Source organism: Tachyglossus aculeatus, chromosome 2, assembly GCF_015852505.1.
Source record: "Tachyglossus aculeatus isolate mTacAcu1 chromosome 2, mTacAcu1.pri, whole genome shotgun sequence".
Classification (NCBI taxonomy): domain Eukaryota; kingdom Metazoa; phylum Chordata; class Mammalia; order Monotremata; family Tachyglossidae; genus Tachyglossus; species Tachyglossus aculeatus.
The window spans coordinates 87972804-89126236 of NC_052067.1; the positions used below are offsets into that span (position 1 = coordinate 87972804).

Here is a 1153433-nt window from a genome sequence, read left to right on the forward strand (position 1 = left end):
GCCATCACCTTGTTTCCAGTGTACTATCCTGTCAAAACAGGAAAGAAGAGAGCAAGAGCATTTTTTTCATCCGTTGTTGAAATCAAAAGAATGTGTGCATATCAGGAATTTATAAACTCTGATTTAATTTCTAGAAAAACAACTCTGTATTTAACAATATACTGTATCCATGAAGTGTGGATTGCTAGACATACAATAGGGTATTAAATTGCATTTTCTGTGTGGGGGAGAATATTTGAATTTCCTTGGTGATTTTCAGATCAGCAACATTCAACAATGGGGGATGAATGTTATTCTCCTTCCCCTTGAATATACGTTCTTTAAGTAAACTCTACTTTGATAACACTGGAAAAGGTTTGAAAAGCAAAAGAAGACTGTCTGCAGTGAACTGGATAATCTTTATGAAAAGAAATCTGAACAGGGCTCAACATGTATTCCTTTTAGTATCAGCAGTGGTGTGTGTGGCATTTCGTCAGTTCTGCCTAGCAGGAAGTCTTACAGGCTGGCCCCAACGGGTTAAGAAATGCTTATACTCATGTTACATGAACTAGCAGAAATAATCAGATGGAAACAGGATTTGGGAGGGTGGGAGTGGAGAGGAGGGGAGGAAAAAAGCTCCCTGTGGAGTTGTTTCCTCAGTGAGAGTTTGCATTCTTTGGCTGCCCATTTGAGATTCCTCACACAGAATTTTAAGAAATCAAACTAGATAGCTGAAAAATTCTACCAAGGCCATTTGAGCTGGAAGTGTTGACCTGGGCTGAACAATGCTCATAAGGCGCAGTTTCTAACTGGAGAGACAGGAAGTCTGTCACACAAATTAGCTCCTCCTCTCTGCTGCCACTCGGAGGAGCTGGCGGCTGCTAATTAGTTGAGTTGCCAGGCTAGGCAGAGACTTGTCTTCTCTCTGCCTTGGTGTCTACAGAAGCTATGCTGTTTTCCACACCATGAACTGGAAATCTAGTTCTCAGGGAGTTGTGTTAACTGCCTATCACCCCAGCAGCCACGATGCCTTGGCCAGGAATAACACCAAGGAGACAGAAGACGCCTCTGTGACCAGGTAAGATGGGAACCCCAAACCACAGACTTGGAAAAACAAAACAACAATACCGCACATTTGCTCCAGGCGGACAGTGACAGGGAAGCTTTCCTGGAAGAAAAAGAAAGCAGAAATCTTGCTCTTATTGCCTCCTGGCAGATTGCTGCCGGGTCTCAAAGGCATGATTAACTCATTTCTGCTCTCATTCAAAGTTTGCAGGGCTGTCAGTAATTGGAGGGAAGATGAATGAACACTAATGTGTGATCACCGAATTCCAGGCTTGGGGTTTTAGGGCAGGTGCACTTTGTAAACGGGGCAAGATTGAGGGACTTGAAACTTTACTCTTGAATGGGCAGTTGGGACAGCAGCTGTGAGCTGGATAAAGCAAAGGGCAAAGAAGCTATTATACCTCAGTAATGTGCCTGTAGACTGGTTTGGAGTTTTCTCCCTCGGAAAAAAAAAAAAAAAACACTTGCTGGAAGAGAGCTAAAGACTCTGACTGATTTCTGTTATTGTACTTCTAGAATGTGTGGTTAGTTCAAAACAGACTAATGTTTAGGCTTGAGTCGGCCCGCCTCCCTTGGCTGTTAACGTTAAATAGCTTGGTGAGCAGAACGACCAATGGGCCATAGATCATTAAGGTGCAGAGAGGACCTTTCTTGCTATCTGTGTACTTTGTTCTTTTTTCTGAGCGTGTTCCCCCCTCTATGACCTCCGTACCTAGCCGTGCATTTACTCCTCCTGCTCTAGTTGTATATTGTAAATATTGACCCCAGGTGAAGAACTTGTCTCTGTGCACTGCCCAGGTGGATGGTGACATGAGCTGCATTGCTGTATTTTGCAACCTGCTGCTGCTCTGGTGCACAGGATGATAACCCTCGCTGTTTGCCAGTGTGGGACCCTAATGCCCAAGGAATGTGCTTCTCTGATGTTTTAAACATTGTGCCCTTGGGAAAAGGGGGATATTAACCATCATACTATTGCTTAGGGAGAATCCTGTCCTCAGCTGTCACATATATTCTCTCCCCCTCTACTCCATCACACTCTTTCTCTCTCTTTCTCTCTGAAGAACCGCAACACAGGTGTTTTTCAGTGACTGCTAATCAGTCAGTGGTATTTATTGAGTGCATTCATTCATTTATTGAGCTTACTGTGTGCAGAGCACTGTACTAAGCTTGTTGTGGGCAAGGGTTGTTGTATTTACTTTCCCAAGCACTTAGTACAGTGCTTTGCACACAGTAAGTGCTGTCTGGCACATAGTAAGTGCTTAACATACCATTATTTTATTTTTATTAATAAATACAATTGAATGAACAATAAGCACTTGGGAGAGTACAATACAGCAATAAACAGACAGGCTCCCTGCTCACAATCAATCAGTCATATTTATTGAGCACTTACTGTGTGCAGAGCACTGTACTAAGCACTTGGGAAGTACAAGTTGGCAACATACAGAGACAGTCCCTACCCAACAGTGGGCTCACAGTCTAAAAGGGGGAGACAGAGAACAAAACCAAACATACTAACAAAATAAAATAAATAGAATAGATATGTACAAGTAAAATAGAGTAATAAATATGTACAAACATATACATATATACAGGTGCTGTGGGGAAGGGAAGGAGATAAGATGGGGGGATGGAGTGGGGGACGAAGGGGAGAGGAAGGAAGGGGCTCAGTCTGGGAAACTCTCCTGGAGGAGGTGAGCTCTCAGTAGGGCCTTGAAGGGAGGAAGAGAGCTAGCTTGGCGGATGGGCAGAGGGAGGGCATTCCAGGCCCGGGGGATGACGTGGGCCGGGGGTTGATGGCGGGACAGGCGAGAACGAGGTACGGTGAGGAGATTAGCAGCAGAGGAGCGGAGGGTGCGGGGTGGGCTGTAGAAGGAGAGAAGGGAGGTGAGGTAGGAGGGGGTGAGGTGATAGAGAGCCTTGAAGCCCAGGGTGAGGAGTGAAGCCCACAGTGAGCTTATGCTCTAGAACAGGGGCAACAGACATTAATATAAATAACTTGCGAATATGTACTTTGCCATCCCCAGATTCCACTGTGTGATGTTGCCTAGTGGATAAAGCATAGGATCGGGACTCAGAGGACCTGGGTTCCAATTCCAGCTCCATCACTTGTCTGCTGTAACCTTGGGCAACTCACTTAACTTTTCTGTGCCTGTTACCTCATCTCTAATATGGATATTAAGTCTGTAAGCTCCATTTGGGACATGGACTGTGTCCAGCCTGAGTAGGTGGACACAGGAGAAGCAATGTTGCTTAGTGGAAAGAGAATGGTCTTGGTAGTCAGAGGTCATGGGTTCTAATCCCAGCTCTGTCACTTGTCAGCTGTGTGACTTTGATCAAGTCACTAAACTTCTCTGTCCCTCAGTTACTTCATCTGTAAAATGGGGATTAAGACTGTGAGCCCCATGTGGGACAACCTGAATACCTTGTATCTCCCCCAGCTCTTAGAACAGTGCTTGGCACATAGTAAGCGCTTAACAAATACTATCATTATTGTTTATACTCTTCCTCAGCTTTTAGGCATATTCATTAACATATTCAGCTATTTCATATTATCTTGCTACTACCAGCTAGACCCTTGTCTGCCTTCTCCCATTACCTGGCCCATCATAACATGGAGCACGATGGGAGCAGGGACCCTCAGTGGCAGGAAGGAAGACAGACGTTGCCAAGAATGCTTTTCTTGTAGATGATGGAGGAGTCTGAGAGCACAGAGAGCAACTTTTATCCTGGCCCAATTCTTCATTTTTGTATCCAACATAAATTCTTATGAATTCTATTTTTCTGCCAGTGTGACATCAATGTATTTCAAAGGGCAGTAAGTAGTGGTGGTGGTGGTGATATATGCTCAATTAATTATATTTATTGAGCACTTACTGTGTTCAGAGTACTGAACTAAGTACTTGGAAGAGTACAGAATAAGAGTTTGTGGGCATAATCCTTGCCCACAAGGAGTTTATAGTCTATAAGATGATGTATGTGAATATGTTAAGGATGGGAAGGGTGGGATGGGTTAGTCCAGGCAGGAGATGTCTAGGGGCAAAGCTGTGCGGTTGTGTTCTTGATTCTCCCTTACCTGAGAACAAAAAAGAGATTGCTGACAAATGTGTCTGGGGAGAGCATCACATGAGGTAACTTACAGTGTGCCTGGGTTGGTACGAATTCCTCCCAGTTAAAGCTTGAGCTGTGAAGTTGAATAGGATATAAAAATGAGTTGGAAGGGAAAGTTCTTAGAATGGTTCCTGTCAAGTGGACTTCATCTGGGAGCTTGAATTGGATTTTCTTTGTGTAAAATTTTGATATCAAGGAGTGTCTGAGGAGCGCGTGTGTGTGTGTGTGTGTGTGTGCGCACGCACACGTGCATGATTCTGACATAGTTCAGTGAAGCCATACAACCTGAAGGAGAATTCGATATTTCCTAATAATGCTTGTAATACTTAAATGCTTACTATGTGCCAAACACTGTACTGAGTGCTGGCGTAGGTAAAATATAATCAAGCTACACACAGTCCTTGTCCCACGTGGAGGGTGGAGGATTTAATCCCTATTTGATAGATGAGGAAACTGAGACATAGAGAAATCATGACTAGCCCAAGGTCACTCAGGTGATAAGTGGCAGAGCCAGGATTAGAACTCAGGTCCTTCCAGGTCTGTGCTCTTTCATTAGACCATGATGCTCCTGGACAATAACTATGAAAACTCTAAAGGCTTGGTCTGTAATTCATTGGTGTCTGTTGCCAAATGGCATTCTCTGTTTTGCACATATTCCTTAACATCATTCCATTCCTTCTGCTTATCACTCTTTCCTCACCGTGTACCAGGTAAAATCTATCCTCCTACCGCTTGTTGTTGAGTCTTTGAAATATTTGACAGCTGTCTCATTTTCAACTACTTAGCTTGCCAATTCTCCATTCAGCTACTTGACCTTTCTTCACTTAGCTGGGTTTGAAGAAATTAGAGGCCCATAAGGGGACATGACATCAAGTACATGATCTGTTGTTTTGGACATGAACAGATGCCCCAGTGGAGATCCCATATCTGCAGAAGCTGTTTTGATATGGTTATTTTGTTTTGTATTGACTTCCTACATCTTCAAATTTACTTCTTAAGCTTTTTTTCTCCTTCCAAGGCAGTCAAAAGTTTTGATATTTCATCCACACTCCAAAGAGTACTGTTCTTTTTTTTTCTCTCTTGCAAAATTTTTAGACATTCTTATTTTCATCTTCTTGGTTTTCCTGACTTTTCTGGTCATCTCCAACTGTGGGGTTCTCTCAGCTTCTCTCATTTAAAATAGTTTTTTTAGAAAATCCTAATGAGTCTTTAGAAGTGTTCCAGGACATCAATTATTGCATTCCTAACATTTATTGTATCAAAAAACAAAACTTGTTCATGTTAGTGCCACTTAGTTGGAATGACTGAGACTCAGTCTCCCAATGAAGGATTCTCTGTCTTAATTAGCAAGGCCAAATTTTCAACTCCATGGGCTCCTTGGCATGAATTCATAAAGTTTTTGAGTTACCAAAAACTTTTCCTTTACAGAACTTTTATCCCTATTATTATATCTTCTGAGGGCAGGGTTTATGAGTTCTAATTCTATTGTACTCTCCCAAACACTTAGTACAGTAGTTTCCACAAAAAAAATTCTCAAAAATACCATTAATTGATAGACTTCAAACTGTTCTTCTGAGTCACCGAGGAAACTTTAGATTGTGTGATCTGAGATCTTGATACTGAGTAGCAGCAAATACCAAAGTAGCAGCAGGGAGATCCCAAATCTTTGAGTTCTAATAATAGGTGTTTATTAGGTGCTTACAATGTACCAAACACTTTACTAAGCACTGGTATAGGTACAGAAATTTAGGTTGGATACAGTCCCTGCCTCACAGTCTAAGTAGGAGGGAGAAAAAGTATTGACTCCCCACATCACAAATGAGGAAACTGAAGCATAAAGTGAAATTATTTACCTAAGGTCTCAAAGCAGGCAAGTCCGAGCCCAGATTTGAGCCCATACCTCCCTGAGTTGGTGTTCCCTTATACTTAGTAGTCAACTCTGGGCATGGCAGACGGTGAAGAGGAATCATCAGGAGCAAGGAAGAATAGCAGGCTTTCTCTCTAAATATTTCCCTAGGAATACATTTCAAGTTGGTGAAATGGAAGTCCATAATGGGCAAATACAGGAGTGTGTACAGGCAGAACTCAGACTCCCAACAAAATTGGTTCCTGGAAACTTATAGCAAGGGTTACAAGTGTTTATTGTAACTCAGGGCCATTATAGGAAAAGTGTTGTAAATAGGGGAATGGTTTCTGTTTCAAGGTCAAATAGCATACTTTTACCAAAATTACCCAAAGGTTTGTGTTCTCTGTCAATTAAAATGAGTAATGTAGCTACACTAATTCCTATTCAATCAGAGGTTCCCCAATAGGGAAGCTAAATTCATCAGCAGGGAAATGAATGTGCTGATCTTCCCCAGAGACTGCCTGGCAATCAGGTTCCTCCCCTGCCTCAATCTCTAATATATACACACACTCGCTCGCTTGCTCTCTCCCCTCCCCACTCCCCTGGCCATACCTCGGCTTCTGGGATATGGGAAGCAGTATGACATAGTGGCTAGAGCACAGGCCTGGAAGTCAGAAGGTCATGGGTTCTAATCACTGCTCTGCCACTTGTCTGCTGTGTAACCTTGGGTAAGTCACTTCACTTCTCTGGGCCTCAGTTCCCTCATCTGTAAAATGGGGATGAAGACTGTGAGCCCCATGCAGGACAGGGACTGTGCCCAGCATGATTTGCTTGTATCCACCCCAGCACATAGTACAATTCCTGGCACATAGTAAGTGCTTAATAAATACCATCATTATTTTTATTGTCCTGGGACTCCACCTTCCTGCTTTCTTCGAACTTCATCTCACCATTCTTTAAGCTTGTTGGAACAGGGAATGTGGCTACCAACTCTTACATTGTACTCTCCCAAGTGCTTAGTACACTGCTCTGCATACAGCGCTCAAATATGATTGATTGCAGGCAGTAGGTAGGGCATGACCAGCATGGTCTAGAGAATAGAGCATGGACCTGTTAGAAGGACCTGGGTTCTCTGCCACATATGCCGTGTGACCTTGGGCAAGTCACTTAACTTCTGTGTGTCTCAGTTCCCTCATCTATAAAATGGGGATTAAGAATGTGAGCTCCACGTGGGACATGGACTGTGTCCGACCTGATTAACTTGTATCTACTCCAGTGCTTATAACACTGCTTGGCACACAGTAAGTGCTGAAGTATTATTATTATTATTATTATTACCAGAAGGTCAGTGGTAGGAGAAATAAGAATGAAGCATAGTGAGTAGGTGGGCATGAGAGTGATGAAGCGTGTGAACTGCGGAAATGAATAAGGGTATGTATGTAGAGAAAGCTGCTGAGTGAACAGTACTCTGCACACAGTAAATGCTTAATAAATACCACTGATTTGCAGGCTGAGTTCCGAGTTTAGATACTTATCCATCTGAGTTGTTTGAAGCATAGTGCTGTAGTCCTTGCAGGCAGGTGCCATTTGCACTTAGAGACTTAAAATTAACATTAGAGAGGAAGGTAAATCAGCAGGAAAAATGCTTCAGAAGGATTGTTTTAACATTTAAATAGCGTTCTTGGAACCTTGTAAAATTTGGATGAAAAATGCAAAGCTGTTTTTTTTTTTACTGCCATTCCTGAAAATGAACTTCCTTCATACCAGAAAACAGTTGAGAGATATTGTTAAAAATTACAATACAAATTAGGGAAGTTGGTGTCTTTCACACAAGCTAACTTTGTGTGAAATGCTCAATTTTATAACAGTGCTGTTTTGGCTAAGCGGTTAGCTGAGTTTACTCCTCAGTAAATCAATAATATTAAGTTCACCTCTTTAAAATCTGAATGCATGAAAATGAAAACAGGGAGGGAATAGGTACATTTGCTACTGAATTTGAGTGAATGTCATGTTTCACCACTCCTCAAGAATCTCCAATAGTTCCCCATCCAGATCCACACCGAACAGAAACTCCTTACCAGTGACTTTATAGTACTCAATCACCTTGCCCCCTCTTACCTACCTCCCTGATTTTCTACTACAACCTACCCTGTACACTTAACACCCAATGCCAATTAATTCACTGTACCTTTATCTCATCTAGCTCACTGTTGCCCTTTTGTCCACACCCTGTCCCTGGTGTGTTATGTCCTCCCTCTTCATATCCAACAGACGATCACTGTACCCACCTTCAAAGTCTTATTGAAGGCACATCTCCAAGAGGTGTTCCCTGACTAGGCCTCATTTCTTCTTCTCCCACTCCCTTCTGCATCACCCTTGCACTAGGATTTGCACCCTTTATCCACCCCTCCCTCAGCAGCACAGCACTTAGATGCATATCTGTAATCTTATTTATATTAATGTCTGTCTCCCCCTTTAAGACTGTAAGCTTGTCATGGGCAGGGAACGTGCCTACCAACTCCATTATATCATTCTCTCCCAAGTACTCTGTACAGCTCTCTGTGCACAGTAAGCACTTAATACCACTGAAAGCTGATGAGTTTATGAAGGAAGATTTCTAGCTGGATGGAAAGTCCTTTGTTGGACATGTCTCATGTTGCTTTCTCAGCCCTAGAACTCTGGACTGTGTGTACTCTGGGGCTGAAACTCCTGCCCAGCCCATGTTTTCACTGACTGAGCCCAAAGGGGATTAAAAAGTTTAGAATCCAGGCTAAACTTCATGAATGCCTCTGCTCTTCTACCATGCTGTATCAAAGGAAAACTTCCTTCCATCTTCTGTCTTGGCTCATTCATGTGTTGTTGTTTTTCCCTTCATTTACATGTCCTCTATCCTGGACTATCAATGAATCAGTGTTATTTATTGAGGGATTACTGTGTGCAGAGCACTGTACTGAGTGTCTGCAAAAGTACAGTACAATAGAGGGGGTAGACGAGGTCCCAGTCTAGAAGGGAAGACAGATGTTATAAGAAATTACAGATTGGGGAAGTGGCAGAGCATAAGAATATGTACATCATTGCCATGGGGCTGAGGGTAGGGCAAATATCAAGTACTTAAGGGGTACAGATCCAAGTGCCTAGGCAATGCAGAGGGGAGATGAGGGTGGGGGAAATGACACAGTCAGGGAAAGTCTCTTGGAGAAGTTATTTTGAGAGGGCTTTGAAGGTGGGGAAAGTGGTGGTCTGTCAGATCTGCATGGGGAGGAAAGTTCCAGGCCAGAGCAAGGCTGTGGACAAGGGACTGGTGGCAGGAGAGATGAGATCGGGGTACAGCGAGTAGGTTGGTGTTGGGGGAACAGAGTATGTAGATTAGATTTAGAGAGAGAGCGCTAATTTAGTGTCTTAAAACCATTAGTAAGGAGTTTCTGTTTGTGGAGGGAGGTGGGCTAACCATCGGAGGTTTTTGAGGAGGGAGATTTTGATGCAAAGGTGGATGGGCAACCATCGGAAGTTTTTTGGAGTGGAAAGTTTGACGCAGAGGTGGATGTGCAAACATCAGAGATTTTGAAGTGGGGAGATATGACCAGTTTTTTTTGGTTTGTTTTAAGAAAAATGATTCAGGCAGAATGAATTAGGAACTGGAGAGGGGAGAGACAGAAGGCAGTGAGGTTAATGTGGAGACATGTAGTTGTTAAGGAAGGATATAAGTGCTTGGATCAGCATGCACACAGTTTGGAGAGGAAAGGGCAGATTTTAGAAATGTTGGGAAAATACTGAGCCAAAGGGATTTGGTGTCTGAATGTACAGGTTGAATAAGAGATCAATAATGAGACGTGAATAATGGTAAAGTTATGGGCTTGTGAGACAGGGAGAATGGTGGTATGGTCTTCCATGATGGGGGAGAGTCATGGGGAGGGCAAGATGAGTTCTGTTTTGGATAAGACATTCACCAGGTGGAATGACATGGCAGAGAACGGACCTTGAGGTTCATCGTGCAAGTCGTCCCACTTGCCTGGATGACCATACCTGCCTGCCATCAAAGTGTTTTCCATATGTCATTTTCAACCAAATTGCAAACTCACTGTATCAGGGATTTCCTTTATTTAAACATTAACTCCACTATCCTGTTATCATCTACTTTAACTCGCATTTTTCTTTTCTTTTCTTTTCTTTTATTTTCTTGTCTCTGTTTATACCTAGGAATGTGCCCTTTTTTAACCAACAAGTAGCTGGCCCACTTCTCACTTGTTGTGGGCTGGGAATGTGTCTGTAATATTACTATATTGTACTCTCCCAAGCACTTAGTACAGTGCTCTGCACATAGTAAATGCTCAATAAAGATGGTTGACTAATATAAAATGGCTTTTACTTTGGCATTTATTAGGCACTTACTATGTGCAAAGCACTGTTCTAAGTGCTGGGGAGGATACAAGGTGATCAGTTTATCCCACATGGGGCTCACAGTCTTAATCCCCATTTTACAGATGAGGTAACTTAGGTACAGAGAAGTTAAGTGACTTGCCCAAAGTCACACAGTTGACAAGCAGTGGAGCCGGGATTAAAACCCATGAACTCTGACTCCCAAGCCCAGGCTCTGTTCACTGAGCCATGCTGCTTCCCATAACCCTTCATGAAACCCTTCAGAGAGCCAAGCAAAGTGTTACTTATTTGGGCACCCAATAAACAATTTTCTGTAAGTGGTAATCATTGATGCAACAATTTTTTGAATGGCAGGAGGTGTCTTGTATTTTGCAATACCTAGCTCAGAACCATTCGCATGATGGCAGTTAACAAACATCATTTCATAATGGTGTGCGAGTATGTTATTGTTGGGTTAGGTCACTAGTTAACTCCGGTCAGATACTGTCTGCCTCTTCTTGAGAGTGCTGCCTTTTTCCTTACCTCTTAGCTTTACATGTATGCTTTAATCTCAATATTCCTGCTGTGATTGCACATGACATAAGAATTTTCTGTTATGCAATTATACCATTGTTTGCACTTCTGCCCCAGTGTTGACAGATGATAAAGCTAGTGTAATTTTTTTTTAAGTATTGGTTAATTTACAATTGTTTCGTTCTGATTATAGCATTTTCACTAACCCAAGGTAGGATCAAATTAATAAGGAACTGATTAGCTCTTCTTTTATTCCTATAATAAGGATCATTATTTTTATTAGTTTTGCAAATCTTGTGAATAAACCAAGTTGTGGCTTGTTTATATTGAAAGGTAAGTTGGAAGTTGCAAAGATCTAGGGCTATTTAAGTGGCACAGAAGCGCTTCTAACTTGATCTCCCTGTTCTATAATTAATACTTGTTACTAAATATGTAACTCTGTGCCTCTTAGGACCACAATAACACAGGCAAGCATACATAATTACAGTTACTGTACCCTAATAGAAGACTTTTTCTGGGAAATATTCAATTTTAGCTAGGCATGCTTCATCAACTACCAAAATTCATATGCTAATGAACCTGGCAGAGGAACAAATGATCTTATATTAGTTTCAAGGACTCTGACTGCAGACCCAAGCTCCCTACAAAGTGTTTTGTGTTTTGGTCTACTGGATTTTTTTTCCCCTCTTCACGATTGTAGGACTCAGCACTTCTGCTTCTAAGGAGAATTGGAGAAGTATCTGTTAGCCCCTACTGAGTCTAACTTCTTGACTCTCCAAGTGAAGCAGACTTCCAGTGCTCAAGGAACATGTTCCTGTGCAGCTAAAAAAGATCCTAAAAAATCATGGGTAAAACAGAGCTGATAGCAGATATCTAGTAATATGAAATGCAGTCATTCATTATGGTCCTATTTAAGACTAAAAACATGCACAAATACATCATTCAGATTCCTAAATCAATCAAATCATCAAACCTGCTTGCTGTTTCTTGCCCTTGACAGTTTTCCACCCACTGTCTACAAGGGCATCATCGTTAGCTTCTTGGAGCTTATGTGATTTCACCCTTTCCTATTATTATTATCATCATCATCATCATCATTTATAATGTTTAATGATAATTATGGTATTTAAGTGCTTACACGCTGAGAAGCAGCGTGGCTCAATGGAAAGAGCACGGGCTTTGGGGTTACAGGTCATGGGTTCAAATCCCCACTCTGCCACTTGTCAGCTGTGTGACTTTGGGCAAGTCACTTAACTTCCCTGGGCCTCAGTTTCCCTCATCTGTAAAATGGGGATTAAGACTGTGAGCCCCCTTGGGACAACCTGATCACCTTGTAACCTCCCCAGCACTTAGAACAGTGCTTTATACATAATAAATGCTTAATAAATGCTACAATGTGGGGTAGAAACAAGGTAATCAGGTCAGGTTAACATCAGACAGTCTAAATGGGAGTGAGATCAGGTATCCATGAAATGAGATGAAATCTTCTATTCATCCTCAATAAGACCTAGTCTCCAGGAAAATATACAAGAAGTGTTCATTGCATTTACGGCAGTACTAGTTATTAAAATAATGAATGTTACGATGATATTAAATACTATGGATCAGACACTGTTCTAAGTTCTGAGGTAGATATAAGCAGATCAGAAATGGAATTTATTTATATTAAATGTCCTTCTCTCCATCTAGACTGTGAGCTCACTGTGGGCAGGGAACTTTACCAACTTTGTAGTAAATTCTCCCAAGCACTTAGTGCTCTGCACACTGTAAATATTCAAATACCATAAAAAGGTCTCTGTCTAGGCAAAGATCACAGTCTGAGGGAAAGAACTCAGGTATCTAATCCTCATTTTACAGATGAGGAAACTGAAGCAAAGAGAAGTTGTGCTTTGCCTAAGCTCAAACAGCAGGCGTGCACCAGACTGAGGACTGAAACCCAGGTCTCCCGCCTCTAAGGCCAGTGTTCCTTCTACTGTACTAGCCACATTCCTGTTAAAATCACTGATGGTGGCAGGAAAAAAAACCCTCTTCACTTTCCATCCAGGCCACCCTTATTAAAAACCAAGACTGCAGATACTAATCCTCCTTCCCTTACTAGAAGTGTGGCTTACTAGCTGTCATGAAGGCCATGTGGCTTAGTGGAAAAAGCACAAGTTTGAGTCTACATTTTGCCACTGGTCTGCTCTTTGACCTTGGGTAAGCCTTGACCCTCTGTGCCTTTGGTCTTATCCTCCTGTAAAAGGAGGATAAGAGATATCTGCTTTCCCTCCCTCTTAGATTGTGAGCCCAGTGTGGTACAGAGGCTGTCCAATCTGATTATTATGTTTCTACCTCAGCACTTAGCATTTAATAGATGTCATTATTATCATCACCATAACATTGATTCTAAAGTCTTAAATGTTCACAGATGGCACTGTTGGAGGATATCTTTTTTTTTTCCCTTTGAAAATATTCTTTTCCTTTCTCATTATGATTCCTACCTGGCTTTTTGCTATCCCTGACCTGAAGGCAGAATGATGACAGAGATGAAGTTTATGCCCAAATTCACACTAAAGTCTTTTCAGTAAAAGGATGAATAACCAATACTTAATATTGAGAATATAGTTATGAAAAGACAAAGGCTTTGAGCCAGGGATCATATTTACTCTGTTGTGCGAAGGGCTTCATTTCTCAGCATTGGTAAGCACTTAATAAATGCCATTAATTGACTGATTGGAAAATTATCAGGGAATGCCTTCTGGGGGAAGTGACTTTGGGAAGCTTCGAATGAGGAGAGGGACATATACTGGGGCCTAAAAATGACAAAACTAACCCTGGATTATGTGTAATTTTGTTTCTATCAATATATATACTATATTATAAATGTTCCTGCTCTAATAGCCAGTTCTGTATTAAGTTTCACCAAGTGGAGTAAGGTTGCCAGGTCTTAGGAGAGAATTACAGAGTGTAGGTTAGTTCAATGGCAATTAAAAATAATTATTGTGATGGTAATTTGGCAATGCAACATTTTGTTCTGAGGCTTTAAATGCACTTTTTGAGACACTTTTCTCTCAATACAAGATTCAGTATAGGAGAGGCAGCAAGTAAACGTGCCTCCATTTCATATCTCCAGTTGTTCCTTGAGGTTTAGTGCATTCATTCATTCAGTCAGTCATATTTATTGAGTACTTACTGTGTGCAGAGCACCGTACTAAGCTCTTGGGAAGTACAAGTTGGCAACATACAGAGATGGTCCCTACCCAACAACGGGCTCGCAGTCTAGTGCAACGACTACTTGATGTTGGAACTGGATGAGGAATCTGAGAATCTAAACCCAACATGTCACACATTGGGAAATTGTACCAGGAAAAAGTTATTTATGTCTACTCAGCTCTTCCCAAAAACAACTCCCTGGGAATACAGTAAGCACTTTTGGAAGCTGATTTCAGGGCACTGTATTCCACTAGTGCGCTGAAGAAGTTTAAAAGATACCCTGGTGGCGCGAAATTCCAAATCAGCTTCCCAAAACACTGTGTAAGGGGACAAAGTCTTTCAGGTTTTTTTGTTCTCCACCCTCTGAGTTCTTTTGGTAGCTCCAATAATCCCACTGGCTTGCTGGGAACTCCCAACATCTACTCCACCCCAAGAAACTTGTAATTTTTACAAGTAATTATCACAGTCAGTTGCTACGTTTAGAGAAATGCATTCCCACACCATCACTGAGCTGACTCCATGGCTGAACGTTAGTCAACCAGTCACCTGCATGTGAAATAGTGGTGAAGTACTGTAGGAGAATGGGGAAGAAGAAGTGGGGGCGAAGAAGAAATGGCACACATACCCCGGGAAAGAGAGCTGGACGGTTAGAGGTGGCCATATAAGCTGGGCCACTGTACCCTTCCCTGGCAGAAGGAGATGGTGGGCCTCAGAGGTGGCAAGGGATAAGGTGGGTGGAAGGAAGTGGACTGAATAGAATCCTTGAGGGCAGAAGGAGGTGGAGGCCATGACTTTGTTTATGGAGGCGGCAGCAGCCACGTAACGGGACCATCCATATCCCTAAACTGGAGAAACCCTCCATGATGGGAAATTGGATTTAGGATTCTGAAATTCCCTAAAGTGAGGTCACATGGATTTGGAAAGTGGCATCTCCCAAATCATCCTGGCAGGGAGTGTTTATGCTTTTTCTAATGACACTTAAATGCACAGAGAGAAATTTAAAAACTTTTTTGTTGTTGTTCAGCATTTACATCCACCACCCTGAGATTTTGATCTCCTGGTGACCCGCCCAAGACTAGGCATGTCCCAAGAGGAGACTATTCCTCAGTTCATCTCCAACCTCTCCTGTCCTTCCACATTCTTTACTCCTCCCCTACCCCAGGTATCCTGGCTTGCCTACCCTGAAATTTGAGCATGTCCATAGATCCCTGTGTGCTCTCCCTTTTCCAGGGAAGTGGCTGTGGTAGATGGAAAGGAATAGGGAAATAATTATAATGCTGCTACTTGTTAAACACTTAAGTGCTAAGCCCTATTCTAAGCACTGGGGTTTTTACAAATTAATCAGGTTGGACACAGTCCCTGTTCCACATGGGGCTCACACTCTTAATCCCCATTTTACAGATGAAGTAAATTAGGCCTAGAGAAATGAAGTGACTTGCCCAAGGTCACACAGCCAACAAGTGGCGGACCTAGAATTAGGATTGGTTAGTATTGGTTGGGTAGAGGGAAGAACAATTTCCCACAGGCCCAGTGGCTCAAGTTACCCCATCCATCAATCAATTAATAGCATTTATTTAGCAGTTACTGTGTTTTACAGCTCTGTACTAAGTGCTTAGGAGAGTACACTGCAATATAATAGGCAGACGCCATGTTGATTTGGGAAAAAAGAAATCATGTAAAAACTGTCACAGGACTTTAGAAAAGGAATCTCTATTCAGATATATGGCATTATTTCCATCTCTTTTATTTATATTATCCTCTATGCACTTAATACAGTGCTCTGCACACATTAAGTGTTGAATAAATATGACTGATTGATATTGCTCTTTGGGCATGAGTGGTTTTTAGGTTTCTGCCTTCTTGACCTGCTAACTAGACTGTAAGCTCCTTGTGGGTATGGAATATGTCTGTGAACTCTGTATTTTCCAAAGTGGTTAGTACAGTGCTCTACACAAAGTAAACACTGAATAAATATCACTGAATAAATATCATTGATCATCTTCTGACTTCCCCTCCCCTGTTATCACACAACTCAAACCTAACCTCTCTCCCATTTTCTACCCCCAGTTTCCACTATGGAGCTTTCTGAGAAGCACCCTATTACACAGTTTTTGTGTCACTGGCCTCTGAGAATCTTAGTGTTCCTCAAAGCCACCTCCAATCTAATTTTGGTTATAATTATTTAATATTTATCCATTTGCCTCACTGCCTTCCCCTCTAAATTGCAAAATCTCTGAGAGCAGGGATCATGCCTCATACTTAATAATAATTATGATCTTGTTAGGCACTTACTATGTATCAAGCACTGTTCTTAGTGCTGGAGTAGAGGCAAGTTAATCAAGTTATACACAGTCCCTGTCCCACATAACGATCACATTCTTAATCCCTGTTTTTAAATGAATGAGACAACTGAGGCCCAGAGGTAAATGACTTGTCCAAGGTCATACAGCAGACATGTGGCAGAGCTGGGATTAGAACCTAGTCCTTCTGACTCCCAGGTCTGTCCTCTATTCACTAAGCCATGTTCCCTTATTGTCTAGTTCAGTGCTTCAATACTGCTGCTATTGATGTTAGTGTATAAGCACCAAAGATGAAACAAAGAATAGAATGTTGTGAGGGGCTAACAAAACCTCTAAAATTGTCTACAAGTGAACCACAGAGTGGTCTAGTGGAAAAAGTCCAAGTCTGAGAGTCAGGACCTGGATTCTAATCCTGAATTTTCCACTTACCAGCCATGTGACCTTGGTCAAGCCTCTTAACTTCTCTGTGCCTCAGTTTCCTCACCTTTAAAATGGGAATTCAGTACCTGTTCTCCTTTGCTCTTAGTGTGTGAGCCCCTTGAGGGACTGTATCCAACATGATTATCTTCTATCTATTCCAGGACTTAGTGTAGTGCTTGTCAAGTAGCAAGCACTTAATAAACACTATTTTTAAGTAGTCATAATAATACCGTCATCATTACTATTATCAGAATTTCCAACCTGATTTCCGAATCTCAAAATCAGCTCTCAGTTGTAATTTGTTGACCTACCATGGCTAGGGCCAAAAAAATGCCTGAAAATAATGTCCCCTTTTGTGCCCTTGAGTAGCGGGATCTATAATGGCTGCCTATAAAACCTAAGTCAGTTTAGGACACATTCCACCCACCCCTGAGTATAAAGGGGGCTAGATGGCTCAGAACATATTTTTCCAGTCCAACGAGAAGGGCTTCTATGGTGAAAGAATACATAATCAGCATTCCCTCCTCTTGAGTAGTAATCTGGCATGCTTTGCTCTGACAGGGAAGACTGCGCCGTTATGGCATCTCTTCAAATTGGTGATTGTTTTAAACAGCATTTGGCATTTGACAACTTGTGGTTAAATTGATGACACTTGTCCTTTGATGTTTAATTGTAGACTGTTTATTATAGTACCAAATCTATTGAGTATAATGGTCACTCAACTCTAGATGTGTCTAAAGCTCAGCTAGTTTTGGCCAAACTCCATGGAATGAAGGGCTGGGAATAGGTGTGTGTTCTCTTGCTAGTTGATCCCTTCTTTCCAAGGGTCAGTTCTGAGCCTTCTCTCAAGGACTCAGGTCACTTTATAATGGACTTACAGTGATTCCTGGGATCCAGGATTAAATTCAAAATGGCTAACCATGACTTGCTCTAGGGTACAGTTATGGTAATATAAAGTAGAGGAAAAATAAAGAGTCCTTTTGTGTGCTTATCTTCACTTTTCCACTTCCCCAACCAATTACTTTCAGTACTTCTCACATAAACAAATGCAGTGAAGTTCCGTGGGCAAGGGTGTGAAGGTATTGCAAAGTATCATTTACTGCTGGTGGTTTATTTCAGGGCATATAAAATGAACTGGGTTGTAAGCCTCCAGGCATGGGTCTGTTCTAGGAAAAAATGCCGTTGCTAATGTGTACATTGTCTTTCCCTTTTCCTTCCAGCAACTCAAAAAGAGAAGCAGAGTGGCTCAGTGGAAGGAGCACAGGCTTTGGAGTCAGAGGCCATGGGTTCAAATCCCCACTCTGCCAGTTGTCAGCTGTGTGACTTTGGGCAAGTCACTTAACTTCTCTGTGCCTCAGTTACTTCATCTGTAAAATGGGGATTAAGACTGTGAGCCCCTCGTTGGACATCCTGATCAACTTGTAACCTCCCCAGCGCTTAGAACAGTGCTTTGCACATAGTAAGCACTTAATAAATGTCATTATTTTTATAGACAGAGAAGCAGCATAGCTCAATGGAAAGAGCCTGGGCTTGGGAGTCAGAGGTCATGGATTCAAATCCTGGCTCTGCCAATTGTCAGCTTTGTGACTTTGGGTAAGTCACTTCACTTCTCTGTGCCTCAGTTACCTCATCTGTCAAATAGGGATGAAGACTATGAGCCCCAGGTGGGACAATTTGATCACCTTGTATCCTCCCCAGCACTTAGAACAGTGCTTTGCACATAGTAAGCGCTTAACAAATGCCATTATTGTTATTTGAGCACTTACTGAGTGCAAAGCCCTATATTAGACTCTTGAAAGAGGGACAGTACAGCAGAGTTGGTAGATACCATTCCTTGTCCATGAGGAGCTTACAGTCTAATGGAGAGAGACAGTAAAATAAATTAGGAATATGGACACAAGTCCTGTGGGGCCAGGTGAGGGGGGAATATCAATGTACGATTAAAGATACAGATCTACATGTATAGGCAATGCAAAAAAAAAGAGAACAGGGGAAATGAGGACTTTGTTGGGGAAGGCCTTTTGGAGAAGTGATTTTTTCATATGGCTTTGAAGTTGAGGAGAGTGATGGTCTATTGTGTATAACAGGGGAGGGAGTTCCAGGCCAGAAGGAGGATGTAGGCAAGGGATCAGAGGCAAAATAGATGAGATGGAAAGACAGCAAGCAGGTTGACATTAGTGAAATACGTGGGTTGGGTTGTAGTAGAAAATTAAGGTAAATGAGAAGGGGGTGAGCTGATTGAGTGTTTTAAAGACAATCATAGGAGTTTCTGCTTGATTTGGAGGTGGTGGGGCAACCATTGAAAGTTCTTGAGGAGTGGTGAAGAAATGGAGTGAATTTTTTTCTTTTTTAAGAAAAGATCATTTGGGCAGCAGAGTGAAATAAATTTTGGGATGAGGAGAGACAGAAGGCAGGGAAATCAGTGAGAGAATTGATACAGTTATCAAGGCAAGGTATGAAAAGTAATTGAATCAGAATAGGAGCATTTTGGGTGGAGAATAAAGGGTGCCTTTTTAGTGATTTAAATGAAGGTAGGACCAACAGGATTTGACAAAATTGAATATATGAGTTGAATGAGAAAGATGAGTTAAAACTCATGTCAAAGTTATGGGCTTGTGTGAGATATGGAGGATAGTGCTGTTGTGTCCAGTGATGGGAAAGACAAGAAGAAGATGAGGTTTGGGTAGGAAGGTGAGGAGTTCTGAACTGGACATGTTTAATTTGAGGTGTCGGCAGGACATCCAAGCAGGGATGTCCTGAAGGCAGGAGGAAATGTGCAGTTACAGACAAGGAGAGATGTCAGGGCTGGAGAGGTAGTTTAGGGGATCAACTGCATAGAAATGGTAGTTGAAGGTGTGGGAGCAAATTTAATTTTCCAAGGGATTGGGTGTAGATGAGAATAGAAGCAGTCTCAGAACTCAGCCTTTACACACCCCCAAGGGTTAGGGAGTGGGAGGCAGAGGAGCCCACAAATATTTTGTTGAAAACAAGCATGGGTGGAAATCCATTCTTTCTCCCTCAGACTGTGAGCCCCTTGTGGCACAGGGAGCATGTGTGATCTGATTCTCTTGTACTTATCCCGGTGCTTAGCACATGTTCCTAGTGGTTAGAGCCTGGGGCTGGAAGTCAGAAGGACCTGGGCTCTAATACTGCCTCCACCACTTGTCTGCTGTGTGACCCTGGCTAAATCACTTCACTTCTCTGTGTCTCAGTTCCCTCATCTGTAAAATACAGATTAAGACAATGAGCTCCATGTGGGACAGGGACTGTGTCCAACCCAATTTACTTAGTCAAGTGCCTGGAAAATAGTAAGCACTTAACAAATACCACCAATATTACAATTACTGCTATTATTATCATTTGATACCATAGTAAACACTTGATAAATGCCAATATTATAATTTGTTCTACAACAGAAAAACAGAAGATTGTAGTGTATGTGGAAACATTAAATGAAGGTGAACTTTTTGTGAGAGTTTGTCTACACTGGTAGAGTTAAGGATATGTCACCTCCTTATTCTTACTTCCCAAGCACCAGATATCATGAACTGTACCAAGTGGACATGTATAAATGCTACAACTACTATTTTTGCACATATTTGTGATGTTGGCTAAGGATGTATATGAGTGAGATTCTTCGAGAAAGCACCTTCGAAGCTATAAGAGAACCTGCTCTAATCAAATGAGATACATTCCCTGCTCCATACAGAGCTAATAATAATGATGACAGTTGTGGTATTTGAGTTTACTCTGTGCCAGGTATTGTACTAAGCACTGGGGTAGATACAGGATTAATTAAGAAAAGATTTTTTGAAGAAACTTCAATTGATATGGTCGTTTGTTATAAACATTGATGTTGAACATTCTTGAGACAGGTAACAGAGTTCTCTTCATCTTTGTAGCTTGAAATTACAGTGAAAGCCTGGCCTTCCATTTTTATATTCACTTCAGAATAGACTGTTCAATATTTAATGACAAAGCACATGAGAAAGTGTGTTTAATAAAACTTGATGTTTGGTCAGAGAACTGTTTGTGAAGCCAGGGAGAGTGGGACCATTGTACTCCTGATATTGCCCTCTTGGATAGCGCCCCCGTCCCCCCCCCCGCTCCCCCCCGCCCAAATGACTAGGTTTTGTTAGAGTCTGGGGTTCCCCTGATGATTATAAACTCTATTTTGGAGCATGGGGGTTCTATGTTGTACCTTCCTGGAGCTCCAGGTGGAGCTGGGTCGGCTGTGGTCCAAGTTGGTAGTCCTCACCTTCTCTGATTCTGCTTCAGATAGTGACATATTCTGGGAGTCTCTGGGCCGTATAAGTAGAATAGAAGATTCTCTAACTTTTGGAGAGAATTTGGGCACTTTCAAATGGCCCTTCTGTGATTTTTTCCATCTGTCCTTTCAAGGTTCCAGAGACCATCTAGTGGAGGTGTCGCGTGATATTCTGGCCATATTAAGGAAACCCAAATTATCTTATCCATCCCGTATCCATTGCCGTGTACGTATGCACAACCATTACTTCTGACACCATGTCATGCTGCATCCAGACAGACACATGTTGTCAGAAGAATGTTCTCCAATTCTGCCATTGGATTTTAGGCAAAAACACATAGTGAGAACAAATGCTCTGACAAAACACAATGTACTAATGGGCATACCTCAAAGCAAACTTTACAAGGAACCAAGAAGCCCAATTTGAAACATAATCACAATTAGCAGTGGCCTTTTTTAGTAATAATAATAATTGTGGTATTTAAGCATTTACTATGTTCTAAGCACTGGGTTGGCTACAAGGAAATCAGGTTGGACACAGTCCCTGTTCCACATGGGGCTCACAGTCTTCATCTCCATTTTACAGATGAGGTAACTGAGGCACAGAGAAGTAGTGACATGCCCAAGGCCACACAATAAATAAGTGGAAGAGCAGTGATTAGATGTCAAAACCTTCTGACTCCCAAGCCTGTGCTTTATCCGCTCCACCATGCTGCTTCCCTGCTATTAAAGAGTGTACTGAAGTAAGGATTTAAAAGCCCTGATAGGTATAGCTTTTGGGCAAGTGGACAATTGTTGTGTCAAAACTATGTTCAATGACGCTCGTAATGTTTTCTTTATAGAATGCACTTCAACTGCAGTTGGTTCGATCAGAGGTTAAGCAACGCAAAGCTTCCAAGCTAGTCAGTTTTACTGGGACGTAGGACATTGTCCATATACTTGGAAATATCTGTACTCATATTTTAGTTATTTATGAATACTTAGCATTTTCAAGGCATTCATTGAGTGAAATGAATTAATAAGGCCTGCCAAAGGACCTTTCTTTAGAGGCCTGTTAATCATTTAAACTGTAACCTATTTCACTTAATAACCGAAAGCAAAGTAGAAATGTTTGTACAACTGAGAATCATTGCTCGCTACAAATGGTTAGAGTAAGTCCTGAGCTGCACAATCAGGGTACATTGTATTTTTACTGTTTTAAATTTCAAGTATTTATTTCATCAATATGTTTGAATTGCATTAGTATAAATAGGGAAATAATGAATAGCGTGAATCTTGGCAGCTAGAAGTAGTTCAGTTGCTCCACTTTTCACATGTCCTTTTAATGTTAGATGCTGAAGTAGATGCTTAGCTGAAAGGCAAGTAAATCCACCAATTTTATATTTATCTTGAATTTTAACTCCCTTCTAGATTTATCATTACAAGCAGTATATTGAAAAATATGAAACTAGTCACTCCCAGAAATGGTTGATGTTTTAGGATAGTTAAAATTGTATACTTTTGCTTAAATTACACCCCATATTTACTGTTTCTCAGTTTATCTCTTTAACACATGGCTCTGACCTAATGTATTTTTATAGCATTGCAAGATGCCAATTGAGGAACAGATGTTTTGTTTGGCACTATCCAATTACACAGTTTATTCCATTTAGGGCACCACATAGATGTGGATCTGAAATGGTGATTAAACCCACTATTTATATAAATAAACTAATCTTCTGTAAGCTCTTACAACTAGCAGCCATGGCATAAACTATAATCCTAACCCCTGGAGAAATGCTTTTAGTTTTCATCAAAGGTTTACTAGCAGTAGGGAGTTGGAACACTGTTTTCATGCTATAGTTATCTTCAATTTGAGATTGACCTCACTCCTTTGGTAAGGGAGCACTGGGAGTTTGGATATTACTAGATCATATTCTAGTGGATTTCTCTCCCAATCTGTTCTATAGGTTGTCTCCTAAATGTTGTTAATAATTATGACATTTAAGCGCTTACCATGTGCCAGGCACTGTACTAAACACTGGAGTGGATGCAAGCAAATCAGGGTGAACACAGTCCCTGTCCCACATAGGGCTTAGAGTCTCAATCATTAGTATTTTCATATCTGAATGAGTTTATATTTTCAGAGGAGAAACCACCATCAGTGGGTATTAAGCTCTCACTCTGTACATAGGCAGTGAAGTATACTTTAACTCAAAAAAATAAGTATAAAGTTGAGTGACTTTCTCGATGAATTTGCCTTTTGCTCTTGATAGTCATGTTTTGAAAAATACTCTTCTGAGAGTTTTCTAAAAAAAAAAAAAAAAAAACCCCAAACCCAAATACCTTGCTACCAAAATGCTTCCACAATAGTAGCACATTAATCAAGTGTATGGATTAGAACCATGGATACCTTTCTGCCTATCATTCTAGTCACCTGAATCCTCAAATAATATTGCTGCTTACCTTTATAGATATTGTCCTTTGCCTGGTTCATCACAGAGACAGGTAGACAGGTAGCTGGCATCCTCAGATAAGGAGTTTATGAAGTAAAACATGCAGACAAACTGCAGAACCCAGTGTAGCTGGGAATGAATTACCCATTTGAGGTACAAAGCCCAGGTGGCTTGGTAAGGTATGTAAAACTTAATAAACATTTCAGGTGTACAGATGAAAGACAACATGACTCAAGTCTCTTGGTCTAGCAACACTTTGCATGCAGGGGCACTGATATGAAGACTGACTGGTATGAAAACTGGATGACTCTGGCAATCCGCCATCTTGCTGTAGACCAGGTCTCTGTTGTAACAGGTTTCTGGATCTAGAGCTCAAACTCATCTCCCATTCCCTGTAGTTATTTGGGGATTCTGGATAATTGATCAATCAGTTAATTGAGTACTTTCCTACGTGGTTGGGGAGAGTACAGTCGAGTTTGTAGACATGATCTCTGGCTAGAAGGAGCTTACAGTCTGCAGGGGGAGGCAAACATTGAAATAAATTACAGAAAGGGGAAATGGCAGACTATTAGGACATGTACATAAAAGCTGAGGATAGGATGAGTATCATGCTTAAAAAGGTACAAATGATAGTGCCTAATAATAATAATGGTATTAAGCGCTTACTAGGTGCCAAGCATTGTTCTAAGTACTGGGAAAGATAAAAGTAATCAGGTTGGACACAGTCCCTGTCCTACATGGGGCTCACAGTCCTGATCCCCATTTTAAAGATGAGGTAACTAAGGCACAGAGAAGTTAAATGACTTGCTCAAGGTCACACAGCAGACATGTGGGAGATCTGGGATTAGAACCCATGTCCTCTGACTCCCAGGCTCATTCTCTTTCCACTCGGTGTCACTACTGAAGTAGTAGGGGAAATGAGGGCGTAAGACCTCTTGGAAGAGATGTGATTTTTAGTTTGGCTTTGTACGTGGGGAGATCAACCTACGCTTCCCAGATGGAAAGCTTACAGACCCGTTATTCAGAAGAAGAGCTTGGAGAGAAGGAAGATAGTCTGTACCAGTAATGGCCTCTCCTATGCTTTTACTTTTCCCAAGTATTACTTCACTTCTGAAAAGCTTGCACGAACCTCCCCAGTAAATTGTCTCCTGGATTCTCCAATTTGCTTCCTTAACTTGTTTTCTCTATCAGCAACAACCCAAGCTGTGGGTTTCAAAAAGGCATAGCTATTTTAATAATAATAACTGTGGTATTTGTTAAACATTTCTATGTGCCAGGTCTTGTTCTAAGTGCTGGGGTGGGTAAAAGAAAATTGGGTTGGACACAGTCCCTGACTCCATGGCAGTTACAGTCTTAATCACCATTTTACAGATGAGGGAACCGAGGCCCAGAGAAGTCACACAGCAGCAAGTGGCAGAGCTGGGATTAGAACTAAGGTCCTTCTGACTCCTAGGCCTGTGCTCTATCCATTAGACCACACTGTCTTCTCAGATTACTTTCCCTTCACATACAGTACAGAGTACTTTGTTCCATCACCTATAGCCATGGAGAGTTCTCTTGCCTCTGAGGCCTCTCTTGTGAAATTTTTGCCCCTCAGGAGCACTCCTCCTGGGTTTCCTCTGCCTATCTCCCCCTCCCACCTCCCAACTTCCGGAGCTTGAGAGAAAGTTTCACAGTGGTCTTAAGATTTCCTTTTCATACGCTATTATCATCATGGTTTTCACTGGGGTCCAGTATTGAGTTCTGTTGTAAATTCAATAGGTGCATTTTAAAAAATGCAGGCTTTCCGATTCATTTTGACATGGGCCTTTTTTTAAGGAGAGGGAAGAGGTGGATTGAGCAGTTTTTGCAAAAAATCTGGGCAGCAGATTGAATTAAGGACTGGAGAGGGGAGAGACAGGAGACAGGGAGGTCAGCTCATCCATCTCTACATCAAGTAAGCATCCACAATTGGCTTTAAGGTAACCAACCAATCAGTGGTATTTATTAAGCACTTAATGTGTGCAGAACACTGTTTTAAGGACTTGGGAGAATTCAACAGAGTTGGTAGACATTTTCCCCACCCACAGCCTAGAGGTGAAACAGACATTAAAATACAGATATGTACCTAGGTTCTGCTAGTGGGTTGAATATCAAGGGCTTAAAGAGCACAGATCCAAGTGCAAGGGTGATGTGGGGTAAGGACTGTCTCTATCTGTTGCCAAATTGTACTTTCCAAGCACTTAGTACAGTGCTCTGCATGCAGTAAGCACTCAGTAAATACAATTGAATGAATGAGAGGGAGTAGGGGAAATGAGGGCTGTCTAGACTGTAACCTCATTATGGCCAGGGAATGGGTCAGCCGTATTGTACTCTCCCAAGCAGTTAGTACAGTGCTCCAAACATATTAAGCATTCAATAAATACAGCTGATTGGTTGATAGAAGCCCTCTTGGAGGAGATGTAATTTTAATAAGGTTTTGAAGATAGGGAGTGTTGGTCTGCTAGAGATGAAGGGGGAAGTGAGTTCTAGGTCACAGGCAGGAAGTGGGTGAGGGGTTGGTGGTCAGACAGAAGAGACTGAGGTACAGTAAGTAGGTTGGCACCAGAGGAGCAAAGTGAGTGTGCTGGGTTTTAGTAGGAAATCAGTGAGGTAAGATAGGGGGCAAGGTGATTGAGTGCTTTAAGGCCTATGGTAAGTAATTCTGTTTAATGTAGAAGTGAATGGGCACTGGAAGTTCTTGAGGATTGGGGAAACAGAGACTGAACTTTTTTTAAGTAGCAAAAAAGCAGAGGGAAATATGGACTGGAAAAGGGACAGATGGGAGGCAGAAAATTCAGTGAGGAGGCTGGTACAGTAACCAAAAAGGGATATAAGTGCTTGTATCAGCATGGCAGCAGTTGGGATGAAGGGCAAAGGGTAGATTCCAGAGATGTGAAGGTAGAATTGACAGGATTTGGTGACAGGTTGAATGTATGGATTGAAGGAGAGAGATGAATCAAGGATAATGCTAGGTTATAGGCTTCTGAGATAGGAAGGATGGTAACACTCCAAAGCATTTAGTACACTGCTGAAAACACAGGAAGCACTCAAATACTATCGATTGGCAAATTTATGAATTTGTAATACACAGGTAATGGGCTGCTCTAGTCAAATGCTCAGGTACTTCTGAGCCCTATGAGGCATAGGGACCATGTTTAATTCCAATGTTGGGATCAAAGTCTAAGTAGGAGAGAAAACAGGTAATTTAATGCCTATTTTAAAGATGAGGAAATTGAGACACATAGAAGTTAGGTGACTTAATCAAATTCACACAGCAGGGAAGTGTAGATCCAGAATCAGAATCTAGGTCCTCTGACCCCCAGACTATGTGGCTTCATACACACATGAGCATATAATAACAATAATAATAATAATAATGGTATTTGTTAAGCGCTTATTTGCCAAGCACTGTTCTAAGTGCTGGGGTAGATACACCGTAATCAGGTTCTCCCACATGGGGCTCCCAGTCTTAATTCCCATTTTACAGATGAGGTAATGGAGGTACAGATAAGTTAAGTGTCTTGCCCAAGCTCACATAGCAGACAAGTGGCAGAGCCAGGATTAGAACCCATGTCCTTTGACTCCCAAGTCTGTGCTCTTTCCACTAAGCCACACTGCTTCTTTATTATTATTGTAGTCCTCCAAATTGTTAGAATAAATGAAATATTTTCAAATGTCGTTGTTTAAATGGTAGCTTTTTAACCTTTACCAGAAAAACAAAACAAAAATACACTATTACTGCCTGCACAAGCAGTCTTAGATTGGAGTGTGAAACAGAATTGGTGCTTGAGGATACATGCGTGGTTGTATAACAAGATGTCTTTTTATTTTGTAAAGCTTTTTTGTGTTGTGTAAACCTGGCTTATCGTGAACTATGTTTTAATTATAACATGTTATAGTAAATTGTTGACCGAACTCTTGCTGGGGTAGATTTCAGTTGAAATGTGTTACAAATTGCATATGCCCTTTGACTTAACTCATTAACTCTTAACAGTCATATAGATAAGGCCCTGATCATATCAGATTTTGTTTTAACTAAATTAACTAAAAGTTTTTTTATTATGCACATTATTCATTTTCCCTACAGTATACATAGACTAAGCTGGCTCTAGTAGAAAGTCAGGTGGAAGAAAAGAAAGGTTGCAAAAGATTACAAGAGGATATTTCTCACTTTAGCATTTCAGGGGGTTTTCAGTTCAAGGGCAGAACTATCTAACAACGAATATTTCAGAAACTACAGCAGTACAATAGGGGAAGTGTAGCAGCAGGAGAGAAAAGTAATTGGGGGTGGGGTAAAGGAGAGGGGAAGGAAACGATAAGCACATGGAGAGGAAGGAGGGGTAGGGGAGAGGAAGCAAAGTTTAAATTCAGGAGGCAATATACCAACTTAGGAGAATTCTGATCAACCAATTCTTTGCCTCAGCCCTTCAACATTATCTGAGTAATGATGATAATAATAGTGGTTATTGGATGAGTACTTATAATACCTAAGCTCTAGAAAGTTAATATGATACAATCTTGGGTGTTGGGAATTAATTTGGGGAAGACTTGGAGGAGGAGGTGGGATTTGAGGATGATTTTTTATGGGGGGAGAGCTGTAGTTTGGAGGATTATTTGCAGGTAGTTTCAGGCTAGGTAGACAGCTTGGGCAACTAGACAGAGGCAGGAGAGTCAAGAATAAGATACAATTAGGAGAGGGATTTGGAAGGATGCAAGCTGGGATGTAGTTGGGTGAAAAGAGCCCTTATGTAAAATGGGGAGGGTTGGTGGAGAACCTTGAAAACAATCGTGAGGAGACTTTTGCCAAGGAATCGAGGCAGCCATTGGAGGTTTTATGGCCTAATGCATAGAGCATTGGCCGGGGAGTCAGAAGGGCCTGGATTCTAATTTGGCTCCTCCACTCATCTGCCGTGTGACCATCTCTTCACTTCTCTGTGCCTCTGTTCCCTCATCTGTAAAACTGGGATTAAGACTGTGAGCCCCATGCAGTGTTGATTTGCTTGTATTCACTCCAGTGCTTAGGAAAGTGTCTGACACATAGTAAGTGTTTAGGAAATACCACTAATTATTATTATTTTTGATTTGTGGAGTTTTTTGTGCAGATGACACTTGATGAAGATGATCTTTGGAACTTTGTGCTGTATATTTTCCATACCCAAACTATGAAAAACAGCATTGTCTAGTGGATAAAGTAGAGACCAGAGGACCTGGGTTCTAATCTCAGCTCCACTTTCTGCCTGATGTGTGCCACTGGGGAAGTCACTTAACTTCTCTGTGTCTGTTTCCTCAACTGCAAAATGGGGATTCAATACTTGTTCTCCCTCCTACTTAGACTGTGAGCCCCATATGGGACAGGGACTTCATCTATCTTGTAACTACCTCAGCATTTAGATCAGTGCTTCATACCTAAAAAATACTTAAGAAATACCTTTTTAAAAAGAGCATAGATTGGAAAAGTGAGAGATGGAAGACAGAGACCTGTGAGGAGTCTGATTCCTGCTCCCTGACCCCCCTTAACAGGTCCACCCTACTCCAGTACATAATAGTTTGTATCTGTTCTCTGTGACATCATTATCTGCCTATTTTATTATTGCCATAGCATGTTAATCATTAACTACCCTCTGTGATGTCATTGCCTATTTATATCATTGCTACTGTTTTATCGCTTCTGCAACTCAATTGTTAACCTCAAGCTGTGCTGCCATTTTCCCTGCTGACCTCACCATGAACTATCAATTCCCTTGCTCCCAACTGCCATTCCCATTCCTCACCTTCCCCTTCCCCTCTCCCACCCAGCTTTTTCCCTCCCTCTCCCCCCCCACACCACTCCCCCTCACCCCCTACCCAGGATCCCTCTGTACCAGTGCCAATCCTCAACTCCTCCCTCCCAGCCCCCTCCCTCCCCTCCTCCCCGGCCCCACCCCATCCTAGTTCTCCTTTCCCATCGCCACCCCTCTTCCCACTCTTCCCGCCCAGGCCCCTGCAAACTCATCCCAATCCAAACCCTCCCCACCCCTCGCACCCTTCCCCCTTCCTCCTGTCCCTCAACAGCTGCTGCCAATTGTGGCCTCTGGAACCCCCGCTCCGTTATAAGTAAGCTCCCTTTCATCCTGGACCTATTCCTTTCCAGGTCTCTACTCCTCCTTGCCCTAACTGAAACATGGCTGTCTCCGGATGACACGGTCTCTTCTGCTGCTCTCTCCAGTGGAAGCCTCTTCTTCTCCCACTCCCCCAGACTCACCGGAAAAGGAGGAGGTGTCGGTTTCCTTCTCGCCACCCAATGTCGCTTTCGCACTCCTCCCCCTTCCCTTTCCTTCCCTTCCTGTGAAGCCCACATTATTCGCCTCTACCACCCCCTCCAGATTCTTGTAGCCATCATCTACTGCCCCCCCCCGGACCCACCTCCAACTTCTTTAATGATTTTGACCCCTTTGTCACCTTTCTTTTCTCCTTTTCCCTGCCCACTCTGATTTCAGAGACTTCAACATCCACATGGATATCCCTGGTGACTCCTCTGCCGCCCGCCTTCTATCTCTCCTTGACGCTGCCAAACTCTTGCTCCACCCCACCTTGCCCACTCACCAACTTGGTCACACCCTCGACCTCATCATCTCCTACCGCTGCACTGTCTCCACCCTCACCAACTCTGAAATCCCTCTCTCTGATCATAATCTTCTCATCTGCCTCCTCACTCACACTCATTTCCCCTGTAAATCCATATTACTCCCTCACAGAGATCTCTGCTCTCTTAACCCCATCCATCTTTCTGAGCGCTTCACACCCCACCTCGCCTCCCTTTCCTCTTTACCTAATCTTGATGATCAGATTACTGCTCTCAACTCTACCCTTTCTACTCAACTTGACTCGCTGGCTCCCCTTTCCCTTCGCCGCTCTTGTACCACTAACACAGCCCTGGATCACTGCCACTGTCTGCCTCCTTCGCTCTTATGTTCGAGCTGCTGAACGCTGCTGGCAAAAGTCTAAACACCATGCCAACCTCGTTCACTTCAAGTTTATCCTTTCCTGCCTTAACTCAGCCCTCTCTTCTGCCAGACAAAACTATTTCTCCTCCCTTATTGACACCCATGCCCATCATCCTTGTCAGCTCTTCCGTACATTCAACTCCCTTCTCAGGCTCCCGGTTCCTCCCACTCCTCCTTCCCTCACCCCCAACTATCTGGCCTCCTACTTCATTAACAAAATTAAATCCATCAGGTCTGACCTCCCCAAAGTCACTCCCCCACCTTCTCCAACCCCCCCGGCTCTCAACGTTCTCCGCTACTCTCCCATCCTTCCCAGCAGTATCCTCAGAGGAGCTCTCCTCCCTCCTCTCAAGTGTTACTCTGTCCACCTGTGCTTCTGACCTCATTCCCTCTTGTCTTATGAAATCTCTCGCTCCGTCCCTTCTCCCCTCCTTAACTTCCATCTTCAACCACTCACTCTCCACTGGTTCCTTCCCCTCTGCCTTCAAACATGCCCATGTCTCTCCCGTCCTGAAAAAACCCTCTCTTGACCTCACCTCACCGTCTAGTTATCGCCCTATCTCTCTCCTACTATTCCTTTCCAAACTCCTTGAACGAGTCGTCTACACGCGCTGCCTCGAATTCTTCAATGCCAACTCTCTCCTCGACCCCCTTCAATCTGGCTTCTGTCCCCTACATTCCACGGAAACTGCCCTCTCAAAGGTCACCAATGACCTCCTTCTTGCCAAATCCAACAGCTCATACTCTATCCTAATCCTCCTCAACCTCTCAGCTGCCTTCGACACTGTGGACCACCCCCTTCTCCTCAACATGCTATCCAACCTTGGCTTCACAGACTCTGTCCTCTCCTGGTTCTCCTCTTACCTCTCCGGCCTTTCATTCTCAATCTCTTTTGCAGGCTCCTCCTCCCCCTCCCATCCTCTTACTGTAGGGGTTCCTCAAGGTTCAGTTCTTGGTCCCCTTCTGTTCTCGATCTACACTCACTCCCTTGGTGAACTCATTCACTCCCACGGCTTCAACTATCATCTCTACACTGATGACACCCAAATCTACATCTCTGCCCCTGCTCTCTCTCCCTCCCTCCAGGCTTGCATCTCCTCCTGCCTTCAGGACATCTCCATCTGTATGTCTGCCGGCCACCTAAAACTCAACATGTACAAGACTGAACTCTTTGTCTTCCTTCCCAAACCCTGCCCTCTCCCTGACTTTCCCATCACTGTTGATGGCACTACCATCCTTCCCTTCTCACAAGCCCGCAAACTTGGTGTCATCCTTGACTCCGCTCTCTCATTCACCCCTCACATCCAATCCGTCACCAAAACCTGCCTGTCTCACCTCCACAACATTGCCAAGATCCTCCCTTTCCTCTCCATCCAAACTGCTACCCTGCTCATTCAAGCTCTCATCTTATCCCGTCTGGATTACTGTATCAGCCTCCTCTCTGATCTCCCATCCTCCTGTCTCTCCCCACTTCAATCCATACTTCACGCCGCTGCCCAGGTTGCCTTTGTCCAGAAACGCTCTGGGAATGTTACTCCCCTCCTCAAAAGTCTCCAGTGGCTACCAATCAAACTACGCATCAGGCAAAAACTCCTCACCCTCGGCTTCAAGGCTCTCCATCACCTCGCCCCCTCCTACCTCACCTCCCTTCTCTCCTTCTACAGCCCAGCCCACACCCTCCGCTCCTCTGCCTTTAATCTCCTCACCGTGCCTCATTCTCGCCTGTCCCACTGTCGACCCCTGGCCCACATCATCCCCCTGGCCTGGAATGCCCTCCCTCTGCCCATCCGCCAAGCTAGCTCTCTTCCTCCCTTCAAGGCCCTACTGAGAGCTCACCTCCTCCAGGAGGCCTTCCCAGACTGAGCCCCCTCCTTCCTCTCTCCCTCTTCCCCCTCCCCATCCCCTCCACCTTCTCCTCCCCACAGCACCTGTATATATGTATATATGTTTGTACATATTTATTACTCTATTTTACTTGTACATATCTATTCTATTTATTTTATTTTGTTAGTATGTTTGGTTTTGTTCTCTGTCTCCCCCTTCTAGACTGTGAACCCAGTGTTGGGTAGGGACTGTCTCTATATGTTGCCAACTTGTACTTCCCAAGTGCTTAGTACAGTGCTCTGCACACAGTAAGCGCTCAGTAAATACAAGTGAATGAATGAATGATTCAGTAGTCTAGCCATGATAAGGAAATTATTTGAATTTGGAATTGCTTTCTCTAGATAACCCATTCTGAAGATCCGTTGTCTTTAGGCTTTCTTTTGTGGGATGGTTATATTGTTTTTAGTGCATGCTCTTTTCATTGGTTTAATTTCAGGCTTTTGTTGGGCACAATGTGGCTGGTACTACAAGTCCTGCCTTAATTTTTTTTTTCTTTAGCTACACACAAATTTGTAGGTGAATTTCACTGCCAGTGATGTCATCTGGGAATACAAAGGAAAATTGTTTATGATTTGAATGTCTTAATTTTGTAAATACATACTCTACGCTGTAAGCTGGTGGTAGACAGGGATTGTCTCTCTTTATTGCTGTGTTGTACTTCCCGAAACGCATAGTACAGTGCTTTGCGTATGGTAAGCGCTCAACAAATAAGATTGAATGAATATCAGCTTTTAAATGAAGAAAAAACCCTAATTGACTTAAATATTTCCCTGATGTTTTCAAATAGATTGGTATATTTGGAGAGACTTGTGAACTGTGGCCCTATGTGTTGGTAAATCAATCACTGGTATTTATTGAGCAGTTAATGTGTGTAAAGCACTGTACTAAGTCCTTGGGAGAGTACAGTGGAGTTGGCAGACATGTTCCTTGACAACAAGAAGCTTACAGATGAGCAGATAAAGTTTGACAAACACAAAATAGTTGTGAAGCAGCATGATCTAGTGAAAAGAGCACAGGCCAGGGAATCAGAGGATCTGGGTTTGAATCAATCAATAGTATTTGAGTGCTAATCTACTTGCCATGTGACCCTGGGCAAGTCATTTAATATGTCTGTACCTCATTTTCCTCGAGTAAAGTGTTAATTCCATACCTGTTCACCCTCCTATTTAGACTTTGAGCCTTTTGTGGGGCAGGGACCTTGTCTGGTTATGAATATATTATGTATAATGGATAGAGTACTGGCCTGGGAGTCAGAAGGTCATGGGTTCTAATTCTTGCTTTGCCTCTTGTCTGCTGTGTGACTTTGGGCAAGTCACTTAACTTCTCTGTGCCACAGTTACCTCATTTGTAAAATGGGGATTGAGACTGAACCCTATCTGGGACAGGGACTGTGTCCAACCCGATTTGCCTGTGTTCAACCCAGCACTTAATACAGTGCCTGGCACATAGTAAGCACTTAACAAACACAATAATTATTATTAATTATTGTTATTATAATGGATTAGAAATCAGTAAATAAACACATGCGTGATATTGTCCGGAGGTGGATTATGTGAATGAGGATATGACCAGAGGAGTAAGGGATCAATCAGGAACTACCTCTTGGAGGAAATGACTTTAGTGAAGGTCTTGAAGGAAGAAAAGGGCATTGTGTGGGAAGATAGAGTGGCCTGGCAGAAAGAACGTTTCCTTGATTAAGCTCTCTATTTTTCCTGGCTTGCTCTCCCTTCTGTGTCATCTATGCACTTGGATCTGTGTTGCTTGGGCATTTGATATTTGCCCCACCCTGAACCCCACAGAATTTATGTACGTATCTTTATATATTATAAATTGTTCATACGAATGTCCATCTTCCCCTTTAGATTCTAAGCTTATTATGGGCCAGGTGCATGTTTGCCAATTCTGTTGTTCTCTCCCAATCATCATCATCAATCGTATTTATTGAGCGCTTACTATGTGCAGAGCACTGTACTAAGCGCTTGGGAAGTACAAGTTAGCAACATATAGAGACAGTCCCTACCCAACAGTGGGCTCACAGTCCCAATCATTTAGCACAATGCTCGGCGCATAGTAAGTGCTCAGTGAATATTGATTTCACTAAAATAACAAGGGCCTGGGAGTCAGAGAATCTGGGTTCTAATCCTGGCCCTGTGACTAGCCTGCTATGTGACGTTGGGCAAGTTGCTTGCTTTCTCTGTGCCTCACTTACCTCATTTGTAAAATAAGGATTCAGTAACTGTTCTTCCTTCTACTTAGACAGTGAGCCCCAGAAGGGACAGGGACTCTGTCCAACCCAGTTATCACTTAGAACAGCGCTTAACCTGTAGTAAGTGCTTAACAAATATTGTTATTACTATTATTATAATTATTTTTATTGGGTTGGGAAAGAGGGCCATGCTTCATACTTTTACAAGTGAAAAATGTCTTCAGGTCCACAAAATAACTTATTACCCCAGTAAGCTTGCCCATCAACACTTGCCTATCTTCCTCTGGTTCTAGAGAAGACAAATCTGATTCTTGTGGATGAACCAACCCCACAGATTGTATACCCTAGTAGGTTATACCCTGCCATTCTTTCAGTTTTCAGCTGGTGCATTCATTGTTCAGTCCAGATAAGGCACTAAATGCCTTTAAATCTGGTCTTGTAAAGTGCCCACCTTTGCCCACACATCTTGGCCAGGGAATGCCATGGTTTGGAAGCGACACCTGTGTACACAGGGATACACCTGTATATCTGTTGATACAAAGTGTACACCTGTGTAGAGAAGCAGCGTGGCTCGGTGGAAAGAGCCTGGGCTTTGGAGTCAGAGGTCATGGGTTCAAATCCTGGCTCTGCCAATTGTCAGCTGTGTGACTTTGGGCAAGTCACTTCACTTCTCTGTGCCTGTTACCTCATCTGTAAAATGGTGATTAAGACTGGGAGCCCCCCGTGGGACAACCTGATCACCTTGTAACCTCCCCAGCGCTTAGAACAGTGCTTTGCACATAGTAAGTGCTTAATAAATACCATCATTATTACCTAGGGACCTGGAAAGAGAAAGCAAAGGCTCTAGAGCACGAGGAGGGCCCTGGGGCCATAGGTCTCCTGGCAACTTGATCTAGGTTCAGGCGGTGTGATGTGTTTCAGAAAATGGAGCATGAAATGTGATTATATCACTTACATGGAACATGTGATGTCTAACGTGCATCTTCAAGTTTGGTCTCTGCACAGGCTGACTGTGGCCAACTTATGTCTGAATTACTGCTGTTCAGAAGAACTCCTAGGACTTATATAAAGTTTCTTTGCAACCGCTAGAGATTTCTTCAGTGATCTCTTTTGATCGCTCTGAGGATTCTTTTCCCTATCTCTAAGCTACATATGGCTTATTCATTGACTTGACTTCCCCCCACCCATCACAGAGTATTTCTACTTTTATTGAGTGTGAAACAAAAATGGATGTCAGGTGACATTGTGATGGAAACAAAAGGCCATTATACCGCTATTGGGAACATCTGCTTCCTCAAGGCAAACTAGTGTGAGGGAAGATAAGATAATGGATCTATTTACCCATATGCTGCCAAACACCAAGAGCAGGCAATCCAGAATCCAAATGGCTCTAAGGAATGCTATGGCCCGGTATCATTGGTGAGAGATCCAGCGCTATTAAAGTTCTTCAAAACTCCCCCTTTGGAGTTGTTTTTGCCCCTAAGTGTGTGGAAGGGTTCTTATTACATGGTAATTGTTCAGCACCTTGACTCACCACTGAGAGTGAAAAATAAACTAATTGAATATTAATTTTTCTGTCCTGCTTGAGGCCTTCAATCATTCGGATATTCTGTCATTCTCTGTAAGAGCAGGCGACATGGATAGTGGAAGAGCCTTTACTTTCATATCTTTACCATTTTACTAATAAATTAGTAACTTTGTCTTTTTTCAAAAGCAAAATAATAATAAATTCCAGGAACTCTGTGCAATGAAATGGAATTCCAATATAAATTTTACAAATTTCATTATTAGGACATTCCAGCCTGATAGGTTGGGGTGGGAGGTCTTTTAAATCGAATTGAAACTTTCAACACTTTAAACCATTGTAAATAGCCACCACCTACAGTTTCTAATATAAATCTTTTTACACTTGAGGCAATCCTAACAATAAATACTGGATACCTGACAGCAAGTATGCCTTGCTTGGCTTGTTTGAATATAAATATAAGGTGCAGTTCCATTCCCTGAAGCATGAGCTGGAAGGCACAAAAATTGATGAAGGGTTAGAGAATAATCATGGTATTTTTACTAAATACATATGTGCCAAGCATTGTGCTAAATGCTGGGTTAGGGACAAGATAATCTGCTAAAATGCATTCTCTATCCTCACACTAGCTGCAGTATAAGGAGAAAAATATCTATGCTATTTGTGTCAATCAGTCAGTGGCATTTATTGAGCATTTACCGGGTGCAGAGCCCTCTTCTAAGCACTAGGGAGAGTACATTGCAACAGAGTTGGTAGACATGTTCCCTGCTGATAACAAGCTTGCAGTCTTGAGAGGGAGACAGACATTAGTATAAATGAGTAAAAGTATGGTTATGTACCTAAGTACTGTGGGGCTAAGGGTGAGGTGAATCCCAAGTCCTCAAAGGGAAGAGGTGGCTACTCCGCTTAGCCCTCCGATGGCACGAGCTCCTATCACTTCTGGGATCCCTAGTTACTGGACACTCCCTCGTGTCCCAGGCTCCCTGGCCTCCCGACCCTACTCCTCATTCTCTTTCAGGAGACACTGGTTTGCGGCCCACAGATTCTCCACTTCAGCCATCTTGTCTTTGGACCGGTGGTGGTTGAGCGGGACAGAGAGAGGTTGAGGGGAGTGGAGGGAAATGCCAGTAGGGTGCGGGTTGCTGTATTCTCCACATCTCCACCTCCTCCTGTTTCTCCAGCTCCAGGTACTTGAGCATCAACTCCTGTGAGTTTGAATGGCCAATTGCTTAGATGACAGGGAAGAGATGAAATAACATTTAACATTGAGAGACAGTGTAGCTCAGTGGAAAGAGCACGGGCTTGGGAGCCGGAGGTCATGGGTATTAATCCTGGCTCTGCCACTAGTCAGCTATGTGATTTAGGGCAAGTCACTTAACTTCTCTGTGCCTCAGTTACCTCATCTGTAAAATGGGGATTTAGACTGTGCACCTCACATGGAACAATCTGATTACCTTGTATCCCCCCCCAGAGCTTAGAACAGTGCTTCACACATAGTAAGCGCTTAACAAATACCATCATTATTATTATTTAAGTGGGGGTAATATAGATCCTTTCCCCCATCATTAATGGAGTGCAGCAGAGCTTTTTGGCAAAGCTGAATTCAATCTATTAAATTCTGCCATGCTTGAAGATCTAAAAATAATAATAATTATAATAATGATGGTATTTGTTAAGCACTTACTATGTGCAAAGCACTGTTCTAAGCACTGGGGGGGGGATGCAAGGTGATCAGGTTGTCCCACGTGGGGCTCACAGTCTTAATCCCCATTTTACAGATGAGGTAACAGAGGCCCAGAGAAGTTAAGTGACTTGCCCAAAGTCACACAGCTGACAAGTGGCGGAGTTGGGATTAGAACCCATGACCTATGACTCCCAAGCCCGTGCTCTTTGCACTGAGCCATGCTGCTTCTAGACTTTGACTCTAATAAGAGAGTCAAAGTCAAGATGGAGTTGAAATGTGTTCCCTATCTCCTGGGAATTCTGTTTGTGCTTACTCACTTGTATCTGTTTATCTACTTCACATAGTCCTGTGAAATTCTTGCCCTATTCTCTTTACACTTCTCAACTGCACAGTTCTGCAATCACACAGTTCTTCTCTACAGTTCCTCTTCTGCTTTGTGGGAGTGGGGGGGGGGGGTGTTTTTTATTCATTCCTTCACTCAATCATATTTATTGAGCACTTACAGTATGCTCAGCACTGTACTAAACTCTTGGAAAAGTACACTACAACAACAAACAGTGGCATTCCCTGCCCACGAGTTTACAATCTAGATGCGGGGAGACAGACATCAACACAAATAAAACTGCCTATATATATATATATATATATGTGTGTGTGTGTGTGTGTGTTAGGCTGCGAGGGGGGGAAGAGCTTAGGGAGCAGGTCAGGGTGATGCAGAAGCAAGTGGGAGATGAGGAAAAGAGGGTCTTAGTCTTGGAAGGTGTCTTGGAGATGTGCCTTCAATAAGGCTTTGAAGCCAGGAATAGTAATTATCAGATTAGAGGAGGGAAGTCATTTCAGGCCAGAGGCAGGATGTGGGCTAGGGGTCAGTGGCAACACGGGCGAGATGAAGGCACAGTGAGAAAGAAGGTTAGCACTAGAGGAGTGAAGTGTGCCAGGTTGGGTTGCAGAAGGAGAGAAGTGGGGTAGGAGGGTGCAAGGTAATGGAGTGCTTTAAAGCCAATGGTGTGGAGTTTTTGTTTGATGCAGAGGTGGATGGGCAACCACTGGAGTCTTTTTAGGATGGGGGTGACATAACCTGAGTGTTTTTGTAGAAAAATGATCTGGGCAACAGACTGAAGTATGGACTGGAGTAGGGAGAGACAGGAGGCTGGGAGGTCAGCAAGGAGGCTGGTGCAGTAATCGAGGAGGGATAGGATGAGTGATTGCATTATCATGGTGGCAGTTTGGAGAGGATTGGGCAGATTTTAGCAATGGTATGAAGTTGGGACTAACAGGGTTTAGTGTTGGATTGAATATGTGCGTTGAATGTAAGAGAGGAGTCAGGGATAATGCCAAGGTTATGGACTTATGAGACAAGAAGGATAGTGACGCTGTCTACACTGATGGAAAATTCACGGGTAGGCCAGGGTTTGGGTGGGAAGATAAGGAGTTCTGTTTTGGACATGTTAAGCTTGAGTTGACCAGAGGACATCCAAGTAGAGATGTTTTGAAGGCAAGAGGAAATGCAAGACAACAGAGGAGGAGACAGATCAGGGCTGGAGATGTAGATTTGAGTATCTTCCGCATAGAGGGGGTAGTTGAAGCCATAGAGGTGAATTAGTTCTCCAAGGGAGTGTGTGTAGCTGGAGAATAGAAAGAGATGCAGAACTGAACCTTGAGGAACCCCCTCAGTTAGCGGGTGGGAGGTGGAGGAGGGGCCGACAAAGAAGATAGAATGAATGGCCAGAGAGATGAGATGAGAACCTGGAGAGGACAGAGTCAGTGAAGCCGGTGTTGGATGACATTTCCAGGAGAAGGGGGTGGTCCACAGTGTCGAAGGCTGCTGAGAGATTGAGCGGGATTAGGATGTAGTAGAGTCGTTGGATTTGACAAGAAGGAGATCACTGGTGACTTCTGAGAGGATAGTTTCTGTGGAGTGAGGGGGACTGACACCAAATTGGAAGGGGTCAAGGAGAGAATTGGAGGAGAGAAATTTGAGACAGCAGGTATAGACAACTCGCTCAAGGAGTTGAGAGGAATAGTAAGAGGGAGGTGGGACAATAGCTATGGGGTCAAAGGAGGGTATTTTTATAATAGAGGAGATATAGGTATGTTTGAATGCAAGGAGAAGAAGCCATTGGAGAACAAACAATTGAAGATGGCTGTTAGGGAGGGACGAAGGGAATGGACAAGAGTTTGGATGCACAGGTAGAAAGGGTGGATTTTGAGAGAAGGCAGGTGAACTCTTCTAGAGATACTTTTGGAAGGATGGAAGAGTTGTGGGAGTGGAAGGGGGAGGGACTGAGGAGGGGCAGGGTCAGTTTTAGGGACCTCATGCCTGATAGTGGCAATTTGCTTAATAAAGTAGGTGGGCAGGTCATTGGGGGCAAGGGATGGGGGAGGTGGAGGAACAGGGTGTCTAAAGAGGGAATTAAATGTCTGGAACAACTGGTGAGGCTGATGGGCATGGGTGTCAGGGTGGAGACTTTATTTTGCAGGGCAGAGGGGAGGACAGAGTTAAAGCATGCAAGGGTAACCTTGAAGTGATAGAAGTCGGTGTGATATATAGATTTCCACCAGCGGCACTGTGGCTTGAGCAAAAGAGCATAGGAGGTGGTCTTTGCAGGTGATCGAGGGCTGTGGGTTAGTGGTATGAGATCAACAAAGGGATAGGGGGGCGAGTGAGTTGAGCTCAGTAGAGAGGTTGTGTTGAGAATGTCTATTTGGTCACCAAGGGAAGGTAGTTTGGGTATTAAATTTTAGGTCTTAAAACAATGAGCAATGGAAAATTTTCAACAATGGGGAGCAAAAATTTTGTGAGTGAAGGAATGGCTGAAAATAGATTACTGCTTCCTTGTCTAAGGGCTGGGTAATTAGAGACAGGATTGTGAGGTGTTTTTTTTGTTTTGTTTTGTTTTTTCCCAAGCTGTGCTCTTGAGTCATTTCTGCATGTGCAAGCATTTTTACGAAGGTAAAATGTTTTGTTAAAAAAAAAAAATTGGTCTGAGCATGAATCTTCAGAAGGAAAAGAAAACAGTAAAGCCCACCTGATTTTTAGTAGAGGCTGCAACATGTTGAGAAGATTAATACTTGGGAAGACTAATATTAGTGTATAATATATACTAATTAGTCCTGAGTTTGAGCTTTCTCTGATCCCAAACATTAGCATTTGTGCCTATTAGACTACACTGTAGACTTTGTCCCTTCACCAGCCTTATTACCTCAAACTTGCTGTTGTCCTCAGGAGCATTAAGATGTGATGCATGTGAAGAGATTGCTTCAATCACACTGGAAGGGAAAATAACCTGTTGGACCTCAACCTAATGCTATTCAACTTTTCCACGCTAAATTTCTACAAAATGTATTAATATCAAACATATCAAATCTCCTTACAGTTAGCAGGCTTACATGTCAAGTATTGCCAACTTTATCAATGCATACATAAACCTGATTAATTTTTTTAACTAAGTATTAGGTCTGTGGGTGCTGCTGATATTTTAAAATTATTTTTGAATTGTGATCTTCATTCTCCAAAGGATAAGGTATGTGATTAAAATTTGAAGCTCTTAAGATGCATTTTAGAATGTAATTTTTTTCCGTGAACTAATACCCAGTTTTCTTGTTGGGGGGACATGCCAAGGAAGGGAAAGATAAAGTATTTAATAATGATAATAACAAAATAATAATTGTAGTTGCTAAGCACGTATTATGTGCCAAGCAGTGTACTAAATGCTAAGGTAGATACACCATAATCAGGTTGCACATGGGGCTCACAGTGTAAGTAGGAGGGAGAACAGGTATTAAGTCCCTACTTTGCAGAGGAGGGAACTGAGGCACAGAGATGTTAAGTGACTTGGCCTAAGATCAGGCAAGTGGCAAAGCTGGAGTTAGAACCCAGTTTCTCTGATCTCCTAGGCCTGTGCTCTTTCCATTAGGCACACTGCTTTGAAGAGAAAATAACTTTAAAGGGTAAAGTAAATCTTACTTAAAACAGCAATTGGATACAGAGCATGCATTTGAAGAATGTGTTATTCATTGCTGACACACAGATCAGCAAATGACTGTTTTGCAAATTGGATAGAAGGATTTGAGGTTAATTTCTGATGATTTCCCATTTTCTCATTTGAGGCAGAAACTGTGAAAGGAAATGTATTTTTGAAATCCATTTGGAAAATGAGAACCTCCACTGCAAAATGAGGTCCATCAAGATTTTGCATTAAAATATTCTTCATCATTGTTTATTTGGGAGGTTTGGATAAGTCTGTCTTTCATTTAAAAGGCAGAAGCAAATTCATTTCCTGTGTAAATGAAGACTAGACGTTTGCGTGCAATTTTCATTCACTAAGAAAACATCTACAAAAATAAAACATTTCCTTATTCAAACATGGCATGAACACAAATTTGTATGTGCTAAATATTACTGAAATTCTCTTGACAATATCTGGCTACCAGAAAACTACCATCTCTGCATGGATAACTTGCAGATTTACTTTTCTAGTGCAGACATTTTTCCTTCACTGCAATCTTACATTTCTTCCAGCCATTAGGACATCTTTACTTGGATGTTCTGCCAACACCTCAAATTCAACATATCCCAAATAAAAAAACTCATTTTTTCCCAACCAAATCCACTGCTCCCCACAACTTTCCCAAAGCCATTGACACCACCACAATCTTCCCAGCCTCACAAGCCCTCAACCTTGACATCATATCTTTCCTGACATGCACATTCAGTCAGTCACCAAATCCTGTTCTATCTTCATGGCATCTGCAGAACTCACCTCTTCCTCTCCATCCAACCACTACTATGCTACTCATATCCTTCTTACTGTGTTAGCATCCATATGAAACTTCTTATCTTCCGCCTCCCCTCTCCAATCCGTATTTCATTATACTGCCCATGTCATTTTTCTAGAAAATCATTCTGCATACATATCCTCATTCAATCAATCTTAGAACAGTGCTTTGCACATAGTAAGTGATAATAAATGCTATTATTATTATTATTATATTAAGCACTTACTGCGTGCAGAGCACTGTAATACAAACTTAGCTTCAGTGACACTATCCTTTCCTGGTTCTCCTTGTATCTCTTTGGTTTCTCATTCTCAGTCTTTTGCAAGCTCCTTTGTCTCCCACCCCTCTAATTGTGGGTGTCACTCAATGTTCTGTGTCCACTTCTATTCTTTATCTATACCCATTCCCTTGGAAAACTCATTTGCTCCCATAACTTCACTACTATCTCTATGTGGATGATTCCCAAATCTACATCTCCAGTCCTGCTCTCTCTCCCTCTCTACAGTCTCTCATTTCTTCCTGCCTTCAAGACATCTCTACTTGGATATCCCACCATCCCCTCAAATTGAACATGTATAAAACAGAACTCCTAATCGTACCACCCAAACCCTGTCCTTCCCTTGACTTTCCCATTCATCTATTTAATTGTATTTATTGAGCACTTACTGTGTGCAGAGCACTGTAGTAAGCACTTGGGTGAGTATAACAGACACATTCCCTGCCCACAACAAGCTTATAGTCTCACTGTAGGCGGCACCACCATCCTTCCTGTCTCACAAGCTTTGGAGTTATCCTTGACTCCTCTCTCTCATTCAACCCACATATTCAATCCATCACCAAATCCTGTTAGCCCCACCTTCACAACATTGCTAAAATCCACCTTATCATCTGTGCAAACTGCTACCATGTTAGTCCAGGCACTTATTCTACCCACTTTGAATATTGTATCAGCCTTCTTGCTGACCTCTCTGCCTCCTGTCTCTCCCTGCTCCAGTCCATACTTCCCTCTGATGTCTGGATCATTTTACTACAAAAATGTTCAGGCCGTCTTTCCCCATTCCTCAGAGCCTCCAGTGGTTGCCCATCCACCTTTGCATCAAACAGAAACTCCTTACCATTGGCTTTAAAGCACTCCATCACCTTACACCCTCCTACCTCATCTCACTTCTCTCCTACCAAAGCCCACTTCACTCCTCTAATGCTAACCATCTCACTGTACCTCAATCTCATCTGTCTCATCGCCAACCTCTCACCCTCATCCTCCCTCTGGCGAGAATGCGCTTCCTCTTCATATCTGAGAGGCATTACTCTCCCCACATTTTAAGCCTTACTGAAGGCGCACCTTCTCCAAGAGGCCTTCCCTGAGAAAGTCCTCTTTTCCTCTTCTCCCATTCCCTTCTGTGTCACCCTCACTTGCTCACTTTACTCATCCCCTATCCCAGCCTCATAACACTTAAGTACATATCTGTATTTATATTATGTCTCCCCTTCTAGACTGTAAACTCACTGTTAGCAGTGTATGTGTCTGTTATAGTGTTATATCATACTCTCCCAAACTCTTAGTACAGTGCTCTGCACACAGTAATCACTCAATAAATATGATTGACTAAGTGCTTTGGAAAGAACAATATAACAGAGTTCAATATAACACTCCTCAAAAACCTCCAGTGATTACCTATTCATCGTCTCATCAAGGAGGAACTCTTCACCCATCGGCTTTAAGGCACTGTCAGCTCTCTCCCTCCTACCTGTCCCCTCTTCTCTCTCATTATTCATTCTTTCAATCATATTTGTTGAGCACTTACTGTGTGCAGAGCACTGTACTAAGCACTTGGAAAGTACAAGTTGGCAACATATAGAGATGGCCCCTACCCAACAATGGGCTCACAGTCTAACCCAGCCTGCATATTTCATTCCTCTAATAGCCTACTTATTGTGCCTCAATCAAGTCTCTCTCTCTCTCCCCGCCCCCCTTGCTCACACCTTCCCTCCACCAGGAACAACCTTCTCATTCATATCCAGCTGTCTGCCACTCTAATGCTCCTCAAAGCTCTAGTAAAATCATACCTCCTATTGGAAACCCCCTGTGTCAAATCTCTCATAGCCCTTTCTTATTCTCCCTCCTTTGTCCTCTCCAGCCTTTGTCTTTCTCCTTCTTTGTAGTTTGGCATTTTCTTCTGCCTTCAGAACATCTGTGCTTGATTTCCCACCAACACATCAATTGAATCCAAAACGGAACTCCTCCCTTTCCCCTTTATCCAAACTATCACACTGATTCAAGCGCTTATCCTATCCTGCCTTGACTTTCGCATAGGCTTTCTCACTGGCCTCCCTGCCTCCTGTCTTTCCCACTTCAGTCTTTACTTCCTTTTGCTGCCTGGATCATTTTATAAAGAAAATTTAACTCCATGTATCCCACTCCTCAAGAACCTACAGTGGTTGCCCATTAACATCTGCATCAAACAGCAACTCTTTACCATTGGTTTTAAAGTACTCATTCAGCTCTTCCCCTCCTACCTTACCTCACTGATTTTCTACTACAACACAACCCACATGCTTCTCTCCTCAAATGCCAACCTATGTATCGTACCTTGATGTTGTCTATGTCACTTCTGACCCCTTGTCCATGTCTCCCTCTGGTTTGAAACTCCCTCCCCCAGTATATACTACAGAAAAACACTCTCCCCACCTCAAAGCCTTACATCTCTTCTAAGAGGTCTTCCCTGATTAAGCTCTCATGTCCCCTACATCCTCTCCCTTCTTCATCACGTATGCACTTGGATCTGTATTCTTTAAGCACTTTATACTCAGCCCACAGTAGGCCCCACAGAACTTCTGTACCTATCGGTAATTTATTTCAAAGTCTGTCTCCCTCTCTAGACTATAAGCTCCTTGTAGGCAGGGAACATATCTAGCAACTTTATTGTATTTTATTCTCCGAAGCACTTTAAACATTGTTCTGTAAAGAGTAAGTGCTCAATAAGTACCACTGATTGCCTGGAGTTATTTTAAGAATGTTTCTGTTTTCTAGTATATCGGCTGATGAAAAATTAGAGATTCCAAATTCCTTAGGAAAAAAAAAAGAGAAATGACCTAGAGTAGATTTGTCACTACTCTTTGGATGAAGGGGAGGCCATTTTATGTAGGTGTCTTGAAAAGACCTTAGAAATGTTTTCAATAATACCATAATTCATTATGGGAATGCACTTTCATATCTAATAATAATGATAATGGTATTTGTTAAGTGCTTACTTTGTTCCAGGCACTGTACTAAGTGCTGGGGTGGATACAAGCAAATCAAATTGTCCCATGTGGGGCTCATAATCTCAGTCCCCATTTTATAGATGAAGTAACTGAGGCACATCTATGGTAATATCTTAAATGGCAAAGATCTACAACCCCTTGTAGTTCTCCACTACTTTTCTCTTGTAAAAGTTTCCATTTCAATGTCAACAAAAAGGAAATAAATGATTATATTCTATTAATGATTTTAAAAACTATAATCCAGAAAGTAAGGCATTTTTCTGTTACAATATTCATAGATTGTGAGCTCACTGAGGGACAGGGTCTGTGTTGAGTTCCCCCTGAATACAGTGCCCTGCCCACAGTTAGCACTTAATAAATGCTATTAATTGTATTTAAGAAGGAAAATTAAAAGATTATGCTTTTAATGTTTCAAGTAATTGTGAAATGTTGGCTTTATGTATACCAACATGCCAAGCCATTGTATCTGCAAGGTCTCCTGATTACACAGTGCTTTCTCCAAAGGCTTGGAGAGTCATTTGTAAAAATAACCATGCAATTTCTAAGACTTTCATGACTTTATAATTGTTCTATTCACTCAGCCTGTGCTAAACCACTATTCTAAAAATTGGGACACCTTTCACTTAGAGTAAAAACATGTTTTGGATTTCAACTATTGCAGATATAAGGTAAAGTCTGTCAGGTAAGGTATTGCAGATATAAGGTAAAGTCAGTATAAGGTAAAGTACATGAACTAAATAGGACTGGTGACCCTTGCATAGTCTTGGCTGAAGAAAATGTTAGAGACCTCGATAGAGCAAAGTTGGATTATAAGAGCCTCAAGTTGTGGAGTGCAATTGGCAGAAATCCAGACAACTCTCTGACCTTTCCACCTTAAATTCAATCTTACTTCAATTCGTTCCTCCCCATCCCCACTGCCAGACAACAATACTTCTCCTTCCTAATTCAATTCCATAATAATAATACTCATGATGGTATTTAAGTGCTTATTATGTGCCAAGCACTGTTCTAAGCACTGGGGTACATACAAGGTAATCAGGTTGTCCCATGTGGGGTCTGTCTTAATCCCCTTTTTATAGATGAGATAATTGTGGCACAGAGAAGTTAAGTGACTTGCCCACAGTCACACAGCTGGTAAGTGGCAGAGTCGGGATTAGAACCCATGATCTCTGACTCCCAAACTGAAGCTCTTACCACTAAGCCATGCTGTGTCTCATATTTATACCCATTGACCCCATCAGATGTTTCAGACATTTAGCTTCCTCCTCAAACCTCCAGTCCCCCTACCCACTCTATCCCTTTCCCTTAATGACCTGGTCACAAACTTCATGAAACAATTAAAACCGTCAAGTATTATCTCCCTATAATCTCCCCAGCTCCTCTCTAATCCACCCCCTCCTCTGCCCTTTTTGACTTTCCCTACATTCCCTGCAGGATCTCAAGAAGTAGTCTCTCTCCTCCTCCTCAAAATCTACTCCATCCACCTCTGCTTCTGATTGCACCCCTTCAAACTTTATTAGAACACTTATCCCCTCCCTTCATACCTCCTTGATTGCCATCTTCAACCATTCACTCTCCAATGGCTTCTTCCCCACCTCTTCCAAATAGGCTTACATAGTCCCGTCCTTTAAAAAAAAAAAAAAAGCCCTCCCTTGATCCCACACCTCTCTCCCGTTATCATCCCCCCTCCCTCCTACTATTCCTCTCCAAACTTCTTGAGAGAGTGGTTTATACCCTCTGTCTCCACATCCTCTCCTCCTAATTCTCTCCTTGATTCTCTCCAATTTGGTTTTCACCCCCTTCACTCCCCAAAAAAGCTCTCTCTAAGGTAATCAATGACTTTCTCACCAATGTTGACAACCACTACTGTGTCCTAATCCTCCAGAACCTCTCAATGGCCTTTGACACTGTAGACCACTCCCTTCTTTAAAATTTATCCACACTTGGCCTCACTGACATTGTCCTCTCTTGGTCCTCCTGTCTCTCTGACTATTCTTTTTCAGTCTATTTGAACACTTCTCCTTTGCCTCCAGACGTCTCACAGTGGGAGTCCTTTAGGGCTTAGTTCTGGATCCCTTTGTAGTCTCTATTTTCCTTTGGAGAACTCATTTCATCCCATGGCTTCAACTACCGTCTTTATGTGGATAATTCCCAAGTTTACAACTGCGGCCTTGACCTCTCTCCTTCTCCTCAGTCTCATATTTCCTCCCGCCGTCAGGTTATTTCTACCTGGATATTCTGCTGACCCCTCAAACTAAACATGATTAAAATAGAACTCCTTGTATTCCCACCCCAAACCTCTCTTCTGCTCTACTTTCCCATTACTCTAGGCAATACCACTAGACTTCCTATCCCACAAACCTGTAACCTTGGAGTTGTCACCACTCTCTTTCAATCTGTCACCAAATCATGTTGGTTCAACTTTCACAACATCAGTAAATTCCACCTTTTTCTCTCCATCCAATCTGCTACCAGGGTGATCCAAGCACTTGTTGTATCCCACCTTGACTACTGCTTCTGCCTAATAATAATAATTGTGGTATTAAAGCATTTACTGTGTTCCAGTCACTGTAAAAACTCTGTAAAAGGTGGATACAAGCAAATTGGGTTGGACCCAATCCCTATCCCATGTGGGGCTCACAGTCTAAACCCGCATTTTACAGATGAAGTAACTGAGGTACAACTAAGTTAATAGACTTGCCCAAGGTCACACAGCAGGCAAGTGGCAGAACTGGAATTAGAACCCAAGTCTTTCTGACTCACAGGCTCATGCCCTGCCTCCTGTTTCTCCCAATTCATATTTCACTCTACTGCATGGACCATTTTTCCTTATTAAAAAAAAAGTCTTTCTCCTCACTGCTCAAGAACCTTCAGGGGTTGCCCATCCAACTCACATCAAACAAAAAACCCTTGCCATTGGCTTTAAAGCACTCAATCTTCTTACCTTTTCCTACCTTACCTCACCGATTTCACATCCAAGCCGTCACCAAAACCTGCCGGTCTCAGCTCCGCAACATTGCCAAGATCCGCCCTTTCCTCTCCATCCAAACCGCTACCCTTCTCATTCAAGCTCTCATCCTATCCCATCTGGACTACTGAATCAGTCTGCTCTCTGATCTCCCATCCTCGTGTCTCTCCCCACTTCAATCCATACTTCATGCTGCTGCCCGGATTGTCTTTGTCCAGAAACTCTCTGGGCATGTTACTCCCTTCCTCAAAAATCTCCAGTGGCTACCAATCAATCTGCGCATCAGGCAGAAACTCCTCACCCTCGGCTTCAAGACTCTCCATCACCTCGCCCCCTCCTACCTCACCTCCCTTCTCTCCTTCTACAGCCCACCCCGCACCCTCCGCTCCCCTGCCGCTAATCTCCTCACCGTAACTCATTCTTGCCTGTCCCGCCATCGACCCCCGGCCCACGTCATCCCCCGGGCCTGGAATGCCCTCCCTCTGACCATCCGCCAAGCTAGCTCTCTTCCTCCCTTCAAGGCCCTACTGAGAGCTCACCTCCTCCAGGAGGCCTTCCCAGACTGAGCCCCCTCCTTCCTCTCCCCCTCCTCCCCCTCTCCATCCCCTCATCTTACTTCCTTCCCTTCCCCATAGCACCTGTATATATGTATATATGTTTGTACATATTTATTACTCTATTCATTTATTTTACCTGTACATATCTATTCTATTTATTTTATTTTGTTAATATGTTTGGTTTTGTTCTCTGTCTCCCCCTTCTAGACTGTGAGCCCACTGTTGGGTAGGGACTGTCTCTATATGTTGCCAACTTGTACTTCCCAAGCGCTTAGTACAGTGCTCTGCACACAGTAAGTGCTCAATAAATACGATTGATGATGATGATTTTGAATGAAATGAATGATCTCTTAAAACAGCCCAGCCCTCGCATTTCATTCCTCTAGTGCCTTCTTAGGCACTGGCTTTGATATCTTCTATCTCAACGCTGACCCCTTTCCCATATCTTCCCCCTAGTCTGGAACTCCCTCTCATTCCATATACATATTTATGCCATATCCCCACTCTCCCTACCTTCAAAGCCTCATTAAGGTTACATCTCTGAGAGGCCTTCTCTGGTTGAGCCCTCCTTTCCCCTGCTCCCTCTTGCTTTGTCATTTATATATTTGGATTTGTGACCTTTGGACATCTGATATTTATCCCACCCCCAACCACACATCACTTATGTACATATCAATAAATTATATATTATAAATTATGTATTTATATTAATGTCTCTCTCCAGCTCTAGCCAGTAAACTCTTTGTGGGCAGGGAATGTATCAGCTAATTCTGTTTTATGATACTCTCCCAAGTGCTCATTTCAGACATCTGCACATAGTAAATGCTCAATAAATACCACTGATGATGATTATGAGCCTTGTTAGAGCAAATGGTTGCTCTCAAGTGACTTCCTTTGGTCAACCCACAGGTCCAGGCTCAGAAAGAAGTCCCCCATCTTGGGGTCATTTTCTACTCTTCACTGTCTTCCATCACTTGCATTCAATCCACTGCTATATCCCACTAGTACTTCCTACAAAGCATTTGCTTGATCTCGCATTCCTCTCCATTCAAACTGTAACCACCATGGTTCAAGACCTTGTCTAAGAAGCAGGGTGGCTTAGTGGAAAGGGAATGGGAGTCATGGGTAGTGGGTTCTAATTCTGGCTTCACATGTCAGCTGTGTGACTTTGGGCAAATCACTTAACTCCTAGGTAACTCGGCTACCTCATCTGTAAAATGAGGATTTAGACTGTAAGCCCCACATGGGACAATCTGATAACCTTGTATCTACCCTAGTGCTTAGAATAGTGCTTGGCCCAGAGGTGTCATCCACGACTCCACTCTCTCGTTCACCCTTCACATCCAATCCGTCACCAAAACCTGCTGGTTTCACCTCCGCAACATTGCCAAGATCTGCCCTTTCTTCTCCATCCAAACCGCTACCCTGCTCATTCAATCGCTCATCCTATCCTGACTGGATTACAGCATCAGCCTTCTCTCTGATCTCCCATCCTCCTGTCTCTCCCCACTTCAATCCATACTTCATGCTGCTGCCCGGATCATCTTTGTGCAGAAACGCTCTGGACATGTTACTCCCCTCCTCAAAAGTCTCCAGTGGCTACCAATCAACCTACGCATCAGGCAAAAACTCCTCACCCTCAGCTTCAAGGCTCTCCATCACCTCGCCCCCCCCCCCCCCCACATCACCTCCCTTCTCTCCTTCTACAGCCCAGCCCGCACACTCCGCTCCTCACCATGCCTCATTCTCGCCTGTCCCGCTGTTGACCCCCGGCCCACGTCATCCCCCTGGCCTGGAATGCCCTCCCTCCACACATCCGCCAAGCTAGCTCTCTTCCTCCCTTCAAAGCCCTACTGAGAGCTCACCTCCTCCAGGAGGCCTTCCCAGACTGAGCCCCCTCCCCCCCTCCCCCTCCTTCCCCTTCCCATCCCCGCCTTACCTCCTTCCCCTCCCCACAGCACCTGTATATATGTGTATATGTTTGTATGTATTTATTACTCTATTTTATTTGTACATATTTATTCTATTTTACTTTGTTAATATGTTTTGTTTTGTTGTCTGTCTCCCCCTTCTAGACTGTGAGCCAGCTGTTGGGTAGGGACCATCTCTATATGTTGCCAACTTGTACTTCCCAAGCGCTTAGTACAGTGCTCTGCACACAGCAAGCACTCAATAAATACGATTGAATGAATGAATGAAAGTGTTTAACAAATGTTGTCATTATTATCATTATTTTTGTCATTTCATGGCTTGACTATGGCATCAACTTTCTCACTTTCTACCTGACTCCATCCTCTCCCCATTCCAATCCATAATTTATAATAATATAATAATTGTATTTAAAATACAATTATTCTCCCCCTTTTAGACTGTGAGCCCACTGTTGGGTAGGGACTATCTCTATATGTTGCCAACTTGTACTTCCCAAGCGCTTAGTACAGTGCTCTGCACACGGTAAGCGCTCAATAAATACGATTGATTGATTAAAATCTTACTGCGTTTCAAGCAATGTACTAAGTACTGGAGTAGTTCTAAGGTAATGAGACTGGACACAAGTCCCTGTCCCACGTGAGACTCATAGTCTAAGTTGGAGGCAGTAAAGGTACTGAACTGGGTATTGAATCCCCATTCTACAAATGATGAAACTGAGGTGCAGAGAAATTAAAGTGACTTTTCCAAGGTTACACAAAAGGCAGGTGGCGGAGCCAGAAATAGAACCCAGGTTCTCTAACTCCCAGGCCATAGTCTGTTAGACCGCATTGCTTCTCTGTATCCCCCCATCTCAATATTATGTGCTGCTGTACAGTTCATCCTGATTTGTTACTCAGCACATCTCTCCAAAGACTCCTCCTTTTCCTCCGAATTAAGCAAAGGATCTTCTTGATCACCTGCAATTTACCTCACAGCTCTCTTCACTTCCTAAATTAACTATCTCACTCTGGAATTCCCCCCTCCTCCACTAATCCAGCCAACCATAGCTCTCCCCATGTTCAGGACCCTCTCCAATCCCCACTTACTAATAGTAAGAACTCTGATAGTTTAACAGGCAAGTGGAAGAGCTAAGACAGTGTTAAGCACTTAGTTCAGTGCTCTGCATAAAGTGCTCAGTAAATACCACTGACTGATAGTAGTAGTAGTAGCAAATGCTTATTGTGTGCAGAGCACCATATTAAACACTAGGAGAGAATGCATGGTTGGGAAATACAGTCCCTCTCCCTCAGGTGGCTCACAACCTTAAGAGAACCCAGGCCCGCTGACTCCTAGAACCATTTTCTTTCCATCAAGGCATGCTGTTTTTCTTCCAAAAAGCCGTCCCTAATAACTTAAAATGACCTAAGTTGTATCAGCTCAGAGGCCACCTCTAGAATTTAGTAATTTATGCCCTTCCTCAGCACTTGTATATGTATGTATGATCAGTTGTACAGTCAATTATTTATTTTGATTGCTCCATTTGTAAATATTTTGATGTCAGCCCCGTCGTTAGAGTGTAAGCTCATTTGGGGCAGGCTTTGTACCTCTGCTGAACTTACCCAAATACTTAGTACTGGGCACCATTCCCATTGGGTTCTGATCCCAGTTGGATGAGCTAGTTGATCAGAAGAAGCTGAAAAATGCCCAGTTAACTTCCTTTCTGACTTTCTCGCTTTTCATTTTTGTTGTTGTTTTTTATTTGCTTTTTATTGCTGTAATCCATAGCAGCCCAGAACTTGCAAATAACATGCAAGTGGAAAGCTCTCCAAGGTCACAAATTAAGTTCCTACCAGCCTGGTAGGTACTCAAGTGGAAGTGGAGTCATTCAAAACATCCTTGACTCAGCTTGAAGAAAAGTGATTTCATAGAGTCTAATACTTCCTGGCATAAAGGAGGCTTTGTAATTAGTTGGAGGTGAATGCTTGGGTAATAATACAAAGTGGTGAAAGGAGAGGTTATAATTGCAGCAAAGGAGGATTAGAAACAGATTAAAAGTAAACATCAAACACAATGGCCTGGTATAATTTCTCTTTCTTTTTTTTCCTCCCAAAGGTCACCGTTAAGGTTTGAACCAAAGTTGTGCCAGGTGTTCAGTGTCTCTAAAATATTATCCCAGAGGATTACCAGAAGTCCTGATGCATCTTACATAGAAGATGGGGCTGTAATCAGTCAATCCATCAATGAGAGATAACACAGGTCAGCTAATTCCCACTGGTTAAAATGTGGTTTTAGCTCAGCATTTGGATGAAGGCTTTCTTAGAACTGTTCTTTGTTAAGCAGCAGCTGCTAGATAAGGGCACTTTAGTCTTTAGCCTGTAGTGATGACTTGTCTTAGAGGCTAATTTCCCTGAAATAAATTAAGCCATTAAAATAGTGGGTATACATTCTGCCCTGATTTGTGTGCATCACTGCAGTTGACCTCAGCTGGAGAGTGAATAACCCTTACAGGATGTCCCCTGAGTAAGGTTTTTCAAGAGGCATTATTGTTTTTGGTTATTACATGGAAGGATGTTAGGGGATTTTTCTAAGGTGATTTCAAAAAATCAATTGCATTTTACCTATTTCTTTAAAGGATGATCAAGGATGGAAATACCCCAGTGGTAATGGTAATTCCACAAAGAAAGATTTGGAATTGAGATCCAGGAAATCTTGAATGTCAACCCAGTTAAAATTTCTGCAACAACATAAACATAGTCATAAACAGTGGGACTTTCATGAATGGCCATTAAAGAGCACTGTTTACTTACTCGTGCCTCTATCAGGATAGAGGATTGAATACTGATGGATTTGGTCTGCTGAATTTTTAAGATACTAGAGGAATGCTTTAAACTGTGGTACAGGGTTAGTTGAGGGAACTCTACTTTCACATTTCTTCCTTACTTTTAGCCTGCTGAATCCTTTTCTAGCTTCCTCCCTCTGTTCCTCTTACTGAAGGTACATCTCCTTCAAGAGGCCTTCCCTCAGTAAGCCCTTATTTCCCATTCTCTCACTCCCTTCTGCATCACCCTGATTTGTTCCCTTTATTCACAGCCTGCCCGCTTCACACCTCAGGCCCACAGCACTTATGTACATATCTGTAATTTATTTATATTAATGTCTGTCTCCCCTTCTAGACTGTACGCTCATTGGGAGCAGGGAATGCATCTGCCAACTCTGTTACATTGATATACTGAACTCTCCCAATCAGTTAATACAGTGCTCTGCACACAGTAAGTGCTCAATAAATGCCATTGAATGGGATGCCTTTTCATCTGTCTTTCCCTTGATTCCCTCTTTGATCCTCCTCTCCTTCCCATCCTCCTTAACCAGTCATATAGTCCAACCCTGGGCTACTGATTGACTGTTTACGTCTTCCCTTCCTAAAGCCAAGGCACCTCTGACCTAAGCTGTTAACTAGAGCTCCTGTCCTTTTTGACCTTCACTTGGCCATCCAGCATTCTGTGCCCCTCAGGGCAGCCGGGGAGGTGTCATGTCCACAATGATTGCTTCATACTTTTTGGGTGAGAGCATGAATGAACAAATAAGAAACAGAATCCCAGCCTGGAAGAACCCCATTGAAGAAGTGCCTTCATGACTCTACTAGTAGTAGACGTGGTATTTATTAAACTCTTTGTGAAGAACGCTGTACTAATAGACACTGGGAAAAAATGCTCTGATTAAAGCACTTAAGTATTCAACACAGCCCACAGCACTCATATACATATCTTTCTACTTGGTTGCTTCCCCTACCTGTAATTCATTAAAATACCTGTCTTCCCTGCTAGACTGTAAAATCCTTTAAGGCAGGAATTATGAGTGTGCCGTTCAGTGCTTAGAACAGTGCTTTGCACATAGTAGGATCTAAATAAATGCCATTATTATTATTGTGGAAAGAACACAGACTGGGAATCGGATCCTTGTTCTAATCCCAGCTCCGCTACTCGACTACTGTATGATTATGATCATGCTTCATTTTCCTCACTTGTAAAATGGAATTAAATACCCACTCTCCTTATCCCTTAGACTGTGAACCCCATGTGGGACAGACTGTGTCTGCTTTGATAGCACTGAATTGTATTTACCCCAGTGCACGGTAACTGTGTACCAAAGACCACTGTTGTTGTTGTTACTTATTTTATTGTCCTCTCCAAGGCACTCAGTACAATGCTCTATACAGAGGAAGCACTCAATAAAGACCATTGAATTGACTGACAGAAAACACATCCAAGTAAATGCATATTGACGTTCATCAAGAAATTTTGCTATTGGAAACCTGGTTGAGGAACTGGTGAGGCTTTTCGTCACATGCCAACATGATTAAATGACATCAGGTTATCTGAGCTCTACTAGAGCAGCTTCTCTCTAGAGAAGCAGCGTGACCTAGAGGAGAGAGCAAGGGCCTGGGAGTAAGGATCTGGCTTCTAATCCTGGCTCTGCCACTTGTCTACTGTGTGACCTTGGGCAAGTTGTTAAACTTCTCTGTGCCTCAGTTTCCTAATCCACAAAATGTGGATTCAATACTTGTTCTCCCTCTTGTGAGCTCCAAAAGGGACCTGATGATCTTGTATCTACCCCGACACTTAGAACAGTGCTTGGCATGTAAACTATGACAAGCACTATGCCACAGTTAAAATAATAATGAATAAACAATACTAAAAATATTACTACTTGCTAAAACTCTGGTTTAGAGATCTCAGGCAAGCAGTTTCTCCTTTCTCTGCCCTTTTTCCTTTTCTGGGAAATGGGAGTTAATTTTAGGGTGAAGAGGAGTGGTGGATTTTTCCATGTGATCAACTTCACTGTGGTCGTGGATGGCACATTATGAAATGATCATTCTGAGAGAGCTGCTTTTCTGGGAAATGGAGTATGCTACACCTACAGAGAGATGAACCAAAATATCTGCTCTATCTCCACTAACCATTTCCTCTGTTCCTCCCATCCCTCCTCCTCTCTCAAAGGTGTTGTGGGTGGGAAGAGAGGAGAACAGAAATTTGCCTAGGGATGGCACAGAGTTACATCCACCTCTGGAAAAAGCTTAATTAAACTTGTTGATAATTGCTTCAAAAGGATGTAGCATTGCATAAATGCCCAGTATTAATAACGATACAATAGGGCCTTGTATTCATAACTGTACTTCTAAACAAGTTGAACTTCAAGGGAAGGGAGAGGATGAGGGGAAAAAAAAAACCTGTCATTTTCGGACTTCAGTCATGGCAACAAAAAGAGGCCGTGAACAGGGATCCCTATTGCAGGTAGGACCAAACATTTCTAGAGAAGAAAAACTCATTCACTGAATGCCCGAGGAGACTCTAAGTATAGTATCTGGTGGTGTGGTCAGAGTAGTGTGTTTTCACCACTGGAATCCAGTGTGTCCCACTTGGAACACTTATTTAGGCCGAGATCAATTGGAGCTATTCGGAAACAGCCTTAGCCCAAGTCATGGAATTAGTGCCAGTTCTTTCAATAAAATGAGGTAGTGCTGCCCATGGTTTCAGGTTTCTTTTTTTTTTTTTTAATAAAAATGGTATTTAAGTGCCTCCTATGTGCTGAAGAAGATGCAAAATAATCAGCTTGGCCACAGTCCATGTCCCACATGTGGCTTACAGTATCAATCTCCATTTTTCAGATGAGGTAACTGAGGCACAAAGAAGCTCGATGACTTGTCCAAGGCCACACAGCAGTTAAGTGGCAGAGCCAGGATTAGGATCCAGTTCTTCTGACTCCAAGAAGGAGATGTGGCACACCTAATTAGAGAGAGTAAAAACCCACCATAAATGTTGGTACTATGAATAAGTGGATGGAGGGAGGTTATTTCAAGATTAAAAACCCACCCTAAATGTTGGTGCTATGAATAAGTGGATGGAGGGAGGTTATTTCAAGAGTCACATAGCTGCCATTATTGTTTTGACATCCCTCTACTCCCCTCCATCAGATACCATCTGGTATTGATTAGGCATAGCTGTGGAAGTTTAATTTCTGTTTATGTATAAAATACTCTCCTTACAAGCACTTGAAATGTACAAAAGGTCTCGATTTCCCTGAAACATTTTGAATAAGAATAATGATTACGGTATTTAAGTGCAAGGTTCTGTACTAAGTGCTGGGGTGGTTACAAGGAAATCGGGTTGGTTGCAGTTCCTGTTCCACATGGTGTTCACAGTCTGAATCCCCATTTTACAGATGAGGTAACGGACACAGAGAGGTTAAGTGACTTGCCCAAGGACAGACAGCAGGCAAGTGGTGGAGGAGGGGTTAGAACCCATGACCTTCTGATTCCCAGGCCCGTGCTGTATCCACTATTCCATTGTATGGTGGAAAAATTCTACTTAAAATCAGCCTACGTAACCCTCCCCACATGCCAGCATGCTTCTCTTTGGATTTCTGCCCAGTGCCCTCCGGATGTTCATAGAGTTTGGCAACATTGTTGCATGGGTGTATGGATGTAAGCATCAGCTGGTACAGCAACAAGTGAGCTGAAAATTTTGAAGTTCCCTGATTGATAAGGGTGATATGATGTGGCTCTGACTCAGATCTAGTCAGCTCTGTGGATTTCTCCTGATATATCACATCCCCAAAAGGCCCACACTCCGATTATGGACTTTTGAATTATAGAGTTATCCAGAACATTCCTTATCCTTCTGATGTTTTTCTTCTCCTATGGGCCAAACTTTCAAAAATATCTTCAAGAGCAGGGACTAGGTCATTTATTGTACTTTTCTAAATACCTACTGCATTATTCTGCAAGCAGTGCAAGTTCAGTAAAGAGTAGGTGCTTAAATGCTCAGAACACAAAGTGTGTTCAGTGAATACTGTCATGAGTACATGCCTACTACTTGCTTTGTAAAAATAAAAAAAAATGCTATTTCTAACCCTAATTATCAGAAAACCTAATTAGGGTAAATTTAGGATTAACTTGAGGTTAGAGTTATAATTAGAGTTTGATGATATATTTGAATTGGCCGGAGAAGTAGCATTTATTCACTTTGCCTTACGTCTGAACATTCAACGTTTATTTTTAGTTGAGTAGCTTTGCAATCTGTTTCCTTGAATTTTTGTGGTTTTTGAGTCATACTCTGTCTTCTGACTTTTTCCTCTAATAGTTAAGTGTTTGCTATGTTTCAACTACTGTACTAAGCACTGGCATAGGTACAAGACAATCAGATCAAGCATGGTCCCACAGGGAGCTCAACTTCAGAAGGAGGGACAACAGGGATCTTAATCCCATTTCATACTTTGTTCATTCTTGTCTCATCCATCAATTAATCAATAGTATTCATTATTTACTGTTTGTAAAGCACTGTACTATGCACATGAGAAAGTAAAATACGATAGCGTTGTTAGATGCAATCCCTGCACAACAGGAGTTTACAAGGAGTTCAGTGGGCTCAGTAAATAAGTATGTCACTGGAGTCAGCAAACTCATCTTTAGCCTGCTGTTTGCTTAGTTTCAGAAGTGAGAAGCAGTGTTCCCGAGTGGAAAGAGCATAGGACTGGGACTCAGAGGATCTGGGTTCTAATCCTGGCTCCTCCCCTGGCCTGTTTCGTGACTTTGGGCAATTCACAACTTCTCCATACCTCAATAACCTTGTCTGTAAAATGGAGATTAAGACTGTGAGCCCTTTGTGGGACAGGGACTGTGTCCAACCTGATTATCTTGAACCTATCCCAGCACTTAGTACAGTGCCTGGCACATAGTAAGCACTTAACTAATGCCATTTTAAAAAGTGAGGGTTCAAATGGGTTTGTGGATATAAGCAGCATTAGTTTTGTTGAGAGCAAACCTGTCCAGTCACCTCTATATGCAGTGGACTTTCTATAAATCATCATTATATTGTAATTTTGTATTGAAGAGTATCTGAACCCTATTATTTTTGATCAACTGGTATGGATATCCTAGTTGAAACTTAATTTGGGTCTTTTGTCCTCAGACGGGAGACTTTGGTAGGTGGTTAGCTTCTCTAAACTTCTACATGTATCAGGCAGTGCTACAGAAAGAAATCAAAGTGTCATGTAGGAGGCCAGAGATGAGATTTTCAGGGTCATGAAACTCTGTCTACAGAGAAGGGAAACGGTTTTCTAAATGATACTGTGGGCTGAGGAGGCTAAGGAGTTACCCAAGTAGCACATGCTTTTTCATCTCACCATAACTGAATTTTTCTCCAAAAAAGAAAATGAATCGGTCCCTCTTCAGAAGTAATAGCCTGTAGGTTTCCAGATCACTGCAAGAACATGTAACCCTATCACCATTTCTATGGTTGGTTTTGCAGATCAGGAATAACAAATATTGTAGGTGATTCAATATGAATTTAGAGCCTCCAGCTCATCTGTGTGTTCTGTTGTTCCTTTGCTATAATTTTAAAGCATTGAAGTTCCTTGTTTAGATCATTAAATATACCATAATGTTTGCTCAACTCTCAGGTCTCAGATTATTGTCAAAAACTATTTTATATTTTTATATTGTGCCTGAAGATGTAGGGCCCTTTGTTATTAGGGTTAATTTTATTATGTCTCCAGGTTTGGGGGAAAAACTGAATGTGATATTTCTGGAGTCAATCTCAGTATGTGTAGGACATTATAGGACCTTCTAGTACCTCCAACTTCAGCTCTTAAGTCCTGAGCTAGTTGAAATGAGAGGGAAGCCAGTAACCACTTACTGACCCTGGGTGGATCAGAAATAATCTACCTACTGGAACACAGTAGTTTAGGAATCTTTTACCTACTCTTCTTTGTCTTCTGAAATTTTTGCTGACTTGTTCTTTTCATGGGTCTCTGAAAACAAGATAATGTTTCTGAGCTGCAGAACCTGTTGGGATGAGACAAGACAGAGCAAGGCTGTACGTTTAAATATCAGGCATAGGGAGCCAGCACCAAAACTGGATGAGACAGGGGCCCAGCTGGGTGAAAACTGTGCTTTCTGGAACAAAACTGAATTTCTTACCACCCTATCCAGAATGTTCCAGGTGTCAGAATTTTACCTAGACAGATCTACTTGTATTCAATTTTCTAATTAAATATTCAATATTTTATTAATATTAAATTGGAGTTAAAATATTATCTTTCTAAAACACAAGAATTTCAAGTAAAGTTTGGTTAAAGCAGAAATGGAAAGACATCATACATAAGATGATACATATTGCACTTCTCAATCCCTTTATCTTTAACTTAGTCCCGTCCAGGAACTGGAGATCCAATTTTTGAAATAACAAAGGCCTTATTATGTAGCCATTGCGGAATTGAATCATGGGCTCTCTGAACATTAAAATTTGGAGAACTTATTCCAACCCAAGCTGGCTTAAAACCCATTACTAATTTAGAAGGGTCACCCTGAATACTGAAAAATAGTTGGTAATTAAATTCTATTTCCCTCTAGGAAAACAGTTGTTTCCTCTCTCTTTGTATCTACTAAGGAGAAATTATCCAAAAAAACTTCATTTTCTTCAATTTACTAGTTGTGCCAATGATTCCGCAAAGCCTCTTTGTAAAAATTGAGTAATGACAGAAAACAACTCATCTCCCACCATTTCCTCAAAAAGATGCCATTTCATAATTGCCACCTGAAGATCTATTTATATGAATTGAGAGTTCCTTTTGACTTTAAATTATGCCAAAGGCAAGATTTGTATCAAGCTATCCAGCTAATTGTGTAGGTTCATTGCCAATTTATTTTAAAACATGAGCAGGAAAATAGCAAGAGAGATACCCAGGTATCTGATTTTTTTTTTAAACCCCAAACAAAAAAACTTCTTCCCAGTATTTGATGGGCACAAACCAGCTGAAAACCAAATTGCCTGGCAAAGATTCAGATGAATGACCACCCTAAATGACAGTGAGATCTTCTCCAATTCTATGCATGTTGGAAAAGACTAATGTGCTCCTGACAATTCATTCCACACTGAAGGCACAAAAAGAAAGCACCTGATTATGTTGGTGCTCTGTGGTACTATAGTACCCACAGCTCTTCAATCAGTTGATGGTAACTAGTGAGTTCTATGTGCTTAGCACTATTTTAAGTGCATGGGAGGATTCAATATAAAAGAGTTAATAGACATGATCCCTGCCTTCAAAGAACTTGCAGTCTGGTTGGGGAGACACTTTAAATTACAGATAGCAGAAAAAGCAGAAGAATATGTACAGAAGTGTGATGGGGAGGGGTAATTATCCAAGTGCTTAAGGGAAACAAATCTAAGTGTGTAGACAACACTGAAGAGAGGGCTTTAGACTGGGAAATGAGGCCTTCATTGGGGAAGGTCTCTGGGCTCTTTAGTAGGGCTTTGAAGTTGGAAGAAGAGATGCCCTGATGGATATATGTAGAGGGAGGTAGTTCCAGAACAGGAGAATGTGGGCAAGTTGTCTGTGGTGAGAAAGATGAGATTCATTCATTCAATCATATTTATTGAGCGCTTACTGTGTACACAGCACTGTACTAGGCATTTGGGAAGTACAAGTTGGCAACATATAGAGAGGGTCCCTACCCAACAATGGGCTCACAGTCTAGAAGGGAGAGACAGACAACAAAACAAAACATGTAGATAGGTGTCAAAATCGTCAGAACAAATAGAATTAAAGCTATATGCACATCATTAACAAAATGAATAGTAAATATATACAAGTAAAATAGAGTAATAAATCTGTAGAAATATATACAAGTGCTGTGGGGAAGGGAAGGAGGTAGGGCCGGGGGGATGGGGAGGAGGAGAGGAAAAAGGGGTTCAGTCTGGGAAGGCCTCCTGGAGGAGGTGAGCCTCTCAGTAGGGCTTGAAGGGAGGGAGAGAGCTAGCTTGGTGGTTGTGTGTAGGGAGGGCATTCCGGGCCAGGAGAAGGATGTGGGCCAGGGGTTGATGGTGGGACAGGAAAGAACGAGGTACAGGGAGGAGGTTAGTGGCAGAGGAGCAGAGGGTGCCAGCTGGGCTGTAGAAGGAGAGAAGGGAGGTGAGGTAGGAGGAGGCCCCGTGATGGAGAGCCTTGAAGCCGAGACAGGAGTTTTTGCTTGATTCGTAGGTTGACAGGCAGCCACTGGAGATTTTTGAGAAGGGGAGTAACATGCCTAGAGTGTTTCTGCACAAAGATAATCCAGGCAGCAGAGTGAAGTATAGACTGAAGTGAGGAGAGACGGGAGGATGGGAGATCAGAGAGGAGGCTGATGCAGTAATCCAGTCGGGATAGGATGAGAGATTGAACCAGCAAGGTAGCGAATGAGATGATCAATCATAATCAGTGATATCTATCAAACGTTCATTATATGCAGAGCACTGTACTAAGTGCTTGGGGCAGTAGAACATATTTGGCAGATACGTTCCCTGTCTGGAAAAGAAATTATAGTCTATAAGCTCCTTCCTCTACACTGTAGGCTCCTTGTGGACAAGGAACTTGTCTACCGGCTTTTGTTATATTTTACTTTCCCCAGCATTTAGTACACTGATCTGCACACAGAAAAGCACTCAGTGTATACCATTGATTGGTTGATTGTCCACAATGGCAAAGGCAGCTGAAGGGTCGAAGAGGAATAAAATGGAGTAGAGGCCATTGGATTTGGCCAGAAGGAGATCATTAGCGACCTTAGAGAAGGCAGCTAAGGATGGAGGTCTCCTCTTGGGATATCGCAGGGAAGGATGGGAGAAATGCAAGTGAGATTTTAGGGAGATTATGTCCGATACCTTCAGTTTATCAGTGAAATATTTGACAGGGTCATTAGGGGCAAGATTGGGGGAGGGGGAGTCGGGATTTGGAGGTGAAATGGATGGCACAGGCATTGGGCTAAAGTGTCAATAAAGATGGAGTAGTATTATTGCTTGCTGGAGGAGAGGTCAGAGTTATAGCAGGTGAGGATGACTTTGAGGTGGAGAAGGTCACCTTCATCTCTTGTGTTTTGACCAGTAGCATGCCACAGCTTGAGAGCAAGGGCAATGGAAGCATACAGTGGAGGTACTCCAGTGCTGTGAGTTAGTTACAAGATTGATGTAAAAACAGGGGATTTAGGGAGTTGAGTTCTGTGGAGAGAGTAGTGTTGAGGATATGGATTTGTGTTGCTAGTGGCTAGGTTATATAGAAAGACCATGAGGAATGATGACTTGGGAAAGTTGAAGGGGATTGAGAGGTAGGGCATCTCTATGAGGGAATGGGGCAGGTTTATGAGGAGTAGGTGAGTGGGAGAGAAAGGTTAAGAGATCACACAAACAATCACACTTCCACCGTTCTAAGCCCTACTGAAGGCTCACCTCTTCCAGGAGGCCTTCCCAGACTAAGCCCCCCTTTTCCTCAGCTCCTCCTCCCCTCTCCGTTACCCTGACTCCCTCCCTTTGCTCTGTCTTCCCTCCCTGCCCCACAGTACTTGTGAATATATGTACATATTTATAATTCTATTTATATTAATGCCTGTTTACTCGTTTTGATGTGTATATATCCATAATTCTATTTACTTGTTTTGATGTCTGTCTCCCCTTTTCTAGATTGTGAGCCCGTTGTGTGCAGGGATTGTCTCTCTTTGTTGCTGAATTGTACTTTCCAAGAGCTTAGTTCAGTGCTCTGCACACAGTAAGCGCTTAATAAATAAGAATGAATGAATGAAAGATTGTGGTTAAAGGAAGAATTCCATAATTATAAACTGCAATTTCAGTGAAAACATTTAATTATCCATAACATCCACAAATCCCAACATGCCCCAAATAATTACAGTTTTATTGTTGATAAACTTATGGAGAGGAATAAAGATGCCTGCTCATGAATACCTTGTGCTTTATAAAAAGTATGGCAATTTAAAAAAAAATTTAAAAAACTCATAGTCAAGGATATCAAGAGGAGAGAATTTTGAAACTGAATTGCCCATGTGGGTGGTAGGTGTAGCAACTTTTCACAAGTTCCATCTGCCTATTTCTCCATCCTCTTGTCTTATCTCCTTTAGGTTCTCCAAAACAGTAGGGAAAAGGGCAGTAGTGGCTACCCAGCGTCATTTTAGAAACACCCTTCAATACGGGAAGCATCATGGCCTAGTGGAAAAAGCATGAAGCTGGGAGTCAGAAGGACCTGGGTTCTAATCCCGCCTCCTCCACATTTTTGCTGTGACACCTCGGACAAAACACTTCACTTCTCTGTGCCTTATCTGTAAAATGGAGATTAAAACTGTGGGTCCCATGTGGGACACTGACTGTGTCCAACCTGATTAGCCTGTATCTATCCCAGCCTAACCCATAGTATGTGCTTAACAAATACAGTCAAGGGGAAAAAAATCTGAATGCCTTGTTTTATGATCAGCAGTGGAATTCATTCAGAAAGGATTAGTGCTTGAATTTTCTCTGCATTTGAGCAAATACTTTGGTAAACTGGGGATTTTTCTTTTTTATACGGCTCGTAGTCTCCCAAGTCACAACAAGCATATCTGTTGGCATTCAGTAGGGCTTATCAGAACAGGCATTCAGCTTGTTGAAGAGCCCATAACATGAAGGTCAGCCTCCAGCTTCCTCATGAAAATGAACTTTGCAGCCTAAGGAAACCAGTTCCTTCCATTCTGGTATTTATCACTCAGTTTACTTTTCCTTTTTGCTGTGACTACTCCAAAGAAATTGCTTTAAAGTAAGTATTGAAATTTTGGGGATTTCCAAGATCCTCAAGACTTAATCTGTAGCCCTCTTTATGAAGTTTATTGATCATGTCCCCTGTAGCAATCCAGGAGAAAGGAGAGACTTCCCTGTTTCATCGTTCTAAAAATAATCAGCCACTTTTTTGAAGGCACTGTGGGGTTTCACTACAACTAAATCAGACTTCCAGTAGCCCACACTTCCCAGCCATTGCTGCTTCAGGACACTGAGGGTTTTTATATCCCTTCTCTCATATCTTTTCCCCTTGTCACCAGTCCAATCATGCCTCCCAATCAGCCCCCTTAGCCCTCATGTTTTCTTGCTTCTTCCCTTCTCTATTTACATTTATTCTCTGATAATTATCGAATACTTATAAACATATCTCTACTACTTTTCCCATTTGATTTTCCAACTCCTCAAGTCCAGGGAACTCAACATTTTCTAAGTAATTCAAGCCACTTGTACAGTGCTGTCAGTATTCAGAGGGAAGACAGTATGACCTAAGGAAGCGTCATGGCCTAAATAGATAGAGCACAGACTGGGGAGTCAAAAAGGATGTGGGTTCTAGTCCCAACTCTGCCACGTGTCAGCTGTGTGATCTTGGGCAAGTCACTAAACTTCTCTGAGCCTCAGGTACCTCATTTGTAAAATGGGGATTAAGACTGTGAACCCCTTGTGGAACAGAGACTCTATCAGTGAGTCCGGAGTTTCTGTTAGTGACCTGCTTTGTGACCTTGGGCAAGTCACTGAACCTCTGTGGGCTACAGTTTCCTGATTAGAGGTGCTCTAGCTCACAAAGAACTGGGAGAATAAAATACTGTTACTGATGTGAGAGCATTAGGGAAACAAAAATGGTAGGAAAATTGAAGGTATTGTAATTAAAAGGATCAAGAACCACAGCCTAAATCCCAGGGACCATTCTCTTATGCAGGAATTTTGAGAAAGAATGAAGTCCAGTATTAAGAGAGCTCATTTGAAATACCCTGAAGACATCTGGGCAATTTGTGTTAAAACAGGGATTGGCTTCAGTGAACTAATACTCCTACCCCTTTCCTGAATTGGTAGCATTCCAGAAAGAGATCCCAAAGTGTGTTCAACTGCCCATCAAAAAATACTGATGAGTTATCCCAGGCTAATAAATTAGTCTCAGTAATGAACCAGGGCATGTGTTACACCCCAAGAACCAGGTAGAGTATTACACCTGAGATTATAGGTATGCATATGCCAAGGACAAGGTTTTTGGTTCCTAGAAAACAAATTTCTTCATCATATCTTCACAAAGGAAGTTCTCATATGTATAAAGCTTATCTAAGGAAGTGCTCATTTTAGTGTCTGTTAATGATAAACCAAGGTACAAAGGAATGTTATAATGTTGACTTTGAGTTTAGGCAACCTTTATCAATCAAGCAATTGATATTATTATCATCAATCAATCAATCATCTATATTTATTGAGTTCTTATTATCCAAAGAGTGAGATTAGTGTATGAAATGGCATGGTTCTCAAATATGAAAAGTGAATCAAAAGAGAATTCCTTTGTTTTCTCAACCCTAGACTGAAGCTTTACACTAATAGGCACAAAGGGTTTTTCCTTGAGGACTTAAAGGTGGAGTGGACCAGTGTAACTAACTGCTTTATATTGCTTCCTTTCCTAACCCCCTCTCACTCTATCATGCTGAATCTCCCCTGCACCAGAGTCCTCTGACATGCCAGAGACCCCAGTTTTCCCCAAGCTTTTTAAATTTAAGTGAATATTTTTTGTTTGCATCAGAAAAAATATTACTGTTATGGTTTCTCTTCGTCATCAGGCAACATCTCTACCAACTCTATTATATTCTGCAACTCTCTTATATTGTATTCTCCCAAGTGCTTAGTAATAATAATAATTTTGGTATTTGTTAAGCGCTTACTATGTGAAAAGCACTTTTCTAAGTGCTGGACAGTGTTCTGCCCAGGGTAAGCACTCGATATGTACTGTTGATTGATCCTGCATAGTCTGAAGGACCTGCTGAATTTCTAGAATCATTTGCAATGGAATGATTGAAATGTGAATTATTTCTAAGGTCCTTGTCATTCTTTGGAGGTATAGAGTGTACGGCAAAAGATTCAGCAAAGTTTTAGTAATTCAGATTTTGAAATGGAAAAATGCCCTTATAAGTCAATCCAAAAATTCTAAATTTTTCCCTCCCAGTTGGAGGGTAGTAAAGAAGAAAAATTTAAATAATAATGATTTGAACTGGGATGATGTACATTTCCCCTCTCAGGGTTGCACCTGGAGAGTTTCCAGTACTCTATTAGTCATGACTATGGTGGGGAGAGTTGAGTAGCGGCATATCCATTCCATTTTTAGCTTGGACAGTGGCTAGCAAGTGGAAGGTGATCTGCTACAAGTCAAAACTCCACTGTGCTGGGCAGCAGTGGCATGGCAGAGAGTCGAGAGTAGAGATGCAAGTTTTCTGTATGGAAGGAGGCAATGGTAAGCAACTTCCATATTTTTACCAAGAAGGCTGTATGGATACACTTCCAGAACAATTGCAGATGGAGGTGGGGCGTTCTTGGAGAGATGTGTCCATGGCATCTCCATGGGTCAGAGATGACTCGACCGACAGCCTAAGACAATACAAGACGTACATTTTTTTCCCCAGCTCAAGTTGGAGTGGAGGAAAACATGGTGGTATGAAGTTATTCTGGGGCAAACCAGGGCTTTGGGCAGGTGGCCACTATGTTTTTCTTATAGGATCCTCAAGGGCAAGGACTATGATGACTGTTTACCAACTTTTATCCCAGGCTATCTGGGTCTCAATTGGCCAGTCTCCTGACTGGTGCAGATGTGGCACCCAGCACCTATCTTCCCTAGGTTGCAGCTCCTATTGCCAAGTGCCATGGCATGGATGTGGTGCCTATGTTCACAGAGATCTGGGAGGAGAATACAATGGCTCTGGATTAAAAGGGAGGTTCAGGCATCCCCCTTGAGACTGCCCTAGGAGTGGGATGACACATCCTTTAATTACACTGTGTGCTCAGCACATTATGTCCAGTGAATCTGGTTCTAGAGCCTCCACAGATTCTGTCAGTAGCCATCTAATAAGGACCTTGTCTATACTCCCCCAAATACTTAGGGTAGCATGCTGGAGGCACTCAAAAGATACTATTGATTGATGAATTGATTGGCTGGACAAGCAGTAATAATAATAATGGTATTTATTAAGTGCTTACTGTGTGCCACGTACTGTACTAAGAGCTGAGGTAGATACAGGATAATAAGGTTGGACACAGTTCCTGTCCCCATGGATCTCACAGTCTTAATCCTCATTTTACAGAGGAGATAACTGAGGTGCAGAGAAGTTAAGAGATTTGCTCTAGGTTACACAGCAGACAAGTGGCAGACCTGGGATTAGAACCCAGGTCCTTCAGACTGCCAGGCCTCGGCTCTATCCACTATATCACACTGCTTCTCAAAGCAAGAGCACTTGAATTTTCTGGGGCTGGATCTAAAAGCTTGGAGGTCAGTGAGATTTTTAGGACATTAATTAGAATTGACCTTGAAATTTAGACTTGCCTCTAGGAAAAGCCAAATCTATCCGCAGGCCAGTGAATATTTATTTCATTTCCACTTTCTTTTCATTTGGTATTTTGGGATCCAAATGTTAAGATTACCAAAAGGGTGTGTTTTCAGGAAAGTGTACTATCACAAACTAGAAAGCATTTCATGTTTCCCACATTGGGTGTCCTGCCAGACTCCTCTCTCCACCAGTGAGCTGGCAATTGCAGAATATGCTGGATTCACTGAACAGTTTTTTGGATTAAACTGCAATATTTCTACTCCACATGCCTAGCAAATGTTGCAAAGTGAGTATGGACGCAACATTGAAAAAAAAAAACACTGAACATCAACCAGCTCCACATTAGGAGAAATTGACGGTTCAAAGTAGGGCCAGAATTTTGAAAAGTGCAAGTGCACTGAAGTAGAAAGAATTTTTGTTCAAACCCTCTACATGTGTTTTTTTAAAAAAAGCCACAGATTTTCTTCTCCTCCTTTAATATAGAGCCAGGGCAGTTTCACCTGGTAAGCAGGTAGGGGCTTGCCATGGTGTCTGTCGTTTCAGTTCCCTCCAGAGGATTCTATTGCAATATTTATGATTTTCAATATTTGCTGATGTTACCCAAACTAAAGCTGGGCCTTCTAAGCCTTGGTGTTTGTATTCTATATGCGTGACTACAAGCCCACTCTGTTTCTGAATCTTATCAGAAAAAAATACTGAATTCATGAATCAGTTATAAGCTAAAGGGTGTCTACTTTGTGTTTGTTTTGATAGTCCTGCCTGAAGGAGCAGGTGTGTTTATGAAATGCCTTCTTCTGTGTAACAATACTGTTACTCAAAACTCTATCCCTCTCCCCCACCTTTTTTTTTGAGCATTCATCTCATGGAAATTTACAAGAAAATTCTTGCCAGGACAAACACATTCTTTGAGAAGTGAAAAGTTTCAATGGGCTTCTGGTTCAAGCGTGCACTGTACTTCCTTCCTCTAAACAGAAAGTTTGCCTTAACATTTTAAAGCTCACCTCCCAACATCCCACTATTTCTATGTTGATTCCACAAATAAGAAATCAGAGGAATTTCTTTGTTAACGTTGCCTCCCTGAACATTCTCCCAGGCTTTATGGGTGAGAGTTCAAAGTACATTTCACCCTATTTCATTCAAGGCCATTTTTTTTAAAGGAACACTGTGCCCCAGCACTGAGAAAGTTTGTCACTGATTTTTCTTGTATTTCCAGTCGCAGATCAGGCCAATATTCCATGAACCATGAAAACACCGCAAAAGCCACAGGCAGTCCACCATTTGACCGATCCAATTCCCAAGACTCTTTGGAAGAGACATCTATGGAGGATTACTGGACAGAACTGGAAAACATCAAGAAGTCTAGGGAAAATCGACAAGAAGAACAAGAGGTGGTTGTTAAAGAGCCTGATGGTAATAATAAAACCATGTTTATTCAGGGGTTTTTTTTTTGCCATGTGTGAAAGTAGAAGAGACGAGGTCACTGCTGACCAATATTGCTTTTATGAATTGTCTATGACATATGTCAAAACTAGAAGAAATGTACATGACCTGTATCTTGCTTGTGTACTGCAATAATAATGATACTATTATTTATTAAGTGCTTACTTAGTGCCAGGCTTTGTACTAAGAGCTGGGGTGGATACAAGTAAAATTATGTTGGACACAGTCCCTGTCCCACAGGCCTCACAGTCTTCACCCCCACTTTACAGATGAGGTAATTGAGGCACAGTGAAGTGAGTTGCCCAGAGTTACACGTCAGACAAGTGGCAGAGAGAGGATCAGAACCCAAGTCCTTCTGACTCCTAGGCCCGTGCTCTATCCACTAGGCCATGCTGCTTCTCTTGCATTTGAAGGAAAGTGGCATTTTCCACTAGCTTTTACTGTTGGCTGGACTAGGATTGCCACTAACTACGCCAGATATCAGATGGCTTTTTCCTCCTCTTCCTTGTCCATGGTGCCACTTGGGGTCTATGTTTTCCATCTGATGGAGCCTCAGATTGCAGTCTGTCTCCCTCCTCCTCCCACTCCTTTGCAAGAGTTGAAGGAGAGGCAGAGAGTAACTGAGTGGTACTGAGGTGTGGTGTTGGTAGGAGCCACCATTCTGTGATCATGTTTGCCACTCAAAACCCAATTCTACACCTAATTCTCTCTCTGTATAGATTGGAGCTCCATTTTCCTTGTGGTATGTTTGCATACCTCCCATTTCTGAGGCTTTTTGTCAGTGCTGTATGATGTGCTGGTTTGATTGTGGCCATCACAAAGCCTTATTTATTCATCAGATAGCCACCAACATCTATCTGGCACTGATGTACTGAATCATTTGCTCATCTGGTTTTCTGATCTCGACTGTTTTTCTTTTTATCTCATCCTTCAATTAGTGGAGCACTGTGGGTAGGGGTAGTCTCATGATTGGAATCCAAAACAATTCTATTAAAGAATTGATAATCTATAATGAATGATTAGCCCTGGATCTACGCTAGTTCCTTGGAAATGCCACAGAATTTGAATGAGTGAATGAACAGGAATGTGTCTGTTTATGATAATAACTGTGGTATTTGATAAGTGCTTACTACGTGCCAGGCCCTGTATTTAGTGCTGGGGTAGATACAGGCAAATCAGTTTGGACACAATACCTGTCAAACATGGGGCTCACAGTCTCAATCCCCATTTTACAGATGAGATAACTGAGGCACAGAGAATTGAAATGAAGTCCAAGGTCACACAGCAGACAAGTGATAGAGCTGGGATTAGAACCATGTCCTTCTGACTCCCAGGCTTGGGCTCTATTCACTATTCCATGTTGCCCCTCAATGTTTATTGCTATATTGTACTTTCTGAAGCACTTAGTACAGTGCTCAGTAAGCACTCAATAAATATGACTGAATGAAGGAATTACTTATGGCACCATGACATTTGGCTGATCACTGCCTTAGTCTTTTACAGTGACATTGTTCAATTCCAATGGGACATTAAAATAGGGGCAGAGAAAGATAATAAACGTGCCACAGTATTTCTCAAGGAATGACCCTAATGGTAAATTAATGTGCGAATTAGAACCACAGATAGAAGACACCACAAACACCCACCTAAACAGGCCGCAGTAACCAAGATTCCACCTTGAAGGTTAACAGAGAAAACTCTAATTCATATTCAGATGCTCTTGTGACCCTCTGAACTATTTCATATGCTTGATTGTGACTCTCAGTGGAAAATCCAGGGAAGGATGTGTAGCCAAGCATAACTCTGGGATTTGTCATAAATTGACAGTTTGTGCCCAGTAAAACATTTTAGCTACTAAAAGGTTTTCCTCTGTTTGTCATTTTACATTTGGTTATAACCAGCTCTTGACCTCTGCAAAGTATTGGAACGTTTGTTTAATTTCCTTCAAAGTTTAGTTTCCTTTGAAGCTTTCTTAACATAATAATAATAATAGTATTTCTAGGCATTTGCTATGTGCCAGAAACTGTTCTTAGCACTGGTGTAGATACACAGTCCATGTCCCACAAGTGGTTCACATCTTAATCTCCATTTTACAGATGAGGGAACTGAAGCATAGTGAAGTGACATGAGTTGTCCATGTCACACAGACAAGTGGTGGAACTGGGAATAGAACCCAGGTCCTCTGAATCCTAGGACCTTGCTGTAGGCCACATTGCTTCTCAATGTGAGAGTTTTGAAAAAGAGGTTATCATGTAGATTCTACGTTATCTCTGTTCATCAAACTCTTTTAATTCATTAGAGTGGCAAAGAAAGGCTTTACATTTCCATATAGTGGCAATGACAAGAGGCCACTTTACAGCCTCGATGATAACTGTAAATATCATTAATTCACCTGGCTGTCAGTGTATGTTTGGGCATTCTTTGGACAAAGCACTGTATTAGGCAATGGGATAGAAACACTATAAGCAGATGGGCCATTGTCCCTGTCCCACATGGGGCTCTCAAACTAAAAGGGAGTTAAAACAGGTGTTTTTTCCCCATTTACTGATGAGGTAACTGAGGCAAAGGAAAAAATAATTGACTTGTATAGGGTCACATAGCAGTCAAGTGGTGGAGCCTGGATTAGAACCCAACTCCCCTAATTCCCGGCCCCCATTCTTTCCCCTGAGAATCATCAACATCATCATTGTCATCATTATAATTGAATATCTACTGAAAGTAAAGCATTGTGCTGACCATTTGGGAGATATCCAATTGAGATTAAAGACACAGTCCTTTTCCCTGTGGTTCATAATTATGTGCCAGGCACTGTATTAAACACTGGGTTAAATGTAAGCTAATCAGGTTAGACACAGTCCCTGTTCCACATGGGGCTCACAGTCTTAATACCCATATTACATATGAGGTGTCTGTGGCACAGAGAAGTGCAGTGACTTGCCCATGCTTACACAGCAGACAAGTGGAAGAATCTGGGTTAGAAACAGATCCTTCTGTCTACCCTGCCCATGCTCTAGGCACCAGACCACACTGCATTTCTGCTCTCCTCCTACTGCTTGGAGGAGGTCCAAGTTGCCTCTCCTATTTAAATCATATGTTGTTTTCCATTCCCTCTCCAATCTTCCCTCTTCATTTTTATAAATAACCTGGAGTTGAATGCCATGACATTACTATCTAAGTTTTGGTAGAGGAGCATTCATTTCTTGTTCTCTGGTGCCCTGGCCAATTACTCCAGTGGTTTTTAAATACCTTTCTGAAGCCAAACGAGCAGTTTGTAATCCCATAATTATTAATGCTTCTCATGTTAATGGTTAATGTGACAGCTAAGGTGAGCAGGGAAAGAGTATAATGGTTACCTCAGAGATGCTTGATATATTAGAGAAAGTACTAGTAGGAACTTGGTAACTGATTTGCTTTGTGATAGGATGGGGTCCCTAAATATCCACACTAATTCATTGCCTGAACAATAGAAAGAGCAATACATTTGATCCATTTATTACTCAGTGACATTACTGTAATTATGTATCATCAGGTAATACCAAAAAGTGTGATATTCTCTTTTAGACTGTGAGCCCACTGTTGGGTAGGGACTGTCTCTATATGTTGCCAGTTTGTACTTCCCAAGTGCTTAGTACAGTGCTCTGCACACAGTAAGCGCTCAGTAAATACGATTGTTGATGATATATTTGCATACACCATACCTCCTAATATCTCTGAATCTGGACATTAGGTGAAAAGGACAACTCTTAGGGCTATTCTTTACATTATTTTTCTTGTATTATAATATTTGTTAAGCAGTTACTTTGGGCCAAGTACTATACTAAGATACAATATAATCAAGTTGGACGCAGTCCCTGGTGCACATGGAGCTTACAGTATAAGAAAATGAGTTTGTTTAGACTGTATCCTGATGTACTGGATTTTTTTTTTCTCTTGCTACAGAGGGAGAGTTAGAAGAGGAATGGCTCAAAAAGGCTGGTTTGTCCAATCTATTTGGTGAGAGTGCGGGAGATTCCCAGGAGAGCAGGCTGCTTTTGTCCACACTGACTCGGACCCAGGTAGCTGTGGTGCAGAAGCGAGTAGAGACCGTTTCCCAAACGCTGAGGAAGAAAAACAAACAGCACCAGATCCCGGATGTTAGAGACATCTTCACACAGCAGACAGAGTTGAAGGAAAATGTGAGTTCCCAAGCATGTGGTTTGTGTTTGTATTTTACCTTTCTGGTCTCTTTTAGTTGTTCATCTGTTTTTCCTCCCTGAAAATCAGTCTGTAGAGCAGCCACATTGGCAGACAGGTCCTGGGTCTCTCTCCTCTAGAAACTGGCCCTGTCACTGCTTATTCTCTTGGTCCTCTTTTGTGAGATTTTGTTCTGTATAGTGTAGATCAACTGCTTCCTGATTTCAATAACAATTCAACTCATTTTGGCATCAGGAGAGAGGATAGCAGGACACATTTTCATTGAATTAACTCAAATTCTGGATTAGTGAGGGGTTGAATCAAGTTTCTGCTCAGCCTCTCTCCAATACAAGAAGAAACTCCTTTAAACAATTCTTTTGCCCTTCACCCTTCCTCTTTTTTTTCTCACCAATCACTATCCTTATATTGAATACATGACCTGTTAAGTCCATATTTTCTTCTACAGAACCCAGAACAGGAATAAGTTAATGTGACTTAAATATAATATTAATGTGAAATATGTTCGACGATGATGATGATGGCATTCGTTAAGTACTTTCTATGTGCCAAGCACTGTTGTAAGTGCTGGGGGAGATACAAGGTAATCAGATTGCCCCACATGGGGCTCACAGTCGTAATCCCCATTTTCCAGATGAGGGTACTGAGGCATAAAGAAGTGAAGTGACTTGCCCAAAGTCACACAGCTGACAAGTGGCGAAGATGGGATTAGAATCCATGACCTCTTACTCCCAGCCCCGGGCTCTTTCCACTGAGCCACACTGCTTCTTGTGCATGTATATCATCAATGTATCTAGAGAAAGTGTTATATATGACTGTATATATAGTCATATAGTTATATATAAAGACTATATATATGTTTATGTATAGATATATAGATATATATGTATATATAGATAGAGATACATATCTATATGTAGATATATAGATATAGATACATATCTATAGATAGATATGCATATCTATAGCTATACATATCTATAGATAGATATACATATCTATATATATAGATATATATCTTGAGTATATACATATCTAGAGAGAATGCATGTGTGCCATGGTATCTATTGCCATCTCATTACATAAGTGACCCTTTTTCATGATACAAACTATGCTTTAGAAAAGGCTGAGGTTGCTTCTTTTCTATTGTGCTGCCAAAGAATAATAGAACTTCCAATTTGTATCTGTTTTGTTTTTCGGGGACTCCTACACTATAGGATCAGGTTTCCAGCTGTAGTGAAGAGGTTGGGATGGGCAGTTTTCTAGATTTCCTGTTTCACTGTCTGCTTGATTTAAAAAAAAGAGCAGAGAATGAGAGAGTGTGACAAAAGAAGATGGTCACACAGAACCAATGCTAAGGGAAGGAACTTACACTGGGCTAGTCCTCGAACAGAAACGGGCATTGCATCGTCTTGAAGTTGTAGGAAATTTCTCAACAAATGCTAATCTCATTAGAACGGCAGTTAAAGAGGTCCAAATTTATTGGCACATTCATGAATCTCCTGATATTCATTATTGGAGAAACTCTGAGTTACGTAATCACATTAACTGATTCCTGTTAATGGGTCTGTAGAAGAAAATGTGGAGTAAACAGGACATGTATTCAATAGCTAGAAAATGATTTCCAAGAAAAAAATGAAGGGTGATGGTGATGGAGGAAGGAATTGTTTGAAGGAGTTTCTGCACCTTCTCTCTCCCCTCTGCTATACTTTGTTCCCCTCCAAAGCCTTCACTACTAGTTTAATCAATGGATTAAGAGTTCTCCCTCTTGATTTGGGTCTGCGTCCAACTTGATCATTTATGCGCCCTCAGCACTTAGTACAATGCTTGACACATAGTAAGTGCTCAACAAATACCACTGTTTTGAGCCCAGCTGAGTCAACTGAGGCTAGGCTAATATGATTGTTAGCCTGTGAACCCCATTTGGGACAGGAATTGTCCAACCTGATTATCTTGTGTCTGACCCAATGCATAGTATAGTTCATTGCACATAGTAAGTGTTTAACAAGTATTCTTCTTATTATGATGATTATTCTTGGGATCTCCCAGGCATAGACTTAGGGGTGGATTTGCTTTTAGCATTTCCTTTTCCTCTATTTTGTGATATTTAAGTGCTTACTATGTGTCGGGCACTGTACTAAACGCTGGGGGATTCATTCATTAATCATTCATTCAGTCATATTTATTAAGTAGTTACTGTGTGCAGAGCACTGTGCTAAGTGCTTGGGAAAGTACAATACACCAATAAACAGTAACATTCCCTGCCCACAGTGAGCTCACAGTCTAGCATGGGGGGAGCCAGCCATGAATACAAATAAGTAAAAGTGGATACAAGCAAATAGGGCTGGACAATCTCTGTCCCCCATGGGGCTCACAGTCTTAATCCTCATTTTACAGTTGAGGTAACGGAGCACAAAGAAATGAAGTGATTTGCCCAAAGCCACACAACAGACAAGTGGCAGAGCTGAGATTAGAACTCATGACCTTCTGACTCCCAGGCCCAGAATCTACTAACATCCTTTTAATGTTTTCAGTATCTAGGCATTTCTAATTTTTCTAACAGTCATGGAAGAATTTAACCAAACCCTTTTTGAATCTGTTTTTTGGTGCCTGCAAAACTTTCTGTGGGAACCTGACCCAGTCAAAATTCAGCACTTAGAACAGTGATTGACACATAGTAAGTTTTTATTAAATATAATGATAATACTAATAATAATGATAATTTGTCACATCATTGGCTTTGCTTTGTTTTGTCTGAATGTAAATTGGTATTGCAAATGAAATGTTTTTTCTGTTTTTAGTAAAAAAAAAAAAAAAAAAAGCACTCAATATGTTTCTCGTTCCAGCAGATTAATAGACTTTCAAATTTTGAAAAGTACTTCTGACATCTCCAGCTATTTTGGTGTGGACCATGAATACAGGTCTGCAACTGAGGCCCTAATATCTTCTTTAAAAATAATAATAATAATAATTATGACTTTTGTTAAGCACCACTTTTGTACTTTTGTTAAGTACATTGCCTGGCAATGTACTAAGTGCTGGGGAGGATACAAGCAAATAGGGGTGGACAGAGTCCCTGTCCCACATGGGGCTCACTGTCTCAATCCCCATTTGACAATTGAGGGAAATGAGGCATAGAGAAGTGAAGTGACTTGCCCAAGGTCACACAGCAGGCAAGTGGCAGAGCAGGGATTAGAACCCATGACCTTCTGACTCCTAGGCCCAGGTTCTAGCCACTAGGCCATGCTTTACTCCTTAGCAGTCTTCTGCATCTATCAGACATCTACCCAAGTCATCAGTCTTTAGAGGGCTTAGTACAGCACTTAGTATAGTGCTCAGCACACAGTAAACACACAGTGACTACCATTGATTGGAGAGGTGAGGCTACATTGATGTTGCCAGTGTGAAACTCCTCTTTAAACACTTTCACATAAACTCTTCTTGGCTGGAATCACAACTCTAAAATGAACACATGTTGGATCTTAACACAGTGACATTTTGGATCGAAACAGAAAACTACTCCCAACACATATATTCACATATGCCGCCAAGCGTCTCAACAGTCACTTGAACGACATGTTTATTATTTAAAAACTTAGGCTCTGGCAATCACACATGACTAAATTTGTTTAGTTCCAATTGAGTATCTCTGAATGATAGTAAATATCACGTTCCATTTTTTCAGGTTGAATGCTAGGGAATGACAGGATGGCTTCTTTTCTTTTCTTAGGTTCCAGATGGAAGTGAGTCACAGTCTGTCGGAACAAGTGAAAATAAAGAAGCTACACAGGATGGTATGTTGTACAACTTTCTTACATTTTCCTTTTATTCAGCCAAGTCTAAAATTAGTACTTATTAAGAATATTTCCCTTTGATTTTCATAACAGAATTACAGACACTTAGATATTGTTCTTTATAAGGAATTGCTTTATTATAGAAAAATTCAAGTATGTTTGCAATTAATATCTTTTGAAGGTCTGTTAAATCAACTATAAAAATAAGGAAAGGAACAGCACCATAAGGTCCTTGTATTGTTTCTCAGTTCCGTTTTCATTCCTTTTGAATCTGGTCAATATTTACTGTGAGCCCACTGTTGGGTAGGGACTGTCTCTATATGTTGCCAACTTGTACTTCCCAAGCGCTTAGTACAGTGCTCTGCACACAGTAAGCACTCAATAAATATGATTGGTTGATTGATTGATTTATGGTTTACAAAAGTCAGAGGATAAGCCAAAGCATTAAAGTGAATTCAACAAACAGTGAGCCCACTGTTGGGTAGGGACCGTCTCTATATGTTGCCAACTTGTACTTCCCAAGCGCTTAGTACAGTGCTTTGCACACAGTAAGCGCTCAATAAATACTATTGAATGAATGAATGACAAATTGAATATTTTCTTTACCTCCAGAAAATCAGGTCTTTGTTAGCAAGTATTTGCTCACATTGCATACCTTCAATCCATCATAATTATTGAGTGCTTACTATATGCAGAGCACTGTACTAAGCACTTAGGAGAGTACAATACGACAAAATTGGCAGACATGTTTCCTGCCCATAACAATCTTACAGTCCAAAAGCAAAATCTTGAAATTCAATGATAAGGTTTCCCATTTTACACTGAAAAAGCAGGGAAAAAAATGGACCCAAGGGTGTGAACAAATCTGATGCTTCCAGAAAAAGTTTTGCCTTTCTACTTCACCACACCCTCTCACCCTCCTAGCTCCTAGTAAGGAAACAATAATTTATCCTTGAAGGCTGCAAGGTTGGCAACAGTAAAGGAAGTTGTGTGTCTGCATCAGCTTGCTGAAGGGTTATAGTTAGTGAGAGGAGGTGTAAAAGCACCAACCAAACAGCAGAGAAACTTCATTTTGTTGTCTGTCTGATTTTTTTCTTACCTAAAGACCTTGGGGTTATCCTTTCAAATGGGAAGTACTAATAGGCAAACACTTGTTCAGCCCTTTTCAATGTGGTGGGTATTGAGCAAGTTAAATGGGATGTACTTCCATGCTGCTTCACTTCTGCTTTTGCCAGCATAAAGGGAAGTGGGCAGAGATCCCAAAATTAAAATCACCATCCCAAGGGTCATAGTGCTTAGTCTTACATCTGTTTCAGGACTGTGCAGTGCCTCTTGATAAGCAATAATGAACAAGCCAGAGCAGGCAAGCAGTTAATGGTTTTGGAGGAAGCAGAAGGAAAACATTGACTGAGGTTCAAAGGAATGTTACTTACTGACTGACTCCAAATACGTGGGGGATCTAATTGAAAATCCAGTTAGAAAGCGCTCTAATTTAAACAATGTCTCATTTATTAGCTTAAGTGGAGACCCTGTCATTTTTTTGAAAGATTAATTCCTCTTTTAATGGTCAAGCTATCCTCCTGCCTTACAAATCACTATTTTACCTTGCATCCAGCACATATGCATGTGAAACATAATGAAATTTGATTGGTGAAAGTATTTAACTAGCAATTATTTTTTCCCTTTTTCTTTTGCACTCCCATAATTGCTTGGATATGCTCCAGAGAAAACAATATTTACTACCAGGAAAAACATAAGCAATGCTTTACTGGTATAGACCAGTGGTGGTTAATTTGGGCTTCTTGTCTAAGTACATTTTTTCGTAATGGTGGGAGTTGGGTTCTTGGGAGTATGGGTGTGTGGGGTGGGGAACTCTGAGGGAAGGACTCTGTGTGTCAATTTTTTGCCTCATTCTAATCCCCATGTGCCTGAAACCTTTCAGTGCCTAAAACCTTTCAGTGTTCTATCAATCAATCAATGGTATTTACTGAGCTCTTATGGTGTGCAGGGCACTGTACTAAGCACTTGGGAGAATACAATACAGTAGATTTTAGACATGATCCCTGCTTTCAAGGAGATTCCAATCTAGTTTGGAAAACTGACATTAAAATAAGTAAGAGAAGCAACAGAGTACAAGGATATGCACATACAGGCTGTGGGGATGGTGTGAGTATCCAAATACTTAAGGGCTTGTTGCTTTCAACAACCCACCTGGGTACTTCCAAGTGTGAACAGAGGTGATGTCAGGGTAGAAAGGTAAACTCTGGTGAAGAGTAAACATGGTTTGGAGATCCCAGGATATTAGGATTGTACAAGACTTTAATAGCTAGGGCAGGTGTTTAAGAGCCAGTAGGAACCATCAGCCCTAAGTCATCATTAATAATCAATGAGTTCAATCAATGACATTTATTGAGCACTTATTGAGCACCGTACTAAGTACTTGGGAGAGTACAATACAGCAGAGTTGGTAGACACATTCCCTACCCACAATGATCTTACAGTTAGGTGAGGAGACAGATATTAAAATAAATTATGGTTATGTTCATTACTGCTGTTAAAAAACAGGGGTGAATATCAAGTACTTAAAGGATATAGTTCCTAGTGTGTAGGCAATGCTGAAGGGGGAGGGAGCAGGGGACATTAGGGCATAGTCAAGGAAGGCCTCTTGGAGGAGACATGATTTTCATAAGGCTTTGAAGGTGGTCAGTTGTATATGAAGGGAGAGGGAGTTCCAGGCCAGAGAGGTTGTGGGCAAAGGGTCTCCGCACAGAGAGATACAAGATTGAGGTACAATGAGTATTGGTGGCATTGAGGTACAGGAGCACATTATGCAGTGTGGGGTGTAGTAGAAAATTAACAAGATAAAGTAATAAATCGTGAAGGGGCAAGCTGATTAAGTACTTTAAAGCCAACAGTATGGAGTTTGATGCAAAAGTGGATGGGCAAGCACTGGAAATTCTTGAGGAGTGGGGAAATGTGGACAGAATAGATTTTTAGAAAAATTACCCAACCAGCAGAGTGAAGTAGAGATTGGAGTGGGGCAAGACAAAGACAGGGAGGTTCATTCATTCATTCAATTGTATTTATTGAGCGCTTACTGTGTGCAGAGCACTGTACTAAGAGCTTGGGAAGTACAAGTCGGCAACATATAGAGATGGTCCCTACCCAACAATGGGCTCACAGTCTAGAAGGGGGAGACGGACAACAAAACAAAACATGTGTTCAGGTGTCCAGTCATCAGAATAAATAGAAGTAAAGCTAGATGCACATCATTGACAAAATAAATAGAATAGTAAATATGTACAAGTAAAATAAATAGAGTAATAAATCTGTGCAAACGTATACAGGTGCTGTGGGGAGGGGAAGGAGGTAGGGTGGGGGGGATGGGGAGGGGGAGAAGAAAAAGGGGGCTCAGTCTGGGAAGGCCTCCTGGAGGAGGTGAGCTCTCAGTAGGGCTTTGAAGGGAGGAAGAGAGCTAGCTTGGTGGATGTGCGGAGGGAGGGCATTCCAGGCCAGGGGGAGGATGTGGGCCGGGGGTCGATGGTGGGACAGGAGAGAACGAGGCACAGTGAGGAGGTTAGTGGCAGAGGAGTGGAGGGTGCGGGCTGGGCTGTAGAAGGAGAGAAGGGAGGTGAGGTAGGAGGGAGTGAGGTGATGGAGAGCCTTGAAGCCCAGAGTGAGGAGTTTTCGCTTAATGCGTAGGTTGACTGGTAGCTACTGGAGATTTTTGAGGAGGGGAGTAACATGCCCATAGTGTTTCTTCACCAAGATGATCTGGCAGCAGCATGAAGTATAGACTGAAGTGGGGAGAGACAGGAGGATGGGAGATCAGAGAGGAGGCTGATGCAATAATCTAGTCAGAATAGGATGAGAGATTGAACCTGCAAGGTAGTGGTTTGGATGGAGAGGAAAGGGCGGATCTTGGTGATGTTGCAGAGGTGACACTGGCAGGTTTTGGTGACAGATTGGATGTGAGGGGTGAACGAGAGACTGGAGTCGAGGAGAACACCAAGGTTGTGGGCATGTGAGACGGGAAGGATGGTAGTGCCGTCTACAGTGACAGCAAAGTCAGGGAGAGGGCAGGGTTTGGGAGGGAAGATAAGGAATTCATTCTTGGACATATTGAGTTTTAGATTGCGGGTAGACATCCGGATGGCAATGTCCTGAAGGCAGGAGGGAGACCGAGCCTGAAGGGAGGGAGAGAGAGCAGGGGCAGAGATGTAGATTTGGGTGTCTTCAGTGTAGAGATGATAGTTGAAGGTCAGTAATGATGCTGATTTAGTAGCCAAAATGGTATATGATAAGTTGCTGGATCAGCCTAACAGTTGACGGAGACGAAAGGGAGTGTTTTAGCTATATTGTGAAGGTAGAACTGATAGAATGTAGTGACAGACTGAGTGTTAGTTGAATTGGAATGATGTTGATAAAAATGCCTAATTGGCAGATTTCCAAGTTGCTAGGAGACAGGTGGTAGTGATGTTGTCTACAGTGATGGGAAAGACAAAGAGGGGACAAGTTTTGGATGGGATTATGAGGGAGTTATCAATCAATCAATCAATCAATCGTATTTATTGAGCGCTTACTATGTGCAGAGCACTGTACTAAGCGCTTGGGAAGTACAAATTGGCATCACATAGAGACAGTCCCTACCCAACAGTGGGCTCACAGTCTAAAAGGGGGAGACAGAGAACAGAACCAAACATACCAACAAAATAAAATAAGTAGGATAGAAGTGTACAAGTAAAATAAATAAATAAAGAAATAAATAGAGTAATAAATATGTACAACCATATATACATATATACAGGTGCTGTGGGGAAGGGAAGGAGGTAAGACGGGGGGATGGAGAGGGGGATGAGGGGGAGAGGAAAGAAGGGGCTCAGTCTGGGAAGGCCTCCTGGAGGAGGTGAGCTCTCAGCAGGGCCTTGAAGGGAGGAAGAGAGCTAGCGCGGCGGATGGGCAGAGGGAGGGCATTCCAGGCCCAGGGGATGACGTGGGCCGGGGGTCGATGGCGGGACAGGCGAGAGCGAGGTACAGTGAGGAGATTAGTGGTGGAGGAGCGGAGGGTGCGGGCTGGGCAGTAGAAGGAGAGAAGGGAGGTGAGGTAGGAGGGGGCGAGGTGATGGACAGCCTTGAAGCCCAGGGTGAGGAGTTTCTGCTAGATGCGCAGATTGATCGGTAGCCATTGGAGGTTTTTGAGGAGGGAAGTAATATGTCCAGAGCGTTTCTGGACAAAGATAATCCGGGCAGCAGCATGAAGTATGGATTGAAGTGGAGAGAGACACGAGGATGGGAGATCAGAGAGAAGGCTAGTGCAGTAGTCCAGACGGGATAGGATGAGAGCTTGAATTAGTTATGTTTTAGATATGTTAAGTTTAAGGTGTCAGTGGGACAATTAGACCAGTTTCTGGGGGGAAGGGGACAGAGCCCCTATTGAAGGGGATCAAGGAGAGAATTGGAGGGAAGGAAGTAGAAGCATTGGGTGTAGATAACTTGCTCAAGGAGTGGAGTGATAGCAAGGAGATGGGGCATTAACTAGAGGGAGCTGTGCGGTCAAGGAAGGGTTCCCTTAAAGTCATACATAAATAAATATGTTTAGAAAGAGCAATGTCATTACAATCCTAAGCCTAAGGCCTCTATCCTGGTTTCAGTCACTACAATCCTAAACCTAAGGCCTCTATCCTGGTTTCAGGCAATGTGGGCTTTTTTCTGATTGTAGCCTGTTTGGTTTGCTTTTAAAAAGAAGCTTAACATGCTTTGAAGGGTTTGGGTTTTGTTGTTGTTGTTGTTGTGTGTTTAGTATCCTTGTTGGGTTTGGCTTCCATAAGCCCCATCAATCATTAAAAAAATGGCTTCACAATAACCCTTAATAAAAAGTGGCAAAATCAACTTTCTGCTTACAGTCGTTTCCTAGGAAACCGATAAACAGAACCCCAGAAAAAACAGAAGTAATGTTGTAGCTTTGGACACTGTCAACACTTTTCAAATTTTTGATAATATGAGCATAAGGATTCCAGTATTGAGAAATACTGTGGTTCTAACTCAAACTGCAAAATCCAAGGTTAGGGACAAAGATTACCGTGTTTTTCAGTAGAATCCTGAACAAAGCAGTGGTGTTCCTGAGGTGTCTAATGAACAATGAATTTATTAAGCAATTAATAATGTTTTCTTATTTAGCACTCACTCTGTCCTAAGTGCTGGGCTATATACAAGGTTATGAGTTGGAACAAATTTCATTTCTCATGAAGGGGTCACAACCTATTTTCTTCCCATTTTAAGATGAGGAAAGTGAGGCCAGAGAAGTTAGATGACGTACCCAGGATCACACAATTTTCCAGCAGTGGAGCTGGGTCTCCTGAGTCATAGTCCCATGCTCTTTCCACTGGGTTACACTAAGCAAGTGCATTGGTAGTTTACCTAGCCACATACTACATTATCTGAGCCCAAAGATTTCTGGTCATGTGAATATGCCAGCTAGATTTTTCATGGAAAAGGTTGTGACCACAGTCTTTTGGGGGTCCATGTCAGTCAGTTAATCATATTTATTGAGCGCTTACTCCATGCAGAGCACTGTACTAAGCGCTTGAGAGAGTGCCTTATAACTATCACAGACACATTCCCTGCCCACAATGAACTTAGAGTCTAGAGGAGGAGACAGACATTATAGAACTCTGCCTCAGGATAATTTTCCCAAGGGTACAGATGAATGTATCAGGAAAACTTACTCTAGTTTTGTTTTTAAATTAGCTTCAAGTGAAATAAATTTTTTCTTAAATAAGGAAACCCTAATGTTTTCAGGAGTAGCAATCATCTGTTTGAATTTCCTGGGCTTTTAGATCTGTTTATTGTTAATCGGGATCTTTAAAATTATTGCTATTCTAGATAAAAATGAAACAAATCTTTATGTGTGTTTTCTCGTAGTCACAGTTTTCTATTTATTCTTAAAAAGAATATTTAAAGCAGTATTCAGATCCTCTTTTCAGAGCTGATTCAGCATGCATGATAGTTAACTTAGCTTAAGGGTTATATTCCTTGCCCATGGAATTGTTGGATTCAACAAAACAACTTCAAATTTCAGCATACCCCTTTAAATGTGTTAGTTTTAACCCTTCATTTAAAATCTTTCAGGGATGGAGAGTGAGAGGATTAAAAATTGGTTTCTTGTCTACCACCTCGTTCATGTGCCCTCCTGTGTTTGTATCTGTCATTGCCTCCACCTCCACCAAGAAATAAGAATATAATAATAATAATGAGTGACATCTAAGTTCTTACTATATGCCAAACACTATACTGAATGTTGGGATTGATGCAACATAATCAAGTCAGACACAGTGCCTGTCATACATGGACCTCATAATCTAAAGAGGAGGGAGAAGAGGTATTGATTCCTCATTTCATAAATGAGAGAACTGAATCACAGAGAAAGAAGTTAAGTGACTTACCCATGGTCACATAGTGGGCAAGTGGCAGAGCAGGGATTAGAACCTCGGTACTCTGACATCCAGGCCCATGCTCCTTCCCCTAGATCATGATGCTTTTAACCTTATCAGATTGGAGTGATTCCCAGTAAATTCCAGAATCTACTACTCCCATCCCTACCTGCCCAGTTCATGGATTCTGGGAAATTCTTTGATTCTGTGAAATTTCAGAAAAAGGGAGGAGAGGTGAAGGTATGGAGATAATTTAGTCCAGGAATCCTCCTGACAGATGAGAAAACCACATGATTAGCCTGCAGCAAGAACATTTTTCTGCTGACAAAGCTCAATAATAATAATAATAATTGTGGTGTTTAAGTGCTTACTAAGTGCCAGGCACTGTAGTAAGTGCTGGAGTGGAGACAAGTAATTGGGTTGTACACAGTTCCTGCCCCGAATGGCTCATAGTCTTAATCCCCATTTTGCAGATGAGGTAACTGAGCATAGAGAAATTAAGGGACTTGCCCAGGGCCATAAAGTGGACAAGTGGCAGAGCTGGGATTAGAGTCCATGATCTTCTGACTCCCAGGCCCGTGCTGTATCCACTATGCCGTGCTGCTTCTCCACCAGCAAATCCGGTTATCCAGTCACTTTCATTTTACTCAGAAGTTCAGGAACCTCCCCAAAATGTTTTGGAACAAAAGTGTAATTCCAAAATGGTGATGACTCTCATCCTATCTCGTCTGGACTACTGCATCAGCCTTCTCTCTGATCTCCCATCCTCATGTCTCTCTCCACTTCAATCCATACTTCATGCTGCTGCCTGGATTATCTTTGTCCAGAAATGCTCTGGGCATATTACTCCCCTCCTCAATAATCTCCAGTGGCTACCAATCAATCTACACATTAGGCAGAAACTCCTCACCCTGTGCTTCAAGGCTGTCCATCACCTCGCCCCCTCCTACCTCACCTCCCTTCTCTCCTTCTCCAGCCCAGCCCGCACCCTCCGCTCCTCCGCCGCCAATCTCCTCACCGTACCTCGTTCTCACCTGTCCCGCCATCGACCCCTGGCCCACGTCATCCCCCGGGCCTGGAATGCCCTCCCTCTGCCCATCCGCCAAGCTAGCTCTCTTCCTCCCTTCAAGGCCCTACTGAGAGCTCACCTCCTCCAGGAGGCCTTCCCAGACGGAGCCCCTTCCTTCCTCTCCCCCTCGTCCCCCTCTCCATCCCCCCCATCTTACCTCCTTCCCTTCCCCACAGCACCTGTATATATGTATGTATGTTTGTATATATTTATTACTCTATTCATTTTACTTGTACATATCTATTCTATTAATTTTATTTTGTTAGTATGTTTGGTTTTGTTCTCTGTCTCCCCCTTTTAGACTGTGAGCCCACTGTTGGGTAGGGACTGTCTCTATATGTTGCCAATTTGTACTTCCCAAGCGCTTAGTACAGTGCTCTGCACACAGTAAGCGTTCAATAAATACGATTGATGATGATGATGATGACTTAGCCCAGCATTCACCAGATTGTTTGGGTGTTTGTAACTTTCCTCACTTGAGAAGTTATTGAAAATCACTCACTACCTGAAAAATAGTCAGTTCTCACATCATCAGCTTCAGTAATTTTGTGTGCAGAGCTCTGTGCCTTGTACTTTGGACTCTGGGCTTCTGTTTTGTCTTTTATGTTGTTTCATATTTATATTATCTTTCTCTTTTGGTGCCTCTGTCACAATCCCTCCCGTGCCTTATTTTTAGATTGAGTGTTCCTGGAGAGCCAAGGACCATGTCTAACTCTCACCTATGTTTTTTTCTTATTTTATAACACTTAATATAATGCTCTGAACATAGTAAACACCTATCAATTGTGGTATTAAGGACTTTCTATGTGTCTAGAGCTGTAGTGAGCAGTGGGGTAGATACAATATAAGCAGATCTTATATAGGATTAATAAATTATATTTCTGTTACTGTTACTTATATTGTATAAGTACAGTCTATAATAGACTGTAAACATGTTGTGGGCAGGGAATGTATCTCCTATACTGTTGTGTTTTACTCTCCCAAGTGCTCAGTGAAGTGAGTGCTCAATAAATACAATTGATTAAGTAACTGTATAAAATGCAGCCATCCCTGTCCTTGAAGAGTTCATAATTTAATGAAGAAGTTATGGAGACGTGAATTGGTAGTAATGTAGTCATTAAAATAATGGATATGAATAATGAATATGCAGATACATTTCAAGCAGATCAGTAAACACCTGAGGACATAGAGGTGCTAAGATGACCCGAGTAGAAGACCTGATTGGGAAACTGAGGAAAATTGATAGTTTCTGGTTACTAAATTAAGGGGAAAAAAAGGACTTAATAATGCTGGTGTATCTTGTTTTTACAGATCAGGCATCTGACTTTAGTATCAGGGACAAAGATAGTCCACCTGGGCCAAGTGAAGTCTCTACTTCTGAAACTGACATCAACTTGGAGATTTCATTCGCCGAGCAAGCATCCCAGCTGAAAGAGGAGTTGAAAGACAAAACACAGATTCACAGACAAGATACTCTATTACCTGTATGTCATTCTTGGCTATTCATGTGCCTTAGAAAATGTATGGAGTGTTTATTCTTTTTTTATCGATTTTTTAAGACTCTGCTTTTGATAAGACTTGAGAAAAGGTTAAAGAATTTTGATTTATTCTGCCTGGAAAACAGAGAGCTGAGTGGTGATTGATTTCAGATAGAACTACATTTCCTGGGCATAAGACAGCTGGGTCCCTTATATGCTTATATCGTTTCAAGTACTTCCCAGGGACCCTAATGCACCCTCCTTCGGACTGTCAGCTTGTTGTGGGCAGGTAATGAATCTACCAATTCTGTTACATTATACTCTTCCAAGTGCTTAGCACAGTGCCCTTCACATAGTAAGTGCTCAATAAATACGATTGATTGATCAATCCCTCTTGTTACCCCTATCCATGCAGACTTTCCTCTGGGCATTGTGAGTCCAGACTTTAAACTCATAGTAGATAGGAAACATATCTACAAACTCTGTTGTGCAATATCCTCCCAAGCACTTAGTACAGTGCTCTGCACATAGCAAACATTCAATGAATACCACTGATTGATTTTGAGTGGGAATGGTGGGAGCTGTGAGGAATAATTTGCCCTTCTCTGTGCTGAGCTTCAGTTATCATGATGGCCAATTATATTTGTTACATTGTGCTCTTCCATGCACTTAGTGCAATGTTCTGCACACAGTAAGTGCTCAGTAAATTTGATTGATTAGTACCATTTATAAAATGCACATTTGATGCAGTACACTGTACCAGGCATTTGGGACATACAGAATAAAGGAGTAACGTGTCCTATGTCAACAGGGCACTTACACTATAATGAGGGAAAAGATATATAAACACTTATAATTAGACTGAAGTAAATAATTGAAGTACACGTATATCTGTAAGTGCTAAGGAGGGTGTAATAAGTTTTTAAATGCTAGGATTGACTGAAGGGATGATATGGCTGAGGATGCTGGGAAATCAATCAAGGAAAGCTTTTTGGAGAAGGTGGGTAGGTGGGTTTTAAGAGGGCTTTGAATATAGGGAGAAATGTGTGGTCTGTTCAATATTATTGAATGTGGGAAGGGAGGGAGGGAATTTTAAGGTGAGGCGTGAATGAGGGGAGGAGGCAGAGGGATGAAAGGCAGAGGTACAACTGGAAGGAAAATTGAGGAGGAGCCAAGAAGAGTGCAGATTGGTTAAGTGGGGCCAGATGGTAGAGAGTCTTCAAGTGAATTGTGACAAGTTTATTCTGATGCAGGAGGACATAGAAAGCCAAGGAAGGTTTTGAGGAGAGGACAGTTGTGGGCAGAACAATGATTCAGGAAGATGATCTATGCAGTAGACTGTAGTAGATTGGAAGGACAGAGCCCAGAGGCAGGAAAAGTGCGGAATGTGAGGAAATGGGCTTTATATTATATTGAGAGTTTCATTGTTCATAGGAAATAATCTTTTTATATATCACAAGAAGATTCTGGGTCTGATTTTATGGTTTTGTTGGGGGTAGTTCTATGTGACCTGGTGTAGCTCAGCTAGGAGGGTGCATTAGGGTCCCTGGGAAGTACTTGAAACATTGTAGAAGACAGAGCGTTTTTAGAAGGCAACAGATTCTGGGATTCATCCAGTCTCTCATTAAGAAGTATCACTAAAGAAGCAGGTGATGAAAGTGCCTTGCTCAGGGCTTCGTAGCTTTGTGGCACAATAGGAGGTCTTTTCTCTTTTCACCTGTTCCATCTGCTACTGTTCAATGCTGCAACAGGATGGATCAACTCCAATGATTATTTGTGTGTGTGTATGTGTGTGTGGTTGTCTTTAGGGTGTGGAGGAGAAAGGATGGTGGAAAGGATTGGATGCAGTGGGGTGAGGGAAGGATGTTGCTTTAAATTCAGTTTCTAAAATTGGTTGAAATCCTGGAATTAGGTATCAGGTGCATTAACTGAAGGTGAGATTGAGAACCTTGTCTCCAAACAATTGAATAAGGAACTAAATGTTCACTTTTGTTACCTAAATCCTAGTTCATGGGGCTGAAAAGCACTTTTAATACCGCCTTTTCAGGGAAAGAGTCTTTGACTACTTTTAAACTCCCTTAAATTTTGGAACATCTCTGCAAAAGGGGAACAAGGCAGATTTTTCTCTTTTTAAAATCGTAAACATTCAGGTCAAATGATCATGCCAGTTTTCCTGCATGAGTCGTGTACCAGAGATACAAGTGAGAATTGCCGATGGATGGAAATTATTGGTTAATCCTTAGAGTCAAACCAAAGCATTCTTAAGCAAAGAATCTTTAAATTCCATCTTTTAAAACAAGCTCATTGTTCAAAAAGGGAATGCATCCTCTGTTGTATATTCTCTGTTGCCTATTCTCAGAGTGAACATATCTGTCCAGTGTGAGATTAACTAAATTAAAACTTTAGGAAAATACATAAATATTTTAAGCCACTGCCATGAATTAAACATTGGAAGAGAAATCTATTCCTTTCATGGAGAACAATGGGAAATTGAAGCAGGTCAAACTGAATGCTTCAACTCATAATAGTTATGGGCTCTTCTAACATTCACCTTGGATAGGTTCACTGAAAATGCTTCAAACGACTGCCTCTTGCACTTTCCTAGTTGAAGCATTGTGAGTCTCCGATATTAAAGAGGTATGGAGGGCTCTGCTTTCTGGAAATGTTCAGGAGTCGCCTTACAGAAAGCACAGTTTAGAGCAGCTCCCCTTCCTCCCCATTCCTCACCATTTACAGAAGTGCATCAGAAATTAGCAGGTTATACAAGAAGCTAGAAATGGCAAAGCAGCTTAGGAACGGTGAAAATTTATGATCTGCGCTTGTGAAATTCCATCCTTCATGCAAACTAAGAACAGGGTTATTTACTGTCAGGCTATTGATGGTGCTGATAAGAGTGTAGCTCCTTGGTAAGTAAGCATCTCGACAAACTATTTAAAGGGGAAAATAAAATATTACAAGGAGGTGTTTAATTGTTAAAGGAGAAAACATTTATAAGCTGTTATTCCTGGGGAATAAAGAAAATAAAAGCTCTGAGTAGGTGGCAGAGTGTTGGTTTTGTGTGCCTTATGTTGGTTTTATGTGTTTACTTGGCTATAGTGGTTGTAGAATAGAAGGCACACATAGAAAACCAGTGAACATGAAACTCAGATTGAGGGAAAAGTGGTCTTGCCTTCTGCCCTTTCGATGTTCCCAGTTTCAGTCAATCAATCAATTGTATTTACTGAGTGCTTACTGTATGCAGAGCACTGCACTAAGTGCTTGGGAGAATACATGATATCAGAGCTGGCAGCATGGCAGTATGGTCTAGGGGATAAAGCACAGGCCTGGGGGTCAGAAGGACCTGAGTTCTAATCCTGGCTCCGCCACTTGTCTGCTGCATGACCTTGGGCAAGTAATTTAACTCCTCTGGGCCTCAGTTACCTCTGCTGTAAAATGGGGATTAAGACAGTGAGCCCTATGTGGGACAGGGACTGCGTCCAACCTCATTAGCTTGTATATACCCCAGCAACTAAAACAATGCTTGACACATAGTAAGCGCTTAACTAATACCATCATTATTAGGCAAATTCCCTGCCCACAACGAGCTTACAGTCTAGAGGGGAAGACAGACATTAATACAAATAACTTATATTCATTCAATCAGATTATTGAGCATTTACTGTGTGCAGAGCACTGTACAAAGTGCTTGGGAGCGTACAATACTACAATAAACAGACACATTTCCTGACCACAAAGAGCTTACAGTCTAGAGGTGGGGGAGACAGACATTTATATAAATAAATAAATTACAGATATGTCCATAAGTGCTGTGGGGCAGGAATGAGGGAAGAATAAAGGGAGCAAGTCAGGGTAATGCAGAAGGGAGTGGGAGAGAGGAAAGGGCTTAGTCAGAGAAGGCCTCTTGGAGGAGATATGCTTTCAATAAGACTTTGAAGGAGGGGGAGAGAGTAATTGTCTGATTTGAGGAGGGAGGGCATTCCAGGCCAGAGACAGGTTGTGGGCAAGGGGTCTTCGATGAGATAGACGAGATCAAGGCACAGTGAAAAGGTTAGCATTAGAAGAGTGAAGTGTGAAGGCTGAGTTGTAATAGTAGAGTAGCAAGGTGAGTTAGGAGGGAGCATGGTGATGGAGTGCTTTGAAGCCAGTGGTAAGGGATTTTTGTTTGATGTGGAGGTGGACAGGCACCCCTGGTGTTCTTTGAGGAGTGAGGGAACATATCCTGAACATTTTTTTTTTGGAAAAATGATCAGAGCAGTGGAGTGAAGCGTGGATTGAAGTGGGGGAGAGACAGGAAACTGGGAGGTTAGCAAAGGAGGCTAATGCAATAATCCAGGCGGAATAGGATGAGTGATTGTATTAATGTAGTAGCAGTTTGGATGGTGAGGAAAGGGCAGATTTTCTTGGAGAGGTGGGTTGAGAATATAACTCGTTTCCCTATGTATTGTAAGTTATCTTCTGTTTCTGGTCCTACAGGGTAATAGATATTCTAAATTATTGCTCTCTCTTAGAATTTTCGTCTGCAAAAGCACAAAACAGGTAACACTAAAATTGGTGACCTCGCAACCCAGGACATGAAGAAGGTCTGCTACTTATCATTGATTGAGTTGACAGCTCTTTATGAAGTACTTGGGATTGAACTGAAGCAACAGAAAGCCATCAAGATCAAAACTAGAGGTGAGGCATCCTTGAGACAATTATTGCATTCCCCCAAGAAAAAGTGTACTCTTTGGCTTTTTCCGGCAGAGTAAACTTGGGAACCATATTATGAACTTTAGAAGTTAATAACTAGAGTCAGACATCTATTAGGGAGAGGGAAGCTTTGCCTATCATGAAGAGCCTGGAGACACAAAGGAAACGATTGCTTTAGTCCAGGTGAGAAGGCTATGAAATAATGAGACAGGAAGGTGTGCTACCATGTAAGTATTTGACTATTTGGAGAATTTGGCTCTAACGAGCAAGCAAAAGGAGTAGGTGTTTGTGTTACTGAATCATTTCTAGAAACAGATCAGGGAAATTTTCATTCTAGCCATCAATAGGCTGATCTTCAAAATGTGTTTTTTGCATGACCAGCTGTTGGACCGGATGATGCAAACATTGTTTGCCTTTACTATGGTTGTTTTTACATGTTGACTTTTCCCTATCATTTCCCCCATTTGGTCTGTCCTCATCACCTCTTAGAATGGATGTCTATTATGGTTTGGCAACAGCATCTAAACTAATGTCCATAAATTATTCCCTGCACTTAATAGTCATGCACATTGTGAACACTTAATGTTAATACTGATTAATAGTAGGAGCCTACAATCCAGTATATTTCATTGTTTCATTTATTAAGTGTTTACTACCTTGCTAAACACTGTGCTAAATGCTAAATTGATATAGGTTATCAGTCCACTTGATTGTAAACAGGGATTGTGTCCAACAGCTCTTTACTGTTCTGCATATAGTTTGCGCTCAGTAAATACTTTTGATTGAGATAATATACAGACCTATTCCACATAGGGCCACAGTTTGGATTTAAGGAGAGCTGGTATCATATCCCCATTTTCCAGATTAGAAAACTGAGGCTCAATCAATCAATTGTATTTATTGAGTACCTACTGTATGCAGAGCACTGTACCATTCATTCAATCGTATTTATTGAGCGCTTACTGTGTGCAGAGCACTGTACTAGGCGCTTGGGAAGTACAAGTTGTACTAAGTGCTTGGGTGAGTACAACGGAGTTGGTAGACATGTTCCCTGCCCACAGGGAGCACAGACTAGATTGTAAGCTCATGGTGGCCAGGGAATGTTGTCTGTTTATTGTTGTACTCTCCCAACCACTTAGTACAGTGCTCTGAACACAGTAAGCACTCAAGAAATACAATTGAATGAGTGAAAGTGACATGCCACAGGTGACAGCAGTCGAGAGGCCGAGCTGTGATTAGCACCAGAATGGACAGCTCTGACACAGCCACCCACTGCATATTGATCATCTCTAATTTTGTAACCATCCTTTTGGTTAGGAGATTTAAACAGCCAAAAAGAACCACCCCTACAACACAATTTGAGGTCCCTCTGGTTTATATTAATATTATTTGAGTGTGCTGGCAAAAACTCTTTGCTTTATTATGGCATTACATTTGTTTATAAAGTATGAGCCCCTGGTGGGACTTGGACTTTGTCCAACCTGACTAGCTTGTGTCTACCCCGGTGCTTAGTACAGTGCCTGGCACATAGTAAGTGTTTAACAAATACCATTAAAAAAATGTGTCCTATACTCCTCCTCTCCTGATAATGCTTCTAGGACTCAAGGAAAAGATACTTTCTGAAGGTAATACCCTGATGTTCTCCTATCTGCCCACAGAACCACAACTAAACCTTATAGTGTCTCTCTGGGTAATCCCCTAGGGTACCCAGAGTGGAGGAAGGAATTGGGGAGTTACCTTGGGAAATCACCAAAAGACCATGAGGGAAAATCCCTGGCTTTGGAACCCTTGGGAAGTCTTACCTGCTGTTCAGCCTAGAAAATTCTGATGGTTTATGTGGTTATGGGGAGGGTAATTTTACCAGAACCAGTGGTTTGAAACTATGCTGTAGGAAATATTCTGGCCTCTCTGATTCCATATCTTTGTACTTAATAGGCCATTTCTGTAACTTTTCTTTAATATCCATTCTTTCGTTTTTCATTTGACTGTGGCTTTGCATTTCTGATGGCCTGAGCTAGGTGAGACCAGATTTTTGAAAATTGGAGGCATAATAGGTGTGTTACTGTTCCATGAGGTAATTTGGGGATCCAGCTGTTCCACTCAAAGTATATAGCCTTAACAGTAGGACCAACTGGCACTTGGATTGCTGCAACACTGCAGTTCATATTTTAAATTATATATTATGAATTATTTATATTAATGTCTATCTTCCTCTCTAGACTATAAGCTTGTTGTGGGTGGGAAACTTTTCTGTTGACACTGTTGTACTGTACTCTACCAAGCACTTAGTACAGACCTCTGCACATAGTAAACTATCAATTAAAAAAAGTTAATCTCCCTGCTTCCAGACTCCCCTCTCCCTCTCTCCCAACCTGTCCTACATTCTTCCTGATTAATCCCCATCTCCCCAGCCATGCGTTTACCTCTACTCTTTGACTCCCATTATTACACACCTATTTATTATTGCTTTATCTATTTATATTTATAGAAAAGCAAATCTCACTTGTAACCAGTGTTTATTCATTAATTTATAGCTACTTTTCTTCCCGTTTATACTGACTGCCCTTCAAGACCCAGGGTACATTTTATTTTTTTTCTATATGTTCCCAAGAATCTAGTACAGTTTCTATTCCCAAGTGCTTAATAAATATTGTGGTGACTATCCTTCTGATGCAATGAAAGTATGGATGTCCTACCAGCATCTCAAGTTCAATATTTCTAAAATTGAACTCATTTTCTTCTCAAATCTTTTGTCCTCTTACCTTTCTCATCACAGTTGATCATCATCCCCATCATACTCCCTGTCTTGAAAACACCCAACCTTAGCTTTATCCTTGACTCCTCCCTCTCAAATTCAACTCCCATATTCAGTCTGTTGTTAAATCTTTACAAGTGTCCCGTCACAGAATTTCCAGGACCTGCCTCTTTCTCTTCACCCTAACAGCTACCTCACTTGTCCTGGTCCTTACTGTAATTCCAGCTTGATTATTCATTCATTCATTCATTCATTCAATCATATTTATTGATCTCTTACCGTGTGCAGAGCACTGTACTAAGTGCTTGGGAAGTACAAGTTGGCAACATATAGAAATGGTCCCTACCCAACAACGGGCTCACAGTCTAGAAGGGGGAGAAACAACAACCTGGGAGTTCTCCAGAGATGCATTTGGAATTTTACGGCATTTTGGGGGGGCATTTTTAAAGCACTTACTATGCGTGAACCACTGTTCTAAGTGCTGGGGTGGGTGCAAGTTAATTAGGTCAGACCCAATCCCCGTCCTTCCTAGGGCTCACAGTACACATAGGAGGACAGGCACCCCATTTTATAGTTGAGGAAACTGAGGCCCAGATAATTCACTAATTCATTCAATCATATTTATTGAGGCTTTACTCTGTGCATAGCACTGTACTAAACACTTGGGAGAGGACAGTATAACAATGAACAGACAGATACATTCCCTGCCCACAACAAGTTCCCGGTGTAGAGGGGGAGACAGACATTAATATAAAAGTGAATAGACTTGCTCAAGGTCACCCAGCAGGCAACTGGCCGAGCTGGGACTAGAACTCAGGAGTCCTTCTGACTCCCGGGTTCGTGCTTGCTCCACTAAGCCACACTGCATCTCCATTTGGGTATGCATCTTGCTAGTCTACCCAGACAATTGCCCTAGGTGCCCCGTTGCCTCACAAAGAATAAGGATTGGTGCCTTGTCTCCTTGAGAGCCAGTGGTACAAAGTATAAGCTACTGAGGCAGGGGTTCTGTGTCTTACTTTTACTGTATGCTCCCAAGTGCCCAGTATATCATCCTACCTGCTCACAGAGCAGGAGTCCAATATATACCAGTGAATGAAAGCCATAACAATTATAATAATAATGGTATTTAAGTACTTTGTGCCAGGCACTGTACTGAGCGCTTGGGTAGCCTGTCCCACACGGGGCTCACCATCCTCATCCCCATTTCCCAGAAGAGGGAACTGAGGCTCAGAAAAGTGACTTGCCCAAGGTCACAAGGTAGACAAGCCATGGTGCTTGGATTATAATAATAATAATGATGATGGCATTTGTTAAGCGCTTACTATGTGCAGAGCACTGTTCTAAGCGCCGGGGAGGATACAAGGTGATCAGGTTGTTGTCCCACGGGGGGCTCACAGTCTTGATCCCCATTTCACAGATGAGGGAACTGAGGCCCAGAGAAGTTCAGTGACCCTCTCAAGGTCACACAGCTGGCTAATGGTGGAGCCGGGATTAGAACCCATGAACTCTGACTCCTAAGCCCGCTCTCTCTCCACTGAGCCATTCTGCTTCTCAGGGTTAGAACTGACTCCTAGGCCCATGCTCTACCCAGTAGGCCCAGCTGGTTCTCTGCCTTATTTATACTTAAATTAATGTCTGTCTCCCCCTCTAGACTGTAAGCTCATTGTGGGTGGGGAATGTATTTGTATTATGGACTGTCCCAAGCACTTAGGACAGTGCTGTGCACATAGTAAGGGCTCAAATACTGACCTTAAAGTTAGTGTCTAAAAGTTAAAAATAAAATGAAGTATGTGCACAGGTGTGATCAGACCTGAGGACCGATGAGGTGGCTCCCCTGTGCAGTAAGCCTAATGAATCAGCCTCCAAATGACTCAGTACCTGTGATCTCTCCCCATCCAGTCCATATTCCACTCTACTGATCACCACTCCACATTTCAAAGGCCTGTAATAATTGTCCATTCCCTCCTGCGTATCAAATAGAAATACCTGACCACTGACTTTTAGAGTATTTGATAGATAATGGGCATGTGAGTCAGAATGCCCTGGGTTCTAATCCCAACTCTACCACTTGTCTGCTGTGTGACCTTGGGAAAATCATTTCATTTCTCTGTGCCTCAGTTATCTCATCTGTAAAATGGAGATTGAGAATGTGAGCCCCATGTGGGACATGGACTATGTACGACCTGACTAGCTTGTATCCACCCTAGCACTTAGTACAGTGCTTGGCACACCATAAATCCATAAATAAATATCACAATTATTATTATTATTAGCAGAAAGACCACAGGCCTGGGATTCAGAGAAGCACCGTGGCTCAGTGGAAAGATCCCGGGCTTTGGAGTCATAGGTCAGGGGTTCAAATCCCAGCTCCGTCAACTGTCAGCTGTGTGACTTTGGGCAAGTCACTTCACTTCTCTGGGCCCTAGTTACCTCATCTGTAAAATGGGGACTAAGACTGTGAGTCCCCCGTGGAACAACCTGATCAACTTGTAACCTCCCTGGTGCTTAGAACAGTGCTTTGCACATAGTAAGTGCTTAATGAATGCCATTACAAATTCAGAGGCCTTGGGTTTCAGAGGCCCCGCTTCTAATCCCTTACTCTGACAGTTACTTGCTGTGTGATCTTGGGCCAGGCACATCACTTCTCTGTGTCTCAGTTACCTCATCCATAAAATGGCAATTAAGACTGTGAGCCCCATGTGAAACCTGATTACTTTATATCTATGTTAGTGCATGATACAATAATACAGTGCCTGGCCCATAGTAAGTGCTTAACAAATACCATAAAAAAGTGAGTAAAAGTGTCCATGTTGATAGTCATGAAGTGTGTGATCGGTAACCTGGAACACATCCAGGGCCCCCTTTAGCACAAGATATAGGGACTGGATCTCAGTGAGCTTCTGCTCATATAAGAAATTAATTAGTCATCAACTTCTTTTCGTGGCCAATTTTCCTTCCTCCTCCTATTTGGAAATTATTTAAGCATTTGTCTCCTTTGCTAATTATAACCGTCTGAGGTCAGAGATTGTGTCTACTAACTCGGTTGTACACCCCCAAGTGCCAAGGACAATGTTCTAATAATAATAAAAGTAATAATAATTATGGTATTTTAAGTGCTTACTATGTGCAATGTTCTAAGCTCTGGGGTAGATACAAGATATTCGGTTTGGATACAGTCCCTGTCCTATATAGTGATCACAGTCTTAATCCCCATTTTACAGATGAGGGAACTGAGATACGGAGAAGCTAAGTGACTTGCCCAAGGTCACACAGCAGACAAGTGGTGGAGCAGGAATTAGAACCCATGACCACCTGACTCCCAAGCCCGTGCTCTATTCACTATGCCACACTGCTACTCTATGTACTGCACATAGGAGGCATTCACAAAATAATTGATTCTGATTAGGTGTGCCTCTCCCTGGCTTTGATTCACATCAAATCCCAACTCCTGACATTTGTCTCCAAGGTGGTCCATCAACTCTCTTTATGACCTCCTCCTTCCTGCCATAACTAACTTGTCTCATTGCTTTCTCCTGCTTGGTGTCATTGCACAGGCCATTCCTTCCTTCCCTTGTTCCTAAATATGTATTTTCTCCTGCTCCCAATCTCCTCTCCATGCTCTCCCACACACACTAAAAGCCCACATCCTCCTTAAAGCTTTCATTCATTCATTCAATCATATTTATTGAGCACTTACTGTGTGCAGAGCACTGTTCTAAGTGCTTGGGAAGTACAAGTCGGCAACATATAGAGACGGTCCCTACCCAACCACGGACTCACAGTCTAGAAGAGGGAGATGGACAACAAAACAAAACATGTAGACAGGTGTCAAAATCATCAGAACAAATAGAATTAAAGCTATATGCACATCATTAACAAAAGAAATAGAATAGTAAATGTGTACAAGTAAAATCAATAGAGTAATAAATCTGTAGAAATATATACAAGTGCTATGGGGAGGGGAAGGAGGTAGGGTGGGGGAGATGGGGAGGAGGAGAGGAAAAAAGGGGGCTCAGTCTGGGAAGGCCTCCTGGAGGAAGTGAGCTCTCAGTAGGGCTTTGAAGGGAGGAAGAGAGCTAGCTTGGCAGATATGTGGAGGGAGGGCATTCCAAGCCAGGGGAAGGACGTGGGCCGGTGGTCGATGGCGGGACAGGCGAGACCAAGGCGCGGTGAGGAGGTTAGCGGCAGAGGAGCGGAGAGTGAGAGCTGGGCTGTAGAAGGAGAGAAGGGGGGGTGAGGTGATGGAGAGCCTTGAAGCCGAGATCCATCCCAACCTTGATCCTACCATTCACTTTATCTCCATCTTGGTCCTTAATACACCAACCTCTGTCACTAAAGCTTTGTCTTAGTTTTTATTTGTTATCTATCACCCCAATCAACTGTATGTTCCTTGTTGGTGAGGCTAGTGGCTTTCTATTTTTTTCCCATTGACTCCCATTTAAATTTCCCTTTGACTTGAAAACATTCACTCAGCTTATTCCCTCCTACCTTACCTTGCTGATTCTAAGGTAAGTGCTGATTCTAAGATAAGTGCTGATTCTAAGTGCTCTATCCACTAAGTGTGGCTTAGTGGATTGAGCATGGGCCTGCAAATCAGAAGGACCCGGGTTCTAATCCTGTCTCCACCACATGTTTGCTGGGTGACCTTGGGCAAGTAACTTAACTTCTCTGGGCCCCAGTTACCTCATCTGTAAAATGGATATTGAGTGTGAGCCCTATGTGTGAGAGGGACTTTGTCCAACCTGATTAACTTGTATCTACCCCAGTGCTTAGAACAGTGCTTAGCCCATGGTAAGTGCTTAACAAGTACTATAATCATATTATTATTACTGATTTCTTACTATAACCCTACCCCCATGCTTAGTTCCTTTAATGCCAATCTGCTCACTGAACCTTGGTATCATCTATCTCGCGGCCAACCCCTCTGACCTGTAACTATCTTGCCCTTCAAATATTGCAAACCACCGTGCTCCCCAAAATTGCATCTCCTCCAAGAGGCCTTTTCTGACTCAGCCCTCATTTCCCCTACTCCCTCTCCCTTCTGCATTGCCTTTGCCCTTGGATTTGTATCCTTTATTCACCCCAACCTCAGTCCCACAGCACTGAAGTAGATATCCATAATTTATTTTACTGTCTGTCTGTCTCCCGCTCTAGACTGCAAGCTTCTTGTGAGCGGGGAACATGCTACCAACTCTATTCGATGTTACTTTCCTAAGCATTTACTTAGCTCTCTGCGTACAATAAGTACTCACTGATGGATTGACTGATTTATCTCCTCAGCTCCTCCAAGTCCTTAGCCCAGTGCATATAGTAGACAGCCTCTCAGTTCTGATGAAGGCAGTGATAATGATGATAATTTCTTAGAATGTGAGCCTAATTGGGGCCCGGGATCTGGTCTAATTCTCATCTTTGTTCTCCCTTCTATTTAGGCTGTAAGCCCCATGTGGGACAGGGGTTGTGTCCAATCTGATTAACTCATATCTACCTCAGCACCTAGAACAATTTTTAACATATAGTAAGTGTATAACAAATAGCATAATAATGATGTACAAAGCAGCAATTTAACAGTGATTCTTTCTTTTCAAAGCCATGATTGGTAGAAAGGAGAATTTGAAGAAAATGCAAGTTTCAATTTTCTTCAGATTTATGTGTCTCACTAAAGTTATGCAGTATGTTACTCTAAAACTCCCAAAGAATGATGCATTTATACCCATTCTATAGCTGATTTCTAAAAATTCCCTAGATTGTTCAGGGCTTCCCTCGATCCTGCCTTTATATAATTTGCTTCACTCTTAAATGTTGGCTACTGGCTTTGCTGAAATAGTGGCTCCCTCTTCTATGGGAGAAGGCACAAATGGATCTTTGCTTTTGGACAGCATATTTTTTGTTTGACTAAAGTTCATAGCCTGATTGATTCAACTATGCTGAATAAGAGGTCATTGGTGGGTAAATGTGCTATGGAAGACCATCTCTTTGAAAGCATTTCTTTACCCCACTATTTCATATGTTTAAACAGATGTAGAGAACAGTGATGTTTTTCTCTGGCTTTGTGCAGACGCCGGCCTTTTTGGCATTCCACTGTCAATATTGCTGGAACAGGATCAGAAGAAAGTCCCAGGCACAAGGATACCGCTGATCTTTCAGAAAGTGAGTAGGCTGGAGTAAGTTAGCTTGTTAGAGACACTTGATTTTTGAGAAAATAATGCCCTTCACACTCTTGGCTTTTAGAATATAGTTTGGCAGATCTTTTTTGATGTTCTTATATATTCATGCATCCAGGGTTCAAATGGGCTGCAAAGTATTATTTCAGCTTTTATTTGTGGCAAAGCTCTGTAAATGATCAGTTCAGTAACTATGATTACCTGACTTTATTCAAGCTGCATTATGGAGATCACACAATGAAAAAGTAATTTGGAACGTATTTTCAAAGATCTTTTACTTCTTTGGACTTTTTTTCCACAAAAGGTGTATTTTTTGAATCCTTCAAGTATGACCAGTTTATTCAGCCTGCCTCTTTTCAAAAGTAGAGAAGAGCTCTGATCCTAGTATAAATGCGATTAGTGGATTTTTGTCACCTGAATTTGTTATTACTTAATTAGAATCTGCAAAATGTGTCAGTGAAAATTCCATAACTTTTCTGTATGCGATTTGCTTTGAGATTTCATTTTGTGTGGCCTCCTCCCTTAGACTGAGACCCCTTTGTGGGACTGGGACTGAGTCTGATGTAATTTTATGTACCCCAGCACTTTACACAGTGCTTAATAATACAGAGTAAGTCATACCAAGTATTATTATATTTGACCAGTGCTCAATTATTCCTTGATTTGGATTTTCAAAAGGGTAGAGAAGTTGGAAAAACTTCATATTGGGACTTTATTAGGGAGATTTAGTTTGCTCACTACCTACTCTCCCTATCATCAATCAATCATATTTATTGAGTACTTACTGTGTGCAGAACACTGTACTAAGCTCTTAGGAGAGTACAGCACAATATAACAGGCACATTCCCTGCCCACAATTAGCTTACTGTCTAAAGAGATACAGATATTAATATGAATAAATTATAGATATATACATAAGTGCTGTGGGACTGGGGTAATGGTAAGTAAAGGGAACAAGTCATTGTGATGCAGAAGGGAGTGAGAAAAGAGAAATGACGGCTTAGTTAGGAAAGGCCTATTGGAGGAGATGTGCCTTCATTAAGGCTTTAAAGGTGGGGAGAGTAACTGTTGGATATGAAAAGGGAGGGCAATCCAGGCCAGAGGCAGAAATGCTCTGGGCATGTCACTCCCCTCCTCAAAAATCTCCAGTGGTTGCCTATCAACTTTTGCATGAAGCAAAAACTCCTCACTATTGGCTTCAAAGCTCTCCATCACCTTGCCCCCTCCTACCTCACCTCCCTTCTCTCCTTCTATAGCCCAGCCCGCAAACTCCACTCCTCTGCCGCTCACCTCCTCACTGTGCCTCAGTTTCTCCTGTCCCACTGTCGACCCCTGGCCCAAGTCCTATCTTTGTCATGGAATACCCTCCGTCCTCACATCTGCCAAGCTATCTCTCTTCCTCCCAGACCGAGCCCCCCTTATCTTCTGCTCCTCCTCTCCTCCCCATCACCCCTACTCCCTCCCTCCTCCCTATCCCTCCCCACAGCACTTGTGTATATCTGTACATATTTATTACTCTTTTATTAATGATGTGTACATATCTATAATTCTATTTATTTTGATGGTATTGACACCTGTCTACTTGTTCTATTTTGCTGTCTATCTCCCCTTTCTAGACTGTGAGCCCATTGTTGGGTAGGGACTGTCTCTATATGTTACCCAATTGTACCTTCCAAGTGCTTAGTACAGTGCTCTGCACACAGTAAATACAACTGAACGAATGAATGAATGGTAGCTAAGGAAGGTATCTCTGAGATAGATACAAGTTAATCAGATCATACACAGCCCCTGTCCCACATGGGGTGACAGTCCAAGCAGTTTAAAACCTCTGAGACCATGTCTCTCGATCCCAAAATAGTCCTTGTGTCTTCTGAAAGTGTTGTTGTATATGTGACTACCAAGTCTTTTGCCCCATTCCTTACTACTTTCTACACTTTCTTTGTGTAGGCATCTTTCTCATTCCTTTTTTGTAGGTGGTAAGACATTGCTTTTCTGTCTTAACCACTGGTATCTGAGCAGTGCCAATCAGAGCGGCAAGGAGACAGAAAAGGTGCCAGAACATAGTTCACAAATAAAATATGCATGTTTTTCTTTTGTTTCAGCCGTTACACACGTGGAAGCAGTCTCACTGCTGGAACTATCATCCTCAAATCAAAGGACACTACAATCATGACTAGAGTCTGATAAAAATGAATTGGAAGCTGCTTTATTTCATGTAACAATTATGGCATTTGTTAAGTCCTTGGGCCCTGTACTAAGCAGTGGGGTCGATACAAGGAGATTGGGTTGATCACAGTTCCTGTCCCACATGGGACTCATAATCTCAATCCCCATTTTACAGATGAGGAAACTGAGGCCCAGAAAAATGAAGTGACTTGCCCAAGGTCACACAACAGATTAGTGTGATAAGTGTAAACCTGCCGGTCTCACCTCCACAACATTGCCAAGATCCACCCCTTCCTCTCCATCCAAACTGCTACCTTGCTGGTTCAAACTCTTATCCTATCCCGACTGGATTACTGCATCAGCCTCCTTTCTGGTCTCCCATGCTCCTGTCTCTCCCCACTTCAGTCCTATACTTCACTCTGCTCCCTGGATTATCTTTGTACAGAAATGCTCTGGGCATGTTATTCCCCTCCTCAAAAATATCCAGTGGCTACCTGTCAACCTACGAATCAAGCAAAAACTCCTCACTCTTGGCTTCAAGGCTTTCCATCACCTTGTACCCTCCTACCTCACTTCCCTTCTCTCCTTCTCCAGCCCAGCCCGCACCCTCTGTTCCTCTGCTGCTAACCTCCTCACTGGGCCTCATTCTTGCCTGTCCCACCATCGACCCCCAGCCCACGTCCTTCCCCGGCTTGGAATGCCCTCCCTCCACACACCCGTCATCCTAGCTCTCTTCCTCCCTTCGAAGCCCTACTGAGAGCTTACCTCCTCCAGGAGGCCTTCCCAGACTGAGCCCCCTTTTGCCTTTGCTCCTCCCCATTCCCCCCACCCTACCTCCTTTCCCTCCCCACAGCACTTGTCTGTATTTGTACAGATTTATTACTCTATTTTACTTGTACATATTTACTATTCTATTTATTTGGTTAGTGATCATCAATCGTATTTATTGAGCGCTTACTGTGTGCAGAGCACTGTACTAAGCACTTGGGAAGTACAAGTTGGCAACATAGAGAGACAGTCCCTACCCAACAGTGGGCTCACAGTCTAAAAGGGGGAGACAGAGAAAAAGGGGGAGACAGAGAAAAAGGGGGAGACAGAGATGATGACAGTGATGTGTGTATGTAGCTATAATTCTATTTGTTCTGACTATTTTGACACCTTTCTACATGTTTTGTTGTCTGTCTCCCCCTTCTAGACTGTGAGCAAGTAGTTGGGTAGGTCCTGTCTCTATGTGTTGCTGACTTGTACTTCCCAAGTACTTAGTACAGTGCTTTGCACACAGTAAGCGCTCAATAAATACGATTGAATGAATGAATGAATGAAAGTGGTGGATCTAGGGTTAGAACTCATGACCTTCTGACTCCCAAGCCTGTGTTCTATCCACTATGCCATGCTGCTTCCCATGTACAAACTTGGGGATGTGCTCCTTATTTGGTCAAGTAGATTCAGTATTTTGTTATAAAGCAGTGCGGCCTAGCGAAAACAGCACAGGCCTAGTAGAGGATCTGGGTTCTAAACCTGGTTCTGCCAGTTACTTGCTATGTAAACTTTGGCAAATCACTTAACATCTCTGTGACTCAATTCTCCTCTTCTACCTCTTATTTAAACTGTGAGTCCCATATGGGACATGGACTGGGTCCAACCTACTTATCTTGCCCTGAGCTTAGAACAGTGTTTGACATATAGTAAGTGCTTAACAAATCCCATTAAAAATAACCTCTAATGTTTCCTATCTTTTCCAGCATTCTTCCCCTTTTCCACCACCACCTCCCACTGCCATCTCTGTCTATGTTTGGTCTTTCTTTTTTATGCTGAATGGAGTTCCTTAAGTAGCGGGTATTTTTGTACATTGTCGGAACTACTTAAAGATGTGTCGTTCTGTATATATATGATAATGCTTCATTTTGGGGTGTGAAGATGAAAATGTATCTTTTAGCAAAGGATGGACATGAGTGTTTTGTTCCTGGGAATACTGAGCATACCCAATGGTGCCGCAAGTCTTGGTCTTTCTGTTCCTTGTGAGTAGGAGGAACTTGGAGAGGGTTTATGTTTGCAAACAGAATGGCTTCTGAGAAAATGCACACATAATTATTTCTCCTTTGTAAAAAAAACAATATATACAGGAGAGAAATTCATAGAGCTAAAAGTTATATTTGGTTATATAGTATAGACTCTGAGCTGGAGGACATACAATGATTTTAAGAGCTTTATAACTAACTTTTAAGCCTATTGTTCGTGAATTGTTGGAAATACCTCCTTTCATGACAAGCAGCAGAGAACCTTGGTTCTAATCCTGGCTCCGTCACTTGCCTGCTGAGTGGACTTTGACAAGTCATTTAACGTCTCTGTGCTTCAGTTGCCTCACCTGCAAAATTGGGATTCAGTAGCTGTTCTCCTCCTACTTAGACTGTGAGCTCTATGGGGGACCCAATTATCTTGTATCAACTCCAGTACTTAGTACAGTGCTTGGCAAATAACATTTAAAAAATACCACAATTATTATCAGTCTTGTTACTATTCATATATTTTTGGAACTAGTAAAAGGGAACAATATTTCTTGTCCTTGCTAAAAGTGCCCTATGAATCAACTTTATTTTAAAATTATTAGGAATCTTCCTTTAAAGAGTTATCCTACCAGAAATGTACAGTTGGCACAGTTTCAATTTCAAGGCATTTGCAAGCAAACTTGATATTTATTTTCAAATCTTCACTATTGAGAATATTACTATGAGCACCTTAAACCATTTTTTTTATTCATTTGCAGCTGATTTCCCGGATTGAAGAAGGAGGGTTGGAAACTGAAGGTCTTCTACGAATACCTGGAGTTGCAGCAAGAATAAAGGTAATGATCCAGAAGGACTCAGAAATATTTTACAATTTCCTTCCAACACGGCTATTGAGATGGACATGAACACCTTGATTTCTATCAGATGCCAAAAGTTAGTTGTTGTTTTTTTGGTTCTGCTTCCAGAGAGCTTTACCTGTTCAAAATCAGAATTATATCATTGATTTACCCAGGGGATTGGGTAGAGCAAAGAAGTTGGAATTGGTAATGATTATTATGCATGTGCCTCCCTTAGAGGTGAATGAATGTTACCTTTACAACAGAGGCAAAACAGAGCATCTAATTAAACCAAATAAAACTCAACAAGGTAAAACACAGCCAAAATGAAGGCTTCTCCACCAAGAGGTTATCTACATGGCAACAGTCTTGATTAAATGGCATTTCCAAGTCATACGGGGAGGGAATCATTCATCTGACTTTTGGAATTGAGACTCAAAGTTCAAGCTCTCATATTGCTTGTCTCCCTAAGGAGTATCTTTGAAAATTACATTGAATTCCTTTCCAACTTCCTTCTACCACCCTTCATATCTGTTGGTGGACAGCACACATTTCTCTCTGCACTTGTGAAGTTTTCCAGTAAACACAGATCACCATGAAAATGAAACCCATCTGGAATAGGAAAGAGGCAGACTGTGTCCAATTTCTTTTAGGTTCACACTGAATTTCCCTGAAGCCTTGGACACGGGAACCACTGTTTCCTTTCATGGTGGAATTTTTCATTTCATTTCTTCCGTAGTGCTAGTGATTAGCACATAGTGGGTGATTGAGAAATACCATAATAATCATCAGAATAATAATAATTGTGGTATTTGGTGCTTACTATGTGTCAAGCACTGTTCTAAGCAGTCAGGTAGATAGAAGATGATCAGATCCCGCAATGGAACTCACAGTAAAAGTAGAAGGGAGAACGGGTATTGAATCTCTATTTTGCAGATGAGGGAACTGAGGCATGCAGAAGTTTAGCGACTTGCCCAAGGTCACACAGCAGAGAAGTGGCAGAGCCAGAATCAGAACCCAGGTTCTCGGATTCCGAGGCTGGGCTCTTTCCACTAGACCACACTGCTTCATGTGAAGGGAGGTATTTCTAACAATGTACAAACAGTAGACTTAAAAGTTAGTTCAAAAGCTTCTCTAAGTTCATGGCATGTCCTCCAACTCAAAGAGCCTGTACAACACAACCAAATGGAACTTTTTGCTCTATGAATTTATTTCTAATTTATATTTTTAACAAAGGGGACAAAATTATATTTACATTTTCTCAGAAGATATTCTGTTTGCAAACACAACATGCTTTTCTTTGTGATGAATAGACCGAGAGGTATGTTCCTGGCATGAATCCTAGAGCTGGAAGCCATCATCTAGTTCAGCTCCCTGACTACGTGAGGCTGAAAAACAAAAACTATGCAAGACTAAAGGGTGTCCGTTGTCATGAGAAGCAGCGTGGCTCAGTGGAAAGAGCCCGGGCTTGGGAGTCAGAGGTCGTGAGTTCTAATCCTGGCTCCGCCACTTGTATGCTGTGTGACTTTGGGCAAGTCACTTAACTTCTCTGCGCCTCAGTTCCCTCATCTGTAAAATGGGGATTAAGACTGTGAGCCTCACATGGGACAACATGATCACCTTGTATCCCCCCAAGTGCTTAGAACAGTGCTTTGCATATAGTAATGCTTAACAAATACCATTATTATTATTACTATTGTTATTATTATTATTATTATTATTATTACGTGACTTCAAGAGCAGAAACAGGGTAACTGCATTTTGTAACCCATTCCAGTGACTTCTCAACCTAATTATCATTCCTTTATTCAAACTCAATCTCTCTTTTATCTTCATTTCTTCTCCTTCACCACTACCACAATCACTACCTTTCATCATTACCCATTCATTGAGCACCTAGTGAGTGACTTTGAGGCCTCTGTCCTTATCAGACTTCAAAATCTAATGGGGAAGACTAGGAGACACAAATTCCCTAATAATACTCTAGATATAAGAGGAAGCAAATAGAAAGTTGTACAAACAAACCTGCAAACAATTAAACAAGTGAACAGCAAAGAAACAGGTCCATACATGAGTGTCTACATGGCATTACCAGAAAGTCAAGGTTAAGATCATTCCTCAGGGGATACAGGGAACAACTGATGAGTGTCCACATTTGAAAAATCTTTCTTGGAGGGCTATCCTTCTCACCCCCCAATGTCGCTTTCGCACTATCCCTCCTCCCCCTTCCCTTTCCTTCCCTTCCTTTGAAGCCCACATTATTCGCCTCTACCACCCCCTCCAGATTCTTGTAGCCGTCATCTACCACCCTCCGGGCCCCACTTCCAACTTCTTTAACGACTTTGACCCCTTCCTCACATTCCTTCTCTCCTTCTCCATGCCCACTCTGATCCTCGGAGACTTCAATATCCACATGGATATCCCTAACGACTCCTCTGCCGCCCGCCTTCTATCTCTCCTTGACGCTGCCAACCTCTTCCTCCACCCCACCTCACCCACTCACCAACTTGGTCATACCCTCGACCTCATCATCTCCTACCGCTGCACTGTGTCCACCCTCACCAACTCTGTGATCCCTCTCTCTGATCATAATCTTCTCACCTGCCTCCTCACTCACACTCCTTTCCCCTGTAAATCCGTATTACTCCCTCACAGAGATCTCCGCTCTCTGGACCCCACCCATCTTTCGGAGCGCCTCACACCCCACCTCGCCGCCCTCTCCTCTCTACCCAGTCTTGATGATCAGATCACTGCTCTCACCTCTACCCTTTCTACTCAGCTAGACTCGCTCACTCCCCTTTCCCTTCGCCGCTCTCGCACCACTAACCCACAGCCCTGGATCACTGCCACTGTCCGCCTCCTTCGCTCTTATGCTCGAGCTGCCGAACGCTGCTGGCGAAAGTCTAAACACCATGCCAACCTCGTTCACTTCAAGTTTATCCTTTCCTACCTTAACTCAGCCCTCTCTTCTGCCAGACAAAACTATTTCTCCTCCCTTATTGACACCCATGCCCATCACCCCCGCCAGCTCTTCCGTACATTCAACTCCCTTCTCAGGCCCCTGGTTCCTCCCCCTCCTCCTTCCCTCACCCCCAACGATCTGGCCTCCTACTTCATTAACAAAATTAAATCCATCAGGTCCGACCTCCCCAAAGTCTCTTCCCCCCTTTCTCCAACCCCCCAGCTCTCAACACTCTCTGCTACTCTCCCATCCTTCCCAGCGGTATCCTCAGAGGAACTCTCCTCCCTCCTCTCAAGTGCTACTCCGGCCACCTGTGCTTCTGACCCCATTCCCTCTCATCTTATGAAATCTCTCGCTCCATCCCTTCTCCCCTCCTTAACTTCCATCTTCAACCGCTCACTCTCCACTGGTTCCTTCCCCTCTGCCTTCAAACATGCCCATGTCTCTCCCATCCTAAAAAAACCCTCTCTTGACCCCACCTCACCTTCTAGTTATCGTCCCATATCCCTCCTACCATTCCTTTCCAAACTCCTTGAACGAGTTGTCTACACGCGCTGCCTAGAATTCCTCAACAACAACTCTCTCCTCGACCCCCTCCAGTCTGGCTTCCGTCCCCTTCATTCCACGGAAACTGCGCTCTCAAAGGTCACCAATGACCTCCTGCTTGCCAAATCCAACGGCTCATACTCTGTCCTAATCCTCCTCGACCTCTCAGCTGCCTTTGACACTGTGGACCACCCCCTTCTCCTCAACACATTATCTGACCTTGGCTTCACAGACTCCGTCCTCTCCTGGTTCTCCTCTTATCTCTCTGGTCGTTCTTTCTCAGTCTCTTTTGCAGGCTCCTCTTCCCCCTCCCATCCTCTTACTGTGGGGGTTCCCCAAGGTTCAGTGCTTGGTCCCCTTCTGTTCTCAATATACACTCACTCCCTTGGTGACCTCATTCGCTCCCACGGCTTCAACTATCATCTCTACGCTGATGACACCCAGATCTACATCTCTGCCCCTGCTCTCTCCCCCTCCCTCCAGGCTTGCATCTCCTCCTGCCTTCAGGACATCTCCATCTGGATGTCCGCCCGCCACCTAAAGCTCAACATGTCGAAGACTGAGCTCCTTGTCTTCCCTCCCAAACCTTGTCCTCTCCCTGACTTTCCCATCTCTGTTGACGGCACTACCATCCTTCCCGTCTCACAAGCCCGCAACCTTGGTGTCATCCTCAACTCCGCTCTCTCATTCACCCCTCACATCCAAGCCGTCACCAAAACCTGCCGGTCTCAGCTCCGCAACATTGCCAAGATCCGCCCTTTCCTCTCCATCCAAACCGCTATCCTGCTAATTCAAGCTCTCATCCTATCCCGTCTTGACTACTGCACTAGCCTTCTCTCTGATCTCCCATCCTCGTGTCTCTCTCCACTTCAATCCATACTTCATGCTGCTGCCCGGATTATCTTTGTCCAGAAACGCTCTGGACATATTACTCCCCTCCTCAAAAACCTCCAATGGCTACCGATCAATCTGCGCATCAGGCTGAAACTCCTCACCCTGGGCTTCAAGGCTGTCCATCCCCTCGCCCCCTCCTACCTCACCCCCCTTCTCTCCTTCTACAGCCCAACCCGCACCCTCCGCTCCTCCACCACTAATCTCCTCACTGTACCTCGCTCTCGCCTGTCCCGCCATCGACCCCCGGCCCACGTCATCCCCCGGGCCTGGAATGCCCTCCCTCTGCCCATCCGCCAAGCTAGCTCTCTTCCTCCCTTCAAGGCCCTGCTGAGAGCTCACCTCCTCCAGGAGGCCTTCCCAGACTGAGCCCCTTCTTTCCTGTCCCCCTCATCCCCCTCTCCATCCCCCCGTCTTACCTCCTTCCCTTCCCCACAGCACCTGTATATATGTATATATGGTTGTACATATTTATTACTCTATTTATTTATTCATTTATTTATTTTACTTGTACATTTCTATCCTACTTATTTTATTTTGTTGGTATGTTTGGTTCTGTTCTCTGTCTCCCCCTTTTAGACTGTGAGCCCACTGTTGGGTAGGGACTGTCTCTATGTGATGCCAATTTGTACTTCCCAAGCGCTTAGTACAGTGCTCTGCACATAGTAAGCGCTCAATAAATACGATTGATTGATTGATTGATTGATTGATCAAGGCAGTTATTGGCATCTTTATCTTCCACTTCTCTTGGCTTAACAGCTCCAGTCCCCTCAGACCCTTAAAGAATTTTGTTTTTGTCAGAGAGGACATACTGAAAACCCAGGGACCTGAACCACTCCTCAAATGAGGAGAAGGGTTAGCCAGCTTTAGCCTTGGTGGTCTTTTCCTAAATGCTTCTGACCACTTGAGAGTGTTGTTTCTGGGAATTCTGCCTGGAAAAGCATTTCATTGCCTCATTTTGCTGCATTTCCTCATTCCAGGATCCTCTCACAGAGGGTTTCACTGGGATTGCTGCCCTTCTATTGTTCCAAGTCCCATCTTCACTATTCTCTGAAAACTGAAATAAGCGTGCCCTTCTAAAAATGTTCATCTTTCTTTTTCTTTATGGGCCCTTTGTTGCCATTTCATAGCTCCCATGTTTCCTCCAAATAATCCTTGACCTATTAATATTTTGAGACAAGTTGTCAGAGGCCCATGAAGTTCACAAATGCAGCTCCTCATCTGGCACTTATAGACCTACCACATTGCTGAGCCCCAGTTTCAGCTCTATGTTCAACGGAACATAGATTCTCCAGAAAACAGGGAAGTACATGCTCATATTATATCTGGGTTCAGCTGTTCAGTTGCTCAGTTCAACATTTAGAATCCATCCTTGTTGACAAAGTGATTGTCTTAAATGGGAGAGAGATAAGTCAGTGTGAGTTTGAATGCCCAGCACAAAGAGAAAGTTGCAATTGTGAAACTGGAAGGAAAGTTGTCCACAGGAGAGTTTTCTGGATGCAAAGGGATTGCAGGAAGGAATCATGAGCTTGTTCTGGGCAGGCAATGTGCCCACCAACTCTGTAATAGTGTACTCTGCCAAGCACTTAGTACAGTGCTCTGCACACTGTAAGTGCTCAATACATTTGATTGATTGGTAGTGATTGAATTTGATTGTTACTGTATTTCTAAAGTGCTTACTATGTGTCAAGCACTGTTCTAAGTGCTGGAGTAGATACATGTTATTCAAGTGCGGGCTTACAGTGTAAATGGGAGGGGGAGCAGGTAAGGAATCCCCATTTTACAACTGAGGAAACTGAGACACAAAGAAGTTAAATGACCTGCCCAAGGTCACACAGTAAGCAATTGACAGAGTCATGGTTAGAATCTGAGTCCTCTGTCTCCCAGGCCTGTACTCTTTCCACTAGGCCTGGCTGCTTCATTTAGTTGAGGGATCGACATCAGCAATTCAAATTGCAAATCTGGATGTAGAACTAAATGGAATCAAGAACACTTTTGCATTCTCTAGGGAAACAACAACACTTTTCCAGCTGGCAGTGTGAGGTTCCAGGCTAAGATCTTGTGAGGGGGCATTTCTTTGGCATTATTTTGACAATGGTATTTGCATTTCTTCATGCTTCATTTGCCACAGAATTAAATTACATACTTGCCTTTAGCAAAGAGATTAAATTTTGGCAAAGAGCCCAGATATGTGGTCAGTGGTATGACTCTATGTTGGCATAGAGATTCCTAGGTAATTTTGGAAAATAATTGTCTTGAAGACTTAGTATTCTTCCCTAGTGCATTTTTTTAAATGATCAAGTTAAAGGTGGGTGGGAAAGTCCTTTAAAATCTTAAAAAAAGGTCCATCTCTTATTCTTTCACCCTGAAGATGTTTGATCTATAAAACATGCAGCTACTGGCGAAGGTTGATGTCGGTTAGGTGTGTGTCGACATCTCATTGACGTTCCCATTAACAGAGTTGATGACTTAGGATTTGTTTTTCTGCCAGTTACAAAGTGGCATGAACAGGTGGTCTTTGAATACTTTCAGATGCCTTTCTGAAGAGTGGAAACCGCTTCAGTGTGGGAAGAGGTATTTGCTGTCTGCGCTGTTTAAAGATCCATCATATTAGGAGTCTCATTCTCTTGCCTTTCAGAATCTTTGCCAAGAACTTGAAGCAAAGTTTTATGAAGGAACATTTAATTGGGAAAGCGTAAAGCAGCATGATGCCGCCAGCCTCCTGAAGTTATTCATTCGAGACCTGCCCCAGCCGTTGCTCAGTGTGGAATACCTCAGAGCTTTTCAGGCTGTGCAGTGTAAGTACTATGATGTTGATTGTGCCAAAGAGAAGGATAATACCATTAACTCTTAATTCTACGGGACAGTGAAAGGTGGAGAGTTTGTCACAGATGATTCAAAACGTTGGGTATTGCAAAAACAGGGAGGTGGTTTAGGTTCTGCCTGGGAAGTAGATCTAGGGAGGAGCTCTTGTTGAGCTTCCTGTGTCAAGCAATCTTTAGAGAGTCACATTCTCCAATGCTGTGGGTTCTGCAGCATTAAAGAAATGTGGTGGGAAGGCAGAGCTTTTAAAAAAATTCAGCTATAGGTAACCCACTAAGTGGATAATACATCTAGGAAGAATCAATTCTTGACTAAATATGCCAAAGTTGAAGAACCTTTAATAAATTATAGCTGTTGAGCTATATCTATTGAGCACTTACTAGATGCGGAGCACTGTACTAAGCTCTTGGGAGAGTACAGTACAACAGAATAAGTGGATACATTCCCTGTCCATAACATGTTTACAGTCTAGAAGAGGAAAGAAACATTGAGATAATTAATTCTTTAATTTAAAGATATATACATATCTTTATATACATAGAATTTAAAGATATATGCATAAGTATAGTGGGGTTAAGGGTAGGGTGAATATCAAAATGTCCAAAGTTCACAGATCCAAGAGTATAGATGACACAGAAGGGAGAGCTAGTCAGGAAAAAGAGGGCTTAATCAGGTAAAGCCTCTTGGAGGAGATGTGACCTTAATGGTTCTTTTGAACAATAAACGAGGAGCCTAAATATGTTGAAATAGAAATCCTAGTATTTTCGAATATGTGGATATGCTGCAAAATCATTTATTCTATTTATAGGTACCCTAGCATAAGCATACGATTTCTTCCTGTTAAGATTTATACCATAGTATTTAGGAAACACAACACATTATGTATTTTTTTTTTAAAAGTAATTTGATATTTACGTTGGCAATGAGATGAGGCATGTTAGAAGTTTAGATTCAACTTTGTCTTTCTTGCCAAGCGTGCAGAGAAACACTTACTGGATAACAATTGCTCTAAAATCAATGAACTCCACATGCAACAGCCTGCCAGCCTTTCTTAAGTAATCCATTTCTAAAAGTCAGTCAGTGAGCTCTACTTATTGAGCATTTACTGTGTGCAGAGTAATAATAATGATAATGATGGTATTTGTTAAGCGCTTACTATGTGCCAAGCACTGTTCTAAGTGCTGGGGGAGATGTACGGTAATCAGGTTGTCTCAAGTGGGGCTTACAGTCTTAATCCCCATTTTGTAGCTCAGGGAACTGAGGCACAGAGAAGTTGTGACTTATCCAAGGTCACACAGCAGACAAGTGGTGGAGCTGAGATTGGAACCCACGTCCTCTGACTCCTAAACCCGTGCTCTTGCCACTGTGCCACATGGCTTCTCAGTACTGTACTGTACTCTGTGCTTGGGAGAATATGATATAACAATATAACACACGTGTTCCCTGCCTACAGTGAGCTTATAGACTTCCTTTTCTCGATCCAATCAAATTTCTTGTTCCATCATTGGAATGGAGCACCTGAGTTTAGAATATTAGATTTTGCAATGATAGGCCATGAGCATTTCTGAGACCTGAGTTCCTTCAAAACTCTGACGTCACTTTTCTTGCAAACTCAGAGTCATAAAATAGCAATAGAGTGTGCATCTCTCTTGTGGATCATAATTAAAAACAGAGTGAGGGTACCTCTGTTATCATTTTGTCCTGGCCATTATAAACTTTTATTGGAGGTACTGGCTAGGTGGGTCTCCTGCTCCCCTTTCTCCATTCTTTTTAAATGAACTTGTTAAGCACTTACTATATGCCAGGCACTGTACTAAGCATTGGGGCAGATGCAAGGTTGGACACAGTTCATGTCTTACAGGAGGCTCACAGTTGTAGTCACCATTTTACAGATGTGGTAACTGAGTCATGGAGATAAGTGACTTGCCCAGGGTCACACAGCAGAGAAGTGGAGGAGTTGAGCTTAGAACCCAGGTCCTCTGACTTCAAGGCCTGTGCTCTTTCCACTAAGCACACTGCTTCCCAATCATCCCATATTTCAAATCACCATGAACATTTGTTATTGACCTGACTCCCCACCAAATACAGGACTTTTCCTTTTCTACTCTGAGAAAAATGTTTAATTTTTACTCTTTCCTACAAGTTTATAGGAGTTATACTAATGAACGAAAGTGAATGGAGCATTGAGTCTATGCAGAGAAATGTTAAGTGCTTGGATCGTACCCTTTATTCACCCCAGCCTCAGCCCCTCAGCATTCGTGTCCAAATCTGAAACTTATTTTAATATCTGTTTCTACCTGTAGTCTGTAAGCTTCTTGTGGGAGGGAACATGTCTACCACCTCTGATATAGTGTACTCTCCCAAGCACTTAATACAGTGCTCTGCACACTATAAGTATTCACTATATATATTGTACTTTCCAATACAGTTTGTAGACTTTACCCCTCCCCTGAAAGAGTTTACAGTCTAGTGGAGAGAGGTTAATTTTAGAAAAGCTGAACATAGTACTTCCAAGTTTCTCTCAAAGTATTTTTTTAATGTGAATTATTTTGTTGTTCCTTTGTTAGTCTTTTTGTTATGATTCATTTAACATTTTTTTGAACTGAATATATCTTTTGTGTGACAGAACCACCACTCTTCCTCACCTTCAAAGCCCTCCTAAAATCGCTTTTCCTCCAAAATGCCTTGGCTTCCCTGACTAAACCCTCATTTCCCCTAGCCTCAACCCTTGTAACTTATACACTTGGATTTATACCCCTTAAGACCTTGATATTCACTCCAGCCCTACAGCACTTTTGTATATGCCCTCTACTCTCCCACTTCCCCTATCAATAATTTATTTTAATGTCTGACTCCCCCTTTAGACTGCAAGCTTCTTGTTGGCAGGGAAAGTATCTACCAACATGTAAAGAAGCAGCCTAGTCTAGTGGAAAGAGCATAGACTTGGGAATCAGAGAACCTGGGTTTTAACTCCCTCCACTTGTTGGTTGTGTGAACTTGGGCAAGTCATTTAACTTCTCTGTGCCTCAGCTTCCTCATCTGTAAAATGGAGATTCAATACCTGTCCTTCCATATACATAGAATGTGAATCCTGATTGGGGCAGGGACCGAGTCTGACCTGAATTACTTGCATCTACCCCGGCACATAGATCTCCCTCCTACTTAGATTGTGAACCCCACATGGGAACTGATTATCTTGTATCTGCCCCAGTGTTTGGCATAGTACACTGCTTGGCATGTGCTAAAATCTTAAATAATAGCACAATTATTATTATTATTACTATTATGATTACCAACTCTTATTTTGTACTCAACCAAGTGCTTAATACAGTGCTCTGCACTCAGTAAGTATTGGATAAATACCATTGAGTGATTGTGAGGTGGTTATCTCAAGTAAAGGTATTTTTAATCTGAGTGGATCCGCTTAGCTTGGGTCAGAAATTTAATTTTATTATTTTTATCTTGCCTCTGTGCTGAATGGAGGAAACCTAGATCTTTCAGGTGGTTTTGTTATAAAATCAGTCAGAACCTAAATTTTTGCAAAAGCATTGTCATGTGTCTGCTGACAGAAGGCAGAAAAGTCATGTGACAGTTGTAGGTAATGAGCAGGAAATTCTGCAGATACAGCTGGGCCTTGACAATATCTCACAAATCTAGATTTGCCGTTCAATGGTTAGATAACAGTATTTATTAAATGCCTACTAAGGGCTAAGCCCTGGAGTAGATATAAGCTTATGATATTAGACAATTTATCTTCCTACACTGGACTCACAATCGATCTTATCCCCATTTTACAGATGAGGAAAATGAAGTCCAGAAAATGTAGGTATTTGCCCTATCTCCCTCAGCATATGCCCATGACAGAACTGAGACTTGAACCTGGATCTTCTGACTCCTAGTTCTAGATTCTTTCTACTAAGCTCCACTAGAGATGTCTCATTCTTTGACAGCCATATTACACTCAAAGTCACTGTGAGAATTTCCAAATACCTTGATGCATTTGTTTTCCCTATAGATCTCCCAACCAGGAAGCAGCAGCTCCAGGCTTTGAATCTTCTCATCATCCTCCTTCCCGAAGCCAACAGAGACACTCTGAAGGTCAGAGGGGAGGGGGGCCATTCATTTTTAAATATCATTTCAAATTGAGAGGACCGTACTTAACCTTGGAAAATGTAAATTGATCAGGACATTCCGTGAAGCCCCTAGGGAAGGTTCAGGTGGGAAAAGGGCTGAGGAAATCAATAATGATTTCAATGCAGTTATTGCACCTGGAAATCTCATATGTAATGTCTTTGGTGATGACCTGTAATCTCCATCAGCTGATACACAGCAATATCACGCAATACCACCCTGTTCCCCGGGGAACAAAGAGAGCAGTCACATTAGTTCAAAACACTTGGGTTTTTTTAATCAATGAATCAGGCTTTCTTAGCCCATGAGAGATAAACCAGCTGGTGCTTTGCATAGTGCATTTTCCATCACAAATGTACTTGGCGTATTATTTTTATCCTCACTTTGAAACTAAAATTCTGTAACTTTAGCCCAGTGTTGGCATTCCATTGATACTTTTCATTCCAATAATACTTCCATGATTGTCGGATATTATCCTATTAGATAAATCTGTTCAGAGAAAATGATTCAACTTGCCTTTGTTCTGGATAGTTCCCCCACCCCTAATTCCATGAAGAAAGAATAAGGACCAGTTTTTACTTTGAGTATCTAACTACGTAAAATATCAAGTCACTGAAGTAGGATTCGACATAATATCATGTGGTTCTTCTACTGTGTCTTCATTTATCTTGATGGGCAACTTTTCCAACTGCCCTAGTCTTTATTTCAAATAAAACAAGGTGGGTTGTCTGCAGCCTACTCCACAATTCTATGGAACCAGCATGGGCTACTGGAAAGAGCATGGGCCTGGGACCCAGAGGATCTGGGATCTGATACCTTAACTTCTCAGTCCCCTCAGTTTCATCATCTGCAAAATGTGGCTTCAACACCTGTTCTCCCTCCTACAGTGCTTGACACATGAGCTTAAAACAGATCACATTTTTTCAATATTATCATTCCATTATTACAATAATCAAACACCATCTCACAACTCAATGTGAATATCTTATGAAGTGCAATTATTCCTCCCCCCTGCAACTTAGTATACTTCAAAACATTTCACTCTGGGTGAACATTGTGGAAGATGTTGGATATAAATTTTAATACTCAGATTTTCTGGATCGAGTCCTGTGTGGATCAGTGGTATGAAAAAGTGTGCATGGGTTGGATAGCTTATTTTTATTCTAAATTTCTTTTCACTAAAATGGAAAGAAGTTTTGTTTGGTCGTTAAATGAGTAACATTTACAACTAGTCCCAGTTCTGTGGAGAAAGAAGACTTTGGTCTAAGCACTATGATATTGTGTCAGATTTTATTGTGCATAGATAAGGAATGGAGCTCATTAAATCTCTCACACTGTGGATTTTTTTTTCCAAAATGGAAGAGATCAAAAGTTCCTTGAAACTCAAAAGGGAAATGAAATGCCAGGAACTAGTGAAATAATACTGATGGCATTTGTTAAGTGCTTACTATGTGCCAAGCACTGTTCTAAGCACTGGGGAGGATACACGGTGATCAGGTTGTCCCACGTGGCGCTCACAGTCTTCATCCCCATTTTACAGGTGAGGGAACTGAGGCTCAGAGAAGTTAAGTTACTTGCCCGAGGTCACACAGCAGACGTGGTGGAGCTGGAATAAGAACCCATGACCTCTGACTCCCAAGCCCTTGCTCTTTCCACTGAGCCACACTGCAAATCTAGTGTTGTGTTTTGGCCAGATTTTGATTTGGAGTTCTATTACTAGGTTGCTTCCTAGTTTGTTAACTGGTCAGTTTTTGTTGACTGGTCAGTTTAGTGCACAGTGCTCTTATCTGTACATTTGGAATGCCAACTGCTTCTGACTTCTGAGAAAAAGAAGATAATGAATTGGAGTTCTAAGAAAGATCAGCAGAACACTTTGCCAAAAAAAACACATTTTATCCAGTTTTCCCCTGCTACCAGTTTGAAGGCTCAACCATTTAATATTGTACTCTTCCAAGTGCTTAGTACAGTGATCTGCACACAGTAAATGCTCAGTAATTATGAATGACTGACTGACTCTTAAAATCACAGAGGGGTGAAGTGCTTCCTGATTGCCCCTCTACACTTACTCATCTTTCCCTGCTTATTTCCAAATCTATGATAGCGGAGGGTATAGGGAGCATTGCATGGAGCTAGATTGTCTCAGTAACCCAGTTGTAGCTTCACCCCGTGCCAACCCATAAAGAACTTTCTCTCTCCCCTCTCCCCACTTGGGTTGGGGTTGTGCTACCAGTTCTGCACTGGGGGTTAATTTTCTATGGGAGGGAACTCTAACAATCATGAATGGTAATGATCGGAAAGTCCGATTATCTCTCCTGATCACTTTCTGATGAATTTTGTACTTGAATTCTTGGGGTTCCATTTGGAAGGTTTCAATGAGACAAAATATGTTTAAGCTTCCATGAGTAAAATCTTCATGCCATATTACAACCTGAAATCAAAACAAAGAAAAGGTATTTCAGATTCTGATAAAAGCTAAGAGTAGGGGAAATACTTTGCCACTTTAGGATAATTCACACTTAGAGGCAATTGCTGTTCATAGAATTTTTATGGATAATATTTCATGTTCTTAGGAGATTGTGCAGCACTCCATTGCATATTTAGATTGTAAAGGAGAATTCGGTGATTTATTGGCTAATCTTAGTATATAATGCTCTGCACACAGTAAATGCTCAGTAAGTACCATTGATTGATAATCTTCGATAAATAATCTCAGCTTCAGTTCCCTTTTATTTAGGAACAGGTAAATATTTTCCAAAGCATGGCCTGTTATTCATTTCTCATCATTTGGGATTCTCTCATTTTTTTTTACTCTTATAAAGTATTAAATTCACAACTCCCCCTTTAAAGCAAAGTTCTTTAACACAGGATGCTCAGTAGCTCAATTTAGACTAAGTGTGATAGATACCTGAGGAAGCTTCCGCTAAATGCAACTCATGTGGTGTCTAAAAAGAAACCCGTCTAATGTGGTTAGATCTGCCCTTTGAAGGGAAAGATAATAATAATGATGGTGCTTACTATGTGCAAAGTACTGTTCTAAATGCTGGGGAGGTTACAAGGTGATCAGGTTGTCCCACAGGGGGCTCACAGTCTTAATCCACATTTTACAAATGAAGTAACTGAGGCACAAAGGAGTTAATTGACTTGCCCAAAGTCACACAGCTGACAATTGGCAGAACCAGGGTTTGAACCCATGACCTCTGACTCTAAAGCCCGTGTTCTTTCCATTGAACCGTGCTGCTCCTTTAAAATGTTGGTCTCAATGCCACTGTGACCAGTGGACTTTCTATCCATTCTTTTGTCTAGACCAGTTTGATTTCAATTAAGCAAAAGAAGAAACTTCTAAAATCACCACCCACAGCAATGTATGTATTGAGCATCTACTGGACCTGAGCTGTCTATTAGGCACTTTGGGTAACACGCTGAAGAAATATGTTATGGTCCCTGTCCTTGAGGAACTCACCATCTAAAGGGGGAGCAAAACAGATCTAAAATGATAAATAGATATTAGGTAAAGAAAGTGATATGTATCAATCAATCATATTTACTGAATGCTTAGTGTGCAGTGAATGGTACTAAGCATAAAAAAGTTGATACATTCCCTGCCCACAGTGAGCTTACTGTCAGGAGGGGCTTGTAATATAATTATGTACTAATAATACTAATATAACATAATATAATTTAAAGTATAATAATAATTGTAGTATTTGTTAAGCACTTCCTATGTGCCAAGCACTGTATTAAGTACTGGGGTAGATGCAGGAAAATGAGGTCTCACATGGGGCTCCCAATCTGTTAGAAGGGAGAACAGGAATGAGAAAATCCTCAATTTGCAGATGAGGGAACTGAGGCACAGAGAAGGTAAGTGACTTACCCAAGGTCACACAGCAGGCAAATGGCAGAACCGGGATTAGGACCCAGGTCCTCTGACCCTCAGGCCTGTGCCATTTCCACTAGGCCATGCTGCTTCCATGTATAGGTAATAAACACAAGTAGACAACTAGCTCAGTAGCAGAGTACATATGTAAAAATGAGAAGGTAAGAGGTTCATCAAGTGATTTGTTTTACAGCTGAACTAACCTCACCAAGGGGTATCGGCACTGCAATGTTTCAGTCTCATTTTTGTGGTTCAGAGCAATATGAAAGATTTCCTCTTCTTGCAGGTTCTGTTGGAATTCCTTGAAAGGGTAATAGATCACCGGGAGAAAAATAAAATGACAGCAAGGAATGTAGCCATGGTAATGGCCCCAAACCTTTTCATGGGCTATGGTTTTGGCCTGAAGGTGAACGAACAAAGTGAGTTTGGCATGGCAGCAGGGACTGCACACACCATGCACTACCTGATTACATACCAGAAGCTTCTTTGGACGGTGAGTATAATCATTCACATTTCAGAGCATCAGTGATGTGTTCAGAAACAATTATCTCCTAGGTAATCTTTTCAGGGAAGAATGCAATGTCAGGAGAATATTATCATCAATTCACAAGGCTCTGGTAACCAGCCGAGTTGGAATTTTCAAGTGAAGAGTATCAAAAAAAATTGTATTTACGGTCAAGAATGCCAAAGTACTTTTGCAATTCTGGTGATAAAGGATTTTTTTCTGCATCCCTGCCTTGCCCAAATCCACACCCCTAAATTGATTCATCAGTTATACTGTTTATGGATAGCAGGAAACCCCATAACTCAAAATACTGTTACAAGTCTGATCTTTTCTTTTGCCCTTGTTGATTAATTCATTCAATCATACTTATTGAGCGCTTACTGTGTGCAGAGCACTGTACTAAGCGCTTGGGAAGTACAAGTTGGCAACATATAGAGATGGTCCCTACCCAACAGTGAGCTCACAGTCTAGAAGGGGGAGACAGAGAACAAAACAAAACATATTAACAAAATGAAATAAATAGAATAAACATGTACAAATAAAATAGAGTAATAAATATGTACAAACATATATACATATATACAGGTGCTGTGTGGAGGGGAAGGAGGTAAGGCGGGGGGATGGGGAGGGGGAGGAGGGGGAGAGGAAGAAGGGGGCTCAGTCTGGGAAGGCCTCCTGGAGGAGGTGAGCTCTCATTAGGGCCTTGAAGGGAGGAAGAGAGCTAGCTTGGTGGATGTGCGGAGGGAGGGCATTCCAGGCCAGGGGGATGATGTGGGCCAGGGGTTGACAGCAGGACAGGCGAGAACGAGGCATGGTGAGGAGATTAGCGGCAGAGGAGCAGAGGGTGCGGGGTGGGCTGTAGAAGGAAAGAAGGGAGGTGAGGTAGGAGGGGGCGAGGTGATGGACAGCCTTGAAGCCGAGGGTGAGGAGTTTTTGCCTGTTGATGAGCTAATGGACTTAACTAAACAGTCAAAGCATTCTGGGAAAATATCCTTTGAATGAATTAATTGTGTTGATGGGTAGTACATGATTAATTCTCAGGTATCAGAACAGTCATTTTTTTTCTAGAAAAATTGAAACGACTCTGTGAACAGTATATTCAGATGAATTATTTAATAATAATAATAATAATGATGGCATTTATTAAGTGCTTACTATATGCAAAGCACTGTTCTAAGTGCTCGGGAGATTACAAGGTGATCAGGTTGTCCCACGGGGGGCTCACAGTCTTCAGATGAGGGAACTGAGGCACAGAGAAGAGAAGTGACTTCCCCAAAGTCACACAGCCGACAACTGGCGGAGCCAGGATTTGAACCCATAATAATAATAATAATAATGGCATTTATTAAGCGCTTACTATGTGCAAAGCACTGTTCTAAGCGCTGGGGTAGAAACAAGGTGATTAGATTGCCCCACGTGGGGTTCACAGTCTTCATCCCCAATTGACAGATGAGGGAACTGAGGCACAGAGAAGTTAAGTGACTTGACCAAAGTCACACAGCTGACAATTGGTGGAGCCAGGATTTGAACCCATGACCTCTGACTCCAAAGCCCGTGCTCTTTTCCACTGAGCCACACTGCTTCTCTACCTCTGACTCCAAAGCCTGGGCTCTTTCCACTGAAGCCACGCTGCTTCTATGAGGGATTAGAAATTCGAAAGATATTCAAGTGCAGTTAGCGCAAATTATTTTTAGGGCCCTTTAATGGTTACATTTTGAGAACCATCAGATAACAAGCGTTCTCTTTTCTGTTGAGTGGCTTCAATGACAGTAACTTTATGCAGAATTTTACACTGCTGTCTTTCCTCATCATGAAGGCTTACCTTTTTGCAGTCACATTTTTAGTGGGATTTTTTTATGCCTAATTTAAGAATTAACTTTTGGCATACCATTCTTGACTGGATCCAAGTTTTTATTTCTAGAATGGGATAGATTATTAAGTCGACAAAAGTGTCACCATTTCCAGTGGTTCTTTGTAAAACCCGGAGTAGAGAGTGGGAAAATGGGAAGCAAGGGCTGGGAAGGAGTAAGAAGAAGTGAAAGGAGGAGGAAATCTTTTTAAGGTACTTCTCCTTTCAGTGGATGCCCCTGGTGCTCCTATGCCATGTTTCCTTCACTTAGCCTGTTGCATAGGAAGAGGCAGAAGACTTTGAGGTGATTGAGCCACCACCATTACCAGCCAACTTTATCATTTTATGACCAACCAAGTTTCTGGATTTTCATAACACCATCTGTTTCTCTGGTTATTGGAGAGAAATTAATTTTCTGAATTTGGAGGGTTTATACAGGATATATAAGCATCATAACCCACAATATGGATTGAGCCCTTATGGGGGCAGAGAATTGTGATAGACATTGGGGAGGTCAAGTCAAGGAAAGGACCTCCGAAGATGCGGAAGATGCAGTCACTGCTATTGGGAAACTTACGTTCTAATGGGCAGATAAATACCATTCATTGATAATCTTCCATAAGCAATCCCAGCTTCAGTTCTTTTTTTAAATTCAGGAACAGGTAAATGCGGAGACAATGTACATAAATGGACAAATATATCATAGTTATATATGGTATATATAACTGGTAGTGTATCCAAAGAGTTTTCTTGGTAAAAATACAGATGTGGTTTACCATTGCCTCCTTCCACACAGTAAACCTGAGTCTCCACACTCCATTCTCTTCTGTGCTGTTGCTGCCCAGCACAGGTGAGTTTTGACTTATAGCAGATTTCTTCTAATCGCTAGCTACTGCCCAAGCTGGGAATGGAATGGAATGAACAGACCTCTGCTTGACTCTCCCTCCCGTAGTCGAGACTGGTAGAGTACTAGAAACTCTCCAGGTGTGACCCTGAGAGGGAAGTCACTTAAGTTCTTATAACAGTGCTTGGCACATGGTAAGTGCTTAGCAAATGCCATCATCACTATATATATATATATATATATATATATATATATATATATATATATATATATATATATATATATACACATATATGCATCTCTATTCTTTGGCACCATCCCCAACTGTAATTAACTTAAATGTCTATCTTCACAGGAGTCTGTAAGCTCCTTGAGGGTAGTAATCAGTCTGTCAACTCTATTCTCTGTTGTACAACTCAATTGTACTCTCCAAGAGCTTTGTAAAGCACCATTGATTGATTGATTGGCGAGGTAGGAGTGAGAGGATAAGTGGCTCCCTTTTTGGGGGAGCATAGAACATATGCTGGAGTGGGCTGGGAGAAGTAAGTGTATATATTTTTAAGGTGGAGCTAGCTGGTGGAGAACTTTGGTTTTCCAAAAAAAGGATAGATCATACTGATCAAGAATAAAGCATCATATATGATTGATTTAGATATAGCCACCCTCTCAGAAATATATTTTAGAAGCAGGACAGAACACTTAAATGTTTTGGTAGGTGTGTACCAGAATTAATCGTCTTAGTTTAATGATTTGCTTTGGTTGTGTTTCGGGCAGATTCCAACATTTATTGTAGCCCAAGTAAGGAAGCAAAATACTGCGAACAACAAAAGAGACAAAAAAGACAAGGCTATGAAGAAACTGCTGAAGAAGATGGCTCATGACCGTGAAAAACATGAAAAGCAAGACAAGACACTCAGTGATGTAAGAAAATGTGAAATTTGCATGCGGACTCTGCACATTTCAAACGGCTGCTTTTATCAAAGAATCTGGCATCTTTGAAAGCCCAGTTATGGAGCCACACTTTCAAGACCTTAGCCTTCTCTGATCATTTCCGTATCACTAAGTATGAATATCATTAGGGAATTAATAGGAGGTAGAGTGCTCTTTATTGTCAGTGGGTTAATAGTTAATGGAAGGTAACGGACATTAATGTGTTAGTTTGTAGGATAACCAGTACATGGGAAGTTATAAAAGCAAATTCGTGGAACTACAAAAAATAATACATTTTGCTTTACATTTTCATTTGCTATACACTGCCATTGAAATAATCTGCTGCTGCCTTCTCACAGCAGAGAATTGTTGCTTTTAATGAGTGGTCATGTTTGGATCGAGAAGGAAGAGCTAGCCACATGGACACTGTTTCCTCTTGAACAAAGGAATAACTCTAACAGGATACGGCCATGTGCAGATTTGATTTTTGACTCCAAGCCCATTATAGTTTGGAAAAAGCTTTCCTTCATTTGGGGAGGATTAGATTCAAAAGAAAACAGGAAAATGAGGCATTTCTGAAGCGGAAGTGTTTACGCTTCTCCTTCTCCACTGATATCATTCCCAATCATTCAGTAGTCTTCCTCGATGACTATGAAAGTGATGTCCAATATTATGTAATTGTGTTGGGGATGAAGATGATCAAAAACATCACTCAGGGACACACAGCAAATGCTTCCATTGTTCTATTTACAGTGATACGCTCTTCTGAAGTATGTTCAGTTAAGTAGTGCCACCTTGTGGACAATTTGTAGACAGACGTTCAGATGTTTAATTTTTTTACTCTCTTGAACAGGGACTTTCCCTTAAATCCTGGGATTTCCCTCACTGCATGAACACATTGTAAACATCCCCTTTAAAAAAAGAGATGAGGGAAATATGCAGAAGGTCACTAGATTAGGAAAAGAAATCATTGAAAGGAGGGAGCTATTTAGAGCTGCCTGTGCCATCGATTTTTTTTCATTGTGAGTGCAGGGGAATTTGATGAGATGGGAGTGGGTGGGACTATAAGGAGGGAAGATGGCAATGGGACACCATCTCCAGGGGTGGAAGCTCACCTCACTTCCTCTTCTCTCCTTCTCTCCTCCTGCCCTACCTTTGTATGTCTCCCCCTTCTTGACTCTGAGCCCGTTGTTGGGTAGGGACTGACTCTATATGTTGCCAACTTGTATACTTCCCAAGCGCTTAGTACAGTGCTCTGCACACAGTAAGTTCTCAATGAATACAGTTGAATGAATGAATCTCACAAAGCCCTTGGCTAGCTCTGGGCCAGAGGCTGAGGCTCATCAGGAGAGAGGAAATGAAGACCTACTTCTGGAGCCCCGTGGGCCAAAGCTGAGGCCCCACATAGGCAGGGGAGCCCCTGGCTCACTTCCCAGTGTCCCTTAATGGGGATAATTAATAATGATACTACTAATACTAATTGCGGTATTTGACTACGTGTCAAGCTCGGTTCTGAGCACTGGAGTAGATACAAGGTAATCAGGTTGAACACAGTTCCTGTCCCATATGGGGCTCATAGTCTTAAACTCCATTTTACAGATGAAGTAACTGAGGCTCAGAGACATTAAGTGACTTGCCCAAGGTCACTCAGCAGATATGTGGCAAAGCCGGGATTAGAACCCAACTTCTCTGACACCCAGGCCCGTGCTCTTTCCACTAGGCTATGCTGCTTCTCTAAGGAGAAGGAGTGACAGACTCCTGTCCCATTTCCAGAGCCCCCCTGCACTCTAGGACTGGTTTAAGAAGGCACGTTCTGATGGCTGGGCCAAGTGGAGGAGTTGTCATTTTGTCTCCACTTTTAGTTTTCCCACCCAGCTTCCAGGAGGAGGGTTTGAGTTAGCTTCACCTGCCCATACAGCCTGAAAAATGGTGAGTCCCCTCACTGCTGAGCAACTGGCAGCCCCTGGCCTTGCCCCAGCCACAACCAAAGGGTTGTTTGGAATGAATGCATGACTTATCTTTAAAGGGAAGACCCAGTGATGTGAGTGTTGTATATTGTCTTTACAGAATCATAGAGTTTGAGTTCTGTGTGGTCTTCTTGGGTGTCTCCCTTTGCCTTTGAGCGGCACTGCACTAAACCTGCCTCATTCTGAAGCAATTTCTTCCCATCTGTAAAGTTCTCCCTTTATTCCCTCATTGTTTCCACATCCATACTAGATAGGCAGAGGCTTATATATCCAGTTTGGCTTAGTGGAAAGAGCATGGAACTTGGATGTGGGGGTGGGGGTCATCAGAAGATCCAGATTCTAGTCAGAATTTTGCTATTGACCTGCCATATGACATTGAGCAAGTCATTTTACTTTTCTGGGTCCTAGTTTTCTCACCTGCAAAATGGGAGAGAGTCATATGATTTTCATTATGATAGTTATTTATGAAAGGTACTTGCACTCCGAATCACCTTATTTACAAAAGGGACATATGCATATGAAGGATTGGACGTGTGTTCAGAAGCACTGTGAAAACCCTTTGAAACCCAGGGCAGACCAGAATGGTATCCATTTCAGTGTGGCTCTGGGCATCTGACCCTTCTAATCTGACCCTTCTCTAATTGAAAGGTGAATGTTTCATGTGCAGTCCTACATATCCTGGCTCTAACCCACCAATGTCAGAAGGATATATTGACTCCAAACTAAATTCTGATCCCACAAGCTACTGTAGGGGCAGGATTGTCAGCGAGACAGCAAATGCACCATTGATTGTACTGCGAATGGGCTGGGTGTACTTCTTTCAGTTTGGGTCTTCGCTAAAATTCTGGCTCTGGTTTCACTTAACAGCTTTTAAGATAGGAGCAGAACTGCAGGTATTGTTCTAAGCATCTGCTTTAAGTCTTGGAGCACCAGCTGAAATGTTGAGAAGGGGGTGAGGGGCCCTGAAAGGAAAATAACCAATGAATGATATCAAGCCCACAATCTTGTTTCTTCTTAAAGGTTGCTGTGTTGTTTGTTTTTGTTGTGCAAGAACGAATGCTGCATATATAACATGCAAATGTATCAGCTCTTGTTTGAATACAGAACTGAAAGGCAATGAAAAGATATGTAGACCGAGTAGAATGGGGGTCTGTGCTGGTGCACTTTAGAAAGGTCAGCATGCCATGGAGTTATCCTACTCTTCTTTTTTCCACCCTTTTATTTCAGACAATTGGAAAATATAAGGTTCTTCATGACGTGAAATTCTTTTAGCTATTAAATAGCATGTGTTACATCTGGCCCTATTCTTGGAAAAACTCTGTTGCCAGGTTTTTTAATTATCTGTTGCTTTATTGAGTAAGAAAGATTTCCAAGTAAGCAACTATCAGTGCTACAATTAAATTGCATGTATCTTGATGAAAGGACAACTTCAGAATAAGAAAAATAATTGGGCTTCTTCTAAGGATTAATTTTTTTTTCCAAAGTACGATGCTAATACAGGTACTCTGCCCCTCCATGTGTCGGGGAAAAAAAAATAGGAGCAATGTGGTTTCCAGACACAGTCCATGAGTCTAATAATGAAAGAACATGATCGTTGTTTATTCAACTGAATGATACAGAATCAACAGATTTTAAGATATAGTTTAGAACAATGTGCCAAACACACAAAAGCCACAGGCGAACATTTTTTACCCATGTTATATTGTTTACATGTTTAAGTAGTTAACATTATAATTCTTAAAGGACCATTCAATCAATTACTGTGAAGAGTATTTACTATTTAAGCAGTCATAGACTTGTCAGTCTCCTTGGAGCTTGCCCATGACATCAACTTAATTCTCTGTTGATGAAAAGAACAAATGTGGAAAGACCTTGATCCTGACAGTTTAACTCTATGTCTTGGAATGAAGAGATTCCCCAGTTTATGGCATTTGTAGTCAGTTATTATTGTAGCACAAGTTAAAAGCAGACTGCTGGCTTAAGGATCAAGCACATTATATCTTTCAGAGCTCAGCAGCTTGTTATAATTAGCAGACTGATAGCATTTGTATTGGATACAGCATGATTCTAAAATTTAATGGTGGTTAACAGATACGCTGTTTTAAAAGGCCTCTGATACTGTTCGCTAAATCTTCATAAATATCACTTGGACACGACTGTCAAAATATACAAGAGTACTTCTCCAGAAACACTCCCACATTCTCCCTCTCTCATCTGTTACCACGTCCGGTTAAACCCCTTTCTCCCCAAGGAATATTTGGTGCAGAAGATCCATCTCAGGCCAGATTCCCATCTCAGAGAGGATTCTTGGAGTCTATTTGTCTTTTCACATGCTGCCATTGTTAAATACAATAAGAATTTCCCTTCCGTTTAATACCATCTCAATGCATGTATTGTAGAATGTGGACACCTGGAAGGCAAGGGAATGGGCCTGGTGATATTTATATTGTTTTGAGCACAGTTCTTTATATTATGTCTAACAGAATGCTTTACATTTCTGGGCCTCAGAGAGTGTTTTCTTTTTTTTTCCAGTTAGGCTCCTCAAACTTTGCATTTGCAGGATATTTGGAGGGAAATAGCAACTAAATATTTTTCAGTCTCTTGACAAGCTTCAGACTTGTCAACCCACACCCTCCTGTTTCACTGTGCTCTTTCAAGTGCACAGTACAATGCTTTACACACACTATACGTTCAATAAATTCCATTGACCATTTTCTCCCCTCTTCATCCCCACCAATCTCTTTTTGATGGCTGCCATCTCTTTTTGATCTGCCTCAGAACACTGTTTCTTTCCCCACCACAGTGCATTGGTACACCTCTCCCAACTGTCCCACAACCTTTCCCCTTACTGACTGAGCCCATGATATCTGCCCCAGTCAATTGATCAGTGACATTTGAGTGCTTACTGTCTTCAGAATGCTGATCTTAACACTTGAGAGAGTGTGCACTACAATAGAATTAGTAGGCATGATCTCTATCCTAAAGAAGCTTGCAGTCTAGTAGGGAAAACACTATATCCTTTCCATTCATCCATTGATTAGCAGTGGATTGGAGCAAGTACTGCAAGCAGAACACTATAACAGATATTTGGGAGAGTACAGTAAGTGTAAAAGATCTGGTCCCTGACCTCAAGGAGTTCACAGTCTTGTGAAGGAGTCACTGAATTGTAGTCTGCATAGTCAGAGCAGGTGAAAGAATAGGTGTAACTGAGAACAGCAAATAAAAAGAAAAATGTTTTAGTAAATTGAATAAACAAACCAATTCACACATAACTGCATAGGGTGACTGAAAGGTTGACATAAAGGTGAGAATTAGTTGAGGAATGCCACTGGGAAATATTTTTCAGGAGGGTTTTGCAGGTAGGGAAGTATATGGTTTGGCTGGTTAAATTGACACTAAAAATTGTTGTGTTGAGAGCTTACTCTATGCCAAACACTGTGTTGAGTTAGATACAAAGTATTCAGGTTGGACACAGTCTCTGTCCCATTTGGGACTCACAGTCTAAGTAGGGGAGAGGACAGGTATTGTATCCCCATTTTACATATGAGGAAACTGGTTAAGTGATGTGCCCAGGGTGACACAGCAGGCTAGTGAATGAACTGGAATTAATTCAGGTCATCTGACTCCCAGTCCCTTGCTCTTTCCACTTGGCCACAGTGCTTCTCAAGGCAGGAGCATCACGCTTGTGCTCATAAGCATGGATAATAATAATTATAATAATGGCATTTGTTAAGTGCTTGCTATGTGCTGGTCACTGTACTAAGCACTGGGTTGGATACAAGCAAATTGATTTGGAGAGAGTCCCTGTCCCACATGGATTTTACAATCTTAATTCTTATTTTATAGCTGAGATAACTGAGTAAGGAAGAAGTGTAGTAACTTCCCCAGGGTCACACAGCAGATAAATGACAGAGCTAGGATTAACGTCCAGGTCCTTCTAACTCCCAAACCTGTGCTCTATACACTGGGTCAAGCTATTGGATGCAATGTGTTACTCATGTATCCTGCTGAGGGACGAGAAAGAGCTGCTCCCTGGAGAAGCACTCACCAAGTGTTGATAGTGGTCAATTCTCCAACCCTCCTGTTGGAGAATTGATTATATTTTATCAGTTTTGAATGGTGACATTTTGTTCCTGCAAGGGAGTTCTCAGTTTGGTCTGATCACTTTGGAAGAAGAAAAATTCCAATCCCTGTAAACTTGTAATGCAGTAGTTTATTGGTTTACTAGCCTTTCCTCCAGATCAATGACCATTTTAAATTGTGTTATCAGATTTAGAGGAGATAAGATGTTTTCTTCCATCTTCCAACCAAATAAATAGGAATCGTACCCATTCAGGTAGCCATGGAATTTAGCATATGCCAAGGACTGGAAGCACTTAGGTTGTGCTCAAATCATCTGGTAGGCCATTCATTTTAATGAAAATGTAAACATGTCTCACTATTCTGGTCCCGAGTTTTTGTCATTTGGACAGAATTTGAGAGTCCACAGGGCCCATCCTATGGGACAGTTGCTCTTCCAAACTACTATTTGACTGATTGATGGGACATTGATGAGTGAAAGCTGGTGCACGTTTTTGAGGTCAACAAGAGTTGTGAAATTTCTCTGTGAGTCTTTCTATGGGTTAAGGAACAGGAAGTCAGGAATTAAACCTTGCATGGCCCCAGAGATTGAAACTAACATCTCAGGCACTCTGAAATACAGCTATTACTGGGAAGCAACATGGCTTAGTGGATAAAGCATGGACCTGGATTCTAATCCCAGCTCTACCGCTTGCCTGCTGTGTGACCTTGGGCAAGACATTTAACTTCTCTGTGCCTCCATGTCCTCAATTGTAAAATGGGGATTCAATATCTATTATCCCTCCTACTTGACTGTGAGCACTATGTGGGTCAGGGACTGTGGGACATAGTACTGACTTACCCCAGGACTTAGAATGGTACTTGACACTTAGGACATGCTTAACAAATACCATTAAAAATATTAACCTTACAAAGTCAAAGAGTTCTGAAGGGAGATTTTTCCATCGTCTGGGTAGCTGGTACAATATTTGTGGTTTTGGAAGCAAAACACTCTTGGAACCCATTGAAACTAGACCTTCCACATTAGAAAGGCAATGGGTGCTGTGGTAGATTTTTGTTTAAAAAGAAAATTCAACAGATTTGTCTTCCAGCATGCCCAGTCAGTCATGTGCCATGTACAGGTGGTTATGGCCAATCCATCACTGAAGATATGGGCAAATATGTGCTGTGTGATGACATATATTTATAAATGAATTCTAGAATTGCTTTTGCCGTGCTAGGGCCATATTTTATAGTAATTTTGTCCCATACACACAGGTACTTTATTAAATAAGAAGCGTGGCTCAATAGGAAAGAGCCCGGGGTTTGGAGTCGGAGGTCATGGGTTCAAATGCTGGCTCCACCAGTTGTCAGCTGTGTGACTTTGGGCAAATCACTTAACTTCTCTGTGCCTCAGTTACCTCATCTGTAAAATGGGGATTAAGACTGTGAGCCCCACAAGGGGCAAACTGATCACCGTGTAACCTCCTCAGTGCTTAGAACAGTGCTTTGCACGTAGTGCTTAATAAATGCCATTATTATTATTATTATTATTATTAAATAAGGACAATAATTTGTATATGCATTAACATGGAGGTTTTATTCTATGATCAAAAAAAGCGCTTTAGTACTATAAGAGAAAAACAGTGTCTGTAAGCAAAGTATGTATGTTTGTGGAGAAAACCCCAACAAGAATTGTTGAGCTTTTCGAGACAGAATCAATTCAGGCATGTTTATTAAATAAACTAAACAAAATACAAAAGTGTATCTGTAACTGGGATACACAGAGTCCCTGCTTGCTAAATCAATTTCATACTTGCTATACCAAGTACCTACTCCTAGATAATATGCAGAAACCAGCTCTTAATATGGCAGTAATGGTTATTGCTGTCATTCCTAACATCTTTAAAAATAATTAAGCATTACTCTCGTACTGTTATAAAGTTCCCCTATCACCACTCAAAGGTTTAAGATTCTGATGTAATTGAACAAATGGCATTATAACTGTAGTTAAGGTTTTTATGTAGTGAAGTAAAATACATAGTCATTAAGCCCATGCACTGTAGAGCACTTCCACGTTGCGGCCGCTGCCAGCTTTGTTTCAACATGATTTTGCTTTTGCAGGCTGACGTCCCTCAGGGAGTGATACGCGTACAGGCGCCCCATCTTTCAAGAGTTTCCATGGCGATCCAGCTGACGGAGGACCTGAAAGCCAGCGATGTTCTTGCCAGGTTTCTTAGCCAGGAGAGGTACAGTCCTGCTCTCCCCACCACATGACGAACTCTGTAGAGAGCATCCTTTTGATAGTGGGGTTGGGGACAGGTGACCTGCCTGGGACAGTGGAAATTCATTCAGTTGTTCATTCAGTCGTATTTAATGAGTGCTTATCGTGTGCAGATCCCTGAACTAAGCACTTGTGGGAGAGTACAATATAACAATAAAACAGACACATTCCCTTCTCAGTGTGAGGGGAGAGCCCTCTAAGCAGCAGGAAGGGAATGGAGCTGGTTTAGATGCCAGAGTCCGGCAGATTCCTGTCACCTCCGCTTCCCAAGCACAGTCTCTAGCTCCCAAGGGGCCCAGCATCCAAGGAGGAGGTGTGGCACAGACTGGGCTGGGAGCGAGGCACTTAAAGCCGCCGCTGGTGAGTTGGATGGGGCATTTACAACTCTTGAAGGGGTTGTGTCAAAGAGGTGATGCAAGCAGGGGTGGGGAGGTGGGGGTGTGGGAGGGTGGGGATGGGGGTGGGCCCCCTCATCCTGCATGCCAGTGAGGGTGGTGAGAACCCCAAAGGTTGGCTATGTTAGAGACCATGTCCAGCTGGACCAGTGAGAGTATTGTCCACCTTCCTCCCGTCCAATCTATAGAGCAGTCATACCCCCTGAACAGAGCCGTGACATGCCAGGCTCACGGTTGAATAACACTTCCAGGCACGGCCACAGCCGCCACACTTACTGTTTTACTGTGTTGTTGTGGGTAGTTCTGGCTTTTTTTCACCTCTGCGTATGGCACTGGCTTGGGTCCCTGCCTCCCCAGAACTGACTCTGCCTCCTGGGGGCTTGTCTGATTCCCAGCCTGAGACTCCAAACTGCCTGAACAAATCATCCTGGAGTTATTCCAGAATTTTGCCCAGTGCCCAGCCGATCGTGAGTGCTTAATAAGTGCCAGGACTCACTGGGTACCTCCGTGCCATCTCTCATTTCCCCACCATCTCCGGAGGTGGCAGGGGTAGAAGCAGTGCAGGTCCCCAGAGTCTCCCAGGTGTTGTTTCTGTATTATTTGAGGATCGTAGAAAGAGGTGGCTCTCTGATATGAAGATTTGAGAGGTGGCAGGGAAGCTGGCAATGCTGCCCCATATCTGCCCACACCTTTGTCCTTGCCCAGCCCTGCCACTCACCCCCAACTCTAGGAAGGCTGGAACAATCTGGGGGCAGTTTTGGAGTGACGTAAGAAAGTCATGAGAACTCCAGGGCCTGTCGAGCCAACTGGGCCCTGCAATCTTTTGAAGAGCATGGTCTGCCTGCATTATAGCTGAATTTTAGGGCTAACCAAGTTAACTGTGCTCCTCCTCCAGCAAGAGGGAAAAGAAACTAAACCAGGAGGAGTCTGAACCCACGGAATAAACTGGACTCTTTGGTCCTTTGCACTAAGGACATTCAGCTTTCTAACTGCCACCAAAATAATTATTTTTAAAACCACATATCACCTAATAGACTGTTGTTTTACTTTGATGTGCATGATCCAAAGTGCTTATTATGTTCTTGTACTAATTCTGTGTTTTAACAAGTGGGGCAGACACATGTGTAGATCATGATATGAACCTTTCATTGTACCAGAATCAGAGGCCCATTAAGGGACTAGATTGAAACCTCTTTAGATGTTATAACAGCTCTTAACAGCTCTTTAGATGTTTTAACACAGGTATCTTCTATCCCTAGTGGAGCTGTCCAGATGCTCAAGAAAGAAGAGGTGTTCTTGTATGAAATAGGAGGAAATATCGGTAAGAATAATTGCTTGTTTACTCCCTAGTTTGTGCTTATGTTGTAAATCCCTGGAGAGAAATCAATCATTAGTAATTGTTGAGCACTTACTGTGTGCAAAGCACTGTACTAAGCACTTGGAAGGGTACACTACAACAGGCACATTCCCTGCCCAAAGCAAGTTTACAGGCTAGTGGGGATGACACAAATTGATATAAATACATTTTGGACATATATTTATATATGTTCTGTGGGACTGGGAGGCAGGATGAATAAAGGGAGCAAGTCAGAACAACACAGAAAGGAATGGAAGAAAAAGAAATGAGGACTTAGGGTAGGCCTCTTGGAAGAGATGTGCCTTCAAAAAGGCTTTGAAGCTGCAGAGAATAGTAGGTGGAAGGTGGAGTGATAACTGGAGGGAGTCATGGGGTCGAAGGAGGGTTTTTTAGGATGTGGAAAAATGGGCAGGTTTGAAAGCAGTGGGGAGGAAGCCATAGGAAAACAAGGAGTTGAAGATGGTGGTTAAGGAGGGAAGAAGGAAGGGGACAAGTGTTTTGTTGAGGTGTGAAGGGATGGTAAATGCACAGGTTGTGGGGTGGATTTTGAGAGAAGGCAGGAATTCTCTTTTAGAGGTACTGCTGGGAAGATGGGAGAGTTGAAGAAGGGGAAGGAGGAGGGAGGGCCTGGAGAAGGGCAGGGGGGATTTAGGGATTTCTCAATAAAGTAGGTGGTCAGGTCATTAGGACAAGAGATGGGGGAGGCAGGGAGATAGGAGTTTGAGCAGAGAGTTGAATGTCTGCTAAAACAGGCAAGAGCAGTGGGAGAAATATTTTTTCCCAGGCAGAGTTAATGTATGCAGTATACCTGCTATTTGAGCAGTTGTGATGGCTGGTGTGGTTGTGAGCTTTTAGAAGGGAACCTCCATGAAATTCTGTGTGTTTTTTTAAAAAAATCCTATTAAGAGCTTACTAGGTGCTAAGCATTGTACTAAGCACTGGGGTAGATACAAGCTAGTCAGGTTGGGCCCAGTCCCTGTCCAACATGGGGCTCATAGACTTATTCCCCATTTTACAGATGAGGTCACTGAGGCACAGAGAAGTTAAGTGACTTGCCCAAGGTCACACAGCAGACAAATGGCAGAGTCAGGATTAGAACCTAGTTCCTTTTGAATCTGATTTGTAATAATGCTGTCCTTTGGTTTGAAGATCACTCTTCTTTTCACGAGATGGCTAAAGGAGTGTGGAGTTCAGGTTTTTTTTTTTCCAACAGTGATGATTTTTTGTTGTTGTTCATTTGTTTGTTTTAATGGCATTTATTTTGCACCAGGAACTGTACTAAGTACAGGGATAGATACAAGCTAATGAGAAACATTCTATGTCTTAGTTGGGGCTCACAGCCTGAATCCCTATTCTAAAGATGAGGTAGCTGTGGCACAGAGATGTTAAATGACTTGCCCAGGGTTACACAGCAGACAAGTGGACACGCTGGGTTTGGAACCCAGGTCCTGCTGTCTCCGAGGCCTGAACTCTATCCATTAGGCTATGTGCTACTCCTTGCTTATATCCCATCTCCAAAAGAAAATTTGATTATCAGACTATCCAGTGAAATACATTTTCTAGGACTTCCCAAATTTAAGCTTAGATATAATCAGTAAGGTCTTAAGGAGCCTGTTTGATTTCTAGGGCTGCATTTTAATAGGCCTTACAAATTCACTTTTTACTGAAAGCAGAAGTTTCCCTTTCTAAAATCTTATCCCATCAAACATTGTCCGTCCAATGGAAAATGGCACACTTTTCTTCAAGTTCAGGAAGAGTCTTTCCCCCCAACTTTCCAACACCTAAAAAATGTTACATTTTGGAGATTACTTCCTTTACCACCTCACATGGGAAACACCTGCTCTAGATTTTATTCTTAGTTGATGTAGAAAATCAGCAGGAGAGAATCTGTCTTGGTCTTAATTTCTTTTTAAAACAGGCACCCAGAAATACAAACAATTCATTATAACCTACAAATATATTTAGTAGGGGAATCAAAACCATTTCAAGCCACATTTGCGAGGAATGGCAAAGAATGGGACATATCCGTATCAAGATTTCTGTACCACTTCTTTGTGCTTACTGTCCAGATTTAGTTCTTCATTAGTTTTGGAGAATCAAGTACTAGGTGAGGGGTCTTCCCTGAACGAGAATGTCACAAACTGTGTCTGTCCCAATAAAGTGTAAACTCCTTGAAGGCAGGGGTAAGATCTATCAAGTCTACTGAATTCTCCCTTCTTAGCCCACTCAATGCATTGCTCAGCACAGATCAAGCACTCAGTCAGTACTTTGAATGACTGATTGAATGAAAACCATTGCTGTTACTGGGTTAACTCAGGACTGATTCCGTGTCCACGAGTGGCAACAAGATACTTGAAGAACTTGTATGGAGGAATTTCCCCTTTATATCTACCTTAGGAATTAGGTTGCATAATCTGAACACCAAATTTGTCTTTGTAATAAAATCCTGCATCTACTGTTATCTTGGACCTGCACAATTTTAATGATAACAAATTCTATATGCTTATCACATTTCACTTCATACCATCCCTGTGAAGAGGATCAACACATGGGAATTTGATGTCAGGATGTAAGATGAAGGAAACAAGTCAACCCCTGAACTGTTGATTTCATCACCACCTGGGTTTTGAAAATTCAACTTTAATGACTGTAAAAACTCAACTTTTCCCCCACTTGATTAACTAGGTTTTGTACCTCTTTGATAGGTGAGCGCTGCCTTGAAGATGACACTTACATGAAGGACTTGTACCAACTCAATCCGAATGCAGAGTGGATTATAAAGTCCAAGCCTTCTTAGGTGTCCCCAAAACCTATGACTGACCTTTTGGACTGATGAGACCACGCTTAACCGATGGGGAAAAGTGATGAGGGTTGGGATTCTTTTTTCATTCAAAGTCACCCCCCTGCCTTAATTAATATATAGTCCCATGTTTTACAGTGTCTCCAAGAGGCTTGCCCTTATGGATACTTCCCCTATTCTCTTTTTCATTAAGGTTCGTGCTGCTGCCAGATTTGTTGGTTTTCTTTTTTATTTTTTTAAGAGATTTCCTTCACGGCAAGATATTGGAACAAGGAACTATTTGGTTTATGTTTCGTATCATGCCTTGGTGTCACACAACCTTCTGAGGACCCTCAGATTTTGTTTTAAAAGGAAATGGGGTCAGGGGTGTGGGGGAAGCGGGTGGCTCTTTCCCCAGCGTGCACACTTAACGATATTTTTTTTGTTAGGATTATGCTATGTTGAACAACAGGGACTTAATGATGTTAATATATTCCAGGTGAGACCAGCTGTCAGGTCCATATATTTCAACGCTGGCTGGCTGATAGTACTCCTTTAATGTAGACACCTTGTTGTAACAGTATACACAATGGCCACGCACATCTGACAAACGTGGATGATGTTGTTTCCGCTGTTAAGTAATTGCCAAGGGCTGCCAATTACTTCTGAAATCACTGAATACTAATGTTCAGAATACAAAAGCACATTGGTTCAGAGTAACTGTTTGCTAGATAGCAGGAAAATGAAGGTCAACACTGGGTGCTTCTTGATGGAATTTACAAAGTCATAGTTGGCATTACCTATCAGCATTTTAAGCAACCCAAAATAGTGCGATTCCCAAATGGCTACACAATGCATTCTATATAAAAGGAGCATTATTTTATATTCACAGACTCTCGGTTAGTCATTCTGCTTTTGGTAGGACACGCTGCATATGAACAGGTTTGTATGAATGCTCACTTCAAATAACCAGAATGAATTTATTAAATGTAGTAAGAAGTATTATTCCCATGGATTTTATTCCACAAACCATTGATATGATTGAAGATGCAAATCTGCATTGTAAATAACAAGGGTGGAATATGAGAAATGCTAAATATTTTATAAATGTAGAGTGGAGTAAATAAAAGGTAATGTAAATGAGTAACAAAATGAGTGTTATTTTTTGCTATATTCTAGATAAAATTACATTTTATTAAGGACTCTGGGTGTCGCTTTAATTAGGGACAAAATGCTTTTGCTAAAACAGTTGTAAATTTTCAGCTTTGTTACAAAAACAACTGTGCATATGATCAAATGATTAACTGTGGTGATTTAGTGCCTTTTTATTTAAACTGTTTTATGATTAAATGCATTTTTGTTAATTGTCTTTTCTTTTGCATCATTACTTGTAAGTCTTTGTGGACATGAGTTATGCAGGAAAAAACTCAACTTGTTGACTAAATATTTTCTTTAAAAAATGATTTCCACATTTTTACCTTTGTAGCTTTGGGAACTCTGCAAATTGAGACACCCACAACAGCATTCTCCACCTCTTTCAACAAGTGATAACTTAGTTACTGTGTCCTCTGTGAGCTCGCTGTGGGCAGGAAACGTCTACCAACCCTGTTACATTGCATTCGTCCAAGAGCTTAGTAGAGTGCTCGGCACACAGTAAGCACTAAATAAATACAATTGATTTTTCATTTATGATTTTAGAATTGCATAGCTAGTTATGGTACACAGTGAGAGCTTAATAAATGCCAACCATAGTACAAAGTGCTGGGGTAGATGCAAGATAATCAGATCAGACACTGTCCTTATCTTTTGCAAGGGATCACAGTTTAAGAATGAGGCAGAGCAAGGTCTCTACCTTATTCCTGTTTTACTGACAAGGGAACTAAAGTCCAGAGAAGTTAATTGACTTGCCAATGGCACAAAGCAGGTCTGTGACAGAGCTAGGATTGGAACTTTGTCTCCTGACTCACAATCCTTTGCTGTCTCCACTAGGCTACACTGCTTACAGACATTAAAGAAGTAGTTAGCAACTCTTAGGGAAAATGAAAAAAAATGTAAATGGTACATTTGGTACTGGCCATGTCTGTCCACATATCCAAGTAATTCAAACTCCCCAATTATTTTGGGTCTCTGTTATCTAGTTATTTTAGGCCAAGGATCTCTGAAGACCTAAAATATAGACATATAGATTTTTAGGTCTCAGTAACTCAGTTGATTAGAGAAGTTATAAAAACATCAGTATCTGTGCAAAAATAGTTTCCCAGAATTCCCTAAACATAAGCATCAGGTTAAGAATTACACAGATCACCTATCTGGAGGTTAAAGGTCACTTAGTGCAGCCTTTTTTCTCTGTGCAGGACTGCCCTTGATGCTTTAGGCTTCATAATTTAATCTGGATCCTTGGTGTTAACACAACTATTCTAAACCACAGGAGAAAACACAGAAATTTGGAATACAGACAATACATTTCCTTTTGCTAGCTCTAGTAATTTCAGACTTTCACTTTCAGGCAGGTATTTTGTAAATATATACAAATATAACAAGATTTGGTTTGGGAGACCTTCAAAAGTAAATTGAAAAGGCAGCTATAGGTGCTCATGTAGGTGTATTTATAAAAGTACTCTTATGTTTATGTATTCTAAATCCCCATTGTACTTTACTGGTATTATAAAGTGACTTTGTTGTTGAACAATCCTTGAAACCATTTCAGGATGGTTAAGTTTCTTTTTCTGACCATCCTACTTGTCCTTATTGATCCTCTCCTTCCCCCCATTCTTCCCTATTGGGGATTAATAGTGCTCTTCTACCTTCTTTAGTATGGTTTCTCTTATGTGCCAGTAGATGACAGTGTTGCCCAGGTATTTCTTAATGTGCATCAGAAACGTGGCAAGTGTTGAAAGCTTTTTAGTGATGGATTAAAATCTGAGTATAGATGCTAGAATTTTGTTCTCAGGCTGCCTGTATACCATAACAGTTGCTTGTTGTACAGGAAGAGAACAATGCCTATGGGAACGACATGGTCTAATTTTTTCAGAATCACCTTTTGGGTATATATACAGTTGCTGTGATTTATACAAGTAATGAGCTGTATCGGATTTGGGAGAAGCTTTAAAAATTATTTTAGTTCTATACATTTTACTTCAAATGGTCTTTCCTTTTGTTTTCCTGTTTTCCCCATCCCCTATTAGGAGTTTTTAGATGAGTTGCTTCAGATGTCAGCTTTACATCTTTCATCCTAACATAATGATAATATACTACTACTACTACTAATATTTGTTAAGCCCTTACTATGTGCCACACATTTTATTAAGTGTGTGATAGGTACAAGATAATTCATATGGAGTTTACAGTCTAAGTAGGAGGAAGAACAGGTATGGAATCCCCATTGAGATGAGAGAACTGAAGCCCAGAGAAGTAAAGTGACTTGCCCAAGATCACACAAGTGGGTAAGTGGCAGAGCAAAGATTAGAACCCAGGGCCTCTGACTTCCAGACCTGTGCTTATTATACAAGTCCACGCTTCTCTCCACATTATTCTGCTGGTTTAGTTGGGAGCAATTCTAGATGTTTGTAGGCTGCCCTGGATAGAATTGCCAATTGACACTGTTTCTGTTAGACTGATTAACTTGCTTCGTATTGACCTTCTTCTCCATCTCACTCTAAATGGTTGGATTGACGGCACCATACATACTTGCCCTAGAACATGCTCAGGATATGCTCAATTAACTCCTGCAACATTCTGAGACTTCCTCATCAATAGCATTTATTGAGTGCTTAATATGTGCAAAGCACTGTCCTGAGTGCTTGGGAGAACAAGGCGCAATTTGCCTGGACGTGCTAGAATGCCGAGTGGCTTTACCTCATGCTTCCACATCTCCATCTCCACTTTCCACTCCTGTTCTTATGGTTCCTGAGAGGGAAGGGGAAGGTGTGAAAACCTGTAATATTGCTTTAAGATCTGGGGTTTCCACAAAATAATCTAAACAGTTGCCTTGAATACCTGGCTCCTACCTCTTCTTTCTCTTCCTTTTCTCATCCTCAGAACCCTTCTGAAGTCACAACTTAATCGATCAATCATAAGTATTTACTGAGCGCTTGCTATGTGCAGAGCACTGTACTAAGCGCTTGGGAAAGTACAATACAACAGAGGTAGCAGACATGTATCCTTACAGTCTCTTCCAGGAGGTTTTCCCCTCTAATTTCCTTAGATTATATTTCCCATCTTCCACTTCATCACTTTTGTGCCATCTAAGAATTTATGTATTTTACATTCCCTTTTGCTTAAGCACCAGGTCATGTGCATAACCCAATTTCCCTTTTCCTTCTATCTGGTATACCATTTTTCTAATTGCTTGTGTGTTCTTTGCACTCTTTTTGAGTTGAGCTGTTGAAAAGTGAACTTGTGTCCTGAATTTTTCTGGAATCTCAATCTATCAAGTCTGGTGCTTACCAAATGTTTACTTGTAATAACCTTGTTGAAATTTCATCAATAAGAGTAGATAAGGCAACTATACTAACTCTGTTAATCAATAGAGAATGGTATAGATGCCAAGTCCAGATTGGATTCAGTTGAATTTTGATTAAAATATGTATTTTAGGAGTTTCTTCTTTAACTCTCACAGGCTGCTGCCTGCTGTATGTTTCAGACTGGAATGCTATGGGCATACTACAAGAAAAGCTTGTTGGAGTGTTGTGGAATTTCAATAAATAGCCAGAAGACCTTTACTGTGGAACTTTGTAGACTTATGTTTTTGGTTTTTTTTTTTTCAGTTGGAAAGAGTCCTTTGAACTAGAGAGGAAAGCAGCATGGCATTGTGGATAGTGCACTGGCTTGGAAGTCAGAAGGTCATGAAGGTCATTCCAGCTCCACCACTTGTCTTGGGCAAGTCACTTCACTTCTCTGTGCTTCAATGACCTGATCTGTAAAATGGGGATTGAGACTGTGAGCCCCATGTGGGACAGGGACTCTGTCCAAACTGATTAGCTTGCATCTACCCTGGCACTTAGTACAGTGCCTGGCACATAGTAAGTGCTTAATAAATATCACTATTATTATTATTATTGCACATTTTTGTGCACCTTTGATCTTTCCTACTCTCACGGTCCCTACTGAGTTCTGCTCTTTTTTTAAAAAAATGGTATTTCTTAAGTGCTTACTGTGGGCCAGGCACTGTTCTAAGCACTGGAGTAGATAAGTGAATCAGGTTGGACACAGTCCCTGTCCCACATGGGGCTCACCATCTTAATCTCCAATTTACAGATGAGATAACTGCGACACAGAGAAGTGAAGCAAGTTGTCCTTGATCACCCAGCAGACAGTCGTGGAGCCTGAATTAAAACCCATGTTCTCCTGAGTGACTCTCTGGTCTGTGCTTTATACACTAGGCCATGCTGCTATTCATTATAGAGAAGCAGTGTGGCTCAGTGGCAAGAGCCTGGGCTTGGGAGTCAGAGGCCATGAGTTCTAATCCCGCCTCCACCACTTATCAGCTGTGTGACTTTGGGCAAGTCACTTAACTTCTCTGGGTTCAGTTACCTCATCTGGAAAACAGGGATGAAGACTGTGAGCCCCATGTAGGACAACCTGATTACCTTGTATCACCCCCAGCGCTTAGAACAGTGCTTGGCACATGGTAAGTGTTTAACAAATACCAAAATTATTATTAATTGTTGTTATTATTATTATTATAGCACCCATAGTATAGTGCTAGAGTTTTTAGGTAATATCGACCTTCAGATCCTGCAAGTCTGGAAGTGGCAGGTCAAGGAAATTTTCCTTGGAATGAGGTTAAAAAAAAAAATACAGTGAAAGAGTAAAGGCAGACTGACGTAATTGAGGCAAAGACAAGTTGAGTGACTTGCCCAAGGTCACATAACTGACAAGTGGTGGATCTCACATTAGAACCCAGGTCCTGCGACTCCCACGCCCTTGTGTTTCCACTAGGCCACATGGCTTCTCGCCTTCCCACTCTTCCCCTGCCCTCTGTACCACATGGAGGGCCAGAAAACCCACTAGCTATTCATCTAAAGATGGAACATAATGTGCGCCCCGTAGAGGATCCAAGGTTGCATGTGCACCCTTTAGGTGGGTAAAGTCTACATTAAAATAGAAGGTTAAGGGAAGGAAAAAAAATTGTATGTTTCTGTTACTCATTAAAGATGGCATCTTCCAGGAAACCTGTCAATGTAATGGCTAATCTGAAATTCAACGCCTCCTAATAAAGAGAAAGACACAGAGTCCCACACACTATGTACTGCACATAAAATAATTACATCTTCCTGTCAGGTGGTATTACTTGGGACAAGTTCTCACAACAATACCAGGAGATTGAATTGAAACTCCGTTAGGGAACGGCAGGAAAGCAATTTAGCAGTGCAATAATAAAATGGATGGCAGCAGCCGTTGCCTATTCACAGGGAATTACCTTAAATACATTTGCCATTTTAGTTTTCCGGAATGTTTTCTTTGTAATTACAGTTGGCTCTGGGGAAGAGCTGTTCATCGATGAGCTTTTTAAAATTGCATCTACAGGCTGTAGGGCAAATTGTTATTTAGGTCAGGACTTATTTTTATTTACAGTTTGACTTTCTAAGTAGGAAAACCAAAGAAAGGGCAGTAATGGCCTGAACCCAGGGAAACTGAAATTCATCCTTTGAGCAGGCAGTGAAGATAAACGTGTGTAGAATTGCTGGCAAACTAAGAGGTAGCCTGTGAAAGCTTTTGTGGCTGTGGGCTGACTTGAAACAACTGGGAGAATTATTATTATTTCATTATTGGTGGTGGTGGAGTTAAGTGTTTACTACGTATCAACCACTTTTTTTTTTTCCTTGATGGTATTGAAGTGCTTGCTATATGCCAGCCACTGTACTAAATGCTGGGGTAGAGACAAGCTAATCAGATTGGACACAGTCCATGTTTCACATGGTCTCACAGTTTTAATTCCCATTTTGCAGATGAGATAACTGAGGCACAGAGATGTTAAATGAGTTGCCCATAGTCAAACAGCAGACATATGGCGAAGCCGGGATAAGAACCCTGGTTCTCCTAACTCCCAGGACTGTGCTGCATCCACTGAGCCATGCTGTTTCTCTACTTCTAAGTGCTGGGGTACTTATAAATTAATCCAGATGGACACAGTCCCTGACTCATATGAGGGTCATATTTTAAGAATCACGTTTGTTAGACTCCTTGACAGGGCAGTTAGGTTATGTTCACAGCAGAATTCATTCCTTATCAATATAGCCTGTTTGCTCTGGAAGGAGAGACTGAATTAGTCTAAATGCACAGTTGGAATAGTGGCCTCTCTTTGACAAGCCCGGATGGTGAGCTCTTCTGCTAACCATGGCCCTTGAACCCAGAAAAGGAAATGATTGTGCCAGTGCTCACATTGCTGCCAGAACAGGAAGCTCATATAGTAATAATGGCATTTATTAGATGCTTACTATGTGCGAAGCACTGTTCTAAGTGTATGTCTTGGCCTCTAGACAAACTAATGGAGGGAATTTAGGATTTGAGTGGGGAGGAAAAATATTTCAGTCCTGAAGTCATGCTTGACTTGGGCCCACTAGATGCAGTTGTGATATAAATGCACTTGATCCAAGCAACCCTTAACATTTTATGAACTTTGCAGTGAAAAAATAGAAAGTGATAACACCATTATCCAAAGTTATTTCTTTATGGAAAAGTAGACTTTAGTGTTTGAACATGGACCAAATGACAGTGGATTCTTGAAACCATACCTTGTTCTCTAAGCAGCACGGCTCAGTGGAAAGAGCACGGGCTTTGGAGTCAGAGGTCGGGGTTCAAATCCCGGCTCCGCCACTTGTCAGTTGTGTGACGTTGGGCAAGTCACTTCACTTCTCTGGGCCTCAGTTCCCTCATCTGTAAAATGGGGATGAAGACTGTGAGCCCCTCATGGGACAAACTGATTACCTTGTATCTACTCCAGCGCTTAGAACAGTGCTTTGCACATAGTAAGCGCTTAACAAATACCAACATTATTATTATTATTATTATTGTGAAAATCTTATGAAATCTTTCCCAAGGTGAGAAACAATCAGACCGACACTAACCCTGAAGGTCAGACGTAGGTTTTGATAGCAGAAGTCAGCTTTTCTAAAGTATCAATCTCCTTTATATTAATGTCTGTGTCACCCTCTACACTGTAAGCTCCTTGTGAGCAGGAAGCGCATCTACCAACTCTGTTTCATAGTGTTCTCCCAAGTGCTTAGTACAGTGCTCTACACACATGGTGCAGTGGAAAGAGCAAGGGCTTTGGAGTCAGAGGTTATGGGTTCAAATCCCTGCCCTGCCAATTGTCAGCTGTGTGACTCTGGGCAAGTCACTTACCTTCTCTGTGCCTCAGTTAGCTCATCTGTAAAATGGGGATTGGGACTGCGAGCCCCCCGTGGGACAACCCGGTCACCTTGTAACCTCCCCAGCGCTTAGAACAGTGCTTTGCACGTAGTAAGCACTAAATAAATGCTATCATTATTATTAAGGGCTCAATAAATATGATTGATCTCCAGAAGAGAAGCTGGGGGAAGCAGCATGGCATAGTGGATATAGCACAGGCCTGGGAGACAGAAGGTCATGAGTTCGAATCCCTGCTCTGCCACTTGTCTGCTGTGTGGCCTTGGGCAAATCACTTCACTTCTCTGTGCACCTCAATTACCTCATCTGTACCTCTTAAAGACTGTGAGCCCACTGTTGGGTAGGGACTGTCTGTATATGTTGCCAACTTGTACTTCCCAAGCGCTTAGTACAGTGCTCTGCACACAGTAAGCGCTCAATAAATACGATTGATTGTAAAATGGGGATTAAGACTGTGAGCCTCCTGTGAGACAGGAATTGTATACAACCCTATTTACTTATATCTGCCCCAGTGCTTTGTACAGTGCCTGGCATATATTAAGTGCTTAACAAAAACCATAATTATTATTATTATTATTTTATATGATATTTTTATCCCTTCTCCAACCCAAAATGACAGGACTCTATGATCCTGCTCTATTAACGTGTCAGGAAGGTGAGAAATCTAATATTATTCTTCTTTCCCTGAAAGTTGAACATTCATGATTTTTTTTTCCAAAGTATCATTGTAAGTACTGTACTTAGTCAATAAACTTTTATATGGTATAAACACTGGATGATTCTAGAGATAGTAAGCACCATTACTTTAACCTTTTCTAGCTTGAATAATCCCAGTCTGGTAGTGACTAAAGATCATTACCAGTGGAAAACTGTTCATCGAACTAATGCATTTATATTTCTTCAGGCCCCAGCTTCAAGCTGGGAAAGTATCAGGCACCAAATCTTATTTCATATAATGTTAACTCTCCTTTTTCAAACAGGATTCGCCTCCTGCCGCTTCAGGTTTGTCCTGTGCCCAAGTCCTGCTGGGTAACTCACATATCATCATGAAATGGAGTTCTGGATCTTTCACAAATCTATTCCACCAGCAGGTTCCATTTCAGTTTTTTTTTTCCACAAATCAAAGGAAAGTTACAATATCCCTCACTCTGAAAAAGTTGGGCCTAGTTGGAAACCGTAGCTGGTAGTTGGGTTAGTCCACCCACCTGCCTGCTAATAAGCTCTCTAGTTCCATTAGGCAAAGGTGGATTACCTGAGACTCAGAGGATTTGCTTATTTATGTTATGCACTAAAGGTATGGATGCCACATGGCCTATCATGACAACGAAAATGGATGTCCAGAAAGGTGACTATCACCTCCAAGCCACCTGGTACCATTGTTTGGGACCACACAGAACAGCTGGTTGAATAATAGTGATAATAATTATGGTATTTGTTATGCACTTATTATGTGCCAAACACTGTTCTAAGCGCTGGTGACCACTGGTAATGGCTGGACGGATCTTTGGCTTAACCCAGTAATGATGTTGCTCCTGATCTTAGCTTCAATCAATCAATCAACAGTACTTACTGAGCATATACTGTGTGCAGATCACCATATTAAGTACCTGGGAAAGTACAATGCAAAAGAATTGGTAGACCCGATGGCCTGCTCACAGAGTGCTTACAGTTTAAAAGGAGAGAAAAATATTTTAAAAATTTATGGACGTATACCTAAGTGCTGTGGGGCTGAGGGTGGGATGAATATCAGGTTTCTAATCCTAGCTCCTCCACTTGCTGTTGTGTGATATTGGGCAAGTCACTTCACTTCTCTGCATCAGTTACCTCATCTGTAAAATGGAGATTGTGACTGTGAGCCCTGCATGGGACAGGGACTGAGTCCAACCTAATTTGCTTGTATCCATCCAAGCACTTAGTATACTGCCTGGCACGTAGTGTTTAACAAATACCATAATTATTATTACTATTATTATTACAAAGACAAAAGTCTTCCTTTCTTGATTATGGGGGTAATCTGATTTAGAGTACCTAGATTGAGAAACAATCTGGCCTTGTGAACAGAGTGTGGCTCGTCAAGTCAGATGACCTAGGTTCTAATCCTAACTCTGCTTCTTGACTGCTAGGTTACCTTGGGCAAGTCACTTTACTTCTCTTTGCCTCAATTACCTCAATTATGAAATAGGGGTTAAGACTTGGAGCCCCAGTGAGTCTGCTTATTGTTATATTGTGCTCTCCCAAGCACTTAATACAGGGCTCTGCATATAGTAAGTGCTCAATAAATACAATGAATGAATGAACAACCTGGTTGTATCTTCCCCAGTACTTAGTAGTAATAATAATAATAATAATGGCATTTATTAAGCACTTACTATGTGCAAAGCACTGTCCTAAGCACTGGGGAGGTTACAGGGTGATCAGGTTGTCCCACGGGGGGCTCACAGTTCCAATACCCATTTTACAGATGAGGTAACTGAGGCACAGAGAAGTGAAGTGACTTGCCCAAAGTCACACAGCTGACAAGCGGCAGAGCAGGGATTTGAACCCATGACCTCTGACTCCAAAGCCTGTGCTGTTTCCACTGAGCCACGCTAGTGCCTGGCACATAGTAAGTGCTTAACAAATACCATAAAAAAATTGAACTATGTTTTCCAGGTAAGTGATGCATATCTTTAACACTTTATTGATCAACATTGACTTCAATTGTATTTATTGAGTGTTTACTGAGTGCAAAGCACTGTATTAAGTACTTGGGAGAGCGATAATTATTCTGGCATTGTAAAATCACTGTGTCTGGTGCTTCTCTTAACCTTCTCTAACAGATAGTCCACATGGCCTAAATTTAATTTCACTGTTTTAAAGGATGGATGAGCCTACCAATTAACTTTCTGGCTAAATGCAAATGGTATATTAACCAGGTAAGGACATTCTGCAAACCACCATGGTTGAGTTAAAAAGGGTTTTTACAGGAACAATCATAGTTCTATTGCCTAAGATTGGAAAATAAGTTGGTTCCCCAGTAGGTACAACTGTGAATTCCAAGGATTTTTCTATACATTTTTTTAAAACTCATAGGAGAAGGAGAGAGCAAACTCTGTGAATATTTGCTGAGAAATCTTGGTCACAGATATGATTTTTGAAAAATACCCGATGGGGGCATTTATATTTCATGGCTGCCTTAATTCCATGGATAACAGTGAACTAATTACAAATGACATTAAACAGATGCATATTAGATACAAAGCCCTTTAATTATTTAAATTACTTCCAGGAAACACTCACACAAATCTCCATCTTGTTTTCAAAGCTCTATATTTTTTAAAAGAAAATAGGGAACAATTTGGCATGTTAAAGCAGTAAAATGGAGTCTGCTAGAGGATAGTGGACCCCTCTCAAGGTCGCAACTGGAGGGTTCCCAGTACTCTACTGGTCTCGGCTACAGGAGGGAGAGTCAAGCAGAGGCTTGTCCATTCCACTCCTAGCTTGGGCAGTGGCTAGTGAGTGGAAGGCAATCTGCTACAAGTCAAAACTCACACATGCTGGGCAGCAGCTGCATGGGAGAGAGTCGAGGACAGAGACTGGAGTTTATTGTGCGGAAGGCAGCAGTGGTAAACCAGTTCCATACTTTTACCAAGGAAACTCTATGGATACACTACCAGAATGATTGCAGATGAAGAGCGGGTAATTCTGGGAGAGATGTGTCCGTGATGTCACTATGGGTTGGAAACAACTCGGTCATAAGATAAGACAACACAAGAGGCTAGTGGAGAGACTGAATTGATTAATAAAACCTACTATTGACCCACTACAAATAGTGTTGCAATTGCTTTCTTGACTAGGACTTTCAGATCGAAACTGATGCCATGACGGATGTTTTCCATTGTTGAACTTCGGAACTATGTGAATTAAATTATTTTTCATCCTGTTCTTGCTTTTTCTTCGCATCCTGACAGGATAAGATTACTGACAGAGATACTGGCACATAGGCAACTGAACAGCATCCATAGTTCTACTGGATAGGGCATGTAAGAATTGATTGCAGTAGGATAACTAAGAAGCAGTGAAACTGTGAACTTGAAGGGGGCACCTAAAATGCCAAGAGGCCAGGAAAAAAATGATATAAATATCTAGGGAAGCATAGTTTCAAGCACTGTAGCATAACTGTAGGCTACAATACTGTGACCAGCCTGGTAGGCAACAATCCCTCTCCTTGAAGTTGTACAAAGATTGGAATATCAAGAGATAGATTTGAAAAGATATACCCATTCTCTATAGGACAAACCTATTAGCACTTAAAGATCTATCCTTCATTCATTCATTCAATCATTTATTGAGTGCTTACTGTTGCAAGCAAACAGTTTGTAGGGTGTATAGGTCATATAGTGGCCTTTTTATGTTTTCAGTCAGACCTGCACCCATAGTTAGGGTCTTGTCAGCAATACTACCATAAATGTATGTATGTATGTACAAGTGTCCTTTTTTAAAATCTTCCATTTTCTTATCTAGACTACATATATATACAAAAGATATATTGCCTGGACTGTATGGAAAATGTCTTATGTTCTTCAGAGAGGTATACAGCATGTATGTGTTTTGAAAAAACAGGGCGGGCTTCTGAACACTACTGCCTATTGGTTTCTCTACTCGCTATTTAGGCTAAGTAATGATGGAACTTTTACTTTAGATTATTTTCATGATTTTAAGTCTGCTCTATCTTTCTCTTGTTCATTCAATTTAAAGACTACAAAGAAAAAACTGTAGCATTTACTTGTGCAGAATGGATATTATCATCTTAGTATTTTGCATTCAGTGAAAGCTCCTGATTCCTTAGGCACTTGATATTCACCCACTCTCATATCCACAAATGCTTATGTATATCTCTAAGTTGTTTATATTAATGTCTTTCTGCCCCTCTAGATTGGAAATTCTCAGTGGGCAGGAAATGAGTCTACCAACTCTGTTACATTCTACTCTCCCAAGCCTGAAGTACAGTCGGCCTCCTCTCTGATCTCCCATCCTTCTGTCTCTCCCCACTTCAGTCTATACTTCACGCTGCTGCCAGGATCATCCTTGTGCAGAAATGCTCTGGGCATGTCACTCCCCTCCTCAAAAATCTCCGGTGGCTACCAATCAACCTACGCATCAGGCAAAAACTCCTCACTCTCGGCTTCAAGGCTCTCCATCACCTCACACCCTCCTACCTCACCTCCCTTATTTCCTTCTACCGCCCAGCCTGAACCCTCCACTCCTCTGCTGCTAACCTCCTCACTGTGCCTCATTCTTGCCTGTCCCGCCATCGACCCTCAGCCCACGTCTCCCCCTGGCCTGGAATGCCCTCCCTCCGCACATCCGCCAAGCTAGCTCTCTTAATCCCTTCAAAGCCCTACTGAGAGCTCACTTCCTCCAGGAGGCCTTCCCAAACTGAGCCCCTTCCTTCCTCTCCCCCTCCTCCCCCTCCCCATCCTCCCCGCCTTACCTCCTTCCCCTCCACACAGCACCTGTATATACGTATATATGTTTGTACATATTTATTACTCTATTTTACTTGTGCATATTTATTCTATTTATTTTATTTTGTTAACATGTTTTATTTTGTTGTCTGTCTCCCCCTTCTAGACTGTGAGCCCGCTGTTGGGTAGGGACCGTCTCTATATGTTGCCAACTTGTACTTCCCAAGTGCTTAGTACAGTGCTCTGCTCATAGTAAGTACTCAATAAATACGATTGAATGAATGAATGCTCTGCACACAGTATGCTGTAATGTATTTACTGTATTATATATATATATACATATATATATTTTTTAATTGTACTGGTTAAGTACTTACTATGTGTCAAGCATTGTAATAACAGCTGAGATAGATAAAAAGTTGTCAGGTTAGACATAGTCCCTTTCCAACATGGGGCTCACAGTGTCAATCCCAATTTTACAGAAGAGGTAACCAAGGCACAGAGAAGTGAAGTGACTTGCCCAAGGTCACACAGCAGACCAATGGTGGAGCTAGGATTAGGACCCAGGTCCTTCTGATTCCCAGGCCTATCTTCTATCCATTCAGCCCCACTGCTTCTTAATACCATTGATGGACAGAGAACTTAATTAAAATATATTTCTTTATTGATCAGTGATTCCCATGATGAGATTCCAACATATTCAAGAAGCAGGAATCCTTCCAGGATATTTCATGATCCTTCCACCTATCTTATATTTCCAGATGGAGCACTCAATGAAGGAGAATGGAATGGGAAGCATTTTGACTGTTTAAGGTGACTTGTATAAGAAGTTTCCACATTTTTTGCTTTTCTTCTTTCTTCTAACTTGGTTATCTTTTCTTGAGGAATATGTTAGCGTCTAACCCACTTTGGTTTGTCCAGAAATGTTGTCTCCACGTTTTCCTTATCTTGTTTTTATAATAAGTAGCTTCATGGGTGTTATCTCAGAATGGTAGGGATTTATAATTGTGGTATTTATTAAAGTACTGGTATCACATGCTTACTATGTGCCAAACATTTTATTGAGTGGTGAAGGAGGTACAAGGTATTGAGGTCAGATACAGTTCTTGATCCCTACAGGATCAAGAGGAAGATCTGATAATCTTATCCTCATCAACAGATAAGGAAACTGAGACCCAGAAAGGTCTTAGGAGAAGCAGCATGGCCTAGTGGAAGGGCATGGCCTGGGAGTTAGAGGAGCAGGTTCTAATCCCTGCTCTGCCAATTGCTTGCTTTGTGTGATCTTGAGCAAGTCATTCCTCTGTGCCTCAGTACATTCTTTCAATTATATTTACTGAGCACATACTATGTGCAGAGCACCATGCTAAGCACCTGGGAGAGTAAAATATAACAGTAAACAGACATATTCCCTGCCCAACAATGAGCTTACAGTTCAGAGGACACCTTCCTACTTAGACTGTGAATCCCATGTGGGAGACAGGGACTGTGTCCAACCTAATTAACTTGTATCTACCCCAGCACTCAGAACAGTGTTTGTCATATAGTAAGCACTTAACAAAAACCATAAAAAATTAACAAACAAAAAAAATGGTTGTGACTTTTCCAGCATCACATGGAAGGCCTGTCATTTAGGCTGGGATATAACTCAGGTCTGAAACACAGTTGCATGCTATTTCTAGATTGTAAGCTTTTCCCTCTAGACTGTTAGCTCCTTGAGGGCAGGGAGCATGTCTACTAACTATGTTATATTGTAATAATAATAATGGTATATATTGAGCATTTACTATGTTCCAGGCTGGGATAGATATAAGGTAATCAGGTTAGAAACAGCTCCTGTCCCACATGTGGCTCACAATCTTAATACCGATTTTATAGATGAGGTAATTCAGGCACAGAGCAGTCAAGTGTCTTGCCAAAAGTTGCACAGTAGACAAGTGGCAGAGCCAGGATTAGAATACAAATCCTTCTGATTCCCAGGCCCACGCTGTATCTACTAAGCCATGCTGCTTCTCCAGTCTTCAGTCTGACTACCTATGATTCTGATTCTGCCTCGATTTTCAACTGAATACTTGAGGTAGAACCAAAGTGTAGTATTTTCCTGTGTGATTAATCTGAGAAATACTGTGATGAATGCAGGTTGAATTCTGCTCTTGATCAATGAATTCCTTTTCTGGCAGGATTGACTGTAGAAACCTAAAGACCTCAGCCCTAAACATTTCTCCTCGAAATCACAACAGACTTTCTTGAAGGAAAAAAAAACAATTAGAAGGGAGGGGTTTTCTGACAATAAGTGGAAGGTGATCTGGCTTTCTTCGTCATTGAGGTAGGTGGCTAAGGAAGGAGCTTTTTCTTGTTGGAGACTGATCAACATCGTTTTTTAAGGGACTTGATCAGGAGGCAACTCATCCCCAAACTAGAACAGGTACTCTATTCTGTGTGAAATGATGTTGGTTTTGATTTCAGAATTTGAACAAAACATCTCCCCTTCCCTTTCCCCTTCCCCCCCACCCCAGCCAATACCTGGGACTGAATTTTGTATGCATAAATCAATGAATTGCATCTATTGAGTGCTTATTGTGTACAGAGTGCTCTACTAAGCGCTTGTGGGGTACAGTGCAACAGAGTTGGTAGATGTGTGCCCTGCCCACAGGGAGCTTGTCAGTTTAGAGTATATTGTTTTAGACCAATTCTGTATGTGTTGTATTTTTATTTTCTGCTCCTGGCACTGGGAGGGAGAATATTAGTTACAGCTTGTTTTTTATCATGCTAAAAATCAGTCAGGAATTTCCTAGTTTACAGATTCAAATAGACCTCTTCTCTACTGTGTAGGTTATGCAAGATCCTAGAAAATGGTCTGTTATCCAGGCATAAGAGAATGTTTCAACCTAGAGACTCAATGTTTCTTAAGCAGTTTTATTGCTGATGCTTGACCATAATGTATTAGATTTAACAGGACATAACTTCATGTGAGTGATGGGGAAACACTTGAGGTTATTATTCTCCTAACATCACAGATGCTCACTTACCATAGCTAATTTCAGGGGTTAGTGGCGAGGGACAGTACAAGTACAGTGTATGGCTGAAAAAAGAGTTCTATCTTATATTATCTGCTTTCTTGATAAGAAAACCTCTCAGAAAGTAGAGCCTGGCACTGATAAGAAGTGCCCTGTTTATTTTTCTTGTTTCCTTTACCGTGTTAATTTGATCTTTCTGTGACCTTGCCAGACTGTGAAACTTCCAACAGTCCATACTGATAATGGCAGGTGAAGTGCTTTGTTCTCTGGTGGTAACTTGTTGAAGGCTGTGCTTTCAGAGACTGAAAGATTAGCTCTGGAGAATTTACTGAGGACAGTGAGAGAATTGGTTAAAGCCTTGAAAAAAGATCTTGAAGGTTAACTAAGTACAATGTAGAGAGAAAGGACGTGTGCAGTATTTAATGTTCCCCTGGTACAAGTACCCCCAGTATAGGATGTGGCCGAAGTTGGGGATGCCTCATTCTGAGTGAATTATAAACTTGAGTCTGAAAACATATCCTCAAACTATGATGCAGTCGTGTTTCCTTGAGAGGGAATGCTGAGGAGGGGATTGGTGAATTATCTATCCACTCATTTCCACCCGTGTATTCCCTCCTAGGGCTTAATACAGGTCTCCGTATGCAGCAAGTGCTTAATAAAGACTGTTACTACTACTAAAAGTCAATCGATCTGATCATATTTGATCTGTGTGCACAGTAGTACACTAGGCACTTGGGAAAGTGCAATACAAAAGAGTTGGTAGACATGATCCCTGTCCATTAAGGGCCGTCTGTAGCCTACCTGCCCTTCCACTTTATACACTTTTCCAAAATCAAAGCTAACCTGTCTTCCAACGTAGGATTGGGAATTTGTGTATGGTTTAAAATTTAGAGACATACAGAGGCATTGATGATGGGTTTGAGTAATTATGCAATTTTTGAATCGTTCATCATTTAATTTCAACTGTTACTCTATTTATTTATTTATTTATTTTACTTGTACATATCCCTTTTATACTGTGAGCCCAATGTTGGGTAGGGACTGTCTCTATGTGTTGCCAATTTGTATTTCCCAAGCGCTTAGTACAGTGCTCTGCACATAGTAAGTGCTCAATAAATACGATTGATGATGATGATGATGATGTTAAATGTTCCATTCACAGAACTTGGTTGGAGTGGATTGCTAAAACAAACCTGAAAAATGAAGTGCAGTGGCATTGCCCAATTAACCCATAACTATACTTTCAAAACTTGAATGATTTCAACCTTAGTGAAGTAGATTGTAAACTTGTCGTGGGCAGGGAATGTGTCTACCAACTCTGTTACATTGTTCTCTCCCAAGCGCTTGGTGTAGTGCTCAGAAAATACAATAGATTGATTAGAGGAAGATGAGCCAGGAATTTCTTTGAAAACTGCTTTGAGTGGGGGAAGCAGACAAGCTGAGATCCTTCCCCAGAAAATCCTTCATGGATATGGTCCAAGTGGCCAAAGTTGAGACCTGGGGAAATGATTCTGGAAAAGATTTATGAGGAATTGGCAAACACCTTTCTCCCCATATGACAAATGGGGAAGTCTTTCACCCTAGCTATACCTCTAGGACATGAGGGGAAATAGATATGAGTAATTTTCATTCCTTTCTGGGAGAGAAACTAAATCAATCAATCACTCAGTGGTATTTATTGAGCACTTACTATGTGCAGAGCATTTACGAAGCATTTGGGAGAACACAATACAACAGAGTTGGCAAATTAAAATTTCACTTTGTGATCCACTCTGAGAGTGCACCAGGGGAACATGTCACAGCTAGAATTTGTAGTCATTGCATGAGGGCATTTTACTAACATACATAGCTGAAGTATATTGCTTTTGCAGGATACATAGGGTCAAGAGGCATGATTCAGTCTTCAATCGTTCGTGATCAGCTGGCAGGGCATGATCCAGGCTGAACTCCTCTTAGCTCCAAGGCTCGGGCAAAATTAATCTCTAGTGGTTTGGTGGTGCCTTTGGTCAGCTTCAGGGATCTGATACATCCTCTGAACCGGATATTAGTTGTCAGGCCAAATTGATTGAGGCCATCTGGAAAATAAAGGTGAAAGAGTTGTGTTTTCGTTTGAGCATCCTTCTCCAGCTAGAGAGGGCTGGTGGCAGTACTTAAGGCTCATGATGCCAGTGCACCAGAGGCTCATTCACTAATAAAAATAATTGTGGAATTTCTTAAGTGCTTACTAGGTGCCAGGCACTGTACTAAGTGCTAGGGTGGATAGAACACTGCTTGGCACACAGCGCTTAACAAATACCACAATTATTAATTATTATTACAAGTAAATCAGGTTAGACACAATCCCTCTCTCACATAGGGCTCACAGGCTCAATCCTCATTTACAGATGAGGTAACAGGCACAGAGAAGTTAAGTGACTTGTCCAAGGTCACACAGCAGACAAGTGGCAGAGCCAGGATATGTTCACCCACAGGCTGGCTTGGGCAAGTGTCGTGATTTGGATTTCACCATCATGAATATGCTGAGCACTCGCAATGTGTCTGGCAAACATTTGAAAATGGAGCAAGTCTACTGAATTGGCACATCATCTTCCAAGAATGATCAGTTAAAGAATGAGGGTTGGGCGTATCACCCCATACTCAACAAATAACTTTTCTACTTTCTGCAGTTCCAGCATTGCATTTCTTTTCCTTCTCTCCACTCCCATTCTCTTAATTAGGCTCAGTTTAAGGTCAAGATTTAAAACCCAACATTAACTTCTGATATCTATCTTCCAAAACTCAAATATTTCCCCCTCTAATACTGTATTTTAACCTATGAAAATGATGAATGATGCTTTTATTCAGAATAATGGTATGTATTAATCAACATGGAGACTTGGCCCCCTCTTTGTTGGAATGCTGGGATTTGCAGACTTTATTTTGAAATATGAAATAGGTGTGCCTTAAGGTGGACAGTCTTGCTTCTGAACACCCTAGGTAGGTCTCTGGGATTTGTATACTTTGCTTAATGAGATGAAAGGGGCTTTTAAATGGGAATTGAGTGCTAAATTTTATTTGTAATACTCCAAAGACCTATAAATCAAAAGGGGAAATCATCATAAAACATGACCTAATATAAGGAAATCTGAGCCAATGTTCTCTGATTAACTAAAGTCAAATGTCTAACCATCTCCTTGCCAGTGAGATTAGGGGCTACCGTGAAAATCTCTAAAGCAAATGTGATATTGTGGGATCTTAAAAGTAACCAGGGGATCTTACTGCTGAAACCCACTCTCCTGGACAAGCTTTCATTAGTGTTCAAATAAGCATTGTATGTTCTGGCCCAGAATTCCCTTTATTTACCCATCACTCACCAGGATACCCTCCAACAAACACAGGATCATTCGTATCAGCTGAGGTGGATGCGGCATTTGGATTCTGGCTTTCTACCTGGTTCCCATCCACTGTCAACTCAAGGTGGTGTTTGAGCTTGTTGGCAGTGACCTTGTGCCACTGACCATCACACAAAGTGCCTGGGACACCAGAGTCATAGGTAGCAGAGAACCTGCCTGCACCATTGTCCACGTGGAAGAGCACCTGTGGATGGGGGGGAAAAAAAAAATGATTGGGTGAGGGGAAAGTAATATACCTACTGCAAACTCACTGGAAACTTAACAGTTTTGGAAGGAGAATATAGATATACACAATTGGGTCAAATCAAAGCAAAGTTATTGTGAATTAAAATATAAATAGGATCAGTAGGGAATAGAAATCTTGTTTGCACCTCTGGGCATTGTAGGGGAAAACAGCAAGCTTGAATCAAGCCTGGTAGTTTTAATTCCATTTTATGAAATTCATTTGGAAACCCCTTTGGACAGGAGGACTGTGTATTAACTGAAGGATTCTGAAAATTTCACCCTCTTCCTCCCTTGGGCAACTTCTGGGACGTCCCACACCAGAGTCAAAAAAGAGCTGTGTTTTTTGTTGAAACCTGGTTCATTAAATTTCCTACTGCTTTCCAGATCCCTTGGAGAGGCTCCTGATTGAGGTGGTTGGGCCAATTAATTTGAATCACCGGAGAAAGCGTACCTGAGGTCAATTCTTTATCATTCATTTTTTTTTCAAATTTCTAGCAAGCTTCCACTCTCTCCTAGAGCTTCACTTATTTGCAGAACTTGAATTGATGCATTGATTTTCTCTTATGCAAATACTTTAGCCACAGGGGCTAAGCCAGTTTACAACATAACTTAGAAATGTGGGGGCATGACAATTTTGAAGGCCGAGAGGGGAAATCTGTCCCACTCTACCCCAGCAGGTATGGAAATTTGAGAACTGAGCAGGTTTTTTAAGATCATGCAAGGATGAAAAGTGATGCATGTCTGCTATTACACATCCTAGGAGGATAGGCTGCTCACTTTTCAAACCACACTGAAGTTTTGGAAACCACTGGCCTCTGGAGGTATGATGCATATACAATTCATATTTTCACTGTAATTGTATCAGACTCTGCTTCTCAAGGAAAAAAAGTATTTTGCCTCTAATGCTTTTGTTTGGGTTTGGGTCACTTAGTGGGATAGGTTGACTTTATTGACCCAGAAATTTTACAGAACTGTCCATGGTCAATTGAAAGGGAAAAAGTGGTTTAGATAAGGGAAAAAACCTCTATTGTTTCCACATCTGTCAATTTAATCTCAATGATAATAAGTGGTATTTGTTAAGTGATTACTATGTGACAAGTACTGTATTTAGCATTGGGCGGCTAGGTACAAGATTCATTAAATCGTATTTAGTGAGCACTTACTGTGTGCAGAGCACTGTACTAAGTGCTTCGGAAGTGCAAACTGGCAACATATAGACATGGTCCTTACCCAACAACAGGCTTATAATCAGGTCAGAAACAGTCCCTATCGCACATGGGGCTCACAGTCTAAGAGGGAAGGATGACAGGCATTTATTCCGCATCTAACAGATGAGAATATTGGGACATAGAGCCAGTTCTCTGTCAACTGACCCACATGTGAGGCTACTGCCAAAATTTCCCATATATGATCAACATCTCATCACTCACTTTCTCATCCACCAACTCAATGCCCAACCCATCCATTTTCTGGCCACTGATTCCTAGGAGGACACCATTCATCCGAGTTGTTCGGAATTCCAACTCCACCAAAAGATCAGTTCCCACTTTATATGCTCCAACTGTTGGCAGAATTGAGGAAAACAATCAGAATACTAGTACATACATAATCATTCAGGCAGTAGAATTTATTGAGCACCTGTGGGATGCAGAGCCCTGTACTAAGCCCTTGGTAGAGTACAATGTGATGAGTAGCTAGAGACAATGCTTAGTAATTATACTGTACTTTACCAAGGGCATTATGATCTAGTTGATGAGATAGGCAGTAAAATAAACTAAACATATGGGGTTGATTTAAAAGGCAGTATTCACCCGAGATAGTGTTTAGGCATACTGGGGTATGTACACAGGTACTAGGGGAGAGGAGATTGAGAGTTCTATGTGCTTATGGGGTATAGGAGGGCTGAAATTGATTTTAATTGGGGAAAACCTTCAGGAAGGCTTTGAAGGTTGTAAGATCTGTGGCCTGTTGGACTGGAAGAAGGAAGAAGTTACAGAGGTGTGAGGGGGAAGAGGTGAGTATAGCCTGAACAACATAGCGGAGATGGGACAGATGATAATGAGGCACAATGAGTAGGTTGGCTTGAATGGAATGAAGATTTTTTTTTTTAATGATATATACTAACTGCTTACTCTGTGCCAGGCAATGAACTAAGCACTGGAGTAGATACAAGGTTGGACACAGCCCATGTCCCACATGGAGCTCACAGTTTTAATCCCCGTTTTACAAGATGAGGTGACTGAGCCACAGAGAAGCAGTATGGCATACTGGATAGAGCATAGACCTGGGGGTCAGAAGGTCATGGGTTTTAATCCCAGCTCTGCCACTTGTCAGATGTGTGACCTTGGGCAAGTCACTTCACTTCACTGGGCCTCAATTACCTCATCTGTAAAATAGGGATTGAGACTATGAGGACCACATGGGACAGGGACTGTGGCCAACCTGATTTGCTTGTATCCACCCCAGGACTTAGTAAAGTGTGTGGCACATAGTAAGTGATTAACAAATATTACAATTATTATTATTATTATGATTTAAAGTGAGATTTGAAAGAGAGCAAGGAAATTACCAAGTTAATGGGTTTCAGAGGCAGGGAGGATGGCAGTGTTGCCAAGTCAGGAGGAAAAGTGAAGAGGAGGTGAGGATTTGGGAATGAAGATGACTTCATTTTTAGCCATATTGCATTAACAGATCCAGCAGGACATCCATGTGGAGATATCCATGAGGTAAGTGGTTAGAGCTAGCAAAATTAAATTTGGACATCATCCTCATAGACGTAGTGTCTAAAGCCATAGCAGTAGATGAATTCCTCAAGTAGATGTCCAGCAGGACATCCATGTGGAAATGTCCTGGAGGTAAGCGGTTAGAGCTAGCAAAATTAAATTTGGGAATCATCCTTAGAGAGGTAGTATCTAAAGCCAATGCAGTACATTAACTCCTCAAGGGACTGAGGGGGTACCTCCATGGGGTGGAAGTTTGAGGAATAGCTATGGAAAGAGACTGAGATAGATCAGCTGGCAGTATGAAGAGAACCAGGAGAGCGTTGTAAGTGAAACTAAGCTTAGATGGTGTTTTCAGGATGAGAGCATGCTACATTGTCACTGGCAACTGCAAAGGCAAGGATGCTGGTAACAGAGTAGAATCTGTAACATTTGGCAAGGAGGAGGTTTGACGGACTGTTCCACTGGCTCCCACACTTAGGAGGGAGATGAGGAAGCTAGGTGGGTCAGTCTGTGTTGCCCCTTCCTGAGGGAAGTGTAAATGCATAGCCAAGCCAATCAGAAGGAAGGATTGGGAAGGAAGTACACTTGTGGGATACACCTCAGAACCACCCAGTGGAGGGGGAGAATAAAACAGTTTTTAAAAATGGTACTTAAGTGCTTTTTATGTACCTATCAGTGTACTAACCACTTGGGTAGATACAAGATAATCAGGTTGAAAACAGTCGCTGTCTCACCAGGGGCTCAGAATGTAATTCAGAAGGAGTAGGGTCTAATCCCCATTTTAAAGATGAGGTAACTGAGGCACAGAGAAGTCAAGTGACTTGCCTAAGGTCACGCAACAGGTGGCACAGCTGGGATTAGAACCCAGGTCCTCTGCCTCCCAGGACAATGTTCTTTCCACTAGGCCTCGAGGCTTCTCTAGAGCTGAAGGAAAAGCAGGCGGAAGCAGCATGATGTAGTGAATAGAGCACAGACCTGGAAGTCAGAAGGTCATGGGTCCTAATCCCAGCTCTGCCACTTGTCTGCTGTGTGACCTCAGGTAAATCACATCACTTCTCTGTGCCTCAGTTACCTCATCTGTAAAATGGGGATTGAGACTGATCTCCCATGTGGGACGGGGACTGTGTCCAACCCAATTTGCTCGTATTTATCCCAGCACTTAGTACAGTGCCTGACACAAAGTAAGCACTTAAATACCATAATTATTATAATTATTACCATAGGTTTGAACAACACTGGTGTACACAGCATTTGCTCTGCTGCTGCTGGCCTCTTGTCCCCCTCCCCCTCCTCTTTCGGTTTTAAACTGACCCCTTCTTCTTCTTTTAAGATAGGAAGGTGTAATAGCATCTCCAGGGGCTTATAAATGCACTGGGAAGAAAACAGCACTAGCCTTTTCTGGATTTTTCACCCCTTTATATGAGAAACAAAGAATCAAAGAATACCTTAAAGGATGTATCTCCTTCCTTCAGTCACAATGAACCTTGTCTAGGAAATCACCTGCTTTAAAGATCAACTGTTCAAAAATATTACTGCAGGGGAAATCAATAAATGGTATTTACTGAATACTGCCTGAAGAGCACTGTACTAAGTGCTTAGGGAGTTTACAATATCACAGATTGGATAGACTTTCTTTTTACCCTCAATATAGGACCTGTGTTCTAATCCCAGCTCTGCCACCTGTTGTGTGACCATAGGCAAGTCACTTGACTTCTCTGTGCCTCAGTTACCTCATCTTTAAAATGGGGATTAGATCCTACTCCTTCTGAATTACAGTGTGAGCCCCAGCTGAGACAGGGACTGTTTCCAACTTGATTATCAATCAATCAATCATATTGAGTGCTTACTGTGTGCAGAGCAATGTACTAAGCACTTAGGAAGTACAAGTTGGCAACATAAAGAGAAGGTCCCTACCCAACAGTGGGCTCACAGTCTAGAAGGGGGAGACAGAGAACAAAACATATAAACAAATTTAAATAAATAGAATAGATATGTACAAGTAAAATAAATAGACTAATAAATATGTACAAACATATATATATATATATATATATACAGGTGCTGTGGGGAAGTGAAGGAGGTAAGGCAGGGGGGATGGAGAGGGGGAGGAGGGGGAGAATATCTTGCATCTACCCAAGTGGTTAGTACAGTGATAGGTACATGATAAGCACAAGTACCATTTTAAAAAACTGTTTTATTCTCCCCCTATATAGCCTTTCTTTTTACCCTCATTTACTGACCTGTGACTAAAGTAGCCAACTTTTTCCATTGTTTATAAGCTGGGTATTTGTACTACATGTATTACAACAATAGAGTCAGTATTCATTATTAGGCCAAATAGAGAGGATCACCTGTTTTGGCAAAACCTGTTCCATCGAAGTAGTTGCCTTTCTGATTACTGGCTAAGCAGGTGCCGACGTGGAAGCTGGATGTTGGATTCTCCAGATCAATGGGGGCCTCCTCCATTTTCAGGTTCCGGATGCAACCAGAAATACTGTAGGTCACCTGGGTGGCCAAGACAAGCCAAAAATGTTGGAGCAGATGGTGCAATCTAAAAGGTTCTAGCACTCACCAAGAGTTGACAAAATTGTCGTGCTAAGCTCTGAGTTCATCACCTTTCTCCTCAATGAGTCTCTGAGATACCACACTGAGATAAGTGATTAATCCAAATCAGCGCTTTGGGATTCCACTTCCACTCCTGTTTTAGTAAAATGGGAATTACACAGGGTGGAACCATCAATTTTGCCCCTGCAAAACAGGTGCTGAGAAGGATCTTTGAATCAGAAGTCAGAAAAGTATCTTTTTGTTATCTTTCCAGTAGAGGCTTCAATGGAAATACGGGTATATGGACGACCTCATGAAAAAAAAAAGAATAAAAACAAGCACCTCCTTGGCACCAAGTGATGAGTTATCATCTGTATGATTCCATATTGTCCATTATGGTCATGTCTGTGGACAGAGAAATTCAAGGTCCCTTGGCACATAAATAAAGCAATGATTTCAAACTGTCCTCTTGTGGGAAGTCACAGAGTCCTGCATTGTTTCTTTAAATTTTGTGGGAGATATAATCAGCGTAAATATGTTTCTTTTAATTTGAGAATGAGGTAAACATGTGTTTAGTAGGCACTGCACCTCTAAACTCTGGACACTTGGAAACTTCATTTTTTAGCCCACTTACCTTTTTTTCCATGTTTATGGAATTATCATCAGTGGTATTTATTGAGCAGTTACTGTATGCAGAGCACTGTACAAGCACTTGGGAGACTACAAGAGCTGGTAAACAGGTTCCCTGCCTGTAACCTCTAGTAATTCACTGTTACTATTAATTTCACTGAGCAAACTGATGCTGGACTTTCCACTCCATTGCGCTCTCTCTATCCATTTTCCTTTCCACTTCTCTGGTTGTTCTCATAGAGTTCCCTCCCTGTCACTCTTACCCCTCTGTGATTTGGCCAAACCTCTCAATTCCCTTTTTTGTGCCATTTTTTTCTCCCCACAGTATGTACCCCAGATGTGGCCGGTTGTAATACTTTACTAGACTTGAATTCAGACAGAGTCCAGAGAGACTGTATTGGAATATGGACTAGGATATAAAAATATACTCAATCCTTCCATAACATGGCTTGCATTATGCAGTTTGAATAGCATGGTTTTCAAGAAACAGAATATTCTTCCACCAACATGCACCTATCTGCATTGTGATGTTGAAGCAACTTTTATACACATAGATATGGTGTCAAGGCATGCTTAACATAATGAAAGTTTTCCTTAATTCATCCTTCAAGGTTGTAAAACCTGCTTAATAGGAAAACTGTTTATACAGAAATATATAGATAAGCAAAGAGATCCATCCCCTTTATATAAACATCTATCAAGTTAGCTAGCTATCTTTTCAGATGTTGCTAAGTAATTTGGCCTCTACCACTACTACTCATTCCCAAGAGTCTATTTCCTAGGCCTTACCTAATTTTAAATGACTCTAGTGAAAGATTTTCTGCAGGGACACCAATGGAGCTCACCAACACAAACTTTTTTCTTTTATGATAGGAAGAGGTAATAGCCTCTCCTGGGGCTTATAAATGCTCCAGGAAGAAAACAGCATTAGCTTTCTGTTACATTCATCCTTCCGTATGAGGAAAAAGAATCGAAGAATACCTCAAAGGCTGCATCTCTTTCCTTCAGTTACAATAAACAAGATCACCTGCTTTAAAGACCAACTGTTCAAAAATAGAACTGCAGGGGAAATCTAGAATAGTTGATCTGGAACACGAAAACTAAAAAATACTTAAAGATTTTTTTTTAATGCCATTTGTTAAGTGCTTACTATGGGCCAGGCACTGTCCTAAGCACTTGGGTAGATAAAAGGTGATCAGGTTGGTCACAGTCTATGTTCCTTATGGAGCTCACAGTCTTAATCCCCATTTTACATATGTGGTACTTGAGGCACAGAGAAGTGAAGTGACTTGCCCAAGATCACACAGCAGACAAGTGACAAGGCCAAAATTAGAACCCAGGTCTTTCATACTCCCAGGCTGGTCACACTGCTTCTCGAAAACAACTATTGAAAACAACTAAATGGATTGCTTCATTTGATAAGTATTTCCTGATCAATACTCTAAGACATGTGGCTGCAGTTTCACCACTAAAATTTTTTGCCAAGGTCCTTAATTTAAGTTGCAAAGGTATGGTAGACTGTTGGTATGTGTGTGTTTCAGCCAAACTTAAAAGGATACAATAAAAATAGGGTATTTTTCTAAACTATCTCTGGGACCGACACACAACGATAATGATAAAATATTGATAATAATAACTGTAGCATTTAAGCATTTACTATATGACTAATATGTCTAATCCCAGCTTTGCCACTTACCTGGTGTGGGATGCTGGAGAAGCAGCAAGGCCCAGTAGAGAAAGCACGGGCTTGAGGGTCAGAAGGACCTGGGTTTTAATCCCAGGCTCTAGCAATTGCTTGCTATGTGACCTCGGACAAGTCACTTAACTTCTCCATGCCTCAGTTTCCTCAGTTGTAAAATGGAGATACCTGTTCTCCCTCTTACTTGACCTTGAGCCCCATGCCTGACAGCGACTGAGTCCAATCTAATTAACCTGTACCTATCCCAGCGCTTAACAGTGTTGGACACATAGTAATAATAATGATGGTATTTGTTAAGTGCTCATTATGTGTCAAGCACTGTTCTAAGCACAGGGGTAGATACAAGGTAATCAGATTGTTCCACATGGGGCTCACAGTCTTCATCCCCATTTGACAGATGAGGGAACTGAGGCCCAGAGAAGTTAAGTGACTTGCCCAAGGTCACATAGCCAACAAGTGGTGGAGGCAGGATTAGAACCCCTGACCTCTGACTCCCAAGCCTGGGCTCTTTCCACTAAACCATGCTGCTTCCTGCTTAACAAGAGGTTAGTAAGCACTTAACAAATACTACATATAAATACTATATAAAATACTATACTATATATATATTATAAATACTATATATAAAAAAACTTCTCTGTGCCTCCATTCCCTCATCTGCAAAATGGGGATTCAATACCTGTTCTCCCTCCTACTTAGACTGTGAGTTCCCTCTGTTATCTTATTATTTGTATCTACCCAAGCATTTAGTACAATGCTTGACACATAGTGAGTGCTTAACAAAAGTCATTATTAGTATAATGTCAAGTAGTGTTCTTAGTGCTGGGGTTGATAAAAGTAAGCAGGTCAGATACAATTTCTGTCCTATCTGGACTTAAAGTCTTAGTGGGAGGGAGAAAAAGTATTTAATTCCCATTTTACAGATGCAGAAAATGAGGCAAAGAGAAGTTAAATAGCTTCCCTAAGGTCACACAGTAGGTAAGTGACAGAGCTGGGATAGACTAAAACTCAAATCAGGCTTCTGCCCCTTCACTCCACTGAAACAGCCCTCTCTAAAGGAAGCAATGACCTTCTCGCCAAATCTGATGGCATCTTCACTATCCTAATTCTTCTAGATGTCTCAGCCACCTTCAGTACTGTAGGCCATCCCCTTCCCCTTGAAACTTTATCAAATTTTGGCTTCACTGACACTGTCCTCTATTGGTTCTCCTATCTCTCTCCTCAGTCTTTTTGCTGGGTCCTCCTCTGCCTCCCACCCTCTGAGAGTGACAGTCCTTCCCCTCAAGGCTCAGTTCTAGGTCCTCTTCTATTCTCCATCAACACCCACTCCCTTGGAGAACTCATTCACTCCCATGGCTTCAATTATTATATTTACACTGATGATTCCCAAATCTACATTTCCAGCCCTGATCTCTTTCCTTCCACACAATCTCACATCTCCTCCAGCCTTCAGGACATATCTACTGCTGACACCTCAAATTAAACATGTCTAAAACTGCCTGCACGTGGATCTGTGACCTTTTGACATTTGATATTAGCCCTAACCCCACAGCACTTATGCACATATATTTAAATTATATATTCTAAACTACTTATTTATTCATATTATTGTTTATCTCCCCCTTAGGGAAGCTATTTAACTTCTCTTTGCCTCAGTTTCTGCATCTGTAAAATGGGAATTAAATACTTTTTCCTCCCTCCTACTAAGACTTTAAGTCCAGATGGGACAGAAATTGTATCTGACCTGCTTACTTTTATCAACCCCAGCACTAAGAACACTGCTTGACATTATACTAATAATGACTTTTGTTAAGCACTCACTAAGCTGTAAGCTTGTGATGGGCAGGGAACATGTTTGCTAACTCTGATGTATTGTACTCTCCCAAGTGCTTAGTAGAGTGCTCTGCACAAAGTAAGCACTCAGTAAATGCCAATGATTGAATTTCCCCTCAAAGTAGATGAAAACAACTGTTTTGAATATCCTATATGTAAATCATTGAAAGCCAAATAGTTTAGTAAAAGTAACATCAACAACTTTAATCCTTACCGGACCAATTCTTCTTGTGGTGTAGTTAAAGGGCAAACCGCCTACATACAACATCCCCACAACATCCAGAATGTCAGCTTTCTTGGGGCTGGTGGTCCTGCTTGAAGCTCCGTCTACATAAAGAATTCCTTCCTGCTTGACTCGGCTAATTTTAATCTACAAAAAAAATAATAATAATCAGCGTCACACTTCTGAGTCATAGTCTGAACCAAATTTGGATTTCAACTGTGTACATACGAAAGGCACCTAGCCTTTAGTGTTACTAGCATGGCAACATCCAAGAGCTGTTTTCCTCTACTTTCTACTCTGACCTCATACTCAGAGACCTCATCCAGGACCCCTTTGGATTAATCCCCAAAATGCTGAGTTTGTATCCACAGACATGCAAATTGAAAATTAGGAGAGGAAACAACAATTCCAGGAAATTTGTGAATTGGAGCAATCACAAGTCGTGCATGGAACGATGCTTTTTTTTCTTTAAATCAGCATACTAAACCCTCCCCAGAGGCAGATCCAGCCTTGCTGAGTGATGTTAATGGCCTGCAAAATCACTGTGAAGTTTTAAAATGCATTGGTTCAACTGCTAAAATATCAGACTAACCAACCCGTTTTTAGAAATGTTATAGAGCGCTCTGATGAACAATTAAACTAACAGCCCTGCATCTAGTGCTGGTTGGGTGCTTCTGCGTCAGCTGAATCAAGGCTGATTAACATGAAGATGAGGGCAGAGTGGGCCAATCCAGCTGATTAGAAAATTAGGGAAAGTCACGTGGAGCTGCTACGTGTACCAAGATTACCTCAGGTTGGGAAGAGCAGCTTGGCTAGATACGGATTAGGGGAATGTTAGAAATAAGGTGACATTGCTGCAAGTTAGGCCTCTTCAGCCACGGGATCACTCAAAGGTGAATTTCACACTTAGTGGTGTCTTCTTCAAACACAAAGGTCATCTCCATAGAGCTGCAAGTTTAAAATCAGGTCAAGTCATTAAAGCTACCATATTAAATTATATTCCTATATGGGAATAGCCCTTATAATGGTTTGTGATGGAAGTAGAAGAAACGAAAAGCATTTTTCCTAGAGAATAGAGCATGCGCCTGGGAGTCAGAAGGACCTGGGTTGTAAGCCCGGCTCTGCTCCTTGAACTTGGGCAAGTCATTTCACTTCTCTTTGCTTCATTTACCTCATCCGTAAAGAGGGGATTACAACTGTAAGCCCCATGTGGGACATGGACTGTGTCCAATCTGATTATCTTGCATCTATTCCAGTACTTAGACTGATTAGTACAGTGCCTGGCACATAGTAAGTGCTTCACAAATGCCATAAAAAAATAAACAAAAAAAACCCACAAAAATACCCCAACAACAGACTTCATCTCTATTTTGAGGACCTCTTGTATAAAATCATTTTTGTTAAGCTCTTCCTCTCCTCACTTTCCTTGGGCTCTTTCAACATCACCTAACAGCAGGATTTCGTCAGATGTTGGAGTTCTTATCCCACTGTATAGAACAAGGATAAGTACATAATGGCTCCATTTTTCTCTATTTTGTGTCCGTATCAATTCAGGTACTTAGGCTGGTATGAGATGCCAACTGTGTAAATCAGAACCTATTGCTGGATTGGTAGGTTGGTGGCTCTGGACCCCCATACCATCCAAGAGAGCTGAATTTACAAATATATCAGAATTAAATTCAAATACTACTTGATGATAATAATTACTCTTTATTTAAAAGCTCATTTGATGGACTTTATGGTCTGCCAAATAAGTTTGCAGGTTCTATTTTTTTTTTCAAGGAGAGGAAACAATAGCATCATGATTTCTATTTTTTAAATTCTCCACCCTTTCTGCATTGCTGGTCAGCTTCAAGCCTTGCTAATGTTTTAGACTCAGCATCCAATTGCATTGTGCCTCATGGAGTGAAACCTCTGGAGAGCTATAGAGCCTTTACTGCAAGTCAGAGCACTTTAAAGATTAAATAAAGTTCCCTGATAAATGCCCATCTGTGTAAAAAAAAAAAATGGTGATTCCCCCCCCCCCCCCCCCCCCCCACTGTTCAGGTATCCCTTAAAAGAAGAATGGATTTGCTTTCAAAGACCTCTCGATCTATATCACTTCAAAGTCAATTAAACTACCTCTCAGTGTCATCCATATATAATCAATCATACTTATTGGATGCTTACTATGTGCAAAGCATTGTACTAAGTACTTGGGAAAGTACAATATTACAGAATTGGTAGCTATGTTCCCTGCCTACAAGATTATAAGCTCATTGTAGGCAGGGAATGTGTCTGTTTATTGTTATATTGTACTCTCCCAAGTGCTTAGTCCAGTGCTGTGTACACAGTAAGCACTCAATAAATATGATTCAATGATGAATGAATGGAGTTCACAATTTAGAGGATAAAATTAAACCACCTGTTCTTATATGAGTTTTTACAAAGGCTGGTCTTTAAGCTCACAGACAGGTGTGGGAGGGTGGGGACTGATGAATTGATCCTTTTAAGAAATTTATCCCGAATGGGTTCCCTTGGAAGGAGGATTATAAGCAATTGTAAATGCTGCCCTGTAGGGGAGATACCTTGTGCCATTGGCCGTCATTGATTTGGGTGGGAATCATAGTACTGGTGTTGCCGCTTCCCAAGTCGTAACTGAAATAGGGCATGCCGTTCTTAAGCTGCACTGTCGCAAAATCGGCATGGTTGATTCTTGCCATATAAAAGAGCAGTCCAGACTCTGCTTCTGTTCTGATTTCCAGTTCAACTGTGAGTCTGAAAAAACATAGAGTAAAAGCCATGTACAGCTGTCCCTGCCAGAAAATGACATTACAGCACGATTTGGATAGATTGCTTTGGGAGATTTGGGGAACCCAGTTTCCAGGATATGACAGTAAACTGGTTATAACACCGTGTGCCTCTTGCTGGGAATGCTGTTTGCTGCATGCTGCAGCAGTTTGACAGGATCACCTGGGGTCCCTGTTACCAGTAGTTCAATTGATCAATAAATAATATTTTGTAATGATATTCTTTAAACATTCTTTCAGTCCTTCAATTGTATTTATTGAGTGGCAACACTTGCTATATGCCAGGCGCTTTACTACGTGCTAGGGTAGATACAAAATAGCTCACCTCCCTTCTCTCCTTCTACAGCCCAGACCGCACCCTCTGCTCCTCTGCTGCTAACCTCCTCACTGTACCTCGTTCTTGCCTGTCCCACTGTCAACCCCCGGCCCACGTCCTTCCCCTGGCCTAGAATGCCCTCCCTCCACACATCTGCCAAGCTAGCTCTGTTCCTTCCTTCAAAGTCCTACTGAGAGCTCACCTCCTCTAAAAGGCCTTCCCAGACTGAGCCCCCGTTTTTCTCTCCTCCTACCCATCCCCCCACCCTACCTCTTTCCCCTCCCCACAGCACCTGTATATATGTTTGTACAGATTTATACTCTATTTATTTTGCTTGTACATATTTTCTATTTATTTTGTTAATGATGTGCATTTAGCTTTAATTCTATTTGTTCTGACAACTTGACACTTGTCTACATGTTTTGCTTTGTTGTCTGTCTCCCCCTTCTAGACTGTGAGCCTGTTGTTGGGTAGGGACCATCTCTATATGTTTCCAACTTGTTCTTCCCAAGCATTTAGTACAGTGCCCTGCACACAGTAAGCACTCAATAAATATGATTGAATGAATGAATTAATATAAAATAATCAAATCAGATATAGTCCATGTCTTACATGGAGTACACGGTCTTAATCCCCTATTTTACAGATGAGGTAACTGAGGCATAAAGACATGAAGTGACTTGCACAAGGTCACACAGCAGACAAGTGGTGAGGTAAGATTTAGAACCCAGGTCCTCTGACTCCCAGGCCATTTGTCTTTCCATTAGGCCACACTACTTCTCTATTGAGCATTCGCTGTGGTTAGAGCTTGAGAGAGAGTACAATAGAAGACAGGACTCCTGCCCTCAAGGAATTTCACAATCTAGTAACCAAGACAGACAAAAAAAAACTAAAGCTAGCAGAGAAAAGAGAATCGACAGATGGATGTATGGAAGAATAACTACATAAACGTAGACTGAACGTCTATATGCACAGAAGTGCTCTGAGTGATTGTGAGTGTAAGAGTATCGGTGGAGGTGACAACTGGGAGGGTGTGACTTGGGGAGAATAAAAATTACTGATAGAAGGCCTCTTGGAAGAGTTTATCCTTCAGAAGGGCATGACCATGAGATTGGGGTGAGAGAACTGAGACCAAGACTCAGATGGAAGGTGATCTTGAGATGAACATTAGAGTTCAAGCTGGAGGGTACTGGGAAAAGAGAATGGATAATGAGAGAGAGAGAGAAAGAGAGAATAATAATGATGGCATTTGTTAAGGGCTTACTATGTGCGAAGCACTGTTGTAAGTGCTGGGGGGGATACAACGTGATCAGGTTGCCTCACGTGGGGCTCTCAGTCTTAATCCCCATTTTACAGATGAGGTAACTGAGGCTCAGAGAAGTTAATTGACTTGCCCAAGGTCAAACAACAAGACCGGAGCCAGGATTAGAACCCATGACCTCTGACTCCCAAGGCTGTGCTCTTTCCAATGAGCCAAGCTGCTTCTCTAATGAAAATATTATCCCTTTTCTCCCCTCTTTGACTGCCATCTTCAACCATTCACTTCCCAAGGGCTCTTTCCCCACTGCTTTCAAACATCTTATTCTATCTTAAAGCAAAACTCTCCCTGGAACCCAGGGTACCCTCCACTTAGCACCCCATCTCCCTCCTACCATTCCTCCCAAACTCCTTGAGAGATTTACCTACACTCGCTGCCTCCACATCCTCTTCTCTAACTTTCCCCTTGATCCTCTGCATTCTGGCTTCCACCCCCTTCACTCCACAGAAACAGCCCTCTCTAAGTGACCTCCTTGACAAATTCCATGTCCTCTTCTCCATCCTAATCCTCCTCAAACACTTTGCTGCCTTCAAAACTGTGGACCATCCCCTTCTTCAGGAAATATTACCTAACCTTGGCTTCACTGATACTGTCCTCACCTGGTTCTCCTCCTACATCTCTGCCCACTCTTTCTCAGTCTCATTTGCTGGCTTTTCCTATAACTCCCACTCTCCAACTGCAGGATCTCTCAAAGCTCAGTTCTGGGTCTGTTTCTATTCTCCATCTACACCCCTCCCTTGAAGAACTCATTCACTTCCATGGTTCCAACTCCCATCTTTATGCAGACAATTCCCAAATCTACCTCTTAAGCCATGACCTCTTTCCATCTCTGCATCCTCACATTCCCTCCTACCTTCAGAACATTTCAACTTGGATGTCTCACCAATACCTCAAACTTAACATGTCCAAAGCTGAACTTCTCCTCTTCCCACTCAAAACCTTGTCCTCCTCATTTTCCTATCAACCAAGACAACACCACAATGCTTCCTATCTCACAAGCCCCTATCTTCCACTCTCCTTCTATTCTCCATCTACACCCACTCCCTTGGAGAGGTTATTCACTCCCCTGGCATAAACTACCAGCTCTACGTGAATGATTCTCAAATACACATCTCCAACCCTGTACCTCTCTCCTTCTTTGTGGTCTTGCATTTCCTCCTGCCTTCAGGTCATCTCTACTTGGATGCCCCACTGACACCTCAAACTTAACAAGTCCAAAACCCCATCCTCCCCATGTCTTTTCTCTCACTGTAGACAACACCACTATCCTCACTGCTTCCCAAGCCTGCAACCTTGGCATTATCCTCAACTTATCTCTCTCATTCCACTCAAATATTCATTCTGTCACTAAATCTTGTTGATTTTATGTTCACAAAATCACTAAAATCTGCCCTTTCCTCTCCATCCAAAATCCTACTATGCTGATCCAAGAATTTATCCTATCCTGCCTTGATTACTGCATCAGTTTCCTTGCTGACCTCCCTGCCTCCACTCTCTTCCCATTCCAGTTAAATGTCCCTCAGTCTTAGTTTTCTGATCTCATCTGACCCCTCTCTACTGATACCTCTGATACCTCAATCTCTCTACTGACCCCTTGTCCACATTCTCCCTAAGGCCTGGAACTCCCTCCCCCTTAATATGTGGCAGACCATCAATATCCTCACCTTCAAAGCCTTAGAAAAACACATCTACTCCAAGAAGCCTTCCCCGTCTCAGCCCTCATCTCCCCTACTCCTTCTCCCTTCTGTGTATCTATACACTTGGATCTGTACCATTTAAGCACTTGGTATTAACCACCCCCTCCCAAGCACTTATATACAAATAAATAATTTGTTTTAATGTCTGCCTACCCCTCTAAACTGTAAGCTCCTTGTGGGTAGGAGTCTACCAACTCCGTTGTAGTGTACTCTCCCAAGTGCTTAGTACAGTTTTGTGCACACGGTAAGAGCTCAACAAATATCACTGATTGATATCTCTTTCATTTAACCCACACATCAAATCTCTCACAAAAATCCTATCATTTCTACCTTCTTAACTTATTTAGAATCTGCCTTTTCCTCACCATTCAAACTGCTACCATGCTTGCTGATCCATTAACCTATTTTCCATTTTGACTACTGCATCAGCCTCCTTGCTGACCCATCTACCTCTTGTATCTACAGTCCATAATTTACACTTCTGCCTGGGTAATTTTTCTAAAAAAATTATTCAGTCCATATCTTCACACTCTTCAAAAACCTCCACTTATTGCCCATCCACCTCTGAATGAAACAGAAACATAGGCTTTAAGACATTCAATCAGACTTCTCCTTCTTATTTTACCTCAGTGATCTCTTACTACACCCAAGCCCACACACTTTGCTCTTCTAATGCCCACCTCCAATTTGTTCCTGAATCTTGTCTAACCCATCACTGACCCCTTGATCATGTCCTCCTTCAGGTCTGGTACTCCCTCTTCCTTCATATCTGATGGACCACAGCTCTCTACACTATTTTTTATAGTATTTAAGTGCTTACTATGTGCCAGGCACTGTACTGAGCACTAGGGTAGATACAAGCTAATCAGGTTGAACACAGTCCATGCCCCACATTGCACTCACAGTCTTATTTTTTTGGTTTTACTGCTCTCTGTCCCCATTTTGCAGATGAGGCAACTGAGGCCCGGAGAATAATAATAATGATGGCATTCATTAAGTGCTTACTATGTGCAACACACTGTTCTAAGCGCTGGGGAGGTTACAAGGTGATCAGATTGTCCCACAGGGGGCTCACAGTCAATCCCCATTTTACAGACGAGGTAACTGAGGCCCAGAGAAGTTAAGTGACTTGCCCAAAGTCACACAGCTGACAACTGGAGAAGACGGAATTTGAACCCATGACCACTGACTCCAAAGCCCGTGCTCTGTCCACTGAGCCCCGCTGCTTCTCTAAGTTAAGTGACTTGCCTAAGGTCACACAGCAGACATGGTGGATTCAGGATTAGAACCCAGATCCTTCTGACTCCCAAGTCCATACTCTATCTACTAGGCCATGCTGCTTCAAAACCCTCCTAAAGTCACATCTCCTCCAAGAAGTCTTCCCTGACTAAGCTCTCATTTTCCCTAACCACCCTCCTCTTTACATCAACTAGGCACTTAGCTGTGTAACCCTAACCACTTTGATTATTTACATAAGTGCCATGGAACTGGGGTAAATGATCAAATGGGGATTAAGACTGTGAGCCCCACGTGGGACAACCTAATCATCCAGTATCCTCCCCAGCACTTAGAACAGTGCTTTGCACATAGTAAGCGCTTAACAAATGCTATTATTATTATTATTATTGACTACACCCTGCCTCTGGCCTGGAATGCCCTCCCTCCTCATTTCCAACAGACAATTACTCTCCCCACCTTCAAAGCCTTATTGAAGGCACATCTCCTCCAAGAAGCCTTTCCTGACTAATCCTACCTTTCATCTTCTCCTGCCCCCTTCTGCATTGCCTTGACCTGCTCCCTTTATTCATTCCCCCTCCCAGCCCCACAGCCCTTATGCACATATCTATAATTCATTTATTTATATCAATGCCTGTCTCCCACTCTAGACTGTAAGCTCACTGTGTCCATTTATTGTTATATTGTACTCTCCCAAGTGCTCAATATTCATTTAATTGTATTTATTGAGCATTTACTGTAAGCAGAGGACTGTACTAAGTACAATACAACTTAATACAATACAGTACAATAAAATACAATACAACAATAAACAGACACATTCCCTGCCCACATCGAGCTTACAGTCTAGTGCTAGGCCGACAGTAAGCATTAAATAAATACAATTGACTGACTGAATGACTTACCCACTGCCTGAGTTCCTCAAGCTTATGCCAATAGTAAATTATACTTATTATGGTGAAAAGCACTAGTTATCAATATTTGGAACACTGAACTAATATTGAGATTGGGCAGGCTACTACTCTAAAGAAGGAGATAGACTCATTTAGACTGTGAGCTCATAGTGGGCAGGGAACATATCTACCATCTCTGTTAAATTTTACTCTCCCAAGCACTTTGTACAGTGCTTTGCACAGAGTAAGCTCTAAATAAATAGATTTGATTGATTTAATCTTTTTCTTATTGATCAGTTACATTTAACATGCTATACGTGGAACCGATAGCAGCCTGGTCCTTGGTTTTATTGCTCTCTTTCCCCACTGTGATTCCTGATTCTCTGTGGCCTATTTTGAATACATTCTACATTTTTATAATTTGTGTTTTTCTGAAAATAGCTGGAAAAAAAGTGTTTTTCTCATTTGTCTAATAAGCACAGAAAGTTAATTATCTCCTACTTGCCCTAGAGTGGACAAACAAAATAATTACTCTTGTGCTAGTTAATTTGAATCAAGTAAATAAATATACTTTGCTTCATTCCCTACTGCAGATAACACAGTGCCCGTCTCAGAAATGGACATACCGGTTTTTAACTTTGGTGTCATCAAATGCAATTGCAACATGGCTGTGTTTTGACAGACCAAACTGCTTGCCGTCCAATAGAATGGCTGGTTCTGTATCAGCAGCACAGGGTCCCTGAAGAAATACAAGTTAATAATCAGCCTGTGGGACAATGAAGAACTTTGCATCTGCCTCATCCCAACATTCATTCATTCATTCATTCATTCATATTTATTGAGCACTTAATGTACGCACAGCACTGTACTAAGCATTTGGGAGAATACAACAATGATCAGACACATTCCCTGCCACAACAAGCTCACAGTCTAGAGGGGAGAAAGACATTAATATACATAAATAACACCTCCATTATGGGTAAAATTGAAAATTCCTCAGGGGCAAGGATTATATAATTTCATGAGTGTCCCAACCTCCTAGCACATTGCTATGTACCTTGTGGTTTCCATAAATATTTTAAAAATATTTCTTTTATGGGACAGGAGTTCACTGGAACATGGTAGACAATCCTCCAGGGATGTTGTATCACTGTACAACATGAAGGTTGTAGAAGTATAAACATGCTCAACTTTTAAAAAAAGAATCTTTGTTTTCCAATACACAGTGTAATACTTTACTATTGAAGCACTTATTCACCTACCTAATATCTATTCTTCCATCATATGTTTTACTCTGTATTTGTTCTGCCTCCTCTGCTATATTTTTAGCTCCATGAGACCAGGGATTGTGTCTAACTTGATATAACTTGTCTAACTTGTATCTAATGATAGAAGCAGCAGCATGGCATAGTAGATAAGAGAATAGGCCTGGGAGTCAGAAGGTCATGGGTTCTAATCCCAGCTCTGCCACTTGTCTGATGTGTGACCTTGGGCAAGTCACCTCACTTCTCTGTGCCTCAGTTCTCTCATCTGTAAAATGGGGATTAAGACTGTGAGCCCTATGTGGGATAGGGACTGTGTCCAAACCCATTATCTTGTACCTTCCCCAGCACTTAGAAGAGTGTCTGGCATATAGTAGGTGCTTAACAAATACTGCAATTATTATTATTATTAATCACTCTATTGTACTCTCCCAATAATAATAATAATAATAATAATAATAATGGTATTTGTTAAGTGCTTACTATGTGCAAAGCACTGTTCTAAGCACTGGGGGAATACAAGGTGATCAGGTTGCCCCACGTGGGGCTCACAGTCTTCATCCCCATTTTACAGATGAGGTAACTGAGGCCCAGAGAAGTTAAATGACTTGTCCAAGGTCACACAGCTGACAAGTGGTGGAGTCAGGATTAGAACCCATGACCTCTGACTCCCAAACCCGGGCTCTTTCCACTGAGTCACACCGCTTTCCAAGCACTTAGTACAGCACTCTGCACAAAGTTCTCAATAGATACTATAGATGGGTTCCTTAGAAAGAGATACAGCCATATTTATAAAGTCAATCTCTGCTAGACTTTGAAGTAGTGCCTGAGTAACCTGTCAATCAGTCATATTTATTGGGAACACATACTCTGTGCAGAGCACTGTACTAAACTCTTGTGAGAGTACAATATGACAGAGTTGTGAGACATGTTCCCTGTCTTTGAGGAGTTACAGTGTAAAGGGGGATACACACATTTAAACAAATTAAGGATTATACATGCAGGGCTGAGGGTGGGGGTCAATAAAGGAAACAAATTCAAGTGCAAGGGTGATGCAGAAGTGAGAGGGAGTAGGTGAAATGAGGCTTTAGGTGGGGAAGGCCTCTTGGAAGAGATGGGATTTTAATAAGGCCTTGAAGGTAAGGAGTACTGGTCAGTGAAATATAACTGCAGACAGCTGAGCGATCAGTATTGTAGGTGCTCTCTTCTAGAAGCAGTAGGATTATGTTGACCTTGATCACCCAAGTCCCTACACATAGACTTGACAGTAGAAATGACCAAGATGGCCCCTTTCCAATTTCACAGGATGGGATGCAGTTGAAGCAGCTAATTCACACTCAGGAAAAGATAGAAAATGTTCTTAAAGACTTCCCCCTTGGTCCATCCATCTGGGTGAGTGTAGTGTTGCCTAATGGATAGAACATGAACTTGCCTGGGAGTCAGAACGACCTGCATTCTAATCTCAGTTCCACCACTTTTTTTTTTCTGACCTCGGACAAGTCACCTTACATATCTGTGCCTTAGTTATCTCATCCATAAACTAGGGATTAAAAACTCTGAGCCCTGTGACTGGTCACACCTTGGTCAGGCTACTGAGCTTAGCTCACCAGTAATAATAATAATAATAATTATGGCATTTGTTAAGTGCTTACTCTGTGCCAAGCACTGTACTAAGCGTTGGGGTGGAGACCAGCAAATCTGGTTGGACAGTCCCTGTCCCAGATGGGGCTCACAGTCTTTTACAGGTGAGGGAACTGAGGCCCAGAGAAGTGAAGTTACTTGCCCAAGGTTACACAGCAGACAAATGGTGGAGCAGTATTAGAGCCCATGACCTTCTGACTTCCAGGACCGGCACTATCAACTATGCCATGCTGCTTCTACTACATCATGGTGCTTCTAACGAACACCACTAACACCACTACCAGCCCCACTAACACCGGAGGGTTAGGTAGTGTGCACTAGGGGTTGGTGGTGTGCATTCGGAAGTAGTTGGCTAAATAAACACATACCATAGCTCCCGGTCCTACTGACCCCAGATGGCTGCATGAGCAATATGGTTGAACAATTAGACTGGAATGAGTAAATCCAAGTGGGTCTTGTCACCCAATCCCCAAATATGGCTGGGGAAGGAAAGAGAATTGGGAAGTACATGTCTACATGTTTTGTTGTCTGTCTCTCCCTTCTAGACCATGAACCCGTTGTTGGGTAGGGACCGTCTCTATATGTTGCTGACTTGTACTTCCCAAGCACTTAGTACAGTGCTCTGCATACAGTAAGCGCTCAATAAATACGATTGAATGAGTGAATCAATGAAAGTAGCAGGGTATATCTGGGGAGAGGTCTTCATGAACTCTTGGTAGTAGGTTGGAACTCTGTTACACTGATTTAGGCGAGTCACCTCTATCCAAAGTTGGGGACACTCACGCTGTCAAATTCTGTGTGGTGCCGAGTGATAGATTGGACCTCCGTGCTGGAACAAGGAGAAGTATTCCCACAAAGTATCTTGACCTCCAGGTGATTTGAAAGGTATCTCAGGCCAAGAGTGACTTGAAACATAGCTCATGCAAAGCTAACCCCAAGGTGATCTGAACAGTAGTCCATAACAAGCGGTGATTTGGAAAATAATAGAGTGATTTGAAAGGTAAACCATTCAAAGGTAGCCCAGGGTGATTTGAAAGGCAACCTGGGCCAGAGGCATGATTTGAGAGGTTGCCTGAGCAAAGGTAACCCTACAGTGATTTGAAAGGAAGCCCAGACCAATGGGTGATTTGACAGGGAACCCCAGGGTGATTTGAAAGGTAGTCCTGGAGAGGGACTGTATGTCCTCTCCAGTTCCACCAGCTGTAATAAGTTGGGGACCATGATTGCCAGTGTACTTGCTGCTGCTTTTGTGTGGTTTCTGTGCTTTGTCTTGTAAATTTGTCTTGTAAATTTCAAATAAACCTACTACTTTCTGTTGCCCATAAGCCTCCAAATCTGAGTCCATTTCCAATCCCCGATATGATCCGTGAACTCACGAGTTACCCTGTGGCTGGTTCCACCCAGTGACAAACCCTATGTGGGACAGCGACTGTATCCAACCTGATTACCTTGTATCTACCTAAGAGCTTAGAACAGTGAGCACTTAACAAGTACCATTAAAAAAAAGAACAAAACCTTTACACTTTGCAGCTCTGGACTGACCCCAACCTCTCGTTGAACAGTAACTCAGCAGAGGTTTTCGGAGAGCCAGTTTTAGTACTGTTTTTGCTAAGGTGTCCTTGTGTGGTGAGTTTAATTTGTGGCTCAACAGAACACAGGGTACCCCAGGGTAGTAGAAGTAGTAGAAATAGAGTAGTAGTAGAATATTACATATTCTACTTTGAGGAAATTCCTATCTCTAAGATTTTAGAATTATTTTCTTCCCATGGGCCACATCATAGCTGGTTGAGTGTCTTTAAGACAACGGTCAGGAATTTCAGCTAGAGGCGGAGCTAAATGGGCCACTGTTGGAGATTTTTGAGGAGTAGGGAGATATGCGTAGAATGATGTATTAGAAAAATGATCCTGGCAGCAGAATGAAGTATTGACTGGAGAGGGGAGAGGCTGAAGTCAGGGAGGTCAGCAAGGAGGTTGATGCAGTAATCAAGTGGGGTAGGCCATTGTTTTGGGCACAGAATGCCTCATATTATTGTATTGTAATCTCCCAAGCACTAGTATAATGCTCTGTACACAGTAAACACTCAATAAATATGATTGACTGATAGAACAAGGACTTGGGCCAGGGAGATAGCAGTTTGGATGGAGGGAGAGTGGGGCTGATTCTGGGTATGTTGTGAAGATAGAACTGACAGGATGAATATGCGGATTTAAAGAGAAATGTGAGTCAAGGATAATTCTGCAGCTGTGGGCTTGTAAAACACGGAGCATGCTGGGGGATGGGGCTAGGAGAATGTTCTTCCTCTGAAATAATGAGATGCATTTTGAAGATCTAGGAATATTTTCTCTTTTATGGGCAAGATGAAAAAGCAATACCTCAACACCATTGATATTACAAAGATAATTTGGGATTATTTGCCAAGATAGGTATAGGATTTCCATATTACTATGGGCTTCTGGATGCCAGCAAACATAAAGATGTCTTTTTTCCTGTTGGTTCCTGAGGTTCTTTATAGCACAATGGCTAAATTCTCCCACCTGCTTTGCTTACATAATAATAATAATAATAATAATGGCATTTATTAAGCACTTACTATGTGCAAAGCACTGTTCTAAGCACTGGGGTGGTTACAAGGTGATCAGGTTGTCCCAAGGGGGGCTCACAGTCTTAATCCCCATTTTACAGGTGAGGTAACTGAGGCACAGAGAAGTTAAGTGACTTGCCCAAAGTCACACAGTTGACAACTGATGGAGCCAGGATTTGAACCCCTGACCTCTGACTCCAAAGCCTGTGCTCTTTCCACTGAGCCATGCTCCTTCTCGTGCTACATGAGAGGAGAGTTTCACTAAACACCTCCAAACTCTCACTGCCCAGGAACTTTCATCTGTGTTAGCAACATTAAACCAGGGGATTATAAACATGTTGGGAGAAGGGACTGGGTCCTTTAATTTTATCACATTCTCCCAATGTACAGGAAATCACTGGAGGTACTCAATAAGTACTACTGAATGAATGATAGTACCCACCAGTCATTTAGACTCAAGGAAGAGAAGCAGCATGCCCTAATGGATAGAACACGGGCTTGGAAGTCAGAAGGGCCTGGGTTCTAAACTCAGCTCTGCCACTAGTCTGCTGTGTGACCTTGAGAAAGTCACTTAACTTCTCTATGCCTCAGTTACCTCCTCTGTAAAATGGGAATGAAGATGGTGAGCCCCATGTGGCACATGGACTGTGACCAACCTATTGATTGTGATCAATTTGTATCTACCCCAGATTTTAGAACAGTGCCTGGAACATAGTAAATTCTTAACAAACACCATTAAAAAAAAAAAGAGAGGAAGACCTATATACAATGCACAGTCCCCTCTAGACTGTGAGCTGACTGTGGGCAGGGATTGTCTCTCTTCATTACTGTAGTGCACTTTCTCAAGCAGTTAGTACAGTGCTCTGCACACAGTAAGTGCTCAATAAACATGAGCAAATGAATGAATAAAGGAAAACAGGCTTTAAAAACGATGAGGCCTTTTTTTAAAAAAAATGAATCAGGCAGCCTCTGTGTTTGGCAAATTAACACCAAAGATATACATTCCCTCTAGCAACGAGCCAAGCTGAGGGGAACATTTTTCGATACACCTCATATATTTATATTCATCTATTTATACTGGAGTTCCCCCAAGTCTTCAAATCAGCTAGGAACCTGACACTGAACTCTAATCAGGTTATGAGCTGGAGAGGTATCCTGTTTCCTCTCTTAAAGGAAGAATCTCTGCTACAAAAAATAAGCAGCAGCTTACTGTCAGATAATTTCGCAGCTCAATGTGGAAAAAACACTGATTAGCAGGAAAAGAACAAAGATTGCATAAGGAAAAATTATGCAGAGCTGAGTAAAACACATGCTGGGAAACCTTTGGATAAGGTCTCTTGAGATTCCAGCCCTGAGTCGGAATGTGTGTAATCCAAGTGTTTTCATTACAAGTAAATCTTGAGAAACAGAAGCAGACATGAGTTGGAAGCAATGATTGAGAAAGTATCGTTCCAAGATGAGTCATAGTTCTTGTCAATAATGGTGTTGAACAGGTACCGTGGAGTATTCTCTCTGAAGCGGGAAACCATCACAGCCCTGTGATTTTTCTTCATTGCTACTCTCTATAAATGTTGTTAATCCGATCCAAAGGAGAGAGAGGTCATCTCCAAAGGCCTCCTTTAAGAAAAGTGCTCAACGTGTAGCAAGCCAGCTTGAACAAGGGGCAGAATAGCTGAAGTCTTGAAAAGGTTTGTAAATTCCTGTGTTTACAACGCTGGGCAAGCTTAACCATGCTCTAGAACAGGGCCAGTCTGATTTGTCTCATTGTGTTACGATGATGCCATCTTGTGTTCACCGCTTAAAACGTTGCTGATGAAAAGAGGAAAACAGTTCCCGCTTGGGGCAGGAAACCCTTCTCTCCTCGGGGGAAAGTGCAAAGTCAGAGGCCTACTGTAAATCCGGTCCTGGAAATATTTTGGGGAGGGGAAGGAAGAGAAGCAGTATGGTCTAGTGGTTAAGAGCATGTGCCTAAGAGTCAGAGGGACCTGGGTTTTAATACTCCACCACTTGCCGGCTGTGGGACCTTGGGCAAATCGCTTTATTTCTCTGTGCCCCAGTCACCTCATCTGTTAAATGGGGATTAAGAACATGAGCCCGGTGTGGGACATAGACTGTGTCCAACCTGATTATTTTGAATTTACCCGAGCTCTTAGAAAAGTGCCCAGTACATAGTAAGTGCTGAACAAATACCATAAAAAAGGAAAGGGTCAGTGCATTACCACAGCAATGGGATACAGTGTATTTGAGCCATTCACAGTACCCTAGGTTAGGAGAAAGCGTATATGAGGGAAGGAAGGAAGGGAGGCAAAGAGGGAGAGAGAGAGAAGAGACGGGTAAGGGGAGAAGAGAAAGGGAGAAGGAAACAAAGCCGTGATGGTGGAGGGGATGGCCCCTGTAGCGTTTTAGGTAACAAGCCTGTTCTAATGGACTTTAAGGAGTGGGCATCTGGTCTGTGTTCTGATTCAGGGAGAGGAGCAGCAATAAGGGAAAGGATGGAGGAATTGGAGTGGAGAGAGCATTATCCAGGAATAGCTTTATTTGAATCAATGGTATTTATTGAGCACTAGCTATGTGCACAACACTTTACTAAGGCCTTGGGAGAGTACAATGCAACACAATTAGAAGACACACTCCCCCATCCATAATAAGCTTACAGTCTAGAGGAAAGGTAAATAAGCAAAGCCAATTTTTCTTGTAGAACCCTGCTTTGTTTTCTTCCTTTTTTGTTTTGGTTTTGCTTTTCCACTAATTGAAGGAAGAAGCTGGAAGAACTTTTATTTTTATGATCAATATGAGTACTCTACTCCTCAGTGACTTATGAAAAGGGGGCAAGCAGAATAGGGACAGCAGCTGAGGACTGTCTCCCAGAGATTTTCTGTTTCATAAGCACAGGTTGCAGGATCTCTGGACACAGGGATCAGATGAGAGGGTGTAGATGGCTTAGTGCCCCTATAATAATAATAATAATGGCATTTGTTAAGGGCTTACTATGTGCAAAGCACTATTCTAAGTGCTGGGGAGGATGCAAAGTGATCAGGTTGTCACACGTGGGGCTCACAGTCTTCATCCCCACTTTACAGATGAGGTAACTGAGGCACAGAGAAGTCAAGTGACTTGCCTAAAGTCACACAGCTGACAAGTGGCGGAGCTGGGATTTGAACCCATGACCTCTGACTCCCAAGCCCGGGCTCTTTCCATTGAGCCACACTGCTTCTCATCACATTGCTGAATAATCAATCAATAATCAATAGTATTTATTGAATGACTACTGTGTGCAGAGCACTGTACTGAGAATTGGGAAAGTACTACACAACAGAGTTGGTAGACATGTTACCTGCCCATAAGTGGTTTATAGTCTAGAGGAGGAGACAGCCAAAATAAATTATGGCTATGTATGTAAGTGCTGGGTAGCTGAGGTTTGGGTGACTATCAGATACTCAAAGACAAATCATACTCATCTCCTGTTGGGGATAAATTATGCCTCTCTCCTCACTTCTAACAATCCTTATCATGTGAGTACTTGGAATAGTGCTTGACACATAGTAAGGCCTTGATAAAATAATAATAATATTAACAACAACAATAGGGAATTTTTCAATTTAAATCTAGAAGGAACAATTGGGTATCATAAAATATATGTGAATCATGGGACTACAAGTTATGGGTGTTTGGAAAGTTTCAACATCCTTTGGATGCACTACAACTTCATGTTGGGGAAGGATGAAAATTACTGAGTGGGAGACAGGTACCAACCAGTAATAATAATAATAATAATAATGATGGCATTTATTAAGCACTTACTATGTGCAAAGCACTGTTCTAAGCACTGAGGTTGGTGTTGGGTAAGTTCTGGGCCACATTAGGTGGGTTGAATATAAAGAGAAATGACATAAAATGCTCCAACTCGACACTCAGTGATCCGAGCTGATTCAGGAGAAAATAAAAGGGATTTTAATCAATTAATGGTACTTACTGAGCACTTACTGTGTGCAGAGCATTGTACTAAGCTCTTGGGAGATATTGTATAACAAAATTGGTAGACACATTCCCTGCCCACAAGGGGGAAACAAACATTAATATAAATAAATAAATTATAGATATGTACTTAAATGTTGTGGGACTAGGGGAGGTGGTGAATAAAGGATATACATCTAAAAGCAAGGGTGGTACAGAAGGGAGAGAGTGAAACAGTAGGGGGAAAAGACGGCTTAAGCAGGGAAGGATTTTTGGAGACGATGTGATTTGAAGAGACTATGAACTCACTGTGGGCTGGGAATAATAATTATAGTATTTGTTAAGTGCTTACTATGTGCCAAGCACCATTCTACACACTGGGAAGGATACACGGTAATCAGGTTGTCCCATGTGGGACTCACAGTCTTAAACCCCATTTTACAGATGAGGTAACTGAGGCACAGAGAGGTTAAGTGACTTGCCCAAGGCCATAAAGCAGACAAGTGGCAGAGCCAGGATTGGAACCCATCTCATCTGACTCCCAAGCCTGTGCTGTTGCCACTAGGCCATGCTGCTTCTCGTGTGGGAATGCGTCTAGATTATACTGGATTCTCCCAAATGTTTAGTACATTGCTCTGCACAATGTAAGCACTCAATAAATACAACTGATTAACAAATTGACTGATACGGCTTTGAAGGTGAGGGAGACATGTTCTGTCAGATATTAGCCGGGAGGGAGTTCCAGGACAGAGGCAGGAATTTCCATTTTTCCCCCACCTGGGTGAGGAACGGAGTAAAATACCTCTTATTTACTCAGGGAGGGTAACTAATCCCAGGAAACAGCCCCTCCCTCTGATTATGTTGCCAACTTGTACTTCCCAAGCGCTTAGTACAGTGCTCTGCACACAGTAAGCACTCAATAAATACGATTGAATGAATGAATTACTGCTTCTCCATCTAGAGTTGCAGAAACACTTACGTGGACAAGAACTGGTGACGGGGTTGGTTGGGGAAATGTCGGAGTGGAAGGCATGAGCTCTGTCTCCTTCTCAGGACCCTGCTCTGGCGGGAAAAGGCTCTCTACTGACGTCACTTCACCCTCATCAGTGGGCTTTGTCTCAGTGCACCGACCGATGTCTGCGTTTTTGAAGGACACAGGTCTAGCAAAGTCCATGGGGCTAAGGAAACATAATGGAGCACAAGTCCAAACAAGGGGTCCCAACAGTGGCTTTCTTTTCTCCCTCATCCCACCCCCTCACAACAGAACAGCTCTTTGAGATAAATGCAAACCACCGCAGCTGTTGTTTCCAAGCCTTTCAGCAACACATCTGAGTTTTGGAAACGCATGGAGAGGGGGAATCGCTCAACAAAATGACTTCGTGGTTGAAGATTTTACTATCAGAAATCCATTTTTGTCAGTAAGGGGCCAAATCGAGTCATCAAGGTCATAAGATGGTTCCTGCCCAGGGAAGAGATCATGTATGTCCCTCACAACTGGGGAGACTGATTCTTTCCCTTCCTTCATCCTTGGTTTTGACTTTTAATGGGTATTTTTGTAAAAGAACAGAATCTGGCAGTCCATGTGACCTTGGTTTGCCAGGGAGGCAAAGGAGTCACTTGGAGGTTTTACTTACACCGAATTTATAACAAGATTCCAGATGCAGCCTTCGAAGGGAGGTATGTTCTGGAGAGGTGATGGCTGGAATTCAGGAGGGGCTCCCCCGACAAATAGTTTTTTAACAGGAATAGGCTGTTGCGTTGTCAGATTCTGCATGTGACTCCTCTCTTCGTCCACCTGAACAGTAAACAGGCTGATAAAATAAGAAAAGGCACTAATCAAGAAAGGAGATGTGGTTTAGCATTCATGTGCAAAGTGTCTCATCACCACTCCCACTTACTCCACTGAGGGCACTTCTAGCCTAGCCTCACAAAATTAAGCAAATGTTATTGTCTCTCAGGATCCCTCTGCTTTGCCTTTGTCATTCATTCTCCCATCAGCCCTCTGCAAAGCCTGCTGGCAGCATTGCAGGACTATAACCCCTGGTTAAGAGGGAAATCCTGGTCAACAGCCACACAGCACCAAAACTGTGAGGATTTAGGCTGGCTGCTGTGAAGTAATGTAGAATCATGCAGGGCTCAGTGGGTTTTTAGCAATGGGATGGGGGCAGGGGGTCATATTTTATTTGACTTTTTCTTTCTTGGTGTGTACTCCATCTTATTTTCTTGCTAGAGGACAAACAAGACTCCTGAATGTTTATGCTGCGGGAATCAACAACAGACGCATCCCATACATGATATAAAAGAGGCGGTTTGTCTGCTGTAGAGGAGATGGGGGTGATTCCAGTTTGTTCCTTGCAATGACTGTGTCTGTGGTACCTGTTCCAAGGCCAAGGTACCTACTGAACAGCAATGCCTTCTCCATCCACATCCACTGTCACATGTCCCCTGAGAAACTGAGTGCATATAAAAAACTCTAATGGTGGATGTGACAAAATGTCAATTTTGTTGTGTTTTGTTTGGTCTGTCATTTTGGGAGCAAGTTTCTGAGTATGAGGAAAGGTCAGGCCTCCCAGGTTGAGCTGTCCATTGCTGAGGTATATGCGAAGGCCAGTTGTTGGATCAGGGAATCCAGAAAGCCACGGGACTGTTCAATATGCAACCTCATTCCTAGGGAGGGCAAGTCTCCAGCGGGGATGGTTACCCTGAGCTGAGGAATGCAGGCTCATGGAAAGGAAGGAAAGATAAATTGATTAGCAGAAGTAAAGGTGGACCCAGAATGAAGCCAGAGCAATCTGCTAATTGTCAGCCTGATTAAAAGAGGGGGGAGATGAATGACCGCAGCAGCATGGCTAAATGGAGAGAGCACAGGCCTGGGAGTCAGAAGGATCTGGGTTCTAATCCCAGCTCCTCCACTTGTCTGCTGTGTGACCTTGGGCAAGTCGCTTCACTTCTCTGTGCCTCAGTTACCTCATCAATAAAATGGAGATTAAGAGCGTGAACTCTAAGTGGGACAGAGACTGTGTCTAACCTGATTAATTTGTATCTACCCCAGTGGGTTGAAAAGTGCCTGGCACATAATATGCACTTAACAAGTACTATTATTAATTATTATTAACAAGTACTGCAAGTCCTCCATACTGCTGAGTGTAGTTTAGCACAAACACCTCTAAACCAAGAGGTTGGCCCACTGATGGCCCTAATTCTGAGGGATCACCAGGGTCACTTTATTCACTGGAAAACAGGGGCATCTGCTCCCAGCTTCTTAAGATAATCCACATGGCCATCCCATCAGCCCTCTTTTTTCCCCAGTCATGGCTCCTGGCTACAACTAAACAGCTAAGCCCACTAGTGTCACAGAGGGGAGTGTGTATGAGTGAAGGAAGGGGGATGTGGTAATTTGGAGAGAGTGGAAAGGAGTCATTGTTTTGTCCAAAACTGTGGAAAGGAAGGAAGATTAGCATTAATAATGTTGGGTTAAATTATAAAGTGTCCAAGCAGTGGCACTCTATGCTAACCTAGACACTAGATTCTAGACTGTGAGCCCATTGTTGGGTAGGGACCATCTCTATATGTTGCCAACTTGTACTTCCCAAGCGCTTAGTACAGTGCTCTGCACGCAGTACGTGCTCAATAAATATGATTGAATGAATGAATAGTTGGTGGACTTTAGGAAGTAGATAAACTAATATAGCTCTACAGACTTCTGCGTGCTCAATGAATGAATTCGGCCCATCTGGTATGGGTGTGTATTCCTTTTGGACTAGATTAACATATGTGCTTGGCTCTGTGTTGCATATTCAGGAAGTCACTTCCATTCCCCACTGGGCATATATTTACATATATTACATACTGCGGTGGTAGAGGCAGGCAGAATCCTGCTTTAGTAATTAACACTGCCAATTTCTGCTTAGATCAAAGTATTTTCATATAAATTGGTAACTTGGTATTTGTTAGCACATATTATAGGCCAAGCAAAGCTGTATACTAACCACACCAGTGTTTATGTATATGTATGTATATATATATACATATATATATATATATATATAAGAATCAGATACAGTCTCTGTCTCATGTGGGGCTCACAGTCTAAGAGGGAGGGAGAACAGATTTTTATCCTCATTTTACAGATGAGGCAACAGAAGTATAGAAAAATTAAGTGATTTTTCTAAGTCATGGGCCCAAGCGATAGCCCATGATTAATACTCAATCAATCAATGGTATTCATTACTATGCTTAATATGTGCAGAGTACTGTCCTAAGCACTTAGGAGAGTACAACAGAGTTGGTAGACACATTCCCTGCACTCAGTAAGTTTACAATCTAGATTCCCAGGCCCATGCTCTTTCCACTGGACCACATTGGTATGCAGTTACATCATTTTGTTCTTACATCAATCCTGTAAGGTCAAGAAAAGCAGGCACTATCTGCCTTATTTGAAGATGAGGAAACTGAGGCTCAGAGAAGTGAAGAGGCTTGCTTAGGGTCACACAGATGGACAGTGGCAACCAGAGTGATTGAGAGAATGTGGGGGCCTTAGCACTGGATTAGCTGCTTGAACCCTCTGTTTCCATAGAGTGAAAGGCAGGATCTCAACTGAACTTCCTATCAGACACTTCACCAGTCCTGGGACCAGACATCATGAGACTTGTGTTTTGGGGAATGATGGAGAGACAGATTGAAAGGGTTGGGGGGAAGGGCTGGAAGGAAGGAGGAAATAGGTTTGAAAGGAGCTGAACCAAGGAGTTGCTCTCCTATTTTAGAGAACAGAAGAACCACCCTTTCTAGCCCTCTCACCATAAACAAAATTATCAGTTTTTGTATGGTATTTGTTAAGCGCTTAGCATGTGTCACACACTGTTCTAAGTGTTGGGGTAGGTACAAATTAATTAGGTTGTACATAGTCCCTGTTCTGCAAGGGACTCACAGTCTAAATAGGAGGGAGAACAGGTATCAGATACCCATTTTACAGTAGAGAAAACTGAGGCTCAGAGAAGTGAAGCGACTTGCCCAAGGCAAACAAATGGCAGAGTTGGGATTAAAACCCAGGTCCTTCTCCACTAGGCCATGTTGTGTCTCCATTTTGCTTGTAATATTTGAGGAACTTTCAGTCCTTCTGCCTGGCCATGCTCAGAGTGACTCCATTTTCTGTAGATGCATACTTTGACACTCTGTGGTGACCCTGGTTTGATCTAAGCGGGCTATTTGAGACAATACAGTAGTAACTATGTTCCCATTTCAGTCCTGAGATAAGTGACTAGACACTAATATGTCCACTACATTATCTGTAATTATCTGTGAGTGGTAAAGTTGTTTGTTTATATGGACGATTAACTGAATGAAGGGTTTTCAGTGATAGGCTCTGTATGCTGTGCTTAATCAAATAAAGGATGAATTGATGACTAGCAGCTATGAGGTTAGATTTACATAAATAGCCTTCTTACAGGGATGCCGGCTTAAAGATAACTGCTCCATGCAAGGAAATTTTCCATACGGAATTCAACAGAGGAAGGTCTTCTCAGGGAGAGTTCTGTGCTATATAAAAATATTATTAGAATTTCTTATTTCAAGGTTGTTATTGCTATATCAGTGACCATAGTCATCAACGAAATTTTATTCAGGAAGAAGAGAATAAAGTTGTTGTTATGGCTTTTAATTTTGTCAAACTGAAATTTTAGGATCTTTTGGTCTTTGAAAGTGTTACCTAAAACTGAAAATAAGGTGAAAATAAGGTGAAAATAAGGTGAAAATAAGGTGACATACTTAAAGGAGAAAATGCCAGATTTGGTATGACACAGCAACATCTGGAGGGACATTGGGTATCCCCTATTGTACAGATGAGGTATCTGAAGCACAGAGACGTAAAGTGACTTGCTCAGGGTCACGCAGCAGGCCAATGACAGGGTTAGGGTGTGAACCCAGGTTCTCTGATTCCCAGATCCTTGGTCTTTCCAGATTCCCATGGGGTTCAGTGAGCGATTGGGTTCTGAGTACGTTTGGGCCTCTTGGTGTTCCTGAGAGGTGCTCTCCACTTTATAGGAGGTAACATCTTTCCTTGCCAGAAGGAGCCACAATGTCCACAATGTACTAAAATAAATGCTGTTCTCCTGAAGAAATGTTTGCCTTACCAGTTCTCTCTCCACTATCCAGAGGCAGCTGTCTAATTTGTGAATGATCAGCCAGACCTTTTGTCCATCTGGCCAGGGGATGTTTTTTGGCTAGTCACTGTTACCGCCATAGGGTGCCATAGGATGGGACAGGGGGGAAGAGACTAGGCAAAACTCACAGACAATTTTGCTGTTGTTGTGGGGACTGAAATTGAAGCTAATGGCTATAATGAAATGTTTCATTTCTCTCTTCCATCCCTTCATTACTTTGACTGAGATGTGGATGGCTGGCCATTGGTTTTGTCTCTAATCTGTCTTTTTCTGACAGGTCTTTTAATTTAAAATAAAATCTCTCCAATCGGGAAAGGCAAACCCTGAGGTAAGGAAAAGCTTGAAGTCTAAAAATCCTGAAGGGTGAAATGAAATCTGTGTTCACCAAATTGGAACACAACACTCTCCCTTTCCTATTTCTTGACTCCAAAAGCAACGACTTTGAGCCATCATTTTCTAGACTTTTTCAATTAGCTCCTTCTCACTGGCCTAGTAGAATGGGAGTCAGGAGAGCCGGGTTTGTGTCCCAACTCTGCCACTTGGGGAAGTCAATTAATAATAACAATAATGGTATTTAATCGCTTACTATGTACAAAGCACTGTTCTGAGTGCTGAGGGGGATTCAAGGTGATCAGGTTGTCCCACGTGGGGCTCACAGTCTTAATTGCCATTTTACAGATGAGGGAAATGAGGCACAGAGAAGTGAAGTGACTTACTCAAAGTCACACAGCTGACAAGTAGCTAGGGTTAGAACCCATGACCTCTGACTCCCAAGCCCGTGGTCTTTCCACTGAGCTACGCTGCTTCTCGTGGCTGCTTCTCTCATTAACTTCTTTGTGCCTCAGTTCTCTCATCTGTAAAATGTGGATAACATTCCTGCTCACCCTCCCTCTTAATTCTGGGCCCTATATGGAACATTCCTTCCTCTCCCCCTCGTCCCCCTCTCCATCCCCCCCATCTTACCTCCTTCCCTTCCCCACAGCACCTGTATATATGTATATATGTTTGTACATATTTATTACTCTATTTATCTATGTATTTATTTATTTTACTTGTACATATCTATCCTATTTATTTTATTTTGTTAGCATGTTTGGTTTTGTTCTCTGTCTCCCCCTTTTAGACTGTGAGCCCACTGTTGGGTAGGGACTATCTCTATATGTTGCCAATTTGTACTTCCCAAGCGCTTAGTACAGTGCTCTGCACATAGTAAGCGCTCAATAAATACGATTGATTGATTGATTGATTGAAACCAGTCAGTGCTGCAGCATTTAATGTGCTTAAAGACATCACATTAATGATACTGACTTCTGGCATTCTACCTCTCAGGTATCGCTCGCACTCTCAATAAATGTTTAGTTCCATTTTGGTCCATTGAGGGCTATACGGTTTATATAAGCACTTAGCCTGCAGTCATTGTAGTTATAATAAATCCAAGGGATCTGCTTGGAAGGGACACTAGGATTCATCATTTCAAGAAGAAACGTGGCCTAATAGGAAGAGCACAGATGATAGGGAGTCAGAGGAGGGGGGTTCTAATCTTGCTTCCTCCACTTTCCTGCTGTCTGATATGGGCAAGTCTCAACTTCTCTGTGTCTCAGTTTCCTCATTTGTAAAATGGGGATTAAATACCCGTATTTTCTCCTAGTTAGACAGTGAGCCCCACATGGGACAAGAATTGTCTCATCTGATTATATGTATCCACCCCAGTTCTAAGATGAGTGCTTGGCACATAGCATTTAACAAACACCACTATTAATATTAGTATTGATATTAGTATGATCGGACACATCTCAGCCATACCCCTGTAAACTCACTATGGGCAGGGAATGTGTCAGTTTATTGTTGTATTGTATTCTCCCAAGTGCTTAGTACAGTCTTCTGCACACAGTGCTCAAAAAATACAATTGAATGATTGAATTGAATGAATATCCCGAACATCAATGAAAATTCATGTTTTGCATTTTTTAAGTCTGCATTTGACATCACTTCACTTCCCAACTCATCCTCTTGGTGGTTGCTTAAAATTGTTGAGCTTAATCTGTAGTCCACAAGTAGTGTTGCAAACATTAATCACAACAGAACAAGGGACAAATGTTTTGTATGCACAATGTTGGCTGGGATCTTGGAACCCTTACTGACCTTTCCTGTCACAAATGGACTCATAGTGAACTTCACTATCGGTGCAGAATCCTTCAATTACAGTATCCAATCCAACATTTCCTGAGTCCCAATAACTATTCTTGGGAGTCACAGAGAGGCTCTTACTCCTTTATTCTCCATCTGATGAAAGTACACATCTTCACAAACAGATTTACTGACCAGGGTGCCAACACCACTATGGACAAGGGAAAAGTATAGAGGACTGGGGATGTGGCAACTAGAGCAATATCACCTTTAGTGCCTCGTGGCTAAGTGGAACAAGCACGGGCTTTGGAGTCAGAGGTCATGGGTTCAAATCCTGGCTCTGCCAATTGTCAGCTATGTGACTTTGGGCAAGTCACTTAACTTCTCTGTGTCAGTGACCTCATCTGTAAAATGGGGATTAAAACTGTGAGCCCCCCTTGAGACAACCTGATCACCTTGTAACTTCCCCAGCACTTAGAACAGTGCTTTGCACATAGTAAGTGCTTAATAAATGCCATTATTATTATTATTACTTACCTCTCCTCCTTGGGTGCCACCCCAAATGGCATGGGGAACAGGGTGAGTGCCCCACAATAATAATGATAATAGTAGGTGTGGTATTTATTAAGCATTTACTATGTACCAAGCACCATAATGCTGGCGAAGATACATGATAATCAGGTCACACACAGGACCCATCCCACATGGGGCTCACAGTCTAAGAAGGAAGGAAAAATGGTATTTTTATAGTACTTGTTAAGAGCTTACTACATGCCAGGCACTGTACTAAGCACTGGTGTAGAGACAAGAGAATCATGTTGGACACAGTTCCTGTCTTACACAGGGCTCACAGTCTTAATTTCCATTTTTACAGGTGGGAAAACTGAGGCACAGAAAAGTTGAGTGACTTACCCAAGGTCACAAAGCAGGCAAGTGGCAGAGCCAGGATTAGAACCCAGATCCTCTGATTCCCAAGCCAGTCTACCACTAGGCCTATTCCACACTGCTTCTTATGTAACTCCTAGGTCTCATATAATTCTGCTCGATTTAATAATATGTCTCTGAGGACTTGTTGAGAGAACTGGGATGGTTGCATATATATGTAGATCCATATGGCCCTGGCCCTGAGCCCTCCAGACAAAGCCCTACTGAGAGCTCACCTCCTCCAAGAGGCCTTCCCAGAGTGAGCCCCCTTTTTCCCCTCCTCCTCTCCATCCCCCCACCCTACCTCCTTCCCCTCCCCACAGCACTTGTATATATGTTTGTACAGATTTATTACTCTTTTTATTTTACTTGTACATATTTACTATTCTATTTATTTTGTTAATGATGTGCACCTAGCTTTATTTCTATTTATTCTGATAACTTGACACCTGTCCACATGTTTTGTTTTGTTGTCTGTCTCCCCCTTCTAGACTGTGAGCCCGTTGTTGGGTAGGGACTATCTCTATATGTTGCCGACTTGTACTTCCCAAGCACTTAGTACAGTGCTCTGCACACAGTAAGCGCTCAATAAATACGATTGAATGACTGAATGAATGAATAAATATGGGAGGTAGAACTGTGGAAGGGTCGATGATGCTTGGTTTAATGAGAAAAGCATACGTTTGGGATATAGACCAGGACGCTAACTCTGAAACCAACCACCTGTATGACCTCAGACAACCTGATTAATTCTCTAGGCCTCAGTTTCTTCATCTACAAAATAGGGACGATAATATTATTTGCCTCATCCTTCCTCACGGGAATGTTGTAAGAACAAAATGAAATAAACAATAGAAAAGTGCTCTGAAAAAGTAGAAACACTAAAAATTCAAGGTATCCTTAGGAAACTTCTTCCAGTAACTCTGTACTTTCTGGGGATTACATTTCCCAGAATTTGCTGAGAGGAGATGAGGTTCTAGCCAACAATGTTGTGCTGCCCACGTAATTTTTCTAAAAGGCTGTTCAGTCCATAGCTTTCCACTCCTCAGAAACCACCAGTGGTTGCCCATCCACCTCTATACCCAACAGAAACTCCTTAACATTCATTTTAAGGCATTTTATCACCTCTCTCCTTCTTGCCCAATCTCGCTAATCTACTACAACCCAAACCACACACTCCACACTTCAAAAACCAACCTACTCTGTGCCTCGACCTATTCTCCACCCCTTCCTACCTCCCTCACCCCCCACCAGCCTCTTGCCCACATTCTCCCATGGGCCCGAAATTCCCCTTTCATATCTGAAAATCTACCATTCTCCCCACCTTCAAAACCCTCCTAAAATCACATCTCTTCCAAGAGGCCTTCCCAGACTACGCCCTTTATTTCCCCTATCCACCCTCCACTCTGTGTTGACTATGAACTTGGCTTTTTGATACTCACTTCAGCCGCATAATACTTTTGTAAATATTCTTATACTCCACTATTTCCCTTATCCCCAATATATTTTAAAGTCTGTTCCCCCGGCAGACTATAAACTCTCTGTGGGTAGGGTTTTCAACTACCCTCTCTGTTGTATTGTACTTTCCCAAGCACTTAGTGTGGTGCTCTTCATACAGTAAACTCTCCATTGATTGATTGATTGAGAGTTCAGTCACTAAGTGAATCAGAGTTTATAAAATCCAAGGGAAAACTCCATTCCTCTTCCTCCCTCTATTGGTTCTATGTCTACTGTGGGTGATTTGAAAATGACAAGAGTAACATGGCTTAGTGGAAAGAGCATGGACCTGGGTTCTAATTCTAATCCCATCTCCACCACTTGTCTGCTAGGTAAACTTGGGCAAGCCACTTAACTTTTCTCTTTCTGTTATCTGTAAAATGGGAATTAAGACTGTAAGACCTATGTGGGACAGGGACTATGTCCAACCTGGATTATCTTGTATCCACCCCAGTGTTTTCTACAGTGCCTGGTACATAGTAATTGCTTCACAAATACCATTAAAAAAAAGATCTACTACAAGTTATTCCCTGGTTTTCCCATCATTTGTCATACTTGATCTACTTATACAAAATGCTATCTGCCTTGTAGCTACCACCTTGACTATAGAACCATGTTCCTCTAGACTGTAAGGTCATTGTGGGCAGGGAATGAGTCTGTTTATTGTGGTACTATACTTTCCCAAGTGCTTAGTACAGAGCTCTTCACACAGTAAATGCTCAATAAATACGACTGAATGAATGGATATGAGAGATTTTGAAGGTACAAATAGCCTCAGCCCGTGTTTCATTGCTTTATACATTAGTGGAAAACACTTGAGAATTCCTTAATATAGGAAATTTGTTTGTACCAAATTCAACTAAAAAGGACGCTGGATGAGGGAACCAAAAGAAATGAGTTCTGCCCATCCTCATGCCAGAGAACCTTGGCCGTTTATGGCAGGATCCCAAGGGCAGCTTTGGGCAACTTCTTGGCTCTGTGATTCTGTGTCCTTTCCTGTAAGTGGGCATAAAAAAATAAACCAAACAAATTTACCAACCTCCGAATGGGAAACGGATGAGTTTCCCAAATAAAGTATATACCTTGAACTCTTTGATTCTCAATAAAGGTAAGTGTACACCTGAACTCTTTCCCATTAAGGAGCAATTTAAATTTCTGGGATCATCCTTTTTTGGCATAAATAATAGCTCTGTTGGATAACCAGCATGACGTAGTGGATAGAGCATGGGCTTGGGAGTCAGAAGGTCATGGGTTCTAATCCCAGCTCCACCACCTGTGTGCTGTGTGACCTTGGGCAAGTCACTTAACTTCTCTGGCCCTCAGTTACCACAACTGTAAAATGGGGATTGAGACTGTGAACCCCACGTGGGACAGGAGACTGTGTCTAATCCAATTTGCTTATATTCTCCCCAGTGCTTAGTATAGTGCTTGACACGTAGTGCTTAACATATACCACAATTATTATTATTACTAAGGAATTGACAGAAACTGCAGGGTCCCACATGGCCTGGAGGCTCTTTAGAACTGCCTGAGCACAAGGAGGCTGCTAGAGTTGTAACTAAGGAAGCAGTGTGGCCTAATGACTAGAGCATAAGCCTAGGAGTCAGAAGGACCTGGGTTCTAATCTCAGCTCCGCCATTTGTCTGCTAAGTAATCTTGGGCAAGTCACTTATCTTCTCTGTGCCTCACTTACCTTATCTGTAAAATGGAGGTTAAGACTGTGAACCCCATATGGACAAGAACTGTGTCCAACTCAATTTGCTTGTATCTACCCCAGTAGTATTACAATGCCTGGCACATAGTAAGCACTTAAATACTACAATTATTATTATCATTACTATTAGGGACCATTGCCTGGAATGGAAAGGATCATGGGGACTGTCTGCTGCCACCCCATTCAAGTGTGCTGCTTATTTGCTTATTTTGCCATTGTCACTTTAGATTGCTTAATGCATAATTTACTGTTGTCCTTAATATCATCCTTATTAACCTATGCATCCATCTTCTCTCACTTGTACCGTGAGCACTTTATGGGAGTGGGTCTGTGTCTGATCTAATTACCCCATCCCTACCCCAGCATCCAACAAGCACTTAATGAACACCGTAGCTAATAAACACCATCACTGTTGCCACTATTAAGAGCCATCCAAGTGCCAACTAGATGTTTTACCTTTAACTCTTCCAGGCAAAGGAGTTATATGCACTTCTGGTATTATATTTCTCATGATTATTAATAACCCCCAACCCCCAACTACCTGAGGATAAGTAGATTTGTTAAACAAACATCAAGAATAGTTAGTAAAGAGAAAGGTAAAATTTTAAACTCAGTTCAATCATAATCACAGCATAATGGTTAGACACACTCAGCAGTATGAGCAAATCAGAATTTCAAAGAGGAGTCAGTTTCTCCAACAGTGCTGCCATGGACTCTATTTGGCATTGCAAGGTTCTCACCCTCTCGATCTCTCCAGATGAACAGAATGCTCTCTGCCATCATGAAAGGGGCTTGGCTCTGGCTTGATGATGATTTTGCGCACTGTTCGGGTCCCCAAGGAGAGATGTATTTCCAGCCGGCCATTGTTGAGGAATATCGCATAATAGGCCTGCAACATGAAATGGTTATTAAAAGTCCCACCTAGTTAGTCTGGGAAAGAAATACTGAAACACAGTCCCTGCTCCTTTCCCACTTAGATCAGAGGAGACGTTGCCTGGATTTCAAGCTCAGAGCATAGTGCAAGTTACATTGAGGGGCATGCTTCACCTACAAGCTCTAGGCAGGTGATTCTCAAATCTTTATCTCCAGCGTGACCTCTCCTTTCCTACAATCTCCCATTGTCTTCTTCAGGACACCCCTATTTAGCTTTCCCACTGACACCTCAATCTGAATGTGTTCAAAACTGAACTGCTCCTATTCCCAGCCAAAACCTTTCCTTCCCCTGACTTCCCCATCACTGTTGACAGCACCACCATCCTCCCTGTCATACAAGCCCTGTGACCTAGGTTTTATCCTCAACTAGACTCATCTCTCTCATTCAACCCACATATTCAATCTGTCACCAAATCCTGTTCATTCTACTTTCACAGCATTGCTTAAATCCACCCTTTCCTCTCCATCCAAACTACAATCACGCTAATGTACACTGCAAGCACTTTAATATATCCCACCTTGATTACTGCATCAGGCTTCTTGTTGACCTCCCTGCCTCCTGTCTCTCCCCAATGCGGTCCATACTTAACTCTGCTACCCGAACCATTTTTCTCAATAAAGGTCAGTCCATGTTTCACCACTCCTCTAGAACCTCCAGTGGTTACCCATCCACCTCCGCAACAAACAGAAACTCCTTACTTGACCATTGGGGGAAGACGGTGCAGTCTCCATGCTTACCTTTCCAGAATGTCTCTGGGTACCTTTCTGATTTGCTACACTTACCTGTCCGGTCTGTCTGCGTTTCCTCCTGGGTGCAGCGGGCGCCCCACTGTTACCCAACAGAATGATCCCAGACTCATTTTTAGTGCTGAAGGATAGATTGATTTCAGTCCCCACATCAAATGAGACAGGTGGTAATTCCACGAAACCAGGTTTGGGAAAGCTAACGGTGTAAACATTCTGAGGGAAGGAGAAAAGTAGAAAAGTAATGAGGAAAGTGAAAAAATCCCCACCCAAACAAATCAAGCTTTGGTAGTCGATCCTTGTTTCATGTTCAACCAGCTACACCATGTAGGTTAAATGAACATCTTAATAAATGCTTTTTTCAAAATATCTTACTGGATGGTCTTCACCTTTGACTTTTGTCAGGCTAGTCTTGATTTAAATCAGATTAATTACCAGGACTATGAGTCTTCTGATTTTAGATCACACTACAGAAAAACAACACAAAGGAACTTCTCTAGCCTTCAGGGTTTATTAAATTTGCCGAGGAAGCTCTGTCAGTTAATCATTTCCTCTGCTTCCTCTGTTCACTGCTGCTGTTTCAGTGATGAGCCTAACAGATAAGTAAAAGATGCTCATTGCCTTTGGCAAAACGCTCTTCAAGCTGGCAGGTATTAGTCCAAATTAAAGAGGAAGGTATTAGTACATCAACGCACTTCCTGTGATGTATTTTTGCCTCTGTAAACAAAGCCAGGTTTGGGAACTATGACTCCAAACTATGGTTTGGGAAATGGTTCATATAATCACACCCCTTTCTTCTGATTTCTCGGAAAAATAATAATAAAAAAAAGAACTATCTCCTTTCTACTTTACCTCCCTGATTTCCTACCCCAACCTGGCCCACACACTTCACTCATCCAAAGTCAACCTACTCACTGGAACTTGATCACAACTATCTTGCCGCCGACTTCTCGTCCACATCTGCTGCTGGCCTGAATCACCCTCCCTTCCCTCTTCATTTCTGACAGATGATCACTATCCTCAGATTCAAAGCCTTATAAAAGCACATCTCCTCTACGAGGCCTTCCCCAAATAAGCCCTCATTTCCTCTTCTTCCAATCCCTTCTGCATCACCCTTGCACTTGGATTTGCAACCTTTATTCACCCCTTCCTCAGCCCCACAGCAATTATGTACATATCTGTAACTTATAGTAATGCCTGTCTCCCCATCTAGACTGTAAGCTTGTTGTGAACTGGGAACATATCTACCAACTCTGTTATATTGTACTCTCTCAAGGGCTTAGTATAGTGCTCTGCACACAGTAAGCACTCAATAAATATGATTGATTGATATCTATAGTGTGCACACTGTCCTTTGATCTCCTGTTGCATTTGCTGCTTGGAATGCCTGTCTGGCATATTGTCCAAATTTTGCTTTCTGGGCTCCTGATCTTCCTGAAACCTGTTTTTTACGGTATTTGTGCTTATTATGTGTCAGATACTGTTTTAAGTGCTGGGATAAGTAAACGTTAATTAGGTTGGACACAGTCCCTGACCTGCATGGGGCTTACCGTCTAAGTAGGAGGGAGAACAGGTATTGAATTTCCATTTTACAACTGAGGAAACTGAAGCTCAGAGAAGTTAAGTGAATTGTCCAAGGTATTAGAATCCAGGTTCTCTGACTCTCAGGCTTGTGTTCTTTCCACTAGACCACAGTACTTCTAGGTCCATGCTCTGTGCACAGACCACACCCCTTGAATTACACAGGGCTGATTTGCTTCCTGCTACTGATTCCCACCAGTTTGCTGGTATATCACACAATTCAAGGTGTTATTTCACAGTCACTTTAAAAACATGTGTTCCCTTTCCCCACTTGCATGTGCTCCCTCCCACTGTTTGCAGAAAATCAGTCAATTTTCAATATTGAATCATACAATCTCAGCTTCACTAACTAGTGGCAAAATGATTCTTGGTTACTGAAAAGTACTGTTACAGAATAATCATTTCTGAACTACCAGGCTATTCATCTCCACACCACTATCTCAAACCTGAAAATCTCCTCCGAAAGGTGATGAGAATTGGGTTTTGAAAGATTAAAAGCTAAATGTTTCTTCTAGGAACTGGTCCAACTTCTAAATTTTCAGTTCCCTCTGCATTTGCTTTCTCCTATCTCCTGGTTTCCCCTCTGGATTCTTAAAATCCTCATGGAGGCCCTTAAAAATCTCACTTGGGCAGTCCTGTGGGTCACATATCAGTCTTTTCAATCAAACATGCCCACCCTCTTCGAGTAGAAAAGACAACACGCCATCTCTCACAGAGGATCTGAAATGAGGCCTACATACTTCCATCCGCTACAACGGGGCACCTGCTCCTTTGGCCCCACCTCCCTCCCAGAGAAGATAGACAAACCTCAAGGGCACATCCTTTGGTCACGCCAACGTAATCGGGGCTGCTGAGTATATTGTATGGTGTCCGGGAGATTTCAATATCTTTGAGGCAACCGGAATATTTCTTCAAGTTTACCTCGGGCCTTGAAAAAACAAAATGCCATCAAACAAAGCCACCGTGCCAGTGTGCAATAACAATAATAATAATAGTATTTTTTAAGCGATTACTTTGTGCCAAGCACTGTTCTAAGCACTGAGCACTGTTGTGGCATTCATTCATTCATTCATTCCTTCAATCGTATTTATTGAGTGCTTACTGTATGCAGAGCACTATACTAAGCACTTGGGAAGTACAAGTCGGCAACATATAGAGTCTGTCCCTACCCAACAACCGGCTCACAGTCTAGAAGGGGGAGACAGGCAACAAAAAAAAACCATGTAAACAGGTGTCAAACTGTCAGAACAAATAGAATTATGGCTTACATGTACATCATTAACAAAATAAATAAAATAGTAAATATGTACAAGTAAAATAGAGTAATAAATTTGTACAAATGTATACAAGTGCTGTGGGGAGAGGAAGGAGGTAGGGCGGGGGGATGGGGAGGAGGAGAGGAAAAAAGGGGGCTTAGTCTGGGAAGGCCTCCTGGAGGAGGTGAGCTCTCAGCAGGGCTTTGAAGGGAGGAAGAAAGCTAGCTTGGTGGGCTGGGGGGGTGGGGTGTCACATAACTATTTCCTAGACTACAGAGAGGATTATCAGAAGCAGTGACAGAGGCAAGCTTGCCCTCTAGACTGTCAGCTCATTGTAGGCAGGGAATGTGTCTATGTCTATGTGTTTTTATATCACAATCTCCCAAGAGCTGAGTACAGTGCTCTGCACACAGTAAGTGCTCAATAAATATGATTGAATGAAGGTGGCTACTTGCAGGCATACCAAGACACGCTTTGGCCCCCAGTACGACATAGGATGCGTTGGTCATCCTGCCATTCAACCACAGGCAGCCTCTTTCTCTGACTTTTGCTCAGTACTGCTATCTGCAGTTTGTAAATGCAGTGAGCTATGATATAATTGGGTACTTGTTTCACAGGCAGCACAAAGAGTTGCCTGGTGGGTGATTATAAGAAGAACAAAAGTCCTTGACTGGAAGACAAATGCTAAGACAAATGCTTTTTTGAGTTATAGGCCCACACTAGCCAGTTTGGAGTGATAATTTGTAATGATGGAAGCCCAGGGTGGAAATATTTTCCTTGAATTTAATAGATCTTTCATTCAAGTATCTTTCTTTTTGAAAGCTAAATGGGACCCACTTTAATTTCTTTCCCTGATAATGAGAACAGGATAAAATTAGGTTTCTTGTTACATCTTGCCAAACCCCCAGAAGCCAGAGGAATTCAGGTAGCTTAGAGCTTAGTCGTGAATCCATACTTTTGATTGCATGATAGAAACCATTTCTAAGAGGGTTTCTTGGTCTTGTCGTACCTCTGACTAGCAAGACATTTCCTTAAACGAAGCACCCCTATTTTGTTTTTGCAGAGGGATACTAAGGTTCAAAAGGCTTAAGCAATTTTTTCCAAGAGTGGGAGACAAGAAAATACCATGGCTGCTTCATATTTCTTGAGCCAGCAAAACTCACCCCACCAGCCTCCAGTGTCCAGAGCTGGTAAACTAGTTAGGAGCAAGGAGGCCAACTTTGAATTGTGAGACAGAGGGCAAATTGGGGGCAGATCACTAGGAGCAGGGGGAAAGGAGAGGAAAATAGGGTGGGAACGGAATAAAAAAAGGCTTTGCACAAAGTAAGCACTCAATAAATATGATTGAATGAATGAAGCTGGAATTCCAGGGTTCCTGAGGTGCATGCCCCCTAAAGAACTGTCCAAGTGTCAGATGGTCTCCAGCCCTGGATTTGGCAGCAGGGCCATGACTGCTGCAACTATGGATCTTGGCCTGGCAAGACAGCATTCCAGCTACCTCTTGGGGTGCTTGTTGCCACACTGTGGTGGCTCTGGAGCTCTGACCCCCATGGGACCACTATACTGCTTAGCCAACAGGTCAGTGGCCCCTTTTAATGGGGATTTGGGGTGGGGAGGAACAACCTATGCCATGCCCCTACCCAAGCTCAGTAAGTCAATCATTCAATCGTATTTATTGAGTGTTACAGTGTGTACAGCACTGTACTAAGCACTTGGGAGAGAACAATGTAACACGGTAACCGACACATTCCCCATCCACAACGAGCTTCCAATGAGTTTAGAGGGGAAGATAGACATTCATTCATTCATTCAATCGTATTTATTGAGTGCTTACTGTACTAAGTGCTTGATATAAATAAATTTCAGATTTAGATGTAAGTGGGGTGGGGCTGGGAGGGGGGATGAATAAAGGGATCAAGTCAGGGCAATACAGAAGGGAGTGGGAGAAGATGAAAAGAGGGCTTAGTCAGGGAGGGCCTTTTGGAAATGTGCCTTCAATAAGGCTTTGCAGGAGGGAGAGTAATTGTCTGAAGGATAGGAGGAAGGAGAATTTTCCAGACCAAAGGCAGGATGTGGATGAGAGGTCAGTGGCGAGATAGATGAGATAGAGGTACAGTGAGAAGGTTAGCATTAGAGGAGACAAGTATGCTGGGTTGTAGTAGGAGAGTAGTGAGGTGATGTAGGAGGGAGCAAGGTGACTGAGTGCTTTAAAGCCAGTGGTGAAGAATTTCTGTGTGACTCGGGGCCTTCAGGGCCTTGCAGGACCCAGAAAGGCAGCAGGGATGTCTTCTCCTGTCAGTGGGGAGCAAGAGTTAGAGCCACCATTTTCTCTCTTTCTGGCTCTAGGGAGAAGGGTGGGATATCTACGACTGCTTACTCTGTCCAAAAAGCTTTGGGAGGTGCTGAGCCATTTGCTTCACCCCCTCAATGTCAACCCCCTGGAGGTGTCTGTGATTGCCCTCTGTTTGGAATTGGTCTCTGCGATGGGAGTTTTATTTTTTGTTCTCCACGCACACAAAATGGTAACTAAGGGGACAATTTTCTTTTAATCCCATCCTTAATGCCAATTTAAACAATAGCCTTCAAAGCACGTGGGTTTTTACAGTCAAATAAGATTAAAATAATATGAGATAAGTAAACATGCAAAATAATCAATTTTGTAATCTTGTATAACATCCAGAAAGGTTTCCTCGGGCTTTTGGACCATTCATGCACACACCACCAAGAACCAATCCCAGAACAATTCAAGTCCATTCTAGAAGGTATCTCTCAGCATCCACTTTAACTGAAAGCCAGCGGCCTCTATTGTTTAAACCATCCCAGCACGCAAAGCCTCATCTGAGAAAGGTCCACTTACATGAGGTGGAAAACACCACTAGACTGACAGAAATTCTCTATTTTTCACCTATTCCTCTCTCATTCAGATGTCCACATCTTTCTCAGTTATTTCCCAGCAGTCTAGAGTTATCTCCCCCAAGACAGATTGTGTCTACCAACTTTACTGTACTATACTCTCCCAAGTGCTTAGTACAGTGCTTGGCACACAGTAAGCCCTCAATAAATACCACTGATCAATTGATTTGTTTTCTGGAGAGTCATTTTCTAGCAATTTTTCACACCCGGGATGTTCAAATGCTGGATTTGAGCTTTATTCGTACTGACTACCCTTCTGCCACCCACTTCCCCTCTTCCAGACACCTCATTGAGTCTGACCCCCTGCAGTACCCAAGTTAGCCAATTCTCAATGACCCTCCTCCCCGCCTTATCCTAGTCTGTATGGAAGAACTCAACCACCAATATGGAGAGCTGAGCTTTGGGACCTGCCCTCACTCTTCCCAGCCCATACCAAGATACTGAAATGAGCTAGCTGAGAAAGAGAGATAGTCTTCCTATCTCAGGCTCCTGAGCGACTTCCAAAAAGACACAGCAGAAAGTCAGTAGCTGTGCATGGAGGCTGAGGCAGGGGGACACTCGCGTGCTCGCCGAAAGCAACGAAGCAGAGTCAAGCTGTTGGGGCAGAAGGCTCGGGATGGTGCAGAAAGAGTGTGCCAAACTGAGGGGGTGGCCAGAAAAGCTGTTTGTCTGCTTCTGCCTGCTGCATTGCCTATAAAGCCACAGCACTCAACTCGAGGAAATGCCCTTGCTTCTGCCCTTCTGCTTTGCCTACAAAGCCACAGCACTCCACTTGTGCACTAGAGCGAGGCATGCATAAAATATAAGTTTTACCTGGCTTTCATACTAGGTTCAGGGGAGAAAAAGAAAGAAACAGTTTACTTGTAATTGCAGTCAATGTGGAAAAAACAAAGCCAAAACGATTGTCTACCCCATTCCCATTCTGGACGCTCAGGCTCACAACCAATAAGAGACACACATGCATGGCCTACAGAAAACAACATGGGACTAGGGTTCAGGAGACCTAGATTATAGTCACTTCTCTGCCACTTACCTGTTGTCAGTCAGTTAGTCATATTTATTGAGAGCTTACTGTGTGCAGAGTACCATACTAAGCTGGGAGGCTGTGTGACTTTGGGCAAGTTTCTTAACCTTCTGTGTTTTTGTTTTTTATTCTGTAAAGTGGGGGTTAATTATCTGTTCTCTCTCTCCCTTAGACTGTGAGCCTGTGAGGAACAGGGACTGCTGAGCCTGATTATCTTGTATGTGCCTCAGTGTTTGGTACAGTGCTTGGCGCTTTTAAGCGCTTAACAAAAATATCACGATTCTTATGCCGGGCAAAAAACAAGATGTCAAACAAACATTCTCCTACAGGAAAACTGTGTACTCCTCTTCAGAGTTAAATGAGTTGGGATAAAATGTAATTTAGATAACTTCCACCTGCTGCTGTCTTTGAAGAGTCTATTTTTACCTCCCGACTGTTGGGAGCATTTCTTCTTATCAGTCCAAAGAAAATGACACTAGGGGGAAATCGAGATCTCTCAGTTCAAAAATGTTCACCGGTATCTTAGAAACAGACTCTTTTCAAGGAGGCAGAGCCTATCAAAAATCCATGGAAGTAATTTGTATTCCACCGCAGGTCTTATATCACATTATGGGGAGCTCTGCTGTAGGCAAAACAGCTTGTGACCATGAATGGTTGACTTTCTGAAAAATCATAAATGTATGCTGAAACGTCACCCCTGAATAATGTGATTTAGGGGATTGAGAACTAGGAGTTTCCCCATAAAGTATGCCATCACCCAGTGCACATAGATTCTTTTTTTTTTTAGCTCCACATTAAGGGTTATTAGATGGAGAGTTAACAAACATAAGTTAGTATAGGTCCATCATCCTTTTAGCCTATCAAGGATGTCTATACAGATGACACTTGCTTCCCAGTATTACATTTGAGCTATCAAGATCTCCCTGCCATGACTGGATGCAAATAAAACAGAGACTGGGAATTGTTCATTTCTGTTGTATTTCACTTCCTCAAGGAAATATTCAGTTGTAGTATTTATGGAGTGTGATTTATAGCTTTAAGCAATTAAGAATCCTTAACAGTTAAGAATGAACGATTAAGAGTGTCAGATCACTGAATTTTCTTATGGCATTTATTAAGCGCTTACTATGTACCAGGCACTGTATTAAGAGCTGGGGTACGTAAAAGATAATCAAGTTGGACACAGTCCCTGCCCCACATGGGGCTCAGAGTCTTAATCCTCATTTTACGGATGAGGTAGCTGAGGCACAGAGAAGTTAGGTGACTTGCCTAAGGTCAAACAGCTGACACATGGTGGAGCTAGGATTAGAACAGCGTGGCTAAGTGAAAAGAGCCCGGGCTTGGGAGTCAGAGGTCATGGGTTCAAATCCAGGCTCCGCCGCTTGTCAGCTGTGTGACTTTGGGCAAGTTACTTATCTTCTCTAAGCCTCAGTTACCTCATCTGTAAAATGGGGATTAAGACTGTGAGACCCAATGGGACAACTTGATCACCTTGTATCCCCCCCTGCACTTAGAACAGTGCTTTGCACATAGTAAGCACCTAACAAATGCCATCATTAATTAACCCAGGCCCTCTCTCTCCCAGGCCTGTGCTCTTTTCACTAGGCCAAACTGCTTCTAGGAAATGTGTTCTGACTAATTATTAAAATATACTTAAACTACAATCATTTTTAGATTAGATCATTTAATTTTATTTCCACACTAGCAGACAAAGTTCGTAGGTAGTATGATGCCTTGTTTCAAAAGGTTTCCGTTTCAAAGAGACTTCAAGTTATTCATAAAAAGTTACAGGAGGCAGCTCTTCAGAGGTATAAGAGCTGGCAGGGAACTGAAAGATTGGGCTGCAGCTAATTAGACCAGGAGAGACAAGGTCAAGGCAGTGAAAATTAACCTCAAAGAAGATTTGAGCAAGGCAAACCCTGTAGTTATGATTGCACTGAGGCGTCTTATTCATTCATTCATTCAATCGTATTAATTGAGCGCTTACTGTGTGCAGAGCACTGTACTAAGCGCTTGGGAAGTACAAGTTGGCAACATATAGAGATGGTCCCTACCCAACAATGGGCTCTACCAACAGGCATCTTGTGCCAGCTGATCTGGGGGATGTGGGAGTCAAAATAGCCCACTGGAATATCACCTCAACACTTCCTCACTTCATGCCTTCTCCCCCATGAAACTTCTTGACTGATGAATTCCTCCAGCATCTGATATATCCCCAAGAGTAGAAGGGTTGAGGGAAACGGTGGCCACGTGACATAACATCCAAAATAAAGCTATTATAATGGTATTTGTTAAGCGATTACTACGTGCCAGGCATTGTAATAAGTGCAGAGGTAGATACAAGCAAATCGGGCTGGACACAGTCCCTGTCCCATGTGGGACTCTCAGTCTCAATCCCCATTTTAAAAATGAAGTAAATGAGGCACAGAAAAGTAAAGTGACTTGCCCAACGTCACACAGCAGACAAGCGACGGAGCTGTTATTAGAACACGTGACCTTCTGACTCCCAGGATTGTGCTCTATCTGCTGGCTTAGTGGAAAGGGCACAGGCTTGGGAGTCAGAGGACATGAGTTCTACTCCTGCCTCCGCTTCTCATCTGCTGTGTGACCTTGGGCAAGCCACTAACTTCTCTGCTCCTCAGTTACCTCATCTTGAAAATGGGGATTAAGACTGTGAGCCCCACTTGAGACAACCTCATGTCTACCCCAGTGCTTGGAACAGTGCTTGGTACATAGTAAGCGCCTAACAAATACCATAACTACTATTATTATTATTATGCCATCCTGCTTCTCAGTGATTATTATTAATCAATAGTATTTATTAAGCACCTAATAAAATCAAATTTAAAAAAGCAAATCATCCAAAGCTCCTGGCAAAAAAATAAACAAAAACTGCAAAAAGACAAATTAAGATTCTCCACTAAGTCCAGACCTTCCATTAGGTTTCAGTAATGAATGACTTTGTAGCTCAGCTGATTTTGATTTCTGGAGTTTTTATTTCAGTGCCTGTCTCCCCTGTTAGACTGTGAGCTCCTTGAGGGCAGGGATTATATCTATTCATTCTACTGCACTCTCCCAAGAATTTAGTAGAGTTCTCTGCACACATTATGTGCTTGATAAATACTACTGATTGAATATTTACTCAAAAATGTTAATTTCTAGATGATTTAGCAAGCTATCTTGGTTAGGAGAATCCATGGAGACTTACAAAGCTATGCACTCAGATGGATACTTCTAAGAAAAACAGGCTTCCTGAGACTACAATACAGAAACTCCCTTACAAAATACTTCATCCCTTTTTTATGGGATAAAATGAAAACTGAAATAGCTAAACAGAACCAGTGAGTTACAACTGGTTTGTTATTTTCTCAGAAACTGGAGGGTATATTTTGGAGAAATAAAGAAATCTATTGGCATGACAAGTAAGGCAAATTTCATAAGATCCCTTCTGGTGTCCCCCAGAGTCAGTAAAATATGCTGGACCCAGAGAAGATGATTAGTGTTGTTTCTGGTGGATGTGAAACGTGAATGGCAGTCACTCTGAGGTCCAGATCATTATTCTACACTTTTTTAATGGTATTTGTTAAGCACATATTATGTGCCTAGCACTGTACTAAGTCTTGGGGAAGATAGAAGATAATCAGGTTGGACACAGTTCTGTCCCACACGAGGCTCACAGTTTAAATCCCCAGTTTACAGATGTGGTCGCCGAGACTCAGAGAAGTAAAGTGACTTATCCAAGGTCACACAGCAGACAAGGCGCAGGGCCAAGATTAGAAGCCAGGTCCTTTGACTCTCAGGTCCTTGCTCTTTCCACTAGGCCATGCTGCTTCTCTACACTTTGGTGAAGTGGATTCACTACTCTTTCATTAAGTGAATGATAGAAATAAGATGGCAGATTAATAGGCTAAATAACAGGAGATCAAATTCATCCACAGGTTTCCAAGACTATCCTGCTAACCTCTGTTGTTGTCCTCAAGTTCTGGGTTGTAAACGCCTTCATTGGGAAGTAAATTCCTTGAGGTTAGAACAGGAACTGTATCTTTAACCTGACTGTACTCTAACAAGTGTTTAGTCCAATAGGTGCTCAATTAATACTTTTCAATAGTAGTAATTGAAATAATTTACAAATTTTTCAGGGAATCCAATGTTATAGGATATTCTTAAAGTCATAATAAATTATTATCAAAACAAGGATGAGATGTCAGAATTTCTACAGCATCACATACCATTTCCCCCCGGAAATCTATCAAAACATCTTCAATTTTAAGCTTAAACAATTTAATTCTCATATACAGCTTTGAACCTTATTACCTCAGGTTTCGCAGTGTAGGCAATCCACCAAAATATATCTTCTCATCTGCTTTCAAGTCAAGGCCAAAGTTATTCCCTGAAGAGGAAGTAGCAACATTCTCTTCCTGGTTCGTTTCTATGTCTAAAATTGATACATTGGCTACAATAGAATGGAAAAAGTAGATTTAAATAGTACATTGGCAGTTTGAGGAATAGCTCTTGATTCCATAATTGTTTCAGGAACAACATTTTCACCTTATTACCCAATATGTGATTTCCCAATCCTTTTTATCATTAAACCCATTGTAATTTGAATCAATAATAACTTTCTCTTTGTCTTGGCAGCAGCAATTTTCACTGGGAAAATAAACCAAGAACTTCCAATAAGAGCATAGTGGAGAGTTGAGGGTGTCTCAGTGCAACTTGGAGGGATGCTAAAATGGAGTCTAGGTCATTGTCCACCCAGTTTCTCTCAAAGCCTTTAGATCCTCCCAGTCCAACTATATCCCGGGAGTTATACTGAACTTCAAAAGATTCATGATCTCTTAAGGAGACCCTGTATCATGTGTCTAGATAGATGCATATCACGATATCTAGCTATCTACATGTATCTAGATCACATATCGTTTATCTAGGCTGTAAGCGACCTGTGGGCAGGGAATGTGTCTACCAATCTACAGGCTGATTAATAAAGTGCTTTGCATGCAGTAAGCATTCAACAAATAGGATTGATTGACTAACTGATTGCTTGAGCATTCTCTATCCATTGCTCTTAACTTTTGCAACTCCGCTGATCCACTGTTCATGCCTATCCCACCCCCAACAAAAGAACATTCCTTCTCCTCAGATTGGCCAAGTCCCAACCCTCCCCTTCTAAAATCCCTCCCCTTCTAAAATGCCACTTCTTCCAGGAAGCATTTGCTGCTTCATCGTCATCTGTCTAGTCATGCCTCCCTTCCTCTAATTCAGTGCTGTTTTACAGTTGTTTATTCCTTGGATACTGATTGATTTATCCTTCTGTGTTTATTATGTATCTCTACTCACACTCTTTAAAGCATCAATAAATATGATTATTATCATTTCATCAATTAATATTTAATGGATTCCCCATTCGACTGTGAGCCCTTCAAGGGGAGTGGTCCCATTTTTATCCCCAAGTGCCCAGTACAGAGTTGCATGGTAGGCTTTCAATAAATGTTATTGTTGTTGATGATGAATGCAAGATGCTTTTAATTGCCTGTAGGAATCTGAAGAGCCATTGAGGCCAACCCCCACTTTTCAAATTCACAAAATGCTGTGGGAACTAACCTGCCTGAGGACTGCTCATACTCCAATCTGCTGGGGAAGTCCAATAAGTGAAAGTGTGAGAGAGACAATAAATGGTAGGCTGACCAGCCAAAGAGGGAGAGCCCTAATTCCAAAACATGAGTCTATTTTGGTTTACAACCATCCAGGATAGGCTACAAAAATCCAGAGCTACCTTAGCTAAGCCAGGACATATAATCATTTTATGTTTGTTCAGCTGAAAACTTCCAGCTCTTCCCTAGCTATAAAGTTAAAATGTGGCACAAATGTCACGGGCCTAGAAGAAAGCAGATAGAAATAGTAAACCAAGCAGTAGTAGCACTAAATTGAATACATCTGCATCTCCATTTTTTCCAATTTGTTTAGCTTTTGAGGGAATCTGCATTAGTGAATGGACTTAGAATCTGGTGAAATTCAAGTTTTGCTTCAGTTGGCTATGGGAAGTAGCTTGGCCTTATGGAAGCCAGGGGACCTGGGTTCTAATCCTAATTCTATCCTAATTCTACCACTTGACTACTATGTGACCTTAGTCAAATCATCTAATTTCTCTGTGTCTCAGTTTCCTCACCTTGTAGCTTTTCCAGCACTTCAGTACCCAGCTAAGCAAGTAATGAATACTCCACTCAATCAATCAATCATTGGTATTTACAGAGTACTTCTCTAAGTTCTCGGGAGAGCACACTACAACAGAATGAGCAGACACATTCCCTTGTCCATAATGAGCTTACAGTCTAGAGGGACTTAATGCAGTATGGTTTAGTGGAAAGAGCACGGACTTAGGAGTCAGAGATCGAGGGTTCTAATCCTGGCTCCACCACTTATCAGCTGTGTGACTTCGGGCAAGTCACTTAGCTTCTCTGTGCCTCAGCTACCTCATCTGTAAAATAGGGATGAAGACTGTGAGCCCCACGTGGGACAACCTGATTACCTTGTATCTACCCCAGTGCTTACAACAGTGTTTGGCACATAGTAAGCACTTAACAAATATCATTATCATTAACAAATACCACAATTATCATTGTTATTATTGTGTCTACCCTACCAACTGATACAGGGAACAACAGAGGTAAGAGTTGATGAGAAATAAGGTCCCTAGAAATTTTGTGTCTCAAGTGGAATTTTTGCCAGACTAATGCTTCTGGAAAAAGCAGTTTACAAGGCTGATCTATCCTTTCTGGCCTAAACAATCTCCATACAGACCCACTTAGTGACAAAAACATGATGTTGACAAAGGGAAAGCAGAACAGAGGAAATCAGTGGAGAAGAGGAGGTGAAAAACACAGATAGCTTTCACAGGGAGTTTAGGTATCTAGAGAGCTTTCAATGCATTGGAACAGACTGTGACAAATGAAGATGAGGCTCTTAGGAAGGAATGGCTTTGAAAGCCCATGGGGAACAACTGAAAGCTCAGGTGGGGAAACCGAATATACACAGATAGAAACTTGGTTTTTGATGGAGGACCCATTTGGGGAGGAGATGAGAGTCCCAGAGATATTTAAGAGACGGGTTTATCTTTGGATGGGATGAGAGATTGACTGTCTGAAGACAAATCAGTGTCAAAGCTCTAGAGAGATGGACAGTACAGGAGACAAATGAGACTATTCAGACGTATGGAGAGATAGAGGGTGAACACTGCACAGCCAGCCAAAATGAAGAAGGTTGTGTCTAGAAGTGTGCTTAGCAGGGGTGTTCAGAAGCAGGGAAAAAAAAAACCCCAAAAATGGCTGTTTTGGAAACTGAGGAGGAAGCATGAAAAAAAAAAAAACCAATCACAACTGTTTGAAAGAGCTCAGAGAAAAGGGTTCGGGGGAAGGAGGGGAGGGGCACAGACAACACCTCCACATTGAATCTGGCAGATTGTAAACCCTTTGAGGGCAAGGAACATCTCTCTCCCATTTATTGTATGCACCCATATGTGTGGTGCAGCATTCTGCACAGAGTAGGCACCCCAACATAACCACTTGACTATCACATTTCCAGCCCTGATCTTTCTCCTTTACAGTCTTGTATATATTCTGGCCCCAAGAACATCTCTAACTTGGATATCCCACCAACACCTCAAACATAACATGTCCAAAGCAGAATTCCTCATCTTCCCACCCAAATCCTGCCCTCTCCATGACTTTACCATCATTCATTCATTTATTCAATCATATTTATTGAGCACTTATTGTGCACTGTACTAAGTGCTAGGAAAGTACAATTCAACAACAAAGAGAGACAATCCCTGCCCACAATGGGCTCACAGTCTAGAAGGGGGGAGACATCACTGTAGACAGCAGCACCACCCTCCCTGACTCACAAGCCCATAACCTTGGCATTATCCTCAAGTCATCTCTCTCATTCAACCTGTCAGTTTAACCTTCACAAAATTGCTAACGTCTTCCCTTTCCTATCCATCCAAACTGCTACTATGTTGATCCAAGCACTTATCATATCACACCTTGATTACTGCATCAGTCCCCTTGCTGACCTCCTGCCTTCTGTCTCTCCACACTTCTCTCTGCTACCCAGAACATATTTCTACATAACTGTTCAGTCCATGTTTCCCCACTCCTCAAGAACCTCCAGTAGTTGCTCATCTGTCTCCACATCAAGCAGCAGTTCCTTACCATTGATTTTAAAACACTCAATCTCTTTGACTGCCCCTCTCATTTCTTTCTAAACCCAGCTGTTACACTTTACTCAAATTCCAACCTGCTCATATCTGACAGGTGATCATTCTCCCTACCTTCTAAGCTTTATTAAAAGCATACCTCCACCAAGAAGCCTTCCTTCCCAGACTAAGACCTTATTTCCTCGTCTTCCTCTCCCTTCTGTGTTCCTCTTGCAATTGTACTCCCTATTCACTCCTCACTCGACCCTGCAGCACAGATGTGCATATCCGTAATTTATTGATTTATATTAATGTCTGTCTCCACTTCTAGCCTGTAAGCTCCTTGTGGGCTGGGAATGTGTCTATCAATTCTGTTATACTGTACTCTCCCAAGCAGTTAGCACAGTGTTCTGCAAACAGTAAGTGCTCAATAAATATGACTGATTGATTTGAACACATGAACCTGAAGAAAGCCAGACTCAGTTTGGGAAAGCATTTTGTGAAAGCCAGGGAACAGACTTGTCTTCCTTGAATCTGCCTCTTCTGCCTTGGTTTCATGAGCTTTGCAGCCTGAAAGCATAGCATGAAAAAAATAATTTTCAAGCCTACTAGAGAATGTCATTTCCCAAGTTGTAAGCCAGGCTTCTATCAGAAAATTAATCTGCCAGTTTCAAAAGAAAATGACGGAAGAGTTATTTGACACTTCAATCAACCCCATTGAACCCAAATGACCTGTAATCTAAGCAAAAGATGTTACTCTATCAATTTTGCAAGGAACTTCCAGATACTGGCAATTGTGGACGTGATTTGCCTCCTGATTAGAGGGTTAGTTGTCCTGGATAGGATCACTGAGACCCTTAAAGGATTTTCACAGTTCAGACTAACCTTGTTTTTGAATTCTGGACAGGGTGAAGGATTTCCATTTTCCATCATTGTAGTTCTGGTGACTCATAGCAGAAGCGATGCCGGATCCCAGATCATAGCTGACTTTTATATGCCCATCAGTGAGCTCTACACTCATGAAGTCTTTCTGTTAATAACGTTAGAAACACCATGGATTCAGACACATGAAATGGAGGGCTTTTCTTGCTCTGCCTATGGATTAGGGATTCATGAAAAAGTAAGCATTTCATTTCTGCAATTCAACATGTCACACTGGAAAAGGAACCCAATAAGGCTTTTGTTTGAGAGACAGTGTGTGTGTTGTGTGTGTATGTTATGGGGGCAGAAAGGGCAATATGTAAGAGAGTGGGAAGCAATTATAACTCATCATTCCAAGTGTAACCATACAAAAACAGTAAGTCAATAATATTTATCAAATACTTCTTGTATGCAGAGGGCTGTACTCTGTACTTGCTAGATTACCAAAGAAACAGAAGGCGTGGTTCCTGAACACAAGGAGTTTATATTCTAATGTGGGAGAGAGAGAGAGGAACACTACTGCAAACTCTGTAGAGTAATTAATATCTCCCTCTTGGGTTGTAAGCTTCTCAAAGGCAGGGAGCAGGCCTTTTCCTTTTATTATAGCTTTAATGTACCTAGAGCACAGCTCTAGAAAGGGGGAGGGGGGAGAGAGGGAGAGAGGGAGAGAGGGAGAGAGGGAGGGAGAGAGAGAGAGGGAGAGAGAGAGAGAGAGGGAGAGAGAGAGGGAGAGAGAGAGGGAGGGAGAGGGAGAGGGAGAGAGAGAGAGAGAGTGTGTGTGTGTGTGTGTGTGTGTGTGTGTGTTGGGGGGGGGGGGAGAGGTTACCTGAGTAAATAACTACTACTGAATAAATGAAATGAAATTGACCAACTAGTTATGAATGGAGAGACTAGGAGTCCACAGCACAGTGGAAACAACTCCACCAGTTAATCAACCCTGCTCACATTTACAGATCCACACTAGTTACTTGGCCCTCATGGAAAATTCATGATAATAACAATGATGGTATTTGTTAAGTGGAACAGCATGGCATAACGGATAGAGCATGGGCCTAGGAGTGAGAAAGTCATGGGTTCTAATTCTGGCCCTGCTACTTGCCTGCTGCATGACCTTAGGCAACTCACTTCATTTCTCTGGGCCTCAGGTAGAGAAGTGGCATAGCTTAGTAGCTAAAGCAAGGGCTTGGGAGTCAGAGGTCTTGGGTTCTAATCCTGGCTTTGCCACTTATCAGCTGTGTGATTTTGGACAAATCCTTAACTTCTCTGTGCCTCAGTTCCTCATCTGTAAAATGGGGATTAAGACTGAGCTGCATGTGGGACAATCTAACCTGATTACCTTGTATCTACCCCAGCACTTAGAACAGTGCTTGGCACATAATAAGTGCTTAACAAATACTATTATTTATTATTATTATTATTATTATTATTATTATCATTATTATTATTATTATTATTATTATTATTACCTCATCATTATTATTACCTCATAATAAAGTTATGTTGCCAACTTGTACTTCCCAAGCACTTAGTACAGTGCTCTGCACACAGTAAGCACTCAATAAATACGACTGATTGATCGATTGATCTGTAAAATGGGGATTGAAACTTCCACATGGGACAGGGACTGTGTCCAATCCAATTTGATTGTATCCACCCCAAAACTTAGTACAATATCTGGCATATAGCAAGCGCTTAACAAAGATCATAATTAATTAAGTGCCAGGCACTTTACTAAGCTCGGGGATGGATACAAGCAAAAACAGTTGGACACAGTCTCTGTCTCATGTAGGGCTCACAGTCTCAATCCCTATTTTACAGACGAAGTAACTGAAGCACAGAGAAGTGAAGTGACTTGCCCAAGGTCATACAGCAGACAAGTGGCAGAGCTGGGATTAGAATCCATGAACTCCTCTGTTCCCCAGCGGCATCAACAACTTTGGCTGCTACACAGAATTCTTCGGAAAATCCCAATGAAAAGAACAAAACTAATCTGTGCATCTGCAAGCCTGCTCGTGTGGACTGATCTTTACCAAGTCTCGGGTGGCGAGATACATCAGTAGAGCATTGGACGAAAAGGTCCTAAACTTGAACATGACAGTTGAGATGTTGGGGTACCAGCGTATTGGGCGGCTCACTACAGCGTAGCCTTCGCCATCAAACTGGATTGTGCCCTCGCTGTCTGCCACCTGCGGACTAGAGAAAAAAAGAAATTCCACATCATCTTGTCAGGATTTCCTGAATATTGATTAAGTCCAATATAGTAGGCAGCATTGCAAACTCTCAACAGATGCAACAAAGTAGATGGCAAGGTCATCTGGGTGGGAGAGGGTGAACACTAGTAAACTGGAGGTTTCAGGAAGCACTTAAAGCTCTGGAATTATTGATGATGGCATCGGGCATAGGGGTCCATAAAGGAAGAGAAATAGCACTGCCAAGCAGAGAAGAGGTTAGAGTGGTAGCAGGGAAGAATGAATACGAGATGATGGAAGTTGGCTTGGTGCCAAGATTTCCTAGAAGGCTCTGCAGGAATGCAGGAATGGGGGAAGTGTGCTTTGGATGTGATTTAGGGCTGGGGGTTCGTGGTGTGAAATCAGGCAAAGAGACAAGGGCACAGGGAGCAGCATTTTAATCCATCAATCAATAGTATTTATTGAGCAGTTAACGTGTGCAGAGCACTGTATTAATCACCTGGGAGAGTACAATATAACAGATTTGGGAGATATGTTCCCTGCCCTAAAGGAGCTTATAGTCAAGATGGGGAGATAAACAAAATGAATTGTGGATATTTATATAGGTACTGTGTGGCTGAGGGTGGAGTGAAGAAAGGGTACAAATATAAGTGCAAGGGTGATGCAGAAGAGAGAGGGAGTATATGAGGGCTTAATAGGGGAAGGCCTCTGGAAGGGGAGGGATTTTAAAAAGGCTTCGAAGGTAAGGAGAGTGATTTTCTGTCAGCAATGAATGGGGAGGGAGTTCCAGGCCAGAGGCAAGACGTGCTCTGCACACAGTAAGCACTCAATAAATACGATTGAATAAATGAATGGGCAAAGGATTGTTGGCGAGATAGACAAGAGGTAGAGTGAGTAGGTTGGAGTTAGAGGAGCAAAGTGAGCATGTTGGGTCGAAGAAGGAAATTAGTGAGGTAAGATAGGAGGGGGAAAGGGGATTGAGTGCTTTAAAGCCAATGAAAAGGAGTTTGCAGAAGAGGGCAGAGTTGAGGAGAGGATCTGTGCTTCAAGAGAGGAGAGGCTGAGTAGGGAGTCTAAATGGAGCATGGTTGCTTGGGAGAAGTGGAGGGGGTCAAGAGAGTGTTAGCCTCTGAGGGGGAAAACACTGTTTTTCAGGGAGGGGAAAGAACAAGAAGTTGAGGCTCCCTTGGGAAAGAACAGCAGGGGATAAAGTGTCATCTGGTGTGAGCTATGCCTCAGTGATGGTGAGGAAGGGCAGCACCCAGGTCCAAAACAAGTCAAGGACAAAGGTGAGTTTGCACATGATGGAGCAAGGGTTCCACAGGTGGTGTGGTGGGTGGCAGTTGGGAGAAGGAAAGGTGTAAGGGGTGGGAATGGGTTGAATTGGGACCTCATTTAGGTCAGACAAGAGGGGAAAGAGGCTGGGGTCAGGAAGCAGAGAATGAAGAGACCAGAGTACGGAAAATGAAAAGTACCCAATCGAGTGTTAGTATTTCCAAAGTGCCATATTCCCTGTGGACTTTCACATGTAGAAACTAATGTTGGAAGAAGTGGACATTAATGATGTTGAAGAGAAAGTGGGAACATTTACCAGTTCAAATTTTACCGAGTAGCATCATATAAGACCAACTGAGACCTCCAACACATCTTTTCTCAAATCAGGGATGGAAAATGTCCTGAGAAAAAAAGGGAGGGGAAGTGTCTGCTTTATATTTTCCAGGGCCTGTGCCATTTTATCACAAGCCTGTGCCCCTCAAGAGGTCGCTCGGTAAAATAAAAATTTGTCTCTGCTCATCTAACGCACTAAAAAAGCGAGTGACTTTTAAAGCTTGTCTGACACTCCAGTCTGACAGCCGGAAAACTGAACCAGCCTATTTGCCAACAAAATTGGCATCCTCTGCCCTTCCAGCATGCATCACAGTGCTGCTCTGGAGGTCTTTAGCTGTCTGGGGAAAAGGAGCCCAGACCAATTGGACTCAATCTAATTCAATCCTTGGCCTGTGGACCACGGATCTAACCTTTGTAGGCAGGAGCTCAACGGGGACATCCATGAAACTAGACCTGGATACAGGGATCGACTCACCCACCAGGAGAACGGGAAGACACTTAGTGGGTTGGGACACAGGAGGCCGGAAAACACCTGGTGGTTTGGGACCTAAGCCACTGTGGGATACGTCTGGCTCTGATCAGCAACCTCCTTGCTCAAACGTTGGAACGTGCCAGGAGTCATCAGAGTCTGTGAGGAGAATGGTGGATGGAACTGCCCCCTCTCCTCCCTTGTAACATCACAGTTCGATGATTGCATCAGTCAGCTCCCGCCTGCTGCTGCAAGCTTCATCTTCTTGATGTATCCTTCAGATGACAACTCCCCATTTTCAAAAATCACCACTGGCTCCCCATTTCTTTCCATAGCAAGTCCGAACTCGTCATAATTATCCGTCTTCATCCACTACTCCCCAGTTCACTCACTTTATTTCTTCCAAACAAACCTTCGAATTGTTCTAATTTCGGTCAACATTCCCACCTCCTTTCCTTCACACACACTGTTTTCCCAACCTGAGCCTCCCTCTTCCAACAAATCCAAAAAAACACATTCTTCCCATGTTCAAAACTCTCCCAAGATCCCACCTCTTCCAAGTTCTCCATGATCAAGCATCAAGGTCCCAAAGGTATTTTAACCCAAAAATTAGGGACTGTCTCTAAATGTACTTCTCACGCACTTAGTAAAATGTTCTGCACACAGGAAGCACTCAATAAATATGACTGAATGAATGAATGACTTATTTTTACCTAACCTCATCATTTGAGTATATGTGCTTAATAAAAATAACAACAATGACATTAATAATAATTGTGGTTTTTGTTAAGCACGTACTATGGACTAAGCACTTTCTAAACACTGGAGTAGATATAAGATCATCATCATCATCATAATGGTACTTGTTAAGCACTTACTATGTGTCAAGCGCTTAGTACAGTGCTCTGCACACAGTAAGCGCTCAATAAATACGATTGAAAGAATGAATGTCAAGCACTGTTCTAAGTACTGGGGTAGATACTAGTCAATCAGACTGGACACATTCCCTGTTCCACATTGGGCTCACATTCTTAATCTCCATTTTACAGATGAGGTAACTGAGGCTCAGAGAAGTTTAGTGACTTGCCCAAGGTCACACAGCAGAGTCGGAATTAGAACCCAGGTCCTTCTGACTCCAGGCCCATGCTCTATCCACTAAGCCATGCTGCTTCCCTAATCATGTCAGACACAGTCTCTACTGCATGGAACTCACATTCTACATTTGAGGGAGACTATGTCTAGAACCCCATTCTACAAGTGAGAAAACACACAAAGAAGTAAAGAGACTTTAGTCTTTAATTTATTACACAGCAGGCAAATGGTGGATCCGGGATTAGAACCCAGGTCCCCTGATTCCCAGGCCTGTGCTCTTTCCACTAGGCCATGCTGCAATTTTAGTCATTTATTCAGATTAATCTAATTTATAAATATTTTTATGTTTGTCTCCTGGTAGAGAGTAAGGTCCGAAGCTCAATTTTCAGGCTTCAGTTGTAGTTTCCCAAGCACTTTGCACTGTGCATTATACCCACTGGGTGCTCAATAAATACCTTCATTATCATTTACATGCCTCCACACTGTTCTCAGGCACCAATACCAGGTATTCTCAGTAATGACTTCTGAGTCAGTCTAACCTTGCATGTATGAGAGACTCCCTCATTTCCTATAGCTCCCCAAAGTGATTTCTGCCAGTTCTGCAGGGAACAAGATTTAGTTTAGCAAACTTCAGAGAAAGAGAGAATTATAGCTATCTTGCATGTCCCGCTTCCTTGCTAGACAATCTAAAGCTGCATTACAAATGCATCGCTCATTAGCATGTCCTAACAGGACACAGACTTATGGTTCAAGGATGTTTTACAGCTAATGTTCACCAGAAGGATGATTTTCAGGGCCTTCATAATCACTGTCTAATACAATTTCAGGAAAAGGAATTATCATGTTCTATGATTAATGAGCTGCATCTTTGTTAAACTTTCTCTTATTTCCTTCTTAGCTCTAGATTTCAGGTTAAGCTATGCTAAATGGTCCATTATTAGCTCACTGTGGGTAGGGAATGTATGTGTTATATTATCCTCTCCCAAGCACTTAGTACAGTGCTCTGCACATAGTAAAAGCTCAATAAATATGATTAACTGATTGATTATTAGCCATCCCTATTTAGGGCTACATGACTTACCACAGATGGGAGGGGGCAATTAAAAATGCCTTCAAACTTTTCCACTTCAGACCAGTCTCACCAAAGGAGAAAGGCCAAGAGCATTAACCTTTCAGAAGAGGAGAAGCATAGTATAGTGGATACAGAACATGCCTGGGAGTCAAAAAGTCATGGGTTCTAATACTAGCTCTGCCACGTACCTGCTGGTGACCTTGGGCAAGTCACTTCTCTTCTCTGGGCCTCAGTTACCTCATCTGGAAAATGGGGATTGAGACTTTGAGCTCCATGTGGGACAGGGACTGAGTCCAACCAGGTTTGCTCGTATCCACCCCAGTGCTTAGAGCAGTGCCTGGCACATAGAAAGCACTTAACAAATACCATAATTATTATTATTAGAAGAGTCAAATGAAATTCTCCAGTCTTGGGCGTCACAAGCAAGAATGTGACTCAGAGCAGGAGATTTGAGAACATAGAGACATCAAAAGTCAGAACTGAAAATTACCAACAGTCCTAAAAATATCCAATACAATAAAGCAACCAAGGAGGAGCCTTTGTGTGTTCAGTGAGGAGTCCAGCGGTCATTCAGAGGTCTTTCCAGTCATAACTGTCCAAATGAATAAAATCTTCAAACACAATGGAAATTTGTATTATACTGTGAAGTATACTGTGATGTGCTAGAATTGTACTGTGATGATATTTGACAGGAAACTTAATGATAGGCCAGGAGTTTGGAAGACCTTGGAGCTTAGAATTCAGCATGAAAACATTTTTGACAAAGAGGAGAGGACCAAGAGAGAGACAATCAAACCGACCTGACTGTACATCCTTTGCAGTCTCCTTCTGTATCACGGAAATTCCACAGCCCGATGGGTTTGCTGTCAAAGAACGTTTCTCCCATACAGCCAGTGAAGGTAGTGACTCTGACCGCATCAGCTTTCTGCATCCAGAAAAAAATATCGCACGTGTCAGAATTTAGCTTGATGGAGTCCCCTCTCTCCATGAGTCCCCGTAAATAGTAAGTTCCTCGTGGGCAGAAATTGCACCTACCAACAGCATTGCATTGTACTGTGTGCTCTGCATGTAAAAAGTGCCCAATAAATTTCACTGATTGATTTGGGGCAGTCTCATTGCCACCATTGGATAGAAACAACTCTCAGTGACTTGAGGGCAGATCATCCAGTCCTTCACACTGGCCCCCTTGTAGCAGTATTGTGGTCCTCTTGTAGAGAAGCAACATAGCCTAGTGGCGAAAGCATGGGCCTGGGAGTGGGACAACTTGGGTTCTAATCCCACCTCCACCACTTGTCTGCTGTGTGACCTTGGACAAGTCACTTAACTTCTCTGTGTCTCAGTTCCCTAATCTGTAAAATGGGGGTTAATACTGTGAGCCCTATGGGGAACAGGGACTCTGTCCAACCCGATTTGCTTGTATCCATCCCAGCACATAGTACAGTCCTCACACATAGTAAGCACTTAACAAAAACCGCAACTATTATTATTAGTAGTAGTGATGCTATTTATTAAGTGCTTACTGTGTGCAGAACACTGCACTAAGATGGGAGAGAACACACAGGTGGGAATTGGACATGGTCCCTGTCCCTTGGGGGCTGTCTCTGCTTTCCTCATGTAGAGATCAATAATAGTAACAGTGGCATTTGTTAAGTGCTCACTATATGATAGCACTGTTTTAAGCACTGAGGAAGATACAAGATAATCAGGTCAGACACAGTCCCCGTCCCACATGGGGGGTCACAATCTAAGTAGAAGGGGGAGCAAATATTGAATCCCCATTTAATGGATGAGGTAACAGACACAGAAAAGTTAAGTGACTTGCCCTAGGTCACACAACACCCATGAGGCAAAGTCAGGATTAGTACCCAGGCTATCTGACTCCCAGGCCTGTGGTTTTTCCACTAAGCCACACTGTTCCTCTAGGTTTCTCATTTATCTAATCTCTTTAATGGTGGAAGGACGGAGAGGCGCAGAAGGACACAAGCATCTAACTTAGATGTTAGTCCCCGAGATTGGCTTCAGTCATACTACATTTTTTCTGCGAGGACATTTCTGGAATCTTCAGAACATTGGACAGAATCCCTGTAGCTGTGTTTGGTTACTTGGAGGTAGGGCAGGGGTTTTGTGAAGAAAGTGGAATGTACTGTGAAGTCTTTGGTTTCAACATTCAAACAGGAATATATGTTAGGTGGCAGCACAGATGGGAATTATATAATCCCAAGAGTGGGATTTAGGACTCGCAGGACCCATGCTTACTTCCTGTTCTCCCAAACAGTCAAAATTCCACTATATGTGGAGGTCTATGCAAAACGATGCTAGGTAAAATGTCTCCAGCAGAAGCAGAGTTTGCCTTATAAACTAGGGCTCATAGCCAAAAGCTTGAATCCCCCTTAATGTCTTAAGCCTTTTTAAACTTTCTGATTTTAAATTTTAAATTAAATTTTCTGATTTCAGGCCTTCCCTAAACCCTCATTGTCTCTTCTCCCATTCCCTTCTGCATCACCCCTTGGACTTGAGTTTTCTCCCTTTATCCACCCCTCCCTCAGCCCCACAGCACTTATATGCATAACCATAATTTATTCATTTATATTAATGCCTGTCTCCCTTCTAGACTGTAAGCTCATTATGGGCAGGGAACATGTCTAGCAATTCTGTTATACTGAACTCTCTCAAATGCTTAATACAGTGTTCTGTACACAGTAAGCACTTAATGAATACTTTTTTTGTTTGTTTTGCTTTGTTTCACCACCCTTCTAGTGAGGGGATTTTCAAGTGAAGAAAGAAAAAAACAAAATAATGGAGGATGGAACCTCTATATCATCCTCTGTTATTGTGAGTGTGACTTATGAGTGTGATGATGATAACAATAAAACTTGTGCATTTGCAGCCTTTGTGTGTCGAACGCTGTATTAAGAGCAGTGTTAAATGCAAGTCCATTTAGGACGTGAACCTCCTTTAATACCCGTTCTTTTGTGTAGTGAGTCTTCTTGATTCCCTGACTCTCTAGGAAAAACCCTCTTCATTTCTCCTCCTGCATCATTGGAGGAAAAGGAAATATTAAATTAAAAAAAAATTAGAATCACCCTACCCTAGATAAAAACGAGTATGAAAGGTGCTAATTTTCCTTGACGGCTCCAGTGTTAGAGACCAGTGTGAAGGTCATTTTTGAACAGAACTTCCCTCTCCTCACAGTTAGAAGCAGAGGTGAAAGAAGAAAAGAACTGCAGTTAATGCCCAGTTTGGTTTGTTAGGTGCTAACCAGAACTTAAGGACATATCTTTACTTTATATCTTATAAATTATTTATATATATTAATGTCTGCCTCCCATTCTAGACTGTAAGCTTGTAATTGGCAGGGAATATGTCTGCTAATTCTGTTGTATTGTAATATAATAATAATAATAATAATAATAATGGTATTTGTTGAGCGCATTCTATGTGCTGTTCTAAGCGCTGAGGTAGATACAAGGTACTCAGGTTGACCTCTATGGGGTCTTAATCCGCATTTTACAGATGCAGCAACTGAGGCACCGAGAAGATAAGTGGCTTGCCCAAGATCACACAGCAAACAAGTGGCAGAGCCAGAATTAGAGCCCATGTCCTCTGACTCCCAAGCCCGCGCTCTTTCCCTTAAGTCACGCTGCTTCCCAAGTGCTTAGTTCAGCGCACTGCACATAGTAAGCATTCAATAAATTATACCAACTGATTGATTGATTCCCACTTGCCGGAATATTTTTTTTCCTTTCCGCTCCGAACTCCAAGCAAGGAATGGTAAATCTGGTGAGTGCCTCACTTGCCATGATGTCAGGAGGTATTAAAGTATGGTCTCCATACACATTCTTGTATGACCTCATGGGCTGCCCAGCCTCAGGAATTAGTATGGTAACAGTTTTCTGTTTTCTTCCTACTAAGGTGTCTTCATCAGTGCTTTGCACATAGTAAGCACTTAATAAATGCCATTACTATTATTATTATTATCAATGGACTGGGTGGTTCTTGGTCCGACCCATTATTTACGTAGTACATAGCATCATTGCCTAGTGGAAAGAGCATGGGCCTGAGAGTCAGATGGCATGGGTTCTAATCCTGACCCTCCCACTTGCCTGCTGTGTGACCTTGGGTAAGTCACTTCAATTCTCTGTGCCTGAGTTCCCTCCTCAGTAAAATGGGGACTCAATATCTGTTCTCCTTCCTATAATAATAATAATAATAGTATTTATTAAGCACTTACTATGTGCAAAGCACTGTTCTAAGCACTGGGGAGGTTACAAGGTAATCAGGTTGTCCCATGGGGGGCTCACAGTCTTCATCCCCATTTTACAGATGAGGTAACTGAGGCACAGAGAAGTCAAGTGACTTGCCCAAAGTCACATAGCTAACAATTGGCAGAGCTGGGATTTGAATCCATAACCTCTGACTACAAAGCCTGTGCTCTTTCCACTGAGCCAAGCTGCTTCTGTGATGCCCCCATAAGGGACCAGTTACCTTTTCTCTACCCTAATGCTTAGTACAGCGCTTGGCACATAGTAAATGCTTAATAATAATGAAAAAGATAATTATGGTACTTGTTAAGTGCTTACTATGTGTCAAGCACTGTTCTAAGCACCAGGGTAAATACACATAATCAGGTTGGACACAGACCCTGTCCCACATGGGACTCGCACTCTTATCCCCATGTTACAGATGAACTGAGACACAGAGAAGTGAAGTGACTTGCCCAAGATCACACAGCAGACATGTTGCAGAGCCAGGATTAGAACCCAGGTCCTTCTGTCTCCCTGGCCCATGCTCTATTCACCAAGCCACACTGATTCTTATCAGATGCCACAAATATTATTATTTTTTTTTGTTTTAAGAGGGGGGAACGCAAAGCAAACTGAGCCAAATAAATCCATTCTTGTCCTTGACTGCCAGTGTTCACTGAGACAACCAGATGGGGCTTTGTTATTTTACAGCCACTAATATGTTTGGAAATCCCATGGCTTCCCAGACTTCACTGCTAAACAGCCCTGGAATATTCAGAATGACCCGCTACTATACATTCGACTGTTAAGTCATGCCACCAACACCTACTCTCATGAAATTAGCACAGAGTGGCTTAAATCTGGGCACTTTGCAGTTTGAAATTTTCCTTGACCTTCCATGAAATGATTATGAATATTTAGACCATTAACCTATAAAGAGAAGCAGAAGAGAAACTTGAAAAATTTCAGGGGCAGATCCAAGCTCGAGAGTTTAAGATTTCAATAGTAATTCCCTAAGGTACTCATAAATCTTTTAATTAGTAGTGAGTGTGACCTCCATGCCACTTCATACCCTTCTAATTGAGTGAAATCGTGAATGGATTTTTAAATAACAAGAATTAAAAAAAAACACTTGGCAGGCAGAAAAGTACTGTGAAATTCGAATGTGAAAAAATCTATGTCACATGTAAGGGTAAAACAACAACTGTCTTACCACAGAGTGAGACCTAGAGGCTTAAAACCATATGCTCATATTGGAAAGGTTGAAGGGTCCTGATTAAATCTCTAAATACAGTCATTTTTTATTCTAATGCAAGCTGCTAAATAAGAAGCTGCCAAGTTGAGGTTGAGCTTTACTATTGTCTGCCTGTTACAGAGAAATAAATCACTATAACAATATATTCAATTTGCTTTGATTCTTACAAAGCATATTCTCCATTACTCATCACATTTTGTCCATATTTATTCATTCACTCATTCATTTATCCTGTGAGGTAAGAGGAGGCATTTATTATTATCCCCATTTTTCTGATGAGGAAAAAGATGTTCAGAGAAGTTAAGTGACACACCTAGGGTTATACAGCAGGCCAGCAGCAGAGCTCTGGCTAGAGTCTGTAAATATTTCTCTCCTTCATTCATTCATTCAATCCTATTTTCTGAGTGCTTACTGTCTGCAGAGTATTATACTAAGCACTTGGGAGAGTACAATAGAACAATATAACAGACACAATCCCTGCCCACAGTGAGCTTAGAGTCTAGCGGGGGAGACAGATATTAATATAAATAAATCAATTATAGTTATGTACATAAGTGCTGTGGGGGTGAGAGGGTAGAATGAATAAAGGGAGCAAGTCAGGACAATGCAGAAGGGAGTGGGAGAAGAGGAAAGGAAGGCTTAGTCAGAGAAGGCCCCCTGGAGGAGATGTGCCTTCAATAAGGCATTGAAGGGGAGAGAGTAATTGTTGGATTTGAGGAGGGAGTGCATTCGAGGCCAGAAGCAAGAAGTGGACGAGGGGTCAGCGGTGAGACAGATGGGATTGAGGCTCAAGGAGAAGGTTAGCATTAGAGGAGTGAAGTGTGTGGGCTGCATTTTAGTAGGAGAGTAGTGAGGTGAGGTAGGAGGGGGCAAAGTGACAGTGCTTTAAAGCCAATGGTAAGGAGTTTTTGTTTGATATGGGGGTAGATAGGCAACCACTGGAGTTTCTTCCAACCCTTTCTATCTCCTGTTTTGAAGCCCATGTCCCCTATCTCTACCATCCATTCTGATTTCTGGTCTCCAACATCTACCCCTTCCCCTCGGATTCGGCCTCCCACTTTCTGAACATTTTGACTCTTGCTTACATTCTTTGTTTCCTTCTCCTACACTGATCCTGGGGGGCTTCAATATCCATGTGAATGTCCCTGCAGACCTTCTAGCCACCCACTTCCTCTCATGCTCAATTTCACTGACTACCTGCTCCACCCCACCTCCCCCATTCACCAGCTAGAACACACCTTAATTTCATTATGTCTAGTAACTACACTGCACTGCATTTTCTCTTTAAACCTCACCAAAGCTGAAATCCCGCTTTCCAGTTACAACCTCCTCATTTACCTCCTCTCCCATACATTCCCTTCTACAGAAGTGTTCTGTCCTCCCACAGAAACCTCCCATCTCTTGACCCATTCAAATTTTCCCAAGCTATCACGTCCCCTTTAGTTTCCCTTCCCCACCTACCCCCTCGATGCACAAATCCACTTCCTCAACTCGGCCCTCCCCACTGAACTAATTTCCTTGCTCCTTTGTCCCTCAGTCAATCTCATACCACCAATCCACAGGCCTGGATCCCCTCCACAGAATGCATTCTCTGCTCTTGTGCTCGAGGCATGGAGCGTTGTTGGCAGAAATTCAGACTTAAAGCTGACCTATTCCATCTCAACCTCAATCTTACCTGCTATAACTCTACCCTCTTCACTTCCCAGCAACAATCGTTCTACATTATTGTATCTTTTGCCCTATTACCCACATCAACTGTTTCTGACAATTCATTCCTTAAAACTTGCCTCCCTGCTTCCTCTGTTTCTTGCCCCGATGACCTTGCCAGCTATTTCATCAACAAAATTGTAATAGTCAGGAGTGAACTCCCTAAAATCTCCCCTGTTTGTTCCCAGCACCATCCCCAACAAAAACCCTTTATCCGCTCTCTCATCTTCTTCTTCCATCTCTTCAGAGGAGATAGATCAACACCTTTAGGAATGTAACCCCTCCATCTTTCCCTCTGATGTCATTCCTTCACAATTTACCCAAACCCTCACTCTCCAATGGCTCTTTCCCCACTGCTTTAAACATACCCATCTATCCTAAAAACAAAACAAAACAAAACTCATGGAAAACCCACTACACCCTCCAGTTATTTAACCATCTGTCTGAGACTGTTCTTTTCCAAACTTGCAAATGAGTTGGTTGAACCTGCTACCTCCTCTACCTACCCTCCAATTCTGTCCTCAACCTGCTTCAATCTGGCTTCTGCCCCTTTCATTCCACTGAAACTGCCCTCTCCAAGGCAAACAATGGGCTCTTTCTTCCCTCTATCCCACCCTCATCCTCTTTGACCTCTCAGCTCCCTGTGACATTTTGGATACTCCCTTCTCCTTGAAGGATTGACTAACCTTGGCCTTGCTGACACTGTTCTCACATGGTTTTCCTCCTATTACTCTGGCTACTCCTTCTCAGTCAGTTTCCAGACTCCCTCTCTGCTTCCCACCCTCTTACTGTGGCAGACCCTCAAGACTCTCTTCTGGGTATCCTTCTATTCTCTATCTACACCCACCCCCTTGGAAAATACATTCATTTCCATGGCTTCAACAGCCATCTCTACTCAGATGATTCCTAAATCTACCTCTCCAGTCCTGACATCTCTCCTTCTCTGCAGTCTCACATTTTCTCCTGCATTCAAGACATCTCTATTTGGATGTCCTTCCAACACGTCAAACTTAACATGTACAAAGCAGAAATCCTCATCTTCCCATCCTGTCCTCCTGTCTTTTCCATCACTATAGATAACACCACCATTGTCCCTATCTCACAAGCCTTGGCATTATCCTCAACTTATCTCCCTCATTCATTCATTCATTCATATTTATTGAGCACTAACTGTGTCATTCAACTTACATATTCAATGTTTTACCAAATCTTGCTGTTTCTTCCTTCACAACATCATAAAAATCTGCTCTTATCTCTCCATCCAAACTGCTACCATGCTACTCCAATAATTTCACACCCCTCTTTGACTACTGCATCAACCTCCTCGCTGACATCCCTGCCTTCTATCTCTCCCCACTCCAGGCCTTACTTCACTCTGGATCATTTTTTTCTAAAAGTATGTCCAGTCCTTGTCTCCCCACTCATTTATTTCTAAAAGTATGTGCAGTCCTTGTCTCTCCAATCTTCAAAAACCTCCAATGTTTGCCCATCCACCTCTGCATCAAACAGAAACTTCTTGCCATCTTTTTGACATTCAATCAGTTCTTCCCCTCCTACTTTACGTCAATGATTTCCTACTACAACCCAGCCAGCACACATTGCTCCTTGAATGCCAATGTACTTACAGTACCTTGATCTCATCTAAATCGCCACCAACCCACATGTGACAGGTCACTACTCTTCCCACCTTCAGAGCCCTACTAAAATCACATCTCCTCTTAACTTCCTTCCTGGCAAATCCTTCATTTCCCCTACTCCTCTCTTCTGTGTTGCCTGTGCACTTGGAACTGTACCCTTTAGGCACTTGTAAATCACCTGACCCTCAGACCCACAGCATTTATGTACATATCCATAATTTATTTTAATGTGTCTCCCTCTGTAAACTATAAGGTCACAGTGGGCAGGGATCCAGACTGTTAGATCATTGTAGGCAGGGAATGTGTCTGTTATTATTGTTGTGTTGTATTCTCCCAAGTGCTTAGCATAGTGCCCTGCCCACAGTAAGCACTAAATATATTTGACTGATTGGATCATTTCCACCAACTGTATTACACTCTCCCAAGGGTTTATTACAGTGTTCTGCACTCAATAAATGCCATTGATTATTTTTGACAGAACCCAAGTCCTCTGACTCCCAAGGCCCATGCCCTTTCCACTAAATTAAGCTGGATCTCTGTTAGACTCTGTGTAAATAAAAATAAAATCAGTGCAGGACAGCACACATTACCTTCAGTTTCCCAGTCAGGCCTCCCACAAACAGCATCGCATTGGAGTCCACATCTAGGATCGTATAACCTGGGGGGGAGGCTGAGCTGTAGGTGCCCGGCACAATGCTGGCTTTAGGTCCATCCAGGGCACGAACTGAAATGGTCCCATTTCTCCCAGTCCTTTCAGGGCAGCATGCGTTGGGAAGAGGGATGGGAAAGACAATGACAGGGTATGGGTTAGGTTCAGGTTTATGCATCAACTTTCAGAGGCCCCTGCTCTCCCTTTGCACAAATCATGGCTAATTTTAGAAATGTACAGAACAATACTGTGGTGACAAAATGGCCTAGAAATTAAGAGAATAAAATAAACAGTCTGCCAGGCACCTAGTTCATGCTAATAGCCATAATTGTAGAAGGGGGAAGCTTGCCCACATATCAGCTAGTTTCCATTTACTGTTGATTTAACTTGCAATTTAGGATTTTGTCAGCATCATACTACTTTCTTTTAAGGCATAGCCCATTATAGCTATTTCTAATATTTCCTTTCACACATTCTTTTATCTCCTCCACTAAATGTACCATGGATGAACAACCCTCTGTTTAATAAGCAGCAGAGATAGACTCCAGTACCATGTCCTGGATTCAATTTTGCTCAGATGGCCTTCCTGTAAAGGAAATTCCCAGGCTACATTGGGAAACCATTCCCATGCATAATGTCTTCACTTACAGGTTGATGAGTCTGATTTTAAGCAGTTTCATGTTGGTTTTTTTCCTCCCCATTTTGGAATTCAATTATTACACATTTGGGGATTTCATTCTGATTTCATTTAACTCTCCTACTCAAGATGCTGATTTTGCTAAATTAAAATGAAAATCAATTTGCACTTCTGGGTGAAATAGTCATGATAAAACTTGTGTCATTTTCTCTCCTCTGTCTTAGTGAATATCTTTCCTTTTGAAGACCACAAAAGTATGCCAGCATCGGGACTTTTCAAATTTGGGCACTTTTTCCCCAGCATGCATTCCGGCTGATACTATGTAAAGTACAAAATTTTAATAAGGAAGCAGGGGTAGCCAAGTAGAAAGAGCATGGGCCTGGGAGCCATCGATCTGGGATTCCAATTCCAGGCCCACTACTTGCCCTTTCTGTGATCTCAGGCTAGTCACTTTAATTCTCTGTGCCTCTGTTTCTTTGCCTGTTAAATGTTCCCTTTCCCATTTAGACTTGGAGCCCTATATGGTACAGGGACTGTGTTCAGTCTTATGAACCTTCAGAGCCCAGCACTTAATAGAGGGCTTTCAATGATAATAATAATAATAATGATGGTATTTGTTAAGCGCTTACTATGCACGAAGCACCGTTGTAAGTGCTGGGGGGGGTGATCAGGTTGTCCCACGTGGGGCTCACAGTCTTAATCCCCATTTTATAGATGAGGGAACTGAGGCCCAGAGAAGTGAAGTGACTTGCCCAAAGTCAACACAATAAGTGCTTAATAATTACCACAATTATTGTCATTATTATTTTCATTATCCACCCAAGGACAGCATGGCATTCTACAAGAAGGCTGAGTTTGCCACCTCTCAAGCTACGTTAGACCAGCTACGCTGAGCAGGACAGAGAAAGGCTTCCATACTTGAACAGGAATCTGCTGGCCCTGGCTGTGGCAATCATCATCATCATCAATCATTTTATTGAGTGCTTACTGTGTGCAGAGCACTGTACTAAGCGCTTGGGAAGTACAAGTTTGCAACATATAGAGACAGTCCCTACCCAACGGTGGGCTCATAGTCTAAAAGGGGGAGACAGAGAACAAAACCAAACATACGATGGAACCAGTTTGCTCATGCCATGGCAAGGGTTGACATATTCAGTGTTTGTGTGGTACTAAGATTTGTGTGGTATTAAGAGGGATGGGGCTGCTGTGGCCTGGAGTTCTAAAGCCTGCCCATTCCTGGGGGATCTCTCAGCCTGCCTGGGGCAGATCTGGAGGGGCTGAGGTAGGTGACAACCCCTTCTCAGGGAGCTTTGGAGCCAGGATCTCTGAATCAGCATTGTCCAGTGGAAAGAGCACAGGCCTATGAGTCAGATGATCTGGGTTCTAATTCTGGCTCTTCCACTTGACTGCTGTGTGACCTTAGGCAAGTCCCTTAACATCTCTAGTCCTCAGTTACCTTATCTGTAAAATGGGGATTATGACTGTGAACCCTATATGAGACAGGGAATGAGTCCAACACAGTTATCTGGTAAATAACCCTGTGCTTAGTACAGTGCCTGGAACATAGTAAGCACTTAAAAATACAATAAGAAAAAAAGGCATAAGAGGAATTGCTCACACCTAGACCCAAACAACAAGGGAAAGAAAAGGGACGGTGTTTGTGGCAGTGACATTTTCCTTCTCCCCCTCATCGTAGCAGTGGGGACAAAATGCTGAGCCTCCATTTTACCTCCAGTTTTAATCCCTTTCCAAGGTATTAGGCAGCCTTCTGCCATGCCTCAAAAGCTGTGGAGGGAAAGCTGAAAGCTTTTTATACCCTCATCTTTAGTCCTAAGTCCCCTTTCACCTTTATGGAATTAACATCTATTCTTATGGAGTCAGAGTTTTTGCCGGGGTTACTATTTCTATTCTTATATCTAACTATTGTATAAAACAACTTTGGTGCTAGTTAAGCATTTCTTGGATGCTAAATGCAGGAACAGATACAAGATTAACAGATTGGACAGGGTCCCCGTTCCACAAAAGTTACAAAATTTTGGAACAGGAGATCAGGTATCTTGTCCTATTTAATAGATGAAGAAACAGAGAGATTAAGTGACTTGTCCAAGATCACACAGCAAGCTAGTAGTAGAACTAGGACTAAATCCTGGGTGTCCTGATTCCCAGTTCCACGTTCATTCCAATGGGCCATACTGCTTGATTTAATCAATTTAAGTGTGGTCATTTATCCCAGTTGATTATAATTTTCTTTGGGGCAAGAATCAAGCTACATAGTTGTTTATAGGTCTCCTATTGACATGGTATGGGATTTAGCCCAACATAGGGGCTAGGTAAATGCAGTTGATGATTGATGATAATTCAGGAATAGTAGAGAGATCTCCAGAATGGGATTTTCAAGCCTACCTGTCTGGTTGTCAGTAATGATCACATTAATAACACAATTAGCAAATCTCTATTTCAGTGTGCCTTGTAAAGACACGTAATTCACTTATAGTTTCTTAGCATAACACTGGAGACAGTCTTCTGATTCCAGGAAGTTCAATAGCTCATGTATTGTTAGAGTTACTTACCTTGAAGCTTCGATGCGGTACCAATAAGAGTCATCAATAGTCAAATCTGGATACTCCACACGCCCAACTCCAGATCCTACATCCCAGAGGAAACTGACTTTGCCCTTGCGCATTTCTATAGCCAGAAAGTCAGTCTAATAAGAAGAAACATAGACATAAAACTTTCATAAGAAGCTCTGGAATGAGGTTTCTTGAAGGTCTTCATGAGGATTTTGCTTAATAGTTGGACGCCTGATCAAAGTTTTGCTTTTTTAAACATTGTTTAAATAACATTTATGTAGATGTAGATTTAACATAAAGATGTAAATTGTAACATCTTTTCTTTTGCTTTTACAATCCAAATTCATTCATTAATTCAATCGTATTTATTGAGCGCTTACTCTGTGCAAAGCACTGTACTAAGCACTTGGGAAGTACAAGTCAGCAATGTATAGAGATGGTCCTTACCCAACAATGGGCTCACAGTCTAGAAGGGGGAGACAGACAAAACAAAACATGTAGACAGGTGTCAAAACCATCAGAATAAATAGAATTATAGCTATATGCATATCATTAACAAACTAAACAGAATAAATATGTGCAAGTAAAATAAAGTAAAGTGAAACACATACAAGTGCTTTAGGGAGGGGAAGGAGGTAGAGCAGGTCGGGGTGATGGAGACGAGGAGAGGAAAAAGGGGGCTCAGTCCAGGAAGACCTCCTGGAGGAGGTGAGCTCTCAGTAGGGTTTTAAAGGGAGGAAGGGAGCTAGTTTGGCGGATGTGTGGAAGGAGGGCATTGCAGGCCAAATATTACCATTATTTCTGATGCGGCAGACACTTCTACTCTATAAAACAGCACATTTAAAAAAGAAATACCAAGAGAGGGCAGAAACTCACCTACTCAAAGTTAGCTGTCTTGGTATAGAAACCTATCTATCCCTTTACACCTTTCAAGTTTAGAGACACTTCTCCATAGACAAAATTTAATCAGTCTATGAATTGTTTTCTCCTTACCATTTGCATTACTGGGATACAATATGAAAAGAAAAAAGAAATGTACAGCTGGAGCCTGATGGGAATGTTTAGTTGGCTCCATGAAAATAAAGTTATGTGAAAGAACATTAAACAAAGTATAGTTGCCCAAGGGAAATAATGTAAAGTGCAATAACGTATTCCAAAGGTCTAAAAAATGGACCAAAAATGAAACAAATATATTCAAATAATGCCTAGAAAAGGAATAGTAATAATAATAATAATAATGACAGCATTTGTTAAGTGCTTACTATGTGCAAAGCACTGCTCTAAGCACTGAATAGTGATCAAATAACAATATAAGCATGCATAAATAATGGAAATATCTAAATAATTAATCTTTTCAGCACATTCTCTTGTTTATTGCTGTGAAAGCATCTCCTACCCATATCAACTCCATGGGCACATCTCTCCCAGAACATCCCGCCTCCACCTGCAATCATTCTGGTAGTGTGTATAGAGTTTTCTTGGTAAAAATACGGAAGTAGTTTACCATTGCCTCCTTCCATGCAGTAAACTTGAGTCTTTGCCCTCGACTCTCTCCCATGACACTGCTGTCCAGCACAGGTTGAGTTTTGATTTATAGCAGATTGCCTTCCACTCACTAGCCAATGGCCAAGCGAGGAATGGAATGGGGTTGCTTCTGCTTGACTCTCGCTCCCATAGCTGAGACTAATAGAGTATTGGAAACTCTCCAGGTGTAATCCTGAGAGGGGTCTGGGCATATGAAGTGCTTAATTTTCAAAGTGGACCCTCTTACTTCCTATTCAGCAAAGTAATGGTTTGGGCTAAGAGAGTAGAGATGATATTACATATGCACATGGCCTCTAATCTGTTCAGGTGAGTCAAGCTCCTTCAAAGGGAGAGGCAGGGAAGTGTTAAAGTCAAGGAGAATTCTGCAGCTAAGCTTGAAGTAAGAGAGCACTGTTCAGTTACACTGTCCTTAAAATAGTATTATCAGGAAGGATCACTACGAGAAGAGCGTTATAACAAAGTTGTAACAAAATTTCTGAATCTAGTTATGAAGTGCTTTTTTCTAGACAATCTCTTGGCTAATAGAAGTTGAAATAAATAAATAAGAATGAGACAAAGAAGATGGAAGTAGTACTATACCTTCCAGTTAGCTTCAGAAAAACATTTCTTTATCTATATGGTGATTCTCAATCACAACATTTGTAGGGTGTGAGGCAGTGAATGAGGTATGTGCAGTATATGTTTTCTTTAGTATTTGGGAGGTAGGGATGGAATTAATGCCCAAGGGCATTCTAATACAAATGATATTTGAAAATTTTATTGTGCAAGTGTGTTAAATGCTGGGATTTTAACAAATTAAAGTAAAAGCACACACACATTGGAATTGTTAACTTTCTTCCTGACAAGTATGATATCTTCAACTATTTTGAATTTACAAGAGTGTAATAAGGGCACATTTTAATTTCAAAGAAGGGTGTAACTGTATCATTTTTATAACTGGCTTCTGAATGCTACATATTACCATTTCTCTGCCCTGATGTTAAGTTACTCTTTGCACCCATTAAATGTATGGCATCAGAATGCAATTGAAACAATTTAACCAAGGAAAAATCAAAAATTGGACTCACAAACTTGACACTTCCAAGGTAGAAGAGGAGGTTGTCAGCAACACCTGTCTTCACATTGACAATGATGCTATTGTAGCTTCCTTTCTTGATTTCAGGTTTGTATGTACGAATGCAGTCGCCCCCAGAGGACACCGAGACTTTGATCTTGAAGAAGAAAAAGAGGGAAAGAACTGAGGCTACCTTTCTCACTGAGGCTACCATTCACACATACCCTTTGAATAGGCACCTGTTATATCAAGGAATCACCACAGAGTGTCACTTCTGCATTCATCAACAACCATCACAATTAGCTACCCACACCTACCTGCCCTTCCATTCATTAATTAGGTTGAGTTCTGCTTTCTGTTGAAATGTGGGCAGAGCTTCCATAATAATAATAATAATGATAATAATGTTGATATTTGTTAAGCGCTTACTATGTGCCAAGCAGGGTTCTAAGTTCTGGGATAGATACCAGGTTATTAGGTTGTCCCACTTGGGGCTCACAGTGTTCATCTCCATTTTACGGATGAGGTAACTGAGGCACAGAGAAGTGAAGTGACTTGCCCAAAGTCACACAGTGGACAAGTGGTGGAGCCGGAATTAGAACCCATGACCTCTGACTCCCAAGCCTGGGCTCTTTCCAGTAAGCTACGCTGCTTCTCAGTGGTGATAATGTTTAGTTTTTACAGCCTCATTGAAGATACTTTGTGAAGCACACAATTAACAAATGCAACTCCAAGCAATAGGAAGTTAATTAATGATTCCTACTTCATTGGCTTTTTAATGTCACCCTTTCCAATGACTTTCATTAGTTTAGGGATTAAGCAAATTTTCCTAGGATGCTACCTAAGCTAGCAATTTCAAAAGATGTTTTTGTAGTTAGCATATGCAAAACTCCTCATTAAGACTTCTGAAATGACAGCTCATCTTTCAAAATTCAGTCATTATTGAATGCTTATAGCAAAATAGTCAACCTTTCTTGCTTTTGGCTTTCAATGGAGGAATTCTGTTTTCCTCCATAATTGCACAACTGAAAATGAGCTGAATATATTTGTCCTAGATGCTTGAACAGCAATAAAATGAACATTTCAATGTAGAACATTGAAACTTTCAGATAAAAATGGCCCCTTTTTTAGAATATCACCAGGCAGCTGTGGCCTAGTGGAAAGAGCAAGGGCTTGGTAGTCAGGAAATATGAGCTCTAGTTCCAGTTCGGCAGCTTTCCTGTTTTATGATCTTGGGCAAGTCACTTTACTTTTTTGTGCCTCAGTTTCCTCATCTGTAAAATGAGGATTAAATACAAGTTCTTTCTCCCCCTTAGATTGTGAGTCCCATGTATGCCTGACCTGATTACCCCCAGGGATTAGCATACTTGGGGCATATGCTAAGTGCTTAATAAATACCATCAATTATTCATCAGCATTGTTTACTAGATTTCCAGCTGTTAAATTTTCTGATTCATGGATTCTTTTTCTTTTGACTAATAATTTTCAGTTGACCATGGGGGGCTAGGAAACGGACCTAAGTGCTAATTGAATTCAACAATAGGCATTCATTCCCTATAGACTGTAAGCTTGTTGTGAGAAGGAAATGTTTCTACCAACTCTGTTGTAGTGTACTCTCCCAAGTGCTTAGCACAGTGCTCAGCACCCAGTAAGCGCTCAATAAATACCATTGATTGATTGATTTTCTTTTACATACATTTATCATTCCTGTCATAAAGAGGGAATTTTCTCAGCCAAATGCATAAGAAGAGATAAAAATGTAATAAGACTCTGTTTCCCTTTCACCTAAGTAGGTTGTGGTTGCTTGAGCTCTCACAAGAACTATTTCTTCTCCCAAAGTCGATGTTAAGAGAGGAGAGGTATATTGGCCAAGTAGGACACTTTTACTGCAATTGCCTTTGTTTGGTCTAAGGGATAGAGACAACTTGAGTGTCTGGGGTTCTCTCCATGAACACAAAGTCCAATAACTCCAAATTCCATGAAAAAGAAAGATTTAAAGACCCCTTTAGGAATTTTTGTAGTTAATGCCAGTGTGACTCCTGGGTAAGACTTCTAAAACAAAAATCATTAGGTATCCCCAGAGCATTTCTTGCAAGAGTGTTTACCAGTTAATCATCGTGAACTCAATTAGGGATTATTGAAGATGCCATAAGTACCTCTATTGAATTTCTACTGTAATTTTCCATTGGGTAACTAGATCATTAATTTTAAAGAATTATCAGGCACTCAGGAGCAACAGCAATGGACAAAAATAACTCTACTTTTAAATTAGATGTCTGTCTAACATTGTTTTTTCAATAGTCTGTGTATTTTGGGAGTACCCAGGAAATCAGAACTAATTTATCCAATTGAGATTTGACAAATTACTTTGTAAGAAATGAGGCATAAGATGGAAAGAGATGCATTGACACATTGAGATCCCACTCCATAATTGCATTTTTCCCTCAAAAAACATTAAGATAGGAACAGCTTTGGGCATGATTTGAATGTATTCAACTTTCTGGTTCAAACCAACATTCCTATCAATCAATCAGTGGTATTTATTGGATTCTTACTGTGTGTGAAGGCATTTGGAAGAGAACAATACAGTAGAGTGGGTAGACACATTCCCTGCCCACAGGGAGCTCACTATATATTTAGAGGGGGAGAAGCAGCGTGGACTAGTGGATAGAACATGGGCCAGAGAATCAGAAGAACATGGGTTCTAATCCCAGCTCTGCCACTTGCCTGCTGTGTGACTTTGGGCAAGTCACTTAACTTCTCTGTGCCTCAGTTACCTCATCTGAAAAATGGGAATTGGACTGGGAGCCCTATGTAGGACAGGGATTGAGTCCAACCCAATTACCTCATATCTAGCTCAGAAGTTAGCACAGTGCCTGGAACATAGTAAGCACTTATCAAATACCACAATTATTATTATTATTAAGGGCATAGGCAATGTAGAAAGGAGAACGAATAGGAGAAATGCCAACCTGGTTGGGGAAGGGCTCTTGGAAGAGGTTTTATCTTAGTAGAGCTTTGATGGTGGAGAGAAAAGATACAGTTCTTGCTGCTTATAGTCTGACTTTTCCCACCCACAAAAATTCATAACATTTCAAGAGGCCAGTATGTAGGGATGATCATGCTAATATAAGTGAACTGAAATTTTTAAGATCCAGGTGTCTTCTCAAAAACTAGAACGTTATACCCTATTGAGCGATGATAAACTTATTTATGCCTGAAGATCTATATATAGGCCAATTATAAATGCTAATGAAAAATTAATGAGGGCTTTCCTTTTTGAGGAATTCCTTCATATTTTCTGATAATAGAGTCATTAATCGGACCTTGCTTAGAAGATTTTAGGAATCATTACCATTTCCATAATTTGCCTGGAGAATTGCATTATAGTCATCCAACCAATCTTTGCTTATTGGTGAAGAGCTTCACTGATGAAAAAAACAACAACCAATAACCCCCAATAACTCACTGACATTGAGGAGAAAAAAGTGCTTACAGAATTGGCTTGCTTCCGGGCTTGGTTTATAAGTTCTTTTATCTCTGAGATGTTTTTCTTTAGATTATCTTGAAGTTCCTTTATTGGTTTGAGTTTATCTAGCAGTCGATCAGCTTCTTGTTCTAGGTTTTTGACAGTGGCATCTGCCTCTGCAACTTCATGAAACCAAAACCAAAATCAAGAGGAATTAGGATGGCAGTTCAGAATATTACACTGGTGAGGGATGAAGCTTTGCCCCCATGGCTATGCACCTTGGCCATTACTAAGCATGGTTAAAGTGTTAGTGATGAATTACCCAGATTTATGGAAGCCAGAGCAGCACACTGATAGACAAAATCACTGTTTTGTTAATTAGGACTGAAAGTAACATGGAAAGCAGATGGCACAATGAGCCAAATCCAGTGTTAGACTTTGTTCCTAATCACTGTTTTAATAATAAACTCAAAGTGATGGGAAGATTCTTGAAAATTTCTCCATCACCATCCTTCAGACCAAGTTCCTAGTAAATCAGCCTACATCTGAAATCTGGCCAATTAGCCCTCTTTTAATCTTCCAAGGAAGATGTTTCCACAGTTTTCCTTGGCTGCATAAATTTTTTTAAGTCCAGTTCCTTTAATCACACTCTTCATGGAGGCAGAGGTCAGAGCTCAACATTCTCAAGAAGAGTCTGTGGACTGGAAGACTGTTGTGATATAATTGTGGCATTTGATGTCTAGACTTGCTTAGTATGAGCTGCCAAACAAGAAAAAAAGGATAAGATTCTGTACTTGCACTTTCTTTATCTAAATGGCTTGACTCAAACGTTCATTTTGCTATAAAATGGCCCGGGGGACAGGGGTAGGTGAGGAGAAAAAGGCTCATGAGCAGGTTCAGTGCCTGAATCAGCCAAATATCATACCTAAATCCCTGCGTGTGGTCACACCTGTGCCAGCACCAGCTGAGTTACAATTGATTACAATCCCAGATTTGGAGGTTTAGTTGCAACTTTCCTTGCTATTTCCTGTCTCACAAGACTGTAATCTTGGCATTTTCCTTGACTCCTCTCTCTCAGGCAACCCACAAATTCAATCCATCACCAAGTCCTCTCAGTTCCATCTTTACACATCACTAAAATCCACCCTTTCCTCTCTATCCAAACTGCTACCAAGTTAATACAATCACTCATCCTATCCTGCCTAGATTACTGCATTAGCCTCCTTGATGACCTCCCAACCTTCTGCTTCTCCCCACACCAGTCCTTACTTCACTACACTGCCTGAATTATCTTTCTACGGAAACATTCAGGATATAATAATAATAATAATAATAATAATAATAATAATAATAATAATGGCATTTGTTAAGCACTTACTGTGTACCAAGCACTGTTCTAAGTGCTAGGGGGGATACAAGGTAATCAGGTTGTTCCACATAGGGCTCACAGTCTTAATCCCCATTTTACAGCTGAGAGAACTGAAGCCCAGAGAAGTTAAGTGACTTGCCCAGAGTCACACAACTGACAAATGGTGGAGCCAGGATTAGAACTCATGACCTCTGACTCCCAAGCCCGTGCTCTTTCCATTGAGCCACGCTGCTTGTCTAATGCCACCCTCCTCCTCAAAAATCTCCAGTGGTCGCCTATCTACTTCTGTATCTAGCAAAAACTCCTCCTCACCATTGGATTTAAAGCACTCCATCACCTTGCCCCCTCCTACCTCACCTCGCTTTTCTACTACAACACAACCTGCACACTTCACTCTTATGGTGCTAACCTTCTCACTGTGCCTCGATCTCGCCTGTCTTGCCGCAGACCCCTGGCCTACATCCTATCTCTGGCCTGGAGAGCCCTGCTTCCTCAAATCCGCTAATTACTCTCCCCTCCTTCAAAGTCTTACTCTAGGCACGTCTCCTCCAAGAGGGCTTCCAGACTAAGCCTCACTTTTCCTCATCTCCTGCTCCCTTCTGCATCACTCTGAATTGTTCCCTTTGCTCTTCCCCACTCTCCCAGCCCTATAGCACTTATGTGTATATCTGTAATTTTATTTATTTATAAATGTGTCTTTATTTGTATTGATTTCTGTCTCTCCCCCTCTAGACTGTGAGCTCGTTGTGGGCAGTGATTGTCACTTTTTATTGTTGTATTGGACTTTCCCAAGCATTAGTACAGTGCTCTGAATACGGTACTTGCATAATAAATGTGACTGAATGAATGATTGAATGAATTAGTATGTCCCTGGTTTTTATTTTGGACCAGACAATTCATTGTGTTAAAATCAATTTTTTAATGTTTTTAATTTTATCATAATTTTAATACATCCCAATTTTAGGACTAGGATTTACCAGTGTCAGTTTCCTAGTGGGTAAGTCTACTCCCCGGAAGCTAATAAGGCATTCTGGAAAGTGTTAGCAGTCCCATAAGATTTATTGCCATCAGGAAACTCAATGGACCTGCTCATCACATCACTGATGAAAGTGTTAAATGGCACCAGGCCCAGGAACAAACTCTGTGTTACACTCTGAACATATGTACTCCATGGTAACAGAGGTTAGTGAAATGAGCCTGATTTGAAAAAGAGCATTCAGTTGTTTTATTTTTTAAAAAAGTCTTAAGCAAAACTATTCTTGTTTAGAAATTCCATGTTGTTAGAATGTTTAAAATGACCCCAGGTCAGTTGATAATAGTTACTAACACATTTGGCAGGAAAGAAATAAAGTCCACATTTAAATAAAGAAATAAAGTCCACATTTAATATTCCTTCCTGAATCATCATTTTCCAAGTCTAAATAGAGACCCCATTTTATGCTTTACTAATATTTCTGGTAACTGCAAATTTCACCTGGCTTTGTAAACTTTCAGTGGTTTATTGTTTTCTTAATTTTCTTCTCTTCCCTTGACTTTCCAGTATTTCCCAAACCTCCTTAAAATAATTTAGTGGTAGATGGCTGTGACCAAGCAAAAAGATGACAGTATTTTAAAAAGATAAGATTCAAAGGCTATAGGTGAGAGAAGCACCCAGGAGCTTTATTTGGGTATGGATTGTTAATTTATTGGGGTCCTCTGATTTCTTATCTTCTAAATTAAACTTCACACCTCTCACGCAAATAGTAATCTCTCAGAACCCAAGGTGGCCCATTAATAAAGGGATTACAGATGAGATCTTGTGGGTGGGGGAGAGGGGGGAAGGAAATCCCATAACAACTCATCATTCTGTTCCAGTACAGCCCTTCTAAACCCCAGTTCAGATAAGAGCTGTTTGTTCTCTGAATAAGAAATTTCTTTGTTTCTGAGGAGTAACACATTTTCAGCCATAGGGAAATGGAAGTTATCTTAAATCTTAAAATGCAAGTTATCTTAAAAGACAAAATTATGACAAGCACTCATCAAAATAAACCAACACATAGTTGTTATCTTTGTGTAGAAAGATTCAAGAAAGAACATGTGCAGAGAATTATGGCCATGGTATTGAGATTAATTCAATATTTAATTCACAAAACAGCACCAAAATAAGGCAATAAGCAAGGCAGAAGCATTTTAGAGAGGCAATAAAGCATAATGGAAATAAAAACATACATACTGATTTCTGTAGGTATAGCATGGAGGCAAAAAATGGAAAAAAAAGGGCAATCTGATCAGAATTATTTTCTAAAGTCTATAGAACAAGTGACAACCCCTCCAACTATAGCTTAAAGAAATTCCATAATTGACCATTGATTACTTAACTGGCAAGTTAAATATTATATCAGTAAATCTCACAGCTATCCAAGAACCTAGCACTTGGTTTGGTAACAATTTATGTTCAGACAGCCACTTTAAAACCTAGTGTTTTTTTTCCACTCCCCATAAAATATTGACACTCATTGTGTTCTTAATCAATCAATCAATCTTATTTATCGAGCGCTTACTGTGTGCAGAGCACTGTACTAAGCGCTTGGGAATTACAAGTTGGCAACATATAGAGACAGTCCCTACTCAACAGTGGGCTCACAGTCTAGAAGGGGGAGACAGAGAACAAAACCAAACATATTATTTTAATGATAATTGAATTGCTACTGATAGTTAACTGGTGCAAAAGTCCCTCAGAATTCTGACAATTAAATTCATGTGTTCAAAATCAAGTATTATCTGAAACCATAGCTGTACCCAGCCAACTAGAGGTCTATGGGTCTACTTGAAAACAGAATAAACAGATGTGAATCCAGTTTTCTTAATGGTATTTTTTAAGTACTATGCACCAGGCACTGTACTAAGCTCTGGGGAAGTTGATAATCAAGTTGGCCACAGTCCACCTGGGGCTCACAGTCTTAATCCTCATTTTACAGATGAGAAAACTGAAGAACAGAGAAATTAAGTGGCTTGCCCAAGGTCACACAGCAGACAAGTGGAAGAGCTGGAATTAGAACACTGGTCCTTCTCACTTCCAGGCTCGTGCTCTATCCACGAGGCCAACTGCTTCTCTAGTTAAATCGAAACCTTTCTTTCTGTAGGTCTTTAGTTTCAAATTAACAAACTTTTAATATGCTGATCCAGTGGTCCAGCACTTTGATATTAAAACTCCTGCTTCTCATTCAGGAGTCGATTCAGCAGCTCAAGTATCCTGTTGACCTAATTCTCAGAGAATTCATTGTAGCCTGCAATTACATGCTCTCCCACATGCCAGCATTGAAAAGCCTTTATAAAAAGAAACCAGTAGAGTCTTAATCATCTTTGTACTGGCTACCATCACCTTAGTAAGGACGAATGGTATTGGTGGATGTACTTACAAGTTCTCATACAGGCACTGTCAGTCAACTGTATTTACTGAGTGCTTACTATGTGCTGAGTGCTGTACTAAGTGCTTGGGAGAGTATAATTTAGCAATATATCAGACACATTCCCTGCCCACATTGAGTTTAAAATCTAGAGAAGGAGGATAGCTGAGATTGGGTACTGGAGAAGCAAATGACACACACGGAATAAAGGGGAATTTCTTACTGTTCTTCATTGGATCTTTCACCACAGCGTTTGTTTGGGCCACATCATCTGCCAATTTGTTGTAATTGTTCCTCAGGCCGGTGAGGTTCTTGTTGATGTCTTTGACCTGAGCGAGGACATCTCTTGCAGTGCTGTTGGCCTGCCGGGCCTTGTCCTTGACGGCTAAAAGTTTGGTGGCAGTATCTGTCAGCCGCAGAGGAGAAAAGCGTCAAAGGCAGTCTGGGAGGGTGAAGGGAGATGGGAGGAGGACAGTGGCTTAATTTCTACTTGATACAGACCAATTAGGGTTAGTTGACCCCAAGAGCATATCTTCACCAACCAAAAGACTGAAATTTATGTTCTTTCACATGTAAAAAAAATGAAGTAAATTTTTTGGTAAATTTGATTCTCTGAAAGTTCTATTATAAATATCTGATTAGTTTAAAATAGCATGGTGATTATTCCCAATGCCCATGTTACAAGTGAAGACTGATTTGCTGCTGAATATATTAAAAGAAAATTAATTTACATGATTTACAAAGCTACACCAAAACTAGGGTTTCCACTGGGGGGAATCCAGGCACTAGGACCACCGCAACCATCTCAGAGCCAATGAAGGAACTGAAGTACAGAGAAATGAAGTGACTTGCCCAAGGTCACACAGCAGGCAAGTGGTGGAGTCGGGATTAGAACCCAAGACCTTCTGACTCCCAGGCCTGGGCTCTTTCCACTAAGCCATGCTGCTTCGGTGTGCGTCTCCTCCAGGTATGCTGGCCGGGCGGGTCAGGAGCGGGCGGGCTCGGTGACAACGGCAGTTCTCGGCGACAGCGGCAGTTCTCGGTGGTGTGGGGCCCTCGCCATGGCAGCGGCCTCCCTATTCTGCGATGTCCCACAGACTCAGCCTGTTCTGCTCCTTAAATTCACCACCGATTTCTGGGAGGACACGGACCCCCGCAAGATCAATCTGGGGTTGGGAGCCCAGCCTAGCCTGCACACTCTGCTCTTCTGCTGCTCACCTCCTCACTGGGCCTCGCTCTTGCCTGTCCCATCATAGACCCCCGGCCCACGTCCTACCTCTGGCCTGGAATGCCCTCCCTACACACATCTGCCAAACTAGCTCTCTTCCCCCCTTCAAAACCCCTTCAAAACCCTACTGAGAGCTCACCTTCTCCAAGAGGCCTTCCCAGATTGAGCCCCTTTTCCTTTGCTCCTCCTCCCCTCCCCATCGCCCCTGCTCTGCCTTCTCCGCCCTACAGCATTTGTGTATATTTTTGTATATTTATTATTCTATTCATTTTATTAATGATATCTACATATCTATAATTCTATTTATTTATTTTGATGTTATTGATGTTATTGTTTTGTTTTGTTGTCTGTCTCCCCCTTCTAGACTGTGAGCCCATTCTTGGATAGGGATTGTCTCTATCTGTTGCCGAATTTTACTTTCCAAGCACTTAGTACAGTGCTGTGAACACAGTAAGTGCTCAATAAATATGATTGAATAAATGAATGAATGAATGAATCTGAACTGGAGCAAAATGAAAAGTGGGATGTACTGGACTGCATCGTTCCACTTGTAATGGCATGAGTTTGAATCCCTGAGGAATTTACTAGAGAGAACATACGAAATGATCCTGGGCATGGTTTATGTTCATGATCACCTATTGTTTCATTTACTATTTCATTCACATTATTTGCTCTTTCATTCATTCATTCATTCAATCGTATTTATTGAGCGCTTACTGTGTGCAGAGCACTGTACTAAGAGCTTGGGAAGTACAAGTTGGCAACATATAGAGACGGTCCCTACCCAACAGCAGGCTCACAGTCTAGAAGAGCAAGCAATATGAAATAGGTAGGGAGAACAACTGGGAAATTTTCCATCACAATATTAGGATAGCACACAGTGTTTTAGTGAAGAACACTATGTTACAGGTTAAATAAACCCAAATATCTATTAATAATAATGATGGCATTTGTTAAGTGCTTACTATGTGCAAAGCACTGTTCTAAGCACTGGGAAGGATACAAGGTGATCAGGTTGTCCCACGTGGGGCTCACAGTCTTAATCCTCATTTTCCAAATGAGGTAACTGAGGCACAGAGAAGTGAAGTGACTTGCCCAAAGTCACACAGTTGACAATTGGCAGAGCTGGGATTTGAACCCATGACCTCTGACTCCCAAGTTTGTGCTCTTTCCACTGAGCCATGCTGCTTCTCTATTAATTACATATCTATAAATAGAGCTAGGGAGAAACTTCGTATTTTCAGCATATATGTCCTGTCTTATTCTGGCTAATGTTTCATTCAAATTTCACAGTTTATCTTTAGGGTGGCTCTTTGTCTAGAGCTATAGTCTGCCTTGTTCTATAAAGGAGAGAGATGTGTGCTGATATGGATATGCACCTCTTTCCCTTTGTGACTGATCGTTATTATTATTATTATTTTACTTCAGGCTCATTGGCATGAGGATGTTCTCAATGAACTAAAAGCAGGAGAGATACAATTGCCCTGATTCAATCTGTATACCTAGGCACCTGAAGCAAACAGACTCATAGGAAGTGTTCTGGGGAGGTGTGGGACTTGAATATCTTGGTATTGCATGAGAGACTTCCAAGTTAGGAAGAGTCTGTGGCTGTAATTTATTCTAAGGCATGTTGATCTTTAAATGTTTTCCCTGTTTATCTTGCCTCTAAGTTAGTCCACTGATATGATGCTTTGGGTTCCTTCCAAGCTGATACCAGGCTCTTTTGTCCCCCTTAGTCTTAGAGTGGAATCCCTTCACTAGCCAGAGAGCAGGTCTAACTTTCAAATTTGTTCTTGTATTTTTTACCAGTTCTTAGAAGAGTGCAGTGCTCACAGCATTTAATAAATAGTATAGCATGAATGAATGATGCTGTATTCTGTGTCCCTTATCGATCAATTAATCAGTGCTATGCATTAAGTGCTTACTGCAGGTACAACACTGTACTAAATGCTTAGAAGAATTGACAGAATTAATAGACATATCTCTGCACACAAGGAGTTTAAGTCTAAAGAGGGAGCTAGACATTAAAATAAATTACAGATATGTATATAAGGGCTGTGAGGTTGAGGGTGAGAAAAATATCTAGTGCTTAAAGACTGCAAATCCAAGCTCACAGGAAATACAGAAGATAGAGGGAGTAGGAGAAATGAGGGCATAGTTAGGGAAGTCCTCTTAGAGGAGATATTATTTTAATAAGACTTCAAAGGTTGGGAGAATGGTAGTCTGCTGTATAGGAAGGGGGAGGGTATTCCAGGTCAGAGGAGAATAAGGATAAGGGGTTGGAGGTGAGATAGAGGGAATCAAGTTTCAGTGAGTAGATTGGCGTTAGAGGAGCAGAGTTTGTGGACTGGATTGTAGTAGGAAATCAGTGACAATAGATAGGAAGCTGCAAGGTGAATGAGTGCTTTCAAGCTAATACTAAAGACTTCCCCTGATCCCTGCTGGATTGTAAGCTAATTGTGGGAAGGCTTCATGTCTATTAACTCTACTGTACTCTCCCAAGTACTTAGCATAATGCTCTGCACAGTATAAAAGTAGTAGCGACAGTCATAGTAGTAGTCAAAATGGCATTTAATGTGCACCACCTGATGTATTTGGGAAGTGACATAGTCCCTCTCCACAAGAAGCTTACATGCTCAGTAAATATGACTGATTGATTGATTAATTGATTGTTGCTACAGAGCAGATGCTGCTGCTCTGGCTCCTTTTCCTACTGCAGCTGCACATTCTTGGATTCAGAAAATTTCTTTCACCTATCCAGTTAAAGTTTGTTCCAAACTATAAGTCACAAGGTATTTCACAGACTTCTTGTTCTTCTAGGGGAATGTAACACCATGCTCCCATCTCAGTGTTTCCAACTTTTGGTGTAATTTGTGTATAGTTCAGATTCCAGACTTTTGTTAGAGTTTGCTAATCTGGACTGGAGTTGCACCCCCATGTGGAAAAGTTATAATTAACTGGGATTCAAATTCATGGGGGACTCTCTCTGGGTTGTGAAGTTTGTCAATTTATGGTATTGACAATGGTCAAACATCAATAGGGTAGCACATAATTATATTCTACCATCCATAAGGTCACAAAGAGCACAACATATGTAATAGGGAGAGTAACAGAAAAAATTGAACTCAAAGTACTAGCTCATTTCCCACTCAGGAGAGAAACCAGATTCACACATTCCTATACAAATATGGACTCAGAACCATACCAAAATAACACAAGGAAATGGAGACACTATTGATTTCAATCAATGAATCAATGATATTTATTGAGTGCTTACTTTGTGCAGAGCACTGTGCTAAGGTCTTACAATACAACAGAGTTGGTAAACATGTCCCCTGCCCACAGTGAACTTACTGTCTAGAGGTGGAGATAGTATAGATAGATTAAAATTAAGAAAAAAAGTATGTATATAAATATAAATGCTCTGGCACTGAGGGGGAGGTGAATACAAGTGCTTTAATGATACAGATCTAAGTGCATAGCAGAAACAGAAGGGAGAGGGAGTAGGAGGAAAAGAGGGCTTAATCCAGGAAGGCTTCTTGGAGGATATGTGATTTTAATAAGACTTGAAGGTGGGGAGAGTGGTGACTTATCATATACAGAGAAGAAAAGAGTTCCAGATCAGAGGGAAGACACTGGAAAGTGGTCAGTGATGGAACAGGTGAGATTATAGAAGCAGCATAGAATAGAGAAGCAGTGTTGCTCGTGGAAAGAGCATGGGCTTGGGAGTCAGAGGTCATGGGTTCTAATCCCAGCTCTGCCACTTGTCAGCTATGTGTCTTTGGGCAAGTCACTTAACTTCTCAGTGCCTCAGTTACCTCATCTGTAAAATTTGAGCCCCATGTTGGACAACCTGATTACCTTGTACCCCCACCAGTGCTTAGAACAGTGCTTGGCACATATTAAGTGCTTAACAAATGCCATCATTATTATTATTATTATCCTGGCACAGAGAGCAAGCTGGCACTTGAGAAGCAAAGCATGTGGACTGGGCTATAGTAGGAAATCAGTGAGGTAACATAGCAGGGGGTGAGTTGATTTAGTGATTTAAAGTCAGTGGTAAGGAGTCTCTGATGCAGAAGTGAATGGGCAACCACTGGAGGTTCTTGAGGAGTGGGGAGACATGCACTGAATGTTTTGTAGAAAAATGATCTGGGCAGCCGAATGAAGTATGGACTGGGGAGAGACAGGAAGTAAGGAGATCAGTGAGGAGGCTGATGCAGTAGTCAAGGTGGGGTATAGTAAGTGCTTGAATCAGCATAGAAACAGTCTGGATGGAGAGGAAAGGGTGGACTTTAATGATGTTATGAAAGAAACACCAACAGGATTTTGTGACAGATTGAATATGTGGGTTGAATGAGAGAGATGCATTGAGGATAATGCCATGGTTTTGGGCTTGTGATCTTGAGACGATAGTGGCATGGTCTACAGTAAGAGAAAGGCAAGGGGAGGACAAGGTTTGGGTGTAAAGATGAGGAGTTCTGTTTTGGACATGTTTAGTTTTAGGTGTTGGTGGAACATCCAGGTAGAGATGTCCTGAAGGCTGGAGGAAATGCATGTTAGCAAAGGAGAGAGGGCAACACTGGAGAGGTAAATTTGGGAATCGCCTGTTTAGAGATGGTAGCTATGGCCATGGGAGCAAATTAGTTTGCTAAGGGAGTGGGTGTTTAGATAAACAGTAGAAGGGGACCTAGAACTGAGTCTTGAGGGACCTCACCTCAGAAAGTGGGAGGCAGAGAGGGATCCTGTGAAAGAGACTGAGAAGGAGCTATCAGAGAACTAGGAGGAGAACCAGGAGAGGACAGTGTCAGTGAAAGCAATATTGGATAATGTTTCAAGGAGAAGAGTGTGGTCCATAGTGTTGAAGGCAGCTGAGAGATCTAAGAGGATTAGGATGGCCATTGGATTTGGAAAGGAGAAGGTTAACTAAGAAAGGGCAGCTTCTTTGGGGTGAAGGGGGTGGAAATCAGATTGGAGGAGATCGAAGAGAGAATTGGAGGAGAGGAAATGTAGGCAGTTGGTGTAGACAACCACAGAGGTATATCCTATCCCTAGAAGCCTATTTGGCTTATGAAATACCATATGTATGGCAACCTAGTGGATAGAGCACAGGCTGGGAGTCAGAAGGCCTGGGTTCTAATTCTGGCTCTACCACTTGCCTACTGTGTGACCTTGGGCAAGTCACTTAACTTCCCTGTGACTCAGTTACTTCATCTGTAAAATGAAAATTAAGACTGTGAGCCCTTTATGGGACATACAGTAAGTGCTCAATAAATATCATTGATAATTTGAAAACATCAACCAAAACTATCAACAAGACACAGCCCATTTACAGCTCACACCAAAATCATGAAACCTCTATATATCTTATCAGCAATTAAAACTACACGATAGTAGCTACAGATATATATATATACACCTAGGTCCATGTAAGCATATCTATTCCTACACATCCAAATAATTTCCACCCAAGTGTATATGAGTTCATAATACAAACAGAAAACAGCAATGTCTTCTACATTTGTGTAGATGATAGTGTCAATATAAAACACAGGATAAATGCTCTCGAAAAGGAATAGACTTTGAGGGTCTTCTAAGTTGCAACTAACGTGGAGAGAAGTGGCCATACTGTCCTGAGCGAGGAATTCGGAAAACCTTTTGAACCATAAGACTATTTTAGATTTTGGCTCTTCCTGAGACAATCCTGTTAAAATGATTGGGCTGCCAATTTGGTGTGCCTAAGAACCTAAAATCTTAAACAGTGTCATTACTTGGTCAGAGCCATTGTCCATTTAGAAAGGAATTTTATTTTTAACTTTTGTACAAGAGGTTACTCAAAGGAACAGTGTGATTGCTGGCTTCCGTGACATCTATCTTCCAAGTTGGGGATGGACCATCCATTACTTTTCCCACTACATCCTTAATTTTCCTACTAGTAGGCCATCATGGACTTTTCATCCATGAATTTAGCCACACCTCTTTTGAATCTACTGATGTCTTTGGCTACTCAACATATAAGAACGAGTTCCCTATGTTTATCACCTGATGGATTAAATAGTGGATTCAGAAACAAGACTTTCCCTTGAAGGTGCTATAAAAACCCAACTTAGAAACTATTTTTTGGTAGGTAGCTGCAAACTTTGTGTTCTTCACACTTTCAAAAAGCATCTCTTAGGAGACTAAATATAACAATATCTGGACTATTGAAATACATGCCTACAGATTCCAAGAATTAGGAGCAGGATTTTATTAAATAATATTTGTTAAGTGCTTACTATATACCAGGTACTGTACTAAGCACTGAGGTGGAGATAGAATCATCAGGTTGGGCTCAGACCATGTCCTATATGGGTCTCGAGTCTTAATCATCATTTTACAGGAAAAGTAAATGAGGCATAGAGAAGTGAAATGACTTGCCCAAGGTCACACAATAGACAAGTGGTGGAGCCACCATTAGAACCCAGGTCGTCCCAGGACCATGCACTAAGTCACATTGCTTGTAGGATGTCAGGGGAACCTGGGAACTGGTTAGTTTCTTTCTAATCCCTAAATCCATATTTTTTGTTAAGACACGTAACAGTAATTCTGGTACTTGTTAAGTGGTTACTATGGGCCAGGAAGGCAACCTCCTAAGGAAGTGGGAAGACTGAGGAGAACATACCTAAACTAGAGCCATCCTCAGAGACACCAGTTGGAAGCTCACTGTGGGCAGGGAATGTCACTGTTAACTGTTGTATTGTACTTTCCCAAGCGCTTAGTATAGTGCTTTGTACACAGTAAGGGCTCAATAAATACGACTGAATGAACGAATAATGAATGAATCATCGGCTTACCATTTGGAATGGCTGACAGCTTGTCCAGTGTGTCATTCAATGCTCGGTGAAGACCAGTGTTCTTTTCACCAGCATTTTGCTGCCTGACTTTCAGGCTCCCCAGTTCATCCTCATTTTCTGTAACCCAAAAATTAACAAAGTGAAAACTCACATTTCAACTTTCAAAGCATACACTGCCAGAAATGGACATCATATGGTATTTGCAATTTAAGGCATTATTCCTATCATTATTGTCACTATCATCATCATTGTCATCATCATCATCCCTATTGACATCATTGGTCACTCTATTATTATTCGAGTGTGCAGGAAACAGTACTTGGTCCTTGAGAAGTAAAAGACACAGTTCTTGCCATCTCTGATTCATTCATTCATTCAATCGTATTTATTGAGCGCTCACTGTGTGCACAGCACTGTATTAAGAGATTGGGAAGTACAAGTTGGCAACATATGGAGATGGTCCCTACCCAACAATGGGCTCACAGTCTAGAAGGGGGGAGACAGACAACAAAACAAAACATATGGACAGGTGTCAAGTCATCAGAATAAATAGACGTAAAGCTAGATGTACATCATTAACAAAATAAATAGAATAGTGAATATGTACAAGTAAAATAGAGTAATAAGTCTGTACAAACATATATACAGGTGCAGTGGGGAGGGGAAGGAGGAGAGGAAAAACGGGGAACGGGACTCACTCAAGGCTCAGTTCTGGGTCCCCTTCTACTCTCCATCTACACCGACACCGTTGGAGAACTCATTCACTTCCATGGCTTCAAAAATCACTATGTGGATGATTTCCAAATCTACATCTCCAGACTTAATTTCTCTCCTTCTCTGCAGTCTAAGACTTCCTCCTGCCTTCAGAATATCTCTACTTGTGTGTTTCACTGACACCTCAAGCTTAATATGTCCAACACAGAACTCTACATCTTCCCACCCAAACCCTGCCATCCCACTGACTTTCCGATTACTATAGACAGTACCACCATCCTCCTTGTCTCAGAATCTTGCTATTATCCTCGACTCATTTCTCATTCAACCCACATATTCAATCTGTCACCAAATCCGTTTGGTCCAACCTTCACAACATTGGTCAAATCCACCTTTTCCTCTCCATCCAAATTGCTACCCTGTTGATCCAAGCACTTATCCTACTATCAGCTTAGTCCACACATTCTTGTCATCTGGCATCAGCTTATTCACTGTGCCGTGGTCTTGTCTATCTTGCCACTGCCCCTTTTCCCATTTCCTCCTTCTAGCCTAGAGCTCCCTCCCCATCCATTTATGCCAGATCACCACTCTCCCCACCTTCAAAGAAAGATTGAAGTCACAACTCCTCAAAGAGGCCTTCTCCAATTAAGTTCTCTTTACCCCAGCTTGGCATGCCTTCTCTGACTACTGCAGTAGCTTCCTTCCTGTCTCTTGTCTCTGCCCACTTCAGTCTATACTTCATTCTGGTGCCTGGATTATTCTTCTACAAAACCATTCAGTCCATATCTCCTCACTCCTCATGAATCTCCATTGGTTGCCCATCCACTTCCATATCCAACAGAAATTCCTTAACATCGGCTTTAAAGAACTCAATCAATGATGCTTATTAAGTGCTATGTGCAGAGCACTGTACTAAGCGATTGGGGGAATAGAATACAACAAAGTGAGAAGACATGTTCCCTGCTCACTAAAAGCTTACACTCTAGTTGGAGAGACAATGTAGATAAATAATTTATAATATAAATATATGCACATAAGTGGTCTGGGGTTGAGAGTGGGGTGAATATCAAATGCCCAAAGGTCACAAATTCAAGTGAATAGATGATTCAGAAGGGCGAGCAAGCAGTGAAATGAGAACTTAATAGGGGAAGTCCTCTTGTGGGAGATGTGAGCTTAAAAATGCTTTGAAGGTGAGAGTGGTGAGCTGGTGTATATGGGTTGGGAGGGAGTTCTAATCTAAGAGGAAGATGTGGGAAAGGGGTTGGGGGCAAGATTAGATGAGATTAGGACATGGTGAGTAAACAGATGTTAGAGGAGTGTAGTGTGTGGGAAGGAAGGGCTGTAGTAGGAGATCAGTAGAGTAGGTTGATGAAGAGCTTTAAAGCTGATGAAAATCGCCTTTTCCCTTCTACCTTACCTCTGTGATTTCCTACTGCAACCTAGCCTGCCCATTTTCCTCCTTTAATGCCAACCTACTCAAAGTATCTCTATCACACACTTTTCTTGCTGCCGACCCCTCACTTAAATCCTGTGTCTGCCCTAGAAATTTCTCCCATTTCTTATATGACAGACATTCACTCTTCCCCACCTTCAGTCTTATTGAAATCATGTCTCCTCCAAGAGGCCTTCTCCAACTAAAGCCCCATTACCTCTTTTCCCTTCTACATTACTTTTGCACTTGGATTTGTACTCCATATTCACCCCACTCTCAGCCTCACAAGACTTATGTTGCATATCTGTAATTTATTTATTTATATTAATGTTGGTCTCCCTCTCAAGACTGTAAGCTCCCTATGGTCAGGGAAGTTGTCTATGAACTCTGCTATACTGCAGTTGTCCAAGTGCTTAGTAAGTGCTCCGTAAACACACTTGACCAGTCAATTGATTGAAGTATCTTAAAATCATCATCTCCATCACTATGATCACTGTCATTATCATCCTCGTCATCAGGGTTGTTATTACTGTTTTCAATTAGTCAATCAACCAAGGGTATTTATTGAGTACTTACTGTGTGCAGGGCACTGAACTAAGTGCTTAGGAAAATAAAATACAGTAGAATTGGTAGACACAGCCCATGTCCATGAAGAACTTACAGTCTAGTGGGGGAGAGAGGTATTAAAATAAATTGCACATAAGGAAAATGGCAGATTGTAAGGATGGGTAACATAAGTGCTGTGGGACAAATATCAAACATTTGAGGGGGTGACACAGAGGGGAGGGTCTTCTCTTGTCTTATGCTGTCGAGTCATCTCCGAACCACAGCAACGCCGTGGACACATCTCTCTCAGCACGCCCCAACTCCATCTGCAATCATTCTGGTAGTGTATCCAGAGAGTTTTCTTGGTAAAAATATGGAAGTGGTTTACCATTGCCTCCTTCCATACAGTAAACTTGAGTATCCATCCTTGATTCTCTCCCATGCTACTGCTGCGCAGCATAGGAGGGTTTTGACTTGTAACAGATTGCCTTCCACTTGCTAGCCACTGCCCAAGCTAGGAATGAAATGGGCATGCCTCTGCTTGACTCTCCCTTCCAAAGTCGAGACTGGTAGAGTACTGGAAACTCTCCAGGTGTGACCCTGAGAGGGGTTGGGGGGGATGTGTAAGAGGAAATGAAAGTTGTCAGTGAAGGTATCTTGGAGGACATGTGATTTTCATCATCACTACTGTAACAATCACTATTTTTGGAAGAGTACTTTCCAGATTCCCACAGTACTAGCATTCATTAATGGGGACCATTTATTAAACTCCTTATTCAACAGGCTCCCCAAACAGGCTGTAGTATCATCTTTTAAAGACTCTAGGGTTTGCTTTTTTTAGGGATATCATTGTTTTCATAAATTGCCTTGAAAAATATTTTTACAATGAAGGTTTTTTGTGTTTCTTTGACATAACTTTCCAAAATTACAATGCTTTTGAAAAGAAGCTATTATTTAAAATGGGAAATGCCAGTTTTCTATGCATCTTTCATTGTTTATTCTTACTTCTCTTGGCTAACTCCATCCTCTCAGCTTCTGCCTAGATCCTGTTGTGAAATTGATTTTAAACAGCAAGAAGCTGACTGCAGAGGCAGGTGTGCAGAACGATTCTGGGAAGAAGAAGGAAAGATGCTATAGATTACTGATGGCAGGATGTAGGAATTTGGAAACTCAATTCAGATGAGCACCTAGGAAACCAGCTGTCATGTGGAACTGCCAAATGCCTGTATTGAGCCTTTGTTCTAAAATCATCCACAATGCATCACATAATTTTTCATCAGTACATTGAAGGGGGAAAACCACATTAAGCTAAACCTGTTAAATGATTCTTACACAGTCAGATAAAGGCAGCCATCTACTCCGGAGTCATAATATGGTGCATTTTCTAGTAATTGAAAATCATTTTTAGTGAGAAAAACACATCACCTTTTTATGTACTCTGTAATGACTCAGTAACTACTCTTTTCAGTATAGGCACTAATTTACAATGGCAAACGTTACCCTAACTCTTGGCCTGTGAATGAAAATTATATATTTAGACAAAAGTCCCTGTTTTTTTAAATACTATTAAGATCAGTTTTTGTTTAAAGGTGAATCCATAACACTTCACCAAGAAGAAAAATGACATGCAGGAAAATTCCTCATTCTGTGTCTAATTTTAAATGATTTTTTCAAGGCACTGTGGTAGGCATGCAAGTTAAACACCTGCATGTCTGTGTTTGGGTCTGTTTCTGAGAACCTTGGAAAAATACTTTCTCTTCTTGCTTTTGCAGTAATGGGGTAACAGACTGGAAACAGTTCCCTAGTAATAGTTGGCTCTTTAGTACAGGAATGGAGATGATGGATTGACACTTTAAACTTCATTACTGCTCCCTAGGGAGCACACTGGTTTCTAAGAACATGGCTACCTAAAGAGTTGTGGAAATTCACTGACATCAGGCAAGCCCTTATGTAGGAAAGAATTAGAGTGTTGTAGCTACACAAGAGTTTTCTGGGAGGGAAAAGTCTTTGCTCAGTCAGGGGCCAATAACACAGGTGATTGTGCTAGTAATATTGAATCTGTTTTAGAGAAGGACTACTGGTTGTGATAATATTTAATGAACACCGACTGAGTGTTACTGAACTGTGTATTTGCCCCCACTGAATCTCATCCTATTGCCTTATTTGTAAAATCAGTGGTATTTACTGAGTGCTTACTTTATGCAGAACACTTACTTTAGGATTGGGGCAAAAAGAAACTTACAGTCTAGAGGAAATGTTAATTGTCTTGAGGAATGTCTACTTTAAATTAAATTCCTACCTTTTGAGGTGATAGAGATTTTGGTCGGTGATGGTCCAACTATAATAATAATAATAATCAATAACAATTATTGAGCAATAATTGTGTGCAGAGTACTTTACTAAGCACTTGGGAGAGTAAATTATAACAGAATTGGTAGACATGTTAACAATAATAACAGTGGCATTTATTAAGCACTATGTGCAAAGCACTGTTCTAAGCACTGGCCACAGTTCCCTGCCCACAGTGAGCTGACAGTCCATAGGGGATGTTATTATTATTACTATTATGGTATTTGTTAAGTGTTTATTATGTACACTGTATTTACAGCTACTTTGATGCAAGATAATCCAATCAGAGTTCCTGTTCCAAATAGGGTTCATGAACCAAGGAGGAAAGAGAACAAGTGTTTCATCACTATTTTACAGATGGGGAAAATGAGGCAGGTAAATTCCCAAGGTCACACAACAGGCAAGTGACAGAGCTGGGATCTGTTGGGTGGGGACCGTCTCTATATGTTGCCATCTTGCACTTCCCAAGCGCTTAGTAGAGTGCTCTGCACACAGTAAGCGCTCAATAAATATGATTGAATGAATGAATGAATGAATTCCCTTGACTCCCAAGCCCTAACATTTTTCCACTAGGTTACACTGCTACTCAAATAATCTCAGGGAGTCTGTTCTCTAGTCCATCAACCATGACACTGAGAAAAATGTTAAAATGACCCTGAGGTTACTGCTATGGAACAATGCTGGTACTTCCTCTAGGTTAAAAAAAAAATAAAACAAATATTTAGGTGAAACCTTCCAAATAGTTTGACACCGAACTGTACTTTGGACTCTAGATCATATTTTCCTTTTCTATGGATGATGAGAGAATAAATAGAAACCTTTTCTGGAGCCCAGACAGTACATGTGCTGCTTTTTTTTTCAATATGCCTGACTAGTATTTGTCACAGATGGACATATAATCCACCCCTTTTCATTATTAAGGCAGTTGATATTAGTGACTAATATCACTAAAGTAAAATTAAGTAAGTAAAATTTTTCTAGTTGCAGTTTCCTGAGTAAAAGGGCAAAATAAGCCACAGTGGAAAAGATAAAATATATTCCAGGAACTTAAATAATAAATAGGGGTTAAGTAACAAGTTTGTGGTTTAGAGCTGAGGTAGCAGGACCAGAGGACAGCTGAACCCACTGATTCTAATTTATCTATAAATCAACAGAACACAGGTGGCTAAGAGAAAGTACAGTATAAGACCATCCTTAAGACCTTGATCTTTAGGGCCTTACAATCTATGGGGGTGAGAGGACACTGCACAAATAAACAAAGTCAAAAGAACAGAAATATACAAATCCAGAAGACATGAAAAACACAACTGAACGAGAAAGTTCAAGGATGGGTGTGGTCAAGGAAGTCCCAGAAAAACAGAAGAGGAAAAAAGATGGTTGTTTGATGGTCCCAAGTTTATATCTCATGTCCCCCTTATATAAACACAAAGTATGGTCCTCAGATATATGCATTTATTTCACTAATGTGTTTGTGCCTTCAATTTCATTTATCAAAATAAATTCTGATCTTATGGAGAGGGAATTTTGTAATCAAAAATACTATGACATTTTTGCACCTCTCTGATATGCAGCGATCAGATAGAAAAAAACTAATTCAAAAGGTTATTCAGTTCACTGTGGGCAGGGAAAATGTCTATCAATTCTGTTTTATTGTACTCTCCCAAGCACTTAGTACAGTGCTCTTCCCACAATAAGCACTTAATAAATACAGTGCTCTGCATACAGTAAGCGGTCAATAAATACGATTAATTGATTTATCACTTGCTAATTTTCAAATAGATCCAGTCTTATCTCTAGCTATGGTAGTTGGGTCAATTTCTTCAGAAGAGCCCATGGACTCTTTTTTTTTTAACATATTTGGACATCTGCACCAATTGAAGGAACAAAACTGTACTTACACATTGTGTCTCAGAAACTCAGTTGGATTTGGTTTTTAAAATAAAGTAAAAATTTTTCTGACAAAATGTTTGAGTGAGAACCCTTCAGTACAGGAGGTATATCTAACTTCTAGTCTTTGTTGCTTTTTGGAGCTGTGAAGCTTTGAGATTAACCGCTGTTTTCCTTCTCATCTCCAGTTAACACCTGTAAACATGACTGCCTAAGAGTGTTGCCTTGTAAGGAAGGACACCATTACACGGTTGACCATTATACAGTTCCTTCAATATGCTGCTACGTTTGGAGAGAGAACGCAGAGCAGATTGTACTACTGTGATTTATTGTACTCTTCTAAGTTGTAGGTTAAGTGGTCTGCACACAGTAAACAGTCATTATCAATCAATCAATCATATTTATTGAGTGCTTAACTCTATGCAAAGCACTGTACTCAGTACCTGGGAAGGTACAATTCATCAGAGTTGATAGACATGTTCTCTGAGCTTGCAGTCTAAAGGGGGAGAAAGATATTCAAATAAATAAATACATAAGGTACATAAGGGCTGTAGGGCTGAGGATGTTGTGAATACCAAGTGCCCAAAGAAAATGGATCCAAGTGCACAAACCATGCTCAGTTAGAAACAGTGACTGATTGACTGATGGGTGGATCACTGGGCTGACTCAGTAATGATGTATTTTATGGATTGTGCTCTGTATGGGTTATAGAAATATCTTGGAATGCAAACAAAGCCAGAATTATTCTTTACCCCTCCCTCTCACGACAGCTATTCTCTAAGGCATCATTATCTTTTATTTTTTATGGTATTTGTTAAGCACTTGCTATGTGCGATGCACTGTACTAAGAGCTGGGGCAGATACAAGCTCATCAGGTGGGTCAGAGTCCCTGTCTCACATGGGGGTCACAGCCTTAAAACCCCATTTTACAGATGAGGTAAATGAGGCACAGAGAAGTTAAGTGTCTCACCCAAGTGTCTCACACAGGAAACAACTGGCAGAGTTGGGATTAGAACCCAGGTCCTTCTGACGCCCGGACCAATGCTCTATTCACCATGCCATACTACAGATGGCCCTGTGGGCTGACTCACACCATCTTAGCAACAATATGTGGGAAAAGACTCAAATAAATTGTAGGGCTTGATATTTTTGAATTAGGTCCTCAGACTATAGAACGCTTATTTTCTTTTTCCAATCAAGGTTAGTCCTTAATTGTTTTGATGCATCCAATGCATAATATTTACTTTCCCTAAAGTTTCCAGCAATGTTGTCTTAGATGATGGTTTGGTAATTATACCGACGTGTTTGGCTGGTTTTCAGGAACTCTACTCAGTGAGGCTGTATTTTTTCGCCCTTCTGCTTTCGAGATTGCTCTGTCTAGAAATTAAGCTCATTTATTTTCAAAGCCTCATGATTTCAGTCCTTACTTTTCAAATGGGTAACCATAGCATCAGACACAGTTTTATGGATTTTAATAAGTTCTGTTCTCTCTGGAGTCCTCAGATTTGGATATTCAAACTCCATCTAATTAAAGTTTTTTCTTTTAATTCCTTAAATGCATTTTAAATTGTTTTCTTAATACAAATATGGCATAAATAAATGTCTTCTGGGAATTTTCATTCACAAGGGGAGAGTTTCTAGAACTGCTATTCATTTTGTAGAGACCTGGTTAAGAGAAACAGATTGCCAAATTACCATTAAGGCAATTTTTGCATTGACTATTTTAATTGAAGTGCATTTATATAATCCAGAATTTCTCCATTTGTAGACTTCACATAGCAAAGTTCCTCCCCTTTCCAAGTTCAGGAGAACTTCTTTTTCCAGCTCTTAGAACAGTGTTTTGCACATTGTAAGTGCTTAATAAATGCCATCATTATTAAAAGAAAGGAAATTTGGTCACACACACACACACACACATATACACACTATATATGATTTCCAAATCTACTTCTCCAGGGCTGACTTCTCTCCTTCTCTGCAGTTCCACACACACTCCTCCTGCCTTCAGTACATCACTACTTGGATGTATTACAGACACCTCAAGATTAACATGTCCAAAACAGAACTCCTCCCCTTCCCACCCAAACCCCATCCTCTCTGTGTCTTTCCTATCTCTGTAGACAACACCACTATCTTCCCTGTCTCACAAGGCCCTGACCGTGGCATTATTCTCATCTTTCTCATTCAACCCGTATATTCTAATTGTCACCAATCATGACAGTTCTACCTTCACAGCATTGATGAAATTCACCCCATCCTCTCCATTCTAACTGCTAATTTATGCATCCAAGCACTCATCATATGCCACTTGACTACTGCATCAGCCTCCTTGATGACCTCCCTGCCTTCTGTCTCTCTCCACTTCAGTCCATAATTCACAGTGCTGCCCGGATCATTTTTCTATAAAAATCATTCAGTGCACGCCTCCCCACTCTTTTAAAGGCTCCAATGGCTGCCCACCCACTGCCGCATCAATAAGAAACTCCTTTCCATCAGCTTTATAGCACTCAGTCAAGCTCTTCCTCCCTATCTTACCTCAATGATCTCCTACTACCACCCAATCCACATGCTTTGTTCCTCTAATGCCAACCTACTCATTGTACCTAGATTTAATTCTTTCATTCATTCATTCAATTGTATTTATTGAGTGCTTACTGTGTGAAGAGCACTGTACTAAGTGCTTGGGAAGTATAAGTCGGCAACATATAGAGACAGTTCCTACATAACAACGGGCTCACGGTCTAGAAGGGACTAGACTCATCTACTTCACCATCAAGCTTTTGCCCACATCTTTCCTGTAGCCTGGAACTCCCTTCTCCTTCATATGACAAACCACCACTACCCCATTTTCAGAGCTTTATTAAGGTCACATCTCCTCTAGGAGGACTTCCCTAACTAAGCTTTTATTTTTCCCTACAACTTTTCCCTTCTGTTGTCACCTATGCTTTTGGAACTTCACCCATTAAGCACTTGGTATTCACCCAACCCTCAGATCCACAGTATTTACACACATATCTGCAATTTATTTTATTTATTGTCAGTCTCCTCCTTTAGACTATAAGCTCTTTTAGACAGGGACCATGTTTACCAACTGTGTTGCACTCTACGCCCAAGTGCTTATTACAGTGCCCTGCACACAGAAAACAACCAGTAAATAACATTAATTGATTGAATGATGTAGCCTTCTGCCATCATTAGCACAAAGGATCATATTTGTTTCTACTTTGTTTTCTATATTTCATAAAAATTGAGGAGATACTATAAGGGTTTCAGATAAAAATAGCAACACAACAAATGTTTGAAAATTATGACTGACAAGGAAATATAAAAGGAAATGTTTGGGATTGAAAAAAAGAAGGTTAAGAGGTGGCTTCATTATCAATTATGGAGTCCTCCTCAGAAACATCAAATAGTTGTCCATTTCACTCTCCATCAAGCAGAACCCCATGACCATTGGCTTTAATACACTTAATCAACATTTTCCTCCGCAGTCAACAGAACAAGAGGAAATGTTCATAGGCAAAGAGGTCTCCCTCCCATAATCTAATATTTAATAGGGCCTATCCGTACAGGTTTTGAATAGGTCTTCATGAGTTCCTTGAGGTCCCTGTGATTGAACGAAAGTAAAGAGGAAAGACGGAGGGTTTTGAGAAGCACCATGGCTCAGTGGAAAGAGCCCGGGCTTGGGAGTCAGAGGTCATGGGTTCTAATCCCCACTCTGCCATTTGTCTCCTGTGCGACCTTGAGCAAGTCACTTCACTTCTCTGTGCCTCAGTTCCCTCATCTGTAAAATGGGGATTAAGACTGTGAGCCCCACGTGGGACAACCTGATCACCTTGTATCCCCCCAGTGCTTAGAACGGTGCTTTGCACATAGTATACACTTAACAAATGTCATTATTATTATTATTATTATTAATCACCCAAAGAGGAAGAAGAGGCTATTGAAGGGTAAGTTCTTTGAGGTCAGTGACTCACTCATGTGTTTCACTCCTATTATGTTCTTTGCTAAGAGATTAGCAGAAGGCTCTACACAACATAGGTGCCCAATGACTACTACTTAGTGATTGGAAGTCCTCATAATTCCCATAAGATCTTCCCAAATATGTCTCTATGATCCATCTAGATCAAATAAATAATCAGCCCATCAATTAAAAAAGCTCATTGTTCTCTCAGAGGTGATAGCTTACAAGACCTCTCTCTACTTTTGTCCTATGGAAGTTTATGATGTCTTGATATCTTAATTTTCATTTTCTCACCCTCCAGGTAAGACTGTGGACTTCATCAATGAAGAAGAGCATACAAGTTGTGCCTCTGGGAAAGAGTTTTACATGACTCTTCCTTAGGCAATTTGAGCTGAACTTCATATACATCAAAGAAAGAATTTCATCATCCCAGACATTCCATCAGTGCAATGCTATTAGGTCCCATCTCTAGGGGCAGAGATATTTTTTAACAAATGTGCATTCAAAAATTAAAAAAAAATAAAAAAAAGACAAATTGCTCCCAGCGCTACCGAGCTCTTCGAAGGCTTGGGCAGTGTATAAATGGGAGGCAGTAGCACTTGCTCATTCCCAGCCGAAGCTTATGAGATAACCCATGACCAGGAAAAGCATTCGGTAGAGAATATACTTACCCTGTCAATTTTATTCCTTCTCACTCCCAGAACTATGGAGAGAGAAATGACTAAATCTCCATTTTAATAGCTGCTGTCAAGAGTTTTGCTCCGTAAGGCCTATTTCAGCAGTTTTTGGTGGTAATATATGGCATTTTCCTGATTAACAGCCATTTTATAACTAGTGTAATTGGCCACAAATCAGGGAGATGCCATAATGTAGCAAGAAAACATCCTCATCTCCGTCACAGGCCTGGCTTGGCTTCCTGCAGGATATATTGCTGGAGCAGTTTACAGGGTTTCATTACTTTAACTAATGTACTACCTGAAGTGCAAAGAGAAAAATTCTAATGGGTCTTCACTCTTTATGGAGTGGCTATCATCAAACTCTAATTCCTAGCTCTTCAGAGAGGGCCTGGGAATAAGTTTTGGTGAAAAATCTGAGTTTTCAATCTCTGTTCCCTGGGCATCTTTGAAATGCCAAAACATGCCCTAAAATAAAGGTCATGTGTGCATAATAGTCATATCGCATATCTTGGATAGAGTCAATTTAAAAACAACAACAGACGAATCATATACTTCTCATATTCATTAATTCATTTAATTGTATTTATTGGGCACTTACTGTGTGCAGAGTACTGTACTAAGTGCTTGGAAAGTACAATTCGGCAACAAATAGAGACACAGACTATGCCACCATTCATATGGGGCTGGTTGACTACAGCATAGGAAGTAATGGGTTTTCAACATTCAAAAAAATGAAATTCCAAAATGTTTTGGGTATGGAAAAATTGACTTCAGTCTATAAGTCAATCAGTGGTATTTATTATGTGCTTACTGGTTGCAGAACACTGCACTAAGTTCTTGGAAAAATGCAATAGAGTTCATTCATTCAATTTTATTTATTGAGTGCTTACTGTGTGAAAAGCACTGTACTAAATTCTTGGAGTTGGTAGACATGATCCCTGACCTTGAGAGGCTTACAGACTACAGTTTTGATTCAATGTTTATCTCATAATTTTGGTAGCATGCAATTTATAGTTAACTCCAGACTATAATAAGGATATATATATAATTATAAGGATATATAAGGATATATATAATTATATTATATATATAATAAGTGAAAGGGGTTTATTTTGTACTGCAGGGTGCTCTCGTATTAAGAGAGGATACTATTTAGGTTATTGATTACTTACTAATAGTTAATCAAACAAGTAAGCCAATATGTTGCTTATCTTGTCTTATGTCATCGAGTCGCTTCTGCTGACCCACAGCGACACCATGAACATATCTCTTCCAGAATGCCCCACCTCCATCTACAATTGTTCTGATAGTGTATCCATAGAGTTTTCTTGGTACATAAGTGGTTTACCATTGCCTCATTCCAAACAGTAAACTTGAGTCTCCACCCCCGATTCTCTCCCATGCTGCTGCTGCCCAGCATGGGTGAGTTTTGACTTGTAGCAGATTGTCTTCCACTCACAAGCCATTGGACAAGCTAGGAATGGAATGGGTATGCCTCTGCTTGACTCTCCCTCCCATCGTCGAGACCGTTAGAGTTCTGGAAAATCTCCAGGTGCAACCTTGAGAGGGGGAATGTGTTGCCTAGAGCTAAACAAACATCAATTTTACAAAAACTTCATATTGCTACCATTCCTCAGTTGCCATAATGCCATCTACCTAAGGTAGCCAGAAAAAAATAGGGGAGTCTTCTACTATTAGTTTTAATCACAATTCAGTCTTGAATGACTGAAAATCACTAGTCTGAGGACCCCCATAGAGGAGCGCTTAGAACAGTGCTTGGCACATAGTAAGCACTTAATAAATGCTATCACCATCATTATTATTATTATTATTATTCATTCCTCCCAGAAGATTGCATCTGTGGGCATGACTACTGGCATTCTTGGGTCTGCCTTACAGGTAGCAACAACCTGGAAGCACTAATGCTTTTCCATTTCTCCAATATATCCCAAGACCATGTTTTCATTTTTTAAAAGGCATTTGTAAGTGCTTGCTACCATAATAGTAATATCAGTACATTAATAGTACACTAGATAATAAGCTTCTTAAGGGCAGAGATCATGTCTACCAATCCTATTATATTGCACTCTAAGTGCTTAGAACAGTGTTCTGCACACAGTAAGTACTCAATACATGTCATTTATTGATTGGCAATGATGGTATTTATTAAAGCTTACTCTGTCAAGCACTGGACTAAGCAGAGACAGATACAAGGAGAAACAGCATGGCTTAGTGGAAAGAGCACAGGCTTGGGAGTCAGAGGTCATGGGTTCTAATCCTGGCTCCACCACTTGTCAGCTGTGTGATTTTGGGCAAGTGACAAATTCTTTGTGCTTCAGTTACCTCATCTGTAAAATGGGGATTAAGACTGTGAGCCCAACCTGGTTACCCTGATTTCCCTGTATCTCCCCCAGTGCTAAGAACAGTGCTTGGCACATAGTAAGTGCTTAACAAATACCATTATTATTATACAAGGTAATTTGATCAGGCACAGTCCCTGTTCCGTATGGGGCTCATAGTCAAAGAGGGAACGAGAACATGGTTTGATCCCTATTTTTACATGTAAGGAAACTGAGATCCAGTTAAGGTTAAGTAACTTGCTCAAGTTTACAAAGTTGGCCAGTGGCAAACTGGCACTCAAACATGAGTCCCCTGATTCATCTTTTGCTGTTTCCAATAGACCATGCTAAAAGACTTAGTTTTCTGGAATTGTAGTTAGCTTCTGGTCAACTTTGCTTTTTATCCCCTAATGGCACTGCATTACACGTGTGCCTTATAGCTTCCATACTATTGTTACAGTACCAAATTTCCAACTTATCTTAATCACTTTTAATTCTATTCATGTCTCCCAAAGTGTCAGCCTCTGCACCCAGCTTATCACTTGCAAATTACATGGGCAACTTCTCAATTTTTCAACTGTATCATCCATAGAATAAACATTGCCTAGAATCAAACACTTGGACAGATCTTTTGGGGTGCCATGTCATACATCCCACTTAATACATGGAGCCTTTTAATCAACATGAAACATAGCTGGCACCTCCCTGAATATCTGATTTCTGAACCCTTTAACTGCAGTTATTGCAGAGGCCTGTATTTTTTGACTAGGATGTCAGGGGAGACATATTTTCAATATGAAAGATTTTTAGATAACTGTGGGACTTTGCTGAACTTACAATACATGCTTACAAACATTAACATTTGATTATGTTTTAATAAACATTCTGGTATGCCAAAGGTCTCAGTGACTAAGTTGATCGTGTTGTGTGAGTAATGTTATTGCCTGTTTGGGTTTTTTATACTGAAATATTTTGAATTGATCTGTATTGGAATAGCCTAAATTAATTTCTTTCTCAAATGCTGAATAAGGTGGACCTGCAAACAATCTTGATAGTGAAATGAGTCCTACATATTAAAGATTACTAGGAATTTCCATCTCAGTAGAAACACAGTGGAGTTTAATAACCTTACAAGGGCCAACTTCAAAATTTTAATTTGGTGAAACATTTAGATTTTTCATGTTACTATACTTTGAGTCTAGAAAAATGATCGAAAACTTCCTGTTAGACAACTAACCAAAGGAACAGATATGCCTTGCTTGAGAATTGGCTGTGCTTAATGACACTACATTTGAAAGGGCAATAATAATAATGATGGCATTTATTAAGCGCTTACTATGTGCCAAGCACTCTTCTAAGAGCTGGGGGGAATACAAGGTAATCAGGTTGTCCCACATTGGGCTCACAGTCTTAATCCCCTTTTTACAGATGAGGGAACTGAGGCACAGAATAATAATAATAATAATTTTGGTATTTGTTGTCTGCCTCCCCCTTCTAGACTGTAAGCCCACTGTTGGGTAGGGACCGTCTCTATATGTTGCCAACTTGTACTTCCCAAGTGCATAGTACAGTGCTCTGCACACAGTAAGCACTCAATAAATACGATTGAATGAATGAATGAATGAATGCTTACTATGTGCCAAGCACTGTTCTAAGCGCTGGGTAGATACAAGGTAAACAAGTTGTCCCAATTGGGGCTCACAGTCTTTAATCACCATTTTCCAGATGAGGTAACTGAGGCACAGAGATGTTAAGTGACTTGCCCAAAGTTACAGAGCTGATAAGTGGTGGAGCTGGGATTAGAACCCACAACCTCTGACTCTCAAGTCCATGCCCTTTCCACTGAGCCACGCTGCTTCTATGAAGCTATGAATACTTCTATGAATACTTCATACTTCTATGAATACTATACTATACTATAATAATAATTATAGTATTTGTTATGTGCTTACTATGTGCCAAGCACTGTTCTAAGCACTGGAGTAAATACAAGGTAATCAGGTTAGACACACAGATCCTGTCCCACATGAAGCTGACAGTCTTAGTCCCCACTTTACAGATGAGGGAACTGAGGCACAGAGAAGTGAAGTGACTTGTCCAAGATCACACAGCAGACAAGTGGCAAAGCCAGAATTAGAACTCACATCCTCTGACTCTCAAGCACTTGCTCTTGCCACTAGGCCATACTGGCTATTAGTCTGTAAAGGATTTGGGATACCATGTAATGCCACATGAGGTTTAAGCTTAAAGCTACCTGGGTTTTGGGTGAAAAATGCTCTAGAAGGGAACAGATGTGAACTAAAACAATCCCCAAAGGGCAGAATGGAAACAGTTTAATCATCTGATTAGGATGACCTACTTGGGTCCTGGACTAGGTGATAATGGAACTGAAATAATCAGTTCAGGGACCTGCCTCTTAACCACTGCTATTATGTTTGTAGCTGGGAGGATACTTATAGGAACAAGTGGTGTTGGCACCTTCTTCCTTCTCCAGGACACTCCCATACCAGATCTGCAAGGCTCCCTTATACAAAGTCATTTGATCAGCATTATGCTTACTGTGATACAATTTCGCCTGGGGAAATGGCATCGGATGCCCAAACAGGGCTTACATGATGAATTGAAATGGATGACTAAAAAGGGTGGAGATGGAAGGAACTCTTTAGGGATGGGAAACAGTTGAATGGGGCACACCAGCCTAGCACTCTGCACTGAAGAAAAGGAATGACTCTTTTCAAGCAGAAGTCACATGAGAGTGGTGAGGCTGAGTCAAAAGCACAAAAAAAAAAAAAAAAAGGAAAAAATGCACCAGACTCTGAAAACAGTAAACACATCGGCACAACTAGGGAAGATCTTTGTGTGTGCACAGTATTGTTAAGATTGTCATTCCAACTTTGACTCAAATGACTTGCACACTTAGGTAAATTCCAGTTTATGACAGCAATTTTAAATGTGAAGTATGAATTTATGTATATATTACACAGTACACACAACATATAGCATAAATATGTCTGTGTATGTATATATATATATATAGATATATATAGATATATATATAGATATATAAACACACATATATATTAACATTTACACAGCTGATCTTGAAATGATAATTGAAGAGTATTTGGCACTTACCCTTAACAGTGTTTGCTAAGTTCTTGGCCTCATTAAGAATTTTGAAGCTTTTCTGAAGAGCACCTTTCGCATTATCTTTCAATGATCCTTGAGGACCAGATGCCTACAGGCAAAAAAAAAAAAAAGAGGGTCAGGGATTCAAAAAAAATCCTTTCAATTAAAAAATGCCAAACCTCTTTTAAATCCTAGAAAGATACAATACGTAAATGTAGTCATCAAGAAGAAGATGCTGAGCCTAGTAAAATGTCATGCATAGTTTTCTACTGTTGTTGTATTTGTACTCTCCCAAGCACTTAGTACAGTGCTCTGCAATAAGTACAATAAGTGTGTAATGAATATAATTGAATGAATGAATGCCATGTGACCTTGGGCAAGTCACTTTACTTCTCTGGGCCTCAGGTATCTCATCTGTAAAATGGGGATTGAGACCATGGGCCCCATGTGGGACAGGGACTGTGTCCAACCCAATTTGTTTGTATCCACCCCAGCGCTTAGTAAAGGGCCTGGCACATTACTATTTTTTCCTCAACTGTAAAATGGAGATTCAATACCCATGCTGCCTCTTATTTAGCTTGCAAACCGCATGTGGGACAGAGACTGTCTCCAACTGGATTAACTTGTATCTACCCCAGCTTTTAGAACAGTGCTTGAAACCTAGTGTGCACCTAACAAATACCATAAAAAAGGTGACCGCAACATAGTACCAATGCTATATTAGAATTGACTGTAAATTCATCCTCTAGACTGTAAGCTCATTATGGGCAGGGAACTTATCGACCAAGTCTGTTACATTATACTCTCCCAAGCACTTAGTACAGTGCTCTGCACCCAGTAAGCACTCAATAAATATGATCAACTGATTGATAGTGGCACTACCCAGGAGGCAATTTCCTGGGTAGCTGCTGTGGTCTTTGCCACTCAAGGTAGCTGGCTATTTTCCAGGATTCCTGCAGTGTCTATTGACCTCACTCATCTCCTGGCAAATTGTTTGGACAGAAACCTCCATCATTAATGGCAAAACCAAAGCAGGCCCTTCATTCCTTGCAATCAGAACTAGAACTCAGGTCTTTGGACTTCCAGATCAGTACTCTTTCCACTTGACCACAGCAGGCTGGAAAACCAGCGACAATAAGTATAATAACATGAATGGATTAATATGGACTGGAATGATGTTCATCCTCCTTTCTGTTGGGGAAGAACCTTGTAATAAAAGTCAAATCCAATATGAAGTAACTAATTCAGATAAAGATTTCCTTTTGCTATAAAGGACTCAAAAGCACTAAACATTTATTGTTCATGTTATGAGCATGATTATGAGTCATTTTAGACATAGCATACACCTTAGGTCTTCAACATTATGTGATTTCTAAGTAACATTTCTATCTCTCATAGCTATTACCTCAAAATGAATACCTTAAAAGAGATAAAGACTTGTGGCCAAATCCAACTTTAAGGTTATAAAGTTAAATGAATGACTTCCACCAAACTCTAAAGTCTATTCATTTGTTATCTTATGAAACATAAGGCCCGGATTAGTCACAGAACTTTCCATAAATTATAGATCATGTAATTTCAATGAATATTTCCAAACCCCAAAAGAAGGGAAAGTGGAAATGACAAGGAAAAATATTTACGTTGGATTGGTGTTTATATCCTCCCACAAAAATTTGGTAGGGTTTCCCAGAGGCAAGCCTAGTCTCGGTGAATGATATCTGAGGAAACATAACAGCCAGGTTAAACTGGCTATTGAAAAAGACTTAATTTTGTTGCCACCTTTCATCAAATCAACGTGGTATGAACAGGTGATTAAGAATTAATTGATGGTATTTATTGAGTGCTTACTGTATGAAGAGCATTGTACTAAGCACTCGGGAGAGTACAATATAACGATATAACAGATATATTCCCTGCCCACAATGAGCTTACAGTCTAAAGGATAGCATACTGAAATCACTTGGTTGCCATTTTCTGGATTCACTCATTCAATTGTATTTATTGAGCGATTTCTGTGTGCACCCACTGAACTAAGCACTTGGAAAGTACAATTAGGCAACAGATAACTGGATGTGACCCAAGAGTTTTTTTATGGTATTTTAAAATAATAATAATAACTATAATGATGATGGCATTTGTTAAGCACTTACTATGTGCCAAGCACTGTTCTAAGCACTGAGGTAGATACAAGGTAATCAGGTTGGCCCACATGGGGCTCACAGTTTTAATCCCCATTTTACAGATGAGGGAACTGAGGAAAAGAGAAGTGAAGTGACTTGCCCAAGGTCACACAGAAGACAAGTGGTGCTGCTCATTCAAGCTCTCATCCTATCCCGTCTGGACTACTGCATCAGCCTTCTTTCTGATCTCCCATCCTCGTGTCTCTCTCCACTTCAATCCATACTTCATGCTGCTGCCCGGATTATCTTTGTCCAGAAACGCTCTGGGCATATTACTCCCCTCCTCAAAAATCTCCAGTGGCTACCAATCAATCTGCGCATCAGGCAGAAACTCCTCACCCTGGGCTTCAAGGCTGTCCATCACCTCGCCCTCTCCTACCTCACCTCCCTTCTCTCCTTCTACAGCCCAGCCGGCACCCTCCGCTCCTCCCGCTAATCTCCTCACCGTACCTCGTTCTCGCCTGTCCCGCCATCGGCCCCCGGCCCACGTCATCCCCCGGGCCTGGAATGCCCTCCCTCTGCCCATCTGCCAAGCTAGCTCTCTTCCTCCCTTCAAGGCCCTGCTGAGAGCTCACCTCCTCCAAGAGGCCTTCCCAGACTGAGCCCCTTCCTTCCTCTCCCCCTCGTCCCCCTCTCCATCCCCCCATCTTACCTCCTTCCCTTCCCCACAGCACCTGTATATATGTATATATGTTTGTATGTATTTATTACTCTATTTATTTATTTATTCATTTTACTTGTACATATCTATTCTATTCATTTTATTTTGTTAGTATGTTTGGTTTTGTTCTCTGTCTCCCCCTTTTAGACTGTGAGCCCACTGTTGGGTAGGGACTGTCTCTATATGTTGCCAATTTGTACTTCCCAAGTGCTTAGTACAACGCTCTGCACATACTAAGCGCTCAATAAATACGATTGATTGATTGATTGAAGTGGTGGAGCTGTGATTAGAACCTTGTCCTCTAACTCCCAAGCTCATGCTCTTTCCACTAAGCCATGCTGCTTACTATGTGCCTAGCACTGTTCTAAGCACCAGGGTAGCTACAAAGCAATCAGGTTAGACAGAGTCCATGTCCCACATGGGACTCAAAGTCTTCAACCCCATTTTACAGATGAGGTAACTGAGGCACAGAGAAGTTAAGCGACTTGCCCAGGGTCACACAGCAGACAAGCAGTGGAGCCAGGCAGTACTAGAACACAGGTCCTTCTACTCCCAGGCCCATGCTATTTCCACTAGGCCATGCTGAGTCTCTATGGAAAGGCTGGAAATCCCAAGACATTACAGCAGTTCTTTTAAATCCAGCTCTCTAGAGATGAGCGAGAGATTCTAAAAGCTCAAACACCACTTCGCCATTTATATCAAAGTACACTCTTTAATGAAAAGTCATCAATGTTGGCATTCCATGTTTAGAGGGCAAGACCGTCAGTGGCACTAATAACTAACAGGCTATGGTTGAGTAGAGCTATTTCAGCCTCCAGAAGGTTTGAGGGTCCCTTTTCCTTATGATTTAGGAAGTCAATGAGGCGCAGCGACAATTTCAGGACTAGTGATGAAGCACTTAGCTGTGTTTTTTTTCAAGCTAAGTATACCTCATAAATATTCATGAGCATCTTCATCAATTCCTGGCCTGGCTATACAGGACGTGTGTCACCCAAATTATATTCCTGGTGTTTTAAATTAGAATGCTTTATTCAGTTCCCAGTAGCTACGTTTTAACTTGAGTAGACTCATTTTTATACCAAATACTCATGTTCTAATAATTTATGTATAAAATAGCAAAGAAAATAATGAAAAAAAATCATGTTAGTTGGCACTGTACTCAGTATGAAGCCCTATCATTTATATTACTAATGATCATATCTATTGAGTGCTTAGGTGCCAGGCACACTGCTAAGCAGTGGCATAAAAGCAAAATTGTGCTCACATACCTTTCAAAATGGGGAAGTCAAATTCTTTCTAATAATTACTGAACACTCTGCTACATGCCTAATCTTTGGGCACTTTATGTTATAGAAATGAGCTGTGGAGGCAGACAATCAGTTTTCTTAGAGTAAATTGGTTTATTCACCCTTTTCCCCTTGAATTATGGGAAGCGACCTGTAGAAGAGGGAATTTGAACTAAATTTTGAAAAATGGGAGTGAGCAGTTTGGTGGAAATGAAGAGGGTCATGGCTCCTTGGTCAAAGATAACAGCATAAAAGGAGATATAGAGGAGGAAGTGGGAGAAAAGAATGTGAGAGAAAAAGAAGCCCAAAATGCAAACACTGGTGAGAAGGGGTTTAACATATGAAAACAGTTAGCTGTTTAATTTTTCTTATATAATATATACTTGTCCATTAGAAAATGGTTTCCTAAATTAATTAGGTCCACAAAATAACATGTCAAAATATTTTCACATAATTCAGGACAAATGTATTTTTGGCCTTGGTGGTTTGGTACTAGGGACCTAGCTTTGCACCAACAAATGGACGATTCCATATGACAGGTCTGGCACATTCACAGTAGCATAAAGAAGATTACTGGGAATGTTCAGCTATGGAGGGATGATCTATTTCCAACCATATCAGTGAAAAAACAAACTTCCTGGAGTCAGGGAGGGAAATATGTCAAGTTGTTTCTCAAGGATTTCCCTAAATGATGATTGTGCCACTCCCTCTCCACTCCTCTCAGGCATAACAAGAAACAGAATCTATTTCCTATTTAAATGATCTTGAAGAACAGTGTACTAAGACATATAATAATTACAGTATTTGCTAAATGCTTACTATGTGCCACATGTTACACTAAGTGCTGAGACAAACTCAAGATAATCAGGTCCCTCATGGCTCATAGTCTAAGTACAAGCGAGAACATGTATTGAAATCCCCATTTTGCAGATGAGGGAACTGAGGTACAGAGAAGTTAAGTGACTTGCCCAAGGTCACATAGCATAAAAGCATCAGGGCCTGGATTATAACCCAGGGCCTCTGACTGCCAGGACTATATTCTTTACATTAGGCCACAGTGCACATGAAGGAATAATGTATAAAGTTAGCACATCTGTTTTTCCTCAGAGGTTGAAATTTCAATGCAGGGAAGTAAATTAGACACTAGGAAATACATTGTTATGCAAAAGGTCCGTGAAACAAAGGAGAACCCTGCCTCTCGCAGTTAGTCCAAGTTAAATTCTGATCAGAGGTAGGGGACAGGATTAGCTAACTTTTGGAGATTCCTTTAATTCCTGAATTAAAGCTAGCTGTCCAAGTTATGAGAGACATACTTCCTGACTCCCAAAGATAAGCACTTCCAAGAGACAATTACAAAGTGAAGCAATAGGGTAGTTTAATGGGGAGTACCTCCAAATGTGCTCATAGTTTTTGGGAACACGTGGTTTGGGAATTTGGGGTCCTGTATGTATGACATCTCAAATGACTTAAATTATTATTGGAAGACATAACACATTGTTCATTAGCTTCATAGCTGTTGAATCAATTATGATTGAACATTTTTCTTTCTGCCACCAGAAACAGAAATGGTATTTTACTTGCAATGACTGTAGTCACTTAGAGAAGTCAGCAGGGTTATCTGGCTGGCCATTAAAACATTTATTAGGAGACTGAAGTGGATAGGTCTTATTTGCCAGGGAAAACCAAGAACAGAGTTGAGAAAGGGGTTAGGTAATTAAGTCTTTGCTGGCATTCCTCTTAAACCTTTGATGGCAGTATATAGAAAGCAAATATTTGCATAACTCCTAACAGAGAAATATAGTCTACTCAGAAAGACATCATTAAATAAATGTGCTCCTTATAGAACAGGGCTCATCCAATTTCAAAAAGCAAATATTAAATATGACTGTCAGGCAAGTCTACTGTCTGAATGTATGTATGGGCAAACATACATTCAAAACATAGTCATGTTTTAACAGAGCTTTTTAATTAGACGTAATAATATTTTGAATTTCATGGTAACTTGATAAAAAGTGGGAGTGGTACAGTGAATCTCTCCAATCTCTCAGAAGTGGAAAAATGATGCCAATTTAAAACACTCAAGATTAAAAAAGGAAAAAGATCAGACTTTCGTGATGCATTATAAAATTAGTGGTCCTGCTTTTTTTCAGTACTGATGGGGTTACAAGAAATATTTGAAAATCATAATACTGCCTGAGCTGAAGCTCTCTAAGAGGATTCTCTTTCCAACCCTGCACTCCTTGCTCCAGCTATTCTCTCTTCTTTTGACCCACTCTCCATCCTGCTTCTGAAGCTGAATTACTCTCACCTTTTCTTGTCCTGCTCAGATCATCATCAACAACACTAGCAACTTTTACTGACTACCTGTTAGGTGGACAGGATACACAATTAGGTGTTTGGGTCCCCATGGTGGGGTGCCACTCAATTGTGAGAAGTGTTCCTCATTAGAACGAAAGCTCCTCGTGGGCAGGTCACACGTGAAAATCCCTACATTTCCAGATCTCCATCTTTCCTCTTCCAAATCTCAATTACCTTTCAATGGTTTCACTGTCCAATTTGGCTTGAAAACATTTAATAGGAGGAAAAGGCTTGCTGTCTGCTCCCCAGAAGCATATCATCTATTTGCATAGGTTGAGGCAGACATAAATGGCCAGATATACAATATGTGTCATAATGTAGATATTAATGATAAAATTAAAAACAATTAAATACAGAAAGAAATGATGGAGTCTCCTATTGGGAACAATGTATGAGGTACGGTCCTGAAAACTCAAATCCAACAATCTGCTCAGAGGAATTGACTATAATTCTAGTCTTCTGCATAGCACCACTCACTCTCTTGCTTTTGCTAGTCATTATCCTAGTAAGTACAAGATTCATCATTTCTTCTTTTCAAAATCACTCTCTGTATTCCATTTACTCAACCTCTCCTCTAGACTGTAATCCTGTTGTGGGCAGGGGGCAAGTCGGCCAACTCTGTTGTACTGTACTCTCCCTAGTGCTTAGTACAGTGCTGTGCACATAAGCACTCAATAAATATGACTGATGATGATGATGATGTTTTTAAGTACAGTATTCCCCAAAGTCCCTCATCTTTAAGGAACTTTTGTCCTTCAACATGGTTTTTACCCAGCAACCCTATCTGATTCTTTTGCTCCAACTCTACACCTTTACAACCCAATGTCTTAGAGAAGGAAATTGATTCCAAGTTATTCACAAGTGGAATCATAATGACAGTCCTAAGCCTTTGCTGTTTAAAACAACTAAACCTCCCACAATTAAAAGGATAGTCTTTACAATAATGAGGTTGTTAATTAAAGTGCTTACTATGCATCAAGGAAAGTGCTTAATGTTGGGGTAGGTATAAGGTAATTAGAATAGAAACAGTCTCTGTCCCATAGAGGTATCACAGTCCAAGAGGGAGTGAGAGCATATATTTTACCCTATTTTACAGATGATAATAATAATAATAATAATAATAATAATAATAATAATAATAGTATTTGTTAAGCACTTACTATGTGCAAAGCACTGTTCTAAGCGCTGAGGAGGTTACAAGGTGATCAGGTTGTCCCACGGGGGACTCACAGTTTTAATCCCCATTTTACAGATGAGATAACTGAGGCACAGAGAAGTTAAGCGACTTGCCCAAAGTCACACAGCTGACAGTTGACAGAGCCAGGATTTGAACCCATGACCTCTGACTCCAAAGCCCGTGCTTTTTCCACTGAGCCATGCTGCTTCAGATGATGAAACTGAGGCCCCAATTCCCAGACCCAAGCTCTTCTCATTAAACCATACTGCCTCCTACTGGCAGTAATCAGTTCAAGGGTTCATAAATTAAATAAATTTCATTAGCAGACCATCTCAGTTTTAGATTAAAGCAAAGGACACACTTCCAGTGATTCTCGTTGGAAGTTGTGCAAGTTAAAGTTATCAATAGGCTCAATAGAGCTTTTAATAAATTAATGGAGAAATCTACGTGAGGGTTATAGATGGAATAATAATTGTGGTACTTGTTAAGGGTTCACTGTGTGCCAGGCACCATACTAAGCGCTGGGGGGCGGGGGAAGATACAATCAAATTGAGTTGAACACAGTCTCTGTCCCATGTGGGTTCACAGTCTCAATCCTCATTTTACAGATGAGAAAACTGAGGTACAGGGAAGTGAAGTGACTTGCCCAAGGTCACAGAGCAGACAAGTGGCAGGGCCATGATTAGAACCCGAGAGCTTGTGATACTAAGGTCCTTTCTCTATCCACTATGCCATGCTGCTTAGGAAAGTAAGAGGGCTCATCCTTAGCCATCAGCATCTCAAGGATTAAGTAGACACTTTCAATCAAGTGTCATTGGGTTTCTTTCTTGAGGACAGAAATCTAGGTTGGATGGACAAGGCCTCTTCTGATAAAGACCTTGCTCATAGAAAACAATGTGTTTATACATTGCCTTCGTTCTTTCCCCTTTGACCCCACTAGAGAGCCTTAGTCTAGGCCTAGGTCATCTTCCTTCTATTCTGATTATATAATGCTATGATCTTTTCTTGGCTAGTCTTCCTCTTGTCTGTGCTTCAGTTGATCCTGAATGATGCTGATCCTGAATGCTGAGTTATCTTCTTTCCTGGCTTTTACTCATAACAGTGCATAAACATTCCAATCCCCTTCCTACCTTGGGATCTGACCAGCTGGCTGGGTGCAAAGTCTGGAACCGGCAAGGTCCAGCATTCCAGGGAATGATAATCCTAGGACTGGAGTGTCCCAGGATGTCCCAAGTGCCTCCTGCCTTCTGCATATGGAAGTGCTGCTTCTGTTTGAGCCTAACACAGACAGGTAGCAACTGTGAAATTTACCCAACCTCTGTCTCATTGCCCAGTTTCTGCAAATGCAATTTTAATTCCCAGTCAAGCACACTAGTTTCATTATTTTAAAAATACTGAAATGGGTAAATTTTATTTGTAAATAAATAGGCCTTCATTTTTTTTTTTCCAGGCAGGTTCTCTGTTTTAAAGATGCAAGCTGAAATGGATGAGCGATACATTTTTTTCTACCATCCTCACTTTAAATATGTGATTCTAAGTGATGAGGTTACAGCCAACTCTTTTATCATGATTCAACGTTTTTAGACAGCTACACTGATCACCTCCATCCCCAAGAGGAGTAATGGGTTATGAAAAACTCTGAAGAATGGTGACCCTTCACCTCTGATGAATTTATTTTGCTTTCCACAGGAAGAAGGAATCCATCACATAAAGCATGTGCAGAACTCTGCTGCCATTCTTTTAAATAGCTCTTATATTCCTCTATTAAGCTTCCTTAAGAACCTTTCACTTACTCTTTTTTAAAGGCTTCTTCAATTGGAAATTGATAAACCACAGGTCCCTTGCTATCATTCTGTTTAAAACACACACATTATAAGATAGGGAGAGCTGCCTATCTACCACAAGATTGTAATATGAATTGCACCTTGTCTTTTCTTCCTCAGCCTTAAATGGGTAGTCACTTATTTCAGCAATCCCCTACCCTTTGAAATCATAATGCCTATAATATATATGTAAGCTGCAGAAAGTTGGGAATATTCTACCTTCAGCAGATCTAGTGAATGGAACAAAAACAAGCTTCTTCTGCCACCCATTCCCTTAACCACCTCCTCATCAGGGATGGATAAATATTTAGTTGATAAATATTTGTTCAACCAATGATAAACAATATTGATAATTATAATAATTTAAAAATAATATCCCTAACAAATAAGCAACATCCTAAGCATTGGAGTAGATACAAGATAATTAGGTTGGACACAGTTCTTGTTCCATATGAGGCCTAATACAGAGTGAGACCATGTATTTAATCCCCATTTTACGGATGAGGAAATTGAACGTTGGACCTAGAGAGAAAAGGGCACATACGTGTTTCTTATTCTCTTTAGCATCTAGTGTCTTGTGGGCCTTACCCTTTCTTTTGAATTCCCACTGAAATGTGCTAAACCCTTCTCAGAGCTAGTGGTGGTAGAGTTTAAGGAAAAAGAAAAGAACATACAAGGTTCCTCCCTATACTGAACAGTTTCTCAGCATCTTTCTTCTGCTCATACCAAAATAGGGGGCCTCAGATACACAGGTGGGTGTGCTTTTTTCCCCTCCACAATTTAGGTTCTCCTAAGTACCGAGTGGAGAAATCAGAGCAAAATAATAATAATTTTGGTATTTGCTAAGCACTTATAATATATTGTGCACTGTACTAAGTACTGGAATAGATACCATAATGTAGTGGATAGAGGATGGTCTTGGGAGTCAGGAGGTCATAGGTTCTAATCCTGGCTCCACCACTTGTCTCCTGTGTGACCTTGGGTAAGCCAGTTTACTTCTCTGTGACTCAGTTACCTCATCTGTAAAATGGGGATTCAGACTGTGAGCCCCACATTTGACAAGGACAGTGTCCAACCAGCACTTAGTACAGTGCCCCTCATATAGTAAGCCCTTAAAAAATTCCATAATTTTTAATTACCATTATTATTAGGATGTACGCAGTCCCTGCCCCACATAGCTGCTCACATTTTATTATTTATCTATTTATTTTATTAATGTCTGTCTCCCCCTCTAGACTGAGTGCTTGCTGTGGGCAAATAAGATTAATAATATTAATAATAATAATATTAAGCAATCCAAGTATTTTCACAAGGTTCTTTTCTCCTTTCCCTCTCCCTGCCCATATCAAGAGTCATAGAGTGTCTTCCCCTTTAACTTTCCTGCCTGAGAACTAAACCCCTCTCATGATTTAGCCAAGAGGGATGGAAGACCAGTAGCTGCAACTTCTTGGAGAAGAAGCATACAACAATGGGTTTCAACTCCAGAGATCTCCCCACGACCCCTGCCCCGCCACCACCTCTTTCAGCTCCATTCTTTCTTTCCTGCTCTCTTTCACATCTATTCTCTACTCCATCCTAATCCTCCTCAACCTCTCAGCTGCCTTCAACACTGTTGACTATCCCCTTCTCCTGGAAACATTAACCAACCTTGGCTTTACTGACATTGTCCTCTTTTGGTTCTCCTCCTATTTCTCTGGCAGCTCATTCTCGGTCCCTTTCACAGCCTCCTCCTCTGTCTCCCACCCACTAACTGTGGGTGTCCCTTAAAGTTCAGTCCCAGGTCCCCTTCTGTTTTCCAAATTCGCTCACATGGCTTCAACTACAATCTCTATGGAGATAATTCCCAAATCTACATCTTCAGTCCTGAACTCTCTCCCTCTCTGCAGTCTCACATTTCCTCCTGCCTTCAAGACACCTCTACTTGGATATCCTGCCATCATCTCTAACTCAACATGTCAAAAACAGAAGTCCTTATCTTTGCTCCAAAATCCATCCTCTCCCTGACTTTCCCATCGCTGTAGATGGCACCACCATCCTTCCTGTCTCACAAGCCTGTTAACTTGGCATTATCCTTGCCTCCCCTCTCATTCAAGCCACAAGTTCAATCTATCACTAAATCCTGTTAGCTCGGCCTGCACAACATCACTAAAATCCATCCTTTCCTCTCTACCCAAACTATTACCACGTTAGTCCAAATACTTATCCTATCCCTCCTTGATTACTGTACCAGCCTCTGTGCTGACCTCCCTGCACCCTGTCTCTCCCCACTCCAGTCCATACTTCACTCTGCTGCTCGAATCATCTTTTTCTACAAAAACATTCAGTCCATGTTTCCCCACTCCTCAAGAACCTCTATTCGTTTCTCATCCAACTCTGCATCAAACAGAAACACCTTACCGTCAGCTTTAATGCACTCAATCACTTTGCCCCCTTCTACCTCACCTCACTACCCTCTTACTAAAACACCGCCTGCACACTATGCTCCTCTAATGCCAACTTTCTCACTGTAACTTGATCTCGTCTAACTTGCCGCTGACCTGTCACCCACGTACTTCCCAAGTGCTTAGTACAGTGCTCTGCTCACAGTAAGCGCTCTATAAATACGATTTATTGATTGATTGACTGATTGATTGATCCTGCCTCTGGTGTGGAACATCTTCTTTATTCTTATCAGACAGATAAGATTACTCTCTTACTCTCACCTGCTTCAAAGTCTTATTGAAGGCACATCCCCTCCAAAAGGCCTTCCCTGATGAAGCCCTCCTTTCCTCTTCTTCCACTTTCTTCTGTGCCACCTTGACTTGTTCCCTTCAATCATCCCCCCTCCAATGCTCATAGCAGTTATGTACATATCTGTAATTTTATTTATATTAGTAGCTGTCTCCCCTTCTAGACTGTAAGCTTGTTGTGGGCAAAGAATATGTCTGTTATGCTGTAATCTTCCCAGGGTTTAGCAGAATGCTCTGAACACAATAAATATGATTGACTGAGTGACTAATTACTGGTATGTCAATCTAAGGGGAGCATCAAAAGAATAAGAATGGAAGTAAGAAGAGCACTGAATACCCTGAAATCCTTGTTTCTATTGTTACCTCTCCCCATACAATATTGCCCATCTATTTCCTTCCCCCCCATATCTGAAGTCTCTTTCAAATACTCTAAACTCTTTATCATAGTTCAGTAATTGGCTGCTTTACTACCCACCAAATATATGTCCTTTCCTGTCATAATGAAATTGCCTGCTTTGTTTCCTGACTACTGTATATATCTTTCTTCTGATTCAGTGATTTCTAATAGATACATTCCTCTTTGTCTGGGCCAGGCTAAAAGGATTAAAGGTCTTTCTGCATTGTTAAATCCTGAATTCTCATGGATAAATGATCCCTTTATGCCTCATTCATCCATATGCATCTCTTGCTCTAGTAACAATCCCAAGTCCAAGTATTGAAAAGCCAACCCTATCTTGATAATGACTCAATTTGATGTTTGTCAAGGACTAATTTTCAGTCAACAGAATTAGGTTAAGATGACATTAAAATATATAGGTTCCTCATTTAGCACCCATATGAATCTGTGACTCTTCTTATAGGTCCCATTATCTCCTAGGAAATAGACTGCCTGATTTCATTTTACCTAGAAACTAGAGGTAAGTCAACTACTTTCAATGGTATTTTTATGTTAACTCATTTCCTTTATTATCATTATTCAGGAAATTTAATAATTTTTTCATTAGCAAAATGGGGGCAATATTACTGACAGATCTTCCTGCAATCCCAGGAAGAAAAATTAGGCAATGAAAAGCTTTATTCTATCAAGTTCTATATACCTGGTAAATAATAGCTGTTCTGAGAGGAACACAAGGCAAATCTGCCTTGCTCTATGGACCTATTTTGTGTATTTCTCTATCCAAAATGCTTTCTCAGCATTTCTTATATTTCCCTTGTCCATAGAGAGGTCAAATACTAACGAACACTGTTATCTTGTAGACACTCATACATTTTTTTAACCATTTGGAATATGTATATTTTTGGGATAGGGAAAGCAAAATAATAATAATAATAATAATTTTGGTATTTGTTAAGTGCTTACTATGTGCCAAGCACTGTTCTAAGCACTGGGGGAGATACAAGGTAATCAGGTTGTCCCACATGGGGCTCACAGTCTTAATCCCCATTTTTCAGATGAGATACCTGAGGCACAGAGAAGTTAAGTGACTTGTCCAAAGCCACACAGCTGATATGTGGCAGAGCCAGGATTAGAACCCATGACCTCTGACTCCCAAGCCCGTGCTCTTTCCACTTAGCCATGCTGCTTTGGAGAAGGAGATTGAAAACAAATTAAAAGGAATGGTTTCATAAGTATATAAAGCCTTGGTGAGGCCTTATTTGGAATATTTTGGGTAACTCAGGGAAGCAACATGGTCTATTGGAAAGAGTATGGGCCGCGGAGTCAGGGGATCTCAGTTCTACTTGTGGCTTTGTCACTCGCCTGCTGTATGACCTTGGATAAGTCACTTAACTTCTCTGTGCCTCAAATCCTCACCTGTAAAATGTTCTCTTGTTCTCCTTCAAACTGCGAACCCCATGTGGGACAGGGATGCTGACTTGATTGTACTATAGCTTTTGACACTTAGAAAGTGCTTAAAAATACCACAATTATTATGACTATTATTACCATTAGTAGTTCAGGCTGCTGCATAATAGGAAGGACATGTAGAACTAAAAAAATTATAGAGAAATTAAATTAATAATAATAATAATAATAATAATAATGGCATTTGTTAAGCACTTACTATGTGCAGAGCACTGTTCTAACCATTGGGGGGGATACAAGCTGATCAGGTTGTCCCACGTGGGGCTCACAGTCTTAATCCCCATTTTACAGATGAGGTAACTGAGGCTCAGAGAAGTTAAGTGACTTGCCCAAGGTCACACTGCAGACATGTGGCAGAGTCAGGATTTGAACCCATGACCTCTGACTCCAAAGCCCAGGCTCTTTCCACTGAGCCACGCTGCTTCTCTGTAAAAGCTCAGTTTAGTGCTCTGTACACAGTTAGCGCTCAATAAATTATGATTATTACCAGGGGGATGAAGCAATTTCCAAATGGAGACAGTTCAATTTTTCAGCCTACGAGAACTAGGCTCAGACGGGGCATTCATTCATTCATTCAATCATATTTATTGATCAATCAATCAATCAATCGTATTTATTGAGCGCTTACTTTGTGCAGAGCACTGTACTAAGCACTTGGGAAGTACAAGTTGGCAACATATAGAGACAGTCCCTACCCAACAGTGGGGTCCCAGTCTAAAAGGGGGAGACAGAGAACAAAACCAAACATACTAACAAAATAAAATAAATAGAATAGATATGTACAATCAATCAATCAATCAATCGTATTTATTGAGCGCTTACTATGTGCAGAGCACTGTACTAAGCGCTTGGGAAGTACAAATTGGCAACACATAGAGACAGTCCCTACCCAACAGTGGGCTCACAGTCTAAAAGGGGGAGACAGAGAACAGAACCAAACATACCAACAAAATAAAATAAATAGGATAGAAATGTACAAGTAAAATAAATAAATAAATAAATAAATAGAGTAATAAATATGTACAACCATATATACATATATACAGGTGCTGTGGGGAAGGGAAGGAGGTAAGATGGGGGGATGGAGAGGGGGACGAGGGGGAGAGGAAGGAAGGGGCTCAGTCTGGGAAGGCCTTCTGGAGGAGGTGAGCTCTCAGCAGGGCCTTGAAGGGAGGAAGAGAGCTAGCTTGGCGGAGGGGCAGAGGGAGGGCATTCCAGGCCCGGGGGATGACATGGGCCGGGGGTCGACGGCGGGACAGGCGAGAACGAGGTACAGTGAGGAGATTAGCGGTGGAGGAGCGGAGGTTGCGGGCTGGGCAGTAGAAGGAGAGAAGGGAGGTGAGGTAGGAGGGGGCGAGGTGATGGACAGCCTTGAAGCCCAGGGTGAGGAGTTTCTGCCTGATGCGCAGATTGATTGGTAGCCACTGGAGATTTTTGAGGAGGGGAGTAATATGCCCAGAGCGTTTCTGGACAAAGATAATCCGGGCAGCAGTATGAAGTATGGATTGAAGTGGAGAGAGACACGAGGATGGGAGATCAGAGAGAAGGCTGGTGCAGTAGTCCAGACAGGATAGGATGAGATGTACAAGTAAAATAAATAAATAAATAGAGTAATAAATATGTACAAACATATATACATATATACAGGTGCTGTGGAGAAGGGAAGGAGGTAAGATGGGGGGATGAAGAGGGGGACGAGGGGGAGAGGAAGGAAGGGGCTCAGTCTGGGAAGGCCTTCTGGAGGAGGTGAGCTCTCAGTAGGGCCTTGAAGGGAGGAAAAGAGCTATTGAGTGCTTACTGTGTGCAGAGCACTGTCCTAAGTGCTTGGGAAGTACAAATCGGCAACATATAGAGACGGTCCCTACCCAACAACGGGCTCACAGTCTAGAAGGGGGAGACAGACAACAAAACAAGTACACAGGTGTCAATATCATCATAATAAATAGAAATATAGCTATATGCACATCGTTGATAAATTCAGTAATAAATATGTACAAATAGAATAGAGTAATAAATATGTACAAACATATACAGGTGCTGTTGGGAGGGGAAGAGGGTAGGGCGGGGGGGGTGATGGGGAGAGGAGGAGGAGAGGAAAAAGGGGGGTCTCTGTCTGGGAAGGCCTTTGAAGGGAGGAAGAAAACTAGTTTGGTGGATATGTGGGGGGAGGGCATTCCAGGCCAGAGGTAGGACATAGGCCGGGTGTCAAGGGCAGGACAGGTGAGAATGAGGCACAGTGAGGAGGTTAGCAGCAGAGGAGCAGAGTGTGCGGGCTGGGCTGAAGAAGGAGTGAAGGGGCAAATTGAAGCTTATCAAATCATGAAGCGGGGACAGGCTGAAGATATGTTATTCAACAAATCTCACATCACCAAGATGACAGAACACCCATTAAAGCTGAAAATGGTGGGTTCAAAAGACAGAGGAATTAATCAATCACTTGTAATTCCAGAGCTCTTAATGTGTGCAGAAAACTGTACTAAGTACTTGGGTGAATACATATAACAGAGTTGGTAGACATGTTCCCTGCTTTCAAAGGAGTTTACAGTCTAGAGGGGGAGACAAGCATTAATTTAAATAAATGAATTGTAGATATGTACATAAGTGCTGTGGGGCTGAGGGTGGGGTGAATGATGTAGGGTTGGGGTTGGAGCTGCAGGTGGAGTGGGTGGATTTATCACATGATTGTCACATAGTGGATTAAAAAAAATCATGGAATATTGTAATCCAGAATTTGTGCAGCATAACATCAATATGTTCAAGAGGGTTTTTAAAAATAATTTTGGGGATAGGTGGTCCATAAAGTTTTATATTGGGAAAATTAATGTGGAAGAGGAAAAAATTAAGGATGTTAAATAATCAAAGGGAATAGCCATTACGTAAGTTGTTGCCACTCAGAAACTGCCTGGGTGAGATGGACCACTGTCTGACCAATGCTTATGAGCTTATGTAGGGTTAAGAAGACACTGATTAGTGTGTAGATGCAATGTCAGCCTTCTCCTGATATCTTGGATTTACTCTGGATAGTGACAAACTCCTAAGATTCCATTATTTCCACAATCAGTTCTTGAGCCATCTGTGATCCAGTGAAAGAGTGTGATGAGATCTAGCTTGCCCTCTGCTGTTCTTGGAGGAGAGCCTCGTAATAATAATAATAATGATGGTATTTTTTAAGTGCTTACTATGTGCAAAGCACTGTTCTAAGCGCTGGAGAGGTTACAAGGTGATCAGGTTGTCCCACGGGGGGCTCACAGTCTTAATCCCCATTTTAGAGATGAGGTATCTGAGGCCCAGAGAAGTTAAGTGACTTGCCCAAAGTCACACAGCTGACAATTGACGGAGCTGGGATTTGAACCCGTGACCTCTGAATCCAAAGGCCATGCTCTTTCCACTGAGGCATGCTGCTTCTCTAGGGATTCATTCATTCATTCATTCCATCATATTTATTGAGCACTTACTGCGTGCAGAGCACTATACTAAGCACTTGGGAGAGTACGATACAGCAATGAACACATTCCCTGCCCACAATGAGCTTACAGTCCACAGGGTTCTTTAGGGGTTTTAAAGGCTGTTCCTACATTAGTTCATTCATTCATTCATTCAATCGTATTTATTTAGCACTTACTGTGTGCAGAGTACTGTACTAAGCACTTGGGAAGTACAAGTTGGCTTGTACAAGTTGCCGCTTGTCTCCTGTGTGACTCTGGACAACACACTTCAGTTCTCTGGGTCTCAGTTCCTTCATAATAATGATGGCATTTGTTAAGTGCTTACTATGTGCCAAGCACTGTTCTAAGCACTGGGGTAAATACACGGTAATTAAGTTGTTCCACATGGGGCTCACAGTCTTCATCCCCATTTTACAGATGGGGAAATGAGGTACAGAGAAGTGAAGTGACTTGCCCAAAGTCACACAGGTGACAAGTGGCGGAGCTGAGATTAGAACCCACGACCTCTGACTCTCAAACCTGGGCTCTTTCATTCATTCATTCAATCGTATTTATTGAGTGTTTACTGTGTGCAGAGCACTGTACTAAGCACTTGGGAAGTACAAGTTGACAACATATAGAGATGGTCCCTACCCAACTGTGGGCTCACTTTCCACTAAGCCACAAAACAGTTATACACTATCTTCCTAAGAGTGTTAGCCTGCAGTCCTGGCGAACAGTTTCATGGCCTGTCTTCTACCTTAGGTTATTTATACTGCAGTGAGTTGGACCACTCAAACAAAACCCTGCTTTTGCCTTACCAGTTGTGAAGCTTCATTCGCTTTAGCTTTGGCTTCCTTGGCAGTATTCTCGGCTTCATCGATATAGTCCTTGATATTACTGTAGGCTTTGAAGGCAGCAGTGGCATTGAAGGAAATATTTTTAGCTTCTTCTAGGATCCTATTAGAATATTTTAAAATACAGTATCAAAAAGGTTGCTTTCTGTGGTTACTGATAAGCGTCTAAACCTACAGCTTCCAGATTTTTAGTGATAACAAGATACATTTTTCAGTGCAAGTGGGGAGGAATATATTTAATCTTGAAACCAAACCCAAAAATCTATACCTTTAATGTGTTCCCCTGTACTGATGGTGTTTTCTACTCATTTCCCAAAAAATACCATATTCACTCTTTAAATTGGCTCAGTTTTAATACTGCACCTTTGTTAACACAACTTTAATGGTACTGCATAAATGCTCTAGAGATTTATCTTTTTTTTTCTTGCATCACTCTCATAGGTGTGAAATTACGACAAAAAGTATTCTGAGAATGGCTATTACAAACACCCACAGTTTATAAATATTGCAATAATCTGCAAATTGCTTTCTTTATTTTAATATCAGCACATATGCATTTTCAGGAGCCACCAATTTCATCCTCAAAATTGGTACCATTCCTGTTTAAAATGCTATTATTCTTGAAACTGCTAACCAGCACACTGCAGCATTTTCCCAAATAGAGCAGAAGTAAAATTCATCTTTCGTTAAATGTAGCCATGAGCCATGTACACCCCCTACCAACCTCCGTGATTTGCATCCACTTATACCACAGACTTTTGATGCTTCTCTGTGTAGCTTTACCCCAATGATCCTAATTTGACACCCCAGATAGAACTGACAGCTTTCATATTTTGAATAGCCTTGATTATGACTTTGAAAGTATAGTAATATTCTCTTCCAGAACCAATCCCCGGATATTTAGGAGTCACTGACAGTGACTGACGTACCCATCCAGGACTGCAGATGAAGCATTCAGTTGGGCTGCATGGCTTTCAGCTTGTACCACTTTCTCTGGAAGCTTTCTATCGTTTATCTCTTGGGACAGATCACCTATTTTATCTTTAAGCTCTTCAGACATTGTGGGCAACTTCAGCTGAATGTCTTCCACGTACTGCCAACCAGAGAAGTAGAGAGCTTAAATGTTCCTGAATGCAAGCAATAACCCTCATACGCTAATTTCTCCACGAGATATAATTATCTACGCTCAATTCTTTAATTAAACTTCAAATGAACTAATGGAGACAAAAAGGCAACACAGTGTTAGAACTGTTTTTGGATGAAAGAAATTAGAAAATTCATGAAGCCAATTTTCCACTAAGAAGAACTTAACTACCTTAAATACAATGCAATCCCTTATTTGTGAATAATAGATCTGATAATCTTTTTACACCATTTGCATATCTATCCAAATATATATTCACATTTACAATGATTGGGTGAGTAAAAAGGAAAATATCATGACTGCTTCCAAATTTTCTTCTCACCCCTATTCAGTTATGTGCTTACTCAGATATGAATGGCATGCCGTGGAAGGCAAGGGCCTCTTTTACAATGTGGAAAAGATGAGAAATATATTTTTGGGAAAGGTTAATCTGCACATTTGAAAGGGTAGTGGTGTTATGGCTTATTAGCTACCAATCTATATATGTCCATAAGATGAATGTAAAACATTACAATTGTTGGAGGAAAAAAACTTAGTTTCATTTATATGACAGTTTCCTTGAGCTAGCCTTGGATGAATTAGGTCAGTGAAGTTATAACTACATAAGCTCATCTTCTCTTCACTTTTACAAGAGTCTTCTCCACCTTTAAAAGAGCCTGTTGGCTTTCTGGCATACTCACATCTATTATAGAGCTGATTTCATCTACAAGACGGTTGGCTTCACCCAGTATGTCATTCCCCTCTTTTAAGGTATTTTCAGCTTCTTGTTTGCCACTCTCTACAGCTTGCTTCTTACTCTGCAGCAGAAAGAAAATGTCAACGTGTCAGATGGGCTGAGTGGTGACACCAACTTCAAATGCCCCAGGACTCGGGTGCCAAAAATAAAAAAAAAAGTTTGAAATCTTTGAGGACATCAGAAAATTGCAGAACCTTGGAATGCTACTTCACTTCTCTGTGTCGTGGTTACCTCATCTGTAAAATGGGGATTAAGACTGTGAGTTCCAGGTAGAACCTGACTGCTTTCTACTTATCCCAGAGCTTAGAACAGTGACTGGCGCATAGCAAGTGTTTACCAAATACGATAAAAAAGGACTTAGTACAGTGCTCTGTGCACAGTAAGAACTCAATAAATTTCACTGATTAATGTGATGACTAAAGCCTAAAATTAAGCCACTATGCATGCTTTACAACAGTGAGGCCTTTACTGACTAAACCTCCTTTTCCTTTTCTTCTACTCCCTTCTGAGTTGCCCTGAATCGCTCCCTTTATTCATCCCCACTCCCAGCCCCACAGCACTTATGTATATATCCATAATTTATTATTTAATTTATGAAATATATATAATATATAATTTATTTGTACTACTCTCTATCTCCCCCTTTAGACTATAGGCTCATTGTGTCCAGGGATTGTGTCTGCTCTGTATACATTAAGCACTCAATGAATATGACTAATTGATTGATTATGATTATTATTTATGCAATTAGCACCATGCTAAGTGCTGGGGGAGATTGAAAATAAGAAAGTCCCTGTCACTCAAATGGCTCACAACCCTTGCTGGAGGAGAGGCGATAAACCCACAGCAAGCACTTGGTCAATGTCAACAAAGAGAGAGAGCAAACCCCTAGGAAAGGGAAAGGTAAGTAAAGGGAGGAGGATTTTTACAGGGCTACCTTATCCTGGCCCCTATTAACAGTAAGGCCTAGGCCTCAGTGTACCAGGCCAACATTATTGAAAAATTCAATCACAGAGAGGCATGGGCCCTGGAAATCAATAATTTTAACTATCCTTCTCCCACCCGACTCCCTCCCAAAATATAAAAACAGATTGGTTTGGAACCAAGGACACTGAAGCTGGAAGATTGAGTTTCCTTAATCATAAAAAAGCAAACAAAAAAACCCTGCCCCATTGTTCTCCTGAATTCAAGTATCTGAGGACTGACTGAGAGTGTGAGGCCTTGAATTCCACTGTCAGGTTAACCTATCACCAGCCATGCTGTCTGTAAGGTAAACAGTGAGAAAAATGGGTTAGAGTGGAAAAAAACCCACCTGGATTTAGATGAGGACCAGTGGAGATTTTGATTCTTGTAGGGGGAAAGAGATATCCTCACTACTTGAAAAGAAAGGCATCTTTTTATACCAATCTAAAAAATTGCTGATGAAAATTGGTGCTGGGACTGAGGCCAGATTTCTGGGACTTAAGAAAAAAGCTCATGAAGAGACCAAGCTTGACCTATTTGTCTGAAATTTAGCTCTGACAGCTGCCATTATTATTTGTTTTGCACTTTTTGAGACTTTCCATTTAAAATTAAATCAAAACCTGATCTAGCACTTCCATGAGATCAATAATAATAGATGCAACAAAAACTATTTTTTTTCATTGCTACAGTTCTGAATTCACCTCATGGGGAAGGGCAAACTTGTTCTTGCTTATTGGACAAGAAATGATTTCCTAAGAGTTAAAGAATGACAAGGTTTTGACTTTTCACTACTGATAACATTTTTACCCTTGGCTCCTGGTGATATGAAAGGAGGTTATGGGGATGCCACTCATATTGCCTATAGGAAAACTACTATTGTTCACACTGCATTTTCATAAGCCCAAGAAATGTTAATTCTTCAAATTCTCTGGTATTTCTAGATTGACCCTAAAGCTAAAGTTAATGGCATGAAAATAAAATTGAAGCATTCTTTCTCCAACTGCAACATGCTTTTCAGACTCAGGCATGAAGGGTTTCTGATTTCCAATAGGCAGTAAGCTCCTTGTGTACAGGAATCAGGTCTATCAACTCTACTATATTAACCTGTACTATGCGAAACAGCATGGCTTAGTGGATAGAGTATCGGTCTGGGAGTTGGAAGGTCATGGGTTCCAATCCTAACTCTGCCACTTGTCTGCTGTTTGACCTTGGTCAAGTCACTTAACTTCTCTGTGCCTCAGGTACCTCATCTGTAAAATGGGGATTGAGACTGTGAGCCCCATGTGGGATAAGGGACTGTGTCTAACACAGTTTGCTTGTATCCACCCCAGCACTTAGTACAGTACCTGGCACATAGTAAGCACTAAATATTATTATTATTATCCCACACAATAAGACCTCAATAAATAGCATTGATTGATGGGTTGATTTTGTAGTGAATTGGAGTTTCACATGCTCCCTTTGGAGATGCCTGTTCTCCCACTACCCATTGCCAAATTGATCCCTTGGAACTCACCTCCAAAACAGTCATATTTTTCTGGTTTTCTGCAGTTAAACCTTCAGCCTCTCTGATTTTATCAGTGGCTTCTCTTAGAAGGTCTCTGGCATCATTTACTTTGCTTTGGTAATCTTCCAGTTTCTCCCGCACCTCATTCTCAAGTTCTTCGCTCTTTACCCGGGGTTCTCCAAAGAGTTTCTTCACTTTCTTCAGGAGGGCTTCAGCAGCTCTGCAGTTCCCCAACCCAAGAAAAGGCACTAAACCCATATTCTGACATAAACATTTGAATTGGGTTAAGCCTGAGGTGTGAAACCGTCAAAAAAAATGCAGGCAAAAATATTAAGCAGATTCACTTATGCACAGAAGCAACACTAAGAATCAGTCCCTAAAAATCACAATCAGTTTGGTAAGAATTTGAGAAAAAAAATACAAAAACCATAGCCCTTAGCAGAAACATTAGAATTGTTTCAATGGAAAGGTTTTTTTTTTTTTTCCAGCCATTCCTGGAATCTGACTGATCAAGGGAGTTTGATGAATCACTTCACTTGTCAAAAACCATCACCTCATTCACCGTAATGAGACACTTGGAACACTTGCTCTATTCTCTTGAATGAAGAGGGCTGAATGTTGATATGCCTGATTTGAGGCTGTCTCAGAACAGAACTTCAGTAAGCTACTGCCATGGTTACTTTGATATTATGACTCCTATTTTTCATTCTCCTTTGCCTGGGTCATCAAAAATGCCTGGTTATAATCTTTTTTTCTTTTCATTTATATTTTTCTCCTATATCTGGCCTGTAATTCTGCCCCAGGCAAGTCACTGCCTTTGAGGAGAAAAAGACCTAGTATTCTCAATGGATTATTGCCTCAAGGGTGATTTTTAAGTATTGATTAGATAGCCTTAGCATCTTTTCTCTGGAGACCTCAAAATGTTTCAATGGTTTAAAGGCATTAAGACCATTTTAACTACTCTGGTTAGTGTTCTTAATCAGTTCCATAAAAACAGAGTGGTATGTGAAAGAGGGCTAGAGAGAGGCTAAAGTAGAGATCCCTATAGAAAATGATGTAAAGGGCAAATATGTATTCTAAATTTTTTAAGCATATATATATATATAATCTATATAGAGATATATATATATATATATAGTAAAAAGAGTGATAAAGCATGATAAATATGGTTACCTAATCAAATAGTAATAGGAATATATATCAATAAATATTTTGAACTTGAGGCTTTCTGAGTACAATGCTTAATTTTCAAACTGTAAGCTTTCACATAATAATAATGACATTTATTAAATGCTTACTATGTGCAAAGCACTGTTCTAAGTGCTGTGGAGGTTACAAGGTCATCAGGTTGTCCCACGTGGGGCTCACAGTCTTAATCCCCATTTTACAGATGAGGTCACTGAGGCCCAGAAAAGTTAAGTGACTTACCCAAAATCACACAGCTGACAATTGACAGAGCGAGGATTTGAACCCATGACCTCTGACTCCAAAGCCTTTGCTTGTTCCACCGAGCCATGCTGCTTGTCTAACCAGACCAAAGGAACCTAAATCTAGCATACTAGATATGTTAGAGAAGCAGCATGGTGTAGTGTATATAGTATGGGCCTGGGAATTAGAAGGCCATGAGTTCTAATCCTGCCTCTGCCACTTCTCTGCTGTGTGATTTAGGGCAAGTCAAAAAACTTATTTGTGACTCAGTTATCTCATCTGCAAAATGGAGATTAAGATTGTGAGCCCCATGTGGGACAGGGACTATGTTCAACCTGATTATCTGGTTTCCATCTCAGCACTTTGTACAGTACTGGGCACAGAGTAAACACTTTCCAAGTATAATTTCTATCATTATCATCATTATTATTAATATTATAGATACTTGAGGGCAGGCAAACTGAACCCTTTTTTTTTTTTTACTGCATCCTCCCAAGTGCTTGGTACAGTGCACTGTATATGGTAGGTTCTTTTAACCAGTAACAAATGAATGAACATTTGTGATTTGTCCACTCACACCAACTCATCCTGGGCTATTTCTTGTTGGGCATCCAGATTTTTCCTTCTTAGTTTTGCCATCATCTGATCGATCTCTTGTTGCAGATCCTGAACACTCTTCTCTAAAGTCTTGTCCTGGACTCCAAGAGTTTCATTCAGTTTCACAGCTTTCCAATTTACAGCTGCAGGAGGCAAAAATATATATTTTTAAATAAATAAAAATGACATCTGCAAGTAAAAGCACTCAGCATTGTTCACCACCCCAATACTCAGAAAAATGCAATTTTTGCCATAGGTATTCTTACAGTTAATTCAGTCTAAAGTAATACACGAGAAACTCTAGAGTGTTCTGTAGAAAAAATTAATTGTTTTCAGGTCCAGTAATTAAAACATAATGCTCTTATATTCACGAGAAAAACTCTGAAGGAAAAAAGGAATATGACCCTTAAAATGTCAGAAGATAGTATGAGACATAAAGCACATGGACTTCGGCATAACAGTCAATCTTTAGAGAAATACAGATTCATATTTTGACTGGAGTATTTTGAGAAATTGAAACTAGGTTCCCGAAGATTATACAAATCATACTGTTAAGAGTCCTGATAATTAAGGTCTCATTGCATGTCTCACAAACTGGTTCTCTGTGTATAACCTCTTATGAGGCTCTGAGTTCCATATATATTTAGGAATTCACTATTTCAAATGATGCTATCTTCCAAGGTTTAGAATTGCAAGAGAAAGTTTTAGCATTGAAAGTTTAAGGCAAGAGAAATGTAGAAGAATTTTCCATTTCTCAGTGTTTGTAACAAAGGTTGGCCTGGTCAGAAGATTTCCATTCATTCATTCATTCATTCATTCAATTGTATTTATTGAGCACTTAATGTGCATAGACCATGTACTAAGCACCTGGGAGAGTACAACAATAAACAGTCACATTCTCTGCACACAACAAGCTAGATGGGGGAGAGAAAGATATCAGTACAAATAAATAAAATTACAAATATATACATAAGTGCTGTGGGATGGAGAGATGGATGAAGTGCTATGGGAAAGAGCAAAGAGAGCAGGACAGTGCAGTGCAGAAGGGAATGGAAAATGAGGAAATGCGGGGCTTAGTCTGGGAAGGCCCCTTGGAAGAGATGTGTTTTCAGTAAGGCTTTAAAGGTGGGGAGAGTAACTGTCCATCATATTTTAGGAGGGAGGGCTTTCCAGGCAAGAGGCAGGATGTGGGTGAGGGGTTCGTGGTGAGACAGGTACGATAAAGGCACAGTGAGAAGGTTAGCACTAGAGGAGAGAAGTGTGCGGGCTGGATTGTAGAAGGAGAGACATGAGTTGAGGTCGGAGGGGGTAAGGTGTGGAGTGTTTTAAACCCAATGATGAAGAGTTTTTGTTTGATGCAGAGGTGGATGGATAACAACTGGAGTTTTTTGAGAAGCAGAGTGACATATTTTTGTAGAAAAATATTCTGGACAGCAGAGTGAAGTACGGACTGGAGTGAGAAGAGACAATAGGCTGGGAGGTCACCAAGAAGGCTGATGCAGTAATCCAGGTGAGATAAAATGAATGATTGTCACTAATTCTGTTATATTTTACTCTCTTAAGTGCTTAGTACAAAGCTCTGCACACAGTAAGTGCTCAGTAAATCAGTTGATTGATTGGTGGAACTTTTGCCACTCAAAGGTCAGAATTAGAATACAAATTAGTGTGGTAGAAAGATGGGTCATTTCTCGTTGTTTCTCATTAAAAATGAATGGGTGGACAGGAACGTCTTGGGTCTCCTGTCCTGAGGGATATCTATACCTTAATGTATATCTGGCTCTCTACTTATCTAGGAACATTCATTGTGAATTTAGGCAAGAAGAGCCACATTTTGGTTTATTTAACAGATATTGTCCAAAGTACTCATTAAATGTCACAACCCAGAATGACTCTTCCTGCCTAATTTCTAAATGTTCTTTCCTTAATTAGTACTCATTTGCAAAGATGACCTCTCTTCATGTTGGTAATTAAGAACCAGTCTTTGTTCTGCAGTTTCTCTTTTCTCTAACAGCTACTCCTTCTGGGTTCACACACACAAATGGTTTCTAGCCTTCCACTTTGATTCTCAATCACATTGATAGTTGCCAAATGCTATTGCCTTGAGGGATCAAGGCTGGGGCAAGCTACTTCTTATGGTTAGTTGTTGCCTCTGAATTCCAAGCAGCAGATGTTCCTTTACAGCAAATAGCAGAATGTGTTAAAAGTCATTTTGAGAAATAAAAATGTAACTTCAATGCATCAAGAAGAATGATAAAATTATAGGGGCTATTTCCAAATGAAAATCTTTTTACTCACCTTGTACAAAACTGCAAAGCATAAAGTGCCCATTAGTTATTGAATCATAGCAGCTTGTTCTTTGAATATTAGAGCATTCCTAAAGCAATGTGGCAACTTTACTGGTATTCTGTGCTTTTAATTATCAATTCACTAACTCAAGTTACTAATATAATGCTACAGGTTGCAACTAGCCTAATACCTACCTTAAATTTCTTAACAAAAATATTTCCACGAACTCAACACTGAAATCCTGCAGTCATCTAATGAAATTCCCCTCTCTTCTCCCTTTCTCTTCCCATCTTTCCACTTCCCTTCTCTTTTTCAGTACATCCTTTGCTCCTCCCACTTCTCTCATCTTTTTTTGCCTTGTCCAGATAAATAATGAGTAAATGATGTATTTTTTCAATACCTTCTGCATCCTGAACGATTTCATTGATCAGTTTTTCTAGGGTCTTTGCTCTCATATTGGTTCTCTCAGCATCCTGTCCAGTTTGTTCACCATCTGATGTCACCTTGGTAGCCTAGAGAGCCAGGTTTAGGAAAAGAAAATGATGACCGAGATGAAACTGGATCACGACAATCTACTACCGGTTGTATTTACTTCAAATGAGACTTTGGACCAACTGAAATCATTGCATTATTGATTAGATGTACTGAAAATGACACCTGCTGCTCAAGTTCACAATTACACTTTATTACTTTTGTCACTAACCAAAAATCAGATGGATGAACCTGTATTCTCTGGGAACCTCTTTCAGGGATGAAGAACACACAAGAAAAGGAAGATTGAGATTATGCTTTGGAATTTTGAAGTCCCCTTGCCAAAATATTTTAATGGAGTCTTCTGAGGGTACTTGCTATCAATTTGACATGATTTGATATAGTGTTAGAAAATAGTGGTGCCCAGGAGTAGCTATCTCACTTGACGCATCACTGAACTGAAGGCAGTCTATCTACATAAGCATTCTGTTACAGGTAATTTTAAATCAATTCATTGATAAAAGAGACAAAAGAGGAAAGCAAGGGGGGAGTTGCAGTTTCAGTCACAAAAGAAGGAAATGACTGGTGTGTAACATATTAGAGAAATCAGTACAGCAGTGACTAAGAGTATATAAATGATTGATAAGTTCTACAAAACAACATCAGTCCCACAGGAGCTGAACATCAATCACCAAGCTCTGCAGAAAACTCTCCAAACATGACTGGGATATAGTCTCACCTTTGCACTTAAATTCACAACATCTTTTAACGTCTGCAATACAATTGCAATACAGTTCAGATTTTATATCTGTGAGACCAAAGGAATCTGTGTAAAATATTGCTCACATAAGTAGAAGGAGTGCTCTCCTCTCAACATAATGTATGTTTACATTAAACAATTAGGTAATAAACTCCTCAAGGGTAGGAACTAACTCTTCAATATTCATGTTACGCTCCCAAGTGCCTAATGCAGTACTGTGCTCACAATATGTACTTAAATATGGATGATGATGTGATATTCCCCTAGGTGAACACAATTCTCGTTCATAAAGAGACTTTTTGATCATATAATCCTGAAAACAGAGCTCCTGGAGAGCTCTGATTCTGGTACAATAAATGAATCTTTGCTTTCCTACACTATGTCTCCAGCATCTTAGGTTTTCTGGAGAAAATATCATTCTTATTGCACAGAAGAGGATTTTAAAAGGGGAAAAAGCACGTGGAGGGCAATAGTCTTTAAGAGTTGTATGTATTGTACTAAACTGTTTCCAGGGGATTTAAGAGGCTTAGTTTATTAACATTTATAAAGGTTTTTGAGGTATTTGGATAACAGATGCCAAATAACTCTAAATATTTTCATGTTATTTCTCCAACTGTGTACAGTCACATCACAGGGTGAAGTAAGGAAGAAGGATAAAAAGGCTTTTGAGGTTTATATCCCTCTTTTGAGTTAGCAGCTTCATCAGCATTTGTGGAGAAATTAAGGATGAAAAATGAAAAAAAAATAAAAGTTTTTAAGAGTTGAATAATTTAGATCAGGTGAAATATATCATGATAATCACACTGAAGAAAGAAATCTTGCCTAAAGCTCCTTAGTTGCACAGAATCCCTTCTGGAGGCTTTCTTCTAAAAGCTCTTCCGTTAGTTTACTTTCTTCTTTGTTTTCCTATTCAAGGCCCTGGAAGGGTAGAAACCTCTGGAGTAGCTGGCAGTTCATATTCATTCATTCATTCAATTGTATTTATTGAGTGCTTACTGTGTGTAGAGCACTGTACTAAGCACTTGGGAAGTACAAGCTGGCAACATATGCTCACACATGTCTTTGTCCTGCCCTATCTTGTGAAAAAGCAAGCGTTACTGAGCATTTTGAGTTTCCTTAACGGAAACAATGCCCAGATGGGTTCTAAGCTGGGTCCCAGTATTCCAGAACCCTCAACTACTAAAGGGTGATTGCATGGCTGTTTTCAAATGGCACGGTTATCTCAGCTATGGCCTCAGTTACCTCAATGTAAAATGGCGGTTAAGAGCGTGAGCCCTATGTAGAACAGGACTGTGTCTAACCTGATTACCTTGTACATGCCCCAGTGCTTGGAACAGCACTTGCCACATAGTAAGCATTTAACAAATACCACCATTATCATTATTATCACATTTCTTGCTGACCCTGGATTCACTGTTGCCATTTTTTAAATCTTCCTGAAATCCCCAGTCCCTTGGGCTTTGATCTTTTTTAACTCCCAAGAAGGTTTAAGTCTATCTGTTATTGGGAAATGTGACTGAAGTAGCAAGAATTCCACCCCTTTTGTCCAAAGAATACTTGTTACTTTTTGGAGAGACAGGACGGAGGAGTATGAGGTAATGGTAGGCGTTGTTTTTTTTTAAAGTATATTTGTTAAACAATCATTATGTATCCAACATTTTATTTTTTTTTATAATGACATTTACTAAGCACTTACCATGTGCAAAGCACTGTTCTAAGCGCTAGGGGGATACAAGGTGATCAGGTTGCCCCACAGGGGGGCTCACAGTCAATCCCCATTTTACAGATGAGTTAACTGAGGCACAGAGAAGTTAAGTGACTTGCCCAAGGTCACACAGCCGGCAATTGGCGGAGCCAGGATTAGAACCCATGACCACTGACTCCAAAGCCCGTGCTCTTTCCATTGAGCCACACTGCTTCAATGTGATAATAATGGCATTTGTTAAGTGCTTACTATGTGCAAAGCACTGTTCTAAGCACTGGGGAGGGCACAAGGTGATCAGGTTGTGCCACGTGGGGCTCACAGTCTTAATCCCTGTTTTACAGATGAGGGAATTGAGGCTCAGAGAAGTTAAGTGACGTGCCCAAGGTCACACAGCAGACGTGGCGGAGCCGGGATTCGAACCCATGACCTCTGACTCCAAAGCCCGTGCTCTTTCCACTGAGCCATGCTGCTTCACCTTGTGGACACTGTGGGCATAGTCCATTTCCCACATGATGCTCATAGTCTTAATCCCCATTTTACAGCTGAGGAAACTGAGGCACAGAGAAGTGAAATGATTTTCCCAAAGTCACAGAGCAGACAGGTGTCAGAGCTGGGATTATATTCCAGGTCCTTTGATACCCAGGCCTTTGCTCTTTTCACTAGGCTACACTGCTTCTTGTAGCCTAGTGGACATAAGAGGAAGATTTAGTGAATTTAGAGAAGCAACATAGGCCCGGAAGTCCAAGGGACCTGGGTTCTAATTCCAGCTCCTCCACTTCTTGGCTGTGTGACCTTGGGCAAGTCACTTCACTTCTCTGTGTCTCAGTTCTCTCATTTGTCAAATGGGGATTATGACTGTGAGCTCCATGAGGGACATGGACTGTGTCCAACCTGATTAAACTGCAGCTATTGCAGGACTTAGTTCAGTGCCTGGTACATACTAAGCACTTAACAAATACCATAAAAAATAGTGGGCACATTGGTGTGCCAGGGTGGCTGTCAATCCCATGATGTCCTACATCTTTCCCCTTTGTTGGCCTGAATCAACTGGCCAATGGTGTGCGCAAAAATATGCCAAACTATTTCCCATTGGTATTACAGATTTTTCTTACGGGAAAGAATAAAACAGAATACCAACCATAGTATCTTCTGCATTCATCAATTTATGTAGAGTATATTTGTCAAAGTATGGCTTCTCCCTACTGTCTGTTTACATTCCATAATGACAAGGATCAAATCCTTTACTTCTTGGGAGGCAATGAGCACTTGTGGAAAAGCAAGGGCCTGGAAACCAGATGACAAGGGTTCTAGTTCCGGTTTGGTCTCAAGTCTGCCATAAGAGTTTGGGCAAGTCTTTTAACTTCTCTGGCCAGTATCCTCCCCTGTAAAATTGGGATAGCATTTTGCTATCCCTCCCTGACCTCAGGGGAACATTGGGAGGTCAAAATTAGATTTTGGATATGAATTTGCCTTGGAAAACTAGAAACAGTATAACTATTCTAAAATGGACAAAGGCCAAGGGAAGGGAGGCTGGGTGACCAGGAAGCAAAAGACAGGAAATTGGGGAGGGGTTAAAAAATGATCATGAGGCTTTCCAATGTTTAATTCTCCCATTGTGTGTATCCCTTCTCTATTCCCCAACAGTTACTTGGGAGGATTTGGCCATCTAATAGATTTCCCAATTACTTTAGTCCTTCAGGGAACACTTTGAGATGTCTTCTGAGATAGTGAGAGACAGATGTCAGTTTTCCTGTTGTGTTTTACTGTCCTTTTGGGCCTTAAATATATCTCTGCAACTCATAGTGACACACAGTAGTAGTAATAGTAGTGGTTTTGCTTGAGCTCCTACTTGGTGCAGTGTAGTGCACTACACACTTGGGCAAGTACAGAATAAAGTGACACATTATCCACCTCCAAGGAGCTTATACTCCAATGGGAGAGACAAATATCAAAATGTAACCAGGAGTAGTCAAAATAAATAACTGAATTCACAATTAAAGACATGAGAGTTGGCGATGGACATGAATAATGCCTATTTTGAGGAGTTTTTGCTTGTTACAGCTATACATAGGAAAGCTATGGAGGGTTCTGAGTAGAGGAGAAATGTGGGCCGAGCAGTATAGATTAGAGTGGGAAAGACGCAGGGAAACCACTGAGGAAGCTGAAGCAATAGTTTTGCCACTCCAAGACCAAGACAGTACTACGGTGACAGGTGTTCGGATGGAGAGGAATGGGCAGATTCAGCAGAGGTTGTATAATGAGGTGGGACAGGCAAGTGATAGTCTTGCAGGTGGAAGTAAGGTCTCCACTTCGTGCCTCCTCCCTCAGTGGCTGGGGAGTCTGCAATCCATAAGGTAGAAGGACATTCTTCTAGACTGTAACCTCACTTTGGGCAGGTAATGTGTGTACAAACTCTTGAATTCTCCCAAGCACTTAGTACAGTGCTCTGCATAAAGTAAGCACTTAGTAAGTACCATTCATTGATTATGTCCCTATATATTGGATCCTATGCCATTGTAGATACAAATGCCTTTAGCTCTATATAATGGTATTTGTTAAGCATTTACTATGTGTCGAACACTTTTCTAAGCACTGGGGTAGATATAAGCTAATCAGATTTGATACAGTCCCTGTCCCACATGGGACTCACAGCTTAATCCCGATAATAGAGATGAGGTAACTGAGCCACACAGATGTGAAGTGACTTGTCCAACAGACAAGACACAGACAAAGCAAACAGAAGACAGAGCCAGGATTAGAACCCAGGTCCTTCTGACTCCTAGATCCTTGCTCTCTCCACTAGGTCACGTTGCTTCCCTTAGGCCATGCTGCTTCCTGCTACACTGTTACACTGAGTACAAGCAGCATGGCTCAGTGGAAAGAGCATGGGCTTTGGAGTCAGAGGTCATGGATTCAAATCCCAGCTCTGTCAACTGTCAGCTGTGTGACTTTGGGCAAGTCACTTCACTTCTCCGTGCCTCAGTTACCTCATCTGTAAAATGGGGATTAAGACTGTGAGCCCCCCGAGGGACAACCTGATCACTTTGTAGCCTCCCCAGTGCTTAGAACAGTGCTGTGCACATAGTAAGTGCTTAATAAATTACAAAATTAACTAATTCATTAACCATTTGGTGACATTCTATTCCAAATATCATGGATTCACGAATCTGGGTGTTAGGAGATCAGCTATTACAGGGTAGAAATCCCGTTATTATCATTATTACCTCCAAACTCCCTGCTTCTACTGGTGGATACTGAATTCAGGGCAGGTGAGATCATCAGTCTGACCCGGAAATTAAGTTTCTGATGATCTTTAGTCAAGGAGGGTGGAGCAGATATTCATTCAGCCAAGGGAAGTTAGTTTTAAAATGCTGAGAGTTAGGGGATGGTTTTTGCCTCTAGTGTTACTGCAAAGTTTTGCAAGTAGCTGAATATAGGGTAAATCCATGCAGTAAAAATGATATCAGATCACACAGAAGGTGCCCCATTAAAGTGATGGGGTCACCCATTGAGTAAGACAGATGAGTCTTGGTCCTGAGATGTCAGGATTGAGAATGTGCTTGGAGGAACTGATTGAAGCAATAGTGGATTGTGCTGCATCATTCTCACTCTCTAGTCCCTGGGGCATGGAGGGAGGGAATATGAGGGCATGGGTAGTAGCTGAATATATAAAATTAAATGTTCAAGCAAATCTACATATATACCAGCAAGAGAAACAAATTGCACAGTCCCTGATAAAGTTGTTTTTTTGTTTTTATGTGAAGCCCCCATTCTCAGCTGAAGTTGGTACAGCATAGTGCCAATGTGATTCCTTAGGGTCTCAATCTAAGCGACGGGTGCCTTGGTAGCTATAGCAACCCACATTACCACGTTAGCCAGCTATTTTTAAAGATTTCTGCTGGATCTTTCCACTCCCCCTGAAAGCCCTAGATGATTTTATTTATAATATTTGTAAAGCACTTACTATATGTCAAGCACTGCTCTAAGCATTGGAGTAGTTACAGGTTAATTAGGTTGGACATAGTCCCTGTCCCTAAGTAGGAGGGAGAACAGGCTTTGAATTTCTATTGTACGTTTCAGGAAACTGAGGCACAGAGAAGTTGAATGACTTGCCGAAATCACACAGCAGGTCAGTGGCAGACCTGGGATTAGAACCCAGGTCCTTTGACTCCCAGGCCTGTGCTCTTTCCACTAGGCCACACAATTCTTCAGTCCTAAGGCTTTGCTACTGATGACATTTCCCTAAGAAGTACTCTGCTACTTGTGGAGTCAGAAATAGAACTCAGGGCTCCAATTTCCCATTCAATACAGAAGTAACTCAAATGAAGCATATACTACAATCAGTTGAGAAGAAAACACTTTTGATAGATTCAGGTTAGGCCTATGGAATACACTGGCACAAAAGTCAGGAAAACAAAATCCTTTGGAAGTATTTTAAAAGATCACAGTATTAGTTATTTGTGGTATTTGTTAAGTGCTTACTATGTGGCAAGCACTGTATTAAGCACTGGGGTAGACATAAGGTAACTGAGTTGGACACAGTCTCTGTCACACATGAGGTTCACAGTCTTAATCCCCATTATACAGATGAGGTAACCAACGCTCAGAGAAGTTACTGGATAAGTGGAGGAGTCAGGATTAGAACCCAGGTCCTTCTGACACACAGGTGTGTGCTCTAACCACTAGGCCATGCAGAGCAGTGAGTACTGTTCAGTCACCTCTGAGGCTGTGAGTCCTGGGCCCAGTTCTATGCCAACCCCTATATTCAGTCTGTCATCAAATCCTACATTCAGTCTGTCATCAAATCCAGTTGGTTCTTCCTCAACAACATTTTCAGAATCTTTTCCTTCCTTTCCATCAACTGATCATTCATTCATTCATTCAACTGTATTTATTGAGCGCTTACTGTGTGCAGAGCACTGCACTAAGTGCTTGGAAAGTACAATTCAGCCATAAATAAGAGACAATCTCTGCCCTAAACGGGCTCACAGTCTAGAAAGGGGGTAACAGGCATCTACCAGTGGCATTTATTGAGGAAGTACTGTATACACACCACTGTACTAACACTTGGAGAATGCAATACAACAGAGTTGATAGACACTATCCCTGCTCACAAGGAGTTTACAGTCTAGACGGGGTGACAGATACCAAGATAAATTACAGATCTGCACATTAAGTGCTATAACGCTGAAGGTGGGGTGAATATCAAGTGCTTAAAGAGTAAAGTTTCAATTGCCACATTTCGAACAGCCTGGGCCGCTGCAATCAACAAAGGAGCAACTCTTTTTGAGCAGGTGCTTCTTAATGATGGAGAGAGGAGGTGGCAGAAGCTACAACTTCAAGAATTTCAACAATTAAAAATTATATAAATAGATGCCAGTAATGTTGACATTACCACCTTCGATCAGAGAAAGTGTGCTTGGATTGTCCTGTGCTCAAATACTGTGTGGAAAGGAAACCTTTTTCTATGAAGGAAAAAAGGTGTTGGGCTCTTCTATTTCATATGAATTGTACTTTCCAAGCACTTAGTACACTGCTTTACACATAGTAAGCACTCAATAAATACGATTGAATGAATGAATCTACAATTATCCATTTAATAATAATACGTATTTTGATATTTATTAAGTACTTACTATGTTCCAGGCTCTATACTAAACGCTGGGGTAGATACAAGATAATCAGGTTGGACACAGTCCCTGTTCCACATAGGACTCACAGTCTTAATCTCCATTTTACACACGAGGGAACTGAGGCACAGAGAAATGAAGTGACCCAATGTGACACAGCAGACAAGTGGCAGTGCTGGGATTCAAACACAGATCTTCCGACTCCCTAGCCCACACTTGCTAAGTACTGATGAGATGAGCTATTTATCTGAATTAGTAAGGTTGTTCTCCCAACCACCATTAGATGGGTATTCCATCTCTTGTTTGTCCTCCATCTCACTCCCTAGTCACAAGCTCCTTACATTCTAGACTAATGTTTCTTCATTTCTTCTAACATTTTCTACACACTCCCTTTCATTCTGTACCTTTGATTTTTTACTTCTTCACCCTCTTAACTCTGTGCTACTATCTGCCTGGTGTCCCTATATAAATGATGCCTTACATACTCTCCTTCATATTCCCTCTTATCACTGATTATTTTTTCCACATTCAAGTTGACTCAAGTCCTCTTTTATAATCCCGAGAAAATTTTTAGAAAATGGCAAGCATTACCCTTAGGCCCACATTAATTTAAATCTGGACAATGTTTCTGTTCCTTTGCTGCTTTATCTCTTGAAGCTGCATACACTTGCCGAAAACCAGCCCACAATTTTCTTGGTTAGATAGTGCTGATGTCTTCCGCTTTTTGATTCCACCAATCTCTAATGGCCATTCAAAATTGACTTGCTTATGGTGCTTCCCACTTCACAGTGGCAAATTCATCACTAGGGCTAATGAATTGACAAAACAAGACAGTATCATCTTCACATGCAATTCATTTTGTGGATCTATACCTGGTCCTGGATTTTCTTTCAAGGAAACCTATTAGGGTCAATCAGACATGGGGAAGAGGCAGAGCAGGGGAGCTAAGAGATAGATTGCTCCTGGAAGAAAATAAGCCCACGTTTTCCTTGGGTTTACTTTCTGAAAATAATTGTGTTCAGTCTGTCCAGTTTCCCACACTAGCCTGGAGCCTCCAATGACAATGTCTTTAAATCCGTAAGCAGAAGACAAGAGAATTTGGGCTGTGAAAGCCTATTAAGTAGAAACTCCCTTCATATAGTCATTACCTTTTCATAAACCTTTACAAATGGAAATTCTTCACATATTTAAAGAATATATAGCTAATCAAAATTTCCTAAAGCACCACCCAGGAATAACTGCAATCATTTCCTCCAGTATTTCTTAGCCTAGTACATATTCTGGATCAAGTTTTCCAGAATGCCCATACTCAAATCCTTTGTCACCACCATCATTCCCACCACAAGAATTTATGCAGATCAGAAATATCAGAGAGCTAGAGATGAGTTTGGAAACATTTGCAGGTGAGAATTTTGTAATAGGGTACTAGAAGCAAAGTAAGGGATGTTGAGGCGAAAAATATAGACATGATAGATGATACCTCCCAAAACATCAGGATCAGTGTTAAGAACAGCAGCTGTCATATAGTTCCTCAAGTATACCACAGTTAGAGGCAAAATTCTGGGCTGAATGGACCATAGGCCTGACTCAGAAATGGCTTTTTTCAGCATTAGATCTTCATTTTATCTCTGTGTCCCTTCTCTCACCCACAACTGTTAATTCCAAATTGAAAACCTTTGTTGCTTTATTCCCACTAATATCTAATTTTAGCTTCTCCTCAACCTCATCGTTAGCAAATATTGAGTACACATGTTCTATAAATGACATTTTGGAGGATAAGCAGTTTAAGCTAGTTATAATCACTACCTTTTAAATTACTGTCTAATGGGAAGATTAATTTGCCATATTTGTTAGACACTTAATATGTGCCAAGCACTGAATTAATCAGTCAAACAATGGGATTTATTGAGAGCTTACTCTGTGCAGAATACTGTACTAAATGCTTGGGAGAGTACAATATAGAAGAGTTGGTTAGCATGCTCCCTGTCCACAACAAACTTATGTTCTAGAGGGGAAAACACTGGAGCACATACAAGATAAGCAGGTCTGGCACAGCCCCTGGTCCCACATGGAGCTCACAGTCTAAGAGGAAAAGTGAAAGTGAGATGGATAAACCCAGATCTGATGCAAAAAGGATGAACAGAACAGATAGACTAACAAAAAAAGAATATATAGCAAGAGATGAATTTCAAACAAGTGTTCATGAGTGTGAGGAGAAGTTACTTGAAATGGGATGGGAGGTAAACCAATCAGAGATCTTCAACCTTTAACTGAAAAAAAAAATCAATCCTGACAAATTTCCTCCATCTTTAAACTATTTTTCTAAACTTCTTCCAGGTAGCCTGCTAAATCCATCACAGATCACCTGTCACTTAAATGTGGTTTGTGACGAATCATTAGATCATGTTCTAGCCTTAGATGGTCCTCAGACGTACTTCACAATTGATTCTTCACAATTGGATCCAGACATTGTGTTAAGGTGAAACTTAAGGAATTCGGAACCAATTTCTTAAGCTTCTTGAAGGGAGGAACTGTGTTTTTACTCTTCTGTATAATCCTAAGTACAGTAACTTTCTCACTAGTAACTGCTGTGATTGATCAGGATTTCATTAATGAATTGCATGCTCTTAGAAGTGTCCCATGATTCTGTATTTTTGCATTTTACTCATGTGGCATATTGGGAAAGTGTTATAATGAAACTATAGTTTGTAAAATACCTTGCACTAGCAAGTGCCAATAAATGTAATTTGTTAGGAAGAACAGCAGGGTTTTTAGAATTATATGACGTTTCACAAGGGAATTAAATTTCATTGCGGAAACTGTCCAGAGCTGCACCCCTTCGCTTTATCATCCCATTCTTTTATTTCACGACAGGATTTGAGTTCCCCTCACAAGGCTTTTTTTTACCACAAGATGGCACACTTAATGCTATTTATCAATGCTGATACACACATAACCATGGCCTCGTCTCAGAATTGATATGCAAACTTTCCCCATAAAAAATAAGAACTATCCATCCAAATGGCAAATATGCAGTCTTAATTTTAAATGATTTAAATTTTCTCTAGGAAATGGATTTCATCTTTTTGGAGGCTTCACTGACTGCCTTGCAGTTCCAAAGATATGGGTTTTAAATCTTACTTAAAAAAAATCCCGGGAATAAACACTCCTACTGCATGCCCACATGGCAGGCAAAGAAACAAGGTCAGACAGTATAAAACCTTGAAAGGATCTGTGAAAAACCTAAAAGTATTTCCTCATTGTGTCTGAAAGCTCCCCCAATTTAGACCTCACAAAGCTTTTTGGTGTGGCTTTGGAACTGCTTGTGTTATCTCTGAGTCAGTGCTGCCTATGGGTTTTAGACATGCAAAATTGGATGGCTTGACTCTTTCCTTTGCTCTGGAGAACTCAGGTTCTGCAGACCTGGAAGGAAGTGGAACTGCCTTTGGCTTCTTCTTGGATCCTCCCACAGAACTAGTGATGACAGCAAACTACTTGGCAGATATTACCTTCTCTCTAGGCCATCCTGGAACAAACTGACCTGGAAGTTGGGCCTCAAATTTCAGCTAAAGAGGATTTTTCAGTAAAAAAAAAATTCATTTTAAAAGATTCTGATGTATGGTCTTGTGAACTTGTAGGGTCAGATGGGGAGGATAGTGGCAGAAGAGACAGAATAACTCATTCAGTTCCTGAGGCAGACACTTTGAAAAAGCCTACAAGCAACCTGAGCTCTTTTCCCATTTTTTTTTCTCAAAGACTTTCAAGTTTCCAACATAAAGGTTTTAATTCCTCGGTAATTAGCCTTTCCCCAAACTACCTGGCACTTTGGAGCTCTGAAATGTCAGGAAGAATACATCTAAAAAGAAGTCAACAATCTGCAGATGATGGAAATGTGAGGACAGACGACATACATGGGGTTTTTGATGCTTTGAAATGTGCAAATCATCAACAGCAAGAGTACCATACACAGCAAAAAATCATCAAAAAATGAGCTTCTTACTCTTACCCATTTCACATTATCTTTCTGAGGGGGTGGATTTAGTCAGTCATTCATATTTACTGACCACTTACTGTGTGCAGAGCACTATATTAAGTGCTTGGCAGAGTACAAATGACAATAAACAGATATATTCCCTGTCCAGAAGGAGCTTATAGCATAGAATGAGAGACAGACATTAATATAAATAAATTAGAGTTATGTACATAAGTGCTGTGGAGCTGGGAGGAGGGATGAATAAAGGCAGCAAGTCAGAGAGACACAGAAGGGAGTGGGGGAAGAGGAAAGGAGGGCTTAGTTAGAGAAAGCTTATTGAAGGAGATGTGCCTTCACTAAGATTTTGAAGGAGGAAAGAGTGTCTGTGGGATATGAGGAGGGAGGACATTTTGGGATAGAGGCAGGACGTGGGTGAGAGGTTGGTTGCAAGATAAATGAAATTGAGATTCAATGAGAAGATTCACATTAAAGGAGTGAAGTGTGCAGCATGTGTTGTCATAAGTAGCGAGGTAAGGTGGGAAGGGGCAAAGTGACTGAGTTCTTTAAAGCCAACAGTAAGGAGTTTCTGTTTGGTGTGGAGGTGGATGGGCAACCACTGGTGGTTCTTAAGAAATGGGGAAACATGGCCTGAACATTTTTTGTAAAAAGATGATCCGGGCAACAGAATGAAGTATGGACTGGAGTGGGGAGAGACAAGAGGAAGAGAGATCAGCAAGAAGCCTGATACAGTAATCAAGGCAGAATAGCATAACTGATTGGATTAAAGTGGTATCAGTTTGGATGGTCTAACTAGGTCTGTAACCCCATAGACTTACTCTGGTCAGAAGCTCATCCATTTCAGTCACAAGTGTATTTAAGTTGCTCTCTGCAAGCTGAAGAAGTCTCTCTGGTGCCCGCTGAGGTGACAGCAAATGCTGAAAAATATTCCATTTCAAATGCATTTCAACAGCTGATTAGACAGCAACTGGGAGATGAAATTTCTACAAGGGCACAACTGTCCCTGTGATTTCTGAAAACACGACTTAACCACGCCAACAACCTCACACTCCATATTCAAGTGCCCGGTCATTATCTAACTTGGGAACAGGTTATTACACAAAATGACACCCAGTGGAAGCGTGGAGGATAGTTTAACAAGGTGTCTGGCATGAATACTTTTTTTTAAACACAGCTTCATTTGATTTCTCCCAAAGCCATACTCCATTTCCTTCAAAGTGCAAAAATGACTACTGCGCGATTTACTTTCTATAATTCAAAATAAATGACACTCATTACTGCAACATCGGCAATAATGGTAATTCCTGCCCCTTAACTGCCTCCAAGGTATGTGGTGAGGAAAATTAGATAATGCACTTGAAGTGCTTTGAGGTCCTCAGAATAAAAGTGCTACATAAATACCAGCTATGTATTATTCACAAAATGTCCCATTACATCTTGAATAGGTTTCTCCTTTTATCCTGCCCCTGGCACTCATTAGGATGGCCTATAGTTGCAAACATACCTTCAGCTCCTGAGTCACATTTTCAAAATTGTGCAGCATTTTATATGGGGCTGGGAGTGGCCCAGTCAGGTTGACGCTTGAAGCCATCTGTTCCAGGCGAGCCAAGTCTCCGAGAAGAAGTCCTGTGCATTCATCACCACAAACTGTGAAAGGGAAGCGACACAGAATATTTATTGCTGTTCAATATCTGAAGCAGCTGTTGCAAATTGGAGCTCTGCTATATTTTACAGTTCACATATAATTTTGTGAAAGATAACGCTACTCATCTCAAATAATTAACCCCGACAAATGTACAGTGGAAGACACAGCACCAGGGCTTGAAAACGGGGTCTGATGATACACACCCAAGTGGGGGAACTTCAGGGACCTGAGAGAGAAAAGTCTGGGGAGGCGGTGATAGATGGGACATTACACACCATTGTACAAAAACACACACTCGAGCCATGTAGAGGGAATTTTTGAATGGTCGGTGCATCACAGATACCTAAGATAACCTAAAGTGCACCACGACCTACAGCTTGGAAGTCCTGCAGTGAATCCCACTTCAGGGTATTGCAACAATTTAGGTGTCACATGCTTTGTATGGTGCCATATTTGAAAACTGCATAGCTATTTGGCCAAAGTAGAATCCAAGAGAAACAGCTGATGGTTTGCCATTTTTAATATTTTGATCTCATTCTCATTCATCGATTGGTTTCATTTATTTGTTGGTACAAGCATTCCTAATTATCTCTGGGCACCTAACCAAGTGTCATTAAAAAGTACATCTTTATGACAAAGACATTACAATTAGTCCTAAGCAGCCTTGCAGATAAACAATTACTTGGATCTAGGAACAATTTGTCCTAAGAAAGTGGTACAAAACTTTGACTTTGGATATCTTTTATAATATAGGAGGGCTAGCTCATTAAATAACTCTTTATGGGAGGATGGGAGGGTGGGATTTTTATTTTCTTACATGTAAGGTAACGTCATTTTCCTGACTTTTTTCTAAAATTATATCCATTTTTTGGTAAAAAATACAGCTCTTTCTTTTACATTGAAAATGTGTTTCAGAAATGTAATTGAATTTAAAATTAAATACAATTTAAACATTGGACCCAAAATCACAAGGTTGCAGGCAATTTAAGTGCCACTAGGAAAATGAGGGGTACATTTGTTTATCACCTTAGAAGGCATTCCTGGATTTATCCCACCTTCCCAGCCTGCATGTCATTCCATCAGCCACCTCAATGCTCATAGATAGCTGGTTGATACTGATTCATTTACCTACTTGTGTAGGTTATTCATATCTATTCTCTCACTCTTAACTAGGGTATACCTGCCAATTTATGACTACTGCCTCCCTCCTTTAATTTCAAGTTTCTTAAGAATTCCGTTTTCTGCATATTCTGTAAGTTTCCCAAATGCCCAACACCCCCATTTCTCCTATAATATTGGGGGTTGTGATCTTGCTAAGACACATGATTAGGAAAGCTGTTGTTATCTTTATTTTTGTTATTGTCACATTTGTTGAGCACTTAGGATGGGTCAAGCACTGTTCTAAACACTGGGGTGGATACACATGAATCAGGTTGGTCACAGTCCCTTTGTCCCACATGGGGTTCACAGCTGTAGTTCCTGTTATGTCCAAGACAGTGTACACACACAAAATACTGCTTCTTCCAACATTCCAGCACACTGAATTGAAACAGGCTCACACTGCTGAATGCTTCCTAGTTACCCAATAGGGTTCTCACTAAAATGGAGAGCACAGGCAGGCCACTGTATAATAATAATAATGATAATAATAATAATAATGGCATTTATTAAGCAGTTACTATGTGCAAAGCACTGTTCTAAGCACTGGGGAGGTTACAAGGTGATCAGGTTGTCCCACGGGGGGCTCACAGTCTTAACCCCCATTTTACAGATGAGGTAACTGAGGCACAGAGAAGTTAAGTGACTTGCCCAAAGTTGCACAGCTGACAATTGGTGGAGCCGGGATTTGAACCACTGACCTCTGACTCCAAATCCCATGCTCTTTCCACTGAGCTACACTGCTTCTCCATGTATGTACAGTGCTCTGCCGTAGTGGACATTCACTTATACCCACAATTAGCACAGTAACTTGCACACAGAAAGCACTCAGCTCATAATGTTCATGTACTGAACAATCAGTGCTATGGATGATATTCTGCATTCAAGAGGCCCAGAATTTGTAGAGCTATAAGGCATGAAAGGAAGAGGAATACTAGAAAAGAAAAACAAGTTCTTTCCTTTTTTTGGTGGGGGAGGCAGGGGGGTTGATGGTATTTGTTAAGGGCTTACTATGTGCATAGCATTTTACTAAGCCCTGGAGTAATAATAATAATGGCATTTATTAAGCACTTACTATGTGCAAAGCACTGTTCTAAGCACTGAGCTGGTTACAAGGTGATGATCAGGTTGTGCCATGGGGGGCTCACAGTCTTAATCCCCACTTTACAGATGAGGTAACTGAGGCCCAGAGAAGTTAAGTGACTTGCCCAAAATCACACAGCTGACAATTGGCAGAGTCAGCATTTGAACCCATGACCTCTGACTCCAAAGCCTGTACTCTTTCTACTGAGCCACGCTGCCTACATGATAATCAGGTCTCACAAGGGACTCACCATCTAAGTAGGAGGGAGAACAGATATTGAATGTCTAAGTAGGAGGGAGAACAGATATTGAATCCCTGTTTTGCAGATGAGGGAAACGAGGCATAGATAAGTTAAGTGACTCGCCCAAGGTCACACAGCACACAAGGGGTGGAACAGGTTCTCTGGCTCCCAAACCCATGATCTATCTACTAGGCCATGTCTCGGGTCAGAAAAATGGTGTACTCAATCTGGAATGCAGTCAGCATGTCACCAAGGCTACTTGGAAGAGCAATGTCATGGCTGTCCTTTCATTAATTCATTCAATCGTATTTATTGAGTGCTTACTGTGAGCAGAGCACTGTACTAAGCGCTTGGGAAGTACAAGTCAGCAACAAATCGAGATGGTCCCTACCCAACAACGGGCTCACAGTCTGGAAGGGGGAGACAGACAACTGAACAAAACATGTAGACAGGTGTCAAAATCAACAGAACAAATAGAATTAAAGCTATATGCACATTATTAACAAAATACATAGAATAGTAAATATGTACAAGTAAAATAAATAGATTGATAAATCTGTACAAATATATACATGTGCTGTGGGGAAGGGAAGGAGGTAGGGCAAGGGGGATGGGGAGGAGGATAGGAAAGAGGGGGCTCAGTCAGGGAAGTCCTCCTTGACTTCCCTATTTGCCTTTTTGAAACCACAAGCAATTTTACCACAAATGCTATGTTTGAATAGACTTTACAGCACTCAATCAACATCCCCCCGCTTATCATACGCCTTTGATTTCCTACCACAATCTGGCCTACATGCTTTGCTTCTCCAGCACCAACCTACTCACTGTATCTTGATATTGTCTATCTCCCCAGTGATCCCTTGCCCATATCCCCTGTCCAGGAAGTCTCTCCCTCTTAATCCATGATAGACTAGCACTTGCCCCACCTTCAAAGTCTTATTAAAATCACATCTCCTCCAAAAGCCTTTCCCCAACTAATCCCTCATTCCCCTACTCCCTTTCCCTTCTGCATCAACTATGCACTTTGATCTTTACCCTTGAAGCACTTGATTTTCACCCCACTCTCAGTCCCAAAGCACTTATGTACATTCCCATAATCTATTTAAATGTCTGTCTCCCTCTCTAAACTACAAGCTCCTAGAGGGCAGGGAACGTGTCTGCCAACTCTGTTGTATTCTCCCAAATAATAATAATAATAACAATGATGGCATTTGTTAAGCGCTTACTACGTGCAAAACACCGTTCTAAGCGCTGGGGAGGATACAAGGTGATCAGATTGTCCCAAATGGGGCTCACAATCTTCATCCCCATTTTACAGATGAGGTAATTGAGGCACAGAGAAGTTAAGTGACTTGCCCAAAGTCACACAGCTGACAATTGGGGAGCCAGGATTTGAACCCATGACCTCTGACTCCCAAGCCCGTGCTCTTTCCATTAAAGCCACAGTGCTTTGAATACAGTGTGCACTCAATCAATACTAGTGATTGACTGATGGATTGAAACATAGGTTTCCAGGAAGTCCTAGGACAGACAAGAAGTTTGTTCTTTACCTTGTGCTTATCTTGGAATAGGGGAATTCCTTATCATGTGCTTCTCCCCAGTCAGCTCAAGAACTGAAATACTCATCTGTCCCTTAAAGTCTCTAGAACTACCTCAGACAAGGCAGATAAGCCAGTGAATGAGGAGCCTGGAGCTGGACCTGATTTATTGAAATTCACTACAGAAGAAATTGGCAATGCAGAGTGGCAGATGTCATGGTGAATATTGATGCTTTTCCCCATTTATTTCTTCCCCACTTCAATTTATTTTGGTCCTCATGATATCATCTGTAGCTACTGCCTCCAGAAATGACTTTAATTGCTAGCTGAAGGACTCATCCACATCGAAGACCCATTGCAATTGTTAGTTTAAATATTTGAAGGCCCATTGCTATCTCATAGTGTACTGTGGTTGAGGCATTTATTTTGAGTGGGAAGAAAGCACCAGGCCATTTTCATAAGTGAAATGTAAGTTTTACAGCCTTCTGAAAGTAATATACCAACATCTGTCCCAGACTCCAACATCTCATACCCTGAGCCCCCTCTTCCCAGACTAAGCCCCCTCCTCCCCCAGACTGAGCTCCCTCCTACCTCTCCCCCTCCACCCCCTCCCCATCCCGTCTTACCTCCTTCCCCTCCCCGCAGCACCTGTATATATGTATATATGTTTGTACATATTTATTACTCTATTTATTTTACTTGTACATATTTATTCTATTTATTTTATTTTGTTACTATGTTTTGTTTTGTTGTCTGTCTCCCCCTTCTAGACTGCGAGCCCGCTGTTGGGTAGGGACCATCTCTATATGTTGCCGACTTGTACTTCCCAAGCGCTTAGTACAGTGCTCTGCACACAGTAAGCGCTCAATAAATACAATTGAATGAATGAATGAATCTGTCCTAACGGGGTCAAAAAAGACCTATGAATCTGCCAGTAACTTGAAAGGTTTTAAATCAGCTCCCCCCTGGGAATTCAGGATGTGCATATTTTTTAAATGAAGGGAATTCTTCTAAGTTCTTGAAAAATTTTAATACTCATAAGATAACAAATATGTGGGGAAAGGTGCCCTTTTCTTAATGCCTTACTATTTTACTATGACACCAACCTCGTACTTATACAACAAGCTATTTTCATTTGCCCTAAAAATGTGAAATAGCTGCTGATAAACACTAGAAATGGAATGCAAATTAAAACCAAATTTAATTTGCCATGGTAGGAAAGATTTGAGCAGTTTACAGCGACATGATATAGCCCCACTGGGTATACAACTGCTATTTGATGACTGCACAGTGAACACTCAGTGAGAATTAGCACTTCGCCTTGATGATCACTCCAAGAAAAGAATTACATCAAGACAGACTCTCAGCAAAACAGAGAGGACTAGGTACTATGGGACCCTGCCTGAAATCTACGAGAGCATAAGTAAATTTTTTCAGATGATGATTGCATTTTAGGTGACTAAATGCTTCTGAGACTTGGCCTGTAAATGTGCCAGAATGAATTTATATCTAATATTAACAAATGCAGTGCTAAATTCAGATCATTAATGCTGCATATACATATAAGGGGCAAGTCATGCAGTCAATACTATGCATCTTTCAGCTGGCAATTAATACAAAATATGATGTTTCCACAGCAATCTCTCATGCATAATAACTACCAGCTTACCTTGAAGTGAGAGCCCACTCCGAATGCATTCAAACCAAAGAAACATAATTTAAGAAAACTTTATCCAACCCATAAGGCGAGTGAAGGTGAATACAGTTTTCAAGCATTTCCAAAATAGCTACTGCAAAATTTGTATATCGAAATACATGATTTCCTGCATGAGATCATCTTTCTTTCAATAGCTTTCAGAGGACCTCCTATGTGGTTTTCAGAGACTCAAGGGTGACCAGAAGTTTTAAATATGATTTTCTAAATTAATTTCATTTCAGCGCTCGGAATTTCAGTAGTCTTCAGTAGGAAGACTTTCTTCCTACTTCAATAACTTACTCTTCCATGTATTAGTTAGGAAGGCTAGCTGCAGGTGCTATAGTTTCCAAAGATGAGATGCCAAATTAATGCTAATATGGCACCACAGTCATTAAGAAAAGCCTCTCTCCCTAGAACCACTTTGTTTCTTGATTTGTTTGAACATAGAAAACAATATTGAAACAGTGCAAATGAGCATTTGCAGGGCCAGCAGGGGGGTGATTGAATCACTATTCCAGAAGTGAGTGAGTTTGCTTCACTCCTAAGACTATCTATGGAGACTGGAAAGCGGGGTTAATTTGGGGCTAATGAGAGACGTACAGGTTACTGAAATTTCAGTTTAGGTTATCTAGAATAAAGAAATAATTTAATGTGAGCTAACATATTTGGATAAATGTGTTAATAGGGGTCAGGAATTCATTTACTATCTACTAGTTGATACAAAGAGGGAATCAGGGCAGGCCCTGTGTATGCACAGGGGAGTTTTTATGTGAAAATGACTTTCAGTCACTTATTGGTCTATGGGCCACACTTGCAGACACTGATAAAAAAAAAAAAAACCTCACCAAGAGTGGCATTATTTTTAACCCTACTCCACCTAAAGGGAGACTGATGTTTAGATTTTTCCTCAATGTCAATTGAATAGGGTGTGAAGAGCATAAGTTTCTTATTGTCCCTGGTTCTTGCCCTGTGAAAGAGAGATCAACTCTGTTAAGAAAAAAGCCAAAAAGAAAACAACTAACCATCAGTAGAATTATCTTTAACCCAATTCTACCTAAAGGGAGACCAAGATTTGGTTTCATCCCACTATAAGATAAACAGAATGCTAACAAAGAGCAATTTCTTATTGGTCTGTGGCTTTGTAAATCTGCAGAGAATGACTTTCATTCATTCATTCATTCATTCAATTGTATTTATTGAGCGCTTACTGCTAAGTGCTTGGGAAGTACAAATCGGCAACACATGGAGATGGTCCCTACCCAACAATGGGCTCACAGTCTAGAAGGGAGAGCCAGACAACAAAACAAAACATGTAGACAGGTGTCAAAATCGTCAGAATAAATAGAATAATAATAATAATAATGGTATTTGTTAAGCACTTACTATGTGCAAAGCACTGTTCTAAGTGCTGGGGAGGTTACAAGGCAATCAGGTTGTCCCACGGGGGGCTCACGGTTTTAATCCCCATTTTACAGATGAGGTAACTGAGGCACAGAGAAGTTAAGTGACTTGCCCAAAGTCACACAGTTGGTGGAGCTGGGATTTGAACCCATGACCTCTGACTCCAAAGCCTGTGCTCTTTCCACTGAACCATGCTGCTTCTCATTATAGCTATATGCACAACATTAACAAAATAAATCACAAACTTAAGTATGGATTAGCTCCTTCTATGCCTTCAGAGACCAGCAGTTCTGTCAGAGTAGGGCCCCGGTCTTGTCTGCTGCTACACACTGGCACAATCCTATTGGGTGCACCCACCTGGAGCCCTAGTAATGTAGATACTATGGGCTATAGTTTGAACACCCTTTGGTTTTCACTGTACACCATGGGTCCTAGATCATAGAAAGGAGAGCAGCCTCAGGCAATCCTGACTTTCTAGAAGGATAGAGTTTAGCTTGGAGCCCCAGTGAACTGGTGCCATTGAGCCCATTGTTGGGTAGGGACCATCTCTATAAGTTGCCGATTTGTACTTCCCAAGCGCTTAGTACAGTGCTCTGCACATAGTATGTGCTCAATAAATATGATTGAATGAATGAATGAGAAATATCCCCACTTAACAAGTGAAAATCTGAACAAAATAAGGACAGAAGGAATTGAATCCACAGAGGACACTCCAAAGTCAGATGCACTTCTCTACCGTCAGCCAATGTGTGCTTCCTTTAACTCTGCAAATAGCTAAAAATTACTCTTTTATACTACACTGGTTTGACACTAGGCTAAATACATATACCAATTTTTATTTATCAACATATATTTTAAGCACTCTTTTTGGAGGTAACATCTTGCCAGCAGCTGCTAATTTCTGTTTTTTGCCTTATTTTTATATTTTAACATATGGTTTAGACTGTCTTCTAGAGAAAATGTGATTTGAACAAATGAACACATGGATTTTTTTAAAAAATTACATTATTCACCGATTTATTGTACAGTTTGTGGTCTACTATGATGCCTGCCTTTTTTTTTTTTTGGCTGCACTTAGCCAAGAAAGGGTGCCAATATGTAATACCACTACCCAGACTAATTAAAGATAGCCAGGTGTCAGTTTGTTTGCTTCTTCTAGTATCTTTGAAGACCTACAGGTGCAGATTTTGGTTCCTTTGGCAAAGAATCATTTTATATTGGGCTTTAAGTCTTATGGGAAAGAGAGTATTGCCAAATGGTAGTAAACCATTGCATCAAGAATGTAGATTTCTATAGCAATGCAAACATTCCCTAATCTGAGCCACTTGGTGAAAGGCTAATGTGATTACCCTGACATGGGTTTGCACATCTTTGCAAAGGGCCATGTGAATGATCCTCCTTTAAATGAGTCCAGGAAGATTCTTCTGGATTCAAATCAAGTCAAAAAGGGACTTTAGAAATTGGGCCTGGGTAAGGCAGCTACTTGGTGAATATTCCTGGAATTTGATTCATAGGAGGAGAAATTCTGCAACAGGAGAATAGACAGGTAAGAAGAGACATATCTTGTAATAATAATAATGGTACTTGTTAAGTGCTTGCTATGTGCCAAGCACTGTTCTGAGTCCCTGTCCCACATGGGGCCCACACTCTAAATCCCCATTTTACAGATGAGGTAACAGGCACAGAGAAGTGATGTGACTTGCCCAAGGTCACACAGCAGACACATGGCAGAATCAGAATTAGAACCCAGGTCCTTGTGATTCCCAAGCCTGTGCTCTGTCCATTAAGCTATGCTGCTTCTCTGCTTCTACAACTTCTGGCATTTAACTGAATGAGCAGCCTAAAAGAAAGCCAAGTTGGCACTTTCATTCCTCCTTCCTATTAGAATTTAGGAACATATGGAGTCCAATAAAACCAACAGCAGCCAATCCAAAGAGTCAAAAGAAAATATTATCTTTGTTGAAAGATCATAAAGGATGCTGTTTGAGCTATTGGAATGGCCAAATTCCCGATATCAACAAAACAAAGTATCAGTGTAGACAGTAAGGATAGTATGTGTCATTGAACGAGCCAGGAGAAAAGTAAAATTTTCAATATCACCACCCTCAAGAGCCAGAAAGAAATTTCCCTAAAGAATGTCCTTCCTAGAAAGTAGTCTCTATTGAAGTGTATGACCATATCTTAAGGATTTGACAATCTGCTTTGAAATAGTCACTACTGGTTACTGGTTACTGTCAGCTGGAATGTTATATTTAAAAGTACTTTCATTTGCTCCAGAGTAGCAATTCAGTTATTCTACACTGAAAGACTCCATTTTGGTATGTTTATTTTTTTTGTAGCCTATTGTAACTATGTTCTCTAAAAGTAAATTTTATGAAAATTATGATATAAACAATGCCTACAAGGTAAATAGAGCAAAATTACATCGTACAGTGAAATATAAAACTTAGTGGCTGATGGGCAAAACAATAATTCATAGTAAAATCGATTTCTATAATCACATCTTTCATTAGCAGTTCCCTAATTTGCAGCCCGGCCCAGGTTGCAAATCATTAAAATCCTGCAGTAAGGACCCAACTATAAATCTTGTATTTATGTGATGAGAGGAACCTGAAAACTCATCGTTCGAAGGCTACGGCTATACTGTTCTTTCATTTGCATAATCTATCTTTAAATATGGCATTGGCCTTTAAGATCATTTCCATAAAATTAATTAGGAAAAGAGATTTGGTGAAAGATCTCGGCTTAGAATCAGTGTTCACTTCAAGAGCACTTAATATCACATACATGTATTCTGTTTAAATGAAAAATGCCGGCTTACTGTACCACTGAGTTTTGCTACTGTCATTTGTGCACCCTTAGTTTTTGAAAGAAGACTGAAATGTACATTTAAGTGGGCATATTGGCATAAATTCACTGTGCAGCATTACATTTTATTTCCTCTGTCCAATCTCGCTTGGCATTTGAGGTGTCTAACATAAAAATGAGACCATAAAAAGAAAACCCTTTAGTTAAAAATGGCATTAACATCATTTTGAGCTGTTCAATTACACTTAAACACGCAAATCATTAAAAACGTTGGGGAGAATGGGTGGGGCCATTGCAGGTTCTATCTTTTTTAAATTAAGCAGTGGACTAAATTATCTGGGGACTGATATCATAATTTAATTAGTTTCTCAGCAGGTTTTTAATGGCAGAGAACTCATTTCAGCAGGGATTGATAGCATCCAAATTCAATATATAACGGATTTTGCATTCGTTTTCAATATAGTACTGCATCCTACAACAAAGAAGATTTAGAAATCAGAACAATGAGGAAAACAGTACAATATTAAATGGTACTGAAGTCTGAACATGGAAAAAATATCCAAAGGAAGGATAGAGGGAGACGACAGGAGTGAAATGGAAGAGATCAAGACTTTCAAGTGACTCAGCCTACACATCCCTGTTCCACACATTTATTTAAAGGTATTCTTTCAGAATTTCCTCTCCTACCAGCTCTGGATTTTTAAGGCAAGGACTTGGGGGAAAAGTCAATCAGAAAAATTGCTATCATATTGTGGACAACTGAGGGCATAAAGGAACTGGCCCACCGCTGGTAAATTTAGATTGGCAGTAAAAAAAATATTCAGGATTCCCAGATCGCTAATCCTCCAGTAAAGTAGTACCAACCTTTAGAAAAGTTATGGATCTGGCAAAAAAAAAACCACGCAAATAGGAGCCTTTTGCTAGATTTTCAATTAATTAACACAAGGTGAATTTTCTCGGCTTTAGTAGCAGCAGTAGAAAAAGTATTTATTAGGTCCTTACGATGTACAGAACAAGTGCTGGGAAAGAGTATACAAGTGGGAACAAAACAAAAACCCTGTCTCTTAAGGGGCTCACAATCTGAGTGTGTCTAGAATGATAGAAATTGGAGTAGAAGGTAAATGGTAGAGGTTTTCTAGATACTAACAGGAAGAATGACCTATTTTAGCTTGTTGTGAGCAAGGAAATATCGGCCAAATCTGTTGTAGTATACTCTCCCCCAAGCACTTAGTACAGTGCTCTGAATATATTGATAACTATTAATAATTTTGGTATTTGTTAAGTGCTTACTCTGTGCCAACAACTATTCTAAGTGCTGGGGTAGATTCAGGTAATCAGGTTGGACACAGCCCAACCTGCACATGGTAAGCCCTCAACAAATACCATTGATGATGATGATGATGATGATGATGATGATGGAACTTACTAATCAACCAACCCCCTCAGGGTATCTTTTCCAAGAAATGAGATATGCAGCAAGCAAAGCAGGCCCTGAAGCTATTGGCAGAGCCAGTATACATACGTACACATGCAGTCCGTGCCTTCACGCGCATGCCAGGGCTTGCAGCCTGCACACTTCAGGCCCGTGGATCCAGGTCGGCACGTGCACTGCCCCGTGACCCGGTCACAGGGGACAGGCAGCGCTCCATAGCGATTACACTCACATTCTTGACAGGAGCCTCCAGGGCTGCTGGGGTTACCGGTGTAGCCAGGGGCACATCTGGAGCCAGAGGGAGAGAAAGGATTAATGTTGCCTTCTGCCCTTATGTGGTTCCTGCTTGACTTAGTCTTGAAAGACAAACCCAAAGACAAGGGCCTAAATGACTGAAAAAAAAAAGCCATGAACTTCATTAGGTCCTCCTCAAGTTACTCTTCGGGGCGGGGGGGGGGGGGGGGGACTTGACTGCAAAGGACAGGCACAAATGCTATTTTTCCATTTCAAAATGAAATTGAAATCAATTTTCCTAGGATGGAAAAGAAAGCCGATGATTGAATGGTGCTCTCTACTCGGGTTTTGTGGATTATCCTGCAGATATGAGGAGGATTAAAATAAAACATATTTGTATTTTACCTCACAAGCTTCCCCGTTTATGCCCGCAAAATGGAATCCCCTCCTATGGGGGGAAATCTGCACTTTTCCGAACCCTGCAGCTGCTTAAGGAAGTTTCCATCTGGTTAGTGAATGAGTTTCAGGGTCAGCCCCATTATTTACAGGTTGCTGGGTTTGAACATTTCAATAGTGTGACGTTTTAGTTGGACTAGAGAAGTTACTTTTTTGTTATTATTATTACAGTATATGTTATTCTGGTATTGGTTAAACACTCACCATGAGTCAAACACTGTTCTAAGCATTGGGGTAGATACAAGTTAATCAGGTCGGACACAGTCCCTGTCCCACATGAGACCTACAGTCTTAGTGAGTGCTACACATTGATTAAAAAAAGTACTACATATTGAAATCATGGAGAATAATATGAAGACCATGTATTTCTAAATACAGTACTAATTTAGCTTTTGACTGGAGATTGGTGAATGTGCCAATGTATTTGACTGGAGGAGATAGGGCCTACAAAGTTACTAGTTTTCCAAGACTAAGTCAATTGTTTGTTAGGAATTATTCGAACAAAGTTTTGCCAAGCAATATTTGGCAATACTGATGCTGCTTTACAAAATGACAGGAATATCTTAGACATCAATAGGGGAAATCTCTGGATTGTCCAGAATCTCAAAAAAGTATCTGATTGAATATAAGACAGGTTTCCTTAAAATTTAGCTCTGGAGGCTTTTCGGAGATGTGGTCAGAGGGAATGGAAAGAATTACATAAGTCTACTAGTAAATTCAACTCTAACATATTAATGAAGATTAGCACAAGTCAATTTTTCAATGCAATAAATTGTCTGACATATTAGTTAGCACAAAATCCTGAATGCCAAATTGCCATAATGTCTTAGAGAAAAAGACAGTTTATCTTTGAACTCAAATATAATGCACAACCCTCTCATTCACTCATATTCATGATATTCATGTGGATGCCATTTGGAGTTAATTGCTTTCATAATTCTTGTTTAGTAAAGTAAACAAGCACTTAAGACACATAAAGTCTCCACCATTCTGGGTCTGAATGGCATGATGACGGCCCCCTTCAACAACAAAGATCTTCATATGACTATTGTTTACCGAGCTTGATTTTCCCCACAAAGTTCTGAAATGAGAAGAGCTGTGAGCTTTTCCACCATCCAGTAATAATAACTGCAGTATTTGTTAAGAGCTTACTACGTTCCAGGCACTGTACGAAACGCTGGCATTGCACTAAACCCCAGGGGTTCTGCGAGGCAGCTAAGGTTATGTTCAGGGGTTGAGAAAAATCTCATTCACAAAATGAAAATTGGGCTTGTGGCAGTGGGGGACCCATGTAGGGAATCCTGGGAGGGATCAAGAGATATAGCGAACTGTCACCTGTGGAATGACACCCCTTTAAATGTGGTTCATGGGCAGTTAGGGAAGGTCTGATTGAAATGCAACCACACAATGTTTGGCCTTTTCAATGAAATACTTGGGAAGATAATGAAAAGCAAGATATTTGTATAAAAAAAGATGAATACTTAAGGTTGTAATAATAATGATACTTTTTAAGTGCTTGCTCTGTGCCAAGAACTGTTTGTTCATTCATTCAATCGTATTTATTAAGTATTTACTATGTGCAGAGCAGCAGACTAAGTGATAGGGAGGCGATACTATAAGAATAAGCATTCCTGCCCACAATGATCTTACAGTTTAGAGCTAACTGTTCATTCATTCAATCATATTATTGAGCACTTACTGTGAGCAGAGCACTGTACTAAGTGCTTGGGAAGTACAAGTCGGCAACATAAAGTGCTAGGGTAGAGATAAGGTAATCTGATTGGACACAGTTCCTTTCCCACACGGGGCTCACAGTGTTAATCTCCATTTTACAGATGAGGGAACTGAGGCATAGAGAAATGAAGTGATTTGCCCAAGGCCATACAGTACAGATGTGGCAGAGCTGGGATTAGAACCCAGGTCCTTCTGACTCCTAGGCCCTTGCTCTATTCACTAAGCATCCCTAGTGATGACTGAATTTTGAACCCAATGAACCAACTGTAAAGGGCTTTCTGTGTCCATTATCCTCAGTCTGTTTCCAGCACTGTCACTCTGCCCCTATTCTTTGGGAGTTATTTTTCTCAGGTGTATTTTTACCTTTCACAATACTGGCCCTCATATCCACGTGGACAGGCCGTGCAGCGGTAGTCATCCAATCCTTCCAGGACACAAGAGGGGCTGAAACTGAAACACAAGACAGATGTTACGTCAATTCCACCAAATAATAATAATAATAATAATGGTATTTGTTAGGCACTTACTATATGCGAAGCACTGTTCTAAGTGCTGGCGGGGGGGGGGGGGGTACAAGGTGATCAGGTTGTCCCATGTGGGGCTCACAGTCTTAATACCCATTTTACAGATGAGGTAACTGAGGCATAGAGAAGTTAAGTGACTTGTCCAAGGTCACATAGCTGATAAGTGGCAGAGTCGGGATTCAAACCCTTGACTTTTGACTCCCACACCCTTGCCCTTTCCAGTGAGCCATGCTGATCAGATCACCCTCACACTGCATGGAAATTTCCTTCATTCTTTTATTCAATCATATTTATTGAGTGCTTACTGTGGGCAAAGCACTACACTAAGCACTTGGGAGAGTACACTATAAACAGACACATTTCCTGACCACAGTGAAACCGAGGTAAATCTGCATTGGGGGAATTTGAGATGGATGATGAGGCATTGTGTGTGCCAAGGCACTTTCAGTGAACTTAATGGATCCTGGGCTAGGTTTGGCAGACTCTTTTCTATTGTCTCTTTGCTAGAGGCAAACCAGAGTACAACTCTTCAAAACCATCGCCATGTAACAAATGAATAGTCTAGGTAGTTTAGGATCATAAAGTCAGTGATAAGTTAAGGTATCCTTGTTTTAAGAATGATGGAATCTATTAAGCACTATGTGCTAAGGACTGGAGATATGAGATGATCATATTGGATTCCTGTCCCACATTGGACTCACATTTTAACAGGGAAGGAGAACAGGTATTTGCATCTTTGTTTCACACCTGAGGCAAACCAGGCACAGAGAGGTTAAGTGACTGACCTATCTAAGGTTAAATAGTAAGTTATTGGCAGAGTGGGAACTAGAACCTGGATTTCCTTATTCCTAGATCTGTGCTCTTTCCTCTAGGTCAACCTACCTCATGAAAGACTGAAGCTATTACTGGTGCTGTCACACTATGTAACAAAATGACTAATCAGTGGGAGTTTAAGAACATCAGTCTAGTAAGGATGAGTAAAGCTTTTGAGTACCTTCCTGGAGAAGTCAGGGTGATTGAGAGCACAATGGTAGTTTCCCCATCTCTTGCCTCTGGACTTTCAACTATGTTTACTCCCCACTAATAGCTAATAATGTTATATGTGTTATTATGAAGTGTGAAGAATGAAATTCCTTCTGTACAAATAGCCAATCAATCAATACCCAGAGAAGCAGCGTGGCTCAGTGGAAAGAGCATGGGCTGTGGAGTCAGAGGTCATGGGTTCAAATCCTGGCTCTGCCAACTGTCAGCTATGTGACTTCGGGCAAGTCACTTAACTTCTCTGTGCCTCAGTTACCTCATCTGTAAATTGGGGATTAAGACTGTGAGCCCCCCATGGGACAACCTGATCACCTTGTAACCTCCCCAGAGCTTAGAATAGTGCTTTGCACATAGTAAGCGCTTATCAAATACCATTATTATTATTATTATTATCATCAATGTTCTTATTGTGTTCAAGAACTGTACTAAGAGCTGCAGAGAGTACCATACTGACAGAGATGATCCCTGTCCTTAAAGAGCTTAAGATCCAGTTGGTGAGAAAGACATTAAAACAAATTACAGATAAGGGGAAGAAGCATAGTGTACGGTTATTTATACAAATGCTTATGGGGCTGGGGGTGAGCATTGACATGCTTTAAGGCTACAGAATCAAGTGCTTAGGCAACACAGAGGGAAGGGTTAATAGCTGGGGAAGTGAGAGGTTAGCCAGGAAAGGCTTCTTGGAGTAAGCATGATTTTAGTAGGGTATGGAAGATGGGCAGAATGGTGGTCTGTCAGATAAGAGTGGGAAAGGAGTTTCAGGCAGACGGGAGCATGTGAGAAAGGAGTCTACATTGACAGAGATGAGATTGAAGCAGCATGGATTAAAGAAGCACCGTGCCATAGTGAGAAGCAGCATGGTTTAGTGGATAGAGCACAAGCCTGGGAGTCATGAGGTCACATGTTCTAATCTTTGCTCTGCCACTTGTCTGCTGCGTGACCTTTGACAAGTCATTGAGACTTGTCCCGGGTCATTAGCTCGGGACGAGGTGGCCGAGTGGTTAAGGCGATGGACTGCTAATCCATTGTGCTCTGCACGCGTGGGTTCGAATCCCACCCTCGTCGTGGGTATTGTTTTTTTTAAGTGCTTAGTACAGTGCTCTGCACACAGTAAGCACTCAATAAATATGACTGATTGATTGAGAAGCAGTGTGGCTCAGTGGAAAGAGCACGGGCTTTGGAGTCAGAGGTCATGGGTTCAAATTCCGGCTGCGCCACTTAGCTGTGTGACTTTGGGCAAGTCACTTCACTTCTCTGGGCCTCAGTTACCTCATCTGTAAAATGGGGATTAAGACTGTGAGCCCCCCGTGGGACAACCTCATCACCTTGTAACCTCCCCAGTGCTTAGAACAGTGCTTTGCACATAGTAAGCACTTAATAAATGCCATTATTATTATTATTATTCCATTTCTCTGGGCCTCAGTTTCCTCATCTTAAAAACAGGGACTGAGACTGTGAGCCGCATGTGGGACATGGAATGTGTCCAACCTAATTTGCTTGTGTCCACCACAGTGCTTAGTACAGTGCCTTGCACATAGTAGGTGCTTAAAAAATACCACAGTCATTATTATGTGGGGCAGGAACTGTGTCCAACCTGATTAACTTGTATCTCCCCCAGTTCTTAAAACAGTGCTTGGCACATAGTAAGCACTTAACAAGTACCATTATTATTATTAAGACACTATAAGCAGGTTGACATTAGAGAGGTAAAGTGTGTGAGCTAATTGTAGTAAGAGAGGACAGAGATTAGGGAGGATGGGGAGAGAGAGCTAATTGACCATCAAAAAAAAAACTTCTCTCTGCAGATTTTTTTCAATTTGCAGTACTTCCTGATACGTCACAGCACTACAGCACCCAAACCAAATTAGGCTAGCAAGTTCAAGCAGTAGGAATCACTTTATACAATGGCTCACTTGTCTTTTTAGCTCAGAATCACAAATTAATATTAATAATTTTAGTAATAACTGTGGTATTTGTTAAGCACTTACTATGTTCCAGGCACTTTACTAAGCATTGGGGTGGATTCAAGCAAATTGGGTGGGACACAGTCCCTGTCCCATATGGGGCTAATGGTCTCAATCCCGATTTTCCAGATGAGGAAATAATAATATTAATAATGATGATGGTATTTGTTAAGCACTTACTGTGTGCCAAGCACTGTAAGTTAAGTGACTTGGCCAAGGTCACGCAGCAAACAAGTGGTGGAGCTGGGTCAGAACCCAGGTATTTCTGGTTCCCAGATCCATGCTCTATCCACTAGATCATACTGCTTCTCTAAATTTCTCTCAAATAAAGGAAAGAAACCATGCTGGGAAATAACTGCTTGTTAAAATTGGATCCTGGTCTCCCAGAGAAACAGTACCCAGAGTTGGGTGCCAGTCACCAGTCCTCATCTACCATTTGCATAACAAAGGCTGAACCAAATGCTGAAAAAGCACCCAGGTGGTTTGGGTCTGGCACTGAGCTCCCAGTTGGTCCTGTGGAGTCAGCATCCTATTTCCAACTCACTTATAATGCATTAAATCAATAACGCCTGAATGCGTAATAGAATTACACTTTTGCAAAAATGTAAACAAATTGATCTACTACTCACAAACTCATTACCCAACACATTTTTTACTCCATAAAAATAGATCTGCAAACACATAAGCGGCTGGCTCTGCTCCGTTTCTCAGCTCGTCAGTTTGAGACTGAACGCTGAGGACACAGTACTGTAAAAAACTGACTTCAAAGCCTAAATAGGATGACTTGGACTGGTCTAAAGAAACTTTGGGATGTAAAAATCATTTGATTATGCACCCATTTGACTAGAAACCCTTAGATAATGATGGTGTCTTCCTTGAAACACGTGATATGTGCAGTTATTATTGAATTATCCTGTAGTGGCTGATTCAGATTTGGGCTTTCCATGTTCCCTAAAAAGGGTTATGGAAGTGGAAGCGCAAATAAAACCGTCAACCTGACATTTTTCAAATCTAGATTCCACCAGTTCTCTCAATCAATAAAAGAAGGAATACTTCCTGTAATAAAGAGAGGATTGGCTGCTTTCTAATTAAAGAAGTTTGAAAAATAAGGTTGCTATTTTGGGAGCTGCCATTTAGTGCCTGGGAGAGATATAAGGACTAAGCATTCCCTTCATTGGGGAGAGGCAATACCAGCAACATTTCACTCAGTTATAATCTTCCTGGATACCCTAAAAATGGTACTAATATAATCCCTGAAACAGAGGAAGCAGGAAGGAGTTGCTCTCTAATAGCTTGGGGGTGGGGGGGAGGGGGGGCAGGCAAGTAACATGTATTGTCTGAACAGAGTAAATTGTCTACAGTTGCCTAAACCAGAAATGACTTTAAACGTATTAGATGATGAGGGGGGACCATGGTTCACCCTTGTTTGAAGAGTGGGTAAATTCGTGTATATGGAGTTGAACATTTTGGTGGTTTGCAGGGGCTTTAAATACTTGTCTTAGGAACACCACAAAGAGTAATAATAATAATATTAATAATAAATATTTGTTAAGTGCTTTTTTGTGTCAAGCGCTGTACTAAGTACTAGGGTAGATACAAGATAATCAGGTCCCATATGGCTCGCACATCTAAGTAGGAGGGAGAACAGGCATTGAATCCCCATACTGCAGATGAAGGAACTGAGTCACAGGGAAGTAAAGTAACTGGCCCAAGGTAACACAGCAAGTAGGTGGCAGAGCCAGGTTAGAACTCAGGTTCCCTGGACTCCCAGGCCCCGTGCTGTATGAGAGGATACAGTATGCTGAAGGTAAATGGATGCAACATGGATTTCTCTAGCTTAGTCCTGAAGCTGAGTCCTTGTGAATCTTCTCTTTGGAGAGAAGAAGGGAGACTATAAGGGCTCTATGGAATGGAAGCTTTCTCTCCTATATTTGGCAACTGCCATACTATCAATACATAGTGCTCTAAATAAATTAATATGGAGCTCCTTTACAAGAAGCAAGGGAACAGCAAGGTGGCACAAAAGAAAGCTAGTACCTAGGTCCAAGCTCTAATCACATTATGGTTAGACTACTGTATTAGGCTTCACACAGGACTCCCAGGTTCTCCCCTCCCAAATTTATGTGCCATGCTCTCACTTCAATTACTGTTGTAAGCTCCTCTTCTAGACTGCATCTTTCCAGAGGAGAGAGAACAAGCCTACATATTCTATTGTTCTCTCCACCGACTCTCCCAGTTTAACTTTTCATTTCTCTTCACCTGCTGTGCCCCAGTTTGCTTTCATTGTTCTTCCCTAAGGCACCATATCCCTTCTGTCTGGACTGTCAACTCTGCCACACTTTTCTCCACCACTGGAACTCCCTTCCTCCTCAACACCACTAGATTATTATTATCATTATGGCATTTGTTAAGCACTTACTTACTATGTGTCAAGCACTGTTCTAAGCACTGGGGCCCACTGTTGGGTAGGGACTGTCTCTATATGTTACCAACTTGTACTTCCCAAGTGCTTAGTACAGTGCTCTGCACACAGTAAGCACTCAATAAATATGATTGATTGATTGACTGATTGATCAGGTGAGACACAATCTCTCCCACATGGGGCTAATAGTCTAAGCAAGAGAACACACAGTAGGCAAGTGGCAGAGGTAGGATTAGAAACTCAGGTTTTCTGACTCCTTAGCTCATACTCCTTCCATTAGGTTATTCTTCTCCTAGACCACAGTTCTCTCTATCTTCAAAGGCTTCCAATCACACAACTTTCAATAAGACTAATTTTCAGCATTTTAAATTGTACAATTCAAAAGTAACCTCCAGAATTTTGTTTTTATTTATATCCATGACTAGCATGTGGGTGTGTATGAAATGTACTATATATGTAATATATGTTAATAAGCATATATAATTATAAGCATATAATTCAACTGAGCATCCTTTATTTTTGAATTTTATTTAAATATTATATACCCTACTTTACGTGTGTATATATAATATATATATATATATCTAATTGTACATTCAATTATTTATTCTGATTGCACTTGTCTGTATTTTTATGTCTCTTTCCCCCATTTGAGCTTAATAAACTCCCTGTGGTCAAATAGTATATTTCTTGCCTCTGCTGTACTTTCCCAAATGCTTAGCACAGTGCTTTGCATCTAGTAGGTGCTTAATAAATTCTACTAGTACTACTACTACTGCTACTACCACCTCCACTACTATTACTTTCAGACACTTGTGGTGATACTGAATTAAACCCTAATTCTGTCCATATTTATTATACAGTACAAGGTACAGCATTTATAATCCTTATTGACAGGGGACAAATTCACATGGCAGAAACTTGTATGTCAATGTAAAAGTAAAATAATAATGTAGTGGAAACTAGTGAACGAAACTGCAAGGTTATACTTCACAGTAATTCAGGAGAATGTGGCCAGCCCACTACACTGATATCTTAGGATAAGATGGATGAAATTACTCATTGAGAAAGGCAGCCTTACTTGTTGCTTGAACTGATTAGAGGGCAAGCACAACGCTGACAGTCATCTGGTAATCCCCTGACTATCCCATAGTACCCAACAGTACACCTTTCACAAGAGTCTCCAGCAGTATTGTGCTGACAGTTCTGGAAAAGAGAAAGAGACATTCAAAGTTTGGGTTAAAATTGCAAAGGTTAGGATACCATTTTTTCTCCAGGCTTCACATTAACTCATCCCCTACAGAATTCTTTTTTTTTTTGAGATGAGTTGTTCTTAGACATTTCTCAATACAGTTCCCTCATCTAAGAAATTGCAAAAGGCAGGTCATAATATCTGAATCTGAAGTATCTGACAGAATAGGTACAGACGGAAATCACTGAGGTCAAACATCATATGAATCCTCCGAAAATCTTGTTTTCACTATCCAAGGCAAAACACTGGCCTGAAAGGAGCATTGGTCAGTCCCAGTAATGTCATTCCTGATGTTCCTTTACAGTGGTCAAGAAAGATGATCTTCATACAGACAAATTCTTATGAAATTCTTCTGTAGTTTTGACTTAAATTTCTGCCTAAATCTCCCCCTAAAATTAGTAACCGCATATTGACGTTTTACTCTCCAGATGGATAAAATTTGACATTCATAGGAGACACTAACCTGGCAACAATCTTGCCTCCTAGGAAAGTTATAAAGAAGGAGAGAATTTCCTGCCAGTGAGAAGTCTTGATTATATGTTCTATGATACTTTACACTCTTTGAGGATGGGATCATGTCCAGAAACCCTAAGGTACTCCCCCAAGTGTTTAATACAGTGCCCTGTACACACTAAATTCCATCAATTGATTAGCTGAATTAACATGAGGTGGTGGACCTCCTTTCCCTGTATTCTCAAAGCAAACTGCTGGTTTTTAGATGGTGATTGTGGTCACTTTAACCTAACAACAATCACAGAAAGAAAGTTTATTTATTCTAGATTGTAAGCTCAAAGTGGACAGGAAATGTGTCTGCCAACTTGCTATACTGTACACTCCTAAGCACCTAGTACAGTGCTCTGCACATAGTAAGCATTCAATAAATGCCACTGATAATGATGGCTCGTCAAGTTCCTGGATCACCAGAATGTAGGAAGGAAAACAAACCCCAGGAAACTGTATTTTCTTTTTTAATTTTCATCTCTCATCATAGACATTTTTCTAGTGCAATAAGAAGATAAATTAAAAAAAAAACTGTGACATACATCAAAGACCCATGAAGTACAGGCGAAAGCAGCCCTGCACACCTGCTTTCCCCTTCTCCTCCTCTCTGGCACCCTCCCTACCATCTGAATTACTCTGGAAATTGCAGTACTGTAGACCTAGCCAGAATGTGCTGGGAGAAAGATTCAAATAGGAATTCAAGGAACACCTTGAATAACTTCACCGCAGCACATCATCATCACTTTGATTGCGTTCATTATGGATTGTGAAAGAAATGAAGTGTAAAATAAAAGAAATCCAGATGATGCTGGTCAATAGGGTTGTTCATTAAAATGCTAGCTTTAAAAAAGGAATCCAAGTAGGAACTGGATAACAAACCAAATACATGAATAAAGCAATAAGAGCCACCCAAATGCAATCACAGTATCATTCTAACAGGAACTCTGATAAATGGTGTTACCTAATTAAGAAAAATATTGTCTCACAGCTAAGTAATAATCTGAGGGGATAAAAAGTCATGAATTTTCATGAAGAAAAACTGTCTCTAAATGGTAAAGCTTTTTAAAACAAGCTAAAAATAGAGAGAAGTGAAAAATATATTCAACTGAAGTATGCTAGAAGGTTATATTAATATGATGATTATAATGATAATCAGGTGGATTCATTCACACATTTTTTTAAGGACTTGTATAAAAGTTTAAGTGAGGCAATGTAATTCCCATCAAAGAAGCAGAAACCTAGCTTTGTTTAAAATAAATAAAAATATCTGGTTGGTGGGTTCTGCTTAAGGAGGTAAATTAAGAGAGCAAGGCATGGACCAACGTTATTTGGAACAGAAGTGAGGAAAAGATTCTGAAGTTGTTGACTGCTAGGAATAGCCTATTGGTCAAGGAAACATGGGATAAATGGGGGAGTCAGAGTGGCAAAGCATGTTAATTTTTAAGCCAAGAAAGGACTCTACCCTCCTTCAGCAACAAGGAGGAAAGGCAGGGGCAGAGATGGAGGCATTTGAATAGACTGAGGAAAAGGAAGTAAGATCCATAGAAATTGTAAAAGAAAATGTTACATTATTCAGGATTCCTAGGAGGGCAAAGAAATTCTGTTGTTGAGAAATGGGTAAGGGAGAGTAGGGAGTTTTAATCCAGACTTGGAGAAAAACACTCAGTTCATGGATAGGGATGGCCGCTGCTGTGGAGTAGAGAAAGTCGGCAGGAACTGCTACAGGGGAAGTTTTGGGCATGGAAGCCAGGGGCAGCGGGGTTCTTTGTTAAGGGAAGTGGAAGTCTTGAAGGACTGTGCTGTAAGAAGGCAATGAAACCTAGGAAAGGATAGATGGGATTGGCTCTGCCATGCTTCCTCCTGAATCTCCCCAGTATTGGGTGTTTATTTGTCAGAAATTCCAGCACAGCTCTTGATAGGCAGGAGTTTTTGATGACCAGCATCGATTTGGCATTACTATATTAGATTCTGTCTCTCCCTACTGATGGGGACCCCATTAACCATGGAAAAGTTGCAGATATTGTTTGAACGTATGCGGTCCTGTTGCCATGCTTGGTATGGGCCTTAGACCCTGCAGCCCACTGGCTGGGTCTGGGAACCAAACCAAATAAGGAGGTATACTTCGCCCAGCTCTGCACCAAATCTGCACCAATCCATCCCCTGCTGTTTTCAAATCTACCAATCACTGTGATCAGCAACAGCAGTATATAAGCTCGTTGCATCAGGCATTCGAGGCCTTTTCCCTTAAGGAAACGAGCCCGCCGGGTGCGTTACCCCCTATTTGGTCTTCGGCATTACCAATAAAACTTAATTAAAACTTTCAGTAGTCACATGCTGTCTAATTCTTTAGTCACCCGGTGACCTTGGTGGCGATCCAGAACAACCGCCGCCATCATTTTGGTGGCCCATACGGGGACCAGTAGATGTGACTGCCGCCATCCTGGCTGACCACAGCACAGCCTGAAGCCATCGGAGTGGTGAGTCCTCTTTTGAATTGTTCTTGTCTGTTCTCGCAGAGGCACCCTCTAGTTCCCAGGTACACTGGGGGGAAGGAGGGCCGACCGGGTCGGTCCGGGAAAAGGACCTCTCGTCGGAAGGCGGTCCGGGGAAGGGACCTCTCATCAGGGGATGCCCTGAGGTAGAGGGACCGCAGCTTGGGCTAGTGGGACGCCACACGCCGCTCGGGCATAGCCCAAGAGAGAGACACAGAACCAGAATTGTTCTTGTCTGCTCTCACGGAGAGACCCTCTAGTTCCCGGGTACACTAGGGGGGAAGGAAGGCCGACCAGGTCGGTCTGGGAAAAGGATCTCTCATCAGGTGATGGTCTGGGCATTTCAGTGTCAGTGGGATGCCACGCGGCGCATGGGCATTGCCCAAGAGTGACACAGAACCTGAATTGTTCTTGTCTGCTCTCACAAAGGCACCCTCTAGTTTCCAGGTACACTAGGGGGGAAGGAAGGCCGACTGGGTCGGTCATAGCCCAAGAGAAACACAGAACCTCAAAAAAGGAACATTTTCCATCCATTATGGGACAAATTTTTTCCATCACCTCAAAAGAGGAACGTTTTCCACCCATTATGGGACAAGATTCTTCAATCCCAGGCGACTCCCCATTGGGTTCCCTGCTGACCACAAAGAATAAGGACAAATTTGGTTTGGCCGATTTAAAATGCCAGCAACTGATTTTTTTGTGCACCACAAAATGGTCCCAGTATAAATTAGAGGATCAGGAGGTCTGGTCCGAATATGGGTCCCTAAGTTATAATACCATTCTCCAGCTGGACTTATATTGCAGGCGGTTACAGAAATGGTCAGAAATCCCGTATGTCCAAGCATTTATGGCTCTGTCCCAGAGCCCCGAGGGAAAGAACTGCCGCATATGTATTTCCGATGTTATGTCCTCCTCCATACCAGTCCACCTCCTCGTGGGCCCTAAATTCTTCCAGCACCCGGGGAGGCACACACTATGTCCCTCCAGAGAGAGAGGAAAGGATACTCCCCTTGAGGGAGGTCACAGGGAAGAGGGGACAGATAGTGCGGGTACAGGCACCCTTTTCTTTGAGCAAATTGGAAATGGCAAAACAGAAATTGGGACAATATTCTCTGGGTCCCGTGCTCTTTCGGGACGAATTCTGGAGTCTGACCCTGCAGTACGATCTGTCATGGGAAGATCTTAACCTGTTGTTTTATAGCCGCCCCTCACTCCAAACCAGAATGGAGTTATCAGGGGGAGAGTACTGATAGACAGCTCCGGGATCATATGATTACATGCCTACTGGCAGGCATGGAGAAAGGAATTAGGAAGCAAGTTAACTATGATCGGGTCCGAGCTGTGACCCAGGACTCTACCAAGAACCCCACCATGTTTAGACTAAGACTGGTGGAAGCGATTCGAATGTACACCTAGCTTGATCCTGACTCGGTAGAGGGAAGTGTCATTCTGAATATGCATTTTATTAATCAATCAGCTGAAGATATCCACCAAAAATTGCAGAAGGAGCAGTTGGGGCCACAAACCCCCACGAATCTGTTGATAGAGGCTGCCTTTAGAGTTTTTAACAACCGTGACCAGGCAGCCTGGGATGAGAAGGACCGCAGGGCCAAAGTGAAGGGCATTACATTACTTGTGGCGGCCCTGATGAAGGGTCGATCTCACCCTGGAGGGTCGCCCGATGTGGCCATGGCACTTGCCCGCAGCCCAGTGTCCGGGAAGCCCTGTTTTGCATACCATCAGTCTGGCCATTGGGCTTGGGAGTGCCCCCAGGCACGGAGGCCTGGTCACAGCCGCCAGCCGGAGACACGGGCACTGGAAGCGGGACTGCACACTGCTGGAGGTGAGCGCCAACCCTGAGGCTGGCCAGTTCTCGGCTGTTGGCACGTCTAAGAGCCGGGACTGATGGGGCCCAGGGAACAGCCAGGGCCCCACAGGAACCATCTCCATGGCTGAACCCAGGGTGAGCACGGAAGTGTCCAGTAAGATTATAAATTTTCTTATCGATATGGGGGCCACCTACTCTGTCCTTACCAGTTTTTGCGGTCCTACCCATTCATCTAGCATAAGGGTGGTGGGGATCGATGGCATCTCAAAATCTTGTCACCAAACTGACCCCCTACCATGTTTATACCAGCAGGAATTGTTTGAACAGAGATTCCTTATTATTCCCTCTACCCCCACACCCTTACTGGGGAGGGATATCATGATCAAGCTGAGATCGTTCTTTTTATTGGTCCATCCAGTTGGCATCCTCATTGCCACAGCCAATAGGGAGGACTTACCTGAGTACTTTGTGGAAAAAATCGACCCCCTCGTTTGGGATAAAGGTCTCCCCGGCCGAGCCATTAATGCAATCCCAGTCGAGGTGTGTCTAAAGGATCCCTCCAATTTTCCATCATCATCATCATCATCATCATCATCAATCGTATTTATTGAGCGCTTACTATGTGCAGAGCACTGTACTAAGCGCTTGGGAAGTACAAATTGGCAACACATAGAGACAGTCCCTACCCAACCAGTATGCGCTCCCAACAGAGGCATGGGCAGGGATCCAACCAATTATCGAGCGATTTCTCAAACAAGGATTACTTGTGCCATGCCATTCTCCCTGCAACACCCCTGTCCTCCCGGTAAAGAAACCAGACGGGACCTATCGCTTTGTCCAGGACCTGCAGAGGGTGAATGCGGCTACCATACCTATTCACCTGATAGTCGCGAACCCATACACTCTCTTTGCGCAGGTACTGGGGGAGACTAACTGGTTCTCAGTAATAGATTTGAAGAACGCCTTCTTTTGTATCCCCTTGAGTAAAGGGTCCCAGTATATTTTTGCTTTTGAGTTGACCGGACCAGGAGAAAAGTTGGGACATCAGTACACCTGGACGGTCCTTCTGCAAGGATTCTGGGATAGCCCTCACCTTTTTGGGGAATGCTTGGGCCGAGATCTCCGTGACTTTGAATTACATGAGAGCACCCTCATTCAATACGTGGATTATCTCCTCATTTGCAGCCCGACTGAGGAGGGCGCGAAGGAGGACATTGTCCGGACACTTAACCACCTGGCTTGTTCTGGGTACCGAGTCTCCCCTTCAAAATTACAGGCCTGCAAACAAGAGGTTCGATATCTGGGTCATGTATTAAGCCCTTTAGGGAAGACCCTAAGCCCAGAGAGAAAAGACGCAATCCTGCAAATCCCAGCCCCCCAGACCAAACGCCAGTTGCGTGCCTTTTAGGAATGACTGGTTTCTGCTGCATCTGGATTCCAAACTACAGGATCCTGGCCAAGCCTCGTATGATGCCCTTGCTGGGCCAGAGGATGAGCCGCTGGGGTGGGGTGGCGAACAGATGGCCGCGTTTCGAACTCTCAAACGGAAACTTTCCTTAGCCCCAGCCTTAGCCTTGCCTGACCTAGCCGAACCCTTTGCCTTATATGTAGATGAGCGGTGACACCACTGTGCCACAGTTCCAGGTCAATCTTTGGGACCAGACTTTCGGGCGGTAGCATATTTTTCCAAGCAGTTGGATAGAGTTGCCTCTAGTTGGCCAGCATGTCTCCATGCGGTAGCGGCCACCGCCGTAGCGGTACAGGAGAGCAGAAAGCTGACTTTGGGCCAACCCCTTACCATCTATACTCCACATTGAGTCCTAGCAGTGCTAGGAAATAAGGGCGAGCATTGGCTCACAGGAGGCTGCTTGCTGCAATACCAGGCCTTCCTTCTTGACACCCCTGAGGTTATCTTAAAGACCTGTAACTCTCTGAACCCAGCAACCCTTCTCCCTCTTCCAGGAGATGTGGAAGGGGACTGGCCAGCCCCAGTTCATGATTGCCTAAACGAAATTGACGAGAGTTACTCTAGCAGACCAGACCTTAGGGACTTACCCCTTGAAAACGTGGATGTTAACTGGTTAACGGATGGGTCCAGTTACATGGACCAGAGAGTCCGATATGCAGGGTACATGGTAGTGAGCCTCCACGAGGTTATCGAGGCACGGCCCCTCCCTCCAGGACCTCTGCGCAGAAAGCAGAACCAGTAGCCCTATCTCGAGCTATGGAATTGGGAAAGGGGATGCGTCTTAACATATTTACTGACTCCAAATATGGCTTCCATGTCTTTCATGCTCATGGGACTCTTTGGAAAGAGCGAGGTCTCCTTACTGTCCGAGGCACCCCTATCAAACATGCAGAGGAAATCCTCCCGCCACTCTCAGCAGTTTGGGAACCCCAGGAGGTGGCTGTAATTCACTGTCAGGGACACCAAAAGGGGAATACAGAAATAATCAAGGGAAATCGTTTTGCGGACTCAGCTGCTTGACAGGCAGTCCGCACCAGAACCAAGGCAGCCAGCATGTTGGCTCTTGTACCAACCCTCTCGGAACTTGTGGGTGTCCCGATCTATCCCGAGTCAGAGTTGGGCAAAGCGGATGAGGAAGGCTGCATCCTCCGGACAGATGGGTGGCTAGAAACCCCAGAGGGAAAGCTCTGCATTCCCCAAGCCTCCACTTGGAAGTTATTGAATGGAATGCATCTGGATACCCACCTGGGTCGGGACACCTTACATACCCTCTTAGAACCCATTTTTGTGGGACGAGGTATGCAGGAAACCATTAAGAGAGTTTGCCACACTTGCCCAATCTGTGCCAGAGCTAATCCTGAGGGGGCAGTTTGGAAGCCTCCCTTACTGACGCCAGTACAGCGGCACGGCCAGTTAAATCGGGAGAACTGGCAAATTGATTTTACCCACAAGCCTTCTTACTCTGGATACCGGTATCTGCTAGTCCTGATTGATACCTTCATGGGATGGATCGAGGTCTTCTTATGCCGCACTGAGCGCACAGTAGAGGTGGGCAAGTGGCTCCTTAGGGAAATAATCCCTTGCTTTGGACTCCCCCGCTCACTCCAAAGTGATAACGGACCTGCCTTCACCTCTCAGGTGACCCAGTCCATTGCCTGCGCCCTAGGGATTACCTACTCCCTGCATGCCGCCTGGCACCCACAGTCCTCAGGGAAGGTAAAGAAGGTTAATCACATTTTAAAACGTATTTTGACTAAGCTCTGCCTCGAAACCCGACAATCCTGGGTTCAGTGTTTGCCTACGGGTCTCCTCCTACTCCGTATGGCGCCCCGCAAAGGCCTGGGCCTCAGCCCCTTTGAGCTGCTGTAGGGCCACTCCTTTCTCACTACTGATCTCGTGGTGGACCCAGAAGCACAGACTTTAGGGCACTTTGCTTCCCAGCTAGAAGCAGTACATATGGCCCTACGCAGGTATGCAAATTCTCATTTGCCAGTCCCCGATGTAGACGGGGCGCCAGTGGGCACCACCATAATACCAGGCTCACATGTTCTTTTGAAAACTTAGCAGACCAGGGGGAAGGCAGATTTAGAGCCAAAATGGATAGGTCCTTTCCGGGTGATACTTGCTACCCTCAATGCTGTGAAACTGGAAGGCTAGTCCTTGTGGACTCATAACTCACCCATTAAACCCTATACACCTTCTGTCCCAGATTTTTTTGATTCTTCCTAGGAGGACACTCTCTCACAATATACCTGTTACCGAATCGGCAACCTCTGCCTCCAGCTCCGCAGGGAAGAGCACCAACCCATGGTAGAGATGTCAACTGAGGAACCTGAGGGGGATGCTGCCCCCGTCTTACAGGCTCTACGAGAAATCACCCCAAGCACAAAACCACCGCCATCTCGCCGTCGGGCTCACGGCCAGTTTGCAGTACACCAATATAACCCTGAACACAGACTGACTCCCCCCCTTCCCCCACCCCGGGAAAAAGGCCCTTGTTATCACCAAGTTACATTAATGACAATCTCATTCGCACCTACTCAGCCTCCTGTCCCACCATCGACTCCCAGCCCACGTCCTCCCCGGGGCCTGGAATGCCCTCCCTCTGCCCATCTGCCAAGCTAGCTCTCTTCCTCCCTTCAAGGCCCTACTGAGAGCTCATCTCCTGCAGGAGGCCTTCCCAGACTGAGCCCCTTTCTTCCTCTCCACCTTGTCCCCTTCTCCATTCCCCCGCATCTTACCTCCTTCCCTTCCCCACAGCACCTGTATATATGTATATATGTTTGTACATATTTATTACTCTATTTATTTATTTACTTTACTTGTACCTATCTATTCTATTTATTTTATTTTGTTAGTATGTTTGGTTTTGTTCTCTGTCTCCCCCTTCTAGGCTGTGAGCCCACTGTTGGGTAGGGACTGTCTCTATATGTTGCCAGCTTGTACTTCCCAAGCGCTTAGTACAGTGCTCTGCACACAGTAAGCACTCAATAAATATGATTGATTGATTGATCTAGTTATTAGTTCATTGCCCACTGTCAGCATGAAGCCGCTCCAGAAGACAGACCATCGACCTTCAGCAACCCCTAAGGAATAAGGGTACTATGTCTTTGAGGGGGGAATGATGGGGACCCCATGCAGCATGGAAAAGTTGCAGATATTGTTCGAATGTATGCGGTCCTGTTGCCATATTTGGTACGGGCCTTAGACCCTGCAGCCCACTGGCTGGGTCTGGGAACCAAACCAAATAGGGAGATAGACTCAGCCCAGCTCTGCACCAAATTTGCATCAATCCAGCCCTCGCTGTTTTCAAATCTACCAATCACTGTGATCAGCAACAGCAGTATATAAGCTCATTGCATCGGGCATTCAAGGCCTTTTCCCTTAAGGAAATGAGCCCACTGGGAGTGTTACCCCCTATTCGGTCTTCGGCCTTACTAATAAAACTTTATTAAAACTTTCAGTAGTCATATGCTGTCTGATTAATTCTTTAGTCACCCGGCGACCTTGGTGGCGATCCAGAACAACCGCCACCATCACTACCTCCCTGGGATGTTGTGAGGACAAAATGAGATGAGTAATTTTGAAAAACTAAGAAAGTCCTTTACACATTCCAAGTACAATTATTGTTAATGTTCTCTCTCCCTGTGTTATATTCAATCATATTTCTTGAGTGTTTAGTATGTGCAGAGGACTGTACTAAGCACTTGGGAGAGTACAATTAATAATAAACAGCTTGCCTTAACTTTTCTGTGCATCAACTGTCTCATCTGTGAAATGGAGAAAAAAAATCCCTTTTCTCCCTTGCTCTTAGACTATGAGCTCCATGTGAGAAAGGAACGGTCCAAGCTGATTATTTTGTATCTACTCCAGCATTTAGCACAGTGCTCGGCACATAATTGCTTTATAAATACAACTGTTATTATGAACAGTATGTAACAAGTGTGGCAGGCTATGAAGCCTTTCTGGGTGACTTTTCTGCATAGTGATTTCAGATAATCAGACCCAAAACTCCAGACCATGCAACCCCTGAGATTCTCCACCACAGGGCTCCCCAAATGGGGGAATGGAGGAGAGCAGGGTGCCAGACCCACCCCTATTCCCCCACCTAACACTGAAGAACCCAAGCTCCATCCCTCCTGCAGGAGTGGAGGACAAGCAGGAGCTGCCAGCACAGGAATTAGGAAGTAGCAAAGACTGGTGTCATTGATGCCCCACTGAAGCCATGTGGTGCAGAGGATGCTAGACATCAAACCCCTCCAACTAGAACAGTTAGAACAGTTAGAACTAGAACTGCTTAGAACAGTGCTTTGCACATAGTAAGCGCTTAACAAATTCCATTATTATTATTATTATTATTATTAACTAGAAATGTGCTGTGATGCTTGAATTTTCTTTTTCAAAATAATGACAACAATAATAATAAAAATAATGATAATATTTAAAAACTATATCCAAAACACTGTATTAAGTGCTGGGGTAGATGCAGTCAGACACAGTTCCTCTCCCACACGGGGCTCATGACCTCAGGAGGGAGGAAGAGTGGACATTTAATTCCCAATTTATAGATGTGGAAACTGAAGCACAGATAAATTGTAATCCAAGCTCATAGTATACAGTACTAAGCCTTGCACACAGTAAGCGCTCAATAAATATGATTGAATGAATGAATGAATAACTAGTCCAAAGTCACACACAAGGCAAGTGGCAAAGTTAGAATTAGAACCCAGTCCTCTGATTTCCAGGCCTAATGTCAGTTTGGATGAAAAAGAAAGGGACAATTTGAGCCTATTTTGAAGGTAAAATGAAAGGGATTTGGTGGCAGATTGAATATATGGGTTGTATGAGAGAGGTGATAATGATAATAATAATAATCTTTGTTACTATGTACAAAGAACTGTACTAAGCACTGGGTAGATATAAATAATTAGGGCCTACATGGACTTTTAAAGGCGTCGTGTGTCCATCGCAGCCCAACTCCTCCGGGATCCAACCCAGCCCGCACCCTCCGCTCCTCTGCCGCTAATCTCCTCACCCCGTGCCTCGTTCTCGCCTGTCCTGCCGTCGACCCCCGGCCCGCGTCATCCCCCTGGCCTGGAATGCCCTCCCTCTGCACATCCACCAAGCTAGCTCTCTTCCTCCCTTCAAGGCCCTACTGAGAGCTCACCTCCTCCAGGAGGCCTTCCCAGATTGAGCCCCCTCCTTCCTCTCCCCCTCCTCCTCCTCTCCATCCCACTGCCTTACCTCCTTCCCCTCCCCACAGCACCTGTATATATGTATATATGTTTGTACGTATTTATTACTCTATTTTTTTTGTACATATTTATTCTATTGATTTTATTTTGTAAATATATTTTGTTTTGTTCTCTGTCTCCCCCTTTTAGACTGTGAGCCCACTGTTGGGTAGGGACCGTCTCTATATGTTGCCAACTTGTACTTCCCAAGCGCTTAGTACAGTGCTCTGCACACAGTAAGTGCTCAATAAATACGATTGAATGAATGAATGACAGGTTTTGAATCACCATTTTGCAGATGAGGGAATTGAGGCACAGAGAAGTTAAGTGATTTGCCCAAGGTCACACAGCGGGAGTCAAAAGTACAACCCAGGTCCTCTGACTCCCAGGCCCATGCTCTTTCCACTAGTCCTCACTGCTTCTCACTGTGTGGCCTAGGATAATGAGTTGAGGATAATTCAAAGGTTAAGGGCTTGAGAGACAGGGTACACAGTAGTGCTGTCTACAGTGATGGGGAAGTCAGGGGAAAGGCAGGGTTTGGGTGGGAAGATCAGGAGTTCTGTGTTAAATTCGAGGTGTTGGCAGGGCATCTAAGTAGAGATGTCCTGAGGCAGGAGGAAATACAAGACTGCAGAGAAGGAGAAAGATCAGGGGGAGAGATGTAGTTTTGGAAATCATCTGCATAGAGATGGCAGTTGATGCCGATAAATCAAAAAGAGATTAAATATGCCCTCTGCTGTTTAGTGAAGCTTTTCTATGGCTGAATTTACATGAAGAGAAACAATACTGGTGCCCAAATACCCAACTCGCTGAGACGAATACCTGACAGATAGACGTTTCAGGGTCACAGAAACTGCTGTGCCCGTTGCACTGGCATGGAACACAGGTGCCAAGGGTTAATCCAGTTCTCTGACCACTGGGTTCTGAAGATAATCTATAAAATCCTGGCACACACGCCTGCAAAGAGAGAAAGTAGGTCATTAAAGACGTTATGCATCTTATCTGCAAACTTACCGGAACAATTCTGGGTCTTCAAGGCTGGGAAAGAATACATTTCCTTCCTTCCCAACTTCATTTTAAAAAATAGTATTTGTTAAATCCTTTATGTACCAACCACCGTACTCAGCATTGGAGCAGACGCAGGATAATCAGGTTAGAAATAGTCCCTGTCTCACAGGGGCCCACAGTCTTAATCTGCATTTTACAAATGAAGTAACTGAGGCAGAGAGAATTTAAGTGTCTAGGTTCATACGAAAGGTACATGGAGGAGCTGGGATTAGAACCCAAGTCCTCTGACACACAGGCCCATGATCTTTCCACTAAGCAATGCTGCCAAGATCCTGTACAAATACAAAAACTAATCATTTGTCAGGATACTGAAGGACCTCCAGAAGGCAAACACCCAGTGGGTCATATTTAAGCTCCAGAAACACTTTTCATTTTAGACAGTGGGCTTCATGAGATGGGATTCAAGCATCCTTCCTCTCTGTTCCTAAAGGAAGAGCGTAGCCTAGTGGATTAAAGCACAGGCCTGGGAGTCAGAAAACCTGTTTTCTTATGCCAGCTCTACCACTTGTCTGCTGTGCAATCTTGAGCAAATCACTTAACTTCCTCTGTTTCGCAATTTCCTAAACTGCACAATAGCCATCGAATACCTGTTCTCCCTCCTTCTTTGTTTGTGTGCCCCAGGTGGGACAGGAACTGTATCTGGCCTGATAAACTTCTGTTTACCTCAGCATTTGGAACAATGCTTTAAGGGCTTAACAAAAAAGGGCAAAAAAAAGTTGCCCTTTGGAATGCTTATTAGCTGAGATAAGCCTCCAACCTGCATGCCAGGGGAAAAAGAAAGCAAATACTGAATGACACAAATGCTCAACATATGGTCATATTATTAATGCTAGCATAATTTAAAGACTATAAAAGCATGGGATTCCAAATAACAAAATGCCTTGGTGTCTTGGAACCATTAGCCCCCAGGTAAAATTAAATCTTTCCCGATCTAAGTTTTTACTCAGCAGTTTAGATCACAGAGCAAACAAAGTAGTGAGCAAAGTTGATCTAAGCAAAATCAACTCTACCTTTATTTTGGACTTGTTCTGTAAGCACATCGATAGGGCTAAGATGGCTTTTGGCAAGCACCCAATTTTGGCAGAGTGATAAGCCTTTAAAACTAGGCAGTGGCAGCCCTATCCCTACATATCATTAGTGGGGAACTTAGGTCTCTATTGCCCTAGCTGATTGCAACTTTTCTTGCTGGGTTCCTAGAGAGAGGAAAGTCATGGTTAAGTAAAGCAGAACATACCAAATGAAGGGCTCCACCACATGCAGATTTCTCTAAAAGGTGATATCAATTATGCTAGGTTGATTAATCTCTGTAAGGCACAATACTCAACAAACACTAGGTTCTAATCCAAACTCTGCCTTTTGTCTGCTAAGTGACCTTGGGCAAGTTCATTCATTCATTCAATCATATTTATTGAGTGCTTACTTTGTGCAAAGCACTATACTAAGCGCTTGGGAGAGTACTATACAACCACAAACAGATACCTTCTCTGCCCACAGTCTAAAGGGGGAGGAGACAGTCGTTAATTTGCATAAATGAATGATGAATAAATAAATAAATAAAATATTTTACAGCAAGCAAACAGGTCTGCCAGCTTGGCAGTTTCATTTCCTGCTGACTCCTATCCAGCCATCAAGGAGTGTGACAGAACAGCTATGGCTGCGTAACCTGTCCAAAAAGGTAAGGAGGGGAGCACCAAACAGTGTCAGTTCTGGGCGGGCGATGGTTCCCCTGGTCCCTATGGGGATAGCATCCTTGCCAACAGCCTGCAGTCTTATTTATTGAGCACTTACTGTGTGCAGAGCACTGTACTATGCCCTTGGGAGAGTACAATATAACAACAAACACATTCTCTACCCACAAGGAGCTTACAGTCTTTAGGTATTAAAGATTCCTCCACTCCAAAGCTAGTTACCCACCATGTCTATGGGCATAGTTCATCCTGTCATTTTTAAGCTTAGAAGAATTGGGGAAAGGAACACAGAAATCACAAGGCTCAGCTTCAAAGAATAATGTGTATAAAAGAATGTGAATGTGTGCAGCAGATTAAGGTGGAAATACAACTTGAAAGTCTATGAGGGCAAGCAAAGTTAAAAGCTAGCCTAGTGTTTTGTTGTTGTTGTTGTTTTTTAAACAAAAAACTGTTCCTATATCATCTTTCACCTCTCCCCTTTGCTATTCCCATGGGAGTTCATGCATTTAAAAATAGGGGGACATTGAATATAATTTTCTTGACTAAATGAATCAATGCTGACTGCATCCCTGCTTACATTACTATCATTTACAGAACATGTCTGGCTTCAGTCAACTGCCTGCTTGACCTCTTTGGGGATGGAAGAAATCAAAATGAATTTAGAAATACATAACACTCTTGCCTTGATTCAGTCATCCACTTTGTGGATTATTCTGGCCTAGTGTTTTCTTTCCATTTTCCCTCTTTCTAGCCCTTTTTCTTCTTCCTTCTTTGGTCGTTTTTCTGATTAACAGTACTTTCAGTGGTGAATAAGAGCAGAAGGGAAAATCAGGGAAAATCAAATGTCAGGTTTTGATGCTTTTTACCATTTCCTGGGCCATGTTGTGCTAAAAAGGAGGCTGGCACTGAAAGGAGAAGAATGTCTAGAATATGAGCTGGGGATATCAATCTTTCATACTTGCTTGCCTTCTGTTGCCATGGGTAATTATTTAAGATACAAAGGCTGAACCATCAACTAGACATATTTCCATTACGTGCATGGTGAAGACTGAGAATGCATTTGAGAGAGGGAAATATCACAAAAAAAGGAAAGTATCTCTCATAAAGCAGGTCTCTAAAATATGAGAGGCCAGTAATAGAAGTTCCAGTAAGAAAACTTGTTACTTCTAGTTTCTCTTGGCATAATGTGATCATTTAATATGATAGCTTAAAAAATTCCATTTATCAATGGTAAAACCGATCCTGTACATGGAATCCATAAAACCTGGATTTAAACATTTCCTGGATTAGTTTTCTGAGTAATTGCTATCATAGCTACTACTGATATAATGAAACTTCAACTTCAGCTTTTGTTCATCTATGTGCTATCTTAGTTCTCTTGGAAGATCCTGAAGGTACAATCTTATTATCTCTGATTGACCTATCTAAAGTGGTATGATAGTCTAACCAGTCAGTAACTCTTAAAAAACTCCAAGGAAATCTCTGGTTTAGATATCATTCACCCTTAGGTAAGTGGTTTCATTTAAGCAGGCCAGTTAAAAATAAGCTTGAGTTTTTTGTGTATTTTTTTTTTTAATAAAAACAATCACAGTTCTCTCCTACTTGGAGACATCTTACAAAGTCTAAGCTTTAAGATAATCTTTGACTCATGTTTGATTCTCCCTAGCATGTTTCCATATTATCATAATTATAATAATGATGATGGTATTTGTTAAGCACTTATTATGTGCAAAGCACTGTTCTAAGTGCTGGGGAGGCTACAAGGTGATCAGGTTGCCCCACGGGGAGCTCACAGTTTTAATGCCCATTTTACAGATGAGGGAACTGAGGCCCAGAGAAGTTAAGTGACTTGCCCAGAGTCACACAGCTGACAGCCGGCGGAGCCGGGATTTGAACCCATGACCTCTGACTCCAAAGCTCGGGCTCTTTCCACTGAACCACACTAATTCTCGCCCCCTTGAAGGCTAGACCAGGGATCATGAATGTGTAGCTCATGAGCTAACTATGGCTCTTTGTGGAAACAGATGATAATGAGGTGCTTGGCACAAACTAAACTTGGGAACAAATGTAACTATGTGAAAGCAGGGTCCCCAAGATCTGTGGCTCCCATTCCATTTGGCTGCTTAGAGCTGGTGGTAGTGGAAGCAGCATAGTATAGTGTAAAGTATGCACAGACCCATGCGGGTCTGTGATTCAGAGGAGTTGGAGGACCTGGGTTTTAATCCCACCTCCACCACTGGTCTGATGCATGACCTTGGGCAAGACACTTAACTTCTCTGTGCTTCAGTTACCTCATCTGTAAAATGGGGATTAAGACAGAGAGCCCCATTAGGGACAGGGACCGTGACCAACCTGATTAGTTTGTACCTACCCCAGCACTTAGTTCAATGCCTGGCACACTAAAAAAAGGAAGTGGTGGTGGCATCAACAGTTGAGAGGGATCACAGGTGGAGGTGGCAGATGGTAGACTGGGTAGAAGCAATGACACTTTGCTGGGGTTTTGAGATCAATGTTGTTCCCCAGGTGGCTTTGTCACTTACCTGTTCTGTGACCTTGGGCAAGTCATTTAACTTCCCCGTGATTCAGTTTCCTCATCTTTAAAATAGTGATTAAATGCTGTTCTCTTTCCCTTTAGATTGTGAGCCCCACATGGGAGAGGGATCATGTCTGATTAGAATGTATTTTTTTTCCCCAAGTGCTTAACACATAGTAAGCACTTAACCAATACCGCAATTATTCTTATCGTTCTTCTCTGGATGCTCGGATGCAGGCTGTAGCTACAAAGGTTACTGTAGCCATACTGCTCCCAGGAAAGCATTGTTACTGTTTGAAGGGCAGAGTTGGGTAGCTCTCTTCCTCTCCCTTCCTTCTCTTTCCCTTCCATTCCCTTTCCTATCCACTGACAGGAACCTCTGTTGCTCTGAAACAGCCACACAATGCAGATTCACCATGCACACCATGACATAACGTCATCATGAGTCATGTGCGGGACCATAAATTGCGTGATCGGCTCTTTGTGCATCGACATGTTCAAAGGCTTCATTTCACTTGGTTCTTCTGCAATAAAAAGTTACCGACCCCTAGGTTAGAGATATACATACAAGTAGGGTTAAATTCAGCAAAATTGACTTGGGATGCTTATTCACTTTGTTCATTTGATGAATGGATGCCCCATCAGTTTGAAGCACTACCATACCTCACAAGACAAGCCGGAATACCCTGGGGGACATTCACATTTTTCAATCAAACGAGCTTGTGGAGTCAATGCTGATATATTTCCTTTCTCAGCTACTTCCAGTGATATTTCCGAAATCCTGTGAACAATGAATAAAGAGAGCTCATCAGATCAGCTCGCAGGCAAGTCAAAAGTAACCTTACAGGCTGTGGGGTCCTGCATTACTGAGCAGTCTCATTTTTTTTCTGTCTCACTCTGTGCTTGACCTAGTAAAGAGGATTTCAAGCTGCCTGACATCCATCTAAAACTCAGCATCATTTTTCATCATCCATCGCCATTATCATCATCATCATAGTATTGATTGAGTGCCTACTGGGTGCAAAGGTCTGCCTGGGCACCGAGGGAACATACCAAGCAGAAAATCCAACCCCTCACTATGAGGAAATTATCATTTTATGAGAAGAATTGGCAGGCTAATCAACAGATATACCCTGGATAATAGTGTGAGAATAGATATAAATATTAAATGCAGGTCAAAAGCAAATAATCAACAAATAATCCCAGAAATAGGAAAGTGTTTGAGAGTACTGAGTTGACTGGGGAAGATGTAACGGTCAGAAAATTGGAGGAATTTCCATTTTTAAGCTGCATTTTTATCAGTTATTGAGCATTTACTTTGTGCAAAGCACTGTACTAAGCCATTGACCACTCAATTGTATTTATTGAGCTCGTTGCGTGCGAGGAATGTGTCTGTTATATTGTTGTGTTGTACTCTCCCAAACAGTACAGTACTTTGAACACAGCAAGTGTTCAATAAATAAGATTGATTGATTGATACTGTACTAAAGCACTGTACACTATAATAGAGCTTGTAGACACTCCCTGTCCAGTAGAAGCTTACAGCCTAGAAGACTAAATGCTGGAATGAGTTCAATACAGTTGAGTAGAAATGGTCTCTGCCCTCAAAGCATCTATTTTGCTCTCCTCTCCTATCCAGAGAAAAGATATCTCTGGATGTTTCCATCAAATACTTAGTCAATAAACAATAAACAATGACATTACAGGAGAGAAGCTGAATACCCATCCTCCCCTTTGAACTCAGACAGTGGCAACAGGTTGCTAGGAGATGCAATTAAGATGGGTGTTCTTTAGACATCCAAGTTAGGGACTATCTAATAATCCTAAATCTTCTCTCTTCCTCTCTAACTTTTGCTGTCATAACCCATTAAGGACCTCTATTCCCTAAATGTATTCAAACCCTTTTTGAGCCTACTGCTATTTTTGGCTGCACTCTTTCCTGGTGTAATACATTTTGGAATTTGCCACACAGCAAGTAAAGAAATACTTATTTTTATTTGATTCTAGCATCAAAAGGGACCTGGAATCCTAACCCTTAATGCAATGGTAAAGTTGAGAGCTTTCATTAAGACCATATATTAAATTCTACTTCTGTCTTTTCTTTCTGGTTTCAGAAGCTTTGGCAATCTGTAAACTCTGCTATATGGCCATCCCTAATCTGGGGATCAAGATTGAGAAGCAGTGGCCTAGCAGGGAGTCAAAAGGACCTGGCTTCTAATCCTGACTCCACCACGTGTCTGCTGTGTGATTTTGGGCAAGTCACTTCTCTGTGCCTCAGTTACCTCATCTGGAAAATGAGGATTAAGACTGTGAGCCCTATGTGGGACAGGGACTGTGCCCAAATAGATTAGATTGTACCTACCCTGGTGCTTAGAACAGTGCCTTGTACATACTAAGCACTTAACAAATACTATAAAAAAAAGATGGAAAATTCAGAGCCTAATCTCATTCAAATTTAGAGACTAAGCAGAACAAGCCTTGACTCAACAGGAAGAACCCTGTGAATTCTGGCTCCAGGAGCTGGACCTGGTTATGATTGAGTTGGACTAGCTCCCACAAGGTTCTTTCCATCCTAATGCTTCCACGATGAGCACGAGGAGAACTTTATTTATGTTTCTGTGCCCACGGTCAAAGGTAAAAGCCCCACAAAACCTAGGGTTGAGAAAAATGATTGTACAGCCTTTATGTTTCAAGGAGAAGAGTGGCCTAGTGGAAAGAACACTTGGAGGCCTTGGAGTCAGAGGACTTGGGTTCTAATCCTGTATCCACCAGTTGTCTGCTCTATGACCTCAGGCAAGTTATTTAACTTCTCTGGGCCTCAGTTACTTCATTTGTATAATGGGGATTAAGACTGGGAGCTCCATGTGTGACAGGGACTGTAACCAACCTCATTAACTTGTATCTATACCCACAGTTAGAATAGTGCCTGGCACATAGTAAGTACTTGGCATGTACTATTTAAAAAAAAATCTACAAAGAACTTTTTCTTGCAAGCATCTGATTCACATAAAGTAAATGGTGCTCCATCTTCCATGATCTCTCTTTCTTATTCATGCATTCAACAAACAATAGCTTATATTTAGCTTGCTCTTTTATTTTTCAGGTGCTTTCATGTTACAATATCCTCATGAGGAATAGAAAATATGGTATTACTATCCTAATTTAGCAATAAGGAAACTGAGGTATAAAGATGTGAAGAGACTTGTCAGAGGTCACACAGCAGGCTTGTAGCTGACTGGAACCTATAACCCAGGTCCTCAGATTCCCAGACCCACACTCTTTCCATGACAGTACACTCTTCAGTGAAACAATGAGGAGATATTCCAGATTATTCTAGTTCTATTTGGGAAGTTTTCATTTTGTTTTTTCCAGAGAAACAAAACTAAGCCCCAATTCACCTTTTTAATGAATCCTGAAATGTATTTTTTGGGGACGGAGTGGAGGTGGGGATTGAGGGGTGGGGGTAGTACATGTAAATTAATTGAAAACAGAGGAAACCACTAAATTATAACATAGTTCAAGGTCTCAAAAAAACAGAACAAGACATAGAAACAAACAAGGTGCATAATCATTTCTTTGACTTCCTATTAATTAGTTTAAAGAATGGCATAAACATGAAGAAATTTATTTTAAATATGAAGAGAAATTTCTAAACTTAATTCTCATTCCCATCTTTCTCAACTCCCCATCTCATAAATGATCACAAATTGGCAGTCCCCAACTTTCTTTTATTTTCAGTTCACCCCCATCTTAATTCTGCCCAAGACAGGCAAAAGGATTTTGTTATTGCTACCTCAGTTGACAATAATGTGGCTAGGGATGAACTTTATCTGTGGCTCTGAATGCATAACAATCATTCAAGGGACTGAATTAGAAAGGGAAAAGGCATAAACAAAAACACCAACATTGTAAATTAAACTAGAAAAGAGACATTTATCCTTCCCTTCTCTAGTGGGTTACCACAATCTTGTAAGAAAGTCCCAGTATATTTCATGAAAAATGCAGAGCTAAATCTATTCTTGTCAGCCCCAGGACTAATGAAATGGACTGCATACTACAAAACCTTTTACTTCATGGTGGCAGAATTTACATACTATCAATTTTTTTTTGTTCAGTGGGAATACATTGGAGCAGTCTATCCTTCAGCTGCTGCCACCTAATCTGAATTTGCTATTCTAAAATTATTAACACTAAAATTGAGACTTTACCTTCAATCCACCTAAGTTTATTATTCTATCTTAGGTGGTCAAAAAGCAAATAGAATTTAATGGAAGACACAGTTATATTTTGAGTGGAGAACATAAGATCAAGGAAAACAAAGAGAACAGAGGGAGAGAAATAACGTTTGGCTTCTAATTTTCTGACATAAGTCCCTAAATCACTCAGAGAAACCATGTGGATTTTATGCAGATACAGAATTAGCATTTCTGTTAAATTATATGTCTAGCATAGAGTTTACATTTGAATTTAGTTATTTTTACATTGTTTGCCACTGTGTCGTTTTGTAATTTTTTTCTGGTGCTACATCAGTAATTTACTGTTTGAAATGAAAAAAAGGATAAAAATTTTTCATTTAGGGCATTGGAGATCTGTGGTTGCCATTTCAATATTCATTTTCGTTTAGGGCTTTAGAGAGTCACGGTCTGCATTTCAATATATATTCTGAAAAGATTGATGATTGTGATATAAACTGGAGTTAATGGGAGACTTACACTGTAAATTGCAATCTCAATACAAACTATGGGGCTCCATGAATTGGGGATTCATCTGGCTTCCAAAAAAGCCTCACATGGAAAGTGCATTCAGTTATCCTTATCCAAAAGAAGCTTTGTAATGAAAAATGAAGCAGTGACAATCACAACTGTATTCAAGTTATGAAAGGGAAGTCAAGGGAAGAGTCTTGAACAGTTGTTCATCATGGCCACTGAGGAATGAGGAAGGAAATGACTTAAATTAAAATAGGAGAGTTGAGGTGATAAGCAGTGTGACCTAACAGAAAAAGCACAGGCCTAGGTGTCAGAGGACCTGGGTTCTAATCCTATCTCTGCCACTTGTCAGATGTGTGACTGTGGACAGATCACTTAACTATTCTGCGCCTCAGTTGCCTCAGCTGTAAAGTCGGGATTAAGACTGTGAGCCCCATTTGGGACATGGACTGTATCCAACCTGATTACTTTGTATCTATTCCAGTGATTAATACAGTTCCTGGCACATAATAAACACTTAAATACTATTAAAAAAAGTAATAACTTTTATGGCTATTATTGTTAAGTGTGCTTTCCATATGCTGAGAACTTCACAAACATTGAGTTAAAAGCAAGACAAACTATCTGGATGTTATAGGGGTTTACAGATGAACAACTTTACCAATGGACTCCCAGAGAAGAAGAGGTTGATTATGTTTAAGAGACATGCCTGTCCTGGAGACAAGGGCCTGGATCAGATGATGTAATCTCGTTGTGGGCAGGGAATATGTCTACCAACTCTGTTATCCTGTACACATGCTTATAACAGTACTCTGCACATAGTAAGTGCTCACTAAATACAGTTGATTGATTGATCACTTGAAAGTCCATCCAGCTATAAAACTGTTTTTTGCGCATGTGCCTTTGAAATTTATTGGCATCGCTAAGGTTAACTGCAATACCACCCCATTTTTTTTAGAATAGGGGCAAAATATGATTTTGATGTACTTATGTTCACTAAATCTTTCATGGATCAGTACTGCTGAAGAATAGAATTTAAAACATTTTCAAATCATCGAACTTGCTTTCAGAATACATTGAAGTGTTGGGCTCTTGGAATAGAAAACCCCTCTTTTCTTAAAGTTTGCTGTGGGCAGGGAACAGGTCTACCAACTTTCTTATACTATACTATCCCAAGTGCTTAGGTACAAAGCTCTGCACACAGTAAGCACTAAATAAATATGATTGGTGAATTGATTAACATCTGTTTAGAGATTGAGTTGTCAGTTTCACTTTTTCCTTGATAAAGCCCCTTCATATATTACCACCTCTCATCTTCCATAGATTGCCTATGTTATCAAATACAGGATTTCTTGAGAAAACTGGATTAGTTTGTGTCTAAATAGGATTTAGCAGGGTGAGTCTTTAAAACTAGGTTACCTGCTTTGTCGCATGATATTTCCATAAGTAGCCTTGATAAGAATGTAATGAATGTCATAGAGTACATTCAAGAAGTCCTCCCGCGTCACCGTCCTACTGATTCGAGGGTCATCACCAAAGTATTTCCACTCATTCTGAAGATAAGAAACCCAGTTAATTGCATCATACGAAAATCCTGCTGAAATTTTTCTTCAATTCAGATGGATCCTTTACCTCTGTCATTTCTATCTCATGTCTTGTGAGTTGGCCAATCAACGGAGCTGCTACATGATGGACAATAATTCTAGCATTAGTCGCAGTGCCACCTCGAATGATGACTTGGGGGTTATAGGTGGAGAAGCCCGTTTCCTCCCGAGCTTCAAAATAAATTGCATACTTCAGCTTGCCACCGTAAGCGTTCAACTGGCAAAACAGAAGAATGGTGGGTGAGAAAAGATCATTTTTGCAATTAAATGCATGCACAGAGATTGTATTTGACTTGATTATCCTGTATCCACCCAACACTTGGTACAGTGTTTGGTGTGTAGTAAACACTTAACAAATACCACATTTATTGTATTGTACCAAACTCCGCACTTAATAAGGAAGCTCTTAAATACCACAGTTATGAAAAGGTGAAACATTAGACAGTTTTCAGCTGTTGTACTGCACAGTGAGAGCTTAATACATATGACTGATTCTCAGCCCTCCATCTGGAATACCATACTGGCAGTTGGAGTAGTAGTTAGTAACATTTGTTGAACACCAACCTGATGCAGTACTAGGTACTGGGGAAGTGCAAAAAACTGAACTATGTTCTCTACACTTAAGGACCTTACACTCTAACCAAGGAGAAAAACAGACAAGTTGACACCTGGAGCAGTCAAAATAAATAATTCAAGATACAAGTCTGTAAACTCCTTTTTGGCAGGGATTGGGTTGGCTAATTCTGCTGTATTGTACTCTCAGAAATGCTTAGTACAGTGCTCTGAACATAGTAAGTACACAATAAATACAATTGATTGATTACTGATAATTAAGTTCCTGTGTGCTAGAAGTGGTTGAAGGGACCATATAGCTCAGGGTGCTGGGAACTGAAAACCGGAGACCAGCCTGAACAAATCTACATTTTCTTGTACCTCATTTCTTGTGAATTTCAATTAATGTGGATTAATGTGGCATGATCTCAGAATGCTAATCCCACTTTTGGAATTTATCAAATCTTCTTTTAAAGGAGGGGCAAATATTTATTAAGCAACAAAGAGGAATCCCCAAACATGTTTGCTTCATGTTCTATTTGACAATGGAATGTCCAGTAATAGAAACACAAATCTTTGCTTGAATTTGCTGCAGAATAATCCAAGATTCCTTCCTCTTACCTTCTTTCCTTCAAATTGCTCTGGAAGTTTCCAATAAAAGGGTTCCATTCGGAACTCCTGCAATACAAGCTCCATATTTGCCACAATCTCTGGGTGCTGGAACATAATCCCTTTTGTGGTTGTGTGCTGGAGTCCTTCATCCACCAGTGGCAGGATGGTCTGTTCAGATTTCAGAGTGATCTTCGCAACATACAGGGGAATCAAATAAAAGGGAATATGAAGCACATTTGTATTGTTGTTAACAATAATAATGTTAATGATTTGGCCATTATAACTATAATAATTGGCAGATATGTTTAGTGCTTCTCTGTCCCATTTGGGGAATCACAGCCTATATTGGGGAGGGAGTACAGTATTTAGTATTTAGTACAGTATTAGTATTTAGTATTTAGTATATATTACCGCCGGCCCACATCACCCTCCGGGCCTGGAATGCCCTTCCTCTGCCCATCCGCCAAGCTAGCTCTCTTCCTCCCTTCAAGGCCTTACTGAGAGCTCACCTCCTCCAGGAGGCCTTCCCAGACTGAGTCCCTTCCTTCCTCTCCCCCTCGTCCCCCTCTCCAACCCCCTCATCTTACCTCCTTCCCTTCCCCACAGCACCTGTATATATGCATATATGTTTGTACATATTTATTACTCTATTTATTTATTTATTTTACTTGTACATATCTATTTTATTTATTTTATTTTGTTAGTATGTTTGATATTGTTCTCTGTCTCCCCCTTTTAGACTGTGAGCCCACTATAGGGTAGGGACTGTCTCTATATGTTGCCAACTTGTACTTCCCAAGTGCTTAGTACAGTGCTTTGCACACAGTATGTGCTCAATAAATACAATTGATTGATTGATTTAGTTTCCTTTTTTACAGATGAAAAAACAGAGGCACAGAGAAGTCAAGTCACTTACTCAAGGTCACATAGCAGGCAAGTCGTGCAACCAAAATTAGAACTCAGGTCTCCAGATTCCTAATCTGTACTCTTTCCACTAAGCCATGTTGCTTCCCCTAATCAAAGTTTAGGTGTTTTAAATGTTTCTATCTTTCTAGTTGTTTTGCTAAAATAAATACACCTAAACCTTTCAGTGTCCAATTTTATTTCCTGGTACAAATTTAGTATTTGGGAACAAGAATTAAATCTTAAATCACCTGAAAGAATTTGGCTTGCTCCACTGAGAAAAGTGAAATAAAATAAAATTATATCTATATGTGTATTGTATACACACGCATTTATATGCTATATATATACACAAGTACATATACATATTTACATATACATATTTACATATTCTACTTATTTTATTCTGTTAATATGGTTTGTTTTGTTGTCTGTCTCCTCCTAGACTGTGAGCCCGCTGTTGGGTAGGGACAATCTCTATATGTTGCTAATTTGTACTTCCCAAGTGCTTAGTACAATGCTCTGCACACAGTAAGAGCTCAATAAGTATGATTGAATGGATGAATGAATACAAGTGCCAGACAGGAGCTTTTCACAGTGGAGACCTTACATGTTCACCAGGAAGAGGGAGGGAGAGAATTATATATATATATATATATATATATATATATACAATATTTCATTTTTTTCAATGGAGCTAGCCAAATTCCTGCAGAATATTCAACATTTAATTCTTTGTCCAAAGTACTGAATTTGGTACCAGGAATTAAAATTGGACACTGAAAAGTTAACTTGTATTTATTTTAGCAAAGAAATTAGAAAGACAGAAACATTTAAGCCACCTAAACTTAGGTTAGGGGAAGCAACATGGCTTAGTGGAAAGGGTACGAGTTCTACATATATTCAATGGGAATGTCCTTGACATTTTTCAAGAAAAGCAGCTTGTCTGGTAAAAAGAGCCCAGGATTCATGTAGGTTTTGCCATGCGTCTGTTGGATGCTTCAATTGTATCTTTTGAAAAATGGGGATAATACTACACGTTTCATCCTATATCACATGAGTACTATGAGGAAAATAAAGAAATAATGGTGAAAGGGCTTTGGTTGAAACTGCTCTACCAATTCAAGGTATTAATAATCACTGCTTCATTGTCCCTGAGATGGAGAGTGCTTTAACTCAGTTAAAAAGATAACATTAGAGAGAAGAATGGCAAAAAAAAGTCAAAAAGCTAAATTAGAACAAGAAGCACATAATTCAGAAATGCCAGGCTTCCCTTGAAGATCCCCAGGAAATGGTGCCGCAAATTCTGTCAGTCTGCCCTGTGATGGTATTTATGGATCACCTACTGAGGGCAAAATTCCGTATTAGGCTTTTGGGAGAACATAATAGAATCAAGACATAAGTTCTCTGCTGCTGAGGGGCATTCAACCTAATGTGGGAAACAAGCAGCCAAAATTGATTTAATAGTAGTGGGTAGGAAGAGATTCCACCCTGCTACCACCTGCTAGACCACTGTGGAACTGAAGCTTCACTGTCTGACAGCAGTGGAGTAGGCGATAGAGGAGTCTCTCTAGGTCCATAGTCCCTTTAATACAGGAGTTCTGGGGTTGCCACCTCCTCAGAACCTAGTGGATGTAGCACAGACCTGGAAGTTAGAAGGACCTGGTTCTAATCCCGCTCTGCCACTAGTCTGCCAGGTGACCTTGGGCAAATCACTGTGTGCCTTGGTTATCTCATTCATAAAATGGGGATCAACATTGTGGGCCCCATGGGGGACATGGACTGTGTCCAACCTAAGTAGCTTGTACCGAACCCAGAGCTTAGCAGCAGTGCCTGGCACATAGTATGCACTTAAATACCATTCGAAAAACAAAACGTAACAGAAAAACCTCCAGCTCTGACCAAGCTCCTGGAGGCTGAAGCAATTTATATTCAAATTCAGTGTGTAGCTGGGGAGAGTCAGGACTCCTCCCTCTGAAAACAGTGGTTAGCTACTTTGTTTTAAATTGTTATCTTGCACTGCTGATATTGTAATTTTATTGCTGTTTTAGATTCATTGTTATTATCCCTGTTTTATACTGTGAGTCCTTTAGCCCATTTGGGATAGGGACCAATTCTAATTTGTTTACCATGTAATTACCCCAGTGCTTTGCAAGGTGCTTTGCCCATAGTAATAAATATCATCAGTCTCACTAGAACAAGCACATGTAACAAGTAGTAGTATAAATATATCAGAACGGAATAGCTGAATAAATAATTGAATGAATAAATAAACGTACGGAAGTGCCTAGGATAGGAACAAAATATATAAGCTGTAAATTCAGGTTTTAATCAGTAGATTTCATACCAAAACATGTTCTTTGGGGCACTCACCTTTAGGAGCTTAATTGCCCCTAAACCCACTCTTCTCCCTTTGCTCTTAGGGCCTTTATTTTTCATTGTCATCTATTCTGGCCATTCCAGAAATAAATGTGCCTTTCATTTTAAAGCACAGAACACAAAAGCACTGACCCCCACTTATGTAATGGCATACGCTCTCCTCTCCATTTCTAAAAGTCCCCGGGAGAAAAGGTCACTTAAATGTTTTGCCATTTTCCAGCTACTCCTCCGTGCCTGACTAAAAGACGCCAGCAGGAAATAGCATTATAGCATTACACGGCTCAACAGTTCCCTACTCACCCACGTTCGGATCAGTCCCTTTGCTTCGATGCACTGAGTTGTCGTGCCGAAGCAATAGCAGTCGCTACAGCCAAGGGGGTTGTTGGCGTTAAGTCCAAATTTTCCAGGCCGGCACTTGTCACAGTGGAGACCTTCCACATTCACCTGGAAGAGGGAGAGAGGGAGAGAGTCCCAGGTCAGGTCAGTGATGGGGTCACTGAAGCAAAGAGAATGGAGTGTGGAAACCTACTACTCTCAAGAGGAGAGAATGTCAAGAAAAAGCAAAGTAAGGAGAAGCCTCTTGGCCTAGTGGATAGAGCATGAGCCTGGGATTCAGAAGCAGCTGGGTTCTAATCCTGGCTCCACCACTCGACTGCTGTGTGATCTTGTGCTAGTCACTCTGTGCCTCAGTTTCCTCATCTGTAAAATGGGGATTAAGACTGAGTCCCACACTGGACAGGGACAGTGTACAAACCAGTTATCTTGTATCTACCTCAGTGCTTAATACAGTGATTGGCACAAAGTAAGTGCTTAACAAATACCCAAGTCATTATTATTACTAGTGGTGTGTGCCCTCTGCAACCTCTCTCCAAACTTAACCCAGCCCCAGACTGACACGGTCAAAGAGAATGATATTTCCCAAGTGGAAAGTTGTCAAGGCACCCTGTGATGAGTGTTAAAAATAGGCAATACAAGCTTCCCTGCTAATCCCTTGGTGGGCATTTAAGTGGATACTTGTGAAAGTGAGAGAATGGCAAAAATGAAAAACTCAGAGAGGGACAGAATAAGAACACATTGTAAGATGAGGATGAAATTCACGTTTAGGTGGGGATTAGTGCTGTACTTGGGAGCAATTCAAACAATACTTAAAGGAGGAGCCTTTCTTTGAGATTGAAGCCCACCCTTATCTCAGTGTTCAAGACTATTCAAAGACACTCACCTGATTCCCCTAACTTAATTCCTATTGTCCTCTATACTTGGACATTATTGGTGAGAAGACTTCAGTGGTTAGAAGACTCCAGACATGATATTTTCTGTGGAATTTGCTTTGGCAGAAATATCTCAAGGGAGCTGGGGAAGTGGGGAACCCCCTCTTTAATTGATTGTTTTCCCACATCATTTAACGATATTAACAGTGGGCTGAAATGGGCAGATAGTCACTGTTAGAATGTCAGTGTTTCTGTGTGATGTCATTTCACTGTCTTCTTTCACAGCAATAATTCATTCTATAATGTTCAGTGATTGCAGCGGCAGTTTTAGATGAAAATGTTCTCCTTTTGTATTTCTCTTTAACCTAGATAGATATGACTTTTCAAGCAGGACTCTCCCAAGCACTTAGTACAATGCTTTGCACACAGTAAGCGCTCAATCAATACCATTGAATGAATAAATGACAATGCCATTTAAATAAATGGCCCTTTATTTAGAAAGACAACAGTAATTCCTTAGCAGTAATTTCACAGCAGGCAGAGGTGCTAAACAAGAGAGAGAGACTTCAAAATGGAGCCACAATTTTAAGAGTTATGTAGCATGTGTCAATCAACAAAGAAAATACATTGTTCTCTACTAACTAGAAATATTTTCCATTGTCTGGTGGAAAGTGGCATTCCATTTGCGTGACCTGGTGTCAATATGAAGAGGAGCGATAGATCCAACCAAGTTCTACCTCTGGCCACACCTCATTCTATGAATAGTTGGAGCAAGAACAAAGCCAGACATTGGGAAAGTGGAAATAGAGTCAGGGCTCTATTCAGTACTGAATTCTGACAACAAATAAAGTTGCTGTACCTTACAGCTGCATTGTCCTGTGCGATCGGCACAGGAACATTTCTGAATCTCTGCGTGGCAGGTCCGCGGCTCAGTCCCTGCGAGGGAGCAGTCACAGAGATCACACTGCGGGTAATTCCAGTGCCCCAGTCTACATTCGGAGCATTTCGGCCCTGAAAACTCTGGGCGGCAGGGGCATTGACCAGTATTTACATTACACTGGAAGGCAAGTGATCCAACAGCACTGCAGTTACAAGCCTATGGAGAAGAGAATCAAGAGCAAAATTTCAGTCCAAGGTCCTGGAAAAAAATCCTTGACATTTTCCCCCAACTCCATCTTCCCTTGGCCCCCTAAGATTTTCTCTAAGCCTCCCTTCCTGAGAATTCTTTCCAAAAGACATGTCGATGTTGTGGGCAGGGAATGTGTCTGCTATATTGTTGTATTGTACTCTCTCAAGCACTTTGTACAGTACTCTACACACAGTAAATGCTCAATAAATATGTTTGACTGAGAAATGAAAAACAAGAAACTACTCAGAGTGCACGGAGGGAAAGGGGGAAACGTTTTATTTGATAACAATGCTTTTTTTCTGTTTTTGACATATTTGAAGTTTCAAAACCAAGAATTTTCATTTCAAGGACAAATAATTATATAGAGGACATTTCCCCATTTCACATTCAAAATAGTCAGTTCTCCCACCCCTGTATTCACTGCATGTTTGGGTTAGCACTCTGTTGGTGAATTAAGGAAGATTTTTTCCAACAGTGAGCATCTCTCCTGATTGACTATGATGCAGTGTAAGAAGACATGCTTGTGCTCATGCACACAAGACTGACAATCTCTACCACATGAAATGAAGGAAAGCACTGCTCCTTGTGATTTGAGTTTCATTTTCTTCCTTCCTTTCTCCTTGGAGGAGATAAGCAGCATGGCTCCCTGGAAAGAGCATGGGCTTTGGAGTCAGAGTTCATGGGTTCAAATCCTGGCTCCGCCAATTGTCAGCTGTGTGACTTTGGGCAAGTCACTTCACTTCTCTGTGCCTCAGTTACCTCATCTGTAAATCATCATCATCAATCGTATTTATTGAGCGCTTACTATGTGCAGAGCACTGTACTAAGCGCTTGGGAAGTACAAGTTGGCAACATATAGAGACAGTCCCTACCCAATAGTGGGCTCACAGTCTAAAAGGGGGAGACAGAGCACAAAACCAAACATACTAACAAAATAAAATAAATAGAATAGATATGTACAAGTAAAATAAATAAATAAATAAAATTTATTTTATTCATTCATATTTTATTCATATTTTATTTTATTCATTTTATTTTATTCATTCACATTTTATTCATTCACTGCAAAATGGGGGTTAAGACTGTGAGCCCCACGTGGGACAACCTGATCACCTTGTAACCTCCCCAGCGCTTAGAACAGTGCTTTGCACATAGTAAGCACTTGATAAGTGCCATAATTAATTAATTAATTAATAAGGATTTTTTTAGTGCATGCTGTTTATTTTAAACCAAGTCTTCAAGATAGTTTGCCTGTGGGCCTCTGTGGATAGAGAGATTCATATTGGAAAAGTTTTCCCTAAGGTCCCAGAAAAGGGGAAAAAATTGTTTATTAAGAGGTGGTTTAGATAGGGTAAGGCTGCACAGTTTGTTGCACAAAGTGGATTTCTAACTTTTTGATGGTAAATTTTTACTATAATAATATATTCATTCATTCATTCAATCATATTGATTGAGTGCTTACTGTGTGCAGAGCACTGTACTAAACACTCCCCTTCTCATCTCTTTACTGTAGGGGTTCCTCAAGGGTCAGTTCTTGGTCCCCTTCTGTTCTCTATCTACACTCACTCACTTGAACTCATTCTCTCCCATGGCTTCAACTATCATCTCTACGCTGATGACACCCAAATCTATATCTCTGCCCCTACTCTCTCTACCTCCCTTCAGGCTCGGGTCTCCTCCTGCCTTCAGGACATCTACATCTGAATGTCTGCCCACCATCTAAAACTCAATATGTCCAAGACTGAACTCCTTATCTTCCCTCCCAAACCCTACCCTCTCCCTGACTTTCCCATCACTGTAGATGGCACTACTATCCTTTCCATCTCACAAAACCACAACCTTGGTGTCATCCTTGACTCTACTCTCTCGTTCACCCCTCACATCCAATCCATCACCAAAACCTGTCAGTCTCACCTCCACAACATTGCCAAGATCCGCCCTTTCCTCTCCATCCAAACTGCTACCTTGCTGGTTCAATCTCTCATCCTATCCAACTGGATTACTGCATCAGTCTCCTCTCTGATCTCCCATCCCCCTGTGTCTCCCCACTTCAGTTTATACTTCACGCTGCTGCCTGGATCATCTTTGTGCAGAAACACTCTGTGCATGTTACTCCCCTCCTCAAAAATCTCCAGTGACTGCCAGTCAACCTATGCATCAGGCAGAAACTCCTCACCCTCGGCTTCAAGGCTCTCTATCACTTCACCCCCTCCTACCTCACCTCCCTTCTCTCCTTCTATGCCCAGCCCGCACCCTCCACTCCTCTGCCACTAACCTCCTCACTGTGCCTCGCTCTTGCCTGTCCCGCCGTCGACCCCTGGCCCACATCCTCCCCTTGGCCTGGAATGCCCTCCCGCCGCATATCTGCCGAACAAGCTCTCTTCCTCCATTCAAAACCCTACTGAGCACTCACCTCCTCCAGGAGGCCTTCCCAGACTGAGCTCCCCTTTTCCTCTCCTCCTCTCCATCCCCCTGCCCTATTTCCTTCCCCTCCCCACAGCACCTATATGTTTGTACAGATTTATTACTCTATTTTACTTGTACATATTTACTATTCTATTTATTTTGTTAATGATGTGCATCTAGCTTTATTTCTATTTATGCTGATGACTTGACACCTGTCCACATGTTTAGTTTTGTTGTCTGTCTCAGTCAATTAATCAATCATGTTTATTGAGTGCTTACTGTGTGCAGAGCACTGTACTAAGCGCTTGGGAAGTACAAGTTGGCAATATATAGAGACGGTCCCTACTCAACAGTGGGCTCACAGTCTAGAAGGGGGAGACAGAGAACAAAACCAAACATATTAACAAAATAAAATAAATAGAATACATATATACAAGTAAAATAAATAAATAGAGTAATAAATATGTACAAACATATATACATATATACAGGTGCTGTGGGGAAGGGAAGGAGGTAAGACAGGGGGGATGGAGAGGGGGATGAGGGGGAGAGGAAGGAGGGGGCTCAGTCTCCCCCTTCTAGACTGTGAGTCCGTTGTTGGGTAGGGACTGTCTCTATATGTTCCCAACGTGTACTTCCCAAGTGCTTAGTACAGTGCTCTGCACACAGTAAGTGCTCAATAAATATGATTGAATGGATGAATGAATGAATGAAGTACAAATCGGCAACATATAGAGACAGTCCCTACACAACTGCATGGCTCAGTGGGAAGAGCTTGGGCTTTGGAGTCAGAGGTCATGGGTTCATGGATTCAAATCCCAGCTCTGCCAATTGTCAGCTGTGCGACTTTGGGCAAGTCACTTAACTTCTCTGTGCCTTAGTTACCTCATCTGTAAAAATGGGGATTAAGGCTGCCAGCCCCCCGTGGGACAACCCGATCACCTTGTAATCTCTCCAGTGCTTAGAACAGTGCTTTGCACATAGTAAGCACTTAATAAATGCCATTATTATTATTATTACAACAACGGGCTCACATTCTAGAAGGGGGAGACAGACAACAAAATAAAACAAGTAAACAGGTGTTAATACTATCAGAATAAATAGAATTATAGCTATATATACAACATTAATAAAACAGAGTAATAAATATGAACAAATATATACAAGTGCTGTGGGAAAGGAACGGGGTAGGGCGGGGGGGGTGATGGGGAGGGGAAGAGGAGGAGGAGGAGAGGAAAAAGGGGGCTCAGTCTGGGAAGGCCTCCTGGAAGAGGTGAGCTGTCAGTAGGGCTTTGAAGGGAGGAAGAGAGCTAGTTTGGCGGATGTGTGGAGGGAGGGCATTCCAGGCCAGAGGTAGGACGTGAGCAAGGGGTCAACAGCAGGACAGGTGAGAACGAGGCACGGTGAGGAGGTTAGCGGCAGAGGAGCGGAGTGTGAGGGCTGGGCTGTAGAAGGAGAGAAGGGAGCTGAGGTAGGAGGGGGTGAGGTCATGGAGAGCCTTAAAGCCGAGAGTGAGGAGTTTTTGCTTGATCCTAGATATGCTCCCTCAGCTTCTCACCTCCCAACAGTGTCAGAATCTCCCTGCCTCCTGGGAAGAACCCCAACCCAAGCTGAACAGATCAGGAGAGAAGAGGGATGCAGCAGGGTGCTGGGGGTAAACACATGCTGGGCTCAGGGTGTCATGTCAGTGTCAGGTGTCATGACATAATGAAGCCACCATGAAGCCCCTTATTCCACAGCAAACTCCATGAGACTCTGCACTGAAACAGAGTAATGGTGAATGACTTCCCAATTTACTTCAAAAAACAAGGCATCTACTAAACTCCTAGAAATCGCTATCTGCAAATAAATTTAAATTGACTTTTTCCTTTACATCTGTGTCTATACATCTAGATATTTTAGATATGCTTCCAATTTACAATTTTAAATTACAAAAGTTATATATATATAATCCAGATTTCAAACATAGATGTCACCATTATTGTCTTTATAGTTGCTGAATAAACTGACTATGTAATATACTGTAGACTTGACTTTTAGCTTCAAAGTGTAGCATATCCTTCCCTAGTACTTATTTAATTACAGGGCATAGAAGTTGTCTTTCCAGTACTGAATCAATTGGAATGTTGTGACTCTGTCAAAAAGAATTGCTTCTACATATATGTGCAATGGCCTTGAGGATAAAGCATGGGCCTGGGAGTGAGAGAACATGGCTTTTAATCCTTGCTCCACCACTTGCCTGCTGTGTGACCTTGGACAATCACTTAACTTCTCTGTATCTCAGTTTTTTCAATTGCAAAATGGAGATTTTGATTCACTCAATGAAGGAAACCAAATGGAAGAGAGAAAAATAATCACAGCAATATTGGAAACTGTCATTTTAGTGCCAAGAATGTGGAAATAAAATCTTGCAGTAGGGACAATTCTACATAAAAATAATTTAAAATACTTGCCCCTGAATTTATGTTCCAGTAGAGATGCAATAGTTTCTAACTGGAATATGGATTCTTAAGACATGCCTGCTGAGAACATTCTGAAAAATGAATCTGGGGCCTCTGCGAATCAGAGAATTTATAGAGAACATTATCCCAGAGGATAATGGAGACCATTCACCATATGCTTAGATTATTTCCTGGCCAATATCAAAGCTTTGCTTCCAATCCAATGCTGCTTATTTAGCAAGAAAGCCACTTGTGTAATGTTCCCTTGCCTGGCTGTGAGTAATGGGAAACAATGGGTTTCACTCCGGTACAGATCAAGTTGTTTGGTCATTCACCCTATAGCATGGAGAGAATAGCTATAATATATGAAAATAGAAGATAAATATATATATATATTCATTCATTTAATCATATTTATTGAGTACTTACTGTGTGCAGAGCACTGTACTAAGACCTTGGGAAGTACAAGTTGGCAACATATAGAGACGGTCCATACCCAACACAATATCACACACACACACACACACACACACAAAAATACATATTTGTGTCTGTGCGTGTGTGTGTTTATCACATCTTACTCATTCAGATAGTGCTGTGGCAGTTCTCATGCTAATGCACTCCCATTATAGAGTAACAACAGGGATCTTTGTTCAAAGTAGTTTCTTCATGCCATTATGGAGGTTGACAAAGCCAACTAGTCACTCAATCAATGATATTTATTGAGCCCTTACTATGTGCAGAGAGAGCACTGTACTAATTCTTGGGAAAGTACACTACAATAGAGTTTGTAGACATGATCCCTGCCCACAAGGATTTTCCTATAAAGAACCTTACCAAAACTTTGTCAATCAGTCTCCAGAACTAAAGCAGGAGAAATTTAAATGACACCGAACTGCAACAAAGTGAGCTATCCACCTGAGGGTAATGAAAAGGAGGGAGGGGAGGAAAAATGAGGGGCTGGAGAGTGAGAGAGGAGAGAAGAAGATGCAGGAAGAAATGTGAAAAAGGAGAGGAAGAAAGGGGGAGAAAGGGAATGGAAGAGTGGAAGAGAATAAATGTCAAAAAGGATTTGCAATTGTCTGCCAGATTTTTGGAATGGAGCAGAAAGGACCCGTTTGATAGAAACCATACTATCCAGTGAATGCTTTCAGATTTGAGGGCTAAGGTCATCAGTACCACCATAACCATCCCAAACATCTTCAGTGGATACTTACTGATTGGTGATTGGGTGGTGGATCAATAAAGTAGGTATCCTAGTGAATTCCAAGAAGGTAATTCAATTACCCAGACTATGAGGTACAAAATTAGTATATTTACTCTCGTGGATGTTGTGTCTTCACATTCATTCATTCATTCAATGGTATTTATTGAGCACTTACTGTGTGCAGAGCACTGTACTAAGCGCTTGGGAAGTACAAGTTGGCGACATATAGAGACTGTCCCTACCCAACAACGGGCTCACAGTCTAGAAGGGGGAGACAGACAACAAAACAAAACATGTAGACAGGTGTCGAACCCATCAGAATAAATAGAATTATAGCTATATGCACATCATTAACAAAATAAATAGAATAGTAAATATGTACAAGGAAAATAAAAGCGTTTTCATATATCCGATCATGTTAACCCTCACAGTGCCTCTGTGAAGACTGAGAGCAAGGGAGTTAATAATGTTTTGGAGGGAAGTGAGTTGATAATCTGTGCAGAAGAGCAAGTTCTGACAGATAGGAGAATCCCTGATCCCGAATCTAAGGGATAATTTTTATGGACTTAAAACTAAATGGGGTTGGGGGAGGGGGCATTAATAGGGAAGATTGGTGGTTTTCTGCAGCCAGTGAGACAAACCACAGGTTAATATATGCTGTGAATCTCTCAAAGCCTGGAAAATAATATCAAGATTGCTTCAATAGTCTAACTTTTTTTTCCCTGGAAAAGCAAGAATAGTGGTTTAAATAGGGATGTGGTGATGCAAGCATGGATTCCCCACCCACATTTATAATCCCAACTGAACTGAAGACAGCTTGGGGCAGCTTTTTCAACCCAATGCGGAACTTTTAAGCTCTGAATGACCTTACTCCATTTCCCCCCAAGGAACCTCACGCTGTTTACTGCACAGACAAAAGTTAGGGACCTACTCACCTTGCACCCATGGACAATGCTGTGGCCCCAAGAATTAGGGGTGCACATATCACACTTCTCTCCCCGGGTGTTCGGAGGGCAGATGCAGCGGCCGGTGTTGGGGTCACAGTTGTTGCCTAGATGGGAACACTGGCAGGCTAAACAGGAGAGGTAAACAGAAGAATCACCATGAGAACCATCAGAAGAATTAAAATAAAAGCAGCATTTATTCTGCTCAAAATCCATTTTTCATACAGTAATTACTGATCAGATTAAAAAATCAAGCAACATTATTTCTGTCTCGTTAATGTAAAATGTATCATCCCTGGCACAGGGTGTACAGTAGTTTGGTACCTAAGTTCTGAACACTGCCTAGCTTGACATTTTTTTTCCTAGTTCTAAAGTCAGATTCCAAGTTAAAACAATAGGTATAATATTCATCTTGAACGCCAGCCTGGTACCTAAAGAGAAAAACAGTACACATCAGAAACTATCTTTCTACTTTGTAAACCAACAAAAGGAGACAAATTAAGAATATTATTCGTTTGTGAAAAGTGGGGCTGTTTGGAGCCGGCTGGAATTATCACCTGTTTTCTTCTTTGTTTTATAACCTTTTTTTTCCTTTTCTTCTTGATTTTAGGTGGTTTGAAAGAAACAGAACATCCATCTCTAGCCATATTCTTCCAAGAGAATGTAGAGATTTGGTTATGGCCTTAAAAGTACCAAGAAATAGAGTCACCTAAATAAAAGCCAATACCTGACCCAGTTGTGCTTAAAATCCTAGAATGTAGAGTCTTGTTTTACATTTAAAGGAGGGCAGGCAGAAGAAAGAGAACAGCAACTTAAGAGATGTAGAATAACAGCTTGGTGGGATATCTATGCTACTTATGCAATCACATACATACATATGAGAAAGATCAACAGAGGGAGAAAAACAGAGAAAGCAAGAGATTGAGGGGGGAGAAAGAGGAGAGAGAGGGAATGAAAAAGAGAGAGGGAGAGAGAGACACACACAGATGTTTCTTTCATTTTGAAAGAGGAGGCTGGTGGTAAGAGACTTACATATGCATTCAGTGTGGCTGAAAAAAGCAATGCCTTATTGGAAATACCCTTTGTTAGACCACAAGAGGTATAATAATAACAATTATGGTACTTGTTGTGTGCTTAAAATGTGCCAAGCAGTGTTCTAAGTGCTGAGGTAGATACAAGTTAATCAGGCTGAACACAGTCCCTGTCCCGCAGAGGTCTCACACTCTTATCCCCATTTTACAGATGAGGTACCTGAGACACAGACAAATGAAGTGACTTGCCCAAGGTCACAGAGCAGACATGAAGCACAGCCAGGGATGATAACCCAGGTCCTTCTGGCTCCTAGGTCTGTCCACTAAGCCATGCTGCTTCTTATAAGAAAATCAGGTTGGACACAGTCCCTATCCCACATGGGGCTTACAGTCTTAATACCATTTCACAGATGAGGTAACAGAGGCCCAGAGAAGTGAAGTGACTTGCCCAAGATCACACAGCAGACAAGTGGTGAAGCCAGAATTAGAACCCATGACCTTCTGACTCCCGGGCCTGTGGTCTATCCACTATGCATGTTACAGGGTATGGTTTATAACACATTACTGGGTGATGCCAGTGTGGGAAGCAATGCCTAAAGCAGATAGAGGCTACATCCTTAGAATTTAAGAAAATCTGGAGAGTTCAAAATATTAACTTGGTAGGACACTACTGCAAAGAAACCCAATGAAAAGTGAAAAGTTTCAGAGAAAAGATGTAAAAAAGTCAGGGAGGTGGTGGTAACAAGGTTAGGAGTGAATGAGTCTCCATTTTACGGGGTCTCCATTTTATGGGGACAAGAGGAGCAATATTAATCTGGGGCTTCAGATCCAAGTGCTCACAAAAGTATTGCAATCACAGCTCTCTATCCTACAGGTCCAATTCACAATAAATACACTCCTAGTTTAAAGCTCCTTGACAGATTTAGACTCCTTGCTAAATTTGTATTTGGCAGAGTGTCTATGCCTTCCATATCCTGGGCTTCAACTAGGATAATATAAATACACACCTGTGTATTCTCTGACAGTGTGCCCCGTTAAAAGTTGGATCAATTAGCACTCCTTTTCCTATATCATTTGGCAAAATGTTTCTAACTGTAGTGACCCACCTCTTTGATGAGAGCCTGATTTAATGTTTCCCGCTTGGATTTGCAGAGTGCCCATTTTACGGAGATTTAAGAAAAATGTCTTGATTTTAAGCTGGTGACAGAGGGGATTTTAGTAACCACAACTTAGTGATTTGCCAACAGGGCTTAAGGTATCAAGGTGGCAATTTCTCAACATCTCTCTCTGCCAAGCACTTGGTACAGTGACTGCACAAAACAGTTGCTCAATAAATACCACTCTTATCAGGCATCCTATTTTATCTGCGCTACTATTAATAATAATAATTAATAATAATAATGATAATTATGGTATTTGTTAAGTGCTTACTATGTGTCAAGCACTGTTCTAAGAGCTGGGGTAGATCAGGTTGTCCCACGTAGGGCTCACAGTCTTAATCCCCATTTTACAGATGAAGTACCTGAGGTACAGAGAAGTTAAGTGACTTGCCCAAGGTCACACAGCAGACAAGTGGCAAAGCTAGGAATAAACCCACATCATCTGACTCCCAAGCCTGTGCTCTTGCCACTAGATCAAGCCACTTCTCTCATTTGTTAAGTACTTACTATGTGTCAAGCACTGTTCTAAGCGTTGGGGTAGATACAAGATAAGCAGGTTGGACACAGTTTATGTCCCACATGGGGCTCACATCTTAATCCCCATTTTTGCAGATAAAGTGACTAAGGCACAGAGAAGTGAAGTGACTTGTCCAAGGTCACACAGTAGACAAGTGGTAGAGCTGGGATTATAACCCAGGTCCTTTTGACACCCAGGCCCATGCTCTATCCACTAGACCACACTGCTTCCCTTCCCATAGTGAGCTTCCAGTCTAGACAGGGAGGCAGACTTGGCTATAAATGAATAATTTAAAGTATGTCATTTATAGATATGCACATTTAGACAGTCTAGTGGACAAGTGATTTGACAGCTAAAGCATTGGTTCTACCCAGTGTCAGGCCTCGAATGTGGAAAACCATCAGGAGCATGCAAGAAAATACAAATAAAATGATATGGAGAAAATAGGAAAAGGAAATGGTTTACATACGGGTGCATCCTCCCTCTTCGAATCGGTAGTATCCATGAGCACAGCGGTCGCATTTCTTCCCCGCGACACCGGGTTGGCACCAACACTGCCCGCTCTCTTCGCAGTCAAAGCTCTTGGAGCCAAAGGAGTTGCAGTGGCAAGGAACACAGCCTCTCGAAGACTGCAGGCCAAAGGTTTTAGGCTGGCACCGAAAAGAGAATTCATCACGGTCAAGTCAAGGAATGCGATGGCACGGCATAAAAAGAACACAGTAAAAGTCCAGTTATTTCCTTCCCTCCTTGGATACTAATTGCAGCAAATTATACTAAGCATAATTAAAGACAATAGGCATTTCTTACCTTATCCAAATGCCAGGTCACACAGAGAAATGGAAAAAAAAGGAAAGATTGAAAAGAAATCAAAGTTACATCTGAAGCAAGCGCAAAACAGGAGGAGGAGGAGTGGGGAGAGAGGCCAATACGTTATTGCTCTGGCAACCCAAAATGATTAGTCTTCTTTCATGCATTTCCCAGGTCCACAGCAGTGATGAGACTTGATCAATCAATGTTGTTTATTGAGCACTTATTGTGTGCAGAGCACCGTAATAAATGCTTGGGAAAGTACAGTACAACAGAGTTGACAGACACAGTCTTTGCCTACAAGGAGCTTACAGACTTTTGGGGAAGACAAACATTAAAATAAATTACAGATAATAATAATAGTATTGTGGTATTTGTTACACTTTCACTATGTGCCAAGCATTGCTCTAAGCACTGGGAAAGAAACAAGGTAATCAGGTCAGACACAGTCCCTGTCCCACATGGGACTCACAGTCTTAATCCTCATTTTAAAAATGAGGTAACTGAGACACAGAGAACCACAGTGACTTGCCCAAGGTCACACAGCAAATATATATTGGATTCAGGACTAGAACCCTTGTCTTCTGACTTTCAGGCGATGCTCTTTCCAACAGGCCATTCTGCTATATACATAGGTGTTGTGAGATTGACAGTGGGTAAGAATCAAAGCACTTATCTAAGCACTGGGAAGGTTACAAGGTGATCAGGTTATCCCATGTGGGGCACACAGTTTTAATCTCTATTTTACGGATGAGGTAATTGAGGCACAGAGAAGTTAAGTGACTTGCCCAAAGTCACACAGCTGACAATTGGCAGAACTGGGATTTGAACCCATGAACTCTGACTCCAAATCCCATGCTCTTTCCACTGAGCCATGCTGCTTCTCTCATGCAGCACTTTGAAGGTGGGAAAAGTGATGTTCTGTTGTATGTAAAGGGGGAAGAATCTCCAGGCCAGAGGGAGGACTTGGGCAAGGAGTAGTTTTGTTGTCTGTCTCCCCGTTCTAGACTGTGAGCCCGTTGTTGGGTAGGGACTGTCTCTACATCTTGCTGACTTGTATTTCCCAAGCGCTTAGTACAGTGCTCTGCACACAGTAAGCGCTCAATAAATACGATTGAATGAATGAATGAATGAAGCAAAAAGTCACCTGTGCCGTGCATGGAATGTCTGATTTAAACTGAACTCCTTGTTGGACCTGGATTGCAATCTCCTTTCTTTTAGAATGGGCTATTTCTCATGCTGCTTTAAAATTTGCTGCATTGTACTGCTGTCTTGGAGGAGAAATAATATTTGTTCCTGTCTTTCACAGTCTAAAATCTTCAACTCTCCAGCTCCTTTTATCGTGCTCCCCAACACAGTCGGCGATGAATAAAGAATGCTGACTTTATATAAATCAAATAAATTCTTTAGGGCATAGGTATAAGTCAATCAATGAATCAATCATATTTACTGAGTCCTTACTGTGTTCAAAGCACTGTACTAAATGCTTGGGAGGGTACAGTGTAAGTCATTCAAGATCAAATAGTTTCTTGGCCCCCATTGCAGTGGTCACGAGAGCTCGTTCTTCTCCTTCCTGCTGGGCTCCCTGGTGAGGTCAGCACTTTAAGAGGTCCAGCAAGAAGGAGACCAGCAGGATCTGGAGGAACTAGGAGGAGAAACAGATCTTCCTGCTGCTTTTGCCAGCAGTACCTCCCTTAAGCTCAAGTCACTGCTGGGAGCACCACAAGAATCTTTGCCAGGGAAACGTTTTCTAAAATTGATTAGTCAAACCAAAAGGCCATTTGATTTGGCATAACATCCTAAACAGGACTGAATGTTTTGGGATGCTAGCCTCTCCCTTCATGTTTTCTCAATGCCACAGCACAGATGCGGTATCAAGGGGGAAGCTCACAGCAAATGGCACCTCCTTGTCACAAACATATCCTAATCTCTCACTCATCTTTATTCTCCCAACTGCCAGGTGACTGGCAAATGGAGTCTGGGGCCCAGGGAGGATATACATGCTGTAAGCCAAAGCAACCTGTGCTTCCCTCATGAGTAACCATGAATTCAGGTTACTGTGACAGTGACCCTCCCTGGGAGGCACCTAAGCTAATCATCACACTTACTCCATCACTGGCACAGCTCCAAGACTTTTGCTGTGGGCAGGGAATGTGTCATTCATTGTGATATTGTATTCTCCCAAGAGCTTAGTACAGATCGTTGCACACAGTAAGCACTCAGTAAATGCAATTTAATGAATGAATGACACTTTAGCAAAGGAAACTGGGAGTTTGCCACAAGACTTACTTTGATGAGATTTTTGCTTGAATACATTTTAAGTAAGTGTGATGGGCCAATTCTGCGGGTGTTCAAGATCTTGTGGCTGTTATTAAACAGAACTGCCCCATAATTCAACTGTTATACCCTTCGCAAAAAATATTTGCATAGTTAAATTAGCACAATTCTTTTCAACAATGCTTTCTATGCCCAGAATCCTCTTGTAGGGAAGATCCTCTTGTTAAAAACATCTTGGCAACATGAGACTTTTCCCAACATTGATGAGACCTCACCAAACTTCTCTAATCTAGCTGTTTGGAGCCACCACTAATTCAGAGAACACAATGTCTTTAGTCAGTACCCATTATAATAACAATCAGTTCCATCTCAAAAATGATTTCCATCTAGGTGACCAAGAACATTACTCAGTATTTGTTTGTGGATTCAACAGACTTAATTTCTAAGATTTAATTTCATCTTTAAACTTTTTTAATGTGCCTTATGTCTAGCTCTGATTTTATGCTATGAACACATGGCATATGGCAATTTTTACAAGTGAATGGAGTGGATAAAAAAACTAGAGAGAGAAAAGGACTTGACATTTTGAAACTAAGTTTGGCTAGTGGACTACGGTCAGGCAAGAGAGATAAGGTACTACACATTTTAAATCAGCTATACCAAATAGTGGCAGAATGAAAAAAAATCCTACAAGGCAGTCCCTAATACACAATTTTCTTTGCCATAAGATCCATGCATTGAAATGCCATACTGTTTTTTTTTTTGCTAAATCAATGTAAACACAACTGCAGGCCACAAGAATTAATTAATTGGTTCTCCCATTTTAATCAGGGGCTTCAAAGAATCTGTTAAGAAAATACAAACCCAGACTCCAAACATGAATGGTAAATTTCTCAAGATGGCAATCAGATCGATGCAGTGAAGCACACCCAGGCACAGCATGCAGCTCAGCACTCAATACGTAATCTGATAGGATCTAATAAATTCTGGTTATAAGGGTGAAAACATGAAAAATTGTCTCACAGGTTGAAATGCTGCATTGCACTACTGGTGCAAGGAAATCAGGAAAGAAATAGGAAAGAGGGCTATAATTCTTCCTGCAATTTTGGTGAAAAATAATTTTAACCTGCCTTCCTGCCATCTCAGTGAACCTCACTTATTTTCTAAAATTAATGAAGCATTCCAAAAGAATCCACATTGCCAAGTGAATATCTTTTTTCCCCATTTATTTTCCTAGACACCATATATGAAATTAGAAAGACTTGCAATATTTACTCTCTTTATCTCTTCCCTTCATACTCTTCCTTCACCTCATGATAATAATAATAATAATAATAATTATGGTATTTGCTAAGTACGTGCTATGTGTCAAGAAATCAGTCAATGGAATTTACTGAGTGCTGTGTGCTGAACACTGTACTAAGCACTCGGGAGAGTACAGCATAACAAAGCTGGTAGACATATACCCTGCTTACAACAGGTTTACAGTCTAGAGGCAGCACTTTACAAAATGCTGGGGTAGATACAAGATAAGTCAGAAACAGTCTCTGTCCCCCACGGGGCTCATAATCTTAGTAGGAGAGAGAATACATACAAAATCCCATTTTACAGATGGGGAAACTAGGCACATAGAATTTAAGTGATTTGCCCAAGGTCACACAGCAGATATGTGGCACAGCTGGGATTAGAACCTAGATCCTCTGATTTCTGGGCCATGCTCTTTCCACTTGGTCATATTGCTTCCCATGTGTACTTTAGTACCTGGTACAGTGCTTTGCACATGATAAATTTTCAATAAATACTATTGATTGGTTGACCTTGTTCCTGTCTGATTTTTCAAAGATGTTGTCAGAAAAGGGAGAGGGGATGAATCTGGAGTGATATTTTCAGAAATGTGGTAATGCATGAATGCTCATGGCAGAACTTCAATTAATAGGTTCTAGACATGTTCACTTTCAGAGTACCTCCCATTAGAGTTTAAGAAAGAAAAAGGAAAGTGAGACTGGAAATGAGCATTGATGGAATTATCTTGGAACTTTGATTATGAATTTTTGAATTCCAGTTACATGCCTGGGTGCCAGAGGCAGAAACCTATTATATCAATTATCTTCAAGATAGAGTTGGGTCAAAGTAAGAGCTTCTTTAACATTTAATTGAACCTATCATCTATCAATAAATTCTTGATGTTTGACCAGTGTTAGTGGAGCCTGCTAAACATTTGGTGAACTATAGTTACAGTTAATGATGCTTAAAGGACTGAAAAATATATGAAAGTTATGCCCAATTACTGCTTTTGCCACTTGTTAATTGTGCCACATGGTGAATTTGATTCTGAAGGTTACGCAGTGTTTGATTTTGGTTTTCCTAAAAAATCTTACGTGAAACATTCCCACCCTATGGGATCCAGGCTACAGTCCTGGAGGCCTTTGATGGAGTGCAATGATTAGGACTAATGATGGAGAAAGTCTGGGAAAATTTGGTACCCCTAAGAATTCTCAAATCACCACAGAAGCCAAATATATGGAAATTTAGATTTAATTCTGAGAGAGTAAAAGGGATAAAAAGCTAAATCCATTTTCTTAACCTTTAAACATTACATATGCTTTTTGGGCCTGAATCCATGTGCTTGGGCCTACACACTGTAATTCAGATGAAAAGAAGCATAACAGGACACGAGAAGTGGCAGAAAGTTCTAAGCTCTGCCTTTTCTAGTTCTCCGAGCCCGCTGCCCAGAGAACCTCTCTAAGATCCACAGGACCTTCACATAAGCCTTCTAGGATGTTATTAAGTAATATTGGGTGCCTGAAACTGTTCATTGAGTCATATTTATTGAGCAGTTACTGTGCACAGAGCACTGTACTAAGCGCTTGGGAGAGAACTATATTACAATGAATTCTCTGCCCACAACAAGCTTACAGTCTAAACAGGGGGTTTAGGGGGCAGACATCAATACAAATAAATAAATTAGAGATATGTACATAAAGGCTGTGTGTCTGGGAGGGGGGAAGAACAAAGTCATGTGTGTCTGAGTATCTAGTATCCACAAGTGCCGATTCTGGTTACCTTTCTGCTCACACAAGAGCAAGAGGTACTGTCAGCATACTCAGTCATGCTTATTGATTTAGGACATCTTTGCCCAAAGAGTCTCTCCCAACTAAGTTGCCTGGTCTGTCCATGTAGGGAAGCTTGAATACTTAGTTTACATATCACCCAGTGTGCACTCACTAGATCTCTATCCAGCTACTACAAAATAGCACAATAATTCAGCAGCTGTAGAACACACAACCAAATACACGCTCATTACAAATCCATGCCATGCCTCTGGGATTACCGGAGCGACGGGCCTGTGGGCACCCCGAGGACACCCGTTCGCAGGGGCAAAACCCCACCGCCGAGGTGGAACTTGTACTCGCTGAGCTACTGGTTGCTGCTCTTTCTGTCTCTGCACCTGCCCGCTGAGGTTGCACCGTTTGCCTATGAATCCTGATTTACAGGCACATCTTCCCATGGTGTCGCAGCGTGGGGACGTCGAGCCGATAGGGCTGCAGCCACACAGCACGCAAAACTGCTTCTCTGAGTCCCACCACAAGCTGGGCTTGTGGTGCCACAGGCAAAAGGCAATAGGAAAATGAATTTAAAGATGCTGCACGAGACGTGGAAACAAATGGCAGACTCAAACATTTTTAGATTAATATTTGTTGGTGTCTGAAAATGTGCAATTTGTGTTCAGCTCTTCTTACAAAGAAATAGAGCTACATGAAAAGGACAAAGCTGGAAGTCAGAAACTGATAAGATCCTAGGAATGGATAGGAAATTAGACTATGTCCTTCAAAACTCTGGGTAGATTTAAATCCTTATGAGACTACATGTGGATGTCCAATATTTTCATTGATCATTTTGTGACAGCCAAGCCTTTCCTCAAAAGAGGAAAATTAAATGAATTTAAAATTTGTTGGGAATACAAAATACACTGTCTTTTGACATGACTGGCTGGAGGAAACAGTTTCGAGACTTCTGGGTGATTTGGTCAAAACTTGTTTTTGGTCATTTATTTCATTTTTCTATGCAGCATGTTAGAAATTGCTTCATCAGGAGTATTGGCTCAATGAGTTTGTGTGGATTGTGTGTGATAGGGGTCTGGATGTGAGGGGGGTTGGGATTGGTAGAGAGGTGGGCCGGGATGTGGCAGAAGGGGCTTGAGAGGCAGACAGATTATGGGAAAGAAGTGACATTTCTAATCAGCTTTGAAATCCAAAGGATTGAAAAACCTAGCCATAGAGGAGCATACAAATAATATTCAGTGATGATAAAAATAATAATAATAATAATTCTGGTGGTTGTTCCGTGCTTACCCTGTTCCAAGCACGGTACTACGTGCTGGAGTAGGTTGGATACAAATCCTGTGCCTTAGGGGCTTACAATCTAAGTAGGAGGCATTAAGTGTTCATTTTACAATTGAGGACACTGAGGCAAGGAGAAGTTAAATGATTTACCCGAGGTCATATTAGGAGGCATAGCCAGGATTAGAACCCAGTTCCTCTGACCTGGCCTGTCTCTTTCCATTGAGCTCTGCTGCTTCTCTAAGATGAGCAGGCACACACCACCCTTAGTGCTCAAAATGGACCACATTAGCACTTCCCAGTCTGTTTCTGTACTTATGGCATATTCCAACAGAAAGAATCATTCTCCATGAAGTCCAACTTACAGTCAGTAGTGGGACTCAGTTTTCGATTCTTTTGCGAACCCAAACTCTGGGAGAAAGCCTTCCTGCTCTGATTTTCATGACAGATTTCCTGCTCCCCAGCACCATCAGAACCAATTTTTGAGCCGGTTTTGCACCAGAAGGCAGAACAGTATTCATTCATTCAATTGTAGTTATTGACTGCTTACTGTGTGCAAAGCATTTTATTAACCAATTAGCACTTAGGTTATGGGCACCGAAACTGCTGCAAGGAGAGAGAATTCCCCTGACAGTTTATTTTTCACATGGTATTTGTTAAGTGCTTACTACATGCCAGGTACTGTACTAAATGCTGGGGTAAGTACAAGCTCAACTGTGCCTAGATCCAACATGGGGCTTGCAGTCTTAACCCCCAGTCTACAGATGAGGTAACTGAGGCACAGAGAAATTAAGTGGCTTGCCCAAGGTCACTTCGCAGATAAGTGGTGGAGCTGGGATTAGAAGCCAGGTCCTTCTGACTCACAGGACTGTGCTGTAACCACTAGGCCATGCTATTCATCTTGGGGCGATGAGACTAGACTGCGGTAACCTCCACACTGTTGAGTTTTAAATTTTGAGTTCTGACCATTTCATTGTCCCAGGGTTCACAATCTTAGCCCTATTTGAAGATCTTACCTTTCTTTGATCTTATCCCCATTTAACAGATGAGGAAATGGAGGCACAGAGAGGTTGAATGATTTGCACAGGGTCATAGAGCAGGCCAGTGGCAGAGCTGAGACTAGAACTTGGGCCTACTGAATGTTATCCCTTTGCTGTTTTCTCTAGGCCAAGCTGCTCACTACTGTTGTTACTCATAATGAAAGACCCAGAATACACCAAGCCTTTGTTCAACACAAAACAATGGAAAATTTTTCTTTGTACTCCCCTTACCACCAACCCCCACACACAAAAGATGATGCCTTATTTGTTTTAGACATTCACAAGACTCTACTTTCAGGGATCTAAAATTGAGTGCATATCCATTCTGTTAAAATGATGGGGTTCTATTCTTGCAGAATTCCATGAGGAAAAACTCACACTGTGGTAGTGACTCAATGTGAACACCATATACACAACCCAGACAGATGCATGTTGTTGGAAGAACATTCTCGGATTCTGTGATTTATCCAAAATGGATAATGAAAACATGTGTGGTGACAGAATAACGATAATAATAATAATTGTGATATTTAAGCACTTATTACGTGCCAAATATTGTAATAAGCATCAAGGTAGACAGAAAATAATCAGATTGGACAGAGTCCTTGACTGACATGGAGCTCACAGTCTAGAGGGGAGGAAGAACAGGTATTAAATCATCATTTTACAGATGAGGGGATTGAGGTACAGCGTGATGTTAAGTGCTTTGACCAAGGACTCACACTAGGCAACTAGGACAAGTCGGGATTAGAACACAAGTCTCCTGACTCCCAGCCCCGTAATCTTTTTATTGGGCCACACTGCTTCTCTGGGTGGGTTTTTTTGTTGTAGTGTTTTGTTTGTTTGTTTTCGGTGATTCCCAGAGATTTGAACTTAGGCAACTATTTATTACTGAAGAAAGAGCAGATGGATGTAAGTGCCATATTTTGCTCCCACAGACCTAAAACATGGGAATATTCATGTTGCTCTGACAGATGTAGACGCATGGTCATCACTTCTTTCCTCACATACCCAGAGAACAAAAACTTGCTCCTGAGACCTGGATGGTGATGAATTATTTAGGTAGGACTAGAGAATCAAGGAAGAACATGCCTCTTACCTGGCACTCATCACACCGACGTCCTTGAACATTGGCTCTGCATTTGCACTGCCCTGTCTTAGTGTTGCAAACCTCCGATAATGAGCCATTGATGTTGCACTGACAGGCTGCAAAGTGAAACGGACACCGATGGCCCACGTGAGTTCACTGGCAAACTCCCCAAGAGCCCACCCTCTTCACCAGGTAACTGCCAGCCCAGGTTCTTTACCCTCAGGCTCACCCTAGGACAGTTCCTTCTCTGATTTCCTGTTTCAAAAGCTGCAATCACTTTGGGAGATTCTGCTGACTTCCTAAGCCGTGAAAGCATAAATTCAAGTCACTCTCCACGGCACAAAAATAAACTGATGTGCACTTTTCTATGGTGTTGGTTAAGTGCTTACAACGTCCTAAGTGCTGGGGTAGATACAAGATAATTAGGTTGAATACAGTCCCTGTCCCACATGGGGCTCACAATCTTAATTCCCATTTTACAGATGAGGTAACAGAGGCCCCGTGAAGTGAAGTGACTTGTCCAGGGTCACACAGCAGACTAGTGGCAGAGCTGGGATTAGAACCCAGGTCCTTCTGACTCCCAAGTCTGTGCTCTATCCACTATGCAAAACTGCTTCTCCTAAGTGTATGGAAGTGTATGCTCAGACTCTGCAGCTATAAATGAACCTGTAACTCCTCCTGGTGACAGTATCACATTAAGATGAACACGCAAGATGGAACAGGTCTACCAAGTCCATTGTTTGTTCTCTTCCTAGGGCTTAGTATACATAGTAAGCACTCGATTGACTGACTGAATGCTTACTGTATGCAGAGCACTATTCTAAGTCCTTGGCAGAGTACAATATAACAGATTTGGCAGACATGGAATGCTTCCTCTTGGGCCTACAAGATGGGGATCCCTGACATAGCTGTATGCAGTAGTGGCCTAGAAGGGAGAAACCATCACCTGGAACCCTTAACTGACTTTCTGTCCTAGAGGTTCACTGGTCCTGAGGGTCTGGGGCAGGGGAACAGAGCTAAATGTTAGACTTTTCTAAAACATGAATTTCCAGTCTGCACATCAATGCTCCTATTTTTCTTTATTCTGATTAACAGAATTTCTAAGAGTTTCTACTATTTTCCCATAATTTCAGCAAGAGGGATAAAGGAAAATGAACTGTGGACTTTGGTGGCCAATCTTCTAAAACCATAATAAAGCCAATAAAAAATATGACAGGCTACGAGAAAGACCCAAATTAACTCTGCATTTGTTTACATTAAAAAATGGGGAAATAGATTTTAAAAGTTATAAAATTCAGATTTCTAATACTATTTGGCTGGGATTCTTTAACAAAACAATACAAAAGAACACAAAAATCTAGCAAAAACAGCCTCTGTTACAGAATTGCAAATATATTTCTTTGAGAACTGGGCACAGGAGTCCTTTTATCTCCCAAAAGGGAATATTTCTTTCCAATGTTTTTCATTTAGCTGTATTTTTCTACACACCAGATCCAGCTCATATTCAAAGCTTATGCAAAACTCTAAGGGCTTGTTTCTGACTACATACATTAGACTGTAAGCTTCTTGAGAGCAGGGATCATGTCTGTTGTCCTCTCCCAAGCATTTAGTATAGTGCTCTTCACGCATTAAGTGCTCAAACCACTGTTCGGCTGATTGACTTCATCCCTGTAAATATTAACCTAAACTGAAGTTTGAGTTCGTAAAACATATTTTCCAATTGGAATCTATGAACTATAATTATTTTCCTGTAATTGCACGGGACAATTTACTGGCTATACAATGTCAGGTTTTGACGCTCAGTATTGAGTGAAAAAAGGGTTAATGTTGAGTCTGCTACTTTTCTGCTGTGTGACCTTGGGAAAGTCACTTAACTTCTCTGGGCCTCAGTTACCTCATTCGTAAAATGGGGATTAAGACTGTGAGCCCCATGTAGGAAAGGGACTGGGTCGAACCCAATTTGCTCGTCTCCACACCAGTGCTTAGTACAGTGCCTGGCACTAGGTAAGTGATTAACAAATATCACAATTATTATTATTGTGGCCCCGATGGGGAAGGTTTCCTGTTCCCAGGGTAATCTGCTTCACAATATAAGGGCACTAAAGTGGGTTGTTGGTAGAAGATGGGCAACAGCTCCATACAATAGAGAGAGCGACTTATTGGAGCCAGCTGAAAATCAATTATTATTATTATTATTAATAATAATAATAATAATGGCATTTATTAAGTGCTTACTATGTGCAAAGCACTGTTCTAAGCACTGGGGAGGTTACAAGGAGATCAGGTTGTCCCACGGTGGGGGCGCTTACAGTCTTCATCCCCATTTTCCAGATGAGGGAACTGAGGCCCAGAGAAGTGAAGTGACTTTCCCAAAGTCAACACAGTTGGCAATTGGCAGAGTCAGGATTCGAACCCATGACCACTGATTCCAAAGCCCGGGCTCTTTCCACTGAGCCATGCTGCTTAAGAACCCTACCTGAGATGAAGGTGGGACGGTCTACCTATAAGTTGACCGGTGGCCTCACTGTAGTTACTGCAATGCCCAATGGCAAAGATGATGTATTTTCCACACCAAGAGACTCAGTTGAATAGTCATGCCAAGTGTGCCTTACATGAAATTACACACTTAATCCAGCACAACGGGCTGAGTAGGCAGAAAGGGAAGCGACCAACGTCGCTCTGTTCTCTGGATAGTGCTTGTGCAACTGTGGAGGTTAAAGTGAGCCCAGGAGCGGGACAGAGGGTGCAGGAAGCAGCACAGTGGAAACAGCAAGTCAGGACTCCTGCACTCTAATCCTGGCTCTGCTACTTAGCTACACTCCATAGACTGTAAACTTCTTGTGAGCAGAGATTGCATCTACCAACTCTGTTATATTGTAGTTTCCCGACGCTTAGTAGAGTATTCTGGACATCAGAAGTGCTCTATAAATACTATTGATTTTTTCCCCTTGGACAAGTCACAGCTTCTCTGTGCCTCAGTTTTTCATCTGTACATGGGGACTCAATACCTGCTCTCCTTCCTCCTTAGACTATGAGCCCCATGTGGTCCAGAACTGTGTATGACCTGATTATCTAGTATCTGGCCTGCTAATAAAGTGACTGGCCCACAGTAAGTAACAAAGATTAGAATAATTATTAAAAATAATTATAATTATCTTTAATAATAATAATTATTATTATACAGGGTATTTTTTCTCTCCAGGACTATTCTGTGAAGCATATTACCTATGTATTTATTTTATTTCTACAAATTTATTCTATTTATTTTATTTTGCTAATATGTTTTGTTTTGTTGTCTGTCTCCCCCCTCTAGACTGTGAGCCCACTGTTGGGTAGGGACTGTCTCTATATGTTGCCAACTTGTACTTCCTAAGCACTTAGTACAGTGCTCTGCACACAGTAAGCGCTCAATAAATACGATTGATTGATTGATTATCTTGTATCTGGCCTAGTGCTAATAAAGTGACTGGCCCACAGTAAGTAAATAACAAAGATTGGAATAATTATTAAAAATAATTATAATTATCTTTAATAATAATAATTATTATACAGGGTTTTTTTTTTCTACAGGACTGTTCTGTGAAGCATATTACTCTATGTATTTATTTTATTTGTACAAATTTATTCCATTTATTTTATTTTGCTAATATGTTTTGTTTTATTGTCTGTCTCCCCCTTCTAGACTGTGAGCCTGCTGTTGGGTAGGGACCGTCTCTATATGTTGCCAACTTGTACTTCCCAAGCGCTTAGTACAGTGCTCTGCACACAGTAAGCGCTCAGTAAATACGATTGAATGAATGAATGAATGAATGAATGAATGAATACAAGGATTTGCTTGGCTTCCCAGACAATACACTCAGCTCTATTCACATCATGGGTGTCACTTGCTGTCAGATAATGGATCTGCTCCAGGCCAGTACCCAAATACCACTGGCCACTGGCATTGCTAGTGGATGGGGGACCAGGGAAGGAGTTATTTCTGTTCCTAATAGTCACATATATTTTTTAAAGGCATCTCTTAAATCTCCTTCCCATTAGGCAAGGAGGACAGTGGAGGTACCCACCTCAGGATGCCCAGAAGGTGGTGATGCTGCACTGCATTCAACTACAAGAGCAGTTTCTACACTTCCACAGGACTTGCTTCCAAACTGGAAAGCCTATCTAGGTTCTTTAACATGTTGACTTTGAAAACAGCTTTTGTGCTGCTACTACCACATTTTTCGAGCTCTCCTGGTGGCACATGGATGGTCTTGGGAAAGCACAACTCTGCCGATGAAAAAAAGCCTGCATTCGGTAGTTTTTTCTGGAATCACATCCTCAACTTGGAAAATGCATATGGCCTGTGTTAAATGTACCATTATAAAATGCCTTGAAGTCTGAATATTAAAAACACTTTCTATTTGCAACAGTAGAATAAGCAGGGGCGAGGTGCAACATACAAACTTGTGTTCACAGAATGCACACACGAGCGATATGCTCATGTGAACTAAAGAATGCAGGCAAAAGCCTGAGGTTTACAAGGGTTATTGAAAATTCTGATAAAAGAAAATAAAATAAACTCAAGGATAAAATAGTCTATTATTACTAAACCAATATTCCTCAAAATTCAGGTGACACCCACAATCTTAAAATTAATCACCTCATGAATAAAGCATACTTTAATGGATTTTCTTCAAAGTTTTGAATAGGTTTTTTAACAGTACATCCCTGTGGTGTATGTACCTACACATTAATTTAATTTATTGAGTACTTTCTGTGCCGAACACTGTACTAAGCACATTGAAGAGAACAATGCAACAGAGTTGGAAGACACAGTCCCTACCCATAAAGAGCTGACAGTGTAGGGGGGGAAACAGACATTAATATAAATAAGATACAAATAAGTACTGTAGAGTGTATTTTCACATACACAGCCTGCTTTGAGGCATAATAGATATAGCCAAACACAGGTGTCACTTACACACACACAGAGATACACACTTTCCCCCCGCAATCCTTAAGTTTACTCAGATACCTGTCAGTTACTCTGAGACATAATACATCAATCCTGTCAGGTGCAACAATAGTTCAGGACTTACGCTGACAGTTCTTTGCATGAACGGCATCTCCAAAATATCCATCAGCACACTGCTCACAGTACCGGCCTGTTGTACCTGGCTTGCATATCAGACAAGCTCCAGACAAGCTGTCACAGCTGCCAGGGATGGAGAAGTCAAGGTTGTCACTGCATTGGCATGGCTGACATGATCCTCCAGGTACTGATGGTTGTCCAAAATAGCCTTCTGCACATCTAAGGCCAAAGAACCAATGTCAGAATTACTACAGACTTATGCATCCCTGCTAGTGGAAATGTTTACAGCTTTACCATGCTACTAAAGACCAAAGGTGATATGATACTCTTTCAGAGCATCTTTTATTTTTTTTTTAAAAGCAAGGTCTCTGTACATTTTTTATTTTGTGTTTCCAGTAAAGATACCTGCTGAAATCCTGCCAGCTCCACTAGTAATTAAATTTCAGTGGGGAAGAAGAATCTTGTCACTGGCATCGAAGAAGAGACAAAAGAATAATGAGAAGTCTGTCTCCTGGCATTCTGGAGGGAATCAGGGCCATGCTGGAAAGCCTTTGTATTACAACACATCACGGGTAGCTTCCCAAACAGACTGCTTTTCTGGACTGATATATGCATTGGAATTTTTTTTTCTTGCTGAAAGAGCTTGTTATCAAAAAACAGACTTATAAAGCTATTCAGCAGCAGGATTTCAACATTTACTTATTATGAAAAGTTTGTTTGACCTAAGTGATTTACATTTTAATTACATGGGTAGAGAGTGCAGGCAGTAGCTATGAATGTGACTGAATGATTGAAATGAATGAGTGTTAAGCATGTGTGGTGTGGAATAGGTGTCTGAACTTATATGTCCTCTCCCAGGCATTTTTTTTAATAAGAGGTTTCTGTGCAGTATTCTCTTCAGTTCTGACCCACACTTCCCTATGATGGTAGCAGTAAAAGACAGAAGTAGGGGAATGTCCGCTGAGACAATGCCATCAATAGTGAAAGTTTGTGACTAAAGATCTACCTTGAGCATTTCTCGAGTGACACATGGTAGGAGCCCAAATCCTGAAAATAGCTGAGCAATGTGGGTAGCAGGGGCTGCAGTGGTTAATGAGCTCTGGTAAAGTATTGACATTATGCTGCAGTTACCTTAGCCACAAATGGATTTGAACAAAAACACTTGCAAGCATTTTGCAATATGCTGATCCCTGGCCTGCATATTTGCTCATTAAACTCCTTGGCCCAGAGGTACCACATCTAGCAAGATGAGACAGTACAAGTGACAATCAATCAATCAATTGTATTTATAAGCATATACTGTAGGCAGAGCACTGTACTAAGTGCTTGGGAGAGTAGTAATCACTCATTTGTATTTATGTAGAGGTTACTCTGTTCAGAGCACTGTAATAAGCTCTGGGGAGAGTACAATATAACCACATAACAGACACATTCCCTGACTATAATGAATTTACAGTTTAGAGGGGGAGGTGCACATTAATATAAACAAATTACAGATATGCATGCAAGAGATGTGGACTTGGGAGTGGGAATGAATAAAGGGAGTGAGTCAGGGTAATGCAGAAGGGAGTGGGAGAAGAGGCTTAGTCAGGGAAGATCTCTTGGAGGAGATTTGCCTTCTATAAGTCTTTGAAGGTGGGGAGAGTAATTGTATAGCAGAGTTGCTAGATATGATCTCTGCCCACAGTGAGCTTACAGTCTAGAAACACTGTGCAGACCAGTAGCACTAGATTCAATTCTCCTTGAGGAGACTCTGACATCAGTCCTGCCAGGACCGAGGGTCATCCTTCATTTTTGTTGGAAGAACCCATGTGTGATATTTGTGTAGGATACCCTGGGGATCTCTTTGTGAGGGTTCAGAAAGAGACCACTACTGGCTAGTCTATAATGCAGTTGCCTATAAAAATAACAATAACAAAACATCAGTAATAATATGATAATAATTTTAGTGATAATAATAAGTATAATGATAATGCTCTGTTCTTTGTCTAGCATGAAATAAAAAAAAATCTTTAAAATTCTTACTAGGAATACTATACCCTATGGAAAAAGTCTTATTTAAAGTGATAGATCTAAGTTTTATTTGTGTAACACTTTACACTGTTGCCAATCTACATTTGACCTGTCTCCCTTCTCTCCCATTTGTTCATACTTCAACCTCAATGTACTTGAAAGGGAAGGGGTGAAATATGGCATTTTGGTTTTGACCTACACTCATTTCTAGCCACCCCAGCAGAACACAAAATACCAAGTTGTAAGGACCATGAATTCCAGGAAAAAAAAAAGGTCAAGGAACCCAATTTCTCCTCAGCAACAGACTGTTTCCATGTCACTTCAGACACAAATAGAAAAGCCACTGCACCATTAGGTTAGAAATCCTCTCCCTGTCCTGAAACATTGTTGGGCAGACATGCGTTAACAGCACAGCTGACCAGATTTATTCAAGAACCTTCAAGGTAGTTCAGTTCTCCTCAGAAGAACCGGGGAAAGTCATTAATTGGGTCCAGATTCAACCATTATTCCAATTCCTTTAAAAATCCAGTAAATGCCATGGACATATTTAAATAGAGAGATTTCTACCTCTTTCTTTGTTTTGTATTAGATGAATATCATTTTTAATATTAATATGCCTTATGTGGGGCAGAATAAATGATAAAAATTGAGAAAGAAATTGTGTCTGAATCTGATCAAACATTCCTTGGCAAAGAAGGGCTACCAATGTAAATATAATTGCTTGTTCCCCCGCCTTTCTGAAATGGAAAAGAGATAAGCTCATGTATTCTTTATGTATGGAGTTTTCCCTGTAATTCTCTTTCAATTGAAGTTCAATCAGAAAACTAAGAAGGCTCTTTGGAATTAGGTCCCAAACTTTGCCTGCCTTGTATATTTTGCAAACTTTACTGCTGCATCCATATAGACTCTCATCTGCATTATATTTACTACAAATAAATGGATTTTTCTCCACTGGCATGTAGTATATCAGCAATCATTTTAAAGCCAACTAAAACCTGTTATTTTCAGATGGCTTCCCTCAAAATGACTTACCACTCCTTCTGAGAGATGAGATTATTTAACAAAGTCTGGGAATTCTTAGCATAGGTACCAATTAGAACAATATAAACTTTTCCCCCAGTGGGGTACAATTCATCCATGGGGAAAAAGACCACAATTAAGCAGGCTGAAGTGTAAGTAAGAATCAGCATTCATGGATTTTCAAGGGTTATGCTCTATAATATTTGAGGAGAAATTGAGACATGAGGGTTAATTCTTAACTCACTGAAACTCTCTTCATTCACTGGAATTTGGGAGGGAGAGCTCTTATCCTTTAGCCATTAATATTCTTGGAGACATATATAGCAGTTCCCCTTGGAGGGAACATACTTTCAGGATTAGTTGGGTTCAATCATTTCTAATCACAAAGCTTTTCCAGTAATAAAAATAGTGCTTTAGATTCTCATCAGTTTGGGTTCAACTAATTAAAATTAGTCAGAATCATAACTAACAGACTTTCTGGACTTCTTAAAGAAGCACCCTCTCAGGGCTCAGAGGGGATTGACAACCATAAATTCCCTCCTAACTAGGAAAGGCAAAGGCTTTTCTAGCCTGAGACCAGCTGAGTTCCTCTATTTCTGGAAGTTCAACGAGACCCTTCCAAATCTACACCTCTTCTGGGATTCAATTTGTAGACACCAAAGGGGAAGGAGGGGAAGGAAATTAAATGAAAGAAGAAACTTGAGATAACAAATAAATTAAATTACTAATCAATCACTGGTATTTATTATGCACTTACTGTGCACAGAGCACCCTACTAAGTACTTGGAAGAATACAATACAATAGAGTTGGCAGACACTATCCCTGCTCCTGTTATTTCTACCTTCACAACATCAGAAAAATCTGCCCTTTCCAATTAAGCTGCTATCACGTTAATCCAATCATTTACCCTACCCACCTTGATTACTATATCAATCTCCTTGCTAATTGACTCACTGATGGCCCACAAGGAGCTTACAGTCTGAAAAAATGTATTTGTGTGTATGCATGTGGCATTTGTAAACATGTGAGAAGAGAGAAAGGGAAAGAAATAGAAGTAGGAGTAGATGGGAAAGAGAAAGAGAAAAGGAGATGACGACAATCAATCTGAAGTAGAAAAGTAAAGTGAAGGCTAAAAGTGAAGATAAAAGAATAAGAGAAATGTGCAAATGAAATTTCTGCAAATAGTATCTCTTCTCCCATCCTATAGCTCTATTACCTCCCTTTCTCTATCCTTTGTCTCTCTGTCTCTTTCCTTTGCCCCTATGTAGTTTGCGCTCATGCCAGAGGAAAATACAAAATCAAATCATTTGCTATTGCTATATATTTTTTCAGCCCTGGGTGACTGGATTTTCTGCATAGTGGTGAATGTCCCTAATGGTATCTAAAACACTGCAGGTTATAACAGCCTCATTAACTAAATTGATACATTCAATTACAGTCTCTTGTCAATGTGAGAAATAATTGTTCTTAACCGTTACTTGGTATTGTTGTGTTGTCAATAATTTTATAATTATCTTTATTGTTCACATTACTATACTAGTCTAACTCTTTCTGATAGTTTACCCTCAAATTTCCCTATGTATTGAAAATTAGAAAAACCCACGAGTGAGTGAATGGTCCTGTGGTATTGGAGGCACAGGTGTTAAGCAGAGATAATAATAATAAATAACAATAATAATAATAATGGCATTTATTAAGCGCTTACTATGTGCAAAGCACTGTTCTAAGCACTGGGGTAGATACAAGGTAATCAAGTTGTCCCACGTGGGGCTCACAGACTTAATCCCCATTTTACAGATGAGGTAACTGAGGCACAGAGAAGTTAAGTGGCTTGCCCAAAGTCACACAGCTGACAACAGGAGCTGGGATTCAAACCCATGACCTCTTACTCCAAAGCCCGGGCTCTTTCCACTGAGCCACGCTTGTGATCTTTTAAATGAGCAAACTTAATAGCCCCATGACAGATCAGCTGTCAGTTTCCAGTTGCTACTGGCGGGAACATTGGATGTAAACAGAGAAGCAGTGGCTTACTGGAAAGAGCACGGGCTTGGGAGTCAGAGGACATGGATTCTAATCCCGGCTCTGCCACTTGTCTGCTGTGTGACCTTGGGCAAGTCACTTAACTTTTCTGTGCCTCAGTTACCTCATCTGTAAAATGGGGATTAAAAGTGTAAGCCCCATATGAGACAACCTGATTACCTTGTATCTACCCTAGTGCTTAGAACAGTGCTTGGCACATAGTAAGTGCTTAACAAATACCATCATCATTATCATTATTATTATTATGTAAACCTCCTCTTCAGTTGTATTTTCACTTCTAATAATAAAGTACACATGTTCTTGACTCTTTGGGAGTTAATCAACTAGAATTATTGACCTTTATATTCCTCCCTGTATTTTTTTTTTAATTAAACGCCCTGTGTATTTTAATCTTGTCCTTGTCACTAATTTCAGATGATGCCACTCTCTGTAGGAGCACTTGGGCCATCAGGAATTATCAGTGACCCTGCTTTGCAATGGCACGGCCGTGCTGCTCACAGGGTGATTTATTCACTCAGTCATTAACTTTACAGACCTTAGGTGAAATAGGGGTGAAGGCTTCCAAGTTAGAAAGGAGGCTTAGCTTTAGCCATGGTGGTTACAGGTAGGTTCTGACATCGAACTAATGTTATCAGAACCACTCAGAAGTTTTGAAAGAGAGTGGTGGGGCAATGGGAGTGGAGGGGGTGGGAAGAAAAGTGTAAGGGGGAAGCACATGAGTAAAATTTTCAAAAGGATAAGATAGTTTTCAGGTTAAAGTCTTATTTCAGAAGACTTCTTCATTGGATATTTCTTCCTAAGTGTGCAATGATGGTGACACTTGTTTGTACAATTAAGATGAATGATACAATAAATCCACTGCAAAATAAACCATATGGTTTTAAATGCTCTTTTTAGTACCAAATATGATAAGGTCCCTAATTTATCAGAAAAATCTTGATTTAGGAATGATTTAGACCAGCATATAAATTGGAATGGTTAATATTTTTTTGACTTTCAAAGAATGTTTGCTTATCCATTTTCCTACATATTCAAGTCAAATTTTAAAGACAGAAAAGCAATTAGGAAAAGCAAAGGTCCTAGGGTTGCCACAAAGTACATCTCAAAACATATTCCTTTGTCTCAGGAAATTATTAGTAGACATTGTAGCTTCATGTATAACTTTTAAGTATAAAATATTAATCAAACATTCTCTAGGGGAATGGAGATTTATGAAGCAATTTACAGTATACAAATAAATTTAAAAAAATGTAAGTGCATTTGTTTGACAAGTGTGATGAGGAACTTTTTTCCATCAGTGCTACACTTTTGTAGGAAGCCAAGAGAACAAAGATGCCTGGTGGCTTTATGGCTCCCAAGGAAAAAAATTAGTTTGAAAAATAGTCAGTGCAGTGCTTGCTTACCTCTCACAGCGTGATCCCATGTACCCAAAAGGACATTCATCGCATACCAGTCCGAGCCTTCGGTCTAGGTGGCATGTTGGGCTAAAACTACATTGGCGATAGTGGGAAAGGATAGGGACAAGGGAGAAAGACAGATGAACAATCATTAGCAGCATAATTCCTATTCCTTGTTCCAACAGCAGCGCATGATCCACATAGGCCGTAGGGGGTTAGGGGGAAGACCTGGCTCTCACACAGAGAGATTAGGCATTAGCCAATAGAGGAAGACAAGCTGCTGCTATTTCTGCCGACACGGATGTGGCAGCAGCCCAACATCATGTTGTTATGGGACTTTCGGGTGTGTTCATCAATAAACAACAGGAATATTCAGCTGCTCTCTGGGAATCCTTCTGGCCTAAGCAAAGCACATCAGCAAAATGACTCTCCCAGCCCAATCCCTCTGACTTAAGAAGAATACATTACAATGCATTGGACATTTCAGATCATGGAGACAACTGCAGCAAACACACCAGACTGAGCCTCCGTTCCCTCATCTGTAAAATGGGGATTGAGACTGTGAGCCCCACATGGGACAACTTGATCACCTTGTATCCCCCCCAGCGCTTAGAACAGTGCTCTGCACATAGTAAGCGCTTAACAAATGCCATTATTATTATTATTATTATTATTATTATAATGTAATGAAGAACAGAATGACACTCTTTGGCGGCACTGCAGAAGATTAGTCAGAGCAAGAAGCAAAACTGAAAACCACCTAACGGGCTGCCCATGGCAAACACAATCGATCAATCGATCGATGATCGATGATTGATCGATCGATCAATCGATCGATGGCATTTACTGAGTGGTTACTGTGTACAGAACGCTGTACTAAATAATAATGATAGTATTTATTAAGCACTTGTTGGTATGTGTGAAGCACTGTTCTAAGCACTGGGGGGATACAAGGTGATCAGGTTGTCCCACGTGGGGCTCACAATCTTCATCCCCATTTTACAGATGAGGTAACTGAGGCACAGAGAAGTTAAGTGACTTGCCCAAAGTCACACAGCTGACAAGTGGCAGAGCCGGGATTAGAACCCATGACCTCTGATTCCCAAGCCTGGGCACTTGCTACTGAGCCATGCTGCTTCTCTAAAGCTGGGGAGCCCATTGTTGGGTAAGGACCATCTCTATATGTTGCCAACTTGTACTTCTCAAGAGCTTAGGACAGTGCTCTGCACACAGTAAGTGCTCAATAAATATGATTGCATGAATGAATGAATGAATGACAAAAGAGTTGGTAGGCATGATCCCTGCCCACAAGGAGCTTAGAGCACAGGACTACTTTTCAGTGTCATGTGTTGTGTTTCAGACTACCGGTCCCATAAAGGCTTTTGCAGTCACCCTCATTCCCATCGGTCAGCTTGATAATATTAACTGTGGCATTAAGAGCTTACTATATGCCGAACACTTGCTAAGTGCTGGGATAGAAGCAAGACAAGAGGGGAATGCATTGAGGCTGGAGCAAAGTGGGGGACCCATGGGATGGTCAGGAGCTCCCCTGGAGAAATGCTTTAGGTTTGTGAGGGTTGAACAGAACATGAGGGAGTGGCAAATTTTTTCCAGCTCAGAGCAGCCAAATGTCTGAAGCTAACCCTGCTGCCTCCCACCTAGATTTCTAACATAGCTCTTGGGCATCAAGGGAATAGCCTAATCAGTACTCACCCCTGGACTTATTGGTTTGCTTGCCACCCCTACAAGTGTGTCCTACTCCTGCTGGGCTTCTTTGTTTGTTTGGCACTTTGGTTTTCTATCATTCCTATCCAGGGTGATTGACATACCGTAATGAGGTAATCAGCTGGCATGCTGAAAAGCAATAAATGGTTTCGAATCCTCAGAGATCTGCTGCTCAGCCATTTTAAAGTGGGATGCCCTCAATTAATCTTTCTTCCATTCCTCCCCGTCCCCTTAAATGCATTTCTTCCTTTTTTTTCCTGGTAGGATAATTCAGGGAGACTGGAAAGATCAAAGGAATAGAACCAGGACTGCGAGTGCATCATCTCTGAATCTGAATTTCTGCCTGACCTTGATTCTCAGGGTTACTTTGCCTAAATTACTGTAATTAGGGAGGTAGCTTGGCCTAGTGACCTAGCATGGGACTGGGAACTAGGTGACCCAGGTTCTAATCTCAGCTCTACCACTGTTTTACTGTGCAACCTTGGGCAAATCACTTAACCTCTCTCTGCCTCAGTCAATCAATCATATTTACTGAGGTCTTACTATGCTCAGAGCACTGCGCTAAACCCTTGAGAGAGTACAAGAAAGCAGCATAGCACAGTGGATAGAGCACAGGCCTGGGAATCAGAAGGTCATGGATTCTGATCCTGGCTCTGCCACTTGTCTGCTGTGTGACCTTGGACAAATAACTTCACTTCTCTGTGCCTCAGTTACCTCATCTGTAAAATGGGGATTAAAACTATTAGTCCCATGTGGGACAGGGACTGGGTCCGATCAGATTTGCTTGTATCCACCCCAGGGCTTAGTACAGTGATATTTACTGAGGTCTTACTATGTTCAGAGCACTGTGCTAAGCCCTTGAGAGAGTACAAGAAAAGCAGCATAGTGTAGTGGATAGAGCACCTGCCTGGAAGTCAGAAGGTCATGGATTCTAATCCTGGCTCTGCCACTTGTCTGCTGAGTGACCTTGGGCAAATAACTTCATGTCTCTGTGCCTCAGTTACCTCATATGTAAAATGGGGATTGAAACTATTAGCCCCATGTGGGACAGAGACTGGGTCTGACCAGATTTGCTTGTATCCACCGCAGCGCTGAGTACAGTGCCTGGCACACAGTAAGCACATAAAAATACCATATTTATTATTATTATCACAATATATCAGGGTCTGTAGACACATGCCTTGCCCACAGTGAGTTTACAGTCCTCATCTGAAAAATGAAGCTAAATTAACTTCTCTACCTACCCCTTAGACTGTGAGCCCCAGGTAGTACAGGGAGGGATGCATTCAATTTGATTATCTATATCTACCCAGCACTTAGCACGGTGCTTGGCATATAGTAATTGCTTAATGCATACTACTATTATTACTACATCTTGATACCTTTGATTTCTAACAATTACTCAGCCCTAATTTCTTGATCTTTCTTACCCAACAGGTGTCAGGATTAAACTGTTTCGATACATTTTTGTGAATATACAAAATTCTTTCATAATTAAAATTGTGGTAGCCCAGTCACCTCAAGAGACTTTCAGGATTTAGGAACACCAAGGAAGTCTAAACTGAATAAACCTTGGAGGCTGGTGTGAGGAAAGTCGCAGTAGAGCAGCCATTGTGTGAAGATGGTCCAACAGAAAGGCCTCAAAGCCAGAAGATTTGGGTTCTGATCCCAGTTCAGCCTTTGGTCTGCTATCTACCATGGGCAAGTCACTTATTCTGTTTGGGCCTCTGTTTCCTGGCCTAAAAAAATGAGGATAATAGCTACTTCACTCTATCTCAAAGGGAGGTTGTGAAGACATGAGATAAGTGATGTGAAAGTATTTTGGCAAAATGCATAAGTGCTGTACAAATATAATGTATCATTTTTTACTGGAGCAGCTGGGATGTTGGTCCTGGATTCCAGGAGTTCAGTGAGTTCTTATGTCCCCTACAACAAATTAATGATAGCCCTAAAGCTTAGCATGCTCGCGGAGGTTGCCGGTCTCAAATGCACTAGCTTTCCACTGAACGCTACTTAAACATGACATGGAGGAAGAAGAGGCCACAAGCCGAAATTCTATCTCAGTCCTGTCTAGGACTCAAGAACTGAGAATACCTTTTGCCCAACTAGGGGAGAATTTCTCCCCTTATCAGACCCTCCATGGTCTTTGTCTGTGAGCTTTACCAACATAGAAAAGCTGAATGGTCAGGTGGATAAAGCATAGACTGGGAGTCAGAAGGACCTGGGTTCTAATCCCAGCTCTGCCGCTTGTCTGCTGTGTGACCTTGTAGCAAGTCACTTCACTTCACTGGGCCTCAGTTACCTCACCTGTGAAATGAGGATTAAGACTGTGAGCCCCAAGAGGGACAGCAACTGTGTCCAACCTGATTATCTTGAGTCTAATCCAGCGCTTAGTAAAGTGCCTGGCACATGGTAATTGCTTAGCCAATACCATTAAAAAATGGGCCCGAACATGGCCATAAATAGAGGAAGAGATTGGCCTCTGCCCAAGCAGTAGCATCACCACTTGAAGACTCTTGTATTCAGATGGAGCTAAGGATGAGACTTTTCCAGAGAGGAGAGCAAGGGGAGAGGAATGATTCTGCATCCTGTCCTCCATGCCCCTCAGCCCTCCAAGAAATCCATATTGTTCGGAGCTGGTCTTCTTGAATTAAATCTCAACTCCCCAGGCATTGGGTTGGAACTAACCAGGTTCAGTATGTATTTCATTATATTTCAGTAACTTTAGATGTTCTCCTTCCTTTCTTTAACTAAGGACTCATCCACACAGAACACATTTCTGAAAATTAATTATGATATTTTCAAATGAATGCTTTGTAATATACTGGGTTAAATATAAGATAACCTGATCAGGAATTATCCCTGTCCACATGGGACTATCAGAGATGTAGAGAGGAGTGGGTATTTTGCAGATGAGAAAACTGAGGCTCAGAGCAGTTTAAAAAATAGCCCAAGGACACAGAGCAGGGCAGGGCAGAGCTTTGATTAGAAGGCACATCTCCTGATTCTCAGTCTGTACACTTTCCACAAAGCCCTCCTTCTTCCCCTAGGAATTTCTAGGGGAGGTTTTAAGGCACTCAATAAGCTCTCCCCACCCATCTTACCTTGCTGATATCCTACTACAGCCCAATCTGCACACTTCTCTCCTTTATTGCTCTATTCCACTGATCTCATCTATCCCACCTCCAACCCCTTACCTTCTTCAAATCTTATTAAAATCACATGTCCTCCAAAAGGACTTCTTGACTAACCCCTCATTTCCCCTACCTATCCTCACTTCTACATTGCCTACCCACTTGGCTGTGTACACCTTAAGCACTTTAATACTCACCCAAACCCACAGCACATATATACATATCTTTATATTGAACTATTTCCCCTATCTGTAATTTATTTTATTGTCAGTCTCCTCCTGTGAACTGTAAGATCCTCGGGGGCAGGGATTTTATCTACCAACTCTGTATTTTACTTCCCCAAGTGCTTAGTACAGTACCCTGCAAATTGAAAGTGTTCAGTAATACCATCGATTGATTCCATTTCCTATCTTAACCTCAACAGGCAAAAAGCTAATATAATGCTCTGCCAACTGTAATCATGTTCATTAAGCCACAAAGTATTCATTGAACTGAAGAACCCATTCTGGAAACCCTGTTATCAAGACATACAAAACACTGACAGAGTGCATTTTTAACATTTCTAATCCCTTCTGCATCCTGCCACCCAGATACAGCTCAGGCATGGGTCATTTTCCTATGGGATGTCCATAGAGAAGTAAGTGTAGCCTAATGGATAGAGCACAGGTCTGGGAGTAAGAGGACCTGAGTTCTAATCCCAGCTCTGCCACTCATGTGCTGTGCGACCTTAGGCAAGTTACTCAATTTCTCTGTGCCTCGGTTACCTCATCTGTAAAATTGGGATTAAAGCTGTGAGCCCTACGTGGGACACAGGTTGAGTGCAGCCTGATTAGCTTTTATCTACTCCAGTGCTTAGTAGAGTGTCTAGCACATAGTAAGCACTTAACAAATACAATATGAAAGAAAAATCCCCACTACGGTCCAGCTGCAAAAAATAAACCAGTTTAAAATTTCTGGTAACATGAAGCTTCTGTTAATGACTGCCAATATTTCACCCAGCACCATTTAACCCGGTGTGATTCTCAAAGTCTTTACAATTGACACCATTTAAGAAATCGATCCTTCAACTACTGACATTATTAGGATGCATCAGGCTCTCTAGTTCACAGCAATGCTGTCTCTATAGCATTCAAATATCTGAGTGAGAGATGTCACAAAAATATTCATAAACAGTTGCTCTATTTTGGGGAAAATTGTTTGGCCGAATGTAGCAATTTCACTTTGGAATTTGGCAAGAATAGCAAGGGAACATTTCCTTCTGGGGCTGGAAGAGAAGCTTGTGAGATCACTGGAGACTACACTGAGATTCCAGTGAACTGTCATTTAACACTACTTGGCATTATATCAGCATAGTGGAAAAGGTACCACTTCCTGGATTACCAACTAAACTTTCAAATACCACAGGAGACTAAGAAGAGCCAGGGCAACCGGAGGCTCTCCTCAAACTCAGGCGTGCAAGAGCAGTAAAAACTTTAAGCAAAAGCCAAGAGCATAAAACCTAATTATGAGGATACTGCCTAGTGTCTTCTTTGGAGTTTTCAAATATCCAACTATTGGGAAACACAACTCAGTTATCTTGATAGATCAAGGTCTAATTTCATGGGGCTGTCAGCTAAAAGGGTCTGATGAAACAGTATTCTAGACTCTGCCTCAGACCTTATTTTTACAGTTTTATAAATACGACAAGATCCTCACCAAAATCTTCCTTTAGTCCCATGGAGAAGCATGCTATATGCAATTTACAGATAACAATAATAATAATAATAATGGTATTTGTTAAGTGCTTACTATGTGCCAAGCACTGTTCTAAGTGCTGGGGGAGATACAAGATTCTCAGGTTGTCCCAGGTGGGGCTCACAGTCTTAATCCCCATTTTACAGATGAGGTAACTGAGGCACAGAGAAGTTAAGTGACTTCCCCAAAGTCACACAGACTACAAGTGAGGAGATGAAAGAGCTTAGGTAAGAGATATTGCCCAAAGTCTGACAGCATGCCAGTGGCATAACCGGGCCACATAGCATAAAGGACTTTCCAATCTTAGCTTCCTGAGCAACACTGGCCTTCCTTTTAATGATGCATTTCTTCAAGAGGCAAAATAAATACCCAAACTTCATTTACATGTAGTTACCCTATGCTTCCTATAAGCTTTTAGAAGTGGATTTCCTGGTTTACATCCTCACTGCTTAGTAGCTCACAGGAATGTTGCATGGTTAATGATACTAGATGAATCATAAAAGCTCTATTCTAATGAAACATCATCAACATTTCTAAGATATATAAATTCTTCCTGGGTTATTATTAGTATTCTGAAAACAGAACACTGAGTTTCAGTTAGATTAACTGAGAAAGGCAGTGGTGGTTCAAATACAGTTTGCGCATTGAAGCCTAAGATCTGCACATCCAACATTATCTTAAGTAATAAAGGAGAAGAAATGCTAAGTACGGGGTATATTATTGGAAAATTATTAGAGTAAATAATTTCAGGAAAAGTCAGATAAAACCCCAAATGATCTGATATTCATTGTATTGAACAGAATATGGCATTTTCAAACTTCCATCTACCCATCCTCCAATAAAAGAACATGGACTCTAACCAAATTGTGGAAGGGTGTAGGAATGGGCAAAAGGAGGTGGGTTGAATGCGGTCTCCCTGGCGATCCTGGGATCTATTCTTAGAAGCATGATGCTAAAATTAGTCTCAGGCAACCCCTCACAATTCTCCAGCTGAATCTCTGCACAGTGCTACAATTGCCGGCTATGGTAAATCTTCCGAGTTGTTCGGCATGGCCTAGTCGCTAGAGCACAGGCCTGAGAGTCAGATAGACCTGAGCTCTAATCCCAACTCTGCCCTGCACCTATTGTGTAACCTTGGGTAAATCATTTAACTTCTCTGTGCTTCAGTTACCTCATCTATACAATGGGGATTAAGACTGTGAGCTCCCCACAGCACCTGTATATATGTTTGTACAGATTTATTACTCTATTTATCTTACTTGTACATATTTACTATTCTATTGATTTTGTTAATGATGTGCATTTAGCTTTAATTCTATTTGTTCTGACGAGTTGACATCTGTCCACATGTTTTGTTTTGTTGTCAGTCTCCCCCTTATAGACTGTGAGTCCATTGTTGGGTGGGGACCATCTCTATATGTTGCCAACTTGTACTTCCAAAGCACTTAGTACAGTACTCTGTACACAGTAAGCGCTCAGTAAATACGATTGAATGAATGAATGTGGGAAAGAGACTGTGTCCAACACAATTTCTTTGTATCCACCCCAGTGGATACACCCCAGTAGCACAGTGTCTGTCACATACTAAGTGCTTAACAAATACCACAGTTATTATCATCATTATTGTTCAGACATAGCCTAATCCCACTGGCATTGGATGCAGGCAGCCAAACTTTAAATGACTGAAGTATGCATCCACCCACTGAAAATATTTCGAAGGAAGTGTCTAAAGGATGTACAGAATACTGTGCTCCTTCATCCAACAGCTTGTTTGAAAAAGGGGACATAAACATAAAATCATTTACAGGTGTAGTCATATAGCTGTAATTCTATTTATTCTGATGGTTTTGACACCTGTCTACATGTTTTGTTGTCTCTCTCCCCCTTCTAAACTGTGAGCCCATTGTTGGGTAGGGACTGTCCCTATATGTTACTGACTTGTACTTCCCAAGTGCTTAGTACAGTGGTCTGCACACAGTAAGCACCCAATAAATACAATCGAATGAATGAATAATAAATTGATTGTACAATTGAATGGACACATACACAAGAATGTTGAAGGTGGGTATGAATAAGTTGATATGCAGTAGAGTTGGTGGTTGTCTTTATATATTTGGGATGCTTGTATGTTGTGGGCAGGGAATGGGTCTGCTATATTGTTATATTGTACTCTTCCAACTCCTATATGCTGTACTCTACTCTCAATGAATACAATTGATAAAGTGGGGAAGGCTTTTTGAAGGAAAGCAATTTTAGGAGGGCTTTGTTTACAGAGAAGCAGCATGGCTCAATGGAAAGAGTGCAGGCTTGGGAGTCTGAGGTCATGGTTTCAAACCCCGGCTCCGCCACTTGTCAGGTGTGTGACTTTGGGCAAGCCACTTAACTTCTCTGTGCCTCAGTTACCTCATCTGGAAAATGGGGATGAAGGCTGTGAGCCCCAGGTGGGACAACCTGATCACCTTGTAACCTCCCCAGTGCTCAGAACAGTGCTTTGCACATAGTAAGCGCTTAATAAATGCCATTATTATTATTATTACAGGGAGAGCTCTGATCTGTCAGATTTGTGAAGGGAAAGAGTGCCAAACTGAAGAGCAGTGTGAATGAGGGGATGGAAGAGGGAGAGTTAGGAGTGAGAGACAAATAGAAAGTTGACTTGGGAGAAGTGAAGAGTACCTTGGGGAATTGCAAATTCATTTAATTGTATTTATTGAGTGCTTACTGTGTGCAGAGCATTGTACCAAGCGCTCGAAGAGGACAGATATGTGAAATGGGTTGAGTTGATAGAGAGTCATGGAGCCAATTGTGAGGAATTTTTATGTGATATGAAGAGACATAGGAAGATAGTGGAGGTTTATTGATGAGAGCAGCAATGTTTTAAGATGATCCTCATGGCACAGGTTGGAGGGGGAAGAGACTGAAGCAGAAGGCTGATGAATATAATATAGTCTCAATATGATTAGAGCTAGAACACCACTGGTACTTGAATCTTTAGCCAATGAATGAGGAGGGGAGTGCTAACAGCACCCTTTTTCGCACTTCAACACAACAGAACTGAAAAAAATGGAGTCACTCCCAAAGAGTGGTTGTGAATCCTCATGCTACATGCCTTGTATCTGGCCCAGCCATTCACCTAATCGACAGCTCTGCTTAGTCTAGGGAATCCCAAACTCCTCTCCTTCCCACCCTCGTTCTCTCCCTTCTCTTCTTCCACCCACCTCTCCTTCCACCAACTCCCAGTCACCCACCTTTCTGGATGCCGCAGTTTAATCAGACAGGCAGGAAGGGGAGAGGCAACATTTATGCTTGGGAGTCAAGACTAATGGTATTTGGTTTCAAAACCGTTGATCTTATCTGCACAACACATTCCCACTATCAATCAATCAATCAGTGGTATTCAGTGAGCACTTAGGATGTGCAGAGCACTGTCCTAAGCACTGCATTCCAGAAGGCCCTCTGCATCACAGTCTAGTAGAGAAGCAGTACAGTACAATGGAAGGAAATATCATGGGCCTTGGTGTCAAGGGATCTGAGATCCAGTCCTAGTTTTGCCACTTGCCTTCAGTGTGACCTTGGAGGAGTCACTTAAATACTTGTTCTCCCTCTTGAACTGTGAAGCCCATGTAGGTCAGAGATTTACTATAACCTGATTATATTTTAATAATCATTTTAACAAGTTTGGTATTTGTTAAGCGCTTACTATGTGCAAAGCACTGTTCTAAGCGCTGGGGAGGATAAAAAAGTGATCAGGTTGTCCCATGTGGGGCTCACAATCTTAATCCCCATTTTACAGATGAGGTAACTGAGGCACAGAGAAGTTGAGTGACTTACCCAAAGCTGGGATTTGAACTCATGACCTCTGACTCCCAAGCCTATGCTCTTTCCACTGATCCATGCTGCTTCTCTATGCTTCTCTTTTAATGACCTCTATGCTTAGTACAGTGCATGGTATATAGTAAGCGCTTAACAAATACCAACATTATTATTATTATTATGATTATTATTATAAGCCCTTAAATTATACCACAATTATAATTTTTGTACAATGGAAGTTTTTTTATCAGAAATTCTCTTCGAATAGCACACTCTTTTACTGTACACCTGCCCTTTATAAAGTCCCAGAGAAAATCAATTTTATGAATTCATTCATTCATTCATTCAATCAATCATTCATTCATTCAATCGCCTTTATTGAGCGCTTACTGTGTGCAGAGCACTGTACTAAGCGCTTGGGAAGTACAAGTCGGCAACATATAGAGACGGTCCCTACCTAACAACGGGCTCACAGTCTGGAAATGCGACTGTAGTAAAATACAAACATATACTCTATAAGCTATGCATAATTGAATTATTATAGACTGCTATTTGTCAATAAATCATATACTATAAATGATTTATATATTCAAATGTAATTGATTTATGTAACAATGTTAGTACAGAAATTTGGAGCCAAAATGCCTGTAATCTGTAAGATTTATGAACCTGTTCTAGACATAAATCATCAAGGAAAAAAACATTCAATAAGCAGTGCATATATGTGAAATGGTAACAGCAAGCTTTGGGGATTTTCTTCTGAAAAACCTGCGAATATAATATAGCCTATCATACTCTATTCAGAATTACACAGGGAAACTCTTCTGTGTATGCCTAAGAGCATTCAATGGAAATCCATTCAAATTCTGCTTACAACAGTAATGATGAAAAATGAGTATTTTTGAAGCCTAATTGTATTCTCTAATCCATTACATTTTCTCATTGTATTCTGTTTGGTTAAAAACAACTGTCCTAGGTTGTTAGGGAAGAATACTTTCTCCTTTAATTCTGGAAAATTTACACAATTGCCACTTTTTAAACATTTTTAATTGGAAAACTTTTTACAACTGTAATTACACCATTTCTCGTTTCTATTGGGTGGTGACCATCTGCAAACTGAACTTCTTTCATTTAGGCCCTTCTCAAATGAATTATGGCCCTAATGGTGGGATTTAAGCAGCAAAACATTGGCACTGTAATTCCAATCCCACTCAGCCATTTCTGAGTTTCATCTTTCTACTAGAAATTCAGGGATAGTACCCAGGCTTTTAATTGGAATCCAAGGGTAAGGAGACATGCTACCTCCAGAGAAGAGTTAAACTAATCCCTTAATTTGTTTTAGGGCCCAAGTTCTATGATTTTCGTTTTCTTCAATTTAAAATGTCAAAGTTTTCTAAAATTGAAGTGAACCTAGGCAGTGAATTAGGCATTACCACGGTAGTTATCAGGTTCCTTTACCATTATATGTATAACTATAAGCAACGCCATCATTGAGTCAGACCAATCATCTAGAATTCTGTCCCAAGCTGGCTGCTTCCCTTCACATCAGTCCTAATGGATATGGGGGGTTGCATTTAACATCTCTATCTTTTCCCTTTACATCCCTAATTGTTCCTCTAAAAACACAACAATAATATTGTATTCATTAAGCACTACTATGTGCCAGACACTCTACTAAGTGCTAGGATATCTACAAATTAATCCAATTAGATTCAAAAAATATATATATCAATGAAGTAATCCAAATCCCTTTTGGACCTATAGATATTTCTGCCCACCCCTGAACTGACTTCCTGTGGTAACAAATTCTAAATGTTTATCCCCTTGGGGGTGAAGTGTTATCTTTTCCTTTGAATGTATCAACTTTGAACTTAAATGGGTTCTTGTTCACCCTGTATTGTGGTATTCAACTCACTGTGGGTAGAGAATGTGTCTCTTTAATGTTACCTTATACTCCCAAGCATTTAGTACAGTTATCTGCACACAGTAAGTGCTCACTAAGTATGATTAAATGAATGAATGGAATTAAATTCTAAATGCCCTGTCTGCACATTACTTAATTTTTTAAACTTTTATGATATCACCTCCTAGACTTTGTCTTTCCCAACCATAGCCTCCTCATCTTCTCTGTCTAATTTTACAGAGAAACCTTGCCATGGCCACTGATCTTAATACCTTGGTATATGAATAGCACTTCTGTTGTTGCTTAGGGCTTTTTAATCAATCTTCTCATTTCCTGTAATGCAGGGAGTGGCAGGTACTATTTTCCCCATTTTACAGGTAAAGAAATTGAGGCCAAATGACAGTAAGTCACTTGGCCTAACTAGAACCCTAGTCTCCTGACTCTCTACTCTTTCCACCTATCATCTTGGATGACCTGTTGCCCCTTCTCCAGCTCTACTATGCTCTCCTTAAGATGTGAAGACATAAACTGTATGCACTATCCAGGACTGCATTTATATAATGGCAAACTATGTATTTCATTTTATTTTATATGACCTTCCTGTTGATTCCCAGCAATTTTTGTTTCAACAACAGAAATTTCATATTTCTTTTTCCATAATACAGCACAATCTCCTTATTTTGTCTCCTTTCTTTACTTGAGACCTGGCTGCAGGTAAAAATCTATGACACAATGCACAAATTTAATAACTACATTTGATCTTACACTTAATCAGATATCTTAACAAGAGGCTGATAATGCACCAGCATGTCCCCTGCTTGACCAGAGTCCTATTTTTGTGACTTCTTGCTCATTAATATTATTATTTTCCAGAAGCACATTTAATACTGCTCGGTCTACCCTCTGTGCTTTTCAGTTGGAGAAGTGGATGAAGCATAAATGTGGCCATAAGCACCACCAGTGGTTTCTCAGATGCAGGGAAGGCCTTGGTGACTTGAAAAGATACATAGATCTACATAGATCACTTGGTGGATGTCAACTTTGCCCTAGGAGTTGCAACTCAGGGATCCTATAGCCATGGTTTTAAGCTTTTGCTGATTGGCTGTAAGCCTAAGGAGAAACTATGAGAAGGGATTGCAGGGTTCTACCTCCAAAGTGTATATTGATTTTTTTTTTCTGACACATTCCAGAAACAGCCTTCAATTACATGAGAGGATATTTATGTTCTTAGAGTACTTTCCAATAGACTTGAATTAGTTGAGTTTTTCTTTAGGGCACATCACAACAATGAAAATAACCACAGAGTGGAAAGGTGGGTCCTTGTGGGTGCTCACCAGACAGATTAGCAGGAACGGTGAATTCTGACCTACTGCATCCTGTTTGACTTGGAAAAATCAGTTACCCCCAGGGGCCCATTTCATCTTCCTAATTAATAGTAACAGAGCTCAAGTCTCTCTATGTGTTAGTAAATTACAATCCCCACTACTTTAAGTCTATTGAAAAACACTTTAAGGACATAAATATCATCAGCATGTCATTGAAAGCTATTTCTGAGAAATATTTCAGGTCATTAAGGTATCTTTCAAGATGTTACGGCTTTCCAGAATAGATTTTGGGGGATCATTTTGGAACCATTTCTGTTTTGTTCCTGTCACGGATAAGGCACTACCGGAAAATGTTTAACTAGTCATCTAAAAAATATCTGAGGCCAAAGAAATCATAATCAGAACCGTAAACTAACTCAAGTAGAAAGATACTATCTCTTCTAAAAGAACGACAAGCACACTTGTACATGATGGACAATATGGGGCCATATTGGACAGAAACTCTAAAGAATTTGTTTTAATTACCAGATGGAGAAATGACCAGGTGGTTAAACCTATGACTTACTTGTTCGATGGTATATTTAATGGGCAGGCACACAGATGACAGTCATCGGTGGTCCCTTCAGTTGGATCACCATAGAAACCAGGAAGACATCTATTACAGAAGGGGCCACCTGTGTGGTCCTTGCAGTCCTGAGAAGGAAACATATGGTCGTAGTTGTCATTTTGGTCTCAAAAATCATCAAAACTAGAGCTTAAAATAGATCAAGATCTCTTGGATGTTCCCCTGCAAGTGATAAATTAATTCCTCCTTTTTTCACGGCCAGTTTCCCAGCAGAGAAATAGTGCCGACGGCTAATTTTCATTTCATTCCTTAAAATATACTGCTAGTTTTCTTAAGAGTGAAAAAAATGCTTCATTTTTATATCACATCCCCATTATACAATGGTTACCCTTCTATCTCATTTGGCTTTGTTTATTGTTCTCGAGGATGTAATCTGATTATGTTACCAGCAAGGAAGGTTAATGTCACCAGAGCCTTAAAAACAGACTATTTGTTGTGATTACAATTAAGGAGTTCAGTCTGACTTTCAGACAGATCCAGCCCCTTTCTTTGTAAAATTAATCGGAGCCTTTGCTTCATCTGATTTAGTGGGAGATGTGACAGTACACTCTGCTCCTCTGAGATCATCATCTTAGGCATTTAATTGCTACCTACATGAACTCTAATGATAGATATGATTCACTAACAAGGCAAAAGTAACACATGTGAGCCAGCAAAGCCTGACTCATAATTAAAGATTTGAAAACTGAGGAAAACTTCACAAACAGATGGAAAACATTATACAGGGAAAAAAATAGGCTAGATTTTTGATAATTTAAATTAAGTATTCAAAATCATTCGGCAGTCTCATTTTGGAAGCCGTTGCTCTCATTTTGGACTCGTATTAAGCCAGGAAATGAATGGGAAATGTGGATTTGTGAACACCATGTCTTCATCATAATTCATTGTTCATTAATCAATTCAATCTCCATTGCCTCAGCCTAACAGTCAGTGCTGCTAGCCATCCATCAAAAGGCACTATATTTGTATGGGACAAGCACAAGCCTATTCTTTCTTGGCAGTAAATGTATGTTTAACTTCCCACACGGTAGCCTTCTGCTTGGGTTCTATTGCTTCCTTCTGGCTCTGTAGGACTTTTGTAGTGTTTCAAAAGGAAGCACACACTTTCTAGACCCATTTTTTTTAATGTAGAAGCATAATTTTGTAGTACATTCTACCAGCCTTATAATGTGCTTGTTTGTCAAAATCAACTGATCCTTGCCATCCCCTAAACACTGCTCTGTGAGATAGATACCACAGTTAGGCAAATGGAGAAAAAGTGTTTTAAAGTTTTATGTTTTGATGTTGTTTTGATGTCTGTCTCCTCCTCTCTAGACTGTAATCTTGTTTTAGGCAAGGATTGTCTCTCTTTATTACTTTATTGTAATTTCTAAGCACTTAGTGTAGTGCTCTGCACAAAGTAAGCACTCAATAAATGCGATTGAATTAATTAATTAATATTTTGCTGGAAACCCGGGCTCAGAAGGCTTAAATGACTTACCCAAAGTCACACAGCAGACAAGTGGCAGAGTGGGGATTAGAATCCAGGTCCTCAATCCTCAGACCTATGCTCTTTCCACCAGGCCATGCTGCTTTTCCCTTTTCCTCCTCATGTCAGATTTAGGGTAGGATTACACCATTTTTAGTTTTGCTGCTTCATAGCAATCGTCCTCTGGTAATTCAGTGAAAACCTAAGGTGGGCTAAATCTACCTGCCAATTCCCAAGATTTTCAATAAACGAATACCAAATCCATTGACTGTCACCAATACTTCTTTCAGTGAATACTACGAAATAAATCTTCCTCTTACCTAAGTTTAAGGTATTTAAAAAGAATGCATTTGGATCTTGGCTGAAATTCTGCAGAGGAAATACATCCTATTTATGTAGCATCTAGTCCCTTCTAAGTGTTAATGAGGAAATTGCATAAACTTGTCTCTCAGGCTTTCTAGAAGTCATGGTATACACTACTGAAATTATACAAAAACAAATCTAATATGTTCCATATTCTTTTTACAGTTATAAGATATCAATCCCTAAAATGACTGGGGATTATGTGACACTCTGATAGCATAATTGGCCTGGGGTAGGGAGGTGAAGGATGGGGAGGGTTATGCTGTCACAGGGATTTCAGAGTTTGCATTGGATTGCCCATTAAATCAAAGAACGGTGTATAGCACAATAAAAATAAACCTTCTCATTTGGTTCTTCTAGGGGATCAGAAGTCTCTCCCAGCTACTTCAAGATGGGAGCTAAAGATGATCTTTTTAAAAAGGCCTACAGTCAACAGATAACACGAGCTCTGATCCAAGTGGAAAAAAAAATCACAAAAGATTTCAGTTCTCTTCCAACACATTTCAAAGGTCAAGAGTAAAAGAGCAATGTCATATCAGTAAAATTAGATGTCTAAATTGTTGTGATACTACAGTGGGGAAAAAAGCATGATGAATAATAATGAGGGAGCCAAAAGGCCATATAAGTCTCTAAAGAAGGATTGCCTTTGAAGTGAAACACTTCTCTTCTGGAGGGTTTGAACATCCTCCATTATGTGGATTGTGTCAAAAACCCCGTGATCCAGAGTGAAGAGCAGCATTTCGAATAAACTTTACTCTGGGACACACAGCCAAAATCACCAGGACATCTGTACTCCACCGCCCATTCTAGGTCGCTTTTCATTCAGGGCCATACTTTATAACTGAGGCATGTTGAACTTCATCCTGTATCTTCCTTTTGCATTTACCCAAAGCATCCTTTCAGGAGCTCTGGGTAACATATTGCTGGGTCTCAATAAATCACAGCCCCAATGTGGTATGCATTAGGAAGCAACAGGAGAAAGATCTGTCAGAAATCATCACGCCTCATCCTCAGTCACCCAACCAATGAAGAGAATGCTCACTCTCACTAAAATGGAATGAAATCACAACAGAGAGGAAAGAGCTGATATAACTTTAGGCAGTGGATTTCTAAAGGCTAAGCAAAGGCTGGGAGTCACTGCCTAGAATGTAGCCTCTCTTAAAGAAATGTCCTGTGTAGGACAGGGATTGTGTGGGATTATCTTGTATCTACCTCACTAGCATAGCCCGTGGCACATAGGAAATTCTTAACAAATAATTTAATTATTTTGGGGATTTTTCTGGGCACTTTGTCTATGCACTTGCATCTGTGACCTTTGGGCATTTGATATTCACCCTACCCTCAACCCCACAGCACTCAAGTACATATCTTTAAAATACAATGTACAATGCATCAGAGTTGGTAGATATAATAATAATAATAATAATAATAATAATAATAATAATAATAATAGCATTTAATAAGTGCTTACTATGTGCAAAGCACTGTTCTAAGTGCTGGGGAGGTTACAAGGTGATCAGGTTGTCCCACGTGGGGATTACAGTCTTAATCCCCATTGTACAGATGAGGTAACTGAGGCACAGAGAAGTGAAGTGATTTGCCCAAAGTCACAGAGCTGACAATTGGCGGAGGCGGGATTTGAACCCATGACCTCTGACTCCAAAGCCCAGGCTCTTTCCATTGAGCCATGCTGCTTCCCCAAACTTACGGTCTGTGTGAGCAGGGAACATATCTGCCAACTACATTGAACTAATGTCCCCCAGGAATTTAGTACAGTGCTCCACAAATACTATTTGCAGAATAAATACCACTGACTTACATTTTGTCATGCAAGCTATTACACCAGCCTCTCTTTCCCATTCTTGAATAATTCCTTCTCAGTTAATCCTATCAAGTATATGGCTGGGAGCTCCACAGTGGCCCAATCATATTTACAGATTCTTTTCCCTTTTGAGGAGTAGGGAAAGACAAACCCATGTTCAATCAGGAGATAAATATTTCGCACTAAAGGTAACTATCACGATATTGTCTTTTTCCTAAGATTCACATATGAACTGAAGAATCGGTTCATGACTCTCTTCATGAAAATGCTATTAAAAAAAAAAATCTACTAATACCCAAATTAAATCTACCTTGTTTTGCCCTGCAATGCAATTAAGCAATATCTCATATAAGGAGAAGGAGGAAGTCCAACAACAATTCTGGATGTCAAATTGCATTACAACAACCCTGAATTTTCATTTTAGGCTTTCTCTAGCAGCTATTTCCTCAGAAAAATAAGTAATGAGAAGAGAAAGAGAAAGAGACAGAAAGAAAGGAAGAGAAGCAGAAGGAGGAAGGCAGGAGAGGAAGAAAGAAAGAAAAATATCCTATAAGGCAAGCTGGAACGACAGAATTTGCCTAAAATTCTGTAGGGAAATAGGAGTATGATATCCAGCTAAATTGGCATTGACTCAAATTGTTTCTCTGCAAGACTAATGAAATGAGAAATGTTGTTTCAAGCTTCATGCCATGTCAGACGATATAAAACTAAAATGCCCTTGAGTTAATCAGAACAGTCTATTCAGCATAATTCACCAATTCAAAGGCTTTGATGGGAAAAGTTCCTTTCTTAGTGGAAATGTTTTGGATAAAAAAAGCTGGGTTGTAATTGCAAAATCATGTTGCTTTGCATGATTTTCAGGATTCGTCTTTTTAATAATAGAGGCAAACCACATTCTTATTAAGTCTGTTTGTCTATTAAAAAATAACAACAACAACAGCAACAAAATAAAACCACCAACTCCCAGCTGCCCAAATGTCCGTTGTGGCTCTGTTTTCCCAAGGTTATTATGGATAGGGAATGTGATGCAGAGTGTAAACAGAAAATATGTTACACACTCTGCTATTCATACTAGTTGACGGGAAGGAGGGAAACCTTTGGTTTACCCATTTGTCCATGTTGATCATATCATGTGAGGTCTTGTTGATCCCATTTCAATAGTTCGAGCTAAGGTGACTTCCCAATGTTCCTTCCTGCAGGTTTTCCTGATCAACTCCATCCTGATCCAAAGGCAGTTCAAGATAAATATTTCCCCATGCCAAATTACATCTCCTTCTTTTGAGTACCACAATTTCCGAAGATGGTTAGTGAAACGGCACTGGGTTATCGAGCTGATCTTAATCTCATCAATCACTCTTCCCCGAGGACACTATACTTACCAGGCATTCTCCGGTCACATCATCGCAGGACTCCGCATGGCCAAAGCATTGGCATGGCTCACAAATCCCACCTAGGAGCGTCCCATTCACTCTCCGGTGCCTTGGCCAGCAGGACTGGAAGGGAGAGAACACAGTTGTCAGACTGGGAGCCATGCGATGGGGTTGCACACGACTAAACGTCATCCAGCAAATTTAGAGGGAAAGATAGTCACATGGCTGAGGTGATAGACACTTCGCAGAGAGCTAGTCTTCCTGACAACACAGCTTTGCACTGACCTTAGTTTTATTGGCAGGTGTGAGATTAGAGGAAGTATTAGCTTGATCTTTCTTCTGAAATGGTAAAATAAAGCAGAGAAGTGAAGAATGAAAATATGACAGTGGCAAGACAGGAGCTACAGACTGAAAAATAGCCAGAAGACAAAACACTGAAAGAAAAGGAAAAATAAGGAATATTCTGAGAATCTCAGCTGTTAGAAATTCACTCTCTCTCTCTCTCTCTCTCACACACACACACACACACACACACACACACATTCTATTTCTCGTTTACTCACAGCTCCCACCTCATCCCTTCCATCGCATTTCTGACTTTGAACACATCTTATGCCTAGGACATCCTTAGACCCTACCCTTCCTTCCCTCTCTTTACAAGCCTTCTGAAATTATATCATTTGACCTAGGACCAAATTATCTGAACCTACGAGTCCCTCATCTTATTTGGCCATGTCCACTGCCCAGAGGCATTTACAGATATGCTAGATTCAGTGAAAACATTTCAATTTAATAGATTCATTTATTCCATGAATTCTCTGCACCTGATATATCCCAGGGGGTGACCAAACCTCATGAACTGAAGAGCAGCAAACAAAAAGCATAAAATAGCTGGTCAAAAAATAATTTCTTTAACCAGAGCAATAAGCATGCATGCCTGTGGTAAGGGAGGGTGTCAGCTAGCGGGGTTGGTGAGAAAGAGACATAAAGCAAGATCCAGATGTGGCCCTTCTCACCCAGGTCAACATGCACACTACAGCCTGTGGTCACTGCATAACACAATCAACAATAAGGCACACATGTGGAAACTGCAAAACTAGTTAAGAGGAGTTGTGCATGGCTCACAAAACTTGATTTGGCCACCCCAGATACATACTATATTCAGCTGTGTGTGCTTCCTTAGATTTGCTTCTATGCATTCCGATTGTTCATTTTGGATTGCAAGTTGATCAAGCTCATCAAGAAGTGTACACATGGGCACCTGATACCTTTTGATGAGGATAGGTTTTTCATTGCTTTCTCTCATCCTTAGCAATGGTGATGCTATTTTACTAAGAGATCTGGAAACTAAACACCTTCTGAATTTACAAGTTTCTAGACCCCCTTTTGCGTACCCATCTTTTCACTTTAACGTACATAGCACGCTGAGGGATAAATCATGAAAGATTTTAAAACGCCTAAGTCAGTCACCAGCACATTTCCATCACTGATAAAGTTAGAAATTGAGGCAAGCCCATCAACAGACTTGAACTTTGAACAAGTCATCCCTTCTATTAAAAAAGACAAAGGGAGCTCTGGTTTAAATTGCCAATGCTGTAAGACCGGCAAATGCTCTCCAACCGAGAGTCTCTCTGATTAATAAAATGTTGTCTCTGGAGAATGTCCCCCTAGAGGAAGTTGGAAAAAGAGGGAAAAATAAGGACTCCAGTCAATTAAAGACTATCTCTATTCATGGAATGATGAAGTCAATCGGTAAGTCAATCAATAGTATTTATCAAGTGCTTACTGTGAGCAAAGCACTGTACTAGGTGACTGGAAAAGTATAATAGAATAGGCAAGTGGGATCCCTCTCCACAGGCAGTCTATTTACTAGATGACAAATTTACAGTCTAGATTATCTTAATTGGTGTGGAGTGTTTAAAAATGATCACTGTGGCATTCTTTAAGCTCTTACTCTATGCCAAAATTCTTCTAAGCACTGAGGTAGATACTAGATAAGTGGTGGAACACAGTCCCTGTCCCACATGGGGCTCACTCTCTAATGGAGAGGGAGAAGAGGTATTTTATCCCCATTTTACAGATGAGGAAGAGAAGGCACAGAGAAACTAAGTAATATGCCCAAGTTCAAACAACAGGTAAGTGGTAGAACTGGGATTTAGAACCCAGGTCACCTGAGCACCTGGTCTGTGTTTTTCCTACTGGGCCATGCTACTTCCAGGTAGGGAAATTCTCTTGCACCCCGCATGGCTTAGTGGATAGAGCACAGGCCTGAGTCTCAGAAGTTTCAGGGTTCTAATCCTAGCTCCGCTGCTTGTCTGCTGTGTGACCTTTGGCAGGCCATTTCACTTCTCTGGGACTCGGTCCCTCATCTGTAAATTGAGGGTTAAGAGTGTGAGCTCCACCTGGGACAGGGACTGAATTCTTAGAACAGTACTTGGCATATAGTAAGCATTTAACAAATGCCATAATTATGAGTGTTCTGCACAGAGTAAGTGCTCAATAAATACAATTGAATTAATTTTATCCTCTCTTGCCTGAAGATCTAGAAAAAAGAACTCAGTCCACTCTAGCTTGCTATGACTGATTGGTTTGATGGCTTGATTCTTGGATGGACAGTGATCCAACAAAAGCATTTATTTACTGCTTGGGTGCAGAACACCATACTTGGGGAAGCCCTTTAGAATTAACGCATTTGATGCCTACCTTCAGGAATCTTACATTAATAAGATACTTTAGACTGTAAGCTTGCTGTGGGAAGGGGATGTGTCTGTCAACTGTGGGTTATTGTAGTCTCCAGAGTGCTTAGTACAGTGCTGTGCATATAGTAAGCACTCAACAAATACCATTGATGGATTTATATTTACTTTCATAATTGCCTCTATTGCACAATTGCTTCACTTCAATTTGAGGTGGAAATAAATTGTAAGCCATGGTCCCTGAACACGCCAGGGAGGAGAAGGAGCAAAGGGTGAGGACAGGAAAGAGAAGACGGTTCACTGAGACTGCCATGTCCAGGTGAGAAGGAGCAGAAGGAAGAGAAAGGATAACACATCAGGGACAATTGGGGAGACTAAGTCCTTGAGTGCCTATTGTATAAAGCCCTCTGGGGCACGGAACATCATCAATGTTAATCAATTGTATTTATTGAGCACTTACAGTGTGCAGAGCACTGTACTAAGCACTTGGGAGAGTACATGCTCCCTTCCAACAAGCTTATAGTATAGAGGGAGCATGTCAACCAACTCTGTTGTATTGCATTCTCCCAAGCATTTAGTACAGTTACCTGCACAAAGTAAATACCATTGATTGATTGATGGAGAGTAAGACAGACATGAGAAGCAGTTTCAAATAAATTAGTCAATCAATTGCATTTACTGAACACTTACTCTGCAGAGCACTTTACAAATTCCTTGGGAGAGTACAGTATAACAGTTGGTAGACACAGTCCCTGCCCAAATGCCTTTTTACCTTCCTTATCCTTCTCCCCTTTCCCTCCTCCATTATTTCCTTCTTCCTTTTTTCCTCCCCCTCCCCTTATTGCTTGGCTGGATTCTGATATGACCCCACAAAAGTCTCACCTTTATTTTAATATTACAAAAATTATTATGTTATTTTAATATTACAAAGTAGATCAATAATGCAAGTAATGTGACAAATCAGGAGAGACTATGTTTGGGCTTTGGTTAATACTTGACAGTGTTATATATGGTTTTTGAAGATTTTATGGGAATACACATTTCCAGCTGTAATTGTTTCCATTTTAAAAATTATACTGCTTTTCTACTATAGAGTGTTATATTGTTAAAATAAATTATCATTTTTAATTTGGAATTGCATATTATAAATTATTAAACACACAGATCTAGGCCATATTATGGAAATATCTACACTATGAGAATTGCCATTTAGAAAAATAAGAAAAATAGAAATATATAGAAAAATAAGCCTGCGAGGAAAGATAGGGAATAAATAAAAAGAGAACTAATGTGTCACCAGGATCTGAATTACAGTATCTTTGACTTTTTTTTAATGGAATTTGTTAAGTGCTTACTATGTGCCAGGCACTGTATTAGGAGCTGAAGTAGGTACAGTATAATCAACTTGGACACAGTCTATGTCCCACACTGACTTACAGACTTAATACCCATTTTATAAATGAGGTAATTGAGGCACAGAGAAGTTAAGTGACTTGCCCAAGGTCATACAGCAGACATGTGGCAGAGCAGGGATTAGAACCCAGGTCCTCTGATGCCCAAACCTGGACTCTTTCCATTATGCGACACTGCGCAATTCTGGTTTAAGATGAATTGTCTGGCTTCTTAGTTGAAAATGTCCTCAAGGGTGGTATAGCAAGGGAATATTTCAACCCATTCTTGAATCCTAAAATAAGTAGGACAGTGTAGCTATATGGTGTTCCTTTAGTTTCTTCAAATTAAGATTGACCTAGTTAAGACTTTCATTTGTTCTTCTCACTGTCAATTTGGTAAAGGGTCGGGAGGGAGCTTGTCTGGAATCTCTGTGATTTTCTTTCTAGATAAATGATTCCAGCTCTGATTATACCAAACGCTGTTGGTGAAAACAAGACTTTAATCCTTCTGCAGCATAAAGAAGCATGTTTTAAAGAGACAAAGGGCTGACAAGAAAATGCCACATCAATCAATGGTATTTAAGGAGAGCTTACTGTGTGCACAGCCCTGTACTAAGCACTTTGGAGAGTACAATATAATAGAGTTGGTAAACATGTTCCCTTCCCGCAAGGAATTTTCAGTCTAGAGTGGAAGGCAGCCATTAAAATACATTACAGATACGTACAAAAGTCCTGTGGGGTGAATAAAGTGTAAAAATCCAAGTGTAAGGTCAATACAGAAGGGGAAAGGGAGTAGTGGAAATGAGAGCTCAGTTGGGGGAGGCCTCTTGGTGGAGATGTGATTTTAATAAGGCTTTTATGGTGAGGAGAGAGATCATCTGTCAGATATAAAGGGGGAGGGAGCTCAGGGCTAGAGGCAGGATGTGAGCGAGGGGTCGTCATCAGTGAGTTGGTTGGGATTAAAGGAGCAAAGTGATGGTGCTAAATTGGAAGAAATCAACCAGATAGAAGAGGGCAAGGTGATTGGGTGCTTTAAAGCTGATGGTAAGGTATTTCTGTTTGATGTGGAGTTGGACGGGCAACCGCTGCAGGTTCTTGAGAAGCAGAGGAAAATGGGCAGAACAATCTGGGCAGCAGAGTGAAGCATGAACTGGAGTAGGGAGAGACAGGAGGCAGGAAGATCACCAAGGGGGCTGATGCAATATTCAAAGCAAAATAGGATAAGGTCTTGGATCAATGTGGTAGTAGTTTGGATGGAGAGGAAATGACAGATTTTAGCGATGTAGTGAAGGTTGAACCAACAGGACTTGTTCACAGATTGAATATGTAGTTGAACGAGCTTTACAGTCTATAGCATTTGATATTCATGCCATGCTCAGCCCCACAGTACTTATATATATAAGCTCATTTTGAGCAGGGAATGTGTCTGCCAACTCTGTTACATTGCACTCATCCAAGTGCTCAGGACAGTGTTCCACATACAGTAAGCACTCCATAAATACCATTGATTGATTGATTGGGAATCAGAGTTGCCTAGTGGAAAGACCCTGGGCCTGGAAGTCAGAGGACCTGGGTTCTAATCCCAGCTCTGCCAACTGCTGTGTGACCTTGGGCAAATCACTTAACTTCTCTGTGACTCAGTTTCCTCAATTGTAAAAGGGGGATTAACTACCTGTTCTCCCTCCTACTTAGACTGAAAGCCCCATGAGGGACAGCAACTGGGTTCCACTTTTAACTTGTACCTACCCTAGTGCTTAGAACAGTGTTTTACACATAGTAAGCACTTAACATACCATAAATAAAAGAAGAAAGAAGAAAAACATTGATATCCAAAATGAATTTTAATGTCTAATTTCCCCTCTAGATGTAAGTTCCTTCTGGTCAGGGAATGTATATACCAATTCTGTGGTACAGTATTCTCCCAAGTGCTTAGTACAGTGCTCTACACACAGTGAGCACTCAGACTGTAAACTCGTTGTGTTCAAGGAATGTGTCTATTTATTGTTGTACTCTTCCAAGCATTTGGTACAGTGCTCTGCATACAGTGAGTGCTCAATAAGTACAACAGTGAATGAATAAGTACCATTGATAGATATACTCTGTCACTTGACTGCTGAGTGACCTTGGACAAGTCACTTAACTTCTCTGGGCCTCAGTTACCTCATCTGTAAAATAAGGATTAAAAGTGTGAGCCCCATGTGGGACAACGCAATTACCCTGTATCTACCCCAGCACTTAGAACACTGCTTGGCACATAGTAAGCGCTTAACAAATACCATAATTATTATTATTCTTCTACCTGTAATATGTTTAGTGTCCATCTCTCCGGCTAGATGTAAGCTCCTTCAGGACGGAGGTCAAGTCTCCTATTCGTTGAATAGTATTTATTGAACACTTCCTGTGTGTCCTAAACTCCCAATATAGTGCTCAACACACAATAGGTGTTCAACGCATACAATTAATTAACTGAGTTAGCTTTGAAGACAAAACCTCACAACCACCATCAAAAACCTACTTCACAAGAAGCACCACTGTATCCAGGAGGACACTGGCATAGTTCCACAGCACTGGCAATGTCTCCATCTGTGGGATAAGGAACTGCTGATTCAAGGTGAACAGACTTTAACCTGTGAAAAAGGGGAGGAAAAAATATGTTAAAAAGGGGTGACCATCAGTGACTTTAAAAACCAGCATCAGTGAAAAAGGCATCATAGCTTTTTTTGGTTCTCTTTTCTTACAGTCATATGAAAGTAGGGAAGCAACATGGCCTAGTGGATAGAGGATAGAGGACCAGCCTGGGAGTCAGAAGGACCTGAGTTCTAATCCTCACTCCTCCACTTGATAGCTGTGTGACCTTGGACAAGTCATTTCTCTTCTCTGTCCCTCAGTTACCTCATCTATATAAATAGGGATTAAGACTGTGAGTCCCATGTGGGACAGGGACTGTGTCTGTCCCAATTTGCTTGTGTCCACCCCAGCACTTAGTACAGTGCCTGGCACATAGTAAGCACTTAAATACCACAATTGCTATCATTATTATTATCATTACTACTAAGATGAGGAAATTTCCTTTCTTGGGAAGACAGCATGGCCAACACAAAACAATATAGGACTGGGAATCAGGAGAGCTGAGTTCTAGGCCTCTCTCTGCCACTGGCCTGCTGAGCAACTTATGACATGTCACTCATACCCTACCCAGGTGAGAGTATTATGCCAGATGCTTGGGGGACATAGATGATAAGTATAAAATCCTTGGCTTTCATGTCAAATTGGGAAGACAAGTAGATACAAGTTGGTGAATATATTAATAGAATGTGAAAATAGATATGAAAAATAAACACAGATGCATAAATAAATTAATACAAAATGACACATCAACAGGGGCATAAGATTGCTGAGGTGGCCTGAGGGGTAAGGATCATGATGATGTGGCGGATTTATCAAGGAATATTTCCTGGAGGAAGAAACATTGTAGATGGACTTTGAAGAAGGGGAAGGAAGGATGATGTATGAGCAACGGTTTGGAGGCAGACTTGACAGTGGAAGATCTTTAGAAAATCACAGGAAGTACATATTCTACCTCAGAAAATTCCCCAGAGGATTTCATTTCCTCTCCATACAAACTGCCTCTATGCTAATCCAAGCACTTTTCATATCCTGCCTTGACTACTGCATCAGCCTCCTCACTGACCTCCTTTTCTCTTAATTTTTCCCACTCCAGTTCTTACTTCACTCTGCTCCCTGGATCATTTTTCTAATTTCTCCATTTCTCCAAAACTTCCAATCACTTTTGTATCAAACAGAAACTTCTTACTATTGACTTTAAAGCACTCAATTAGCTCTCCCCCTCCTTCCTTATCTCTCTCATTTCTTATTACATTCCAGCCTACACACTTCATTCCTCCAGTGCCGACCGATTTACCGTACCTTGATCTCATCTAAATCTCGTGGTCAACCACTTTTCCATGTCCTCCTTCTGACAAGAATGCCTACCTGCTCCATAAATGACACACCATTAACTCCCCACCTTCAAAGTCTCATTAAAATATCATTTCCCAAAAGAGGCCTTCATCAACTAAGCCCTAACTTCCCATAATCTCTCTCTCTTCTACATCACCCTTAATCACTTGATATCCACCCCACCCTTAGCCCCATAGCACTTAGTACATTTATATAACGTGTTATAAAGTCTTCTTCCCCTTTAGTGTGTAAACTACTGCAGGGCAGGGGACATGTCTCCCAATTCTGTGGTACTGTGCTCTCCAACCTCTAAATACAGTTTTCTGCAAACAGTAAGTGTGCAATAAACACCACTGACTGGTATACTGTATTACGTTCTCCTATCTGCAATTTAAGGTATTGTTCATCTTTCCTACTAGACTGTGAGCACCATCAGGGCAGAGGACAAGTCTACTAATTCTATTGCTCTCCCTGTCCATTGAGAACTCCTCAAGGGGAAATGGTCTTGAATTCAAGTGGGAGAAATTGTAGTTGTATATGCAGAAAGACTTCTGGACTGCTTAGAGAGGGAAATAAAATGTTAGAAACACAAACCAGAGCAGTTATGATTCTCCATTCCCATCTATCTTGGATGGTTTACTACTGATTCACCTGGAAACATGAAGGCTGATCTAAATCAACTTTTGAGATCCCTTTAAGCTCTAGAGTTTTACAAGAATCTGTGATTTTTTTTTGGCCCAGAAACGATGAGCAAATGGTAATTAGAGAAACAAAATTAGAAGCCTAGAAACCAAAGCAACACACAAAAAAATCAAATAGCTTTAGAAAGAAGACCCATCAACCCAAATATTACTAATGAACTGCCAAATTTCATTAGTTTATTGAATAGCAGCTGTTCCTTCCCTCAACTCATGTAACCATTTCAGAGTCATTTCTCCACCCAAACATCTCACTTAATAATATTCTGCATTTACATTCACAAAGTATTACCAACGTTCATTAGTTTCTGTTGTTTGCTAAATGGGCTTTTAATGTGTTTAGCAGTTTTAAGTGTTAATCAGTCTCTCAGAAGAATGCTGCCATAGATTTTTTTTTTGCCCTCTCATTGTGGTCATTTCCAATCCTCAATACCATTCTGGATTTATTTAAATAAATAACACTTGTACGAGAGAGACAGATTTGGGAGAGTAAAGAATTCTGAGAAATTTGTCCACTGAAACAAGTACGTCTGCTGACTATTACTGCCTCTTGAGTATTACTTCTAAACACAAGCAAGATTAATCAGAAGCAGGTCCGAGCAGATGGGATACGATCAGCATATTCTCTGCCACAGAATCGGGGCAAAACAGATGGGATACAATCAGTGTATTCTCTACCACAGAAATGGGGCGGAGCAGATGGGATGTGATTAGCGTATTCTCTGGCATGGACAAAGGAGAGAGTTGATCGGGAAATGACGAGTGTATTCTGCCACAGGTCTGGTTCTGATGGTAAGGCTGCTGTCCAAAGAATCAAAAACTGAAGAATTGGTTTCTTAAAAAATAAACAGCAGTGTAACAATACATGATGATCTAGTTTCTCACCTTTTTCATATGGCAAATCATTTTGATTTCTATTTGAGAATAACAATTTTTTAAAACTATCTTTTTCCAGTGTTTCCTTCCTTGCTACTGTACACTTTTTGGGTGTCTAATTTGAAACATGTCCCTGTGCATTTTTCTAGTATGAGTCAGAAAGCATGTTTATGTAAAATTTGTAAAGAAATTTTCAACTGTTCTAAAGACTAAGTTGGGAATTTTGAAAAAGACGAGATTGAAAGGGACACATATGTTCGGTCATGTATATGAAGATTTGATAGGATACTGCAATTTATTTCTACCCAGGTATATATCCTCTTAGACCAAGCTCCCTTGAAAACCCAAATGAGCCTTCAGAATTGTTGCAAACTCTTATTTGAATGTCATCTTTGATATTATTCCTTTCAGCAAGTGCGGAAGGAAGAACTATTTCTCATATAATACAATGCAGATTCTGCAGAATGGAGACAAGATTGGTTCTCTTTTTAGCCTCTCATCTCAGAATCAGGGTTTAAGAAAATTGCCCACCTACTCTGCCAACAACTTGAACGGCTTGCCTCTTGGGGCCTTCATAGTTCCTGTAGGTCTGTGTTAGTCATGGGTATTTTTGGTCTGTGTAGCCCTTCATTCAGTGTTTGCACAAAACACTGGGCTAGTCACAAGGGAAGGGAGCAAGGACGATAATTCAGACAGTCTCTAGCCCATCAGAGAGCTCATGGTCAAATAACTAAGAAGTAGTGTGGCCTAGTGGAAAAAGCATGGGCCTGGGAGTTGGAGGACCTGGGCTCTAATCCTAGTTCTGCCAACTGTCTGTTGTGTGACCTTGCACAAGTCACTTAACTTCTCTGTGCCTCAGTTACCTAAGCTGTAAAATGGGGATTAAGACTGTGAGTCCTGTGTGGGACATGGAGTGTGTCCAACCTGATGATCTTCTATCTATCTCAGAGTGTAGTATAGTGTCTGACACAGTGGAAATGCTTAACAAAATACCATTAAAAATACAGAAATGGGAGGAATGGAGAAGGACAAATGAGGAAGGATTGAAGGACCCATATCAACAGGGCTGCTGCTGCTCTGCCCTATCTCACAAGCCCTTAGCTTGGCTTTGTCCTCCACTCATCTCTCTTATTCCACCCACATATTCAATCTGCCACCAAATCCTGTATGTTTTACCTTCACAGCATTGCAAGGGCACAAAATCCACCCTTTCCCCTCCATCCAAATTGCTACCATGCTAAACCAAGCACTTATCCTCTCCTGGCTTGACTACTGCATCTGCCTCCTTGCTGACTTGCAGGACTCCCAGACTCCTCTTTCTTCAGTCCACACTTCACTTGGTGGCATGGATCACTTATCAGCAAAAACATTGAGTCCACGTCTCTCCACTCCTCAAGAACCTCCAATGGCTGCTCCTCCACCTCCATATCAAACAGAAATGCCATAGCATTGACTTTAAAGCACTTAACTTTCCCCATCCAACCTCACCTCACTAATCTACTACAGCCCAACCTGCGCACCCTGCTTCTCTAGCGCCCAGTTTATTCATTGTGCTCTGATCTCATCTATCTCCTTGCCAACCCTTTTCCCATGTCCTCTCCTTAGCCTGGAACTCCCTCCCCGTCCAAATACACCAGATCATCACTTTCTCCACCTTCAAATGATTATTAAGGTCACATCTTTTCTAAGAGGGCTTCCCTGATTAAGCCTTCTTTTCTCTGGCTCACTCTTCATTCTGCATCATCTACGTGCTTGGTTCTGTGACCTTTGGACATTTGATCTTTGTCCCACCCCTAACCCCACAGCATTTATGTGTATATCTTTAAATTATAGATTATATACTACTTATTATTTACTCATATTAATGTCTGTCTCCCCCTCTAGACTGGAAGGTCATTATGGACAGGGAACATGTCTGCTAATTCCGTCGTACTCCCCAAAGCACTTAGTACAGTACTCTGTATGTAGTAAGCCCTCCATAAATACCATTGGTTGATTTTAAAATGAGGAGAAGCAAGGGCACATGTAGACTGTAAGCTTCTTCTGGGTAGAAAATGTGTCTACTAACCCATATTGTACTCTCCAAAGTACTCAACTCAGTGCTCAATAACTAAGATCGATTGATTGATAATGCAAGGAGGAGTGGGTGCATAATCCTGGTATAACTATGTGAAATAGATTTAGTAGATCTATGAATGCTTGTGAGAAAGAGTATGTATGGGTAATGTTTCCAATTATCTTTGAAGTTGGATGCCCAGTTGTGACACCAGATAGCAATTGACAGTAGGGGTATGCACTCTTTGGGCTCCATGCTAGTATACCCCATGACTGACCCAGTAATTTGCTAATGTCATCCTAGACTCCTTTTGGCCTACCATCCATCCTTTTGGCACCATTAAAAATCACAGGAAGCCTGCACCCCTAAAGGCTGGTTATTGGATCACACTACCATGCCTTCTGGTCATAAACAGCTATTCAGGAATTACTTTGTTAAGGGTTTCAGTAGCAACAGTCACTTGACGCCAAAAATTTTATAGTAGTCCCAGGAATCAACTGCCTATTCCCTTCTGGGTTTGGTTTCTAACATAATTACCTCTCTTTAGCTAATGCCAGTCATCCTTACAATGGGAAAAGCATTCCCAAACCCTACCCTGGTAGTTGATTGTGCTGATTTCCAGGCTTTTTGTCCAACACCATCCTCTTCCCAATCAGATGCCTCATGGGGGCCATTCTCTCATCACTGCTCTGGGCTTCCCTCAACTCTTTGCCTCAAATCCTCCCCTGCAACTGTTTGTGGTCCAGCTGATACAATCAGCTGAGTGGTTGTATGCCAAACAGCTACCCACTTGGAAGACTGCCTGAGGAGTAAGCAGATTCCCTGTTCTAGAAATCCCTGGGTTATGGCTGAGTTTGAATTGTCACTGAATGAAAGTATTCAAGGGGGCAGGGAGGGAAGAGGGGGAAAGGGGGAAGAGAGAGAGAGAGAGAGAGAGAGAGAGAGAGAGAGAGACTAAGAGGATGGGCAAGTGGTTATATGTGATTTGCTGGGGATTTTTTTTTCCATTCTGAAGGATCAAATCTAAGAGTCTCACCCTCTAGACTGTGAACCCAATATAGTCAAGGAACATGTCTGCTAATTCTATACAGTGTACTCCCCCAAGTGCTTAATGTAGGGCTCAGCACATACTAAATGCTCAATAAATATCATTGATTACAGGCAAGATCATCATTTGGGAACAATGTTGTAAATAAGCATTAGCTGCAACACACATTATTCTGTACTGAACTGAAAAAAAAATTCAGATTTTAGCTTCCTCCAAGTGAGGAAATACGATTTCTTAGAACAAAGTATATTTCAAAAACAGCAGTGTCTTTAGTCTTTGTTTCTTCAATTTCCAGGACATGCCTCATCTCACTCAACATTTGAAGGAATCACTCGGGTGGAGGTCACAGTACCCTGTTTGGAGGATGGGCTTGAAACACTAACCATATGAAATCACTCTTTTAGTCTATTCAATTCAGAAAACCACTCCAATTCCACTCAAAATGACAAGTAAGTTTTCTTCTTTGAAACCAGCAGCTAACCTCAAATGGCAAAGCTGCAGGAGTCCAGAGAGAGCCAGGCACTGGGGAACAACTATCTCAAATCCAGGGTCAAAAGGCAGTGCATTTACGGAAGACAGGGAATTTATAGAAAAAAGGCAGGAGCCATGGTAAAAGCACAGACCTCTGCTCCTCCACTCCTATGAGGAAAGTCACCCTTTTCTAGTCAATAAGAGAATGAAGCAAGAGCCTGGGAGTCATAGGATGTAGTTTATAATCCCTGTTCTCCCACGTGTGCACTGTGTGACCTTGGGCAAATCACTTCTCTTCTCTGTGCCTCAGTTACCGCATGTGTAAAGTGGGGATTAAGACTGGGAGCCCCATGTGGGACAGAGATTGTGTCCAACCTGATTAGCTTGTATCTACCTCAGAGCTTATAACAATGCTTGACATATAGTACTTATTGAATACCATTATTATTATTAATAATAACCACCCTCTGGGCATGGAGCAGCAATGACATGATCCCATGGTTACGGTCACTCTTTCATTCATTTATTCATTCAATCATATTTATTGAGCACTTACTGTGTGCAGAGCACTGTACTAAGTGCTTGGGAAGTACAAGTTGGCAACATATACAGACGGTCCCTACCCAACAGTGGGCTCACAGTCTAGAAGGGGGAGACAGACAACAAAACAAAACATATTAACAAAATAAAATAAATAGAATAGTAAATATGTACAAGTAAAATGAATAGAATAATAAATCTGTACAAACATATATATAGGTGCTGTGGGGAGGGGAAGGAGGTAGGGCGGGGGGGATAAGGGGGGGAGAGGAAGGAGGGAGCTCAGTCTGGGAAGGCCTCCTGAAGGAGGTGAGCTCTCAGTAGGGCTTTGAAGGGAGGAAGAAAGCTAGCTTGGCGGATGTGTGGAGGGAGGGCATTCCAGGCCAGGGGGAGGACGTGGGCCGGGGGTCGACAGCGGGACAGGTGAGAATGAGGCACAGTGAGGAGGTTAGCGGCTAGAGGTTACATACCCTTCCTACCTATTTGCTCGTTGTATTCATGCCCCAGCAGGACCTTGACTGGTAAGGACAAGAGAGTGCACAAACCACTACCACTACAATTAATTCCATAACAGTTCTTGGTTCTGAAGTTTCAGGACTGCAGCTAATGTATCTTTCTTGATAAGAGATATGAACACTAATTGTGAGACACTGTGCTGAAAACCTGGATTGTTATAGGATAATTAGATCAGATGCAATTTTTGTCTCAAGTGGAACTCAAAATTTAAGTATGGAGAGCAGGCACCTTTTCCCTATTTTACAGATGAGGAAACTGAAGAACAAAGGGATTACATGACTTTCCAGGGTCACAGATCAACAATGGCAGAGCTGTTAATAGAACCCAGGTTTCAAATCCTCCAGTCCCAGAATCCTTACAATAGGCCAAACAACACACTTCTTATCTTCTATTTGAGAAAAATGGGCTAACAACCCCTGAGGTCAGTCAGTCATATTTATTGAGCACTTACTGTGTGCAGAGCACCATACTAAGCACTTGGGAGAGTACAATGTAACCATAAACAGACAGATTCCCTGCCCAAAATGAGCTTACAGTCTAGAGGGGGAGATAGACATTAATGTAAAGAAATAAATTTCAGAGATGTATGTAAGTGCTGTGGGGTTGGGATGGGGGAATGAAAACAGGGAGCAAGTCAGGGTGATGCAGAAGGGAGTGGGAGAAGAGGAAAGGAGGGCTTAGTCAGGGAAGGCTTCTTGGAGACCTTCCAAGTGACTCTCATGGAGTCAGTGACAGATTTCTGGTTTACACTGTTCTTGAAATGAGTAGGGACAGAAAGTATATCAGGTGGGAAATATTGCCAGCATTTGTGTTTTGCTCAGCTTCCAGGTAAACCAGGTACCCAGACCAGCTGGTCCTTGGAATGTTATGAGCTGGTCCTTTCACTACATCATTAGATAAGTGTTCAGGTGAAAGCAGCAGCCACCTGCTTTTTCCCTCTGCTTCCCTTCCCCTTCCCCCTTTTTGCCTTCCTTCTCCTCCTCCTCCTCCCAAGGAGGGGCCTCCTCTCACAGAGACCAATCCAGTCTCAGACCACAGGCATGCTAACCCTCTTTGACACCACAGATCTTTGGATTCTGGCACCAGTTTCAAACCCAGTCAGGAGCCCATTGTGCCAGACAAATTGGAGTCAACTTGACTGATGTTTTACAAACACGAACCTGGCTGATGGGGAATAAATAAAACATAATTGTATTCCTGAATCACGGATCCATGCTGATTTTCTGATCTCCTGAAGTGGAGGGGGGAGGAAAAGGGGTTTCAATATCTGACATTCATTTGCCCAGATTGAAACTCTGTGCTCTAAGGTAATGCAAGCTGAACAAAGCTGCCACATACCTGGGTTTACTGCTGCGATGGCTCCTATAGCGATCCTCTATGAACATGTCATTCACTTAATGGGGAGACTTCAAACGAAACCAGTGATTTTAAGAAGTGGAGACAGTGGAATTATCTGACATAAATCAGGAAGGAAAGGCTTTGGACGAGCTAGTCTTAGATGGAACACTGACAAAAAAACCCAACCCCTAGTCACATTTTGTCGATTTGGTTGTCAGTCATTTTGAAAGCTAGAGTGTTCCTCTCTGCACTGTTTAAAAAGCATGACATTCTCTATTGGCTAAATGTGGGGAAAAGCCATAATTAATTTGTGGGTTCTGCTTTTTGTCTTCATGTCATTTCTAGAATTTCACATAGAATTGCCTATGTGAAAGGATATTATTCTTTGGCAGTAGTCTTGTTTATGGCTCTACAAGTTCCTCCTTGGAGAGATGATGACTCCATTTAGTTGGAATATTACAAAGTAAAGGTAAAGCAGGTGGTGGAGGAAAAGGAGAGAAAGAGGAAGAAAAATCTGTTGAAGAGGAATAAGTACTGTAACATTAGTAAAGGAATCAATCAATCAATCAATCATATTTATTGAGCACTTACTGTGTGCAGAGCACTGTACTAAGTGCTTGGGAAGTACAAGTTGGCAACATATAGAGACAGTCCCTACCCAACAGTGGGCTCACAGTCTAGAAGGGGGAGACAGAGAACAAAACCAAACATATTAACAAAATAAAATAAATAGAATAGATATGTACAAATAAAATAAATAAATAAGTAGAGTAATAAATATGTACAAACATATATACATATATACAGGTGCTGTGGGGAAGGGAAGGAGGTAAGGCAGGGGATGAAGGGGGGAGGAGGGGGAGAAGAAGGAGGGGGCTTAGTCTGGGAAGGCCTCCTGGAGGAGGTGAGCTCTCAGTAGGGCCTTGAAGGGAGGAAGAGAGCCAGCCTGGAGGACGTGTGGAGGGAGGGCATTCCAGGCCAGGGGGATGACGTGGGCCGGGGGTCGATGGCGGGACAGGTGAGAACAAGGCACGGTGAGGAGATTAGCGGCAGAGGAGTGGAGGGTGCGGGCTGGGCTGTAGAAGGAGAGAAGGGAGGTGAGGTAGGAGGGGACGAGGTGATGGACAGCCTTGAAGCCCAGGGTGAGGAGTTTCTGCCTGATGCGTAGGTTGATTGGTAGCCACTGGAGATTTTTGAGGAATCAGATAAAATACTAGTACAACTACTACTACTAATAATGATGGTAGCATTTGTTAAGCATTTAGCATGTACCAAGCACTGTTCTAAATACTGAGGGGATACAAGGTAATCAGGTTGTCCCACATGGGGCTCACACTTTTAATCTTCATTTTACAGATGAGGTAACTGAGGTACATAGAAGTTAAGTGACTTGCCCAAGGTCACACAGCAGACAAGTGGCAGAGCTGGCATTAGAACCCATGACCTCTGACTCTCAAGCCCGGGCTCTTTCCACTAAGTCACAATGACTACTACTACTACTACTACTACTACTAACAACAATTATATTATTTGTTAAGCACTTATGTACCAAGAAATGTTACAACTGCTGGGGTAGATATGAAATAATCATATTGGATAGAGTCCCTGTCCTACACAGGGCTCATAATGTAAGGGGGAAGGAGAAGAGATATCTTAACCCCATTTTTACAGATGAGGGACCTGAGGCACAGAGAAGTTTAGGACTTTCCCAAGGTCACACAGCAGGCAAGGAGAAAAATTGGCATTAGAACCCAGGTCTTCTGACTCTCAGTCCAGTGTGTTCTTTCCACTAGTCTATGCTGCTTGCTCCAGAACAAAGATTTATTGGCTAGTGAGAGATTCTAGCAGAAGGTTAGCATTAATTTAAAATATTTCTTCAATATTAGCATGGCATGGTAGAAATAGGATGATTCTGGGAGTTGAGGCTTGGGTTCTAGTTCCAGCTTTACCACCGCCTGCTCTGTGAATTTAGACAAATTACTGAACCTCTCTGCGTCACAGCTTCCTCCTTTGTAAAATGAGGATCAATCAATCAATTTATTTAGTGCTTCTATGTGCAGAGCACTGTACTAAGCATTTGGGAGAGTATAATAAAATAGTATAATAATAATAATAATAACAATGGCATTTGGTAAGCACTTACTGTGTGCCAGGCATTGTTCTAAGCACCAGGGTGGATACAAGCAAATAAGTTTGGACAAGGTCCCTGACCCACGTGGGGCTCACAGTCTCAATCTCCATTTTGCAGATGAGATCACTGAGGCATAGAGAGGTGAAGTGACTTACTCAAGGTCACACAGCAGACAAGTGGCAGAGCTGACATTAGAACCCATGTCATCCAGACTCCTGCAGAATTAGCAGACATTCCATGCCCATAATGAGATTACTGTTTACAGGGGGAGACAGACATTAATAAGAAGGGGATAATAATGCCAGTCTCCCTATATCACAGGGTGTTGTGGAGCAAAAAGACAATAGTGCTAATGTAAAAGTGCTCTAGAAAAATAAAATGTGTTATACATATTCAAGGTATAGAGTTTAAGCTCCTTGTGGGCTGGGAACATGTCTACCAACTCAATTATACTGTATTCTCTCAAGTGCTCAGTATAATGCTCTGCACACAATAACTGCTCAAAATATATTGATATATTATCAATCAATAATCAATTGATTGGTTATTATTGAAGGTTCAGGAAAATAGGTAATTACAATGTGGTGGAAATTTTAAATTATGTTCAAAAATAGTATCACTAAAAAAATGGAAGTTGAGGTGTAAGAAATCAATCAATCAATCAATCAATTGTATTTATTGAGCACTTACTGTGTGCAGGGCACTGTACTAGGCGCTTGGGAAGTACAAGTCGGCAACCCACAACACAGAAAATAATGACCACACATAAATTCTGGGAAAACAAAATTCACAGGGATTTTAATGTGAAGCAGAATCACTCTCTGTAGGGCTAGACATGGAATTTCAGAATGGGATTTATTAGCTATAAAACCTGAGGAGAGAATTCTATCTTTCTAACCACAGAAAGAGAGAGGAAGTCACCCCTGAAGAATAGCAGTTTTGCCTACTAGAAGAGCACTTTGGTCTGGGAGTGAAAGGGTCTGGGATCTAATTTCTGCTCTGCCACTTGCCTGATGTGTGACCTTGGACAAGTAGCTTAACTTCTCTGTGCTTCAGGATCCTCATCAGTAAAACGGGTATGTCTCCCTTTAACTTAGACCCTGAGACCTATGTGGAATGGGCACTGAATCTTACTTGGTTATCTTCTGTCTATGCCAGGGCTCGGTTAAATGAAAGTACTTAACAAGTACCACATACTATTATTATTGTTATTATTACTGTTATTCGTTTTATGAAAGAGCACACAACAGCTGCCTTAGTCACGGAAATGCACCTATACAGTCATTCACCTTTCATGATGTGTAATTCACAATTTTGAGTGGGTGGAAACCGCAGATTGAAACCAGCAGCCTCTAAAATTCATATTTTAGTTTACTTTTTATCATCAGTAGCCTTCCAGATGTTTTCTCTGCCATAAAATTTAAATAACAGTGGTTTCCCACTTATTAATGACTGTAAGCTTTCTGAGGGCAGGGATGAGGTTTAACTATATTATACTCTCCAGAATGCCTAGTATAGTGCTTTGCACAAAGTAAATGCTCAAGATATACAACTGATTGATTGGTTGTGGCAACTGAACACTTGGTCATTTCAAGGTGTGATTTTTATATAAATTAAGAAGCCTCTAACTGATTGATGTGAAAAACTGAGAAAGTGTAAAATTATTTAGCTTAGTGCAAAGCACTGTTCTAAGCACTAGGGAGGTTACAAGGTGATCAGGTTGTCCCACATGGGGCTCACAGTCATAATCCCCATTTTACAGATGAGGTAACTGAGGCACAGATAAGTTAAGAGACTTGCCCAAAATCACACAGCTGACAATTGGTGGAGCTGGAATTTGAACCCATGACCTCTGACTCCAAAGCCATGCTCTTTCCCCTGAGCCACACTGCTTCTCACATAATAGAAGCAGAGGCTTCTGCTTGGGCTGCGGGAAGGGTGGAAACAGTGTTACAAGTGAGTCTGATCATGACAGAACCTGTTTCTGTGAAATCCCCAGATTGGCCATTGTGGTTTAAAAAATATTCCGGGGTGGCAGTCTGCCGCAAACCCCATCCCCCTCTGATTCCCAGTGGCTAGAGCCGGAAGCCAGAAGATGGGTGGGTTGGAAGTGACCCTCTCCCCAACCTCACAAAGCCCACTCACCTCTGCTGTCAATAGAAATGAGGCTTCAAGGGGGATCTGGGAAGATGGGGGTTGGCAATGGAAGGGGTATAGGAAGATCTGTTGGGAGGGAGCACTGTTGGTGGAGGTAATGGGAGACTAAGATGCTAGCAGCTTGGCTCACTGGAAAGAGCCCGGGCCTTGGAGTCAGAGGTCATGGGTTCAAATTCCGCCTCTGCCAATTGTCAGCTGTGTGACTTTGGGCAAGTCACTTCACTTCTCTGGCCCTCAGTGACCTCATCTGTAAAATGGGGATTAAGACTATGAGCCCCCCACGGAACTTGATCACCTTGTAACCTCCCCAGCACATAGAACAGTGCTTTGCACATAGTAAACACTTAATACATGCCATCATTGTTATTATTATTATTCATTCATTCAATCATATTTATTGAGCACTTACTGTGTGCAGAGCATTATACTAAATGCTTAGGAGAGTACAATACAACAATAAACAGACACAATCCCTGTATACAATGAGTTTATAGTCTAGAGCTTTCCTGGCATAAAGGTGGTAGCCCACTATTTCCACTTTTTCTTCCTCCTCCCACACTACCCACTGTCCACCGCCACATCACCAAAACCTGCCGGTCTCAGCTCTGCAACATTGCCAAGATTCGCCCTTTCCTCTCCATCCATATCGCTACCCTGCTCGTTCAAGCTCTCATCCTATCCCGTCTGGACTACTGTATCAGCCTTCTCTCTGATCTCCCATCCTCGTGTCTCTCCCCACTTCAATCCATACTTCATGCTGCTGCCCGGATTGTCTTTGTCCAGAAACGCTCTGGGCATGTTACTCCCCTCCTCAGAAATCTCCAGTGGCTACCAATCAATCTGCGCATCAGGCAGAAACTCCTCACCCTGGGCTTCAAGGCTCTCCATCACCTTGCCCCCTCCTACCTCACCTCCCTTCTCTCCTTCTACAGCCCACCCCACACCCTCCGCTCCTCTGCTGCTAATCTCCTCACCGTACCTCGTTCTCGCCTGTCCCGCCATCGACTCCCGGCCCACGTCCTCCCCCGGGCCTGGAATGCCCTCCCTCTGCCCCTCCGCCAAGCTAGCTCTCTTCCTCCCTTCAAGGCCCTACAGAGAGCTCACCTACTCCAGGAGGCCTTCCCAGACTGAGCCCCTTCCTTCCTCTCCCCCTCATCCCCCTCTCCATCCCCCCATTTTACCTCCTTCCCTTCCCCACAGCACCTGTATATATGTTTGTACATATTTATTACTCTATTTATTTATTTATTTATTTTACTTGTACATATCTATTCTATTTATTTTATTTTGTTAGTATGTTTGGTTTTGTTCTCTGTCTCCCCCCTTTAGACTGTGAGCCCACTATTGGGTAGGGACTGTATGTGTTGCCAACTTGTACTTCCCAAGCGCTTAGTACAGTACTCTGCACACAGTAAGCGCTCAATAAATACGATTGATGATGATGATGATGATCTGGGGGTGTTTGTGGCCAAAGTCAGTGGATAAGATGAGGATCGGCCCATCCCTACATCCTCAGTGTTCCCTGAACTGCAGGGCCGTGCTCCCACGAGGCTGTGGGAAGACCTGCTTCACTGGGGGCATGGAGGAAAGACAATGGACTCTTTGTGGGGGCCTCTAGGCCCTTAACATATATGACATCAAGGGGAATTTCAGTTACAATTGTTTCACCTCTGGGCAAAAGTTGGAGCAGAAACAAAAGGGAGAGGAGAAGGGAAGGAGAACAGAGCAGCAGGATAGAGGAGGAAGGAACCAGGGAAGCAGGGAGACTGAGATCTTAGAGCCTGGAATCATGGCAGCTAAGAGAGAATGAACAGCAAAGCCGACCCCTCCAGAGAGTTGAACTGCAGAAAGGGCAGAGGTGGGGCAGCAGAGGTGAAACTGAACACATTTCTAATCACAACGCCAGTGACCCAGTCACACAGCATGATATGATGATATCACCGGCTGGGCATCCAGACAGGTTCTCCCCACATAGTGGAGACATTTTTAAAGGGTAGTTCATATTACGGAAATGAAATTCTTTATGAACCATAAGAAAAACCAGGGATCATCATCAATCCTAACCCCTGTAAACTGGATCTTAGTTAAAATAACAAAAACAAACAAACAAAAATCTCCTCCATTTTCAGGCCAAACTAAGCCCGTGCTAAAAGTTTGTCACAATTCAAAATGCTTAACGGGAAACATGTTTGTGATGCCCATCAGTTTAAGATTCCGCACGAAAGCAGGGGAAGCGGCATCAAAGCAAGCTTCTTGCTTTTACCTGAAGATGGCATCCATCCCAAAGCTGTATGTGGCCTGAATGAGGAGCCGCTTTATATTCACGAGGACCATCATGAATTCTTTTCTGCTGATTGGGGAAGCACTGTTGTGCATAGTGAATGATTCGGGTTGAAGCAGCACCACATTAGTGTGCTCTTCAGATGGCTGTAAGTGCATCCCCTCCTGGGTCGAGCTGATTCGCAGGCCACTTCCCTAGAGAAATACACGAGGGAGGAGAGAAGCTCAAGTAAAATGGATAAACAAGTAATGACTCTGCATCGGAAGGAAAGTTTAGAACTGGGACCGCCCGATTCAAACCACCACCTAGAAAATTGATATGGTTGGCCTGACCACTCACTTGATAGGAAGAGCGGCTTCAGAAATAAGCAAATAGAAAAGGAGGTAGAAAAATTTACAGATGATATTTTTTAAATAACCTTTCCTCCATGACAGCCCAGGGAAATTCAAGAAAACCCCAAGAATTTAATATTCTCAGCTTGCTAATGGCTCTGCAGTGTGTCTTACTTCAATCAACCAATCTATTTCACTTAGATTTTTTTCCTGCTGGATCTGTCCTGTCATATTATACTGTCAGTAATAAATCAAATGAGCATGTTTCTTTCAAAGAGCCTTAGTTATCACAGGAATCCAGGGAAAAATTCCCACTTCATTCCATTTATTAAATATGGCCATTTGATAGCAAAGCAGTACTCACTGCTTAACTACCTGATGATTTTGCAAAGTGGGGAAGCTAGCCAATGAAGCCAAGGCCTCTAGTGTGCCCAGACCTGACTGGATCCTCCCAATGACTGAAGTTTTCATAAGTATGTGAAGCTCAAAAAAATTGGGGGGAGCTGGCTGCATGGATAACCCGACAACTCAGCTGCCTTTCTTTCACTTTCCTCTTACTCTTCCTGTTCCTTTGCCTTCTGATGAATAGAAAATATATAAACTCCCAATGGTTCTGCAATGTTGGGGCTGTCTGTACAACTTAAGGAGGTGGGAGAAAGGATGGCCAGTTTTTGAGGCAAGCCAATGCTACCACAGAAATTTTCCTGAGTAATAATAATAATAATAATTGTTGTATTAAGTGCTTATTATGTGCCAAGCTCTGTTCTTAGGTCTGGGGTAGATACAAGCTAATCAGGTTGGACACAGCCTCTGTCCCACATGGGGCTCACAGTCTTAATCCCAATTTTACAGATGAGGTAACTGAGGCCCAGAGAATAGAAGTGACTTGCCCAAGGTCACACAGCAGACATGTGGCAGAACCAGGATTAGAACCAACATCCTTTGAACTCCCAGGCCTGTGCTCTTCACCAATTTCTCCATCTTTGAATTCTCTGCTTCACTATGTCCTCCAGCATGTGGCTCTTGGTTGAGATGGTCCCACAGCCCTTACCCCCAAAATAGATTTGTGTAGAATGGACACAGGGAACCTTAGTTGGATATGTTCTAATATGGCCTGAGCTCCCAGAAACCCCCACTCCTTTCCTATAATAAAGCACAATATAGCACTCTAGGTAGCGGGGCAAAACAGGAAACAGAGGGGGTAGAGTTGGAAGAATGAAAAGGTGGGCGTTGAGAAGAAAAAATATAATGACCCAAATAGGCATTTGTCCAGGAACACTATGATGAACTTTCTTATTCTTGCTAGATAGTGTCCTGGAAATTCGAATGACTCCAATAGGTAATATCAGTTGCAGGTTTCATATTGAAGATCGCATCTATTGAGACGGTTGGCAGGCGGAAGCAGTCAAAAATTGATCTTTGAGTTTAGTTTCTCTGAAAATGCTTCCCTGCTGAATAAAACGGACAACTTCCCATGATGACTGATTTTTTTTAGGACTTTGTAAGCCCATATCAAGACCACGTGGTGAGTATAAATTAAAGCCATAAAAAGAGATTATTCTGGAGAGAGACAAAACACTGAAGCCCAAATATACTCTACCTCTAGGATAACACTGAGCGGAAGTATGTTTTCCACAGCTTTGATCTGTTCTGTCAAGTCGTAAGAGATAGTAAACATCAGTTGTCCTCCTGCTGCGGTCAGCTAAAATAGAATAGAAATGATGGTTACATGACAGGAAGTGGATTAATAATAATAGTGTGGCTTAGTGGAAAGAGCCCGGACTTGGGAATCAGAGGACGTGAGTTCAAATCCTGGCTCTGCCACGTGCCTTCTGTGTGACCATAGCCAAGCTACTTAACTTCTCTGTGCCTCAGTTCCCTCACCTGTAAAATGGGGATGAAGATTTTGAGCCCCACGTGGGACAACGTCATTACCCTTGTATGTACACCAGCATTTAGAACAGTGCTTGGCACATAGTTGGTGCTTAAGAAATACCATTGTTATTATTAGGCCCTTACTATGTGCCAAGCACTGTACTAAGTGCTGGGGTGGATACAAGTAAATCATGTTGGACACAGTCTCAGTCCCAAATAGGGCTCACAGTCTCAATCCCCATTTTACAGATGAGGTAACTGAGGCACAGAGAAGTGAAGTGACTCACCCAAGGTCACACAGCAGACAAGTGGTAGAGCCATGATTAGAACACTCATGACCTTCTGATTCCCAGACCCATGCTCTACCCACTACGCCATGCTGCTTCATGGCCTTTTTAACTCTCTTTCCCCAGACTCCCTACATTCTTTACTCAGGAACAGAAACTCCCCAAAGAGAAGAGACAAAAAGATGCATGGCAAGAAGCCTTCACCTCTTAGCCTGCCCTGATCTATCACAGGCAAGCCTTTCTCCCACAAAGACACTGCTTCACCAGACAGGCCATTTACGACGTCTCTGAGCCAATAAATAGTGTAGGTCAAGATAGGAGGATAGAACAGGAGCCCAGGGAATTTTTCATCATGATCAATTTCAACTGAAATGGGAAAATATTCTCATTTCCCCTGTGCAGTCAAATAAGTTTGGTTCAAATGAGCACTATTACCCCTGTTTCAGCTTCAGGGCATGTTCAGGAACTATACAATGAACCTTATTTTGTATATTGTCTGTGACATTGTCAATAACCCTGTAGGATGAGAAGATCACCCAACAGAAATTATTTTTGGAGCTGGCATCAAAACAACAGTCCTGAATAGTAGAGTTCAATGCAAATACGACAGTCTGGTTTTGTTTACGTTACCAAAGGCCTCTAAATAGAGCAGATTTTTTTATTTTCTGAAAAGCGGCTGATTTGTATTCTAGTGTTTCTTCTACGCTGACACTTATTCAGAGAAGCAGGCTTTCTGTGGCCTCACAGTGTGTTTTTCTGATCGGAGAGAAGCCCAGGAAGGACTCTGAAGGGAGTGAGAAGAGCTTTTATTGTCCTCAATGCTAGTTCTTAGGAAATGGCATACAGCTCCCTTGGCTTATTAAACAGGATTTTTACATTTTAAAAACTGCAGAAATATGAAGCTTTCTAAGGACCCATTTATTTAGCTCTCCATAACACTTGAATTAAGAAAATCTCTGTGTCTTTTTCAATGAAGAAACCGTCCTTCAGTAATCTTCCATCATATTTGAGAGGGTGAAAAATAGGCTGGACTCTAGCATGTTCCATTACTATGATTACTGTGGGAATGAACTTTTTTTCAAAGTTAAGAGCAATATAGGATTTTTTCTAAAGAGCTTTTTAAAAAACTGCTTTTTTAAAAAGTTCATTTTATTAAGATAAGCACCCCAAATTTCAGCTACCATACTTGTTCAAATCAGCTCAACAGCCTCCTTCAGCATGAGGATGCAAGAAATGTGGCAGAGTAATGACCTTTCTGTACTGCAGGCAGAAAAAGGAAGTTCAGGACTCATACAACAGAAGATAAAATGGGGTTTGGGCATGGCTTTGGGGAAAACTTCTCTTCTAATCTTTAGAAAATCCATTTTGAATTTTAGATCTAGGTTCAAGACAGCTTTGATTTTTGTCTGATCCTCTTGATCAGATTAAAATACTCCAAAATAGTAAATCAATCCCTTTTTTTAGAGTTAACCTTTCAGTTGACAAATTGCACTGTAACTTCTGATGTACTGATATATACACGAGATTGTAACCTCCTCCATTGGACTGTAAACTGATTGGGGGAAGGGATCATGTCTAATACCTCTACTACACTCTCTACAGGCTAAGTACAACATATCAAATTCAATAGGTGTTCAATAAATACCATTGCTTCTAGTATTTAATTCCACCATATTTGGAATTAGTTAGCAGGACAATAAGGAAAGTCTAAATAGGATTCCCCAAATATTTTGGCCAAAAGCTCAATAGACTATTGGCCACCACCATATGGTTAGAGTGTGATGCAAAGCCATTTTTCTACAAAACAGTTACAGAAAGGTTGATGTTCATGTCCAAACCTGCCTGTATGATGAAATTAAGAGTAAGATTTCCCAAACATATCAGTGCCATGATAACATCTTTATCTTGGGCCTCTGATGGCTGTTCAGCAGTTGTTGGTGTAGGGAGGCTCTTTACAAAACACCCTATACTACTCTTACTTAGCCAAAGGATTTGTTCTGCATCTCTTTGTTGCCAACATTTGATACTTATTCTGTACCTATTCTATGCATATCACCTCCCTTATAAAGTCCCAGAGAAAAAGAACAAAAACACATCAGTAAATTCCTATTTTAAAAACGTCTTATTTCTTTAGCATTATACAAACATTTCTCGCTCAGAAAATATCAACCGGCTGCCCAGAATAGAAAATGTATTGCCAAATTTATGGCAAATTACTCAGAGGCTACATTTACCTACATTTCCTTTTGGGGTCCCTGCTATCTCTTTTAGTTGTAATGTTACAGCCATCAAATGGGAATGCTATGGAATTGGTGTCTCATTCTGAAAAGGAACTCAAATTTATCCTGAGAATGCATTTCTAACCAGCTGCCTCACAGGCTATGTTACTCTTCGAAATCTTGCTCTGATGTTTTGGAAAGTGAGGCCTGCGAAAAAGTTATTTTTTTAAATCGTATTTGTTATGCACTTACTATGGGCCAGGCACGCACTAAGCACTAGAGTAGATACAAGGTCCATGTCCCTTATGGGGCTCACAGTCTTAATCCCCATTTTACAGATGAGGCAACTGAGGCACATAGAAGTGAAGTGACAAGAAGTGACATTTATCCACCTACCTGGATGTTAATTTACATATATTTCTGTGTTCTAGTCACAATCCACGCAAGCACCTATTCAGTCATACTTAATGAATCCTCAATACATACTTAATAAATGCTACTGATTCATTTACCTATTAGTTTTTCAAACCCTGCCTGCCTCTCAAGTCCTGTCTCACTTGCTTCCATTCAAGCCCAGGTTCCTTTTCAGCCCTACAGTCTCCATTAAATGATGGTGCCTTTTTACCAACTGTTGAATGAATCACAGGCTTTAGCTGAGTTTGTTCTATATTGTTACCTGGAAATAGTACACCTATATTATATGATCCTCCCTTGATTTGACCATTATCCTAATATATCTTTCTCCAATAAACAAGTAGTTTACAGAGTTTTAAAAGTTAGACTAGTTAATCTGGTGGGGGGGGGCCTGTGTGTGTGTGTGTGTGTGTGTGTGTGTGTGTGTGTGTGCGCGCGCGCGCACGCGCACATGCACAACTTGAAGTCAACCTGAGCTGGTTTTCTTATACTTTATCGTCTAAGCTACTCACTATACCGAGTCTACAGTGTGGAGGAGTTAATAACATTCTGACAACCTTAATTTTTTGCTCTCACCTCAGAGTGTTAACATTAATGCTAAATTTGAAAACTTTAATTTCCACCGTTTCAAAGAAAAGACTATTGATTCTGTCAGCTGTAGCACTGGGGGGTGCTTCACAATAATGAAATACGGAAATTGAACTTTCTGACTTTAGTGGAATTAAACTTTCAGCAGGAGGGAGAAGTGAGCACAGATTTCTGGATCCAAGAGGCAGCCCAATTCATTCATTCATTCATTCAATCATATTTATTGAGCGCTTACTGTGTGCAGAGCACTGTACTCAGCGCTTGGTACAAGTTGGCAACATACAGAGACAGTCCCTACCCAACAGCGGGCTCAAGGTCTAGCCCAATCCCAGTTCACTTTGAGGGAATCCTTATTTTCCCTACAGTTGGTCCAGGGCAAAGAATACAGCTCTGGGAATCAAGAGACCTGGGCTAAAATCTCATATCTGCAGTTCCAGTAAAGTCTCTTGGGGCCAGGTCATTCCTGATGAACATTTCCAATCACAGTATCACCTAGGGTATCTCAGCTAGTGGACCTGGATAACATGGGCAGCAAAGACTACAGGAGATACCAGGGAAACCACCTGCTTGTTTCTTTTATGGTATCTGTTAAGAGTTTATTATGTGCCAGGCACTGTTCTAAGTGCTGGGGTAGATACAAAGTAGTCAGACATAATCCCCATCCCACATGGGGCTGACAGTCTTAATCCCCACTTTACAGATGAGGTAACTGAGGCACAGAGAAGTGAAGTGACTTGTCCAAAGTCACACAGCAGACAAGTGGTCTAGCTGGGATTAGAATCTAAGTCCTTCTGAATCCCAGGCCTGTGCTCTATCCACTAGGTTCCAGTACACACTGGTGCTATGCTGCAGTCACATCAGCCATAAATGGGTTCTGTATGTAAAACAACAACAAACAAAACAAAATAAAACTTTATGTTCCCATTACTATGCATTGCACACCTGCTCACCTCCTGGCTCATTATATCCCATGCCTTTTCTGAAACACAACTGGTAGGGATGAGGGAGTTCAAGTGGCACTGCAAAAACCACTGTCATTATAATTAATTCCTTAATGCATATTTTCAGTCCCGAAGTCTGAGGACCGAGACGCTCCTGATGAAAGCTGCTACTGGGAATGCTAAGGGGAAGTGAATTTGCCAACTGTAGTCCATTTCTACTGGGCTCATGCAAGATCAAAACTTTCCCCCTCTTCAAGTCTCACCTTCCTTCAAAGGAGTGTCCCAAAGAGACACTCTGGGATTGAGGAGATGCTTCAGGTTGGTGTATTTGGAGGCACACCTATTCCGAGGAAAGGACTGAACCTCCATCTATTTCTGGAGCTGGCTGAGATTTCACTTTCCTGAATATCAAATTTATCCAATTAGGATAACCCCCACACAAGTAACTGCTTTCTGGGAGCACCTGTTTTAATTCTACCTTCGGGGAGAGAAACAGCTTGTTTGCAAGTAACTTTACATTTACTCTACAATACAACTGACATGACCCATAATTCTGTGGTGTGCAGGCTGCACATTGCATTAGGGATTTAATGAGGCAGGCAAAATTCCTTCATATGTGGAAAGGCTAAAGGTAGAATGTAACAATGAGACACTCAGAAGGGGCTGCCCCATGGGTATTCTTATGCTCTCTTCCCCAGTTTGCCTCCCTGAGAAATGCCAACAAAGAAAAATGGGGAGGGAATAGCAGGCAAGACAAGAAAACAACTCAAAATGAAGTCCTTCCCACAACTGACTCTTCTCATGATGATACTGACACCTTCAAATGATCAGCATTGTTATATAACTGACACATAAAAGGTAACATTTGCTTTTACCTGCTGGAAAAAAATGTTTTAGTGGGTAGCATCTTAATCAAATAAAAAGGTGCTGTGAAATCACCAAAATAGGTAAATTGAGCCTGCCATTCTTTTGAAAGCTCAAAGATGAAAATCGCTGACTCCTATAACTAAACACACCTAATTTTAGGCCAGGAAGAAGGTCATCAACCTCATGTGTTCTGCATATAATAATAATAATAATGATGGCATTTGTTAAGCACTTACTATGTGCAAAGCACTGTTCTAAGTGCAATCTGTATATTCATAATGGTCTTCCTAAATATTGCACTAATATCCTTCCTGAGGGTTTTACCTAGATTAATGTCTTCAGATTAGATAACAGAAAGTTTGTCGAGTGCTGTCAAGATATAATTCATTCTTCACTATTTCTGAATCCATCATCTAATAATAAAAACCCATGCAAAACAAGTGAAGGTCAAATTCAGGATAAAAGTAAATGGTTGAACCTAATCTCTAAAATTGGGTGACAGAGCAAAGCAGAGGTCCTGGGTCTGGGAAATGGGAAGCAGTAAAAAAGAATTGAGGGTGTGTTTGGAGCAAATGGCAGCAGATGAATTCATGGATGAGAGATTCTGAATGTATAACTGCAGGGAAAGTTAGGAATGGAGAAGAAAACAGACACATGAGAAGCTTAGCAATGATAATGGATGCCACAAAGGGCTACCATCGCATGCTTCCTCCTAGAAACCTGTTGTCACTGTTGGCTCCCACATACTGGGCTGGATGGGACACTGATCTGAATGAACAATGGCATTATTCTTGTACTTGTGTTCCTGAGGGGAATAGAAATAGTGAAAAAAATAACAGCAATGAAGGAAATTAGAAGGGTTTTGGTTTTCACTGAAGTGACATAATGGGATGGCCCAGAACAACCTGGGAGTGTGAGACATGGGAGAGCCAGAGGCTCTCTCTCACCAAGGGGAAAGAACTATGAAAGATCAGATTCATCCTTGAGTATCTCATATGTGATTACACAGAGTAAAATAAATTGAATGAGATAGCCTAATACTGAATCTTAGCATTTCCTTTCTTCCTTCATGTTCCTCATAGTGTCAGGCGAGAGGGGAGAAAGAAAGTATGTGCAGGAAAGAGTTTTGCTGACAAGTCTAAGACGAGTAATATGACCTGGTCACCGAGTTGGATGTTATTTTTAATATGGTGTTTTAAAAGAGAAAATGCAGAGAAAACTCCCTTTGTGAAAACAATCTCCTCAAAGGCTATAACTGAACAGCAATGACTTAGTCCTCAAAAAGACACGTTGATCACAGCTGACACAGTGATCACAAATTTAATGTGAGCCAGGATTGTAGGTCACATGTTTAAAGAATAAGCACAATTCTGGGGCACAAAACAATAATTTGTTTATATATATGTAGATGTGTATACATCTGCATATTCAGGCATGCCCACACACATACATAGCTCTACTTGTGACTCAAAGATGCTGCTTCTGATCATGAGATTCTAGCAATATATGTTGGTTTGGCTGATAAGGCCAATGAATGATCAACAGTGCTTTACTCATTGGATCATGTGGCAATTGTCTCTTGCCGTCCCATTGTCTAGTGCCATTTTATTTTCCCTAATTTGTGGTATAATTTTTTCAAAGTCTCTGTTCTAAGCATCAGAGCAGGACACAATGACTCCCTTTCTTAAATAAAATCCTGTCATCGATTTGGGAGATTGTTTTATGAAAAACAGAAATAATTTGACAGAGAGCCAAGAATGTGAACAAAGGATGGGTTAATAGGATTCAAGTGGAGAGGCAGAGCTGATTTTCTGCAGCTGAAGAGGTGCAGGAGAATAGAATAGTAGACATTGTGTGTTCTCCAGAATGGGGAAGCCCCTGAACACAATGGGGGCTACATGAGGAAACCCATTTGGAAAGATTGAGTTTCAGCAGTTGACATTCAGTTCTGATCAAGTTCAAAACTGAACTCCAAATCTTATCTCCCAACTCATCTCCTCTTCCTAACTTACCCATCACTGTTGACAACACCACCATCTTCTCCATCTCTCAGGGCTGCAACCCTGACATTATCCTTGACTCCTATCACCTCTTTAAACCAACATATTCAATCAGTAACCAAATCCTGCCAAATCATTCAGTAACCAGTTCCTCTCTGTACTAACTGCCACCACACTAGTCCAAACATTTGTCCTATTCCCACTCAAAGGTTGCATCAACCTCCTCAGAAATCTCCCTTCCTCCAGCCTCTCTCTTCTCCAGTTCATACCATACCCTACTGCTTGAATCATTCATTTACATCATTATGTGAACATTTTCTTTCTTCACAAAAAACTCCAATAGTTGTAAATTCAGTTCTTCATCACAGAAACTCCTGAATATTGGCTTTAAGACACTCTATCAGCTCCTCTCATCTGCCTTTAACACTGTAGAACACCTCCTTCTCCTGGAAACCTTATCCAACCTTGGCTTCCCTGACACTGTCCTCTCCTGGTTCTCCTCATAGCTCACTGGCCTCTCATTCTCTATCTCTTTCAGTCATACTCTCTAATCCTTTCAGTCATATTTATTGAACACTTGGTACAGAGCATTGCACAAAGCACTTGGGAGATCCTTCGGTACAACAGAGTTGATAGACACATTCCCTGCCCACAACAAGCTCACGGCTTAGAAGGGGAGACAGACATCAATATAAATAAATAAATTATGGATATGTATATAACTGCTGTAGGGCTGAGGAAGGGTCTAATAAAGGGAGCAAATCAAGGTGACCCGGAAGGGAGTAGGAAAAGAGTAATGAGGGCTTAGTCAGGGAACGCCTGTTGGAGATATGTCTAAAACAAGGCTTTGAATGTGGGGAGAATCATGTGATGGATATGAAGAGAGAGGGCACTCTAGGCCAGAGGAAGAATTTGAACAAGAGGTCGGCGGGAAGATAGAGGAGACTGAGGTACAGTGAGTGGGTTGGCATTAGAGGAGCAAAGTGCACAGGCTGGGGTGCAGTAGGAGAGCAACGAGGTGAGTTTGGTGGGGGCAAGGTGGTTGAGTGCTTTAAAGCTGGTGGTATGGAGTTTCTGTTTGGTTTGAAGATGAATGGGCAACCACTGGAGGTTCTGGAGAAGTGGGGTAAAACAGACTGAACATTTCTGTAGAAAATGATCCAGGCAGCAGAGTAAAGTGCGGACTGGAATAGGGAGAGACAGGAAGCAGGTAGGTCAGCTTGGGGACTGATACAGTAATCAAGGCAGGATGGGATATGTGCTTGGATTAACATGGTAGCAGTTGGAATGGAGAGGAAAGGGTAGATTTTAATGATATTGTGAAGATTGAACAAATAGGATTTAGTGATGGATTAAATATGTTGGTTGAAAGAGAGAGATGAGTTAAGGATAACACTAAGGTAATGGGCTTGTGAGACAGGAAGGATGGTGGTGCTGTCTACAATGATGGGAAAATCATGGAGAGGATAGGGTTTGGGTGGGAAGATAAGTTCTGTTTTGTAAATGTTAAGCTTTAGGTGATGGGAGGACATCCAGATAGAAATGTATTGAAGGCAGGAGGAAGTATGAGGCTGCAGAGAGGGCGAGGGACCAGGGCTGGAGATGTACATTTGAGAATCATCTGCGTAGAGGTGGTAGTTGAAGACATGGGAGTGAATAAGTTCTCAAAGGTACTGGGTGTTAGTGGAGAATAGAAGTGAACCCAGAACTGAGCCCCAAGGGACTCCCACAATTAGAGGATGGGGATTAGAGGAGAAGCCCACAAAAGAGACATAGAATGAGAAGCCAGAGAGATAGAAGAACCAGGAGAGGACAGTGTCAGTGAAGCCAAGGTTGGATAAGGTTTCCAAGAGAAGGCGGTTTTCTACAGTGTTAAAAGCAGATGAGGTGCCGAGGAGGATGAGGATGGAATAGAGGCCATTGGATTTGGCAAGAAAGAGATCATTTGTGTCTTTTGGGAAGGCAGTTTCTGTAGAGTGAAAAGGGTGGAAGCCATAATGGAATGGGTCAAGGATGGAATTGAAAAAGTGGAACTTGAGACAGGGGGTATAGACAACTGGCTAAGGGAGTTTAGAGAAGAATGGTAGGAGGGAGATGGGACAATAACTGGAAGGAGACATGGGGCCAAAGGAGGGTTTTTTTTTAGGATAGGGGAGACTTGGACATGTCTTTCCCACTACATGCCAAATTACATGCTTCATTCCTCTTACGTCAACCTTCTCAATGGGATTAAATCTCAACTCTCTTACCAGTGACCTCTTTCTCACTCCCTCAGGCTTCACATCAGGTAGATCACTCCCCTTCTCATCTTCAAAGCCTTTCTGAAATCATATTTCTATGAGGCCTTCTCTGATTAATCTTTCTTTTCCTATCTTATTTCCTTTCCTACTACATTGCAGCCCTTCTGTGACACCTAAGTAGATACATATTTTAAATTATGTTGCTTTCCCTTACCTGTGATTTACTTAAGTGTCTGTCTCATCTATTTACTTAAGTGTCTGTCTTAAGAGACTTGTAAACTCTTGAGGACAGGGATTGTGTCTGCTAATTCTATTGTTCTCCCCTAAGTGCTCAGCACAGTGCTCTGCCCAGATTAAGTGCTCAATAAATGCTCCTGATTGATTTTTCTGGAAAATGTTTCCACCTAGCCAATATCAAAGGACAGACTGCCCCACCAAAGTGAGGTGTATTTTTCACCTCAACAATTATTAGAGAAGTGCACAGATCCAGATTATGTTTTCTAGTCCACTTCCCTTTATAGATTTTTAACTATATTCCAGAAAACAACATTTTTTGGATCGTCTGTGGTTCCAGACAATACTACTGTGGGAGAAGACATTACTCTTATGATTTTGTGATTCTATGATTCATCAACAAACTGCTGAAGTCAAATTTTTTTAAAAAAAACTTCCTTTGGGGATCTAAATAAAAGGGTTTGGCTTTGTCTCAGGACTGTCGCCTTACGGTACCTGTAAAGTGCGAATCATCACACATACCATCCCCTTGTCTGATGTTCTGTATGTACTCCCACTCATTCTACTGGATATTTAAATGACCAAATAAAAATCTAACAGAAAAATCTACCAATTCCTCATTTTCACTGCTACAGTTCTCAGGTGTCAGTTCTTATAACAAATCTCTGTGTTGTTTTGAAGGGCTCAGTGGACAAAGTACCAAGGAAGATGACATTGCTTGCAGGAAACACAAACCCAAAGACTTCCTACGGGCAGCCTAGAGGAAGCCTCCGTTGTCTCGGACTTCGTAATTCATGGCAAGGATTTACCAGGCAGTGAGCTGAAGCTGCCATCTCAACAGATGGGTGGTCATGGGGCAGCAAAGAGCCCATGTGAGCTTCTGCTGTGTTTACTATCAGTGGATTTAGACAGACAGCCTAGCTGCTACATGTCTTATTTATTTGCTTTGTTCTAAGGGAATGTTTCATCTGTAATCTAGCTCTGCTCTGGATTAATTTGAAAAAATAATAATAAAATAAATAAAAGCTTATGACTACTGCAAATACACTCAGTTTAAATCAGGCTTCAAATTGTGTTGTGGAGATATAAAAGAATTCAGAGTCCCCAGAACCTAGTTCCTTTCCTTATCTACAATAGTGATATAGAAACACAATGAAGAGGATGCATTTTATGACAATCCTAGTCCAATTTATTTAAGAAGCAAACAGACTTAAACTATCTTTAAACAAATGACAATAGAATTGAAGTAAAATATATAATCCTTTTGGAGAATTTGTATTAACATTGTAGATATGAGGCACAAATATTTATCATTTTCTATTTGAGTGATAATTAAAGTTAAGTTTTTCTCACTCTTTCAAGTTTTTGTCTTCCATCAGTATTCTTCCAATAAAGGGAGGTATGTAGATATTGTATAAGGCAAGATTTTGTTTTCCCTATCATTTAGGAGAGAAAAATGAGAATTCACTGATTGGAGCCAACACATTTGGTTCATGACAACCTAGTGTTTCTACTTTGAAATATGCACAATGTCAGATCTCTCCCCAAGGAGCTGGATACTTTGTGCTTAATTCTGGTACTCACTTCATTGACTTAACTCCTTTCTCCATAAAATAAAGGAGTGAGAACATGGGGTGCTCTCACCCCATTTCATTTTGTTTTAATGGTTTCTATGTCATCATTCCCTGCCATCTTTTTCATGGTATTTCTCAGGTGTTTACTATGTGCCAGTCCCTATTATAAGCACTAGGATATATGCAAGGTAATCAAGTTGGACACAGTCCATGTCCCACATGGGCCTCATACTCTTAATCCCCATTTTATAGGTAAGGGTACTGAGGCATGGGGAAGTGAAGAGACTTGCCCAATGTCACACAGCAGACAAGTGGCAGAGTTGGGATTAGAACCCAGGTCCTTCTGACTCTCAGACCTGTACTCTATCCACTAGGCTGTGGTGCTTCTCACACTGCCCCTCTATTGTGTTGCTGCTACAGAGAGAATAAAGATACAGATTCACTACTGCATCACCTGCATCATGTTCTCCTTCTTGGAAAATTGCTTTATTGCATTATTTCTTGGTCCTCTGACTTCTCATCACAGCAGATAGGGATGTCTGAGGACAAACTGCTACAACTTTCCACCATTCTACGTGTTAGGATGGCGGGAGCTTCTGTCTGCCCTCCTCTGTTGTGAGGGTGAGATGTCTTTGTCATAGGAGAATCAAGCTTAGCCATCAGGAACCCTTGCTTCAAAGAGCCCAGACCCTAAGGAGTGGAGTTCAAGCCACCTAGTATGGGATATCCCTTCTGCCTTGCCTCAACCCATCCCTTTCCGCTATAGTTGCAATAGCAGTACTTATGAAAAAATTACTATGTGCAGAACAATGGGAAAGAGCACACAGATGGGAATTGTCTCCCCTTTAGACTGTAAGCTCATGTCTGCTAATTCTGTTGTACTCTACTCTCCCAAACACTAAATACAGTGCTCTGCACATAGTAAGCACTCAAACACAATTGACTGATTGATTGATTGAATTAGATATGGTCTCTGAGTCTCAATGGGCTCACACTCTTCACTTGCCTTCAGCAGAGTAAAAGTGTTTCATCAACCCGGGGCTGGCTTTCAACATTTGGCTGCCTTGGAAGCAAGAAACAAATTTTCACCCCTCCCTTCGTGGTATCATGTCATTCCATGACACTGTGTGTACATGCACTGTTCCATATGTTGTCATATGGACCCCTAAGCCTATAGCATTTAACCAGGGGGATAATGACCCATCCCTGGTGCCCCGGGTCCTTTTCCAACAGAGGTTCCTTCTGACAGGCCAATACTTTGCAATTTTTAACTACTGCCATCTTATCTACTCTTGAAGCTGCTGACAGCTGTATTTCCCACCAAAATCTCATCTCTCCACATGATGCTCCCTGAGGCAACTGCCTTTCCTGCTTACTCACTGAAGTTGATACTGTCTCAATCCTGCTTTCTCTAAGCCCTGCAATCAATCAATGATATGTATTGAGTGTTCACTCTATGCAGAGCATTGTACTAGGAGCTTAGGAAAGTACAAGACAATGGCACTGATGGACATGATCTCTGTCCACAAGGAATTTATAGTCTAGGTAAAGATTAGGCAATTACTTTCTGGCTTCTAGGATTAGACTGCTTCAATTGTAGGGATGAATAAACATCAAGAGTGAGCAGCTATTTAACTAAAATAGAAATATGTCCAATGCTTATGAATCAGCTCTATGCTTGGTAAGAAAAGAATGCCCTCCTCATTTAATCAATCTATTATAGTTACTCAGTGTTTAGTGTGCACAGAGCATGGTCATGGGTTCTAATTCAGGCTCCACCACTGATCAGCTGTGTGACTTTGGGGAAGTCACTTGACTTCTCTGTGCCTCAGTTACCTCATCTGTATAATGGGGATTAAGACTGTGAGCCCCACGCGGGACAACCTGATAACCTTGTATCTACCTCAGTGCTTAGAACTGTGCTTGACACAGAGTAAGCCCTTAACAAATGCCATCATTATTACAGTACTAAGCACTTAGGAAAGTACAACATAACAGAGTTGGTAGACACATTCCCTGCCCACAAGGAGTTTACAAGTTTAGAGGGGTAGACAGGTATTAAGATAAATTATGGTTAGGTACTTAAGTGCAGGCTAAGGGTGGGGTGATGCAAATCCAAGTGAAAGGGAGAGGGAGTAGGGAAAATGAGGGCTCAGTTGGGGAAGGCCTCTAACTAAATAGAAACTGAACAGAAAACCTTTGAGCCATACAAGCCATGTGCTCATATGTGTGTGCGTATATGTATGTTTGCACATATGTCTGGTGCTGCATTGCTCCTCCAGTCATTAGAATGATTAGTGGCCTCCGGAGCTCAGGCAACTCGGGACCACAGCTATTGTGGCTCCAACTGGGTCTGCTTTCTGCTGAACCTACCGTCTTGTATTTCCTCACAGCGAAGGGCAGGGGAAGCAGAGGACAGGATGGGAAGGTTCAGGGGTGACCTTCCACTCGGACTTCTCTCCCTCCCTTCCCTTTCTAATTTCCCAAAGCTGATCCCAGGATCTCCTTTGCCCCACTGGCCAGGGCTGCAGCCTTGCATATCCCTGTCTGTAAGAATTTACCTTCATTTTTCTAGAGATATTTCACTGGAACTGTGAAAGACTTTAAGATTTCAACTTGACTGTATCTGTGTATTACATATCTACCCTGGCACTTAGCATATAGTAAGGTTTGATAAATACTGTAATTCTTCTCGAATGCTTGAATGGATTTGGCAGTAATAAAACAGAATAGGGCAGTTAATGCTAATCTAAATGTAAGGATGGAACATACCTCTGCCAAAATTAGCAGTAGAAATAACTTCTATTTGTTCATTAAAGTTTATCAAATTATCACTGTCATTAACTGACTATCCCATCATAACACTCTGCTCAGCAATTTTAGCCTCTTGAGAGGGAGGTTTTTATTTTAGTACATAACCTTTACCCTCATTTATGAGGAATGGCTTATTTTACCCAGTAGCTGTCTTTCCTTGCCCTACTGGCCCCGTCATTAAAACAAATAGCCAAGGCAGCAACAGAAAATTTGATCTTGTTCAAGTTGCATGCAGGCCCTACCACAGCATTGTCTTCAAATAAAAACAAAAACACAATAATAGAGTTTAAAGGAAGAAATACAGTAAGTTTCAAGATAAATATGGACATTTCTCTTAAAACAGATGAAGAAGTTTGTGATTACCTTCCAAGTTCAAAGCATCTCATAAACTATAGGTATTTTTTCAGAACAATGTAACTTTGAGTGATTTTTTAGGGGGGGCAGTGCTATTTTCTAAGAAAACAGAGCTTCTGTCACATAAAGGCAAACCCTCAGGATAGTCTGAAGTTCCTGCTAAGAGTTCAAAGTGGAGCATGAAAGCAGTGAATATCCATCAAAATATAAAGTAGGGCCACTCTTACTCTCTTGGGTGGTACAAATATTTAGGCAGCTTTGAATGCTTATTTTTTCATGAACTCTCTCTTACCAGAGTCTTAGTTCACTCCTTGAACAACCCAAAAATGTGAATGTTCATTGTGAGGGTATTATTTTGCACAGTACTATATGACATATCACTGCTTTCATCTTCAGGCTAATTTCTCAATATGTTCTTATGTAAAGGTCTTCCTGCCTTTCAAACCTAAGTTTGCTTCTATCCCACACAGACCAGCTGTTATCTTGTTTATAAGATGGTAAATGATTCAGATTATAAATACCAAATCATGAGCTTGAGGTTATTAAAAATAACCTTAAAGCACTGCTCTCCCATCAATGTTAAGCCTTCTCCTATCTTTTCTTTGGTTCTCATGGCACTACAGAATGTTGGAAAGCATAGGACTCATATTGTCAGTTTAATAGACAGAAGTCTGTGAACCTCAATTAATGACTAACATTTAAAGTACTGCCAAGAAAATTGGCAATGGTTGACTAGGCTGAATTTTCTGCAACAACATATCCATTGTTCAATCAATCAATGGTATTTATTGAGCACTTACTATGTTCAGAGCACTGTTCTAAGTGCTTGGGAGAGTACAGTACAAGAGAATTAGCATACATGTCCCCTGCCCATAATGAGCTCACAGTCTAGAGGGAGAGAGATTATTATGAATAAACAATTTATAATAAATAATCTAAAGATACATATATAAGTGCTGTGGGGTTTGGGTTGGGGTGAATATCAAATGTCCAAAGGTCACAGATCCAAGTGCATACCATTGTTTGTAAATGGTATAATGACCACCAAATTTCTAGCCCCATAATGTCAAAGCTTTCTTGATGAGTTTGCACTCTTCCCAATAAGCAACAAGACAAAGCTAAAGGTTTAGACAGCAAAAGCTCCTCTGCTGGAGGTATCACCTCAGAGTGACACTTCAGTATCAAGCAATCATATTTATTGAGCATTTACTGTATAATAATGATGGCATTTGTTAAGTGCTTACTATGTGCAAAGCACTGTTCTAAGCGCTGAAGCACTGTTCGAAGCACTGTATGCTGAGCACTGTCCTAAGTACTTGGAAGAGTACAGTATAACATAGTTGACATGTTCCCTGCCCACGTAGAGCTTAGAGTCTAGAGTATCAGCTAAACCATCTTCCCTAAATAGGTCTGAGAAGTCAAAAGACAGAGAATCAAGCAGTGTGGCCTAGTGGAAAGAGCACAAGCCTGGGAGTCAGGAAACCTGGGTTATAGCCCTGGCTCTGCCACATACCTGCAGGGTGACCTTGGGCAAGTCAATTTAATTCTCTGGGCCTCAGTTACCTCATCTGTAAAATAGGGATTAAGACTGAGCCCCATTTGGGACATGGACTATGTCCAACCTGAGTAACTTGTATCTAGCCCATTGCTTTGTGCAGTACCTGGCACATAGTAAATGCTTAACAAATACCATTTAAAAAATAAAAACAACAAGAACAAAACTTTTCTGTGTTTCAGTTAACTTGTCGTTAGAATGGAGATGAAGAATGTGAGCCCCATGTGAAAAACGGACTGTACCTAACCTGGTTATTTGTATCTAACCCAGCATTCAGTACAGTGCCTGGCACATAGTAAGTGATGCCATGTAAACACCACGGATGCAAGACAGTTAATCTTCCAAGCTGATGTTTATGAAAAACACATAGCAAAGGTATTGAGCACTGTCAGTCTCAAAAGCAAGAATGGTGATTAGGTGTGTGTGATATTATTAAAGCATATTGATGATGGAGCCAGAGCCATGTAAAGCACCTCGGTCAATAATAATTTTAATTTGATTTACAAGCATCAGTTGGGCAAATGGACATTCTCAACCAGATCATGTTTACATCTTACATCTTGATCAGTTGGGTCTTTAAATAATATAAGTGTTGTGGAGAATAGTATTAATTTTGTTACTTGATATTAAGCCTCCATTCTAAGGGATAAGATGCACATTATTAAAAAGGGTATGATTGCTTTGATTTATCCTCATTGATATGGTTAAACAGTGAAAATGTATTTTCTGATTTTGGATTTGTTGGTTCAGTGCAATTACTAAACACAATTTGGTACAGAAAAAAATGCATTTATGCGTTAATATCAATTCGAGACAGAAGCATCAAATAACTTTGTTAGGAAAAAAATACTTCTGCATTGACTTATGCTACCTTTCCTTCAGTGTCAATTGAGTCATACTGTTTACTTTCTGAATGATTTTAATTATTTAAATGGATGATTCAATAAAGCTGCCATAGTTTCTCTTTACATTGTCAGAGTTGGCAGAGTTATAAAGCCATTGGTTTTCTGATTGATAAAAAAATAAGCAGTTCACTTTATCTGGCACTTTATCAATCAGGAAGGTCAATGAACAACTATCATCTTTTATCACTCCCTTCACCCCCCAATCCTGGCCCACTATGAGTTATCTCAGGCATCTGATCCTTTATGGGGAATTCCTCTGTTCAGCAAAAAGAGTTTATAATTTCTGAGTCCTCCCTGTGGTCAGCAATGTCATGCTGGTAAAGTCACACTTGATGCCGTTCCCTGCATAAGTCTCAGAGTGCTAGCAGGTCTGCTTATGTGATTACCATTCTTCACTCTAAAAACCAGCTCCAGTTGCTGATGAGATGATTAGATTTCAAAGGACAGCTTCCTGAAGCAGCTTGGAAGACTGGAAAGAGCACAAACCTGCGAATCAGGGGACCTGGGTTCTAATTCCAGCTCTGCTCCTTGCCTGCTGGGTGACCTTGAGCAAAACACTTAACTTCTCAGGGTCTTAGTTTCCTCATGTACCAAATGTGGATTAAGTGCATTTTCCCCTCTCCTTCTTAGATTGTGAGCCCCATGTGGGACGGAAATAGTGCCCAACCTAATTTTTTGTAAATACCTCAGCCATTAGAAGAGTGCTTTACAGTAAGTTCTCAATAAATATATTTGTACCTATTTATTACTCTGTTTATTTTATTAATGATGTTTACATAGCTACAATTCTATTTATTCTGATGGCATTGACACCTGTCTACTTGTCTTGTTTTATTGTCTGTCTCCCCCTTCTAGAGTGTGAGTCCATTGTTGGATAGGGACCATCTCTATATGTTGCCAATTTGTACTTCCCAAGCACTTAGTACAGTGCTCTGCACATAGTAAGTGCTCAATAAACACGATTGAATAAATGAATGACTGAATGATTAATTGATCCAATCTACCCTCAACACTTTGCACTGTGTTTGGCATATAGTAAGCACTTAAATTCCACAATTATTAATATCTCGCTACCCCTCCATTTGACCCAAGCAAAAGTCTCTCTCTGGGCTGTTGGGTAGGGACTGTGCTGTTGGGTAGGGACTGTCTCTATATGTTGCCAACTTGTACTTCCCAAGCGCTTAGGATAGTGCTCTGCACACAGTAAGCATTCAATAAATATGATTGAATGAATGGGCATGCCCTGTGCCAGTCCTGGCCCCTAGCTAACCATAATCTCTGACCCATAGAATCTCTGTTCCCCAGAGAGTTGTTATTATTATATATTTTTTGCCTTTAGTACTTCTTAAATGTCAAATGTTTAAATGGTCCCGTGTTTTCGAGGGGAGATGTGGACTAAGGAGATGAATAAGGAGATATGATCCTGAGCTTTGATTCTGTGGACCTGGTTTTAGGTGAAATTAGAGTTCACGGATGGATTTAGAACATCCAGAAAAGGGAGGCTCACACTGGAAATGCTGACAGGCTTTTAATAACAGGAACAACAGCCTAGCAGGCACTGCTAAAACAAGAATGTTCCCCTAACTCCATCCATTCTATGTCATCTCTCTGAGCCTCAAGCAGGAGGGAGGATGAAATCTCTTGAGAGAATAAATCATGTCACAAATAACAGCTAAGCTCCGCAATGAATGTGGTAAAATTTCAAGTGACTTTTTCCCAGATTCTCTCACAGACACAAATTAGGACCATACTGTACACATTCTGCATAAAGATAATATCCTTCCAGGCAATAAAGCATCTTTTAAAAATAGACATTCATATTTCCTCAGGATATTGATCTAGCTTAGTTGATTTCATAAGTGACAGAAAACTGTGTATTACACAGTGAAGAACACCTAGGAGACTATTCCCAGCACTTAGAACAGTGCTTTGCACATAGTAAGTGCTTAACAAATGTCATCATCATTATTATTGTTATTGTTACTCCAGGTATCCTCTAGCTAGGGTTCACCGGCCATTTGTTTTTTAAATAACTAGTCAGCCTTATGTCTTCCTGGATAGGAAAGATTACTGTTAAAGGATGGAATTATTAGGTGGTGAGAGTCTAGTAAGTTATTTCTATGGGCCTTGTGTTCCACATTGGATTGCTACTTCAACTGACCTCTCCACAAAACCCAACTCTAAGTTCAAAGTACACATGTAGAACCAAGAGGAACATAGAAGTGAATTTGTGATTCAAAGGACATTGGCCTTTTGTCCTGCTCCTTCCTGTAGATTTTAGAGAACGAAAGACAGTCCCTGGGCCCCTTTATGGACAGAAACAGGGCACAGACTTTCTGCAGAAATCGACATTTCCTCTGGCATTTTTCAGTGGATAGCTAAACATATGGTGCAATCAGTAAACACTAGGGGATTTCTGGCATCATTGTGAAACTGAGAAAGATGGCAAATGAATAAAACTTTTCTCTGTAAAAAAAAAAAAGAAGCAATGCTCAGCTGCTTTCAGCAGAGAAGTAGGGAATAGCCACAATTTTCCCACCTCGAGGGGGTGCCAAAAATTCAAATTTTCAATATATCAAGCACATAAGGGAGAGTAGAGAACATATCTTAACTGTCCCTGCAGCCTGGTGTGGGGAGGCCCTGATGTGACAAGTCCTGATTTTTAGCTCTGGGCTCCAGAATCTTCCCAGAGCTGTCCCAAAGTTCAGCTTTGGGTAGGGAAAGGTGCAGGGAACAAAAAGCTTTCCTAAGGACAGTGGAGGCCAGTTGCCTGATTTTACATATGAATAATAATCATAATCATAATAATGTATTTGCTAAGCACTGACTTTGTACCAGGCACTGTCCTAAGCACTGGGGTCGATACCAGCAAATTGGGTTGGATACATTCCCTGTCCCATGTGGGGCTCACAGTCTCAATCCCCAGTTCACAGATGAGGTAACTGAGGCACAGAGAAGTTATGTGACTTGCCCAAGATCATACAGGAGACAAGTGGTGGAGCCGGAATTAGAACCCCTGACCTTCTGACTCCTGGGTCTGTGCTCTATTCACTACGCTATTCTGCTTCTCCAGGGAGAATTACAGTCCAATTCTCCCTGGTATGGCCCCAGTCTAGTCCCAATATATAACTGAAGGTTTCTAGGTATTTTTCCAAAATCTGGGTCATAAAGTTCCCCTCCTCTGTGGCTCCTGTCACCAAGTTCCATGGCTCAGGTACTGAGCTAGACTTCACATCGAGCTGGAAGGGGAACTCACAGGCTCTGGAGTAGGTTGAGGGTTCAGGGGTCCTCCCGAGGAGACTTTCTAACATTGAATGACATCCACGTACTTTCAGATTATGGCACCAATAATCACGTTATGCTTTGAGCCCGTTGCGGCCACATACATTTCCTTTCTAGTATGCAAGAGAGCTGTCAGCTGCCAGTATGCCTGGTCTATTCAGGTTTAGGCTAATAATGAGTTTGGTGGATCTCAGAGATCACTACGGCTTTCCCTACTTCCAAAGCCCTCCTAAAATTGTAACTCCTACAGCAAGCTGTAGCCAATTGATGAGCCATATCAACCCTTCAGCCAAAGCTAGGACTGTTGAAATGATATACACCCTCCTTAGCATATATATATATATATATATATATATATATGTATACAAATATAAATATCACATAAATACAAATATATATCTACTCAATCATTTAGTTACTCAAGTTGTAAATATTTTTGTCTGCCTATTTATTCATTCAATCATATTTATTGAGCTCTTACTGTGTGCCGAGCACTGTTAGAGTGTAAGCTTTTTGTAGGCAAAGAACATGTCCCTTCTGTATTCTGTACTTCACAGCTCTCCTGCACTACACCTCACCAACCTGATGTTCAGTAAAGGCTGCTACTATACGACTACCAGTTTTGATCCCTGCTTGGAGTTTCTCTAGGCTCATCTGATTTGGTCTGGATCCCATGGAAGCAATTCCAAGTGGGATTGAAACTCCTAGTGGGGTCCTGGAATAGTCCAGTGTCCTCAGCCCCGCCTCCCCTCCCTACCCACTCAAAGCCTGGCCTGGGGTTGTGAAGAGCTGTCAGCCCTCCCATAGAGTTGTTGCCAAACAGAGTGATCCTCTTAGACTGGCCCTGGTCCAAACCCACACTACTTGTCAATTCAAAGCATGGCTGCCAGTTCCAAACACACTTACAGATCACTGGTCACATTAGACTGTAAACTCTTCTAGGGGAGGGACTTTGCTTTCTACTTTATTATACTCTCCAAAGTGCCTAATAGAGTGTTCTGAACAGGGTAGGAATTCAATAAAACCACTTGACAACTGATTGGCAATATCCCTAAAGGTTCAGTGCCCTACACTAGGTGGCAAACAACGTGGGACTTTTCTCACAACTTTCTTCAATACTATTGTTGTGGCAATCAAAAGGTATCTTTTCAATAATTAAGAAAGTGACATTTTCCCTACCTGTAGACATTCCTTATAAACCATTCCTTTCAAGAGTGAAGTCAAAGTTAGATATTAAGTTGCCTACCTTTGAGTTAGCAACAGATTTAAAACTGTCATTTTTATGACTTTTTTCCCATTGGGTAGTGTAGAAAATACATAATTACAGTATTTAATGTAGGCCAGCTAATAATTACTTACCATTTCTAAGCGTGGTGTATAATTTGCAAGTTACTTTCACTGCACAGGATAGTTGAGATGAAATTTACATATTTTTGCATGGATAGTGACTGTCTATAAAATATGCCTTATTCAGTTTAAGAAAATCTTTTACTGCTGGTACTAGTGAATTATACACTTGACAAATATTGTTCAGTAGGAGTTGATCATTTAAGGTTTTAGTTTATATCTGTTCAGAAATCTGTACTAGTGTTTTTGCATTCTCTGCTAGTGTATATAGATTTTTTTATATCAGTTCCTTGCCATACCATCTGTTAGAATAAAGAAGTTGCCTCCAATATCATTATACATTAAGCTAAGACTGTCACATCAGAGAGTCCCTGCCACCTGTTCAATGCTATCTTCCCTTATGGGGGCCCACCAGAGAGTTCTAAAAGCTGTAGTCATTTTTCATTTTGTAAGATTTTACTCCTTAGTCCAGTATTCTAATTTGATGGATTCACATTTACAAAATATCTTTATTTTAGCATAGTAAAGTACAGTCATATAAAAGCCAGAAACATTTCCCTTTGTAAGTGAGGAAACTGAAGTGGAAAGGATGTTCCTTTCAAACAGGGGATGGTGTTCAGTTAATGGGAGAGGCACAGGGACTATGGAAGTAGCACAGACCTGAGCTTAGTTCTGAATTCTAATCCTGACTAGGTTCCTCACTCGTGTCATAACATGCATCACATGAAGCATTTGCTTATGGGGAAAACAAAATGCCACTGAAAATATTGCTTAAGTCTTTAAGACACTCCATCAGCTCTCTTCCACCTAGTCACCCAATTTCTTCTCATAATACACCCCTGACTCACCCTTTGTTACTCTCAAGGTGATCTAGTAATTGTGTCTCATTCTTGTCTCTCCCCACTCCAGCTACTTGCTCACACCTTCCCCCCCAACCTGAATCTCCTGCTCTGCAAATAACAGCTCTAGCCACCATCAGTCTTTTCAAACCACATCTACGCTGGTAAGCCTTCTGTCACTAATTTCCCTTTTTCCCAGGTTTATTCCCCTCTTCTACCAATCATTCAATCAATTGCATTTACTGTGCACTTCTGTATGCAGAGTACTGTATTAAGTGCTTGGGAGAGTACAATATAATAGAGTTGGTAGATGTGTTTCCTGACCATAAGAAGCTGGCAGTGTAGAGCAGCTCACAATATGGAAGCAGCATGACAAGTCACTTAACTTGCCAGAGAGAAGCAGCATGGTTCAGTGGAAAGAGCCCGGGCTTTGGAGTCAGAGGTCATGGGTTCGAATTCCGACTCTGCCATGTCTGCTGTGTGGCCTTGGGCAAGTCACTTAACTTCTCTGTTCCTCAGTTACCTCATCTGTACAATGGGGACTAAAACTCTGAGCCCCATGTAGGACATGGACTGTGTCCAAACTGATTAGCTTGTATCTACTCCAGCGCTTAGTGCAGTGTCTGGCACATATAAAGAGTCTAACAAATGCGACTATTATTAGAGCACTATTGACCAACTTTGCACTCACAGCCACCCATTGCCCTTCTGTACATATCAACTTACATATCCTTTTATTTAGGTACTAACTTGTTTACCAATCCATTTCTCCTTTTTCCTCTTATCTGTAAATTATTTCAGTGTCTGCCCCCCCCCCCCCCCCCCCAGATTGGAAATTCCTTGAGGGCAGGGATGGAGTCTACCTACTATACTGTATTCTCCCAAGTACAATGCTTTCCAGGGTTAGACAAAAAAAAAAAAAAAGGAGGGAGGAAGGGGCACAGCACACTGACCCAGTCTCTGAGCATATTCCCAGTTCTCCTGGCATCACCATATCCAATCACTTGAAAGAACATTTTAGACTTTTCCACCTGTAGCAAAAGTGCTATAAGAAACTGCAGAATGTAAAAAGAGGAAGTGGGGAGGCATGCAGTCAGGTCCAAGAAAATTGTGTCTGCGAATCCCCTTGAAAAACCCAAGCAGGACTCTGAACGATCCTGTCTCCTCCCCCTCTCTTATACCCTCTTTCCTAGTGGTGCTCAAGCCAAACTTGAGTAAACTTGAGAAAGGGAATGATCACTTCATAAAGCTACCCTAAAATGGTCAATCTTTGGGGAATTAGCCAAACATGAGGATTTCTGACTATAAAGTCAAATTGGCTTTATGGGATCACACTGATTAAGTGTACTGCTTTCCAGTCCATCATTCAGGTAACTGATGAAAATCCTGGGCCTGCATTTTGTTCAATCTCACAGACTCTACTTACCTAGCTGATGTTCAGTCTCTTGCGATGACCCTGTAGCTAGTTGTGCAACCCACAGAAAAGGTAAACCCTCAATAAATACCATTGATGTATTCACTAAAACTAAAGAGCCATGGAGTATAAAGTAAATCAAATCACTTTCCCTTCCCCAAAATCTTTCAAAGAGGAGAGATGGGCGCAATCCCTGAAGTAAAACTGGTTTTAGTAAAGTGAAGAAAATACACATCAAACGTCTGCTTGGATAGTAAATTCTCAAGTTAAGGATTAGAAGTGGACAGAGGAGATAATTTGGTTGAATTTTGTCTGGTGCGATTATCTTTTATCTACCTCAGCACTTAAAATAGTGTTTGGTATAGTAAAGACTTTAATATCCAATTAATCATTTAATGTCCCTCTAAAACGTTTGAAGTAATTGATATCTTTACCAGAAAAACCTACCCACATTAGTAGTTTTGCAACTAATTTTTATATTCCCTATTTAAAATGACTCCTGGTTAGGGCCTGGTGATTTTACTCAGTTATTGATATAAGGCCATCTCTACACTACCCAGGCAATTGGAAAATGGCACAGTGAAAAGAACAGCATGGCCTAGTGGATAGAGCATGGGCCTGGGAGTAAGAAGGATCTGGGTTCTAATCCCAGCTCCACCACTTGTCTGCTGTGTGACCTTGAGCAATTAACTTAATATCTCTGTGCCTCAGTTACCTCATCTGTAAAAGGGGGATTAAGACTGAGCCCTGCATGGGACACAGACTGGATCCGACCTGATTAGCTTGTATCTACCCCAGTGCTTAGAACAGTGCCTGGCACTTCTAGACTGGGAGCCCGTTGTTGGGTAGGGACCGTCTCCATATGTGGCTGATTTGTACTTCCCAAGCAGTTAGTACATGCTCTGCACACAGTAAGTGCTCAATAAATACGACTGAATGAATGAATGAGTGAACATAGTAAGTGCTTAGCAGATACCATTAAAAAAAAAAAATGTTCTCATTGCTCTCAAGAGGTTGAAGAAAATGCTCTGGCAAGTTTCAGTTTAGCTAGAGAGAAACAACAAAACCCAACCTGCCAGTGAATTTTGCTCCTCTCTACCTCTGGTTCACTTACATTTTCCATTAAAAAAAATAGTTGTGAAAATGTTCTGGGTGTGGAAAAATCTTTAGTATGAAAGCAAAATCATGTCAATCAGATAATTTATGCAATGCCCTGAAAGGGAGAAGGGAAATGGGAAAAGCCCGAGAAGCAGCGTGACTCAATGGAAAGAGCACGGACTTTGGAGTCAAAGGTCATGGGTTCAAATCCCAGCTCCGCCACTTGTCAGCTGTGTGACTTTGGGCAAGTCTTAACTTCTCTGTGCCTCAGTTACCTCATCTATAAAATGGGGACTAAGACTGTGAGCCCCCTTGGGACAACCTGATCACCTTGTAACCTCCCCAGCACTTAGAACAGTGCTTTGCACATAATAAGCTCTTAATAAATGCCATTATTATTATTACTATATACAGCCCTCAATACTCATTAAAGATGCAAAAAAATAACAAAAATTCATTTGAGAGCTTCCAAGATCCTAGAAGACTAATAAAACTAAAGCAAACATTTAAATTATAAATGGCAGCTGACCAAACATTCCAATAGTTATTTGATTGTCTTTTAAGGAGGACAATTACTAAATCTATTATTTATATTCAACAAATTAGGTTTCATCAATAGGCTTCATTAATACTGGCAGCCGAAGCTTTGAAGTTGTGCTTGAAAACATGACACAACTCACTAGCTTAATTTCATCAATCTGGTCACAAAATCGTCTGGCCAAGGTTTCTTGGTGACATAAATACATCCAACTTCACTGAGGGTTTTTTTTTTTTGTTTTGTTTTTTAGCTTTTCATAACGGCATTCATTCAAAACAAGAAAAAAGTTTTGTACTCAGGGTACATGGCTGAATAAATTATTGGTCTGACAGTCTGTCATTCCTCCTCCTCCTTATCATCATCAGTGGTATTTAGGGCTTACTATGTACAGAACACTGTACTAAGAGCTTGAAAGAGTATGCTACAACTGAGTTGGCAGAAACGTTTGCCGACAAAGAGCTTAAGATCTTATGATTAGCTACACCAAGCTTCCTCAATGCTTCTGATGAGGTGAGATCCAATAAGATTAGAAATGAAAGCACTCAATTCTATATAATGCAGGTTTTCATTATGCCTTTTGGAGAGACTACTGGAATTAGGGAACTTTCTTTTGACAACACACACCTTGGCCTCAAAAAGCCAACCCTAATTATCCAACTCACATCCAATTGCACCCCATATTGCATCAATATCACCCTTATTACTATGTATTAAGTACTACTTCTGCACATATTATTTTCAATTGCATAGTCAATTATTAATTCATCCTGACATAGTTGTGCTACTATTAATTACATTCTTGTTCTTCCTCCTTTTTCCACTATTTGAAAATGACTTATGGCCGCATAGCTCCCTAATTAGATTGTAAGCCCCTTGAGGACTGAGACCAGATTTTTTGCTTCTGATGTACTTTTCCTAGTATTAGTACGTAGCAGTAGTAGTAGGAACAACCACAGCATTTACTGAGCACCCAGTTGGTGCAGTGCACCAACTAGGCACTTGGGAAATATGGAATTAATAATGATAATAAAAATGATGGTATTTGTTAAGTGCTTTCTATGTGCCAAGCTCTGTTCTAAGTGCTGGGGTAGATACAAGGTAATCAGGTTGTCCCATGTGGGGCTCACAGTCTTAATCCCCATTTTACAGATGAGGTAACTGAAGCACAGAGAAGTTAACTGACTTGCCCAAAGTCACACAGCTGATAAGTGACGGAGCTGGGATTAGAACCCACAACCTCTGACTCCCAAGCCCATGCTCTTACCACTAAAACACGCTGCTTCTCTAAGTCATCACTCAGTAGGCTTGAAACACAAACCTTTATCATTAACAGTGGAACATGCATACCGATTGCGCCACAGAGAAGTAACATATTTCCTGTTCATACAGAACTAACACTCTAAGGAGTTGGGGGGAGACAAACATAAAAATATTTACAAGCTGAGAAGACAAAAAAAAATAAAGCTCACAGAAGTCCATGAGTGGAGGAGGCCATCATTGACTTCATATATGGTCTGCACAACTTAGAGTGCTCAATAAATACCACTGATTGCTTAAGACAGATCAGTGCAGTAGCAGAAGAAATGACTTTGTGCTTTTACACAATGTGGATCAAAGTTCTTTTTTTTTGTCATGTGAGATTTTACAGGAACACAACTGAGTTCTAGAAGAGCCAGCTTTGCTGAAATCCTTTTATTTCCTTTCTTGAAAGACCAAAATAAAACCTTTTCAATCTTTGCTAAAACCTAAGCAACTGAATTTTGGATTAACATCAGAAAAACACATTTCTTCTTTTTTATGGAAATTGTTAAGCACTTACTGTGTGTCAAATGCTGTTATAAGCTCTGGGATAGGTAGGTTAATTAGGTTGGGCACAGTACCTGCCCCACATAGGGCTCTCAGTCTAAGTGGGAGGGAGATCAGGTATTTAATTTCCATTTTACTGTTGAGGAAACTCAGGTGCAGAGAAGTTAAGTGACTTGCTCAAGGTCAAACACCATTAAATTGGCAAAACAAGTATTAGAATCCAGGACCTCTGAATCCTAGGCCTGTGCATTTACTTCTAAGCTATACAGCTTCTTCAAAGTGGTGATTTACAATAACCCTAAGGAAAAGGGCTTTCTGAAGATCATTCTAGGATACTTAGACTTTCCTTACATTATAAAATTGTTGGTACCTAAGTGCAATGCCCATCGTCACTTCAAATCCAGACCTACCCAAAGAGCACAACAACCCTGTCTATCCTTTGGTATGTGCAGATTGGGTTGGTGATATCAAGCATGTTCCTAGTGGATTGGCGAATGGTATTCCCAGGACAAGGCCACACATGAAGTAAGGACACACATAGGTGTCTACTTCAGGAGAGATAAATACTGAAGTACCTAAAACTGAACAACCCTCTCTGATTTCTAATTTGTCATTCTCAGTAAAATGGGGCAACAGCAAGGTTAGCTTGTATTGATCCTAATGAGTGGCAAGACTACTGTCTACCAGGTGTCTACCAGACCCCTGTTCTGTCTGTCTGATTTTCGTCACCAATTTTGTGGCCCACTATTTCCAACTTCATGTACACTCTAGGGCTTCCCACTATGTGAGTGCATAAGCAGCAGCATGCTGGGCAATCACAGGTTGGAGATGGAGACATACACCTGACAATCCCTCTGTAATTCCACATGTGGCATCAGGGAAAAGAAACAGTTTGGACACACTTTTAGACAGAGACCTGAACTGTTTGACTATTAAGTAGCCAAACAAATGTTTTTGTAACCTAGAAAATATCTAACTTCCCCACCATAAATTCCAAAATTTATAACGCTGAAAAAACCTTCAGAAAAGCCTTAAAGCAAAACCCAGCAAATCCCTACAGTACAAACAAAATAGGTGATAACAAAAAGTGATTGCTAAATCAAATCCCTATGTTGCATTTTCTCCCAATCCTCCAAAGCATGGGATTCTCTAGGCAGAATAAATATAAACACTGATGGGACTAAACTAATAAAGAAAATGGCTCAGTTGAAAGGGATATTTTTCATAAGGAAATTCTGCCCCCCCGCTCCCTTCGCAAGTGGAAGACATAGATTGAAAGCGCAAAAAGGACTATCTAGAATGAGGCAAGTCATTTCGGAAGTGGCAGTAGAGGAAGGGCTCTCTATTTGTAAAGGAAATATTACTGAATATATATTTCTGGCAAGAACAAGCAATGTGCGAGGAGGATCCATTTACTTGGAAATAGTGGTAAATATATTCGAGTAAAACAATCATCTGCGTCTATTCATGCATGCTATCTGCTCCCGATGCTGTCACTCCTGTCGGGCTGACATTGCGGAGGTAATGGCTCTGTGATTCAGGGAAACTGCTGAAGTGTGTATTCAGGCTTCAGTTTGAGAGATGGGTTCATTTATCATCATAATAAGCTATTACCATTGATAGGTCACAATTCATTGAAGAGACAGTCAGTCTAATTGGCTTAAATTCTGCTAGCTTTGGATATGCCTCAAGGAGATAAGCCTTACCTTGCAGGTAATATTCCATCATCCAATCAACTGCTTATTTAATAATTCAAAATAATTCTGAATTGGGGTTCTCTCTCACATTCCATTTACCCACTGTCTCATTAACTCTTTGGAATCTCAAGCCTCAGGAATGGAGAGGGGGCAGATTCTCAGGGAAATTAGTAGAGCCTGTACTTCGATGAGGTATTGGAAATCTGTCATGGATGAGCGAAGGAATGAATGTCAGAGCTTTGTATTCCTCCACTCCAATTTCTGAATACTATATGGTCTGGAAGCTGTGTAGTAGGTGGAGCCTTCCATTTGAAACCTTAGGATGAATCAAGCAAGACAGACCACTTTAGCTCTATAGTGTTAAGGAGGGAATTAAAAGAGTTCTATTGCCATTTCTTACTCTTCACTAAATGATTACTGTCATTCTAGATGCCAATTAGGAAAAAAAATGATGTTTGAGATAAAGAATTTCCAATTTGTTACAGCTTGAAGAAACAGTTGAAAATTTTTGAGAGCCCATCAAATGCCATTGAAACTGTTATACCACTCAATCTATTATTGTGCATGTATTAGCTGAACAGCACAAATTCAAAGAGCATTATTATTATGTATCTTTAAACATTACTTAAAAAATCTTTGGAGGCATGAGAAACAAACATTTTCATATCTGTATTATTCACACTTGCCTGATATGCACACATACTGTGGGAAGATACACAATTTTAAACTCAATATAAGAATTCACAATCATTACGTTCTTCATCTAAGGATTAATCATATTTACTTTAATCAAATTCATTGAGATGAAAAAATATATGCATTTGATGGTCCTTTGTTTAAATATATGATTGATTTGATATGCTGTGTCTTTCCAAAACTTAATTATCTTCAGTATTTGTGAACCCTGCAGTTGTGCATGTCTAGGTTCTTGGGAACATGAAATAGAAGTAGAAGATGGGCCCTGGCCTTAAGAGCCTATAATTGGGGATATAGGTGACAAAAACAATAAAACATTCAATCAACTGATTAAACATAAGTAAACAAAAATGAGTAAATGGAGAAAATAAATAAATGTAGCTGAGTGCTGCTAAGGGGAGTTCTTGGGATGACATTATCAAGGAAGTGGGAATTAGAGAACACCTCATAATAATAATGATGATGATTATAATATAATAATAATATTTGTTTAACACATACTACTTACCAAGAACTGTGCAAAGCACTGGGATAGATACAACACAATAAGATCAGACAGAGTCATTCTCCAACTTGGAATTCACAATCTAAGGGGGAGGGACAGAACAAGTAACTAATCCCCATGTTTCATATAAGGAAACTGAGGCACAGAAAAGTTAAGTGACTTTTCTAAGGCAACACAGCTGACAAGTAGCAGAGTCTGCATTAGAACCCAATTCTACCCCTCTAAATTGTAAACTTGCTGTGGACAGGGAACGGGTCTACCAGCTCTTTTATATTGTACCTCCCCAAATGTCCAGTACAGTGTTCTGGACACAGTTAAGTGCTCAATAAATCCAACTTGATCGATTGAATGATCCTGACTACCAGTCCTTTGGCCTGTCCAGCAGGCCCCACTGCTTCTTGGGAAAAGGTGTTTTTGCAGGAGAACTTTGAAGGTGGGAATCAATCAATCAATCAATCGTATTTATTGAGCGCTTACTATGTGCAGAGCACTGTACTAAGCGCTTGGGAAGTACAAATTGGCATCACATAGAGACAGTCCCTACCCGATAGTGGGCTCACAGTCTAAAAGGGGGAGACAGAGAACAGAACCAAACATACCAACAAAATAAAATAAGTAGGATAGAAATGTACAAGTAAAATAAATAAATAAATAAATAAACAGAGTAATAAATATGTACAACCATATATACATATATACAGGTGCTGTGGGGAGGGGAAGGCGGTAAGGCGGGGGGATGGAGAGGGGGACGAGGGGGAGAGGAAAGAAGGGGCTCAATCTGGGAAGGCCTCCTGGAGGAGGTGAGCTCTCAGCAGGGAAGTGACCGGGAAGTGACCGGGAAGTGACCGATTCATTGGATGTGAGAGAAAGGAAGTTCTTTTTAGGATGAAAAGGGTGTTAAATGGTTCTAAGACCAGAGAGCCACAAGTGAGGCATAGTTCAGAGAAGTGATGAGAACAAGTTGGAATGTAGCAGAATAAGAGAGAAGGCTATAGCTGTTGGTGAACCTTGAAACTACGGGATGGGTGTTACTGGTTTTTTTTTTTTTCAGAGAGAGGTGGCCAGGGGAAGCTTTGAGGAGGGTAGTGTTGCAAGCCCCCCCTTTTTCCTCTCCTCCTCCTCCCCTCCCATCTCCCCCCTCCCTCCCTCTGCCCTACCCACTTCCCCTCCCCACAGCACTTGTGTATATTTGTACATACTTATTACTCTATATTATTAATGATATGCATATAGCTATAATTCTATTTATTCTGATCGTATTGACACCTGTCTACTTGCTTAGTTTTGTTGTCTGTCTCTCCCTTCTAGACTTTGTGCCCATTGTTGGGTAGGGACCATCTCTGTATGTTGCCAATTTGTACTTCTCAAGAGCTAAGTACAGTGCTCTGCACACAGTAAGTGCTCAGTAAATATGATTGAATGAATTTTAAATAGTGTTTAAGAACACGATACCAACAACTGTATATCAGATTAACTGAATTAGAGAGTAGCTGAAGGCAAAGCAGCCAGCACACACATAGCACTTGATACACTGGATTTTAATCCCAATTATTTATTACTAAGGAGAAGGAGGAACACCCAGGAATAACAGTGTTCAAAGAGTAATAACTCAGAGTATTGAACTCTATTATACATCTCCAATTTGCTATATTTTGCATGATTTATAGAGGGGTGAAAATCTATTATTTTCATGCTGAATTATCCATCTTTCTCTTTCCTCTGAAACAAATAGACCTTCATTACTGATTTTGATTTTTTAAAATCTCCTGAGAAAAGTTGCACACCATAGAGTCATGTTTCGAATTGCGTATCTATTGTTATGGCAATCTGTTTGATTGTGACCTTCAAATGATGCCTATTTCTTCAATGGAATCTCCTTTGCCAAAAATGGAAGAACTCTCAATTCTTGCGCCCTGGTCACAACCTCATTTAAATTCACTCCATTAGTTCCCAGACAGGATCATTCTTGTGGTTTTTGTTCATTGTCTTATTTCAAAAACTATTGATGCAACAGCAGCTCTTTTGGGTGTTATAGAACTTGAACCCACTGTGCCTTGGCATTTCTCATTTCCCTAGTGTGCTGCTAACTTCACTATGTTTTAATCATAATTCATCAAGCTGAGTTGATGTTCCTTGGCCCAAGGAAGTGCAAAAGTACACAGCAACGTAGTCTCATATTTTCTATCAAACTTTTGCTTACAAATCATCTGCACACTTTTAAATAGACTGTAGGGATAAGGAATGTGGTTTATTGAACATCTACTTTAAAATTTAGAATAACTGATTATGACATTCCTGGAATCTTTACATAATGTATTATTTCTTTTGATCTTCAAAAAATAACTATGCAATGAGGTTTATTTTAATTATTGCTGAAACTTTAAAAGTACATATATATATTTATATAGCTATATGTACATGTATTTATTATTATTCTCCATGTTAATCAACATATTGAACAACTCCGGGCAGAGAACTGAGCTGAGCACTTAAGGAAGTAGAAATAGACATGGTTCCTACCCTCAAGGAGTTTTGTGGGGGTCCCTCAAGGTTCAGTTCTGGGTCCCCTTCTATTCTCCATCTACACCCTCTCCCTTGGAGAACTCATTCTGTCCCATGGCTTCAACTACCACCTCTATGCAGATGATACCCAAATTTACATATCCAGCCTTAATGTCTCTCCCTGTCTCCAGTCTCCCATTTTCTCCTGCCTTCAAGACAAATTTACTTGGATGTCCTCCCATCACCTCGAACTTAACATGTTGAAAACAGAGCTCCTTATCTTCCCACCCAAACCCTGTCCTCCCCCTGACTGTATTCTGCAGATGGCACCACCATTCTTTCTGTCTCACAAGACCACAACCTTGTTATTATCCTTGACACCTGTCATTCAACCTACATATTCAATCCATCACTAAATGCTGTAGTTCACACCTTCATAACATTGCTAAAATCCTTACTTTCCTTCCAAACTGCTACCACGGTAACACAATCACTTATCCTATTCCACATGGATTGCTGCAACAGCCTCTGTGCTGACCTCCCTGCCTCCTGTGTCTCCTCACTCCAGTCCATACTCCACTCTGCTGCCCAGATCATTTTCCTACAAAAATGTTCAGGACATGTCACCTTGCTCCTCAAAAAACTCCACCTCCAAATCAAACAAAAACTCCTCATCACTGGCTTTAAATCACTCCACCACCTTGCCCCACCTACTTCAACTCACTTCTCTCCATCTACAGCTCAGGCCTCATAACCCAGCCCTCAGAGTATGCTCCTGTAGTTGCTAACCTTCTCACTGTGCCTTGATCTCCTCTGTCTCACCACTGACACCTCACCCACGCCCTGTCTCTGGCCTGAAACTCCCTCCCTCCTCAAATCTGACAATTACTTTCCTCCTCTTCAAAGCCTTACTGAAAGCACATCTCCAAGAGGTCTTCCCGGAGTAAGCCGCACTTTTCCTCATCTCCCACTCCCTTCTGATACCCTGACTTACTCCCTTTGATCTTCCCCCCTCCCAGCCCCATGGCACTTATGTACATATCTGTAATTTATTTGTATTGATGTCTGTCTCCCCTGCCCCCTCCCCCCCCTCAAAACTGTATGCTCATTGTGGGCAGGGAATGTGACTGTTTATTGTTGTATTGTACTTTCCCAAGTGCTTAGTACATAGTAGGCACTCAATAAATACAATTTAATGAATATAATCTACTGGGGAAGACTGACAAAATAATTACAGATAAAAAGATAATAGTAGTGTATGAGAGCCTATATGTACAAAAGGGCTATGCATGGGTGTGAATACAGAAGATTGGAAGTGACACAAAAGTGCTGAAGTAGTGGCTAGCAGAATAATCATGTGGTGCAAAGAAATGTTGGTTTGAGAAGATCTCCTGACCTTTTGATGGTGGGGAAATGTGTCCTTTGGTGGAGCTGAATGGAGCAGGGAACTTCCAGGCAGGGAGAATGATGTAAGCAAGGGCTCAGGCAAGAGAATCAAGAACAAGGTGCAATGAGAAGGTGAGATTAAGAGGAATACAGAGTGCAGGCTGGAATGTAGAGGAGGAGGAGTAGATAAAGAATTTGCTGATCAGGTGTCTTAAATGTCATTGACAGGGCCTAAAGGAAAGAGCATGGGCCTAGGAGTCAAAGGATCTGGGTTCTAATCCTGCCTCTGCCACTTGCCTGCTGTATTTCCTGGGCAAGTCACTTAACTTCTCTGTGCCTCAGTTTCCTCATCTGTAAAATGGGGATTAAACCCAGCTCCCTCCTAGTTAGACTATGAGCCCCATGTGGGACAGGGACTCCATCTGACCTGATTATCTTGTATCTATCCCAGGTCTTAGCTTAAGTATCACTACAAAATAAAAAGTGAGTTCATGATTTGAAGGAATAGTAGATGATGATTCCAAATCCTCTTTATGAGTCACAGCTGGCAGTGTTCACAAGTGAAAGTTCAAGTTTGAATGATTTTTCTCTAGACTGTATGTCACATTTGCTCTTCATGAACCATCGTCTCTCTTTCTAACCTACTTTTCAAAATGTCTTTAATTTAATCCCCATCTACAAACACCAGTACCCTAATAACAGAAAAAATTGTGCAAAGAAAAATGACTCCCTTTTATAATGCTTTTAATTTAATTGTAGTATTTCCAAAGCATGGGTTTAGTAAATAAGACAGGAGTAGAGGAGTATGAATTGTGTTTTTTTAAGTCCATTCAAGTTCATCTTGCTATTTTATTTGTCACTGGCTTACCACCCTACCCTGCAGGCCTGGAGAAATGTCCCACTTCAAACTGTGGAACAGACATTTTAAGAAGGAAATTGCACAAAACTTCAGATCAGATAACTTTCCTCAAAGGATATGGAGAGAGTGGTTGGAAAATAAACACTAGGCTGGCCTGAGGGAAAAGGGAGGAGGTAGAATATTATTTCAACACAAACCATTTCTCCTCTACTTAAAAGATCACTTTTTTCTGGGAAGTGTGAATCTTCACTTATCAATCCAATCCCTACATGCTTTATTTAACCAATAAATAACTTGTGTAGACATATAAATTTTCTAAGTAAAACAAAGTTTGTTTTATAGTCCTTTTCTGCTTCTGGGTCTACAAGAAATTCAATCAATCAGTCACATTTATTGAGCACTTGCTGTGTTCAGAGCACCGTACAATGTAACCGAGTTGGTAGACACTTTCCCAACTCCTTCTTAAAGGAATGTTCTCTAACAGTGAGGAGTCTCAGATGGGACTCAATAAGCCCAACAAAGGAACTGAGGAACCAGGGAACTCATTTAGTCCTTGGTGAATGTGTATTATCCCAGCCTGACACTGCCTCGCACAATTCTAAGGCACCTCACACAGATTTCACATGTGGACAAAGAGATGTCCTTGAGCTAGTCATCAGGTTCAGCCTCAGCCTATCCAGAAGCAGACTGAGCAACCGGTCAATCTTTCCCTGCAATTCTGGACCAAAGTGGGGAACCCAGTAGAAGAGTTGAACAGGCACATGACCAAAAAAAAGTAACTCAAACTCCTGAATCTCAATCGCAGTTTTAGACTAGCTTCAGCAAGTCACAATATAATAATATGAATAATTATTATAATTATAATTGTGATATTTTAAAAGCACATACTATATGCCAGGCACATAAGCACTGGACTGGATACAAGCAGATAGGGTTGGACACAGTCCCTGTCCCATGTGGGACTCACTGTCTCAATCCCCATTTACAGATGAGGTAGCTGAGGCACAGAGAAGTGAAGTGACTTGTCCAAGGTCACACAACAAAGTAGTGGAGGCAGGATTAGAACCCACAAACATCTGACTCTCAGGCCTGCACATGAATTCCTAATTAAAAAAAGAACTGGGGCAATATTGAACAATTACAATAAAGCAACATGGCCCCGTGGAAAGAACATGGGCCTGGATATCAGAGGGTCTGAGTTCGAATCCCAGGTCCTCCACTTGTCTGCTATGTGATCTTGGACAAGTCACTTTACTTCTCTATGCCTCAGTTACCTCATCGGTAAATGGGGATTCAGTACCTGTTCTTCTTACTTAGACTATGAACCCCATGTAGGGCAGTAGCTACATCCAAACTGATTATCCTCTATTAACCCCAATCAATTAATGGCATTTATTAAGTGATTACTATGAACAGAGTACGTACTAAGCAGTTGAAGAGGACAGTGAAATAGAATTAGTAGGTGTGTTCCCTGCCCATAACAAACTTACAGTCTAGTGCTTAGTACAGTGCTTGGCACATAGTAGGCACTTAAGTACCTCAATTAATGACTGGTGGTAACAAAGTCAGCTTCAAGGCCTCACCTTAACTATTTGCTCCCTTAAAGCATAATGGCCTAGTGGATAGAGCGCAGGCCTGGAAGTCTAAAGGAGCTGGGTTCTATCCTCAGGTCCACCACTTGTCTGCTGTGTGACCTTGGGCAAGTCATTTAGCTTCTCTGTGCCTCAGTTACCTCATCTGTAAAATGGGGAATGAGACTGTGAGCCTCATGGGATGTGTGGCTTAGTGGAAAGAGTGGAAGTCAGAGGATGTGGATTCTAATCCCAGCTCTGCCACTTGTCTCCTGTGTGAACTTGGGCAAGTCACTTTACTGCTCTAGGCCTCAGTTACCTCATCTGGAAAATGGGGATTAAGACTCTGAGACAACCTGATTGCCTTGTATCTACTCCAGTGCTTAGAATAGTGCTTGGCACATAGTAAGCGCTTAGCAAATACAATAATAATAATAATGGGATGTGGACTTTGTCCAACTTGAGTAACTTGTACCACTGCTTAGTACGGTGCCTGGTACACAGTAAGCATTTAGCAAATACCATTTAAAAACAAAAAACAAAAAAACCCCAAAACAACAACAAAAAACTTGTTGTCTTTGTTTCTCTCAGGCCAGCCTTCTAGCTGTACCTCTTTCAGGCTATCCTTCCTCTGTCCTCTCATGCAAAATTCCCTCCCTCACCACAGACATAACATAGCTCCCTCACATTCAAAGCCCTCCTAAAACCCCACTTCCTCCAACAAGCTTTTCCTGATTAATTTCCTAGCATCCTGAGCCATCATCCCTGCAGGCAACTAACACCTCTGAACCTATTTACCCCCTCCTTAGCACTTATGAATCTATATGTACTCAGTTATTCATTCTGTCCACTGTAGTGTAAATATTTTTTAATGGAATTTATTAAGCACTTACTATGTGCAAAGCACTGTTCTAAGCACTGGGGAGGTTACAAGATGATCAGGTTGTCCCATGGGGAGCTCACAGTCTTAATCCCCATTTTACAGATGAGGTCACTGAGGCACAGAGAAGTTAAGTGACTTTACCAAAGTCACACAGCTGACAATTGGTGGGGTCAGGATTTGAACCCATGACCTCTGACTCCAAAGCCAAAGTGTGCTCTTCCCACTGAGCCATGCTGCTTCCTACATTTTTACATTTGACTTACCCATTGAGTGTCAGTTTACTGTGGTCAGGAAATGTGTCACTTTATTCTGTACCTCCCAAAAGCTTAGAACGGCACCGAGTGTTCAAGAAATGCTACTTCATGGGTACTAATCCTGGCTCTGCTACTTGTCTGCTGCGTGACCTTGGGCAAGTAACATAACTTCTCCGGGCCTCAGTTATCCCTTCTGTAAAATGGGGATTGAGTTGTGAGCCCCACGTGGGTTAGGGACTGTGCTCAATCTGATTTACTTGTATCTACCCCAGTGCTTGGTACAGTGCCTGGCACATAGGAAGCACTTAACAAATACCATAATTATTATTAATATTATTATTATTATTACTACTACTACTTCTACCATCTGGCCTAAGAGTCCCTGCTCCTGGTCATTGTTTCCTCCCCTGCAGCATACTCTGTCCCCACAGCTGTTCATTCATTCATTTGTTCATTCATTCATCATATTAATTGAGTGCTTATTGTGTGCAGAGCACTGTACTGTTTGGGAGAGTACAATACAACAATAAACAGACACATTCCCTGTCCACAGTGAGCTTACCAGGGGTGACGCCAGCCTTAGACATTTGACACTTTGAGGTGGGAAAAAAATTACCCCTTTCCCTTGTAGTATTTTGTTTACTAGGCACCTATATATGCCAGTAACCTTGGCATCATCCTTGACTCCTCTCTCTCATTCAACCCACATATTCAAATCCTGTCTGTTTCACCTTCATGACATTGCTAAAATCCTCCCTTTACTCTCCATCTAAACTGCTACTACATTAATACAATCATTCACCTATCCCACCTGGATTACTTAATCAGCCTCCTTGCTGACCTCCCTGACTCCTGCCTCTCCCCTGTCCAGTCCTTATTTCACTCTGCTGCCCGGATCATTTTTCTACAAAAACGTTCAGGATGTTTCCCCACTCCTCAAAAGACTCCAGTGGTTGCCCATCCACCTCTGCAAACAAAGCAGTCAAAGTACTCAATCACCTTGCCCCCTGCTACCTCACCACTCTCCTACAACAACTGAACCCACATGCTTCACTCCTCTAATGCTAACCTTCTCACTGTGCCTCGATGTCATCTATCTCACTGCCAACCAAACACCCACCTCCTGCCTCTGGCCTGGGATGACCTCCCTCCTTAAATCCAACAGACATTTACTTTCCCCTCTTCGAAGCCTTACTGAAGGCACATCTCCAAGAGGCATCCCTGACTAACCCCCCCGCTTTCCTCTTCTTCCATTCCCTTCTGCATGGCCCTGACTTGCTCCCTTTGTTTTTCCCCATTCCTATCCCCACAGCACTTATGTACATATCTGTAATTTATTTATTTGTATTGATGTCTGTCTCTCCTGCAGGTACCTGCTCACTGTGGTTAGGGAAAGTATCTGTTTATTATTGTATTGCACTCTTCCTAGTGCTTAGTACAGTGCTCTGCACACAATAAGTGCTCAATAAATACAATTGAATGAATGAATGAATAATTCCAGCTCCACCACTTGTCTGTTGTGTGAACTTGGGTAAGTCACTTCACTTCTCTGTGCCTCAGTTCCCTCAACTGTAAAATGGGGATTACTACTATCAACCCCATGTGGGGGAGCACAGTATGCTCATATCTACCCCAGCACTTGCTACAGTGCCTGGCAAATACTAAGTGCTTAACAAATACCACAATTATTATAATTATTAATAATAATAATGATTTTAGATTAATCTCAAAATCACCTTTCTTCAAAAGTACCAAGTAAAAAAATAAGTCCAGAGCTATCACTTGCAGAATATTTTTTTTTTTCAAATTTTCAATCTCCCTTGGCCTTAGGTACAGTGCAGGAAAGGGTCAATAAATGCCACTGACTTATAAGCAGATCTCATGGATGAGTTAATAGAACATATATAGAATAAACAATACGAAAATATTCTTTTCCTGTAATCACATCCTACATGAAAAAGTTCTCACTTGCAGAATACAGCTCCCAAAGAAGATTTAATCCAGTAAAAAACTCTAATGTAAACCTCAGGCTAAAATTTGATATATACACTTTACAGGAAAAAAAATGGCTATCATGTACTTTGTGACCAAACTAGTTATTTGTATGTTCCGTTCTTCAAACTATCTAGAAGCTTACTTCTTCAGAAAGAACTAATAGGCCTAAACATTCTAACATTTAGAAGTAAATTATGATGCGCAGGTCAGAGTTTTAAAAGATACAGTGGATTTCTTTTTTAATGTTGCCAAACTTATACTTAGCTAAACCATGCTTTAGAAGTAAGCTGTAATGTTCCTAACCCTAAAGAGCTGATCTCTTTCAATATCATTTACTAGAAGGCAAATCTCAGTACTCACAGATTGAACCTTATCCCATTTGACGGAGTGTTTGGACATGGTGGCTAAACAGAGACTCAGAAGGCATATGGAGAGCTATGTTAAAAGAGCACTTGCACAGTACCCTCACTTTAGCATACGCCCACCAGAACCCTTATAATCAAGGGTCTTGGAGGAGGTTTGCAAACTGAAGGATATTAATACCACCAGGTTTTGGCAAAAGAAAAAAAAAGCAAAACAAGAACAAAAACATAGGAATTTGCAGGCCCGCAGATTGAAAGATATGGAATAACCATAGCATTCAGTGGTCTTTTTCTGTGTGTAAAACTCCTGCTTCTAGCCTGGAACACCCTCCCTCCTTAAATCCGACAGATAATTATTCTCCCCGGCTTCAAAGCCTCATTGAGGGTGCATCTCCTCCAAGAGGCCTTCCCAGACTAAGCTACTCCTTTCCTCTTTGCCCACTCCCTTCTGCATCACCCTGACTTTCTCCCTTTGTTCTTCCCCCTTTCCAGTCCCACAGCACTATGTACACAATTGCAATTTATTTGTATTGATGTCTGTCTCTACCTGGTCTAGACTGTAAGCTCATTGTGGGCAGGGAATGTGACTCTTTATTGTTGTACTGTACTCTCCCAAGCTCTTAGTGCTCTGCACAGAACAAGTGCTCAATAAATATGATTGATTGAATGAATGAACCCTACCCCAGCTGTTATTATTAATGGTATTTGTTAAGCACTTACTATGTGTCAATCACCATTCTAAACACTGGTGTAGATATAAATTAATCAGGTCAGACACAATCCCTGTCTCACATGGGATTCACAGTCTAAGCAGGAGGAAGAACAGGTTAAATAACAATAATAATAATAATAATAATACTAGTAATGAAGGTATTTTTTAAGAACTTACTATATGCCAAGCACTTTTCTAAGCACTGGGATAGATACAAGGTTATCAGGTTGTCCCAAGTGGTGCTCAGATCCTTAATCCCCATTTTACAGTTCAGGTAACTGAGGCACAGAGAAGTTAAATGAGTTGCCCAAAGTCACACAGCTGACAAGTGGCAGAGCCAGAATTAGAACTCATAATCTCTGACTCCCAAGCCCGTGTTCTTTCCACTAAGCCAGGCTGCTTCTCAATGTCCATTTTACAGTTGAGGAAACTGAGGCACAGAAAAGTTAAGTGGCTGTCCAAGGTTGAACAGAAGCAACTAACAGAGCTGGGATTATAACTTTTATTCTCAGGCCCATGCTCTTTCCACTAAACTATGCTATTTCTCAGACATCACTGTTTTTAAGAGAGGCTCTTTTCATCTACTCTCAACTATTTAGAGAGGCTGTTTATTGAGTTTACAAACAACAACCTGTAATATTCCATTTCCTAAGCAAGATACTAAATCATCCAAGCTAAGCATGTCATCCTGACTATAATTTACGGGATGTGACATGACAGTAAGATGTACTGTGGTAATTCGTGAGTACTTGGTTTATTATTGTAGTATCAAAAATTCATATGGTTCAGTTATTAAGGCAAATTATTTCATTCAGACACAGATGTCTGACAGCAGACCATAAAGAGACTCCACATTCAGATTACATTACAAAATGTCTTCCACAGGAAAAACAAGGTACTCACCCTATTACCATTCTTGTGAACACCAAATGGAAATAGTGCAAAAAGACCTCCTGGGTGACAATGGAAGAAGTACTCAAAAGCTATTGCTGCCATGCCCAATGATAACTTCCCTGTTGAAGTCAACTGGCTTCACAAAACAATATATTCAGGGGCTCCTTCCTTCCCCTGTTGTTCCTGCCACACTTGTTTGTCACCCAACCCTGCACCTGCCTTCTACACAGTAAATATGCCATGCTCTTGACTTTGGGAAGACCCCATCCATTTCAAGCTCTCCTCCCAAGCCATGTTGGCACTCTGTCCTTTCCTGCTCCAAACCCACCTCTTTTTTACTTTGGAACCACACCGGCCCCATCCCATTCCTTTTCCGAGTTGTTTCTGGTTCTTACCCTCCTCTGGTTCCCACTGGGTTTAGTATGGGTAATTAGAGAGACTAACAACGGGCAGTAAGGGAAGTATGGAGAAAAATGGTGCCCCTAGAGCTGCAGGTAGGGGAGGTTTTATTAATAAGCAGGTGAAAAGGGCCAGGAATGGCAACTCATGAATACAGACTAGTATCCAGTGTGGGCCAGTATCCAGAATTTTTACCTATCTTGCTCCTGACCAGTGTAATCATCATCATCAATCGTATTTATTGAGCACTTACTGTGTGCAGAGCACTGTACTAAGCACTTGGGAAGTACAAGTTGGCAACATATAGAGACAGTCCCTACCCAATAGTGGGCTCACAGTCTAAAAAGTGGGCTCACAGTCTAAAAAGTGGGCTCACAGTGTAATGACATACCTAAGGTGTCAAAATGAAATGGAACCTTGGTTTCTTAGTTGTTTTAAGATCAGAGCCATCTACAAATGGCACATACAGGCTAGCCAAAGGAAGTTAGTTCACTTTGAGCAGGATGTCCAGATACCCTGAAACAAAAGGCGTTTAATTTTTTTTCTCATTTTTCTTTTGTTCTATTGGTTGCCAGCTATCAGAAAGAAACATTCTATATACCTATAGAAGATAAAATGATAGAAAGTGTAGCCAGGAATATTTCTATTGAGCTTTCAAATAATTTCCTCCTTCAGCAGAAACATAATCTCATGGAAATCCATCAAATTCTGACCTGAGGTTGGAGTTTCAAAGCCTTCAAATGGCAATTTCAATCACTGGCTATTCAACCTAAGAAGTTCATTTGTTCTCCCTGAGAATACAGCAAGTGTACATGGGTACAGCTAAAAATAATTAGTTGAAACCATTTATTGATGTCAAATGCCTTGAAAATAATGTTTTAGTTAGTCTTTATGACTGCTGAATATTCATGAGACATATTTCTGCTTTACTGTTATTAGGCATATATTGAGCACATTTTATTCCTTTGTCTATCTTCACTTTATAACATTTAATAAGATTTCCAAAAAAAGCTTTTGCTTTGTGACATAATTCATTCAGCAACATCAACCCTCTCTCCTCACAACCATTAGTATATACGTGCTCTTTCAATTGTTCGTGGAGGAATTCTCAGAAACTGTCAGAGCTGGGAGAGAAGGAAAGGATAGTTCTACAGCTGATCCTGCCTTTCCTCGAAAATTTTCTGTCTTCTTCTTTCCATCCTCATTCGACACTCCAATGTGTGTATGTGGGCAGAACAGGCAATTCTGCCTTCATTTTCCCCCGTGCCCCTCTGCCCACCTGCTGTGTGACTTTGGGTAAGTCACTTAACTCCTTTTTGCCTCAGTTCTTTCATCAACAAAATAGGGATTCAGTACTTATTTCCCCTTCTACTTAGACTGTGAGCCCCATGTGGGACCTATAATCTTCTATCTACACCAACATTTAGTACAGTGCTCAGCATATATTAAGCATTTAAATGCCACAGTGATTATCCCTCTGGACTTTATGCACCCTCTAGATTGTAAACGCTTGGTGGGCAGAAAACATGTCTACCAACTCTGTTACAGTGTACTCTCCCAAGTGCTTAGTACAGTGTTCTATACATAGTAAGCACTCAAGCAGCATGGCCTAGTGGATAGAGCACAGGCCTTTGTGCTTTATCCAGAAGTTCTTTGGTTTTAATCCCAGCTCCGTCACTTGTCTGACAAGTGACTTGTGACAAGTGACTTGTGACAAGTGACTGACAAGTGACAAGTGACTTGTCTGACTTGGGCAAGTCATCTACTTTGTGACTCAGTTACCTGGGGATTAAAACTGTGAGCTCCATGTGGGACAGGGATTGTGTCCAATGTCATGCTCTTGTATCTATCCCAGCACATAGAACAGTGTCTGGCACATAGTACATGCTTAATAAATACCACTGTAAAAAATAGGATTGATTGGCTGATTGAAAACCCGATAGGGTGCCAGTGCCCAGGTTGCCTTGGGGCTTCCCCAGAAGCAGTGAAGAGAACTGGAGAAGCAGCATGGTTCAGTGGAAAGAGCATGATCTTGGGAGTCAGAGGTCATGGGTTCTAATCCCGGCTCCATCACTTATCAGCTGTGTGACTTTGGGCAAGTCATTTAACTTCTCTGTGCCTCATTTACCTCATCTGTAAAATGGGGATTAAGACTGTGAGCCCCACAATGGGAAAACCTGATCACCTTGTAACCTCCCCAGCGCTTAGAACAGTGCTTTGCACATAGTAAGCGCTTAACAAATGCCATTATTATTATTATTGTTATGATTATTAACTGGGGATCATGAAACAGCAGGAAGAACTGGAGGTTCAATCATGGCAGGATGGACTTCAGCTTGCCCTTGACAAATTGGGTAACTGGGAGAAGGGCTTTTGCAGCTGGGCAAGTTCAAGAGTCGTGGGTTACTTGTATTGATCACAGACTGTGGATGAGCCTAGAAGTGTCTGAACTTGTAGAAGAGGAAGAAGCAGGAATTGGGGAACTCTAGACTGCAAGCTTGTTAGGGGAAGGGAATGTGTCTGTTTATTGTTATATTGAACTCTCCCAAGTGTTTAGTACTGTGCTCTGCATACAGTAAGCTCAAAATAAATATGATTGATGATTGACTGATCGACTGGAACCAAGTGTGCTGCTTCACGTTTTTCCTTCAGACATTTGGGGTGTCAAGGAAATGGCAAAAGTGGGTGGAGAGGGAATAGCTTGAAACATGAGATATGGAGCAAGGTTCCTTTCAGGAATGGGAAATAGCCTACAAGAGGCTTTTCCATTTCTCCCCCTGTAGACTTTGAGTTCATTGCAGGCAGGGAATACGTCTTCCAACTCAATTATATTGTATTGCCTAAGGGCTAAATATAGCGCTCTGCACGCAGTAAGCACTTAATGCATTTATTCATTCAATCATATTTACTGTGTGCAGAGCACTGGACTAAACGCCTGGGAAGCACAAGTTGGCAACATATAGAGATGGTCCCTACCCAACAATGGGCTCACAGTCTAGAAATGCCACTGATTGATTGATCATCATGAATAGCAACATTGTCTGAGTGCCTTTCTTGTCTAGAGTGCTGAACTAGGCTCTTGGGGACAAATGTAAAGGGTACTTTATGGTAATAATAATAATAATTATGGTATTTGTTAAGTGCTTACTATGTTTCAGGTATTTTACTAAATGCTGGGGTGGATACAAGCAAATCAGGTTGGACACAGTCCCTGTTCCCTGTGGGGCTCACAGTCTCAATCCCCATTTTACAAATGAGGTAACTGAGGCACAAAGAAGTGAAATAACTTGCCCAAGGTCAGCAGACAAGTGATGGAGGCGGGATTAGAACCCATGACCTTCTGGCTCCCAGGCCCATGCTCTATCCACTCTGTCATGCTGCTCTCTTCCAAGGGCTTAGTACAATGGTCTGCACCCACTAAACATTGAATAAATACCAACGATTGATTGACTGATGGATACAGTGCATTTCACAATCCTCAGTTTCCACCCTACACCAGCCAATTCTAGTTGTTTTTGTTTTTCTAAGCATTTAGAGGAGCAGCGTGGCTCAGTGGAAAGAGCCCGGGCTTTGGAGTCAGAGGTCATGGGTTCAAATCCTGCTCCCCCACGTGTCTGCTGTGTGACCTTGGGCAAGTCACTTAACTTCTCTGAGCCTCAGTTACTTTATCTGTAAAATGGGGGTTAAGACTGTCAGCCCCACATGGGACAACTTGATCACCTTGTAACCCCCCAGCGCTTAGAACAGTGCTCTGCACATAGTAAGCGCTTAACAAATGCCATTATTATTATTATTATTATTTAGTACGGAACTCTACATGCAAGAGGTGCTCTACAAATTCTGCCAATGACGACAATGACAATCTTGTCTTCACCTTCGGAAATAATGAAATGGGTGAAACTAGACACAGCAATTCACTGGCTTTTCTCTCTAACAAAGTTTCTGGAGTGATTTTGTTCTGAAGATTAAAGTTTTACACCATCAGGCTGGGAACATCCTTTTAACCCAGCGAGGTAAGTTCCCTTGTGTTCCCTGTGTATTTTCCCACACAGGATCATTGGACAAAACAGAAAACTTCTCTCAAGTCCTCTTTTCAGAATGTTAACACACTTTAGAAATAGTCTTGGGTTTAGGGTGTGTTCAGTGAGCTCATCTGGATATGTTTTTATCTATAGAGGTGATTAGGCTTAATAAAGATTAAATGCATTCAGTGCCATCTTGAATTACCTTCATTGTACCACTCCTGAGGGGCAGGGTGCTGCTGCTTCCATAACCCTCTTCCTGAGCGTGAAATTATTTTTACGAGACATTTCGTAACTTCTGATCTCTAATTAAGAGCTGTTAAAGGTGGACACACCAGCAGTCTTTTCAAACGTATTTTAGGATTCTGAATGAAGCTGCCCAATTAGAATTTGAATAAAACTACTCTCAAAGACCAACTCGAAATAGGCCTGCTATTTCCTACTCAAGCTCTTTCTTATACCACTCAAGCTGTTCATTTGCAGGCCTGGGAAGTTAACTATTTAGTTTATTCAACTTACCATTTTTCGCCTGAATCTCTTGGAGCATCCCCTTGAAGAACTATAACAAACTTACTGATTTTGCCAGTCATATTTACAGCCAACTGAATCTTCCAAACCAAATGTAGAAGAGACATCATTTTTCTTGCTAATAAATTCCACTGCAGTAGAGAGAATCGAGCCCCACAATAACTTACTTTGTTACCCAGATAAGGGCCTGGGGCTGTCCAGTAATATGTCTGAGGTAGTTTCGTCCTGGCATCCTCACTGTTGAAGCTGAGTTCCTGTGGTCTGTCAAAGTCATCCTGCAGAGGTCCAACTCTAACAAGGCCAGGTAAGTCAGTCAAATACCAGCCGTTCATGTCGTGAATCTTTAAAACAGAAACCGGAGGTTCGTTAGGGAGCTTTCCACTGGTACTTCGCTCATCCTCTCTGTCTTTACTGTAAAACCTCTAAGAACCTTGAAGTTGACCATGGAAAATTCAGGAAACAGAAACCTTTCCAGTTTAATGAAAAGGACTTGCTATCTCATTGCTGCCTAAAAGAGAAGCTGAAGGAGAGGTCCAAATTCAGAAACAAAAATTTACAAAAATGTACCATTTTTAGACAGCTGTGATTTACAGCAACTAAGAAACCAAGGTTCAATTTCATTTTGAGACCTTAGGTATGTCATTACACTGGTCAGGATCCAAATCGGTAAAAATTCTGGGTACTGGCCTAGTGGAAAGACCAAGGTCCTGGGAGTCAGAGGAAATGGGTCCTAATCTCGGCTCCACCATGTCTGCTGTATGACCTTAGACAAGTCACTTAACTCTTTTGTACCTCAATTACCTCATCCATAAAATAAGGATTAAGACTGTGAGCCCCATGTGGGACAGGGACTGTGTCCATCCTGATTACCTTGTATTTACCCCAGTGCTTAGAACAGTGCTTGGCACATGGTGTTTAGCAAATACCATTTCTTTTTAAAGAGAGCCTCAGACACTTTGTTTTTTCCAGAACTCCTAAATTCCACATCCTCAGATCAGTTCCTTTTTAACTCTGCTTTCTTAGCTTAATATTGAAGTGCTGCAGACCTAAATATGCTTCACAGTGCACAGCTAAATAATGAACGAGTCTTGTCAATTAACAAGGTAACTTTTAACAAACTCAGTGAAAACCCATGGGTACTAAAATCATCAGAACTTCCCTTGTGTTCTATAATCAAGTGCTTGGAAAAACATCAAACTACTATGGAGCCAGAAATAGTATTGAACAGGATATGGCTTGCAAACATGCCTATTGCAAATGAAGTATATGAATTTGTGTGCAAAGGTGTGAACTTTTTATTCATTTTACAAGTTCAGATGTTTTGGGGAATTTTTAGCACATATCTAGAAAAGAAACCAGTGTAAACATATCAGGGTGAAAAAAAATGTATATACAGAATACTTTTCCCCCATGGAGCACAAGGCACTTTCCAGACAACATTTTGTTAATCCTTTTAGCAGCCTTGTTTCATAGGGAATTAGTTGATATTTGTTCAGTGATTTAATCTTTTGAAAGATCTGTATAAGACTTGGCGTTGGTAAAAGTTTGAATGTCACACTGCAGATGGGATGATTATGTCTTCTGTAGCAAGCTGTGACCTCCCAGGGACATGGCAAAGTCATGGCTTAGTATGAACTAAGTGAAATAATGGGTGGTCGAGTGCTTTATTTCCCACATGTTTTCTCAGCGAAGAGGTAAATGTGGTCAACAACCCTCCAACAGGTTGGGATGACCAATGCCCTGAACTACCATGAAATTGGAGATGCTAGCCTGAAACTTAGCTCCTCTAGCCACAGTTCCCTATTATATTTTTGTATTGTTTTTTGGTGTTTGCCTTTGTCCTTGCCATTTAAACTGTTTTCATTTCAATTGTTTTATCTCTTCTTGTTTATCTGTTATCAGCCATTTCCTTTTCACCACTTTTCTCCACCTTAGGGGGCCAGGGAAAGCCATACTTCTTCCCCCAGGGCTTCTTAGTACAGTGCTTGGCACAAAGCAGGTTCTTAATGAATACTATTAATAGTAAGCTCTCCTCAAAGCTGAATAGGATGGGTCATTAGAAGTTCTATAGTACCCCCTCATTAGCTCAGACCACGTTGATTTCAAATGTGAGCAAGAAGGAAATGAGAGAGGGGAAAGATAGACAAAGGCACATTGATTTCTTCATCACTCCAGAGCGTGTAGAGAAATGAAGGAAGCATCTGGGGAAGATTCAAAAGAAGGGTAAGATGCAGTCTCTGTCTTCTGGTTCTTATAAGAGGGAGAGTGAAGGAGAATATGAGAGCAAGCAAATAAGAGAGAAAAAGGAGAACAATAAAGAGGAAGTGGACTCTAGCACTCTAGGTGTAGATGGAGATCTCCATCCACACTTTATCTAGGGTTAGGGCTTTCACTCTGTGGTTCCATTTTCAAATTTCAAATTAGAGCTCCTAATGGCTAACATATAAATATATATATATATATATATATATATATATATATATATATATGTGTGTGTGTGTTAATGGCATCTTTAAGCACTACTATGTGCCAGGTACTGAACTAAGTGCTAGGATAAATACAGGACAATCAGTTTGGACAGAATTCATGTTCCACATGGGGCTCACAGTCCTAATTCCCATTTTACAAATAACTGAGGCACAGAATCAACGAATCAATCATATTCATGGAGTATTTACTGTGTGCAGAGCACTGTACAAAATGCTTCAGGGAACATACTATAACGGAGTCGGTAGACATGTTCCTTGACCCCAAAGATTTGCTCAAGGTCACACAGAAGACATAATTAACTCTCTGTTCCAACTGCTAAAGCAGTACCAATCAAGGTTTAATTCAGAAGGGACCTCCCAGTATCTGAAATCCTAATTCCCTTTTTTAGTGGGCAAGAAAGAGGTAGAGGGTAGGGAATACTCAGAAGGAAGAGGCAAAGACACACCACCGCAGTGGTTGCAATATTTTTTGGAATGCACATTTCCAAGTTGTTTCAAGAGATACTTGTCTTTCTGGGACAGTGTACTGGGCTATCTGCCACTTCAACACAGCTTTTAAACAATTCTGATCATAGAGGCATAAAGAATGCTAGCTTCCTCTGAAAGAAAATCCTCCCTTGTTTAATGTAATTGAGTAAGTTCAGTAAACAAGACTTTCAAAGAAATCAATGTCTGCCTCAAGAAAAATGAACACACCATAGAAGCCCATGAGTGTAATAGATTCAAGAAATGCAGCTTACTTTCTTATATGTCCAGTAGGAGTCTGTGCAGGTAGTTGACACCCCTGAACAAAAACACTCCTCACAGCCTTTGGGATTGTCCTGTTGCAGATTGAAGAAGCCTGCTTTGCAGCGACTACAGTCTTCTCCCTCAACGTTCTCCTGAAAAACAAACATACACACATTCAGGTTTTGGGGCTGGAATGGGTTTGTCTTCAAAGTAGTAGTCTTTCACCGAGTGAAAGACAGGAGGAGAGAAAATGAGAAAAAGTAAAAATAATGATAGTGATATTTTCTAAGTACGTACTATGTGCCAATCACTATACTGAGCTCTGAGGGTGATACAATACAAGCTTATTGGACACAGCCCCTGACCCAACTGAAGCTCATGGTGTAAGGAAGAAAGAGAAAACATTTCTTATTCCCATTTTTACACATGAGGAAAGTGAGGTATATACAAGTTATTCATTCATTCATTCACTCAATAGTATTTATTGAGTGCTTACTGTGTGCAGAGCACTGTACTAAGCACTTGGGAAGTACAAGTTGGCAACATACAGAGACGGTCCCTACCCAACAACAGGCTAACAATCTAGAAGGGGGAGACAGTTATTTGACCTGCCTAAGGATACACAGCTGGTAGAATAGGATTAGAACCCAGCTCTCCTAACTCCAAGGCCCATGCTTTTTCTATTAGGACACACTAGCATTTAAATGCCCTATTATAAATTGGATTTTGGCCTGTATATTGAATGATATTCATAATCACGTTTCTTTTATGGATGAAAATCCTGACTGAAAGGCCATGCCCAATTCTACAACTACATGATGCCTGTGACAGTGGAAAGTGACCGGAAAAAAGCGAGGGAAACTAATCATCTTTAGTATGGGTACACCACATATGGAAGGAGTGTAGTCATTTAACAATACTCAGATTTTCTAAAGCTGTTTTAGCTTTAAATGGATGGATTCTTTTCCATCAAAAAGGGCTCTCTTTAATCCTAGGCCCCAGTGCATGCAGCTGAGTTGATAAAGTATACTATGGACCAGCAGAAGATGACTGATGATATTAAAAAAAATTGAGATGGGGCAACTGTGGAACTGTAGAGCAATCTGATCAATCATTACAGTAAAGCCTGCCATGAGCTTCTTAAATAGAAGGGATTAATTTGAGGAGGGAAGGAGGTAAATGTGATTTGATTTCAAACAAAATGAAGTAAGAGGAAATAAAGTGGGAGGAACACGAAAATATCCTAAGACCCCAAAAGGAGAGAGAACAGTTATTCCTATGGATTTTCTGCCCTCCAATGAGTTTCCCCACTATGCTCTAACTTCCTCCCTTTGGATTTCAGCATCCAGATTAGTCCACCAGTGTCTTCTTACAAAATAAAACCTCCAACAGAGAAGGATAGATGAAAAAGGAAACTTTCCTAGGCCTGTTTTGATCTTTTAAGCTTCAAGCATCCAGGGATTCATACACATTTAAAGTATTAGCACCAACACCATTATTATAGCTTCTCTGAGCAGGCTTCAGCAGGGGTTAGCCAAAATAGAAGAATTTTCACAGATTTCAGAACTACAGTAATGAAACCCCAAAGCACTGAAGGAAAGAATTGCCATAATATAAGCCAGTCAGAAGCAAAAGGATAGAGTGGTATGGAAATTTAATCTTTCCCAATGCCTAGGCACACAAAGTTGTATGGTATACTGGTCTTTGTTTATATAATTTTAATCAGATTAATTTTGATGATTTCAGTCATTATTAAATTTCTGTATTTCTCTCCTCTCCTTCCACCCTTCTCTTCTTTCCTATCTGATTTCTTTTCTCCCTCCTTCTCCTCCATTCTATCCTTAGGGTATGAAGCATGGTCTAGGGGATAAATCCCAGGCCTGGGATTCAGAAGAACCTGCTATCGAATCCCAGCTCTGCCACTTGTCTGCTGTGAAACCTTGGGCAAGTTACTACATTTCTCTGTGCCTTGCCTTTTGGATGAACTGTGCTGTAAACTCCCTCTACACTGTAAGCTCATTGTGGGCAGGGAACGTGTCTGTTATACTGTTGTACTCTTCCAAGCACTTAGTACAGTGCTCTGCACACACTAAGTACTCAATAAATATGATTGATTGACTGACTAGCATTAGCCGAAATGGCTTGGCCATAAACATGTGGCATTGAACACAGATAGTATTATAACATAATACTAAAAAAGCAATCCTTCTGTTATAGGAGAACTGAATGTATTCATCTAGCATTTATTTATCTGGCTCTGGGGAAAGATTTTTCCCCATTAAGTTGATCCCTTTAGCACAGAGATCAGTAACGTCTTTGTGAAGCAGTACCAAACAAAATTAAATTTTTGATCAGTTCGTGCACAAAAATCCAATCACAGAAACAAAACAAACATTTGTAGTTGACTTCATTACTGATGTGTAATTGTGAATAATCTTAAAAATTTAAAGGGGAGAGAGAGAGAGAGAAACAGAAGAAAAAAAGGAAGAGGGGATAGAGAGGGAAAGAGAGGGTAAGGGAGGGATAGAAGGAGGAAAAGGAGGGGACAGGATGGGAGGGAAGCAGGGAGAGAACAGGGTGGGCACATGGTGGGATAGAAAGGAATGAGAAAACAGAAACATATTCCAGATTGTTTTTATCTGGGAAGTGGGGAAGGTGGGTACCAGAATTGTCATGTACCAAGATTACACATTGAGCAGATTTGTTAAAAGGATTATTATTCAGTTATCACTAATGAAATGGTCCCTAAACTATATGGAGGTGGAGGGAAAGGGGATGTGGGAGGACACAGGCTTAGTGGAAGAAAAGAATCCTACAAATTAAAAAAAACCCATAACTATAAATTAATGGTGGACAATAATAATAAAAATAATAATTATGGTATTTGTTAAGCACTTACTATGTGCCAAGCACTGTTCTAAGCACTAGGGCTAGATCCAAGGTAATCCGGTTGTCCCATGTAGGGCTCACAGTCTTAATTCCCATTTTACAGCTGAGGGAACTGAGGCCCAGAGAAGTGAAGTGACTTGCCCAAGATCACAGAGCAGACAAGTGGTGGAGCTGGGATTAGAATTCACGTCCTCTGACTCCCAGGCCCAAGGTTTGCCACTAAGCTATGCTGCTTCTCTGAGAACAAAGGTGAGGCAGATCTCACCAGGCAAAGCAGAAGGGACTGCACAATTTCTGCTGCCACCACTAGTCTCTTACTCAGGGTGCACTGCCTCAGTGGCCCTAAAGGAACGAGGCAGCAATGGCAGGGGTGACATTAAACTAATTTCACTCCATTCTCCTCCTACACCTCTTGTGCCCACAACTGCTGCTGCTTAACTGGACTTCTCTGGACTTGACACACTTGGGAACCAAATTTCCTTTTTCCTAGTGCTCTTGAGGACCACATTCAGTCAATAAATGGCTTTTATTAAACCATTACTGTGTGCAAAGCCCTGCACTAAGTACTTGAGGAAAAACAATATAATAAAGTAGGTAGATGTGATTCTCTGCCCACAAGGAGCTTACATTCCAGAGGGGCAGACAAGCATTATGGCTTAGTGGAAAGAGCACAGGCTTGAAGTCAGAGGTCTAATCCCGGCTCTGCCACTTGCCAGCTGTGTGACTCTGGGCAAGTTACTTAACTTCTCTGTGCCTCAGTTACCTCATCTGGGGATTAAGACTGTGAGCCGCACATGGGACAATCCCAGTGCTTAGAACAGTGCTTGGCACATAGTATGTCCTTAACAAATGCCATCATTATTATTCTTCCCTTCTAGACTGTGAGCCATTGTTTGGTAGGGATTGTCTCTATTCGTTGCCAAATTGTACTTTCCAAGTGCTTAGTACAGTGCTCTGCACACAGTAAGTGCTCAGTAAATATGATTGAATGAATGAATTAATTAAAAGACGACATATAGGGGAAAAGGTAGAGTAATGGCTAGGGTCGTAAATGGTGTGGGGCTGACAGTGGGATGAATAGGACTGTGATAGAGGGTGTGCTTAGAATAAGAGGGGTTTGGTTGGCTTAAAGATTTATCAGGGTGTCCTATCAGTGCTACGAATCCTGAGGTGAAGGGGATTAACTACAACCCAACATGGTGCCGACTAAGCAGAGTGGCTCAGTGGAAAGAGCATGGGCTTTGGAGTCAGAAGTCATGGGTTCAAATCCCGGCTCCGCCAAATGTCAGCTGTGTGACTTTGGGCAAGTCACTTAATTTCTCAGTGCCTCAGTGACCTCATCTGTAAAATGGGGATAAGGCTGTGAGCCCGCCGTGGGACAACCTGATCACCTTGTAACCTCCCCAGAGCTTAGAATAGTGTTTTGCAAATCGTAAGCACTTAATAAATGCTATCATTAACCTCTGACTCCCAAGCCTGTGCCTTTCCACTAAGCCATGCTGCTTCTATAAGCAGGTGATCTATAAGGGAATCCACACTCTTTGGCATCAGGTGGGACAACCTGATCACCTTGTAACCTCCCCAGTGCTTAGAACAGTGCTTTGCACATAGTAAGCACTTAACAAACACCATCCTCATCATCATCATTACATGAAATAATCTGACACCTATCTGAGGCTCACTCCCCTCCTCATCCAAGGCACCAGAGATGGGAAGAAGAGATGGAGAAAAAGGCAAAGCGGCTTTGTCCTGGCCTTCCGAATTGGGAGAGCTGCCACCACCACTGCAATGTGAAATTGTTTCATTCCATGAGCTGGTACGGAGCCAGTTTGGCTTTCCCTTCATCTCCTTTCTGTTTGGGGTGGCTCCATAACATAGACAGGACAGGGGGATTGTAAGCAGCGCACACGCTTCCCGGTTCACTTCCTGTCCCCGCAATCACCATAGGTGCTTGGGCAGACTCCATCCCCAATTCAGCTGCTGTGGGACTCTGCTTCAGAGGGAAGTCCCACCTTCCTCTTCCCTGGTGCCTCTCTCTGCTTAGAATTCCAGGTGTCTTTGTAATTTAAAAGATGCAGACACCAAACCAGGAGGCACTATAAACCACCACTGTATGGAATCATCCTGAAGGATTTCACCAGATGAAGTTTCATTGTACAAAATGTCCCAACCTGTCATGGGACTGGGTGAAAATCAGCGTTTGTGGCACCTGGCATGGGGGCTGCTTTTGTTCAAATGGCTCCCTTCTCTGCCTGCCTTGGCTGGCCCAATTCAGTGCCACCCCTGATGGCATGCAGCATAAGGGGCTTCAAGGGAGGGGATGCTGCTTGCTGTCAGGAAAGGAGATGGATAGTCCCCCCAGGCACCAGGTTGAGGAGGGCAAGAACGATGCCAGATCACCCTGGTATTGGATGAGGACAACACTGCTTCCCAGGCCAGTTAGGGCTACATCCTGCCTTCAATGGGCAAGGAGTGGAGCCCCCATTTTGTCTCTACCACAACTGTTTCCATCCCAAAAGAACATAGAAGCCAACTGCTTTCCACCCAAAAAGTGGTGGGAGAGATGCTAATGGTGCCACCCTCTTAAATGGGTGTCTATGCTCAAGAGACATATTTGATTCCAAGAATAGCTGCATGTAGCTAGTGAGCCATATGTGGCTGACTCCTGCTCTAGCAGAAGCCATTAGAAGGTCTCGGTGCTATGAAGGGCCTACCCTTATTCCCTACTTCCAATCCATTTACAGCTGAAGCACTTTCTACAGGAGAATAGACAGTCTCAAGGGAAGACAGGATGAGGTTCTGTCCTCCTCTCTCTCCAGATTTGTTTTCCAATGGCTCCAGAATCACAGACCCCTAAAGACCTGCAAGCATCTTACCTTTCTAAATCAGCTCATCCTTGCTTCCCTCGCTTACTTTTAGCCCTGAGATCAGGTCTCTTGCTCAGATTCCTTGACATTCAATTCATTCATTCAATCATATTTACTGAGTGCTTACTGCATGCAGACCACTGTACTAAGCACTTGGGAGAGTATAATATAATAGTAAAGAGACACATTCCCTGCCCATAGTGAGCTTACAGTCTAGAGGGTAATTCTAGAGGTAATTCCATGGAGTTCCTGAACGAGAACAACACCTGAGAACCAGGTAGGGTAGGTGGACTAGTACCTTCACAGAGAGAAAAAGTGAAACAACATCCTGACTCCCTGCATATGTATGGTTACTCTCCATGCCTTCTCCTTAGCTCTACTTTATCATTCCTGCCACTCACTCATTTCTCACTGCTAGCTCCCAAAGCCATGTCCATTTTAAGCCATTCATTCCTTAAATCATATTTAATGAGCACTTCACTCCATGCATTCTTTCCTACTTTTGTTTTTGTCGATTTAAGTTGCAATGCCCCTCTAGATTGTAAGCACCTTCAGGGCATGGATCATGTTTACTATCTTTATTGTTCTATTCAAAGAACTTATTGCAGAGCTCTGCACAAGGTATGTTCTCAATAATACTATTGATTGATTCCTTCTCCCTATTTGAAGTTTTGTTTTGTTTGCTTTTCTGATGTTTGTTAAGTAGTTTGTGCCAGGAACTGTTCTAAGTACTGGGGTAAATACAAACTAATCAGGGTGGACACAGTCCATGTCCCTCACTGGGCTCACAGTGTTAATCTCCATTTTACAGAAGAGGTAACTGAGGCCCAGAGAAGTGAAGTAACTTGTCCAAGGTCACACAGCAGACAAGTGGCAGGGCCAAAATTAGAACCCACTTCCTTCTGGCTCCCAGGCTCATGCTCTGAAAGCGCTCCACAAGAAGGGTCTAATGCAGTTCCTGCAGTGTTTGCCCTAGGCATTTTCTCTTGATTTACAGGGTTAATCACATCAACTGCCCTTTGTTCACAGCACTTTGGTAGTTCTTCCCCATTCACGATCAGAAAGGTGAATTCACATGGACTCCAGTGAAAAATGGTGCTCTGGGGCCCCAGATGAGTCATGCCAAGTTGGTACCCAGAGCAGGCCAACCTACATATTCCCAGGGGATGCAGACTTGAAGAGGTGGTTAGGACCACCTTGTACTTGTACTTCCCAAGCACTTAGTACAGTGCTCTGCACACAGTTACCGCTCAATAAATATGATTGAATGAATGAATGAATGAATGAATGACCAGAGAAGCCAGGGAGAAAGTAAGGATTGTGGCTTTGGGTGTTTGGTTTCTAAAATTAATTCGTTAGAATTAATTCCTGTTCCTGTGAACAACGGCCCTGAGGCAATATTGGAGAAGAAGTTGGTCCCAGGAGAAGAACCCACAAAATAATATTAAAATGAGAAAAAAAAATGCAGAGAGGAAGTCACAGTCTCCTCCTTCTTCACATCCTTGCCTCCTACCACAAGATGGTAAACTTACTGGGGGCAGGGAATGTGACTCCCAACTCCACTCTCAAGCTCTTAGATCAGTGCTCTGCACATAGTATTCAATAAATATCTTTGATTGATTGATCATTTGGTAAGAGTTTAATATTTTCTCACATTTCACCACAACGAAACTCTTCTAAGAAATGTAACAGTTCTGCCCTGCTGTTTTTCCTAAACTAATGATTTAGCTGGGAAAGTATTTAAATTTAAGATATTTTATTCCTATATGTTACAACTATACCCATGCCTATGTCTCTCTAGACTGTAAGCTCACTGTGGGCAGGGAATGTGCCTGTTATTGTGTTGTACTCTCACAAGTGCTTTGTACAGTGCCCTGCACACAGTAAGCAATCAATAAGATCAATCTTTGCAATATACTTGCTTTAAGCCACAGTTTGCTTCCTTGCTTCCTGTTAAAATATAATGACACCTCACTATAAGAGGGCAAATTGAGTCATTAAAATTTCATTGAACACCAAAATGGTATCTGTACTACACAAATGAAATCACATCCACTTGGGTTTTTCACCCTAGGAAACAAGGTAAATCTTGTTTTCTTTCTTTCTTCCTTTCTTCATTTATTAAATAATCACTGATATCTTGAAATTATTTCTCCATTAGGTAAAGGAAAGGACAGAGAGACCCGTTACAGAATGGTCATGAAATTTGATCTGACTTCTTTTGTTCCCAATTTGTTTATTAGGCTCTGCAGTGTGGTTGGTTTTACCCCAAGCTCCCCTATTTTTCAGGACAATTCCTTTCTGGAGGAAAGGAGCACAGCCACAATCACTCCTCAGAGTTCCTCCTCATGACTGTGCCCTCCTCTAAATTAGAAACCTCTTCTGGGGTCCATGTTTAACCGAGACTTGTTAGCCAACAGGTGATTGTATTGATAAAGTTACCAGCATGCCTCCTGCAATTTTTCCAAGCTTTTCACTACTATAATTGGCTGAGTATTCTTTCAGTCATGCTTTCCCCTTGGGGTATTTAGAGTTTGTTATGGGCTTCCCTGAGTTTCTTGGTCTCACTTTCAGAGTTATAGAGATGCTGACCCCACCTCTTCCCTAGTATGGCAACTCGCACTCCAGGCCCTCCTCGTGAGTGCTGGGTAAGGTGACACGCTGCTTCACTCTGCACCTTCCTAGTTCCCTGGGTGAAACAGGCCTGCTCGCCAATTCTGGGAGGAATCCACAATCTCTGTAACATGCCGCATGTATATGTATGGGAATTCCAATCTTTTCATTTAACTTCAGGGAAAACACATTCTTCTTTGGAAAATAGAATAGTGAGCTCGATTCTCTCACTGCCTTCCTCTGGAATTCAGAGATCTCCATCCTCTCCCCTCTTCCCTGAACCCTGTTCTCCAGAGGGACCAGATGTGCTCATGAGCCACAGCTAGTTGAGAAGCAGAGTGGACTAGCAGATAAAGCATGGGACTAGGAGTCAGAAGACCCTGGGTTCAAATCCCTGCTCTGTCACTAGTCTGCTTTGTGAGCTAGGGCCAAGTTACTTAACTTCTGTGTATCTCAACTGCCTCATCTGTAAAATGAGAATTAAGACTGTGAGCCTCTTGAGAGAGAGGGAATGTGTCCAACACAATTTACTTGTATCCACCCCAGTGCTTAGTACAGTGCCTGACACATAGTACTGAACAATACCAGTTATTATTATTATTATTACTTCAGTGGCACAATCTGGGCCACAAGAGGCCCAGCTGGTCTCACCTTTGGAAGCTCGGGTCATCCAATGATCGGAGTGTCTTTGGACTTTCACTCTGACCACCAGGGTCATCTGAGAGGCCAGGTAATAATAATAATGATGATGGTATTTGTTAGGCACTTACTATGTGCCAAGCACTGTTCTAAGCGCTTGGGTAGATATAAGGTAATTAGGTTGTCCCACGTGAGGCTCACAGTCTTAATCCCCATTTTATAGATGAGGTAACTGAGGCACAGAGAAGTTAAGCAACTTGCCCTAGGTCACACAGCGGAACCAGGATTAGAACCCACAACACAGAGGAGCAGCATGGCTCAGTGGAAAGTGCACGGGCTTTGGTGTCAGAGGTCACGGGTTCAAATCCCAGATCCACCAGTTGTCAGCTGTGTGACCTTGGGCAAGTCACTTAACTTCTCTGTGCCTCAGTGACCTCATCTGTAAAATGGGGATAAGGCTGTGAGCCCGCCGTGGGACAACCTGATCACCTTGTAACCTCCCCAGAGCTTAGAATAGTGTTTTGCACATAGTAAGCACTTAATAAATGCTATCATTAACCTCTGACTCCCAACCTGTGCCTTTCCACTAAGCCATGCTGCTTCTATAAGCAGGTGATCTATAACGGGATCCACACTCTTTGGCATCAGCTCTTCCTCTCAGAACCTGGGGGAGGAAGGCTTTTGGCAAGGTTTCTCACCATCCATGAAAGTTCTGAAGTTTCCTATAGTCTGGCCTGATTCTAGGGCTCTATCCCAGGCCTCTACAGGGGAATAGCTGGGTTGGGCTGGATTCCCTAAGAGTTATGGCTAATAGAAGCAGGACACATGAGGTTGCCGAAAGCCCTGCCAGGATTTGATGTTACTTCAGGCACACAGGGACCTACAGGCCCTAGGCGCATAGTACCATACTCCTCAGTGCCAATTCAAGCAAGTGGGTGCTGAGTACAGGAATGACATGCATATTTCTAGATATATATGATGATGGTATTTGTTAAGCACTTACCAGGTGCCAGGAACTGTACTAAGAGCTAGGTTAGATGCAAGCAAATCAAGTTGGACACAGTCCCTGTCCCACTGGGGCTCAGAGTCTCAATCTCTATTTTACAGATGAGGTAACTGAGGCGCAGAGAAGTGAAGTGACTTGCCCAAGGTCACACAGCAGACAAGTGGCAGAGTCGGAATTAGAACCCACGACCTTCTGATTCCCAGGTCCGTGCTCTATCCACTGCGCCATGCTGCTTCTTTATATAAATTGCATGTGTGTGTATATATGTGTGTATGTGTGTGTGTGTGTATATATAAAATATGTATATTCATTCATTTAATCGTATTTGAGCACTTACTGTGTGCAGGACACTTTACTAAGCGCTTGGGAAGTACAAGTCAGCAACATATAGAGACAGTCCCTACCCAACAACGGACTCACAGTCTAGAATATATATATATATATATATATTCTATATATAGATATACACATATATATGTATATATACCTACATATACATACCCAGAAGAAGGCAAAGATAAACCACTTCTGTATTTTTTTTTACCAAGAAAATTCTATGGCTACACATACCAGAACAACTACAAGTATGGCAGAAGATTGGACATTAGGGGGAAAATATGTCCACAGAGTCACTATGTATCAGAAATGACTAGACAGAATTTGCTACATAACCATCCATATATACTTTCATTCATTCATTCAATCGTATTCATTAGGTGCTTACTGTTTTCAAAGCACTGTACTAAGCCCCTGGGAGAGTACAATATAACAATAAACAGACCCATTCCCTACCCACAATGAGCTTACGGCCTAGAGGGGAAAACAGACATAAATATAAATTAATATGTTATAGATATGTACATAAGTGCCATGTGACTGGGAGAGGGGATGAATAAAGGGAGCACGAATGTAAAGGTATGTGTTGTCCATCTCCTGCAGAAAACCATAGAAGGCAGCTTCTATGTATATCATCATCATCAATCGTATTTATTGAGCGCTTACTGTGTGCAGAGCAGTGTACTAAGCGCTTGGGAAGTACAAGTTGGCAACATATAGAGACAGTCCCTACCCAACAGTGGGCTCACAGTCTAAAAGTATATATATGTATATAAGTTTGCTGTTCCCCTATATTACTCCAGGGAAATATAGGGTATATTTTATTTACAGGCTCCTCTAAGTCATTTACATGTGCGTGCAAGCATGCATGTACATAAACACACACACATAAAATGAGTTGTGAAGGCAATGTTCAGTAATAGAGGTAGTAGCTTTGTATTTTTTACCGAGTGCCCTTGTGTGTGTGGCAGTGGCACAGACTGAAAATTCAAAGTCTCTAAAAATATGTAAATGGCCACTGCACAACAAGTACATCTCCAAAGATAACTTTCTAAAATGATGTTTGTTTTTCCCCCTCTCCTTCATGATTTCTTAATTAGTGCTTATTATGTACTTTAAATCGTCTATGCGTTGCCTCAAGGGCCTTGGTAGGGGGTGTCTATGAATAGGATTATAATTACTCTCACTAGGAACTCAAGAGAAGCAGTTCATGAATGAGTTTTCCCACAGAATGTTGCTAATGGTCACACATCTTGGAGCTTTTCTGGCAAATACTAACTTCAAGACCAAGTTTAGAGACACACTGTACATCGTGTTCCCTTGATCTTTTTTGCATTCTCCATTTTTGAAAAGGATTAATCAATCAGTGGTATTTACTGAGATTTACTGTGTGCAGCTTACTGTACTAAGTGCTTTGGAGAGTACAATTGAAAAGAGTTTGCACATACAATCCCTATCCACAATGAGCTTACAGGTATAGGGATGAGCTTTCTCTTCCATTTTTCTGATGATTTTTTATTCCTATGCTCAGAAGTGTCTCTCCCAGTGCCTAGTGGATAGAGCATGGGTCTGGCAGTGAGAGGACCTGGGTTCTAATCCTGACTCTTCCTTGCTCTGTGACCCTGGACAAGTCTCTTAACTTCTCTGTGCCTCAGTTGCATCATCTGTAAAATGGGAATTCCATACCTTTTCTCCCTCCTACTTAGACTGCGAGCCCCATGTGGGATCTGATTATCATGTATCTGCCCCGGCTCTTAGTACAGTGCTTGACACACAGGAAGTCCTTAAGAAATACCACAATTATTATCATTATTAGTATTGTTGCCAGTATTATCATTCTTATTATTTTACCTTCCTCCAGGCCACTCCACAATAGTCCAGTCCCACTCTGTCCCCTCTTTAGCCAGAGACATCAGAAGAGGAGATCTGTCCCCACCAAAGACTCATGTCAACCTGGTACATGAGTTAAAGGCGATAATACCAGTCTCTTGTTCATTTTATTTACCTTACCCCCTATGTTCACGTGTGGAGAACAAAGGTTTCCAAGGTAGAGGGTTCCTGTGAATAGAGGTTGCTCTCTGACACAGCCTAAGCTCATAGCTTCTGGGGGAGGGATGGGGGTGAAGGCCTGGCTCTGGTACTAGTGCTATTTGGATTAACAACTCTGCAATACTAGCCAACCTTACATGGGACTGTGGAACCTAGATCCACTCCAAGTGACACAAGCAGCTTCATAAGACAGCTTCAGATAAGACCACAGGGGCTAATAATAATAACAATAATAATAATAAAGCAGTATTGGTTAAGTACTTACTATGTGACAGACAATGTGCTAAGCACTGGGGTACATACAAGTTAATTGGGTTGGACACAGTCTCTGTCCCACATAGGGCTCACAGTCTTAATCAGCGCTTAGAACAGTGCTTTGCACATAGTAAGTGCTTAATAAATGCTATCATTATTATTATTATTAATCCCCATTTTCCAGATGAGGTAAATGAGGCACAGAGAAGTGAAAGGACTTGCCCAAGGTTAGAAGTGGTAGATCTGGGATTAGGAACCAGGTCTTTCTGATTCCCAGCCCTGGGATCCATCCACTAGACTATGCTGCTACCTCTTCTCATCTCGGTCACCGAGTCTGAAAACTGAAGCATGAGGGGAAATTCCAACCTCCACTCTTTACTCCAATTTCATTATTATTGCCAGGATCTCTGATAGAAATGCCTAAAGGAAATGCTTTAATGGTTTCATGATTAAGGGAAAACATAATGGCCTCAAGCCCATTTATTGCTCTCAGGATACGCACACTGTGCTTTACTTGGCCTTCTTTTTCACTTTTTTTTTTTTTTTTTAAGTGAATAGGCTTTGGTAGGTGCAATCCAGGAAGTGGTTCTCAGGATGGTGAGGGTTTCTGAAGTGGCTTATCTTCTCTGTATTTATAAGTGTTTCTGTGAACAGTGGGGGAGCCTCAGGAGTGTCAATCTCTGGTTCACCATTTTGCTGGGGTGAGCCCAGTCACCACTTAAAACACACTGCCGGAGGATCCCATTCAGAAGAGATAATGGATATTTATCAGAGCAACAGCCACAAAAGCTAGAGGAGGAAGAAGAGCTGCCTCCCTTTTGTGGGATAAGAAGGCGATATCCATACCTTGCAGATACAGGGCCCAATGCAGGGGTCTTCATTTGTGCTCCCCATCACAGTGCAGTTACAGCGAATGCAGTCAGGGTAGCCAATGTACCCCAAGGCACACCGATCACAACTCCGTCCTCCAAATCCACTTTTGCAATGGCAGAATCCAGGGAGTAGTCCTTCAGAGAGACCAACCAGAAAATAACAAATCTCAGAAAAGCTCATACCCATATTAGCTGAATCCCTGGTGCTACAGAGAAGACCTGCCTAGAATGTTCCAGCTGGAAGTATCATTAATGGACCTAACAACAATGCCCTCAGTGACGGGGGGCGGTGGGGGAGAGAAGGGAAAGCCCCACCCTGATAGGTCATTTACACTGGTAATTCTCCACCTGACTGAGGGCCAGGACTTCAGGGAAATAATAATAATGGTGGTGTTTATTAAGCATTCTTACTATAATAATAATAATAATAATAATAATGGTATTTCTTAAGTGCTTACTCTGTGCCAGGCACTGTACTGAGCACTGGGGTAGATGCAAGCAAATTGAGCTGGACACAGTTCTTGTCCCATGTGGGGCTCACGCTCACAATCCCAATTTTACAAATGAGGTAACTGAGGCCCAGAGAAGTGAAGTGACTTGCCCAAGGTCACACAGTAAACAAGTAGTGGAGTAGGGATTAGAACCCATGAACTTCTGACTCCCAGGACGATGCTCTACCCACTATGCCATGTTACTTCTCATATGCCAAGCACTGGATATATGCATTGCAGAAAAGAAGGTAATCCAGCCAGGTACAGTCCATATTCTACTTGGATTTGCCCAGGTGAGGGAATTCTAGACTTTTCCCCCTTCTAGAATGTAAGCTTATTGTGGGAAGGGAATGTCACTGTTTATTGTTGTGCTGTAGTTTCAAGGTACCTGGTCTAGGACAGCAGGCCTGGCATGTGCTCCCGCCTGCCCAAAGAGTGAATTCTAAGGTGGCTGCCACTAGCAAACACTGTATGGGTCAAAATATCATTTCATTTTGTTGTTGGAATACATGATATAAAGATGATTCAAAGCTGGATGTGGGGTACACATGATGTAGGCACAGAGGAATCAAGAATAAACTGCTTTTCACAGAGACTCCCAGTTCTAAGATTCTCTTTGGGTGGAACAGATTAGCTGCTGCAGCACAGTGCTCCCTCCACAAAACCTGAAGAAGACTATGGCAGCTGTTGCTGAGGTGCCTCCTGTTTTGACGTTGGATTCGGAGCCACAAAGAGCCTGAAATTCTGCTCCTCTAGCCACAGTACGTTTCATTTATTTGCACTGTCTTTATGTTCCCTAAGTGTTTTCTTTCATCTCTCCACATGTCTGTCACCTGCTCCCCCATTTTCATTTTTAGATGATGAACCTTCTGAAGACTCATTGACAACTACATAATTCATTCATTCATTCAATCATATTTATTGAGCACTTACTGTGTGCAGAGCATTTTACTAAGCGCTTGGAAAGTACAAGTTGGCAACATATAGAGATGGTCCCTACCCAACAGTGGGCTCAGAGTCTAGAATAATAATAATAATAATAATAATGTTGGTATTTGTTAAGCGCTTACTATGTGCAAAGCACTGTTCTAAGCGCTGGGGGAGATACAAGGTGATCAGGTTGTCCCACGTGGGGCTCACAGTCTTCATCCCCATTTTACAGATGAGGGAACTGAGGCCCAGAGAAGTGAAGTGACTTGTCCAAAGTCACACAGCTGACAAGTGGCGGAGCTGGGATTTGAACCCATGACATCTTGACTCCAAAGCCCGGGCTCTTTCCACTGAGCCACGCTGCTTCTCTAATAATAATGGCATTAATTAAGCGCTTACTATGCGCAAAGCGCTGTTCTAAGCTCTGGGGAGGTTACAAGGTGATCAGGTTGTCCCACGGGGGGCTCACAGTCTTAATCCCCACTTTACGGATGAGGTAACTGAGGCACAGAGAAGTTAAGTGACTTGCCCAAAGTCACACAGCTGACAGTTGGCGGAGCTGGGATTTGAACCCATGACCACTGACTCCAAAGACTGGGCTCTTTCCACTGAGCCACGCTGCTTCTCTGCAGAATAAATTCTATTAATAATAATAATAATAATGATGGTATTTGTTAAGCACTTACTATGTGCAAATCACTGTTCTAAGTGCTGGGGAGGTTACAAGGTGATCAGGTTGTCCCACGGGGGGCTCACAGTTTTAACCCCCATTTTACAGATGAGGTAACTGAGGCACAGAGAAGTTAAGTGACTTGCCCAAAGTCACACAGCTAGTTGGAAGAGCTGGGATTTGAACCAATGACCCATGACTTCTGAAGTATTAGTACTTCTTCTTCTTATGTATTTTAGGATTGAACCAACGCTTCTGCCTAGACCATTTAGACAGGCAAGAGAGGTACTTCCTGAGAGAATACTTTGAGTTTACAGTAGAAAATTAAAGGTAATGCAATGTTTGCTTATTCCCTTCCTCCAGGATGATCCATTGTTCTGTACTCTGTACTGTTATAAAACTAACCTTGATCATTGTGTGGTAGGATAATCAGTGTCTTGATGTAATCACCTGGCCAATTACAGACCTCTGGGTGCTTTATTTTACAGCTCTGTTGTACACCTTGTTTTCCACTGATCTATTAAAAAGGGATGAGGGCAATCTCTCCCAAACACAGGCTTGCCAATACTACACAATGAGTCCAATTAAATGGCATCCTATAAAAATGACCTTGAAATGTAGTAGTTTTTGAAAGGAATGTAAAGAAGGAATCCAAGGAGATAAAAGAAGCCTTAGTTGCAGTTCAAGGTTTCCATGTTAAAAGAAAGCTGCTTATTTCCTAATATTCAAAGAATGTTGCCTATGCTGAGACTCAGGATCAAAGTTCTGTAGTTTAGTGGCAGCGGGAAATGTTTGTCTATCAATAGGACTATTCCCTCTCTTCAAATTGATGAGGTGGAAAATATTTTAGCATTGTTATTAATCGTAATTATTCTTTGGAAAATAGCAAATCTTGGGTTACAGTGGGTCTACACTAGTAAATAAGTAGCAGAATTACAATTAAACATATCCCCCACTACTTTCGTATTTCTAGAGCAAAAGGAAAACACTGTAATCTGAAAAGTCTAGGTGGCAGGGGGCAAGTGTGTTTCGGGGTCATGAATTACATACAATTTACTAGTGCAGGTCAAGCCACAGAAATAGGTTGAAAATGTAGTAAATGGTGAGACTGGTCTGACCAAATATACCAGTTTGACAAGGGCAGGTTTGTCTAGATGGTGAAGGTTGTCACAGGATCTCAATTTCTTCAAATATCCTGGAGTCAAAGGGGACCCTTGTTGTGAGGACCCGAAGCAGCGTAGCTTAGTGGAAAGAGCACAGGGTTTGGAGTCAGAGGTCATGGGTTCAAATCCCAGCTCCACCAATTGTCAGCTGTGTGACTTTGGGCAACTCACTTAACTTCTCTGTGCCTCAGTTACTTCACCTGTAAAATGGGGATTAAGACTGTGAGCCCTCCTTGAGACAACCTGATCACCTTGTAACTTCCCCAGTGCTTAGAACAGTGCTTTGCACATAGTAAGCGCTTAATAAATGCCATCATTATTATTATTATTACGAAATAAGGGTGGGGAGAAGAGGGGTCAAATGATTCTCTCTTCATTTCCTTAAAATGGAAGACTGTACAGCGCCTTCCTCTCTGTCTACCCTCATGTTCTTCAGTGGCCAGTTCTCTACAGGCTTAAAGCCTCATGCTATATAAGTTTCACTGTAGAACTGTTTTGTATACTTATGTAATACTGGGAATGGGTCAGACTCATGATCCACCTAGCCAAATATTATGTCTCTGACAGGGATACAAGGCCACTTGGAGAAACACTGCATTGATTGCCCTCTCATGGCTAGCTTTTCCCTCTTACATCCCTAACTTTCCCTCTAACCCATTATGGACAGCTACTCCTAAGTTACCCAGACCCCTCTAAAACCTGCAGGCAACTAACATTAATTCAATTGTATTTACTGAGCGCTTACTGTGTGCAGAGCACTGTACTAAGCACTTGGAAAGCACAATTTGGCAACAAATAGAGACAATCCCTGCCCAACAACGGGCTCACAGACTAGAAGGGGGAGACGGACAACAAAACAAAACAAATAGACAGGCATCAGCATGAACAAAGGTTTCATTGGTTTTCACCCCCTTAATAATAATGATAATAACAACGCTTGCTAAATGTTTACTATGAGTTAAGCACTGTTCTAAGTGCTGGGATAGATACAGGGTAATCAGGTTGGACACAGTCCCTGTCCCAAATGGAGCTCGCACTCTGAATCCCCATTTTACAGATGAGGTAACTGAGGCCCAGAGAAGTGAAGTGACTTCCCCAAGATCACACAGCAGACATTAGAACCCAAGTCCTTCTGACTCCCAGACACATGTTCTATCCCCTAGACCCTGTTGCTTCTCATAGCGCTTGTACTTCCCAAGCGCTTAGTACAGTGTTCTGCACACAGTAAGTGCTCACTAAATGATTGAATGAATGAATGAATGAATAAATAGCCAATAGCACCTGTATTCCCAGGCAATCTCCCAGTCAAGTACTGATGTTTGTGGGCCTCACCCACATGATTTATTGTTTATCTCTACTCTCATATACTCTAAACTGTTGTATAGTTCTCAGTTAATGTCCACTAGTCTTTCCCTTTAAGCTTCTTGCAGATTTGGACATCATATTGTTCATCTTCTTCATCTTTTAGTGCAAAAAGCCTGGGCTTGGGAGTCAGAGGTCATGGGTTCTAATCCTGCCTCCGCTGCTTGTCAGCTATGTGACCTCGGGCAAGTCACTTAACTTCTTTGTGCCTCAGTTACCTCATCTGTAACATGGGGATTAAGACTGCGAGCCCCACGTGGGACAAACTGATTACCTTAGAACAGTGCTTGGCACATAGTCAGCACTTAAATACCAAAATTATTATTATTATTATCATCTTCTCTGTATCCCTCAAGCCCTAGGATAGTGTATGCACACAATCGTCATTCAATCATTCCTCTTGACTGTGAGGACGATAATGATCAAGGATTTTGACAGTGAATAGGAACACTGAAGAAGTAGTGTTGCCTAGTGGACACAGTATGGGTTTTAATCCCAGCTTCACTACTTGCCTACTAGGTGACCTTGGGCAAGTCGCTTAACTTCTCTGGGTCTCAGTTTCCTCTTCTGGAAAATCAATCAATCAATCAATGGTATTTATTGAGTGCTTACTGTATGCAGAGCACTATACTAAAAGTTTGGAAGAGTACAATATAACAGAGTTGGTAGACACATTCCTTGCCCACAGTGAGCTCACAGTCTAGAGGGGATTCTAAAATGCGAATTAATACTTGTTTTCCTTCTCCCCTAAACTGTGGGTTCCAAGTGGGATAGGGACTGTGTCTGATCCGTTTATCTTGCATTTACCCCAGTGCTTAGTACAGTACTTGGCGCATAGTAAGTGCTTGACAAGTACCACAATTATCATTATTGTGATACTAATACTAATAATAATAATAATAATTGTGGGATGTAATAATGATGATAAAAATCTCCAGAAATCTAAAAGAAATAAATAAACTAGGAGTTGGACAGTTAGACTATAATTCAAATGAATTTATTATTCTCAGTTCCCACGTGAATGTTGAGAGCAACAAATGATGCTTTTGGCCTTTCCCTTTAATATTACCATAATCTCACTATTTCAACTCTCACCTCGTCTGGCATTTTTCTCATCCTTGACACAGATGTCACTCAAAGATCCAATAGGATCACAGTAACAAGGATGGCATGGTTGTTGATCATTGGGTGTGACCTAGAAACACAAATATATAATCAATAGGCTTATTGTCAATCTTCATAAAAAAAATACAAACCAACTCTTCTAATTTGAAAATAACATAAACTGAAGAATATTTCTGTTGGGTAGAGGGAATAATTACTTAACAAATAAAGCAATTCTTGGAACACGCTATTGTTTCTCCATAGTCAGGGCAACGTCTAAGACAAAACCTTCAACCATCTCTCCTGTAACATTTTGTCTGCTGAAATACTGCAGAGTCATAAAAAAAGTTTTGACAACCTCAATAATTTATTTCCAAGTGCAATATGAAACTTAATGCCAAATAAATTGAATAATAATTATCAATAGCTCATTTTTTTAAGGTTCATTATAAAATAATTACTTTTTCCCCAAGAATTTTGGAGACACTTAAGAAAATGAGCTATCGATAATCATTACTTGATTTATCTTTCAATATATACCTTAGTGCACTTGGAGATGTATTACTAAAATGTATTACTAAAAGTATCATTTGACTAGAATTTGAGCAGCATAATTTTCAGATGCAGCCTCATCTTTAACAATGTCATTAGATAAATCTGCAAAAGGCAAGCTTTTCCAACTGTAAATCATTCAGTCGGCTAACATTTTCTTTACTCTTCACCCATAGCTTTTTGTGTCCATAGTGGACAATAAGCTTTAAAATGAAAAAACCCTCTGATTTTCCACAAATGTTTTGATGAAGCGTCCAGGGTAGCTCTAGATAGTCCTGCTCAAACATTTGTTGACCAAAATGTAGACAGGGCCACAGGATCTTCATTTGTTGGGAATGAATGTAAGTGTGCAAAAGTCAGTTTTTTATTATGGCATTTGTTAAGTCCTTACCGTGTGCCAGGCACTGAATTAAACACAGGGGTAGACTTTTAGACTGTGAGCCCACTGTTGGGTAGGGACTGTCTCTATATGTTGCCAACTTGTACTTCCCAAGCGCTTAGTACAGTGCTCTGCACACAGTAAGTGCTCAATAAATACGATTGATGATGATGATAAGCTTATCAGGTTGAACAGAGTATTTGTCCTATATGGTTCTCACAGTCTTATTCCCCATTTTAGAGATAAATGAAGCACAGAGCAGTTAAATGACTTCCCAAGGTCACACAGCAGACAAGTGACAGAGTCAGGATTGGAACCCAGGCATTCTGACATCCATGCCAGTACTCTATCCACTAGGCCATGCTGCTTCTCAATCATGAATCAAAAATTACCAATTACCAACTATTTGGTGTGTTTATGTTATTTGGGGTCTATGCCTTATAGTCAGGACTGTAAAATGATTATGAACAGTACATCTGCTTCCTAAAGGCCATCATAAGATTTCCTTCCCTAACACACTTATTTTTCAGAACAACACACCTCCTAATAAACTTTCAATCGGTCAATCAATCAATGGTATTTATTGAGCACTTACTATGTGCAGGGCATTGTTCTAAGCACTTGATGGAGTATAATACAAGACAATTAGCAGACAGGTTCCCTGCCAATAATGAGTTTATAGTGTAAAACAAAACACCACAGATCTTGGCTTCAGTACCGTTAATTCTGCCCTGGAAATAAGCTGCACACTCATTTTTTCCCAGTAGTTTAACAGAAATAAGGAGCCTACAAACAAATATTTTAGCATCCATATACTCTTCCAAATAAATGACTTTGTCAAAGTAAAGCTTCTCTCCTTGTTATAGCAAGTCCAGTCAAATGTCTCTGTTTAGCATGCCAGAAGTCTTGCTAGTGGGAAAGCTGTGTTTACAAAACTGGATTCTCTTTTAATTCAAACTGAAACACTAGCTGGAGGCTCTGGCCTCAAAAACATCTTTCAGATCAACCGGACTTTGTTTTCATAGCCCCGTGAACATCTACTTTGTAGTATTTCCAACTGGGAAAGATGACCGGTCAGCTGTAGAAATCAGAAGTTAACCCTCCTAGAAGATGTCATTAAAAATCCATATTCTCAATATTGGGAAAAAAAAAGCAAAAACCTGATTGGATCCCAGAAGAGAGTGAACAGAGTATACTTTACCCCTTTTGGCCGAAAGAAGCCGTCAATGCATGATTCGCAGTTGATGCCTGTGGTGTTTTCGGTACAGTTAATGCACACACCACCCCCGATGTACTTTCCATTGATGTTCAGACTCAGATTTCTGCTGGCGACATTTTCATCATAATAGCACTCTTCAGCCTTTCCATGACAATTGCATGCTGCGCAAGGGAAAGATCTGTTAGCAAACCTCACATCTGGGTACCTGACATGGTAGAAGCAAAGTTAGGGATGTAGACAATGAAGAAAGGGATGGCCCACTCCCATCTTAAGGATAGCTGTCAAGGAAGGCAACTGTTTTACCAACATCCTTTTACCCTCTCTGTGGGCAGAAACACAGGCTAGTTGAACCACGGTTCAACACAATATCAGCATTGCTTATACACTTAAGACTGACATCAGAGTGCAACAGTTGATGTTGCATAATTAGCAATCCTTTAAGACCCTATCTACTCTGTGGTGGGTTTTAGGTCATATTTGAACCTTGTCTCCCCAAGGATGGGGCCACAGAGTTATTCAGCAATATGCAAGTATTGGGATGGGCCAGAGAAGAAGAAGGGAAAGGATGGGAAGGAAAGGGAAAGGAAGGGAAGGGAAGCCTTAGAGTTCAGTAAATCGGGGTAATTCCTTCAAAGTCTGCAGTTCAGAGCTCCCTATCAGTACTGGCACAAGCAGCAGAGCAACTCTGAGTGGTCTCAAATCAGCATCCAGGAACCAGTGGTTCTTGAACTCATTCCCAGAAGTAAGGAGCATCTGCCTGAGGATCAGAATAACTAAACCAGGAAGTAAATCCATTCCTGGAACCTCCTCCTACCCACCAAGCTCAGAAGTGACCCTGAAGCTCATGCCTTGTGTGACTATCCCTGGGAGAAAAAGCACTTGGTTGGACGAGGATCAGGTTCACATCCTAGATGCTAAAGATGAAGTTCAAATAGGTCACAATTTCATCAAAGGGAGTCTGTCGGCAGACATGTAAAAACAGCATTCCTAGTAAGCCGTCTTTCTTCATTCTGACATTTCTGTTGCTTACAATTGCATTTGTTGAAAAAAGGGAACAACTTGTCAGTGAACGACTTTCTCTGCTATTAAAATTAACAAGGTCCACTCACAAATAGAATCAGCATTATTTGTACGTTATATTTTTCTCAGTTTTTTTTATAGAAAGTGAAATATTTCAAACGTTCCTTATTCTTGAATTGTGACAAGTGTCAGCATAAATTATTGTCAAATGGGCCATGCCATGGAAATTTTCAAAATGTCAATAAAATAGAAAAATGAAAACGAAATAATTCAGAACCCAAAATTTCAGTTGCAATAGGAGTCTCACCACCTCATCCAAATCCTGACAATAAGCCATTTGTCTTTGAGTTATATAGTTCTCAAAAAAGAGTCTGGTGACACCAGAAAATGAAAATTTATGTTACCATTATGTTTCAGACTAACAATCTATGAAAGTTCAGTAATTACTGCATGCCCCTCATTTATAGTTCAAGGAATTCATGTTAAAATCCATAACTGGAAAAATGATGAGGGAAATTAATTTAAAAAACAATTTGCAAGAACTAGAAAGATAGCTAAAGGTTAAGATGAAGCCATCACAAGCTTGTCAAAAAGCAATCAGACCAAACAATCTAATATTCTACTGCCTCGAAAGATTGGTAAAAGGAATCAATGTGGCATACCTCTCCCCAAGTAAGATTTTTTACCTGGCTCAATGTAAAATAGGTATCATTATTATGATTATTATTTTGGCTTTTTTTTTTTAAGATCATCATGTGCTAAATGCTGGGTCATTAAATCAGATAGAGTCTCTATGCCACACAGGGCTCACAATCTATCATCCCCATTCATTACATATGAGGAAACTGAGCTCCAGAGAGGTGAAGTATTCATTCATTCAATCGTATTTATTTAGTGCTTACTGTGTGCAGAGCACTGTACTAATCAATTGGAAAGTACAATTCAGCAACAAAGAGAGGTAAACCCTGCCCACAACAGGTTTACAGCCTAGAAGGGAGTAGACTTCCTGGGGACCCCAGGAACTGCCTCTCTATAATTACTGAAAACTGATGAAGCATGGTTAAAGTGAATTACCCGTTTTGAAACTATCTGTAAACAGCAGATACATTAGGCTGGCTGTCAGTAATGCATGGCAGTATCAAGAAGTTTCAGGAATCAGGATTCAAAATGCTTTAGAGGAATAGGATGAATGGCCTAACCTTCTTCAGAGATTGTGGAGACTTCGCAGGGAACAGGGAGAAACAGCTAGGCCTAGTGAAACGAACCCAGGCATGGGAATCAGAGGACCTGGGTTTTCAACCTGGCCCTACCATTTGTCTGCTGTGTGATTTTGGGCAAGTCTTCTCTGTGCCTTAGTTACTTCAACTGTAAACTGGGTATTAAGACTGGGATCCCCAGGTGGGACATGGACTGTGTCTAACCTGATTAGCTTATATTTACCCTGGCACTTAATACAGTGCCTGACACATAATAAGTGCTTAGCAAATACCATTAAAAAAAACAAAAAGGTGGGAGCGTTAGGTGATGAGTAGGATGTAACTGGAAGCAATAGCCAAAGCTCACCACTTAAATAGCACCCTGAACAGATACAGCACTCTCTTATTTTCCCAAGTGCTTTCCTATCAGTTATCTCATTTTAGTCTCACAACATCCCCATGACATAGAGTGAGGAAGGTATTTGCTTCTTCATTTTTTAGATCAGGAAATCAGGACAGAGAGAAGTTAAGCAACTTGCCCAGATTGTGCAGCGGTCCAGTGGCAGAGCTGAAATTGGAACTCAGGTCTCCTGATTTCCTAGAAACATGCTCTTTCCACTGAACAACACAGTCTCCATTTACTTCTGGGAACTATTTAACCTTCCCTTACTGCATCTCTGCCACTCATGTGCAAATGGGAATAGATTAAAGCAAATAGTGGAAGAGCCTACAAGACAAAAGGAAACCAGAAAGGGTTGGAGGAGGAGGGATGGTGGAATTGGAGCAGCAGGGATGTGGGGTGGCTGGATGGCATGAGCAGAAACCATCAGGAAATGAGGGCACCATCCTTCATCTACTTCCCAGGTGAAGTCAGCCTGACACTCAATCAAAGCAGTTCAAATTCCATTTAGGTGGCAAATGCAAAGTAACACATTTCAGAAGGAACTATGAATACTAAAACTTGTGAACTCAAAACAGAGCAGAAGAAAAGATCGGGGGAGTCATACTAGCCTCAAACTGAAATTGAATCTATAATTCAGGTCTAGGCTACAACAAGGTAAAACTGCATTCTGGAACTCATCAGCTGGGATAGCATCTACTTGAGCATGCCCCCATCTCTGCTCATCAGACGTCAGACCTCAGCTAGAGGCCCATGGCTACTGTGTTTACAGAAACATGTGAGAAATTTTAGAGGTGTAGCAGAGGCAGAGAGGTACCTATCCAGGCACTGCTACAAGCTGCTGAGAATTAATTCTCTTTTTAAAACTCTCCAGTGGTGGCCATTCCCCATCTCTCTTGGCAACTTATTTTAATGTTTAACAAAACTTCTTCCTAGACTTAGAGATCCCATCTGTGCTCTCTAAATCTGCTCTCTCTTTCTTCTGATCTCTGTGGGTCAGGAACACCTGGTCACTGTCCTCTGGGTGAGATCTTCTGCTCTATTTTAGAAGTTGTTAAGTCTCTCCTCGGGAGTTCTTCTAGTAATAATAATAATTGTGTTGTTGTCTTATGCTGCCGAGTCATGTCTGACCCATAGCAACGCAATGGACACATCTCTCCCAGAATGTCCCACTTCCATCTGCAATCGTTCTGGTAGTGTATCTGGGCATGTTACTCCCCTCCTCAAAAATCTCCAGTGGCTACCAATCAACCTATGCATCAGGCCAAAACTCCTCACCCTTGGCTTCAAGGCTGTCCATCACCTCGCCCCCTCCTACCTCACCTCCCTTCTCTCCTTCTACAGCCCAGCCCACACACTCCACTTCTCTGCCGCTAATTTCCTCACTGTGCCTCATTCTCACCTGTCCCACAGTCGTCCCCCCGGCCCTCGTCATCCCCCTGGCCTGGAATGCCCTTCCTCCGCACATCCGCCAAGCTAGCTCTCTTCCTCCCTTCAAAGCCCTACTGAGAGCTCACCTCCTCCAGGAGGCCTTCCCACACTGAGCCCCTTCCTTCCTCTCCCCCTCCTCCCCCTCCCCATCCCCCCTTACCTCCTTCCCCTACCCACAGCACCTGTATATATGTATATATGTTTGTATGTATTTATTACTCTATTTATGTATTTATTTTATTTGTACATATTTATACTATTCTATTAATTTTATTTTGTTAATATGCTTTGTTTTGTTCTCTGTCTCCCCCTTCTAGACTGTGAGCCCACTGTTGGTTAGGGACCATCTCTATATGTTGCCAACTTGTACTTCCCAAGTGCTTAGTACAGTGCTCTGCACACAGTAAGCACTCAATAAATATGATTGAATGAATGAATGAATGTATCCCTAGAGTTTTCTTGGCAAAAATATGGAAATGGTTAGCCATTGTCTCCTTCCGCGCAGTAAACCTGTCTCTGCCCTTGACTCTCTTCTATGCCACTGCTGCCCAGCACAGGTAAGTTTTGACTTGTAGCAGATTGCCTTCCACTCACTAGCCACTGCCCAAGCTAGGAATGGAATGGCTATGCCTCTGCTTGATTCTCCCTCCTATAGTCAAGACTGGAAGGGTACTGGAAACTCTCCAGGTGTGACCCTGAGAGGAATAATAATTGTGGTATTTCCTAAATGCCAAACTCTGAACTTAGCACTAGGATAGATACAAGATAATCAGGTCCCACAGTGTAAGTAAGAAGGAGAACAGGTTTTGAATCCCCATTTTGCAGATGAAGGAACTGAGACCCAGAGAAGTTAAGTGACTTGCCCAGGGTCACATGGCAGGCAAGTGACAGAGATAGGATTAGAACACAGGTCCTCTGATTCCCAGCTATTTGCTCTATCCACTAGGTAACCCTGCTTCTCAGGTGGAATCATCTTCCTTCATTAACCAAGTCCTCCTATGTTTTGTTACCACGAATCACTTGATCATTGCATTGTGTCACAGGAAGACAAAAATAATGTTTTTCTAATCAATTTTATGGGCAGCACCACACTGTGGAATGCTAGATATGATTGGGCCAAATGTTGGTTCTTGGTAGTATCTACTTAAACTTCTGGTCAAAAAAATGGAACAAACTCTGAGAGTACTACAATTTCATCCATTCTCCAGTTGGGCTCCATGGAAGCCTCAAATCCTCCTGAGGTCAAAACAGAGTAACCAACCTCCCCTCCTTCCTCCTTAAATCTCCCTGGCAGTATGCTTGTGCCAGTTATTTTTGGACAGATTGTGGTATTTGGTACTTACCATGTGCCAGGCACTGTACTAAGCACTGGGGTAGGTACAGGGTAAGTGAGTTGGACACAGTTCCTGTCCCAAATAGAGCTCAGTCTTAATCCTCATTTTTCAGATGAGGCAATAAGCACAGAGGAAGTTAATTGACTTGCAAGATCACACAGCCGACGTGACAGAGCTGGGATTAGAACCCAGGTCCGTGATGATGATGGTATTTATTAAGCGCTTACTATGTGCCATGCACTGTTCTAAGCACTGGGGTAGATACAAGGTAATCAGGTTGTCCCATGTGGGGCTCACAGTCTTAATCCCCATTTTACAGATGAGGGAACTGAGGCCCAGAGAAATGAAGTGACTTGCCCAAAGTCACACAGCTGACAAATGGTAGAGATAGGATTAGAACTTGTGACCTCTGGCTCCCAAGCCCGTGCTCTTTCCAGTAAGCCACACTGCCTACCAAGCCATGCTGCATTTCTTGGATTGGGAGCTGCAGGGATGGGGGCCACTAAACTACCTTGTGTATTTATCACTCTGAGAGGGCATTATCTCTGATCTCCCCACATCATTTCCCTCCCAACTGCTTGTGCCCCCACTAAGCACTCAGGTACTCACCCACTGCCTCTTCCCACGTACTTACCAATCAGTGGCAGTTATTGAGCCCCTACTGTGTGCATATCACTGTACAAAGCAATTGGTGGCAGTTATTGAGCCCCTACTGTGTGCATATCACTGTACAAAGCAATTGGTGGCAGTTATTGAGCCCCTACTGTGTGCGTATCACTGTACTAAGCACTTGGGAGAGAACAGTACAACAGAGGTAGTGGACACTTTTCATGCCCATAAGGAGTTTACAGTCTAGAAGGCTTACTTATGTCCATATCTTTATACTTGATTGCTTCCCCTAAACGTAATTTATTTTGGTGTGTGATGACCACTTCCTCTGGCCCCCATGCTAGGAAAGGGAGGAGGAAGAAAGGAGAGTCACTCCTTGGTATCCCTTCCTGAAGTGTAAGCCAAACCAGAGAGGAGGATTGGGGAAGAAACAAAGGAGCTAGGTTAGGGTAAGGAGAGAGAATCTTGGAGTGTTCTGGAAACTCTGTTATCTTGGACTCTCCCAAGCACTTAGTAGAGGGGTTAGCATATAGTAAGCACTTAGAAAAGTAGTGTGTCTCAGTGGAAAGAGCACAGGCTTTGGAGTCAGAGGTCAGGGATTCAAATCCCGGCTCCGTCACTTGTCAGCTGTGTGACTTTGGGCAAGTCACTTAACATCTCTGTGCTTCAGTTACCGCATCTTTAAAATGGGGATTAAGACTGTGAGCCCCCCGTGGGACAACCTGCTTACCTTGTATCCTCCCTGGCACTTAGAACAGCGCATTGCACACAGTAAGCGCTTAATAAATGCCATAAAAAAGTGTCATTGATTCTGGACAGACCCTGGACTCTGGACAGACTCAGGGTCCAGGGAGGCATCAGAAAATATCCCTGGAGGTGCAGAGTCTAGTGGCCAAGACTCCAGAGGAGCAAGTCTCCTGCCCCCAAGGGGGAAAAGAATGTGGACCCCGGGTCATTTACGGGGAAGTTCAGAGGGTCCTGGGGGAAGAAATAATAGATTCAGAAAAATATGGCTTCAACTGTATTTGTTGTGGTTGTGATCTTCCTAAGAACATATTAAATATTGCAGAGATTCTTGGTGTCTGTCTGCGGTAGGGGCTGGGAAAGAAGCCCCAGGTGTCACTGAGATGGGTGACCCAAGGAGCCATGGACACAAATTATTTGTCCGTGGACTTCCTGCAGCCAGCCCTGGGAGGGGGGTAGTTGGCTACTTCCCCAACACCCTCTATGCTTTTGGAAAATATCTGGCCTTCAGGCACAGAGTGGTGGCAGCAAGAGTGGGGCAAGACTTGGGGGCAATGAGTAGAACATCTCAAAACCTGCAGTAGAAGAACAAAAAAACTAGAAGGTTTTAGGAGCCAACAGAGGCGGACAGATCTGGGCACCCCTACAGTGACTCTGAGGGCTCTTTTGACAGGGATTTAGGGCTGAAAATGCCTGAGAACATCACTTGGTGCCTGTGTCCTCAAAATACTTTAAGCTCCACGAGAGCAATGATCATGTCTACTACTTCTATTGAACTTTCCTAAGTACTTAGTACAATGCTCATTAATGGGATTGATTGGAGGATGAGAAAATGTGAAAAAGACCCAAAAGCTGAGGGGTACCATATGAAGTCCCTGATAGCAGTCAGTGGAAGATTCCTGCCACCGCCTCCCCATGATGGAAATTCGTGGTGGCATGTAATGACCACAGTGGTATTTATTGAGCACTTACTATGTGCTGAGCACTGTACTACGCACTTGAGAGAGTAGAATTGGCAGACACTTTACCTACCCAGAGCAAGCATACAGACTAGAAGGGGGAGACATACATAAATAATTTATAGTATTTAATATTATAATTTAATATATATGTGAGTGTTTGGGGGTTTAGGGTTAGGCAAGTATCAAATGCCCAAACAAAACAGATCCAAGTGCACAAATGAAGTGTGGCTCAGTGGAAAGAGCACGGGCTTTGGAGTCAGAGGTCATGGGTTTGAATACCTACTCCTCCACATGTCTGCTGTGTGACCTTGGGCAAGTCACTTAACTTCTCTGAGCCTCAGTTACCTCATCTGTAAAATGGGGATTAAAGACTGTGAGCCCCATGTGGGACAACTTGATTACCTTGTATCCCCCCCAGAGCTTAGAACAGTGGTCTGCACATAGTAAACGCTTAACAAATGCCATCATTATTATTATTATTATGAAGCAAAAGGGAGAAGGAGCTGGGGGGGAAAAACATTCAATCAGGGAAACCGCAAGTGCATTGTGGGCAGGGAACATGTCCATCCTCGTGTCTCTCTCCACTTCAATCCATACTTCATGCTGCTGCCCGGATTATCTTTGTCCAGAAACGCTCTGGGCATATTACTCCCCTCCTCAAAAATCTCCAGTGGCTACCAATCAATCTGCGCATCAGGCAGAAACTCCTCACCCTGGGCTTCAAGGCTGTCCATCACCTCGCCCCCTCCTACCTCACCTCCCTTCTCTCCTTCTACTGCCCAGCCCGCACCCTCCGCTCCTCCACCACTAATCTCCTCACTGCACCTCGTTCTCGCCTGTCCCGCTGTCGACCCCTGGCCCACGTCATCCCCCGGGCCTGGAATGCCCTCCCTCTGCCCCTCCGCCAAGCTAGCTCTCTTCCTCCCTTCAAGGCCCTGCTGAGAGCTCACCTCCTCCAGGAGGCCTTCCCAGACTGAGCCCCTTCCCTCCTCTCCCCCTCGTCCCCCTCTCCATCCCCCCATCTTACCTCCTTCCCTTCCCCACAGCACCTGTATATATGTATATATGGTTGTACATATTTATTACTCTATTTATTTATTTATTTATTTTACTTGTACATTTCTATCCTATTTATTTTATTTTGTTGGTATGTTTGCTTCTGTTCTCTGTCTCCCCCTTTTAGACTGTGAGCCCACTGTTGGGTAGGGACTGTCTCTATGTGTTGCCAATTTGTACTTCCCAAGCACTTAGTACAGTGCTCTGCACATAGTAAGCGCTCAATAAATACGATTGATTGATTGATTGATTATCAACTCTGTTATATTGTATTCTCCCAAGCACTTAGTACAATGTTCTGCATACAGTGAGAGCTCAATAAATAGGATTGATTTAATGAAGGCCTCTTGGAGGATATTTGAATTTAATAATGCCTTGAAAGCGGGGAGAGTGGTGGACTGGTATATATAGAGGGAGAGGAGCTTCAGGATAAGGGAAGGTTATGAAAAAGTGGTTGACTGCGAGATAGATAAAATTGGGGCTTAGTGAGTAAATCGATCCTAGAGGAGTAAAGTGTGCAGTTTGGGCTGTAGTAGTAGGAGATCAGTGAGATAAGGTAAAAGGGAGCAAGCTGACTGAGTGCTTTAAAGCCAATGGCAAGGAGTTTCTGCTGGATGTGGCGGTGTGTGTGCAACCATTGGAAGCTCTTGCAGAGGTAGAGAGACGTGAAGTGAACTTTTTTTAGAAAATGATCCATGCAGCAGAGTGAAGTATGGACTGGAGTAAGAAGAGACAGGAGGCAGAGAGGTGAGCAAGAAGACAGATGCACCAGTCAAGGTGGGATAGGATAAGTGCTTGGATAGCGTGGTAGCTGTTGGGGTGGACAGGAAAGGGCAGATTTAAGCACTGTTGTGAAAAACCTCTTCGCAAACTCACAAAGGCCCAGCTGCTCCTCCATGGTGGGGAAACGTAGGGAGGGGATGGGCTCTATATAAAAAGACACACCTTACAACTACGTTCTGCCTTTCTTCCTAGGATTTCAGAACACTCCACAAACTCTCATCTGTTAAATTCTCCTAATATTCTGGGAAGGTCAATAGGACAGAGTGATTACTTCCCACAGCAAAACAGCTGTGAAGATAAAAGTTCACATGGGCTGCCTACTGCCTAACTTGAACACACTTTCCACCAGATTACTCATGCAAAAATATGGGAGAGCTGATGCTATGGGAATCTCCTGGGTTTCTCCAAGTCAAATCTTAACCAAAAGGTTGCAACAAGGGGCATAAATCTGAAGAGACAATCTGCTACTGTGGCTTCCAAAGTCACAAAGCTTGCCTTGTGGATGACTATCAGAGTCTTGAATGGATTTCTTGAGGGTCCCAAACTCGCTCACCAGGGAATGAATTATTTGGTATCACCCGAATATGAATAATTAAAATAGTCCTTTTAGGAAAATATGAATATTTCAATGTGTTGCATTCAGATAGTACAGACGTATGAACATACACACTCTCAGGCATGGAAATGCCGTGTTTATTTGTAGATTTACATAAATTTTAAATGGGGAAAGTTTCTGGGCATGTATTCAAACAACACAAATATTTATACAAAAGGATACCCTATATATTTCAAGCAAATTAGGAAATGGAGCCAGAAGCCATAGTCTTTCATTATTATGCCTGATTAAGGGTTAGTGTTAAATAACATTATCCCCACTGTATGTCTAGAGTATTGGTTCAACTCTGAAGAAATTATGTTTAAAAATGTCATTTGCAAGTCAAGTGCAGGAAAAATTAAAGAAATTTGCTTTTTGTGAGCCAGACTTATCCATGCGACTAATCTTACCTCCCTGATCTTCTCCACTTCAGTAATTGTATATATTTCTGTATCTATTTTGTTTCATACCAATAATGATCACTTCTAATTATTTTATTTATATTCTTCTGGCTTCTCTCATTAGATTATAAGCACTTTAAGGATAAGGACTATGCCATTTATTTCTATTTCATGCAGCCCAAGTGCCTAGTACAGAATTTGGCACACAAAAGGTTTCAATAAAGGCTGTTGAGAATGATGCTGCAAAGATAAGAAAAGTGCCAAGAGGAAACATTTTCTTTCCACTCTATATAACTATCAGAAAAACCACATAAAACCCAGGCCAGAAAAGTCTTCATTGCCACCGGTTTTACCACCTATTCATATGAGCTACAATCATTTCCCCTTGGCAAATACATCTGGGTCTCTCAGTCCCAGCTGATTCTTAACAATATTTCATAGTTCGTAAGGTCTGGGTTCATAGAACTGGGCCATTTCTCATTTAGTCTCTGTTGCACAGGAAACTACTTCAGGAAGATAGTGGAAGATAGAAGTGGTCAATCAATCAATCATCAATTAACGGTATTTATTGAACACTTACTACATGCAGAGCACTGTACTAAGTGTTTAGGAGATTACAATAGATACATTCCCTGCCCATAACGAGCTTACAGTCTAGAGGGAAGAAGTGGTCATCGCCTAATACCATGAACAAAGTTACTCCTGGATCAGAGGAATGGTCCAACCAGCCAATCAACAGGATCCTGGGAGGCACCATGTCAATACTGCCCTCCATGGCACCTACTTGATGAATCCAAACAGACCACTTACCTTCCCTAACTTTCTTCACCACACTTATAACATTACCATAGTAACCTGGAAAGCAGCATGTACTAGGTAACACAGGCCAGAGAACAAAAGACCTGGTTTCTAATCCTGAGTCCACCACTCACTGCTGTGTGACTTTGAGCAAGTCACTTAACTTCTCTATGCCTTAGTTCCCTCATCTGCAAAATAGGGATTCAATACCTCTTCTCCCACCTACTTAGACTGTGATCCCCATGTGGGACCTGATAGGCTTGTACTTCCCAAGCGCTTAGTACAGAGCTCTGCACACAGTAAGCGCTCAATAAATATGATTGAACGAATCTTGCATCTACCCCACGTTTAGTACAGTGCTTAGCTCACAGTAAGTGCTTAAATACCACAATTATTACAACGGATCTTTAGCCCATGAATTAATCCAAACCCTTCTTGGACCTCTGATGCTTGGCCTATCTCATTTCCTGTGTAGATGAATTCCATATGTTTGCCACCTGCTGATTAGTCAGTCAGAAATTGGACAAGGAATGAAGTAGTTTGAGAGAAGAACTGCTCGACTGGACAAAAGGAACAGATGGGAGAGTTAAGAAATGAAGGAAATGATCTAAGCAAAATCCCACTAGAGGACTTTGTAGCCAGACTGAGAACAGGATTGTCGACCTAATAAAAAGAGACAAAAGGTAACCAGGGACCAACAGAGGTCTGAGGATTTTACCATCATCATACTGAGTCAAAGCCAGGAGGCCTTCCCCAACTAATTTCTACTGTCCCCAGACTATATCCCCACAAAGGCAACTTCAGCACTTGTGTATTCACAACTGACTGTAGCACTAATGAATATTCATTAACTCAATCGTATTTATTGAGTGTTTACTGTGTGCAGAACACTGGACTAAGTGCTTGAGAAAGTGTGAATAGTGCTATTGATTGATTGATTGAAGATAATTGCTGTACCGCTGGGCTCACTGCACTCTGGTTCTGGGAAGAAAGCAAAATTAGAAATGAAGAAACTGGAGGGAAGGAAGCAACTCAGAGGAGAAATGATCAAGGCCCAAACAGGAAATTGGCTTTGAGGGTGAAGAAAAACAGAATGTACTTGAATACGTGGTTGAGAGTAGAAGTAAAATTTGAAAAGAACATTGGACTACGCCCCTCAAGGGGAGGGGACTGTATATTTTACTTCTATTGTATGTTTCCCAAATATCCAGCTCAGAGCTCTACACACAGTGGGTGTTCAATAAATGTAATATTTCCATTAGGCCATGATGCTTTCCTAATATTTCTGATAATGAAGACAATTAGGACAAAGAAATATTCAGGAATTCAAGATACAGATATGATCCTCTATATGAGAGATGGATGTCTGAGAAGTAAGACGAGTGGGATTGCTGAGAAAGCCAAAGAATTCAGTGTCAGCCACAGGTTAAATAGAAAAAGATCTATTCTAACTCGTAGATTGTGAACCCCCTTGACACAATGCTTAATTCCAACTCTGTATTCTCCCAGAACTCAGAAGAGTGCTTTGCAAACAGTAAGTGTTTAATAGGTATTATTACTACTACTACTGTCTTTCTTATGGTATTTTTTTTTCTTATGGTATTTGTTAAGTGCTTATTATGTGGCAGGCATTGTACTAAGGATTGTGGTAGATACAATCTAATCAGGTTGGACACAGTCCATGTCCCACATGAGGCTCAGAGTCATAATAATAATAACTGTGGTATTATTAAGTGCTTACTATGTGCCAAGCTCTGTTCTAAACTCTGTGGAAGATACGGGATGATCAATCCCTGTCCCAATCCCCATTTTACAGATGAGGTAAGTGGGGCACAGAGAAGTGAAGTGACTTCTTCAAGGTCAGAGAGCAAGTAAGTGCCAAGTAAGAACATATTTACTATTCTATTTATTTTATTTTGTTAATATGTTTTGTTTTGTTGTCTGTCTCCCCATTCTAGACGGTGAGCCCGCTGTTGGGTAGGGACCATCTCTATATGTTGCCAACTTGGACTTCCCAAGCGCTTAGTACAGTGCTCTGCACACAGTAAGCACTCAATAAATACAGTTGAATGAATGAATGAAAAGTGGCAGCCACAGGATTAGAACTCAGGTCCTTCTGACTCCCATACCTGTGCTCTATCACTAGGCCATGTACTATCTCATCTCGATTAATATAGGGCTTAGACTGTGAGCCCACTGTTGGGTAGGGACTGTCTCTATATGTTGCCAATGTGTACTTCCCAAGCGCTTAGTATAGTGCCGTGCACACAGTAAGCGCTCAATAAATACGATTGATTGATTGATTCAAAGGAGGAAATTTCAGATTGCACAGAGCCTCTAGAACATACCTTCACATTCAGTCTTGAGGAGAAAGGTCCCAGCTTCCCAAGGCTTTTGGTGAAAGCCTGGACAGCACTGATCGCAGCTATCTCCACAGGTGTTGTGTTCACACTCACAGCGAGATTTCTAATCACAAAAAAGAAAGTCAAGTGGAGCATTTGCTTTAAGGGGCTTATTGGAGCTCTTGGGGGTATAGGAGAGAAATAACCTTTGACTATGTATATTATTAACTCAATACTACTTGTTACAATTATATTGTTTTATTTACCACAACTGGAAAATTCTCACCTGTTCAATTCTTCATATTCTTGCTTATGTGCACACTATTCAATAACCTCTCACCTGGTTTAAAGACCTGCAACAGGGTTCCTCCACAGTAACTAGCTAGCTCCCCCAGAAAGCTGGGAGAAACTGCTTTTGAAAAAAATGCAATAAGAACCCATTAACCCAAATTAAGTCATCAGTTTATTCAAACCTCTCTGTTTGCACAACTTTATGTAGTCTAGTTTTTCACCTGCTGAATGAATCAAACAAGGGCATTTAGTGAGCACTTACTGTGGGCAGAGCACTGTACTAAGCACTTGGGAGAGTACAATACAACAGAGTTGGTAGATATGTTCTCCGTTCACAAGTAAGCTTACAGTCTAGAGGGGGAGAACTTCATCTTAAAAGTCTCATCTTTCGAACTTCATTAACTGCTCTTTTGCCCTGACATTGTGGAATTGTGGGGACAACCCTTCTTTCTGTAATACACAGCCCTAATCTCTTGTTGGTTACCAGAAGTTTACTTACCATAAGTGGCAATGAAATGGCTACCTTGGATTTAGACAGTAGATAGAAAAGGGAGTCAACCCACTTGTCAGTTTGAATTATGTTATTTATTTAAAATTAATAACAGGGTTCATGTTAAGTTAAAAGCCCCCCTGTAAATGACAAATATTTCAATATTTCTCAGTTTGACTACACAAAACCTTTCTGACCTTTGGATCCCCAGTTCTGGTCACAAAAATATTTATAGGTAGGAAAGAGACAGTCACTAAAGCTTTTTTTCCCCATTTCATTGCATAGGAAAAATCTTGATTAATATTGCAAAAGAAATGGAGAGCCTGACTGATTCTGGACTTTCCCTTCAGCTAAATCACACTGCATGCTATCACAGCTAAAGAGTTTTTGAAACGAATAGGCCAGTTTGAAGCATTAAAAAAAGGCTTGTGCAAATACCGTTGAGGCGGATTTCAAAGTCTATCGTTTCGGCTCACCCACCTCATCCCCCCACAGCTTGGCTTCATTCTTTCAATCATATTTATTGAGCGCTTACTGTGAGCAGAACACTGTACTAAGCACTTGGGAAATACAAGTCGGCAACATATAGGGACGGTCCCTACCCAACAATGGGCTCACCGTCTAGAAGGGGGAGACGGACCACAAAACAAAACATGTAGACAGGTGTCAAAATCATCAGAATAAATAGAATTATAGCTATACGCACATCATTAACAAAATAAATAGAATAGTAAATATGTACAAATAGTTACACGTAGCTACCCTATCCAAGTAAGGACCTGACATTAGTTGGCAGGATGCCCTAACTGCCAGCGTGAATCAGAGACCATGTTGCAGTCTCCTGACTGCATTTTGCCCCAGGGTAGTATAAATATACATACATTTGTTGCTGGATCAAGAGGGCAAGCTCTTGCATGACCATAGCAGATACACATCCCGCCAACAGAAATATCCTTGACTGAGTAGTAATACTGCAAAGGGAAACAGAGACACTTCAGTTTAGAGGAGGTAATCCCATCAAGTTTGTTTCTGGAAATAACGTTAGAAAATACTCGGTTAGCAAGTATACTATTTGAAGGACTCACATTGAGAAAAGTGTAGCCATGGGTTTTAGAATGATTGTGAACGGTGCACCTTACCACAAGTCATTCATTCATTAATTCAGTCATATTTATTGAGCGCTTACTGTGTGCAGAGCACTGTACTAAGCGCTTGGGAAGTACAAGTTGGCAACATATAGAGACAGTCCCTACCCAACAACGGGCTCACAGTCTAGAAGGGGAAGACAGACAACAAAACAAAACATGTGGACAGGTGTCAAGTCGAAAGAACAAATAGAATTAAAACTAAATGAACATCATTAACAAAATAAATAGAATAGTAAATATGTACAAGTGAAATAAATAGAGTAATAAATCTGTACAAACATATATACAGGTGCTGTGGGGAGGGGAAGGAGGTAGGGCGGGAGGGATGGGGAGGAGGAGAGGACAAAGGGGGCTCAGTTTGGGAAGGCCTCTTGGAGAAGGTGAGCTCTCAGTAGCTTGAAGGGAGGAAGAGAGCTAGCTTGGTGGATGTGTGGAAGGAGGGCATTCCAGGCCAGGGGGAGGTCATGGGCCAGGGGTCGATGGTGGGACAGGCGAGAACGAGGTACAGTGAGGAGGTTAGCTGCAGATGAGTGGAGGGTGAGGGCTGGGCTGAAGATAACACATTGTTACTCATAATAAAATGTAAAACATTCAACACCTTGAAGAAATTCTGATATTACTACAGCAGCTCCATTAAGCATCAGGCACGGATTTTTTTTTTCTTTGATGTAACATATCAGGGAAATGCATTAAATGCATCATTAACTGAGATGGTTCTGTCTTAGAGACTAAGAATTCCAGTCAGGGTAAATTGAATTAAAAGAGTAAAGTGAAGAGTGGGACAGGGATAGGTTGGGGATTTTTTTTCCCCTCCAAAATTCCAACAGCAACTCTGCTGGCAGGAACCCAGCATCTTTGACCCAAGTAGTCAATAACTTAATTTTCACATTAGGTTTTCACCAAGTTTACAATTCCCACTCTAGTTCTGTTAAACTCTGCACTGTTGGGTAGCTAAGCTAGAAAGAAGAGCTTTTCCTACAATAACTGTGGTATTTATTAAGTGCTTACTATGTGCTATGCACTAAGCTAAACACAAGCGGTCATACAAGATGATCCTATTAGACACAGTACCTGTCTAGGGTCACAGTCTAAGTAGAATGGAGAACAGGTACTCAATCCCCAATTTACAGATGAGGTAACTGAAGCCTCAGGTCACACAACAGGCAAGGGGCAGAGCCAAGAATAGAACCCAGGCCATCTGACTCTCATTCATTCAATTGTTTTTCTTAAGCATTTACTGTGTTCGGAGCACTGTACTAAGTGCTTGGGAAAGTACAATACAACAATAAAGAGTGATAATCCTGATCACAACGAACTCACAATCTAGAGGAGTGGGGAGAGAGGCATCAATATAAATAAACATTAAATAAAAATAATTAAAATTACGGATATATACATAAGTGCTGCGGGGCTGGGAGCAGGGGGAGCAAACAGAACAAGTCATGGCGAAGCAGAAGAGAGGGGTTCTTTTCACTAGCCCAACATGCAGCTACTCAGTGCTGCTAGAAGCAAAATGTATAATGAAAGAGGGTTAAAAGAAATACCCTTTAGATTGCATTTGCATCTCCACAGATGGGACTCATGGAGCCTCGGAGAGTAATTGACAGAAGCACACTGGAGTTCCTGTGTCTCTGGGATTGCTTTAAAGACCCAAGCAACATTGCAGTCCTCTATGAGAGACATCCATTATGCCCAAGATGATGGTAAAAAGGAGATGCAATTGATTTTCATTGATTTTTCTTCCCATGACAGATATACTGTCAGAGAAGTTTTTGTTTTATAGTCATTTTCTTCGGCATTCCCCTCTATCATGCTTCTCCCCAGGTTGGAATGAAAAAGTCGTTCCTAGACTGTCTACCGTCAGAAGCATCATTTGGAAGTAATGATCCCTGTCTGCAAGTAGGGTAAGTTTGAAACAGATCCATCACCCCCTGCCCAGTCCACATTTCCCCTCCTTGTTTCAGGCCTACTTGTTTTCCCCTCGTGCACTGAGAAGCTCACAGAGATGGCAATTAGCCCAAAACTGGTGCCCCCGCCTACGCTGTGGAAATCGGCTATGCACTTAACAGCTTGGGTTCCACGTCCCCGTCCATAACTCCTTTAACTGGGTGGATGTGATCAATAGTGCATTGTATCCTCCTTTCTTTCCCGCTGAAACTTCACATTTTAAAACTGTAATTGAGCTACTTGGCTATAAAATGTCTGCTCCACCGATATTGTCTAAGGAAGGTTAAATGAACCAGGGAACAATGTGGGGGTTGTGGGAGGGATGAAACACAATAATAACTGACAGCGGCTTCCTGCTGATCCTCCGTTTCTTAATCTCACAAATGTTTGCCATTGGAAAGGTGCATTTTTTATTTTTGTTGCTCCTCATGCTGAAGGAATTGTCAGAAAGATGATGTTAAAAATTTTCCTCTGGCATTTTACTTTTAGGGAAGGCAATTATCCACCACTGCTGCTTGACAGACCATAGCAGAGTCTTGCATCTGATGAAGGCAATTTGAATGAAGATAAAAGGGCAATAATTGTGGTATTTATTAAGTACTTAATATGTGCTTAATGTGTAAAGCACTGTGCTCAGCACTGGGATAACTAAAATGCAAATAGATCAGTCACAGTCCCTGCCCTCACAATCCAAGGAAGGAGAACATGTTGCCAACTTGTACTTCCCAAGCGCTTAGTACAGTACTCTGCACACAGTAAGCACTCAATAAATATGATTGAATGAATGAATGAATGAGAACAGGCATTTAATCCCCACTTTGCAGATGAAAGAGCTGAAGTACAGAGAAATTAATGAGGCAGTTAATAGCGTTCAGACCCCCATTCAATCAACACCCAAGGATGAACTTACTCTTCTGGTCACTATGGGATCAATTTCTCTGGGATCTTTGTGGGCAAACATCATCAGGTCGGCATTCAGTGTCCGGATCCTCTGAAATCTCAGGCGAATGTAACGAGCAGAAGTGAAGTCCAGGAGTTCAGGGGAAGGATCATCGGCACTGGGTCTTCCATTGATCAAAGATGTGTGAATCTAAACAAAAGTTTGAAAATATTTAATTCAAGAATCACCCTCTTCATTTGAGGAAAGGGCCACTAATATCATGCTTCAGAGTTCCAGCTAAAGAGACTTCTTAAATGTCAGTTTGTATATACACCACTTATCCTATTGTGCTTCAAGCCGCTCCTGCACCTGGTTACTAGGTATTCATGAGTGAATATAATAACTTGAAACAATAATAATAATAATGGTATTTCTTAAGGGCTTACTATGTGCCAAGCACTGTTCTAAGCTCTGGGACAGATACAAGGTAATCAGGTTGTCCCACGTGGGGCTCACAGTCTTCATCCCCATTTTACAGATGAGGTAACTGAGGCACAGAGAAGTTAAGTGACTTGCCCAAGGTCACACAGCTGACAAGTGGCAGAGCTGAGATTAGAACCCATGCCCTCTGACTCCCAAGCCTGTGCTCTTTCCTCTAAACCACGCTGCCGGGTCAGGAAAATGTTCCAACTAATTCACTAATTTTTCTCTTCTAATGGCATCGGGAATGCTTGGTAAAACAATGCTGGACATCAATGAGAAGTGGTGTTACCTAGTGGATACCGCACAGGCCTGGGAATCAGAGGGACCTCGGTTCTAATCCCAGCTCTGCCACTTGTCTGCTCTGTGACCTTGAGCAAGTCACTTCCCTTCTCTACGCCTCAGTTACCTCATGTGTAAAATGGGGACTAAAAGTGTGAGCCCTTTGTGGGACATGGACTGTGTCCAACCTTATTAAATTGTCTCTACCCCAGCACTTAGTCCAGTGCCTGGCACATAATAAGCACTTAATGAATATCATAAAAAAATGTTTAGGGTTTAGGTGGGGGCATCTTCACCACTCTATCTTTTTTATCATCAGCAATATATACTAAATGGTTACTTTGAGTAGATCTTTGCACTAGGCTGTGGAGAACATAGAAAAAACATAAAAAACCCATTCCTGCCCCCAAGAAGTTGCACTCAAGAGGCAAGTGGAAAAAGAGACAAAACATACAATAAATAATTGACCATAGGTATAAATTAGATAAAATGGAAAAACTAAATAAACAGCCAAATATGCATGTGAGTGCTAATGTGGCTGTTGGGATCACACAAACAAGAACATAGGGATTGATCAGGAAATGTGTTTTGGAGATTATTATTTTGGGAAGTTTTTCAAGGAGAGGACTTTGTGAGCAGGGATCACGTCACTCAATTTATGTTACTTACTGAGTGCCTACTGTGTGCTGAGCACTGTACTAAGCACCTGGGAGAGAGTTGGTAGAAATGTTCTCTGCTCATACGGAACTTACCATCTAGGGGGAAGTGCTTTTAAGCACTTAGTGTAGTGCTTTCTATGCAATACATACTCAACAAATACCACTGATTGATTGATAGAGTGTGATTTAGTGACATTTAAGGGGAAGGAAGTTCCATATGGGGAAAAGGAGTGTTAATGGGAGAGAGATGGGAAAATCACAAGAGAGGAAGAGTTAGTGGTAGAAGAAATCGGATAAGACTTATACAGAACTTCCATTCACCTTGAGATGAGAAGGTAGCTTTTCATGTCCATTAAATGCCGGGGGAAAAAGTTCTTAAGCAAATGTGTTGCACTGGGGTTAAGCATTTTGCATCATATCTTTAAAGAGGGTCTCTGTGTGGTTTACATAATTTCTTAAGATGAGCCACTTAACTCTCTTGCTAAAGGACAAAACAACTGTTTTCAGAAATGAATCAGTGGCAGAGAAGGAAGAAGTTAAAAGAAGGCCCAAACCTCAACTCTTGCTATCGTTCTAGGGACACCATGACCAAGCCTCAGTAGCATGTACAGAAAATGGCTGCTTAGTTTGGTGTTATACAATGCAAATGCGAGTGAGCAAGCGTACATGAGTTAGGATGACAAAATTGGTCAAAGGCACATTTGAGCTTGATACAAAGCAGTAAAACAACATTTACCTCAACAGCCAGGAAACAACAGCTAAAGACAGGCCCTGCTGGTACAGAGCTGTCAGGCAATGGGTGGCCCGTTTTGAGCCAAAATGCTGTTCTGACTGAGAGACTGGGACAGGGCATCAAGCACTGACAGATCCTGAAAGCAACAGATGAAGCCACTTTCCAAAGGACAGACTGAAACTGCAGACGGCTTGAAAGAGATTGCTGGTCACAGTGGAATTTGAAATTGCACCGTTCAAACACTCTAATAGTAAATTTCATGCGTTTTTTTGTCATTGTGGTTTTTTTAATAGGAAAAGACAGGATTATTTAACAAGAAAGGTAACATTTTCAGCAGTTCCTTCACAATTATTTTCCTTTAAGTGAGCCTATAGAGACCCTGACCAATCGAATGCCCATGGAGGACTTCACTTTAAAAATTCAGCAGTCTCTCAGATAAGTACTGCTGAGAATAACCATGTAATGGCTATGTAAGAGAATGAAAAATCTCCCTGCATTAAAACTACATGAGGTATTTCATGTAAGGACAATGGATCTGGTGGTGATATTTCCCCAATCTAAAGGAGAACATCATACTTCACAGTGCTGGACCTCAAAAACCAGAAAAGGCTTTGAGATTTGGAATAGAATGACCACAGAACACAAGTCACGATCAACCTTACTCATCTGGAAGAGAATATGATTTTGAGAGTTGAAGTTTTCCTAGTCTCCTCTGCCACACCCTGCACCTTATTTAATCTATTCAACACCCATCAATTTCTGAATAAATGACTAATTTTTCATCCATCGAAGACCAATGCTGCAGCTGACAATATGCCAATTCCAGGAAGAATAGACCGAGAGCTAATATTGTGAGCCCCATGTGGGACATGGACTGTGTCCAACTTGATTGGCTTCTATCTACCCCAGAACTCAGTACAGTGCCTGATACAGAGTCAGTGCTTGATAAATAACATAAAAAAGGTTAACTGCCATTTATAGTCTAAAGAGGAAGTGCTCAATAAATACGATTGAATGAATAAGAAAGGCCTCGTGCTCTTTAAGAAGACATTTTAAAGCTCATGTGTTCAGGGCTGAATTCAGGCTGTCACACCTGGAGACATCTATTTAGAATTCATTAATTCAATCATATTATTGAGTGCTGTACTTAGTGCTTGAAAGAGGAGAGAGAGAGAGAGAGAGAGAGAGAGAGAGAGAGAGAGAGAGAGAGAGAGATAGAAGAGAGAGAGAAGCGGCATGGCGTAGTGAGAAGCTGCTGCCTGGTGCACGGGCCTGAAAGTCAGAAGGTTCTAATCCTGGCTCTGCCACTTGTCTGCTAAGTGACCTTGGGCAAGTCATTTCACTTCTCTGGGCCTCACTTACAGGATTGAGACTGTGAGCCCCACGTGGGACAGGGACTGTGCCTAACCCAATTTGCATGTAGCCACCTCAGTGCTTAGTACAGTGCCTGGCACATAGTAAGTACTTAAATACCATAATAATAATAATAATAATCCTCTCTCTTTTTCCTGCTCCCACTTAGAAGTCAATTTTTCTGCCTCCCCCACTGTAAGCTCCTCAAGATCAAGGAATGTCTGCCCTGCTTCTGCTGGAGTCTCTCAAGTGTGTAGCACACTGCTTTGTACATGATGGGCACTCAATAAATCAATGGTATTTATTGGGCTCTTCCAATGTGCAGAGCACTGTACCAAGCTCTTGGTCTTGACTTGTCTTAAGCTGTGGAGTTGTCACCCACCCATAGTGACACTATGGGCACATCTCTCCCAGAATGCCCAGCCTCCACCTGCAATCATTCTGGTAGTATATACATAGAGTTTTCTTGGTAAAAATACAGAAGTGGTTTACCATTGCCTCCTTCTGCGCAGTAAACTTGAGTCTCCACCCTTGACTCCCTTCCATGCTGCTGCTACTGCCCAGCACAAGGGAGTTTTAACTTGTAGCAGATTGCCTTCCAATTTCTAGCCACTGCCCAAGCTAGGAATGGAAAGGGTATGCCTCTGCTTTACTCTCCCTCCCATAGTCGAGACTGATAGAGTACTGGAAACTCTCCAGGCTCTTGGTAGAGCACAGTATAACAAAGGTGGTATACCCAATCCCTTCCCAAAAGGAGCATATAGTCTACAAGGAGAGACAGGCAAAATAAATGCCAATGATTTATTGATACTGCTTATATAGAGACCTTTAAAATCTGTTGCTTCCCCCTACCTCTAAATTATTTTAATGTCTGTCTCCGCAGCTTGATTGAAGTTTCTTGAAGGCAGGGATGATGCCTACTAACTCTGTTGTGCTCTCCCAAGTGCTTAGAATGGTGCTCTGCACAGGGAAAGTCCTCAATGAATGCTATTGATTGATAAAACGTTGACTGCTGCTCTTTGTTCAACTTGCTGCAAGCACAGTTGTGTCCCAGCTTAAATCCTACAGTTGCTGCAGTCCAAGGTGAGTTGAACCTTATGGAATGGTGTCAGGGGTAGTGGTGAAGATGAGGCCTTGGCGGTCAAGAGTACATTGCTCCCCCTTTACAGATAATGATAATAATGGTAATAATAATAATGATATTTGTTAAGTGCTTACTTTTTGCCAAGCACTGTACCAAGGTAATCAGATTCCATTTGGGGCTAGCAGTCTAAGTAGGAGGGAGAACAAGTTTGACTCCCCATTTTGCAGTTGAGAGAACTGAGGTACAGAGACATTAAGTGACTTGAGCCAAGATCACACAGCAGGCATGTGTGGGATTAGAAGCCAGGGATATCAAGGGGTTAGGGTTGGGATTGAGCAAGCATGCAGTTGGTTGGTAGCCATCCAATACCTCTTTCTTTTTAGGAGACATATGGGCCTGCTTGAATTTCTACACCTACAGCTAGCCATAGCTCTGTCAACAGAATGACACTAAATATACATATAGACACACACACACACACACACACATATGTATATTTTAAATAGTGTGAAGAAAATCAAGTAATTAACAAGATTCTTAAATCCTTCATAGTACTGACTGCAGTCTTAAACCTTACCTCTTGTTTATCAGCCTGGTCTAGTGGAAAGAGTACAGAACTGGAAGTCAGGATTCCTGGGTTCTAGTCCCTGCTCTGCCACTTGCTCACCGTGGGACCACGGGTAAACAAATTATCTTTGCTTCATTTTTCTCTTATCCAGTAGATTGCAGGTCCTCGAGGGCATGGATCATGTTCACCAACTCTATTGTATTGAACTCTCCCACACATTTAGTACAGTGTTCCATACCCAGGGCTCAGTAAATACCACTGACTGTAAGATAGGAGTAAAGTACCTGTTCTCCCTCCTCTCTATATGGTCTCACTGTGTCTGGTCTAATTATCTTGTGTCTATTCCAGTGCTTAGCATATAGGAAGCTCTACTAAATATCAAGATTATTATTATTAGTGTCCAGGTGCTCTTTGCTCACCTTCCTAAACAACATGGGGAATGTACAGCACAGAGGAATAATGGTATTTCTTAAGCACTTACTATGTGCCAGGTATGGTATTAAGCACTGGAGTACATACAGGTCACACAGGTTAATTGGCTCCCAGTCTTATTCCCCATTTTCCAGATGAGGTACCTTAGGCACAGAGAAGTGACTTGACCAAGGTCACGCAGAAGACACATAGTGGAGCTAGGATTAGAACCCAGATCCTAAGACTCCCAGGCTCATGGTCTATCCACTAGGCAATACTGCTTCTCATCACAGTGATGGAGGCTTCAAAGGGGCATGGGACAAGTGAGACTGAGGTCTTGGGGCAGAAAACAGAGAAGATGGGGAAAGTAAAGAAAAATGAACCAAAAGATGTATGTGAAAAACAGGTGGGGTTGATAGAGGGGAGTCAAATTGTAAAATAATTCTAACTTCATCATTAGGAAGTAAAAACCCCATTCTGACATGCACCTATGGTGCACGAAGGCAAAAGGAAGCCTCTCCTGTGATTAGGTTAGGAGTTTAATATAGGAAGTGTTTAACTTGGGGCAGACTGGTCTGATTTAATGCTCTGGTGAAGTATACTTAGGCTGAACATGGAATTTCCGCATTCTGGATTTCAACATTCAGGTTCTTTCATTTCCTTTGTAAATGGTGCACATGTTCTCATTTAAACAAATAAACCATATGATAGCTACTTAAAGGACTCAGCAAAAGAACATTTCTCCTCCTCACAGCTTAGGCATTTGAAATGAGCTGCTTTGCCAAGCGATCTTCTGAGGATAGTTACTCCCAAGCTGTTCCTGGGATATAAAACCACCCAGCTGTTTGGCCATGCTGTTTGTAGCGGGTTTTGTATGTTCACTTTTCTTTAAAATAAATCACCGCATTGGATAGAACACTTTCCCTAGAATGAACTGAGTAATTCTGTGTAATTCCAATTCACTGAATAAGCACTTAGTCAGTACTCGTTTATTGAATGCTTATTCACAATAAGCATTCAATAAATATGATTTGATTGACTGATAATCTAGCATGTTTTCTGAGGGTTGGGACCTCCTATCTGGAGGTCAAACATCTTCCCAGAAGATATGTTTCTACTCTCAACTCTACTTTCACTGTGCTGGGAGGCAACTGGGAAGGCAGGTGTAGCTTTTTATTTTTTTTGTTACTGTCATCATTGTTGTTGTTATAAATTGATGAGGACTCTGCTATTACAGTTTTCAATATTACATTCCTCCCCACTGTTATTGCAGGGGGCTGAAGGGAAAGATTGACCTCTGAAGTCATGGAAATATGTATCCCAGCTAGTTATAGTTGTCCTTCATATTTGAAGACATCATCATCAATCGTATTTATTGAGCGCTTACTATGTGCAGAGCACTGTACTAAGCGCTTGGGAAGTACAAATTGGCAACATATAGAGACAGTCCCTACCCAGCAGTGGGCTCACAGTCTAAACATCACTGACGGTGAAACTTTACCTCTGAATGTGAGCCTGAAAGGGACAATGTGCATACACAAAGGATGTTACATTGTGCATTTAAAAAGCTTATCCTTTGTTTTGTTGTCATGTTTGATCATCATCATCAATCGTATTTATTGAGTGCTTACTATGTGCAGAGCACTGTACTAAGCGCTTGGAAAGTACAAATTGGCAACATATAGAGACAGTCCCTACCCAACAGTGGGCTCACAGTCTAAAAGGGGGAGACAGAAACCAAACATACTAACAAAATAAAATAAATAGAATAGATATGTACAAATAAATTAAATAAATAGAGTAAAAAAATATGTACAAACATATATACATATATACAGGTGCTGTGGGGAAGGGAGGGAGGTAAGATGGGGGGATGGAGAGGGGGACGAGGGGGAGAGGAAGGAAGGGGATCAGTCTGGGAAGGCCTCCTGGAGGAGGTGAGCTCTCAGCAGGGCCTTGAAGGGAGGAAGAGAGCTAGCTTGGCGGATGGACAGAGGGAGGGCATTCCAGGCCCGGGGGATGACGTGGGCCGGGGGTCGATGGCGGGACAGGCGAGAGCGAGGTACGGTGAGGAGATCAGCGGTGGAGGAGTGGAGGGTGCGGACTGGGCTGTAGAAGGAGAGAAGGAAGGTGAGGTAGGAGGGGGCGAGGTGATGGACAGCCTTGAAGCCCAGGGTGAGGAGTTTCTGCCTGATGCGCAGATTGATTGGTAGCCACTGGAGATTTTTGAGGAGGGGAGTGATATGCCCAGAGCGTTTCTGGACAAAGATAATCCGGGCAGCAGCATGAAGTATGGATTGAAGTGGAGAGAGACACGAGGATGGGAGATCAGAGAGAAGGCTGATGCAGTAGTCCAGACGGGATAGGATGAGAGCTTGAATGAGCAGGGCAGCGGTTGGGATGGAGAGGAAAGGGTGGATCTTGGCAATGTTGTGGAGCTGAGACCGGCAGGTTTTGGTCACGGCTTGGATGTGAGGGGTGAATGAGAGAGCGGAGTCGAGGATGACACCAAGGTTGCGGGCTTGTGAGAACATGTTTGATCATCTTGCCTGGTCATTTGATATCAAGTATGGGCTGTAAGTGACACTGATGGAACTGCTCGTGTAGCCAGGTTTGACATCTGTGTGAGATCCAGATCTTCCAGCCTTAAGTTGGACAGTCTTACAGTCTGGAGTTTGGTCTGGAGAATGACACCATGCTGCTGCCACACTCTATTTGACAGTTTCCCAAAGGATGTGCTGCCATTCTCAATTTGTTTTTGGTCAGTGTGCTACCTAGGTAATGGAATTACATGTCTATGTTTAGCTCTCCATTGCCAATATATATTTCTGGTTTTGCACATGGCTGATAGAGTTTGATAAACCACCTCTGTTTTTTTATAGTGTGGCTCCATGGATAGAGCACGGGCTTGGGAGTCCGAGGTCATGGGTTCAAATCCCATCTCCGCCAATTGTCAGCTGTGTAACCTTGCGCAAGTCACTTAACTTCTCTGTGCCTCTGTTACCTCATCTGCAAAATGGGGATTAAGGCTGTGAGCCCCACATGGGACATCCTGATCACCTTGTATCCTCCCCATCGCTTAGAACAGTGCTTTGCACATAGTAAGTGTTTAACAAATGCCATCATTATTATTATAGCTGTTTTCTCCCAGGAGAGTATTAAACACCCTCTGCAGATCATTCACTCAGTCATTCAATTCATTAGATCCTATTTACTGAGTGCTTCTTGTGTGCAGAGCATTGTACTATGCTCTTGGGAGAATACAATATAATAAATAGATACATTCAGAACGGGCTTACAGTCTACAGGTGGAGACAGACATTATCATAAACATATAAATTACAGCTATGTAGATAAGCGCTGTGGGGCTGGCAGTGGGGGTGAATAAAGGGAGCAAGTCAGAGTGATGCAGAAGAGAGTGGGAGAAGAGGTAAGGAGGGCTTAGTCAGGGAAGAAAGGTCTCTAGGATGAGATATGCCTTCAGTAAGGCTTTGAGATGTGGCAGGGAGAGTAATTGTCTGTGAGATTTGAGGAGGGAGGGTGCTCCAGGCCAGAGCCAGGTTGTGTGCCAGGGGTCTATGTCAAGATAGAAGAGATTGAATTACAGTGTGAAGGTTAGCAACGGAGGAGCAAAGTGTGCGGACTAGGCTGTAGTAGGAGAGTAGTGAGGTGAGGTAGGAGGGGGCAAGGTGATTGAACACTTTGAAGCCAGTGGTGAGGAGTTTTTGTTTCATGTGGAGATGGATGGGAAATGACTGGAGTTTCTTGAGGAGTGGGGAAACATGTCCTGAACATTTTTGTAGGAAACTTTTCCGGGCAGAGAAGTAAAGTATGGACTGGAGTGGGGAGAGACAGGAGGTAAGGAGGTCAGCAAGGAGGCTGATAGGGTGGGATAGTATAAGTAATTAGGTTAATATGGTAGCAGTTAATGGAGAGGGAAGAGCAGGTTTTGGTGAGGTGGAACTGACAGGATTTAGTGATGGATTGGATATGTTGGTTAAATGAAAGAGAGGAGTCAAGGATAAAGCCAAGATTATGATCTTATGAGACCGGAAGAATGGTGGTGCCATCTACAATGATGAGAAAATTGGGGGAGGACAAGGTTTGGTTGGAAGATAAGGAGCTCTGTTTTTGACATGTTAAAGTTTGAGGTGACTGGGGAACTTAACAGTACTTAGAACAGTGCATTGCACATAGTAAGCACTTAATAAATACCATTATTATTATTATTATTATTCAAGTACAGATGTCTTGAAGGCAGGAGGAGATGTGAGACTGGAGACAGGGAGAGAGATCAGGGCTGGAGATACAGATTTGGCAGTTCACAAAGACATACTTTAGTAGGAAGCATGGCATAGTAAATATGGTGTGGATACTGAGGGAGATTACTATTCACTTGCTCCGCACAGTTAGCGTTCAATAAATACGATTGAATGAATTTGTAAGTTCAGTTGCATGGTTAAATCTTTGAGTACAGTGACTGTGTCTTTTGCTTCTTTTTTTTTTAACATTGCATCAATCAAAACCTCACGATTAGTTTATGTTAGATAACAGCTCTCTTCAACCCACTAGACCCCAACTCCTTTTCGTCCCAAACTAATCTTCAATTATGCTGCCTTCCTGCCCTCGCTCATGCTGTTCCCTAGCTTGGAATGCCTCCCTCTCTGCTCCCCGTATCCTACTGACCTCAGCTCTTCCCATATTCAAAATCCCACCTCCTCCAAAAGCCTTTCCCATTTTAATCCCCAGTGCCTTATGCTATATCAACCAATCAATTTATTGAACACTTACTCTGTGCAAAACACTGTACTAAGCACTTGGGAGAGTGCAATAGAGTTGATAGACAAGTTCCCTGCCCACGAGTTTACAGCCTAGCCCATAAGCTATATCTTCAGCACTTATGTACTTAGTAATACCTCAGCACTTTTTAAATCAATTATACGTTATTTCATTAAACCACTCATTTTGTACATTTTTTACTCATAGGAAGGAGATGAGTTCATTTTTTTGATACAAAGAAAAAAATGTATCAAATTGCAACGTATAGCATACTGTCCTGATAAATAATGTAGGGCAACTTAATGGAGAGCCCTGAAGCTAATTGTGAGAAGATTATGATTGATGAAAAGTACAAAAAAAGCAAAAGACAGTCACTGAACTCAAAGATTTAACTATGTAATTGAGCTCACAAAGGAAGAGTAATCAATCAATCGTATTTATTGAGCGCTTACTATGTGCAGAGCACTGTACTAAGCGCTTGGGAAGTACAAATTGGCAACACATAGAGACAGTCCCTACCCAACAGTGGGCTCACAGTCTAAAAGTATAATGATGGCATTTGTTAAGCGCTTACTATGTGCAGAGCACCGTTCTAAGCGCTGGGGGGATACAAGGTGATCAGGTTGCCCCATGTGGGGCTCACAATCTTTTAATCCTCATTTTACAGATGAGGTAACTGAGGCTCAGAGAAGTGACTTGCCCAAGGTCACACAGCGGACAATTGGCGGAGCCGGGATTTGAACCCGTGACCTTGGGCTCCGAAGCTCGTGCTCTTTCCACTGAGCCACGCTGCTTCACGTCTAATCTCCCCCAATATGCACTCCATGTTTACTACCCTAGCATCTGTTTACGAACTGCAGAGGTTCAAATGCACACTTTCTAGTCTCTCATTATTGTGCATTATTAGTCTCTCATCCTCCTCAGCAGGCCCTAAATACCCTAACTACTACTACTTCTCTCCCAAGTTCGATAAATAATGGGTTGATATTTATCCCCTCTGACTGTTCTGTGGTACACTGAGTTCCCAAAAGACTTTCCCAGTTTCTTGCCCAGAGATAGCCTGAGGATTACTATCTTCAATCAGATTGGGTCTCTGGGTCTGACTGCCAGAGCTCTGAGGCTTCAGTGCAAGCTGCTTCTGCAAATTGGCCAGAGGGATCAACCCGCGTTCAGAGACAGAAAAGACACAGAAAAACAGCCGGCTTCCCGGCTGGGCCTTTAAAGAAATCCTGGCTTCTGTGTGGATCCCTGTTGGAGATCCCCCAAATCCAGGACTACATGCAGTCATAACCAGAGAGGGACCATGGGGTGGGGCTGAAATCCTTGAGCACTCCAATCTCTCACCATGTGCTGGGCTCACAGAATGGAAGAAAATGGAACTCTCATCTCTAACCACCACTCACAGCTCCTAGGGACTGTGGACCCAACCTCCTCTTCCAAGCCCATAAACCAGGATGAGGGGAGCATGGTAGAGTAGAGAGGGAAGTACTGTACTTGCCTGACCCTTGTATTCAATCAATCCTATTTATTGAGCACTTACTCTGTGCAGTCTCATGGAAGGCCTATTCCTTGGAGAATGAGTTTTATAACCTTGGAAATACATGCTTAGATCTTCTCTCTGCTAAAAACTATAAGCACATTTTGTAAGATTCAAGGGCTATGAAGTAGCATTCATTCATTCAATCATATTTATTGAGTTCTTACTGTGTTCAGAGCACTGTATTAAGCACTCAGGAAAGTACAATGCAATAATAAGCAGTCACATTCCCTGCCCACAATGAGCATACAGTCTAGAGGGAGCCAGCAGCCAGCATGGGGAGACCAGCATTGTGTTCCAGATAATCTGGGTTGTAGCAGTGGAAAATCCTAAATTTCACATTGTTTCTCTATCAAAGTAGTTGAAGTTCATTCATTCATTCATTCAATGGTATTTACTGCACCCCTTCAAAGCCTTACTGAAGGCACATCTCCAAGAGACCTTCTCAGACTAACCCCCACTTTTTTTTTAATCTCCCACTCCCTTCCACATCACCCTGACTCACTCCCTTTGTGCTTCCTTCCTCTTCCCACCTGACATCTGTAATTTTATTTATTTTATATTGATATGTGTTTACTTGTACTGATGTCTCTCTAACCCACCTCTAGACTGTGAGCCCATTGTGGGCAGGGATTGTCTTTCTTTATTACTACATTGTACTTTCCCAAGTGCTAAGTAAAGTGCTCTGCACACAGTAAACGCTCAATAAATATGATCGATTGGCTACCGTTGCAGGGTCCTGGAGAGGGCACTTGGAAGAATGCAGTGAAAGAAAAAGGACCCAACCTCTTTACCCTCTAGGAGCTCACAATCTATGCAAGAGCTAGGCAGATGCCAAGTGTAAGAACAGTGGGAGTAGGAGAAAAAGAATAGATATTACTGGAAACAGCATAAATTCATTCAATCATATTTATTGAGCGCTTACTGTGTGCAGAACACTATACTAAGCATACAAAAGCCTTAGTGACTAATAAATGGAATAGACTGTAAGCTTGATGTGGGCAAGGAATGTGTCTATCAGCTCAGTTATGTTGCACTCTCCCAATCTCTTAGTATAGTGCTCTGCACACAGTATGGGCTCAATAAATATCATTGACTGCTATACAAAAAAGCTAAGGGTAGTTGAAGATGTGACATCACTTGGAGAGATGATAATTAGTCGGAGAATACTTCCTAGAGTAGGTGGTTATTTTAGAAGGGCTTTGAAGATGGGCAGGGATTCTTCCTCCCTTCAAAGCCATACTGAAGGCACACCTCCTCCAAGAGGCCTTCCCAGACAGAGCCCCACATTTCCTCAGTTTCTCCTTTCCACATCACCCTCACTCCCTTTACTCTTCCCCTGTCTCCCCATCCCATAGCACTTATGTATTCAAGTACATATCTATGGTTCTATTTATTTATATTGATGCCTGTTTACTTGTATTGATGTCTGTATCCCCCCATCTAGACTGTGAGGCCGTTGTGGGAAGGGATTGTCTCTCTTTATTGCTTATTGTACTTTCCAAGAGCTAAGTACAAGTGCTCTGTACCCAGTAAGCACTCAATAAATATGATTGATTGAATGAATGAATGAATGAATGAATGAGGGAGATGGTCTGGGAGGGGAGTTCTAGGAAAGGGCAGGGCAAGGGGTCTGAGATGGTGTGTCGAAGGAGGCCTAATAAGGAGGTCAGCAAGCTGCAGTTTAGTGAGGAGAACAGATATGCCAGGGGAAGAGCTGGAGGATAGCTTTGAAACCAGAAGATTCTTTTGTAAATGCACAGCCTTGGCAGGCTTCTTAGGGATTTTTAGAGAAGTAGCATGGCCTAGTAGAAAGAGTATGGGCCTGGACATCAGAGGACCTGGGTTCTAATCCCAACTCTGGCACTTGCCTGCTCTATGACCTTGGGCAAGACAATGAACTTCACTATGCCTCAGTTACTCGTGTAAAATGTAATTTCATTACAGTTTTCTCTCCTACTTCAGCTGTGAGCCCCATATTTCAGACAGGGACTGTATTTGAACTGATTAATTTGTATCAACCCCAGTGCTTGGACCAGTGCTTGACCCTTAGTAAGCACTTTGCAAATACCTTAATGATTATTAATGATGGAGAAGTGGAATGACGCATTCACAAGTCATGTTTTAGGAAGACAATCTGGACTGCAGAATCACCTGGGAGCTCTCATTACCCTTACTGCATTCCCTCACCCCAGAAGTCCTGCAGTTTTCAGAGTTGCTCCTTTTCCGGTGACTTCAAGAATTAGAGAAGCAGCAAGGCCTAATGGAAAGAGCATGGGCCTCAGAATCAGAAGGACCTGAGCTCTAATCCCAGCTCCACTACTTGTCTGCTATGTAACGTTAGGCAAGTCATTTAACTTCTCTGTGTCTCAGTTACCCAATCTCTAAAATGGGACATGAACTGTGTCTAACCTAATTAGCTTCAATCTACTCCAGTGCTTAGTATTCTGTCTTACATATAGTAAATGCTTAGCAAAGAAGGTCACATCTCCTCCAAGAAGCCTTCCCCAATTAAGCCCTCTTTTCCCTGGCTTGCTCTCCCTTCTGCATAGTCTATACACTTCAACCTGTGACCTTTAGACATTTGATATTTGCCACACCGCCAGCCCCACAGCATTTATGTACACATCATTAAATTATATATCATAAATTACTATTCATATTAATATCTGCCACTCCCTCTAGACTGTAAGCTCGTTATGGGCAGGGAATGTATCCGTTAATTCTGTTAAATTCTACTCTGAACATAGTAAGTGCTCAATAAATACGATGGATTGATTGACTGCACAGAGTAAGTGCTTAATAAATACGATTGATTACAAAAAAAAAAATACAGACCTCTGTAGCTAGAACCACCAGAATCTGAGGGGCCCTCAGGAATTTGAATGGGCACAAAAAACAATGGGGTAAGCAGTCTGTCTAGTTCTGCTTTTGTCTGGGAGCCACGTGGAAGGAGCCGTTAATGGGAGGAACAGAATCAGAAAACCTGAAAAGGCAGAGAAAATAAAAGTGGGATTTGATATTTGGATGAGGCTTTGAAAACCTGTTTGACAATTTTTGCCACATCCATGGAGATATATATTCTGCTCAAAGAATAAAACAGCCCAGATAAGAAACTGTAAAAATGTATAAAAAATACGCATACACATGTCAAATGGAAATGTTCTTAAAATAAACAGATTCTGGCTTTTTCCTTGTAAGTAACTTTTTCTTTCAGAAGGAGGAAGACAAACTTTCAACATAGAGCTTATTACGATGTCTGTCCAGGAACACCTGAACTGAGGCCATCGATTACTCAACACCTGAGTCCTCAGAAGCAGCATGATGTAGTGAATAGAGCATGGGCCTGGGAGTAGGAGGACCTGGGTTCTAATCTTAGCTCTGACATTTGTCCATTGTGTGACCTTGGGCAGTCACTTAACTTCTCTGTGTCTTAGTTCCCTCATCTGTAAAATTGGGATTAAGATTGTGAGCCCTATGTGAGCCAGGGACTGTATCCAACCCAATTAACTTGTATCTACCTCAGCACTTAGAACAGTGCCTGGTGTGTGGTAAGTGCTTAGAACAAAAATCTTAGCAGGTTATTCTATAACGGATGGTTTTAAATTTCAGGACATAACCAGGTCCTTAGCAGCATTTTCTACAAGGATGCAGTCATCCAGAATTTGAGAATGGGGAAATTAGTTCTCCTATAAACAGCTGACCCTTTGCACTGTGTATTTATTTGATTTATTTACTTGATCGTTTTAACCCATCTCAGTGTCAAGTGGTCTGGGACAGCGAGAAAGTTTTCCTGTCCCATGTGTTTGTGTCTACTGTGGGACAAATAGAAAGTACACTTGCTGAAAGGTTGAAGGATGCTATAATAAAACAGTTTAAATCAGTTAAAATCCTCCAAACCTCCTGCCATCACCTAAGGCTACTTTTCCTAGCCTTCTATCGGAATCAAAATTTTATAAAGTCGTTCAGCAAAATCTTCACTCTCTTCCCCGCTCTCTCCCTCCAGAGCAAAGGAAAATACAAATTCAACATGACATATCTACTTTTGGGAGTCCTGAATTTCTTATTATAGCGTGATTTATTAATAACCACTGCTTTGACAGAAAGAAATCTGTTAAAATGTCTCATGAATGCAACATATTTGACAGAAATGATTTTTCATCCCAAAATGATATATGCTGGATTGGTAATCCTATCCAAAAGGAGGAAGTGAAAAAAGCAATATTACTTTGGGGGCAATTGGAAGTGGGACAGGTGCAAAATAGACTCAGTCGTGCTAGAGAGTAGAGAGTTAGGACAAAGTAGTGGAGTTTTCAGTGACACAATAGTATTTGCTAAACAGTTCATTACGCTGACATTTCCCTGTACTCTTTAGGGGAATAAGTTAGTTGAGGATGGGTTTGACAGGAACAGCCCTTGACATTTTATCAGAGGATTAAAGCATTGCATTCAAGCTGCTCAGGACTCATTAACCACCCATGGAATAGGAAATGGCTGCTTGGCTCAGTAAACTCCTAATTTAGTAAGATAGTCAGCCGTTCATTAAGGATGTTGAAAACTCTTATCGAAGGAATTCCAACTTTATTTGGTAGGAATCTTATGACGCATGACCTGAGAAGGCCTCTGCAGGTTTTTTTTTTTTCTGATTTTGGCGATAGCGCCTTAGACGTTGCTTTTTCTCATTTAATGCCAGCCAAGAATGAGAAATACCTGTACTCTTTTATCTGTCAGCTAGACTGTGAGCTCCTGGAGAGTGGGGGTCATGCCTGTTTAGTTTATTGTTCTCTTCCAAGTGCTGAGTACAGTGGTCTCTGTACATACTGAGTGCAAACTGATTGATTTCCACAAGCGCTTGGCCTATCACAGCTCAACATGGCTTATCACAATGAAAACAGGCTTCCAAATTAATTCTGGGCATTGGGAAGAATAAAATCATTTTAAACTTGAACAGAAAAGATACAGGTGACAAATAGATAAAAATAATATGCAAAGTGTAACTTTCATGGTGTTGATGACCATTTAGGAGGGGGCTTCATTCCGAATAAGAGGCCCACACAGATGTAGTACATAGTTATGCTACCGGGTGTCTGGGTGGTTTTGATTCTCATCTCATTATTATTATAATTATTATAGTATTTGTTAGGTGCTTACTATGTGTCAAGCACTGCTCTAACCACTGGGGTAGAAACAGGGTAATTAGGTTGTCCCATGTGGGGCTCACACTTTTATTCCCCATTATACAGATACGCTAACTGAGGCCCAGAGAAGTTAAGTGACTTGCCCGAGGTCACACAGCAGACAAGTGGTGGAGCCATGATTAGAACCCATGTCCTCTGACTCCCAAGCCGGTGCTCTTTCCACTAAGCCGTGCTGCTTCTCTACCTGTGGAATGGGATGCTGATAAAGTGATCATGTCATTTCATGGCTGAGAAATGACATGATTCAGGATGGGATCATCATTGTTTTTACTAATGGAGCTTAAAAGGTGGAGATTGGGGGAGGTGGGTAATCAATCAATGAGTGGAGTTCATTGAGCACTTACTGTGTGCAGAGCACTGAATTTAGCACTTGGGAGAGTACAATACAACAGATTTGAAAGAGAAATGTCCTACCCACCATGGCTTACAGTCTAGAGGGAAACGTGAAAAATACAAAATAATGATAATTGTGGTATTTGTTAAGTGTTCACTATGTTACTATGTTCCAAGCATTGGGCAGATAAGAGACAATCAGATGGTCAGATGATCCCTGTCCCACATGAGCTCACAGTTTAAGAAATTTGATGTTAAGAGGTAGTTTGGGGATCACATAGAGTTAAGTCTCTGCAGAAGAGAGTTGCTTTTGGGGTGTGTTTACTTAGGTTGATAACCTGCTGCGCTGTGGCATATCACTAGGCTAAACGGTGAAGTAGAGTCAATTCAAACAGATCAGACATAGTTTCTATTCCACAAGGGGCTCCCAGACTAAGGTGGAGAGAACAGGTGTTACACCTCCATTTTACTGATGAGGAAACTGAGGCACAGAGAAGTTACGGGATTTAAATTCACAAGATAGGCAAGTAGCAGAATAGGGACTAAACTCAGGTTTTCTGACTCCCAGGACTGTGGCCTTTCCATTAGGGCACCCCATTACCAGAATGAATGACAAAATTTTTCAAGTGCTTACTGCCCACCCACCCCTGCATCCAAGAGAAAATCCTGACCATCTGCTTTAAAACACTCAATCACCTTACCATGCTGCTCTCCTACTACGTCCCAACCCACACTCTTCTCTCTTCTAATGCCAACCTACCGGCTGTACCTGTCTTGTTTATCTTTCCACCGAGTGCTTGCCCATGCAGTTTCATTCATTCAATCATATTAACTGAGCACTTACTGTGTGCAAAGCACTGTGCTAAGTGTTTGGAAGAGTACAGGCATATTCCCTGCCCACAGTAAACTCACAGTCTAGAGACTGAATATGATTGAATGAATCAACGTCTTGCCTTTGTCTTGGAATGCTTTCCCTCTTCTTAGCCAACATAATATTACTCTCTCCACCTTCAAAGCCTTGAAGGCACATCTCCAAGAGGCCTTCCCTAACTAAGCCCTCATTTCCTCTTTCCACTCCCTTCTGCATTCCTATTGCATTGGATTTGTTCTTTTCATTCACACCTTCCTCGGCTCCACAGCAAGAATGTACATATCTATAATTTAAGTCTATTAACATCTGTCTCTCCCTATAAACTGTAAGATTGCTGTGGGCCAGGAACCCATCTACCAACTCAATTATACTGTTGCACTGAATTATCTCTCAAGTGCTTAGTATAGTGCTCTGCACACAGTAAGCACTGAAAAAATATGATTGATTATCTGTCAAGCATTGGGATAGTTACAATAGTCATGTTGTATTCAATGTATTTACATTTCTTCCCTCTATACTGATCTCTGTCCACAAAGAGTATTAAAAAGTTAATAAAAATTTTAAAAAGTGAAAGCTAAATTAACAGAAATTGTTAACACTGCAGAAGCAGTATGGTCTAGTGGAAAGGGCCCCACCTAGTAATTAGAGGACCTGAGTTCTAATCTTGACTTTGTTGTATGCCTGCTGTGTCACCTTGGACAAGTCACTTCACTTCTCTGTGCCTCAGTTAACTCATCTGTAAGATGGGGATTCAATAACTATTCTCTTTCCTACTTAAACTGTGAACCCCATGTGGGACAGAGACTGTGTCCAAGGGAGTGATCTTATATCTTTCCCAACGCTTAGACAGTTCTTGGCACATAGTAAGCATTTTAGACATATCACGATTATTATTATTATAGTTAACATTTGCCTTCTGTGATAGTCATCCTCATAACTGGGATGGACTATCTACCATCTACAAGCAGAGTGGCTTAGTGGAAAGAGTCCAGGCTTGGGAGTCAGAGGTCGTGGGTTTTAATGTGTATATACATATTAATATGTATATATGTATATATGTTTGTACATATTCATTACTCTATTTATTTATTTATTTTACTTGTACATAGCTATTCTATTTATTTTATTTTGTTAATATGTTTGGTTTTGTTCTCTGTCTCCCCCTTCTAGACTGTGAGCCCACTGTTGGGTAGCGACTGCCTCTATATGTTGTCAACTTGTACTTCCCAAGCGCTTAGTACAGTGCTCTGCACACAGTAAGCGCTCAATAAATACAATTGATTGATTAATCCCAGCTTTGCCACTCATCAGCTGTGTGACTTTGGGCAAGTCACTTCACTTCTCTGTGCCTCAGTTACCTCATCTGTAAAATGGGGACTAAGACTGTGAGCCCCACGTGGGACACCCTGGTGACCTTGTATCTACCCCAGCACTTAGACTAGTGCTACACCATAGTAAGTGTTTAACAAATGCCATCATCATTATTATTATTACCTTCCATCTGTGGGGGTTGACACCAGCATAGAGAGCGGCAGAGGCCTGTCTAGGGAGACTCTAGGAGACTAGGACTAATCCCTAAATTGGCACAGAATAACCCAGATTCAGCAAGAACTGTGTATGGCCATGATTGGGTCAGGCCTGAGATCCATCCTGCCCAGGATTCAGTTTCCCACAGTGACAAGAGTAAGCATGGAGGAATCATATGACGGCTTTCTCTGCATGGCTGTCATCATAGCTTTGGGATGGCTCTTCTAATTTTACTAATATTTCCCTCTGTGTCCTAACTTCCACTTCAGTAACCACTGCCTTTATTCATCCCCGCTTCCAGTCCCACTGCACTTTTGTACATATCCGTAATTTATTTATTTAAATTGAAGTCTGTCTCCCCCTCTGGACACTGTGGGCAGGGAATATGTCTGTTTATTGTTATATTGCACTCTCCGAAGTGCTTAGTACAGTGCTCTGCACATAGTAGAATTCATAGAGACTATGTCTGATCTGTTTGAATTGACTACTTCACCGCTTAGCCTAGTGATATGCCACAGTGCAGCAGGTTATCAACCTAAGTAAACACACCCCAAAAGCAACTCTCCCTCATAGCCAGAGGTCATGGGTTCAAATTCCGGCTCCGCCAAATGCCAGCTGTGTGACTTTGGGCAAGTCACTTCACTTCCCTGTGCCTCAGTTACCTCATCTGTAAAATGGGGATTAAGACTGTGAGCCCCCCATGGAACAACCCGTTCACCTTGTAACCGCCCCAGCGCTTAGAACAGTGCTTTGCACATATCGCTTAATAAATGCCATTATCTTCTAGACTGTGAGCCCACTGTTGGGTAGGGACCGTCTCTATATGTTGCCAACTTGTACTTCCCAAGCACTTAGTACAATGCTCTGCACACAGTAAGCCCTCAATAAATACGATTGATTGAATGAATGAATGAATTTAGTAGTATTTCACTACTTATGTGTAGGCCACGGCACTAGCTGCTTGGAAAAGACATGAGACTGTAAGCTAGTTAAGGGCAGGTGAATGTGTCTGCTAATTCTGTCATGCTCTCCACATAGTCAGCCCTTATTAAGTACCACTGATTGATCCCTGTCTTTAGGGAGCTACAAATGAAACCATCTAAATCCCAACGGATAGTCTTGTTCCTTTCCTTCCCCAATCAAACAGCATGACCTAGCAGAAGGAGCACGGGCCTGGGAATCAGAGGACCTGGGTTCTTTTTTTTTTTTTAATGGCATTTATTAAGCGCTTACTATGTGCAAAGCACTGTTCTAAGTGCTGGGGAGGTTACAAGGCGATCAGGTTGTCCCATGTGGGGCTCACAGTCTTAGTTCCCATTTTACAGATGAGGTAACTGAGGCCCAGAGAAGTTAAGTGACTTGTCCAAAGTCACACAGCTGACAAGTGGCAGAGCTGGGATTTGAACCCATGACCTCTGACTCCAAAGCCCATGTTCTTTTCCACTGAGCCACGCTGCTTCTCTGATCCTGATTCTGATCCTGGGTCTCCCACTTGTCTGCTGTGTAACTATGGACAAGACATTTAACTCCTCCACCTCAGTTTCCTCACCTTTAAAACAGGGATTCAATTCTTATTCTGAGGACTTGACACCAGCCAACATGTTTTGTTTTGTTGTCTGTCTCCCCCTTCTAGACTGTGAGCCTGTTGTTGGGTAGGGACTATCTCTATATGTTGCCAACTTGTACTTCCCAAGCGCCTAGTACAGTGCTCTGCACACAGTAAGCCCTCAATAAATACGATTGAATGAATGAATGAATCTAAATGCCACCTTCAAGTTCTGGAAACGATCCTAGTGACCCTCTACAAGGAGGTGATAGCCTAGAAAATGTCTTCAGTGCCTGGAAAGTAAGTACAGAGGTAATGCTTTTCACATAGGACAAAACAATACATTTAGAAGGTATTCCATAACCAACTGAAAAAAGAGTTCATTAGCATTTTCCTGTTTTGTTTTCAGTCCCCTATTTGGAAGGGTTGTTGAAAATTCAATTAAAATCCAGCAACGAGAGGTCTTCTTTGTGTGCCAGAGCTTGTATCATTGAGGTTGGAACAAAACCTAGACACATACTTTGGTGAGGAGGGGGAGAAAGACACAGATGGAACCATTCTTAAAGGAAGTACGCAGACACTCCAAAAAGGAATTGAAGCTGATATTTATAAAGTAAAAGTCGAAATGGAAAACTCCAGAGTAGGGTTTGAGACTTGTGAATCCTCTCACATTCTGGTACAACCACATTGGGAAGACTTTAAGGCACATTTCTAAAGGCATCAGCATTTCCCCATACAAAATCAGGGTGGGGGTTGAGAGAGTGCAAAACCAAAAGGACAAGAGCTTGGATGGATTTCCTAGGATCATATGATGAACTCAGACTCTGGGAGAATTCAGTGCAGTTAACATTAAACCAGAGCATACCTCTTCTCTTGCTATATACTATATGGAATACTTGCTCTTAACTGCTCCTCTCATCTGTTCTACCTTCAATTCCATTGACCAAGAAGCCACATACCCTAGTGGAAAGAATATGGGCCTGAGAGTCGGAGGACCTGGGTTCTAATCCCAGCTCTCCACTTGTCTGCTGTTTGATCTTTTTCAAGTCACTTAACTTCCCTGTGCCTCAGTTACCTCATCTGTAAGACGGGGGAAAATATTGTGAGCTCCAGGTGGGACGTGGACTGGACCAAACAGCATGGTTTATCAGACAAAGAATAGGCCTGGGAATCAGACGAACCAGGGTTCTAATCCTGGATCAGCCAAATGTCTGCTGTGTGACCTTGAGCAGGTCACTTAAATTCTCTTTGCCTCAGTTACCTCATCTGAAAAATGAGGATTAAGTCTGTGAGACCCATGTGGGAGGTAGACTGTGTCCAACCTGAGGAGCTTTTATCTACTCCAGTGCTTAGTACAGTTCCTGGCTCATAGTAAGCATTTAACAAATACCATTTTTTTAAAATGGTATTTACTGAACACCTATTGAGAGCAAAGTACTATACCTAGAGAAGTCCTCTTTGGACTCAAGGAGGTTGCAATCTAACGAGGCAGACAAACAGTTAAATTATTTATAAACAGTGGGAGCAGGAGAAAGAACAAGGCAATAACATAGCATAAATATGTCAGTGCTTTGCACCTAGTAAGCACTTAACAAATGCCATTATTATTATTATGTCAGGATGAATTTATACAAACATACACATTTGCATAAATATGGGCAAGGAACAGGTCTGCCATCTGTTATATTGCACTCTCCCAAGCATTTTGAACAGTGCTTTGCACACAGGACGTGCTTAGCAAATATCTTTGATGATGATAAGTGATAATGACAGGAAAAACAAACACATTGGTTTCAGAGGTGGTTGTGTTGATGTGTGACTGGAGTTTTGAAGTCAATCAGGGCAGACTTCTTTGAGGAGGTAGAATTTAGGGGCCTTTAAAGATGGGGTGTATCGTGGCCCAGAACCCAAGCAAGAGGAATAGTGCGAGCAAAGGATTAGGAGGTCCGAGTGCTGTAGTAGGTCATTTAGAAAACAAGCTCAAAGGAGCTAATAATACAAGCTGTGTAGCTGTTGGTGAAGTGAGATGATACCCAAGATTCAGCCAATTATGAGTTTTTGCTTGGTGGAGAGACGCTAACTCCATCTGGCTCACCCTCCCCTACCAACTTGGACCAATCAATCGTATATATTGAAGCATTACTGTGCGTAGAGCACTGTACTAAGCATTTGGGAGAGCACAACATAACAGATTTGGTAGACATGTCTTCTGCCCACAAGGAGCTTACAGTCTAAAGGACTAAGCATAACCTCCTTCAAAATTTCCTAAAAACACGTCCTTGATACCAAGTATCTGTTCTTTAATTTGAAAGTAATAGAGCCATGTTAGGCTATTTACTTTACACAGGTTTTGTAAGGTAGATAATGACCAGATGGAGATTTGGGAGGAAGTACACAAAACCTAGAATTTTTCTCCCAGGGGACACCTCCCCTCCCTTGACCCAAAGCCACTGCTTTCCCTTGCCTTATACCTGTGCACTCAGGCACTGTTTCTGAGCAATGGCACTCTGCAGCAGGTTAAAACACTACATATAAGCAATAGGGCTGTGTCACTACCATTAATTCATTCATTCAATCGAATTTATTGAGCACTTCCTGTGTGCAGGGCACTGTATTAAGCACTTGGGAAGTACAAGTTGTCAACATACAGAGACGGTCCCTACCCAACGACAGGCTCACAGTCTAGAAGGGGGAGACAGACAACAAAAGCAAAACATGTGGACAGGTGTCAAATCATTAGAACAAATAAAGCTAATAAAGCTACCAGACAAGAGACAGATAATCTGTAATCCAGAAAAGTGGCTACCTTATTCCAACTGCAGGATTTCCTGAAAGCTCTCTATGGAGATAACACTGTATCTAGTGCAGTCTTTATTGAGTGTCTATTGTGTGAAGAGCACTGAACTTAGTGCTTGAGAAAATATAATAAATCAGAGTTGGTAGACCGTTCCCCTCCAACAAAGGGCTTACAGTCTGGATGGGGAGGCAGGCATTAATATGTCTGTTTATAGATTGATGTCCTCTAGATTGTGAGCTCATCGTGGGCAGGGATTGTCACTCTTTATTGTTGTATTATACGTTCCCAAATGCTTAGTATTCTGCTCTGCACGTAGTAAGTGCTTAATAAATTTGATTAAATTAATATAAATCAGTAAATTACGGCTGTGTATATAAGTGCTTTGGGGCTGAGGGAGGGTTAAAAAATACATGTAAATCCAAGTACAAGGTTGACACAGAAGGGAGTGGGAGAACAGGAAATGAAGTTCTAGTAGGGAAAGGCCTCTTGGAGGAGATGTGCCTTTAAGATGGCTTGGAAGGTGGGGAGACTGATCATCTGTTGGATATGAAGTGGGAAGGAGTCCCAGGCCAGAGGCAGGATGTGAATGAGATATTGGCTCCCTAGTGGAGCTTCTCCACTCCCACAACTTCAATTATCACCTCTATGATGGCTCTTTCTCCCTTGTTGGCCCTTACCTCTTTCTTTTCTTTGATCTCATAGTTAATCCTGCCTCCAGGACATTCCCATTACAATTGACTACTGAATCATCATCTGCTTTCCTAAACCCTTAACCTTGGCATTATCCTTGATTTCTCTCTCCTTTTCAACCTTTTCATTGAGTCTGTTGCCAAATCCTGTCATTTCTTCTCCACAGCAATCCTAGGATCTGCTCTTTCTTCTCCAGCCAAGCAACCACTCCTCTGGTCCAAGCACTTATATAATATCCTTTCTTGATTGCTACATCACCCTCTTCACCGATTTCCTTGCTTCCAGTCATCTCTCCCTTCCTCAGTACATGATTCCTTTTGCTGAACAGCCATTTTTCTAAAACACTATTTGGCGCAAATTCCCCAATTTCTCAAAAGCCTCCAATGTTTGCCTTCCCCTCTCTACATCAAGCAGAAATATCAGATCATTGGCTTGAAAGCACTCAATCAAGGGTATTTATTGAGTGCTTTCCACGTGCAGAGGAAGGTACAAAGCACTTGGAAGAGCATAACAGAATTGGCATAACAAAGTGGGCAGGTTCCCTGCCTACAATTAGTTTACCAGTGTCATTTCTCTGCTTTTCTTTCACTTTACCCCAGCTTGCCCTGTTAGTTCCTCTCAATTTAACCTACTCACTGTGCTTTATTTCCCACTCTCTGCCACCAATCTCTTAGAGCTAAAGCCCTTCCCCTGCCTGGAACTCCCTCCCTCCTTCCTTCCCTCCCCATTCTGACTATAGTTTTCCCCATATTAAAAACTCTTCTAAATATCACATCTCTTCAAGGAGGATTTCCCTGATTAATCTCTAATCCAATAAATGAATGCACCACCTAAACACCTAAGTACTCACAATCCCCTTAGTGCTTATGTTTGTATTTCATATATTATATTCTTTCCACCTCTCTGTAACGTATGTCTGCCTCCTTTGCTAAATAGTAAATTCCATGAGGTCAGTATCATGTCTACTAACTCTACTGTACTCTGTCAAGCACTTCAGTACACCACACTGAACACTGTAAGTATTCAATAAAGATAATGTATTGATTTCTTCTGTATCATTTAAATTTGCCCTTCATGAGGGTATATTTCATAGGAGCAACTAGGAAAGTTGGGGAATCTGGCAAGCTGCAGCATTTTCCCACCAGCCTTTCTGCCTTTCTAGCTTTGGGAAAAATAGCCAAACACACTATCCTGGGACCATAGATTATCCTGATCCTGTCCAGATTACGGTCCAAAATGAGGTCCCCAGAGGACTCCAATATAATGGTTTCCACTATATCCATCTTAATCCTCTGAATGTTTTTATTATAGCAAATTCCTTGGATGCTAACACTACCCTTTGTTCAAAGTCTCACTGGAGTGTTCTTCAGGGAGATGGGTAGTCATTTTTTGTTGATTTCATTGGCAGGATGTTTTGTTCTATGTCTGGTTTACTCATCTGTGTAGTCAGTCCAGACCAAATGACGAATCACTTCAAAGTTACTGAGTGCAGAAAACAGTCTCGCCCACACCCAGACTAGCTGAATTTTTCCAAACTTTTTGCTCAGGACACAGTGTTCTTGTTCCTCTGCTGGAATCAGACTCACACAAATACAATGTAGAAAAACTGCTGAGATCCGTATCTCAAAGAGCAGGTGGAATGGGATAAGTGCTTGCACAAGTGCAGAAAGACAGCTGTGTGTTTTTATTGGAGTGCCCACTCACTCTGTGCAAGCTCTGCAATACCAAGACCTGTAGTCACTTTGGTCTAAGTGTCACTTTTATCATAATTTATCACTGTTAAAATATTTGCATAAAGAGGAAAAGCAAAACATTCCTCCTGTTTTCTTAAATGGCAAACACCAGAAAATAGAGGTAACTACACAAAATACTTAATCATGAAGAGGCCAGAGCAGGAGTGTTCTTTGTCAAGCCTTGGTTTTAATGCCAAGCATACCAATTGTTTGTTTTCAATTATTTATACACTGCTCTCCCAGAAGATTTTATGATAGATGATTTAGTCACTGTTCTCTTTCCTATTAATGGCAACACTACAACTGTTATCCCTTGGCAGAAATAAAAGGAGAAAGTGGTTGCATTTACTAAGACGCTACAGATGTTACCTTTTCATCCTTTCCATTTTGGCCACAGAGGGAAATGACAACAATGTCATCTTTCTCAATCTTATCTTCCCTCCCCTTTCAGCTCCCAATTTCCAAAAGGGAATCAACTGTTCATTCATTCAATCATATTTATTGAGTGCTTACTGTGTGCAGAGCACTGTTCTAAGCACTTGGGAAGTACAATTTGGCAACATATAGAGACGGTCCCTACCCAACAACAGGCTCACAGTCTAGAAGGGGGAGACAGACAACAAAATATGTAGACAGGTGTCAAAGTCGTCAGAACAAATAGAATTAAAGCTAAATGCAACTGTTAAGTTTTAGCTAACCTATTTCATTCCTAAGACAAAGATGTATTAAAATACTTTGGCTGAAATGTTCTGGAACCTGCTCTAGGAATTCTGGACCTGAGAGTTTGCAACACCTGGATAGCGTAAGCAGCCTGGAGTAGTGGATAGCGCCTGTGCCAGGGAGGTCATGGGTTCTAATTCCATCTCCACGCCTTGGGTAAGTCACTTCACTGGGCCTCAATTACCTAGTCTGTAAAATAGGGATTAAGACTGAGCCCCATGCGGGACAGGGACTGTGTCCAACCCAATTTGCTTGTATCCACTCTAGCACTTGGTACAGTGCCTGGCACATGGTAATCACTTAAGTACCACAATTATTATTAGTCTCCAACAAGAAGATAGTTTCTCAAGCATGAAACTTCATTCCATCCTCTGAGTCTCTCACCACCTCACTGGGCTGTACGGAGGAAGCAGTAGATATAGCATCTACTTCCCTGAGGGACTTTTTCTTTCACTCCAGACTCTGTCCCTTGAATTTATAATGTAGGGGACTGTGAAATGGGGAGTGTGTGGATGGTGATCTTAGCAGAACACAATGATCATCATTATCACGCCATGCCCAATACTCACTGCCTCATTGCTGCCCCTGCCACACTGGTTAGCAAGATGGCTGGAGGAAAAATGTGGGTCAGTCTCCAACTGGTGTCAGTAATTTTCATCGATATAAGCTATAGACACAAAAGTGTGTGTGTTTGTGTGCATGTGTTGTGCAAAGTGGAGGCAATTGCAGGAGGGTGCCTGGCTGGAACCTTCCCTGGCTCCTCCATTCCTCTTTTTTAGACCTCTACTGTCACCTGCAAAACTGCTTAGTCCATGGCAGGAGGACTGCTCTGGGCATAAGACATTTGGAATCTGTCCCCAGTTCTGTCTTTCGATTTTATGTCATTTATTTTTAATGGCATCTGTTAAGTACTTACTATGTGTGAGAAACTGTAGTTTCATCATTGGTGAAAATTACTGAACAAAGAACTGAGGTGAGTTGTGCAAGCCCAGAAGGAATCCTGAAAAGTTGTTGGTTAATGTAGACAGCGAAGACGGCAGTGGCTATGAAGGCCACCCCTTTCCAGGTCATGGCCCAACATCGGTACTATGTGGCAGTTGCTTTGGCCAAAAATGTGTCCAGCATGTGTAGTCTTCTCCTCACAGTGTGCTGCATCCCTGTTGGCCTACTCACTCCCAGGATGAGCATTACTGGCACGGATTAAAAGCATAAGTAATGCTAAACAAACCACACCCTTCAATAAATTTCTGAAGTATTAGGACCAAGGCTATCCCGTTGTTACCAATATGATACTCCCATCACTGGCTTTGAAAAGTCTTCTCTAAGCCTATTTAGGCAGTTATTGAGTTAGCTTTGGGATCAGCATTTATTAATCTGAATGTCATACTTGTGGCAACATGTTATTCAAAGTTGGACCCAGTACGCACCCTTAATGAATCCCAGACAGGCAGCTATTGTTCCAGACTGAGGGAAATTAGTAAGAAGTAGCCTGGGGTAATGGATAAAGCATGAGCCCGGGAGTCAGACGGTCATGGACTCTAATCCCCTCTCTGTCATTTGTCAGCTGTGTGACCTTGGGTAAGCCACTTGACTTCTCTGTGCCTCAGTTACCTCATCTGTAAAATGAGATGGAGACTATGAGCCCCATGTGGGACAGGGACTGTATCCAACCGGATTTGCTTGTATCCTCCCCAGCACTTAGTACAGTGCATTGCACATAGCAAGCACTTAACAAATACCATTATTACTACTATTATTATTATTAATATGGAGAATTGCAAACAGGCCTCTTCCTCATTATACCAGAAGTACTTCCATGAAACTGTTTGTGAGCAGCCCAAGGAGGGGCCCATAACAATATTATTATGACTAATACCACCACCACCAATAATATCAACTGTTCAGTGCTTAATATGTGCCAAACCCTTGGAGAGTAGAAAAAAGAGATGCCTAGACTTTTAAATTGGGAGCTCCATGTGGGAATCAGGCAGAAACTCCTCACCCTGGGCTTCAAGGCTCTCCATCACCTTGCCCCCTCCTACCTCACCTCCCTTCTCTCCTTCTACTGCCCAGCCCGCACCCTCCGCTCCTCTGCCGCTAATCTCCTCACTGTACCTCGTTCTCGCCTGTCCCGCCATCGATCCCCGGCCCACGTCATCCCCCGGGCCTGGAATGCCCTCCCTCTGCCCCTCCGCCAAGCTAGCTCTCTTCCTCCCTTCAAGGCCCTGCTGAGAGCTCACCTCCTCCAGGAGGCCTTCCCAGACTGAGCCCCTTCCTTCCTCTCCCCCTCGCCCCCCTCTCCATCCCCCCATCTTACCTCCTTCCCTTCCCCACAGCACCTGCATATATGTATATATGGTTGTACATATTTATTACTCTATTTATTTATTTATTTTACTTGTACATTTCTATCCTATTTATTTTATTTTGTTGGTATGTTTGGTTCTGTTCTCTGTCTCCCCCTTTTAGACTGTGAGCCCACTGTTGGGTAGGGACTGTCTCTATGTGTTGCCAATTTGTACTTCCCAAGCGCTTAGTACAGTGCTCTGCACATAGTAAGCACTCAATAAATACGATTGATTGATTGACTGATTGAATGGACTGTGTATTGTTATGCTGTGCTCTCCCAAGTGCTTAATACAGTGCCCTACAAACAGTAAGCACTTAATAAATACAATTGAATGGATATGTATGGTTGTATGGTGCTGTGCAAAATGGAAACAACTGGAGAATGGCATCTGGTTGGAACTTCTCCTGCATCCTCCATTCATGCCCTTTCTTTCCTTTTACAGCCCAGCTCTCACACTTTGCTCCTCTGCCACTAACCTCCTCTCTGTGCCTCGTTCTTGCCTGTCCCACCATCAACCCCTAGCCTATGTCCTTCCCCTGGCCTGGAATGCCCTCCCTCCTCACATCCGCCAAGCTAGCTCTCTTCCTCCCTTCAAAGCCCTAAGGAGAGCTCACCTCCTCCAGGAGGCCTTCCCTGACTGAGCCCCCCTTTTTTCCTCCCCTCCCCATTGCCCCCTCCCTCCCTCTGCCCTACCTTTCTCCCCTCCCCACAGCACTTGTATATATTTGTACATATTTATTTCTCGATTTCATTAGTACATATTTACTATATTTATTTTATTAATGATGTGTACATAGCTATAATTCTATTTATTCTGATGGGATTGACAGCTATCTACTTATTTAGTTTTTTTGTCTGTCTCCCCCCCTCTAGACTATGAGCCCATTGTTGGGTAGGGACCATCTCTATATTTTGCCATTTTGTACTTCCCAAGCACTTAGTACAGTGCTCTGTGCACAGTAAGCGCTCAATAAATATGATTGAATGAATGAATAAAATGCCACATTTTCCTTTCTTTGACTTCAGTTGTCACTGGAAACCTTGCTATTAGTCCCTGGAAAGACCACTGCTCTGGGAATGAGGAGACTGGGAATCTAGTCCATTTCTTCCATCTTCAACCATTCACTCTCCACTGGTTCCTTCCCCTCTGCCTTCAAACATGCCCATGTCTCTCCCATCCTAAAAAAATCCCTCTCTTGACCCCACCTCACTTTCTAGTTATCGCCCCATCTCCCTCCTACCATTCCTTTCCAAACTCCTTGAACGAGTCATCTACACGTGCACCTCGAATTCCTCAATGCCAACTCTCTCCTCGACCCCCTCCAGTCTGGCTTCCATCCCCCTACAGTCCACGGAAACCGCCCTCTCAAAGGTCACCAATGACCTCCTACTTGCCAAATCCAATGGCTCCTACTCTATTCTAATCCTCCTCGACCTCTCAGCTGCCTTCGACACTGTGGACCACCCCCTTCTCCTCAACACGCTGTCCAACCTTGGCTTCACAGACTCCGTCCTCTCCTGGTTCTCCTCTTATCTTTCCGGCCATTCATTCTCAGTCTCTTTTGCAGGCTCCTCCTCCCCCTCCCATCCCAATACTGTGGGAGGACCTCAAGGTTCAGTTCTTGGTCCCCTTCTGTTCTCGATCTACACTCACTCCCTTGGTGACCTCATTCGCTCCCACGGCTTCAACTATCATCTCTATGCCGATGACACCCAGATCTACATCTCTGCCCCTGCTCTCTCCCCCTCTCTCCAGGCTCGCATCTCCTCCTGCCTTCAGGACATCTCCATTTGGATGTCTGCCCACCACCTAAAGCTCAACATGTCGAAGACTGAACTCCTTGTCTTCCCTCCCAAACCTTGCCCTCTCCCTGACTTTCCCATCTCTGTTGATGGCACTACCATCCTTCCCGTCTCACAGGACCACAACCTTGGTGTCATCCTCGACTCTGCTCTCTCGTTCACCCCTCACATCCAAGCTGCCACCAAAACCTGCCAGTCTCAGCTCCACAACATTGCCAAGATCTGCCCTTTCCTCTCCATCCATACCGCTACCCTGCTCGTTCAAGCTCTCATCCTATCCCCTCTGGACCACTGTATCAGCCTCCTCTCTGGTCTCCCATCCTCTTGTCTCTCCCCACTTCAATCCATACTTCACGCCACTGCCCGCAACTGCCCGCAACTGCACTTCACGCAACTGCCATGTGATGCCAAGTTGTACTTCCCAAGCGCTTAGTACAGTGCTCTGCACATAGTAAGCGCTCAATAAATACGATTGATTGATTGATTGCCCGGATTGTCTTCGTACAGAAATGCTAGGGGCATGTTACTCCCCTCCTCAAGTCTCCAGTGGCTACCAATCAACCTACACATCAGGCAGAAACTCCTCACCCTGGGCTTCAAGGCTGTCCATCACCTTGCCCCCTCTACCTCTCCTCCCTTCTCTCCTTCTACAGCCCAGCCCGCACCCTCCGCTCCACTGCTGCTAATCTTCTCACTGTGCCTCATTCTCACCTGTCCCACCGTCGACCCCCGGCCCACGTCCTCCCCCTGGCCTGGAATGGGCTCCCTCCCAACATCCGCCAAGCTAGCTCTCTTCCTCCCTTCAAGGCCCTACTGAGAGCTCACATCTTCCAGGAGGCCTTCCCAGACTGAGCCCCCTCCTTCCTCTCCCCCTCCTCCCTCCTTCATCCCCCCTGCCTTACCTCCTTCCCTTCCCCACAGCACCTGTATATATGTATATATGTTTGTACATATTTATTACTCTATTTATTTATTTATTTTACTTGTACATATCTATTCTACTTATTTTATTTTGTTAATATGTTTGGTTTCGTTCTCTGTCTCCCCATTCTAGACTATGAGCCCACTGTTGGGTAGGGACCATTTCTATATGTTGCCAACCTGTACTTCCCAAGCGCTTAGTACAGTGCTCGGCACACAGTAAGCGCTCAATAAATATGATTGATTGATTCTGCCTTCAGTTTCTATGTCATTTTTATTTTTTAATGGTACTTTTACATGTTTACTGTGTTCCAGGCACTTTGGCTCAGTGGAAAGAGCACAGGCTTGGGAGTCAGAGGTCATGGGTTCTAATCCTGGCCCTGTCACTTGTCAGCTGTGTGACTTTGGGCAAGTCACAGCTTCTCTGTGCCTCAGTTACCTCATCTGTAAAATGGGGATTAAGACTGTGAGCCCCATGTGGGATAACCTGATTACCTTGTATCCTCCAGTATTTAGAACAGTGCTTGGCACCTAGTAAGCACTTAACAAATGCCATTATTATTATTATTATTATTATTATTATTATTATTTCATCAATGGAGAAAGTTATTAACTGAAGAACTGAGGTGCTCTGCAAGTTGGGCAAGGCCAGCAGGAAACCTGAAAAGTTATTGGATAATGTATGGCATTTATCACAGCCAGTCAATCATATTTACTGAGCAGTCACTGTGTGCTGATCACCGTACTAAGTGCTTGGGTGAGTACAGTATACGAAAGGTGGTAGACACATTCCCTGACCTGATTATCTTGTATCTACCCCAGAATTTAGAAGACTGCTTGACACATAGTAAGTGCTTAACAAATACTATTATAATTATGATCATTATCATCATTATGTAAGTAGGGCAGCTCTGGTTCACCAAAACTGCCTTTCTCTCCACCAGACACACACATCTCATGTTCTGCCCACCAGGGGTTGGGATGGAAGCCAAATCAGATGGCAAGTACTTGGACCTGAGAATCAGAAGCTCTGGGTTCTAGTTCATGTTTCATTCCTGATTAATCCTTTCTTTGCCTTGAGCTCTCTACCTAACAGATTGGGATAATAAAATTTGTCCCTTCCTTCTTGAGAGAGCTATTGCAAGCACATAAAGTATGAAAATACTTCCATTCTTAAGAAGAAAAAGTATAAATGTAGTTAGTCAAGATAATATAAAATTATTAATAAGCAACTGAAAAATCATTATGACAAACAGTAATAATAATAATAGTGATACACAAAAGCTATACTTTAGTTCCAGTGGTGGAATGAATTTAGAGTTAGCTAGTCCAGCAAGTTTTCCGGCTAATTAGCAAAAGAAAATAGTATTTTCTCCCAAAAGCCTCATCTAAAGCCTGTTTATTCTTCTGACTTGGTCCTTCTGGGTAACTGACCTTCTTCTGTACCTAATCCCATTGCTTTCACTCAGTACTAATCTCACTCTACAAACTTCTAATGCCTGTCCCTAGGCTTCCTATTTTCTTATAAATTGGAAGCGCTAGAGCTAAATATTGTTCTCTGTTTGCAGCTAGAGAAGCAGTATGGTCTAGTGGCAAGAGCATGGGCTTGGGTGTCAGAGGACGTGGGTTCTAATTCCGGCTCTGCCACTTGTCTGCTGTGTGACCTTGGCCAAGTCACTTCACTTCTCTGGGCCTCAGTTACCTCATCTGTAAAATGGAGATTAAGATTGTTAGCCCCACGTGGGACAACCTGATTACTTTTTATCCACTCCATCACTTAGAACAGTGCTTGGCACTTAGTAAGCGCTTAACAAAAACCATTATTATTATCATTATCACTATTACTATTATCTACACATTTCTCTCCCTTCTTCCAACCTCTTATTCAGCTCCCATGAGTTTCTGCATTAAATTTAGCTTATGTTTCTCACTTTAAAAGCCAATCCTCTATTTGGGTGTACCTGGACCTCCTCTTCCTATCTGTTACCTTTGAGGCAATTAACCAAAGACCACTAGCCGGGCCAATACTGGACCAGATCTACAGGCCATTGCTCCCCAGGATTCTATTTCCATCAGAACACATTTGATGAACGTTCCCCCAGAGCACCCATCTTCATGATTATGAATGTCACCTAACATTCCTTATCTCCAACTTTTTCCTCTAGTATCAGTCAGTGTTATTTATTGAGCACTTACTGTATGCCTAGCACTGTACTAAGTGCTTGGAAAGAGTACAATAAAACACAGCTGGTGGACATGTTCCCTGCACACAAAGCCCATTTTGGAGTTCATTTCCATGAATTTCTCATTATCCATTTTAAACCCATAATATGCTGGACACTTTCTGAGGTTGGTCATCCAGTTGTAACATCAGGGTCCCTTTTTACAGCTTCTTTCAGCCAAAATAGGACCCTCTTTTTTTTTTAATGGCATTTGTTAAGTGCTTACTGTGTGCCAGGCACTGTACTGAGCAATGGGGTAGATATAAAGCTAATCAGGTTGGACACAGTCCCTGTCCTACATGGGGTTCACTCCCTTGATCCCCATTTTACAGATGAGGTAACTGAGGCACAGAGAAGATAAGTGACTTGCCCAAGATCACACAGCAGAGAAGTAGCAGAGCTAGGATTAGAACAGGTCCTCTGCCTCCTCAGCCCGTATTCTTCCCACTGGGCTGGGCACCCAAGTATGCTCCAGTACTTGGCAGCCCTATCAGAGAAGCAGCATGGCTCAGTGGAAAGAGCACGGGCTTTGGAGTCAGAGGTCATGGGGTCGAATCCCACCTCAGCAAATTGTCAGCTGTGTGACTTTGGGCAAGTCACTTAACTTCTCTGGGCCTCAGTGACCTCATCTGTAAAATGTGGCTTAAGACTATGAGGCCCCCAGGAGAACCTGATCACCTTGTAACCTCCCCTGCACTTAGAACAGTACTTTGCACATAGTAAGCGCTTAATAAATGCCATTATTACTATTATTATCATTATTATTATTATCATCATGTGACTGACTCGGGTTTAAATCCCCATAGAAGGGGTGGCAATCTTTTGGGGATTCAGCCAAGTGGCCTTATGCTCTACAGGCCAGCTGCTCAGTTTAGAAAGAAATGCCAAATTCCCTATTTTTGCCTTGTCTTATGCTGTTGAGTTGTCTCCGACCCATAGTGTCTCCATGGACACATCTCTCTCAGAACACCCCACCTCCATCTGCAATCATTCTGGTAGCGTATCCATAGAGTTTTCTTGGTTTACCATCACCTTCTTCTGCTCTATCAACTTGATTCTCCACCCTCATCTTTCTTCTGTACTGCTGCTGCCCAGCACAGATGAGTTTTGACTTGTAGCAGATTGTCTGCCACTTACTAGCCATCGCCCAAGCTAGGAATGGAATGGGTAGGCCTCTGCTTGACCCTCCCTCCCATAGCTGAGCCTGGTAGAGTACTGGAAACTCTCCAGGTGCGATGCTGAGAGAGTAAATTCCCCACACCCTCACCTGTAATAGCAAATTTTAACCAACAAGGATGATGAGCCTACACAAAGACTGCTCAAGGACTCTCTGTGGTTATCAACCCATTACCAACAAGAACTTTGTTATGGTGCTTGTTAAGCACATACTATGTGCCAGGCACTGTTCTAAGCACTGGAGTAAATACAAGCTAATACAGGTTGGACACAGAACATGTCCCACATGGAGCTCATAATCTTAATTCCCATTGTAAAGATAAGGTAACTGAAGGTCAGAGAAGTGAAGTGACCTGCCCAAGGTCACACAGTAGATGAGTGGCATCACAAGGATTAGAACGAAGGTCCTTTTAACTCCCAGGCCACACTTTATCCTCTAGGGCACACTGCTTCTGGTTTTAACTGCTACAGTAATTGGAAAAGGGAATCTCCAACCAGATCTGGGAGTAAATACCCACTCTCTGCTTAAACCATTTAAAGAGATGAGTGGAGAGATTTCTAGTTTGTTTCAGGGGGGAACTCAGCATAGAGAAGCAGTGTGGCCTACTGAAAACAAACCTGAAGTCCTTTGTATCGATTCATTATCTGTAAAAATAGGGATTAAATATCTGTCCTCCCTTCCCACAGACTTTGAGCCAGATGTCAGGCAGGTATTATGTCTGATGTCCTTATAACAGCTCCAGCATTGGCACATATATGTGCTTAACAAATACCACAATTATTATGGTCAGTTCAACCTTCACAACATTGCTAAAATCCACCTTCCCCTCTCTGTCCAAATTGCTACCACATTAATCCAACCATTTATCCAATTCCACCTTGATTACCTGCATCAGCCTGCTTGCTAACCTCCCTGCCTCCTGTCTCTCCCCACTTCAATCTCCCCACTACACTATGCTGCCTGGGTGTTTTTTCTACCAAACCATGTTTTCCCATTCCTCAATAACCTCCAGTGGTTATCCATCTACCACTGCATTAAGCAAAAACTCCTTATCATAGTCTTTAAAACATATAACAATAATGGCATTTATTAAGTGCTTAATATGTGCAAAGCACTGTTCTAAGCACTGGGGAGGTTACAGGGTGATCAGGTTGTCCCACGGGGGGCTCACCGTCTTAATCCCCATTTTACAGATGAGGTAACTGAGGCACAGAGAAGTTAATTAACTTGCCCAAAGTCACACAGCTGACTACTGGTGGAGCCGGGATTTGAACCCATGACCTCTGACTACAAAGCCTGTGCTCTTTCCACTGAGCCACGCTATTTAATCATCTTTTTCCCTTCTATCTTACCTCCTACTTTACCCAGCCCAGACATTTCACTCCTCTGCTATCAACCTACTCACTTTACCTTGAACTAATCGATCTCACCACCAATCGATCACCTATGTCCTGCCTCTGGCCTGGAACCCCCTCCCTCTTCATATCCGACAGACATTCATGCTCTCCACCATCAAAGTCATATTAAAAACTCACCTCCAAGAGGTCTTCCCCAGCTAAACCCTCATTTCCTCTTCTACTCTCTTCTGCTTCACCCTTGCTCTAGATCTGCGCCCTTTATTCACCTCTCCCTCCATCTCTCAGCTCTTCTGTATGTATCTATAATTTCATTTATTTAAACTGATGTTTATATCCTCTTCTAGGCTGTAAGATTGTTCATTCATTCAATCGTATTTACTGAGCACTTACTGTGTGCAAAGCACTGTACTAAGCCCTTGGGAAATACAAATCAGCAACATAGAGAGATGGCCCTTACCCAACAACGGACTCACATTTGTGGGCAGGGAAAATGTTTCCTAACTCTGCTATACTGTACTCTCCCAAGCACTTAAAACAGTGCTCTGCACATAATAAATGCTCAATAAGTATGAATGATTGATTATTATGACCAAACCATTATCACAATTGCTTTGGTTTAAAGGTTTCAACAGCAACTGTAATTGGATAAGAAAATCCAAAAACATATCTGGAAATGAATACCTAAACTTTTAAGCTAAACCCAGGGGTTCCTAACCACCCTGAAAGTCATCTGGGGACCAAAGAGAAGCTGCCAAGATCATCATCATCAATCGTATTTATTGAACACAGTAAGCGCTCAATAAATACGATTGATGATGATGATGATCTTAGCAGCTTCTCTTTGGTCCCCAGATCCTTCCCTGATAGTTCGCTCAGCTAAAACTCAGCCCTCCTGATTAACACCATGGTCTTGTCTCTCCTCGAAACTTTGTTTCTTTATTTTTACCCCACTTTTCTAGTTCCTCACTCCTCGTCCAATTCTTCCCTGGTAAATTGGTTGTGCTCTTGCTGATGGCATTAGGTGAATGATGGACGCTCTATCTTTTCCTCTGTGAGGTGTCCTAAGTGAGTAGTTTCCAGAAACATCCGAAAAATTCCACCTATCTCTGTGAAAGTCTAGTTAGCCTGGATAGTCACAGAATCCACAATTACTTTCAGTTGTCCCTCTTCCTATTGGAATGAATCTCTCATACCACCTATTGACAACTGACTTTATTAATTTCTGACTTTCTCACATTCACCTTCGTGCCCAGCAGTAGAATAAAATGTTCACTCAAGGTCATTTCTCACATATAAACTGATCACCCCCTTTTTCCTCTCAGTCTCCCAGACTGAGCCTCCCTTCTTCCTCTTCTCCTCCCCATCCCCCCACCCTACCTCCTTCCCCTCCCCACAGCACCTGTATATATTTGTACAGATTTATTACTCTATTACTTATTTGTACATATTTACTATTCTATTTATTTTGTTAATGATGTGCATTTAGCTTTAATTCTATTTGTTCTGATGACTTGACACCTGTCCACGTGTTTTGCTTTCTTGTCTGTCTCCCTGTTCTAGACTGTGAGCCCGTTGTTGGGTAGGGACCATCCCTATATTTTGCCAAAATGTACTTCCCAAGTGCTTAGTACACTGCTCTGCACACAGTAAGTACTCTATAAATATGATTAAATGAATGAATGAACCAACAGTGAAAGAAAGACTTGGAAATTGTCTCTCCACAATTATTATGCAGTAACCAGGAAAAGTCAAATTACTGGGCAACTGAAAAAAGGTAGTGGCATATAATGGAAGTGTAAATTCTGGAGTTATCAATCTTATCATCCAATGACTGTTCACCATTAATTCATTCAATTGTATTTGTTGAGCGCTTACTGTGTGCAGAACACTGTACTAAACGCTTGGGAAATACAAGTCAGCAACATAGAGAGACAGTCCCTACTCAACAACGGGCTCACAGTCTAGAAGGGGGAGACAGACAACAAAACAAAACATTTAGACAGGTGTCAAAATCATCAGAACAAATAGAATTATAGCTATACGCACATCATTCACAAAATAAATAGAATAGTAAATATGTACAAGTAGTTACACCTAGTTACACCATCCAAACAAGGACCTGACACCAAAAAGCACAAATATTCTTTATGCTAAACCAAATAGTTGCATTGACTGAGTGCTTACTTTATACATCACTGTAGAGAGCACCATAATCCATCCTTTCTCACAAGCCTGTAACCTTGCATTATCCTTGATTCTTCCCTTTCATTTAACCACATAATCAATCCATCACTAAATCCTGTCACTCCCACCTTTCATTCATTCAATCGCATTTATTGAGTGCTTATACTATGTGCAGAGCACTGTACAAAGCGCTTGGGAAGTACAAGTTGGTAACATATAGAGGCGGTCCCAACCCAACAGTGGGCTCACACCTTCACAACATCACTAAAATCTGCCCTTCTCTTCCATCCAGCTACAACGTTAATACAATCACTCATCCTATCCCATCTAAATTACCACATCATTCCCCTTGCTGACCTCCCAGCCTCCTGTGTCTCCCCACTCCAATCCATATTTAACTCTGCTGCCCAGATCATTTTTCTATAAGAAATGTTTGGGACATGTCAACCCACTCCTCAAAAAACTTCAGTGTTTGCCCATCCACCTCCACATCAAAGAAAAACTCTCACCACTGACTTTAAAGCACTCCAACACCACACTCTCTCCTATCTCACCTTACTTCTCTTCTCCTACAACCCAGCCCGTGCACTTGGCTCATCTAGTGCTAACCTTCTCACTGTGCCTCGCTCTCACCTGTTTCACCACGGAACCCTTGTCCACATCTTGCCTCTGTCCTGGAACACCCTCCCTCCTCAAATCAGACAGACAATTACTCTCCCCCACTGCAGAGCCTTATTGAAGGCACATCTCCTTCAAGATGCCTTCCCAGACTAGGTCCTGTCTTTCCTCTTCTCCCACTACCCTGTGCATCACCCTAACTTGCTCCCTTTGTTCTTCCCCCTTCCTGGCCCCACGGTACTTACATACATATCTGTGATTTATTTATTTACATTGTTGTCTGTCTCCACCCTCTAGACTGTTGAGCTCAGTGTGGGCAGAGAATGCATCTATTAATTGTTATATTGAACTTTCCCAAGTGCTTAGTATAGTGCTCTGCACACAGTAAGTGTTCAATAAATACGATTGAATGAATGAATGAATGCTATATTAAGCACCTGGGAAAGTACACTACAATGAGTTGGGAGATACGTTCCCTGGCCAGACATATTCCCAATTCAACACCTGGAGGGGGAACAGTCTTGGAGATGTGATTTTTTAATAAGGCTTTGAAGGTGAGGAGAGTGGTGGTCTGTCATATGAAGGGGTAGGGAGTATCAGGCCAGAGAGAGAATGTGGGTAAGAGGGAGGGGGTGAAATCGGTGAAGAGAGGGTAGGTTGTGATTAGAAGAGAGAAGCATGTGGGCTGGGTTGTAGTAGGAAATCAGTGAAAGGTAAGATAGGAGGAGGTGAGCTGACAGTTCTCAAAAATCAATGGTAAGGAGCTTCTCTTTGACTCAGAAGTGGATGCGTAAGCTTTCAAGGTTTTTGAGGAGTGCGGAGATGTGAGCTGAACTTTTGTTTCAGAAAAATGATCTAGGCAGCAGAGTGAAGTATGGACTAGAGTGGAGAGAGAAAGGAGACAAGGGAAGTAAGTGAGGAGGCTGATGCAATAGATAAGAAGAAGCAGCGTGGCTCAGTGGAAAGAGCACAGGCTTGGGAGTCAGAGGTCATGGGTTCAAATCCTGACTCCGCCACTTGTCAGCTGTGTGACTTTGGGCAAGTCACTTAACTTCTCTGTGCCTCAGTTACCTCATCTGTAAAATGAGGATTAAGACTATGAGCCCCCTGTGGAACAACCTGATCACCCTGTAACCTTCATTCATTCATTCATTCAATTGTATTTATTGAGCGCTTACTGTGTGCACAGCACTGTACTAAGCGCTTGGGAAGTACAAGTTGGTAACATATAGAGACGGTCCCCGCACAATAGCGGGCTCACAGTCTAGAAGGGGGAGGCAGACAACAAAACAACACATATTAACAAAATAAAATAGAATAGTAAATAGGTACAAGTAAAATAAAAAGAGTAATAAATCTGTAAAAACATATATACAAGTGCTGTAGGGAGGGGTAGGAGGTAGGGCGGGGGGGGATGGGGAGGGTGGGGGGGGGAAGAGGAAGGATGGGGCTCAGTCTGGGAAAGCCTCCTGGAGGAGGTGAGCTCTCAGTAGGGCTTTGAAGGGAGGAAGAGAGCTAGCTTGGCGGATGTGCGGAGGGAGGGCATTCCGGACCAGGGGGATGACGTGGGCCAGGGGTCAACGGCGGGACAGGTGAGAACGAGGCACCGTGAGGAGATTAGCGGCAGAGGAGCGGAGGGTGCGGGCTGGGCTGGAGAAGGAAAGAAGGGAGGTGAGGAAGGAGGGGGCGAGGTGATGGACAGCCTTGAAACCGAAAGTGAGGAGTCCACCAAGGTAGTGAGTGTAGATAGAGAACAGAAGGGGATCAAGAACCGACACTTGAGGAACCCCTACAGTAAGGGGATGTGAGGGGGAAGCGGAGCCCACAAAAGAGACTGAGAATGAGCGACCAGAGAGATAAGAGGAGAACCAGGAGAGGAGAGGACAGAGTCTGTGAAGCCAAGGTTGGATAGTGTGTTGAGGAGGAGGGGGTGGTCCACAGTGTCGAAGGTAGCTGAGAGGTCGAGGAGGATTAGGATAGACTAGGAGCCGTTGAATTTGGCAAGCAGGAGGTCATTGGTGACCTTTGAGAGGGCAGTTTCCGTGGAATGTAGGGGATGGAAGCCAGATTGGAGGGGGTTGAGGAGAGAGTTGGCGTTCAGGAAGTCGAGGCAGCGAGTGAAGATGATGTGTTCAAGGAGTTTGGAAAGGAAGGGTAGGAGGGAGATGGGGCGATAACTAGAAGGTGAGGTGGGGTCAAGAGAGGGTTTTTTTAGGATGGGGGAGACATGGGCATGTTTGAAGGCTGAGGGGAAGGAACCAGTGGCGAGTGAGCAGTTGAAGATGGAAGTTAAGGAGGGGAGAAGGGATGGAGTGAGAGATTTCATAACATGAGAGGGAATGGGGTCAGAAGCACAGGTGGCCGGAGTAGCACTTGAGAGGAGGGAGGAGGTCTCATCTGAGGATACTGCTGGGAAGGATGGGAGAGTAGCGGAGAGGGTTGAGAGCCGGGGGGTTGGAGAAGGGGGAGGAGTGACTTTGGGGAGCTCAGACCTGATGCAGTTAATTTTACTAATGAAGTAGGAGGCCAGATCATTGGGGGAGAGGGATGGAGGAGGGGGAGGAACCGGGGGCCTGAGAAGGGAGTTAAATGTACAGAAGAGCTGATGGGGATGATGGGCATGGGTGTCAATAAGGGAGGAGAAATAGTTCTGTCTGGCAGAGAGAGGAGAGGGCAGTTAAGGATAAACCTAGTGCTTTGCACATAGTAAGCACTTAATAAATGCCATCATTATTATTATTAAGGTGGGTTATGAAATGTGCTTGAATCAGCATAGGAGTAGTTTGAATGTAAAGGAAAGGGTGGATTTTAGTGATGATGTGAAGGTAGAACTGACAAGATTTTGCTAACATTAACTGTGTGCATTGAATGAGAGAGATGAATGGAGGATAACGCCAAGGTTTTGGGCTTGTGAGACAAGATGGTAGTGGTGTTGTCTGCAGTGATAAGAAAGATGGGAAAGGACAAAGTTTGGGTTGGAAGATCACTTCTGTTTGGGATATGTTAAGTTGGATGTCCCACTGACACCTCAAAGTAGGGATATACTGTAGTCAGGAGGTAACGTGAAGCTGCTGAGGAGAGAGGTCAGGGCTGCAGTGGTAGATTTGGGAATCATCTGCATAAAGATGGTATTTTTTTGTACTTGTTAGGTGCATACTAAATAGCAGACACTGTACTAAGTACTCGTAAAGTACCAGTATAATCAGATTGGACACAGTCCCTGTCCCACATGTGGTTCACAGATGAGGCAACTGAAGTACAGAGAAGTTAGTTGACTTGCTAAATGTTATACAGCAAAGACTTGGCAGAGACCCCAAGTCCTCTTATTCCCAGACCCATGCTCTTTCCACTACGCTAAGCTGCTCTCTTAGTTGAAGGTGTGGGAGAGAATGAACCCTTCAAGAGAGAGGGTGTAGATGGAGAACAGAAGGGGACTCAGAACTGAGCCTTGAGAGACTCCCATTGTTAGAGGTTGGGAAGCAGAAGGGGCACCTGTGAATAACAATAATAATTGCACTTGTTAAGCTTTTACTATGTGTCAGACTCTACCATGCGATACAAGCAAATCCAGTTGGACACAGTCCCTGTCATTCATTCAGTCATTCAATCCTATTTATTGAGCACTTACTGTGTGCAGAGCACTGTACTAAGCATTTGGGAAGTACAAGTTGGCAACATATAGAGACGGTCCCTACCCAACAGCGGGCTCACAGTCTAGAAGGGGGAGACAGACAACAAAACAAAACATATTAACAAAATAAAATAAATAGAATAAATATGTACAAGTGAGAGTAATAAATATGTACAAACATATATACAGGTGCAGTGGGGAGGGGAAGGAGGTAAGGAAGGGGGGATGGGGAGGAGGAGGAGGGGGAGAGGAAGGAGGGGGCTCAGTCTGGGAAGGCCTCCTGGAGGAGGTGAGCTCTCAGTAGGGCTTTGAAGGGAGGAAGAGAGCTAGCTTGGCGGATGTGCAGAGGGAGGGCATTCCAGGCCCGGGGGAGGACGTGGGCCGGGTGTCAACAGAGGGACAGGCGAGAACGAGGCACAGTGAGGAGGTTAGCGGCAGAGGAGCGGAGGGTGTGGGCTGGGCTGTAGAAGGAAAGAAGGGAGGTTGGGTACGAGGGGGCGAGGTGATGGAGGGCCTTGAAGCCGAGAGTGAGGAGTTTTTGCCTGATGTGTAGGTTGATTGATAGCCACTGGAGATTTTTTGAGGAGGGGAGTAACATGCCCAGAGCGTTTCTGCACAAAGACGACTGGGGAAGCAGCATGAAGTATACATTGAAGTGGGGAGAGACAGGAGGATGGGAGATCAGAGAGGAGGCTGATGCAGTAATCCAGTCGGGATAGGATGAAAGATTGAACAAGCAGGGTAACGGTTTGGATGGAGAGGACAAGGCGGATCTTAGTGATGTTGCGGAGGTGAGACCAGCAGGTTTTGGTGACAGATTGAATGTGAGGGGTGAACAAGAGATCGGAGTCGAGGATGACACCAAGGTTGTGGGCTTGAGACGGGAAGGATGGTAGTGCTGTCAACAGTGATGGGAAAGTCAGGGAGAGGGCAGGGTTTGGGAGGGAAGTTAAGGAGTTCAGTCTTGGACATATTGAGTTTTAGATGGTGGGCAGACATCCAGATGGAGATGTCCTGAAGGCAGGAGGAGCTACAAGCCTGGAGGGAGGGAGAGAGTCCCCTTCTAGCACTTACTGTGTGCACAGCACTATACTAAGCGCTTGGGAAGTACAAGTCGGCAACAAATAGAGACGGTCCCTACCCAACAACGGGCTCACAGTCTAGAAGGGAGTGACAGACAACAAAACAAACCATGTAGACAGGCGTCAAAGTCATCATAACAAATAGAATTAAAGCTATATGCACATCATTAACAAAATAAATAGAACAGTAAATATGCACAAGTAAAATAGAGTATTAAATCTGTACAAATATATATATATATATATATATATATACAAGTGCTGTGGGGAGGGGAAGGAGGTAGGGCAGGGGGGATGGGGAGGAGGAGAAGGAAAAGGGGGCTCAGTCTGGGAAGGCCTCTTGGAGGCGGTGAGCTCTCAGTAGGGCTCTGAAGGGAGAAAGAGAGCTAGCTTGGTGGATGTGTGGAGAGCGGGCATTCTAGGCCAGGGAAGGACGTGGGCCGGGGGTAGACAGTGGGACAGGCGAGAACGAGGCCCTGTGAGGAGGTTAGCGGCAGAGGAGCGGAGGGTGCTGGCTGGGCTGTAGAAGGAGAGAAGGGAGGTGAGGTAGGAGGGGGCGAGGTGATGGACAGCCTTGAAGCCAAGAGTGAGGAGTTTTTGCTTGATTTGTAGGTTGACAGGCAGCCACACCTAAGACAGTGCTCTGCATATGGTAGGTGCTCAATTAATGTTATAAATACACTGAGCAATGAATTCCACTGGCTTTTAGACAATGAGATGGATCCATACTCAAGTTTTATATATGAAACCTCTTTGAATTCAGGAGTGAATAGTGATAAATGGGAACAAAATGAAAGCTATTTGGATAAAAATGGAAGTGATTTATCAGAGAAAGATAACAAGCACCGATTAGACTCATTCACTGGAATAAAAATTACAAGTATTTTCTCTTTCTATGACTATAACTCAATGAACCTGATACACTTTGAAAGGCCCTTACCCTAGCATGACATTTAAAAATTATTTTACATCAGTGAATCCATAACCTGCTATAATAATCTTTCAGCTTCCTCTTCATATTGCCACCGTATTACTTCTTTTTGAAGTCTTCTCTCTTTTCGTCAATCTGTGCAGCCACTCAAGGGTATCACGTGGTGAAACACGTTGAATCCATGTAAAAGCTGCTTTTCTAGTTGCAGCGAATGGCCTTAATTGGGGATCTTTTGGAAATTAGCTATCTTGTAAAGGGGGAAAAGAGACCTCTTTTTTGAGAATTTTCTTGCACCACTTCAGCCATATTACATGGAATTCAAATTTTCTCTTTGTCCAAATAAAGCCTGGTGCTTTGGTTTAGTTCAATTAGACTTTAATAACAGAGAAACATGAAATCACATTTTAGGACCCTGTACAGTCATTTCTGCTGTAACACACACTTTCATGAAGAAATTGGGGTAGTATGTGATGGAAGAAGAGAGGAATATGGTGCTTTAACACAGCCATTCACCGGCCATAACGCAATGTAGTTAAATCAGAATCACTGCCTTGGTTAATCAAGAACATATAGGAACATAATTGAAAGTGTTTAAAAATCACCGTCACCGTATGTATAATGGAAACAGTGAACTTTAAGCAATTACAGATTAGTTCCCTGAAAAATGCTAAAGAACTGATGCAGTGTCATAATATAGAAACACACACCCTTTGAAAGGGCTCAGTGCACATGCTGCTTCCTTCTCCTCTGCCCCTACTCCCTCCTTAACCCTCTACAATCCATTATCCTCTCCTTTCACTTCAATGAGACCACTCTCTGCAAAATCACCAATGATTTTGACTCCTCCTACTTTCATCATCAATCATCATCATCATCATCAATATATGAGAAGCAGCGTGGCTCAGTGGAAAGAGCCCGGGCTTTGGAGTCAGTGGTCATGGGTTCAAATTCTGGCTCTGCCAACTGTCAGCTGTGTGACTTTGGGCAAATCACTTAACTTCTCTTCACCTCAGTTCCCTCATCTGTAAAATGGGGATTGACTGTGAGCCCCCCCGTGGGACAACCTGATCACCTTGTATCCCCCCAGCGCTTAGAACAATTCTTTGCACATAGTAAGAGCTTAATGAATGCAATCATTATTATTATTATTTATTGAGCACTCACTATGTGCACAACCTTGTACTAAGTGCTTTGGAGACTAGAATACAACAGAGATGGCAAACACGTTTCTGTTCATAGTTAATATGTTAATATCTGCCTCCTCCCTAGACTGTGGGCAGGAAACATGTCTACCAACTCTGTTATATTGCAATCTACCAAACTCTTAGTTCAATAGTCTTCACACAGTAAGCACTCAATAAATATGATTGATTGACTGATTTGAACATCAGTCCGACTGCACTTCCCGGAAGATATAAAATCTTAAAGTCCTCTTTTCCTACCTTAATAATGAGGGACATTTTCATTAGGAGTTAAGAACTTTCAATGGTTAGCTTTTCTTGAGAGCATAACAAATTATATTTTTATCAGGTACAGAAATGATGGCTGAAAATCCTCTAGCCAAACTAGCAAAAATCTCATCGATGGCTCAGCTTTGGGGTTCGTGTTGTTTCTCTTGTTGTTTTTTTGTTTAGTTTTCTGGGCTTGTCATGAACTGATGCAAATCAGTGGAATTATATTTCAAGCTCACTCTCTCTTTAAACAAATTCAGAGGATTATTATCTACATCTCCCCCTAGTGTGATGGAAGATTTATAGTAGCTTTTTGCATCCAGTAACTCCAGGTTCTGGGTAAATTTGGTTCACAAACCAGAAGCAAGGAAGAGACAGGAACTGTGGAAAACAAAATTAGTATAGCATTTACAGCCTAAGAATAAAAATTTTCTAAAAAACAGGGGAAAGAAGTAATTTTATACTATTTTCTCAAGAGTGGTTCTTTGGAGCCCTTTGAATGAAATGACTTTGTAGATCTAATTACCTGAGTGGGCACTGAATTACAAATTTGGTTTTTAGCCACATACTAAATAATTTACACTATAAAGGCTCTATGCTACAGCATCCAGTAGTTCTAGTAGCATTCAGAAAAACGAGATCATAAACAAGGGTCTGAATTAAGCTTTGCAGTTCCCACAGTGCACAGATGAATCCAACCTGATTGTGCTTGATCTCAGACAGCAAGACTTCCAAAGTGTAGACAAGATGTGAAAGAGCCTGGTGCTTCAGCAATCCAAATGCCTAACATTAAAACCACAAATGTTGGCAGGAACTAGGACAGCCCAACCAGACTGTAGGGAAGCAGGAGAAATAGGGACTGTGGGAAAAGGGGATGAAAGTAGGGGAGAGAAACTGAGAATATGCAGATGAAGGGGTAACAAATTTATATCAGTGAAGCAAGGTAAAGGAGCTCTCTATGATGGGAAATTGTTAACGTGCAGAGGAGTGAGGCTATTGATTAAATGGAAGAATAGAGGAAGCTCATGCATTTTAAGGGGTGGCTATCAGTTAATTACATTTATTGAGCATTTACTGTGTGATGACCACTAAGTGCTTGGGAAAGTAATAATAATAATAATTAATAATTATGGTAATTTTGAAGAGCTTACTACTAATAACAATAATAATAATGGTATTTGTTAAGCACTTAACTATGTGCCAGGCACTGTACTAGGTGCTGGAGTGGATACAAGCAGACTGTGTTGGACAGTCCCTGTGCCACATGGGGTGCACAGTCTCATTCCTACTTTACAGATGAGGTAACTGAAGCCCAGAGAAGTGAAGTGACGTGCTCAAGGTCACACAGCAGACAAGTAGCAGAGTGGGGATTAGAACCCATGAACTTCTGGCTCCCAGGTACAGGCTCTATCCATGAAGCCATGCTGCTTCTCAATATATGGTACAATATAACAGAGTTGGGAGACATATTCCCTGCCTACAGGAGCTTACAGTCTAGCAAGGTGGACAGACATTAATATAAATCAATAAATTACAGCTATGTTCATAAATCATTAATCGTATTTATTGAGCGCTTACTGTGTGCAGAGCACTGTACTAAGCGCTTAATAAATGATGTGGTTATGAGACTTAGCACATTAGAAATTACTCCACTTGCAAACGGTGACCTCAACTGGACTCAGATCATGGTTAAACATATGAACCATAAAAGAGACCTTCAGAAGAAGAATGGAGAGTCTGGATGATGACAAATAGACACCTTGAAGAGACAAATTGGGGATCAACATGTATTTATAGTAGAAGGAAAGATACTCAACTTTGGTATATTTCATGCCTGTAACACTTGCCCCTCAGGACAGCTGTCTGAGGAATAAGCCTTTGATACTGGATGTTGTGTGCTGAGCAGTTACCTTGGGACATTGTGGGAATGGATAGCACAGTTGCTGCACAGTCAGCAAAATTCCTTAAAACTGTAGTGTCCAATTCAAATTCAAAAGAAATTACAAGGTGTATTTGGATATAAAAAGCTCAAAACACCCTCACTTAGATGGATAGCATGATGAACCTAACTCCACTTGCTTCATAAACCTGTTGTATGGAATGTCTGCCCTAGAAATATGAAGTAAATAATGCTTAAGGAAAATCTGTTTTACTTTTCACACTTTTTTTAAATGGTACCTGTTAAGCATTTAGTATGTGCCAAGTACTGTACTAAGTGCTGGGGTAGATACAAGATAATTAAGTTGGACATAGTCCATGTCCCACATGGGGCTCACAGTCTAAATAGTAGGGAGTAGAAAGGATTAGGATTTAATTCCCATGATGGCACTGAGATATAGAGAAGTTAAGTGACTTGCCCAAGGTCACACAGCAGACAACTGGCAGGGGCACGTTAGAACCCAGGCCCTCTCACTCCCAGGCCCATTTGTTTGATGGCACAAGAATACAACTAAATTTTATTCAATTAGTTTCTCTGGAAGGTTGATGTTGTATAGGTGCCCACAGTACAAACACACACTCACACACAATAACTATGGGAAATCTTATGGCAGAGAATAACTATCATGAGATATTGCTTCAGTTTGGGGAAGTTTTTAAATGATGTGTTCAGTGACATTTAGAGGCAATCCTGGAAACGTTACTGGTATTTATGCAGTGGAAATCACAGGGATTACCCATCACAATTTTGTGTGGTGGCCTCAGTTGAGATGACTCAAACCCAGGTTAGGAGACAACAGGACTTTAAGCCAGGATTCCTAAAATGCCATTGTTCTTTTGGGAGCAATTCGGTTATTTACCTGGATAAATGTATTTCTAGATCTGGGCAGTGACTAAGGAAATCCTTAACTACTTGGGGACCGTTTCTTGTAATTTTTTTTAAAAAAGTAAATTCAACTATTAAAAGTAGTTTAAATAGTTGTAGTACTAAAAGTAGTAGTTCTGAGCAACAATCCAATAGCAGTTACAATCCTGAAGTTGAATTTTTGCAGTGCCTTCTGGCAAGTTAGATGTTCCAGAATAAAGGCTTTGAACTACTAGCAGTGTTGTGAACTGTCAACCTAGAAAAGCACTGTGGCCTAGAGGAAACAGCATGGGCTTCCCAGACTGAGCCCCTTTTTCCTCTCCCCCTCCCCTTCCCCCCAACCTCCTTACCCTCCCCACAGCACCTGTACATGTTTGTACAGATTTATTAATCTATTTTACTTGTACATACTTACTATTCTATTTATTTTGTTAATGATGTGCATCTAGCTTTACTTCTGTTTATTCTGATGACTTGACACCTATCCACGCTTTGTTTTGTTATCTGTCTCCCCCTTCTAGACTGTGAGCCCGTTGTTGGGTAGGGACTGTTTCTATAAGCACTCAATAAATACAATTGAATGAATGAATTAATGAATATTCTTAAAATACTCTGAAGTTGTTTGTTAACTGGTTCTCTGAGAGGGCAGCATTTACCAACGGGAAAATTTACAAGAGAATCTGATTCTGATTTGTACAGAAACATTCTTACCAATAGAGGTTTCCTTAAGCCGGAGTGTAATTGAATGGACTGAATTTAGGTGGCTCAAACCCCTCCTCCACACTCCCTCAAACTCATCTGTATCAGAGGATAACAAACAGGTAATAGGAGCTTAAAGGGCATATTATTCAGAAGCAGGAGTTAGGCAGGGAGACCAGACAGAAATACTACTTGACCCTTCCCTGCATCAGGCACTCCTGTACATAGTACTGGAGCTCCATTTTAAGAGAGAATACAGAAAACAAAGCTCTGGAAGTATTAAGACAGTAGAATTGGAGTCAGAATGGTGCCTTCAGAATTCTGAAGGATCTCTACTATTCAGTGACTGGAAGAGCAGAGAGCAGTTGCAGTTCAAGGTTGAAAGATATAAAATAATTAGTCAAAGCAAAAAAAAAATCAATCAAGGATAAATGCACACTAAATAGAATAAGAATTTGCTACTCAGATCAGGAAGCAGAATCGAGAGCTATTGTGAAATAACAAAAATCACTACAAATTTCAGTCCTGCACACACAGCTGCATTGAAAGAAATAAACAAGACACTTTGTTATTTGAACAGAAGGTTAGGTGACTGACCAAAAAATTCTGGAACAGTGGGAAACATTTTGTTAGATCCTAATCTAATCGGGATGTGTTTGGGTCACTCTACCTACAGGAAGAGACTTTTTCATAGTTGGCCAAAATAAAGGGAAATTAGGGCAACTAGTATGGGAATTAGGAAGAATATAAACCGGCTCAAGCTCTTCCAATGTTGATTTCTCTTACACTCTAATCTCCTCATTGAATTACAGGGTCAGCAAGATTCTTGAAGGGAAAATTTAATCCACCCCTGTACCTTCACACTGAGCCACACTGAAACTTTTCCCATTGAAGGGAAATCACTCTCATTTGTAAAGACCTCCCAACAAGGAATCTGGTTGAAAGTGAATATTCCGCTTTTGAGGCCCACGTTCATCTTGTGTATCTTACAAGACCCATGATTCATCAACCAATCAACAATATTTACTGAGTGCTTACTGCATGCAGAGCTCTGTATTAAGTTCTTGGGAGAGGACAGTGGTATGTGAAGACAAGATCCCTGTCCTCATCGAGTTTAACATCTAGCTGTGGGAGGGGTTAGACACTACAATAAATCACAGTAGGAGGAAACAATAGAGTATAAATATGTGTACATATGTGCAAGAGCCCCAATCCTCAGGTGATGTGGAAATGCTGAGGTGGTAGCTGGAGGACAAATAGGGTGTGAAGATGAGAGATCAATCCGTTAGTGGGGATGCAGAAAGACCCTAAACTCTTGGGGTCCTTCAGATTCCACCTCCTCCTGCCTTTTCCTCTCATCATCCAAAACACCTGGTGATGATTAGCCATACCATTGCTTTTGTCCTTTCCATTGTAACAACTGATCAATCAATCAGTGGTATTTACTGAGAGCTTACTGTGTGCACAGCAGTGTACCAAGTGCTTAGTAGAAAGCAACTGACTGTTCAGTCCATGTTTTCCCATTCGTCAAGAACCTCCAGTGGTTCCTCATCCACCTCCATATCAAACAGAAACTTCTTACCACAGACTTTGAAGGACTCAATCACCTTTCCGCGTACTACTTCAATCAATCAACCAATTATATTTATTGAGCACTTCCTGTGTGCAGAGTACTATACTAAGTACCTGGGAGAGTACAATATAATAGAGTTGGTAGACACATTCCCTGCCCACAGTGAGCATACAGTCTAGAGGGGGAGGCAGCGAGTAAAATACTTCAAAAAATCACAGATATGTAAATAAGTGCTGTGAGGCTTACCTCCTTGATTTCCCACTACAACCCTGCCTACAGACTTTGCTTATTTAATGCCAAACTACTCACTGTACCTTGATCATGTCTATACCGCCACCAGCCTTTCACCCACATCCTGCCTCTGGCCTGGAATGCCCTTCTTCTTCATATTTGGCAGACAATCACTCTCCTCACTCTCCCAAAGCCTTATTAAGAGCACATCTCCTCCAAGAGGTCTTCCCCAAATAAGCCCTCATTTTATGTTCCATTTCCCTCTGCATCACTCTTGCACTTGGATTTGCACCCTTTCTTCACACATCCTTCAGCCCCATAGGAGATAATAATAATAATAATAATAATGGCATTTATTAAGTGCTTACTATGTGCAAGGCACTGCTCTAAGTGCTGGGGAGGTTACAAGGTGATCAGATTGTCCCACGGGGGGCTCACAGTCTTATTCCCCATTTTACAGACGAGGTAACTGAGGCCCAGAGAAGTTAAGTGACTTGCCCAAAGTCACACAGCTGACAATTGGTGGAGCCAAGATTTGAACCCATGACCTCTGACTCCAGAGCCCATGCTCTTTCCACTGAGTCACATTTATATGTATCTATAGTTCATTTATTTATATTAATATCTGTATCACACTCTAGACTGTAATGTTGTTGTGGGCAGGCAATGTGTCTACCAAGTCTGTTATATTGTGCTGTAAGCGCTTAGTACAGTGCTCTGTGCAAAGTAAGCACTTAAAATATTTGACTGATTGATTGATACAGTACAGAGTTGGAAGACACATTCCCTGCCCACAGTGAGCTTACGGTCTCTAGAGGGAGAGACATGAATATAAAGGATAATTTAAAATATAAAACTTAAAGCTATGTACAATTAGTGCTGTGGGGTTGAGGTGGGGGTAATATCAAATGTCCAAAAATCACAGATCCAAGTGCCTGGGGACTAGAAACTGGTACCTGGGCCTATTTAAAACAAAAAATGGATTTGTTTGAAAGACCTGCCTGTAAATTGCCTCCTTGCTCTAGCTGCATTAATACTTTATTAGTGGGTTTTTCACTTAGAGCTGTTGAGTGCCATGTGAAGCTTTTGTTGGTTTGATAAGTTGAAATATGGGAAGCAATAAACTCACAGTAAAATTAGTCAGGGAACTTGGCTCTCTGGGAGCTTGAAAAAGTCCTTTTCAATTAATTAGTCCCCAGGATTTCCCCAGTGCTCTTTTTCACACACTTGGTCATGGGGTCCTAGGCAGTTGATTAGGAGGGCAAGAGTTTGAAACAGAAGGTATAAATAAAGGCCAAAGACAGAGTGAGACATAAAAGTAATCCCTGAAGAAAAAGAACCAGTTCAATGTCCATAAAGCACTAAATAAAAATAAAGAATAATGTAAAAATAAAGGGCTAGGATCCAAAAAATGCATCAGGAGTGGGCAGTTTCTAAAAAGAGAAGGTCCTGGATTGGTAGCCTCACATGACTCAACATTCAATTGCTGCTGCCCATCTGCCATCTCCGTCTCTACAACTTCCACAAGAGATGCTTATGCCAACCTGTCAGTGACTACAGCTAGCAATAATGATAGAAAAAGCAGGTAGGTACAGGTGGAACCATAATCAGTAGTAGTATTTTTTAGTTTTAAAAAATATGCAGGGACATAAACCCATGAGCAATCTAGTAGGGGGGTTATTAAGAATAACCCAAATATTAAGGAACACACCCAAAATTACTGGCCTGGTTAATCCAGCAGCACTATACTAACCCAACATAAAAATGGAAGACGTATCTGTTCCTTTGTCACTCACCAAGATGCCTGCCCTGTGATTAATTGATGTATCTGTGATAAATAATTGACGGTGGCCTCAGACCAAAGGAATTGGGCCTGTACTTGTGGTAGGGTATCAGTAATAAAGAAATTAAACCTAATTTGGGAGTCTGAAAGGATTGATTGACAACATGATTGGTCTAAGATCTCAATCACACCAGAGTATCTTCCCATAACTCTAAAGGGAAACCTCCAGAAGAAGCCTCAAGATTAAGGTTCCTCTTTTTATTCCATGCATCATAGAGGAACATCTTGGGCAAACTCAGTTATACTTTCCCAAGTGCTTAGTACAGTGCTCTGTGCACAGAAGGTGCTCAATAAATTCCACTGACTGATTAAACAAGTTAAACAAGGCATGCAACTATGACCAGACTTTAAGCTGCTTGTGGGCAGGGAATGTGTCTGTTGTCATTACATAGAAGCAGCATGGCTTAGTGGATACAGCATGGGCCTGGCATCAGAAGGCCAGAGTTCTAATCATGTCTCCACCACTTGTTTACTGTGTGACCTGGGGCAAGTCACTTAACGTCTCTGGGCCTCAGTTACTCATCTGAAAATGGGGATTGAGACTGTGAGCCCCAAGTGGAACAGGGACTGTGTCCAACCCAATTTACTTGTATCTACCCCAGCACTTAGTACAGTGCCTGCCACATACCACTTAAATACCATTATTATTATTATTATTATGCTCTCCCAAGCAACCAATAAATATGATTGAAGCAGAGAAAGCAGTGTGGCTTGGTGGAAAGAGCATGGGCTTGGGACTCAGAAATCTTGGGTTCTAATCCTGCCTCCGCAAACCTGTCAGCTGTGTGACTTAGGGCAAGTCACTTAGCTTTTCTGTGTCTCAGTTACCTCATCTGTAAAATGGGGATTAAGACTGTGAACACCACGTGGGACAACCTGAGAACCTTGTATCTACCCCAGTGCTTAGAACAGTGATTGGCACATAGTAAGCACTTAACAAATACCATCATTATTATTATTATTATTGACTGACAAAGAAGTGCATTTGCCAGTTTGTTTGCAATCTCCTTTCAATTTCAGTAGTGATCTGAGGTCTGATAGTGTATCCCAGACAAGGATTTGGCTTCCTTTATAGCTTGATTTTGGACCATTTTGGAGAGCTCGCACACAATTCACATTATTATCTATTGCAAGAATCTGGGCTGTGCTTATGGTCATACTGGAAGGGAGTTGGCCATTAGATTTTTCTCCCAATAATCCCAGTAAAACATTGAATGCTATTATTCTGTCAATACAGTTGAGATAAAGTACATGAAGAATCAAACTTTATAGTGGGTAGACATGTATAGTAAGCGCTCAATAAATATGATTGATTGATTGTAAATGGTTTGAGGCCGGATTTGTGTAACAACTCAATGGTATTTTCCTCTGCAAAGTGCTTAGCAAAATGCTCTGCACACGATAAATGCTCAATACATACCCTTGATTGGTTGACTGGAACTCAAGCAGCTGAATTAGGCGAAGCAGTCCGGTTTAGTGAATAGAGCATGGATCGGAGTCAGAAGGACCTGGATTCCAGGCCTGTCTACCATTTGTCTACTATGAGAACTTGGGCAAGTAACTTAATTTGTACGTACCTCTGTTACCTCGTCTGTAAAACAGGAATTGGTACTGTGAGCCTCATATGGGCAATGGACTGTGTCCAACCTTTCATTTATTCATTCAATCGTATTTATTGAGTGCTTACTGTGTGCAGAGCACTGTACTAAGCACTTAGGAAGTACAAGTTGGCAACATTATAGAGACGGTCCCTACCCAACAGTGCGCTCACAGTCTAGAACGGGGAGACAGAGAACGAAACAAAACATATTGACAAAATAAAATAAATAGAATAAACATGTACAAATAAAATAGAGTAATAAATATGTACAAACATATATACATATATACAGGTGCTGTGGGGAGGGGAAGGAGGTAAGGTGGAGGGGATGGGGAGGGGGAGGAGGGGGAGAGGAAGGAGGGGACTCAGTGTGGGAAGGCCTCCTGGAGGAGGTGAGCTCTCAGTAGGGCCTTGAAGGGAGGAAGAGCGCCAGATTGGCGGATGTGCGGAGGGAGGGCATTCCGGGCCAGGGGAAAGACATGGGCCGGGGGTTGACGGCGGGACAGGCAAGAACGAGGTACGTTGAGGAGATTAGTGGCAGAGGAGTGGAGGGTGCGGGCTGGGCTGTAGAAGGAGAGAAGGGAGTTGAGGTAGGAGGGGGCGAGGTGATGGACAGCCTTGAAGCCAAGGGTGAGGAGTTTTTGCCTGATGTGTAGGTTGATTGGTAGCCACTGGAGATTTTTGAGGAGGGGAGTAACATGCCCAGAGCGTTTCTGGACAAAGACAATCCGGGCAGCGACGTGAAGTATGGAGTACTTGAGTAGTTTGTATCTACCCCAGTGTTTAGAACAGTGCCTGGAAAATGGTACATAGTTAACAAAAACCATTTACAAAGAGAGAAAAAACAACAACATTCCAAAGGCCTTAAACCTTTAAAATATTAATCTCCATGGCTTTTCTATATCCTCTGGAATCATTTTACTGTTGGACAATCCTTTCCTTTGAAGCTACATATCTTCACTGCTCTCTGACAGTGCATTAGTTTGGCAATGATCAATGTATGGTCAGACCTACTGTGACTGATTTTAACACAAAGTCATCTTGATAGATAAGAAATGAATACAACACACTAAACTGCAACTGTTGGGAGAGTTCCAAAGCACATGAACCCAATTCTCAAATAATAGGTACGTTCTTTGGGAGGATCACTAACTCCTTCAGACCTCTAAATACACTAAGTGCATTGTACTAAGGAGTAGTTCCCTTGAAAGTTTAAAAACTCACTTCTCCTCCCCAAATGCCTAATTTGGGCTCAGTTATAGTGGGCTCAAAGATATCCTGATTTTTTTTCTTCCTCTCAAACAGAATTGGGAGATGAGAAGATATAAAAAAAAATTACCACTGAAGCTCACATTGTAAAAGGCAGGTATACTTGTTTACCTAGAGTACTGGTCTAAAAGCACAAACTGAAACTAGATTCCTTATTGAAACAGCTCCCAAGGAGGCAGGCACAGGTGACATATCTACCAAATCTGTAATATTGAACTCTCCCAAGTGCTTAGTGCATTGCTCTGCACACAGTTAGCACTCAATAAATATGACTGATTGATTGACTGACAATAGAAAACACTAACTCCATGCCTGGAACTACTACCCCTCTCTAACAACTAACAACTAGAGAAGCAGCGTGGCTCAGTGGAAAGAGCATGGGCTTGGGAGTCAGAGGTCATGGGTTCTAATTCTAGGTCTGCCACTTAGCTGTGTGACTTTGGACAAGTCACTTAACTTCTCTTCTGCCTCTATTGCCTCATCTGTAAAATGTAGATTAATAATAATAATAATAATAGTGGCATTTATTAAGTGCTTACTATGTGCAAAGCACTGTTCTATGCACTGGGGAGGTTACAAGATGATCAGGTTGTCCCACAGGGGGCTCACAGTCTTCATTCCCATTTTACAGATGAGGTAACTGAGGCCCAGAGAAGTGAAGTGATTTGCCCAAAGTCACACAGCTGACAAGTGGTGGAGCCAGAATTTGAACCCATGACCTCTGACTCCAAAGCCCGTGCCTTTTCCACTGCTTCTCTGTGAGCCTGATGTGGGACAACCTGATTACCTTGTAACCCCCCAGCACAATGCCATTATCATTATTATTATTAAGCACTTATTATGTGTCAGAGACTCAACTAAGTGCGGGGGGGGGGGGATACAAGACAATTGGGTTGGACAGAGTGCCTATAGCACATGAGGCTCACAGTCTTAATCCCCATTTTACAGATGTGGTAACTGAGTCCCAGAGAAGTTACGTGACTTGCCAAAGGTCACACAGCAGACAAGTAGCAGAACCAGGATTAGAACCCAGCTCCTTCTCACTCCCACTTCCGTGCTCTATCCATTAGGTTACACTGCTTCTCTAAACTCAATACTCCAGAGGCCCCATTCCCTGCAAAGGGCAGAGGATGAACAGGGACTGACACACAAGACTCACATCCCCCTTAAGACTAGGAGCTCCAGGGTCTACTGGAGAAGCAGCATGGACTAGTGGAGTCAGAGGACCTGGGTTCTAATCCCAGTTCGGCCCCTTGTCTGCTGTGTGACCCTGGGCAAGTCGCTCAACTCTGCATTTCAGTTCTATTACCTGCAAAATGGGGACTCAATACCTGTTTTCCCTCATACTAAGACTGTGAGCTTCGTATGAGATCTGATCATCTTGAATGATCTTAGTGCTCAGTACAGTGCTTGACACATAGTAAGTGCTTAGCAAACACTATCATGAGCTCCGGGGTCTACTGCTGCCCCAAATCCAGAGCAACAATCCCCAGAAATGTATGGCACCACACACATATGCCCTATCCCCTGAAGGCATCTATACAAACTTTACAACAATGGGGAGGCTGCAGCTGTTCCAACCTAAGGACTGTAAGCTCATCTCCAGACTGTAAGCTCATTGTAGGCAGGGAATGTGTCTGTTTATTGTTATATTGTTAAGCGCTTAATACAGTGCTCTGCACACAGTAAGCACTCAATAAATACGACTGATGATGATATTGTCCTCTCCCAAGTTCTTAGTACAGACTCCTCTCCCCCTCTAGACTGTGAGCTCATTGTGGGCAGGGGATGTGTCAGTTTGTTGTTCTAGTATACTATTCCAAATGCTTAGTACAGTGCTCCGCACACATAAGTGCTCAATAAATACGATTGAATGAATGAATGCTTTACACACAGTAAGTGCTCAATAAATATGATTGAATGAATGAGTGTTTCTATCCTGGTTGCTGACCTTGTTACTTATTGTTTGAGAAGCAGCGTAGTTCAGTGGAAAAAGCACGGGCTTTGGAGTCAGAGGTCATGGGTTCAAATCCCGGCTCTGCCAACTGTCAGCTGTGTGACTTTGGGCAAGTCACTTAACTTCTCTGGGCCTCAGTTACCTCATCTGTAAAATGGGGATGAAGACTGTGAGCCCCCTGTGGGACAACCTGATTGCCTTATAACCTCCCCAGTGCTTAGAACAGTGCTTTGCACATAGTAAGTGCTCAATAAATGCCATCATTAGTATTATTGTTTGTAATCCACTGCTACCATTCTTTGCATTTCCCTATTTCCTCTTACATGGTTGCCTATGAGGGGAAAAAGGAAGATGTCTAATTATACTGTAAACACCCAAGGGCTTAGCACAATGGTTCAGCCTAATGTAAGTAGTAAATAACTGTACTACTATCAGTAATCCCAAAATTACTTCATACCCACCCCATACATATAGTGGCACTATGTATAATGCTTCTATATTTTTGAATATTAGCTTATATAAACAAATCATTGTCAAATAGGCTTTTTCAACAAATGAATTGAGGTGGCTAGACTCAGTAATGGCAGTGTCCGTGGCCTTCATTATGATGGTTTAATAATCTGAAATAAAGGGGTAAGGTGAAATTAACTAGACTTCAAAAATTGGAGGTTGGTGGCACAGAGCCAGGTTAATTTTTTGCAAAGAGATCTCTGTGGGGAAAATCCCTTTTTAATTTGTACAAAAAACTTGACTAGTGTCAAACTAATAATGGAATAATTATCACATGAAGAAAATTCTATATATTTAGAACCATAAACAAACACACTAGTTCTTCAGCCAATCAGAAAGCACATCCTAGGATGTAATCACATAGAAAAAAATATGTGCAACTTCTAAAGAACTGGGTCAGATCAATGGTCCATCCCATCCAGTATTCTGTATCCAATAAAGGCAATAGAGTACTTAAATTAGATGATGTGCTGGTTGCCTCCCAGGACATCCATCCACATAGTTAGAGATGGACCATCTGTCCTGATCTGTAACAAAAAAAGTATTAGGAGCAAATGTCCCCTTTGTTAGCTGGCAAACAAGACTTATTTCAGTGGGGCTATTAAGTATCTAGATTCTGGGGTAAATGTTACCAAATGATATTAGGCTTTCTCCAGGCAGAGTCGGCCACTGAGAATTAGTCCCTCAAATGATTTCAAACTAACTAACATTTCAGTGAAAGAAATTCTTGTGCTTTTTTCATGATTTCTGGAGTGGAAAACAGTATTGCTTAATTACTATTGGATGGCAGCCATCTTGTTGGAACTCAAGCTGAGTTGTTCTGGTTTAGAGAAGAGTTGCAATGCCATGATAAATGTGTTTATACTCTCATTTTGAAGTCTCTGCTTCATAGAAGCAGTGTGGCCAAGTAAAAAGATCATGGGCCAGGGAATTCAGAGGACTTGGTTCTAACAATGGCTCTACAACTTGTCTCCTGTGAACCTGAGCAAGTCACTTCTCTTCTCTATGCTTTAGTTTCCTCTCCTGTAAAATGGGGATTCGATACCCTCTCTCCCTCCCACTTAGAAAGTGAACCCTATGTGGGACAGAGATTATATCCGACTTGATTAAATTGTACCTGCCCCAGTGCTTAGAATAGTGCTTGGCAGATAGTAAACATTTAAAGAATGACACAATGATAATGGTAAGTTGCACAAGAACCTTGAATCAGGAAATTAAAAATCCTCATTTTTGAGTTAGGCTGCATTTGCCATGCAACTTAGCCAAGCTAATGTACTTTAGAATAAGTGGGTTAGATAGGTTTCACTGACAAGTTTTTACCTATAAATCAATTGATTGGAATTAACTGAACATTCACTGTGTGCCAAGCATTGTACTAGGATCTTGGGGAAGTATAATAAAGTAGAGAAGATTCCCACCTTTAAGGATTTTGCAATCGATAAATGGTATTTGTGCACTTACTCTATGCAGAGCACAGAGAAACAGAAGCAGCGTGGCTCAGTGGAAAGAGCCCGGGCTTGGGAGTCAGAGGTCATGGGTTCGAATCCTAGCTCTGCCACATGTCTGCTTTGTGACCTTGGGCAAATCACTTAACTTCTCTGAGCCTAAGTTCCCTCATCTGTAAAATGGGGATTAAGACTGTGAGCCCCACGTGGGACAACCTGATCACCTTGTATCCCCCCCACCCCCCCGGCGCTTAGAACAGTGTTTTGCACATAGTAAGCACTTAACAAATGCCATTATTACATTATTATTACATTACACTGTACTACGTTAATAGGAGAGTACAATATAGCAGAGGTAATAGACATGTTCCCTGCCCACAGTGTAGAGGAGGAGACAAACATTAAAAAAAAAATAGAGATTTGTTTGTAAATGCTGAGGGTGGAATGAATACCAGTTTTTTAAGGGTGTAGATCCAAATGCATAGGTGACACAGAAGGATGGTGAATAGGGGAATGAGGGCTTAGTTAGGGAGGGCTTCTTGGAAGAGATGTGATTTTAAGAATAACATGTGTATATATGTACATATCCATAGTTCTATTTAATGCCTGTTTCACTTGTTCTTATGTGTACATATATCCTTAATTCTATTTATTTAAATTGATGCTATTGATGCCTGTTCACTTGTTTTGATGTCTGTCTCCCCCCTTCTAGACTGTGAGCCAGTTATGGGCAGAGACTGTCTCTGTTGCTGAATTGTATTTACAAGGGCTTAGTACAGTGCTCTGCACACAGTAAGCACTTAATAAATACGATTGAATCAATTGAATGATTGAATGAAAGAAAGGTTTTGAATGTTGGGATAGTAATGGATTTGGGTCTAATGGGTGAAGGAGCTCCAGGCCAGAATAATAATAATAATGATGGTATTTGTTAAGTGTTCACTATGTGCCAAGCACTGTTCTAAGCACTGGTGGAGATACAAGGTTAACAGGTTGTCCCAGGTGGGGCTCACAGTTTAATTCCCATTTTACAGATGAAGGAACTGAGGCACAGAGAAGTTAAATGATTTGCCCAAAGTCACACAGCTGAGAAGTGTGTGTATATTATCTATAATTCTATTTATCTATTTTGATGGTATGGAAACCTGTCTACTTGTTTTGTTTCATTGTCTGTCTCCCCCTTCTAGACTGTGAGCCCGTAGTTAGGTAGGGATTGTCTCTATTGCCGAATTGTACTTTTCAAGTGCTTAGTACAGTGCTCTTCACACAATAATTGGTCAGTAAATACGATTGAATGAATGAATGAAAGCGGCAGGACCAGGATTAGAAACCACAACCTCTGACTGCCAAGCCCATGCTATTTCCACTAAGTCACGCTGCTTCTCTGGGCAAGAGAGTGAAATCGATGTACAATGAGTAAGCTGGCATTAGAGAAGTGAAATATGTGGGCTGGATTGTATGAAAAGGAATCAGCAAAGTGGTATAAAAAGAGGTGAGCTGACTGAGTGCTTTACAGCCAATGGTAAGCAGCTTCTATCTGATGAAGAAGTGGATGGGCAAACACTGGAAGTTTTTGAGGAGTAGAGACATGGATTAAATGATGTTTAAGAAAAATTATCCATGCAGCAGAGGGAAGCATGGACTTGGGTGGTGAGAGAAAGGAGGCAGAAAGATCAGCAAGGAGGTTGATGCAGCAATAAGTAAAATACAATAAGTGCTTGGATCAGGACAGTAGCAGCTCAAGTGGGAAGGAAAGGGAGGATTTTTAAAATGTTACGAGGGTAGAACCATCAGGATTTGTGACACTGAATATGTGGTTTTAATGAGAGAGATGAGGATAACACCAAGGTTACGGTCTTGTGAGACAGGGAGGATAGTGGAGTTGTCTACAGTGATGTGAAAGATTGTTATTAGATTATCTCATCACACAATAGATAATCTCTGAAGGAACATAAAAGATACATTTTTCCTCTGGTGAGGTACGAGAATAGGCGTTGGGGAGAGATGAAAATGGTGGGGGGAAGGTTGGAAAGAATGTTTTGTGATTTCAAGGAGATAATCCTCTTCTGCAGTGCATAGCTATACAATGCTACATGGGATCTCTGGACCATTGGAAATGTGTGTTATTAGCAGTATTTCCATTCCAAGTTTGGAAGTGTTAGTTCCACTAATGGGAGGTATGGGAGAGGCACCTACTGCCCACCCTTACAGTATTTCTTCTTTGGAATTAGGTCTAACCTTCAATTCTGGTGGAGTCAGCCTTAGCAGAGTGTTGGGGAGGGTGAGGTGAATGGAACTTCTCTCTTCCACCAATCAAAAGAAGGAGGAGACTATGAAGGGGAGGAGATGAGTAAGGACCTATTGTGAGTAAGGTTGACGATCTATTGTTCCACCCACAGAGTGGCAAAAGGAGATCCCTAATTCATATCCCAGTTCCACCACTTGTCAGTTGTGTGACTTTGGGCAAGTCACTTAACTTCTCTGTACCTCAGTTACCTCATCTGCAAAATGGGAATTAAGACTGTGAGCCCTACGCGGGGCAACCTGATAACCTTGTATCTACCGCAGTGCTTGGCACATTGTAAGCACTTAAATACCATCATCATTAGTATTATATGGGACACAGTAATTCATTAGAGACACCATCAGAAGAATGTCTTCCATTAAACTAGCTTTCTCAGAAGCACTTACAATTCCTTAGAGGCCCAGAAGGAAGTAATAAGATTCCATTCCACATGTCCACAAGAATTTTCTTTACCACTGAAGGCTGCAATCATTAAAATAACTAGCAGCACACTTCAAGGCTGACATACAAATGTAGAGCTCTCTGTAGCTAACTGTACAGCTTTACTTCCCAATCTGATTTTAATTGTAGGAAAACTGTATAAAAACTAGACTATGTAGTCTGCTTCAAATTAGTTTGTGAACTTTAGATTTCAAATGGTTACATGTTATTCTGGACCACACAGGACCTGAGTAGGAGTTTTACAACATTCCATGGAGACAAATTTAACACTACAAAATTAGCAAAGACTGTTCACAGTGACTTAAACTTTAACAACCCAGAGTGAAGCAAATTAGTTTCAAAAGTCAAAAGCGCAATGGATTATACGTCAGCATCTTCTCCAGAAACTTTTCAAAGAAAATACTTTATTTTGATATTCAAAAGCCTTAATCTTTTGCTTTCTAAGAACTGTAAAGGACTTGTTAATAACTCCAAGATTTTCTTCTTAAATATGAATTCCAGACATTTCTTCATTCTTTACCCACTCTCTCTCACTTCTACCACAAGGTCAGAGAAAGATGAATGAACACAGAAACCTGTTAAAATGGAGAGCAACTATTCTCTACTATAAATGCGTGTTTTCTGTGCATTGTTACTGAATACTCATGCTCATGCAAAGAGAAAATTGAATATTTTAAATGTATGTGTGGAAGGATATAACAATGCTGAAACACTGCCTTTGGAAAGCCACAATTGTGTTGTACTTAGAATGAATCAAACTAAAAGGGAACATTCAGACAACAATCTATCCAGTTCTACCTCAAAGAGCAAAAAAACATTTCCCAAATCTTCATCTGTAGAGAATCCATTATTTCTTTGTTTACTCATTTTACAATTGGCTCTGCCCCCTAGAAATGTCTCCAAGGGAAAAGTGAAGTCAACTGAATGATTGCCTTTTAGCACACCCCTCTCCATCTTCTGATTTTCTTATTTTAAAAACATACAAACACATATATGCGCTCCAAACTGGCACCCTGTCAGAATGCTAATTTAAATGAAACAGTCTGCAACACAGTGTTAGGCTGAAGTTTCTATGGTCTTAACTATTTGCACTTCTGAAGATCATCTCCCAGGCCGGTGTTGGAAAGAAGAGGAAAAATAAAATCTGATTAAATATACAAATATATCGGATTATGTTGAAGAAAGAATCAAAATAAGATCAAACCATTCTTTACAGTTGACAAAATCACATCTCCAAGAATTTATGCCAGTCACTCTGTTTTTAAGGAGAATACCGTCTCTGTATAGCTCAAGGGAGATAGGAATGTCATTCGTATTTGTAGTCCAGAAGAATCAGAAGGGATTCTGACAAGTCAGGAGAGGAAATGATATGTAACTAACATAAAGACCTCAGAGAAAGTGGCATGAAAAAGAAAGTCACCATGGTAACCTAATGATAATCCAAGGAAATTAAGTGTAATATTCCAGCCAGGGGGAAATAACATCTCATGGAACAAAGGAAATACATCATCACTGAATCCTTTGACTACACTAAAAAACAGGATCTCTTTGCTATTCCTTGTTTATAAGCAAGCCTACAATATATCAAGTATGTAGGATAGTGTTACCTTTTATGAATACTTTTTAGAGAGAGACCAAACTTCATCTGAAAAAGTAATTTGAGCCATTAGGTGGGTCCATTGTAGATCAAAAACAAAGTATTGAGGGCTTTCTCTGAGTAGATCAATGTACTAAGTACTCAGAAGAGTACAAAAGAGCTAGAAAACATGACCTCTGACCTCAAGGAATTTATAGTCTAGCCGAGAAGGTTGCCCTGACATCACTATGTTTTAAAAGTTTCTTTTACAGGATTATCAAGAAGTCATGTGGTAGCAATGAACAAATGTGTACTACTTTTTTTCCAGGAAAGTTTGTGTGAACATATCTCTGAGTGTGTATCTCAGTGTAAGTACCTATCTATACACATTCATGTAGACAGATGAACAACTGGACAGACAGCTACAGTCCCGCTTTTGGTGCCACAGAAAGAGCATTGCTCTGAGAATCAGGAAAACTGGATTCTAAATCCCAAATTTTCAAGTAGGAGAACGATTGATGGGTTGTTCCACCCATGAAAGACGTTTTTATCCAAAGAACTACAATACTTACTTGCTTATCTTAAAATTATAAAAGTTATGAACTCATTTTAATATCTGTCTCCCCCTCTAGACTGTAAGCTCTTATGGGTAGGGAATATGTGTGCCAACTCAGTTGTACTGTGCCCTCCCAGGGGCTTGGTACACTACTGTCCACAGAGTAAGCACTCAATGAATACCACTGATAGATTGTACGTGCTTCATGAGATGAACATGTCCAACAGGAATCATGAAAAAATAGCTAGTGACCATGGGCAGTGAAGACCACACTGGCTAAGGAAACAACCTGCTGAGTTATTACACCATATTACTGTAAGCTCTAGACTGTAAGCTTATTATGGGCAGGAAGTGTGTCTGCTAATTCTGTTGTACTGTACTCTCCCAAATGCTTAGAATAGCACTCTGCACATAGTAAGCATTCAATAAATACCACTGATTAATTTATATAGCATCAGGAATAAACCACAGTAACTTTGACTATTAATGGGTCCTGCAGGTAAAAAAAAAAAACCTTTGCACATACTGATGTACTCCACTATATGATGAACCCAGTCCAATTCCTCAATCATTATACTCCATGGTCAAGAGGGAACAAATCTGCCAAAAATGAGAGCATGCAATTGGCCCTAAGTGAACCACTAGCACTATAAAGCAATTTCTTTACATAGATTCTCCATCCTACGGTCCTAGGACGAAGGCTAAATATTTTCACTGTGGGACTAACATTACCATCATCATGTTTGTTGGTAGGAACCGTCTCTATATGTTGCCAACTTGTACTTTCCAAGCACTTAGTACAGTGTTCTGCACACAGTAAGTGTTCAATAAATACGACAATGAATGAATGAATGTTTGTGTGAATAAACATGCCCACAAGCGTGCGCGCGCACACACACACACACACACACACACACACACACACACACACACACACACACATACACTCTTTGTTTTCTGGGATGTACATTCATCCTTGAGGTATACCCCTGCTCAGCTTTGTTAGGAACTTTCCTTAAATAACAGAAATCTTCTTGAGTCATAGGGTCTTTGATGCTCTTCAGAATTTTTTTTTCTGCTTTTTCGCTTTTTTTCCCACATCATAAATGACTGCATGTTTTTTGACCCTTAGAGGATGTACAGTCTTTTGAAAATGTATTATTAACACTGCTAACATTAAACAAGAGACTAGCTAAGTTAGGAAGGGTTAAAACAAGGTTATTACATGAAAGCATTTAAAAGACATTTTGTCTTCTAAAATTCAGCCAGTGACATTTCTAGAGAACTTCAGGTGTCCCACCTTTGTCTCTCTAACCCCTTACATTTAAGTCTTTGTATGCCTCCAGATAGCCTACAATCTTTAGAGATCACAAATGTGTAAATGCTCAGCATGTAGTTCAGAAATGGACAACATCTCCACTCCAGAGTCTGCCAAACCACAGTATTTCTGACGTCCACAAAAGCTTTGGAATGTGAGCTAATGAAAGCCTGGAGGGAGAAAAAAAAATGTACAGGCATAGCAGTAAGCCTCCCATAATTAGGAGCTAGAATGTGGAGTAAAAAACAAAACCCTCTAAAAATAGTGAGAACAGAGTCAGAGTGAGAGACAGACTATATAGGGAATAGATAATAACATTCAAACTCCCCATCCTCTTCAGTGCAGTTGTACTAAAAGCTACAAGGAATTCTCAAAAACTACCTTTGTAATAAAAATAAATTACTCAGCAACCACAATTTGTCAGAAACTATTAGAAAATAGCTTTGCTTAACACTACTACAAAATGTACTGGGGCTTAAGTATACCTGCTGCCAATGAACATCACATTTTCTTCAATCTAACAAGTAGATTTTTCCTGAAACACCAGTCTATTTCTTACCTAATAAGTATATTCCTTATGACAATACTGATTTTGGGTAGAATTCACAGAAATAAGGAAAAGTATAACCACACAAATTAAAGCCACTAATTTTAACTTTTATCCTGAGAAGAGTCTGGGTGGGTGAATAGAGAGGGGATACAAAAACATCACAAAATGAATACACAAGCAAAAGGGGGATGTGGAAATTACTAAAATGGTTTCAAGTAAAACTAGTCCTGTCACATTAAGGTAATGTCTTTTGTGACAAATTAATCAGCCTGATAGGTCAAGGTAGAAGGACAGCTGCTACCATTCTGACTTTAAAAAGGCTTTGGAGTCTATTCTTAGAGACTAACAATGGTAGCATTACAATTTAAGGGAGAATTTCTTGATTGTGAGGGCAACTAAATATTGGAAAAATCTGTCAAGGGAAGTCATGGAATTTTCAAGCCTTGACTTTCTTTTTAATTGATAATAGCCATTCACCTTGGCTCGTTTAAGCATCCAACTTCCTGGAGGCAGGACGTTGGACCAGAAAATTTCTTGAGGTTTTTTTTTACAGCATGATGGTTTTTTAAGTGGGGATTTCTTGTCTCTCAGACTGATAAACGTTGGAATTAACTGAGGGAACTCATGGTTTTTATAGAAATAGTAGTAGTAGCAACAGCATCTATTGACTGCCCACAGTGTACAAATGTACTCCACTATGGTACATGGGGAGTTCAATACAAGGAAGCTACATATTTTGTTACAAGCTACAGTTCACATTCTAAAGGAGAGTACAAATCAACACAACTGCAAATAAAGTAATCAAAACTAATAATTCAATGTTCCATTGAAGAGATGTATACACATAAGTCCTGACGATGAAAATAAGTACATATGTTCTAGTGATAGCTGACAGATTTGTACAATTTAAAGTGCTGGAAATTAAGCAGGAAAGGCTTACTAAAGGAGTTAGGATTTCAGAGGATTTTAAATGTAAGGAGAACTGGGAGCCACAGGATTTGGGGAAAGAGGAAGTTCCAAACATAGAAGCCAGTGTGAGCACAGTAATGGAGGTGGGCAAACTGAGAAGGAACAAAGAGAGTGAACTGGAGTTACCACCTCCATATCAAACTCCTTACCATCAGCTTCAAGGCCCTCAATCAGCTCAGCCCCTCCTATTTTACTTTGCTGATTCCCTACTATCAATCAATCAATCAATTGTATTTATTGAGCACTTACTGTGTGCAGAGCACTGCACTAAGTGCTTGGGAAGTACAAGTTGGCAACATAAAGAGACAGTCCCTACCCAACAGTGGGCTCACAGTCTACTACAACTCAGTCTCAGTGTTTCACTTCTGTAATGTCAACCTATTCACTGTATTTTGATGATGATGACGATGGTATTTGTTAAGCACTTACTACATGCTAAGCACTGTTCTAAGTACTGGTCTCAACTACCTCACCAAGGTCCTCTATTCTACATCCTCTCTTTGGTCTAGAACTCCTTCTCAGATCACCACTCTCCACCTTCAAAGTTCTACCAAAATCACATCTCCTCCAAGAGGCCTTCTTTGAAAAAGCCCTCATTTCCCTTACTCCCTCTCCCTTCCATGTTACCTATGTACCTGGAACTGAACCCTTTAAGTTTTAAATATTCACCCCACCCTTAGCCCTATAGCACTATTGTATATATCAATAATTTTCACATCTGTATCCTCCTCTAGATTGTAAGCTTCTTGTGGGCAGAGAACATGTCTACCAACTCTATTGTATTATATTCTCCCATGTGTTTAGTGCAGTAATCTGCACACACTAAGCTCTCAAAAAACAGGATTGATTGACTGATTGATTAAAAGATAAAGAGAACTAACATGTATGGTGGGGCTGAGTTAGTGGATAGTCTTGAAGTTAATTGTGAGGAGTTTGTGCTTGATGCAGAGGAACTTTGGAAGTCAGTAGAGATTTTAGAAGAGTGAAGCCTGGCCTAGTGCTGCACTCATAATATTAATTGCATTGATAATAATTTGCATAGTTACTATTAATATTTTCTGCTGTATGACCTCAGACAAGTGAATTAATATCTCTGTGCCTCAGTTTCCTCATCTGTAAAATGGAGATTCAACAATTATTCTTCTTTCTACTTAGACTATGAGCCCTATCTGGGACAAGGGACTGTGTCTGAAGTGAATATCTTGAATCTACCCCAGTGGTTAGTACAGTGCTTAGCACATAGTAAGTGCTTAACAAATACCACAAATATTATCATTATCATCATCATTATTATTATTGGAAAGAGCATGGGCATAGGAGTCAGAGGACCTGAGTTTTAATCCCCACTGGTTATGTGCCTGCTGTGTAACCTTGGGCAAGTCACTTTACTTCTCTGTGCCTCAGTTCCCTCAACTGCAAAATGGAGATTCAATATCTTTTCTCCCTCCTGGACTGTGACCCCCATGGGGGACCTAAATACCTTTTTATCTACCCCAGGGCTTAGTACAATGCTTGACACATAGTAAGCACTTAAACACCACAATTATTATTAATTATTAAGGGTGGAAAGATTAGTGTTGAGCAACATTTCTAGACAATGGTGTGCATCGAAGGATTTAGTAGGGATTGGAGTGGGGAAAGGCTGGAAGTTGGGAGACCAGTGAGGAAGGGGAAACAATAGTCTAGCCATAGGTATGACCAAATGGGGTAATGGGGTGTGAAGAGGAAGGAACCCATGCAGGAGATGTTGTAGAGTTGGAAGAATGGTCAGGATTTTCAGTAGACTCAATGAGAGAGTGGAAGTACAGCAAGGATTGAATACTGACATTGATATTGATGTCTTCTGGGACCAGGATGTTGAGGGTGGTGTTATCACCTGAGACAGAAAATCTAGGAGTGGAAAGTGGTTTAAAGAGAAAGATGAGTAGTACCATTTTAGGCATTTTGAGTAGTATTGCCCGGGGGACAACCAAGTAATAATAATAATGATGGCATTTGTTAAGCACTTACTATGTGCAAAGCACTGTTCTAAGCACTGGGGAGGATACAAGGTGATCAGGTTGTCCCACGGGGGGCTCACACTCTTAATCCCCATTTTAAAGATGAGGTAACTGAGGCATAGAGAAGTTAAGTGACTTGCCCAAAGTCACACAGCAGACACGCGGCGGAGTCAGGATTTGAACCCATGACCTCTGACTCCCACGTCCGTGCTCTTTCCTCTAAGCCACACTGCTTCTCATAGAGATGGCATGATTAAAAAGGAGATGCGGGATTGCTGGTTAGAAGAAAAGCATTACCTAGTAGAAAGAGCACAGGCCTGGGTGTTAGAGGATCTGGGTTCTAATGCCAACTCTGCCAATTGCTTACTGTCTGACTCTGTGACCCAGCTCAGGTCAATCAATCAATTAATGCAATCAGTCGTATTTAGTGTTTACCGCATGGACAGGACTGTACTAAGCACTTGGGAGAGTACAACACAGCAATATAACAAGACACATTCCCTGCCCCCAATGAGTTTACAATCTAGAAGGGCCACTCAATACCCTTAGCCCTCCCCTCTCCATCCCTGACTCTCCCTACAGTGACTTAGCCCGGACTACTAGTCCATAAACATAAAAGAGACTAAATACCTGTTGTCCCTCCAAATTAGACTGTGAGCTCCATGTGAGATAAGGACCGTGTACAATCTAAATAACTTGTATCTTCTCCAGTCTTTAGAACAGTGCTTGACACATAGTAAGCACTTGAATACATCATCATAATTAACAACTCAAGGCTCAAGAGGCAGATGTGATAGTCATCTGCACAGAAGTGATAGATGAAGGCATGAGAGTGTATGTGCTCTGCAAGAGAATGAGCAAAGAGATTTGGGGACACCAAACAGAGCCTTGAAAAATGCCCAGAGCAAGAGGGTGAGAGGCAGAAAAGAAGCCAGCTAGCCAAAAGCAAGGAGCCATTAAGAGAGAGAGGAAGATAATCAGGTCAGTACTATGTCAATAAACCCAAGCCCTGATAGTATTTCAAAGAGAAGTGAGTAGTGTCAGAGGGAGGCTTATTGGATAGAGCACGGGCCTGGAATTCAGAAGGACCTGGGTTCAAATCCTGACTCTGCCACATGTCTGTTGTGTGACCTTGGGCAAGTCACTTCACTTCTCTGGACCTCAGCTACCTCATTTGTAAAATGGGGATTAAATGTATGAGCCCCACGTGGTAAGCACTTAAGTACCATCATTATTAATGGAGCATTGCCCTTTTGATTTGGCTAAGGAAGTTACTGTATCTTAAGAAAGTCTGTGCAGAGTGAGGGATCAAAAGCCTGTTTGAAGTAGGTCAAGAAGAGGTTTCATGAAGAGGAAATGAAGGAAGTGGGTATAGATGACCATTCCAGGAGTTAAGATGGAAATCAGAGCAGGGAGATGGGGTGATAGTTGGAAGGGACCATAGAAATGAGAGAGGACTTGGTACAGGAGAAGCAATGACACCTAATGGATAGAGCACAGGCCTGGAAGTCTGAAGGACCTGGGTTCTAATCCCAGGTCATCCACTTGTCTTCTGTATGACCTTCGGCAAGTCAGTTAACTTCTCTGTGCTTCAGGTACCTCATCTGTAAAATGGGAATCTGAGCCCTATGTGGGAAAGGGACTGTGCTCAACCAGATTATCTTGTATTAATATGGAACCTGTATGCTGAACAGGAGGCTACATAAAAACAGAATATGGAGAAACAGATTTGTTTCCCATTAGTAAGGGTGTAAGACAAGGATGTATCTTATCGCTTATCTGTTCATCATTTATACTGAATACATAATGAGAGAAGCCAGATTGGATGAAGACAAATGGGGAGTAAAGACTGGAGAAAGGGCTATAAACAAGCTTTGTTATGCAGAATGGCTCAATGGAAAGAGCACGGGCTCTGGAATCAGAGGTCATGGGTTCAAACGCTGGCTCCTCCAATTGTCAGCTGTGTGACTTTAGGCAAGTCACTTAACTTCTTTGTGCCTCAGTTACCTCATCTGTAAAATGGGGATGAAGACTATGAGCCCACCGTGGGACAACCTAATCACCTTGTAAACCTCCCCAGTGCTTAGAACAGTGTTTTGCACATATTAAGCACTTAATAATAATGGCATTTGTTAACATATCCTACTAGCAGAAAGTGGAAAAGATTTGAAGGACTTATTATTAAAAGTTAAAGAACAGGGCAAAAACATGGACCTACATTTGAATGTCAAGAAAACAAAGATCATGACAACTGAAGTTTTAACACATTTGTAGTGGATAGAGAGAAGATTGAAATAGTGACAATTTTTTTCTCCTGGGATCGATAATCAATAATAAAGCAACTAGTCAAGAAATATCCTAAAGACTAATGTTAGGAAGACTTGCTGTGAAGAACCTGGAAAAAGTCATGAAATTTGCTGATGTAACTGCCACAAATATACAAATTGTCAATTCTATGGTGCTTCCAGTGACAATGTATGGATCCAAAAGCTAGACAGTGAAAAAACAGGATAGAAAGAACATCAGTTCTTTTGAAATGTGGTATTGGATAAGGCTTTTGCGAATACCATGGACTGCCAGAAAGACAAGCAAATGGATTTTGGAGCAAATTAAGCCAAAGTGGTCTTTGGAAGGCCAAATGACTCGACTTAGATATGCATATTTTGGACACACTCAGGAGGACTAATTCTCTGGAGATGATACTAATACTAGGAAAAGTCCAGGGGAAATGTGGAAGAGGCAGACCAGCAGCTAGATGGATAAAGACCATACTGTTCAACGATAACGGAAGAACTGTTAGAAAGGTTGCAGATTATGGCAGGTGACAGAACGTTCTGGAGAAAGTGTATCCATGGAGTTGCTAGGAATCAGAACCAACTCGACATTACTTAATAATAATAACCTTCGTGCTTACTTAGTACAGAGCTTGGCACATAACAAGTGCTTTACAAATACCATTAAAAATGAAAAGAAGGGACTTGAACATGCTTAAAGGCAGAAGGGAAACTATCAACAGAGAGTGAGAGGTTGAGAATAGCAATGAAGGGAGTGGAGAAGAGTGGGAGAAAGGGACTCTAGTGGGTGATGAGATGGGGTCAGTGGCACATGTAGAAGGGGATTGATTTGGAGAGTAGGCCAGAAACAAGAAGTCACAGTTTCACTATGTGGAATTATTTGGGCATGATCTTTCCCAAGACTTGCCCAACCGAATCTTAGTACTATGATATTTTATCTCCTTTCTTATCTCTGAGCCCAGGGCTCATGCTTTTCCCCATGTCTGAAATCCCTTCCATTAGACCACATTTATCCTTATTCTTAAAGCCTTCCTGTAATCCTACATGAAGCACTCTCTGATTTGTTTCCATCACCCCAGATCATATCATCCCAGTAGACATCCTTAGCACCTACATGTATTTCAATTTATGTACACTTATTCACTTATAATCTCTCCTTATGCCTGCTATTACCAGCTGTAATTTTGTTCTGCATACTTCTCTATTTGTAACTAATTTATTTTCTACTATATCCCTGATTAGATTGTAAATTCCTTGAGGATAGAGATCACGCTATTTTTTTTTTTTAGTTTTATTTCACAACCACTCAGTACAGTGCTTTGCATGCAGCTGACACAATTAAATGACAGATTGATGGATCTGGGATAGATTCCAGATCTCTTAGCATCTGTTCCAGGTTGATGGTTCTAGTTCTGGCTCATTTTCACCTTTGTAATCCATAAATTCAATGGTCTTGTAACAATCAGGGGACTTGGTACATTCCCAAATGAGAAGCATTGTGGCCTAATGGGAAAGAGCCCAGGCCTGGGAGCCAGAGAACCTAGACTCTAATCCTGGCTCTGCCATATGTCTGCTGTGTGATCTTGAGCAAGTCACATAACTTCTCTGTGCCTCAGTTACCTCATCTGTAAAATGGGGACTCAATGCTTGATCTTCCTCTTACTTAGACTGTGAGCCCCATGGGCAACAGGAATTGTGTCCAGTCTGATTAACCTGGATCTACCCCAGTTTTTAGAGCAGTGCTTGTCACGTAGTTAAGTGCCTAACACCACTATAATTATTTTTATTTTCATTATTATCATCATCAGCAAATGGCTTTCTGCAGGGATATTTTCACTGGACTTTTGTTTAGTATATGTCCTCCTACAGGTGAATTAAGTACATAGAAGCAATTATTCATTGTTATAAACTCAAGTTGTAGAATTAAACAAATAAGTTTGAAAGTCAGAGTTTTTGGCAAATTTTATCAAATGATTTTGCATGATTTCTCTGTCAACTAAATGAAGTTGTTTCTTTAATAATATGATGTAAATTGGACTTACAAGGTGTCAATGCTTTTTTTTATGATTTCAAGATAATATAAAGGTCTAATTACTAATATTCATTACAACGACTTCCAAAGGAATCATGGAAGGTAATTCCTTCCCAGTGAAGGATAATATTTTTAAAGATGTTTCAATAACAATCATGTAGTTGCAGTTTCTTAGATGGCCTTCAGCATGCTTTTTCATTAGCTTACCAATATGTAGATATTTTTATGAATCTATCAAGAACAATTGCATTTATTAGGCACTTACTGTGTGCAGAGCACTGTGTAAAACAGTAATTGTTCAGTTTTTCCCACCTGCTAAATGGTCAGAAAGTATTTGAATGCAGTTTTGTGCTTGCTGATTGGCTAAGATTCACTGTAGTGCACTTTGCCAAGAGAGCAACAGCAGGTGGGAACTATAGTCTTTAAAAGCCCTGTTTAATACAATCTCATCCATACCAGAATCAAGACGGCCAAAGGTAAACTGTGCCCTCAGGGATTCATCTTCAGAAATGATAGACAATTACATATATGGCAGTTGATACATTGGAACTTCACGGCCCTCATCAAAGCAGGGTACCAGGGAAGTAATAATGACCTTCACCACCCTAGTAACAGTGAAAACTTGAGTTATAATGATCAGACTAACCTGCAGCTGTGTTTGAAGATGCTTCCAGAACAGCAGTAAGAATTGGAAACAAAAAATAAATGGTCTTGTGTAGTAACCTGCTTGCTATCCACACAAATGAATGTAAGATAAACCTCAACTTTTCACTACCTAAGGACTGAGCTCTATCTGCCTTCAAGAATCTATTTCCTTCAGGTAAATTAGGGTTTATTTAGCCATCTTGTTAGTGGCAACTATATTCCTTAACTTACCTCTCCATTTTCCAGGGGATGGATCTTGGAATAAAAGGAGGTGCAGATAACCTCATCATCTTTGGCATAGGATGGTGGTCCAGTACGGGGATGAATATTGTAGCGGGTCAGGCACTCTGTGTCAGTGACAGCATGGTACTGCCACGGCTTGAATTCGATCCCATCAAGTGAGCGTTCCAGAATCCAATTTCCAGGCCGTGGAGAGTTGGCCGCCTTCACGATGACATATGCAATCTGGAACACCTGAAGAATGGCCGCAAGAAATGAAGTTATTGATTCATAGATATTATATAGTTATAGACAGTTTCTTCCTTTTAGTGTCCAAATAAAATGCTAACTAAAACAACTTTGTAATTCGCCTATTCTCTTCTGAAATTCTGTGGTAGATATATATATATATATATATATATATATATATATATATATATATATATATATATATATATAGCTTTCCAACTTCAAATCTAACACCATTCATCCATAGCAAAAGTTTCACCTGGCAGCAATGGAAACCTGGAGGATTAGAAACATGTTAACCTATTAATCTTGTTTCAACAGTGTGTGATAATTTGCTCACATTGACAAATTTCCTCAATAAATCAGATCCCAAAATATGTTTGGGCCTGAATTACCTAAATACATTTTTTCAGCCACATTTGAATGAGTGGATAGATTTACCTTAAAAAACAAAGGACAGTTATAGTGAAGACAAAAGTGTTTGATGGCCTCAGTGATCTTGAAATTTAAGGCAAAGAATATTATTAAGCTCAATTTTTCTAGCTCAACTAGTAGTGTGGACCAAGGCACTGATTCAATTTTTTAAAAGTTTTTAAAAAGTATATTCATTTTGAACTATCTACACACAGTCTCTCTCACTCAAAATGAAATGGAGTCATAATATTTTTTCACCAGAGGAGCAGTAGGCTGACTTCCATTATCACTGTGCATGGACAAATCAAAGGTACCGGCTAGGAAGAGGTAGAGAGAGTTGTGAAGATCTGATTTTTCAGTGCTTAAAGTTAATTATCAGGGATTTTCCCTATACTTGTGGTTCCACGGAAATATCCATGGGAATCAGAAGGTCATGGGTTCTCATCCAGGCTCCACCACTTGTCTGCTGTGTGGCCTGGGACAAGTCACTTCACTTATCCGTACCTGAGTTCCCTTGTCTATAAAATGGAGATTGAGATTGTGAGCCCCATGTGGGACAGGGACTGTCCAACCAGATTTGTTTGTATCCACCCCAGTGTTTAGTACCGTGCCTGGCACATAGGAAAATACCATTATTAATGATAATCCAAACAATAAGGAAAGCCACACAATGATATCATTAAAATAATAGAATTATATATTATTATGTTATAGTACTTATTAATATTGCTATTATTTCCCTCACCTTTTTACTCCTGGCCTGGAATATGTAGTACAGTGCTAAGTGCTTAGTACAGTGCTCGCCACACAGTAAGCACTCAATACATACAATTAAATGAATGTTGTCATTCAAGGACATTGGAATGCAAGATTGTCAGTTTTTTCCTAACAGTGATGATGATGATGATGCTTCCTGGTACAATGAATAGTTCAGAGAAATCTGTGTCCATTTAATGCCTATAGAATAATCATTATGATCAGCACATAGGCTCTCTCATCTAAGAACATAAGAGCATACACAGTGCCTTAGTGGGTCAGGACAATGATCTACCTTATCTCTGCTGGTGGATTCAGGGCATTTGAAGGATCTCTATGATGACTGCCCTCCTGAACATCCATCCTAATGGCTAAGGATGTGTCATCTAGTTCCCCCAACTTCCCTTTAGTAGCCAATGATAGATTTCTCATCCATAATCAATTAACCACTAGTATTTACTGAGCACCTACTATGAGGCAGAACACAATATTAAGATTCATTCACTCATTCAATTGTATTTATTAAGCACTTAACTGTGTGCAAAGCACAGTCTCTCAGAGTACAACAGAGATGCAGAAGAGAAGTGGCATGGGGGCTCAAGCTAAATACTCTTTAAATTTTTTTCATCTTAAATCCCATCCATCAATAACATATCAAGGTCTCTGCCATGATCGCCCATAGATTAGAAGGTAGAATATTAGAACATTTCAATTCTCACTGTGGTCTGTTTTCTTTGTCACTCCAATCTATTTTCACAGCTTCTATTCCCCCAAAGAACTATTCCTTGGATTTATGTTCCAGGCAGTATTGTTACATTTATAACCTTAAACAATGGTTTTTCCTTTGAGGCGGCACATAGATTAGACATTAAACAACAGGTCATGGCAGTCCAGTTCAATTTATTGCTCTTTCATTTAACATTGCATGGCCTCAGTTTCCCAATCTACCATCCATCTCATTCCCACCTTAGGGAACGTGGTAATGAGCATTAGCTGCAAAGTCCTGTGAGCTCTTATTAAAAGGTTCTTAGGGGGTTTTTTGGTTGTTTTTTTTTAAAGGAAAAAATGTCAATTGTCTTCTTTCCTAAAACAGCACAGACCCATTACAATGGCAGGAAACTGGGCAGAGAAGTAGAAATTAGGGGAAACAATGGAGAAATAAATTGAGGCAGAGGTTAGAAATACTTGTAAATTAAATCTTCGGAGAGCACATGAAGGAAGTCAATGTCTCTTTTAGCTATAGTGCCACTTAATAGCCCAATACCTTCTCTGTTGGATCTGGAATAATAAATGAAGGCCCACAGGAAAAAATTTGACTGCTAAAAACCCTGCTGACTTTCCATAATTCAATAGAAAAACCTACATTCAAGAACATAAAAGATAGCCACTGCCAAAAAGAATTTCAGAAGTATTCATTTCAAGGCAATTGGCTTTTCTTTAATTATTTTCGATGTGATCCTTACACAGGCTGTTTCAGGTGAATTGGCTTATTTGGGGTGTAGTACTTTGTGTGCCTTTTTTCACAGAGCAGAATAGCATGGATGACTGCACCAATTTCCAGGTGTATTGTTTTAATACTCATTTCAACCATCATCAACCACATAATTATGAGGGATTATTTGATTATCTTGACACCAATCTTTTGACAGATACTTTCATCTTGGCATTAGAAAGTGTGTCAATAAAGAACGGTAGCTCAAACTAAATCCCAATCCAACTTAAGGTAGATGAAGGTACAGTTTTCAGAAAGCTTTGCCACCAAGAAGGGAAGGTTTATGTCCTCTGAGAAATCCTGGAGAAAGCCCCCTAAAGATCTTTTCTGTGGTGTATTAATACTGGTCTTCATGTATTTATCATCATCACTGATCTTCATTGAGCAGAAGGGACCAAGAAAATTACACAACAACAACTAATACTTTCAGCTGGTTTTCATTCCTTAATTTGAAAATTCCCAGTACAATTTGTGAAAGAATATTCATTCAATCATTCAATCGTATTTATTGAGCACTTACTGTGTGTAAAGCACTGTACTAAGTGCTTGGGAGAGGACAATATAAGAACAGACACTGCCTGCCTCCAAACGAGCTCACACTCTAGAATACAAGATGTTACATCATTTCATTGTTAGTTTATATTGCCATTCATCTGCTGAACTATAAGATGCTGACTTTCCCACTGGATATCTTACAAGATGGCCCCCTCTCTATTATAGGATTATGGATCCCCGTTCAATTTAGCTATTAAATTTTCTAGGATGACTATATGTCATGACTGAACAAAGACAGTCCTGAATCTTACAGCTACAAGCTTTTTTTTTTTAAGTACACAAACACCTCAGAACTAGGACTCTTCTGGCTAACCACAAGAAACAGCTTGCCTAGTGGATACAGCCTGGGCATGGGAGTCAAAGGACCTGGGTGCTGATCCTAGCCCTGTCATAGCCTGCTGTGTGACCATGGGCAAGTCACTTCACTTTTCTGTGACTCAGTTTCCTCATCTTTAAAATGGAGATTAAATAGCTTTTCTCCTTTCTTCTTGAACTATGAGCCCCATGTGGGACAGGGAGTGTGACCTGAAGCAGCATGGCTTAGTGGATAGAGCACAGACCTGTAAGTCAGAAAGACCTGAGTTCTAATCCCAGCACCTCTACTTGTCTGCTGTGTCCATCTGACCCGACCTGTACTCTATCCACTAGGCCATGATGCTTCCTTATCTGGAGACTATGTGAGGATAGTTTGCTGCAAACGTGAATTACCATTCAGGAGAGAGGGTTGGAATGAGTGATTCTTATATACACAGGAGTCATCAATATATGGGTGACAACTGAAGCTGTGGGATAGAATATAAGTCTAAAATACTAGGAGACCTAGAATAGAGTCTTGAAGATCTACCACCAATATATGATGAGGAGAAGAAGCCATTAAATAAATTGATAAATAGTGGCCAGAAAATTTGGAGAAGAACCAAGAGATGACCATGCTGGTGGAATCAAGATTAGTTGGCATTTTCAGGAGTAGGGCACATTATAAGAGGCAGATGAGAGATGAAGAAGAATTAGAGCTAAGTAGAGATGATTAGATGCTTCAGTCAATCTCACTGGAATGAAGGTAGAGAAAACCAGATTGTCATGTCTCAAGAAAAGACTTGGAAAAGGCCAAAGGAATGACCTGATCAAAGAGGCAGGGATTAATCTGGGAATATCCAAATCCGTATTCTTTATTCAAAGGAACAGAATTAGCTAAGAAAATATCATATAAAATGCTAGAAGACTTTCATAGTATATTTTAAAAATTATTTCGATATCCAAAGATTCGTTATGTTACTCATATACTGTCTGGGGCAAGTAAAGCACAGACTAGCAGTTTCATGCTCCCAAGTGGTACCCTTAACATCCATTCTCTCTTTCACATGTCATGCTCATGTGCAACAATCAGTAATTTCAGAAGACTGACCTGTCTCCTGTGACTGTCACTGGCCCAGTGTGGCTTTCTCCATCAGTTCCTGGCACAAACAATGAGGCTGGGATTCCCCACAGTAAATAGGCAGTTCTCATACAGGAACCCATGGAAAGCTCAGTACTGGCATCAATCAGAGGCAATCGGAAATCTGACAACACTAACTTCACCATCAGAAACCTAGTGACCCCGGAGAAAGACCCTCGGATTGCCTTTGTTTATGAGCTTCTATGATTTCAAGGTAAGAATTCTTGCTCTCTGAAATTTATGACATTACAGATCTAAATTTATCATCCTAGTTCACAGCAGCAGGGGAATAACAGACATTCATGCCGGTGAGAAGAAAGTTACAATATTAGAGTGTTAGAAGAAGAAAATTTCTGCTCACAATTTTGGACTATGATACAGTAACAAGGAGTCATCACCAGCTAGCTGATAGCTAAATCCATACTTCATATTTCTGAAGACTTAGTTAAACCTGAAATAGCTCTTAATCCAGTACCATATCATATCACTCTACATTTCTCTTTATTTTAGCAACTCTTTATTTCTGAAATCAATCAAAATTCTGTTTCCAATGTATTTTCCTTTTGAGACTGCTTCATAACTTTGCATTGGCACCAGAATAATTAAACAGAGCAAGTTCTGATTTCCCTCATCTTTAGAAAGACTTTGGTCCTTAGGAATAGCATGAAGAAAAAGCTCAACAATTTTCTCTTTAAGAAAGTTTACTTTTTAGAGTATACACATTTTACCATTTTTTCTTGAAAGATATAGAACTCACTACTTTGCTACTATTCTTTATGCTTTGCTTTCCAAAATTTAATTTATGGCCCTGAACTGACTCCCAAATCTAAGGTACCAATGCTGGCCTCTCACCTCCTCTGCAATCTTTCATTTCCTTTTGGTTCCATATGGATGTTGCACTGGTACCTCAAGCTTAACCTGTCCATAAATGAACTCTTCATCTTCTATCCCAAATTCCCTCCTCCAACTCAGGGGACACCACCACTATCCTCCCTCTTTTTCAAGCACCACACTATAGGCATTATCCTTTATTCCTCCCAAACTTTCAACCCTCATATTCAGTCTGCTAAAACCTGTTGATTTTTCCTCCATGATCTCTTCCTCTTCAGCCAAGTAGTCAGTAGTCACCACACTGATCTAGACTCTTTGCCATATTCCTGCTTAACTACCACATCAGCTTCAATCTCTCACCTACCTAGTCAATTCCTCCCTCAGCATTATGAATCATAGGTCTAAACCTTGTAATCATAATAATTATGATATTTATTAAACGCTGACTATGTGCCAGGCTAAATGCTGGGGTGGATACAAACAAATCAGGTTGGATACAGTCCCTGTCCCACATGGGGCTCACAGTCTTAATTCCCATTTTACAGATGAAGTAACTGTGGCACAGAGAAATTAGGTAACTTGCCCAAGGCCACACAGCGGACAAGTGGCAGAGCCAGAATTAGAACCCATGACCTTCTGACTCCCAGTCCCATGCTCTATCCACTACACCATGCTGCTTCTGTACGTTTCCCCTCTTCTCAAAATGTTCAGTGGTTACACACTCCTATCCTCATTGAGCAGGAAATCCTGACTACTAGTTTTTCAAGCACTCAGTTTGCGCTCTCTCTTCCATATATCTTTTCTCTTCTTCACTGCACTCCAACCTATCCTCTTTGTTCCACTGAAACTAATTTATTTATTCATTGTGCCTTATTCTCATCTTTACAATCTATGACCTCATGCCCCTCCCCCATACTGAAATTCCATACCCTTTCAAATCCACAAAACCATTCCTTTTACCTTCAAAGCTCTTCTAAAATCACATCTCCTCGAAAAAGATCAATTTTTCTTTCTTCCCACAAAGTTCTCTCTCTCAAACTACCATTTCAGCACCTCTGCTTCAACTATAAACTTGTGTACACACAAACACTCTTAGCACTTCTGAACGTATCACCTTACATTATTATACTATTTTAGCACAAACTCATGTACTTATCTTCTTCTTCCTAAACTTTAATTATTTCAGTGCCTGTCTCCCCTGCTAGATAAAATCCTTGAGGGCATTGACCATAACTACTAACTCTATTGTACTCTCCCCCAGGGGCTTAATATAGTGCTCTGCACACAGTAGGCACTCAATAAATACTATGGATTGATTTGTGAAGTTTCTAATATTGATTATGAGCACAGATCTTCCACAGTCTAGAATTACTCTTTGGAATGGATTCAATTCCTTCTTTTTGTGTCATGATCTTCCTGAAGCCTCTGCCTGAGGCAAGCTAGCCTGCTCCTGGCTGAAGCTAAATGCCGGACTAACCTGTCTGCTCCTGCTCAAAATTGTTAATGAGATGGAAAATTTAGGGATTATGACATGTGATGTGACCTTAACCATTAGGATAGCAGATGTAAAGGTAATCACCAGATTCTCTTCAAATGACAGAAACAGAATGGCAGGCCGGACTAGCCATTTTTGAATTTACCACAGTCTTATTATTCACAGTCTTATTCTCTTTCATTACTTCCTATTAGTTCCTTTATACCTACTGGAGACGTTTGACCAAGTTGTAACAGACTTTGCTAATCTTGATCAATCCTACTAGTGATATGGAAATAAAAAAAACTTATAGTGGATAGAGCACGGGAGTCAGAAGGTCATGGGTTCTAATCCTGGCTCCACCACTCATCTGCAGTCTGACCTCGAACAAATAACTTTGCATATCTGTGCCTCAGTTCCCTCATCTGTAAAATGGGGATTGAGACTGTGAGTCCCACGTGGGACAGGGACCGTGTCCAATCCATTTTGCTTGCATCCACCTCAGCGCTTGGTACAGTGCCTTGCACACTGTAAGCGCTTCACAAGTACCATAATTATTGTAATTATTACCACATGGTGGAAAGATCATTTCATTCATGAGAACTTAAGACTCAAAGTCACACACACCTTGAGGCTATGCTACTGTGTGACTCTGTGTTCTTCCCTTCCTGCTTATATTTCTAGCTCACCATCCAGCCATTGGTTAACCTCTCAATGTGTGGTTCTATTGTAAACCACAGCTTTCAATTTCCATTAAGGATATGCAAATAAGGAAGCATGTTGCATTTAATAGAGGCTATTCAAAATAAATTCTAGGAACAACTGAGGTTTTTTTTTATTTGAAACCCTTGAACATGTAAGATGACCTGATGAATCTTCTATGAAGATTTTTTAGTAATGAAAATATTTATTAGCCACCTACTAAATGTGGAGCACTGTACTGAATGCTGAGAACAATAATAATGATGGCATTTGTTAAGTGCTTACTGTGTGCAAAGTACTGTTCTAAGCGCTGGGGGGGATACAAGATGATCAGGTTGTCCCACGTGGGGCTCACAGTCTTAATCCCCATTTTACACATGAGGAAACTGAGGTTTAGAGAAGTTAAGTGACTTGCCCAAGGTCACACAGCAGACCTGTGGTGGAGCCAGTCAATCATATTTATTGAGCGCTTACTGTGTGCAGAGCACTGTACTAAGAACTTGGGAAGTACAAGTTGGCAACATATAGAGACGGTCCCTACCCAACAGTGGGCTCACAGTCTAGAAGCCAGGATTAGAACCCATGACCTCTGACTCCCAAGCCCGGGCTCTTTCCACTGAGCCATGACGGTACACAGGTGGAAATCAGACTTGGTCCCTGGCCCTCAAGAAGTTCACAATCAAAGAAGTCAAGAGAAGAAAATTACTTTTTTAGGAATCAACTAGTTAATCTTTCCATGCTTCTTCTAACCAAAAGTTTATCTGGCTCCATTCATTCATTCAATCATATTTATTGAGCGCTTACTGTGTGCAGAGCACTGTACTAAGCGCTTGGGAAGTACAAGTTGGCAACATATAGAGATGGTCCCTACCCTCTGTCTCATAAATAGATAATAATAATAATGGTATTTGTTAAGCGCTTACTATGTGCCAAGAACTGTTCTAAGTGCTGGGGGAGATACAAGTAATCAGGTTGTCCCAGGTGGGGTTCACAGTCTTAATCCCTAGTTTACAGATTAGGCAACTGAGACAGAGAGAAGTGAAGTGACTTGACCAAAGTCACACAGCTGACAAGTGGCGGGACTGGAATTAGAACCCACAACCTCTGACTCTCAAGCCCATGCTCTTTCCACAGAGCCACGCTGCTACTCTGCATTATGCATTGCCATGATAAGGAATGAAACGAGCACTTCAATTCGAAGTGCTTAGTACGGTGCTCTGCATTCATTTATTCATTCAGTCATATTTATTGAACGTTTACTGGGTGCAGAGTACTGTACTAAGCACTTGGAAAGTACAATTCAGCAACAGAGACCATCCCTGCCTACAACGGACCTACAGTCTAGAAGGGGGGAGACAGACATCAATACAAGTAAACAGGCATCAATATAAACAGAATTTGAGATATATGTACCTCATTAATATAAATAATAACTTGTAGGTCAGCCTTAAACCCTGTCAGGTTCTCGGCTTCTGAGCGCAAGTCCGGGGCAAACACTTTTCAGAACAATAGCCATGCAACTGAAAGCCAACAAAACACTTTTTTTTTTTTTAGTCCCCCAAGCAGGACCCGTATTCCACACCCCCCGTCCAATTTTTCCCCTGGGATTTTCTTTGGAAAAGCAGCCATCAACCGTGAAAAACCACGACGAGACAATTGAGCCAGTCCCCCGGACTGTACTGAACGCTCCGCTCCACGTGGCCTCTTTTTGTTTTCCCAAGGTAGGGGTCAAAGGGTGGATCTTTCATGGATCCAAGAGACGGAAATTCATGGACCGTGGCTTCAGCAGTGGTTTGCAGAAAGGATTTAAAAATATTTTTTTTTGGTTCAGCCAACCTGGCAGAAAACCCGAGGCCGACCCTAACCTTGGGTTCGTCCAAACCATCACCTCCCTCTCCTCTCCTCTCCTCCCAAGGTCTCTACACCCAATTATTTGTAAACAGTCCTCAGCCAACCCCAGCCCATTCACACCATGATTTGTCTCCTCCTCCCCCTCCTCTGGAGCCGCAGCACGCTGGGCCCCCTAAATGGCCAGGAAAGAGGGTGCATAGGCCTGGAGGGCTGCACAGAGGTGAAGGGCTGCACGGGGAGGGAGGGCTGCACGGAGATGAATGCATAAAACGGAGGGCTGCACGGAGAAGGACGGCTGCACAAAGACTAGTACAGTGAGTTCCACCCAACTCTATTATAGTGAACAGGCAAGCAAGCAGGGAACAAGTCATTCAGAAACCCAAAATAAACCTCAATTACAAACACTGAGGTACAGCAGTGGATTACTGACAAACTTTGGACCATCCTGGCACGAGACAATTAGAAGCGTGGATAGTCTCCTTGAGCAGAGGTTTTGAGAACCAAGTGTTGAAATGACTGTGATATGTATCAGAACAGCAGAGAACAATGTCGGAAGGCCCACAGTGTTGAAGGGACGGCTTGGCTAGGTGCAGCTGTCTCTTTAAATCCATGCCCCTAAGTATGAGAAAGATTGCACTGGTAGAAGGATATTTTCCCAAAAAAAGGACAGCTCTACTAAGACATCCTATGTATTGTGGCTTCTATATGCCTCTAATATGTTTCTCTGCTAAAAGAAAATTCACATTTGCTGATTCCTGTTATATTAAAAAGACTCTCCTTTGGACAAATGAAGGCTAGAACAAAGGGGGAATATTATGGGCAGCAGAGTTCCTGCTTCCTTGCATTAGTGATCTCAGCCTCTGGATTCTAGTGCTTCTTAGAGCTGAAAGACTGCTCATTTCTTTTTTCCAAATGATGGATACTTGAAGTAATTATTCAACAATGGTGGTTTCCATCTGAAGAGGGTCAGAGAGTATTATGAGCATTTGAAGAAGATGTTCCTAGGTTTTTACCAGAGAACATTTCGAAATGAAAATTTCCAAAAAAGGCTGTTTTCAAAAGAATAAAAAAGCAGTAAGCAGTGCAAGTCCTATTAGGAGTTGAGAACTTAAAGGCTTAATTCTGATGGGGAGAAAATGGAGAGTGTCAAACAGCATTTCTTTACAAATCTTTCTGAAGCTCACCAACTAGAACAACTGACCAGTTCCCATTTACATGTAGAGTGAGACACTGGACAAAGATGTTGCCTGTGAGAAAAAGTGAAGGGCTGGATTTAAGATCAATAAAATGAATTAAACTCAGGAGTTAAATATCTGACTGTGACTACTATTTCCCTCATGAGAGTGTGTCAAATATTCAAGAGAAAGTATTCTAGGCCAGGATTGGGGTCATTTGGATCAGTCAAGGCTTGTTAAATGAATGGATATCCAATCACCAGTTCGGTGTTCTGGTCCAGCCTGTTTGAGAAAACAATCCAACCCTGTCGTCAGTGGGAGGAAGTGATTTATTTTTTATTCAAGACCTTAACTCCATATGTGAGGATCACTTGATGGTGCTGTCTGGGGCAAAGTTGCATTCGCAGATTATTTTTCAAAAGAACTGGTATCAATTCAGGGAAGCTGCAATATCTGGGAATGTGATATTCAGTTGAAAAGAGTATTTTTGGAAATACAGGCCACAGTCCTGACTCTACTCCCTCCCAAGCCCATCCTACTGACTGCTCAACTGCACGTCAGGTTTTCCACTCACCTGTCACCCACTCCACTGCCATTTTGGGTAATTTTTAGGCAATCTCCAAAGCAAGGCATAAGGAAAAGTCACATAGCACTCCTGCACTCCCAGGGAAACTTTATCAGTTGAACATAACCTGAAGACATTTCTCAGTCCTCTTTTCCCACTTTCAAAGCATTACTAAAATCATATCTCCTCCAAGAGGACTTCCCCGCCTAAGCCCTCATTTCCCCTACTCATTCACCCTTGCACTTGGTGTCATGGATAAAGCATGGGCCTAGGAGTCAGGAGGTCATGGGTTCTAATCCCAGCTCTGACACCTGTCTGCTGTATGACCTTAGGCAAGCCACTTCACTTCTCTGTGCCTCAGTTACCTCATCTGTAAAATGGGGAATAAGACTGTGAAACCCATGTGAGACAGGGACTGTGTCCAACCTGATTTGCTTGTATCCACCCCAGTGCTTAGTACAGTGCCTGGTACTTAGTAAGCACTAAATATCATAATTATTATTACTATTATTATCTGTATCCAGTAAGCACTGTCCTTGGATCTGAACCCTGTATTCATTCCACCTTCAGCCCAAAAGCACTAATGCACATATCCATAATGTATTTTAACATCCTCCTCCCCCTCTAGACTGTAAGCTCCTTAAGGGCAGGGAACAGGTCTACAAGGTCTATTATACTGCACTCCCCAAGTGCTAATTAGTATAGTGCTCTGCACCCAGTAAACACTCAGTAGATACTATTGATTGATCTGTCAGTGCAGTGTACTAATAGAGTCTGAATTCTTTCAACCTGGCATCATGCCATCAACCCCTTGCACCATTTGGTGGAATACTCATAGAACATAAACACAACTAGAAGGTCATAAGCAACGGAATTACTGAGTACTATACATTCAGCACTGCAGTCCGCCTCCCACAGTTGCACAACTACAGTACACTGGGTTGTAACAATGCTAAAATACAACCACCAATATTGTTGGAATGACATACCTCTATACCTCTGGCATATCCCTACTTGGACTATGATTCAGAGGAGGTGTTAAGGAGTTAACCTACTATAAGGTCTTTCTCCAAAAATAGAAGTCTGTTGCTCAATGCAAATTGAGCAAATTCTTCACTAAATTTGAAAATCCAGCAGCACAGATGGCAGAAAGACCTTCTGATTCTGCAGCCCCTTGCAAAGACTCATGATCATATAACAACACTTCATTTCATGTGATGCTCCTTCTGCAACAAATATGGATCCCTTACTATTGGGCCTCTGCCCCACTTTTCTCTGTACAACAGTAGCTCTCGACATTCATTGCTCCTCCCACAATAATCTGTCTGTACCTTCTCAACTCACTTATCTCGGATCCCTTGTTCATTCTGCTTCAGGGCCTAGAACTCTCTTCTCCCCATAAAATCCATCAGATCTCAGGAATCCCCACCTTCAAATCCCTCCCTAAAAACCACCTTTCTCCAGGAAGTTTCCCAGATAACACCCAGCACCGGTGGCATATCAACTTAAGCACCCCTAGCACTTAGTTACTTATATCCAGCCGTAAGCATAAGTGAATATTCAAATATTCATTTTATTATTTATTCTAATTTATTGTATTTCCCCCCCACCTGATTGTTACATACTCTATATAATCCTTGTTCTTATTACCACTCCCACTCTCTCCTGGGAGTGAGGGGTCCTGGGTTCTAATCACACTACCCCATTTTTCCTGCTGTGTGACCTTGGGCAAGTCACTTAACTTCACTGTGCCTCAGCTTCCTCAGTTGTAAAATGAAGATTAAATACCTGCACTCTCTCACCCTTAGATTGTGAACTGTATGGAACTGTCTGACCTGACAATCTTGAATCTAGCAGCATGTTTGGCATATAGAAGGCACTTAACAGTGTGTTCTACTAACTAGGTGTTTAATAAATAGTTACTTCTACTGCTATTACTATAACGATAATTAACAAAATAGCGATGTTTATCAGAATGCCGCATTGCAGGTAAAGGGCCTTTACATTTCTTTTCCAGAGCTTCCTCAATGGATCCTAACTTTTAGCATTGTATATCTAAGTAGCGTGGCTTGGTGGGAATAACATGAAGCTGGGAGTCAGAGGACCTGGGTTCTAATCCTGGCTCTGCCATTTACCTGCCACTTGACCTTAACTAAGTCACAACTTTCCTGTGCATCAGTTTCCTCATCTGTAAAATGGGGATTAAAAACCTGTTCTCCTTCTTACTTGGACTGTGAGTCCCACGTGGGACAGGAACTGTGTCTGTCTTGATTATCTTGCAACTTGTTGTTTTATGCTGTTGAGTCATCTCCGACCCATAGCGACACTGTGGGCACATCTTTCCCAGAACCCCCCACCTCCACCTGCAATCATCCTGGTAGTGTATCCATAGAGTTTTCTTGGTAAAAATACAGAAGTGGTTTACCATTACCTTCTTCTGCAAAGTAAACTTGAGTCTCTGCCCTCGAAGCGCTTCCATGCTGCTGTTGCCCGGCACAGGTGAGTTTTAACTTGTAGCAGATTGCCTTCCTCTAGCTACCACTGCCCAAGCTAGGAACGGAATGGCTCAGTTTACGCGAAGGGATTTGGGGTTGATCTAGAAAGAGCTGTTTGGTTGTTCAGGTGACAAAATGATGGAAAGGGATACTAAAGTTTCCCTTAGTCGAGACAGGTAGAGTACTGGAAACTCTCCAGATGTGACCTTTAGAGTGGAATCTTGCATCTTACCCTGTCATTGTTAGTAGTGGAAGTAGTAGAGCATAGAACTGGGATTCTACTCTCAGCTCCACCACTTGCCTGCTGTGTGATCCTGAGCAAGTCACCTCACTTCTCTGTGCCTCAGTTACCTCTTCTATAAAATGGGGATTGAGACTGTGAGCCTTATGAGGGAAAGGGACTGTGTCCAACCTGATTAGCTTGTAGTAACCCAGCACTTAGTATAGTGCCTGACACATAGTACAGGCTTAACAAGTACCACAGTTATCGTTATTAATAATAAAAATTATAAGTACTATATTTGTTTAGTGCATACTATGTGTCAGCATTGTTCTAAGTTCTGGGGTAGAGAGAAGTTATTCAGGTCAAACATAGTCCTTATCCCAAATGGGGCTTACTGTCTAAGTAGAAGGAAGACCCTAGACCCTAAATGCAGGACTTGGCACAGAGTAAACATATTAATAATGCAATTGTTATTGTCACTATCATTATTATCTTCATCATCTATGGGAAAACATACCTTGGATGCAACCATTCATTAAACAATAATATTTTCAAGGAACAGTGTTCAGTTCTTTCATTACTGAACTCTGTTCTTAAGACCTAGCTGTCTTAATCCTCTCCCTAGTATCTGTCCCTGCATTGTAGCTTGCTTAAATGGAGCACTTCTCCCTATTTTCCAGAGGCCTGTGCAAAACCTGCTGGTCTCACCTCCACAACATTGCCAAGATCCGCCCTTTCCTTTCCATCCAAACTGCTAACCTACTTGTTCAATCTCTCATCCTGTCCCGACTGGATTACTGCATCAGCCTCCTCTCCGATCTCCCATCCTCCTGTCTCTCCCCACTTCAATCCATACTTCACGCCGCTGCCTGGATCATCTTTGTGCAGAAACGCTCTGGGCATGTTACTCCCCTCCTCAAAAATCTCCAGTGGCTACCAATCAACCTACGCATCAGGCAAAAACTCCTCACCCTCGGCTTCAAGGCTCTCCATCACCTCGCCCCCTCCTACCTCACCTCCCTTCTCTCCTTCTATAACCCAGCCCACACTCTCTGCTCCTCCGCCGCTAATCTCCTCACTGTGCCTTCTTGTCGCCTGTCCCGCCATCTACCCCCGGCCCACGTCCTCTTCCTGTCCTGGAATGCCCTCCCTCCGCACATCCGCCAAACTAGCTCTCTTCGTCCCTTCAAAGCCCTACTGAGAGCTCATCTCCTCCAGGAGGACTTCCCAGACTGAGCCCCCTCCTTCCTCTCCCCCTCCTCCCCCTTGCCATCCCCCCCACCTTACCTCCTTCCCCTCCCCACAGCACCTGTATATATGTATATGTTTGTACATATTTATTACTCTATTTATTCATTTTATTTGTACATATTTATTCTATTTATTTTATTTTGTTAATATGTTTTGTTTTGCTGTCTGTCTGCCCCTTCTAGACTGTGAGCCCGCTGTTGGGTAGTGACCGTTTCTATATGCTGCCAACTTGTACTTCTCAAGCGCTTAATATGGTGCTCTGCACACATAAGCGCTCAATAAATACGATTGAATGAATACAATTGAATGAATGAATGAACATTACTTACAACTTCCTTGGAGGAACAGCATATGATGGTTGCCCACTTTGACATCCCTCCCAGTACCCCTCACGTTTCCTCTAGGCACTCAGTATGGGCCACTCATTACTGAATATATTCAACTCCCTCTTGAAGCTTCTGATACTATCAGCCTGCATGACTTCCTGTGGGAATTTATCCCCTTTGTTTACCTCTCAGTGTGTGATACATTTCCTTCTGTTTGAGTCCTCCACCTTCAAGCTTCAATAGGTGCCCCTTTGTCCTGGTGTTGTTGGATTTAGTGAATAATAATGCTTGTGCTGTCCACATCCTTCATAATTCTGTCAACTTCAATCATGTCCGCTCTCAGCATTCATCTTTCCAGACTGACGGGCCCTAACCTTTTCAGTCTATCTTCATAGAGATGCGTCAATCCTTCTGATTATCTTGGTTGCCCTTCTCTGGACCTTCTCTAGCTCTGAAATGTCCTGTCTAAGGTGTGATCACCATCATGGCATGCAGTATTCTGTGTGAGGGTGGACCATGGTTTTATATCAGATCATCATCAGGCTTAGTGAATCAATCTCTCATTCAAGCATAAGAATGCTTTCCCTAAGAGTAAATGACTGGCTTCGTGCTTCTCTTAAACATCCTTCAACTCACCCTACTTCCAGCACAATTATTTTTAAACCCTGGGATTTTGAATCTCTGCATGTACTGTAGCTCTTTTACTCAGAAAGCCTTGGATTTGGGGGTTGCTTTTTTTTCCAAGTAGACAATTCAACTAAAGGTTTGTCTCATATAAGACTGCAAGCTAGTTGCGGACAGGGACCATATCTACCAACTATGTTATTTTGAACTCCCCCAAGCTTAGTACAGTGCTTGGCACACAGGAAGCAATTTTCCATAATGTGAAAGAAGTTTGTGACACCAGTGAAAGAAATTCATTTTGGATGCTTTGCTGCACTGTTCCCATATATTGGGGGGAGAAAAGATGCTAATATAAGATAGGAAGAAAATGTTATTTTTGATCTCACTTGACACCCATCTGTTAATTTGGTTTGCAAAAGGGCTCCAATACGTGACTACTTCTTAACTGTAATGGCTCTGTAGTGAAAGTGTTTACAGTTTTAGGGTTGCTTTCATTCATGGCATTTATAGTTTTACAAAATTTCTTGCAAGACTATGTGCAGATTATTTTTCCCTAAAACCTTAGTTTGATGGGGGTTTTGAGGTTCAACCTGAGGTAAATTGGAGCTAGTTACAAGAAGGCTCTTTGTAAATCCTAGCCCTCAGGATAAGGTGGAACTCCTGAACACAGAATCATACCATCTTAGGGAATGGATATAAATGTTTCCATGGAAGGGTTGTGTATCCATTCCCCACCTTCAGGCAGAATGCCATTAACATCTAGGTTGCATTAACAAGAAAACAATAGAAAAGACAGGGAAATAATTCAACGTTTCTATTCTGCACAGATTAGCCCTTTATTTTTGACTGTATTCAATTTTCATCACCCTACCTGTATGTGGGACAAAGCAGCAGACAAGAAGAAATGGGCTCAGTTTACCCGAAGGGATCTGGGGTTAATCTAGGAAAAGCTGTGCTACTCCAGCCACCTGTGCTTCTGACCCCATTCCCTCTCATTTTATGAAATCTCTCTCTCCGTCCCTTCTCTGCTCCTGAACTTCCATCTTCAACTGCTCACTCTCCACTGGTTCCTTCCCCTCTGCCTTCAAACATGCCCACTTATCTCCCATCCTAAAAAAACCCCTCTCTTGACCCCACCTCAGCTTCTAGTTATCGCCCTATCTCCCTCCTACCATTCCTTTCCAAACTCCTTGAACGAGTCGTCTACACACGCTGCCTCGAATTCCTCAATGACAACTCTCTCCTAGACCCCCTCCAATCTGGCTTCCGTCCCCTACATTCCATGGAAACTGCCCTCTCAAAGGTCACCAATGACCTCCTGCTTGCCAAATCCAATGGCTCCTGCTCTATCCTAATCCTCCTCAACCTCTCAGCTGCCTTTGACACTGTGGACCACCCTCTTCTCCTCAACACACTAACCAACCTTGGCCTCACAGACTCTGTCCTCTCCTGGTTCTCCTCTTATCTCTCTGGCCGTTCATTCTCAGTCTCTTTTGTGGGCTCCTCCTCCCCCTCCCATCCCTGTACTGTAGGGGTTCCTCAAGGGTCAGTTCTTGGTCCCCTTCTATTCTCAATCTACACTCACTCCCTTGGTGAACTCATTTGCTCCCACGGCTTCAGCTATCATCTCTAGCGCTGATGACACCCAAATCTACATCTCTGCCCCTGCTCTCTCTCCCTCCCTCCAGACTAGTATCTTCTCCTGCCTTCAGGACATCTCTATCTGGATGTCTGCTCACCATCTAAAACTCAACATGTCCAAGACTGAACTCCTTATCTTCCCTCCCAAACCCTGCCCTCTCCCTGACTTTCCCATCACTGTTGACAGCACTACCATCCGTCCCATCTCACAAGCCCACAATCTTGGTGTCATCCTCAACTCCGCTCTCTCATTCACCCCTCACATCCAATCTGTCACCAAATCCTGCCGGTCTCACCTCCGCAACATTGCCAAGACCCGCCCTTTCCTCTCCATCCAAACCGCTACTCTACTCGTTCAAGCTCTCATCCTATCCCTACTGGATTACTGCATCAGCCTCCTCCCTGATCTCCCACCCTCCTGTCTCTCCCCACTTCAATCCATACTTCACGCCGCTGCCCGGATCATCTTTGTGCAGAAACGCTCTGGGCATGTTACTCCCCTCCTCAAAAATCTCCAGTGGCTACCAATCAACCTACGCATCAGGCAGAAACTCCTCACCCTTGGCTTCAAGGCTGTCCATCACCTCGTCCCCTCCTACCTCACCTCCCTTCTGTCCTTCTACAGCCCAGCCCACACCCTCTGCTCCTCTGTCACTAATCTCCTCACTGTGCCTTGTTGTCGCCTGTCCCTCCATCGACCCCCGGCCCATGTCCTCCCCCTGTCCTGGAATGCCCTCCCTCTGCACATCCGCCAAGCTAGCTCTCTTCCTTCCTTCAAAGCCCTACTGAGAGCTCACCTCCTCCAGGAGGCCTTCCCAGACTGAGCCCCCTCCTTCCTCTCCCCCTCCTCCCCCTCACCCCCCCACCTTACCTCCTCCTTCCCCTCCCCACAGCACCTGTATATATGTATATATGTCTGTACATATTTATTACTCTATTTATTCATTTTATTTGTACATATTTATTCTATTTATTTTATTTTGTTAATATGTTTTGTTGTCTGTCTCCCCCTTCTAGGCTGTGAGCCCGCTGTTGGGTAGGGACTGTCTCTATATGTAGCCAACTTGTACTTCCCAAGTGCTTAGTACAGTGCTCTGCACACAGTAAGTGCTCAATAAATAGGATTGAATGAATGAATGAATCCCTCTCCAAGTTATCAATGTGTGGAGCACATATTAGGACATGGGGCTCCATTTTTTTTTCCTGTGGTGTTTGTTAAGAGCTTACTGCATACCAGGCACTGTACCTTACTACAGTGAGGTAATGACAAGACAATGAGATTGAACGGAGTTGTTGTCCCATATAAGGCTCACAGTCTTAATCCCCATTTTACAGATGAGGGTAACTGAGGCACAGAGGAACTAAGGGATTTGGCCAGTGTCACATAGCAGTCACATGGAAGAGTTGGGATTATTATTCAGGCTCCTTGGCTCCCAGGCCCATCCTCTTTCCACTATGTTCCATTGCTCCATTAAGATTCATCACCTAGTAGAGTGTACTAGACACAGATTATACTTATAAAACCTGATGGAGTGACCAGCATTCTGTAGAATTTAAGGATAAAATAGGAAGAATACTCATGGATTTTCCAAGTTCTTTTTCTCCTGAAACACTTTATTTTTTTACTTCAATATATTCCTGACCCATGACTCAATTGTTTTTTTTTTTTCTGCAGCTAGTTCTTCTCTATCTCGTATTAATAGAGTCTATTTCCTTCTCTTGCCAAATGCCACCCCACCTTTATCCCTACTGAACATCACTTCTATCAATGCCCTTTCCCCAGATAGTTAATACAATAAACAGTTGCCATGAATCACTATAAGCAAGTCCTACATGGAATACACATGAAATGTTACCCTATAAAAATGCAATTCTTCATGCCAGATGGACCACATCTTCTGGAAGAGCAAGTTGGTAGGGAGAAGACAGTATTCAAGGAGGGAAATAAGATGCGGATGAGAGGAAAGGATGAATTATAGTAATGCCAACTGTTTTGAATATATGAGTGGAGAATACATTACAAGTTTCAAAGATCAATGTTTGCTGGCTTTACAAGTGACCAAAATCCAGGGAAAATTAAAAGCTAGAGTTAGAATTAGAGTTAGAATGGCTTTTTGTTGTTGAGGGTTTTTCAAGGAAAAAAAGGCATACTCTAGGGTAAATACAGAATTAGAGTAACCTGTATTTCCATAACATGGATGAAAAATCACATGGATGCTGAAACTTTGAGAAGCATAAATAATAACAGGAGAAACAGCTGGCAAATACAGAAACATGAAGAGCTTGGATAGGGTGAAAAACAAGTGTTTTCACTAAATTGTATCCCACCAGGGGTACCCATTAGCCATTGAAAGTGGTATAGTCAGAACAAACCAAAGGAAACATTTGTTCATACAGGAAATGGTAAGGATATGGAATTTACTACAGCAGGAAATCGTGCAGGCAGAAAATGTCAGTAGGTTCAGATAAGGTTGAATTCGTTAAAGGCCAATGCAGCACTTATCTTATTCTACCTCAACTACTGCATCAGCCTCCTCATTGACATCCCACTATTCCAGTCTTCACTTCACTTTGCTTCCCAGATCATTTTTCTACAAAACCCATGCTTCCATATTTCCCCACTCTTTAAGCCTCCAATGGTTGCCCATCCACCTCTATATCCAACAGAAATTCCTTAGCATTGGCTTTAAACCCCTTAATCAGTCACCTTCGCAATTGGATCTGTACTCTTTAAGCATTTTACATTTACCCCACTCCCTTCCTCCCATCACTGACATACAAAGCCATAATTTATTTCAATGTCTGTCTATCCCTCTAGTCAGTAAGCTCCTTATGGACAGGGAACATGTCTACCAATTTTGTTGTATTGTACCTTCCTAAGCACTTAGTACACTGCTCTGCACACAGCACATGATTAATAAATGCAGTTGATGGATTGATTCAAGGGTAAATTAACAAAGTAGAGGAAGAGGATGAGAATGTTAGATGGGCCATCTCCAGTTATCATTAATATTATTATTGCTAATAATAATATTAGAGAGGTCAAATATTGCAATTACTGTAAGAATTTTTGGGGTCACTGTGTGAGGTAGAATACTGAACTGGACCATCCAGTGGTTTACTCATTTAATGGCTTTACAAATGTTATCTTGGAGGAGGCATGATTTTAGTAGGCTTTGAGGTTGGGGAGAGTAGTGGTCGATGAGCAGGTGATTAAACTTGTGGAACTTGTTACCCCAAACAGTTCTGGAGGCACAGAATGCATGTGCTTGCCCCTGCAGCTCAAAGATAATGCCACTAATGGGTGAGTGGCTGAAAAAGCCAGTGTGGGACCTACAGTCCCAACCACACTATGCATTTTATGGTCATTTTAAGGATACCGGTTTCAAGCCCTTTGCTAAGTGCTGGGATAGAAAAATGATCATCAGTTCAGTCTGCATGGTGCCAGTCATCCAGTTTAGTACTACATTTCTGAATTTCTAATAGGTCTATCCCTTGCCCAGAATAGATATGGCATCTTTATGCCTTGCTTTCCTGCTTCAGTCCCTGATGCTGAGTCAAGCGCTTAGTACTGCGCTCTGCACCCAGTAAGCACTCAATAAATAGCTGAATGAATGAATGGTGGCTTGGAAATGGTGCCTGAAAGGAGACTGCAACAACTCTGGAACCAGAAGGTGGTAGGACCAGGGGTTCTCTTGAAGAAGCACTCTTGTGGGATAAAATTCCACAAGACAGTACATATGATGTCATTATGTTATGCCAAGTGTCAGGAGAAATACATGTGTCTTCAAGAGAGTCTCTATACTGTAAGCTCGTTGAGGGCAGGGAATGTGTCCGTTTTAAGTGCTCTGCATTCAGTAAATTCAATTCAATAGTATTTATTGAGCACTTACTGTGTGCAGAGCACTGTACTAGGTGCTTGGGAGGTACAAGTTGGCAACATATAGAGACAGTCCCTACCCAACAGTGGGCTCACAGTCTAGAAGACTGTAAATGGACAGTAAATGCTCCATAAATATAATTGATCTATTGACTGATTGAATGTCCGGTTCACCACAGGACCTAACAATGATTTGGGTGCTTACAAAAGTTTTGAACTACAAAACTAAATTAAACCCCCTTCAAGTAAGGGGAGAATTGAGACAATGTTCTAACACAGTGGTTGAGATCTATAATAATTCTATTTTCCAGAGACATCCCCAGTAGCCTTAAAGACAACAACCTTTTGGGAAATACAGACCATTTTTTCCCATGGTCTTCTCCAAAAATGTCCCAACTAGGAATTAAATACCTACTGACTCTGCGGAGTACAGCCCTTGGTGATTTCTGGGAGTCACAATACTTTGTTACATGTATAACCCCTATGAACTATGTAACCCACCTCATAAAAGTTTATCAATTAATTGAACCCTTGTTTTGTCAATCTGAAGTTTAGGAAGAAAATCAAGGTAAATAAAAATAATAAGCTATCCACAGGGGAACCATATTGTAGACTCAAGTTTTTTATACTTGTTCTCATTATGTCACAGTTTTCATGAAAGACCATTGCCTTAGGGGTTCTGACAAATTCAGTACAGACCAGGAATTATAGGTATAGTGTCTAGTGATAAATGTCCACTGACACAGCATTCCTGTCATAATCCAGTGCCTTAACTTTCCCACATACTATATTTATATTATAAAATGCACTTTCTCTTTTTTTAGGCGATGACAGCTCATGCTTGAATCATCAAGAATTTCTAGAGATGACACATTACAAACCAGTGATGGAGTGCCTACTAAAGGCAGTCTTTGTCATGTTTCAAGATTCCAAAATTCTGCAAGTATGGTATTCAACTTCTATTTTTGCTAACACCAAAATGCTCCTCCATTAAAAATAAAATCTCTATTTGAATTTACCTATGTATCATTACATTGGGCACAGCTCAGTTGAGGGACACATCATCACACAGGGCCTTAAAATCTACAATGCAGCCCACACACTTTGCTCCTGTAATGTTAACCTCGTCACTGCAACTTGATCTTGTCTAACAGTCAACTTCTTTCCCACATCCTGCTTCTGGCCTGGAATGCCTTGCTTCTTCATACCCATCAGACAATTACTCTCCCTGCCGTCAAAGCTTCATTGAAGGAACATCTCCTCCAAGAGGCCTTCCCTGTCTAATCCCTCCTTTCCTCTTCCCCCACTTCCTTCTGCATCACTGACTTTCTCTCTTTATGTATCCCTCCTCCCAGCCCCACAGCACTTCTGTACATATCTGTAATTTAATTTATGCATATGTCTGCCACCTCCCCTAGATTGTAAGCTTATTATGGGCAGGGAATGTGTCTTTTCATTGTTGTATTGTACTCTCCCTAATGCTTAGTACAGTGCTCTGCCTACAGAAGTGCTCAATTAATATGATTGACTCACCACATGAGAAGTGCTTTACAGACACAAAGAGAAGGGGACAGTAAATATTATTTAAGATTGGAAATACTGGGGTGTGTCTATATGGTTTCTTTCAGGAAAGTTACAAGAATCTTTGTACTTGTCAGTGTGTACAGTATGTGGGGGTAGAAATAATAGCTTTGGAAGATAAATCTTTCTGAAAGATCAAAATGAGATGTTTAAAACAAATTTAATGATGAATTAAAGAGCTTAATGATGTTGCATCAGAAGTGAACTTTGTAGATTACCCAGCAAAAAGCTTTAGTTAAAATATCACACCAATTCTGTAATTTATGTGTATTACTGGTCCGTTGTTAAATATGATCATATATTCACCCATTCATTCAATCATATTTCTTGAGTGATTACTGTGTGCAGAGGACTGTACTAAGCACTTGGAAAGTACAATTCAACAATAAAGAGAGGGACAATCCCTCCCCACACTGGGCAAATATATACATACACTGAAAATAGGCAGAATTACAGTCAATTTTAAATCATGGTATTTTAACTTGTTTTGAAGTAACGGCAGTCGGGATATTTGAATTCGTTATCAAGGGCAGAACAACTTCTCCAGAAATTCTAAGCAGCCTCTGGAGAATCAATCACTGATATTTACTGAATACTTACTGTGTGATGACCACTGTACTAAGTGCTAGGGAAAGTACAGAGTTGTTAGATACATTCCCTCCTATAGGAGCTTACAGTCTCAAGGAGGAGAAAGACTTTGAAAAACATTAGAGATATGTGCATAAGTGCTTGGTGGGGAGAGGGTAGGGTGAATATCAAGTAATTAAAGGATACAGATCCAAATGTATAGGTGACACAGAAGGGAGAGGGCGTGAGAGAAATGAGAGCTTATTCAGGGAAGGTCTTTTGCAGATGTGTGATTTCAGTAAGGCTTTCAAGGTGGGGAGAGTAATTGTCTGTCCTTTATGAAGGGGGAGAGAGTTTCTAGACTGTGAGCCCACTGTTGGGTAGGGACTGTCTCTATATGTTGCCAACTTGTACTTCCCAAGCGCTTAGTACAGTGCTCTGCCCACAGTAAGCGCTCAATAAATATGATTGATTGATTTCAGGTCAGAGAGAGGATGTAGGCGAGGGATCAGTGGTTTAGAGAGACAAGATCAAAGTACAGTGAGCAGGATGGCGTTATGAATATGTAGTTTAGGTTGTGGTAGGAAACTAAAGATGTAAGGGAAGAGAAATGAATGGCTGTCAAAATGGTATCTATCTGGGTTCTCAACAACTAGGTAAACTTTATGGACAATACCAGTTCTAAGATTTGGTAAAATAGAAAATTTTAAAAACATTAAAATAAAAACAAAGTTAAAACAATGAACCTTCAAACCTGGAGATGTAATAAAATATAGTCAGTTGTGTTGGTTTATCTTTTGCCTCTGGTTTTCTCATATAAATGTCTTAGAGTCCTTCAAACAGTGGGGAAAATCTATTTTTCCATTACCACTCTGTGTCACCTCATTCCATTTTATGATTGTTGCCATTTTACTAAAAGCACAAATTGCTATAAGTATTTTTCAGGTATGGGGTTTGTTCCATGCCTCCTTCCCTTGGACAATACACTCAGTTTTCCTATAAGAATGGGAAAGCTTTCTAGCAGAACTCCCAATATAAGGAAAAATCATTTTATGACAGTGCAGCCATCAACAGTAACAATCCACTTTTACAATAAATAGAATTAGGAAATGATGGAGCAGGAAAGTGATCTGGGATCAAGTAAAACTGCTGTGAAAAATCTTGATTATCAGTCTAAATTTGCAAGCAGAGGGGAAGCAGCTAAATTATTTAAATTATACCTACACTCTGTCTTGAAAATTACCCAGCTCTACTTCAGATCTGAAATTTAATGAAATGGAGTCAAAGGGAACCCATAGTATAAGTTGAGACCTAAAACGTGAATCACACTATTCATTAGATCTTAGTTTTAAACATGTTCCCCTATGACATACCTCCTTTCCTAGATTGGAAATTATAATTGTGTTCACTGGTTCAGTAAATTTGAAACTAATCTGCTATGAACTTCCACAAAAACTTGGCTGGAAAATCACATTAAAACAATTGTTCAAACGAACAGGTGAGCTATTTGGCAAAAGTCTGCCATTTTTCTTTCTTAACCTTTAGACACTACCACTTAATGAAAATCCTATTAACCAGCAACCTACTCTACAGTTTTTGCTTATATGTCCCTCCTGCTGTTCAGCAGGCTTTCCTAGTATATTTTATCAGTGTCATTTGTAGCTGTCTAGGAGCTGAGTGACCAATATCTTTTTGTTCTTCTGGAGAATTTCTAGTTAGTCAATAATTATTTTCAAATATTGTTACATCAACTGCTATTTTTTCTGATGATAGAAACATGCAAACGAACATTCATATTTCCACCTAAATTTCAGGAAAAAAAATAAAATAATGTGTTTGCATTATTAATCTGCTCTCCAGTGAATGTGATTTACTAAAACTATTACTACTTATAATTATAGTAACAGTACTTGTTAAGTGCTTATTCTGTGCTAAGCACTGTACTAAGTACTGGAGTAGATAAAAGATAATCAGGTTGGACACTGTCTCTATTCCACTTGGGGCTCACTTCCTTTGATTTCCCTCTTTTTTCTGCAAAAAAATAAAAGGTCTGTTTGAAACAGAAAGCAATTAGGAGTGTGAAAAGGAACATTAACAGACCATTAAGGTCCAAGATGAGGGTTCAGAACACCTTGCAACAGGATTCTTCGGAGTGATGGAAAATGGAGTTGGTTACCAAAAACTATCTGGATGGCAGGAGGGAAAAGGTAGGGAGTCAGAGAAGGAAATAATCCTGATAACTGTAATCATCATCATCAGAACTGCTGACTAAATAAATACCTTATTGTTTGCACAAGTCATTGAGAATGAATTCAAGAAATATAAAATATGATCTCAGCGCTCAAAGACCTTACGATCTATGGAAAAACAGCCATAAGTTGATTATTAGAGTATCAGAAGAATTGAGTTCAAATCCTAATTCTGCTACTGGCCTGCTGTGTGACCTTGTTCAAGTCATCATCTCTGGTCCTTCAGTTTCCTTATCTATAAAATGGAGATAATAGTACTTGTCTCTCCCTATTTCATGGGGATGTAAAAAAGGCAAATAAGGTAGGTAATATAAAAATGCTTTGGAAAAAACAGAAGGATTACATGAATTCAGGGCATTCAAGTCAAAGTGAGGATAGAAACATTTCAAGTGAATAAATAAATAATAAATAAATACATGAGAGGACTGCAGGGGCTCAAAGGATGGGCAGGATGGGAAGGTATGGGATATTCATTAGTGCATGCCTCCTTGAAAGGGGTGACTTTTTATAAGGGTAATGGTTCCATTCTGGTCAAACAGCTAATGGCAGGATAATTCTCAGGAACCCTGCTTTAGGAAGATTAGGTGTGCAGTTTTGGGGGTTGCTCAGGATTGGGAGGCAGAAGAGGAGTCAGTGAACAAAAGGGAGGAGAGATGAGGAGAACCAGATTAGAACTGTTAACAAAATCATGCCAAATGGTGTCTCAAGGAGGAGTTAGTGTTCCTCTGAGGCCAAGGCCTCTAAGAGGACAAGCAGGTTAAGGAGAGGGCTGAGGATATGGACTGTGGTTATCCTCTTTGCCGGCCTCCTTGCCTTCTGTCTCTCCCCAATCCAGTCCATGCTTCACTCTGCTGCCCAGATCATTTTTCTATAAAAATGTTCAGGCCATGTTTCCCCTCTCCTCAAGAAACACCAATGGCTGCCCATCCACCTCTGCATCAAACAAAAATTCCTCACCATTGGCTTTAAAGCACTCAACCATCTTGCCCCCATCTCACCTCCCTACTCTCCTACTACAACCCGGTCCGCACACTTCACTCTTCTAATACTAAATTTCTACAGTATGTATAGCTCACTGCTGACCTCTCACCTACATCCCACCTCTAGCTTGGAATGCCCTCCCTTCTCAAATCTGACAATTTCTCTCCCCTCCTTCAAAGCCTTATTGAAGGTACATCTCCTCAAAGAGGGCTTACTTATTCTATTGTACTTTCTGAAGTACTTAGCACAGTGTTCTGCTCATAGTAGGCATCCAGTAAATAAGCATCCAATAAATAATACAGATTGATTGTATATCTTAAGAAATCCCTTAAATTCTCAAGAAGGAGAAAGATAAAACACTACATGAAACAAACAAAAAACAGTCACCATGGTGAGCTGAAACTCAATGTTGTACATGTGGAAGTAATTGAACAGCTGTGAGAAGTTGCCAACCCTGATGTTTCATATCCTATTTTAAGTGGTCCTGTTTGTGTTTCCTATAACAGATTTGAGATGCGTTTAACATTAACAGTTCTAATTCCATAAACTCCTCCTCATTCAGGATGGCATTCAAAAAATTATTTTCCAAGAAATAGCTCTCAAATCCATCATGGATTCCATTTCTCTTTGATGAAAAACATCTAAGAAGTTTTACTACCTGCAGCCATCTTGAGTTTCATTTCAAATTATATTGTTTCATGCTTCCTTTCCTTATCAGATTTTTATCATCTCTCTATTTTCACATTCCTGATTGAGTTTACCTTGTTTTTGCTGCTTATCTGAATAAGTCATTTCTCTCTCAGAAATTGTGTTAACAAGAAAAACAGGACTAGCCCTATCTTCCTGTTGTCTCGAGAAAGCTACAAACCATTCTTTTAAATTTGCAAATGGAATCTGATAGTCAACTCAGTTCCAAAATTGGCTTGGTAAGGTGTGACAGTATATGAAATAAGGCCTCCAGCAACCCAGTTTAACTAAATTTTCAGGACTTTTTTTCTTATTTGGCAATCTTTGCAGGAATGAAATCCAACAGATGCTTAATCAATATACATAAAAGAATGGAAAATTCTCTTGCCACAATTTAATCCTGATATCAAGAAATACAAAAATGTAAAACAAAAGGGCTTTTGATAAAAAACAGATCTGACAAGAAATGCAAAAATTCTCCCTGAAAGCGTAGTATGAAGGCTTTATGTCGCAATTGCTGTTTCTCCTCAACAAAATTTCTCCTTAAGCTACTGTCTGAGTTCTGGATTATGAGTGGGTGTTCCGTGTCAGGCACTACGCTTCTACCACAAGTATGATGCTCTGCCAATATAAGGTCTATAAAAATCCTTAATAAAATCATTCTCAAATATAATTGAAGGGATTCATTTCTCATTCAGAATTAATCATTCTTTTGATCAATTCAGGTATACTTCTATATTTGTCAACTGCAATGTATTTTAGGTGTGTAGAAGGAAAAGGGGGGACATTTCTCAAGGACGGCTATTTTGCTACTTTCTATTCACTTGTGTGAGAGCAGAGCGTGTTCAAAACATCCATAAATCTAGGGAACTATAGGAGAACCAAACGTGCTCCTACATTACCTAGAAGGCAAAGGGGCCGACATAACATTTTTGCACCACAATAAGGGGTGGTCTTGGGTGGAGTCAAGGACCCTGAGTTCTCTTAGAGGAAGAAGGGAAAGATCCCTCCCTCTTTCTCTTTTGGTGTTGGTGAAGTGAGGAGATTGTCATCTTCCTCTGCAAAGCTGGACTCCACAAGGGTAAGATGTCAACATCCCCAAATTAAGCTTCTCAATCAATCAGTGGCATTTTTTGAGCGCTTATTATGGCAGAGAACTTTACCAAGTGCTAGGAAGAGTACAATACAACAGAGTTGGGAGACAGGTTTCCTGCCCACAAGGAGCTTACAGTCTAGAAGGGGAGACTGGTGGAAAGGTAGATCAGGATTATCTATTTTGGAGTTTTTCTGGCATGAATCCCTGTTTTAGTTATAAATCTGTTTGAATATACTTCATTGCATTCATTTCAATTATAGCTCATTTTTAAATTTTATTTGTTGACAGACACATATAATAAGACTTTTATAATCCTTCAGAGTACTCAGGCTGAGTTTCCTTTCAGATCCTGGCCGGATTCCAGATCTTTGTTCCTTTTCTGAATGCCAGGTTTAATGAAGGACTATCAAGTCTGCTCTTTCAAGGGATTTAAGCAAGGCAGCTCACACCCCAGGGTAGCCCACAACACCTTCAAGTACTGCCCCATCTGCTGCCTCTCATTCCTGCCCGAATTTCTTGAACAGATTGTGTAAGCCAATTTTCTCCACTTCCTTCCCTCCAACTCCCTTCCTGATCCTCTAACATCCAGATAGAGAAGCAGTCTGGCCTAATGGATAGAGCACAGGCCTAGAAGTCAGAAGGACCTAGGTTCTAATCCTAGTCCTGCCATTTGTCTGCTGTGTGACCCTGGGCAAGTCACTTTACCTTCTCTTTGCCTCATCTGTAAAATGAGGATTAAGACTGTCAGCCCCATATGGGTCATGGTCCAAGCTGATTTGCTTGTAACCACCCCAGTGCTTAGTACGGTGCTTAGTGCAAAAGCCAAAAGTTATTATTATTATTCTGCCCCTTCACTCCACTGAGACTACTTTCTACAAAATTATTAATGATCTTCTCACCAAATTCAATGTACTCTACTCGGTTCTAATCCTCCTCAACCTCCCAGTTGACTTCAATACTGTGGGCAACTCCTTTCTCCCAGAGACATTATCTAACCTTGATTTTTCTGGTACTACCAACTCCAGCTTCTCCTTTTATCTCTCCAGTAAATCCTTTTCTATTTTTCTCTGGCTCTTCCTTGCCTCCAATCTCTAACTGTAGGGTGACCCTTGGGCTCTGTTCTGAATCTCCTCATTTCAATCTATACTTACTCCGAGAGGTCATCCACTTTAACAGCTTCAACCTTTATGTTAGTGAAGCTCTTAGTACAGTGTTGTGCACATTGTAAGCAAACAATAATTACAACTGATTGATTGATGATTCCCAAATCTACCTTGTTATCTCTGTCCTCCCTGCTTTACAAGCTCATATTCCTTCCTGCCTCCAGGATATCTCCGCATAAATGTTCTGCTTGCACCTGAAACACTATATTCCCAAAGCTGAACTCTTCATCTTCCCTCCTAAACCTTCTCCACCTATCACAGTAGACATTCCACCCTTTCCATCTCTCAAGGCCATAACTTTAGCATTATCATTGACATTTCCCTCTCTTTCAACCCCAATATTTAATCTGTCAATAAATCCTGAAATTCCTTCCTCCCCAGAATTTCCAGAATCTGTCCTTCTCCATCCAAACATCTGCTATGCCGGTCCAAGCACTTGTCACATCTCAGGTTTGGCTATCTCACATGGGAGAAGCAGCATGGCTCAGTGGAAAGAGCACAGGCTTTGGAGTCAGAGGTCGTGGTTCAAATCCCAGCTCTTTCAATTGTCAGCTGTGTGAGTTTGGGCAAGTCACGTCACTTCTCTGGGCCTCAGTTACCTCAACTGTAAAATGGGGATTAAGACTGTGAGCCCCCCATGGGACAACCTGATCACCTTGTAACCTCCCCAGCGTTTAGAACAGTGCTTTGCAAATAGTAAGTGCTTAATAAATGTCATCATTATTATTATTACTATCACATCAGCCTCCTTACTGATTCCCTGACTCCAATCCTCCCCTTTCCAAACTATATTTGATAATGGTGTGCAGATTTTTTAATACATTGGTCTGTACACATTCCCCTTTTCAAAATCTCCAGCTGTATCCAATTATTGCCTATTGCTGTGCACATTCAGAAGAAACTCATGACCATTGATTTGAAGGCACACAATCAGTTCTCTGTCCCCTATTTATCTACTCTCTACACCCACTCCAAACCAGTTCATACTCATCATTCTTTTCATCCTCATTCTCATCTCACCCTCCACTGCCCTCTTTCTCACACCCTGCCCCCAGCCTGGAGCTGCCTCCACCTTCATATACGAGGGACCTCAACTATCCTCATATCAATCATTCAATAGTATTTATTGGGCGCTTACTGTGTGTGGAGGACTGTACTAAGCGCTTGGGAAGTACGTCAGCAACATATTAAAACCCTTCAGAAATTACACACCTTCCCTGATAAATCTCCCCAGCTGCAACAACAAAATGGATGATCTCCTCATATCTACTTATTCTGTTCTACTCTCCCAAGCACTTAGTGCAGTGTTCTTCACATGGTAGGCATGCCATACTATTGAATGATTGATCCAGTAGCATCTTGAGGGGACTAATCTTGACAGGAAGGCCGTCTGTTAAAACCACATAACAACATCCATCCCGTGAGTTTACAAAAATTGTCAATGATGTGATCGATCGGCTGCCAGGTTATCTGGCAGACGTTTTCCCTTGCCTGACAACTGCATCTTCAGTCAGGCAGAGTTGAAAAAAATACATTTTTGAGCATTTGAGCATTTGAAGTATTTTAGTGTGACATAAGTCCCCATTATACAAAGATTCATTAATCACATAAAAGATGTCTAAGTAAAACTCATTAAATTCCTGATTAGTCAGAGGTTAATTTACTACCTGAAAGAACTGAGTTCTTCTATAGAAACTCACAGTGATACTCTGTACATGTAATCTCGAGATGCAATAGTGTCTACAGAGAAAGTTCATTTTTCAATGGTATTGGTTAAGCTCTATGTGCCAGGCACTGAACTAAGCACTGGGGTAGATACAAGCTAATTAAATTGGACACAGTCCTTGTCCTACATTGGACTCACAGTCTTAATCCCCATTTTACAGATGAGGTAACAGACGCAGAGAAGAAGTGACTTGCCCAAGGTCATACAGCAGACAAGTGGCAGATCCGGGATTAGAACCTATGTCCTCTGACTCTAAAGACAGTGGCTCTTGCCACTAAACCATGCTGCTGGAGGCTTGGGTCAGTAGCGACTCACCAAAATGGGATGGGCAACCCAGAGTAATTTTCTTATGCCTGTTCTATAGTTGTGTATTTGTTAAGCAGTTACTATGTGCTGAGCACTATACTAAGCACTAAGGTAGCAACAAGATCACCAGGTCAAATGCAGTCCCTGTCTCACATGGGGTTCACAATCTAAGTAAGAGGGCAAACAGGTATTTTATTGTGATAAAGTCATATTTCAGTTATTAATATGGAATCTGGGGCACAGATATTTAAATGCCTCAACTCTGTTTCAGTGGCAGAAATGGAAAAAAAGGAAACTTACTCCTTTACTAATATAGGGCTAAGGAATTCTATTCTAAATGGAATCTTATCACTTTATCATCTTGTATGTTTCAACAGAAAAGCAAGCCCCAAAATTCACCATAATCATTTAATGAAGAGAAACCATTAATCTTGGTTTATGCTTACAATAGCAGTATATGAAAACATTTCATAGATGAGCAGAGTGGAACATCAATAAAAATGCTGGCACGCTGAAAGTTAAGCTTGCCAATATGAGAGAAAAGATGCATTGCAAAATTTCTCATCAGAGCACTGCCTCGCAGGCAAGTGTGACCTTTGCTATCATTATGACTACTTTCAGTGATTGCTGTTGGAAGACATCTCATTTTTTATCTAACAGCCAATGAATATCCCAATGGAGCACAAATAAAGACAGTTATATCAGGTATATAGATTTTATTAGACAATAGACTTGTTCTCATTCTTCAATAGGGAAGGCACTCACTGGGATTTTTTCTGAATATTTGGTGAAATGAACCAGACTTTCCATCTCTCATACATTCTTAAGGATAACCAGAACTAAGACCTATCTCCTATAAGTGGAAATAGTTGATCTTCAGCCTCTGAGAAACAGAGGTGAAGAGTGAGCAAGGGAGAAAGAGTAGGAAAGAACAAAAGAGAATAGAAGAATGGGCAGGAAGGAAGGAAGGGGCTTAGAGTTTAGTAGTGAGTTTAGTATTTATTGAGCTCTTACTAAGGATTGTCTCTGTTTCTGAATTGTACTTTCCAAGTGCTTAGTACAGTGCTCTGCATACAGGAAGCGCTCAATAAATATGATTGAATGAATGAATGAAGTACAAAGACCTGTATTAGCTACTTGAAAAAGTACAAGTGATGCAAGACAAATGTTCCTTGCCCACAGGGAGCTTAATGGAGCTCAGAGAAAATGCTTTACCAGTAGTGGGACCTGTAGAAATTACAAGATTCAGATAGGTAGTAGTGCCAGGATGAAATATCTGACTAATTGAATACTCACCTGAATTTGCTTAAGTATGTATGTGCTGATTATAGGTACTAACTCTGGGAAGCAGCTTGGCCTAGTGGAAAGAGCACAAGCCTGGGAGTCAGAAGACTTGGGTTCTAATTCTGGTTTGGCCGCTTTAAAAAAAAAAGGTATTTGTTACACTGTGTCTGCTGTGTGACCTTAAGCAAAAGTCACAACTTCTCTGTGCCTCAGTTACCTCATCTGTAAAATAGGAGCTAAGGCTGTGAGCCCCTTGTGGGACATGGACTGTGTCCAGCCTGATTATCTTCTATTTTAGTACATGCCTGGCACATCATAAGCACTTAACAAATATCATAAAAAATTCCTTCCAAGTGTTAGGTTGGCAGCTGGGTTGATTTGGGATGTGGAGGATTAACTGGGGAAAGACTTTGTGGAGGAAAAGTAGTTCTGCTTTGACAATGGGGAGGGAAGTAGTTCCTGGCTGGGCAAAAAATAAGAACAAGGGGATGGAAGTGAGAGAGCCCAAGATATGCGGGAGAAGGTGAGATTAGGAGGACTGAAGAATGTGAGCTGCAGGGTAGCAGGGGGAAAAAAAGCTGAAATGAAAGATGGAAAAAGCTGGTGGAGCATCTTGAAGTCAATGATTTTGACAGCCACTGGGGATTTTGAAGGAGTAGAGGGACATGAAATAATGATGATGATAATGATGATAATAATAATAATATTTTTGAAGCACTTACTACATGCTGAGGTAGACACAATGCAATCAGAGTCAGAGGACCTGGTTTCTAACCCAGGCCATGCCAATTGCTTGTTGTGTGACCTTGGGCAAGTCACAACTTCTCTGCACCTCAGTTTTTTCAAGTGTAAAATGGGGATTAAATAACTATTCTCCCTTCTACTTGGACTGTGAGCCCCTTATGGGACAGGGACCGCATCTGACCCAATTAAAACGTGCACCTCTCCAGAATGTAGAACAGTGTTTGATACATACAGCCAATGTTTAACCAATACCCAAAAAAAAAAAAAAATTTAAAAGATCAGACACAATCCTTGTACTACATGGGGCTTATAGTCCCATAGAGGAGAGAGAATAGATATTCCATCCCAATTTTTTTTTCAGATTAGGAAATTAACAAAGGAGCCAAGTAACTTATCCATGCTTGTGAGACAAGCACACTTATAGGATGAAAGTGGAAGAGAAACTAGTGAATAAAATTATGAAGTGATCAGAGACGTATAATGAGAACCAGATGAGTAGCTTGTTGGAAAGAAACAAGATCTGATAATATTTTGAGGAAAGGGAATGGATAGAGTCAGACAGAAGGTCAAGGAGGATTAGAATAAAGTGATAATAATAATATTGGCATTTGATAAGTGCTTACTGTGTGCCAAGCACTGTTCTAAGCACTGGAGTAGATACAAGGTAATCAGGCTGTCCCACGTGAGGCTCACAGTCTTCATCCCCATTTTACCGATGAGGTAACAGAGACACAGAGAAGTTAAGTGACTTGCCCAAGGTCACACAGCCAACAAGAAGCAGAGCTGGAATTAGAACCCATGACCTCTGATTCCAAGCCCGTGCTCTTGCCACTATGTCATCCTGCTTGATTCTTGGTTTCTTTGGAGAGTGCTGTCTCATTGGGATAAAGGGGATGAAAACCCGATTGTAATGAGTCAAGAAGAGATTTAGTGGAGAGGAATTGTGTGTATCACTTGCTCCTGAAGAGACTCGAGGGCTAAAGAGAGTGATGAAAACAATGTGAGGGAGGAACTAAATGATAAAAGTAAGGTGAAAAGGAGGAGGAGTGAGATAGAGAAAAATAGGAATGGTATGAAGGAGGATAATAAGGAAAGAAAAGAGGAAAGTAGCATATGAAGGAGGATAAGGAAAGAAAGGAGGAAAGTAGCCAGGAAAGATAACAGAGGGTGAAAAAATGGCCCTTGCAGAATTCTTATAAGGATGCAATTGATGTCAGCCCTCCTCATTCCTACCCTGTCTCCTCGTTCACCTCTCCCTGAACAATATTTCACTGAGCAACATTAGGCACATTTGAGAAAGGGATTTTCCCTTATTTTAAACCCACTCTCAGTAAATGGGAGGGAGGCATATATTCATAACACCTTCAGCTAAAATTGCCACAAAAAAACCCAAAAATGTGCCAAGGGGACATGTTTACCTTTTATTTATTTACCAATATGTGATGAATGACTGAAGCAATTATAAAAGCTAAATATACTTTTTATATTCTGTATGGCCATTTACTGACTGAAGCTGAGGAATAGGAACTTTACTTGCAAAAATCTCACTATTAATCCGAATTCTCTGCTCTTTATTCATGATGGTAAAGACCATTTGCAGAAAGGTGACAAGACTAATCCTTTTCTGTTTTTCAATGAAATCATCCTGGCATTAAACAAACCCTGGCCTCTACAAACATAAAACACTTAAAAAGTAATTTACATTTTAAATATTTGTAGATGCTGTCTGCTCCTTGTGGGGAGGGAACATGTTTACCAAGGCTATTATATTTGTATTCTCCAAGTGCTCTGCACCCATTAAGTACATTAAGCACTTAATAAACGCTATTATTATTATTATTAGTCTGCACACAGTAAGTGCTCAATAAGTACAGCTGACTGATTGAAGAGAAATATAATATATAATGAGAAATATAATGAGAAATGGTGTCATCCTCGACTCCGCTCTCTCATTCACCCCTCACATCCAAGCCGTCACCAAAACCTGCCAGTCTCAGCTCCGCAACATTGCCAAGATCCGCCCTTTCCTCTCCATCCAAACCGCTACCCTGCTAATTCAAGCTCTCATCCTATCCCGTCTGGACTACTGCACTAGCCTTTTCTCTGATCTCCCATCCTCGTATCTCTCTCCACTTCAATCCATACTTCATGCTGCTGCCCGGATTATCTTTGTCCAGAAACGCTCTGGACATATTACTCCCCTCCTCAAAAACCTCCAATGGCGACCGATCAATCTGCGCATCAAGCAGAAACTCCTCACCCTGGGCTTCAAGGCTCTCCATCACCTCGCCCCCTCCTACCTCACCTCCCTTCTCTCCTTCTACTGCCCAGCCCGCACCCTCCGCTCCTCCACCACTAATCTCCTCACTGTACCTCGCTCTCGCCTGTCCCGCCATCGACCCCCGGCCCACGTCATCCCCCGGGCCTGGAATGCCCTCCCTCTGCCCATCCGCCAAGCTAGCTCTCTTCCTCCCTTCAAGGCCCTGCTGAGAGCTCACCTCCCCCAGGAGGCCTTCCCAGACTGAGCCCCTTCTTTCCTCTCCCCCCTCGTCCCCCTCTCCATCCCCCCGTCTTACCTCCTTCCCTTCCCCACAGCACCTGTATATATGTATATATGGTTGTACATATTTATTACTCTATTTATTTATTTATTTATTTATTTTACTTGTACATTTCTATCCTACTTATTTTATTTTGTTGGTATGTTTGGTTCAGTTCTCTGTCTCCCCCTTTTAGACTGTGAGCCCACTGTTGGGTAGGGACTGTCTCTATGTGATGCCAATTTGTACTTCCCAAGCGCTTAGTACAGTGCTCTGCACATAGTAAGCGCTCAATAAATACGATTGATTGATTGATTGATATAGAGCACCCAATTTGGGCTATTTCTTCAGTATGTTGAACACACTTAGTGATCATACCTTCCTGCCTTTCACACTGATGTATCCTAAATCACCCATACCTATAATTAGCCCTAAATGTTTCAGACTGGTTCAGGGGTTGTGGTGTGGAAAATGGTTTGCACTAATTGCAATGGACTCTACTGAGCACCTGGCAAAGTATAACAAAAGCACAAAACATATTTTCTGCCCACAGTGAGGGCACACTCCAATGAGGGAAATGGCAACTGGGCAAAGCAGACTCTGAATACACTGACCCTATGCTGAGCTCCCTAAATAAGCCAATAATAATTAGAAATCTAATTCAAAGTTCATGTTGGCTTTCCGGATTTTAGTAAATTATAGATTCATAGAATTTCCAAGGTGGAAGAGACAGGAGTCGTCATTCAGATCAACATTCTGCCTTCAGGAACAGGCAAGGAAAATGGTGAACTTCAGGATACTCAGACAACTGCTCAGTGTTGAACCAAATGGGACAGACACAATCCGAGAAGACAGAAAATAACTTTGGTATTTCAGCACTTACTATGTGTCAAGCAGTGTACTAAGCACTGGAGCAGATACAAGATTATCAGGTCACACATGGGGCTCACATTGTAAGTGGGAGGAAGAACAGGCATTTAATCCTCACTTTACAGATAGGGGCACTGAAGCCCAGAAAAGTTAAGTGGCTAAGGTCACAGTAGGCCAGCGGCAGCGGCTGGGAAGGCCTCCTGGAGGAGGTAAGCTCTCAGTAGGGCTTTGAAGGGAGGAAGAGAGCTAGTTTGGCAGATGTGTGGAGGGTGGGCATTCCAGGCCAGAGGCAGGACATGGGCCGGGGTCGATGGCGGGACAGAAGAGGCTGAGGCACAGTGAGGAGGTTAGTGGCAAAGGAGCAGAGTGTGCGGGCTGGGCTGTAGGAGGAGAGAAGGGAGGTGATGTAGGAGGGGTTGAGGTGATGGAGAGCTCTGAAGCCAATAGTGAGTTTCTGTTTCATATGAAGGTTGATAGGCAACCACTGGAGATTTTTGAAAACCTCCCAAAAGCCTCTAAATAATAATAATAATGGCATTTACTAAGTGCTTACTATGTGCAAAGCACTGTTCTAAGCGCTGGGGAGGTTACAAGGTGATCAGGTTGTCCCACGAGGGGCTCACAGTCTTCATCCTCATTTTACAGATGAGGTAACTGAGGCACAGAGAAGTCAGGTGAGTTGCCCTAAGTCACACAGCTGACAATTCGTAGAGCTGGGATTTGAACCCGTGACCTCTGACTCCAAAGCCCATGCTCTTTCCACTGAGCCATGCTGCTGCACCAATCTGCAGCAGAGCAGGCATTTTGAATCCTATTTTGAAGCTGTAAATGGTGACAACACATTTATACTAATGTGCAGAGTACTTTTTGGATCACAATTTCCATCTTTGCATTCTAATGAGTCAAACCACAACAGATTCCTAATAGGATATACCCCTACGGAGTCATTCATCTTGGGCTTCAAAATATTTGCTTTAGATGCTAATAGTCTTTGCTGTATGAGTAACACTTTTTCGATCCTCTGTAATGTTTTCATTTTGCAACAGTTCTTTCCTATCAGCAATCTCATTTTGTCCTCAAAACCTCCCCATAAGGGAGCAGAAATATATTATCCCCAGTTTACAGATGAGGTAAGAGAGATCCAGAGAACTTAAGTGACATGTAAAGTCACAGTGCACACCAGTAACAAAGTTGAGACCAGATCCTGGGAATTTCAACTCCCAAACACAAACTGGTTCCATCAGGCTCACCGCCTGGGTGAAAACAGCTCAGGGTGATAAATGGAGTTATGTTCTCCAAAGGACTAATGAAAATAAGTTAGTGAAAGATAAACAGAAAGAAAGATATGCATTTCAGAACAGAAGCTGCATCAAAAAAAGAAAAAAGCAACAGATGAATGGACTGTACCTGCCGCAGATCCAAGGTGATGGTCACATAATGATATTCAATCCCATTCTTAATGCTGGGACTCTGCCACCAAGTGTTTTTGCCATCAATTGCATTCGTTATCGGATGCCTCTCTATTACACGTTTGGTAGCGTGGGAGAAAGAAGAAAAATAATCAGTAAGTGGATGGTTGCTTTAATTTCATTAGAACTGTGTCTGTCTTTTAGTCTTTGTTTTTTAAATAGATTTCAAAAATCATCCCAGTTGAGAATTGCACAATAAAACCCATCAGTTTGTACAGAAATGAAAAGCTGTAAACACAAAGTGAAAGCGTTGCTTGAGATGCTTCAAAATTCACTAAAAGAGAAAAGTTTTAAAAATTATATCATTGTGTGGAAGGCAGAAAGCTAATACAATTAGTTCTATGGTAACCCCTGTCTTCGTGATGTGTTTTGTATATAACACAAATGTAGGATTATGGACTCACTACATGCTTTTGTCTGGAATGAGAATGATGAAGTGCTACAAGAAACAGTCTTGAGAAGCAGCACACCTAGTGGATAGAACATGGACCTGGGTTCTAATCCCAGCTCCACCATTTGTCAGCTGCATAACATCAGGCAAGTCACTTAACTTCTCCACGCCTCAGGTACCTCATCTATAAAATGGAGATTAAGACTGTGAGCCTCATGAGGGACATGGACTGTGTCCAACCTAACTTTCATCTACCCCAATGCTTAGTACAGTGCCTGACACAAAGAACTTACCACATACCATTAAAAAAAGAAACCATTTAACCTATGCATGCCAAGTACTGCATAGTTATTTTTCCTTTAACATGAGAACACACTTTTCTTTAAGAGAACTGTCTGTTCTTATTCAGAACTCCATCTTTAAAGTGAAAAAGCCCAAGCCCATTCATGCCCCACCACTGCTTCAGATGCTGATCACCCTCCTTTGACCCCACAGCCCCCTCCAGTTATCACCCCATCTCCCTCCTATCCTTCCTTTCCAGACTCCTAGAGCAAGTCATCTACACTCACTGCCTCGATTCTCCAACTCTCTCCTGGTCCCCTTCCAATCTGGCTTCCATTCCCTCCACTCCACTGAAACCGCCCTCTCAAAGGTCACCAGTGACCTCCTTCTTGTCAAATCCGACAGCTCCTACTCTATCCTAATCCTTCTTGATCTCTCAGTTGCTTCTGACACGGTCGATCATCCCCTTCTCCTCAATACGTTACCTGACCTTGGCTTCACTGTCTCGGTCTTCTCCTGACTCTCCGATTATCTCTCTGGCCATTCATTCTCAGTTTTCCTTTAAGGGCTTCTCCTCCCCCTCCTATCCCTTACTGGAGGGGTTCCTCAAGAGTCAGTTGTTGGTCCCCTTCTGTTCTCCATCTATACTCACCCCCTTGGTGAACTCACTCACTCCTAAGGCTTCAACTATCATGTCTATGTGGATGGTACTCCAATCTATATCTCCTCCCCTGTTCTCTCTCCCTCCCTCCAGGCACGCATCTCCTTCTGCCTTCAGGACATCTCCACCTGGATATCCTCCCACCACCTAAAACTCAACATGTCCAAGACTGAGCTCCTTATCTTCCCTCCCAAACCCTGTCCTCGCCCTGTATTTCCTGCCACTGAGGACGGCACTATCATCCTTCTCACAAGCCCGCAAACTTGGTGTCATCCTTTACTCCACTCTTTCATTCACCTCACGTATCCAATCCATCACCAAAACCTGCCAGTCTCACATTCACAACATCACCAAGATCTGCCCTTTCCTCTCCATCCAAACCACTACCCCGTTAGTACAATCACTTATCCTATCCCAACTGGATTACTGCATTAGCATCCTTTCTGATCTTCCAACCTCCTGTCCCTCCCCACTTCAGTCTATACTTCACTTGCTTCCTAGATTATCTTTCTACAGAAACATTCTGGACATGTCATCCCACTCCTCAAAAATCTCCAGTAATTGTGTATCAACCTCCGTATCAAGCCAAAACTCCTCACCATTGGCTTCAAAGCTCACCACCACCTTGCCCCCTCCCATGTCACCTCTCTTCTCTCCTTCTACATCCCAGTCCACACGCTCCACTCCCCTGATGCTAAACTTCTCACTTTGTCTGTTTTCACCTGCCCCACTCACTTGTCCCACCATCGGCCCCTGGCCTACTCTCTATCCCTAGCCAGGAATGCCCTCCCTCCTCAAATCTGCCAATCACACTTCCCCCATTCAAAGCCCTATAGAACCTCCTCCAGGAGGCCTTCCCAGACTAAAATCCCCTTTTCCTCAGCTCCCCCTCTTCCCCACATCACCCTGACTCACTCCCTTTGCTCTACCCTCCCTCCCGCCCCACAGCAATTGTGTATATATGTACATATCTATAATTCCATTTATTTATATTAATGCCTGTTTACATGTTTTGATGAGTACATATCTATAATTCTATTTATTTATATTGATGCCTGTTTACTTATTTTGATGTCTGTCTTCCCCCTTTCTGGACTGTGAGCCCACTGTGGACAGGGATTGTCTCTATTGGTGAATTGTACTTTCCAAGCTCTTAGTACAGTGCTCTGCACTTAATAAGTGCTCAATAAATGTGATTGAATGAATGAACGAATCAATATTTTCAGAGGAAATACACACCACTAAGCGTGGAAATATCTTATTAGAGATTGTTTCTTTGAGGATACTTGTTAGGCACATACTACACATCAAGCACGGTTTTAAGCAGCTTGGGGGTAGGTACAAGTTAATTAGGTCAGACTCAGTTCCTGTCCCACGTGAGGGCTCACAGTCTTAAGTAGGAGGGAGAACAGGTATTGAATCCCCATTTGCAGTTGAGGAGGCTGAGGCACAGAGAAGTTAAGTGACTTGCCCAAGGTCACACAGCAAACAACTGGCAGAGCAATTGACAGAGCTGGTATTAAAACCCAGATCCTCTGACTCCCAGGCCATTAATCTTTCCACTAGGCTACAGTGCTTCTCTAGCGAGCCATCTAACTTCCCAGTGTAATTGTCATTGAAAAGCCAAAGAGTCTGGGGGAGAAAATGAATATATAAACAGAACCCCAAACTGACAACAATGTTCTTATTTATTTGGCTTTTTTATGAATTGTTATCCAAACTCAGCTCTGAGAGGAAATTGATTAGGACAGCTTCCCATTCTGACAGAGCCAGTAGCTGAAATTTTAAACCAACTGCAGTAACAGCACATAAATACCTTGGGAAGACCTATTCTGGTTACCTGGGAAAAGAGTCTGATGGCTAATTCTACACAAACCAAGGGAAAGAAAGAGAAAAATCTCCATAGATTTTTCAGAATAGAATGTATCTTTCTTCACCGTGCAGACTCAGTCTAGTGAGAGAATATGCCATTTTTCTGTAAGAGCGCAAGTGCCTATTTCAAATCTCTGAACATATTACAGAAGGGCCCTTGGTTAGTACAGTCTAAGTATTCCCCAAAGGACACATTTTATTAAAAACCAGGTTTTCATTATTATTGGATTTGCAATTTACACAATTTGGGAATTTCTTCATCATAAAATTGAGTTTTAAGGTATTGAGGTTCCTTTACCATTGGATTTCCTGGCACCAAGAATGTTTAAAGGACAAAAGGTTATATCTTTGAACTATTTATGTTTCTTTGGTTTCTATGGAACTAAAGCATTACCTAGAAATGTATCCACTTTTTCATTTTGGATGTTATTTGAATCACCCAAGAAGCTTGGTAAGACTTTTTTGTACCTTGTTTCATCACAGTAATAGTCCATCAAGACAAGATAGCTTGTCTTGTTAATGAAAACCAGAACTGATGAATCTATTTGATGGCACAGTTAGTTTGTGTTGCATAACAGAGCTGGGAAAGGTGTCAAGCCCTTAAAACAGCAAATGCCAGAAGCATACCTGAATATCAAATAAATATCTTTGGTGGCCCATGAGGAAGTTAAAATTGACATATTTAGGAATTGGTGGTATAAAAAAATATAATTGGCATTGGTCCTGGAACAAAATAAATTTCAGAGTCTACATCATTCCCTGAACATCCTCACATATAACAGTCCTGGCTCTTCTTTACAGCTACTGGTTTTTAATTTGCTAGCCAAAAATAAATACATAAATAATTTGAAAAGCCAACTCAAAGCTCTGAGTTAATTGTGATAGAAATTAATTGGAAATTTTGATATCAACCACCTCAGCTCCAATTGATATGAGGATTAGTCACCAAGAGGAGGAATGGGAGATGAATCAACAATTATCCATAATCCCATTATGAAAGTTTAATCATAATTAATTTGGAAATACTGATTAATTGCTGGCATGCTTCTCTCATTTAAGAGGGGAGGAAAAGTTTAACATCCTCAGTAGGAATAGAACAAAATAGTCCAATCAATGGCTAACCTCACTTGATGGCTGACAGGGGGTTCAGGTGATGAAGTGAAACTTTCATACCGACAGTTTTTAATTTGGATGAACACATGATTAACAGGCACAGAATATGGGACTGATTCTTTGTATGGTAATTAAGGGGAGGCCTTCCAGAGTCTTACCCTCCTAAGGGACTCCTGAATGTCTGGATATATCACATAAAACTTTGATTAAAGAGCACTTTTCTTTTTTTTCCAAAATGTGTGTTTAAGTTCATACTGCCAAAGGGACATTTTGAAACACAAAATAGTTGCTTGTAGAAAAGATTCCATTTCCCGAATCCCGGTTATAGCTTGTTAAAACAACAGAGAATATTTTCCACTCCCAAAAGTGTATTTATATTGTCCTACCTAATGGGAAGCACCATGGCCTGGTGGCAAGAGCACGGGCTTGGGAGTCAGGGGTCGTGGTTTTTAATCCCGGCTCCACCACTTGTCTGCTGCGTGACCTTGGGCAAGTAACTTAAATTTTCTGTACCTGTTACCTCATCTGTAAAATGGGGATGAAGAGTGTGAGCCTCCTGTGGGACAGGGACTGTGTCCAATCTGATTAACCTTGTATCTACTCCTCCAGGGCTTAGAACAGTGCTTGGCACGTAGTAAGCATATAACAAATGACATAATTATTATTATTATTACTCTCCCACACACTTAGCACAGTGCCCCATACCCAGTAAGCACTCAGTAAATACGACTGAATGATAGATTGGCTCCTGAGATAGACTGGAGCCAAATTTGATGTCTTACATATCAACTAAGGCAGGTTCTCCCTCTTTCATGCACTGTGTGCATCCCTGTATTTTAATTTAGCAGATAAGGAAAGGGTGCACTCATACATAGGAAGGAGTCCTCATGTACTCCAGAAAGGACAAAGAGGTACTAAACATTGCCTTAATTTACCTCCCCACCCCCCACCAACACACAAACACAAACACACACACACACACACACACACACACAGCCTATCTGCTCATACATCTGCTATGGGATTCTACCACCTTGGGCTCAGTCCTCTCTCAACTAACCCATCTTCCACCCATGATACTCTAGCACTGCTCCACAGTGCTCCCACTGCCCAGGCCCTGGCCTCCTTCTTCTCTTTCCCACTCTCCCCAAGAATGAGGAAACAACATGCAGAGGCAATGAGCAACAAGTCTGCAGATCCATTTTGAAGTGATAGAAGATACCTGTGGACCACCCCCTTCTTCTCAACACGCTATCTGACCTTGGCTTCATTCACAGACTCCGTCCTCTCCTGGTTCTCCTCTTACCTCTCCGCTCGTTCTTTCTCAGTCTCTTTTGCAGGCTCCTCCTCCCCCTCCCATCCTCTTACTGTGGGGGTTCCCCAAGGTTCAGTGCTTGGTCCCCTTCTGTTCTCGATCTACACACACTCCCTTGGTGACCTCATTCGCTCCCACGGCTTCAACTATCATCTCTACGCTGATGACACCCAGATCTACATCTCTGCCCCTGCTCTCTCCCCCTCTCTCCAGGCTCGCATCTCCTCCTGCCTTCAGGACATCTCCATTTGGATGTCTGCCCGCCACCTAAAGCTCAATATGTCGAAGACTGAACTCCTTGTCTTCCCTCCCAAACCTTGCCCTCTCCCTGACTTTCCCATCTCTGTTGACGACACTACCATCCTTCCCGTCTCACGAGCCCGCAACCTTGGTGTCATCCTCGACTCCGCTCTCTCATTTACCCCTCACATCCAAGCCGTGACCAAAACCTGCCGGTCTCAGCTCCACAACATTGCCAAGATCCGCCCTTTCCTCTCCATCCCAACCGCTACCCTGCTCATTCAAGCTCTCATCCTATCCCGTCTGGACTACTGCATCAGCCTTCTCTGTGATCTCCCATCCTCGTGTCTCTCTCCACTTCAATCCATACTTCATGCTGCTGCCCAGATTATCTTTGTCCAGAAACGCTCTGGGCATATTACTCCCCTCCTCAAAAATCTCCAGTGGCTACCAATCAATCTGCGCATCAGGCAGAAACTCCTCACCCTGGGCTTCAAGGCTCTCCATCACCTCGCCCCCTCCTACCTCACCTCCCTTCTCTCCTTCTCCAGCCCAGCCCGCACCCTCCGCTCCTCTGCCGCTGATCTCACCGTACCTCACTCTCGCCTGTCCCGCCATCGACCCCCGGCCCACGTCATCCCCCGGGCCTGGAATGCCCTCCCTCTGCCCATCCGCCAAGCTACCTCTCTTCCTCCCTTCAAGGTCCTGCTGAGAGCTCACCTCCTCCAGGAGGCCTTCCCAGACTGAGCCCCTTCCTTCCTCTCCCCCTCGTCCCCCTCTCCATCCCCCACATTTACCTCCTTCCCTTCCCCACAGCACCTGTATATATGTATATATGTTTGTACATATTTATTACTCTATTTATTTATTTATTTTATTTGTACATATCTATTCTATTTATTTTATTTTTTTTTTGTTAGTATGTTTGGTTTTGTTCTCTGTCTCCCCCTTTTAGACTGTGAGCCCACTGTTGGGTAGGGATTGTCTCTATATGTTACCAATTTGTACTTCCCAAGTGCTTAGTACAGTGTTCTGCACATAGTAAGCGCTCAATAAATACGATTGATGATGATGATACCTACGGTACGGAATGCTGCTGTTCTGATTGCAGATACGACACTGTGGATTTCTCACAGGCTGCCCAGGGACATGCTCGACCAGCTTGCAGTACATTTCAGAGTTCCGTTCTCCACATGTAGCGTTGGTGGTGATGATGGCATTAGTGGCAAGATTCAGCACGGCGGGAAATAAACCTATGAATAACACATGAAGAGTACCATTAGGGCTGAAACAAAGGGGTTTACATTCTTGTAATTAGCATTTCCAACCAATATATTTTTCCAAAAATCAAGTAATCAACAGTACATGCTCCTAAGACTTTGACCAATAGAAAAGAGTTCTCCTGGGTGGTTACCCAAGTACTTTTTCATATTTTTAATTGACATGAACTCCCATGTTTGTCTATTTATCCTTCTATTATTCTGCTTAGAGCAGCTGTAACATTGTTTCTTTCTACTCTACCAACTATTTGCAAATTATTTATGCTGTCCAGTCTCCATCACTAAATTGTAAGCTCCCTGTGGAAGGAATTTTACCTACTCTTCCAATGAAAGAGTCCCAAGAAATGCTTTCAAATTTCATCCAGTATCTTCTGTGATTTTCAATTTGGATGCTATTCAAATATATCTATAGCTATATGTTTCTGGTGATTTTACGTTATTCTCCTTGACTATTGCATGAATTCATATGAGCAATTCTTCACTATCACAGCTTTTTGGGGTATTTTAATTCCCCTCTGCCCTAAAATGATCCAAAATGGTCCTAAAATGATCCAAAATGGTCCTGAGAAAACACATCCAGAATGAGAATCAACAATATCCACTTTCTGTGTGCAGAGCACTGGGCTAAGTGTTTGCAGAACATATAAAATATGCAAAAGATGTGATCTCTATTTCTGAAGATCTTAAAATCTAGTAATTAATTATTCAGGGAGTCAATGCAGGAAAACAATGTATGAGGACACATTTTATAGATAGCCATACAACTCCTTTCCCACAGAATGTGTTAAATCAAATTCAGCTGGTATAAACAGTGCCTACAAAATATGTATGCAGAGCATTGATACTGGGATTTCAATCCAGAAAAATTAAACAGTGATTGTTTCATGTAGGGAAATCTGTTATGAAACAGCCTCAACAACTATCCCCTGAAAAAGGGTGCAGAGAGGATGAAAATGGAAATCACTCTGGGAAAAATGAACTATATTCATGGTAAGTATTAAAGATACATGCACAGTGCTTGAATACAGGTCCAAGTAACTTTACCACAGTAAATACCCTTAACCCAATTCCTGCCCTGTTGGAGTTTCTCATTTGGGAAGCAGTGTGGCCTAGTATATAGAGCACAGGCCTGAGAGTCAGAGATCCTGGGTTCTAATCCCAGCTCTGCCACTTGTTGGCTGCGTGACCTTGGACAAGTCACTTCATTTCTCTGCACCTCAGTTATCTCATCTGTGAAATGGGGATTAAGACTGTGTGTCCTATGTGGGACAAGGACTGTGACCAACATTCATTCATTCAATCGTATTTATTGAGTGCTTACTGTGTGCAGTGGGCTCACAGTCTAGAAACATAATTATCTAGTATCTATCCCAGTCCTTAGTACAGTGCCTGGCACACTGTAAATTAACAAATACCACAATTGTTATCATTATTGTTATTCTAATCTAAATCTACCTGTTTCCTAGAATATCTAGCACATCCTTGAACTTCCTCCATTGGTTGGTCATTATCTCTCCTTTTCAGCCTATCCTTGCAATTTGAATTAATTTACACTGGTAATATACTGGTTCTTCTCTGACACCAAGATAGTGACTCTTACTTGTTTAAAAAACCATGAAATGTATACTGCTAGAATGAGGATCCCAATTAGTAACTACCTTGCTCAATTTCTACAGTTCATCAATATCTGGGATTTTATTGAATGTACGGAATGCTGTTGTGCAGTATTACAAATTTATTTTGTTTTAAAATTCCTGAGTGAGAATGGGCTATATTTTTATTCAAAACTGCCAGTGGCATTTATTGTTATCTAAAATACAGCTACTTGGTTAAGATTGTTTTTTTTTTCCAATAAGGCAAATTGTGAACAACTATAGAGTTACTACATTGATTTACAGACTCATTCTTTTATGCCTCTGAGTTCATATAACGTTAATAGCATAAAAGACAGTGATAACTTTGCTCTAACCACTTACTCTGCATTGTTTAGTATCAAAATTAATCACATTGCAACCTGGTGTCAGAAAAGCTAAAGACAATGAGAAGGAAAGTACATGGAAACAGAAAAGAGGTTTTCTTTAACATTAAAGAAGGTGATATTGTTGTATGTCTACAGGTTTTGTGTATGTGTGTGCATGTGTGTGTAAGAAAAATATCCTTAATGATAATATGTATGGATTATAAGGTCATTTTCACTCTTCTGAATTATCAACATATATGGAAATTAAAGAGTCATTTGTTATTCCATTACAGAGGTACTATCAGACATTCTCAAAAGCAATTTATGTTGAGTTTAAATAAGAAGCAGTCCTATCACTGTCATTGACTTACTGGTTCCCAAGCTTAGAGCAAGAGGAGAGCACAGAAGATTGAGTAACATAATGTGGATGCATTTCTTCAGCCCCTACTCTACTATTGCAAGTGGCCACCAAACCAGAGTGGCAGATCACCAATTAAACAGTCCTCTAAAAAATGTGATCCAACAGAAATCCTGGTGGCTATATGCTGATGAGTCTCTCAGTTATATGGAAAATACTGGCACTTAAATGCAACCTGTATAAGGACATATAACACAGGTTGTGAAATCCAGTTTCACTAATCTATGGGAGCTATTTGAAGAAGTCACTCAGCAAGAGGTTCATAGGTGGTCTCCGTGGGTTCAGTTTTAAATGACCTTTGACATAGGTCAACATCAGAAACTCTTCTAAAACAAAAAGACTATATAATTGGAAAGTGTGTTCTATTTGGATAGGAAACTGGGAACGGTGGTGATAGACTGTCAATGAAATTTGAATCGGATCATTTATGCATCTTTGACCAGCCCAATTCACAGACTTTTATGGAATAAATTTGTTTCATCTCTGCAAGAGGTAATTTGGATTACTTCAGACTACTGTTTATTTTAGGAGATTGGATGAGAATCTGGAACACCATTCAATCCATCCCTCTGCCTCCAAGCAAGTTGCCCTTCAACTGATCCCTTAAAGAAAGACCTATATTTGCAATTCATTGAAAAATTTAATAGTTTTCACCAACAGAAAATCATTTCTTGCAGCAAATTGACATCCCTTGTTCTACACTCTAAGCCAGGAGTGGGTAACATATGAAGTGCAGGTCATATTTCACACACTGCATGATTTAATCTGGCTCAGGAGCTGGATATGGTTCACAGCATTGCACGACCCCAAGAACACTAAATGTGTGCCTTACTGATTATATTCACTATGGGCTCAGAGTCAGGAAGCAGCCACACTGGCTGGAAGTGACTGCATTTCAGGAGCTTAAACTATTTCCCCTGACTCTGATTTTCACTACCGATTGACTTACAGCCACTTGACAAATATTCTAAGTGGTCCACAGTTAAAAACAGTTGTTCACCTTAGACTTATTTATTTTTCAAAGGTGATGAAGAACAGATATCATTTACTGAACACTGAGTGCATTGCACTGTACAAAGCACAACACAAAAAATGTGATACATTTCTGGCCCACAAAGAGCTCACACTCTAATGGGGGAGACCGACACCATAAAAAATTATGCATTAATCATTAAGCACTTACTACATGCCAAGCACTCTACCTAAAAATATTTCCAGAGTAATCAAAATAAATAACAATGTACAATCAATAGCACTGTAGTATGTGCTTGTACTGAATCAGTAATAATAATAATAATTGATGTCTGTCAATTATTATTATTATTATTAACAATAATAATAATAATAATAATAATGAAAGCTGTTATGTGTTTACTATGTACCAAGCACTGTTCTAAGCACTGGGGTAGATACAAGTTAATTAGGTTGTCCCACGTGGGGCTCAAAGTCTTAATCCCATTTTACAGATGAGGTAACTGAGGCAGAGAGAAATTAAATGACTTGCCCAAATTCACACAGCTGACAAGTGGAGGAGCCAGAATTAGAACCCATGACCTCTGACTCTCAAGCCCATGCTCTTTCCACTAAGCCACACTGTGAAGTCTGTCTCCCCCATTCTAGACTGCTAGCCCACTGTGGGCAGGGATTGTCTCTCCGTTGCTGAATTGTACTTTTCAAATGCTTAGTACAGTGCTTGGCACACAGTAAGTGCTCAATAAATGTGATTGATGAGTGAATGAATAATTATGGTATTAAGTGCTTACTATGTGCCAAGTACTGTTCTAAGTGCTGGGGTAGATACAAGGTAATCAGGTTGTCATCCAAAGGTCTCAGTCTTAATCCCCATTTTATAGATGAGGTAACTGTAACCCTAACCCTCTTCAACTTTTGAGCTGCCTTCAATAGTGTGAACCACCCCCTTCTCCTGGAATTATCTAATCTTGGCTTCACTGACAATGTCCTCTCCTGGTCCTCGTCCTCCTCCTCCTCCTCAAAACCTTCCATGAACATGTTGTGCCTTTCCAAAATTATTCAGAAGAATGAACTAATAATGAACCCCATAGTGGTTTGTTCTAACTAAAACCTATTAGGCAGACTGGGTCCCAAAACATATTGGGCTCACTTCTTCTAATCAAAATATGATTCACCATATTTGTTAGAAGTCTTCACAATTTTCAACTCAAAATGTAATAATTTTAATATTTCACTAATTCAAAAAAAGAATAGAGCATTTAAGCATGTGTCATGAAGAGCACTCACAAAATATATTGTCAATTTCATTAATGTTTTAGCCCCATTAACAAACTTCCCACCTCACTTAAAACTTTGCGAAGCACTGCTGTCCTTACCCAATCCTGTCCTCTAGATTTTCATTTTTGTCTCATTAGTCCTCATACGAAAGCTACTTTGACACTTGAAATCGATTTTTCTTTCCCCAATTTCCTCATATAATGGTTCTATAGCTGACTAACAGTGTTAGTCAGACCAGTCCATAGATATCACTATTGATTCAGCAGATGGCAGAAAGCCCTTTCAGAAGGGCACACAACAAAGGCAACATGTACCTTCTGCTGTGTTTGGATTCTGCACATTGATTATAACCACCCAAACTGTTTGCAATGAAGTCTTGCAGAAATGTACCTTTTTTTATTTTGAAATTTTCTCACAACGATCAGCACCCTTTTTGTAACATGCAGCTCAGGCACCAAAATTTCCCTTGCTAGTTTACTCTAAGACCCCCTCACCTCTTCAGAGACAAAGAGAAAACTGTCTGAGAATCTCTCACATTTCATACTGGTTTTCCTAGTCCATAGGGTACTTTGAAATGCTCAGGGAAGTAAGCAGGATTGTTTGCCACCAAATCGGCATCATGAAGACAAAAGAGAACATGTCATTTTAAAATGTTCTAAGACATCACTGGAAGATAAAGAAATACTTGTCTGTTGTAAAACTAAACTGTGCCACTGTGTGGGAACACAGTGGGTATATTAAAAAAAACTGGGACAAAACAAAATGTTGCTGAAAAAGAATAGTTTCCAGCTGTGAACCACAGGAAGTAACTTAATACACTCGATCCACGATGCAGATGAAGAGTTTTATAGAACTGGAAAATAAGTCCAATTTGAAGTAATAACTGTCCAGACACAATAAGGTTTGCAGTCCGGAAAAAAATGATGCTAAACTCATTTGTTCAGAAGCAAACAAAGCTGAGAGGGTATTTAGTATTGTCCAGTTCATGTCTCCTGGCCTTAAAGTTTTGTTATGTGCTGTTACTAAGTTCTGCCCTTCATGGGTCCCAAAGATGACAGTGTTTTAAATGACTTGTTTGGCCTCCTTTTTGTATAACCAAACAGCTTACTTTCCTCTCTGAAGGGGCTTACAAAATATGTTTATCCTCCTCGAAAGAACTGCATTTAAATTTAAAGAATTTGGACTAGTACCAAAAGGAGGGAAAAAAATCAGATACCTGCTGCTGCCTCTGGTGCTTATCAGAAAAAGGCTGCTTTAAGAAGCAAATGAGGGATAGGTCTCATATTTCTTAGTTGAAAGAGTTTCTGATTCATTCCCACTTTTGTTTTTAGCTCAAACTTGTTTTGCACTTAGCTTTTCGCATTCAAACTGAAATCTTCAAGCAGGCAAATGAAAGTGTACCTAAAAGTGCAACGAACTGAGTTCATCCCAGGGGATTCAGGGACAAATCGCATACCCTCCAGAGAAACAAAGGAGAGTGGATTATTCTCTTCCATTCATTCATTCAATCGTATTTATTGTGCACTTACTGTGGGCAGAGCACTGTACTAAGAGCTACAGTTTTGCCACTGGTGCAATCTCCACTGTTCCAAGCTAAATCTAGAATAGCTTCCAAAATTACAGTGCCTTCCACTGGAAATGCACCTCCCATTCCCACCTCTGAGATGTCTCATAAACTCTGTAAGTACAGGGGAGAGGTGGCTTTTCCAGAAAAACAGCATGGCCTAGGGGATATAGCACAGGCCTGGGAATCATTAGGACCTCGGTTCTAATCCCGGCTCTGCCACTTGTCTGCTGTGGGACCTGGAGCAAGTCCCTTAACTTCTCTGGGCCTCAGTTACCTCATCTGTAAAATGGGAATCAAGATTGTGAGCCCCATGTGGGATATGGACTGTGTCCAACCGGATTAGGGTGAATTCACTCCAGCCCATAGTACAATGCCTGGCACATAGTAACTGCTTAACACATATCATTTTTTAAAAAAATCCACAAGCATACATAACCCTCCTGAACCCAAAGTAACCAGGACTTTGGTGGTCGCACCTACCTCCTCATCAGACAGGAACTGCTTACCATCAACTTTAAAGCACTTAATCAGATATTCCCCTCCTACTTTCCCCCCTCTATGCTGTATCCCCCTCTAGACTGTAAGCTCATAGTGGTCAGAGAATGTGTCTGTTTATTGTTGTATTGTACTCTCCCAAGTGCTCAGTACAATGCTCTGCACACAGTAAGCACTCAGTAAATATGAGAAGCAGCGTGGCTAAGTGGAAAGAACACGGACTTTGGAGTCAGCGGTCATGGGTTCAAATCCCAGCTCCACCACTGGTCAGCTGTGTGACTTTGGGCAAGTCACTTAGCTTCTCTGAGACTCAGTTATCTCATCTGTAAAATGGGGATGAAGACTGTGAGCCCCCTGTGGGGCAACCTGATCACCTTGTAACCACCCCAGTGCTTAGAACATTGCTTTGCACATAGTAAGCTCTTAATAAATGTCATTATTATCATTATTATTATTATTGTTATTATGAGTGACTGAGAAGCAGCATGGCTCAGTGGAAGGAGCATGGGTTTGGGAGTCAGAGGTCATGAGTTCTAATCCCAGCTCCCCCACGTCTGCTGTGTGACCTTGGGCAAGTCACTTAACTTCTCTGAGACTCAGTTACCTCATCTGTAAAATGGGGGTTAAGCCTGTGAGCCCCACGTGGGACAACATGATCACCTTGTATCCTCCCCAGCACTTAGAACAGTGCTTCGAACACAGTAAGAGCTTAACAAATGCCATCATCATTATTATTATTACCTTTACTCACTGATATCCTACTATAACCCAGCCCACACACTTCACTCCTCTAAAGCCAACCTATTCATTGCATCTTGGTCTTGTCTATCTCACTACCAACCCCTGGACCATTTATAACAGTGTTGGTAGACACATTCCCTATCCGCAGTGATCTCGCAGTCTAGAGGAGGGGACAGACATCAATATAAATTACAGATATGTAAACAAGCACTGTGGATAGGATAGGGGAGAAAAGAGCATGCTTGAAAGCAGTGGGGAAAAAGCCTTTGGAAAGCAAAGAGTGGAATATGGAAGTCAGGGAGGGAAAATGGGAAGGGGCAAGTCTTTGAGAAGGTGCGAAGGGATAGTTTGGATGCGCAAGTGGAGGGGCTGGATTTTGAGAGAAGGCAGGAGAGCTCCTCTTGAGATACTACTGGGAAAGATGGGAAAGTTGAAGAAGGTGCAGGAGGAGGTAGGTACTGGAGAGGAGCAGGGGAGATTTTAAGGAAATCACACCTGATAGTTTCGATTTTCTCAATGAAGAAGGTAGCCAGGACATTGGGGAAAGAGAAGGGAGGGCAGGAGATGGGGGATTGAGGAGGTAATTAAGCATCTGGAACAACTGATGAGGGAAATGGGCATGGGTGTCATTAAGGATGGAGAAATAATTTTTTCCAGGCAGAGGAGAGGGCAGAATTAAAGCACACAAGAATGAACTTGAGGTGGACAAGGTAGGCCAGATTTCCTATGCAGTTGGATCTCTACCTTTAAAACACTTGATATTCACTTCATCCTCAGACCCCAAACACTACTGTACATAGCTTTAATTTATTTTAATGTCTGCCCTCCCCTCTAGGCTGTAGGCTCACTGTGGGCAGGAAACGTGTCTATGCACTCTCTTGCATTGTACCCCCCACCTCCAAGTACTTAGGAGAGTGCTCTGCATGCTCTAAGTGCTCAATAAATATCACAGATTTACCACTATGGTATATAGCGTGTGAAGGCATTTCATATTTTTCTAGAGGCCCTGGAATGGATCCTAATTTCTAACATGTTAACCTATGGGAAATGTACCCCACAATACAGTGTTTCTTAATACATGATGATGATGATGATGATGGCATTTATTAAGCACTTACTACGTGCAAAGCACTGTTCTATGTGCTGGGGAGGTTACAAGGTGATCAGGTTGTCCCACGGGGGGCTCACAATCTTAATCCCCATTTTCCAGATGAGGTAACAGGCACAGAGAAGTGAAGTGACTTGCCCAAAATCACACAGCTGACAACTGGCGGAGCCGGGATTTGAACCCCTGACCTCTGACTCCAAAGCTCTGGCTCTTTCCACTAAGCCACACTGCTTATCAAGGAACAACCTAGCTGTATCAAGGTTATGGCTGTATTTTTAATTTCCAAATGCAAGGAACACTGATCAAGACCATTTTTTTTTATTTCATCCAGAAGGTGCTCATAGGTTATGTTACAAGGATGTGCATCAGTGCAAAGTAAGTGAGGTCAAGAGCCAAAAATGGGCCTTGATAATTGATACATTAAAGGGAAATACAGTACTTTTTGATAACTGTGTGATTTCAAAAGCTTTTTCTTTCATAGCGTAAGTGCCATTAGAATAGTTACCTGCTCCATCCTTAGCTAAAATCAGGGTTCATTTTCTAAAGATGCTCACATGCACACATCCCATACCCTTCCAGACCTTCCTTTCTCACAACCAATCCTATATATTTTCTCTAGAAATGCCTCACCTCAATCCTCTAATATTATCATTTTGCTGAGTGATACCCACTCTTTTATATGGGAAAAGACTTAAAATGTCCACATTTCTTTTGACCTGTATTAAAGTTGCCATTAAAAAGAATTATTTACTCGGCGACATGGATGGAATATCGGAAGGGAGCTGATTGTAGTGCCGCCTCCCAACTGTTTCATACAATGTGAAAGGATGTTTTGTGATTTCACCGAGCTCTTGCAGGTTTTGGAGCAACCCCAACTGACAGAAGATGACTCTTCTCTCTGGAAATAACTGTTTCACAGCAAAATTGCTGGGCTTACTTCAAAGTAAGACTTGACAGTATTTGTAGCAAAACACTTTGTTCTATAACAGCTGTTATCACAGACACAAATACATAGGTATAATGACAAAATCCTCAGTTTTCTCATGTAAATAAGTGAAAATGGTACAGTAATTTTGCCTAGTGCTTCTAATAATATTATTCTGCATTTATGTAACACTTTTCCTTATAAAATCAGTTGCTTTGTTAGTGTTCAACTAAACTTTCACACATGTATTTTCTGTCCTGTCATATCTTCCAACCTACTGAGAAGTCTGATAACTACCAAGCTGGAAAATTGAGGCTTAAAAAATTAATTTAATCTGCATCTCCTGCAAAATAATCACTAATTGGATAATTGCAAAATGTTTTTCATTTTATATTTTGTTGACAAAATAGGTAAATAATAATAATAATAATTATGGTATTTGTTAAGCACTTACTTTGTACCAAGCACTGTGCTAAGCACTTGGGTAGAGCCAAGATCATCAGGTCAATATAAGTAATCAATGTTTGTGACTATATTTACAGGGGCATGAATCTAGGTTGTGTTTGAATATCCTTAAGCATCTGATTTGAGACATATTTTAAGGCAATTTATCTCATAAAGACTATTTCCTTTTCTTTTCCTGAAATTTAATATTGATTGAAAAATCTATGAGAATCTAATTATTGAACCTGACCCTGCTTTTCCTGAGCATACATTTCCAAAGACTAGAAATTAGCAATTGATGCAACCCATACTGAAACATCATTTTCTTATCACTCCCACGTCATTCATTGAAAAATCACCCCCGAATCCCCAAATGCTTAAGCTGTAATGATAATAATAATAATTGTGATATTCTTAAATGCTATGTTCTAGAGACTGTATTTAGTGTTGGTATAGATATAAGGCAATTGGGTTGGACACAGTTACTGTCCCATATAGGGCTCTTGGTCTTATTCCCCATTTTACAGATGAGGTAACAGAGGCACAGAGAACAACAACAACAGTGATGGCATTTATTAAGCACTTATTATGTGCAAAGCACTATTCTAAGCACTGTGGAGGTTACAAGGTGATCAGGTTGTCCCATGGGGGGCTCACAGTCTTAATCCCCATTTTATAGATGAGGTAACTGAGGCACAAAGAAGTTAAGCGACTTGCCCAAAGTCACACAGCTGACAATTGGTGGAGCTGGGATTTGAACCCATGACCTCTGACTCCAAAGCCCATGCTCTTTCCACTGAGCTACGCGAAGTCACAAAGCAGACATGTGGAGGAGCCGGGATTAGAACCCATGAACTCCTCTGTTCTCCAGCTTCATGCTTTATCCACTAGACTGATCTGTACATTTTTAAAGATAGCATCTGATGGAAAGATCTACTTATAGGAAAGAGTAGGGCAAGAAAAAGTGATACGAGCTATAAAACTCATGACTTATTTTTATTTATATCTTTGTTATTTCTAAAAAAGAAAATAGTTGATTGTTTTGAGGCTGCTAGACCCTCTGGAAAATATATAAAATTCCTGCAGGATGAAAGGCAAAACTCTATAATGAAATCAAAGAAATTTCTCATTCAAGTTGACAAAAATTACCTTACAATTTAAAAATATTCCAACAACATTAAAGAAATGTAGATTCATATCTACCGCCTCTACGTTGATATACTGAAAACTACATCTCCTCCCCTGATCTCTCTCCCTTTCTCCAGGCTCACATTTCCTCCTGCCTTCAAGATATCTCTACTTGGATGTACTCCGATCACTTCAAACTTAATATGTCCAAAACAGAGCTCCTTACCTTCCCACCCAAACCCTATCCTCCTCTTGACTTTCCCATCACTGTAGACGACACCACCATCCTTCTTGTGTCACAAGCTCATAACCTTGGTGTTATCCTTGAATCTTCTCCCTCATCCAACGTACATATTCAGTCCATCACTAAATCCTGTCAGTACCAGCTTCACAACATAGGTAAAACCTGCCATTTCCTCTCCATCCAAACCGCTATCACATTTCTACAATCACTCATCCTATCTCACCTAGATTACTACATCAGCCTCCTTGCTGACCTCTCAGCCTCCTGTCTCTCTCCATTCCAGACCATACTTCACTCTGCTGATAGGAGCATTTTTCTACAAAAACGTTCAGGACATAATAATAATAATGTTGGTATTTGTTAAGTGCTTACTATGTGCCAAGCACTGTTCTAAGAGCTGGGGGGGATACAAGGTAATCAATGTTGTCCCACGTGGAGCTCACAGTCTTAATCCCCATTTTCCAGATGAGGGAACTGAGGCACAGAGAAGTTAAGTGATTCTCCCAAAGTCTCATAGATGACAAGTGGTGGAGGCAGGATTAGAACCCATGACCTCTGACTCCCAAGCCCGAGTTCTTGCCACTGAGCCACACTGCTTCGCTGTTACTCCGCTCCTCAAAAAAAACCTCCAGTGGTTGCCTATCCACCTCTGCATCAAACAAAAACTTTTCATCAATGCCCCCTCCTATCTCACCTCACTTCTCTCATTTTACAACCCAGCCCACACACTCCACTTCTCTAGTGTTAACCTTCTCACTGTGCCTCAATCTCACCTGTCTCGCCACCAACCCCGAGCCCACGGCCTGCCTCTGGCCTTACTGAAGGCATATTCCTCCAAGAGGCCTTCTCAGACTAAACCCCACTTTTCCTCATCTCCCACACCCTTCTGAATCACCCTGACTTGCTCCCTTTGTTCTTCACCACTCCCAGCCCCATAGCACTTTTGTACATACCTGTAACTTATTTGTATTGAGTCTGTCTCCTCCCTCTAGACTTTAAGATCCTTGTGGTCAGACAATGTGCCTGTTTATTGTTGTATTGTACTCTTCCAAGAGCTTAGTGCAGTGTTATGCACATAGTAAGCACTCAGTAAATACGACTGAATGAATGAAAATAGGCAGACTCGGATTTTTTCTGATACTCAATCATTTTTCAAAAGTGAAGGTCCTAAGGGAATGTTACTGCAAAATCCTTCCAGTATTTTCTTTTGCATATTTTTTTCCCCAGTTTTGAGCAGATGGATGTCAACCCACCAATGACTGTCTAACGTTGGTGAGAATATGCGCACAAAAGTATACAACTTAATACGCAATGGGCTCCTTCAGATAAACACTGAAAGACATCTGGCTCCAAAAATTTGCAAAAATCAATTTGGTGTTATTCTAAATCTGTGCTGCTTTTCATAAATATCATATTGTATCAGCATCTGTTGATATGTCTGAGGCAAAGAGTAATGTCATAAAATCATGCCAAAGTCTAGTTTCCATTTTTTATGGTGTTTGTTAAGCACTTACTATGTTATGTGTCAAGCACTGTTCTAAGCACTTGGGTAGATACAAGTTAATCAGGTTGGACACAATCCCTGTCCTACATAGGGCTCACAGTCTAAGGAGGGAGAACGTACTGAATTCCCATTTTACTGTTGAGGAAACTGAGGCACAGAGATGTTGTCAGTCAATCATATTTATTGAGGACTGAGTGCAGAGCACTGTACAAAAACCTTGAGAGGGTACAGAATAACAATGTAACAGACACATTACCTGCCCACAGTTTGACTTGCCCAAGGTCACACTGCAGTTGGATAGGAATTGTCTCTACCTGTTGCTGAATTGTACTTTCCAAGCACTTAGTACGGTGCTCTGCACACAGTAACTGCTCAATAAATACAAATGAATGAGTGAATGAATGAATGAAATGGTAGAGGCAGGATTGGAATCCAGGTCTTCTGACTCGCAGACCCATGCTCTTTCCACTAGGCTTTGCTGCTTCCCATTTGTACCTCAATGATGCACTGTGGCCTGAAACTTAACCCAGCCCAATATTGACTTATATTTTATGAAAGGGATGGAATCTACCTGCAACTAACTGTTGGACAGTGATAGTTCTTCATCATCATCATCAATCGTATTTATTGAGCGCTTACTGTGTGCAGAGCACTGTACTAAGCACTTGGGAAGTACAAATTGGCAACATATAGAGACAGTCCCTACCCAACAGTGGGCTCACAGTCTAAAAGGGGGAGACAGAGAACAAAACCAAACATACTAACAAAATAGTTGTCCTATTAGAGTCAGGAACACCGGCAACAAATGCTAACAGTGAAGAATTCCTCAAGATTGGGGGTCCAGTGGTCTATGCAACCAGTATTAGTTCTTCAAAAACAACTCAGATCCAAGAACTAGTTTCAGCAAAGCAAGCAAAAGTTATTGACCTCTTGAATGCTCTTTCAAAATTTCCCATTTGTCAGTGTTATTAGATCATAATTGAAGTAGCGTGGGCTAGTGGAAAGAGCACAGGCCTGAGAGACAGAGGACCTGAGTCCTAATCCTGGCTCTGCCACTTGTCTGCTGTATGATCTTGGACAACATACTTATCTGTTCCTCAGTTACCCCATCTGTTAAATGGGGATTAAGATGGTGAGTTCCATGGAGGATATGGTCTGCATCCAACCTGATTATCTTGTATCTAGCCCAGAACTTAGTACAGTGCCTGGCACACAATAAGCATTTATATAACATAGAAAGACAAAATGTGTAATGTCCCTGAGGGCAGAGACTGTGTTGTTTATAGCAGTCCTCTGCACTGAGCAGGTGCTCAATAAATGTTGTTAATGATCATAATAAATATGCTGACCACCAAATCAAGGAATTTTCCTCATCGATGAAGAAGCCATGTGACCCAGTGGACTACCACAGCATTCATTCATTCATTCAGTTGTATTTACTGAGCGCTTAGTATGTGCAGGGCACTGTACTAAGCACAGCACCAATGAAGCTGCCAATGATTCCATCTTCATTGCCAAGTTGGGGGCAGGGGGTGTATCTGTGAAGGCAGCAACTACATTTCACCGATCTTCTATATGTACTTATCACTATCGAGGATGAAGACATACATAATAATAATAATGATAGCATTTATTAAGTGCTTACTACATGCAAAGCACTGTTCTAAGCACTGGGGAGGTTAACAAAGTGATCGGTTTGTCCCACGGGGGGCTCACAGTCTTCATCCTCATTTTACAGATGAGGTAGCTGAGGCCCAGAGAAGTTAAGTGGCTTGCCCAAAGTCACACAGCTGACAAGTGGTGGAGCCGGTATTTGAACCCATGACCTCTGGCTCCCAAGCCCGGGCTCTTTCCACCGAGCCACACTGCTTCTCTTCTGTATACATGTCATACAGAGACTACCAAGATGAGAAGAAAATCTCACTCCCACTTTGGAGAAATCACTACCACAACAAAGTCATAAAGAACAGTAAAGCAAAAAAAAAAAAGTTGCTTGGATCTGATGACACGCCCACATAAATCTACAGTCTATGAAGGAACTTAAAAATGTAACATCTACATAGTCCTTTTTTTCCCTAGAAAGTGTAGAATACTGAAGAAATGCCACATGCCTTTAAAGATGTTGCCAAAACCACTATTTCAAGAAAAAGATGGAAAAAAAACAATGCAAAAATATAAAATAATCTCATTATTAAATTGCAAAGTTTTGGAGGTATCACATATTGTATATCTGTCTATCCCCAACCCATGAGACTGGAATAGTGCTTTGCAAATGGTGGTGTTCAATCAATATTGTTAAAGGTGATGAATCTTGCAGGCAGTGGAGGGCAGAGAAGTCTAGCCAGAAAGAATCCTTCTGGAACAGACATTCACATAATACTGAAATCACAATATGTCTCCAGAACAGAACACAGCAGAACAGACATAATTTTGCAATCCTATAAATCCCAGAGAATGGGAAGGGGACACTATCAGCGCTTAGAACGGTGCCAACGCTTAGAACAGTGCTTTGCACATAGTAAGTGCTTAATAAATGCCATCATTATTATCATTTCCCCACTGCTATCTTAAGACCTACAGAAGCATTCAACCCAATTTAGTCAGTCAGGCAATTGTATTTATTGAGCGCTTACTGTATGTCACATACTTTAAACACTTGGGAGAGTACAATTTAACAATATGGCAGACACGTTCCTTGTCCACAATGAGCTTACAGTCTAGAGGACTGTACAAACTTGGAATCTGGCAAATACTGAATAATTTTGACTGGCCGGAGAAGTTCACTAAAATCTCAATTCCATGGTGATGTATTGAGTAAGAACTGGTGGAATAAGGCAAGAAAGCATAGTTCTCTACACACAGTAAGTACTCAAATTCCATTGATGAAGGAAGTACACTGAGTCATTCTTGTTCAACTTATTCTATACTTCCTTTTAGGGGTTTGCAGTAAGGGACCTGAAAGCTGGTGTCACATCATGCTTCTGATCCACCAGAACCTCTTCTAACTCAGTAGGCAATATCAACATCATCAATAACCCTGAAGGCAGCCATCTAGGTGTTGGGTTTCTTCATTGAGAAGTAGATAATTTATTACCTATATCATCTAAAAATATAATTTATTTACTTACAGAATTCAACTATTTACAAATAAGCCACTCATTACTCTGTACTTGGCTCATTTTGATGGTTTCTGCTCTCAAGTTATACCAGAGTCATTTCAACTGTGGAATTTGTATGCACCTGGAATATATGCATGATAATGAGGATGGACACAATCCATGTCCCACAAGGGGCTCTCAGTCTAAGGAGGGGGGAGAGCAAGTATTGACTCTATTTTGCAGGTGAGGTAACAAGCATTGAGAAGCTAAGTGACTTTCCTATGATGACACAGCATGCGCTTAAGTGGCAGGGCCAGGATTAGAACCCAGGTCCAGTGATTCCCAGACCCATGTCTTTCCACTAGGTCATTCAGCTTCACAGGGCAACTACAATGGCACCGAGTCTCCCTCATGTCTGACAAACCTCAATCTACACGGCCATCTTATTTAACTTCTTGAAGGACTTTCAGTATTATCTACGTGTGACACGACTTTCAATGGCGGACAAGATTCCTAAAAATGAAAACCTTTTTGTGGTCAGATCTCCAGTATAGATGCAATACTCATTTTACCTCAGCTTCACTAGAAAGGACATGTTAGAAGAATGATACCAGCAGGATACCCAAGAAACTGCTGAATGGTGACATGTAAATGACACTTGAGCTAAAGAAATGACAGAGCTCAATCTTAAACAATGTGGTAAACAGCATAGTAATGGAAGACAACAGCAGTAAAAAGGACAGTCTGGCTTGTGATAACCAGGAGAGGGACTACTCTCTAGAGGAGAGTCTTCAGAATCAATCAATTGTATTCTTTGAGTGCACACTGTGTGCAGGGCACTATATTAATGCTTGGGAGAGTACAATATAACAGAGTTGATAAACACATTCCCTGCCCACAGTGAGATTACAGGATACCGAGTGGCAGATTGAGAGACATCATTAGAGCCAATAAAGAGAAAGTATATTGACAATGCCATGTTCTACCTTTATGTGCAAACAGTATAGAATGATTAGTCAGCAGGCCATTTGTTTCTCACATTAGATCTTCTCATCAGTATCGTTACCCCTGACTCCAAAGAACAGCTCTATCCATTGGAATTTGCTGAATGGAACCTTCATGGCCTGAATTAATTCACCCACATCTCCCTACACTTTCATAAGTGGACAGGTTTCCAGCTCATTTACCAATTAAATAGATTCTGATAACCCTGCAACCTTCTCTTAAAATTTCCATGGAATCAAGGCCACATATGAATCACACCTGGAGATTAAAAGGTAACCAAAACAAGGGATGAGGCCAAATCCTTGGAAGTCCATGCTTTTCAGGCAGTTTTTATAGGGTTGGCATTAGCTAGAGTGCTCAGTCAATAAATCGCATTTACTAAGTGCTTACTGTGCAGAGGGCAGCACTAAGCCTTTTAGAGAGTAAAATAAAATAATAATAATAATAGTAATTATAGTATTTGTTAAGCACTTATTGTGTGCCAAGCACTGTTCTAAGCACTGAGGTAGATACAAAGTAATCAGGTTTCCCCACGTGGGGTTTACAGTCTTAATCCCCATTTTATAGATAAGGTAACTGAGGCACAGAAAAGTGAAGTGACTTGCCCAAAGTCACAAAGCTGAAAAGTGGCAGAGCCGGGATTAGAACCCATGACCTCTGACTCCCAAGCCCATGCTCTTTCCACTAAGCCACGATAAAAGTAAAAGGCCCAGTCACTGTCCTCAAGGAAGGATGCCAAAAAACACGAAGAATCTATCAAAAGTAGCACTGGGAGAAAGAACAATGCCACAAGTGTTGATAATAGGATTATGGCAGGATAAATGGAAAAATAAAGACACTGTTAAATGAGTAAAAGTATAAGTATCATCAGTTCTAAGACAGGTTGTGGAATTGATTCAGTCTGGAAGGGGAAAGAGTAATGTGGGATGCTTCCTGGAGGTGGTGTCTAGAGTGTTGTCTTGTGGCAGCAATTAGGAGGGCCCTATTGTAGAGTCAGTACTGGTCAGGGAGGAGGCTTGGGAGTGCAGAGGTGGCAGCAAGTGCTAGAGAGGGGAAACACAGCACCATCCTGCCAGGGAAGATCCCACTGCATCTGCTAGCTGTGCTGAGGGGTGACGCTGACACAGTTGCTGAATCCACTGTAATTATTTGTCACCAGACCCACTTGCAATACTCATGGCATAAGATATGACACCTAGGCCAAAACATCTGGAGACCAGCTGCCCCTGAAGAGAACAGTCAAATGGAAAATCCATCTCTGAGGTGGACTGGGAGCCCTGATGATGAGGCATCCAAAATATAGACACAAAGGTAGGGAAACAGACCATTGACATCAGTGCCAACCACAAAGTGAGGCCCCAGCTGCTCCCTTCCCACCAGATTGAAAATCTGCAGTTTGAGAAAGAAACTCTCCAACTCTCTCCCCCCATCAGCCTCTACTTCTCAAGCTGGGGTGGGGGTGAGAAAATTCCATAATGATAATAATCACTACGGTATTTGTTAAGAGCTTATTATGTGCCAAGCAATGTACTAAAGATAAATAGGGTGGACACAGTACATATTCCACATGGGATTCACAGACTAAGGGGGAGAGAGGAGAATTTAATCTCTATTTTACAGATGAGGAAACAGGTACAGAGAAGCTGAGTGGCTTGCCCAAAATCACACATCAGACAAGTGGAGGAGCAGGATTAGAACCCAGGTCCTCTGACTCTCAGGCCTGTGTTGTTTCCACTAGGCCACATTGCTCCCAGGCTCTCTGCCTCCAGCAAGTTGAGGCCTGCTCACCTTTTAGACTGTTGGGAAAGCTTTGGCTGAGGACACAGCTGAGTATAGTATCTATCTGAGGCTAGACCATTTCTAGCAGGCCTTTTCATGTGACCAGCAATGCAGATGACATCATGCATAGGACTCTGTGATGATGTCATTACAGCACCAACTAGCCAGAATGGCAGCAGAGACAAAAGGGAACTATGGGCAGCCTTGGAGTCCCACTGTTGAGAAGGGAATGAAAGTTATCAGGGGGAGCACAGTCGGAAAGCAGTGTGGTCTAGTGGAAAAAACAGTTCTGAGAGTCAGAGGACTGAAGTTCAAATCCAAGCTCCATCACTTGCCAGCTGGGAAACTTGAACAAGCCACTTGACTTCTTGGGGCTTCAGTTTCCTCATCTATAAAGTACTTTTTCTTCCTCCCACTTTGACTATGACCCCATGTGGGAAAGGGACTATGTGAAAAGGGAAAGGGAAGCAGTGTGGCTCAGTGGAAAGAGCAAGGGCTTGCGAGTCAGAGGTCATGCGTTCAAATCCTGGCTCTTCCACTTGTCAGCTGTGTGACTTTGGGCAAGTCACTTAACTTCTCTGTGCCTCAGTTACCTCATCTGTAAAATTTGGAGTGAGACTGTGAGCCCCACGTGGGACAACCTGATCACCTTGTAACCTCCCCAGAGCTTAGAACAGTGCTTTGCACATAGTAAGTGCTTAATAAATGCCATCATCATTATTATTACCTTATTCTCTAGTACCTACCCCAGTGCACAGTAAAGTGCTCAGCACGGCATAAACCCTTACCAAACCCACACTCATCATCATCATCAGGAGGACCCCCACCCTTATCAATGATGTGTCCTGGGGCACCTCTCCACCCCTCTTCTCTCTCCGTTCTTTGTGCCATGCCTCCAAAGCAAAGTTTGCTGATGTGCGGGGATAGAGGATGAAGAGAGGTGGCACTGGAGCCCTCCCATTTCCATCAAATTAGCACCCAACAGCAGAGCAGGGCAGCACCCCACTGTGTAAATGCACATACACACACATACACACAAAAAAAACCTCAAAACACCCCTTATACCCTAGCTCCTCAGACCTTCCATTCTGTGTCTGGCTGGGGGGACCTGGGATAGAGGGGACTGTGGAAGGCACTACTCCTCTCAGCCTGGCTCAGCAAGGGTTGGGTAGCCTTTTGCAAGCAGGGAAAACACCCAATGGAGAAGCACACACACTCTCTCTCTCTCTCCCCCCCGAGGTTTCTGGCTGTCCATTTTACCTGTGCCCCAAACTGCTTGGACACAAGATACACTTTCTGCTCAATGACTTTACCCAGCAATGAAATTAACTACATCCCTCCCTCATGTGAATACCTATGAGGAAGTGGCGGTGACTAACACCTATTCATGCTAATACTACTCCCAACCCTAAGAGGAGGCAGAAATTGTAGCAGCAACCCACAACTCATGCTCACCCGGACTGAACTCTGGAACAAGCGGAATCCTCTTGCATACTGCCCAGCTCTGCCAACTTTAAGGGCAACATCTCCTTTAAGAACTATACATACTAGCATGTGTTTACTCACAGTAAACGTTTTGGGAAGAGCTACTTAGGATACCACCTTAATAGCATTCCAAGCAGTGGCCAAATTGCAAGGTCAAAGGCAGTGCTATTTGGGAAGCTGGCCCAGTCTCCCCTAAACCTGGGTCCACTCGGTTACAGCCTTGTTAGTCCCTGTGTTACTTTGATCCTGGTTGCAACTCCTGGATTTTGAGTAGTTAGAAGCCTGAAATTCTGGTCTAATACCAATGCCGTATTGCTCTTGGGCTATTTATCACTGTCACTGTAACTTTTATGTGTTTTTTTTGTTTCTTATTTTCCTATATGTTTTCTTCACCAAACCCTTTGCCTCATTTAATTCTCAGAGTCTAAGCTTCCTGTAGGTTAAGTACTGTGTCTAATTTTCTCCCATGCATTTGTTCTCAGTGTTTAGTCACAGTGCTGTGCACATAGTAAATTCTATTTCTACTACTTACAACTACTACAACATAACTATAGCAGGTTTATAGGGATGTTTGAGGGCCACATATCTGTAACTGAGCCTCTACTGCTCATCTCAGATTAGAAAACATTATATGGAGGAACAGGAAAAGACCAAGCCCTCTGCTCCACTAAGAAGAAACCACTGTAAATTTTCTTGAGGCTAAGTAATGTAATCAGAATGCTATTAAAGGTAATTTCCTTAAATGAGAAAAAGGACCCCAATGTTATATATTGCTGAGAATCTGCCACTCATTATAAAACTCCCAGAAGCTTTTCCAAGACTAGGACAGTTTCTGTTTCCCACTTAAAAAACAAAACAAAGCAAAAAACCCTTCCCGATTTGCACATTGCAGAAAGGGAAGGAGCTTTTTCTAAATTTAATTGTAACTCATATGATCAGGCTCTTTCCCTGAAGTGTCTTACTCTTGAGACTCAGTGATGAAAATCACATTTTTCTTCCACGCTGGGATGAAACAGTCAGTAGGAGACTGTCAGGAAATTCTTAGGACTCCATAATTTTTTGAACTCCTCTTTTTTCCCACAAAAGCTTCTAATCATTTTGAACTTTTATTCCTAATATGTGATCCCTCTATTTTTCTGGAATGTAATAACCCCAATGAACAATCTAAAATAGCAAAACAGATTTCTTTGACAGCTATTTTTTATTTTTTTTTCCTTTATGTGGAGATAATTTCATTCAATGCTCCATATTTTAAAGAGCCCCAAAACCCCACGACTTCGAAAACACAAACTTTTCTTTGGTGTGCATAAATGTAGTACCTCCATTTTATGGATGTAGATTTTATTTTCCTTTTCTAGCTCATTTACAAATATCTATACATAGAGATAGGTATAGATACACACACACACACACACACACACACACACACACACACCCATACATGTACAGGTTTGGGAGTCAGAAGTCATGAGTTCTAATCCTGGCTCCGCCACTTGTCAGCTGTGTGACTTTGGGGAAGTCACTTAACTTCTCTGAGCCTCAGTTACCTCATCTGTAAAATAGGGATTAAGACTGTGAGCCCCACATGGGACAACCTGATCACCTTGTATCCCCCCAGCGTTTAGAACAGTGCTTCACACATAGTAAGTGCTTAACAAATGCCATCATTATTATTATTATTATGTGTGAGATATATATATATATGTATATACACACACACACACACACACACACACACACACACACACACACACACACACACACACACACACCCCTAGCTAAAAAATCTCTCATTAAAATCCATGCTATTGGGGGCATAAATATTTGAAAGAGATCCTGTTCTATTTTTATGAGAAATCTGAAAAGAGTTAAGGAAACCAAATCTGTTTTTCATGGACTACCAAGTCTTAGTATCCTAAAAATCAATCTAATCAATGATATTTATTGAGCACTTATTATGTGCAGATCACTTATTCTAAGTGCTAGGGAGAGTACAATACAAAATTATGAGACATGTTCTCTGCCCATAATGAAGCAAAAGTTGGGTTGAAGCTGCTTTGAGATAGACTTTGTGCTTCCTTTCAAAAAGTGTCCCCGACTATGAATGTTTTTGGAAACCTTGAAAAATATGACCCTCTAGATTGAAAGCTCCTTGAGGGCAGGTAATCTATCTCTTATTTTATTCTCTATTTTCACTCTCCCAAGCACTTAGTATAATGCAATATACACAAGTGCTTAATACATACCATTGTCTTACATGACCTAAAACAAACTCTTTCCAAAGACTTTCATTTATCAGGTACTACATACGGGTCTAGGTATATTCATATCAATGGTAGATTTCAGTGTGTATAGTCTAAATTTTCAATTGCTCTTTCAATGATACTCAGGTCAAAAGAAAGAGTGCTTGTTTATCTTTAGCAATATTTTTCTTATGGATGTTGCTACCAAACTTGAAAACTCAATTTAATATGCAGCAGACAGTGCATTATTCCATCTGATATATTTTTCCTCTTTCATGTCTTGTGGATGCATGGTCTGTATTTTCTTCTTCACAATTGTGCATTCCGATAGTTGAATCCTCAAAATGATGGTGATATTATTTCCTCTCCCTGTTGCGTCTTACAACTGCTTTGGCCTTCAAAGCCTGCTAAGGTTGCATGTGAAAGTACAATTTTATGAAAGTGGTAACTGACAAACCATCTCTTCATTGACCCAAAATACTATATAATGACAATGACTATTCAAGTTAGACTACAGGCATAGTATCCTTGTCCTTTTATTGTTTGGTTTCACAAATAAGGAGAGGTATTATATTCCCTACATTAAAGCAAATGAGGAATAATTTCATCCCCAACAGCTTAAGTAGTTGCCTGAAAAGCAGGAATTGCTTGCTTTCTGAGTATGTTGCCAACTCAGGAAGCTATGGTTGGAGGATTACTTATGACTATCTTCATTTTTCTTTGATATTTCAATAATCATGGTATTTATTAAGTACTTACTGTGTGCCAGGCACTGTACTGGGCACTGGGATTGATTCAAGATAACCAGATCTGACTCACAGTCCCTGTCCTACATGGGACTCACAGTGTAAGTAGGATGGAGAACTGGAGCGAAGTCCCGTATTATAGATGGGGAAACTGGTAAGTTAAATGACTTACCTGAGGTCACACAGCAGGCAAATGACAGGGCCAAAATTAGAACCCAGATCCTCTGACTCCCAGAGCTGTACTGTTATCACTAAGCTTCGAACCCTGTAGAAGCTGTCCTGAGGAGAAGATTTGCATAAACCAAGCTAAAATTCCCTCTCCCCCTTTTCTCCTATCCCAAGCATTCACCAATGACCTGTTCAAAACTTCAAGGAATCAATGATAGTTATTGAGCACTTTATGTGCAGAGCACTGTACTAAACACTTGGAAGAGTACAATGTAACAGGGTTGGTAGACATGTTCCCTGTCCACAAAGAGTTTACAGCCTAGAAGGAAGCAAAACCTCTAGGGTGGGGAATGGAGAACGCTCGAATTTCCGCAGCCTTCCAAGGGGATGAAATCATTCAATGGCATTTACTGAGCACTTACTATGTGTAGAGTGTTGTACTAAACACTTGAAAGAGTACAGTATAATTTGGCAGAAAATCCTGCCAATAAAAGTTTAGTCAATATTGTCTTGTCTTAAGCTGTTGAGTCATCTCTGACCCATAGCGATGCCATGGACACATCTCTCACAGAACGTGCCACCTCCATCTACAATCTTTATGGTAGTGTACCCATAGAGTTTTCTTGGCAAAAATATGGAAGTGGTTTACCACTGCCTCCTTCCATGCAGCAAATTTGCATCTCTACCCTCGATTCTCTCCCATGCCGCTGCTGCCCAGCATGGGTGAGTTTTGACTTGTAGCAGATTGCCTTCCACACGCTAGCCAATTCCCAAGCTAGGAATAGAATGGGTATGCCTCTGCTTGATTCTCCCTCCGGTAATTGAGACTGGTACAGTACTGAAAACTCTGCAGGTATGACTCAGAGGGGAGACATCAATATACATATAATAATTTATAACATATAATTTAAAGATATGTACATCAGTGCTGTAGGAAAACACTTAATAGTACTTAATACCATAACAACGATAATAATAATATAAGCTATTCAGGTTGGACACAGTCCATGTCCCACTTTGGGATCACAGTCTCAATCCCCACGTTACAGATCAGGTTACTGGAGCACAGAGAAGTTGAGACTTGCCCAAGGTCATACAGGATTGAAGTGGCAGATCTGGGATTAGAAACTAGGTCCTTCTCACACCCAGGCCTGTGCTCTATCTATTAGGCCATGTTGCTTCCATATTCTTATACTCTATTATTTCCCCTATCCCTAGTCCACTCTAATGTCAGTCTCTCCCTGTAGACTGTACACTCCCTGTATCTACCAACACTGTCATGCTGTACTTTCCCAAGGCCTTACTACAGTAGTCTGTACAAAGTAAGGCAATCAATAAATACCACTGCTTGATTCATCCCAAGTGCTTATTACAGAGTGCTCTACACACAGCAAACACTGAATAATTTCCATTAATTGATAATAATAATTATGGTATTTGTTCAGTGCTTACTGTGTGTGAGGCACTGTACTAAGCGTGGGGGTGGATACAAAAAAATCGGTTTGGACACAGTCCCTGTCCCACATGGGGTTCACAGTCTCAATCCCCACTTTGCAGATGGGGTAACTGAGGCCCAGAGAAGTTATTTGCTCAAGGTCACACAGCAGACAAGTGGCAGGGCCGGGATTAGAACCCAGGACCTTCTGACTCCCAGGCCTGTGCTCTATCCACTATGACATGCTACTTCTCACTACTATCCTTCAGTCTAGTCGTCTCAATAAGATACAGTTGGCATTGAGTTGAACAAACAAAAAAAATTTGAAAAGCCAGCAGCCTCCACTAATACTACAAATGGCAAAAATTAAAGCTTAGAAAGCTAAATACTTATCAGGAACCAGTCTGTGATTTAAAGCATTCCCACTTAATTTGAACATGGGCACTCACAAGCAACAGATTAGCCCCAAATCTGTCTGATTTGGACAGTGTGATGGGAACAGCTATTTTCCATTTAAATGGACACTTTTATGCCTTGTGTTAAGCACAAATCATGTTTTCTTGGCACTGACCGACTCATGTTGTTTCTCCCCCTTTAAAATCATTATGAATGAACTATGAAGAGCTCTAGTTTTGGACTCAGCATTTCCAGCTCTTCATTTGTTCCTATCAATTCTTCTTCCATTCTTTCCTGGCTTGTCTATATCTTCCACTGTGCCTCCTGAATGCTTTTGCCAAGTTGGTACATAATTCCCCTGTTCACCCTGCTCTCCTCTCAGGTGCTTTACAAGGCTCTTGCCATCTCCATGACAAATGCCACAACAAATCATGATTCAAAAACTTGTACTATGGAAATATCCAACATGGAGTATAACACAGAGAGCTGCAAAAGGAATCAAGATAGATAAATTCTAGTGAATGGTAGAGGAAACTTGTTCCGGCTCAGAAACAGAACAGTTGTCAGCCACCAGTCCTGAGAAAGCAATCAGCACAAAATTCAAGTCATCTAGCAGTGCTGGTCCACTTTCGTCCAACTCAAATTCTTTACTCCTGTTTTCTGGAGATTACTTTGGGCACATAATTCACCCACAAAGCAATCTCCCAGTTCTGCTTGCTGGTGCGTACAAACATCTTTGGCAATCTCCCCTCTATGTAAATAACTTGCAACTAGAGGAGAGACTCTAAGGTTGGAATTTTTCTCTTTTGTAATTTGGCAGCATATGGACAGCAATTCCAGGATGTTCTCATCCAACTCTATATCCCCCTTCCTCAATATTCTTTCTCTCAGTTCTCCACTGCCCTTTCTCCATCTTGTTTTTTTAGTGGCATTTATTAAGTGCTTACTATGTGCAAAGCACTGTTCTAAGTGCTGGAGAGGTTACAAGGTGATCAGGTTTCCCATGGGGGGCTCACAGTCTTAATCCCCATTTTACAGATGAGGTAACTGAGGCCCAGGGAAGTTAAGCAACTTGCCCAACATCACACAGCTGACAATTGGTGGAGCTGGGATTTGAACCCATGACCTCTGACTCCAAAGCCCGTGCTCTTTCCACTGCATCACAGTGCATCTTTGTTCCTCTCTTTCTTCTTGACCATTATTGCAGATTATTCTGCTGGTCATTTCATGGTCAAAGGTTTCCATGAGAAACATTGTCCTAGAAATCAAAATTATTTCTATCCTCTGGGACCTCCAAATCTTGTTTCTGATGCCTCCAGTGGGATATGTCTTGTAGCCACACCAATCAGCTCAACCCTTTGAGTTTCTACATCTGTGTCTAGGGAACCACAAGCAGTTGAAAGAGCAAAGCCAATGGTACCCAACACCAAATCCTGAGCTTGTTGTGGGCAGGCAATGTGTCTGTTTATTGTTATACTGTACTCTCCCTACATCTCTCTCTCTAAATATTTGACAGCCCAGCATTCTCCTCATCTTAAAATCCCTACTAAAGTCACACACCCTCCAGGAAGCCTTCCCTGTCTCAGCCCTCATCCTCCTACCCTATTTTCCCTCCCTACTACCTCACTGCCCTTCTCAGGGTGGCAGCTAAAGAGTTTCCAGTATTCTTCCAGTCTCGACTACAGGAGGGAAAAGATGGGTTTCTGAGCATCAGCAGAAGGCTGACTTTAGGGACACTTACTCAGAGGACTGTCTCCCCACTGTCACGTTCCACTTCCATGAGAAACGTTACCCTAACAGGAGACATATTTGTGGAGATGAAGAGAAGTCAAAATGATGGGTTTAATTAACCCCCTCAAATGCTGAACCTTTACATTGACAATACTCCTTACTAAGGCTTATCTTAACTAAAAACAAATAGAGATGAATAATGGCTAATTTTTTTCTGTTTTACTTTTTTTTAAATGAGTGAACGTTATAATACCTGAGCAAATCATAAGTCATAAGACTCCTCAGGGATTGGGGTGTTTAAGAACATTTTATATATATCTTGCAGTTCATTCTAACACACTTACTCATCATAACTGTGGTATTTATTAAGTGCTTACTATGTGCCAAGCACTGTGCCAAACCCTAGAGTACATACAGGTCAATCAGATTGGACAAAGTCCCTGTCCCACAGGCTATAGAAGAGAGTGAATAGTTACACAATCTTCATTTTAAAGATGGGAAAACTGAGGCTCAGAGAAGTTAAGCAACTTGCCCAAGGGCACAAAGCACCCAAGGGGTAGAGCTAGGATTAGGTCCCTGGTGACCAACTCCTAGGCCAGTGCTCTTTCCACTAGGTCATTCTGTTTCTTAATTAACAGGTATATGCAACATGTAGCAAACAACAACATTCACCTGGTCATGAAACATAACCCCACTTCCTGTCCCTCCTTTTCCTTGGTCTGATTGGCCAAGACCCTCTGTGTCACCATCATCATCTAGCACTGCACACCATCCAGAAAAGCAGTGTGGCTCAGTGGAAAGAGCACGGACTTTGGAGTCATGGGTTCAAATCCCGCCTTCACCAACTGTTAGCTGTGTGACTTTGGGCAAGTCTCTTAACTTCTCTGTGCCTCCGTTCTCTCATCTGTAAAATGGGGATTAAAACTGTGAGACCCGCCGTGTGACAACCTGATCACCTTGTAACCTCCCCAGCACTTAGAACAGTGCTTTGCACATAGTAAGTGCTTAACAAATCCCATTATTATTATTATTATCCAGCCCTGTTCTCTCATTTGGTACTGACTTAGGTGTCTTCAAGGCATTCATTCATTCATTCAATCGTTTTTATTGAGCGCTTACTGTGTGCAGAGCACTGTATTAAGCGCTTGGGAAGTACAAGTTGAGTAATCAGAGAACAGGCTGCATGGTGACAGGACAAGGGGGCTCTCTAAGTCCACACAGGCAGTTGGGCTGCATTTGGAGTCGATTAATTGTCTTTTACCAGGAGGCAATTTCCCACTCAAACCACTCTGCTGCCTGACCCCCACCACCACCCATCATTTTTCAGTCCTTCTTTGCTGCATTACCACCAAACCAGCAGTAAGTCATCCTGACGCAAAAATTGGCCAGCATCCAATCTATGGGCCACATCCCCTCCAGATAAACTGAAGGAGAACTTCCCACTGCTTTCAAAAACTGAAGCAGTCCTCTTTCTTCTCAGCTAGATGCACTCTTATAGACAGTACGTCAGAGCACCTATTGTCTCTAATCCAAACTTCATCACTTGTCCAAAGCCAGACGGGCACAAGGCCCCAGAGGGGATTTAAAAAGGCCACCAAGCCCAGTAATACCTTTTAGGTGACAGGTGGATTGTGTGAACTTTTCACCACCTGGTACACATTGGCATCATGCAGACATGCGTACTTGGCTTTTAAACCGGTCAAAATGGCCTCATTTTCAAATCAATCTGGAGTACCCAGCTGTGAGATCTTCAGTGGATGAGTCATGCAATTTTTGCCCCTTCCTTGAACTAGCAAAACAGTTCTCTTTTGAAATATGGGGACCCTTATTCTGTTCACCACAAAGGATGAAGTTGCACTTGGTTTTATAGCTAGAATTATCCTAAAAAGCAATTTGCACCTACTTTCTGGCTGGCTTCTTGTGGATCATTGCCTTGGAGCTGCAAAATGGAAAAGAAAATTTCCTTGTAGGATATTAGCTGATTTACTGACAACAGGCCACAGCCCTTCCAGATAAGCTCAAGGAGAAGTTCCTGCTGGTTTTAAAAGAGGAAACAGTGCTATTTCTTCTCAGTAGGGTGTACACTAACAGGCTGCACATCACAAGACCTATTGTCTTTAATCCAAACTTCAGCTCTAACCCAAGGCCAGAAGAACAGGAAGCACAAAATAGGGAATTTGCAAATGCAAGCACTTAGGAAAATAAGAAGCTCAATGTGCATGGCTGGCCAAAGTAAATATTACATCTCCCACAGTTAATAAATCCTCAAATGGCAGGAAAGAGTAGAGATGTGGAAAATTGGTTAAACCCGTGGAGGCTGGTTGTGGGTGGGATAATGCAAGTCCTGAATTCATTGAACCTGTTAATGTCCTGGGATCTGCCAGATGGTGGGTTCAGCCTTGGGAGGGGCTAGCAGAGAGGCTCAGGTCTGAGCCCTAGGTGCCCCCAGAGGAAATGGTACTGGAGTAGCAACGCCCCCATTTCCAAAGTTATGGGGGCTGTTACAATGTGTCCCAGAAAACTGGAAGTCCCAGGACTACACTGTGTCTGGAAACTTTTCTGGGAATCTTCAAAATGGTCCCTCTTCTCAGAAACTCTATAAGAACTCAGAGTTCCACCACCTGGAGATCTCATCCTCAGAGCAGGAAAGGGACAGACCCAAGGCTGCTTGGTGAGTGGCACTGGGAGCTGGGGGCTATGACAGAAGAAAAAGGATAAGGAAGCAGGGTCAAAGTTGTTCCTTTTTAGCTATTTGCCCTCTAAAATATAACTCAGAAAATTGGGTTAAATATTTCCAATATTTTCAACAATTCAGAAAAAAGGAGTCTTCAACAAAGAGCAAAAAAGGGAATGTTTTACTTAAAATGTGCATTTGTGCTTCCAAACCATCTATCAACATTCAGACATGACAGTCCAAAATCTGAATGAGAAAATAAAACCAGAGCAATGTCTCCTTTACTCTCTTGTTCATATCCCAGCTCACTGTGAGCTCGTGGCAACCAAGGCTCTTGCCTGATACAGGTTGAAGGCTACTGTGCCAGGCAAGTTCCTACCTCTTTTCCTCAATGGCTTGATTTTGATATTTGCAGAGCAAACAGTACAGGGCTTTACAGTCAGGAGGTGATCAATAAATACTGAAGAAGACAATGGTACCAGAATTCCACTAGGGTTCTGGAGTGTCTGGGGCAAATGTAGACCAGTGAAGACTCAACAAAATTAATGAAAGACTAATGAAGAATCTCTCACCCTATAGCCTTTTCCATTACTTTACAAAGACCTCAACTTGGTTGCTGCAAAAGTCAACACAATATTATTTCCCTTACCCACTACTTCAGAGGGTAACCTTAGTTCTGTGGCTTGCACAGAGTGAGGTGTAAGCGGAAATTCCCTAGGCTCTAATTTGTAGCACATCTGCCCAGTACAACCAAGTTCAACTTTAGATTCTAAACATAAAATAAGACAGAATTAAGTCTGCATGGCAGGGGAAACTGCATCACTACCCCCACCAGAATGATAGCCACAAGCCCCACCACCCTGTAAAAAAAATGACAGCCATATACACCCCCACCAAAGATCCCTCTCTGAAAGATGGTAGCCATGTAGTCCTCTTTCCAAAAGATGGTGGATGTAGTCCCCTACCCTATAGATGGAAGCCACACATTCCCCCTCAAAGATGGCCAGCCACATGGCTGCCTTTCTTGGAAAAGTGACAAGATGAAAGTGACCTGCTAGAAATACATTATAGAGTCTAGGAGATAGTTTCCAGGGAACTTTGTTGATGGGTGGCATTCATTCCTTCATTCAATCATATTTACTGAGTGCTTACTGTGTGCAAAGCACTGCAGTATCATAGAGATGGCAGGGGTGATGGCGACAGGATGGTGGCAGAGAAACACTCTTCCCCAATACCCTGTCATTACATTATGTTGCATGCATATTCAGTGTGACCTGTGGCATCATGCAGAATGTGAAGAGTGGTCCTTTGGCCCCACCACAGGGTAGCGACTTAACGGAAAACTGCCGCTCATCCCTGACCTTAAACACCTTTAGAGCAATGAGAAAACTGTGCTTTAATTACGCCTGGTTCCTACAATTCATAATTATGCTATGCTATGGGAAATGGATGTCTGCACAATTATTGGAAGGAAGACCTAAATACTGACATATTTTCTAGCCTCTGAGTCATCATCTGGGTTTACCCAAGAGCCTAGAGTTCTCCCTTGTGGGTGTTTTAATCACTGTGTGGCTCTGTTGTTTCATATTCATTTCTCCTCCCCACCCCATCGCCCCCCTCCCCCGCCCTACACCCTTCCCCTCCCCTCAGCACTTGTATATATTTGTACAAATTTATTACTCTATTTTATTTGTACACATTTATTACCCTATTTTTTATTAACGATGTGTATATAGCTATAATTCTATTTATTCTGATGGTATTGATACCTGTCCACTTGTTTTGTTTTGTTGTCTGCCTTCCCCTTCTAGACTGTGAGCCCGTTGCTGGGTAGGGACCGTATCTATATGTTCCTGATTTGTACTTCCCAAGCGCTTAGTACAGTGTTCTGCACACAGTAAGCACTCAATAAATGCAATTGAATGAATGAATGAATATTCACCTAGACTGTTTGATTAGAAATTCTCAAAGCCCTTTAAAACAACCCCATAGTACCTATAGAAGACATAGGGGAAGTTAATCCTCCAATCATTCATTCACTCAATCGTGTTTATAGAGCACTTACTATTTGCAGAGCACTGTACTAAGTGCTTGAAAGTACAATTTGGCATTTGAAAGACCACTTTGGCTTAATTTGCTCCAAAATCCATTCATTTGTTTTTTGGGCAGTCCATGGTAGTCGCAAAAGCCTTCTCCAACACCACATTTCAAAAGAATCGATGTTCTTTCTATCCTGTTTTTTTCATTGTTCAGCTTTCAGATCCATACATTGTCATTGGAAACGCCATAGAGTTGACAATTTGTATTTTTGTGGCAATTGTTACATCAGCACATTTCATGTCTTTTTCCAGGCTCGTCATAGACAGTCTTCCTAACATTAATCTTTGGTGTATTTCTTGGCTACTAGTTCCTACTGCCCAGCACAGGTGAGTCAACTTTGATACTTCTGCTTAGACCATTTCATTTTGGGTAACCCTAGCGAGAGTATCAGTGGCATAACTCAAACTCATTTGTGTACACAAATTCTCCTGCCACAGTTAGGTGTTGATTCACAGGACAGTGAATTTAGTTAGCATGAGGGAATTCCTATTTTCCTCCTCTGTTCTTAAATCACTATACTATATGGAATCTATCCCTGGATTTGAGCAGCAAAAGACACATACTGATGAGCACTTATTCTTTTTCTATCAATACACCCACATGCTCCCAGATCTCCTACTAACCCTGAAAATATTCAGCCAGCCAGCCCTAGGAGAAACAGGTGCTCACCAAGGGGATGGGCACAAGCTCAATCCCTAATCAGATCTTTACTTTGCTCAGCCTTGAAGCAGAGCAGTGATGAGAGTTTTAAATGCTTCCAAAGAGTCCATGATGAGCTGTACTTCCCATCTCCTCCCCCATCCATAAAGTACAGGAGAACTAGGAGATTTTAGTCTAACCTGGTCCCTGGAAATCAGCAAAGACATACAGGATGAATGCAGTTGGTAACATTTTGCTACCTACAGCAATTAGAGAAGGTGAAGACCTTATACTAAGGTCTATACCTTAGGTCTTAAGGTTACCTTAAGGTCTATACTTATATAAGAGAAGCAGCGTGGCTCAGTGGAAAGAGCATGGGCTTTGGAGTCAGAGGTCCTGGGTTCAAATTCTCACTCTGCCAATTGTCAGCTGTGTGACTTTGGACAAGTCACTTCACATCTCTGGGCCTCAGTTACCTTATCTAAAATGGGTATTAAAACTGTGAGCCCCCCGTGGGACAACCTGATCACCTTGTAACCTCCCCAGTGCTTATAACAGTGCTTTGCACATAGTAAGCGTCTAATAAATGCCATTATTATTGTTATTATACTATAAATAACCAGGATGGTTGAAATGTTTGCCAACAGAGTGACGAACGTTTTTAATTTCTGCTATTCTTCAGGAGGCCCTTTGGTTCCTCAGGAGCTGAAAGCTCTGTTAGTGGGGGTGGGGAGAGGAGACAGGAATGTGAGGTTAAAAACATAAGGATAGTAGTGTGAAAAAATCAAAGTTCATCAGGAATGAAAGGAAATCTCCTACATACTTGGAGCAGGGGACTCTAAAACTGAGAATAAATAGTCCTCATTTTCACCAGATCAAAATTAAAATGCACACTGACACCTGGTAATGCTAAGTTAAAAGGAAAACAAAATCTTGGATTTCAGGATATTTTACTTAAAAGGAGAAAACCCAAACCTTTGTTTTCATTTTAAGAAACAAAAGTAAGCATCATCTGATAAGCCCTGAAATTTATAATAAATATAAATATATTAGCATCTGTCTTCTCTAGACTCTAAGATTGTTGTGGGCAGGGAACATGCCTACCAACTCTGTTATACTGTGCTACCTAAGCACTTAGTAAAGTGCTCTGCACACAGTAAGTACTTAATAAATACAGTTGATTGATTAACTGACTATAGTCTGTCACAGAGAGTGCATTCACCGAGTCAGGAGTAACTCTCCTAAGTACCCGCTGTCTCACAATAAAATAGTCTATACCTGCTCTGGCATACCCACTCTTACAACTCTCTAACTTCCCTTTCCACTTTTGAATTGTCACCATGAGACAGACATGCTGAGCAGTAAGCAAGAGTAAAGCCTTGGCTCTGGAGAGGTAACCTTGCTGCCACATTTCCAGTGTTCAAAGCAGGAGCCATAAACATGGGATTTAATTACCTTTCCAAACTTCTTCAATTCCCCTAGTTCTTATAGCATGGCATTTTCTGAATCAATGGGAATAAAATTCTGAGTGAAGACAACTCAGAAAAAGAAGTCTTAATCATCACAGAAGTATCCTTCAATTCACCCCAGACACTCATACATAATCAATGATCATAAATAATAGGAATATTTTGTATCCCTTTGTTTGTTAGTCACTCTGATGCTTGTAATTTCTAGAAGAAAAAAGTCCCTGATTTCAGTGCAAGTTTAATCATCCCAGCAAATACTCACCAAAGATAAGTGAGTCCCAAGATAGATGCATGTTGTTTCTAGTTTAACACTTAAAATTAACATCTTTGACTATAAAAAGTCTTTTAAATCTTTTAAAAAACCCCTCAGAAGCTAGTTTCAATCTGATTTACAGTGGCTGCTACACTGTTCATGACTAAGAAACTTGCAATAATCCCTAACAGCTGCCAGCCAACAGGTGCTGCCAAACAACACACACACAGAGCCATAAACTGGAATCAATTTTGTCTCCTTTACTGTTATAATCAGGCAAGCAGAACAATTAGACCATTTTTAATATTACCTTTAATATCCTCTACAAATGGAGAAGGGAAACAGGACCCCATAGTGTAATTAAGAAAGCACATACTACCATCGTTATAATTGTTCTTCGGAGCCATGCATTTATGAGGTATGTATGGAAGTAAGGGTGAAGGTTATTTTCCAAAAGCTTTTGGATAGTAAAAGGTATATGCTGGGAAAAAAAAAAAATCTACTGCAACTCTGAAATACCATTTCAAGGGTCACAATTCTAAAAAAAAAAATATAATGCTCATCTGCAATCTGGGAATCAGAATCAAAGCAATTGAAACCATCCCTCTGTCAGCTAGCACTGATTTTATGATTAATCTTTCTTCTAATGGCTTCCCTTCTATTGAATATAGGTATTTTAGGAGCTGTAAAAAGGTCAAATATTTGATTAACAATTTAGCCATCCTTTGAAAATGATCTCTTCACTATTCTGAAGTCTTACTCGTGATTTCTTAATCTTTTTTTTTTTTTTAACTTAGCCTGTACTTCCCTCCTTGAGCTTTGATTTAGGGCTTCTAGTTTCTTTATCAGCTTGATGGAAAAAGTACCAAGGAGCTGGAGGGATTTCAAGGACTGTCATAACCAATTACTGAATTTTGTTTATTCAGATTTGCTCTATTAACATAAGGCAGCATTATCCACCTGTGTCCTTACTACTCAGTAAAGAGGCTGGAGTTTCTTTGGCTAACTGGCACCTGTGGTGACTTTTTAGTCATCTGTGTGTATGGATATTGTTATCAATCTCACTCCAATAGAGAGGACTCACCTCAAAGGTGAGATAGGTATTTTAAGTATTGGTCTGGCCTTAGATTCTGATACCCTGAATAATAATAATAATGATATTTGTTAAGCGCTTACTATGTGCCAAACACTGTTCTAAGGGCTGGGGCAGATACAAGGTAATCAGATTGTCCCATATGGGGCTCACAGTCTTCATCCCCATTTTACAGATGAGGTAAGTGAGTCCCAGAGAAGTTAAGTGACTTGTCCAAGGTCACATAGCAGACAAGTGGCTGAGCCGGAATTAGAACCCATGACCCCTGACTCCCTCCACTGAACCACACTACTTCTTGAAACACAGAGCCATAGTCAACTATGCTGAAGTAAGCACAGTTGCCCATTGCCATGTACACTAATAAATTTTGTCTTCAAGTCATAAGCAAACATACTGGTTCAGGTCAATAGTCTATCCAACCTGCATCCTGTCCCTCACCGTGGCAACAGGATGTGTAGAGGAACTGCATGGATGGTTCCCACCTTGACATGACTAGGCATTTTTCACTAGCATTTTTCACTAGCATCCCTATCTCCTGCCTCAAAGAACCCACCCAGAAATCTATTAAGAAACTTCTCAAATCTTCCAACATCCTGAAGTGACATAATGGGTTATATAAAACCTTGTCTATTGATATTTTGGACGATATAAATTCTAGTGGTAGGCAGTTCCTTATGTTAACCTTCTGCTGTGTAAAGTAGTGTCCTATTTGTTTGCCCCTTTTCATTTCAACTGATATTGTCATATTTAATAAGTGATAATTCTATGCCCGCCTTATTTGTACCTTTTATGATTCTGCAGACTTCAATTACGTCTAGTTTCCGCCATTGTCCTTCCAGATAGAACCACTTGACATTCTGAGGTCTTTCCTCAAAGAGAAGCACCTCCAACCCAGGAGGAATCAATTAATTGTATTTGAGGGCCAGCTATGTGCAGAGCCCTGTACCAATTAATTGTATTTTAGTGCTTACTGTATGCAGAGCTCTGTACTAAGCATTTGAGGGAGTATAACAGAATTGGTAGGCATATTCCATGTCCACAAAGAGCTTACAAACTATCAGAGAAGGGAGGCCCATTTTGTTTATTATGTATCACATAAAGTACATAAATATATATATTATATATAATATAATTATATTTATAATTATAATATTATATATTTATATAATATAAATAATACTATAATAGGAATATAGCATTTTATGTGTGTCAAATACTGTTCTAAGCTCTGGGGAAGATACAAGATAATCAGGTCAGAAACAATCCATGTCCCAAACAGGGCTCCCAACCAAAGTAGGAAGGAGAACAGGTATTGAATCTCCATTTTACAGATAAGGTAACTGAGGCACAGAAAAGTTAAGTGTTCAAGGTCACACGGCAGGCAGGTGGAGGATCTGGGATTAGAACTCAGGTCTTCTGAATCCCATTCCCATGCTTTTTCCGCTAGACAATGCTATTTATTTTACAATATAGCTCTTCCCAATAATATCTGAAATGGCTATGTTTTCATGCAAACCAGACACCTTGGGAAATTCGGGAGTATACCCTTTATTTAAATAGTCACATGCAATGTGACCAATGGATTTTTTTCTAAAACCTACTAAAATTGACTTTCTGGAATATTAGAATCACTAGAAACAGCCATTCCCATCTGGTGGATTTGAATTACAGCTGTAGGAACAATGAAGGAACCAGGCCAAAGGATAGAAAAATTACACCCACGCTACTCAGAGTGCTCTGTACATCCGGAGGACGGTATGTATTTGCTGGTTCACAACGCTTGCCAAGAGGTCAACTCAATCCTGTGAATCATTTGGAAAAATGTCTGGAGGAGGCTCCATCCAGAAATAATAATAAGAATTTTTTTAAAAAAACCTTCTGTCTTTGGAGTTGACCCACCTACATTATTTTGAATGGTTTGCCTTCTGGACTTGGCGTTCGCATTCAATAAACAATGTTATTTCTTTCCTTCATCTCAATGGGGATTAAAGGAGAGTGGAAAGTTTGGGAACATATGATAAGTTTGATGAAGCCCTTCCAGTTAGCCCTAGTTTACATCTGCAAACAACAAGATAGCCTTCTTGCTCTCAGTCTTCAGTACCAGTTCTCTCTGGGATTATTTTTTAACCTTCTTTCACTTTGATTGGCTTTAGAAGACCCCTACACCCCAAAGGGTCATTTTTCAGATCAAGAGACACACAGCAATATCCATGCCTGGTTAAGCACACCCTTTACTGGTTGATGCCTTGGCACAAAGATGAATATTAGACCTTGAGGCAGCAGAGATATTTCCCATCAGGTAGTTAATGACAATAATAGAAGAGATCAAAACTAGTATGAGAATATGCAGCTACGTTCAGCTCTAATTGCTGTCCTGAGCTGACTGCATTCTTCCCACTATTTGTTTTTCCTTTTCAAACAAACCAATGACTGGGGTGCGAAAAGAAGTTTCTGGAGAATATATTTCATTAGGTTTAAAACTGCCTATAATAAGAGCTGTCAGTTCATGCCAGTGTGTCTGCTGTGAAGCCAATTAAGCCACAACCCATAGAGGAATGCACTATAATGCTGTACACTTCTCCATCTCATAGAGACAACTACAGTACAAGGCAATCTAATCAAGGTGCACAATGTCCTTGACAACCATCTTGTGTTCACATATTTGGGACCAACTATTCAGGTGGTCTCAATCTCTCACCTTATTCCTACTGGATTACTACATCAGCCTCCTTTCTGATCTCCCATCCTCCTATCTCTCCCCGCTTCGGTCTATAATTCACTCTGCTGCCAGGATTATCTTTCTAAAGAAATGTTCTGGGCATGTCACTCCTCTCTTCAAAAATCTCCAGTTGTTACCTATCAACCTTCACATGAAGCAAAAACTCCTCATTATTGGCTTCAAAGCTCTGCATCACCTTGCCCCTTCCTACCTCACCTCCCTTCTCTCCTGATACAGCCCAGCCCGCACACTCCGCTCCTCTGCCGCTAACCTACTCACTATACCTCGTTCTCGCCTGTCCTGTCATCAACCCCTGGCCCATGTCCTACCTCTGGCCTGGAATGCCCTCCCACCACACGTCCACCAAACCAGCTCTCTTCCTCCCTTCAAAGCCCTACTGAGAGCTCACCTCCTCCAGGCCTTCCCAGACTGAGCCCTCACTTGTTCTCTCCTCCTCCTCCCCATCGCCCCACTCCCTCCCCCTCCCCACAGCACTTGTGTATATTTGTACATATTTATTACTCTATTTTATTAATGATGTGTATATGGCTATAATTCTATTCATTTTAATGGTAGTGACACCTGTCTACTTGTTCTGTTTTGCTGTGCGTCTCCCACTTCTAGACAGTGAGCCCATTGTTGGGTAGGGACTGTCTCTATATATTGCCGAATTGTACTTTCCAAGTGCTTAGTACAGTGCTCTGCACACAGTAAGCGCTCAATAAATACAATTGAATGAATGAATGAATGAGGTGTGGTTGTTGTAAGACAGTCCTAAAAATGACCACCTTTGAGAGCCTAGGGAAGCGGTTTTTTGGTGAACCCTCTTTTTCATTCATCTGTCATTTTTGCTTTTCAGGAAAGCTCAGCTCCTCCGAGAATACCACAGAGAAATAGATAAATGTTAGGCCAATGGTTCAATCCTATGGCCACTATTTGGATAAGCTCTCTGTGGGCAGGGATTGTGGCTACCAAGTCTATTGTAAAATAATAATAGCATTTTTAAGTGCTTAGTATGTGCCAAGAAGCATTGCACTAATTCATTCATTCATTCAATCGTATTTGAGCACTTACTGCGTGCACTGTACTAAGCGCTTGGGAAGTACAAGTTGGTAACATATAGAGACAGTCCCTACCCAACAGCAGGCTCACAACCTACGTATCAGGCAGAAACTTCTCACCCTGGGCTTCAAGGTTCTCCACCACCTCGCCCCTTGCCTGATGCCTAGGTTGACTGGAAGCCACTGGAGATTTTTGAGGAGGGGAGTAATATGCCCAGAGCATTTCTGCACAAAGATGATCCGGGCAGCAGCGTGAAGTATAGATTGAAATGGGAAGAGACAGGAAAAGGGGAGATCAGAGAGGAGGTTGATGTAGTAATCCAGTTAGGATAGGATGAGAGATTGAACCAGCATGGTAGCGGTTTGGATGGAGAGGAAAGGGTGGATCTTGGCGATGTTGCAGAGGTGAGACCGGCAGTTTTTGGTGACAGATCGAATGTGAGGGGTGAACAAGAAACCAGAGTCGAGGATGACACCAAGGTTGCGGGCTTGTGAGACGGGAAGGATGGTAGTGCCTTCAACAGTGATGGGAAAGCCAGGGAGAGGGCAGGGTTTGGGACGGAAGATAAGGAGTTCAGTCTTGGACATATTGAGTTTTAGATGGCGGGCAGACATCCAGATGGAGATGTCTTGAAGGCAGGAGGAGACACAAGCCTGAAGGGAGGAAGAGAGAGCTAGGTACAAGATTATCAGGTCAGACACAGCTTCAGTCCTATATCACAGTCATAAGCACAGTCATACTCTCTCAGTGCTCTAGTGCTCAAAAATAGCATGGATTGATTAATTGGGTACAGGTATCTTGGCTTCATCCTAAGTTTCAAACCTAGTCATATAACCAGGATGGAAGAAAATTTTCCTTCCTGGCAGAGGTCACTACTGTTTCCCTTGCTTTGTGTCACAGGTGCATTCCTGGGCACAAGAAATACTGTGTGCTGATAATAAACCTGGTAGTTAGAAAAAGAGAATTTGTAAAATAACATGCAAATATTTCTTACAGTTTTTTTTTAGCCTTGAGGATCCAAGAGGTAAGTTAGCCTTACCTACCAACTCACTGTACTTCACCCAGTGCATATCGTATGTGCTCAATAAATATCACTGATTGACAGGGTACACAGTCACCCAGGAGTAATACCATGAAGATAAACAACAACAAAAGTATTCCTTCAGAATCACTAAGGGACTCAATACAATGCCCTACACACATTAGGTGCTTGATAATGTTTGATCAAATTAGTCTTCTTCAGAACTTCCTAAGTGGGCACACCACCTAAATCCTTCCATAATTTCCCAGAGGAGCAGAATCCCCAATTAAGAAACGCTATTCCCCTGAGGGAAAAGCATGGTGGATAATTTAAATGCCTCTGAGACCCTGTTCTTGGAGAGATGTTTTGTTGTTAATTTCCAGGTTCTGATCGGCTGAGTGCTGGGCTGTCAAACAGTGGAATGCCATCTATTCTGAGACGAAAGGGAGAACAGGTCCTCTCTGCAAGGGGTAGCAAGTGATGGTCCCTGGACAAGGGAAGGGGCAGCACTACTGGATCTCACACCACTGGCCTGCAGCAATTTCTCACCCTCCTCTATTCCAGTCAATCAATCATTGGCACTAATTGAGCATTTACTTTGTGCAGAGTTCTCTATTAAATGCTTGGGAAAGTTCAATACAGTTGGTAGACATGATCCCTGACTTTAAGCTGCAGTGAACAACCTTTTCCACAATGTCAGCTGCCTCAGGGCTTTAACCACCATCACTCAAAGCACTTTGGTTTTCAGAAGGAAATTTTCTCATTTGTAACATTGGTGTGTCACATTAATCTTAAGAGAGTTCCCATAAAATCCCTGCTAGTTCCTAACAGAAGATGGTCACTCCTGCAATGCTAAGCTATGAGTTTCAGAAATAGCACCCAGCATAGTTATAAAGCCCCACAGGATTCATACTTAATTCAAATACCCACATTTCTGATATTTAATATCTTACCAGATTTAGAGGACTTGCTGGTGTTTCTAAACTAGTGTCTTTAATTTACAGCCATTAAATGTGTAAAATCTGGTGGCAGTCTGCTATAGTTTGGAGTACTGCTTGTTTAAAAACCTTGACCTATGAAAATATTTTAGGGGCAAAAATAAACTATTCCTTCATTTTAGACAAAGCATGTCTCATGCCATATAATCTTAATGAAATCACCCAACAAGAGTGAGTGTTTCATAATAATGTACACTATCTAAAATGGGAAGAAAAATCTATACTGCTTCTTCTGCACTGATGCAATATCTTCACACAGAAGGCAGTTCAAGAGCACCCATAGTACTGTGATGATGTTAGGAAATGCTCCTTCCTTACAAATTATATGTATGAATTCCAACATTTGAGGATGTAATTTAGAACTTAAGATTTCCCATTGGCTTGGTTCTTTTGAAGAAATGCAATCAACTGTCATCTCATTTCACTGTTCAGTAGTTAATTTCTCACTGAAGAAAAAGACAGAACTGGACCCAGGAATCTGGGGCTCTTGTGTCCCCTTGCAGATATGCTACTATTGCCACAGACTAATAATAATGGTATTTGTTAAGCACTTAACTATGTGCCAGAAACTGTACTAAGTACTGAGTTGATACAAGCAAATCAGGTTGGACACAGTCCCTGTCCCATGTGGGGCTCACAGTCTTAATCCTCATTTTATAGATGATGTAACTGAGAATTGACTTGCCCAAGGTCACACAGCAGACAAATGGCCAAGCTGGGATTAGAACCCATGACCTTCTGACTCCCAAGGCCCTGCTCTATCCACTATGCCATGCTGCTCTCCAAGGTTGCCAACAACTTTTTTGCTAAATCTATACTCAGTCCTCATTCTCTTCAACCTCTTGGCTCCCTTTGACACTGGGATCCACTCCCTGCTATTGAGAACACTATCTAACCTTGTTTTATTGTTTGTTTTTTGTTGTTTTGTTTTTTTAACATTCCTGGTTATTATATCTCTGATCATTCTCAATTATTTTATTGGCCTTTCCGTTGTCTTCCACTCCAAAATTGTGGGTGTCCTTCAAATCTTTGTTCTGGGATGCTTACTCTTCTCAGTTCATACTCGTTCCCTCAGCCTCAAATGAGCATGACTCCTAAAGCTTTTATTTTCATTGTCCTCTCTCCTCTGCCACCTTGCATTTTCTCCTGACTTCAGGGCACCTCTAAAGGGATATCCCATGATCACAGTATTTAAAAAATTGAACTCATTTTCCACTCTCAATTCTCCTCCATCTCTCTTTCCCTCAGAGTCAACACCACCAGCATCCTCTCCATCTCTCAAGCTCCTAACCTTGGCATTATCTCTAACTCCTCTCCCAGTCAGTCAATATTTATTGAGTGCTTACTTTGTGCCAAACACTGTACTAAGAGCTTGACAGTTAAAAAAGTTGAGGCATTCCCTGCCCTCTATGAGCAAACTCCGTATTTAGTGTCATCGAATTCTGTTGGGTTTTCTTTCACAACCTTACCAGAACCCCTAACTTCCTTCTGTCCAAACATCCACAATGTTGCTCCAGGCTGCAGCTTCCTTGCTGATCTCCCTGGCTCTCCCCTCCCTAGTCCCTATTTCATTCTGCTTCCTGAATCATTTTCTGAAATGCCATATTGCACACATTCCTCCGCACTTCAAAAACCTCCCATGATTGCCCATTTCTCTCCTCTTCGTGCAGTTTAAAAAAGACTCAATGAGCCCCCCTCATCTTCTTATCCACTCTCTTATCCCAATATACCCTAGCTCACAATCTTGTTACTCCCAAGCTAATCTGTTCATTACACCTTGCTCTCAACTCTCCTGCCACTGGTCTTTTATTCACATTTATTGCCGGGAACTCGCTCCTATCAACCACTTCATATCCAACAGACAGCTGACTTCACCATCTTCAAAGCCTTTTTGAAATATCTCCTCCAGAAGGCCTTCTCCAAGTACTCACTCATCTCCTCACTGCCACTTCAGTTCCCTCCTCTCCACCTAGGCACATGCCACTTATGTACATATGTAATATGCTTTGGTGACAGACTGAATATGAGAATTGGAAGAGATAGAGGCATCAGTGAATTTGACACACACAGAGGATGATGGGACTGCCAACTATGATTGGAAAGTGAGGTGGAGGAGAGAATTGAGGAAGAAGGGGAAGATGAGTTCAGTTTTAGAAATACTCACTTTGTGTGTCAGGTGGCTATACACTAGAGATTTCCAAGGTCAGATAGGAGTCAGCTAACCAAGGCATGCTAGGACCCTGGTTTTATAGTTTCCAGAGCTACAGAATATCCATTAAGCCAATTCAGTCTGGTTTCATGAATGTAAAATGAATTCCATCACAAATTTAATAAAAAGATATCCTTAAAGTTGGGGCCCTTCAAGCAGTCTCTGTCCCCTGAAAAGTCCAGCAGCTCAAGAAACCATACCATTTATTTTCCATATTCCCATCTTTGGGAGATTGTTCCGTCTTCTACAATTTATTCTAGGAAACTCTGATATAAGGCTTTGTGGGATGTAGCAAACGACAGAATCCTCTTTTGAAATATATGTCAAGAAAATATAAAGAAGTTACTGTCTTCACGAGATGGATTGTGATACGTTTTGAGAGCACCAATTGAGTCAGTAAAACGATACCACAGTGTTTCATTTTTCAGGGATGTAGAGCAGGTTCAGAATCAGCAATAAAAGGCAACAGCCCTGTGTTGGTAGATACAGATTTCTACTTGCAAACCACCAATCATTTTAATGAAGAAGGAAAGAGATCACCCCAGAATGAATTAAGTTTGCTTATAGGATGACTTTCAAAGGGAGAGACAAAAAATACCCTATTAACCAAGGAAAAAAAATCCCTTTCTGTTTCCAGGTGCTTCTGCTAGATCCCAGCTGTCTGAATCCAAGTTGACTTCTTGGGCCCATAGCTAAATTTACATTTGCTCTGAATTAATAGGGGTTGTAATCCTCCATTGTTTAGGACAGTTAAATAGATGTAATTTTTTCCCCTTACAGTGGCAATAAAAGGAAATGAATCTACTGTCAGGACTGAAAAGTGTTCTTTCAATATGGTCCAATGAGATATGCTAATACTTAAACTTTGACAATCTTAACCCCTAAAATAATTTCAAGGCCTAAAGACTCACTATTCTTATTTAAAATACACAGTCACACCCATCCACCAACACCTACACATTGCAATTCATATGTGCCAGCTGAACTAACAAAAGCTCTTAAAAAGCTTATTTTCCCTTGTGAAGGTACAAAACTCCTTTAAATCATTTCATACTGAGACTTTTCAAGAGTTATTGAGCCTACTAATTAGTCATAATGGGAAAGAGAAAAATTGGTCTAAGATTCAGTAATATTTAAATTCTCCACTCTGAAAGCCCCTCATAATACTGCTTTCTTTCTCTATTTGGCAGTTTCAAAATCCAGGACTCTAAAATCTGCAGGTTAAGAACAATATCCAAAGGATCCAAAGTACTGTACAGCAAGCTGGTTGTCTATAATGGTTAGCTCAGCTATTATTTAATAGCAGGAATTAAGCCGAAATGATTTAAGTTCAATTTGAAGAATTAGCCCAAATTATGTTGATTTTTTCATTTTTTTGTGGTATTTGGGCTAATTCTTAGAATTGAATTTAAATAATTTCAGCTTCATTTCTGACACATTCCAGTAGCAATTATTCTTATGCCTCTTTTGAGTGTCAAAGTGTGAAAACAGATGCAACAGGGTTCCTGGCCTACCATGCACAGTCTGAGATGCAGCTCAAAAGAAGTCTTCATACATGAATGGATCACTGGGTATATGCAATTTCTGATAGGTAGGACTAGAGAGGTGCTTTGCTTTCTTACCTTTTATTAAAATTTGCAGAAGATTTATAGGAAGGATCAAGGATACAAACAAACTAAAAACTTAAGCACATATTATTCCTACTTTAAAAAAAACTTGGATTTGCAAGTATTCATAAGAATAGTTGCCTTTCTAAAGACTCCATACAAGAATTTTCCAAAGTTGCAATTTTTTTTCTCTTCTCCATTCAGTTGTCAGGAAAAGGTTAATACTTTAATTCTGTGTGCTAATAATTTGAATTAAATTTAATAGTCTCCTCTACATGAAGGATTCTAATGTGAATAAAGTTTGGAGATGTTTCAAGCTCCTGCACTAATTATTTTATGGCCCCTCACCCATCTTTCAACAAAGCTACTTTTTCATTGTGACTGGACAATAAAGAGAGAAGAACATTCTTTCTGAACTGGCATTTTAATCATCCAAAGGGGAAAGTGTTCATAATCTGTCAGCCCAGATTGTCTTGATTTCATAGGCAGAACTTGCCAAAGTGGGCTGACATGATGCCTTTTAACTGGCTTCCTGTGAGATAGAAGACAGTCTGCACTTCCATATTTCTTCATACTGGTCCTACTCAGTGTCAGCCATATTTTATTGCAAGAATATAACAAACTACACAAGTCACCTCTCCATAGGCAATTCACAATGAGAAGCAGCATGACTTAGTGGAAAGAATATGGACCTGGCACTCAGACTGGAAGTCAGAAGATCTGGGTTCTAGCCTAGCTCTGCAACTTGCCTTCTGTGTGATCTTGGGCAAGACAAAACTTCTCTGTGCTTCAGTTTCCTCATCTGTAAAATGGGGATTCAATACCTGTTCTCCCTCCTACTTAAACTGTGAGATCCTTATGGGGCAGGGGATGTGTCCAATATGATTTTCTTGTATATATCCCAGAATTTAGCGCAGTTCTTGGCACAAAGTAAGCACTTAATAAATATTAATAATTATTACTGTCATCTGTGGCTGTGAGAAAGGTCTAGGGAAAGACCGGGGGCTTTGTTATTTGGGAAAGGAGAGAGGTGGCTTTTCCAGAAGGTATCACTGCCCCATTAGTCAATGGCAAGTAAGAAAGGAAATTGCCTCCAGGCCCATCATCAGTGGGGCACAATTTAAAATGTCAAACTGCCCATCCCTCAGAAGCAGTACCTAAATAGGATTGCGAGAAGTAACTGTAAGGGCTCTGAGATGAAAGGATGCAAATCAAGAATCAGGGGCTCCCCCTAAAGAAATTATTCAAACTTCCAGATGATGTCACGCAGAACCCTGAATGCACACACCATGTAATATAAATACACCTCTGACACCTTTTTTTACATCCTACCTCTAGCCTGGAATTCCCTCTACTCCTACATATACCAGACCACCACTCTCTCCACTTAAATGTCTTATTAAGTTCACATCTCTTCCAAGTGATCTTCCCTGAATCCCCCTCCCTCTCTTGGGCATCGACTGTACACTTGGATCTGTAACCTTGAGGCATTTAGTATTCATTCACCCTCAGGCCCACAGCACTTATATACATATGTATAAATCATGTATTTATATCAGTGTCTGTCTCCCCTCTGGCCTGTACGCTCTTTGCAGTCAGGGAACATATCTACCACCTCTGTTGTATTGTACTTTCCCAAATGCTTTGTACTGTGCTCTGCACACAGTAAGAGCACAATAAATATCACTGATTAACTGATTTAAAGACAACATGATATGGGAAGAGACTGTGAATGTTTCCCTGGGTCAGGGCAGCCAAAAGGGTCAAGATGGCTCTGTTTCTCTGCCACCTCATTTTTGGCCAGCTTCCCCTGGCCACAGGAAGCTGCTGTTCTGAACGACATTTTGAGTCATGTAAGATGACATTTTGTGAACTGCTGGTGAGGACATGATATCCCAAACCTGAATAATAATCAGAAATCCAATGGAGTGTAGAACTTAACTGTGTCAAAACACCCACTAGCCCAAAAACGTAAGAGCTGCTCCACTCCATCTACCGATTTCCACATTCTTGGTCTAGTCTCTGCCTACCAGTTGATTTCCATGCACTATCATTTCTGCTGGAATGAGTGCTTCAATATGCTGTTATGTTAGAGCACAATTCTAACAGTATTTGTTAAGTGCTTACTATGTGACAGGCACAACACTAAATGCTAGGGAATGCACAAGTTAATAAGGTTGGAAGCAGTCCATGTCTCAGATTCATTCATTCAATCGTATTTATTGAGTGCTTACTGTATGCAGACCACTGTACTCAGATGGGGTTCACTGTAAATTCTCACTTTACAGATGAGATAATGTAGGCTGAGAGAAATAAAATGACTTATGCAAGGTCATAGATCAGACAAGTGGTGGAGCCAATATTAGATTTCAGGCCCTTCTGACTTCCAGGCCAAGCTCTATCCACTAGGCCACTCTGTTTCTCTAGTTAGGAAAAAAGAAACCTTCTCTGGTTAGGAAAAAGGAAAAAATCTGTTTGGTCTCAGCTGTGTTCTTGTAGAATGATGTGTGCACATGCACTCAACATTGGGATGGAAAAGTACTACAGCAAAAGCGCTTCATAATACAAAGTTTCACAAGAAAGCCATCCTAGTGTTACAGGATATCTGAGGAAGCAAAACAATGAGTTACTTGCAGCAAATACACAGAGAATGTCTCTGCCTAAAGCAAGCAATTTTGGGGACGGTATTGATTCCCAGGTTAAAAAACAGGGTGGGGGATGGGGGAGAAAAGGGTGTGGGGAAATAACTTTTGTGCTGAGAAGCACTCTCCTAAACACTAAGGCAGATACAAGGTTATCTGGTTGGACAGAGTCTTTGTCCTGCATGGGTCTCACAAACTAGGTAGGCAGGATTAGGATTCAATTTCAATGTCATAGATGAGGAAACTGCTGCACAAAGAAGTTAGGCAACTTGCCCAAGATCACACAGCAGGCAAGTGGCACAGCCGGGATCAGAACCCAGGTCCTCTGACTCCCAATCCCATGCTCTTTCCACTCATTGTTAATGGAAGTATTGTAGGAATTTGGTAGTATGAAAACTGAATATGTAGGGTAAAGCTGGAGTGCAATATAAATTGCTCAGTTTATCTGGGAGAGTCCCAATTCTACCCCATTGACATATTTTCCTAAAATTTCTTGAACAATCTATGAAACTTAATGACTGCCCCAACAACAGTGTTATATGACTTGTCTATCTGTAAAACCGCCCTCTCAAAGGTCACCAATGCCCTCCTTCTTGCCAAATCCAACAGCTCCTACTCCATCCTAATCATCCTCTACCTCTCAGCTGCCTTTGACACCACCTCCCCTTCTCCTCAACACATTATTCAACCTTGGCTTCACTGACTGTTCTCTCCTGGTTCTCATCTTATCTCTCTGACCATTCATTCTCAGTCTCCTCCTGCCCCTCCCCCTCCCATCCCCTAACTGTAGGATTCCTTCAAGGTTCAGTTCTTGGTCACCTTCTAGACTGTGAGCCCACTGTTGGGTAGGGACCGTCTCTATATGTTGCCAACTTGTACTTCCCAAGCACTTAGTACAGTGCTCTGCACACAGTAAGTGCTCAATAAATATGACTGAATGAATGAATGAATTCTACATTTACACTCACTCCCTTGGAGTACTCATTCACTCCCATGACTTCAACTACCACTTCTACACAGATGATACCCAAATCTATATCTCCTCCCCTGTTCTCTCTCCCTCCCTCCAGGCTCACATCTCCTCCTGCCTTCAATATATCTTTACTTGGATGCCCTCGCGCCTCCTCAAACTCAACATGTCCAAAACTGAGCTCCTTATCAATCAATCAATCAATCGTATTTATTGAGCGCTTACTATGTGCAGAGCACTGTACTAAGCGCTTGGGAAGTATCCTTATCTTCCCTCCCAAACCCTTTCCTCACCCTGACTTTCCCATCACTGTGATTGGCACTACCATCCTTCCCGCCTCAAGCCCGCAACCTTGGTGTCATCCTTGACTCCACTCTCTCATTCACCCAACATATCCAATCCGTCACCAAATCCTGCTGGTCCTACCTTCACAACATTGCAAAGATCCACCCTTTCCTCTCCATCCAAACTGCTACCATGTTAGTACAATCACATCCTATACCAACTGGATTACTGCATCAGCCTCCTTTCTTAACTTCCAACCTCCTGTGTCTCCCCACTTCAGTCAATACTTCACTATGCTGCCTGGATTATCTTTCTGCAGAAACGTTCAGGGCACGTCACCCCTCTCCTATCAAACTCTGTATCAAACAAAATCTCCTCACTATTGGCTTCAAAGCTCTCCATCACCTTGCCCCTTTTTACCTCACCTCCCTTCCCTTCTCTCCTTCTACATCCCAGCCCACACACTCTGCTCCTCCACTAACCTTCTCACTGTTCCTAGATCTCGCCTGTCTCACCATCAACCCCTGGCCCATGTCCTACCTCTGGCCTGGAATGCCCTCCCTCCTCAAATCCACCAAGCAAATCACTCTTCCCCATTTCAAAGCCCTACTGAAGGTACACCTCCTCCAAGAAGCCTTCCCAGACTAAGCCTCTTTTTCCTCAGCTCTTCCTCCCTTCCACATCACCGCGACTCTCTCCCTTTGCTCTTCCCTACCCCTCCTTGCCCCACAGCACTTATGCATATATTCTATTTATTTATATTGATGCCTGTTTACTTGTTTGGATGTCTGTTTCTCCCCACCACCCCCCAGACTGTAAACCCAGTGTGGGTAGGGATTGTCTCTCTTGCTGAATTGTACTTTCCAAGCACTTAGTACAGTGCTCTGCGCATAGTAAGTGCTCAATAAATATGATTTAATGAATGAATGGATCATGCTTCTTATGAGGATAAGCATAATAAAGTTGTTAACGTAGCAAATTTCATAGGCCAAAGGGGGTGGAAGATGTAGCAAGAGACATCGGAGAAATAAAGTCCTCCCTAACCCCAAGGATAGAGTTCCAGGTAGGGAGTAATCACACGGTTCTTCCAGGCATCCTGTTACCCCTGTCAGACAGACTCCCGGGCTGAACTGGCTATTGACTTGATACAGTAATGGGGTTGCATGATCTTATGTTCTTATTTCTCAGAGGTACGAGGAGCAAGAAAATCTGTTTGAATATAAGTTTCCAAAGGTTTGAGGATAACAACCACCACCACCACCACAAAAAAACAAACATACAAAAACAAACTCTTTAAGTAGCGGAGTGGTAAAACCCTGGAACAAGGTACCTAAGGGGAATGTATAGTTTCTGCTCCAAGAAGATCATGTTAAGAAAAACACTAGAAACTCATGCCTGATAATACTAATAATAATTATTATGGTATTTGTTAAGTGCTTACTATGTGCTAAGCACTGTTCTAAGCACTGGGGTGGATACAAAGTAAGCAGGTTGGACACAGTCCCACATACGGCTCACAATCTTAATTCCCATTTTACAGATTAGGCAACTGAGGCACAGAGAAATGAAATGACTTGCCCAAAGTCACACAGCAGTTAATTGGCAGAGCTGGGATTAGAATCCAGGCCCTTCAGGCTACCAGACCTGTGCTCTATCCACTAAGCCACACTGGCTTGGTCTAAATATTCTCGTGAGGTGTCTTTCAGCTTTAGGATTCCAAACTGAGTTAAAGAACCCTAGTCTCTGCACAAATAAATCTGCAGAGGCTTGTACCATTGTTTTGCACATCAATATTCACATTTCACTACACCCCCCCATATCATCACCAAGGCCATCTACTTTGATGCGAGTCCCAGCAAACTGCACCCAAAATTAGATTCTGGGTGAAATGGTAATGGTATAAAGCAACATCCGTTGCTGGGTCTCCCCTGCCCGACAGAAATTCTTCCCCAGCTCACACATCAAAGGACCGGAACTTGGCTTTGAGCAATGAGCGGTATAAATTACCCAGCAGTTTGAAGTGTTCAGTCTGGTAACAGCACCGTAAACCTTGACTAATCTGTACTTTAAACCTGCACCCTTCAAAAGAGCCTGAAAAGACATCAATTTCTCCCAAATCTGTACAAACACCAATCTGACCTATTTTCATTCATAGCAATCCATTTTGCATTCTGGATCACACCTGCATTAGCGACATAAATCTGAAGGGGATGAAATGTTATGAGCAAGAGGGGGAAAAAAACTACTTACAAGACACTATTTTGCAATTTACATCAGGGTAATAAATTGTGATACTCCATCTTTGTATGTATAATAAAACCAGGAATTTCAGACTTGTCAATTAACTAATTTGCATATCTATGGAGAAGAGTTGGAAAGGAATTTGCTGGCAAATTGTGAAATACTTAGGTGCCTTTATTTCATTTAACTTATCAGTCTCAACAACCAAACAATTCTCAAGGTATGAGGGCAATTTATGCTTTGTAATACAAACACTAACAGCACCTCATCCCCCTACAGATAAAAGAGGGCTTTACTTAAACATGGTTGTCACTCTGCAAGTAGAGGACTCCTGAGAAAACACAGTGTTGTAATTTGGAAATGAGGACCCACAATTTGAAGTTGAACTATTTCCCTTCTCTATCCCAACATATTGTTTCATTTAAGTACTCATTTTGGAAAAACCTGCTTTATATCCTGCACTTGGTGCAGCTATGGGGTGCTTTCTGTCCTGTTAGTTCAGCAAGGTTCTTTTGCATTTTGGAGTGGGTTAACTTTGAATAAATACTTAACTGAAAACCAGGCCAAAAGAACAGATATGGCTATTCAGATTAGTGATATGACATGCTCTGGGAAAAGCCAACAGTAAAATAAAAGGTACGAGATAGGAGGAGTTCCCTTGCTAAAAATGAAAGAACATGCTTATTGTTTAATTACGTTTCATGTCCTGTCACTTTACAGTGGCATCCACAAACAGCTCTGAGAGTGCAGGCTTTTTTCCCCATGTCTGTAGTCCTCAAAAAAGTCTACAAACCCTACCTCGTCTTTATTATTTTACATTTAATGGGGTAAAAATTGATCATCTAACATGGTCCTAGTGGATAGAGCATGAGCCTAGGAGTCAGAAGGACCTTGGTTCAAAACTCGGCGCCACCACTTGTCTGCTGTATGACGTTGGACAAGTCAGTTCACTTTTCTGTGTCTCAGTTACCTCATCTGTAAAATGGGTATTAAGACTATTACTGTGTCCAACCTGATTACCTTGTATACGTCCCACTGCTTAGAATGGTGCTTGACACGGAGTAAGCGCCTAACATACCATCTTCATCATGGTATGAGTTTAGCTTGGCTAGCAAAGTACAGCACCTCTACCTGAATTCACATAGTTCTAGAATGTCTAGTTGTCTTTGTCCAGAAATGCTCTGGGCATGTTACTCCCCTCCTCAAAAATCTCCAGTGGCTACCAATCAATCTGCGCATCAGGCAGAAACTCCTCACCCTGGGCTTCAAGGCTGTCCATCACCTCGCCCCATCCTACCTCACCTCCCTTCTCTCCTTCTACAGCCCAGCCCACCCCCTCCGCTCCTCCGCCGCTAATCTCCTCACCGTACCTCGTTCTCGCCTGTCCCGCCATTGACCCCTGGCCCACGTCATCCCCTGGGCCTGGAATGCCCTCCCTCTGCCCATCCGCCAAGCTAGTTCTCTTCCTCCCTTCAAGGCCCTACTGAGAGCTCACCTCCTCCAGGAGGCCTTCCCAGACTGAGCCCCTTCCTTCCTCTCCCCCTTGTCCCCCTCTCCATCCCCCCATCTTACCTCCTTCCCTTCCCCACAGCACCTGTATATATGTATATATGTTTGTACATATTTATTACTGTATTTATTTTACTTGTACATATCTATTCTATTTATTTTATTTTGTTAGTCTGTTTGGTTTTGTTCTCTGTCTCCCCCTTTTAGACTGGGAGCCCACTGTTGGGTAGGGACTGTCTCTATATGTTGCCAACTTGTACTTCCCAAGCACTTAGTACAGTGCTCTGCACACAGTAAGCGCTCAATACGATTGATTGATTGATAGAATGTAGATTTTCTAAATTGACCATTAGAATTCCAAGATACTCTATATGAAAACTTCAAAGCAAAAATCACTGTTGTTCAATTTTAGATTGAGTCAATAGCTATAAACTATGTTGGTATAAGGAAGGATCACTCATGGACTATTGGATAGTGAACATGATGATGAATAGGAGACCTTGGTTCAATATTCACTTCTTTCTCTTATATGTAGGGAAATTTGGAATGCCATTTAGCCCATCCCAACTTGTCTCAGAACAAGAAAGGGGGCTATATTACCTCATAATCCCAATTTCTCTCAGATATAGTATAAGTTTGGCTGTAGGGCATTTCTATAAAGCATTCAGTACTCTTGGGATGGAAACTACTGTGCAAATGAAAAACAGTAGCCAGGCCAAATGCTGGGTAATTCCAAGATAAGAAAAATAGGAAAAAGCTAACCCAGTCTCTGTAGAAAAGAGAGGGATCTCAAAGTCAGAGTGGACCACAAGATAAAGTAGCAAGAGGGTGCCTTTTTTTTAATGCTACTTGTTAAGCACTTACTATGTGCCAGGCACTGTGCTAAGCACTGGAGTGGGTATAGCATACTTGAATCAGAAACCTGGGGCTCACATGGAGCTCACAGTCTAAGTAAGAGAGAGAATAGGTGTTGTCACAAACCAAAAAGCAAACAGCTTCCTGGGATATGTAGGAATTATAGGGTAAACCCCCAAACTCAAATCAGTAATGAGCTGAATCTGGGATCCAGTTTAAGAGATCCGTTTCTTTTCCAGGAAGGGATTCAAGAATGGGATGTGACATTGTGCATGGAATATTGTTTGGAGTCTACTCTGGCTAAAACAAGAAGCAGTGTAATTAGATTTTGCAGCAGTTTGTCTGCTCCTGGAGTTTGGTCTAGTGAAAAGAGCATGGACCTGGAAGTCAGATGATGTGGGTTCTAATCCTGCTTCTCCACTTGTCTGCTGTGTAACCTCAGGAAAGTCATTTAACGTCTCTGTGCCTCAGTGACTTCATCTGTAAAATTGGGATTAGGCCTGTGAATGCCATGTGGGACAGGAACTATTTCCAACCTGATTATCTTATGTCTACCGGGTTTAGAATTCTGGTATTCCGAGTTCTAGTCACATGTTCTTTCCACTAGGCAACACTACCTTTCTAAGTGTATCAATCAGTAATGTGGACTGACCTTCTGTGCGCAGAACACACAGTAAGCACTTGGGAGCATATACTTAAAGTAGGAGTCCAAGTCACTACCTTCCAGGGCCTTACCATCTGGGTATGTGTGCGGCGGGGAGAAGGTCAGAGATTGAATGTAAAGCAGGTAATTTTGTTTTTACTTTGTAGTTGTTGTTTCAAACCAAGCAGTGGAATGAGGATAAAGAATAGAGTTACAACCATTAGGAAAGAGAGATGAATCAGACATTTTCAGCTCCTTAAGTTATCATCTTCTAAAACCCCACCACTTCCACCAAACTTTCTCTGATTAATGTCCCCCTACCCTGTGCTGTATCAACCCTTCAACCAATTCTAGCATGTATAGACTATTTACACCCTCTTTATCATTCATGCATGCATATCTGCTCAATATATTTTGATCACCCCCGTTGTATAAATTTTATCCTCCCGTTAAACTGTAAATTCCTTATGTAAGCTCCTTGTGGGCAGAGAACATGTTTACCAACTATATTGCCTGCACACTCCCAAGCAGTTAGTTACAGTGCTCTGCAAATGAATAAGCACTCAATACCCTTGATTGATTTTAGGAAAGGAACATAACTTGTTATTCTGTACTTCCCAAGTGCCTAATGCAGTATACCACATCAAGTGAATTCTCAGTAAATGTTGCTATTACTAAAATATGTGCTGGTTTAGAAATGGGAATCAGGCATTTATTTCATCCTCCCAGCACTATTTTTAAAAACGCATAACAAAATTGTGCATTTTCGGCCTTGACATTGATCAGCTCCCTGAGTGGAGAAGTAAAAATTTCTGAACAATGGATTAGTAAAAACAACATCAACAAATTCCCTCTCAGAATAACCTGGCAGGGCCAATAGAATCATTTCATTGGCTGCTTCTTTGTTCAGTGCTTAGCCATTGTTCGTGCAGAAGCAAAAATAATGGTGTTCTCGGAGAACCAGACTGTTTGTTCATCAGCACTCAAGCAAAACTCATCTCTTCACACCTTTACTGGGTGGGGTGTCTGAGCTAAACCAACAGCTGCAGCAGTCATACAACTGCCTAAGGAAGTAGCATGTCTGGGAGTAAGAGGACCTGCATCCACCACCTGACTGCTGTATGGCCTCAATCGTTCAATCATATTTATTGAGCACCTACTGTGTGCAGAGCACTGTACTAAGCACTTGGGAGAATACAATACAATAGAGTTGGTAGATGCATTTCTTGCCCACAACAAGTTTATAATCTGACTTCTCTGTCTCATTTACCTCATCTGTAAATTGGGGTTTAAGACTGCAGAATAATAATAATTACGGTACTTGTTAAGCACTTAATATGTTCCAAGCACTGGGGCAGATACAAATTATTCCAGTTGGACACAGTCCCTGTCCCACATGGGGCTCACAGCCTAAGTAGGAGGGGGTAAACACAGTGAGTCCCTATTGGCAACAAATAAACCCTCCTGAGCCTCAACTTTGATGACCGCCTGCTGTTGAATTCCAATCAATCAATCGTATTTATTGAGCATTTACTGTGTGCAGAGCACTGTACTAAGCGCTTGGGAAGTACAAGTTGGCAACATATAGAGACAGTCCCTACCCAACAGTGGGCTCACAGTCTAGAAGACTGTGTATGTGTATGTGTTGGGGGTGGAGGGAAGCAAGGAGTTGTGGTGGGAGTTGGGGGGGGAGGAGGAGCCATCAGATACTGATGTCTGTCAGTGATTACAAGAGATTGGAAGAACCTGCAGAGTCTCATTTTCTCTTTAATTCTGTTTTTCCAAGGTCGGGTGGAGGAGGTGTCCCTAACTCCAGCCCCCAGTGCAGACTTTTACCTGGAAGGCAGTAATTCAGCAATCAGAAAAGCAGAGTGACTGGGGAAGAAGTGCCAAGAGGAGGCCACACATACTGGGGTAAAAAGAAAATGCCACCAATCACTGTGGGTTGCAAATGCAAGCCAACAATAAAGAGCCATCTTTACATGCCCTTGAAGTAGGAAGATACATCAACCTCCGTCTGTGAATTAGACACAGGTCTAATTCCGACCTGTGTGTTCTCTTCCAAAACTTGGTATGGTGCTCTGCACACATTAAGTGTTTAATAAATATTGTTACTGGTACAACTAATGTTGACCGGGAACCCAAATCTCAACTCTCCCCAAGCCAGTTTAGAGTCTCCATTTCACTAGAATATTTTACTTTAGCATTAGAAACCTAGAATCAAGCAGAAGGGGTAGATGCATCAGGTGACCTGATGGACTCTTCCACCACCTGTGACTCAGAATCAACAAAAAAAAAGGAGCATGGCCTTGTGGAAGGAGCACGGGCCTAGGACTCACAGGACCTGGGTTCTAATTCTGACTCTACCAATTACTTGCTGTGTGATCTTCGGCAAGTCACTTAACTTCTCTGTGCGTCCATTTCCTCAAATGTAAGTGCTCAATAAATACGATTGAATGAATGAATGCAAAATGGTGTCTGAATACCTGTTCTCCCTCCTACTTAGACTATGAGCCCCAAGGACTGTGTCTGACCTAATTAACCTGACCCTACCCCAGTGTTTAGAATAGTGTTTTACACGTAGTAAGCACTTAACAATTACCATTTTAAAAAAAAGAACACCTCTCTCATTCCCATCCCCCCCCATTCCTAAATTGCATAATTGATTTCAGTCCCATTCTACACTCTCTCCTACTTAACTTGTGAGCCCCATGTGGGACAGTGCTTGGCATCAAGTAAGGACTTAAATACTGCAATTAGTATTATAATAATAATGGTATTTGTTAAGTGCTTACTATGTTCCAGGTGCTGTATGAAAAACTGGGGTGGATATAAGCAAATCAAGTTGGGCACAGTCCCTGCCCCACATGGAGCACCATTTTACAGATGAGGTAACAGATGCAGAGAAGTTAAGTGACTTACCCAACGTCACACAGCAGACAAGTGGCAGAGCCGGGATTAGAACCCATGACCTTCCGACTCCTAGGCCAATGCTCTCTCCACTACATCATGCTGCTTTCTATTATCAATTACCATTATCACAGTGGAGAAAGACAAGCAGAAGATGGAGCTGCTGCCCACTTACAAATAATTGTTGGAACATTGGGAAAGTTGTGATTATTCCACTAGGGATGGTTCTTCTTGGGAGAGAGGGGAGCCTAGAAACTGCTCTGTAACCTGCAATGAACCTGCAACCCTTATTCCTTTTCTATTTCTCCTTTTGCTCATTCATTAGTTCTGATTTATCATGCTATTCTTCCCATTTGTGTATTGCCAGTTCCACCTTTAGATGGTGACCCTTGGCAGAACCCTTATCTGAATTGTCATCTTTCTCCCTTTCTTCAGTAATAATAATAATGATGGCATTTGTTAAGCACTTACTATGTGCAAAGCACCGTTCTAAGTGCTGGAGCACTGTTCTAAGCGCTGGTTAGTACATGGTAAGCACTCAAAAAATGCAATGCACAATAACAGTAGAGGAAATCTTGAGGTATCACAGAAAAATCTCATTAATGGTTTTTTTTTTTCATGGTTAGGGAATTAGATCCCTAAAGAGCCAAGAAAGAATTAAAACAACAACAAACTAAGCATGATATTGCAGCTGGTAGTAATGTTTTTTATATCAAAATCTGGTTATCTCCATTCTGGCATATGAAACATGTTTATTTATAAAATGTGAAATTCATTTTGCGGATGTACTAGGGAGCTTAACAAACATATGCTTCCTGAACTTCACCCTATCTGACCCATTCTTCCATGAGAGAAGTCTCTCAAAGAAAATTGGGAGACTTCCGTTTCACACAGCCGACAAAACTTAGAACAAAATCTCACACGCATTCCATGGGTCTAAATTCGCAGACTCAGTTCTTATTCCTCCCTTTCCGTGCTTTCAAGAAATATGGGACTAGGCCGGGAATTTTACAGTATTACAATTTGAAACGTTGTACAGAATAAGCATTATCCTCAGAATACTCAAGAAACTATTGCAGAAGCACTGGCAAACTATATTTTCCCCCCTCTCCATTTGTGAAGCCATGCCAATTATAATTCTGTTTACCTAGTGTTTGGTTCTCCTTAAATACTGATGGTGTCCTGCTTAATTTTCTGGGGAAGAGAAGTCCATCTTAATATTCCAGTTTGTAAATTCTAAAGGGTAGACACTCTTTTATTATCATTTACAGAAAACATAGCTCACCCATCAGATGTTCATTTCTAAATTGTGGTGGTATTTGTTAAGACCTTATTAGGTGCCATACACTATGCTAGACACTGGAGTTGGGGGGGATTGGCTGATGGTGAACAGTTCAAAAGTATTACTAAGTGCCTACTGGAGGCAGGACATTGGATATTGTACTAAGTGCTTGGGCAAGCACAAAAGAACTAGTAGACATGATTCCTGCCTCCAAGGATTTTATAATCTAGTGCTCATTTGAGCTAGTAAGTGCTCAATTTTCTATTATAAAAATTGAAGTAAAATCCATGCTACTTCTATTTGTGAATAGAAAGATGAGATAAATAGCAGAAATATAATAGGTCGCTAGGGTTTGAAGGCATTCCTATTCTTAGTGAGATTTTAAGCACGTTTTCAAGGGTGGATAAAGATATACATGTGTGCCTGAAAATCCTTTGTATTCAAATAATCTTTCCTGTGAGGTTGCATTTGGTTCCTTAATCAAATTACAATAAATTTGAAATAGGAAAGAGTAGAGTAGAATAGTTTCCACTAGGCCACAGGAAACAGCATAGGAGTCAGAGGCCTGGAGTTGAAAGTCCTGCGTTTTCACAGCCACGCTGTTTCTAGACTGTGAGACTGCTGTTGGGTAGGGACCGTCTCTATATGTTGCCAACTTGTACTTCCCAAGCGCTTAGTACAGTGCTCTGCACACAGTAAGTGCTCAATAAATACGATTGAATGAATGAATGAATAGATCAATCAATCAATCAATTGAATAGATTTTGAATAGATGCAAAATAATGAGGTCAGACATGGTCCCTGTCCCATATGGCCTCTCAGTATAAAGGGGAGGAGAACAGATGCCCATTTTACAGATTAGGAAGCTGAGTTCCAGAAAAGTTGTTTGCCCAAGGACACACAGTAGGCAAATCACAAAGCTGGGGCTCGAACCCAAGTCTTCTGACTACACGCACTATACTTTTTCCACTGAGCCACACTGCTTTTCTAAAGGTTGCTAAAGCCATTTTTGCAAAAGAATAATATATAGCACAGAAAATTAAAACAAAGATTCCACGGAATATGAAGCATTGCTATCCAGGGATGGAATTTTTGCAAATTCATGTTAAGGTGATAATGAATTCAAGAGAAGCCATACTATCCATACTGGTGTGTGTGGAGGGAAACTGAACAGAATTCAATGGTGCTCTCATCAATCAGTCATCATCCAATGGTATTTATTGAGCACTTACTGTGTGCAAAGCACTGTACTTATCTGTTCCTATAGCTTCAAAGAATTTTCTATTATAAAAATTGAAGTAAAATCCATGCTACTTCTATTTGTGAATAGATAGTTGAGATAAATAGCAGAAATATAATAGGTAGCTAGAGTTTGAAGGCATTCCTATTCTTAGATTTTAAGCATGTTTTCAAGGGTGGATAAAGAGATACATGTGTGCCTGAAAATCCTTTGTATTCAAATAATCTTTCCTGTGAGGTTGCATTTGTTTCCTTAAATTCCTGGAGTCATTTTCAATTCTACTTTCAGCTGTCATAATCTTCTTGAAATATTCCCACTATGTGCTCTGGAGCAGAGGGAGAGGTGAATAAAGGGAGAAAATCAGGACAACGCAGATGAGAGTGGGAAATGTGCTTTCATCATGAAACCCTTGACTTCCCCTTCATTTTTTTTTAATGGTATTTGTTAAGTGCTTCCTATGTGCTAGACACTTTCATTCATTCAGTCCTATTTATTGAGTTCTTACTGTGTGCAAAGCATTGTACTAAGTGCTTGGGAGAGTACAATAGAACAATATAACAATAAACAGACACGTTCCCTGCCCACAGGGAGCTTACAGTCTAGAGCCACTTACTAAGCACTGGGGTAGAAAGAAGCTAATCAGGTTGGACACAGCCCCTGTCCCACATGGGACTCAATCTTAATCCCCATTTTACAGATGAGGGAACTGAGGCCCAGAGAAGTGAAAGTCACACAGCAGATAAGTGGTGGGGCTGGAATTAGAACCCAGATCCTGATGCCCAGGCCCGGGCTTTATTCATGAGGCTGCCCTGCTCCCCAGGGGGCTGAGGATGGGGCCCCAGTTGGGGAGATTGAGGATGTCTTGGGAACTGTCCAGTGCTTGAACCATAGGGACAGCTCAGTGATAATAATAATGATGGTATTTGTTAAGCGGTTACTATGTGCCAAGCACCATTCAAAGTGCCTGGGTATATACAAGGTAATCAGGTTGGGCACAGTCCCTGTCACACATGGGGCTCACAGTATTAATCCCCCTTTTGCAGATGGGTAACTGAGGCACAGAGAAGTTAAGTGACTTGCCCAAGGTCACAGCAGACAAATGGCAGAGCAGGGGGTAGAACCCATGACCTTCTAGCTCCCAGGCCTGTGCTCTAGCCACTACGCCATGCTGCTTCTCAGTAAGTGTCATTATTCTAGCCATAAAGATTATGCCCCTCTGTCTTATTGGAGTGTAAATTTCTTGAGGGCAGGGAACATGCCACTTCAATCAGTGGTATTTATCGAGCTCTTTTTTGTGGCATTAAGTGCTTATTATGTGCCAGACACTGCGCTAAGTGCCGGGGTACCCGCCTTGACTACTGCATCGGCCTCCTTGCTGACCTCCCAGCCTCCTGTCTTTCCCTACTTCTATCAAGCGGTCATATTTACTGAGTGCTTCCTGAGTGCTGAGCACTGTGCTAAGTGCTTGTGAGAGTACAGTAAAACAGAGTTGGTAGTCACATTCCCTGCCCTCATTTCCTCTTCTCCCAGACCCTTTTGGGATGCTCTTGCACTTGGATTTGCACTCTTTATTTATCCCTCCCTCAGTCCCATAACACTTATGTCTGTCTCCCCCTTCCAGACTGCGAACCCGCTGTTGGGTAGGGACCATCTGTATATGCTGCCAGCTTGTACTTCCCAAGCGCTTAGTACAGTGCTCTGCACACAGTAAGCACTCAATAAATCCAATTGAATGAATGAATCTAGAAATCCAGCCCCTAATACAGAAAGGGACAAACCTCTCAATGTTTCTAGAACAAATAAATCTCCAGGCTAATCATCAGTCTCTAATAGCATGCTGATTCTAAACAGTGATTCATAAACATTTGCTTGTCTTTTTGTATATGTATTTCATGAAGGTATAAGAGCTCCTCTATGGCTGACTGAAGGATTCTGAATGATATTTAACTAATAGAAGTGGAAACGTTTTCCAGAAGGCTATTGGAGGTGGGGGTCCCTTAATTCTCCTACAGCTAGCAAAGCCACAGATATTCCCAGTCCAGCTACACTTGCAGTTGCCATAGCTCAGATCTGCTCTGCTGTCAAATGTTTCTTGAAGTTCTCCAATTCTTATTAAAAGATCTTAATATTGCCCTCAGGAAGAATTTTAATACGATAAGGGATTGCAGTAGGTAAAAATGTAGTTCCCTAGAGATTTCTTTAAGAACATTGATATACATAAACCAACAGTCCGTGGTTATTTAGGTTCAATCCTTCCTTGAGGTCAAGAGACTGGATGAATAATCCCTTTGAGTCTTTTCCAAATCTTTGATTCCATAATAATCTACAGACTACTGCTATAAACACCTGGAATTCTGTACCCAGCACTGCCCAATTCAATTTTTTTTTAATGCACTAGTTTGTGTTGCAAGAATGAGTACAACGACAAGGTCATGAAGGGAGAAGTTCATTCCACTGTGTTTTTTTCTGAGCGCACCTGAACTTCAATCAATCAGTGGTACTTTTTGAGCACTTGCTATAGGTAGAACACTGTACTAAGCACTTGGGAAAGTACAACCGAGTTGGTAGACATAATCCCTTCCCATAAGGACATGAGTAGCAATTCATTACTCACTGTATTGTGCAAATAGAACTTAATGTTTCTCAAACATAGGGCACACCTTCCTCAGAAGCCCCAGGAACTTCCCATCCAGGTCAGAATAAAGCCTGGTACAATAGTTTGCTTTTGAAAGAAAAAAAGTAATATGTTCTTTGAACAAGTTCACCTCCCATGCTATCCTAGTTTTTCAAGAGATCCTTTTAGTGCTTCCGAGACCCTCCCCTCACCTCTGGTGATCTTCACTTTCTGGCATTTCATTTTGTCTTCAATACTCAGTCTCCTAGAGGAAAAAACAATCCTGCAGCTTTAGCCTCACAACTATTTCAGAAGAAAAAAAAATAAATGAATGAAAAGAAATCAAGGAAGGCAACTTCTTAAATCCTTGACCCAACTCTCAGTATGAAAGGTGGAACAAACTCTCATGAAGAGAAAAAACAATCCTTATGAGAGCTCAGGGGGAGGCATGGGTTAATACGGCAGCCACTTCCAGTTTAATCTGAACCTCATCCATTCTTACAAGGATGCTCACCTTAGATCTCTCTTCTGAAACCAAAATTTACTTGGCAACACTCAGCAACAACTTGAGTGGGTGATGAGAAGGGAAACCTTCTGTAGCAACTTCTTCTCACTAAATAAATACATTTAAAGGGAAACAACTTCAATGAGGCTGACTCCTAAGATGTATTTGAAGCAGTGACCCTAAGGATTGCTTCCACCCACTTCCCTTCTTGACTCACTGGGTAGTTTTCCTGTAGAGTTCAAGAGATAAATACCTAGAAGCTTCTTGGGGTTGTTTGCCAGGAATAAAAAAGAGTGCCTTTTCAAACAAAAACCCCAAATCAGTCTTAAAAGTCTTTATATATCCTGTTCTAGAAACATATATTCAATTTACCTACTTTGAAAGCTGTGCAATTTGAGGAAAAAGAAATAGTCAACAAGTATTTTTGAAGAAAATGAATTTTAAGACATTGAAAATAATAATAATAATGGTATTTGTTAAGCACTTACTATGAGTCAAGCACTTTTCTAAGTGCTGGGGCAGATGTAAATTAATTAGGTTGGTCACAGTCCCTATCTCCCATGGGGCTCACAGTCTTAATCCCCATTTTACAGATGCAGTAACTAAGGCACAGAGAAGTTATGTGACTTGCCCAAGATCACACATAAGACAACTTGTAGAGCTAGGGTTAGAACCCAGGTCCTCTTGTCTCCCAGTCTGGTGCTCTATCTACTAGGCCACTCTGCTTCTCAAAATGATCAAGTAATGAAAAAATTCTGTTCCCCTCCCCAGAAATTGGGGCAGTGTTGGCACCAACTTAAACTTGAGCCTACCTGATATCTTACATGATGCCTTTTCTAGGAGTTGCAGTTTGTCTTAGAGACTATGGAGGGAGTGAGTGAATGTCTCTCTCTCTCTCTCTCCATCATTATCTTTCTGGGTCACTTTAACCCAGCTACCATGTGATGCAATTTAATTGGCTTGTGTTAAATGGATCAAATCTGCACTAAACTAAGACCTAGTTGGTGAACACAGCTCAAAAGTTGGTGAGAGCCATTACAGTTCACTAGTCGTCCAGAAAATAGAATTCTCAAAACCTTTAATGGGTAGAGGTTAAGTATGACTATACTGAGACTCAAACCATATGTACTCTTTCACAATCCCAGACTGGCAACAGGAAGTTCAGGCTTTGTAAGGCTAGGGAGACCTCATGAAAATCTGGGAATGAAGTCTGGCAGCAATCCCAACCACCACATTCCTGTGTTGGCTGAATCAATCAAAGTTGAGACAGTGGTGACAGTAGCTGAGATGGAGGTCCTTTTTGACTCCGTCTACTCTTCGCCTCCATCCAGGGCTCCATGTGACCAAATGCGACAGCCCTGAATAGAGGGAAAGTGTCCCGCCAACCAGAAATGCTTAAAGCAGAAAAGAACATGGCTGGTGCCCATGTCACTGCAGCATGTTAACCCACTCCTGTATTCATTCATTCTCTCAGTCATATTTATTGAGCACTTACTGAGTGCAAGGTACAGTACCAAGCTCTTGGGAGAACACAGTATAACAATAAACAGATACATTCCCTACCCACAGCAAGCTTACAGTCTAGAGTTGTGAGTCTATTTGTGTCTTGGCAGTGCTCACCTTGCCTGGCAAGGGGATTGAAAATGTGCCCTACTGTGTATTCACGGACAAGTGGACAAGTAATTCTCTCAAAGAAACTCATATTCAAGGATCCAGTATCACCATCAGCAGCATCGTCTGAACTAAAAGGAGAACTTTATTTTAGGATAAGATCCCAATACTACTTTTACCTACTGGAATTTTAAAATGTGTTATAAAATAGTTCAGAAAGCAAAACAGTTTTGCTGTACATGATTTTTTTTAAAAATCAAAATACATTTAGAATGGTACCACTGGTCTGGAAGATACTATTTCACCTACCCAGCCATTCTGAAAAGTCTCCTTCCTAACTGAATCCACAGGGTGCTGGTTAAATTAAATGCAACTGGAAACATTATTACAGACTTCTAACACTGGGATAGCATAGAATAGGAAAGAGAACCATCAAAAGCAACAGAGCATTTGAAGGGTCTCTAGACTAATTTCCAACTATTTGCTGTGTATACACAATACAGCATTTTCTTCCATCTTAATTTTTAATACCTACCTTAATAGGTATTAAATGGTACAAGTCAGTTCTTTCAAATAGCAATTTACTCTCTTCAGAAATTTGCAGATAGCACAAAACACTTCTAACCAAGATATTATTGAAGGTTCACAGATGTTTGTTTCAAATGATAAACATACTGAAGCTTTCAGTTACACATATCCAGCAATACTCCAGTTGTAAATGACATGGTCCCTTTTCCCCCCACCCCTGACCCCTTTATAAAAGCTGTTGCTTTCAAAAAAACCTACAGATTTCCTAAAAGCTCAAGCTTTCCATTAAATTGACAACTTCAATTTTGAAATAAAACCCAGAAATATCTCCTACTACTGCTCTCTGCCCACCTAGACTCTATATTCTATTATTGGTCTTTATTGACTTGAGAACATAAACAGGTCCAAATGTAATTAAGGCCTGTGGTGGAGTCAATGGGGAATTAATCGAAGCGCCTGTAAATTGGACTTGAATATGGTCTCAGGGATGCCAACTCCACATGAAGGCTCTATTTAGCACTGCACAAATAATACAGTAATTGCTATTGGCTTTTCTGTCCCAAATAACTTGGTTTTAGGTTCAGAAGGCAACTGTCCTATTAGACAAGTCAAAAATAATAATAATTATTATTATGTTCCCTTACTATGTGTCAGGCTGTATCCCTAGCACTAGGTAGATACTAGATAACCAGGCAATATTCACCCCGCAAACAGCACTTTTGTATATATCTATATTTTATTTTAATGGCTGTCTACACTTCTAGACTGTAAGCTCCTTAATGGCAGAGAACATGTCTACCAACTCTTCTATTGCACTCTCCCAAGCCCAAAGTACAGTGCTCAGCACACAATAAGAACTCAAGAAATGACTGAACAAATAGTGCAGGTCTGTTTGATCTTTATGCACCTTTTTTAAAAAAAATTTCAATTTGATTTCTTTGCCTATATAAAAACTATTCACAAAGTAACATACATCAGTATAGCGACATTACTCATCTATGAGAACACAGTTCTGGGTAATTTTGTCAAAATAGGATAGCCAACCCTCAATCTGAGGGCTAAAAGTCTTTAGAATTTGAAATGCTTGCTTTGGTACCCCACCTCCAGCCCTACAACACTTACTATAGATCTTTATTCTCTGCTGCTTCTCCTATTGGTAATTTATATTAATATCTGTCTCACCCACTAGACTGTAAGCAATTTGAGGGCAGGGATCTTGTCTACCAACTCTATCGTACTGTGCTAAATCCAGGGCTCTGTATGACAGGAAGTGAGCAATGAGTAGACTGGATTGATTCCTTAGTTTATATATACAATCCTGGATGATATTCATTCATTCAATCCTATTTATTGAGTGCTCATTGTATGCAGAGCACTGTGCTAAGCGCTTGGAAAGTTCAATTTGGCAACAGATATGGACAGTCCCTACACAACAATGGGCCCACAGTCTAGAAGGGGGAGACAAGCAACAAAACAAGTAGACAGGTGAAACATGTATTTAAGGTAGATGCACCTGGAGGGGTCTGAAAGTGGCCAAAGAAGAAATCAAACTTAAAGTGGTAACTTCAATTCTGTCCTACAAGAAACTATACTCTTTACTTCAACGTTCTTCAGTAAAAAGCTCATCTTCATGTTTACCCAGCCCCTCAACATGGAAGCTGCCTGCAGTATTAACTCTTCTATGGCCCAGAATTCTGTTCTTGCCAAGAAACTGCACTGAAACCACAGAATCATTTCATTCCAGACATCAGGTTGAACCCAATATAAAAACTACAAATGGAAAGGTCATTCTTTAATCCATATCTGATTTATTTCCCTTTTAAGCATTAAATTTCTTCAAAATAAGTTTCTATGTCTTTAATAGGTTTCTGTGAAAAGCTCAGTTTTCCTTATTGAAGACTATTTCTAATCTATGGAGTATTTTAGAATAGCTTGTTTTCCCAAAGCATTCTGGGAAATATGAATCCAATTTGCACATCAGACTTCTAGAGAAACTGCTATTTTATAACAAAAAAAGAACTGGGAGGATGCTTTCTGCGGAATTTTTTCCCTCTAGCCTTAGAATATAAAATATAGCCTAATAAAAAGATCACCATGGAGTATTCAACAGTTAATGCCTAGAGGGGAAAAGTTGATGTAGGGGATTTAGAGGTTTCTTTCCTTCTACAGTATAAAGTGTGTGGATACTAGAGTGAATTTTAAGATGGGCCAGCAGAATTTTAATATAAATGCGGTGGGGAAATAAATTAAAACCTTTTATTGAGTAAACCAAGAAAAAACATAGGCCTTGTTTCCCCCTCCCCTCCCTAACCTGATCCTTTCCTTCCACTTATCAAATAGCTTAACATCTGAAGAGCTAGGGCCATTCCCTTTTAGTGCTTTTTCATTGCTTGTTGTACCTCTGTTGAAACAAAATCTTCTCTCTAATTGTTACGTTACACTACAGTGATATCTGCTGTAGGATTAATTCTAGAAAGTGTTTTGTGTAAGTGATTTATGGTACTTCTGTATATACAACTCAGCACAGAGACTTGTGCTACAAAACTGCTGAGTTTCCTTTTATGACCCTCTCATACAAATTGTTCATGAGGGGCCTCCTCTTATAGGTTCTTGAAACAAGACTGCATCTTGTACATTTATATTATGTCTTTATGATGATCGATGTTTCCATGCCATTGGAAACAGCTCCCTGTGTTTAGAAAATCCACCCATAAAAAAGATGCTTTGAAGGATACATGCTCAGTAAACAATAATCCCAAAGTGACAGGGGCATCATAATTCCCCCCCCAACCCCAACAAAAATAAAAATGTATAGAGGCCATAAGAATATCCCTTTAGACTTCCTTCTTTTCCATTAAATTACAGCAAAAGTGACGTTGTTACACTTTGATTTACTTATTTCTGGTGATCCTCTGTAGCTAGAGACATAAAATTTATCTTAATCTTCTGAAGATCAGTGAAGGACCACACAAGATTTAGCCTAGAAACAGCTGCACAAATGCCTTTGTTCATCTTTGAATTGTACTCATTCTTTACTGTCTGTTTCAGCATACTGATACTTGGAAAAAAGGGGTTTACAGTAGGACACTCTTCCCTTCCAAAATGAATGAAATGTGAACTCCATCCAGTGACAGACAAGCACTCAAGAGAACAATATCCTATAGCATTCCCCCAGTGTAACATGCATGCATTCACCAGGTAGCTGCCTTCCTGCAAAACACAAGCCTATCAGAGAGGGACAGTTATTGTCCCACCTCCTATCCCATCCCTTTACATCTTATCAAAACACGTGTCCCCTCCCTTCTTCTCTCCCTGACCACAGCTTTCAAGATTCACTTTCCAATGGATTCTTCCCCACTGCTTTCAAACATATTCACATATCCTCTGTCCTAAGAATAACCTCCCTTGAATAACCTCCCTTTGTCTCACAACTCCCTCCAGTTATTACCCCATTTCCCTCCTACCATTCCTCACCAAACTCCTTGAGCAAGTTGTCTACATCTGCTGCCTCCACTTCCTCTCTTCAATTCTCCCCTTGACCCCCTCTGATTTTGGGTCTGTCTCTTTCACTCCTTGGAAACTGCTCTCTTTAAGATCACAAATGATCTCCTGCTTGCCAAATCCAGTAGCCTCTTTCTCATCCTAATCTTCCTCAATTTCTCAGCTGCCTTTGACACAGTGGACCATTCACTTCTCCTGGAAACATTGTCCCACCTTGATTTCACAGACACTCTCCTCTTCTGGTTGTCCTCCTACCTCTCCTTCTCAGTCTCTTTCACAGGATCTTCCTCTGCCTTCCACCTTCTAACTGTAGGAGTCCCTCAAGGGTCAGTACTGGATCCCCTTTTACTCTACATCTGCACCCATTCCCTTGAAGAATTCATTTGGTTCCAGGTCTTCAACTCTCATCTCTACATGTAAGATTCCCAAATCTCCCTCTCCAGCCCTGACCCTTCTTCTCTGCAGTCTCCCATTTCCTCCTGTCTTTAGGACATCTTAACCTAGATGTCCTGCCAACATCTCAAACTAAGCACATCCAAAACATAACTCCTCTTCCCAGCAAATACTACCTTTCCAGTCTTACCCATCACCATAGACAGAACCATCATCCCTCCGAACTCACAAGCCCATAACCATCACATTATCCTTGACTCATTTCTCTCATTCGACTCACATTCAATCTGTCACCAAATCCTGTCCATGTTACCTTAACTAAATCATTAATTTTGCCCTTTCTTCTCCATCCAAACCACTACTTTGTGGATCCAGACACATATCCTGCCTTAATCACTGCATCAGCCTCTTCACTAACTTCCTTGCCTCCAGTCTCTCTCAAGTCCATAATTCACTTTGCTGCCCAGATTATTTTTCTAAAAATTAAGTTCAGTCCATGTCACCTCACTCCCCGAGAGCCTCCAGTCATTGCCCATCTATCTCCACATAAAACAAAATCTCCTTACATTTGATTTTAAATCACTCCATCAGCTCACCTCATCCTACCATACCTCATCACTTTCCTATTACAACTCAGGCTGGACACTTAGCTCTTTTAACACCAACCTACACACTGTACCTTGATTTTGTCTATCTTGTCTACCTCACTGCCTATGCCTTGCCTACATCCTTGCCCAATTGTACTTTCCAAGCACTTAGTACAGTGCTCTGCACACAGTAAGGACTCAATTTATACAACTGAATGAATGAATCCTCCCTCTGGCCTAGAACCCCCTCTCTGTTTCATATCTGACAGACCACCACTCTTACCACCTTCAATCACATCTCCTCCAAGAGTAGGGGAAGACCTTGCCCAATTACGCCCTCTTGTCCCCTATCCCCTCCCTCATCTACTTCACCTAAGCAATGGAATCCTTACCCTTAAAACACTTGAAATTCACTCCACAGGACTTACGTACATATCCATAATTTCTTTATTCTAATATCTCACTCCTCCTTTAGACTGTAAGCTTTTTGTGGGCTGGGGATACATCTAGTACAGCCTAGTGGATAGACCATGGACCTTGGAGTCTTAAGAACATGGGTTCTAATCTCTGCTTTACCACTTGTCGGGTGTGTGACCTTGGGCAAGTCAGTTCATTTCTCTGTTCCTCAGTTCCCTCATCTGTTAAATTGGGCTTAAGACTGTGAGCCCCATGTGGGACAGGGACTGTGTCCAACTTGATTTGCTTGTATCCATTCCAGCACTTAGTACTATACCTGGCACGTAGTAAGCACATAAACACCACAATTATCATTATTATTACCACCAACAACTCTTTTATATTGTACTCTCCCAAGTGCTTAGTACAGTACTCTGTGCACTGTAAGCACTCAATAAACACCACCAATTGATTGATCCTGGAAACAGGGCATCACCAGGATGGAAAACCCAAATATGTTGCCTTCTTCTTGAACAGGTGCACCACCTAATGCTGGAGTTTCTTAGATTTCACCATTTCATAATTATTCTTGTCAAAATGTTACCTAATATACTCTATGCATTAATTGGGAAAAATATGGAATTTCCTATGTTTTTGTCTATCCACGCATATGTGGCCTCTAAGTATGAGTTTTGCTTGATAGGAACACCTCATTATTATTATTTTGATTATATTTGTTAAGTGCTTACTACGTGCCAGGCACTGTACTAAACACTTGGGTAGCTACAAGTTAATTGGGTTGGACACAGTCCATGCCCCTTGTGGGACCCACAGTATCAATCCCCAGTTTATAGATGAGGTAATTGAGGCCCAGAGAAGTTACATGACTTGCCCAAAGTCATACAGCAGACAAGTGGTGGAGCCATGATCAGCATCCAGGTCATTCAGATTCCTAGGCCTGTGCTCCCTTCTCCATGCTGCTTCCCTTATGCAAGGGTGAATGCCAGTTCAAGAAGGAAACAGTCTTTCTTACTGGTACTTTCTTATAGCTTCATTTGAAGTGATAATATCAAACCCATACTAAGAGAATTGCATAGCAGTAAACTAAACACAATCATTTTATGCTTGCAATCAGAACAAATTACCAAGATGAATGGATATAATTGTTCTGCTTTCTTTCCTGTATCCAATAGATCAGGTAGCAAGAAAAATCCAAGCTATTTCATTTGCCTCATTCATATAAAGCATTCCTGACCACCTTCCAGACTTCCATTATCTGACTTCCTCTTACCTATGTGCTTTCCTCTCTAGCTGCAACCCTCAGGTGACCCTAACTGACCCATCCCTCAACTCTCCTTCCTCTAACAGTTGCCTTATATATCTTTGCCACCTTTCTAGAATGGTCTTTCCACACAACTTCATTCTGCTCCTCTCTTTAGACTGGTCAGCAATGGACCATTATTATCAATAATGATGATGATGATGATGATGATAGGGAGCAGAAATGGAGACAAATGACACTGGAAAAATTCAGCAGGATTTCAGAGAAATGTCACTTTGCTAGAAACTACTGACCTGCCCCAACATTAGGTGATCAGTAATGACAATATTTTTATTATTGCTATATTTGTTAAGTGCTTAGTATGTATCAAGCTCTGTTCCATGCTCTGGAATAGATACAAGTTAATGGTCAGACACAGTCCTAGCCCTAGATCACACTCTCTAGACTGTGAGCTCGTTGTGGGCAGGGATTGTCTCTATTTGTTACTGAATTGTACTTTCTAAGGGGTTAGTACAGTGCTCTGCATGCAGTAAGCACTCAATACAACTGAATGAATGAATGAATGATAGTCTAAGTAGGAGGGAGAACTAACACTGAATCCCTACTTTATAGAGGAGGAAACAAACACTGAGAAGTTATTTACCCAAGATCAAACAGCAGGGAGCCGGCAGAGCCAGGATTAGTACCCAGTTCCTCAGACTCCCAAGCCCCTTCTCTTTCCACTAGGCCATGCTGCTCCTCCACTCGGGCTTCCTCCAGATAATATTTGATGGGTTGATGTTTTTCAGGAAACAATTGGTCATCATCCATTCTAACTACCCCTGCCTCCAAAAGGCAAAATATCATACAGAGTTGAGGAAAACATGCATACTGATCTGTGCTCTTTGAGAGAGGTATTCAAAAGAGAATGCCCAAATAACAAACAAAACATGTTCTTACTACCTTACTTCAGGGACCCCACATTTGAAGGCTATAAACCATCTGCACTTTGGTTTAAATTAAGCCAGCAAAATGCTGAAAGTACATTCCCCCCAGTGGATTACATTCTTCCTGAACTCTAACTCAGGTTATTCATAATGATGTATTTCCCAGGGCTTCGTGCAGATAGCATTTCAATAAATGTTTCGTCAGCTAAAATGCAATCACTTGCCTGTTTCTAGCCTCTCCTTTCACCAGTGTTAGTAATTTCCAGGCATTGTGGCAATTGAAGAGCACACACATGACGGTAAGAATGATTGCCAGAGTTTACTAATGGGGGGCATTACCCTGCTGCTTTTCTTAATGATTTAAACAGAGCAAAGTCTTCTCTAATGAAACCAATTTTTTATGGTATTTGTTAAGTGCTATTTTTTAAATGGCATTTGTTAAGCGATTACTTTGTGCCAGGCACTGTACTAAAGAACTGGGGTAGATTCAAGCTAATCAGGTTGCATACAGTCCATTTCACATAAGGGATTCACAGTCTTAATCCTCATTTTACTGATGAGGTAACTAAGGTACAAAAAAGTTTGTGACTTCCCCCAAGTCACACAGCAGACAAGTGGCAGAGCCAGGATTAGAACCTAGGTCCTCCCAGGCACATGCTTTATCCACTAGGCCACACTGCTTTTCTACTTATCCAGTGACTCTCATACATTAACCTAGAAACAAACATCCTGCACATCTCTAAGGCATGCTGAAGCAGCGTGGCTCAGCGGAAAGAGCAGGGTCTCGGGAGTCAGATGTCATGGGTTCTAATCCCAGCTCTGCCACTTGTCAGCTGTGTGACTTTGGGCAAGTTACTTAACTTCAGATTAGGGGCTCAGTTACCTCATCTGTAAAATGGGGATTAAGACTGAGCCCCACGTGGGACAACTTGATCACCCCCCCAGCACTTAGAACAGTGCTTCGTACATAGTAAGCGCTTAACAAATGCCATCATTATTATTATTATTATCTCAATCCACCTACCATTCAGTGGCAGACTGCTCCTGGTTACAATGTATGAAAAGGGACATGAATGCCATTTACATGTCCTAAAGACTGTGGACATCCTATGAATTAGGATGATCACTAAATCACTAAATTTGGTGATCACTAAATCCACCATACCAGGAAGAAAGGGCCACTGGCTTGAAGCTTCAAAGGGGCAGGTTCAAAACCAACACTCCTTTACACAGAGGGGAGTAAATATGAAGTTTATTTCCATGTGAAGATGCTCAGGCAGAAGAATCTGCAAGTTCAAGAGGAGTTTAGATATACTTATGGCCACAAGCTACATAATGGGCCACTAGAGGGAAAGCTAGGAATGCTAAACAGTCCATTCCTAACAATGGGAAGGATGTCCCAAAGGGGCAGTTATCTCATGACTTCTTGCCACTGTCAGGGATGGAATCCTGTTCTGGAGATTCACCAACCTGACCCAAGATGATAATGCTGACAGCCTTACATTCTTAAGACATATATATATATATATATATATATATATATATATATATATATATATATATATATATATATATATATATGGAGATAGACATTAATATAAATACTAATGTTAATATTAACGTTTGTCTCCCCCTCTAGACTGTAAACTCATTGTGGGTAGGGAGCATGGCTACCTACTGTGTGATATTGAACTCTCCCAAGTGCTTAGTACAGTGCTCAGCATAGAGTAAGCGCTCAATATATACAATTGATTGAAGATGGTGAATAAAATATTCATTCATGAAGTAGGTCTATTAGGTGCTCTAAAGTTACACCAAAACACCAAGGGCTCGGCCTTAAATTAGTTTTGGTCCTTAGGGTTCTTTGTGAAAGCCTTCAAGATACCCATATCCGAAGGAAGTCAGCCAGTTAGATAGAAAGGCCCAGTCAATCTATCAAAAGTATTTATTGAGTGCTCACAGTGCGCAGAGCACTGTACTAAAACCCTTGAGAGAGTACAGTGTGGTAGAACTGGAATTTATAATCCCTGCCCCTTAGGGAGTTTACAATCTAGAGAGATCAAAAGCCTTATCTTCATGACTCAAATCAACCAGATATTTTAAAGACCCATATTTTGGGACCATGATAATTAAGTATTGACTGGGGAAGACGTTAAGTTCACCAAGATAATAATCAGGATTTAGCACCAAACCAAAAAAAAAAAAAAGAAAGCTAAATAAACGTCTCAAATTAAAGAATATTTCTTCATAAATCTGGGAGTGGAAGTGAATATCCTTCACTGTAAATTTAGGCTTTGCAAATTTTATGGTCCTCTAATAATTGTTAGATTTCTCAATGTAGAGCATTTATGGGTGTTTCTTTCAGAAATGAATGGTGGACAAGTGAGGTTGTTAGCAGGAGGGTGGACAATGGATTAAACACCCATATCTGAAAGTTGCTTCTCTCCACTTTTGGCTGCCCGCAATTGGACAGGTACCACCATCATGAACTGAAAGTCACTGAAAAAGGACCCTGCCACAGCAAATGGTTGCTTCATATCCATATTGTACCAAGTATCGCCAAAATAACTTTCATCATCTATCAAAAGTAGGCAACAAATAACGTTTATGAAGCAGCTGACTCTCCTGCCCACCCTGAAATAATTTTGAAAAGATCAGAGGAACATTAGAGCTCACCTGGTCTACTCTCCTCTAGGCTGAAGAAATAAACCTTCTTTAAATATGGCAGTGTCCCTGGGAGTCAGAGGACCTGAGTTCTAATCTCAGATCCACTACTTGTCTGCTGTGTGACCTTGGGAAAGTCACTTCACTTCTCTGGGCCTCAGTTACCTAATATCTACAATGAGGATTAAGACTGTGAGCCCCATGTAGGAAAGGGACTGTGTCCTACCTTATTCACTTGTATCCACCCCAGCGCTTAGTACCATGTCTGACACACAGTAAGCATTTAAATATCATTATCTTCAGAGATGAATACTCCATAATCTCTCTTAGTAGATCATCCCAGATTTTATCATCCCAATAGTCAAAAAATTCAGATGAAATTTTGGCTTCCATTTCAGTTCATTACTTCTTGTTTGACCCATGGACAACAACTGGTCAGATTCATCTCTGTAAAAAATAATATGTGTTCTTAGATACAGATAGCAATTCCTCTCTTTCTGTTTTCAATCCCATTAACCATTTGTGCTACTCTTTGCTAGGGACACTTTAATTTCCCCAGCTTAAGGATGGCCAGGCACTTTGGAACCAGCAACAGATGTTTCCCAGCAGTAGTGGGTGGGAGAGGGAGAGGAAGAGGGAGAGACACACACAGGAGGTGGGGGTTAAGGAAAAGAAGGTGCAGCCATTTCTGACTGTGGTGGGTGCTGGTTGGCTTTGAGCTCGCCATGGATGCACCCAGGAACTCAGACTTTTTCTGGACCCAGTGGGCAACTGACGAGCCACAGCAGGCTCCAAACCAGACAGAAGCAGCACAACCTAGTGGAAATAGCACAGGTCTGAAAGTCAGAGGAACTGGGTCCTAATCCCAAATCTGCCACTTATCTGCTGTGTGATTTTGGGCAAGCCACTTATCTTCTCTGTACTTCAGTTTCCTCAGCTGTAAAATAGGGATTTAAATCCTATTCCATCCTAGTTAGACTGGGAGCCCCAAGTGGAACTGGAACTTTGTCCACTCTGATCATCTTCTATCTAGTACAGTGCTTGTCACATAGAAAGCACTTAACAAGAACCATAATTATTATTACAAGAGTACAGCTGCATCTGTAAGGCCACCATTGACCTGTGGGCCATTTTTTTTTTTTTTTTTTTTTTTTTTTTTTTTTTTTTTTTTTTTTACACATTCCTTCTCTACATCTGTTTCAAGTGAGTTGGACAAATATGGACTGGGTACTTGGAGCTTCTGAACAGTACTGAGAAAAGGACAATTATTTCCCAACTTGCATGACATGCTGTTGATAGAGCCCAGGACTGTGTTACCTTTCTGAAAATAATAATAATAATAATAGTAATAGCACCACATCCTTGACTCATTCAGCTTAAAGTCAGTTAGGACTTTCAGGCTTGTGCCTAGCCATTCTTTCTCCACGGCATATTTGAGGTGCTCTTCTGTCATTCATAGGTGTACTACCCTTGCCCCTGGCCTTACTGAATTTTAGTCTTGAGGGGCCATTTTTCCAGGTTGTGTAATTTGCTTTGAATTCCATTCAATTTCTTTTGTGTGTTGGCCATCCTGCCCAATTCAGTATCACATATAAATTTGATGAGCACCCGAAATTCCTTTGTCCAAGTCATCGTTAAAATTAACAAAAAGAATCTGTTGCAGACTTTTCCCCCTCTAGTCTGTAAGTTCCTTGTAGGCAGGGATCATAACTACCTATTCTATTGCATTGTATTCTTCCAAGTACTTAGTATGGTGCTCTGCACACAATAAACCTTCAGTAAATATCATGGATCATCCCCCATTACTTACCTTTATTAGGATATCTGGGTTGCAAAGAAGCCCATTTGCAGATGTAAACACTGAGTCAGATATTAATATTTTTCCCAGGATAAGTCAATGTAACACTATAAAAACAAACTACTAAACTAAATCTTTGGTTTACTGTTGCTAGAATAAATCCTCCATCTAAACTGTGAGTCCCTCTTAAGACACGGACTATCTTGTATCTTGTATCTACACCAATCCTTGGGTTACCACTGTACTAAGGCACAGTTCTTAACACATAGTAAGCACTTAAATACAACAATTATTAGTATTATTTCTCTCATTCATTCAGTTGCATTTACTGAGCACCTACTGTGTGTAGAGCACTCTACAGCACTCAATTCACTACCATGTTGTCCTTCTCAGTTCTATCAGATAAATAGATTGATAAAAAATGATAGATTTTTAACAAGTCTTATGTTGAATGAATCTGATGGGTGTTTAGGAAACATTGGTTTCTGATGTTACTATCCCCAAGGCAAAAGTAATCCTATGAAGGCTAGCCCCTTCTAAAGCTTTTATATGAGTCAGGAAGACCAAAACATTAAAAACAATAGGTTCGGTGTCTTGTGCCCTATTTTCTTTCATCATTCATAAATATTAAAACTATACCACATATATAACTTCCAAAATCTTCAGATCCATTTGTTTTCCATTCACACTTTTGACCTGCAGAATCACTGCTTGTAAAATAACTTGAAATTATATTTCATATCAAATAATAGAGAAGTAGACTGTGAGAGCCTTGAGGACCAGCAGCTGTATCTAATTCCTATCTGTATATTCTTTGCCAGTACTTAGTACAGTGTTTTGCACCCAGCAAGCACTTGATAAATACCATTACTACTATTAATGGTATTTGTTTAGCACTTGCTACGTGTCAAGCACTGTTCTAAATGCTAGGGTAGTTGTAGTATTTGGTGATAGGACACAGCCCCGGCCCCACATGGGGCTCACAGTCCTAGTATGAGGGAGAACAGGCATTGAAAACGCACTTTACAGTTGAGGAAACTAAGGCACAGAGAAGTCAAGTGACTTGTCCAAGGTCACACAGCAGGCAAACAGTGGATCTGGGAGCAGACCCCAATTCCTTTAAGTCACAGATTCATGTTTTTTTCCCTAATAATAATAATAATAATAGTTGTAGTTGTTAAGCACTATGTTCCAAGCACTGTTCTAAGCACTGGAGTGGATACAAAGGATATCAGGTTGTCTCATGTGGGGCTCACAGCCTTAATCCCCATTTTACAGATGAGGTAACTGAGGCACGGAGAAGTGAAGTGACTTGCCCAAAGTCACACAGCTGACAAGTGGCAGAGCCAGGATTAGAACCCACAACCTCTGACTCCCAAGCCTGGGCTCTTACCACTAAGCCACGCTGTTTCATGGCTTACTTCCCTAGGCCATGCTGCTTCCCATTGTACTGTTTTGGTCATTACATTGGCACCCAGTAATATTTATTACTACTAAGTAATGGGTTATTCTTTTTGATAAGACTGAAATACATTTGAAGGTTAAGAACTCAGAGTGAAAGGGAAAGTCATTAAAATATTTTAAATTGCACTTGCAATATGACAGCATGAACTCTTTAGCTGTTAGTAAGGGTTTATATTGTTATTTAATCCTATTTATCTATGTATAAGTATAATGTTACAGCAAATGAGGATTCTTCCTCATCTATCCCAAGTGAGATAAACAAATCAAATCTTACTTGGCACACCCTTTCCTAATTCACCCCTGCATTAGTAACTTCTTGTAAACACATTGCACAGAATTGGGAAATATCTTAGAGGAGGGCCACATTATTCTGTAAATACATATTTTGAATATATTCTCCCTCAAATTTTTTTTAGTCAGCTTTGGCAGCATTAAAGGAATTGTGAAATGGGCCCAAATTTTCAGCTATCTGCCAACACTGGGCTGGCCTTATCATTCTGGGTGAAAACCAGGATGCCACTGTCAAACTTGAACACATTTCCCCTCCATACTGGCCAGCTGAGTTGGATGAAGAGAAAATCTGGAGAGAGAAACAGAGCAATAGCATTCTGAGTCTCAAAGCGTAGCTGCTGAGCCTCAAGAAGCCCGACATCCTATTCCTCTATCCACAACGCCTTATCCCTCCTTGCTGTGTATATCACAGTCCTTGTTTTTCATATTATTTTTGTATTTCTGTTTTATCATTGTGTGTCTGCCACTCACCCTTATTCCTAAAGTGTACACGACTGGTTTGCAACTTGCTTTTTACAAATCCATAACAAATGAAAGACTTCCAAGAACTTTGTTGCTCAGATTCCTCCTGTTAAATCTTGGTTTATAATCCACCCTTCCTACCTGCTTCTCTGATTTCCCCCCGACAAAACAGGATTTGATTGGTGGGCACATCTGTTAACCACCCCTGCCCCCGGAATGCTAGTGACCCAAGTGCCTCTGGATTTGAACTTGGGCAGATGTGTATAGTCTCCTGGCTCCCAAGCCCTCTCTGTAGAAAAAAACAAAAATTCTGGGAAAAGTGATATCCCAGTTTGCAGGAGGTGGGGGGTCATGAGGGACAGCCTGATTGCTGGATGTGATAAACTAGATGTGAGTTTGCGGTGGAGGGGGTGAGAGCATTTTTTTCTCCCCTTTCAAGCCTAATGGAGTTTCACTACCCTTTAAAGTCTGATTATAAACCACAAAAGACCTGGAGGAAAAGCAGAAAACATTCTTCAGGATTGGAGCTGGCAATTTTCCTTCTGCTTCCTCAAGAATCCCTGTGAAAAGCCCACAGTTTTTTCCCCTTGCTGGGAGCAGGGTGGGGGTGATGGGGTGGAGGCTGGGGGAGGTGAAGGAGGTCAACAGTCAGAGATCCAGCTCCAAGCTTCAGAAAAATTGGGGGTAAATAGATTGACCCCAATCCCACCAAAACTGGAAGTAAATGATCTCTTGGGAAGCAAACCCTGTAACAGAGGGAGTCCCACCCTACCTCCTCTCCACCTTCTTTGCTAGATGCCAAAATAGAAAGCTTACTAGACTTGAAAAGGGGATAAACACTTTGTAAAGTGCCCACAAAACAATGAGTCTTGGAAAATTCACCAAACAGGAGGTTCAGCTTCATGATACCTTCTTAGACGGTGAGCCCCTGAAAGGCTAGGGGCAATAACTAATTTTACACCTGGATATTTTCTCCCCAGAGTATAGTACAGTGCACTGCATGGAGCAGCTGCTTAAAAGATACCATTGGTACTACTACTGAGCATGTTGAATACTGCAGGATCTAAACCAAGTAAATTTCTGCTTAACTGTATGGCAGAATATTAAAATTAGTGGGGGTAGCAGGGAGGATGGTAAACTGCCATTCTGTTAGCTGGGGCTGTCCCAAAAATAGGACTTCAGCGTATTGTCCTGTAATTGCTTGGTACCAAGCTCGCTGTGGGCAGGGAATGAGTCTGTTTATTGTTTTATTCTACTCCCCCAAGCACGTAGTACAGTGCTTTGCACACAGTAAGCACTCAATAAATACAACTGAATGAATGAATTTACAAGAAATTGGGATAATCCCAGAAGAACCAAGGTGTATGGTCAGTGTAGCTCCAAACAATCCAGGTTCTCCCAATCATCTCACAAACACTCTGACCTGTATAGAAGCAAGAGCTGGATTGCAATCTTTTTTTCATGGTATTTGTTTAATGTTTACTATGTTCCAGACACTGTTATAAGTACTGGGCTGGATACACACAAATCAAGTGGGACAACATCCATGTCCCAGGTGGGGTTCTCAATCTTAATCCCCATTTCACAAATTAGGTAACAAGCACAGAGAAGTAAAGTGACTTGCCTAAGGTCACACAGTACACAGGTGGTGGAGCTGGGATTAGAGCCCAGGTCTGTGCTCTATCCACTAGGCCAGAACCACAAAAATTCTCAGAACGTTATTCAAAAATAAAAAGTTGTAGGGTCAAATAGTATTTCTAGCTGTGCCTCACCATTTACTCTTCCATCCCCAACCCAATAAATCTAGAATATTTGAGCACTTATTGTGTGTTCTGAGCACTGTACTATGTCTTGAGAGGGTAAACTTGGTAGACACGGTTCTGGCCCTCTAGGAATTTATACAATTTAGACACTTCCTCTTCCATTCATTTGATCGTATTTATTGAGTGCTTACTGTATGCAGAGTACCGAACTAAGCGCTTGGGAGGTACAAATCAGCAACATATAACAGACAGTCCCCACCCAACAACAGGATCACAGTCTAGAAGGGGGAGAAAGAGAACAAAACAAGTAGACACGTGTCAATACCAATTAGAAGTACATCTGTTCATTCATTCCATATATTTATTCCTTATCACTTTTTGATGTTAATAGTTAGATCTGTGCTTTGCTCCTGCTCCCACCATGTGTGTACAGTTTGCCGTGTGTGTATAGTTTGTGCCAGGCAGTCTCCCTCAATAGATTGAAAACCCCCTGAGGGTAAGGATCACATCTGACCAAATATACTCAATCTGGCTCACTGGGAATTTTACCCCTGCTTTATAGCAGAATTGGGTATACTTCATTCAATCATATTTATTGAGTGCTTACTGTGTGCAGAGCACTGTACTAAGTGCTTAGGACAGGGCCCTGTACCCTAAAAGATTTCTACTTCTGTGAATGAAATTCCATGTACTAATATATTTTAAACCATAAACCCTTACATAAAACTCAAGAAAAGAAAGCTCCTTATAGCCAACACCAAATTTGATCTTATTTACTTCTGAGTTCTGATGAAGGAAAGCATGGGGCTTAAACTTAAATGAACTGGCCAACCAGCCTTTCACACAATTCTTGAAAAGTCTTGAACATTAGCCATGATCATTACTCAGGAAAAGAAAATTGCACCACAAAAACCTTTAAGTCTTTTGGACTATATTATTTCCCCATCTAAAAAATGGGAACTCTCATTGTTATGGAAAATGCTGAAAGCCAAGTTTCTGAGTTTTTAAAAAAATGTAATGCCTATCTTTAAAATTCTTATTCAGAACCCCTCTTCAGCTTCCATATGAGTTCTTATGGTTTATCTGCCTAATTGATTATAATCACCTAGTCTAAAGACTCTTTTCATTCTGTAATGTCCATTTAGAGTGCCAAAAATTGAGCATGTTCTTGGAGAGGATGGCAGCTTAATAAAAAACTGGGTAGGCCAAGTCACCTCATTATTTTCCCTGTGGTGTCTGGGTGGTTCTCTTTGAAAAACAGATATTTTTGCCAAGATCTCTGCTTCCCTCTTCACCCCAGTATTCTGTAAATTTTTCATAGAAATTTATTATCTCTTGCTATTTACTTCAGTGCACAAGAGCTTTGCAATAGTAGTGATTTACACCATTTGACAGATCAGTAGATTTAGCAAAAAATCAAACAGGCCAAGGGAATGTAAAAAAAAAAAAAACTCCAGGAAAGAATAAATTTACTAGTGTGCATGCAGGAAATTACAAACAAAATCAACATTGATGACTATTAAGAGACTTTCACTGATGTATGCATTTCTTTGAACGATAACAGCAGAAAACTTTGTTTCTGAGATGGGAAGAAATTCCAGAGTTTGCAATAGCTTCCTGAGATAATGATAGAATAAAAAAATTCCAATCTGAATATTCATTTTTTCCCTCAATTAATATTATGTTACTGTGAGTACAGGCATTTTATTTTATCCTCAGGAATGTGCCTGTTTTATCACATCCAAAATGATAGACATCTTCTGCTGTAGCAATGATTAAAACATCGTTCTGAGTTGCATATTTTCTGTCTTGCAAAAGTTGTGTCTGGGTATGCAAAGGACAATATGCCAACACTGCAAATGTAATTCTATTTTTATACAGCATCTGGGCTCTTGGATAGTTAGGGAAAACTTCCAAACTGTAAGCTACCCCTTTAATCATAGAACGTAGTCTGAAAAAACTAAGTGAAAAACTGAAAAGAGAAAATGAAAAGTGGGGTTCAGCACAACAGATAAATAATCTGTAGGAGGCAATTTTGTACTTGAGATTCTTCTACCAAGGAAAGTCAGCTGAAATCTAACATTTAAAGGATAGCCCAAAGCAATAAATCTAGAGTAACGGCAGATGCATTTTGTACACTTGCTTGCTGGAGAATGCTTGAAAATGAGTTTTTATATATTCTATTAGAACATAACAGCATAACTAAGACAATTACTGGGTCAGGCCAATACTCCACATGGTCCGGCATTGTGTTTCAGAGAAGTTTCCGGGGGGAATAGGGAGAACAGGAGCGAAGGAGAAAAAGGAAGGGAGACAAAGTGTTAAGAAGAGAGCATGTGAGTCTCATGTGTCATTATCTGGGTCACTATCTCAGAGAATATTAACTGACTCACAAGAATGACTCTAGGTAGTGATTGGCTGAGAAGATTGGGCTGCGGGGGATGGGGGGGTATTGAGTGATAGGTAGTAAATGGGCTTCTTTCTCTCTCCAATTTGTAAGGTACTGCAGCTCCAAACCCAACTCACAAAAATCCTACTCTCAACCATTGCTCTAGATGAAAGGGAGGTGATAGCAGGGAGCCCAACACTAAGAGCAACAGCAGCAGCAGATCAGACAGCAACCTAACCATGACAGCAACACCTGATCCCCCAGAATTTCACTCTCTTACAGTTCCTTAAGCTCCACAGGAAGTCTGAGGAACCCCTGGATGTATTAGTGCTGCTGGCTGTGGTGGCAAACTATTTCCCAAACTGTCTCTTACAACTGCCGCTTGGCTCCACAACCTTTTCCTTGAAAAGGTTTCCGTTTTTATCTCAGCGAGTTCATTCAGGGTTAAAAATAAGGAGCAAAATGTTAGCTTTATTTCAAGCTATAAAGTAAAATTTTAAAATACACTTTAGTGAAGATTAATGTTCTCATAAATCCTGCTCCATTGAGAAATGGATTGACAGAATCTGGAGGCTATGGCCAGCAAGCTTCAAGCCAAGCTAAACATTTACAAATAATGTCCTCTCCTGGTTCTCCTATCTCTCTGAACAACCATTTTCAGTCTCTTTTGTGGGCTCCTTCTCTGTCTCCCACCCTCTAACTCTGGGAGTTCCTCAAGGTTCAGTTCTGGGTCCCCTTCTATTCTCCCTCTACAACCACTCCTGCAGAGAACTCATTTGCTTCCATGGCTTCAACCGCCATCTCTAGGAGGATGATTATCCAATGTACATCTCCAGTACTGCCCTCTCTCCTTATCTGCAGTCTCACATTGTCTCCTGCCTTCAGTACATCTCTACTTGGATGTCCCACTGACATCTCAAACTTATCATGTCATCTTCCCATCCAAACCCTGTCCTCCCACTGACTTTCTTCTCACAGTAGACAGCATCATCATCCTCCCTGTCTCACAAGCCTGTAGAGTTGTTACTATCCTTGACTCGTCACTCTCATTCAACCCACATATACAATCTGTCACCAAATCCTGCTGGCTCTACCTTCACAAACACCACTAAAAGTTGTCCTTTCCTCTCCTTACCAATGCTATTACATTGATCCAGACACTTATATCTCACCTCAATACTCCATCAGCTTCCTCAATGACCTCTTTGTCTCCTGTCTCTCCCCACTCCAGTCTATACTTTACTCTACTGCTCAGAACATTTTTCTCAAGAAACGTTCAGTCCAGTTGTTACCCATCAACCCTCACATCAAAGAGAAACTTGTTACTGTTAATGTTGCGGCAAGCACACAGTCATCTTGCTCCCTTACCTCGCTGTTTTCCACTACAACCCTGGCAACTGGCTTCATTCTTCTAACGTCAACCTATTCACAGTACCTCCATTTTCCTCTCATTGCCAAACCCCTGCCCACATACTCCCTCTATCCTGGAACTCTCTCCTTTTGCATACAATAAACCATTGCTGTCCCCACCTTCAAAGCCTTTATTAAAATTACATCCCTTCCAAGAGGGCTTCTCCAATTATGTCCTCATTTCCCCCAAACCCCTCCTCCCTTTTGCATCACTTCTTCACTTGGATTTATACTCTTTAGGCACTTGATAATCCTCCCATCTTCAGCCCCAGAGTACTTAAATACATATCTATAATTCATTTTAATATCTCTCTCCCCCTCTAGAATCTAAACTCCTTGCTACCAACTGTTTTACTGTCCTCTCCCAAGTGCTTAATATAGTGCTCTGCACAGAACACATGCTCAACAAATACCATTTATTGATGGATTGATCTGTCATCCATGAGCCCTGGACTTTTCACTGAAGATGCTGGATCCTTTTAAAACGTTTCATCAGTCACTCCATTTTCACTGGCAGAAGAATAACCAATAATGAAGATTTGAAAGTGTTCCTTTAATTAGCACTAATTCAAAGCTCATCATAGCATATCTTCACTGTGAGAAGAAAGGATGACGATATCTAAGCAAATTCTGTATGGTAACCTGAAATGGGACACGTATGATTGTGGAGGATAGAAGAATGTTTTAAAGACATAATGAAGCATAGTCTAGTGAACAATAACAATAATAATGGTATTTGTTAAGCACTTACTATGTGTAAAGCACTGTTCTAAGCACTGGGGAGGATACAAGGTGATCAGGTTGTCCCCCGTGGGGCTCAGAGTTTTCATCCCCATTTTACAGATGAGGTCACTGAGGCACAGAGAAGTGAAGTGACTTGCCCAAAGTCACACAGCTGATGAGTGGCGGAGTGGGGATTTGAACCCATGACCTCTGACTCCCAAGCCCAGGCTCTTTCTAGTGAGCCACGCTGCTTCTCGATACACTGTAGGTAGGTAACTGCATCAGATAGATCAGTTGGTAAGAGGGAGGTATTAAAAGGGTCTTCAGAATATTTTAAAGCTCCTGAAAGGCAGTGAACATGTGCGTCACTTCTGTTGTACTTTCTCCAAGTGCTTAGTATGGTGCTCTGAACCCAGTAAGGAATTTTAAAATTCTAATACTGAGGTTGTTTGAGAAAGAGGAGGTTTCAGGAAGATCAGAAGACAAAGAGACTATTCAAGAAAACCAACAGATTTTGCACGTGTAAACTCCTTGTGAGCAGAGAATGTATCTTATGCTTCTGTTTTACATCCCAAGCTTGTATCAAATCAATCATTGGTATTTATGGAGTGCTTACTGTGTGCAAACCACTGTCTCATGCACCAGAGTTGGTATACACATTCCCTGATGACAAGGAACTTTGAGACTGAAAGGGGAGAACAGTGCTTTGTATTTGTCATGTCCTTGATAAATATCACCACTATTACAGGACAATACCTATGTGAACAGGATTAAAGGAATTATTGTTCAAGTATTAATTTTCAAATGCCTGCACACATCAATAAGTTGTCTCCAGCTACACACTATGACCTTTGGAATCAAGGGACAACTATAAGTGCATTATTAATACTACTATATAAATGATATACAAACATTTAATGTTTTAACTTAAAACTCCTCAAGCCTTTCAAATTAGGGCCAACATCTGAAATGCAAAATTCCCTCCTTTCCCAAGACATCACATTTGTTTTGTAAAAAAAGTCATAAGCTTAATTGGGCATAACCTGTATTCATATGTATTCCTTTACTGTTCTCAAAGAATCTGACAGTGGAGTTGTCAAACTTCTGTAGATCCAAACGAGGTTTGCCTGAGCTGGTTTATTCAACTTAGTAGGGCACCCAACTAGACAAGTCTGCCCATGATTAAGTTACTATCCTGAATCACAAGCACTTGATTCTTTCTCTCAGTTAGAATTAATCAACTGTAATAGAGCCAACAGAATGCAAAACTATTTACAAAAACTGTCAGGCTGAATTTTCCTCAGTGTTGAGAGAAAAACAAATTACGCCAGCCAATGCATTTCCACAATCCTTAACCAGCTTTCATTCGATTCTTCACAGTCTGGACTTAGCTTTCTTGGGACTGCCAGCAAGAAGGGCAGAAAGTACATTTTAGAAACATAATGGAGTCCAACCTGAGACAGGCTTGTGGTGTGACACTCAGGACTGGAGTGACACAGCAAGCACCTTAAGAAAAGCAGGGTACCAAAGGGCAAAAATGAAGAATGGCACCAGGCCCCACAGTCAGCAAATGCAACAGCATAGTAAGGGTGGCCTTACCCTGGGTTTAGTGCAGAAGGGAAAGATGGCCCCACAGTTGATCATTTCTGCCCCACTTAGATGCAGAGTCACTATTACCCTTTCAAACCCAAGATTAGATACATATCACCCATGCTCACCAATGAATAGCAAAAATCAGAGAACTTCCTGTTGAACTTGAGCCAATCCAAATCAGGGACAAACTGTAAAGCTTTTCGATGACCTAAGCTTTTTTATCATTCATGGGAGGGTCTCTGAAACTATGTAACTGTTCCAATCAATTGATCAATCATATTTATTGTGTTGATTATGTGTAGAACACTGTACTAAGTGCTTGGGAGAATGCAATATTACCAAGTTGGCTCACAATGATCATCATCTGGATACTATGAAAGCTTTTGCTCGCCCTTGATAAGTCTGCCCAAGAAACGGATTTTTTGGAGAGCTTTTCAAGACAAGGTCCATTTACAGCAGGAATCTGCCTAGGGAAAGCCTCGTGTTATTGCTAACACCTAGCAATAGCCTGGATTGGCTCATTTGGAATAACACTTTTGGATCACATACTCTAGTCTTACTTGTCTATCCCACAATCTCATTGCATGTCACCTCTCCTCAGCTCTCATCACTCACTCTGCACCCTCCTGGGGAAAATCAGAAAGACTTGTAGTGGGATAAGAGGAAGCAGAAAGTTACCAGAACCCACAAGCATAAGCTGCCAATTAGGTGAGACCCCAGGCTCATTAGAAGATGCCCATAATAACTTAATTGTATGACAATTTTACTCTGTCAGGCATGAGGTTTTGATCTTCAGCCTTCTTTGTTGAGTTATGACAAAAAAACACATATAGAAAAGGTATTTATCAGGCTAACAAGTCAGATATCATTGGTGCCATTAAGGTACAGGCAGAATCCAATAAGTGTTATTAATCTACTCGTTTCACATGTTTCATTTGATCTTCCAGGGGGAATTCTGAGGACAGCACAAGGAAGTTGTTCTTTGTGGAAAAAAAAAAAAAATCAGTCTTGACCTGAGGCTGCAGAAACAGCTTTCAATGCCTGTTGCCTAATCTCCACTGATCCTGCCAATAGTGCTGTGAAGCTTGGGGACTGGGGCTTTCAGCTACCTTAATATCACATTTGGTCTCCCAACAAGATTTCTAACAACTATATCTAGCTACAGAAAAGACAGGCATTTTGATATATAGACAAAAACAAAAAGGGGAATGACTGATGCCAATCACTTTGAGGAAGCATGTCTTCAGAAAGAGACCTGCTTCCTAAACTCTAAACGAGAATTGAATGCTTGTTCTACCTCCAATTTAGACTATGAGTCCCAAGTGGGATCTAATCATTTTTGTATCTACCCCAGCACTTACTCAGTTCACTATTCATAGTAAGTGCTTAACAAATACCATGATTATCATCATCATTAAGTGGACAAATAAACCATGGATAAAGGAATAATAAACTCTTCATTAGATTGTAAACACTCTGTGGGCACAGATTATGTCATGTACCACTTTCCTGCTCCACCATGCAGTTAATACAATGCTTAAATACTACTGATTGAGTGATTATCATTATCAAGTGCTGTCAAGTCATTTCCATTCATAGTGACTCAATGGATATATTTTCTCCAGAATGTCCTGTCTTCTGTTATAATTCATAAGCAGCATAGCTTAGTGGAAAGAGCCCAGGCTTGGGGGGTCGAAGGACATGGGTTCTAATTCCGGCTCCACCATTTGTCTGCTGTCTGACCTTGGGCAAGATGCTTAACTTCTCTATGCCTCAGTTACCTCTTCTATAAAATGGGGATTAAAACTGTGAGCGCCGCCCCCCCCCCCCCCGCGGGACAACCTGATTATTTTGTATCTACCCCAGCACTTAGAACAGTGCTCGGCACATAGCAAGTGCTTAACAAATACCATAATTATAGAGAAGCAGCAAGGTTTAGTGGAAGGAGTACGGACTTGGGCATCAGGAGATATGGGTTCTAATCCCGGCTCCACCACTTGTCTGCTGTGTGACCTTGGACAAGACACTTAAATTCTCTGTGCCTCAGTTACCTCATCTATAAAACGGGGATTAAGACTGTGCTCTCCACGGACAACCGGATTACCTTGTATCTACCCCAGTCCTTAAAACAGTTCTTGGCACATAGTAAATGCTTAACAAATACCATAATTATAATTAATAGCAATAAAGATTCTTCTGTTATTGTTATGATCTCTATCCATTTAGCTGCTAGTTTGCCTCTTCCACATTTTCCCTGGACTTTTCCTTGTATCAGTATCTCTGATCGATTGATTAAAAAGAGGCAAATCAATGAATAAGCAAAAATCAATTAATATTACTTACTGAACATTGTACTAAATCCTTGGGGCAGTACAGTAGAACTTAAAGACACATTCCCCACCATTAAGTGATGCATAATCTACTACAGAAGACATTCATGCAAACACGAATTATTTACATGGAAGAAGTAATATTTAAGCATTGCCTGGGGCACATAGAGTAAGAAGAGATGGATAGGGGAATAAGCAAATGAACAGGGAGTGTACCAAGACTGATATTTATGTAAGTGCTTAGAGTGGCCTTATGTATACCAGTGTTAAGATAGAATAAACAAGTAAATGAGGGCTGAGGTGCCTGTTGGCATGATTTGACCAGAAAGGTCAGGAGATTGATCAATGAGCTGTTTTGCTCAAGTAAAAGTTGCACCTAAAACAGCAATAGGGATTGCATGCTAAATTGTTCACTGCAATCCCAAGGATAAACACAAAGATAGAGAGGGGAAAGAGCCATTAGTCCTAAGTAGATCTTGTCAGCCAAACCCAGAAGCCCAGAAACTAACCCCAGTAACAACATAATCAAATACGAGGGCAGGAACCAGGCAAAGAGTTCATATGGCAACAAAGTTAGAAGACAAAAACTTGGAAATTCACAGTAACTTCATTGGAGTTAAAAAAAAAAACGAACACCTATTTTAACAAGAAATTGTCTCTGTCTGTGGAGGAAAGGAGGAGCTGAAATGACCATTGATTAGAACATTTAGATACTACCCTTCCCCTCTCCCCCCACCCCCTTCCCCTAACATGCTTAATTAATAATTATGGTATTTGTTAAGAGTTTACTAAGGGCCAGGCACTGTACTAAGCACTGGGATGGATAGAAGGAAAATCAGGTTGGACACAGTCCCTGTCCCATGTCTCGATCCCAATTTTACAGATGAGGTAACAGACACAGAGAAGGGAAGTGACTTGTCCAAGGTCACACAGCAGACAAGTGGTGGAACCGGGCTTAGAATCCATGACCTTCAGAAGTCCAGGCCCATGCTCTATCCACTACTCCATGCTTAAAATTAAAACACACATAAACTACCCAAGTTTTGAAATACTACTTGGTATTGTGCCCTTCTGTTATAGCTTTGAAACACTGACATTCATTCATTCAATCATATTTATTGAATGCTTACTGTATGCAGAGCACTGTACTAAGCGCTTGGGAAATACAAATTGGCAACATGTAGAGACAGTCCCTACCTAACAATGGTTTCTTATGCAAATAGGGTTGGCATCAATTAAGGCAAATGGCAGATAATAATAATTATGGTATTTAAGCACTTACTACATGCCAAACACTGTTCCAAGTGCTGGGGTAGATACAAGGCAATCAGTTTGAACACAGTCCCTGTCCCACACTGGGCTTTCAGTCTCAATCCCCATTTTACAGTTAAGGTAACTGAGGCCCAGAGAAGTGAAGTCACTTGCCCAAGGTGACACAGCAGACTAGTGGTGGAGCTGGAATTAGAACCCATGACCTCTGACTCCCAAGCCCATGTTTTTGTCAGTAGGCCATGCTGGCAGATTGGAAGATATCAAAGCCTCATCCTGTTTTTTGAGAAGCAGCATGGCTTAGTGGATAGCGCAAAGGCCTAGGAGTCAGAAGGTCATCGGTTCTAATCCCAGCTCTGCCACTTGTTTGCTCTATGGCCTTCGGCAAGTCACTTCACTTCTCTGGGCCTCAGTTACCTCATCTGTAAAATGGCTATTGAGACTGAGCCCCACACGGGGCAGACTGTGTCCAACCTGATTTACTTGGATCCATCCCAGCGCTTAGTATTGTGCCTGGCATATAGTTAAATGCTTAACATGACATGAATATTATCATTCCCAGCCTTGATGATACTTGATGTTTTATTTAGGTTTGCAACTGGTGGTGTTGGTTGTGATTCAGCACATAGGTTCTGGAGAAAGTCTGTCATGGTCATTGAGATGATATTCACTTTTTTCTGACCTGAGTCTTGGTAGTTTGTCATTCTTTCCCTTAGCCCACTACCAGCTTTCCAGGACTTAGGGAAAAGTAGAGAGCCATGAGGACAAATTCTATCCATCAAGCCATCCTACTCGGGTCTAGGTTCATGGAGATGGATATAGAGTTTCTAAATACATCCCTTGGCCAGGCACAATCCCCATCAAAAGCAGGTTCATGTGAACTTTGCCTTAGGTAGAATATCCTACACAACAGTGGTCTTCAAGAAGTACTCTGACCATACAGAGAACACAGGCTTGCTAACATTTTTTAAAAAGCATTGACACACCCATTTTCTTTCAGGCACTAAAGAGTTGTGTGTATAATCAATCTGCTACCTTTTTACTCTTCAGCAAGAATATAATTGTTCCTGTGATGCATAATTTCCTCTGTAAAAACAATTACCTTTCTTCATCAAAGCTGATGAAGCCAAAGAATCCATTGGGTTTTTCCACTAGTTATATAAGCCTGTTAGCATTCACTTTCCTATGTTTCATTTCCTTCTATCTTGCTGGCTCCTCTCCTCCCTTCTCTTGAGATTTTGAATACATTTTTTTTTGGAAATCCCCATCAAGGAACACCACTAGTTCTCTGACCTGTTAGTTAAGAATAAATAAGTAAAAATTAAAGAAAATGTCTGTCCTAGCACACTCCTTTACTTTCTGGTTTTTCCCAGCGAATGCCCCTACCCAAAGGAGTCTGAAGATCAATGGCTTGCTAAAAAAGTAGGTGGCATCACCCATCACTACCTCTTTCAGACTCTAAGACTCTCCTTCTGGTCAGGTGGACTTCCATCATAATTTCACCTTCATTTTCCATCAGTCAATGGTTCTTGAACACTTACTATTGTCAGAGCACTGTATTACATGCCTTGGGAAAGTTCAATAAGGCTGGTAGATTCTATCCCTGGTGGCAAGGATTTTACAGATGATCTCTACTTAGATACCTCCTCCCACTGCTGGTCATTTGAGTGTCATGAACAGTAAATGAGTTACTTTCTCCCTTTTGTACTTTTTACTGATATTTCTTAAGAACTTACTATATGTCAAGCACTGTTCTAAACATAGTCCTGGTTCCACAGTGGGCTCACAATCTAAATTTGGAGGGAGGAGGATATAATTAATCCCCATTTTACAGATGAGGTAACTAAGGAACAGGGAAGTTAAATGACTCGTCCAAGGTCATATAGAAGATAGTGGAAGGGTCAGGATTAGAACCCAGGTCCTTCTGCCTCTTAGGGCAGTGCTCTTTCCACCAGGCCGCGCTGCTCCTGGTACCAGTTTTTCTGTCCTGAATAACTAATAGCCTCTCAGCCCAGTATTTCAGTCGTGTGTTTATCTTCCACGTGTAAATTAATCAATTACACAATAGAGTAGCATCCTGAGATGAGGTTTCCAGATCATTTTTTTCCTCTATACCTTGTACCGGTGTACTGACATTTTGGTTAGTCTTCAGTTATCCTCTCAATTCTCTTCTCCTTCACCTTGTCATCTGGTCTAGACTTTTACCTTGTCAGTCAGACTAGCATTTCCCGCAACACACTTTTGAAATGGATGCCTAGATATGTCTTCCCCTATTGGTCTACTGAAATATCATTCTAGAAAAAGTTTGACCAATAACAGCCTGACTGTGGAGAGAATATTTTAACATTCATTCATTCAATCATATTTACTGAGCACTTACTGTGTGCAGAGCACTGTACTAGCGCTTGGGAAGTATAAGTTGGCAACATATAGAGACGGTCCCTACTGAACAACGGGCTCACAGTCTATAAGAGGGAGACAGACAACAAAACAAAACATGTGGACAGGCGTCAAGCCATCAGAATAAATAGAAGTAAAGCTAGATGCACATCATTAACAAAATAAATGGAATAGTAAATATGTACAAGTAAAATAAATAGAGTAATAAATCTGTACAAACATATATACAGGTGCTGTGGGGAGGGGAAGGAGGTAGGGCAGGGGGGGATGGGGAGGGGGACAGAAAAGAGGGAGCTCAGTCTGGGAAGGCTTCCTGGAGGAGGTGAGCTCTCAGTAGGGATTTGAAGGGAGGACAGTCACCCTAATGTTGAGGAATGGACCATCTAACATACCTTACTTTCCATCTACATCCCTAACTTGTCCACTAGTAACTCATTAAGGGGTGCTTATATGTGTTCTAGTGGATGGAGCAGGGGCCTGGGTTCTAATCCTGGCTCTGCCACTCGTCTGCTGAGTGACCTAATGCAAGTCACTTCACTGATCTGGGCCTCAGTTCCCTCATCTGTAAAATGAGGATTAAGACTGTGAGCCCTATGTGGGACGGGGACTAGGCCCAACCTGATTATCTTGTATCTACCCCAGTGCCCTAGTGCTCAGAACAGTGTCTGGCACATAATAAGCACTTAACAAATATCACTATCATTAAGCAGCATGGCACAGTGGAAAAAGCATGGGTTTGGGAGTCAGAGATCATGGGTTCTAATCCCGCCTCCACCATTTGTCTGCTTTGTGACCTTGGGCAAGTCACAACTTCCCTGGGCCTCAGTTGCCTCACCTGTAAAATGGGGATTAGGACTGTGAGCCCCATGTGGGACAACCTGATTATCTTGTATATACCCCAGCACTTAGAACAGTGCTTGGCATATAGTAAGCACTTAACAAATACCATTATTATTACTGTTATTATTACTCATGACTTTATCCAAACCTCTCTTAAATCTGTTCATATTCTAATCTTACATAAATCCAGTGGCAACAAATGCTATATGATTAGCACCGACTGTGTGAAGAAGTGTTTTTTGGCTCATTTTGAACCTACCACCTTTACATTTCAATGGATGTCACTTTATCCTGGTGTTGTGCCATCTGGTAAATGACAATTCTGTGTTCCCCCTGTTCTCAAGTCATGATTTTCTACATTCCAAACACATCCCTGCTCAGCCTCTGTCTTTTCTGGGTGCTGAATTTCAATATTTTCAGTCTCTCTGGCTATGGAAGCTTCAACCCCCAAGAGGATTTTAGTTGTCCTTCATTGTATTAGGTGTTTGTCTAGCAGCATTTGGGACACAGAGATGCAGTGTGACCTAGCGGATAGAGCATGGGACTGGAAGTTAGAAGGGCCTGGGTTCTAGTTTCTGGTGCCACACAAAAATCTTTAATTAATTATGGTACTTGTTTACTAATAATGTTGGTATTTGTTAAGCACTTACTATGTGCCAAGCACTGTTCTAAGCACTGGGGTAGAAACAAGGTAATCAGGTTGTCCCACTTGGGGCTCACAGTCAATCCCCATTTTACAGATGAGGTAACAGGCACAGAAAAGTTAAGTGACTTGCCCAGAGTCACACAGCGGACAAGTGGCAGAGCCAGGATTAGAACCCATGACCTCTGACTTCCAAGCCCATGCTCTTTCCACTGAGCCACGCTGCTTCTCACTGGTCTAAGTGTTGAGGAAGATACAAGTCCCTGACCCAGGGGGTCCACAGTCTAAGTAGCAGGATGGAGGATTCAATCCCCATTTTATAGATGAGGTAACTGAGGTATGGAGAAGTTAAGTGGCTTGCCCAAGGTCACACAGAAGACCTGTGGTAGAGGTAGGTTTAGAACCCAAAGTCCTTTAACTCCCATGCCCATGATCTTTCCACTAGACCACACTGTTCTCTCAGCACTTTTCAATACCCACTTAAACTATCCTATCTGAATATATGTGAATATTTATATATATGCATATATATGTGTATGTGTGTGTTGACACACACACACACACACACACACACACACACATATACATATATTGGTCAACTACAAAGGCTCTGAGTCTACTTTAATTTCCCCTTTGCTAAACATTTTTATTTCTGTTTCTCCTTTTAGGCTGACTAGAGAGAAAGAAGTCCCCTGCCTTTAAATCAAGCTCTAATACCTCTTAAACTGACATTAGAACAGACATGTCTTAATTGCCCTAAAGACATCCAGCTAAAGTCCTTTCTAGGAAAAAACAAATGAAAAACCTACTTAAGATTTTCAGAGGGAGTTTTCATACAAACTAAATATACAGAGAAGGGGCGGGGGGAAAGAGTAATCAAGAGGATAGGTAAATAAACTCAATTACCACAGACAGAAACAAACTCTGTGACCCAAATAAAACATATATATGTAGCTGTGCATGTAGGAGACCAAAAATGGTCAGGGCTCAAGAATTATGCTTTGACTATTTGGTCTGCTTGTAATAATTTATTTTGGAATTGTTTTCTGAGTTTAATGAGATTTTTTTTTCTGCTGATATTACTAGAGTGCAGCATTTCTAACATACCTAAACTTCAAGCCTGGTCCCAGAGGATACTTTTTTTTTTTCAAGCTGAGATAAACATAGGCCAAATCTGTTCTCCTCCTCATCTTCTAACTCAGAACATCTTGCTGATTGACATCTATCTGGAGTATGTTCTGACCTGTGGTTGCACAGTATACATGATCAACACCAGTAAAAAGCATCCAGTGGGGAGTTATAATTAACAAACAAACATCAACCACATGGGAATAGTGTTTCTCTAGATGTGGGGAAGCTTTACAAATGAAGCCTATTAGCTTTTCTCTATTTCCTGGTTCCTTTATAGTTTGGTGGGTTCCAGCACACACTTTTCTTCTAACCATTCAAAAGAAATTAAAGACAAAATGCGTCTAGTATTGAAAAGCAGTCATGAAATCTTTCAAGTTCCCAAATGAGAAACACACAAACCAATTGGGGTCACATGAAGAGATCCATTTCAAGAGTATAATAAACGCTAGGAAACTTGCAATGGATAAACACAACCCAACTAACGTTAACAGTCCAATCTTCGAGTGGAGCAGGATCCCAAGAAGACTGCTACATTTGGTTCCCTCTAGACTGTGAGCTCGTTGTAGGCAGAGAATGTTTTTCTCTGTTGTTTTATTGTACTTTCCCCAAACACTTAGTACAGTAATTTACACACAGTAAGCACTCAATAAATATGACTGAATGACCTCCGTCCATCTCCCATTAGGTTACATGTAGTTGTCCTTCATACTCAAAGATGTCAGTGATGGTGAAATTCAACTATGATACATGGATGACTGGAAAGGCCGGTGTGGAGCCAACAACCATAGCCACAGTATGCAACCTAGAGAGCTATCATGTTTTAGGTTTGCAGTCCTTGTTTTCATTTTAACCTCTTGCCTCTATATTCTTACCAAGATTCTGCCCAGAAAAAGCCACTTGCTTCTTAATTTCAGCCTATTACACAATAGGCATGGCAATTGGTTCTTAGTTGGGACCCTGTATCATCTCCCGTTTTGTTTTACTGTAACTTTAAATTGCTTCATCTATCATCTTTGCTTTCAGCTTCCGAATTTCAGCCATCTCTACAACACTTGTTTGGGAATAATAATAATAATAATAATAATGATCATAACGGCATTTGTTATGCACTTACTATGTGCCAGGCACAGTTCTAAACTCTGGGGAAGATACAAGATAATCAGGTTGGACAAAGTCCCTTTCCCACATGGGGCTCACAGTCATAATCCTATTTTTTAGAAGAGGGAACTGAGGCACAGAAAAGTGAAGTGACTTACCCAAAGTCACACAGAAGAAAAGTGGCAGAGAGGGGATGAGAACCCAGGTCCTTCTGACTCCCAGGCCTGTGCTTTATCTACTACTACTACTAATAATAATAATAATGATGGCATTTATTAAGCACTTACTATGTGCAAAGCACTGTTCTAAGCGCTGGGGAGGTTACAAGGTGATCAGGTTGTTCCACATGGGGCTCACAGTCTTCATCCCCATTTTACCGATGAGGGAACTGAGGCCCAGAGAAGTGAAGTGACTTGCCCAAAGTCACACAGCTGACAAGTGGCAGAGCCGGGATTTGAACCCATGACCTCTGACTCCAAAGCCCGGGCCCTTTCCACTGAGCCACACTGCTCCTCCATACTAAGCAATGATGTTTCTCTTTTCTTGGTTTTGAGTGCCACATCTTCAAGAGTAGAAAGCATGTTGAAGGGAACATGAGAAGCAGCATGGCTCAGTGGAAAGAGCCCAGGCTTTGGAGTCAGAGGTCATGGGTTCAAATCCTGGTTCCACCAATTGTCAGCTGTGTGACTTTGGGCAAGTCACTTAACTTCTCTGGGCCTCAGCTACCTCATCTGTAAAATGGGGATTAAGACTGTGAGCCCTCTGTGGGGCAACCTGATCACTTTGTAACCTCTCCAGTGCTTAGAACAATGCTTTGCATGTAGTAAGCACTTAATAAATGCCATCATTATTATTATTAAGGGAACATTGACATTATCTTACCACCTCTGCAAAATTCCCTCCTCATCTTTGATAAACTCACAGCCATCATTATTCATTCATTCAAACATATTTATTGAGTGCTTACTGTGTGTAGAGCACTGTACTAAGTGCTTGGGAAGTACAAGTTGGCAACATATAGAGACGGTCCCTACCCAACAGCGGGCTCACAGTCTAGAAGGGGGAGACAGATAACAAAACATATTAACAATATAAAATAAATAGAATAAATATGTACAAGTAAATTTATTCTATTTAATAATAGAATAATTATTCAGGGCATTCCAGGCCAGGGGGATGACGTGGGCTGGGGGTCGACGGCGGGACAGGCAACAACAAGGCACAGTGAGGAGATTGGCAGCAGAGGAGTGGAGGGTGTAGGCTGGGCTGTAGAAGGAGAGAAGGGAGATGAGGTAGGAGGGGGCGAGGTGATGGAGAGACTTAAAGCCGAGGGTGAGGAGTTTTTGCCTGATGCGTAGGTTGATTGGCAGCCACTGGAAATTCCTCAGGAGGGGAGTAACATACCCAGAGCATTTCTGCATAAGGATGATCCGGGCAGTGGTGTGAAGTATCGATTGAAGTGGGGAGAGACAGGAGGACGGGAGATCAGAGAGGAGGCTGATGCAGTAATCCAGTCGGGATAGGATGAGAGATTCAACCAGCAGGGTAGCGGTTTGGATGGAGAGGAAAGGGTGGATCTTGGCGATGTTGCAGAGGTGAGACCGGCAGGTTTTGGTGATGGATTGGATGTGAGAGGTGAACGAGAGAGAGGAGTCGAGGATGACACCAAGGTTGCGGGCTTGTGAGATGGGAAGGATGGTAGTGCCATCAACAGTGATGGGAAAGTCAGGGAGAGGGCAGGGTTTGGGAGGGAAGATAAGAAGTTCAGTTTTGGACATGTTGAGTTTTAGGTGGCGGGCAGACATCCAGATGGAGATGTCTTGAAGGCAGGAAGAGATACGAGCCTGGAGGGAGGGAGAGAGAACAGGGAAAGAGACATAGGTTTGGGTGTCATCAGCGTACAGATGATAGTTGAAGCCGTGGGAGTGAATGAGTTCACCAAGGGAGTGAGTGTAGATAGAGAACAGAAGGGGACTGAGAACTGACCCTTGAGGAACTACAGTAAGGGGATGGGAGGGGGAGGATGAGCCCGCAAAAGAGACTGAGAATGAATGGCTGGAGAGATAAGAGGAGAACCAGGAGAGGACAGAGTCTGTGAAGCCAAGGTTGGATAGCGTGTTGAGGAGAAGGGGGTGGTCCACAGTGTCAAAGGCAGCTGAGAGGTCGAGGAGGATTAGGATAGAGTAGGACCCATTGGATTTGGCAAGCAGGAGGTCATTGGTGAACTTTGAGAGGGCAGTTCCCATGGAATGTATGGGACGGAAGCCAGACTGGAGGGGGTCGAGGAGAGAGTTGGCGTTGAGGAATTCGAGGCAGCACGTGTGGACGACCCGTTCAAAGAGTTTGGAAAGGAATGGTAGGAGGGAGATAGGGTGATAACTAGAAGGTGAGGTGGGGTCAAGAGAGGGGTTTTTTAGGATGGGAGAGACGTGGGCATGTTTGAAGGCAGAGGGGAAGAAACCAGTGGAGAGCGGTTGAAGATGGAAGTTAAGGAGGGGAGAAGGGACATAGCGAGAGATTACATAAGAGGAGAGGGAATGGGGTCAGAAGCACAGGTTGGCTGGAGTAGCACTTGAGAGGAGGGAGGAGAGCTCATCTGAGGATACTGCTGGGAAGAATGGGAGAGTAGCGGAGAGGGTTGAGAGGTGGGGGGTTTGAGAAAGGTGGGGAATGACTTTGGGGAGCTCAGACCTGATGGATTTAATTTTATTAATAAAGTAGGAGGCCAGATCGTTGAGGGAAGGAGGAGGGGGAGGAGCAGGGGGTCTGAGAAGGGACTCTACTCTTCAGAGGTGCTGTAATAGCATGAACAGGAACATACAATGTCTCTATGCAGTGTGTTGAAGTTCTCGCACCTCTCAGTATCACACCTGGAGAGTTTCCGGTACTCTACCAATCACAGCTATAGGAGGGAGAATCAAGCAGAAGCATACCTAATCCTTTCCTAGTTTGAGCAATGGCTAGCAAGGGGAAAGCAATTTGCCACAAGTCAAAACTCACCTGTCCTGAGCAGCAGCAGTATGGAAGAGAGTCAAGGCGGAGACTCAGGTATACTGCTCAGAAAAAGGCAATGGTAAACCACTTCTGTATTTTTATCAAGAAAAGTCTATAGATACACTACCAGAACGATTGCAGATGGAGGTGGGTCTTTCTGGGAGAGATGTGTCCATGGAGTTGCTACAGGTCAGAAAAAACTCAACAGCATAAGACAAGAAGTTCTTGATTTTGTAGCGATCCACATAGCCCTGGTCCTCTTCTGCACTGGCTTCTCATCCCCTGTTGTATTATTATCATCATCAAGTGCAGTCAAGTTGTTTCTGATTCATAGCTACTCTATGGATATATTTTCTCCAGAATGCCCTATCTTCTGCCATAATCTGTAACCTTGTTAAAGATTATTCCGTTATCACTGTTATGGTTTCTATCCATCTAGCTGCTGGCCTGCCTCTTCCATGTTTTCCTTGGACTTTTCCTAACATTAGCGTCTTCATCAGAGAATTGGTCCTCATGATGACGTGTCCAAAACGTGCTAAATTAGGTTGAATCATTTGGCCTTCCAAAGACCACATTGGTTTAATTTGCTACAAAACCCATTTGTTTGTTTTTCAGGCAGTCAGTGGTACTCACATGAACCTTCTGCAACACCACATTTCAAAAGAACTGATCTTCTTTCTATCCTGTTTTTTTTTTTCTACTGTCCAGCTTTGGATCCATACACTGTCACTGGAAAAACCATAGAACTGACAATTTGTATTTTTGTGGCAATTGCTGCATCAGCACATTTCATGATTTTTTCCAGGATATTTTCATAATATTCCTAACATTAATCCCTTGTTGTACATATTTCTTAATTTGATTTGCATGTTGGGGCACAGGTTTCTGAAGGCAGACCCCTTCCATTTCAGCACTGAGAACTTGACTGATCAGAATGGCCTCAACTCCGGTAGAATGACCATGATTTAAGCTTCATTAAGCAGGTCATTCTTCAAGAGGGACTAACAATAATAATGATGGCATTTATTAAGCGCTTACTATGTGCAAAGCACTGTTCTAAGCGCTGGGGAGGTTACAACATGATCAGGTTGTCCCACATGGGGCTCACAGTCTTAATCCCCATTTTACAGATGAGGTAACTGAGGCACAGAGAAGTTAAATGACTCGCCCAGAGTCAGCTGACAATTGGCAGAGGCGGAATTTGAACCCATGACCTCTGTCTCCAAAGCCTGGGCTCTTTCCACTGACCCACACTGCTTCTCTTAACAGTCAACCTGGAGGTTGGGAATCTGCCACCATATTGACATGGCACTCAGCTCCGATAATTGAGTAGATATCAACTCTAGATGCACTAAGGATCTATGCATGCTAGAGGGAGAGGGAAAAAAAAAAATCAAAAGCAAAGCTTAGTCCCTGATTGGCTGCTAGCCTCAATTTTCTTTTGAATAGCACCACACTCCAACTGTCTGGGATTCTTCAGGGACAACCACAACTATTTCCCTCCTCATCATTAAAGCTACAGCAGTTGAAGCATCCTTGTTCTAGTGAAACCCCTTGAACTCTGACTGCCCCACTTAAAGTATTTCCTCTCAATGCTACAATATGTTCCCTCACTTGTCTCATTATTTTCTTGAATGTTCTGTTCAAGGAAATAAAAAAAAAACAAAAAACAGAAAAGCATAATTTATATACTTGATGATTCACATCCCTCCCCCTACTAGAAAGTAAATGGAGAAGTGCAGCATTACTAAAGCACTGATTTTCCCTGAATACATTTAAAGAACTCTCTGATTCAAAGATATTGCTCAATTATGTACAGATGCAGAGACACCTGTACAGTCGTATTTCAGTATGCTGAGATATACCGTACCTGCTTAATTTCAATTAATATTAATGGGAACAGCAGTTGTAAATTCTCATTTAAGGGAACAGATACATTTTTTACTCTTTCACGTTTTAGTTGATTTACAGATTAGGCAAGTCACAAATGAATCAAGAGAATGGTGAAATAAGAGCAAAGAAAGAAAAGAAGCTCAGTATAAACCTCCATTTGTCTTCGAAAAGACACAGTGTGTTCCTCGCTCATGCTAACATATCCACATAAACATTTTCTTTTCTCCAATAAGCTTTCAATCCCCATTAGGCAGAGAGTTGAAAAAAATTGGTAAGTAACATAAGCTGGCTTTCACCACTTTGTTAATTCCATTTTTCCAAGTCCAAACAGTTCCAAGAGCACTTCTATATCATCCATCTACATCCACTCCCTTGGAGAGCTCATTTGCTTCCATGGCTACAATTATGATCCCTATGTGGATGATTCCCAAATTCCCAAGCTTGACCTCTCTTCTCTGCAGTCTCACATTTATCCCTGCCTCCAGAACATCTCTACTTGGACATCCCACTGCCACCTCAAACTTATAATGTCCAAAATGGAATTCCTCATCTTCCCTCTCAAACCCTGTCCTTCCTATCAGTATACACAACACACTATCCTCCCTGTTCCACAAACCCTTAACCCTGGCATTGTCCTCTACTCCTCTTATCCAATCCACATATTTTTCAAAAAAAAAACAAACAAAAAAACCCAAAAAAAAACAGTTCAGTCCACGTCTCCCCACTCTTCAAATTCCAGTGGTTGACCATCAACCTCTGCATCAAACTTTTAACCAATGGCTTTAATGCACTCATTCAATCAATTAATCATTTATTCAGTCTTTTGTGTGTGGATCTCTGTATTAAGTACTTGAATGTGTATGATATAACAGATTTGGTAGACATGTTCCCTGCCAAAAAGAAGCTTTCAGTCTAGAGCTCAATCAACCCCCTCCCTCCTATCTTACCTTGTTGATTTCCTACTACAACTGAGAATAGACACTTAACTCCTCTAAAACCCACCCACTCATTGTACCTGTATCTTATCTATTGTGCCGCATACCCTTTTCCCTTGTCCTTCCTCTATCCTTAAACTCCCTCCTTCACATATGCTAGATCACCATTGTCCCCACCTTCAAAGCTTATTAAAAATCATATTTTCTCCAAGAGGCCTTCCTCAACTAAGCCCTTATTTCTCCTACATCCTCTCCCTTCTGAGATGCCTATGAACTTGGATATGCATCCTTTAAGGATTTGATATTCACTCCACCCTCAATCCCACAGCTCTTATGTATATATTCATATTTATATTAATGTATGACTTCCCCTCTAGACTTTAAATTCTTGTGGGCAGAGAACTCTGTTGGATTATATTCTCCCAAGCATTCAGCACAGTGCTTGGCACAAAGTAAGCACTTAATAATAGTATTAACTTGTGATATGAACCAAATCATGTGTTAATATTGATGCTGAAAAGTTCTGATACAAACATGGCAAAATGAAAACCTGATTATTAATGTGAATTGTCTTTCAAGAGAAGCTAGTTCTAAGATGGTTAGGACCATATTTCACTGGCACTAAGTTTGATGCTGTTCTAGACATCTCCCCAAAGAAACAAAAAATAGTCCTGTCAGAGCAGTGCAATTAAGTGGTGTCCAAGTAAATAAGAGACCAAGACATTTTTTTCATTTAATTTGTACAATTACTACCTACCAAATACTCTGCATTTTACTCAACTCCTCTACAAAGCAGATTCACCTAGTCCTAATTGAAAATGATTATGCAGTTTAAAAGCTGCAGGGAATTTAATCCTAGGGAGCTTGACAGATGTGCCCTGCAACAGAGTTCTTGGGAATGGGATTCATTCTGTAGAGGAGAGAAATTTCCAAGGGAGTTGGAAAATCCTTCTCTTTGGTCTCCAGGACCTAAGCCTCTTCCTCTCTCCAGTCACTCATTCATTCATTCAATCGTATTTATTGAGTGCTTACTGTGTGCAGAGCACTGTACTAAGCGCTTGGGAAGTACCATGCTTCACACTGCTCCCCAGATCATTTCACTTTAATGTCTTTCTGCATACATTTCCCACTCTTCAAATACCCACCGTGATTATCTATGCCTGTATCCATCAACCATAACTTTTTGACTATTGGCTTTAAATCACTCCATCGACTCTCTGCCTCCTCCATTTTTTTCCCCACGATACTCCCATCTTGCACTCTCCAACCCTCTTAAGCTAAAGGGCCTGCTGTGCCTCATTTTTATCTCTCCCACCTCTGGCCACTTCTTCACAGTCTTTCTCCCTCCCACTTCAAGTCTTCCAGGCTATGGTGTTTTATCTCCAAAGATCTTTAGAAATCAAAACCCCTCTAGGAGGCTTTCCTCAATTATTTTTCTTCTCCCTGGGTCATATCTTGCCAGTCGCCATCTTAGCATTTCTGTGTCAACTCCAACCTGTGCTTACACTCAGCAGCAGATTTTTGGTACATGTCAATTTACAGTCCCTATTTAAGCAGTAACTCATCTTCACATACATTTTTCCATTCTCTTATATAAATTCCTTTATGTCTCCCCTGCTAGACTGCAACCTCTTGAGAGCCTGAACTGTATGGTTTAACTACTGTACTTTCCCAAGCACTCAGTACAATGCTCTGTTCACTTCAGAATTTCCAAGAATAAAATGTAAAAAAAAAAATGATTTAAGAGTAATGCTACCATCATTTGTGAATTTAATATGGTGCTAGCTGTGGGTTTCCAGTTTGAATCACACTCCTTGGCCTGCCCAGCACAGTTCTGTGACAAAGCTCCCTGTTTAATCTCCCTCAAAGGAGAACTGTGAAGAAAATAAGCATGACTCTGAAGCACCAGGAAGCACCCAGTGTTAAAAACACCATAATCAAGCCAGGACAATGCATATTCATGATAGTCAAAGCAAAACAGTAAAATAATGTTTGAGTACATGGACAATCCAGACTAGCCACCAACAAGATCCAAATTCACCAAATAATTAATAGGTGCACTTACCAACTTTATTATACTGTACTATCCCAAGTGCTTAGTGTAGTGATCTGCACACAGTAAGCACTCAACAAATCTGACTGACTGATTGATTCTCATTTTACTTCACCTAGGGGAAGGAGAATAATGGCAAAAGTCTACATAGCCCAAATCCCAAGAGAAAGTGTTTGGTTGATACTTCTGTAAACACTATCTGGGGGAACAAGACCATCCTCGTTACTGTAAGCTCATCCTCTAGACTGTAAATTCATGGTGGAAAGAGAATGTCTGTGATATTTTCATGTTATACTCTCCCAAGCGCTTAGTATGGTGCTCTGCACATAAGTACTCAATAAATATGATTAATTAATGTGGGGTTTGAAATGAGTGCATCTTCTCTCCTCACCTCAAAGGTAACTATACTACCTTTTTTTTTTTTTTTTTACCAAAACCAATTTATAAACAAACCACATAGCCAAATTCCCGTTCCAAACCTTTTTTTCGCAGTGTTCCAACAGATTTAAACATCTCAAATTTTACAATACCATTTCAAAAATTGTCATTGCATGCAGTTACTAAAAAGAGAAAGGGGAAGGATTGTCTTAAAGCAAAACCTTCTTAAAATTCAAATATAATTACTTTCCAAGCTTTTTGAAAATTATGTTTTTGTAAGATGTTCCTACAAATTCGTGCACAGAGGGGAAAAAAAGAAGTTTCTGACTTTTTACGCATCCCTGCTGAGATGTGCCGGAAGCAACAGAAAGACAAAACCCTGATTTTCAGAAATGGACATGTGTGTCCGTCCATTAACATCAGCACAATGGTTCTTAGTCCTCTTATGTTCATGCAGAAGGAGGCATGAGCTTTACTAAACTTCCTTTGCCAGTGTGAGGCTGAGTCCTGAAAACAGAAATCAAGTAAATTATGTTTTTCTTGAGATCAACCAGTTCTCTCTTCTCATTTATAAGTTGGACTGCACCCCTTACTTCATTTCACTTAAATCTCTGGGTCAAACACTATCAAAATCAGCATCAAATATTTATGTGCATTGGACAGAATGCTTTGAGTTTGAAGATGACCACAGACAACTATAGTGCCTACATTAATAATTCTAATAACACTAATATGGTACCTGGTACTTCTTAGGTGCTTACTATGTGCCCAGCACTGTTCTAAGCGCTGGGGTGGATACCAGCAAATAGGATTGGACACAGTCCCTGTCCCAAATGGAGTTCACAGTCTCAACCCCCGCTTTACAAATGAGGTAAAGGTACAGAGAAAAGTGATGTGACTTGCCCAAGGTTACACAGCAGACAAGTGGCAGAGCAGGGATTAGAACCCAAGACCTTCTGATTCCCAGGCCTGTGTTCTATCCACTGTGCCATGACTTCCTCCTTTAAACAGCACAATATGTCAAAAATTAAGTCTTCCTAAAATGCAGAGAAATGATCTTTAGCCAAGAAACCGTCCAAAAACTAGGATGTAGTATTAGCTAGTTGACTTGGGTCAAAAGCCACTTGAATTTCATGATCTCTCTTCCCACTTAGTTGTGGGTGTTTTAGGTAAATTCCGAAATGCATTTTGGACTTTCCAGAGAAGGGTGTTATATAGGCACAGTATTGATTATTCCTCAAGAATTGTGAGTTTGAATTCTGGGTCTGCCACTGACTTGGCTTTGGGAAAGTTCCTGTCAGTTTCCTTTTTCTAAAACGAAGCTACTTCCGATTCTCCGATTCCGATGTATATACAGCTATAATTCTATTTATCTATTCTGATGGTATTAACACCTGTCTACTTGTTTTGTTGTCTGTCTCCCCCTTCTAGACTGTGAGCCTGTTGTTGGGTAGGGACCATCTCTATATATTGCCAAATTGTACTTTCCAAGTGCTTAGTACAGCGTTCTGCACACAGTGTTTAATAAATACGATTGAATGAATTAATGATTCTGCCATAATAAGTGTTCTCATTTCCAAATTTAGATAGGAGATGAAAGAATTAGGGGACCCTCTTCCCACCACATGAGACTGTTTTGGGTATAACCAGTCCACAAGAGATTTGGTAAAGGAAGGCCTTGTTCTTTGCATGCATATGGCATCAGTCAAGTGTGATCCGGCTGAACTTCCCAACTGCCGTCTTATCATAGGTATCCTACAATACTCTGCACTTTTTTTATCTTGAAAATAATGCATTAGACTAGCAGTAGGAGTGAGTGGCAACTATGTAAAGAATTATTCTACTGGTTAATGTACTATAGGGAATCATATAAAAAATATATAACATTTGTGGTGGTATCTGGGCCATCTACCCTTAACTCCCTAATCCTATTGAATTAATGACTATGATTACTATAATCACCATTTTCCTCATTTTGAGTGTGAGCATGAAAAAAGAACGGACATACAGAGCTAATAGGACAGAAAGTCACACTTGGATCTTCTTAGCGGAAACACACAGGTGGCATCAAAGATCAGGGATGAGTGAGGCTAAAAGTCTACACGCACTCATACACACAAATGCACACTGCGGGGGAGGATGTGACTACGAAGTAATTTTCTTATGACACAAGTTTATTCAAGAACACAAACCTTCCATTATAGAATTCCCAGTCTCACTGACTAGGCTGTCTTGGTCGGCAGTGCATTAGACAGCAATAGAAAATAATAATAATAATAATAATAATAATAATAATGGCATTTATTAAGTGCTTACTATTCGCAAAGCACTGTTCTAAGCACTGGGGAGGTTACAAGGTGATCAGGTTGTCCCACGTGGGGCTCACAGTCTTAATCCCCATTTTACAGATGAGGAAACTGAGGCACAGAGAAGTTGTGACTTGCCCAAAGTTACATAGCTGACAAGTGGCGGGGCCAGGATTTGAACCCATGACCTCTGAATCCAAAGCCCATGCTCTTTCCACTGAGCAATGGAATATGTTCAGCTGTGTCACTCAGTAAAGTGAATTTAACTGTTGTTGAGTAGATAGGGTTATTGCCAGCAGGGGGAAAGACAGAGGATAAGAAGATCTCTCAGACATTCATGTGTAATAGTTTGTGGTTTACCGACTTTGCAGTCCTTTAAAACCACACTGTCCTCCAAACACAGTTTAAGTGAAAGATTTCACCGATGTTCAGGAGAGAGATATATTTCTTTCAGAAACTCAAGTTCTTAGATTAGAGAAATGTTTGACTGCTCCATACAACCCATGAGGTTGAATGATAAAGGCAGCAATCACTCTGAAGCATCCTGCTGCCTTGGCAAAGGTCTTACAAAATATACACCATGGGGTTAAATGGGGGATTCAATTTGAATCAGTGACAGTCTGAAGTGAAGAAGCTATTTAAATTCAGTTTTGCACGGCATTTTTGATGTGTGCATGTCCACATATGGATGCGCTAAGTTTGAGGTTAGTTTCAAGGTACCCATGCCAGCCCGTACCAAAGAAGCAGCATGACTTAATGGAAAGAGCAAGGGCCTCAAAGTCCAGGAAAAGGACCTGAGTTTGAGTCCTGACTCCTCTACTTGCCTGCTGTGTGACCTTGAGCAAGCCACTTCACTGTGCCTCAGTTCCCTCTTCTGCAAAATGGGGACTCAATACCTGTTCTCCCTCCTATTTACACTGTGAGTCTCATGTGGGACCTGCTTATCTTGTATCTATCCCAGCACTTAGTTCAGTGCTTGGCTCATAGTAAACACTGAAAACCACTCTTTATATTATTATTCCTCTATCTTCTTGTTTTCTACTACTTCTTTAAACTGGCTAAGAGCTGATTCAGAAAATGATCTTACCTCAGATGATTCTGCATTCCTTCCAACAATTTGCTATCCAGTCTAGGTCAAAAGCTTTCTTTTTCAGGTAAAAGCCTGCCTGACCTTAGAAACAGCAGAGAAGTCACAGGAGGAACCAGGAATAACTGTTCCATTGGAGTTAATATAAACTACAGATTAGTGGGTACTCACATAAATGAGGTTTTACTGGAGATTTGATTGTTAGAGGTTCTGTCAATACTTCAAATGAGTGTTGGCTCTTATGCTCATAGGAACAGCTTGACCTAGTGGTTAGAGCATGGGCCTAGAAGCCAGAGGACCTGGGTTCTAATCCCAACTCCAGCATTCGTCTGCTGTGTGACCTTGGGCAACCCGTTTAATTTATCTGGGCATTAATTACCTCATCTGTAAAATGGGGATTAAGATTGTGAGGCCCATGTGGTATACAGACTGTGTCCAACCTGATTAGCTTGAATCTATCCCAAAGCTTTAGTACAGTGCCTGGCACTTAGAAAGTGGTTAACAAATGCCATTTAAAAAGTATGCAAATTAGGGGCAGAATAATTAGAGATGCACACACATGTAGTTATTTCCTGTCATTTTCCAATTCTGTTCAAATAGCAAAATACAAGTGAATTACAAATAAAGGAAGGTGGTAGCTAAATAGTTTCCTGTAAATTATTATTGGAAGAATTACTTCAGTTTTCACTACAAATTAAATCCAGGAAGGAGTTATAATTTGGTCTCAAAGGCCCTTTAAAAAAGCCTGAAAATAAACCAAGTTCTTCACTTGCACCTACATCATGCTATATTATAATACAATTCTTTTAAGACAATGCATTTCACACTGTTTTTAAGTAATTTTTCCACACGGCAGAGTTATACACAATGCTGCTAGGTTTACCTGCAGAGGAGAGTATTTTCACTACTCTCACCCAATATGCCAGCACTTATTATTCAGATGTAGAAGACAAGAAAACAATTCCAACGTTTCTGACATGGCAACTAACAGAGTAAACTGTTCAGTTTTCCGTATTCACATTTGCCTTGATTTGTGCGGTGAACCCTAATGTGCTGCAGCCAATGAGTGAGAGAATTACAAGTGGTTGGGATAGAAATTTCTCCCTCATCTAGACTCTCCCCCTGCCAAAGTGTCTGTCAAGCAGCTCCAGCTTCCCCGGAGAAAAGGAATGCTTGTTTTCAGCTCTAGAAGAATAATAACTGTTCAGAAAGAGTGCCAGATCGGTGGTGCCGGCAAACGACAAAGCCTCAAAAAGCCTGGCTCATCTATCTGTCAGCACACAGACCTAATCCCCCAGGCCCGCTGCTCAAAGGATGTCAAATCCCTGGAACTGTCGTGGGATAAGTAGGGCTACTGCCAGGCTTTGAATTAAGTCCCAAGAAGCACAAGTTGGTTTGGAAGGGGAGACAAGGAAGGGAAAGGAGATAAGATATGGAAAATGGGAAGAGTCCAGAGCTCTAAAGATACCTTTGGCCTTGCTGGGTAATGTTATTTAGAGCAGTGGTAATAGCATTTATTGAGCACCCACTTGGTGCAGAGCACTGTTCACATTAATGAGGTTTTACTACAGATATGATTGTTAAGGGGTTCTGTCGAAACTATAGCTTGGGAAGTACAGAAAAACCAAGTGGCAGTCCCTGCCCACAAGGAACTTGCACTCTAATGGGGAGTTCCAGGACCATGGTACTTGACTGTGTAAGGCGAATGTGGGGGCCTCTGGTCGCTAATATCAAAAGTTTGTAATAACAATAATGGTATTTAAGTGCTTACTATATACCAGGCACTGTTCTAAGCCCTGGGGTGAATACAAGCAAATCGGGTCAGACACAGTCCATGCCCCACATGAGGCTTATAGTCTCAATCCCCATTTTCCAGATAAGGTAACTGAGGCCCAGTGAAGTGACTTACCCAAGATCACACAGCAGACAAGTGGTAGAGTCAGGATTAGAAACAATGACCTTCTGATTCCCAGGCCCATGTTCTATCCACTACACCATGCTGCTTCTAGCTGGGCACCACTGTGGCTTGCAGACATGCCCCTGCAGAGCAAAGGGTAAGTGCCTGTTCCTGCCCAACACTGAGAATTGGATAAGGCCACAACAGCTTGTATCAATAACAGTCCCACCTAGAGCAGCAGAAGCCCAAGGATTATTCCCTCCCAGCAGTGGTCTACTGCTATTCTTGATATCATTATTCTTGTCAAGGGTCTTTTGGTTGAATTTACGCCATAATTCTTTCCCTGTATGTCTGTCCTTCCCCAGCCCTCCTATCAAATGTGAACCTCTTGGAAGCCTGGAAAATGAAATACCTAGGGGTTACTGTTCTGCTTCCACAATACCTTCAGCAGGCACCACAAGTCTAACCAACCAAAAATTCAGATTAGTTAAATAATTTTTTACAAAGGGGGGGAAAAAAAAGGAAGACTCGAGTCCTAGGGCTCCAAAACGTCCCTCTTTGAATATGTCCACCTTTTTCACACAAATCGAAGGGAAGGGTTTAAAAGCTGATTTAGCTAAAGAGAAATGTATGCTATGCTACTAAGTGAGAAGGAACAATGACTATCTCCCCCTAAAGACTGAAAATTCCTTGTAGGCAGGGAACATGTCTACCAACTCCACTGTACTATACTCTCCCAAGAATTTAGTAGGCACCCATTAAGTTTTCAATAAATATGACTGACTGAAGAAACTTCCATTCTATATATCCAAAAAAAAAAAAAAAATCAATCAATGGTATTTGAGCACTTAGCATGCTAAAGGGGGAGAGCTTCTCCTCTTTTTATTTTTACCTCAGTTTGATTTCCTGTTCCTTGTGTCCTGTGGTGGGGATCTCTACTTAACCTCTTCTTCTAATGTTTTTCATTTTTTATTCATTCATTCATTTTTCATTCAATCATATTTATTGAGCGCTTACTGTGTGCACACTAAGTACTAAGTGCTTGGGAAGTACAAGTTGGCAACATATAGAGACGGTCCCTACCCAACAGAGGGCTCACAGTCTAGAAGGGGGAGACAGAGAACAAAACAAAACATATTAACAAAATAAAATAAATAGAATAAATATGTACAAGTAAAATAAATAAATTTAGTTAACTGCAGCTTTGTTTTTGCCTTTTCTTTAGTTATTTCATTTAGTTTCTCATCATAATAAATGCTGTTGAAGTATTATACTAATTACATGGTAGAGAACAAGTTAAAAAAAAAAGTCTGTCCTCAGAACTATCATGTAATGAGGGTTTGAGGTAGAGGATGGCAGCAAAACTCAGTTCCCTTATCTGTAAAATGGGGATTAAGACTGTGAGACCCTTGTGGGGCGGGGACTATGCCCAACTTGATTAGTTTGTATCTACCCCAGTGCTAATATAGTGCTTATCACATAGTAAGTACTTAAAAAAATAAAAAATAAACTTCTGCAACTAGGTACCACCTATTAGATTCTCCAGCCTGTTGCCACCTAGACAGTCTAGGGAGAAATTTTAGCGGGGGAAAAAAAGTGGGTGTCTTTCTGAAACTTAATTACCTTGATTTCCACCCTTCTTGTATGCTCTGTAGGGATTCTATCCTTCTCAGGGTGAAAACTTAACTGACAGTTGTTGTTGAAGTTAAAAAAATCTCTCAGAAATGATTTCTAGGATTAGACAACTAATATAGGGCCAGTCGCTTATATAAACATTAAAGTGCAAATTACATGAATTGGAAAGGATTACACACTGACCTTTATCTTGAGAGTATATGACTATTATTCAGGTCCCCATTTGGATTATCATTTTTTTTTTTACATTGCTATGTCTGGAAATATTCAAACTCAAATGCAGCTAAAGGGCTGTAAAAAAGTGTCTTTCCCTCCCTCTTTATGATGGGGGATATTTCAAATTCATGGTTTTCATCAAAACGCAACCTGGAGGTGCTACATCCCTTCCTGAGCTAATCCAGTGGAATTTTGCTGGTGAACCTGGTACATGCAAAGGGCATAACAAGTAGAAGAAAAAAAAGATTTTCCACATTGACTGAAGTATTAAAACAATACAGTAGGACAATGCTTCACCACTTGTCTTCTCCCAATGCCCCCCCCTTTTTTTTTTAATCTTTTTGCTTCTTTACACCCAATGCCAATCTAGTCACGGTGTCTCCAAACACAATGGAACAGGAGAGATGTGTGTCTGAATACCACCTAGTCTCCGAAGATATCTAAACCTATAGCTGTGGCACTGAAGTAAAAATTAGCACCAGTCTCTGAAACAGATGAATTTTCATTCTTCCTGCACACAAATGCCAACTACAAGCTCATTGAATTTAGATTAACTATGTGCTGATAGTGAATTCCATTATATAAAAATGTTTATGTCAACATATTTTGACTATATTTTAATGTTAATAAGCACCAGTTAATCAGCTCTCAGAACTTTAATGGCTTTATTAGTTCACTTGTAAATTGTGTTGTATGTAATGCACGTCAGCTTTTTCACAATAAAGCTACAGTTCATAGCCTCTATGCTACAATAGGCTGTGCTGTCCTTTATAAACACATTGTGTTGGGAATGTAGCTTGTCAATGACATTTTCATTCTAATTAAGGGTACCTCCTTGGACTGTTAACTTTAGAAACAAAGATAAGAGACTACTAGATTTATCTCAGGCTATCTTTGCACACCACTACAAGATCAGGTCTCATATACAAGCAGCTTGATGTAGTGGATACAGCATGGACCTTGGAATCAGAAGATCATAGGTTCTAAAACCGGTTCCACCTCTTGTCTGCTGCGTGACCTTAGGCAAGTCACTTCACTTCTCTGTGCCTCAGTTACCTCATCTGTAAATGGGGATTGAGACTGGGAACCCCATGTGGGATGGGGACTGTGTGCAATCTGATTAGCTTGTAAACACCCTAGTGCTTAGTATAGTCCCTTATACATAGTAAGCACGTAATATCATAATTTATTATTATTATTATTACAAGGCTGGGACTGGAAATAGTGACCAGGTATCACAGAAATGAAGTGTCACCCACATCCGAAAGGCAGTACAATAATTTGCTCACACCAACTGAGTTTTGGTTAGCATGATACTAGGCAGTTTTCTTCTGAAAATAAAAAAGGAGGAAGGAGTAAAATAGACTAAGAATGGAAGGGTCATCAGGAAAGCAGCTCAGGTCTAGGAAGTTGGTGACTTGAGTTCTAGTTCCAAGTCTGCTGTGTGACCTTAGGCAACTCACTTATCCTCTCTGGGGAGCAGTTACTTCAGCAGAAAAATGCCTCTACCTCACAGGGAGGCTGATAGGACTGAGATGGTTAATGCGAAGTGCTACTCAAAATGATGTAATGACTAGAGACTTAGTGACCTTGCACAGTTATTGCTCAATTTATGAAATTATCTTGTATTTAGTAATAAGGCTTCACTTTGATGTCACAACATCTTGGGCATTATTTTTTTGGCAAGCTCCTTCCTTGTGGGAGCATGAACAGAACACAAGCATGGGAAAACGAGCCTGCTGTTGGGTAGGGACCGTCTCTATATGTTTCCAACTTGTACTTCCCAAGCGCTTGGTACAGTGCTCTGCACACAGTAAGTGCTCAATAAATATGATTGAATGAATGAATGAAAAAGAGATTGTATGTATTAACTAAGAAAAGTCTATGCATTGTAATTGGAATACTGAGCCTTGGAAGAAAACTTTAGGGGATAATGTCTAAATATGATGGGTAGTGAAGAAGTTTAGATGCCCTAATATATAGTTGTACTTCACATTAGAAGACAGCAGCTGACTGAAATTCATGTATGAGAGAGACAGAGGGAGAGAGAAGTGCGTGTGTGTGTACACACCTGAAAAAGCCAGTGTGGGGCCCATTGTCCTGTCCACAATGTGCACCCAAAAAGACTGTCCTTTACAGTGTTGTCTGTCACGTGATGGTTGCCAGATCCTGGAGCCATTTTCATTGAGATGCCCCAGAGCAGGGCAGACATTCCTCAATGCCACAGGCCTTTGTAGGCCCACTCATGGTAGTCAGAAAGGCTCCATTTTAACCAAACCATCCCACAAGCCACCGCTGCTTTTGGTCCAAGGAAGAGCTCTGTCCACCCAAGTGAGACAACAGTTCTGACCACACTTGGATCTCTTAGGAAAGTTAGAGGTTAACAAGCCATAGACTAGGCAGGCACTACAAAGAGCACGCCTGTTGGAATAAAGGTTGATTTTGGATGTTTTGTTGTTTTATCTGGCATTCCTGCAGCCATTCTACAGTAAACAAGACCCTAGATGACAATACACAGCATTGAGAGGCTTTCAGACTTCGAGAATTTTTGCAATACCTTCCTAAGAAGCAATATTAAGTCTACTAATCAACCAATTCCCAATTCAAATATAGGATGTTTTTATTATACTGGTTAATTTCCTAATCCTCATATCTACTTACAATTTGTGCATCAGCAGGAATAATAAAGTACATGTGTCAGAAGAGTCCACATTTTAGCTGTCTTTGGGCAGGGGAGTCTACTTCAACCAAATTAAGCATGCTCGTTAAAATCCAACTCTCTCAGCCAGAGTCAGTTTCTTCACATTTACTGCATTCGCCTTCTACCCGAGTGATTATACAGGGTGGCTCAGAGAGAACCCAGACTCCAACTTTCCCCTTCCCTGGCAAAGGCAAAACCATATGCAACTACTCATAAGAACCAGATCCAAACTAATGACCCCAATTAACTAGGACCAAGGCTAGCTCGGACAATCCAAAGTTCACATATCCCAACAAAGCCTGTCTTGGCTATCAGCAAGCACCCTGCCCAAATTTGCTTGGTTTTTGAAGTTAGCCTTCATTTGGATAAACAGGATGCTCATATTTGTATAGACCTCCAGTAAATAGGGGACTTTTGTCCTCAATGGCCATTTACCAAACTCAGGGGTCCAAGAAGTGGGTTGTTCCACAACATAAAATGCAATGACTACTAGAAAGGAGCAGGTGATCATCAATCATCATCAATCCTATTTATTGAGCGCTTACTGTGTGCAGAGCACTGTACTAAGCACTTGGGAAGTACAAATTGGCAACATATAGAGAGACAGTCCCTACCCAACAGTGGGCTCACAGTCTAAAAGGGGGAGACAGAGAACAAAACCAAACATACTAACAAAATAAAATAAATAGAATAGATATGTACAAGTAAAATAAATAAATAAATAGAGTAATAAATGATGATGGGCTAGTAGTGGTGAGAAACAACATGATCTACCAATCAGTGGCATTAATTAAGCACTTACCATGTCCCAGACACTGTACAGAGCACTTGGGAAATTATCAAGCAACCAATCAGTGGTATTCATTGAGTGCTTACTGTGGGCAAAGCACTTGCACTTGGAAAAGTACAATACAAATAGTTGATAGACATGATCCCTACACACAAGATGGAGGCAGACATTAAAATAAATTACCAAAAGGAAAAATGGAGGGGTGTAAGCCTTATGTAAGTAAATGCTGTGGACCTGAGGGTGGGGTGAATATCAAGTGTTTAGAGGGTATAGATGCAAGTGTGAATGCTCCTTAAGCCATACCCTTGCTGGGTAGAATAACTGAGACGAATGGGAGTCAACAGGACACCCAAGCAGCTCTATGGTGAGATGAGCTTGAAATCCATCACTGGCAGGGTGGAAGAAGAAATATAAGGCAGTGAAACAAAACTTCAAAAGACTGTAGCATAGCCAGCTTGGAGAAAGCAGCAAAGGGCGGATGTGCCTAGTGCTACAGCAGTTGTAAAAAGAGTGCCTGTCTTAAAATGAAAGCTTCAGGAAGATGATAATTATACAATAACAATGACATTTATTAAGTGCTTCCTATGTGTAAAGCACTGTTCTAAGCACTGGGGAGGTTAGAAGGTGATCAGGTTGTCCCACAGGGGGCTCATAGTCTTAATCCCCATTTTACAGATGAGGGAACTGAGGCCCAGAGAAGTTAAATGACTTGCCCAAAGTCACACAGCTGACAAGTGGCAGAGCTGGGACTTGAACCCATGACCTCTGACTCCAAAGCCCTTGCTCTTTATCAGGCATGGAAGGTAGAAAATATAACAGTGCAGGGAGGAGCAACTTTAACACACAAACTGCACAGAAAAGATTATGGGTCTAGATCACCAATAACTATGGTATTTCCAGTGACAATGTATGGATTCAAAAGCTGGACAGGGAAAAAACAGGATAGAAAGAGCATCAATTATTTTGCAGTGTGGTGTTGGAGAAGGCTTTTGCAGATACCATCAACTGCCCGAAAAATAAATAAACGGATTTTGGATCAAATTAAGACAGTCTGGTCTTTAAAAGGTCAAATGAATTGACTTAGATTAGCATATTTTGGACACATCATCAGGAGGACTAATTCTCTGGAGAAGACACAGTCTAGGAAAAGTCCAGGGAAAATGTGGAAGAGGCAGACCAGCAGCTAGGGAGGTAGAAATCACGAGAACGATGACGGAAGAACCATAAGCAAGGTTATGGATCATGGCAGAAGACAGGATGTTCTGGAGAAAATAAATCTATAGAGTCACTATTAATTGGAAATGACTCGATGACATTTGATAATTACCATTAACAATCCCTTTTGTACCTATTCATCAGTCCCATATTAAGTGGCCCTGTCTTAAAACCCAAAGGATGTGGATGTTCTGGGCACTGTTTTCATAATAGATTCAATAAAGCCACAGGGGTGAAAAGAAACAGGAACTGCAACTCAGTTGCAGTAAAACAAAAGTTAACAGAAGAGCCGTTTCGGTATGAAAACTATTTTAGCAAGGAGGCAGACTGCAGTGGATCACTGACCCAATCCTTTGGCTTTTGGGAGGAGGTCCCCCCCGCCATGGGCTCAAGCTGGGATGGAGCTGCCCCTCCTGACTCCACCCTCAACCCTGATCCATACAGTGCTCTGCACACAGCACTAAATAAATACAATTAACTGTCCCAGTTACCTCTTCTATCCAGCTGTTAGAGCCCTGCCAATACCATTTACTCTCCATTCACCCTTTGCTCAGGGCCCTGCACTATATGCCCACTAGTAACAGATGAGACTTCCTCAGTTGTCACGTTAATGCCTGAGTGAACTGCTAGAGTGAGTTGGAAGACAGCCAAAAGCCCACACCTCCAATTTCCAGGCTAAGTGGAAGGTACACCACCTCTTTCGCCTCCACCAGAATGCCTACTCACTGCAACCCCCCTTCCCACCCTCAGTGCCCACTTGCATGTAACCAAGCACCATACTAATCGCTGGGGTAGAAAGAGATAATTGGATTGGATGCAGTTCCGGTCCCAGGTGGGCCTCAAGATTTAAGAGTTAGGGAGGGCAACTATTTTGCCCTCATTTTACAGAGGAAGAAATTGAGGCAAATGAATCTAAGTGACTTGCCCAAGAAGACGTACCAGGACAGTGTCAGGGGTAGAACTAGAATGCAGTCCAATGATCTTTCCATGATACCATGCTGCCTCTCTACTGCTCTAGGCAATCCTAGCCCAGCCAGGGCTCAGCCTCCCCTCCTGGAGATGAGCTAGAACTAAGCCAAAATCAATCAATCAACCGTATTTATTGAGCACTTACTATGTGCAGAGCACTGTACTAAGCACTTGGGAAGTACAAGTTGGCAACATATAGAGATGGTCCCTACCCAACAGTGGGCTCACAGTCTAGAAGGGGGAGACAGAGAACAAAACCAAACATTAACAAAATAAATAGAATAGATATGTACAAGTAAAATAAATAAATGTATATAAATATATATAATATATATTTATATAAATAACCAGCCTCAAGGGCAGGGAGCTCATCTGAAAACAGGAAACCACACCTTCAACTTGCTACCTTCTCTTCAATGTCCCACTTCCAGAACACTAATCAATATATTCCCCCATCAGCCAACCCTAATTTTCATGTAATTAGTGCTTCATCGGCTGATATTCAGACTTGTTTTGTATTTTTTAAAAAAGTCTGTATGTCCCCCCTCTCTACACATGAAAATGTTTTGGGAATTATTCATGGACTGTGACTCCCCTAAAGAATAAACCCTTTCATAATTGAGATGACGATATTTGGGAAGAACCAAAATGATCTAGCCTCTCTAGCACAAAGAAAAGCATTCTGCATAAGAGTGGAAGTCTTTAGATTTTGTAGGAGGGATTTTATAACCGACAGAAGAGTGACAGTAGATCAGCATATTGTGGGAATTTTAAAAGAGAAGGCTTGTAGTGATGGAATCTGCCACCAAAATATTAAGAACCAAATAGAATCATCTCATCATGCTACCAATAGCTGGACTTGTTTTAGCCAAAAGCCATTTTCAAATAGTTGCAGATAAAAAATGTCCTCTATGAAATCAAAACTGTGGCACTAGAACAGAACTTTTCTTACAAGCTATAGCACTACTAAAATATTCAGTGACAGTTTCTATGAATCAGAATTGAAGGCACATGAGCAGCATTTTAATGCAGTGAAATTCAGGATCTGTAATTCTACTAAATGTTACCTAAACTGGAGCCCACTTATTGTGAAATTCAGATTAATGAAACTCCATTTATAAAGGAGAATGAAAGTTTCAAATTATTTCAATGGAATGCAGTTCACAAACTAATTTCGGTTAGAGGGAATATTGCTTAGAATGCAATTTTCTACAAAAATAGGATTTCATTCTCAGTTTTCCCCTGCATTTTAGAAAGGGGCATTTAGCATGTATACTCCAGAGTTTAATATCCATATTTTCTTGAAAAGATTCATAAAAGAGCCACTTAAAAATCCAATACATTGAAAATTAATGTGGCTTTATTTAGAGACAGAAACTACAAACCTGTTAATGTAAAACAATTCAGAATATAGCTTCCCAACTGCTTTGGGTTGCTCTCACAGATAGAATGGAGGGCGTGAATAAAGATCTTGAATAAAGAGAGGAGAAACTGGTACAGTGAACGTTTTGGGGTTTTATTTCCACAAAGTACTAAAAACAGCTACTTCTCAAGGCAGAGTCATTGTTAGAAGTAGTAGCATTTGAGGGCCTTCTTGGTGTGGTGCACTTGACTAGGTGCTTGGGAAGAAGAGAACAACAAATCAGTCGACCAGTGGCATTTACTGAGTACAGTGCTAAGTGCTTGGAAAAGTACAGTACATCAGAGTTGGTAGACATGCTTCCTGAACACAACGGCAGTACAGTCTAGAGGGGGAAACAGACATTAATGTAAAGAAAATATGGGGTATGTACATAAGTGCTGTGGGGTGAATGTCAAGTGCTTTTAGGACACAATCCAAATGCATAGACACAGAAGGGAAAGGAAGTAGTGGAAATGAAGGCTTAGTTTGGGGAAGGCCTCTTGAAGGAGATGAGATATTAGTCAGGCTTTAACAGGTGAGGAAAGTGGTGGTCTGATGCACTGAAGGGGGAGGGAGGCTCCCGGCCAGAGGGAGGACTTGAGAAAGAAGTTGGAGGTGAGATAGATGAGACAAAGGCATGTAAGCAAGTTGGTACCTTTATTCATTCAATCGTATTTATTGAGTACTTACTGTGTGCAGAGCACTGTACTAAGTGCTTGGAAAGTACTTGAGGAACAAAGTGTATGTCTGGGCTGTAGTAGGAGACCAGTGAGATAAGGTAGGAGGTGGAAAGCTGATGGAGTTCTTTAAAGCTGTTGGTTAAGAGCTTCTGTTTGATTAGGAAGTGAATGGGCAATCCCTGGAGGCTCTTGAGGATTGGGGAAATGTGGACTGAATTTTTTTTTTAGAAAAATGATTGGGCAGCAGAGTGAAGTATGGACTGGACTGGAGAGAGACAGGAGGCAGGGAGGTCAGTTATGAGGCAGGTGAAGTAGTCAAGGTTGGATAGGATAAATGCTTGGGTCAGCGTAATAGCAGCTTGGATCAGGAGGAAAGGGCAGATTTTAGTAATGTTGTAAAGGTAGAACCAAAAGGATTTGGTGGTATATTGAAAGTAAGGGTTGTATGAGAGAGATGAGTCTAGGAAATTGGCAAGGTTATGAGTTGGAATGATAGGGAAGATAGTGATAGCATCTATAGTGATGGGGGAGGACAGGCTTGGTTGAGAAGATTAGGAGTTCTGTTTTCGATATGTTTAATTTGAGGTGTCAGCAGAAATCCAGGCAGAGATGTTCTAAAGGCAGGAGGAAATGTGAAACTATAGAGAAGGAGAGAGTTCATGTCTGGAGAGTTAAATTTGGGAATCTTCTGAATAAAAATGGTAGTTGAAACCAAGGACGTGAATGAGTTTGCCAAGGGAGCGGGTGTAGATGGGCAATAAAAGGGTATCCAGAACTGAGCCTTCAGGGACACCCCACTGTCAGAGTGTGGAAGGGAGAGGAACACGCAAAAGAGGCTGAGAAGGTCAAGGAGATGGGAGGAAAACATAAAGATCCCACAAGGAGTTAACATTCTAGTGGAAGAGTAGATTAACAGGGAAGAAGTAGGTTGAAGCCAACAGTAAATCCAGAGTACTGCCAACTAAATACCCAGGAATCTGCACTCTGTCTTTGGTAGATGGCCATTATTGAATGCTATTTCCACATCAGCTTTTTCCTTCAGTAAAAAAGGCTCTCTACATATAAAGACCTTTCATGAAAGAGAGAGCAACTCTGGGTTAGAAGACCATCTCTATTCCTTATTTACTCTTTGAAAGTCCCTCATGGACCTGCCCTTCTCCCTCTCTCGCTGTCTTGGGTGTACACAAGTCAGAAGAATGCCTGCTTCCAGTAAACCACACACGGACAGTGCAAGGAATGATGAGGAGGCACCACAGGTTCCTGTGAAGAAACATGCTTATATGCATTAAAAACCCTGTCATCCAGCATGCCCAGAGAATGAGTGATGTTGGTTAATCCAAATTCCTCATTACTGAAGCCTTAAAAAAAGGGGGGCAACTAAAATAACTTTATTAAGATATGTTAGCACCCAGGAAAGGTAACCAAGCCTATAGACACTCAATCTAGAGAGTGCTACACTTAACACTAAAAATATATCTTGCAACTGAGTACACTCAATTTTCCTAAAGTGCTGGGATCACGTTCTTAATAAATGCTATGTTTAGGAAAACTCGCTTTATAACTGCATACTTTGACCCATACCACACAACCCTTCCTTCTGATATTATATTGTGCTGGACTCATACAGATTCACACTGCCATAAGAAAAATCAATCAATGGTATTTATTGAGTGCTTACTTTGTGCAGAGCACTGTACTAAGTGTTTGGGAGAGTGCAATACAACAGAATTAGCAGACCTATTTCCTACCCATAATGAGTTTACAGTTAAAGATAGAAATATCTTACTTCCCTTACTTTCCATCAGAATTGCACAGTGAACACTCATATTATGGAAGAACACAGCTTATTATACTTATCATAAACTGAGAAGCAGCATGGCTTAATGGAAAGATTCAGGCCTGGAAGTCAGCTGACATTGATTTTAATCTCAGTTCCACCTCTTGCCTGTTGTATGAACCTAGGCAAATCACTTAACTACTCTGTACCTCTATTCCTTCACCTATAAAATAGGGATTAAATACCTGTTCTCTCCCCATTACACTTCAAGCTCCAGGTGGGACAGGAACCATGTCAGATCTGCTTATAATTTATTTACCTCATTGTATAGTGCAGTACTTGGTACACAGTAAGTGCTTAAGTACCACAATTACTGCAATTAGTGGTACTGACCTGAATATACAATTATTTAATCTTTCATTGTGATTCAGGAAGCACTTATAACTCTGACATAGTTGAAGTTGGTGACCCCAAGAAAAACATAATAACTGTAGATGTATGCAGTTGAAAAAAATGAGTTGAAACTAAACTATGACAAATCCTGGAGGCTTTAGTGAATTTATATTTCTGCTATTAGCTCGAATTGTCTTACACTCTGGAAACAATAGATAAGAGATAAATAGTTTTGAATCTCTAGGATAATTTTTAAATCACAAAAATGGAATCATACTTAAGTTTGCAGCATTAGTGTACATAAGGACCACTAGTCTTTGTTCTACTTAAAACAACACTAGATCCACTTACTAGGATAGAATTTATTAAGCAATAGCAAAATAAACTCTTTTGTCAATATTACAAACTTATTCAAGGGACAGATTGTATTCACCAATTTCACTTCCAAAAGTCTTCTTCCTGTAGCTTCATGGTGGCCCAATTTTGTTGACCTCGTGAATCTACCCTTATAATGTCATGACAAAGTTTAATACATGAAAATTATCCATCAGAACGCACTTACTACTCAATTGCACTTTCCTGAAAAACATTTTGTCTTTTCCAGGTAGAACAGAGAAGGGGGCAGCCTCTGAACATTTCCATGAAATATGCATAAACAATACTGATTCCTTACTGCAATTTAGATGCAATACCAGTGATCTTTATTGAACACTTACTGTACTCAGGGCACTGTACCAAGCTCTTGGAAAAGTACAGCATGATAGAATTGGTAGACACCATCCCTGACAGCAAGGAACTTACAGTTTAGGGGAGGAGATGGACATTAAATAAGTTCCAGCAGAGGAAGTGGTTGAGTGGAAGGAAATGCACATAAGTGCTGGAGGGCTGAGTGTGGGAGGAGTATCAAGTGCTTAAGGGGTAGAGATCTGAAAGTATAGGCAGTGCAGAAGAGAATGAGGGTAGGGGAAATGAAGGCTTCGTTGGGGAACATAGAGTGTTGTTCAGCAGCTTTGTCCAATTTAGAAAAATTGGGCCAAATTGGTTAAATAGTTTTGAACCTTAAGGACATAATACATGGTTGAGCAAGTATGGATTTTCCCATCAAAACATTTCTATTTTCTCTCTTGTTAAGATAGGGATACAAATCTGTTATCTGCTTTGATGCCAATATCGCTGATGCTTCTCTCCTCTGCTTTTTGCTAGTATTCTGGATTCCACAATCATAGTAAAACATTGATATTTCAAGAATAAACAGATCATTAAACAGCATGGTCAAACTGGATGAACAGCATTTGGTTCTACTCAATTAACCCAAGGATTTTTGGTCTATGCTTTAAGAAAAAGTTTGGGGCCCAAATAAATTCGAGATTGATGGTTTGTACTGCACAGAATACAAGAAAGGAAGGGTGATGTAGGCGGAAGAGAAAGAGACAGGGACAGGAAATCTACTACAGAGGGAAGCAGTGCTGTCTAGTAGAAAGAGTACAGGCTTAGGAGTCAGAGAATCTGGGTTCTAATCCCAGCTCTGACATTTATCTGTTGTGACTTTAGGTAAATCATTTAACCAATCTGTGCCTCAGTTTCCTCATTTGGAAACTGGTTAATAATAATAATAATAATAACAATGGTATTTGTTAAGTGTTATGTGCCAGACACTGTTCTAAGCACTGGGTCGGATATAAGCAAATGAGCATGGACACAGTCCCTTGTCTATATTGGGCTCACAATCTCAATCCCCATTTTACAGATGAGGTAACTGAAGCTCAGAGAAGTGAAGTGACTTGCCCAAGATCACACAGCAGACAAGCGGCAGAACTGGGATTAGAACCCATGACCCTCTGACTCCCAGGCTCGTGCTTTATTCATTAGGCCATGCTTGTGAGCCTTCTGTGGGACAGGGACTGTGTCCAACTTGATTATCTTCTATCTACCCTAGCACTTAATATAGTCCTGGGCATATTGTAAGTGCTTAACAAATACCATAATAATAATAACAATATTTATTTCTAGACTGTGAGCCTATTGTTGGGAAGGGACCGTTTCTATATGTTGCCAATTTGTACTTCCCAAGTGATTAGTACAGTGCTCTGCACATTCATTTATTCAATTGTATTTATTGAGCGCTTACTGTGTGCAAAGCACTGTACTAAGCGCTTGGGAAGTACAAGTTGGCAACATATAGAGATGGTTCCTACCCAACAACGCGCTTGCAGTCTAGAAGTACTCAATAAATGCACACAGTAAGTACTCAATAAATACAATTGAATGAATTAGTAATAACGTACCACATTGTGCCCATCTCAGGATCACACCTGGAGAGTTTCCAATACTCTACCAGTCTAGAGTTCGGGAGTTAGAGCACCAGAATGATTGCAGGTGGAGCGGTCTGGGGGAGAGGTGTTCAAGAAGATGTTATGGGTCAGCAAGGACACAACAGAATTTGATAAAATAAGACCATGTTGTGGCACCGAGGTGGGGAAGAAGTGGGAAGGTAAAAAAAAAAACAAAAAAAAAAAACAAAAACCTTTCTAGGGATTCTCTTCTCCTGTTGGTCACTAATAAGCCTTTCAGAAAACTGACAAGGTGAATGACATAAGAATAAGACCCTAATGCAGGTAATTAAGTGCTAAATACAGTGCTTTTCACATGGAAAGCATTCAATTAATGTAACTGAATGAATAAACTCAGTAGGCCATCAAAGAAATCTGTGGAAGCTCCACAGTTTTTTACCCTGAAATTAGCCTTGTCTCATGCTCAGCCTACAGATAAGTTCACATATGTTTTTGTATGCATACACAGGTTCTTCTATTACAGGGAAGCAGCATAGCCTAGTGGAAAGAGCCTGGGCTCTAATCCTGTCTCTGCCAATTGCTTAATGTATGACCTTGGTCAAGTCACTTGACTTCTCAGTGCCTCAGTTTCCTCAACTGTAAAATGGGGATTCAATATCTTGTTGTCCCTCCTACTTAAGACTGTGAGCCTCACCCGAGACAGGGTTGTGTACACCTTAATTGACTTGTACCTACCCCAGCATTTAGAACAGTATTTGACACATAGTAAACACTTATATATTGTTTTAAAGATGAAGATGAGGACTGGTCCCATTAGTAGCTAGATATTTGTTTTATGAAGTGACACATGGCATATCAAGAGGCATGAGGTGTCAGGAAGAAGGGGCATAATAGACGGTCAGCTTGTGTAGGTAGAGAGGTTGGGTGACAGGATAATGGAAGGACCAAATTCCTACAAACGCTATCCTGACTACACCATGCTGTTGTGAGAGCAAGAAGTCATGTGGGCATTTTAGAAATAAAAGTGCTATTAAAAAAAAACCTAAAGGTGTTATCACAAAGTAACCTTTGACACCTTGGGAGCAACCTGGCAGGGTATTTAGAAAGGAGGTGCCATGTCCTGAAATCTCCTTCTACTATCCCCTCACCACTCCCTTTAATATGCCCACAAACACAGCCCCACCGGCAACTCAACCATCAGCAGGGTTGGTTCTTCCCTGGCTCAAACCTTTCCTTGGCCCTAGAATTTCATGAGAAGTCTATTGCTCCCCCCTCCACCCCCAACTCACCCACTACTGAAGACCCCATGCTTAACTATACTTCCTACCACTGCTATTGGTGGTATTCTGTTGGTCTCTTGACATATGTTAATGGGACCTTCACACCATGTACAGGGAGCATCCTCTACTATTTTCTAGGGAAGTAGCCTGTGGGTGGAACACAGTCCTGGAAGTCAGAAGGGTCTGAGTTCTAATCCTAACTCCACCACCTGTCTGCTCTGTGACCTTGGGCAAGTGACTTCATTCATTCATTCAATCATATTTATGGAGCATTTACTGTGTGCAGAGCACTGTACTAAGCACTTGGGAAGTACAAGTCGGCAACATATACAGTCCCTACCCAGCAACAGGTTCACAGTCTAGAAGGGGGATACAGACAACAAAACATTAGAAAGGTGTCAAAATCGTCAGAACAAGTAGAATTACAGCTGTATACACATCATTAACAAAATAAATAGAAAAGTAAATATGTACAAGTAAAATAGAGTAATAAACCTGTACAAACATATACAAGTGCTGTGGGGAGGGGAAGGAGGTAGGGTGGGGGGGGATGGGGAGGAGGAGAGGAAAAAGGGGGCTCAGAGGAATATCCATTCCATTCTTAGCCAGTGGCTAAGAAGTGGAAGGCAATCTGCTACAAGTCGAAACTCACCTGTGCTGAACAGCAATAGCATGGGAGAGAATCGAGAGCAGAGACTCAAGTTTACTGTGAGGAAGGAGGCAATGGTAAACCACTTCCATATTTTTACCAAGAAAACTCTAAGGATACACTACCAGAATGATTGCAGATAGAGGTGGGACATTCTGGAAGAGATGTGTTCATGGTGTCGCTATGGGTCGGAGATGACTCAAAAGCATAAGACAAGACTCCAGCGCTTAGAACAATGCTTGATACATAGTAACAGCTTAAAAAATATCATTATTATTATCATTTCCAATGTAACAGCACCACTGACAGTGGTGCAGATTTGAAAAACCTGGACAAATATTGAACAGGATAAAAATAATGTATTAATGCAGTTTCTATTAAGCCCAATTGCAATATTGCATTTTTTTAAAAAAGACCCAAAGCTTTTCCATTCCCATAACATCCTATGTAAATTAAGAAAAGGTACCAACTGTGGCTAAGTTCTTCTTCTGCTGTCGAATTCAAATGCCACCTCCACTCAGTTACCAACATAAGTTTTAGACAATAACAGAATGGGATAAAATTCTAAGCCCTGACACAGACTCAATGAATAACCTTGCAAATCTCTTTCACCTCTGTGGACCCCAATTAACCCCAACTGAGTACTTCCCAATTTGTACTTCCCAAGTGCTTAGTACAGTGCTCTGCACACAGTAAGTGCTCAATAACTACAACTGAATGAATGAGTAAAGAGATAGCACTTGGCCACTCAGAAACACAGCAAAAAGCTATACTACTTAAGCAAAGAGTATTGAATTAATACCAAGTAGCAGTATGAGTTAAGACAGAAGATTTAATAATGGTAAGAGTAGGCAGAAGTGCCTCAGGACTGTAAGAATCAAAAAAGAAATAGAGTTCTTTTGAACAGGTGATACAAGCCATCACCTCAATACAGACTAGGATGAAAATGCCAGGTTGAACATGGAGATGAGATTACAACAAAATCCAGGTTGTCATCTGACTACCTCCACTTAGCCTCCATTTAGCACTCTTCAGAATGCTTTTGCAGTACTTATTCAGTGTATCGCACTATAATTTTGAGTAGAATTACAAATGAAGTGAGAAACTAGGCTGTAGCCTCAAAGCTTTCAGTTCAGTGAGGAGAGATAAATATGCAGCACATTACACACATTCACTAACATATGTACCAAAAAACTGGGAAAGCTGTAGAGAGATAATGAGACAAGTTTACCTGGAATTAGTCAAGGAAGTTTGACTGATAGGGAGGAGGCTCGGAAACATTTTGAAGGAAGGGAAGGAGGGATATGGCTTAGAGAGGAAGGGGATCTGTGGTTGTGGGAACAATGATTTAGAGTCAAAGTGTTAAGTTGTATGAAAAAACTAAAGTGTAGAGGAATAAAGATCAGTGAGTCTTGGGGGCGAGGGAACAAGCTAGTGGAAAATCCAAAGTCAAATCCAGACCTCAGATCAGAGATTGAAGGCCACCAGAATGGGAGATAGGAGGGCATAGAGAGAAAGACCTTTAGATTCATCAGTATAAGAGCAGTGAGAAATAAGTAATGAACAATGAATGTAATTGCTTACCTTAGTTAATAATAATTACGGTATTTGTTAAGCACTTACTATGTGCAAAGCACTATTCTAAGCGCTGGAGTAGATATAATCAGGTGGTCCCATGTGGGGCTCACAGTCTTAATCCCCATTTTTACAGATGAGGTAACTAAGGCACAGAGAAGAAGTGGCTTGCCCAAGGTCACATAGCACAAAAGTGGCAAAGCTGGGATTAGAACCCATATCCTCGTGATGATCTCCCATCCTCGTGTCTCTCTCCACTTCAATCCATACTTCATGCTGCTGCCCGGATTATCTTTGTCCAGAAACGCTCTGGACATATTACTCCCCTCCTCAAAAACCTCCAATGGCCACCGATCAATCTGCGCATCAGGCAGAAACTCCTCACCCTGGGCTTCAAGGCTCTCCATCACCTCGCCCCCTCCTACCTCACCTCCCTTCTCTCCTTCTACTGCCCAGCCCGCACCCTCCGCTTCTCCACCACTAATCTCCTCACTGTACCTCGCTCTCGCCTGTCCCGCCATCGACCCCCGGCCCACGTCATCCCCCGGGCCTGGAATGCCCTCCCTCTGCCCATCTGCCAAGCTAGCTCTCTTCCTCCCTTCAAGGCCCTGCTGAGAGCTCACCTCCTCCAGGAGGCCTTCCCAGACTGAGCCCCTTCTTTCCTCTCCCCCTCGTCCCCCTCTCCATCCCCCCATCTTACCTCCTTCCCTTCCCCACAGCACCTGTATATATGTATATATGGTTGTACATATTTATTACTCTATTTATTTATTTATTTATTTATTTTACTTGTACATTTCTATCCTACTTATTTTATTTTGTTGGTATGTTTGGTTCTGTTCTCTGTCTCCCCCTTTTAGACTGTGAGCCCACTGTTGGGCAGGGACTGTCTCTATGTGATGCCAATTTGTACTTCCCAAGCGCTTAGTACAGTGCTCTGCACATAGTAAGCGCTCAATAAATACGATTGATTGATTGATTGATCCTCTGACTCCCAAGCCCATGCTCTTTCCACTAAGCCATGTTTCTTCTCTCTTAGTTCACCACCACATAAAGCAAAACCTCATGGCACCTGAAGGTACTCCAATTTCACATTCCCACGTCTTAGAATTTGAACAAAATTCAATCCTAAATGTCCCTCTTTACTTCGGGGTATTAGAAGGAAGCCCTCTGAACACAGACAACCTCTTACCATCCCTTTCCAGGGGGCTTAATTTTTTCTTAATAATATTTGTTAAGCACTTGCTATGTACCAAGAAATCTACTAAGCACTGGGGTAGACACAAACTGATCAGACTGGACAAATTCCCACAAAGAACTCACATTCTCAATCCTCATTTTACAACTTAGGCACAGAGACGTTGTGACTTTCCCGAGTTCAAATAGCAGAGAAGAAGTGGCCCCAAGTTTAGAACCAGATCCTCTGACTCCATGCTCTTTCCACTAGGTCATGCTGCTTCTCAAATTAAAACAGCCCTCAGGCTGTCTGAAGAGTCACCCTAAAAAAGAATGCATTCCAGGTGGATCAGCTGCTTAATTCTTTCCTTTTCACTTCCTCTATCTTTGGACTTCTCCACTCAGAAAGGGCCAGTTTTTTAACATCTTGGGTCCTCTTTATGGAGCTCCTGTTTTTATCCTTCTTCAACATTTGATGATAACAATAATAGTATAATAATGATAATAGTGTTTTTTATTAAGCACTTAGAGAAGCAGCATGGCTCGGTGGAAAGAGCACAGGCTTTGGAGTAGGAGGTCATGGGTTCAAATCCTGGCTCCTCCAATTGTCAGTTGAGTGACTTTGGGCAAGTCAGTTCACTTCTCTGTACCTCAGTTACCTCATCTGTTAAATGGGGGTTGAGACTGTGAGCCCCCCGTGGGACAACCTGATCACCTTGTATCCTCCCCAGTGCTTAGAACAGTGCTTTGCACATAATAAGCACTTACTAAATGCCATTATTATTATTATATGGCAAACATTGTACTAAGACCTGGAGTAGATAGAAGATAATCAGGTTGGACAGAGTCCTTGTCCTGCATGGGGCTCTCAGTCTACAGCTGATTATATTTCAGTTCTTATCACTAACTCCCTTTGCTAACCTAAATCATCTTTGGTGGTTGGTACAAGTCACAATAAACAAATTGCATAACTTCTGATCACACATCTTCAGTACCGCAACTACACCAAAATTAGTTTTGAAGAAAGAGGAGAGATTGAATAATTCTGTGACCTGTGGCATAGATACAAGTCATAGGGTTGTCAAACAAGCACTTCTCTTATCTATTGGCAGGCAATATTATGAAATAACCCTTAAGTGAGGTAAGCGTTATTTATGTCTTTCCATCCACTGAAGTGGGTGGCTAATAAGTGCATGACTGTCTCTTCTCTTACAACTACTTGTTTTTCAACCACATTCATGTCACACACCAGGATCAAGAAAGGAAATAAGAAAATATCACACATTTTGACCCATGCACGAGTATATAGTTTCAAAGATGGAGCTAAATGAACTTCAGACTGTAAGCTCCTTGTGGGCAGGGATCAAGTCTACCAATTCTATGGCTTTGTACTTTCCTAAGTGCTTCGGGTAGAATAGAGCTCTGAACACCATAAGCACTCAATAAATACCATTAATTAATTGATCCTCTTATTAAATGTGTTGCTGAATTTACTCATGCTCATAAAGTTGCCCCCCCCACCACCAGTGGTGGGATGAGATGAAAACTGAACACTAACAGAATCATAGCCTCTGGCCTGGAATACCTTCCCTCCTCATAGCCAACAGACAATTACTCTCCTTCCCTTTCATTCAATCATATTAATTGAGCACTTACTGTGTGCAGAGCACTGTACTAAGCACTTGATAGAGTACAACAATAAAAGCCTTATTGAGGCACATTTCCTCCAAGAGACCTTCCCTGATTAAGCACTCTTTGGTCACCTTGACTGCTCCCCTTATTCATCCCCCCCTCAGCACGACAACACATGTACATATCGGTAATGTTTTTATGTATACTGTCTCCCCCTCTAGACTGTAAACTCACCTGGGCAGGGAGTTGTGTCTGTTACATTGCTGTACTGTACTCTCCCAAGTGCTTTGCACCTTGCCCACTCCTTTCTCACCTCCCTTCATGCCTCCTACATCCCAGCCTGCACACTCCACTCCTCTGGTGCAAACCTTCTCACTGTGCCTCGTTCTTACCTGTCCTACCACTGACCCTTGGCCCACGTCCTACCTCTGGCCTGGAATGCCCTCCCTCCTCAAATCCACCAAACTAGCACACTTCCTCACTTCAAAGCCCTACTGAAAGCTTACCTCCTCCAGAGGCCTTCCCGGACTAAGCCCCCCTTTTCCTCTACCTCCCACCCCACGTCGCTCCCACTCGCTCCCTCTTCTCTACATTTCTCCCCGCCCCACAGCACTTGTATGCATATGTACAGATTTATAATCCTATTTATTTTATAAATGATGTGTATATAGCTATAATTCTATTTATTTATATTGATGTTAATGCCTGTTTACTTGTTTTGATGTCTGTCTCCCCCCTTCTAGACTGCAAGCCTGTTGTGGGCAGGGATTGTCTCTGTTGCTGAATTCTACTTTTCATTCATTCATATTTATTGAGCACTTACTGTGTGCAGAGCACTGTAGTAAGTGCTTGGGAAGTACAAGTTGGCAACATATAGAGACAGTTCCTACCCAACAGCGGGTTCACAGTGCTCGGCTCAATAAATACTATTGACCAACTCACAAAGACAGTCCCAGGCAAAAAAGTTCCCTTTCTTCCCAGAGGATGTGCTGGAGTGTGTGCTACCTACCAAAATGCAACTGCCTTCTCCCAGTCTCCACCTCCGACCCTATTCCCCGAGGGATAAACATCAGGTCACCCCGAAGGCAGAGTTAGAGAAGAAGGAAAGGGAAAGATAGAGTCTAAAATAAAGGGAAGGTGAGCTAATACAAGATTTAAAGGTCGATTTTTCTGTAAGTGGAAGGAGGAAATTGGTGAGTCAATAGGAGAAGAATGGGGGTTGGTGAGTGAAAATAGCATGTGGGGAGAAATCATCAGTTTTCATTGGCCTTCTGCCTTTTTCACTGGCTAGCAGCTGGCTGATGGCTGATTCTAATTCCAGCTCCATTACTGATTGGCTGACTTGGAATGGGGCAGATTGTTGCAGGGGGGTGGGGGGAGCAGGGAAGCAATTCTGTTCATTCCCCCTAAAGGAGCGATTGCTGCTATTTTAGGGAGGGAGGAGCCAGGGGAAAGAGAGACATCAAACCAGGCAACCATCCCTAGCAAAGCTGTGACCCATACAATGATTAGCCCCACACAGTCAAAGGGTCACCTGTAGAGGGAAGCCTTTTCTTCTTTTTCTACTGGATGAGGATTGCAGGAAAATAACTTGTTTCTAATAATAATTATAATAATTGTGTTATCTAAGCACTTATGTGCCAGGTACTGTACTAAGTACCGAATTTTATTCCCTCAAACTGAGAAGTTTGTGAGCCCAGGTGTAATGAAGTCGTAACATCTTCCTGGTTGGATCATTCATTCATTTATTCAATAGTATCCATTGAGAACTTACTGTGTGCAAGGCACTGTACTAAGCACTTGGAAAGAACAATTCGGCAACAGATAGAGACAATCCCTACCCAACAATGGGCTCACAGTGGTAAGCTCACTGTGGGTAGGGAACATGCATTCTAATTCTGGCTCCACTGCTTGTCTTCTGTGTGACCTTGGACAAGTCACTTCACTTCTCTGTGCCTCAGTTACCTCATCTGTAAAATGGAGATTAAGACTGTGAGCCCCCTGCAGGACAGGGACTGTATCCAACCCAATTACCTTGTATCTATCCCAGAGTTTATAACAGTGCCAGAACTGTAAGCGCTTAACAAATATCATAAAAAAACTAATATTCAATATCCTAATATTCAAAAGCCCTCCTTTTAATTCTATCTGTTCCAGAAATTTTTCCCACTCTCCCCACCCAATTTCTACTATCACATCAGAACAAGTCACTGTTTCATTCATTTTTCCATATTTTTATTTACACTCCCTTGACTATTTACAAGTAACTTGTGCCTGCCTGTTTCCTGCATTAGGCAGGGCCAAGTCTTTTTTTTTGTTTTAATTCTTGCAAGACCCTAGTACAGTGTTTTACTCATGGACATTCAGTAAATACTAATTCATTCATTCAATCGTATTTATTGAGCACTTACTGTGTGCAGAGCACTGTACTAAGTGCTTGGGAAGTACAAGTTAGATGATTGACTGACAGAGTAAATGGTTATGCTTCCTAAGCACTAGGGTAGGTACAGTGCAATCAGACTAGACATGGTCCCTGCCCCACTTTCATTTGTTCAGTCATATTTATTCACCACTTACTGTGTGCAGAGCACTGTACTAAGCACTTGGGAGAGTACACTATAACAGACATAATAGTATCTTTACCCCACAAAGGACAGGCAAGTTTTAGGCTGTAGCCAAGAAAAAGAGTGAGAAGCAGAGTAGCCTAGTAGAAAGGCCTCTTGAAGGAAAAGTGACTTTAATATGGCTTTGCAGATGGGAATAGTGGAGGTCTGGCACATATGAAGAGAAGAAATGTGGTTTAGTGGAAAGATAATAGGCCTGGGAGTCCAAAGACCTGTATTCTAATTCTAGCTCCACCACTTGCCTGCTCTGTGACCTCAGACAAGTCACTTCACTTCTCTGGGCTTCAGTTAACTCATCTGTAAAATGGGGATAAAGTCTATAAGCCCCATTTGGGACAGGGACTGTGTCCAACCTGACTTTCTTGTACCTACCCTAGTGATTAATAGAGTGCCTGGCACACTGTAAGCTCTTAACAAATACCATTAAAAAAAAAAAAGAACCAGGCTTGCCCAAACCAAACTGCAGCCATGAGCCTGGGCTGTATCTGAACCAATCTCCATAGGCAGAACCAGGTAGCCTTACACAAAAAGCTCTGTGGCAAAGAGCTGCTGTTTTGTCAATTTTTTCATGGACTTTAGTCTTTGCTTGGGTGTCTCCTGTCCATCCTGCTGTGTCTGGGAGCTATTCTGTGACCCAATGACAGTGTTCAGCCCATGGAATGCTATCTGTCTTATTCAATTCCCTGTCCTCCCGTTTCCTTTTGAAAGACTGGATTTTTATGTCAGTGAGGAAAAACGCACTTGAGTTTTCACAGCTGCTGATCCCTAGGCTGGAGAAGCTATAACCCCAGGAGGAGGTGGGCGGAGGTCGGGGGGAGAGGGAAGAGCTAAATGGGAGTAGTGGGGAGCTTGAGGGATAGGAATTAGTCAACACAATTGGAGTTCTGAAAACAATTTATGACACTGTGTCCCTCATTTCTGTTCCCCTCTCCTACATATATTCACAAACTCAAATACCTCAAATATACACCACATAAGCTCACCCAAATAAACACCGGTGTGTACGTGGAAAACTTAGTCCCTGCCCTCATTTCTTTGATTAAAGCACTTTTTTTTATCCACTCCTATCTCACCCTGACCTCATCCAAACCACAGGGAGGCAACAAATTAGACTTGAAAGTTTTGAGTGGGACAAAGTCAATCAGTCATATTTACTGGGTGTTTACTATTGGCAGCATTATAGATAGGAACCCACATCCTCTGACTCTCAAACCCGTGCTCTTTCACCGCGTTGTCTCCTCAGAACCTCAACTGGCTGTCCTCCAGGTCTCAGAGAAGCCTCCACCCCGACCTTCCTTCCACCACCCCTGTGGGACAAGGCAGCCTGGCACCGTATCCACAAAACCTTGGGAAGGCTCACAGCTGCTGCTGGAGTTGGTGACTGTGGCCACAGTTGTGTCTTGTCGCTGACTCATGAGGACCCTGAAATTCTGCTTCTGTAGCCACAGGACCTTACAGATCTTTATTTTTTATCTTTATGTCATCTTACTGTTTTGTTTCATTTTCCTTTATGTGTCTGTCACCAGTCCCCTCTCCTTCATTTTTAGATTGTGAGCCTCCTGAGGGACAGGGACTAATTCTCTAATGTTTAATTCCCACCTGTGAATTCTTTCCAACCATTTAGCACAGTGCATTGCACATAATAAGTACTTAATAAATACTATCGCTATGCATCAACAAGAAAAGTGGCAAGCACAAATGCTTCTCTAGAAACAGTGGGATAATGAAGTGATGGGCAATAATGATAATAATGATGGTATTTGTTAAGTGCTTACTATGTGGCAGGCACTGCACTAAGCGCTGGGGTGGATACAAGCAGATCGGGTTTGACACTGTTCCTGTCCCACATCAGGCTCACAGTCTCAATTCCCATTTTACAGATGAGGTCACTGAGACACAGAGAAGTGAAATGACTTTCCCAAGGTCACACAGGAGACAAGTGGCAGAGCCGGGATTAGAACCCATGACCTTCTGACTCCCAGGCTAGTGCTCTATACACTATACCACACAACCACCCTAACCTGATCTGAAAGCAGGGATGAGTGCGCTGATCTATCCCACAGAAGTGAAGAGAAATTACTATAATTGACTTTGATAGTGCACAGACATTGGAGTCAGAGGACCTGGGTACTAATCTTGGCTGTAAATTGTCTATATGACCTTGGGCCAGTCACTTAACTACTCTATATCTCATTTTCTTTCTTTCCTTACTTAGACTGTACTGCATGCAGGACAGGGACTATATCTAACCCTGCCTTTACTCCAGCTCTTAGTACAATGCTTGGCACACATTAAGTGCTTAATATGCCAATCTTATTAAAACATTAAAGCCTGGATTAATTATCATTCTTGTTTAAAAAAAGAAAGAGGAGAGAGACCTTATGCTTCATGGAAATTTTTTTTAGAAAATTCAGTCCTTTCATTATTCTAACCTGAAGGTGAATATCACACCCAGGAAAAATCATCCTTGTCATAATTGTCATCATCAAAACTTTGTTGTTGGACACCTTACAAGGCACTGGGGGGGGGGGGGGGAATCACAAAAGATGGGTAACGTTTGTCACTGCCTTAAAAGAGCTTATAGTCTCTTTCAGGAAATGAGCAGACAGAAGTACATGAACATTCAGTTAAATATACTCTTATCATGAGGTTCTCTATTTCGGGCAGATGATACGCTCTTTAGGTTTGTGATGTTGAGAGAAAGTTAAATGCCATAGACCTATGCTAAAGAAAACCCCTCCTCAGTTCCATTGTCTAACATCCCCAAGAACTAGGAAGTTCTCCTTGTTGTCTAATCTGAATCCTTCTTGCTTTGGAATCCAAGTCAATTTCCTTTTTATCACCCATGTAGTGGAGTTTTAGAATTTCACACTGTAATGAGTTTGAAAAACCATGGCAAGGAGAGCTGATGGCCTCTACTACCAAAGACAAGAATGAAGATTATTGTGTCTCTCAGGAAAGTCTCCAGGATAAAAAGGTCAGCAAAGCACTCACTATTGTTCCACAGTCACTAAAACTCCTGTTAGGCAGCAAGGGAGTGAAAGTCATAAGGGCTCCCAATCAATGCTGTTCTGCCTTGAATAAAGAAAAAGTACAACTTTTTAGTCTGCAAAACGGCCTATATTCCAGTCACTCATTTTTCCTCTGGCATTATACCGCATCCAAGGCCCTAAAAGTCAATGATGTAAAATGCTCTTATTCTCAGCCAGATTTGTTGTTTTCCATTGATGAGGCATTCTACAAAGCTTCTTAATGAATATTCAGTCAACAAACCAATAAGTAACATATGTAGCAAAAAAACATGTAATTAACTCCAGATTTTTGTCCACAAGAAATCCCCAAGAAAGTTCAGATGTAAAATTACAAACTGTTCTCAAGTTTTCTGGTACAAGATGTTTTTAAACTGGAGTCAAGAAGGTGATGTGGAAATTCCACGTGATTTTAAAAAATATATTTGCCAAAACTGTGTACTAACTTTTCCAGGAGACAAAAAAAAAAAACCCAACTCTATGTGACAACAAAAAAAAGCCTCAGATATCTTTAACTATTCAGTATTATTTTTGCAATCAGAAATTACCAGGGAACTTGAATGTAGTCTCCAAAGCATAAAACATGATGAAACATCTTGAGTCTATTGCGTGAAGTTGCTAATGCCACATCATGCATATGCAGGCAATTAATAATAAATGCAAATGCATAAGGGGGTGTTTTTAGTGTCCACAAGAGACAATATTTACCCGAACTCAACTAGGGTGTATTCTTGGCAGCTACTGGAGAATTTGAAAAGAGTAACTGGAGGGGCAAAAATAATGAGTAAATGGGGAAAAAAAACATCCATGAAGAAAGATACTAGGATTTCCATTAAAGTGACAAATCCAGAGGTTTTCCATAACTTTAAGCTTGCCTTTATAAGAGGAGATGTACCAGCTCTTTAAAAAAAAAAATGATATCTGTCAAGCCCTCACTATGTGCCAGGCCCTATACTAAGCACTGGGGTAGCTACAAGATAGGTTGGACTCTGTCCATGGGATTCATGATTTTAATCCCCATTTTACAGATGAGGTAATTGAGGCATAGAGAAGTTTAGTGACTTGCCCAAGGTAACAGTAGTCAAGTAGCAATTCAGGATTAGAACCATGGTCCTTCCTCTGACTCCTAGGCCTAAACTCTTTCCATTAGGCCACACCGCTTCTCATTTCCTGAAAAACTCTTAACCTGACCTTGTCATCATCATCATCAATCGTATTTATTGAGCACTTACTATGTGCAGAGCACTGTACTAAGCGCTTGGGAAGTACAAATTGGCAACATATAGAGACAGTCCCTACCCAACAGTGGGCTTACAGTCTAAAATTGTCATTGCATAATCTGTTGAACAGTTTCTTTGTACTTTTTTTTTCCCCAAAGTCTATACACATCAATTATCTCAATTTAGCCCCACACATCCCTGAGAAGTAGGGAGAACCAGGTGTATTATACCTATTTTACAGATGAGGAAACTAAGACCCAGAGAGTTTAAGTAACTCAACTCTGTTCACACAACTGGCCAGTGGATGAACTGGCACTAGAACTTTCAAAGTTGTATAACACGGTCTAATGGAAAAAGTACAACCACTGTGGGCAGGAACTGTCTCTATTGCTGAATTGTAGTTTCCAAGCGCTTAGGACAGTGTTCTGCATACAGTAAATGCTCAATAAATGACTGAATGAATGAACTGTGACTCAGGAGACTTGATGTTCTTATCTTGGCCCTATCACTTGGCTGCTGTGGGACCCCGGGAAAGTCACTTAGCTTCTCTGTGCCTCGGTTTACTTATCTGTAAAATAGGCAAAAGGTACCTGTTCTCCCTTCTCCTTAGTCCGTGAACCCTATGTGAAATAGGATCAATGTTTGATTTGATTACAGTTTATCTACCCCAGCCAGCTTAGGCAACACTTTGAACAGTGCTTGGCACATAGTAAGTGCTTAACAAATACCATCATTATTATTATTGTAGTGCTTGCATTAGCTGTTTACTACCAGTTATTAATGCTATTTAGATTTTTTTTTCCACTCAACCATGCTCTTTCCTAATCAGCTGGCTGCCTAAAATAAGTAAATTTATTGTAGGCTACAGACTTCCTTTTACCATCAAGCTACTTTGCCATGTACCATCTCACAGACCCTCCAGAGTCCACTCCATGTGAGCATGGAGGAAATCAAGGGTGGGTGGGGAGACTGGATTTCCCTAGTTTAAGAACTTCTGAGGTTCCCAATGCCATTCAATTCACTTCACTGGCAAGAAACTACAGGGTCTCTTTTAGCAGTGTATTTATTGGAAGAAGGTCAGTAAGTACTAAAACAACAGAGAACCAGTTCCCAAAATACACCCAACCAATGAAATCCTGTCAATAACCTCTTTCCCTTGGTTGGAAACGAAGGGACAGATGAAAACTCAGAGAAGATACGAAGTAATTCTAGGGTATGTCCTATATTAAACAATCTATTTTCAAGTCTGACACATGAGCACTTACCAATGAAATCAACTTCCATTTTGATGTTCCTGAGGGTGAATTCTTTTTTCCCCTTGAAGAACCCTATCTGAGGCAGTCCTGCTGGAAGATTTCGCTCATTACATAAAGGGGCATAGCGCCACGCTATTAGCCTTCATACTTTTTGATTTGCTTAGAATTTGTAAATTGTATTTAAAATGGCCCCAGAGGACTTAAGTCTCCCTATACTTACAAGCATCCTACCATGGCTAGAAGCCCCATACCAAAATAGTTTTCTGCCGAAAAACCCAACTAATTTCCTGAAAATATGGTCCCTTCCTAAAGCAGTAAGCATTCTGGTTGTCCCACTAGGAGAATTAGTTTAATTCCTCCGGCCCCTTGCCTCTTTTACCCCCAGGTTCCACACCCTTTCTTACCCACCTTTCCCCCTTCATCATACCACAAAAATTCTATCTATGGCCATAGCCCAATCCACATCGCAGTTCAAAACACAAAGTCAACCATCACTGTTCACACAAGGTAAGATTTAGCATAAAAAACTTACTGATTCAAGTATTTGGGAAATCACGGTAATTTGCAGTTTTGAGCATGGTTCCAGCCTTTCACGTTCAAGCACAGATTAGGTAAGAGGGGTAATAGATTGACTTTGTGGCCTTGCAGTCCTCCAGATTATTAAGGGAGATAAAGGTCACTGTTCTAGGTATTTCAGTCCATCCATTCATTACATAAACAAGTTTGGGGGACCTCATTTTTGGGAGAGAAAAGGCCGACTGACTTTATAACGACTCTGATCCAATTAGTTCCCACCTGCCTGCCTTTCACGTGGTTGGGGATTCCCCTTCCCACCTTGTTCTAGCAGTCAAGTGCAGTCCTAATCACTTCCCCGGAGTTTGGAGAGCGATTTCTCACTTGACACTAATTTTCCCGAAGACGCTGCAGGTGAAGGTGGTTTGGCCTTTAATTAACTCCCTCTCCCTCCCCGCCTTGCCCTGCTGGGGGCAAATATGCTTTGCGTTAAAATGCAGTTCATTCACTCCATCGGATTTATCATCATCATCATCAACCGTATTTATTGAGTGCTTACTATGTGCAGAGCACTGTACTAAGCGCTTGGGAAGTACAAATTGGCAACATATAGAGACAGTCCCTACCCAACAGTGGGCTCACAGTCTAAAAGGGGGAGACAGAGAACAAAACCAAACATACTAACAAAATAAAATAAATAGAATAGATATGTACAAATAAAATAAATAGAGTAAAAAAAATATGTATATTTATCGGGCGCTTTCTGTGCGCAGAGCACTGTACTAAGCGCTTGAAAAAGTACAGTACAACAATAAAGAGTGGCAATCCCGTCCCGCAAAGAGGAATTAATGGCTATAATAAAAAGTGACGAAAAATTAGTACAGTGCTTTGTACAGAGTAAGCGCTCAATAAATACGAATGAATGAGTGACCGAGCTGGTCGGAGTGGGGGTTTGCGAAGGGTCCTGCGGGTGGGCAAGGCCACGATGACCTTAAGTGGAGCCAGCTGGTGGCCCTCCCCTTCCCCAGGGCCCCCCGTTTCCCAGCTCTCCCTTTCTGCCTCGACTTCCCCCGGCTCTTCCTCAGTGCCCTCGGCCCGGGCGATTAGTACAGTACGAGAAGCAATGGGACTTAGTAGAAAGATCACTGGCTTGGGAGTCAGAGGTCACGGGTTCGAATCCCGACTCCACCACTTGTCAGCAGTGTGACTAACTCACTTAACTTCTCTGTGCCTCAATTACCTCATCTGTAAAATGGGGGTGAACACTCTAATTCCCTCGTGGGACAGCCTGATAACCTTGTATCTACCCCCAGCGCTTAGAACAGTGCTTGGCACATAGTAAACGTTTAACAAATGCCATCATCATTATTATTGCAGTGCTCTGCACACAGTGAGCGCTCAATGAAAACGATTGAAGAATAATAATAATGTTGGTATTTGCTAAGCGCTTACAATGTGCCCAGCACTATTCTGAGCGCTGGGATAGAGGCAAGGTAATCAGGTTGTCGCACGTGGAGCGCACGGTCTTCATGCCCATTTTACAGATGAGGTCACTGAGGCCCAGAAAAGTGAAGAGACTTGCCCAAGGTCACACAGCTGACAAGGGGCGGAGGCGCGATTAGAACCCAGGACCTCTGACTGAATGAATGTAAAAGGGGTGGTGGGCGACCAGGAGAAAGTTTGGCAAGTTGGGACCTCCTTTCGGCCGGGGTCTCCTGACGGATGCCCCCCACCCCTGCCCGGTACCTTTCTGGGGCTGCAACCCCTGGGCGTTCCCCGGGCTGGCCAGTCCCGCCAGCAGCAGGGGCAGCAGGAGTCCCCGGCCCCCGGCCATGGCCAGTCCTGCGCTCCGCCGGGGCTCGGGAAGAAGCTGCTGGGGCCTGGATCCGGAGGGCTTTGGGCAGGCGAAGAAGCAGAGACCCCGGGCCTGGAGGGGGGGAACAGGGGGAAAGAGGAGGAGAGATGACACTGTCCGCCCCGCCCCGCCCCGCCCCTCCGCGCCTCGTGCTTTTTGCCCTGGGAGTTGGGAATCCTGCGGATCGGGGGTTGGTGGGATCCCCCTGTCCGAGAGGTGGACGGGCTTCATGCCTGGGGTCCTGCTCAGGGGCTAGGGAGAGGGGGTTCTGTCTGGGATGAGGGGGCGGGGGTCTGCCTGGGGCTAGGGAGAAGGGTTCTGTCTGGGATGGGGGGTCTGCCTGGGGACTGGGGTCCTGCTCAGGGGCTAGGGAGAGGGGGGTTCGGTCTGGGATGATTGGGAGGGGTCTGCCTGGGGGCTGGGGTCCTGCTCAGGGGCTAGGGAGAGTGGGGTTCTGTCTGGGATGGGGGGGTCTGCCTGGGGGCTGGGGTCCTGATCAGGGGCTAGGGAGAGGGGGTTCTGTCTGGGATGAGGCTGGGGGGGGGGGGGTGTCTGCCTGGGGCTAGGGAGAGGATTCGGTCTGGGATGAGAGGGGTCTGCCTGGGGGCTGGGGTCCTGCTCAGGTGCTAGGGAGAGGGGGGTTCTGTCTGGGATGGGGGGGGGTCTGCCTGGGGGCTGGGGTCCTGCTCAGGGGCTAGGGAGAGGGGGTTCTGTCTGGGATGAGGCTGGGGGGGGTGTCTGCCTGGGGCTAGGGAGAGGATTCGGCCTGGGATGGGAGGGGTCTGCCTGGGGGCTGGGGTCCTGCTCAGGGGCTAGGGAGAAGGGGGTTCTATCTAGGATGATTGGGAGGGGTCTGCCTGGGGGCTGGGGTCCTGATCAGGGGCTAGGGAGAGGGGGTCTTTCTGGGATGGGGGGGGTCTGCCTGGGTGCTGGGGTCCCTGCTCAGGGTCTAGGGAGAAGGTTCTGTCTGGGATGATTGGGAGGGATCTGCCTGGGGGCTGGGGTCCTGATCAGGAGCTAGGGAGAGGGGGTTCTGTCTGGGATGGGGGGGTCTGCCTGGGGGCTGGGGTCCCTGTCAGGGGCTAGGAAGGGGGGAGGTTCTGTTTGGGATGATTGGGAGGGGTCTGCCTGGGGGCTGGGGTCCTGCTCAGGGGCTAGGGAGAGGGGGGTTCTGTCTGGGATGGTGGGGTCTGCCTGTGGGCTGGGGTCCTGCTAAGGGGCTAGGGAGAAGGGGATTCTACCTGGGATGATTGGGAGGGGTCTGCCTGGGGGCTGGGGTCCTGATCAGGGGCTAGGGAGAGGGGGTTCTTTCTGGGATGGGGGGGGTCTGCCTGGGGGCTGGGGTCCCGTTCAGGGGCTAGGGAGAGGGGGGTTCTGTCTGGGATGACTCGGGGGGGGGTGGGGGGGTGTCTAGTCCTGCTCAGTCTCTAGTCCTGCTCAGGGGCTAGAGAGAGGGCCAGAGAGAGGTGGTTCTCCTACCTGGGGGCTGGGGTCCTGCTCTGAGGCGAGGGAGAGGGGGTTCTGCCTGGGGGCTGGGGTCCTGCTCAGTGGCTAGAGAGAGGGGGCTCTGCCTGGGGAAACTAGGGTTCTGCCTGGGATGAGGGGGTTCAGACTGGGTGGCTGGTGTCCTTCTCAGGGCCTAGGGAGAGAAGGTTCTGTCTGGGTGGCTGGAGTCCTGCCTGGGATGAGGGAGTTCTGTCTGGGGGCTGGGGACTTGCTCAGGAACTAGGGAGAGGGAGTTCTGCCTGGGGAGCTGGGGTCCTGCCTGGGATGAAGGTTTTCTGCCTGGGGGCTGGGGTCCTGTTCAGGGGCTAGAGAGAGGGGATTTGCCCTTGGGGGAGGTGGGCTGGAGTCCTGCTCAGGAGCTAGGGAGAGGGGGTTCTCCTGCCTGGGGGGCTGGGGTCCTGCTCAGGGGCTGGATTCATAAATATTGAGACTAATCATAAATATAGAGACTGTAAACTCCTTGAGAGCGGGGACTGGCTTCTACTTCTGTTTACCCCATGTACCTGTTAAAGATGTCCTCACTCAATACCAATGATATTCATCTTATTTCCATATTTCTGCCGTTACCAGTTGTTTCCCTCCTACTCCCTCTGTATGCACACAATGTATATCTGTATGTCTCATTAGATTATAAATTCCTTGTAGGCAGGAACAGTGTCTTTGACTTGTACTAGCATTGTACCCCTCCCAGCAGGTGCCCAGTATATTTCTCTGCATACGGGAACCCTCGATACAGTTCTCTGCACAAAGAAGATGCTAGGTACAGTTCTCAGCACAAAACAGGTGCTCAGTACCCTTCTCTGCACAGAGTAGGCACTCAATATTATTGTACAAATAAATGAATCATCTCACCCTGTTCCCATTTATTCAGCATGGCTTAGTGGAAACAGCACGGGCTTGGGAGTCAGAGGTTGTGGGTTCTAATCCCAACTCCGTCACTCGTCAGCTATGTGACATTGGGCAAGTCACTTAACTTCTCTGTGCCTCAGTTACCTCATCTGTAAAATGGGAATTAAGACTGTGAGCCCTACATGGGACAACCTGATTACCTTGTATCTACCGCAGCACTGAGAACAGTGCTTGGTACATAGTGAGTGCTTTACAAATACCATAATTATTATTATTATTATTATTATTATTATTATTATTATTATTATTCAATCATACTTATTGAGCACTTACTGTGTGCAAAGCACTATCCCAGAACTTTTTAGTCTATCTGTCCTCTTAGTATCCATTCCCCACTTGGTCTAGAATAATAAAAATGGTCTGCACACTCCGTGTTGAGCTCTGCCATTCTAAGTGTACATACTGGAGAAAGAGAGCATAGGTGCCCTGCCATGTTAGCCTGAATCCCTGACCCTCAATTGGCAGCCATGTTTATCTTGTCTTCCCCTATTGTGACTGTGATCCCTATTGGCACAGACACAGTCTTCCCTATACTCTGATTCCTGCCTCTCCATCATCCTGGGCTCCAGCAGAGCCCCAGCACTCGGTATAGAGCAGAGTCCATACTGCCATATAGACAAATGACAATTTCCTAAACACTATCTACCTAGGGAATGTCTCTTTCCAGTTGTTGACTTTTTGCATCAATGTTCAACTGCCTTCCACATTTTTTGCCTATGGCTCCCAAATGTCTTAAGCCAGTTTTAGTACAAGGGTAGGTTTATGGGAAGAGGTCAATCAAAATTGGAAGTAGAAAATTATTAGAAAGTAAAATCCTTGAATTAGTTATTTAGAATTGGCAATGTGTCAAGTGCTGGGATAGATGCAGGATAATCAGGGAGACACTTGTCCTATACAAGTGACCTTAATCTAAGAGATAAGAAGGGCAGGTATCATATCCCCATTTGACCCAGAGCTTAGTACAGTGCCTGGTGCATAGTAAGTGCTTAACAAATACCATAATTTCTATTATTATTATTGCACATGACAAAACTGAGCAGCGATGGGCACGTCTCAAGGTCACATAGTAGATCATTGGCATAGCTGGAAATAGAACCTGAGTCTCCAGACGCCCCAAGTCCACTAGGCTGGACTGGTCTCCCTTGAGGGAAGGGACTTTGTCTCATGCTTTTATCATTCTCTCCCCAGTGCTTAGTTCAATGCTCTGCACCCAGTGGGTCCTCAATGTATGCTAGTGATTGAAGTCATTTTATCTATCTCATGGGGTCAGCAATCTTCCATGGATCATAGATAGGAGAATAATGACCTATGACCAGTTGTCTCCCATACTTCCTCCATCCACCACCAACCTCATACTAACCTTTATCCAAATAATTGGGAGTGAACTAAATATCAAAGAGGAACCTAACCAGGAAAGAAAAGGGCACATCTTTTACAAGAATGTCTCATCCTGAAATTTTTTTCAAAATGTGAATATAAAATAAAAGACAAGTCTCTGAACTCTGCATTTAATACTGACAGAATCTATTTCATGGTGTCTGCTTTGAGTGATTCACAAAGGATATATATTCAGTTAGCTTACAGCTGACTATGTTCAAGCCATTTCCTTCACCTGTTCTCCCTGCCCCTTAGACTGTGAGCCACATATGGGTCAGGGACTGTGTCAGATCTGTTCATATTTTATCTACTGCAGGGCTTGTCATATAGTAAGAGCTTAACAAATATCACAGTTATTATTATTATTATAATCATTATCATTATCACTAAATTTGGTTATTTTGGTCAATAATAATAATAATAATGATGGCATTTATTAAGCACTTGCTATGTGCAAAGCATTGTTTTAAGCACTGGGGAGGTTATAAGGTGATCAGGTTGTCCCACAGGGGGCTCACAGTCTTAATTCCCATTTTACAGATTAGGGAATTGAGACACAGAGAAGTTAATCAATCAATCAATCAATCGTATTTATTGAGTGCTTACTGTGTGCAGAGCACTGTACTAAGCGCTTGGGAAGTACAAGTTGGCAACACATAGAGACAGTCCCTACCCAACAGTGGGCTCACAGTCTAGAAGGGGGAGACAGAGAACAAAACCAAACATATTAACAAAATAAAATAAATAGAATAGATATGTACAAGTAAAATAAATAGAGTAATAAATAAGTACAAACATATATACATATATACAGGTGCTGTGGGGAAGAGAAGGAGGTAAGATGAGGGGGATGGAGAGGGGGACGAGGGGGAGAGGAAAGAGGGAGCTCAGTCTGGGTAGGCCTCCTGGAGGAGGTGAGCTCTCAGTAGGGCCTTGAAGGGAGGAAGAGAGCTAGCCTGGTGGATGTGCGGTGGGAGGGCATTCCAGGCCCGGGGATGATGTGGGCCGGGGGTCGACGGCAGGACAGGCAAGAATGAGGCACGGTGAGGAGATTAGTGGCAGAGGAGTGGAGGGTGTGGGCTGGGCTGTAGAAGGAGAGAAGGGAGGTGAGGTAGGAGGGGGTGAGGTGATGAAGAGCCTTGAAGCTGAGAGTGAGGAGTTTTTGCTTGATGCATAGGTTGACTGGCAGTGACTGGAGATTTTTGAGGAGGGGAGTAACATGCCCAGAGCGTTTCTGGACAAAGACAATCCGGCAGCGGCGTGAAGCATGGATTGAAGTGGGGAGAGACAGGAGGATGGGAGATCAGAGAGGAGGCTGATGCAGTAGTCCAGACGGGATAGGATGAAAGCTTGAACGAGCAGGGTAGCAGTTTGGATGGAGAGGAAAGGGTGGATCTTGGCAATGTTGCGGAGCTGAGACCGGCGGGTTTTGTTGATGGCTTGGATGTGAGGGGTGAACGAGAGAGCGGAGTCGAGGATGACACCAAGGTTGTGGGCTTGTGAGACGGGAAGGATGGTAGTGCTGTCAACAGTGATGGGAAAGTCAGGGAGAGGGCAGGGTTTGGGAGGGAAGATAAGGAGTTCAATCTTGGACATGTTGAGTTTTAGGTGGTGGGCAGACATCCAGTCACACAGCTGACAATTGGCAGAACAGGGATTTGAACCCATGACCTCTAACTCTAATGCCTGGGCTCTTTCCACTGAGTCACGCTGCTTCTCTATGTAGCTCTGAGTTGATGATCACATTATATCACATTTTCACATTATATGTTGAAAGGGAAAAGGGATGTTGCTCCTGACTTCTGACCAGGACTAGCCTCAGACATTTGAATATCAATAGGCAGGGAAAATTTTGCTGCCCCTTCCAGCTTGAAAGAAAATCATTATTTTATGCTGCCTCCACAGAGAATATAAATAGTTGTCCTTCATCTCGGATGAACACAACACTGAACTTTCATTCATTCATTCAATTGTATTTATTGAGCACTTACTGTGTGCAGAGCACTGTACTAAGCACTTGGGAAGTACAAGTCAGCAACATATAGAGACGATCCCTACCCAACAACGGACTCACAGTCTAGAAGGGGGAGACAGACAACAAAACAAAACATATGGACAGGTGTCAAAATAATCAGAACAAATAGATATATTTGTCAAAATAATCAGAACAAATATAGTTAAAACTATATCATCATCATCATCATCAATCGTATTTATTGAGTGCTTACTGTGTGCAGAGCACTGTACTAAGCGTTTGGGAAGTACAAGTTGGCAACATATAGAGACAGTCCCTACCCAACAGTGGGCTCACAGTCTAAAAGGGAGAGACAGAGAACAAAACCAAACACACTAACAAAATAAAATAAATAGAATAGATATGTACAAGTAAAATAGAGTAATAAATATGTACAAACATATATACATATATACAGGTGCTGTGGGGTAGGGAAGGAGGTAAGATGGGGGGATGGAGAGGGGGACGAGGGGGAGAGGAAGGAAGGGGCTCAGTCTGGGAAGGCCTCCTGGAGGAGGTGAGCTCTCAGTAGGGCCTTGAAGCGAGGAAGAGAGCTAGCTTGGCGGATGGGCAGAGGGAGGGCATTCCAGGCCAGGGGGATGACGTGGCCGGGGGTCGATGGCGGGACAGGCGAGAACGAGGTACAGTGAGGAGATTAGCAGCAGAGGAACGGAGGGTGCAGAGTGGGCTGGAGAAGGAGAGAAGGGAGTTGAGGTAGGAGTGGGGGAGGTGATGGACAGCCTTGAAGCCCAGGGTGAGGAGTTTCTGCCTGATGCGCAGATTGATTGGTAGCCACTGGAGATTTTGCACATCATTAACAAAATAAATAGAATAATAAATATGTACAAGTAAAACAAATACAGTAATAAATCTGTACAAATATATATGCAAGTGCTGTGAGGAGGAGAAGGCGGTAGGGTTGGGGAGGTGGGGAGGAGGAGAGGAAAAAGGGGGCTCAGTCTGGGAAGGCCTCCTGGAGGAGGTGAGCTCTCAGTAGGGCTTTGAACGGGAGAAAGAGAGCTAGCTGGGTGGACGTGTGGAGGGAGGGCATTCCAGGCAAGGGGAAGGATGTGGGGGACAGATGGACCTCACCTGTGAATGCATGTGTGGCTTAAAAGGCAATGAGGGATGGACAACCCTGATCCTACTGGGCACATTAAAAGACTGTCTCTTGCAATCAATCAATGGTATTTATTGAGCACTCAGTATGTGCCAAACACTGTAGTGTTGTCATATTCGTGGGCAGTGGCTGACACTTTTTCTGTTTTACCTCCTTGATGTCCAGTGTATATTCAGTTAGCTCACAGCTATGTTCAGGCCATTTCCTTCACCTGTTCTCCCTATCCCTTAGACTGTGAGCAACATATGGGTCAGGGACTGTGTCAGATCTGTTCGTATTTTATCTACTGCAGGGCTTGTCATGTAGTAAGAGCTTAACAAATATCACAGTTATTATTATTATTATAATCATTATCGTTATCACTAAATTTGGTTATTTTGGTCAATAATAATAATAATAATGGCATTTATTCAGCATTATTTATTAAGTCATACAGGATAGTGTAATAATGCCTCATGGAAGTCCACCTGAACATAAAATGCTTCCCCAGTGCCATTGCATTGCACTCCCTTCCTAGGTCTTTGTTCACACAGGGACCCTATCAGATGAGGGGAGAGAGATTGGGTGCTACCAAACTGCCTCACTTGCTTACCATCTGAAGCCTGGACTGGTTCTTGCATAAAGAGTGTGTCTTGGGGTTCTCAGTTGCCTTAGTAAGCCACCAGAGAAACCACTTCTCACTTTTTCAAAAGCTTTGTTGAACTTTGATTCAAAAGTTTAATAAAAAGTCCCCCTCATCTTTGGTTTTTACCCCATAATCTTGGTTGAATTATTTACTCTTTTGTGAGTCTAGTCAACAGGTTTTCGGGTCAAATTCCACCTCATATTGTTTTATTTCCCAACAATACAATGTATTACTTCTAATGTAACCTTGTGCTTGGCTGGCAGATCCCTGGATTATAAAAAGGATTGATTTTTACAATCTCTTATCTGACTTTTCTCATTCATACTTATTGACTGCTGCACCATCCATCATGTTTATTGAGTGCAAAGCACCATGCTAAACATATGAGAGAGTACAAAAAAGGTGGGATACACAATCACTACCCTCGAGGGATTTACAATCAAATGGGGTGGAAAAAATAGGCAAAAACAGTCATTCAATCGTATTCATTGAGCACTTACTGTGTGCAGAGCACTGGAGCCAAAAAGCTGGGGGGGGGGGGGGATTCAATAGAATGCTGTATAAATTAATTAGGACAAAATCATCAAATGCACAAACTAAAATCTAATGTACAATTTTTTTTTCCCCCTAAACTGATCAGATGAATGCTTAGGTGTGAGCCCGTTGCTGGGATCAGACCATCTCTATATGTTGCCAACTTGTACTTCCCAAGCGCTTAGTACAGTATTCTGCACACAGTAAGCACTGAATAAATACAATTGAACGAATGAATGAATAGGTGGTAGGATTATTTTGTTGCAAATCAGGGCATCAGATCTTCATTACAAAATTTGCACACCTCCTTCCCTCTCAGGGACCCTGAGAGCAGGAAAAGAGCTGAAGTTCAATTCCCCAACATTCCAGGCTGTTCTGAACTACAGTGATCTGGAACCAAACCTGAGCAAGCACTGAGCAGGCTTCAGCCCACTGTCATGGATCAAGCCTTTACATTTTAGAGCAGCATGGCCTTGTGAGAAAGACGACTAGCCTGGGAGATAGAGGACCTGAGTTCTAATTCCGACTCTGCAGCATGCCTGCTGTTATGACCTTGGGCAAATCACTTCTGTGTGCCTCAGTTTCCTCTACTGCAAAATGGGGATTCAACACCTGTTCTCCATTCTACTTAAAGTGCGAATCCAGTGTGTGACAAGAATTGTATCTGACCTATCTTGTATTCATTCATTCATTAATTCAATCATATTTATTGAGCACTTACTGTGTGCAGAGCACTGTACTAAGAGCTTGGGGAGTACAAGTTGGCAACACATAGAGACGGTCCCTACCCAACAGTGGGCTCACTCATTCATTCAATCGTATTTATTGAGCACTTACTGTATGCAGAGCACTGTACTAAGCACTTAGGAAGTACAAGTTGGCAACATATAGAGACAGTCCCTACCCAACATCGGGCTCACAGTCTAGAAGGAGGAGACAGACAACAAAACAAAACATGTGGTCAGTTATCAAGTTCTCAGAATAATTAGAGGTACAGCTAGATGCACATCATTGACAAAATAAATAGAATAGTAAATACGTACAAGTAAAAAAATAGAGTAATAAATCTGTACAAACATATATACAGGTGCTGTGGGGAGGGGAAGGAGGTAGGGTGGGGGGAAGGGGAGAGGAAAAAGGGGGCTCAGTCTGGGAAGGCCTCTTGGAGGAGGTGAGCTCTCAGTAGGGCTTTGAAGGGAGGAAGAGAGCTAACTTGGTGGATTTGTGGAGGGAGGGCATTCCAGGCCAGGGGGAGGACGTGAGCTGGAGGTCGACAGCGAGACAGGCGAGAATGAGGCACAGTGAGGTGGTTAACAGCAGAGGAGTGGAGGATGTGGGCTGGGCTGAAGGAGAGAAGGGAGGTGAGGTAGGAGAGGGCGAGGTGATGGAGAGCCTTGAAGCCGAGAATGAGGAGTTTTTGCCTGATGCATAGGTTGATTGGTAGCCACTGGAGATTTTTGAGGAGGGAAGTAACATGCCCAGAGCATTTCTGCACAAAGATGATCCAGGCAGCAGTGTGAAGTATAGACTGAAGTGGGGAGAGACAGGAGGATGGGAGATCAGAGACGAGGCTGATGCAGTAATCCAGTCGGGATAGGATGAGAGATTTGAACAAGCAGCGTAGCGGTTTGGATGGAGAGGAAAGGGAGGATCTTGGCGATGTTGCGGAGGTGAGACCGGCAGGTTTTGGTGACGGATTGGATGTGAGGGGTGAACGAGAAAGCAGAGTCGAGGATGACACCAAGCTTGCAGGCTTGTGATATGGGAAGGATGGTAGTGCTGTCTACAGTGACGGGAAAGTCAGGGAGAGGGCAGGGTTTTGGAGGGAAGATAAGGAGTTGTATCTTCCCCAATGCTTAGAATAGTGCTTGACACGTGGTAAGCACTTAACAAATGCCACAGTTAAGTCATCATTGTTATCGACAAGTAAAATGCAAAACGTTAGCCGGTGTAAATCGTCTGCGGGGTTCGAGAACCCAAGGTGGTGATGCAGATAGGAAAAATGATTCGGAGACATGAGTTCAGATAGAGCAGTAGAGGTAGGAAAGTGACTACTCTCCTGTTCACCTTCCGAGAGAAGTATGAGTAACAAGCTGCCCCGATCCCAGCCGCATTCCCTCCTTTTATTTGGTTCCCCATCCTAGCTACACAAAGGATTCCTCTGCACAGAAATCTCCGCAGGTATCCCTGTTATCAGGAGATGCTATCAGGAGACAACGGCCCACACAGGATGGGGTCCTCCCAGATAGGGCAGAGCTGCTTTGACTAGTGTAAGCCCTCCTCGATTACAGAATCTTCCTTGTAGGCCAGTGCCTACTCCTCACAAAGCCTGTTGTTGAGCCTTGCATACAATGGAGTCGTTTATGCTAAGCCTATAGGGAAAATGGAGTCAATGTGCTCCTGCTGGAGTATGTGGACAACAATTATTATTATTAAAATGAGCTGGAAATGCAGCATGGCCTAGTGGAATAGTAATAATAATGATGGCATTTGTTAAGCGCTTACTATGTGCAAAGCACTGTTCTAAGTGCTGGGATGAACACAGACCTGAGAGTCAGAAGGATCTGGGTTCTAATCCCAGCTTTGTTACTTGTCTGCTGTGCGATCTTGGGCAAGGGTGGGTCAGTGGAAATAGCACGGGCTTGGGAGTCAGAGGTCATGGGTTCTAATCCCGGCTCTGCCGCTTGTCAACTGTGTGACTTTGGGCAAGTCACTTAACTTCTCTGGGCCTCAGTTACCTCATCTGTCAAGTGGGGATTAATGACTGTGAGCCCCATGTGGTGTAACCTGATTACCTTGTATCCCCCCCAGCACTTAGAACAGTGCTTGGCACATAGTAAGCGCTTAACAAATGCCATTAGTAGTAGTAGTAGTAGTAGTAGTAGTAGTAGTAGTAGTAGTAGTACTTCTCTGTGCCTCAGTTACCTCATCTGTAAAATGGGGATTAAGACTGTGAGCCCCATATGGGAGAGGGACTGCGTCCAATCTGATCAATTTGTATCCCAAGATGCAACCAGGATAGAACCAGGACCTGGGTTCTAATCCTGGCACAATCACTTGTCTGTTGTGTGACCTAGGGCAAGTCACTTCACTTCTCTGTGCCTCAGTTACCTCATCTGTAAAATGAAGATTAAGACTATGAGCCCCATGTGGGACAGGGACTGTGTCCAACCTGATCAACTTGTACCCAAACTCTGAGTACACTGCCTAGCACATAGTAAGTTCTCAATAACTACCATTTTAAAAAGGAGCAGCAAGGCAGACAATGCAAAGCAGTCTAAATTCTAGAACTTCTGTCTATTTTTTAAAAAGTTGCCCAGGACAGTCTATAAACATTCTGAACTTACCTGGCTAAATGGGGATGTATAGTTAGCTTATTCAGTATCAAACAGTCAATGGTATTTAGTGTGAAAGCACAGTGGCCTATGCCTTGCATTCGTCCCTAGTCATCCAGCTGTTCATTCATTCTTTCAATCGTATTTATTGAAGGCTTACTGTGTGCAGAGCACTGAGCTAAGTGATTGGAAAGTACTATTCAGCAATTAATAGAGACAATCCCTGCCCACAACACGCTCACAGTCTACAAGGGGGGAGACAGACATCTAAACAAGTAAACAGGCATCAATAGCATCAATAAAAATAAATAGAATTAGAGATATATGTACACATCAAAACAAGTAAAACAGGCAACCACTGGAGATTTTTGAGGGAGGTGACATGCCCAGAACATTTCTGTAGAATGATAATCCAGGCAGAAGAGTGAAGTATCGACTGAAGTGGGGACAAACAGGAGGTTGGGAGGTCAGAAAGGATGCTGATGCAGTAATCCAGGCGGGATAGGATGATACAATAGGATTGTACTAATGAGGTAGCAGTTTGGATGGAGAGGAAAGGGCAGACCTTGGCGATGCTGTGAAAGTGAGACTGGCAGGTTTTGGTGAAGGATTGGATGTTTGGGGTGATTGAGAAAGTGGGGTCAAGGATGACACCAAGATCATCACAAAGGCTTGTGAGACCAGAAGAATGGTAGTGCCATCTACAGTGACGGGAAAGTCATGGAGAGGACAGGGTTTGGGAGGGAAGATAAGGAGCTCAGTCTTGGACATGTTGAGTTTTAGTTGGCGAGAGGACATCCAGGCAGAGATATCCTGAAGGCAGGAGGAGATGCGAGCCTGGAGGGAGGGAGAGAGAAGAGGGGAGAAGATATAGGTTTGGGTGTCATCCACATAGAAATGATAGTTGAAGCCGTGGGAGCAAATTAATTCACCAAGGGAGTGATTATAGATGTAGAATAGAAGGGGATCAAGAACTGGCCCTTGAGGAACTCCTAAAGTTAGGGGATGGTACAGGAAGGAGAAGCCCGTGAAGGACATTGTTCCCTCTGAGCTGTTTCATTTCTAGGCCTGTTTGATTATCTCCTAACCACTTTAAATGAACAAGAATAACTCTGGTGACTAGAGTCCCTAGGAGTGGTAGAATACCAAGGGATGGAACATAATGGGCCTTTAGACCTGGACTTCATTTTGCCTGGCCAGACAAAACGGCCAGACAACAGCACGAAAGCAGACATAGCACGTATCCTCCTCTCTCCTTTGTTCTGTCTTATTTAGGCATCTGTCTATCTGTTCATCAGGAAGCTTGGTTTGTCAAGGTCTTGAGACAAGAAGAACCCAGGTCAGGATTCCTATCCTCCTTATCAATAGTGTTTTCTCACCAGATCCTCACAACGGGGAGAATCAGGCAAGGCCTAATGATTGCATCCAGTAGAATTTACTGCTGTTTGTATTAAGGTATATACAATGATCTGTGCTCTTCCATTATGTGTGAAGCTAAGATGCTGAACCAACTGTAAATAAAGAAACTCTGTATTGCTTGAAGTTGAGCTGGCCTTGACTAGCCGAGGAAACTCTGCCCGTCAACCACCACTCCCTATCAGTGCTAGAAGTGCTAATAGTAGTAAACTTGTCTCTGACATACACTTAAGAACACAATGCAGAGTCCACGAAGTTTCCTACCCATTAGTCTGTCAGTCAATCATATTTATTGAGCACTTACTGTGTGCAGGATACTGTACTAAGCACTTGGAAGAGTACAGTACAACAATAAAAATACATTCCCTACCCACAATGAGCTTACAGTTTAGAAGGGGAGCTTACAGTCTAGAGTGCTTACTATGTGTAGACCACTGTTCTTAGCACTCGGGAGAGTACCATAGACCAGAATCAGCAGGCATGTTCCCTGCTGATTAGTTTACAGTCTAGAGGGGATGGATCAGATTTTGTGATTCAGAATGAATATAAAAGAAGTAGGGCAGGGACTGTTTCCTGCCTGATTAAAGGCACTTTCTCTCCCTCCGATCATCTCCTACTACAGCTCAATCACACACTTTGTTACTCTAGAACCTACCTATTCTCTGTTACCCAAGCTTATCTATCATGCCAATAACTCCTTACCCACATCCTCCCTCTGGCCTGAACTCCCTCCCTCCTTATATCACACAATCCACCACTCTCCCCACCCTTCAAAATCCTTCTAAAATCACATCTCCTCCCAGATTAAGCCCTCATTTCCCCTATCCTGCCTTACCTATGCACTTGACTGTGAACCCCTTAAGCACTTGATACTCACCCCAGGCTCAGAGGACTTATCTATAAAAGAAGAGTATCTGTCTTTATACTTTGCAATTTTCCTATCTACAATTGATTTTAATGTCTTTTTCCCCCTTTATAATGTTAGGTTCTCATGGGTAGGGATTGTGTCTGCTAACTTTATTGTATTGAACTTTCCCAAGTATAGTGTTCTGCACACAGTAAATGCTCAAGAAATTCCATTGATTGATATGTACTCCAGTGTTTGGCACATAGTAGGCACTTAAATGTCATTATTATTATCAGATGTCTATAAATCAATCAATAAGAACACCTGGAGCTAGAAGGGTACTTTTTTCTAGCAGAGTATGTGGCTGCCTGGAACATTGTAATGTCTTGTAAAAGTTGCTTGCCTTCCTGGCCTGGAATGCCCTCCCTCCCCACATCTGCCAAGCTAGCTCTCTTCCTCCATTTAAGACCCTACTGAGAGCTCACCTCCTCCAGGAGGCCTTCCCAGACTGAGCCCCCTCCTTCCTCTCCCCCTCCTGCCCCTCTCCATCCCCCTGCCTTACCTTCCTTCCCTTCCCCACACCTGTATATATGTATATATGTTTGTATGTATTTATTATTCTATTTATTTATTAAACCCCTGCAAATTAATCACTGACCCAGAGCCTTTGGAGATGTTTCTGTTCCTCCACAAAACACCTGCAAGGAGAGCCCCTGCTCTCTCCCCATCCCTCCAGGCTCGCATCTCCTCCTGCCTTCAGGACATCTCCATCTGGATGTCTGCCCGCCACCTAAAACTCAACATGTCCAAGACTGAACTCCTTGTCTTCCCTCCCAAACGCTGCCCATTCCCTGACTTTCCCATCACTGTTGACGGCACTACCATCCTTCCCGTCTCACAGGCCCGCAAGCTTGGGGTCATCCTCGACTCCACTCTCTCATTCACCCCTCACATCCAAGCCGTCACCAAAACCTGCCAGTCTCAGCTCCGCAACATTGCCAAGATCCACCCTTTCCTCTCCATCCAAACCACTACCCTCTTCGTTCAAGCTCTCATCCTATCCCGTCTGGACTACTGTATCAGCCTCCTCTCCGATCTCCCATCCTCGTGTCTCTCCCCACTTCAATCCATACTTCACGCCGCTGCCCGGATTGTCTTTGTCCAGAAACGCTCTGGGCATGTTACTCCCCTCCTCAAAAATCTCCAGTGGCTACCAATCAATCTGCGCATCAGGCAGAAACTCCTCACACTCGGCTTCAAGGCTGTCCATCACCTCGCCCCCTCCTACCTCACCTCCCTTCTCTCCTTCTCCAGCCAAGCCCGCACCCTCCGCTCCTCCGCCGCTAATCTCCTCACTGTGCCTCGTTCTCGCCTATCCCGCCATCGACCCCCGCCCACGTCATCCCCCTGGCCTGGAATGCCCTCCCTGTGCCCATCCACCAAGCTAGCTCTCTTCCTCCCTTCAAGGCCCTACTGAAGGTTCACCTCCACCAGGAGGCCTTCCCAGACTGAGCCCTGGAGCGGAGGGTGGAGCCCGTCTTGCCTCCTTCCTTTCCCCACAGCACCTGTATATAGGTATATATGATTATACATATTTATTACTCTATTTATTTATTTATTTTACTTGTACATATCTATTCTATTTATTTTATTCTGTTAATATGTTTGGTTTTGTTCTCTGTCTCCCCCTTCTAGACTGTGAGCCCACTGTTGGGTAGGGACCGTCTCTATATGTTGCCAACTTGTACTTCCCAAGCGCTTAGTACAGTGCTCTGCACACAGTAAGCACTCAATAAATATGATTGATTGATTTTATTTGTACATATTTATTCTATTTATTTTATTTTGTTAATATGTTTTGTTTTGTTCTCTGTCTCCCCCTTCTAGACTGTGAGCCCACTGTTGGGTAGGGACTGTCTCTATAGTCTGCCAATTTATACTTCCCAAGAGCTTAGTACAGTGCTCTGCACAAAGTAAGTGCTCAATAAATACAATTGAATGAATGAATGAATGAGAAGAAGCACCTGCCTAGTACCCGTGTCTAGGAGTCAGAAGGACCTGGGTGCTAACCCCAGCTCTGTCACTTGTCTGCTGTGTGACTTTGGGGAAGTCACTTCATTTCTCTGGGCCTCAGTTACCGTATCTGTAAAATGGGGATTAACAGTGTGGGACAGGGACTTTGTCCAACCTAATGAACTTGTATCTATCCCAACGCTTAGAACTATGCTTGGCACATAGTAAACACTTAACAAGTACCAGAATTACTACTATTATTCTAGGAAACCTGTTCATAGTTTCCTAATGAAGGAAATGTCTGTATTCTTTACTCCTTAGAGATTACCAGATTCTCGTAGAGTAAACCCTTAAAGATGGATCTCTCCCATCTCCCATAGTTGTTGTGTGCCTTTCAAGAGTTCTTTTGATATGAGGTTATCTCCCATGCAGACCTCATTTTCTGTACCCAACAAGAAGCCAACCATTGCTTCATCAATCACTTAGTCAAGTCTTTACTGTGTGGGTCTACTCTGTGCAGAGCACCATACTGAATACTTGGGAAAGTACCCTAGATTTAGAAGACATGATTCCTGTCCTCAAAGAATTCACAGCCTAGTGGGGGAGACAGTCCAAAGTACGCTACAGATGGGCACAGAATGGAGAGTATAACAAATTCAGCATTCTTTAATGTCTGTCCCTCCCTTTAGATTCATTCATTCATACTTATTGAGCACTTACTGTGTGCAGAGCACTGTACTAAGAGCTTGGAAAGTACAATTCAGCAACAGATAGAGACAATCCCTGCCCAACAACGGGCTCACAATATAGAAGGGGGAGACAGACAACAAAACAAAGTATACTCCTCGTGAGCAGGAATCACATCTACCAACTCTATTATAGTGAACTCTTCCACGTGTTTAGTAGGATGCTCCGCACACAGTCAACACATACCTTTGATTGATTAACTGATTTCCTTCCACTTTGAGGAAAATCTTCTGGGGACTGGAATCACATGGTTGCCTCTGGAACTGATTATTCAAGATATGATTCTCAGGCCAAAGGATTCATCACTTGGAGCCTAGGGATTTTTATCACAAGCTCAAAATTAGTTCCATGGCACAGGGTCATAGCTCAAGGGTGGCCATAGTCATGCTGTGGAGGCTCATTAAGTGCTTGATGACAGATTGCTTTGGCTCAGGCAGCTAGACAGGAACAAGAAACCAAGGATATGCAGAGATGCAAGCACACTGATGATACTGAGAAGAGGAAGTTGTCAAAAGGATGTCAGGAAGAAAAAGTAGGAGATGTAACTGAGAGCAAAAATATTGGTAAGGTACAGAAATGGGAACTGGGGAAATCAGCATCAATACTTATTGAGTGCCTATCGTGTACAGAGCATTGCATTTAGAGCATAGGACAGGGCAAATATTTTATAGGGAACATCATTATCATCAACAGAGATGAAACAGTTTGGTCTAGTGGAAAAAGAACAGGCTAGGAGTCAGAGAACTTGGGTACTAATCCCTGCTCTGCCAATGTGACCTTGAGCGAGTCACTTAATTTCTCTTTGCCTCAGTTATCTCATCTGTAAATGGGGATGAAATCCCACATCCTCCTACTTCAACTGGGAGGTTGAACTGTTTCCAACCTGATAAACTCCTATCTACTCTGGCACTTAGTGACCGGAACATAGTAAGCACTTAACAGATACTATCATCATCGTCATTATTAATTGCCCTTAGTATTTACTGAGCATATACAAAGCACTTTACTAAACTTTGGGGAAAGTATGGAAGGAGTAAGAGAAAAAGCCCCTGCTCTTCTGGGAATTAAAATTTAATGGGGGAAGAGAGGCAGAATCCAAATTATATACAAAGAGCAGAATAGAGGAAGAAACATAGTGCCAGTAATAGTGAGAGTGTGGAAAGTATTAAGTATTTAGAGTACATGGAATTTTGTGTATATAAGTTCTAAAGAAGGCTATACATACTTAAGTGCTCTGGTGGGGCTGAGGGGATGAATAATAATGAATTCCATATGCTTGCCACCTACGGGGTAAGTGCTACCTTTGGATCATACTGAACCTCAACCTTAGTGGGTGTTCCTTCTTGCAGGTGGTGTTAGCAGAATAACAGCTAGGCTCCATATCAGAAAGAACATTCCACGGGCTGGGTTTAACACTGCGGGTCTTGGAGTAGACATAGCTTCCAGAGAGTTGACATCCCGAACCCCAAACAGAATGCAAAAATCCCCAGTTAGTCCTGGAAAACAGCAAAGGGAAGAGAGGTTCAATGAACTCCTGCCTCCAGAATCTAAGCAAAGGATAAGACAAGTTTTTCGCTGTCCCAAATTCAGATGTGGATGAGACAAGTCCCTTTCCTGCCCTTAGTGTCAGGCAGGAGTGGATTCCTTTTCTGGCTACTGTCTTAAGCAAGCTTGGAAAACCCTAGGTGAGTTCTAAGTGGTCCCTTAAATGACCCCCCTCCATGCTAGTCAATTTTGTGGGACTCCCAAAATGTGCAACATTAAATCAAGACACTACTAAGTCACTAGGGCAGTGGCGGGAAAGAGCAAGAAAAGACAAAGAGAGAAACTGAAAAAGAGAGAGAGAGAAGGGGGGATTCCACAGAATTTCTGAGACTCCTTTCCGCAACCCTGACTACTCACACGGGGCCCTGGGGTGGAGAAAATACCTGATTCCTGAGAATATCTGGGCCCCCCTATTGTTGCACACTTAATCCCTCAGAAGAATTCTTCTCTATATCCCTGGATCATACAGCTGAGCCTCAAGGAGGTCTAGTTCAGTGAAAGGATGAAAGGCTGAGTGAACTCTGGCCCAAGGCCTTCTGGATAAGGAAACCATATCCACTTGGCCCCTTTAAAACTAATTGCCCAACCACTAGCCTTAAAGGCTCGCTAACTAAGATGGAGACTGCTGAGCTTTCCCCAACTTAGGAATTTAGAGACACCCATTAGTTGGCAAGGAGCTTAGCTGGGAGGATGGAGTGGGGGCCCCCACATGACTCCTCCCCCACCCCACCTATTCCCACTTCTCCTTCATCAGCTTCCCCATCCTTTACAGAATGGAAAAAACTAAATGAGTACTGTTCATGTGCATCCAACTCCCCTCACCTGCCCACTCCCATTCATCACCATCCTCCCTCCTTGCCCCCACCTCCTCCCACCCAAACTTGAACCCCTCCATCTGCCAAATACATGCTGGGATTTCCCCCCTTAACACGCTCAGCAGCAGGGCAAAGAGAGAGATCAGCGGTGGGGAGGAGAAGTGATTGAGGTGGGGCCAAGCTTGCTCCCTCAGGCTACACTTGGAGGTGTATTTTAGGAGGGTTGGAGCCTATAAGTGTACAGAGGACTGTACTGGGTGTTCAGTACAGTACTTGGGTGTGTGCTCTGTGAAATGCACTGAACTGGGTGTCTAGTTTGCACAGAGCACTGTATTGGGTACTTGAGAGTGTAGAGTAAAAATAAAAGACACAGTCCCTCCCATCAGAACTTTACAGTTAAGAAGGAAATCAAGCAGATGGATCGATCATCTATATAATGGGAACAAAGGGGGAAACATAGATACAGTGAATAACTATTAAAGTAAGCCAAAATAGAATAAAGATGTGAAATAAGTAAACCAATATGCACATAGATGAAATCAATTGATTCCACACTGGTTTCAGTCGAAACAAGAATGAAAAAAATGATCTACACCTCATTTAACCCAAGGCAAATCTAACAGAGGTTAGGGCATGATGATCCTCTGCTAAATGATTTTAAATTCTACTTATAATGGCCCAGTCTAGACCACTAGGAGTGAAAGCTAAATGTAGACTTGAGCTAGTAAAAAACAAGTTTGCTACACTATGAACAATGCATGAGGCCTTTCAATTGGAATGGGAAAAGGGGACTCTAGAAACATGTATTTAAGGGTGGCAGTAGCAATCATTGAGGTTGTAGCACAGTTGCATTTGCCACATCCAGTCCCCTTTAATAATAATGATGAGGAGGAGGATAATAATAATAGTAATAATAGCATTTGTTAAGTGCTTACCATAAGCTAAGTGCTGTTTTAAGTGCTGGAGTAGATACAAGTTCATTGGGCTGGATGGATTCCCTGTCCTACATGGGATGCCCAGTCAAAGAAGGAAGAACAGACTAAGAACCAAGAACAGGGGAAAGCTGGTTAGGAAGTGAACATGACCATCCTTAAGGGATGGAAATGATTCTTCTTTAGCTAGAAAAGTGGACAAAAACAAAGCACCCCTTATTTCCGGTACACAAGATCAAATCTTATATCGTCCTCCAGGATGCAATATATTGAAGAGGAGAATCAATCAATCAATCCATATTCATTGAGCGCTAACTGCGTGCAGAGCAGAGAAAGCATGTTATCTAGGAAGTTACTTATGAACAGCCTCAAAGTGTTCCTGTGACTTCAGAGAAAAACAAATAAAAAGAGGATGAACACTACGTGGACATTTCTGGAAGAGCTAGGAATAGGAACTGTGCACTGCCCAATGGAAAGTGACCTAAGCTCTTATACTAAATAAGAACCTGCTGAGGAGTTACTAATCCTTATTACTTTTGAATACTCTAAAAGACTAAAATGCCCTGACCCTGAAACCATCAACTTCTATGTTGAAGTTTATGGGTTAAAAGTACTAGTGCTGAGCAGATTTGTGAGAAGCTTTAATCGGTGTCCAAAAAAAAAGATGCCGTCCACTTGAAACAGATAATCAAATACCAAATAGCTTGAAAGGGACCAACAACTGAAGCCAAAAGTTGAAAAGTATGTGATATTTCCTGTATGTCTCTCTCTCATTTTTTCATTATGGCAAGTTCCATGAAATGGACATCTTCCTAATGAGAGTATTTGTTTTTCCCTTTCATTAGTTTGTTTCATTACAAAGTCTTCAGTTTATCTGATTAGATGCCGAAAAGTCAAACATACGCCTACATGATTTAATACAAAAGTAGAGAAGCTTTGGAGCATTAGAGTCAATTAAAACACTTTGCCTCAAATTAGTGTCATAGAAGCAGTGATGTATCAGAGGTTCATAGTGCTTAACTGTGCATAAACTCAGAAAAGGAAGATACAAAACTATTTAATATTTTGTCTGAAACTTTTTCTTTTCTATGGTGAAATCATCTCTATCATTCATTTTGATTTTAATTTTAGAACACACATAAATGATTTAAAGAAAGTAGAGCAGAAGCACAATTAGGCATAAAATTAGGCATATATGTATCAAGGAATCAGGGACATATGTCTATATTAATTGAAATGGAGGATAATGGAAATCCAAAAATACCTTCAAAATAGGAACAATGATAGAATGAAAGTCTTCTTTTTTTCCAGGTGATTTTCTTAGTTTATCCATAAATCATTCTAACACTGATCAACTAATTTAATATTGTAAGAATATGGAAGAATCAGCACATAAGTTCCAATCTAGGGAGAAATAATTTACCAGGATCAATTTTCCTCATTAATTTTGGTTGCTATGCCAAGATTAGTAAGGAAACAAAGGAATGAGTTCACCCACAATGCCACCCCCATGTTGCTGGTAGCCTGATTCTGATTCCCTCTGGTGGGGTGTCCTAGACACCAAATGAGAATTCTTGATCCACAGGAGAAGGTTTTGAAGAAGCTCACACACACACACACACACACACACACACACACACACACACACACACACACACACACCTGCCTCCCCCTTTCAGCCTTAGAGCAGTAATTGTGTAGAAATGAGCAGCGAGAGGAATACTAGATCACAAGAACATAAGATCATGGCTAATGCCAATTCTGAGGCAGATTGATGGTCCACCCAGCCCAGTCCTCTGTCTCCAAAAGTGGAAAATGAGCACTTGGGAGACCTGAGTGATGGTGGCAGTTGATCACGCTCCCCACCTTCAAAACCCTAAATCCCATCTCCTCCAAGAGTCCTGCCCTGACTAAGCCCTCATTTTCCCTATCTATCTCCTTTCTGAGTTGTCTATGCACTTGGCTGTGTACCCTTTAAGCGCTTTGATACTCACCCCAGCCCCACAACACTTATGTGCATATCCCTATATCCTCCCATTTCCTCTATACATAATTTATTTAATGTCCATCTCCACCAACAAGCTCCTTGTAGATAGGGATCGTATATACCAATTCCATTGTATTGTACTCTCCCAAGCACTTAGTACCGTGCTTTTCAAGCACTCAATAAATAGAATTGATTGATTGAATGGTTATACAACCAACAGATGGAGAAGGCTTGATTAGAATTGTCTCCTGAATCCCAGCTCAGTGGTCGTTCCACTAGGCCTCACTATTCCTTGTGGGGCTTTTCAGGGCTGTAGCTCCATCCTACACCAAAGAAAATCGAGGGACCTAGAAAAGCCCCTTGCAAGAGTGTGTCTGAAGGTAGCACGAGAAGGTCAGAAAGAGAAAAATCTTGATCAGCCTAATTTATTTTTAATTTTAGGGATTGCTGGCAGTATTTCAAAGGATTCATTAAATTCCTTCCAGAAATAATGTGCCGCCTTGTTGGCTACTTGAAATTTGAGAGCTTGTAAGACAATACAAGCCAGTAGATAGAAAAATAAAGCAGGGATTCATTTAGCCCAAGTCAGTCCCTAAAATCTTCCTCGTCTAGACAGAATCGATATGGCACTCTATTTGGGGAACACCAGCGCCAGCAAAGAAACATCAGAGGATGGAAAGGCACAGCTATGTCTTGGGAAGAGGAAGACAATGGAGTCATTAAGAGCAAAGAAAGGGACAGTTTATATATGCTATGTTTTACAGGAGTGACTGCTATTACTTCTGTGGTGTGTATGGACATCATAGTGCGCTTTTTTTTTATCCTTGGAGTGTATAGGTTCTGAGGAAGGGTTTTTGGCTCATTCCTGGAGTGGGGAGCAGATAGAGGAGGAAGAGATCAGAAAGGTATTGCAGAAAATTTGGGTACACCCCACCTATTTGGACATTTATGAAGGAAGAGGTGGTAGAAAGTGTCCAGATCCATCCCTCTCCCCACCACAGGACACTTAGGATTGCTTCGGAGAGAAGCAGCAGGAGGGGAAGCTGCGTGGTGTAGGAATCAGAACACGGGCCTGGGACTCAGAGGACCTGGATTCTAATCCCAGGTCTTCCACTTGTCTGCTATCTGGCCTTGGGCAAGTCACATGACTTCTCTGGGCCTCAGTTACCTCATCTGTAAAATAGTAAGAATAATAATAATAATGTTGGTATTTGTTAAGCACTTACTATGTGCCAAGCACTGTTCCAAGCACTGGGTAGATACAAGGTAAACAGGTTGTCCCATGTGGGGCTCACAGCCATAATCCCCATTTTACAGATGAGGTAACTGAGGCCCAGAGAAGTGAAGTGACTTGCCCAAAGTCACATGGCTGACAAGTGGCGGAGCCGGAATTAGAACCCACAACCTCTGACTCCTAAGCCCGTGCTCTTTCCACTGAGCCACGTTGGTTCCTATAAGGCAGTTTATTCATTCTCACACACGCTGGATGATTCCATGATGTTTACGAAATTCATGCAAAATGGGGATTAAGACAATGAGCCCCGTGTGGGACAGGGACTGCGCCCAACCCGATTTACTTATATCCACCCCAGTGCCTGGCATATAGTAGGTGCTTAACAAATACCATTATTATTGTTATTTGCTATTACATAATGACAAGTCAGCAATCACCCATCAACAACTAAGGGCTAGATAACACTAGCCCATTCACTCTGGATTGTTACTTTAGTAACTCGCTAATCGCAGCTCAGAATTTGTGGATTCCCCCATCTGGGAGCTGCTGAGTCGCTAACTACTAGGGGAAGCTGAGTTGGCCAAGGGCTTTATAGATAAATTACTGCAGCTCCAGACTTTCTTTCCCTTGCACTCTTGTCCTGCCATTTGCTCTCGGTCCCCTTCCTCTGATCCCCTCCCACTCCATCCCCCTTCACCTCTCCTTCCCACAGGCCAGTCCTCCTCAGTGCACTCCCATCCAACCTCTCCCCACCCTCCACCACTCTCCCCATCCCTGTTGTCCTGTCTCAGCGCTGCTCTTCATTCCCTTCCCACCACACGGGCACCAGCCAGCTCACTCCCTTTCAACCCCTTCCTACCCCTTACGCAGTTCCCCCTCCCTGCATACCCCCCCAAGTCTCAGCCAAGTGCAGCCTGTGGAACCCCAACTCAATCATAGAAAAGCTTCCCTTCATCACTGACCTGTTTCTTAGCTAGTCACTGCTCCTCCTCATAGCATGGCATAGTGGATAGAGCACAGGCCTGGGAGTCAAAAGTTTATAGGTTCTACTTCCACTTGTCTGCTGTGTGACCTTGGGCAAGTCACTTCACTTCTCTGGGCCTCAGTTACCTCAACTATACAATGAGGATTGAGACTCTGAGCCCCATGAAATACAGGAACTGTATCTAACCTGCTTGTATCCAACCCAGTGCTTAGAATGGTTCCTGGCACAGAGCACTTAACAAATACCACAATAATAATAATGATAATAATGAATCACTGAATAATCACTGAACTCTGGAAACCCAGATGACACAGTCTTCCCTGCCACTTTCTCTAGAAGAGACCTCATCTTCTCCCACTCCTCTAGATTCACTCAGGAGTTGGGAGGAGTTGACTTTCTTCTCGCTCCCCATTGCCACATTCTCACCATCCCATTTCCCCCATCCCTCTTTTCCTTCCTTCAAAGCCCATACCATCTGCCTTTACCACCCATTCCAATTCCTACTACTAATAATAACTGTGATATTTGTTAAGTGCTTACTATGTACCAGGCATTGTGCTAAGCGCAGAGGTAGATACAAGCAAATCATGTTGGATACAGACCCTATCCCACCTGGGGTTCAAAGTTTCAATCCCTATTTTATGGATAAGGTAACTGAGGCACAGAGAAGTGAAGTGATTTGCCCAGAGTCACACAGCAGACAAGTGAAGGAGTCTGGATTAGAACCCAAGTCCTCTGACTCCCATGTCTCTGCTCTTTCCACTAAGCCACACTGCTTTATGCCTTAGTTTAAAAAACACCATAGGATATAGATGAACTTCATCTCTCCTTTATAGGACAGAAAAAATAAAAGTTTTCCAAAGACAAAAGGCACTCAAGATTGTAAACATATTTTTATAATGTAAGATATGATAGTAAACAGATATTGTATACAATGCATTGTGACCACAATCAATTATAGATGAGTAACATGGCTATGCAAACATATTTACATTACTTCAAAGAGTTTCCATGCTGGAGTAACTGACTTAGAAGAAAAACAGACATACAACTCTTCCTCCTGACTCAGTCTGGAGAAAACGTTAAACCCTGTTCTATCCTGCTCCACTCCTTATCCTCTTCTTTCCTGCTCCCAGCTCTCTTTAACACTTTTCTCTCCTCTCTTTGCACCATCATCACAGCTTTTAAAATTGAACCCCATTTCCTTATTGCTCCCATTTTTCCCCAAGAATCAGTACGGCCTAGTGTAAAAGAAAACAGGCCTGGAAATCCGAAGATCTGGGTTCTAATCCCAGCTCTGTCACTTGCCTGCTGTATGACCTTGGGAAAGTTATTAACTTCTCTAGGCCTTTGTTTCTTCATCTGTAAAAAAGGGATTTAATACCTGTTTTCCTTCCTTCCTTTGTGGGTCCACTCTGCTTAAGCTGCATCAGACCCAACACTTAGCGCTTAACAATAGCCATTATTACTACTATTACTTGCACTCTCAGAGCTAGTGCCATAAAGGAGGCTATTGTTATTAATCAAGCAAACATTTATTGAGTGCTAACTGTGTGCAGAGCTTTGTACTAAGCACTTGGGAGAGTACAATATAACAGACTTAGAGGTACATTCCCTCCCCTTAATGAACTGTGCTGTAAAAGAAACAGGTGTAAAATTTATATATGATGTAAAGGTCATTCAGGGATCACCTTTATGAGAATTTACTTAATTTTAAAACACTTCACAAGCCAACAGCCCATAATGTGATGCCTTCAGGGAGAGAGAGAGAGAGAGAGAGAGAGAGAGTGTGTGTGTGTGTGTGTGTGTGTGTGTGTGTGTGTGTGTGATTTCTCAACCTTTTGAGACATTCATTCAGTCACATTTATTGAGCACTTACTGTATACAGAGCACTGTACTAAGCTGTTGGGAGAATGCAGCACCACAATAAAACAGACAAGTTCCCTGTCCACAATGACCTTACAGTCTAGAAGGACTGTAAATGAGAAGCAGCATAGCCTAGTATAAAGAGCATGGGACTGAGAATCAGAGGCTCTGGGTTTTAATCCCAGCTCTGCCACTTGCCTGATGTGTGACCTCAGGAAAGTTACTTAACTTAGGGAAGCAGTGTGGTGTAATGGATAGAGCGCAGGCCTGAGAGTCAGAAGGTCTGAGTTCGAATCCCGGGTCCGCCTCTTGTCTGCTGTGTGACCTTGGGCAAGTCACTTCACTTCTCTGGGCCTCAGTTACCTCATCTGTAAAATGGGGATTGAGACTATGAGCCTCACGTGGGACAGGGGACTATGCCTGGCACATCGTAAGTGCTTAACAAGTACCATAATAATTATTATTATTCTCTGTGCATCAGTTAACTCATCTGTAAAATGGGGATTAAGACTGTGAGCCCCACATGGGACATGGACTGTGTCCAACATGATTGGCTTTTATCTACCCCAACACTTAGTTCAGTGCCTGGCACATAGTAAATTCTTCCAAATACCATTTTAAAAAATGCACGGTTCAAGGTGAATAATCTTTCACCACCATGCCCCCACCTAAAAAAAGCTGAAGTTCTGATTGCATATAGAGATGCTGTCCTGAAAGGTAGAAACTTTTTCTAGAGGGGAATGTGAATTTACAAGAGATGAACCAAACATGAGTGCCACATTTTCTCCTTCTGTTCCTCTCTGTATTCTTTCAAGTGTTTAGTATGTGACTTGGCACACAGTAAGTGCTCAAGAAATACCACTGATTGATTCTCCCATCCTCACATGCCATCATCACAGTTAACCTCATAATCCATGGCTATAGGCCGCATTGTCTCCTTGCCAGCCATCACACAATGGAACCAGGGGAGAGGATATGAGTGGCTTAGCTCAAACCATCAACCCTAATGCAAAAACATTCAAGTCCATATCCTGCTGGCAGAAGGACATATGTTCTCTCTCATAACCTTTCATGCCTGAAATCTATCTCATCTATCTTGCTGCTGACGTCTCGCCTACATCCTGCCTCTAGCCTGGAATGCCCTCCCTTTTCTTATCCAACAGACAATTACTCTCCCCCCTTCAAAGCCTTACTGAGGCACATCTCTTCCAAGAGGCCTTCCAAGACTAAGCCCTCCTTTCCTTTTTCCCACTCCCTTCTGCATCACCCCAACTTCCTGTCTTTATTCACCACCAACCCCTTAGCTCTACAGCACTTACGTACATATCCGTAATTTATTTATTTATATTAATGTCTGTCTCCCCTTCTAGCCGGTAAGCTTGTTGTGGGCAGGGAATGTGTTATATTGTTAATATAACAATAATAATTGTGATATTTGTTCAGCGCTTACTATGTGCCAGACACTATACTTAGATACAAGCAAATTGGGTTGTACACAATCCCTGTGGTGCTTTTGAGCTGCACTCTCCCCATCGCTTAGTACAGTGCCCTGCACACAGTAAGCACTCAATAAATATGATTGATTAATTGATTGATTGAACAACGCTCACTGCAAATAACCAGGGGGCAGAAAAAGCACACCACTGTATTATCATAGGCACAAGGTATTCATTTATTCATGCATTCATTCAACTGCATTTATTGAGCACTTACTGGAGTATGGTTGTGCAAGAGATTTTAATGTGACACTCACACCCATAGGTTCTTCCTGATGTGGGCAGGGATTATCTCTATTGCTGAACTGCACTTTCCAAGTGCTTAGTACAGTGCTACGCATACAGTAAGCATTTCATAAATACAATTGAATGAATGAATGAATCTCACCTTCAGCAATATCATCTTCAAAAAAGAAGGATGATCAATTGCAAAGTCCAAGCTGCCTCCTCAATAGAAATTCTTCCAAACCAAAGTGTAAAAGTGAAGCCTGGATGCTTCAGCATTCCCCTTAGATGGCAAGATTCTTCAGGTCAGGAACTTCACCTCTTATTTCTGGTATACTCATGTACAGTACAGTTCTTGGCTTAGATTAGATGGCTGTTAAGTAAAGGACATCTAATTAGATTAAGCAGCATGAATTAGAGAATTAGTGAATTAGAGAAGCAGCGTGGCTCAGTGGGAGAAGCAGCGTGGCTCACTGGAAAGAACATGGGCTTTGGAGTTTGAGGTCATGGGTTCGAATCCCAGCTCCGCCACATGTCTGCTGTGTGACCTTGGGCAAGTCACTTAACTTCTCCGGCCCTCAGTTCCCTCATCTGTAAAATGGGGATTAAGACTGTGAGCCCCACGTGGAACAACTTGATCACCTTGTATCCCCCCAGCACTTAGAACAGTGCTTTGCACATAGTAAGCGTTTAACAAATGCCATCATTATTATTAAGACATCAGCCCATCTTCTTCCATCTACAAACAGCACCTTGTAGCAACATGGTCTAATGGAAAGTGAGGGGGGCCTGGGAGTCAGAGGACCTGGGTTCTAATCACAGCTCTGCCACTTACCTGCTGTGTGACTTTGGACAACTCACTTAAATTATCTTTGCCTCAGTTTCTTCATCCATAAAATGGGGATTCAATGCCTGTTCTCTCTCCTACTTAGGCTGTAAGCCATGTGTGGGATAGGGACTGTGTCTGATCTTGTGGACAGGGAACAAGTCTACCAACTCTGTTGTACTGTACTCTCTCTAGTGCTTAGTACAGTGCTCTGCACACAGTAAGTGCTCAATAAATATGATTTGTTGATTAACCGGATTATCTTGTATCTGATATAGTGCCTGGAACTAGTAAGCATTTAACAAATACCACAGTTATTATTATTACTCCTGAAATCCAAAGGAAGTGCATCGGATTACTGCATCAGCCTCCTCTTTGATCTCCCACCCTCCTGTCTCTCCCTGCTTCAGTCTATACTTCACTCTGCTGCCCAGATTATCTTTGTACAGAAACGCTCTGGGCATGTCATTCCCCTCCTCAAAAATCTCCAGTGATTGCCTGTCAACCTACGAATCAAGCAAAAACTCCTCACTCTCGGCTTCAAGGCTCTCCATCACCTTGCCCCCTCCTACCTCACCTCCCTTCTCTCTCCTTCTACAGCCCAGCCTGCACCCTCCACTTCTCTGACACTAACCTCCTCACTGTACCTCATTCTCGCCTGTCCCGCCATCGACCCCGGGCCCACATCCTTCCCCTGACCTGGAATGCCCTCCCTCCACACATCTGCCAAACTAGCTCTTTTCCTCCCTTCAAAGCCCTATTGAGAGCTCACCTCCTCCAGGAGGCCTTCCCAGACTGAGCCCCCTTTTTTCTCTCCTCCTCCCAACCCCGCCTCTGCCCTACCTCCTTCCCTTCCCCACAGCACTTGTATATATTTGTACGGATTTATTACTCTATTTACTTTACTTATACATATTTACTACTCTATTTTGTTAATGATGTGCATATAGCTATAATTTTATTAATTCTGACGATTTTGACATGTGTCTACATGTTTTGTTTTGTTGTCTGTCTCCTCCTTCTATACTGTGAACCCGTTGTTGGGTAGGGACCATCTCTATATGTTGCCAATTTATACTTCCCAAGTGCTTAGTACAGTGCTCTGCACACAGTAAACACTCAATAAATGTGACTGAGTGAATGAAGTGGATTTATATTTGAATACATTTAACTGTAAGCACCTTGAGGTAAAGATATATCCTTTATTTTTGTACCTTCCTCCAAGAATCCAATACAGTGTTATGCACACATTATGGGCCAATACAGTACTATGCATGCAGTAAAAAGACAATGAATTAAGTTGAGTGCAAAGGTTACTAATTGTATATGTTTATCATTTCTGAAAACCTTCCTAGCTGTCAGGAAAGCTCTGGGAGGCTGTAGGAGGAGGAAGAGGAAAGGTAATTAGTCAGTGGTATCTGAAGTACACATTTAGCTCCTAATCTGCCCTTTACTAGCCTCAGAGTCTCCAGATAATTTTCCCTCTGAAGAAGTTGATGCCTCTGTATATGACTTCCTTTAGCTGTTTCCGACAACTCCAGAGATAACTTAATTACCTTGCTGGAAGGTTAGAATGAGATGTAACTAGGTGGAGAATTGACAAATTCTCCAACTAACATTTCTCTCACAGACACAGAATAAAAGATCCTGTCAGAACCAACGCTGATGATCATCATTGTTTCAGTAAAGTAGGCTTGGATTTATCAGGCATTGAGCATTTCTCTCCACTCAATCCTTGGGGCTCGAAGTCTAATATAATTGTCCCTCATATTAGAAGAAGATAACATTAATGGTAATGGTTGAAAACTCCAATATGGGATCCACAGTCCTGACCACATTGGGCACACAAAGCCATGTTGTGTTGTTGTTCTTAATAGGGCCATCTCTCATCATTAGTCCTGAACCCATGCAGAGATAATTTTCTAAGTCAGGACATCATGTCACTAATTGTTCATCCTATTCAGGAAAAAGTAAATTTCAAATAATCAAATCCAAGTGCTGAATGAGAACAGTACCATCTGAAACAAGGAGAATTGTTTTTAAATTACTATTGTTATTTTATAATTTCTCCAGTATCTATTTTTCTTAAACAAATTCTCTGAAAATATATTTCAGAGCACTTAATTGGTTATATTTTTACATAATTTCCAAATATGCATTGATGTTAACACAGTCAGCCAAAAGAAATTAAAACCTACAATAGATGATATGATGTTTTTCATTAAAAACTGCATTTTAAAATAGTTTCCACCATCCTCATTTCATTGGTCCTTCTGTTGTATGAGAACTGCCAAATGTGTCTGGAATTGATTAATAAGGGAAATAATTGCCTACTAGTAATTTTAATCTGTTGTATCACTTCATCTGTTTTGGGATGAACATGGTGCTGCGTGGCTGAATAATCACGCCCAACATCTGAATTCCCCAGCCAACAGCTGATGAGGTACAAACAAAAATTTAACGAGTTCTGAAGATTATATTGACTTGGATGTCTGAAAATTGATATTCCTGCAAAGCAGGCAGGCAGGGGAAGAAGCAGATGGGTAATATCTAACGAATAAAATTTCCAGATATCACCCATCTGTTTCTCTAACTCTTCCTGATGTCCTAGAGGGTGTTTGGGTGTTACATAAATTGTGATTCCAGCTTGCAGTGGTCAGACAGGAAAATAATGGGAATCTTCTCATTGTAAGCAGACCTAAGGGTTCCTGCAGGCAAGTGGTTTGAAAGAATCAGGTCGTTCAATCCTCAGAAAGCCCTCCTTTTTATAAAGTACTACATTTGTAGTGCACTGGAAAACATTTTTAAATGGTATTGTTAAGCATTTACCATGTGCCAGGCACTGTATTAAGAGCTGGGGTAGATACCAGCTAATCAAGTTGGACACAGTCCATGACCCGCATGGAGATCTCAGACTTCATCTCCATTTTACAAATGAGGTAACTGAAGTACAGAGAAGTAAAGTGACTTGTCCAAGGTCACACAGCAGACAAGTGGCAGATATGGGATTAGAAATCATCATGGCCTGGGAAGCAGCATGGCCTAATGGATAGAGCAAGGGTCGGGGACTCAGGGGTACATGGGTTCTAATCCCAGCTCTGCCACTTGTCTGCTCAGTTCAATTCCCTGGGCCTCAGTTCCCTCATCTGTAAAATGGGGATTAGGACTGTGAGCCCCATGTGGGATAGGGACTGTGTCCAACCTGATTAGCTAGTATCTAACACTTAGAACAGTGCTTGACACATATTAAGTGCTTCTAGACTGTGAGCCCGTTGTTGGGTAGGGACCATCTCTATAGGTTGCCAACTTGTACTTCCCAAGCGCTTAGTACAGTGCTCTGCACACAGTAAGCGCTCAATAAATACGATTGATTGAATGAATGAATGAAGTGCTTAATAAATAGCATCAGCATTATTATTATTACTAGGTCCTTCTGACTCCTAGGCTCATTCTCTTCCATTCTGTAAGTACTTACCTTCCCATCAAGGAATCGAACCCTGATCTCCCGAGTGACAGGAGGGGATACTGAGAAGAATGTTCTTTTCATTTTAAACTTAAGTCCAATTCTGTAACTTTTTGTTCAGTCTCCCTAGTCTTTTTGGCCAAAAAACATTCCTGAAGTGCAGAAGGCGATCATATTTATAAATGGGTATGTTTATAATGAGCTTGGAAATTCAGTCCATTAGACTGAAAATTTCTTGAGGTCCAGTATTTTGTTTTATGCTTTTTTCATTTGTTCCCCCAATATATAAAGTTCTCCTCCTCCCCATCCACCCCCACCCTACCTCCTTCCCCTCCCCATAGCACTTGTATATATTTGTACAGATTTATTACTCTATTTATTTTACTTGTACATATTTACTATTCTATTTATTTTGTTAATGATGTACATATAGCTATAATTCTATTTGTTCTGATGATTTTGACACGTGCCTACATGTTTTGTTTTGTTGTCTGTCTCCCCCTTCTAGACTGTGAGCCCGTTGTTGGGTAGGAACCGTCTCTATATGTTGCCGATTTGTACTTCCCAAGCCCTTAGTACAGTGCTCTGCACACAGTAAGCGCTCAATAAATACGATTGAATGAATGAATATATGTCTGCCCTTGACAGCCTCCCAGCACCCTCTGTCAATACTGATAACTGAATCTGATTTTTGATAAGATAGTGGTAGACAGTGAAGCAGCATGGCATAGTGGATAGAGCATGGATCTGAGAGTCAGAAAGACCTAGGTTCTAATCCCAGCTCTGCCACTTGTCTGCTGTGTGACCTTGGGCAAGTCACTTAACTTCTCTGGGCCTCAGTTACCTCAATCCCTGTAAAATGGGGATTGAGAATTTGAGACTCATGTGGGACTGGGGTTGTGTCCAACCTGTCTAAGCACTACCCCAGTGCTTAGAATAGTGTTTGGCACAGAGTAAGCACCCAACAAGTACCATAATCTAATCTTATAGTGAGATTTCAGACTATGTGATAGAAATTCTAGTTCAATAGATTGTAAGCTCCTTCATTCAATTGTATTTATAGAATGCTTAGTAGGTACAGAGCACTGTACTAAGTTCTTGGGTGGGTACAAAATAACAACAGACACATTCCCTTGTGGGCAGGGAACATGTCTAACAATCCTTTTGTCCTGTGTTCTCCCAAGCATTTAGTGCAGTGCTCTGCACCCAGTGAGTGGTCCATTAATGCCATTGATTGATTAATAAGGGGCGGAACTTCTGTATGTGGAAAGCAGAAGACAGAGCAGTTTCTAATAATGTCCTTTGTAGCCTACTAATTCAAACCTTCTTTGAAGCAATACAAGCCATTTGAATCTTTTCCCAGTACATTTGAAGACTCCTACTCCTCCCACTTCTCTTCCACATCATCTTCTTTCCCAGAATTACCCATATCCTGTTAGTAAGAAGTAGTGGTTAAGAATAAGTCTAATAAACCTGCTTCATTTGCACCTGAATCCTGACTCCTCACCTCCTAAGCACTTGGGTACTCACCCCATATCTTGTTTTACGCTGTCGAATCATCTCCAACCAATAACCAATCCTTGGAGGCAGCTCTTCCAGAATGTTCCACCTCCACTGGCAGTTGTTCTGGTAGTATATTCCTAGAGTTTTCTTGGTAAAAATACAGAAGTGGCTTACCATTGCCTTCTTTCAAGCAGTAAACCTGAGCCTCCACCCTCGACTCTCTCCCATGCTGCTGTAGCAGAATTGCCTTCCACTCACTAGCCACTGCCCAAGCTAGGAATGGAATGGATATGCTCTTCCTCTCCCTCCCAATCCCTAACTGTGGGGCTCCCTCAAGGGTTCAGTTCTCAGTCCTCTTCTATTCTCCATCTACACTCATTCCCTTGGAAAACTCATTTATTCCCACGGCTTCAACTGCCATCTCCATGTGGATGATGTCCAAATCTACATCTTCTCTCCTAATCTCTCTCCCTCTCTCCAGGCTTGTATCTCCTCCTGCCTTTTAGACATCTCTACTTAAAGATCACCTCAAACTTAACATGTCTAAAACAGAGCTCCTTATCTTCCCACCCAAACCCTGTCTTCTACCGGACTTTCCCGTCACTGTAGGTGGCATCTGATGTAGTATGGCTCATCACACATCGTCATTGTGAATGGTATTTATTGATGATGATGGTAGTTGTTAAGTGCTTACTATGTATTAAGCACTGTTTTAAGCACCGGGATAAATACAAGGTAATCAGGTTGGACACAGTCCCTGTCCCAAGTGGGCTCAAAATCTTAATCCCCATTTTACAGATGAGGCAACTGAGGCCCAGAGAATTGAAATGACTTGCCCAAGGTCACACAGCAGACAAAGGGTGGAATCAGGATTAGAACCCAGGTCCTTCTGACACTCAGACCTGTGTTCTATGCACTACACCATTTTGCTTCTCCAGTGAGCACTCACAGTGTGCAGAGCACTGTACCAACCTCTTGGGAGAGTATAATACAACAGAACTGGTACACATATTCCCTGCCCAGACATATTCCCTGCCCACAGTATTACAGTCTTAGTATAGTGTGAAGCAGCATATCCTAATGAAAGAGCACTAGCCTGGGAGTCAGAGGACCTGAGTTCTAATCCTGGCTCTGCTACTTACTGCTGTGTGACCTTTGCAACTCATTTTGCTGTGCCTCTGTTCTCTCATCCGCAAAATGGGGATTCAATATTAGACCTCTCCCCTACTTAGACTGTGAGTCCCATGGAGGATCTGATTATCTTGTATCTACTGCAGCACTTAGTACATTGCTTGGCATATAATAAGTGCTTAACAAGTGCCACAATTATTATTTTTATTACAATAGTCAACACAAAGTGTTTAATAAATACTATTGAATGAATGATTACATTAATTTAAAAGGAAAGGGTAGTTCTGGGTTTAACTCTGTAAGGAAATTATTACAAAGGAATCCCAACTTAGACATCCAATCCTTTCATCTATAGTAGCTGCATTATATACTGAGTACTAGTAGCAGGTGACTGGTTACTTCAACCAACTAACCTCAGTGAATTTCCTCTCTCATCTGCTTCTCTCTCTCTCCCACTCTGATGCACACACTCACTCCCAAACCAAATCCAAATGCCCTTTTCCTCATCTCTCATGGGGTCCTGCTGCAGACTCTAAGCTCATTGTGGGCAGGGAAAATATATAATAACTCTGTTGTATTGTATTCTCCCAAGCATTTAGTACAGCATTCTGCATACAGTAAGCACTCAAGAAATAGCATTAATCGATTGCTAATTATTTTTGGCGAGGATACACATGAGAAGGATGCTTTGATGAACTACTTTGGTGACCTGAACTACTTTGGTGACCATTTCAGCAGGGGTCATAGGATATCTTGAATATGGTTCTCTGCGCTACCCTCCAAATGGCACTAAACAGCATTCCAGTGACAACTATTTTGACAAGCCAGAAGAGATCAGCCTGAGAGACTTTTTTTACATCAGTGCTCTTCATCCAGAAGCTAATGCAAAATAGGTTTCCTTTTATGGTTGTTTCTAAAATAAATGAAAGTGAAACTTCTCCCAAATCTGTAGATCAAATCTGTGTCCTGGGACAGTCTGTCAGAACTGGAAGTCAGAGGAATAGGCTCTCTGAATGAAGGTCTATTCTGACAATTTGGGTAAGGTGGTACCTTATAGGAAGAAGAGAAGCTGTATTGTTTAGTGGAAAGATCAGAGGGCTGGGAGTGAGGAGACACAGGTTCCAGTCCTGGCTCTGCCACTCGCCTGCTGTGTGATCTCGAGTGATTCACTCAATTTCTCCTTGCCTCAGTTTCTGCACCCTTAAAATGGGGGTAATGGCTTTCCCTCCCTGCAATTCACTCAATTTCTCCTTACCTCAGTTTCTGCACCCTTAAAATGGGTGTAATGGCTTTCTCTCCCTCTTGGACTGTGAGCTCCATGTAGGGACCATGTCTGATCTGATTACATTGTTGTTTCTTCCCCACTGTTTAGCATAGTGCTTGGCACATAGTAAGCACTTAATAAATTCTATCATTATTACTGCCACAAGGATTATTCAGCTGGTCAGAAAGAGAATTTCCTCAATTCACTGAGAAGCAGATAGGCAAGATGAAATAAAAAGTTAAAACTGTCAATAACGGGAATTTATGCAGAGGAAGTCCCTCCTCCAGCCTTTAAGGGATACAAGACCATTGTATCCTGCTCACTTAGGGGATCCCAGTGTTTGGGGGAAGCAGGGATGGGAAGGTCTTTCTCCCAGCCCTCATGAATGTGCCACCTTAAAAGAAAAACAGTACAAAATACAGCTTGTCCATGACTGACAGATTTTGTTTTCCCTTCGGTCTCCACCAGTTCTGCCCCACCCCCTAGAAGGAACCCCCCAGGTAAAAAACAGAGTGGATAGTTCATCACCAGGAGTTAGCTTGAAGAATAACATTTGATAGAGAACATATCCTTTGAAGGGGGAAGTTAGAGATTTTCCCCACTCTTGCCCTCCAGCTTGATGCACCAGGATTTCTGTTCCACACAAAGCCTTTCTGAACTGCCCCATTCTCAATCAATCAATCAATCAATCAATCAATCAATGCTATTTATTGAACACTCACTGTTTGCAGAGCACTGTAATAAGCACTTGAGAAAGTATGGTACAATAGAGTTGGTAGAGCCCATTCCAATCTTCATACTTTGGCAATTTCACAACACTCTCTTTACTGTAGTGAAATAACACTTAGTAAATGTTATTATCAATGAAAAAATATTGCATAATAATATGGGAATTGGTACAATAATGTCAATCTTAGTTGTTTCTTCAAACCATCTACCTCCTACCCCATTCATTTCCAATGAATTAATGATTTTTATAATATGCATTTTCAGTTACATAGCTTTCTTTATGGCACAGCCATGACATTTTAGTGAAACTGGGGGTATCATACATAAGTGCCAAGGGTGGATGTAAATACATAAATACAAAGCTTCACTGCTAAAGACTAGGAAAGATACTGCTGCAAGAGGAGATTGAAAGGAAAGAGTGACAGAGAGAGAGTCACAATTGAGTATCAACACTACAGAGCACTGTAATAACAATTATAATGATGGCATTTGTTAAGTGCTTTCTATATGTCAAGCAGTGTTCTATGTGCTGAGGTAGATACAAGCTAATCTGGTTGGACACAGTCCCTGTCACGCATGGGACTTGCAGTCTTAATCCCTATTTGCAGATGAGGTAACTGAGGCACAGTGAAGTTATGTGACTTGCCCAAGGACACACAGCAATCAAGTGGCAGAGCCGGGACAAGAACCCAGGTCCTTCTGAATCCCAGGCCCACAAAAGCATAAAACAGAATCCCAGACCTTGCATTTCCAATCCACTAGGAAGACAAACAAATGTAAATGGACAAACATCAAATAATCAATATTCTATGAGGATAGATACGAAAAAATAGATATAGGTGAGATTAAAGCTGCCTAGTTCCCATCTAGTCAGCTTCCCATCAGCTCCTGCTCCAGTCCAGGTAGGCTGAGGATGTACACACAACATAAGTTCTTAACCTTTACAATGTCAGGTTGTGATTGTGCCTGTGGTTGTCACCATTGTGAGCCAAAGAAGCCTCTGACTTCCTTTATCTGTCCTGTCTTTTACGTTGTTTTTGTACTTTTGGATTTCAGCTCTCTTTATGTGTCTGTTGTCAACCCTCTCTCCCTACTTTATTCTTAGATTGCGAGCTGCTTGGGGACTGGGGAACATACCTAATTCTCACCCAGATATTTATGTTCAGGTCTTAGGATGGTCCTTCGCACACAGTAGGGTCTTAATAAATGCTATTATTTCTAAGTTGGTAACTAAGGCAGTAACAAATAAATAAACAGAGAAGTACCTAGGCACCTACTGAGTAGCTGAGGAGATGGCATGCCTGGGAAGAGAGATGAATAATCAGGGAATGTTTCCTGGAGAAGGTGACTTTTTACAAGGACTAATATCCATCTCTTGCTTGTGGAACTAGCCCCTTATTAGAGCTTCTGGAACCTATTTTAGAATCCAATTCATCCCCCTCCTCCCTTAGCCCAATGCCTCATCTAGATGTTCCTGATGCTCAGATGTGTTTCCAAAAATTTCAATAAACATATAATGGCTTAATAATCTTGTTATTTCATAGATAATGTCCACAGACTGATGTCTACAAGCAATAAATGACTTCTGAGGTTGATTGAAAGCAGATGAAAAGTTAGCCAGAGGACAAACTCAAGTAAACTGCCACAATTTCTAAGCCTGTGAATATTGTTCCTTTCAAACAAGATCAGAAAGATACAATAGAGCCTTTACAAGACACTTTGACTTTTAGAGTTATGTGTCTTATGCTTCTTCTTTCCTTATTGTTTTGAATTTTTTTCCTGCAATCCTACTAGAAAAATCAGCTTCAGAATAAAGTGATTCTGTTTAGCATCACATTTACTGGATTTCACCACGAAGTACATTAAAAAGACTTTTTGAGTCACAAAATTACTTCAACCCAAAACTCGTTTCAATGTAAAGCAAGAGTCTATAGTGGGGGGTGGGGAGGGGAGGAAAAACTTGAGAAATGTTTTGCTGTAGTTCCCGCCCACACAATTTCTAGCTTTCCTGCTACAGATGTGGATAACAATAGAGCTTTTCATGTGGGTGCTGTTTGGCAATTGTATAAGGGTGGGACATTCTCTATCCAGTCCCAAAAGTATTCCTCTGATTTTTTTATTGTCTTATTCTTTGGAATTGTCCGCTCAGACTCCCACTTCCAAACAAAGAACATATTCCCATTGCTGAGGCCTTGATCACTCAGGCGCCTTTACACCTCTATCTTAAAGAAAGACATAATTTGCAGGATCTTCCCAGAGAAAAGAGACCAACTACTTAAAATGTGATCAGATAGGGTGTCAAATCAGGGAGTATATTGAATAAGAAATTTCAGGTCACAAAATAGGCAAGCTTAGAGACTTGCTTAATTGACAGCATATTGAGAGAAGAGAGTCCTAAAACTATAGGAGAGAGCTACAAGACACACAGGAATAGCTACCTGAGTGGGCACTACAAACAAAGCCACCAACATCAATCACCCTTCAATATCATACCTTTATGTCCTAGGTTCCTGAGACACATCCATCTCACTCCCACTGCCTTCAGTGTTGCCCCTGACTTGCTCCCTTTATTCATCCCCCCTCCAAGCTCCACAGCACTTATGCACATATCTGTAATTTATTTATTTATATTAACATCTGTCTCCCTGTCTAGACTGTAAACCCATTGTGGGCAGGGAATGTGTCTGTTTATTGTTCCACCGTAATCTCCCAAGAGCTTTGCATACAGTAAGCTCTCAATAAGTACAATTGAATGAATGAATTAGTGAATGCATGAATCCTGTCCTCTCTGAGTTTTTGACATGCCAGAGATCTTCTTTTGTTTCTGTTGCTTGTTTTCCTTTAACCAGACTGATTTCTATTTTTTTCATCAGACCACTGAGGTGACTAAAGGAATAATTTTGTCATCTAGTTCTTCTAGACTGTGAGCCCGCTGTTGGGTAGGGACCATCTGTACATGTTGCCAACTTGTACTTCCCAAGCGCTTAGTACAGTGCTCTGCACACAGTAAGCACTCAATAAATACGATTGAATGAATGAATGAATCTAGTTCAGGAACCCACAAGCAGTATGGCTTTGTGGTTAGAACACGGCCTTGGAAGTCAGAAGGACTGGGTTCTAATCCCAGCTCCACCTCTTGTCTGCTGCATGACCTTGGACAATCACTTCACTTCTCTGGGACTCAATTACCTCATCTGTAAAGTGGGGATTAAGATTATGAGCTCCGCATGGGATAGAGACTCTGTCCAACCTGATTATCTGGTATCTACCTCTGTGCTAAGAGCAGTGCCTGGCACATAGTTAATACTTAATAAATATTATTTAAAAAAAATCCCACAAGATTTTGTTCAAGATGCCAAACTAGGCTGGTGGGGAAAGAAATGAGTGAAGGAGGGTTATATTTTGGCAGTCACTTGGCAGCTAGTTGAACCCTTGTGGCCAAGGTAGAGGCAGTCTACTGGAGGAATGGAGGGGATGGGTTGGATTCAATAGCAGTGGACAAAGGCAAACTGAAGGCATTTTGGAGGAGTAGGAATGGTGGCAACTGCTGACATGCTTCAGGGGATGGCATCATAGGTCACTCTGACACACAGTCTGGGGCTTGCTGACCCCTGACCTAGCTATTAAGTGACATGCAGCCAATCCTCACCAAAAAACTCTTTTTGATGAGTCAGACCAGTAAACATTTTCCAGATTTCCATTTTGGCTGGGTGTATTTATGCTGGTCCTAATAACAAGGGATGAGTTCATGTTAAAGTAAGAAACCTTAACTGAACATTTCATGACTTAATGATGATTCAGTTTGTAACCTTCATCTCAAACAGCAATAAAATCATACATCAGAACCATCTGGCAATTTTTTAAGGGTGGGAAATTTGTGTGAAAACGACTACAATATCTGGGGAGGTGGGAGGAAATCCCCACATAAGGAAAGGAGTATTTTTGAGGTCTTGGTGACCAAGGTTTAATGTATGCACAAAGTGGGTTTGGAGTCTTCCAGTTAGTTCAAACAGTGTCGGCAGCCATTTCTGATCAATCATACCTCCAAGTGTTTTGTTTGTTTAGATGATCTGTTTAGCATCTCTGAGCAATTTAAGTTGGGCCTTCTCACATTAACTAGATAGTCACTATATCTCTTTTGGCTTTGAGATGTGGATACATTCAGAGATAAAACCCTACACACCACTAATTGAAGAGAGGCCAATGTTACCTCTGCCCATGGAAGCTCTGAGAGCAAAGACACAGGGTATGATAAAAACCACTCAGACAGTATGCTGTCATTTACACTTTTCAATAGTGCATGGAACGAATTTCTTGGCTTACTCCATGAACAATTCTGGCCTGTTCTAGGACTCTGCCTCAATAGTTCATGTTCTGTAGAGTTTCATGGTAGAAACTTAAGAAGCTGATTCTGATGAAGGCAGCTTTAATGCTTGGTGACCTAACATATAGCAGATAGTGTAGGATGGTGCTGCCAGAGACTCCATAATTTTGCTTACTGTCATTGTTTAAATGATTTGCTTGAGGTGCTTTTTTATTCCATCAAGTAAGGAATCTTTTTATAGGCCATGAGCTGTCTTGGAGAGTACTTCAGGATGTAAAGAAACAGCTGTGGAAAATAAGTAACAGTAGATGGCAGATGTGATGCTTAGTTCCTTGATTTGATTTTGCTAAGCCCTGGAACTAAAGAGCTGAGATCAGGGGACTTATTGGCACTTCCTTGGAGGATGTGATCCTGTTCTCACACAACCTTCTCATGTACAGAGGGTGGAGCACAGAATCGTGGGCTGGGAGGTCATCAATTTAGAAGTGCCCCCATCGAATCTATCCCAGACGGATGAGATTTGTCTTGGACTTAAAGACTTCCAGAAAAGGGAATTCCACATTCTTCTTCAGCAGTCCCATTCTTTTAACAACAGTCACTGTTAGGAAATGCCTCTTCATAGCTAATGCTAAGTACTCATGTTGCGGTAAATCCATTTTGCTCTGTGGAGATGAAGAACAGCTGGTCACCAGCTTCTGAAGAACAGTCCTTCTTATGATGTCGTACTAAAAAGAAGATTCTTACTATTCACTTTGAAATACATATGTTCGTGTTTATGTTCTTTGTATCTGAAAATGACAGTACTATGCTTGGCTGAAAAGACCGATGTGGGATCAACTCACCCTCCTGCACCATTTGCAAGCAAGGATAGATTGTTGTTGAGCCAGTGGGTTTGTTCTTCTTTGGGCCTGTCTCTGCTCCTTCACAAAGTTTCTGCTCTGGAGGAATCAATCAATCAATCAATCAATCGTATTTATTGAGCGCTTACTATGTGCAGAGCACTGTACTAAGCGCTTGGGAAGTACAAATTGGCATCACATAGAGACAGTCCCTACCCAACAGTGGGCTCACAGTCTAAAAGGGGGAGACAGAGAACTGAACCAAACATACCAACAAAATAAAATAAGTAGGATAGAAATGTACAAGTAAAATAAATAAAAAAAAATAAATAAATAGAGTAATAAATATGTACAACCATATATACATATATACAGGTGCTGTGGGGAAGGGAAGGAGGTAAGACGGGGGGATGGAGAGGGGGACGAGGGGGAGAGGAAAGAAGGGGCTCAGTCTGGGAAGGCCTCCTGGAGGAGGTGAGCTCTCAGCAGGGCCTTGAAGGGAGGAAGAGAGCTAGCTTGGCGGATGGGCAGAGGGAGGGCATTCCAGGCCCGGGGGATGACGTGGGCCGGGGGTCGATGGCGGGACAGGCGAGAGCGAGGTACAGTGAGGAGATTAGTGGTGGAGGAGCGGAGGGTGCGGGCTGGGCAGTAGAAGGAGAGAAGGGAGGTGAGGTAGGAGGGGGCGAGGTGATGGACAGCCTTGAAGCCCAGGGTGAGGAGTTTCTGCTTGATGCGCAGATTGATCGGTAGCCATTGGAGGTTTTTGAGGAGGGGAGTAATATGTCCAGAGCGTTTCTGGACAAAGATAATCCGGGCAGCAGCATGAAGTATGGATTGAAGTGGAGAGAGACACGAGGATGGGAGATCAGAGAGAAGGCTAGTGCAGTAGTCCAGACGGGATAGGATGAGAAAGCAGTGTGGCCTACTGGAAAAAGCATGGGCTTGGGAGTCAGACTACATGGGTTCTAATCCCAGCTCCCCCACTTACCTGCTATGTGACTTTGGGCAAATCACTTAACTTCTCTGTGCCTCAGTTTCCTAATCTGTAAAATGGGGACTCAACACCTGTTCTTCCTCCCATTTAGACTCAGAAGCAGCATGGCTCAGTGGAAAGACCCCGGGCTTTGGAGTCAGAGGTCATGGGTTCAAAGCCCTTCTCTGCCAATGGTCAGCTGTGTGACTTTGGGCAAGTCACTTAACTTCTCTGGGCCTCAGTTACCTCATCTGTAAAAATGGGGATGAAGACTGTGAGCCCCCCGTGGGACAACCTGATCACCTTGTAACCTCCCCAGTGCTTAGAACAGTGATTTGCACATAGTAAGCACTTAATAAAAGCCATAAATGTCATTATTATTATTATTAGACTGTGAGCCCTATGCAAAACAAGGATTGTGTGCCTTCTGTATATACTCTACCTAGTAAGCACCTAACAAGTATCACCATTATTAATCCAAGAGCAATCACTCTTCCAATTTCTGCCCTCTAGGATTGTTTGTCCCCTGAACTTGTCTCCTAGCAGTCTACTGCTATGTCACTTTATTTGAGACTAAACTTCTCTGTACCTTCAAAACATTTTTTTCTGCCCTTTGGGGTTGTTTTTTTTTTTTTAAAAAAGTGGAATTTGTTAAATGCTTACTATGTTCCAGGCACTGTACTGAGCACTGGGGTAGACACAAGATAATCAGGTTGGACACAGTCCATATCCCATATGGGGCTCACAGTTCTGAATCCCCACTTTACAGATGAGTTGAGGCACAGAAAAGTTAAGTGACTTGTCCAAGGTCACACCGAAGACAAGCAGACATAGAAGAGAAGCAGCATGGCTTAGTGGAAAAAGCACAGGCTTAGAAGTCATAGGATGTGGGTTCTAATTCTGGCTCCGCCACTTGTCTGCTGTGTGACCTCGGGCAGACCACTTCACTTCTCTGTGCCTCAGTTACCTCATCTGTAAAATGGGGATTAAGACTGTGAGCCCCACGTGGGACAACCTGATTACCTTGTAACTACCCCAGCGATTAGAACAGTGCTTGTCACATAGTAAGAGCTTAACAAATACCATTATTATTATTAATTATTATTAAGTGTCTGAGTCGGGATTAAGAACACAGGTCCTTTTACTTGCAGGCCTTTGCTTTATCCACTAGGCTGGGCTGTATCCCCTTTAAATTTACACACAGCAGCTTTTTGGGTACCCTACTGTTAACCAGCCTCTGCACATGTTTTATGGAGGGGAGCTTTGTGGCTGTGAGCATTGCTTCAGTGTTCATTCATTCATTCATTCAATCGTATTTATTGAGCGCTTACTGTCTGCAGAGCACTGTAGTAAGCGCTTGGGAAGTACAAGTCGGCAACATATAGAGACGGTCCCTACCCAACAGTGGGCTCACAGTCTAGAAGGGGGAGACAGACGGCAAAACAGAACATGTAGACAGGCATCAATACCATCAGAATAAAAAGAATTATAGCTATATACACATCATTAATAAAATAGAGTAATAAATATGTACAAATATATGCAAGTGCTGTGGGGAAGGGGAAGTGAGGGAGTGGGGGCAATGGGGAGTTTCATCAGGCAGAAACTCCTCACCCTTGGCTTCAAGGCTCTCCATCACCTCGCCCCCTCCTACCTCATCTCCCTTCTCTCCTTCTACAGCCCAGCCCGCACCCTCCGCTTCCCCGCTGCTAATCTCCTCACCGTGCCTTGTTCTCGCCTGTCCCGCCGTCGACCCCCGGCCCACGTCATCCCCCAGGCCTGGAATGCCCTCCCTCTTCCCATCCGCCAAGCTAGCTCTCTTCCTCCCTTCAAGGCCCTACTGAGAGCTCACCTCCTCCAGGAGACCTTCCCAGACTGAGCCTCCTCCTTCCTCCCCCCCTCCTCCCCATCTACATCCCCCCGCCTTACCTCCTTCCCTTCCCCACAGCATCTGTATATATGTATATATGTTTGTATATATTTATTACTCTATTTATTTATTCATTTTTCTTCTACATATTTATTCTACTTATTTTATTTTGTTAATATGTTTTGTTTTGTTCCCTGTCTCTCCCTTCTAGACTGTGAGCCCACTGTTGGGTAGGGACCGTCTCTACATGTTGCCAACTTGTACTTCCCAAGCGCTTAGTACAGTGCTCTGCACGCAGTAAGCGCTCAATAAATACAATTGAATGAATGAATGGAAGGAGGAGGAGGAGAGGAAAAAGGGGGGACTCAGTCTGGGAAGTCCTCCTGGAGGAGGTGGGCTCTCCATAGGGCTTTGAAGGGAGGAAGAGAGCTAGTTTGGCTGATGAGTGGAGGGAGGACATTCTAGGCCAGAGGTAGGATATTCTTAGGGGCTGACGGCAGGACAGGTGAGAATGAGGTACAGTGAGGAGGTTAGCCACAGAGGAGTGGAGTGCGCCCGTTGGGCTGTAGAAGGAGAGAAGAGAGGTGAGGTAGGAGGGGGCGAGGTGATGGACAGCCTTGAAGCTGAGATTGAGGAGTTTTTGCTCGATTCGAAGGTTGACAGGCAACCACAGGTGATATTTGAGGAGGGGAGTGGCATGCTCTGAGTGTTTCTGTACAAAGATAATCCGGGCAGCAGAGTGAAGTATAGACTGAAGCGGGGTGAGACAGGAGGATGGGAGATCAGAAAGGAGATCAATGTTGTGGGTTGACTGAGTCTTAGGAACTCATTGTCAGTAATCTTGTCATGTCATTTGATGTTGGATAAGGTTGTTAAGTGGTACTGAAAAAAAAACCACTCCGGAACCCATAAATGTCTTCTGTTGAAGGTCCACATCTCTCAATCATAAAGAGTGTGGACATCACCACAGTCATATTGACCTTCAACTAGGAATCAATCATTAATCAATCAATCAATCAATCAGTCGTATTTATTGAGCGCTTACTGTGTGCAGAGCACTGTACTAAGCGCTTGGGAAGAACAAGCTGGCAACATATAGAGACAGTCCCTACCCAACAATGGGCTCACAGTCTAGAAGGGGGAGACAGAGAACAAAAGCAAACATACTAACAAAATAAAATAGAATAGATAGGTACAAGTAAAATTAATAAATAAATAGAGTAATAAATATGTACAAACATATATACATATATACAGGTGATGTGGGGAGGGGAAGGAGGTAAGGCAGAGGGGATGGGGAGGGGGCCGAGAGGGAGAGGAAGGAAGGGGCTCAGTCTGGGAAGGCCTCCTGGAGGAGATGAGCTCTCAGTAGGGCCTTGAAGGGAGGAAGAGAGCTAGCTTGGCGGATGGTGTTTGTGTCATTAGTGTTTGTTGGGCTATTACTGTGTGCAGAACACTTCACTAAGCACTTGGTAAATACATACAAAGGAGCTGGTAGATGGAGCTTGAAATCTCATTATCGCACATATCTTACAGTCTCCTGGAAGGCATATGTGGCCTTCTTTATTCTGTTTTTTTTGCCATTTAGTACCGACTCAATACTTTATCAGGCACTTATGATTTTTTTTCATCTTTTATTAAATGATGTAGCTTTTGACTGGTAGTAAACACAAAAAAAGTTATTAATGCTCACAATCATTTACTTTTTAAGTAATATGAATATTCACAGATATACATTTTGATCTATTATTCATTACCTTCCAGGCATTTTCATCAGATAACAGATAATGAGGCCATTATCCAAATCACATTAGCCCCCAGTAATCTTGCCATCATTTTGAAAAGTGGGCTGCACAATATTTCATCTAGTACTAAAAACTACAAGACAGCTATTTAATTTTTAACCATTCACACTCAAATCACTGACAACACAAATCTCTCAGTCAAGTATTTAAGAGCACCTGTTGTGTGTAAGACACTGTATTAAACACTTGGGAGAGATGAATAGCTTTAGAAGACAAGGTCCCATAGCCTCAAGAACGTTACAATCCATCTTTCTGGTTGTCTCTGCTTCCCTAAACCTAGACCAGATTCTAATTCTATCCCTGAATCCAGCCTTTGACAGATGCCAAGATTGAGGTTATCAACAAATTTATTTTCACTATTGGAAGTGTCGAAGTTTTGACATAAAGTCTCTATTGTTAGGCATTTCATCTATTTCCAGTTTATCCATTTAAATGCTTGAGGCATCCTACAGGGATAAAATAAGCTAGTGCACTTTAAATTGGAGCTAATAGTTAGCTACTCGAAAAATTGAAAGAAACAAGTTCCAATAAAAATGACTCACCTTATCTGAGAAATTTCCAGTCTCTGATTGCTTCACAGATAGTTGATAGAAACCAAGGTTTTTATATTTTCTATCTTAGTGAAAAAATTTCTTCTTCAATTTGGAAAATGTCCACAGTGTTCCCCCTCATCAAGAGAGAAAAACAGATTTAATCCATACAGACTATTTTAATTCCATCCACCTTGGCAATTGATGTGGAAAAAGCTGCACAATCACAGATTTTGGGCAATGATAGAGTCCTCTGACTCCAGTCCAGAGAAGCATCATTTTACCAATACTAGTTCTACTTAAAAGTCATTAGCGATAATGCTAATTGAATAAGGGCCATTCCATAGATTAGTTCTCCAAAATGAATCTCCTTAAAACTCAGGGATGTTGATGCACAGAAATAGACTTAATTCTGTAATGGTGTATGCGAGTTACCTGAGGAGTAACTCATCAAAGATTTCCATCTCTCTCTCAATATATACACATATAAGTATATATTTTAATGGTGTTTGTTAAGTGATTACTATGTGTTAATCACTGTTCTAAGCTTTGAAATAATGCAAGTTTATCAGGTTGGAAACAGTCCCTGTCCTACAGAAGGCTCACAATCTAAGTATGAACCACTGTACTCTACTAAGTACTTTGGAAACAGTCAGAAGAAACATAAAACTGAATATTTCCCCATGAAGACCATTTGATCTAATGAGGAAGACAAACAGACTTAAATTAATGATATGAAATAACAATAATAATTGTGGTATTTTTTAAGTGCTTACTATGTGCAAGCACTATACTAAGCACCAGGGGAGATGGAAGATACAGTATTAAAACAAAGCATGAAAATAGAGAAAAATAAATAAATAGCAACTAAAATTAGGGTAGTATCATGTCTTAATGGAAAGACCATGGGCCTAGGAGTCCGAGGACCTGGGTTCTAATTCCCATTCCACCATTTGCTTGCTGGGTGACCTTGGGCAAATCATTTAAGTTCTCTGTGCCTCGGGTTCCTCAATTGTAAAACAGGGATTCAATACTTACACTGTGAATCCCAGGTGGAACAGGGACTGTGTCCACCTGAAGAACTTGTATCTACACTAGCAGTTAAAACAGCACGTGACATATAGTAAACACTTAACAAATAGTATTTTAAAAAAGTAAATGGACATGATCTGGATGACATATGGGGAGAAGGGATGGAGAATTTCTGTGATTGATTTGTATTCATCCCACCTTATACTCCCAACTCCTGCATCAGCTCTTTCATACTACCTGTGCAACTGAGTGCTCACAACACCCTAATGGTATTTATCTACATGTCTATATACTCAAATACTTCCTCAATCAATCAATCATATTTATTGATCACTTACTGTGTGCCAAGCACTGTACTAAGCACTTGGGAGAATACAGTATAACAGAGTTGGTTGTCCCATTCTATAGTCTAGAGTTCTCCTATCTGTAATTTACTAAGGTGTCTGTGACCACTGCTAGATTTTAGGATTACTGAGGGCAGAGATCAGGTCTTCCAATTCCATTGTACTTCCCCAAGGGTTTAGTACAGTGTTCTGTACTGAATAGGCTCCCAATCATTACTATTGGTTGACTTATTGAGGGGAGGAATATGGTTTCCCACCAAAGAGAGAGTATTCATTCACTCATTCAATCATATTTATTGAGCACTTACTGTGTATGGAGCACTGTACGAAGACTTTGGGAGAGTACAACAATAAGCAGATACACTCCCTGCCCACAACGAGTTGGTACTAGCTGAATAAGATTGTATAAAGTTTCCTCCATGATATCCCTGCTCTTTTCCTTAAATAATACATTTTTGTTTGACTTTGACTTGGGTTCCTTCCACTATAATAGAGTTCTTGTTCTATGCCCTATTTGTTGCACCAAGGTGTTACCTGCAGGATAATTGCTCAAAACCAGCTGGAAGAAACCCAAAGGCAGACAATGAAATGGGTCCAGATGCTCACAGCTTATCTTCGCTCTTTCAATCAATCAATCATATTTATTGAGTGCTTACTGTGTGCAGAGCACTGTACTAAGCGCTTGGGAAGTACAAGTTGGCAACATAGAGAGACAGTCCCTACCCAACAGTGGGCTCACAGTCTAAAAGGGGGAGACAGAGAACAAAACCAAACATACTAACAAAATAAAATAAATAGAATAGATATGTACAAATAAAATAAATAAGTAAATAAATAGAGTAATAAATATGTACAAACATATATACATATATACAGGTGCTGTGGGGAAGGGAAGGAGGTATGATGGGGGGGATAGAGAGGGGGACAAGGGGGAGAGGAAGGAAGGGGCTCAGTCTGGGAAGGCCTCCTGGAGGACTCTTTGTGCTCCGTTACTCTTATACTTCTTGGAGAAAGTTGCCCCATGTTATTCATTCATTCAATCATATTTATTGAGCACTTACTGTGTGCAGAGCACTGTACTAAGCACTTGAATGTTATGATTGGAGAGAAGGAATGTTAGATGATTCTGCTTAGGAGAAACTCATCTTTAGGCTTTTCTGGACAGTGGTAACAGCTGTTCCTTAGGTCCTAAAAGCAAAATCTACAGCTTTGCAGCTAGAAAAAAAATCCATGATGTTATACATTGGATATAAAACTGCTATAATTGATTCATATTTAATTGATTAATTTGCATATGCTACTCCTTTGCTCAGTCAATCAATGGCATTTATTGAGTGCTTTCTGTGTGCACTTGGGAGACCATAATCCAGCAGGGTTCATTCATTCAATCATATTTGTTGAGCGCTTACTGTGTGCAGAGCACTGTACTAAGTGCTTGGGAAGTACAAGTTGGCAACATATAGAGATGATCCCTACGAAACAACAGACTCTAGAAGGGGGAGACAGACAACAAAACAAATCATGTGGACAGGTGTCAAGCCATCAGAATAAATAGAAGTAAAGCTAGATGCACATCATTAACAAAATAAATAGACTAGTAAATATGTACAAGTAAAATAAATAGAGTAATAAATCTGTGCAAACATATACACAGGTGCTGTGGGGAGGGAAAGGAGGTAGGGCAGAGGGGATGGGGAGGGGGAGAGGAAGGAGGGAGCTAAGTCTGGGAAGGCCTCCTGGGGGAGGTGAGCTCTCAGTAGGGCTTTGAAGAGAGGAAGAGAGCTACCTTAGCGGATGTGTGGAGGGAGGGCATTCCAGGCCATGGGGAGGACGTGGTCGATGGTGGGACAGGCGAGAAAGAGGTACAGTGAGGAGGTTAGTGGCAAAGGAGCGGAGGGTGCAGGCTGGGCTGTAGAAGGAAAGGGAGGTGAGGTAGGAGGGGGCAAGATGATGGAGAGCCTTGAAGCTGAGAGTGAAGAGTTTTTGCCTGATGCATAGGTTGACTGGTAGCCTCTGGAGATTTTTGAGGAAGGGAGCAACATGCCCAGAGCGTTTCCGCACAAAGATGATCCGGGCAGCAGCGTGAAGTGTAGACTGAAGTGGGGAGAGACAGGAGGATGGGAGATCAGAGAGGAGGCTGATGCAGTAATCCAGTCGGTATAGGATGACAGATGGGGTAACAGGTAATAACAAGTAACAGAGAGGTTGGGTAACAAGCTTACAGTGAAGAGGAGGAGATAGATATTAGAATAAATAAATCACAGATATGTATATAAGTGTGGGGCTGAGGGTGGGGTGAAGCATATATTTGAGGGGGAATTGAGCAGCAATATTCTAGTCACTGTCCCCATTCCTTAGCCTGTCCCTGCTGCTCTACCACCTTGACCATTGAAAAGCTGGTGCCCAATGCCTAAATCCCTTTCCTAGACAGGGTAATGATAATAATAATAATAACAGTACTAATAATAATGGAATTTGTTGAGAACTTTCCCAAGCATTGTACTAAACATTGGGGTAGATATAAGATTATCAGGTTGGACACGGTTCCTGTCCCACATGGGACACACAATCTAACTAGGAGAAGAACAGCTATTTAATTCCCATTTTACAGCAGAGAAAACCGAGGCCCAGATGATGATGATGATGATGATGATGATGACACTTATTAAGCACTTACTATGTGCCAAGCAGTGTTCTAAGTGCTGGCACTGTTCTAAGATAAGCTAATGATAATAATAATAATGATGATGGTATTTGTTAAGCACTTACTATGTGCCAAACACTCTTCTAAGTGCTGGGGTAGATACAAGATAATGAGGTTGTCCCATGTGGGGCTCACAGTCTTAATCCCCATTTTACAGATGAGGTAAATGAGGCACAGAGAAGTGAAGTGGCTTGCCCAAGGTCACACAGCAGAGAAGTGATGGAGCCAGTATTAGAACCCATGTCCTCTGATTCCAAGCCCAGGCACTTTCCACTAAGTCATGCTGCTTCTCTTTAAGTGACTTTTAAGTTGGTTTTTTTAATGGTATTTGTTAAGCACTTACTATGTGCCAAGCACTGTTCTAAGCACTGGGGTAGATACAAGGTAATCAGGTTGTCCCAATTGGAGCTCACAATCTTAATCCCCATTTTACAGATGAGGGAACTGAGAGAGGTGAAATGGCTTGCCCAAGGTCACACAGCATACAAGTAGCAAAACCAGACCCCCGTGGGACAACCTGATCAGCTTGTAACCTCCCCAGCACTTAGAACAGTGCTTTGCACATGGTAAGAGCTTAATAAATGCCATTATTTTATTATTATTATCATTATTATTATTATAACCAGGATGAAAACCCTATGTTTGACTCCCAGGCCTGTGGTCTTTCCATTATGCCATGCTGCTTCTCTAATGCAGTGAATGCCAGAATTTAAAGTTTTATCTAATTTTCTAGAACAGTCTGACATACTCTTTTCTGTTCTATTTTATTTTGTTCTATTCTACTCTCTCTAGCCTAGTCTATTTTGTCAATCAATAGTATTTATTGAGTTCTTATTCTGGGAAGAGCACTATAAGAAGCACTTGTGTAGTCTTATGCTGTTGAGTCATGCCTGACCCATAGTGACACATTGGACACATCTCTCCCAGAATGCAATCATTCTTGTAGTGTATCCACAGAGTTTTCTTGGTAAAAATGCAGAAGTAGTTTACCATTGCCTCCTTCCACGCAGTAAATGAATCTCTGCCCTCGAGTCTCTCCCATGCCGCTGCTGCCAACAAAGGTGAGTTTTGACTGCCTTCCACTCACTAGCCACTGCCCAAGCTAGGAATGGAATGGGTATGCCTCTGCTTTACTCTCCCTCTCATAGTCGAGACTGGTAGAGTACTGGAAACTCTCCAGGTGCGACCCTGAGAGGGGAATAAGCACTTGGAAGAATACAGTAGAGTTAGTAGACATGATCCCTGATCTAAAGAGGCTCAGCTAGTTCCTACTTGCCAATAGGCAATATTAGATTCTGATTTCTCATTGCTATTTTGTGAACTGACAAACTTATTGATGCACATTCTTAGCACTTTTGAGTATATACATTCATTCAATTGTACATTCAATTATTTACCTTAACTAATCTATTTGTAAGTATTTTTATGCCTGTCTCTGTAAGCTCCTTGTGGACAAGAAACCTTGTATTTTCTTGTTTAAACTTGTACTTTGAAAGTGCTTTGTGAGGCCGTTATTGAGTAGGGACCATCTGTATATGTTGCCAACTTATACTTCCCAAGTGCTTAGTACAGTGCTCTGCACATAGTAAGCACTCAATAAATACAATTGAATGAATGAATGAATGCATTGTGGGCACTCATTAACTACTAATACTACTCATTTCCTGCTTTTGATACTGAAAGAAAGAGACTAATAGTGAAGAAGAAATGTGAGGGAAAGTGAGCAAGGAAAGAGAATGAAATTCTTAGCCAGGCCTAGACCTTATACTTCTAACAAAAAGTATTCCAAGACAGTGCTTCTTCATGACACATTTGCATTGTCCAGGACTATTCAATATGTTTGACTTGGTTTCTTCCTCCTCTAAATGATTTCATGCTAAAATAGCACACTTGTCAAAGTGCCGAGGTACCATGTATTTATGCAGCCCTTATCACCATGACTACATGGACAGATATTTGATAACCAACACGTCTCCACTGAGTCAGAGGCAGTCGAGTCTATACTTAGTTGTGAGCTTATATAGGTCTTTTACAGTGTAAGATTCTAGGCAAGTTATTTATGATCATTACTTCACCAATGTAGGATTTTGGTTTCCAGAATCAAATGTACAGGAAGAGCCCTTTCCATCTGGGCTGTAAATAGTGGACTGCCCAGAATGACGCATTATTATTGTTATTATGGTATTTGCTAGGTGCTTACTATGTTTGAAGCACTGTTCTAAGCACAGGGGTAGATATAAGCAAATCAAGTTGGACACAGTCCCTGTCCTGCATAGAGCTCACAGTCTTAATCCCCATTTTGTGGGTGAGGTAACTGAGGCACAGAGAAGTGAAGTGACTTGCACTGACTTCCCAGTGGGGAAGGGATTTCCATGACGTGGGATTTCTTTCCATAGTTTCTTCATTTCTTCATATTTTATTATTATCATCATTATTAGTGACAATAATAATGATGACACTAATAATAATAATAATAATGGCATTTGTTAAGTGCTTGCTATGTGCCAAGAGCTGTACTAAGCACAGGGGTCTGACACAGACCTTGTCCCATGTGGGTCTTGTGGTCTAAGTAGGCGGGAGAACAGGTATTGAATCCCCATTTTACAGATGAGCAAAACTGAGGCACAGAGAAGTGAAATGACTAGCCCAAGGTCACACAGCAGGCAAGTGGCAGAGCCAGGATTGGAAACCATATCTTCTGACTCCTAAATCCATATTCTGCTTCCCCTGTCATGAATTTTCTTCAGCCAATTTATCTCCCAAGCTATGAACTTGGAGATCCATCTCACTTTCACCCTCTCTCTCTCATGTGGAAGTTGGTACTAGGAACATCTTCCCTAACTGGAGTGTCCCCCTGAGGAGAGGGAGGAAGAAAGATGGGTGAAAAACCAGGAGAGATTTACCCAACATTAGGTCAATCAATCAGTCAGTCACATTTATTGAGCACTTACCATGTGCAGGGCACTGTACTAAGTGCTTGGGAGAGGACAACACAATATAACAGACATATCCCCTCCCCACAGTAAATAACTGACTGGACAATCAATCAATCATGATATTTATTGAGTGCTTACTGTATGCAGAGCACTGTACTAAACACTTGGGAGAGTACAGTATAACATAATTAGTACACACATACCCTGCCCACAAGGAGCTTACAGTCTAGAAGGGAAAAAGACATTAAAATAAATTAAAGATATGTATGTAACTGCTATGGGGCTGAGGGTGGGTTGCATGCAACATCCACCTCTTGGAAAATCGTTCCAACAAAGCCCTTTGTTTTCCATTGGCAATGCTTTCCTCCAGCCTTTCACTATATATTGTCCCATTTTTGATGTCTCACACCCATTCATCCTTGGAATCTGAATTATTACAAATAAATTCCCCGGAGCTATCCCTAAATGACTTCATTAGCTGTGCTTTCACCCCTTAGTCCCTGAAAAAAAAAAAGGAAATCACTTTCAGGCTTCGCCTACAAATCTAATTCTCATCACAAATCTTCCTTTATAAGACTCCTTCATCCCCTCCACACAGAAAAGACGTAGCTTTTCTTCCTAGCTTGCAGGAGGTGGGAGGTGAAGGAGGGTGAGAAGGCATATGACTTGAAAATTTCTGATTGTCAATTTCTTCTTTCCAACTTTTCCCAAGGGGGGATTTTTCCTTCTGTTAATTTAGTTCATTTCCTTCACCACCTTCTTCTGTTCTGTATTTTTTTTATCAGCAGCTGAATCAACAAATCTTGCAGACGGAGAGGCACCATCTACTAACCACTTTCCCCCAATCCCTGGGGAGAGTCATCTCCCTTCATCCAGAAAATAAGTTTCTTGACTCTATCAACTCAACTGTACTGTACTCTCCCACATTCTTAGTACAGTGCTCTGCACACAGTAAGTTCTCAATAAATACCTTTGATTGATTGAGTGATGCATTGATCCTCCCTGATTTCATGATTGGAATTTTCTTTTCAAGAACAACATGTAGGCCTAAATTCTTCATATCAGTGACAATGCCACCATGTTTTGCCTTGCCTTACCTTAATCATTACTCAACGTTCTTCCATCAGCTCTTTCCCAAATGCTCCAAATAATCTCCCACTAGATAGGAGATCCTTCATAATTTGGCTTCCCACATCTGTGACATGTTTTTCCTAGCTTCTTTTACCACCATTTGGTTCTCCCTCCCCATACGTAGCCCTAGGTATATTCTCAAATTCTCTAAACTTTGTTTTAATTAAAAGTGTTGCTGGAGTGATGATCTTTCTGGGAGTGGTGGCCACTGATGCACTCTCCCTTTGACAGTGAAGGATCTGGATCATAGAAAATAGCTTGCCTTCAATAAATCAGTCAATGGTATTTATTTAGCTCTTACCATATGCAGAGCACTGAACTAAGCACTTGGGAGAGTGCCATACAGTCGAGTTGCCTTGGTTGACTTAGTCACCCTGAGCTGTTTTTGACTTGCCACTGTAGCTTCAGATGGCTTGATGACATTGCCATGTCGCTGGAAACCAGAGGCGAGTACTGCAGGTCCAGGCATGGCAACCCAGCAGCCATCCTTAGGACACATGCATTTTAGTTTAATCCTGTCCTTAGTGTTTATTTCTATATGTATATTTTTATTTGGATTTTCACTTGTCTATTCAAAGACGTATTGTAACCTTGTTTGTGAATCAATCCAAAGTGTTTATTGAGTGCTTACTGGTGCAGAGATCTGTACTTGTTGCTTGGGGATGTACATAATTTCAATCTGACTGTATCCATTATTGGACTATTAACTCACTGGGGCAAGGCGCATGGCCATGTCATTTAGAACTTTCTAGGGTGTCTGTTATGTGCTTACTATGTGCCAGACACTGTACTGAGTGCTGGGGTTATATAAGATATAAGGTTGGACACAGTCCATGACCCACATGGAGCTCACAGTCTTAATCCCCATTTTACAGATGAAGTAACTGAGGCACAGAGCAACTAAGTCATTTACCCAAGTTCACACAGCAGACAAGTGGCAGAGCCAGGATTGGAACCCAGGTCCTGTTTATTTCCTAGGCCAGTGCTCTATCCACTAGACACACAGCTTTCCTAAAGAGGGAAGGCAGAATGGAAGTGAAACATGCAAAGTGTCAAACAGAACAACTGTTGGGCCAGTCAGTATTGACTCACAAAGGGGTGGGGTAGAGGGGGAGGAGGTACCCTAGCTGCCTAACCTCAAACAAATGTTCTTCAATCAACTGATAAAAATGATGACAAATACATTTGCTGGTTTGAAAATGAGGCATCTTCGGTTGGAATCAATCAATCAATTGTATATATTGAGTGCTTACTGTGGGCAGAGCATTTTACTAAACCCTGGGAAGAGTGCAATACAACAGAGTTGGTAGACACATTCCCTATGTTGACAACAGGGGACACAGGAGAAGCAGCATGGCACAGTGGCTACAGCATGGGCCTGGGAATCAGAAGGTATTGGGTTCTAATCCTGAGACAGCCATTTGTCTTGTTTGTGGCTTTGGGCAAGTCACTTCATTTCTCTGTGCCTCAGTTCCCTAATCTGTAAAATTGGGATTAAGATTTAGAGCCCCATGTGGGACAGGGACTGTGTCCAGCCCAATTTGCTTCTATCCATCCCAGTGCTTAGTACAGTGCCTGGCACATAGTAAGTACTTAACAAATACCTCAATTATTATTATTACTGTCCACAACAAGCTTACCGTCTGGATTGTTTTTACTTTTCAAGTAAACATTGATTTGGCCCCAGTGCAGACCTGCCAGTTTTTGCAATTTCCCTGCTTTGAATGTTTTCTCAAACAAATTGTCTTTACACCTTCCTTCAGCTCATCCTGCTAGCAGGCACTGCATTGGCTAGGAATGGTGTAAACAATTCAGCAGCCCCATGGAAGCTGACATTCCCGCACCAAATCTGGATGTTTATTTTAATGTTTGTCTAGTCTGTAAGCTCCTTGGGATCAAGGATCATGTCTACCAACTGCATTGTACTCCCCAAGGTCTAAGTACAGTGCTCTGCACCTACTAAGTGATCAATAAATACAATTAATTGATTGATTGACTAGAAGGGACAAGAAGAGTTCAGCTCCTAAACTTCCTCATTTTCTGGGTCATTCCCAAGAAGAATTAGTTCTAGAGACTTTGGACAAGAAAGAGGGACTATAAGGAGCTGAACAGCCAAATGCCCAGGAGTTGCCAACCATCAACACTCCGGGGCAACTGGGGCAACAGTCCCGGGGCAGAAAGGGCACAGGCAGGCAGATACCTTCAGGGTCTGTAGCCGCCAATAAATAGATCTTTCAGGGAGCGGTAGGGTCCAGCAATGGCAGCCTCAGGAAGCTTCCCTCATCGTCAATTCCCAAAACCAGATCTGAATTTATCTGGCGATTCAGGAGGTACTGAGTAATCTATTAATAATAATTACGGTATTTGTTAAGCACTTACTATGTGTCAAGCACTGTTCTAAACTCTGGGGTATATGCAAGCTAATGACATTGGACACAGTTCCTGTTCCACATGGGACTCACAGTCTTAATCCTCATTTTATAGATGAGGTAACTGAGGCATGGAGAAGTTAAGTTACTTGTTTAAGGTCACACAGCAGACAGGTGGTGGAGCCGGGATTAAAAACCCCATCCTTTTGACTCCTAGACCCATAGGAGTCCACTAGGCCATTTCTTTTCATCCCTCCTCTTCTATTTCCCAGATGAAGGGGGATAGGTTGCAGATACCATACTGGCAAAGCCTGTGATCCAGCTGAGTGCTAGGTCTCAGTTGGAATCAGGCATCCTTCTTACCATTTTATCCTGAGCAAAGTACATGAATGACTCCAGTCAATGTGCTCAGGAAGCCAAGTGCTGTCAGTCCAAATCTCCCAACCCATTTAAACACAGTTCAGTCAAACACAAAAGGAGCTTTAGAACTGAAGCCTGATCCATACTGCTCTCTGCTCCATCAGCTTCCACTTACAGAGATGGCTGGTATTATCAACTGACTTTTTATTTCTTTGCCTAAAGGCAAGCACTCGTCAGGGTCCTGATGAAGAAGCATAAATCAGAAGCTCTCAACTTACCCCTCTCTGCGGATCTTTGATGTCACAGAGTGGGGAGGAGAAAAGTGGAGGAGGTTGTTAAGAGGAAAGAAGATGATTGGGGCATCGGAAGGAAGCAAAGGAAAAGGGGTGGTGGATCACAGGGAGAAGTGGAGGTTAGATCTAGTCCACAGTTCTGGGACAAAGGTTCTAGAAGGTAATATCTGTCTATTTTGGAATGTATCTTCTAAACTTAATCCAAGACCACGCACAGTGGCAAATATTCACACCTATCATTCAAGACCCAGATCATATACAGGATGAAACTTCAGAGGCCTTCTGTCAAGAGGCCTGATACAGATGGATCCGGACCGAAGGGGTTGTTTGGGGTCTTTCACTTTGGCAAGAAGCCCACTGCAGTCAGGCCTGGCCTGTAAAACTGTGAATAACTTCTTTATGCATAATGTTCAAAGCTGACAGTGTATCTATTGTCTCGTCCCTACAGAATGCCCAGCATGCGATCCAGCTGCTCTTGCTCTTTATAATATTATCCGACCCCTCTCACACAAGCAGGCATGGCGAGAGAGTGATTTCCATCTGCACCACACACAGATGTTGAGGGGAAAAAAGGAATTTTATTTTCCACAAACATGCTTGTTCCGGAACTGACACTCTTCTCCCTTTCCCACTGGGTTGGGTCTATATTTCGGTGAAGGTTCTTGTCTCAGAAGGGACACGCTTACCACTAAGATCATTCCAGCATGAGCACTTGGTGATGCCTCTAGGCTTGCTAGAAATGGACCACCAAACCAAAACATATAGAAAATCCACACCTACGCTTTGACCGTAAGGTTGTTGTGGGTGGCAACAAAGTCTACCAACTCCATTGTTTGGAACTCTCCCAAGCACTTAGTATAGTGCTCTGCACATAATAAATGCTCAATAAATACAATTGATTTCGTTTTCTCCCATTACAAGTCCTTTAACAGTGTAGACATACACAAAATGTTCCCATTTGCCTATATGCAGCACTACAGTCAGGGGCTGCTCTTGCCTTCACATGGAATCTGTGAACTCAGTAAGGCAGGGTTGAGGAATCACAGCCAAACATACCTGCATCTGCTCCAGAATATAACTGTGGCATTTGCTAAATACTTAATATGTGCACTGTTCTAAGCTCTGGGATGAATACAAGCAAATTGGGTTGGTCACAGTCCCTGCCCAACATGGGACTCCCAATCTTAATCCTCCTTTTACAGATGAGGTAACTGAGGCATAGAGAAGTTAAGTGACTTGACCAAGGTCATGCAGCAGACATGTGGTGGAGCCAGGATAAGAACCCAGATTCTTTTGATTCCCAGGCCAGTGCTCTCTATTAGACTAAGCTGCTTCTCACTTCAATTGTGTTTGGTTGCATCCCCAGGTTTGCTGGTTAGTTACCACATTGATGCTGCTACCATTGGCATCCACTGTTAAGAAAATGTTGGGAAAGGTGAGCTGGCAGGGGGTATGGTTTACCAGTCTCCTCCCCAATACCCTTGGGATGAAGAATGGGCTACCAAAACAGGACACTTTTTTAAGTGGTATTTATTAAGCACTTACTATGTGTCAGGCACTGTTCTAAGCACTGGGGTAGATACAATCAATCAGGTCAGACAGAACCCACGTCCCACATTGGGCTCACAGTTTTGATTCCCATTTTATAGATGAGGTAACTGGGGCCCAGAAAAGTTAAATGATTTGCCCAAGTTCAGTCAGTCAATCATATTTATTGAGCGCTCACTGTGTGCAGAGCACTATACTAAACACTTGGGAGAGTACAATGTAGCAATATGACAGATAATAATGATGATAATAATAATGATAGCATTTATTAAGCACTTACTATGTGCAAAGCACCGTTCTAGGTGCTGGAGAGGTTACAAGGAAATCAGGTTGTCCCATAGAGGGCTCACAGTCTTAATCCCCATTTTACAGAAGAGGTAACTGAGGCACAGAGAAGTTAAGTGACTTGCCCAAAGTCACACAGCTGACAAGTGGTGGAGCCGGGATTTGAACCCATGACTTCTGACTCCAAAGCTCGTGCTATTTTCACTGAGCCATGCTGCTTCTCTGCAGATATATTCCCTGTCCACGCACAACAGACATGTGGCAGAGCTGGGATTAGAACTCAAGTCCTCTGACTCACAGGCCCGTCATCTTTCCACTAACACCATGCTGCCTCCCCTTTCTTACTGAACCGCCCCAGAGGGGATGTATGTGGGTGGGTGGGTGGTCTAGAGTGGGCAGGGGATGAGACCAGAGTAGCCCATGACTCTCATGATCATATCTGAGAACCAGGACTCACGACAAACAGGAAGACATTCTTTGCATTGATGGCATAATAAAGGTGGGTGGTATTCATGTGTGGAGCAACTTGCATTCATAAAATTTAAAGAGATTTTCTGCACTCCTCTGAATTTTTTTTTAAAAGAGAGCTTATTTCTTTCTAAAACCTCCCAGTTGACACCTCCAGTGTTTGAAGTCCCATTTTATTTATGTTAGGGGGATAATACCCAACACACAATTCTATTTAAAAATCCTAATATTGAAGAAGAGTTGGTGGGAATTTGATCTTGCTCCACATGATTTTAATGAACAGCATTTCAGTTTTAGTAGCACCTAATTAGAATATGTGCATAAATCTCAGGCTATTATTGTCTCAGTGTAATTAAAAAGCCTTCTTTGAGGAAAATTATAACTTTCTTTAACCGAGCTGGTGAGATGACAAATTTTTGACTCAACAGAGTATCCTGTACAAACCATACTTTTAAAGTGTTTCTGAAAACAAGAAAAAAATGTATTCAAAGAAATCTGATCTTTTGCCCTTTACTGTAGATGGAAGTATTCACCCTTCTAATTCTCAAGGACGTTCAGAGTGAATGAGCCAAGACTCCAAGTGCATCCAACACTAACTTCTTTACAGATGACAGCAATGAACTACAGCAAATCGCTCAGTTCAATTGTTGAGCTGCACATTTATGGAGACTTTTTAGTGCACCCTGGTGGTAAAGTAATAAATCACAAGGACAACCTGAAGAAAAAGTTTCCAGAAGCAAGGCAAACTTGTTCCAGCGACCAGATCTTACAAGACCATTCTCAACTGACTGCATTTCTAAGTTTACAGCTCACCCTCTGCTCTTTAGCCCCCCTACAGTCGACAGGTGACTACTTATACTGAACTCCTAGTCTTCCCTCCCAAACCCTGCCCTCTACCTGACTTTCCCATCTCTGTTGACGGCCCTACCATCCCTCCCGTCTCACAAGCCCGCAACCTTGGTGTCATCCTCGACTCCACTCTCTCATTCACCCCTCACATCCAAGCTGTCACCAAAACCTGCAGGTCTCAGCTCCGCAACATTGCCAAGTTCCGCCCTTTCCTCTTCAACCAAACAGCTACCCTGCTCGTTCAAGCCCTCATCCTATCCCGTCTGGACTACTGCATCAGCCTCCTCTCTGATCTCCCATCCTCGTGTCTCTCCCCACTTCAATCCATACTTCACGCTGCTGCCCGGATTGTCTTTGTCCAGAAACGCTCTGGTCATGTTACTCCCCTCCTCAAAAATCTCCAGTGGCTACCAATCAATCTGTGCATCAGGCAGAAACTCCTCACCCTGGGCTTCAAGGCTGTCCATCACCTCGCCCCCTCCTACCTCACCTCCCTTCTCTCCTTCTACAGCCCACCCCGCACCTTCCGCTCCTCTGCCGCTAATCTCCTCACGGTGCCTCGTTCTCGCCTATCCCGCCATCGACCCCCGGCCCACGTCATCCCCCGGGCCTGGAATGCCCTCCCTCTGCCCATCCGCCAAGCTAGCTCTCTTCCTCCCTTCAAGACCCTGCTGAGAGCTCACCTCCTCCAGGAGGCCTTCCCAGACTGAGCCCTTTCCTTCCTCTCCCCCTCGTCCCCCTCTCCATCCCCCCATCTTACCTCCTTCCCTTCCCTACAGCACCTGTATATATGTCTATATGTTTGTACATATTTATTACTCTATTTATTTATTTTACTTGTACATATCTATTCTATTTATTTTATTTTGTTACTATGTTTGGTTTTGTTCTCTGTCTCCCCCTTTTAGACTGTGAGCCCACTGTTGGGTAGGGACTGTCTCTATATGTTGCCAACTTGTACTTTCCAAGCGCTTAGTACAGTGCTCTGCACACAGTAAGCGCTCAATAAATACGATTGATTGATTGATTGATTATAAATAGAGAGAAAATTTCAGTGTTTCTGAGATTGATATTTGGTTTATCTGAGCAATTTACTCACTTAAAAATTGAAAGTGGTATTTGTTAAGACTATACTAGGCACTAGGGTATAAACAAAATAATCAGATTAAACAGAGTCCATGTTCCACATGGGGATCACGGGGGACTGTGTCTAACCTGATTAACTATGTGTTATGTGCTTGACACATAGGAAGCACTTAACAAGTACCAAAAATTATTATAATTATTATTGTTTTATTATTGTTATTTTAAGGTAACTGAGGTACTGAGGTAACTGAGGCTCAGAAAAGTTGAACGACTTACCCAAGGTCACACAACAGACAAGTAGCAGAACTGGGTCTGGAACCCAGGTCCATTGACGCCCAGGCCTGAGGTCTTTCCACTAGACCACATTGCTTCTTGGCTCACCTAACAGTCTCTAAACATCAACTGTTTATGTGTTAGCTTGAAAATGCAAGAATGTCTTTCTGCTCCTAAATGGAAACAGAAAAGGATAAAACAAAAATTAAGCATTCAATTGATTTGAATTATTTAATCCAAAACATCCAGGACATCTTTGATAAGCTTGGTTTAAGATCAGTTGCTATTCTTCAAAGCAAGCTCTTCTGATATAGTAAGTCTGCAGGAACAAAGAAGTAAATTGAAAACTAAACATTACAAAACTCATTTTAAAATTGAGTAGAGTAGATTCTGCAATATCGGGATATTGATGGATCTACTGAATGTGCAAATCATGTGTTGTAACATCTAAAAATTAAAATTCCTTTAGGGCAGGGTTGCTGTGCTTCCCCTTGTGGAGACAGGTGTTGTCTGGAAGCGTAAAGGTATTAATAGTGAGAATAAGATCAGTCAAATTAATCATCATCATCCTCCTCATCATCAATGGTATTAATTTAGTGCTTACTTTGTGCAGAACACTGTACTAAGAATTTGAGACAGTATAATAATGATAGCATTTATTAAGCACTTACTAGGTGCCAAGCACTGTTCTAAGTGCTAAGGAGGTTACAAGGTGATCAAGTTGTCCCAGGTGGGGCTCACAGTCTTCATCCCCATTTTACAGATGAGGTAACTGAGGCCCAGAGAAGTGAAGTGACTTGCCCAAAGTCACACAGCTGACAAGTGGCAGAGCCGGAATTTGAACCCATGACCTCTGACTCCAAAGCCCGGGCTCTTTCCACCGAGCCATGCTGCTTCTCCATATAATAGAGTTGGTAGACACATTTCAAGCCCACAATGAGCTCTCAGTCTAGAACAGAACAGATGGAAACTTTGTAGACCTAATGGGTTTTAAAACATTTTCTTCAAATTTGCATACACATTCACACTAGCTCCTTTGGAGACTGCAACTGTTAACAATTTGATAAATAAATTAAGCACTGAGAAGCAGCATGGCCTAATGGGTAGAGCACGGGAGTCAGAAGGACCCGAGTTCTAATCCCTGATCTGCCACTTGTCTGCTATGTGACCTTGGGCAAGTCATTTAACTTCTCTGTGCCTCAATTACAACCTTAAAATGTGGTTTGTGACTGTGTGCTCCATGTGGGATGTGGAATGTGTCCAATTTAGTTAGCTTGTACCTCCCCCAGTACTTAGTATGGTGCTTGGACATAGTAGGTGCTTAACAAATACTATGATTTTAAAAAATCATCTATAGGTCCTCTCATCTCTGATTTGAATAGATAAATCCATCAGTGACGAGGGCCAGGTATTTTCTGTCTGGAATATTTGATGGGTATATCATATTCTGGGAAGTGTGAGAATAAGAATAGAGAATAAGTGAGAATAAGAACAGAGAAACAGTGTGGCTTAATGGAAAGAGCATGGGCTGGGGAGTCAAAGGTCATGGGTTCTAATCCTGGCTCCGCCACTTGTCAGCTATGTGACTTTGGGCAAGTTACTTAACTTCTCTGTGCCTCAGTTACCTCATCTGTAAAACAGGGATTAAGACTGTTAGCTCCACGTGGGAGTACCTGATTACTTTGTATCTACTCCAGCACTTAGGACACTGCTTGGCAAATAGTAAGTGCTTAACAAATACCATCATCATTATTACTATTATCATTATTAATAAGGAGCTTCTGCACTTGGGCTCTGCCCCACACTGTTGTCTTGTTTCCTGTACCTTCTCCACCTCCTCTGATGATCTCTCTAACACTCTGCCTTCAGAGGAAGCACAAAAAAGAGTGAGTCTCAGAGACAGCAACCTGACAGTTAAATCTTGTGTCACCTTCAATAGCACATCCACACACCTACATACTCATATTGCATAATATCAATCAATCATGCTTATTGAATGCTTACTGTATGCAGTGCACTGTACTAAGCCCTTGGGAGAGCACAATATAGCCAAGTTCGTAGACACATTCCCTGCCTACAACAAGCTTACAGTCTAGAGGGAGAGATAGACATTAAAATAAATTATGGATATGTACATAAGTGCCATGGGGCTGAAGGCAGGCTGAATAAAGGGTACAAATCCAAGTAAAAGGGTGATGCAGAAGACACAATGAGGGCTTAGTCAAGGACGGTCTCTTGGATTTTAATAAGGCTTTGAAGATGGGAAAAGTGATGGTCTCTTAGATATGAAGGGGAAGAGAGTTCCAGGCCAGAGGCAGGACGTAGGTGAAGAGTAGGCAGTGAGATGGGTAAGATCTAGGTTCAGTCAGTAAATTGGTGTTAGGGGAGCCAAGTTTGTGTGCTGGCTTGTAGTAGGAAATCAACGAGGTAAGATAGAAGGGGATGAGGCGATTGAGTGCTTTTAAACTGATGGTAAGGAGTTCCTGTTTGATGTGGAGGCAGATAGGCTTAGCTTAGGAGGTTCTTAAGAAGTTGAGAAACATAATTTCTTTATAATCATGTAATTTATTTATCTCAGGAGTAATGTGGACAGTATTTTAAACACAAAACAATGAAAACTATTTCAGTGTTTAGCTCCAGAGAATAACTGCCCATGTGACAAATTAAAGGAAGGGCTATGCTTAGTAGCACTCCACCAGATACCCTTCCAAGTTCCAGTGGTATGGAACCTACCAGGAAGGAAAAATCAGTTGGAACATATACTATAGTACAAGTAACGAGGTCTTCATCATGGCCTAGTAGAAAGGGTGCAGGACTAGGAGGCTAGTTTCAGTTCTGAATCTGCCACTTGTCAGCTGGGTGACCTAGGACAAGTCCCTTAACTACTTTGTGCCTCAGTTTCCTCTTCTTTAAAATGGAGATAAAATATCTGTTGTCCCTTCCCCGAGAATGAGCCCCATATGTGTCCAATCTAATTATCTTGTATCTCCCCCAGTGCTCAGCAGAGTGCCTTAGTAAGTGCTTAGTAAATATCATCATTATTATGGCAGAAGAAACTTACACAAACATTACAAATATACAGAATTTGTACAGTCTTGGGCAGCAAGACAGTCTACCTTACACCAATCCCCAGCAGGATTTTCCCCTCTGAAATGTTCAGACTTTCCTACCTGTGTTGCAATATGTTCAATATAGCATTTTGGAATCTGGAGCATGGATATTCCAAACTGACAGGGGGCTGTAACTCCATTTTTCCCTTCTTCCTTCTTCACTGTTTCAGTCCTTGGGAGGAAATAACAAGGTGTATAATCTAGGTGTGGCATCACACTGTCCCACTTTTCAACAAAAATCTGGTCAGCTAATGCCTTATAGTCTATCAAATCCTTTCCATTTGACTGGTTTTCAATGGGCCTAGGAATTCTGCCCTCTGCCTGAATGAAAAAGCTTCCTTTGTCTCATCTGGGATCATGGGGAGTTGGAGGAGAGAAGCCATAGAAACTGGCCAAGGCCGCCCTTGGATACTGAAAAGAAATAGGACAGTCCAACTTAACCCAGTGAGATGCAGAATGGTCAATCTTTATGCAGAAAAGAATCATCCACCCAGGATTAGAGTGGGGCCAAAGGACTTTGGCCTCACAAAGAAAGTTCTGGAGACAGGCCAGTACCTCCAGTGCCAGAAATGGCTGGCAGAGCAGGTGGTAGAGCTCCGTTGCCTGATGTGGGTTTCTGGAAAACAATAGTCCTTTACCCCAGGGAGAAGTCACAGGGCAAAATAATAGAGAACCAGGATGGGACTTAGATATATATCCTAGTTTACTTTAGGTTCAATTTACTAACTGGCTAGCGGATCCCTCACCCATGTCACAAAACCTAATTGTGATTTTTTTCCCAAAACTCAAGCCAAAAGTCCATCTACTCCAAAGGTATTGCCAAATAAAATATGGCCACCAGTTGAGACTCGCCAAAAGCTAAAACTCCAGCAACTCCTTAGTTCTTTGTGTTTGAAGGGCAAGTATAGCCTAATCAGCCCTTCCCATTCCTAGATAAAAATGTGGTTCATTCAATTGATGGTATTTACTGAGCACCTGTGGTGCGCGGGGCACTGTACAAGACAACAGGGTTGGAAGACACAATTCCTGTCTACAAGGAGTTTACAGTCTGTAGCCCTGGCTTTCCAGCAATGGGGAAAAAAACACTATCTGAGCTCAGATTTGGAACTTAGGTGCCCTGGACCCTTATTTTAGGCTTCCAACCAGACCTGACAGTCTCCAAATAAGGCTATAAAGACTTAGCTCTTGGAACCTGGGCTGCCACTTTCCAACCCCAACCAGCAGGCACTTCCTCCCCATGAAAATCTCTACTCCCTTTTGGCCTCCACACCCTAACAATGAATGATGGATTCCTCTGGTTGTATCAACTGAGAAACAAACCAGTCGCTACAATATTCACTAAGCAGATCATTCAATCCTTAAAATTGCTCAGTTATTTACAACTGAACCTGTGTCTGGTTTTATTCTGCTGATCCAATTTCTGCTTCAATTTCTTTAATTTCTATGTTATTTTCTCTGTCCTCATAGAACATTCCACTCTAAAGGAACGCTGACCCAACCCCTCACTAAATTCCATCCATACTGATCTTTCGGGTCTCAGTGGGAAATCTTAGTGGGAAATCTCATAAAGCTTCTGTTCCCCTCCATTTCTCAACCATCCCACCAGCCAGAAAGCTCTGCCTAACATTGGAAGTCCTTGGTAGTAAAGGTTGATACGTAGAATCCTTCCACACATCATCACGTTGGCTTACCACAAGTAATTATCCTACTTACATCTTCCAACCATAGTATCATCCCCCTCCTCCATCCCTCACTCCCAACGATCTGGCTTCCTACTTCATTGGTAAAATTAACTCCATCAAGTCTGAGCTCCCCAAAGTCCCCCCTCCCCCTTCTCCATCCCACCTGCTCTCAACCCTCTCCGCTACTCTCCCATCCTTCCCAGCAGTATCTTCAGATGAGATCTCTTCCCTCATCTCATGTGCTACTCCATCCACTTGTGCTTCTGACCCCATTCCCTCTCATTTTATGAAATCTCTCGTTCTGTCCCTTCTCCCCTCCCTAACTTCCATCTTCAACCGCTCACTCTCCACTGGTTCCTTCCCCTCTGCCTTCAAACATGCCCACGTCTCCCCATCCTAAAAAACCCTCTCTTGACCCCACCTCCCTTTCTAGTTATCACCCTATCTCCCTCCTACCCTTCCTTTCCAAACTCCTTGAACGAGTCGTCTACACCCGCTGCCTCGAATGTCTCAATGCCAACTTTCTCCTTGACCTCCTCTAGTCTGGCTTTCATCCCATACACTCCACTGAAAGTGCCCTCTCAAAGGTCACCAATGACCTCCTTCTTGCCAAATCCAACGGTTCCTACTCTATCCTAATCCTCCTAGACCTCTCAGCTGCCTTCGACACTGTGGATCACCCCCTTCTCCTCAACACCCTATCCAACCTTGGTTTCACAGACTCCGTCCTCTCCTGGTTCTCCTCTTATCTCTCCAGCCGTTCATTCTCAGTTTCCTTTGTGGACTCCTCCTTCCCTTCTCATCGACTCACTGTAGGGGTTCCTCAAAGGTCAGTTCTTGGTCCCTTCTGTTCTCTATCTACACTCACTCCCTTGGTGAACTCATTCACTCCCATGGCTTCAACTATCATCTCTATGCTGATGACACCAAAATCTGCATCTCTACCCCTGCTCTCTCTCCCTCCCTCCAGGCTCATCTCTCCTCCTGCCTTCAAGACATCTCCATCTGGATGTCTGCCCGCCATCTAAAACTCAGTACATCCAAGACTGAACTCCTTATCTTCCCTCCCAAACCCTACCCTCTCCCTGACTTTCCCATCACTGTAGATGGCATTACCATCCTTCCTGTCTCACAAGCCTGCAATCTTGGTGTCATCCTTGACTCCACTCTCTTGTTCACCCCACATATCCAATCTGTCACCAAAACCTGCCAGTCTCACCTCCACAACATTGCCAAGATCCACCCTTTCCTCTCCATCCAAACCACTACCTTGCTGGTTCAATCTCTCATTCTATCCTGACTGGACTACTGCATAAGCCTCCTCTCTGATCTCCCATCCTCCTGTTTCTCCCCACTTCAGTCTATACTTCACTCTGCCGCCTGGATTATCTTTGTGCAGAAAAGCTCTGGGCATGTTACTCCCCTCTGCAAAAATCTCCAGTGGCTGCCTGTCAACCTACGAATCAAGCAAAAACTCCTCACTCTCAGCTTCAAGTCTCTCCAACACCTCACCCCCTCCTACCTCACCTCCCTTCTCTCCTTCTACAGCCCAGCCCGCTCCCTCCGCTCCTCTGCCACTAATCTCCTCACCGTGCCTCGTTCTCGCCTGTCCCGCCATCGACCCCCGGCCCATGTCCTTTCCCTGGCCTGGAATGCCCTCCCTCCACACATCCGCCAAGCTAGCTCTCTTCCTCCCTTCAGAGACCTACTGAGAGCTCACCTCCTCCAGGTGGCCTTCCCAGATTGAGCCCCCTTTTTCCTCTCCTCTTCCCCATCCCCCCACCCTACCTCCTTCCCCTCCCCACAGCTCTTGTATGTATTTGTACAAATTTATTACTCTATTTATTTTACTTGTATATATTTACTAGTCTATTTATTTTGTTAATGATGTGCACATAGAGAAGCAGCGTGGCTCAGTGGAAAGAGCACGGGCTTTGGACTCAGAGGTCATGGGTTCAAATCCCGGCTCTGCCAATTCTCAGCTGTGTGACTTTGGGCAAGTCACTTAACTTCTCTGGGCCTCAGTAACCTCATCTGTAAAATGGGGATTAAGACTGTGAGCCCCCTGTGGGACAACCTGATGGCCTTGTAACCTCCACAGAGTTTAGAACAGTGCTTTGCACATAGTAAACACTTAATAAATGCCATCATTATTATTATATTATTATTATATAGCTTTAATTCTATTTGTTCTGATGATTGTGACAACTGTCTACATGTTTTGCTTTGTTGTCTGTCTCCCCCTTCTAGACTGTGAGTCCATTGTTGGGTAGGGACCGTCTCTATATGTTGCCAACCTGTACTTCCCAAGCACTTAGTACAGTGCTCTGTGCACAGTATATGCTCAATAAATACAACTGAATGAATGAATGAATGAACAGAAATTTTACTTTAGCATTTAGGAACCTTCCTCACATTAATCAAATCAATCAATCAATCATATTTACTGAGGTCTTACTGCATGCAGAGCACTGTTCTTAAAGCTCGGGAGACTACAATGTAATAATATAACAGAGTCCATTCAATTGTATCTATTGAGTGCCTTACTGTATGCAAAGCACTGTACTAAGTGCTTGGAAGAGTACAATGTAACAATATAACAGAGTCCATTCACAGTGGAAAGAGCACAGGCTTGGGAGCCAGAGGTAATGGATTCTAATCCCGGCTCTGCCACTTGTCAGCTGTGTGACTTTGGGCAAGTCACTCCACTTCTCTGGGCCTCATTTCCCTCATCTGTAAAATGGGGATTAAGACTATGAGCCCCACGTGGGACAACCTGATCACCTTGTATCCTCCCAGCACTTAGACCAGTGCTTTGCACATCAAAAGTGCTTAACAAATGCCATTATTATTATTATTATTATTATTCTTAATTGCATTTATTGAGTGCTTACTGTGCTTAAAGCTTAAAAGCACAAAGAGTTTACAATCTAGATGGGGAGACAAACATTAATACCAATAAAATAAATATATTACAGAGTAGGTAGAAATTTTCCCTTCCCAAAATGAGCTTGCATAGCAAGAAATTTGGAAGTATGAATAATAATAATAATAATGATGATGATTATGATAATAGTATGTGTCAAGAACTTACTATGATCTGAGCACATGGTGCTCACAGTCTGATTCGGAAGGATAGGTATTGAATCCCAGTTGTAAGCTTGTCATGGGCAGGGAACATGTCTACCAAGTCTTTTATATGTTCTCTCCCAAGACCTTAGTACAGTGCTTTGCACAGACTAAGCACTCAATAAATACAATTGAATGAATGCCCAGAGATGTTAAGTGACTACTTGCCTAAGGTCACACAGCAGGCGACAGAGCCATGGTTAGAACACTGTTTCTCTAACTCCCAGGCCCATGTATTTTCCAGTAGGCCACTTTGCTTCTCAAAAGAAAGGAGGGTCTATATTCTCTTACAATAATTGTCATAATCTTTCCTAACCAATTTCATGTTGTGAAACTAACTCATCCCTTTCGGTTTTAGAATCACTGAGTCATATTCTTAGCTCTTTCTTTTCCTCATTGGGTGGTAGAGTACAGTGGCTGGAATTAGATACAAATAATTACCAAAAATTACCACCTTTGGATCTTGTTCTTTCTGCATTTGCTTTAGAGCAGACACAACTCTTCCTCAGGGTAACCAAAGAAATAATGCCTAAAATTTCACATAGATGGTAAAACTGGGTAGTCTGTTGAGGGAAGTTATATTCACAGAATAATATAGAATTCTGAAAAAAATTCAACCTGTAGAAGTTTTATACTGATTAAAAAAATTTAACAAAGTGACAGAACAGGAGAAAGAGAAAAAGATAAATTATTGAAGAGATCTAGAAGATCACAAGGGTTCCCAACTTCAGGTTCAGTGCCATAGCTTATAGTAAAGTTTATACTCTGAATTGAATATTCAAAAAAAGCAATGAATTCACAAAAATCAATTAATTGTAAGGTTTGTGACCCCTGAGCAGTTTCCCTCACTTAGCATCTTCTCTCCACTGAGCATCCTTTTGGCAGACACAATCTAACTTGCTCTAAAGTTACTCACCTTATATTTCAAGGTCCTCTGGTGCTATCCTCCTGTCTCTCCCTGCTTCTGCCTACACTTCTCTCTGCTGCCTGGATTATTTTTCTACAGAAATTCTCTGGGCATGTCACTCCCCTCCTCAAAAATCTCCAGTGGCTACCAGTCAACCTACGCATCAAGCAAAAACTCCTCACTATCGGCTTCAAAGCTCTCCATCACCTCGCCCCCTCCTACCTCACCTCCCTTCTCTCCTTCTACAGCCCAGCCTGCACACTCTGCTCCTCTGCCGCTAACCTCCTTACTATGCCTCATTCTCGCCTGTCCCACTGTTGGTCCCTGGCCCATATCCTCTCCCTGGCCTGGAATTCCCTCCCTCCACACATCTGCTAAGCTAGTTCTCTTCCTCCCTTCAAAGCCCTACTGAGAGCTCACCTTCTCCTGGAGGCCTTCCCAGACTGAGCCCCCCTTTTCCTCTGCTCCTCCTCCCCTCTCCATCACCCCGCTCCCTCCCTCTGCCCTGCCAACCACACTTGTGTATATTTGTACATATTTATTACTCTATTTTATTAATGAGGTGCATCTAGCTTTACTTCTATTTATTCTGATGACTTGACACCTGTCCACATGTTTTGTTTTGTTGTCTGTCTCCCCCTTCTAGACTGTGAGCCCATTGTTGGGTAGGGATTGTCAATATCTGTTGCTGAATTGTACTTCCCAAACGCTTAGTACAGTGATCTGAACACAATAAGTGCTCAATAAATATGATTGAATGAATGAATGAATAAAACATATGCACTTTCCAAGCACTTAGTACATTACTCTGCACACAGTAAGCGCCAAATAAATACAATTGAATGAATGAATGAATGAATATGCAATAAAACAAGAGAGAAAACAGGATTATTCTTTTCTCAGTTTTTCCCATCTTCTTTCACACTATCATTATTAAATGTCTACAGTCAGTCTCTAACTGGTCAGAAGATCTAGAGATATTTCCATTCTGTTCCCTCATACTCTGTCCTATTAACCAAGAGCTGAGATTTTTCCTATTCTGAATGGAATTTTCAATTGCTTACAATTCCCTTAAATACTGAATTTTCAAACCATGTTCTCATGTGTCTTTCAGATTTCTATTTACTAGATCCTGTTGTATCTAAGTCTAACAGGTCTCTCACCATGATATTCCTACTCCCATCAAGCAATAATATTAATAGCTGAGCAGCTATAATATAATATAATATAATAATATTATAGCTGAGCAGCTACTGTGTGCAGAGCACTGTGCTTGTATTTGAACACATACAATAGAGTAAATACAAATGATCCTTGCTCTCTAGGATTAGAAAACTTTCCTTCTAGGAGTCATTTCTATTATGGTCAATGCTTCAAGCACTTAGTACAGTGGAATGCATAGTAAAAGCTCAGAAATAATAGTAATAATAATGGTAATCAGTAATGATAATAGTAATACACTTAGCCAAAAAGCTGTGTCAAATGATGGTGGAGGAAGATGTAGGGGTAATAGGAGAATGGCAGTGATACATGTCAGACCCAGCCCTGAGGGGTGGTTAGAGAGGAATGGCAGGAGGTCTAGCTCTCTCTCTTCACTTTGATTCTTCTGCCCACCTACCTAAGTCTCCCCAGGACTGGCTCTATGAACAAGAATGAACATATACATTAATTTATTCAGTTGTACTTATTGAGCACTTACTGTGTGCAAAGCATTATACTAAGCGCTTGGGAAAGTACAAAACAGCAATAAACAGACACATTCCCTGGCCACATGAGCTTACAGTCTAGAGGGAGTGCTAAGTAGTAGTAGTAATAGTATTAAGTACTGACTGTATGCAGAGCACTGTACTCAGCACTGGGAGAGAATACACAGGTGGGAATTAGACACAGTCCCCCTTCCTTGGGGTGTTCACAATTTAAGAGGGAGTAAATAAGTTCATAAATTCCAGAAACTCCAGAGTACTGGACTCTAACTCTTGTTCGGCAGTTAACTCGTGATGTGATTCATCTAACCACTGGGAGGCCTTAATTTAACTTGCCTGGCTCCCAGTATCTCTCCTGTAGCACTGGAAAATATCAGTTAGTTTTGGGGAGTAATTGTTGGATTGACAAGTTAAAAATGGTCCAAACCTAAGCATTTCATGAGAGCTAAATCAAGTTACATCCATAAAATCATCATATCTTTCACTAGAAATGTTGCTGACAATTTGTTTTTGCTTCAAGAGAAAAATATTCATTAATAATCCAGTAAATCTTTCCTAAATCAAATGGTGTATTTATCTTCTTTTACACTTGCCTCCTACTTTCTTATTCGGTTCCTGTAATATTCACATTCCCTTCCACAAATGTTATTATCAACTGTGGCTTACATATTTGAATTTCTCCCAATTGCTATATTACATCTTATTACATTTGTCTTTGAGCTTGCAGTTTTTATTGATGTTCCAATTTTATTTATTCAGTTCAGCTCAATATTCTTGATAAGTTGCTGGAGCTTCAAACAAAATCTTCTATCACCGCAAAGTACAATGAAAAGCCTCGTTTCCTAGCACTGTGCCACTTAAACTTATATCATCAGTAGTTGCAAATTACTAATACTACTTTGTGTTCACAAAGCTCTTCTTTCTAAAAGCCCTTCTTGATTCACCCAGCCAACAACCTACAACATATTAAAGACACCTCGTGACTGTTTCTTCTATCTCTGTCTTACTATCTTTTCTTAAAATGTAAGAAAGAGACAAACAAAAAAAAGCATACTCCCATTAAATAAATGTTGTCAGAACCTAAGAGTTGTTTTTCCAAGAAGTGAAATACTTCAAACAACCCGTAACACTTGACTGTTTCTTTTTAAGATACAACTCACTCTCAAACCATATGACCATAGCCCATCACTGTTTTCTGTTCACAATCAACCATCCCATTCAGCAAAAGGAAAGGACAGGAATATTCAAAGAAATATTCACAAGCAGGAGGAGAATCATGCAGGGAGTTAAAATAGAGATTGATGTTCTCTCTCCAGAGGTAAGTTCAGCCACGCAGTATTCAATAAATACTATTGATGATGATGGATAATAGCACTCTGTATTTGTATGGTGATTTTATATCAGTTATTGCAATTTACCTTAAAAGTATAGTGAATATTATTATCCCTTCTGAACAGATAAAGAAATCAGGGAACCTCCTATCCACCTCCATGTCAAACAGAAACACTTTCCCATTTTCCTTTTAAATCACTAAATCAGCTCTCAGCTTTTTACCTTACCTTGCTGATTGCCTATTACAGCCCAGCCCACACACTTTGGTTTCTCTAAGCGCCAGCTTGCTCACAGTGCCTCAACTTCATCCCTACATCCTATTTTCTATCTCCCCTATCTGTAATTAATTTTAACAACCTTCTCCCTCTGTAAACTGTAAGCTCTTTGTAGGCAAGGATCACATCTACCAACTCTACTGCATTGTACTTTCATAAGTGCTTAATACAGTGAACTGCACATGATTAGCACTCAATAAATGCCACTGACTGATTGAGTGGTTCCTCCCTTGTTGGGACTATCAAAGACCCACTTGGAGCAAGTGAACAGTTCAGTCGACACAACCTAAAAAGCTTCCATTCCTGAAAAGCAGAGTTGCCTAATGGAAAGAGCATGGGCCTGTGAGTCAGGAGGACCTGGGTTCTAATCTTGCTCTGCCACTCATCCACTGTGTGACCTTGGGAAAATCACTTCATTTCTCTGGGCCTTAGTTCCCTCAGCCGTAAAATGGGGCTTAAGACTGTGAGCCCCATTTGGGACAGGGACTATGTCCAAGTCCATTTGGCTTGTATCCACCCCAACGCTTAGTACTGTGCCTGGCAAATAGTAAGCACTTAACAAATACCACAATTATTATTATTATTATTATTATTATTATTATTATTATTATTATTATTATTATTATTATTATTCCTCCCCATACCTCTTGCGTTCTCGCCAGGATTTCTCAGTAGGAATTTTGGAACCATTCCGACCCTGACATCTAGGTTTCCTGACATGTCCTGTCCAGTCAAACTGCTCCGTGAAGAGCAGTGCCCTGATACTGTCCTCTAGACTATAAGCTCATTTTGGGCAGGGAACGTGACTGCCAACTCTGTTGTACTGCACTCTCCCAAGTGCTTAGTACAGTGTCCTGCACACAGTAAGCACTAAATATATACAGTCGATTGATCGTTTGATGCTGGTGAGCTGACCACATTCAAGAACTTCTCTGATGGTGATCCTGCTTCCAAGAGCAAAAACCAAGCCACACTATCTACAGTCACTGAATACTCCCAAGAAGCATACCTTCGTTCCTTCAAATGTGGGCTTGTTAACAAAAAAAAAAATCAGTTTTGTAAACACCAGGGAATTGGTGAGCCATCAGCCCTACTTCATGCTGACAAATCTCTTCTTTCTAAAATCCTCTGGGCCTTATAGAGTGTCTCTCCACAGCTCAAGTGCATCTCCAAGCACTTTTAAAAATAAACTTCATTAAACCTCACAAAGTGCCTCTGGGGTAGGTAGATAAGTGGCGTGTACGATTATCCTAAAGTTGCTGCTGAAAAAGTGTGAGCAAAGTGAGGTAACTGATGCTTCAGCTCTCCAAGTGAGTCTGAACACTGGATGAAGGGAATTCAAGTCTGGCTTCCAGATGGTATTGCTTCTTAGACCACAACACCTATATCTCTCTCTCTCTCTCTCTCTCCGCAGCTCCTCAGGGAGCTACAGAACAGTAGAACAGTGAACATAGACACAATAGGTCTTTAGAATAAAGGCAAATACCTAGGGGCTAATTGTAGCCTGAATTAAGGGAAAGTGTTTGAAGATAGTAATTTAGGATTGTGATACCCTGTGCTTTTAGGTTAAATGAGAAGCAGCCTGGCTTAGCAAAACTGTGCCTGGGTTTGGGAGTCAGAGATCGTGGGTTCTAATCCAGGTTCCGCCATTTATCAGCTATGCGACTTTGGGCAAGTCACGTAACTTCTCTGGGACTCAGTTACCTCATCTGTAAAATGGCGATTAAGACTGTTAGCCCCACGTGGGGCAACCTGATTACCTTGTCTACCCCAGCGCTTAGAACAGTGCTTGGCACATAGTAAGAGCTTAACAAATACCATAACTATTATGGTGACTTTTTGCTAGAAATTAGCCAGTAAGACTAACCTTCAACAAATGAGAAATACCTTCCTAAAACAGCAAGTAGAAAAATATTGGAGAACCAAGCATGGAGGATACTTATGGTTGTCATTATCCACCAGATTAAAATGAAATGACTTGTATCAGGATGTATTTGCAGGTGGCATTTCCAAATATGCTCTTATCAGTGTGGGACTTTTTTTTCTCCAATGTCATCTTCTGGAATAATTAGCTCTGTTCTGACCATTTTAAGCCAATAGCTATAAATTTAAAAATACTAACCAAGAAAATGTTGACCTAACTCTTTTGCGGACTTTTTGATACTAATTTTCACATTTCATTAAGCAGAAATGTCCTATTAAAAGTGTTACCTGCTCTTTAAATTGCATTTTCCATAAATATTTATTTTTGCTTTCTATGATAAAAACCCCTTTTGATCTACATGTACTTTTAATTTATAAGAAGAAAGTTGTGAGCCTACTCCTTGCTGGAATGTACTCCATCCACCCATCTACCAAACTAGCTCTCTTCCTCCCTTCAAAGTCCTACTGAGAGCTTACCTCCTCCAGGAGGCCTTCCCAGACTGAGCCCCTCCCGTTTTCCTCTCCTCCTCCTCCCCTCCCCACCACCTCCCTCCCTCTGCCCTAACCCCTTCCCCTCCACTGAGCACTTGTGTTTATTTGTACATATTTATTACTCTATTAATGATGCATATATAGTTATAATTCTATTTATTCTGTTGGTATTGATACCTGTCTATCTGTTTTGGGATTCTTTTGTCTGTCTCCCCCTTCTAGGCTGTGAACCCGCTGTTGGGTAGGGACCATCTCTATTTGTGGCCCATTTGTACTTCCCAAGCACTTAGTACAGTGCTCTGCACACAGTAAGCACTCACTCACATACGATTGAATGAATGAATGAACAATTAGAAAAGAAAGTAGAAGTCAGTTTTCATTTATTGAATGAATTTATGGAGAATCCACAAGAGCAGATCCCTAGACTGCTATGGAAATTAGAAATATGATGATTTGGTACCTGCCTTCAAGGCTCTTACCATCTAATGACTGTTCCAAAATGCAACATTTAAACTGCAAATCAAACAACTGGGGAGGACTCCCTCCCTTTCTGCCCTTCTTTCTCCCTTGCAATAGCTGAGAGTGGCAGGAATTGGAACTGCCTGTTAACATAATCGAGGCACTCTAAGGTAAGCATTTTACAAGGGCAAGGATTTAATTTTGGGCTCCTAAAGACTCTTGGCTGGAAATGTGATTTGTGTGACCCTAGTGAGTTTTCATTTGTGAATTCCCATAAACTTTCCTTGGAGGCATCGCCTTCCTCCTCCCCAATCTTCACCAAGTCACGTGTATGTTTGTCTCATGCATTTTCTCCAAAATTTTGGCTCAGATTTTGAAATTGTTAGTTTGAGGTTGGTGAAAATTATCCTTAACATGATTCCTTGGGGTCTGAGTTTGCTCATGAATAACTATTGATGTGGAAGAAAGTTGCTGGTTATGAGGGAGAATGGGGATAAAGTTTAGATAAACAAAGATTCCAATACCAAAATGGCTTTCTTTAATAATTTTGTTCATTTATATGAATGTACTTTTTTTCAATTACTCAAGCAAGTCACATTTTGGATAACTCTTTGGTTCAGAAAGCCGAATGTTCAGATCATTGACCTTTCACGGTGTTTATTTTAGAAGTACCACAATAACTCATTACATTTCACTTTGCTGAGTGTGTCCCAAGAGCAGGAGGAGATTCAGAAAGTGATATATAATCCGGATACAAAATTGACTTTGTGAGGTTGACTTTGTGAAATATTCTGAAGATTGGTAGATTTATAAAATGTGCATTAGTGAATTGCCTTTCATTCCCTTTGTTAGTCAAACAGAAAGATTAATTTTCACACACTGGTTGATAAGCAAAATGAATTCATTACCTCAAGAAGTTATGCAAGAAGAAAATATTCATTGAGTCAAGGACGGTTTGGATAAATCATAGATGATAGGCCTGTAATTAATGATTATGGGGAAACTTTAGAGATGTTAGAGGGATTAAGTAGGGGTCTATCTAAACCATTGGTCTATTTAAACTATGTGAACTCTGGGTCATTAAAGGCATATTAGAGGGGAAATTAGAGATTTTCATCTCTAAGATTGTCATCTCTGATTTTCCCTCCAATATGCCTTTAATGACATAGAGTTGACCTAATGATGGTATATCATTACATATGAGAATGGACTAGTTGAAGGCAGGGAATATGTCTGTTTATTGTTTTATGGTACTCTCCCAAGCACTTAGTACAGTGGTCTGCACACAGTAAGTGCTCAAAAAATGCAACTGAATGAATGAATATCAGTGAGGACGACCATCACACTATTTGTCTAACCATCTTATTGCTGGAAATAGACAACTGGACTGAATGAACCATTGTTGCATCTCCAAATACAATGGCTTATAGTCTTGTGTTCTTAGGTGTAGTAGCTTCCAAACCTCTGACCCTGACCTGATTTTACGCTGTCAGATTCTACAAGAAAATGCTTTAAAAGAAACATTTAAAATAAGTGATTTATGGTTACATATAAAGATGCATTTCTCAGCTACCAGATTATTAGTTAGACATTATATATATACTTAGACTCTGAGCCTCTTGTGGGACAGGGACTGTGTACAACCTGATTAGCTTGTATCCAACCCGGGGTTTAAAATAGTGCTTGCCACATAGTAAGCACTTGACAAATACCATAATGAATTAATTGTATATACTCTAGTGCACTTACTTAGCAGACTCTAGGATCCTCTCCACATCCCTGATACTATTTGTCCACTTCAAATACCCTCCAGTTCACAGAAACACAGTTGTTAAATCCTATGAACAGAGCCTGTACCCCCCGCCCCCCCCGCCCCACACACACACAAATCACCATTTTGAGTTCTGTCTTATTGATTTCTTTAAAGGCAAAACCACAGTCCAATTTCATTCAGGCCTACATTGCATTTTTTCTGGTAATAAATCAAGTGTAAAATGAACTACAATAAAAATGCTGCATTTGATGTAATGAAGCTCTGCTCTCTCAAGACAGCTCAGATACTTCTTATCAGTCCTGTTTTTCATCGAATCAAAAATCCTCTTAAGATGCCAGTGGTGTGTCTAACAAGAAGATACCTTTCATACAAAGGACATAGCAAGTGTCAGCCCAGTGCTTTCCGCATAGAAATGTAAATGTCTTTTTCAACAGCATTTACTTAATAAGGATATTAAAAGAGGACTAACTCAGGTTTTCATTAAATCTGAGTGATTTCACTAAACTGAGAAAAAGATGTAAACTCAACAGATCAGTTTTAACAGCTTCCTAATGCCTATTGCATTGGACTCTGAGGTACAAATAAATAATGAAAAGAATTCTTCAGTTAGTGGGATTTTAAAAATGTTGCAGTTTGTAAAGTAAAACAAAAATGTGACAGCAGCTTATTAAATGTCAAGTATAGGGGACTAGATGTTTAATTTAGATTTAATGAGACAGGCATTTTCTTACATATTAAACTGCTGGTGGATCACACAAATTATGTTCTCACTATCTAATTGGCATTTAATGTGCATTATAGCTGATTAAATTTAAAGAGACATGAGAATTTGCAGGTCAGGAAAAGCATTTATCTTTCACCTCAAGAGCTGAAGATCAAATACTGATGTGGGCCTCAGGGGTATGAGTTTGATGGTCAGAGCCTAACTCAACAAAAACATATCAGAAACCTCAGTGATGTATCCAAGGATGCATTTTAGGTGGGGGGAATAAAGAGTAGTCTTCACACTCAGTAGTCAGACATGTTTCCTTCCAACCTTCCATTTTAAAAATAGGTTTTATCTGGGTAGGGAGATCTAAGGGCAACCTAAATTCTGGAATATGCCAGTATTGAACTGAGGGAAGGGCAGAATGAAAGGCACATCATTTGTGCCCATCTACCTGCATGACTAGAATAAGTATTTAGTGACACCTTCAAAACCCAGCCCTCCTCTAGGTGGAGAAGGGGACTTGTGGACAGAGACATAGAGTGCAAATGCTGCCAGTTACCTAAAGGTAAAGAGGAATTAGTGCCGGTTGCCCACATTTTACAATACTTGATACAATTTAAACTACTTACTATACCTTGATCTTGTCTATTTCACTACCGACCCCTTACCCACAACCTCTCTTTGTCCTGGATTTCCCTCCCCCTTTATATTCAACAGACCACCACTCCCTCCACCTTTAAAGCCTTATTAAAATCACATCTTCTGCAATAGGCATCCCCAGACTGAGCCCTCCCTTTCCCTACTCTCTCTCCCTTCTGTATCACCTATGCACCTGGATCTGTGTTCGTTGAGCACTTGCTATTCACTCCACCCTCAGTCCCACATCTGTTCTAATTCATTTTAATGTCTGTCTTCCTCCCCATTTCCCAATGTCAAATCCCTGTCCTCCTTGTGGGCAGAGAACCTGTCTACCAACTCTCTTGTACTATACTCTCCCAAGCACTTATAATTATAGAGCTCTGCTCACAGTAATTGCTCAATAAATATAATTATTTGATTGACTAATTGATTGATTGCTTCTCAGTCTGTGACCCATGAAAGTAAAAAGTCTCAGCTCAAGGCTGTTTTTTGATTTCCGGTAACAATATTTTTTTTAACATTTGTAAAGTTCTACTGACCCCTGTAGACACTAATTAGTAGCACACACTTCCGTCCCATGCAGCAAAACACTCTTCACATCTGTTTTATTAATAATAATGGCATTTATTAAGTGCTTACTATGTGCAAAGTACTGTTTTAAGCGCTGCAGTATCATCATTATCAACTCAAAAATGCAGAACCCGTCAAATGTTTTGCTTCAGATTATTAAGGAATATGTTAAGCCCATCAATGGAAAAATCTCATTGTTAGTTGGGGGTGAGAGCATACAGGATTGAACTACCTCAGGGAATGTGGTTTCTGTAAATAGAGTGCAAGCAGAAAGAGAGAGACTCTCAGTACAGTTGTTGCTGACACCTCCATTCTGGGTGTTGAACTTGGCTTTCTTGGTCAAGGGAATTTCCCATCAGCCTTAGAAATGTGTCCACCTCATTTCCCAGGTACCTTTTCTTGTAATAAGTTGGCAGTTTCTTCATGAGTGGAGGATCCATGGAGAAGTAGTGTTGCCCAGTGAAAATAACACAGGCCTGGAAGTCAGAGGAACTGGGTTCTAATCCTGCCTTGGCTTCTTGTCTGCTATGTGACCTTGAGCGAGTCACTTAACTTCTTTGTACTTCAGTTCCCTCATTGCAAAATGGGGATTCAATACCTGTTCTCCCTCTTACTCAGACTGAGAGCCCCATGTGGGACATGATTATCTTGTGTCTACCCTAGTGCTTTTAGTACTTAGTGCTTAGGGGAAGCAGCATGGCATAGTGGATAGAGCACAGGCCTGGAGTTAGAAGTTAGAAGGACCTCCCCCTTCTAGACTGTGAGCCCACTGTTGGGTAGGGACTGTCTATATGTTGCCAGCTTGTACTTCCCAAGTGCTTAGTACAGTGCTGTGCACACAGTAAGCTCTCAATAAATACGATTGATTGATTGATTGATTGATTGATTGACCTGGGTTCTAATATCGGCTCCACCACTTGTCTGCTATATAACCTTGGGCAATTCACTTAACATCTCTGTGCCTCAGTTACCTCCTCTGTAAAATGGGGATTGAGACTGTGAGTCTTATGAGGGACAGGGACTGTGTCCACCCCAATTTGCTTGTATCCACCCCAGCACTTAGTACAGTGCTTGGCACATAGCAAGCATTTAATAAATATCAAAATGATTACTATTATTAAAGTTCTTGGCACAAGCTGCTAACCTATTTATCGATGATGCAATAACTTGATAAACCCAAAATTATTCTTTTCAGCCTTGCTATGGAAACAGAACCAAACAGAATAGCCTTGCATTCCATTGTTTCAAGATTCAAGTGGCTGGTTTAAGTCCTGCTTATCAACAAGCCCAAGTTCTCTGATAGGTTACAATGAAGTGATCAAATATCACTGGACTTTTCAATGGTTTCCCTGAAGCAGATTTTTTAACCTTTTTACCATGATTTCAATAAGCAATAGTGCTGGTTTTCCCAAATGGAGAGATGTAGAGCCTCTCTCATTCATTCATTTCATTCAATCATATTTACTGAGCGCTTACTGTGTGCAGAGCACTGTACTAAGTGCTTGGGAAGTACAAGTTGGCAACATATAGAGACGGTCCCTACCCAACAACAGGCTCACAGTCTAGAAGGGGGAGACCCTATTACAGAAAATGTCAATTTTACCATTGGAGATGAGTTGCACAGATCTCCTAGTTAAGAGTCAACTCTCATTCATTCATTCAGTCATATTCATTGAACATTTATTGTGTGCAGAAAACTGTACTAAGCACTTGGGAGAGTACAATACAACAATAAACAGAAACATTCCCTTACCACAATGAACTTGCAGTCTAGATGGGGGAGACAAACATTATTATAAACAAATACATTACAGATTTGTACATAAGTGCAGTGGGGCTGGGAGGGGGAAGAACAAAGGGAGCAAGTCGGGGTGATGCAGAAGGGAGTGGGAAAACAGAAAAAGGGGGCTTAGTCAGGGAAGGCCTCTTGGAGGAGATGTGCCTTCAATAAGGCTTTGAAGTGGGGTAGAGTCTGTTGGATTTGAGGAGGGAGGGCGTTCCAGATCAAAGGCAGGATGTCGGTGAGGGGTCCGTGGTGAGATAGATGAGATAGAGTGACAGTAAGAAGGTTAGCATTAGAGGAGCTAAGTGTGCCAGCTGAGCTGTAGGAGGAGAGAAGCAAGGTGAGATAAGAGGAAGCAAGGTGGTGGAGTATTTTAAAGCCAATGGTGAGGAGTTTTTGTTTGATGCATCGATGGATGGGCAACCACTGGAGTTTTCTGAGGAGTGGGGTGACAGGTCCTAAACGTTTTTGTAGAAAAATGATCCAGTCAGCAGAGTGAAAATGGGGACTGGAGGGGGAGAGACAGGAGGCTAGGGTGTCAGCAAGGAGGCTGATGCAGGTGGGATAGGATGAGTGATTGTATTAATTTAGTAGCATTTTGGATGGAGAGGAAAGAGCAGATTTTAGCAATGTTGTGAAGGAGGGACCTACAGGATTTAGTGAGTCCATGACCTTCAGGGTCCCTTCCTACTGCATTGACTGAGACCTCCAGGCTCAAGTTGATGAGGAAAGCATTTGGAACACTCAGCGCACCACCTATGAAGCAGGCTGGAATGTGACCAATGTAATTCAAATAATTCTATATTTCAAAATAATCATTCATTCAATCACATTTTTGAGTGCTTACTGTGTGCAAAGCACTCTAATAAGCTCTTGGCAGAGTACAGAATAACATAACAATAATGATAATGGTATTTGTTAAGCACTTACTATGCTTAACTAAGCACTGTTCTAAGCTCTTCATTAAGTACAAGCTACATTCCACATTCACTGTCAACTCATTTTCTGCGTCCTCCCATATTATTCAAACCATAGCATCACTTCCTAGTTCTCTGATAGACTAATTTGGTTTCAGATTAGGAGACAGTCAATTCATTTTTGACATCCTTTTCAATTCTTTGGCAGAAAAATAAGACACTTAAAAAGAAATCAAGGTTTAAAGACCAAAGGTAAGAAAAGATTAAAAAAACAGAACCCACCAGAGACATTTTCATAATTGACAGAGAAAGATTCAGAAAGCAATGCCGTATATACTTGAACTATTCTGACAACAATGCTGAACACTTGGGTGACATCCTATTGTTTTTCATATTTGTGTCCAGCAAGGACTCTTAGTAAAGCCCTAAGATAAATTTGAGCCGATTTCATTCATTCATTCAATCATATTTATTGAGCGCTTACTGTGTGCAGAGCACTGTATTAAGCACTTGGGAAGTACAAGTTGGCAACATATAGAGACAGTCCCTACCCAACAGCAGGCTCACAGTCTAGAAGGGGGAGACAGACAACAAAACAAAACATATTAACAAAATAAAATAAATAAAATTGTAAATATATACAAGTAAAATAAATAGAGTAATAAATATGTACAAACATATATACAGGTGCTGTGGGGAGGGGAATGAGGTAGGGCAGGGGGGATAGGGAAGGGGAGGAGGAGAAGAGGAAGGAGGGGGCTCAGTCTGGGAAGGCCTCCTGGAGGAGGTGAGCTCTCAGTAGAGCTTTGAAGGGATGAAGAGAGCTAGCTTGGCGGATGTGCGGAGGGAGGGCATTCCAGGCCTGGGGGAGGACATGGGCCAGGGGTCAACGGTGGGACAGGTGAGAATGAGGCACAGTGAGGAGGTTAGTGGCAGAGGAGCGGAGGGTGTGGGCTGGGCTGTAGAAGGAAAGAAGGGAGGTGAGGTAGGAAGAGGTGAGGTGGTGGAGAACCTTGAAGCCGAGAGTGAGGAGTTTTTGCCTGATGCGTAGGTTAATTGGTAGCCACTGGAGATTTTTGAGGAGGGGAGTAACATGCCCAGAGTGTTTCTGCACAAAGATGATCCAGGCAGCAGCGTGAAGTATAGATTGAAGTGGGGAGAGACAGGAGGATGAGAGATCAGAGAGGAAGCTGATGCAGTAATCCAGTCGGGTTAGGATGAGAGATTGAACCGGGAGGGTAGCGGTTTGGATGGAGAGGAAAGGGCGGATCTTGGCGATGTTGCAGAGGTGAGACTGGCAGGTTTTGGTGACGGATTGGATGTGATGGGTGAATGAGAGAGCAGAGTCGAGGATGACACCAAGGTTGCTGGCTTGTGAGAAGGGAAGGATGGTAGTGCCATCAACAGTGATGGAAAAGTCAGGGAGAGGGCAGGGTTTGGGAGTAAAGATAAGGAGTTCAGTCTTAGACATATTGAGTTTTAGATGGCAGGCAGACATCCAGATGGAGATGTTACTTCAGTGTTACTCATCCAACCTAACACTATCTCAGACCAAAAATTTAGTAAGAACGTAGGAAATGTAAGTTTTTTCTGGTTAGAAAACATAGTTAAAGATATGATTACACAAGTGAATATACTTTTGGTTATTGTTTCTCTGGTATTCCAAGAGAGTTAAGAGTTACATTTCACACACCTAACATAATTGACAACAGGTTTAATGGTATGATCTTTCCTCATTTGTGTTTTCTGTCATTTGCTATTATTAACAGAAATAGAGAAATTCTGAATTAGCCATTCTCTGACTCATTCTCCCCACCTCCCAAGCATGCCATCATCCTTCAGTAACTTCTGCCTTCATGCACTAATCTAGTCACTTTATTTTTGGTTGGTGCATTTAACCATGAATGTCTATTATTATGTCTATTATAACTATGAATGTCCTACCTCTGGCCTGGAATGCCCTCCCTCCTCACATCCGCCAAACTAGCTCTCTTCCCCCCTTCAAAGCCCTGCTGAGAGCTTACGGTAGGGACTGTCTCTATATGTTGCCAACTTGTACTTCCCAAGCGCTTAGTACAGTGCTGTGCACAAAGTAAGCGCTCAATAAATACGATTGATTGATTGATTGATTGATTGACTGATTGGAGGGCCAGGAGACCTTCCTAGACTGAACCCCCCTTTTCCTCTTCTCCTTCTCCCCTCCCCATCATCCCTACTCCCTCCCTCTGCTCTACCTCCTTCCCTGCCCCACAGCACTTGTGTATATTTGTACATACTTATTATTCTACTTATTTTATTAATGATGTGCAAATATCTATAATTCTATTTATCTATTTTGATGCTATTGGTGTCTGCCTACTTGATTTGTTTTGTTGTCTGTCCCCCCCCCCCCCCCCTTCTAGACTATGAGCCTTTTGTTGGGTAGGGATTTTCTCTATCTGTTGTTGAATTGTACTTTCCAAGTGCTTACTGCACACAGTAAGCACTCAATAAATACGACTGAATGAGTAAATGAATATTATTCATATCTATTCTCACTTGTTAATTGCTTCAGCATTGTGGCTCTGCTTATCTAGCCAATTAGATAGGGTCAATGATAACAAACTTAATGAATTCATCAGCGTGCCTTAGTGGAAAGAGCATGGGCTGGGGAGTCAGAGGATGTGGGTTCTAATCCCAGTTCCGCCACTTGTCTGCTGTGTTACCTTAGGCAAGGAACTTCACTTCTCTGTGTCTCAGTTACTTCATCTGTAAAATGGGAATTAACACTGTGATCTCCATGTGGGACAACCTGATTATCTTGTATCTATCCCAGCACGTAGAACAGTGCTTGGCACATGTTAAGCACTTAATAAATACTAGAATTATTATTATTTCTATTTATTGAGCCCCTCATCATCATGATCAATCGTATTTATTGAGCGCTTACTGTGTGCAGAGCACTGTACTAAGCGCTTGGGAAGTACAAGTTGGCAACATATAGAGACAGTCCCTACCCAACAGTGGGCTCACAGTCTAAAAGGGAGAGACAGAGAACAAAACCAAACATACCAACAAAATAAAATAAATAGGATAGATATGTACAAGTAAAATAAATAAATAAATAAATAGAGTAATAAATATGTACAAACATATATACATATATACAGGTGCTGTGGGGAAGGGAAGGAGGCAAGATGGGGCAGAGAGTAAAAGAGAATTTGTATACATATATCTTGCCCTTAAGGAGTTTACAGTCCATAGGCAAAGATGGACACTAAATTAAATTGCAGGTTGATGGGAACAATATAATATGCAGAGTAGAAGCAGGGAGGCCTAGTAGATAGAGCATATGCTTAGGAATCAGAGGACCCAGGTCTGATCCCAGCCCTGCCAATTGTTTGCTGTGTGACCTAAGCCAAGTCACTAGCTTCACTGTACTTCAGGTACTTCATCTGTAAAATAGGAATAAAATATCTTTTCTCCCTCCTTCCTAGAATGTGAGCCACATGTGTGATGGGAACTAAGAAGCAGTGTGGCCTAATGGAAAGTTCACAGTGCTGGGAGTTAGAGGCCCTGAGCTCCAATCCTGGCTCTTTCACCATTCTGCCTTGTGACCTTGAACAAGTCACTTCAATTCTCTGTGCCTCTGCTACCTCATCTGCAAAATGAGGATTAAGACTGTGAGCCCCACATGGGATATGGACTGCGTCCAACCTGATTAGCTAGACTCTTTCCCATATACCCCAGCACTTAGTACAGTGCCTGGTACATAATAAGGCTTAACAAATAACATAAACGAACAAAAAAAGGACTATGTCTGGGTATGTTTATATTGTATTTGTCATAGGGTTAAGTGCAGTGATTAATCAATCTATCTATCAGTGGCATTTGTTAAGTGCTTACTGCTTTTACAGCACTATACTAAATTCTTGGGAGAGTATGATGCAGCATAATACAACAGAGTTGGTAGACTGTTCCCTGCTAACAAGTTAACAGTCTAGTGGAGAAGGCAGACATCAGAGAAGCAGCATGGTTCAGTGGAAAGAGCCCGGGCTTTGGAGTCAGTGGTCATGGGTTCAAATCCCGACCCTGCCACTTGTCAGCTGTGTGACTTTGGGCAAGTCACTTAACTTCTCTGTGCCTCAGTTACCTCATCTGTAAAATGGGGATTAAGACTGTGAGCCCCCTGTTGGACAACCTGATCACCTTGTAAGCTCCCCGGCACTTAGAACAGTGCTTTGCACATAGTAAGCACTTAATAAATGCTATCATCATCATCAGTATAAATAAATAAATAAATAATTTACAAGATATTCATTCATTCAATCTTTTTCATTGAGTGTTTACTGTGTGCAGAACACTGTACTAAGTACTTGGGAAAGTACAGTACAATAATAGACACATTCCCTGCCCATAACGAGTGTTCAGTCTTGGGCTGCGGGGGGAGACAGACATCAATACAAATAAATAAATGACATATATGTACATAAGAGCAGTGGGGCTGGGAGGGAGAAGAACAAAGGGAGCAAGTCAGGGTGACACAGAAGGGAATGGGAGAAGAGGAAAAGGAGGGTTTAGCCTGGGAAGGCCTCTTGTAGGAGATGTGCCTTCAATAAGGCTCTGAAGTTGAGGAGAGTAATTGTCTGGCGGTTTTGAGGAAGAAGGGAAATCCAGGCCAGTAGGAGGACGTGGGCTAGGGGTCTGCGGTGAGACAGGCAAGATCGAAGCACGGTGAGAAGGTTAGCACTAGAGCATCAAAGTATGCGGGCTGGGTTGTAGAAGACAAGAATTGAGGTGAGGGATGAGGGGGCAAGATGGTGGAGTACTTTAAAGTCAAGGGTGAGGAGTTTTTGTTTGATGCAGAGGTGGATGGGTAATCACTGGAGTTTTTTGAGGAGTGGGGTGACATGTCTTGAACTTCTTTGCAGAAAAATGATTTGGGCAGCAGAGTGAAGTATGTACTGGAGTGGGGAGAGACAGGAAGCTGGGAGGTCAGAAAAGAGTCTGATGCAGTAATCCAGGCGGGATAGGATGGGTGATTGTATTAACATGGTAGCAGTTTGGATGGAGAGGAAAGGGTGGATTTTAGCGATGTTGTGAAGGTGGGACTGGCAGGATTTAGTGATGGATTGAATATGTGTGTTGAATGAAAGAGGAGTGGCAGCAATGAGAGCTGTGGGGATGCGGATGGGGATGCGGGTGGGGATGCGGGTGGGAGAGAGGGCAGTGGGGAAAAGATGGCTTAATTGGAAAAGGCCCCTTGGAGGAGATAATAAAAATGATAATGATTGTATTTGTTAAGCATCTACTATGTGCCAGGCACTGTACTAAGCACTGGAGTGGATACAAGCAAATCGAGTTGGACACAGTCCCTGTCCCACATGGGGCTCACAGTCTGCATTCCCATTTTACAGATGAAGGAAATGTGGCACAGGGAAGTGAAGTGACTTGCCCAAGATCACACAGCAGACAAGTGGCAGAGCCGGGACTAGAATCCAGGTCCTTCTGATTCATAGGCCTGTGCTCAGCATGGCCTAGTGGAGAAGCATCATTGCCTAGTGGATAGAGCATGGGCCTGGGATTCAGAAAGACCTGGACTCAGCCACCTCTCTGCTGTGTGACCTTGGGCAAGTCACGTCACTTCTCTGAGCTTCAGTTACCTCATCTGTAAAATGAGAATTGAGACTGTGAGCCCCACGTGAGACAGGGACTGTGTCCAACTCGATTCGCTTGTATCCACCCCAGCAGTTAGTACAGTGCCTGGCACATAATAAAAGTTTAACAAATATTATCATTATTATTATCCACTATGCCATGCTGCTCAGGAAGTCCTCCACACTTCTATTCTGTGAATAAGGAGGACATGCTTATTTTGTATGTCCTTCCCAAATATCTAAGTACTGGGGTCTGTTCATTGTAGGTAATTAGTTCATTCTGCTGAGAATGATGAGGATAACTAATGGCAACCTTCCCATTGTACCTCAATCTCATCTCTCTCACTGACGACCTCTCACCCACATCCTGCCTCTGGGCTGAACGCCCTCTCTCTTCATAACCCACAGACAATTATTCTCCCCACCTTCAAAACCTTATTGAAGGCACACCTCCTCCAAGAGGTCTTCCCTGACTAAAGCCTCCTTTCCTCTTCTCCCATTCCCTTCTGCATCACCTTGACTTGCTCCCTTTATTCATCCCCCCTCCCAGCCCCACAGCACTTATGTACATATCTGTAACATTTATTTATATTAATGTCTGTCTCACCTTCTAGACTGTAACCTCATTGTGAGCAGGGAATGTGGCCTCTTATAATGTTATATTGTACTCTCCCAAGCATTTAAGTACAGTGCTCTGCACACTGTAAGCACTCAATAAATGCAAGTGCCTGACTGACTGAGATATGCTACTCTGGATCAAGGAATGAGAGTCTGATTTTGTGGAAAAGCCATGTGTCTGGGAGTTGAAAGATCTCAGTTCTGATCCCAGCTCTGCCACTTGGCTGTATGAGTTAGGACAAGTTACGTCACCTGCCTGGGCCTCAGTTTTCTCAACTATTAGATAGGGATAATGATAACCACTCTCTCTTACCTCTCAAGAATATTGAGAGCAAAATGAGATAAAGGATTCACTATGCTTTGGAAAAATGTCAAGTGCTGTATGTATTGAAAGAATGATTCAAGATATTAATCCTTAACCAGCCTTTTCCCTGGGCATTTCATTTGGAAAAGGAAACAGTTAGATTCTTGGTTAGTCTTGCCTTCCTGATGCCCTACAAGAAAGAAAAAGGACAAACATTTCTATCTTACCTGGATAAATTAGCCAAGTCTCATTCATTCATTCATTCATTCAATCGCATTTATTGAGTGCTTACTGTGTGCAGAGCACTGTACTAAGCACTTGGGAAGTACAAGTTGGTGACATATAGAGATGGTTCCTACCCAACAACGGGCACACAGTCTAGAAGGGGGAGACAGACAACAAAACAAAACATGCGGACAGGTGTCATCAGAACAAATAGAATTAAAGCTAAATGCACATCATTAACAAAATAAATAGAATAGTAAATATGTACAAGTAAAATAAATAGAGTAATAAATCTGTAAAACCATATATATAGATGCTGTGGGGAGGAGAAGGAGGTAGGGCAGGGGGGATGGGGAGGAGGAGAGGAAAAAGGGGGCTCAGTCTGGGAAGGCCTCTTGGAGGAGGTGAGCACTCAGTAGGGCTTTAAAGGGAAGAAGAGCACTAGCTTGGTGGATGTGTGGAGGGAGGGCATTCCAGGCCCAGGGGAAGACATGGGCCGGAGGTTGATGGCAGGATGGGCGAGAACGAGGTACAGTGAGGAGCTTAGTGGCAGAGGAGTGGAGGGTGTGGGCTGGGCTGCAGAAGGAGAGAAGGGAGGTGAGATAGGAGGCGGCAAGGTGATGGACAGCCTTGAAGCCGAGAGTGAGGAGTTTTTGCTTGATGCATAGGTTGACAGGCAGCTACTGGAGATTTTTGAGGAGGGGAGTAATATGTCCAGATTGTTTCTGCACAAAGATGATCCGGGTAGCAGTGTGAAGTATAGACCGAAGTGGGGAGAGATAAAAGGATGGGAGAGCAGAGAGGAGGCTGATGCAGTAATCCAGTCAGGATAAGATGAGAGAGAGGTTGGTCCACAGTTTTGAAGGCAGTTGACAGGTTAAGGAGGATTAGCATGTAAAAGCGGCTGTTGGATTTGGCGAGAAGGATATGTGACCTTGGACAAGTCACTTAACTTCTCTGTGCCTCAGTTACCTCATCTGTAAAATGGGGATTAAGACTGTGAGCCCCACATGGGACAATCTGATCACCTTGTATCCTCCCCAGCACTTAGAACAGTGCTTTGCACATAGTAAGCACTTAACAAATGCCATTATCATTCAATCAATCAATCAATCATATTTATTGAGCGCTTACTGTGTGCAAAGCACTGTACTAAGAGCTTGGGAAGTACAAGTTAGCAACACATAGAGACAGTCCTTACCCAGCGGTGGGCTCACAGTCTAAAAGGGGGAGACAGAGAACAAAACCAAACATACTAACAAAATAAAATAAATAGAAAAGTCTCAACCTTTTCTTTTAATCATATCATGGATATTATGTCATAGGTTTAATCCAAATGGACAACTTGGCTCAATAACAGAAATCATGAAGCAAAAGAAAAAGAAAGTGGGGAGAGGGCAAAGCTTTGGGTTTTTAATTTGTTTTAATGATCTTCGTTAAGTGCTTACTATGTGCCAATTACTGTACTAAGCGCTGGGGTAGATATAAGCTAATCAGGTTGGACACAGTCCCTGTCCTATATGAGGCTCACAGTTTTTATCCCCAATTTACAGATGAGGTAACTGAAGCACAGAGAAGTTAGTGACTTCTCTAAGGTTATCCAGAAGATAAGTGGCAAAACTGGGATTAGAACCCAGCTCCTTCTGATTCCCAGGCCCATGCTTTATCCACTAGGCCACACTGCTTCTCTAAGCCTTCCTGCTTCTCTTGATACCAAATCATTCCTTCAGATTGTAGCACATTGCTTCCAGAGTGGTAAGGGAATTAAACATTTATCAATGGTTTACCCATAGAATCAAGCAATAGACAGAAAACTAAATCTTAAAAACTCCTCCACTTGCTAATTCAATAGGGATGCCTTGTCTTGAATACACTCCACCTTTATCCTACAGGGTGTAAACCTTTGAATGGTGAAATGTTCTGTTATGTGTAAATATTTTGTTTAGCCTTAAATTATTGTACAAGAGATCAAAAAGACTCCAAAAGGGCACTAGACACATCTGTGTTGTGTTTGGGGACTGGGGACAATGGGGTGGGTGGTATTAGGGATTGTAAAATTGAAAACGAAAATGGTATTTTATTTCCTAACCCAGTGGTAAAGTCCTAATGAATACATTATCACACAGTACATGTACATGTTTGTGTTGATCTGGAAAGTGCACAGACCTCTCAATTCCTTTCTTCTCATTATGGGAAAGTAATTTTTTCAAGTGCCTTTATGACTCATTTCAAGAACAGAATGAAAGACTTCAAAAGAAAAGAATACATCTAATACTGAATTGGCACAAGTTATCAAAGGCAGAAACATTTGAGACAGTCTTCTAGCATTAACTGGAAAATAGTTATGAAAGTGTATTCGATAATATCAAAATATGGTTTACTAATAGAAATGAGGTGTTAGAGGACAAACATAGCTGTTTGACCCTTTCCTATTTTACCCTTTAATGGGATATTTGGAGAAATACTGAAAGTGGTTGTCCTATGTTCTCCCCCTCTGGACTGTAAGCTCATTGTGAGTGAATGTGTCCATTTATTGTTGTATTGTAGTCTCCCAAGAGCTTAGTGCTGTGTGTTCTGCACACAGTAAGTGCTCAGTAAATATGATTGAATAAATGAATGAATGAATGCCCTGTAGCCAGAACTAGGAGAATGTATCATTTGGGAATGAATTGTACTATGTAATATTAATGGGAGGTGATGTTTCCCAACCACAGTGGAAAGAGACTGAAAGACTATTTAGCTATCAATCACTTAATCATATTTACTGAGTGCTTACTGTGTGCAGAGCAATGTACTAAGTGCTTGGGAGAGTACAATAAAACTGAGTTGGTAGACAAGCCCCCTGCCTAGAGAAGCAGCGAGGCTCAGTGGAAAGAGCACGGGTTTTGGAATCAGAGGTCATGGGTTCAAATCCTGGCCCTGCCAATTGTCAGCTGTGTGACTTTGGGCAAGTCACTTAACTTCTCTGTGCCTCAGTTACCTCATCTGTAAAATGGGGATTAAGACTGTGAGCCCCCTGTTGGACAACCTGATCACCTTGTAAGCTCCCCGGCACTTAGAACAGTGCTTTGCACATAGTAAGCACTTAATAAATACCATCATTATTATTAATCTTTATTTTTCTGTTTCAAATGGTCAAAATTTTCACCACCACCTTCCCTCTGTCCCACCCCATAGAAGAATGAGAATCTTCAATGAGATCACTGTTTATGTAAATCATTGTTTCAGATAATTAAAGTTTCCTAGGAAACAGGTTGCATAGTCTCCCACTGTATATGTAAATGAAAACCTGTTTGGAGTTTAAACTGATTTTGAGCAAGGGACCTAGGCTAAAACAATAAGTAAATTCAAATGCAAGGAGAATTTCATCAACTGGGAAGATAATCCAAGTGCCTTAAATTGTTCACCTTCTGCATCTCAGGGCCAAGCTTCGATCAACTCCAGCAAGCTTAGAAATTGCATAAAGTTTACTGTTTCTGCACTTGAACAGTGGCGACTCCTTTAATAACCTCTGGACGATGGTTCTCCAGTTGGATGATTACAACCATGATTATTGGAAATTAGAGTGCAGGGTTGAGCAGTTTCTGACTTTTTTTTTAGACAAATCCAGTTGCTGGAATCCATGTGAGCTGCCTGTTAGAAGATGGAAGAAACAGCAGGGGAACCCAAACAAAAAGAAAACTAGAAAAGCATTAGCCCTGCACCTGCTAGTACTTCCATTGTTGAAAATTTGTTAGTATCTCAGGACAAATTTTCAACAAATTACCTCGGTTGAAAAATCTGGACTTTGAAAAGTGTAACTAGAAGGTCTTTTTAACTCCTTCTTAGCCTTTCAACACCTTGGGCGATTTGATTTAATTAAAAGAAAAGATCATTGGGCATTTGGGGGGTTAAAATTGTGAATGGAATTAGTAGAAACAGCTACTACCTTGAGAGGTTTTTTTCAAAGTTTTACAAAAAAAAAAAATGGATTTATTTTAACAGGATCCAGCCCTCTTTTTGTATTTGAAGATGATGTTATTGACAGATTTTATCAGTGTGTGTGTGTGTGTGCGCATGTGTGTGACTGATAAAGACCAAGTTTGACTGATAGTCACTTCCATACTGTGAGCAAGTAAAGATTGCCCCTTACTACATTTCATACTCGGGGTGCCTGGAGTCATTTTGTAACAATTTTGCTAAATATTATACTCATTCATTCATTCAATTGTATTTATTAAGTGCTTACTGTGTGCAGAGCACTGTACTAAATGCTTGGGAAAGTACAATAACAATAATAATAATAATCGTGGTATTTATTAAGTTCTTACTATGTGCCAAGACTTTTCTCAACACTGGGGTAGATACAAGATAATTAGATTGTCCCATATGGGGCTCTCAGTCTTAATCCCCATTTTACAGATGAGGTGACTGAGGCCCAGAGAAGTGAAGTGACTTGCCCAAAATCTCACAGCTGACAAGTGGCAGAGCCAGGATTAGAATCCATGTCCTCTGAATCCCAAGCCCGGGCTCTTTCCAATACAATAATAAAGAGTGACAATCCCTTCCCACAATGAGATCACAGTCTAGAAGGAGGAGACAGACATCAATATAAATAAACAGACATTAATGAAAATAAATAAAATGACAGATATATACATAAGTGCTGTGGGGATGGGGTCGGGGGGAAGAGCAAAGAGAGCAAGTCAGGGCAAAGCAGAAAGGAGTCGGAGATGAGAGAAAGTGGGGCTTAGTCTGGGAAGGCCTCTTGGAGGAGACGTACCTTCAGTAAGTTTTAGAAGGGGGGAGAGTTATGCTTATTGGCTAATAGATCAACCAATCAATTAATTATTTAATTATGGTATTTATCAAATGCTTCCTGTGTGCCAAGCCCTGTGCAAAGCATTAGGGTAGATACAAGACAATCAGATCGGACACAGTCTCTGTCCCACATGGGGCTCACAGTATAAGTAGTAAGAGCATAGAATTCAATCCCCATTTTACAGAGGAAACTGAGACACTGGAAAGTTAAGTTGGTATTTGTTTAAGCACTTACTATGTGCCAAGCACTGTTCAAAGCGCTGGGGTAGATACAAGGTAATCAGGTTGTCCCACATAGGGCTCACAGTTTTCATCCTCATTTTACAGCTGAAATAACTGAAGCACAGAGAAGTTAAGTGACTTGCTCAAGGTCACACAGCTGACAAGTGGCAGAGCCAGGATTAGAACCCACACATGCAAATGGCAGAGCCCACATTATGCCTCAAGTCCTCAGACTCCTAGGCCTGTGCTCTTTCCATTAAAACATGCTGCTTCCTACCTCCAATAAGTCCTTGCTGACCTATACATACATCTTAAACTTTGCTATGAACTGCTTGTAAACTCTCCGTGAGCACAGAACATGCCTTTGCTTCTGTTCAATCAATGGCATTTCTTGAGTGGTTACCACATGCAGAGCACTGTACTAAATGTTTAGGAGTGTGCAATAGAGTTAGTTGACATGATCTCTGTCCTCAGTGAGCTTCTGTTGTACCTTCCTGAGTGCATACACAGTGTTATACCCTCAGTAGGTCCTCGAACAAATACAATAACTATTCCTTTTTGGATATGGCACTTCTGATGGTGAATCCTAGCCTTGTGAATGGATGAGGCTAACAGTCTATTTATGACCACTAAGCTCTTCCACATTGTGTGCACCAAAAGATTGTCAGTTAGTCATATTCGGTGCTTAGAACAGTGCTTGGTACATAGTAAGCACTTAACAAATACCATCATCCTCACCGTACCTCGTTCTCGCCTGTCCCACTGTCAACCCCCAGCCCACGTCCTCCCTCTGGCCTGGAATGCCCTCCCTCCCCACATCCGCCAAGTTAGCTCTCTTCCTCCCTTCAAAGCCCTACTGAGAGCTCACCTCCTCCAGGAGGCCTTCCCAGACTGAGCCCCCTTTTTCCTCTCCTCCTCCCCATCCTCCCTGCCCTACCTCCTTCCCCTCCCCACAGCACCTGCATATATGTTTGTACAGATATATTACTCTATTTATTTTACTTGTACAGATTTACTATTCTATTTATTTTGTTAATGATGTGCATCTAGCTTTATTTCTATTTATTCTGATGACTTGACACCTGTCCACATGTTTTGTTTTGTTGTCTGTCTCCCCCTTTTAGACTGTGAGTCTGTTGTTGGGTAGGGACCATCTCTACATGTTGCCAACTTGTACTTCCCAAGTGATTGATACAGTGCTCTGCACACAGTAAATTGCACACATATGATTGAATGAATGAATTAATTTACTGAGCATTTACTGTGTGCAGAGTAGTGTACTAAGCACTTGGGAGAGTACAATAAAATAAACAGACACATTCATTCATTCATTCATTCAATCGTATTTATTGAGCACTTACTGTGTGCAGAGCACTGTATTAAGTGCTTGGAAAGTACAATTCAGCAATAAAGAGAGACAATCCCTGCCCACACTGGGCTTACAATCTACCGGGGAAGACAGATTGCTGGGCTGGTGTTGTTTTCTTCTTGGAGTAGCAGTTACCAATCTCATCTGCTTCTTTGGTCCCCAGTATACCAAAGGACCTTCCCCTCCCCTCAAATTCAAGGTGAATGACTCCACTCCTGATTGGCCCAAATCAGGCTGATCTGAGAGCTGCTGTGGCTTCCCAGCAGTGCAGTCTCACAGTTTTTGAAACTGGGCTTCACTAGGTATTTGAAAAGTTGATTTGACCAACCTGTTTGCTAATGCCCAATTCAGTTCACCACAGAGCATCTGCTTGGTACCCTGCTGCTATCCATTCTTCTTCCACAATCCACCACTGAAGATGGGTGGGGCTGGACACTGTCTCTGCACCAGTATCCCAGGCCTTCATTATGGGTCATCCTGTCCTGCCATTTGCTGTTGAATGTCCCCTATTGGTGATGCTGATAAAACTCCTCAAAAAACTGGAAGTGAAGGCTTTGGTAGGTCTAGTTGCCTGCAGACTTCTTCCTTAGAGAATAATAATAATGGTATTTGGTAAGTGCTTTCTATGTGCCAGGCACTGTACTAAGAGCTGTGGTGGATGCAAGCAGATAAGGTTGTGCACAGTCCTTGTCCCACATGGGACACACCGTCTCAGTCTGCATTTTACAGATGAGGTAACTGAGGCCCAGAGAAGTGAAGATACTTACCCAAGATCAAACAAATTAGTGGCAGAGCCAGGATTAAGGCCCATGACTTTCTGACTTGAAACAGTGTTGCTTAGTGGAAAGAGCACAGGCTTGGGAGTCAGGGGACTGGGGTTCTAATCCCGGCTCTGCCACCTGTCAGCTGTGTGACTTTGGGCAAGTCACTTAATTTCTCCGGGCCTCAGTTAACTCAACTGTAAAATGGGGATGAAGACTGTGAGCCCCCCATGGGACAACCTGATCACCTTGTAGCCTCCCCAGCGCTTAGAACAGTGCTTTGCACATAGTAAGTGCTTAATAAATGCCATTATTATTATTATTATTAAGAGCTTAACTGTGTGCAAAGCACTGTACAGTCCATTACTTCATTCATTCAATTATTCAGTTGTATTTAGTGAGCACTTACTGTGTGCAGAGTACTGTACTAAGCATTTAAGAAAATACAATACAACAATAAACAGATACATTCCCTGCCCATAATGAACTTACAGTCTAGATGGGGGAAACAGACATCAATATAAATAAATAAATTTCAGATACATACATAAATGTGGCGGGGCTGCAAGTGGTGGAAAAACAAAGGGAGCAAGTCAAGGCAACACAGAAGGGAGTGGGAGAAGAGGAAAGGAGGGGCTTAGTCTGTGAAGGCCTCTTGGAGGAGATATGCCTTCCATAAGGCTTTGAAAGCTGGGAGAGTAATTGTCTGGTGGATTTGAGGAGGAAGAGCATTCCAGGCCAGAAGCAGGAGGCAGGACGTGGGCTAGGGGGTCAGTGGTGAGCTAGACGAGATCAAGGCACAGTGAGAAAGTTAGCATTAGAGGAGCAAAGTGTGTGAGCTGGGTTGTAGAAGGAGAGTAGTAAGGAGGAAGCAAGGTGGTGGAGTACTTTAAAGCCAATGGTGAGGAGTTTTTGTTTGATGCAGAGGTGAATGGGCAACCACTGGAATTTTTTGAGGAGCAGGGTGACAAATCCTGAACGTTTCTGTAGAAAAATGATCCAGGCAGCAGAGTGAAAGTGGGTACTTTCACAGACTGGAGTGGACAAGAGGCTGTGAGGTCAGCAAGGAGGCTGATGCAGTAATCCAGGAGGAATAGGATGGATGATTGTATTAACATAGTAGCAGTTTGGATGGAGATGAAAGGGCAGATATTAGCAATGTTGGGAAGGTGGGAATGACAGAATTTAGTGATGGATTGAATATGTGGGTCTAACAACAGACAGGAGTCAAGGATAATACCAAGATTATGGGCTTGTGAGGCAGGAAGGATACTGGTGCCATCTACAGTGATGGCAAAGTCAGAGGGAAGACAGAGGGGTTTGGGTAGGAAGGTAAGGAGCTCTGTTTTGGACATGTTAAGCTTGAGGTGATGGGAGGACATCCAAGTAGAGATGTCTTGAAGGCAAGAGGAAACATGAGACTGCAGAGAGGGAGAAAGATCAGGGCTGCAGATGTAGATTTGGGTATCATCAGCATAAAAGTGGTAGTTGAAGCCATGGGAGCACATAAGTTCTCCAAGGAAGAGGGTGTAGATGGAGAATAGAAGGGGACCTAGAACTAAACCTTGAGGGACACCCACAGTTGGGGGTGGGGGGGCAGAGGAGGAGTCCGGGAAGAAGACTGAGAATGAATGGCCAAAATGATAAAAAGAGAACCAGGAAAGGACAGAGTCAATGAAGCCAAGGTTGGATAATGTATCCAGGAGAATGGGGTGCTTCACGGTGACAAAAGCAGCTGAGAGGTCAAGGAGTATTTGGATGGAATAGAGGCCCTTGGATTTGGCAAGAAGGTGACCTTTGAGAAGGCAGTTTCTGTGAAGTGAAGGGAGGGAAGCCAGATTGAAGGGGGTCAAGGAGAGAATTGGAGGAGAGGGATTTGAGACAGTAGGTGTAGGCAACTTGTTCATGGAGTTTGGAGAGGAATAATAATAATAATGATGGCATTTATTAAGTGCTTACTATGTGCAAAGCACTGTTCTAAGTGCTGGGGAGGTTACAAGGTGATCATGTTGTCCCACGGGGGTGCTCATAGTCTTAATCCCCATTTTACAGATGAGGGAACTGAGGCACAGAGAAGTTAAGTGACTTGCCCAAAGTCACACAGCTGACAAGTGGCGGAGCCAGGATTTGAACCCATGACCTCTGACTCCAAAGCTTGTGCTCTTTCCACTGAGCCACGCTGTTTCTCGTATAGTACTAGGGAATAGCACTAGGAAGTACTATTAATATGTATGAATAGTATGAATAGTACTAGGGAGATGGTGTGATAACTGGAGGGCATCAGTGTAGGTATTAAAATCCTCTTCTTCATACTCACTCTGTTTCCTGGAGTCGGCGTAAGAAATTCCCTAAAGGCTATACATGTTTGTTTTCTAAGGAAATAAGGAAAAATGAACGCCTTTTGGATTCTAAACTTATGTGGGCAGGGAACCTGTCTACCAACACTGTTGTATTGCTTTCTCCCCAATGCTTAATACAGTGCTCTTCACACAGTAAGCACTCAACAAATATGATTGATTGATAATATTGAGATTTTATTTATCCCAAAATTCTTCTAAAAAGTGATGTCATCGATACATCTCTCTAGCAACAGACTTAATGATGGGTAAAAAGATAAGAAAATACCTGCCTGATAAAACAAGTATTTAAAACCCAATGAAGAAATGCAGTAAAATTCAGAGGAAAAAGATCATTTGCTCTAATTTTCCTCTTCATCTACCCTTCTTCCAACTACCACTGACCTATAGAAGTTCAGATTTAGAGTGTAAATAATTCCTGAAGTGTCCTCTCTCTCATCAAAGGAGATACTTCCTTTGATTAAGAATTGGAATAATAATAATAATAACGGTATTTGTTAAGCGCTTACTATGTGCCATGCACTGTTCTAAGCACTGGGGTAGATACAAGGTAATCAGGTTGTCCCACGTGGGGCTCACAGTCTTAATCCCCATTTTACAGATGAGGTAACTGAGGCAGAGAGAAGTTAAGTGACTTGTCCAAAATCACACAGCTGATAAGTGGCATAGGCAGGATTAGAACCCATGACCTCTGACTCCCAAGCCCAGGCTCTTTCCAGTAAGCTATGGAATTGTGTTTTCCAAGCACTTAGTACTGTACTCTGCACACAGTAAGCGCTCAATAAATACGATTGAATGAATACTTTTTAAAGTGTATTTTTAGGGTAAAGCGCATAGAAGTTTGGTAAAAATTAATATTGTATATGTGAAATTCAGATGAGTTAATATTGCAAAGAAAAATCAAAATTTCATTCTTGCCAGTTTTTTAATCCCATTCACCTTTTTACCACTAACTTAATTTAGTACATCAGATGCTTTATTTTAACCATAATGCTGCAAATAAAACCATTTTTACCCATTCGTAAGTCCATTCTGCCTAAAAACTCAGCAAAATGGCATGAATTTATGTAAATCTGTCAGGAACAGTGCTCTGCACACAGTAAGCTCTCAATAAATACGACTGAATGAATGAACTGAGATTTCAAGGCATAAGATGTAAAAAGGCAAAAATATTACTCCTCTTGGAGCCCCAGAAGCTTTCAGTAAGGCAGGGCGACCCCTAGTGTTGGCCTGGAAATAAACCCAACAGACGCCTGTCCAAACCATTTCCCTTTCCTGAAAATAAAAATCTCTTAACTGTTTGAAATGCAAATCATGGTGAATTCATCTAACATATTGATTTTAATTACGCTCTACAGACACCTATAGGTATTGCCCTTCCCTGAAACATTACTGAACTGCATCAAAGCAAGGCTTTCAAGTGTTACCAAGATAACTTCTGCATAAGCTATCCTTCCCTCACAGTAAGTACAGAGATACAGAGATCAGAGAAAGGACAGAATTTTCAGAAGAGACACTTTCCTGCTTGGATGAATATATGGAACCAATGAGGAAAATGAGAAGTCAAATACAAAGTCTCCACACCGAACTGAGATGATTAGACCCCCATCTAATCATCATTATGTTTCCAACTTGTACTTCCCAAGCACTTAGTACAGTGCTCTGCACACAGTAAGCGCTCAATAAATACGATTGATTGATTGATTGATTGATTGATCTCAGCCCAATCAATCAATCATATATTAAGTGCTTACTGTGTGCAGATCACTGTACTAAGCGCTTGGGAGAGTACAGTGTAACAGAGTTGGAAGACACACTTATTCATTCATTCATTCAATTGTATTTATTGAGTGCTTACTGTGTGCAGAGCACTATACTCAGCTCTTGAGAGAGTACAATATAATAATAGACATATTACCTGCCCACAAAGGGCTGTTCCCTCTCCACAAGGAGCTTACAGTCAGAGCTGAATGATGGGTTGATATTGAGGCTAAATTGATGAAGTCATTTTTTCCCACCCATTTTTTATGCTAATAATGGGTAGGAAAAAATTGCTTTCCTTGAGATGTAGATTACCATCACCAGTGAAGGGGAAAATAATCAGTCCAAGCATTGTCTGTGAGACTGGAATAAACAACAGTGAAGGTCAAAAATGAACTAGCCAGACTGGAACTCATTGTTGCTCAAGAGAAATCAAAAACGAAGCACTAATAGCAGGTGCTGTGGAAAAGGAAAACCTGTCCATGAGACATGTCATGAAATACACGTTGTTCCTCCCCAGACACGGATTTGAGTTTACATGCTTAGTATCCCACAGACTCTTTGCCATGGCATTCCATTTTCAGAGACCACAGTTTGATGAGGCTGCATCTGATCTTACTACCTGAAGTCATCCTCTGCTCATTCACATTTTCATTCACCAACTGCATCTTCATGATTCCATCCTTTGTGTCTTTAGCATTCTTCTCCTGACTTCGTTACCCTCAATCACAACACCTAACTGAAATGTGAATGAGCAATTGGCGAGAAAGGGAGGTCCTTGGAAGAGAAAGTGAAGTATGAAGTATCTGCATTGTGATGACCAAATCCAAATGGTGAGAGCCATTCAGGAAAGTGAGGTTATTCCTCAGAGCAACTAAAGAATGCGAATCCCTCACTCTACCTGTCCATTAAGTCTTTGCTCTTATCAACCACAGTTTTGCCAAACATGAACTCTTTCAAGCACCTAGTAAAAATGGTATCATCACAGAGCCCTATAAATCCCTTCACTAAAGTTTTTATTAGTCAGCATGAGCAATCCTTGGACAATCTAGTTGGTTCCTGCAAACGAGGTCTAAAGTAAAAAAAAAATGTAAATCAAAACCAGTGTTTTCATAGGAACAATTCTGAAAAGGATTCTGAGGGGAAGCAGTGTGGCTCAGTGGAAAGAGCACGGGCTTGGGAGTCAGAGGTCATGGGTTCGAATCTCAGTTCCACCACTTGTCAGCTGTGTGACTTTGGGCAAGTTATTTAACTTCTCTGGGCCTCAGTTACTTCATCTGTAAAATGGATTTAAGATTGTGAGCCCCATGTGATACAACCTGATTACCTTGTATCTCCCCCCAGTGCTTAGAACAGTGCTTTGCACATAGTAAGCACTTGACAAATGCTATTATTATTATTATTATACTCTGCCAGGTACTTAGTAGAGTGAGAAGCACACAGTAAGTGCTCAATAAATGTGATTGATTTATCGATTGGCTGATTGTGTGCAGAGCCCTGGACTAAATACTTACAAGGTGAGAAGGTCAAACCTGTTTAAAGCCAGAGCTTAGAACAGAGGTTGGCACATAGTAAGCAGTTAACAAGTACCATTATTATTATCATTATTATTAATATTATTATTATCATCTGTAATAGGGGCTGAAACTACCTGTGCAAATGGACAGTTCAAATTTTGAAAGATGTAATGACGTTTTTCCTGTCACCAGTGATGGCTAACACCTCATCCATCAATCACCTATCCTGTTCCGTCCTGTGTTATTTATTTGTCATCTCCCTTTGTTCAGGAACTCTTTAAAAAAATTACACTTGAAAAATCCCCATAGCTTTGAGAAGGTGTCACAGCTGGTACTGAGAGACAGACAAGGGCCCAGCTCTGATAACAAGCCCTCTTTCTTCCAGTGGCATGATTTTGGAAAGTCACATTTTTTCTGGCTCAATCATCCTCATCTTTGTCCTCTTCATTCTGTAGAAACTTTGCTTTTTCCCCATCACTGTTTCCCTTCCAGCCTGGAATCCAGTAAGAAATCCTTCCCTCTTATATCCAAACTGACACCTAAGCCATATAGAACATCTGTTATTTCTCTTCTATTTCTCTCAGTTATTTAGATACCAAATGTTGAATTAATAAATCAAGGAGGAAAACTAGATTTATTGATAAATAAATAGGTCCATCACACTATAATGTTCTGGGTCTTTTTATTCTTTTAAGTATTCATTAAGTTATTGTGTTACTTTTAGACATTTTATGGGACCTTTGGTCTTCATCAAGAGACAAATGACTCCATCTTCATCTCACCTGTTACCCCTTAATTTTTATATAATAAAACAATCAAAAAGTATTTTCGTTCAAACTGAGTAGTGTCTCAGTATCAACTTCTGTAAACTGGGGACTCTTGCTCGGTCAAAGTGGTTCTTGCAATTTTCAATCTAGGAAGTAAGAAAGAAACCCTGCATGGAATGCCATGTGCTATTTCTAAAAAAAAAAAAATACTTCCTAGATAATGCTGTGCCTGATTCTCCCACTGCACAGTAAATTAGATAATTGGGTAGTCACATTAGCACCTTCAGATCACATAAGAACATAGGATGATGAATAGTAGTTCCATGATTGGACCAGGCTAATGGTCCATTCACTGAAGCGTTTGAGCTCTGACCATAGCAACAGGACTCTTGAAAAGTCTACATAACTCTTGCACCACATCACATCCCTAACTTTTCCTTGCACATCTACCTTTCCCTCAAGTAACACATTATTGAAACTCTTTTGTAATTCGGCAAGGGAGCACAATCTATATGCTCATCACTTGCTCCATGAAGGAAGAACTAGGCTCACATAAATGATAACTAACTAAAAAGTAGTGCCCTAGTGCCTGAAGGAGTCATGCCAAAGTGTCTGCTTGGTTGTCAGATTTATCTCTTAGGTATTTGATCATTTTTGTTGTGATTCAACCAATCAATTGTATTTATTGAGTGCTTATTGTGTGGGAGAGCACTGTACTAAGTGCTTGGGAGAGTATAACACAATATAGCAGACACATTCCCTGACCACAACACATAGTAGGATTCAGATTGTGAATTCAGAATGGAAGCAAGGAGGAAATTAGATTGGGAGACCTGAAGATGATGGAGGAAGTGAGTTAGGGAGAAGAAAGATTGAAATATGGTTTGCCGGTCAAATAGTTAAACTGACTGAAGGCAACCAAGATGATTCAGAGATGGAGCTAGTGACACATTACTCTAAAACCGAGAGAAGCCATATGGTCTAAAGGATAGAGCATAAACTGGGAGTCAGGAAACCTGAGTTCTAGTACTGGCTCCACCAGTTGCCAACTATATGACCATGGACAGTCACTTAAACTTCTCTGTGCCTCAGTTTCCTCATCTGTAAAATGACAATTAAATACCTGTTCTCCCTTCCATAGAGTGTAATCCCTGTACGGGGCAAGGGCTGTTTCTGATATGATTATCCTGTATCAATTCCAGCCCTTAGCACTATGCAAGAACTTACCAGAATTATTATTAAAAAAAGTATTTCTCTCTGAGTGATGTAATTCTGATTAATTTTGTATTAAGGCAAAATATCTGGCCACTGTTTGCAGATCCAGGAAAATATAATTTAGGAAAAGTAACTTCCCAATTTATAGAGAACATCACCTCCATGTCATGTATTAGAAAGATGAATAGTTTGTTATCATGATAAATATATCTAGTGATAGGAACAATTCTGAAAAAAAATGTGAGCATGAGGTTTCTGCCTTTCTGAAAACTTCAAGTTAATCAGAACGGTAGTGGAAAATCTGAAAATACAGAATGAATCAATCAGTTGTATTTACTGAACACTTACTTTGTGCAGAGCACCATACTGAACACTCGGGAGGGTACAATATAATAATGTAACAGAATAACAGAGTTGGTAGACACATTCCTTGACTACAAGGAGCCCACAATCTAGAGGGAGAATTAGTAAGTACCATCTAATGTCTAATATAAGCCCTTGCTTTTCATCCAAAATATAACATGGAATAACTCACATGCAGCAATCACTGAAAACATGGTTTCCTTGCCTACCAATCTACCACCCATATATACATATTCATTTATATCTGGGTGTATACCATCTTTGCATTGAAGATGGAGTTTGTGTGTGAGTGTGTGTATGTGTGTATTTGTGTATGCATGTGCCTGACAAGATCAATTCTCTTCTGAACCTCTCTTTAACACTGTACATCCATCAGTTCTATTTATTCAGTGCTTACTGGGTGTAGAACACTGTTCCAAGTGCTTGGAAGAGTATATCCGCAATATCATCTTTTACTGGAACTTCTTATGTGCTATCTGCATTATGTGCTTTTGCACCCAAATGACTGCTATTCACTAGCAAGTGAATCTCAGATGACAACTGCACTGCATCATTTAGATTATGCTTAATTTTAAAAACATATCTTCAGGCCTTCATAAAGGCCTCCCCCTTGCACTCACTGGAGGATGGTTGTTTGTGTGTCCTGCTTTCATCCATTCTCCTCACCTCCCACCAGTGAAGGTGTGATGCAACAAATATTGCTTTGATGCTAATAGACTGACTGGATTCCAAGATCTCATTGTTTAATCTGGTCTGGCTATCCAGTATTCAATTTGGAATGTAAAAAGCACCGATGAAAAGGCTCGTTTGTAGTAGAGGATGGAATTACTGAGCCTCAGTAGGGTTAATAATACTAATAGTAATGGTATTAAGTGCTTATTATGTGCCAAGAACTGTTCTAAGCACTGGGGTAGATACAAGGTAATCAGGTTGTCGCACGTGGGGCTCACAGTCTTATTTGACAGATGAGGTAACTGAGGCCCAGAAAAGTGAAGTGACTTACCCAAAGTCACACAGCTGATAAGTAGTGGAGCCAGGATTAGAATCCATGACCTCTGACTCCCAAGCCCAGGCTCTTTCCACTAAGACACACTGCTTCTCCTAATTAACAGATTATATAATCATTTTAGACAAGGTTCTGGCCCTCAATAAACCCTCTAAACTGGCTTGGGTCTAGACATTTTCTATAACTTGGAAAAAAATCTTTCAAATATCACTTTACAAAGACTTCTAGTACTCACTGCTTCTGGCACGTTGAAGTCATACTTTTTTGTGTGTTATTTTTGTGTTGCTGCCAGTAACTAACAGAACTTAACTTCTGAAATGCTCAAAATGAAAACAATGGAAAAAAATTAGAAGGGTGGGATAATTGAATGGAACACTTTCAAATCTCTCAGAAGGTTCGTTCTAAATTGTCCAACATTTTGGATGAAGGTTTGGAAGTGAAGAGATTTTATCTGAAACCCTTTCCCCTGGTTCTAATTACTTAGCCTGGTTCCTAATTAGCCTTTCTTTTTCATTCATTCCAAGTGCCTGAAGTAAATCTCACAAAGACTAACTTGAAAGCAAATTGGTGGTAAGGAAAATTTGTCTTTTCCTTTTATTCAAAGAGAAGATGGATCTCCTTTACTAGACCTATCTTCTCTTCTGAATAAGAGAACATATTTTCCTACCAACCAATTTGCATTTCAGTTCAGCTTTGTGGGATTCCACATGCATCAGCAGAAAGGAGTGAACTTTGGCTCCTCTAGCAGGATCCATACAATTCTCTGAACTACGTGCAATTTTTCAATTTGGCCATGGTCATTTTGTGAAGTTTACACAAACGTATTTGCTCACCTCCAGCTTCCATGTCTAATTTTAGCACTGTCAACTTCAGGAAACAAAAATGTGGGGCTGTCCTATGGGATTACTTTTTGATTCCAAAAAATTAAATTTAAGGATAATGCCGCAGTCTCAGAGGAAAAAAAATGGAACTTTTTTTTTTACTCTTAACAGAGTCAAACGTTTTAGAGTTAGTACAGTGCTCTGCATGCATTGGGAGCCAGAGGACCTGGATTCTCATCCCAGCTCTACTAATTGCCTTGGGCGAGTCATTTAATTTCCCAGTGACTTAGTACCTCAGTGCCTCATCAGTAAAACTGGGATTGACTGCCTGTTTTCCCTCCTACTTTGGACTGTGAGGCTCAGGTGAGACAGGGACTATGTCTCTATACATAAATACTGTGTCCCGCCTGATTGGCTTGGGTACCCATAAATAAATGCATAAATGAATACCATTGCTTGCTTGATTGATTGATTTCTCGACCAACTTTCCGAGGAACATAAAAGCTCTTCAAAGCAGCTTCAGGTGTATGTCAAGGGAGGAGTTCCTGAAAGTTGAGACTAGTCTGCTCAATGACTCAGTTATTTTATTTCAGTGATAATAATTAACTACAAGAGGATAGTTTGTGCCTCACAAATTCAGCTTCAAAGACTCCATGGTAACTCTCCTGAATCCAGTACCAACCTGGGAGTGAGGAGTGATAAAATACCTGGGCCAAAATACTTATCCAATTAGGGCTATTTCCAATTACTGCAATCAAGTTCAGTTTTCAAAAAGCCCCTAAGGGCCAGGGTTGAACCTGGATTAGATCTCTGGGTTTGGATTCAGTGAGGAAGCAGTAGATGTTGAATGTGGGTTTGTCGACCAGTGGGCATTTGATGTTTCAGTTTTGTCCACTTGTTTCTGGCTACTTCAATTCAGGTTGAGTCTTGCAGGATTTCTGGATCTGCAGAATCCCTCTGAGGAAGGCACCGTGTCTCCTGAACTGGGGACCCCAGGGAAGCAGCATGGCCTAGTGGAAAGTGAGTCTGGGGCCTGGGTTCTAATCCTAGCTCAGCCACTTATCTGCTGGGTGATCTTGGGCAAGTCACTTCACTTCTATGTGCCTCAGTTCCCTCATTTGCAAAGTAGGGATTGTTCTCCTTCCTCGTTACTCCGTAAGTCCCATGTGGATGCTGTTATCCTGTATCTGACCCAGTGCTTAGTAAAGTGCTTGGCATATAGTCAGTGCTTAAAAAGTACCACAATTATTCTATCTGGGAGGAAGCAGAGATTTGGGATCCCTCCTGGGTTTCAATTTGGTTCTGGAGCATCCTGCAGAATTCTGCTTTTGCCTCGAACAACTCTGGAGTCCTGGGATGGATTGAGAAGGGGGATGGACTGGATAGGGGACTTATTAAGAATAATAAGAGCAGTGTGGCTCAGTGGAAAGAGCACAGGCTTGGGAGCCAGAGGTCATGGGTTCTAATCCCAGCTCCGCCTCTTGTCAGCTGTGTGACTTTGGGTAAGTCACTTAACTTCTCTGGGCCTCAGTTACCTCATCTGTAAAATGGGAATTAAAACTGTGAGCCCCACTTGAGACAACCTGATTACCTTGAATCTCCCCGCAGCACTTAGAACAGTGCTTTGCACATAGTAAGCATTTAACAAATGCCATTATTATTATTATTATTATTATTATTATTATTATTAAAGGCTGAAAAAGAGCCAGTTGGTGAGGGAAGGGGGGATGTCAACATCACAGAAATACGGGGAAGGGAGCATGAGAAGCCTCTGGCCAAGCCCTGAATCTTGGGAGAGGGGTGGGGGGTTGGGGGGCAAGAGGAATGCTGTAGCTGCTGGGTAAGCTCCCTACTAGGCCGTAAGTCCCTTGAGGGCAGCAGGGATCATGCCTACTAACTCCATTGTACTCTCTCAAATGTTAAGTACAGTGCTGTGCACCAAGTAGGTGCTCAAAAAATACTACTGATTGATTGATTGCATCAAGCTGAGGTTAAGAAGTGAAGCTGACATCTTAGATCCACGAAGCAGCATGGCTCAGTGGAAAGAGCACGGGCTTTGGAGTCAGAGGTCATGGGTTCAAATCCCGACCCTGCCAATTATTAACTGTGTGACTTTGGACAAGTCACTTCACTTCTCTGTGTCTCAGTTCCCTCATCTGTAAAATGGGGATTAAGACTGTGAGCCCCCCGTGGGACAACCTGATCACCTTGTAACCTGCCCAGCACTTAGAACAGTGCTTTGTATATAGTAAGTGCTTAATAAATGCCATTATTATTATTATTAAAAAAATATTGTATTTGTTAAGTGCTTACTATATACTAGGCAGTATTCTAAGCGCTGGGGCAATCAGGTTGGACACAGTCCTTGTCTCTCATGGGACTCACAGTCTTAATCTATATTTTACAGATGAGGGAACTCAGGCACAGAGAAGTTAAGTGACTTGTCCAAGGTCACACACAGACAAGTGGCTGGGCCGGGACTAGAACCTAGGTCCTTCTGACTCCCACGCCCATGCTCTATGATGATGATGAGGATGGCATTTGTTAAGCACTTATTATGTGCCAAACACTTTTCTAAACACTAGGATAGATAGAAGGTAATCAGGTTGTTCCAAATGGGACTCACAGTCTTTAATCCCCATTTTACGGAAGAGGTAACTGAGGCACAGAGAAGTTAAGTGACTTGCCTGAAGTCACACAGCTGATAAGTGGTGGAGCCAGGATTAAAAGCCACAACCTCTGACTTCCAAGCCCGTGCTCTAAGCACAGAAAAGGTAATAATCTTGCCCAAGGTCATACAGCAGACAAGTGATGGAGTCGGAATTAGAACCCACGTCCTCTGACTCTCATCATCATCATCATCAATCGTATTTATTGAGTGCTTACTATGTGCAGAGCACTGTACTAAGCGCTTGGGAAGTACAAATTGGCAACATGTAGAGACAGTCCCTACCCAACAGTGGGCTCACAGTCTAAAAGGGGGAGACAGAGAACAAAACCAAACATACTAACAAAATAAAATAAATAGAATAGATATGTACAAGTAAAATAAATAAATAAATAAATAGAGTAATAAATATGTACAAACATATATACATATATACAGGTGCTGTGGGGAAGGGAAGGAGGTAAGATGGGGGGATGGAGAGGGGGGCGAGGGGGAGAGGAAGGAAGGGGCTCAGTCTGGGAAGGCCTCTCAAACCCATACTCGTTCCACTAAGCCACGCTGCTTTTCCATCTATTAGGCCACTCTGTTCTAGGCCCATATGGGCTCCAAAGGGTAGGGTGGGATATCTAAGGCTGTCCTCTCTGCCAAGAAAACTGTGAATCCCCCTTCCCTCCCTCCTGCCCAAATGGACTTGGCATCCTTTACTACATCTACCATCTCTTCTAGGTTTTAAGACCTACTCTACCCTGTGTGTAGTTGGGAGAGCAAGTTGTCATGTCTGGAAAGGAGCTCCTTCTTGGACTTAAGATGGAGAAGGAAAGGGAAAGAAAAAGCATCTGTTCCCTGAGTAATAATAATAATGATAACAATAACTGTGCTTGTTAAGTGATTACTATGTGCCAAGCACTGTTCTAAGTAGATACAAGATAATCAAGTTGAACGCAGTCCTTGTCCCACATGGGGCTCACACCCTTATCCCCATTTTACAGATGCGATAACTGAGGCCCAGAGAATTGAAGTGACTTGTCCAAGGTCACGCAGCAGACATGTGGGGGAGCCAGGATTAGAACTCAGGTCCTTCTCACACCCAGGCCCGTGTTCTTATTCACTAAGCTATACTGCTGCTCTAAGACTATGGTCACTAGGACATCATACCACAGCTTACCACTTCTACACTCTGGATGGGACCCAAAATGCCATTTGGAGTCGGCTCAGGGATGGGCCAGTGTCCAGGGCTGCCCCCAAGTCCCCTGACATCAGGCAGATAATTGCTTTCCCCAACTTGGAAACCTTATTGAAGGCACAACTCCTCCAAGAAGCCTTACCTGACAAAGCCTCTCCTCTTCCCCGACTCCCTTCTGCGCCGCACTTACTTGCTCATTCATTCATCCTCCCTCCCATTCCCACAGCACATATGTATATAGCTGTATATATCTGTAATTTATTTATCTATTCATTTATATTAATGTCTGTCCCCTCTAGACTGTGAGCTCATTGTGGGCAGGAATGTGTCTGTTTGTTGTTATACTGTATTCTACCAAGCGCTTAGTAAAGTGCTTTATACACAGTAAGCGCTAAATAAATATGATTGAATGAGTGAATGAATCATGGCCACTACTAGTTCCCATCCTTTCAACATCTGCTTGAAGCTACTTAAAGGCCGCAGTGAGAAAGACTAGAGCTGATGGTAGTACAGACATCTACAACTCAGATGGTAATTCACTGTAAGCTCATTGTGAGCAGGGAATGTGTCTGTTATATGATTGTATTGAGCTCTCCCAAGCACTCAATACAGTGCCCTGCACACAGTAAGTGCTTAATAAATATGGTTGACTGATTGACTGACTGAAACAGGCATACTCCTGCTTCAAACAGAATAAGAAAGGAGGCAGAGGGAAGTTTCCTTTGACTCTGAGAGTCCTGAGGTTACTTACAGTGCCCTTGCAAACATCAGATGGGAGAGCAGGCTTAATACAAGCAAGCCCATTCCACAAACAGGACAGTGATCTCTCTGCCAGCCTTAAGTACTTATGTTGATCACATCAACATTAAAAATTCATAGGAATGTTTCTGGATTATTTACTTGATTCTTTAAGGCCTTACGCTTAATTGTGTGTCTCTGCATGCATCTGTGTTGGGGATTTCCCCCTGATGGTGTCTTAAATTTATTACTGTGTTGATATATAACCTGGCCAATTACTATTTATCCAAGCGGCAAAACGCATTAAATCCCTCCATGCAATTAAAAAGAGAGATTGGATTACTAACGGACACTGGTTTGCAAGAATTAGAGTTTGCCTTGCCTCTGGGTTTTTGAATTTTTGTTTTCTCCCTAGGGAATTTTCATTCTTGGGCTGCTGAACTCTCATTCTCCTCAGTGGATTCAACAAGTTGTTTCTTGCCCTCCTTGTCATAACACTGGGCAGCTCCAATCAATCAATCAATCAGTCAGTCAAGCAGCCAGTGCTGTTCATGCAGATTCCTCATCCTCATCCTCATTGTGTGTCTAAATGAAAAAAAACTGAAGAGAGGAATTGGGGAGAGAGGGATTTCTAAGAGTAAAGGACATGTGCAAAATTCAGGGTACAGCCTGATGCGGAGAGCAGATTCTGAAACTTGGGGGGTCCTGCAGTCACTGCGAGCCACTTACCAACCGTACCCCTCAACCTGGCTGCTGGAGCCAGCTAGCCTTGATCAGCGAGCCTAGGGATATCTGACTTTGATAACCCCACAACACCACCAGTAGCAGCAGTAACTTCAGCAGAAGAGGTGTTGGTCTGGCCCATTTTGATTTGTCCAAGCTGAAAAATGTGTTCCCTTCATGCCATTAAAAGGAGGGATTGGGCTGCTAAAGGACACTGGTTGGCTAGAACTGGAGCTTGCTTGCCCTCAAGGTCTTTGAATTTTTGCAGGCCAGACTCATCTGGAGACGAGATCTGCAGTAACACCAAACTGAGCAGTGAGTCGATTGGTGGCATTTACTGAGCACTGTCTGTGTGGAAATCACCAGCTGGGGACTCCTTGGACTTCACTGTTCCCCTCACCCTAGCTGTTGGAGCTGAGCAGCACTGAGCCCTGATGAGTCAGCTGGGGACATAAGAAACCCTAATAATGAATAATAATAATTATGGTATTTGTTAAGCGCTTATTATGTGCTGGGCACTGTACTAAGCGCTGGGGTGATACAAGCAAATCAGGTTGGACACAGTACCTGTGTCATGTGGGGCTCACAGTCTCAATCCCCGTTTTACAGATGAGGCAACTGAGGCATAGAGAAATGAAGTGACTTGCCCAAAGTCACACAGCAGACAAGTGACAGAGTAGGGATTAGAACCCATGACCTTTTGACTCGCAGGTCCGTGCTCTATCCACTACACCATGCTGCTTCTAATGGGACACCTCTGCCGGCAGGGACACTGAACTCATTCCCGGACTCCTGGAGTCGAGCAGTGGCTATTCCTTCACCAGAACTCACCCTGCTCCCCTTCTGTCAGCAGCCCTGTCTGAATACACAGCAGGGAAACCCCAATGGAGAGTGGTGGTCTGATATGGTGAGAGCCGCCAGTCTTTCATATATCACAGTTGTCTACCCGTCAGCATTTGCCTATTTACTCTTGAAGATCCCCCTGATTGGGTGTAGCCCTTCTCATCCACCTAGGAGGACCTGCAATTGTCCCATTATTAATCACAGAAAACATCAGAATAAGCTGCAACTGGTCCAAACATTCTCTCTGAAAATCCGTAACACTCTGACTTCACCATGTACCCTAGAAACTACTCCCAGTCCTTCTTTCCCCTCCCCTCCCGATAACCCAGAGAAATGCATAAGTGTTGGAGGTTGCTAGAGGGTTTGTTCAACTTGGGGTGTGGGGAAGACTTCTTGTAGGTGATGGAATTTTAGGAGGAAATTGAATGAGGGGAGCACCTTGGTCTATCCAGTTTGCTGAATCTACCTTGTTGCTGAGCTCACTTCTCCCCTTCAGAGCCCTACTGAAAGCTTACCCCCGTCAGGAGGCCTTCCCAGACTGAGCCCCCCTTTTCCTCTGCTCCTCCACTTCCCATTGCCCCTACTCCCTCCGTCTGCTCTACCCCCCTCCCCGCCCCACAGCACTTGTGTATATATGTACATATTTATTATTCTATTTTATTAATGATGTGTATATACCTATAATTCTATTTGTATTGATGTTATCGATGCCTGTCTACTTCTTTTGTTTTGTTGTCTGTATCCCCCCTTCTAGACTGTGAGTCCATTGTTGGGTAAGCATTGTCTCTATCTGTTGCCGCATTGTACTTTCCAAGTGCTTAGTACAGTGCTCTGCACACAGTAAGTGCTCAAGAAATACAATTGAGTGAATGAATGAAACTACTTACTGTACCTCTATCTTGCCTGTCTTGCCACCAACCCCTTGCCCTCACCATCCTTCTGGATTGGAATTCCCTCCTCCATCATATTCTACAGACCACCACCTTCCCCATATTCAAAGCCCTTCTAAAATCACATCTCCTCCAAGAAGTCTTCTCCAACTAACTACTCCTTTACCCACCCAATTCAGTCTTCCTTCTGTGCTGCCTAGGCACTTGGGTGTGTACTCTTCAAGAAGCACTTTGATACTTACCCCACCTGTGACCCCAAAACACTTATGTACTTATTATTTTTTTTTCAATTTATCATTATTGTAATTGTTAAACATTTACTATGTGTCAAGCACTGTTCTAAGCACTGAGATAGATAGAAGTGAATCAGGTTAGTCACCGTCCCTGTTCCACATGGAACTCACAGTTAATATGCTTATACTCTGCCATTTCCCTTATCTTTAATTTATTTTAATTAATGTCTTTCCCCTCTAGAAGCTATTAGAAAGATCCCAGGCCTGAGAGTAAGAGGCCCTGGGTTCTAATCCTGGCTCCAACTCTTGCCTGTTGGTTGACCTTGGGCAAGTCACTTAACTTCTCTGTACCTCAGTTCCTTCATCTCCAGAATGAGGATTCAATACCTGATATCCCTTCTACATAGACTATGAGCCCCAAGTGGAACCCGATTATTTTGTATCTACCTGAGTGCTTAGTACTCATTTGTCCATAGTAAACACTCAACAAATACCACTTTATTGTTTTGCACTCTCCCAAGAACTTAGTACTGTACTCTGTATCCAGTAAACATTCACTGGATACCACTGATTGAATGACAGAGACTTTTGCATCATGTACCCTTTTTTTTTCTTCTTATGGTACTTGTTAAGTGCTTACTATGTACTAAAATTTTTGTTTTGTTGTCTGTCTCCCCCTTTCTAATCAATCAATCAATCGTATTTATTGAGCGCTTACTATGTGCAGAGCACTGTACTAAGCGCTTGGGAAGTACAAATTGGCATCACATAGATTTCTAGATTGTGATCCCATTGTTGGGTAGGGATTGTCTCTATTTGTTACTGAATTGTACTTTCCAAGAGCTTAGTATAGTGCTCTGCATACAGTAAGTGCTCAACAAATATGATTGATTGAATGAATGAATACTAAGTGCTGGGGTAGATACAAACCAATCAGGTTGGACATGGTCCATGCCCCACATGGGGCGCACAGTTTTAATCCCCATTTTACAGATGAGGTAACTGAGGCACAGATAAGTTTAGTGACTTACCCAAGGTCACACAGCAGACAAGTGGCAAAGCCAGGGTTAGAACCCAGGTTCTCCTGAGTCCCAAGCCTGTGCCCTATCCTTTAGGCCACACTACTTCATTCAATCATATTTATTGAGCGCTTACTGTGTGCAGAACACTGTATTAAGTGCTTCTTGTAGTAAGTGGGAATGTGGTGTTCCAGAGATACTCATCTGAGCTTCTTATCAGGCAAGACCAGTCCAGGATTGCATTTTGTCATTCACTCCCATGCTTCAACTACCATCTCTATGCAGATGATATCCAAATCTACATCCCCTCCCCTGATCTCTCTCCCTCCCTCCAGGCTCCCATCTCCTCCTGCCTTCAAGACATCTTTACTTGGATGTCCTCCTGTCACCTCAAACTTAACATGTCCAAAAGAGAGCTCCTTATCTTCCCTCCCAAACCCTGTCCTCTCCGGACTTTCCCATCACTGTAGACAGCACCCCCATTCTTCCCGTCTCACAAGACCATAACCTTGGCATTATCCTTATCTCCTCGCTCTCTCTCATTCAACCCACATATTCAACCTGTCACCAAATCCTGTCGGTCTCACCTTTACAACATCACTAAAATCCACCCTCTCCTCTCCATCCAAACTGCTACCACTTTAATACAATCACCCATCCTATCCTGCCTAGATTACTGCATCAGCCTCCTTGCTGACCTTCCAACCTCCTGTCTGTCCCCACTCCAGTCCATATTTCACGCCACTGCCTGGGTCATCTTTCTACAGAAACATTCAGGACATGTTACCACCCTCCCCCTCAGATATCTCCAGTGGCTGCCTATCCACATCCATATCAGACAAAAATTCCTCACCATTGGCTTTAAAGCACTCCATCACTTCTGTTGCTATCTTTCTCACTGTGGCTCAATCTTGCCCATCTCTCCGCCGACCCCTGGCTCATGCCCTACCTCTGGCCTGGAACACCCTCCCTCTTCAAATCCACCTGATGATTACTCTCCACCCCTTCAAAGCCTTACTGATGGCTGATCTCCTCCAAGAGGCCTTCCCAGACTAAATCCCACTTTTCCTCATCGCCCACTCCCTTCTGCATCACCTTAACTTGCCCCCTTTGTGCTTCCCTCCTCTTCCCACCCCACAGCACTTGTGTATATATCTGTAATTTCATTTATTTATATTGACGTCTGCTTATTTTTATTGACATCTGTCTTACCCCCTCTAGATTGTGAGCTCACTGTTGGCAGGGACTGTCACTCTTTATTGCTGCATTGTACTTTCCCAAGTGTTTAGTACAGTGCTCTACATACAGTAAGTGCTTAATTTGAATGAATGAATGAATGAATTTTGTCATCCTGCTGCTGTGTTCATCAGTCCCTTAAGAACACATCTAGATTCAGCTGTTTGTACTCCCTGGGCTTTTGACATCAATCAATCAATCAATGGCATTTATTGAGTGTATAATACGTGCAGAACACTGTGCTAAGTGCTTGAGAGTACAATCCAATAATAATACTAATACTAATAATACTAATAATAATACTAATACTAAGCTCTCATGCTATCCCATCTGGACTACTGTATCAGCCTCCTCTCCTATCTCCCATCCTCCTGTCTCTCCCCACTTCAATCCATACTTCACGCCACTTCCCAGATTGTCTTTGTCCAGAAACACTCTGGGCATGTTACTCCCCTCCTCAAAAATCTCCAGTGGCTACCAATCAACCTACGCATCAGGCAGAAACTCCTCACCCTCGGTTTCAAGGCTGTCCATCACCTCGCCCCCTCCTACCTCACCTCCCTTCTCTCCTTCTACAGCCCAGCCCGCACCTTCCGCTCCTCTGCTGCTAATCTCCTCACCGTGCCTCATTCTAACCTGTCCCGCCGTCGACCTCCGGCCCACATCATTCCCCTGGCCCGGAATGCCCTCCCTCCCCACATCCACCAAGCTAGCTCTCTTCCTCCCTTCAAGGCCCTACTGAGAGCTCACGTCCTCCAGGAGACCTTCCCAGACTGAGCCCCCTCCTTCCTCTCCCCCTCCTCTGCCTCTCCATCCCCCTCCTTACCTCCTTCCCTTCCCCACAGCACCTTTATATATGTATATATGTTTGTATGTATTTATTACTCTATTTATTTATTTTACTTGTACATATCTATTCTATTTATTTTATTTTGTTAATATGTTTTGTTTTGTTCTCTGTCTCCCCCTTCTAGACTGTGAGCCCACTGTTGGGTAGGGACCGTCTCTACATGTTGCCAACTTGTACTTCCCAAGCGCTTAGTACAGTGCTCTGCACACAGTAAGCACTCAATAAATATGATTGATTGATTGATTGAATAATACTAATGCTGGCATTTGTTAAGCACTTACTATGTGCCAAGCACTATTCTAAGCACTGGGGGGGGATACAAGGTAATCAGGTTGTCCCACATGGTGCTCACAGTCTTCATCCCCATTTTATAGATGAGGTAGCTGAGGCACAGAGAAGTTAAGTGACTTGCCCAAAGTCACCTAGCTGACAAGTGGTGGAGCCAGGATTAGAACCTATGACCTCTGACTCCCAAGCCCATGCTCTTTCCACAGAACCATGCTGCTTCTCTATAATGATAAATAGTGCTTCTTAAGCACTTACTATGTAACATGTGGGTGATACACGATAATGAAGGAGGACCTGTCCACAGTCTAACAGAATTATCAGAAGGACCTCCAGGTCCTTTTTTGGTTTTCTAACATGGCAGCCTGATTCTTTCCCTTTGTGCCACTTCTTGTGGCAGTGTTCAGGCTGGTGACCTGGTCCAGCTCCCAATTTTCACAGTGCTGAATTCCTGCCTGGTACAAAAGAAGTGGGGATCCTGGGGCACATTCCAAGTCTGCTACAAGTCGGACCCTTTCCTCAACTCCACTGGGGTGATTGTTTTCCCAGATATTTCTTCCCACGCCTGAGGAGAATGTGGAAGATTGTGGAAAATTCAGAGCATGTTGATCCCCACAAACTTTGAGGCTTGAATGCACAAGATGACCTTTGCTCTGACTGCATTCCTTTCCCGAGAGTGAGCTACAAACGAGGTGATTATGGACAACCTGCCCTCCATCCTCCTGATAGTGGGGAGCCTGTGCCTCTTTGTGAAGGCCTTCTGATCTTAGCCATTACCCTTCTATGCTGCTACAGAAATTTTCATTGCATTTCTAGCTAATGTCAGCTCTCCTGTGTCTAGAGGTCTTCTTTGGGTTCTGCCTCTGAAAGAGACTCTCCTGTTGCTAACCCTGCTGGGGTCACTGGTTATGCCACACTTAGCTCCTCTAATGGTTCTAGCAGGCAGCATAACAGGAGTGGGGATGACGTTTCCTTTTCTGTTGCTGTTCCTCCTAAAGCTAAAATGGCAAAAGTTGCCATTCCTAGAGAAATGGGAAGATCTGTCTGTTTTCCTAGTGGGTATCTTTTGCAGTTTTGGAGGCCTGATAAAAGGGCTATTCGAGGCCTTTCAAGGGAGGGAAAATTGTTGCTCAAAGCCTAAATTCATAAAACCATGTGAAGCTTATAAGTGCAAGCTAAAAAAAATGATGGACAAGAACCACAGATAGTTACTCATTTTCCTCCATGTTTTATGATCAGTCAGGATGGTCTCTTTTTTCATCCAGTGACCAAATAATTTAGTCCCAAGAAGGGCTACAAATCAATGTTTCTTATTATTTAATAAGCTATTAGACCTGACCACAATAGAGTCCTTGAGGAGAGGCCTCCTGTGGAGAAATGTCAATAAAATGGTGACATTCCCCAGGAGGCCATTCTGTAGGGCTGTAGAAGTTGTGTAAGAGTGATGGTTATTTCTAAGTTGCTTTTGAAACTTCAACCGTTTATGTATTTGTGTGCTCTGAGGCACTGGGGCTAGTTGTGGTCCATGCTTCACTGGACTTGTCATGAAATGATTAACTTCAAATCCTTCTCCACTTTTCATTGAGTTCTGCGGGGCATGGAACCAGACCAGAAACAAACTCTTATTTAGTAAACCTGTTTTTGAAGGTCTGAGGCTTTATAATTAATTACTGCAGAATCCCATTAAGGGTGTTCTGGGATGCATATGCCTCAGGAATGGAACAATCTGATGGACTTAGACACAAAAGGATTTTGTTAGATCACGGAATAGTTAACACTGTATAGAGTTTCTTTCTCCTGCGGTATAAGCTCTTTTCATCTTTTTGCATTTGTCTCAGATAAAATATAGTTCAATAAACCAACACCAAGAACATCCTTAGTTCATGCGACAGTCTTTAGTCTTAAAAGATATTACCTTAATAAAGAAATAAGCATCTCAATGTACTTCATGTTACTAAAAATTTATTATGATAGGAAGCAATCTAGTCAGAATACTCTAATGAATACATATCAGCCTATTAGATGAAATCTATGTTCGTTTAACCAATTAAGGTAATTATTTGCAAGGCAAAGGTTTAAATTTTCATAATGAGTAATTGCAGCTAACCTCTGCTGAGTGATATGAAGGAAAATTTACATGTTAATACAAGACTGGGTGGCTTCTTTTTTTTCTCCTGTATTAAGTTCAAACTTTATCTAATGGGAATACTTCACGCAAACCAACCTCTGAATCCTAAACTAGGAAAGAATGGCAAGGGATTTAAAACCTAATGGTACAACCAAGTGAAATGGTCTTTTATCTATTAAAATACATTTAACCTAGATAAATGACAATTCATGAGGTAGGTTGTCAGTTGCCAATAATTAAACTTTCCCCCAGAGTTGTGAAGATTGGAGTCTGTAGTCTATAGACGGTGAGCTCACTGTGGGCAGGGAAAGTGCCTAACAACTCTGTTATAATGTACTCACCCAAGCACTTAGTTCAGTGCTCTACATACAGTAAGCACTCAAAAAATGCAATTGATTGATTGATTGACCAGAGCCACAAATACTTCTATCTATAGGTTCCTGATTAGATTTCTGAAATGTCCTAGCTTCTGAGCCCCTATTTAAATAGTGAGTTTTTTTTATGGAACCTACCCCTTTTTTATTTTTGTGCAGAGCAACAGAAAGGAGTTCCGTGAAAGAATGTGGCTGAAAGGTTATTATTATGCCAATGACATAGACAAAAGATACTCACACAGATGATGCCAATGAAAGGGTATCATTACTTTTTTTACATGGTGAACATTCTGTTTAAATAAACACACAAGTGTGGTGTTTATTATATTTTTTTCCACATAACGTCTCCAGGGTAATCAGAAAGAAATGTAGTTAGTTGGTGAGGCAGAATAAAAATCCATTGACATAGTTTATTCAACAAATGGCTTCAAACCAATTATGCTCTCATAGTATTTATTTTTCCATGTTTTTTCAGCATCTTCTTTTTCCTTTGCTCTTTTATTCCTCACACATTTCTTATCATATTCCAGGTACTTTCACTGGAAACGAAATCCCTGTTAATAAAAATGCCGCCTAGATGACTATGTAAACAAATGCCCATCCATCCACGTTCTCCGAACTGGATCATATTCAATGAAGCCAAATCACAATATTCCTATCTGCATCAATTGCCTCTCTTCCGCTTTCCTACTCATAGCCAACTCCTCCTCTGATGGAATGACAGCTGAGTTTCAGCCTGAGAATTGAACCAATAAATCAAAAGTATTTATTGAGTGCCTAGTGTGTGTAGAGCACTGTACTAAGTGCTTGGAAGAGTACAACTGAGTACAACTGAGTGGGTAGGCACACTCCCTGTCACCTCCGCAACATTGCCAAGATCCGCCCTTTCCTCTCCATCCAAACTGCTACCCTGCTCGTTCAAGCTCTCATCTTATCCCATCTGGACTACTGTATCAGCCTTCTCTCTGATCTCCCATCCTCATGTCTCTCCCCACTTCAATCCATACTTCATGCCGCTGCCCGGATTGTCTTTGTCCAGAAACACTCTTGGCATGTTACTCCCCTCCTCAAAAATCTCCAGTGGCTACCAATCAATCTGCTCATCAGGCAGAAACTCCTCACCCTGGGCTTCAAGGCTCTCCATCACCTCACCCCCTCCTACCTCATCTCCCTTCGGTCCTTCTACAGCCCAGCCCACACCCTCTGCTCCTCTGCCACTAATCTCCTCACCGTGCTTCGTTCTCACCTGTCCCGCCGTCGACCTCCGGCCCACGTCATCCCCCTGGCCTGGAATGCCCTCCCTCCCCACATCCGCCAAGCTAGCTCTCTTCCTCCCTTCAAGGCCCTACTGCGAGCTCACCTCCTCCAGGAGGCCTTCCCAGACTGAGCCCCTCCTTCCTCTCCCCCCCTACTCCCTCTCCATCCCCCCTACCTTACCTCCTTCCCCTCCCCACAGCACCTGCATATATGTATATATGTTTGTATGTATTTATTACTCTATTTCACTTGTACATATTTATTCTATTTATTTTATTTAGTTAATATGTTTTGTTTTGTTCTCTGTCTCCCCCTTCTAGACTGTGAGCCCACTGTTGGGTAGGGACCGTCTCTATATGTTGCCAACTTGTACTTCCCAAGCACTTAGTACAGTGTTCTGCACACAGTAAGCGCTCAATAAATATGATTGAATGAATGAATGAACAAAGAACAAGGCAGTCAAGGCAAGAACCTGTTCAGAAGAATTGATTATTGCACCATCCACATACTCTTGTCCCTGACAGTTGTGTTCCTGGTGGGCGTGCAACAGGTGAGGAGAGGTGGAACACATTTGAAGTGAGGATTTCAACTTCACGCATGTAAGCCTACTACAAAAAGAATTGGGATGAGAACCAAGTCCTCCTGATTCCAGGAGTAGTCCTTTATCCACTTGTTCACCAACAGGATTAAGTCATTCTTTAAATGAGAGGGAAAATGTCTGCCAACATGGGCCAGCAACTGCTTGACCAGTCTCTCCAGCACTGGGGAAAATGAGGCATTGTTGTCCTCATCAGTGCATTTTGTGGAGAGGATAATTAATGTTATGGGCCCAAATAAGGAATTTAAGATGATTGGAAGAGGCCACAAGCATGGTGCTGACTATTTACCATGAGCCATAAAATGTTTACCTTTAATAATCAAACTTATAAAATGTTTTTCATCTTCCAAGTGCTTGACAAGCAATAATTAATCCTTGCAACACTACTAAGAAGTAGGTAATTAAGTATGATTAGTGCTCCCATTTTATTGTTGGGAAACCAAAACTCAGATGTGTAGTGACTTTCTTCAGCTGAAGACCGAATTTGGGGTAGTTGGTAGGTTTCAAACCAGGATGCCCTAAATGTTAAGCCATAGTTCAGGCTTCAAAAATGTTTCACCTCTTGATTTCATAAACATTTACAGAACTGATTTCTTCATACACACCCACCGAGAAAACAAATAACGATAAGGAACCAAAAATAAGGTCTAATAGTGCAACCTTCAATCACTAAACTATTTCCACTTAATATAAACTTAAATCTTCACTATTCCAGTGCATGAAGGATGAAACTTCAATTCATAGGGAAATGAAGTCCAAAATACTTTCTGGAGGGTGCTTGAAGATATACTGATCTATCAGTTCCTTGGGAAATCAAATGACAGAAAATTTTCTATTCTTGGTGGTATTTTATATTCAGAAATAAACTGTTGGGTAGGTTTTGCATATTTTTGTCAGTGTTTCAAGTATTTGTTGTTCCTTGTGAGTTATGGTGCATGGGCTCAGAATTATTAAAGTATGTTTGCTTTGTCCACTTTATTGTCTCCTCTCTATTTTTAACAAGAATGTGAGGTCAGTGGGAATTCCACCCACAGAACACACACTGCCCATTCTCAATTTTGCTCCTGCCCCAGACTACATCTCACTTTTCCTCATCGCCCACTCCCTTCTGCATCACCCTAACTTGCCCCTTTTGTGCTTCCCTCCTCTTCCCACCCCACAGCACTTGTGTATATATCTGTAATTTTATTTATTTATATTGTCTGCTTATTTTTATTGACATCTGTCTTGCCCCCTCTAGATTGTGAGCTCACTGTTGGCAGGAACAGTCACTCTTTATTGCTGCATTGTACTTTCCCAAGTGTTTAGTACAGTGCTCTACATACAGTAAGTGCTTAATTTCAATGAATGAATGAATGAATGAATGAATGAATTTTGTCATCCTACTGCTGTGTTCATCAGTCCCTTAAGAACACATCTAGATTCAGCTGTTTGTACTCCCTGGGCCTTTCCACATCAATCAATCAATCAATGGCATTTATTGAGTGTATAATCTGTGCAGAACACTGTGCTAAGTGCTTGAGAGAGTACAATCCAATAATAATACTAATACTAATAATAACACTAATACTAAGCTCTCATCCTATCCCATCTGGACTACTGTATCAGCCTCCTCTCCTGTCTCCCATCCTCCTGTCTCTCCCCACTTCAATCCATACTTCACGCCACTGCCCAGATTGTCTTTGTCCAGAAACGCTCTGGGCATGTTACTCCCCTCCTCAAAAATCTCCAGTGGCTACCAATCAACCTACGCATCAGGCAGAAACTCCTCATCCTCGGCTTCAAGGCTGTCCATCACCTCGCCCCCTCCTACCTCACCTCCCTTCTCTCCTTCTCCAGCCCAGCCCGCACCTTCCGCTCCTCTGCTGCTAATCTCCTCACCGTGCCTCATTCTTGCCTGTCCCGCCGTAGACCTCTGGCCCACATCATCCCCCTGGCCTGGAATGCCCTCCCTCCCCACATCCGCCAAGCTAGCTCTCTTCCTCCCTTCAAGGCCCTACTGAGAGCTCACCTCCTCCAGGAGGCCTTCCCAGACTGAGCCCCCCCGTCCTCTCCCCCTCCTCTCCCTCTCCACCCCCCCTCCTTACCTCCTTCCCTTCCCCACATCACCTTTATATATGTATATATGTTTGTATGTATTTATTACTCTATTTATTTTACTTGTACATATCTATTCTATTTATTTTATTTTGTTAATATGTTTTTCTTTGTTCTCTGTCTCCCCCTTCTAGACTGTGAGCCCACTGTTGGGTAGGGACCGTCTCTATATGTTGCCAACTTGTACTTCCCAAGCGCTTAGTACAGTGCTCTGTACACAATAAGCACTCAATAAATATGATTGATTGATTGATTGATTGAATAATACTAATACTAATACTGGCATTTGTTAAGCACTTACTATGTGCCAAGCACTGTTCTAAGCACTGGGCGGGGGGGGGATACAAGGTAATCAGGTTGTCCCACATGATGCTCACAGTCTTCATCCCCATTTTATAGATGAGGTATCTGAGGCACAGAGAAGTTAAGTGACTTGCCCAAAGTCACATAGCTGACAAGTGGTGGATACTAAATACAGTGGGAATTCCACCCACAGAACACACACTGCCCATTCTCAATTTTGCTCCTGCCCCAGTGGTGTTTCTCAACCATCCTTCCTTCATCAGCTGAAATTCAACTTGATTTACACCAAAATGAATTCTCACCAAGACTAATTGGAGTCACACAGTGAGGATCAGAGAGCAGTCCTGGTGTGGAAGGGGAAGGAAAAGGGTCAGGAATTTCAACTCTAAAGAATTCTGCTGAATGGAAAAACTTTAAAGTAAAACTATATCCTTTGATGGGAGGGGAAAGTGATGGTGTTATTTTTGTGGGCAAGCATGCATATTGTTAGACTTTTTCACTAGTAAATATTTACCATTTGTAAGAAATCTTTGCCTGTTATCTTTACCATTATATTGTAAGGTACTTGAGGACTGGGAATGTATGTTTGCAGCTGGTACATTGTTCCAAGTGCTTAATATGGTGATCAGCTCTCAGTATCGCTTTATTGATTGATTAGATGTTGCTGCTGATATGTTCAAGTGTGAGGTTTTCCTCACTGTGACTGAATTATGTTTTCTTTTTTTTTGAACCCAGAGAACATGATAGAGCTGGAGAAGGAAGAGAGAAGGACAACTGAGATAATAAATGGGATTAAGTAACTTCCATATGAGAATAGATTGAAAATATTAGGACTCTTTGATTTAAAAAAATGAAGTCTGAGAGGAAACATGGTTAAAGCTTATACAATCGTAAAGATATGAACAAGGTAAACCCAAAGATATTATTCAATAAAACTCATACCACCAAGGTGAGGGGGAACCCTCTGAATCTTCAAGTTCACACAGAAACGGATACTATCCTAACTATACTAACTATACTAACGGATACTAAATACTACAAGATGCCTGGCATATTCTGTAAAGTGGTAGCTCCAGAAAAGTGTGGATTAATTTGTGGACAAGAGAGAAGCATCATGGTCTAGAGTTAAAGAGCATAGGCCTTGGAGTCAAAGGACCTGGGATCTAATACTGGCTCTGCCACTTAATTTATCTGGGCCTCAGTTACCTCATCTATGAAATGGGGATTAAATCCTCTTCCCTTTGATTTAGACTGTGATCCCCAAGTGGGACAGGAACTGAATCTAATCTGATTATCTTATCTCTTACCACAGTGCTTAACACAGGGCTTGGCACATAGTAAGTGCTTAACAAGTATGATTAAAATAAAAGAAGTGGAAGGTTCCTCAAAGAGAGATTTGTGATGATAAGTGAAGTTGGAGCTGTTATGAGGTGCATTTCTAGTAATACAGATGGATATCAAGGAGGGACTCCTCACACTATTCCTCCAAGCTTCTGTCAGTGACACTGACTGTAAAACCCCCTGTACAATCAACACTAGATTGTCACTTGTCAGTTGTGTAACTTTGGGCAAGTCACTTAACTTCTCTGAGCCTCAGTTACCTCACCTGCAAAATGGGGATTAAGACTTTGAGCCCTATGCAGGACAACCTGATTACCTTGCACCTACCCCATTGCTTAAACAATGTGTGGCACATAGTAGGCACTTAACAAATACCATCATTATTATTACTGTACATTCCATGAAGGCAGGAAACATGCATTCAATCAATCAATGGAATTTATTGAGCACTTACTGTGTGCGAGCACCACATTAAATGCTTGGGAGAGTATACTACAACAGAGTTGGTAGACACATTCCCTGCATTGCATCGTTCTATTTTCCCAAGCACTTAGCACTTTTAGCATTCAGAAAATGCTTACTTTGTGCCCTTGATTGACTAGAAGAATGAAACCCTTCTCTGACTCAGTTAGAAATTGCTTAGGGCTGCATTTCTTATTCATTCATTCATTCATTCAATCATATTTATTGAGCGCTTACTGTGTGCAAAGCACTGTATTAAGACTTTGGGAAGTACAAGTTGGCAACATATAGAGACGGTCCCTATCCAACAGCGGGCTCACAGTCTAGAAGGGGGAGACAGACAACAAAACAAACCATATTAACAAAATAACATAAATAGAATAGTAAATATGTACAAGTAAAATAAGTAGAGTAATAAATATGTGCAAACGTATATACAGGTGCTGTGGGGAGGGGAAGGAGGTAGGGCCGGGGGAATGGGGAGGGGGAGAGGAAAGAAGGGGCTCAGTCTGGGAAGGCCTCCTGGAGGAGGTGAGCTCTCAGGAGGGCTTTGAAGGGAGGAAGAGAGCTAGCTTGGCGGATGTGCAGAGGGAGGGTATTCCAGGCCAGGGGGGGGATGTGGGCCGGGGGTCGACGGTGGGACAGGTGAGGATGAGGCACAGTGAGGAGGTTAGCAGCAGAGGAGCAGAGGGTGTGGGCTGGGCTGTAGAAGAAAAGAAGGGAGGTGAAGTAGGAGGGGACGAGGTGATGGACAGCCTTGAAGCCCAGGGTGAGGAGTTTTTGCCTGATGTGTAGGTTGATTTGTAGCCACCAGAGATTTTTGAGGAGGGAAGTAACATGCCCAGAGCATTTCTGCACAAAGATGATCCAAGCAGCAGCATGAAGTATAGACTGAAGTGGGGAGAGACAGGAGGATGGGAGATCAGAGAGGAGGCTGATGCAGTAATCCAGTTGGGATAGGATGAGAGATTGAACCAGCAGGGTAGCAGTTTGGATGGAGAGTAAAGGGCAGATCTTGGTGATGTTGCGGAGGTGAGACTGGCAGGTTTTGGTGACGGATTGGATGTGAGGGGTGAATGAGAGAGCAGAGTCGAGGATGACACCAAGTTTGCGGGCTTGTGAGATGGGAAGGATGGTAGTGCCGTCAACAGTGATGGGAAAGTCAGGGAGAGGGCAGGGTTTGGGAGGGAAGATAAGGAGTTCAGTCTTGGATATATTGAGTTTTAGATGGTGGGCAGACATCCAGATGGAGATGTCTTGAAGGCAGGAGGAGACATGAGCCTGAAGGGAGGGAAAGAGAGCAGGGGCAGAGATGTAGATTTCTTATGAAATGATAGGTATTCAAAATATTGGTTTGGTAGAAAATATAATTCATTTAATCAGTCAATCACATTTATTGAGCACTTACTATGTACAGAGCACTGTACTAAGCACTTGGGAGAGTATAATATAACAGAGTTGGTAGACACATTCCCTGCCCACAAAGAGCTCGCAAAATTGACACAAGTCCTGCTACTTCTATAATTTTATGTGTGGAACTTTGCCTATATAACCAGATATCTCCATCTCTTGTGAGCCCGCTGTTGGGTAGGGATCGTCTGTATATGTTGCCAACTTGTACTTCCCAAGTGCTTAGTACAGTGCTCTGCACACAGTAAGCACTCAATAAATACGATTGAATGAATCTCCTGCTCTTGTGAAATTATTCAGTTCCCTCAGTGGATTGAAGCTTTCCAAAACAATGAAGAGTGGTTAAGGAAAACGATATGGAGACAGTCTAGAAACACCTAGATTTGACAGTTTTCCCAGATCTCATGGTGAACTTTGTCAGTGTTGAAAGGCTCCTTTTTACCACTCTCACTCCCTAGAAACCAACACGCAAAGTGGCACAGGGAAAGTTTTAGGTCAATACAAGAAGATAGGCTAAGAGATAGAAAGTGAAGTTTTCTTGTTCATTTTTTTAGAGTTTTTTTAAGTGCTCACTACGTGCCAGGCACTGTGCTAAGTGCTGGGGTAGTTACAAGCTAATGAGGGTAGACACCGTCCATATCCCACATGGGGCAAACAATCTTTGTCCCCACTGTTCAGATGAAGTACCTGAGATACAGAGAAGTTAAATGACTTGCCCAAAGTTGCACAGTAGACAAGTGGCAGAGCCTGGGTTAGAACCCAGGTCCTCTGACCCCCAGGCCCAAACTCTATCCACTGGGCCATCCTGGACTATCAAAGAAAAACAAGTAATTAAATCAAGATTCATCAGAACTAGAATTAGAAAAATCACTCCACATGACATTTTCTAGAGAAGAAGTAGGATTGCTAAACAAGGAACATTTCATCATACAATTAACTTACTTAGCCCCACAAAACACCATCCACTTGTGTAACACAAACGTCTTGAATTAGAAGATTGCATTTGTTTCTGGAACATAATAAAAAAGAAAACTGAGACCAGGCCTAAAATTATTTCTATTTCTGGACACCTAGCCCACAAATTCAAAGCCAGCCCTTAATCTCCTGCTGTTTATTAACTGCCCTTCAGTCCTCATTCAATACACCCCCATATCCCAGACAACATGAATCAGTTTTTCCAAGTTATGTTTCCTGAAATACACGCAATGTTTTATTAAAGTCCAGATGCTATATTTTCAGTTGCTGAGTGTCCTTTATTCAAGTTTGGTAATTCTAGCAAAAACAGCTCTCATACTGGGTGTGACTTGTTCTTTCATTTGGTTATCACTTGGGAGTCCAATATCTGCTAAATCAGTGGTTAACCAAATATGGCAATTTAATCCAGCTCAGCTGTGAGGAAGCTGCAAGCCTCACAGTAGTTCCTGTATGACCAGGTGGAGCACACTGAGCAGCTCACACAGATTCTGAGATTCTAAGAATGGAAATGGCAGAAGCGGTTGCCCTTCTGTAATCCAAACAGCCCTCCTCCTGGTCTTTCCTGTGGTCCTGCATATACTTGGCAAAAGGGGTAAGTGGCCATAGGTAACATTAACTCCCCAACCCTGTTCCAGTTTCTCCCAGGAGCATATTTTAGCAATTTATAGAAGACTAGTAGAACACCTTTTCTGCACCTGGAGTCCTTACCCTAATCCTAGAGAAGCAGCATGGCATAGTGGATTGAGCACAGGCATAGGAGTCAGGAGGTCATGGGTTCTAAACCCAGCTCCATCGCTTGTCTGCTGTGTGACCTTGGGCAAGTCATTTCACTTCTCTGTGCCTCAGTTCCCTCATCTCTAAAATGGGGATTGAGTCTGCGAGCCCCACATGGGACAGGAACTGTACAATTCCATTTGCTTGTACCACCCCAGTGCTTAGTATAGTGCCTGGCAAATAATAAGCACTTAACAAATACCATTATCACTTAACAAATACCATTATTGTTAATATTATTATTATTAACCCTTCCTTTCCTTTCCATCCATTACAACCCAATCTCTAATGGGATAGAATGATGATGATGGTATTTGTTAGGTGCTTACTATATGCCAAGCACTGTTATAAGCGCAGGGATATATACAAGGTTATCAGGTTGTCCCACTTGGGGCTCACAGTCTTGATCCCCATTTTACAGATGAGGTAACTGAGGCAGAGAGAAGTTGCCCAAAGTCACACAGCTGACAAGTGGCAGAGTCAGGATAAGAACCCATGACCTCTGACTCCCAAGCCCATGCTCTTTCCACTAATCCACACAGCTTCTCTAGGAGAACTCTTTTCTCCTATTCATTGTCATTGCCCCTCTTCTCTCCCCAGCTCTCTCCCTCCCTGCATCCTTTGTTTCCTTCCCTCTTCCTCCTCTCACCCCTCAGGTCCTAAATCTCCAGGAGATCCCCACTGGACCAGGAGCAAAGGGTGGAAGGGAGAGGGGGGGAATACGGGACTAATCAAAACTGGTGAGATGTAACTCCTTTTTTAATTTATGGGATTTGTTAAACACTTATTATGTGACAGACACTGTATTAAGAGCTGAGGTAGGTACAAGATAATCAGGTTGGATACAGTCCATATCCCACATAGGAATCACAATTTTAATACCCATTTTACAGATAAGGTAACTGAGGTACAAAGAAGTTAAGTGACTTCCCGAGTCACACCAAAGACAAGTGACAGAGTCAGGATTAGAACCCAGGTCCCTTGACTCCCAGGACCATACTCTGGCGACTAGGCATCACTGTTTCCTGATGCTAAAGAATTATGAAAAAGTCATTAAAGTAGCTTTTTTTGATCTTGTTTGATGACCTTTATTCAGTTATGGAATAGATTTGGGTCAGGGAAGAAAAAAATGTGAAGGTTAAAACACTGAAGTCTACGTAATTTTTTTTTAATATATCCCAAATCAACAAAATGAGGAAACACTCATTGCAGATTGAAGACAGTATGATGAAGACTCTCCAAAAAGAAACAGTTCTTCACAAAATCATTGGTAAGGTTATGAAATTTACTATCACAAAACATTATGGAGACTGAAAATATCAGTAGGTTCAAGAGGGGTTAGATTCATTCTTGGAAAAATTCCATAATGGATTAGAAAAGAATGATGGAGACATTAGAAAATGCATTCCTAAACAAGCAAATAGATAATGAAAAGGAAATTTCTCCAAGCATCTCTTGATGCCATAATCAGCTGGATGGACCACAGGTCAAATCCACTAAGGGCATTTTTATGGTCTGTGTATGTAGTGTGTGAAGGAAAAGAAGAAATTCACTGAACAAAATAGAAACTCCTTACCATAGGCTTTAAAACACTCAATCACTGTGTCTCCTCCTACCTCAACTCCCTGATTTCCTACTACAACCCAGGTTTCACACTCTGCTCCTCTAATGCCACCCTAGTCACTGTACCTCAGTCTTGTCAATCTCACTGCCAACCCCTCACCCACATCCTTAGAGAAGCAGCGTGGCTCAGTGGAAAGAGCACAGGCTTGGGAGTCAGAGATCATGGGTTCTAATCCTGCTCCGCTGCTTGTCAGCTGTGTGACTTCGGGCAAGTCACTTCACTTCTCTGTGCCTCATTTACCTCATCTGTAAAATGGGGATGAAGACTGTGAGCCCCACGTGGGACAACCTGATCACCGTGTATCCACCCCAGTGCTTAGAACAGTGCTTCATGCATAGTAAGCGCTTAACAAATGCAATCATTATTATTATTATTATCCTGCCTCTGGCCTGGAACTCTTTCCCTCTTCATGTCCGGCAGATGTTCACTCTTCCCGCCTTCAAGGCCTTATTAAAAGCACATCTCCTCCAAAAGGCCTTCCCTGACTAAGCCCTCATTTCCTCCTCTCCCACACCCTCTTGCGTCTAGGATTTGCACCCTTTAATAATGATGGCATTTGTTAAGCACTTATTCTGTGCAAAGCACAGTTCTAAGCTCTGGGGAGGAAACAAGGTGATCAGATTGTCCCATGTGGGGCTCACAGTCTTCATCCCCATTTAACAGATGAGGTAACTGAGGCACAGAAAAGTTAAGTGACTTGCCCAAAGTCACACAGCTGACAACTGGCAGAGCCAGGATTTGAACCCATGACCTCTGATTCCCAAGCGCGTGCTCTTTCCATTGAGCCACGCTGCTTCTCTATTCACCCCTCCCTCAGCCCTATAGCACTAATGTACAAATCCATAATTCAGTTTATGTATTTATATTACTTGTCCACCTCCCCCCTAGAATGTACGATCATTGTTGGCAGTGAATGTTTCTATCAAATGTTGTATTTTACCCTCCCAAGTGCTTAGTTCAGTGCTCTGCACACAGTAAACACTCAATAAATATGATTGATTGATCTACCCAAACTCCTATCACCCCAATCCTAGCTCTGATCCTGTCATAGCTAAACTACCACATTAGCATCCTCACTGATCTCTGAGCCCCAAGTTTCTCCCCCCTCTGATCTAGCTACATGCTGCTGCTTGGATAATAATAATAATAGTAATTATGGTATTTTTTAAGCACTTACTATGTGCAAAGCGCTGTTCTAAGTGCTGGGGAGGTTACAAGGTTATCAGGTTGTCCCACAGGGGGCTCACAGTTTAAATCCCCATTTTACTGATGAGGTAACTGAGACCCAGAGAAGTTAAGTGACTTGCCCAAAGGCACACAGCTGACAGTTGGCAGAGCTGGGATTTGAACCCATGACCTCTGACTCCAAAGCCCATGCTCTTTCCACTGAACCACGCTACTTGGATCATCTTCCTGAAGCATCACTCACCCCCCATCTCTCCTCTCCTCAAAACTATCACTAGTGTCTTGTGTCTCCCCCATCAAACAAAAATCCCTAACAGTTGACTTCAGGGGACCCTACTAACTTGTCCCCACCTTATTCATTCATTCAATCGCATTTATTGAGCGCTTATTGTGTGCAGAGCACTGAACTAAGCACTTGGGAAGTACAAGTCAGCAACATATAGAGACAGTCCATACCCAACAACAGGCTCACAGTCTGAAAGGGGGAGACAGACAACAAAACAAAACATGTAGACAGGTGTCAAAATTGTTGGAATAAATAGAATTACAGCTATATGCATATCATAAACGAAATGAATAGAATAGTAAATAGTGGTAGTAGTAGAATAGCTTTTCCAGAATTTGCTGTTCTCTATCTCCCAGTGTGCCTGTCCAGTCGGCACCCACAAATTCAATGAAGTGTATGTTTGGAGTAGAATGCTTTTAACTTTTGAAAAATGGAAGCTCTCGAGAACCTACCCCTCACAATCCTACGACCGGCACCATGACTTCAACCTTATGTATCTGTTCTCTTTACCTGCTATTTTCCAACTCAATCTCTTCCTTATTGCCAAGCTAAACTATTACGCTGACTGTGATCCCTCAATAGCTGTTACTATTACTATTCATTCATTCAATCGCATTTATTGAGCGCTTACTGTGTGCACAGCACTGTACTAAGCACTTGGGAAGTACAAGTTGGCAACATATAGAGACAGTCCCTACCCAACAGTGGGCTCACAGTCTAGAATGTGGAGACAGAGAACAAAACAGAACATATTAACAAAATAAAATAAATAGAATAATAAATATGTACAAGTAAAATAGAGTAATAAATATGTACAAACATATATACAGGTTCTGTGAGGAGGGGAAGGAGGTAAGGCAGGGGAAGGGGAGGGGGAGGAGGGGGCAAGGAAGGAGGGATTCATCTGGGAAGGCCTCCTGGAGGAGGTGAGCTCTCAGTAGGGCTTTGAAGGGAGGAAGAGAGCTAGCTTGGCGGATGGGCAGAGGGAGGGCATTCCAGGCCAGGGGGAGGATGTGGGCCGGAGGTCGACAGCGGGATAGGCGAGAATGAGGCACGGTGAGGAGATTAGCGGCAGAGGAGCGGAGGGTGTGGGCTGGGCTGTAGAAGGAAAGAAGGGAGGTGAGGTAGGAGGGGGCGAGGTGATGGAGAGCCTTGAAGTCCAGGGTAAGGAGTTTCTGCCTGATGCGCAGATTGATTGGTAGCCATTGGAGATTTTTGAGGAGGGAAGTAACATGCCCAGAGCATTGCTGCACAAAGATGATCCAGACAGCAGTGTGAAGTATAGACTGAAGTGGGGAGAGACAGGAGGTTGGGAGATCAGAGAGGAGGCTGATGCAGTAATCCAGTCAGGATAGGATGAGAGATTTGAACAAGCAGGGTAGCGGTTTGGATGGAGAGGAAAGGGCGGATCTTGGCTATGTTGTGGAGGTGAGACTGGCAGGTTTTGGTGACGGATTGGATGTGAGGGGTGAACGAGAGAGCAGAGTCGAGGAGGTCACCAAGTTTGCGGGCTTGTGAGATGAGAAGGATGGTAGTGCTGTCAACAGTGATGGGAAAGTCAGGGAGAGGGTAGGGTTTGGGAGGGAAGATAAGGAGTTCAGTCCTTATCTTCCATACTGAGTTTTAGATGGTGGGCAGACATCCAGATGGAGATGTCTTGAAGGCCGGAGGAGACACGAGCCTGAAGGGAGGGAGAAAGAGCAGGGGCAGAGATGTAGATTTGGGTGTCATCAGCGTAGAGATGATAGTTGAAGTTGTGGGAGCGAATGACTTCACCAAGGGAGTGAGTGTAGGTAGAGAACAAAAGGGGACCAAGAACTGACTCTTGAGGAACCCCTACAGTAAAGGGATGGGAGGGGGAGGAGGAGCCCACAAAAGAGACTGAGAATGAATGGCCAGAGAGATGAGTAGAACCAGGAGATGACAGTCTGTGAAGCCAAGGTTGGATAGCGTGTTGAGGAGAAGGGGGTGGTCCACAGTGTCAAAAGCAGCTGAGAGGTCGAGGAGGATTAGGATAGAGTAGGAGCCATTGGATTTGGCAAGCAGGAGGTCATTGGTGACCTTTGAGAGGGAAGTTTCGGTGAAATGTAGGGGATGGAAGCCAGATTGGAGGGGGTCGAGGAGAGAGTTGGCATTGAGGAATTCAAGGCAGCACATGTAGATGAGTCATTCAAGGAGTTTGGAAAGGAATGGTAGGAGGGAGATAGGGCAATAACTAGAAGAGGAGGTGGGGTCAAGAGAAGGTTTTTTGGGGGAACGGGGGAGACGTGGGCATGATTGAAGGCAGTGGGGAAGGAGCCAGTGGAGAGTGAGCAGTTGAAGATGGAAGTTAAGGTGGGGCGGAGGGACGGAGTGAGAGATTTCATAGGATGAGAGGGAATGGGGTATTACTACTACTACTGGGGAAGCAGCGTGGCGCCGTGGAAAGAGCCCGGGCTTTGGAGTCAGAGGTCATGGGTTCAAATCCCGGCTCCGCCAGTTGTCAGCTGTGTGACTTTGGGCAAGTTACTTAACTTCTCTGGGCCTCAGTTCCCTCACCTGTAAAATGGGGATTAAGACTGTGAGCCCCACGTGGGACAACCTGATCACCTTGTAACCTTTCCAGCGCTTAGAACAGTGCTTTGCACATAGTAAGCGCTTAATAAATGCCATTATTATACTACTACTACTACTACTACTACTACTACTACTACTACTACTACTACGCCTTAATTCTCTACTAGTAAGCTTCTCTAATTAATTTTCCAAGTTCCTACTAGTTATAGCACACCTTTCGACACCTCAAAATCCTCCAGTGTTTCCACATTCACCTCCGCATCAAACAAAAACTCCTTTACCATCAGTTTTAAACCACTCGATCAACTCACCCCCTCCTATATTACCTTGTTGATATCCTATTATGACCCAGCCCACTACTTCAGTCCTCTAACACCAACCAACTCACACTACCTTGAGCCCATCTATCTCACCACTGACCCATTGCCCACATCCCCTCTCTGGCCTGGAACTCCCTCCTCCTTCATGAATGACAATCACTTACCCCATCTTCAAAGCCTTATTGAAATCACATCTCCTCCAAGAGGCCTTCCCTGATTAAGCCCTTATTTCACCTACTCTCTCTCCCTTCTTCATCACCAATTCACTTAGATCTGGACCATTTAAGCCTTTGAATTCACCCCACCTTCAGATCTACACCACTTATGTACTTAGAGATAATTTATTTTATTGTCTGTCTTCCCTCTTGACTGTAAATGGGGAATATTTCTACCAATTCTGTCATATTGCACTATCCCAAGCACTTAGCACAGGGCACTGTACATAATACACATTCATTAGGTAGCACTGATTGATTGATATAGCCCTCTCCTTCCCCCCACTTCATCATGTCCATACATTCCTAGAGACTCCCTTCCCATGCCCTATATCAACTCCATTCTTTATGCAATTTAAGACCAGATAAGCAATGTCTCTGGCTACCTATGATGCCATCCTTGGCAATTTATGTCCCAGTCAATAAAGCCACAAAAGAGTATTTCTATTGAAAACACTTGAACCTGTCATGCTATTTCCAGGATCAGCAGTAGCAAATCTGATTAAAAATTGAAAAAAAAGATAAATTCTTCTATAAAAATTCAGAAGTGAAATTTCAGAGATAGGGTGTAATTGATCACCTGAATATTGAGATTTCCCAGTGTTAGTTGAGCATTTGAAAATGCTCATTTGAAAATATTTCATCTTATATGCTTGTACCCCCTATACTTACTCTTGTGTTCTTCTTTGTGAAGTTCTTTTTTTCTCCTAGAATTTCACCAGACAAGGCTGGTTATTTCCTGTTTCCTCTGCTGCACCTACAAACTATCTCTGCCTTTTTCTCTGCTTTCCTTCATCTAAAAGCATCCTTATTACCTCTCAAGTTTGACCCAGGCAGTCTCTGCATAACCTTTTCCCTTTTGGCAATAGATCAAGCCTCGATTACTTTTTCTGTTCTTCCCTGCATCACACATGTTCTCTCCAACTCTTTCTTTTTCATTTGTCCTGCTACTGGTAGTTACTAATCAATTTTATTTATTGAGTGCTTACTGTATGCAGAGTACTCTACTAAGCACTTGTGAGGGTACAATTCAATATAGTTGGTAGACACAATGCCTGCCCTCAGAAAGCTTTCATTTTAGTGGGCTGTACTTCCTTCTTGTCTCTCCTCCACTCTACCCCTTCACTCATACTGTTGCCCCAGATTGGAACCTGGGTTCTAATCCCATCTCCACCAAATGTTTGCTGTGTGACCTCGAACGAGTCACTTCTTCACTTCTCTGAGCCTCAGTTCATTCATTCATTCATACATTTAATCGTATTTATTGAGCACTTACTGTGTGCAGAGCACTGCACTAAGCGCTTGGGAAGTACAAGTTGGCAACATATAGAGATGGTCCCTACCCAACAGTGGGCTCACAGTCTAGAAGGGGGAGACAGAGAACAAAACAAAACATATTAACAAAATAAAATAAATAGAATAAATATGTACAAATTAAATAAATAGTGTAATAAATACGTGCAAACATATATACATATATACAGGTGCTGTGGGGAGGGGAAGGAGGTAAGTGGGGAGGATGGAGAGGGGGAAGAGGGGGAGGAGGGGGAGAGGAAGGAGGGGGCTCAGTCTGGGAAGGCCTCCCAGGGGAATAAGACTGTGAGCCCCACAAGGGACAGGGACTGTGTCCAACCTGATTACCTTGCATCCACCCCAGAGTTTAGAATAGTGCTTGGCATAGATTAAGCACTTAACAAGAACCCTTATTATTAGTATTAGTATTATTCTCTCCTCAAGTCAGACAGATCAAAAATAATCCCCACATTCAAAGCCCTCCTAAAATCCCACTTCATCGAACAAGTCTTTTCTGATTTAGTTTTCTAGCAGCCTAAACCATATAATCCCATCAGTGAATGTATTTCACCCATACTCAGCATTCATGAATATATGTTTATCCAGTTATTTATTTTGACCACTCTAATTGTCACCCCAATTAGCATTTAAGTTCCTTACAGAGAATGAGTCTCTTGCTTACTCTGTACTTTCCAAGTGCCTACTTCAGGACACTGCACCAAGAGGTTACTCAGTAATTTTACCACTACTACCACCACCACTGCTGTTTTAAATAACTCATTGTCCATGTGTCTTCCTTTCCTCCCCTAAAGAACTCCCTTTTATCATTCTTTTTCGTCTCCCTGTCCTGAGGCAACCATTTTCTCTTCTGTTCTAACACCTGCCCCTGTGCCTCTTTCCCTCCAGAAAGCCTTTGATGGAGATTCATTTTGTACATGCAGTGCCTCTTCATCCCTCCAGTTCTGCTTTTGTTAAAAATCTGTATCTGGGCAACTGGAGCAAATATGATCTCCCTTTCCACACAGATTACCCAGCAGGGTTCCTACCATATCCTTGCACTTCACATCTAAACCACTTACATGTGTTTCAATCCTTAAGCTCTCCATCCCCGCACCTATGACCTTTTCACAGCTGCCCTACCTATTTACCCTAACCTTCCCTGCCACAGCAAGAGGATTCCTGCTAAGGGTTATCTGGTGGTTATGCCAAACTAATCACCCTCACTACTGCTAAAAAAGTAATACTAGAGGGTCACAAGCTGCCTCCTCATTGTGGATGGTGGCAAAATCTGTATTCAGAAGGTGGATGTCCTTCTTGATTTGATCCCCACCAACAAGAAGATGTTAACGGAGGCTAAAAATCCAGAAGGATAAACTGGAATAATGGAACTAAGATGATTGGATTTTGGATTCCTAGGAAAGGAAGTTGGGGAAAACACCAAAACAGAAAACTATTATTATGAAAACTGAATTCAGCAGCCTGAAGGGAATTGTAGGAATGATCTAGTTAAGAGAAAGAGAGAAAGTAAACTTGAGATAATTAGGAACTTTTTAAATCATCCTACGGTTTGTAAAAGTCCCTTCCTTCTGAGACCACCTAAATTAATCAATCAATCAATCATATTTATTGAATGCTTATTCTGTGCAGATCACTGTACTAAGCACTTGAAAAGCTTCAGTATAACAGATTTGATAGAGATATTCCCTGCCCATAATGTGGTAAATGCCAACTTCCTCCACAAATCTCTTCAACCTCACCCAAATCAAGCCAGAAACACTCACATTTTGCCCCGCAAAAGGCATTTTACAACATAAAACCAAGATCATAAACCTAAAGTCTACCACTTATACTTGGTTGGAGTCTTGTTGGTACTAAGTTTTGCTACTGTATCCTTCCTTGTCTTAACCTTTTTCCTAAACATTCACATCAAGCTTAACCTTTGCAAAATGGAAGGATGGCACTGGTCTAACCACTCTAAAGGACAAGAAGTACTTCTTTTTGACGCAGCAGCCATGCAATCAATATGAGACCATAAATGTGCTTCCTGCCATGAGAGAGCCATACGTAAGCAAAGGCTGTGAATTAAACACACACACTGGTGACAAGACCAGTCAGTGGAACTACAATCCCCTCTGATTGCTTACTACAGAGCCCAAGTTCCTTCACATGTATGGAAATACTACAAGTTTCATATTCTTCAACTGTTCTTGTTCCATTCTTGCCCTTAAGGCAGTGTCTTGGATATTGTTATTATTATTATTACATTTGTTAAACACTATGTGTCAAGCACTGTTCTATGAGCTGGGATAGGCATAAGTTAATGAGTTTGGACACAAGTCCCTGATCCACATGGGGCCCACAGTCCAAGTAAGAGGAAGAACAAGATTTTAATCCCAATTTTACAGTTGAGGAAACTAAGGCCCAGAGCAGTTCAGTGACTTGCCCAAGGTCACATAGCAAGCAATAGGCAGAACTGGGATTATACCCAGGCCTCCTGATTCCCAGGCCTGTAATCTTTCCATTAAGCCATGCTACCTCTCATGGGGCTACAGTTCTAATTCTCATGGGGATACTGTCATAGTTCCCTACCTCTCTATTGACCAAGGGACAGCAGAGGGGAGAAAAGAGAAAATAAAATTCCTCATAAAGTCCCTTGACACTTGACCAGGATAGCTGGTATTTGCAATTCTCAATGTTCCAACAGGAAATCAACATGCTAGTGAGAAACAACCCAAAAAGGATCCAATTTAGAAAAGGGAAACAGCAGCAATTCAAAAACACACTTTGTCAGCCACATATGGAAGAGAACTGAGCTATGGGGAGAAATTCTACAGCTTAGAGAAGAAAAAGAATATCTTCAAAGGTTTTTCTCCTACACAGAGATGAGAAAGAGAAATACGGGGGGGGGTGGGGGGGAGAGAGAGAGAGAGAGAGAGGGCGGGGGGAGAGAATATGGCAATTAATTTCTGGCCTTGAGTTTTACAGTCACATAAGGAAAATATGGGAATAAATTTCTAAATGGATTATTTTGCTTTATGAAGCACTTCACTGTGGTAGAAGATATTTAAAATCCCTTTTCTGTTACCATTTGTTTCTAAAATTTTTATCTCTATGTTAAAATAAGAAATAGTAAGGCATTTCAACAGTCAGCAGCCCCAAATTTACAGAAATATTTTGAAAAGTAAGGTACAGTAGCAAATGTAGAATGTTGAAATTATTTTTCAATAATGTAGGTGCTTTGCTCACCTTCTCATGGAAGAAAAATATATTGAAAACATAGAAGGGGTCAGCCACCATTTTTCTGAGTCCAAATAATGCACTTATTTACATTATTAAGTTATTATTAAATCATTACATTAAATTATCATTAAATAATAATTAAATAAATAATGATTATTGAATGATTAAATAATTTAATAATTATTAAATAATAATAACAGTGGGAAGGAGGAGGAAAAACAAGTCAGAGAGCACTGAATGGCTTCAGCACTGAATATTAGTCATAACAAATCAAGGGAGGAAAAAATATTTGCCAGCTCTCCCAAAGTAGAAAAATGCCAAAGTCAAACTCACGCCTATTTTTTATTTTCAAAAGGAGCACTTTTCCTATTGAATTTATTGAATGGTATGTGAAGCTGGCCTTCAGTGAGTGTAGGCTCTTGTGATTGAGAATGGGGGGTGTGTGTGTATGTATGTCCGTGTTTGAAGGAAGGAATTTGTTCTTTGCCACCCCCCAACCTAAAAAAAAAGTGAAAGTCAACTTCGAGGAGTTCCACTCTGAAAACAAGCACAAAGCAACCAGGAAATTCCCAGTTAATACTTAGGGGAATTTAGAGGAAGCCAGTAGAGAGTCCCAAGAGGGTCCAGGGAACCATAAGAAGCAAGAGCAACAAAAGAGGTAGACTGTAGTCCTCTAGACGGTAAACTAGTTATCGGTAGGGAACGCTTCTGCTAATTCCGTTGTACTGAACTCTCCCAAATGTTTAGTACAATGCTCTGCACATAGTAAGTGCTCAGTAAATATGACTGATTGATGGATTGATGAGGTAGGGGTCATCAGGAAACTTAGCAGCGTGGCTCAGTGGAAAGAGCCCAGGCTTTGGAGTCAGAGGTCATGGGTTCAAATCCCAGCTCCGCCATTTGTCTGTGTGACTTTGGGCAAGTCACTTAACTTCTCTATGCCTCAGTTACCTCTTCTGTAAAATGGGGATTAAGACCGTGAGGCCCCCGTGGGACAACCTGCTCACCTTGTAACCTTCCCAGTGCTTAGAACAGTGCTTTGCATATAGTAGGTGCTTAATAAATGCCATTGTCATCATCATCATCATCATTAGAACTTCATCTCTGGAAAAGTCTCCAAAAAAAAAGGAAAAGCCTATCCCATCAGGACCCAGTGACTGGGGAATAATAATAATTATGGTATTTGTTAAGTGCGTATTATGTTCCAAGTATTGTATTGCTGGGGTAGATACAAGGTAATCAGGTTGCACACTGTCCCGGTCCCACATGTGGCTCACAGTCTTAATCCCTGTTTTACAGGTAAGTTAATTTAGGCACAGAAAAGTGAAGTGGCTTACCCGAGGTCAAACAGCAGACTAGCAGCGGAACAGATATTACAACCCATAACCTTCTTACCCCCAGGCCCATGGTCTATCCACTATGCCATGGGCTAGGTACTTTGAGTGAAGATACAGGTTATGAATGCTACGGTATCTGTACTCATCAAGACCCACCCTCTAGGAGAAAGGTCTAGAACCATCTGCATTGGGTGAACATCAATCAATCGATCATATTTATTGAGGACCTACTGACCGCAGAGCACTGTATTAAGCATTCACACTATACTAGTGCTTAATCTACCAAATGCTCATCCTGGGAGCTTGCGCTCAACAGAATATAGACTATGACAAAGGGTAGCCTGAGTATAAAAGGGCATGTTGCCACTTTGTAGTGAGCTGCCAGTTTGAGGAGTATTTAGTTAATGGGCCTGTGCTTTCCATTTGGAGCTCTCAATTTTATAGGTGAAGCTTGCATCTTAGCAAAACATGGAGCCTACCAGAGGGTAAATCAACCTTACTGAAGCCCATCTAAAACAACTGTCTGCTAAATTTGAATATTGGGGATCCACATTGGTCAGGGGGACCTTCACTGAGCAAACCATTCTTTCTCCACTCTCACCTCTGCTCATATACAGAGTAGGCCAGATTCTGCCACCATGGAATCATATTCCTGTAAAGAAGTGTCTCTTTGTTTTGAACCCTACACCTTCAAACTTTAACTGATAGCTGGTATTGTGGGATTGAGTAAATAATAATCCACATTCAGTCTGGCAGCACCCTTCATGATTTCACAGAATAAAAACCATGTCCCCTCCTAGGTTTCTTTCCGGACTGAAAAGTCTTTCTAGCTACGTATGGAAGTTACCCCTTCCCGAACCTTTGCTATATTCTCCCAAAGATGCAATGACCAGAGATGTGCATGGTAATCTGAATGGGGTTCCTTATGGCTTTATCTAGTACCCAAACTATATCTTCTATTTTGCTTTTGATAACTTGGGTTTTTCCAAGCAATCTATTGTCTTTGTTAGCTGTTCTTTGAAGAACCCATCAACAGAAACTCTGAGATCCCATGATTAGGGAGTTATTGTTTCTATCATTTTTTCCTAATTACATTATTTTTCATTTGCTTAGTACAATGTTCTGCACACAATAAGCACTCAAATAAATACGATTGAATGAATGAATTTGCTCCCATTAAAGGTCGTCTGCCATTTTTCAGCCTATTCAGCCTTTATCCATCCACATGGTGTTTCACTGCCAAGAAAAGCTTAGAATCATCGGCAAACTTGAAGATTTCTCTGATGACTCTATCTTCCTATTAAAGTGCCCAACAAAATCTGTCTTAATATAAATACCAAACTATTCCAAACACCTGAAAAGATGTTTACCCCTTACTTCATTTCCTGTTTTTTAACCAGTTTCCTATCCATGACATAGTATTACTTCCAATATTCAACTCAACCTAATCTTAGATTCTTTTTCTAACCGAAGTTTGCATTTAGTCAAAATTCTCTTCTCTAAACTTTATTATTCTTGGGTCAACTTTGGTTTTCCATTTGTTGCTCCCCTCACCAGTAAGAATACTAAATTAATCACGGTATGATCACCATTCAGAAAGAGCTTAACTTCTCTGTGACTCAGTTTTCTCAACTGTAAAATGGGAATAAAATATCTGTTCTCCCTCCTATTTATATTGTGAGCCCTGTGTTGAAAAGGGGTTATTTCTGATCTGATTAACTTCTATCTGATCTCCCATGCTTAGAACAGTGCTTGACACAGAGTAAGTGCTTAACGAATACCATGGAAAGAAGAAAAGAATGGAGAAGTCAGTTACATTTAATCATTAAACTGAATTTATGGAAATGGGAAACTGAAAAATTAATCATTGGACTTAACATTAATTTTGAGGTGTTTCCCAATCACCCTCTTTCAAGAAAAGCTGGTCCTCCACCTTTCAATAATGTGAAAAGGCAGAGCAAGGAGAAGAGGATGGGTAAACTTTCCCAGGGTCAACTTCTAGAATAAGGGGTATATGGTCAGAATATCTAGAAACAAATAGGAAAAAAATGGATATAGTCTATTTTGTTTGGAGGAGTACTGACTGGTACATTTATCAAGAGTCAATCATATTCTGCTGATTAGATCATTCCATCATTAGATTCCACTAGGCTGAATGAAAAATTCAATCAAATCATCCAACATTTACAATAAACAGAGACCAAGAAGATTCTAGGGCTAATAAAGAGGAAACTCAGAAACATTCATCAATAAGATGATTGAAACACTCTTCACTGGGTATATATAGTTAAGGAAACCTTGGGTCAAGAAGGTCAAGGGCATGTGTTAATTCAATATAAGTCTGACACAATGATATAGAGGGAGAAAGGTTAATGATTGCATCATCCACACTCTTGGAGAATTCATTCATTCACATAGCTTTGACTACCATCTCTAAGTAGGTGACTCCCAAATCTACCTCTCCAGTCCCAACCTTTCTCCTTCTCTGCAGTCTCACATTTCCTTCTTTTTATATAAATAGTATTTGTTAAGAACTTATAACGTGCCAGGCACTGTGCTAAGTGCTGGGATAGGTATAAGATAATCAGGTTGGACACAGTCAGTGTCCCACAAAGGGCTCACAGTCTTAATGCCCATTTTACAGATGAGGCAATTGAGGCACAGAGAACTTAAGTGACTTGCCTAAGGTCAAACAGCAGACAAGTGGCAGAATCAGGATTAGAACCCAGGCCCTCTGGCTCCTAGGACTGTACTCTTTCCACTAGGCCACACTGACTTCAGGGCATTTCTACTTGGATGTTCCACCCAACACCTCAAACTTAACACATCCAAAAAAGAATTCCTCATTTTTCCACCTAAATCATCCCCTCCCGCTGACTTTCCCAACACTGTAAAAAATACCACCCTCCTCCCTGTCTCACAAGCCCTTAACCATGCATCATCCTCAACTCATCTCTCTCATTCAACTTGAATATTCGATATGTCACCAAATTCTGTCACTTCCACTTTCACATCATAGCATCTGCTCCTTTCTCTCCATCCCACAGTACTGCCATGCAGATCTTCATGGAATTAAGAAGCAGCGTGGCTGAGTGGAAAGAGCCCAGGCTTTGGAGTCAGAGGTCATGGGTTCAAATCCTGCTCTGCCACTTTTCAGCTGTGTGACTCTGGGCAAGTTACTTAACTTCTCTGGGCCTCAGTGATCTCATCTGTAAAATGGGGATGAAGACCGTGAGCCCACCGTGGGACAACCTGATCACCTTGTAACCTCCCCAGTGCTTAGAACAGTGCGTTGCACATAGTAAGCACTTAATAAATGCCATCATTATTATTATTATTATTATCTTCAAACTTATCATATCCTACTCAGCTACTGCATCAGTAACTTCACTGGCCTCCCTGCCTCTAGTTTCTCCCATCTCCAGTCCACATTTCACTCTGCTATTTGGATTATTTTCTCTAAAAAAATTATTCTTTGCATGTCTCTTCACACTTCAAAAACCTCCTAAGGTGCCTATCCATCTCCATATCAAACAGAAATTCCTTATCATTGGATTTATGGCATCCAATCAGATCTTCCCATTCTACTTAGCCTCACTCATCTTCCACTACAGTACAGCCTACACACTTCACACTAACCTACTCACTGTTCTTTGATCTTATTTCTCTCACTGTTGATCTCTTGTTCACCTCCTCCCTCCAGGTTGAAACTCCTTCCCCCTTCGTATCCAACAGCCCACCACTCTCCTCACCTCCAAAGCCTTACTAAAATCATATCTCCTCCAAGAAGTCTTCCCTGATTGACCTCTTATGTCCCCACCCTACTTGCCCTCCCTTCTGTGTTGTCTATGCATTTGGGTCTGTACCTCTTAAGCACTTTATTACTCATCCAGTCCCAGAGCACTTATGTACCTATCCTTACACTCCACGTCATCCCGTAGTTTTATTTTTTTAATGTCTATCGCCCCACTAGACTGTAAACTCCTTGAGGGCAGAGATTATAGTCTACCAGCTGTATAATAATGTACCCTTACAAGTGCTTAGTATAATATTCTATGTACAGTAAGCACTCAGTAAATCAATCGATCGTGTTTATTGAGCACTTACTGTGTGCAGAGCACTGTACTAAGCGCTTAGGAAGTACAAGTTGGCAACATATACAGTCCCTACCCAACAGTGGGCTCACAGTCTCAAAGGGGGAGACAGAGAACAAAACCAAACATACTAACAAAATAAAATAAATAGAATAGATATGTACAAGTAAAATAAATAAATAAATAAATAAATAGAGTAATAAATATGTACAAACATATATACATGTATACAGGTGCTGTGGGGAAGGGAAGGAGGTAAGATGGGGGGATGGAGAGGGGGACGAGGGGGAGAGGAAGGAAGGGGCTCAGTCTGGAAATGCCATTGTTGATTGAAGAGTAACAAAAACTCCCTTCATTCTATAGCATACTGGAATCATATGTATATAAAAAAGAGCAATGTGGCTTAGTGGAAAGAGCCTGGGCTTGGGAGTCAGAGGTCGTGGTTTCTAGTCCCGGCTCCGCCACTGTCAGCTGTGTGACTTTGGGTGAGTCACTTCACTTCTCCATGCCTCAGTTACCTCATCTGTAAAATGGGGATTAAGACTGTGAACCCCACGTGGGACAACCTGATTGCCTTGTATCTACTCCAGCACTTAGAACAGTGCTTGGCACATAGTAAGCACTTAACAAATACCAGTATTATTATTATTATTATTATTATTATTACTCACTCCCCAAAAGACCAGAATGATCACTCTCTGGTTCCCCCAGGGTAAATACATGTCTGGGGAAAGATTCCAGATACACCAAATCCTCATCCCCATTCAGTCGCTTTAGGCAATGAGATCTCCTCAGAAAGTCAGGGATTTCCATTGACCTGTGATGAAAGGGCTGACTACACTTCAAACCTGAATCTAATGTTGGGCCAACTGCTATACAATCCTTATTCCAGAGTGTGTTTTACTAAACCTCTCTCAAGAGTTCCAAATACTTTACCAGCATGAGCTAATTAGAGTTAATTAAACCTCATAGCTCTCTGAGGTACCTAGAAAGGTCTGCCTGAAAATAATCCTATCTACGGAAATGAAATGTAAGATTTGATCACTTTTTAACAAGTATAACCTGTAATAATTGTAATCAATTATAAAGGAATAGAGGTCCTTCTATACCAGTCCTGTGAATCTTGAATCCAATTAAGTTTGGCTGCTTCAGCAAATTGAATCAATTTATTAATCTCACTTCAAGAATACAAATTAATAACAATATAAAGCAGTGTGGCCTCATGGAAACAGCATGGGCCTGGGAGTTAGGGGACCTAGATTCTAATCCCAGCTCACCTCCTGCCTGCTGTGTGACCTCAGGCAAGTTTCTTCACTTCTCTGTGCCTCAGTTTCCTTAACCGTAAAATGGGGATTCAATACCTGTTCTCCCTCCCACTTTGATTGTGAGCCCCATGTGGAGCCGGGACTGTGCCTAGCATGATTAACTTCTTTCTGCACTTAGTATATAGTCAGTGCTTAACAAATTCCATAAGAAAAAGATATCTAAGTGATAAAGGAAATTCATATCAGCAACTCATGATCACAAAATATTTAGGGAGCAGCCTCATGGAGTACTGTGCTGGGATATGTTTCTCACCAATTACACATAGGAGAATGTCCTTTCAATTTTCTCTACCTATCTTTCACTCTAATTAAATATTCTCCACAAAGACTTGCCCCCTTTTCTTAACCTTGTCTTGAGGATATGTTCCAGGGGCATTTCAGTGAAAGAAGCAAATGACTCGTGACTCCTGTCTTTATCCAGTAGGTTCATCCACCTTAAACCTTGGCCTCCTGTAATATTATCTCCAATTCAGTCCCTTGCTTCATAGATGACATTTTCCTCAGAAAACTGCAAATCAATAAACAGCATTAAATGCTGTTGTTGCCTAATAGTCCTGAGCTCCCTTCTTTCTTAAGCTCCGCCTTTTCAGGTTATCTTTAATTGGTTATTTCTCTTTCTAAAATTGCTAGAGGCAAAAAAAGAGATAGGAAAAGGATAAATGTAAACAATTAAATTAAAAGAGGCATATTGTGCAATAGGCTAGGCTGTGGGTTTATAAACTGATATGTGAAATATTAATCGTCCTTTGGGCAATTACGTTAGATACGGAAGAAAAGCTAGGATTAGAATTACATTAAGTAAGAAAGGAAATTGCTTTAGTGGGACCTAATCTTAATAGCCCTACACAGACTCATTGAAGTGAATGAGAATTATAAATGCTAAGACATGTAAGGACCTAAACCTTATGCATGAAGAATTACTAAAGGTAAAAATAGCATTAGCAATTGTAAGACTGCTTCTGCCATTCCAACCCCACTGAAAGCTGGACAGGAAAAGCATTCTCCCCCGCCCCCCTCAGTCATTTTACCTTCCAATCACTCTGCTCATCATGTCAAACCCAGAAGACAACATTTTCCTTTGATATAGAGAGATTTCCCTCCATGGTAGTGGTAGTAGAAGTAGTAGTAGCATTAGTAGAGGCAGCACAAGTAGTAGTAATTGCAGTAGTAGCAGTACCATCGTCTCTAGACTATAAGCTCATTGTGGGCAGGGAATGTGTCTGTTCATTTTTATATTGTACTCTCCCAAGTACTTAGTACCGTGCTTTGCACACAGTAAGCACTCAGTAAATACGATTGAATGAATGAATAGTAGTAGTAGTAGTAATACTTGTTTATTTAGCATTCCCCAGTACAAAGCACGACGTGACGTAGTGGATAAAAGCACAGGTCTGTGAGTCAGAAAGGTCATGGTTGTAAACCCAGCTCCACCACTTGTTTGCTGTGTGACCTTGGGCAAGTCACTTTATTTCTCTGTGCCTCAGTTGCCACATCTGTAAAATGGGGATAATAATAATAATGTTGGTATTTGTTAAGCACTTACTATGTGCCAAGCACTAGGGGGGGATACAAGGTAATCAGGTTGTCCCATGTGGGGCTCACAGTCTTAATCCCCATTTGACAGATGAGGTAACTGAGGCCCACAGAAGTTAAGTGACTTTGCCCAAGGTCACACAGTGGACAAGTGGAGGAGCCCGGATTAGAACCCATGACCTCTGACTCCTAAACCCTTGCTCTTCCCACTAAGCCACGAGTCCCATCTAGGACAGGGACTGTGTCCGACCCGATTTGCTTGTGTCTGCCCCCACGCTTAGTACAGTGCCTGATACATAGTGAGCATTTAACAAATACCATTATTACTGTAATAATAATAATTATTATTAAGTACCAGAATATACAAAACAGAAAAGTGACACATTCCTTAGCCTCAAGAAGCTTACTTACACTCTAATGGGGAAAGACAGACATAAAAATGTTTACAAATAGAGAAATAGAAGTAAACTGAGTGTTCTATTGAACAGCATATATACAAAGTGCTCAGGGTGGATATAAATAAGTGCATTCTACTAGATTTGTATGAATTAGAGTGCTGAGAACAAATCAGGGGAGGCTTGTCAAAGAAAATGGTATTTTAGAAGGACACTGAATGTGGGGAGTGCTCTGACTTGGGATTGTGGAGAAAGGGAGTTTCAGGCTGGAATAGCAGTGTGAAGGAAAGGATGATGGTAAATTGACAAAGGCAGGTGAAAGCAAAGTGTGGTGAGAAAGGTAGCTGGAGAATATTGAAGAGAGAGAGACGTGGAGTGATGGGTGAAGGAGCGGATATAAAAAGTAGGGCAAGTTGGTTGAGAGTCTTGAAGCTGAATTTGAGGAGTTTTCATTTAATGTAAAAGTGAAGCATTTAGTATGTTGCTCTGCACCCAGTAAGCATGTGGTAAATACCCCTGACTGACTAGGCAAGAAGACAGTTGGGGGTTTTGAGGAGGGGAGAATTATTTACCAAGTGATACTCCAAGAAAATCAATCAATCAATCAATCAAGCAATCATATTTATTGAGCACTTACTGTGTGCAGAGCACTGTACTAAGTGCTTGGAAAGTGCAAATTGGCAACATATAGAGACAGTCCCTACCCAACAGTGGGCTCACAGTCTAAAAGGGGGAGACAAAACCAAACATATTAACAAGATACGGTAGAGATTGGGTAGGGAGAGACAGGAGGAAAGGAGACCCAAAAGGAAGCAGTTATAATCATCATAATAATAATTTTGCTTTTTGTTAAGCACTTACTATGTGTCAAGCACTGTTCTAAGCACTGAGGTAGATACAAGATAATCAGATCCCACATGGGGCTCATAGTCTAAGTAGGAGGGAAAATAGGTACTGAATCCTCATTTTACAATTGAGGGAACTGAGGCCAGAGGTGCTAAGAGATTTGCTCAAGGTCATCCAACAGACAAGTGGCATAGCTGGCATTAGAACCCAGGTCCTCTGACTCTCAGGCCTGTACTCTTTCCACTAGGCCACACTGCCTCTCTGCTAGTCTAGGCAAGATATGACTAGAGCTCAGACAAGGATGATAGCTGTTCGAGTGGAGGGAAAGGGGAGGCTCCGGTGTTTCGTATCCCCAGTGCAATGCTCTATATGCACTTTTCCTACCATGGCTCACAGTTTTGAGTGAGCATCATTTTCTGTGGCATAGCTGGCATCCCTGGAAGTCCTTGCTCTCAGTTGCCCTCCCCTGCAACCCAGGATGTTCTGGGAAGAGAAAGGGGAATAACTGGATAATCACATATATGGAGAGGGTGTGTGACATTGGTAGGAAGTTATTTTGGTATGAACAAGTCTGGTGTGAGGAAAGTGAGGATACTCAGTATAACTGAAGCCACAGTCAAGCAGTCAATTAATAGTATTTATTGAGCACCTGCTGTGTGCAGAGGATGGGGGAAGGTACTTGGGAGAGTAAAATAATAATAATGGTGTTTGTTAAGCACTTACTATGCCAAGCACTGTTCTAAGAGCTGGACAATAATAATAATGGTGTTTAAATGTTTACTTTGTGCCAAGAATTGTGCTAAGGGTTGGGATAGATACAGTATAATCAGACGAGGCATAATTCCTGCCAAATGGGGCTAAAGTCTAAGATGGAGAGAGAACAGATATTTCATACTTGTTTAATAGATGACAAAACTAAGGCATAGAGAAATGAAGTGAGGCATAGCAGGCAAATGGTGGAACCAGGATTAGAACCCAGGTCTCCTAAGCATTAGAAGACATGATCTTTGCCTTCAAGGAACTGAGGAAGAAGAGATGGAAAGAGGAATAATAGAGTATATAAGAAATATACATGTTATCTTTGGACACTATCTCTATGTTATCTCTAGTTCATTGTGGGCAGGTAACGTGTCTACCAACTCTGCTGTACTGTACTCTCCCAAGCACTTAGTACAGTGGTCTGCATGCAGTAAGCACTCAATACATACCATTGATTGATATATACTTGTTACTCTGGGGTTTGGGTCCTTAACTCCGTTTGTACTACAGACATGTGATCCTCTCGGACATAGCTTTGCCAAGCTCAAGAACTTTCAGGAAACTTACCACAGTCATTGGCAAGAGAAAGTTACATATAGATGATTTCTAGGAAATAAGACTTTAATGGGTAGTTTATTGAAGTAGTTTCTCAACCTAAGAAGTACCAAAAAGGGTTTTCTTTTTAAACGTACTGACATATTGTCTATAACCAGTACTCCACGGACTGGAGTTAAGCCATGGAGAATTTTTTTTATCCAATTTTCTTTGGTGTTCTTCCATTTAAGCTTTTATTCAGCCTCCTTGGGAGACTCAATCAATTTCTGAACAAAAGGTGGTATAAGCTGTAAAGACGATTACAATATGTTCCTTCTTAGCTGCTGTGATGGTAGTTACCAGGTAGAAGGAGGCCCACAGATGAAAATAAAATGAAAAACTAATTAAGGGGGAATCCTAAGAGTCCTGGTTGAAGAAAGAGGAAAAATATTTATTTTTTAAATGCACTTTCTTACTCCTGCCACCAACAGTCAATGAATCCCTGAAAATCTCCCAGGAGCTTTGGGCCCGATGTTTAAAAGGCAGATTTCTCTCACCTTTAAATCACTCTGCTTCCTAGATGTCAAAAAGGCAGGATAGTGAATGCAAAAATCCCTAATCATTCTCTTAGAACAGCTGGATAAATACCAACTTGGGGCGGGGGGAAAGGCTTATTTTCCTTGAGCAATCTGTGAAAATACAAGTATCAACAGTACGAGAAATTCAACGTGTGTTTGCAAAGCAGGTTGTTATTCCTATCTTTTTTTCTTTTTTTTTGCAAATCCTATTTTGATTTTTAGAAACTCAGTCTGAAGCTATGTAACTGGGTAATAGCAGCAGCAAATAAATTCTGACCATAGACTATGTACCTCTGTTTGAATCAAAAACACCTGGCTGCCTGCAAACCTTATTGAATGTAATATGTTTATTTATATTAATATTTGTCTCCCCCTCTAGAATGTAAGCTTATTGTGAGTAGGGAACTTACCTACCAACTCTGCTATACTGTACTCTCCCAAGTGCTTAGTATCATGCTCTGCACATAGTAAGTGCTCAATAAATATGATTGAATGATTGAACTAAAGAGATAGTACCACAGTCTTTGTAGTACCACAGTCTGAACAGAGACCTGGAGGGAACAAGTCTCATTAATGTCACTGTTCTTACCACTGTATTTTTTAAGCGCTTACTATGTGTCAAGTGTTCTAAGCACTGGGGTACATACGAGTTAATTAGGTTGGACACAGCCTCTGTCCCACATGAGGCTCACAGTGTAAGAAGAGGGAGAACTGACATTGAATCTTCATTTTATACATGTGGAAACTGAGGGACAGATATGTTAAGTGACTTGTCCAAGGTCACAATAGACACCTGGATTAGAATCCAGGTCTTCTGACTCCTAGGCCAGTGCTCTTTCCACTAGGCCATGTAAATGAACTGCTTGTCCAATCCTGGTCAAAGGCTCACGTAGTAATAATAATGGCATTTGTTTAGCATTTGCTATGTGCCAGACACTGCACTAAGCACATCTTATATGCATGCCTAGACAAAACATCATAAGCCTACACAAATGATGATGCATACGTAATTATGTGCATTTGGCATACTATTCCAAAATAAACCCCACGGACCAAGGAGGGAAAATCTGTAGCATAATTTTATTTCTATTTTGATGCCTAATGCAAGATCAAATTGTGATCTTCAGAAAGTGCAACTTTGGTCATTTTATTAGTAAGAAATGATGTACTTAAAGCCAATGGCTATCTATAGCAGGTGACAAAATAATAATCTAACTTTATTTTAATTTTTTGTTTATTTATTTAAAATACCTTTTTAAAACCTGAAGATTCATTGGTATTATTATAATTACAATTACATTAGTTAAGTTCTTATTATGTGTTAAGCACTGTTTTAAGTGCTGGGGTAAACACAAGTTAATCAAATTGGACATTGTCCCTGTACCACATAGGGCTCAAAATCCAAGTAGGAGGGAAAACACATATTTAATCCCCATTTTAAAGTTGAGGAAACTGAGGCACAGAATACTCTTGCCACTAGACCATACTGCTTCTCATTTCTATTTTCATTACAAACTAATTAGAAAACCAACCCTTTTGTTTCCTGTGGCCAATGAACCTGTTAATATCCATCTGGGGAACGATCCAGTGAAACACTCCACTGAGAGCCATCAGGAAGAATTACCAGAGCCCGCTTTTCCTCTGCTCCTCCTCTCCTCCCCATTGCCCCACCTCTCTCCCTCTGTCCTACCCCCTTCCCCTCCCCAAAGCACTTGTGTATATTTGTACATATTTATTACTCTATTTATTTTCTTAATGATGTGAAGCAGTGTTGCCTAGTGGATAGAGCACAGGCCTGGGTGTCAGGACATCATGGGTCCTAGTCCCGGCCCCACCACTTATGTGCTGTGTGACCTTGGGCAAGTCACTTTACTTCTCTGTGCCTCATTTACCTCATCTGTAAAATGGGGATTGAGTCTTTGAGCCCCATGTGGGACAGAGACTGTGTCCAAGCTGATTAGCTTGCATTTACCCCAGTGCTTAGCACAGTGCCTGGCACATAGTAAGCGCTTAACAAATACCATAATTATTATTATCTACAATTCTATTTATCTATTTTGATGGTATTGACACCCGTCTACTTGTTCCGTTTTGCTGTCTGTCTCCCCCTTCTAGACTGTGAGCCCGTTTTTGGGTAGGAATTGTCTCTCTCTGATGCCGAACTGTACTTTCCAAGTGCTTAGTACAGTGCTCTGCACACAGCAAGCACTCAATAAATACGATTGAATGAACGAATGAATCAATGAATGAATGAATGAATGAACAAAGCTCCCCTTAAGTTATAACAGCCTTCAAACCATTCTTGAAGCTGGATGTTCTTCGCAGATTTTATTTTTAATTGCAGGTAAAGTTGAGGACATGCGAAAAATGGCATGTTGACCTCAGAGGAGATTGAAATCCTATTTGCATTCATAGATTGTGAGCTCCTCAAGGGACTGGATCTGTGTCTAATTCCCACTCTTTCCCAGTGCTTAGTAAAGGGTTCTGCATACAGTAAGCACATAATAAATATTATTATTACTTAGAGTTGCTCTCTCCCTCCATTCCCAATCCAACACTGTCTGCTTCTCCTAAGCATATAGTCTCATTTAACAGAGACCACTCTTAAGGATGTGAAAATAATTGAATCTCTTTGTCCATCACACCTTTGCTAAGGGAATCCAAAGGCAGTACCTTTACTAATAGCATTTGTGAGGTGGTTGCCCACATAACAAATTGATGAGAAGCATCATGGACTAGTGGAAAGAGCCCGGGTTTGGGAGTCAGAGGTCATGGATTCTAATCCCGGCTCCGCCACTTGTCTGCTGGGTGACCTTGGGTAAGTCACTTAATTTCTCTGTGCCTCAGTTACCTCATCTGGAAAATGGGGATTAAAACTGTGAGCCCCAAGTGGGACAACCTGATTATCTTGTATCTACCCCAGTGCTTAGAACAGTGCTTGGTGCACAATAAGCGCTTAACAAATACTATTATTATTATTATTATTATTATTATTATTATTATTATTATTATTATTATTATTATTATTGATGCAGTTATCTAGACTCCAAGTCAACTTTCAGAACACAAAGTTCTGATTTCCATAGATCTTTAGTTTTAAATAATAGTCATGGAGGTTGTATGGAGCAATTTTAAAGTAATTTTATGCCCCTTAAACATTAATATTAAAGTTTAGGGAAAATTTGGGGTGGAACTTGGGAAATTCAATCACAAAACTAACTTGCAGCTGCAGACTGACAAGAGTTTTTTGTAGGTCTGTTTTACTATTTATCAAGGTTACTCTAAATTCTCTTCCTGCCTTCCAGTGAAGCTTCCAACCTGTAAATAACCCTGTTCAATTTAGTGGTTGATATCAGGAGCGGTGTTGTAGATTACAAATATAGGCTACATATATTTCATATAAAATGGACAGTTTTACTAATAAGTATTCCAAATGAAACTTTTCCAAAGATAGGATAAAAACTTTCCTTTTAATAATTTTGTGTTTTAAATCATATTTTATCTCAGTGGTGCATTTTTTTCACATAGGATTAAATAGTAGTAGCCAGGAAGATAATCCTAGATTTAAATTTTGATTCCAAGTCCCCATATTCCACAGAAATCCATGGACTACTGTCACAAAACTGTAAGCCCCATGTGAGACAAGGACTCTATCTGATCTGAATTACTTGTATCAACTCCACCACTCAATACAGTACAGTGTTTAGTGCATAGTAAGTGCTTAACAAATAGAATTATTATTACTATTATTATTATTATTATCAGTATTAATAGTTCTATTATAACAATGGTAACAATATGCAAAAAAACACACTCCATTGAGTTATTTGGGGATTTTTCACCATTTTTCTCTTAATTTCTTAATTTCGCTCCTAATTTCTAAAATTTAAAGAACACCCATCAGCTCTCCTCTGAAAGTCCAACACTTTCTTTTTAACTTTTCTAGTTTCTTGGCTCAATACTGTTCATGCTACCTTTATGATTTCAGGTCATGTGGGGAAAAGACATTACGTTGATATTGGGTCACTGGGTTAAAATTATGAAATATTTTATTGAAGAAATTTTCAACCAGAAGTATGCTTACTCTCAGGACACCTGAAAGCCTCTCTAAGGAGTATGACCATTATGGAACAACAGAGAAAGATGATGAGAATCCTGAAAACCTAAAGAAGAAACAATCAGAGAAAGTGAAAAAGAGAAGCAGCATGGCTTAGAGAAGCAGAGTGGCTTGGTGGAAAGAGCACAGGTTTGAGAGTCAGAGGACATGGGTTCCAATCCCAGCTCCACCACTTGTCTGTTGTGTGACTTTGGCCAAGCCACTTCATTTCTCTGGGCCTCAGTTCCCTCATCTGTAAAATGGGGATTAAGACTATGAGCCCCGCCCATGGGACAACCGGACTAGTTTGTATCTATCCTTGCACTTAGAACAGTACTTGGCACTTGGCCCAGTGCTTGGCACAAATAACACAGTTATTAAAAAGGGATGCCAGGCTAAGGAATTCGCAATTCATCAGTCTTCAAGGCTTCTAAAATTATAATTTTCTTGTTAACTAGTACTGGTTGCTGATGCACTCAATCAGTTCTCCCCCTCCTACCATACCTCACTGATTTCCTACTAAAACTCAGCCTGTACACTTCACTCCTCCAATGCCAACCTACTCACTGTATCTCAAGCTCATCTATCTTGCCACTGACCTTTGCCCATGACCTTTGTCTGGCTTGGAACTCCCTCCCCCTTCATACCCTGTTACAATAGTACTCTCCCAAGTGCTTAGTATAGTGCTCAATAAATGCTCAATAAATTTAATTAATAATTATGCTACAGACCACCACTATCCTCACCTTCAAAGCCATTTATAACCACATCTCTCACAAGAGGCCATTCCCAACTAAGTCATCACTCATTTCCCCTACTCGCTCTCCCCTCTGCATCACCTAATCTCTTGGATCTGTATCCTTTAAGCAGCTGATATTCACCCCACCCTCAGCCCCACAGCACTGGTGGATATATCATTTGACCCTGCCATTTCCCCTATCTGTAAATGGGTGCCAGAGTTCTCACAATGTAAGTGGGGCCTGGCCATGAGAAGTGGTCAGAATTCTGGAACACAGCAGCATCCCAGCTATGTGGCCTTGTGTGGTCCTGTGGGGTGTGCTATCAGTTAGGGGTGAGCCAAGCAGACGATGGCTCCAGAGCAAAAGCAAGAAGAGTTGCTTAGTGTCCAGTGAGAACAAGATATGAGGAGGTGAAGATGGAGGTCTTCCTCCTCTTTCACTTTTTAGTTCCTCTTTCTCCTTCTTTTCCCTTCCTCTATAATAATGATGGTATTTGTGAAGCGCTTACTATGTGCCAAGCACTCTTCTAAGTGCCGGGTTACATCCCAGGTAGTCAGGTTGTCCCACGTGGGGCTCACAGTCTTAATCCCCATTTTACAGTTGAGGTAACTGAAGCACAGTGAAGTGACTTGCCCAAGGTCACACAGCAGACAAGCGTGGAGTCAGGATTAGAACCCAAGACCTCTGATTCCCAAGCCCGTGGTCTTGCCACTCAGCCTCACTGCTTCCTCTATTATCCCTTCCTCCTCTTCTGGCATTCCTTCTTCCATTCCCCTATACTTTTTCCCCTCTGTCCCCTGAAAACCCTCGTCAATTTCTTGGCCCTTCAAAGTTCCACCTGTAAGTTTTTCCCCATGATCAAAATGCATACAAGAATTGTAACAGATTACTAAAATGTAAAACAAGGAAATCAATCATTCTTAAATGGGAGAGTCCTCAGACAGTTCACTGCTCCCAGACTAAGTCCCCCTTTTCCTCAGCTCCCCCTCCCCTCCGCATCGCCCCAACTCATTCCCTTTGCTCTATCCCCTCTCCCGCCCCACAGCACTTGTGTATACATATCTATGATTCTATTTATATATAAATGTCTGTTTACTTATTTTGATGTGTATATATCTATAATTCTATTTATTTTTAGTGATGCTATTGTTGCCTGTTTATTTGTTTTGATGTCTGTCTGCCCCCTTCTAGACTGCAAGCCCGTTGTGGGCAGGGACTGTCTATCTTTACTGCTGAATTTTATTTTCCAAGCACTTAGTGCAGTGCTCAGCACACAGTAAGCACTTAATAAATACGATTGAATGAATGAATGAATGAATGCTCCAGAAAAACAGTTCCAACCACTAAACCACCAAAGCATGTATCCTGTCCCTACAAGAGCTCTAAAGTTTGTGCAAGTAAAGGAGCGGAGCTCCCAACACTTGGAGTTCTGTGTTTCTAGGGGAAGAAGTTATTGGACCCTTTATCACCCCACCTGTATCACCTTTATCACCTTTTTCATGGTGGTCAGCCACGGTACTTATGTGTTCATATGCATAATTTATTCATATTAACAATATCTTCTTTCTTCTGTAGATTGTAAGCTCCTGTGGACAAGGAATGTGCCTGCCAATGGTTTTATATTATACTCTCCCAAGCACTTAGGACAGTATTCTGCACATAGTAAGTACTCAATAAATACAAATGATTGGTTGACTGATTGATTGAAAAGAGGACTGGTTGTAAGAGAGGTCACTTTATTCCAGCTCCGAATCCTGGGTGCAGATGTGTCCACATTTTTATCCCTTGTACAGTTGATCCCAGATTAGCTTATGAATATAACAAGAACTCTGAAAAAACACTTATCTCTCTAGAGATCAGATTGAGACATTAGATATTTAATTACTGTTCTTAGTTCATGGAGGCGGGATGGACTAGGGAACCCAAAAGGCCTCACTTTCTGTAATTGGGCCTTATATTAATCTGTCATTTTGCTTAAAGAAATGTATTCTGGTGGGTTTAGTCTTTGGCATTTATTCAATTTCAAGGTGATGTCAATATTCATTTTGGGTTCTGATTTTCAAGCTTTAACAAAAGTTAACAGTGTTAGAATTTACAACCCAGAATGCCAAAAATTCATGATGTGAAACTTTTGAATCTCCTTCTATTGATTTCTTCCTTTTTAATGTGGAAAATACATTTTTATTCTTGCTGGTTACAAAACACCCTTTAATGAAAAGACTCACTTTGAAGTCTCATCTATTGAACAGTCTCCCTTTAACTATCATCTCTCTTTAGCATTTTCTCTTTTTTCTCCACATCTTTAAGTTCTGTTACTTTTCTTAGTGATTCATATACTGTTTACACTTCTGTCAGGCTATATTTTTCAGTTCTGTTCTTCATCCATCTAACCTTTCCTTCTATCTTGTTTATTCTCCATCCTAAATTGTCCATTTCTTCCCATCATGATTTTTCTGCACTTTCTGAGTTATCCTTAGGATGAACAGTTAAAATGGGACTATGTGTCACCCACTGCCTTAATGGAAAAAAAAAGAAAATGACATTTAAGATTAATATTCATACTGTAACGTTCTGTCACCAAGGTGAAACTGTTGTAATTCAGCTCTTCTCTGAGCTGATGTTTTCAGTTAATGTATGTGTTGTACTTGGAACACAAAACTGAAAATCAATAAAAACTTAATGGAAAGAAAAATCCTTAGGGAGGACCAGGTTCTACAGAGGGCCTGCTTATAGACTAGCATGAGAGACAACATTTCAAGGAAATGGTTGAAAAGAGAGAATTGGAAAGTTGAAAGGGAAAAGATCAGTTGATTAAATGACACTTAACTATAGGGGCCCTGGCTAAAACTGGGTCCTGGATTCACAATATTTTCATGTTCGAAAAAGCAAAAAAAAAAAAGTTTTCTTTGAGCAAGTTAAGGGAAATACTAAGATTAAGGTAACTCACCTAGGTACAATAAAAGAGCCCTACAACTTCCCTTTCTCAGAATCATGATGAAAACCTCTTAAGAGGCTGAAATTACAGATTAATGACTAGTATAGCGGAAAAAGTAATTTCCCAGTTTTGTTGAAAAAAACTTTGTTAATTTCATATCTAAAAAGATGAGGAACATTAATTTACTTTTTTAGATTTATTCAGCGCATTTTCACAGTCTTTTTTTTTTATCGAGGCCTATACAAAGTCAAAGAGGATTTTTGGGACCATCATCCACTATGAAAAATATTAACAAGTTACATCCCTTCTGTGTTTTCCCTCAATTATAATATTAGTTCTCATTTTTTTCCTCTGAAGAAAAAAAGGCATCTGTGAATAAGAATCAGATCTAATTTCAGTGCCTATTCCTTTCCTCACACAGAGGGAAAAAAATTACAATTGGAGAAAATTGAGAAATCTGTCCCAAAGTAATGAATTGTCACTAGCAGATGCAAGTTTTAATAATAATAACATAATGATATTTGAGAATATGTAATATGCCTACTAATTTAGAAGCCTTTCTCTAAGGATGCTAGACCACTTATTAATGCATTAGCTCTCAGTGGTCCTGGGACAAAGGTAATCAGTATGATTTACTCCATCGGAAGAGTAGACTCTAAAACTTACCTCACAGGCTGGGAACAGAATCTAGGATTTCCAACTTTTCTTTCACAGCTCTGTCTATTGGTTGCTCCTAGCACAGGACAGTCTGGACTTGATTTTAAATGATACTTCAAGGGAAAGTGACCCTGATTCTGGAAAGCTCTTGCTCACATAGACATATTCTTTTCTGGCCTCCCCACTAAAAAACTCAGGAAAGTATTCCTTACCTTTCACTGAAACACCATTCATCAATTCAACATTTCATCAGCATTCAACAATTGATCAATCTATTGTCTTCCCTGTTTAACTGTAAGATCCTTCTTCTCTCTGTTCTGCAAGTACCTAGTACTGTGTTCTACACACAGAGGTGCTCAGTCAATAAATCTGATACTGATATTTGCTTAATGTAAGTTGACTCATTTCACTGGGAAAATACAAATTTAGTGGGTTCCCTTTGCTTTTTTTCCATGTAGTTGTAATTCTCAAATCGGGATGGGCTTCTGACTAAAACATGCTCGACACAAATGTAGTAGGGAGAGAAGAGCCTAACTCTGAGAATCAGTTTGCCTAGTGGCTGGAGCGGAGGCGTGGGAGTCAGAAGGTCCTGGGTTCTAATCCTGACTCTGCCACTTGTCTGCGGTGCAACTTGGGGCAAATCACTTCACTTCTCTGTGCCTGTTAACTCATCTGTAAAATTCACCACCATCCTTCCTGTCTCCTGTCACAAGTCTGTAACCTTAGCATTATCCTTGACTCCTCTCTCTCGTTCCAACCACATATTCAAGCCATCACTAAATTCTGTCAGTTCTACCTACCTTCACAACATCACCAAAATTTGCCCCTTCCTTTCCACCCAAACTGCTACCACATTAATGCAAGCACTTAGCCTATCCTGCCTTGATTATTGTATCAGTCTCCTTGCTGACCTACCTGCCTCCTGTCTCTCCCCACTCCAGTCCATACTCCATTCTGCTTCCCAAATCGTTTTCCTTCAAAACTGTTCAGACCATGTTTCCCCACTCCTCAAGAAACTCCAGTGGTTGCACATCCACTTCTGCAACAAACAAAAACTCCTCACCATTGGCTTTTAAAGCATTTAATCACCTTGTCCCCTCCTACTTCACCTTGCTACTTTCCTACTACAATCCAGCCCACACACTTAAGTCCCCTAATGTAACCTTCTCACTGTACCTCGATCTCATCTATCTCTCCTCTAACCTCTCGCCCACATCCTACCTCTGGCCTGGAATGCCTTCCCCCCTCTTATTAGGCAGAGAATTGCTCTCCCCGACTTCAAAGCCTTATTGAAGGCATATCTCCTCCAAGAAGCCTTCCCAGACTAAGTCTTCCTTTCCTGTTCTCCCACTCCCTTAAGTGCTTCTTTTACTTGCTCCTTCATTTATCTTCCTTCCCATCCCCACAACACAAATGTATCGTGGCTCAGTGGAAATAGCACGGGCTTTAGAGCCAGAGGTAATGGGTTCAAATCCTGGCTCCCCCACTTGTCAGCTGTGTGACTTTGGGCAAGTCACTTAACTTCTCTGTGCCTCAGTTACCTCATCTATAAAATGGGGATTAAGACTTTGAGCCCCATGTGGGACAACCTGATTACCTTGTATCCTCCCCAGTGCTTAGGACAGTGCTTTGCACATAGTAAGCGCTTAATAAATGCCATTAGAAAAATGTATATATCTGTACATATCTGCAATTTATTTATTTATTTATTTATTTATTTATTTACCTATGTATTCATTTATCTTAATGTCTGTCTCCCCCTCTAGACTGTGAGCTCACTGTGGGAAGAAATACACCTGTTGGGTTGTTATACCAAACTCTCCCAAGCACTTACTACAGTGCTTTGCACACAGTAAGCGCTCAATAAATATGATTAATTGAATGAATGAATGAATGAATGATGCTGATGGTCAACCACTGGAATTTTTTGAGGAGCTGGGTGACATGTTCTGAACGTTTCTGTAGAAAAATGATCCTATTTAAATTAGTATCTCTGTGGTCAGGGATGTGGTAAGTTCTAGCCCAAAGAGGCTGTGAGAGAGATGATGAGGGTGGGTCAGGCCGTAACTGAAACAGTGAGACCCTTTCTAACCTTCCCAGCGACACATTGCCACCTTTTTCACTAGTCTTCCCTCTACTGCAAATGCTGCTGCACTAACAACATTTTATGACCTTCTCCTGAATTTATTGATCCAAACCCCTCTTCAACCTACTGATATTGTAAAACCTGATTTGCCAATGAGATAGGAAATTCAAGGTATTGCAGTGTCTCTTCTAAGAAAAAAAATAGATCACTTTGAGTAGTTTAATGGTAATCTCTCGATGTCACCCTGCTCTTCTGCCACAATAACATATTCCTGAATGTTGGGCCCTTAAGTACATCTCTGTAATTTATTTTAATGCCTACTTCCCCGTCTAGACTGTAATCTCATAATCTCCGTGAAGGCAGGGAATGTTTCTACCACCTCTGTTGTATTGTACTGTCCCAAGCACTTAATACAGTGCTCTGTACACAGTAAGAGCTCAATAAATATAATTGATTGATTGATTAACACAATCACTAGTGTCTCCTCAGCAACGACCAAGAATCCTCTTCCAGGCCTCACTGCTTTCACAGGCCCCTGGGACTCATCTTTTTTTTTTCTTTTTCCTTTTTATGGTATTTGTTAAGTACTTACTATGTGCCAGGCACTGTACTAAGCACTGGGATAGATACAAGCTAATCAGGTTGGACATAGTCCTTGTCCCACAAGGGGCTCACAGTCTTAATCCTCATTTTACAGATTAGGCAAAAGGCACAGAGAAGTGAACTGACTTGTCCAAAATCATGCAGCAGACAAGTGGAGGAACTCTAGATGCCAGGAATCTAGGCAGCAGCAAATACCTGCACAGTAAATATTTTGAGATGCTCAGTAATTACAGTTTATAGGGTATTCTAATGAGAAGTATATTAGAGGAAATCCTGTGATTGGGTTTTTGCTGTTTTATTTGTATCTTTAATACTATCAATCAATCAATCATATTTATTGAGCGCTTACTATGTGCAGAGCACTGTACTAAGCGCTTGGGAAGTACAAATTGGTATCATACTACCTTGCCTTGACACTGAATCCACAGTTCAGTGGGAAGAAGTGCTTTGCGCATTGAATCCTCTGTGGGCGGTTTAGCACACGTTATTATATCAACCGCTAACATGCTGGTAATATATGAGTTGTGTAGGAGGGGTTTCATCATGGCGCAAAGTGAGTAATCCCACCCAGCAGCCTTCTGAGCCTCCCATAGGAGAAAATGGCTCTGATGGAAATAGAACCAGGGGAGTCCGTGCAAACTCTGACAATAATTACGGTATTTGTTAAGCACTGACTATGTTCCAGGCACTATACTAACAGTGAGGTAACTGAGGCACAGAGAAGTGAAGTAATAATAATAATAATAATAATGGCATTTATTAAGTGCTTACTATGTGCAAAGCACTGTTCTAAGCGCTGGGAAGGATACAAGGTGATCAGGTTGTCCCACAGGGAGCTCACAGTCAATCCTCATTTTACAGATGAGGGAACTGAGGCACAGAAAAGTGAAGTGACCTGCCCTGTGCTAGAGACTGGAGCACCCGCTAAGGATTGGGGGAGCCCTCACCCAGATATGGGCCTGTGACAGCTCCAAACCCCTTGCACCAACTCAGAGTAACTTGGGGGAGAAGGGTGGGTGGGACGGGGCAGGCAGGACTCCCAAACACACTCCTCTCCTTTCAGCGAAGGTTTATTTCCTGTTTTACTTTGCATCCGGAATGAAAGGCCTCCTCCCGACTTGGACAGCTGGGATCTTGTGCCCGGCCACTTTTCAAGCATGGGCAGCACGTGGAGCAAAGCAGACGGCTCCCTCTTTGTTAGGGACCGAGGGGAGGGGCGGCGAGGGCATCCCTCCCACGTTTCTCCAGCTCATACAGGCGGCCGGCCTGTCTGCCACCCCCCACGCCTCAGTGGCCCTGGCCAACAACGCAGACAGGCCTGGAGCCCTGTGGGAAGTGAAGTGACCTGCCCAAGGTCATACAGCAGATAAGCGGCGGAGTCAGAATTAGAACCCTTGACCTTCCGACTCCCAAGCCCGTTCTCTGTCCTCTACACCATGCTGCTTCTCTGATAATAATAATAATAATAATGATGGCAATTATTAAATGCTTACTATGTGCAAAGCACTGTTCTAAGCACTGGGGAGGTTACAAGGTGATCAGGTTGTCCCACGTGGGGCTCACAGTCTTCATCCCCATTTTACAAATGAGGTAACTGAGGCACAGAGAAGTGACTTGCCCAAAGTCACACAGCTGACAATTGGCAGGGTCGGGATTTGAACTTATGACCTCTGACTCCAGAGCCCGTGCTCTTTCCACTGAGCCACGCTGCTTCTCTGATGAGAAGAGGACCCCGGCACCACTCGAAAACTTCCTAGAGAGCAGGAAAAAGGCCTTACTGTATGAACTTATCCCTCGGGCTGTTCCTTGAAAGTGGAGGAAGCAGCAATAACGGCAGTGTGTGTTGGGGTGCGGGGGGGATTACACATGTTTGTACTTGCTTAGGTATCTGTTTGGTAAATCCTCAACCAATACAAGTCTCAGCAAAACAAATTTTATTACACATTCTTCTCTCCTTACCTCCTTACCTCCTTATCTCCTTACCTGAGCTTCTATACCTCAGTCAATCTTATGTCATTGGGTTATTTGCTAACAATAACAATAATAATAGTGATACTTGTTAAGTACTTTCTATGTGCCAAGCACTGTTCTAAGCACTGGGGTAGATACAAGTTAATCAGGTTGGATACAGTCCCTGTCCTACATGGGGTTCATAGTCTAAATTGGAGGAAGTAGGATTTAATCTCCATTTTACAGAAGGGGTAATTAAGGCACAGAGAAGTTGAATGATTTGCCCGAGTTCACACAGCAGACATGTGGCAGAGAAAGGATTAGAACCCAGATCCTCTGATTCCCAAGCCCATGCTCTTGCCGGTCTCTCCCCACTCCAGTCCATACCTCACTCTGCTGCCAGGATCATTTTTCTACAAAAACGTTCAGGACATGTTTCCCCCCTCCTCAGGAAACTCTAGTGGTTGCCCATCCACCTCCACATCAAACAGAAACTCCTCACCACTGCCTTTAAAGCAGTCCATCACTTTGCCCCCTCCTACCTCACCTCAATACTCTCCTACTACAGCCCAGCCCGCATACTTCACTCCTCTGGTGCTAACCTTCTCACTGGATCTCGATATCATCTTCTCACCACCAACTCCGGGCCCATTTCCAGGCTCTGTCCTGGAAAACCCTCCCTCCTCAAATCTGCAGACAATTACTCTCCCCACCTTCAGAGCATTTTGAAGACACACCTTCTCCGAGAGGCCTTCCCTGACTAAACCCTCCTTTCCTCTTTTCCGACTCCCTTCTGCATTGCCCTGATTCGCTCCTTTTTTTCATCCCTCCTCCCAGCCCCACAGCTCTTATGTATATCTCTGGAATTAATTTATTTATATTAACGTCTGTCTCCCCCTCTGGACTGTAAGCTCACTGTGGGCAAGGAATGTGTTTGTTTATTGTTATATTGAACTTTCCCGAGTGATTGGTACAATGCTCTGTACCCAGTAAGGGCTCAATAAATGTGATTGAATGAATTAATTAACTTCCACTAGGTCACACCGCTTCTTGCTAATTAGAATATGTAGTGGTCCTCCAGACTGTAAGCTCGTTATGGGAAGGGAAAGTTCTATTGTACTCTCCCAAGAGCTTAGTACAGAGCTCTACACACCGTAAGCGCTCAATATGTTGCTGACTTGTACTTCCCAAGCATTTGGCACAGTGCTCTGCACACAGTAAGTGCTCAATAAATATGATTGAATGAATGAAGGAATGACTAATAATAAATAAAATGCTGACTGACTGACTAGAGGTCAGCATTATATTTCTACTTAATATTAAAATTCTGCAAAAGAACACATTTTTTATATTAAGTATCATATAGTCTCAGAGAAGCAGTGTGGCCTAGCGGGAAAAACATGGACCTGAGAATCAAAGGACCTGAGTTGTAATCCAGGCTCCACCACATGTCTGCTGTGTGACCTTACACAAGGCATTTAACTTCTCTGTGCCTCAGGTAGCTCATCTGCAAAATGGGGATACAATACCTATTTTCCCTCCTACTTAGACTGTGAGCCCCATGTGAGAACTGATTATCCTGTAATTATCCCAGCACATAGTACAGTTCTTGGCATATAGTAAATTCTTAACAAATACCATTGTTGTTATTATTATTATTATTATCATCATCATCATATGTTTGGACATCAATTTTGCCAGATGTGAGTGGGTGAGTCCCCACTGTCTGTTGTACGTGTGTCTTTGTGTTGCCAGCCTTTTGATCCCTCTCTCTTTCTTTTTGTGTCTGTTTTTGAACCTTTCATTCTCTCTGCTTCTCTTCTATCTCCATCCCTGCCTCCCTTCTCTGTCTCTGACTGTTTCCATTTCCTTTTTCTACTTTTCTGGACCCACTTTGAAGATAGTCACCCCTTTCCCCTCCTTGAGCTCCTCATCCATCCCCAAGGCAGGCCTGGAGAGCAGGTGCAATAAGGTAGAGGGCACTTATTGCAGCCTTACTATACTACCACAGCCTCCCTAACTCTCCTGGCAGAAAGACTGGACAATTCATTCATTCATTCATTCATTCATTCATATTTATTGAGCACTTACAGAGTGTGGAACACTATACTAAGCACTTGGAAAGTACAATTCAGTAATAAAGAGAGACAATCCCTGCCCACATTGGACTTTCATTTCTCCCTCTGAACAGATGATATCATTTACCTAGATTCTACAACATTTGACATAAAAGTTCTCCAAAGGTGAATGGGAAGTGAAAACACCAAAATAATGTGGCCATAATCCTCTAGAAATAAGAGTAAAATAATGGGGGTGTGGTTTAACTAAGGGGAAAAATTTACCAGTTTGTTTAATGCTATCGTGCTAGCTAATAGGCAGTGCCAAATGGAAAGAAGGCAGAAATTTTAAAGTTATTTAATCAACTGGAATAGATATTTTGCAGTGATAAATGTGAGTTTCCCAGGGAACTATTTCAACTGCCCATGTTTCTGCAATTGGAAAATAATTGTTAACCAATTAGATGAATACTCAGAGCTTAAATCAAATTACTTTTCTCTAGGGCCCTTAGCCATAGAGCGGAACAATGCTTAAGAGGCATAATCCTTTTCCAAATATTCATGTAAGCTAAACAGAATACATTCATAACTGATGGGACGTTTGACTAAACATGGTTTAGCCCAATCAGCATCAGGTCAAAATAAAAAATAGATGTTGAAATTTTTCCAGACAAACTAAGCTGCTGGAAACTCAGCTATTTATCATCACATGATGTTAAATGAACATTAATTGAGAAAATGCTAGTTTCCTGCTCCAAATAGCATTTTGTGCCAGTTTAGCAATCAAGACTTCCATCTTGACCTGAATCTTAAAACTGATGCTGATATTTATTTGGTATCTTAAGTCTGTAGTTGGTATGTGGAACAATTAAGTGAAGCCCCATTTTAATGTTTTTTAGCAATAAAGAATCAAAATGAAAATCCTATTGTTTTGCAATTTTGTATTTGGCTTTAAGAAGATTAAGTCTCTTAATGGGAAACCCTGGATCATATCAAAAAGTGTTAGAGCAGATTTATGTTCCTATTAGAAAGATTTAGTTAGAACCATATTGCACATAATCTATAATTCAAAGAGCCAATCGTTTCAAATATCATTCTCCTTCAGTTCTACAACAAAGGAGTGATTTTAATTTATTAATGCTGTAATATCTTGAATGCAGCACTTCCTATTTTCAAAACTTTTTATGCGGCAAATACTGTGCACGCAATCAGCCAGAACAAAAAGCAGCCAAAGCTATATATCAATCTCCATCATACAAGTTCAACAGCAGCAGCTGAAAGCAATCATGAAATTCTGTTTCTTTGGCAGCAGCCCATCAAATGGCATAATGATACATGAGGAGCTAGAAACTCCAACAGAGCCAACCAGCTTTTTGGTAGATGGGTACATAGAATCAAGTGACGGAAAGCATCCCTGAGGGACTCCAAGGAGTCTACCTTTTTGTGCTGCAGCACTAAGGCTCACCATTGAACATGTTAGGTATCTAGACAAATTTCAAATGACACTCTCAACTTAACATTAAATACCTCGAGCCCAATTAATACTTATCTGTAGCATTTTAATCTTGGGAAAAAAGTAGAAGAGGACAACTAAAGAATAAAAGAGTTCATTGTCTGTATCAACAGCATTTACCAAACTCCTCCTTGTGCACTTGGAGAACATATGAAAGGATGTGATCCCCGCCCTGGAATGGTTTATAGATAAATAGCAGTTGGACCCCAACAAGCTTTATGAAATGATGTTGTAGTGGCCCTGACATATTAGCAGAGCTGAAAGGTGGACAAAATGCAGAGTCTGAAGTGTCTGAAATCCTCCTGGTAAATACCAGAAAGAAAGCACCATCAGAGCCTGCAAGGGTCCTAAACCCTAAAGCTGCAGTCATTCATACATTCATTATATTTATTGAGCGCTTACTGTGTGCAGAGCACTGTACTAAGCTCTTGGGAAGTACAAGTCAGCAACATATAGTGACGGTCCCATCCTAACAACAGGCTCACAGTCTAGAAGAGTTCATTCAGTCGTATTTATTGAGCACTTACTGTGTGCAGAGCACTGTATTAAGAGTTTGGGAAAGCACAACACAACAATGAACAGTGACATTCGCTGCTCACAATGAGCTTACCGTCTAGACGGGGTGTGAGGGGTGTGGGGGAGATATCAATACAAATAAATAAAATGACAGAAATGTACATAAGTGCTGTGGGGCTGGGAGGAGGGATGAAAAAGGGGAGCGAATCAGGGCTATGCAGAAGGAGTAGGAGAAGAGGAAAGGAGGGTTTAATCAGGGAAGGCCTCTTGGGGAAGGTATGCCTTCAAAATGCTCTGAAGGTGGGGAGAGTAATTGTCTGTCAGATTTGACGGGGGAAGGCATTCCAGGCGAGAGGTAGGACATGGTCTAGGGGTTGGTAACTAGACAGGAGAGATCCAGGAAGTCATGAAATTGGTGTGGAATTGACATGCAACACACAGGAAAGAGATTACCATATAATCTTTCCAGGCATGTCTACCCATTCTATTGTATTGTACTCTCTCAAGTACTTAGTTTGGTGTTCTGCCCATGGTAAACACTCAGTGAGTACTGCTGATTTAAATGCACAGGAAGTAACACATAAGAGAGTCAAACACTCAAAGAGAGAAGCAGATTGTCGACTTGTTTGAAGGTGAACCTACTCTTATTCATGTACGCTGGTAAGGCTGTAAAGACTGTGCTCCATCTGACAGTTCTTTCTGCATGGATCATACTTCTAGTAAGCTCCTTGAGGGCAGGGATAATGGTCTACCAACTCTTTTGAAATGTACTCTCTCAAGCACTTAGTACAGTGCCCTGCACTCAGGAAGCACTGAATAAAATGGAGAAGCTGTGAGGCGTAGTGGATAGAGCATGGGCCTGAGAGACAGACGATAATGGGTTCTAATCCTGGCTACCCCACTTGTCTGCTGTGTGACTTTGGGCAAGTCACTTCACTTCTCTGGGTCTCGGTTACCTCATCTGTAAACCGGGGATTGGACTGTGAGCCCCAAGTGGGACAGGGACTGTGTCCAACCCGATTTGGTTGTATTCACCCCAGCGCATAGAACAGTGCTTGGAACAAAGCAAGTGCTTAACAAATACCTTGTTATTATTATTATTAAATGCTACTGATTGACTAGTAATCACTTGAGGAACACCTTCATCATCATCACACATATCTGCTCATATATACACCTAAGAACTGTAGTACTGGGAGAGCAGAATTAACTCTCCCTTGATTTGTAGAGCCTGTTTTAAGGAACTGGTGAAGGAGTCACCCAGGACTGTCAATTTGAATAGGCCACAGTATCTCGGTCCTGTCCATCCCTGAAAGTGAAGGGTCGTGGCTTCTGAAAATGGAGGACCTGTCCATAGGGGTCTCCCTGCCCCAATGGTGTGAATGCTTGGTGGATCCAACCTTGTGGGCAAGAGGGGAGGACTTTAAAGACATGACTATCTGCTGCTGCAGTGGTAGTGATTCTGATCCTAATACTGTCCCAAACTATCAACTGCTGTAACAGTTCTTTTCCTTACATGGTCTCTTTACCGCTACCCTGCTCATTCAAGCTCTCATCCTATCCCGTCTGGACTACTGCACCAGCCTTCTCTCTGATCTCCCATCCTCGTGTCTCTCTCCACTTCAATCCATACTTCATGCTGCTGCCCGGATTATCTTTGTCCAGAAACGCTCTGGACATATTACTCCCCTCCTCAAAAACCTCCAATGGCTACCGATCAATCTGCGCATCAGGCAGAAACTCCTCACCCTGGGCTTCAAGGCTCTCCATCACCTCGCCCCCTCCTACCTCACCTCCCTTCTCTCCTTCTACTGCCCAGCCCGCACCCTCCGCTCCTCCACCACTAATCTCCTCACTGTACCTCGCTCTCGCCTGTCCCGCCATCGACCCCCGGCCCACGTCATCCCCCGGGCCTGGAATGCCCTCCCTCTGCCCATCCGCCAAGCTAGCTCTCTTCCTCCCTTCAAGGCCCTGCTGAGAGCTCACCTCCTCCAGGAGGCCTTCCCAGACTGAACCCCTTCTTTCCTCTCCCCCTCGTCCCCCTCTCCATCCCCCCGTCTTACCTCCTTCCCTTCCCCACAGCACCTGTATATATGTATATATGGTTGTACATATTTATTACTCTATTTATTTATTTATTTATTTATTTTACTTGTACATTTCTATCCTACTTATTTTATTTTGTTGGTATGTTTGGTTCTGTTCTCTGTCTCCCCCTTTTAGACTGTGAGCCCACTGTTGGGTAGGGACTGTCTCTATGTGATGCCAATTTGTACTTCCCAAGCGCTTAGTACAGTGCTCTGCACATAGTAAGCGCTCAATAAATACGATTGATTGATTGATTGATTATCAGATAAATTAGAGTCAATTTCCAGTTCTTCAGTAATGTCTCTCCCTCTCCCCCCATCACACACACACACACACACACACACACACACACACACACACACACACACACACACACATCCTCCCCCACCCCTCCATGGCTTTCAGACTTGATCTAGGGAATGTACATATTGTATATATTTACTATTCTATTTATTTTATTTTGTTACTATGTTTTGTTTTGTTGTCTGTCTCCCCCTTCTAGACTGTGAGCCCGCTGTTGGGTAGGGACCGTCTCTGTATGTTGCCAACTAGTACTTCCCAAGCGCTTAGTACGGTGCTCTGCACAAAGTAAGCGCTCAATAAATACGATTGAATGAATGAATGAATGAATGAATGAAGTGGTTTAGCCATGGAAGTAAACATCTTCTCCCTCCCTCTCTCAATCAATCAATCATATATATTGAATGCTTACTGTGTGCAGAGCACTGTACTAATATAACAATTGGTAGACACATTCCCTATCCACAAGGAGCTTACAGTCTATGGGGGAGAAAGCATTAAAATACATTCTGGATATGTATATAAGTACTGTGGAGCTGAGGGCAGGGCAAATAAAGCATACAAATCCAAGTGCAAGGGTGACAGAAAAGGGAGAGGGAGTAGGGAGATTGAAGGCTTAGTCAGGAAAGGCTTCTTGGAGGAGATGTGATTTTAAGAAGGCTTTGGAGGTGTGGAGAGTGGCTCTACTTCTATACCCTAGGATACCAGCTTGCCAGGAGCCACCAAATTTCTGGCACGAACTCTGTTGAGCTGATCCTACCTTAAACTAATGGGAAACCCAGAGTATTCTTGCTGACATCCAAACCATCCAAATGGCTGAATGTCACATTCCTGGAAAATGAATATACCTACCCAGGAGCTTCGTGACCACATCCCAGCAGCCTAGTGGAGCAAGGAATCCCATCTGCCACTACCAATGTCTTCAAAACACTGTCTACCAGGTATTGAATTTTATGTTCTTCAAAATCACATGTATCTCAGTTCCACCTGACAGAATAATTGCTATATTCCAGATGGTGTTTATAAAAGGAGGTCAATCATTGCTATAAGGCAGAAGGACTAGGGAAAATAATTCTTATAGTTGTCCCAGACACAAATGACCCATGGGAGATATAGACCCAGGAATTGTAATTAAATACTGAGAAAGGAGATTAGAGAAGCTAAATTCAGGTTCCTACTATTTAAGCCACAGGAGAAAACTTCCCTTTGCTTGGGTTAGAATCCTGGCCACCAAGGTCCTGAACTCACAGGACAACTGGAAGCACTTCAGGTAAATCACACAATATTCCTGGAAGGCCACCCAGATCACCAATTTCAAGTCTTTCCAGTTGTTTTGAAGTATAATCATTAAATCACCTTTCTTTGGGCCTAGTAAATGTACTCCTAAAGGTGCATACAAGTAAGTCACGGGGCAGAGGCAGGAAAAGGAACAACAAAAGAGAAAGGAGAAAGAGAAAAACACGTCCTTCCCTCTTGGATTTTAAAAGTTCCACCTGGATCTGCCTGGGAAGCAGCATGGCCTACTGGATAAAGCATGGGCTAGAAGTTCAGAGGAACTGGGTTCTAATCTTGTCTCTACCAGTTTCCTGCTGTGTGGCCTTTGGCAAGTCACTTAACTTCTCTGTGCCTCAGTTTCCTCAGATGCAAAATGGGGATTCAGTAGCTGTTTTCCCTCCTACCTGGACTGTGAGCCCCATGTGGGACAGGGATTATTTTCATCCTGATTAACTTGTATCTACCCCAGTGCTTAGAACACTGGTTGACACATACTAAGCACTTAACAAGTACCATTAAAAAAAATCAATAATCCACTGAACTCTCCTTTTTGCAGATAGTTCAAATTCCTAGAGGGTTCTGAGAAATATAGTTCTTCAAGATTCTGAGAAGTGTACCTATGGGTGTGTGTGGCTGAAAAGGCAAATCAATCAGTTGGATTAATTGAACACTTACTGTGTGCATAGCACTGTACTAAACACTAATGGAAAAAGATCCAGACTGTATCATGAACTTAACAAGTATGTATGTAATAATTGTCATCCTTGACATCTATCCGCATGATTAAGAACATCTCTAACTCTACATCATAACATATCTTCTAGCACCCATTATACTTACACCTGTGGCATTTGTTAAGCACTTACTTTGTACAGGCACTGTACTAAGCGCTGGATACAAACAAATCAGGTTGGGGCTCACAGTCTCAATCCCCATTTTACAGATGAGGTAACTAAGGCCCAGAGAAGTGAAGGGACTTGCCCAAGGTCATGCAGAGGACAAGTGGTAGGGCAGGGATTAGAACACATGACCTTCTGACTCTCAGGCCTGTGCTCTATCTACTATGCTGTGATCTGCTCATTCATGAATGAATCCAAAATGTGTTCTACTTAATAATATTTTCAGCTGGTATAAGTTCCTGTGGAAAGAAGCGTCACTCTAAAATCATAAAAGATATTTAAAGAATTTGGATGAAAATGCTTCAGCTCAAAAAAGCTAAAATGTTTATCTCCAAACTGTAGACTTACAATTAAAAAAACCCTACAATTTCCAATACTTTAATAGTTCCAATTTCCAATACTACAATAGTTCCAACTACATTTTTACCGTTTAACGTTTTTTTATTTCACTTCCCTTGTAGAGAGGAAAATAATTTTAATGACCTGTTTTAACTGCGGTGCTTTGGATAACTGCTCACTTACACTAAAACTGTCCTGAAACTCCAATCTACCACCTCTACAATTTTTTTCCACTGCCCTGGGCCTTCCTCCCTGTTATTTTACCATAGTTTAAATCACATGGACACATATGAGATCTCAGCTGAAAAGCCTTTTGGATCCAGTGCTTTGCAAATTCATTCATTCATTCAATCATATTTATTGAGTACTTACTGTGTGCAGGGCACTGAACTAAGTGCTTGGGGAGTACAATACAGCAATAAACAAACATGCAAATGCAAATGCCTTTGCAAATGCATGAGAATGAGAGCTGAGGGGAGATGAAGTGGAGTAAAGAGAGAAAAATAAATCTTTTGTGGTCTTGACTTTTAAAATCAACAGAATCAATTAGCGCTCTATTTACCTAGCACATACCATCCACTGGGCACCTTTTTTATGGTATTTTTTAATTACTTACTATGTGCCAGAAACTGTTCTACGCACTGAGGCAGATTCATTCATTCATTCATTTAATCGTATTTATTGAGTGCTTACTCTGTGCAAAGCATTGTACTAAGCACTTGGGAGGGTACAATATGACAATAAACAGGCATGTTCCTTACCTACAATGAGCTCACAGTCTAGAGGGAGAGACAGACATTAATGTGAATAATTAAATAATAAATACATTACAGATACATTGCATTACAGATGCATAAATAAGTTCTCTGGGGCTACGAGGGAGGATGAATAAAGGGAGCAAGTCAGGTGACGCAGAAGGGAGTAGGAGAAGAGGAAAATAATCAAGTTGGACACAGTCCCTGATCCACACGGGGCTCACAGTCTTTATTCCCATTTTACAGATGAGGTAACTGAGACACAAAGAAGTTAAGTGACTTTCCCAACGTCACACGGCAGCCAAATGGCAGAGCCAGGATTAGAACCCAGGTCCTTTGGGCTCCCAGGCCCAAGCTCTATTCATTAGACCTCTCTGCCTCTCTTTTCCAATTAATTGTCTGCCCACAAGCATATGTGAGCATTGTGTCTACCTCCATTTAACATTGGCACAAGATCTGGTTCCCCGGTCTTTTCAGACAACAAATACCCTGTTCGGTTGTGCTTTTTCCTATTTTCCTTCCACTTATTATACTTATGCTAGCGGATGATATCGCCAAGCCATTGTGCTATCTAACAAACCTGAAGTGCCCTGAGCAAGTGAACATAAAACTTCTGCATTCCCCTTTTTTTTCCTTTTAAAAAGAGCTTGTCAGTCTAGGAGTATCACTTTCTTGGCTGGGCAAGGAGCAATCTGGTCTTAGCTGCCAAGTTGTTATCAGAATTCTCCAGTCTTTGTGATAAAGGCTTTAGATTTCAACAAACAGAATGAGGTTCCCTGAGACTGTCAGGAGAGCAGGTTTCCCTCAATTATCTCCATCTGGCCCATATCCCCACACAACAAGGAGCTAAAGGCTGGACAGCTTGATTATAATGTTGCCTTTGTTTACAGTAAAAGGTTTCCTATTTGTCTATCAAATGTAAATTTACCACTGCTGGAACCAAACAAATGGTTTTATAAGAAGTGTTTTTGAAAGAAGTCTAGTTTCCTCCCCATAATTAACCTGGGGATGTGATTCCTTTGCCTAAACTCTCTTGCAAATCCATTATAGCTCTTTGAGGACCTTTGGATCACACCTGTTTGATTTGTGTAACCTGGGACCAGGTCTAAATCTTTGTTCCAGCCCTCAGCTGCTGTTAGTCTACCATACATATTAAATAATAACTCATTGTTTTTTTCAGTAATTCTTAAGTTTAAAGAATAGTGCAATTTACATTTTCATTCCCAGCAACATCATTCCCTCCTAGCTCTGTGTTCTAGTTTTCACCCAAGGCACCAAGGTTGTTCAATAAATGCTTAAAATAATAACAAAGGACAATGACTATGTGGTTCCCTAATGCCAGTTGTCTAATTCCAAATATCATCTGTAGTGCAGTAAACACTAGATCTTAAGCAACTGGGGATTCAATATACTGTGGCATCAATTCAGAAACCGCTACTGTATACCTGTCCCATAACCAGAATATTTTGAACCCCACAGAAAATGACTATAATGCACTCAGCTAATGCGCCAGCTGGCATAGTATGCAAAGATCAGATTAACTGTCAAGTATTAGCATTTGTTCCTTTACTGTAACTCTGACACAAAGGGATGTGGGTTTATGTTTCAGCTTGGTCAGACACTCAATACATTTTGGCAATCATCCATGAATGCATAACTCACTCTCGAGTAAGTACACTGGTCAGGGGCATATCTCCTTTGAGGTGGTGTGATTGTGTCATACAATGGTAAATGAGAGTTACTCCTGATTTTCGTTTGAATATCTCTCTGGGGTGAGCTGACCTCATTTGGATTTCAGTCACCAGGGAAATCCCTTCCCACATATGCATTGACTATTCACTTTTCAACTTCAGTCTGAGGAGCAATCGTGTCTGAATAAAGATTTTTCTCAACCTTTGGTATTCTGTCTAATTGGTAAAAATATATTACCAGTAGAATATATTTAGGCAAAATGAAACCCTCCCTCCTCTTATCCCCACTTCCTTCCATTCCTCCCATCATCCACCCAAATTAAAACCTTCTAAGCAAAAAGGTTATTAAATGTATCTGTCCTTTGGATGACATTTTGTCAGGGGTGATATTTTATCAGTTCGACCACTGGGGGTTATTCATTCATTCATTCATTCAATCGTATTTATTGAGCACTTACTGTGTGCAGGGCACTGTACTAAGCGCTTGGAAAGTACAATTTGGCTACAGATAGAGACAATCCCTTCCCAACAACAGGCTCACAGTCTAGAAGGGGGAGACAGACAACAAAACAAGCAGACAGGCGTCAATACCATCAGAATAAATAGACGAACTGTGACCAACCTTGTTACCTTGTATCTATATCTACTTTTTATCTATACTAGCTCATAGAATAGTGCCTGGGAGAGAAGATAGCTGGTCCCTGACTCTGGCAGCCCTGGGGAATCCAGAGGGCAGATGGGGAGCGGTCTGGCTGGCAAACCACACCGGCAACCCGATGCAGGAGGAAGTGGTGAGGAATGGATCGGCTAATCAGTAAAGTGGCTACTGGAAACTTCAACGGGAGGGACTAGGCATGGCTACAAAATAATAATAATAATAATGGCATTTTATTAAGCGCTTACTATGTGCAAAGTACTGTTTTAAGCACTGGGGAGATTACAAGGTGATCAGGTTGTCCCACGGGGGGCTCACAGTCTTAATCCCCATTTAACAGATGAGGGAACTGAGGCACAGAGAAGTGAAGTGACTTGTCCAAAGTCACACAGCTGGCAATTGGCGGAGTGGGGATTTGAACCCCTGACCTCTGACTCCAAAGCCCGGGCTCTTTCCACTGAGCCATGCTGCTTCTCTAATCAATAAAGTGGCTGCTGGAACCTTCAATGGAAGGGACTAGGCATGGCTACACAGACAGCTCCTCCACTACACTTTAAAGCGATCCATCGCCTTGCCCCCTCTGACCTCACCTGGTTTCCCTCCTTCTACAACCCAGCCCAAATACTTTGCTCCTCTAGTGCCTCTAACCTTCTCACTGTGCCCCGATATCACCCGTCTTGCCCATGTCCCTCCTCTGACCCAAAACACCCTTCCTCCTCAAATCCCACAGACAATTTCTCTTCCTCGTCAATGCCTTATTGAAGGCCACATCTCCTCCGCGAAGCCTTCCCAGACTAAGCCCCTCTTTTCCTCATCTCCCTCTCCCTTCTGAGTCACCCTGACTTGCTCCCTTCTTTCATCCCCCCTCCCAGCCCCACAGCACTTATGTTCATATCTGTCATTTTATTTATTTGTATCTATGTCCATCTCCCCGCCTCTAGACTGTGAGCTCATTGTGGGCAGGGAAAGTTACTTTTTCACATAGCAGATTTGCACTACCAGTTGTTTATTCACAAACTCCAACAGATTTGCTCTGCAGCAGATGCCTTGAGAATTTTGTTTCCCTGAAGTTCCACACTTAACCGATTATAAAATGCACTTTTTTAGGAGAAGAAATTGTTTGAAACTTTCCCTGTACAAAGCGTGCAGGGGGGCAGAAATTGTGAACTGCTGTTCCCCCATTTCTCTTCCCTAAAAACAAGACTTGCAGGACAGAACTGCTTGAATTGACAAATTTCGGCAATCAAACCCAATGTACCTGATGTGATTTCTTACCGTCCTGTTACTTTCCTTCAATCCATTCATCAGAGAAAGGGGTAACCACTTCTTCTGCCAAATGTCCATATCCTCTTTATCAGAAACCAAGAGCAGTTGCAAATTTTCTCCCAGAGGTTTGAAAGGGGGCACCAGGGTATAACCTCGAGGGCTTATAAAACCAATGTGTGACTGACAGTCCCTTCCACTGCATGTGTATGTGTCCTTGTCCACACAAGTTACTGACACTAATTTCATTTCTTCCTCTAGATCCCTCTAGACTGTAAATTAATTGTGGGCAGGGAATCTGAAAACAAACTCGGTTATTTTGTACTCTCCCAAGAGTACAAAAGTACATTTCCCTGAACACTGCCTTGTCTTATGCCGTCAAGTCGTATCAGACCCACAGCGAAACCATGGACACATCACTCCCAGAACGACCCACATCCATCTGCAATCGTTCTGGTAGTGTATCCATAGAGTTTTCCTGGTAAAAATACAGAAGTGGTTTACCATTGCTTCTTTCCATGTAGTAAACCTGAGTCTCTCTCCTCCACTCTCTCCCTTGCCACTGCTGCCCAGCACAGGTGAGTTTTGACTTGTAACAGATTGCCTTCCACTTGCTAGCCACTGCCCAAGCTAGGAATGGAATGGGTAGGCCTCTGCTTGACTCTCCCTCCCCACAGCACCTGTATATATGTTTGTACATATTTATTACTCTATTTATTTATTTTACTTGTACATATCTATTCTATTTATTTGATTTTGTTAATATGTTTCGTTTTGTTCTCTGTCTCCCCCTTCTAGACTGTGAGCCCACTATTGGGTAGGGACTGTCTCTATATTTTGCCAACTTGTACTTCCCAAGTGCTTAGTACAGTGCTCTGCACACAGTAAGTGCTCAATAAATACGATTGATTGATTGATTGATTGATAGTTGAGACTGGTAGAGTACTGAAAACTCTCCAGGTGTGACTCTGAGAGGGGTCAAACACTGTAAGTGTCTGATAAATGCAATTGATTAACTGATTTAATTACAATCTTCCCGAAGCCTCTGCTCTGAGACATTCCTTTCCTTTCTGATTGCTGCATGGAGAGATTGATCTGACTACTGAATCAGTCTCTCAACAGCCCACTGCTATGCTACATTCCTTAAGGATTTGCCTCTCAAGTATTTAAACTGTTTCTGCTGTCCACTCTGTTATAGTCATTCAGTAACTATCCCATTACTGCTGTCCTTACAGCAGCTGCTTGGGTATCCTGCTGTTGCCCATTCACTTCATGTATCAATGAATGAATGGCTAAAATGCACTTGTAATTTGACAAACATGACAGTAAAAGAGAGGAGTTATTTTTATGAATGCACATCTGTTAGGGTTTCAAAAGCATTTCTGAAAACTGATCTACATTAACCAGAATTTAAAACAAGACCTATTAATTCTATGTTTAGATATTTCTGGTTTATTATAGAGAAGCAGTGTGGCTTAGTGGCAGAAGCACAGGCTTGGGAGTCAGAGGTCATGGGCTGTAATCCCAGCTGCACCGCTTATCAACTCTGTGACTTTAGGCAAGTTAATTCTCTGTGCCTCAGTTACCTCATCTGTTAAATGGGGATTTAGACTGTAAGCCCCATATGGGACAACCTGATGACCTTGTATCAACCCCAGCACTTAGAACAGTGCTTGCCACACAGTAAGTGCTTCACAAATACCATAATTGTTATTATTATTATTTCCCAAACTAAATATGATTTTTTTAACTAAGGCTTAAAGGGTATGGCTTACTAAACAGCTTCTTCAGGAGTTCCATGTCATTTATATCATTCTTCATTCATTTCTACCTTTAGAAATACTTCAGATTTATATATGATTAATGCTCTATTTCCCCTATCTGTAATTTAGTTTAATGTCTATCAATCAGTCATATTTATTGAGTGTTTACATTGTGCAGAGCACTGTACTACGCTCTTGGGAAAGTACAATATAACAGATTCTGTACACGTTCCTTGCCCATAGCTGACTGTAAGCTCCTTGTGGACAGGGAATGGGTCTACCAACTCTATTAAATTGTACTCTCCCAAGCACTTTGTACAGTGTTCTGCAAACAGTAAATTCTCAGTAAATACCACTGATTGCTTGGCTAAACTTTAAAAAATCCTTTGAGGTTGTTCACTAGATGTGGGATTGTTTCTTTGCCTCTCATTAAATGTGATTTTTTTTCCCTTAATGATGTATTCTTAAACTATTATTTTTCTGTGATCTCTAATTTCAGACTCTGAACATTGTGCTTCTGCTTGGATGGTCTGTGAATAAAGGACTGCTACAACATATTTAACTTCTTTCATATTGTTTGGGGTTTTTTGTTTGTTTTTCTTACATATACAAGTAGATTTTAGCAAAGCAGACTCAAATTAAGCCCACAATTCAGTGTTGTGTTTTGCCAATTTGACTCGATTCTATTTCAATATCAATAATTTAAATGGTTAACATTTATGGAATTACATTCCATGTCAATAAAAACTTTTGCTTTGCCCCCAGTTCTTAGACTACATTAGTCAAGCTATCCTTGGTTTCATCATTCCTTCAGCATGTTCCTACTCTACGTCAAGAAGTGTGCTAAACACTGGGGTGATTGCTGAGCCAGATAAAAAGTCCTAGTATGTCTCTGACCTTCAAGAAGTTCCCAGTTGAACATGGGGAGTGGCATATGAAGATAAATAAATTCATCATCTGTTCAAAGTGTTCAAATAGCTCTCAGAATTGAGAGAATAACAACAAAAAATAGAATAAACTGATACTGTGCTTTCCTGTGATTGCTCGGATTGTAGTCGAAATGTCCCACCAGCAAGGATCAAAAAAGAGCCTTAATAATTATTGGCTAAGAAAAGCTATAAATATTTTCATCGAGACATTATCTCTCTGAGAAAGCTAACCTCAATCCTCGGCCAACTCAAGGTACAACGGCATTGTTGAGACCCTAATACCATCTAGACAACTCTCATGAGAGTCCAGTGTAGGACTGGAATAATTATAAATGTAATGGAGGCTAGAAAAGGAGCTTCTAAGTGCCTAGAACAGAATAGTCTCTTCACAGTAGCTGCTAAATACATACTATGAATGTAGATAGTGTAGCACTTACCTAACCTGTTAGTTTGAAAAATAATTAAGCAAGTCTCTTGCTTTCATTCCTGGTTGAATCAAAGGGATCTCATCTGTGATTCTTGACTGACTGCAATCAATTAATCAATCAATCCATAGTATTTATTAAGCCCGTACCGTGTGCAGAGCACTTAGCGCTGGGAGGAGTACAATTCAACAGAGTTGGCACAGATGTTCCCTGAGTACCAGGAGCTTGCAGTCTAGAGGGGAAGACAGAGATTCAAATAAATTACTGATGTATACCTAAGTGCTGAGGGTGGGGTGAATAGCAAGTGCTTAAAGGGTACAGATCCAAGTGCATCGGCGATGCAAAAGGGAGAAGGATTAGGGAAAAAGAGGGTTTAATAGAGGAAGGCTTCTTGGAGGAGAAGTGATTTTAATAAGGGTTTAAAGGTGGGGAGAGGGGTGATCTATTATATATGAAGAGGGACGAAGTTCAATTTTTACCATATTATTTCTGATTGGCTGATATTGTCTATTTTATAGTTGTGCCATTGGGCTCCACTCTGTGTACCCAGTTGGGTGCAAATCAAAGAGCCCCTGTTTAGTGTAGTTAAGTTGTTCATATTGCAATACTTAGAAGCAGTGTGTCCTAGTTGATAGACTGGGACAGGCCTGGGAGCCAGAAGGGCCTGGGTTTTAATACCGAATCCACCACTTCTCAGCTGTCCAACCTCAGGCAAGTCAATTAACTTCTCTGGGCCTCAGTTACCTCATCCGTAAAATGGGGATTAATACTGTTTGCCCCATGTGGGACAAGGACTGTGTCCAACCTGATTAGTTTGTATCTACCCCAGCACTCAGTACAGTTCGTGGCACACAGTAAGCACATAGTTAGTACTTAACAAATACCCTTAAAAAATACCGGTGCACCTATGAAAAATTAACCTTTCCACGGAAGCTTTTGCAAGTGCTAGTGTCCTGATTTATTGTCCACTTTCAATAATGTATTTGCAATCATAAAGTTGGGAGTAAACATTGAGAAATAATTGACCAGGCCCATGAATCTTTCAAGGATCCTAGAAATTAAGGGATTAAAAGATTTAAAGGGTCACTGCTAAAATCCTTTCCAAAGCAGATCATTAGTCTCATTCTTAACTCATTTTCCAATGCTCTTTGCCGCTCATTTTTAACCCAATCTGATTTGCCACCCCTTCTGAGTGGAAGATTTCTCCCCACACCTCATTGCCACTGTTCATAATGTGGTTTTGGCTCACCTTCATCTCATTCTTCCGTACTTTGCCACAGTGATAAAATCGTTGCTAGTTTTAAGATTGTCCAAGTCAGTACATCCAAATGGAGTTGTTCAGCCAATTGAGATGAAAAGGCTAATTCAGCAAAAGTAAGAGGAGCAAGAAAGACTTATCTGAAGTAGCCAATTAATTATGCTGGTTGTCTGGACCTGGCCCTAATAAATCTATTTGTTAAGGATTCATTGCCCCTTGACCATGTGTTTCAGAGGTCCTCATGGGGAAATGAGGCCTTAGGGCACGACAAGAAAAAAAAAACAGCCCTCTGCCTGCATTGGAGTGTTGAGTTCTTTCTCTCACCAGTGAGTCCCCTGCCTACCGCAAAATGGTTGTCAGAGTAGAGGTAGAGCTGCAGAGGAAGTTGACAGGTGAGGAGCAGGGAAAAGAGTGGAACGGATTCTCCAGCTAGCTCAGGGGGGAAGGCCAAGCTCTATTGGGACAGGGATATGAGTGGGAATTTCCTGTCATTCCTTCTACTTTCATTCATTCAATTGCATTTATTGAGTGCCTACTATGTGCAAAGCGTTGTACTAAGTGCTTGGGAGAGTACAATATTACAATGAACAGACAATTCCCTGTCCACAATGAGCTCGTAGTCTAGAGGAGGAGACAGACATAAACATAAATAGATAGATAGATAGATAAATAAATAAATAAATATTACTTGCCTGACCCACCCTGATGTTGGACAACCGATCACATCTGCCTGGTCACCTTGTAATTCTGACTGTCACTGCCCAGGTAATTTAACATGGGGATATAGCTGCATAGAAATGAACTAAAACAGCTAGTCTCTGGAAACCACTGGTAATTATAAGATAGCTGGGTTGAGTTTGAACAAAGAGAAGCAGCGTGGCTCAATGGAAAGAGCATGGGCTTGGGAGTCAAAGATCATGAGTTCAAATCCCAGCTCTGCCAATTGTCAGCTGTGTGATTTTGGGCAAGTCACTTAACTTCTCTGTGCCTCAGTTGCCTCATCCGTAAAATGGGGATTAAGACTGTGAGCCCCATGAAGGACAACCTGATCACCTTGTATCCCACCCAACACTTAGAACAGTGCTTTGCACATAGTAAATGCTTAACAAATGCCATTATTATTATTATTATTATATTACATGCATTTGCACCTCCAATTTCCTTATCTGTCCATGACTGTTACTCTCTCTCTTTCATATGAATCTTAGACTATTTTCTTCCCTTTTATTTCAAGGAATACCACTCCTACTCAAATTCAAGAAATAATTACTTGGGTGGATTAGCTAATGTTGAAATAAATACATTACAAGCACTCACTAATTAATACCCTAAAGTGTAATGAAGGTGAATGATTCCTATAAATACTGTAATTAAGCATTTATAACAGTGCTTAGCACATAGTAAGAGCTCAATAAATACCACTGATTTATTGATTGAGTGATATGGGTTAGTTATAGAGAAGCAGCGTGGCTCAGTGGAAAGAGCATGGGCTTGGGAGTCAGAGATCGTGGGTTCTAATCACAGTTCCATCACTTATCGGCTGTGTGACCTTGGGCAAGTCACTTAACTTCTCTGTGCTTCAGTTACCTCATCTGTAAAATGGGGATTAAAACTGTGAGCCCCATGTGGGACAACCTGATTACCCTGTATCTGTCCCAGCGCTTAGAGCAGTGCTTGCCACATAGTAAGCGCTTAACAAATAACATCATTATTATTATTATCTCTAAAATTCTTTCTATTTCCTCTCAGAATCTTAATCTCCCATAGTAGTCTACCTGTGTTCTTTTAGCCTTTTACGATTAGTCAATTAGTCATTCTCTCAGTCTATACAATCCTCCAGTAATTTGGGTTCTCTTTGCTGATGGTATCCTAGTGTTGAGTTCATAAATGATTCCCGGATCTTAAATGGGGTCTAACTGACTCTAGGCTCTGAAAAGCTATAAACTTTCTGATCAAGGACAAGATCTTTATGTCTAAGGAGTGTCCCCCTTAGCCTTGAGAGTTGTTGTTTATTGGTCAGTGACTGCATTTCTTTTAAAGCCATTGTTCCGTAAATTTTTCTTTGGACTGCTGTGTTCTAGAAATATGTGCTTTGAAAGCATTGACTACAGTTCTTCCTCAGGATGCCCTACCTATGCAAGCCAACAGTATCTCTATGGTTTTCTCACTTTACATTAGGATTGCATTCTACAACTAGGCAATGCATATAGAATCAGTGGAAAGCAATGCCAGTATTGCACTGGAAAAAGGGGATTAGGCACCAGACTGACATAACAGATGTCTGGTGTTATATTGGACAGTTCAGTTTCCAGATGACCTGTTCCCACTGTTCTAATACAGTGGGTTAAGATCTAATATAGGGATTAAGGGTGTGAGCCCCATGTGGGACAAGGACTGTCCAATCTTGTACTTGTAACTTGTACTTACCCCAGCGCTTAGAACAGTACTTGGCATATAGCAAGTGCTTAACAAGTACAATAATTATTAATATGATACCAAATGTTTTGTAGGAATGCAGGAATTCCCACAGAGGAAGCCTCTAGGATCACTGGAAGCTTCCATTTTTCCATAAAATGGCACCCAACCTGTCATCACAGTATACTGCATGCCCAGAAAAATGCATATGACTTCATGTACATTTGTATATCATGTACATAAATGCGTGTCTTCTTTTCTGCTATTGGTGAGGACCACCAGTGGCCCAGACTCAATTAGGTTTGGCCAAGACAATTGATTCCCCTGAGGCATACACAGAGCCAGCGCTAAACAGAGCCGGGGTTCAGGAGATTTACAGGCTCCCATCTGCTCACAATCTGCTTAAGCCATGACTCCCTGGTGGAGAGCAGTGGGAGGAAATGTAGGAAAGGGAGAAGGTTAATGTATCTTGACTTGGCTTATCTTTGTGTGGGCTTTAGCTCAAGCTCCTGGAGGCTGAAGAGAACAACTCTCTCTCTTTCTCTCTCTTTCTCTCTCTCTCTCTTCAGCTGCTCTGAAAGCAGAATTGACAGAAGCCCAGCTCTCCCCATAACTCAAGCAAACAGTGTAACAAAGCCAATACATGGATGTTTTGTTCTGCCAAGGTTCCAGTGAACCAACTATAGCCAAAGCTGTGTTTTCCCATGACCACCTTGAGCTACAACAGAAGAAACCAATGTGAAGATCAAGCTCTGTTTTCTTGGATTTCCCTCTTGAGAGATCATCTCTAAACCACCCCCGACCAGAGTGAATATTTTGAATCTAAAACAAACAAAAGGATGATGTCTCTGCCAAAAGAACCTGCAAGGGAGACCTCTGGTATTTCTTAAATCTCAAATTTCTGATTCACGATTCCACTGCTTATGACCTTTTAGTATGCTTCCTCCTCCTCATATTTTCTAAATCAGCATATCACCCAGTACTGCTTTACCTTTCTATTTTATAGGCTTTATAAAAAATTTAATGTCTTATTATGCATGCCTAATGCTGATGTTATAGCAAATGGAAACCTATTATATTTCTACTAGCTTAACATTGGCTGGAAATAGGCTCATCAATTTTAACCTTCCTTGAATCTCAAACTCCCGCTAACAACTTTAACTTCTCCAAAACTCCTCCCAAGGAACACACTCAATGCAAAAAGTTTTCCTTGGCTTCTACAGAAAAATCTTTCTTAACACTTCTTTGGCCCTTAAAGGTTTTTTGCTTCAGGTTTAACTGAATACCTGAATGCACTAACCACTATCTAGCCCCTCAAATCATCAACCATCTTTGGTTTTCGAAGGTTTATCACCGCCTCCAGGAGGCCTTCCCAGACTGAGCCCCCTCCTTCCTGTCCCCCTCCCCATCCCCCCCGCCCTACCTCCTTCCCCTCCCCACAACACCTGTATATATGTTTGTACTGATTTATTACTCTATTTATTTTACTTGTACATATTTACTATTCTATTTATTTCATTTTGTTAATATGTTTTGTTTTGTTGTCTGTCTCCCCCTTCTAGACTGTGAGCCCACTGTTGGGTAGGGACCGTCTCTGTATGTTGCCAACTTGTACTTCCCAAGTGCTTAGTACAGTGCTCTGCACACAGTAAGCGCTCAATAAATACGATTGAATGAATGAATGAATTTTCATTTCTGAATTCTCAACATCCTCTTCCTTCATCTGACCTGGTGGAAAGACTACAGGCCTGGGAGTAAGAGGACCTGTGTTCTAATCCCAACTCCATCACTTGCCTGCTGTGTGACCTTGGGCAAATCACTTAACTTCTCTGTGCCTCAGTTTCCTCTTCTTTAAAATGGGGATTCAGTGCTTGTTCTCTCATCCACTACCTGTAATTATTTTTAAATATCTGCCACCCCTGCCAAATTGTAAGTCCTTTGAGGTAAGGCAGATCAGGTCTACCTACTCTGCTGTACTCTTCCAAATGCTTAGCACACTGTTCTGCACATAGTAGGTGCTCAATAAATATCATGACTGATAGAAACATATACACATATGGTAATATTATTAAATAACATGACTTTTTTTGCTGATCACCCTCACAACAGCCCAAATATAAATTCAGTACTTTCTTAGACACCCACTTTGTACCCCTCGATCCCTTTTCATAAACAATTAATTTGGAAAATCATGAAGAAAATCCAGTCCAATCTTCAGGTATCAACAGCTAAGGAGAATTTGCTCTAATGCTTTTGACCTGCTGATTAGTATGGATTTAGCTCAGTAAGACATTCAGTCAGTCAATCATATTTATTGAGTGCTTACAGAGTGCAGAGCACTGTACTAAGAGCTTGGGAAAATTCAATATAACAATATAGCAGACTCATTCCCTGCCCACAGTGAGCTCACAGTCATTCTTGATGGGGAGACAGTCATTAATATAAATAAATAAAATTACAGATATGTACGTAAGGGCTGTGGGGGTTGGGAGGGGGGGTGAATCATCATCAATCGTATTTATTGAGCGCTTACTGTGTGCAGAGCACTGTACTAAGCGCGTGAATAATGGAAGCAAGTCAAGGTGATGTAAAAGTGGGAGAAGAGGCAAGGAAGGCTTAGTCAGGGAAGGCTTCTTGGAAGATATGTGCCTTCAATAAGGCATTGAAGGATGGGGCAGTATTAAGATGATTTTTACCTACTCTTCCATATGGTAAATCATCCTGGAGAAAAATGGATAAAGTTTCTAGCAAATCAAAAATTTTCTTCTCAATTTATGACAAAGTTCATAAGTTTCCAGACCTTCACTCTATTACTATTTAGATTCTGGATTGATAAATCCTCTAGACTCTAGTTCTAGACAGGAAACATGTCTACCAACTCAGTTATATTATACTCTCCCTACATGTTTTTGTTTTGTTGTTGTCTGTCTCCCCCTTCTAGACTGTGAGCCCATTGTTGGGTAGGGACCATCTCTATATGTTGCCAACTTGTACTTCCCAAGTGCTTAGTACAGTGCTCTGCACACAGTAAGTGCTCAATAAATGCGATTGAATGAATGAATGAATGAAATGCTTAATACAGTACTCCGTACATAGCAAGCACTCAATAAATACCATTGGTCAATTGATTGAAATCCCTTTTTTGGGAACACTGTAATTCAGAAATATGAATGATATTAACGGAACAATGCCTGCAAGATGACATGGAAAGAAAAGAAACACAGAGGGAAAAGTGGCCTATTTCATCATTGTGGCTATTCTTTGCTTTAATGAAAAGTCTCAAAGCATTTTCACACATAAGAAATGACTGAAGTAATAATAATGATGTGCTATGCATTTATATAGCAACTTCTTTGGAGAATGTCACCTTTTCAAAGCAAGTAGAACAGTGCAAGGTAAGAAAAGACCTCCATTCTTATAAGCAATTGGAGTTGAGGACCTTATGGCATTAAGAATAACAAGTAACGACAAGTTTAGTACTCTTATTAAGGTACCAACTGATTTCATTCTCAAAAGAGACATCTCCCTGATGTAACTGAAGGATCAGGCTTATTTGAAACTGTTGAACACAAACGAAATATCAGCAGTTTTATAAAGTTCACCTTCAACGTGAAAGTTCAACGTTACAATAAAAGAAGAACTAAGACAGCAGTTTATGCATTTTATTAGTAGCAAGGAGATATATAACAAGTTACTGTATGGGGTAGGACAGATGGTGTATGGACCCTCACTTCTGCAGTGTTTGGAAAAAACTTTCCTCATTGATCTTCCCAGTTTCTGAGAAGAAAGGAAGAGCCCAAAATAGTCTGTCATTCTGGGAGTCAGTGAGAACCCTTAACCAGAATGAAGGTTTCCCCATTCTACTTTAGGGAGGTAGTTAAGGCAGGGATCAAGCAACCATGAGAACAAGGAATGATTTTCCTTCCAGCTCTAGTGAGGGAGAGAGCCAGATATTTGCAGTTTAATTTGCTTTAAGAGATTTTAGCTGCAATTTTTTTTTCAGAAATGGAACAATGACCAAAAATATAAAAGTGACCACACTCTCTTTGATAGCCATGATCGGATAGACAGCAGACTTCTGGAAGGCAGCAGCAGCAGCAGGTGACATGTGGATGACTGCGAACGGCAATTACTTAAGCAGTGACATGGGAAGATAAGCAGCAGATGCTACAAGCGGCAAATGCTAAACTTTACCCGGACTCAATGTAGAATGGAATATCAGTCATTCCAACGTCTTTGGAGCCAGACCCATGGGCCTGGTGAGAATTTCACCAACCATAGTGTCACTTTCCAAGATGAAGAACACCTCACTTGTGCTCCTAGTCTCTCCCTCCTTTAAATCCTCCTTCTCTCTCTCTCTCTCTCTCTCTCTCTCTCTCTCTCTCTCTCTCTCTCTCTCTCTCTCTCTCTCTCTCTCTCTCTCTCTCTCTCTCTCTCCCTCCCTCCCTCTGAAGAGAGCAACAGAAGCAGCATGGCCTAGTGTGAAAGAGTTTGCATTCTAATCCTAGCTTCGACAATTGCCTGTTTTGTGACCTTAGGAAAGTCCCTTAACTTCTCCATGCCTCAGTTTCCTCATCTGTAAAATGGGAACAAAATACTTGTTCTCTCTCCTACTTAGACTGTGAGTCTTGTGTGTAACAGGGACCATATCCAATCCTATTAGCTTGTGTCTACCCCATGGCTTAGAAAAGTGGTTCACACATAGTAAAGCACTTAAATTTCATAATTATTATGGTATTATCTTTTAGGTTGTATCTACAACCTAAGGAAAATTGTGTATGGGAGGAAAGGAGAGAAGTGACCAGAACTAAAGACATTACAAACCCTTTTTAAGAAATGTCTTATTGATCAAAACAACCTCTGAAGAAAGGTCTAGAGTGTGCCAACAGACAAGACATTGTCTTGAGGGTCACCCAAAATAATAGCTATAAACTTAGGTGAACAGAAGCCATGCAAATACAAAAAAAAATGTATTCACTAGCCTGCTGAATTTTTGTCAGCTCTCACACAGGATTGATAAATTAAATCAGCATTCTTTATTACTTGATCTATAGACTGTACTATTCACCCTGAACAAGAGAGTCTTTAGAGGCCAATTTACAGTGCCGCAAAGGAGAAAACAAGTTAACATCTAGTAACAGGGAAGCTGGAAGAAATACCAGGAAGCAATGCTCTCAGGCAAGCTGCATCATAAATTCCCCCAAGATACACTGTCTAGCAGAGGAAAAATCAACCATTTAACCCTATCAATTTAGAAACAAAAGCAAACAAGATCCAGTAGACCCTATGTATTGGAATCAGATTGAAGTTGATCTATCTGTAGCTCGTAATCCCAAATTTTTCTAGCCAAAGATAAGAATTATTGCTTTGTTATATTTGTACTGGTGAACTATTGGCAAATAGGTTTAAAATCAATTTAGGAACATTTAGTTGCCCCAAATTTGAAGACCATAAACTCTTCTGACCTAAAATTAAAGTCATCACTGACTCCATCTAAGGTCCTCCATCTTCCCTAATGGGGAAAATGACATTTTTATTGGTTTGGTATTTGGACAGTAAGCCCTTCCCTGAGGTAGAAAGGTAAGTCTCACTAGAGCCAGGATACCTCCCAATGACTAGCAAGATTAAAAGAAGGAGAAACTGGAAGAGACAGGAGTTGCACACTAAACATATCACAAACCTCATCAGACCTCAGTCTACAGACTGGTGACAGAATGGAGAGCAAAATCTAGAGATGCTAAGGAAAGACTACCAGAAAAGGCAACTGAGAAAGACAGACCATTTCAACAAACAATGATGGAGAGAACAAATGCAGTCAAAGGGGAATCTGAGAGGAACCATCATGGAAAAATGAGGACAATGACAATGAAAGATGGAGGAGAAAAGTCAGTGGAATTAGGAGAGGAACACAGAGAGAAAGCACAAACCACATGTAGGAAAGGAGGGAGAGAGGAAAAGAACAATGATGACCTACAGAATCACAGAGCTGCAAGAGACTCTCCCTCCTCCCCCTCTCCATCCCCCCATCTTACCTCCTTCCCTTCCCCACAGCACCTGTATATATGTATATATGTTTGTATGTATTTATTACTCTATTTATTTATTTTACTTGTACACATCTATTCTATTTATTTTATTTTGCTAATATGTTTTGTTTTGTTCTCTGTCTCCCCCTTCTAGACTGTGAGCCCACTGTTGGTTAGGGACCATCTCTATATGTTGCCAACTTGTACTTCCCAAGCACTTAGTACAGCGCTCTGCACACAGTAAGTGCTCAATAAATATGATTGATTGATTGATTGATTGATTGATTGACTTAGGCGGGTGAATAACTAAATCATGATGTACCATCTTGGGACACTGGAGGTTATTGGTTCTAAAAGGGAGAATAACACTCCCAGTTTATTACAAGGCCCTTATTAGGGCTGAAGAACCATGAAAGCATAATTCTGCCCTTTCAGCACCCATAGTTCCCTGCAGAGGAGGCTGAGCCACCCAAAATGGGACTGTAAATAAAGTGCGTGGGCTCAGAAGGTCTCATTTCAGGTCCCCAGCCGCCTCGTTCATTCATTCATTCATTCATTCAATCGTATTTATTGAGCGCTTACTGTGTGCAGAGCACTGTACAAAGTTCTTGGGAAGAACAAGTTGGCAACATATAGAGACGGAGCAGGCTCACAGTCTGAAGGGGGAGACAGACAACAAAACAAAACATATAAACAAAATAAAATATAGTAAATATGTACAAGTAAAATAAATAAATAAATAGAGCAATAAATACGTACAAACATATATACATATATACAGGTGCTGTGGGGAGGGGAAGGAGGTAAGGTGAGGGGGATGGGGAGGAGGGGGAGAATCCCCCTCTTAATCCCCCATAATCAATGCTTTTGAGACAAGGAGTCCTAATCTAATTAAACATGAGTAGCAAGAGCAGTTCATAGTAATTTTTCATGGTGGCCAATGGGAGAAGGACCTATCATGATTGTCAAATAGATTTTAATAATAATAATTGTTACCATTTCCAATTCCTTGCTTATTTTGAGAGGAAAATGTCCAAATGTTCAAAATGTAGGTGCTTATTTCAGGAACATCTAAATTACCTCACCTACCTTGCTCACTAGCTTAAGTTGACTCGAGTTTTAGCATTGATGAGAATGTTTTTATGTGATAATAATGATAACAATAACGAAAAAATAATGGTGGTGATATTTGTTATTGTGTGCCAAGCACTGCTCAAAGTACTGGGGTAGATATTTGATAATTAGGTTGGATATAATCCATGCCCCTCATTAGGCTCAGTCTGAAACGATTTTTAATCTCCATTTTGCAGAGGAGAAAACTGGGGGACAAAGAAGTTAAGTGACTTCCCCTAGGTCACACAGCAGAAGGTGGAAGAGCCAGGAATAAAACCCAGGTCCTCTGACTCCAAGGCCCAAGATCTTTCCACTCGGCCATGCTGCTTCCAAAAGCATACTCCAGAAACACCATGGAAATGGAGGTGGGAAGAGAACCCACAGCTTTTTTCAGATTGTGAGGGCAGTAGATAGACCCTAAGACTAGTAGACTAGTAGACAGACCCTACAGTGGGAAGCAGCATGGTGTGTGGGAAGCAACATGGGGTAGTGAATATACAGCATGGGCCTAAGAGTCAGAAGGTCATGGGTTCTAATCCTGGCTCCACCACTTGTCTGCTGTATGAACATGGGCAAGTCACTTCACTTCTCTGGGCCTCAGTTATCTCATCTGTAAAATAGGGATTGAGACTCTGAGCCCCAAATGTGACAGGGACTGTGCCCAACTCAATTTGCTTGTATCCACCCCAGTGCTTAGTACAGTGCCTGGCACGTAGTAAGCACTCAACAAATACCACTATTATTAAGACCACTAGCAATGCCTTTCTTAATCAGTCCAGGATTCTAACAGTGGCACCAGAGAAGCAACTGGCCTAGTGGAGAGAGCATGTACCTGGGAGTAAGAAGATGGGGGTTCTAATCCCGGGTCCATCACATGCTTGCTGTGTGACCATGGGCAAGTCACTTAACTTCTCTGTGCCTCAGTGTTCCTAACTGTAAAATGGGGATTCAATCCTACTTAGAATGTGAGTCCCATGTGGAAAAGGGACTGTGCTGTGTCCCTTTATTATATCTGCAATATAATAAAAGTGGCTAGACATGATCCCTGCTCTCCGGAAACTTACATTTTAGGGTGGGGGAGGTATAGGGGTGAAGACAGACATTAAAATAAGTTACAGGTAGGGTAAATGGAAGAGTATGGGATATGAACATAAGTGCTGCAGTGCTGGGGGTGCATATCATCAATCATATTTATTGAGCGCTTACTGTGGGCAGAGCACTGTATCAACGAGCTTAAGGGATACAGACCCATATGCATAGGCTAAAGTCATGGAAGACCTCTTGGAGGAAATATTGTTTTAAGAGGACTTTTAAGAGGAAAGTGGTGGTCTATCTGAGTGGAGTTGGTAATAAAGTTCTTAAGGGGTACAGAACCAGGGGCATAGATGAGGTTGGAGGGAGGGTGAATAGGGTGGGGAAATGAGAGGTTGATCAGGGAAGGCTTCTTGGAAATATGTTATTTTTGTAGGGTTTTGATGGTAGAGAAGGTGGTGGTCTGTCAGATAATAATAGTAATAATAATAATAGTAATGATGGTATTTGTTAAGCCCTTACTATGTGCAAAGCACTGTTCTAAGTGCTGGATATGAAAGGGGAAGGAGTTCCAAGCACAAGGGACAACTTGAGCAAGGGTTAGCAGAGAGACAGGAGAGATCAGTGTACAGCAAGTAAATTGGCATTAGAGGAAAAAATTTGCAGGTTGGGTTGTAGCAGGAGATCAGTGAGTTTAGGTAGGAAGGGGAGAGTTAATTTAATGCCTTAAAACCAGTAATACGGCATTTCTGTTTGAGGTGGAGAAGTATAGTCAACCATTGCGGATGGTTAAGGAATGGAGAGATGTGCGCTAAATTATTTTTTAGAAAAATGATGTGAGCCATAGAGTGCAGTATGGACTGGAGAGGGTAGAGACTGGAGCCAGGGAGGTCAGCAGCAAGGGCGATGCACTAGTCAAGGTGATTGGACCAGCGTGAGAGCAGTTTGGATGCAGAGATGGGGTTGGATTCCAGAAATGCTGTGAAGCTAGAACCCAAAAGATTTGAGGACAGACTGAAGAAACAGGTTGAATCTTCTTAAAACTACTGCCATTTTCATCTGCATAACTTCCTGTGTGAACTGTTCCATAAGCTTGCCCCTGACTGGTTGAAGAAATGCTGCCTTTAGTTTATTTAGAATTTACCACCTTCAACTTCCATGGGGTGCCCCTCATTCTGGAACTGTAGGAGTTGATGAAAAATAATCATTTTACCCTTTCAACACCTTTCATGATTCTGAACAATTCAATCATGCCCTCTTGTAGTCTTCGTTCTGTCCCTCTGAAAAATTTCCTTGGTCTACTCTGTTACAAAGTGTAGGAGTAGAGGGGTGCAAAGTTATGCCCTTTTTCTAAGTGAGATTGTGAGCCCTGAGAGAAGCATTTATTCTCATATGCAATTCTTTCATTAGAAAATCCAGAAGATAGATGCTTCAGCCTATACCCAGTTTCCTCTTAAGTAGCCAAACTGGCAGCCCTTCCTAATGAGTCTCATCCATTTGACTGAAAGTTATTGTACACATACAAACACACACACACATCCCTGGTGCTGACGAAGTATCCACAGTTTCACTAAACCACTAAAGCAACACCTGCTCCACCATGCCCCGCCCCACCATCCCAGATAAAAAAAGTCAGCCTACTGTAAAATTGTCTCTTCAAAAGAAGCCACCATCATCATCAAAGATGTTCCTTGACAGCAGGTCTAAAAAGTGTGAAGCATTGTACTTGGCAGAATACAACAGAAGCAAGACAAGTGATTCTGCCCCCCAGAAAGTTACAATCACCAAGATCCGCACTTTCCTCTCCATCCAAACCGCTACCTTGCTGGTTCAATCTCTCATCCTATCCTGACTGGATTACTGTATCAGCCTCCTCTCTGATCTCCCATCCTCCTGTCTCTCCCCACTTCAGTCTATACTTCATACTGCTGCCCAGATCACCTTTGTGCAGAAACACTATGGACATGTTACTCCCCTCCTCAAAAATCTCCAGTCGCTGCCAGTCAACCTATGCATCAAGCAAAAACTCCTCACTCTCGGCTACAAGGCTCTCCATCACCTCGCCCCCTCCTACCTCACCTCCTTTCTCTTCTTCTACAGCCCAGCCCCCACCTCTGCTCCTCTGCCACTAACCTCCTCACTGTACCTCATTCTCTCCTGTCCTGTCATCGGCCCCCGGCCAACGTCCTCCCCCTGGATATCAGGCAAAAACTCCTCATCCTCAGCTTCAAGGCTGTCCATCACCTCGCAACCTCCTACCTCACCTCCCTTCTCTCCTTCTACAGCCCAGTCCACACCCTCCGCTCCTCTGCCACTAATCTCCTCACAGTGCCTCATCCTAACCTGTCTTGCCGTTGACCCCTGGCCCACGTCCTCCCCCTGGCCTGGAATGCCCTCCCTCCATACATCCGCCAAGCTAGCTCTCTTCCTCCCTTCAAAGCCCTACTGAGAGCTCACCTCCTCCAGGAGGCCTTCCCAGACTGAGCCCCCTCCTTCCTCTCCCCCTACTCCCCCTCCCAATCCCCCCACCTTGCCTCCTTCCCCTCTCCACAGCACCTGTATATGTGTATATATGTTTGTACATATTTATTACTCTATTTATTTATTTATTTATTTTACTTGTGCATATTTATTCTATTTATTTTATTTGGTTTATATGTTTTGTTTTGTTGTCTGTCTCCCCCTTCTAGACTGTGAGCCCACTGTTGGGTAGGGACTGTCTCTATTTGTTGCAAACTTGTACTTCCCAAGTGCTTAGTACAGGGCTCTGCACACAGTAAGCGCTCAATAAATATGATTGAATGAATGAATGAATGGAATGCCCTCCCTCTGCACATCTACCAAGCTAGCCCTCTTCCTCCCTTCAAAGCCTTACTGGGAGCCCACCTCCTCCAAGAGGCCTTCCCAGACTGAGCCCCCTTTTTCCTCTTCTCCTTCCCATCCCTCCATCCCACCTGCTTCCCCTCCCCACAGCACCTGTATATATGTTGGTACAGATTTATTACTCTATTTATTTTACTTGAACATATTAACTATTCTATTTATTTTGTTAATGTGGTGCATCTAGCTTTATTTCTATTTGTTCTGATGACTTGACACCTGTCCACATGTTTTGTTTTATTGTCTGTCTTCCCCCTTCTAGACTGTGAGCCCGTTGTTGGGTAGGGACCATCTCTTTATATTTGTCAATTTATACTTCCCAAGTGCTTAGTACAGTGCTCTGCGCACAGTAAGCGCTCAATAAATAAGATTGAATGAATGAATGAATGAATCTACTGGGATTGACAAACAGGGAGTATTACAAATGTACCAGGATGATACAGTCCTTCAATCCCCCCAGTCCTTTAACCCCATGGTGACTTTTGGCAAAACTCCAAGAGGTTCCTGAGAAAGCTCCAGTCCAACCAGATTCCCTGAGATGTCCACAAGCCTCATTCCCCCAAGACCAGTGCAATTCTGAGGCAGGAAAATTCCAGGAAGGAGAGTGAGGGAAAAGAGAAGACTTCCATGAAATCCAGGAGTTCCAGTTGGAGATAACTGGAAATCGCTAGTATGATTTGCTCTGGATTTGACCTCTCTTCCTCATTCCCCTTCCCTCTCCTTCCTTTTTGTGTGGCTTTGGGCCAGAAGAAGTTCCTGATGCTTTGGAGCCTTTTGAGGGCTGCCTAGGACTAGCTCAAGCTTAACTGTAACTGATGGGGGAATCCTCAAACAAAATACAGGGAAGGATGGATACTGAGGGTTTAGAGGGTACAGATCCAAGTGCATAGGTGACACTGAAGGGAGGTGGATAGGGGAAAGGAGGGTTTAGTCAGGGAAAACTGGAGGAGATGCAATATTAGATGAGTTTGCAAGGTGGGGAGAGTGATGGCTGTTGGATATGAAGGGAGAGGGAGTTCCAGGCCTGAGAGAGAACATGGGCAAGATGTTGGTGGCAAGATAGATAAGATCAAAGTATGGCGAGTACAGTAGAGTCGGTTGTAATAGGAGATCAGTGAGGTAGAGTGTTGAGGTGAGCTGATTGAGTACCTTTAATGTCGATGGTGAGGAGCTTCTGTTCGATGAGGAGGTAGATGGGTCAACACACAGATCTGCTGTCAATGAATATTACCTGCTGATGGGATTGATTTAGGATCCTCCCAGACTAAGCCCTCCTTTTCCTCTGCTCCCTCTCCCTTCCCCTCCCCATCGTCCCGACTCGCTCCCTTTGCTCTAACCCCCTCCCTGCCCCACAGCACTTGTGTAAATATGTACGCATTTATAATTATAATTCTATTCATTTTATTAATGATGTGTATATATCTATAATTCTATTTATTTTTAATGATGCTACTGATGCCTGTTTACTTACATTGATGTTTGTCTCTAGACTGTGAGCCTGTTGTGGGCAGGGATTATCTCTGTTGCTGAAATGTACTTCCTAAGCACTTAGTACAGTGCTCTGAACACAGTAAGCACTCAATAAATGATTGAATGAATGAATGAGTGATCCTGGTGAATAATTGACAGTAAGCAGAAGCAAGGAAAGCTGTTTGGCTATGTTCACCCCCTTTTCTCAGGCATTTATAAGCTCTCAACTCTACAAGCAATTAGAATAACAATTATTATAGTATTTGTTAAGTGCGTATATGTGTCAAGCACTGTTCTAAGTGCTGGGGTAGATACAAACTAATCAGTTTGGACAGAGTCCCTGTCCCACTTGGAACTCACAGTCTTAGTAGAAGGGAGAACAAGTTTTTAATCCCTATTTTACAGATGAGAAAACCGAGGCACAGAGAAGTAACGTGACTTGCCCAAAGTCACACCGAAAGCAAGCAACAGAGCTGGGATTAGAACCCAGGTCCTCTGAGTTTTTCCATTAGGCCACACTGCTCTTCTTTCCTCTTAAGTCCCTCTGGGACTATTTTTCAGTAGGGACATGCAAGATGTGGAGTTAAGAACCAGAGAAAGCACACAGCAGTTTTTTTTTGTTTTTTTGTATGGTTGTTTGTTTTTATGGTATTTGTTAAGCACTTACTGTGTGTCAGGCACTGTTCTAAGCGCTGGGGTAGAAACAAGCTAATCAGTTTGGGCACAGTCCCTGTCCCACAAGGGGCTCCCAGTCTTAATCCCCATTTTACAGATGAGGTAACTGGGGCCCAGAGAAGTTAAGTGATTTACCCAGGGTCACACAGTAGATAAGTGGCGCATCTGGGATTAGAACCCAGGTTTTTCTTACTTCCAGGCTCATGCTTTATCCACTAGGCCATGCCTGAGTGGGCAGGGTTGGTCCCCAAAAGGCAATGCGCTCTTGGCAACTCTCCCATTGTCCCTGCTGGCCAACTGAGGCAGGGCCGTTGCAGGACAAAGTTGAAACTTGTGGTAATGGTTAGGAGCACTTGCATTAAAATACTTCACACTTCCTGCTTGAATACCTCCAAACTAGCATACTGACTGCGAACCTCAGGGGTCAGACCCAAAGCTCTGCCAGAGTTTTAAATAGGTTCGAGGAGGTGAGGATCATATGAGAGCAATGCAGCACTGATGCTTTTCAGCATTATAATTCAGATGGCAAAAGGATGTGGCTCAGCAGTTATTGGGACAATTTTGCAGTAAGTCACAGTTGTAGACACGTGTTTCCATGGTGACCCTTCCGATTCATTCAGTGGGGAGACGGAAGGATTCCTGGGAAGATTAATAATGTGGCAAGAATGCTGAAAATCAAAGTGAATTGTGCTGCCTTTGCTTGGGGCAACTCAACACGGGTATTTTGAAGGGCCAGGATGAAGGAATTTAGCTAATGTGAGCAGAAAATGAGATTATCTGAGGGATAGGATAGAGAGGCGAAAACACCTCCTTCTTTTCCAAGGTGGTCTTGAAAACTTTCTGACCTGCAACAGAACCTGCATTTAAGTTGTCTGAAAATTTTGCGGGTAACAGCCAGAAAGTGAGATTATTAACAAGGTGCCAAAGAAATAAGGCCAAAATGATGAGAATTCAATCATTCATTCATTCATTCAAGTGTATTTATTGAGTGCCTACTGTGTGCAGAGCACTGTACTAAGCGCTTGGGAAGTACAAGTTGGCAACATATACAGTTGGTCCCTACCCAACAACAGGCTCACAGTCTAGAAGGGGGAGACAGACAACAAAACAAAACATGTAGATAGGTGTCAAAACAAGCGAATGGGTCACCTGAGCTTTTACCCCTCTCCACAATTACTGCTCTGTCATTTTGCCTAGTTTACAATGATTAATCTCTTCCGGGTTCTTTTTGACTTTCTCCATGCTGATCCTCATCAACAAAATCACTTCCCACTCACCTGGGGCTTAGGCTTCTCCTTTCTGCTTTAGAGAGAGGGTCTTTTTTGGCTTTTATAGAAAAGTCTTCCTGAAGGATTGCCCTCTTCCTCATTAATAAATGGTAATAATGCTTCCAATACTGTGCTGCATATTAAATAAGCATTTAACATAAGCAAAGTTTCCTGTCTCTGGCCATGTCAACACAAGCAATGGATAGAAGAGATATTAGGACAGAGAAGTGTACCAATTGCATTGGCCATTTTGCAAAAAATATTCCTGGAAGAGACCTAATAACGTGCTGCATCTCTCAGCTATTTCCCTCCCTCTGCTCTAACCCACTCCCTGCCCCACAGCACTTGTGTGAGCCCACTGTTGGGTAGGGACCGTCTCTATATGTTGCCAACTTGTACTTCCCAAGTGCTTAGTACAGTGCTCTACACACAGTAAGCGCTCAATAAATACGACTGAATGAAAGAATGAATGAATATATATGTACATATTTGTAATTCTATTTAAGTAATGGTGTGTTTATATCTATAATTTTATGTATTTATAGTGATGCTTTGATGCCTCTATACTTGTTTTTATGTCTGTCTCCCCTCTTATAGACTGTGAGCCTGTTGAGGGCTGGGATTGTCTCTATTTGTTGCTGTATTATGCTTTCCAAAAGCTTAGTACAGTGCTCTGCACACAAAAAGCGCTAGGTAAATACTATTGACTGAATGAATGAATGCATGAGTTGAGTGGGGAAAGACAGGAGACTGGGAGGTCAGGAAGCTGGTTGACAGAGTAATCAAGGTGAGATAGGGTAACTAACTGGATTAGCATGATCGTAATTTAGATGGCAAGGAAAGGGTGGATTTAAATTGTTCAGTTCTCTACTTTAGTGAATATACCAACAAGAGCACTTTCCCCAACTTCCTAATCAAACCTTCCTGTTGCCATGACCTTTTTGGCCTCTTCCATACTCTAGTTCTATTCTAAATATAATTTTGTAACTTCATTTTTTGAGATTCCAAAGTTGGTGGGGGAGGTAAGGGACATGGTAAGGCCAAAGTGAAGGATCTCAAAGAAGGCCTGAGGCTGGCGGCAGAGGTGGAAGGGAAAATCTCTGGAGAGGAAAGGTAGTTCACAGAAGTTTCAAATTTCTTCCCTCCCACTACACTGCCCCTGCTCCTCTCACCTATCCCTCCATGCCTGGCCCCAGTTTCAGATCCCAACTTTGCAGTCATGGGAGAGATTGGGGTGGGGAAAATGCAGAGAAAAAAGTCAGAAAAGGCCAAATATAAGGAAAGGAAGTCAGGGATGGGGCATACACAAGTTGAATGGGGCTAGTTTTTCACAGCTCAACAGTAAAGGTATCAAGTACCCAAGTTAGAAGGCTCCTAGAGAATCAGAATTTGCTCTTTCTCCTGTGGCATTTGATAAGCACCAATTTCAGTTTTGCCCTGCCTATACCCTTTGTGACTTTCCTGATGTTCCCATCACCATTTTTGTACACGTAGCCTCCTCCATTAATTAGCAGTAGGCCTTATAAGGGTCAGACTATCTCCAATCAGCAGGGAAGCCCAATTCCTAGTATCCCATGGCCATGGGGATGGTGATGTCCTGCAAGACATCACTAGAGAGAGAGACTGGGGGACATCAGAGGGTTTCCCACCCTCTCAAGCAAAGTGCAAAAAATGCAGCTTACCTCACAAGCCAAAGAACAACTTCCTAAATAGCCACTGGGGTACACCAACTCTGAGTCTGAGATTCAAACTTTCCCTCTTCCATAATTTTTACAATTAAAATATTTTTGAGGATGTTTTTTCTGATCTACTTTTCTCAGTCTCTAGAGAGGAACAGATTCAGAACTCAATGACTGTTACATTATTTGAGGGGTGGGAGCCATACCCCGAGCCTGGAATGCCCTCCCTCTGCCCATCCGCCAAGCTAGCTCTCTTCCTCCCTTCAAGGCCCTACTGAGAGCTCACCTCCTCCAGGAGGCCTTCCCAGACTGAGCCCCTTCCTTCCTCTCCCCCTCATACCCCTCTCCATCCCCCCATCTTACCTCCTTCCCTTCCCCACAGCACCTATATATATGTATATATGTTTGTACATATTTGTTACTCTATTTATTTATTTATTTATTCATTTTACTTGTACATATCTATTCTATTTATTTTATTTTGTTAGTATGTTTGGTTTTGTTCTCTGTCTCCCCCTTTTAGACTGTGAGCCCACTGTTGGGTAGGGACTGTCTCTATATGTTGCAAACTTGTAATTCCCAAGCACTTAGTACAGTGCTCTGCACACAGTAAGTGCTCAAGAAATATGATTGATGATGATGATGATGATGAGAAAAGGAGAATAGAAGAGAGGAAAATTGCGGCAGCTTTAAATCCTTGATTCTAATCTATGCAAGGGTAAATTTGACAGAAGTGACAAATCAGACTAAATAATAATTATAATAGTATTCATCAATCAGTGGCGCTTATTGAGCACTTACTGTTCAAAGAGCAATGTACTATGAACTTAAGGAAAGTATAATACACTAGAATGGGTAGACACACCTTCTCACTGTGCCTCAATCTCACCTGTCTCACCGTCGACCCCTGGCCCACTTCCTTGCTCTGGCCTCGAATACCCTACCTCTTCAAATCCACCAATCACTCTCCCCCCTTTCAAAGCCCTACTGAAGGTACACCTCTTCCAAGAGGCCTTCCCAGAATAAGCCCTGCTTTTTTTCAGTTCCTCCTCCCTTCCACGTCACCACGACTTGCTCCCTTTGCTCTCCCCCGACCCTACATATATATGTATATATATGTATGTATATATATATGTGTATATATACATATATATGTGTATATATATGTATGTATATATGTATATATACATACAGCTATAATTCTATTTACTTATATTGTTGCCCATTTACTTGTATTGACCTCTGTTTCCCCCTCTAGACTATGAGCCTACTGTGGGTATGGATTGTCTCTCTTTATTGCTGTATTGTACTTTCCAAGTGCTTAGTACAGTGCTCTGCACACAATAAGCGCTCAATAAATATGACTGAATGAATGAATGAATGGACAATCCCTGCCTACAAGATGTTCGCAGATTACAGGTGAAGATAGACATTAAAAACACTTACATAGCACTTGCTAAGCACTGTGGTAGAGTAGGTGGAAACTTACACTTGAGGGGGAAAATGGGTTAGCAGTCTCCTAAATGACCCAGGTTGGGAAAGCAGCACTGTGTAGTGGATAAAGCACAGGCCTGTGAGTCAGAAGGTCAAGGGTTCTAGTTCCAGCTCCACCACATGTCTGCTGTGTGACCTTGGGCGAGTCACTTCACTTCTCTGGGCCTCAGTTACCTCATCTGTAAAATGGGGATTGAGACTGTGAGCCCTACATGGAGCAGGGACTGTGTCTAACCCAATTTGCTTGTATCCACCCCAGCGCTTGGCACAGTGCCTGGCACATGGTATGTGCTTAACAAATACTATAATTATTATTATTATTTCATGAGGAAACAGAGGTCTGGGATAGTGGAGATTTGACACTGATTCAGGACCAGCTCAAAGACACAGGATGCTCTACTGATATCTCACTGAACATAGGAGGCCAGTTTGTAAGAGAGAGCTTGGAGAGACAGTTTACTCTATAAATACATCCAAGTGCAGAAGAGGCCCCATAAGAAAATAGAAGAAGGATAAAAAAGGAGATTTGAAATTAGTGGGGAAAAGCTTCAAACTAAGGAAAATAATGAAGTTGATCTGCTGAAATTTTTCATCTGTTCAAAGAGAGCTAAGTTGTTTTCATAATGAAAATTTTTGGCCAATTAGTTAAAGTGCGGACTAATTGCTATGGTTATTTTGGAAAAGAATGAGACTAATGAGTTACTGAATATGAACTGCAATTTTTGAGTACGCAGAAGGCTTTGAGTCCTTTTTTAAAAGCAGGAACACTCATTGCAAATACTGCTTGGCTGTATTTTAGTTTACACAGCTGCATCTTTTTGTAGGAATTAGTTTACTATAGCACCCACTCATTTTTGGCGGAAAAGAAAATTCTAACAAAAAAGCCTCATTAACTGATAAAATTATACTTTTCCTACTGACTAAAGCCCAAAGAGAACTTCTCTCTATGTATTTACAAAGGGTGAGATTCTGACCCCACCTTGTAATAATGCAGCTAAGTGGGATGACCTGACGGGATTTAGATATATAGAGTTTGATTGAAAATCCTGAAAACTTTCAACAAAACTACAATCAATCAGTCATATTTCCTGACTGCTTACTGTATGCAGAGCACTGCAAAACTACACTGTAGATTTCCTACAGAGTGAATGTTCCTACTGCACACATTCATTCAATTGTATTTATTGAGCACTTACTGTGTGCAGAGCACTGTACTAAGCATTTGGTAAGTACAAGTCGGCAACATATAGACACAGTCCCTACTCAACAATGGGCTCACAGTCTAGGAGGGGGAGACAGACAACAAAACAAATTTGTAGACAGGTGTCAAAATTGTCAGAACAAATAGAATGAAAGCTATATGTATATCATTAACAAAATTAATAGAATAGTAAATATGTACAAGTAGAATACACATCTTTGGTTTGTTATTAGCTTTTGGATTAGTTTCATTTTCATCGAAGAAGGTTTCATTCAGTTTGAAAGGCAAGTCTCAAGGATTGTTCAAGTTGATTAATTAATGGTGTTAGAATGCTTACTGTGTGCAGAGCACTGTACTAAGCACTTGGGAGAGTTCAAACTGATAGAGTTGATGATGATCATGTTCCCTGCCCACGAGAAGCCTACAGATTAGAGGGAGAGCCAAAACATTAAAATACATTGTGGATATGTACATGCTTGCTATGGGACTGGGGATTGTATGACTATGATGCACTTAAAAGCTATTGTTCCAAATGTGCAGGCAATGCAAAAGGGCGAGGAAGTAAGGGAAATAAGGGCTTAGTCATGAAAGGCATTTGGAGGAGATGTGATTTTATTTAGGATTTGTAGGTGGTGAGAATGCTGGTCTGTCATAAATGAAGGAGGTTGGAGTTTTAAGCCAAAGGGAGGGTGTGGAAAAGGGGGCAGAGGCCAAGATAGACAATATCAAGGTACAGTGAGTAGGATGATGTCGGAGGACAGAAGCTTGCCTGCTGGGTTGTAGTAGGAAATCGGTGAAGTAAGATAGGACGAGGTAAGCTTTAAAATGGAGACAGGTTGGCAATAGAGGAGTGAAGTATGTGGACTGGGTTGTAGTAGGAGAGCAACAAGGCGAGGTAGGAGGGGGCAAGGTGATTAGTGCTTTAAAGTTTCAGTTTGATATGGAAATGGATAGGGAACCACTGGAGGTTTTGAAGGAGTGAGCAGATGGGAAACCAACCTTTTTTTTAGAAAAAGATCCAGGGAGCAGAATGAAGAATAAAGTGGAGAAGGAGGAGGCAGGGGTCAGTGAGGAGGCCAGTGCAGTAGTCAAGGTAGAACATAATACGTGCTTGGATCAAATAGTAGCAGTTTGGATGGAAGGGGAAGGGTGGATTTTAGGGATGTTGTGAAGATAAAACTGACAGGATTTGGTGACAGATTGAATATATGGGTTGAATGAAAGAAATGAGTCAAAGATAATGTCAAGACTAGACACTTATGAGACAGGGAGGATTGTGATGTCTAAAATGATAGGAAACATGGGGAGAGGACAAGGTTTGGGTGGGAAGATGAGGAATTATGTTTTGGGCATGTTAAATTTTACCTGTTGTCGGGGCATCCAAATAGAGTTGCCTTGAAGGCAGGAGGAAATGTGAAACTGCAGAAGAGGACAGAGGACAGGGCTTAAGAGGTTGATTAGGGAATCCTCCGCATGAGTTGGTAGGTGAAGTCATGAGAGTGAATGAGTTCTCCAAGGGAGATTAAGAATGAAAGGGGATCCCAAACTGAGCCTTGAGGGACTCCCAGAGTTAGAGGGTTGGGAGATAAACACAGGTTGAGAATACAAATATAAGCCTTATTATTTGGGGAGGAACCATCACTAATATTTTACTTAGGTTTTTTTCTTCCAAAACTGTCATTGTTTTAAGCAACAAAAAACCCTCAATTTCCTGGAATTGCGTTTGTCGTCTATCTCAAGAGAATTATTTACCTGAAGCTTCCTCTCTGTTCATTTCCGTCTCCCTCCTTTTCCTCTCTCTACATTACATATCATATATATTACATTTGAATGTATACTCACACCCCCTCATGTTCTTTCTCTCACTCCCTCTGAGAGTGTGATGTACCCAGAAATACAATATAACAATTTCTTTCCTGAAGGTTTATCAACCACAACTTTTTTTTGACAAGTAGAACTTAATATCTAAGACCTGGGACCACTTTTCAAAGTTTTTTAATGGCATTTGTTAAGCACTTACTATGTGCCAGGCACTGTTCTGAGTGCTGAGGTAGATACAAAGTAATCAGGTTGGACCCAGCCCATGTCCCATATGGGGCTCACAGTCTTAACTCCAATTTTTTACAGATGAGATAACTGAGGCCCAAAGAAGTTAAGTGACTTGCCCAAGGTCACACAGCAGACAAGTGGCGAGCTGGGACTAGAACCAAAATCCTTCTGACTCCTCTCCTTTCCTCTCCATCCATACCGCTACCCTGCTCGTTCAAGCTCTCATCCTATCCCGTCTGGACTACTGCATCAGCCTTCTCTCTGATCTCCCATCCTCGTGTCTCTCTCCACTTCAATCCATACTTCATGCTGCTGCCTGGATTATCTTTGTCCAGAAACGCTCTGGGCATATTATTCCCCTCCTCAATAATCTCCAGTGGCTACCAATCAATCTGCGCATCAGGCAGAAACTCCTCTCCCTGGGCTTCAAGGCTCTCCATCACCTCGCCCCCCTCCTACCTCACCTCCCTTCTCTCCTTCTACAGCCCAGCCCACACCCTCCGCTCCTCCGCCGCTAATCTCCTCACCGTACCTCGTTCTCGCCTGTCCCGCCATCGACCCCCGGCCCACGTCATCCCCCGGGCCTGGAATACCCTCCCTCTGCCCATCCGCCAAGCCGGCTCTTTTCCTCCCTTCAAGGCCCTACTGAGAGCTCACCTCCTCCAGGAGGCCTTCCCAGACTGAGCCCCTTCCTTCCTCTCCCCCCTCGTCCCCCCTCCCCATCCCCCCCATCTTACCTCCTTCCCTTCCCCACAGCACCTGTATATATGTATATATGTTTGTACATATTTATTACTCTATTTATTTATTTATTTATTTTACTTGTACATATCTATTCTATTTATTTTATTTTGTTAGTATGTTTGGTTTTTTGGGTTTTTTTGTTTTTTTTTTTCTCTGTCGCCTCCTTTTAGACTGTGAGCTCAATGTTGGGTAGGGACTGTCTCTGTATGTTGCCAATTTGTACTTCCCAAGCTCTTAGTACAGTGCTCTGCACATAGTAAGTGCTCAATAAATATGATTGATTGATTCTGACTCCCAGGCTCAGCCTCTGTCCACTGAGCCATGCTGCACCATCTTGCTTGGCTTTGGCTTTGAAGAGGAGTAAAGAGGCAGGAGCAGAAGGGAAAGTATGGAGGAGGGAGGGACAGAAGGAGGAAGTGGGGGAGTAAGAAATTATTCTTCATGGTTAGGGTTGCAATGCTGAGGAAGAGAAAGGAAGAGAAAACAGGGACAAAGACACATAGAGACCTATAGAAAGGTAGAGAGTCTCAGCCAAAAAGCAGAAAGATAGCAATGTGAGTTGAAATGCTCTGACCAGCAGGGAATGTTTAGGAATGTAGAGGTAGGGAAAAGGTTGAGAAATCAGTATTGTCCTGGGTACTGTCCACACATTTTTGATTCTCTAGACTTCCCTGGTGACCTATCTCTACCAGGATCAACAGGGCTGTCTGTTGTGGAGCCAAGAAATGAAATGGTTGTTCCAGAATTGAGAGGATTAAAGGGAACATTGTGGATCAATATTGCTAAAAGTGCTAAATATTTTCTGATTTTCCCAGTTTTCCGGTATCGGGGGACAACACCCAGCCAAACAGGATGCCTGCTGAAGTTGTTCAAGACTATAAATCATTCCTCTGTACCAAGAGTAACCACCGGCTGAAATTAGACAGGGTGATCCACCTGGCCCTAATGGGCCTGAACTATCCTCACCTGCCCACCAAAGCCTCAGGGCACTGCTCACCCCTGGGACTGTATATAAGTCCCTAGTACGACAGACTTGGGCTGATTCTCTGCCATAACCATTGCTCAGCCTTGTAATGCTTACAGGAAAGACTAAACCCCTCTGTGGGCTAAGGGACTGTCTGCTGGCCATACAAAACATTAGCTGATGATCCACTGTACTCTGGTAGACCATGGAGATAATGATAATAATAGCAATTATTATGGTACTTCTTAAGCACTTACTATGTGGCAAGCACTGTTCTTAGTACTGGGGTAAATACAAATTAATCAGGTTGGACGCAGTCCATGTCCTCAGTGAGGCTCATAGTCTTCATCCTTATTTTCCAGATGAGGTATCTGAGGCCCAGAGAAAGGAAGTGACTTGCCCAAGGTCACACAGCAGGCATATTGAAGAGTTGGGATTAGAACCCAGGTCCTTCTGATTCCCAGGCCAGTGCTCTAGCAGCCTGGCTTTGTGGATAGAGCCTGGACCCGGGAGTCAGAAAGAACAGGGTTGTGATCCCAACTCCGCCATTTGTCTGCTTTGAGACCTTGGTCTTATCACTTAACTTCTCTGTGCCTCAGTTATCTGTAAAGTGAGGGATTTAATACCGTGAGCTCCAGGTGGGACATGGACTGTGTCCTACCTGATTACCTTGTACCCACCTCAGCACTCAGAACAGTGCCTGGCCCAAAACAAATACCAAAAATAAAAGTAAAAGCCCCAAGAGCAACTCTACCATTGCCACTCATGAGCTATCATGAGTCTGCCCATCCCTGCTAGCTGTACCAGGGATGCACTCACAACTTGAGGCCCAGAGACCCACCATTGCTGAAGGTCTGAAAATGGAGATACATCCTATAGCCTGTCCAGAGATCTGAGGTGGCTGCCTTTATTTTTGCTCTATGTGTGTTTCTATTGTTCTGCATTTCTGTAGTAAGCTCGGAGGAGCTGCTGTCACTGTCCTTCATTTCCATAGTTTTTGTACTAAGTGTAACTGTTCTTCTGAACGACTTGACACTTGTCCACATGTTTTGTTTTGTTGTCTGTCTCCCCCTTCTAGACTGTGAGCCCATTGTTGGGTAGGGACCGCCTCTATATGTTGCCAACTTGTACTTCCCAAGTGCTTAGTACAGTGCTCTGCACACAGTAAGTACTCAATAAATATGATTGAATGAATGATTGAATGAAATAAAGAGCTTGTTCCCGGCTTGAAACCCAGAGTTTTGGCTCATGGTCTTTTTGCACACACATTAGCCAGTTGTATCTCAAAACCCACTTAGGTGCCCACTCTAGGTAAAACCAACACCTGTCTGGACCAGGTGGCCTGACCGCTGATGTGACAGAGATATTCCCTGCCCCGGAGACCTCCCACACACTTAAATACCCTTCAAGGGCCCTCTCCACCCATGTGAGACTAGGGATGGGATGAGGGAGGTGTCCTTGGGTTTGGGTCCCCATTTTCTCTTCTTAACCTTGACCAAATGCCATATAGTGGGGATTAAGACTGTGAGACCCATGTGGGACATAGTCTATGTACAACCTGATTAGCCTGTACCTACCTGAGTACAGGGCCTGGCACTAGTAAGTGCTAACAAATACCATAAAAAAAATCTCTAAATGTCTAGGGCCTGGTTCCTCCCCTTACTCCCTTCCCTCTCCACTACTGGCATTCTGAACCTGAGAAAGAGTGTCGTTCCCAATCTCCTCCAGTCTCTTGGCTCCTGCCTTTCCTCACTTGGGTCATACATTAGGATCTCTATGACTGCCAGAGTTAGGCTTGCCCCTCATGCCCCACAGATGTGAGCAAGATGGAGAAAAAAGAAATTGATCATAATGGTAGAAGCACAGGAAGAACAAATGCAAGGAGAGAAGGAACAGAGGAATAAATAAATCAAAAAAACAAAAATGAAAATAGAGGTTGTCAGAGAGAACAAAAGGGGAAATACAGAAGAAAATGGAGAAAGGCAAGGGACATCAGGAAACACTCGATGGAAGAAGCCTCAGGGAAAAGGAGGATTGTTCATAAGTAAAAATAAACATGGATAGAGGAAAAGACCAGGAAAGCAAAGATGAGGAGAGGGGAACTCAGAGCGGTAAGAAAGACAAAAGGACAACAAGATTTGGAAGATACCATGAAGTCAATCTGATTTTGTGGAGTGAGCTCTACCTGTTTGGACAATTACCCCAAGACTGGACATTTTCAAGTACCTTTACAATGCAACTATTCCTTTTCTCAACTGTATTGAAGCTTGGTTTTGGAATTAATAAGGAAGAGGGGATGGGGCTGGGGGAGGAGGTAATGTGGGACTCCCTCAGGGGCAAGCAGTTGGGGGTTCAGAGGGGATATGTTTGCAGCCAAAAAAGAGGGGAAAAGCTGCCAAAACTGCTGGTCTGCTTCTCTCTGGAGAAGCGTTCAGAGGGGACACTGTGTGGCGGGAAGTTCCTTCCCCCAACTTCTGGATCCGCTCCCCTTATCCTTCCCATCCCTGCAGAGCTGGGGACAGAGCCACGGCTCCAGGTCAAGCTGCAGAGGATACGAGAGAGCTCCGCGGGAGGCCTTCCCAGACTAAGCCTTCCTTTTACTCAGCTCCCCCTCCCCCCAACCATCGCCCCGACTTGCCCCCTTTGCTCTACCCCCCACCCCATAGCACTTGTGTATATATGTACATACCTGTAATTCTATGAATTTATATTAATGCCTGTTTACTTGTTCTGATGTGTGTATATGTATCTATAATTCTATGTATTTATATTAATGTTATTGATGACTATTGACTTGTTTTGATGTCTGTCTCACCGCTTCTAGACTGTAAGCCGGTTGTGGGCAGGGGTTGTCTCTCTTTGTTGCTGAATTTTACTTTCCAAGCGCTTAGTACAGTGCTCTGCACACACTCAATAAATACAATTGAATGAATGAATGAATGAGGAGAGGGCAAGGAGCTGCCACTTAACGTAAGACATTCCTAGGCTTGCTCAAAACTGCTGAGCTCTAGACAGTGACTTGGATAGTCACCCTGCCCTTCCAGATGTACACGAAAAAGTTTCCCTCAACTAATCCCACCACCTCCTACAATTTCCATTATCACTTTTCCCAGACTTTTTGCTTTTACTAGGGAAAGAGTGCAGGAGTGGCCACAAATCATAACTTGCCTAGGGGAAACCAACCGATGGAGGGGGTAGGAAGGGCAGTTGGTAAACCAATTTTTAAATTGAAATAATCCAAATACCAAAGGTAACCCAGAAATCTTTCAGATGTAGAGAGAGTCATAGATTAGCAAACCATAACCTGTGATGTGAATGTGTTTGGGAGGGACTGATTAGGGATAGAATGGATGGGAGGATTTTCTGAATTTTAGATATATTCATTCATCTTCAGCACGTCTGGGTTTAGGTATCTTCCTGGTTTGAAGCTTTGCTCCAGGGAAACCCACCCAATGATCTGATGGAATTATAGTTCCTGAATCTTTCTGCTCACCTAGAAGAAATGTTATGTGTATGCCTGCACCCCTAGCTTAGGTGTCTATATACACACATAAATGTATAATTCCTGAACCTCAGCCTTGCTAGCTTACTCTATTCTTGTTGATATTGAAGGCCATGGAGAGAATAAGGAAGTCTCAGCAGGCAATCACAGATTATAGGCACTAGGGGTTGTGATCAATCAATTTTTTTAATTGTCTTCTTTTGAGTTATTCATAAAAATAATAATAATGATAACTATGGTATTTTTAAGTGGTTACTATTCATTCATTCAATCATATTTATTGAGCGCTTACTGTGTGCAGAGCACTGTACTAAGTGCTTGGGATGTACAAGTTGGCAACATATAGAGATGGTCCCTACCCAACAGTGGGCTCACAGTCTAGAAGAGTCTAACTATATGCCAGGTACTGTACTAAGTTCTGGAGTAGATACAAGATAATCAGGTTTGGTTGTGGTTCCTGTCCCACATAAACTTACTCTCAATTTTACAATGAGGAAACTGAGGTACAGAGAAATTAAGTGACTTCCCCAAGGTCACAGAGCAGACAAGTTATGGAGCTGGGATTAGAACACAGTTTCTCTGATTCCCAGACCCATGCTCTTTCCATTATGCTGTACTGCTTCCCAAATAAATCAATGTGATGAGGATGGGATACAAACCCATGCATGCAGAGCACATGGATTAGCAGTCCATTGCCTTAACCACTCGGTCACCTCATCACACAAGATCATGAGTCATTTACTGATTTATACCATGTAGTTAATTGCTCAGAATTTTGGCATATATATGTTTGAGTGTGTGCAAGAGAGAGAACACATGTTAAACAGCTGCTGAATGACGTGTACTAAAATGGATCACAATCAGGATTAAAGCTTGGAGGCTACAGCAAAGCCCAACTTTCAACAATAAGGCAAGGCAGACAGATCTTGGAAAACTAACATGGAAGACCGACCAATCAGCAGCTACAAACAAGGAGAAGTTTTGAAAAGTAAATGAGAGTGGAAACAAAACCCTCAGACAGCACTAGGAACTGCAAACAACCAAGATGGCAACAAGTAGGAGACATTGTTGTGGGGGTGGGGGGGTCTATGTTACGTCGGAATTACCATCCCTGAGTCAGCCTTTTCAAACATGTGGAAATATGAAGGGAAACTATAATATATATATATATATATATATATATATATATATATATATATATATATATGTAAAATCTTCTTGTGGGCAGGAGACACGTCTACCAACTCTGTTGTACTGAACTCTCACAAGCACTTAGTACAGTGCTCTGCACACAGTAGGCACTCAATAAGCACAGTTGAAGGATTAATTGATTGGTGTACATATAGCTTGATATATATATAAAACTACTCTTTCTATGGTGGACTGAAATGGGACAACTATAACCAGGGAAGAAAGAGACACAGTGAAGAACAGCTTCAAAAGGTGTGGCATTGCAATGGAGAGCTGGGAGACAGGGGGCAGTCAGTCAGTCAGTGATATATATTGAAAGCTTCACAGTGTGCACAGCACTGTACTAGTGCCTGGGAGAGTACAACACAAAATATAGCAGACATATTCCTGCCCACAAGGAGCTTACAGTCTAGAGGGGGTAACAGACATTAATATAAATGAATATATTACAGAGGACAAAGATATTCTTCCCAGACTGAGCCCCTTCCTTCCTCTCCCCCTCGTCCCCCTCTCCATCCCCCCATCTTACCTCCTTCCCTTCCCCACAACACCTGTATATATGTATATATGTTTGTACATATTTATTACTCTATTGATTGATTGATTTTACTTGTACATATCTATTCTATTTATTTTATTTTGTTAGTATGTTTGGTTTTGTTCTCTGTCTCCCCCTTTTAGACTGTGAGCCCACTGTTGGGTAGGGACTGTCTCTATATGTTGTCAATTTGTACTTCCCAAGCGCTTAGTACAGTGCTCTGCACATAGTAAGTGCTCAATAAATACGATTGATGATGATGATGATATTCCTGTCTGTCAGTCACCAGTCAAAAACGGAGGTGCTCCCTTAGAACAGAGACTTCGGAAAGACTGGGACACCAAGAGGAAAAAGCAAAAATGGCAAGGCACTGTGGTTAAGAAATGCAGCAATGCAGCAAGGGCAAAATTATTACATAAACTCCATGTAAGAAATGCTGTCAGTCAAGTAATGTTCTTACCATCCACGCCACTCCCTATGCACTGATAATAACACTCAAAAACACTTGTCCTTTTCATATTTTCATCTCTCAACACAGAAAACAGGTAAAGAAAAGAAAAAGAGGCAGCAAAAAATGCCCTTCTCCCGCAACATTTCAGGTGCTTGCTGCCAAATGGTTCTGGTCCAAGGAAGACAGAAACACATAGATTATGTCTTCCTACAAGTGCTCTCATTCAGTTGCTTGTTTCCCTGTAATTGCCAAACATGAAAGCCACCAGACCCACGTGAACTGTACATCTGCAATCTGTTCTTCATTTGGCTAATGATTTACCATTCCAAATGCTGTTTAAGTCCAACTACGGTGGAAAATTACTTTCCTTGTGGTTTCTCAGCCTCTGCCCTGCAGTTTAAAGGTGTCGATTGGGATTCTGGCTTATTCCAGAGTCATGACAAAAATGTTTGGCTGACATCTTTTGCTGATTTAAGAGCTTTGGACTTTAGCTTGCTGGCTCTAAAAGAAAAAAAAGTTGCCTGACTCTACAAATAACTTTTAGCCAAAGAAAACTATAAATACATAAATCCAGTACACTCCTAAACCTGTGTAAGGGTGATGCTTTAAAAACCAGCCTGTTTTATGGGATTTAATGTCACATTTAATTCAAAAGGATGCTCTCAAATAAGCTGTGCTCTTTATGAATATAAAGATTAAGGAGAGCTAGGTACACAAAGGGCATCTTCAGGAAGAGTACAGAAAATGAAGCAAAGTCACAATTTGTAGCTATATAAAACCAAGATAGGTCTGCACCTGAAAGACTGGGGTAGTTTTGATTGTCGTGTCTTAGGAAGGACATCAAGGACATTATGTGGTTCTTTTTCCACATGGTTCTTTTTCCACATCTCCAGAATTTTCCTCTTCCTCTCCATCCAAACTGCCACCATTTTGTTCCAAACAATTGTCATATCCGGACTTGTCTACTGTATCAACCTCCTCAAAAACCTCCCTGCCTCCTGCAGTTGCTGACAGGATCATTTTTCTAATACACTATTCTGTGCACATCTCCCCACTCCTCAAAAACCTTCACTGGTTGCCCATTCCTCTACACAACAAACAGAAACATTGGCTTTAATCCTCTCAAACAACTACTTTGAGCTACTTTTTTTTTAATAGTATGTGTGAAGCACTTTCTATCTGCCAGGCACTGTACTAAGAACAAAAGTAGACACAAGATATGTATCCTCTCTCATCCACTACACATGAGCTAATTCTCTTCATTCCTCTCAAACCAACCTACCCATTCTACACCACAATTCTCCAAATACCATCATCATCATCGTTGTTGTCTTCTTGTTCGCAACCTCCCTTTTTTTGCCTCATAAGTCAACAGCAAATCTCCTAATGTCTCTGTATTAAATCAGTCACTATGTGCAGAGCATTGTATTAAGCACTTGAGAGAAGACAATACAACAGAGTTAGCAGTGACATTCCCTGCCCACAATGAGCTTACAGTCTAGAGGGGAGACAGACATCAAAATTAATTCACAAACACATCTTAAAAGACTGAAGAGTCCCAGTGAGAAGCTGCTAAATGAATTGCATTTCTGGTCCATATAGCCAATGGCCCATCCATACAGTGACCAGTAACTGGCATATTCATCTACTGGTTCTAGTATCATAGGGTTTTTGCCTCAATAATATGATTGCTTTCCCAACCTTAGTCACTTCATCCTCTATAGTTATGTGACTAAGAGGTACTTCATCAGTTACTACTGACCACCCATGCCTACCTAGAAGAGCTTCTGTCACTTTTAAGTTGGAAAGAATACTGTTGGAATGATTCAGTGAAGAAAACAGGTGTTAATGTTTTGCTTGAGTCCATTGGAACTGCTTTCAGAGACACCTTTGGGAGAAACTGCTTCTGGCCAAGAGAGTTCTCCCATACTCCTTGGTAGAGTTCAATAAGCAGAATGACATAGGAAAACTTTTTGAAAGAGATTAATTAAAGAAGAAACAAAATGAAAGGCAAGCAGTTAAGTAATCTGTATAGCTTTTCCAAGATTTCTGACTACCTTCTGTAGTTTTTTTTCAGTAATTCTCAATGCACTTTCATTTAAAAAGATAGATTTGATTCACATATAATTTGGAAAATATTCATGTATTAATATGAGTAAACCTAAATGAAACATAGCTTCAGCACAGAGGAAACTGGAGAGAAAGACTATTTTTCCTTTTACCATATGTTCTGCTTTTAATCAATCCATCAATGGCATTTATTCCGCACTTAACTGTGTTAAGGGCACTGCATTAATTCATCCATTCAGTCGTAATAATTGAGCACTTACTGTGTGCAGAGCAATGTACTAAGTGCTTAGGAGAGTACAATCTAACAACATACACATTCCCTGCCTACAGTGAGCTTAGAGTCTAGAAGTACTATGCACTGAGCTTACTGTGCTAAGTACTTGGGAGAGTACAATATAACAGAGTTGGTAAAGAGTATAATATGACAGAGTAGAGATATTCCCTGCTCACTGGAACTTGGAATGTGGTAGGATATCTATCCTAGAAACAGCTTGTTACCAAGCACCCCAATATTTAAATTGCCTGTCACTCTTTGCTTTTGGACATTTTAGACCTGCTACAGCTATCCATTCTATCCTGAAAGTAGTAATGTACATTTTTAATTGGTGATCAATTTAAAAGTCCATGTATCTGAATGACTGCAGTAGTTGCTATAGATAGGCTATAATTAAACAGCAACTTGAAATCTGTTTTCTATTCTGGCCAAAACTAATTTTTTATAATTTCTTCACTGCCTGGTTATTTGATAAATTTAGGAGTATACGAAACAAATACAAGATAACACAGTGAAATGCTATTAAATACAGTTGGTAATGAGAAATACCATGGCATCTAAAAATTCTGCTAGATTGTGAGAATTTGTAGATTCTCCATATTATTATTTTTTAAATGACATTTATTAAGCGCTTACTATGTGCAAAGCACTCATCCCCAAACCTAAATTGCAAACACTCCTCCTTTCTTGATTTCTATCAATCAATCAATCAATCAATCATATTTATTGAGCACTCATGTGCAGAGCACTGTACTAAGCACTTGGGAGAATACAATACAGCAACATAACAGAGTTGATGGACGCAATCTAGTAGAACAAGGGAAGGATATTAGGGGAAAAATGGCAATAAAGTTCCCCTGCATTTTGAGACAAACTTTCCACAAATCCCAAATGCTGTGAGACCTAAAATAAGCTCATACTGTCAAACATGGATAAGAAAATCCAATAATTTGAAAAAAGAATAACAATAATTGTGGTATTTGTTAAACACTATGTGCCAAGCACTGCTCTAAGCGCTGAGACAGATTCAAGGTACTCAGGTTGAGCACGGTCCCTGTTCCACATGGAGCCCACAGTATTAATACCTATTTTATAGATGAGGTACCTGAGGCAAAGAGAAGTTAAGTGACTTGCCCAAGGTCACCCAGCAGACATGTGGCGGAGCCGGGATTAGAACTCACATGTTCTGATTCCCAGGCCTGTGCTCTTCCCACTAGGTCACATCACTCCTCAGGCTCTCTATTTTTTTTTACTTGTATTATATGTTTTCAAGAGTCCAGTCCCATGTTCAGGACAATAATAATAATAATAATGGTATGAGCATGACCAGTACACTTACATTTATTGCATCCTCTGTCAAAATTAAAACTCCTTGAAGCTCCTCTGAAGGGCTGGCATCATGTCTACCAACTCTATCGTATTCTTTCTCCCAAACTTTGTGCTCAGCTCATAGTAAGTATTTGACAAATATAAGTATTATTATTGTTATTGTTCCTACTTCCAAATTTCTTGCTACGTAAGCTCACTGTGGGCAGGGAACATGTCAACCAGCTTTGTTATATTGTACTCTCACAAGCACTTACTACTGTGCTCTGCATGCAGTAAGCACTCAATAAATAGCATTGACTCATTGTCAGGACATTCATTCATTCATTCAATTGTATTTATTGAGCGCTTACTGTGTGCAGAGCACTGTACTAAGCGCTTGGAAAGTATAATTTGGCAACAGATAGAGACAGTCCCTACCCAACAACAGGCTTACAGTCTAGAAGGGGGAGACAGACAACAAAACAAAACAAGTAGACAGGCATTAATGGCATCAAAATAAATAGAATTATAGATATATACACATCATTAATAAAATAAATAGAATAATAAATATGTACAAATACACATAAGTGCAGTGGGGCAGGGAAGGGGATAGAGCAAGGGGAGGGAGTAGGGGTGATGGGGAGGGGAAGAGGAGCAGAGGAAAAGGGAGCTCAGTCTGGGAAGGCCTCCTGGAGGAGGTGAGCTCTCAGTAGGGCTTTGAAGGGAAGAAGAGAGCTAGTTTGGCAGATGTGTGGAGGAAGGGCATTCCAGGGCAGGGGAAGGACATGGGCCAGGGGTCAATGGCGGGACAGGCGAGAACGAGGCACAGTGAGAGGTTAGCAGCAGAGGGTGCGGGCTGGGCTGTAGAAGGACATAGATTGCATTACTTCTCCTACACGTTCCCAAGCTGAAAATAGAATGCTCTGTTCCTACGAGGCACTCAGTCATTGCTGTTATTACTGGCGTTCCTTTATTGCTTTCCCTTCTCATTTTCCTTTATCCTTGTTCCAGCTCCTGTCCCTCCTCATGGCCTGACATTCTAGTCAATTACTGTGTAAGCTTGAGGAAGTCACTTAAGTTTTCGGTGACTCAGTTATCTCATCTGTAAAATGGAGATCAAATCCTCCACCCTCCAACTTAGTCTGTGACCCCAATGTGGGACAGGAAGGGTGCCCAACCTGATTATCTTATATCTACCCCAGCATGTAGTATAGTGTCTGGTACATAGTAAGTGCTTACCTAGCACCATGAAATAACTCCAAAACTTTCCATAAAAAGATATACATGGTTATAAATGTGGCAGTGAGTGTTGTCTCACACTCAGTTGCTCTACCACCATCCAACAGTTAATAGTGTAATTGGTCTTGGTTTTGACTAATTTCAAAGTGAATCCAGTAATGCAACATGAGAATAACATTTTTCAAGTGCCTACTGTGAAGAGAAGCAGTATGTCATAGTGGATAGAGCAAAGGCCTGAGAGTCAGAAGTTCATGGGTTCTAATCTTGGCCCTGCAACTTGTCTGTTGTGTGACCCCGGGTGAGTCACTGTCCCCCTCCTCTCCCTCCCCATTCCCCCTGCCTTACCTCCTTCCCCTCCCCACAGCACCTGTATATATGTATATATGTTTGTACATATTTATTACTCTATTTATTTATTTATTTTATTTGTACATATTTATTCTATTTATTTTATTTTGTTAATATGTTTGGTTTTGTTCTCTGTCTCCCCCTTCTAGACTGTGAGCCCGCTGTTGGGTAGGGACCATCTCTATATGTTGCCAACTTGTACTTCCCAAGCACTTAGTACAGTGCTCTGCACACAGTAAGCACTCAATAAATACGATTGAATAAATGAATGAACTTCTCTGAGCCTCAGCTACCTCAACTGTAAAATGGGGTTTGAGACTGTAAGCCCCATGTGGGACAGGAACTGTGTCCAACCCTATTTGCTTGTATCCACTCTAGTGCTTAGTGCAGTGTCTGGCACACAGTAAGGGCTTAACAAATACCACAACTATTATTACTAGTAGAAGTAGTAATAATATTCTGAACGTGGTCCTGGACTCTTGAAAACATGTAATAGAAGTAAAAAACAGAGAGAGAGAGAGCTTACCCTCAAGGAGCTAACAATCTAATGGATGGGGAACATTTAACAACTCTAGGTGTCATCCTTGCTCAGGGCCATGCTAATCTGCTCTGTAGTGTTCTAATTTATTACATATCTCTGCCAAAGTGAGCATATGTGTTTTGAGAAATGTTTAGAACAATAATGAAACAAAGGAAAAAAACTAGGTCTGTTCTATTTTCCAAGTAGATTCTTCCATTAAGTCAGCAAACATTTTTCACCCTTCAGTTTCACACTTCATTCCTGGCAGGTTTCCATTTTTTTACAGAAACTCCCATGCTTACAATTCTGAATTCCCATTCATAGATGGCATCACCACTTGCAACTATGTTGATAAGTGCAGCCTTGACTTTCCTTTGGAATTACTGTTTCAATTTGTAAATTATTGTTTTTATTGTACCTGCTAACTCCGTCGTATTGCATTCACTCAAGTGCTTAGTACCGTGTTCTGCGTGTAATAAGTGCTCAATAAATATCATTGATGATGATGATGTACACATCATAGCTATGATACAGTACTTCTTGATTTTAAACTAAATATGGTGGACTTGTTCAAATTCAAACTGGATAAACTGTCATTTGACTACCCGGAAAGCTCTAGTAACAGGTCTTTCTGATATTCCCCCAAGGCAAAAGGAAGAGTTTACAATAATCCATCAAGTCAGCAAACATTTTTCACCCTTCAGTTTCACACTTCATTCCTGGCAGGTTTCCATTTTTTTACAGAAACTCCCTTGCTTACAATTCTGAATTCCCATTCATAGATGGCATCACCACTTTCAACTCTGTTGATAAGTGCAGCCTTGACCTTCCTTCGGAATTACTGTTTCAATTTGTAAATTATTGTTTTTATTGTACCTGCTAACTCTGTTGTATTGCATTCACTCAAGTGCTTAGTACCGTGTTCTGCATGTAATAAGTGCTCAATAAATATCATTGATGATGATGATGTACACATCATAGCTATAATACAGTAATTCTTGATTTTAAACTAAATATGGAGGACTTGTTCAAATTCAAACTGGATAAACTGTCATTTGACTACCCGGAAAGCTCTAGTAACAGGTCTTTCTGATATTCCCCCAAGGCAAAAGGAAGAGTTTACAATAATCCATCAAGTCAGCAAACATTTTTCACCCTTCAGTTTCACACTTCATTCCTGGCAGGTTTCCATTTTTTTACAGAAACTCCCTTGCTTACAATTCTGAATTCCCATTCATAGATGGCATCACCACTTTCAACTATGTTGATAAGTGCAGCCTTGACCTTCCTTCGGAATTACTGTTTCAATTTGTAAATTATTGTTTTTATTGTACCTGCTAACTCTGTTGTATTGCATTCACTCAAGTGCTTAGTACCGTGTTCTGCATGTAATAAGTGCTCAATAAATATCATTGATGATGATGATGTACACATCATAGCTATAATACAGTACTTCTTGATTGTAAACTAAATATGGTGGACTTGTTCAAATTCAAACTGGATAAACTGTCATTTGACTACCCGGAAAGCTCTAGTAACAGGTCTTTCTGATATTCCCCCAAGGCAAAAGGAAGAGTTTACAATAATCCATCAAGTCAGCAAACATTTTTCACCCTTCAGTTTCACACTTCATTCCTGGCAGGTTTCCATTTTTTTACAGAAACTCCCTTGCTTACAATTCTGAATTCCCATTCATAGATGGCATCACCACTTTCAACTATGTTGATAAGTGCAGCCTTGACCTTCCTTCGGAATTACTGTTTCAATTTGTAAATTATTGTTTTTATTGTACCTGCTAACTCTGTTGTATTGCATTCACTCAAGTGCTTAGTACCGTGTTCTGCATGTAATAAGTGCTCAATAAATATCATTGATGATGATGATGTACACATCATAGCTATAATACAGTACTTCTTGATTGTAAACTAAATATGGTGGACTTGTTCAAATTCAAAATGGATAAACTGTCATTTGACTACCCGGAAAGCTCTAGTAACAGGTCTTTCTGATATTCCCCCAAGGCAAAAGGAAGAGTTTACAATAATCAGCGTATAAATTAGTCTTCCCAGCTGGTACCATAGAGGTTGACGAAATCAAGAGAGACCAATCAGGACTGCCCAGGTGACTGCTAATCTGATTTGCAAACAGTCCTCTTTCTATTGGCCGTTTGTTGGTAGCCAGATGGTATTTCTGGGGGCAGCATTCATTCTTTCAGTCATATTTAAGGAGCACTTACTATGTGCAGAGCACTATACTTTGTGTTTGGGAGAATACAATACAACAATAACAGACACATTTCCTGCCCACAGCGAGTTTACAATCTATCCACCAGATCCCTAAACTAAACTTGTCCAGGATTCAACTAATAAGTGAACTATTTCTTTCCACTAATGTTCACTCTTTCTTTCCGCTAATCATCTTGCAGAGAGGCTTTATTCTTATTATGCAGCTCTCTTTAGTCCTCTTCATGACTTCACACCTCTCTCTCCTGGAAGTGGTTCCAACAACTACCTTGACTCAGTCAACTGGAGGGGCTCACTAAGGCTATTCCCTCCCCTATAATGCCAGAGAATAAAGTGTTTAATCTACTGCCTTTGGAAAATGCTATGGTTAAATTCAATCAACACTTAAAGTGGGATTTACTTAGTGCAACACCCCAAACATCAGTGGGATACAGAATTTAGTGCAGAAAGTTCTTACTGCTAGAAACAGGGGCCCAACTTTAACTTAAACATGGGAGTGAACTATGGGAATTGATTCCAGGGGGGCTGGAAAGAAGGAAACAGACACATCTAGGAACTGAGGGAAAAAAGAAAAAAGCATAGACACCCAGTGGGGAAGAGATCAAATGGGGACAGGAGGGCAATCCATTTATGATGGTGTGGGTCAATGTACCCATGGCTTAGTGGTAAAGCAGAGGCCCTGGGAGTCAGAAGGTCATGAGTTCTAATCCACTTGTCTGCTGTGTGACTTTGGGCATGTCACCTCTGCCTCAGTTACCTACCTCTGTGCCTCATCTGTAAAATGGGGATTGAGACTGTGAGCCCCATGTGGGACAGGGACTGTGTCCAAACTGATTTGACTGTATCCACCTCAGAGCTTAGTACAGTGCCTGGCACACAGCAAGTGCTTAACTAATTCCACAATTATTATTATTATTATTCAGTAGCATTTGTTGTGTGCCTACTGTGTTCCAAGCAGTGTACTAGGTAGTTGGGGGAGTACAACAGAAATAAAAGACACAGTATTTGACTTTCAGGAGCTTACACCGCAGATTCCACCTTGCCCATATCCTACTATACCCACCCACCCTGTGCAACAGATTGCCCGAAAGAGAAAAACCATCCCTTTGGCCACCTGTAGAATTGGCATCCCAACCAGAAAACCTTTCAGACTTTTTCAGTGAGTATGGGCGAGACCAGTAGTGTCTTGATGAACTCATCAGTCTCATAACCAAACCGCAAGCTTAGCTGAAGAGAAACAATAAACTGGAATGGAATAACCTGTTGTTGAAGGGGAATGGAGGAGCAGAACCTTAAAATTGTGCCCCTCCTCCCAAATCGACCAAAATGGGAACTTAGGGCTAAAATAAGAGTTCGGATTCAGGACAGGATGGAGACAGAGTGAGTGTCCACAGCCCCAAAAGTAGAAGAAAACTGAAGCAATTGCAAATATTCCTGGCAGAAAAAAAAATCCTGAATATCCTCATTTGTTTTTTCCCCCGTTGATGATCTAGATAGTTGCCTGAACTACAGAGACCTGGCTCAACCGCACTTTAAAACGACTCTCCGCCCCCGCCCCCCAACCACAAACTTTAAATAAACAATAAAACAACTAGAAACTTGCTGAGAAGATCACTGCCAAAATTACATGCCTGCTGCTTTGAGACTTAAGAAACAGAAACTCAGAACTGAGTTACAAGAAAAGAAAAGCACAAATAAAAATCTAGCCTGGCGCAATCCCACTGAGCTGGTTTTTCTGGTCGAACTACAATTACACCAACGGGCTAGGAAAGAGTTCTGAGAGCCACATACAAGAGGAACCCTCAGGGGCATAACCTTGCTGAACTGTGATAATACTCACACATTTTCCTCTTTCCGAAGGGAGACTTCTTCCCTGACACCTGTGATGACAGCTGCAGAGAGGTGCTGGTTTTCCTCAGATATTATTGAAAAAGATCCGTCACACCTTTGATGCAGCACAGTGTGTGGCCAACTCCCTTTAGGAAACATTGCTTTTCTATTAGTATCTAGGAATGATCTTCACTTCAGAATGCATGTGGCGCAGAGCCCAAAATATACTGTGGCACATGAGGCTATGAGATAATTAGAAGCTATTTTCTCAACTGGCTTCTTAACTTTCCTTAATGAACCATAACTCTAAATCTAACCCTTTATACATAATCACATAATACTGAGTAACTGTAAATGGAAAACACCTTATGATCAGATAATAATAACAATGGTGTTTCTTAAGCACTTACTATGTGTCAAACATTGTTCTAAGTGCTAGAGTAGATACAAGGTAATCAGGTTGTCCCACATGGGGTTCACAGTCTTAATCCCCATTATACAGATGAGGTAACTGAGGCACAGAGAAGTTAAGTGACTTGCCCAAAGTCACACAGCTGAAAAGTGGCGGAGTCAGGATTAGAACCATGACCTCTGACTCCAAAGCCCATGCTCTTTTCCACTGAGCCACGCTGCTTCTCAGCAGCCTAGTAATAGTAGTAATAAGTAGTAATGGGATTTCTTGAGCTCCCACTCAGTGCAATGCACTGTACTGAGCTTTGATGTTATATGATGTGCAAAGAAGTCACAACCTTGATTGTAGATAGACATATGCCTCTTCCAAAGGCATCTCACAGATGCGATAGATCCATATCTGAGACACCTTAATAGCCAGATGACTAAATTTTAAAACACAATTACACTAGAATCTTGGCCTACATTAGCCGGAGCATATTTCTCATGTTTGGACAGTCCTGGTTACTTTGAGTACAAATGTGTGGTATTTTTTATTCACCTCTCTTGTTCCAAGCAACCAGAAGGCAGATTCTTGAGATATTTAAGAAAATAGAGGGCATTTCAGAAGGCTCATCTTCCACAGAAACAGCAAAACCACAGAAGGCAAGTTGAGCTCTACCTGGATTAACCATGCATTCATTCAATCATGCATTCATAAGCACTTAGTACAGTGCTCTGCACATAGTAAGTGCTCAATAAATACGATTGGTGATGATTCAATTGTAATTACTGAGTGCCTACTGTGTGCAGAGCACTGTACTAAGTGCTTGGGAAGTACAAGTCGGCAACATATAGAGATGGTCCCTACCTACCCAACAACAGGCTCACAGTCTAGAAGGGGGAGACACGCAAAAAAACATGTAGACAGGTGTCAAAATCATCAGAACAAACAGAATTATAGCTATACACACATCATTAACAAAATAAATAGAATAGTAGATGCCGCTCCCATTAGCAGAGAAGTTAGATTATTTGGGTACAATCCCCAACAACCTCGATTCCCCAGGCTATGGATCCCCAGTGCAGTGTAGAATAGAGGTGGCCACAGGTTGGAGATCATTTGTCCCTAAGTGGGGGGCAATTTCTGTCCAATCAGCCTGGTGCTACAAGGGTGGCTTCTTTGGCCACTGACCAATGACCATAAAGTGATAAAAGGGAGACAAATTCAGAGATAGCTAATTGCCCTTCCCCGGGTCCCTCTAGCTGAGGGTGACCAACAATGTGGCTTTGGAGGCTGAGGAAGTACATGAAGACATCCATCCAACAGGGAAGTCCATCTGGAGCTGAGTTTGGGCTTTATATTGCTTCTATGGTGGCTTCTACTTTGGCTGAAAATGCTTCATTGAGGCAAATTAATTTGGGTTGGGCACCAGAGGCAATGAAGGGCCATCATTTTCCATCTACCAGCAAACCACCAACCCCAAAACTCAGTTCTGCACCAATTGCTGCCTGGATCTGCTGGGAACAACAAGAAAAAGATGTCCAATCTTTTCTCTCCCCATGCAATTTTCTGTTTCATGTTAGCAGTGGAGACATGACTTATTCTTGCCCTTTGCAGAAAGAAACTCATTACTCCAAACTAAAACTTGAATTCTTGCTTATGAAGTTGTTAAAGGCTTTGAAGATAATTAGGAAAAGAGGAAAACCTAGAACTTAATGCAGAGGTAGGTGGCCCAGAACAGAATTTTAAGGGAACAAATCAAGGTTCAATTAATGGAAGAGAAAGTCTATCTAGATGATAAGAATTTAACTGGCCTGGAGAGGAGGAAGAAGAGAAAGGGGGAAAGGAGGAAGAAAAAGAGAGCGAGGAAGGGGAAGCTTAGAGGAAAGAAGAAGAGAAGGAAGCTAAAAAATAAAATTTGGAAATCAGAATAAATTATCAATTGATCAATCAATCAATCAATCATATTTATTGAGCGCTTACTGTGTGCAGAGCACTGTACTAAGCACTTGGGAAGTACAAGTTGGCAACATATAGAGACAGTCCCTACCCAACAGTGGGCTCACAGTCTAGAAGGATGGTAGACACATGCCCTGCCCACAAGGAGTTTACAGACTAAAGGAGTTTAAGGGATTGAAAGGTTTTATACATTCCCCACCTTCATAATGACAGTCTACCATTCTCCCCACTCTCAAAATCTTCCTAAAGTCACCTCTCCTCCAAAAGGCCTTCCAAGTCTAATCCCTTTATTTTCCCCATCCAACTTCTCCTCTGTGTTGACTATGCACTTCAGTACTCACTCTAGCCCCATAACTTATGTACATATCTTTTTTATTCTACTATTTCCTCTAAATGTAATTAATGTTAACGTCTGTCTCCTCCTGTACATGTTTGCTCCTTGCGGTCAGGGTTTACATCTACCAACTCCCCATTGCATTGTACTTCCCTAAGTGCTTAGTACAGTGCTCTGCCCACAGTAAGTGCACAAAAAACACCACTGACTGATCATTTGATTCCCAAACAAGAAATAATTTTGAAAATGCTATAGAAGGGTTAAATAAATGGAAATATTGAAAATTCAGTTTGGGAGATGAGTAGGTAATGACAAAGAAAAACGGAGACCGGAATAGACACAGGGTGGACAGATTTAAAAAAACACAAAGAAACAATAAATTCAGGGTCTCCAGTGGAACGGTGTAAGCTAGTGAGACATTCAAAGTTTATAGAGGAACAAATGAGGCAAAGATGAAAACTTTAAGGGCTCTAACAGATTTTTAAAAGCTCTTCGTAGTCTTCTGTGAGTTGTTCCAAATTGACCAACCTGTTTTACTGTCAGAGAGAAAAAGAGAAGTTAAGGAGAACAGGAGGAAATTTAAAGAGAAATTTGGAAATCACTAAAACATTAAATGCAAAGAAGGAGAAAGGGTAGAGGGAAAATAGGAATTATTACCTCAGAGGAACTAGAAAGATCAAGGACAAATGAGTCAAAGAAGTGGTTAGATAACTTTAGCAGGAGATATTTAAACAGCCATGAACATAAGCATGGGCCTAAATGACCAGGAACTTAATAGAAGTCATTTGTCTTCCTTAATAATAATAAGCATCATAATATTAATAATATTATAATAATAATAATAGATGCCTCATGGCTCAGTGGAAAGAGCCCTGTCTTGGGAATCAGCGGTCATGGGTTCTAATCCTGTCTCCACCACATGTCTGCTGTGCGACCTTGGGCAAGACACTTAACTTCTCTGAGCCTCAGCTACTTCATCTGTAAAATGGGGATTAAGACTGTGAGCCCCACGTGAGACGACCTGATTACCATGTATCTACCCCAATGCTTAGAACAGTGCTTTGCACATAGTAAATGCTTAACAAATGTCAACATTATTATTATTATTATTAATGATGGTGATATTTGCTAAGTGCTTACTGTGTGCCAAGCATTGCTATAAATGCTGGGGCAGACACAAGTTAATCAGGTAGGTCACAGTCCCTGTGCCACATGGGGCTCACGGTCTTAATTAATCATAAATAGATGAGGTTACTGAGGCACAGAGAAATTAAGTGACTTGCCCAAGGTCACCCAGCAGACAAGTGGCAGAGCCGGGATTAGAACCCAGGTCCTTCTGACCTCCAGACCCTTGCTCTATCCACTAAATGCTGATTCCTTAATCTTCCTTAATTTTTTTTTTTTTTTGCATCTATAAGGGATACACAACCTTCCCCCAGTCCTAGAGAGGTAGAAAACCCAACCTTTCTGCATTCTTTATTCCACCTGCACTTATGCCCAATTGAAAAAGAATATCATTCTCAATCATACAGAAACACATAGTGATTGCCACTCCTGGGTCAGACCAATGGTTCATCCAGCCCAAGATTCTGTCTCCAGCAGTGGCAACAGAATGCTAAGTAATAATGGTAATAATAATATTTAATAATGATAATAATAATAATGGTAACTGTGGTACTTGTTAAGAGCTATGTGCCAAGCACTGTACTAAGCATTAGGGTAGATACAAAATAATCAGGTTAGACACAGTCCCTCCTTTATTTTTCTTTCTGAGTTGTTCATAGAGGGGCGTTGTGACATTGAATTAATCTGTAAAATATTTTTACATAAACACACAACATTGTTGTCATAAAGTCCTCCTAGCCCTGATTGATTCTTCCACACCCTCTGTGTCATTCCTTTCTCTTCTCTGCCTCCAATTTCATGCTTCCTTTTCTGCACTCTGGATTTCATCCCACATTCTCAACCAGTTTTCAAAAATCATTAGGCTGACAAAACCTATGCAACAAGCCAACTTGAACTGGTCCATACCTTTTCTTTTCTTTCTTAATCATTCCTTCCTCTTTGCATTGTAACAATACCACTGAGATGAGAACCTGGTTGAGGAAGAAGATGACCAGAGATCTTCCATAAACTGAGAACCATGAAAATCAAATAAAGTCAATGGAAAAGAGGCAGGATAAATATAATTTTCCCTTCTTCAGAACCACAGCTTCTGAGGTTCCAAAGAGCTGAATGGAAGAACTGGTGAAAGGCTACTGTTTGACTCTTAGCCTTCTAGCTCATTTGGCTACTCTAACCAGTCCATTATATTCCTGCTAATTATGCTTAACTCCGAACAGGCTCAGGGATCATCAAATCTATACATATGTATAGTGTTTTAAATCTGATGCTGTTTTGATTTAAAAAGTATATTACTTCATTATTATTTGAAGTTCTTTTTTGGTTGTTACAAACAATGCTTTTGCATTAGCAATTTTCTTCAGACCAATTGTGAAAGGGTTTTACATGTTCTATGCCCAGTCCTATCTAAATTATCTTTACCTACAATAGTATTTATTGAGCCCCTACTATGTTTGCAGCATTGAATTAGGCACTTGGGGATTCATAAAACAGGCATTTCCTACCCTCCAGGAGCTTATAATCTAACATTTTTCTTTATTCTCCAGAATAACATTTGCCTCTGATTCTTTCTTTTTAACTTTCATTTTATGTATTTCCTCTCTGCAAATCTTCCTGGACATCAAGTTTCATCTCTTCATTTTGCAGTCTTACCTGTCAACTAAGGTTCCCCTCATCTCTCAATCCTCCTCATTCTCCTGTCTGACTCTTCTCCCTTTCCTTGCTGTATATGACTCTTTTATATCATTTCCTTTCTCCATTTTTGTACTCTCTGTTTAATATCTTATCTGACATTCTGTTAACAATAGTAGGTCTGCTAATTTAGGCCTGTTTGTCTTCCCCATTAGATTCAAGGTTTTCAAGGACAGGGATTACATCATATACTTATTCTGCATGTCCCTCAATGACGTAATTCAATTTCCTATCCTCAGGAGATGGCTGATCAGTGCTGCTGATACTAATATACGGAGCTCCAGAAATCCCCAAATCTCTTCAATCTTTTGAACTCACAGAGAATAAAGATCAGCACAAGAGAAGAGAGGCTTCATGATTTCATTTCACCTTTTAAAATTTCTTGACAGTGAGTACTGTTTAGCACGAAAAGAGCCAGGAGAAGATGTGGAATTTCCTCCACTAGAGCTGTTGAAGAACAGGATATAGTCTGGGATGGCTTAGGTCAAGCTAACCTAGAAGTCAGGAAATAGTTAAACAAGTGTTTGACCTTAGGTGACTTTTCATTTGAAAATTGTGGTAACCTGTTTCAGGAGACCCAAGGGAGAAGTATTTCACTAGCTAGGAAGCTGACAAAGTAAGGTAGGAATTCAGTGAAATGCAGGCTATGGGCATAGGGTTTTAATTTTGAGAGGATGGTACATTGCTTGCATTCTGGCTTTCAGGATATACTGGAGCTTGTGTTCCTCAAATGTGGGACATTTAACTCCCTCTTCTGGAAAGCTTTTTTTTTAAAAAAAAGGGCATGAAATATGGGGCAATCCCTTTGACCTAGGGCAGCTAACATCTTTAGACAAGGCCTCAAGTTCTCCTCACTCTTACTATAGAAAGATTTGTAAGCTCACCTCTAGGACTGTAAGCTTGCTGTGGGCAGGGAACGTATCTGCTAATTCTGTTGTATTGTACTCTCCAAACTGCTTAGTACACTGATCAGCACACAGTAAGCATTCAGTAAATACCATTGATTGATTGATTGATTTTACTTAAAACAAACAGAACATGATAGCCTTCTGCTGTGCATTATAGTTTTAAAACTAATCTTCATTCACTGAATTTTAAGACATTTACATGAAAATTCTTTTAGATCTGCCACCTTATTTCCCTATCTCTTTCTCTTCTAATGAATGTATCACTGTATATTTGAGCCAGACTTTCTTTGGCAATGTAGAGCAGAGAAATGAAACCTCAATCCAAATTATGCCCGAACTGAGTTGTCTCAATGGACTAGATTCTTCACGAGAGAGACAGGGAGAAGGAGAGAGATGATGATGGTGCCAAGAAATTGGCTTATATGACCATTTGCATTCATTAGGACTTGAGAACATAAAAACAGCCATTACTGGATCACATCAGTGGTCCATACAGCCCAATATTCTGTCTCTGACAGTGGACACAGAATCTTAGAGAAACTGTGGGATGGTAGCTCACCTTAATGATAGTGATTTCCATATTTGAGGTACATATTTTAAAGACCTTGCTTTGGTGATAGTGGTAAAGCTATAAGAGCAAAGGAAAACAGTTTTTTAATAGCTTTATTGTTTCATCCAGAAGCCAAATGTCGAAATAGCTTTTTCTCTAGTGCTGTAAAATGTCTTTAAAAAAATGAGTATTACATTACTCTCAGGACCTATTAATCAAAATGATGCTCCAACACAGTGCATTTTGAAGACTCCTCTCCAATGCATTGAAACAGGCCACTGCTTCAGAAAATGGGACACGAGATTTGCTTAAGTATAAGCGAGTTGGCAGATGTGAGAGCTGAATATTCAATAACTATTGAGCAGAGAGAGAAAATCTCTTTTTTTTGTTTCTGTTAATTATACTAATTAAAATTAGAACTTCCGCCATTAAAATTACCTGCAGCTGTGTGGTGCTGGCTGCTACTGTTGGTATACACTGAAAATACTCCAACAAGAGGGCACCAAGAATTACTCATGAACTGAACACCCACACACACTTGTCACTTTGGAAAGACTGCAGACAGCATAACTAATAAAGTTATTGTGCTCTTTTGAGAGAATAATAGCATGTTTGAAGAGAACACATTAACCCTGTTGTAAAGTATTGATTGCGCTCCATAGTAAAGGAAATGAAAAAACAAAAGACAAAGTGCTTTAATTCTTACCCGTTACTCTTACAAGTTTTATTCTGTTTCAATTTACACCTAGATTCAAGAACACCGAAAATGTATCAGCTCAAAGACAGCTTTATTTTTTCTAGAATCTTTTTTAGCCGTTGGGTGCTTAAACAACGGATGTGTATTTGGATGCAAAGAAATTATGGGCATTGAGAAGGCGTCCCCACCTATAACAGGCACGAACCCAATCTGCCATGTTTATTCTTGTAAAAGACAAAAAATATGAGTCAATAGATATGTCAAAAGATTCTAGATAGCTACCTCTAAATGTCCCCATTTAATGTACTTTAAAAAGTAACAAGTTATAATTATTGCTGCCGTCTCTAAGGAGATGCATTAATTCACTATAGTGCCACAGTAGGAAGCTAAAACAATGATCTAGAATTTTTCAAATTGTGCAGAAAATATCATGCTAAAAACTGATATTATTAATAATTATACTTTCCTATATACTTATAGATGAGGGCAACATTCTCTTGGACAATGTGAACATTCTCTTTGAAGTGCATCCCACTATTCTCTTGGATAAAGTGGGATATTCAGAGAATAACCTATGTATTGATGCCAAAGTAATCTCCTAATGAAAGGCATGTTCACAGTTTTAAAACAGATAGACTCGTTACACCACAATGTAAAAGCAATGATAAGATGATGCTTAACACAGGGCTGAATGACAGATGATGGACATTTCATACATCATCTATTCGACATAACCAACATAAAAAAACTCTGTTGAAGTTCCCTTTTATTGCTAATGAATATCATTTGAAATCATTCTTAGGTGGAGATCTAGTACTTATAAAACCACTCACCTTTTGTGAAATGCTGCTTTTAAGAGCATGATTCCTGTAATTGCAACCCCATTCCTTTCTATAAGAGTATCTGTAAAGACATTTGGCATCTCATCAGCAAAAACAGCAGATGGAGAAAGACCTTCCTACGTGCTCTGCCAAGGGAATTGCAAGTTTAGGTGGGATTTTAATAGGCATCAAGGATTTACTGACACACCATAGATTGCATGCCTTCATTCTATTATTTGTGTCTTTCCATTTTAATGGAAATGAAAACAATTATAGACCCAGAGAGGCTTTGCTTTTCCCTCAAAGTGGTGTACAACACTCTATGAAGAAGTATGAACTGCTAAAATAAATGTAAAATTGAGGTATTTACTCATCATATGCCACAAGTTAAACTTAATTTCTACTTTCATTTTTTTGGGGGCTCCAACTCAAGTGCAATAAAAACGCTATTCCTTAGGCATCCATTTTCCCAGCAATGTGAGCTAGGTACAATGAACCATGTCACTGGAAACAAATACACCCCATATATATTTTTTAGAAAATATAATAATAACTTTCTATATTGTTGTATAGGGGTCTGAGAGAAAGGCCTTACAGTTTTCAGAGGAGTCATCATCCTCCCAAATCCAGTTTTATGTCAGAAAGTTAAACAGTAGAAACTCTTTGCCATCTTTGTGAGCTCCCTGCCCTATGACACTCAATAAGATGGTTTGAATTGAGCGTTTACTGTGTGTAGTGCTGCCACCTTCTCCCTGCCCTCACTCCCATACACTTGGGATATCCTCCCCACTCATCTTGCCAAGTTTATTCCTCATCACTGTTCAAACAGCCCCTGAAATCCCACCTCCACTTCTTCTTCTTCTTCTTCTCTCTTCTTCTCCCACTCTTCTCTTCTTCTTCTCCCTCCCTCTTCTTCCCTCGCTCTTCTTCCTCTTCTTCTCCCACTCCCCCAGACTCACTGGAAAAGGAGAATGTGTCGGTTTCCTTCTCGCCCCCCAATGTTGCTTTCGCACTATCCCTCCTCCCCCTTCCCTTTCCTTCCCTTCCTTTGAAGCCCACATTATTCACCTCTACTACCCCCTCCAGATTCTTCTAGCTGTCATCTACCACCCTCCCGGCCCCACCTCCAACTTCTTTAATGATTTTGACCCCTTCCTCACCTTCCTTCTCTCCTTTTCCATGCTCACTCTGATCCTTGGAGACTTCAACATCCACATGGATATCTCTGGTGACTCCTCTGCCGCCCGCCATCTCTCCTTGACACTGCCAACCTCCTGATCCACCCCACCTCGCCCACTCACCAACTTGGTCATGCCCTCGACCTCATCATCTCCTACCACTGCACTATCTCCACCCTCACCAAATCTGAAATCCCTCTCTCTGATCATAACCTTCTCACCTGCCTCCTCACTCACACTCCTCTCCCATGTAAATCTATATTACTACCTCACAGAGACCTCCGCTCTCTCGACCCCATCTATCTTTCTGAGCGCCTCACACCGCACCTCACCTCTTTTAGACTGTGAGCCCACTGTTGGGTAGGGACTGTCTCTATATGTTGCCAACTTGTACTTCCCAAGCGCTTAGTACAGTGCTCTGCACACAGTAAGCGCTCAATAAACATGATTGATTGATTTCCTCTCTACCCAGTCTTGATGATCAGATTACTGCTCTCAACTCTACTCAGCTCGACTAGCTCACTCCCCTTTCCCTTCACTGCTCTCATACCACTAACCCACAGCCCTGGATCACTGCCACTGTCCGCCTCCTTCACTCTTATGCTCGAGCTGCTGAACACTGCTGGCCAAAGTCTAAACACCAAGCCAACCTCGTTCACTTCAAGTTTATCCTTTCCTGCCTTAACTCTGCCCTCTCCTCTGCCAGACAAAACTATTTCTCCTCCCTTATTGACACCCATGCCCATCATCCCTGTCAGCTCTCCCGTACATTTAACTCCCTTCTCAGGCCCCCTGTTCCTCCCCCTCCTCCTTCCCTCACCCCCAATGATCTGCCTTCCTACTTCATTAGTAAAATTAACTCCTTCAGGTCTGAGCTCCCCGAAGTCACTCCTCCCCCTTCTCCAACCCCCCGGCTCTCAACCCTCTCCACTACTCTCCCATCCTTCCCAGCAGTATCCTTAGAAGAGATCTCCTCCCTCCTCTCAAGTGCTACTCCGGCCACCTGTGCTTCTGACCCCATTCTCTCTCATCTCATGAAATCTCTCGCTCCGTTCCCTCCTTCCCTCAACTTCCATCTTCAACTGCTCACTCTCCATGGGTTCCTTCCCCTTGCCTTCAAACATGCCCACATCTCCCCCATCCTAAAAAAACCCTCTCTTGACCCCACCTCCCCTTCTAGTTATTGCCCTATCTCCCTCCTACCATTCCTTTCCAAACTCCTTGAACGAGTCATCTACACGCGCTGCCTCGAATTCCTCAAAACCAACTCTCTCCTCAACCCCCTCCAATCTGGCTTCCGTCCCCTACATTCCACAGAAACTGCCCTCTCAAAGGTCACCAATGACCTCCTGCTTGCCAAATCCATCAGCTCCTACTCTATCCTAATCCTCCTCAACCTCTCAGCTGCCTTCAACACTGTGGACCACCCCCTTCTCCTTAACACACTATCCAACCTTGGCTTCACAGACTCTGTTCTCTCCTGGTTCCCCTTTTATTTCTCCAGCCATTCATACTCAGTCTCTTTTGCGGGCTCCTTCTCCCCCTCCCTTCCCCTTACTGTAGGGGTTCCTCAACGGTCAGTTCTTAGTCCCCTTCTGTTCTCTATCTACACTCACTCCCTTGGTGAACTCATTCGCTCCCACAGCTTCAACTATCACCTCTACGTTGATGACACCCAAATCTACATCTCTACCCCTGCTCTCTCTCCCTCCCTTCAGGCTCGTGTCTCCTCCTGCCTTCAAGAAATCTCCATCTGGATGTCTGCCCACCATCTAAAACTCAATATGTCCAAGACTGAACCCTTATCTTCCCTCCAAAATCTTGCCCTCTCCCTGACTTTCCCATCACTGTTGACAGCACTACCATCCTTCCCGTCTCACAAGCCTGCAACCGTGGTGTCATCCTCGACTCCGCTCTCTCGTTCACCCCTCACATCCAATCCATCACCAATACCTGCCGGTCTCTCCTCCATAACATCGCCAAGATCCGCCCTTTCCTCTCCATCCAAACCGCTACCCTGCTCGTTCAAGCTCTCATCCTAACCCGTCTGGATTACTGCATCAGCCTCCTCTCTGATCTCCCACCCTCCTGTCCCTCCCCACTTCAGTCTATAGTTCACGCTGCTGCCTGGATCATCTTTGTGCAGAAACGCTCTTGGAATGTTACTCCCCTCCTCAAAAATCTCCAGTGGCTACCAGTCAACCTATGCTTCAGGCAAAAACTCCTCACTCTCGGCTTCAAGGCTCTCCATCACCTCACCCCCTCCTATCTCACCTCCATTCTTTCCTTCTACAACCCAGCCCGCACCCTCCACTCCTCTGTCTCTAACCTCCTCATTGTGCCTCGTTCTCGCCTGTCCCTCCGTCAACCCCCGGCCCACGTTCTCCCCCTGGCCTGGAATACCCTCCCTCTGCACATCTGCCAAGATAGCTCTCTTCCTCCCTTCAAAGCCCTACTGAGAACTCACCTCCTCCAGGAGGCCTTCTCAGACTAAGCCCCCTCCTTCCTCTCCCCCTCCCCATCTCCCCCGCCCTACCTCCTTCCCCTCCCTACAGCACCTTCATATATGTTTGTACAGATTTATTACTCTATTTATTTTACTTGTACATATGTACTATTCTATTTATTTTATTTTGTTAATACGTTTTGTTTTGTTGTCTGTCTCCCCCTTCTAGACTGTAAGCCCACTGTTGAGTAGAGACCATCTCTATATATTGCCAACTTGTACTTCCCAAGCACTTAGTACAGTGCTCTGCACACAGGAAGTGCCCAATAAATATGATTGATTGAATGAATGAATGAATGAATGAGGTAGTTAGTTTTCTCTGATGCTCACAGCCCAAACATCCAGATCCCAGTCATCCACCATCACCACTAACACTAAACACCACTAACACTAAATACTATGGGTCTCTGAGCCATAGCGATGTCATGGATGCATCTCTCCCAAATACCCCACCTCTGTGTGCAATTGTTTTGGTAAGGCATCCATAGTGGTTTCTTGGTAAAAATACAGAAATGGATTACTACTGCCTCCTTCCACAATGATTTGCACTCTAGAGGGGGAATCAGACATTAACAGAAATAAATTACAGATATGTAATTTGAGTCTCCACCCTCGATTCTCTCCCTTGCTGCTACTGCCCAGCATAGGTGAGTTTTGACTTGTAGCAAATTGCCTTCCACTTGTTAGCCATTGCCCAAGCAAGGAATGTAATGGGTATGCCTCTGCCTGACTCTCCCTTCTGTAGTTGAGACTGGTCGAGTACTGGAAACTCTCCAGGTGTTACCCTGAAAGGGGAACCCTTCTTCATGTACTCCTACTAAGAGTAAAATATTTTACTTATCTGTTAATTTGATGAAGATTCTAAGTTCCTTGTGGGCAGGGAACGTGATTACTAACTCTGTTATATTGCACTCTACCAAGTGCTTAGTATAGTGCTCTACACACAGTGAGCACTCAATAAATATGATTGATTGATACTGGTTCATCTGCCTAGATGTCCTTAAATTTTATATAAAAAGTGCAATATCACTAGTAGCAGCAGTATTTATGGGTCTGCTAAGTATGCAAGCTTCGGATTAGACACTCTTCTGTGAAGAACAAGGAACTAAAAGTTTGGAAATAGACAATTAAAATAAGTAACATAATCCCTTCCCTCAAGGAACCTATAATGCAGAACCCAGGATGCCGCAGAAACTGAAAAATCCTCCTTCTCTCTGTCACTCAATATACATACTGGAATGCCTGTTTTCCCATTAGTCGTTCCATGCATTGAGTTCCTATGGGAGCTGATGCAATCAAACTTTGACTACCTTCCCCTGCACCCAGGGGCAGGTTTTAGGCTTTCAGATAATCATTTAGAAACTACTTGTTTTTCACGGTCAGTCTTATGGTGTATGTTCAGGAGTTGGCACTGGGAAGAATAGCTCATTGTCATCTATTTCACCACCCACTCCTTGTCCACAACCTGCCTCTGACCTGGAACACCCTCCCCCATCATAGAGGATAGACAATCACTCTCTTCACCCTCAAAGCCTTACTGAAAAAGCACACCTCCTTCAAGAAGCCTTCCCCAACTAAATTCTCATTTCCTCTTCTCCTACTTCCTTCTGCGTCTCCTTTGCACTGGATTTGCACCCTTTGAATACCTCACCCTCAGCTCCACAACGTTTATGTCCATATTTGTAATTTATTTATATAACTGTCTGTTTCCCCTTCTAGAATGCAAGTCATTGTGGGCAGGGAACATGTGTACCGACTCTGTTAAATTGCATTCTCCCTCCTGTTTGGTATGGTGTTCTGCACATGGTAAGTGCTCAATAAACATGATTGATTGATTTGCTCTCAATAAGAAAATGGAAAACAGTGTTTACCAACTTGCTTTTGAAATACAAAAATAAAAAAAGTTTCCTATTATTTTCATTTCCAACTTTCACAAGGGTTCCGTATGTGCACTTTAGGCAATACCTAAAATTTACTGAATTTTCCTACACAATGCTGGGGCAAGGTAACTAGTTTATAAATGAAAAAAAAACTAATGGATACAAAAGTTTTTAACAGGGCTAAACTTGTCAGTATTTGTTTCAGATTGCACAACCAAACAGGGCAGTTTTGTTTCACCCTGTTTACATGGTGTTTAATTCAGAGTCACTGCAGGTGAGCATTTAATAAGGGATTTTGATGTTTCCCATGTGGATGACAAGAATTCCTCTGTTCCTCGACAAGAGTTAGAGGTTTTATGAACTGCTGGTGAACTCTGCCATGACAATTAAGGGTTTTTTAATGGATATGGGCCCACTGGCTCTTATATAGAGCAATCTTTCATCAAAACCAATCGCTATATTGCCTGTTTCACATCTGAGCTTTATACCACCCCAAATTTGCAAACACCAAAGAGGATTCTCAAACAAATCATTTTGTAATCAAAAGAATGAAAAAGTAAATCTGTAAGGAATTATGGTTTGGTGACAATCTGCTTCATGCATTTCAGTCATATTGTAAGAAATACTACCTATGTTAATTCTGGTTTTATTGCCAAAGAAAGTTATCTGATACACCTGGTTGGACCAGTGAATGTATGGTGTTTGAATCCTCTTTGTCTTTTTGCAGGAGGTTGTTTGTGCTTTACAGTAGAATATTTGGGCATATTCCACCTCCAAAATAAAAAACTAGGCATTAGAAAGGGTTACATGTACTTCATTAATAAACACATGTAATGGGGACAATAAGAAGCTGTGTGGTGAGGGTTGAAACCCATCCCCTTATTCCACATAGACCAAGAATTTACAGATACCAATTTCACTTTCTTAGGGACCCATCTGTCAATACTAGGGAAGCAGTGTGGCTTAGTGGCCAGAGCACAGGCTTGGGAGTCAGAGGTTGTGTGCTCTAATCCCAGCTCAGCCACTTATCAGCTGTGTGACTTTGGGCAAGTCACCTAACTTCTCTGTGCCTCAGTTACCTAATCTGTAAAATGGGGATTAAGACTGTGAGCCCCATGTGGGAAAAACCGATTACCTTGTATGTACGCCAGCACTTAGAACAGTGCTTGGCACAGTATAACTGCTTAACAAAATAACATCATTATTATAATCGGGTTTGAAAGTTAAGTGAAAGAGAAGGTGTTTGTGTTTGAACAGGAAGAGTCTGCACAAATGCTTAAAGGTTGAGAATGTTTTAAATGATCAGTTGAATACAACATTGATGTGAAAAAAATGGAGAAACCAATGCAATGAAAAGAGTATGCATGTAAAAAAGGCAATATGGAATTTTCTCACACCTCAATTATTATCTTGTGGGACTTTACTCACACATACCATCTGTTTCATCAACAATCCAAGAAAACTGGAGGGGAAACATAACTTCTATCAGGTTTTTTTTTTTAATCTATATCAAGCTTGTTCATTTTCTCTGAGCAAGAAATTGGCTTGGAAAACTCACGATAGCTAAATGAGTCAGACAGTTGGAAATGCTATTTGAAGGATCTCATCTTTTAAGCCCAACAAGGAGCAGATACGTCATGAATATGTGCTGGCTGTTTGGCTCCTAAGATCAGTCTTGTTCCAAGTTGGTTAGTAAATACTTAACATTATGCTAGATTTTAAGTTCTTTGCAGGAGGGATTTAGATCATCTATTGTTCTCTCCCAAGCACTTAGTACAGTGTTCTGTCTACAGTAGCCACTCAAGAAATGCTACTGATTGAACTACATCACCACAATTTGAATTATTTATGACCAAGTCTAGCAACAGTATAGTCCAAATGACACTCTGATTTAAAGAGCTGGTAATCCTACAATGAATCTAATATTCATTTCTGAGATACATTTCGGCGGATTTTATTGGGAAATCCCTTGAAATCACTACATATATATTTTTTTCACTGACGATTAAAACACAAATTCATTCCCTACTGTTTTCAGTATGGTACAACTTACGTTAGGATCACCTCTCAAGATAACGGAAGTACTGCTTTTTGAAAGGGTTGGGATCTGTGCTATTAAGCACATGATAAAGTCTTTTTATTATTTTTGTTTTACAAAACCTACCAAAAGGCAAATAAATAATCATTCAGCTATTAAGAACCTCATCTGATTTTGGAAACCCTCGATAGACAGAATATAAATAAATTTTCCTTAACGTTAGAGAGAGGAAAGAGAAATACTTGCATCCGTGTGTGAGATATGATGGTAAATGTGAGTTAAATGGAGTGGTACAGTAAACAATTATATGATTCACAGAGCAGAGTGATAGAGCGCTGAATGTCATTTATCAAATGCTTGCTTCAAGACAATCCTTAGAACATTGAACATAGCAGGATTAGGAGAACGCAAAAGCCACTTTGCAGTCAGGCACACCGCCAGAACCGCTACCTGTTTTATTTTAAAAGTGCTGAAAACTCTATATTCTGCTAAACTGAAGTAATTCAGTGAGTTTATCTGGAATTTCCTGCAGAATATCTTTGTTTCTCTGGTGGGTGGGAATCCAATTGCAGATTTTCAAATGGGTGGTCTAATTCACTCATATGTTCTACTATGAAGTCACCTATAGTCCCACGTCTTCTCCAACAGGGGTAACCTAAGTCTCTGTTAGTCAGTGGTTATTGAAACACACTTTAACTTTTAATCTCTTTGACCAATTTTGCAGTGGATAGTTAATGGAATCAACAACACAACACTCAAAATAATGATGTGAAGGGAAGTTTAGCCCTCTGATTCTCTGGTTGTGGACAGAAAATGGGCATTTTTCATTCATTCATTCAATCGTATTTATTGAGTGCTTACTGTATGCAGAGCACTGTACTAAGCGCTTGGGAAGTACAAGTTGGCAACATATAGAGGCAGTCCCTACCAAACAATGGGCTTACAGTCTAGAAGGGGGAGAAAGACAACAAAAGAAAACATGTGGACAGGTGTCAAGTCATCAGAACAAATAGAATTAAAGGTAAATGCACATCATTAACAAAATAAATAGAACAGTACATATGTACAAGTAAAATAAATAGAGTAATAAATCTGTACAAACATATATACAGGTGCTGTGGGGAGGGGAAGGAGGAAGGGCCGGGGGGATGGGGAGGAGGAGAGGAAAAGGGGGCTCAGTCTGGGAAGGCCTCTTGGAGGAGGTGAGTTCTCAGTAGGGCTTTGAAGGGAGGAAGAGAGCTAGCTTGGCGGATGTCTGGAGGGAGGGCATTCCAGGCCAGGGGGAGGACGTGGGCTGGGGGTCAATGGCAGGACAGGCGAGAATGAGATACAGTGAGGAGGTTAGCGGCAGAGGAGCGGAGGATGCAGGCTGGGCTGTAGAAGGAGAGAAGGGAGGTGAGGTAGGAAGGGGCGAGGGGATGGAGTGCCTGGAAGCCAAGAGTGAGGAGTTTTTGCTTGATGTGTAGGTTGACAGGCATTCTGATTTTATAGCTCAAGGCCCAGAGAGGTCAAAAGACTTGGACTAGGTCACCCAGCTGGTCAGCCACAGAGCTGGGTCCAGAACCTAGGTCTCCGCCCTCTAAGATCCCTGGTCTTTTCACCAGACCATGCTGCCTCTCTGTAGCTTCTTGAGGGCAGAGCCTAAGTTTTCTTCCTAATATGAGTCCCCACAGACAGCCTCCCACTCTGAATGCCTACACAGGCAGCTCGGTAAGTGTTTTTGATGATGATGATGATGATGATGAAGGGTGGGGCACAGGAAGGACCAGGCAGGGGACTCCAACTCACCTGGCAATGTGATCAAGCATCAGCTAAGCCCTGCCAGATACCCCTGGGCCATCATCTACCAAACCACACCAGAGGGGTTCCTGCTAAGGTCGGGAGACCAGGCTGAAGAGACTAATGCTTTGGTTCTGGAACCACCTGCCCCATGGGATCGGGGGCAAGGAAGAAGGGAAGAAACAAGAAGAAGGCAAAGTCTCACTCACCCACGTGACATCATTATTCACCACCACCAGGGAAAACTCATGGCACTTGTCAATCTTATGTTTTGTCCTCACAAACATTTCAGTCATCTTCTGGAAAACATTCAGCGTGTTGGTCTTGGAGTTGCATGGGCCAAAGGGCGCACCCTGCCCTAGCCACTCTCAGACTCCCATTCGCCAGCGACCACCATCTCTTTCCCAGGAGGGCAGAGAGGCAGATGGCCTAGGGGAAAGTGTGACTGAGGCTTCAGGAGCGGGCGCCCAGTCCGGCCCAGAGAGCTGTTCTTTTCCAGTGGGCAGCTGTCCTTGGGGGCTTCTGGGATGTGCACAAGGCCTTTCAGGGATGGGTGGCAGCATGCAGCCCCCCTCAGAGCCCCTGGCTGACCTACCCAGCTCCCCCAACGCGGCAGGGGCTCCTGGTGATGGGATGTAACCCTCTAGACTGTAAGCTTGTTGTGGGCAGGGAATGTGACTGTTTATTATTGTACTCTACTCTCCCAAGTGCTTAGTACAGTGCTCTGCGTACAGTAAGTGCTCAATAAATACTACTGACATCTCCTTTATCTATTATGCCCACTAATACAGAGCTATTGAAAGCAAACTGCTACTTGGCATTCTGTTCAATGGCAGATGGTCCCCCATGTACAGCCTAACAAGGAACTTACAAATGGAAGAGGGAGTGGGGAGATTGTCCTGGCCGTGATGGATTGCTAATAATCTCTCGTATTGATTGATCTAATACGATGGCTTACAGAGGATGGAGGGCAGACTGACAGCTCTTCCTCTCCCCTACTTCGCTCCATCTGCCCTGGTCACAACTGGAAGAGACTGAGTGAATGTTTAGGGGAGGATGCGGGAGTTAGGGGGAGGAATTGGTGACCACTGAAAGCTCATTTTGATGGGCCAAGCAGTGAACCAGAAGCCAAAGCCCATCTGCTCACCCACTGAAAGACTCCAGTTTGGGCAAAGACATCTCCTCTGACAGGTCCAGACAGATGATCACTATTTTTCTTCTGTTGACTCACCCAAGTGCTTAGTATAGTGTTTTGCATGCAATAACGTAGCTTATATGCATACCATTATATTCTCTCATTTCCCCAATCTGCAATATATTTTAATGTTTGTTTCCCCTTGAAGACTATAAGCTCCTTGTAGGCAAAGATTGAGTCTTCCATTTCTATTCAATCAATCAATTGCATTTATTGAGTGCTTACTGTTGTATTTTCTTGACTCAGTACAGTACTCTGCACACAGTGAATGCTCAATAAATATCAATGACTGATTCACTGACTGAACATAAATAAATACCACTGACTGATGAATTACGGAGGCTGGATGCTGTACGCAAAAAGGGTAGTAGGAGGAGAAAGAGCTAAAAGTACCTTGGGAAAAGGGAACATTTAAGAAATATCAAATTTCAACTGGTCCAGAAAGAAGCATTTAAAGTACTTGAAAAAAATTGCAATCTGGAGTACAGATTTTGAATAGCATAATTTCTCTTCCTCTATACTTGGACATTTTCTTATAGGATAGGAGAGAAGAAAAGAAGGGTCAATGAAGGTTCCAAGCATTAATTTATCTGTTACCTCTGTAATCACAGAAACTTAAGGAAATAAGGACATAACCAATGCCTTGGTCCATTCATTGTGGCATTGATTATGTCCTTTTTTCTTTAAGGACATAACCATAACGAACAATCCATGATTCCATTCACCTAGGGACAGATTAAATCATGGGTTTACGGGGCTAAAAAGCCCCATGGCCCCAGGATAACGAGGCCCATAAATAGGCCCCCAATGGGCCCCCAACTGTGGGCGCTATCACTGCCATTGCAGATTTTAAGGACAATCAGCTGAACCACACTTTCCCCAAAATCTTTCCACTCCTCCCACCCATGACCAAATTCCCTCCCACTTCCTGCAGCTCTGGCCTGTTTTCAAGGACAACATACAGGAGGCTCACAGGAATGGCAGCCCCCAGATTTCCGGGTCCAGACACCCACTACTTACCCAGATCAGCTTCTGTAAATTGGGAAGTGGAAAGAAGACCCGAATATGTAGGAGAGAAGAAAGGGGAGCGCGATCATCACTTTACTTTCCCTATCCTTTCCTTGTCCTGCCTCCAAAAACCCTTGGCTGAAAGGAAGCCAACCCAGAAGGAGCAGCTCCTGTATGGAGGCTCAATATACTAATAGCACCATTAACTATTGCTAATAGCAAATGTAAATGAGAACAATACTTGAGAAAATCTAGGTGAGTGATCAGTCCTCTTTGGGCTGGGAAAGTGGTGCAGGGAAAAAAAGCACTGGGGATCAGGGAGGCTGCTCCTGAGGTGATAACCAGCTATATGGGAGTGTTGGCTCCAGTACCATTAGAGACACAGGGTGATGTGATGATGTCACTCATCACATGAGAATCCCCACAAAATTAATTAGCCTGAGGCCCCAAGGGGAGTTAACTGCATCAGTCCAGTACTTTGTCCCCGGCAATGGCATCAAAGAGACTGAGGGAAATATTGTGGTGCTTGCCCTTTTTCACATCTAACCACTTGGTTAGGAATTAATTTCTAATAACAATAATGGCATTTTTAAGCACTTACTATGCACAAAGCACTGTTCTAAGTGCTGGAAGATTACTAACTTGTCCCATTTAGTAATTTCTTATGGACCTTCTGATTATGAATGTATCTAAACCACTTAGAATCTTACTGATATTTCTGCCCATGCAACTTCCTGGAATTTGTCACAGGATTACCACCTATTTATTGTTCCTTTTTTAGTGGTATTTGTTAAGCACTTAATATTTGCCAGGCATTGTGTTGAGCATGAGTAGATACAAACTAATCAGGTTGGACACAGTCCATGTGCCCCAAAAGGCTCAGAGCCTTAATCCCATTTTACATATGAGAACTGAGGCACAGATAAGTTAAGTAACTTGCCCCAAGATCTCTCAGCAGACAAGTGGCGGAGCTGGAATTAGAATCCAGGTCCTTCTGACTCCCCAGCCCATGCTCTATCCATTAGGCCACACTGCTTTATTTCTTTTGATTCTGTTATCTTCAAAGTTCAATGGGCATCTTTGCATTCTGCTATGGTGGGATTTGGTGATCAGAGATTCTTTGACAAGTGGCTCTGCCACTTGTCAGCTATGTGACTTTGGGCAAGTCACTTAGCTTCTCTTTGCCTCAGTTACCTCATTTGTAAAATGAGGATTAAGACAGTGAGCCCCATGCAGGAAAACTTGATTACCTTGTCTCTATCCCTCTCAGCCCGCAACCTTGGTGTCATCCTCGACTCCGCTCTCTCATTCACCCCTCACATCCAAGCCATCACCAAAACCTGCCGGTCTCAGCTCCGCAACATTGCCAAGATCCACCCTTTCCTCTCCATCCAAACTGCTACCCTGCTCATTCAAGCTCTCATCCTATCCCGTCTGGACTACTGCACCAGCCTTCTCTCTGATCTCCCATCCTCGTGTCTCTCTCCACTTCAATCCATACTTCATGCTGCTGCCCGGATTATCTTTGTCCAGAAATGCTCTGGGCATATTACTCCCCTCCTCAAAAATCTCCAGTGGCTACCAATCAATCTGCGCATCAGGCAGAAACTCCTCACCCTGGGCTTCAAGGCTCTCCATCACCTCGCCCCCTCCTACCTCACCTCCCTTCTCTCCTTCTACTGCCCAGCCCCGCAACCTCCGCTCCTCCACCGCTAATCTCCTCACTGTACCTCGTTCTCGCCTGTCCCGCCGTCGACCCCCGGCCCACGTCATCCCCCGGGCCTGGAATGCCCTCCCTCTGCCCCTCCGCCGAGCTAGCTCTCTTCCTCCCTTCAAGGCCCTGCTGAGAGCTCACCTCCTCCAGGAGGCCTTCCCAGACTGAGCCCCTTCCCTCCTCTCCCCCTCGTCCCCCTCTCCATCTCCCCATCTTACCTCCTTCCCTTCCCCACAGCACCTGTATATATGTATATATGGTTGTACATATTTATTACTCTATTTATTTATTTATTTATTTTACTTGTACATTTCTATCCTATTTATTTTATTTTGTTGGTATGTTTGGTTCTGTTCTCTGTCTCCCCCTTTTAGACTGTGAGCCCACTGTTGGGTAGGGACTGTCTCTATGTGTTGCCAATTTGTACTTCCCAAGCGCTTAGTACAGTGCTCTGCACATAGTAAGTGCTCAATAAATACGATTGATTGATTGATTGATTGATTGATTGATTGATTATCCCAGTGCTTAGAACAGTACTTGGCACATAGTAAGTGCTAAACAAATACCATTATTATTGTCATTACTCCTTCAGAAGCTGCTCCACCCCTCTGAACACCTTGGTTGTCTCTCTTGTACCTTTCCAGCTCTTTTACATCTTTCCTAAGATGTGGAAAACTCTCACAGGATTACAAATGCAGCCATAGCAGGATGCTATGCGTTAGTAAAAAAAAAAAAAACAACAACAAAAAAACAGTATTTTGTTTTGTTTTAGCATTCTTTGTTTACTGGCATTCAGTTCACCTTAAATAATTTCTAGTGAGGTAAAGGCTGAGAAACTAATATTTCATTCTGCTGCATCTTCACCTTCTTGAATGGTATTGGTGAAGCAAACTCTTCTGCTAGTTGAATAATAAAAGAGCCTAAAACCATAAGGAATGTCATCCTGGGCCACACCCAAAGTGTATCTAGAACAGTCTTGTCTTGTCTTATGCTGTTGAGTTGTGTCTGACCCATGGAGACACCATGAACACAACTCTCCCAGAATGTCCTGCTCTCCTGCAATCATTCTGGTAATGTATCCATAGCCTTTTCTTGGTAAAAATACAGAAGTGGTTTACCATTGCCTCCTTCCGCGCAGTAAACTTGAGCCTCTGCCCTTGACTCTCTCCCATGCTGCTGCTGCCCAGTACAGGTGAGTTTTGACTTGTAGCAGATTGTCTTCCACTTGCTAGCCACTGCCCAAGCTAGGAATGGAATGGGTATGCCTCTGCTTGAGTCTGCCTCCTGTAGCCGAGACTGATGGAGTACTGGAAACTCTCCAGTTGTGACCCTGAGAGGAGATCTTGTCCAGTATCAACCAATAAATAGCATTTGTTGAATACCTACTGTAGACTGAGCACTGTACTAAGTCTTTGGACAGGTATAATAGAAGTAAAAGATATGACCCCTCTCAAAGAGCCTACAATCTATTGTGGAAGACCCACTGACACAAATTATTGACATTTAATGGGAGGAAGAGGAAGGGTAAAGCTATAACCAGGATAGAGTAAGGAGAGATGGATAGGGGAATAAGTAAATGAGTAGGTAAGAGTACACAGATAAATATATGCATAAGCACTAATGATGGCCGAAATGTGTATAAACGTTAAAGTGGATATAGGGATGACACGACCTGAGGTGTGGAACTTCAAAGGGATTGAAGGAGTTTGGAGGGGATTCTAAATGAAAGGCAATATCCTTGCTTGGACAATGGCACAGAATACTTGGAGGAACGGTGTGATGGTTGATCTACTGGATGTCCATCTGATTATGGGACCACCTGATTCTTACCCAAGAATTTAACCAAACCTCTCTTGAATTTTACCAAGTACAAACTTCCTGCAATAACCAATGAATCTTCCTTATGCCTCCCACACTTGGCTGAAATCCCACCCTCTTGTTGGCACTATAACCTAGTAAGGGATAAATAATGTGTTTCCATTGGGGGCAATACCCCAGTCTCCTACCGGATCCACATTCTCATAGCTACAGGAGTACGATTTGTGAAACAAAAGTGCCTCTCTTTCTGCACTGCCACATCACAACCACTGCACTCATTAGACTCTGGTTTTGGCTTACAAGACTAGATCATTTACTTCCCAGACAACTGTCAACCAGAGCCGACGTTTTGCTTTGGATTCTCCCCTAGAGGATTGACAAAAACCGATAAGAAGTCTTGTGAACATCGTGATAAATGGAAAAAAGACAAGATCTTGACTAACCAGTCAATACAGCATTCTGTTTGCTCTAGCATGGAAGATATTACTATTATTAATACAGCTGCATTCTTTCTCCAGAAAGTGGGCCTGTATAGAAGACATTAATGCAATTCCACAAATCATCTAATGAAAATCACTCACAGAGCAACTGACAAACTCCTTCCACTTCAAAATTGAAAAATGTTTTTCCTTAAACAGAGGTCCATCGATACAGGAAACAAGAGATATTATTAATTACCAAAAACAGTCTTTCTACAAAGGAAATAGTATAGTTTAACAGAGGCTTGAAAGTCAGGAAATATAAGTTCTAACTCAGCTACCTAAATTATCTGTGTTATTGGTTTTTTTTTCTGCAATTCAGTTTCCCAATCTGTAAAACTGAAATTGTAATGGATGCTTTCTGCCATATCCCTACCATTCACAGAATCATTGTCAAGATGAATGAAAGAAGAGATGACGGGTCCTGAAGAGAGGTACTCAATCAATCAATCAATGCTATTTATTGCACACTTATTGTATGCAGAGCACAATACTAAGTGCTTGGGAGAGTACAACATGAAACAGTGTGGGCTAGTGGATAGAGCATGGGCCTGCGAGTCAGAAGGTCCTGGGTTCTAATCCAGTCTCTGCCACTTGTCTGCTGTGTGACCTTGGGCAAGTCACTTCATTCCTCTGTCCGTCAGTTACCTCATCTGTAAAATGGGGATGAAGAATGTGAGCCACTGTGGAACAGGGACTGTGTTCAACACAATTACCTTGTATCTACCCCAGGGCTTACTGTGCCTAGCACATAGTAAGCACTTAACAAAAGCCATAATAATAATAAAATAATACATCACAACAATATAACAGATACATTCCCTGCCTACAGTGAGTTCTGTTAATATCAAGTGCAATTTGTACTACCTGATGGTACCTATTTTTGACAAGTTGTAAAGACCTAATCCCAATGCACACGTTCTTCGATTACTATATAGAGAACCAGTTGGACACCTATTATAATATTAGTAAAAGTCATTGTTTTCAAAGAATGAGTGATGCCCTTCAAGATCTTTATGATGCCGTTGCTGTTATAAGAGGTGAGGGTTTTCTTTGCAATATACGTATTTTATCCTTTCTATGTGATCTATACAGCATGAAATAGTGTGTTTTAATGTAGATGTCCTGCAGTAGTCCACAAACCTTCTGGTGGGGTTTTCCTTTTGAACTGATTCAATGTACTCCAATCCTTTTGAAAAGTCTATTTAACTTATGCTTTTGTAGTGCTCACCTTGACCGAAGCAATTTTAACCTGACCACAGACACTTTTTGTCATGTCGCCTCTAGATCTTGAATCCTTAGACTGTGAACCGAAGGACAAAGAGGAACTTATGTTTTCCCAGCAGTGCTTTTTTCTAATTCAGTTGTGAAGCCCTGAGTTAAAGGAATATGTGTTGGACAGGCCAGATGAAAAAAATGCCCTTAAAAATAGCCTAATGGACAGTTTTCTTTTCCTCTGATGTTTTGGATATTCTGATTTGCTGAATTTGAGTTACAAATCCCACTATAACAAGAAAGCATTGACATCCATGGACCGGGAGAGCAGTATGTCTATCTCTTCAGTGTAGTTCCCAAATATATTTATTTGCGTTCCTTCAGAAGATCCAGAATTAAATATCTGGCTGCCAGAAGCAGGAGGAAAAAAAATCCTCCAATCTTCCCAGAATATTCAATGCCATCACATTATGTTCCATGCACATGCAACATGATGTCACCACACAATGCTGCATAAGATTGCTGGCTAACAGTGACATCAAGTAATGCTCACTCAACACCTTGGGACCTAGAGAGTTTCTTCAGAGAGTCCTGGAGCCATCCCCATCACTCCAAAAATCTTGGGTTTCCCTTCCATGTCCCCATTCCTAAACGGGCTACTTCCATCTTGGGGTGGGCACTTTCAAATTTTTAACACTGCTGGGGCAGGACACAGGAAATATAAGAGAAGCTGCATGGTCTAGTGGATAGAGCATGGGCCTGGAGTCAGAAGGACCTGGGTTCTAATTCCGGCTCGTCCACTTGTTCGCTGAGTGACCTTGGGCAAGTCACTTTGCTTCTCTGCGCCTCATTTACCTCATCTGTAAAATGGGGATTAAGACTGTAAACCTCATGTGGGATGGGAACTGTGTCCAACCTGATTAACTTGTGTCTACTCCAGCGCTTATTACAGTGACTGGCATAGAGCAACTAAATAGATAATACAATTAAATTGTACTGGTACTGTATTATACTCTCCCAAGTGCTTAGTACAGGGTATTAAAGATCTCCAGAGGTAATGCAACCTGAACTCTTCTTGGCCTCCTCATTGCCTATGAAGTGAAATGAAAGAAAATTTCAGTCCTGCCAAAATCAGAAGAGCAAAAATAGACTTTCCAGCCTGACCACTGTGGGAAGCTAGCCACAAACCTTATGGTAAACACAAACAGAATAATTTCAGCAATTGTCTAAAAATAACCAGAATCTCCAGGTGAAGCCCAGGAGATAATGCATCAGTGAGGTGGAAGAATTCTTATTTGGAAAGCTCTGCTTGCATTTAAACTGACAGCTTCTGAAAGTCGTTCAGTTCAGACTCCAGCACACACATGCTGGTAGACCCTAATAAATGCTTTAATGATGAGGTTAATTACATTTTGAAATTAGGGATATCTTTATACAAAGTTTCTCCAAAATCACTCTGAAAGGAGTTACATTAATAAGCTTCAAATAATAATAATAATAATAATGGCATTTATTAAGTGCATACTACGTGCAAAGCACTGTTCTAAGTGCTGGGGAGGTTACAAGATGATCAGGTTGTCCCAAAGGGGGTTCACAGTCTTAATCCCCATTTTACAGATGAGGTAAGTGAGGCACAGAGAAGTTAAGTAACTAGCCCAAAGTCAAACAGTCAAATCTGTTGGTTTTGGGTTAAAGTTGCTCAAGTTTCTAGCAAGAAAGAAATCTACCTGGATTAGAAGATCCCCTGAAATATGCTCTAGTCATTTGTGCAGCAAAGATGCTTTCAGATCCTCCAGATTGAAGTTTGCATTAGAGGCAATAGTTGAAAAAGGCAACTTCTTTGTGTCAGTAGAAAGGAAAAATCAGGAAGATTTATTCTGCTCTCTCTGCATTGAAATGCCAGAGGATCTTCTGAGCCATTTTAGGCAGTTTGCTGCATAAAGCTGTACTCAGTGCTTTAGATCTCTCCAGAAAATAAAAAGTGTTTTCTCTCTATCTTTCTCTGTGTCCTTCCTACTCTAAGCTGATGTGATCAATGGTGATATCCCACCAATCATGTGGTTCCAGACAAAAAATATGGCATTCTATTGCACAATATGAGTACGCAAAACCAGTTCCTCACTATGGTGCTGTTTTCAAGGCTGTTTTTTCCAGAAGCCTTTGATTAAGAGTGACTGCTGGATGCCCACCTTCTCTGCTTGCAGCAGCCCTCTTTCAGCTGTTTGCTACCATTACCACCATCTTTAAGACTGGTCTTCATTACAGAATTCTGCCCTTCCAAATTGCATGTGTCACATTGCAACTCAGCTCTCCATAGAGCAGTTGCTTGGGCATCTTGTCCACACCTATTTGAGGCGCATGTCCTGCCCAGCAAAGCTAGACAAATCCTCCAGAAATTTATCCAAACCTTTCTTAAATTTATTTCCACCTCCACAGTTTTCTGTGGTGGGGAATTCCATGTGAGGAAGGGTTTCCTTTGCACCTTCCACCTCTAGACTTGTAGGTAAGCAGTGTGGCTTAGTGGAAAGAGCACAGGCTTGGGAGTCAGAGGATGTGAATTCTAATTCCGGCTCTGGCACTTGTCTGATGTGTGACCTTGGGCAAGCCACTTAACTTCTCTGTGTCTCAGTTACCTCACCTGTAAAATGGGGATTAAGACTGTGAGTCCCATGTGGGACAATCTGATTACTTTGTATCTACCTCAGTTCCTAGAACAGTGATTAGCACATAGTAAAGACTTTACAAATACCACAGTTATTGTTATTATTATTATTAGACTGTGAGCTCATTGTAGACAAGGAATGTATCTGTTTATTGTTATATTGTACTTGCTCAAGCGCTTAGTATGGTGCTTTGCATACAGTAAGTGCTCAATAAATACTATTGAATGAATGAATGAATCTTCAAGTTTCTGTGGGTTCCTCCTCATCCTGCTGTGTTGAGATTTGGGGGACAACAGTTGTGCATTCATGCTGTCCACGCTATCTTTACCTGTCCCATACCCACAAAGAAACTCTACTTATCTGACCCAGCTAGCAACTTTGCTGTAGGTACTTGGGCCAGTACCGTCTCAGGATCACACCTAGAAAATTTCCAGTACTGTACCAGTCTCGACTATGAGACGGAGAGTCAAGCAGAGGCGTACCCATTCCATTCCTGGTTTGGCCAGTGGCTAGCAAGTGGAAGGCAATCTGCTAAAAAGTCAAAACTCACCTGTGCTGGGCAAAAGCGGCATGGGAGAGAGTTGACGGCGGAGACTCAAGTTTCTGGTGCAGAAGGAGGCAATAGTAAACCACTTCCACATTTTCTACCAAGATAACTCTACAGATACACTACCAGCATGATTGCAGATGGAGAGTGGGGCGTTCTGGAAGAGCTGTGTCCATGGAATCACTATGGATCAGAAATGACTTGACAGCATAAAACAAGACAAGACATGGGCCAGGTAAACTACTATTCCTGGCCCCTGTAACTCACTGAGAAGCAAAGCTGTCTATGTACCTCCCGTAGGCTCTATCTCCCAATCCACATGTTGTCTACTCTCAGGAATTAATGGTGTAAGCCAGAGGTGAGGTAGTGGGGAATGGACAGGAAGGGAGATGGGGCTGACAACCTTAGGAGAGGTGAAGGAACAGTTCCAATCATGGCTTATTCTGAGTATCCTAGTGGCAGTGGCTACTGCTGAGTATCACAGTGGAAATTACCTGCACTGTACCTGAACTCAACCATTATACATATCCTGACACTAATTATTCAACATGCAAGCCTGGTATAGATGCCTGCAGGCTGGATAATAGATGTGTGAGTCTCTAGACCACATCTTTCATGATTTTTAAACTTCCACCATGTGCCCTCACACCTTTCATTTTACCAGAATGAAGAATTCTAGTCTTTTCAGGTGAGGCTCACATGGAAGCTTCTCTGACCCCAGATGATCCTGGTGGCACTTTTCTGGCTCTATTTTGCCATTACTAACAGAGCCTAGAAATGTATGGATGTAGAAATTATGACAACCCTGGGACACCCGTCAATACGGAAAATACACTGTACAAACCTCAATAGAATAAACATCTCTTTTTCTAAGCCTGAAGGAGAACCCAGTTTTCATTGAACAGTTTTGATGGCTGACAGCTCTCCACTTAGATCCCAAACCAGTCTTGATGAAGGTGGCGGAGGACCAGAGAGGGGATGCTAGGTATTTTTTTCCCCTATCATAGAGGAAGGGGAGGAAGTTTGTGTGTCAGAAGGAGGAAGTGTTGCTTGGACGGGAGATCAATTATCATAACTGATCTCATACCAACCTTGGTATACCTAGGCATACCAACTTTGGCTTCAAATTCACCCACCCTAAGTTCTATATTGGTTAAAGTTCTTCAGGGCCTGGCACTGAGGATTCAAGATTTCAATTTGTATTGAAGGAGTTAGGGCCAACCTTTCAATTTATTCTCCTATTAAATAATTCATTTGGCCCTCAGGTTCCTTAGTCAACCGATCAGCAGATGTATTACTGCTGGACATAATAGCTCAGTAGAGGGTCTTGTCACTTATCAACCTGGGGGTTATTACTCTTCTTTGAAATCATACCTTGGAATCTGAATTCCAGAATTTCATTTTAATAAAGGGTAAAGGTTGCAATTCTTCAGAAACATTTCTAATATCTATGCTGGCTACAATGCCCTCACCAAATCCATCTGGTTCCTATGAATTACAGCACTGCCTAGTGTAATTAAACTGTTCTTATGCAACCCATCCTTTGTAGCTGTACTAAGGGATGCAATAAGGGACCTGGAATGGAAGGTTAGAATGTTTTGGTTTAGTGGGAAACTCCTTTGTCTCATTGGTCTAAGAGTGTTAGACCAATTGTGTTAGACCAAGAGTGTTAGAAACTAATTGTTTCTCCAGAAATTGTTTTGTGATCAGACTGTATTTTGTAAACTTACACTTCCACTTCAGCCATAACATGTGTTTTCAATATGTGTTTTGGCTAGAACACAACTGGGGAATGAGGGAATGTTGTTCCAAAACTGTGAGTCTGTTTGGGCTTGAGTGCCACGTTACTGAAGAAACTACTTGAATGTAGCCATGTTGCCTTAGGATGGATAAGAACAGTGAGGGTTCTCCTTAACGCAAGAGTTTGTAAGAACACAATCCTCAAAGTTATAAGAGAACTGGGTGTATTTTAAAGATCTTCTGGCAATTTTAAACAGTTTAGGCTAAACAGAAAAGTGCTATGGATTACCAAAAGCCTGAAGATGGAAGTAAAACTGGGACTCCCAATATACCACCAAAAATCTTCATCTGTGACAAGATTTATTACTCTATTTTATTTGTACATATTTACTATTCTATTTTTTTTTTGTTAATGATGTGCATCTAGCTACAATTCTATTTGTTCTGACGATTTTGACACCCGTCTACATGTTTTGTTTTGTTGCCTGTCTCCCCTTTCTAGACTGTGAGCCCACTGTTGGGTAGGGACTGTCTCTATATGTTGCCAACTTGTACTTCCCAAGCACTTAGTACAGTGCTCTGCACACAGTAAGCGCTCAATAAATACGATTGATTGATTGATGTGGTGGAGCATGTAACTCCACCCACAAACGTTTCCCACTCAGGAGGAATACACTTATGTGTTATTTGCATTCATTCAGTCCTATTTATTGAGCACTCACTGTGTGCAGAGCACTGTACTAAGCGTTTGGAAAGTACAAGTTGACAACATATAGAGACGGTCCCTACCCATGTGGCGAAGCACCTAGCTCCCTCCCAGGAACACTTTCCACTCAGAAGGAATTCACTTGTGCATTACACGCACGTGACAAACAGCCTAGCTTCCAGCCCCTTGATCACTCAGCAGGACACTCACCTGTCCCCCGGCTCCTCACTTGGTGTAGACAGAGCGGGCATCCCATTTTCTGGGCAGAGGTGACATGGAGCCGGCTGCTGCAAGTCTAGATCCGCTGCCCAGAAAGTCAGAGTTAGCAGGTATTTATTACCTGTCCTTCTGGGCTGCTTGGGCTTCGGGTTTCCATTTGTCCAATCTCTGTCCCCCTGCCCTGCTCCTCCATACCTTATTTGGTTGGCACAGGGGTGAGGGACACCTTCTTCTGCATTTCTGGCCTGATTTGTCTAACGGTTTCAGTTCTGGGGGCGGTGTCCTGCCTGTGCTTCTGAGTTCTGCTGTGCTAGCTCAGGCAGTCACGAAATAACGTTTTGACTTTGAGATGGAGGGTGCCCTGATTCACTTCAGCATGGATGGTTTTCCAGCATCACAAATTCAACATGCAAAAATCCGAATTCTTCTATTTTCCCCCAAACCTACTCTCCTTCCCAATTTTCCTATCTTAGCTGACCATACTTTCACCCTCCCTGTTCCAGAAGTCCGTATTCTTGGTGTTATCCATGACTCTACTAACATTCATCTCTCACTTCCAGTCCGTTGCCAAATCCCGCCAATTTTACCTACATGATATTTCCCAGATCCACCCCTTCTTTCCCATCCAAACTGCTACCACCATGGTGCAAAGTCTGGTCTTGCTTTGGCTAGACGAGGCTTAGTGGATAGAGCACAGACATGGGAGTCAGAAGGATATGGGTTCTAATCCTGGCTCCACTACTTGTCTGCTGGATGACCTTGGGCAAGTCACTTTACTTCTCTATGCTTCAGTTACCTCATCTGCAAAATGGGGATTGAGACTGTGAGCCTCAACTGGGACAGGGAGTGTGTCCAACTCGATTTGCTTGTTTCCACCTCAGTGCTTACTATAATGCCTGGCATATAGTAAGCACTTAACAAATACCATAATTATCAGACTATTTCCTCAAGCTCCTTGTTTCTCTCCCAGCATCCAGCCTGTCCCCCCATCCAATCCATACTAGATGCTGCTACGCAGATTATCTTGCTGAAGCCTCACTTAGCCCATCTAGAGAGATCCTTGAAACCCTCCACTGCCTTCCTGTTTCTTTCTGCACTAAACAAAAACTCTTCACAATGACCTTTGAGGCTCTCCACTTACCTTACCAATCTACTGTCTTTTCCAGCCACTCTCCAACTCACTGTCTTCCTTCCTCCCAAGCCAACCTTTTAGCTATACACTTTACTCTTGACTCTCCAACCTCTGTCCCCTCACTCACACTCTTTCCCCAGCTTGGAACTCCTTTCCTTCCCTTCCCATATCAGACGGACCATAGGCCTCTGCAAATTGAAATTCCTCAAGTCCCACTTCTTCCAATAAGTCTTCCCAGATTAATTTCCCAGAACATTGAGCCATATCATCCCTTCAGCCAACTTTTGTACTTATGAACTTATTTACTGACTCCCTAGCACTCATGTATATGACTGTTTTATTCATTTTTTATCTTTCTGGTTGTATATATTTTTAGGTTTGTCTCCCCTGTTGGAACATGAGCTCCTTAATTACTGTGGTACCTGTTAAGCGCTTACTCTACAACAAGCACTGTACTAAGTGCTGGAGTAGGTACAAGGTAATCAGGTACCACAGAGGCTCATAGTTTAAGTAGGAAGGAGAACAGGTATTGGAGCCCCATTTTGTAGGTGAGCGAACTGAGGCAGTGAGACATACAGTAAATGAATCAGCACCAAAGAAAACTCATAAATCCAGGTTCTAATGCCAGTAGTAGGAGACTACTGAAAAAGAAGATAACCATATCTTCCTCTTATCTTTCAAACTGTCCTCTAAAAGGTCCCCAATAATCTCCTTCTTACTAAATCCAATGGCCTCTACTCCATCCTAATATTTCATTCTCGGTCTCCTTCGCGGGCTCCTCCTCCCCCTCCTATCCCCCAACTGTAGAGATTCCTCAAGGGTCAGTTCTTGGTCCCCTTCTATTCTCCATTTACACTCACTCCTTAGGTGAAATCATTTGCTCCCATGGCTTCAACTATCATCTCTATGCGGATGATACCCAAATCTATATCTCCTCCCCTGTTCTCTCCCCTCCCTCCATTCAGACTCCTTGTGGGCAGGGAATGTTTCTGTTTATTGTTGAATTGTACTCTCCCAAACACTTAGTACAGTGCTCTGCTCACAGAAAGTGCTCAATAAACATGACTTGACTCAGTGACTGACTGACACCCTCCTTCTTGCCTGGAACTTCCTCTTTCTTCTTATCTGGCAGAACATTATTCTCTCCATCTTCAAAGTCTTTCTGAAATCATAACTCCTCCAGGGGTTCTTTCCAGATAAATCTCTTATCTCTTCACCTTATATATGCTCCCAACTGTCATTTCAGCACTTCTATGTCACCTAAGCACTGGGAAAGTCAACTCCTCTCCACTCCCATTGCATTTATGTACATATCTTTATATTCCATTACTTCCTCCTATCTGCAACTTATTTTACTGTCTCCCCAGCTAGATTATCAGCTCTTTAAAGGCAGGGGCCATATCTAATAAGTCCATTGTCCTCTCAAGTGCTTAGTACAGTGCTCTGAACAGTATGCACTCTATAAATCAATGACATTTATTGAGGGCTACTGAGTGCAGAGCACTGTAGTACATGTTTGGAAGAGTAATGGTAATGCTAATAATAATAATAATGGTACTTGTTAATTACTGTTCATAGCACTGGGGTAGATACAAGTTAATCAGGTTGGACACAGTCCCTGTCCCACATGGGGCTCACAGTCTAAGTAGAAGGGAGTAGAATTGGCTCAGTGGAAAGAGCGTGGGCTTGGGAGTCAGAGGTCATGGGTTCAAATCCTGGCTCTGCCACTTGTCTGCTGTGTGACCTTGGGCAAGTAACTTCACTTCTCTGGGCCTCAGTTCCCTCATCTGTAAAATGGGGATGAAGACTGTGAGCCCCACGTGGGACAACCTGATGACCTTGTATCTCCCCCAGCGCTTAGAACAGTGCTTGGCACATAGTAAGCATTTAACAAATACCATTATTATTATTATTATTACTATTTAATCCCCATTTTACAGATGAGGTAACTGAGGCACAGAGAAGTTAAGTGACTTTTCCAAGTCACACAGCAGACATAGGGCAGAGCTGGGATTAGAACCCAGTTCCTCTGACTCCCAAAGCCATGCTATTTCCACCAGGCCATGCTGTTTCTCACAATCCAGTACAAGTTGTTATACACTATCCTTACCCACAAGGTGCTTAAAGTCTAGAAATAAATACCGTTGATGGAATGACTCTTCCACAGGGCTTCCAGACACCCTCACAGCTCCACTCTGGTATGCTATTTTCAGTAACTGGACACAAATGGTCTCACCTAGTTCTTAGTCTGCACATATCTTGTGACTCAACTAAAACCGTCCAGTTGGTCTAAATCATAAGTTAGTTGAATCATTCTCAGGGGAGAACTGTAGGATGTATGGCTATTTGAACGGTCTTAAGTTGCTTTTGGATTCTGCCATACTTTTTTTATCAGCACTATCATCAGCGGCAGCAGTATCTGTTGAATGCCTACTGTGTATAGAACTTTGTACTGGGCACTTGCAGCATAATAAGAAGTTTAAGATGTGATCCCTTTGCTCAAGAAACTTACATTCCAATGGGGAAGGCAAGCAGACATAAATTGATTATTCAATCGTATCGCAATCGTATTTATTGAGTGCTTGTACTGAGAACACTGTACTAAGCGCTTGGGAGAGTACAATATAACAATAAAGAGATACATTCCCTGCCCACAACGATCTTACAGTCTAGGAGGAGAGACAGACATTAATATATATAAATTACAGATATGCATATAAGTACTGTGGGGTGGGAGGGGTGATGAATTAAGGGAGCAAGTTAGGGCAACGCAGAAGGGAGTGGGAGAAGAGGAAAGGTGGGCTTAGTCAGGGAAGGCCTGATGACTATTCAATAGTTAAAATAGTGTCAAAATAGGTATAATTTACAACTATAAGTGGATAAATACACCAACAGAAATGTGCATGAGTGCTAAAATGGTAAGGGAATGGCATGACCAGAAATGTGTGTGGGGGAAGGGGATGGGAGGGGGAAGGATTAATTTATTGCCTGGGATTTAGCTATTCCACTTCTATTACAGGATCAAGAGTTAAGCTCGGAGCCCCGTGCCTGAGTTGAGAAGAGAATCTAGTCCTTAAGTACTGAGAGGATTACCCTTAGGGAGAAAGAAGTGATGAAAAACCCGATTACCTATTTTGTAGAAAGAAAATCTCTGCAGGAGAAAGGAATACAAAAGGCATTAAAAAACAATCCAATTGCCTGGCTTTATGCTTAAGGCAATATGTAAAGTGGAAACCCACCTTAAAAGAGAACAAAGCTAAAAAAACTGGAGACATGCTGCATCATGAATGCTGTGTCCCTCCCTCTACCCTGACACTCTTTCTTTCTTTTGCCTTTCTAAATGCACTTTTCCTCGCATTCCCAATATCACTCCCACTGTGCCTTTCAAATAAAAGCCTCTCACGCTAGAATGAGGAAGGAGCCTAGTGGATAGGGCACTGATGAAAAGTCAAAAGACCCAGGTTCAAATCCCAGTTCTGCCACTTGTCTGCTACGAGACCTTGGCCAAGTCACTTCACCTCTCTGGGTCTCAGTTATCTCATCTGTGAAGTGGGGATTAAAACTCTGAGGCCCATGCAGGACATAGTCTGTGTCCAACTTGATTAGCTTGAAGCTACCCCAGCATTTAGTACAGTGCCTGGCACATAGTAAGTGCTTAACAAATACCATGAAAAAAAAGAAGAATGAATCCATTCTCTATCAGCTAGTATTCTCTGATCATTCATAGTGCTCATTCATTCACTCAATCGTATTTATTGAGTGCGTGCTATGTGCAGAGCACTGTACTAAGTACTTGGGAGGGTACAACAATTAAGAGACATTTCCTACCCACAAGGAGCTTATGTCCTGTCCAAGGAAATAAAAATAATAATAATAACTGTTGTTATTATTATTATAATTGAGGTATTTATTAAGTACTTACAATATGCCAAGCACTGTACTAAATGCTGGGTTGATACAATATAAACAGATCAGACACAGTCCCTAATCCCACATGATAATCAAATGTATAGGTAAAATGTTCCTAACTCTCAAAGACCTTATAATAATAATAATAATAATAATAATAATAATGGCATTTGTTAGGCGCTTACTATGTGCAAAACACTGTTCTAAGCGCTGGGGGTATACAAGGTGATCAGGTTGTCCCACGTGGGGCTTACAGTCTTAATCCCCATTTTACAGATGAGGGAACTGAGGCACAGAGAAGTGAAGTGACTTGCCCAAAGTCACACAGCTGACAAGTGGCAGAGCTGGGATTAGAACCCATGACCTCTGATTCCCAAACCTGGGCTCATTCCAGAGAGCCACGCTGCTTCAATGGGGGGGAATACCTTATAATCTTGAGACATGCAAGATGCAAGACATCACTGCCCCTCTCCCAGTCACTGCTCCTCCCCATCGCCTGGGAGCAATCTTTGAGCCAGAGACTTGCAGAAGTTACACGGTTGGAGATTTCTCCTTTAAAATCTACTCACTGTTACTCAATCTTTTCTATCTCTCCACCATCCCCTCACCCACATTCTGCCTCTGGTCTCCAACTCCCTCTTCCCCTTCATTTTGACAGGTGATCCTTCTCTGCACCTTCAAGGCCTTATTGAAATCAAAACTTCTCCATGAGGCCTTCCCCAACTAAGCCCTCATTTCCACTACTCCTTTTCCCTTCTGCATCACCCTTACACTTGGATTTGCACTCTTTATTTACCCCACCCTCAGCCCCACAGTGCTTGTGTACAGACCCATAATTTATTTTAATGTTTGTCTCCCCTTTAGATTGTAAACTCATTGCGGGCAGGGATTATATCTATTGTTAAATTGTAATCTTTCAAGCACTTAGTACAGTGCTCTGCATACAGTAAATGTTCAATAAATACAATTGATTGATTGATTTATAGCAACTGTGTGGTAGGATTGAATGCACTTAGTTCCATCCCTTAACTCACCCCAACCCCTACCCCTTCAGCACTTGGGTACACAGCCTTATAATAATAATAATAATGGTATTTTTAAGTGCTTACGATGTGAAAAGCACTGTTCTAAGTGCTGGGGGATACAAGGTAATCAGGTTGTCCCGCCTGGGGCTCACAGTCTTAATCCCCATTTTACAGATGAAGTAACTGGTGCACAGAGAAACGAAGTGACTTGCCCAAAGTCACACAGTTGACAAGTGGCAGAGCTGGGATTAGAACCCATGATCTCTGACTTCCAAGCCTGGGCTCTTTCTACTGAGCCACACTGCTTCTCTACTATACTTGGCTCCCCTACCTATCATTTATTTTAATGTTTGTCTCCCCTGACAAAATGTAACTTCCTGGCCAAGGATCATGTCTACAAACTGTATTGTACTCTCCCAAGTGCTTAGTACAATGCTCTGCACAGACTAAACTATCAGTAAGTCAGTCAGTCAGTCAAGAATATTTACTGAGCACTTGCTGTTTGCAGAGCAGTGCACTAAACACTTAGGAGACTACAATATAACAGAATTGGTAGACACATTCCCTGCCCACAGGAGACGTACATTATGGTCTAGAAGGGAAGAGAGACATTAAAACAAATTATGGATATGTGCATAAGTGCTGTGGGGTTGAGAGTGGGATGTGAATATCAAATGTTTAAAGGGTTCAGATTCAAGTACACAGGAGACATAGAAGGTTGTGGGAGTAATAATAATAATAATAATAATAATAATAATAATAATAATGGTATTTGTTAAGTGCTTTCTGTGTGCCAAGCTCTGTTCTAAGCACTGGGGTAGATACAAGGTAAACAGGTTGTCCCAGGTGGGGCTCACGGTCTAAATCCCCATTTTACAGATGAGGTAACTGAGGCACTGGAAGGTCAAGTGGTTTGCCCAAGGTCACAAAGCAGACAAGTGGCAGAGTCGGGATTAGAACCCGTGTCCTCTGACTCCCAAGTCTGTGCTCTTTCCACTAAGGCACGCTGCTTAGTGGAGTAGGGGAAATGGTGGGCTTCTTCTGGCTATAGAAGGCCTGTTGGAGGAGTTGGAATGTTAATATGGATTGGAAGGTGGGAAGAGTAATGGATTCTGTTGTATGTGAAGGGGAAGGGAGTTCCAGGCCAGAGGGAGGATTAAGGGAAGGAGTTAGTAATGAAATAGGCAAGATCAAAGTATAATGAGTAGGATGGTGTTAGAGGAGCAAAGTGTACGGGCTGAGTTGTAGTAGGAAATCACTGAGGTGAAATAGGAAGAAAAATTGACTTAGCACTTTAAAGTTGATGGTAAGGAGTTTCTGTTGATGAAGAGGCAAGTGGACAATCACTGGAAATTCATGAAGATTAGGGAAACATAGAACAAGTGTTTTTTAGAAAAATGATCGGGACAGCAATGTGAACTATGGATTGGATTAGGGTGAGACAGGAGGCTGGGAGGTCAGTGAGGAGGCCGATGCAGTAGTCAAATGGAATGGAATGAATGACATGGAATGACTGACTGATAATGGGCTAGATGTTCAAGTGTTTTATTTTCCTCTCCCTCAGTCTCTGTCCTCTAGTTTGCTGCACCATGGCTAAATAACTTGGTGAAACAATCAATAACCTTATGAAACAGGGGAGGAAAATGTTTATGAAAGCAACTGTGAGCAAGATGGATCCAGGGCATTGAGTTCACCCCTTATTCGCAGAGAAAACAGGGAATAATTACAAGTACATGCAATAAGTTCTTTGGCTGTAGGAAAAGGCTGGCCTATTACATAGCTCAAGGCTTCTTGTGTACGATAATGTAATTTATCTCCAAAATTATTAAAAGTCATTTATATTCCTTACATGGGTTCAGACTGTATAATAGGCTTACTTTCAGCATGTGATACAAAGACAGTTGCCAAGATTTCTAGGGAATAAAGCTGAAATAAAGAAAATATTATTTCAAACCTTTGTAATGATTTGTATATCTTTGTTCATTTAAACAGCTCAGCTGTCCAATCTCTTTTGCAACTGCTCTGTCTCCAAGTTACATGGCAATCTTCTAGGAGCAGTGGATTATCAGGGCCCGAGTATAATAGTTGCCAAAAATCTAAAAGGTTAATGAGTATTCTACTCACCAAGAAAAGGTCTCTGATTCTGTGATTAAATTTTTTTTTTGTTCAGGTCGTAATTTTTTCCTGAACACTTTTCTAAGTTCAGTGAATTTATATAATTTTAAAAAACAACTCCAGAAATCATAACAAATGACTAGGGAGAAATGCTTTAAATTATTTATTACAACTCTTCAAGCATTTTCACGGAAAACAGGGGGAAAAAAATCAAGGGAAATCAAAGCGGACAAAATGGGCCAGGTCTTGCCAACCAAAGAGAGAGAGAGAAAATGAGAGATTTATTTATCAGTGATATTTACTGAGTGCTTACTATGGGGAGAGCACTGTACTAAGCACTTATCTACATAAATCTAGGCAAAAAACAGAGCAGACTGACTACTTTCAATGGTGTAAGTTCAGAATACTTAAACTAGGAGTTTTATCTGGAGAATTCGTTGCAATTCTTTTGGAAGATGACCTTCGAGGTGTGGACAATAGGGATTTCACATGAAAAGAATTACTTAGTTTTGTCAGAATCATCTTGCCTAATGATGAAGCAGCCCTAAAAGGAGGTAAGGGTTTTACAGAGAAACTTGGGGTGGACTGCAAGCATCTTCAAAGCCGAAGAAGCTTCTGCTATTTTGGGCATCAAACTTACTTTCTGATGTCAAGAGACTAGAATAAGCAAAGAAGAAAGATGGTAGGATCCACAAGGCTCCATATGTAAATACAATCCTCTATTTCCCTCCAGGAGTAAGTAGAAAGGAGGGGAAGAGGCCTCTCATTAGAGCATTTCTAATTCCACAGTATTAAGTCTCCTCAGGCTGAAATTAAACATATGAGCTCTTAACCAGAAAAATCTGTTTAGTAAACATTTAGTAAACATTATGCACTGAGAGAGAATGGGCCTGAAAGTCAGAAAATCTTAGGTTTTAATCCCGGCTCCTCAACTTGTCTGCTGTGTGGCCTTGGGCAAGTCATTTCATTTCTCTATGCCTCAGTTACCTCGTCTGTAAAATGGGGATTGACATTGTGAGTCCCCGACTGTGTCCAACCCAATTTGCTTGTATCCACCCCAGCGCTTAGTACTCTGCCTGGCACATAGTAAACGCTTAACGAATAACCACAATTATTATTATTTCCCATTATCTCTTATCATGGCTTTTGCTTAAACAATGGTCAGAACCCACACTTTAGGATAAACTACCCATTTGACATACATCATGATACAAGATTTCAAATGTGTAATACAAAGTGGACAAACTTGGGTGTATACCTATGTTGAATATATTTCTTTGCCAATAAATTGTCTCCCTAGTCAAGCTTTTTATTTTGATCTTATTTTGTGTTGGGTTTTTTTTGCATTTTATTGTTTCAGCATTTCTGATGTCTGTCTCCAGTCCCTTCTCCCATTTATACTTTTAGATTGTGAACCCCCAGGAGGGCAAGGACCATGTCTAATGCTAACTAACCTGTGTACTCTGGTTCAGCACTTAGTACATTGCTCTACATAGAGTAAGTGCTTAATGAATATTATTACCACTAATGGTTCTCTAGTTTACTAGGATACTATAAATTGTAAAACTACCAAACAACAACTGTGGGCCCATACTTGACTCTTTCTGTGCTTATTCATTCAATTGTATTTATTGAGTGTTTACTGTGTGCAAAGCACTATACTAAGCACTTGGGAGAGTACAATGTAACAATAAACAGAAACATTCCCTGCCCACAGTGAGCTTACAGTCCAAAGGGGGAGACAGACATTAATATGAATGAATAAATAAATAAATAAATTACAGATAAGTACCTAAGAATGAATAAAGGGAGCAAATCAGGGTGACGCAGAAGGGAGTGGGAGAAGAGGAGAGGAGAGGAGGGCAAGTCAACCTTCTAACTGTCCTTTGCTCTTGACTTTTCTGCTTCCAGGCCATTGCTCATGCCATTCCCCCAGCATCTTCCCTAATCAGCTTTCCCAAACCACACCTCTCCCTTTTTCAAACTATTTCAAAAATGCCACCTCCTTCACGAGGTCTTCCCTGCTTAATCCCCCACCCCTCCTGACCATGACATCCTCTCAGCTACCTCAGCACTTTTATGCATTCAACTGTTTGGCACTGATTTATCGATCAATTCATGCACATTATTTATATCTCTGTTCCGGGTTTTTCTATTGTTGATGATTCCTGACTGAGGAACTACCTAAGGCATCTTGAATAGTGGACAGGCTTAGCAGAAATCCTGAAAATAATGGGGTACTAGTGGTCACTACTCTGGTACTATGGCACAGCATTGCTCCTATGCTGTAACCACTTCAGCCGTAGATAGGCTTTGTCCATAAAAGTATTGTGGGCACCTCACTATAAACTGCATCCCAAGCAGGGAACACAACCAAAAGAAGAAAGAGAGCACAAGTGGTATTGCAAAAACTACTAACACTATAATTATTTCGCACACACATCCTTAATCCCAAAGTCTTCAAGACTGGATCAAGATCTGTGATTCTTGACAGGGAACTCCATCACCATCATGATTATTCAACTCCAAATCTTGGGTTCCCTAAGAAAGAACTAGATACCTGGGGACAGAATTGTTTCATTCTTCTTTTTTAAAATGATATTTTTTAAGCACTTACTATGTGTCAAGTACTGTTTTAGTAAGCACTGGGGTAGATACATATCAAACATGTGGGACACAGTCCCTGTCTGAAATGGGGTTCACAGTCTAAATACATGGAAAAGGGATATTGAATCCCCATTTTACAGATGAGGAAGCTGAGGCACAGGGAAGTTAAATGATTTGTCCAAAGTCACATTCATTCATTCATTCAATCATATTTATTGAGCACTTACAGTGTGCAGAGCACTATACTAAGCGATTGGAAAGTACAAGTTGGCAACATATAGAGACAGTCCCTACCCAACAACTGGCTTGCAGTCAAGAAGGGGGAGACAGACAACAAAACAAAACATGTGGACAGGTGTCAAGTCATCAGAATAAACAGAAGTAAAGCTAGATGCACATCATTAACAAAATAAATAGAATAGTAAATATGTACAAGTAAAATAGAGTAGTAAATCTGTACAAACATATATGCAGGTGCTGTGGGGAGGGGAAGGAGGTAGGGCCAGGGGAATGGGGAGGGGGAGAGGAAAGAAGGGGCTCAGTCTGGGAAGGCCTCCTGGAGGAGGTGAGCTCTCAGTAGGGCTATGAAGGGAGGAAGAGAGCTAGCTTGGCAGATGTGTGGAGGGAGGGCATTCCAGGCCAGGGGGATGATGTGGGCCGGGGGTCAACGTTGGGACAGGAGAGAATGAGGCACGGTGAGGAGGTTAGCGGCAGAGGAGCAGAGGGTGCGGGCTGGGCTGAAGAAGGAAAGAGGGGAGGTGAGGTAGGAGGGGGCGAGGTGATGGACAGCTTTGAAGCCGAGTGAGGAGTTTTTGCCTGATACGTAGGTTGACTGGTAGCCACTGGAGATTTTTGAAGAGGGGAGTAACATGCCCAGAGCATTTCTGCACAAAGATGATCCGGGCAATCAATCAATCAATCGTATTTATTGAGCGCTTACTGTGTGCAGAGCACTGTACTAAGCGCTTGGGAAGTACAAGTTGGCAACATATAGAGACAGTCGCTACCCAACAGTGGGCTTACAGTCTAAAAGGTGGAGGCAGAGAACAAAACCAAACATACTAACAAAATAAAATAAATAGAATAGATATGTACAAGTAAAATAAATAAATAAATAGATTAATAAATATGTACAAACATATATACATATATACAGGTGCTGTGGGGAAGGGAAGGAGGTAAGATGGGGGGATGGAGAGGGGCACGAGGGGGAGAGGAAGGAAGGGGCTCAGTCTGGGAAGGCCTCCTGGAGGAGGTGAGCTCTCAGTAGGGCCTTGTAGGGCAGCAGCCTGAAGTATAGACTGAAGTGGGGAGAGACAAGAGGTTGGGAGATCAGAGAGGAGGCTGATGCAGTAGTCCAGTCAGGATAGGCAGGCAAGTGGAAGAACTGGGATTAGAATCCACGTCCTTTGATTCCCAGGCCCATGCTCTATCCACTAGGACACATTACTTCTTTTGTATAATCTCAAGTGTCTAATACAGTGCACTGCATCCAGGAGGCACTCAATACATTCAATTGTTGAGGATAGGCAGGCTTATATTCATTCAATTGTATTTATTGAGCACTTACTGTGTGCAGAGTACTGTACTAAGCACTTGGAAAGTACAATTTGGCAACAGAGACAATCCCTACCCAACAATGGGCTCACAGTCTGGAAGGAGATTGTCCCACGTGGGGCTCACAGTCTCAATCCCCATTTTACAGATGAGATAACTGAGGCACGGAGAAGTTAAATGACTTGCCTAAAGTCACGCAGCTGACAAGTGGTGGAGTCGGAATTCATTAATTCATTCATTTAATCGTATTTATTGAGCGCTTACTGTGTGCAGAGCACTGTACTAAGCACTTGGGAAGTACAAGTCGGCAACATATAGAGACAGTCCCTACCCAACAACGGGCTCACAGTCTAGAAGGGGGGAGACAGACAACAAAACAAAACATGTAGACAGGTGTCAAAACTGTAGAATTCGAACTCAAGACCTCTGACTCCCAAGCCCGTGCTCTTTCCACTAAGCCACGCTGCTTCTCATTCTGTCCACTACTATCTCTGCACCTTCCTGCCTCTATTATGCTGTGATCTCCCAAGCACTTAGTACAGTGCTCTGCACATAGTAAGGGCTCAATAAATACGACTGACTGACAAAATTCAAAACATATACCCCCCTCCCTCGCAACACACACATACACACAACATATATCCCTCTTTCCTTTAACCTGCTCTGCATATAGTAAGCGCTCAATAAATACCATCGATTGGTTGATTTGACCCACTCTCTTTGCCGTCCAGCTCCTGAGGATGGGCAGGGAGACAACATTAGGAAAAGATACTGAGATTCTTCCCTGAAACATGAAGCTTCACACTGTGTGAAGGACACATCCCACCCGCTCAGTTTTGTCTCCTTTTATCTCTGGAGTCAACCATATCTAACCAAGCGGCAGTAAATTAGCTCTACATTCATTCAGGGATTAGTAATAATGTTGGCATATGTTAAGCGCTTACTATGTGCAAAGCACTGTTCCAAGCGCTGGGGGGGATACAAAGTGATCAGGTTGTCCCATGTGGGGTTCACAGTCTTAATCCCCATTTTACAGATGAGGTAACTGAGGCTCAGAGAAGTTAAGTGACTTGCCCAAGGTCACACAGCAGACATGTGGTGGAGCCAGGATTCGAACCCATGACCTCTGACTCCAAAAGAATCCTGCAGCAGGAGGGGTGTGGTGACTTCTCCAAGAACTATGTTTAGTTACTTTGTTTTGCATTGTTAACTTGGATTGCTACCTTTGTACTTCACTGTTTGTTTTCTATTTAGAGTAAACACCCTTTGTGGTCAGGAACAGGATCTAATCTGTTTATTTTATAACTAACCCAATGGCTTAATCCTTAGAGAGTGCAAATAAATACCATTACTAGAGGAGAGTAGAAACCTAGGCTCCCTTACTTTCCTGATTGCCCTTACTGGGGCCACCTGGGATTGTCTGCTAGGTGCTAATGCAGAGCTCACAAATGCTAATAACCAATTCCCTAGTCTCTATCTGAGGGAATCAATGCTGCTGCCTCCAGGGGATTCACTCATTGGAATTGGAGTCATTTCCTCATCCTCGGGGAGTCCTGGCCAACTGAAAACGTAATACGGGACCTTCGGCTCCCATTCCCTCCAAAGCAGCATGCATTACCTGTTAAACGAGTGTTTCTTAAGCGGATATACCTGAAGGCCAATTGCTTTACTAAATCAATGATTGACCACACACTATATATATATATATATATATATATATATATATATATATGTGTGTGTGTGTGTGTGTGTATATATAGTTACTGGTAAACGAACGGGTACCAAGTACTGTTTTATGCCTCGGTGAAAGTACAATAGAAGCAAAATACACATCCTTGTCCCCCAGCAGTTTACAACCCAACTGGCTAGTGGATAGAGCACAGGCTTGGGAGTCAAAAGGTCATGGGTTCTAATCCAGGATCCACCACTTGTCTGCTATGTGAATTTGGGCGAGTCACTTAACCTCCTCTGTGCCTCAGTTCCCTAATCTGTAAAATGGGGATGGAGATAATGAGCTCCACGTGGGACAGGGAGAGACTGTGTCCAACCCGATTTGTTTGTATGCTCCCCAGCGCTTAGTACGGTGTTTAGAACATAGTAAGCACTTAACAAATGTCATAATTATTGAGAAGCAGCGTGGCTTAGTGTCAAGAGCACGGGCTTGGGAGGCAGAGGTCGTGGGTTCTAATTCCAGCTCTGCCACACAGCTGCTGTGTGACTTTGGCCAAATCACTTTACTTCTCTCTGCCTCAGTTCCCTCATCTGTAAAATAGGGATTAAGTCTGTGAGCCCACGTGGGACAACCTGATTACCTTGTATTTACCCCAGCACTTTGCACATAGTAAGTGCTTAACAAATACCATCATCATTATTATTATTATTTCGTAGGTATAGAAATTCACATAGTTAATAAAAGCACATCTATACCAAGAGACCTTCCTCCAGTAAACCTTCATTTTCTCTTTTCCCACTCCCTTGTGCTTTGACTTTGTACTTGGATTCGCACCTTTTATTCAACCCTCCTCATCCCTGCAGCACTTATGTATATATCCAGTCAGGAAGTCAATCGTATTTACTGAGCACTCACTGTTTGCAGAGTTCTGTACTAAGCTCCTGGGGGAGTATCATATAACAATAAACAGACACATTCCCTGCCCACAACGAATTTATCATACTCCCCCTCTAGTCTGTAAGCTCACTGTGGGCAGAGAACGTCTGCTAATTCTAAAATATTGTATTCTTCCAAGCACTTAGTACAGTGCTCTGCCATTAATTAGTAAGTGCTCAATACCATTAATTGATTAAAATGAGATTTCATTCCTGTTCTTCTTTCTACTTGGACTGTGAGCTTCCTGTGGGCCAGGGACTCTAACCCACTTAACTTGTGTCTACTCCAGTGCTTATTACAGTGTTTGGCAGAATAAGCATTTAACAAATATCACTATTAATAATATAAAACTAATAATACTAAAATGGGCCCCACTCTGGTGTCAGACTATTGATAGAACCTGGTTAAAGAGTATCTGCAGTATTTTCGGTTGGTAAAACATCAGGTGCTTAGAGAACACACAGATGAATATCATGCCTTGTATCCCCTCCAGTGCTTAGAACAGTTCTTGGCACATAGTAAGCACTTAAATGCCATCATTATTATTATACGCAAACTCCCATTTCTAATAAATCACTGGTACTTGAGCTGAAAGGACCAGCCCCTCACAAGGCATTTCAGCCCCAAGACACCAACTTTCCACGTATTTTTCCTTAAACTACACAATTCAGGGCAGAGGTTGCTCCTGTCAGCAATAACAGATTTCTCAGGCACCATGCTATCATGCTGTAAGAATTTTTCAAACTTGAAAATCCTCATTCACACTCTCTTCTCTCTTTCCCCGTCCACCAGTAACAACATCAGCATTGAATGATAGCTTTCTATGTGCACAACGCTCAACTAAGCACTGGGGGAACAACCAGAAATCAGATGTAATGCCTGCCTTCGAGAAACTTATAGTTGAGTTAATCGTGTCTTCTTATATTAAGGGTGCTGGTCACCTTAGCGGACCCATGCCTTTACGAAAGGAAACATTTTGGAAAGACAAAACGCCACATTAAGAAAGCTGCTTTAGGTTGCACTGTGTTGGTTGTTTTTCTTACTTACCAAAAGTCACCTTAGTGAGATCCTCATTATGCTGAGCACCTGGAATACGAAGCAAGGTGTTGAGCCTGCTGCATCAGATTCTTCCATCTGAATCTCCCGGTTTGCCAGCCTGCTTCTGGTATTTGAACTTGCCGAATCCATCTGCTGTTTGGCATGCCGCTTCATACTAAATTAAAATGCCCACTTATGGTGCAGGCAAATGGCTATGGCATATGCCGAAACACCCCGAGCTCTTGGAGGAAAAACAAATCACAAAGAGAATGCGGTTGTAGTAGTCATCTTCTCTCAGAAAAGGTGGGTGTGGGGTTTTTCGTTGTTGTTGTTATTTGTATGTTTGATTCTTTTTTTTTCCTTCTTCAAGGGAAAGGTTTTGGGCAAAGTCTTTGACTCTGAGATTACTCCACTCCTGGGCAACCCCAGCCCGTTTCTAGACTGTGAACACTTTATGGGCAGGGATTGTCTTTCTTTGTTGCTGAATTGTACTTTCCAAGCACTTAGTACAGTGCTCTGCACACAGTAAGTACTTTAGTGGAAAGAGTCCCGTCTTGGGAGTCAGAGGTCATGGGTTCTAATCCCGACTCCACCACTTGTTAGCTGTGTGACCTTGGGTAAGTCATTTAACTTCTCTAAGGCCTCAGTTACCTCATCTGTCAAATAGGGATTTAGACTGTGAGCCCCACGTGGGACAACCTGAGTACCTTGTATCTCCCCCAGCACTTAGCACAGTGCTTGGCATATAGTAAGTGCTTAACAAATACCAACATTATTATTATTATTCATAAATACAATTAATGAAGGAAGGAAGGACACCTTCAATACCTTCTTTTCTTCACCTTGCCATCCTCCTTCCTTGCCTGGGCAAGGACTCCCCTGGAGTGGGGGCACAGGGAAAGATTGAGGGGGGGTGGTCAGGAGAGTCACAGTCTCATAGTCAGGAGAAATAATCTCATCATATATTTGCAAACAATATAGCGTGCTAGAAAATGTGATCCGGCAGGTGCCCCCAATCTGGAAAATTACTGGGCTCATGTTGGGGCACAGTCATTATTAATTATTTACCCTGACAGAAATAAGGAACAGACATCAGGGATGAGGGGGAAGATGTCCTGCTTTCCCTTTCTCACTGTGGGGAGGAAATGTGTCCATCTATTGTAGTATTGCACTCTCCCAAGCGCTTACTACAGTGCTCCGCACACGGTAAGTGCTCAGTAAACCTGATGGAGTGGGTAAAGTGCCCACATCTCTAACTCAGGAAACGGATCCGTCCTGCACACTTTAATCGGAGTTAATAATAATAACTCTGATGGCATTGGTTAAGTGCTTACTATGCGCCAAGCAGGTTCTAAGTGCTGGGGGAGATACAAGGGTCATCAGATTGGACACAATCCCTGTCCCACGTGGGGCTCACAGTTGTAATCCCCATTTTCCAGATGCGGCAACTGAGGCCCGGAGAAATGACTTACCCAAGGTCACCCAGCAGACAAATGGTGGAGGCAGGATTAGACCCCACCTCCTCTGACTCCCAAGCTCTTGCCACTGAAGTCATTTCATCCTTCAGAAGCATACAAACTAATAATTATTATTATTATGGTTTTTTAAGTGCTTACTATGTGCCAAGCACTATTCTAAGCACTGGGGTAGATACAAGTTAATCCGATTGGACACAGTCCTTGTCCCATGTTGGGCTCACAGTCTTCATCCCCATTTTACAGATAAGGTAACTGAGGCACAGAAAAGTTAATAATAATGTAATCATAATTACGGCATTTGTTAAGTGCTTACTAAGTGCCAAGCACTGTCCTAAGAGTTGGGGGTAGATACAAGGTGATAAGGTTGTCTCACATGGGGCTCACAATCTTAAACCCCATTTTACAGATGAGGTAACTGAGGCCCAGAGAAGTGAAGTGACTTACCCAAAGTCACGCAGTTGCCAAGTGGCGGAGTCGGGATTAGAACCCATGGCCTCTGACTCCCAAGCCCGGGCTCTTGTGGCTCAGTGGAAAGAGCCCGGGTTTGGGAGTCAGAGGTCATGGGTTCTAATTCCACGCCCACCACTTATCAGCTGCATGACTTTGGGAAAGCCCTTTCACTTCTCTGGGCCTCAGCTCCCTCATCTGTAAAATGGGGATGAAGACTATGAGCCCCACGTGGGACAACCTCATTACCTTGGATCTAACTCCAGAGTTTAGGAGAGTGCTTGGCACATAGTAAATGCTTAACTAGTACCATAATTAGTGTGGTTTAGTGGAAAGAGCCTAGGCTTGGGAGTTAGAGGTGAGTTCTAATCCTGCCCCCATCACTTGTCAGCTGTGTGACTTTGGGTAAGTCACTTTACTTCTCTGTGCCTCTTTTCCCTCACCTGTAAAATGGGAATGAAGACTGCGAGCCCTGCATGGGACAACCTGATGATCTTGTATCTACCCCAGTGCTTAGAACAGTGCTTGTCACAAAGTAAGCACTTAACTAGTACCGTAATTAGCATGGCTTAGTGACAAGAGCAGGGCTTGGGAGTCAGAAGGACCTGGGTTCTAATCCTGCCCCTTGCCACTTGTCAGCTGTGTGACTTTGCTGAAGTCACTGTGCCTCAGTTCCCTCATCTGTAAATAATAACGATGATAATGATGGTATTTGTTAAGCGCTTACTCTGTGCAAAGCACTGTTCTAAGCACTGGGGTAGATATATGGTAATCAGGTTGTCCCACGTGGGGCTCACAGACTTAATCCCCATTTTACAGATGAGGTAACAGTCACAGTGAAGTGACTTGTCTAAAGACACACAGCAGACAAGTGGCATAGGCAGGATTAGAACCCACAACCTCTGGGTCCCAAGCCCATCCTCTTGCCACTAACCTATGCTGCTTCTTTAAATGGGGATGAAGCCGGTAAACCCCGCGTGGGCCAACCTGATGACCTTGTATCTCCCCCAGCGTTTAGACCAGTGCTTGGCACACAGTCGGCACTGAACATATACCATCCCTATGGTTATAATGATGATTATCATCATAGAGAAGCAGCGTGGCTCAGTGGAAAGACCCCGGGCTTGGGAGTCAGAGATCACGGGTTCTAATCCCGGCTCCTCCACTTGTCAGCTGTGTGATTTTGGGCAAGTCACTCCACTTCTCTGGGCCTCAGTTCCCTCATCTGTAAAATGGGGATGAAGACTGTGAGCCCCACGTGGGACAACCTGATCACCTTGTATCCCCCCCAGCGCTCTGAACAATGCTTGGCACATAGTAAGTGCATAACAAATGCCGTCATTATTATTATTATGAGCCCGTTTCTAGACTGTGAGCCTGCTTTTGGGTAGGGACCATCTCTATATGTTGCCGACATAATAATAATAATAATGGTATTTGTTAAGCACTTACTGTGTGCAAAGAACTGTTCTAAATCAATCAATTGTATTTATTGAGTGCTTACTGTGTGCAGAGCACTGTACTAAGCGCTTATAAATACGTACTATGAGCAAAGCACTGTTCTAAGCGCTGGGGAGGTTACAAAGTGATCAGGTTGTCCCACGGGGGGCTCACAGTCTTAATCTCCATTTTACAGATGAGGGAACTGAGGCCCAGAGAAGTGAAGTGACTTTCCCAAGGTCACACAGCAGGCATGTGGTGGAGGCAGAATTCGAACCCATGGCCTCGGACTCCCAAGCCTGTGTTCTTTCCACTGAGTCACACTGGGATACAAGGTGATCAGGTTATTCCACGTGGGATTCACAGTCTTAATCCCCATTTTACAGATGAGGAAACTGAGACCCAGAGAAGTTAAGTGGCTTGCCCAAGGTCACACAGTAGACAAGTGGCGGAGGCAGAATTCGAACCCATGGCCTCGGACTCCCAAACCTGTGTTCTTTCCACTGAGCCACCAAGCGTTTATTCCCGTGCTGTGCACAGTCAGAATGCGATTGAATGAATGAATCTACCCCAGCGCATAGCACACAGTCAGCGCTCAATAAATACAATAGAATGAATGAATGAATAAATAATAATAATAATAATAATAATAATAATAATGGCATTTGTGAAGTGCTTACTAAGTGCAAAGCACTGTTCTAAGTGCTGGGGAGGTTACAAGGTAATCAGGTTGTCCCACATGGGGCTTACAGTCTTAATCCCCATTTTCCAGATGAGGGAACTGAGGCCCAGAGAAGTAAAGTGACTTGCCCAAAGTCACACAGCTGACAAGTGGCAGAGCTGGAATTAGAACCCATGACCTCTGACTCCCAAGCCTGGGCTCTTTCCACTGAGCCATACTGCTTCCCTACCCCAGCGCTTAGCACACAGTCAGCGCTCAATCAATAAGATTAAATGAATGAATCTACCCCAGCGCTTAGCACACAGTCAGCGCTCAATCACTAAGATTGAATGAATGAATCTACCCCAGCGTTTAGCACACAGTCAGCGCTCAATCAATATGATGGGCAAGTCACTTAACTTCTCTGTGCCTCAGTTACCTCATCTTTAAAATGGGAATTAAGACTGTGAGCTCCACATGGGACAACCTGATCACCTTGTAACCTCCCCAGCGCTTAGAACAATGCTTGGCACATAGTAAGCGCTTAATAAATGTCATCATTATTATTTCTAGACTGTGAACCTGCTGTTGGGTAGGGACCACTCTGTTGCCGACTTGTACTTCCCAAGCGCTTAGTACAGTGCTCCGCACACTGTAAGCGCTCAATAAATACAATTGAATGAATGAATGAATCTACCTCAGAGTTTAGCACACAGTCAGTGCTGAACAGACACCATCCCTATCGTTATGAAGCAGCGTGGCTCAGTGGAAAGAGCGCGGGCTTGGGAGTCAGAGGTCGTGGGTTCTAATTTTAATAATGATGGAATTTGTTAAGTGCTTACTATGTGCAAAGCACTGTTCTAAGCGCTGGGGGGATACAAGGTGATCAGGTTGTCCCATGTGGGGCTCACAGTTTTAATCCCCATTTTACAGATCAGGTCCCACAGCTGACAAGTGTTGGAGGCAGGATTAGAACCCACGACCTCTGATTCCCAACCCTGGGCACTTAATAATAATAATGATGATGGCATTCGTTAAGTGCTTACTACGTGCAAAGCACTGATCTAAGCGCTGGGAAGGTTACAAGGTGATCAGACTGTCCCACGTGGGGCTCACAGTCTTAATCCCCATTTTACAGATGAGGGAACTGAGAGGCCCAGAGAAGTTAAGTGGCTTGCCCCAGGTCACACAGTAGACAAGTGGCGGAGGCGGAATTCGAACCCACGACCTCGGACTCCGAAGCCCGTGCTCTTTCCACTGAGCCACCAAGCGCTTAGTCCCATGCTCTGCACATAGTCAGCGCTCAATCAATAATAATAATAATAATAATAATAATAATGGCATTTATTAAGCGCTTACTATGTGCAAAGCACTGTTCTAAGCACTGGGGTAGATACAAGGTAATCAAGTTGTCCCACGTGGGGCTCACAGACTTAATCCCCATTTTCCAGATGAGGGAACTGAGGCCCAGAGAAGTGAAGTGACTTGCCCAAAGTCACACAGCTGACAAGTGGCAGAGCTCAATCAATGCGATTGAATGAATGAATGAACGAATCTACCCCAGCGCTTAGTACACAGTCAGCGCTGAACAGACGCCATCCCTATCGTTACGCAGCAGCGTGGCTCAGTGGAAAGAGCGCGGGCTTGGGAGTCAAAGGTCGTGGGTTCTAATCCCATCTCCACCACTTCATCATCATCATCAATCGTATTGAGCGCTTACTATGTGCAGAGCACTGTACTAAGCGCTTGGGAAGTACAAATTGGCAACCACTTGTCCGCTGTGTGACCTTGGGCAAGCCACTTCACTTCTCTGGGCCTCAGTTCCCTCATCTGTAAAATGGGGATTAAGACCGTGAGCCTCACGTGGGCCAACCTGAGCTCCTTGTAATCTCCGCAGTGTTTAGGACAGTGCTTTGCACATAGTAAGCGCTTAATAAGCAGCGTGGCTTAGTGTCAAGAGCACGGGCTTGGGAGTCAGAGGTCGTGGGTTCTAATCCCATCTCCACCACTTCATCATCATCATCATCAATCGTATTTACTGAGCGCTTACTATGTGCAGAGCACTGTACTACGCGCTTGGGAAGTACAAATTGGCAACCACTTGTCTGCTGCGTGACCTTGGGCAAGCCACTTCACTTCTCTGGGCCTCAGTTCCCTCATCTGTAAAATGGGGATTAAGACTGTGAGCCTCACATGGGCCAACCTGATCTCCCTGTAATCTCCCCAGCGTTTAGGACAGTGCTTTGCACATAGTAAGCGCTTAATAAGCAGCGTGCCTTAGTGTCAAGAGCACGGGCTTGGGAGGCAGAGGTCGTGGGTTCTAATTGCAGCTCTGCCACACAGCTGCTGTGTGACTTTGGCCAAATCACTTTACTTCTCCCTGCCTCAGTTCCCTCATCTGTAAAATAGGGATTAAGTCTGTGAGCTCACGTGGGACAACCTGATCTCCTTGTAATCTCCCCCAGCGTTTAGGACAGTGCTTTGCACATAGTAAGCGCTTAATAAATGCCATCATCGTTATTATTATTAGGGACCGTCTCTATAAATACGATGGAATGAATGAATGAAGCAGCGTGGCTCAGTGGAAAGAGCCCGGGCTTTGGAGTCAGAGGTGATGGGTTCAAACCCTGGCTCTGCCAGTTGTCAGCTGTGCGACTTTGGGCAAGTCACTTCACTTCTCTGGGCCTCAGTTACCCTATCTGTAAAATGGGGATGAAGACTGTGGGCCTCACGTGGGACAACCGATCCACTTGTATCTCCCCCAGCGCTTAGAACAGTGCTCTGCACATAGTAAGCGTTTAATAAATGCCGTCATTAATAAATGCCATCATGTTTTGCACGTAGTAAGCGCTTAATAAATGCCATCATTATTATTATTATGATTAAATGCCATCATTATTAGGGACCGTCTCCTATATGTCGCCAACGTGTACTTCCCGAGCGCTCAGTGCAGTGCCCTGCGCCCGGTAAGCGCTCTATGAATACGATGGAATGAATGAATGAATGAATGAATGAATGAACGCCGCCGTTCTTATTATCAATCAATCAATCAATCGTATTTATTGAGCGCTTACTATGTGCAGAGCACTGTACTAAGCGCTTGGGAAGTACAAATTGGCATCACATAGAGACAGTCCCTACCCAACAGTGGGCTCACAGTCTAAAAGGGGGAGACAGAGAACAGAACCAAACATACCAACAAAATAAAATAAGTAGGATAGAAATCAATCAATCAATCAATCGTATTTATTGAGCGCTTACTATGTGCAGAGCACTGTACTAAGCGCTTGGGAAGTCCAAATTGGCATCACATAGAGACAGTCCCTACCCAACAGTGGGCTCTAAAAGGAGGAGACAGAGAACAGAACCAAACATACCAACAAAATAAAATAAGTAGGATAGAAATCAATCAATCAATCAATCGTATTTATTGAGCGCTTACTATGTGCAGAGCACTGTACTAAGCGCTTGGGAAGTCCAAGTTGGCATCACATAGAGACAGTCCCTACCCAACAGCGGGCTCACAGTCTAAAAGGGGGAGACAGAGAACGGAACCAAACATACCAACAAAATAAAATAAGTAGGATAGAAATCAATCAATCAATCAATCGTATTTATTGAGCGCTTACTATGTGCAGAGCACTGTACTAAGCGCTTGGGAAGTACAAATTGGCATCACATAGAGACAGTCCCTACCCAACAGCGGGCTCACAGTCTAAAAGGGGGAGACGGAGAACAGAACCAAACATACCAACAAAATAAAATAAGTAGGATAGAAATCAATCAATCAATCAATCGTCTTTATTGAGCGCTTACTATGTGCAGAGCACTGTACTAAGCGCTTGGGAAGTCCAAGTTGGCATCACATAGAGACAGTCCCTACCCAACAGTGGGCTCACCGTCTAAAAGGGGGAGACAGAGAACGGAACCAAACATACCAACAAAATAAAATAAGTAGGATAGAAATCAATCAATCAATCAATCGTATTTATTGAGCGCTTACTATGTGCAGAGCACTGTACTAAGCGCTTGGGAAGTCCAAGTTGGCATCACATAGAGACGGTCCCTACCCAACAGCGGGCTCACAGTCTAAAAGGGGGAGACAGAGAACAGAACCAAACATACCAACAAAATAAAATAAGTAGGATAGAAATCAATCAATCAATCAATCGTATTTATTGAGCGCTTACTATGTGCAGAGCACTGTACTAAGCGCTTGGGAAGTCCAAGTTGGCATCACATAGAGACAGTCCCTACCCAACAGTGGGCTCACCGTCTAAAAGGGGGAGACAGAGAACGGAACCAAACATACCAACAAAATAAAATAAGTAGGATAGAAATCAATCAATCAATCAATCGTCTTTATTGAGCGCTTACTATGTGCAGAGCACTGTACTAAGCGCTTGGGAAGTACAAATTGGCATCACATAGAGACGGTCCCTACCCAACAGTGGGCTCACCGTCTAAAAGGGGGAGACAGAGAACAGAACCAAACATACCAACAAAATAAAATAAGTAGGATAGAAATCAATCAATCAATCAATCGTATTTATTGAGCGCTTACTATGTGCAGAGCACTGTACTAAGCGCTTGGGAAGTCCAAGTTGGCATCACATAGAGACAGTCCCTACCCAACAGCGGGCTCACAGTCTAAAAGGGGGAGACAGAGAACAGAACCAAACATACCAACAAAATAAAATAAGTAGGATAGAAATCAATCAATCAATCAATCGTATTTATTGAGCGCTTACTATGTGCAGAGCACTGTACTAAGCGCTTGGGAAGTCCAAATTGGCATCACATAGAGACAGTCCCTACCCAACAGTGGGCTCTAAAAGGGGGAGACAGAGAACAGAACCAAACATACCAACAAAATAAAATAAGTAGGATAGAAATCAATCAATCAATCAATCGTCTTTATTGAGCGCTTACTATGTGCAGAGCACTGTACTAAGCGCTTGGGAAGTCCAAGTTGGCATCACATAGAGACGGTCCCTACCCAACAGCGGGCTCACAGTCTAAAAGGGGGAGACAGAGAACAGAACCAAACATACCAACAAAATAAAATAAGTAGGATAGAAATCAATCAATCAATCAATCGTCTTTATTGAGCGCTTACTATGTGCAGAGCACTGTACTAAGCGCTTGGGAAGTCCAAGTTGGCATCACATAGAGACAGTCCCTACCCAACAGTGGGCTCACAGTCTAAAAGGGGGAGACAGAGAACGGAACCAAACATACCAACAAAATAAAATAAGTAGGATAGAAATCAATCAATCAATCAATCGTCTTTATTGAGCGCTTACTATGTGCAGAGCACTGTACTAAGCGCTTGGGAAGTCCAAATTGGCATCACATAGAGACAGTCCCTACCCAACAGCGGGCTCACAGTCTAAAAGGGGGAGACGGAGAACAGAACCAAACATACCAACAAAATAAAATAAGTAGGACAGAAATGTAAAGGTAAAATAAATAAATAAATAGAGTAATAAATATGTACAACCATATATACATAGATACAGGTGCTGTGGGGAAGGGAAGGAGGTAAGACGGGGGGATGGAGAGGGGGATTATTAATCGTCTTTATTAATAAAGACGATGGAATGAATGATTATGAATGGAATGAATGTTGGGTAGGGACTGTCTCTATGTGATGCCAATTTGTACTTCCCAAGCGCTTAGTACAGTGCTCTGCACATAGTAAGCGCTCAATAAATACGATTGATTGATTGATTAGGCCGGGCTGCCGCTTGGCCGCGGGCCGGCAGGGGGCGCCGGCGGGCTCCGCTCGGGCGCCGGCCGGGGCCCCGCGGGCGGGTGACGTCACGGGGAGGGCCACGCCCCCGACCAATGGACACGCCCCCTGGTGGGGTTGGCCACGCCCCCCGCCCGCCCGCCCGGAGCCCGAGTAAGTGCGGAGCGAAGCCGGAGCGGCCGAGCATGGGGAGCCAAGCCCGCCTTCCCCTCCCGGGCCCGGCGGGGCCGCGCTGCTAAAGCCCGCCCGCCCGCGCAAACTCCGCGCCTTCTTCCCCGCGCTCCCTTTCCCGCGCTCCCCACCCCGGGGAAAAACTTCGCCCCAACTCGACCCTATGGATACGGCAGCCCCCGGCCCGGCTCCGGCGGGACCTCTCCTCCTGCTCCTCCTCCTCCTCCTCCTCTTCTCCACCGTGCCTCTTCTGGAGTCGGTCGGAGCCCAGTTCTCGGCCGGTAAGTTCCATCGTTCATTCGGTCCTCTTGCTTTTCTTTCTTTTAAAGGCGCAGGTTAAGCGCTAACGAGGTGCCACGCGCTGTTCCAAGTGCGGAGTAGTAATCATCATCAATCGTATTGAGCGCTTACTGTGTGCAGGGCGCTGTACTAAGCGCTTGGGAAAGTACGAATTGGCAACTTATAGAGACGGTCCCTACCCAGCAGTGGGCTCACAGTCTAGAAGGGGGAGACAGAGAACAAAGCCAAACATACTGACAAAATAAAATAGAATAAACAGATAGATAGAATAAATAGTAAGGATAATGGTTAAGCGCTAACGAGGTGCCACGCGCTGTTCCAAGTGCGGAGTAGTAATAATAATAATGGTTAAGGCTTAACGATCATCATCAATCGTATTTATTGAGCGCTTACTATGTGCAGAGCACTGTACTAAGCGCTTGGGAAAGTCCGAGTTGGCAACATAGAGAGACAGTCCCTACCCAACAGTGGGCTCACAGTCTAAAAGGGGGAGACAGAGAACAAAACCAAACATACTGACAAAATAAAATAGATAGAATAAATAGATAGATAGAATAAATAGTAATGATAATGGTTAAGCGCTAACGAGGTGCCACGCGCTGTTCCAAGTGCGGAGTGGTAATGATAATGACGATGGTTAAGCGCTAACGAGGTGCCACGCGCTGTTCCAAGTGCGGAGTAGTAATCATCATCATCATCAATCGTATTGAGCGCTTACTATGTGCAGGGCACTGTACTAAGCGCTTGGGAAAGTCCAAATTGGCAACTTATAGAGACGGTCCCTACCCAGCAGTGGGCTCGCAGTCTGAAAGGGGGAGACAGAGAACAAAGCCAAACATACTGACAAAATAAAATAAATAGATAAATAAATAGATAGAATAAATAGATAGATAGAATAAATAGTAAGGATAATGGTTAAGCGCTAACGAGGTGCCAAACGCTGTTCCAAGTGCGGAGTAGTAATGATAATGATAATGGTTAAGCGCTAACTATGTGCCAAACGCTGTTCCAAGTGCTGAGTAGTAATGATAATGGTTAAGCGCTAACTATGTGCCAAACGCTGTCCCAAGTGCGGAGTAGTAATAATAATGATAATGGTTAAGCGCTAACAATGTGCCAAGCGCTGTTCCAAGTGCGGAGTAGTAATGATAATGACGATGGTTAAGCGCTAACGAGGTGCCACGCGCTGTTCCAAGTGCGGAGTAGTAATAATAATAATGGTTAAGCGGTAACGATCATCATCAATCGTATTTATTGAGCGCTTACTATGTGCAGGGCACTGTACTAAGCGCTTGGGAAAGTCCAAATTGGCAACTTATAGAGACGGTCCCTACCCAGCAGTGGGCTCGCAGTCTGAAAGGGGGAGACAGAGAACAAAACCAAACATACTGACAAAATAAAATAGATAGAATAAATAGATAGATAGAATAAATAGTAAGGATAATGGTTAAGCGCTAACGAGGTGCCAAACGCTGTTCCAAGTGCGGAGTAGTAATAATAATAATGGTTAAGCGCTAACGATCATCATCAATCGCATTTATTGAGCGCTTACTATGTGCAGAGCACTGTACTAAGCGCTTGGGAAAGTACAAGTTGGCAACATAGAGAGACAGTCCCTACCCAACAGTGGGCTCACAGTCTAAAAGGGGGAGACAGAGAACAAAACCAAACATAGTGACAAAATAAAATAGATAGAATAAATAGATAGATAGAATAAATAGTAATGATAATGGTTAAGCGCTAACGAGGTGCCACGCGCTGTTCCAAGTGCGGAGTAGTAATCATAATAACAGTGGTTAAGCGCTAACGAGGTGCCACGCGCTGTTCCAAGTGCGGAGTAGTTATAATAATAATGGTTAAGCGCTAACGATCATCATCAATCGTATTTATTGAGCGCTTACTATGTGCAGAGCACTGTACTAAGCGCTTGGGAAGTACAAATTGGCAACTTATAGAGACAGTCCCTACCCAACTGTGGGCTCACAGTCTAAAAGGGGGAGACAGAGAACAAAACCAGACTACAAAATAAAATAGATAGAATAAATAGATAAATAAATAGATAGAGTAAATAGACAGATATAGCATAAACAGTAAGGATAATGGTTAAGCGCTAACGAGGTGCCAAACGCTGTTCCAAGTGCGGAGTAGTAATGATAATGATAATGGTTAAGCGCTAACTATTTGCCAAACGCTGTTCCAGGTGCGGAGTAGTAATGATAATAATATGGTTAAGCGCTAACGAGGTGCCAAGCGCTGTTCCAAGTGCGGAGTAGTAATGATAATGACAATGGTTAAGCGCTAACGATGTACCAAGCGCTGTTCCAAGTGCGGAGTAGTAATAATAATAATAATGGCATCTGTTAATATGTTGCCAACTTGTACTTCCTAAGCGCTTAGTACAGTGCTCTGCGCACAGTAAGCGCTCAATAAATACGATTGATTGATTGATTAAGCGCTTACGGTGTGCCAAGCACTGTTCCAAGTGCGGAGTAATCATAATAATGGCATCTATTAAGCGCTTACTATGTGCCAAGCACTGTTCAAAGTGCGGAGTAATAATAATAATGGCATCTATTAAGCGCTTACTATGTGCTAAGCACTGTTCCAAGTGCGGAGTAATAATAATAATAGTGGCATCTATTAAGCGCTTACGGATGTGCCAAGCACTGTTCTAAGTGCGGAGTAATAATAATAATGGCATCTATTAAGCGCTTACTATGTGCAAAGCATTGTTCTAGGTGCGGGGTAATAATAATGATAATGGCATTTATTAAGCGCTTACTATGTGCAAACCACTGTTCTAAGCGCTGGGGAGGTTACAGGGTGATCAGGTTGTCTCACGGGGTGCTCACAGTCTTCATCCCCATTTTACAGATGGGGAACTGAGGCCCCGAGAATTATAATGATGGCATTTATTAAGCGCTTACTATGTGCAAAGCACTGTTCTAAGCGCTGAGGAGAGAAGCAGCGTGGCTCAGTGGAAAGAGCCCGGGTTTTGGAGTCAGAGGTCATGGGTTCAAATCCCTGCACCTCCAATTGTCAGCTGTGTGACTTTCTTTGGGCAAGGCACTTAACTTCTCTAAACCTCAATTCTCTCATCTGTAAAATGGGGATTAAGACTGTGAGCCCCACGTGGGACAACCTGATCAGCTTGTTACCCCCCCCAGCGCTTAGAACAGTGTTTTGCACATAGTAAGCGCTTAACAAATGCCATTATTAAATTAATTAAATAACAAGGTGATCAGGTTGTCCAATGTGGGGCTCGCAGTCTTAATCCCCGTTTTACAGGTGAGGGAACTGAGGCACAGGGAAGTGAAGTGACTTACCCAAAGTCACACAGCTGACAATTGGCGGAGTCGGGATTAGAACCCACGACCTCTGACTCCAAAGCCCGGGCTGTTTCCACTGAGCCACGCTGCTTCTCTTGAGCGCTTTACTGTGTGCAGAGCACTGGACTAAGCGCTTGGGAAATAGTAATAATAATAATAATGCTATTTGCTAAGTGCTTAGAGAAGCAGCGTGGCTTAGTGGAAAGAGCCCGGGCTTTGGAATTGGAGGTCTTGGTTCGAATCCCGGTTCTGACACTTGTTCAATCAATCAATCAATCTGATTTATTCAGTCGTATTGATTGAGCGCTTTACTGTGTGCAGAGCACTGTACTAAGCGCTTGGGAAGTACAAGTAGGTATAGCGACGGGCCCTTCCCAACAACGGGCTCACTTGTCTGCTCTTTGACTTTGGGCAAGTCGCTTCACTTCTCTGTGCCTCAGTTGCCTCATCTGTAAAATGGGGACTAAGACCGTGAGCCCCACGTGGGACATCCTGATCACCTTGGATCCTCCCCAGCGCTTAGAACAGTGCTTGGCACATAGTAAACGCTTAACAAATACCGTTATTATTATTACTATGTGTCAAGCACTGTTCTAAGCGCTGGGGTAGATACAAGATCATCAGGCTGGACCCATCCCTGTGCCACACGGGGCTCCCAGTCTCAATCCCCATTTGACACATCATCATCATCATCAATCCTATTTATTGAGCGCTTACTATATGCAGAGCACTGTACTAAGCGCTTGGGAAGTACAAATTGGCAACATATATGTTGATGAGGGAACTGAGGCACAGAGAAGTGAAGTGACTTGCCCAGGGTCACACAGCAGACACGTGGCGGAGCCGGGATAAGTCCATTCAATCAATCAATCGTATAAGCGCTTAGTACAGTGCTCTGCACATAGTAAGCGCTCAATAAATACGATTGATGATTTATTGAGCGCTTACTGTGTGCAGAGCACTGTACTGAGCGCTTGGGAAGTTCATTCATTCAGTCGTATTTGAGCGCTTGCTGTGTACGGAGCACCGTACTAAGCTCTTGGGAAGGACAATCCCAAGATTGTTGCCAATTTGTACTTCCCAAGCGCTTAGTACAGTACTGTGCCCATAGTAAGCGCTCAATAAATACGATTGATGATGATGATGACAAATCGGCAACAGAGACGGTCCCTACCCTAAGTTGCACGCTTCCCATCCCGGAAAAAAATTCCCTTTTTTTTTTTCCCGTCCCTGCTCCCCTTCCCTTGCCCTCCCCTTCCCGGGCCGGGAAAGTCTGGGAACAGGAAAAACACTTTATTTCGGGGGGAGAAGCCCGTTCCATCCAGGGAAAGTTGGAGCGATGCCATCCCTCGTCCAAGTTTGGAGAGGGCCGAAGAGCTGGCTTTGCTCATCGCCATCAAGCGCTTAGTACAGTGCTCTGCACGTAGTAAGCGCTCAATAAATACGATTGATGATGATCGCCGGACCCGCTTCTGGCTCAGTAGGGGGAAATGATCATCATCATCATCATCAATCGTATTTATTGAGCTATTACTGTGTGCAGAGCACTGTACTAAGCGCTTGGTGATGATGATGGTATTTAAGCGCTTACTATGTGCCAAGCACTGTTCTAAGCTCCGGGGGGATACAAGGTGATCCGGTTGTCCCACGTGGGGCTCACAGTCTTAATCCCCATTTGACAGATGAGGGAACTGAGGCACAGAGAAGTTAAGTGACTTGCCCAAAGTCACACAGCTGACAGTCGGCTGAGTCGGGATTTGAACCCATGACCTCTGACTCCAAAGCCCGGGCTCTTTCCACTGAGCCACGCTGCTTCTCTAAATTGGGAAAGGGAAGGGAGAGGGGGAATCCAAAGGATCCCTCCTCCTCCAAGCCAGGAGGGGAACGGCTGAAAGCAGCGGCCTGAGAGGCGGAGCTCCTGGGTTCTAATCCCGACTCCGCCGCTTGTCTGCTGGGTGACCTTGGATAAGTCACTTCCCTTCTCCGTGCCTCACTTAACCTCCTCTGTAAAAGGGGGATTGAGACTGGGAGCCCCACGTGGGACGGGGACTGGGTTGTATCCACCCCCAACGCTTAGTACAGTGCCTGGCACACAGTAAGTGCTTAGCGCTTAGTACAGTGCCTGGCACACAGGAAGTGCTTAGCGCTTAGTACAGTGCCTGGGACGGGGACTAGGTCCCACCCGATTGGCTTGTATCCACCCCCAGCGCTTAGTATAGTGCCTGGAACGGGGACTAGGTGCCACCCGACTGGCTTGTATCCACCCCCAGCGCTTAGTACAGTGCCTGGCACACAGTAAGTGCTTAACCAACACCACCGCCCCTCGCCGCAGCCCCGAGTTCATTCAGTCATATTTATTAAGTGCTTTACTGTGTGCGGAGCACTGTACTAAACGCCGGGGAAAGTACACCACAGTCATCATAATAATAATTCTGGTGTTAAGCGCTTACTGTGTGCCAGGTACTGTACTAAGCGCTGAGGTGGGTGCAAACAAATCGGGTTGGACCCCGTCCCACGTGGGGCTCACAGTCTTCCCCCCCATTTTACAGAGAAGCAGCGTGGCTCAATGGAAAGAGCGCGGGCTTGGGAGTCAGAGATCATGGGTTCAAATCCTGCCTCCGCCACTTAGCTGTGTGACTGGGCAAATCACTTCTCAGTGTCTCAGTTACCTCATCTGGAAAATGGGGATTAAAACTGTGAGCTCCATCTGGGACAACCTAATAACCTTGTATCTCCCCCAGCGCTTAGAACAGTGCTTGGCACATAGCGCTTAACAAATACCATTATTATTATTACAGAGGAGGAAACTGAGGCACAGAGAAGTGGCAATCCCACAACGAGCTCACAGTCTCGGGGCGGGGGAAGACAATCATCAATGCAGATAAGCAGATATCAAAATAAATAAGCCTGCACCCGAAGCTGTTTTTTTATTTTAATGTAGTGAAGGTTTTCCGGGAGACCCCCCACCCCCACCCCTTTAAGCCCCTGCACAACGCTGTGCGGTGTTTGGAGAACACGACTGTGAAAGGAAGCCACAATGAGAGGGTGGAGGGAGGGGAGACAAAAAAGCGAAACCCTTTTTGGAAAAAAAAACAAAACAAAACCCTTTTCCCAGAAGGACCAAAGTGAGGCATTTGTGCGGTTGTATCCACACCAAAGGCCCGAGGGCTTGTCCTTTTGTGTCCAACTTCTTCCAGGGGCGGGCTACTTCATTCATTCATTCATTCATTCATTCAGTCGTATTTATTGAGCGCTTACTGTGTGCGGAGCACTGTACTAAGCGCTTGGGAAGTATGTCAGCAACATGTAGAGACGGTCCCTACCCAACAACGGGCTCACAGTCTAGAAGGGGGAGACAGACAACAAAACAAAACATGTAGACAGGTGTCAAAATCGTCAGAACAAATAGAATTACAGCTATATGCACATCTTTAACAAAAGAATAGAATAGTAAATATGTACAAGTAAAATAGAGTAATAAATCTGTACAAATATATATATATAAGTGCTGTGGGGAGGGGAAGGAGGTAGGGTGAGGGGGATGGGGAGGGGGAGAGGAAAAAGGGGGCTCAGTCTGGGGGGGAGTGGACTTTTTTGGGGGGCAGGAGGGTGATTTCCTTGGTTGCCCCAGTGGGTTTGTAGGGTCTGCACACTCTCAATCATACTCTCACTCAGTCGTGTTTATTGAACACTTACTGTGTGCAGAGCACTGTACTAAGCGCTTGGACAGTACAATTCAGCAACAAATATAGAGAAATTCCTACCCAACAACGGGCTCACAGTCTAGAAGCGGGGAGACAGACAGCAAAAAAGTCACTTGTCTCTCCCCCTGCCAGGACTGGCTAGGGCTGCTCAAATCAACTCCACCCTACACTTCTGGAGGCTTTATTAATAATGACATCTGCTAAGCGCTTACTATGTCCCGGGCACTGTACTAAGCGCTGGGGTGGATACAGTGTCATCGGGTTGGACACAGTGTCTGTCCCACGTGGCGCTCACAATCTTATCCCTATCTTTACAGGTGAGGGAATTGATTTTGTTCCCCCAAAACCTTTCAGTGATGGTATTTGTTAAACGCTTACTCTGTGCCGAGCACTGTTCTAAGCACTGGGATAGATACAGGGTAATCAGGTTGTCCCACGTGGGGCTCACAGTCTTCACCCCCATTTTACAGATGAGGCAACTGAGGCCCAGTGAAGTGACTTGCCCAAAGTCACACAGCTGACAAGTGGCGGAGTCGGGATTAGAACCCACGACCTCTGACTCCCAAGCCCGTAGCTCCTTCCAATAAGCCATGCAAAACTCTCTTAAAAAAAAAAAGGCGTTAAAGAAGGGACAGGCAGTCGACACAGGGTTGCTAATTTAGGTGTACTCTCCCAAACGCTTAGCACAGTGCACCTCACACCGTAAAGCGCTCCATCAAACCGATCAACGGAGCGCTCAGAGGAAGAGCACTGGTGCACATGTGAACCGTGGAAGTGCTAGCGCTAGGCCGAATGGCTGTGGGGTGACGAATGCTCTGAAAATCTCATTTATTTAGTTTTTCTTTGTAGTAGACGTTGCAGGAGGATGACGGATACAATGGGAGCGGGTCTGGACGGGAAAGACGGGCGGGGCCGAAGGACTGTTGATTCCTGCACAGGGGCTGTCACTGCGTCGAGTGCTGAAGTCAGAAAAGGCGTGTTAATTGAAAGTTTAAACTCAAGCAGTGCTATGATTAACCTCCGGTGCTGGAATTTAAGAGCTTCGGGGCTGGGGGGGGGGGGGGGGGCTCTTCCCCGTAAAGCAGCTGCTAGGTAAATTGACAATTTAAAGGAAGTGATCCTTCATTCACTTCTTTCACCACTTATTAGTGGGGGCTGGTGTTTTCTTTCAATCAGCGGTATTTATTGAGCGCTTAGAGTGTATGGAGCACTAAGCACTTGGGAGAGTACAATGCAAAAGAGTTGGTAGACTTGATCTCTGACCGCCAGGAGTTTACAGATTATTTTCAGAGAGGTGGCTTTATCTATCCTGTATCATCCTGATTTGCTCCATTTTTCACCCCCTCCCACCCTCAGCCCTGCAGCACTTATGTACATCCTGTAATTCATTTTATTTTGTCTGTCTCCCCCCTCTAGCCTCTAAGTTCGAGGTGGGCAGGGAATATGTTGTATTGTTATATTGTGCTCTCCGAAGCACTTAGTACAGTGCTGTGCTCAATAAATACGATTGATTATCTGGGAGTTGATGTCGTCTCTGGTTTCTCGGTTTCATACGTTCTAAATTGTTATCCTGTGCACTCTTACGATTCCATGTTTTAAAACTGGGAAACAGACATCTAGGGGCCCCTATCAATAAAACTTCTGGTTAAATTATTTACTGCACAAGATACAAGTGGTTCTCGCAAAGAGTAATGGGATTAGCTTATCCTAGATTGGAGAAGAGCAGAAGAAAGTGGGAAAAATATAGGCTTCCTAAGGATGGCCCATTATCAGTGTGCAATATATGCATAGCTGACCCCTGAGTAAAAATAATGATAGATATTCCAACATTTTACATCTGGGTGTTTGTGTTCAATTTTTACAACACTCTTTCTCTTATTTCTTTTGAGTTTTTCTGACTTTTTGAATCAGCTTTTAAATGTGCTGTTTTCAAAATATCTCTTGTGATCAGAGGACCTTGGGTGGCTAAATTGAAATCAAGAATCTTTTTGCTGGATTAATCTAAAACACTGTACAGTTGAGCTTGTGCTGTTAAGATCCGCCACACCGAGAGCCGCCAAATTTCCAACTGAGCTTAAGAGGATCTTGCAAGATGACAGAGCACAAGATGTACTTTTTCAGGAGTCAATCTCTGTAGTCTCCAGTACTTATTATGGGATTGGTCGCAGTGTTCAACCCCATAAATTAAAAGTGTGGTTAGATAGTGGCTTGGGTTCACCCCATCAAAAAATTGGTGTGTTCTATCAGCATTAAGTGCAAATCCTTCACCTAAGTCAGGTTTGATGCCCAAACAGTGATGCTGAAGGTGGAAGGCTTTGCTGGATCATTTGGGCTCTGCCCCGGCACTGTCGAAATGTTCCCTGTAGGATTTTAACCTTGACTTGGTTTTAACTGGCTTGAGCAGCGGGTCTAGTACTTTCACAAAACAGGCTGCTGAAGATGCTCAGACTCTCTGGTGCAGGCTTAAAATTCTGTCCCTGTGGACCAATTGAAATGACTGTGGTAGAAATGAGGCCAGTCTGTGCCCAGTAGTTCCTGCCACTCTCCCTGGCAGTGTGTGTTTCTGCTTCCATAGCAGTGTCTGCCCTGCCCCTGCTTCCTCTGCAGCTCCAGTCTCTCCTCAGGAGTTGCCGCTTCTTTTTCCTCAACTGCCCTGGTATCTACAGGAGCAGCCCTTATGTCTCTTACACTCCCCCACCTCCATTTTCTGTTGCTCTTCCTCTCTTCGCCCCCACCTCCCCAATACTGCCTCAGTTCCAGCTCTCTTCTCACAGACAACTCACTTCTTGGAAGCTTTTTCAGAGCCAGTCGGAACATTGGGGTGGTTGAAGACCTTGTCTACTTTCTATGTACCACTTATGGATCCTATATTTAATTGACCATTGGAATCCCAGATGACATGTCGATGAGATGTTTTTATCAAGGTGCCCAGGGACGGCTCGATTAGACCAATGTGTGGCTGATGAGCCCTTCTGCATGTAGTGTACATATCAAAACGGTCCATTGGTGCCCTGTTGTCATATCCACAATGTTTGGTGCTGTTTTTGTTTATCCCTCTTGGTGTCACAGTTTTCCCAAAGTCTCCGTTCCAACACATTCGCTTCATTTCTGGTCGCTGCATGCCGGGCTGACCTGTCTTTTGTGGCTTTCCCATCTGTTCACTTCCGTTGCCCCCTGTGCCTCATTGTTTGAGGTTTATAGCCATATATGTTTAGCTATCTACCAAGCCAATCACTTACTGGGTTATGGCTCTCCGTACACTGTCAGAACCCTACTGCGATCACTTTGGGTGGCAGGGACCAGAAAGTATGAGTGGCATGGCTTAAGCCACTATCAATAATTCTTAGGCACAGGTTCTTATTTCTAAAGTCTTGGGACTGAGCTCATCTGTCTTTCTCGATAGGAAGCTCCAGCATTAGTATACATTAGACATAAGGTGGTTTTCATTTAAAATGGGCCCTGTTTCTATATTAGAGCTTGGGGGCTGGGTAATTAGGAGTGAATCTGGAAAACGATTCATCCTCCTTTGGAGACTGGTGGGTCGGGGGGCTGTGGGGAATATAGCCAACTGTCTTTGGCTGAAATGCACCAGGCATTCAAAACCCAAGTCCTTCGTTGTTTCTAAGGGCAGATCTCAAGTGATTTCAGCCTTGGACCATTTTCCCTGAGATTAAGAAGCAAGGACACACAGACCATAAGTGCGGCTAATAAGTGAACCTCTGGGTAAATGGTATTTTTTGAATATAGACTTCTTGAGAGAGTAATTAATTGTCCATTTTATAGGTGAGAAGACTGAGGAAGGATGAAATACGGGATTGCTTTAATCATCCAGTGAAAGCTAGGGTCTTGAATAATAATGATGGTATTTGTTAAGCGCTTACTATGAGCCAAGCACTGTTCTAAGCGTGGAATGAATTGTGTGTCCCAGTTCTCCTTTTGCAGGAGTTATGTTCTTGCAGAACCTGAAGTTAAGGAAAACTCATGTTAAATACTCACTGCATGTGCACAGCCATTCCTGCAGATATTGTAACGTGCTGTAGCCAGACAGCCGAAAGTTCCCACATTCTGGCAGAGCTGAGTTTACGCTGAACATACACGTCATAGTTTGCCCTGCATTCAGAGTAACTGAATGGCTGCTGTCTCTGGGTCTAAATTGCTTTCTCTGTGGCTGCTTGCAAAAATCCAGACACTGGCTTTGAGAAGCCTAATTTTAGTTGTGGATTTTGTTTTAATTTTATATGTCTTTGAATGATCAACATCCCCTATTCCAGCGAAGCCTGCACGTTCTTATTTTCACCCTGTCACACTAAAATGGATGTTTTTTTTCCTGGGACAGAGTTTTAGAATTTTGCAGCTCCCCATCCCTTTCAACCACACATAGATTCAGTTGTTGATTTTTCTAGCCCAATCAAGCACTCATTTTGCGTCTGTTCTGCCCAGACGGAAAGAAGCTGACTTGGCTGTGTTTGAGGTTTTGGCATGTGTGACTGACAGCTACTTTTGCTCTGTGTCAATAGATGCACCATTTTTAAATTTAAAATTTTTTTTTGTAATTTTGCTTTCCCCAAGACACCTTCTGGTGTCTTAAAAACCAGAGAAACCACCCAGCTGGACCCAAAACCTGTCTCACTCCTGTCTGTGCCGGGCCATCTGTCACTACAGGGACCAAAGCTCATGATAACACCTCGTTGCATTTTGTTTATATCCTTTCAGATAATTGTCAAGCTACCGGATGGGGTTGGGATCTGCAGAAACTTGTTATGATGCCAAGTAATGTCTTGAAGTTCACCATTCCTCAGTCGCTGGATATGTTGTTAAAAGCTCTATTTATAAATCCTGATAAAAAAGGAGTTTAGGGGTTGACGGGGAAGGGGGCTCTTTCTCCTTCATCTCTTCCTTGTTCTCGAGCTCAGGGAAGAGAAATACAGGAAGAACCACAGACAGGAAATAACAAAGAGAGTTTACAGCTTTTGTTTTATTTTCAAAACAAATTCAACTGGAACCCTGAAGGGTTGTGTGTATATTTGCTTATTTTTTCCCGAAGTGAAAATCATTTTGTTTTTGGCCATTTTATTGTTATCAGCTATTCCTTTTCCAGTCCGAGACTTATTTGCTCGTTTCAGCTAATATTACCCTCTGGTGTATCCTCTCATGTCTGGCCCCCCATTCCGTAGCTTCAGTTGTACTATCTCAAATGTTTTTGTGTTTTTTCCTAAACTGAGCTCTGATATTTCCAGTGAAGCATAGTTCTTTCCCCTTTGTCTACATCTGTTGAAATTTACTAAATATATGGGTTTTGGCATAACATTCGTTAAAACTCATACTGCCTGTTACTATTATTGAATAACACTACTGTATATTTATCAAATGGTATCTGTTCCAGATTGTATTTGATCTCAAAATACAAGCAAATGTGTCATGTCGAAATGACTACTACTGATTCTGGTGTATTTGCATTATTAAATTCCCTCTTTAGGGTTGACAGACTGCAAATTCTTTCTCTCCCCCTCCCCTCCCCCAAAATCAAATCTTATCTTTAAATAGCCCTTTTTATTAATGTGTTGCTGCTTATTCTGAATTTAGTTAAATTCACTTTGAATGTTTCCCATCCTGGATTAAATCATTTAGGTCATTTAGGTATAAATTATTACTGGACCTAGAAGCACATCAACCTGATTATTTCATTAATATTTGGCCTCTATTATGTAAAATCTTTATCATTTCTTAATAAAAACAGTTTAATGCCTAAAATAGGCTGTAATGTTTTCATTCTGGATGTCTGTGGGGGCTTGCCTTATGTGTTTTCTTTGAATTATTTGGACATGCTCATGCAAGAGACTCTGGGGAATTATTTTAGTTTACATCCAGTTTTTTCTAGAGCTGTTGAATGTCTATGGAACTTCCGTGTTGATTTTTTTGAAAAGACTAGATTCAGATTAAAAAAAAAACTTTAAAAAAGATTCAAAGAAAAGGAGCGAGGTACAATTTTATAAGCTGGCTAACTTGTAGGACATGGCTGTGTGCTGTAACTTTTATGAGTTAAATATTCTGTGGCCTCATGCATGAAGGCTAGCTAGTAACATTGCATGTCTGTCTTTTATACCATGTAATAGGTTTAGGAGCATATGCTATTTTATAAAAGTGAATCTGGCATTTTGTTACCTATTGACAGGTATCTTAATAAATTTGATAAATAAGTTGTGGTTATTTGGACCTAGATATCTGCCATACTACTAGAAAGGTTTCTGGTTGGCCATTGTTGAGAGCAAAAATTCCAAGAAAGATAAATTAAATGGAGGCTTCATCGTCTGAATTGTTGCTTGAAGTTTTTGTTTCAAACAGTTGTCCCTTTAGATATGGGATCAGGAAGGAGATGGCTGAAGTGTGTATTTGTGATAAATTGTCCTACAGTTTCGAAGATGATGAAAAGGTTGTATCAGTGCATCAGAGGGTGGCTGAAAAGACTGAGGTGCAAATGGGAATCTGTTCCACATTATGCCAGTAAAGATTGTTGCTTGCTGTTCTGATGGCTTGGTCACTAGCTGTGCCTCTCTCTGAATATGCCCTATGGTTTTCTAATCCTCCTGAAATCTCTATTCTAAGAGAGCAACACTGGGAGGAAAGAGATACATTTGTGGAATATTATTGTAAGATGGTAAGCAGTGAGGTACTCAGTAAATGCTGTTGACAATGAGGGTGGTACAAACACTAATTATGCCATTAATTGCATATTTCTTCAACCATGGTACTTTATAGAAGAAATTGAAATGTTGCAACATTCTTTGAGGTCTAAGGAAAGCCAAAAATGATCATCTCCATTTCACAGATGGGGCAAGTGAGGCGTTGTGGGAGGGTCACGGTTACAAGTCAGAGCTCCTAACTGCCTGTTCAGTGATAAATATTGACCTGATTTGATCTTCAGTGAGTTCCCATAGTGAACTGTGCTTCTTTTGAGCCTGTACTCTTAGCTTACACTTGGAAAGACTTGTCATTGGGACTTCTCTGTAATTCTATGCAAGTTTAATTATTGAGAGTCCAAGCAAAAGGTGAATTTCATTGAAAAGGATTTCATGGTCTGATAAACAGTTCCTGAAAATTGGCATCTATAAAGACAAGAGTAGCTTTTGGGGTAGCCCTGAAAGTTGAAGTGTAAGAAGGGAAATGTTTTTACAGGAGTGTTAAAAATGTGACGCAAGATTTTTACAAGTAGCTTATGAACAAATGTTGATGTATAAGAAAACTTATGTAATCAACGAATGAAATCGGGGTATTAGCCTCCTTGAATTGTGGAAATGAAGCTTTGTATGATGTATGCTATTCAAGCACAACTTTCACGGCTAGGTTGATACTCTTGTGTTTCTTGTAGCCTTTTTTGAGGGCCTCTGAAATAAGGGACATCTTTTAGGGGGTAGTAAATGAGTTATTGCTTCAGAGAAAGTTACCGGTCATATTTGATATTCTGTTGATTTTCATACACACATTAGAAAGTCATTTTCTTGAGAAAACGTTAATGCAACAGTTCAGATTAGTGTGCAAGCACAATTTTTATTCCAAAGTTTTAACTGCTTGGAGTTATAGAAAAATTTTTATCATAAATTATAATTGACTTTTATTTAGTGAGCTTTTCCAAGAGGGTGTGCACATAAGGTGTGCTTTTGTTATAAGCATACATTCCCTTTCACTGACTGCTTCTTTGAAGTCTCTGAATCTTGGTTACTTTATGGTAAATCCTTGACTTAAAATGGTGTGAATTAGGAGAAATGCCTCTTTTAACTTATTGAATTTACACCCAGTTGCTACCTTACACTCCACTAGTTTCCACATGTCAACACTAGCCTCTTTTACAGAACACGTGCAGAAGGGAGGGGGAAGTGCCCAGGAGCAGCAGGGAAATGTGGAAACCATTATAATAGCAGTGATGAAATGAAAGATAGAGGAAAAAGCTTGAAGGGGATGGGGGTGGAGCAGAAAACAATGACTGTTAGGTAAAGGGGTGTATCAATCAATCAATGGTATTCATTAAGTACTTAGTGGGTGCAGAGCATTTTACTAAGCGATGGGGAGAGTGCAGTACAAGAGAGGGAGTACACATGATCCCTGCCCCCAAAGAGCTTACAGTCTAGAGAAGCAGTGTGGCTCAGTGGAAAGATCATGGGCTTGGGAGTCAGAGTTAATGGGTTCTAATCCCCACTCTGCCATTTGTCAGCTGTGTGACTTTGGGCAAGTCACTTAACTCCTCTGTGCCTCAGTTACCTCATCTGTAAAATGGGGATTAAGACTGTGAGCCCCACGTGGGACAACCTGATTACCTTGCCCCCCAGCGCTTAGAACAGTGCTTGACACATAGCAAGCCCTTAATAAATACCATCATTATTAGAGGGGGAGACAGAAGTTAAAATGCAATACAGATGGGGTAGTGGTAGAGTATAAGGATATGTGTATAAAGGGTGGGGGATTGGGTGATCCCAGAAGTAAGCCAGATAAATGGGGGAAAAGACAGGTGAGTCAGGGAAGGCTTCTTGGAGGGGAGGATATGATTGTAATAGGGCTTTGAAATGGAAGGAGTGATGATCTGTTGGATATGTAAGGGGAGAGAGTTCCAGGCGGAAGGTTGGGGGAATGGTGGGTGGCATGAGCAAGGAATGTGATGAGATCAAGGTACAGTAAGTAGGTTGGTGTTAAAGGAGTGAAGTGTGTGTGTGGCCTGAGTTGTGGGAGAAGAGTGAGGTTGAGGGGGAAAGCTGATTGAGTGCCTTCAAGCTGTTGGTAAGGAGTTTCTGTTTGATACAGAGATGGAAGTGCAAAAAATGGAGGGTTTTGGGGAGTAGGGAAATGTGTGCAAAAAAATGATCAGGGCAGCAGAGTGAAGTGCGGACTGGAGTCGGGAGAAGCTGGAGGTAGAGAGGTCAGTAAGGAGGCTGATGTAATAACTGACACAAGATATGACATGTGCACGGACCAGCATGGTAGCAGTTGGGATGGAGAGGAAGGGATGGATTCTAGAGAGGTCGTGAAGGTAAAACTGACAGGATTTGGTGACGGACTTAATAGGTTGAATGAGAGATGTCGAGGATAATGCCAAAGTAATGAGACAAGGAAGATGGCAGTGGTGTTTGCCGTGATGGGAAAGTTCCCTGTCTGTAAATATCTGTCTCCCAACTAGATTGTAAGCTCCCTAAGGGCAGGAATCCTGTCTGCATATCTGTCTCCCCAACTAGATTGTAAGCTCCCTAAGGGCAGGAATCCTGTCTGCCAACTCTATTGTATTATACTCTCCCAAACACTTTTGTGCAGTGATCTGCATACAGTGAGCATTCAAATACCTTTGATTGAGGGAATGAGAGAGATTGAGTAGGAAAATGAGTTCAGTTTTGAGCCTAAGTAGAGCTGTCCTGGAGCCAGGAAGAAAATGCAGGACAGAAACTCCAGTAGTTTCCCATTCCTCTCTATATCAAGCAGAAGCTCCTAATTAGTGGCTTCAAGGAACTCAATCAGCTCTCTCTTCCCACTCCAGTTCACATGCACCGCTCCCCTCAAGCCAACTAACTCACTGTTCCTCATTCTCGGTATTTCCTCAGACCTTTTGATTGTCCTCTCCCCCACTGCCCTCCCTCCTGCATTGTCTATGTACTTTGTCTGTATCCCTTAGCACTTATTCACCACAACCCCACAGCTCACATAATAATAATATAATAATAATAATACCATTTGTTAAGCGCTTACCATGTGCAAAGCACTGTTCTAAGCGCTGGGGAGGATACAAGGTGATCAGGTTGTCCCACGTGGGGCTTACAGTCTTAATCCCCATTTTACAGATGAGGGAACTGAGGCCCAGAGAAGTTAAGTGACTTGCCCAAAGTCACACAGCTGACAAGTGGCGGAGCCAGGATTAGAACCCATGGCCTCTGACTCCCAAGCCCGGGCTCTTTCCATTGAGCCACGCTGCTTCTCACATGTACATAGCCTTATCCTCTGCTATTTCCTCTAATTTATTTTAATTAGATTGTAAGGTCCTTTGAGCAGGGATCGGGTCAACCAACTTTATTTTATTCTTGCACATACTTAATACAGTGCTCTGAACACAGTAAGCACTCAATGAACCACATTGATTTGAATCAATCAAATTCAAGGAGGGAGTTGGGGTGATTGCTGAATGGTTTAAGGAAAGACTTTTTTTAGGATAGGGGTTGCAAGAGCTACTTAGTAGCCAAGGAACACTGGAGAATGAGCTGTTGAAATGGCAGTCAGGAAGGAGAGAAAGGAGGGGGCAAGTGTTTTGATAAGGTCATAAGGGATGGGGTTGGAAGCATATGTGGAGTGGGGGTATGTTTTTGAAAGGAGGAAAGAGATCCTTTTGAAATACTTGAGATGAGAAATCTTGAGATAATGTAGATACTGATGAAGATGACAGATGAGTCTAATGGGTGCAGGATGAGGGTGAGGCTGAAGAGAGGTATAGGGGAAATTTTAGAGAAATCATGCCTGATGTTTTCAAATTTTTCAGTTAAATATGAGACAAGGTCATTAGTGTCAAGACATGGGTTAGCAGGTTTAAGGAGAATTGAAATTCCAAAAGAGTTGGTGTGGGCACTGGGCATGGGCACCGATAAGGCTGGAGAAGTATTGTTCCTGAGCTGAGGAGAAGGCAGAGCTACTGGTGAGGGTGAGTTTCTTAGTCTTTGCCCATCCCTTCCTTGTATTCTGACAAAATGCTCTCCCCTTCAATCAATCAATCAATCGTATTTATTGAGCGCTTACTGTGTGCAGAGCACTGTACTAAGCGCTTGGGAAGTACAAGTTGGCAACATATAGAGACGGTCCCTACCCAACAGTGGGCTCACAGTCTAGAAGGGGGAGACAGAGAACAAAACAAAACATTTTAACAAAATAAAATAAATAGAATAGATATGTACAAGTAAAATAAATAAATAAATATAGTAATAAATACATACAAACATATATACATACCATTCCACAGTGATAGTATTAGAATCCAGCTAGGTTTTACCCTAGTTAGATTGAATTTGGGCCTGCTTGGAGGTATAACCATACACAAAGACGTAATCTGCCATTTATATCTGGCCATGCCAGGGTGACCTGGGCTACATTAGCTCCAAGTTAGCCAAGTCAGTTATCCTGTGGTCAGGTTAGACTTAAAATATGAGAATGATCTTTCTGAGCCAAATTGCTCATAATTCCAAAGTATATAGTGACCACCATCTGAGGAAAACTCTCCAAAAAGACCATCTGCTGGTATCTGTGCAAATCAAGACTACCCCATAAAGTAGGCCTAACTAATTTCAATATTCCAGTGATTGAAGTGTCCACTATAAAAAAAACAGCTGATCTAACTGATGAGCAAAGGTAAACGTAGTAAGTTAGAAGCATCATTTTAGAGATTCCAAATATACTAATGGGGTGCTTGAAAAGTAAGCAGCCAACTAAAATCAACCTCTTAGAATGGTGAGAATACGGCTGAGCATTCTTACTGCTCTGAATATACAAGATGACAGTGATGGAAAAAAGCCTTTTAAAAATGCCCTCGCCATCGCATGTACTGGGATTAAAATGACAGTTTAATGGCATGCTTTCCTATTGATCGTTTATTAATGACTGACATTCATTCACATTGGTAAATGTACATCCCAATGGTCATTCTGTGCTGAAATCACAGTCTAGATATAATTTTGACCCCATGCTAATCTTATTGCCCAGGACAAAAACATGTGCTAGTCCAAGACTGTCAAATATTTCGATGAATTGTTTTAAATGCATCATCCCCCAAACAGGTTACCTGCATTGGTTATTGTTTGTATGCTTTGATTCAGAGCTTAAAGAAAACTGATTACTAATTCAAAGTTGGTGAGCCACAGAATTCCCCTTGGAATCTTTTTAACCATCTTTGATTCAAGAGGTTGAACAATTTTAAAATATAAAGGGATCTAAAATTAAATTCCCTTGAACACCCCAACCCTTTTACTCTATTAATCACACTTTCTTTACATAGCTTGCACCTAGCTGCATATACTAGAGAAAAACCCTGGACGTTTCTGGGTCAAAACAGAATTGAAGCATCTTTGACCATAGGTTTGTACCTTAACTAGGTGAAACCCAAGAAGCTTCTAAATGGTTTAGGAGACCATGACGTGGAACGTAAAACACATCATTTCTGGAATGAAACCAATAGTTTACCAGTTTAGTGTTCTTTCCCTGACCATTCATTCATTCATTCATTCAATCATATTTATTGAGTGCTTACTGTGTGCAGAGCACTGTACTAAGTGCTTGGGAAGTACAATTTGGCAACATATAGGGACGGTCCCTACCCAACAACAGGCTAACAGTCTACAAGGGAAGACAGACAACAAAACAAAACATATTAACAAAATAAAATAAATAGAACAGTAAATATGTACAAGTAGAATAAATAGTGTAATAAATCTGTACAAACATATATACAGGTGCTGGGGGAGGGGGAGGAGGTAGGGCGGTGGAAATGGGGAGGGGGAGAGGAAGGAGGGGGCTCAGTCTGGGAAGGCCTCCTGGAGGAGGTGAGCTCTCAGTAGGGCTTTGAAGGGAGGAAGAGAGCTGGCTTGGCGGATGTGCGGAAGGAGGGCATTCCAGGCCAGGGGGAGGATGTGGTTTGGGGGTTGATGGCGGGACAGGCGAGAACAAGGCACAGTGAGGAGGTTGGTGGCAGAGGAGTTGGGGGTGTGGGCTGGGCTGAAGAAGGAAAGAAGAGAGGTGAGGTAGGAGGGGGCGAGGTGATGGACAGCCTTGAAGCCGAGAGTGAGGAGTTTTTTTCCTGATGCGTAGGTTGACTGGTAGCCACTGGAGACTTTTGAGGAGGTGAGTAACATGCCCAGAGCGTTTCTGCACAAAGATGATCCGGGCAGCGGTGTGAAGTGTAGACTGAAGTGGAGAGACAGTGCCCTCCTTGACACACATTCTAATGGTTAAAATCTACATCTAAATCTGATAATTCATCCTGGAATAATCATCAATATCTCTATCCCCTCTTGCCTTTTATGTTTCCCATCATTTTTCATAGTATTGTGTTTATTGAGCACTTACTCTGTGCAGAGCACTGTACTAAGCACTTGGGAGAGTACAATGCTAAAAAATTAGCAGACACATATAGTAATCCATGAAGTTATCCAAACCTCTGTGGCTAAGACTGTTGGACTTGCTGCTGGAAACTTGAAACTACACTCTTCTAGCCCCAGAGCCCAACAGCTTTGATTTTATTTTATGCTTTTCCCTCTGTCCATCTTTTATGTTGATTTTACATTTTTAATTTTACCTAATGTGCTCATTGCTAGCCCCCTTCTCATCTTATTCGTATATTGTGAACCCCTTGAGGGTCGGGATCTTGTCTTGTTCTCACCCATGTACTCTTTCCCAGTGGTTGGTACAGTGCTTTGCATTTAGTAAGTGCTTAATAAATGCTGTTACTATTATTTTTGAGAATCTGCAGTTTGTGAGAAGACAGGTGTACCCTTGCCTTGTAAAAGCTGAAAATGTCTCGTTTTTGTTGAATTTACCACCTTTAAGCAAAACTATGTAATGTGTCCATCCAGAAAGATTGAAACAGGAGTACAAAGAAATGTTTAATCTTCTCAATTAACCAATCATTGGTATTTGATGTATGCTCACAATATACAGAGCACTGTACAGAGTGCTTGGGAGAGAATTCCACAACAGAATTTGTGGAATTCTCCAGTTGTTTTAATGTAGTGTTAACACTGAATTTGTCTCTCCCTGTGTGACAGCCTACAGCCGCGGAAGTCTTGGTGGCTTCAGATTGGACTGAGTAAACATTTGGGTTTCTGTCCCTTCCTTCAAAAATGTTCTCTGTGATCCTGGATTGCCCTGAGATTAATGGAGAGAAAATCAATAATTGATTATTTTCCTCTTAAAAAATCATGACTGAGTGGCAGTAGACTCAATTGATCAAATTCTCAGTTTTGCCCTCTGGATACCCGCTTTATTAGAAGGACCAAATCTGATGATTTTGGTGTCTTGGCATTCTCACCATATGCCTCATGTGAGAGATTCCTCAGAGTGAGGTTTTTTTCTTCCACATTTTGTCCCTCTCATTATCGTTATGGGGAGATATGGTTTAAATCCCTGGTAAGAAAAATAGGAGAAAATCACATTTTTCGAGGCACTTGGGTGGGAGGATGTTGGGTAAAACCCAAAACAATTGTGCTTTTAGGTTGGAAACCCTGCTATATTTCTTCACATGTTTGCTGAGGAAAATTTTAGTTCTTTCCTATAACCAGAAATAAAGACCAAGGGCTGGTCAGACACCTGTGTTCTGCACTCGGTCACTGCTCAGTAAGTACTATTGTGGGATTCGTATTCATTTGACTGGAGCTTCAGTTTCAACTTCTTCCCATCAGTCAAAAAAAAATAGAATCAATGTCTTTCTCTTGTATTTTAAATTTATCTTTCTTCCTCCTTTGAGAGGAGGGGAAGAAGATTGCTTTTTTTGTATTTTTAGTAGAAGTGAAGTGATTTACCCAAGGTCATACAGCAGACAAGTGGCAGAGTTGGGATTAGAACTCAGGTCCTCTGACTCCCAGGCCTGTGGTCATATCTACTAGGCCATAATTCTATTTATTTATTTTATTTTGTTAGTATGTTTGGTTTTGTTCTCTGTCTCCCCCTTTTAGACTGTGAGCCCACTGTTGGGTAGGGACTGTCTCTATATGTTGCCAACTTGTACTTCCCAAGCGCTTAGTACAGTGCTCTGCACACAGTAAGTGCTCAATAAATACGATTGATGATGATGATAATACCCCAGTGACACAAGACCAAAGAGGATGGCATTCCTGGATCACGCCAATGACCCAACCCAGCCCAGTATTCTTCTGATGCCAAAAATAGGATTGGAGTGCAATGCTGGTCTTTCTTCACCTCATGCCATGTTAGAAATGTGGAGGAACTGTTTCACAGCTGGCCTCTTTTACAACCAGCCACATTAAGGGTGGTTGGAGGAGCAACATTATAATTGGTCTGCTTGACATCCACCCTTATCAATGCCAGCTCCAAGTTGTGATATCTAGGGTGAAGATACCACTAGCATACTGAAGAAAATAGAGAATGGGAGTTTGAATCTGTACTCCTCTAGTGAGATCCATGTGGTGACCAATCCAGTTTTATTTAGTTTATGTAATATGCATACGCACATGGTCCTATTTCTTATTTTTTGAGGATGATGCTACTGTCATCGAGTTTCTGTTCATGTGGGTGAGTGTGACTTGGTAGGCTCCAGCACGGCTTCTAGAGTCCCATGTTTAACAAGGCCTTTTGGGTGAACATTCATTGGTTCTTAGGCAATAAATGAGATTTATTAAGGGCTTTCTATGTGCAGAGCACTGCACAAGGCACTTGAGAGAATGCAGTGCAATAGATATATGATCCATGCCTTCAAGGAGTTTTACAAACGGTAAGCCTCTATACTGTGTTTTGGGGCTCCAGAGGCATGGGGGGAATACCCAAGATGTACTGACATTGGTCCATATTAGACTGTAAGCTTGTTATGAGTTGGGAACATGTCTGATAATTCTGTTGTACTGTACTCTGTCAAATGCTTAGTTCACTGCTCTTCAAAGAGTGAGCGCTCAATAAATACCATCTACTGATTGATTTGATACTAATGTAGAATCATCAATCCATATCTCCACCTTTTTGGCGTGGCTGGGTCTGGGCCAGCTTCCTGTGGCACGGGGGTTGTATGTGGGAGTCAAGAAACCAGTTTGACCTGCTCCTTTCTCTTCCGTGTCACTCTAAACAGCCAATGTGTGGTCAAACACTTCCAAGGGGAACTTTGTCTACCTTGTCTTTGAGGGGCACACATTTTTGAAGTCATAATAACTTGTCCTGGCATTTTTAATGCTTTTTTTTCCTCCTTACACCTCTAGCTTTGTGAAGGGGATTTTGGCTGTATTCCAGTTAAATGTGACTATGGAGTGCTTGGACCCAAGGAGTAACTTGCTGAATGTGCACCTGGCTGAGCTTAGGAGCCAACTTGAATGTTTTTAGTTACCATTCATATATTTTCATACTGTACCAAGGGGATTTTGGCTGTATTCCAGTTAAATTTGACTATGGAATGCTTGGACCCAAGGGGCACCTTGCTGAATGTGCACCTGGCTGAACTTAGGAGCCAACTTGAATGTTTGTAGTCGCCATTCATATATTTTCATACTGTACCAAGGAGGAGGTTTTCCTCTGGTTTTTGTGACCTGTTGGGTTGGGAAGAAGAGCATCTGTAACAGACAGTGTTTGTGTACCTTGAAAGTTTGGAGAAAATAATAGTTTTCTATTAAGCACAAAATAATGGCCAGCGAAACACACCACTTTTTTGACACCTCAAAGACTTGCACTGTACTGAGACACTTCAACTGCTGCAAAATTCCAGTCCCAAGGTCTTCCTCTCCTTGCCTTACCTTTAGTGTTATGATGTTGATATATTTTAGTTGGGTTACTTGCCTCGAATTCCTCAACACCAACTCTCTCCTCGACCCCCTCCAGTCTGGCTTCCGTCCCCTACATTCCACGGAAACTGCCCTCTCAAAGGTCACCAATGACCTCCTGCTTGCCAAATCCAATGGCTCCTACTCTATCTTAATCCTCTTCGACCTCTCAGCTGCCTTCGACACTGTGGACCACCCCCTTCTCCACAACACGCTATCCGACGTTGGCTTCACAAACTCCGTCCTCTCCTGGTTCTCCTCTTATCTCTCCAGTCGTTCATTCTCAGTCTCCTTTGCAGGCTCCTCCTCCCCCTCCCATCCCCTTACTGTCGGGGTTCCCCAAGGTTCAGTGCTTGGTCCCCTTCTGTTCTCGATCTACACTCACTCCCTTGGTGACCTCATTCACTCCCACGTCTTCAACTATCATCTCTACGCTGATGACACCCAGATCTACATCTCTGCCCCTGCTCTCTCCCCCTCTCTCCAGGCTCGCATCTCCTCCTGCCTTCAGGACATCTTCATCTGGATGTCTGCCCGCCACCTAAAACTCAACATGTCCAAGACTGAACTCCTTGTCTTCCCTCTCAAACCCTGCTCTCTCCCTGACTTTCCCATCCTCGACTCTGCTCTCTCATTCACCCCTCACATCCAAGCCGTCACCAAAACCTGCCGGTCTCAGCTCCGCAACATTGCCAAGATCCACCCTTTCCTCTCCATCCAAACCGCTACCCTGCTCGTTCAAGCTCTCATCCTATCCCGTCTGGACTACTGCATCAGCCTTCTCTCTGATCTCCCATCCTCGTGTCTCTCCCCACTTCAATCCATATTTCATGCCGCTGCCTGGATTGTCTTTGTCCAGAAATGCTCTGGGCATGTTACTCCCCTCCTCAAAAATCTCCAGTGGCTACCAATCAATCTGCGCAGAAACTCCTCACCCTCGGCTTCAAGGCTGTCCATCACCTTGCCCCCTCCTACCTCACCTCCCTTCTCTCCTTCTACAGCCCGCTCCGCACCCTCTACTCCTCCACTGCTAATCTCCTCACCGTGCCTCGTTCTCGCCTGTCCCACCATCAACCCCTGGCCCACGTCATCCCCCGGGCCTGGAATGCCCTCCCTCTGCCCATCCGCCAAGCTAGCTCTCTTCCTCCCTTCAAGGCCCTACTGAGAGTTCACCTCCTCCAGGAGGCCTTTCCAGACTGAGCCCCTTCCTTTCTCTCCCCCTCGTCCACCTCTCCATCCCCCCCATCTTACCTCCTTCCCTTCCCCACAGCACCTGTATATATGTTTGTACATATTTATTACTCTATTTATTTACTTATCTTGTACATATCTATTCTATTTATTTTATTTTGTTCGTATGTTTGGTTTTTTCTGTCTCCCCCTTCTAGACTGTGAGCCCGCTGTTGGGTAGGGACTGTCTCTATGTGTTGCCGACTTGTACTTCCCAAGCGCTTAGTACAGTGCTCTGCACATAGTAAGCGCTCAATAAATTTGATTGATGGATTGAAATGTTACTGATCTAATTTGCCTATCGGGTCTAATTTCCAGTGGAAAACATCTCTTCATGTTTGTTGAGAATCAATGTGGATCCTTGAGCTGGAAATGATTGTGAAGTCACCTTGTCCAGCCCCCTGCCTTCTGGAAGGTGGATGATAAAATTTCTCAGGACGGGTGACTGTCTGTTCTTTCCTTAAAGACTCCCAAAGGAGGTTGTGGAGATTTCCTCCCTGGTACCTCATTCCCAGGCATAGACACTGTACTAAGTGCTGGGGTAGATACAAGATAATCAGGTTAGACACAGTCCCTGTCCCACGTGGGTCTCATGGTCTTAATCACCATTATGCAGACGAAGTAACTGAGGCACACAGAATTTGTGACTTGCCCAAGTTGACAAAGCAGACAAGTGGCGGAGCCAGGATTAGATTCTTGTATCTCTTGCGGTGCTTAATACACTACCTGGCACAAAGTAAGTACTTTACAAATAACCGTTACAAAGAAGCAGGTCCTTGGACTCTCAGACCTGTGCTCTTTCCACTATACCACACTGCTTCTCAGTTCTTTTTTATGTCCAAATAAAATATCTTCTGATTTAATTTAAGCCCATTTCAACACATCGTATGAAACACTCCATATGCTGACCCTGGTTGTCTTTTCTTCAGTAGGCCAACTTTTACCAATTCCTAGAACCTCTTCTAATTAGAACTGAGTTTTCCATCCTTTCAGGCATGTTTTGTGGTCTTCCGGGGACCCATTCCAGTTTCAGTATCCTCTCTCTTTTTTTTAAATGCCTTAAGTAAATGTCGACACAATAATTTAATAAGGATCTGACTAATGCAGGAAATAACGGAAAGATGACTTCCTGGCTCTTGCATGTTGTATTCCTGTAATACATCTCAGTAAATATATCAGCAAATTTGTACAGTAAATGAAATAACCCAATGGTGCTGACCCATAGATAGCTAGCCATCATCTACCTCCCAGATGGTTTTTTTTTTTTTTTTGTTCATACAGAACCAGTCTGTATTCATGTTTGTAGTGGTTGTTTTGTGCTTACTTAGGACCCGGCATTTTTTTCCTGAATCAGGTCGTCGTCTTTTTTTTTTTTAATCAATGAAAAAAGTTGATTTGTATCTTCTTCCCTTCCAAAGTGTTAGTAACTCCACCTGATTTAGAATTATTTGCAAGCTTACCCCTGATTTTACACCAATTCCAGAGGAGTACAGTGCTCTGCACACAGTAAGCACTCAATTAAAAAAAAATTGAAGTATCATTGATCCTCAAGCCAGCTCTGTTCTTCCTTCCTACAGTAGGCTGATTGAGGTGATATCTGCTATCTGATATCTGTGAAGCAGCGTGGCTCAGTGGAAAGAGCACAGGCTTTGGAGTCCGAGGTCAGGGGTTCAAATCCCGGCTCTGCCAATTGCCAGCTGTGTGACTTTGGGCAAGTCACTTCACTTCTTTGGGCCTCAGTTCCCTCATTTGTAAAATGGGGATGAAGACTGTGAGCCCCCCGTGGGACAACCTGATTACCTTGTAACTTCTCCAGTGCTTAGAACAGTGCTTTGCACACAGTAAGCACTTAATAAATGCTATTATTATTATTATTATTATCTGCTAATGATGATGCCATGGAGAAATGTAATTAACAATTTTTTTGAAGTCTAGGTAGAGTCTCCTATTCTTTTATGGTTAAATGACCTGTGACACTTTCCTAGGAGGAAATGAAAATGACCTTTGCCAGATTTACTCTTTATGAAACTGTATTAGTTGTTTTCTAGTATTTCAGCTTTTCCAGAGGGCTGCTGATGGATTGACTTGTTTTTGTATCTTCCAAAGAAGTGATGGTAAATTGATCAGGATGATCAGTATTATTATGCCTTTAAAGAAAGCCTAAATATCTGTTCAAGGAGGACAACAAGCATTTGTGTATTTTTTTGTTTGTGTTTGTTTCATTGAATGCCGCACATTTTGTGAGTAGCATGTGTCAAATGAAGAGGGTGAAGTTACTGTATTTCCTGGTTACTATCAACATTGCTTAATCAAATCCAAATACGCCTTCCCGCCCACTTGCTGTCTGTTCACAACAAAATATAACAATGCCTGCATTCCACATCTTAAATACATTTTTTGTTTTCCCTCCTCTCACGGCTGCAATTGAAATGTTCACTGCCAAACCACATGTGATTGCCACTATTTTGTGCATTGGAAGTGAGAATCTCATTTGACATTACTATACAAATAGGATCCAGGCAACAGGAGGGCAGTAAGCCAGCTTTCTTCTTGCCTCCTTTTGTTGGTCTGATCCCAGAAAAGTGATTTCTGGGGCGTCAGGGTAACCCCACTCTTGTTATGCTTGTGCAGAGGGTGGATTTTTAACGTTTTCCACCCTGCTTCTTTACTTCCTACAACTATCATTTATTATTGTCATATCTATTAGATGCTCACATAGGCAGAACACTATACCAAGTTGGGGGAGTACAATCCATAGGAGACAAAATCCCTTCCCCAAAGCGCTGACTATCCCCCTTTCATTCCGTGGTTCTCTGTGGTGATGAGAATTCATTTCCCAGAAATTGTGGGCAGTATTCATCCAGTTTGTATTTATCGAGCACTTGCTGTGTGCAAAGCACTGTACTAAGCACTGGGGAGAGTACAGTATAACAACTAATGGTCACATTCCCTGCCCACAACAAGGTCACAGTCTAAAGGGGGAGCCAGACATTAATATGAATTACAGTTATAGTACAGTTTTCTGGTCACCATAAGCACTCAATAAATACTATTGGTTGATTGTGGCATCATTTATGCCGAGTAGACTTGCTGGGTGTGGAGCCAATATCATAGCCCTGGGAGTTGCCGGCCAGCCCCATGAAGTATGAGTGGCTCATGGAGATAGACGATGAATGCACCTCCTTATTACAGAAAGGTCTTTCTCACCTAAGCTGTATTTGACAGGAAGTAGAGAGGGTTTATGCTGGTCGGAAGATTGCTAGGATCAGGTCTTCATATGTGCCTAGAAGTAGAAATCTGGTGAAGCTATGTTGCTTCTTGGAAAAAACTGTCCTTACCTGCCTATGCTCAGCTACGATATTTATGTTGGTGTCTGCCTCCCCTTCTAGACCGTAAGCTCATTGTATAAAGAGCAAGTGTCTAACAACTCTGTTATATTGTACTCTCCCAAGCACTCAGTACAGTGCTCCACACAGTAAGTGCTCAATAAATACCACTGATTGCTCCTGCTGTTTTCAGACTCCGGTCTGCCTAGTTTTGCAAAGGAAAAAAAAATGTGGCTTTTTTGTTATTGTTCTGTTGCTTTGCCATCCTTTTTTCCATATTTCTCAATGTGGATAAGACTCCCCAGTGCTTACTCAACTAATCTTGAGTAGTGCACCTGGAGAGTTTCCAGTACCCTACCAGTCTTGGCTATGGGAGGGAGAGTCAAGCAGAGGCACGCCCATTCCATTCCTTGCTTGGCCAGTGGCTAGCGAGTGGAAGGTAAACTGCTACAAGTCAAAACTCACCTGTGCTGGGCAGCAGCGGTATGGGAGAGAGTCAAGGGTGGAGACTCAAGTTTACTATGCAGAAGGAGGCAGTGGTAAACTACTTCCATATTTTTACGAAGAAAACTCTCTGAATACACTACCAGAACAATTGCAGATGGAGGTGAGGCATTCTGGGAGAGATGTGTCCATGGCCTCGCTATGGGTCAGAGCCGACTCGACAGCATAAGACAAGACAATTTAACAGTGGCTTTGGAAGTGGGTGAGGGCACCGAGGTGTCTGCTACTAGTGTTCAATACTGTTCATTACATATTCTATCTGGAACTATAGGCTTCTTATTGTCTCTACCAACTGTCTTGCGTGGAGAGGGGAAATCAATCGATCATATTTATTGAGCGCATACTGTGTGCAGAGCACCGTACTAAGGGGAAACAGATGACCATGTGGATGGCTCAGCACCAATGAATAATAATAATAATACTATTATTGTATTAAATGCTTACTGTGTGCCAAACACTGTTCTAAGTACTGAGGTAGATGCACGTTGTTCAGATTGGACATAGTCCCAGTCTCAAAAGGTCTCACAGTTTAAGTAATAATAATTATTATTATGGTATGTGTTAAGCACTTACTGTGTGCCAAGCACTGTTCTAAGCGCTGGAGTAGATACAAGATAATCAGGTTATCCCACGTGAGGCTCAGTCTTAATTCCCATTTTACAGATGAGGTAACTGAAGCACAGAGAAGTTGAGTGACTTGCCCAAGGTAACGCAGCAGACAAGTGATGGAGCCGGGATAAGAACCCACGACCTCTGGCTCCCAAGCCTGTGCCTTGCCACTAGGTCATGCTGCCTCTCAGTAGGAGGGAGAATAAGTATTAAATTTTACAGTTGAGAAAACTGAGACACAAAGAAGTTAAGTGACTTGCCCAAGGTCATGCAGCAGGCAACTTGAGAGAGCCAGAGTTAGAACCCATATCTTTTGACCCTCAGGCTCTTTCCACTAGGCAATGTTGCTCCTTAGTCAATACTACTACTGCAAAGAGAACCTAAGTCCATGTCCAGCTAACAATGTCATTCTTCATACCATGAGAAGCAGTGTGGCTCAGTGGAAAGAGCATGGGATTTGGAGTCAGAGGTCATAGGTTCAAATCCCGGCTCCGCCAACTGTCAGCTGTGTGACTTTGGGCAAATCATTTCACTTCTCTGTACCTCAGTTACCTCATCTGTAAAATGGGGATTAAAACTGTGAGCCCCACCCCCATGGGACAACCTGATCACCTTGTAACCTCCCCAGCACTTAGAACAGTGCTTTGCACATAGTAAGTGCTTAACAAATACCATCATCATTATTATTATTATTTACCCTCAATCACTGGTGTCTGAGCAATGCTTATATGATTTGCAAGGGGACAGAAAACGTACTTAATTATATTTTAGCCAACAATAGTGCACAAGTGTGTACAAGATTTTTCTCAGTGACACACTCATGGATTCAGTCTCAACTTTAGCAGGATAATGAAGGATAAATGGACTACAGTAATCTGTTAATTCATCAGCTCACTTTCAAGAGGTATAATTCCAGTGCCATTTTCAGCTGATTCTAGTGGGGTGGTGATCTCCTGCCTCTGCTCAAAATCCATCTTCTCCATCTGAGCCTCTGCCTCCATCCCATCCACATCATATCAAAGCACTTGCCCTCTCCCTTCTTCCTTCCCCAACCTCCATCTTTAACTGTTCACTCTCCAGTGGCTTCTTCCCCACTGCTTTCAAAATGTTCATGTCTCCCCATTCTAAAAAAAAAACTCCCTTGACCCCACAGCCCCCTCCAGTTATCACCCCATCTCCCTCCTAAACTTTTTGAGTGAGTTGTCTACAACCACTGTCTCCACCTTCTCTCCTCCAGATCTCTCCTTGACCCCCTCCCATTTGGCTTCCTCCGCCTTCACTCCACAGACACTGCTCTCTCAAAGGTCAACAGTGGTCTTCTTGCCACATCCAAAGGCCCCATCCTAATCCTTCTCAACCTCTCAGCTGCCTTCAACACTGCTGACCATCTCCTTGTCTTAGAAACAGTGTCCAACCTTGACTTCACTTACACTGTTCTCTCCTGGTTCTCCTTCTGTTTTCTGATCCCTCCTTCTCTGCCTCCCACTCCCTAAATGTGGGAGCCCCTCGTGGTTCAGTCCTGGATCCCTGTCTGTTCTCCATCTGCACCCACTTCCTTGGCGAACTCAATTCACTCCCATGGCTTCAACTACCATCTCTCTATGGGTGATTCCCAAATCTACACCCCCAGTCCTGATCTCTCTTAGTCTTGCAGTTCCTCTTGTCTTCAGAACATCTCTACTTGGATGTCCTGCCGACACTTCAAACCTAACTTGTCCAAAACAGAACTCCTTATCTTCCCACCTAAGCCCCGTTCTTCCCATCACTGTAGGCAGCACCAGCATCCTCCCTGTGTCACAAGCCCATAACCTTGACTTTATCCTCAACTCATCTCTCATTCAAACCACATATTCAGTCTATCACCAAATCCTGTCAATTCAACCTTCAAAGCTTGGCTAAAATCTACCCTCTCCTCTCTATCCAAACTGCTACCACGTTAATCCAAACACTTCTCTTATTGGCCTTCTTGCAGATCTCTCTGTCTTCTGTCTCTCCCCACTCCAGTCCATGCTTCACTCTTTTGCCTGGGTCATTTTTCTACAAGTTGTTCAGTCCATGTTTCCCCACTCCTCAAGAATCTCTGATGGTTGCCCATCCTCCTCCTCATCAAACAGAAACTCCTTACCATCGGCTTTAAAGCAGTCAATCACCTTGCTCTTGCCTGCCTTCCATACTGTTTTCGTACTACATCCCAGCTCGCCCACTTCATTCCTCCAATGCCAACACAGTCACTGTACCTCAATCTTTCACCGCCACCCTCTCACCCCTGTCCCGCCTCTAGCTTGGAATGCCCTCTCTCTTCGTATCTGACAAAGGATCATTCTCCACACCTTTAAAACCTTATTAAAACAACATCTCCTCCAAAAGGCCCTCCCCCACTAAGCCCTCATTTCCTCTTCTCCCACTCCCTTCTGCATCACCCTTGCACTTAGATTTGTATTCTTTACTCACCTTTTCCTCAGTCACATAGCACTTATGTACATATCAACTAATTCTTTAATGTCTTTCTCCCCTCTAGAGTTGTGGGCACGTAATGTGTGTACCAACTCTGCTACATTGTACTCTCCCAAGCAGTTAGTACAGTGATCTGTACATAGTGAGCCCCCAATAAATACAATGGATTGATTGATTGTGAAGTTTTGAAATAGTCAAGTGACCCAAGAGGAAAATCTAATAGAATCCATGAGAATTAAATTGAGCATGGGTCTTAGAGATCGAAGACTACTTAAGGAAGCTATTGAACCAGATTTACTTACTGTATAAAGGATCTCCTAAAAGCCAAATACAATATCAAATGTCAAGGGAGATAACCAAAGCTTTGAAATTCAGCCAGTCAACCCTCTGAGGTAATACTCAGAACAGCAATCAATCAGTTATATTTATTGAGGGCTTATTGTGTGCAGAGCACTATACTAAGCACTTGGGAGAGTACAATAAAATTGAGTTGGAAGTTACACTGGGTAGAATAGAGAACACATGATAATTTCCCCCTGCACCGTAGCTGCTGTATGGGGAACTAAAGCAGGTTATTCATAACTAAAGAAGCAGAACATGCTTTAAAGAAAAATTGACAGTTGCAAACAATGTGGTATCAACAGTGGGCTATTAGAATACAACTATGTACACAGACCAGTCTGACATGCACAGTCATGTGAGATTACTGTCCTTGAGCAAAGATTTTGGGAAGGCTTAAGACCAAGAGGCAGATTCCAAAAGTCAGGTACTACAGTTGATGGATTAAAATATCAGTGCAGCAGAAAACATGGTTTATTTTCACCCACCACTGCCCAAGTTGATAAGATCTTGATGAATCAATGGCATTTTTAAATATTTGCTATGTGCAGAGCACTGAACTAAGCATTTGGGAGAGTACATTAGAGAAGCAGTGTGGCACGGTGGAAAGAGCTTGGGCTTTGGAGTCAGAGGTCATGGGTTCAAATCCCAGCTCCACCAATTGTCAGCTGTGTGACTTTGGGCAAGTCACTTCACTTCTCTGGGCCTCAGTTACCGCATCTGTAAAATGGGGATTAAGACTGTGAGCCCCCACATGGGACAACCTGATAACCTTGTAACCTCCCCAGCGCTTAGTACAGTGCTTTGCACATAGTAAGTGCTTAATAAAGGCCATCATTATTATTATTATTATTACAATACAACGGCGTTGGCAGACACATTCCCTGTCCACAACAAGCTTACAGTATAGAGGGAGCTTGCAGTCTCACTGACAGTAGCATACTATTTGAACCTGTAGAACAGTCCTTTCTTCTTATGTGTTCAGGTACAACACCCAGACCCATGTTCTAGTCAAACAATTACTAAATGATAGAACCATGATGCCAGGAAGAACTTTAAGAATCCAGCCCCTTTTTATTAGGGCAGTGAAGGCCTAAAATGATGAGAATAGGTAAGGAAGCAGCATGGCATAGTAGACAGTACACAGGCCTGGGAGCCAGAAGGTCATGGGTTCTAATCCGTGCTCTGCCACTTGGCTGCTGTGTGGCCGTGGGCAAGTCACTTCACTTCTCTGTGCCTCAGTTACCTCATCTGTAAAATGGGAATTTAGACAGTGAGCCCACTGTTGGGTAGGGACTGTCTCTATATGTTGGCCAACTTGTACTTCCCAAGCGCTTAGTACAGTGCTCTGCACACAGTAAGCGCTCAATAAATATGATTGATGATGACAGGGACTGTGTCCAACTCAATTTGCTTGTATCCACCCCAGTGCTTAGTACAGTGCCTGGTATATAGTAAGTGCTTAAATACTGTTATTATTATTAATAATAGCAGGTGGTTCGTTTACCTTCTCACTGGAAGAGGTTTCAATCAGAACATTGCACTGTCTGTTGTGTAGCCCTGTTCCAGTAGCTGGTTCGGGCTATCCCTCTTGCAAATTGATATTAAAGAGAGGAGTTTATCTTCTCAACTCAGCAGTGTGAAGCGCTTAGTACACTGCTCTGCATGCAGTAAGCGGTCAATAAATGCGATTGACTGAATGAATGTTATTCATCTGGAAACTGCATGGTTCCAGTGGCAGTGAATAAACAAAACCAAACTATGTAAGTGTTAGCCAGCAGGGCAGCAATGATTTGTACCATCTCTCTCCCTGCTGCTGGCTCATGTTCTATGCTGTTAGCACAGTTGCTATTTAAAAGGTGTGTGATAATGCTGAGATACCCTAAATATAATCATGAAGTTCCCCATATTGGCAGAATGGGACTTCTTAATCCCCACCCCAACATCATGTAGGTCTATGTATACATCCTTGCACTCTGCTACTTTCCTATCTGTAATTCATTCATTCATTCATTCAATCTCATTTATTGAGCGCTTACTGTGTGCAGAGCACTGTACTAAGCGCTTGGGAAGTATAAGTTGGCAACATATAGAGATGGTCCCTACCCAACAACGGGCTCACAGTCTAGAAAGGGGAGACAGACAACAAAACAAAACATGTGGACAGGTGTCAAGTCATCAGAATAAATAGAAATAAATCTAGATGCACATCATTCACAAAATAAATAGAATAGTAAATATGTACAAGTAAAATAGAGTAATAAATCTATACAAACATATACACAGGTGCTGTGGGGAGGGAAGGAGGTAGGGCGGGGGAGATGGGGAGGAGAACACGCCTGTCTCCCCCTCATGACTGAAAGCGTCTTATAGCCAGGGATCATGTCTACCAACGCTACTGTATCAATTAATGGTATTTATTGTGTTTGCAGAGCAATGTTTTAACACTTGGGAGAGTACAATGCACTGTATCAGAGTTGGTGCAAGAGTTACAATCTACAGGGTGAGACAGATGTTAAAATAAATTACGGATATGACGTAAGTGTTGTGGGATAAATATCAAGTGATTGATATTAATATCAAATTAATTATTTGATTACTATTTGATTTCAAATATCAAGTGGGGGTAAAGATCCAAATGCATAGGTGATGAAGAAGTGAAAGGGAGTGGGGAAGAGGGCATAGTTAGGGAATGCCTCTTTGGGGCAATGTGATTTGTAATAAGGCTTTGAGGTGGAAAGAGTGGTGGATTGTACTCTCCTAAGCACTTAGTGCAGTGCTCTGCGTACAGTAAGCATATACCAATGATTGTGGATTTTTTTGTGTTTTTGGAGAAACTTAATGCATGTATTTTTTCTGAGACCCTGCGATTACAACATATGCTTGGGGATGATGGTGGTGATTTTAATTGAGTGCAGCAAGAGCTGTGTAATCTTGCTTCCTGTTACATGACTACATTAGAAGAGTATCAGTTGAGTTTAAATGGCAAGATACATGGGTTGTTCAAATGCAGTTTGAGTTGCATTTGATTTCCCAACTCTTCCATTAACTCGCTTGTTGCCCTCTATTCTCTCTGGTGACTTTCAAGTCTGTGGGTATAAAAAATGCCATCTGGAGCAGCTCGTGTTTTGATCCTGAAAGCATTCGTCGCCATTTCTGACTTTCAAATTGAATGTTCTAGTTTCTTCTGTGTGCCAGATTAAGATTGTGAGTCCCATGTGGAACAACCTGATCACCTTGTAACCCCCCCAGCGCTTAGAACAGTGCTTTGCACATAGTAAGCGCTTAATAAATGCCATTATTATTATTATAAGCGCTTAGTACAGTGCTCTGAAAACAGTAAGCGCTCAATAAATACGATTGATGATGATGTGCCAGATGCTTTTTCCCAAGTTAGGGACTGTGCTTTTCACCTGCTTTACTTCAGTGATTATTTCAATGGGTTCTAGTCTTAACAGAACAGCTTTCCTCTCTAATCAATCATTAATATTTACTGAATGCCTATTCGTTGAGCACTGCAATAGGCATTTGGGGAAATACAGTAGTTAGTAAACATGATCCCTGCCCTTGAGGAACTTGGAATAGAGCAAATCAGAACAGATAAGAACTAGAATAATATCCCATTCTTTCCTCCAAAGATGACAAAGTCCATACCTGTAGCATACCAAAATAAGCAGGGCTTTGGACCTTCCATCTGGGTAATGTTTAAGTGACTCTTGGTTCAAAGGTGAGTCTTATCTTGAGTTGAGTTCCTGCTTCTTCTAGGAAATAAAGGGAGCTAGGTAAATTGGCTCTGGACTATAGAGGGGAGGATAAACTCAAGACAGGAAAGCCACCGAACCTTGGACGTTGAGGCTCAGAGGTTCAAATGCTGCCAGTGGTAGGGTGCGGATAAAGTCATTTTCACACTTCTCTGATCTGCTATAGGGCTTTGATGAACTTTTCTTACCCTAGTTTTCCACCTGACTGAGTACAAGGAGGGGCAGTATCAGTCAGTGTGTAGCTTTTCAGAGAGCATGCATGAATGGGCAGCTCATGATGAAACTCTATATACGTTTCTTTTGGCTTTGCATTTGCTTACCTTGTGCAATGTAGATTGTCAGGAGCTGAAACCGTGAGTTCTCCTATGTTCTTTGCCTTGTACCTAGGATACTGCCAAGTTCCCAGTGGGAACTCAATAAATATTGAATTGAATTGAATTCCATTGGCTGGTAACAGTTGCTAATTTATGTTCCACAAAGAGAACACAAACTCTAGTAGTAAGCCCCCTACCTACACAGCTGCGTTGCATTTTAACAAGGAAGATTTCAGTAGTGAATCTTACCAAGGGGAAGGTTTGCTTTTATATTTGCTTTTTTTTATTTTGGTATTTCTAATAACAAAACAACAGAAGGCAAATATTCTTTGGACATATAAAAAATCTGATTACGAATCGATGTGCGCTTTCAAATATATGTGTGGTTGAGACCTTTATGGATTTTGCTAGAGTTCTTTAAAAAATAGAGTAATGATGAATCTAGGTTCTTGTGAATTTTAGAATAAATGTCAGACAATATGCACTAAAAAGTAATTAACTGTAAAAGGAGCTGAGTGTGGCAGATCCTTCAATAACCTGAAAAGATTTTTGCTAGTTCTAGGAATTTGCATCTCACCTATATTTTAATGTTAATATGATTAATGACACACCCCTTGTATTTTCAGATGGAACCTGGAAATAAGACAGATCTATAATGAGAATCACATTAAGGTGAAAGGAAGCAAAGGCCCTATTGAAAAGGTGGAGTTAACTTGGGCTAGAAGGAACACTTGTTGATTTTTATTAATCGATTTACAGACTCATATCATGGTTTCATCTATATTTATGCCCCTCAGCTGGGCCATTTCTTAAGTTCCTGTTAGTGTCCATGCATTTAATTTGCTCTAGTATGAATACATTGCATTGTGAAGGACTCGATACTCTGTGTTTGCAATCACCAAATGAAAATCAACTAGGAAAAGGAAGGATAGAGATTCTAGTCCTGAGCTAGAGCTGTCTGACGAAACAAAAGCAACAGTGCAGTCCAAGAAAAGAAGACATTTGTGCCAAAAGATGGAGACAGGAGAAAGACTAGAGGAGAAATTAACTCCTTGAAGGTGGGATCATGTCTTCAAATTCTGTTACTCTCCCAAATGTTCTGCAACAGAAGGCATTCAATAAATGATTTTGTTTTTATGGTATTTAAATGTTTACTGTGTCAAATTTTCTAAGCACTGGGACAGTTACGAATTAATGAGGTTGGACACAGATGCTCTCCTGCATGGGGCTTATAGCCTAAGTAGAAGGGAGTAGAGGTTTTGGGGAAGTTGCATATTAGTAAGCACTCAATAAATACAAATTGATTGAAGGAAAGGACTCAAGCAAATTCAAATTTAGTAAGATTCCAAGTGTACTACCCTCTTTTTTCCTGTTTTTCCTGTTTTTAACTGAACATTTTAACCATCACTGTAGATTGCACCACCATCCTTCTTGTCTCACAAGCCAGTAACCTTGGCATTATCCTTGACTCCTATCTGTCATTCAACCCACATGTTCAATCCATCACGAAATCCTTTTGGTCCCATCTTTGCAACATTGCCAAAATCCACCTTTTCCTTTCCATCCGAACTGCTACCATGTTAATACAATCACTCGACCTATCCCACCTGGATTATTTCATCAGCCTTCTTGCTGACCTCCCAACCTCCTGTCTCTTCCCCACTCCAGTCCATACTTCACTCTGCTGCCCAGATCATTTTTCTATAAAAACATTCAGAATGTCACCCTGCTCCTCAAAAAACTCCAGTGGTTGCCCATCCACCTCGGCATCGAACAAAAGCTCCTCACCATTGGCTTAAAAGCACTCAACCACCTTGCCCCCACCTGCCCCACTTTACTTCTCTCCTTCTACAACCAAGCCCACAAACTTGGCTCCTCTATCCTCTAGTGCTAACCTTCTCACTGTGTCTCTATCTTGCCTGTCTCACCACCTACCCCTAATCCATGTCCTGGCTCTGGCATGAAATTCCTCCCCTCCTCAAATCTGCCAGATAATTACTCCCCACCCCCAACCCACTTCAAAGCCTTATTGAAGGCACATCTCCTCCAAGAGGCCTTTGCAAACTAAGCCCCTCTTTTTCTCATCTTACACTCCCTTCTGCATTGCCCTGACTTGTTCCTTTTGCTCTTTCCCCCTTCCAGTCCCACATCACTACATATTTGTAACTTTATTTGTATTGACGTCTGTCTCCCTGCCCCCCACAGACTGTAAGCTCGTTGTGGGCAGGGAATGTGTTTATTGTTGTATTGTACTCTCTCAAGTGCTTAGAACAGTGATCTGCACACAGTAAGCACTCAAATACAATTGAATGAATGAAATGGAATTTTACATTTATATGTTCAAAATGAAGAGAAGCAGATTCGTTCTGAAGTCATTTGCTTGCAACAACTCAAGGTAGTGATGAAATTCAAATTTTCAAAGGATATGATTGTTCAGCTGAACAATTAGACTGAACAATGGCAAGGTTGTCTTGCCCAGTCTAATGCTACACAGTTCCTTTCTGGCATGCCAACACAATAAGATTAGTGTTCTGATGCTGAATCCTCTTGGCCTATCCAGTTCCTACCTCTGTAAAAGAAGTCTTCTTATTTAACAGACTATAGTGTCATATTCTCACTTTTGATTATATGTGGGTGAAAAGAGGGGGGTTGGAAATTTGTAAATGAAGATTGTGTGCCCCTTGTGGGATAGTGACTGTTTTTGATCTCATAACTATGTATCCAGTCCTGTGCTTAACTCACAGTAGGTGCTAAATAAATGCGGTAATTACTAAATATGACTAATACTGTTTTAAGTTACACGTGGGAAGTTTTTCCTCTGTTGCACTGTGTCTGGTTCTCAAGAGCCTCACATCGCTTTATAATTACGGTACATAAGTACTTACCATCTGTCAGTCAGTGGTATTGGAGTGCTCACTATGTGCAGAGCACTGTACTAAGCACTTAGCCCTGTATTAAGTGCTAGGATAAGTACAATACAGTCAGATCAGACAGAGTTCCTGCCCCCACATGGGGCTCACAGTCTAGAGGAAGATGAAGAGCAGGCACCTAATCCCCAGTTTACAGACAAATGGTGGAGTTGAGATTAGGGAGCAACGTGGTTCAGTGGGAAGAACGGGCTTTGGAGTCAGAGGTCATGGGTTCAAATCCCGGCTCCGCCAACTGTCAGCTGTGTGACTTTGGGCAAGTCACTTAACTTCTCTGGGCCTCAGTTACCTCATCTGTAAAAAATGGGGATTAAAACTGTGAGCCCCATGTGGGACAACCTGATCATCTTGTAACCTCCCCAGCTCTTAGAACAGTGCATTGCACATAGTAAGCACTTAACAAATACCATCATTATTATTATTATTAGATAAGCAGTGTGGTTTAGCAGATAGAGGCTCAGGCCTTGGAGTCAGAAGGACCTCGGTTCTAAACCCAGATTTGCCACTTGTCTGCTGTGTGTCCTTATGTCACCTAAATTCTCGGTACCTCAGTTCCTCATCTGTCAAAATGGGAATTAAGATTGTGAGCCCTATGTGGGACAGGGACTGTGTCCAACCTAATTAGCTTGTATCTATCCTAGTGCCTGGCACATAGTAAGCATTTAAAATACCATTATTATTATTATTGTTATTATTATGAATACTAATTATGGTATCTATTGAGTGCTTACTATGTGCCAGGCACTCTTCTAAGCACTGGGGTAGGTACAAGGTGGTCAGGTTGTCCCACGTGGGGCTCACAGTCTTAATCCCCATTTTATAGATGAGGTAACTGAGGCCCAGAGAAGTGAAGTGACTTGCCCAAGGTTACTCAGCAGACAAGTGGCAGAGTCGGAATTGGAACCCATGACCTTCTGACTCCCAGGGCTGCGCTCTATCTACTATATCATGCTGCTTCCCCTACCCGATGTCCTAATACCCAGTTTTGTGTTCTTTCCACTAGACCATGCGGCTGTTTAGTGTTAAATGATATTTTGAAAATATTAATTTTGCTCTGCAGGCAAAATTCAAGGGTAAAGATAGATTTTATCTGTAGACCAAAAAAAGGCAACTCGTTTTCAAAGATGTTCTTAGCATTTTTCCCTTTCATGCTGAAGGAGGCCATCTTGCTGAAAAATGACTTACGTGAGATCCTTTCAATAGAAAATCATCTGACAATCTGGCCTTTGTATCAATCCCAAGATAACAAACTTGAAATCATTCTTGAAATTGATATGGAGCTAGTGGATCAAATTCCTTTGTAAACAGATACTGCTGGTTAGTCATGGCTACTACTTCAAGTTGTATTCTGAGGTGGTTTGCTGAGACATAATAAATGTAACTGAGCATTTTATTTGAGTGTAACTCTGGATTCTCTCTAAATTAAAACTACCAGATACACAAAGTACTATGTATTTTTCTCTATGTAGCATAAATACATAAAATGCTGATTGTTTTCCCACCCTTCAGAAATCTTGTTCCTGATGGTTGTGCTTTTTGATTCTCTGAAATGAAACATTATTTTACCTTGAAAGAAAAATGATTTGTTGGAACCGTCTTCCTTTTCTCCTTTCCACCACCACCTTAAAGAAATCCAGTGAGTCAACAGTTAGAGAACAGAGGTGCCTTGAGAGATCTTCCAGCCCACACCTCTGTCTCCAAGGTCATTGAAAACATTCAGGCCAATGCCAAACCGCCCCCCACCCCTCTTTTTAAGACGTCCCAAAGAAGGTAATCGTCAACCTCTCTGGGAATGTGTGCCTCTGCCTGGTAATGCCTTCCAATGCTTACATTCCCGAGTGTCCTTATCTGTCAGCAGTCAATTTGAATTTTAATTTGGTTCCCTGTGGCCCTATCTCCTTCCCCAATTGGTGTCAACAGGGAGCTTAATGAGCCAAACTCTCCATTCTGTTCATTTAACAGGGCACATACTGTTGAATAACTAGAGATGGGGAGGAAGTAAATCGATCTTTTTACAATTGCCCAGTTTTCTATAAATTAGACCATTTTGGGAAGACAGTTGTATGGTGGAAGGGTATAGAACTGAGAGTGCTTTGCCTGGCAGTAAAGAAGCAAACAAAATTTTCTGAGTTTGTAGGGGTTAGAATAAATAATTAGACTGGGTCAAATGAGTCAAATTTCTCTAAACATCTTGAAGAACTGTAAGATACAGGAGGGTACCTTCTTGCTCATAAGTATCCCACACAGTTTGTCATTCATTCATTCGATTGTATTTATTGAGTGTTTACTCTGTGCAGAGTACTGTACTAAGAGCTTGGAAAGTACAATTCGGCAACAAATCTCACTGGAAGTGTTTGCTAGACAGCACCGTGGGTAATGTCACAAAGGTATCTTCTGGATAGCTTTACATGGGGCCACTTCTGTAGAAGGCCGCTGAATTTTAGTGCTGTTCCCAAACAATCAAGATACAAGTCTTGTAAACATTTTCCCTTATTTTGTCATGGCTGCCCTACTATTGTATTTCTCCCTAACCTTTCACCCCTGGGAAACAAAAGTATTGTCTCACTTCAGAGCTCCTGCTGAGCATTTAGGCAAGGGGCCAGGGCATCAAAGTCCATACTTTATTTGCAAATTTCATTTCAGCCTGATGAAAAGTGTTTCTAATATCTACTGTGAAGTGCAGTATCCTGGTTTCAAAAAAAGTGAGAGGAAGGAAATCGCCAGAGACAAAATAGATGATGGTTTATTGTACTTGGGAATATAACAGACTGTACTTTGGTAGGTTTAGAAGAGATTTGTTGAGCAGAGCACATACTAAACTGATATCAAATTTATACTTTGGTAAAACACTTATGAGTACAGTTTTGGGTGTTGCTTAGATGGCTCTTCACCATTGTAGTCAGGTTCTTCCTAAGAGCTATAGATGCTGTTAAAAATCAATTGTTTGCTAATTCAACCGTTTGGCCTTTCCGGTTGAGTCTGTAGTCTTCGATTATGAGGATTTGAGTGCAAGCATGGCTCTGTGGATCGAGCCTGGGAGTCAGGAGATCATGGGTTTTAAAGCCGACATCACCACTTCATCTGTTGTGAGACCTTGGGCAAGTCGCTTCACTTCTCTGTGCCTCAGTTATCTCATCTGTAAAATGGGGATTGAGACTGTGAGCCCCATGTGGAACGGGTACTATGTACAACTCGATTTGCTTGTATCCACTGCAGCCCTTAGGACAGTGCCTGGCATATAGGAATCACTTAACAAATAGCATCATTTCAGAATGTCCTTTGCTTCTGACTTCTTCCTTATGGTTTTACACATGTTCAAATTCATCCTTCTCCAACTGCACAAACCATCACTCAAGCCTTTTAACTCTACTAGCTAATGTCCCAGATGTCAATCAATTAATGATAGTTATTGAGTGCTTACTCTGTACTGAGCACTTTACTAAGCATTTGGGAGAGTATAATACAGTAGGGTTGGCAGACACATACATTCCCTGCCCACAAGTCTAGATGGGGAAACAGACATTGAAACTTAATTTATAGATAGAGGAAATGTGAGAGTAACTTGTGATTTGTAGACCTTCATGTAGACTGTAAGCTCCCGGTGGGCAGGAAAAATAATAATAATAATAATAATGGCATTTGTTAAGTGCTTACTATGTTTAAAGCACTGTTCTAAGCCTTGGGGGGCATACAAGGTGATCAGGTTGCCCCACGTGGGGCACACAGTCCTACTCCTCATTTTACAGATGAGGTAACTGAAGCACAAAGACGTTAAGTGACTTGCCTAAAGTCACATAGCTGACAAGTGACGGAGCTGGGATTAGAACCCATGACCTCTGACTCCCAAGCCCCGGGCTTTTTCCACTGAGCCATGCTGCTTCTCACGTGTCTACCCACTCTTACACTTTTCTCGCATGTCTACCCACTCTTATACTGTACTCTTCCAAATACCTAGTACAATGCTCTGCATTCAGTAAATATGATTGAGTCAATCAGTAGTATTTTCTGAGTGCCTTCTGTGTGCAGAACACTATACTGAGTGTTTGGGAAGGTTCGATAGAACTACCAGACTTGAACCCAGCCCTCAAGGCATTCATAATCTAGCAGGAGAGACAGACAATAAAATAAATTACCGGTAGGAAAAAATAGAGCATAAGGTAAGTCATGTACACAGCTACTACAGGTCTCCATTTCCTTACTTCAAACTCTCTCCTTAGCTCTCCAGATTACAGGGCGTTGATCCGGAAAATGCTAATGGATCTCTGGCAACATGGGTTTGGTCCTGTTCTCTAGACAGCCCAAGTTTTCCATTGCCTAATGTGAAAACATATGTCTTCCTATGCTGGTTCTAAGACTAAGAGTGTAGCTCTATCCTCATCCCCAAAACTTTCCTACATATGCATATGAACCTTGCTTTGGAAGAACCAAAACACACGAGGGTGTGGTATTCTCCACGAGACGTCATTCTCTGAAGCTGGAAGCCACAGATGACCAAATTTGTGCAGAAACACTTTCTTCTCACTCTCAGGCTTAGTTATATTTAGTACCTTGCACCAAATAAGATGATCTTTGAACTTTCCCACAGTTAAAAGTATGTAATTGTGACTCAAGTCAGCATCATTAAAAAAACTTCTTAGCTTTCTTTGAATTGTCAAGAAAAAAAAAGTGTCTTGTTGGTATACCCATCTTGCTGCTTTTGGTCTAGCAGAGATTCAGGGTGCTTGTCTGATGCTCATCATTCTGAGAAAGCATTTTCCTCTGTGGTCATCAGCAGGGAAAGCACAGAACCTTATAAATCAGCAAGGACTTGAAAACATTTCTTTTCACTCTCCTGGTGTGCTGTAGCATGAAAGATCACCTGTTCTGTAGAGTGGGTTAAAGCCATTGTCATTCTTTTAGAGATTTTAGCCTCTCATTGCTGCATGTGGGGAGTATGGTTCACTACTGGATTATATCTTTTTTCTTTTTTTCAGTATGTAATATCTTGATGATCTTTTCTTATATTTCTGCCATGGATAGTCTGCATGAAAATGCAATTTGAAAAGTCAGAAAGTAACTGGGGAAAGTGACAAAGTTGAAGGGCTTCTCGCCTGAAAATAAATCAATGGCATTTATTAAGAGCTCAGTATATGCAGAATACTGTACTGAGAGCTTGAGAGAGTACAATACAGCAGTTAGACTTGATCCCTGAAAATGTGCACTTTATCACTTGCTGGGTATTTTTTTTTCCATGGCATTTGTTAAACACTATATGCCAGGCATTGTACTAAGCACTGGAGGAGATATGAGGTTGGACAGAGTCCATGCCCGACATGGGGCTCCTGGTCTCAATCTCCATTTTGAATTCCACTTTGCAACATCTAGTTATGTCTGTTCGCTGGAAAAACACATTCCATATTTGGCAACTTTTTGATCCCATAAATGCTTGAGTGGTTAAAACAGTTATAATAATTTAGGCACATTGTTGAGTATCTCCTGAACTTTAAATTGAGTATTACTTATGGTGAAAAATAGAACTCCTGTTTATCAGTCAATCAGTGGTATTTTTTGAGTGTCAACTGTGTGTGTAAGGCTGGGTATTTAGCTTAGGAGAGTACAACAGAGTTGGAAGGCACAAAACCCTGTCCTCAAGAAGCTTACATCTCGTGGGAGAGGGCACAAAAAAGTTTAGATGGAAAATAAAAATAGACTTTGTGAGGAAGTGCTTTAAATCTCAATGTAGATAGTGAAGCCTTTTTCTAATGTTTCATAGTTTGAATTTAAGATTTGTACTTACTGGCAGAAGTTGATTATAGCACTTATGGAATTGGAAGGTGAAAGAAAGAATAGTCAAAGAACTACATTATACTTTTAGATAGGTTACAATCTACAGTGTGATAACAATCATTAAAATTTCAAGGCCAGATTGATGATGTAACTGTTGAAAAGGTGGTCTTTGAATTTGTCTAAGGTCATCTGTTGTGAATATAAAATGGCCTTTCAGTGTCTTCTACAATGGGTATTACATATTCTAATCAGGGTAAGAGGGAAAAGAGAACATTATAAAGGGGGACACTTTTTTAAGCCAATAGAATAGAGGATTTGAAGAGGTATTTCCATTTATTGGAAATATAAACACAGCTTGTGTGGAATCAGAAAACAGAATCATTTGCTCATTGCCCACCTGAAGGTGTAATCTTCTGCTAAGGATCACACAATGGCTTTCAACACCCTAGGATGATGACATGCAATAGGTAGATCCCCTAAATCAGCTGAACCTAGGTATGTGTAATGGTGATTTCATTTTTTGAGTATCCTTTCCCACTGAATCTGTCCTCAAGAAACAAAAAAAACCACACCAGGAAGGAATGCAAATTACAAGGTAAGTTGACATCATTTTTAAATGAAATGTTTTCATAGTTTCCCATTAAAGGTCATAGGGAAAAAAAGCATTTTATGTGAGTAATCTAATTCTTGTTTTATGCCACTGTTTGCCAGAAAGGCAGAAATAAAACTTACATCTTATTTTTTTCCTGTTATGAGATGTTGGCTTCTGTTTTAGAATCTAACTGGTCTCATTGGATGTTTGGTAGTCCAGCATACATTTCACCTTGGTCATTATTACTGTATAGAATAAATGAAAAGCAATGAACATATATGAAATGCTGCTTCCACACCAAATTGTGTTCCTTACAGGCAGCTGTTGCTTTTTCTACTGGGGGAAGCACTTGTCCCAATGAGAGGTAAGGCTGTGGGACCCATTTCCACGGGAACATATTAGTAGGTTCAAGAAGGGGTGGATAAACTCAGGAGTATTACTGAGAGCTTACTGAGTGCAGAGTGCTTGGGAGAAAACAGTAGAATGGATTTGTTAGACACAATCAAAACTCATGGGTGAGAGGTCCATAAGGGGCATTAAATATCTCATTACTTATCCTGAGAATGGATGTCCAATTAAATGAATGAATGTCCAGTTTTTTCAAGCATTTTCCTGCCACTAAAGGATACAGGATCAATTGATGATTGGCATTTATTATTATTATTAACAGTAATAATAATAATAATGCTATTTGTTAAGCACTTAACTTTATGCCAGGTACTGTACTAAGCACTGGATGGATACAAGCAGATCGGGTTGGACACAATCCCTGTCCCAGGTGGGGCTCACAGTCTCAATCCCCATTTTACAGATGAGGGAACTGAGGCCCAGAGAAATGAAGAGACTTGCTCAAGGTCAAGTGGTGGAGCCGGTATTAGAACCCATGACCTTCTGAGTGGCCCATGCCCTTTACATTACGTCATGCTGCTTCTCATCCTGCTTTATTGAGTGCTTACTGTGTGCAGAGCACTATATTAAGTGCTTGGGAGAATACAATACAACAAGAGTTGGTAGATATGTTCCGTGCACACAAAAAGCTTATAGTTTAGAGGATCAATGATCATTGATCTTTACACAGTGGTTAATTTCGTTACTTCTGTTCCATTTATAAACGTTTTACATTTATCCTTTGCCTCGACTGAGGTGGTATCCTCAGGCAGGAAGCTTGGAAGTAATTTTGCCTTTCTCGTTCATTCAATCATATTTATTGAGTGCTTACTGTGTTCAAAGCACTGTACTAAGTGCTTGGGAGAGCACAGTAATAAGCAGACATATTTCCTGCCCACAACAACCCTATATAGTCTTTGAGACACCCAGAGAAACCCCTTGTTAAGATAGGAGGGAGTAATTGATCCCTGTTCTAACTTTGCTTTATTCGGAATTTTTCTTTCTTCCAAGAACCTCCTCCCTGATTAGCATTTTAAGCCTTTTTAAAAGGTAAATTATCCTTGTTATTCTCCTAATGTGTATATTGTGATTTGTAGCACAATCCCAAAGCATTCTGTACAAGAATATCCCTCCTTTTCCCAACTTTAAAATGATTTTCAGATTTAAAATTGTCACCTTGCCTATTCTTTAATATGCTACAAAAAGAAGCTGGAAGATTTAGAGATTGGTAACACCACAGAATGATTCCAAAGTTGTATTAATTGTCTGTCACCCTGAGCCCTAATCAGTCAATCAGTGATATTTATTGAGCGCTAGGTGCAGTGCTGGACATGCAGTAAGAGCTTAGGTGAGCACAACAATAGAATAAGTAGACACAATCCCTGTTTGCCATCTGGAAGGGAAGACAGAAGTAAAAATACATTACAAGTAGAGGAATCAAAAGGGTAAAAGGATATAAATATAAGTGCCATAGCCAGGAAGTAAGAACCTATGTGCTTTAGGGGGCATGGACTTAAGTCTATCAGTGATGCAGAAGGGTGAGAAAAATTGACGGTGAGTTTATATAGGCAAGGCTTACTGGAGTTTAAGTGGGGAGAAATGATTGGAGGCAGGCACATCAGGAATGATGAAACATTAAAGCACAGCACAAATATACAAAATAGGCTCAAAACCTTGGTGGGGATGGAGGTCTCCCAGAACACGCGGGAGGAGCCTCTATCTCCAGCTTGACATGCACGGATTATAGCTGGAGCAGAGTTCATTGGTGGCAGTGGAAAGGAGGTTGCCAAGGAGATTTGGAGCAATGCTGAGGATGTCTATGGTGATGGCCTATCAGACTGGAAGACTTTTTGGGCCATCTTCTGACTGGGGGTTTCTGCTCCCTGTTCTAGCTGATAGTTGTAATTAAGAAGAAATAACATATATCAATTCATGGACATCTCAATTCTATCTGAGGAGAAGGTTGACTGGTCTAATTTCTGCAAGAATAATTGCTGGGTGGGAGTTGGCAGTTCAGAAATATCCTCCAGGCAAGAAAAGCGTTAGGCAAATGAGATGGTGACTGTTTTCTTGCCAGGAAATTTGATATGGTCAGGTCAATACCCACTGAAGACAATTCAAAGGGAGTTTTCCTGAAAGAACATTGTGAAGGCTAAATAGTTTCATAGCTGGTTAGTGGAGCAGGATCTAGCAGGAGCTTAGAGTGTTTGCTGTAATAAATATCTGGCTTATTTTGGTCTCCTTTCAACTCATTCCTAAAAGAAGCACTAGTGAATTGAAGTCACGGAAACCTTGGGTTATTTTTTTAAAAAGATCCCTGAAAGTGGTACTTATTTCAAGTAGTTTTCCTAATTATATGCTTTGTGGTAATTATAGAGCTAGTATTTATTGTTGGTAGCACTAAAAATCTAATTTTTCAACATTTATTATCTACTCATCAGTTGCCTTTTAATACTGTGGCTCAAAGACTCCATTGTCAGGATTCTTGATCTTATAGACATCCCTGTTGAGGCAAACTTTTTTTTAATTGCACTTGAATTAATATGGGGTCTGTGTACATCCTAATATAATCACTTCCTAAATTGAAATGATAGTACCTGAGGCAGATTTATGGTGTTTCTCAGTTTGAAGATTTAATATATCATTTCCTGAGGGAAGAAAAATAAATGTATGTAATACATGTACACACATATATTTAAATCTCTGCTGGCATTTTATTTTCTGCAAGTGTTTGAATGGGACCAACTCTGGTATTTAAAATTGTGTGACAGTGCTATTAGAGAAATATGTGCAAAGGGAATGTGCCATATTGCCTTTTTGAGTAGATTTCCTAGCATTTCCATTAGCATCTTACCACAGTTGTGTTTACTAGAGCCATTTAGAGAAGTCTCTCACTAGTGAATGCTTTGGCCTTTAAAGTTTACTTTACAGAAGATTAGTCAGGAAATGGCTCTCTTCCCCAATTTGCTTCTGACCTTGGAAGCAAATATGTGTTCATGTTTTCTTTGATCTGCTTCTCAACAACAGTGAAATCACTTTTACACCAATTATGGGTCCAGTCTTTCACATTTTTTTTTTTTTGAAGACTCATTTAAGTCGGCAACCTGATATGAACAATCCCTAGTGCTTTGTGGCTGTAGCTTGCCATAGGTTAAAGATTTATATAGAATACTAACTGGATGTTTACAAATCCGACTGGGGGAGGTGGTTAATTTAAAGAAATTCATTAGACGATCCATCGTAGCCTTTTCAGAGGGCTGTGATCCCTAAATTCAGTTTTTCTAGGTGAGATCAAGTTGGAGAGAAAAAAAGCCTTCAATCATGTAATGAGCCTTGCTAATATTATTTATGAAGAACTGAAGGGAATCAATGTGGCCTAGTGGAAAGAAGCCTGGCCTGGGAGTCAGAGGACCTGGGTTCTAATTCTGGCTCTGCCACATGTCTGCTGTGTGATCTTGGGAAGTTATTTCTCTGTGCAGTTTACCTTATCTGTGGAATGGAGATTATATCCTACTCCCTCCTACATAGACCGTGATCCCAAAGTGGAGCAGGGACCATGTCCAACCTGATTATTTTGTGTCTGCCCCAGCATTTAGTACAATGCCTAGCACATAGTAAGTGCTTAACAAGAATCATTAAAAGAAAAACTGAATAATAATAATGGTACTTGTTAAGCACTTACTATGTGTCAAGCACTGTTCTAAACGCTGAACACTATTCTAAGCACTTGTGTTTTTTAAATTAGGTAATGCAAATATGGGTGGTCCAGATACTACATAATTTATGCTTAGGTCATTGTCTTGGAAAACATCTAAATTTGAGAAATTCTGGGGAACTAGGGATGCAACCATGGAGGCGGGGAGGAGGAAATGGAGTTAAGAAATTTCCAGGACATCTTTCGTGATGGATGCCATTAAACACTTTTGTTATTTAAAAAATAATAATAAAAGGAATATTCATTCATTCATTCAATCATATTTTTTTAGCGCTTACTGTGTGCAGAGCACTGTACTAAGCGCTTGAGAAGTACAAATTAGTAACATATAGAGACGGTCCCTACCCAACAGCGGGCTCACAGTCTAGAAGGGGGAGACAGACAACAAAACAAAACATATTAACAAAATGAAATAAATAGAATAGTAAATATGTACAAGTAAAATAGAGTAACAAATACGTGCAAACATATATACAGGCGCTGTGGGGAGGGGAAGGAGGTAAGGTGGGGGGATGCGAAGGGGGTAGGAGGGGGCTCAGTCTGGGAAGGCCTCTTGGAGGAATATCCATCCTGAGGACAATGAGGCCATCTAATCATCCTAGTATGATGATAAACAAGTGAGGAAAGATGAACCTGAGAGTTTTAATTACCTTAGCAGTATCATTCAGAATTTTGGTTGTTGAAAATAGACATCTAATGAATGGGTGGTGGTGCAGATATTTTATTTGGGGTTTTGTTGATGATGCTTGAAAACTTCTGAAATCTCTCCTATTATCTCTTCTAGTCTGTGTCTAGGGCTCCAAATCATGAGGAGCCTGAAATTCTGCTCCTGTAGCTGCAACACTGTATAGATTTTATTTTTATTTTGTGTATTTTTGTTTTAGAGTATCATTCCAATTGTCAGATTCCAGTTTCTCCTTCACTCCCCTCTCCCCCCCCCCCCCCCACCCCAGGACCATGTCTAATTCCCTCTTATGTGTTCTTTTCCTTTGTTTAGTACAGTACTCTGCGCACAGTATGTGCTTAATAAATGCCATTACCCCTACTACTATTACATGTTGCAGTGCTATCTGCATACCATCCTGGGTTTCACCCTTTTACTAACAATTTACTCCTTCTTGATAAGCTGCTAATTTATTCATTCAAGGATATTTGAGTGCCTCATAGAAGCATTGCACTTAGTTCCTACTCTCCAGGACCCTACATCCTATTGGGGGAATCAGGCACACATGAAAGGCTCACATACAGGAACAGGGAAATGAAAAATAGAAGCTTATTTCCTGAAAGGTCAGTGATATTGTAGTTCTCCAAGCCTGAGCAGAAAGAACCAGGGCTGTCGACTCTATTAATGATCACACCTCAGGCCAAATTTGGGGGCAGCTGGGTCAAGACATCTTGCTCCAAATAAGAGAGGGCCGTGTTAATTTACCAACCAGAGCTCTGGGTGGGATCACACGCACTTTTCTCCTTGCTATGATATCATTTGTTGTCTGGAATAATAAGTCCAGATCATTGGCTTCTTCCCTTCATTGGTGGCAGATGCTATCTGATTCTTTTCTGTCATCAGAATTCCCAGAATAAGGTTTTCAGGAACAGTTGGCATCTGTTAAAGCCTTGGCTTTTTTCCTCCCCAAATCCAACTGTATCTTCTGCTCCATCACTATTGGCTCCTTGTCTGGCTCAAAAGAAGGTAAGAACATGGTCCTCTTCTGCTCTGATCCTCTCTTTTACATCCTAATTGAGCTGGAGGTGGGATCTTGGTGCTTGATGGCGATGGTAGCTCTGGCCCAATCAGCTCCCAGGGGCAACCCATGCAGGCAGGGCTGGGTCTCTGGATTGGGTTTGGAGCTAAGTTTTAGTCAAACAGTCAATCGTATTTATTGAATGCTTACTCTGTGCAGAGCACTGTACTAAGTGTGTGAGTTACAATATAACAATAAATGTGCTGAGTGAGTGTCTTCTGCACCAACATTTTTCCAATGCCCAATAATAATAATAGTAAATAATAATCATCATGTCATCTGTTAAATGCTTGCTACATGCCAGGCACTGTACTAAGCGCACAGTGAAGCCTCTACCCATGGTGTTTTGAATGTATAATACACTTACTGTGCCATACATACTCAGCCCCCAACTCACCATTTCATTTCTGAGGGATATATGCCTTTTAAGCCACTTATAGCCCAGGCTAAAACACGTAATTATGTACTTTACACTCTGTACCTCTCAATGACTGGAAGAAAATATGGATAACAATGATTGTGATATTTAAGTGCATACTGTGTGCCAAGTACTGTACTACATGATGGGGTAGGTATACATTAACCAGGTGGGACACAATCTCTGTCCCTCTTGGGACTCCCAGTCTAAGAGGGACATTGGGTATCCCCTATTGTACAGATGAGGTATCTGAAGCACAGAGACGTAAAGTGACTTGCTCAGAGTCACGCAGCAGGCCAATGACAGAGTTAGGGTGTGATCCCAAGTTCTCTGATTCCCAGATCCTTGGTCTTTCCAGATTCCCATGGGCTTCAGTGAGCGATTGGGTTCTGAGTAGGTTTGGGCCTCTTGGTGTTCCTGAGAGGTGCTCTCCACTTTATAGGAGGTAACATATTTCCTTGCCAGAAGGAGCCACAACGTCCACAATGTACTAAAATAAATGCTGTTCTCCAGAAGAAATGTTTGCCTTACCAGTTCTCTCTCCACTATCCAGAGGCAGCTGTCTAATTTGTGAATGATCAGCCAGACCTTTTGTCCATCTGGCCAGGGGATGTTTTTTGGCTAGTCACCGTTACCGCCATAGGGTGCCATAGGATGGGACAGAGGGGAAGAGACTAGGCAAAACTCACAGACAATTTTGCTGTTGTTGTGGGGACTGAAATTGAAGCTAATGGCTATAATGAAATGTTTCATTTCTCTCTTCCATCCCTTCATTACTTTGACTGAGATGTGGATGGCTGGCCATTGGTTTTGTCTCTAATCTGTCTTTTTCTGACAGGTCTTTTAATTTAAAATAACATCTCTCCAATCGGGAAAGGCAAACCCTGAGGTAAGGAAAAGCTTGAAGTCTAAAAATCCTGAAGGGTGAAATGAAATCTGTGTTCACCAAATTGGAACACAACACTCTCCCTTTCCTATTTCTTGACTCCAAAAGCAACGACTTTGAGCCATCATTTTCTAGACTTTTTCAATTAGCTCCTTCTCACTGGCCTAGTAGAATGGGAGTCAGGAGAGCCGGGTTTGTGTCCCAACTCTGCCACTTGGGGAAGTCAATTTATAATAACAATAATGGTATTTAATCACTTACTATGTACAAAGCACTGTACTAAGTGCTGAGGGGGATACAAGGTGATCACGTTGTCCCACGTGGGGCTCACAGTCTTAATTGCCATTTTACAGATGAGGGAAATGAGGCACAGAGAAGTTAAGTGACTTACCCAAAGTCACACAGCTGACAAATGGTGGAGAGGGGATTAGAACCCATGACCTCTGACTCCCAAGCCCGTGGTCTTTCCACTGAGCTATGCTGCTTCTCGTGGCTGCTTCTCTCATTAACTTCTTTGTGCCTCAGTTCTCTCATCTGTAAAATGTGGATAACATTCCTGTTCACCCTCCCTCTTAATTCTGGGCCCCATATGGAACATGTATTTTAGACCTACTCTGGCCCTTAATACAATGCCTGGCATATAGTAAGCACTTGATAAATATTATTGTTATTATTATTCTTTGTCATTCATCTACTTTCTTCTCCTGTAACCACTTTCTTCTCTTCGTATACCCCAGTAATGTCATTGCTCACAGTCGTATTCTAAAATCTGCCTCCCCATATCTATATGCCCGTGTCCCAAATCGAAGATTACAGGTGACGCACAACCTCAGTATCTATAGATTTGCTGCAAAAGAAGACTAGACTATGAAAGGGACTGTGTCCAAACTGCTAGCCTTGTATCTACCCCAGTGGTCAGAACAGAACATAGTAAGCACTTAACAAATACCATTATTGATATTATTACTATGATAGGTTTACTCAGGAACCTACCGCAAATAAAATCAGGAACAAACCCTGTACCACCTGCCTCCTTGGCTGCATCTGATTACTTGTCAGTCAATAGCATTTATTGAGCTCCTACTCGGTGCAGACCACTGTAGTAAGTGCTTGAAGGCATGCATTAGAGTTAGTTCACATGATCCCTGCCCTCAGGAACCTTCCAGTCTAGTGAAGGAGGCAGGCATTAAATTACGAGATGGGAAGCAGTAGAATGTAGAGATGTGCACACAACTGCATTGGGTAGGATGTGAGTGTCGTGTGCTTGGGTGATGTGGAATTGTGGACAGATGTAAGCAAGGGAAATTAGAAATGAATTGGGAAAGTTCTGGAGGAGTTATGACTTCAGAAGAGCTTTGACGCTGGGAATAGCAGTTGGGTTTTCAGACACAAGGAGGGACTTGAGAAAGGGGTCAGGTATGAAAAAGATGAGGACAAGCTACACTTTAAGTTGGCTTGAGGAGTGCTGGGCATGCAATTTGGGGTGTAGTGGGAGAGGAGTGAGGCTAAGTAGGGAGGAAAGAGCTGCTGACTGTGTACCTTAAAGCTAATGGTCAGAAGTAACTCAGTGTTGTGGTAAGTCTCACGTGGTATGATTGGTGTATGCCGATGGTGACTTCTTTCCTAGATGACCAACTCCCAGCCAAACTGGGAAAAGAATCAGGGCTGGTGTCAGTTTGGAAAATCCCTTCCATTATTTTAAAAAGATTAGGAAGAAATGGACTCTGTATCCAGGTTGCCAATCTCTTGGTTTGGTTAGTATAAATAATAATAATGATGGCATTTATTAAGTGCTTACTATGTGCAAAGCACTGTTCTAAGCGCTGGGGAGGTTACAGGGTGCTCAGGTTGTCCCACGGGGGAGGGGCTCACAGTCTTAATCCCCATTTTACAGATGGGGAACTGAGGCCCAGAGAAGTGAAGTGACTTGCCCAAAGTCACACAGCTGACAAGTGGTGGAGCCAGGACTTGAACCCCTGAACTCTGACTCCAAAGCCCGTGCTTTTTCCACTGAGCCAAGAATCAAAAAAGGAAAAAAAAAATTCACATTATATTTTTCTTTTACAAGCAGATTTAATCTTATCTGATATTTGTAATTGACAAAATGATTAGGATTTGTTGCTTTGAAACTTCAAGCTCTCTTATCCCACATCATTTAAACTCTTCCCTTCCCTGTCCATTGGAAGAAGATATGATTGTGGGAGATGGTTCTGATAGTAGGTAATACCTTCATGTACTTTATTGGTGGAGTAGATCATGGAGGATAACTGAAGCTAAACAGCTAGGAAGGTTAGTCTGGTGCTTGCCTGATTTTGGAATAGCTAATAATCCTTAGTAATGCTCTTGCAAAGTCTTAAGTAATCTCTGATTTGCTGCTTTTAATGTGGTTCAAGCCTACAGTTTAGACAGGGTTGTTTGAATATAGTTCACATTTCAAGCATTGTTTGCATACTTCTAGATTCAAAGCAAATTGTTTCTCTTGACTCTGGATTTCTTAAGACTGATGTTCCCTGGTAACTCATATTAACCATGCAGGGAGAAAGTGGAATGACTTGCTAGGGGAGTAATGAGAGTGCAGTGGATTCATCTTTCAATTTCAGTCTTTGCTTTTTGTTTTAGTCATTCAGTTGTGTTTACTGAGAACGTACTGTATGCAGAGCACTGTACTAAGTGCTTGGGAGAGTACAATATAACAGGCACATTCCTGCCCAAAATGAGGTTACAGTTTAGAGAGGGAGACAGACATTAATACAAATAAATTAAAGATATGTACATTAGTCCTGTGATGTTAGTAGGGGGACGAATAAAGGAAGCAAGTCAGGGTGACGAGGGGAGATGAAGAAAAGGAAAAGAGGGCTTAGTCAGGGAAGTCCTCTTGGGGGAAATGTGCCTTCAATAAGGCCTTTTAGGTGGGATGAGGAATTGTCTGTCGGATCTGAGGAGGGAGGGCATTCTAGGCCAGAGTCAGGAAGTGTCTGAGAGGTTATCGGAGAGACAGAAGAGATTGAGGTATAGTGAGAAGGTTAGAATTAGAGGAGTGAAGTGTGCAGGCTAGGTTGTAGTAGGAGAGTAGCAAGGTGAGATAAGAGGGTCAAGATGGTTGAATTCTATAAAACCAATGGTGAGGAGTTTCTGTTTGATGCAGAGGTGGTGGGCAACCACTGGAGGTTCTTGAACAGTGGGGAAACATGTTCTGAATGGTTTTGTAGAAAAATGATCGAGGCAGCAAAGTGAAATGGGCTGGAGTGAGGACAGACAGGAGGCAGGGAGGTCAGCAAGGAGGCTGAAAGAGTAAGCTGGGATAGGATTGAATTAATGTGGTAGCAGTTTGGATGGAGAGGAAAGGTGGATTTTAGTGGTGTTGTGAAGGTTGAACTGACAGGATTTACTGATGGATTGAATATGTGGGTTGAATGAGAGAGAGGAGTCAAGGACAATGCCGAGGTTATGGGTTTGTGAGACAGGAAGGATGGTGGTGCCATCTGTAGTGATGGGAAAATCAGTGGGTTTTATGTGGGAGGATAAGAGTTCTGTTTTAGAAATGTTAGGTTTGAGGTGACAGGAGGCCATCCAAGTAGAAATGTCTTGAAGGCAGGAGGAAATGTGAGACTGCAGAGAGGGAGAGAGGTTAGTGCTTGGTACATAGTAAATACTTAACAGATATTATTGTTATTTTAATTATTATGTGCAGTCAGTGGCCACTTCTAGGTAGGTGTAAAGCAGGTTTAGAAGGGTTCATTATAAACTCTCTGCCCATTTCTCTTCTACCAATGAATGCAATTTATTTAGCATTTGCTGTGCAGAGAGGAAAGTGCAGTACAGTAGAGTTGGTAAATGTGATCCCTGCCCAAAAGGAGCTTACAGTCTGCATAGGAAATCTCCCCTTCTCTCTTTCCTTCAAACCCCCATCCTTACCCTCGAGTCCAAATCCAAACTGCCTCTGAAAGACCTTTTATGTGTGACACAATCCTTGTATTCCTATGCTGAATATCACTGAATGAGTCAGCCATACTCATGTAATAAGTGTGATGTGTTATATGCTTTTGTGATAGGTGATTATAGTTCAAACTGTTGGGTGGTTAATCTATAAGCATTTGGAATGCAAATCTCCTCTTCTAGAATACAAACTCCTTGTGGATAGCGATTGTGTCTACTAACTCTATTGTACTGTACTCTTCCAAACACTTAGTTTGGTGTTCTGTACACAGTAAAGTGTTCAATAAATAACATTGATCAATTGATTTAAATTTTTTTGGGTGGAGGGGATGATGTAATGAAAGATCAATCAATCAATCATATTTATTGAGTGTTTACTGTGTGCAGAGCACTGTACTAAGCGCTTGGGAAGTACAAGTTGCCAACATATAGAGACAGTTCCTACCCAACAGTGGGCTCACAGGCACAAAGGCCAGATGGGGCAACTTTGGTAGCAGCTAGGGAGCAAAGGTAGACAGGCCCAGAAGAACCTGGGTTCTAATTCTGACTTTACCTGTCTACTATGTGCCCTTAGACAAGTAACTTAACTTGTGTGTGCCTTAGTTACCTTATCTCTAAAATGGGGATTAAGACCGTGAGCCCCATGTGGGACATGGACTGTGTCCAACCTGATTAACTTGTGTCTATCCCAATGCTTAGTACAGTGCCTGGAACATGGTAAACACTTAACTTTCTAGACTGTGAGCCCACTGTTGGGTAGGGACTGTCTCTATATGCTGCCAACTTGTACTTCCCAAGCGCTTAGTACAGTGATCTGCACACAGTAAGCGCTCAATAAATATGATTGATTGATTGATTAACAGATACTAAAAAAAGGTAATTGCTTTTGAGGTTAATTAATTATGAACAGCAAATATAAGGGGAAGCAGTGAACAGAAGAAGAAGATCATTCTCAGCAAACAGGGACCATAAAGAAACAAGCAGACATGGAGAGAGGAAGAAGTTGGATAAGGGGGAACTCTCCACGCTGATCATAAAGGGGGACCATAGAAATGACCCTTGATCAGCAGAAGGAAGGTCTGGAGAAATGCAGAGAATCCACGGGACGGAAAGCCTGCACGATGAAATAATATCAGCTTCCTCCACAAGCTCAATACCCCCAGAATCCTCTGGAGACCTGTGAGAGGCAAGAAAGTCTTCCCTGAGGATGGAACCAATGGTGGAGGGAGGCTCTGCGGGTTAGAGACCAGTGGCGGGTCAGTGTGGAAGAGCCATGGTTTAATAATGGGTTTTTTTAAGCACTTACTAGGCACTATATATATATATATATATATATATATATATATATATATATATATATATATAGTGCGTATGTATGCCTATATATATATATATATATATATATATAATGGTATTTGTTAAGTGCTTACTACGTGCCAAGCACTGTTCGAAGCGCTGGACTAGGCACTGTACTAAGCGGTGAGGTGGATGCAAGCAAATTGGGTTGGACACAGCCCCTGTCCCACATAGCACTCACAGTCTTAATTCCCATTTTACAGATGAGGTAACTGAGGCAAGATAAGTGAAATGACTTGTCCAAGGCCACACAGCCGACAAGTGGCAGAGCCAGGATTAGAACCCATGATCTTCTGACCTCCCAGGACCGTGCACTGTACATCTGAGCAAACTATATTCCTTTGAACATTGAGGCATGTAGGCTCATTCTTTGGTTAGCTATATGAGGACAGGATGGTGGCAGTTCTCTTACAGAGACCCTACTGTGTTGTTGAGAGTTAGAATATTCACCCCCTTTTTTCCACATCATATGGACAAGTGCTTTGCAGTCCTTTCTGGGAAGGAAAAGATAATTGGTGCCAAATTTTATTTTGCCCAGATGTGACAACTGAAATGATAACAGAGCCACTAGCCAGGTCTAAATTTTAATTGAGTCAATAAGGAATTAAGGAAGCTGTTTTCGGACCCCACATCTGGTCATTTTCCTTTGAACAGTTTATTTTCTTGGCCCTCTTGTCAGTCATCTTTTGGGTCACATTTCCAGCTCCAGAGAAGTATATAATAAAACTGTGTTTCGGTATGAAGATATTTTTCTTCTTGCTGGTGCCTGAAGCAGACGGGCTCTTATGAGATGAGTTTTGTACTGTTGTAGATGTTAGGAAGGCACTTAAATTCTGATGGACAGGGCTATAGCAAGCCATCGAGCCCCAAGTTGAGTTGGGTTCAGCCGCCGGGGAATGTATTAAGGAAGGGCACTGAGTTTATCACATGGGGCTTTCTGTAAAGCTTACTTTGGAACCAATGTGACGCTTGTCAAATTCTGGAGCAAACATCATTGTCGAAGGATGTCTTATAAATGTCTGCCTCTCTAGACCAATAATTCAGGCATGATATTTCTGGCCACAGGGCAGAAGCTATTACAGCATAATGATTAGTTGGATTAGTTAGAGAAGCAGCATAGCCTAGTAGAAAGAGTACAGGGATGGGAGTCAGGTGACCTGGGTTCTAATCCCAGATCCTCCACTTGTGTGCTGTATAACCTTGGACAAATAACCGCTCTGTGCCTCAGTTTCCTCATCTGTTAAATGAGGATTTAAATTCTACTCCATCCTACTTATACTGTGAGCCCCAATTGGGATAGGGACCGAGACCCACCTGATTAACTTGTATCTTCCCCAGTGCTTAGAACAATGCTTGGCACATAGTGCTTAATAAATACTATTATTAATGCAAACAAGTTGGTTCGACATTTCTTTGCCAAATGGTCTTAGGAATTTCTATGCAGTAGTGTGTTGTGCTTTGAGATAGGGAGTGTTTCTTCTGAAGGATCATCAAGTGATTATTGTTTACATCGACAGACCATAACACTTTGGGAGAGAGAAGCAGACAGTCCAGCTTGGTTTGTGGCAATCAGGAGAGTGGTTAAAGCCATTTACAGAGACCAAGAGGTAGATGAGAAAATGACAATTTGTTACTAGTAGCAAACCCAGCAAACTCAGCTAGTAGCAGCCTTTAGTGGATGAAGGGTGAAATATGTTGGCAGTTGTGCGTAGACCTTTCCAGTTACACTTGTGTTTGACTTTCAGCATCATCTTTGGAAATGACAACTACTCAGATGGTGAGATTGCAACTTTTCTCTCTTTTTCCTCCCTCATCCTAGAAAGGTGATCAGTAAAGACCATTGATGTTGATTCAAAATCTATGTATGTGTATATATATGGAGAAATTGGTATATACCTGTATAGATAGAAAATGTCGAGGGGAGTTGCATTCTCACAGTTTAACTTCCACGCAGATTTTAGGTCACCCTCATTACTGAGTCCCTTGCAGGGTGCAGAGAACTGTGTTTTCAAGACACATAGAAAAACTATACAAACTAGCATACTTCCCCCACTTCAAAGCCCTACTGAAAGCTCACCTCCTCCAGGAGGCCTTCCAGACTGAGCCCCCCTTTTCCTCTGCTTTCCCTCCCCTCCCCATCGACCTGACTCCCTCCTTCTGCTCTACCCCCCCGCCCCATATTCTATTTATTTTATTAATGATGTGTGTATATATTTAATTCTATTTATATCAATGCTATTGATGCCTGTCAGCTTGTTTTGTTTTGTTGTCTGTTTCCCCCCTTCTATACTGTGAGCACATTGTTGGGTAGGGATTGTCTCTATTTGTTGCCCCGAATTGTACTTTCCAAGTGCTTAGTACGGTGTTCTGCACACAGTAAATGCTTAATAAATACTGTTGAATGAATGAATCTTTGTCCTCAAAATTGATATGCAGTTTATACTAGATCTTAAAAAAGGGTCTTGAAGACAAAAGACAATCTTATTGGTACATTTATGCACTATGTCCAAACATAAATGTCAGTACCTATTATTTCATTTTTATATTAACCTATCCCCTAAATAATCTTAACTTCCAGAATGTTTGTTTAGCCCTTTCTAGTTTTAAATCCAATTATTATTCTGTCTTATTCAATCAGTGGTATTTGTTGATTGTTTCCCATAGAGTAGCCAGAGAGATAGGAGGAGAACTAGGGGAGGACAGTGTCAGTGAAGCCAAGGTTAAATAATGTTTCCAAGAGACGGGGTGGTTGACAGTGTCGAAGGTAGCTGAGACATTGAGAAAGATTAGCATGGAATAGAGCCCATTTTATTTGGCAAGAAGGAGGTCATTGGTGACATTAAAGAGGTCTGTTTCTGCAGAGTGGAGACAGTGAGGTTAGACTACTCATTCAAGGAGTTTGGAGAAAATGGTAGGATGGAGATGGAGCGAAGACTGGAGGAGGCTGTGGTATCAAGGGAGGGTTTTATTAGGATGGAGATACGTAGGCATGCTTGAAAGGAGTGGGGAAGAAGCCATTGGAAAGTGAGGGGTTCAAGATAGGGACAGAAGAATTGCTTTGATAAGGTGAGAAGGATTGAGGTCAAAAGCACAAGTGGAAGGTGTAGAATTTGGAACACCGTGGAAGATCTCTAGAAATGTAGCTGGGAAGGTTGGGAGGGTTGAAGATGGGGCTGGAGGCAGAAGTCTCTGTAGAGGAGCAGGGGAGGATTTTAAGATTTCCCCCCTTTTCCTCCACTCCACTCCATGGTTTCAATTTTATCCATAAAGTTTGTGGCCAGAGCTCTGTGGGCAAGAGATATTGGTGGGTGGAGAACAGGAAGTTTGAGGATGAAGTTGTCTGAAACAGCTGTCATGGGCAATAAGCACGGGAGTCAACGAAGTATGGAGACGTCTTGTTGCTGGGTGAATAAGAGGGTAGAATTGAAACAGGAGAGGCTGAATTTGAGATGGTTGAAGTCAACTTAGTGTCTAGATTTCTGCTGGAAAACTTTTCCTAGTAGAATTGCAGAATCTTTCCATTCCTAAAATGCTCCCTGTTCCCGCTGTCCCATGGAGCTTCAAGTTGTCCTGCTGAATTCATTGGGCTTGGGCTAAGAACACATTTCCAAACCCACAAAATGCTAAAATTCCAACCAAACACTCCTCCAATCTCATGCCAATGTGATTAACCAATCCCAGTTGGATACACCTAGGCCAGTACTGGTTGAGCATTGTGTCCTAGAGCAGAAGACACAGAACTGGGAATCAGAAGAACTGGATTCTAATCCCGCCTCTACCACCTGACTGTTGTGTAATAATAATAATAATGGCATTTATTAAGTGCTTACTATGTGCAAAGCACTGTTCTAAGCACTGAACCTTGCATGAGTCATTTAGCTTCTCTGTGCCTCAGTTTCCTGGTCTGTAAAATGGGAATTCAATACCTATTTCCCTACCCCTGTTAGACTATGAGCCCCATGTGGGACAGGGACTGAATCCTATTGGCTTGTATTGTAACTACCCCACCCAGGACTTGGCACAGATCTTGACACATATAAACGCTAAACAAATACCACAATTTTTATTCCTATTATTGAATTGAACCTGGCTGCCTTCCCCAGGTTTGGCAGTTTAGTTTCCACATCACTGCTAACTGGAATGTACCATCATACATGTACCTTTGATCGTAATGTTCATGAATTATGGTTGAGGAGTTGGTGCAATAATTTTTCCATTCCTGTTCATGTTCTTACAGTAGATAGAATTTTCAACCTATTTGGTTGAGAGTCTAACTCACTTAAAGCCAGGGAAGACTACTGCAAACAATTGTACTTTCCAATAATGCAATGTAGAAAGTTTGCTTGGAAAATATTCCTGTGTAAGCTCCCAAAATTGTATTAATCAATACTCACCTTTGAAAACACTGTAACACTCAACTTCAGTCCCTGATGTACTTTCATCATTTGACTTCCTTGCAGTTAAACAAAAAAAATCCTGTTAAAAAAAAAAATTCAATACACTCGTGCTAAACCCAGAGTGCAAAAATACCTTGTAAAATGCAATGAAAATAAGAACAGACTTTCAGCCATAGGTGCTGCGAAATCTAACTGGAGCTTGCAATGACTGACAGGGAGAAGGCAAAGTCACATATAATATTGTCTTTTTTTACAAAATTATTTTTGCTCTCCAAAGCCTTGAAGAACTGTATATTATGGGCGAGGTATTTAAAACCACAGTATTCAGACTTGTAGGATGATTTATTATTTTTGATCTTTTGCTATTGCAAGATAACAGAGTTTACTGAGCTAGAGCACACTGAGGCATTCTCTCACTTGGACTTTGTCCTTTTGAAATATGATATGAGTATGAAACTGAAAGAAATTGAGTGTTAGCAGCCTAAAATGATTCTAATTATCAGAGTCTAAAGTGTCAAGCAGTAGATCATTCGGCAAGGTTGTATGAACCAGGATTGTATTGAGTTACTTGTCCGTCTTGTACATATTCCAAACTCCCATCAGGCCAAAGATAAACAAGCTTTAAAATAGTTGGATGGGGAAAAAATGTTTTTACTGTAGCGTTGAAGAAAATGCTGAAACAGTTTTGGATTTTTCCATGAAGATCTGTGTCTGCCAACAAAAATAAATGAAGTGAAGGGATAAAATCTAGTGGCTTAGAACAATCTAAACTGGTATTCCTGCTTACGTGGGGAATAGAAGAATGTAAAAGGTCACTGTTTTCTATAATGTGTTAAATACTACTAGCATTGCATTTTAAACTAGAGAACAAGTTCTTCATATAGTTTCCTTCTGCTTAAATATTGGAAATTTCCCTTCAGTCTTAATAAAAATATATAAAAAATAGCCTGGATTTTATTTTGTTCTGCTTTTTTGGATTTGATGTAGCTTAGCTATAAAAATTAACATTCAAAAATCATAAAAGGACAGTTTCTCTGTGATAGTTTCCACATATCAGACATTTCCGTTGAATTAAACTGTTCAGGACCTCTTGGCATACAGCTAAGTACACAAGATAACCTTTTGTTTTCTGATAGATGGTTTAATATATGCTTGCTAGCTAGATAAAAGTCTGTAGTGGTCAGCCCTGTTTTTTCAAGGTTAGGTGCTGGTAGGTTAATCACTCACAGATATTGAAGGTATATTTGTCAATGCAAGTCACCAAAATATATTCAGTTTTCCATTGTGCTGATTGTTCTATAGGGAGTCTTCTCAATGCAGTTAAGAAGCTTGGTTGTGGGGAATACTTTGTCCTATTCTCAGATTGTGGGGGAAAATCTTGGGGTGTAACAATATGGTTAGATATTGTGTATATTTTTAAATTCCAACAAGTAAAATAATTTATTTTAGTAAAGTGCAAGAATATCTGGGAATAATAATAATAAGAATTTTGGTATTTAAGTGCTTACTGTGTGCCAGGCACTGTTCTAAGCACGAGGGTGGATATAAGCAAATCAGGTTGGACACAGTCCCTGTCCCAGGTGGGGCTCATGGTCTCAATCCCCATTTTACAGAGGAGATAACTGAAGCTCCGAGAAGTGAAGTGACTTGCCCGAGGTCACACAGCAGACACGTGATGCAGCAGAGATTAGAACCCATGACCTTCTGACTCCCTGGCCTGTGGTCTATCCACTATACCATGCTGCTTCTCAGTAAAGTGCTTAGTATAGTTCTCTGCAAACAGTAAGCGCTTAGTAAATATGATTGAATGAATGAATAGCATGTCCATCTTGCATACATTATTTTATCAGATATCTATGGATTCATCCAGTCATATCGCATGAAATCGTTCATTCATTCATTCAGTAGTATTTTTTGAGTGCTTACTGTGTGCAAAGCACTGTACTAAGTGCTTGGGAAGTACAAGTTGGCAACATATAGATACAGTCCCTACCCAACAGTGGGCTCACAGTCTAGAAGGGGGAGACAGAGAACTAAACCAAACATATTAACAAAATAAAATAAATAGAATAGATATGTACAAGTAAAATAAATAGAGTAATAAATATGTACAAACATACATATATACAGGTGCTGTGGGGAGGGGAAGGAGGTAAGACGGTGGGGATGGAGGGGGGATGAGGGGGAGAGGAAGGAGGGGGTTTAGTCTGGGAAGGCCTCCTGGAGGAGGTGAGCTCTCAGTAGGGCCTTGAAGGGAGAAAGAGAGCTAGCTTGGCGGATGGGCAGAGGGAGGGCATTCCAGGCCCGGAGGATGACGTGGGCCAGGGGTCGACGGCGGGACAGGCGAGAACGAGGCACGGTGAGGAGATTAGCGACAGAGGAGCGGAGGGTGCGGACTGGGCTGGAGAAGGAGAGAAGGGAGGTGAGGTAGGAGGGGGCGAGGTGATGGAGAGCCCTGAATCATCCTCCTAAAAGGGTCCTGGTGTTTGTGGGCAGGGGATCTCTCTAATTCCTGCCACTGCCAAGTGAAGATTGATTCACTGGGAGCCGAATGGGCACATGTTTACCTTCTTAAATTTTAGAATGTGGGCAAGTCCCTTCCAGTACTCTTCTTGTTGTCAACTGAATTGTTTCTACTGAGTGTGTTCCCATGGGTGTGTGGTGCCAATTTTGTGCTTCCCTTTGTTCCCCTCCCCCATGAATGCATGCACTCTGTGGACCAAGAACTATCTCTGATTTAATACCCTTGTGTCTTTCCCCAGCCCGAACTAGTAGTGGGAGGAATAGTATTATGCATTTACTCTGTGCAGAGCACTGTGCAAAGGACTGGGAGACAATAGTCCCGTGAGAATTAGATATAGTCCCTGCCCTGTAGGAGTCTCATAATCTAGTTTTGGTACAGAGCATAGTACATGAAAATACTCAACATTATACATTAGAAATAATGTATAATTCCACTCAATGTTAGTAACCTTTAAATAAAATTTAACAGTGAAATAAGTGTTCCTCTTAAAGAGCCAGTGGGATCTTTGTTCACTTAATACTGATAGCTTTGGGGGTAATGGTCAAGAGTTGATTGAAGAGGCCTGTTAAAAGCAGCGGTAGAACTTCATTTTTTTTCTTGAGCTAGTGGTGATGGTTTTCTGCATCTTCATTTGTCTCCAAGACCTGAGAAATACCCAGGAAGTATGGGTTTTTTTGTTTATTTGTTTTTTTCCATAGCACGTGTGTGTGTTTTGTGTTTACATCTTTTGAGGCTTGTGGAGTGAAACTAAGTTGTATTTTGTTCCTTCAGGGCAGGAGTGTGTTGCTTTTAAAAAGGTTGAGGGAGAAATCAATTAAGGTGAAGGCCAAAAATTCCAGGAGGTGAATTGATGAGAGAGGTCATTGACTCCCTAAAACTTATGAATAGATGAAAAATGAAATAGTGCGATTGCCAGTTTGGTCTGGGTTGCCTTAATATCTAAGTAAGGGCATAAATGGCCACGGAGGACTTTAAGCATTTTATGTGATTGACAGTGAGAGACTTAAGCAATTCATTCATTCAATCATTTATTGAACACTTACTGTGTGCAGAGCACTGTGCTAAGCATTTGGGAAAGTATAATATAATAATCAGACACATTCCCTGCCCACAGTGAGCTTACATTCTGGAGGTAGACCTCTACTCAATTGAGTATAGGTAAGTATATTAATTGAGTATGTAGCAATGTAGTTTCTTTCCAGGTTTCTGAATGTAAGGTTTAATGAGTTCAGGTACCCAAGTAATGCAAAAAGCTGAAAAAATAGTGTCAGTGTAAGTAGACCATAAAATAGATGTGATACTCAAAAACAAGCTTCCTTTGAGAAAAGATCCATTGTGCTAATGATAATGATGTTAGCAATGCGTTTAGGTTACTTCTGAGTTAACTGAAAGCTTGAAAATGTAGAGTTGTGGGACTGTACCCAGATGGGACTTATTTGAGACTGATAAAGAGTTCACAGAGGCATAGACTTTCAAACTAAAGTGCAATAATAATCAAAACGGATTGTGGTTTTAAGCACTATCTGTTTACCAAGTACTATCTTAAGTTGGGGACTAGATACAGGATACCTGGATAAGAGATAAGACATTTATATTTGATGTCTGTGTCCCCCTCTAGATTGTAAGCTTGTTGTGGGCAGGGAATTTGTTTATTGTATATTGTGCTCTCCCAAACGCTTAGTACAGTGCTTTGTACAGAGTAATTACTTAATACGATTGAATGAATAAGACACTGTGACTGTCCCACATGGGGTTCACAGTCTAAGGGAAAGGAATAATGAATCGCTAATCTTCATATTATAGATAAGGAAACTGAGTCACAGTGAATTGTCCAGCATCCCCCCGTAGGCACATAGCAGACCTGGAATTAGAACTCAAGTGTCCTGATTCTCAGTATTGTGCTCTTTCCATTAGGCTGTGCAGTGTGCTTCCATCCAAATGTTTGGTAAGGTAAAAGAAACAAAATTAATATAACTGTTCTAAGTGGATCATGGAAGTCCTCAAACTGTTTTTAAATAATTTGAAAAGAGGATTAGACACTGTTCTTTCTGCAGTCCAGATGGCACCTAGAACGTGCATTTTGTTGTATCGTGCTTCTTTCCTGTTAACTAGCATCATTCATTCAATCGCTCATCGATCATATTTATTGAGCGCTTACTGTGTGTAGAGCACTGTACTAAGCGCTTGGGAAGTACAGGTTGGCGACATATAGAGATGGTCCCTACCCAACAGTGGGCTCACAGTCTATCGATGATAGGTTTGTATAAAAATGCTTTGCCATCTTTCCTCAAAGTCTTTCTGGTATCTGTACTCCCAATATCTCACCTGGAGAATTCCTGGCCAGTGTCAAAAAACTATGTGCAGGGAAGGAAGAAAACAAATTAAAAACCCAGTCCTCTGTCCATTCTCTGAGGAAGTGGCAAGAGAGACTGTTGGAGAATCCATGGACATCGCCCCCGCTGCACACACACACATACACACTCTTTCCCCACCAAAACAGGTACTGTGATGCTGACAGAGAAGACCTAGGAGCTAGCCTTGGGTCCTTCCTCCATCACAATTTGGATATTCTATCCAGAGTCGTCGTACATTCATCCCTGCCGGTTCAGAGAGTAGCAGTTAAAATGGAAAGGTATGGTTTAGGGCTGAGCGTATAAGGAGACACAGGAAGGGAAAATAAAAGATTTGGAGATAAAGATCATCATTAGGTTCTTTCCTTGGGCAGTACTCCTGGAGCCTTCCATCTTTATAGTCAGGCACTCAGTCATATTTACTGAATGCTTACTGTGTGCCAGAGCACTGTACTAAGCTTTTGGGAGAGTACAATATAATGATAGACAAATTCCCTGCCCACAACAAGCTTGTGGTCTAGAGGGAGAGACAGATATTAATATAAATAAATTACAGATATGTACATTAGTGCTGTGGGGCTGGGAGGGGGATGCATAAAGGGAGCAAGTCAGGGTGATGCAGAAAGGAGTGAGAGAAGAGGAAAGGAGGGCTTTGTCAGGGGAGGCTTTTTGGAGGAGATGTGCCTTCAGTAAGGCTTTGAAGGTGGGGAGAGTAATTTCCTGTCAGATATGTTGCCAATTTGTACTTCCCAAGCGCTTAGTACAGTGCTCTGCACATAGTAAGCGCTCAATAAATACGATTGATGATGATGATGATATGAGGGAGGGAGGGCATTCCAGGCCAGAGGCAGGATGTGAATGAGAGGTCAGCAGCGAGATAGATGAGGTTGAGAAATAGTGAGAAGGTTAGCATAAGAGAAGTGAAGTGTGAAGGTTGGGTTGTGGTAGGAGGGGGCAAGTTGACTGAGTGCTTTAAAGATAATAGTGAGGAGTTTCTTTTGGATGTGGATGTGAATGGACAACCACTGGAGTTTCTTGAGGACAGCGAAAAAGAGAAAGGAAGGAATGAGTATGTATTCCCCTCCCCTCTCTACAATGAGGCTCATTCTGCCATATTATGTTTTAGTCATAACTGAATTTCAACAAAGTAAGGTTAGAATAAATAATAAGTGATTTTATTTGACCCAATTCCCATTCCTTCTCCATCCACCATTTCTCTTTATCCTCTTAAAAAAATAGTGAACTCAAAGTAGACATGCTGGGGATGAAAAACTGGTGTTGAATTTTATTTTGATAGAGACTCAGAGGAGTGTGGGATGTTAGCTATATGTGGCATCCTTGTCAGAAGTGGTTTGCCCAGCATACTTAAAATTAAGTGGTTCTAGGGTGAGAGACCGCTGCTTTATTGAACATTAATTTACTGCTAGGGTAACTCTAAACTCTTTTTTTTAGACTCCTTAAGAGATAGTAACACCCAGGATTCTTGGGGTTTCAGGAATTTGGAATGATCTTTTCAGAATCCCAACCTTAGTGAAAACATTGAGGATTTTCTTGATGTATTGGTTCCAAAGACAATTCTGTCCATAAGCTTATTCCTCCTCAAAACAAGTTGGGGCTATGAAAAAGAAATATTGTACAGTCATTTTAAGGATGATTAGGATTCTCAGATTCCAAGTTTCCAGATATTTTGGAACACAAACTGAGTGATTTCTACTTGATATACATATATGTATATTTCTTTGTTTTTTGTTCATTCATTCATTCATTCATTTTTACTATTTGATATACAAACCTTTGACTCCTTTACTGTGTTCACCAGGCTAAAAGGACTATGCATTTTATTCAGGAATCTTAAGACTGTCCCCAACTGAAATCTGGGGCCTAGTTTTCTTCAGACCTACCACACTACAACTTCCTGAAACTTGTTAGAGTTCTGTGACCAAAATCTAGACAACTCAACTGCTAAGATTCATCAGTTTGGTGGAAAATGAATGGAATTCCCAAGTGTTTTGAGACTGAATTATTTAGCGAATTTCTCCACTGCAAATTAGCCAGTGAAGGCCAGTCAAGGCCTCTCATCTTCAGTGAGTCCATCTTGTTGGAAGTCAACTAACTTGTTTAACTCCTTTCAGTCCATCACCAGGAATTGTAGTGGATCTTGGCACACACATGGGCCCTTCAGAGTTTAACAAATAAGAAAATATTACTTTCCAAATTTGGAGAAAGGGGACTTGAAACCAAGGTTCAAAAGCAAAGTTGCATCTATTCAATTTAAAAGTGACATTTCATAGAATAGTAATAATAATGATAATTGTGGTATTAAGTGCTTGCTAAATGCTAAGCACTGTACTAATAGCTGTGTAGATATAAGTTCCCGCATGGGGCTCACAATCTAAGCAGGAAGGACAGGTATTGAATGCCCATTTTGCAGACGAAGGAACTGAGGCACAGAAAAGTTAAGAGTTGCCCAAGGTCACACAGCAGTAACTGGTGGAGCAGGAATTAGAAGCCAGGTCCTTTGACTCCTAGATCTGTGTTCTTCCCCCCAGGCTACAGTGATTTAGCTGCCTTGTCTTAGAGTTTGGAATGGATAAAACTGTAGACCAAGTTTAAACATGCTTCAGTGGTGGAAGACCAATGTTTTCGCTGTAGCCAGTTAAAAAACACACAAAACCTCTCTCCCGACCCCCTCCACAGAGTCATGGCTGACTAAGCTCTTTAGCATGGCATACAAATAAGCAGTGTATACCAATCCCTGAAGCCCAGGGGTATAGTGAAATACTTTTCAAAATGTAAAGCCTGTGTTAATTTTAATTAGAACTGAAAACCACGAAACTGGTTTTTCCTAGTGAAAATTTGGAATGAGGCACATATATATTCATTTCCCACCACTCACTAGTTTCTTGTGGTCTAGAAGGGAGAGTGGAAAGGTGAGATTGATCCCAGAATCATTGCGATCTTGTTCTCTGACCCACCCCTTGAATGCTGTCTATTGATCCTGGTTCATGAATCTTAATTTATCTCCCAGTTTTTCAGGATGTGTCTTTGGTTTACTAGGAACTGGCTTGCACAAGGACAAAAGTTGGCAATTTACCAGTGAGTACTGCCAATCCATAGAACATTAGAGCAGAACATAAAAAATGCAAAAATAGGTTACTAGGTCAGGCCCATGGGCTATCCATCCCAGTATTGAGTCTCCAACAGCGCTGAGACTTTCACTTGTGAATATCAGCCATACTTTTTCCCTCCTGGAAGTAACAGATATAGTTTTTGTGTTATGCAGGTAACAGAACATTGTGTGATGACATCAACTTTTTGTGGAAATCTGCACAACAGAGAGAGAGAGAGAGAGTGAGTGAGTGTGTGTGTGTGTGTGTGTGTATGTATGTGTGTGTGTCCCTGGGGGGACCTCTGATTTAGCCTAATCCTTAGATCCACAGTTGTTGTGTCCCCTTTTCAGGTCTCGGTAAACGCAGGTACCACTTCCGAGCCGAGGGCCTAGGCAATAATAGGTGACTTGGAGGAAGATTGGCTGTCAAAGATGTGAGGCATCTGGTGATCTGTTAATTTCAGACAGGGGACAGACCAACTGAAAATGGAAAAAATAGCTCCCTCATTTTGGAAATCAGTGTGATGGCTCACCTTGAGTATGAACTAGAGTGTAGTGAAGAAAGAGAGCAGGTAGGTGAGAGGGAGTCAGTTGATAGAAGGCCTTGAAACCAGTGGCTGGGAGTTGAAGTGTATGTATACATCTTTAAATTATATATTATAAATTACTTATTCATGTTAATGTCTAGCTCCCCCTCTAGATTGTAAGCTTATTAGGGCAGGGAACGAGTCTGCTGATTCTGTTGTACTCTCCCAGGCACATAGTACAGTGCTTTGCACGTAGTAAGTGCTCAAATACTATTGATTGTCTCGAACTTTTATTGAAATGGTTCTCCCATCAGCCACTAGGCAGGGCCTTGGATGCCTGATTGATTAGCCTGGAGATTCTTTATGAGTCGGGAGACGCGGACTGGGGAGTGTTTTAGAAAAATGATCCGGAAGGGTGTGGTGAAGTAAGGACTGGAGAGGGGAGAGACAGGAGAGGGAGAGGTCATTGAGGAGACTGATGCACTAGTTAAGGAGGGATATGATACATACTTGTATCAGCATTGTTGCAGTTTGGTTGGAGAGGAAAGGGTGGACTTTAACGATGTTGTGAATGTAGAACCAACAGGATTTGGTGAAGGATTGACTATTTGGGTTGAATGAAAAAGATGAGTGGAGGATAATGCCAAGGCTATGGGCTTATGAGACAAAGAGGATGGTGTGCTGTCTACAGTTCAGTCATTTAAGGCAGATTAAATTCATTCAATTGTATTTACTGAGTGCTTACTGTGTGCAGAGCACTGTACTAACTGCATGGGATATTTTCCTCTTCTTAGAATTCAAGGGTTTTCTGTTTCAATGAATCTTGGTATTTGAGTTTTGGAGTACTTTATATACAGTTTTTAGTGTTTGGAAGGCAATGGAATTCTTTGTAGGAATTATATTAAAATCAAGATTGACTGTACCGAACATAATGCTGTAGCATTTGTGTCTTTTCAGCCTGACTCGGCTAGAAAACAACTGTGCTTGCTAGTCAGATTCTACTTCATTGTCGTCATTATTACACTTTCCATTGATTTCTTAGTTTTTGAAGACTTTTTTCTTTTCTTTTTCCCATGTTTGGCCTTTTCCTAACCTTCAATTGACTTGTTACCAAATTGCTTTTGTTGGAAAATATAAATTTCTTTTGATTGCTTCAGTAAAGGTCACATTTGTTTTTCAGAAAGCCTCTTAATACATAAAAGGACAAAAAGGCAGCCCTATGGCAAAAACATGAACATTTCTCATTGCAGAAAACTCACCCAGGAGAAAAGAAACAAATTGGATTGAATCTTTCAATTCATAACCCAGGTGACCTGTGTTATTCCCATCCCTGGAAACTCCTGGAAATGGGGTTTGATTTTTTTTTTTTTAATTCTGTTTAAAACTCAAATGAGCTGTGTTTTCTAGGGTACTTTGACCACTGCTTGATTCCCATGTTTGACCAAGAGACAGAATCAGTTACAAAATGATGTTTATAACTCATGGTGATACAGGTGTCTGGTGAATTTACTATAGAGCGTAGCATCTGTTGAATTCTAAATGGATGCTCCTGAATTAAAAGCTTGCCAAGGACTTCATAGGGATCAAATAATAATGTGGTTTTGAGCCACATGTTCATTTTGATTTGAAAGTTGAATATGTTCAGGTGAACCAGAGGCTATTTCTTCTTAAGATGTAGAGATGGGATTCCCATTTTCGAAACTGCTGCATTATTGATTCCCTCAAAGATAACTTGCAGCATCGCTTTCGTCCATGCAGCAAATCAAACAGCCGTACTTGCACATTATAACTTATTCATGTACCATTTCATTTTTGCTTTCAAGTGTTACACAAAAGTTAGGGAAAGTATTTTGGTTGTTGAGCATGTGTTGGTTGTTCTGAGCAGATCAGACTTTCCTTTTTTAAGTCTGCATGGCAGAATTTTGCTCCTTATGTTGAATAATTGATTTAGCCTGTGAGCCCATTGTTGGGTAGGGACCTTCTCTATATGTTACCAACTTGTACTTCCCAAGCGCTTAGTACAGTGCTCTGCACACAGTAAGCGCTCAATAAATAGGATTGAATGAATGAATAATCTGGAAATACTTTTCCTTTTCAGTTACATCTACTGCTTTTAATTCTAGAAAAATTTATTGAGCTGTGGTGAAAGTTTCAGGGGAAGCACACACTAAGGAGCTTATACAGTAATGAATAGGGGCTCAGCCTTTTGGAGTACTTTATTTCATCTGACACTTTATCTTTGCCACAGAGTTAACAAGGACAATTGCTTAAATAGAAAAAGAACATTCCTCATTTTTCAGCTGGTGTCTGAATGATTTTGCTGGAGTTTCCAACTACAAATACTTTTTTAAAATACTGAAAATTAGGCTCTTGAATGCTGTTTTACTTTGTTCCACACCTTTCGAAAAAAAACTAATCTGATATGAAACATTTTGTCAATTATGGAAAACGATATTAATAGTGGAAAAACTATATCAGCACAGGGAATGGTGAATGCTAGTAGAAAGCAATGAACCTAAGACATGGAACTCATGAATGAAAGGAGGTAATAGGGTTTTGAATAGTTGTAAAAAAAAATAGTTGATTCTGACAAGGGTTGGATTGCCACTGTCAGTAGTTTTAAGACAGTACCCTGATTTTTTTTTTTTTTTTTTGGCTGCACTCCAGGCTGGCCTGTCCTGCCGCTGTGTCCCAGCTCTCTGTGGCTCTCCTCTATCTGCTGAGATGCCTTTAAGTCATTAGCACTCACTGTACAGCTGCCGTGGTGATGGCCTGCCATCATCCATTTGACAGGCTCTGCATCGATGCTGGAGGATGGGCTGCACTCCAGGATCTTGTTAGTGATCCTGTCTTGCCATTTGATACTGACTCGGGGCCAATGAGAATAATTTTCCTCTTTGAAAACTTGGCAGGGCCTAACTTAACAGGCCACCAGGGATTAGTGACTCCACTTATTCCCTTATCTCACCTGCCCTCAGCTCCCTGAATCCCCCTTCTTCTCTTCTCAGGGTTTTCTCTACTCCTTCCACACTGTGACAAACCCACTGTTAGAAGGAAAACAAGACTGTGAGCTCGTCGTGGGTAGGGATTGTCACTGTTTATTGTTATTTTTCTTTCCCAAATGTGCACACAGTAAGCACTTAATAAATATGATTGAATGAATGAAAACAAAGGGCGCATGAACTAGAAATGAGGTCAGCGGTCACTTGCATTTCACCATCATTATCATCAGTGGTATTGAATGCCTACTGTGTGCAGAGCACTGTACTAAGCACTTGGGAGAGTGCGATACAGCAGAGTTGGCAGACACGTTCCCCACCCACATGAATTTACAGTCTAGAAGGGGGAGAGAGGCGTTAATATAAAGAATTTATAGTATATGATGTATAGATATGTCCATAAATGCTGTGGGGTTGAGGGTGGGGTGAATATCAAATGCCCCAAGGTCAGATGCCCGCAGATCCAAGCACATAGATGACGCAGAAGGGAGAGGGAGCTGGGGAAAAGAGAACTTAATTGGGGAAGGCCTCTTGTGGAAGATGTGACCTTAATACTGTCTACTTGTTTTGTGTTGTTGTCCGTCTCCCCCTTCTAGACTGTGAGCCAGTTGTTGGGTAGGGACCATCTCTATATGTTGATGATTTGTACTTCCCAAGCACTTAGCACAGTGCTCTGCACACAGTAAGCGCTCAACAAATATGATTGAATGAACGAGTAATGCTTTGAAGATGGGGAGAGTGGTAGTCTGTATATGGACAGGGAAGGAGTTTCAGTCTAGGGGAAGGATGTGCAAAAGGGGTAGGGAGTGAGATAGGCAAGATCGGGGCACAGTGAGCAAGCTAGTGCCATGTTGTTGAGGTTTGCTGGCTGAATACAGAATTGGGAGTGTGGTGGGTGGAGGTGGGCACCATCCTCCTTTTCAGGAGTCTGAAACTACCCCACCCTCTTTTCTACTGTTAATAATAATTGTGGTATTTGCTGAGTGCTTACTATGTGCCAGGCACCGTTCTGAGCTCCGGGGTGGATACAGGCAAATCGGGTTGAACACAGTCCCTCTCCCACGTGGAGTTCACAGTCTTCATCTCCATTTTACATTTTTTCCATTCAATCGTATTTACTGAGGGCTTACTGTTTGCAAAGCACTGTACCAAGTGCTTAGGAGAGGACAATACAACAACAAATAGGCGCATTACCTGCCCACAACGAGCTCACAGTCTAGAGATGAGGTAACTGAGACACAGAAAAGTTAAATGACTTGCCCAAGGTCACCCAGCAGCCAGGAGTAGGCGGGAGCCAGGATTAGAACCTAGATCCTTCTGACTCCTGGGCTCACGCTGTATCCACTAGGCCATGCTGCTGCTGTTCCTGTCACCACTTTGATTTTTGCTTTTCGCCAGTCACAGCTCTGTTCAAACCCTGTCCTTGAGAGCTGTGTCACCTAGAAGGCATGCTTATCTGCTGTTGACACTACCAAGGTGTTGGGGTTTGGGGTGCAGTGGTATCAGATGACATTTCCTTAGAAGTTCACCCAGTTCTCTCGTGAGGGTTGTGTTTTTGGGAAACCCTCATGTTGTGGGAGAACTGAGTGGTAAAAAGTGGCGGAGTTGCCATATTCTTGTTAGAATGCCCTCAGGATGAGTAGACTTTGAAGTGGCCTCTGGAGAGATAATTTGGGCTTCCATTTCTCTCTTGATTGATGCTAGTTATTGAGCACTTATTCTATGCAGAACACTGTACTGAGCTCTTGGGAGAGCACAATACAATAATGCTGATAGAACTTTTCATTTAATTCATTTATTCAATCGTATTTATTGAGCGCTTACTCTCTGTCCAAGCCTGGCTGAATGCTTTTTTGCTATTTTCTTCTCAGTGGATTGAGTCAATCTGCGTGTTATAAGACAGAGCACATGTCTTTTTCTTTAAAGCACTCTTTTCATTCATTCAATCATGTTTATTGAGCACTTACTCTGTGCAGAACACTGTACCAAGTGCTTGGGAAGTACAAGTCGGCAATATATAGAGACGATCCCTACCCAACAATGGGCTCACAGTCCAGAAGGGGAAGACAAGACAACAAAACTAAACATGTAAGTACCCAGTACAAGGCCACCATGCCCATTGTGGGGGCTTAATAAATGTTTGTTGAGGGTGAATCACACTCCTGACTGGTCAGGCTAACATCAGCAGGTGGAGTAGAAAACAGTGGCATAGTGGAAAGAGCACGGGCTTGGGAGTCAGAGGTTGTGGGTTCTAATCCAGGCTCTGCCACTTGTCTGCTGTGTGACTTTGGGCATGTCACGTAACTTCTCTGTGCCTCAGTTATCTCATCTGCAAAGTGGGGATTAAGACTGTGAGCCTCTTGTGGGACAACCTGATTACCTTGTATCTACCCCAGTGCTTAGAACAGTGCTTGGTAATAATAATAATGATAATGATGGCATTTATTAAGTGCTTACTATGTGCAAAGCACTGTTCTAAGCGCTGGGGAGGTTACAAGGTAATCAGGTTGTCCCACGTGGGGCTCACAGTCTCCATCCCCATTTTACAGATGAGGTAACTGAGGCACAGAGGAGTTAAGTGACTTGCCCAAAGTCACACAGCTGACAATTGGCAGAGCCGGGATTTGAACCCATGACCTCTGACTCCAAAGCCCATGCTCTTTTCCATTGAGCCATGCTGCTTCCCAATAGTAAGTGCTTAACAGATACCATTATTCATTCATTCAATCATATTTATTCATTCATTCAATCAATCATGTTTATTGAGCACTTACTGTGTGCAGAGCACTGTACTAAGCGCCAACTTGAAGTACAAGTTGGCAACATATAGAGATGGTCCCTACCCAACAACAGGCTCACAGTCTATCATTATTATTATTATTATTATTATTACTACTATTAAAGCATTTCCTTGGACTTGAGCATATAAAAATTTTCTTGCTTTTTAAAAATTAACTTTTATTCATGGTTAAACATAGCATGAGCTGAACAAATTCTTTCAGAAATAAAATCTTTCATTTGAGGTAGCTTGTATTGAAGCATCATTGTTGCCTATTTCTATTTTCATGATATCTATTTGTTCACTTGATGTGTCAGAATTGATGTGTGGCTTTTCATTGACATCTGTTATAAAATACGTTGTTCCTATGTACTATCGTCATATATTTGACTATTTCACAGATGTCTAAATATACTTCATGCTTTGCATTATGTTGTAGCATGTCTATTAAAAGATGTTTTGATTAAATTATTCTATGATTAAAAAAAGAAAAAAAGGATTGATGTGGAAAGTATACTTTAAACAAGACATTTCCTGTAAACCACACAGCTTTATGTAGGTTTCAAGTCAATGAGTGTTGCAATTTCTTACTTATAAAAATAAATGTGTGTGCCTTATTTATAGGAATAGTTTTTGAATTCTTGGTTATTCTATATCCTTCACTTTTAGAGTAAGATGATGGTACATCCAACTTTAAAAATCAAAGTCAGCCAGGTGATACTTACTGGTGGTAGAAGCTGTGACTTTTCTTTTCTGTGGCAAGGAGTAAAAGATAAAACATGCACCAATCACATAAGCTCCAGTGGTATCCCTTGAGGTCAAGAGTGTCGCTTATACTCTACTTGTACTTCCCAAGCGCTTAGTACAGTGCTCTGCACACAGTAAGCGCTCAATAAATACGATTGATGATGGTTGATGATATGTGGTGGCTTTAAAGAAACCCAAGAAGCTGTAGAAGTACCTGGATCTTGCTTATTTAGGATGTTTCCTTTTTCAGAGGAGAAGAGATCTGTTGCCAAGACTGTGTATTTTTTTTTAACAAAACATAGAGTCAATGCACCAGTTCTTTTCTTTCCCTACCTTCCTATCCCCTGTTAAGAATTACATTGATTTCTAACCTCACTGGTAACAAAGTAGGGGCTTAACTACAGAAATGTGTTCCAAGTAATCAACAGGGGGACATAGCATTGTCTAGTGGATAGAGCACAGGCTTGGGAGTCAGAAAGACCTAGTTCTAATTCTGGCTCTGCTGCGTGAGCTTGGACAAGTCACTTTACTTCTCTGTGCCTTAGTTACCTCATTTATAAAATGAAGATGAAGACTGTGAGCCTCATGTGGGACATGGTATGGTCCAACCTGATTAGTTTGTATCTACTCTAGCACTTACAAGAGTGCCTGACACATAGCAGGTATTTTGCAAATATCCTTCACAGGATTTTTTTTTTAATGGTATTTCCATCTCTTCCGGTAAGCATTCCTTGATTAATCCCACTTATGAATGGTCCCACCCTCCTCATTGGTTAGTCTACCTAATCATTATGAGCATATTGGGTGTAGGGCTGGGGATAATGTCAGTCCTTTGAGGGCAGGGCTTCATCACCTCTATATCCTGAAAAGTGGCTAGCGCTTACCGGGGGCATCATTAAAATATTGAACAACAACCGAGTCCAAATCTCTAAATCCTCAGTCTGTTGTTTAAAGGTATTATCTTCCCTCTTCCTCTTCCTTAATGGTCTGCTTGGGACTGTGATATATACTTGGTGCCTTTAAATATTAATATGTAAATCAATGTAACAGTTTTTATGAGATCATAATGTTTATGGTTGGGGGAGTTTTAATTTTCTCTTAAATGATGAACTACGGGAGGATGGTAAACAAGGACATTTAAATATGTTTGCAGTTTTAAATGTCTCCGATTGCAAATCTCTACATATAATGGGGCATATCCTTGCTGTGAGTGTATACATAGGGAATGCTTCATAGCGTAGACAAACACTGGATACTGATCTGTCCTCTTGCTCTTCCTCTTCTGTCCCCATGAGCTCATAAATGCATGTGTGTATGTGTGTGCCTGTGTAGGTGTGTGATTGATGCTTTTTATTGCTAATCCTGACAACCGGCAAGACTGCTCAAAGGTGAGATGATGTGGGGGGAAATTGTCAGATATCTTCAATCCCCGTGGAAAGAGTAGCACCGCTACATGGGAGGAAAAAGGGAATACAAATTACAAGGAAGCAGCTTTCCAAGCCTTCTGTACTGCCTCCGTCTTGACAGTCTGAAGGAGTTTGAGGGCAACGTAAGTCAGTGCCATGTGGGAATGTTACAGAGTTAATGTGCTATGTCTTAGTGTTACTGTACTGTGGCTAAACAGATGGTGCAATTAGTCCACACTGGTGAAGAGCTATGTTTTAATGTTTGGATAAAGAGGCCTAGCAGTGGGTGGTGGAATAAGTGCCTCTAAATTGACAGTACCTGAAATGTATTTATAAGTGTGGTGTGATGTACACTCATGCATCATTCAGATTCCCGTGCGTAGTTTGTAATGGGATGCAATCAATCAATAGTGTGTATGGAGCAGTTGGGCACAGAGCTCTGAACCCTCAGGAGATGAGAATGAAGAAATCAAGGAGCTTACTATGTAATGGGGAAAACTGACCACCATAAATCATTGATAAATAGTTAAAAGAGAAAGAAACAATATTGTGGATATCAAAAGTATAGAAGAATAAATGGATAATGAGTAGGTATAAATTGACTTAGCCAAGATATGCACAGGTATTAAGTGTAGTAATAATAGGATGCATTAAGTGCTTACATAGCTTACTGTATGTAGAGCACTGTATTAAGTGAGGGGAAAGAATATACTGGTGGGAATTAGACACAGTCGCTGTCCTTTGGAATTTACAATCTAAAAAAAGATGTATCTGAATAAGTGCGTTCAAAGAGGCTGTTGAATGGATGTGAGCTAGAAAGGCACAGCTTAACCGGGGAATGTCTCCTGAAAGAGAGAGGTTTTCAGGAGGGTTTTGAAGCTGGAAAGATTGGTGGCTGGAAGGATTTGAAGAGGATAAGAGCTCCAGGCAAGACAAATGGGGTGAACAAAAGGCCAATATGCATGTGTGCATTTCACACCCCACTATCTTTTGGGGAACAAAAAGTGACCATCAAGGATTCTGAAAGGGGGAAAGAGTGTCTTGCAAAATAATTTTCAGCAGGATGTGAGGAGTATGGTGTAGGTGAATAAAGCAAAGCACCTGACCCCAAGTCACTGGAGCTTGGGCTCCTCTGGAGTGGCAGGTCAACATAAGTACCTACTCTGCTGTTTTCGCATTCTTCACATTGAAATTCCAGCAAGGCAGGGAAGGAATTTGGTGAGGCTGGGTAAATCTTCTTTCAGCTGTTGGCCTCACGTCTCCAGCATTGTCATCTGCTTCACTGTTCATGGGGAGGTTTTCTTCCTCCTGTCCCGGTTTGATTCATTCTGAACCTGATTTTGTATTCATAGGCAGTATGAAAAGCAATTTAACAAGCAAAGACACATAAACTGTGGCAAAACTATTTGATTGTATTTTCTTAAATAAATTTTTCAGGAGGAGATAAAATGAAGGTAGGTTGAACCAAGAGGAAAGCATTTAGCTAGATCCTGCCCCCAAATTTGAAATTGTTTACCTTTCATGTGTTAAATGATTTTACTTGACACTTTGGCTAATTACCAGAGAGAGATGCTGGTGAAGATTTTCCCTTTTGCAGCCCATCTGCTCCTACCGTGAAGTCATAATGCCAAAATAGTGACATCTCAATCATTTCCATGGCAACAAATAGATGTCATGATCCCACATTTGACTTCACTGCAGGATCAGACAGAACTTGGATTGTGAGGGAGGGTTGGTGTTGATATTTAAATTCAGATCGGTAAAGGAAAATGAAAAATGACTTGGAAAAGCTTTGGGAATGATTTCCTTTTTTCAAGTTTACCCCCAGTGGAAAGCTATTTGAGTACCAGAAAAGATAGCTGGAAAGACAGTCATATTGTGAGTGAGTACTCTGAACTGTGGGGCGAGAGACCTGTTAAATTTGTTCCCTCTAAGGAAAAAAAGCCTCTTTGTTCCCCATATGAATGTCTCTTATTATTATCTCTAGAGGAAATAAGTCAGCTCCCTGAAGGTGGCTTAATAATAATGATAATTATGGTACTTTTTAAGCACTATGTGCCAAACACTGTTCTAAGCACTGGGATAGATACTAGTTAATCAGGTTGGACACAGGCCCTGCCCCACATGGAGCTCACATTCTCTTAGTCCTCGTTTTACAGGTGAGGTAACAGAGGACTAGAGAAGTGAAGTGATTTGCCCAAGATCACACAGCAGAAATATGGCAGAGCCAGGATTAGAACCTAGGTCCTCTGATTCCCAGTCCCATACTTTACCCACTGAGCCAAGAACCTGAAGATTTAAGGCTCATTCAAGCTGGGAATTTAGGTGCTTCTGAAATCCATCTGGGTGGATCTTGTAAATGAGCAGCACCTGCAAACTCTATGTAACCTGTTATTCAGCAGAATACTTGCCTGGGCACAATCTAGTCAGTAAGATAAAAGTTGTAGTGAATCGGAACATACCTGAGAAAGGGAAGCTCTGATAAGAGTCTTGTTAGTGAGCATTCTCTTTGTAGGTGGGGAACATATATTCTCTTTCAATTCAACTGTCCTAAGCGCTTAGTACAATGCAGGATACCCAGTACTTGCTCAGTAAATACTATTACATCCACCTCTAATGAATGGAGTGAAGGGCCTCTTGATCAATTGAGTGCCGTCTCAGAGAGTGGAAGAAGTTAGGGTGGGAATCCAAGTTACTGGCAGGGGGGCCAAAAGAAGGCTCACATACTAGATCCAGAATCCCTTCTAGTCTACCTGGCCAAAAAGAACCATGGAAGAGACCAAATCTAGGGCTGCGACAGAGGGTAGCTTGCATCCAGCGCAACTTATTCATTCATTCAATCGTATTTATTGAGCACTTACTGTGTGCAGAGCACTGTACTAAGTGCTTGGGAAGTACAAGTCGACAACATATAGAGATGGGCCCTACCCAACAACGGGCTCTATGTTCCCACTTTAAGAGAAGTATCTCTTCTATAGACTGTAAGCGTACTGTGGGCAGGGAACGTGTCTACCAAGCAGCATGGCTTAGTGGAAAGTGCACGGGCCTGGGAGTGAGAGGTTGTGGCTTCTAATTCCGACTCCGCCGTTTGTCAGCTTTGTAACTTTGGACAAGTCACTTAACTTCTCTGTGCCTCAGTTGCCTCACCTGGAAAATGTGAGCCTCACTTGGGACAACCTGATTACCTTGTGTCTACCCCAGCGCTTAGAACAGTGCTTGGCACAGAGTAAGTGCTTAACAAATACCATCATTATTATTATATTGTACTCTCCTGAATGCTTAGCACACAGTAAATGCTCAATAAATGTGATTGATTCTCTGAATAGTCCTTCTACGAGCATTTCAAGTTTGACTAATCCTGTAGTATTTGCTAAGTTCTTACTGTGTGCCAAGCACTGTACTAAACACTGGGGTATAGCCAAGATAATCAGGTCAGATACAGCCCCTGCCCCACCTAGGGCTCACAGTTTTAGAGGGAAGGAGCATAGCTATTTCATCCTGAAGAAACAGAGGCCCAGAGAAGATATGTAGCTTGCCCAAGGTCTCAGAGCAGGCAAGTGTCAGAGGTAGGGTTGGAAGAACCCAGATCCTCTGACTCATAGCCCATGCTCTGTCCACTTGACCAAGCTGCTTCTCTGGATGCCAGTTTCCAGATTCACTCCGCAAGTGTTCCTCAGTTTAGTAAATTCATTCAATCATATTTATTGAGCGCTTACTGTGTGCAGAGCTCTGTCTGGCTGTGGATTTGTTAGAA

At 41.8% G+C, this 1153433-nt stretch overlaps 3 protein-coding genes and 9 non-coding genes across 12 annotated transcripts in view; 4 read left to right on the forward strand and 8 right to left on the reverse strand.

The window, feature by feature from the left end:
• The first annotated feature begins 881 nt into the window (after positions 1-881).
• ARHGAP18 (Rho GTPase activating protein 18) lies at positions 882-140030 on the forward strand. Its single transcript, XM_038741204.1, has 15 exons — positions 882-1057; positions 69674-69870; positions 73840-74075; positions 77822-77885; positions 87696-87868; positions 92371-92536; positions 101362-101453; positions 106398-106475; positions 113513-113672; positions 117713-117795; positions 121989-122195; positions 125675-125821; positions 133981-134105; positions 135795-135856; positions 138598-140030. Exons 1-15 carry the CDS (start codon positions 945-947, stop codon positions 138687-138689), a joined length of 1995 nt encoding a protein of 664 aa, XP_038597132.1. The 5' UTR covers positions 882-944; the 3' UTR covers positions 138690-140030.
• A 10394-nt stretch (positions 140031-150424) lies between these two features.
• Positions 150425-150562, forward strand: LOC119924929. Its single transcript, XR_005449607.1, has one exon. It is a non-coding gene; the product is annotated as a small nucleolar RNA SNORA7 (small nucleolar RNA).
• Positions 150563-157151: 6589 nt separating this feature from the next.
• On the reverse strand, positions 157152-790224 carry LAMA2 (laminin subunit alpha 2). Its single transcript, XM_038760171.1, has 66 exons — positions 790112-790224; positions 649700-649870; positions 642682-642794; positions 603554-603796; positions 527708-527887; positions 524584-524673; positions 522928-523045; positions 509233-509411; positions 507092-507191; positions 501355-501515; positions 487866-488006; positions 484804-484977; positions 437781-437882; positions 435831-436042; positions 420292-420403; positions 413975-414028; positions 413699-413812; positions 408607-408734; positions 394417-394503; positions 387947-388158; positions 382878-382984; positions 373784-373964; positions 370598-370734; positions 363339-363575; positions 361572-361715; positions 357999-358178; positions 356854-357042; positions 356641-356774; positions 351179-351296; positions 346049-346183; positions 333533-333657; positions 326864-326950; positions 324171-324364; positions 312578-312720; positions 311892-311990; positions 298917-299028; positions 296211-296373; positions 294215-294425; positions 291680-291796; positions 290785-290948; positions 289820-289958; positions 271502-271604; positions 254459-254575; positions 246621-246803; positions 245224-245229; positions 241670-241824; positions 238187-238330; positions 235575-235708; positions 232309-232468; positions 223676-223800; positions 218476-218638; positions 216410-216554; positions 211645-211783; positions 207120-207131; positions 202945-203065; positions 200596-200772; positions 199620-199768; positions 188094-188270; positions 187439-187637; positions 177647-177759; positions 171339-171528; positions 168763-168918; positions 164194-164347; positions 160550-160680; positions 158856-159078; positions 157152-157577 (listed from the first exon to the last, which is right to left on the reverse strand). The coding sequence occupies exons 1-66, from the start codon at positions 790197-790199 to the stop codon at positions 157420-157422; spliced, it is 9429 nt and encodes a 3142-aa protein (XP_038616099.1). The 5' UTR covers positions 790200-790224; the 3' UTR covers positions 157152-157419.
• On the reverse strand, positions 257623-257760 carry LOC119925048. The gene has a single exon (XR_005449720.1). It is a non-coding gene; the product is annotated as a small nucleolar RNA SNORA7 (small nucleolar RNA).
• On the reverse strand, positions 267460-267597 carry LOC119925117. Its single transcript, XR_005449785.1, has one exon. It is a non-coding gene; the product is annotated as a small nucleolar RNA SNORA7 (small nucleolar RNA).
• On the forward strand, positions 329049-329130 carry TRNAS-GCU. Its single transcript has one exon. It is a non-coding gene; the product is annotated as a tRNA-Ser (tRNA).
• On the reverse strand, positions 513865-514002 carry LOC119924763. The gene has a single exon (XR_005449459.1). It is a non-coding gene; the product is annotated as a small nucleolar RNA SNORA7 (small nucleolar RNA).
• LOC119925095 lies at positions 563385-563522 on the reverse strand. The gene has a single exon (XR_005449764.1). It is a non-coding gene; the product is annotated as a small nucleolar RNA SNORA7 (small nucleolar RNA).
• A 51924-nt stretch (positions 790225-842148) lies between the features above and the next one.
• LOC119924835 lies at positions 842149-842283 on the reverse strand. Its single transcript, XR_005449522.1, has one exon. It is a non-coding gene; the product is annotated as a small nucleolar RNA SNORA7 (small nucleolar RNA).
• A 167327-nt stretch (positions 842284-1009610) lies between these two features.
• Positions 1009611-1009713, reverse strand: LOC119924681. Its single transcript, XR_005449379.1, has one exon. It is a non-coding gene; the product is annotated as a U6 spliceosomal RNA (small nuclear RNA).
• Positions 1009714-1036633: 26920 nt separating this feature from the next.
• Positions 1036634-1036771, reverse strand: LOC119925029. The gene has a single exon (XR_005449701.1). It is a non-coding gene; the product is annotated as a small nucleolar RNA SNORA7 (small nucleolar RNA).
• A 34067-nt stretch (positions 1036772-1070838) lies between these two features.
• Positions 1070839-1153433, forward strand: part of PTPRK (protein tyrosine phosphatase receptor type K) — a 703591-nt gene continuing 620996 nt past the window's right edge. Inside the window, exon 1 of the mRNA XM_038759705.1 lies at positions 1070839-1071042. Coding sequence (XP_038615633.1) covers positions 1070925-1071042 — 118 coding nt within the window. The 5' untranslated portion in view covers positions 1070839-1070924. The remainder of the gene's footprint in view (positions 1071043-1153433) is intronic.

What these genes read in the sequence shown, in the direction of transcription:
- ARHGAP18 (XM_038741204.1), top strand. Translation starts at nt 945, where the DNA reads ATGAACTGGAAATCTAGTTCTCAGGGAGTTGTGTTAACTGCCTATCAC. An exon ending in GAGTTGCAGCAAGAATAAAG is followed by an intron (nt 106,476 to 113,512) that starts GTAATGATCCAG and finishes CTTGCCTTTCAG; the next exon opens with AATCTTTGCCAAGAACTTGA. An exon ending in AGCTTTTCAGGCTGTGCAGT is followed by an intron (nt 113,673 to 117,712) that starts GTAAGTACTATG and finishes TTTTCCCTATAG; the next exon opens with ATCTCCCAACCAGGAAGCAG.
- LAMA2 (XM_038760171.1), bottom strand. Translation starts at nt 790,199, where the DNA reads ATGGCCGGGGGCCGGGGACTCCTGCTGCCCCTGCTGCTGGCGGGACTG. An exon ending in GAACAGCAGCATTCCGTACC is followed by an intron (nt 642,795 to 649,699) that starts GTAGGTATCATC and finishes AACGTGTAATAG; the next exon opens with AGAGGCATCCGATAACGAAT. An exon ending in TTAAATATACCATCGAACAA is followed by an intron (nt 394,504 to 408,606) that starts GTAAGTCATAGG and finishes TCGCCAATGTAG; the next exon opens with TTTTAGCCCAACATGCCACC.